The sequence below is a fragment of the Triturus cristatus genome, chromosome 9 (assembly GCF_964204655.1).
Source record: "Triturus cristatus chromosome 9, aTriCri1.1, whole genome shotgun sequence".
Lineage (NCBI taxonomy): Eukaryota > Metazoa > Chordata > Amphibia > Caudata > Salamandridae > Triturus > Triturus cristatus.
This window is the reverse complement of record NC_140592.1, coordinates 1,002,912,596-1,004,046,661: the sequence shown is the minus strand read 5'-3', so window position 1 is coordinate 1,004,046,661 and position 1,134,066 is coordinate 1,002,912,596. Positions and strand designations below refer to the sequence as shown.

At 45.3% G+C, this 1,134,066-nt stretch overlaps 2 protein-coding genes and 1 pseudogene across 2 annotated transcripts; 2 read left to right on the top strand and 1 right to left on the bottom strand.

Annotated features, from left to right (window-relative positions):
* Positions 1-80,697: 80,697 nt before the first annotated feature.
* On the bottom strand, positions 80,698-148,145 carry SNW1 (SNW domain containing 1). Its single transcript, XM_085626630.1, has 14 exons — positions 148,007-148,145; positions 110,484-110,637; positions 107,325-107,486; positions 105,886-105,981; positions 105,692-105,798; positions 91,055-91,159; positions 88,012-88,081; positions 86,893-86,958; positions 86,374-86,490; positions 84,755-84,896; positions 84,132-84,231; positions 83,728-83,845; positions 83,253-83,416; positions 80,698-82,033 (listed from the first exon to the last, which is right to left on the bottom strand). Exons 1-14 carry the CDS (start codon positions 148,018-148,020, stop codon positions 81,838-81,840), a joined length of 1,611 nt encoding a protein of 536 aa, XP_085482756.1. The 5' UTR covers positions 148,021-148,145; the 3' UTR covers positions 80,698-81,837.
* A 136,759-nt stretch (positions 148,146-284,904) lies between these two features.
* On the top strand, positions 284,905-1,090,184 carry ADCK1 (aarF domain containing kinase 1). Its single transcript, XM_085626629.1, has 11 exons — positions 284,905-284,973; positions 340,789-340,933; positions 395,771-395,854; positions 501,195-501,398; positions 704,434-704,592; positions 836,998-837,156; positions 893,503-893,619; positions 947,821-947,970; positions 1,005,966-1,006,163; positions 1,083,624-1,083,817; positions 1,088,472-1,090,184. Exons 2-11 carry the CDS (start codon positions 340,799-340,801, stop codon positions 1,088,641-1,088,643), a joined length of 1,572 nt encoding a protein of 523 aa, XP_085482755.1. The 5' UTR covers positions 284,905-284,973; positions 340,789-340,798; the 3' UTR covers positions 1,088,644-1,090,184.
* LOC146799191 (exocyst complex component 6-like) lies at positions 794,396-799,254 on the top strand (annotated as a pseudogene).
* Positions 1,090,185-1,134,066: the final 43,882 nt, after the last annotated feature.

The following is a 1,134,066-nucleotide window of genomic DNA, read 5'->3' as shown; positions in this document are numbered from 1 at the left end:
CACAGGATGGTTTATACCCTGTTTATTCACCACACAGGATGGTTTGCTCTACACAGCGAGGCTGCAGTTGGGAGGTAGATCATGGCGGGGTTGGAGGGGTTCCAACAGATCTTCACTTTCCACGGCTATGTTTATTTTCTGCTTGAGCTCTCTGGCAGTGATCTTCGCTGGCAGGAGTTTTCATATTTACGAAGCAGACGCTCTGCTGCTCACCAAGCTGCCTCACACTTACGATACCCAGGTTATGAGGTGCTAGTTATCTGGCATAGAGGTTCTGAAAAAGCAATCTCTCCAGCCTTAGGAGTTGCCTTTCATTAGGCAGGTACGACCTAGTCGCACTTCAAGGCAAAAGGAAGAACTAGGAGCCCCTGGACCGGCTACATTAACCTGATCTTCCCTGTTTTCTGTGAGTATCCAATGATAAGTGATTCTCTTAAATGCCATACCCATTACCGAAATAACAATCCAGTACAAACTAATTTCCACTTTGGCTACTCTGAAACTCACCGAGAATGATGCAATCCACTTAGACTGACAACTGTACAGAAGGCAACCAGAGCATAGTTAATCTTGCACTGGTTTTCGCCCTCCAAACTGATATCCTTAATTCCCGATTCAGATCTGTTGACTTTCATCAAGGCACTGTCTGTGCGTTAAAAAGCCTTGGAATGTGTTCATAAAAGCTTCCAGGGGCAAGCATGTATATCTGAATCAGACTGCATGACCCAGTGTGTGGTAATTGTATAGCTCTTCAATGCATGGCGGCACAGCAATCATAATAATGTGCTACATGGTTAAACACGTATAAAGTCCCAAAGGCGTGACCTATTGGCTATGCTTGTTGTTTTTAGATACACTCGCTCTAAAGTACCTAAACAGACTGCCGGGACCGGTCCTCCTAAGGCACGGGTCCTCACAAAGATAGTGTTTTTCTAGTTCTGTCAGGGTTTACCCACGCTCTGAGGACCGATCCGGTCCTCACAGCGTGGGTTATACATACATACAGAAACTCTTTTTGTACTCCGCATACTAATCGCCTGCACATTTTCAGCATCAGGGACGGACTGCACACCTCAGAGTGCCCTGAGAGGAAGTGGGGAGAGCATTGCTTCGCTGGTTGGGTGCTTGAAGAGGTCTGTTTCCCTCCCACAGTGCGGGGGACACATTTTCAGCATCGGAGACAGAGGTGGACTGCAAGCCCCTGAGTCGAGCGGAGGCAGGGAGAGGCATTGCTACGCCCAGGGCGCTTGATGTGGCCAGCTTCCCTCCTGCAGTGCAGGACAGACCCGGGTGAAGAGCAGGCCTGTCTTCACCCAGAAGAGGCCTGGCTGGGCCTACTCTTACATTTGAGGTTTTGTAGCCCCACTAGTTGTGTGAACTCCGTGAGTTAATTTGCTTCTCCCCTCTTCTTTGCATCTACTTCTTTCTTCGTTTTGTTGCAAAATACCTCCTGCCGCACCCTGTTAACCCTTCTCAGGAAGGCCTTTACGTGTGTACCCTAATCTCATGGATGCTGTGTAATCAGCTTCAATAATGGGGAAACAGAGAGCACCTGACACAACAAAAGCTCCAGCAAACCCAAGGAAACCTGTTGGTGCTGGTTCTAATGTCAATGCCAGGATAAACTGTACTTGGGATGATGTTGATCACTTCATTGAGGCGGTTGAGACAATTGTAAAGACGAAAACCGCTAACCCCAAAGACAAAATCGGTCCTGCAGAAGTGCCCCAAGTGTTCAGGAGAGAGAAAAGTAAGAGTATAAAAAAATGGTGTCTACAACAGTGAGGGTTACTTGAACAAAACTGCTCTGGGGATTTAAATTACCTTTGAAGTTCTCGCTGCTGTAGCCGATGTAGAAGCGGGATCTAGCAGCAGCATCCATCAGTGATTCACTGCTAACGTCCAATTGCTTGCCGCTTTCTCCCAAAATAAACATTCTCCCCAGTATTCCATGTTGCAATAGGTACTCTCCTTTCTCTGCCATTGAGGTAATTCCTCAGATTCCCCCCTGCGATTCCAGATCAGCCTTTAGCTCCAGCTAACATTGAATTTTATGATTCAACTGCTATTATACCTCTGGCACCTGTGAACACTGGTGATCCATTCTCACTACATCGCAAGCTAGATGATCTGAAGTTCCAAATATCAAATGTAACCGAAAGATTTGAATAGCTTACAAACATGTTAAGTAGTAGTTAACTGTTCTGTGAATGTACCTGCTGGCGGGGGAATGTTGTGGCGCAGGGTGAGGTTCCATCCCTAAGAATCCTCACTGATGGTAAATTCACTGGCCACTTGCCTTCCGTGCTGTTATTTCCGGACACCCAGGGCATAAATCATGCACTCAAGTACTAAGCCCACGTTGGCCCTGGATTTCCAGGGAACAGTCCTGCGCATATGTCGGCATTTGGTTAATGTCCATACTTCTATGATCAATGTTAGGCTAATTGACAGCCCCAACAGTCGCAGACCCTCTGCTGCTCATTACATCGACCAGTCCTTTTTTGGGGCAAGGGAGACCTATACTACTAAGCAATTAGATCGGTACCGCCCACCCATCCTGGAGAAATCGCCACACTCTTTCCCTGGTGTTAAATCTGGAAGGGTGGTGTGTATGGCTCCGGTACCCAAACTCGTCTCTGGTGCATATGAAGATACAGAGTCCCTGATCAATAAGGTTACACATTGGCTTAGGACCAAGTGTAAATGCTTAGCCATAGTAAGGTCTGATATTGAGTACGCCAGACGTTGCAATATGGGTTCTGCAAGTCCTGATTGTATTCTTGTGTAACTAAACAATAAGATGTTGGTTGAAGGCTGTTAGGCCTGGCATTGTTTGGTGTGATTTCCCTGGTCTTTTTGCTTCTAAGCTGTATTTTGACACTGTGCTGCATTTAATTTTTGCTGGTTTTAGGACTCTGGGCACTATACCACTGCTGACCAGTGCTAAAGTTCAATTGCTCCCTGTGTAAATTGTATTGGTGATTGGTTTATCCGTGATTGGCATATTTGATTTACTAGTAAGTCCCTTGTAAAGTGCACCAGGTGTGCCTAGGGCCTGTAAATCAAAATACTGCTAGTGGGCCTGCAGCACTGATTTTGCCACCCACATGAGTAGCTCTGCAAACATGTCTTAGGCCTGCCACTACAGTGTCTGTGAGTGCAGTTTTAAACTGCCATTTCGACCTGGCAAGTACACCCACTTGCCAGGCTCAAACCTTGGTCACCAAGTCACTCCTAATGTAGGCCCAAGGCAGCCCAATGGGTAGGATGCAGTGTATTTAAAAGGTGGGTCATGTACTGGTGTGTTTCACATGTCCTAATAGTAAAATACTGCTAATTTCGGTTTTCCCTACTTCAAGGACTATCTCTCCCATAGGGTAATATGAGGATTGCCTTGAAATATCTTTTAAGTGTAATTTCCCATTGGGGGCAGATAGAGATATGGATTTTGGGGTCCCTGAATTCCCAATTTAAAACCACATCTTTTGGTGAAGTTTGTTTTTAAATTGCATGTTTAAAAATGCCACTTTTAGAGAGTGAACATTTTCTTGCTTAACCATGCTGTGCCTCTGCCTGTCTGTAGAATACACGTCTGGGTTGGATGACAGTTGGAGAGACAGTATTTTCTCTCTAAACAGTCGCATAAAAGGAGCCGAGGTGTGCCTTGCACATCCTGATGGGCCATCAACAGGCTGATGGGCCTTCTTGAGCAAGGGTGGTGGGAGGAGTTATTACAAACACCTGAATAGGGCTGTGCCAGTCCTCACACAAAGCTGTCTCCACCCCCCTGTAGTGTATGGAGACAGGTCAGGGAAAGGCAGGGTTTTGTGCACTACAAAAAATTTCCTTTGAAATTTGCCTACTTTAAAGGCAGAAAGGAGTATAAGTATTGAACCTCTGACACCCCAAAATCAAAACACTTCTGGACTGAGGACATTCTGCCAGGAAGACTAGCTGGATGCTGTAGGAGGGACTGCCAGTCTGCCTGTTGCTTTGTTGTGCTGGCCTGCTGTTTGCTGCTTCTGTCCTTGCAGTGAAAGTACTGGTCTTTGCTTTCTACATCCTGCTTCCAAACTTCTCCAAGTGCTTGTGCCTGCTTGCCTCCTGTTAAGAAGTCTCAGGGCCATCAAAGTCTTCACCTACCAGTGCCTGGGCTGTTCTGCTGAGAGCCCTGCCTTGCCACATCACCTCCCCTTTGGAGAAAAGAACCGGCGCATCACTGTGCTTTCCTGGCACTTCACCTCCCATGTACCTGCTTCGCCTTTGATTTTTAATGCAGCCAAGGTACTTAGTGCTACAAGAAACGCATCCATTGATTTCTATGGGCTAAAATTGCTTAATCTTTGAAAAGTCTTGACTTTGGTATGTTTGATATTTGTCATTTTGCTCTTGTTTTAATCCGATCAATATCGGCTTTTTTTCTAAACTGCTGTGGGCTCCTTTTGTAGTATTTGCTGTGTGTGTGTGTGTGTGTGTGTGTGTGTGTGTATGTACACAAATGCTTTACACATTGACTCTGAGGTGAGCCTGACTGCTAGTGCCAAGCTACCAAGGGGTGAGCAGGAATTATCTTAGCTGTGTGACTCCCTTATCCAGACTAGAGCGACGGTCCCTACTTGGACAGGGTGCCAACCACGGCTAACTAGAGACACAATTTCTAACAAAGGCCTTATCAATTTCGTACTTCCCATTTTGCTGGGTCCTCCAACTCTGAAATCAGGCTAAGACTATATCCTCTGACCAACCAATGCAATCATAACAATCTGAGCCCCCTTTAAAAAACCCAGCCTTATTGTGACAAAACTACTGCAGGATTGGAAGCATTGTGCATAAACTCAATCGATTGACTGGGTCAGCTGGTTAATTCATCTTTGAAGTTTAACTGCATTAGGAATAATATTGCAGCTCAAGCTGTTATTATTGGCAAAAATTGAAGTGATAACACAATGTCTCCAGGGGGTTTGACTGTACTTAGCCCAGGTTGTCCTTGTCTGGCAGCAATCTGCTGTAGTCCCTCCGCGTTTAGTCTTATGTGGTATACAAGCTGGTGTTTCCATGATATCCTGGAATTCGGCTGGGATTAAATCGAAATTAATGGATGCTGAATGGATTACTTAAACCAGTGATCTTGATATATTTATGTTCCAAGAAATGTGGGCAGTGAACAAGGTGTTTATTAACGACTTTACATTTCATAGTGCAGATGCCAAGTCCCCAGGGAACTGTGGGCGGGCCGCTGGTGGGTTGTTAATTCTAGTAAAAAAACATGTTCCGTGCTTGCATGCATCGCTGATGGTTGGCTCTCCTGATTTATTGTGGATTATCCTCAACTGTATGTTGTATTATTTAATGTTTATGTAAGGTCAGTGCCTGCTAACCATGCCTAGTCTATTTTGGTCCTTCTCGATGAGCTTATTGAATTGCATCAACAACATGCAAAGGTAGTAGGAGATTTCAATTTATCATTTGAGCCTTCACTTTACATCAGTGCGCTAGTATAACAGGATGATGAACAATGGAATATATCCCACTTAACAGGTAAACCCCAGCTCCATTTTTCTAACAAAGCCCTCCTATTAGTATCACTGACTGCCAGGGCCTAAGAGCTTGTAATTGACATACTCAGTCTGATTTTGAAAGGCCATCCACTTGTAAAAGAGGGTCCTATACGAGCGCCGTTAATTATGTCCTCTAGATGTAAGACTTTGGCCACTGCTTGATAATATTAAAATTGAATGCCGTATAGATAGTAGCCATAACTCTCTGATTACATCCTTATCTGGAGATCTTTTATAGAGGTTTTGACTACCTGTCACACCATGGCACCAGCACCTAGCCTAGTGAAGAATCACAGAAGGGTCTCCTGGCCTCATGTATTGTCTAATAACAAACTATATTCTGGAATGTGGCCTATCTGACCGACTTAGAAGGTCTCCCTGATGCAGAAATTCCTGTTTTAGATATTCATGTTACGAGGTAACCTTTTATGAAAAAAAGTGGACCGTAAGCAAATATCTTGGGCAAAGGAAATGTGGTTCAATTTGGAGTGTAAATTAGCCTAACAATTGTTATTGGTGGCTGTCAAAAGGTGTCTACGTCTCTGGATTGCAGTGGCCAGGTGAAACTATAAAATGGCACTCGTAATAGCTTCGGAGTGACTGGACTGACAACAACTGCCAAAACTTATTATGCACTGTTGGATTGCATTATAGAGCTTTCTGACATATAATATCCTATGACAGCATAGACCGTGGGAGCACATATCATCACCTTATACAGTCTGAGAGGCGGGTTACTAATTTCTTTTCACTGTATGCTCAGACGGAGACCGATGATCCAACTCACAAGTTTAAGGCCAGTGACTCCCACCAGGGTTACCCAAAATCTAGGTGCACTAGAGGACAGTGTAATATATTGTAGCCTAGCGGATACCCAAAATGAGGGTGCACTAGAGAACAGTGTAATATCTTTTAGCTAAGCGGATAGCTCTACTGCTAGAGGTCGTCTTAAATCAGCAAACGCTCCAGATCCTGAAAAAATATTTAGTGATTTATTAAAATCAAAGCCTCAAGCGTGGATTAGTTACATCAATCTCCTGTCGAATGCCAATGTGACTGGTGGAGAAATCCCGAAGTCTTGGAGAGGAGCCAAGATAATCCCCATCTAACTACAGGTCCATCAGCCTAATTGACAACTTACAGAAGCTTTCTGTAATGCAGGTCCTTGACAAGTTGCTAAACTGGGTAGATGAACATTGCAAATTGTCCCCTCTCCAGTCCTGATTCTGTGCAAATACTAACACCTCTGATCAGGTGTTTAGATTTTCCCTCCTATACTGGAAGTGTGCGTTGTCGAATAAGCAAAGATTGTATGTAGCTTTCACAGATTTAGCAACTATGGAGAGTTTTGGCAAGATGGGAGTTCCTGGGATCCTGCTAAATCACATTGCCAAATTGCATGAAAGGAACCATGCCCAAGTTTGTTGGGGCAGCCAGGGCGAACTGACCGATTGCATTTCTATCTTAAGCAATGTACGCCAGGGGTGCATCCTGGCCCCCACCTTGTTTGCATTGTATATCAACGCTGCAGTAAATTAACTCCTGGCCTGCAGGAACGACTCGCATGTCTTAAATGGTAAAAAGATTCCAATACTTAATTGTCGGCCGACTCTCTTGTATCCAAGACCCCAGTGAGCCTTAGAATCTAATTGATAAATTTGTTGGGTTTTGCATTAGAAGGATCCTTGAGCTGAAAGTATCAAAAACTAAGTACATGGTGTTAGGGACTGATGCAGTTAGGAACTGAGCGCTGGCAATTAACTCCTGGAAAGGGTCCAATGATTTTATAACTTGGGGGTTGAAGTAACCGATACGTTCAAGTGGGAGCCCCAACTTAACGAGAGCTATTTGTTAGTACAACACAGATCTAAAGCAATCTTACAATTGCGCAACAGAACCCGCTCTGCTCAGTGTCCCCTGCTCTTGAAGTTTATTGTGCCAAGGCACTGCTCTTTTTGGAGCTGAAATATGGGGCTATGCCGATCTCCAGAAGCTATCTATAGCAGAGAACAACTTTGCTAGATCCCCGATTTCTGTTCCTGGCAGTACCCCCCTTATTCCCCGTTTCTTTGATATAGGAATCCATAGAATTTCTGATGTGGCGCAATTGAAGTGCTTAACTTGTTGGATACTTTTATAGTCCACGCCAGAGCTGATTGACAATAGGGATTCTCTAAGGGAATTGTTGAACATGACTAACGCTCTGAAAGTTCCTTAGCTCAAATTTGCATTAAGTTGGATCACAAAGTTAGGCCTAAGGAAATTATAGGATGACCCTGGGATCATCTGTAAGGCTGAGGCTGTTGGTCTAAAAACATGTGACTTGGCATATGTCCGTGAACTATGCATGAAGAATGGGGGAAATGGGCATTTAACAAATAAGTTCTTTGAGTTTAGGATTAATCCTACTTTATTTTTAAACTTTTTATTAAGCAACTTAACAAAAAGTACAGCTATGGAAATCAGCAATGATCTACAATCAAATGTAAAATACAGATAGATTATTCTCAGCATGATGTTATTAAATAGATTAATCAGTCAAGCATTTCACCCTCGATGAGTAATGGGCCATGTAGTCTTTCTTCGCTGCATCATAATTCCACAGTGGGAGACCAGCAAATCCCACCCCTGTAGGTATTCCAGGCAGTCCATTTACGATCCCCTTTTTTGGGGCATCCTCTATGTTTGAACACATCCTTTTCAGCAATCATGGCTCTATCCATATCGGCTACCCAGCCCCTAACAGTTGGCATTTCACCCACGCCCCATTTTTGTGCGATGTTTCGTTTAGCATTGGCCCATCCCAGTAAAACCCATGCTTTCTCGGTCTGGTTGAGGTCAGTGGCATCCTATATGTTTAATAGGCATAGTTTCGGGGTAACTGTAAATTTCCCCCCCCCCTGTGCTCTCCAGTTGATCTGCAATCGTTTTCCAGTTTTTTGGGCAACTGGGCACTCCCAAATAGTGTGAAAGAATGTCCCCTCCTGGGGACACTGTCTGAGGCAATAGGGGTCAGCTCTCCTACCCATTTTGACCAGGACTCCCGCGGGCAAGTAAACACGAAGCTGGTCTTTTAGTTGGACTAGACACAGTCTCATAGGGATGGCTACCTCCCTTGGGGAGGCTAGGGTGTCTCGCCAGTCCTCTTCCTCTAACTCTCTCAGATCCACCTCACAGCGCTGCAGCAAGCGCTTTAACAACCACTCTGATCTTTTAATCAGTTTTTTAGACGTTAGCGATATGGCCTTCTTAGCCATGGGGTCAAGTATCAATCTATCCTCTAGCGGGGAAGCCTCAGAAATTGGACCACCCCATGTAATTGCTGATTTGAGTGCGTGGCTAATTTGCAAATATCTAAATGTTTCGGTTGGTGCAAGGTCATACTCTTTTTGTAAGTCCGCAAATGTGACCAATCCCCCCCGGAATTCCACGGCTCCCACTGTTGAAATCTCAATCAGGCCCCACTTATCAAACCCGAGACACACCCTCAGCCGCCCCAACTGCTCAGGATCCCAGAGAGGAGTTGTGCGTGCGATTTTGTTGTGCCAGCCCACTTTTTTATTGACCGCATGCCAGGTTTCAATTGTACGTGCCATCGGACCGGTAAGGCCAAGTTTCCTGCGGTTCGTGTATAATGCCCTGTGACATCCACCCTGTCCCATAAGCCACCAATCCGTATGGAAATTCGGATCTCCCTGATCTCCATGCTCCCAGCGATTGATCACCACGAGTTTGGATGCCAAGTAATATGACCTACGGTCAGGCAACGCAATTCCCCCGTCAAACCATCCCGCCGATAATTTCTGGAGTGCTATACACGGTGCCTGGCCATCCCACAACAAGGTACGCACTGCGCTGTCAATATTTGAGAAGTAGGCGTCGGGAATTCTGTACGGAGTATTTTGTAGCGCGTAAAGAAAGTGAGGTAATGCCAACATCTGAAAGAGGTCTGCTCGACCCAGAAGAGTCAGTGGGAGGGAACGCCAGTGTTTTACATCCGCTCAAAAGCTCATCAAGGGTTCTAGTAAGTTTGCCTTGTGGAAATGATTGGGGTCCAGCGTAATAAAGATTCCTAAATAATGGAAGCCCTCTGAAGCCACAGGGATGTCATACTCCCTAGGTATACGATGCTGCGGGCCCCGCAGTAGGTATAATTGCGACTTAGACCCATTGATTGTGTACCCTGTGTGATCACCAAATATATGGAAAATATGAAGGATACGATGAAGAGTGGTTGTTGGAGAGGCCATATATAACAATATGTTGTCCGCATATAGCAAAATTCTGTCTTCATGATCTTTGGTCCATTTGAGTCCCCGTATGAGGGAATCTCCCCTCACCCAGACCGCCAAGGGCTCGAGCACTAGGGCGAATAATAAGGGTGACAGGGGTCACCCTTGCCGAGTTCCTCTTCCCAACTGAAACTGTCTGGATGTGTGCTTGTTTACTACCACTTGAGCGATCAGACTAGTATAGAGTAGTTTGATCCATTTTATGAAGTTGGGTCTGAAGCCCATTCTCTCTAGGACCGCAAGCGTGTACTCCCATTTAATGGTGTCGAACGCCATTTTGGCGCCCAGGGACAGCAAGGCTGACTCTTCTCCCATCGTGTGTTGTCTACCCAGCACCCTGTGTAGGCGCCTCAAATTCAGGGCGGTGTTACGGCCAGGCATGAAGCTGGACTGGTCCGGGTGTATCAGCCCTGTGATCCGAGGAATACGTTTATTAGCTAATAACTTTGCAAGCATCTTAGCTTCTGCCGTGAGTAGGGAGATAGGTCTAAAACCTTACAATCAGTGGCTGATTTGCCTGGTTTGTGTATAACTACAATCGTAGCTAAGCGGATCTCTGCTGGCAGCAGCCCTTTCCCGTAACTTTCCATATAAATCTGGAGAGGACAAGTGGCTAACCAGGAGGCTGTTGCCTTAAAAAGCTCAATTGGGAGCCCGTTGGGTCCCATAGCTTTACCCGAGCTTATGTCACGTATGGCATGCTGTTTTTCTTCTTCTGTGAGTTCCTCTTCAAGGGAGTCTCTTTCCTCTGTTGATAACAATTGACTTTGATAGTGGAGAGAAGTTCCCGCACTGCGTACGGCGGGACCGCCACCACCAAAGTGTATACTGAATCAAAGTAAGTAGCAAATGTTTCAGCAATTTTGGGAGGATCAGTAATCTCCTCCCCTGTGGGCCTCTGTAATTGTTGCACCCACCTTGATGCCTGTTCTCTTCTTAACAGCAAGGCCAATAGCTTGCCCGTTCTCTCCCCGTGTTCATAGATCTTATGGTGGGTTGCCTTTTGTCTTGCCCTAGCCGCTTCTGTAAGGAGTTGTCTATAGTCTAAGATCTTAACCGCCAATAATTCCTGAGCAGTATGGTCACGGGACTGTGCCAAGGCTTTCTCCCCACTCAGATTTCTATTTCGAGTTGATTGATAAGTTTAGTTAATTCTTTCTAATGGCCTACCATCAAGGCAAGTGCGCTACCCTTTATAACTGCCCCAAATGCGCCCCATAAGATTTGAGCTGAATATACCGAGCCGTTGTTTTCTTTGAAATATAATTTGGTGTCTTTGGTTAGCGCCACCTTGATATGGGGTATTTTAAGCGCCCATGGGTTGTTAGTTAGTGTCGTACTCCTGGGTTGGGGACTCACCTTCATCTTAGTAAGAATAGGGGAATTATCCGAAATCTGGGCTAAGCAGCGGACCTCACTGAATTCTGGTAGGTCCTCAGCTAGTGTAACCATGTAGTCTATTCTTGATTCGCTGTTATGTGTCCCTGAGTGAAAGGTTAATTGTGTGGCGGTGGGATTGAGGTGTCGCCAGATATCTGCAAGTCCGAGAGCCACGAGGAACCCAGCCAGTTTAGACCCAGAACCAGGGTCTCTTCACGGGAGCATTCAGTCAAGTACGCCATCCACAGTAAGGTTGAAGTCTCCCCCCCACTGCTAACGTGCCAGTTGGGAGGTCGAGGATGAATTTGCTGAGGTCTTGTAAAGTAGTCTGTTGCAGCGTGGCGGGGACATAAACAGAGAGCACATTAAGTGTCCTCTCTTCCCAAGAGCCAGATACTGCCACATATCTGCCCTGCTTGTCAGTCCATGTTTTCTTGACCATATAGGGGCAGTTCCTATGCAGAAGCCCACCTACCCCCCCTGGAGCCAGTGGTAAACCCTGCATGCGCTGTCAATTGATAACCCCACCTGTTCAGGGCCTTGCACGTATTGCCAATCAAGTGGGTTTCTTGCAAAATGACTATGTCGGGAGCCTGTCTCTTTAGGTATTGAAGGACTATTCCACGTTTGAGTTTGTCCCCAAGCCCATTTACATTCCATGAAAGGAACTAAGTTCTGTGCTTGATCCCATTGGAGGCGGTTAATATGTGGGCTCTGTATATCAGTAACGGTGCACCCATCACCCAGGCGCACCTATGATGAAGAATTTTATGCGCTTTCGTGGTATGTGTTAGCAGCTGGAGTAAACATGTTATGGTGTGAGACCGGATAAGGGAGATGTATTCCATGCTCAATTATAATGTTGAAAAGTACCCACATATGAGAGTCTAACGTCAGGTGTTGATCTATTATAAGCGTAGCATTGCTGTGCTGAACTAAAATTACTAAACAAACAACTAATCCCCCTACCCAGAACTCCCTCCACCCCCCTCCCTGCATAACGGAATCCAATGACCCGCTTCCCCAACAGTGCAGAGTGCCCGTCGCCCTCCTGACCCTGAATTGGGGGAAACATGGCTCTACCCACCCCCTTCCTGTATAATCATAGATTAAGTCACAGGAGTCAATATACAAACAATAAAGTATACTCATCTCAGCCCGGTACCACCTTGCTCACTCTTTGGTGCAGTCCTTTTCCATCTCTACCGGTGGTCAAGCCTTATAAACCACTATTACGTTGCGAGATAAATGTCAATCACAGTCCATCTTGTCGTCCAGGGCAAAACCAACGTGGCGGGATACTAGAGCGGTGGTCTATAAGTTGAGTTCTGGCTCAAACTGCCAGGGTGGTCTCAGGAGCCACCAATCCTGTGGTGGTCTTCCAAGTCAAGGGTGGAGTCTTGTCTATTCTGCGTCTTCGTCCCTTACTGTTCTAACTGCTCCAGTCATCCCTTCTCTCCCACTCTGTCAGCCATCGAGCCAGTCCATTGCGTCCGTGGTGTCCGTAAAGAACCAACTTTTGCCGTCGTCTTCTACACGCAGTTTCCCAGGAAATAGCATAGCGTACTTGATTGCTCTGTCACTTAGCTTTTTTTACCTGCAAAAAAGAACGTCTTTGTTTCTGAACTTTAGCAGTGAAATCCGGAAAAAACGTGGTCGTGCAATTTTTGTACTTGATGGGGAGGGCACACCGAGCCGTCTGGAGGATATGATCTCGATCACGAAAGTTGAACACTCTCGCCAGGATAGGTCAGGGGGGGCTCCCCCGGCTTGGGCCTGCCCCCAGGGATACGGTGGGCTCTCTCAATAGAGAAGTAGCTGGACAGGTGTTTAGGCTGCAGGTGCTTAGTCACAAGATCTTCAACGAAGAGGTCCACGGGTGGTGATGGACGGAGCATCAGAACCAATCAAACACTCACACCCAGTCAACAGATCTGGGTTTGATCCGTCACCGTTCTTTAGCCCACTCTGCCACCCGAGTTCAGACATGGCCATATGCAAATCAGTCTGACCCTGTGCCTCATGGGAACAGTCCAGCCCGAACTGCCAAGCCATGCCATCCCTGGACCGGAAACAAGCTTCCTAGGACCGGTTTCTGGCATTTCAGCCGTCTTCAGCCAGGCTTGCTTGAATCCATTGGCAAAGTGAGCAAGGGACTCACGTCTGAGCATACCCTGCCAACTTATGGCGAACAAAGCGGTACAAAAGGGGGTGGTGATGGACGGAGCATCAGAACCAATCAAACACTCACACCCAGTCAACAGATCTGGGTTTGATCCGTCACCGTTCTTTAGCCCACTCTGCCACCCGAGTTCAGACATGGCCATATGCAAATCAGTCTGACCCTGTGCCTCATGGGAACAGTCCAGCCCGAACTGCCCTTTAAGGCTTCCAAGGATGCGGGCATTATCACGCTGCGATCTCTCCTTGTAGTCGTCGAGGTGCGTCACAAGGAGGTCAGAGCGTTGTAGTTCAGAGATTTGTTTTTTCCCAAATGGAAGTGTCAGCGACCAGTTCTTGTGTGACATTCTCCATCTCCTTTACACGGGAATCTGTGTTACGCAGGTCTGCTCTAAGCAAGGATATGTCTGTGCCAACCAAGTCTATGCGACACTCCCGTGATGTGTGTACGCTGTTGATGGCTGTGAGGACGTCTTGGAGCGTGGCTGTCTCCCATCCTGTGCCTTCTGCCAAGCAAATTTGTCGATCTTTTCCTGGTGCACCCCATAGCTTCCCTTGGCCCTAGCCATTTTGGACTTATGCCTGTGGACTCCACAGTAAGGGGTACTCTCCGCCGCCTACCGTGGCAAAACCATGTGACCCCCGCTCTCTGGATCTCTTCAGCTGCCTCCACACTTCTGGCCAGTCGATCAGGGCCCCCACCGGCAGCCATCTGCACGCTCCGTCACCGGAACGGAACAAGTCTGGATTATGTGCCCGGACCCACCTCCGTACATTTGGGCACTCGGTTTCTGGAGTCTGTGGTTGCTCCGTCTCCACAGGCCGCAGTGGCGTCAACTGCTCCTTCCACTTGCAAAGTGCCATTTCCACTTGCAAAGTGCCATCGGGACCGTGAAAACTGCTCCTCGACGCCTCTGCGGCTTCGCTTACAGGAATTCTCCTCTTGTGACCAGATAAATGGCAGGATAGATTAGGGGAAAAGAGATGCCGGAGCCGCCCTAGTGAGCAACCATTCTCTCCGGCATTCGGCCACGCCCCTGATGAATCCTCATTTTGAACTTTTCTTAAATTCCATTGCACCCCAACTAGCCAAGAGCTGTTATGTCCATTTCAGGATGGGTAATTTATCCCTGAAAACGCTCACAAACAGATGAAGCAGAGGACAGTCCACTCATTCGTGTTCAGCTTGTGGACTGGCTCCTGAGTCAGAGGAACATATTTTGTCCTTCTGCCCTGTGTACCATGGTCTTTGCCGCAAGTCGATACGCCCAGTGTGCTTGAACCTGGGGATCTCTCACTATTTGTTGCCCTGAGAATTCTGAAAACAGACCCCTCAAGCCCAATTGTACTTGCTGTGAGTCATTTCCTAATAAATGTCTGGTACAAGCAAAGTAAGTTCCTGCTATAGTTATTATATCTACAGTGGGTGCTGGGTAATTAGAACTATCCTAGCATTTTTACAGCAACTTGCTTTTTGTTCTTGGAATTCATATGCCTTTTCGCACCTTCTCACAGCTCACGCACGTTATGAATTTGTACTGTTATACTTAATTAACTTTGGCATAGAAATACTAATTGCACTTCATCTAGTTTTTTGGTCTGCATTGTTAACTCTGACTTATTTGTACTGTTTTTAATAATATGATCATTTTTATACTATTTTATGCTTTGCAGTCGTGCTGCACATATGACGAAATAGCGGTAGTCACTACCTATAAATTAGAGAGTATTGTGATGGCCATTCAAACGAGAAGTTGTGTGCACCTCTTTGGTCTGTACTTTCTTTTAATCTTTTAATATTTCTTTTTACATAAAGTGATTTGAGGGAGTACAAACACTTGTTTTAATTATAACTTTCATTTATAATGTGATTTTGTCACTGTGATTATGAAGTATAATTGTTATTGTATGCTTTGAAGGTTTCAATAACTTAAGAAAGTGAATTGACTGGCTGTCTTTGGAATAATGAAGTTCAAGAATTAATGTACCGATTCAGCACAAGACAGGGATTTGGACTCCTATGAATCACTAGGCCAGTCAAGTCCATACAATAGATTGTCAGTGTCATCAAAGGGAATCAAGAGAGGGTTATAAAAGCTACTCCACGCCCAGCATTGTTTTATTTAATGTTAATTATCCATACATGTGTATTGTATATTCAATTAAAACCATAGCAGTACACCAAACAATCATAAAATATTTTAAGACATACAAACCCTCATATCATCCAGCCTCCAAACATGACATTTTACTATCTTTAATCACGGAATTGTGTGGAATAGGTTTCCAGTAAATGTAATGCTTTAAAAAATACATGTAATGCATATTGAATAATTATTTTATTCCTAGTAACTCTCTACATCCCTAACTTGAACCCAACATACGTCACAAAATTACATAACCTGACAATTAAAACCTACATATAGCCCCAGTGGAGTATTTCATACCCAGCCTGTTGTAGGGTAACTTAAAAATGAAGAAAAGACAGAATCCTCTTTGGCAATGTAAAAACAACTCTTTACTGTCGCGGCCTGGAGCGCGACCATCTTAACACAAGTAAACATCCGGTCTCAGTTTGCTGTGTCACAGGCAGCAATTTTTTTACACAGCTAGACAATGGTGGTTACAAAGGTTCAAACAATAAATTACCAGGCAGTTCCACATTGGCACACACTAGATATAGAAATCCATGAGGTCACTTATGACGCTAGGCTTTAACCTAATTCTCTACTCATCCTTTATTGCAGTTCTAACAATGCTTAACAAGCTAAGTATTCTCTACTTTTGAGTGCATGTGTATTTGGGTTGAATGCATAGTTATTTGTTTGTTTTATCATTGTTCTCCTAAGACCCCTTATCAGATACTGCGTGTTCTTGGCTAATTCAGTCTCCTGCTCCCATTTTCTAATCATTATCCAGTCTATTGAAAATGCAGAATACGTGATGGTATGCCTGTGTACTAAGGCCATAAATTCCTTTAAGCTCGTTAAAGACGAGTTTTCCTTCAACTATGACCTTACAGGTCATGCACCCTGTTCTCAAGTAAACTCTCCATCCCTTTTTCGTCAGCACAAGGTTTTGGCCTGCAGTGCTCTGTCACCACGTATAGCTGTGTGACACTCTCTACTGTTGACTGCTGTTGCGCTGTGATTTCAAATGACATTTCTTCCATAAGATTCCCTCCTCTAGTTGATATTTCATCTACTAGTTCCAACCCTTGGTCTAAACGTGGCACTAGGGGATGTGTTGCCCTGAGCATCTACTACACTTGTTGGTGTCCTAACTCCTGCCTTTGTACCAATCCTTTTACAATATGCTAAAACTAATTGGATAGAACAATTCACAACTAGTAGGACCACAATAGCTGTCAACAAGGCTCCCAACAGTCCCGACATCCAGGATGGCAGAAAAGAAAACTACTTGGTAAACCAATTATCTGGAACACCTCATTCATTTATCATTTACTTTTATAGATTGTGTAAAGTTTGTATAGCATCTGAGAAAGTTACATTATCTGCATCGTTTGTTGAGATAAAAGTACAGCAAGCAGTTTCTATCCTGGCACATACCCCTCCTTGTATGGCTGTCATAAGGCCAAGTACGTACCAGTGCTGCATTCTCATACCATGCAGCTCTTCCTTTATGGTATTAAATCCATCCTTCATAGTATTGATAGTCTTGAAGTTCCCATCAAGATATCTGTAGCCATTGAGCAGTTGCCTTAGCCAGAACAAATAGAATGCTCCCAAAGAACAGCTGTGTATCATTAAACAACCAATACTCTTGAGTACAATTGTTCCATGTGGTGGTGCCATAATACTCAGCATTTCTCTTCTTTCGAGGATGATGCAACAAAGTTGTTGGGTGTCTCATGGGATGTTCATGTAAACTTGATATATTAATTCCAGGAATTATCAAAACAGGGGCGTGCAAGGTGACGACTGAGCATAGACCTCCCCAGTTTGGTGGTAACTGAGCATACAGTAGTTCTCCATGCTGCCAATAATAGCCCATGAGACTGAAGGTACCCCCCTGCATATCGGCGTTATCTATTGTGGTGCTACAGTTGATATTTCATCCTACATTAACAGTGCCATTTCCTCTGAAACATGAAGAAAGTGATTCTCATGACTTTCTGAGGACTTACTGTACTACCTATCCAAGTGTAATGCGCAACGTTACTGTCCCAAATTTGCGTGCTTTTTTTTTTCCCCTGCATCCTGACTAACATCAATACGATTCCATAAAGACATGACCTTAAAAGAGAATTTGATATCAGAATGCCCCCTGATCATGGGCAAAAACTGATCCAGTGGCTAAATCCTGGCCTACGAACACAATCTGGGGATAAAGGATTTACTAAATAACTATTACACTGGGTGGGTGGGCGTGTTACTCTTTAAAATCTTTAATTTAAGACCATCTGTGACTGGGGGTGAATGTTTGATTTGGTCAGCATTCCATCCATCTTCTTATTGTAGTTGTTGCCCTAAGTGGGAAGGGTATGCCCAGACGTGGGTCCGGTGCTCACTATGCCACTGGATTCAAGCTAGCCTGGCTGATTAAGAGTGGTACTCCGAAACTAGTCCCAGGATGCTTGTTTCCCTATCCAGGGAGGACCTGGCCTGGCAGTTCAGGCTTGACTGTTCCCATGGGTAACAGGGTCAAGACTGATTTGCATACAACTGGTTCCAAGCTGGGGTGGCGTGGAGAGTAAAAAAACAATGGATTTAATCCAAATCTGTGACTAGGGGTGAATGTTTATATGGTCAGCTGTTCTTTTGGTATTTGTCCCCCTAAGTGTCTAGACGTGGGTCCCGTGCTCACTATGCCACTGGATTCAAGCTAGCCTGGCTGATGAGGGGTGATACAGCGAAACCAGTCCCAGGCTGCTTGTTTTCTGGACCAGGGAGGACCCGGCCTGGCAGTTTGGACTAGACTGTTCCCATCAGGAGCAGGGTCAAGACTGATTTGCATATGGCTGGGTCCAAACTGGGGGTGGCATGGTGAACAAAAAAAGGATAGATTTAACCCAGATCTATAACTGGCGGTGAATGTTTGATTTGGTCACCATTCCGTCCATCAACTTTTTGCAATTGACAATATTAGACACATAGAAATGCTCTGTGGGAACCCTCGCTGTGTATATCGTCCCACACAATTTGTCTGGAAAAGGTTTCCTCCCCTCACAATTACAACTCCCTATCCACTTTGAGGTAAAACCACTATTGGTGGTAACTTTGCTGTGGCAGCACTTGTGCTTGAGGCATTGCTGTTTGCTGCACATTTTATGGTGGTGTCAGAGGCACACATACTATTTGCAGATTGGACTGTGGCTGTACTACTGTGTTTCCTGGTTGATTGTAGACTCTTGTCCTTCCATTTTGCTCATCCCATCTTTTAGGTCTGCAGTCTAATGAAATGCCCATATCTGTGACAGTAATGACATTCTTGGTCCATCCTTTGGGGAAATATTCTGCCTCTTCCTATTCTTCCTCTACTACTTCCCTTTATATTTACATTATCCTCCTGTTGTGGGTACTGTTGTTGGATGTTCCCTGGGATCGATCCCACAGACATTGCAGTCATCTGAGTGTCGGCTGCTACCACTGCGCCTTCTGCTACTCTTTTCTTTGCCAACTTTTGTTGGACCAACTTTGCTGCTGCTTTCTCTGGCGCCTCCTGCTTTTTTCTGCTTTTTTAATGGATTATATGTGCCTGTATCTCTGTCCAGGGCGTGGCTTCCAATGCCAATATATTATCAAGACTATCCTGTACATCAGAGGGTAGCCCTTTCTTCACTACGTTAGATAATAACACTGCATTTCCTCCTGTTTCTTCCCAACCCTGACCTACTGTCTCTGTCCGTTTTTCTTTCATCCTTCTAAGAAAATGAGCGGGGCCTCATTTGCCTACATTGATTGAGCCATGAGGGACCTAACATCTGGCCTGTCAAGATGCATTTTCCTCTGCTGATCCCATAACTACTGTCCTAACTAAGTTAAATGGAGATCCATTGCATCTAGTCTCAGTGAGGGTAACACGTCATACTCCAGCTTTCAGAAAAACGTCTGTTTCATGTACTATAAGAGAGCTAAGCAAACTCTCTATATCTCCTACTGTCAAGGTGATGCCAGCAGTTTGCTTTACAAAAGCTCTAATCCATTTCCCTGCTCCCTCTGTGAGTGGTGATAACCATGTCTTAAGATTGTCCTCCTTCATCTGTGGCTAATGAACATAATGAGGTGTCCCAGGTTCCTTGTGTATCAGGGGCATCTGATATTCGGGAGAGGCAGAATGCTGGGGATTATGCTGGCTAGCATATTTTTGCCACACACACACAAACGTTTCTGCATATAGGCATAATACTAGTCTAGATCTCCCTCACCATAAGGAATGCGGTCCTCAGCATTTGCCATATCATGTGGATCAAAGGACCCTTCTTGTGGCCATGGACTCATCTGTGGAGCCAACCTTTCAGTCCATTCTACCAAATTATCCACATAAGGCACAACACTGTACCAACTATTCTCTCCTTCAGCAACTATCGAACAAGGGGTGAGATCCGTGCTGTACGAAACTGATTGTACACTCATCTGAAGCACAACACTGTACCAACTATTCTCTCCTTCAGCAACTATCGAACAAGGGGTGAGATCCCTGCTGCATGAAACTGATTGTACACTCATCTGATGCACTGGTCTATCATGTAGTGTCAATCCTCCCATAATCTCACAAGATCCCATCCTAGGGTCTGGCTAGGCATGTGTTCCCTAAAACTGCAACTGCTCAAGTTCTGTCACTCGGGGTTTCATAGTTTTAGAGACCATATCCTGCTGTTCTCCTTCTTTAGTGTCGGTCGATTAGGGAATCCCATTGCACCCTTTGTGTGATCTAAATTGATAAGGGTCCTTTCTAGTGTACCAATATCATAAGTGGAATGCCTATCCTTTGGGGATCGGAGTACTTCACCCATGTTATCTACACGCCTATATATGGACTCTATTCTATTTGTCATCCTCCCAAAACTTCCCTGTGTCTCTCCTGAAAGGTTATCATAATACCCTTCTCACCTTACTTCTATTGCATCTTTCCTACCCTCACTTTGCGACAACTATTCCTGAACATTTTCTGGGGAAACTATTACGTTCCCCATCTTCTTCTGCCATGGTGGTAGATTATCTTCAGTTTGATCTCTTTCTTGGGATACTGGCCATCGCGCCCTACTAACATCCCTACCCACTTAGTCACTCCATCTAGAATCATCTATCTCTTTCCTGTGGGGTAAATATTCGTTCCACAACTATCCTTCCTGTTGCATCTCTCTTTTGTAATAAGTGTGATGTGACGGATGAAGTATGTGACTGGATTTCACGTTCCCCCCTGGTAAGAGGCTAAATCTAAATGCAGTGTGAACTGCACTTCTAGCTGACCTTAAAACTGAGAATCACCCCCCCCTTACTTGCTGTCAGGGAATCTGTGAATGCTTGTATGTCTCGGCTTTGACATTAGAGATTACGTTTGAGAATTGTGAAGGGATCTCAACTTCAGGGTTCTCAAATCCCACTGCGGCTTCTTGTAGTTGCGGCAGTGGATATACACCAGATACCTCAGGAGAAGTGACATTTTTGAGGAGTCCTTAAACTTTTCATAAAAGACCCGCCATAAAGCTACGGGTGGCTGCTCGCTTCTGTAATTTGGCTCCAGTAAATTTACTTCTTAGTTGATTAACAATGTGCTCTAATATTTTATCATCAAACATCCCTTTTTTGGCCAGGGATATGCTTATTTCTGAGTGGCTTTAAACCATTCCTGCAATTTTCGCTGATCATTTGGAAATGTCTTTTGCCTATGCGCTAGGGGAGTCTCCATAATTTTCCGGATTTCTACCACTTCTTTCAATTTAGCTTTTTTTCTGTCTGGTCAATATTACTTTTTCTTTAAAAATGTTACACTAGTCTTCATAAACTGTAAAATCTGTCCATGTGTTCAAAACAATCGTATATTAAACATTATGCATCATAATAACATTATACAACAACATCATACTGTGGCCACATTTCCATTCACATACACACACACACTCACCATCAGCATATTTAAAAATATGAACACTTCAACTTCTTCTAAATGTTAATCATCATCTTCTAATTCTAAATGGTAAAGGTCGCCGGTAACCTTTGGCCACTTCCCTCCATGCTTAGAGAGGATAACCCTCAAACCATGAGTTTCATAGACCATGGAATGACTTCTGGATATTAGGTCCAGGTGGGAGTTTGAGTGTTCAGACAGTACTTGGAGGTAAAGTTTAGCTAAATCAGCCTTTCAGCTGTCCCTCTATGTCAAATATTGGAACACATACTGGCAACCCAACTTCGAATTACCCACATTGACCACTTTCAACTTTATCTTGGGAAAAAGGGCATTAACAGACTAAGCAGCGCCTTCAACTTAATATTGTGCAACACATGTACACAATCTTGCATGCAATACCCTTGTAGCTCTCTTATATCTACATCTGTGTGTTTACCATAGCCAAAAGAGACAAGTCAAACAATATATATACAAACAAATTGAACTTAGTCCACATGGTCCTCACCTTTAAAAGTCCGCAATACCTGGATCCTGCCAATCCCCCGTGAATAGACAGAACTTTAGAGAACACGATGTCTGCTCATTTCATCAAGAATGTTCAATGATCTATGTAGCAGAAGTAGGCAGTATTCCGGTGGAACCAGTCAGGTGAGGGCAAGACTGACTCTTGACTGGTTCGCTAACTGTTGCAGGGTCACTTAAAACTGAAATAAAGACAGACTCCTCTTTGGCATTCTAAAAACAGCTCTTTACTGTCAAGGCAGGGAGAGCGGCGGTCTTCAGACAAGTAAACAGTTAGTCTAAATTTGCTTCTTCACAGGCAGCTATTTGTGCACACAGACAATGGTGGTTACAAAAGTTCAAACAATTACCATGCGATACACATTGGTACACATTAGTTATAGAAAAACATGAGGTCACCTGACCCTAGACTTTAACCTAATTCTCTAAACATCCTTTATTGCAGTTCTAACAATGCTTAACCAACTAAGTATTCTTCTACTTTGATTGCATGTGTATTTGGGTTTAATGCATAGTGTTTCGTTTGTGTGCTTTATCATTATGCCCCGAAGACCTCGTATCAGATTCCGTGTGTTCTTGGCTAATTCAATCTCCTGCTCTCATTGTCTACTCATTTCCCAGTATATTGAAAACAGATACGTGCCAGTGTGCTGAGGCCTTAAATTCCTTCAAGCTTGTTAAACATGAGTTTTTCTTTAACTGTGATATAACAGCTCATTCACTCTGTTCTCAAGTAAACTCTTCACCTCTTTTTCATCAGCACGTATTTTTGGCCTGCTTTGCTCTTTCACCATGTATAGCTGTGTGACGCTCTCTACTGTTGTCTGCTGCTGGGCCATGTTTTCATATCTCATTTCTTCCATAGCAAGCATTAAAAAAAGAGGGTTTTACGAGAGCCTTACACACTTGCAATGGAGTAGGGAACAATTAAAATATATGTTCTGGTGATTTCCACTCAAAATTGATGAGCCTCCAAACAATTTCAGATAAATTATTTTTCCAACTTTGTGCTCTGCCGACATAGAGTAACCAAACCTTACTCTCAAAGAATTCATTCTTTCTCCATAACGAGATTGAAGATGTAGGATACATTTGCAGTCCCCCCCTGAGGATAAGAACCCTAGTCCAACCACTTTCTTATTGGATAGGCTATCATAATGCGTTTTACATTATTTTATTTTTACCTGTTCATTTAACCCTATCCAGATCCACTAGCACTTTATTCAGACCCGAAATCCAAATGTTGCCTCCTTCCCTGTTAGTGTTGAGCATTTGTTGTATGGGGACCTTGAGGCTGCTATCCCATTCGTTGTTTAGATTGATACCATCAACAGATTAAATGGAATTTAGCAACCAAAGACTAATCTAAATTTCAATCTAATTAGTGTTTGTGGGACCAATTGTGGGTGGTGGGTTTGAACAAATTGCACTGTGGCAAATCTAGCAATTGGTTAAGTTTGGCCAAAAAGCCAATTTTCTTAATTTAAAATGGGTAGAAATAATGTTTAATTTGGCTTAAAAGATAGTCCCAAGTGAAAGGCTGTTTAGCAAGCCCATCCAAAGCAAATGTCTGGGAAGATGCCAGATGCTTTAAGCTGGCAAGATCTATCTTGTGTCCAGTGCTTAATTTGTAAAAAAATAAGTCCAGGTGCTAAAATGTTTATAGGAGGCCATGCCCAATTACCCTGGCTCCACCCACTTCCTCCACTGGCTCCACCCACTTACTCCAGTGGTGAGAAATGAAAGGAGGGTGGGTGGTAGGAGAGGAAGCAGTACGGTAGTGGATGCTGTGATTGTTTGCTTAAGGGAGTTCATAATTTAGGGGCTCTTAAGGGCAGTGGCATAGGCTGTTGAGAGTATTAGTGAGGCAGGGATTGTTTTTATTGTATTTCTGAAAGCTAGCTATATACCTCTCCTAATAAATCATTTTTTTTCTCTCTAATTGTTGTCCTGTTTCTTACTTTAACATCTTGCTGTCAGAGTCGGTATGTGCTTGTGCATTATGTGGGCAGTATGGCTATAGCAATATTTTTATTTTATTTTTACTTCACTATTTTCCACCACAATCTGCACTAACAGTATGACATTTTAAAGCACAGTGCCGAGCACGATTGCTCAGCCTTCTGCACAATCCTTCAAGTACAGGGCGGAACAAGGAGACACATAGTATGGTATAATCACACACACTCCGTATTAATCTATAAAAGAATACGTGTTGGTCCCCAAAACTCTGCTCTGAAGCTATTAAAAGTTGACGCGCAGAATAAAAAGGTTGCACAGTCTTAATTCCATGTTATGCATTTTATTTCACTAACAGACACTCTCTGCCCCTTTACCTTATTCTCGCAGGGTTCTGCTTTCTCCCTTCCTGACAGGTTTTCCGACTTTCTCTTCCTCCGTCTTTCTGCTCTGTGTTTTTTTCCCCTCTCATCTCGGTAAACGTGTAACACAGAAAAATGTGTGCCGGTGGTCCTCACCGGCAACCACAGACTCAAATTAAGCACTACATACGCATGTGTTCACAGATGCACAAATGCTGACTCCAGCACGTGCTAGCTCGATAGCAATCAGTGCAGCACAGAAGTGTCATATTTATTTTCATTAATACAGCAGTGCAAGCAAACCTAGCTTTAAAGAACGACTATGAGAATGATAAACTCTAAATGCTACAGTTTGTCTAAAAACAGACGCTCTGACTGCTCTGTTCCGGTGCAGACTCACTATTGCACAACGGTGCAACATAAAACATAGCATACACACTACTAATAGCATCATGGTACAGAGTTAAATTAACTACTTACGGTGACAGCTTTTTTAGTTTTCATTGACCTATGAGGGAGGCCTGCTGCTGGACACGCTGATTGCTTCTGTCGTCAGCTGATTAGGGCTGCGGCTGCGCAGTATGCTGGGCGAGCCATGGGCAAAACCACTGCTCATTGGTCCACTCGGGGTACACAGTTGACGATTCACCAAGCAGGGGCGAATTTTCAATCCTTCACCAATGAACAATTTCAAACCCCTCGCACAGTCGCACTGTGCTGGTGCTGTCTACAATTAGAAGCCAAGACGACATTATTAGCCTGTATTTATCGACATTATTAGCCTGTATTTATCTAGTGTGTCTTTTCTTGAATTCTTCTGTGGTGCCGCCGCTGGGAGCTACATTTTTAATTATCCCAAGTATCCGAGACCTCTTCCTAGCAAATGTCTGGAGAGCACATTTAAACAAATGCCTGCCTGCACCGTCCCTCTAATTGGAATAATTCACGTTCCAATACGCAGAAGCAGTGCAGCCTGTGAACACCCGCCGATAATTCTTACATCATCTCAGGGCCCAGGCAGTTTCTGGCAGAACTGTGTGGCTCACAATAAGGTGGGCAGCTGGGTCGCGGCAAGCAACGGCATCCAATTTAAATATTTTACACGTACGCAGTCACATGAGGCTCTTCACCGGGGAGACTGGGACCCATGTCAGAACTTAGTAAGCAGCACACAGCGCAACCAATTCTATTATATATACTTCATGCAGAGTGTAGACCCGGCCCTGAAAAATAAGTGCTGGTGTTCAGCACCGGAAAGCACCGGCACAAATTAAGCACTGAGGTCACCCAAGCAAGCTAGCTGGTATATTGAAGACCTCAGAACTGCTAAATGACATTGTAAACAACTGGGAAAGAGATGACACACCAGCAAGGGCACGGTTGACCAGACTGCCTTCAAGACAACCCTAAACCTCTACCACACACAGCTGAGAGAATTGAAGAAAAATACCATAGCCTCATGCATCGAATCAAGCTTCAATAACAGTAAATAACTCTTCAACATTGTCAATAAACTCTCCAATCCCTCTGCTGCAACAAACAACATTACCCCCTCACAACTCTGCAACAGCGTTGCAAACGTCTTCCACAATAAGGTCGCCAACATCTACAGAAACTTAAAACCCCAGCCCAAGGCCACCGAATTCTTCAAACAACACAACAACCCTGCTACCACCACATACATCCAACTAACCAAATGAAGCCAGCTTGCCCCACAGGACACCGCCTCCATCATGAACTCGGTCCACTCAGGGGCTCCAACCGACCCACGCCCTCACCACATCTTCAACCTCGGCAAAGCCAGGACCAGCCACATATTCCCCCACCTTGTTCAACACGGACTATGGCAATGCTCTCTACACAGGGATCGCAGCTCACCTCCTTCAAGGACTACAGACTATACAGAACGCAGCAGCCAGACTCATTCTGGATCTCTCTGGATTAACTCACATCACCCCCTACCTCAGGGAACCCCACTGGCTCACTGTATAGAAAAAATGCCAGTTCAAGCTCCGGACCCATGCATGCAAGGCCCTACACAACTGAGGACCCACCACCTGAACTTCCATCTGCCCACCAGACACCTCCGCTCCGCATCCCTTTCTTTAACCCTTCCCCCATCCAAAGTAGCAGATGCAGAGGTTGCTCCTTCTCCCACCTAGCAGCGAAGTCATGGAACAAGCTACCCTTTCATCTACGGACCTCCCCATCTCTTTCAGAGTGCCGAAAGTCTCTGAAGGCCAAGCTATTCGGCTAATCAACTGGACCATGCCAGCACCTGGATGCTCTCACAGGTGGCAGGAAGCGCTCTACAAGTCAACTAATTGATTGCAATCTGCACCACTCTACTCTATGCCACTGCATGCTACGCTGTTCCACTCTACACTATTCTACTACACTCTACTCTAAACCACGGCCTCTCCACCAATACACTCTTCACCACTTTACTCAAAAACAGTGCACTCAATGTCACTGCACTGTACGCCAACTACACTTTATGCCAACTAATCTGCACCATTGCACTCTGTCACTATATTCTACAACATTTTACTCTATGCCACTCTACACCATTGGCCTCTTTGTTACTGCCCTCTATGCCACTATTTTACTCTGCACCACTGTACTCTACAGCATTGCTCTCTACACCGCTCTACGCCAATGCGCTCTACATCACTATACTCTGCAAGACTGCACTATCCACCACTCTACTCCTCACCACTGCACCCTACTCTGCACCACTCAACTCTACGCCAATGCACTCTGCACCACTCTACTCTGCATCACTCTAATCCACTCTATGCCACTCTACACTGTTGCAGTCTACCCTGCACCAGTACACTCTATGCCACTTCACTCTACTCTGCGCCTCTACATCACTTCAGTCTACATCACTTCACTCCACGTCACTGCACTTTACACCACTTTACTCAAAACCAATGCACTCTATACCACTGTACTCTATGCCAATCTACTCTGTAGTTTACACCACTTCACTCTAGGCCACTCTACTCCGCTCTATGACATTTAAATCTCTAGGAAAGTGACTCTTTTTGACATGGTCACCCCCACTTTTTACCCGGTATTTGATGCAATATTGACAAGAAGTGCACTGGGTTCCTGCTAACCAGGTCCCCGGTGCCAGATCTCTTTCTCTAAACTGTACAATTGTTTCCCTAGTCGGCAATGCCTTTAGCACTCTCTGTAAGTCTCTAGTAAATGGTACCCCTGGGATCAAGGGCAAGGGGGCTAAAGAGGGTCCCTAAGGCTGCAGCATGTATTGTGCCACCCTAAGGGACCCCTCACCAAACTCATGCAGACTGCCACTTCAGGTTGCATGTCTTGGTGCAGACAAAAGTGAAAACACGACATGCCATACAGCCCTGTGTGCCCTGCCTACAGCCAGTGCATGCAATATAGGTAAGTCACCCCTACACCAGGCCTTACAGCCCTAAGGCAGGATGCGCTATACTACATGTGTGGACATCTCTGCGTGCTGGCAGGTACAATTACTGCTAGTACAAGTGATCAGGGAAGCCATTTAAGTACATGTGCTGGGTTACTGGTCAAAAATGAGTTCCACAGCTACATGATGGCTTCACTGAAACTAAAGAGGTTAAGTATCAAACATCTTGTATTAATAAACCCACACAGGTCCTGTGATGGATTTATTAATACATCCACTCAGAGAGTAACTTGGAGGTTTCCGCTGAAAACCTTCCAAATACTAGAGTGCTGGCTGACTGGTGTAGACCAGAATTCCACCACATACAGGGTTCTGACTCCCAGGGGTGAGAGCCTTCTCTCTTGGGAGGTCAGGAACAAAGCCTGCTTAGGAGAGGGTGTTTCACGCCCCCTCCAACAGGATGACTAGTAAATGAGCATTTCAAGGCAGGAAGCTTCAAAGAGCCCACTACGTTTGGTATGCAAATCTGGCTTCCCTCAGAGGTGAGGGGATGCCAACTTCCCTGACCAGAGCCCATTTTGAGCCTGGACAGGTGGGAAAATTAGTAGTCAGAGAGGCGTGTCCACCCTCAGGCTGGTTCCACCCTCAAGGTGGGCTGCGTGATGTGGATGCAAAATTTAAAAGCCTGCCTTCTAGGTGATGTCAGAATTAGGACCTCTGGGACAGGGTTTTGCCCACTTCCCACAGGATGTGGTCATATAGCGGGTGTAGGGGCCCCAGGGGTAAGAAGTCCATTGGCTACTACCCTACATTCCCCCAATTCCCCTAAATCTGGTGTTTAGGGGAGACTCTGGCACCAGGAAATCAGAGCGTGCCAAACTGAAAGAAGACGATGAACCCCATAGAGCTGCAAAAACAAGAACAGAGGAACAGCTACTGACTTGGCGCTAACCCTGCCAGCTGTCCTCGACCACTGTGCCAAAGTCGACTTGTCCTGAAGCTGCTGTACCTCCAAAAGCCTGGGAGGACTGCCAATGTTTCTCCAAAGACCCAGGAACTCCCGTGGAGTAGCGGAGCTTCTTTCCTGCACCCTAAGAGACCTGTGAGGACTCCGAACCGCCAAAAGCCGACACCGGAAAGCAGCACTATACCCGAGCCACATAGCTCAAGTTGAATTGGGCCAACAGTGCCAGCATGGTCCTCAGACACTACAGAGACGAAGCCCACCTTGGGTTTGCCAACTGTGGACTTCCTGACTTCACCTGCAGCCTCTTTATGCAGGTTACTCTACCGCCAGTGTCTCCGGTAATAAAAACCCTATGCCTCAGAACACCTCAAGCACACCAGCGCCTCAGCCCGTGGAGAAGAGGACCAAAGGTGTCCCCGGGCATCATGAGACCTGAGCCCCCTCATTGGATCAGCCCCACTGACCTCCCAGTCCCTGCCTGCAGCAACTTTGCATCCGGACCGATTCCCATTGATATACACAGGCACCAAATGCTGTATTGCACCTCTGCACCTGGCTGCCCCTGTATTGTGTGAGGTGACCTGTTGGTGCTGCCTTGGACCTTGCCCCATACTCACCTTAAGAGTCCTGAAGATTCCTGTCGTAAGATGTTAAGTACCTGATGCAGTATACGCTTGTTAAAAACTATAAACATCTTCTAACTTATCTGATTATGATGATCTTGATGCCAAAAATTATATAAAGATTAGTGCTATTTTTATAGTGGTGTGCATTTCCTTATTGAGTCATGTGTACCATTTAATGACTGTGTGTGTATTGCATGTCTAACACTCCTCTCTCGAAAGCGCAAGGTAGGTGGTTTTATTTATTTTTTTTATTTAATTTTACCTACCCCTTCGTCTGTCAACCAGCTACAGTAACTTCAAACCTCAACCCACAGACCTCTACAGCCTCCTCACGCAGATGGATGCCATTTACAATCCTCCGCTCACCGCATGGGAACAGCTCACCACACAGAGCACTACGGCCATCATGAACTCCATCCACCCCAGAGCACCCACGGCCCCCTGCTCCCACCACTTCTTCAACCTAGGGAGCAAGGAAATCAGCAGCAAACTCGCCTCCATCCTCAACGCATCACTAACCATGGCCACCTTACCCAATCAATGGAAACACGCAGAGGTCAGACCCCTCCCCAAGAAACCATCCACAGACCCCAGCAAACTCAAGAACTGCCGCCCCCTCTCACTGCTCCGCTTCCCAGCCAAAGTCCTCGAGAAGGCCATCAACCAACAACTAGCACTTGGAGAACAACAACCTGCTGGATACCTCCCAGACCGGCTTTCGTGTCAACCACAGTGCCGAGATCTCCCTGATCGCTGCCACGATGACATCACGATCCTCCTAGACTGTGGAAACACAGCTACCCTGATCCTCCTTGACCTCTTAGCGGCGTTTGACACTGTATCCCACCACACTCATCAAGAGACTACGCCGCATCGGGATCCAGGTAGATGCCCTCAAATAGATCGAATCCTTTTTCACAGAACGAAACCAGAGAATCCACCTTCCTCCAGTCACGTCGGAACCCAAGAGCATCATCTGCAGCGTCCCGCAAGGTTCATCCCGCGCCCCACCCTGTTCAACATCAACATGTCGCACCAGGCAGACATCATCAGAACACATGGTCTCAACAGCATTTCCTACGCAGACAACACCCAGCTCACCCTCTTGCTCTCAGAAGACCCCCTCCACCACCAGGACCAACTTCCACAACTGCATGATGAGCTTGGCTGACTGGATGAATTCCAACTGCCTGAAGCGCAACACGGACAAGATGAAAGTGTTAATCTATGGAAACAATGCCTACCCGTGGAAAGATACATGGTGGCCCACTAAGCTCGACCCACGCTTATACCGACAGACCAAGCCCACAACCTTGGCATCCTCATGGACAGCAAACGCGATGAACGGCCAAACCAACACAGTCTCCTCCACATGCTTCCACACCCTCTGCATGTTCCGTAAGATCTTCAGATGGCTCCTTGCCAACACTAGGAAAACCGTCACCCAAGCCCTAGTCACCACCTGATTTGACCATGGCAACGTGCTCTACGCAGGATTCATCACCCAACTCCTGAAGAGACTTTCGACGAGACAGAACTCGGCTGTCAGACTCATTATATATCTTCCCAAACTGACTCACATCCCCCCCCCCCCCCTCCCAACTCAGGAACCTCACTGGCTCCCAGTCCAGAAAAGATGCCACTTCAAGATGCAAACACACACCTACAAAGCCCTCCAAGACCTATGACCAGCATATATCAACCACCACCTGAACTTCCACCAACCCACAGGACACCTGCCCACTGCCTTCCTCAGCCTCACTCCCCACATATGCCAAAGCTAGAGTGGAGGACTTTCCTTCTCCTTCCTTGCAGCCAAGTCTTGGAACAACCTTCCACTCCCCTTCCGAACAACACCTTATCTCACAGAATTCAGAAAGGGACTCAAGACCTAGCTCTTCACATAACAGCAGCAGGACCCTTGTGTCTGGATACCCTCACAGGTGATTAGCCGAGCTCTACAAACCTTAATTGATTGATTGACACAGCAATACCTGCAAAGAGGGTTCATTCTTTTCACAAGTAGTAAAATAAGCCAATCCCACACTCTCTCAAGGTTCAAATTACAGTTGGAGAAACACCATGCGGGAGACTGGAGTAAAAAATATGCACTCTTGCAAAACATACGCATTATTAGATTTTGTTTTTTAACATGATGCTGGCAAAACAGCCAGTTCTCAAAATTAATCATCAGCAACCTTTCAATCCTTTGTTAACAATGCATTCTGAGACAGGCTACAACCTAAGAGTGGTGCACTGTAGACGGCTCGTTTCCCCACCTACTCACACTTAACTTTACCAGAAATCTTGAATTCAAAGCTCTGCTGGGCTCTCGTCCATTTTGTGTGTTGCAGAAGCAGAGCTAGTGGCATCTATCAATTGTCTGAGCAGGGACCCACGGCAAAGAACTGTTTGAAACATTGTTATTTCTGACCGCAGATCGCAATAAATTATTTGTTGAAATTGGTCATGAGACACCGCTAAATGGGGCTGAAGAAGTCTTAAACTTGGTTTTCATTGGTTGCCCATAGGACTGACTTTGGTGTCCTCTTCTACTTGTTAAGGAAAATCTGTAGGTTTTACAGCGAACGCAAAGAACAGGTGCAGCCGGGATCCTGTAGAATACATGCAGGTTGGGCAGAGGCGTGAATAGAGTCCGGGACCCCCATTTCAGATTATTGCCAGGAGGAGCCAGAGACCAGCAATGCTATGGGACGCTCAATATCCAACATTCTTCGCTCATGTGCAACAGGGGGCCAGCACCTGTCCAGAGTGTGAGGGTGCAGGGGTAGCGGCAAGGGGCTGGAGGAACAGTGGTTGGAGGGGTTGGTGAGAGGCAGCGAGATAAGCAGGCAGAAACCTGCAGTGTACTAGGCATGGTAGCCATGACCCTAGAAGGAGGCGGCCACCAGCCTTGTTGCGGGTGTAGCTTGCACCTGGGTCAGGTGGTGAGCAGCTGGCTCTAGCGAGTTCTTTAGCCAATACTGAACCCTTCACGCCCACCCTTCTTCTTTGTGTCCATCATCGCTCTATAGTGCTTTTTTCTTTGCACAGCCCTGCCTGCTCCCACATTGGCCTCCATATGCTACAGTCATTGCCATGTTTGTGCTGTGCTCCTGCATCCCCCCTCCCCAAGAATAATCAAGACTGTAGAGCATAGTGAACTCTCGGAAACTGGAAGGCTAGAAGCTTAGAGGCCGGGTGGCAGCAAATCCAAACTGAGGCCAGGTATTGACACAAAGCTTCATCGCCTAATTTTTCATTGATGTGGGCCAGAATCAGCCAGGCCCCAAAGTAGACAATGCACTCAAGATCTTAGCAAGCCCACTGGCATCATAAGCGCCCTCATAATCTCTTTCATGCATTTTCACGAGAGTGGAAACAGTCATACAGACTTTCAACCAACAAGTTTAGCATGAGGCGCAAAAATGTAGCACACAAAGGTGGTATAACAGCAAATGACAGCAGGCAACAGACACAGAGCGAAACCAACAAAGGAAGCAGGGGCGCACAGGAGGTAGCTCCTTCACCAAACATCCAAGCGAAGACCAAAGAAAGCCCATTTTCAATCAAGCATTACTTTCTACACAGCAATAAGCTATTATTGCATGCTCCAATCCATCCCGTGGAATGTTCCACCGCACTCAAAGCGAGTTTCTCCTCCTTAACTATCCTTTCCCGGTTAAGCGGTCAGCATTCTGGCCAGGAAATTTGCAATTCTACTATTGAACATTTGTCAACGCGGCCCGTATCTGGCACCCATCTCCCAGGAACCAATATAAACGAACAATTGTTTGCTGATTTTACCAGCTCATTCAATAAAGGTAACAGACTGCCAGTGCCGTAGCTGGAGGGAGGGGAGGGGGGGGGGGGGTGCCCCAGGCATCACTTTTTTGGGTGCTGCGGCAACTGCGAGCGCAAGGTAAGTTTTTTTTCCTTTTTGCTAAACGCCCCACCCTGCTAGCTGGAAGGCAAACTAGGGGATCACGCTTCTGGGCCTACCAGGGTTGAGGCATGTACCAGGCCCAGCTACACACAGTCACACAAATCACGAGTTAGAAGAACCACAAACATGAACCACGAACCAATGAACCGGATACACTTTCAAGACTCGCAGAAAACTTTACACTGAATGGCTCATTATGGAAGGAACTAGGATTAACTGGACAAACACCCATCGAGATCATCAAGGCCACCTTGCTATCAATTAACTCAATGCTTCTTGCGGCTACAAACACCTTAACCTGGCAGTCCTATAAATTAGAACTCCAGGTTGACCTGATGTGAACCCTTGCAAATTCAATAACTAGCATGGACTCAAAAATAACGAACCTGGAAAAAAGTTTAGTGCATACCTTCAATCATATGGGCACATGACGTGCACTTTCACCCTTGTAGTAGATAAGCTTTGTAGACTCCCAGAATTACTTAAAATTCTTGTAGACAACTTCAAAATCATTCATCTTACTAAGGGAGAGACTGATGTAGTAAATCAAGCCACAGGACCATCCATACTAGAGGATGGGAAATGCCTAGAATGCCCTAAATCTAAAATGGATCCTAATGGCTAGAGCAACACTAACTATGCAAGAGGACGCCGCGAACAAGAGCATGAACAAACCGGAAAAGGTGCCTAGCAACTAACTAGTCTTCCTCAGTGGTAGGCGAATCGACCACCATCCCTTTAACCAGGAGGCAGAAGAAAAGGCTCAAGAAGAAATAAGAAAACGCCGGTATTTCTAGCTGACCTGGTGCTCGCCTAAAACTTCTGTGCCCTGGACTCACATCAACGTACTCCTTCAATCAGATCCGCCTCTCAAACTTTCTCTTATTTTCCGAAAGGCTACAATTACCCCATCATTCCAGCTTGGGTGCACTACTTCTCAGCTGCACCAGAATCCACATCTGGTCCCCCCAACCCATACATCTTGTACTTCGAACTTATAAAAATGATTTGACTCAACAAAAATCAGCTTCAATCGATGTCAAGGAGTAAAACTCATCTAATGTCGAACTGGGAATTACGACCTTCCTGGTGGTCGAACCACCACAATAATTAGAAATTCAATCAGACAAGAACATGGGTTGGCTCACAGGGGTCCTGCCCTACAAGTAATGCCCAGTGTAAGATGCCCGGTGGAGCTACATAATAGCTATAGAGGAGATGGGCCGCGGACTTCCCCTCTGCCCTCACCTACCCAGCCGGACTTTGGGCAGACTTTCCCTTGTCTCTCCGTTGTTCTCTCCCTCCTACCCCTTGACCCTCCCCTTTCCCCTCTTCTCTCCTTTTGCCCTGTCCTCTTTGCTCTTTTAAATTTTTCCCACAGAGACCTAGCATTCTGGCCGTTGCACGGTGGAGCTACCCGATAGCTAAAGAGGAGATGGGCTTTGGACTTCCCCCCCCCGCCGTCACCTACCCAGCTGGTCTTCAGGTAGATATTTCTTCGTCTCCCTGTCCTATCTTGCCCTATCCCCCCTTCCCTGCCCCCTTACCCTTCTTCGCTTCCAAGCTCTTAAAATGTTTTTCTAGCAACTGATTTTACCCGAATCTAATGTACTGTGTAATTTTGTGGAACCTTATGTAAAGCGCTCTGATACCTACGGGTCTAGCCAGCGCTATATAAAACTCATTAAATAAAAAATACAAGTCACCTGTCAGCAGACATATCAGTCCATCCTGACTAGTGCAAATAGCCCAGTCAATGATTCTGCTGACACAAACTACTCAAACAGCCCTCAAGAAATATCAGATATGGACACTAGTAGGGCACACCCAAAGGGCCATAATCTGAACGACTCTTGCAGCAATTCTCTGAATAATCCTTCAAGTGTAGGCCAGTGGCATAATGAAACTTGAGTGGCCCCCCTGCAAAGTACATGGAGGATGGTCTCCCACGCTCCGAACCCAATGCAGAGCTCTCAGGCCATGGACCTGCCAGTGCCGGAGGGGCCCCCACACTTCGGTGGCTGCAGGCGCTTTTGTTAAAATCAGAATCAACAAAAGTGCCCATTAACCTGATGTGGGATGATCTACACACATCAGTGAGATTCATTTTCACACCAACATACATAGAGAGGACAGAATGACACCTTGAACAAGGCAAATATCCTTAGTCTTCTGCAACACATTCTGCCCCTGACCCAATAAGAAAATAATGACATTCTTAGAATCCAGTTCGACAGGCTTCCTTTATCCTCAAACATAGAGTTTAAGATTGTCACTTGGAGAACCCCATTAATTGCAACCAAAATTCTTAGTGAAAAACATACTTATGCACAATGGGGCATTGACACTTGATACATGGAACCAGAAAAATACGCCCTAATCTTGAATAGCAAACAGAGTTTAAGCATTTTAAGGGGTGCATATGGCGCCTCAAAGTTCAATCAGCTGAGCAATCCTAGGATCCAAGTGATCCCGAATAGGAGACTGCAAGTAAAACGCGCAAACGTTTTCAAACACAAAGATAGACGCAGACGGGTTGGATCGCAGTCTCGCCATCAGCCACGCCTAACAACTGTTCCTAGCACTTCTAACTAAAGCTTGCATGAGGGACTGCTCTTCGCAGGTCGAACCTCACCATGATTTCCTGGAGTGTAGGAGACTGGCCGATGCCAACTCAAGATGAGGGATGAAAATTTATCAAGGAGACTGATGTGCTATGCTTGCAGGAAACAGGGGCGTTGTCACCCGTTCTGACTGCAGGCTTTCACGGTCTATGCAAACTGGCTTCTAAAACAAATTACTTCGTATATCCATCAGGTGGCCTCGTGATCTAGATAGCCACAACTGCTAATCTCCACATTGTCATAGTTGCACAGATTGTTCATGAATTCTGGCAGGCACAATTGAGCTGTGCAAACTTAACAAGAGAGCTAAACTAATTCTGTTGATTAACCTCACACAGAAGTGGTAGAAGTGCCATAAATTCATCCTTCTGTTAGGCACTTACCAATTTAGCCTCCAGATTCCCCACACATGATATAATAAAAGGACATTTTAATATACGTTAACTAAATGGCAGAATGGAATAGTTCTACACCATTGCCCCTATTCAGCGGGCGACATACCAACCTGGTTAAAAACCTACAAACTTACTTCCTTGAGGTCAAATCAAACCAGTGATAAAATTGCCAGTACACCCATACATTTAGAGGCATTACTAGACCAGCTCAACAGCTCTTTAAGTGCGTTGCTACTAGCCAAATGCAAATCCTTCATTGTAATGGAACTCACAGAAAGTGATCACTATCCAACTATAATACAGTTTGACCAGGAGTTCCCCACGTGCAACCAACTAAATACATTAGACATGTCCAAAGGAGTGGAACAAACCACGCTGGGAAGATGACTTAAGTGGGAAAAGACCACCATGGATCTCTTCAACATGTAGAAGACGCAATTGAAAATTACGCTTGTCAGTTCTGGAAAACTGCAACGCTTCTGGAATTTAATCACTGACTTGGTGTTTCGCAACCTTGAGGGCCAAAGTTACCATCGCCCATCAGTTACTAGGAAACCTGTATCTAAGACCTCATCATGGTACATAACTGTATTAAGCTTAAGCAAATCTGCTCTGAATGCTTCCGCCATAAGATATAGTAAGGATAAAACAAATCTGAGTGCTTTTTAAAAGCTGACTAACAAAAGGAAATTCCATCACACTCTGCTGTAGAAGTCAAAGGCAAAATACATGGAATCGGAATGGATACATTTATATTCCATCCTTTCCGGCAATAATCAAGAGAAGTTCTGGCTTTACATCAATACACTAAATAACAAATCTACTGTCAAAGGGAATGGCGTACCAACAATGAAATGGGTAGAACACGTACAGAAGCTATATACAAATCTTGATTCTTCAGTCCGCGACAGCAATGCCTACATGTGGCAGGAACTAGAACTAAGGAATTGAAGAAGAGAAAAAAGGGTCTTCGGTATTGGATTAGGATTCTGTTTACAAAGCCATTAAGGCCATGAGAACCAACAGGGCCCCAAGTTCCAATGGCCTTCCAAGTGCACGATTCAGGTCAGACATAGACTTCTGGGCAGACTTACTTACCCCCTTGTAAGGGGGCTGTTTCAATAGGCACAGGTTCCGCAATCCTGGAAGAGATCCATCCTCCATTCAATACACAAACAAGGGGAGCAATGTCATCCCAGGGAACTATCGGCTAATTCCACTATTGGACGTAAAGGCCAAGATCTACACAAAAAATGTATTTCAAGAACTTGAGGCATGGATGGCTGAAGCCATTTTGTAAGAACAGCATAATTAAGACTGGGATGGACATTGACGAATCACATGTTATCTCTTTCATTGGAGTTACGCCCAAGGAAGCGCAGTTAATGCCCGAAATGAATGGGTCATATAATTAACGTCATGCTATGAAAAGCCTGGTTAGGCATTCGTTGAGCATGGTTTAAATATTGAATATGTTTAGACAAGAATGGATCATAAATTGAAATCTGTAAGAAATAAAATGGATTAAATATGGAAAAAATTGTTGGAATTTTTTTGTTTTTGAATTTCTTTCTTCGCTGTGCATCTTGTAGTGTAGTGTAGTACCTATATCCCTGATAGGCTCTGCGCATTGGAATTGCATACACTATAGATTTGACATAGGACTAAGGTCAGTAGGTCTCTATCGAGTATATTAAACTTAATTACTTGTGTGTGCCAGCTAACTCAGAGGTCACTAGAAACTTCTCGAATATACAAGAAGGGATTAGTCTCTGACAACCGCATAAACATAACAACTTTGTTTCCTTTTAGAATCGGAACAGTCTCAGAATCGTGGAAACAATAGATAACAGTTTCACTCAGTCAATCGTGCAGGCTTAGTTTCTACAGAGTTGCACAGAAATAGAGAGACGGGCGTTTCAATAAAAGGGTTCATTGAACAGTCGTATTTCTCATGCAAGAGATATGAATTGCTACATTCGTAAGACAGACTGCAAAGTACAATATGTACGAGGTTAGCAGAAAGATAGAATAATACTGCAATAGCATGGTTTGTAGCTATGACATATTAATCAAAATACATACATAAATAACATAAGCTAAAATGTGATACTTATCTGATGCTTCTAAATTGTTCTACCCCAGTGTACCTAACCTAAGTGTAGTACGAGGTTTGAAGTAGGTGCCATTTCTAAAGTATAGCTAGCTATATTTTAGTTTAGCCAAGAGTTGCCAAAAGTTTCTCTAAGGTCCAGTCAGCTCCATACCTTAGAACGAGAGAGGTTGGAATCTCTTTTCTGGACTCGATAGTCTAACCCCCTGCAATGGAAGTCAGAGAGCACTGGAGCTGGATTCTCTCCGAGGAGGATGGCAGCGTCAGGTCAGTGCATCAGGCTGGAACTCGATCTCCTTCCGAACTTGCCGTGGCGAACCGCGTAGTCTGGGTTGGATCGAATCCTCCGGGAACCGCAATTTGCCAGGCCAAGTGCGGGTATATTTATACCTTGAAGGTGTCTAGGAATGCCAGTATTGACGTAAAAGTCGGGCAGAGGAACGTCATGAATGAACCCCCTAAGGAACAGATGTTCATGCATACTTAATGAGTTCTTGGAGAAATCAATATTCAAGCTGAGGGAAATTCCTAAAGGCTTAAGGGTCTGGTTTTCCAAGAATTTATTGTGACGTGGATGTACATATTAAAGGCAATGTTCCATTTTAAGCATAGGATCACATTGGAATGCTAAATGAATCATCAAGGTTAGAGCCATATACTGTACAGATGGTAAGTTGATTTAGTACGGAGGCGATGGCCCACCGCCCAGATTTATCCGACTTAACCCGTTCAATTGGAAGCAATCGTCGAGATACATGTATAGCCACCCCTCTCGTGTTAGTGGATTGAGAAGAACAGACAACCTGAGCGTAGCCCGGTATAATATTAATCTCTCTTTTCTGCCATAGAATATGTGTCTCTTGTTGACATATAATATCTGCCCCTATTCCTCGCAGCATCTCTCCGGCCCTATTTCTTTTATTTCTATCATTTAATCCACCAATATTAATTGTGGATATAGTTAACCTACCCATATTGAATTTTGCCCTTGTTTAGTCTGTCTCCTAACCCTTCCTTTGCGGCTTTCATTATACCAAAAAAAAACTTTCCAACCACTCAAAGCCCTCCCAAACTATAACGGCTACCACTTCACTGGTACATTTTACATTCTGTTCTAACCTACTGTCTTGGTATTTATGTTTTTTACCCCCCTTACCCTCCCTTACCTTCTCACACACAAACCCACCCCTCCCCCCCTGCCCCCCTCCCTGTGAAATGAGGCATTCAGACCTAACTAGGTCTGTGAATGATGAATGGTGATCCAAACCCTGGTGATGGCGTACAACATATTGCTGTTGTCTTTTCATTAATATGCTATTCCCAGGCAAAAGAGGAATCATAGAAACTATTTTTCAAAAAATATCCAACTCTACTTGGTACACATTCTCATAGCCCACTTTTTATTATTATTTATTTATTATTATGATTTTTTTCCCCCTCCCCCATTTTATTCCCCCCTCTTTCTTTGCCCTTCCTGTATAAATTGTAAATTTAGTCCACATACAATGACTCACTCCTCCGCATTCAAGAAGGCCTTGGCTTTAATTTCGGAGGAAAAAAATCGAGTTTGGACTTTCCATATAACTTTCAAGCGAGCCGGACTAAGAAGAAAAACCTGTGCACCCTTTACTTGAAACTGGGAAATCAACTGCCGCAGACGCCATCGTCGCTCGACAGTAACATGACAGAAGTCCGGCCGAATAAAGAAGGTGAACCCATCCGCCACCCGTTGAGCTTCTGGTCTGGCTTTCTCAAACACATTCTGTCGCAATAGAAAGTTCCCAAAGTAAACCAGAAGTGCCCTAGGTTTTGCATCCGGGCGGGCTGGTTGTCAAATATTAAATGGCACTCGATGTGCTCTCTGCACTTCTTGCGCCCAATTCCAGCCTGCCAGTTTGGGAAAAGACTTCTCCAGAAGCTGGACCATAAAAAGACGTGCATCAGACCCTTCTTTCCCCTCCGGAATTCCAAGAAAGCGCAAGTTGCTCCTTCTTTGTCTATTTTCTGCCTCCTCCAACTTCCAGTGGATGTCCGTAAGTTGTTCCTCATGTGAGGCAGTCAAACCTCTTGCACCTACTATGTCATCTTCCAGCGCCGATGTCCGTGTTTCCAGCTCTGTCATCGGATCAGATATATCATTGCATGTTTTAGCGACTTTCCGAACCGCACCCTGCAGTTTCCGGTTAGCATTTTGAGAGCGTTTGCTTTCCAGTCTGGCTTCTTCCCTGTGTGCCATTACGCACTGCAGTATGGACTCGAGGGTAGGGGAGGGTGTCAATGAACCTTCTGAGCCTTTCTCCTCATTAAGCTGATTTCTAACCCCCAGTTGGTCACCCAAAGAATAATCCCATCTAAGATCGGTTTGCTTGTCTCCCGCTTTCCCAAACCGGGAGTGCGTTTTTCTAACAGAAGTCGCCCTTCCCCGACCATCGGTGCCTGAAAGGCTATCCTCCTCACTAGACCCGGAGTTGGTCTCTTGGCCAGAACCCAGACCCGACCAGGTAGCATCAGAGAGCGAAAAAAAATCATTGGCCTCATTCGCTTCAGAATCAACATCCTTCTCTTTACCCACACGTTGCAGCCCCTGAGTCTTATAAGGAGTTTTAGGAGCAGCTCCCTTCACCCCTTTAGCCTGTGGTTTTTGGGTCTGCCCCCTCCTTACCTCCTGTTGACAAGGGGTTACCCCTGAAGCGTCAATATGGGCCATACCAATACTTAAGTCAGTTTGAACTGTGCTTTCTTCAGCCGTAATTACCTCTGAACTAGTATGTAGTTCAGCACATTCGTCCTGGTTACCTGACTCTCCTTGATTCAGCGGTGGCTTACCCGTCGCATTCTGTTCATCTGCAAGCTCCTCTGAAGTCGAGGGATTAACAACGGATAGATCTCCTGTCGGCGTGGAGCTTACGCTGCTCCCTATCCTCCGGAACAAATCCACGATTGACGCGGGCCGCCGCGGCTGGGGCTGCGTTGCCAGGACCTTCCCCTTTCCGTCTCGCTGCCGGCGTCCCTGTACTGTAGGAGGTGTCGATGAGACATCTCCTGGATCCGAAGACTGTTGCTGGGGTTGTTGGAGCTGCGGCAGGGGCTTGCCGGGGGCCGATTGTCCCGCTCCGCCTCTGGCTTTATTCCCAACTTTCGGAGGCATAGTCGACACACGGGAATACAATCGCTCTCCTCTGCTCCGCTGCTTACGTTGCAACCCCTGCAGCAAGCCACGACAGCCCGCGATCAGCTCCTCGACAAATCTTGCCAGCACCGCTGTCCCACGTTTAAACGCAGGTGAGTACTGCTCCGTTTTTGAAAAAAGTCTTAGGGTGATTACTCCATGCGGGTAGTTCGCCATTCGCCGCTGATACTGCTGAAAAGCCTGCTAACACGCCATCACCAGGGTGGATCAACCTCGACGCGGCTAGCACAGGCTAGCACTCGGTCGCCATCTTGCCTCCCAATAGATGATACAGAGTTATGGTCTAAATTAGAGATTGAGTTAGTAGCCTGGCCAACACCATTAATCATTTGTGGGGATATGAATATTCATGTAGATACCGGCAGATGGGGAAAGGATAGCTATTTAGGGCGGAAACCTCAGGTTTTTAAAGCTATAAATGCTATTATTACTAGTTATGGGCTGGTGGATATGTGGTCTTGTAAGAAAGCAGCAGATCCCGGGTATACTTATTTTTCATTTCCACATAGGAAGTATGTTAGATTGGATTATTTTCTGGCTTCCGCTTCTCTCATTGAGGGAGCGGCTATTAAAAGACTTCCGAAAATGTTGTCGCACCATAATCCATTAGTCCTGAGTATTGAGGCGTGCGCATATACTAAGGGTCTCTCAAAGTGGTCATTTGATAAAAAATTGTTAGTCACAGAAGGATTTATTGTACATATTAGGAGATGGACCAATCAGTTCTTTGAGATAAATAGATATAGTACCTCTAGAGAAAATGTTTGGAACGCTTTTAAAGCTGGACTCAGAGGTGAAATTACTAGTTTTGTCTATTCCATCAGAGACAACTGAGAGGGGAAACACTGGCCCTCATAGAGGAACTGAGTACGAATGAGAGACAACATATGGAAGCTATAGTACATAAACAGATTGAGCGGCAAACGGATTTAGAGTTAAAAGTAATTAGGATTAAGGCCAAAATTAACGGAATGTATAATAAAAGGGGAGCGGAAAGGTTTCAAATGGCTACACGGGAGAACTATGAGTATGGGGAAATGACTGGGAAACATCTGGCATTGCGAATCAAACAAAGGGCGACGGTAAACAATGTCTCTAAATTAAGAGGGAAAGATGGTACGTTGGTTACAGATTTAACAGGTATATTAAATGTACTTATGGATTTCTATCAGGACCTCTATAGATCTAGGGACCCGATAACGGAAGAAATAGGGACAGTATTGGGTAATGAAGATCTTCAGTTGTTGGGACTTGAAGCGGACATTACGTTGAGTGAGGTTTCCGAGGCCATAAGTACAATGGCTTTAGGTAAAGCATCGGGCCCGGATGGGATCCCGATCAAAATATATAGAGCTTTGCAAACAGAATTGACTCCTTTATTGTTGGATCTGTTTTTGTCAGTTCAACAGAAGGGGGTTCCACCACAATCCTGGCAGGATACAAACATCGTGATATTTTTGAAGAAGGCCAAGAAGCCGGAGGATCCCGCCGCTTATAGGCCAATTTCTTTAATTAATGCAGACGAAAAATTGTATTCAAAGATATTGGCCATAAGATTGTCTAAGATAATTGGGACTCTTGTTAGTCCATGGCAACATGGCTTCATCCCCGGTAAAAGTACTACGGATCATGTCCGCAGAGTTATTTCATTATTTGATATTGCCGAGGCCTCTGGGATACAAATGTCGCTGATTCTGCTCGACGCTCAAAAAACCTTTGATCAAGTCGAATGGGCATACCTGTGGAAAAACTTAAGTCTTAAGGGATTCGGCCCACGGATATTAACTGCCATACAGGCCATGTATCATAACGCACATGTTAGAATTCAGTTAATGGGAAAAGAGTCTGGTAGGATCAGGATTACTCGTGGGACACGTCAGGGGTGTCCGTGTTCCCCTATATTATTTGCCCTTTATATCGATCCTTTGATTAAGTCCATAATGGAGGATCAACTAATTAAATCAGTAGAGATCCTCGGAGATAAAACCAAACTTTTAGCCTATGCAGATGACATTGCTGTAATTACTACGGATCCGCTCGCGGCTATAAATCAGATTGAGAGGCTTGCAGCAGAATTTGGGAAACTGTCAGGATACAGTTTAAACATGGACAAAACTCAAATTATATGTTCGAAAAACACGCAGTTTCTGGATCCACGTCGGACAGAGTCAGCCACGTATTTGGGTATAACGCTAACAGCGGAGGTTGGTACAATATGGGATAAAAACTTGTCACCATTAGTTACAAAAATTAAGGGTGAGCTGAAGAGACTGGATAACTTACATTTATCTATTATCGGTAGAGTAAATGTCATCAAAATGACGATGTTTCCTAAAATATTTTATTTATTTCACTGTATTTTTTTGTTGAAACACTTTTTATTGTTTTCATAGCAACAGCTCAGTACAAACCCCGCTTCCTCCACGGGCAAAGAATGTTTTACACATACAGAGTTACCAGCCAATAGCCGGGAGAATGAGCTTCCAGCCCATACAGGCCCTCCCCCCTCCCTCCTATTTATTTCACTGTATACCAGTAGAACCGGAAAATTTACTATTTAAACAGATGGAGCAAATGTTTAGTCAATTTATTTGGGGCTATGGGAAAATCAGAAGATCAATAAAATACTTATCCTTACCACAACATCGGGGCGGACTCGCGGTCCCAAATATGCTGTTCTATTTCTGGGCAGTAATGCTGCAACAGATGAGTGTTTTATTCAGGCCACAGACCCCAGATTCAGCAGGGGTAATCAGCGTCCTAGAAGGGGACAAGGATATACCATCTATTTATGAACTTGCAATGGGTAAATTAGCGCCGGGGCTCGCCTTAAGGCAGCTGGAAGGCAGTTACTGTAAAAAAACGCGTTTTAAGATTATTAGAGCAGCTGGGAACGTATGGCGGAAGATCTGTAAACATTTGGAAATTCCCAGAATTCATAGATATATACTGTTGTGGCGTACATCTGCTTTTCCGGCGATACAGTATGATAATATAGGGAGAACATGGGAAGAAGCAGGAATCAGAAGTATAGGAGATATTACTGATTTAAATGGGGTGGTTTTGTTTCGAGACCTTCAGGAACGATACGGAGTCGATTCCCGAACCATCTTCAAATATATACAAATTAGGGCGACGATAAATAGTTTGGTTCCACAACCATTTAATCTTCCTACAATCCCATTATTAGAATATCTGAATAAAAAACAATATCGAGTTAAGGATGTGTATATAATGCTGACGACGGCCACAATGGACGATCTCTCTAAGGTAGAAAGTGCCTGGGCAGATAAATTAAATAACCCGGATGTAGACATTTGTAGATCACTTGAGCTGTCTAATAAGACCTTTTTGACCGCCAATCTTAAAGCCCAAACCTTTAAAACGTTGTTTAGACTGTATTTTACTCCAGCCAAACTCTGGGAATGGGGAAGAAGGGATAATAATAAGTGTCCTAGATGTGACCAGGGCCCGGCGGACACTAGCCATATGTTTTTTGACTGTAGTAAACTGAATAGTTTAAAGGCAGGCATTGAGCGTTTTCTATGTCAAAACCTGGGGCAACCAATACCACTAACTCCAACTATGATGATACTGGGTTTTGATGAAAGCTTACAGTTAAACCACAGTTCAACTTACTTTTGCTTTATGCTCACTGCCATCTATCGGTTACTTATTTCTACCAGGTGGAAGGACATAGATCCCCCAAATTATCAGGCTTGGTATGCTAGACTCTATCACATTTATAACCTGGAGAGGGTATTATATGAATGCAAAGGCAGGAAAGGCATGGCTAAGGCACGAAAGATCTGGGGGCCACTGATGGAATAAATAATAGCTATTGGTGGAGAATCTTTGACAATTATGCGGGATTTTGGCGGTCGTGACTCTACGCCCCTGCTATTACTATTATGGTTACGTGATGCCGCCTATGTCTTCTATCCCCTGTATTTTATGTATGTATTGCATAGTCCAATTTGACTTGGAATTTGATTTTGCTGCTGGCTGGTACCTCAGGAACCCTGTTATTGTAATACTGCTGTCTGGTTAAAAAAAAAAAAAAAAAAAAGGAATGCTAAATGAATGAACCAAAATATATACATGTGATGAAATGGCTCGTAAATACAGAAGAAAAAAGGGTCCGAAACCATTTCATATCAGGTTACACAAGTCAATTTGTTATTCATGACAAGGTGGCATACTGTCCCTGGAAGTGTTATCAACAAATTATGTTCTCTATGAATAGTTCTACTATAAGCAGATTACTGTGCAAAAAAAATGAAAAATACAATTTTAGGACGGGAAGAGAAAAAAATATAATCATAGAAAAAGTTCCAAAGTCAGTATCACGTTTGAAAAAGAATGAAGGCCAAATTCGGAGTCTCTCCGGAACACTGTGTGCTTGAATCAAAAGTCAGTGTGTGGGGATGGAGAAAACATAAAATGTTCTAATCCTGTAGACAACAAGTCGTCTACCGTTGTGGGAGAGAGTTGGAATACCTCGTGTAGAAGATCAACAGCACATAGATGCGAACTATCGCCTTCAGCATGGGAAGCATCAGCAATGTCCGGATTGGATGTTACCTGTGCGCCTGGTGTTTCCTCTCGTACCTCAGCAGTAGCAGGTTGCGTCTGTGAGATCTCAATGAATGCCGCCATCAGGATTGGTAGCCGCTGGGAACAACACATAGCATGGGCCGTTATCGGGTCCAGCAGAGTATCGATATCCGTAGGCATGACTGATGGGAGTGTCAATCAAATGTCCAGCACGCATTCTTCACCGCATAGCAGGCAGCGTAGAACAGGTAAGATGCAATCTTGCCAGATTGGTCTGAATGACAGAAACCAAGTGGTGTTTAATTCTCGTAGACGAGGTAAACCCAGAATTTGGACGATGCGCTCACGACACTTTATCTCCAATAGAGTTCTTTCCATGGTGAACTGGGTGTCGCTGGTGATTTGGCTTGCCATATCGTAGCAGTAGGAGCAAAAATAATATCCCTGCTAAAAGGAGCGGCAGTCCGCCAAACACAGAGTGTACGAAGTTTGGAAAAATTCCGAGGACTACCTGAAAAGGTGCTAACAGTCCTGCACACACGTTCTTAAATACATGTACAATACCGCTCGTATCAGACATGTTTAAGATACGACCTAACATTTCTGAGAAATGCAAAGGCCAGTTTGTATACAAAAGGGTATGTATCTCTGCAGAAGTCCTTGCGACTTGGAGAAAATAGGTTTCTTTGGCAGAGGTCAAAGGCACAGTTTTTTGTAAAAGAATGGCTTTCATTCTGCTTAGAGTTTCAACTCCTATAGGAGAGATATTCAGTGAAGGCCATAAAGGCAAATCCCTGACTATGTCTATTTGGGGAAACAAGACCTGCATACAGCAAGTGACCCTGGATGTAACCGTTACTAGATATGGGATACCTGGAAGCATGCCACAGCAGCTTTGATCATTCAACATAATGTAACTCCCATTTGAAAGTTGACCAAAGATTGGATTAATCACTGCTGCCGGTGAACCGTGCAGGTGGCATGATAAGTTTGTAGTGGAACCGTCACAGGCCCCGTGTGAATTAATACCCTGACAAGGAGAGAACCGCTTAGTGCGTGTTCACAGTTTTCACCGCTAAGAAACACTTCAAGTCCCCCACTCCAACATCTGTGTGTGTGTAAGGTAAATCCAAGGATGTCTTGATGTATTCTTTACCCAACCTTTCATATTTGCCTGCTGGTATATTTTTTAGGCAATCCTGGACGACAGTGTCGTTAACCCATTGTCTACTAAAGAGAGAGATTTCTCTAAATTAATACGATCAATTTCTCGTATTTGTTCTGCAGTCTCTGCTTGGGTGACCTTCCATGCTTCATTATAAGCAGCGTAGATACCGGCATATATGAAACGTTTTTGATGCGGTTTTCTTGGTCCTAGCAAGAATTCCCTAAGGCCTGCACCTTCTTGAAGTAAAGTTAAGTGTTGTTTTACATCCTCTAGTGTAGCTTTTTGTAGCCAATCAAGGCAAAGTTTCCCTACACTGTAAGTTGTTACTACCCCCGGATGCTGTCTTTGGACATAACGTGGGTCTGGCCTATGAAAGGTAAAACCTTGTGTTTTGTTCAGGAATCTATCTTGACAGTTGTTTGTGTCTAAGGGCCAGAGCAACCATTTTTTCCATTCAGGATCTGATCTGTTATTTTTCAAAATAGTATGTACGTCGACCTCCCCTTGTGTGGTGCTTTCACTTGTAGGTGCAGGTATAGACAGAGTGTTCATGTCTTTTATCTTGGCTTTTCCAAGGCATTATGTTTGTTGGACAGTGTCGTTCAAAAACATAATTTGCTCAGGGATGATACAGGCTCTAAACAAAGCTTCTATTCCCTGTACTTGCTAATCTTAAGTACCCCAGACAGTTTTCGTCTCAATGTTGTCTTTCCAAAAGTCGTAACCCTGTCTAGACAGTTGGGCAATAAAGGCTGTAGAATACATTTGTTTGGTATTCGTTAACATATTTTTCATTCCTGTCTTGTTGACATTCTTAAAGTAAAGTGTCTCTGCATTCGAGATATTAAACCCTGAAAAATATGGAAATTTCATTGCAAATGTTTTCGAGCTACCCTTTGGCGGCGTAGGACAATGTTCCCATTGGTTATACATAAATACATTTCTAGGTGTTGCAGATTTATGCAAGAAATGATGACCATAGTGGTTATAACAATACAGTTGTTCATAGTCTGATGAACCTTGTAAATATTCATTATAAGTGAATCCAGTTGACATCTCTAGATCAGACATCATATTATTAACCGTCTCAAAGTCCCAATCATCAGAAAAGGTACTGGAGGTAATAAAGTCACTTAATTAAATTTTAAATAAATGTGGAATCTTCAAAAGCTCAGACGGGCCAAAAATGTCATATTCGGTTTTGTCCCAAACTATACCATCAGGTATAGGAATCGCTGTGATGTTCACTGCTGACAAGTCTCTTGCTTCACGATGGGATGATTTGTGTGGCTGGAGAAGTAAGTTCTCTTTTACTTGCTGGGTCCATTTGAATATATCTTCCATTAATCAGCATACCCAGAGGTATTACCAGAGCTAACCAAAGTAGAAAGTAGAATATTCCCAAAACAATCCACAGTGAAACCAGATAAGTTTTTTCCTGTAGATGATAAAAATTCTGTTGCTTGTTCTTTGAAAGTTCTTTGTACTGGCGTTGTTTCAGGCTCACTGGGATCCTCAGAAAACGTATCAAAGTTCATGAAATAGCCAGAAGCAGTTCTGTCAATGGTTGGAATTGCATCCGTATTTAATGAAACTGCTGGAACCAGTTGATCACTTGTTACTTCTTTGTAAACAGGTGTATCTGGACGAACTGTTATTTGGGTCTCAAGAGGTACAAGGTCCATAGCATTGTTGCTTAGTCCTCTATTTCTTACTGTTGAATCTTCAAAGGTGATGAGTCTCTCAGTTTGAACCTCTTGGATTGTAGTTAGAGGAGTGCGTCTGCTACATTGGCGGAGTCTACTTGGCCTACTGTTCAGTATAGGCCACATAGTGGGGTTTGATCAGGTCGATGGACACAAATCTTTTCTCCTTTTTACCAGCAAGGGGCGGCAAAAGTACTGTTCTTGATCCGTGGATTTCTAGGACAGGTACTGGTTGTCTGTATGAAGGCCCAAATTCCTTTTTATCCACGATCTTTTCTCTGACTAGATCCCCAAGCTTTGGGATCCAGAAAGGCCTTGCTGGTGGTTGGCTTCAGGGCCACGTTGCTTTGTTGCGTTCTTAGTTCATTTAAGTCCTGTAAAACAGCCAAACGATCTTTGATATCAAATTGTTTGTTTTCCACCACTGAGCCTCTCATATCTAAGTCCGAAACCAACATTCCAGTCCCAAACAGGACTTAATATGGAGTGACACCCTCTAGAGAACTTCTTGGCAAGTTGTTTATTGCGCGCTGGACCCCATATAAATGTTTGACCCACCCATCACCCATCACCCGATCCTAATACCCTAGCTGTTATAGACTGCTTTATGTCCCGTTTTTTTCTTTCCACAACAGAATTTCCCTCAGGATGGAATGGAGAAGAATACCGCAATGCTACGCCCAGACTGGCCATGACTTCTTTGTAAGCCCTAGAGCTAAACACAGCACCCTGGTCAGAATGTAGTGTGCCTATTGCGTATGTGCCGATAAAGACTCGCAAATCTTTTATAACAGTTCGAGCATCAGCCGAGCGCTGAGGCCACAATCATAGGAACCTAGAGCATGAATCCACTGCGACCATGATATATTTATAGTTCCCATCCCTTTGTAAGGGACCGCAGTGGTCAAGGTAAACACAAGCTAATGGTTTATCTGAAATTAACAGGGGCGTCTGCGCAGGACGTTTCACAGTAGAGACTTTCATCTTTTGGCATATCTCACAGTCCAAAACATAATTTCTAGTCTGTTTCCTAATGCCAGGCCACCAGTGCCTTTGTTTTAATCACGCCACTGTGGCTGAAAGACGTGCATGGGCAGAGGCGAGCCCTTCATGTGCTGCTAGGATTAGCCCTAGTCTATGTTTCATGTTTGGAATTACTCTATCCCCCACTCCAGGGATTCGAGCAAACGGAACGCCATTCGCATCAATTATATATGAGTATTTGAGTGGAAACTTTTAGGTAATGCCGCCCGCTGCCTTTGCTTGATGCATTGACAGCCAACATTATTTCGCTGTCTGTTTTTGAACGAGTGATTGCAGCTACGGAAGCCGTTTGCACACCCCCTTTCGCAGCTTCATCAGCCAATGAATTCCCTTCAACGTGAACGCCATCACGTTGGTGACTCAGCGTGTGTATCACGTGAGTGTTTTGTAGTCCGTTTCGCAACTGAACTACTTGTTCCCAAAGCAATTTGTGCTTGATTGTGCCACCTTTTGCATCTTTGAAACCATTTTGAATCCAATTCTGTAAATATTCATTGTAAGATTGAACACAGTAAAAAAAATCGTACACTATCAGTGTGGGGAATTCGCGATCTGTATTTTCAAGTACCATCTTAAATGCTTGTAGTTCAGCTCGCTTAGCTGCACAATCTCCTAGAGATTGGGTTTTTGTGACCATTGCTCTGAATTTGCCATCTCGCATGCGACCTTTAACGATAGCACATGCTGCACTGTAAGCTTGTTTACTCCCCGTAGCGGGCTGTGCAGATCCGTCAGTATAAATTATAAATTCATACTGGTCAAGAGGGAGAATTTCAGTAGGCAGAGGACATTCGTGTTCATATTGCAGTAATGCTTGTGTTTTTAAATATAGATCAAAAACTTATTCAACAGCAGTTGCAGCAAGAGAATTAACCCATTGTATCCATCTCAGATGTAAAGCTTTTGCATTTAGAATGCTAGCCTTTGTAACTGCCTATAGGGCTGATACAGGAGTCACAACCATAATGCGTTTCCCCAGTGCTAGAGCTCTTTCTTTTGCTACAGCTACAGCGGTTTGAACTGCTGTCAGAATTTTTTCTGTAGAAGTGAATTTCATTTCTGCTTGTACATACAAGTGGGATTTGTATGCAATTGGTACTTTTTCACCTTTGTTAAAAGTGAAGTAGGTGAATCCACATTGACCCGGAATTATTCGGATCACTAAGTTGCGTACGTTTACGCGTGTTTGCAAGTATTTCGTTGCTAACATGTCTGTTTGAAGTGAACACAAAATTTCTCTGTGTTTTTGTGTCCAATGTGTTATTTTAAAATCAGGTTTGATTAATTCGTAGAGAGGTTTAACCCTTTCTGCGTAATTTAAAATGTAAGTTCTTCCAGAATTCAGGAAACCTAGAATCGACTGTAAATTTTTCAGCATTTTAGTGGTTGGAGCAGCGCACACTTGTCTAAAAAGTTAGCTGCCAGGCTTTTGCCTTCACTTGATAGTTCATATCCTAGGAAAAGGACGTTGAGGTGGGCAATTCTTGACTTTTTAAAGTTGAATTTGTAACCCTCTGAGGCGAAGCCCAATATTATGGTGCTCACTCTGTTCAAGTGCCTATCCAGGTCATCGTCTGTCAGATATATATCATCGACATATGACAATGCCTCGTCATCATAAGTTTGAAGTAACTCTGTTACACTTGCTGAGAATAACCCCGGGCTGTTTTTTGAATCCCTGGGGCAGTCGACAAAATTGACTCTGTGTCCCCATTATTGAGAAAGCGGTCAAATATCTGCTTTCTGGTGCAATATTTTGACAAAAGAAACCATGTGTCTAATGTGGTTTTATATTTTTTACGCACAATGTTATTCATTAATGCTGTACTATGTTCATTTTGCACTGCAAATGTTTTGCAACAAGAATTTAAGTGTCTGTAATCCAAAACTAGACAATATGTTGTCTGGTTTGGAGACAGAAAACAAAGGATTGTTCATTGATGAGGTGCATGTTTCAATCACCCCCTGATATTCAAGTTGATCTAAAATCTCCTTGACTGGTTTTTTCGCTTCTTGCTTAATTGGGTACTGCCTTTGTGCAGTCGGTTGATTTTTTTAACTGGATTTTATGGTCAGGTGAGCCCTCATCCCATCCTACATGATTTTTATACAGTGCTGGGGCTTGGGCTACTGCCCATTTCCTGGCTAATGTACATTTTAAAAGAACTGGAACATGGTTGGAGAAGGCAGGCATAATGATGTCCTCGCCATGTGGGCACTCCCTGACAAAGTCTGGTGGCCAGTCCTGTTCTGCTAGAAGTATATCATAACCACGTTCACTTTAAAGCGCGCAAGCGCGCACCTCTCTTGACGTCAGCGCACACTGCTGTGTGTGGAGCGCGCACAAATCCCGGTCATCGCGCGAGAGAGAGTCGCGCCGCCGCTGCTTTAAAAAAGCGAGCAGCACGAAAAGGAGGCACTTTTTGGAAGCAGTGTTCCTGGAAGAGTCGCGACAGAGTTCAGGTTAGGCTGCCTTGGGGGCTTGAAAGAAAGTAAACTAAATTAAAAGAAAAACCTCATACTGTTCCAAATGGACCGTTGCAAAGCTTCCTTCGCGAGCCTCCCTCCCCCGACTTCCCCCTATGCTTTTTCAGCGCTGATTCCTCTTGGCTGCTCAGAAAATCCAAGGCCTCGGAATATTGGACCCAGGAGAAGCCAAGGGGGTGCCGCTCTCTGCGGCGGTATCAAAAGTATTGGCCTCTCGGAAAGCAGGGCACCTTTCCAGGGAGGCTCATGCGTGCAGGGCTCTGGCAGGAGGATGATGGCTGGCGGGCAGCCGACAGGGCACCCCGAACATTTTCTCCATCCGGGAAACATTCCTAGTAACCTTGAGTAAGTATTAAGAGGCCCGCTGGGTCATTTATCGTCTATATGTAAAGTGCCGGCGCGCTCACGTGCTCTTTTACATATTTATCAGAGCCGGTGCGGGCACTGAGACCTGCCTGGGCTGCGAGGGGCGAAGACCACGAGCTTTGTTTTTTTTTTGTAAATCTTTTTATTGAAACTGATTTGACAACATGGCATAGTATCACAGAGTCACAGCAAAATTGGCAGCAAAACAAAGGTTCATCAGAATACATTAGCTTCATACAGTAGGAATTATTCGGCGAGGGGGACATCTGCTTCTAACCAGTGGGGGGGAACAAATATTACCACGGAACGCATTCCAGGGGGCCCATATTTTGGACCACTTACGAGGGCAGCCACGAGCAATGTACACAGATTTCACTCGCTGCATGCACCAATCTAGGTCTTTTTCCCAGTCCGCAATTGTGGGTGCATGTGAGGCCCCCCAGAGCTGCGCAATATTTCTTTTGGTTATCATGCATCCGAGTGTGACCCATTGCATGGCATAATTGTTAAGGTCGGTTGGTTCCCAAATATTAAGGAGGCATCTGGGGGCTTCCGGCTGGATCTCAATTTCTAGAGTGTTACTCATTATTTCGTGTATCGCACGCCAGTAGGCCTGGATCAGCCTACAGTGCCATAAAATGTGCATAAAAATCCCCGGCTGTGTGCACCCCCTCCTGCAATTCCCATCCGTCTGGCCCCCCATGTGTACTAGCTAGGGCCCTGTTATGTATACCCTGTGTAGAACTTTCAATTGCACCAGTCGGAGCCTCGCTGAGATTGCGACCATTTTAGGGGATGAAACCGCCTCCTGCCATCCCTCATCATCCAGCTCAATACCGTCTTCCGTCCATTTCGCTCGTAGCAAGGTCAGGGGGTCGTCCATGTTGTTTATAAGCTTCCTGTAAGTCAGGGATATAGCCCGCTCAGGCATGTGTCCGTCCAAAAGTCTGTCCTCTAATGGGGAGCTGTCCGGTAAAGGGGCGTCACTAGTGATTGCAGAACGCAGTGCGTGCTGAACTTGAAGATACCTAAATAGCTCAGACTCCGCCAACAAATACTGGCCCTTAAGGTCGCTGAATGCTTTCATTCCCTCCGCACCCCACAGATCCCCAATCTTGGAAATGCCGATCAAGTCCAATTTTTGTCAAAACCTTTGGTGTTTCCCAGGTAACCTAATGTTTGTGAGTCCCAAAGCAGGGTAGCGAGCGTTAGTTTATTGGACCAGCCAAGGGACTGCGACGCAGCGTGCCAAATTTTTACTGTGTGTTTGGTGGGCCCTGTAAGCGTGTATTTTGAAGGTTTGGAATACAGAGCTCGGGCATAGGTCCCATTAGGGAGGATCCAGCGGTCCATCCGGAACCCCGGAGCGTCAGGAGGCCCATAGATGCCGTGGTTTATGGCTGTAAGGTGAGCAGCCCAGTAATATTTTCTAATATCAGGTAGCCCAATTCCACCGTCATACCAACTGAGCGTAAGTTTTGGCAAGGCAATGCGGGGCTTTCTACTCCATAATAGATCTCTCTGAAGTCCTTCTATGTCTTTAAAGTACGAATTGGGGACTGGATCCGTGGCATTTTGTAATGCATACAGGAAACGGGGCAAGGACATCATTTTAAACAGGGCGGCCTTGCCTAATAGCGAGATAGGTAGCGACTTCCAATGTATGATGTCGCTTTTCAGCCTTTGCATGGGTGGGCCCAGGTTGCGATCGTGTCTAAGGGCGGGGTCAAGGGAGACAAATATATCGAGGTATTTAAATCCCTCAGTAGCAATTGAGATAGGGCAATTTCGAGGCAGCCGCGGAGGTTTTCCACACAATACGTAGATAAGTGATTTCTGCCAGTTAACTCGAAACCCAGAGTACCTTCCAAAAACTTCTAGGATGTCAAACACCACAATCAGCGACCGATTGGGAGAGGCAAGGTAAAGAAGTATGTCGTCGGCATATAGGGAGATGCGATCCTCCCAGCCTGCCGACCACTGCAACCCTTGAATGCTAACATCCTTACGGATCCAAGCTGCCAGCGGCTCAAGGGCCAGAGCGAACAATAGTGAGAGAGGGGGCAACCCTGTCGGGTGCCACGACCAAGGGCAAAGGCGTTGGATTTTTTGTTGTTTACTACCACCTGCGCCAGTGGTGCGGTGTATAGGAGTTTTATCCAACTGACAAACACCGGGCCCAATCCCACTTTTTCTAATACAGCAAAAAGATAGGGCCATTCAATGGTGTCGAACGCCATAGTGGCATCTAATGACACCACGATCGCGTCCTCTCGTATGGTAGAGGCCCTGCCCAACACCCCATGCACTCTACGGAGGTTCATTGCAGTGTTTCGCCTGGGCATGAATCCTGATTGGTCAGGGTGTACAAGGTCTCCGAAAACCTTCACAAGCCTGTTGGCTAGAACTTTAGCTAGGATTTTAAGCTCAGCATTGAGTAAGGAGATGGGGCGGTATGAGGAGCAATCAGTCTTGGGTTTACCTTCTTTATGAATGGTAACTATGGTCGCCAGACGCTGGTCGAAGGGCAACACCCCCTTCTCTAGACTAGCGGAGTACATGGATTTTAAGTAGTGGCTCAATTTATCTGGGCGAAGCTTGTACAGCTCGATGGGGATTCCATTTGGGCCGAGAGCCTTGCCCGGGCGCAGTGCTCGTATTGCCATTGCGATTTCCTCCGTTGTAAGAGGGCTATCTAGGAATTAGCGATCCGCCTCCGAGAGGGTAGGAAGGGAAATATCCTCCAATAGGTGGAGGGATTCTGTAGTTGTATGCGGGGCAATAGAGTTATAGAGCGTGTGGTAATGGGCTGCAAATTTATTAGCTATCTCTTGAGGATCCCTTAAGGAGTCACCCCCCGCCCCCCTAAGTTCAAGGACCAGTCGGCTAGCTCACTCCCTTCGATCCAGCCAGGCAATCAATTTCCCTGTTTTATTTCCTAAATCGTAGATACGGCCTAGCCTTTCCTGAACCATGAGTTTGGCGCGGTCAGTGACCAGTGCCTTATACTCGTCCTGGCGGAGTAGAAGTGCATGCAATGCTTCGGGTGTAGGGTTCGTGCTAGCGTCTTGCTCAAGTCGATATATATCCTGTTCAGTGTCAGATATGTCCTTCAGTCGTTCTTTTTTGGCTCCTGCTATGAGGGAGAGGGCCTGGCCCCTCACCACCGTTTTGAAAGCTTCCCAAAGTGTCTGAGGGGAGTCTACTGTGTGGTCATTGTCTGTAAAGTAGTTATCAATAGAGTTTATAAGGTCTTGGCGTATTTTGGGGTTTTTGAGATGCCAGGGATTTATGGGGGCGATGCGCCCTACTTGTTTGTAGTCTAGTACAACATGGGCCCACAGAGGGGAATGGTCCAATATACCCCTAGCGAGATGTCTGACCTCATGGAAGTTAGTGACCTGGGAGGCGGGGGCGAGTATGTAATCCAGACGGGAAAGGCTATGGTGCGCATTAGAGTAAAACGTGTGTTGCTTTTTGTCCAAGTGGTACGTTCTCCATATGTCCACTAAGCCCATTGCATCTAGAAAGCTAGGAAATGATTGCGCTGCTGGGGGTAGCACTCGGGGCGGGTGCCTATCCAGCTCCCCCGATACAACGGAGTTAAAGTCCCCACCGATTATGAGGATCCCCTCCGGCAGTGTAAGCAATAAAGCGCTAAGGTCATTAAAGGTAGTAGACTGTAATCCCGGGGGTGCATACACCGAGAGCAAGGTTATGGCCTGACCCTCCCATGTGCCCGTGACAGCAACATATCGTCCCCGGTCGTCTATATACGTAGACTCCACAGACATTGGGAATGATTTTTTCGTGAGAATGCCCACCCCTCTGGAATTGGAAGTGAAGCCTGCATGCGCAACCAGCGAGTAACCCCACCTAGCCATTGCCCCACATTTATTGCAAATGAGATGTGTTTCCTGAAGCAGGATTACGTCAGGAGAGAGTCGTTTTATATGTTGGGACACTACACCTCTCTCAATTTTGTCCCCCAACCCATTCACATTCCAACTTAATATTTTGGCTTCTCTATTTCGCTGCGTAGCCATGAACGTGCCAATAGATTATGCATCCACCTTAGATATACAGGAACTATGCCGCCGAAAACATACCTAGAAAAAACAACATTAGTGAACCACCCCTCCCAACACCCCCCCTCCCTGCTTCCCTGCACTCCGGGCTCCAAACTGCCCAGCTGAACATCAAATGCAGAGTGCCTGTCGCCCATAAAAGGAAACTAAGTAAATTATCTAAAGAAAGAACGAAGGGGGGAGACCTCGGCACTCCGCCTCCCCCCCTCCCAGTACAGCCAGTCCCCTGAAGCAATGCGCACAGTGACCCAACAGCGCATCATTAGTCAGTACAATAAGAGCGTACACAGGTCAGGGCCAGCAGGTCCGAAGAATCCCTCGGAAAACACATGTTGACAATGGAGACCAGAGGCTTCATAGTCTTTTAAGGTGTTTCGGTGGCGGCCCCGTGTCCCAGTTAGCCACCAGATGGGCCAGGTTTCCGAAGGTCTCCTCGCCTCTCGAGCCAGTCCGACGCGGCCTCTGGAGAGTCAAAGAAGTTGGTTTTCCCATCCGCTTCCACCCGCAGCCGTGCAGGAAACAGCATGGCGTATTTCAGTTCTCTCTCACGTAGTTGCTTCTTAATATCTTGAAACAAGCGTCTACGCATCTGCACCGCGCGAGTAAAGTCTGGGAAAAATGAGACGACTGCGTTCTCTAGCCGTATCGGGGGGGCCACCCTCGCGGTCTGGAGGATAGCATCCCTATCTCGGTAGTTCAACAATCGGGCCAGTATCGGGCGAGATGGGGCTCCCGGGCGACCCCCAGGCACCCTGTGCGCCCTTTTAACAACAAAGAGTTTGGAAAGGCCTTTGGGCTGCAGTTTAGTCACGATAAGGTCTTCAATAAATAGGTCGACTGTAAGGCCCTCCATTTTTTCCGGTACCCCCAGGACGCATATGTTGTTGCGTCGTTGCCGTCCTTCATAGTCATCGAGCTTATCCTCAGTGGCTTGTCGAAAGGCCTGCAACTCTTTTACCTCGGCCTGCACCTGTGAGACGTCACAAGAGAGGTCCGCAGTGGTGGCCTCAAGTTGTTTAACCTTTTCACGGTAGTTAGCGAGATCCGCTCGTATAAGTGACATTTCCGAGGTGAGGGTATCAACAGACGTACGGACTTCGGTTATGGCCGCCAGGAGGTCTTTCATGGTGGGCTCCGGAGGGTCCTGCTCCGCCGCGGGGCACTTCGCCCATTGCTTTCTCGTCTTGCGGGTCTGATTTCATGCAAGCGTACCGGTTGAGTTTACTTTGCTGGGACGCCCTTGCTCCATTCACGTTAGACATGCTGGGCCCCTTCGTATATCCCGTGGTAGAGCAAAGGGCGTGTATACAACGGGGGGGGGGCAAAGCTAGGGATGTCGATCGGGAGATGCACTAGACAGATGTCACCCAGCACCCGTTTTGAGCATGGATCCCCACCCGATGGCGTTGTGTTATTGCAGGCAGGCAAGAGGGGCCTGACGGAGATTATGGGTCACCGTCATAGAAAAAATGATCCTGCCACTCGTATGCAGCGCCTAGGATCCCGAAAGTCTATACCAGGCTCTCCACAGTATATTCTGCGCCTCTCATGGCGCAATAACCCTCCCGGTCCACCTGCAGCGCCGAAGTCCAAGGTGCCCCGGCGTCGCCCCAGCGTCAGCCACCGGTGGACCCCACAGCAGACAGTCAGGTTGGCAGGCAAGGCAGCATTCAGTCTCTCGGCTCCACCGCAGTGCGCCCCCCGCCTCACCTGGCATCGATCAGCTTCGCTCACACCGCACAGCCAGTTGCCCAGCAACAGCTCACAATCCCGGTGCTCCAAGGGGGGAGGGGGAGGAACAGATAGACTACCTCCTCTCCGGTCCCAGCACCGCAGCGAGCACCGTGCGTCTGTTTGTCGGCGGGGGTGGAGGGGTGGGGGACGGAGGGACGGAGGAATTCCCCGCTGTCTCTCAGGGAGCGTCCGGTCGGCGGCACAGGCAATTAGGAAGGCCCCTCACCTCGTTGGGGCGATGAAGGTCACCGCAGGGTTCGTCAACAGTGGGGGGGGGGGGGGGGGGGTCCGGATCAGAGGCAACGGATCAGAGGCAACTTTCACCCCACCTCTCAGCACATGAAGGGCTCCCTCCGCCGATGTCTCAGCGCCGGCAGCCTCAAGGGGGATTCTCGCTGGCTCAGCGACTTCCTGCGCCGCCCCGACAGGCAGGCTCAGTGCAGTTCCCGGCTTCAGAGGCACCTCCGGGCCCAAAGAGTCGAGCCGCCGCAAAGCATACAAAGCAGCTCCGGAGCTCCAGATGGCACCAAGCTGCTCCGTTTTCTTCGGGGACTCCGAATTTGCCGGTGAGCACCAGGATGACTAGCAGGATTTATGTCTGGGGGGAGGTTTGTGACGAAGCTCAGGAGCTAAGCAGACATCTTGCTCCGCTGCTAGGCCATGCCCCGACCACGAGCTTTGTTGCTGGAAGTGGCGGTGGGCCCTGTCTGGTCCTCGAGAATTGAAGAACATGAGCCTTATGGTTAGAGTGTGGGGAATGGACCATGTCTGGGCTCCGGAGGGGGGGGTGAAGACCATGTGCCCTGTATCCAGGAGAGGGGTTTGAGGCCTGCCTGGGCTCCAAGGGGTAAAGGCTGCGAGCTCATGTATCAGGGAATGGGGTTTGGGTCCTCTCCATCACTGAAATGATTTAAGGCCCTGTCGGAGCTCAAGGGGTGAAGGCCGCGATCCTTGTATCGGTGAGAGACATGGGCCCTGTCTGGGCTCCTAGGGGTGAACACAGGGAACCCTGTACCTGGTAGAGGGGTTTGGGCTCTGCCTGGGCTTCTAGGGGTGAAGGCCTGGAGCCCAGTATCTAGGAGAGGGGTGTGGCCCTGCGAGTGCTCTGAGGGGTGAAGAGACACGCCTTTCACCAGGGAGAGGGGATTTGGCCCTGACTGAACTCCGAGAGTGAAGGCCACAAGTCTGCACGCGGAAGTGGGGTTTGGGGCCCGCTGGGGCTACCCTGGGCATGAAGACCACAAGTCTTGTAGCTAAGAGAGTGGATTGGGCCCTGGTAGAGTAGAACAAGTTTAAAAACACACCGTGCACTTTCAGAAAGTGCACGCTGTGTTTTTAAACTTGCTCTATGGGCTTATGTTTAAGTATTGATGTTAATCAGAGCCCCTTCACGGGCTGTGATTAACATCAATACTTAAACAAAAGCCCCCAATCGTCCCCGCACCGCGCTTTACTACCATAAGAGTAGAGCAAGTTTAAAAACACAGCGTGCACTTTCTGAAAGTACACGCTGTGTTTTAAAACTTCATAGCTGCCAAGGTTTCAGATCGCTTCTGTGTGATTTCTGTTTAATTTCACTGTAAATAGGAGTGACATTCAATGACTGAGTGACACTTTTTTGGGAGCAAAATGAAGTAATGACGACGAGGTAAACATATATAAAAAAAACAGTACTAGGAGAGAAAAGTGTAAGTGGGTCAAAATGTAAATCTTTACACAAACATCCAACCGAGCAAAGGATTCTCCTTCTGTAGAGTACTGGACAAATGGTCTGGTAACTCTGCAGGAGGTAGATGGTGGGCCTAATTAAAGAAAGTAGTAGCTTTTCAGTTTTTAATAATAATATATAGACAAGTAGACATTGGCCTTGACAAATGTTGAAACACCATCGCATCACAATTACAAAAATGTTGACTTTTCCTATTTCAGGAACCTTTCTGGTAGTCCTAACTTGTGGTGATAATCTGCGATAGCATTTTCTAATGGTGCAGTCATAGAGTTTCAGGGCATGTTGTGGCCTTAATGTTGAAAATACCTCTGGTAGAGACTAAACAAATAGGCCATGTTTCATCAGCACCCCAGTAAAACCTCTTAGACAAAACTATTCTTTAGCAGACATTTTTGATGGGTAGAGCTGATCTGTTCGATATAATATTAAAATGTATGTAGGCCATGAAATAAACTCTGTGGTCACCTAACTCTTAAATGATCGATTTTACTATAACCCATTTCAGTGGGACTCATTTTAACAACCTTTGAAAGATGAAGGGATGAGTCAACCTTCCTAGATGTGATTATGTGAACTTTATGATAAGCACAGATCTATACAGTGGGTGCTCAACCTATGGAGCTATTTCACTGCACACTGGCCATAAGCTAAAATTGCACAAGATGCTGGACACCCACAATCCACCTAAAATATGAGCATGTGGAATGCTTTTTGAAAGGAAAAAAAAAACATTGGTTTGAAATGCCCATTACGAAGGACATTAGCATCAAGAGTTGCAACATTTTAATTAGGCCTGTGGGAAATTTCCATTATGCTGGCGTAACATGCGTCATTTTGGGAGTTGCACATCACACTTGAATGTAAGCATTTATGTCATTATGCCATGTGGCATAATTACGCCGTGTTTGTGGAAAAAGTATACTTTAGGAGTACGGGCACAACATGAATAACCAGAACATGAGCAGCAGTTGTTTGCACTTGTGGTTTTGTGTTATTATGTTTCCACACACAATGCATCCTGGTGGCATTGTGGATAGTAGAGTTATGATGAACTGTGGCTCTAGAAAAGCTCATGCTTTATATCCACAGATCACCGAAACCTTTGAGAAAGTATGGAACTCACTGATACTCTATTTCACTTTGCTACTGTTTTTGGACTACTCTCCCCCAGTTGAGAGCACTGGGGCCTATTCTACATAGACTGTATTTGAAAGTAGGTGGTGTCATCCCAGGTTTTTGTGGAACTGTTAGGGGAGGCAACCTCAAGAAGTCTACACATGCATGTTGTATAGTAATGCGCGGCTGTGAGAGCAATTGTGGGCTTTTGTTTAAGTATTGATGTTAATCACAGCACGTGAAGGGGCTCTGATTAAATGTATATAAATCAATGTTTGTGTATGTGCCAAGATGCCAAGTAATTAAGTAATGAAGAGCTTTTTTCTGACCTATACAAATATCCAGTACCATAACATATCGACATAACACAGATGAGGCAGGAACAAAAGCATACGTGTTGTCCTACATACCTACACATGTTTGATAATACTTTTCTCAAAAGGCATGCATTCCGTTTGTGATCGATATCATGCCCTGTAGTTTTTACACTGATTTGCACAAAGCCTGCATTTAACACACAGTTCACTAACAAAAGAGTAGAGCAAGTTTAAAAACACAGCTTGTACTTTCTGAAAGCACATGCCCTGTTTTTAAACTTGGTCTACTCTTTTCTTAGTAAAGTGAGCATAGCTGCCAAGGTTTCAGATTGCTTATGCGTGACATTTTCATAATTTAAATGTACTTATTATGACTAGCATTCAATGGCTAAGGGTGACGTTTTCTTGTGAACAAAATCAAAGCAATGAAGATGCGGGAAATATATAAAAGTATCTGCAAGTAAAACATGATGGAAGGTTATTCCTCTTGATGCAGATTTTTAAATTTTAGGCTGGATTTTTTTATTTTTATTTACTGTTCACAAACACCCTTAAATTCTTACAATCAAAAGCTATGTTACTCTTCCGCTCGGGTGATCTGTCACAGGTTTTCTGCCATTGCAATGAATGGAAATGCAGCTCTTTGGTAGCTAATAGCTCACTGTTCTATGTTAGGATTTAAGTTATAAACTGCAAGTAACAAAAGGGGCTGTCTGACAGAAGCAGTAATGCACTGACCTATTTACATTGCATGTAATTTGTGATCTGCATGATTCACCAGCTTCTTTTCATCAGGCATTTTAACCTCCTCGGCTACTTAATGATGAGTCAACTTGCACTAGACAAAACTTAGATCACTGTGCAGCAGGTCCATCATTCTTCAGAGTTATCTTGATATTTTTATGGGTGCCTGAAAATTGCTATAAAGTAATTAACATATTTTTTGCACCCCACTGCATCATCTTCAGGTGGGATCTTTTGATGGATTGTGTGCTGCTCAGTCCTCCTTGTGAATTTCCTTGTTCACCTACCTCAACCATTTGCGCAGTTTGAATGCCAGGGAAAAGCTGCATCACAGAAGGCGTTATACAAAAATACAGATTTAAAGACCAGTTTTAAGATAATGGATGCTAATAATGGAAAACATGGGCACACGCCTCTTTGTCCTAGTCTGGAATCCCAGGTAATTATTTGGTCATTTTTCCTATTGGGGTCTCTAGACCGGTTCCATTCATAGTTTGTAATTCTTCGAGCATTTGCTGACGATCTTGTCTTCAATTGCAGGTTTCCAGTCTGTAAGGTATTTGGATTTGAGTGGTCAGGTGCGAGTACCCACAAAGACAAGGTAATTCTGTTTACGTTCCTCGTTGGGTTGGGGGTTGCTGGGTAAATAGATTCACAATCTGCACCCCTTTTCTTTTGCAGCTTTGTGAGACCGTACTACGAATTCAATTTCACAGGCAGACGCGAGTACAGTCAGAACAGACAGGTAATTGTTTGGTAGAGTTACACAGGTGCATCTTCTGTTGCAGGTTTCACAGACAGTACACCACACATTTAAACGGACGTACGTGAGTGCAAGTAGAAGAGGTAATTGTTTGGTAGAGTTAACCTGTGGTGCATCTTTTACATTGTAGTATAATATACTTACACATGTTTTCTTCTGTTGCAGGGTTCGCAGCCAGAACCCCATACATTTAAACAGGCGTGCGTGAGTTTAAGCAGAAGAGGTAATTGTTTGGTAGAGTCAAACTGTGGTGCATCTAGTACATTGTAGTATAACAGATTGCATTCATCAGCTAGGTGTCAACGTAAGCCATGTTCCCTTATTTTGCAGGCTTTGTGGCACAGCAGGTACAACCCGGCGGACACGGAAATGTTCAAGCGCAAAGCTGTAACTTTGGGAGAGTGCGGTGCTTCACCACAAAGGAATAAATGTTGCCTTGTATTCAAGGGAGAGTGGATGAAAGAAATTGTGGAGGCTGAGACACAGAAATCACGAAGCAAGGTTCGCGTGCAAATCGGGGAACTATTCCAATACAGTCCAGACGTAGGCTTGATTTGCAAAGCATGTGTCCCGAAGCCAAGATTGTTGGCGACTTTTCTACAGGGAAGAAATGGAGTGATGGCTGGAAACTGGATTACATGAAACGCCATCTACTTAGCAAAGTACACGAGTCTGCCATAGTGATATTGAGAAACAGAAGTGCTGCTGCCAGGTATGGTTATGGAGTGCGGGCAATGCTGACAGAAACTGCCAATGACAAAGCAAATAGAATGGAAGTAGTTGAACGCCAAAGATCTATGCCTGAGGAGATAAAGATTCTCATCAACAACGTGTTGCTGGCAGTCAAGATGAATACTTCAATGTTATCTGTACAAGACATCCAACTGGACCTCATGAAAATGGTCATGTTCACATCCGATGGTGCGTCTGTGATGCTGGGTAAGAATAATGGTGTTGCTACACGCCTTAAACAATCCATTCCTCATCTAGTTGAGCAGCATTGTGTCGCCCATCGAGAAGATTTGGGTGTTGATGATGCCTGGAAGAGGGTTCCAATGATTAAAGAGATGGAGACATTATTGAGGACTGTCTACACTGTGCTCTCCAGATCTTCTGCAAGGAAGTCCAAGCTGGATGAAATTGCATCGGTCACTGAATGTGAAGTGTTCTCTTTTCGACCACTGAATGAAATCCGGTGGCTTTCAAGGCATTTTGCTGTTGGTGCACTAATTCATAATTACGAGGCTGTTCTTAAGTACTTTGAGCATGAGAAAGTTGAGGAGAATGATCCAGTTGCTAAATATTGTTACAAAAAGCTATTAGACTCCAACTACCATATTTCCCTTGCAGTACTTAATGACATTCTGGGTGAATTTGCATCTTTGTGCAAACAATTCCCAAAAAGTTCTTCGACTACTGTTGAAGCTGTACAGTATGCACGAGCAAAGATTGGCCAAATTAAGCAACAGTATTTGGGGGACACTGTCTTTTGGAGCAGCAATGTAAGAGATCTGATGGTGTTGTACAAGGAAAGGCAAGAGTTTGACAGTGGGCCTATTTTGTATTTTGTTTCCCTTCTTTGTGAGTACATGCAAAAAAGGTTCCCTGAACATGAACTGAAAGAATGGGCAAGTGTTGAAATCTAGGCAATAGCAACACAATCACATTTTGATTTTGGGACTGAGAATATACAAAGACTAGTTGAAAAGTATAAAAATGTATTGGTCCTGGGTGATTGTAAAACACCAGAAGATGTTGTCCGACAATATAGAGACTATAAATATGTGGTGGCAGAACATGTAAAGGGTGGGTTATTTACCACCTTTCAAGACATGGTGAATTTCACTGTACGCAATGCTGCTCAGTATAGTGTGGTGTCTCAGCTTGTTGATGTTTGCGCAACGTTTCAAGCATCTAGTGCAGATTGTGAACGAGGATTCAGCCTCATGAATACTATCAAAAGAAAATGGAGGAATAGACTAGAGCAGAAGCATTTGGATATGCTGATGAGGACAGAGGCCTACCTCCTGAATGGGAAAGTTGACCTAGATAGAGTTTATCAGCACTGGAAAAATGGCAAGGATCGCCGTGAGAAGCAACCCTGTCACCCATCTAGTGATGCCACTTGACGTGTCTGAACGGCCCTCTCCCTTATTGTGTATATGTGATATTGTATAGGCTCTCAACATTTCCCCACCCAATGAACAGTGCTCCAATTAAGAATATTTATTAAAATCTTATGATGGTACCACCGTTGAAGTCTTGTGATTTTCTAAATCTGAAGTGTACTTGCCTGTGTAACCAATTCATGTCCTGGAGTGTTTATCCAATTTGCAAACTGTCTTTAAGACCCTTAACGTGGCGCTGTATGTGTAAAAATGCACCATCCTTTCACTTTTTTAAGTAAACTTTTGGCGTGACAATTGGCACTGCACACACGCGCGTTCTGGTTCCTGGCGCACACAGCCATGGTTGCAGCGCACAGAGACCCTCCACTGCTGCACACAGAGGAACAACATTAGAGGGAACATTGATCATAACCTTTTGAAAGATGCTCCCCAAAGAGTGCTTTCACTTTTCTTGGTAGGTCTCCCTCCATCCGGAGTGTTATTTCATATAACCTATATGGAGAACTAACCCTGGTGTCTACAGTCTCAACTTGTATGTCTTCATTCAAGTCCACTGTCTCCAGAAGTTCCTTCAGGTTCTGGCGAGCTATTGTAACTTCTGCTGCACTGTCCAGCATGGTCTGGTCCCATTCTCCGTTCTTGAGTTGGATTCTCAGTATTCTCAGCATGTCTGATCTTCAGACCTGCTACCTTTTTCTAGGAAAATTGAGGTTTTGCTTTATTTTTCTGAACGTGTTGATCGTCTTTGGACTTCACGCGTTCTTCCTTGTTTTCTGACCGTCCTCTTCTTTCGGATGTCTGTGACGATATTTGAAAGGTACGAGGGTCATGTATCATTTTCTTGATATCTGTCAGGTTTTCTCAAATTATCCCTATTCCTGAGGTTGTACCTCCTTTCAGAGGGCTCCTTCTGTGGAGGAGACCTGCCTCAAAATGAAAATGCTTCGCTTTGGAATTCGGTCTGTTATTTTCTCACTTCCTTTTTAGAAGAGGTAGGAATGTTTTTAGGAAAGACCTTATCAGGACTTTCAGACAGTTGTGGTTTTACTGGTTTCCTCCCAGACTGTCTCTGCCTAATTCCTCATAGGATTTTTCAATTATTCTGGCTAGTTCTTGAGGTTGTTCTGTTACATCAAATTCCCTTAGTTTCTGGTGGTTCGCCTCTGATGCTGCTTATCCTTTAATATTAGATGATAATATTGCTGACACCTGCTCGAAATTTTTAAGTAACTTCACACCTAAATTCAGAGCAGGTTCTGCCCCGTATTCGTTTTGAATCTGTTTCAGGACATCAGGTATTACCGTCACTGACGGAACACCATGTGCCTTTGTGTAGATAGCAGCAAAGACTGTGCCCCAAGAGATGCAGTCTTCCAGAGGGGGTGTGATCCCCATTGGTAAACAAATTGTTAAAACTCTGTGTTTTTCAAAAGGGGTAGTATTAGGAAATACTGCTTCGATTGGAGTAATTTTTTGAGCTAACCAGAATGGAATTTTTTCGCGTTTTGTGGGTAATTTACCCATGACTCAGTGTAAAATCTGTGGAGTAATTTTTAAAGTATTCCCCAGATGAGGGGCTGGATTTTGAATTGTTAATGGTAGTTGGATTGTGAAAGTCCGCATGACATATTGAACCAATTGTCTATATATCTTGATTAACTCCTTGAGTTGAGCCAGTAAATCTACGTCCGACATAGTTTCAATGTCAGGATGAGGTGTATAGCCACCTAAAATCGGCCACGTTGCTCCTGGTCTACCTAGTGGACTGAGCCTGATAATGCGATTGTAATGTTTTAGGGCGCCTTTAAACCAGAGCTCATGCTCCTGGTATATGAGTGGAATTTCAATATCCTCGAAAGGAATATATTCCTCAGGTGGTTCATCTTCTTTGTAGAAGTGAAACATATATGTTACTGGATTTGAGTCTGGGAATACTATCCATGAATAGAATACTCTGTCTGGTGAGATTCATGTGCCTCTATCACGAAAACTGCTCTACCACCTCTTGGTGTCAGACCAGGTTTTGTAAGTTTTAGAGTGATGGCTCTCCTTAAATTTGGTGGGATGTGTATAACACCCACCTCTTCTTCATTAAGACCTGTAAGGTCAGCCGCAGCTTGACCGTTGTTGACGATAGGATCGTTGTTCTCCGACATTTTTTAATGAAAGTTGCAGAGCAAGTTTCAAGGAAACAAAAGATAAGGTGCACAATATTTTGGAACACTGTATCCTTCAACGTTGAACAAAACCAGACAGCTAATACATAGGACTTTCGTCCTTCTCAGCTATGGCGGATATTATCCCCACCCACTCCAGACGTCATATGGAGTTTTATGAGTAGAGGGTCTCTGAGAAAAGCACGACTGAGTTACTTCAGTATCTAGTGTAAATTAGTGCCTTACCAAACCGTTGGGCGCCATGTAGTGTAGTTCCTATATCCCGGATAGGCTCTGCGCATTGGAATAACATACACTATAGATTTGACATAGGACTAAGGTTAGTGTGTCTCTATCGAGTATATTATACTTAATTACTTGTGTGTGCCAGCTAACTCAGAGGTCACTAGAAACTTCTTGAATATACAAGAAGGGATTAGTCTCTGACAACCGCAAAAACATGACAACTTTGTTTCCTTTTAGAATCGGAACAGTCTCAGAATCGTGGAAACAATAGATAACAGTTTCACTCAATCATGCATGCTTTGTTTCTACAGAGTTGCACAGAAATGGAGAGACGAGTTTCAATAAAATGGTTTATTGAACAGTCTTATTTCTCATGCAAGAGATATGAATTGCTACAATCGTAAGACAGACTGCAAAGTACAATATGTACGAGGTTAGCAGTAAGAAAACATAATACTGCAATAGCATGGTTTGTAGCTATGACATATTAATCAAAATACATACATAAATAACAAGCTAAAATGTGATACTCATCTGATGCTTCTAAATTGTTCTACCCCAGTGTATCTAAACTAAGTATAGTACGAGGTTTGAAGTAGGTGCCATTTCTAAAGTATAGCTAGCCATATTTTAGTTTAGCCAAGAGTTGCCAAAAGTTTCTCTAAGTTCTAGTCAGCTCCATACCTTAGAATGAGAGAGGTTGGAATCTCTTTTCTGGACTCGATAGTCTAACCCTCCGCAAGGGAAGTCAGAGAGCACTGGAGCTGGATTCTCACGAGGAGGATGGCAGCGTCAGCGGCTGGAACTCTATCTCCTTCCGAACTTGCCATGGCGAACCGCGTAGTCTGGGTTGGATCGAATCCTCCAGGAACCGCAATTTGCCAGGGCAAGTGCTGGTATATTTATACCTTGAAGGTGTCTAGTAATGCCAGTATTGACGTAAAAGTCGGGCAGAGGAACGTCATGAATGAACCCCTAAGGAATAGATGTTCATGCATACTTAATGAGTTCTTGGAGAACTCAATATTCTAGCTGAGGGAAATTCCTAAAGGCTTAAGGATCTGGTTTTCCAAGAATTCGTTGTGACGTGGATGGACGGATGTAGGTGGCCATGCCTGTATTTGGTTTATATGGATAATGTCTAAATAAGGGCCGGATTTCTATGTCCAAATAAGGGCAATGTGAATTGTACCTATATAAGGGCATAAATCGGGGAAACCTATATACGGAATCTAAATCTGCACACAACAGTAGTGGGACCTGAAGAGGCTCCAACACTACTCTGCAACCAATATTATATCATTTCATGAAACTGGTATCAGACAGCATTGCTTCACCATTAACAATATCATTGCCTTGTCATAATTGGCCTGCAGAGATTCCCCTCTATCTCTCCGCCTCTATTTGCGTGTTTTGTGGACTTTCGACGGCGCTGACCGCAATAAACTCTGAGCAAAGTTGGCAGAATGGGGCATACCCGCCATCCTACTCAGAGCAATTATCTCATTGTACTGAGATGTTTGGGTTAAGACTGGCATACATCACTCAGTCACCAAACAAATTTTTATCTACACGGGGCCTAAAGCAATGGGCTGTTCTAGTACCCATGTTGTTTAACTTTAACTCCGCAGAGACAGGCCGCTCACTGGCTAAGGCAAATACAATACCACCGTAGATCAGCTCAGTCAGGCCTCCAATGATCGAATACGCGGATGTATTGCTCATTCTGTAACACACAAGAGTGGGCCTGCAGCACACTTTTAATAAGCTACATACCAACAATACTGCAAACACGTTGATGGCTAATCCGGATAAAATAAAAATGATGACTTTTGGCAGCTATAAGAAGGAGTAGTTTCTTTTCTGTAACTCCAGTTCTGTAGTAGGGGTATCTCTGTTATAGTCATAATCTAGTGAATAGTCCCGCCCATGTGCGTGGACCCCGGAGCAATAAAAAATAATCTCTAAAAGGTGACAAATCATGCAGACCTGCATACACCTTTAAGAGAGAATTTAATTTAAAGACAGATAATGCAGCCTATACCCACAGGCTACACTGTCCAGTACTTCAACTAGAATTCCACCAATATCCACAAACAGCACTGCCTGTCTAGTTTTTCTCCACATAGGAAAAAACCCTGCCTCTACCAGCAAAAGCCTCTGGAATGATAGAGAGGAAGGAGTGGACAGACAAGCCCCATAGGCTGCCATTATGTGGCTTGGAACAGGATACTGTGCCTTTAAGAAAACTTTCCAGTTTTCCAGAACTTTCCCCAGTATCCCAGAATGCCCAGCAGGTCCCATTTACTTTCAGTTCTTTTTGAAGGCGTAGCACGCCAGACCTGTAGCATTCTACATATGAATAAGTATCTCTCCACCGGGGAGGAGGGCGGGCGCTTATGACTATAACAGAGATACCCCTACTACAGAACTGGAGTTACAGAAAAGAAACTACTCCTTCTGTAGTAGGGGATCTCTGTGTATAGTCATAATCTAGTGAATAGAATGGCAAGCCCATCCCCACACAACAAAAGCGGTGGAGAACACACAAGACACTACCACTACTGTGCGAACAAATTTCGCAGCGAAGCCTGCCCAACCTGAGCATCTGCCCTGGCATCCGTGTCCAGACAGTAATGCGCAGCAAAGGTATGGACCGACTTCCAAGTGGCCGCCTTACAGATTTCCGCAATCGGAACATTACGCAGCAAAGCCGTCGTGGCAGCTTTGCCCCTGGTGGAATGAGCCTTAGGTTTACCCCCTAAGGTCTTATTAGCCTTTTGATAACACAACTGTATGCAGGACACAATCCACCGAGAGATGGACTGCTTAGAGGTCGCAAGACCAGTCCTGACTGAGCCATAATTAACAAACAATTGGTCAGACCTACGAATATCCTTGGTCTTATCCAGATAAAATTTCAACACCCTTCGAACATCCAGGGAATGGAGAGCCCTTTCCGCTGGTGAAGAGGGATTCTGAAAGAACGTAGGTAAAGTTATGGTCTGATTGACATGAAAGTCAGAGATAACCTTAGGAAGGAACTTAGGGTGAGTACGCATCACAACCTTAGCAGCATGAAACACAGTATAAGGTTCTTGACAACATAATGCCTGAAGTTCACTCACCCTGCGGGCCGATGTAATGGCCACTAGGAACGCCGCCTTCCAGGATAGGTGCTGCAATGAAGCCTTGTGAATAGGTTCAAAAGGCTCCCTCATCAGTCTGGACAGCACCACATTCAAGTCCCAAGAAGGCGAGGGAAGTCTGACAGGAGGAAACACCTTCTTCAAGCCTTCCAAAAAATCCTTGACCACAGGAAACTGAAAGAAGGACGTCTGTGAAGGGCACTTCCTGTAAGCAGTCAAAGCAGTCAGATGAACCTTAATGGAATGGAAATTAAGGCCAGACTGCGCCAGATGCAAAAGGTATGGAAGGATGACATCTTCCTTACATGTTGTCGGATCAAAGTTCTTGGACTTACACCAGATACAGAACCTCTTCCACTTGTAAGCATAGGATGTCCTAGTGGAAGGTCGCTTAGACTCCTTCAGAATGTCCATACAATCGACTGGTAGATTCAGATGACCATATTGCACTATTTCAGGAGCCATGCCGCCAAACTCAAAGACGAGAGGTTGGGGTGCACCATCCGCCCCCCGAACTTCGTGAGAAGGTCCGGCCTGCACGGCAATCGCATGTGAGGAAGGAGAGACCGGTGAAGAAGGTCCGTGAACCACCACTGCCTGGGCCACTCCGGGGCGATCAGGATCATCCGCGCCCTGGACTGGGACAGCTTGATGAGCACCGCCGGAATCAGGGGAATGGGTGGAAAAGCGTACAGAAAGCTGTTCGACCAATCGATCCATAGCGCATTCCCCAGCGTCCCCCGCTGGTAGTACCTGGATGCGAAGTCTCGGCATTTGCTGTTTTCGGCGGTGGCGAACAGATCTACGTCTGGAGTCCCCCACCTTGCGAAGACTTCTCCTAGTACTTCGTCGTTTATGACCCATTCGTGGTTTTCCTGAATCAGCCTGCTCAAGGCGTCCGCCTGAGCATTCTGCACCCCTGGCAGATGCGTGGCCGTAATCGTCAGTCCTCGGGCCAGCAGCCAGCGCCAGATCGCCTGCGCCTCCTGCGACAGAGTGCGCGATCTCGACCCCCCCTGCTTGTTGAGGTAATACATCGTGGTTGTATTGTCCGTCTGTATCAGCAGCGAGTTGGTCTGGAAGGACGGAAGGAAAGCCTTCAGTGCCAGGAAGACAGCTCTGAGTTCCAGGAAATTGATGTGGTACGTCGATTCCAAAGGAGACCACTTCCCTTGAATCTGCAGGTCCCCGGAATGCGCACCCCAGCCCTGGAGAGAAGCATCCGTCACCACATTCGTCGTGGGAATGTCCTTGTGGAAGGGAACCCCCTTGAGGAGGTTTTCCGCCGAACACCACCACTTCAGAGACTGACGAGCATGTAGAGACAGTCGGATCTTGTCGTCCCAAGAGCCTGTCCTCTGATCCCACTGATCCTCCAAGCACTCCTGCAGTGGTCGCATGTGTAGACGTGCGTGCGGAGTGAGGAAGATACAGGAGGCCATCGATCCCAGTAGAGAAGACACCTTCCTCACAGTCGTCGATGGAGCAGTCCTGAGGTCCTGAGCCTTCCGAAGGAGTGATAACCGTCTCTCCTCCGAAGGAGACACGCTTGCTGACCGCGTATCTATGGAGGCCCCCAGGTACTGTATGCACTGTACCGGAGACGGGACCGATTTGGACATGTTGACGTGTAACCCCAGCTTGTTCAAGAGCTCGCACGTCCATCGGAAGTGTTCTTGCGCTTCCTCGAAGGATGATGCCTTGATCAGCCAATCGTCCAGATACGGGTAGACAAACACCTTGTTCCTCCGCAGGTGTGCCGCCACCACCGCCATGCACTTCGAAAAGGTCCTGGGAGCAGACTTTAGCCCGAATGGCAGTACTGTGTATTGATAGTGATTGGCGCCGACTTGGAATCGCAGGAACTTCCTGTGCTTCCGTGCTATGGGCACATGGAAGTACGCATCCTGTAGATCTATGGCACAGAGCCAGTCTCCCCGTTGCAGCTGAGGGTAAATCTGGTGCAACGATAGCATGCGAAACTTCTCTCTGCGAATCCACTTGTTTGCTTGTCGCAAATCCAGAATGGGCCTGAACTCGTTCTTGTCCTTCTTGCGAACGAGGAAGAACCGAGAGTACAGACCTCTTCCCCTTTGAGACAAAGGTACTTCTTCTCAACAAGATGTCTGCCTCCGCCTGGAGCTCCCTCAGCTGGAAGCGAGAGCTGACCGGCGGAATCGCTGGAGGCGGGCTGATAAACCGAAGACTGTATCCATTGCAAACAATATTCAGCATTCACTTGTCCGGAGTAATTTTTCTCCACTCTGCCGGAAAAAATTGAATGCTTCCCCCCACTGGAGTGGGTAACGGTTGAGGGGGAAGTAACAACTCAGGGCCGAGACCCGGCCGGGCCCTTGTTTGTGGTAGTAGCCTGCTGGCCTCCTCTACCCCTCTGGCGCTTCTGGAAGGGCTTGCGGAACTGCTGCTGTTGTGGCTGCTGCTGTCCCGAGCCCTGCCCACGCCCTCGGCCCGACGACCCGAACCTCCTCTGGAACGGTCGTTTCTTTTTCTCGGCCTTCTCTAACCCGACGGCCGTCAGGGTTTCCGCCTCAGCCTTCATGCGGGCCATCTCATCGTCCGCATGCTTCCCGAACAGGGTTTCCCCCGAGAAGGGCAGGTTGGCCACTCTTTGCTGCGCCTCCGGCTTGAGGGACGTCAGGCGCAACCAGGAATGGCGCCGCTGGTGGACGCCATGACAGTAGGCGTGGGCGGCCAATAGCGATACATCCGCCGCTGCGCTGATCGTTTGGTTAGAAACCAGCATGCCTTCGCGCACCGTCTCCAAGAAGTCCTCCTTCTTGTCTCGTGGCAGGAGGTCCGCATATTGCTGCAGGGATTCCCACAGGGCCCAGTCGTAACGGCCCAACAACGCCCCTGCACTCGCCGCCTTCATCGTGGTGGCGGCGGTACCACACACCTTCCTGCCCGCAGAGTCCAGCCAGCGGCTCTCCTTGTCCGGTGGAACCGTGGAGGCCGGGGCGGTCGCATGTTGTTTTCTCGCCGCCGTCACGATAACCGAATCCGGCTTCGGGTCCACTCTCAAAAAGGACGGATCCGACTCCGGGGCCCTATACTTCTTCATGAGCCTGGACGGAGCGGCCTTCGCCGTTGCGGGAGTGAGGAACAGTTCCAAGGCTGGTTCCACCAGTCCAGGCACGAGAGGCAGGAGGGGGCGAGACAAGTGTCTTTTATGAAGCGTCTCAAATATCACGGACGTCGTGGGTGTTGGAACCGTCACCGTGATATTCAGCTTCGCAGCCCCTCACAACAGCACCTCCTGGAACGAGACCAAGTCGTCCACCGGCGACACCCTAGTCCCCGGGGAGTCCGACAGCGTCGGGGAAAGGTCCCTGTCCGAGGAGCGCGACCTGGACCTATACCTCCTGCGGCGTCGTCTTGAGTCTGACGAGGATCGCCCTCGGCTCCGCGATCGTCGCCTCCTGTGAGAGCGGGAGCGCGACCTCTTCGGCTTAGGCCTGTCCGCCGGTCTCGCTGGTCCAGGCGACCGTGGGCGTCGTGGCTTCGGGGTCCCCTGCGGCGGAGTCGGGTACCGTGGAAGGGAAACCGACCTCGGGGGAACCGGCGGCGGTCCCGCAGGAGTGCGTGGCAGCAACAGAGGCTGGGGTGGCGGAGACAGCGTCCGCGGCCGCGGAGGAGGCGGTGGCGGAGGTGGAGACGTTGGTGGAGGAGGTGGCGGCAGAGGTGGGAGAGGAGGAGGCGACGGAGGCATCCGAGGCGGGGTATACACCACCGAGTACACCGATCCCGGCGACTCTCTCTTCCTCGACGTCGATCTTCTCCTCGACGTCGACCTGTGCCTCGACGTCGACCTGTGCCTCGACGGCGATCTTCTCGGCGTCGATCTCTTCCTCGACGTCGATCTTCGCCTCGGCGTCGATCTCTTCCTCGACGTCGATCTTCGCCTCGGCGTCGATCTCTTCCTCGACGTCGATCTTCGCCTCGACGTCGACCTCCGCCTCGACGGCGACCTCCGCCTCGACGGCGACCTCCGCCTCGACGGCGACCTCCGCCTCGACGGCGACCTCCGCCTCGACGGCGACCTTTGCCTCGACGGCGACCTTTGCCTCGACGGCGACCTTCGCCTCGACGTCGATCTCCTTCTCTTCATCGACGGCGAGCTGCGATCCCTCGACGCCGAACGCAGACGCCGGGTCTTCACTCGACGCCGACCGCTGGACGAAGCCGACGACGGCGTCGTCGCTGACGACGCCGATGTTGTCGACGGCGGCCTAGTCGACGCAGCTTCTCCCCAGAGCCCTGGGGAGACGGCGAACAGACGGTGGTCATCCTCCTCGACGTCGACGCCCTCGACGTCGACGGGGAGCGGGAGCGCTTACTGGTCTTCCTGCCCCTGGGGAGCCCCCCAGAGGCCTCAGTATGGGCCAAATCAGCCCCTCCAGACCCACCTGGTGCCTTCAGTCTTCGCTCCTCCAGAGCTTGAAGCCTGCTCTTCATCCTGTCCCTCAGGGTCCTGGCTGAAAGCGAGTGGCAGATGGTACAGCTTTCAGGCACGTGGGACTGGGGAAGGCAAGCTATGCACACCTCGTGTGGGTCAGTTTTAGCCTTCTTTCGACCACATTCCGGGCACTTGTCGAACAAGCCAGGCATGTTGACAGTACCAGCTACTAAACACAAGAAAAAATGACAAAAATTGCCAAAATCTCAATGAAACCCTTGCAAAAGGGAGAGCTCAATGCTCCAGGGTCCTGCTAGCAGGAGCCGGAAAAAAGAACTGAAAGTAAATGGGACCTGCTGGGCATTCTGGGATACTGGGGAAAGTTCTGGAAAACTGGAAAGTTTTCTTAAAGGCACAGTATCCTGTTCCAAGCCACATAATGGCAGCCTATGGGGCTTGTCTGTCCACTCCTTCCTCTCTATCATTCCAGAGGCTTTTGCTGGTAGAGGCAGGGTTTTTTCCTATGTGGAGAAAAACTAGACAGGCAGTGCTGTTTGTGGATATTGGTGGAATTCTAGTTGAAGTACTGGACAGTGTAGCCTGTGGGTATAGGCTGCATTATCTGTCTTTAAATTAAATTCTCTCTTAAAGGTGTATGCAGGTCTGCATGATTTGTCACCTTTTAGAGATTATTTTTTATTGCTCCGGGGTCCACGCACATGGGCGGGACTATTCACTAGATTATGACTATACACAGAGATCCCCTACTACAGAACAAGAGAAATCTAAGATCAATCTCCAAAACATAAAAGTATAATTATATTGGTGTCTAGTGTATGGATACAGGCAAACCAAGTGTACAACTGAAACCCATTAGTAGGAAGACACATGCAGTCACATTTACATTATGCAGATTACACCATCAGCTGTATTCTCCTTCAGCAGAGACCATGTCACACAGGTGAAGTGGTTACACAACCCTTCTTATGGTCAACACGACTGTCCAGGCGCATTCTCTCCAATACTGGATAAGTCTCAGTGCAATGCCTTCAGGAGGCTGTTCCACCTTCAAAAATACACTTGACGCTCACTACTTCATCTGGAGTTTGGCCTAAATGGGTATCTTGAATGTAAGGCTGCTTCCTAAAGTACTGCTATGCCATGCAACAAGCCATACCGGATATCTCAAAAAAGGTACTTCAAGTGATTTGTACCACTTCGACCAATCCATGGTCTTTATATATCAGAATGTAGTGATTCCCTTTCTAAGGGCCACTTTGGTTTTTGCACTTTACACATTTTAAGCAGGTTGACTCTGCTTTTCGCAGTTAGACGTTTGTTTTCGTGACATTGTTTTGAAAAAACGCACAGAACATGTTATTCACAGCCTCTTCTGCCTGTACATCTACAAAGTTGCTCAGAATGCTCAACAGGAGACATTTTTTCTATGCTCGGTCAGCAACAATTCCTAACGTTTTAGACACAACACATTGGCACAGCTGCAGCTTTCGAACGCAGTAGTTTTCTAACACAGTAGTTTTTATCATATAAACAAGCTCTCACCCTTTTTTAGAACAGAGAGGAGAATTCTGTCAGAGACAGGGGTCTTTTAACAAACGCCCACAGAGCATGACTTGCAGATGTGCATAAACTGAGTTTACACTCATGAGGAGGACAACCTAACCACGAAGGTATGGGGACTTTTGCCATTCCAGAGATCACTAATATATATCCCTTTGCTTACACAGAGAGGGTAGACTTAGACAAATAAGGAATATGCTACTTACCAGTATGCATCTGTTCTTGGCATGTTGAACTGCAGATCTACACACTATGCATAGATCGCCATCAATTGTCCTTCATGAACCAAACCCATAACGTGTGCAAAAACTCTCTTCAGGGGTACAATCCAGACAGATCACATAACTGCTCCCTTGCCACACTGACAACTTGTCAAGAACTTTGACAAGGGGCCTCAGACCCAATCATACACAGCTTTCACTCATGAATGTTTTCCTTACTAAAAACTTGCTTTCTCCGAATACAGTCACTCATCAGCCAACATCCACTCTTCCTTTGAGACCAAACTCACAGACCTCGTTATGACATTACACACATTCTCTACAACGTTTTGAGTCTGGTAATCTGGAGAGACAATAGGCATGCTTCAATGAAAAATGTACTGCATGCAACAATATTCTAATTAAATGGCAGATAACCTTGCCAGTCTCCTTGAACCACTGGCTGCCCCACGTCTGTAACACATTGACTAAAGGTTTATGATCTGCTTTTAGTAGAATCTTCAAACCCCAAATCTATGTCCTGAAGTATTTGGTTCCACATGCAGCACTCAATGTTTTCCTCTCAATGACTAAATAGTTCCTCTCTGAGCTGGACAGGATTATGTTATTGGAATAGTATTGTGCCAATCTCTTAAGACATATGCCGGATTTTCCAATAATTAGAACTCCAAGTCGATAACAGAGCTGAAGTCTAACTCTTTTCCTTGTGATAACTACTGCAGAATGAGGCAGAAAAATTCACGTTTTTCACAGAGGAGTCATCAGTGGGATTTTGTACTTAGAATCTAAACAATTATATGTAAAAGACCAGGATAGCTGTGTACAACAGAGAAAAAATTGTATAATAGTAGATTCCATACCTAGTTCAGGTGAAGATGGGGCAGGAGTAAACATAGAAAATAAACCTGAAGAAACTGATTTAGCAGGTAGAAATAAACTTAAAGCATCCTTTGCTGCCGACATCACAAAAATAAGCCATTTATAAGCATGCAAAGACTCCGGTTTACTCACTACAGTTTGTACTGATGGACTGTCTTAAGACGAAAGAACAGCTTCCAGCATCTTTGCAGTAGGAGGCACTGGTCAGCAGAAACCTCCTGTACTCTAGCATCACAGGCGGAAGGAGGAATATTCTGGATCACAGCAGGAAACTTGTCTGTCAAAGCCAAACTGCTAATGAATATATATGCAGAACTGCTTCAGAGAAATGTTCTGCTTTGCCCACGGGTTTAGGAACTTACAAGGAGTGCTTATTTAAAGAGGAGGAAAAAGAGTATCATGTCAGGAAAGTAATCTACAGATCAGATGTAAAGTGCTGGGGGGGGGGGGTAGAAAAAACAAAATCTTTTCCTGAAGAGCTCCAATATGTATGTTGGAACACAAACTACCTTGACAGATAATTTCGCAGATTATACATCTTGATCTTCTTACGGTCTGAAGAAAGGGAAAAACACCATTTTAAAGCAATCTATCTCCATGAAAAGGGCTGGTTCAAAAGTCTTGCACTCTAGACCCACTATGTAAGATTTGTGCAGCTTTAAGTTAAGGCACAGTAGCAATAAACTGCACAAGGAGCCTGGATGAAGAGACGCCCAAAATTTAAAATAAGAAAGTTGGCTAAAAGGCTTTTTGAATTTTCTGTCTTACAGAGCTTGCACAACTACAAATTGCTATGGCAGGAACACGCCTCAATGCAGTTCAATTTGGATCAGATGAACTGGGACCACAGGACCACAAAGCTGGATGCTTTCCGTCCAGGAGGTACTCAGTGTGTCAAGAGGTTACCCTCCTAAAGATGTAGCAAAGGTTATGGGATGAGGGTGGCATTCTTCTTAGCAGCACGAGAGTTAAGGTAAATATTTCTTGGTCATCCAGCTCTGCGTTCTTCCTTACTGATTATGAACTGCCTACTTTGATAGGCACTGGAAAGTCAGGGACCACGCTCCGTATCAAATTTCTCTTACCTACGTGTAGCAAGTTTTGGTCTGTAATACAAATTGTCTCCTGTGGTACACGCCATTAAAAGATGTTTCTCAGCAACCTCTGTTCAATTCCAGAGTAAAAACAGTTAAGAATTGATTGGATGCCTGTTCCACACACAAAACGCAAGTCTTATGAGTGTCAGCACAAGCTTATCGCCAAATGAAATTGCATGCCATTTACCTCAAGCTTCAAACAGTATTAAAGCAAACGAAAAAAATGATATGGCCCTTCCAGGAAGGTGAGGAAAAAGAAGAAAGAAAAGCATGGTCTGAAAAGAATGAGCAGTGAAGGAACCAATCACTGTCTCTTGCCTGAGAGGAGGTATAACTGGTTTGTGAGCATTGCAGTTGGGAATGCACATATATAGATACTGTGTTCATGCATACAGAGATGCACATGAATGGCAGACAACACAATTAGTTGAAAGTAATAGAATTAATCAATACTTTTTTAGGATCCTGTCTGCAGTGCAGGCAACTCACAACCACATTTAAAGGAGAGCAAAGCAGGATGAAGAACTGCATTTACAGTGTGTAGACTTAAATTTGATTATTTAAGTGAACATGAGGAACACAGCAGTTTGTGTGCCACTAACTGCACTCAATATGAAAGTCTAGCAGTTCATTTAACCTATTTTAAACCATTGTGCCAAACTCGCTCCGCTCTAGCTTGGTAGATGCCAGTCAGGGTGGTCTGCTTATTTCCACCACTTGTGTTACACTTCACTGACTTCCATTAAAGGTCTGCATCCTCTTTACAAAGCAATTCAACACAACAAACTTCACCTGTCTGTACTGCGATGCCCTCAAGAAAGTAAATGGACTGCACACTTCAAGACTACGATCTATGAGAAAGACAAGATACTGGCACAATCCAATGGAAATGTTCTAGGCAAAACCTTCATGTGTCGTATCTAAATAATTACCGACCTCTCACTATCCTCATCAATCCAATTCTTTGCAGTGTTAAATCCTCACAAATTAGATGTAATTTTTACACTTGCAAAACACTACTCGTATCCCTTGCGATTGATCTGCAAACTACAACACAAATACAGTTTGCCATGATTTATACCCAGAAAGCACCAACATTTCCTAGACCTAAAATGGCCTGCTACAATTGGACATGGAATCAAATGATTTGATTCCTACAGAATCAGGAGAGCCTGCCGTTCCTACAAACTTGGCTGAGTGGAGCTACTAAGCATTCTTTCTTCTACTGATATAGTTAGACTCTGGATTGAAGACCCATTTGTTCCAACATCTAAATATGAAAACTTGTCGAGGGGCATCCAACAGAGTTGTGAGAAAAGACTGTTATGGACTTCAAAGCATCAACGCACCAAACACATACTTTGTACAGTGGTAGTGGGGAAACAATATTTTTTTCACCATACAGTTGTTTATTTGTACAAAGCATTTTTAAAGATTGTGTTCAACATAGACGGAGGCAAGAAGCGATAGAGCAAACTACAAAAATGGTTTGGACAAAATTATTGACAATGCAGCCAGTGAATCGTATTGTAATCCAAAATCTGCAAACCACAGGGAGGATGAAACTACACATTAAATTTAAAGCAAGACTTACAATACTTCCAAATCTTAAACCACAAACACATCCAAGAAAAAAAAAAGTACTCAAATAAAACACAAGTTTCAACAATGTTTTACTCAATAACAGAAAAGGAACTTCAGTAATCCTGCCAAAAACTGTTGGCCAAATTTACAGTGCAGTTCTTGCACTTGTGAGGAAGGGACTAAACCTGGTTATGCGGTAGAGAGCAGCAGCCACATGGTTTTCTGGAGAGCGTTGCTCAACTGCAGTGACTTTGCGAAAGCTAGAGCTGTTTTTTTCTTATGGAATTATTTTTGGGGTAAACTTCGGTTTGAGCTCCTTAGTCATAGTACTTTCCCCAAAGATAATGGCCCAGGGGATCATGCAGAGAAGCTTTAATCTTTAAAACCTGAATTTCCATTCTCATCTACAGCTTGCATGGCTTTAACCTTCTTTTCCACAGCTATACCCTGGCAATCCTTTTCTTGGGGATACAATTGGTGCACTCCTGTATACAATCACCATGCCAGTATAGTAGGATTATAAGGCCGAATGGAAGCAGATTTGGATGCCTAATCCATGTGAGGTCTGCTGCACTGGGAACACCTACAAATAGAGCTACTTGGCAGCCTTAGTAAATATGTACATTGCTCATATTTAGTTACAAGCCCCTTATTCAAATGTAACAGTTATGTGCCTTACTGTTTTGTGCTACATACGTAGCAAATATAATTCATAAGCACTGTATACAGCATGGACAGAGAGGCATGCTTGTTTGGGTTTAATGGTACTTTAAAAACTGCTTTTTTTTTTTAAAGCTACATTCCAACGTGAATGTAATTGAGTTCAAAGTTTCATTGTTCATTTCCATTTCCATTTCAAGAAAACCCTTTATGTCCTGTTCAGAACATGTTGGATCACAGCAAGTCAATAATATCTAGTCCGTACTGGGTTTCACATACTTCCTTTACTCTTTCCGCCTCTTCTTGCCTTCATGGTCATGCTCTTTTGACCGGCTACTATCGGAAGGCCTTTTTGAAGCACCGTGCTGTTTGGCTTCTTCCAAGAACTTATCAAGACCAAAAGGATCTTCCTCAAACTGTACAGGGCCCTCACGTCGTTGTCGGCGGTCTGAGCCAGAAAATTCTTTATCAGGTACAAACCTAGAGTTAAAAAGAAAAATACATGTTTTATTGCTCAGCAAGTTAAGTACCCCTTTATCTGAAACAAATCAATTTTAGATCTGCCCTTACACTTACATTACGACTATACACTGCTGTGACACTATTTCAAATATAGGTAGATGATGAAGAGTCTTGTACAGGAACCGATCCACTTCTATGACGTCAATACAAAACTTACCTGCAGTACTCACTGCTATTCAATTGCTAGAACCGTACAAAAGGGCTGTGAAAGAACATCCATCCCGACTAGCAGCACAGTCTGCTTTTCTGTGACTCCTCTCCCCTGTGACAACACCTCCACCATCGTTGCCTACAGCATGACAAGTTGTTCTATTACTAGGTCCAGCAGGCAGCTTGAGGAATTAAAGTATGCCCTGAACTTCAACGCTCTCTTTTATTCCATGCTTGAGCCTTATCGAGCTGAGTGAATGCACTTCAATTGAGACCTTTCTATTGGACTACTAGGTCCTTGCAGATCGCTCTTACTGCACTGCTATCCTAAACCACAGGAGCCAGGAGCTCTGGTGATGTATTTAGAACCCATACCTTCAACACACTCTACAGTCAAGTGCTGAGACAAGACCCAGGGCGGTCAATATATTTTAGTCCTCATTATCAGTAATCTGAATCACTTTAAGTAAATTCTCAGAGGCTTGGATCAACAGAACTTTTCTAACATTACAAACGCATCAGTTCGGTCCTCACAGCAGAACTAGGCCTCAGGTTGCATGCTCTCAGTGCAGCAATCCCTAAGAACACACTTTAAAGTCTCACAAGTAGTTACCATTCATTCCAATAAATGTTGAATGGAAAGAAACCCATCAACTCAACTTTTAAGTCAGAACTGTGCTCCACCAAGAGTCAAGACACAAAAAGTATAAAATGGTGCAAACCACGTGCTCCAGGGTTGATGTAATGTGGTCGCATCACCGTTCAAGCCTTTTTTATTAATACAAAAAAACACAACTGTATTTGGATTGTGATGCTTTGGAAACCCATTTAATATTCTTCTCAGACCAGCCACAGAAAACGAGCATTGGCAAAGCCAATAGGTCTCACCTTTTGGGTTTGACAATGCAGATCTATTGACTTTGCAACTGCTTTTTACTGCTACAGTATCACATTTGCAAAAAAAAAAGAAAAAAAAAAACATGCTGTGTGTGTAAGTTGGGGGTGCAAGAACTTTGCACTTTCTCACCTGCTGGTTTTCATTAGTGTATCCAGGTCGTCTCCATACATGTCTTTATCTGCGTTCTTGCTTGGCCGGTAGATATTCTGTGCCACCTCCTTATCTCCTCGCCATGGTTGGTCATACACATTGTAAACCTCATCCTCTCCTCCAGCAAAGCCACTGTCCATACCCTGGAGAACAAACCAAATGATGTCCATGTCTAGTAGTATACAGTAATTTGTGAAAGCCTCAGAATCAACCTTTACAACAACAAGTAGGGGTTATCATTAAATCTGCAAAGGCATCCAGGGTGACCAGTATGGAAAAGAGGTGGTCCCAGACCAATATCTAAATTATTATTTTCCTCGTGCCAGGAAGTGTACTATGCAATACTACAACAGTTTCCAATTTATGTGAACAACTGTTGATTGCGAGTTGGACCGACACTGTAATGACATATCAAACAATCACATGGAATCTTTCAATACACTTGCACCCATACCTTGTTTTGGTTAAAGAGTCGCTGGTCATATTGGACCTCTGTAGTGGGACGAGTGTTAGGCTGCCCTAAGGCAATTATTTCACTAATATCTCGATCTTCATTTCGCTGCAATTTAGATCTGGAATATTAAAAAAAAAAAAATTAATTGCATTTGATGGATTAAGCAGGGTTAGAGTAATAGACTGAAGATCACAGCAGGATTCATTTACCTTTATAAAGTAAGTACATTTACCACTTAAGACTGTATTAAGTCTAATCTATGGCAGAAGTAAACTGAAAAGGTTTCATGAATACTACAACCATGTTAGAAAAAAAGCCAAATTTACAATCCAGTAAAGATTTGAAGGGACAATCAAGGTTGTCCCAGGATTAGCAAAAAAAAACCATAAAACAGAAGTGGTTACCTCTTATCAGGGGCAGCCCGTGAGATATTCCTGTCGTGCTGCCTATCTTTCCGTCGGTCTTGGCGAATTTCCTCCCGTTCACGAGCTTCACCATCTTCCGCTGACAGAAAAAAAACATTTTTATATTCATGTTTCTTATAGGAGGATATTATTGCTATGCACTGGCCTATTCCCTGCCATCCATATTGGAAAACAAAATGCACGTTCCCTGGATAGAATCAGTCCTATTAATTTAAGGTTATCTTACAATTAATGCACCTTTCATGGAGTATTGCCGATAGCCGAGAGTGAAGTAAGTAAATCTCACTCTAGGATATCAGCAAACCTCTGTGAATCAGACCTATATAAATGAAGAGAATTCACAAATGCAGATTCAAGTGCAAAGGCGCACCGTGATGAGTAATAAGCTTACTAGGTATCCCAGACAAAGACCAGCTGCTCCCTGGAGAGACATGTTAAAGTGAAAAGGAGGCATTTTTCTTCATTCCCAGTTCTTTCCCAAATGAATGTTATCCTGTTGATGCATGTTTTCTTCTCTCTGAAGCCTCTTTGGCCGTTTGCCGAGGCCTACTCTGATCTTTTAAACACTTGTTCTCCTGCGTCTTGTTGTGAAATGGACGTACCTTTCTCCACATGGGTTTTGATGCCTGCTCGCCTCTCTCTGGCGATCTGAGCCAGCTCTCGCAACTTCTCCTCTTTCTTCTCTTTCTCTTTCTGTGCCATCTTCCGCTCCACCTGAGCACGCATCTCCACTGCCTCACGAGCCTACGGAACATTTACAACGCACTTATTGCATCGTAATTCATGGGAACATGCATGGTGTCAAGGGAACATGCATGGTGTCAAGGAAACGCAGGAATAATATAGAAGAGAATGACAGTTCAGACAAGTAAGAACAGTTTACCTCATAACGTCCACCACGGAGTCAGATGCTTGACTTGCAAGCATGAGGACTCTGCACCAGTAGTGTCAATGACTTGGGTACAGTGGCGACTAGAAACACATTTTAAGTCATACAACCTATTTGAGGCTTTAAACTAGTCAAATAAAATGAGCGCATCTGTCTATCTTCACAGTAAAAGTAAATGCAAAGTATTACTGCATCTCTTATAACAGCTGTGATTGGGGTACTCCAGAATACCCTACAGCAACTCTAGGTGATTAAGCTGGTATAATGTATTGCTACAGCTTGTACTTCACGTAAAAAATAAATTAAAAAAACAGCACACACACACAAAAAGGCCTATGGGAAAACAACCAGCATAAGGGGGGACCCATTAATGGGAGAAGCACATATGTGCAACAGGTGGGTCCAGAGTCTTGAAAGCAAAAATTAGATGCCATAAAGACCTTGGGACAGTCATGTAGTGCTGATAGAGAACTTGATAATAAAGGAAGGCAACCGCAGCTAGGCTGGCTGAACACTGTATATGTGATGCTACACTTTTTGAAATCAGCCCTCCTGCACACTGATGCAGCGAGAATGCTGGTCACTCAGGAGGAATTCGGACTGCTTGACAAAGACAAGAGAGCACTTCCAAAGAAGGGACATCAGTAAATTCTGTGAGGCTGGAGGCGTAATGTTTTAACCTTAAACACAGATTTATGGCCTAAGGCTATGAAAGAGCAGCATGCAAATAAATATTATGGCTGTTTAAAGGCAAAAACGGGATTTACATTCGAACCAAAAAAAACAAAAAAACACTTCTTTGAAATATGTCATTATTATTTATAGCTTTTGGACAGTTGTAACAAGAAAAAGCAATAGAGGGGCCTTTCTTTAATTAGGGCCACTTTTGAGACTACAAGCTTGGGGTTAAGTCTGCAAGAACACCATTTATCTTTCTTTTTCTATTAAGTTTCCCTTTGAACACAGTAAATACCAGCAGCAAAAGCCCGGAGGAAAATAAAATGCAACCAGAACCTCAGTTTATGGCAAATTATGCCAACCTTGCTGAAAGTCCTTTTTATGATACAGAATCCTGAATTAAGCATATGCTGCCTGATCACCCCCAAACTGTTTCTTCACTGAAACTGCTCCAGGACACACATGTATATTCTAACGCAAGACTGTGATAGGAACCAAATAACTGCGTGCTATGCTTGCCCACTCCACCTCAGCCAAAGCTCTGGGCTTCAGGCAGGTCTCAAGACTTCAGCCACTGTAATAACAAGCTTTTTTCCAGGATTTAAGGTGAGGGCAAGGGAATAAACCGGGCACCCAGTGAGAGTAATTACGAACCTTCCTGTCAGCAATGTACAAAGCTTCAGCAAGTTTGGCAAAGTTTTCATTGATGTGCACGGTCTGAAGCCCTCTGCCGTCTGCAGCCAGGCGCTTGTCCAATGGGATAGTGTAGCCCTGGATGGAAGAAACGAAGGTCATTTTATAGAAGGGCCACATGCAAACAATCTTATTCTAAGTGGAACACAATTACGGACGTGGATGATCCAAAAGCACCCTTACACAATGACATATAATCCTGTAGCGCTGTCAGAATCTGGGAGTCATTCCATGTAGTTCTGGTATTTGTCATTCAATGGAACCCATAGTATTCAGATGTCTACATTTTGTCAGCAATCTGAATACCTGACATTAAATATTTTATATTTTCATGTACTATTCTACTTGGCCATGTAAATGCTTGGAATGAAAATATCTTCAGAGGTTGTAGTCACATGGGCTGTAAAGTTCTGACTGCTGATAAGAAACTGGTGCAAACCACTGCTCTAAAAATAGGATCATTTTATCAGACTGAGTTACCTTTGCGTTTTTCCAGTTTGAAATGCAGGGGGGGATTTTCCACTCTTGCTGTTCTTTCACCGTCATCTAAAGCAAAGGAAAAAAAAACATGTTGGAGCATGCAAAATTAAAAACTATGCATTAATACAGACATCTGCTTCCACAATGTACTTTGAACGATTGACAAAGCAGTGTGATATAAGCACCTCAGTTTAGGATGAGAAGGAAACTGGGTCATGTGCTGAGTTTCTTTGAACAGGGCAAGTCTGTGTCTACTCTATAGCAGAAAAAAAAGCTAAAGATTTGTGCTGACAACCATCAATAACCAAGGATTAAAGCGACAAATGTTAATGAGGACAACAGAGACAAATCTGAGGCACTGAACACAGCTAGGTTGTTCCACAACTAAAATGTTTCACCACAAAGCTTTGAAGGTATTTTAGCATTTTTTGTGAAATTTCAATTTGTGCAAATAAATACACTTAACATGTATTGTTTTGGTTCAGTCTAGTTTTTCATTCTACGCTTCTAGATATGATGTATGAAACAATTTGCGATAAAGAGAATTGACTGCTTTGATATGATTTATGTTACTTTTCTGGTTTAAAGTGATTATATTTGAATATGAAGGTGCATACATATTTACTGCTATAAAACTGCAGTAGCAAGACTCTTGGTGAAATCAAGTCCATGAGAAAGTGGGCTACACTGACTGCTAGAGGGTAAGGGCAAAAATGGTGCTAGGGTGATATACTGCGAGCTTCAGGAAGTAAACATGGACAGTTAAAGTGAAACAAAACAAGTGGAAATTTTACAATAAAAGTACAGATACTGTTCAGGTACTTTTAGCACTAGAATCAAAAAAGGCAAAAAACGGAAGCCCAACATTATTTAAAGAGGGATGAGGGATAGGTCCATCAACCTGGGCCAAGAGAAAGAAGACAGAGGAAGTTTACGGAGTCAAAATTCAAGGTGCAAAATGGTCAATAATCCACTGTAATAGATGGGGGCAAAGAGAGCAAAACCAATCTTTCCACACGGCTACTTGTATGCACAGGATCATTGCTAGACTAGAAGCAATTTAGACAATTGAGTAAAACTAGGCAATTAACACTGCAAGACAACATTTAGGGCTGGTACCTTTCTGCTAGGAGAGTGCATGACTGGTGCCGGGGGCGATGGAGGTCCACGTGGAATCTTCTTGTTAATTCTGGTGTACAAGAAAATCATTACAAATATTAACAGGCCTCAGTATGTATTTTTTAGTCCATTTGAATTATGCATCTGAGGACCAAAACATTTTTATTTCTTTAAAGTATGGAAACTTTATAGGTCTCAGAGGGTGAGTGAGCTTGAGGCGCCTGCTCCTCATTAACCTCTCACAAGCAACTGAAAACATAACCATATGGAATAGCGTGGAGGTAGAACGTTTTCTTTTTTCAACAACACATTAAAAGCACACTTTGTAAACAGCAAAGAGAAATGCAGCCTTCTCCTTAGTCTTCCTTTCCTAAACACTGCAAAGGATGGAAGGCCCTCACTGACAATATGAACTGTGTAAAAAGGGATTGTGATGCGAGGTTCTTTAACTAGCGGTCTTCTGTGGCTGAAAGCATCCCAAATCAAGGTAAGAACACAGGCAGGTAGATCCCCATTACATGGTGAAAAAACCTCTGTGCTGTCTTCTAGTGTAGACAGTCAACCATTGTAGGAAATTGGAATATTATGTGGTATGGCTGTGAGACCTTACCATGTAATATTACGACAGTGCTTCAAAGACGATCCTTGGATTCAAAAACAATCCTTGGAGCAGTCAGGCATTACTGGAGGAACATGTGATGTGGCAAGCATTTTACATTACCTTTATGGAGCATAAGTAATTGATATGACTAGAAAGAAATAAGACACCAATGTATAAATATTAGCGCTTATTTTCAAGTAAATTTGGACACCAAAATAAAATTTGCATCATATATATATACACGAGTTATAATTTTTCAAAACAAATGCATTAAATACTGCAGACATTTAACGTTGTGCTCAATAGGAAATTCTGCTAGTGACAAACAATCACTTAGGGGTCAAGTTCCTTTACACCCTCGCAGGGTAGATATCTTTGGACACCCGGACCAAGTTTCAACGCTCCAAGTATTTTTAACGTACCTAGGGGATCAGGTGCAGAGGTAACTTCTGAGCTGTCAGTGGGCTTTAAAACTAGGCTTTTAACATTGTGGTCAATGAGAAAAGCTGCTTAGTGACATACGGTTACTTCAGGATCAAGTTACTTTCTACCCTCGCAGGGTAGAGGACTTTGAGGTCCGAGGACCAAGGTTAAACAGCTGGTTCAGCCGGCTGACCAGCAAGTCCGGGTTATAGTAAAGGTAATCCAAAGGAACTGAGGCGCTGGAGGTCCACAGGAGTGATGTAATGGCTCGAGACTTCGGTGAGAGTCGGACTGCAACTCCCCGAGTGCACTGTAACGCTTATCTTTGTGCAATCTTTTAGTGGGTCCAGTGGCCAGCACTAATTTGGTTTCAGCACATCGGATTTCCTGCAGTTTGCAAGGGACTGCTGCCACCAGTTCAGGGGAGTCCGACGCTGCTTCTGGCTCCCACATGGGTCCCTGTTCCAGGGAGAGCTGAGTTCTGGCCACAGACAAAGGTCACTCACGAAGTTCCAAGCAGTGTTGCCATGGGGATCCAGTACCCTTCTCTTCCTTTGGTGCAGCGGCAAAGTCTTGTTGTTGGTGAAAACACTCTGCTTGCTGGCCTTCCTTGAAGTATGTCGATCAGAGCTGAGGTTCTTATGTCAGGGGTGTTCCTTAAATCCTAGATTTAGGGGAGTTAGGGGTGTGGGAGCTAGTAGTCAATGGGAAACTACTCCCTACAGCTAATCTGCCCCTGCGGTGGTGTACGTCACTTTTTCCTTCCCAGAACCCACTATTTTTGTCCTCGAAGATGGCAGAATTCCAATTTAGGTGTGCAGATCCACTGCCAACCCTTAGGGGTGTAGCCGGCCTACTTGGAGGTGCACACCTGCTGCATACCTAATTTCCTGTCTTGCCTGGGTCCAGCACACCTGGGGGCAAGAGGGGGCTTTGTATGCCACTGGGAGAAAGCCTTCTTGCATATCAGAGACAGTAAGAGCCTTTGAAGCTATCTGAGGTCTCCCTTCACTAGCCCACTCAGGGGGAGGGAGATGTGACCTCATTCCTGCCGAAGCCTTTGTTCTACCTCCTGGGAGCGTGGATACTACCTGGTGGGAGGTCAGAACTCTGTCTTGGCAGCAGCTGGGGCTGGAAAACCCAGGCCTGCTGGTCAAAGTATGTCAGCTGGGGTAACCATGTGGTCAACCTGTAAGTTAGCCAACTGGGTGGGTGCATCCCAGCTTTCTGTTGACACAAGATTTGTGTCAGGTGAAAGAAGGCAAGTTGTTGAACACCAAACTCAACACATTTAGGTGGTACCATAAGGGAGCTAGCAACCTGGGTATGCTTGGGTACTAGTTCCATGTTATCCTATGGACAGCCTATCACTTATAGTGCACTTTAACGGTAAAGTCACTATAGAGACATGTAAGCTTACACTTGCATGCCTATGCTCAATATATTGCACCCAGTCTCCTGGGCTCGAGGCCTGCTCTAGGGGTGACCGGCATATACTAAAAGCAGTGCTGGGACTTAACCAGGAGCAGCAGTAAGCCACCTTGTAATGGGCCATCACTAACAACTTCTGTCATTTATATCCTGCCTGGGAATGTGTGTAAAAAGGTGTAAGAGAGCTTAACTGCAATGTTTAAATATGTTTAGACATTGCCAATTTAGCAGAATTGTGAAAAAATCTTCGGGGGACCCCCGAAGATGTATTTATTTTTTAACAGGGGGTGCGCAGCATTAAGAAGTTTGAACACCACTGCTTTAAGGGAAAGAAAGCTGGAGCCAGGTTAGCATGCTTCAGTCACTTTCATAGTCTAAAACCAGCATATAGCAGTTCCAATGGGGGCAAAAATGGGGAAACATCTGCAAACAGTCCAGTTTCCTGCACGCAACCAGAAGTCAATCAACACATTGTTAAGGAAGATGATGCTTTATATTCATATCAGGGATAACAATTAATAAGTCTCTGGATGCCTGCTCTTCAACCAATTCTGCTCAGCCCAAGCACAGAGTTTTATGAAAACTCACTTGAATCGAGGTGGCTCCATGGGATCTTTCTGCATCTCCACCATCCGAATAACCCTTTGTTTTGCTCCAGAGTTGAAAGCAACACCCTGCTGGGACGGTGTGTACCTGCATAAGGAGATTACATCATGAAAGAAAAAAACAGATTAGCGTGATCAAGGAAGAGAAGTTGCAAACAAAAACTAATTTACACAAGTGAATATAGTGCAGTTTAAAAAATGCCAAGCACTTAGATATTCTAGATTTAATAAAATAAGCTGCTTATCTCAAAAATAGTTAATTAGTGATATATATTTTATGCAGTCTCAATCCGATTGAAAAAATCTTCATCTTCAGGCAGGTCCAAGAATTGTTTGAATTTCCTATAGGGTCCTTTATCATTAAATAGCACTCCATGTACCTACATGACAGACTGAATTCAAAGCTTTGCCCCCACCAGCCACTTTCTACTTGGAGGGGTAACAACGGATTACACATGGAGAGTGAGTAAAGTCAGTAAATCTCAACTTCAAAAGCACAGAAAAATAAATGCGTGCAACCGATCACTGGAGGGAGACCTGACTTCAGAGCTGCAATGCTACCAGAAGATTAAACTACACGGACCATTTTGAAGTTTGGAAAAAAGTTAATGAATTGCAGCCAAGTTACATTACTGATGTGAAGCTATGCTTACGATTAACCCTCACATCCAAGTAAAATTTTAAATCATGTTTTAATAAATGTACTCTGCTGTATTATTTAGAGAGATCAAAACAAAAAAGGCAACCACTGTAATAACCCCTTGGTAGCCTGGGTATCTTGCATTGGAAAGGTAAACTGCTAAAAAGGGGAACAATTATGCCCAAGTAAACAACATCAAATTACATTAAGGATGCCCAATTCAGTTGCATCCGGAATCAAAGTAAGTCATTCAAATACAGGTTTTTTTCCAGAAAAAAGAGAAGGAATAAAGCCAATGAGGCAAGTTTTTTTAATACGAGACAGGCCCATCGATAGAAAAATACTTGAAGCCGCTCCGGCACGGAGATAGGTTGGGAGCTGGTTAAGGTTGAACAGCCCCCGCAGCCTGACTGAAAGCAACAGCTGCTTCTAGTATTTTTAAGATTATTACATTAAAGAAGCATTTTGGTTGATTCATTGAGTTAAAACTACCATTATTCATTATAATAGCAGTGATTTTCTCAACTCTTTGATGGTCATTCCTGTATCTCAGTTTAAATCATTCTGGTCCGGAGAATGGTCTCGCAGATTGATACTACTTGAGACTAAAAAGACTACGCTAAGCCCACCTCTCTACACAAACTTTTGATTCCATTATCTACGCTGAACAGATCCCTCATGCTAGATGGACCATTGATATCGATACCTTGGAGTGGGTCCTTATACATTGACAAATGAAATCATGTAATGTAAACTACAGCTTACATAGTGCATTATCAATGTGTATTCAGATATCGTTTCTAGAACCCCTGCTGTTCAATTTAAAAGTACGGTTTCCATTATGACGCAATCTTTTGATGCACCTGTCTTGTATTTAAAAAAGTATCTCAGCGGTTTTATTCCTTATTTTTTCCCAAAAATTTGCATTTGAATGACTTATTTTGATTCCGGATGTGAATAAATTGGGCATCCTTAATGTAATTTGATGTTGTTTACTTGGGTTTAAATGTTCCCCTCAGCAGTTTACCTTTCTACTATTATTTAGAGGAACAGCAATGTAGTATGCTTCAATCTGTATCTGCTCTGTTTATTCGGCCATTCCGGGCACCATTTTTATCTCCCTGCCCGTTTTCCTACCCTCCTGTCTCTTTGGTAACGCAGGCTTTGCGTGTTCTTCATTGATTTCCCCACCCAGTGAACTAGCCCCTATAATCTCCCTTTGGGGTACACTGTTTACACCTCTTCTCAAAGGAAGTCCAGGTTAAAGGATAAGAGGTTTGAGGTGTCTTCTTTGTTAGAACCAACCCTAAACTTTTTGGCCAGACTACTTACCTTTTTTAGGTCTCGCCTAGCTATTGCGCTAACGATCGCTATGCGAGACTATAGTAAGGGGCTCCCAAAAGCGGATTGCATGGCGAGCACGCGCACAATCACGTGCATCGCGCCGCCATGCAATCCGTTTGGCATCCTACTTCAAAGGGTCCGCTCACCCGCCTGGAATGCGCTCCCTCGCCCCAGCCAAGCGCGCGCCACGCCGGGCTTGTTTTGTTAGTCTTTTTAAACATTCACGTTATCATGTGCTTACAAAAGCCTGCATGTTCGAAATGGGTTTCTTTATTTTCAGAGTGAAGGGCTTTACGATGTACGTCTTTAACATTATTTAATGCCAACAGAGCGCGGTCTTTTTACATTTTTGTTTGTTTTTAGGTTGCCATGAGCACATAACTGCGCTGCACGCTAAGCTTTATATTAATAGCAGCGCACATACTTTTTGTAGTACAAGTTAGTACGTTACTTTGTTTACTTTGCTATTATTCCAGCGGACATAATACAACTGAGCACACTGTCTGATGTCTGATGCCTGATGCTTGCGGATGTCTGATGCCTGATGCTTGCGGATGTCTGATGCCTGATGCTTGCGGATGTCTGATGCCTGATGCTTGCGGATGTCTGATGCCTGATGCTTGCGGATGTCTGATGCCTGATGCTTGCGGATGTCTGATGCCTGCGGATGTCTGATGCCTGATGCTTGCGGATGTCTGATGCCTGATGCTTGCGGATGTCTGATGCCTGATGCTTGCGGATGTCTGATGCCTGATGCTTGCGGATGTCTGATGCCTGATGCCTGCGGATGTCTGATGCTTGTGGCTGTCTGATGCATGATGTCTGACGTCTGACGCATGATGTCTGACGTCGGACGCATGATGTCTGACGTCGGACGCATGATGTCTGACGTCGGACGCATGATGTCTGACGTCGGACGCATGATGTCTGACGTCGGACGCATGATGTCTGACGTCGGACGCATGATGTCTGACGTCGGACGCATGATGTCTGACGTCGGACGCATGATGTCTGACGTCGGACGCATGATGTCTGACGTCGGACGCATGATGTCTGACGTCGGACGCATGATGTCTGACGTCGGACGCATGATGTCTGACGTCGGACGCATGATGTCTGACGTCGGACGCATGATGTCTGACGTCTGACGCATGATGTCTGACGTCTGACGCATGATGTCTGACGTCTGACGCATGATGTCTGACGTCTGACGCATGACGTCTGACGTCTGACGCATGACGTCTGACGTCTGACGCATGACGTCTGACGTCTGACGCATGATGTCTGACGTCTGACGTCTGACGTCTGACGCATGATGTCTGACGTCTGACGTCTGACGCATGATGTCTGACGTCTGACGTCTGACGCATGATGTCTGACGTCGGACGCATGATGTCTGACGTCGGACGCATGATGTCTGACGTCGGACGCATGATGTCTGACGTCGGACGCATGATGTCTGACGTCGGACGCATGATGTCTGACGTCGGACGCATGATGTCTGACGTCGGACGCATGATGTCTGACGTCGGACGCATGATGTCTGACGTCGGACGCATGATGTCTGACGTCGGACGCATGATGTCTGACGTCGGACGCATGATGTCTGACGTCGGACGCATGATGTCTGACGTCGGACGCATGATGTCTGACGTCGGACGCATGATGTCTGACGTCGGACGCATGATGTCTGACGTCTGACGCATGATGTCTGACGTCTGACGCATGATGTCTGACGTCTGACGCATGATGTCTGACGTCTGACGCATGACGTCTGACGTCTGACGCATGACGTCTGACGTCTGACGCATGACGTCTGACGTCTGACGCATGATGTCTGACGTCTGACGTCTGACGTCTGACGCATGATGTCTGACGTCTGACGTCTGACGCATGATGTCTGACGTCTGACGTCTGACGCATGATGTCTGACGTCTGACGTCTGACGTCTGACGTCTGACGCATGACGTCTGACGTCTGACGCATGATGTCTGACGTCTGACGCATGATGTCTGACGTCTGATGTCTGACGTCTGACGCATGATGTCTGACGTCTGATGTCTGACGTCTGACGCATGATGTCTGACGTCTGACGCATGACGTCTGACGTCTGACGCATGACGTCTGACGTCTGACGCATGACGTCTGACGTCTGACGCATGATGTCTGACGTCTGACGCATGATGTCTGACGTCTGACGTCTGACGCATGATGTCTGACGTCTGACGCATGATGTCTGACGTCTGACGCATGATGTCTGACGTCTGACGCATGATGTCTGACGTCTGACGTCTGACGCATGACCTCTGACGCATGATGTCTGACGTCTGACGTCTGACGTCTGACGCATGATGTCTGACGTCTGACGTCTGACGCATGACGTCTGACGTCTGACGCATGACGTCTGACGCATGACGTCTGACGCATGATGTCTGACGTCTGACGCATGATGTCTGACGTCTGACGCATGATGTCTGACGTCTGATGTCTGACGCATGATGTCTGACGTCTGACGCATGACGTCTGACGTCTGACGTCTGACGCATGACGTCTGACGTCTGACGTCTGACGCATGACGTCTGACGTCTGACGTCTGACGCATGATGTCTGACGTCTGACGCATGATGTCTGACGTCTGACGCATGATGTCTGACGTCTGACGCATGATGTCTGACGCCTGATGTCTGACGCCTGATGTCTGACGCCTGATGTCTGACGCCTGATGTCTGACGCATGACGTCTGACGCATGACGCATGATGTCTGACGTCTGACGCATGATGTCTGACGTCTGACGCATGATGTCTGACGTCTGACGCATGATGTCTGACGTCTGACGCATGATGTCTGACGTCTGACGCATGATGTCTGACGTCTGACGCATGATGTCTGACGTCTGACGCATGATGTCTGACGTCTGACGCATGATGTCTGACGTCTGACGCATGATGTCTGACGTCTGACGCATGATGTCTGACGCTTGTGGCTGTCTGACGCTTGTGGCTGTCTGACGCTTGTGGCTGTCTGACGCTTGTGGCTGTCTGACGCCTGATGTCTGACGCCTGATGTCTGACGCCTGATGTCTGACGCCTGATGTCTGACGCCTGATGTCTGACGCCTGATGTCTGACGCCTGATGCGTGTGGATGCTTGTGGATGCCTGATGCTTGTGGATGTCTGATGCCTGATGCTTGTGGATGTCTGATGCCTGATTCTTGTGGATGTCTGATGCTTGTGGATGTCTGATGCTTGTGGATGTCTGATGCCTGATGCTTGTGGATGTCTGATGCTTGTGGATGTCTGATGTCTGATGCTTGTGGATGTCTGATGCCTGATGCTTGTGGATGTCTGATGCCTGATGCTTGTGGATGTCTGATGCCTGATGCTTGTGGATGTCTGATGCCTGATGCTTGTGGATGTCTGATGCCTGATGCTTGTGGATGTCTGATGCCTGATGCTTGTGGATGTCTGATGCCTGATGCTTGTGGATGTCTGATGCCTGATGCTTGTGGATGTCTGATGCCTGATGCTTGTGGATGCCTGATGCCTGTGGATGCCTGATGCTTGTGGATGCCTGATGTCTGATGCTTGTGGATGTCTGATGTCTGATGCTTGTGGATGTCTGATGTCTGATGCTTGTGGATGTCTGATGCCTGATGCTTGTGGATGCCTTTGTCTGATGCTTGTGGATGCCTTTGTTTATTTATTTATTTATTTATTTATGGCGATTTTTAGAGCGCGCAATTACCCGAGGGTATCTCGGCGCTATTGTCACAGAACTCTCTGTAGGGGAAGGGGGGGATTAGGCTTGGAACAGCCATGTTTTCAATTTCTTTCTGAAATTGAGCAAAGTCGGTGCACATTTGATATGAAGAGGGAGAGTGTTCCACAGTCTAGCTGTGCCAACGGTGAAGCGTTTGTCTCCCCAGTTAGCCTTTCTTGTACGGGGGACTGTTAGCAAATGGGCTGAGGATGAACGCAGTGTTCTTTGCTGTTCTGGCCGGTGAAAGGCTTGTTTTAGGAATAGAGGGCCATAGTTGTGGATCGCCTTGTAGGCTATGCACAAGGCTTTAAATTTGATGCGGCTCCTCACCGGCAGCCAGTGTAGCTGTTGGATGTAAGGGGAGACAGATGCAAATTTGGGAATGGGTAGCAGGATCCTGGCTGCTGCATTCTGTACAGTCTGTAGTTTGTTGAGGACCTTATGTTGTGCATTTAGAAGCAAGGCATTACAATAGTCTGTTTTAGAAAAGACTAGCGTGCTGACTAAAGTTTTGCCTGCCGAAGATGGTAAGTACGGAATGAGTTTTTTGATCTTTTTTAAGGTGTAAAAGGAGGATGAAACCACTGAATTTGCATGCTGCTGGAAGGACAATTTGTTGTCAAAGACAACCCCCAGATTTCGTACCTTAACTACTGGTTCTGGTGGTTGTCTCATTCGTTGGGGCCACCATTGTGGAGACCAGATTGGTTGTAGTCTCCCGAATGTCATCACTTCTGTTTTATCAGAATTCAGCTTAAGGCAGTTTGATGACATCCAGGAGCTTATTGCTTTCATGCCAGATTGGAAGTTAGAAGCTACTGTATGGCCATCATCGAATACGGACAACACCAGTTGTGTGTCGTCTGCGTATGTGGTGAGAGAAATTCCATAGGATTTGATGATCCTCGCTAAGTCAGACACATATACATTAAATAGTGTCGGGCTTAGCGAGGATCCTTGTGGTACACCGCAAGGCAGGGAGAAAGTCTGGGAGGTGAATTGTCCCAACTTCACCGTTTGTAGGCGGTTTGACAGAAATGAGGCGAGAAGCTCCTTAGCCTTGTCCCTTATTCCTATAGCCGAGACACGGTCGATCAGTATGGTATGATCGACCGTGTCGAAGGCTGCGGACAGATCTAAAAGTATGAGGATTGCAGCTCCTCCATTGTCCATAATGGATCGTATCTCGTCCGCGGCTTTCAGGAGAGCTGTCTCCGTGCCGTGTCCCTGACGGAACCCGAACTGAGTGTCATCCAATAAGTTGTTGTTATGGATGTACATTGACAATTGCTGGTTCATGATCTTTTCAAAGATTTTGGCCGGGAACGGGAGGCATGCAATAGGCCTGTAGCTGGCTGGAAGAGAAGGATCTAAGCTGGGTTTTTTGAGTAGTGGTTTAATGATGGCTTCTTTCCATACAGAAGGGTAGATGCCGGATGTGAACATTGCGTTGCAAATGGTAGTGAGTGAAGGGGCAGCGGCTTCTGCAACGAGGTTAAGGACGGCAGGAGGGCATGGATCGAGAGGTGATCCGGATTTGGTTCGGACGATCAGGGGTTGAACAATTTCTTTCGTGGTGTTTTTGAAGGCTAAAAATTGTGTCGTATTATTGGCAGTGGAATGCTCGGTATGGGATACGGAAGGATCAGGCGAAAAGGTGGAGAAGATGGCTCTGACCTTATCCTCGAAAAAAGTGGCCAGTGTATCTGAAAGGGCCTGAGATCCCTCCGAGGAGGGTATCAGAGGATTGGACAGATATGTTACCACCTGAAACAGTTTACCTGATGAATTTTTGGCAAGATTTATTTGGTTGGTGTAGTAGGCGGTTTTCTCGGATGTAATCAGTTTTTTGTAATTAGAGAGGGCGTGTTTATAGCTAATCTTATCCGCGTTATTATAGTGTCGGCGCCATTGCCTTTCTAAATTTCTGCAATATTGGCGCTGTAGTCTAAGGGGTTCCGAGAACCAGGGGGCGGATCTCAGCTTTCTGTTCCTATGAGAGGTTTTTATAGGGGCAAGTTTGTTGCAGGCTGCGTTCAAATTCTCCAGATAGGTAGCTGAAGCAGCTACAGGGTCCTGAGTGTTTAGCGGAGGGCTATCATGTATGATCTGGGTGAGCTGGTTTAGATTAATGTTCTTCCAGTCTCTGAATTTTGTTGATCCAGAAATTGTCTGGGAGGGTAGACAAGGATTACTGGGAAATGAAAAGCATACTGCAGAGTGGTCTGTCCATATTAAAGGGATGACCTTAGTGATTGTGATGTCTTTATTGTTGGTAAATAAGCCGTCTAGGGTGTGCCCTGCTGATGTCTGATGCTTGTGGGTGCCTGATGCTTGTGGGTGCCTGGTGCTTGTGGGTGCCTGGTGCTTGTGGGTGCCTGGTGCTTGTGGGTGCCTGGTGCTTGTGGGTGCCTGGTGCTTGTGGGTGCCTGGTGCTTGTGGATGCCTGGTGCTTGTGGATGCCTGGTGCTTGTGGATGCCTGGTGCCTGATGTGTCTGGTGCCTGATGTGTCTGGTGCCTGATGTGTCTGGTGCCTGATGTGTCTGGTGCCTGATGTGTCTGGTGCCTGATGTGTCTGGTGCCTGATGTGTCTGGTGCTTGTGGATGTCTGATGTCTGATGTCTGATGTCTGATGTCTGATGTCCGATGCCGGATGTCCGATGCCGGATGTCCGATGCCGGATGCCCGATGCCGGATGTCCGATGCCGGATGCCCGATGCCGGATGTCCGATGCCGGATGTCCGATGCCGGATGTCCGATGCCGGATGCCCGATGCCGGATGCCCGATGCCGGATGCCCGATGCCGGATGCCCGATGCCGGATGCCCGATGCCGGATGCCCGATGCCGGATGCCCGATGCCGGATGCCGGATGCCGGATGCCCGATGCCGGATGCCGGATGCCCGATGCCGGATGCCCGATGCCGGATGCCCGATGCCGGATGCCCGATGCCGGATGTCCGATGCCGGATGTCCGATGCCGGATGTCCGATGCCGGATGTCCGATGCCGGATGTCCGATGCCGGATGTCCGATGCCGGATGCCCGATGCCGGATGCCCGATGCCGGATGCCCGATGCCGGATGTCCGATGCCGGATGTCCGATGCCGGATGTCCGATGCCGGATGTCCGATGCCGGATGTCCGATGCCGGATGTCCGATGCCGGATGTCCGATGCCGGATGTCCGATGCCGGATGTCCGATGCCGGATGTCCGATGCCGGATGTCCGATGCCGGATGTCCGATGCCGGATGTCCGATGCCGGATGTCCGATGCCGGATGTCCGATGCCGGATGTCCGATGCCGGATGTCCGATGCCGGATGTCCGATGCCGGATGTCCGATGCCGGATGTCCGATGCCGGATGTCCGATGCCGGATGTCCGATGCCGGATGTCCGATGCCGGATGTCCGATGCCGGATGTCCGATGCCGGATGTCCGATGCCGGATGTCCGATGCCGGATGTCCGATGCCGGATGTCCGATGCCGGATGTCCGATGCCGGATGTCCGATGCCGGATGTCCGATGCCGGATGTCCGATGCCGGATGTCCGATGCCGGATGTCCGATGCCGGATGTCCGATGCCGGATGTCCGATGCCCGATGCCGGATGTCCGATGCCGGATGTCTGATGCCGGATGTCTGATGCCGGATGTCTGATGCCGGATGTCTGATGTCGGATGCCTGATACCTGATACCCGATACCTGATGCCTGATACCGGATGCTTGTGGATGTCTGATGTCTGATGCTTGTGGATGTCCGATGCCGGATGTCCGATGCCGGATGTCCGATGCCGGATGTCCGATGCCGGATGTCCGATGCCGGATGTCCGATGCCGGATGTCCGATGCCGGATGTCCGATGCCGGATGTCCGATGCCGGATGTCCGATGCCGGATGTCCGATGCCGGATGTCCGATGCCGGATGTCCGATGCCGGATGTCCGATGCCGGATGTCCGATGCCGGATGTCCGATGCCGGATGTCCGATGCCGGATGTCCGATGCCGGATGTCTGATGCCGGATGTCTGATGCCGGATGTCTGATGCCGGATGTCTGATGTCGGATGCCTGATACCTGATACCCGATACCTGATGCCTGATACCGGATGCTTGTGGATGTCTGATGTCTGATGCTTGTGGATGTCTGATGCCGGATGCCCGATGCCGGATGCCCGATGCCGGATGTCCGATGCCGGATGTCCGATGCCGGATGTCCGATGCCGGATGTCCGATGCCGGATGTCCGATGCCGGATGTCCGATGCCGGATGTCCGATGCCGGATGTCCGATGCCGGATGTCCGATGCCGGATGTCCGATGCCGGATGTCCGATGCCGGATGTCCGATGCCGGATGTCCGATGCCGGATGTCCGATGCCGGATGTCCGATGCCGGATGTCCGATGCCGGATGTCCGATGCCGGATGTCCGATGCCGGATGTCCGATGCCGGATGTCCGATGCCGGATGTCCGATGCCGGATGTCCGATGCCGGATGTCCGATGCCGGATGTCCGATGCCGGATGTCCGATGCCGGATGTCCGATGCCGGATGTCCGATGCCGGATGTCCGATGCCGGATGTCCGATGCCGGATGTCCGATGCCGGATGTCCGATGCCGGATGTCCGATGCCGGATGTCCGATGCCGGATGTCCGATGCCGGATGTCCGATGCCGGATGTCTGATGCCGGATGTCTGATGCCGGATGTCTGATGCCGGATGTCTGATGTCGGATGCCTGATACCTGATACCCGATGTCGGATGCCTGATACCGGATGCTTGTGGATGTCTGATGTCTGATGCTTGTGGATGTCTGATGCCGGATGTCTGATGCCCGATGTTTGAGGTTTGATGTCTGATGCCTGATGCTAGTGGATGTGTGTTGCCTGATGTCTGATGCATGATGTCTGATGCTTGTGGATGTCTGATGCTTGTGGATGCCTGATGTCTGATGTCTTATGCCTGATTCCTGATGTCTGATTCCTGATTTCTGATGCTTGTGGATGTCTGATGCCTGATGCTTGTGGAGGTCTGATGCCTGATGTCTGATGCTTGTGGATGTCTGATGCCTGATGCTTGTGGATGTCTGATGTCTGATGTCTTATGCCTGATGTGTGATACCTGATGTCTGATTCCTGATGCTTGTGTATGTCTGATGCCTGATGCCTGATGCTTGTGGATGTCTGATTCCTGATGCCTGATGCTTGTGGATGTCTGATGCCTGATGTCGGATGCTTGTTGCTGTCTGATGTCTCATGACTGAGGTCTGATGCCTGATGCTTGTGGATGTCTTATGCCTGATGTCTGATGCTTGTGGATGTCTGATGCTTGTGAATAAATTAAAGGCATTGTCATTTACAATACCATTTACAATACCAATAGCTCCAAAACTCGCAGTTGCGAGACCTATTGCATTGCAAATGCTGGTTTTGTTTTCCTCCCTCTGCTCTCTTTTTGTTTAGCATAACACATTCCCAGGCATTCCTAGTATGACAACGTAAGTGGTTTGATTCAGGGACTCCACAGTGGACTACTTTGTTTCTGTTTATTCCTAACCCTCATAAGAAGATCCACCACTGTGGTGTTTAGCTTATGTTACTGGTGGACTAACAAGACCTCTAGGCATTGGGTTTGACGCTCAAGGGTGAACTCTGTTTTTGTGGCTATACAATGCCTCGAAGGGTTGTCTTCTGTGGCTCCTGGTGGACTCACAACAAAAAGCTACTACTACTGTCTCTTCTAGTCATGCATGCTCCCAAAGAGAACCGGAATTATCACAGCACACCTGGAATTTGGAAAGCCAGTGGAGACTTGGCTGTTCCCAAAATTTCAGGACTCTATTGACTCTCAGACTTTAAGAGCAGCCCATGAAGCTATCGATCAAATTCTCATCACATTTGGCACCGTGCATTACATATTGTTGAAGCACATTCTCCAGGCCTCCTGCGTGTCAGGAAAACAACCTACTCCTAGGTCTTCACCAAACGCCTGGAACTATTGGCAACATATCTACACTGTCATGGAATTCATGTCTACTTTTATCTAGACAGATTATGGAACGCAAACATTATTCAGTGACATTCAAGACATTGCAATCTGTTCCACCAAATGTTTTTATTTTATTTTAAACTTATTTTTCATTTTGCTTTCTATGAACTCAATATTTATAAATTATTTTGTATGATTTTAAGCAGTAGCTTCAGAACTCTGCACGCACCACCCCATCTCTTCCCTCACTGCTCCTTACTGACCTACTCACTGCTACTAACGATCGGCCTTCCTGAGTGCTGATATCTATTGCTTGGCCTGCAGTGCTATTTCCTGCCCTTGCTCCCTTTTAACCAATTGTCCAAGCATGACCTCAGTCATTCATGCCCCCAATACAATGTTCTCTCACAAAAACCAATTAGAGCAGTGCTTGCCTCCAACATTCCCTTTCATCCTGAAGTCCCTATTCCTGCTTAACCCTCTTCTAATCCTCTCAAATTCCATTAACTTTTACTTGACCTGTCACCACAAACTATCGGTCCTCTCCTCCACCCAGCCCCATTTTTATGAAGCAATTCCACACTAACAAACTTACTATGCAGAATCAACCCAACAGAAAAGCTAATCTGCTTGCCATCATCTGTAGGTTAATCGCTCATTAGATACTTCTTGTTTCAGTTCTCGTCCTAAGAGAGAAATTGAAGGGAGAAAACAAAAACGGATGTGGAGGCCAGTCTGTGTCAGGCTTAAATGCTAAAACAAAGAACCCCATCACTCACCATACAAGAGTGATGGATAACAACACAATAATAAGATGTGCTTTACACTTTTAAGTAAGGAACTGACATTGTCTGCACTTTAGGCTACAATATTTGTGTCAAGTAACAGACTCCCAGCGCCAAGAAATCACTTTAGTCGTGCACCCCGTGCTTGACAATCAGGTCTAGCGCAATGTAACAAGCACGATTCTGATTTTGAGGTAACGGCGCGCAAGGTCTACATTAACGCCAGCAAAACGCAATATAAAGGCAGTGTCAATCTGCTAACCATAAAACAAAGTAAGAAATGGTCAAACTTCACAATCTACAACAGAAAGCCGCCAAGGAATAATTCATTTTGGTGCAAAAAACGCTATTTCTTTCCCATCATTCACACTGATGGTAGTGGAAATTCAGAATACCAAATTAACATTAAGTATCAGATACATTTACGTCCTTGCCCTGCTTCATCTGTCTGTAGGCTCCTACACCATTTTTACAGAACAAGACTATGCATAAATCTGCATTTAGGTGATGAAACCATTTATCCACTTGGCTTCCCACTAGTATAGATCTCACTTTGCCAGATGTGTTTCAATTCTAAGAGATAGCAGACTATGCTCAAAAGACAATACTATTGCTTAACGTGGGAGGTTCTGCATTTAACATCCAGCTAAAGGCTTGATCCCCTAGAAATGCGAACAATTAGCCAAAATGGAACTGCAACACTATTCCTTAAAAGCCAACCTTTCTGCGATCACACTTAATATAAAATCTTTACCAAAATACCCATAGTAATTATTTTCTCCGAATGTAAACATAGTGCACAGATCTGCTCAATCTTAGGAGCACAATGACATTTTACATTTGCTATTGAGGTTGGCAGGTGAAAAGGTGCATAAATGCCACATTCAACTCCTCGTTTGTTAAGTGACTTTCACATCAGTTTGGAGAAACAGCGATACCCAGCCTCTGCATTAACGAAGCATTCAAGGTTTGTCCACAATGAAAAAGTACTCATGCAAAGGTACTCATTCTGACTACTCAGAGACTGAACTCTTTTGAGACTAGCTTGTCTCAAGTGGTTTATGCTTTGCACATGCTGGATATCAATAGATAATGTATTATCTGGATAACAAAAACAAATGTGCTTTCGAAATTACTTTTTGTTTCTTATGTTTAAAGTAAAGTCATTGCAAAGCAGGCTGAATCTAGATAGACCACCAGCATACAGTTAGGTTATTGGAAATCTACCAGTCAGCCAAAGTCTTTGCAAGACAGATATTGCAAACTAATAAGAAACAACACTAGAAAGAAAATGTGCGCAGCTCCAGCTTAGAAACCTACCCACATACTTTGCCAATGTTACTGCATGGACCTCTGAGCATTCCTCGGAAAAAATTTCAGATAAGTTTCATCAGTAGCACCCTCTCCCTGAGATTTCAACTCTACTCAAAATGCATGAATCCGCAGAGAATCAGTTGCTTGGGTAGCAAAAACTACTTAGCTGTAACAACTGTTTTCCAAACGAGGATATACTTCCCAGATTCATAAGTAGCAGTTACCCTCATTATACAGAGGACCAGTATGATGCTACATGCTTGTAATTAAACTGAACAAGGGTGAATGTCTTGGAGACAAACATTATAAGAACTACCTCATTGTCACTGAAAAGTTTACAAGAAATATGGCCAATTGATAATTTGTTGAAATAAAATATAATTTACTTTAGAAAACGTATTCTGAGGCCCTGTCCTTGGTGGGGATAGTCAAAGCCAATCAATCAGGAGAGATGTCCTAACAAGCGAAGTACTGTTATTATCGTTGTCCTTCTGTGAGCGAGTCAGAATGTTTCCATTTAGAACAATTATCTTTTTTGTCTTCCACACAATACAGCTAGCAAAGTAAATGCTTCTATTTAGCGCTGATGAAACAGCTTTCTACATGATTTTAAGTCACTTAAAATTAGAACAAAATGGGTTTTAAAATTGGTACATACAGATACATTGTTTGATTAGTGATTGCACTATCTGTTCAGAACGCCATGCTGCATCTCTCAAAGCACTCTCATTAGGTGACTGATCTTTTTAAATAAAGTGGCATGACTAAGGGAAAGCCAATTAATTGGCTGAGAAATACCTGATGTACTGGGCTGGTGCCAGCTTATCTGCTGCCCGCACAGGCATGGCAGCGGCCACCTTCTGGGAGACAGATTTCTCCAGTGCCAACCGTGTCTTCTCAGTTAACTGCAACACAAATGACATACAGATGTAAGAACTGCACAAGGCTGCACAGCTAGCTCAGCAAAATGATCAATCTGTGTCCTTTCTCACCTCCCTCACAGCTTCTTCATCTGGTCGAACAAGATCAGGGTCATCTTCGTCCATGACCTCCTTTGGAACCAGGTCTGTGTACTTACTGTAAATAACCTGCAACAATAATACAATATTTACACTCTGAGACTGAGAACTAGCACCCTAAGAGTTAATGGGATGCATGCAAACATATCTATTCAGCACATAAGTGAATTGCAGGCTTTGTCAGGAAAGACAATGAAAGTTTTGATATAGCAGTAACGTTTTCAAACTCAAAAATCAGTCAAAGACTATCAGAAGTAAAGTAGAAGTTATCAAACCTCTAAAGCACTGCTGGGCTAGCCACACCAGAACCACAACAAGGTCTAATCAGGACAGCTTTTGATTGCTATAAAGCGCAAGTTCAGAGATTAGTAGCATTCCCACAAGCCCGGATTAGTTCCACTATGGATGAAGCTGTGATCCTAACCATAATAGGCGCCCCATTGACAAATCGCACCATTGGTGCATCTTTTCTGGTGTGCCAATCAATACCTATTGAGGAGGATAAATCCTTGTTACTATATCTACTGCATTTTTGGAGCTCCACTTCGGAAGGCCTCGATTAGCACCAGTGGGGCTCTGATCCACACCACCGCAGATGTCACACCAATGAACCGCAATCTGTACTATCACACCCTGTTTGAAAATGGGTTATTTTATCATCGGTGTAGTTAACACTGACCATATTGTTGAAAGAAAATGAGTTGCGTACATGATGTACAACTTTAATCATGAAGCTGAGGCCTAAGTACACCTACATTCAAAAACATTGCAACTTGTAGAATCTTGAACAGAAGCTAGTCTTTGCTAACAGAGTAAAAAGGCTACATGTTAGAAAAAACATGTAACAGTTAATGTTTCAACTTTCTAAAGAATGCAAAATAAGGAGTAAAATTCAAAAACACACTGAAGCATCTACGTATCGTTGGGTTCCATTATGCAAAGACTTTTATAAGAAAAAAGGATTTTGGGCCTCAGACTTGCTCTTAAAATACTGGAAGACAGATCACACCATCCTCTCAATGTGAGTCTACCAAATTCACTTACTGTTTTGGCACCTCAATCATGGGACGGAGACACAAAAATTAAACCAGCTTAGGTGGGAAGTGAAAGTCAATCTGTTAAGGGAAGCATTCCTGATGCTACCTCCAGCTTCTGGCTCAGCGATGGAGATGTTCGTTTTTAAGGAAGATCAGTGAAAAAAATCTCTAAACAAAATAAACGGTCTCATAATTGATAGGGATGCATGACAGCCAAAAGACTTCATTCCAAATAGTTTCAGACCTCAAACTAGGCAAATATACATTGGAGAACAATGTAGATAACCCTTAAAACAAAAACATTTAAATGTAAACTATTCCTATGCTTCACTGGTTTCATTTTTTCTCAAGCACCAAAAAAGAAAAGTATCTCACCTTGTCTTTTGACTGCCCTTGCCGAGCGATCGAATCATATTTGATTTTCCCTTCTGCATCCACCTGAACTGCAAGAGCATTGGATGTTTTCTTCTTTTTGCCCATTTCCAGTGGGTATTGTGCCACATGGATGTCTGGAAAAGCGCCTCCATCTCCAAAATCCTACATGGGGCAAACAAAAGCATGTTCATATTGCTGACTGAAGGCCCATCAGTGAAAGGTTACGAGAAAGTGATCAGTAAAAAAAAAAAAAAAATCAACACAGAATCCCATAGATAATTAAACTTTAGAAATATTTGAATAATCTACAGCTATTTTTTTATTGAAAACCTGTAGGGGCGCTTCTGACTTTATCAACTAAACATTTACTGCCAATGGTAGAGTTTGCAGTTGCAAACATAGCACTAGGAGTATTTGAATTTGCTATTGGGTTATGTACAAGGACTTAGGCCCTTGTGAGCAAGAGAGCACTGAGCTGCACCCTTGCAAATACCGCCTCTGGGACACAGTAAAGAGTGGAGAGTGCCTATGACCCTTTTCAAAGCTTGTTACTGCCAGTCTGCTGTGCATCATATTGTCAAGGTACCACATGTGTTGCTTTCTCTAGACTTTTTTTCCCTTCACATCCCCAATCCAGCCCCACCAGTTGCTTACCACCCAAAGTCCCATGTTCGCCGTAATCCTTTCCTGTACAGTCATTTGTTCCCATTTTTTTCCCACTGGATTCCCTTTTTTCCTTGCCTCCACAGCATCTGTCCTAGCCTTTAGGTCTCTTATTTTGTAGTTCCCCAGTCCCCTGCATTCAGTCTCTGTGACAGAGTGCTGACACCAAAACTGCATTCTCTCAGATGGGCGGGAGTCCCTCAAATGGTTTCAATGTTTCTCACTAGAACCCTCAAACCGATTTCCCCTCATCGGCTGCCTACGATTAAAAATAAATAAAAATCCCAAACAATCACTATGGTCTTGAACTAAGTGTTAGACACATAAGCATGTTTCTTCCTCTTAGAATTTTGTTATGGGTCTAAGCTTTGTAGCCACTAAAGCACATGGCTGATTCCATTCTGCAGGAAGGAGTCCGTAATGAAGCGCAATCAGAACTCACCCACCACTCACCCTGTACAACCACCTTTTATTTTGTAGTCTCATCAATGCCTCCGTCAATTGTGTGCAGCAGTAGATAGAAATCTATTAGATGGGAAATTTACTGGTACCGCTCAGTGCACTAAATGGGTTTGATGTCTCTAAAAGTTATTACTTTTAGTTTCTTAATAGGAAACACTCAAATCTAGTAAATTTATCTGAAAGATTTCTGCAGAGCACCTGTACAGTGCTTTCGGTCACTTAATAAAATCTGTGCAGGAGCCAAGTAATAACTTCTGAAAATTAGATTTGCCAAAAACATCTCAAAGCATTTTCGCAGTTGCTACGCTGGTGTGATCACACTAATTCCTATAAATTACCACAGAAGCAGGCAGTTTACTTGCTCCAAATATAATTACAGATTGCCAGGAGATTTGAAACAAACGTTCATCTTGAAGTACAGTGCAAACACTGTTTGGTCAAGGAAAACAATGCATTATTAAACGTGGAGACAACACTTTGGAATACATATATTTGTCAAACAAGAAAAACAAAAGATGAATTGTACGCTGCACAATAGGGAAGGGAATACTCGGCACAAAAACTACCTTACTGAACAACCTTACATATATTACAGCTTATTCTATGGCTTTATGTCCCAGGAACAATCCTGCTGTGAAGTAAACAATTTTCAGTCTCTGGGACTCTGATATTTAAGGCCAGGATAAGGATTGAAATGAAATACCCAAATGCCTCAATATTTGGTACTGTAGAATACTGGAAAGCAGTAAGACACTGAGCAGCGCAGTTTATAGGTTTCGTCTGCACACCGCTTTTAACTATCCATTTAGGAAAGACCATTTGTGGTCCATACCATTAATTTACACTGAACTTTACTTTCAGGGTAAACTTTGATTGCAAGTGATTAGGTTTGATGTCTCTCTCATGGCTTGCCTTCCTTTTTTTTTTATTTTGTCCCTCCAGTGAAGCATAGGTACTTTATCATCCTTTGACTGGCTGATCTGTTTCCGTCCACTGCTCCCATTTAGAAAACTAATTTTTTCTTTTTCTTTAAGCACTCCATAAGTACATGCGTTTTTGCATCTCCTCCCTTCCCAAATACTGGCTTCCCCCACCGCACACATCTCATGACTGGTCCATCTGACACCTCCCCTACCCCCCCCCCCCTCACAACACAAACTTGATCTCGCCTTAGTGCACTGCTTCTTGAGTTCCACTGAACAAGGCCTACCTGCTCTGAATTGGTGTTTTCACCCTCATCCACTGCTTTATTCTCTTTTTTATGTCTTCCACCCTACACTTTAAACTCATCCTCTACTGCCGATCTTCCGGTTGCTTTCCTCCACCTGCTCAACATTTGTTATTCATTTATGTTTGGGAAGGGAAGCTACGATTTGCTGCCTGGTTACTCAGCTTTTAGAAAATGCTTTCACTCAAATACCTTTTTCCCCCCAATTACCTTTCCAAATGCCGTGTACCATCATGAGTCTGTAAATAAAAAAAAATGTAAAAATGGCATCAGCGTCACTGCAGCTGTTTTTTTTGGGGGGGGGGGGGGGGCTGATGCTGCACATACTGTATAGTTGAGTTTGCATCCAGTTCTGTGCACCCCTACGTGCTCAGTCGCTAGAATGGCCACCCTGCTCAATCAAGCGTAGGGTTGGCCAAGAGTATGAGTTGGAGGAAGTAGCCTTTAAGAATGACAGATTGAGATTGTTTTAACGGCTTATCTTACAAATGCAGAATGACAGGCTTGTGTGGGATTGCAGAAGTGCACATTTTTGCCAGCAAATTCGAGAAGAAGTAACAAAAACCTTTCTTCTGTAGTTCAACTTATAGCAATGCCAATGAGCAGGAACCGAGTAAGCTAAATACCTCACAAAAGGCACATCCTCATGTTGACTAAATGTACAGCACCCACTTTTACTCTAGTGCCCAAAACATTTATGGATTAATCAATTGCACCATTGATTCTCAAATATATATTAAAATGCTGTTTTGGCCATTATCTGAAAGAACAGGAAAAATTAGAAAAACAATTAAGCAGCCATTTACCTCCAATGTTCGGGGTGTCCAGCCCTTTCTATACCCATAAGGTGGAGGTTCCTTGCGAGAAGCTACAAGTGCAGTCTGCCTTGATCTCTGAGCTCTCACTCTTTCTTCTGTTTCTAGCTGGTCCTGAGACAGTTGAGTAGGCGCAGGCAAAAAACTAAGGACAAGAGAAAAAGGTTCACATTAAAGGAAAACGCTGGTCTTTGTCCCTGAAACCGACATAGTAAGATTATATTTCATAATTGTTCACAATTACAAAAACGTTCCTAACAAATTCTAAACTACTGATCTCGTGGTTTACTTCAGGTGTGCTTAAATGTTAAGACAATGCAGGGAAACCAAATGTTGCCATCACTGCAGTACAATTGTTTTTTTAATTCTATGTCAGGACCGGCGGTTCCGATTATGCCTCTCTATTTCTTTACTGAAATACTCAGCAGCCAATAAAAACTTAGTAACAAAACTACAATACCCATGAACACTCTATGGGTCACATGCACAACCATGGCAAGAACCCCAGGCAAGCTCAGTGCAATCCTAAAAGGATGTAAGTAGATATTGTAAGATGTGGAGGGAGGAAAGCTTGCCCAAAAACCACTCTAGGCAGAGCCTATGCAATATTATACAGCCCCAACACTGATGTAAGTACTGGACGTCTGGGGAGCGCAAACAAGCTGATTTTAGCAAAAAACGCTATAAAAAAAAAAAAAAAAAAACAATTGAGGTCAGGAGCACGAAAAACGCTGCTCCGGCGTTCACTTAAGCCCTAGTAATGGATTCAGGGCAAATATGGCTGCCGCACATGCGCGGAACCGGCCGCTTGCTGACAATGAAGAGAGGACTGTGCGACAATAGAGACGCGCGTCCTCGCTCCCCGGTACCTCCCGCTCCACTCCGCGGCACCCGATCGGTTACGATAATGCTAAAAAAAAACACGCCGTATGCCAGACCGAAACGGACATCTAATATGGGTACTAAGCGGCACACAGTGTCGGGCTGCAATACTCGGGCACGTCAGGAAATACCAGCAGTAAGCCCCAATTATGCGCAACACAATGAAAGGATCTAGGCAACAGATGATCTTAAATACAGTCGCTATAGCAATGCGACTATTACATATCACAATAGCAGACAATGATAAGAGCACTTAACTGGCTGCGGAGCAGCAAAGAAAGAGGACACTGTTCCGGTGGAGGGACCTTTTATAGGCAGAGACTCTATGGTTGTGCATGTGACCCATACAGTGTTCATGGGTATTGTAGTTTTGTTACTAAGTTTTTTTTGGCTGCTGAGTATTTCAGTAAAGAAATAGAGAAGCATAATCCTCGCCTCTGTGTCCTTAATAGAATTGAAAATTCTTGTCACGAATGTTAGCAAATTTTTAATTCACTCCTAATGCAACACTCCTGGAAAAGTGAAAAAAAATATGGTCCCAAGATCCCGCCTCACCCTTGCAACTGGGGCCCACAGTAAAGTGCCATTGATGTTCTGCTCATGCAGCTTTCACCCCGCATTTCTGGCTTGGTCTTCCCTGTGCACCTTTTGTCTCACCTGGTGCATGTACCAATGTCTTTGCTCGCCACTGCGCCACTCTCCCCTGGGCTTCTCATGTCTCCTCATGGCTTGCATTAAACCTCTGTACTTCCCCCTGGGTGGTGGGCTCTCATGCAGGCCCCAAGGCACACCCACATTTCTTTCATTTCACTCGTCCTCCCATTTCGCACTCTGCCTGCACTGTGCACTTTTCTCCCCCCTTGTGGCACATCATGGCCAGCACATTAATCCTAGACAGCCAGGTGCTCTGTACTTGCCCCGTCACCACTTCTTGGGAAGAAGAGGAGGGGAAAAAGAAAACAAAAAGGGACAAAACAGAGTGTACCTTTACAGACAGGTTTGTGATGGCAGGTGTACGAAATACACCCAAAATAAATCTGAATTCCAATGACCAGAGTTCACCAAACCCTTGTCTTTGAAACTGAGAAACTTTATATGGTTTCCTGTTCACTGCTAAGCATGGCTTAACTGAAGTGCTGGGGTGCTAAACTGGGGGTGGGGAGGGTGGCGTCTCTTCAAAAGCCAGCGCCAGAGAAAACTCTGTATAGAAAAGTGTGTGTGTGTGTCTGTGTGTGTGTCTGTGTGTGTGTCTGTGTGTGTGTCTGTGTGTGTGTCTGTGTGTGTGTCTGTGTGTGTGTCTGTGTGTGTGTCTGTGTGTGTGTCTGTGTGTGTGTCTGTGTGTGTGTCTGTGTGTGTGTCTGTGTGTGTGTCTGTGTGTGTGTCTGTGTGTGTGTCTGTGTGTGTGTCTGTGTGTGTGTCTGTGTGTGTGTCTGTGTGTGTCTGTGTGTGTCTGTGTGTGTCTGTGTGTGTCTGTGTGTGTCTGTGTGTGTCTGTGTGTGTCTGTGTGTGTCTGTGTGTGTCTGTGTGTGTCTGTGTGTGTCTGTGTGTGTCTGTGTGTGTCTGTGTGTGGGGGGCGGGGGAGGGGGGGGCTAGACATACTCCAGTAGCAACCACAATTTCTTTACGGGTGAAGTCACAAGCAAACTCCAAATTAACCTGTGCTTAAACCTCTGGTAGTTTGACAAAAAGCAGTCATGAAACTTACCTTAGAGGGAACGTGTTAAGCATTTAAGCAGCACTTAACAGTAATAAAGTGAAAACACAATACAAGAAAAATCTCACACCAATTTTGAAAAGTAGAGTACAACTTAATAAAGTATTTGACACCAAAACAACAAAAATCTAATTAGTAGAACCGGATAAATCCAATTTTAAAGACGTAAGAAAAATACTGCCTAGAAGCACAAAGCACTAACTGTGGTTATCTGGTTGCGGCATTCCGGGATAAAGTCACAGGTTCACGCAGCCGCGGTGGAGCGCAGGCCGGATACAGAAACCAAGTTAGGTCTGCTGAACAAAGTACCTTAAATTCTGGTTGCGGAGCGTTTCGAGATCCTGCGGTGAGAATGTGTTGCGCAGTAGCAGTTCCAAGGAGCTGCTGGGCGGCACTGCGGAGTCCTGCATCATCAAGGATGCCACTGATGAGTGGCTTGTGATGCGAAGTCCTACATCAAAAATGTGTCGTGCACCGGTGGTTCAGAAGAAGCTGTGGGACTGCGATGAGTTGAGGAACATCACTCAGCGACAGTTCAGAGGAGACTGCGAGGAAGTGCATCGATCTGTGTCTGTTCTGCTCACAGGACAGAGGCTGGGCTGGAAGCCCATCTTCAGGTCCATTTCCAAGGGCCCAGGATTTGGGGGCTGGGGGTAGGACACAGAGTCCAGGGGCTGGTTTTAAGGTGGTTGGAGGCTTTTCTGTCCCTAAGGGTCTGATTAGGAGACCGACCAACTAGCCTTTGGAGTCACTGTTGTGGTCCTGTGTTCAAAATGCAGGTCCAGTCCTTTTCACACAGGCATCAGGGCAGTAGAGTATCAGTCTTTCTTGCATATTAGTACAGCAGTCCTTCGGAGTCTTCCACATGTCAAGAGGTGTACTGAACAGCTAGGTCGGAGGGTCCATTATTTATAGCTCGTACCCACTTTGAAGTAGAAGGTTCTGGTGGCTTTCACTGCCACAGGTGTTCAGACATATCTGCCTCCCTGCCCTAGACCCAGCTTGTCTGGGGTGAGAAAAGACTAGTGTCAAAACCCTGAGTGTGCTGGGCAGAGCCATTGTGATGTGCAAGTGTGGTAGGTAACAGCTCCTCTCCCTCATTAAGTTAGAGATGGCTCATCCTGCCAACACCTAGTCCCCTTTTGTCTCACAGTCTGGGAGCAATACACAAAGACCAACTGCCTGCTATATTACCTAGTCATGTGACCCAGGATACATACACCAAATAATTGGGACAAGAAAACGTCAACTTTCTTAATGTGGAATTTTTAGAGTTGCGACCTAAAATTCAGACTTTACCATTAAAGAGAGGTTTCAATTACAGTTCTTTAGACACCAAACTCAACATTCCTACCTACTCCAAATTGAAAGTTATCACTTATTAAATGTAATACGTTAACCCAACGTTATCCTATGTGGAAGGCAGGCCTTGCAGTAGTGAATGCCAAATTTTAAGAGTTATTCCCTACCAGGACACGTAGAAGTTAAAAGTTGATGTCCACCATTTTAAATATACTTCACCCTACCCTATAGGCTGTGGTATGGCGTGTGAGATTTGATCTAACACGCCACACCGGCACCGCGTTTTACTGCTTTAGGGAAAACTGCACAACAATACAAGCCTTAGTAGCACAAGTGTTTAACCCGCACCAATTTTTTCGTTTCTTCTCTCCTCTTAACGTTAAACCCAGAGTTCACCACTGAATACACCGGCACCTCTATTTCCTTGATCTAGTCACTCGTGATGAACCTCACAAAACATGCAACGTCACCATAACGTTTAGAATTTGGTCGTTCTTCAATGGTTTTGATTACTTCAACTAACACCACCACCACCACCACCACCACCACGTATGGGTCACAACAGTAGCTCGAATATAATGATATATACAGATATTTTAGTGCATAGCCCTTCATGATACTCATGTTTATTATAGGACTAATCCCTGTCGAAGGGTAATGATACCCGAAATGCATTGGATTTGACAGTCCATATAGTAGCAAACAGCAAATAAAGAGGAATAACCTAAAATGAAATTATACAATGTATGAATAAAATACATGTATTGAAACTCATTCAACAAGTCGTTTACTCATTATTAACCTGAAGAGCCAGTAAACGACAAACGCTGTGCCAAGAGGGAAACATTCCATGCAGGAAGTGCAGTAATTAGTTGTTTAATGACGTTCAGAATGCAAACGCCGCCCCAGAAGCACGCATAAAAACCGATAAGGCATATCAACTTTTCGCTAAAAAACCCATGTAGTTGCGTGTATTCACACCAAAGAGTTAATCGATAAGCTGTCAGCTTTAGCCTGCGTATAATACTCCTGCGCTTCTTCTCCTTGGGCTTGTAATGCTTGCAGGATCACCGCGACAGAAGATTCAGCAAAGCCAGCAGTTGAAGCAGTTAAGACGCTTTTACCCACATTAGCGAGGGAAGACGGGGAAACAAAGCCTGCCACCCCATTTGTCGAGCCACTGCTTGCAGTCAGCTCCATATCAATATAAGCAGTTAACTCTTGACTAGGGCCTTGGAGCGTGTCTTAGATCATATCCCATACCTGGGCCAGAGCAAGAGAGTTGCCGTAACCCACTCACGAAGGCGGCTGCTGTCTGTGCCAAGTTTGCCAGCAATAATCTTGTTATCGCGTGCAACACATTGCTTGTCAACTCCTTTATTATAACATCTTACAGACTTAGTTTTGCATTGCCCTTCTTCCGGCCAAGTGGTGAGCTAATTGATTCAGAATGTGAAGCCACATCATCTGGCAGAGTAGATTGGGTTAGTATTAGCAATGTTCAAGCTATCGTTAGTAATACAGCTAGAGAGATCAGCAACTGTGGCTGAGGGGCTATTGCCTGTTCTTGCTGGCGTTTGAGAGGATCTATCCCACCAGATTCACCCGATCCTTCCGTACCAATGCCGTCCCCCTCCTGCGTGTTCCCAAAATTCAGCCTCCTTTCATCCAAATCCCCCAGATTGGGTTCAGGTTGCAATTTAAGATCCCCTTAGCGAGTGCCTTTTACTGCTAGATGTAGCTGAATAGTGCCTACTTTATCAGCCCCAGCGACTCCAGATTGTTCTTGCGCACGACAGCTCAACCTGCTGCCCCCTTCAGTTGCATTCCCCTGAAAACAGATTTGTTGTATCACCAAATGGCCCGCATCAGGGCCCAGCATGCTCACCTTCTCCCAGGAAGCTCTGCGCAGTGAGCTGTAAGACTCCCATATTCGAGACAGTATCCAAGCCTGCACCCTGTGTCTCCGTTAGTGACTCCCCAGGAGCAGCAAGAACTGTCTCCAAAGGTGCATCCACCATCACCACCGCTGGCGGTATAATTGCAGAGCCGCCAGGATTTATCACTTCACTGGCTTTACCTGACTCGAACACCTTCATGAGCGGGCATCTGACTCTGGAGGCGATTAATCGTGCTGTCCTACCCATCGTAGTTGAAAGGTATGCTTCATCTTGCATGTTGGCAGGTACAGCAGTGTCAACTGCCGTTGCAACTGAGTGCGAACCGACACGTCATCCCTTCTGGACTGTTGTCTTTGGCAGAGCCATTCCGCAAAGTGAAGTGAACCCAGGTGCGTGTGCTAAGGAAAACCAGCCGAGAGAGGAGCGGGGCGAATCAATCAAGCCACGCCAGGCAAGGTTCCAAACTCTCCGTGGAGTTTCAGCAATAAGCTCAGCATCAGGTGAGGTTGTTAGCAAGCAGAGGTTCTTGCTTTATTAGTAATCCTTAATATTTGTAAGTTTGTATGAGTCTTTTTTTTTTAATTCGCGAACCATCCGCGGTTTTGAATCCGTAGAGGTTCTTCACTCCTTTTCACGTCCTCCCATGCTTCCCCGGCTTTCTGCCCTCAGTATGCAGTGGTGGAGAAACAGCTGCTCCCAGCAGAGCTCTACGCGGCACAGTCAACCCGCCATCTCTCCCTCCCCTCCCACCACCCCTAGAAAGGTTATACAAGAAATCGGTGACACTGGTATTGCACCAACAACTTGGGATGTTACAAATATTGTATTTTTCTTTTTAAAAAAGTAAGCTATTTGAAGAATGTGGTTGGTACAATATTTCTCATTAACACCGATGTCAAAACATACACTAAAGTACTGGCGTATCGCTTAGCCCCTCTGATGCCAGGCTTAGTTTCAAATCAACAGCATAGCTTTATAATAGATTGAGGTACCTCGGCACATATTAAAATGGCTATAATGGCTGATTATGCAAAACAATTGGGTAGCAACCTAGGCATGATCCTTTTAGATGCGGAGAAGGCCTTCGACCGTGTGGCTTGGGGCTGCTTATGGCCAACTCTTGCTTCATTTGGAATGACGAGCCTATTTCTTATATGGATGCGAGCTCTATAGCGTATGCCATTGGCCAAATTGTGTTACGCAGATAACCAATCCAACTATTTCGAAAACATATAGTTACCCGTCAGGGTTGCCCTCTTTTCCCACTATTATTTGCACTTTAAATGGAACCTTTTATAGGAGTACTTCTCGCTAATGCAAATATCCCACCTTTGCGATCAGGAATTGATGATCTGAAAGTTACTGCTTATGCAGACGATATTGCTATTTTTACTACGGATCCGGCTGTTTCCCGAGAAACTATTATGAACGAAGCAGAAACGTTTGCCTCCTTTTATGGATACAAGTTGAATCCTGGCAAAACACAGGTGATCCTAAATTTTAAACCAGATAGGCCTATTGCAGGGGTATTCCGAGAAACAACTTACTTGGGAATCCGTTTTACAGCCCAGATTAAGCATACACTCAGTTTGAATTATGATACTCTGCTTCAAGATGTTATTAAAAAGCTAAGAAACTGGCATAAATTACCTATTAGTATTATTGGCAGATGTCACATCATTAAGATGATGATACGCCCAAAATTTATATATTTATTTCGCTCAATTCCATAAGAGTTACTAACTCCTTTTTCAAAAAACTAGAAGGCGCAATATGCAGCTTCATATGGGGGTATTAACGAGCACGCCGTGCCATTAAATTTATAACATTCCCGTACACTCAAGGGGGCCTTCAACAAATTATACTATTGGGCATCTTTTATAGGCCATTTTTATTTATTTTGAAGGTTTTATAAAGCGCAAACATGACCCTTGCGGGTATCAGAGCGCTTTACAAGTGAGGTAGTTAAACAAATGATACAATGTACAAAAGAAACATAGTATTTCGAAATAGAGTTATGTTCCAGCTGGTTGTTCAAAGAGACCGCTTCAGTGTTCAGGTAAATTTCGACATGAGAAGAGATTTGACTTCTTTTTTGAAGTAGGCAAATGAGGGGTTAAGTCTGGTTTCTGGGGGTAGTGTATTCCAAATCCTTGGAGCAATACCAGAGAAAGCGCGGTTAAAGGTTCTCTTCTTGGCAAATCTTTGAGGCTTTAGAAGAAGGTTGCTGGAGCTCCTGGATGATCTGTTTTCACACAAAAGCTCCAATTTCTGGGCTAGATACCTCGGGGTGTTGTGATGTATGGCTTTATGCGTCATGCTATTTTTAATTGAATTCTTGCTTCGAAGGGTAGCCAATGGAGCGCTTTGAAGTCAGGGGAGATGGGGCCATTTCTTTTGGATCCTGCGATGAGCCTGGCCGCTGAGTTGAGTGATGCTCTTAAGGGGGCAGTTGTAGATCTAGGGAGTCCACAGAGAGTCGCACTCCCATATTCTAGTCTGGGAATTACTAGAGCTTGGACTGCCAGCTTGAAGTCATTTACTGGGAGGAAGGGTTTTAATTTTCTCAGAGTGCTCATCTGGAAGTTTGCTCCTTTTGCTGCAGCACGGATGTGTTTTTGCATGTTTAGGTTACTGTCCAAAGTTACTCCCAGAGATTTTGCTGAATCAAATTATAAGAGGTTGGCAGTTGAACGCTGTAAGTTGTTTAAGCCATTAGTGTATGGTGGCTGGTTGGCTAGGTGGGTGTGATTAGTAAGAATTCAGTTTTGAGGGCGTTTAGTTTGAGGGGGTTTTCAGTCAACCATGACTGAGTATTTTGTAAGGTTAGATTGAGAGATTTGATGTCATCCGGAGAATTTATCTTTAAGTAAAGTTGCATGTCTGCGTACATGTGAAAGTGGATATTTGATGAGTCGAGAATCTCAGTGAGCGGCTCCATGAATAGGTTAAACCGTGTAGGTGAGAGTGAGGAGCCCTGCAGGACTCCTAATGTGACTGGGACAGTCTTGGACAGAGATTGGTTGACCGTGAACCTTTGGGATCTATTCAGGAAGACCCTAATAAGCCCATTCTGTATTGCAAGAGATCTAGAAGGTTATCATGTTTGACGGTGTCAAAGGCTGAAGATAAGTCAAGCAGGATAAGTAGGCAGGTTTCGTTCTAGTCTAGGATTCTTAGTGCGTCATCTACTATGTGGGTCATAGCTGATTCAGTACTATGTCCTGCCCGGAAACCAGATTGGAATTTATTGAGCAGGTTGAAATTGGTGATGTGGTTGTCTAACTGGCTGAGAACACATTTTTCTAGGAGTTTAGCCAGAGTTGGGATGTTGGAAATTGGTCGGTAGTTATTTAAGTCCGTTGGGTCAGCTGTCGTTTTTTTTTTAGGATGGGAGACACTTGTCCCGATTCGAGAATTTCAGGAATATTTCCTTGGATTAAGGAGGCATTGATAATCTTTGTCCAAAGAGATCTTTGAGGTAGTTTGCAGGAAGGGGGGTCTGAGAAGTGGTTGGAGGGGTTCAAGGACGCGAGTGCTTTTAGAATTGCTTCTTCGCTATAGGTTGTGAAGGTGGCCCAGGAGGCATTATTTTTGAGGGCGAGCTTAGATGAGCCGGTGATTGGGGTTGCTAGAATGTGGGATGACTAGTCCTTCAGAGTGTTAGGCTGAGCTAAAGAGGCCGTAAGTAGGTCTGTTTTCAGGAGTTCCGTTTTTTTCGTGAAGGAGGAGGAAAATTCTTTGCAACTGGGTGGCGTACCTTGTCCAGCTTGGGGAGGGCGAGCTAAGCCACTAGATTGCGTTTTGACTAGTTCAAATAGTTTTTTGGGTCGGTTCTTGGCTTGATCTAGCTGATTTTTTTAAAAGTTTGCTTTTGAATGTCTGATCTTTCTATAGTACAAGTTTCTAGTGGATCGGAGCAGATTGAGATGATCCGTGAAAGGCGAAGACCTCCAACACCTTTCGGCTAATCTAAGGGCTCGTCTGTCCTCATTGAGTCTGCCTTCATACCAAGGTTTAGAATCTTTTGTGGAGATCCTCTTCAGTTGTAGAGGCGCAGTTGTATCTAAAATCGAGGACATGGAGTTAAAGTAGTGTGTTGTGTCAAAGCTTGATAATCAGTTAGATCTTCCGGGGGGAGCAGGAGGTTGACACTGGCAGATGTGGATAGGTCTGTTAGTGTTTCTCTTAGAATCCTCTTCCATATTTTAGGTCTCTAAGGTTGTACTGAGCGTAGTTTAACTGCTTCCTTGATGAAGAAGATGATGTCATGATGATTGGACCAATCACATGGGAGGATTGTGCTAAGCTGGATAGTTTCTGGGTTGGCAATAACCAAGTCAAGGGTTGAGCCTTTGACATGCGTGGGGCTATTGGAGATTTGGGTGAGGTCAAGGACGGGAAGGAATGTTTTGAGGCTATTTACTGTCGGGTCGTTCCAGTGGAGATTGAAATCGCCAAGTAATATTTGGGTATTATGTTGACCAGTATGAGTGGTCACGATAGCCATAAATTGCTCGATAAAGGTGATGTTATCGCCTGGCGGGTGGTAGAATATGTGCAGTGAACAAATTGGTTTGTTGTAACTTGTGATATCTAAGCAGAGGTATTCACAAGAAGATAGATCCGGTGAAGGTGAGCTGTTCACTGAGAGACTCTTCCGGTGAATGCAGGCAATACCGCCTCCTAGTCTATCAGGTCTGTCTAGTCTGGTGATGTCATGATCGGGGGGAACCAGAATGTCTAGGATCGGCGTGGAAGACTCATTTAGCCATGTTTCGGTTAGGAATAGGAGGTCAGGTTCATGAGTGAGTATTAGGTCAGCTATGTCAGCTGCGTGTTTTGAGGCTGAACTACAATTTAGTAGAATGCATTTGAGACGTGGCTTGGTGGTAGTAGGAGGTTCCAGTGTTAATGGAACTTGCATCAGATTCTCCAGGGTTATACCTCTGTTGTTGTGAGTAGGGGCTCTGTGTGCCATGCGATGGATGGTTTCGATTTGGGAGGGTTTATTCGGATTGAACGGGTCTGCTGTGGTTTGGCTGGGTGTGTGGGGATTGTAAGAAAGGAGTAGGGAATGTATATCCTTGGCAGTTACAGTGTTTATCCTTCGGAACGGTCGGGTTGTCGAATTGCGGTTAGGTACTGTTCGCCATCTTGGGGGTGGGTGCATAGGGGATCGTAAATGCATCTGATGCTGGAGTGTGGGGCTGTACCTGTGAGTGTTCCAGTTCTTATCATCGGCATGTCGTCTAATCTGGTGTTGCTGCCAGATCAGGTTCCGTAGCGTTTGGAGGTCATCTTTAATATATTGTAGTGAGAGAAGGATTTCATCGAGTCTAGGGTCTGGTGTGGGAGGCATGTTAATTGTTTGATCTAGTGGTGGGGTAGGGTAGGAGTGTAGATTGGAGGTTGGCAGTGATCTGATCAGAGATCTACAGGTAAGGCTGGCCAAGGAATAGCCAAAGAGGGAGGGGGAGAGGGGTGTATCGTAGGGGTGCGCGTCGAGATTAGGGGCGTGGATGGGTTTGGGTTGTAGAAGGGAGGGTTGCATTGGTCTGAGTCTACGTAGTGCGGACTACATGTTAGGCTGTCCGGGGAGGAGGAGAGGGGAATAGCCAAAGGGGGAGAGGCATGTATCAGAGGGGTGTGCGCCATTTACATAGCCTTCTCTCAAGTGAGGGCCAAGATTTCAGCCACCAGTTTCTTTTTGGCCAGGATAGCCACAGGTTTCTTTATCGGATCCATGACCCGAACTATTATAAGCAAGTTCACTTTAAGACTCTTAGGGACTTGGTTACTATCTGCCGGGAAATTCTTGCTAGACATTCTCTTCCAATGTATCATGATGGATTTCCCCTCTGGGATAATCCACTACTACCTGGGATTTTCCATGATGGTGTCACAAAGAGACGGGCTAAGCTTAGGATTGACAGACTTGAACATCTTTACGATTGTAATGGTGCTAAAACTTTACAAATCCTATAAAATACATATGCACTCGCACGCCAATATCATAAATATTTACAATTTAGAGACTTCTTTATGGGATCACAGGGGGTTTGATCTGTAGCGATATAGGATATATGGACATGTTTACAAGAGACATTTCAAAAGCACGCAATTCGTAAAGCATATCAATATCTGTGCCAGAATAGGACTGATCGATGCTTACAGTTAGCTTCAAAATGGAGCAGAGTGTTAGCAACAGAAGTCACTCCTATGGCAATAAATGACACCCTTATAACACAAAAATAAGCTGTTTGGTCAACTAATTTAAAGCTCAAGCAGTTTCGGACAATACACATGCTATACTATACAACGGAAAAAAATAGCCAGTTGGGGGGGTGCAAAGTGGACGACATTTGAGTAAAAAAGTTAATTGTCCGAAATGTGGATTATATGCTGCTAATATTGTGCATATGCTTGTTGCTTGCCCATTGCTATTGAGTTTCAGGCAGGGATTAAGACACGTCTGTAAGGTTTGCCTCGGCTTAAACTTGGTTTTTACTACGCAGGAGATTATGCTGGGGTACAAGGCTGACTCCATCGATTATCTTAATTACTGCCAGATTAGCTATCTCAAGGGCCTGGTTTCTCCAAAATCTAGTAGCACGGCAGAATGGTGGGCCATTGTGGTGGAGATCTTTGAGAGAGAAAGGGCTCAGGCTAAAAGTAGAGGCATACGATCGCTTCTGAAGTTTAATGCTGTTTGGCACAGAATGATAAAAGACCGATACGTGATTTCCACAAATTTTTATCTTTCTTTGTATCTTATAGGTACTGTTCATTTTTTTTTTTTTTTTAAAAGCACTGGTTAGCAGTGGTAAAGTGCGCACAATCCTAAGGCCAACAAAAACGATTTTAGCAAAAATGGAGAAGTAAGGCAAAAGGTTTGGGTGAAGACCAACTTAAGGCTGACAGATCGAACAATCTGCAATAGGAAAAACAACTGTAGGAGGTCACAGGGACTGAAGCAGGTTCAACTCCGGTCTCACTGGAAAAGGACATTCCCTCGAACACCAAAAGATCTTCACAATCGTCAAGGATTTTACCTCAGCCACTGACAACATCACTGCCTCCCTACCACCTGGCAACAACTTATTCAACTTCTTCCACTGCAAAGCCGCAAACATCTACAGCAACTTCACACACCAAACTAACCCCAGAAAACTCATCGCTAACCAACCCGCCACTAACTAAGACAGCCAACTGATCGAATTGTCAACCCTCAGCAGAAACGTCACAGCAGCAATCTTGCAGACCATCCATTCAGGGTCCCGAATGGAGCCTTTCCTCCACCACTTCTACAACCTGGGAATATCACAGATCAGCACCATCTTGACCCAAATCATAAACACCTCCATTTCTTCTGCCAGTTTCCTGGATGAATGGAAACTTGCAGAATTCATAGCTCTCTTCAAGAAGCCTAAAGGTGACTCAAATCAACTGAGCAACTTCCGAACCATCTTCCTGCTCCCCTATCCAGCCAAAATTATTGAAGAGGCCATCTACAAACTTCTCAGAACTCACCTCAAACTTCAACCACTTCTAGACAACATGCAATCAGGATGCAGAAAGAACCACAGAACCGAAACAGCTCTCATCGCGGCAACGGAAGACCTTCAAATCATCCTGGACTGAGGTGAAACAGCAGCCCTCATCCTGCTAGTCCTCTCTGCAGCCTTCAGCAACAACTCACATAACACCTTTATAAGGACGCTTAATGAGATTGGAGTACAAGGATTCACTCTCAAATGGATCTGTTCCTTCCTCATGGGAAGGACCCAAAGGGTCAAGCTGCCACCCTTCACATCAGAGACGAGGAAACGGATATGAGGAGTCCCACAGGGATTGTCCCTCAGTCCCACCGTTTTCAACATCCAAGAGCTTCATATATTGAAGCTTCCGTTTGATAGAACAATGTTATCTCACTATCCCTGGCTCACGAGCACCCAATAAGGGCAAACCGTTCCTGGGTTTCTTTTTTTCCAGTGTTAGGAGAAGGACCGGACCTGCAGTTCAGGAGTAGAGACAACGCTGCTTTGCATATGGCTGGGTCTAAACTGATGTGGCATGGGGGGCGAACAAAGATGGATGGGAATGATCACTAGTGGCTAGATTAATTCAAGCATTTCATCCATCACTTTGTTTCTTGATGCCCTATGGTTCACTATAAACAAACCTGTAAACAATCCTGGAATTCAGTGGTTATGGCCTGCAACACACACAAAGCATGCCTTTTAACACACATGGTTGGCTTGAAATAATGAACACTTCTGTATATGTTTGCTGTTTAGAATCACGGTTCAAGTTTTCTATCTCTCAAACAATACTGAATGGATTTACACCAAAGCATGCTTTCCAAGGTATACTTGCATGCTAAGTCTGCAGTAAATATTTTGGTGAATCAGATGTTAATACACTTCCGTTTGTTTGTGAAGGATTATTTGTTGCTTGAAAAAATTTATAGCCATACCACTCTAGTTCATATACACCCGATTTTTGCTCAATAACTCACGCATTGGCCATTAATCCACCAAACCAAGAAAGGGCACTGATAAGAGCCAAAACTAAATGCCTGCAAAATGTGGTGCACATGGATATCTTCTCGTAGAAAGTCGCCTTTGGCAATTTCTGGGTTTAAAATCACTGCCTTTCTGAACCCCATTATACCTTTTGATGTATATGACAAACCAGCATCAAATTTGGCACAAGAGACGAGTACATTTTGAAAAATATATACCTGCAAGTTTAGCCAGGAGGATAATTAAGAAACGGATTTGCTAAGCCGTGATGAGTCAATCTTGAGTACGTAGCTGTATCAGCATGTCCATCCTGCGATGAATTTATTAAAACATGCAGCACAAATAAAGTCTGCCACTTAGTGGCAGGCGACAGATATGCTGTGGCACTTGCTGTATTTCATTATTAGTTTATTATATTACAGAAAATCAAAAACCAGTCTAATTTATAATGGATGACAAGAAATAATGTTTGGGTTTCTATGTAAAAACATTGATCTTTTGTCATTTGCACTAGGCACAAACTGAGTTTGAGAGCTTTCAGTTTTTATTTTGTCTGCTTTTTTTTTTTTTTTTTTTAAGTGATAACACAATGAAGTACACACTGTGATTTCCCTCCACAAACAAAGACTCATCCTCCCACACACTGCCCTCTCCACCCCCCCCCAAAATACTAGGTAGATCCTCTATCTGATTGACTTGAGCACAGGTTAACTGGCTACAAGCACAACCACAAATCTGAGCCAGAATCTCTGGGACAAAGGGACAGGATAGTGTTAACCTGGGACACTGTTTAATATATTTATCCCTAGAGAACAAAGCTGAAGCCAACCAGTTGGCAGCATCGTTTGTATGGAGAGGGCAGAAATGTGTTTCCCTGGTAACTGCTAGCTCTGATAAGCTTTCCCCCACTGCCCAAAGACTAGGAGAGAGAGGATATAAATAGCTGTAAATGTAGTCAAACCAGTACCTTTCTTTTCACATCAAAAACAGATCCTGCAACATTCAGGTTAATGGAATGTGGACACCAGGAGGATTAATTCAATTGTGTTAAAATGACTGCTGCTCTTTGAGACTTGCAAAAGCTCCTGCCCAACACCTCTTCAAAAGCAGATATCCATCTTAACTGTCAACCTCACAATACCTACACCTACTGCCATCGAAGGCCCAAACCCAATAGCCTCTTGACAGGCAACCTTCACTAGCAGACAACCCTGTAAGTGCACACATTCATCCAATACACGTGCACTCTTCCCCAGGAACCCCATATGATGTTACATGTTTTAACCCTGCAATGACCCCTCCTAGGCATTACCTCACCTGTGTTCAAGACTGTCTCACTTTTTAGGTCTCGCCTGGTTTGAGCAGCGCATGCGCTGCCCTCGCCATGCGAGGGCTGCTTGGAATCGATACGATTCCAGAAGTCGTGTTGCTGCTCCGCCTACAATTCTGATTCGTAGGTGTCGTTTTGCCTCATGGATGATGCAAAACACAGTGTAATGATTGCACCGGAGGCAATCATTACACTGAAGGTTGCCACCCTGTCAGCTTTTGGCCCCGCCCACCGGGATTTGATCTTTTACTCGCGGAAATTACACGGTGCCTTTATCTTGTGGCTCACCACCATTTTTTTTCACTCCTGTTTAGCAGCCGGAAAGGGGAGCGTGAACCCTCGTTTCAGTAGGATGCTTGCCCTCCCTGCTCTTCGGTTGGGGCCAGTATCCACCCATGCTCCGGCTGCAGCGCGGTCCCCTTTCACTTTCGGGACCGCGCTTGTTATGTTTTTTTACTTCTTTACATCGGAGCGCGGCACACACTTTAGGGACACCGCGCTCCGTTTATTTTACCCGGGCTGTTCTGAAGCCTGCAGCTCGCAACGTACCCGCCTCCTTCGCGTTGGACCAAGACCAGAGCTGGAATTGCTTATATGCTTTCATGTCAACATCTGTTTACTCCAAGCCTCGTTTCCGCTGTAGTGCTCACACATCTGCTCGCGCCATTTGCGCCCTGCTTGCTGTGTCTCGCGCCTTCACCAGCCTCAGCTTACATGTATGTGCCCTCTCTCATAGAAACAGTCAATCACACAAATTCGCAGTTAACCAAAAGGCGCAATCAATATCAATGTTTTATAAATCGGGAATCAAAAAGGAAACAATAAGAGAGCAATAGCTTTGGAAAACGTGCTGGAGGGATTCATTTAGCTGGTTTCCTCCAAATTCATCTAAACCATTTTGTCTGGTGGCTTGAGAAAAGAGGCACACATTTCAAAGAACAGGCGCTTCAATAATGGAGATCATGATTATTAAAGTTTTTACAAGGATGGAAGGCTGCGCATTTGGCAGATCTAGTAGCAGGCACATAACCCGCTGAGCAGCCTTGCCACCCTGCGTTGGACCGAGAACACAGCTGGAGATGCTTATATGGATGTTGTGTCGCATCACAGCAAACACAGGCTGCCACGCTGCATCACAGCTGACTAACAGGAGGGCACGTCACTAAACAAACCTCAGGCTTCTTGGAGAGGAGCTGTGGTGCAGAGCACGGATTTCTTTTGAGACATTTTTACAAGAGCACCTGCCACCCTTCACATTCTCGCGCCAAGGTCGCAGAGCCTCAGGAGAGAGCCTTTGATGAGGCACGGGTAAATTTGTAGAATAGTTGAACTTGGATGTGATATTAATGTGTAAATATTTTCAGACTGGGCACTTGCCGCCATTGGAAATCCACAGGCAAAATTAGGTGGTTTGTTAACAAGGGTGCTTTATTTTATCAATGTGCGCTCTGTCGTCGGCCACTCACATAAAACATATATCTTAGACATAATAAATGTATGTGGTCATTAAAAAAGGTACATACAGACTACTTTTGGAATCTTTAGAAGGAAAAAGTACCACCTTAATTTGGACATTGTTTTAACTGCTTCACACATTCTTCCAGTTTAAAAAACTCTCAGCATCTGGATCCTCTTGTTGCCTTTTACTATGTGGTATTAGTACATGCTTTGTTTTTTGAAACATTTGTCAAGAAAACAGCTTCAAAATGGTGGCACACAAAAAGCTATAGTGCTGTTAACTTGAACCAAGGCTCGTCTTTCTGTCTGTGCGTTAAAAAGCCTTGGAATGTGTTCACGAATGTTTTCTGATGCAAGCATATACTCCTGATTCAAACTGCTTGACCCAGTGTGTAGTAATTGTATGGCTCTTCAATCACTGGTGGCACAGCACCCAGCATAATGTACTGCATGGCTAAACACTTTTAAGGTCCCAAAGGCGAGACCTATTGGCTATGCCAATGCTTGTTAAATGCTGTTTGCCATTCATTATTATAAGAGTAAAAAAAAGATGCAGACCATAGAACCCATGCCTGGTTTGGATGTGGCTCTCTTGTCTGGAGTGTTATAATGGGCAAACAATTATGGTCTGTAATGCAGCCGTGTATAACTGCTAGTGGCAAAGGTGAATTCCCTGTTCACTTTTTTGTTTTTGAAGTGAGAGGCTCAGCCGCATAAATCAAGAAGACACTGGTATGATGTGTACCATCTTTTGGTGTTTTCTTTGTTTTGCAGATGACATGGGATAAAACCTCAACCAGACTCACAACACATCAGACTCTCTATATCAGGCATCTCCAACAAGTAGCTTGTGAGCTACTGGTAGCTATCCACCTACCTGTGAGTAGCTCTCCAGTGTGCAGCACAGCCTGCTCAGGGATGTGGAATTCCTATAGCCAGACGCCGGGACATATTGTTTGGGGGCGAGTGTAACAGGTTTTCATGTGTATTTTGTCCTTGGGACATGTAGGCCTAACCCCCTACAGCACAAACCCTTTGGCTGCCAGTTTACAGTACCACATCATAGATCAGGGAAAGGCATTAACTGCAGCTAACATAATATTTGAGTCCATGTGTTAATGCTGTTCAAACTAGTATTAATGGTTCATTAATGCGAAGCCTTTATTATTAGGGTGAGCGCTCTAAGTAAATGTTGCAAGCTTGGATTGCACTACTGACAGTGGTTCCAGTATAAAAAGGTTTACACACTAGTTCAAAGTTTAGCAATATGAGGCTATGTTTAATGCTCCCAGAATGCGCTCTGATTAGATGCACATATTTGCAGGAGCTTGAAAGCAAGATTGAGGATTCTTTGCTTTCAAAGTAACTACAAACAAATGCAGAAACATTTCACTGAATTTAAGGCACCATTTCTTTTCAACATCATTTAGTAAAATGTGTTGATGTATGCGAGTATTTCCCAAAAATATTTATAATGGAAAATCTGTGTAACCATTTGTAATATGATTATGGGGAACATGACAATAAACAAGCATTGGTAAAGCCTGTATGTCTGAAATTGTTGGTCAGCCTTTTGGTTTTGTTAATGCGCGACTTGTTTTGGCATGGCTTTTGTAAAACCGTATTGGTGTGGAAGCTGCCGGGCCTTCACCTTTATACCAAACATTTGCAAAAGCAAAAATTGTTTTGGTCTCCAAAAGCACACATTGCCACAGTAGTTCTTGGCACTGAACAAAACAAATGCGTTTGATATGCTCTTTGTGAAAGAACAAAATGCTGTCACTCACAGTGAAGCTTGCCAATAGACACAGAATTTTGATATAAACACAAAAGGTTATGGTTAACGCCAGACCTATTTAGGGGCCAAATTATTAAATAAAGTCTCAAAGCGCACCCATGTCCTTTCATTAAGTGCAGATAGACTACTTTTGTGAATTCACAAGACTTTATACAAGTAGGCCAAGAAATAGAACTCCTAGAAAATATTTGTGAACTGCATTTTAGCATGAGCAAATATTCAGGTGTCGTTTTGCTCATGCGAAAATCTGAGTGTTTGTAAGTTCACTTTCCCTCCAACCACTTTTTTCCCAATCCTGGAAGACGTTTTATGTCTGCCATTGTCAGGAGTAAATGTTCAATCATTCCCAGTATGGGAAAAGATTAGAGAAGAGTTAGTGAAAACCCTTAAAACATGGTAGGTTTGCACAGACTCAAAAAGGTATTCCAACCCTGGAACTGTTGCTTACCACTACCTTCAGCCCCAGTATGTAGATCTGCGGAAACGTGGCAACATAAGGGAATTGCTAGTATTCAAACCCTACTATGGAATGAGCCCTGGCATAATCAGAAAGGATATTTCAGAGCTCTTATATATAATTAGATTGCTGCCATAATTTGTCGCCGCATTACATGGCACAAAAGGGACAAGTGGATTTTTTTACAGGACAAGTAGATTTATGAAGCAACCTGCCCAATAGACAAGTAGATACTTTATTAAATTCCACACCCCTGCTACTAAATTAGAGGCTTTTGTTTGGTTTAAATAATATATGTATACCAAAGCTGAAAAGCATGTATTCAAGATAATAATGTGTGCATTTTCAGAAGCTTGTGTTGGGAGAAAAATAGTCTAAACTTATTGATCATGTTATTACCTTGGTACAAAGGACACTGCAGCAATTATTATTAATAATAGGATTTGTTAAAGCGCATGGCTGCCCTAAGGCTTCCCAGCGCTGCGCGGTCAGGTACTGAATACGGGTCAACCATATCTTAGATGTTTTGCTTAAACAGCCAAGTTTTGATCTCTCTGCGAAACTCTAGTTCTCTGTCTATTAATCGGAGTTCTAACGGCAAGGAGTTCCAAAGTTTGGGGGTTAGATGGGAGAAAGATCTTCCTCTCCATTTCTCCCTCGTAACCTTTGTCTGTATTAGGCGTTCTTCTGTGCTGGATCGCAACTGCCTCTTTGGAAGGTAGGGAGAGATCAGCCCCCTAACTTTTTTGGGCCTCTATTATGCCGTACTCTATGAATAATAACCAGTGCCTTGAATTTTATTCTGGCATCTACCGGGAGCCAGTGGAGTCTAAATAGATGCTTTTTTACTGACTCCCGCACCGGGATGTTACATAGCAGCCTAGCAGCTGCATTCCGAGTCACCTGCAGTCTCTAGGCGACATATTTAGGTGCACCCAGAAACAATGAGTTTCCATAGTCTAGTGACGAAGTGACTAGAGAATGGACCACTGTATTCCTTCGTTGTATGGGGATTCTCTCCAGGATTTTACGCAGGCTTCTAAGAAGTCCAAAACAAGTTGCTGTGACTTTCTTGGCCTGTTTCACCATAGAAAGATCAGTTTCTAGTCAGAATCCTCGTTTTTTACTATTTCTGCGGGAATGGGTGGATTACCTAGGGACGCAGGCCAGTCTATGAGCCTGGGTATCGCTTTATTTCCAAGGAGTAGTAACTCCGTCTTGTCCCCATTTAACTTTAAACAACTTCTCGTCATTCACTCTGACTTTTACCAAACAGGAAGATCGCCTCTCACCATCCCTGCAGTTTTTTGGATCCAGGGAAATAACCAGCGGTGTATCATCGGCATACAAAGTCACGGATATATCAAATTCTAGCCTGATCTTGGCAAGCGGCTCCATATAGACATTAAAGAGTGTTGGGCTAAATGACAAGCCCTGTGGCACGCCACATTTTAGAGATGGTATTGGAGAGAATGGTATTCTCTTGTACTTGAAATGTCTGATCACTCAGGAACGATGTCAGCCATTTGAGCGCCATGCCCCAATCCCAATGTCTGAGAGCCTTCTGCGTAGTATGTGATGATCCACTGTATCAAAAGCCGCGCTCAGCTCTAATAAGAGCAACGCAGCTGGTTTTCCCTGGTCCAATGATTGTCTTAGCTCCTCCACCACAACCAGAAGGACAATTTCTATACTGTGTTGTGCCCTAAACCCCATCTGTGTGAAGGGAAGGCATTGATTGCTTTCTAAAAAATCTGACAGATTTTTATTGACATGTCTCTCCAATAACTTGCCAACAAATGGTAGCAAGGAAATAGGGCGAAAGTTCCCTGGTTGTGATTGATCTGCGTTGGCCTTTTTCAATAAAGTCTTTATCACAGCATGTTTCCAGGCCACTGGGACTATGCGAGTTTCTAGTGACCGATTCATGATCTTCATTAAGATCTGTGCCATAATAGGTGTTACTGTTTTAAGGATATTTGGAGGTGCTGGATCCAAGGATGAGCCAGACTTCACCGTCTTCAGTAACACTTCTAAATCCTTCTGTTCCATAATTGGGACATTGGTGATGGCCTGTTGTGAAGGTGCTAGTTCGTGTTCTTTTTCACATTCTGTTGAATGGTCTCCATCCGTTTTAAAGCAACTATAAATATACGTTACTTTCAAGAGGAAGTATGAGGCCAGGTTATTACACCTTTCCTCTGAAGTTTGGGATGGACCACAATTAGTGGGTGGATTGGTTAAAGTCTCAATTACTGAAAACAATTCCCTTGATGAATTCTGAGCCCCAATAATTTTTTTCCTCAAAAAACTTAGCTTGGCTCAATTTAATATTAGTATGATAATTTCTAATGGCTGATTTGTGCTTCATTTTTATTTGGGGGTCATACCCTTTCCTCCACTCTCTTTCCATTTTTTTTTTTTTACAATTTTAATTTAATGCCAGTAACTGAGGGTTAACCCATCCTTCTACTGTGATTCTGGTTTTGGGTTTGTGGGCAACCTTGAGGGCTACTACATCTAGGGATTGCATAACCCGTGTTTCCCACCGCGAGTATCCTTCTTCAGCTGACCCCCGACACTGAGATCACTCCCCCAGGCTGCCGGATTGATCTTCTCCCAGTACCTTTTCATTATTGTAGCCTTGGAAGTAGCTTCTCGGTCCTCAATTCCTAATTTTCGTACCTTGAGAGGGATAAAATGATGGTCCTACCAAGATACAGGAAGGGCTGCTTTCAGGTTGGAATCATTAGAGATTACCACATCTAAAATGTGTCCTTTACCATGAGTTGCTGTTGCTACCAACTGAGTCAGTCAGTTGTAGGCTTTCTAGGTCTGAGGAAAGTCTCTTTACACTTGGAAGACTTTTATCCTCCATGTGAAGATTTAAATCTCCAAGTATAGTGATATGGGCAGTTCTTCTAGGAACTCCCCATATGGACATGGTGGTCGATAGATTAAGAGACCTGATACAGTGAGGGTGAGAGATTACAGAATTGAAAAAAGAAGACCTTCATATCCCTTAAGTGCCAATGGTTCTGTTGTGCATTTGTACTCCTTTTTTAGGAGAATGGCTAGTCCCCCACCTATCGGACCCATCCTATCCAGCCTATGTACCTCATAATCTGGCGGCATTGCCATGACTATGTCTGGGTACGAGTGCTCTTTAAGCAAACTTTCAGAACAGGACATCTAAATTATTGTCCTCTATCAGTAATCTGAGCTCATTTGTGTGTTTGGGTAGCGATCTACTGTTGATCAGTCCAAGATTCCAATCCTGAGGGATTTCTAACCTGCTTGATGTCATATTTTTCCTCTCTATCATGTGAGGTGTAATCCACCTTTGTTTGCAGTGCTGGCAGTCCCTTACTCCTGGAGTGCCCCTTGCTCAGTCCCATCTCTTTTCACAGTCCTTTCTTCTGAAGATGTTATGGCTCAACAATTAGTCTTTTGCGTATTTTATTCTAATAATTTGTGCAGGGGTCCTGGCCCCTGGTGGGAGCAGACAGGCGTAGACGGGCTTGCCTTAGGCGCACCTGCTGCGCACGTCCGGGCTGTCATTGCGCTTTATCAGATTGACCTGGAAGTGGTGAGCAACTGAAGCGCCAACCCTCTACCCCCAATGGATGTTATGTATTACCCACGTAGAGGCAAATTGATAAAGTCTTCACATTACTGCTGGCAGCCCTGCCTGATGTAATGAGGTGATCACTACTGACAATTTAGCATGGGATGGCCACTAGTGTAATCGTGACGGATATGGTCACTATTACAAGACTAATAATATTAGTTGCTTGGGATGATTTTTATTGAACGTAGGTAGCTCTTTATACACAAAAGTGTGGAGAACCCTGCTCTATATAATTTAAGTAGTCGCTAACGTACATGCTGTCAGGGAGCAAGTCACATAAGGATGGAGAGAAAAGCTGTGCTACAAATCAGTTTTATCCAAATATTTTGTGAGAGCTTTTTATTATTTTTAAGCTATTCAGCAGATGTTTGAGGGATGCCCAAGTTTACAGGACGATCATGCAGTCTGCAAAATTCTACAATCAATTAAGATGGATTCAACTAAGTCACGCCCTAAGGCACCCAAGGTACTGGTGCAATCCACAACATATTTCCACCCTGCTGAGGCACTTACGATTCCTGGTAAAGAATTTGATTATAAACAGTTGCTATTACCAGAGCCCATAGTTCCATTAAAGACAACAAAATCAGACCACAAGTATAGTTTCTGCATATAACATTTTGCTCTTAATTTATCTGTAAATAGATGTGAGGCAAGGGCATGAAACAATTCAGTGAAATCTTAAATGCTTTAATGAATTTGAGAACAGTAATGTCTGAAGTAATACAACCACCTCACACACCAACCTAGCGCTTTTATACCTTCCATAATGTTGTATAAAAATACTGTTGCAGAAGACTGAAGTCTTCAGTACAAGGATAGTACTGCACCAGCCACCTGTCCTCTGAACGAGTTGAAGCTATTCTTTAGCTGCCCTGCCACGGCTAGGTATTGCAGACAGTGAATCCTGGGCTATGCCGAAATAGCAAAGCCTTTGCAGGATTATGTCAGAAAAAGCACCCCTGAACCCTTACAGCTTAAAATGAATTAGGGAATCAGAAAAAGCTCCCCGTCGTGGCTGGTCTCTGAACACGTTTAAGGTCTACAGCAGCAGCCGCAAATCTTATTGAAGCATCACAAAATATGGTGCTATGTTCTCCCATAACTGTTTCTGCGCCTCATTCTGTGGTTACACTCTACCGGACTACCAAAACCCAGAAAATCTATACAGCCCGTTTGTCCCGGTATGAAATGTTATTGTTGCCTGTTTCTCACATTACGCAGACAGGGTGTCCAGCCATGAACCCTGCCATTTTAATGCCCACCTATGAGAATGGGGAACTGCAGGATTGCCGCCTAGTTACTGCGCATGTAACCAATCCCCAAATGGACTTAACTGACGTGCCTATACTTGACTGAAAGTTAACATTTTGTTGATGGATCATATCTCACAAAGATGATGTCCTTGTTGCTGGCTATGCTCTATGTACAATGTATCAGATTGTGGAAAGTTGTCATTTGCTAAATGCAAGATCTGCTCAGGTTACAGTGCTTATAGCTCTCACCAAAGCCTGCATTTTAGCCAAGGAAAACATTGTAACCCCGTATACGGACTCAAAGTATGCATTTGGAGTTTAACATCAGCTGGAACAACTTTTAAAAGACAGTATGTTCAAACATTTTGAACGCCTTACAGTTGCATAAGAAGGTGGCAGCATGATGTTTCGAGGGGTAACACCCTAGCTGATTCTGCTGCTAAAAATGCTATTTCGTCTGAAGCTGCTGATGTTACCATGTTTGTTGTCCAAACCGACTTATTTCCTGTACCAACGCTAAAGCATTCATCTCAATTGCAGGAGCAAGCCTCAGGAAATGAAAATATTCTGGAATAAGCAGAAATGTAAAAGGGACCCAGAGGGAGTGTGGAGCAGTGGCATAACAAAACATTAGGGGATGGTCCCCCACAAGGAATTGAGAGAGGGGGGGGGGGGGGGGCTCAAAGTAGCCCCACATTTGAGTCACCAGCCACCCTGAAGTACTACACCTACGGAAACCTGCATCCACATGGCATCAGCATGATTTTCTGTGCTATATTTAGCATCAAAGAGCAAACATTTGTCTATTAACATGTGAGATCAGCATACTGTGTACAAAGCGGTGTTCATATTTATAACCATAATTATTTTTATGTACAAAACTGATTGAAGCTTAAGGGTTGATGGTTTAAATCCCTCACTAATGCTTAAATAGGACACTATGTTTGTAATGGATGAACAGATGCAAAATAAGTCGATCCACAAAAAGGTTCAGTGCAACAGGGTTACGCATACTTTGACGAGTAATTTGTTCAAGTAAAAATTGGTGAAACTATTTAAGGCCTCATTCTGGGTGCCTAGTCATTGCACCTGGTAATTCCGATAATTCTGCCTCTTAGAGTTATGGAAATAGAGTTGAAACGAAGTGACAGCCCCCTTAGAAGTCACGGTTAAAAATTTAAATCAATTAATGAAAAAAGGTAATGGGTTGGCCACACAAATATTAGATACACTATGTGCCAAAGTAAGGGAAGAGAAAAGATGAACTTAACTGGCTATTCAAGAGATTTGATTAGGAGGAAGAGGTCTATACACCATTAAGAAATTAAAACAAAGACACAGTGGAAGAACAACTGATCATGGTTTCAGTGGTGGCTTGTAATTTAGTCTGCTGATGCCCAGACTCCTAATTTTCAGTCCATCAAAATGTACTACCCGAGTATACATATAATGTAATTAATTCTCATGCAATATGATTAGAGGCTAGCCTTCGCTCTGAACGAGGGACTTGGCAGCTTGGGCTGAACAGTTCTATTGAAGCGGGACCAAGGCTGATTTGATCATGACTGGGTCTACCAAGAGGTAGAATAGTGGGCAGAAAAAAAAAACACACAAAACAACACAACTGCACTGATTAAACATAGGCTGTGAGGTGCCAATTGTAGGCCTCCCAGAGCCCACGTCTGAGGCCCATGTCACTCAGAAGCAGTCATTCACCATATCCTAGGAGTCACAGGCAGGGAAGGGTTCAGCGAACATCACTAAAATCCCTTTCTGAATTTCGTGTAAGTGAATTGGAGGGAGCAGATCTTGACTTTGTGTAAAAAGGTGTGCGCGATTGTATGAGCCAGAAAGGACAACGTGGACAAAGCTAGGTGTGGAGCACACTGGCCATATGAAGATGCGATGATAAGGCTGGTCAGGCAGCGTCACACATCACAATTGAGAACTGGGACAGGACCCTTATGTAGCACCAAAGGTGTAGCAAGCATTAAGACTTATTAAGTGACTAAGAAGAAGCAACAAAGGTTCCGGTTCCCCCAACTCTGGCAAACAAAGAAACCACTAGTTTGGCAAACTGAATAAATGTCGATGGTTGAGAGAGAGAGCACCCTCTATGTAAACAAGTGCTTCACATTAGGACAAGTTAAGATGAAAGGGAATAGGCTGTTTCAGGCAGTCCCCGCTGCCTGAAACAGCCTGTCCGCCTTGGTTATAGGTAGGAACTCACTGCCTAAAGCATCTTCATAAGAATGCCTGTTAAGGAAGGTGGAGTAGATACCCAGAATATTTTTCTTAAAAAATAAGGTTAGCTTATTGCTATGCTCGAGAGAGCCTTCATGGACAGAGCCTACTAGCTTTGGCACAGTGATGTCTTCCAGGATGTTAAAAATGTCTCTTGGGGAGTTAGCAGCATGTTCAATTTTAGAGGCAAAATAATCGGATTGAGCTGTTTTTATTGCTGCATGATAACCCCTTACTGCCCTCCTGTAATTACCTCATCAATTGACTTTCTCCAGTTTCTTTCAAGTCGTTTGCATTCCTTTTTAAGTGCAAGGACGTTGGAACTGAATCAAGGAGATTTTTTCCTCCGACCAACGGTTCTAAGCCTATTAATGGGTAGAACAGAGTCCAAGGAGTTCCTAATCCATTAATTAAAACGGCAGAAGGAGGTGACAAACGCGGTTAAGAAGGGTCTGGTATTTTGTAGGGCTGATGATCAGTCCTTCTGATTCAACTTCAACCAACAGCAGTCCGTTCGACTTCACTAGGCATAGAAAGGGCGACAGGGACGTGGATGGAAAGAAGGGAATTTGACAATGATCCGACCATCTGATGGGAGAAGTGCTCTGTGCTTGTGAAAGAGTAGAGTTGTTAAACACTAGGTTGATGGTGTGGCCTCTCTCGTGTGTGGGCCCATTCAGTAATTGCGTTAATTGTAATGGCCCCAAGATCCTGAAGCAAATTGCTTAAGGCAGCATTGGAGAATTGTCTTCAACATGTAGGTTGAAGTCTCTCAATAGAGTGAAGTTTGTCCTATTTACAGCTGGCTTTGCCACTTTTTCAGGCAGAGCTTGTAGAAAATGAGAGTATGGGTCAGGTGGTCTATACAATAGAATCCGGAAAAAGTAAACGTGGGATCAAGGGTTAAATTGAAGAGAAGGCTCTCACAGTTCCCCATCTTGGGGCCGGGGGGCAGCGCGCCCCTTAATATGTCCCTATAAATGATGGCAATTTCCCCTTTCCCTGCCGGTCTACCTTGGAAATGCAGCAACCAGGAAGGAGTGCATGGACGACATCTGGAGCAGAACTCATGTAACCAAGTTTCAGTCAGAATGAGGACAGATAGTTCAGCATCCATTATCAGATCAAGGATATCTAGTTTGTGGGCAGCTAAGGAGAAGCAGTTGACTAAGGACATGTGCCACACAGTAAAGTTGGTAGATGCAGCTAAGGCTTCAGACTTAGTTGGGGACTGAAAGCTGCAGCTATGTTAAAGGGGGTCTGGCAAATGTGCGAGCGCTGTTCTCTGGTACTGTGGCTGGTTATGTTGACAGGGGAGGTGGAAAGTAGTAAGGAAAACTGAGCATGAATTAGGGCAAAATAGATAAACACCTGGGGCACAGGACATATGCTGACAACAGTGCCTAGGTAATGAAGTATAACATTCTCTGTCAAGGTTTCCAGCTTTGAACCGCTATAAATAATGAGTGTTAATCTGGTAGGGCATCCCCAACAGGGTGCATGGTTCCTTAGTCTACCACCCTGTCCTTGTGACGGTATTGCCAAACAAACAATTGCCCACTTTGTTTTTGTGTGGATTTTATATTCAACATAGAATGCTCTTTTTATGGCCTATATTGCAGTAATTTGGTGTCATATCTCATAGCACTTGTTAATCTCGTTTTTTATGTCTAGAGTCAAAACTGTGTTGTTTTGCTATGACAAGTTGAATTTGTGGAGCCTTACAAATTAGGAAATCTATGAGCTAAATAACATCGGTACTAGCTTTTAATATGGGTTTTTAAGCACCTTTTAACTCTGTCTGATAATTTGCAAATGTAGCTTGAGTACTGACCACTGCAATTTTAAATTTTACCCTGTATGTATAACTTTTAATCTTATGGAGTTTTAATGTTTTATCAAAAATGTTTTTGTATGTATGGTTTGTTTTATCTTCTATGACCATGTGCCGAATAAAGTTACATTGACTGACTGACTGTTACTCTATCTTGCCCGAACTCAGTTTACTTGTTTTATGGACCAAAGAATGTAAAGAGACTGATGTGACCAAGCCCGTTTTGTAACACGCACTTAACATGTCTGATGTACCCCGTTTCCAAGTGCACTCGCTTCCAAGAGGACTGATGTGCAGAGATGTAAACCGGTTTGCCCCAAATCACACAACTTGGCCAATGGGCGAAAGCCAAGACTACGTTCTACTGGCCCTCAAGGTGCCAATTCTCTTTGTGAATAATGTACATTTTAAGGACGTCAGGAAGAAACAGTAGTAAGCCTAGGTTTTCCACATAAGAAGGAACACAAGGCTTTTTGCATGTTTACATACAGGGATGATTCCAGAGGTGACAGGCGTAAAACAATTAGGAGATGCGGAAGGGAAAGCTCAGTAGACAAAAGTGAAATTTAAGGGTTTTAAATTTCAGTCCAAGGTACTTTTTCCATTCAGAAAATGACCATTGCCTTTTGTTTTATTTATTTTTGGTCAAAGGGACTATTAAAACTGACAGGTAGCGAGCAACCTTCCACAGTGTTATAATCACGCCCAAGAACCGATGGCAGTTTCAGGTATGAGTCTTGGGGTCATTGAAATAGTGCTCTCATGTGTGAGAGCAATGCCTGAAGAGTGACGGAGCTCTCAGGTGCGAGGGTCACACCCAGTGATTGGCAATGCTCTCAAGCATGGGAATAATGCCCCAATAAGTGACTTGTGGGTTGTAGTAGGCGCACCCTTGCTATTAAAGAGGTTAATCTGGAAAAAAGAAGACATTTGGGTGAACTGGAGTACTCTCAGTGTCTTTTGATTGTCTACTGTCAAAAAGAGGTTGCAAGGCAAGAGTGACTCACTAAGAAGCTAATAATTTCAGAAGCGATGCTGCCAACTCATGGCTATAGAAGCCATGAGGTTTCTATGAGTTGACGTCCATCTTGGGCAAGAGGCAAGTGGCAAGGGGCCATGTCACAAGCATGTCTTACGACCAGCGAAGGATTCCCGAAGTGAGGCCAATTGGACCCAGTCTTGGGTTGCATGGGGTTTAGCTCCTCTGATTCTGCAGGCTTGCAACGAGCCTTCTTGGCATTTTTCGGTGGGTGGCGATGGAGGAGCTGCCCTAGAATGTGGTAAAGTATAAAGGTCTCCCGTATCTTTCTACAAGACGGCAAATCATACCATTAGACTCGCACTGCCAATGGGTTTACCAGTAGGTATAGATCGAGTAAGTTGCAATTGCAAGAGTGGTGACAAAACAAAAAGCTAAACTTTCAACAACAGACTTTCATATTCCACGCTCTTGGCGTCAAGATAGACTGGGATCCATATATCTACCTCCTATCACTTCTAAACTCAGCGATTGGTCCCATAAAAAAAAGGCATGCTGTCCTTCATTAAAATTGGGAAGTGGTGAAAGCGGATGATAAAGGACGGTCTACTTACCACTAATTTGCCAGTTTCTAGACAGTGATAAAAGTGTTGCAAAAATACAAGTCAATGGTACTCTTTAACACAGACCTAAAAAAATATGAGGGTGGAGTCAGCCATGCTGGAAACTGACCGCGTTACACATAGACAAATGACTGAGCTGTCTTAAAACCATCAGAAACATTTGAGGTTTGAGGATCCTTTTGCTCTCAGCACTCCTGGCCCTATGTTTTTTCTTTCCTGTAATCATTTGTAGACTTTCGTGCTTGTACTGGCTCAACTGAACTCCACTGTTAATATGTCCAGATGCATTTACTCAGCGATAGCTCTTACGTTGAATTTCTCATACAGTTGGCTAGTAATGCATGCTGCTTTGTCTTGAGCATATATATATATATATAATTTTTAAACCACAACTCACATTTAACTCTATGTAGCTATTCCTTAATAAGACTATTAACAAATTCTGTGCTGGCAGGTACAGTATCTTACAGCTGCTCCTGTGATCCCTTGGCCTGTAAAATGTCCCCTTTTGACTCTGGTATATATCTATACCTATAACTTGTTTCATATTGGACTGTGCATACAGTTGGCCAGTAATACATCTCACACTAGATTGTTTGTACAGTTACCCACTAAAATGTCATACGCAGATTGCATGAACAGTCCGTAAGAAACACATCTTACATTGGAATACTGTTTGTAGCCTGCAAGTAAAACGTCTTAAAATGGAAGCTGTGTAAAGTTGTCCATTCCTCTATGTTATGTGTACTGTTGGCTAGTTACAGGTCTTATTGGATTGTGCATACTGTTGTCGAGTAACTAGTCTTAAATTGGCATTTGGGTAAAGTTTCCTTGTAACATTTTCCACATTCCATTGAGGTCACTGTTAAAAGGCCTACATTGCATGAAGCATAGAAGTTCAATGTCACAGTACCCAAGTCACTGCTACCGCCATTGTGCGTCTTAAGAAGGGAATGCAGTTCAGTCTCCAGTGCAGGAGGTATGAGGGACAATGTCAGGGGGTTGCATCAAGTTTCAATAGAAAGATGCTTCAGCAGTTCGGGACTCCATTTGGATCAAGCAACCACAGGATCATGCCTTCCTATAGATTGGCCTATGCAAGGAGACCACTCCCTACAGTCATGTTATGCTTTTAAACAAAAAACTTTAAGCAACTCATTGGTGGTATTAAACAGTGTTTTGGTGGTAATAAACCGTTCCTTATGAGCTTTCTCACCATTTCCATATTGTCATTTATTTTTTAGTTAGTTATGCATTTTCTAAAATGTGTTACTCCAGAAAAAATCATTTAAAAGTTCTTGATGTGAGCTTAATATGCATGCGTGCCCCTTCTGGTCTCCTGCATTAAATTTGTCTGCAGGGTATCAAATTTCTCAAGTGAAATACAGCCTGTGACCTGTGTTGAGCTTTTGAGAGGCTAGAAGCGTCAAAAGCTATTACTCTTATTATACTGTGTATATCCACTTTTTTAATTTTTAAGAAGGAATGTTTTGATTTGTTTATTACTCTGGAGTGTTTTGTCTCCTCTTAAAAAGTTTAAAATCGAGTTCTTCAAGTTGCCGAGTATGCTGCATGTGTGTACTTGCACGTTTTGAGTGTCTGTAAAATGGGCTAGACTCTAGATATCCAAAATCTGATTGTCATTGTAAGATGTTACGGAGTGGCCGTAATATGGTGCTGGTCGGGACCCGCAATGTTGAACTAAGTAACACAGGCGAATGGTGCATTTACACGTAGTCTAGTAAGTGTTCAGTGGCAGGGCATTAATATGGCCCTGTGGCTCTAAGTTGATCACAATACGTTGAACTGGCTGCAACTGAAAGTAAAATGGCCCTAATTTTACAGCAAGTAGGAGGCCGCATTGATTTGCTTCAGCATTAATTGTCTTTGTGCAAATTCGGTTGGACAAAAGATAAAGGGGTAACCGCCGTAGCCCAACAGTCAGAGTTTGCACTGCTTTGTATTTTATTGTTTGAATTCATTTAGGATGATTAGCTGAATACAGAGCGCAGTGATGTCACTCAAAAAGAACAATCGTCGCGGGGGATTAACGGGAGAAAGTCACCCACTTGACAAAACATTAGCAGTTTTAGGACGAGAAATCAAAGAGAAGATTCTGAACCAATGCACAACAAATGAAAAAGACACGGCCTGTAGCATAGCGAGGATGCGCATCCTCGCTATGCTACAGGCCGTGTCTTTTTCATTTGTTGTGCATTGGTTCAGAATCTTCTCTTTGATTTCTCGTCCTAAAACTGCTAATGTTTTGTCAAGTGGGTGACTTTCTCCCGTTAATCCCCCGCGACGATTGTTCTTTTTGAGTGACATCACTGCGCTCTGTATTCAGCTAATCATCCTAAATGAATTCAAACAATAAAATACAAAGCAGTGCAAACTCTGACTGTTGGGCTACGGCGGTTACCCCTTTATCTTTTGTCCAACCGAATTTGCACAAAGACAATTAATGCTGAAGCAAATCAATGCGGCCTCCTACTTGCTGTAAAATTAGGGCCATTTTACTTTCAGTTGCAGCCAGTTCAACGTATTGTGATCAACTTAGAGCCACAGGGCCATATTAATGCCCTGCCACTGAACACTTACTAGACTACGTGTAAATGCACCATTCGCCTGTGTTACTTAGTTCAACATTGCGGGTCCCGACCAGCACCATATTACGGCCACTCCGTAACATCTTACAATGACAATCAGATTTTGGATATTACTAACGTCCATCCTAGCAGATCTCTCCACTACTTTTCCCTTTAGTCCGACCCTCGAGGACCCCACGGGGGCCACCGTGGTCTTGATGCTGCCCAAGCATGCCGGCCCGGGACCCCTGACTGCAGCTCTCAGCTGACACGGAGGCAGGCCAAGCGAGCTCGGGCTGCCAGGCATCAGACAGGCAGCGGCCGCGGGCAGCCGACATGGATATATGCAGCTGCTCTCTCGGCCGTCACTGCATAAAGTAAATGTGTGCGGAAGGCAAGTCCTGGACGCATAACACAATTCATTAAAGTAACATGTTAATTTAGAGTTCGAAATGTTGTGGTTCCCATAATTTGGAGCCTCTGCCTGCCAGCAGTATCTTTTATTTAGTGATAAATACTATTTACCAAATGTCATGGGTAGTGTTGGGGTAATCTTTGCTACTAAACATGCCTGTACTGTCGGAGCGAACACTTTCTGTGAAGAAACCCACATATTCTGACAGTACCGGCTTCAATCTTTCAGCTCATGCTTCCGATAAAGCTTTCTATTTTCTAGTCTCTGCTTTTCTCTCAGGGTACTTTGTTCCCCTTTTCAGGTCTGTTGGCCTCTGGAAGATTCCCTCGGGTTGCCTTCAGAGCCATATCTAAATATCCATTTATGCATGAGACTTTTACTCCGAGTGTTTACACGGCTCGAGCTCTAGATGGTAACTGTGGATGGCAGCACTTTGTCAATGGAACACGATTACAATCCATTCAGAGCCAATATCTTAATGATAATTACAAGTAGTGTTCACCATATTTGTAAGTATTTAAGTTTAACAAGCACCTGCTGTCGCCTTCCTTTCCGCCAGAAATGTTCATACAACAATAAAAAGGTCACGATAACTCTGATTAATGTACGGGGTGGTGCACACTCCGCGTCCTCAATCCTGTTTGCCACTGTTGGCCCACATTGCCGACATGATGATTACCATGTTGGGTGGCCCACATAACATTACGGGGTGGTGCACACTCCGCGGCAGGATGGCCGCGTAGTACATTCTGCGCCAAAAGTGGTCCACCTGGTGAGTAGCACTCGATCAGCAGCTTTATTTATGATAGGCAGGGACAAGGACCCACTAGTAGAAGCCGCTCCGTAATGGGACGCGTTTCCTTTCATTTGTAACCTTCTATGTGGATTGGCCCTTTTACTTAGTTTGTTACATGGTACGTCTTATTTTAATCTGTAAGCACTATTTTCTTTAATGAGTTTCTCCTACTGCAGGCACTACCTGCTTTCCTGCAACATTAAGCGCGCCATGCGCTCTTTCACAGGGTGCTTTTACAAAAAAAAAAAGCAATTGTTTGTAAACGTACCCATTAGTGCGCTTTCATTTTAATAGCGGCTGCAAACTCTCTTAGACATGGTTCGTCTAAAGAAAGGGGCGTGGCATCTATTAACATGAAAGCGCACCATGGGGTGCTTGTATACAACAAGCATTTGTATACCACACCACATCTTCAACAAAGCCGGCAGTACCATCACACCCCACCTGCGCAACATCATCAACCTCTCCTTCAAGACCGCCACCTTCCCTGAGGACTGGAAGCACGCAGAGATCAACGCCCTACTGAAGAAACCCAAGGCAAATCCGAGCGACCTCAAGAACTTCCGGCCCATCTCCCTGCTTCCGTTCCCGGCAAAGGTCATCGAGAAGATAGTTAACATCCAGCTCACCCGTCACCTCGAAGGCAACAACATCCTGGACCCCTCCCAATCAGGATTCCGCAGCAACCACAGCACCGAGACCACCCTCATCGCCGCCACAGACGACATCAGGATCCTTCTAGACAACGGCGAGACTGCGGCCCTCATTCTCCTGGATCTCTCTGCCGCCTTCGACACCGTCTGCCACCGCACACTACGCACGCGCCTCCACGACGCAGGGATCCGAGAGAAGGCCCTGGACTGGACCACCTCCTTCCTCACCGGCAGAACTCAGAGTCCGCCTACCCCCGTTCCGAGCCGAAGCCTCCGAGATCATCTGCGGCGTCCCGCAGGGATCCTCCCTCAGCCCGACGCTGTTCAACGTCTACATCGCACGCATCGCCCGACAGCCCAACCTCAACATAATCTCTTACACCGACGACACGCAGCTGATACTCTCCCTCACCAAGGACCCTTCCAACGCCAAATCCAACCTCCACCAGGGAATGAAGGCCGTCGCCGACTGGATGCAGGAAAGCCGACTTAAGCTGAACTCAGACAAGACGGAGATCCTCATCCTCGGGCCCAACCCCTCAGCATGCAACGACTCCTTGTGGCCCGCCTCACTGGGGACCCCACCGGCCCCTACCAACCACGCACGCCACCTGGGAGTCATCCTCGACTCGAAACTCACCATGACCAAACAAGTCAACCCAGTCTCCTCCACCTGCTTCACCACCCTCCGCAAGATCTACAGATGGATCCTGACTAACACGAGGAAAACAGTCACCCAGGCCCTAGTCAGCAACAGACTCGAATACAGAAACGCCCTCTACGTCGGAGCCTCGTCGAAGCTAAATCAACAGACTACAAAAGAATCCAGAACGCCTCTGCACGCCTAATCCTCGACATCCCTCGCCGCGACCACATCACCCCCCACCTGAGGAACCTGCACTGGCTCCCCGTCGACAGAAGAATCTCCTTCAAGCTCCTGGTCCACGCACACGACCGGCCCAGCCTATCTAAACAGTCGACTCTCCTTCTACGTTCCCAACAGGAATCTCCGCTCCGCTGACCACACCCTGGCCACGGCCCCACGCATCCGCAGAACCACTTCGAGGGAGGTCCTTCTCCCACCCCACCGCCAAGACATGGAACACCCTCCCCCTTCACCTACGACAAACCGAAGACCTGCTGACTTTCAGGAGATGACTCAAGACCTGGCTCTTCGACCAGTAGCAGCAACAGCACCCCCCCTCCCACCCCCCTCAGCGCCTTGAAACCCTCGCGGGTATGTAGTGCGCTTTACAAATGAACGATTGATTGATTTGCAATGCAATAGGTCTCGCATTATAGAAACTTTGACCTCCTTTTATTGTAAATGACAATAAAAGCTTATTATTGCAGGTTTTTAAACCATAAATAAAAGGCATTGTCATTTACAATGCCAATAGCTCAAAATCTTGCAATTGCCAGACCCATTGCATTGCAAATGCTTGTTTTACTTGAAGTGTATAAGTTAAAATACCAGTATAGAACAGTGAGCTAATAACTGTCATTAAAGAGCTGGAAGCAAACTGGAAGGTAGAGGTTAGCGCACTATGACCCTTCCCCCCCACCCCCCAGTCTTTTATTATTATAATGTTGCAAAAAGGGTTCATTTCGATAAAAAACCAAAAAAAAAACCAGTTATTAAAGAGAACCCCCAACCACGGTGTAACATTTTGAATTCTGAGTTTGTTGCTTCTCCAGACCAAGTACTCAAACTATACTGTTTATCAGTATGGATGACGTCACTCCTACACTTTGTAGTTCTCTGTCTTAAGTAACATTCCTATACACTGATTTACACATTTTGATTGAGTGTCTGTGTGTGATGCAAAGTGCTCTAACACCCTACACTGGTATGAGTGGCACTATTAACCTAATTAAATGCATCTGAGCGAGAGAAGTTATGGAGAATTGAAGGGCACTGTTAAAGGGGTATTAGTGAGGGAATCCACAGCGAAGGTGGTAATTGGGGGGGGTTCAGCAAACAGACAAGCCAGCCCTGTATATAATAATATACGTACAGCTGACAACAAGCTGAGGGCTCTTCTGCAATGGCCAAAGTCATACAACTGAATTGAATTACCACCTTAGTGACTCCACTGTTGATTGAGCGTTCGTCCAGTATTAACAGGCTTGAGAGCAGCAATGAGCCTGGCTGACTGTAACCTATGTGTGCCTCAGCCTCACTTTCCTGAGGCTTGCACGATGCAGTGTCTTTGGCCACTGACCGATCAGGTTACAAGGACACTAGGTTAGTACCCTTCCATTCCTGGTGCTTTGCAGATATGTTTTAAGATCGTTTTAGGATTTTCTCATTGCTCAAATGCGTGTCATTTCAGATAATTGTATGTTTCCCTCATCTTCATTGCTTGATTTTGCTCTTGAGAAAGTGTCGCTCATAGTTGTTTAACTGTCACTCATAATTACACTGAAATTATGAAAATGTCACACATAGCAATCTGAAACCTTGGCAGCTATGATAAACTTTAAATAAAATAGCTCTGAATAGACAATCCAGTACAATATCCAGCTAAGTAGTCTATGGACATAAAAAATACCAGAAAATGCACCTATACAGAGCTCGTCAAAGGTGACAGCTTACAGAAAACAATAAACTGCACCCATTTAAGCACTAAGTCCCATAACACGATAACCACAACATGTAAACTCTTCCCACACAAGATCAAAACAAAGACAACTCAGTTCAAACTAAACGTTCTACACTGTGTAGCAACATATCCACAGACACGCACTTTAGAGCCCCACATACTGGTAGTAAGTGTTCTATAAGTACGTCAATACAATGTTCTTCAATTACAAGTAACGACACCGGCAGGCATCTAAGAGCGACTCCGAAGGATCAGCCTTAACCGATTATTGTTGGGACAGCGCAACACTGAAGAGCGCAGCAGCGACCGAGAGAGGATGGTACGAATAAGGATAGCAGGGGCGAGAAAGAAATGGAATCGTACGCCTTCTGCGAACACCCACTCCGCTGTCAGAGTTGGAATACTACCGGTCAAACAATGAAGCGTTATTCCTGTTAGATTCATAGTAAGTGTGTCGCTTTGCTTCACAGCAATGATTTCCTCACCAGATGCCTTCGTAGAACATTTATAAACACTTACCTGGCAAGCGCCATTTTGGATCCTGTTCCTCTGAACTGCAGCCCGTTGCCTGTCACGTCCGGTCGCCGTCGGTAGCCTCAGCGCATTGACGTCAGGCGTAGAAGCGTCTATAAACTCTTGGGTATTTCGCCGAAGTGGGCTGCATCTTCAGCGCGCAGTTATACCTGGGAAATGTAGTATTTGAAAGTTTCACAGCCTAGGCAATTCACGTAAACGGAGATACCTACCTTCCACCTGCCGGTGTCGCACCGAAATTCTAACCAGACAACCTGAAACCATTCAAGCTAAATGTGATTCAGACGCTTCCTTCGTTTAATGTTGTTCGGACACTTAGCGCCCGCATAGTTACCACTGATAAGCCCCCTCTGAAAGTAATTTCAAGCACCACTTGATATAATCATTATACCCTTATTTTCAGAAAAAAGTAATAAAGCTGTACGCCCTATCGAATGAAATTTAAGATAAACATCAAGCTTGGTTAGCGTTTTTGGTTGTGACTTGATACGCCAGAATACACGACGTCAAATGTGGAAAGCAAATGTAGGATTCAGATTTTTGTGAATTTTTGTTTGCAGTTTTATACAGCACAAACGCGGCCGAAGTTAATGGAGCGCTTTCCATGAGCCATATTTATGTTACCCATGGACAAATTCATTGGTGTTTAGGTCTCACCAAGACAGCGCAGGCTCTCTCTTCGAGACATGCTGTTCCTTGGATATGAGCCTTAAGCACTGCCCATCTTTTGAATTGGCTTCCCTTACTGTTCTTTGTAAATTCCAGCTTTTGATTTGTCAATAGCCTTAATAGTCCCTCCTTATGGACTTTTGTATCCTTCCAATGATGACTGCTTCTGTTACACGTGCTGGTACTTTTACTGCTATTTATGGTTTTAACATTGATACCAAGCACTTCCCGCTAAACACCTGCAATGCTGCGCTTAATCTTAAAGTATGTCGGTGCGCCTTTCTTTTGTTCTGCACTGCACAGCTCGCCCAGCTCTATTATTTTTTAACTTTCGAGTCACTTTAACATAATTTCACTTAGCGCTGTTCTCGTTTCACAAGCGTTGAGCTTTATCTACTTGTTTCTACATGTGCACATTTAGTTTCTCTTGCTTCTCCACCCCACCGCTTGTTCTCATTTTGTGATGTGCAGTCACACGTTGCTCCGTGGTGTGAACTACAAACAGCGAGCCGGAGCCAGCACACTGCACTATTCAGTTCCAAAATCTACATTCCATTCCAGAGGGACACGTAAAGCTTAAGTGATTTACCAAGCAACACAAGATCTTAGGCCTCCCTCCGAGACGCGAATCCTATTTGCCAGCTTCAAAGGCCACCACTCGAGCCCTTACAGCACATCCTCTCCCCTCAAGATCATAGAAGATTCTTTTGGAACGCACAAGTATAATGCACTTCCATTATGTGTTTCAAAGCAGCGCCAGCCATCTTATCATCTACAACTTCAGCCGAATTCAGAAACAAGGTGAAAACTCGCCATCAATGACAAACCCTCACATGTAAATGTTCTGTTACACCCCATCTATCAATACGCACATGCTTCCAAAACCTTAGATGATAACTAAACAAAAGGACCAATATACTCTTCAAAGTAAATGGAAAACTTCAAAAAATGCACTGACCATAGGTGTCCGGGCACCTAGCATGTTTGATACTATGCAGCAATTGATATACGAAATTCCAGTCCACTGGTACCCTGTTTCTGAGCATTATGTCCACATTTGAAGCATCAAAACTATTTTAAAAAGATGCTAAGTATATTACATTATGAATTCGCCTTATCTGTGCTGCAGCGCAATGCATGCTTTCTTTTTCTGTCAATAGACTTCCACCACAAAATATGGTTGTCTCAAAGAGTTTAAAAAGTACTGTACAGACTCTGTCCACTCTCTGGGAAGCAGAATGTGCCGTCCCTCAGAGAGCATCAGATAATGTACATTACTGCAGACTTCTATAAGCACTTACAGATGGAGCCTGAAAACGGCATGCGCTATTTTGAGCGCGGCTCAGATTTCATTGATACAAACAGCATGACGCTTAAAAACACTGCAAACACAAGAAGATGATGGATGGAGCGCTGAAACTTTTCAGACACTCACCCCCAGTTACAGATGTGGGTTGAATCGATCATCGTCCTTTAGCTCACTTCGCCACCCCAGTTCAGACACAGCTATATGAAAATCAGTCTTGACCCTGTGCCTCATGGGAACAGTCCAGCCCAAACTGCCAAGCCATGTCTTGACATGCAGCTCCCCAACTGAGACTTCAAAAGTGAGTGGCACATAATTTCTACGATCGATGATTTAATCGATGACCTCAATTGAGCGCGCTGGTTCTCAAAGCAAGATCTCAACTTGGTGTGCCACCAACTAGAATAAATAAAGAATGCTGGTACATAACAAATTTCTTCACCCATGTCAAACCGCTACCTCAAGTTTAGCATCTTATTCGCTGCTGAACAGTTTCAAAACATGTTAAAGGATATTTGTGTCACGCCTGTTCTTCTGCCTGATGATGGACCAATATCACCGTAAATATTGCAAAATGCTCTGTTTCATTGAATAACACCATGTACAGTACTGTGGTCAGATTTTTGTTGTCGTGCAATACTGCTGTTTGTAAATGATAATGACAAATTCCTTAATGGTTAATTAAAAGAGTTATAAAAAAATTTATGATAATAATAAAAAAAAAATGTTAAAGGGAGTGCTATCAGGGCAAGAAGGCATACTAAATGTCAATTAATACCATTCTCTTCTACGCTGCACTGTTACCGGGAGCTTTTTAGGGGGCACTGGGAACCTTCACTGAATGTTCGAGGGAGTGATTTAGGGGCAAAGGGGCACCTTAACTTGAAGGGGGTGCGCAGGAATGCTCACACTAAAAATGAAGGAAACAAATGTGTGAGACATGGAAACTAAGCCAAAAGGTTTAACAGATTTATTTAGAAGGCGCAGCTTCAAGAGAAAGGCATTTAAAATACAAAATACAAATATAGTGACCTCGCATTCACAGAGTCATATAAATCAGAAGGCATTCCTACATGGAAGCATTGAAATCGTTAAGACAGAGACACTTCCGAAAATGCAATATAAGATGTGCAGATTAGAAACCTCAAGGACACATTTACAAATGCAACATGAAAAACATGATTTAAATCCAGGAAAATGTTCTCAGAATGCAAAACACATTTGATTGAAAATGCTGAGAATACTCACGTTTAAACCTAAAAGAAACCAGCCTTACAATTGCAATATAAGCATTTAGAATTCAAAAAGGAGAAAACAATAGTTAAAACAACATAGCAAATAACATAGCATATATGGCATTTATATAGCAGAAAAGAATATATACTTAAAACAAAAACAAGAGCTCTTGGGGAGCACCCACATCCACCTGCCATCTACAACAGACGGGAGGGTAGTCCCACAAGAAATCTGTGAGGTGTCCTTTTATACCCTTTAAGACAGTGAGAAGTGCCTACAGCAACGTCATCTCAAGCCAGTCCTACCTACGTCAATTACACCACGGTTCGCACGTTTATCAGAAGTGTTGTGTCTATCCTACTAAATGCGGAACATAGACTAGGTGAAAGGTTATATTCTCAGGCCAAGCGCTCGTCGTAAATTGCATAGGGCAAGCAGAAAATGTGTAATGTAAGGAATAAAATATATAGCAATGTCTTGGTTGCCACATCCATCACCCTGGTCGTACGTCCTTGTGGTGGGAACTTCTCTATTCACATAGCCAGATGTACCCAGGATGTGCTGGGCCCTATTCCGACAGGATAGAGAGAGCCAGTGAACTCTGCACCAGTAAACTCTGCGCACACGGGTAGGGTGGGGGCTCTATAGTTTGGAGCAGGAGGCCTCGCAGAGAGAAGCTGGCTGTGATTTTTTGTCAGACAGGCTTAGAGCCTGCTGTTCAGAAAAATGGGTGCAGAACTCTGGTGAATTTAACAATGGCCTAAAGATTAGGCTGGCAGGGTCTATGTAGGGGTTCATACTGGCTGAGTGACAAGGATGGCAATGGGCATTTGTTATATGTTAAAACCGGACGCTCTGCTCAATGTAACATGGCCTACAAATTAGGCTGGCAGGGCTAGGATAAGGGTCTCATACCTCAGGTGTGGGCAGAACGGGCCTGGGGTATTATATGATAAAAATAGACCCTGGCTCATTCCATCCTCTTGTTCATTCTTGATCAAAATCCTTACAGCATACGTTTGAGGCTTTTCGGGTATTTGGTAATGGTGGTGGGCTGCATTTAGTGTAGACCTATTGTTGTTACTTCTACAACTTTAATACGAGCTAAGCTATTCACATTCCCTGTTCTATCCTTGCTCTCCCTTTGCAAATTATGCTTTTCTCAGGAGGTGCAACTGCTACAGACATGGTGTGCTGACTGAGGAGCATAATCTACATTAGATCACAGCCCACATATTTAGAGACAGGTATGACATTGTAACACATGCTGTTTTCTGTGTCGGTAGGCCGGTGTGTGCAAACATAACATCCTGCCCTATCAACTGTCCCCCTGTCCCGTCTTTTTCAATGGCTATTTATTCAATTTGGTACAATATCTCTGTGTTATTTAAACAGTATCTCAGGTATAACACTGTGATCACGGTACGCTATAAGGAGCGTAGTCATTACAATAGCAGCAATGGGGGTCAATGCTGCTAGAAGCACCCATGATCATTTTCTCTAATTGTTCTGAAAGTCTTGAGTCATTGTTCCAATCGTTGGTACGTGTGGCTAGTGTGACTAGTTGGAAGAATGTCCTATCTTCTGCTGTACTTTTACTCTTTTCAAAAAGTCTGCTGAGGAATAATATAGAGCCTCAGAGATGATACCTGTAAACAGAAAAAGTAACCGTTGGTGCCTGTCTTCAAGTAATTTGAGAGGTTACAGGTACTTCTATTACTTAGGCACTTTCAATATGAAGAAAACAAAGTGATGAAGAAGGTAAAGATGTCTCGTTGTCACAACTTGTAGACTGAGGGGTTGGGGCATTAATGTTCCCAGACGTTCTTTAGGTGATGTATCCTTGGGGCCCGCTTACACACACTTCCTTTCTCTGCTGTGTAGCACGTGCAACCCTTCAGGATGAGCTTGCCATTCTCACTTGGTAGTTTCCTGTGGAACACATGTAGTTTCTGTGTGGCTCCTTGCCCCTTGCACAACACTTCAATCACATGTGAGATGAACGCTGGTCCATTGTCAGAACTCAAAAGCATAGGTACTCAAAAGCGCGGTATGAACTCTTTCAGGAGGCATTTGGCAATCATTTGTACATTGCAGTTCTTGGACCGGTATGCCTCGGTCCATTTGCTGAACATGCACACAATAACCAACACGTACTTGAAGTTTGAGTAGGGGGTATGTTGATGAAGTCCATTTAATGTGGGGATATGAAGTGATGAAGTGGCCTGGGGCAGTGGAAATACAGCATTAGGAAAACAGTCTGATCTTCCCATCACGTCCTACAAGTGATGAACCATGAAAAAGACGGGCCATGGGAGCAAGCATTATCATTTGTAAACTTATCCTTCCATTTGGGCCTATCCGTATTCCCTCTTCTGTTTGCCTTTATCCTTCCCTGTTCCCTTCTTCTTTATCTTTCACCCCTTTCAATAATATACTAGGGTCATAGTACATATCATCCTCCCTTATCTTGATATCATGATATCATGTGGAGTAGAAGTAATTTGAACCATTGTGTACTCACAGTCAGTTAATGCTATTCCTTTTTTTTATTTACATCTGCATCAATAAATTCTTTACCAATTGATACGTAGTCCTTGGAGGAGGTGTGTGCAGCACATTATACAATTGAAATTTTGGTACCAACAGGCCTTGCAATAGTTGAGCTATTAACGGTGCATGCTGCAGTTGTTGGCCAGCTGAGGTAAGGAGGGAACTCCAAATGAAGGAAAGAATCTAAACATTATATTGGCATCCCTATACAACACTTTTAAAAAGAAATCCATTGTCTCAAAAGGCAAAAGAAGAATTAAACGTTGCACTATAGCTTGTCCCAACAACAACCATAATTGAAAATCTCTGTCACAGCAACATCTTTGAGAATCAAAATACTCATAGTTGTCAAAATGTGCCACCTTTATACCTTGAAATCCAATTGCAAACACCCTTAAAGACTGCACCTGTATACTAAAAGACATATTTAAATCGGGAAACGCTGTATCCTTAGAACATTATAATACGAAGCGCTGGTATTCAATGCACACTATCCTTCTGTTTTGGCGTATACTCATTACTAATGATCAATACATAAACATAATATAAACACAACATTACTACTTTTCCTATTACTCCTATCCTTTGTAGTCCCTGGCGAATGCACTGCATTAGAATGCTTTTTAGCACATTCCACCGTACAATGTAATTTGTTACAACAATATTCTCTCCAACTCAGAAGAACCTAGGAATGAAAACCATTAATATACATACACATTATTTCTTTTAGATACACATATAAAACAGCACTTCTCCTTGCCCCATTCAAATAGTCAAAACCCATGAAAAAACGCAATATACCTAGTGCTATTCTATATATACATCTGTTTGTGAAGATGGCGGTGTTCCTGTTGCGGCTGATCACCGTCTTTTTCCTCTTTGGACAGTCAATGTAAACACGATGCCTTCCTTTGAGCAATGCAGACAGATGTTGGTGAATAGACTAATACTTTAACATGTCTTTTAAAAAAAAATCTGTGTTCCAGAACGGATAGGTCGGAGCTCAGGAATGATGGGGCCCTTCTCCTTCCACCTGAATACCTGAGTAGAAAAAAACTTCGCAGCGCGTGTTAATTTATACAAATAAATGTCTTCTTTCATAATTTCAATGTCACTGTTAGGTGTAGTTGATGTGACTTATACATATATTAATTGTTCAGTGAAAAGTATATGGGGCGTTAGGTGGTTGTCAGATCATTGTAATATTTGTGAGTGAAAACAGGGCAATTCATAGGCAATAGCTATTTTCACTTTCTCTTAATTATTCATTTATTTATTTCCCTCAATTGTGGTGCTTATTTTGCCTATTTTATTTTTGAGCTGTCCGTTCAGGCATTGCTGTAAGTTATTGCTGCTTTAATATCATAATGGACACACGGTCCAGCTGCGATCCAAACTCATAGTGGTCGACCTGTAAAAGTTATGCACCCACCACTAAAGTCTGCAACTGTACTTTTAAAAGTCCTCTTTAAATCTATACCTATTATTCTGACAAATACTGAGCATTACTTACTCTGTGCATACTGTCCTTTAACATTGAAATCTACTTTATATCTGCACGTATTAATTATTCTTTTGTATTTCCTGTCCCTGGGGCATATGTGCAGGAAAATGGTGTGGTGGCTACCTGTGGTAATCTATTCCTACGGATCTCTGGTCGTTGTCTCATATTTTGAAGACTGCACACAGCTGTGCATATCCGAAAACTTATTCCTCACCTCCCCTCACACAGCTGCACTCATGGTAACCCTGAGTTAGGATGGCCTCTAATGTGTCATAATTCTGAACAATAATTAATCAATTTAAGAGATGTCCCCAAAGATGTCGCCAGTCAGTAGTGTTGCTTTCGTTCAGTTGTCATAGGGGAGCGAAGCATGTATATATATATACATACATAGGCACATACATATTCCGTCACTAAACTGCACAACGTGAAACGTGAAACACTGTATTCAACCTCGGCTTCCCCCGTTACCAAATTGTGTGATTCTAGGCAACTTATTTCTCTTGTTCACTTCCACATCTCAACGTATTCTTCTAACTGTATACACAAATATATTTCTACACATTCATATTTTTCCTCTCAATCTCATGTTCGTTGCCAACTACAGGAAGTCTCTTTCCTGCCTGGCTCAACGCCCAGAATCTGTGGTCGGCCAGGAATGCTACTTCTGAAGGCAGCCCAAGAAAAAATCTATTAACTCTTCAACACCACGTAATATCCAGACACATGTATTGTCTTTGATTGTATGTAAAATATAGCTTATTATAAAATAATATGGTGTTTTTGTAAAGCGCACATTCACTCAGAATGGTATTGTGACGCTAAACAGCAAATCTTTATTGTTCCCCTAACTCAATGGTACTCATTTTATCCACCTTGGAAAGATGAAAGGCTGAGGAGACCTAGCAGCATTTGACGTGTGACCATGAAGTCAAACCATGGGTGTAGCTAGCGTGCATTTCACTCCATCATTTTATCTCCCCTCGTCTGTGCACAAGAAATCGGAAGAGAACAGTCTTAACTTGCTAATTCCAATCTTCTGTCTAATGTTCACCATCTGCTCCAACATTTACGTTGCTCTAAGTCTAGTGTCACTAACTTCCTTGGCCACGAGACACAATTTCAAAATCTTTTCTATTAGCTAACTGCAACTGTGTGCGCTCTGTGGCATTACTTCCTGGATCTGCCCTAGCATTCAGGCTACCACTTGTGCCTGCCTCGACTGCTGCTGAATATGGACGCAGGTAGGAGTAAATTATTTCGTACTTAGTTGCTTAGTACTGCAATCTTTGGTGTAATCTTCAGTGTGAATCTAGCTGACCAGGTCGGCCTTTGCATGTTGTGCACTGAAATATGGATGCCTAAAGATATTCATCAGGTCTATAATGAAAAATTCATTTATGAATTATAATTGGTCATCTAAATAGAGAGATATTCATATGCATGTGAAACTGAAAGTATTTTCTTTTCTGCCAGGAAACTATATTACTTATATTGATGGCATTTTTAGTCATTTAATATTGTGGGCCATAAAACATTGTATGTTCTATGTTAAGCCTATGATCCAAAAATATCAAAGGGAATAGCTCCATTTCACCTGGTATCATTGGGCTCTGGGCGGTAAGGGATGGCAGTCCTTGACCTCTACTTATTATGTCACTTTTTTCACTTTGTGTTCCTGGTCTATCATTTGATGCTGGGCCAAGTCTAGGGCGTAATAGCAACCAGAAAATGTAAAAAGGTTGCTGTGTGATATGGTCAATTAATGCCTGCGAAATCCTTCCTCCCCCTCTTTCTACCGCTTGACTCAATGTTCAAGTGGGAGGATCCTTTATTATGGGTCCAAGCACGCCAGAAAGGTGAGATGAGAAGCGTGAGGCGTGACCGTCAAGGAACTGAATGTACTTTATTCAGGGTTTAATGAGTGAAATAGGGGAGCCTATTTTAAAAAAGACGTAATTAATAATCGTGAAGACAGCTACTTGGAAGCTAGACACAGTATCCACTGGATGCACGCGAACCAGTTGTGTGGTCTCAAATTGAACCTGTCTCAGTTAAAGTGGGTGTGTTTGGCACGTACCCAGATGTTCCTGCTGATCACTTCTTACTGCAGTGCATGAGAGAGAAGTACACCCATATATAAGATTACGATAAACAGTAGTGAAATCATGTGGTACCACTGTGAGAGAAAGAGATGAGAAAGGCCCATAAGCCAGATAAGAGAGGGAGAGACACAAAATGCAGACCGAAAGAAGGAGAGAAAAAGTATATCTATTAAAGTACACTGCATGTAGCTGAAAAAGGAGACAAACAGAGGACACTTTTTACAATGTGGAGAGAGAATTTGAAAGGTGTTGGCTGCTGCCAGGCCTGAGAGAGGAAACCACAATGCGAGGGAAATAATATACAATGTGATGTGATGAAGGAAAGTAGTTCCCTTTTTGGAAGCACGCAGTTGAAAAAAGAAACTGTTAATCTCAATTGCGATAAGTTGCCTCTTATTCCTTGCAGAATTAAACGTTCAAACAATACAATTTACACCAAATAGTTAATCAAAATTCAAACCAAATGTGAGCTGCCAGATGCAGTCCCATAAACACGTATTTGTGGCACAAAGTGGGAGACACCAGACGCATCCTCCTGTCACCAAGTACATACTCCAAAATATAATTAAAAAAATAACAGCTTTCATATATAAAAAACAGTTACAATTCTAGTCATTAGTGGTCTCATTACATACATAAAAGGTCGGTGCGCCAGGCACAGATGCTTAAAAAGACAACCACAATGCATGCTAAAAAAATACCACAATAAAAAGAGATCTTGACCATAAAATAATCGCACTTCAATTATACAAAATGTGAAGCATATTATGTACACGTATATTTATATATATAACGCGCATTCTCCTCTGCTGGCCTAAATGCGTACAGAAGGATGTCTTAAAATAACATAGCAAAAAATAAACGTCTTTACGTTTCATTTTAACACAGGAAGAGAACTGAAAACCACATTTGATAGTGTTTTGTTCACAAACCATAATCACACAATACTCATGTTGACTGTCTTTGGAAATAAAAATATATACTGACAGTCCCTAGCAAAAGCCGAGGAAGTCTGATAACTGGATATCATAAATCCTCAAATGCCAGTCACAAGACGTAGAGTGGCACATCTTATCCGGGACTCGGAACCGCTCCTGAGCCCGCAAATAGTTAAGATTTGCATCATGCAAATTCCTTGCCTTCCTATACAGGCGTCCTGCCCCTCTTGGACAGGCCAAAATGTGTGAAAATTCTATCTCCGTAGCACAAAATATATCTATATAATGATAAAAAAAAAACAATGTAAGCGCAAAAAAAAAGGCAAACAATGCTTAAGCTAGCAAAAATCTAATAATATACTCTTAAACATCCCAGGGAAACCACTTTCTTCTCTTCTTATATAAGAGGAAACCGTAACACAAGAGGATACCGTGAACCTGTTAGCTATGCAGGCACGGAATTCGCCTTCTTTCTCAGGACTATTGACTGAGAGTAATCTTCTCCTCCCTGTCCATCCTTACAAGTCGACAGAGGTATACCTTATATCTATTTACAACAAACACACAATTGAACACTGAAAGATGCCAGACGCAATCTTCTCTTCCCTGTCAGTCCTTGTAACTAGACAGAGGCCCCTCTCTGACTCTCAGAGAGGCACGATAACCACTTATTACAATGATAAAACAAAAATAATCAATTGGAAGATGCCAGATGCACTCTTCCCTTCCCTGTCAGTCCTTGTAAGTAGACAGAGGCCCCTCCCTGCTTCCAGAGAGGCACAATAACAACGTAACTCTATTTATAAAAAGCACATAATTCGTACAATCTCCTAACATCACTTTTTGGCTCAGAGTCCACTACGCACACGTTTCCTTAGCTCAGGAATGTTCTTTTTAATGCGAGACCAGTCAGACAGAAAACGGAGACATCGGACATCGGACACAGATGTCCCATGAGTGCTTCCTTAAAAACTGCTCACAGACACCGCACATCATGCAACCTCAGTAACTAACCCGAGTGCTCTTCTCTGTGGTTCAGTCAGGAAAGAGGCACGAAGGGTAGTCTGCGTCCGGGTTCCCAGTGGTGGTCTCCTGTCAGCCGGAGCTGCAAATCACGTCTGGGTCACCAAATATGTTACCGGGAGCTTTTTAGGGGGCATTGGGCACCTTCACTGAATGGTCGAGGGAGTGATTTAGGGGCAAAGGGGCACCTTAACTTCAGGAGGGGTGCGCAGGAACACTCACACTAAAAATGAAGGAAACAAATGTGTGAGACATGGAAACTAAGCCAACAGGTTTAACAGATTTATTTAGAAGGCGCAGCTTCAAGAGAAAGGCATTTAAAATACAAAATACAAATATGGTGACCTCGCATTCACAGAGAGTCATATAAATCAGAAGGCATTTCTACATGGAAGCATTAAAATCGTTACGAGAGAGACACTTCAGAAAATGCAATACAAGATGTGCAGATTAGAAACCTCAAGGACACATTTACAAATGCAACATGAAAAACATGATTTCAATCCAGGAAAATGTTCCCAGAATGCAAAACACATTTGATTTAAAATGCTGAGAATACTCACGTTTAAACCTAAAAGAAACCAGCCTTACAATTGCAATATAAGCATTTAGAATTCAAAAAGGAGAAAACAATAGTTAAAACAACATAGCAAATAACATAGCATATATGGCATTTATATAGCAGAAAAGAATATATACTTAAAACAAAAACAAGAGCTCTTGGGGAGCACCCACATCCACCTGCCATCTACAACAGACGGGAGGGTAGTCCCACAAGAAATCTGTGAGGTGTCCTTTTATACCCTTTAAGACAGTGAGAAGTGCCTACAGCAACGTCATCTCACGCCAGTCCCACCTACGTCAATTACACCATGGTTCGCACATTTATCAGAAGTGTGGTGTCTATCCTACTAAATGCGGAGCATAGACTAGGTGAAAGGTTATATTCTCAGGCCAAGTGCTCGTCGTAAATTGCATAGGGCAAGCAGAAAATATGTAATGTAAGGAATAAAATATATAGCAATGTCTTGGTTGCCACATCCATCACCCTGGTCTGACGTCCTTGTGGTGGGAACTTCTCTATTCACATAGCCAGATGTACCCAGGATGTGGTGGGCTCTATTCCGACAGGATAGAGAGCCAGTGAACTGTGCGCCAGTGAACTCTGCGCACACGGGTAGGGTGGGGGCTCTATAGTTTGGAGCAGGAGGCCTTGCAGAGAGAAGCTGGCTGTGATTTTTAGTCAGACAGGCTTAGAGCCTGCTGTTCAGAAAAAAGGGTGCAGAACTCTGGTCAATTTAACAAAGGCCTAAAGATTAGGCTGGCAGGGTCTACATAGGGGTTCATACTGGCTGAGTGACAAGGATGGCCCAGGGCATTTGTTATATGGTAAAACCGGACCCTCTGCTCAATGTAACACGGCCTACAAATTAGGCTGGCAGGACAAGGATAAGGGTCTCATATCTCAGGAGTGGGCAGAATGGGCCTGGGGTACTATATGATAAAAATAGATCCTACCTCAGCACCGTAGCAGAACATCAGTGATAGCTGAGATCAGTGCTTCAAAGGATCTCTGACATGGGTCTCACGCTAAACAGAGAAAAGTACCAATTCCTAGAATAGGAGTTCTACGGCTACATCTTATCCAGAGAGGGGATAACAGTAGACCAATGCCAAAATCATAGACATCAAGGAAACTGAGACTCCTCAGTCACCACCCAACGTCAGGAGCTTTTTGGGGTAGACAACCCACAGTGGGAGGTTCATCCTCAATCTTGCTACTCTAGCTGTTCCCTCAGAGAACTGACTAAGGTCACGACTACATGGACCTGGGAAAATAGGATGAGGACACTTTTTACAGCATCAAAACAGCACTCTTGCAAGGCAACATGAGGGACTGCCACGACACAACAAAAGTATCTGCGCTCGTCTTTGACGCCAGTCCAATTGGGCTAGGGGCGGTAATATTGCAACATATTGAGCCCAACGGGTCAAGTCTCATCGCATTTGCCAGCCGTGTGCTCACCAACACCATACGCGCAGATCAAAAAAGAGGCCTTGGCAAGCAAGTGGTGTTGCGCTCATTTTCACCCTTATGTGACACACCTTCAAAATGCCAACCCACCACAAATCCCTGCTCCCGCTGTTCACTGGAATGGCACCTGAACCTCTGACAAGAACAGAAAAGTGAGTTTTGCTGTTTCAAAATACCAGTTCTCACTCAAGCCCAGCAAACTATCTCTCCCTACACCCCAGAAAATCTGATGACACAAAACACAACAGTGCTGCTGGTGTAGATGTGGACATGGAATGGGTCTCAGCTGGGAATTGCCATCAATAGAGGTGCTCAGAGAAATTGAAGAGGCGAGAAAGGCAGACATTTGCCTGCAACTCGCTTGCACAGCAATCAAATCCAACATGTGGAAGGACTTCCAATGAGGAGTGGGCAACTCTGATAACGCAAGGCACCTGGAACTCACCACCCTCAGACAAGTAGTGATGGATGAACTAAGCCTCAAGGAGGAAGGGTTCCTTTTTCAAATGCATCAAATAGTTAACCCTAAGGATCCTACGATAGCCAACACTACTGCTAGACCACACATGGCATCAACAGGTGAGCACAACAAAAGCCAGCCTCAAAAGCTAAGTGAGATTACCCGCTATGGATGATAGTGCAGAGGAGCTGGTACCCAGATGCCACTTGTGCCAAGCCAACAGCCTACCAGACAGGCCTGCCTCATCATAATGGAGACCCCAGTGATGGCCCTTGATGGAACATCAGTGTGGGCTTTGGCTGTCTCCCAGATGGGAGCTACATGCTTGTGGTATCAAACGCCCATTCCAAATTCCTGGTTGTTGATGTCATCTCGATCACCAACTTTAAACAAATCAGGAACAAACTGGACATGATGTTCTCAGTGTTTGGGTTACCAAAAACATTCAAAACGGACAATGGAGTGCTATTTCAGGGGAATTACTTTAGAGGTTACCATGGGCCCTCCACCTCACCAACCAGAAAATCACCCCTTGAAGGCCTATAGCCAATGAGGTGATAGAGAGACTCATTAAAACCCTCATTAAAACTATCAGGATTAGTGCTGACCAGCAAGAAGATGTTGAGAGTGTTCTCACAATATTTCTTGGATCCTACAGGTGAACACCTCACAGTATCACCTGCAGGTCATGTTCTGTCATGTGCTGCTTAATGGAATTCCCCATGCTTCCTCGTGGGTTCCAGCACCTCTCGATGCAATGGGCATCCAGCCGAGTAGGCCCAATAATGAACAGGCCAGAGGACAGAGTTGGAGAGTCAAACATACGTGTCAGTGACCTGGTCGCAGGTACAAATTTGTCAGAGCCAGAGCAAATTCTGTCTCGCATTTGAACAAACTCTGCTCCTCATCCCCCATAGGCAAGGCACCATGCTCATAGCAGGTAAAGGTAGAAGTCGAATTACTACATGACGTGGCATGAGGAGCATCCAGATGGAGAGGGAAACTCTAGTCTTGAGGACCCGGAGTGAGAGTGGCACGAACCGTTGGGAAACTCCCCAACTGGGGTCCAGTTGTAAACCAGAGGCACACCACACCAGAGATAAAGGTACCCACAACTGACAGAGGGTTCCTCTGAAAATAGTCCTGAACATTTGGGTTTCCCATATTGACTCCAACTCCATGATGGATGATGTCCAGTATATATTTATGTTTCTTGTTCTGTGTTAGAAAGTAAAAGAAAACATGTAGAGGAATGAAGTGTGTCATGTGACACGTAACATCCGGTTTTGTACACTACACATGCACACCATTATCCTGACACTGGGCACAGAGTCAGAGGCTCAATAAAAAGCAGCCACGGCTGTGCAGCTCTCTCAGTCTTGGTGTCCGGCCTCTTATTTGTGCACCGGTGCTCCCATTAGTGACGCGACTCCATACACGGTGTAATGTCTTTTTTCCTATCCATCACCACCTGAAAAAACCTGGAGGAGAGGGATAGGTCAGCTTTGGGAGTTTGTTTCTGAAAAAAAAACCTTTGTAAATGTTTGGGGAACATGTTCTTTTCAATGTACAGAGATGACTGCTGGGCCTGTGGTCATCTCTAAATTTGGCGGATGGTAGTCCGTCAGGTTGTATTAGGTAATATCTCCTGCCTCCTCGACAGACTGCACTCTGTCCACCAAACTATAAATCAGCCCCATTGTCCTTAAAATAATCTGGTTTTCTTACCCATCTTTATTTGTATTTGTCTTGGATCTCGTTTGCACGACTGTCTTTCAAGAGGACTCTTTCAAAGGCACGTTACAATTTTCATTTGACTTCTTCAAAACAACACTTATTTTTTATTTAAGTAGTAACATTTATTTAGGTTCCACATTCTCCCATCTCACGTTTTGATCACATTTCTAAATAGTTTGATAACCTTCATAGCTTTAGTCAACTTGGATCCTTCTGTTTATGCTTCATGTAAATGTATTTTTACAACCTCTCCCAAACACGTTAGTGTCATCTACAGCTTTTCCTGAATGAAATCTCTCCTTGTGCCCCTTCTGTGACCTCAGCTCTTTGTCTCGCTATGGGAGCCAGGTTCACAAACCTATTGCTGGGGCACAGGTCACATGACCTGATTTTGAATATAAATTAGGAAGAATTGCAGGTGGCACTTACTGGAGTGCATTAGAGACATCTGCTTTGAAATGTTTACAGCGTGAGCACTTTTAAGATTGAACAATGACTTTAATGTCATTGTTAAATCTTTGCTCCTGTTCTCTCTGCACACTCACGCTGCCTCCTCTCTGTGCTGCTGACCCCTCTGCACATCACTGCCCTCTCTGTTCCCTGCCCATTGTGATCATTCCCTACCCTCTCTACTTTCGGTCCACTCTGCTCATAGGATAACCTTTTGCTTGCTGCCCCACTGCTCACACAGTGACCTCTGATCCCTGTTCTGTCTGAGCGCTCTCTGCCCTCTGTGCTCCCTATTTCTCACATACTGCCCTCTTTGCTCATACGCTGCTATTTCTACTCCCTGTCTCTTCTGCTCATACCCCGTACCCTCCTCTCATACATTGCCCCCTGCTGCTTGACCTTGCAGCTGACATACTTACCCCTCTGCTCCCACACTGGCCCTTCTGCTGACACACTGCTCATGTCATCGCAGTTCCTTGCTTCCACTGAGAACTCACGGCTGTCCCTGCTTCTTGCAGCTTTTGCTTCCACACTGTCCCCTCTGCTTCCTGTCACCTATGTTCGGTACACCTTCTGAACCCTCCCTGAAATCTATGCTCCTGTCCCCTTCTGCTCTGTGCCCCCTATGAATGCTCACTGTCCCGTCTGCTTTTACCCTTCTGTTCAAAAACTGCTCTCTCCGCCTTCTTTGTTCAAGGCTGTACCTTTATTCTAAAACAATTCATCAAACTTCAAGCCGCCTATATTTCCCAGTTTGGGCTATAAAAGTGCCAAGATCCACTTGTCAGGCAAATTAGAGAGACGGATGGAGTTTATATGTTGTGTGTGGTTTGTGCGAATTCCCTGGCAGCAAGACATGGTTTATGGAGAACTGCATGAACTACACACACTGCATAAACTATCTATATGAAATAGCAGTTTGCAGTCTGAATGCGCTTCACTCGCTTCCTTACACCTCATATTACATCTGTGGCAGGCTGAAGTGGCTCAGCAAAATTTCACCACAATCTGCTTCAATTTACCACAAAATGGAACAAAAAATTAGCTTTAAGAAAGACGATAGGAAAGATCTTGTCAACTTTTGCCTCATTATCTTGCTTGATTATATTCAAAAAGTATTTTCAAGTGTATTTTTTTCAGGAGAACAAGATCATATCCAATTGCCAGGCCGGCTTCAGGAAGAAATCAATCAATCTATCAGGATTTATAAAGTGCGGCTAATCACCCAATAGAGTATCCAGGCACTTGCAGGTCCCGGAGGCTAATTCGAACAACCAGGTCTTGAGGTCCATTTGGAATTCTGGAAGTGAGGGGATGGTCCAGAGGCGCTTGGGGAGGCTGTTCCAGGTCTTTGCGTGTGCTCTGAAGTGCTACTGCGCAGGGTTCCTCAGCTGGAATAAAGCTGGGGCCGAAGCCCTATGGCCCCACAGAAGCTGGTGCCCGTGTTCCCATCTGGCCCCACATCAACAAGGCCAAATCATCTACCCCAGGCAGACTCTATTATTCTGTTTCCTACTCTTCAACAATTCAAATGGAACTTTTACACATGTGGCATGCAGGTGCATCGTGTAAAATAACCTTTCTTGTAACTCGTCTCTTGAATTCTTCCCAGAACCATGGGCTATTTGAAATGATTCCTTGATTGTTCTTTTATGTATATTATTAGGTTTCTGGGTCATAATTGAGCACATCCTTTGCGAACTATGAGTGTCAATCACAAATGTCTTCATCGCACCAGAACTTAATTAGAAATAACAAACAAATTTGATAAATCCCAAATGAGTGTCACTGGCATGCCTTTTCAGGCTGTCTAAAAATAAAAAGTTACGAAAGTAAAATGTATATAGATCCAAATATGTCAAAGGCAACTTCCTTACATGTATTAGAAGGAAGCTTTCTACTAACTATAGGCATTTTCCATCCTGCAGGGGGGCCCTCAGCTCCGCTGCAATAAATATGCACAGTATGGCCAGCAAAATAATAAATTGTTTGGGGAAGCAACTCTGTTTTCCAAAGTAGAAAGCAACAAACTTGCAACATTTTTGAGTTAATGTTGCAGACGGGTATGGCCCCAGTGAAAGCGCTTCCTTCCTTGTGTCTCTTGCTACCACTGAGCATTGGAGGGGTGGGAGAAAAAAGAGAAATACACTGCATAAATGGCCCTGAAGAAGACCTATAGGGAGCTTACCACTGTAGAGGTCAGTCAGCCAGTTCCCAGGTATGCCGATCCCAAGCACCCTCATAAAGTCACTTTTTAAGGACAAAGAGGTGGGAGGTGGGATAATAGGAGATTAGGTCTAACATACCAAGCCCACCATCATATGTAGATTTATAAAATTAAATAAAAAAAATTGGATGCAATTCATTACAGTATGGAAAAAGCGGGTGGAAAGTGGTGTGGATATTTCTGTGAAGCATAAAGGAATTATGAATGGGATGGCACTTTTGCAGTGACAACATATTCTAACAAGGACAGTAGTGATCCAAATATCCAGAGAGTGAATTAACATGGGCTAATGTTACTGTACCAGCATTGAGCGGCAAAGCCAGATATATGAATGCCAAAATTGGAAAAATCCTCTGGCTCCACTTTGAGTGCAGTGTCCAAGAGTATATCAGTTAAAGGACTACAGACTTGGGAAATAATCGACTTGGACCAATTAACTTGTAGGCCAGCAATAAGACCAAATCAGTTTAGAAGATGCATCACGTGAGTTCCAGATAAGGGATGACCTACATATTTGAGCATATTACCATTGTATTATGAGATCTTGTCTTCTAATTCCGCTTTCCAAAGAAAACCCTGAATTTCCTCCTAAGCTCTTACTTTTGGGCTAGAGATTCTATAACTAGTGTGAAGAAAAGTTAAGAGAGGGCACGGCATTGTCAGGTGCCTTCACATTAGTAAATGAAGAAGATAGAACGTTATTTAACAAAATTCTGTCTGTAAGCCCTTGCTATGTTAAACAGATGTAAGAAAATGTAATGAATAATGTCCATTCTGGTGAGCACCTCAAAAAGATAGCCCAACCCCACTAAGTCAGAGGTTTTCGACATCTAGAACCCCACAAACAGAGGCTTTGAAGACCAAGATGGCGAATCCATTTTGAAGGTGTAAGAAATTGGAGTATTAGTCGAGAGGGGGAGAACACACCTCAAATAATAATCACAGCCCTAGTCAAGCTTAATTTATAGGCAAGGTGTAAGGTATCTATGGATAAATTGAAAACGCAACACAAGAAAAATCCCAAACCAATTCAGAAAAATAGAATGCATTTTAATAAATAAAATGACTCCAAAACAATAGAAATCTAACAAGTAGAACCAGAGTCATGAATTTTTAAAGTTTAGGGTTCAAAATATTACCAAAAAGAGTTATGCGCCGACCTCGGTTATCTGGTCGTACTTGATTGAGTTAAAGTCAAAAGTTAAGGCCGCCCGTGATGGGGCTGTGGCCGAAGAGGGTTCTATGTCGTCAGATCTCTGCTGGACAAGGTCTCACTGAAGACATCGACTTTTGGAAGAAAAGCTCTGAACTGGAGAAATTTGAATCTCGCGCCAAGAACAGGTCGCTTGCTGTCTGGATACTTTTCACACCTTCTCCCAGTGAACATTTCTGCTTTCGAACGTAGTCACTTTTTTGGAGTTGGATTCTTCCAGTGGTGGGAGGCTGCTTGCTGTAGCTGAAGAGGGCTTCTCAAGGCTGGATATCTTCTCCATGGAGTCCTACTGGATCAGATTTCCTGCTTAGTGAAGAACGTAGTGGGAACAACTTGAATTTAGGCACAGCAGCTATGCATCTTCATTGGATAGGCTTGGCAGGTTGGTCCTGGTCCCCTGTTGGTTCTCAGAGCAAACAATAGGCAGAACGTTTCTGAGCCCCAGGTTTCAGGAAACTTTAGGTGTACCCTTTGTCCCCAGCCAAGGGTCCAGGACGTTGGGGACAACACCTGGGGCTCAAGACTCACTCCAGTAGATGCCAGCATCAGGATCCAGGGCAGTTTCAGTTGAAATGGTCAGCTGGGCAGTTGCAGGATGCCAGCCAAGTGATCCTGGGAGTGACATCTGGATTCCTGGGTTTAAGGCAAGCAGGCCCATCCTTCCTTCAGGTTCTTCAGACAGCAGGGCAGACTTTCCTCTGATTCTTCACAGTCCGAGGAGTGTTCTAAGGGGGGTTCTATGGATGTCAGTTTTATGCCAAGTGCCAACCTGTGGTTGGGGGAAATACCTGGCCTCTCGCTAAACAATGGAATATAGTTCCCAGGGGTGACCATACTCACTTTTGCAGAACTTTCTCTGTGTTGTACAGCAAGCTATCCCACAATGTCCTTCTTAACCTAAATCCAACATGGTAGAACGCCAGAGCTCCCTGTGCCCACCCAGAGGTCTGGCTATGGTAATGGGAAAAACTCCATTGTGGTCACTCCAAACTAGTTCTGTGCCAGCACACCTTCTCACTGGGTGTGGAGCCAAGCTACAAGGGAAAACAGGGAGGTAGGCCCAGGTGTGAGCTACATCTGTCAGTGAAAGGATAGGCACCCTTTGAAGCTCAAGAAGGGGCTGGGCATAAGCCCACAAGTTATTGTGCTCAAGGAAGAAAAACACGTCTCCACACCAAAGCCTTTTGTCTACTGTCTGGGAGTAATCCACATTTCACCACAGAGGAGCCAGTCACCAGCCAGGTGACACTGGCAGAAAGGCACATTTGGTTTAGGCAGGAAAATTACAATTTTCTAAAAGTGTAATTTCCCAAAAAATTATGTAAAATCCGATTTTACCATTATGTTGTTTATTAAATTACTATTAAAATAAGTAATTGGATATTTTTTCTAGCTGCTTCCAAACTGAAAGTAAGCATTATAAATTGTTATAATCTAACCAAGTGTTTCTCTATGGGCAGTAGCGGCCGGTATTGCTCGTGGGTGGGTGGGCATGAGGAGTCGCGGGAGGAGGTTTGGGATTTGCAGGGGCTGTCGCGGGGGTGTCACGGGGAAATAAAAAAAAAAAAGAAATACAATTAAACTTACCTTTCTACCTGGTCCCACGTCTTCTCTGTTCCTGCCCTCCTGCTCTCCTGCCCTCGACAGGAACAGGAAGCAGGCAGACAGGCTCCCTCTCCTAAGCCAATCATAATGCTGCAATGCAGCGTTGTGATTGGTCTGGACGGCGCCCAGCCAGGGGCTAGTGGGGAGGGCATGTTCTCCAGAAGGGCAGAGTGCGCATGACTGGTTTGGGCGATTCGAGAGGTCCGACCAAACAGTCTTTGCACACTCAGGTGTGGGCAAACCACTCCTGCCCTGCCCACTGGCCCACCCGTAATGCCCAAAGTAAACAAAAAATGGTAATAACTAAAATGCATTACCATTTTATATTTTGGCTTTCTTGCACTGTGAGAAAGCAGTGGGGCGACGCTCCTCCGCCCTAGTGGAGGAGCCGCCCCTGCCTATGGAAGAGCCAGCCTTGCTACTCAGACGCCGACTGCAGGGACAGCGGCATGTCGGAGGAGCAGCGCCCCTTCAATTGATAAACGGTTGTGAACACAGAAGGAAGTGAAATCACCTGGATTACTTCTTACGGGTCACAGAATTCGTACGGACCCATAAAATAAGACAGCTTTTTAATAGCCTCTCTTCTGATGTCAGAGACCAATAAAGCTGAAAACTAATACGGATTCAGTTACCAGTAGCAATCACCAATGGAATTTCCTAAAGGGACATTCAACACTTATATCATCGTCCGGGAGATGGTCTAACGGAGGATTGCACCAAATAGACCGAAACGTCAACAATCACATCTATTTCCTCTGTGTTTCACCTTCTAGAAGGAATTGTTCTTTGTGTTGATCAGTTATATGTTTTGTTTGGAATAGATGTTCACATCAGTAATTGTGAGGTATAGAAAAAAAACGAATCATTTGTAAACATCAGTCACTGTGTGGTGTTTTAGTCTTTTGTACCCTTCAATAAATATTTCTTTGTTATTAAGTTTGCATTTTGAAATATTTACACCCGTTCGAAAAGTATTTGGGGACGGGGGGGTGCGGCTGAGCTGTTTGAAAGGGTTGATTTCGGCCGATTTTGTTACAGGGGGCCGATATTGCTGGCCCCCGGTAACAAAAACGGTCCCCAGGGGACCCAAACCGTCCCCCGCCCTGCCGGCCCACCGGGGAAACGCCCGGTGCCCGCTGTGGCCAGTCCGGCCCTGTTTGTAAGAGATTCTTTCCGATATAAATAAGTAAACTCAGCTCTTGAACAATCAGTTGCAAGCTACTGAGTGGTACTTGCGATTAGTATATTGTACACAAAATGTCTGACTAAGTGCATTTAAAGAAAATCCATTGAAGGCACCATTACCTATTGCTGTAACCCACTAGTAGCATTTAATTTACAGACTTGGGCCAAATGTGGTACCATATACATGAGACTTACAAGTAAATTAAGTGTGCTAATCAGGCATATGTCAATTGTATCATATTTAAAAGGTAGAATATAAGCACCTTAACACTGGTTAGCAGGAGTAAAGTGTGCAGATTCTTATGGTGCAAACAAAAAGTCATTTAGTTGCAGAAAGCAAACATTTAGCGGAAACCATGCAAAAGATAGTCATTTCCAACAGAAGACATCTCATACTATGATTGGTGTACTGACATGGCATGAACCCACTCTGATCAGCAGGAAAAAAGGACTGAATGTATGAAAGAAGGCGACGGGCAAAATCATTTTCAAGAAGCTTAGCTTCTTCATTGATTAAGGTTATTATGTGTATATATTGTGTTTATATAGTGCTTTCTACCCCTGATGAGGCCTTGAAGTGCTTTACTCTGGACAGCACACTGCTCTGGATCCCAAGGCTAATAGTTGGGCTAGTATTATTAGTTAGTGTTGGATATTGGGGTTAGTCTTGTATGCTCAAGCAAACCACACCAAGCATTGACTCCAGTTTGTTTGTGGTGGGTGAAATGAATAGGAGTTTGTGGTGATCATTTGTAGGGCAGTGGGTATGTACTGCACATGGTTGGAGGGTTTAGTAGATTAGCTAGTCGAGATTAGGCATTGTTGAGCTGCAGGGTATGACTTTCAGAGTAAGGAGGAGGGGCTGTGATCTTGAAAATGAATGTGGGCAATTTGCAGATTATAATAATAGAAATTAAGACAAACATGCATGTGAAAGCGTAGGGTGTGCTTGGAGAGAGAAGGCATGCAGTGGATGGAAAGAAGGGAGAGGGCGATTTGGAAGTAAAAAGATGAGGCTGTAATCAGGAGTTTTATTTAATGATTAGTTTTGCATGCTGGATTTTAGGGCTATTTTTGAGATAGCTTGTGGTGTGAGGATGGAATACTGTAGAAAGAAACTTTATTTGCAAGTGAAGATTGTGCTATGTTATGTATATTTTGATAGGCACTAGAATCAGGCAGTCTGTCCGCTGCTAGGCTACTGCTAGACCACCGCACCAGCAAGTGCAGTTGATCAGCTCAAAAGTTAGAAATGAAAAGTAATAGCTGCACTCATATCTCGGGAAAATATCAAGTGGTTGAGGGTGCTCTCATGGGAAGCAGTCTCCTTACGATCAAAGCAATGTGATTAAAACTGCATGACCAAATAATGTACATATTAAAAAAGAGATTCTGCAAATGCTGGAGTGAATATCTCCTGGTGTTCATCGTCACGTTTGGCTCATAGTATTAATTACAAAGCAGAGTGGGATCCACTTGGATGCCTCTGGTTTGTATTGGCAAAAGATGGAGGGTGAGGACAGCTTCTGAGACAGTGGATGTGTACTGCCTGCATTCCGGTGGCTGGAGGGTGGAGATGCAGACCCTGGTATGAGAAGGATGGTGACTGGACTCTCTTTACAAATTCAATGAAGACTTGATTGGCAGGGGCTACTGAGTAGACTTCCTGAAGCACCGTCCTTTTGTTAGATGATAGAGGTGAGGTGTGGACTGCAGATTCTGTTAAGCAGTTTGAAGTGGGTTCTTAGTGAGATTCTGCCTTTTGTATTTCTTGATCACACCTTTTAGCACAGAAAACTCTCACCTCTTTGTGCCTCTGTTGTGGTTGCTCCAGGCTGGAGACTACCCTCCTGTGAAAAGTGTCACCCCCCAAGGATGTGTCTGGAGAGCACCCGAGAAAGGACATTTAAAAGGAGGACCACCCCAAGTCGGTCCTGAAGCAGGAGACTGCGGATATGATGCACTTGTAAAATCCAACTGAATCGTATCTAATGGCTTTTGCCCCCAATGTTGTTTATTGCTGATTATTCTTTATCATTTCCCTTGTAAGTGGCATGGTTAAAAAAGTCTGGGGCTCTTTACTTATTTCCTCCCGGCTTCACCAAAAAAGAATGCGGTTGGGAATTTTTTTTGTGCTCCATACAAATCAAACCTGTAATATCTGGTCTTCATATTGCCTTCCACCGTGCAAACAATGCGCCATTTCATGCTTTATGAAAGTGAGTGCGCTTACATTTTACAAATATGATGGAGTATCCAAATGTAATACTCCAAATTCTCATCTAAATGGAATTTCAGTTATTGTGGAGTTTGTAAGGCAAGTGAAAACTGCAAGCCAGCAAAGGGATGTAAACAATACAGGCAGGTTTGTTTCAGGCTGAGCTCTACGTGGCTAAAATAACCAGACACAGAAATGGCATTCTGTGGACACAGTTTCCTTAAACAAATGAATCTTCAAAAGCATGCACAACTTCAATATGCAAGTGTAGCAAATTGTTTCTGTCCATTTAGACCCTCTGGATTTTTCGTAATTGACTACCCGGCTTTTGGACTTTTACATTGAGTTGGACTCGGTACCTGAGTCTCACTCACAGCAAATGTATTCACAGACCCCCAGGAAATTGCAGCTTAGATTAGCATATTTTGCGGCAAGGAAAGTACATTTTTGCGGCATACAATCACACTTTTTGTGGCATCTTTGCAGCTTGTATTTTTACTTGCAATAATTGTAGATCAATGGAAACCATTCTAACAGAGTTTTGCACATTGAAACAAGCATGCTTAAAGTATCCGTGACTGTCTCTTTGTTAAACATTCTTTTGGGGTAACATTCTGGAGCACAGGTCAAGCCAACCACAACAGCATAGGATTGCCTGAAAACCTGTTTTCTGTGGAATTGTCATGCTTTGGGGCCATCTGTTCCGTGGCACATGGCCAGCTACTCTGGGACACAGTATGCCCCGCTATTTGCCAGTCAGAGATGACAAAGCAAAGAAGGCCAGGCTTAGAAGCAGGATGGCGGGGGGCGTGGCTAGCGCCCGCGAGCAATGGCGGCTTCCTCGTAGCTCTCCCGGGCAACGCGGTGAGGAGTGACCGCGACGAACCTCCCGGCGTCTATTCAGCATGAAGAAACTACGAATTATGCCTTCGGAAAGGCTGAGGCACGGCTGAGCTGTCTTTGCGACCTCATAATTGCCTGCAGTTGGTTCTTATCTTCGTCGAAGGTCATGAAGTGATTTCGCTCGCAGCGTCCGCCATTTTATCACAGCGCTGACGGAGCTTCGTTTTTCAGCGCGAAGATGCCTCAGGTACTGAACTTCTCGCTCAAATGGAAGTAGTGACTTTTTTTTTTCTTTTTCCATCTTGATAGCCTGTTGTACACCTTGCTGAGCCCTCTTCACTTCTGGGAGAGGTTTTGGCTCTATTTGGAGCCCTTTCCATGCAACTTGGAGCTTTGTTCCTTATGGCTCGCCCCTTTTCTTCATAAATTCGCTACATTTTGTGTGAGCATTATTTTGATGACTTTTTTGTTCTCTACTATACCGGATATGGCCAGGTCCTATGCAACATGTTTATATATGTGGAGTTCAATGTACCTGTGACCGCCATTTCGCTGATGCTTCTGATTGCGCCCCACTCTTCGCAGCCTTGCAGTGGTATAGAGTTTTTAACGAAGCTCTTTGTGGATTATTGCTCCATTTAGCCCTGGCTCTTTCAACTTGATTGCCACAGTACTGATTTCTTCACGCTTTTGGATGTCGCTGTCTCTTTTTGCTGCAGTCCTTTTTTCCTCATTTTGTCATTCTTATTTTTATTTTTACTATTCCATCTATGGGCAGATTATCTAAGGAGTTACGCAAGCCTTCCCCAACTCCACGTAAATTTCTTCTTCAAACGGGGTCTAGATATAGGTGTCTGGAGATGGATGACTCCTCCGACCCCTCGGCTAAAGGTTCTCCTTCTGCCTCAGCTCCGCATTCTAGTGGCGTCATTAAGGCTTCCACCAAAAGACTAAAAAAGGACCCTCCTTCTCCTCCCAAACAAACTTCATCAGTAACTATGGATATCCTTTTGGAAGAAATTAAGTCCTTGCGCCCTTTTATTGAAGACACAAAAACCACTCTTGAGGAAACTAAATCCACTCTACAGATGCTCTCCGACAAGTGGTCAAATGTTGATGGTCGTGTAACCCTTTTAGAACACCAAGTAGATACTCTTGCTTCCTCTGTTGCCAAGGTTGATCCATTATGTGTTCAAGTGTCTACACTCCACAAGCAAATTGAGAACTTGGAAAACAGAAGTAGGAGAAATAATCTCCGCATTTATGGCCTGGCGGAAAATTCAGAGGGATCTGATGCCTTAGCATTTTTTAAATCCTTCCTACCGAAGATTCTCCAGCTACCGGATACCACCTGTCTTAACATACAAAGAGCTCATCGTCTGGGTCCTCCTCCCACTGGTTTTTCTACCACTCAAGCAAAAAAGCCGAGAGGTGTTATACTCTATTTTTTGGAATACACCGATTTACTCACCGTCCTGTCTGCTGCCAGGGCACTTCCTCGTCTCACTTGGTCTGGTAATCGGCTTTTTTTCTCACAGGATTATGCAAAATCCACTGCAGATCGCCGTAAGGACTTTCTCTCACTTAGACCACAGCTCCGGTCTATGGGAGCGAGATATGGTCTTTTTCACCCATGCCTCTTCAAGGTGACTTTCAATAACAAGACTACTACTTATGATGACCCGCTGAAACTGAAGAGCTTGCTCTACTCTCACAACGCTACCAGTATGGATACTGCTGCTTCATCTAGTTCTTAATTTTTGATTGCATTTACCTGTTTCGTGTTATTGCCTCTGCACTTTGTTCCTGATTGACCTTTCATGATTGTTGCGTTTACACAGTTTTTCCAATTGCTTATCTCTTTGTCAATTGTATATCTTCTCTGTATTTAACATTTATTCTTTTTTCCCCTTCGTATAGATTTCTTCCTTCATATCACCATTCGCCTTCATGCCCCTGGAGTTCGTTGCGTCTGTCCTCCCTCCCCGCCTTACCTTGGGAGCCTAAGACTCGTCGTTGTTCTATGTGGCCTCCACCCTCCTCTCGTCCTGTTTGTTCTCGATATTATGTAAGTTCATTAATCTTCCTCTTTTGTTTTATTGTTCTCTCCTTTGTCTGTCTTTCTTCTTTATGCTCTTTAGGTCTTTTTTTCTTCTTGTTCCAGTCCTTTCATTTTTCTTCGCTCTTGCTCTTGCTTATGCTACTGCCCCTTGCTTTTATTTCCTCTCTTTTTCCTCATCATGAAACTGGTTTTCACTGTATGACTCATTGCGTAAATATTTTTCTTTATCTTTGCTGTCTCCTATTAACATACACATATGCTTTTAATATCCTTTTTATTTTTTGTTTATTTGTACGCTTCTCCTTGTTTACTATATTGTTATGTTCTTTTATCATTGATCAATGCCTTTGAAAATATTGTCTTGGAATGTCAGAGGTTTACATTCGCCAATTAAAAGACAGAGAGTGTTATCCCATTTGGCCAAACTTAATGCAGATATAGCGTGTCTGCAGGAATCACATCTATCGGAAGTTGAATCTGTTAAATTAAGAAGGGGTTGGGTGGGTGAGGTATATTTTTCTCCAGGTGATGGCAAACGTAATGGTGTTTTGATTTTATTTAAAAAATCTCTTCCAATCCAGTCAGTAACGCATACCGCTGATGCTTCAGGTAGATGGGTGTTAGTTAATTTTAATCTTGATAATGTTCCTATTTCCATTTTAAATGTGTACGCACCCACTTGTGGAGACGCCTCCTTCTGGTCCTCCTTAGCCCCGCTAATCACTCAACACTATGTTGATAACTTCATTCTAGTAGGTGATTGCAACGACGTTTTTGACCCCTTTTTGGACAGGCACTCAGCTACCGCTTACATCCCTCATAAATCACAAAAAAGTTTCACTCAACTCATTGCACAATTCAAATTTGCTGACGCCTGGAGACTCTGCAACCCCACCTCACGAGAATACTCTTTTTTCTCGCCCCCTCATCACACTCAGTCTCGACTAGATTACTTTTTTCTCTCACATCGTCTCACTCAGTCCCTTGTTTTTTCTGATATTGGCTCCATTTTAATTTCGGATCATGCTCCAGTCTCTATTACATTAGATGTATTGCAGAAGTCTACTCCCTTCAAAAAATGGCGGTTCAATAATGCTCTCCTCCTTGATGCACAATTTGTTTCTTCCTTCACATCCTTTTTTCATGAATATTTTTTGCTCAATCACACAGACGAAGTTCCATTCCCTGTAGTCTGGGATGCTTTCAAAGCGTCAGCCAGGGACTTCATTATCAATTATGTCTCTCATAAGCGGAAGAAAACCCAACACGACACTGATGTTATTCTTTCTAGGATCAAACATTTAGAGCACTTATATTATACCTCTAAATCAAAAGATCACCTAAACGACCTAATTTCTGCCAAACTTCAATTTAACAAAGATTCCACATTCAACGCCTCTAATTTTCTCTTAAAATCCAGCGCCAAGTTTTATGGTGGACAGAACAAGGCTGGTAAGCTGCTGGCTAATTATCTAAAGATCAGACATAATAAAGTTAATATTGAGTCTGTCTATGGTCGGGATGGCTTGCTAAAACATAATAATGAAGACATCTTACAAGAATTCTTACATTTTTATGAAACATTGTATTCCTCTGAAGCAACTTCGTCTGGACAATCCATTTCCCAATTTCTCTCCACCATTTCTAGTCCTTTTGATACCCCTCCAGACCTATCTTCCTTAGAATCTGATCTTACTCACAGAGATCTTCTTCAGGCTCTCCACGCTCTCAAACATGATAAAGCTCCTGGCCCAGATGGTTTTACTGTCGAGTTCTTTTCCCGTTTTTCAAATTTGCTAATCCCCAAATTGCACTTGCTTCTCTCTAACTTTCTTCTAACTGGCTCTGCCTCTTCCTCCTTCTCCGATGCTCTTATTTGTATTATCCCAAAACCGGGTAAAGATCCACAGTATTGTAAAAATTACCGCCCTATTTCTCTAGTAAACATCGACTACAAAATTTTCTCTAAGGCATTGGCACTGCGCCTAGAGTCTCTATTACCCGAGCTTTTAGGAAAAGAACAATCTGGCTTCGTTAAAGGCAGACTGTTATCGGACAACACCAGACTGTTTTTTGACATTCTCTCTAAGACTTCACATCACCCTCATTCCCTTGCAGCCATAGCTTTGGATGCGGAAAAAGCTTTTGACCGAGTTGAATGGCCCTATTTGTTTCAAACTCTGAAGTGGTTTGGTTTTGGACCAAAAATTTCTTCCTTGATTTCTTTTCTTTATTCTTGTCCTAGAGCTGCTATATCGGCTAATGGAGGTTTATCTTCTTATTTTTCATTAGGGAGAGGGGTTAGACAGGGTTGCCCACTCTCACCCTTTTTGTTTAATTTGGCCTTAGAACCCTTTCTTCTGCGAATACGTCAAAATGACAATATACATGGTTTCAGTTTTCATGATTCCAACATCAAAATGGCAGCTTATGCGGACGATGTCTTATTATTTATATCTCACCCAGTTACCTCTCTTCCAGCATTCTTAGACGAAGTTCATTCTTTCGCTCACGTATCGGGCTACAAACTAAATAAAGACAAATGCGAAATCCTACCACTCACTAAAGTGACTTTCAAGGATGACTTCTCGGCTTCAGGTTTCACTTGGAGCCCTAACTCTATTAAGTATCTAGGCCTTCATTTTCATTCCTCTCTTTCGGGTACGATCACCAAATCTATGGAAGAGTGTATACAAAAATTAACCACTCTTACTAGCAAATGGCATCCTCTCTACTTGTCATGGTGGGGACGATTAGACACAATAAAAATGATGCTCTCTCCCATTGTTTTATTCACTATATCCAACATACTTCTTGCTATTCCCTTAAAATATTTCAAGAAGATCAACTCTATTCTCTCTTCCTTCTTATGGGGTCATAAAAAATCCCGTATGTCTTTGTTTAAGTTAATGCGCTCTAAGAAGGAGGGCGGGGTGAATTTTCCAAACTTCACCTTGTACCATAAATCTTTCTTGTTACACCAAGTTTCCCATTGGATCAATGATGTCTCGTTATCATCTCCTCTCTGGTTGACCTTAGAACAGTCTTTTATTTCTCCTTTTTCATTCATGGAATACCTTATGTTCTCTCGTAGACCTCAATCTATTTCAACTCCTATTCTTAAATATACCTCCAAAATCTTTCCTTGTTTATCTGATTCAACCTTTTTTGACCAACCTATTTGGCATAATACGTCCATTTTAATCAACAACAAGCCAATTTTTTGGAAGCCTTGGAGAACACGTGGTCTTATTTGGGTGAGGCAACTATTTCACCATGCTCAGATAATTCCTTTTGATTTAGTTGCCACCTCTTTCAATCTTCCTCTCGCTTTTCGAACCAAATATTCATTGTTGTCACAAGCATTACAGCACGCCTACGAAGTCCATCTTGCTACACCTTCCTCATCAATCTCCACGTCGTCCGCTGCGCCCTCGCTGAATTCTTTACTCCATACTCAATCTAAAGCTTCAAAGATTTATGCTTTTCTTCACACTTTGTCCTACCCCCGTATTAAAACTAGTACAGAGGAACATTGGGAAAAAGATTTTGAAACCTCATGGCCCACTGTATTATGGGACAAACTGTGGTTGAAAATTCGCAGATCCTCCAGGGCAGCAAATACTACTCAAACATTATTTTTTATTTATAACCGTTTATTGTTCTCACCACTCACTCTCAGCACTCACTTCCCAGATACCTCTGACAAGTGTTGGTCCTGCTCTCTACCAGGTGCAGATCTTTTCCACATGCTTTTTGATTGTCACTATGTTCTTACTTTTTGGAAGCGGGTTTGGTCTCAAATTAATACGATTTTTTCCTCCATTCACCCCTTTTCTCTATCTCATATTTTTTTAGGAAGCCTATCTCCCATCTGGGAGCATTGCACTTACAACATTAGGATAATTGATTTGCTATTGGCTGTGGCATTTCAGCAAATCACCAAAAACTGGAAGGATTTCAGCAATTTATCTTATAAGGCTTGGTGGTACGCTGTTTGCTATAACCATAGACTAGATACTACTTTTGTCCATCCCTTAACCTTAGCTGTTAAGCGAAGAGAACTATGGAGCCCAGTTACAGACTTTTTTGACTCAAGTGCTTGTACGTCTCTGTCTTTAACCCCGATACAGCAAGAAGTTTCTAAACCTCCATGATTTCCTGTTCCTTCTAAACAAGGTACTTCTTTCTCGTTCTTTCTTTTTTTCTTCAACTTTGCTACTGATTATATTGTGTATTTCATATTCCTTTTCAATATTTTATTTCATGCCAATTGCCAGTTTTTGCTTCTATTTATTCTTAATCTCGAATGTTTCATAACATAGCATATGTTATTGTGATTACTTAAAATGCTATTTATCCATTTTTGCTTATTTTGTTTTCTTGTTTTATACCTTATTATGTAATGTTTGAGCATTTCTTATTTCAATAAAACTTTTCTGAACTTAGAAGCAGGATGGCATGATGCATGGCGTGGCTGAGGAAGCATGCCTTGAGCGGCCTGGCAAAGTGTTCCTCTAGTTTCTTTTAGCCCCAAATGATCTGCCTATCACTAGCTGTGAAAAGGTGCTTCTTGGCAGCCAGCGTTTGTTTACAGGATGGCTGCAGAGAGGAGCTGAAGCACCGCAGGTGTTCTGCACAAAGCTAATTTAATGCTCTATGGTCCTGATGATGGTCTCAAGCATGTAGTGCCTCGAGGGACAAAACTATAACATCAGTGTGCTCATCTTGCCCCAGTGGACTTTTAATTCATTTGGTGATCTAGCTCGCTGCATCAGTGTTTTAGTTCATTGTTATGGATTCTATGTTATGTAAATAATTTTTTTATTGCAGCAAGTAATTGGTAGAATAATTTAGTTTATTTTTACATTTTTTTTTAGTGGTAATGGTTTATCTAAGTTTTAATCTGACAGTGGTTCTGAATAATAACTTATTTTAAAAAAATGCTTAATGCTGCAGTCTTTGGCATTTCCTGGCACTGTAAAATAAAAGTGCTCCTATGACCTAGTTTATTGCTTATTAGTTTACCGGCATCGAAAGGATGAACACATGAATTGATTCACTCGTATTCAAACACATAACCTGCTTGTTATACTAAAAAATAAGCAGCAAGAGCATAACTCCTTGAGTCATTGGGCGCTACAAAACCAGACTGTATCTCTGCCCTTATCATTTAATCACTACCTTTCAGCATTACACTAGCTTCCCAAAGGTTAAAAATACAGTACTAGCTAAGAGAGAGGTCACCACTAGATGGCACTAGATGACAACGACGGAGCTGGAATAAAATGGAAATAAATGAAATTGCAACCAAGAAATACCAATACATGTGATAAATAAATAGATAGATCCACTCAGATACTGGAAACATATATGCTGCACAGCTTGCCCGATACTCTATCCCCGCTTCGGACACCTGCCAACCAACAAGCTGCTACCACCCTGCAGTTTCCCACTAATCAGTTTACTGATGCTCCCCGCCTTAAGACATTCATTTTCGGACGTTCCAAAAATGAATCCGAGGGCCTGAGCCAGCTCATGAGCCACTAAAACTCCATTTATTTTAAACATGGAAGCAAAGGAGGTAAATAAATTTTCGTCAGTGTGAAACTTTTCTTTTACTTCCTGGGGACTACTTATTAGGTCTCGCCTTGCTATCGCGTAAGCGATTGCAGAGCGAGACTATTGTGAGCGGGTTTGAAAAGTGCTCCCAAAAAGAGGATTGCATGACTAGCACGCGCACAATCACACGCATCGTTCCGCCATGCAATCTGCTTTTTGGGAGCATTTCAAAGGGTCCGCTCCCCCGCCTGGAATGCCCTCCCCCGCCCCCAAGCGCGCGAGCGCCACGCTCCGCCAGGCTTTTCTTGTTTTTTTTTTGCAGCGTCGAGTTGAGGGCACGGCCCTGCAAAGGATTGTGCGCTTTTGAAGTACGTATAAGTAGTTCAAACGCCTTCCTGGGCACAAGCCTTCCAAACTTTTCGCTTTACCCTTAAAACACCCTGAAGCATATAATCGAATTTTACATCTTCCACTTATATAAGCTACATGTTTAAAATTTCAATGGAAGTGACTCAAGACAAATAAATTAAAAGAACGAAGGTGCGTCTACGTGACCGAACGAGGCTCGTGAAGTGCGGAAAGCTACTACTAAAATTCACCAACCAAAATAACTCGTAAGCCCCTTCACCGGAGGTTAAAGCACTCTCAATGAGTCATTATCAGACATATAAAATTGGACACAACCACGTGACCCGGAAGACATTCCTGGCAATCATATGACTGGGGTCAGCTGATTTTTCCATTTACTTGGGTTCGTTTTAATCGTTTTCAATTCCCATCCCAATATTTCATACTCCCTTCCACTTACCCATCCCGTGCCAAAGCACTAGTGGAGTGCACGAGCAGAGCCCCTTGAGTCCGAAACCAGCTAAGAACAGAAGACACAGCGACGCCATCTCCAGTAATTAGTAGACGATTCACTTCCGGATCACGTGGCTGTGATAAATGGGTCGGCCTTTGCGGGGCATGTGACGTCACCCCAAATTGAGGCAGCCTGGTGGGGGTGAGAATTTAACCTCTTTGACACGCTCTGAATATGCTGTGTCACGCATACATACCAAGCCTTCCAAATTAGGCTTTAAGCAAAAAAAGAAAGATTTTACCTTTGCCCCATCTAAAAACTCTTCCACTCAAATGCTATTTAATTTGTAAATTAATTTCGTGAACAATGGACTGCGAAGTGTTCGGTATTTATCGGGTGTGATAAATATCACCCCTCATGAGTTTTAGAGGAATATGATATTTTGTTGTTTTCTCCACCGAAATCCACGTTTCTGTAAATATCTGGTTCTTTTCCTGTGATAAATATTGGAAGGTTTAAAATTGTGATATGTGCTACATACGTGCCAATATTTTAGAAGAGGAAACTGGTAGATTTGTTCAAAATAATCAGGAGAATGTATTTCCCCCATTGACTTTTATTGCAGTAGGGTCTGCAGGCTTTGTCTCTAAGGAATCAATCTGTTCGGCATGTCAGGCCTTCACGTGTAAAAAGGACCACCCATTAACAATGCAATGAAAGGGGGTGGGTGCATTATAAGATGCAGCGCCAATGGTCTCTCAAGCCTTCAATCACTTATGGCATTGAAAATGCTGAAGGGACCTGTTGAAGAGAGGGGTGGGTCTTCGAGTACTTTGTGGACCAAGTGCAAGCAGAAAACAGAGTATGTCTTGTTTTTTTACTCAAACCTCAGAGAAAATCCTTTTCAATGCCCCTCAGTGAAACTCACAGCCAGGACAAAGGCCACATCTCAGTTTTCCCAGTCAACATCTTGTGAGGAGACAGGTTCTCAAGTTAGAGAGACCGAAGGGTATGGTCTAAAGCACGAAGAAAGTCTACACCAGAAGTGTCTTTGCAGATGTAATAGTGCGTGTCTTCAAATGAAAAAGGAACATGAGAACAACCAGCCGACACGTGTTTCGTCAACGGGAAACAACCCGTGACTCTTCAGGGCTGAACAAACATGGCAGCAAATCTGGTCGTAAGTGCAAGTGGAGAGGTGCAAGGATGTCACCGTAACAGCCGCGGAGTATGGGCTGAAGTGGAACCTTCGGACGGAAACGTAGGAATGGAAAAATACTCGTAGTTTCTGGTTCTAGTATAACCAAAGTGAAAAGGCGGGTAAATCCGTTGGGAGGCGTGGATGACGGGTAAGTCAATCCACCGGTAGATCGAAGGGTCCGGGCAAGGAGCAGGAATCGTCTCTGATTTTGCAGCACCGTCCTTACTTGTTCACTATCTGACCCTTGGTGTGTTATGTTTGAGCGCCATTCTTCCTTTTTTAACTAAACCCCTCACAGAACTTACTCAAACATCTTGTGAGGATTCTCCTTCTGGTGTTCGGCCTTTAGTTGAGTCTCAGCTCAAGGGCAAGGAACAGCCTCAGAGAGCCATGCATTAGGCCCCAGTCTCCTCCAAAATGGCCTCAGTAGTCAGCATCACCTAATACTCTAGACCCATCTCAGCCTGAAAGCCGGTCTGAGCTTTGAAAAAGCCTGGAGGACCAGGACTCGACCTCAACACCGAGAGCCTGAGCTGCCCACCTTACAACAGAGATTGACTCCAAAATCGACTTCAAAACCATCACCAGTCTTGATGCTAATGAGCCAACCCCAGAGGAGGGCAAAGGCGTGCAGCCTGATGTGAAACAGAGGAAAATAGACATAGAAACTGTCAAAGGTTACTTTTTAGCAAGTCCACCTTCAACTGCACCACTTCCAATGGGCAAACTCCACACAAAGAAATGCCATCTTACTTTCAACAAGGCAATCCCCGAGGCGCTCAGGACATATCCTATTCCTGAAAAAATGAGACCTAGGGAACCAAGCTCACCAACAATACAGTTACATACATACACAGTCCCGTCCCTATCATACTTTATTCATACAAACTCAAATCATCATAATACTACTGCGGATCTCAGACTCCAAAATCAACATACTATGTCAAAACACAACGGAGACCACCGTTGGTATAATTATAATGTATTTATTTATTTATTTATTTATTTATGTGTTTTTATATAGCACGGACTCGAAGATGTCAGAGTGCTTCACAATAGGAACAGTAACATTACATGAGGAGAAAATTACAAGTGGGCATGTTACAAAAGCAAACGTTACGTTACATGAGGAACAAGCATTTGCAATGCAATAGGTCTCGCATTTACGCGAGTTTGAGCTCTTGACATTGCAAATGATAATGCTTTTTATTTTTATTTTAAAAACAAATAAAAGGCATTGTTATTTACAATGCCAATAGCTGAAACTCTCGTAACTGCGAGACCTATTGCATTGCAAATGCTTGTTTTTTTTGCAGCCACTATGGTAAATACACTGTGAACATTGCACACCCTAATGGTTTGCGATTATTTAGTGAATGGTTAAATCATGAAATGCCAGAGGCTCTGACTGTAAATGGACTGAGTGCTAACCAGCAGTGTCCGCTTTTCAAGATAAGGTCACTGCTGCACAACTAGGGTAAGAGGCTGTGTGCTGATTACATGTGAACACGAGAGCACTCGTGTGTGTGCTTGTGTGCAGGCTGCAGGTATGGCACTACTATCTTGCACAGTCCAGTCTCTGCGCACAGGTAGCCTGTCACTGAATTGACTGTTTAAGGATTGTTACTGACCCGGGATAGGCCTTATAATGTAAATAGGCATTCATAGTGTATGCCTGTAGTGCTTACTGACGATCTGTGGTGCTGACATGGGATTACACATTATAGGTGAAATATGCTTTAAGGTACAGTTTCACATCACTTATGCCTACAGGGTCCTGCGAGGTGTCAATCTAGGGGAAAACATGCAAAGCGAGTGTACATTTACAGTCCCTAATATCCCACATACACACCTTATGGCTCTTTAAGAATTGTCATATTTTCCTTGCTCAGCTTATGATCAGATTCCAAGCCTTTGCCCCCAATGAGCTCAATTATTTGCTCTGTTTCCCAGTAAAAGGATCAACGGCCTCCCCAGACAATAGATCAATTAACAGTGCTTGACCCAGTTGCTGAGTAAGGAAGGTGTGGGACGGCAATCTGCATGTTACTGAGTTTGTCACACTGTACCCGGTCTAGGAGAGCCCAAGCCCACAAAAATAGGAGGAAGGCTAGACCTCTGGAGCCAACACACAAGGGATTCACCTTTGAAGTTTTGGTGGGACGAGATCAGGCAGCTGTGCGAGCTAAGGTCGGACATTAGGCTCTCAGAGGAGCTCTTTCCAGAAACAACCTGAAGCAATCATGTTGGATTGTCCCATGATGCTCTGCAGGGCAGGTCGGAACTGGGGTGGAGCGTTGATGTAGCATCATAGGATTGGCCATGGGTGACTGGCTTCTACTACTTTACAACCCCACTTAAAAACCCCTGCACAAAGGAGAGATATTTGAGAAGACACTAGACCTGGGAGCAGTGCTTAATTTGTAAAATAATAAGTGCCAGGGCTCTCGTTGGGAGGCCACTGCAGTTTGAACCACACATTACCCCTACCATGCTGCCAATGATAGTAACAACACAACTACTAACCATCACACTCGTACAAGTGTGACAATTCAGACTATTCCATACACTCAAAGCTAAAGGGATGGCTTGGGTGGCAGGCAGTGCTTAATTTGTAAAAGGATAAGTGCCGGGGCTCTCTTAGGGAGGCCACTGCAGCTTGCACCTTACATAAGGCATTCCAGCGCTGCCTATGACAGTACATGCACAGCTACTAACCTTCACACCCCTACAAGTGTGACAAATCAGACTATTCCAGGCCCCCAAAGCCAGAAGAATGGCTTGGGAGGCAGGTATTAGTCCTTATTAATGTAGATTGAACCAACTAACCGCTGTTGTTGTGTTCATACCGAAATTAGCAAGACAGCGCCACCATGTGGCAGACTGTCATAGCCCCGGTGCTGACAATAAGGTGCCGGTGCAGAGCACCGGAAAGCACCGGCTCAAATTAAGCACTGGTGGCAGGTAATAGTCATTTGCAATGTTATTGAATTAATAATTAACTGTTGTTGTGGTCATCTCTAAATTAGCCACACAGGTCTATCTTGTGGCAGACTGTCACAAGCGCCGGTGTGGACAATTAAGTGCCGGTACCAAGCACCGGAAACCATCAGCTCAAATAAAGCACTGACTTGGGGGACAAATAGCAGAAGGATGACCAGCTGGAAGGAGTAGCCACCTGATGTCCTTCAGGGATGGACATTGGGATTTTGACCCCAGCTGACCCACAGGGCTAGAATGGGAATCTTCAGGGCCTGTGGCACTGGCCTCCTTATGTCCCCTGTAGAGCAGTTTAGGGAATGGTTCCCCTGGAACATCTGTGGACTGGCCCTTGACTCCCTTGCTGACACACAGATTCCCTGTAAGGTGGGCAGGAGGCCAAGGGGCCTCGCAAGTGTGGCATGGAGGTTGTTCTGCTTGCTGGCTGTGAAGGGACTGTGGAAAGTGTGACCCCAAGAAGGGGAGAGTCTCAGGAGTTCAAGCAGAGGACAGGTCTGGCGTAGGGAGCAGCAACACTCCATACTCTACGAAAAGTGCCCCTTTGAAAGCAAGCAGGTCAAAAGAAAATGTTGCTGATGGCTAGGGCTGGCCACCAAGATCAAAATGAGTGCAGGCCCAGCAACATTGGTCCTACAGGGCCTGTAAAATGTCCTGTTGCCTCAGGGGGAGCAAGCAAAGAATAAAGCGTATGGCGCTTTGAGATGTTTTCAAGATATTCACCTGAGAAGAGACAAGTCTCCGGGGTTGCCACATCCTTATTTACCTTGGTGTGGGGAGGGGGTGTGAATGGGACCACTCTTCCATGAGCTCTCCTATATCACCGGGGAACCCATCTCTTGAGTCTCGGCGAAAGAAGGAATTGCCTCGCAATGCTCTGGGACAGAACAAGACAAGGGAGTCGTCCCGGGCCCATGCCATCTCCCTGTTCCCTTCGCCAGTGACTGGGGGTATTGGAAGATGTGCAGCCTACAGTAACCCCCCACCACAAGGATTTGGGCGGGAAAATCAACACACTGTCTCTCGTATCGGCGGTGTTTAGACAAAATATCGGTGAAAAAATATCATGTGGACGAAATATCATGTCAAGAATTTCAAAGGCAAAAATATTGTGAAGGTAAGTTTCTATAGGTAAGCAAAATGTTACTACATATAACTCCACATATATATACTTTGATGATATATATATCAATCCGTCTCAGACTCAGGAGGATTGTTTTGAGTCTAGGGAGGAACTGGCCTGGCAGTTTGGGCTGGACTGTTCCCAAGAGGAGCAGGGTAAAGACTGATTTGCATATGTCTGGGTTTCAACTGGAATGGAATGGGGAGCAAAAAAACAATGGATTTAAGCCCATATCTCTGTACTGGGGTGAATGTTTGACATTGATCAGCATTCCATCCATCAATTATTCTTTTTGCATTTCCCAGGGAGCTGGGCAGTCACCATGTGTCCGTTGGTGGACACCACTTAAAAAGGTTCTGCATCGAATGGAGCATCAGATTTTCTTTTCCGCATCTGTCGTGCACGCACTCAATCTCTTTTCTTAAAGACAATGTTCTTTGCACATCATCATATGTTCTCATCTTTTGTTTGTTCACCAAGTCTTTCTCTTGAGTTGCTGTCTCATCTTTCTTTCCCTGATTGGTCCATTGAAGCAACTTGTGTTCAATGCTCTCCAAAAGATCAGTTTAGCAGGACTTTCACCTGTGGTAGAGTGGGGTGTTGAACAATAAGCTCTCACGGTAAAATTCAACACAGTTTTCAAAACAAGCTTCTTAAGAGTAGCACGCTGCACTACTTTCTTCAGAGAACTCATAAAGCGCTCAGCAAGTCAGATGGCCTGCGCCACAAAGGTGTGCTCTTCTGATGCTTTATATTTAAATGCTCCATAAAATCTTTAAACTCACGACTATTGAAAGGCGAGCAATTGTCAGATTTCACTATAGCTAGAACACTCTATGTCGCAAAGATACCATCTGGTCTTTCAATGTCTTTTGAGTAGTAGATGAAAGATCTTCAATTAATGGAGATCGTGCATATGGGAGACATAGTTTACTTTGCATGGGTTACATCGCATGCCATTACAACGCAAGTCATTACAATGACTGTAGGTTTTAGCTTTGCAATCCAACAGCTTCCCTGCTGTTGCACAAACTGGAGTAGGAATAGTAAATTATACTATTCCTAAGTCCAGCGCGCCCCCTACTTCAAGTCGTTGTAAATACTTGCGATGTAATCATATGCGTTGTAACAACACAGTCGTTGTAACAACCACGTTGTAATGGCATGCGATGTAACGCATGCCTTATAACAACATATATTCCCGTGTATATTCATCCACAATCAGCAGCAGGTGATGTCCACCTGCAAGTGGACCGAGAAAGTCAGTGGCTATTCTCTCCTATGCATGCTTTGGGAGTTCTGACATTTTCAAGGTGTGATGAGTAGTTTTTGTACAAAGGCATTTGCATAGATGAGAGGGCCTTAAGTCCTTTTCAATCATGTCATCAAGATGAGGAAACCAGTCTTGGTCTTGGAGCGCTTTCTTTGTAGCAATGATTCCACAATGTCCTTCATGGGCCACTTCAATTATTTTCTGTCGCAGGCTCTCCGGAATCAGAATTATCGACTCATAGGATAACTCCTTCCTGAGTTATGGACAGATCATCCTTAACATATTTGTATTTGTGATAATCACCATCATTGGTGAGTGGTCAAGTGTGTTGGTTCCACAACTGATGTGTAATTATATCCTTTGCTTTAACATGTCAATATTATGGATCATGGCAGTGATAATCAGGGCAAACGAAATGGCAGCTGGTGTGTTTTATTTTATAATGAAATTGATATAGGTTGCAGCCATCTTGGATGGAGTCCTGTGACCTTGTATAGGTACTCTGGAAAAGTAGTCAGCAGGGTTCTGATCCTTCCCTGGAAGATGCACAATGGTATCATTATACTCTTGTAATGAAAGTCCCCACCGTTCAATGTGAGGAGCAATTTTTGCCTTTGGATTGCCAAATACAGTCAATAGAACTTGATGATCAGTTACTAGCATAAAAGGCTTTCCATACAGGAACACATGGAAATGTTCCCAAGCCCATACCACAGCTAAGCTTTATTTTTCAGGTTGTGAAGAAGCACGTTTCTATTGGGGACAAACTTTTACTTGCAGATGCCACAATATCTCTTCAAGTATTCGAGTGTCCGCTGAATTGAGCAAGGATAGCACCTAACCCTACTGAGCTAGCATCAACAACAACCTCGGAATGTAGCTTTGGATTGAAGTTCACCATTTCACTAGCATTCTCAATATCTTGCTTAATTCTTCTAAAGCTTTTCTCATATTCATGTGACCAATGAAATTAAGCATTCTTTTTCATCAAGACTCTCAATGAAGCACCTGAGTGGCAAACTCTTGTATGTATCTGGAACAGTAACTGGCCATGCCAAGAAATAGAATGCACCATAGAAACATCTTGTAGGGGATCGGCATTTGACAGCGCTTGTACTTTAGCAGGATCTGGTGTTATATCCCCATCAGAAAAGATAAGGCCAAATAAATTTAGCTTTGTCTTATGGAACTGTCTGCATTCAAAGTCAAACCTGCTTCAGCAAGTAAACAACATACTTTTTCAAGAGCTTTATCATGTTCTATTTGTGTAGCTCCAAAAACCAAAATGCCATTACTGTAATTGAATGCAATCATGACAGGCTGAATGATATGTCGATTGACGTCTCGAAACAGTTTAGCAGCAGATTGTACACCAAAACTTCATCTTTTGTATCGAAACAAACCAGCATGTGTAGAAAAGGTTGTAATTTACCTACAATCTTCTTCAAGTTCTAACTGATGATAAGCTTTACCCAAATCAAGTGGTGTTAGAAATGGGGGTCTCTAGTTGGCAATGGTTTGCACCTTGTCCAAGTAGGGACCCATCCTTCTATTCAGGATAAGGGAGTTACACTCCTAAAATAACCCCTTCTCACTCCCTCGATAGCTTGGCATGAGCAGTCAGGCTTATCTTAGAGGCAATGTGTAACGCATTTGCACATAACCAACAGTAATACAGTGTAAGCACTACAAAAGAACACCACACCAGTTTAGAAAAATATCCAATATTTTTATATACTTAAGGCAAGACCAAAAACGATAAAAATTCACCATACAGTACTTTAGAAATCTTCAGTTATCAAAATAACCATGCAATAAAGTTCCTTGAAGTCGATAGCTCGGTCCGGGGTTATCACGGCATCATGAATAAACAAATCCAAACAGTTCTGTCTGACCGCGGTGTCGTGGGCCAGCTACGGTGTTGGGAAGACCCGCAAAACAGTACCTTTAGTAATGCAGGTCGTCGGAGACCTCTCGTTGAGCTTCCGAAAGCACGGCATCCGCAGGCGTCGGTTCCGGAGGTTGGTGCAGGAGTTGTCGGGGCCCTCAAAGTCACACACGTTGCAGATCGAACTCATCGCGGTTGAAGTCTGGAGCGCTGGCGTCGGCAGGTGTTGGGTGCTGTGGTGCAGCATGTGGTGCCTGAGGTCGTGGTGCGAGCAGCGGCTCTGTGGCGGCATCAGGTGGCGTCGTTGGTGAGACCAGGGTCGCGATGCGAAGTGATGCAGTGCTGGCAGTTCACGGTGCAAGCAGCGGCATCGCCGTTGCTGAAGAGCTGTGTTCGGATGACGAACTGGAATCGATGGCGCCGGCGTCAGTAGGCCAAGCCTGCGGTGCGGGATGAGGATGGTGCATCGTGTAACTCGAACCACGTTGCAAGCAGCGGCGTCAATGTCGGCGTGAAGCAGCGTCTACTGGAGCAGAGTTTTCTGTTGAAAATTTATTGGATTTTGAAGCTCCAGTTTGTCTATATGTCGAAAATTAAAAATATTAATTGTAATCATTAATTATTTGTTTTGTGTGAAAATTCTGATTAACCAACACGAACTAACAAGAGAAACTACACGTGGGAATGCATTCATGTTGCTTAATAATAATGTGCAGGTTTAATTAAATGAATGTTGCTAAGTGCTGTTTGTTTAAAGCACAAAACGCTTTTGAAATAACGTGTACTAATGCTTTACTGTGTTGCAAAAGGCTAGATAATTACATACACATAAGGGTATTAGTGGGGTTAACACTGTTCAATCACTATGCTGTGGTAATGTTGTTTTTGTCTCTTTTTAATTAAAATGGTCCGTTTTGGCCTGTCATAAAATGGCTGCCGTTTAAAGCCTGTACTCGAGTGATCGAATTTTGATGAGAGGGCCTTGCTGAACATGGTCGAGAGTCATCTGACCACAGCCTTCGCCTGGTTTAAAAGTTTTCCGTGAGGACAGCAGGTCTGGGCGTGAGTCCAAGTTACCTTGGAGGACAAGGGAGCCACAATGAACTTTGTGATTACAGTGGTGGTTCCGAGGAAATGTGCGCGCAAAAGTAACATTTGCAAAACTCGAGTTTCCTTCTTCCGTCTTTTTATTTTTGTGATTTTTCTGAGCGGAGATTTTTCCAAATGTAGCAATGCTACATCCTTTCCTGCTCGATCTGCTCAGCGGTTCAGCGGATATTCAGAACATTTTATGTTTCTTTAATTTGTAAGATTTGCTATAAGTATTGTTAGCCTAAAGAGGGTCTAAGGCCACTTCTTCCCAAACTTGCGTTGGTGAGGATCGATGCTGTGAGAACGGCGACTTGGGAGACTTCTACTGAGAGACCTGTCCTGACCCATTCTGACATTTAGCTAGAATAGGTAATTATGAGAATAATGATTTACTCTGATTGAATTTCTTTGAACTAATTTTAGATAAAGTACCATTATTTTAAATACAGTGTTGGTGGTTATTTCTTGTCAATTATTGAGTACTCTATTGTGGTTATTATTGTTTATATCATGACTCAAGACAGTGTCAATTTGGTCTTATCAACCTTAGTGTAGATGCAGGGTGTTTAGGAGGTTTCTCTCCACAGGTTCAGTGTTAATAGAGTAATCGAGCGTATGTTAGTGAAATGGGCCCAAGTGTATGGTGAGTGTATGTGCGTGTAACTGTGAAATTACTCTATCCGTGGAAGTAGGAAGAATTTGTATGCCCTGATCTGCACCAATTTCCTGGTAGCAGAATTTGATGGTTTTGATTATTGTCTTGATCTGATTAGATTGCTTGTATATTGGCTTTTTGATTATTGATTATTGATTGATGTTGGTATATGTACTAATACTATATGTTGGAGTCGTCGTATTGAGTTATATGTAGTGCTTCTGGAACTTGGGAGCTGGTAGCAGTTCCGTAGTAGGGCAGAGGGAAGTATATACTGCTCTCGGGAAAGACGGGATTGTTGGTCCTGTACGTATGCAGGAGAAACGTGTGACAATTGAAGTTGCGCGTCACATTGTCTGGGTTCAGAATCAGTGACATTGTCGTATGTTACTATTAGAAATATATATCTGGTATAAAAGGAGTGCGTATGGTAGCGAAGGTTATCTGTGAAACTCTGGTCTTAAGTCCCAGGGATCCGTAAGGTTCACCGTTAAAGCTTATCGCGGGAGAAGTAATAGGTATTCTCTGAGCTTGTTTGAAGGACTGGGCAGAGGTAAGCTGCTTGGTTAACGTGTGTTATAATTCTGTAGTAGAGCAGACTGTTGGCTGTTCTCGGAAAAAGCAGGATTCTGTGTGTATGTACTACATTTTTCTTGTATGAATGTGCGTGAATGTATGAGCATTTAATTGATTGTAAGACTCTTTGGAGCAGTCCTAGAGGAAACAGTTAATGAATGCATGATAGAAGGGCAGAGTAGAGGGATGTGCTACTGTGTCAACGAGAGTATTGATTCCGTACTGGAGTAGAAGTGAGTGCTGTTTCAGGGAAAAGACGGGATTCTTGTGAAATAGATTTTCTTTACTATTCTGTGGTTAGCGAAGCAGACAATGGAGATGTTTATATGTTGTAACTAATAGATTTTGTAGAATTTGACACGAAGTCTACTGAGAAGTTTTGTAAAGGAGGGGTAGACGAGTGACAGGAGACAGGAGTAGGAGCGACTGCAGCGACTGCTGACGTCAAACAGACCGCGCTCTGATTGGATATTGGATCAGAACAGTGTTCGCGCTGGGATTGGTGCGTTGGTGTGAGCCGCGCAAGGATTGGAAGGGGTACAGGGTGACGTAGACGCTCCAGGATTGGTGCGTTGGTGTGAGTCGCGCTGTTATTGGATGAAAAATCGTACTGTACAGTTGTATTACGGAAGGGATTAGAAAGTTTTTGTAAACGCTAAAATGTATTACCAAGAAGAGAAAAAGAAAAAATCCTTGTTCAGAAAAATAAAACAATGGTTTGACAAGGATAAAGATGTTAAAACAAGAGAAGGTGAATTGTTACCTCCAACGAAAACGCCTGCATCCTTCATGGCTGCGAGATATGGGTATCATACCTGTATATGGTTGGAGAATTGGGTTAGGTATACTAAGGAAGATGGTGTCCTAGCATTCCCAGAACATGGTTCATTTAATCTGCCCGTGTTGAGAAATTTACGGGAGAAAATGATGAGTCTAGAGCCTAGACCAAGGCCGACACAGTTTGAGGCTTTAGTGGAATGGGAAGAGGAAGTACATGAGCGAGAAAAACAGAGGTCTGGAGGCAACTACAGGTACATGTTTGGGAGGAAATATTATCGTGAAACTCATCATGATCGAATGAAGAGATGGCGTGATGCTAGTATGTCAGAGGGATTATATCCTATGAGAACAGTTGACGAGAAGGAAGAAAGGAAGGGTGCAGAAAGGGTTCCTGAGGCAGAAGTGAAAAGATATGGAGTTAATGAGTATGAGGATGAGGTCTTGAATGATATGATTTACAAGAGACCACCTCCATATAGACCAGAACCAGAAGAAAGCACACCAGTTGTTTCTCCGATAAGAGATACATTGCGTATCATTGAGACAGAAGTTGTGACACCTGAGTTAAGAAGTGGTAATCCTTTCAGGGAGAGAGAAAATCGATGTGGTGACGAGAATACGAGAGAATTAGCCAGAACTACATCGGAGCTGACTGAAAAGATTAGAGAGCTGACAAAGAATCTAGAAGCTGTTACGGTGCCTGTAACCATAGGTCCGGTTATGCCGATTTTTGATAAGCAGAGGACAGGTGAAAATGGTTTGGTGGTTCCATATGTTGGAAATAAGATAAAAAGTTTGGCTGGTCCCTCAGGAGACTCAGGAAAAAGGACAGAAAACAGTGATTTGAGACAATGCAGACATGACACATGTAGTGGAGGATTAGAGGTACAGTCTAATTCGAGATCGGATACTAGTGATACTAGTTGTCCAGAGATGCCAATGTTAGAACCACAGAGGATGCCAGAAAAAGTGGTTCCAGTGAGAAAAACTACTGAAATAACAGCTGAAGATTTGAATGATTGGATGAGAGTCCTTCAAAAGAGGGATAAAGATTCACAGGCAATTGATGTGGCCAGGTTACGCATAGCATTAGAGGAGCTTGTTGCAGGGACAATTCCTACAGACATTTAAAAAAATCATCATGATGGAGAACTATTATTCATGTGCAAAAACGTTACTTGGAGAGCGAACAATACACATGACAGGTTAAGAGCAATAGCAAATGAGCAAGGAGTTGACATTGATAAGGTGAAAGCCTTGCAGAAGTCTTACAGGATGGATTTCACGGATAAAGATATTGAAAATCTGAATGGTGCTGGTGGAACAGGACAGATTAAGGAAATGATCGCACTGTTGCGAAGATGGGGTGATGTAGAGAAGTGGAAGGATAGGAGGTATAAGAAAAGGGAAGAATCAGTGGACAGGACTTATTCAGCATTTCCTGTGAGAGAAAAAGAGAAAACAGTGGATGCTTATCCCATGAGAGAAATACCTGGAGGGGGATATGTACATGTTCCATGGACCAGACAGGATACTGGGGCTTGTCAAGCACAACGGACGCCGCATCCTGGAGCCATAACGCTGCCTGAACTCACCTGCTGCAGGGGAGAGCCTGCTAATAGAGATCCACGTATTCGGGACTGCGAGGACCAGGGAGCCGTGCGCGCTCCACACCGGCTGCACCTGGCCCTCTTCCCGACTCCTCCCCCGCAAAGTACATTACGACTCGCGGCCCCCGCTTCGCGGGAGCCGCTCGAGGATCGTTTCCCTGTTGCTGGATACTGGGGCTTGTCAAGCACAACGGACGCCGCATCCTGGAGCCATAACGCTGCCTGAACTCACCTGCTGCAGGGGAGAGCCTGCTAATAGAGATCCACGTATTCGGGACTGCGAGGACCAGGGAGCCGTGCGCGCTCCACACCGGCTGCACCTGGCCCTCTTCCCGACTCCTCCCCCGCAAAGTACATTACGACTCGCGGCCCCCGCTTCGCGGGTGCCGCTCGAGGATCGTTTCCCTGTTGCTGGATACTGGGGCTTGTCAAGCACAACGGACGCCGCATCCTGGAGCCATAACGCTGCCTGAACTCACCTGCTGCAGGGGAGAGCCTGCTAATAGAGATCCACGTATTCGGGACTGCGAGGACCAGGGAGCCGTGCGCGCTCCACACCGGCTGCACCTGGCCCTCTTCCCGACTCCTCCCCCGCAAAGTACATTACGACTCGCGGCCCCCGCTTCGCGGGTGCCGCTCGAGGATCGTTTCCCTGTTGCTGGATACTGGGGCTTGTCAAGCACAACGGACGCCGCATCCTGGAGCCATAACGCTGCCTGAACTCACCTGCTGCAGGGGAGAGCCTGCTAATAGAGATCCACGTATTCGGGACTGCGAGGACCAGGGAGCCGTGCGCGCTCCACACCGGCTGCACCTGGCCCTCTTCCCGACTCCTCCCCTATCTCCGCCCCCCTCCTCTATATTATCACAATACAGTTCTCGCGCGCTAGCGGGACGCGTGCGGGACGTGAGCCGGGGCGAAGACCGGGCAAAGAGCGGGCCCTCTGAGGCCCTCAGAGTCACGAGGAGACCGGACTGGGGTAATTCCCTATTTGCAACATCTACGAACCGTGAGTCTACAGTTTGACACTGTTAGTATTAACATGGCTGACATTGTAGCTATTAACTCTCCTGCTAAACATGGCGTTCCAACTAAAGGTACATTGGTAGACTATTTTAAAAAGATGGCAGTACCCACGGACAAGGAGACTACACTCGCTGAACGAAGGGCCGAGCGACGCCGCTCCATAGAGTGCATGAAAAATAGGACATTACTGGACAGTACATCTCCTCTGACTTCGTCCCTTATTGTGCTAAGCCCTTCTACCTTGACACAGGAGGCGCTAGCCATGGATAACGTCCCAGAGCTGTTAAGAACAATTGATCATACACCCAGTAATTTTAACTCCTTACCAGTTTTAACTAATGTGTCTTTCGCTAATACTTCTACTGTTTCTGGAAAGGAAATCGATATTGTTATTACTCCAACTGAACCGAGGGCTAAGACCACTATTAAAAAGGCAGGGAGGGTACAGGTGTCCAAAGTTATAAGGCCCCCTCCGCTCAAGAGAAGAAAGAGGTTAGGTAACTTGCCAATTCGCAATATTAATCACACTGATTTTGGCAAGGGCCCCATACAAACTGAGAGCATTGCATCACTGACAAAGGCTCCATTACCACTCTTAATTACACGCGACTTGGCTGTAACACCCTCCACCTCCCTGGTTCTTCCCCCTCCTGACTTGTCTCGCTCTCCATTGCTCCTACCTGAACTATGTACAGTGACATCACACCTTGAGAGCATCGAGAAGCTGATTAGATCGTTCACTCTACCCATCATAGAAAGATTAAAAAATATAGAGTCACGATTGGGGAATTTAGAATCTTTATTCACAAAACATCCAGGGACACCGAAAGATTCCACACACTACCCGTCTCCCCCTACGGATTCAGATCCACCTCTCACGCACATTAGGATTAACGAGATAGGTAGCTCCAATTCTCAGCGCAGGGATAAGCCCACCCTTACCGCAATTAATCCAAGTCATGGCCAACACGTAGATGGTGAACTAAGGAAGGAAATAGTAAACCCTAACAGAGTAACATCCCCAAACGAGAAGGGGGAGAGTCACCTCTCAGCTATAGTAAGTGATTCACGTAGCCATCAAGTTAATTTGCCCCCAGAGGCGGTACCATATGTGGTGGTGTTAACTGAAGTTCCACCTCTGGATAAGGGCAGAAATGAGGGTTATTATAACCTAAAAAACAAAATCGTGCACTGGCTTAGGACAAATAGACCCCTTCCCCCTAATATCAATGGAGAGATACTGCATGTTCGGAGACTTCCTTGGTTGGGCCGTAGAATTAAAGATCTAGAAGGGGATGTAATCATTATTAATTTTAGAGACCCCAAAGCAGTCAAATACATCTTAGACTACCCCCTGGGCTCCACACGGGGATCTATAAACCCCCGTGTATTATCTTATTTCTACCCAAGACCAATAGTCTCTTATAATGCACATCCCAGGGCTCCAAGAAAAACAGTGGCCCTTTTTCATCCATTCGTAGCACCATCTGCTTCCCTTGTTCCACATTGTAATATGCATGTACCTAGTCACGTGGCATATGAAAAAGTAGCAGAATGGACTACGGTTCCATCTAGAAATCACAGAATGGGACCTCGGAGGGTGAATTACACGCTACCGTTTACTCCCCTCGAAGTTGATAATAGATTTGGGGCTTTATCAGGAGTTGATGACTGTGATTGACTCAGTATTTCCTCTGGCTATGGGCATAGCATACAGGGGGATCAGGACGAGGGTATGGATTTGATTTTCAAACGGTCGACTTGCTGTCCACACCATTCTATCTCTGACAGGCAACTTATGTCCTCACTGGTGGGTCGCTCAGGGCCCCTGGAACATGCTCTGGTGGCCATAGATGAAATAGCTACCGAATCTTACCGTTCCGTAAACATGGAGAACGGGGTGGAGGCGGTGGGTGGCTGCTTCCCACGAAAGGCCAAAGTTCCACAGGGGCCCTCATGCAACGCACAAAGTGCGCAGGAGGTCTGTGCTCTCTTAAGAATAGAAGAAATTACCCCGCACGAGGCTTTTATGCCTGTAACCAGAACTATGAGGGCTTTAGAGATTCTGTCATGGAACGTGGCTGGGCTCCCCAATAAGTTAGGCAATACTGATTGGGAAACCTTTATTAAAGAACATGATATATGCATGTTCCAAGAGACGTGGTCCAGAGAAAATATTAGCCACCCTGGTTTTGCTATTTTTGATATTCCAGCTAGATGGGGCGGGAAGGGACGCCCGTCTGGTGGCCTATCAACATGGATTGCATGTCATTTAGGTTGTACTGCCGAGGTGGTAGAAACTAACTCTCTGGATATCCTATGTGTCGTCCTGCGTTGGCCCAATGGGGCGGGTCTGAGACTGGTAAATATATACTCTAGACCGGTTGGAGTTGCAGCCACCTCAAGGACACTGGAGGATTTAGGGCTTTTTCTTGACTCCCTCACTGGCCCAGATATACTCTTGGTCGGAGGGGATTTCAATATTCAGTTCGAACCACTCCCGGCGTATCTAGATGGGATCAGCAGTGAGGAGGATGATTTCTGGGGAATCCAAAGAATTACAGGTCCGCCAGGCAGGGTAGCATCACCCCTCCTATTGCAAGTTCTAACATTAATATTGGCAAATTCACTTAGAGCATGCAATGGTAGGTTTAAGGGGGATAATCCGCCCCAGCCAACTTTTAATAGACCAAGGCAGGAGTCCCGGATCGATTACATACTGATCAGACTCCAAGACTGGAAATTGGCATTAGACTTTAAAATCGCCCAAAGGGCTGATAGTGATCACAACCCCCTAATTCTCTCTTTAGCTGCGGATGGTTTCCTTAGGCCAGAAACTCGGGGAAATGGTTTACCTGCCCCTAGCCTCACTCTGTCTAGCAACAGACGAAGACTAAGGTGGGATAGACTATTAGAGAAACCGAACCGTATAAGGGCTATATATGAGCAAGTGGCTGTAACTTTGGAAAGAATGGAGAGCCTTCTCCCTCAATTGCCCTCGTCGGAAGGCTGTTCCTCCCTTGAGGATATCCATCAGACTTTTTGTGCCAACCTAGCTGAGGTATTGAATCCTGTGGTCCGGGGCAGGAAAACGAGGAGTGAAAGAGCCTCTTGGTTCAATGCCAGCTGTAGGGTAGCAAAGAAAGATCTCCTCCAAGCACTTAAGAATAAGGAAACATCCTCTGTGATCAGGGAAAAGAGGGTGGCCTATAAGTCCAGTCTTGAAGCTGCGAAAATAGACTGGGATTGGGAGAACTGGTCAGAAATAACATCTGCTCTCAAAGTCAGAGATTCCAAAACTTTTTGGCACATAGTCAGACATGGTTCTGCTGAGCCTGTTAAGGCAATAGATGGTAATGTTACAGCTGAAGTCTGGGAAAAACACTTCTCGTCCCTCTATAGCAGTGTTGGGATAGACCAAATGGGAACTCCGCCTGAGAGCTTAGTGAACCCCACTGATAGTTGCATGGTGTTGGAAGACTTTAAGCTGGAGGAAGTGGAAAGGGCAATCACTTGCCTTTCTCTAGGAAAAGCGCCAGGCTTAGATAAGATTCCAGGTGACCTCCTAAGGCACGAAGTTAGAATTTGGGCATTGTACTTCCTGATACTGTTCAACGCAATTATTCATGGGATGGCACTTCCCCCAACTTGGCTGGGGGCGGAGATTGTGCCCATTTTCAAAAGGGGCTCACCTTTGCTCCCCGCCAATTATAGACCGATCAGTCTGATAGACGTTCCACAGAAACTCTTTGCGAGGCTTCTGTTGGATCGACTTTTGGACTGGATCGAGGAGAGGGATGTCCTGAGCCCTCTTCAGGCTGGGTTTCGCCAGAAGATCTCTACCGTGGACCAGGTCTTTAGGCTGTCCCTTATACATTGGAAAACAATACAGCTGGAGGGTGGCAGCCTCTATACTGTATTTGTAGATCTAAGGGCTGCGTTCGACCTTGTTCCGCGTGGTAAGCTCTGGGAAGTCTTGGCGAAAGTTGGGATGCCAGCTGATCTCCTGAATATGATCATCCGCCTCCATACAAACACCTATGCCCGTGTGAGGTGCGGTGCGCAGGGCGTACTCTCAAACAAGTTTCCCGTTGAGAGAGGGGTAAGACAGGGGTGCGTACTTGCACCGACCCTGTTCTGCCTCTTTGTCAACGGGGTCATTGACCACCTTAATGGGGTCCTCAATTCGGATGTCCCGAAGTTGGCGGGAAGGAGGGTCCCAGCAATTATGTTTGCTGATGATACCCTCCTTCTCTCCAAGTCACCTATGGGAATCCAGCGTGTTCTGGATGGTTTTGGGGACTTTTGTAGAGAGCATGGATTGGAAATTAACACCACAAAGACCAAATTTATGGCCTTCAATCCGCCACCCAGGTTTCACCGTATTCCTCGCATTGGGGAAAATGTATTAGACCGAGTGAGCACATTTGAATACCTTGGTGTCACACTCAACGAGGAATTGGGGTGGGGTCAACATCAGGAGAAAACAAGGCTGAAGCTGGCGCAACATATTGGTGGAATTCTAGCAATGGTGGGGAAGAATAGGTCAACCCTTAAACCCATAGGCCCTCCTCTTCATATTTATAGAGTCCAAGCAAGAGGAGCAGTTACCTATGGGAGTGAACTATGGGGTCATAAAATCCTGGACAGCCTGACAAAGGAGGAGAACAGATTCCTTAGGTGTCTAGCAGCTCTTCCTCCGAGCACACCGCTAGTGCCTCTACGACTTGACCTAGGCATTAGACCACTGGAGGAAGAGTTGGCACTTCGTCCTGTGATCTACTGGCGCAGATTATGGACAGTGCCTGAATTGATTCACTACAGACAGGGTCTCCAGGAAGTTCTTAGCTTCCCAAATTCGGGGAACATTCCTTGGCTTAAATTCATAAGGAATAGTCTGATGAGCCTAGGACTAGATGCACTATGGAATGATCCTGGTAATGTTTGTCCCAAACTTTCTAAAAAGGCTCTAACCAAGGTGTATCATGATTCTAAGGCTCCTTTACTCCGACCCTCCAAATCCCTAGGGTCCCTAACAAACCAATTCCTTTTTATGAAGAGTACATACATCTTCGAATCGGCCTTGGATAATGTTTACCCCGTAATAATTAGGAAGCTCTACCTGCAATGGAGGCACGGGTCCTTGCCAATTCGTGCTTTCACTAGCTCCTGGTCCCAGTCGACACCCAGTATTTGCCCGGCATGCAGCGCAAGTGAGGAAACTGAGCTGCATTTTATATTTTTTTGCACAGGCTATACTGAGCTCCGAAGAAAGTGGATCATTCCCATCTGTAGGAACCTGGGCTTCGTAAGGTGCCATCAAGCCTTTAGAATTCTTAAGAGCGAAACGGCCGAGCACATTGTCTTCGCAGTGGCAAAATTCTTGGGGGCTTTCTGGCACAAACGGAAAAAATACCTAAAAATGTCTATCTGATTTATGCATGTAATTAGTATGTATTAGCTGTTTGGATGCATTATTTTTAAAGATTTTATTTATTGTTGCCAAATGTTTTATACTGATTTTATGTGCTTTTATGGATTTATTCCGAAATAAAGTTTTCTTGAATTTGAATTTGCTAGTATGTCAGAGGGATTATATCCTATGAGAACAGTTGACGAGAAGGAAGAAAGGAAGGGTGCAGAAAGGGTTCCTGAGGCAGAAGTGAAAAGATATGGAGTTAATGAGTATGAGGATGAGGTCTTGAATGATATGATTTACAAGAGACCACCTCCATATAGACCAGAACCAGAAGAAAGCACACCAGTTGTTTCTCCGATAAGAGATACATTGCGTATCATTGAGACAGAAGTTGTGACACCTGAGTTAAGAAGTGGTAATCCTTTCAGGGAGAGAGAAAATCGATGTGGTGACGAGAATACGAGAGAATTAGCCAGAACTACATCGGAGCTGACTGAAAAGATTAGAGAGCTGACAAAGAATCTAGAAGCTGTTACGGTGCCTGTAACCATAGGTCCGGTTATGCCGATTTTTGATAAGCAGAGGACAGGTGAAAATGGTTTGGTGGTTCCATATGTTGGAAATAAGATAAAAAGTTTGGCTGGTCCCTCAGGAGACTCAGGAAAAAGGACAGAAAACAGTGATTTGAGACAATGCAGACATGACACATGTAGTGGAGGATTAGAGGTACAGTCTAATTCGAGATCGGATACTAGTGATACTAGTTGTCCAGGGATGCCAATGTTAGAACCACAGAGGATGCCAGAAAAAGTGGTTCCAGTGAGAAAAACTACTGAAATAACAGCTGAAGATTTGAATGATTGGATGAGAGTCCTTCAAAAGAGGGATAAAGATTCACAGGCAATTGATGTGGCCAGGTTACGCATAGAATTAGAGGAGCTTGTTGCAGGGACAATTCCTACAGACATTTTAAAAAATCATCATGATGGAGAACTATTATTCATGTGCAAAAACGTTACTTGGAGAGCGAAAAATACACATGACAGGTTAAGAGCAATAGCAAATGAGCAAGGAGTTGACATTGATAAGGTGAAAGCCTTGCAGAAGTCTTACAGGATGGATTTCACGGATAAAGATATTGAAAATCTGAATGGTGCTGGTGGAACAGGACAGATTAAGGAAATGATCGCACTGTTGCGAAGATGGGGTGATGTAGAGAAGTGGAAGGATAGGAGGTATAAGAAAAGGGAAGAATCAGTGGACAGGACTTATTCAGCATTTCCTGTGAGAGAAAAAGAGAAAACAGTGGATGCTTATCCCATGAGAGAAATACCTGGAGGGGGATATGTACATGTTCCATGGACCAGACAGGATATTTTATCATTTACGAATGATTTCCCTCGACTGAGAGAAAAGCCCGTCGAGTGGTATAGGCAGGTAGATAGGTTTGTGAAATTGTCAAAAGTGCTGTGGATTGACCTGAATAGTCTGTTTGATATAATTGTTCCAGCAGACTTGTGGGCTGAGTGTAAAATAGTTGTAAGTTGGCCTACTGAGGAATATCCAAGAGATCAGAGAACAGGAGCACCAGATCCAGGGGTAATGAGGAAGTATGAGCAGGTGATCGTATACCTGAAAAGTAAGGTACCTCCAAAAGAGACAGACTGGGTTAAAATAGATCGAACACATCAGGAAGCAAAAGAATCAGTTCATGCTTTTTATGAGAGGCTGATACTGGCTTTTAAACAATTCAGCGGGGATGAACACCTGGGTGACAAAGATTTGAGTCATTTTGTATACAGATTTGTATATGGCCTGAGACCTGAGATTAGTGAGAGAATTCGTGAGCATACAGTGGACTGGCAGAGTAAGAAAATAGATGAGATTCTGAGACATGCAAAATACTTCAGTGATGAAATTGAAGCAAAACAGAGAAAGCTGAAAGAAAAGGCAATGTGGGCACAAGTGAAAGTTGCGGAAAGACAAGAAGCACAGTTGGTGGAACAGGCAAATAATCCAGAGAATAGGCCCAGATATACAGGGAAAGGAAAGGGAAATCTTGAGGAAGCAAAAAAGAAGTTTCCTTGTCACAACTGCGGCCAACTGGGACATTGGAGATCTGAATGTACCAATCCACCATTAGCGAATAATGAGAGTAAAACCTTAAATCAACAGGTGCAGAACGAGGGAAATAATCAACAGCAGCAACAACAGAAGTTTGTGAGACAGCAGAGCCAAGAGCCAAAACCGCCCTTGCCGCAGAATAGAGGGTCACAAAAGTACAATCAGGATTCGGGATTCTACAATGAAGAGCAGGTAAACAAACTAAGGCGTTATAATCAGGTACAACAGTATTTGTTAAAGAATGAAGGGAGTGAGTCTGAAGGGGATTATTGACGGTGCCGAGGAGAGGAAGAAGAGTGCATACTTGGTGCAACTCTAGAAATAGACCAGGCAGGACCATTTGTAGATGGGAAAATAAATGAAGAAAGTGTTACTTTTTTAGTAGACACAGGTGCGACGAGATCAACTGTCAGGTCAGCAGATATTAGAAATCTTCCTCTCTCGGATGAAGCAATCCAAGTAGTGGGTGTAGCCAATACACAAATCAAGACACGTCTTACTGAACCAGTAAGAGTACAAATAGGGAAATTTTCAGACATGCACAGATTCGTGGTCTGTGACACTAGTCCAGTGAACTTGTTAGGCAGGGACCTGCTATGCAAAATGAATTGTACAATTGTTTGTACGCCGGATGGAATAGCTTTTGAAACACCAGATGAGGATGTTTTGTACCGAATGACTCTAGAAAATAGAGAGAGTGAAATGGTTGGTGCATATGCTGTGTTTAATCCGGAGGATTTGCCTCAAGAGCTGAGAGACACAGTGAAAAGGACAGTTTGGGATTTTACTGGAGAGGATGTAGGATTAATGAATAATGTAGATCCTGTGAAAATTTCAGTGAAAGAGGGAATTACTTATCCTAACATTCCTCAGTATAAAATGACACCAGAAATAATTGAAGGAATAACTCCTATAATTGAGAAAATGATTCAGCAAGGAGTTTTGAGAGAACTACTGAGTAGCCCGTGTAAATCACCGATAATGGGGCTAAAGAAGCCTAATGGGAAGTTCAGGATTGTACAAGATTTGAGAAAAGTTAACAAAATTGTGGTGGCATGTTGTCCCATTGTGCCAAATCCGTCATTGATTTTGTATCAGATTCCACATGATGCTGAGTGGTACACAGTGATTGATTTGTGTCATGCTTTCTTTTCAATTCCATTGCATCATGACAGCCAGCCGATTTTTGCATTTAGATTTGGCCAGCGTATTTTAGCATGGTGTCGTATCCCACAGGGGTATACAGAGAGTCCTTCGATATTCAATCAGTTATTAAAAAAATCATTGGAAAGTTTGATCATGCCTGAAAACTCAGTGCTAGTGCAATATATTGATGACCTACTTGTAGCATCAAAGACACATGAAGCTTGTGAAGTAGATACTATAGCTTTACTGAATCATCTGGCAGATGGAGGGTTGAAAGTATCTCCAGCCAAATTGCAATTTTGCAAAAAAGAGGTGCATTATCTTGGACACAATATTGAAAAAGGTCTGAGAAAGGTGACAGATGACAGGATCAAAATCATCAGAGGAATGAAGGCCCCAAGGACCCAGAGGGAAGTGAGGATGTTTCTGGGGATGGTGGGTTATTGTCGTCAGTGGATTAGTAACTTTTCTCTGATAGCAAGACCACTGATTAAGCTGACAAAGAGTGAGGTAAAAGACCCATTGGAACTAGATGGAGAACAGATGGCAGCATTTGAGGAGCTGAAGAGCAGAATGTGTGAAGCCCCTGCTTTGGGTATGCCAGACTATGAAAAAGAGTTTGAGTTGTACTGCAGTGAGAGAAATGGATGTGCACTTTCAGTGTTAATTCAGAAGCATGGACAGCTGAGGAGACCTATTGCGTACTTCTCATCGACACTTGACCCTGTAGCTGTAGGTTTACCAGGTTGTTTGAAATCTGTAGCTGCAACATGCAGAAGTCTGGAACAGAGTGAGGGAATCATAATGGGATATCCTGTAAGGGTATTCGTACCTCATAATGTGGCAATTCTTTTGACAAGAAGCAGAACTCAGTACATGTCACATAGTCGGCTGACTAAATATGAGAAAGTCATTCTGGGAGCATCAAATGTGACTCTTGAGAGATGTGTGAATGTGAATCCAGCAACATTGTTGCCAGATATTGAAAATGTGGGTGTGAAAACAGAAGATGATCACAATTGTTTGGATGTGCTTGATTATTGTACAAAACCGAGGCCAGACATAAGAGATCTTCCATTGCTTGAGAGTGATCATGTGCTGTTTGTGGATGGATCATGTCTGAGGAATGATGAGGGTGTGCTGAGTGCAGCATATGCAGTGTGCAAGGTTTCAGAAGTTATGGAAGCATCACCATTGAAAGGAGTGAAATCTGCACAAGTTGCTGAATTGGTGGCATTGACAAAAGCTTGCAAAATTGGAGAGAATCTGAGAGTGACTGTGATGACTGATAGTCAGTATGGATTTGGAGTTGTGCATGATTTTGGCCAGCTTTGGCTGCAGAGAGGTTTCTTGACGTCGAGTGGGACTCCAATAAAGAATGCTGAAGTGATTGGAAAATTAATTGAGGCGATACAGCTGCCTAAAGAATTAGCAGTTGTGAAATGTGCTGCTCATGGACAAGGAGATGATTTTGTAACACTTGGAAACAGGTTTGCAAATGACATTGCACAGTATTGTGCGAAAAATAATCACTCGATTAATAGGGAACGAGAAGGGGAAATGTCTTTTTGTTCTGTGATGTTTACTAATGTCCTAGAAACGTGGGATGAGGTGAAACAGTTGCAGGATGAGGCAGGAAAGGAAGAAAAGAAAGACTGGATCAAGGCAGGTTGTGCCCCAAGAGAAACAGACCATGTTTGGGTCTATAGAGATGGTAGACCAGTCATGCCTAACTCTATGTTATCAACAATGGCAAGGATGTATCATGGCCAGGGACATTTGGGAAGGGATGCGATGATCAGGTCTTTTAAACAGACTTGGTACAATGCAAAGTTCAGGACGATTGCAGAAAGCATCTGTCAAAGATGTTTGATTTGCCAGCAATTTAACACTGGGAAAAAGACAGTGGTGAGTCTGGGAACGATAGGCAGAGAAGGTGGTCCTTTCACGAGAATGCAGATAGATTTCATTGAAATGCCCCAGGTGAACAGACTGAGGTATGTTCTAGTGGTAGTCTGCTTGTTCTCAAGATGGGTGGAGGCCTATCCGACTAGGAGAAATGATGGAATAACAGTGGCAAAGTTACTGTTAAGAGAGTTGATTCCTAGGTACGGGTTTCCAGTAACGATTGAGTCTGATAGAGGTGGACACTTCTATAATGAGCTCATGAGTTTAATTTGTGAAGCATTGAGCATACAGCAGAAGCTACATTGTGCATACAGGCCAGAGGCTTCTGGCGTTGTTGAGCAGATGAACGGCACGATCAAGAACAGGATTGGTAAGATGTGTTTAGCCACTGGAATGAAATGGCCTGATGTCTTGCCTCTAGTGCTAATGACTATTAGATCTACTCCAGATAGAACTACTGGTTTAAGTCCACATGAAATTTTGATGGGACGTGCAATGCGTCATGCATTTGTACCTGTCAATAAGTTGATGACAATAACTGATGACATGATTTTGGATTACTGTAAAGGCCTGGCTGACGCAGTTCATTCAGTGTTTCACCAGGTTGGAGAAGACGCTACCACACTTGAGAAGAAGCAAGCTCATGATCTGAGTCCAGGTGACTGGGTGAGGATTAAAGTACACAGAAGAAGAAATTGCTTGGTTCCAAGGTGGGGAAGGCCAAGACAAGTCATTCTGACTACGACAACTGCAGTAAAGTGTGCTGGTGTGAAAAACTGGGTACATGCAAGTCATCCTCTAAGAGTTCCAAACCCAAAAGATGGGACTGGTAAGGAGTATTTTGAAGAGTCAGATTCCAGTGATGATGAAGAAACAGAACCAGTGAGAAAAAATCAAAGTTCAGAAAGAGAACCATTGAGAGTCTCAGAAGGGAGATCAGATTCTGTAAAAGAGCCTGAAGTTCCAACAAGCAGTGGGGAAAAAAGAAGAGAAAAGAGCAGTTCCACAGAGATTACTCCTGAATCAGAAGAGGAGATTGAAAATCCACTTGAGATTATACCTGAAGAAGCAGGGTCAGAAGAAGATAGAGAGGGACAGATTGCGGAAGACCCCAAGGAGGTGTAGGGAACATTCTTGATAAGCTAGGTGAAGGGACAAGTAGACAGCAAGAAGATTGCGTGTCGGAGACCCGAGGAGGGACAGAAATAGGGAAGTCTCAAACAGTGGTGAAAAAGACTGTGGAGCGAAAGAAAACTGCTGAAGAACAAGAGGCATTTGAAACAGAATCGGATGAAAGTGAGAATGAAAAATCAGAGGGTCGAGTTCTGAGAAAGAGAACTTGGATTGGAGAAAGAAATAATAAAGAAACAAGACCAAGAAAGGTTGTAAGAGGAGATCTTTGGCCTAACAACAGAATAAAGAAGCTGAGATACAGACTAATACGAGCAAATACCTCGAAAGCTGAGCAAGTGAATGAGGTGTCGAGTCAGAATCCAGCAAAAAGTGAAAAGCGAAAAGAGTCGAGAGAACCAGAGGAGATCAAGAGAATAAGAAAACCTAACCAGAAGTATAGGTCGCCGGAATGGACGTACGTGGCACTGTCTGAAGGTGAAGAGGCAGAAAGTCAAGGAAATCCAGAGGAGACCGTACGAGAAGTGGTTGAGGAAGATACAGGTGAAATCCTGAAAGTAATCTTGACTGACATTGGAGAAAAGTCGGATACTGAGGATGATGTTGGAGATCTAATACAATTTGATGTTGAAGAAGATGAAGTAAAGAGTGATGAGTATCCAAATTGAGTGAACAGAAGAAATCACTTGGAGAAAAGTGAAAAGAAGAAAGACTGAAAATTAGTAATCCAGAGTTCTAGAAATTCCAGTAGTGGAGTAGTAGAGGCTAAGTCAAAAGACATGGTCAAAGTAGTAAAATGGCTAACATAGAGAATAACCAAAGTAGATGTGCCTTCCTAAGAAGATGGTGTAAAATGTGCTGCTGCTGTACTGGAATATTAATGCTACTATGGGGTGTATTAGCTTTATTAGTTACTTTTAGAGTTACAATAGGTACATTTGAGATGCACACAGAGAATGTGACTAATGTAGAGAAGAGTTCACAAAAAGTAGTTCCAACTAGAATTAGTAATGCTTATATACATAAAGATAGGTCAATTAATGATTTTTCTAGTAATGTTTTTTCGAAGTTGTTTTACGAATATGTGAAAACAATGGAAGTTAGGGATTGTTACGTATGTTTGCAGTTACCTGCATCCGTTTCAGAGGGTGTTACTTATCACCATTTACCAGCTACGTATGGAATTTCTTGTAGTGTGTTAAGTAGTGTTTTTTATTTGTTAGGGAAAATAGATTATGAGATGTCTAACAAAGATAATATTTTTGGGCAATTGCCTATGAATAGAAAGCTGAATCCAGCTAGAGAAGCTAATATTTTTGGTGAGATTTTTATTGAAAAAGAAGAATTAACATTAGATTACATTTTTAAGAACAATTTAACTTGCAGTCTGAAACAAGTGGAGAAGGCTTTCCTAGACATGGTGGAGGAAAGGAGAATGAGCATGCATGAGAAAGCAGGGAAATATAAAGTGAGTGAGACAATTTGGGACATTGAGATGGGGAAAGAATTGAGAAATGGGGCTAGTCCAACTTTAGCCCTAGATGCACCACAGAAGGGTAAGCTATGCATTACAAGAAAGAAATCCCAATATGATACATATTTTGTTGGGACTAGTGAGTGTCATGATACATACTTCATTGCAACAGGATGGGGTTTCAAGGGAGGAGAAGATCCGATTTTCCCAGGAGTGTATTATGTTTGTGGGAACAAGGCTTATTACAGGTTGCCTGATCATTGGTATGGCACGTGTTATGTGGGCCTGGTCTTTCCAAAGATCTTTCATATAGATAGAATAGAAGATGTAGAACATATTAATTTACTGACACGTTTTAAGAGAGAAACTTGGTCTGAAATTGTAGGTGATATTTTTGGAGCTTTAATTCCAGCAGTGGGAATTTCTTTGAATGCTTATGGAATTCGGAAACTGTCAACAGTGGTGGATCGCTTATCGACAAATACCGCTGGAGGGTTTCTTTTGGTGAATACGGAGATGATTGCCGTACGTGCCATGTCTATGCAAAATCGACTTGCCCTTGATATTCTATTGGCCAAAGAGGGTGGAGTCTGTGGAATGCTGTAAGTTCAACATTGTTGCACTTACATTCCTGACGAAAGCAAGGACCTGAAGGTCTATATCAAAAATATTACTGATTTGCATGAAGAATTAGTACCACTGGAAGCTGAGAGTATTTGGACCAAAATAGCTAATAAAATAGTTGCTGTTAAGAGTTTTATAGCAAAAATAGGTAGTACTATTATAGGTAAAATATTGTTTCCTTTGACTTGTATAATTGTTGCTTTATTGATACTGAGATTGGTGTGTTTGTGTTGTAAAAACAGGGGAGGGAAAAAGAAATTAATCAAAAGAAATATTGAAAAGAGAAATAAGAGGTTAAAAAGAGAACCACAAGAAATAGAATTAGAAGAATTGAGGGAGAGTGTTTACTTGGAAACGAAGAGGGATGATGAAAGGGAGTCTGGTGTGTAGTGTTGTGAAAGAGGAAAAGACATTTCCAATTTCTCCTAAAATGGGACTAAATTTTACAAATTTTTTTTTTTTGGCTTGTTTATTTGGTGATAATATCACCAAAGGGGGGATTGCTGGAGCAGAGTTTTCTGTTGAAAATGTATTGGGTTTTGAAGCTCCAGTTTGTCTATATGTCGAAAATTAAAAATATTAATTGTAATCATTAATTATTTGTTTTGTGTGAAAATTCTGATTAACCAACACGAACTAACAAGAGAAACTACACGTGGGAATGCATTCATGTTGCTTAATAATAATGTGCAGGTTTAATTAAATGAATGTTGCTAAGTGCTGTTTGTTTAAAGCACAAAACGCTTTTGAAATAACGTGTACTAATGCTTTACTGTGTTGCAAAAGGCTAGATAATTACATACACATAAGGGTATTAGTGAGGTTAACACTGTTCAATCACTATGCTGTGGTAATGTTGTTTTTGTCTCTTTTTAATTAAGATGGTCCGTTTTGGCCTGTCATAAAATGGCTGCCGTTTAAAGCCTGTACTCGAGTGATCGAATTTTGATGAGAGGGCCTTGCTGAACATGGTCGAGAGTCATCTGACCACAGCCTTCGCCTGGTTTAAAAGTTTTCCGTGAGGACAGCAGCTCTGGGCGTGAGTCCAAGTTACCTTGGAGGACAAGGGAGCCACAATGAACTTTGTGATTACAGTGGTGGTTCCGGGGAAATGTGCGCGCAAAAGTAACATTTGCAAAACTCGAGTTTCCTTCTTCCGTCTTTTTATTTTTGTGATTTTTCTGAGCGGAGATTTTTCCAAATGTAGCAATGCTACATCCTTTCCTGCTCGATCTGCTCAGCGGTTCAGCGGATATTCAGAACATTTTATGTTTCTTTAATTTGTAAGATTTGCTATAAGTATTGTTAGCCTAGAGAGGGTCTAAGGCCACTTCTTCCCAAACTTGCGTTGGTGAGGATCGATGCTGTGAGGACGGCGACTTGGGAGACTTCTACTGAGAGACCTGTCCTGACCCATTCTGACATTTAGCTAGAATAGGTAATTATGAGAATAATGATTTACTCTGATTGAATTTCTTTGAACTAATTTTAGATAAAGTACCATTATTTTAAATACAGTGTTGGTGGTTATTTTTTGTCAATTATTGAGTACTCTATTGTGGTTATTATTGTTTATATCATGACTCAAGACAGTGTCAATTTGGTCTTATCGACCTTAGTGTAGATGCAGGGTGTTTAGGAGGTTTCTCTCCACAGGTTCAGTGTTAATAGAGTAATCGAGCGTATGTTAGTGAAATGGGCCCAAGTGTATGGTGAGTGTATGTGCGTGTAACTGTGAAATTACTCTATCCGTGGAAGTAGGAAGAATTTGTATGCCCTGATCTGCACCACGTCTTCGTGGATACCAAGGCGGTGTCGTGTAGCAAGACGGTGGGGAGTGCGGAGCCCACAGGTCCCAGTGTGAGCAGCGGCTCGGTGGCGGCATCAGATGGCATCGTCGGAGAGACCCGGGTCGCAGTGCGGCGTTGTGGCGGTGCCCTCTGTGGTGCCTTCAGAACACGGAGTCGGCAGCGGTGTCATAGATGGCATCGGGTTGCTTTTTCTTCTGTTGCAGCACAAAACACACAGTCCCCAGTGCTGATGGCAGAAGAACGTGAAGTCTTTGCTGTTCCTGAGACTTCTTGAACAGGGGGCAAGCTCTACCTCAAGCCCTTGGAGATCCTCAAAGAAAGAAGTTGTAGAAAGTTCAGTCCAGTCCTTTCACTGCCCAAGACAGAAGCAGCCACTGCAGGCAAACACAGCAAAGCACTCAGCAAAGTGGTAGTTCCTCCTCACAGCTTCTCCAGCTCTTCTTCTTGGCAATCTTCTTCGTCCAAAATAGTTCTAAAGTTTAGGGGTTTGGGACCCAATTTTTATTGCCCCAAATCCTTTGTCCACTCAGGCAGAGAGTGTCTGTGCCCAGCCAGAACCAGTTCTGTCCTCTCTTGTGCAGCTTCCTGGCAGGAGGTTGAGACAGCATTGTCAGAAGCAGACAGGGCCTATTTAGGTGCAAGGGAACTCTCCTCCCACCACTCTAAATGCAGACCAGGCCTATTCAGGTGCTAGTGAAAACTCCTCCCACTACTCTGAATGCAGCCCAGGTCAGGAAAAGGCAGGACACACATCAACCCCTCTGGTGGCCGTCTGAGAGAATGCACCTCCCCAACCTCTGTCACTCCAAAGCCAGACAGTCAATACACATCCTAGCAGAGGCATAGATAGCTAAGCAAGAAAATACCTACTTTCTAAAAGTGGTATTTTGAAACACAGAATGTAAAAATCACCTTTACTAAAAGATGCATCTTTAGATTCTGAGTTCAGGCATACTAAACTTTATTTTTCTGCCTTTTCCCAATGGGAAGTTATATTTATAAGATGTTTTAAATGAACTCCAATGCTTTCCTATGGGCCAGATAGCCTTTCAATAGTGAAAAACGAAATTGGCATTATTTCACTATCAGGACATGCCACACACATCAGGGCATGTCCTACCTTTCACATATACTTCACCCTGCCCACAGGGGTGCCTTGGGCCTACTTTAGGGGTGACTTACATGTAAGAAAAGGGAAGGGTAGGGTCTGGCAAGTGGGTGCACTTGCCAAGTCGACATGGCAGTTACAAACTGCGCGCAGACTCTGCAGTGGCAGGTCTGAGTTACTTTTTCAGGGCTACTCATGTGAGTGGCACAATCAGTGCTGCAAGCCCACTAGTAGCATTTGATTTACAGGCCCTGGCACACTCAGTGCACATTACTAGGGTCTCACAAGTAAATCAAATATGCCAATCAGGGAAACACCAATCCATAACACAATTTACCCAGAGAGCATATGCACTTCAGCACTGATCAGCAGAGATAAAGTGCCTAGAGGCCTAAAACCAACAACAGCAGGTCAGGAAAAAGTAGGAGGAAGAAGCAAAAAGTTTGGGGATAACCCTGCAAAAAGGGCAAACTCCAACAAGTTGAAAGAAGTACTTTGCACCATTTAATTGTGTTATCATGTGAGCAATGTGTGGAAATGGATGTCGTTTAATTGCTTTGTTTGTTTGACGCATGTCAACTCCTATGCATACAGCTTCTTCACTGACTATTTTAGGCACTACCACTATGGGAGAAACCCATACCGTTGGACCAGTTGAACGCTCAATAATGTCATGCTGAAGTAACGCTTCAAGTTCTTTTTCAACAGCTTCATGCAAATAAAAACCAATTTTTCTATGTCTCTGAGAAACAGGACGGACGTACTCATTAATATGCAACTTTACTTTCATAGTTTAAGCTTTTGCAAATCATGAAATAACAAAAGGAACTGACTTACTATTTCATGGTGAGCATTCATGATGTAATTCACAGAAATCAGTCCCCTATCAGCGGCTTAGTAGAAACTGCGTAGACAGACACTTTACGGTGTACATTGAAACACATGGATGGGTGCTTGTACCTTTGTTTTCTTGTATTTCATTGTCGCTCCAAATTAACCTTGACTTTTTAAGGGTGTCGATGCAGCCCATGTATATACTTTGGTAATCAATGGCATAAGTTGTGGCAAATCAGATAGTTAATTATATTTCTCCTCGGGCCTATTGTTTATCTGTGCACTACTGCCCATAATGAAAGGTATTGAACAACCAGTTACTTTCAGTGAAATCTTCGGACAATGTTTGCATGACTTTGGTGCTTTGTATGTCGATCTTTTCTTGACTGACATTTTTCTTCACAAGAGGCCAAACCAACATGTGCACACTTTTCTGAGGTAAACATTGACATGGCATAATCATTTTCATCACTTTCACTTGATACTGATACAGAAGAACTGTTTGACAATGATTTAGATGACCGACTGTGATCAGTGTCGATTTGTCCCAATTGATGTCGTCGCTTGGCCTTGTGTGTGTGCTTTGAACGTTGCTTCTGGAACGTTCTGGCAGCCATTTTGTCTTTGCACCATGACACACTTACTTTTTCCTTCGCTTTGCAAACCATCACAAAATGGTTCTTCTTCCCACAACCTTTACATATCTGTCCCAGAGCATGACATTTATCTTTGTGTGGAATCGAAAATCCACATTTAAAACACAACTTCTTTTTATGTGTAGACACCACTTGGTGTCCTTCAGTCTTTTGTTTTGGCTTACTTTTCACACTCATGATGGATTTGTTCTGGGCACCTCCGGCCTCTATAGCAGCTTGTCTATCAGCACACTCTTCAGCTCTGGCAGCCATTAATGCTCGCTATGAGTGTGTTGAGTATCCCCACAAATTCATCAAAGGTTTCACCAACTTGCTGGCGTTTTTGGTTGAAGATCATAATCAACATTTGGCATTGGATTAAACTTGAGGTTCAACACTTCTTTAATTTGACGATATGTGGTAACTTCATCAGTTTGCTGCATTTTCTTTATGACTTCTTTTACACCATCACCAGTGAAATGTTTGAGATAATTGATAATCTTTTTCATATCAGTCTCTTCAAGTGCATCAATAAAATCATCGAATGTCTCTGTCCATCTATCGCCAATATTTTGCTTTTTGGTGGTATTGAACGGTGGTGGTAGTTTCAGGAAAGCGGCAGCATTGTAACCATTTCTGGGAGTGGATGATATTGAGGTTGCACCTCTCTCTGGCCCCCTCGGCTGTTCCTCTTGAGCCATGTGAGCCATCTCTAAGGCCTTGAGATATGTTGGCCTCTGGACAGGGACAGACTGGGAATCCAATTCAGCCCTGGCAATTTTGTCGGACCAGCCCCTGCATGGTGGATAGTGAGCGAGTCTGACCACTGCAAGGGAAGTTTGGGGTGGGGGTGTAACTGTGAAACACTGGCTGGCCCAGGGAGGCTGGAAACTAAAGTGAGTGAATTAAGCTTGCTTGTTGTTTTTGTTACTTGGGGCTGATATTGCAGCACAAAATCAGCCCCCTGTAATAAAACCGGTCCCCACCCTTCAGCCTCCCGGGAAAACGCCCGATGCCTGGTGCGGCCAGTCCGGTTCTGCCTCTGGATCATCCTTGATGACTTTCAGAAAGATGGTCTCAGTCTTTGCTTCAATTCTCTCAGCCTTCCACAGCCTTTGGATTGTCACCAGCTTGATAAGCATGACCCCTGTGCTACCTGGGTTGCAGCACCTGGCGCTGAGGGCGTAGCGGCTCACTTTATTCAGGTTCTAGTGAGTGAATGACAGTTTTATTATTTGGGGTCTCTTTGCACTCACTTTGTCTTCACCACTTTCAAATTGTAATGTTATCTTGCAATTTGTGATTATTAATAGCTGCTCTTTGAAAACCTGATTGTATCTACCTTCAGCATGAAATCTACTGATTACGTATGAGTATGTATTGTGTGGTAGCGCTGTACCTTTATGTACGGTCTGACCAGCAGGTTCTCAGTCACTGATATGTAGATTTCTTTGTAATGCTTTTGTTGTTTTCAACTTGTCTACAGCAAGTGGAGTTGCGCTTTGACTCCACATGCATTAAGCGTCAGTTCCACATTTTGACTGCAACACACATGGCACACACAAGCAGTTTGCTTCAACCACGGCAAATTCTCTGAAAGAGCACTGTTGATCTTTGGGTTACTTATCACCTAACTCGTCGCCAGTTGTAGCGTCCTCCCCAGTCTGGGTACCCCCCAATGACTGTGCAACACACTGAGCTTAGTATTACATGTCTTTGGTCTGCATGTACCTGAAAACTCAACATTCTAAACCAGCCTTTAGTGCATTCCACTCTAACACGTTACAGTACCACAGAGTCCATCAGGAGCCAAAAGGGTTCCATCATTTCTAACATGCAAGACACTACACGTGGTATCTGTATTAGGACCACTTATGGAGCCAAACATGTCCTTCTTGACAAATTACTTACGACAGAGCTTATTTGCATCTTAGAGAATGCGGCACCTACCTACCTACCCAGCAGCCTCAGTACGTCTAATGTAACGTGAAAGAAGGGCTCTGAGTTAAAACTGCGCATCTCCAATATTAATCATAAAGAGTTTCTCGCGAGCAAACATATGGAAGGGGATATGGCAGGCAGAATGTTATTCGGTATAGTCCGACACTCCCAGAACCCCTATTTGCTTGAGTTCCGATAACACTGGAGTAATCTGTAATACACAGAGTTGGATAAATACTACATTTGTTGAGTACTATGGGCAAATATATTGTGACACTCAGTATGTGCAGGTGCCTCAAGTTGATACTTATCTGCCAGGTTTGCCTGTGACGCTCTTCTACACTGAGCAGAGTCAGTTACTGGATGCCCCAATGATGGCAGGGGAGCTTATTGCAGTAATTGATCAGCTGGCCATAAGTAAGATTCCTGGCTTGGATGGGTTTCCGGTTGAGTGATATGCCTATTTTAAATCACAGTTGACCCATCGATTGTTGAAAGTGTATATGGTCATGGTGAAAGGTGGACAATGTCCCATTCATTGAGAGAAACAATCATCACGGTGCTTGCAAAATTGCAAAGTGAACCAGTTGACGGTATAATCACCCATTATCTCTTCTTAATCTTGAGCATAAGAGCGTACGCATAGCACTGGCAAATAGGCTTTTGCCACTAATGACAGGGGTGGTGCATCGCAATAAAAATGGTTATGTACCAGGCCATAATACTTTACTTAACTTGCGGAGATTGTTTCACATAATGGCCAGTGTGACTGCGAGCAGGAGTGTTAATTGGGTGACCTCACTTGATATATATTGAAGGCCTTTGACACCCAAAGTTGGTTGTGTCTACAGTTGTCTACAGTTGTCTACAATTGGGAGTGGGCCCCTTTGTTTTGGAAATGGGTTGGACTGTTATACTCTGAGCCTCTTGCCACGGTTAAAACCGGGACTGCGATCTCGCTCCTTAGGAGGTACAGTGAGGATCAAGGCAGGGGTGTCCTCTTTCCTTATTGGTCTTTGCCCTTGTTGTCGAGCTGCTGGCTTCAATGCTGAGGCGTAGCGGGTCGAGATGGGGGATGACGCTAGATAGTTGTGACCAGAAGAAATTGATGTACACTCATGATGCGTCATCATATCTGAAGACCACTGTTCCTCCCCTGGTGGATATAATGCAAGTACTGGATGAGCGCGGGGAGATCTCAGGCTACGGCCTCATTGGCAAAATCATATCTCTTTCCGCTTCATTCACTTGCAGTAGAGGTACATGCATGTTTTATTGGGGACAGATTGGCATATAGTTTTGACACACTGAAGTACCTAGGTGTCTAGATATACTATAGCCAGGAGCAGTTGATGGATAGTAACTTGAGACGAGCACTGACAACGGTTAAGCCGTTGTTTCCTTTCTGGATTCGCCTTCTGCCGCCTCCAATCAACAAAGTGACAATAGCCAAGATGGTGGTACTTCATATACTGTTATACTGTTTTTCGGATCTGCCACTACTCTTTGTAGAGTTACAGGGAGTGCTGTCAAACGTGATATGGGGATCGTGTCAGAGACGAGTGGTGATTACTGAGGTGCAATGACCTCTTATGGGAGGGGGGCCCAGGGGCTCCTAACTATGAAGTCTATCACATAGCGGCTCAGTCGCAATCAGTGATGAGATGGACCTTTGAAGGTGTGGCGGTGCTCGGAAAAGGATTATATACAAGTGGCTCTGTTGAGGGGGAGATTTCTGGCATTGGTTTTTGGGTGGTGAGAGACTACCATCCTCGACCCCATTGCTGTTGAGAGTGGTCAGACAGATGTTGCCGGCAGAAGCACCTCAAAAGACATAAACAGACGGATCCAAGCCATACTCACATAGATAACGCTGTGGTCCCTGCCTGTGAATCAGTCAGTTGCGTTGACACACAAATGTGGGCCTTGGAGGGAAGAGGATATTGTACATGTGGGGAATCTCTTCACTGATGACATGTTAAACACATTTGCCAAGATCCAGGATCCATACCGCCTGCAGGGTGGCTAACATATGAAGCAATTGCCTTGTCCTGCACGGAAGTCCATTACTATACTGCATAATACACAGTTGGTCGACAGCACACAGAATAGTCAACACTTGAAAACGAACTGGGACACATACAATGGACACTCGACCACAGTTGTTCAATGGGTACTCTGTATGGAATATACAAACATGGTATCGAGCAACCCACGCTTTAAATACACCCAATTTTATTTCCTGAACCAAACATACCTGTCCCTGAAGAGAATAAGCAGGATGTATGATAAACTATCCTCTGAGTGCCCAGGATGTGCCACTGCTGATGCAGACTTTTATACTATGGTATGGTTTGGGCCCATTACTTTCTGTGCCCACCCTTTTGGACAGTAGTTTTGGAGGTGGTACTGGAAATGACAGATACTCTTGTCCTCTTTGGTATGCCTCTTGTGAGAAATCACTAGGTCTAAGCACACTAAGTATGTCTACCACTTTGTTGATCTGATGCTTGTCTTGATGAAAAGACAATGAGCTACTAAGGCTAGGGTGCTGGCCATTGCACCGAGCATATGACTGTGGCTTCATGATGTTCAACTATGGGCGATGGCTGAGGCAGACTTTCTCAGAGTGCTTAAACTCCGGTGACATAAACAATGAGCATGTGCTGACCGGTATGGGCTAATTGTAATTGTAAATATATTTATATAGCACTTGTGACCCCTGATGAGGCAGCGAAGCGCTTTTTCCGGCCACTAGCATACTACTGCGGAACCCCAACATTAGTAGTGTTAAGATTGAGCACTTGATTTCTTGTGTGTTTAGTAGAGTTTGGGGTTGGAATAGAATGATAGGAGTGGATGGCTAAAATGGAAGCGAAATCTGATGATCGCCCTCTGTGAAATTATGACACGTGCAAATAAATGATGTTTAAGACTCCTAGAGTATAGGGAAAGTGGAGATTGAGATAAATGGAGGTTGTGTCAGCTGGCGGGCTGCCAAGTTATTGCTCATACCCATGTATTGCTGGTATGGCTAAGTCTAGACCACGGGTACTCACATTTTCCCAGGTGCCAAAAAGTGTGGTCTGTGGTGTAGCAGAGGGCCGCATTAATGCCAGTAGATTGGGGAAGAGCTGTTGGAAGGTAGGCGTAGGCGATGTGTAACATGTGCATGGTGTGCACAGTGAATTGTACAGTTATTTTGAGGGTTTCAATACATACTGCCCACTAGATTAAGCCCCTAGTCTCTAGAAGAATCAAATCAATTCTGACTTCCGTACTTGACTAAACTGTGTGATACTAGGCAATTGTTTTATTTCACTTTTTGTTCATTATCATATATGAAAGCACCTTGAAATACATGAGTTCATGGTGTGCCCTCTACTAAACCTCTTGTACTTGATTTAATGAACTATCATGTTGTTTCATATGTAATAAAAACCTAGGAGACATAGGGGTGTACATGGCCACTAACTTGCCTCTTGGTTTACTAATGCCATTGTTGTCAGGGCGGGGAAGGCATAAATGTCTTTAAGTTCATTTTCGGGGACTATCACTTTTAATAAATACCTGTCAATGCGGTGATATACTCTGATGCACTACAATGAAACGCCTCCGCATGTTATTGAAATAAACTTTTCGGAATTTTGAAGAGTATCATATTTTTACATGATTGTTGCACAATGTCTTTGAAAATGAAGATGCTTCTATAAGCGGCACATGGCACCTTCTTTGCTTTCCTTTTTCTTTTAATTAATGTGTAAATGAATACATGCCTGTTTTACTGCTTTCTGAATTTCAGCGCTAAGTCAAGTTCACAGCAGCCTATGGGTGCCGCATATAAAGGGCAGGAGGGCCGCAAGCGCCTCGAGCGTACTTTGAATAGCCCTGGTCTATACTGTTTATAAGCAAAGACACACTGCACTCCCTGTGTTCGGTGGGATGGTATGCTGTCATGTGGGTGTGCCTTGATAGTTAAGATTGTTTGTTACCTGTTATTAGAGAAATGTTTCATAGTATTGCCATTGTTTTTTCTTTTCTGTGCCTAGAAATAATGCAGGGTTGAATTATGCAGAAACAGAGGGTCAGGGCACTCAGAGCCTGCACCAGTCAGTCTAGTACTCGAAGGTTAGAGCAAAGTGGTGGTGCAAAGAGCCGGGAACGTGACCTTCCTACGTCCCCACTAATTTGGGAAAGCCAAAAACACAAGAGACAAGTTAGCTCAGCACACACCTATAATCAAATGCAGTTTCAAGATATACAGTGATATATCATAATCAATGATTGAAAAAAGATAAAGTATCTCCCAAATGAATCCAGTAAGTCTTTAGATTACTAGAAAAAATATCCTTCCTTTATTCTTTTGTATTTTTATTCTTCAGACTTCATTTGTTAAAAACACAATACGAGATTCATAGCCGACGCAGCGCGTTTCGTCCCAACAGGACTTCTTCAAGGCTGTTTGTGTTTTTATGTAGTCCACACTAACGATTCGCAACGTCAATTCATGTCATACTGAAGTGCCTTAGCAAAAAAGTTTTCTTAGTAAGAAGAGAAAAGCGCACAACTACTGTGAGTAGTGGGTGCTAATGTGCAAGAGGGTATGGTCACCCAAGATTAGTACGATCTCGCAAAGTGGCGTTGACCGAAGTCCGAGTCTAAAGGATCTCGTCAGCAGCACCCACTACTCACAGTAGCAGAGAAGACGTGGGACCCAGACGGTGGAAAGGTAAGCTTAATTATTTTATTTTTAAATTAAAGTAACCCCCTGTGACCTCCCCTTGTGACCCCCCCCGTGTGACCCTTCGCCCTTCCACCAACAAGCCATGCCAGCCGCAACTGACCTGGGGCCATGCGGGGCAAGCGTCGCGAGACTCAACAGCACCACTGCTATTCATGCGGCTGCTGGCTATGCCACTGCCATCTCATGCCTCTTTAATCCACTGCCAGGCACTTATTGCCCCTTTATCTCACTCTTGCAAGTTCTTTTTCATCCGTGCTTTCACCCTTTGTCACTGTGTTGCTGTCTTTTTGTTCGTCCTTCTTTCCTCCTTTTGTGTTTTTCTCTCTTGCTCTGGATCAAGTATCATATAATATATCAAATAAGTGCCGGTCCCCAAAAATGAGTGCCAGCGGGACCCGCTTGCAACCACCGGCTCAGCTTAAGAACTGCCTACATGCAGTTATGTAACTAACTAACTAAGAAGAGCAAGATGATTGTGCTAGCAGAATACAAATGCTGTCTATCAGCAGATGATGCTACAAGTTGGCCTTTCATGTGTTCTAAATGTCATTCAGGGGTTGTAAACCACATCAGTGAAGTACTAATAGATGCATGTACCGAAAAAGAACACCACATGCAACCATATGCCACAATCCAACCACTGCAAGAAATGGGATTTGTCCTCAATCAAGAGAAATGTATGGCTATTTGTACTTGACTACAGAGGTGGTGATTGCCACAATGTACAAGATGTGAATCCCATCCAGACCCCATAATACATGTCTGAACTCCGCCACTGCCTCAAGATGGCCATTAAGTGTTGGTGGTTCATATCTAAACAGGCTACTGAAGCTGGTCCTTCATTGGAGCTTTTGAATTAGAGAACCAGATGGCTGTAGGGCGCTAGGCAAGAACAGGTTCTTTCAAGACATCAATGATGCTTTGCTAGAGTACAGCACCATGACATACTTTGTTCCTCTGAAAGAGGTTGCAGTGATCACAGCTGCCAGTCTCTAGCAACCGGCAGAGGTCCTACTTCAGGAAATCAAAGATACAGTGCCTTTGGCATATGCTAGTTGAGCTCTAACAGCCACTTACCAACACTATCCACAAACTGAAATAAACTATTGTCGGATGCTGAGGTTGTCACCATTGCCACATATAACTTTAAGGTTATTATAGTTCTTTTTCAAGGGTATGTGCCATCTCTCCTTTATTCACTGAAAAAGGAACCTTTAACTTCAAGAATAATAGTTCACCAAGGTGTCCCTACCTTGAGTCAAGAACCTTGCCAATCACATCTTCAGTTACAGTTGGTTTGTCAATTTCCTTGAACAGGAGGAAGCAGATTGCTGGTAGTATTGTACACAAACCACTGGAGAGGCTCACTCCAAGATGAAGCACCTGCAGTTTATCATTCAGGTTCATACCTCAGGGAGGTGGAAGGAGGAGGGCAAACATTTAAGACGGGCACAAACGCCAAAAGGTTACACCCTCATGCTCAGGCTCATCATGCTGATCTGTGCTGGAAACAAAGATTCACATCCACAAATAAGTGTGGTGTCTTGTCTATACACCCTATGACCTGTGGGAATCTGGCTATCCAATAGAATTGCAATTTCACCGTTTGCATTTTACCATCACTCCTGGGCAGGGACATGTGTTGATGTATGTAGAGGAGCATGGCGTCTAGGAAATTGTGAAAGAAACACAAAAGTGTGCTCTGCGACACCCCACCAGCCACAGCTATCACATTTTGGTTACTGCCACTGGCCAAAAGGTGGAGGGAGCACAACACCTGGACATGGGTGGGGATTACACTGCTGCGTTGTGCATTTCCTTACAAGGTGCAGCTTTAAGGTTGCTATTAGCTCCAAGATAACATTGCTACTCAGCTTGTATTGTTCCTCAAACTCTTCCTGCGTCTACTCAAACATGGTCAGTCTGACTTGAAATACCCTCTCCTGTCTCCGCCTCCTCTGCTGTGCAGCCAGTTTGCACATCCTCCTCGCTATCACGTACAGGTAAGCCCTTGTGGAAGTCCCGGTTGCATTTTGGGGCTGCTTTTATACTTTGGGCTCTGTTACCACCTGATTTGACTTGGTGGTAAATTGCATGTGCAAACGGGTCATTCTGCGACTAATCGCAATTTGTGACTCGCTTGTGTATGCTGTTTGCGACTCGCAATTAAGGGTTTCCTAATAGCGACTCGCAAATTCTGGTCGCAAAAAATACCGATTCGCAAACCAGTTGCATCGCTATTCTCGTTTTCCAAATGCTTGTTGTACATCGCGTAGGGCCATTTTTGCATTTCACATCCACAAATAATTGTGGTGTCTTTCCCTGGCACTGGTGAGCAATCGGAGCACAAAGACCTTCACTGCCTTACGACCTTACAGAGGACAGAGGACTTGAGCATTACTCCATGCATCATAAGTGGATGTACCTGCTATTCCAAGGTCGAACTGCTGGCTGCCACCTCAGACTAGGTAGTAAGCCCTACAATAGAGAAGATTGTAGCCACTTATGGCAGCCTCACAGAAATCGAAACAGACAATAGCCCACTGTTCTCGAGCTGAGATTATTGGAAATATCTACAATCCTGATGTCTGCACCACCCAAGAATCACACCAAGCTAGCCTTAAGCCATTAACAAAAAATAAATTCAAACACAGCCTGAAAAAGGTACCTAGGATTGCCACTGAACAAAGGACACTGTCCCTATTCTTGCCAGAATATAGGTCTGTTCCCCACTCATCCACCAAAGATGCCACCAAAGCAGCTTGAAGGGCGTGTCATTCAGCTGGCACCATATATATGCTCCTTTGCCTGCTCTTCCCGTCTCAGATAATTTAGAGACCAACTGAAGGAAGAACCATGAATATATGAGCGTTGGATCGGTGTAAGGACTTCCAGCATTCACTGATCAAGAACAGTTAACCAGAAGTGAAGTATTGTATTGTATTGTAATTGCATTTATATAGCGCTTACTACCCCTGACAAGGCATTAAAGCGCTTTTTTGGCGAGTAGCACACTACTCAGGGACCCATAAAGGATTAGTGTTGAATTAGTATAGTGAAACATGAAAGTAATTAAAGTGGTGGCTAGGTTAGTCAGTTATTTGGATTCGGACGGATAGCGGAAGGATAGAAGAGGAAAAAAGGTTTGTATTTATATAGCGCTTGTTACCCCTGATGGGGTGTTGAAACGCCTTTTTTTTGGCGGGGGGCAGTAGCACGCTAGTCTGGAAACCCATAAAGGATTAGTGGTGAATTAGTATGGTGAAATATGAAAGTAATTTGAGTGGTGGATATTAGTCAGTTATTTGGAGTGAGAAGGATAGAGGAGGGATAGAAGGGGGAGAAAGGTTTGCATTCAGATAGCGCTTGTTACCCCTGAAGGGGTGTTGAAGCGCTTTATTGGCGAGTAGCACGCTACTCCATAACCCATAAAGGATTAGTGTTGAAAATTAGTATAGTGAAATATGAAAGTAGTTTGAGTGGTGGATGTGTTATTCAGTTGGATAGAGAAAGGTAGCAGAGGTATAGAAGAGGGACAAAGGTTTGCATTTATAAAATGCTTGCTTACCTCTGATGAGGTGTTGAAGCGCTTTTTTGGCGAGTAGTTCGCTACCCTGGGACCCATAAAGGATCAGTGGTAAATTAGTATAGTGGAATATGAAATTTGAGAAGTGAACGTGTTTGTCTGTTATTTTGATTGAAAAGGAAAGTGGAGGGATAGGAGCGTGAAGCATTTTGATTTTATTTTGATTGATGATAATAAAATATGATAATATTAATAGAATAATAAAATGCTTGATTTTGATTGATTTTAAGTGCTGCTGGCCTGTTGTACCTCACCAACTGCAGCAACAGAAGTGAAAGGGTCACTGGTGACTGCTACAGAGGATCAAATCAGCATCAAATCAGCATCACATGAAATTTGTTAGCTTTTAGGGAGTTCAGATTGGAAAGTATACAAACTAGACATTTGTTAAGCAGTGGGGATAATGTTGCAGATTCTGCCATTTCCAAAAGGGGTGTAAGCAGTAGCTGGGCTACTGGTTCGTAATTTGTGAGAGGACGTACACATGTCAATTATCGCATTTATTATGTCGTGTTTTTTTTGTGTGCAATTTCATGGATGCAGGTGGTTTCTGGGGGTTTCAGCACTAATTTCATCTCTGAAGCAACTTTGAGATACAAGATTGTCACAACCTTAGGTAGAGTTGGAAATTGAAATCTGAACAGGTAGTCAGTCCCACACTTCCGTGAAGCCTACGAGGAAGTCCCAGAGAAAAAGGGGAGAAGGGAAGGAAATGGAAAGGAAGAAACACTGGCATCCGTGATGTTCTAAGCCTCGTTCACAACTTATGATCAAAAAGACATCTTGCGATCATAAAAAATAGCTTCCACAGGTATGAGCGATATATCTATGTTTGCTAAGTTAGACATAAAGAATTTGTAGCTTAACTATCACCTGAAGCTACGGGACAGCTCAGCCAAAAGTGTGACTCCAAGAATGGTGCTAAGTGAGGCAAAGTGATAGGAAAGTAGCAAGAGCAAAAACTAAATACATGCAAGAAAACAATAAGGGTGAAACATGCGGGAAGCTGGGTGTGAACTAGAACAAAATGCTAGAAAGTCCTGCAACAAGCACAGTTGCCAGATGACATAGACCAGGAAGTTCACCCTTAATCCTACTCTGCCTACGGTGAACTGTGTAGAGGAACCTAGTCGCCATCTTGGAAAGGTATAAACCCTATTCTCTATGCATTGAACCTTCGCCATCTTGGGATGGTTAAGATACCAATACTTGCATGTTGAAACACCAGGAGGAGAAAGGAGTGTGGGCAGACTTGTGTTTCACCATGACGACCACAAACTAGATGGGAGGTTGGACAACCATCTCAGTCCTCTTTTTTAGGTCGATGCCTACCTATCTGGTTGGCTAAAGACATCTTGGGGACATTTGGAAAGCTTCTTTGCAAATGCATTACGCCCATTGCTTACCATTGACTTAGTGGTCCATAACTCACATTTGCTTGCTTTATATTTGCTGGCTTTATTTATTTTACGTCAGAAACAATTGGTGGATATGCTTTTTCGACCTGCAAATCAACAAGTATTCATTGATAGTATAAACTGCATCAGATCAATATCATTTCATTTTGTATTAGGTGCTCCCGTGGTGCCAAATGCTCACCCACCTTGAGTATTAAACTACTAGATCTACAGATGTAGTCTATATACAACTTTATATCAAGAACACCAGAGCACAACAAAATATCGTTACTATACTCCTTAGTGTGTTGCACACTGTCTGCAAAAAAGTCCAAGTTCATAAGTCAAATTCCATGTATGCTGTCTGAACACACAGTCCACAATAAGTGATCCGCAGCGGAAGAAATGTTCTGTTATCACTTTTTATTTCATACAAACACAGCAGCCGACGCGGGTTTCGCCCTCCCGGGCTTCCTCAAGGCTCACTTCAACTGTATAGATGTATTCTATGTTCAGAACCAGTCGTCTCATAAGAAATATTAATTTGCCACTAGGGTCTGTTATTACACTCTACACCACTCTACTCTGCATCACTCCACACTACACCATTGCACTCTACACTACTGCACTCTAAGCCACATTAATCTACTCTGAACCACTGCACTCTACAACACTGCACTGTACTTCACTCAACTGTATGCCACTCTACTCTCTGCCACTCTACTCTACACCACTGCACTCTACCCTACACCACTCCACCCTGCAACACTCCACTCTATGCCACTTGACTTCACTATATGCCACTGCACTCTGTTCCACTTTACTCTGTGCCACTGCACTCTATGCCACTGCATTCTATGCTGTGTCACTGCACGTCACTGCATGCCACTGCACTCTACGCCACTGTACTCCATGCCACTTTACTCAAAACCAATGCACTCTATGCCAATTTACTCTATACCACTGCACTCTACACCACTATACTCTACGCCACTGCACTGTACGCCACTCTACTCTACAGCATTACACTCTAAGTCACTGTGTTGTATTCCGCTTTCGGTGTCCGTATATAGGTTTTCCTGAAACATGTCCTTATATAGGCACAATTCGCATTGCCCTTATACAGGCATAAGATCCCAGTCCTTTTTTAGGCATTAGTCATGCTATTCAAATACAGGCATGGTCACCTACATCCGTCCACCCCAACGTCACAATGAGTTCTTAGAAACCAGACCCTTAAGCTCTTGGGAGTTCCCCTAGCACAGGATTATTGATTTCTCCAAGAACTCATTTATTATGCATGAACCGTTACTCCTTAAGGGTTCATTCCAGACGTCTTCCTCTGCCTGACTTTACGTCAATGCTAACATTCCAAGGCACCTACCAGGTATAAATATACCTTCCCTTGCTCAAGCAAGTAGGAGGAGACCTCGACTTTAGAGGAGCCCGTATCCCGGCCTGACGCACTGACAAGAGACGCTATCATCCCTGCTCGCAGAGAATCCAGCTTCCAGTGTTCTGCCTCCCTTCGCGGGGTGTAGGAGTTCGAGACCCGGAAAGAGATTCCCACCTCTCTCATTCTCAAGGTATGGAGCTGACTAGAACCTAGAGGGACACTTGGCATACCAGACTATAGCATACCATACTATAGCCTACCATACTATGGAACACATCACCTACTTCTTACCTTGTACTACATTTAGATTAGGTACACTGGGGTAGAACTAGTTAGAGAAGCATCTTATGAGTACTCGCATTTTTAGCTTATGTTATTTATGTATATGAATATATGTGCCATAGCTAAAAGATAATGCTAGCGCAGTATCATTTCTTTCTACTGCTTACGTTATACATAATATATCTCACATACTGTCTTACGATTGTAACAGCTCATATCTCTTACACGAGAAACAAGACTGTTCAATAAATCCTTTTATTAAAACGCCCGTCTATTCTTTCTGTGTAACTCTGAAGAAACTAAGCATGCACGATTAGCTGAGTGAAACTGTTATCTGTTGTTTCCACAATTCTGAGAGTGTTCCGATTCTAAAGGGAAACAAAGTTGTCATGTTTATGAGGTTGCCAGAAACTACTCCCTTCTTGTTTACAAAGAGTTTCTAGTGGCCTCTGAGTTAGCTGGCAAAAAGTAATTAAGTTTAATATACTCGATAGGGGCATACTGACCTCAGTCCTATGCCAAATCTATAGGGTATATTATTCCAATGCGCAGAGCCTGTTAGGGAAATACGAACTACACTACAACTGCAGTCTATGCCACTCTATTTTACTCTACACCACTGTACTCTAAGCTACTGCTCTTTACGCCACTTAACTTTAAGCTACTGCACCCTGCATTAGTGCACTCTGTGCCTCTCTACTTTATACCACTGCATTCTACGACACTCTACTCTGCAACACTGCACTCTCCACCACTAACTCTATGCCACTCTACTCTGCACCACTGCACTCTATGCCACTGCACTCTACTCTACACCAATGCACTCTTCTTCTCTACACTCTACACAACCACCAATGCACTAGTCGCCACTACACTCTACACCACTGCACTATACACCAATCCACTCTATGCCACTCTAATCTACTCTGCTCCACTGCACTCTACATCCCTGCATTCTAGGCCACTCTACTCTACAGCACTCTACTCTACACCACTGCACTCTACCCTGCGCCACTCCACTCTGCCCTGCACCACTATAGGCCAATTCACTCTATTCTGAAACAACCTACTCTACGCCACTGCACTCTATGCCACTCTACACCACTCCACACTATGCCACTGTAATCTACGTTGTGCTACTCCACTCTACACCACTCTACACTACTCTGCAGCACTCTACTCTGTGCCACTCTACTGTATGTCACTGCACTCTAAGCCAATGTACTCTACACCACTTTACTCAAAATCAATGATGTCTAAGCCACTGCACTCTAAGCCAATCTACTCTGCACTGCTGCACTCTATTCCACTAGAGTCTGCAATAATCTGCGCCAATGTACTCTATGCCACTTCACTCTAGGCCACTATATGACGCTACACTCCACGATACCCCACTCTTACACTCTACTTCATTAACTCTACTCCACCCTGAGACTCTATGTCCCTCCACTCTATGCCCCTCCATTCTATGTCCCTCCTCTCATTGTCACTCAACTCTACATCCCTTCACTCCATGATACTTTACTCTAGGCCACTCCTCAAGTCTATGCCACTCCACTCTACGCCACTCTCTGACACCCCACTCTACGAAAGTCTATGCCACTCTACTCCACTCTGCCATTTCACTCTCCTACACTACACCACTATATGGCACTCCACTCTGCGACAATCTACTCCACTCTACACCACTCTACTCTGAGACACTGTACTCCACTTGACGCAACTCTCTCTATGCTACCCCACGTTTCTTGACTCCACTCAATGCCACTCCACTCTGCTCTACACCCCTCCACTCTGCGACACTCTATACCACTCCACTCTACGCCATTGTATGACACTCTATTCCATTCTACGCCACTCAACTCTAAGACACTCTACTCCACTCTATGCCTGTCCACTCTACTCCACTCTACTCCCTCTACAACACTCCATGACACTCTACACCACTCCATGCCACTCCACCTCACTCTACGACACTCCAAACCAATCCACTCTACTCTACTTAACTCTATGACACTCCGTGACACTCCACAACACTCTACTCCATGCCACTCTGCCTTATGCCACTAACATTTGGCCATGCTGAACAGTATCCACGCTGGTGTATAACGTGACTAATACACATTCGCAAAGTCAATAGCTCTTGCAGAGGCGAGACCTATTGGCTTTACGAATGCCTGTTTCATCTTGGATTGCCGCTGTCCTTAGTCCTTGTTATCTCAGGCTCAGACTAGATTCTAGGGCTAGGCACCATAGGTAAATCATTACATGTGGTGGTTCGCTTACAGCAGGGCCACTGAAATTATGCAGCAGGGGAGGGCCAATTAATGTTGCAGAGTTTACTAAATTATTCAGCAAGAAAAGACAAACAACCCTGTGTAATGTGCCACATTTTGTGAATGCATTACCTCATTATTTTGTCATTGTTAATGTGGCAGTCTGACACCCCTATATAGCAATAAGCAACAGAAAAGGGACCAGTTCCCCTTTGTAATGGATCTTCCATTGCACAGCAACCTGTGTTGCTGCATTTTAAGTAACTTGATCAGTCTGGACTAGAAATGTTTTTGTTGGTAAAATCTGCAGATTATGCAGCAGATATGTGGCAAATCTATAATTATGTGGAATACGCAGCCAGCTCAAACCCGCATAATTCCAGCGGCCCTGTCTTGGAGCATCTGTAGGAGGGAGTGATACCTCCTAGTGAACCTCAGGTGTACGCTGCCAGTCCCAGGGAGCTGCTCTTATCTCTTCCAGTTTGTGAGTGCCTCCAGAGTTTGGGATTATTCTGCTGGGACTCGCATACGGGTAGTCAGGGGCGCAAGGGTTGGTTTCGTGTAAGAAATCGCAACGAGAAAACTGACGACGCACAAGAAACGGAGCGGCGCGTTGACAATGGCTATTATCCAGCAATCAAGGCGACACTTAAATGCTGTTTAGAGTGCGCAGGGCACAGCGGGTGGTGGTGTTTTTAACCAAAGAAACGGTTTGTGCAGCGCTGTACAAATCATATGCGCCACTGCCTTATATCCACTGCCGGGGTAAACACAGCTGTCTGCCACGGAAACACACTGTAATCTCGTTTGTTTGTTTGTTTCTGCACTAGATCTGTTCAGACTTTCCAGGCTGCTGAATCCTCGAAAATAATCTTTTTTTCCGGGAGGGGGGGGGGGGGGGGGGGGGTGGGGGGGGGGGGGTCGTTGAGCTTGTTGCGGAAGAAGGGAGAGTTCTCTGTGATTTGTACTGACTTAACAGCTGTGTCCATTAACATGCTTAGAACAATATCAGAGCTTCTTCTGCCTCGTAGATTTACGGTAGAAATCTGGGCTATAGGGTATTGTGTGTCTCTGTGGCATTGTATGCTTAATGGTAATAAATAGGTCACACGTCCTAAACAAGCATTGGCATAGCCAATAGGTCTCGCTTATGGGACCTTATAAGTATTTAGTTATGCAGCACAATATCTTTGGTGCAACCACATCAACTGTTGCGTGGCTAAACACTCAAAGGTGAGACCTATTGGCTATGCCAATGCTTGGTGTGGTTGTGTGTGTGTGTGTGGTTGTGTGTGTGTGTGTGTGTGGTGTGTGGTTGTGTGTGTGTGGTTGTGTGTGTGTGGTTGTGTGTGTATGTGTGGTTGTGTGTGTGTGTGGTTGTGTGTGTGGTTGTGTGTGTGTGGTTGTGTGTGTGGGTGTGGTTGTGGGTGCGGTTGTGGGTACGGTTGTGGGTGTGTGTGGATGTGTGTGGTTGTGTGTGTGGTTGTGTGTTTGTGGTTGTGTGTGTGTGGTGTGTGTGTGGTTGTGTGTGTGTGTGGTTGTGGGTGTGGTTGTGTGTGTGTAGTTGTGTGTGTGGTTGTGTGTGTGGTTGTGTGTGTGGGTGTGGCTGTGGGTGTGGGTGCGGTTGTGGGTGTGTGTGTGGCTGTGTGGTTGTGTGTGGTTGTGTGTGTGGTTGTGTTTGGTTGTGTGTGTGTGGTTGTGTGTGTGGTTGTGTGTGTATGTGTGGTTGTGTGTGTGTGTGGTTGTGTGTGTGGTTGTGTGTGTGTGGTTGTGTGTGTGGGTGTGGTTGTGGGTGCGGTTGTGGGTGCGGTTGTGGGTGTGTGTGGATGTGTGTGGTTGTGTGTGTGGTTGTGTGTTTGTGGTTGTGTGTGTGTGGTGTGTGTGTGGTTGTGTGTGTGTGTGGTTGTGGGTGTGGTTGTGTGTGTGTGGTTGTGTGTGGTTGTGTGTGTGGTGTGTGGTTGTGTGTGGTTGTGTGGTTGTGTGTGTGTTTGTGGGTGTGGTTGTGTGTGTGTGTGGTTGTGTGTATGTGTGTGGTTGTGTGTTTGTGGATGTGTGTGTGTGGTTGTGTGTGTGGTTGTATGTGTGGTTGTGTGTGTGGTTGTGTGTGTGGTTGTGGGTGTGGTTGTGTGGTTGTGCGTGTGGTTGTGCGTGCGGTTGTGTGTGTGGTTGTGGTTGTGTGGTTCTGTGTAGGGGTTGTGTGTGTGGTTGTGTGTGGTTGTGTGCATGTGGTTGTGTGTGTGGTTGTGTGTGTGGTTGTGTGTGTGGTTGTGTGTGTGGTTGTGTGTGTGTGGTTGTGGTTGTGTGTGTGGTTGTGTGTGGTTGTGTGTGTGGTTGTGTGTGTGTGGCTGTGTGTGTGGTTGTGGTTGTGTGTGTGTGTGGTTGTGTGTGTGTGGTTGTGTGTGTGTGTGGTTGTGGTTGTGTGTGTGTGTGTGGTTGTGGGTGTGGTTGTGGTTGTGTGTGTGTGTGGTTGTGTGTGTGGTTGTGTAGGTGTGGTTGTGTGTGTGGTTGTGTGTGTGGTTGTGTGTGTGTGGTTGTGTGTGTGGTTGCGGGTGTGGTTGTGTGGTTGTGCATGGTTGTGTGTGTGGTTGTGGTTGTGTGTGTGGTTGTGTGTGTGTGGTTGTGTGTAGGGGTTGTGTGTGTGGGTGTGTGTGGTTGTGTGTGTGGTTATTGTGTGTGTGGTTGTGTGTGTGTGGTTGTATGTGTGGTTGTGTGTGTGTGGTTGTGTGTGTGTGGTTGTGGTTGTGTGTGTGTGGTTGTGTGGTTGTGTGTGTGGTTGTGCGTGTGGTTGTGGTTGTGTGTGTGGTTGTGGTTGCGTGTGTGACAGTAATACTAAAAGCATCTCAAAATAAAGGAAAACAAACATTGAGTTTGTGGAAAGAGAAAGCACGTTGTAAGTCAAACAGGCGCAGCAAAGCATTAACATAACAACAAAACAAACAAGATCACTTAGGGAAGACTGAGTGCTGATAATGGATACACACAGCCATCATTTTAAGAGTTCGATTGCAGCCAATGTGCACTCAAACCTGCCCCCTCCTTGTGAGTTGCACCCCATATTTCATGAGTTGTAACTGCTGCACCCATCGTAGCGCTTTGAGATCTAAAGCGCTACATAGGTCTAATCGATTAACCAGTCGCCAACATGCTGTGCTTTTAAAGAGAATGTGCCAAAAGTTTCCAGCTTCCTCATCATGTCCTCATGAAAGCGCCAACGAAAGGACTCCCTGAATGGTGCAACGGACATGAAGCATCCGCTGCGATCAGAAATAAACACTGTGACCGTTGTCCAGTTTCACAGTAACATTTCCTTAATGTTCTTTAAGTCACAAAACAGTAACACTAAAAGCATCTCAAAATAAAGGAACACAAACATCGAGTTTGTGGAAAGAGAAAGCACATTGTAAGTCAAACGGGCGCAGCAAAGCATTAACACAACAACATGTTCTTAGATGTTTGATGTTCTTTGAACGAGAACAACAAAGGGGCACCGCAAAAGTGATCGTGGGCGAAAGTGAAAGTGATCAGGGGCGCTTAATGAGCATGACGATGTTTGCCAGCCTCTGCTCCTAAGCGCAAGCCCGCGCACCTGCATTGTAGCTCTAGGCTGGCCATAGTAGCATTTTTTTGAGCCCTCACAAAAAGTCTCGCCAGACCAGCGCATGCGCTGTGTCAGGCGAGACCTAAAAAACAGAAGTGGGGGGACTGACCTAGTTTGGCAGTATGCAAGTGACATCACGGCGCACGACATCACACATGGCATCACAGGAATTGACATCATAGAAAGTGGCATCACAAGCCACGACTTTACAGGAAGTGGCATCACAAGAAGTGACATCAGATCTAAAGCCCTCACATATATGTTTAGCAGGTCTATCATGTGTACGTTTGAGCGCATTGTGAAGACATTAGCTATGGAAGATGATATGTGACTTCTACACCTTGCAATCCCCCAGTTTTATGTAGCACATCCTGTACATTAATTTACAAACTTACATAATTGATTGTACATGTAATATGAGGCATCAACTGACTCTCCTCCAATATGTCAACTATACTCTGAGAAAACCTTGTCCAGACTGAGCCTTGCAAGAGGCTCAGGATAAAGCAGGCTTTGTTAAGCAAGTGATTTGCTCCAAGAAGCAAATCTACTCAACACTTGGAAGTGGTACACCTAAGTGAGGGTGTTGAAGAATTTCTCCAGGTCTAGGCCCCGAGAAGTGACAAATGGCCGTGTTGGTGGTTGCTTCCAAAATGTTGTACATCCTTCTGGGGCCCTATTAAGTATAGGGGGCACTTTCCCTTTTTGTGCCCTGGGTCACCTTAAAACAGGTGCGCCAGGTTCAAACAGAGAAAGTGCACCCTATTACATAGAATGGCCGCAAACTCGTGCTGCCCTGGGGGCATCACATTCAAGTGAAATACCTAGCGATTTTAAAGTAGCCGCTCCGTCTTTCTCTTTGCAGGTGACAAACTGCCTGCACTTTTAATGGGTATTAGGGATCCCCTTGCAGGCGGGTTCAGTCAGTGACTGCACCCGCCTGCAAGTGGATGTCTGGGGTTTCCATAGAACCCCCTTTCCTCCCTCCAGAGGGCTGCTCTCAGGGGGCACACTGACAGTGGGACACCTGACAGATTCTTTGCGTCTGCACCCACATCTGTAGTACGGCGCAGGCGCAGAGGTAAAGGAATTCCCTCATTTTTATGGGGCATGCCCCCATGCAAATGAGGGAATGCCCCCTGAAGTTAGAGCTGGCGCGTCATGCGCGCCAGTGCCATCGGTATTACAGAATGGGCCACACAAGTGTCTGCAGCCCCTTCTATAATACTAAAGGGATGTGCAAAGTGGGCGCACACGCCTGTTGAACACCGGGGGCACTTTGTGTAATACGGCCCCTGATGTTTAGTGATGCACTGCACCAGGGGACAAATCCAATTTGTTCAGGATAAATTAGATAGAAAAGAACCTGTAGACTCTTACCTGCTAAGAGTTTACTAAGAATTTTATAATCAGTATTCAACATGGTGTTAGTAAATTGGTTATTAGTTGAGAGGGGTTAGAGCTTCTCAAATAATAAACACAATTCTTGTGGGGTGAACTTCAAAAGTCACTAAATAAACCTGTGTTTTACCGAAGGTAGCTGGAAGCAAAAGCAGTCAAGCTTAACTTAGAGGAAATGTGTAAAGTGTATATGCAGCACAGTAATAAGGTGAAAACACAGCACAGCAGAAATCCCAAACCAATTTCGAACAATAGAGGATATTTTAATAAATAAATGACACCTAAATGATGAAATTAGTTGAACCGGAGTTAGAAGTTCTTAAAATGTAAGGTTAAACAGCACCAAAAAGATGCAAAGCGCCAACTGCTGTTCTCTGGTCACCTTAGACCGTCACAATGTCACAAGTTCAAGCCGACCACGATGGCGCACGGACTGGATACAGGACCAAGTGTAGCCTTCTGGGAGTTGTACCTTTTGCCTTTGAGGAGTGGGCTGCACAGTGCTGCGATGAGAAGCTCTGCGCCGTGCTACAGCTGGTCTGTTGAGCCGCAAATCAGAAGCTGCATGGTGCTGCAATGCAAGACCCAGCGTCGTTCTGTGTGATGCAGCATCGTATCAGGTGAAGTCACTGATCAGGAGCTGCAATGCACTGAGATGCGAGGCCCTTATTTGCTTTGCACCATGCCACATCGAGTCTGGTCAGCCACTGATCCGGAGCTGCAAGGTGCTGTGAGGCTCTGCGTAGGTCTGCATTGCATAAGATCTGGTGAAATCTTTAGTTGAACATGGAGGGGTACACTATGACTCCAGCCAAGGGTCCAGGACTTTAAAGGCAACACTTGGAGGGTCTGGGCTCACTCCTACAGAGGACAGCAGAGGGGACCAGGTCAGACCCAGTTGGGTCTTGTTAGCTGGGAAGCAAGAGATGCCTCTAGAAACGTGTATCCTGTGGCTCAAACAGGAGGTCAGCTAACTGACCCTTGGAGTCACTCCTGGTGATCCTAGATTGAAGAAGAAGGCCCAGTCTTCCTTCTTCTGACAGCAAGGCTGTCCTTATTCTGAATATTCCACAGGTCCAGAAGTGTTGCCACTTTTATACCTAGTGCCAGCCTGTGTGGGGAAAGGGGCACTCCCTTGCCTACTTTCAAACTAATTCGGGCTAGTTCGGGCTAGTTCTTGCCTCTTACCTGTATTTGGCTCCTAGCTGTCTAGGGGGACGAAGGCCAAGGCAGGCCTGGTGTCAAGTTCTTTGGCAGGGCACAACTCCTCCCCAGCCATCTTGTCAGGAATGAGCGCACTCTCTAAACCCAGGCACCCTTTGTCTCCTGTCTGGAAGGAATACACATCACACCTAGGAGAGCCATTAACAGTCACTAGACACTGGCAGAAAGGCACATTTGGTTTAGGCAGGAAAATACTAATCTTTTCAAAGTGTCACTTTTAGAATAGTAACTTAAAATTCGGTTTTACCATTAACAAGGTTACAATTCAACAGAGCGGAAGAAGTATTTCGCTATCTGCTCCCAAACTGAAGTTATCACTTATTACGTGTAATAAGATAACCACGGTAGCCTTGCTTCAGTGAATAGGGACTTTAGGAGTTTTTCACTGTCAGGACATGTAAAACTTAAGAACACATGTCCTACTTTTTATATACCATGCACCCTGCCGTATGAGCTGTTAGGGTCTACCTTAAGAGTTACCTACAAGTATTAAAAAGGAAGTTTAGGCCTGGCAAATTGCATATTTTGCCAGTTCGAAATGGCAGTTTAAAATTGCACTAAAGTCTGCAGTGGCAGACCTGAGAAAAGTTTTAAAAGAGCTACCCAACTAGTACTATTTAATTCACCAGTAGCATCATATACTAGAGACTCATAAGTAAATTAAATGGATCAATCGGGTGTATACCAATTTAATTCTACCATCTTTAGAAGGGAAAGCACAAGTACTTTAACATTGGTCAGCAGGAGTGAAGTGTGCAGAGTTATACAAGCAAACAAAACAGGTTCAGCAAAGAAAGGCAAACATCTGGGTGACTCTGCAGAAAGCGCCATGTTCAACATATGGCGATTGACCTGTAAGAGGCAGTATCTATAAAGGAGAGTCCAGGCTTTAAAATCCACCCCAGGGAATCCTCCCACAATGCAGAGGACAAATTATCCATTGCCAGTGCCTTCTAGTACGGCCAGGTCAAGTAGGTTGCCAAAGTGCTTCATATGTCTTATAAAATTTTACCAGACCATCTGTGCCGAGGTCTTCCCAGATGTCAACCTGCATTTGGCCATTTTAATTTGTTGGATTGTGAAGCTGCTATCTAATTCAGCAATCATGTTAACTGGGAGTTTGGGGAAGTCCAAAGCATTAAGCATAATGGCTATAAATGACTGAGGTCTGTCAGGTGTTGCACTATATAATTGGCTTTTGAAAATGTAAAATACTTGAGTAATGTCCTACTATAAATATTTCAAGGTTCCCATCTCATCTCAGAGAAATGTGAGGGTGTTTTGAGTCTTTTGTGGACATGGAAAAGCACGCCATTAATACGGACCATAATGATGGAATGAGGGGCGTGCTCCCAGAATGTAAGTTGGAATGTAGTGCTTATGTAGCAGTCAAGTGTTAAAGTTTTGAATCAGGGAGCCAGGGTTTCCTCCTGAGCTTGCTCCCATTGAGTCTCACCTGTACGTGCTAAATATAGCTGAAAAAGACACAGGTGTAACATCTTCTTATGATTGGTGATGATCTATGTGTGACCAACGGGACAGCATGCAGCCTTTCATGCCTCACATTTCTCGCATCTCAAGTTTTATTCAAAAATCTTATACAGTGCAGTGCTGAGTGTTCCCGAGGTTCCAACATAAATCTAATCAGTTCAATCCTAGTATCACTTTTTGTCTATCTACCTGCTCCGCTAGCTAGTCTTGGTACTCTAACGTCCTGCTACCCTCCATAGATTCAGTGACCAAGTGTGTTCGAGAGACACAGATTCTCGTGTCTCAGGCCCCTTGCTACATTACACAAAGCGCACACCAAGTGGAGTGACATCATACACAAGCAAAGCCGCTCCATTTTGGATTGGGAAAAGCTGCATTTCCCTAAAAATACATCAGCATCAAAATCTCTGTGTTCCCTGCTAAGACGCTCTAATACTTGGAAGGGGTGCCATACCACCCACAGGTGCAACAGTGCCATTTTGAATGGGTAAATGCCTACATTTTCCATCAAGTGATGGTACTGAACTTCATCTCCAATTATGTCAGCTGATTTTTGCCCTCACTCTTTCTTTTCAAAGAATAAGAAAGACAAAATAATAATTTGCTCTAGGTGCATGGAGCATTCAAACACCATTCATTGTGTGTGGAAATTGTTGATTCCTGACTCCCAACCTTAAAGGCGTATTCCTTTGTTCATCAACTTAAATTTTTTTACACTCTTTTCAATACAAAAATGCATACCCTCATATCATGCTGATATACAATAGAATATAACACCTTCCACATTTTTGCCAAAGCCAACTATATCAGATCCAAATTAGGAACAATGGAAGGAGGGTCTCAAGGCATATTTGGAGGCCATCGAAGAAGATTTTTTTCTCTAAAAAAAGAAACATGGAATTGCTTGAGTTCTGAAGGTTGTAAAATTATCAAACACATACCCAAAATTACTGTTAGGTGATAGTGACACAGTTAGTGAGTATAAATCTGCCATCAAATTCCTTGATAAAAGAATTTAAGGAAGAAAACATTTCACAACGGAAAGGCATAAACTTTATAAAAGATCTCAAAGCCTTTCAATTCAGTAACAAGTTTTGTAAGTCATATGAGGAGGAGATGATCAGAGGTCAGCTGGCAGAAAAAAACAACATTAAGACATTTTGGGAAACTTTACTATCAAGACATAGGGCCTTATTACGAGTTTGGCAGTCCAGTGGACTGCAGTATCGGCATGGCGGCCGAGCGCACTGAGCTTGGTGGCCCGACTGCCGTATTACGAGTTGGGCGGATCGGTTTTGGGAAGACCACCAAGCCCGTCAGCAGACCGCCGACCACCCCGCTGGGTTTGCTGTCGGGAAAAGGCAGCATCCGTGGGGCGGTAAAGGGAAGCTGCACCACTGCCCGTATTATGAGTTGCCTGTTACATGAGCGGACCGCGGGGGTTGGACCGCCTGCTTCAAGGTGGCGATGACAAACGATTTGAGGTGCATACTCACCCCTTTCTTCTTCTTCCAGGCAGGTTCCGATGTGGATCCCTTTCTCCAGGCCCCCCTTCACAACAGTATCTTCATCCTGAAGATTACAACCCTGTTTGCGGCGATACTCAGGCGAGTCTGCTTCAAACCATATTCCATATTGCCAGGACTGCCCACATCTGGTATGGACCCCAGTAATGGGTATATGTTTGTTTTCCACATATATCATGCATATGTGTGCATCCAACACATCTGCAGTAAAAATGCACACAAGGGCATCGATATATTTGTGAAACACACTCACCACCGCTGCAAGATCCCCGCCTCCACACCACCGGCCCCTGGTCAACTGTTAATACGGTGGCCTTTGGACCACAATCACCATGGGCTGCTGGCAGGGGCAGACGTGGTCCTACAGTGGTCGGAACGCCAAACTCATTATAAGGCCCTAAATCTAGCTCTGAATTAAGCAATAGAAATTGCTACTATAATTGAAAGCTCAGTGTCCTTCATGGAGCAAATGAGAGTATCTGAATTAGGACAACCAGCACAAAACGCCAATTCAACGACAAACTTTCAGCAGAAATCCGAAAACAACTGCCTGAGAGGGAAAAAAACAATTGAATGTCACATATGTGGGAGCTCTACGAAATATCATCAGTGCTCAGTTCTGCCCAGCTATTGACCAGGTGTGTGTGTAAAATACAAGAAAAAGGGCATTTTGCCAAGGTGTGCACATCATGCAAGGCCCCTTTCAAAAAAGTAAATGCAATAAACATGTCGAAAAGACCTTAAGACTACGCCTCCAAGGATTATTGTGGTCTTTATTGAGCAAGAAGATGAATCTAAACAAACGCTTCTACAGTCTACAGTTTCATCTATCCTGATCAAACTTTCATTTTGCGTGTTGAACATATTGAGCATACAGGTCAAAGTCATAGCCGAATCTGCTACTACATTCAGTTTCATAGGAGAAAAGTGCTGGTTGAATCAATTTAAAGACGTTCCTTTAAGACAGTTCTTAGTTCATCCTCGTGTTTATGGAGGAAAAACAGTTATGTTATTGGTGAATTTGTTGCCACTCTCAAATTCAAGGACAGCAAAACAAACAGAGTTGGGTATGTAGCAAAAGATTCATCTTTGTTGGGTTGGTTGGAACAAAGGAACCTGAGTATAGTACTAGACTCTAACAATCCAGAAGAAGTTTTTTAAGGAAGGATTGTTGAAAGGTGTGTGCGGTGAATGAGTCTGTATGGATAAAAGCTTTTCCAGAAGTCTTCCAGGATAAACCTGGTATCTTATAGGGCTTCGTCCACAAGAATAATATTTTACATTTAAAATAGTAATTTTTGTTTAATTGTATTATTATTTAAAATAAGATATATTTGAATAGTGGGTTGTTGGCTTTGTAGGGGTATAGAGTGGGAAGTTAATTAAGTTATAACACATTGAAAATTATTGATAATTAGTTTTTAATTGTTAAATATTTATACAATTTATTATTAATGATATACATTGTTTATTATCTATTTATTTAGGATATACATTAACAGTGTATTGTTGGGTTTGTATGGGTTTAGGGTGAGAATTGTATTTTTTTTTAAACATAGAAATTATTATTAATTAGTTTCAATTATTAGTATTTTGCTAGTTGAGTATGTAAATAGTTTAACACTAATGTATTCAAGTTATGTTTTAGTTGTGAATTGCTGGGTTTTAGTGAGTTTATGGTGAGTAGTTAAATTAAATTAAATGATTTTTAATTTAATATTATTTTTTTGTAAAAAAATATTTTTTATTTGATCATTACTTATGTATATAACTTAATTATTAATTATTGTATAATTGCTGAAATGTTATATTTATTTTAATTTGTGTGTTTTTGTTATGTTTATTAAACATGTATGTTAAAGTATTGCAGGCCTCGAAAAATCAACTCGCCCATGGCAAGTGAGATTTTATCAAGTCAGGCTATTTTTAGCATTTACTCATCCCTGCTGGTGAGTTAAATTAAGCTGGAAAAAACAGGTGTTCTGTTCATTCAGTAGGTAAATGAGCAATAAAGACGCCTTTAAATCTTGTTTTTGCCTTGACACATTTGCTGTCTGTTGAAGGACAGAGGTCAAATGTCAATGTCTTTTTACCAATTTTTGCTTATCTGTTCCTGGAAATGGTGTTTACATTTCTTTCTCTTATTATAGTTAGTGTTTTTTGTCAAGTGAGATATCTCAAAATAATTGTGAAACAAAAGGCTGTAAAATGTCAGGTTTTTTTTCTAATTATGAAAAACTTTTTTTGTAATTCATAAGTGTGATGCAAATAAAGACTACTTAGGAGCAAACTAAATCAGAACACTTGGTGATGTGCAAATGACAAATATTTGCAGAAACTCGATTTCCAGACATTGTACACTATATAGTTTTAAAACCACATGTCAGTGGGAAATTCTGTGACCATTTCAATGTAAAATTTGCTGATTGCAAATGACAGTGTGCTGCTACTTTATGTTTTAGCTATGTATTTATTAAAAGTGATAGTTTTTAAACATGATTTGAGAAACATTCCTGCCACCTTACTGATGACAATGCGGTTAATGAACTGAGGCAAGTCAACGGTCATGTGTAGCCTGTATTTGGTTAGATTTGTATTATATATGGAGCAAACATTTAGGGGCCGATTCCGATCTTGCTCGGAGGGGCTCCTGACGGCATCCGTCATGAGCGATTCTGTCTTGTACGCTCGATTTCCGGATGACTCCTACCGCTTTACGAGCGAGCAAGTACTATGCGAGGATAGCCTCATGCTCCGAACGACTCATACCTGTCTGCCACGCCGTCCAGACGACTCCGACTTCAACAACGCGCACCACGCAATGGGTCCGATTCCCGAGCGAACAAGCACAATGCGCGTGCCGAGCAGCCGGATCGACTCGGGCCCTCCGACTCGAAAAAGCACCGGGAAGCGGACTTTGTGGGTCCGTAGCGGGCCTCCTTTCACCCGAGGCCCTACGACTCGATCACTGGGGGGTCCCAAGGGTCCCCCCTACACATGAATGCACGGTGTGGGTGGGACCGAGGCGTCCCTGCGACAGGGGGCGCCCTTGTCCAATACGTGCATTTTTTGTCTATTGGAGCCTATGTACGCAACGCACACTTGGCTCCCATAGACTTCAATGAGGCTCCGAGCGACTCGAGTCCATCAGTGCTGCAGCGCATCGTACTCTGTCGCTTGAAGGCCAGGTGCACGAGTCGGTCAGAAAGCTCTACGGGCACAAGTTTGCCGCAGGGCTTTCCCAGCGAGATTGGAATCGTGCCCTTAGAGTATTAAATCAAACAAGAGTTTTCTGTACAGCAGACATGCTGAACTCGCGTATTTGAAGGTGCTCTCATATGTGATAAAGAAGAAAAATGGTGTCTCAGTGAATTAAAATACTTGCCCAGGATCAGATAATTTTAAACCTGCTTATGGGTCAAGAGCATTATAATTAGGTTGAGTAGATTATTTAAGTCACTAGACCTGCAGGTCTAGTAACATTTTTTGCATTTTTCGAGGTCTGTACTGTTTTATTTTTTGGGTGAGTAGGTTAGTAAGAAAAAATATATATATTATTTAATATAATTGTTTATGTTTATGGAATTATTTATTGTAAATTAATTATGTATAAAGACATTATTTTATTTAATGGTAAGTGTTTGTGAGAATTTGTTTCCAAAATTGCATTTGGTATTTGAAATTAATGATTTTTTATGTATTATTTTAAATTAAATAGATAAGTGATGATTTGTTATTGAGATATTTAATTAGTGAAGTTGATATAACATGATTTGGTTTCTTAAATTATATGTTAACATTTTTGTAATAAATACATATATTTATTTTTGTGCACTCTAATTTAATATTTAAATCAGGCTTCTCCAACAAGTAGCTGGTTGAAGTAGCTAGCTGTAAGTAGCTGTTCTGTGTGCAGTGCAGCCTAATAAGTCAGAAGCTTTTGCTTCTTGGATTAATTAATATATGTCTACCAAAATTGAAAAGAGTGTATTTGAGAAAAATATGTATGTATTTTCAGAATTCATAAGCTGATGTTGCATTTTCAAAATATAAATAAATCTGTTATTGATTGATATATCATGTTGCATTGGGGAGACTTATTACCAACAATATTGCCCTGGTGCCAGGGGCATTACAACTGCCACTGTTATATATTACCCATCACAAGGTATTCAAAATACGCAAAATATTTTCTACAGTTCTCATGGATGTGGTTACCGGTGGTAAACTCAGTGGCGGCTGGTATTTAACTGCAGTAGGGGGTCGGGACGTGGGGGTAGGGAATGAAGAAGAAAAATAATAAACACTTACCTGTCTGCCGCCGCCGCCTCCTATCTGTCTTCGCCCGCTTCCAGGGCAGGAAGCACCCAGCTCCCAGCCTCCCGATAGCCAATCACAGCGCTGCAGTGCAGCATTGTGATTGGTCTGAGCGCTGTGGATTGGTACTCAGCCAGAGAATGGGAGGCTGGGCATGTTCTCAATGCAGGCTGTAATGCAGCCTGCATGGAGAACATGCAAAGTACGCATGACAATTTGACCCGCCCGAGACGGCCGGCCAAAACGTCCTGCACACTTGGAGTGGGCAAACCACTTTGCCCCTGCCCTGCTTTGTGGGCAGATTAACCCCACCCCTATCCAGCTGAGCAATGGGAAAAATAAAATGATAATACCAATGAGCTATTATCATTTTATTTTTCCCTCTTTAACCTGCTCAGTGGAGCGATGCTCCTCCGCCTTAGTGGAGGAGCCGCCACTGGGTGAACTTGCTTAGGGTCACTAGACTAAATATTAGTAGGTCAGGATGATTTTCATTGAGCATAAGTGCTCTTATTGGTGAAAAGGTTGGGGACCTCTGATTTAACCCATCCCAAGTCCAACACGTTCCCTACTGTTGCATTGACCTGAGTAGGAATACTAACTCTAACCCCTCTGAGGTCCAAATCTTTCCCTACTGTTGCTTAGACTGGAGTAGAAATAGTAAATTTAAGCTCTTTAAATGCCAACGTTTTCCCTACTGTTCTTCTGACAAGAGTAGGATTAGTAAATCGGACACCTCCAAAGTCCTACACTTTCCCTACTGCTGCACTGACTGGAGTAGAAATAGTAAACCTAACCCCTCTGAAGTCCAAAACTTTTCCTACTGGTGTGCTGACTGGAGTAGGAGTAGTAAATCTAACCCCTCCAGAGTCCAATACAGTCCCTAGTTTTGCATAAACTGGAGTGGGAATAGTCAATTTAATATTTTTAGAATTCAATAGTTTTTCTACTAGTGGTTAAATAGATTTTATGGTATAATTTATTTTTATATTTATAGTATTTGTTTTTAAATTATTGTCAATCCTTATAGTATTTTGGTAAATGTGTTTTACATTTTTTATATTGTGTTGTCTAAATTAGTTAATTAATATATTTTGCTATTGAATTGATTCTTTTTTTAATAGTTGTTTTTAGGTCTCACCTGAGCCAGCGCATGCGCTGTCTCAGGCGAGACATTTAGTATGCGGGATTTCAAAGTGCTACCAGCGCTGGCCTAACGCTTGCGTTCACGCGAGCGTGAACGTGCACAGCTGCCAGCTTTCAGCGCCTACTGGAGCGTGATTGCATTGCTTTCACTTTTGGCAGTGCTGCGCGCACACCACTCGCGTGTTTGCCTCCACGTGCGCGCACCCCTGCAGTGCTTGTTCCCTTGCTCTTTCTCAGTGAAATGTAGAGCAGTCAAGCAGCTGTTAAGTACAACGGGGCTGCCTGATGACTGCGCCGTTTCTATAGCTTGGTGTGAAATACTATAACGTAGGCATTCTTTGGTTTTTTTTGTTACGTATGCAGTGTCTTTCAAGAAATAGAGATTTGTCCGCATTCTTGAGATTTTCATACAAGCCTTAAAGCGAGTGGTTACAAACCAAGGGCCGCAGGCAGCAGAGTAAGCGCAGAAGGTATTTCCCAATGTGTACAGTCAGAGACAGTTAACAATTGCTGCAACACCTCTAAAACCTTGCTTTAGTTTGGGGGTGATTTGGCACTGCAGAATGGGGGTATTGCTGCTAACTAAATAAAACGCTCACTTTGTTTCAGTGTGTATAGTGTTAGTTCCTTATGGTCATGCATATCCAAGAGCTTCTCACTATGGAAGAACTCCTTATGGAAGTTTTGCACATTGTGTAATCACGTGTTGTAGCCGCCACTTCAGCCTCCAATGTCGTTAATCCATTTTTAGGTCTCGCTGGTGTTGCAGCGCGAAGCGCTGCCGCCAACGAGAACTATTGTTGCCATGATGCCTCTCAAGGGAGACAGACCGGGGCACGCGTAGCGATCGGGGTCTGTGGACGCGCATCGCGCTTGCGCAGACGCACACGCATACACACAGACACACGCAGACACACGCGCGCGCGCACACAGCCTGCTGCTGCCGACCCCCCTCACCGCATCCGCGGCTGCCTAACGCGCGCGCACACACCTCGTTTCTTACTTTTGTCTGTTAGCTCTTCGCATGCTAGGATCTGTGATGGTAATAGAAAATACAAGTCCCACAATGCAATACTTAAGTAAAATTAGGTACTGGCTGAATGTCACAGATGACATGTTACACTGCCTTTATTTGTTGTGAGAATATCTGGTGAATTGATTAGCAGGCGTCACTCTTTCTACACCCTTCCTCTGGATTAACACACCTATCCCGTTCCTGCCTCCGGTCATGTTTATACAATTAAATAATATTATCGCAGTTTTTGCTTCCCGCCGCCCCAGGTACAGCCTGTGAAATGACGTTGTTACGCAGTGAGTGGCTGACAGCTCATACCCTGAGGGTGCTAGCCTGCCTGTTTCCTCTGGATCTGCTGGGGTGGAAAAATAAATTCTCGCGCCACCCCCCGGAAAAAGACATTCTCTGTATAAATGCACGCACTGTCTCTCAATAACTATTGCGGATTAGGTCGGCAGTACAGGAAAATGCCCCGTGCTACTTAATGATGATTAGATTGCTACTCAAGAGTGCTGCTATTAAAGTTTGCCAGGTTGCAGGATGCTCCACTGAAATGTGATGGGCCATTCGAGGATTGAGAGGCCATCTGCAGAGCCTGCTGCGCACACACCTGAGAGATTCTTCTGATGGGGCCAGGCATTACTCAGGTTTACGAGGATTCTCGTCAGCTCATACACCTTGAGAGATTCAGGTTAGACGACATGCAGTGCTCAGGTGAAGTCCCTATATCTCCTCTTTCCGGTCTGTATAAGTTTACAATGTATGTTTGTGTGTAATTTGCTGCCATCTTGTCGGGCCTGAAGATGTGATGAATGCAACTTCCTGGCTCACTCTTAGTTCAAATTAGACCTGAAATTTCAAGAGGAAATCGGCTTGATCTTGTTTGGATGAAGGCGAGTGGCGCAACAGACTGCTCCTAATGAGATTTAACTTATTTTAATGGACGACTCTGCCCAACAAATCTGGCTTGTGAGCATTCCAAATACTTATTGGAGCAGAAATGTATATTTTTTTACATTAGGGTCCTCTCTCAACCTTTCAGTATCGGTTACTGTTATCACCCCTTTCACACTGCATACAAAGGTTTATAAAGTGGCAGTGTGTAACAGCTTTGATATGGGTGCTTCATGATAATTTTAAAGATGATTAAATTTTACTTAGCTAATGCTAATTTACACAAATTTATTAATGGAAATGCCTGGAGGCTATAACATTTATTTCCACTGGTTGGGGAAGAGCACCATTCCTGGAGGTACTACAATACCTGGTTGATGCATAGAATGGAAACGTTTGATGTGATCCTTATCAGCTGTTTTCCCGATTTTAATTTATAATGTGTACCGCAGCTCTGTGTGCAAGGATGTGGTCTTTTTAAACCATACTGCTTACGTTTTGTGCGATAATGTGCTGCATCACTAAATACTTAAAAGGTCCCAAAGGCGAGACCGATTGCATTGCAAATGCTTGTTTTCTTTGCCTCTTGTTTCAAAATGCGTTATATACCAAATACTCAAGGATGCAAATGATTAGTACTACAATTGTTGATCACCCTATTTACACCGCCTAGAAATCAAAATTAGAGGCCTAAGCTTTGGCAACATCTTCCTGTGGTCACAGTTATGAAAGAATATTATAAAACATTATACAGTTCACTTTTTTGTAATTATGGTGGCTCAAATACAATGATTAGCAATATTGCATGCAATGCAACAGGATTATATTCCCCTGGATCTGGAGATTTCACCAAAAATGCTATTCTGTTTGTTTGTAATTTTTGCATGATGCTACTCATTATAAAATCTCATCTATTTTGATCCTACTTGGTTTACCCTAATCCTTTCACATTGTCGACCATTGTTCTTGCCATTTCTTCCTTCGTTATCTCTAGAAAAATGTTGCATTTATTTACTTCTTATTTTTTATGTACCCTCTTGTCTTATAAATGGCCTTACGTTACTTTGGCGCTGTCATCTAAATTTTACGTTTTCACTCTAAATATTCTACTTTCATTCTTATTTTTATATTTAGAAGCAAGGCTCATATTTATGAAGGCGATTCATAAATATGTTTTTTTTCCTAATTATCTGCTTATTTCCATAATAACATGTCAGATTGATTGTCTTTGATTGTGTCCTGCTTGGCATCTTCTGTTTTTCAACCTGAAACCGAAGAAAACTGCTATGCTCTTTTTCTTTTCTCTTTGAATATATTGCCACCAGTTTCTGTTTTATTTTTTCCAGCTCAACAGTTTTTTTCAGTGTCTGCTCATACTGATGGTTTTGTCTTTAATTCATTTATGAATATATTTCTCTTTGGTTACTTCAGTTGGAAATGTTTTACCAAATCCCATTTTATTTGCTATTTTTCCTCGGGACCCATGTTTGCAGCAGCATGCCGCGTAGGAAGACGAATGTACAAAAATGAGCTTTACTGATATTCTTAGGGACTTTATCTGTATTTATATTGAAAAGGGGAGTTGCTTCAGAGTCATTAGGGTGTCTGTGCCTATTTTCTGTGGCAGTCCAACACTGGCCCCATCATGTAACTGAAAAGAGGCGTCATTCAAAAGGTATTAATATGGGATTTACCATCAAGAATGGTGGCCTGTTACACTGCACTCTCCTCATGGTCGACATGCACATATGAACTTCTTTGGTCCCTTAGCATATGTCAGATTAATTCAACGTGCATCTGTCTGATCCATGCAATGCAATTCATTGAGCCAATCCGGATTAATTATTGGGCTTCCTCTCAAATCTATGCCGGGGGAAGCTACAAGAAGGGTCCTGACAAAGACCCCTTTGAATGCTCTTGAAACGTCAGTGATTTTTGTTTGCACTGACTTTACAAAATAGTAAAACTAAAAACAAGCATTGACAAAACCAATAGATTTCGCCTATGTGAGACTCAGTGACTTTCTCAATGTTTTTTTAAAAATGTTCCACAGCAGCCCATGCTGCAACCTGGCTCAAAATAAATAAAAGCAAAATGCTATGGCGTCCAGCATTGATGATGCCATAGCGCTTTGCTTTTATTTATTTTAAGCCATGTTGCACAACAGCCCACGTTGCTGTACAACATCTTTAAACAAACATTGGCATAGCCAATAGGTCTCGCCTTTGGGACCTTATAAGTGTTTAGTTATCCAGCACAGTATCCTTGGTGCAACAACATCAAGTGTTGCATGGCTAAACACTTATAAGGTCCCAAAGGCGAGATCTATTGGCCATGCCATGAGTCTGAAGGGTTAATTATGGATAAGGGAATCATTTATTATTCAGATTTGTTGGTGGTACCCGTGAAGAAATGGAGGCAGAGTACTATCTTTGGCAAACAAGGGTCACAAAGGAATGTGTATCATGAGGAGAAGGGTGTGAGGTATATCCTGGTGGCCTGGCTAGATGGGACTGTAGAGCATGTTGTACACAAGTGCATGCATTGAGACATCAGTATTAAGTCTCAAGCCCCTGTTCCCTGCCCTGTAGAAGCAGTGTCTGTCCGCGAAAAGGCTTGGGAAATATTGGGCATGGATATAAATGTCCCAATACCAGTAAGAGGATAGCTTTTGAAAAATTGAATTCTCATGATAGATTACTACACCCAATAGCCAGACATTAAATTTGTCACAGCAACCAATAAGGGGGAAGTTATTGGAGTCTGTGTTTGCCATAGGGGAAATTACAGATGAACTTGTATCAGATAATGGAAAGCAGTTTGAAGAGTTTCTGAGGCGTTTGGGTGTGAAACACACAAAGACTTCACTGTACCATCTCAGAAATAATAGCCTTGTCGAGAGGTTCAATAGAGTCATTATGGACAATTTACACCTAGGTAGAGCTAGTGGCTTGGATGGCATTCAAGAAGAAATTATTGTGGGCTGTATAGACAACTCTCAATGTTGACACATGTGTTTCACCTTCCGTGCTTATAAGGAGCAGAGTGCCTTCATCCAAACTGCTAAGACCTTGGAAGGGGAATTTTCCTGTTTCTGAATAGAACTTACAAAAGGTTACTAAGATTAGAGTGAACACAGTTCTAGATATTTGGATCAAGCTTTGGCTGAGGGCATGGAAATAAAGAGAATATTTTTAGGGATTATGTGAGACTCAAACTGCCTGGTGTTGTGCCGCAAAGTGGTTCTTAGATTTTCAGCCTGAAACGGATCATTGAGGTAAAATATTCAGTAGTGTAACTAGAAGATGGTAAATGGTGGAACAAGGAAAGGTTATCTTTTGTGGCCTTTTCAACCAAAGGACAGGGGAATGTCAGTTTTCAAAAGACAAATGGCGAATGTGATGAGGAATCCAAAATGCTTGGAAGAAAATGCACCATATTGCGTGAAAGATCTGCGTCCAAGAAGTTCCAAGACTTTGACTGTGTTTAATATTAGTTCTTCCTGTATGTTCGGTGTGCGAGTGTGAAGGGGGCATGTGTTGGGTCTTATGTAGACATGTGGAAACAACCCGTTGGGATGGAACATAATAACAGAATGAGGATGCGTGCCCCCAGATTGAAGCTGGAATGTAGGGTTTGTGTAGCAGTAAAGTGTTATGTTTCGAATTAGGGAAAGAGAGTTTCTTTCTGAGCTTGATCCCATTGAGTCTCACCTGTATGTGCTCAATAAGTCAATAAGTGATGCCACGTCTTCTTTTCAGATGGGCAGCGTTTCGCCTCTTTATTTACTATCCAGGCCAGTAAACATCCAGTGTTGTCACTCTCTGCGTGGGCTCCAGTGGTATAAGCAGCGTATTGTATGCCACAAAGCTTTTCAAGTAGACTTGCTTCTGTTTCACACAGTTCATGGAGGGATTCCAGCGCTGATTGGTCCATAGGAAGCTGGTGATCAGGTTCAGTATGGAAGTCCTCCACTCTGGCCAGTTCTCGCACCTATTACTGCCTGAATACGGTTGCCACATGCCACGGCCTCAATCTATTTTATGTATTATTTTAGCTGGAAGCTGAGAAGTACAGTCAGTCGAGTGAACTATGTCCTGAAGTCACTTACACATTCATTATTTTATCCTGTTTTATTGAATCAGTACCATAATAGACAATTCTTCTTCCCATAGTTGTGAATATGGCATGTGAACACTGCCATGATGTAAAAAGAAATTCTGTTTCCTTGAGGTGCAATTCACATAAAGCATTGGCCAATAACAACTTGAGCATCCAGAGAGCTTATCATGCTTTTGTTAAGACGGGAAGAGAATTTAACATGGTAATGATACAAATTCAGCTCAATGATGTTTATACATAATGCTTCTTCGGGTCCATCCCACAATAAAACAAGCATTGCTAAAACCAATATGTCTTCCTTTTTTCTAAGTTAAAGAAATTCTCCATTGATTGGTGGGCGTGTATGTGTGAGTACAGGTGAAGTGGATGTGATAATAACTCGGCAGTTGGATGGATGAGTGCATGGATGGATGAAAGAGTTGTGACTGAGCGCATGGTTGATAAGTATATGGTGAGTTTACTAATGGATGAATTGTTCAATAAGTGAGTCCATTGATGCCTTGATGAATTGGTGAGTGGATGAATGGATTAATGAGTGAGCATATGGATGGATGCAGAAGGTTTTACCAGTCTTACAGACTGAGGCCTCACACAGCAGTAGTAGTAATTGTGTTACAAAAATTTCAATAATTATCAATTGTATGCGAGTGCAAGCATTACACCAGGGCTGGGGCCTGCAAGTATTACACCAATCATGAGCATCGGTGCTCCCAAGTGCCTATAGTATGCAAAGAAATATCTCCAATAAGTGAGCCGGCACTACGCACGGACAGGCTGAACACACCAAGAATGCTTACCATATGACAGGATGTTCAGGTTTGGTCAGTCACTCAGGACTCCTAAAAGCATGTTCAGGTTAGCAAGATTACTCATTAATCCTAACTGCATGATTATTGTCCATCACTCAATAACCCTTACTGCATGTTTAGATGTGCACCATCAGTTGGTCATCTTGAACATTTGCTCAGATTTGCACTCAGAAATCTCGAGTACCAGGCATGATTTGCACTATTACTTAGAAGAAGTGGAACATTTACACCGTCATGCATTAATCCTAGGGAAAGTTCATTTGCACCATCACTCAGTAATCATTTATGCATTTTGTGATTTTCACCATAACTCACTATTCCTCAGTACATGTGCATCTATGCACCACCACTCAGTAATACTGCCACATTTAATCTGCAAAGATATAGGAAAGTCACCATGTTTCCTCATAGTACAATAAGCCGTCTTCACGTGTAAATAATACAGGTCCTCAATACAAGTTTAGGGCTAGATTCAGAGCCCTCTACAAACAAAGGTTTGCGCAGGGATTGAAATTGAACTGCAAGTTGTGTGTTAATGCTATCGACTACTTTGGTAAAAACTCCGCCATATTCTTCCAACCTGTAACGAGGGCCAAAGCGTTATCTTGATCACACTTCATGCCCCCTTTCTCCAACAGTGGTTTACCTACCTGTTCCACTTCCGTCTTCCTTTTGCTGCTCGCTGCCTAAGTACAGTTACTAGAGGTTCCTCTGAAGTTAGCAGAAATGTGTCACACTTGGAACAAGATGGCCTTCTCCTTGGACCAGAACCCCCACTTCTTTAATGAAATGTGCTGGGAGCTAACTGCACAAGTCTCTTGTGCAGTTTGGCAGTGAAACGAGGGGAAGGAAATCAAAGAAAATAGCCTTGCTTGTGCATTTAGGTGTAGGAAAAAGCAGGGTTGGTGGCACAAAAGGGAAATCATTTCCTGTGTTTGGAGCAGCAGTAGTCACCAGGAATGTCTATGCCACAGAAGACCTCAGAATTGCTAGAACAAAGAGAAACAAATATTCAGGTCACTTACGGTCCCTTCTTGAAAGGGGCACTGACAACTCACTAGGCAAAGACACTGCTTGAAGTGAAGGAAGCACATAACGGGTCCAAGAAATAAAACACACGTAAGTGCTAATCCAAAGAGGAAACCAAAGGACTGAAAGGGGAAGAAAACAATGAAGGTGCAGGGATGCTTTGCCGGGTGAGTTTTACAATAAACCTTGGGAACCTTAAACAAATGGAAGTTGATAGGCGTGAACGTGTGTGGTGCTGATGCTCTGTCCTACCCCAGAAATGACTCACGCAAGGCGATTCTCGGAGTGTGAAAAAAGCTCTGTTCCATTTGTATACCCCAGCCATAATTAACCTCTTTGGCATCTATGCCGTGACGTGCTGCATCTGGCAGGACTAGTCCTACAGAAACTCCTACAATCCTGCTTTTCTCCTTCTGCTAAGTGTTGGACCTGTTTTCTATCCCTCAAAGTGGTTCATCACCCCGTTAAGGTCCCTCCTTAGTGCTAGGTACTGGAGCTGACGATTTCAAGGGAAAATTGTGGTGAAAGGCCTTAAGCAACTGAGGGGCCTATGAACAAGCGGCTGCTCTTAGCAAGAAAAAATGTTATCGCTGGCTATCGCAGGAAATTATCGCCATGCTAGCGTTGTATTAACAACGCATAGCGCAATGGCGATAATTTCCCAGCGATAGCGATGTTTTCCTTGGAACATCGCTGGTTTTCGAGCGATGTTCCATGGAAAACGGCGATAACCTTGCTGATATGACCCTGTGGTCGTATAAGCATAATCCACCCCAATGGTAAGTATAGCTAAGTCTGCATTTTAGCAGACGTTAGTTTTTGGAGAAAACAGCTGTTTTCTCCAAAAACTAACGTCTGCTAAAATGCGTGGGCAGCCTTGTAAATATCGCGATGTGTACATCAGCAATATTTACAAGGTTGTGCTGCCCAGTGACGCCCACTTTGCATCTCATTAGAGATGCAAAGGGAGGCGTCGGGTAAAAGGGTGCTAACATGCGCTAATGCATGTTATCACCCTCTTGAAAATAGGGCGATATTTTCATCTCTGCTTTTTTGGCTTTAAAAGCCAAAAAAGCGGAGATGTGGCCCTTGTAAATATGCCCCCCAGATCTTCCCACAAAGAATCAGATTCGCGGGATCCCTCAGAGAGACCATAACCTTTTTAGATGATCAAGTACTGCAGCTGTCCCTGTCGAAGTCTAGAATCCAATACTGCCTTGTATTCAGGGTTTCCTGCCTCATGGACTGCTGGAAGAAGCGCACGAAAGGGCTCTTCGGAAGGCTGAATGCAAGTGACATGACTTATGGGGTTCAAGTGCCAGTTGTCAAGGATACCACAAGGACTGCCAATGGCTACACCAGCTGAGCTCTAGTAGAGGGACCCAAAACATATGGTGTAAAGTTATAATGGCTTCCTGGAATCATAAGAATTTGGAAAAGAGCCAGTCCTATGGCAGCAACCCTTCTATAATCAGCTTTTCCCCTTGCTAGTTGCTGTACGTCTGTATTATTAACATGGGACTGACAGGTTAGTAGAGCTATTATAGATGGGGCCCCAAGAAGAGAAAATAACAGGACAAGATCCAGGGATAAGTACAGAAAAATGGCGATTGTTCCAAAAAACGATGCAATTATTGTAGGTGACTTTGGCTACTAGTAGCCACTTGAGCCATATCTCTGGATGATTGATTCATCTGATACCATCTAAGGAATTGTTCAATGGCATCATTAAGTCTTCCAGTCTGACTTGGAGTGGGGGTGGCAACTGGTGTGGGAGTGGTAACTGGTCGATCAATGACTGACTGTCCCTAACGGATTAAATAACTGTTCCAGAATCTGAACACAAATTGTGGGGTTCTGTCCATCATGATCATTTCCTTGAGTCCGTGGAAATGAAAAAATATTTGGAAGAAAACTGTGGGGCATATTTTCAAGCACGGCGTTAAAATTATCGCCACTTTAGCGGCAGAAAACTGCTGCTAAAGCGTCGATAATGGGCTTGATAATATGCCGGTGAGAATTCTGATAGAAGCCCATGTTGACACCAGAACATGGGTTTCTATTGGAATTCTCAAGGGCATATTATCAAGCCCATTATAGCCGCTTTAGCAGCAGTTTTCTGCCGCTAAAGCAGCGATAATTTTAACGCCGTTTCTTGTTAATATGCCCACGTATTCTTTTCTAAGGCCAAAACACCTCTGGAAGAGGAATGAAATGCCCCAGTTTCCTAAAGCGGCACCAGTGAGGAGAGGGACAGTAAGAAGACTGTGGAAGTGGGAAATCCCTCCTCCCCGGCTAGGGGTGCCGGCCTGGCGCGTTGCTGGGTGCGGGGAATTGAGAAGACTTCTTGTGTATCCCCCCCACCCAACTGTTCGCGTTCTTGCACATCTAGCGTACTGGGGCTGGGAGAGGCTGGGGTGAAACCACCACAATCCTGGCTTCCTGGCATTTGTAGCAGGGAGTCCCACTCCGCTACTGGAGGAACCAGCCCAGCGTGGGGCTATGTGCAGGGGATTGGGCCCAACCAACTCCTGGATTACACAACCCTGCCTGGCTGCTCGTGCTCTCGCCCGTTTTGCCTATGGGGCTGGGAACGGGCTGGGGGGGGGGGGAAGCCACCGTAATCCTCGCTCATGGCGTTTGAGGCCCTGCTCCCTGAGGAGGCTGCATCGGGGATCCCTCCCCCCCCCCCCGCCCCCGAGAATAGACTGCCCTTTACTAACTGGCTGCTCATTCACCTGCCTCCGAGTTCCATCCTGGAGGCAGTGAGCAGGCTGGAGCGGTGTTATATCTGAGGAGCCAGGAACACCTGCTGTGTAGTGTCCTGCTGGACACGTTATAGTGTTTAGCCTTGTGCTGTCACCCCACTATACACCCACCCATCACAGACATCACCGGTCAGGTGACCCTGCTAATAAAAGGAGCCGGGCGCACATGTCATGGGCTAGTTACCAGTACCCTACAACTGCGTTTGTGTGTCTTATCTGCAAGAATGTGGGCCTAGCACCCACTACAGTACATGCTGGATGCTAGGGGGGCAAATTCAGAGGTGTGCTGCATGGGGGCACTGGTGAGCGTATTTTCCTTGTTGAGCCAGCTGAACTCTACAGTGTGCCCCACGAGGGGTGGTCCCGACCTGTGAGTGCCACAATAGTGCCACAACAGACCATGCCTGTTGGCGGCGGGGCTCGTGGACCCCACCCTGTGTAGATGACATGGTGGCCGGCAGAGGTAAACCATTGTCCGCGACCTCTCAGAAGAAAATGGACAAATACATGACATGGGCACAGGGGGGCCAGACGTGTACCCCATGGGCGGAGGGCTTGCCATGCTGGGTGTTGCCCAGTGCTTGATAGCACTCATCCTTCAGGCCATTGCAGATTCAAAGCCAATACTTGAAACAAAGATAGGAGGTGGGCGTCAATGTCCCTTTTCTCAGGCAAGATCTGTGGAGTGCGGTGGAGAGAGTCATGGGGGAGGAGTGGTAGGTGTCTGAGGCCGAAGACATCCTCCGTGAGCTCAAGGGCACTGTGGCCCAACTATTAGCAGAGTCCCGGGTATCTTCGGCTATGCATGGAAGACACTGAGGCCATCTACCGCCGCAGTAACCTGCAATTTATGGAATTCCTAGAGGGAGTACGAGGACAAGATCTTGGCCGCTTCCTGCTGACTTGGCTCAACACTATTGTGCCTCCATCTAATAAATCTCCCTGCTTCCTCTTGGAGCGAGCCGATCATGCCTTTGGTCTGAAGCCACCCCAGCGGACCCCACCCAGGCCAATTATAGCGTGATTCATGAATTATCTAGATCAAGCCTTAGTGCTACGCACAATCAGACAGAAGGGCACAGTCCACCATGACTCCAGAGCCATTTTGTTTTTTCAGGACTACACCAGCGAGGTCCAGAAACAGCGTAAGTCATTTGCCTCTGTAAAACAAAGACTGGGGGTAAGGGGCTCACTTATATTGTTTTCTTATGTTCACCTAGGCTGCTTGGTCTCCCGATTACAAGATGTCCAAGCTACCCATCTCTCTACCACACGATACACAATACATGATGACAATAATGTCTGCAATTGAATCTCCCCTCCGATGCCCTGTGTGGAGTGTTAACGGCCTCCTCAGTATGATCAAACAAGGGGCTATTCTTCTCTGTGCTAGGCAACGGAACGCAGATGCGCTCCTTCTGCAGGAGACACACCTTCTAGGGACACAATGCTGACGCCGGAAGACATATGGATTTACTAAGGTCCACCATACGCACTTCCACAGGGGGTTGGGACAATCCTGATCCATGCCTGAGTTCCTTTTCAGATGACATAGGCCGCCTCTGATGAGTAAGGCCACTAACGCTGGGTGGCGGTAACACTCTGAGGATGCTTCATAACATTTTGTTTGGTTTATGCCCCACTACCTCTTACTCAATCCTTCCTCTCATGCCTGAGCACATTCACATTTGCGGCCCCAGACGGGACCACGGTATATGTGTCAATGGTCTCATGTCCGTTTCAATGGATTGGGTGGTACCCCCGTCTAAGGGCACCTCCTGCCACTATATTGAGACAGTTCTTGGATTCAATAGGCCTCATGGATTTGTGGCGTCATTACCACCATGAACCACATGGTTAGACTTATCTCCCCGGACCCCACCTCGATTATTTTTTAGTCCTTACCATACACTTAGCATCAGTGTTTGCAATACAGCTGCATGACCGAAGCTTATCGGACCATTCCTTCTTAGAGCTACTTATTGCCTGCGGACCCGGCCTCCAAAACAGGCTTAGCTCCTGGTGCTGACCCAGCAACCTTTTTACAATGCCCTACAGGACACTTCAACCCAGTTCTAGAGCAAAAGTACTGGTCCAATGGACTCAGCGGCGACCCTTTGGGACATCTACAAAGCCATGACCAGGAGGTAGGTAATCTCATGGCTGGCCAAAGATAAACGGTAGATGGAGCACCAGACCACAGCCTTAGAATGGGCAGTATATGGATGTGAAGCATGTGCATGCGCTAGCCCTCTCCGAGGAAGCGTACAAAGCTTTGGATCATGCACAGCTGGAGCTTCAACAACCCCAAATGGATGAAGCAAGAGAAAGATTTGACAGCCATCTCAAAGCTGCCTCTGTGAGCATGGCAACAAAATGGGCAAACTATTACATTGGTTGAGCCAACACGCAGACAGGAACCAACCTCTGATCTCTATAGAGGAGGAGATGGGCAACACCTTCTCTACCCTGAACAGAATAGCTAATGCCCTTGCTGGATATTACGAGGAGGTATATTGGGAGACGCAACCCTCTTCTGTCGAGTCGCTAGACTCCTACCTCTTAACAGTCTTAATGGTCTAACCACGATGCCCTAGCAAATCTCAGCAGCAGGTGCTAGAAGCACCGCTCACAGCAAGTGAGATTGCAGAAAACCCAGGGCCCTAATGGGCTACCGGTGAAATTCTGCTGATGCCAGGCGGATATCCTAACTCAACACCTAAGGAACCTCTATATGGAGGCCAAGGAGAAGGGCCTGCTCCCAGCTAAGCTGGAAGAATCGCATATAGTATTCATCCCTAAACCAGATCGTCCCCGGATAGGTGCAGCTCGTACAGACCTATATCATTGATAAATGCTGATACCAATATACTAGTTAAGGTCTTTGTGACGCGTCTTGTCATGGATCTTGTACTTACAGATCAGAGCGGCTTTATGCTCCATAGGTTGAAGTGACACAACATTCGGTGACTACATAATGCCCTGCCACTGGCTAATCACTTAAGACGGCTGCTCACAATATTACAGATTTATATTGAAAAGGCATTTGATAGCTTCTTGTGGACATACATGTTTGCCTTACCTGAATATCTTGGGTTAGCCCCCACTATTTGTCTTATGTCAAGCTCCTCTACGGTAGTCCAAAGGCCCATGTCTGGGTGGGAGGCACTATATCTGCACCCCTGGGGCTGCAGCATGGAATGAGACAGGGATATCCTCTGAAGCCCCTGCTGTTTGCTCTTATGACAGAGCCCATATTATATGGTCTGACCCCGATACGGATGGATTTCGTTGGTTGAGACCTGTGAAGTCAGGATCTCCTTGTACGCAGACGACCTACTGATATGTCTCAGCCACCCGCATATTACCAGGCCCAAGGTCATGTACCTCCTCAACAAGTTTGGAAGTCACTCACAGCTCTGGGTAAACTGGACAAAAACAAAACTGCTCCCTAGGGGACTAAAGAACAAAAAGCAGAACACTGGGCATGAGAGGCAGGTCTTACACTGGTGACAGCGGGATTTTGAAACTTAGGACTGAACGTGCGGACGAACCAACTGCAGTCCAAGGCGCAGATTCCTACCCCCAGCTCCTGGAGAAACGGATTGACCTTCAACGATGGTTGCCATTACCCTTATCCAGCATGTGGAGAGTGGCTTTGCTGAATATGGTCACCCTCCCGAGACTATTACACATTATTTACAACTATCCCCACAATATACCAAAGTCAAGGCTGGCGAAATTGTTCTCAGCTCTTGTGGCGTTAATCTGGTGGGGAGGGTGGCAGCAGACCCCAGCGAGTGCCTTTGTCAAATGTTGCACATCCGGTTTCGACGGGGCCCTATCAATGGTTAGCTTGTTGTCCTAGCATCGTGCCTCTCATCTCCTGGTTCTCAACCACTGGTTATATGGCTGTCAGATGACCTCACAAGATAAACCAGTAAGATGGGTCATTGTCGATAATCTCCGCTTTACTATATCTATGGGGCAAAGTGCCCCCGGGGGCCACCTTCAAAGAAGGCTGTGTTGAAAATGGGAACGACAACTCCGCCATATCAAAGGTGGGATGACTGATTTACACATGAAACCCCTCTTTGGTGGGGTTCCCACATGCCAGAGGTTTCACAGACAGTAAGATGCTGGTGGTGGGATGTGCTGGGGATCAACACTCTGGGACATGTACTAACTGGTGTGAATCTAAAGTCTTTACTCAGCTGCAGGAGGACTTTGATAGGAAAAATCCCAATCCTACAGATATCTACAGCTCCGCCATGCAATCCCCCCATATTTACAGGGGCACAATGATTTCCTGCAACATAATCCATTAGATGTGCAACTAAGATTGGACTCCCTTGCAGCTACGGGTCGCACCTCCCTCCTTAATGAATCCCTACTGGCTAACACTCCAGACTCCTTCCACATACTTAATAATTAAAGGGAGGAGCCTCTAGGGGAGTCTGAGACGGTTGAATGGGTTTCACCGTATTCATTTCAAGTACCTGCATCGTATGTATGTGACTTCATAATGCTCTTGATCTGCACAGATCAGATATGCTTGCTTGCCTGTGATGCGGGGAGGGCGTGGGTGACTTCCTCCACAAAGTCTGGAGTTGCCCGGTTCTCCGTCCATAACAGAACTCGATTGAGGCTGGACTGGGGGCTGGCCTTGCCCGGACAATTACCCTTATAACCTAAGATGGCGCCTCTTCATATCCTAGATGATGAAAGATTCACCCACACTGAGCAAACAGTGATCCAGTTGAGCCTGGTGATGGGGAAACGACTCATTGAGCTCCACAGGCATCAGCTGATAGCTCAGTCTGCGCCGGGGTCCTGGAGGGAAGAGATGGAATTGTGTTGCGTCAGAAAATGGTATAAAAAAAGCCATTGGATGCCCCTGGAAACGCAACAGAGTATTGGGGGGAGAAGGGGTGGCGGAAGTATCGAGAGGGTATTGGGTAGAAGGCAATGAGTATGCATCCGGTGAAACAATGTTATTTGGGGAAACAGGTGAACAAATGTTTGATCATTATTTTTGGTTCAAATGTTATGTTATTTTGATGTATACTGAACTCAAAATTCAAGAAACAGATTATCTAAAAAAAAAAACAGAATATCTTGGAAAATCTAGCTGATGGCATTTTGAAATGAGGTGGGGGCACTGCATAAGATAAATCATATGGCTAAATATTGACAATCTCTGTACCTGGTGCTGAAGGCTGCTTTCCATTCAGCTCCCTTTTCCTGGACCAGGCTGTAAGGGCCCCAGTGGTCTAATTTAGAAAGCACCTTGACAGTCTTAATTTAGTTGATTAAGACAGAAATTAAAGGCAGAGGCAACGGTTACCTAATCTGTATTGCGATGGTGTCGAGCCTGCAGTAATAGATGCACGGCGTGCAAAGTGGAGGATACATTCTTTAGAAATATTTTCCTTCAGGTGTTCCTTTAATACAAGATCTTCGTTATCTGTTAAAAGGCGAAGAAAATGAGATGTTTTTCTTTTGTTCAATCCGCCACAGTATCTCTGGTCTGTTTTGGAGCCACAGAATCCCCAGTACCATTGCAAATGCATGGGCATCAATTAGATCTCAACGACTCCTTCTACTTTCCCATTAGCTCTGCTCATTAGGAAGGATCAGGTCACCCCAGATACATCTCCTGATGTCAATGGGGTCACATTAATAACTTAAGTGGCTTCAGCCATTGTCTTTTCTTATATGGTGATCTGCGTAATGGCCTGAAAGGAATTGTCGATTCTGAGGTTCCACTAGTTATCAAAGCCAACATCCTTTTCCGTCCTGTCTTAGTGGCCGGTTTAACAGGGAGATGACATATGTCCTATCTTCAGCAAACACTTGTACTGACATTGTGCTCACCCTGAGTTTGTTGGGGATAGCTGGAGGGATTGCTCCAATCAGTGGATGCTTTCCCCACAATACAGGCACAGTACACCCTTGCATACATAGTCCTTTTATTCTTGAGACAGGGAATGAATGATGTTACCAGCTGGTTGGGTATCACTGCCTCCTGACTTGCCCTTTTCATGTTCTCCATGAAATGAAACTCTGTCTTAAAGAGCTAGGTATACAGTGGGAAAGCTTTCAATTCTGCATGCCTCACTTTGGCAAGTGCTGGACCTGCTTCCTGCCAGTGGCAAAGGGATTCATCACCTCAGGTTATTACTGGATCTCCCTCTGCCATCAGTGGCAGGGTGTAGTACTGCTGCCAGGCGTCCTTTAGACTCAGAAGACTCCTTCCACCCCATATCAGGAAAAATAACAATGTGTTTTCTTTTTCCCTTCGAATTTTCGTACAATTTTTTGATGGCCGCCCTGTTGTATTCCAACGAGCATTTTAGTGAGTGTTATAGGCACTTCATTTGCCTTTCTTTCTTCTCCCATCTGTTTGTCTGTAACTTAATTTGTAATTTAGAGTTCAGAGGGTGGCTTACTCCATCACAAACGTGACGGATATCCCCTCCGCCATATTACAAATGCAATTAGATGCAATGACCTTGTAATGCGGCAGACGGTGTATCCGTCACGTTTGCGGTGGAGTAACACGTCAGCTCTTAGTTCTGACTAAGACTCCGACACCTCGTCATCTGCCAAGCCTGTTGTGACCCTTGTTCTCCAATACCAGCCTCATACCATGTTGACAGTCATTGAGACTAACCTATTCTGCAGATGTCCTCATCCTATTGTATTATCCCATCTTAAACCTAAACCACTCTGCGATTCTCCTATATAACCTTGCTGGCGGAACTACACGTCCACCAGCCTCGTCTCTAATAAGGCTCTACCCCATATCAAAATGCTTCTAAACCACTACACCCCGGATGGTGCAGACTTAACAAAACTCTTGTAGACCCCCATGGCTAGACTGACTTTCTCCCATCCCAACCTCTTTCTTTCCTCTTCTTGACCCATAACACTCATGATTTCTTTATCTGTTTATGTCAGATGGTGTTCAGTAACAAATCATTTAAAACCAAAATCAGCATACTAAATATTTAGCATTGCCTAATATAATTTTTTATTTTTATTGTTATCTCTCTGAACCCTCATTTTACGCAATGCCAACACTTTATTTGTAATGTATTGGTATTTCCCTAATAATGAATAAAGATATGTTTGAAAAACGTCTGTGATCTATAGTCTGTGCCCAGTACCGTCATGAGAATATTTAAAATAGCTCAGGCAATGCTCCTATAGAAATAAACAGGCTGTGGAGCTAGCACAGGCCAGAGTGACTGTTGAACCCAACGGTCTTACAGCTCCTGCTTTCAGGGTCTCAGATTGAACTTTATGTCATATGCATAAGTATGTTTTTGTTGTTGTTGTGTTTGCATTTGCCGCCCTAAGTGCACCGGGTATGCCCAGAGGTGTGGTCCCGGGCTCACTGTGCCACTGGAACCAAGCTATAGCTGGCTGAAAAGCCCTAACTAGGGCAAAACAAATCCTAGGTTGTTCCCATGAGCAGGTCAAGACTGATTTGCATTTCGCTCGGTCCAAACTGAAGTGGCATGGTGGCAAAAAACGATGGATTGGGATGTGGCCCCAAGCGATCAACAGTGGCTGAGATTAATTCAAGAATTCCATCCATCACCTTGTTTTTGCTTAAGCATGCATGCTGACCTCCTGAATGTACTACAGTGGATGTGTGCAAGAACACTAGCCCAATGCAGCAGGCTAGGCTTAGATATACTAACAATACTACCAGAAGGGTCATGATTCCCATTGAAGTAAAGAGTGACAAAAATAAACAGAGAGGAAGTGCCAAATGTGACTGGAGATAAGTGCAGGTGAGATTGAATATTCAAATACACACAATCCTTTGTATGAAATCAGATCCCCACAATACTTTTGCACAGGCATGAATCCTTTAGTGTTTTTAGCGTTTGCAGTCCTGGCTATCGTAGGTTAAATGTTATTTGTTTTACCAAGTGTGGTTGGTGTTTACAGGATTGATACACAATCACTGCACAGGATCTAACAGTGTAGTGCACCAACACTCTCCAGGAAGAGAAAGTTGTATAAAGTATTTTTCCTGGATTTACAGGCAGCTTGTGTAGCAGTGACAAAGAGGTTAAGAATTATTAGAAGGTTTCAGAGTATATGGAAATTAAAAATGCATGTACAAAGACATGCTTAATGGTTGCACAAATGTTGATTGCAGTGTTGTGTTACATTTTAAGTAGTGCCCTTGCCACAATCGTATATAACCGTAAGTTGCAAGTGATGCTAAAATATAAATCTGCATCATGAAAAAACAGCACAAGATATATGGAATCAAGATAAGAACCAGAGTATAACCAAGATATTATTGCCGTCTAATAGTTAGTACCAGTGACTAGTATTCAGCATGCAACCAAGCGCTGGTAAAGCCTTTTGCAAGTGCCTCGTAGTTTGAAGCTTCCTGCTGACCAGGGCCGGACTGGCCGTAGCGGGCACCGGGCAATCCCCCGGTGGGCAGCATGGGTGGGGGCCGGTTTTGTTACAGGGCCGTTTTTGCAGCTTAGCTGCAAAATCGGCCCTGTAACAAAATCGGCCGAAAACCGGCCCTGGCAAAGAGCTCGGCGGCACCCCCAACCCCCGGGGAGAGGGGTGGGGAGCGCGGCTAAGCACTTTGCCAGGGCCGGTTTTGGTTCCCAATCCGGCCCTGCTGCTGACACGAGCACCTTGATATTAATTTAATTTCTTAGAAGAACTTTGAATAAGCATTGTCCAGAAAGCAGCCATGCCAACGGTCATTTGCATGCCCTGGGATTGGACCACTGGGTGGTCCCATTTCCTTCCTTCCAATTATATTTTATCCTCACCAATGAAGCATTTCAAAGCTGAATTTGCAAGCGGCAAAACGCATGGGTTGCGGCTCCAATTCTACAGATCTGTCAACCAGCAGATGGCTGTTGAAATGGCCTTTGTCTAGCCTTTAGAGACCGCTTAAAAGTTGTCCGTGGTTTCAGCACACCGCCAGCTGGCGCCATCCAAAGACCAGAGTTACAGACTTATCAAGTACTCATAGAACCTCAACCTTAGGAAATACTACATTACCCCTGTGACCAGGTCCAGAGTAAGAGTTTGCTGTAGCGCGGCGGGCCTGATGACTAGAAGGCCACAGCAGCGCTGGAAAGAAGGTACACAAAGGCAGTTTAATAGTTACTGGCCAGAAGACCCCGAGTGGTCTCCTGCCGTTTATTTATCCCCTCGGGTCGTGCCCGCCCTGAGGGGTGTATGCATGCGTGTGTGTGTGTTACAATGTAGAGGAGAGCCCGAGTGGCTCTCCACACTTGCCAGTCAACAACACAACTGTCATGTTTCCAAGGTCCTTGCAAGAGTAGTTAATCCAATTTAGGATTTGTCCTTGAGTTCTGGATTATAAATTTTTAATTTTATAATGAGATCCTGTACTGGAAATTAGGGTGTTTCTGCCGAAGACCTGTTCCAGCAGCTATACTGAATTTCTCCTGGTGTCATTTTCGGACACAGCAAACAATTCAGCAGTACCCGCACATTGTCTGCTTCTGTTTGGAGCAGCACAGTGCAGACAAGTGGCAACTTTCTTATGTTCACTTCCAGCTAGGCAAAAACAAAGGCCTTACTTAAAGGGCCATCAGCCCACCTTTTGTTCAAGTACTATACTGCCTGAGAGCTATCTAAAGCCTAACACCTAGATGTCAATGCAATGGAAGGAAATAAATGCACACAGCTTATCACTTTACAAGTACTTAAGAGAAACTCTTAGAGGCAGGTTTTTAACTATGTTTGAATCCTTATATAAGAGATGTACTTGCACTGTAAGAATGCAAGACGTATCTGTCTGTATGAGGAACTACACAAATATTGATTTAAAAGGCACCTACTCTTTTTTTTATTTCTTTTTTAGCGCTACTCGTCTAGGTGTAGGGCATCAGAGCGCATTCAATCAGACATAGAGGCGCAATAAATCATACAACTGTGTAAATCAATGTACAGGAAATTTTACATAAGACAGTGAGCACTATAAGGTGTAGGAATCATGTATCATTCATACTTGTAGATATATGTGAAGAGTGAATGGTCTGGAGAAACAATATCAGGATTCAAATGTAATCTAATGATTGTAAGACTTTATTACTTTTCAAAGGAACCCATCTTTGCATTCTTCGAATAACACTAAATCACAAATCTGTGATATGCATGTTACATGACATGCTTTTCAGCAAGCCTAGAATCCCTTTATGCTACTTTACGAATCAAAACTGTGACTGGGCCAGTAGTCGGCGTGGGCCGGATCTGAAGAGCACAACTTACCCATACTTTTTTAATTTAAGAAAAACAGTTCTACTTTTAATGAAAAGGCAACCGTCCCACGATGATTAATTTCGACATTTGAAATGCTGTAACTGAAGTATAAGTCAGGGAGTCTCCTGTTCTGTGAAACCGAAGAAGGGGCAGACAGCTAAACATGAAACAAGCCTTCTTTCCAGGGTGCCTGCTTGCCTGAGAGAAATGTAAATGTTCACAATTCATTAATCTGTCATTGTAAAGGGTGCTAGGAATCCAGTATTGGCTTAATTGGTGGGATCATTTGAAGCTTCCTGATAAACACAGATTTAATTTTTTTTTAGTGGTATTGCACGGGAGTTACCTGCTGAACTGTGACGTGTGTGCATTTCAAAAATAGTTATTACAAACATGCTCTACATTGTTGGAATAAAAATGTTTTAGCTGTGTTGTTTATGCATTGTAAGTCTTAAGTTAGCATTCACTGGACCATTTTATGTTTAGACGCCACTTTGAGCCATGATCAAAGCTAACTTCGGTCTCTCTGCACCAGCTGAAGTCAGCTGCGATAGTTTTTGTTTCTCCAAGGTTGAGCACTGCTGTACTAATGAATACACTGTTCTTATTAGCGCATACCTTTCCCACTAGACAGGCCTGCTCCCAACCTTAGAGTGGCGGGCACAGGCAGAGTGACCTTGGCATCGAGATAGCATGTGCCCGGTCTCAGGATCAAAACTCATCCTTCTGTATATTCTTTGTTCAACTGCTACCAACTGGAAATTTTCAGTCAGGGCGTGTCTTTATTGGTTCTGAATTGTACATAATGTATCGCCATGCTTGCTGAAGTCTGTCCCTCTGCAGCTATCCCAGGAGGCTGGTCAGACTCCGCTCAAGTGTATCTGAATAAATATACTTGGTTTGTATTCTCTACTGTCTGACCGACTCTTCATTTGTATGGAAGGCGAAGAAGTGGTCGTGAGTGACCCGGGTGGCCCTAATCTGGTCACTTCTTTCAACATACAGATGTGGTATTACTAAAATCTATATTTTAGAAGCTATTTTTTATGTTAAACACTTTTGTGCATTTTATAGCCTCCTATCTTCTACTGTGTGTAATGCAAGTTTAAAATAATAACTTACATATTCACAGTGCTTTCTGTCACAGACTGGGACCTTGTAGCACTAAACATACGCAAATCCCTATAACACCACTGCACCAACCAGGGCTTAATTCTTTGGCTTTCCGGTTACAGACACAGACATCTGCAGTGCATTAACCAATAGAGATTCATATTGCACAATAGTGCATTTCCCACTGATTAACGTCACTTTTATCTATTTTTTCACTTAAGTTGTGTATTATTTTATATGTAGTGATCTGCTGAAAGACTGATAAAGTTACAGAACATTTTGTATATTTAGCTACGCCTTTGATCCCCCCCACGCTCACTCACCCTGCCCTCTTTTGCACGCAGCATCACAGTTTCCATGCTTTTTTAACGCACTTCGACCACTGGCCTGGACAAAATGCAAAACTCATCCAGAACTGTGTTAACAACTAGAGATATCTTATGGCTATTATAATCTCCCCAAAAATACTGGGCACTGTAGCAGGTGCCTTGACCCTGTAAGATATTTTACAACACAACTTCTTTGTAGACTATTAAGTAATCTAGCGATTTACCATCATGTATGTCCCTGTTGCCAAATTCTTTGCAGTCGTTTAAAAAAACTGCTAGATTGCTTTTCAAGGACCCCTCCTCGTGATTCCACCCCCTTTCCTATGTCACACCTTGACCCACAATTTCTGGTCTCCCGGAGTAATTCTTTTCCAGTTCCAGCACTAATGGAATCTTTAGGCCTATAAATCCCAGCATGCTCAGCAAAAAAATCTGGCTTCGCAAACACAGACTTTAGAAACTTTAGACCAACAGCCTGAGCTGGCCCTTGTGCTCTAATATTACCGGTCCTCTAAACGCAAAACTCTTCACTCTAGCAACCCCCTAACCTCAATTCACTGATCAGCCGGGTAATTTATGACATGCAGCCCCTGGTCAACAGAGTATCTGACTGTGCAAGCATCTCTCTAGAGCAGTGATACTCAAAGAAGGGCGTGAGGGCTGCATGCGGCCCTCCTGACCTTGACAAGCGTCCTTGATTGGTTCTGATGCTCCGTCCATCACCACCCCCTTTTGTACCGCTTTGTTCGCCATAAGTTGGCAGGGTATGCTCAGACGTGAGTCCCTTGCTCACTTTGCCACTGGATTCAAGCAAGCCTGGCTGAAGACGGCTGAAATGCCAGAAACCGGTCCTAGGAAGCTTGTTTCCGGTCCAGGGAAGACATGGCTTGGCAGTTCGGGCTGGACTGTTCCCATGAGGCACAGGGTCAGACTGATTTGCATATGGCCATGTCTGAACTGGGGTGGCAGAGTGGGCTAAAGAACGGTGATGGATCAAACCCAGATCTGTTGACTGGGTGTGAGTGTTTGATTGGTTCTGATGCTCCGTCCATCACCACCCCCTTTTGTACCGCTTTGTTCGCCATAAGTTGGCAGGGTATGCTCAGACGTGAGTCCCTTGCTCACTTTGCCACTGGATTCAAGCAAGCCTGGCTGAAGACGGCTGAAATGCCAGAAACCGGTCCTAGGAAGCTTGTTTCCGGTCCAGGGAAGACATGGCTTGGCAGTTCGGGCTGGACTGTTCCCATGAGGCACAGGGTCAGACTGATTTGCATATGGCCATGTCTGAACTGGGGTGGCAGAGTGGGCTAAAGAACGGTGATGGATCAAACCCAGATCTGTTGACTGGGTGTGAGTGTTTGATTGGTTCTGATGCTCCGTCCATCACCACCCCCTTTTGTACCGCTTTGTTCGCCATAAGTTGGCAGGGTATGCTCAGACGTGAGTCCCTTGCTCACTTTGCCACTGGATTCAAGCAAGCCTGGCTGAAGACGGCTGAAATGCCAGAAACCGGTCCTAGGAAGCTTGTTTCCGGTCCAGGGAAGACATGGCTTGGCAGTTCGGGCTGGACTGTTCCCATGAGGCACAGGGTCAGACTGATTTGCATATGGCCATGTCTGAACTGGGGTGGCAGAGTGGGCTAAAGAACGGTGATGGATCAAACCCAGATCTGTTGACTGGGTGTGAGTGTTTGATTGGTTCTGATGCTCCGTCCATCACCACCCCCTTTTGTACCGCTTTGTTCGCCATAAGTTGGCAGGGTATGCTCAGACGTGAGTCCCTTGCTCACTTTGCCACTGGATTCAAGCAAGCCTGGCTGAAGACGGCTGAAATGCCAGAAACCGGTCCTAGGAAGCTTGTTTCCGGTCCAGGGAAGACATGGCTTGGCAGTTCGGGCTGGACTGTTCCCATGAGGCACAGGGTCAGACTGATTTGCATATGGCCATGTCTGAACTGGGGTGGCAGAGTGGGCTAAAGAACGGTGATGGATCAAAGCCAGATCTGTTGACTAGGTGTGAGTGTTTGATTGGTTCTGATGCTCCGTCCATCACCACCCCCTTTTGTACCGCTTTGTTCGCCATAAGTTGGCAGGGTATGCTCAGACGTGAGTCCCTTGCTCACTTTGCCACTGGATTCAAGCAAGCCTGGCTGAAGACGGCTGAAATGCCAGAAACCGGTCCTAGGAAGCTTGTTTCCGGTCCAGGGAAGACATGGCTTGGCAGTTCGGGCTGGACTGTTCCCATGAGGCACAGGGTCAGACTGATTTGCATATGGCCATGTCTGAACTGGGGTGGCAGAGTGGGCTAAAGAACGGTGATGGATCAAACCCAGATCTGTTGACTGGGTGTGAGTGTTTGATTGGTTCTGATGCTCCGTCCATCACCACCCCCTTTTGTACCGAAGCGTCCTCCCTAGTCAACAGCAACCCTAGGCTGCTGCTTACTCAACATGGCACTAATATTACAAAGATGTTAAATAAACAGTGTCCGGTTCTGGGTCCGACGACAGAGAATCCAAGATCCACGGGAGCGAAGATAATGTCTTTACGCTCTCACAGGGTCCAGACCCCTATAGGTGTATACACACTAGAGGAAGACATGGACCGCCTAGAGGGCGAAGAGACCAGAAAGGACCACCAGGTCTTCTGTCGGGGATGTCAGGCAGGGAAGTAAGGATTCCTACAAGGAGACACAAACAACAAGGTATCTGTAAGTCTTAATCCCTAGTGAGCTTCCCAGCTACTTTCTGTACATTCTATGCCTTCTCATACTCACACAATCAGACCTGGGGACGTGGCTTTAAGGACTCTTCTTAAAACAGGAAACGGTGCCTCTATACAACACCAGTGGAAAGAAGGCAGACTTGACATAAGAAGGGGGGTTGTAGTGTATCCGCATGTGTAGATGGGTTTCAGCAATGGTCCTTTCTTGATGCCGTTGATTTGACTGTACTGAATGTCTCTGTTAATGAAAGAAGACTGTTTGTCCCAATAAAGATTTGAGCCTTCAATCACAAACTCACTGACATTGTGAGGCACTAACGCGTCCCAGCGCTGGGGGGGGGGAAGGAACAACTGGCAAGGGATCTAGCGCGATAACCGCACTAACCAAAAGGAGCAGGCAGGGATTACCACAGCGCTTCCTCGCGCTAGCTACACAGGTAATGTTCTCAAAAGTGCGCTTCCAGCGCTAAATAAACAAAAGCAGGCAAAAACCTCCACAGCGCTTCCTCGCGCTAGCGATACAGGTAATGTTCTCAAAAGTGCGCTTCCAGCGCGAAATAAACAAAAGCAGGCAAAAACCTCCACAGCGCTTTCTCGCGCTAGCGATACAGGTAATGTTCTCAGAGCGCGCTTCCAACGTGCGAATCAATACAGAGGCTCGTAGTTAGAGACTTCAGCACACAACCCAACTCACGGTACCGTGGACTTGAAACGTGTTGTTCCGTTGGTTTTGCGGCTCCTCGAATACGCAGGAAACAGGGAAAAGACGAGGAACGGGTCCGGGTAGAATCCAAACAGTCAAAGGGGGCGTGGTCCTAAACCAGGAAGCAAGGCCAAGCACTCGTGGTTGTGAGCCGGCAGCCTATATGCCGGTAGCAGTCATGTGATCTATTGTGGTGCAGCATGGGAAGGCATACAAGATACTCCCTCTAGCAAGGCATTCTGGGAGTTGGAGTTTTCTACTGTAACATCCGCTTTACGGATAAATAGGGTACAGGAAGCACGACCCCTAACAGTTCTCCCCCCTAACGGTCTACTCACAGGCCTGGGTTTGGAGGGGAACAAGGCGTGAAATCTCCTGACTAATACTGGAGCATGAACATTCTCTGCAGGTTCCCAGGTTCTATCTTCGGGAGAATACCCTACCCAATCTATTAAGTATTGCAACCTTCCTCGATGTCTGCGAGAATCAACAATACGCCTGACTTCAAACTCTTGCTCACCATTCACCGTGATGGGAGGAGGTGGAGGCTCTGGGTTAGAGGGAGGGATGAAGGGTTTAAGGAGAGAAATGTGAAAAACGGGGTGTATCTGCATGTCTGTTGGGAGATCCAGTTTCACAGCTACCGGATTGATTATCCGAGTGATAGGGAAAGGTCCTATATACCGGGGCCAGAATTTACGGGGTCCGGTTAGTCTGAGGTTTTTTGTAGAAAACCATACCGAATCCCCCTCAGAGTAAACAGGAGCCGGACGCCTATGTTTGTCTGCCTGTTCTTTCATGTGTTGTTTGGTTTTGTGCAATTCTCTAGTGGCTTGTTCCCAGATGGACTTAAGGATCTTGTGGTGTTCATGTACTGCAGGACTGTTTAACATATCCGGGGGTAAATGCAAAGGCAAGAATTTTGGGTGTTGCCCTGTGACAAAGAAAAAAGGAGAAATCTTGGTGGCTGAATGATTGGCGTTATTGTAGGCAAATTCCGCCAAGGGAAGGGCTTTACTCCATTCACTGGTTACAGTGCTTAATAAACATCTCAAAAACTGTTCAAGAGATTGGTTAGTTCTCTCCGTTTGTCCATCCGTTTGTGGATGATAAGCGGACGAGAGTCTATTATCTATCTGTAGTGTCTTACAGAGTCCCTGCCAAAATTTAGAGATGAATTGGGGTCCTCTGTCTGACACTATGACCGAGGGTAATCCATGTAATTTCACTACGTTGTCAATGAAAATGTCAATGAGTTCAGTGGCTTTAGGAAGTCGTTTAAGAGGGATGAAATGTGCCATTTTGGATAGCATATCCACCACCACCAAGATAGCTGTATAACCTTTACTTGTAGGTAAATCAGTGATAAAATCCATGCTGATAGTGGACCAGGGACACTCAGGAACAGGTAAAGGTCTTAACAAGCCAGCAGGCGCACAATGCAGGGATTTCTGTCTTGCACAAGTGGAACAGGCTTTACAGAATTCAGAGATGTCATGATACATTTCTTTCCACCAGAACCACCGTTGACAAGTTTGACGTGTTTTGTCTGGTCCAGGATGTGCAGACAGGGATAGCGTATGACACCATTTCAATATCAAAGAGCGTGTTGCAGGTGAAGGAATGAACAGTTTTCCGTCATGATAAAATAAGCCGTTCACCACGGTATTCAACGGATCTGTTAACCATGTCTCCTGCCCCAACTCTTTATACTCCTGTTCCAATTGTGTAAGAAAAGAATCAGCCGTACCCTCCTCCTGGGTATTCAAAGCCACAATCTTGTTTTCAGGAATGATGGGCATGGGTTCTTCCTCTATAATACTAAGCTCTTTTCCTAATCGGGATAAGGCATCTGCTTTTCCATGCCGAGCACCTGGTCTGAAGGTGATGATAAAGTCGTATTCACAAAAGAAAGATACCCATCTCATCTGTCTGGGGGTGAGAGCTCTAGCAGATCTAAAGAATTGGAGGTTTCTGTGGTCTGAATAGATCGTAATGGTATGAGGTGACCCCAATAAATAATGCCTCCACTCCTGAAAAGCCAGTTTTATGGCCAACAATTCTCTTTCCCCGATTGTGTAGTTCTGCTCTGCTTGTGAGAGCGTCTTTGAGAAATAGGCCACAGGATGGAGAGTACCTGAATTCCTATCTCGTTGCGACAAAACTCCCCCCACTGCGTATTGTGAAGCATCCGCTTCTACAAAATACGGTAGGGTCTCATCAGCGTGTCTGATTATGGGGGTAGAGGTAAAGCGATCTTTTAAAGCCTGAAAAGCAGCTTCTGCAGATTTATCCCAGTCAAACTGCACCACTTTCTTTAGCAGTCTAGTGATAGGAGACACTAAGTCAGAGAAGTGGTGTATGAATCTCCTATAAAAATTAGCGAATCCTAAAAAGGATTGTATTTCTCTCACAGTCTTGTGACTGTTCCAATTGGTGATAGCAGCTACCTTAGCTGGATCCATATGAATCCCTTCTGGAGAGATAACAAAACCCAGGAAATCAACTTTTTGTATGTGAAACAAACATTTGTCCAATTTGGCAAACAGGTGGTGTTCTTGCAATCGTTGCAATATTAACTTCACATGCTCTACATGGTCTTGCTCGTTCTGGAAATAGATTAGGATATCGTCAATATAGACGATAACAAAGAGATCTAAATATTCTCGCAAGATCTCATTCACAAAAAACTGGAATGCTGCTGGAGCATTACAGAGGCCAAACGGCATAACACAGTATTCGTGTGAGAAGTTGGCCTGGTATATGATGCTCACTAGTCAAAGTGATCACCTTGTACCATGCCAAGCAACCCTTATGGTGTGGTTGTAAGTCAACCTTTTCGGACTAGCTGCCCTAGTGGTAGCGTAGGCTAAGCAGTCTTTGAGGCTAAACTCGTGAAGCGTGTTAAGCCAGCTGTTTTACCAAATGCAACCCCCTTTTATACCAATGAAAGGACACCACACAGATATATATTCAAAATATATATGTATTTATTTCTCAAAGTAACCCCTAGTCTCTTTATGAGCACAGGAGCACAAATCGTCAAACAAGATTACAGTAGAATACACAGAAGTTGCACTTTATATGGATAGGCCCTGGTGGCCGCTCAAACCATATACTAAAATAGTGGTATAAGTACCACGAACAGAAAAGGGAAAAGGCCTAGGGCCTCTAGAATCGCTGGGCCTACAAGGAGCTAACTTCAGTTAGTGACCAGGAGGTCCACGGGTGGCGTGTGCAGAGCAAATAGTCACACGCGTGCTCCCATAGGTTTCAATGGGTGCGTAAAAAGTACAAAGTTACTGCAATGAGGATCTTCCGGATGGACTAGGAACTCAAGATTTGGAACACAGGCACTAGAGATGTAATACTACACTTGGGCACAGGTGTGCCAGCTTTACCTCACCCACAGGAAGCGGGTGCATAGGCCTCGAAGTGCGTCGGGTTTCTTCTATCTGTTCCGTGGAGCCTGAAGACAAAGATGCTGCAGGCGGTCGGTCCGGGAGAGATGCAGTGGATCCAAGAGTGGATCGGAGATGTTGAAGACCTGTAAGCAGAGGGGACAGTGTTCACAGTCACTAGCCAGTGACCAGCGTGGCACCAGGTGGGTACCAGGCAATGTCGGGTGCAAACAGGAAGAAAGGTGTAGCTTGTCTCTGCAGCCACGTGGTCCCTGGAGGTCGACGATGTCCAGGAGTCGGTTCACGAGCTGTCCCACGCAGGCTCTCGCTGTCGGCGGTGTCGGCGACTTGATCGAAGCAAACAAGCCTTGGCAAAAGCAATTGTTGTAGGAGATGAAATAAGCTGATGGTTCTGACCAGCAAGGTCAGAGGGACTGCTCCTTTGGAGGGGAGCAAGGGCCAGTCTGGAGCAACCAGACCAGCGGTGTATTTCGTAGAGTTCGTCGCCAAGATGGCTACTAGCCAGCGGGCCAGCAACCGGTTAGGCGCGTCGAGTGGCAAAATGCAGAAGGGCCCCACGCAGATCGTGTAGATGCTGGAGGGCTCACCTTTGGTGCAGATGCTGCTCGGGTGTTGGGCTTCTCAGATCCCAAAGCACAACTTGGAGGGAGCCTCGGTTGTTGCACTTGTCAGCTTGTCGTAGTCGTTCCACGATGGCTGGCTCCACGTGTCTCGTTGCCTCCACGGGTCTCTTCTTTTCAGGGACTGTGGATCGGGCGGTGAGAGGTCTGGAGGTCCAGGTCTTGTCAGTCTCTGGGCTCGGGCTCCGGCAGGAGGCGGCGGCAAAGCAGACGTTGATTCGCTGGATGGTGCTTGCGTTAGCAAGGTGGTCACTCCCTGACCACAGGGGAGATTGGCTTCAGTCCTCTGTGCAGCAGATCGTCGAAGTTCCCGTCTTCTTCTTAGTGTTAAGTTGATTCCAGGATGTCTGAAGTCTTAGGACACAGCTCCTACCTTTAAGCGGATTCTAGGGGCCGGACTACCTGCTAGGTCCCTCCCTATGGGTGGGACCAGGAAGGGGGGTGGTTACACCCCCAATCCTTTGTCCAGCTCGCCCCAGGCCCGGGACTGGTGTGCCCCAGGACCGGTTTGAACTGGCATATGCGCCGAGGCTCCTTGTGAGCCACAGGCATGTCTGGTTTCTTTCAAGCCCTACCTGACCAATACACAAAATCCTGTCTGGGGTGGTGCACGCACCTCCCCTGGCAGGAAACCCTTTGTCCACACCTCCCAAGCTGGAAGGACTCCCAGCAGCAGGAGGGCAGACTTGTGTCTGTGGTGGCAGCATCCATTTTGTGGAGCTGAGGCTATGTCTGATTTTACCCGGGTTTCAGGTACTGTACATGTCGTGTCCCTCTAGAAGGGTGGAATGCTAACCCCGTCGCCAGAATTGGCGAGGGGTTAGTATTCCAATTCGTATGACACCTTACTCGACATGTTTTGATAAAGCCAAACCAAAGATAGCATTTAACCGCGAGGTTCATAATGCACTTAAGAGTATATGGTATGACGATATCTGGAAACAGTAGAAGGAAGTTGTTCCGACCACTGCAGACAGGCTCAGCTCATGCCAGAGCACCATCTCACATGGAACCAAGCACTCTGCCTTCAGGATTGTTAAGGCCTGCCATAGGAGTGACTTATAGGTTACCATGTGTCCCATTTAAGGTTAGGTATAGGTATACTACACCTAAGTAAGAGGTGGTTACACCAACTTACCCCAGCTGAGTGATCAGCCAGTTGTGTCAAATTGTTAGGCCAAGCCTGGGGTGGCATAATACATGCTTCAGCCCCTGGCAGGCCTTGGGTACACCAATGCCCTGGGTACCTAGTGTACACTGGTACAGGGGCTGACAGGGTGATCCACTTCCAATTGGTTATGCACCTAGGGTGCATAGTTTTAATTTAGTAGAGAGAACAGCAGGCTGGGGGTCTGATTGGCAGGCCCACAGCCTCAATATGTCAAAAACCAGTGAAGCAAAAAGCAAAAATTTGGGGTGACCATAGGATAGCAGACCCTACTCTCCTACAATTCGTATAAACCAAATTTGGTACGGAAAGCCGTTTTCCACTCATCTCCCTCTCTGACACGAATCAAATGGTACGCGCCTCTGAGATCTAATTTGGTGAATATTTTCGCCTTACGTACTTGATCCAAGAGAGTGGAAATGAGCGGAAGAGGATATTTGTTCTTTACCGTAGCTTTATTTAACGCTCTGTAATCCAGGCATGCTCTCAATCCTCCTTCACGTTTGGGGATGAAGAAAAGAGGCGAGGAGACAGACGAGGTAGAATGTCGAATGAATCCTTTCTTCAACATCTCCTGCAAATAATCATAAAGATATTTAGTCTCTGGTTCAGTCAATGCGTACACTCGACTGATAGGCAGTTCTGCTCCTGGGATTAAGTCTATTCTACAATCATATGCTCTATGAGGGGGTAGAGCTGTCGCCTTCACCTCATCGAATACACTAGCAAACCTTTGATATTCAGCAGGCAGACTCGAGGAATGAGAGGATGTCGTAGCGCAACATACCGGTGTTTGCCATAAGGCCGTTTCTTTGTAACAGTGTAAAGTGCAAAAAGAAGACCTTAACGTTGCTGTTCTACAGACCCAATCTATATGGGGATTGTGTTGTTGCAACCATGGTACTCCTAATATGGCCCCAAACGTGGGTGTATCAATGAGATCGAAAGAGATTATCTCTGAGTGCCCATTATCACACACCATGATAATATCAGGAGTATGGTGTCTAATCAACCCTGATGACAACTCGGATCCATCCACTGCTCGAACCATCTCAGGACAGGATTTTGTGAATTGCAACCCCAATGCTTTAGCTACGGTTATATCCAAGAAATTCCCGGTAGTCCCAGAATCCAGTAAACACTGAAGGACTTGGGAAATCGATCTCCAAACTTACCAAGTCTTTCAGTTTTCCGACACAGACACTGCTCCTGATTTGTTTACAAGTTTGTCTACTCTTTTAGGTTTCACTGGACATTCTCGGGCAAAATGCCCTCCCTTACCGCAGTAAAGGCATAGATTCAAACGTCGTCTTTTTTCTCTTTCTTCGGCAGTTAAAGGGCCTCTGACCCCACCAATCTGCATAGGCTCAGTCGAATCTTTGGGCTCTTTTTTGTCGGACCGTGAAAGAAAAAGACGGGAGTATTCTCCTTTTGACTTCTCTCCCTTCCTTTCTGTCAGCCTATGGTCCAATTTGACCACTAAATCAATAAAGGACGCACAGTCTTCAGGCGGATCTACAATCTGAGACAGAATGTCTTTTAATTCATCTCTCAACCCACGATAAAAGAGGGATGTTCTTTTCTCGTCAGGCCACTGTGTCTCAGTGACTAACCGGTTGAACATGGTTATATACGTAAGAAGGTCCTTTGACCCTTGTTTCAGGTTCAGCAACTTGTTGTCACTGGCCTGCATGTAAGAATGCCGAGCGAATAAACTTCGCATCCGTTCCTTGAACTGAGTTAAATTATAGAGCACTGGATCATCGTTCTCCACTAACGGTACCGCGCAAAGGGCTGCGTTCCCGCTCAGATAAGATATGATGAATGCTATTTTTGCGGCATCATCAGGGAACGCCGCTGCTCGACACAAGAACTGGAGATGGCACTGATTCATGAAGACAGCATATTTAGTGCTATCCCCATTGAATCGTTCAGGCATGGCCAAGGGAGTATGGGGTGGGGTGACAACCGTAACATTAACCGGGGCAGATGGGGATACAGGAGGTACAGATGTGTGTGGGGATGGGAGGTGAAAATGACTTGGCTGAATATAACTACGCTTCTGTTTGGGAAGTGTTCCTATTCCTGATGTCTCTAATGAGGTGTGTGTTTTTAATATTCCTAATTCTGTGACCAACCGCTGATTCTCTCCCCTTAACACTCTAAGCTCTGTCTGCAATGTGACTACGGTATTCGCTAACTCCGACATAGTAATGTCAGGATTGTCAAGGCGCGACTGTTCTAACCTAGCTGCATCATAGGAAGCGCCTTGCTCCATCTTCGCTCAGGGGATGTTTAAGCTACGTGGGCTTGGCCTTTCTGTCCGGTTCTGGGTCCGACGACAGAGAATCCAAGATCCACGGGAGCGAAGATAATGTCTTTACGCTCTCACAGGGTCCAGACCCCTATAGGTGTATACACACTAGAGGAAGACATGGACCCCCTAGAGGGCGAAGAGGCCAGAAAGGACCACCAGGTCTTATGTCGGGGATTTCAGGCAGGGAAGTAAGGATTCCTACAAGGAGACACAAACAACAAGGTAGCCGTAAGTCTTAATCCCTAGTGAGCTTCCCAGCTACTTTCTGTACATTCTATGCCTTCTCATACTCACACAATCAGACCTGGGGACGTGGCTTTAAGGACTCTTCTTAAAACAGGAAACGGTGCCTCTATACAACACCAGTGGAAAGAAGGCAGACTTCACATAAGAAGGGGGGTTGTAGTGTATCCACATGTGTAGATGGGTTTCAGCAATGGTCCTTTCTTGATGCCGTTGATTTGACTGTACTGAATGTCTCTGTTAATGAAAGAAGACTGTTTGTCCCAATAAAGATTTGAGCCTTCAATCACAAACTCACTGACATTGTGAGGCACCAACGCGTCCCAGCGCTGGGGGGGTGGGAAGGAACAACTGGCAAGGGATCTAGCGCGATAACCGCACTAACCAAAAGGAGCAGGCAGGGATTACCACAGTGCTTCCTCGCGCTAGCTACACAGGTAATGTTCTCAAAAGTGCGCTTCCAGCGCTAAATAAACAAAAGCAGGCAAAAACCTCCACAGCGCTTTCTCGCGCTAGCGATACAGGTAATGTTCTCAGAGCGCGCTTCCAACGCGCGAATCAATACAGAGGCTCGTAGTTAGAGACTTCAGCACACAACCCAACTCACGGTACCGTGGACTTGAAACGTGTTGTTCCATTGGTTTTGTGGCTCCTCGAATACGCAGTAAACAGGGAAAAGACGAGGAACGGGTCCGGGTAGAATCCAAACAGTCAAAGGGGGCGTGGTCCTAAACCAGGAAGCAAGGCCAAGCACTCGTGGTTGTGAGCCGGCAGCCTATATGCCGGTAGCAGTCATGTGATCTATTGTGGTGCAGCATGGGAAGGCATACAAGATACTCCCTCTAGCAAGGCATTCTGGGAGTTGGAGTTTTCTACTGTAACATCCGCTTTACGGATAAATAGGGTACAGGAAGCACGACCCCTAACAAACAGGCAAAAGTGTATATATAAGGGTTACTTAAAGTTAAAGAAAGGAAGTAACATACCTGCCAACCTAAGCAAAAATCTCATCGTGCGAGGAGGGGCGCGGCCTTGGAGGGGTAAAGCTTTGTGCAGAGAAGTACCCAAGAGGCACTTTTGCACCCACCCTGCCCCCAAGCCCCTCCTCTAAAACCTACAAAAAAGGTTACTGTGGCTGGTGCTAATGTCCTGGGGTATTTTCACACCCCTTAATGGACATCAGCAGCTCAAAGCCCCAGAAAACGAGCTGAAAATCTACTATTTACAGTGGGATATAGTCTCCTCACCCGGTGACTGTGTGATGGGAGCCGATATTGTGTGTCACGGGGTGGCACTGTGTGAGTTGGCAGGTTTGAAGCAACCAGGGTGTCCTGCACTGCTTAACTTTGGAAACACCTTTACTTTTTACAGATATCTTGCAACATAAGTGCAAACGTATGATAAAGTCTCTTCAAAATTCGAAAAGTGTATTTCCTTAACATGCAGAACTGTTTCACCTTAGTACATTAGATTATATCAGTGCATTGCACTTTTTCTAAAAGGGATAGTTTTCAAACATGAAATTAGAAAGATTCATTCTTCCACTCCCACCACCCTGACAACAATGCCAATAGTGAGCTAAGAGGTAAATCAGCTGTTATGTGCACTCTTTGGGTGGTCTTTGTACATATAACACATAAGCAACATTAGAGTCAGGGCAACTGGAATGATGCAATTTTTGCAGAATTATAGATTTGCTACATTTCCCACATAATCCATCAACTGCCGCTGTATCAATTTACTTGAAAGATCATCTGTTGAGGCATTGTGCTGCTCCGGGCTCGGGGTAATTTTACGCCTAAGGGGCTATTAGGGCGAGTGAAAGTGCTGCCGGACCGGCAAAGTAAGGTTGTTGGGGATTTGCCTCTCGAGATATGTTCAATGGCGTGGAGATACGAATACCGCATTGTTGGCTAAGCCCTAAAGCGGTAGATGATTATTGAAATGTGTGCAGTGAGAAGTAACAGCGAAAGGTGAAAGCACGACTGTTGACAGAATAGGGTCATTATGAACACTGAATGGATAGAGACAGGAAATGAAGGACATTCTTTTCATGAAGGAGTATGATTTGAATATTATTTCCACAGGTGGAACACAACCCCTTTTGGCTTGGTGGAGGCTGGTATGAGTGCCCTCTGCCTTCACTTGGTAAATACACTCTATATGTATGGGTGATTGTTATGTAAAAGATTTGGCTATAAATACAATTGGTTTGTCAGTTTTTATTGATAATAGGATAGAAAACTGCTATTCCTTTCTTTCTTCTTTTTTTAACAGCCCACCCGCAACATAAAAGCATTTGTCCAGTGAGGCGAGTGATTGAAACCCCATGCCCTGATGAATTTGCCACAACATAAGTAAATGGCAATGACACATGTTGGCCTTCTTGGTAAGGGTTAGCAACATGCAGTGCTTTTAACTTGAGTAAGCTCACAAGTGCAAATAAAGAGGGTGACCTAAAAGTGAGTCTTAACTCAATTTTATAATATTGCTTGGAACAACTGTTTCCTCGCAATACACGGGGTTTTTGTTCTGTTTGGGGACTTTCTTTCTCTTATCTGATTCTTTTCTCTTCACTGGACACTATTTTCTTGATTTCTTTGAGTGGGCAACCAATGATGATAGACATGGGCATACTGGTGAGCACCGGCTGGTAGCCTCCCTGGTGTCACATACGTGAGGTGCCCTCACACTTTCACACTTATTTTGTTGAGTACTTTTCACTCACTTATTGTGGGGGAGGTATTGTACGGTTGCAGAGTGACGGTTTGCAGTTTTTTATTCATACATTTGAGAGGACTAGGACTACATTACATTGGACATGGTGCCAGAGACAGGGTGGAGATAGGTATCCCCATTAGAGGTGTAGGTCCTAAGAAAAATTGTGAACCCTCTTTGTGCCAAGCCCTTATTGTTTTGCTGAATGTTGAGAGGAGGGCGGCTTGGCATTTACCCTCTATAGCTCCATGTTGTGAAGAGACTGTCGACCCTCGAACCTGCTCCTGCTAAACCCCGGCATCTCCAGTGGTCAGCAACCTCAAAAACCCCGTAGGACCTGACTGCCTTGCTCCTCTAAAAGACTGGGACTCCCACGAGCAATGGTTCTGCTCAAACAAGCAACAACCCCTGGTGCCAAGCCAGGAACCGTGAATCCAGCACACGCTGCACCCGCCGAGCCTGGCCTGTGCCTGAGTGAACAAAGACCACGAGGACGTCCCCCCGGCGACAGTGACCAAGAATCAAGCACCCAAGGACCCTCCTAGACGCTCTTGACGACGCCTGCAGCTTCACAACCAGGGATCCCCCCAACCGCGACCAGCAGAGGGTAAGATTTCCCGATGCCAAAAGACACCCCTGCACCCGGCGCCCTGCGGCCCCCTGTGCCCAGCTCCTGGGTGCCTACCTAACCTGCAGCTTCCCAACTTACCTCTTGAAGTGGTGGTCGCACCTGAAGAATCTTCGTCCCCGAGCTTGCAGCCTTTGTTCGTCTTGTAGCTTTTCCATTGAAATATATTGAGCACCCGACGGCTCAATAGCACCCTGCACCCAGCCGCCCAAGTGCCCCTGGAAGCGCAGCATCTGTCCTATCCTACTTCCCCACTTGCCCTGTGTAAGTGACCAGGAGCTCAGCTCCCACAGCCGCGTGGTCTGCCTGCAAGCAGCCACCAACCAAAGGCCCCCTGCCTGCCATAGGCTAACATTGGGCCTACTCTCTCTGCACCCGGCTGCCCCTGTGCCGCTGAGGGTGTAACAACTGTACCTACCTGACCCTGGGAGACCCCTGAGTCTATCCCCAGAACCTTAACTCTGCCAGTCGAGTACTTACCTGAAAGCCGATAACTTGCATTTTCTCCACAGGGTAACATTGACCGGTTTTCACTTGGAAATTCTTCTAAGTGTCGAGTTTTGAAACTTTAAAATATTCACTAAAAATCACCCGATCAACGAAAACGAAATTACTCACCTGTTATCAGGAGAGATCCCAGTGCTGGATCCTTGTGCCCAGCACTGACCCTACAAAGCAATTACAACTGTGATTTTCCGATAACCAAACCCCTTCCTAGATGTGCCTCCTCGATTCTTCCGTGATTTTCCCTAGTGTTGGATTCTTCAAACAGCTGACAGCGATTTTGGGCAGCATCTCAGCATAGCATCAGCATATTCAGCATCAAGTGTGTCTAACTAACTAAATTTACCTCTGTTATACCAATTTGAGTGCATGATCCACCCCCTAATGTTTCAATTCTATGTACACCCTCAATTTGATTGGGCCAGGCAGTGGGGTGAGGACATCACACCATACTAAGTGCAATAACTTTCTTTAGTTCTATTGTCTAATTTCCTGCCCCTTAATTTTAATACCCACAAGCTTTATTCCCACAAGTATTTCATATGTGGATCGATAAATTTGAAGTACAATGTTTCGGCTTCTTCCCTTTGCAGGTTCAAGAGTTTATTTTCCCATGTCCTTGCTGGGCACATGACCTTGGCAGAAGTTCAATGACATCACTAGTTTCGAAGGAAGGATGCAGTGCGCATGTGCAGTTGTCGCAACGGGTTAGGGATGTTGTCACCCTCCAAGGTCCAAATATGAACTATTAATAAAGCCAGAGAAAAACATGTTAGAATGTGAAATTAAATGAATTCACTGCATACCACTTACTTCTACTCAAACTCCATTTAATTAATATATCTTTTGCATTAATAGCTTAGTAAAACTTGCACGGGTTAGTTTCAGCACAGCATGTGCGTTAATGCGAGGGTTTCAAACAGCCATGATAAAAGCTATTGCGCAGCTGCAAAGATTTCCCACCAAGCGACAGAAAATGTCATTACTACGTAGATGCAGTAGACGCATGCGCAGAAGAGTTCCCGCGTTTTCGGCGGCCATTTTAAGAACACTCGGGTTACTGGTTAGTAAAGCACATAGAAAAGCTTCCCCTAGATACAATATGTAAAATGTGGTGCAACGTTAGTACCCACAAACATGTTGGTTATAGTATTGCAGGTTATTCGAGAGGATTGCATACAAGCAAGTCTATTTTTATACGAAACCTTGCTCCATCAAGTGGCCCCGATTATAGTTTATTAAATCAAACACTGGAGAAAGTTTTGTACAGCACACATCCTGAAGTCATATATTCCAAAGTTCTCTTATGTGTGATTATGAAGAAAAAAGAGGGAAAGTGAAATAAAACAATTGCCTAGGATCACACAATTTGGTTAAATGAAGAAGCTGGGATTAATCCCAGATTTTCTGGTTTCATGGTATGCAGTTAAGCCACCAGATGTATATGCTTCACTTCCCCTACACCCACCTAACTACCAACACTCCCTGCCCCCATCCCCAACCCCCACCTTGCTGGCATCAGTGCAGCCCTCAGCCACATCACTGACTAAAAATGTTGGCCCCTGGTAAAATGTTTGCTAGTATCCATGCTCTAGAGCTTCGGTACTCGCAAACATTTTCCCAAGGGCCGCAAAGCTTGGTCTGTGATGTGACAGAGGTCCGCATTGTTGCCAGCAGGGTAGCGATCTGCGGACGAGAGCTCTAATGTGGGTGTTGGGGAAGAGCGAAGCAAATACATCTAGTGGCTGAATTACGCAATGTGAAACCAGAAAACCGGGCATTAATTCCAGCTTCCCCACTTTACCAAATTGTGTGATCCTAGGCAATTGTTTCATTTCACTTTCCTTTTATTATCACACATAAGAGGATCTCGAAATACATGACGTCAGGTTGTGCGCTGCACAAAATCTTCTCGTGTGTTTGATTTAATAAACCACAATGTTGTTCATGTATAACAGGAGGCCACCCTAAGTGTGCAAATAACAACTGACTTACCTCTTAGTTCACTATTGGCATTGTTGTAAGTGTGGGAGAAGAATGCAGGTTTTTAAATTCATATTTTAAAACTATCACTTAAAAAATACTATTTGATTTTTGAAGAAACCCTATAATATTTTTTACACTTTTGCTGCAAGATGGCTTTGAAAATGAAGATGTTCCCAAAGTTAAGTAATGCAGGACAACCTAGGTACTTTCTTTAACTTCAATTAACCTTTAAATAAAGGCGTGTCTGTATATTAAACATCGTTTTAATGTTAGTGCTGATTCGACTGAACATCAGCTCAGTGCTGCTGTTGATCAGGGGGCGGCATCTAAAGGTCAGGAGGGCCGAAACACGTAAGCTGAAAATCTTTGCTTAGTTTAGTGTTCCACCCATCTAGTATTTTACTACTTCTGTCATTGCATCCAGATATATAATACAACAAATACATTACACCTACAACAAGTCTGTACTATTAGCTTTGTTAATGCTTGTTAGTTGCATAAGATAAATAAGCAACAACTAAGGCTTTGCTATATAGCATATTGAAAATGCTTTAATTTCTGAACTGGTGAGACTGTGAAAGAACTATATCTAGTCTCTTTGAAGTTACATCAAGAGCAGTGAAGGGTGGTACTGCTGCAGAGTTCGGATTTATTTTTGTCATCCTGAGGATGAGGTCAAGAATGGAGAGCCCGAATGGGACCCGTCGCAGCACCTGCTTTTAGGAACTGCGGATGCTCAGTACCGGCAAAACCCGAGTCCACTTAAAAGTCCTAGTACCGCTGTACATTTCAGAGTCCCCGCTTAAAAAGTCCCCCTTGACGTTTGTCACGTGAACTACCATCGTTGCTAAAGGTATTCCTCTAAAGCGGACCAATGCAGTAGTCAGTGCATGGTATAGGCTCCTCCTAGTATTCCAAAAGTGGGCGTACTTGGATGACGTAAAGAGCTGTGACGGCTCGGTATTGGATGACTCTCTCCATGTCGGAAACCAACCAGCTCTCGTGCCAAGAGAAGCCGGAACTTGGAAGATACGGGTCAGAGAACAGGCTCTCCACCGGTGAGTAGCAGGCGCGCGCTACGCCAATGCAAAATGAGCGATGTCTGCCAAAAGCGAAATCCCCTTTCGTTCCGAGGCAGATGCTGCCTGGCATCTTAAACTGGCTGCTTCTGTAAGCAGCTGAACAGACGCGTAGATCCGTTTCTTTTGATGTGCAGTATTGTCACTGAGAGTCCCAAGATCACCCCTGACACTTATGCAACTAGTAGCTGAGCTGACAGCTCGAGTTGGTAAGAGACATGTGCTGAATGAACTGCACATCTAAACTACAGTACACGAGACTGGTGTCTGAAAACGTAATGGATCATGAAAGTAATTACCGCGTTTAAAGAAAAAATGTTGCATACTAACGAGTTTTTAGTCACATTTTTGTTAACATGCTCTGCAATTATTTTTTTAAATAACTTTGAATACCGGTTGAGTCAAAACAGCAGTTGATGCATGCTAATCCAAAAACGCATATTTCGCGTTTACGAACCCTGACGAGGAATTCATTTATTTGAAATATGGACGATGTACACTGTGTTCAAAGAAAAGAACGGCGAATCGTACAAGAACTAGAATGTAAAATGTAAATGTCCATTTATCGATTGTGCGCTGTTGTTTTTTGTTTTAAAAAAAAATATTTTTATAAACAGTTGCAATAGGGCATATTGTTCTTGGCTACATTCCCTGGAATCTAATAATGCAGGGATACATAGCTGTGCCAAAGCATACCGTGATCCATAATATATATCAGGACTCCAGAAAAAAGTATGCGGTATAAGGTGCTGTAGGCTGGTGAATTCCAACAGTGTCCTGTCCCTATGTCGCAAATTGGGGAAGGGCTATAAACCAGGATGGGAGGTGGGCAGAACACTGAAGGGATTGCGTCAGGTTAAGATCAGTAAGTAAACTAAAAGGGCGTGGATAGTTGTGAATGTAAACAGGGTGCAAGTCGGGGGTACACGCTGGTGGACAGCGTCCACCCACTATTTTCACAGAGTGAACGCCGTCCACCCTGCTTAGAATTTGGGCCCCACTGAATAATGTGCTGAACTCGTCCCGTTGTAATTTCCAAACACCGGGACACTTTCAACAGCGCCTGTACTTGTCTGCTTTCCATCTGCAACAGGCGACAACGGGCAGGTGGGGACGGGCTTTCTTAAGACTCTTGCTGGGCCCATAACAAAAGCCCAGTGTGAGGGGTCACCAGGCCTCCTTTTGTTCGAGTCTCTGGGCTGGGAGCTGTCAGGAGCCTCACACCTGATGCAAATGAAGCAGAGGGGAAACAACGGCTCACACCTTGTTAGCACTTCACACATACTTAAGAGAGGCAGCTTTTCACTTTGTTCAGTCTCTGTTTAGGAGATATGCATGCACTCTAAGAATGTCAGATGTGTTGGTCTTTCCCAATATTTACATGAAGCAAATTGCATTTATATAGCTCTTACTTCCCGTAAGGAGGCGTTGGAATAATTTAAGTACCTCTATTTTTTCTTGTATAGCCCTACTCATCCCAATGCAGGGTGTCAGAGCGCTTTACATCAACACGTGCATATTACATGTACAATAAATTATATAAGTTTGTAAATGAATGTACAGGATGTATTGCATAAAACTGGGGGATTGTAAGGTGTAGAAGTCACATATCTTCCGTAGCTCACCGTGCAATTATCCTTGCAATGCGCTCAAACGTACACATGAAAGACCTGCTAAACATATATGTGAGGGCTTTAGATCTGATGTCATTTCTTGTGATGCCCCTTCCTGTAAAGTCGTGGCTTGAGATGCCACTTTCTATGATGTCAATTCCTGTGATGCCAGCGTGATGTCATGCGCCGTGATGTCATGCGCCCTGATGTCACTTGCATACTGCCTAACTAGGTTAGTCCCCCCCACTTTGTTTTTAGGACTTGTGCCCAGCATGTAATGCTGTTGGCTTAAGAAGTCTTGGGGTATCTGCTATGGGGGAGCAGACCACTGGAGCGTTGGTGGGGGACGGGCATGGTCAGGGGAACAAAATCTCCAGTGGGGGAGTTTTCTAGTCGCACAATGTAGGGGGTGGGAAACGGGTGACGCTTCAGCTTAGAGTTGCCTTATGGGGGAATCATCTTTGCTTATTCCCTGCAGGAATTCTGTAAGAAGGGTGGCCCTTTGAGGTGAGATAGGGCACTTACGGAGGTGTTGAATCTCCTCGTAATAGAGGGCTTCTTCTTCCTCGTTGGCCCCCTTGAGCGTCACCCCATGCCAAGCCTTAACTGGGTGAGTTTGTACATTGTATTTCGCCCGAGTTAAAAGATGCCCAATGTACATGCCTCCCAAGTGTGCAGGTCAGAAGTTCAGTGATTTCTTGTTGGGTGGTATGGCCAGTAGCTTTGTAAATCTGCGCTAGACCATAGTATATGCTTGAGATCGGCGTTAGGGATGTGATAGCGGGAGCAGCTAATGTGTGCGTCCGGGTAATAAAGGTTCAGTTGAGTGGGGGTAAAATACGCACTGTTCAACATAAAGTACTGAATGTTCTTGAACCGGGAGTTCCGGCAGACCTGCTGGGGGTATTCTAGTACCTGCTCCCATTCCCTGTCATGTAGTGTCCTCCCAAGTCGTCCTCCCATCTGCTACCCAGTTTGGTGAGAGGAATATCCATGAGTTCATGGATGGCCTTCAACACCCACGTGATAAGATAGCGCTGTATCGTTTACTGGGCCCACATCAATGAACTATGGTTTTCCTGTTATAAAATGATCATACCACTTCCTTGGTCCTCCGATGGCCCTTGTTTTGTGCCAATACAGGTTGGATATAAGGGAGCCAGCAGTCATCCAATGAGGGCCAGGAATTGGATAATTGAACTACTAACTAGAAATTAAGCTCCTGTAAATTACCTTTAATATGGATGGCGTTATTGTATCGGTCATCCACGGCACGAGTTAGGACGGGCGGGGTGATATCTGAGGCGTAAGAAATGAGCCGGGGTATGAGGCAGGGATACCCGTTGTCCCTGCTCCTATTCGCATTGGCTATGGAACTTTTGGCGGCGAAGGCTAGAACTGGGGGGTATTATCGGGGCCTACAAGTGAGGGACCAGACCCACCATATTGCCTTGTATGTGGATGATTTACTCATGTTTCTGGTGGATACGGAGCAAGCACTAGAGGGAACAAAGGCACTACTGCATGAACTAGGAGAGGTATCTGGCCTCAGAGTTAACTGGTCCAAGTCTTGTCTATTCCCGACAGACAATAGCAGAGGGGACTTGCAGAGAGTGGCAGGAGTGCGAAGGGAAACCGGATGCCTCCTGTACCTGGGGGTTCAGATTGATCATGAAAGGGCGGAATTGTAGAGGGGAATGTGCTTAGAGCGATAAGAGGGCTGATGGGCAGTTTTGAGTTTTGGAGCACGCTGCCACTATCGGTGGCGGGCTGAGTGGCTTTACTTAAAATGGTGGCTCTCCCCCGTCTGCTTTATTATTTTACGACCCTACCGGTCTGGATACCGGCACGGGTATTCAAGCAACTTACATCAATGATCACCGGCTTTTTATGGGGGTACTGGGAGGTGCCGTTTAGCCCTATCTATTTTACAGCGCCTGCGCTCGGAGGGTGGATGGGCGGTTCTGGATTTCGAAACATATTATTTGGCTGCGCAATTACAGTGGCTGACACAGCTTGTGATGGCGAGGTTGAGGGGCCCGGAGCAGGAAAGAGGGAGAGTGCCTGAGCTGAAGTTGCTATCACAAATCCTTTTGGACCTTCCCGTTCGGCTGGGGAACCTGCCTGAGGACCTTAAGACAGTGAGGCAGTGCTGGAGGAGGAGTGTTAAACGAGCGGATATGTCGTTGCTATATGCTCCTGATATACCACTTGCCTTGTGTGAGGCGCTCTCGCACGGGGGCTTGTGGCAGGATCTGAACAACTGGGAGGAGAAAGGTTTGACTACCATTGGGGACCTCTACGAGGACGGGTCTATGCTGCCCTTCCATGTGTTGCAGGAGCAGTTTGAGTTACGAGGGGGGGACTTTTTGTTACACGCGGTCCTTACGGCGGCTATTCGGGTGCCCTGGAAGGAGGGCTACACTGAGCCTCGGACCTCTTTGGGTTGTCAGTATGTTGTGACTGCTGCAGGGAAATATAAGGCAGTCATGTGCCTCTATAAGCGATTGATCCTGGAGAAGTTGGCCCCCTTGGAGGGACTTAAGCACAAATGAGAAGTGGATGTGGGAGCTGAGATACCAGATAGGGCTTGGGCTGACATAGTAGCGCGGGTGTGGAAGAGCACTAGAAACACTAGGTTTCAGTTGGTCCATTTCTATATTCTGCACAGGGCTTCTCACCCCGGCGAAGATCAAAGCATATTTTCATACAGAGACGGATGAATGCCCGCGCTGTAGAAGGGAGGGTGCAGATTTCCCTCACATGATATGGGGATGCCCATCATTAGCAGATTGTTCGATGGAGGTGATTGACTTGCTGAATGTAATAAGAGGGTTGGAGTTGGCTTTGGGAACATGCATCTTACACTGGTTACCTCATATGGCTAAAACCAAAGTCACTAGCAAGTTCATAGATATGGGGCTATTGCTGGCCAAAAGGGAAATCACAATGCACCGGAAGGCGAGAGTATCCCCTGGAGTGGCTAGATGGAAGAAAGAGTTTCTTAAATGAACGGACTGCGATGGGGTCGTTCGGCGCCAATTGGCAAAAAGGTCCGGGAGCGGGAGGGCACTGGAGATGGCACGAGCATGGGAACATCTGGTAGGATTGCTAAAGGAAACAGACACTGATAATGATGATGACACAGAGCCGAGCGTACAGGACCTAGAGCAACACCACGAAGGTTCATAACAATAAGGAAAAGGGAAGCACTTACAGCCAATACGGTGGTAGCCAGGGATAGGGACATGCGCATGCACAAGCCCACAATATTGGGTCATGGATCTACCTCCGCTTTTATGATGTTTACAGACTAATGTCAGTACGGTGCAGCTCTAGAAGCGACATGCCTGGAGAGGGAGGGGAGAGGGTAGTTAGGAATGTTATTGGGTTAACTTGAGACAGTATGGATATGGTGAGCATATAAAGTACAGTTGCTGCATATTGCAATATATAGAATTGTGATGGGTTAGGTTATTGTTTATCTCTTTGTTTTGAGTTATGGGTCGAGGGAGGAAAGCCGGGAGGGTAGGGAAGAGCTCACCATCGACTGGGGATGTGTTTGAATGCAATGGGACTTGTGATTTGTATGTTCAAGAATTGACATGCCTACGTACCTAATGGGTGTCAATTGAAAAACCAATAAAGTTTGTTTATAAAATAAAAAATGTAAATTACCTTTAATACAATGCAATAAAGATGAAGAATTACATCGACAAGCCCAAATCTCCCCCGAAGAAACGTAGGTGAGCCAAAGTCATACATACTAAAAGCACAGTGAAAGCAATACAGAAAAATAACATTAGTATTTGATGCTTAGTGAGCTCTTTAATATGATCCTTCCTGATCATTTATTAATAGGATTATAAATGCACATTCATTCGGATAGAAATATTTAAGATAGCTGGGAAAAAAAGATAGCTGAGGCGATGTGAAATTATTTGGTCTAGTTTATCAAGGGTTAAGTAAATAAAATGCATAATCAATTTCCAAAGTCTAAATAGATAAACCAAAGCTCAAGAGTTCAGGAATAGACAATAACTGATCAATCCAAATAACTGATTAATATCCACCACTCAAATTACTTTCAAATTTCACTATACTAATTCACCACTAATCCTTTATGGGTTCCGGATTAGCCAGCTACTCGCCAGCAAATGCACTTCAACACCCTATCAGGGGTAACAAGCACTATATAAATGCAAACCTTTTCCCTCTTCTATCCCTCCACTATCCTTCGGAATCCAAAAAACTGACTAACCTATCCACCACTCAAATTACTTTCATATTTCACTATACTAATTCAACACTAATCCTTGGGTTCCGGAGTAGCGTGCTACTTGCTGAAAAAGTGCTTCAATGCCTCGTCAGGGTTAGTAAGCGCTATATAAATGCAATTTCAATACAATACAATACATGGAATGTGCCAGTTCAAGCAGTCTCCTACAAAGGAAAAGACCACTAGGTGAATATGGGTCAGTTCAGAGAGGAAGCCAGGTGAATCTGCATCAGGTAAGTCAAAGATGCAATGCTCCATCAGCGATAGTAAGGAAATAATTGGCAGTTCATCCAGCACTTGTGTGTACGCCAGTTTATCAGCCAGTCAGTTTGCCAGTCCCCAGAAATTCTCTCCTCTGCTCTCTCATCTAGCAATACTATATTCTTAAAGTTCTGGGGGTGACACCTCCAGGAATCACCTCATTTGGTTAGACCACTCAGTCCATCAGTCAGTTCGTATAGGATGGATGTCAGGCGACTTAAAGAAGACACAAATTGTAGAGAAATAGGTGGTACAATTAAGCAGTCCTTAAGAAATCCAATAAGTGAAACGTTGAACAATGCTCCTTTAGCAAGAGCACCTGAACAGGTTCAAGAGGGCAGTTTCCGAGGCAGCTGTATGGATTGTATCAGAAAATGTAGCAAAGTATCTTGTTCAGTACATGAGAACTCAGGAAAGAAAACATTGTTTCATGTTATTTGTCATATTGAGGAATTCTCTCACAAGCAATAGATTCAGCATGTCAAGAAACTTCACGCATGCAATTAGACCTACATTAAATCATGCTAATATAACGTACAATATATAGAATTATTAAGCATACATTCATAGGAAATATAAAGATGTCATGATTTTAGTATAACTCTGATGCACTTAAAATCATTTACCATGGTTACAAATAATACGTGTCAGCATGATGCATTACTACATTGCAAATATTAACGTCGAAAAATATTTCAAACTATGTTTTTAAGTTTTTCGATTTAGGTACGCAACATTAATATATGTACGAAATACAATCTATGAAAGTTTCATGGAAGCATAATTAATTAGGAACATGTAACACCTACTTTTGTCATTTTGGTGCACACGTTTACTCATAAATTGTACATTTTAATAAAGTTCATCCTCATAACTAGGATTATTCATAGCATTTAATAAATTGTTATTAGTCGGATATATATCTGTATGTGGAGAAGTGTGGCTCAATGATGAGAGCGGCAGACCCTGATGCAGAGGTCTAGCCCGGGACCAGGGTTCAATTCACCGCCTCGGCGGGTCTTGGGCTCAAAAATTCCATGGACATGATAATTCTCGCCTCGGTGCCTATTCCAATCATGGAGTCCCACTCTGCAACTCTGGGCAATAGCTTGCTTAATCTCCACAACGGCCCCAACAACGCTAAGGATGCCTGGCCTCCACCTTGGGGGTGCCCAGGAGTGGACGCCTCACAGGGAAAGCCAGGATGGGTTCCACAGCGGTATTCGTACAAGCGCCTTGAGACCCTTGCGGGTGAGTAGTGCGCCATACAAGTATCAATTTACATATATATGTGTGTATATATATATGTATGTGTGTGTGTGTGAGTGTGTATGTGTGTGTGTATATATGTATATTACCTACTGGCGGTCGCCAGTAGGTAGTTATAGTTAGGACCCCTTTTCCATAGGAAATCCGCAACATTCTATTTTGAATAACTTTGGCGCCGGTCGACGAATCCTCGCGAATTTCTCAAAATAGGTGGGGCGCTACGCTCCGCTCCTACCCTGAAAGTCTCGGGGGGATTCGTCAAGCGGGGGCTGAGATAAAAGGGGGGTCCCAAAACGTGTTTTTCCCATGCATTTTTCCATAGGACCTTTAGACAGGGCTACAGCCCGAACGGCTGAACAGAATTACTAGAAATTTGGCAGAGAGGTAGTCCTCAGGTCAAGGAAGTGCCTTTTGTAGGTTTGGTGTAAATCTGTTCAGTAGATTCTGAGAAAATAGCCTTTAAATCAATATATATATCTGAGCCAGCTTACGGTACGCTTACCGTAAGCTTACCGTACGCGTACGGTGGCGAGCGCGATTCTCATTGGCTGTTACATCTAAGTAAACATTCGAATCGGTCGAAACCAGGAAGCGGCGGCTGCCATTTTCTCTCTCGCACTCTGAGGGGGGGCTGTAAATAAAGGCAAAAAACTTATAAAGGGGCTGTTTAGACAGCGCCCATGCACATAGCCATGTTAGTTGAGTCCTCAAAGGCCAAAAACGGTAAATTTTTATTTTTTGAAAATTTCGCCGATTACGCTTACCGTACGCGTACGGTGCGCTTACGCTAAAAATTTTAATAAAAAAAAAAAAACTCTCTGTGCATGGCATATTATTGTCATCACTTACAAATTAAATTGAACAGATTACCTATCACAAGGAAGCGCATAATATGTCCTCCATGTGCGCACGGTGCGTAACGTGGGCACGCGGTGCGCGTAGCGCACTGCGTGCCCACCTTGCGTGTACGGCACTAACTGCGTAAAGTGGGCGCGCGGTGCGCAAAGCGCACCGCGTGCTCACCGTGCGCGCACGGAACGAACTGCGTTAAGTGGGCGTGCACGCCACGAATGGCGTAAAGTAACTTAGCATTTAAAAAACCGTACAAATTCACTGAAAAAACCATAGGTTTCACACACGTTATAGTTAGGAATTAGCATTTAAAAAACCTTGCAAATTCACTGAAAAAACCATAGGTTTCAGACATGTTATAGTTAGCGGAAATTTTACTGATAAAAAACCAATGAAATTCCCCCGTTATAGTTAGTGCAGGCAACTATAACTCACGCGACCGCAATCTTCTGCTGATGACATATGTGTCTTTATGAAAAAAAAATATTTCTAATATATGTATAGCTAAAAATTTATGGAAGAAGACATGGGCAAATAAGTGTCTAAATACAGTATTAGCATCAGCAGAGGATTGCGGTCGCGTGAGTTATAGTTGCCTGCACTAACTATAACGGGGGAATTTCATTGGTTTTTTTATCAGTAAAATTTCCGCTAACTATAACATGTCTGAAACCTATGGTTTTTTCAGTGAATATATATATATATATATAATGATTAGGGGTAAACTCCATAAATTGTGAGGTGTTTATGTACAAGTTTCTAACACACATTAGTGAAAATAATACTTTTCAAAATAATAAAACACTGTCTATATTACTTGTACGAATGATATCATCTAGTCTAAATCTTTGCATGGTCTTACGATGCAGTAGCTAAAATTCTCTTATTTTGTCATTTTTCTTGAACGTGTAGTTGGTGCACCTTTTATTATTTTTGTCACAAAAATTGTAATTCAGTTTAAAAGTTTTGAATTTGATTTCCTCCCTAACAATGGCGACCACCGCCCATTGTAAGTATGGCTTGCCCCAGGGTGCCCCAAAGATGACAGGTGTTACGGAATTGTCGGTGTTTAAGAAACTGGTCCGGTCGGAAGAGTGTCTTCCATGGTTAATTAGTAATAGAAGAGAGGATGACCGTTGGACAAAAGGGTGCCCACCGTGTGCAGAGACCACGTTGTCCTGGCTCTCATGTCTGTAGACTAAAGGAAAGCGGGGGAGGCCGCCCACGAGGAGGGTAGGAGCATATGCCGGTATTATATGTGTGAGGTGGTGTATGCGGAGCATATATGTGCGGGCAACTACTACGTGCAATGACCAGGTAGACCAGGGCTTTAGCTTAGCTATTGCAGTGTTGTGGATATTTAAGTATAGCTCATTGCAGTAGTCAAGCCTAGAGGAAATCCATGCCAGAGCCACTTGCTGACACGCTGGAAGGGGATGTAAGGAAACCACTTCCTGAGAGTGCTGATCATCCAGAAACAGGTTAAAACCGTTCTATTGATCTGAGTTCAAATGATAGGGTTTTTATCTACCAGAACTCCAAGGTTTTTAGCTGAGTCTGAAGGAGTGGGTAATGTACGCAGTATATCTGGCCACCAAGACTTGGTCCAAATGGATGAATGACTACCAAAGATCAAGACCTCCATCTTGTCTCCGTTGAGTCTGAGATAGTTTTTTTCCCATCCAGATGGCCACTGCTTGCATGCAATTCTTAAAGTTGGTGGCCGTCTCCTCTAAATTTTTGGTGATTGAAACGATTATCTGCATGTCAACCGCATAAGATATAGCTTGTAGCCCGAAAGACCTAATGAGCTTAGCCAGTGGGGAAACGTAAATATTGAATTGTGTGGGGCTCAAGGAGGAGCCCTCGGGAACCACACATGCCAAGTTGATGGACTCAGAGCAGAATTAATTCACCATTACCATCCGTGACCTACCACTGAGAAAAGATATTAAGAGCTTCAACGCTAATTCTTTGACCCCTAATTCCTGCAAGCAGAGTTGGGGAGATTGTGTCAAAGGCTGTAGACCGATCTAAAAGGATCAGTGCTGCAGCCTGACCCACATCAACCATGGTTGGATGTCATTTACTGCTGAATCCAATGTGATTTCAGTCCCATGGTTACTCCTAAACCCAAACTGTGGGGCATCGAGCAGTTCATGTTGTTCCAATTACACCATCAGCTGGTAGTTCATGTGCTTTTCCAGGAGTTTAGCAGAGATAGGCAGCAAGGAAATAGGGCGATCGCTTTTTTACTCAGTAGGGTCCAGATTAGTTTTCCAAGTAATGGTTTAACGGCTGCTTTTTTTCACAGTTGTGGATAAATACTGACTTGATAGCTTTGCTCAAGGTCGTTGTAAGATGTAAGGCAATGCTGTTGGCGCCAAGCTGTAAACGTTTGGGGGGCAGGCTTAGAGAGGAGAGCCAGATTTCATGCCAAGAAGATAAGACTCTGTCTGTTTAAGGGTAAAAAGGGAAAAACTGAAAAAGGATGCTAGCAGCCCCCTCTGGAAGTCCTAATCTGTGATAAGCTTGGCTCAGGAAGGGTATCCCTTTGGAAAAGAACAGGGGGCTGGGAATTAAGTCAACCAAGTTTGTTTTAAATATTCATGATTTCAGTCTGAAACAAGCTTGCCATTTGATTACAAAAGTCCGGAAAACACTCTATACCATGGGAGGCTGAGGGTAGAGAAAGCAGGTTAACTAGCTTGAAGAGGTCTCTAGAAGATTTGGCAGTTACCAGTTTGTTGGTACAGTAGAGAGCTTTTTCTTCCTTAATGGTCTGCTTTATAATTCATCAGAGTAGATATTTATATAAGGCTCTGTCATGCAGATCGTAACCTTATTGCCAGGCGCGTTCATGGCGACGACAGGCCTGCCTTAAGAGTCTAAATCACTCCGAAAATCATGGGGCAGTAGCAGTCTTTCTCTGCATTAGGTATCCTTAATAGGTGCCGCTATAGTTATGGCTGAAGTAAGCCAAGAGGAGAACTTAGCTGCTTTTAAATCCATGTCCTCGTGATCCATTCAGTTGCAGTTATGAGCGTGAGCAAAGGCTTCTTTACTAAGCTGATTCCAATTTCTTTTAGATGTTATTTTGTTCCCTCAGTCAGAGGCCTCCTGAGTATGGTGCCAGGAGAAAGAAAAGGCAACAGCTTAATAGAGAGACCAAGTTAGGGTTAATGCATCATAGACCGTAAGGTGAGAGTCATTGGAGAAGATGCCATCCAATATATGGCTCTCTCCGTGAGTTGGTGCCGTATTTAGTTGTGGAAGTCCATAGCTTGTCAGCACATCCTTAAAAGCCCTGGTGTCATTTCACATGTTGTTTTCCAAATGGAAATTGAAGTCATCCAGTAGAGTGATGTTAATCTTTCCCAGGTATGGTTCCGTTAGTTGTGCAAACCCTGTTACGAAGGCAGACCTGGGTCCAGGCAGTTTGTAGACTAGGACACCAGCAAACTAGCTTGTAGGGCACAATTCTTTTTAAATAGAAAAATGGAATGCTACACAGGGGTCCAAGATCTAAAAAAGGGTTACATAGGGCAAGTGTGCTGACTGTCCTGTCATGTTTGACAATTGTGACATGGAGGCCAAAGTGTGTGAAGTGAAATGCTTCTAAGACCCGTAATAGGGGAGTACTTGGGGAAACCATGCAAGGTGTGTAAGGACTGCCTACCGCTGTTAAATATGATTGAGGGGCAAGTAAACTGAACAAAACGTGAGGGAAACAACATGAAGAGCTGACTTCAACTGGCAATCTCTAGTGTGGCCTAGTCCAAAAATGTAGCGTGGCGTCCAGAGTGCCCTGTGTATCGAAGGATGAGACATGTCGGACCTGGCAGGCCAGGAGATCGTCCCGTACACCATGCTATGAGTGGTTCAAATCAATAAGTGTAGGTCAAGCAATGGGCCCAAATAGGTACGCCATGCCTCTGTGCTGCATGTGTGGGGAAGAGCCTCTGTAGGACATGGCACGGTGGGGAAATACAAGGTGTCACTCTAGTGTCTTTGTGCACGTCGATTCGTATACCCTGTAGGGTATGTCATAAAAGACCGGAGCGGAGGTGGAAAAATAATGTTAGGGTGCGCAGCGCTACTTGGAGTCATGCAGTGTCTGGTGGAGGTGTGGAACAATCAGGTTATCTGCTGTTTGTAGGATTACCAGTGGTAGAGTCTGGGAGTCTTGGCAAGAGTCCTCAGAGTGGAGAGGGTCATCATCAGATATAATGATGTGTGGGCCTTTCTCATCATCTGTGTTCAATGCTGTGGTTCCCAGGTTGGCCGCTGCCTTCAACGCACATCTATGGTCCTCAATGATCTGTTCAAGACCAGGGGACATGGTCGAGGAGTATTTGGAGGCGATCTCCTCTTTCGCCCTGCCCCTGTGGCGTGGGCGGGGCGAGTCCAGGGGAGACCACGATCGTTTTGGCAATAGGTCTCCATTGAACTGACCCAGGCATCTTTAGGGTCCGTGAACAACAATGACTTTAAGACGGGCAGGGAATAACAATGAGTACTGGAACCCCAGCTGGCGTAGGCGGTGTTTGACCTATAAGAAGGAGGAGCGTTGGCGCTGGACAGTGCGCATGTAGTCAGGGAACAGCATGATGGTCTTGTCCTTGACACGTAGTGGGTCTGCTTCCCTTTCTGCCCGCACGATAGCGCCCCGGTTTAGTCCGGATGGGGTGTGAGGTGTGCCAGGGGAGGGGCTAATGGGCTGGCACCCGATGCACCCTCTCTAGGGAAGGAAGGAAGGTGAGATCAGACGGGAGGTAAATGTCATGAACCAAGACTCCATATTGGAGAGGGGGGTCCTATCCTTTAACACTCTCTGACAGTTCCAAGATTCGCATATTACTTTTTCAAGTATGACCCTCTGCGTCTTCTGCCCGGTCTTCAAGATGTCGGACCCTGTCCTGTAATTCACGGACGGATTGCTGCCTAATTGTTGGTCACTAAAAGTTGTAAGGCAGCTAGTCTTTTTTCTGTCTGATAGTATGTCTGCAAGCATGTGGTGATCGTCACGCAGGAAGCTTAGTTCACTTGACAGGGATCTGAATCTGGCCTCCTTGGAGACCCTGGAGTGTTTGTTGGCTGCCAACACCTGATCCAACTTGTCTGACATGAAAATCAGTGGGGTTGCTCCCAGCAGTGGAGTGTCTGAGATGATGAATGGTGGAAGTGCAGTGGCCGAAGGCAGTGCAGGCGTGGCGGGCACAGATTACCCATTTTCTGTGCTGCAGTGGGGCAAAGCGTGAGCACAGGTCCAGGCCCGTACGAGCTGGCCAGCAAGACAAGGGAGGTCAGTGAGTCTTGTGAGTGGAAGAAGTGGGGTCTCTTTCTAGTAGGGTAGGTAGCTCCAAGTCAGGTTCTCGAGTTCTCTCCAGTGTTGAGGTAAGCTCCCTGTACTCCAGTGTAATCGCTGGCCTGAGGGAGCAGGGAAGGAGGTGCTTGTAATATTAATCAGCTGAGATGGACCAAGGCAGGGATCCTGCGGTGGGACTCCAGGGAAGTGGGGGGGGGGGGGGGGAGAGAATAGGAACTCACTGTGGTTGCAAAGCCAAAGAAATGCCTTCCCCCGGGGATTCGTCCATCCAGGCTTCATCGTGAGAGCCCCAGAATGGATTTGCTGTGGTCCGGGTGTCGAGGCGGTGGGACGAAGGCAGCGGCACCAGATCTTTTTGGGGGATGGAGTGGGGTGCGCAAGGCGCGTTCTGTTCACCCCCCTGGAAATAGTGGGGTGCACTCGGCAAGTCCTCTCTGCTTCCAGGGTTCCCAACATGGCTGGATGTCCAAACTGGTCCCTGTCCGTCAGTGGGCACCGGGGGTTGTAGTATCAAGGAGCAGCAGCCGTCACCCAGGCCCAGCGGGGTTCCTGTATGAGAGCCACCAGAAGGCCAATCACTGGATTTCCAATTCAGCGATCAGTCAGCCTTTTATTTATAACTGCAGGCCCAGCCCGGCCCTCCGGTTGTGCATGTGATACAAAGTATGGTAGAGGCCAGGTGGTATTCTACATCCCTTCCAACTTTTACTATTGTGGAATAACAACAGGCAAGTCACTTGACTGGGCTGTAATATACATGGTCTCTTAGTCTCTTGCTGGGTTCGGGATTGGGCCGTAGACCATACTTCTGGCTGTGACTACTCGCTCCCTGATTCAAGGTTTGTTTATCGCTCATGCTCACCTCGGTATTTGGCTCTTGGTACTCGCAGGGCCACTACCTCTTGCTTTGGCCTAATCACCGCCTCTTGGCCATTGTCCTCATTTTCCACAGTCATGACCCACTTGAACCAGGATATGTTTCTTGATACTATGGACAGACTTTGTTAAGCAATTACTATTGTACCCTGAATGCTGACGATCCCCCATACTTCTCTTTCAAACGGAGTACGGAATTTCCATCCTGGGTGTTAATGTTTCATGATCACTTTGTCCCCTACAATGAGGTCCGAGACAACAACTCATCGATGTTTGCTGGCTTTGTCGTTCATGGGTTGTCTTGTTCAGCTTGGATGTCAATTATTGCGGGACTTCAGCTGATTCCAGCCAGGATGATATCTCGAGCACACCTCCTCATTAACAGGTCACTTGGGGGACACCACCTGGTGCTGTGTGTTGTCTGCCGGTAGACTTGCAGGAACTGGTGCAGTCAGCACTCTGCATCTTCTCCAGGCTCTGCTCCGGAGGTTGCTGTTCAGGGTGCACATAAAGCGGTCTACCTCTCTGTTGGCCTGAGGCCACTGTGGGGTCACTTTTCGATGCCTTATGTTCTGACAGTGAGGTATGACTAGAACTTTTGTCCCGCAAGGGAGGTTCGTTGTCTGTTTTAATTTCATTAGGAATCCCCAGTAGCACGAAGATCTTCTCCAATGCGGGCTTGACATTCCTGAATTCCATGCATCGCACCAGTTCCACCATCGGGTACTTGGTGTGGCTGTCCATCATAACAGCTGTGAGCATGCCGTCAGGAAAACTGCCAAAGTTCATATTAACACGGGACAATGGGGTTGTGCAGACTTCTTCGGTGATTGCTGGAACAGCCTGTGGAGCCCCACTCAGGATGGCGCAGGAGTGGCAGCCATGGACCTTTTCATCGCCCCATTTGTCCTTGCCAGGAAATCACACCCTGTCTCTAAAGCAGTTTAGGAAAGTGCACCTTTTTGAATGGTTACCCCCACTGTTTGCCTGACACATGATGCACTTTGTCTTGGTGTCCCCTGGGTCCCTATCAATCCGGTTCCCAGGGTCGGTGTTCTTTCCCAAAGCTATACCTTTGTACCCCCAATTGGCACATCTCTGGCCACTGGTAAGCCCCTTGTAAAAGTTACCATGGGTACTAAGGACACTGTGACCAGGGAAGGCCTCTAAGGGCTGCAGCACCAATTGTGCCACCCTTAGAGGCCCTGTACCGTATCACTCACACACTGTCATTACAGACTGCGTGTTTTGGTTCAGAGAAAATTGAACAGTCGACATGGCACACATCCCTGTGTGGCATTCCTGCAACTCACTGTCTGGAGTCTAGGTAAGTCACCCCTCTAGCAGGGTGCACTAGCCCCCAGGGGAGGGGTACAGTGACATGAGCCCTGTACCCCTACAGTGTTTAAGTCCATTCTTAGACATTGTAAGTGTAATAAATCTATAAAGAGTATATGGTCTGCAGGGATGTGGAATTCCTATAGCCCGACGCCTGGGACATATTGTTTGGGGTCAAGGGCAACAAGTTTCCATGTGTATTTTGTCCTTGGGACAAGTAGGCCCAACCCCCTACATCACAAACCCTTTGACTTCCAGTTTACAGTACCACATTATGGTTCAGGGAAAGGCTTTGCCTGCAGTCAAGATAATATTTGTGTCCATATGTTAATGCTGTTCAAACTTGTATTTATGGTTCATTAATGCAAAACCTTTATTATTATGGTGAGTAATCTAAGTACATGTTGTATGTTCATACTGTACTACTGACAGTGGGTCCAGTAAAAAAATGTGTACACACGTTTTCAATATTTAGCAATTCGAGGCTAAGCATTCTGCACCCAGAATGCTCTCTGATTAGACGCAAATATATGCAGAAGCTTGAAAGCAAGATTGATTATTCTTTGCTTTCAAAATAAAATGTTCACACAAAAAATGCAAAAACATTTTGCTATACTGTAACATTTTAGGTACCATTTTCCTGCAGCATCATTTAGTCAAATGGGTTGCTGTATGCTAGTGTTTCCTAAAAATATTCATAATGGAAAATCAGTGTAAACCAGTTTTAATAAGATTATGGGAAACAAAAATAAACAAGCATTGGTAAAGCCAATAGGTCTGAAATTGTTGGTCAGCCTTTTGGTTTTGTCAATGAGTGACTTGTTTTGGCATGTTTTTTGTAAAACCTTATTGGTGTGGGAGCTACCGGGCCCTCGTTATAACAAACATTGGCAAAAGCAAAAATTGTTTTGGTCTCAAAAAGCACACATTGCAACAGTAGTTCCCGGCACTGAACAAAACAACTATGTGTCGATTATGCTCCTTGTGAAAGAACAGAATGCTGTCACTCACAGTGAAGCTGGCCGACAGAGATAGAGACAGAATTTTAATATACACAAAATGTCATGGTTAACGCCAGACCTAATCAGGGGCCCAATTATTAAATAAAGTCTCAAAAGTGCACTCATGTCCTTGCATTAAGTGCAGATATATAACTTTCATGAACTCAAAAGACTTTACAGAAGTAGGCCAAGAAATAGTACTCCTAGAAAATATTTGTGTACTCTATTTTAGCATGAGCTAATATGCAGGTGTAGATGTGCTCATGCGAAAATCTGAGTGTTTGCAAGTTCACTTTCCCTCCAACCATTTTCTCCCCAACCCTGAAAGAAGGTTTACGTCTGCCATTGTCAGGAGTAAATTTCCAACCTTTCTCCGTATGGGAAAAGATTAGAGAAGAGTTGGTAAAAACCCTTAAAGTATGCAATTTAGTTGGTTTGCACAGACTAAAAAGGGCATTCCAATCCTGGAACTGATGCTTACCATCAGCGCTAGTATGTAGATCTGCTGAAACGTGACAACATAAGGGAATTGCTAGTATTCAAACCCTACTATGGAAGGAGCCCTGGCATAATCAGAGAGGCTATTCCGGAGCTCCTATATAATGAGATTGCTGCCAAAATTTGTCACCGCATTACATGGCACTAAAGGGACAAGTGGATTTTGTTACAGGACAAGTAGATTTATGAAGCAAACTGCCCCATGGACAAGTATTTTATAAAATTCCACACCCCTGGGTCTGGGTGTTGGTCATTATGAACTCAACAGCTCCACAATGGCTTTACTATAAACTAGGAAGTTTGGTAGAAAGCTTCTCAGCACATTAAACCCATACTGTTGCCAGTGTAGGGCTTAATGCAAAATGCACTCTTAGAGATACCCCTTGAAAAAAACGACCAGCCCTGGTGTGGTTCTTGAATGGCTGCCTGCCATTTGCCACCACCAGACAGGCTTCTGGACCCCCTGCTTAGAGGGCCTCTGTACTCTGGGTCCAGAAATAAAGCCCATTCTGGGCAGAGGTGTCATGCCTCCGCCCTCAAGATGGGCTGGGTCCATGAAGGGTAATTTTCAAAGGTCTGCTATCTTTGCAAGCGGTCTCTGCCTTTTACTGACCCCAGCAACTGGCTCCCACCGGTTTTACCAACATTTTGGGCAGGAGAATCGTCGGGAAAACCAAGCTAGGAGGAGAGGTGTGACCACCTTTGCCAACCCCACCCCTCAGGTGGGGGAGGCGAGGTGAAGCATACATCTCAGTCCCCTCCATTTTGAAGATGAGTTGACCCAGCCAATTAGGAAGAGGCTCAGCCCCCCTGGAGGGTGGCATAATAGGGGGTATACCCACCCCAAAGGAAGGGACCCTGTGATCTCCATTGGAATCCACAGGGTCCCTGCCTTCGCCTTGGCACTCTGCACCCTGCCTCCCCTGCGCTGCTGGTAGTGCAGCTCCTGTTCTGATTGCTGGCCCCTACAGTGCTGATCTCTACCCCAGGAGCTCGCAAGCAGTCCCTGACCGAGGGCCTCTTAACCCCCTTAGCTAACATTAGACCCCTGCACTCTGCACCTGGCCTCCCCAGTACTGCTGGTGGTGCACATTTAGTGCCTACCTAAACCTTGGGGAACATAAATCTAACCCCTAAAAACTATTCTTGCAGGTCGTTTACTTATCTGCAAACCGGTAATCTTCTTTTCCCCATAGGGACAATGTTATAATGTTTTTGTTCCTAAAAATGGTCTGTCGAGTTGAACTTTTGTATGAAAAGAAAGTAACTGAGCTTAAACTTAAGAATTGTCTTACTTATGTGTAAGTAACAACTGCCAGTATGTCATATTTCGGTATATTCACTCAAGACCTAGAAGTAACTGAAAAGTAATCCAAGAGTAATCAAAAGTAATCTCACTGGATTTTAAACTGTTTTAAGAAGTAATACAAACCTGCAAATGATTCCAATACAATCCACAATTGCAGTTCTGTGTACAGAATTGCATTTTAAAGTGTTTTTACTTACCTGTGCCAAGCCCTGCTTGGTTCTACAAAATAAAATACAAGTATATATTTTTATACTTAGCTAATTGGTCTGGATTCTGTCTCTGAGTGGGTGGAATCAGTCCTTGATTTAGTGAATACAGTAAATGCTTAACACACCCTCCTGATAAGCCTATCTGCCCACCCACATTATCACAAATAGAGCTGTTAGTACTTATCTAATTTAGCCTCCGCTATACCTCTAGGGACTCCCTGGACTCTGTGAACACTATACCTTACATTGGTATAATATACACAGAGCCAGCTTCCTACAGGCAAGCTTTGGTCTTTGTGATGCCCTGTTGCCTCTGGTGTGCCAGCTCGCTCAATCTTGCCCACCAGCTTCTCTGCATCATGGTCTGTCGTCCTCAAAGCCATAATCCTTCTTGTTTCTCTTGCAGCAGGACGGCACCCACGCCTACGGGGTTTGAATCATCTACTAGCAATGTGCTGCGCCGGGGGTCAAAGTAAGCCATTGTCACGTCTTCTAGGAGCGCCTCCTTCATCATCCTGAATGCTCGGTCAGTTCTGCTGTCCCTTTCCCATGGGCAGTCCTGTTTAGTCAGGGCTTCGAGAGGTTCTGATAAGGTGGCCAGGTTGGGGATAAACATTGGCCATCCCTAGGAAGTTTTTCACCTCCAACTCATTTTGTGGGACAGCCACCATTCTTATGGAGTCTACTTTCCTCGAGTCGACCTGCAGTCCATCACCTGAGAAGTGGTATCTGAAGAATTCGACTGAGTTTGTGTAGCATGGCCTGGATGAGGTGGGCGAGGGACCCGGTAGCAGGAGCCGCCACAAAACAGGTGATGCGGCCTTAGGTCCTTATTATGACTATGGCGGTCCATTAGACCGTCGTAGTTGTGGTGGCGGTCTGACTACTGCCACACTGCGGACCGCCCCTGAACCGCTGTGACCACTGCGGGTCAAGGATACTGCGGCGGTCTGGAAATGGTTTGAGGCCAAAATATGATGGCGGTGCAGCAGCGGCTCCGCCAAGCATATTTTGAGTTGCCTCTCCACCGGTGGTCGAACCACCATGAAAAGGGTGGCAGTGGGGCAAATCTTGCTCCTGTGCACGGGGGTGCATGCAGTGGGGCACATGATGTGCCCCTTGTAGTTCTGTACCCTCAATTCCTGCTTCCTGCATGGAAAGTAATGGACAACCTGGTGCATTCCTTCCCAAGCAGGAATGTGCACTGGCGGTCCCGCGGCGGTGCTGTATAATGCTCACAATGAGCCTTTAAACAGCGCTGCCGCAAGACTGCCAATCTGCCCACCCGCGAGACCTCATAATTACTTGTAAACTGGCGGGCTGGCAGTAGTGACTCTTGGCGGTGCGGGGGTGCGGCTGTGGTGTGCCGCCCTCTTCAGCACCGCCAAAAGTCAGAATAAGGCCCTTAGACACTTGTGGCCACACGTACGTTTACTGTGCGGCAGCCATGACCTTAAGTACGACTGGGACTGTGGCCCCGGGTGAGGCTTGGTGACTGCACTATGTCTGGGCCTTTCTGAAGACGCCGGCTGTACTACCTGGGTGGTGACTCCAACGAGGGACGTGGGCGCTGGCTCTGCCTGACTGAATTTACCTGAGCTTACTCCCGCCTGTTTACTGGTGCTGTGCCTCGTGGAAGATGTCTGGAAACGGGCCCATTTGGAGGTCAACACAGGCGTTATAGTATGCCATCGCAGAGCCCCCACATTTATAAATGATATACTGCATGGCCAGCACTGTCGACCAGATGCCGGGGGCTGCTGTGCTGCGCCACCACAACTCTCCTTCTAGTGCACGCAAGCAGGCCCCACATTACACAGTTTCCTATATACTCATGGACTGGCACTCCTACCTGGTGCCCCTCTGGGCTGCTTGTGCTGCGGCGCCCTGACTCACGTAAGGTGCTCACCACCTTGATGGCGCACCCACATGGACTCTGACGCACCTGGTGGGTGTATTGTGGGCGTCCTTTCTTCATGCTAGTTGCGGTGGTGGTGGGCCTCCCACCTTGTATTGCTGACACACACCCCTGGCCGTTGTGTAAAACAGCTGGTCTGAGTGCAGGGAACGCTTAGCACATCCCACATCTAGCTGTTGCCCCTCAAATGCTCGACGCACGTAAACTGGCCATAGGACACATCTGCTCTGGAACCCAACCCGCAGTGCGGCACCAGGCATCGGCACTAGAGAAGCCTTCTAGAGATCATGAAGCTGCAGAGCACCGGACACATCTCGGTTTCTGGGCACCAAACTGGACACGGTGTTACAAGCTGTGGAGAAGATTGGGCAACACTCAAGCAAACACGCAAGCCCCTGGAAAATAGAATTGATCAAGTAACGGTGGACTTCACACGGCTACATGCCGATCATCGCAAAATGACGGATAAAGTGCATAATGTTGAACAGACATTGGCCAAACTCCAACCGGCATCTCGTGCATCGAACTCCTTACTGTTGAAGGAAGTGACCCGGATCGGGTCACTCGCGACCACCTCTCAGCCTTCCAAGAAATGAAGAGTCGATGAAACAGTAGAGAATACAAACCAAGTTATTTTATTAATTGCGCTGCAGCAGAGTCCAATCCGTCTAGCCCCCTTAGATGCTACTGAGGTGACTGACGGAGATGAGCTAAGAGTCTGAGACCGGGCACACACTATCTCTCTGGCAAGGTCATCCTGTCTGTACCCGCAGCTGGATTAGTGGGAGCGGACTTCTATCTTAGGAGAAAGGTATTTGCTAATGAGCAACGTTTCTCATGCTTTCAACGAGGCCTAACCTTGGAGACACAAATACATCGGCACAGCCTTTAGTAATGGCAGGAGAAATGAGTTTCGATCATTATTCATAAAGGGGACTGAACAGAAAATGGTGCTATGAATGCTAACTTAACACAGAAGAAGGCCATAGCAATACGACAGTAATATTTCAATTCTAACAGACCCTCCTTTTAGCCTTCTTGCTACATTTATTATTGACAGAAGGTAAGGGCCTTACAATTCTAAAGGAAAGAAAAATGTTGCAGCAGAAGCCACATTATATTTTGACGAAAGATATATGCAATATATATAAAGATATTATTTATATATATCAGCACACATATGAGTAATATTCATAAAATAGCATACAAAACAGACATTAGATCATTGGTAGCTTGTATATTCTTTGGAGGTGTTATTCGAAACGCATAGAGACATCAGCACTAAATATATTCCACATGTTCAGCATGAGGAATAGAAGGTGCAAGGGACGTGGTAGAACCAAAAATACCCTTTTCTATCTGCATAATTTCATGAATATCCTTTTGCAACATTATGGCAGTAGTGTCACAGACTGTCTTCTGCAGTTTAGGGGCGAGGAGCGCTGCACAGTAAAAACAACACAAGGGAAGGCACTGTACCAAAATGCAACAAGCAACCAGAATCACGACAAGATAGATCACCTTTTCCAGAATCCAACCCCACCCACCAAAGATGGACCAACCCCAGTTTCCGCTTTCCATCCCCTTGACGTTCTCCAAAATGTCTAAAATGTGTTGAGTGATATTCTTTACCATATTCGTAATCCTGACTACACACTGGTCCCCTACTACTGCACACACACCACCGCTCTTAGCCAGGATGAAATCAACTGCATATCTTGTTTGCTCGGAGTATATTCACATACTTTTTAACTGGGTGGTGATGTCACGCTAAGCCAACATTGTAGAGTTAGACCGTATCTGCAGCTTATATCCAAAAAATTCCCTAGCACTTTCACCCTTGGCCATGGTGGTACCACCGAATGCAATAATGGAGGAAAGTATATACCCAAATGTGATACAGTTACTATAATTATTGACCTCCAGGTCTGTCACACCATCGCAGAATTCCTTTGTTAACATCCTTTGAACCCATCTTACATGTTGTTTGCTATACTTGCAGGGTACTCCAAGAGGAAGCACCATTCCCAAAGCCACATCTTCGGTACCATTATGAACATTGGTGTACGTACCATTTGACAGGATGTAAATCCTGGGTGTGCATAAAGTAGACCTTGGTAATCTACAGGAGCATATCTAGTATTCATCCCCATAGTACTAGGATCATCTTTCCTCACTAAAGACATGGTATTCTTGAACACTATGAGTCCAGAACAATTTATGTATAAGAAAGCGTCAGTACTATTCACTATCGGGCAGCATGCGGGATAGTAACCTGTTTTTCGAGTGACTGTCAAATCTTGATAATGCCACTCTGTTAAAGTAACGTTCTGTTCCTCCGTATACATGTTATCGCAATACACAGTGTTACAACCCTGGTATCCCTTCCCTTGTGGCTTCCTATAGTACAAACAGGGACCGGGATATCCCATCCTGAACTCTCCCTTTACCTCTACAATTTGGGGTGGGCGAACATATGTATAATTAACCAGTGATCAAGGGTAAGCAGTCCACAAACTTGTAACGGAGTCAGTAGGATAACAGGCTATACTTTCACCAAAGACTTTCCTGTGTGCATCTAGAAAGACATTAATCGGCATTGGCCTTCTGGCACGGCCTGGAGGAACAATCCTGTATATAACACACAATGAGGTATTATTATAGCACTCCAAGACCCAGAACACCCGTCCCAAAATCAATGTTAATGACCATACAAAAACAGCACAGAACACTTTCTTCTTAGCAGGCCAACCTGACTCAGTTTGCCCGAAACGCAGGGCAGCAAAAGGCTTCCATAATGGGGTGGCCAAATGGGTATATTTTAGTTTAGTTTAAAATATATATATATATTTATATATTCAAACCACCAGAGGAAAAGTCATACAATGGAGCCAACGACGATAAAACAAAGAAGAGAGGCACAAAAATTCAGCGTCCGTCTGAGCCTCGCTAGTAGACTCCTATTGTTCATCCACAGTGGTGCTATTGAGCACTTCTCGGTGGAGCTGCGCGATCACAGCCCTTTCTGAAGAAATCCACTTCACTCAGGATAGGGCACCCTCCCTCCTGGGAAGACACCCTCAACTTATCCTGTCCAGTTACTTGAACAATACACCATTCTCCCTTTCCCTAGTCTACAGTTGGTACCGCGGACAGGGTACATACACCCTATTCTTCATCCATGAAGTCCATCCCTACTAATCTGACTTTTTCTTTGGTGCACTGTCCCTCCGTCGGGGATGCAAACTGTATCTAGCCACTCCGGGCACTGTTTTGTCACGAAAAAGGATCTTAAATTCACAGGGGTCAAGGGACTGAGACCCAAGCTTCTGTGAGCCAGATGGAGGGGGGCCCTGAAAAGCTCTTGCTTCTGGGGGAACCACCTCATTGAAAACAGCGTCGTTCTCCTCCTCCGTTGGCGCCCATGTGAGTCAGGCATCAGAAAAAGGAACATAGTGTGGCACCTTCTCTGTCTCGTGCTCTCCTTCACCATCGAGGACGTACTGGTCATAGGGAAGAGGTAACGGGACTCTCCGGCAGTGAGACGAGTGGATCCAATGCTTCCGGCCGTCCACCTTCACTGCCGTCCGGGTGGCGAGGAGGACCTGCAGAGGTCCTTTCCAGCGTGGCTCCAAACTTACCTTTCTCTGGTAATTTCGGACCAGGATGTAGTCACTGAGTCCAATATTGTGACCGGGTCCCTCAGGTATTGGCGGTAGAGTCTCATGGATCTGTTGATGAATAGAACGCAAATCTTTAGTCAACTCACATAAGTAGTCCACAAGCAAAGGGTATTCTATTTCAGAGAAACGGAGGGGTCGTGGGACACCCCACACAGTTGCCGGGCTGCCAAATACTACCTCATATGGTGACAATCCTGTTCTAGAGTGGGCTGTCGCCCTTGTGGACAACCGGGCTAGGGGTAACACATCTGGCCATTGCAATCCTGTGCTTTCTTTGATCTTTACTAACTTCAGTTTAAGAGTACCATTGTACTTCTCAACTAAACCTGCAGACTGGGGATGGTTCGCTGCGTGAAATATCTGCTTGATGTGCACACCATCGCACACTAACTGGATAACCTTTGAGTTGAAGTGAGTTCCGTTGTCACTCCAAATCAAACGAGGCAAGCCAAAGCGAGGGAAAAACTCTTTTAATAGGATCTTTGCCGTTGCTATGGCTGTGTTCTCTTTAGTGGGGTAAGCCTCAATCCATTTATTGAACGCACAAATAACCTCCAACACATACTTTAAATTGTTGACTCGTTCCATTTCGATGAAATCCACCTGGAGAACCTCGAAAGAGAAGGAAGGTGGTGCAAAGTTACCTTACCAGAAGGTGTAGGGGTAACTCATACAGCAATATGTACCATGCAGACCATGCAATACTTCACCAGGTGAGCAGCTACCTTGGGGATGTTATCATTCTGCCTTACAGGATCTAACAATTTACATATTCCTTTTGCACTGATGTGGGCTGGTCCGTGCACCATGGTGACTACAGGGAGTACATGTGCATCTGGTAACATCCATCTCTGCTTCTCTGACTTATCAGTCCAACAACCTTCATCGTCTAAATGTCCTGTTCTCTCCCACCATATTGCTAACTCCTCAATTCTTGCCTCGCATTGGATTTCTTCAACATTCTCCAATGTATCTTCAAACATCGCATTGTCGAGTACCCATCGAGCAGGACCTGCCAGAAACATTCTTTTCATTTTAGATTGGGCTGCCTTCTTAGCTGACTGATCTGCAAACGCATTTCTCCTTCCCACATCATAAGTAACTGCCTTGTGGGCACTGCACTTCACTGTTGCTAATTTTTTGGAAAGTGTCTGAGCTGAGAAAAGTCTGTGTTTCAGTGGGCCGTTCTGGATCTTTAACCCATGTGAAGTCAAAAATCTCCTCTCCGCCCAGAGCCACACAAAATTATGGGCAACCCCGAAGGCGTACTGGCTGTCAGTATAGATATTGACAGTCAGTCCCTCACTTAACTCGCATGCTCGAAGGAGAGCAACTAGCTCTGCAGCTTGGGCCGATTGATAAGGAACATGTGATGTCTCCACTACAGTACACAGCGTAGTAATAGCATACACTGCAGTGGTGGTGCCATCTGGCAATTTAAAACAAGAGACATCAACATATAGTTCCCCTTGTGGGTCAGATAAGGGAACATTAGTCCGGTCTACACGTCCCTTCGTCTCTTCCTCAATCCGAAAAATACAATCATGTATGTCTGTTTCCTTACTTTCAGAAGGTAGGGGTAGTATCGTGGCTGGGTTCAGAGTGGCACATCGTTTTATAGTGACGTGTGGTGCGAAGAGGGTCAGTTCATAACTAGTCAGACGTGCACTGGTAAAGTGCTGTGTCTTGGTTTTATTCAAAAGTGTGTCCACAGCATGAGGTACCATAACTGTGAGATCAGTATCAAGGATGAGCCCCGCCGATTGTCGGATAGAGTCAGCAACGGCCGCGACTGCTCTTAGACAGCTCGGCAGGGCTCTCGCGACATTGTCAAGTAGAGCAGAAAAAAAGTACACAGCCTCTGCTTACCTCCAAAGGCTTGTGTTAAAACAGAGCGCGCATCCAGCCATCTTGTGTACATACAACACGAACGGTTTGGCATAATCAGGTGTGCCAAGCACAGGTGCAGAGCAAAGCTCAACTTTTAATTGCTCAAAAGCTTGTTGACATTCAGGCGTCCAAGGCAAGGGTTCATGCACATCTTTAGTGGTTAGCTGCAACAGCGGTTTTGTTAGTAAAGAATAATTAGCAATTCAGTGTCAACAGCACGAAGTAATGCCGATAAAGGATCGCACATCCCGTTGAGTCGTAGGGATGGGCATTTTAACGATAGCACTAATACGCTCAGGTGTTAGTCTCCTTCCCTCCTTCGACAGTAGGTAACCTGAATAGGTGAGCTCCTGTCGACTGTATTGAAACTTTGAAAGGGACACTTTATGTCCGTGCTGTGCCAAATGTAGTAATAATTTGACTGTTGCATTTTTGCAACCTTGTTCAGAGTCAGAAGCTATCAGAAGGTCATCAACATACTACAGTAAAACATTACCTGGGGGAAGTGTGAGGGAATCCAACTGGCTTTTTAAAGCCTGACTATATATACTAGGACTATCAGTATACCCCTGAGGAGCGCGACAGAATCGGAAACTTCTGCAAGCCAGAGTGAACCCAAAAAGGTGCCTGCTATCTGGGTGAATGGGAATGCTAAAGAACGTGTTTTTTAAATCAATCACAGAAAAGAATTTGGCAGTGGAAGGAATCCTTGTTAGAAGGGCGGTAATGTCTGGGACCACTATTTTAGTAACCTCCCGCAAATCAATCACAAAACGATAGACATCAGGATGAACATCAGAGGAATCCAAGGGTGTCTTCTTAAGGGAGAATAGGGCTATTAAACACATTCGCTGCTGTCTCCTCAACAACTCCTGACTTAATCAAATCCTGTATAATCTGCAACAGAGCTCGCTCCCCTGCCTATGGTATTTTGTACTGGGGAATACGAGGCAACACAATGTTGTCTTTCACCTTAATCGAGACTGGCGGTATCTGCAAAAACCCTAAGTCCGTATCACCTGTAGCCCGCAACGTGGGCGGCACATCACTGAATTCAACAGGGAGTAGCGCATCTTTGGAAAACCATTGTTTGGTACTAGTCACATTTGGTCCTATCGTCATTTTAGACAACATCCGGAGAACAAGAAATTGTAGCGTGCAACTTCTTCAACAGGTCGAGTCCCATTAAATTCTCTCCGCAATTTGTTGTCAGGAAGAATGGCGAATCTACGGTAAAAGGGCCAATAATAAGTGAGAGTTTGGAAATGGAGCTCACGACCGGTACGCCCGAAGAACCTACTGAAACGTTACTTTGGCCAGACAGAGCTGCCCCGGGGACCAGTGAACAAGAAACAGAGCTATTCATTGCAGCTGTATCCACCAATTAATTTTTCTCTGAGCCATGCAAATCCGCTGTGACATAAGGACCACACTGATCTACAGGTATCTGAACTGGTCCCTCACCCTGTCCCTGGCTGTCCTAGCAGTAAGACATCCCTGTTGCCTCATCCATATCATAATCATTGTGATAGTAGTGCCTGTCTCGAGGGTCTTTAAAATAGTTCTGATCAGAACGACCCTGCGAAGACTCATCTGCCTGAACCCCATCATGACCGCCTCCACCGCAACCCTGTCAGCGAGGACCCCGTCCTCTGGGGGCTGCAACTCTCTTCAGCAATTCCGGACACTCACTTTGCCAATGCCCCTCCTTTTTACAATACGCTCATTGATTCGGCCCCACAGGGCATTATTTCTATTAGTGCGGGGCAACTGTTGAGCCGAACCGGTGCCACGTCCCCTACCGTTCCCCCTAGCTGCCTGCTGCATCAACACTTTCGTCTTCAACTCTTTATTTTTCTTCTCCACCTTTTCCTTCTCATTTACCCTATGCTCATAATATTGTACCATACTCAATATCTCTGAAGGGGAGGATGTAGTCCAAGTGCTCTCCGAAGTCCGTAACCGAGTCGCGATCTCTGGAAGCAGGTTCATAACAAATCTGTTAATGAGCAGTCGGATACCCCCTTCCATTGACAAATCCTGCCCACTGAAATCTCAAAACACACCTTCAAACCTAGTGAAAAAATCAGACACACTTTCATCTTTCTTCTGACGACATGCTGCTAATTTGTCCCAATCTACCAGTCTAGGTGGGATGAGAGAATGCATTTAAATGATAATACGATTCGGCAAAGCTAGTATCTCAGCCCTAGGCTTTTCACCAGGCTTCCTCTCCTTATCCCATGCCCTAATCTCGTCCCAAGTGCCACCCAACTCCATGACATGGTCCTGTGTATGCACCTGTCTCCAAATATCCACTGGTACCAACAAGCGGAAAAACATCTCAATATCTGCCAACGTCATCACTGTCGACAAGGCAGCCTCTGTCGATTCTTTGTAATATGCAGTCAGATTTGTCCTAGGATCTGGCAACTGACTCTTAAGAGATAAAGCCTCACTCCTTTTCCATGGAGTGTAAACCCATTGTTCTTGAAAATGGGCCTCTACTCGCTGTCTGATAACGGCATCCTGCTGATTATGCAGCTACGGTATCTCAGGGTGGAAAATAGGATGCACTTCCCTCATTGGAAACTGGGACCCTGCATTGGTATCTTTTGTTGTAACCTACCTCGATAACCAATCAGTGTGGCAACATTACTGAAGACGTCATTAGGAGCCATGTCAGCAGCGTACACATGGTCCCGGATGTCGAAAATTATCTGAGGTGCGACACCATTGAGACACTGTTCCCACAACCCTATTAATGTAGCAGACATATGCTTGAGGGCATGCTGCTGCACAAATGGCTCATAATCTTTCACCACACTCCACACATCCTCCACACTGTAAATCGCGTTCCGGGCCCACTGTGCAGCCTGATCAGCCAACATCCTTTTCTCCTCATTCCCCACATCAGATTGTATTTGCACCCGCCCTATTCGATCTCTGGCTGCTGCCCAATTCCCTTCGTCCGATCCACGCACTGGCGTCCCCATACTCAGCAATGTCGGGGAAGAGACATTTGAGGGGGACACAACAGATGAAGAGGCAGGCACTAACGTTAATAATGGCTGCATTGAGGGTGTGAGGGATGGAGCGGAAACGATAGGCGTAGCAGGGAAACTTGCAACCAGTGCATCCGCAGCACGTAAAGCTAGAGAAAAGGCAGGAGGTGCCATAGCCAAAGCAGCCAGGTCAAGAGCAGAAGAGCCAGAGGTGGAAACAGGAGGGGTGGAAGACTGAGACGTCGGGATAACTGGGTATAATCTCTGCGAAGCATAGGGAGGTGGGGATCGAGCGTCTAACAGCTCCTCCACAAATGTATCACCCTCCTCTCGGGTGACCTAAGATTTGTCACATTGCAATCGAAACTGTCTATCAGCACACTCTATACCCTTTTCTATTTTCTCTCTTATCATACGCTACTGCTTTCTGTGTCACTGTCTGCATTTTCCCTCTTTTCGGACCTCCTTTTCCGCTTTCATGCGCATTTGCATAGCTTCTTTTTGCCATACCTGAAGAGAATCAAACATTGACTACCTACTTCGTTTTGCAAACAATTGACCCTGCAGAAAATTCAGTGTCTGTTCATCAAAGGTACCTGTCAGTAGCCACTGGAGCTCCGCATTGTCCCTCATATATTTGTGCCACAATGTACTAAACATAATAGGGCCAATGCCATGCTTTACGTACATGTCAAAATTCGGGGTGCCTTCCAGAGGTGCAGGTTGTCTTTCCTCCAGTCGAGCATCGGCAGAAAAACAACGGTAGCCCAAACACCACAATTTGCTCAAACAACGCATCTTAATATAAGACACACTCACTATTCGTACCAGACGAATAATTCGCAAATATACTACCTCTGCTTTTTTTCTTTTTGTGCTTTTTTTTTTAATATTATACAAGTTGGTCCTCAGACCACATCAAACAAAGGAAACCAAGAGCCAGTCCTCAGACTGCAGCAAAGAGACAGGCTTAAGCCCCAGGCATTTTCAAGAGGACGCCAAATTCATTATGTTGCCTGGCAGTGTCCGCAGACCCTCTGTGTCTAAATGGACCGCAGACCTAATAAGTTCAAGCAAGCCAAGAAATGGTCTCCAGACCATCCCCAAATTATTCAAAATGGCGCCATGTTTACCAAGAATCAAGACAAACTCACCTGGTGCACACAGGTCAAACAAAATTATTCTCCACTGCCGACTCTTCGGACCAAACGGTCCGATCCAAGGGTTTCTCCTTTCAGGACCCCAGCCGGGTTGACCGCTGGGCGAGACACCGCCCGATCAGACAGGCGGGGAAGCTGCGAGAACTAAGCTCTGTCTTGTGGGGATCCCCGATCCGCTCATCTGACCTGATGTCCTCCACACCCGGTTGCGGGCGAGATGGGTCAGCCTGATGGAGTCCCTGTTCGGGCGCCAACTGAAGGAATGAAATGGAATGGAATGGAAAAGCATTTGTAGAGCGCATGGCTACCCGGAAGCATCCCAGCGCTAGTACCGAAAGAGAAGAAGGAAAACAGAGCTTTACGAAAAGAGGTACGTTTTTATTTGCTTCCGGAAAGACGTGATCAGAGGTGGTACGAAGGTGTAGGGGCAGGCCATTCCAGAGTCTGGGTGCATTGTATGAAAAAAGTCTGCCGCCACTTCTGGCCTTTTTTATCCTGGGAACCTCGATCAGATGCAAATCATCTGATCCGAGTCTGCGATTGGCTTTATATGGACGAATCAAGTTAGAGATAGAAGGGGGACCAAGTCCCTGTATAGCTTTGTGCACTAAGCATAGGGATTTGAACTTGATACGTTCGTGCACTGGGAGCCAATGAAGGGCTCGGAGGGCCGGTACTGCTGACAGTCTATTGGGGACTCTTAATAAGAGCCTTGCAGCACTGTTTTGTACCACTTGAAGTTTCTTGATTACTGAGAGGGGGGAGCCCAAGTACAGGGCATTCCCGTAATCCAGCCTAGAAAGAATTAGTGACTGAATCATTACTTTCCTAGGCAATGGAGGGAGCAAAGGTAAAACTTTCCGGGCCATTTTAAGTAGGCCATAGCAGAGGGCTGCGGTTTTCCTAGCTTGAGTTTTTAAGCTTAGGTCCTGATCCAACCATACCCCTTAGCTCTTGATTTCTGATTTCGGACTGGGGGCTGGGCCCATGCATAGTGGCCATAACTTGGAGGGAGTATAGTGAAGGGGGTTACCCAAAACCATAATCTCAGTTTTCTCCCCGTTGAGCCTGAGTTGAGAATCGTCCATCCAGCTTGAAATGTCTTTCAGGCAGGCATGGATGGTGTGGAATTCTTGGTTGGTTTGAGTTAGTCTGACCACTAACTGGGTGTCATCCGCATAGGTGACAATGCGGATGCCATGGGGTTCTATCTTAGCTGCCAGGGGAGACATATATACGTTAAACAACGTCGGGCTAAGAGAGGAGCCCTGAGGTACCCCATTCGGCAGCTGTATGGGTTTGGAAACCACAGTGTCATTAAACACTTGAAAGGTTCTCTCCTCCAAAAAAGAGGATAGCCAGCGAAGTGCTGTGCCCCTGATACCAATGTTCCTTAGCCGCTGGATCAGCGTCCGGTGATTCACCGTATCAAAGGCGGCGCTCAGGTCAAGGAGAATAATGGCAGCTGACCCTCCAGAATGCCAGATCTTTTTGCTTTCCTCCATCACTGCCAAAAGCGCCGTTTCAGTACCTTGGCGGGGGCGGAAGCCAGTCTGGGAGGGGTGGAGGAGGCCATGTTCTTCAAGAAAACCTGACAGCGCACCATTTACTAGTTTTTCAGTGATCTTACTAATGGCAGGGAGGAGAGAGATGGGGCGATAGTTGCCTGAGTCAGAGGGATCCAGGTTGGGCTTCTTTAGCAAAGCCTTTACCCTCGCCTCTTTCCACCTAGGTGGAACTACTCCAGTGGTAAGAGAGGAGTTAATCAAATTTATTATATGTGGGGCTATAATGGGAGTGACTCGCTTTAGAATGTTCATAGGTGCCGGATCGGCTGGGGATCCACTTTTAAGCGTGGTCCATAGGGAATCGAAAATTTCCTGGGTAACCAAAGGAAAGTCTTTCAGAATGAGATCGGTTTGAGCGTCAAAATAGGTGAGGGGAGTATGGTCTTCCTCTATCTGAATCGGAAGAGATTTTATAATAAGCTGGACTTTATTGCTAAAAAATTCAGCGAGTTTATTTCGGTCTGATTCGGTGGAGCGCGGTCGCATCAGCAAGTGTTATATAGGAAGCCCCCGCCCTGGTTCAGCTGCTAGAATGGTGACCCGGCGCTGAGAAATGCGGAAGTGAGTGTTCCGCCCCCCCTAGAGCACTGAACACGGCTCTAATCACAGTGAGGTACAAAGTAAATACATCCGTTCACAAATAGCAGAACATATGTGCAAAACAGCAAGATTGTTAAAATTTTAAAAGTTTTAGAGCTACTATTGCGCACAGGATGTCACGGCAATATCGTTCTAATGCTAACCTGCAGCCTCACTCCTACGAGAGTGCTCTGCTTCCGGTCTGATTCGGTGGAGCGCGGTCGCATCAGCAAGTGTTATATAGGAAGCCCCCGCCCTGGTTCAGCTGCTAGAATGGTGACCCGGCGCTGAGAAATGCGGAAGTGAGTGTTCCGCCCCCCCTAGAGCACTGAACACGGCTCTAATCACAGTGAGGTACAAAGTAAATACATCCGTTCACAAATAGCAGAACATATGTGCAAAACAGCAAGATTGTTAAAATTTTAAAAGTTTTAGAGCTACTATTGCGCACAGGATGTCACGGCAATATCGTTCTAATGCTAACCTGCAGCCTCACTCCTACGAGAGTGCTCTGCTTCCGGTCTGATTCGGTGGAGCGCGGTCGCATCAGCAAGTGTTATATAGGAAGCCCCCGCCCTGGTTCAGCTGCTAGAATGGTGACCCGGCGCTGAGAAATGCGGAAGTGAGTGTTCCGCCCCCCCTAGAGCACTGAACACGGCTCTAATCACAGTGAGGTACAAAGTAAATACATCCGTTCGCAAATAGCAGAACATATGTGCAAAACAGCAAGATTTGTTAAAATTTTAAAAGTTTTAGAGCTACTATTGCGCGCAGGATGTCACGGCAATATCGTTCTACGCTAACCTGCAGCCACACTCCTACGAGAGTGCTCTGCTTCCGGTCTGATTCGGTGAAGTGACCTGAATCGTGTCCTTCGGGTCACTCGCGACCACCTCTCAGCCTTACAAGAAATGAAGAGTCAATGAAACAGTAGAGAATACAAACCAAGTTATTTTATTAAAAATTGCGCGGCAGCGGAGTCCAGTCAATCTAATCTCCTTGGATGCTACCGAGGGGACTGAGTCTCACAAGCATAAATGTAACGATTCTAGGTTTCAGCATGAGTACAAGACACACACACCCAGTAACTTTCCACAGAAGGCAGCTTTAGACAAAGGGGCACACAGAGTGGAGCTAAGAGTCTGAGACCGGGCACTCACAATCACTCTGTCAAGGTCATCCTGTTTGTACCCGAAGCTGGATTAGTGGGAGCGGACCTCTATTTTAGGAAAAAGGTATGTGCTAATGAGCAACTTTTCCCATGATTTCAATGAGGCCTAACCTTGGAGACACAAATACATCGGCACAGCCTTTAGTACTGCCAGGAGAAATAAGTTTCGATAATTATTCAAATGGCGACTGTACAGAAACTGGTGCCATGAATGCTAACTTAACACAGAAGAAGGCAATAGCAATACAACAGTAATATTTCAATTCTAACACTGTGGGCCTTAGTTGACCCTGTACACACCCTAGAGTGCAGAGCGGAAGATGCGGAGGGAACAGTGTTCGCCTTGTTAGCGTTCCAGAGGGTGTTGAAGGCCAGGGTGCGGTGAATTCCATTGAAAGCTGGCTCTGTGCTCTGCTCCTGAAGCTACACTCTCTCCCTTCTTCTCTGTTGAGCCGTGTGCTAGCCCGCATGCCCCCTCCAGGTGCAAATCCCACCTTTTTGTTCCATTTGCTAAATTATTGAAATTGTAATGCTATCTTGTGCAAGGCGCGCCTGCTACAGGACATCCAAGTGGATGGTGCCCTGATTATGCCCCTTCCTGACTACACCATGGTGGTGTAGTGGCAGAGGAGTTCCTTCCTGGCTGATAAGCGCCGACTTTGAGAGTTGGACATTCGTTTTTCACTTCTGTTCCCTACCCACCTTCACGTGGTTGCTGAGGGGGCCACACAATTCTTTGACTCGGCTGAGGAGCCATGGGACTGAATGGATTCCACCGGACTCACGACTTCGCCCCCCTCGCCAACTGACATGGCAAGATCATGGATTGCAAATGGGGGCTGTGGGCACCATCGACGTGTGCATTGTCCTGGCGCTGGTCTGACCCTGGAGCAAGTAATTTTGTGGAGGGGCCGGGCCTTGCATATGGCGTCCACGATACGGGACCATGATCAGATCCCAGATCTTGATATTGACTCTGCAAAATTCATCAGTGATGAAGTCTCCTCCACTGCTTGGCTCTCTAGGGCGAACTCACTGGCCCTGTTTGATGTGATCCTGCAGACAGCAGATGACATTATCTAACTTGTCCACAGCTGCTGTACCTGGAGTCCTGTCCGATACCCGATGGCTGTTCCACTACTGTGATGTTTTATCTATGCATGTGTTAACCCTTCTTCACTTCCAGCTGTTGGGGGCCTGGCTTCTATTGGGTATCTTCCCTACACGACGTGCCCCTCGTTTTGTGCCATCAGGTGAAGCGCTGTCAAATGCTACCTCACAACAGTACTTGAAACATATATATTCTTTGTATGTGGGATAGTACATCTTTGGCTTCTGTGCCTCCTCCCGCATTTCTTTTACATATATTGTAGGATTGGTAGCTGGTCTATGTTAGTTTAATAGCTTGGACGGATACCTGTTGTTCCTGTGCTCTGATAATGTTTCCTGTTTCATTTGTCTTTTTCCCGCCCCAGTTACGACTGGTTGCCTGGGAACACACAGCTCTTTTCATCGCCATCACCCACTGTTATCACTACGTGTAACGAAACCCCCCTTTCTTACAGGGTAAACCCCTGCGGGTAACATCACACTTCCCGCATGACCCACATTAACATTATAACCTGGAATGTGCGGGGCCTGCACACGCCCTCACACCGTTAGCGCAGTGTACTTGTACCTTAAGCATAGATCAACTCACATAGCACTATTACACTAGACAGATTTAACGCTAGCCAAAGCTGACTGATTACAAAAATGGTAGCCGGGCCAAGTAATTGCCACTAATTATTCCTCTTATGCCAAGGGAATATTGCTCTGGGTGAAACCGGGGACCCCATTCATGGTGGATTAAGTTGTGATGGATGCTGAAGGCCAATATGTGTGCACACAGGCCCGCTTAGACGGTAGTTGCCTCTTGCTGGTATCCATATACACCACCAACACAGACCAGTCCTCATTCCTGCATGTGCTCTCTGGCCGTCTGTCCTGCTGGAGTGGAATAGCATGGCTCATAGGAGGTGACTTCAACTCTGTCCTTAGTACAACTTTTGACCACTTCCTCTCTCCTCTACCTCACACGCTAATCACAACTAGTGCACTTAGCGATTGACTCCAGCACTGGCAACTCCTAGACGTGTGGCACGCTCACAACCCTGTTATGCATGTATACTCCTTTTAGTCTTCCCTGCACAATCTACACGTTCTGATGGATCGCTTCGTGGGGTCAGCCAGCTTACTCCCTACTGTCCTGTAGATGGATCCCCGGATCGTACGCACTCGGACCACAACCCCCACTTCCTGCAGCGTGTAGGGAGATAGGAATACCTGCCATCCTCACATAGCGCCTCCAACCCACAGCCCTGGAAGACCCACCATTTTGCGCCTCTCTAGGCACTGCTATTGCAAACGACATTGAATTTAATGGCAATTCTGCCAGACTGATAGAATGGAATACCTTCAAGGTGACCATCAGAGGTCATTGTCTGGGTTGTGAATGGAATATCCGCAAACAGCTTAATGGCAACATTCTGCATCACGAGACCCGAGCGGAACATGACCCTGATCACGCCCACCCATTAGCGAAAGCGCTCTTCAAACACACTTAGCTGCTGGAACTGTTGAGCTGTCTTAGTTATGCTGCACACTCCTCTCACCCCATGCCTCGTCCGACTGCGTGGGCCTACGCCATACTGCCATGCCTGTTATGTCAAGACCAACCTAGATACCCTATCCTTTTGCTGTTCTCCTTTATGGGATGCCTTCTCTGTACCCAACACGACATACATGCGGAACTAACACCCCCTTACACCTCGCTATACCAATCCATTGCAGACACTAGCCAGGACAGTATTGATGCATTCTTCTCCACGATCCAACTGCCCACCATCACGCCTGAACAGTGGGCGGAACTTGACAAACCCATTACTCTCTCTGAAATCTAAGAGGCCATTAAGGCCATAGTGATGTGCAAGTCCCCAGGTACGGACGGCCCCTCAGCTACATGCCCCCTCTGAGGAGACCCCATCTTCTTCCTGCCTTCCCGAGTCCCTGCGTCAGGCTTTGCTCATCTCCTTACCCAAACCAGACAGGATCCCACCGCCCTGTGCTCCTATCGACCCCTGGCTCTACTTAATACTGACTACAAAATACTGGTCAAGGTTCTAACAGACCGTCTTGCATTATTGTCCACTCCAACCAGAACTGGTTCATCCCTGCACGCAATACCTTCTTACATTTGCAGTGTTTCTTATATGTCCTTAAGTTAAATGTGCATCGATGGCAACACTCCGGGTGCCTGGTACTAGATCTGGAGAAGGTCTTGGATTCCCTGGAATGGACATTTTTATTTGCCACCCTGCCTCGATATGGTATCTGGAGCCGATTTCTCCATTTGATTCAGCTACTCTACTCGCATGTGTTCGCTAGAGTTAAAACAGGCTCTTATATATCGGACCCCATCCCAATATTCAGAAGCACCAGTCAAGAATGCCCGTCCTCCTCATTACTTTTCTCCTTAACTGTTGGAGCCCAAGGTGCAGATTCGGGCATCCTCCTGGGAGACACCACCCACGTAATTTTCCTCTATGCCGATGATCTTCTCATGAATTTTTGGGACATACGTTCGATTCCTGACATTTTAGCCCGCACGCTCAACAGCTTTGCGGCTCTTTCTTGTTTGAGGGTTATTTGGGCTAAATTGTGCCCGTTTCCCTTCACCCCCACACCCTGACCCGTCCTTTGTCCTCCGTGAAGTTCCTGTAGCATCGCGACTAGACACTTTTCGATCTGTGGCAGTCGGTTTGTATCATCAGCCAGCGAAATTTTTTGATGGTAACCTTGTGAGAGCTGCAACAGCCATCCGATTTCAGATGTCCTTCTGGTGCATGCTTGTGCTATCTGTCATGGGCCGCATAATCCTTTTCACAATGGTGGTCTTACCCCGGTCGCTCTATTATTTCACCAACCTGCCTCTATACGTCGCGCCACCCTTCTTTCGCTCTTTTGAGGGACTCATGAGAGAGTTCATTTGGAGAAACCTGCGCTGGGTGGCATTGTCAAAGCTATATTTGCCTACTAACCAGGGAGGACCTGCAGTGCCAAACCTGGAACAGTATCATCTTGCCACCAAGCTCCAATATGTGGCCAGGTGGTTGGCAGGCTTACACTTGTCAGACACAGCCCGCTTGGTCTCTCCCAGTGATACTTTGGCTCTTTCACCCCTGCACCAGCGGAAAACCACGTGAACCACTGCTTCTTAATGCTGTGTATTGTATCTCACTCGATCTGTGATTCCTTTTGCCCCGATGTTACCTCTGCTTGGCACACCTAGAGGCTGCGCCACCACCACGACAGCGGAACTCCATGCCTAGCTGGAGGATGGTTTGCACACCTTGGGCTACCAATACTGATTGGCGCTCTAGTGCCTTATGCCACATTAGTGAAGGAGAAGGGCCTACCCCAGTGCCAATTTCTTCTGTGCAACTCATTACTTGCGGCTCTTGGCGCCAAATGGGGCAACATGCTGCTGGAACATTCAGTGCCCCTTACTACACAATACTTGCATGTAATGTGGACAGGCAGGCACCTCACACACTGGTTTGCAGGTTCACTGTGACACAGCTTTTACCTTTGCAATGCCACTGGGAGGAGTATCTGGCTCGTCTGTGTATGAACAAAGAGTGGGCTACCATATTAGAGAGTCCGGTCTGAGTCCTTCACAACCCTCGCTTCCGCTCATTCAGTATTACATTGTCCAAAGGGCTCACCTTACTCCTGCCAACATTAACCATTACTTTCAAAGCACCAATGCTGTTTGTCCTAGATGTCTAGTATTTGTAAAGCGCGAACAATTACCCGAGGGTGTCAAGGCGTGTCAAGATGTGACCTGCCCGACGCTGACCTCCTTCATATTTTGTGGCGGGAGGTGAGGCAAATGCAGGGACCTGACCACTTAGCTCACAACAGGCACTGATGAGTACTTCGATGCTCACCCCACCCTAACTAAGGGTTTGCTGGGTCGATTGTTGGCAACACGGGTACTACTGACTACTATGGGTGATTGGTTTGGACAGGGGAAGTTTGGAGGGGTTTTAGTTTAGACCGATTTTATTTAGTTTATTGTCCCCCTTTGTTGTTGATTTTGTAACACACTTATACCTTGGCCAATATTATACGTCCTAGACTCTACAGTTGGCCCCACATCCCGCATGAACAGTCAATAGAGGCATCCATGCGTTAAGATGCATGTGCACCCTATTTGCCATGTATTACCAGATACTTGTTCAGCTGTTCTATATAGCAATGTTGTATATTACACACTCGGTAGTATTATAATGCTGACCATTGTAATGTACCCTTGTGAGAATTGCAACGTATATTGTCCTGCTTTGTCAATGCCTTATCTTTGTTTAAAATTCAATAAAAGAGATTCAAAGAAAACAAATGGTGTGAAAGTGCACAAAGCTTTAGAAGGTGGTTGGTATAGCCCACATAGCTGTGGTGGTCATTTAGGCAAAACTGGATGATCTGCTACTGTCCATATACATTCTAGACATTCTCATTAAATTACTTAGTTTAGTGATACATTACTGTAGGCCTAGTATATTCTAACATTTTAACGTGTTTAGACTGAAACATAGATTATGTAGTTTAGACATTCACCAAGCTTGGATTTATTTATCAAGGTCATGCATCACATTCTGAGGAGATGTGAAAAGAATTTGGAAGAGTAAAAGGCCAGCATGGGGGACTTGTTGGTGCCGTGAGCCACCATCAACAAGTGGTGCAACTTACAAGCTGTTCCACTAGACCAGGTGGAAGAGGCCTCACCCAGAAAAAACAGCAGTGCAATAGGCCACAAACACATGGCCATGGGGAGAAATGATGGATGAAGGTATCATTTTTGCTGCCAGTGAACGTTCAGCTGGAAGGGCATGTAGGGCTAGGAGAGTGGTATGGCCATATGGCAGGCCTGGTCGAAATCAAGGTGAGTGGATAAACACCTACAGGAAATGGAGGCCCCTCAGAGGACTTAACTGGCTACCGTAAGTGGACGGACACGTCATGCCGAATTGATTGAAGAGGCGTTAAATATAGTTGCTGTAAGATTGCGACTGTTGAAGCACGGTCATTGGAAGTGAAGGGTCAGCATTGTGCCTGACTGACTGAGTTTAATGTGTAGTGATGCTGTTAACCAACCTTCTATAGCTGCCAAGAAAAGGTAAAAAAGAAATGTAAGACTTTAAAGCTGTGCTTACAAGAACTGACACACACATCGGTCAAACTGGTCTGGATGTTAATAATAGGACCACAAGTGACCATTTCTAATTCCACATATCATGTGACTTCCTGGCATTGTCTTACTTATGATGATTATAGTAAATCCTCTTTTATATTGCTCTTCATTCTGCATGTTTACCTATTTAACGCACTGTAAAGAACAGGTATTACTATTACCCAATTTTGCTATACTGGATTTACTGACCTCAGAAGTATGGATGGCTGGTTTGCCCTGCGTGCATCCTAACTTGTGAGTTGCAGATAACAGTAGACCGCAGCAGCGTTTGCCGAGCTTCCATGGTGGCAGAATTCTATAGTGTAGTGAATGTGCATGCCAGTCACTCTAACTCTAACCTAATGAGTGCTCGTTGGCAAATCATTCTCATTCCTTCATTTTCTTTTGCAGCAGTAATTTGGAGCAGTAAGGAATGGGTTCATTCCTGAAGTACCTCTATATAAAACCTTTTGTGCTTTAAATTGTTAAACTGTGCAAGCCATCAAGACCCTGATTACAAGTTGGGAATAAACTTGTGGAGATTCCAAGCGGCCAGAATTAGTTATCAACTAGTATCTCCTTATGTTTACTCTTAAGTTAACCCACTTGGAATGGTAAATAATTGTGCAGATATGAAATTACCATGAAATATTCAACATAGTATTTTGCTTGTCCAAGGGATTTAACACATATATACCACTTTTTGGGAACTGATGGTAAATGTGTGGTGTCTTCTCTCTGGGGTGGGGTTGGAGAGAGTGGAGCAGGGGGATGAAGGGGAAGATTAGTTCTGGCAGTCAGGAACATTGGATGTCAGTGTGGAGAGGGGGGTGAGGCTTGGTCTGCCCTAGTAGTCAAAGACTTGGTGGCTGGTAAAATCAGGTCTGGAGTTCCAGCACCTGGGGAAAATGGAGTAGAATAACACTAGATGGTGTGGATACTGCATACTGTAATTCCTCTCTGCCTGACTCTTAGTCATGACCTATTGGTAGCTCACATACTCCTCGCGTTTAGAGTTCTTTAATGAAGAATATGTTTTCTTGTTAGCATTTATATATTGTTGGCGCACACCACACAAAATGGATAAATATAACCTACTAAAAGCCCGGTCAAGTTGAAAGTAAACACATTGGTACCCTTCATCTATTCACCATCAAAGATTCATTAAAAAGTCAAATACCAACAAATGATATGGTAGATGTTTGTGACAAATTTCTGACAGCAAAATCCTAATTTTAGCCCATGGATCCTGTGCCCGAAATCAGATTATGCAGCCAGCCGATTTACAGCAGCCAGCTGTTCTTTCTTCCAGTCTTTACGAGGACTGGCGAGAAAGTGAATACGTCCGGTTTTGAAGGTAATGCTCTGGTAACTTACCGGTGATCCTCCTTATCCATGGTCCTACTCCTCCTCCTCACAGTCATTACGTTGGAGGTAAACTCATCTTGTACATGAGAAAGAACAGGTGGTAAAAAGTGAAAAGCTAACCACCCAACGGGTGCTCTAAAGCTAAGCCCACCCATAGAACTTCCTGTTGATATCAAGCCTACTGAAAGCCAGTGTGTAGGGTGGGACGGCGATTTGCAATGATTGTGACTAGGAGGAGTAGGTTTAGGGATAATGAAGATTAACTGTAAGTAATCAGGGCATTATTCCTATGTGCCTCGCCACAGTCATTGCTTGTCATGTATACCAAAGCTTTAATGGCGTTCACAAGAAAACAAAAGGATAACAAGCTTAATGTTCATCAAACAGAAACCTTTAATTTTTAACACAATTACTTATCTACTAATGAACTCCGTACAGTGTGGCCAAAATAACTTTTATTAAAACCAACTTTCTCAATTCTGTAGTGTCTACAAGGCATGCACAGAGAGCAAAGTAGCAACCCTTCAGATTTCATTCGCCGAGACCCCTTGAATGTCTGCCCATGACACGGATATACTCTTTGTTGCTCTTCCAGGAATTCCCTCTGAAAAAAGGTTTTTTTATATAATGAATATGCCAGAGAGATAGTAGAGTGAGTCCATCTGCTAATATAAATATTATATGACTTGTGTCCTTGTCCAATATGTACAAATATCAGAAACAAATCCTCTGTTCTTCTGAAATTATTAGAACTTTCTAAGTAAACAGAAACTGCTCTTTTCAGTTAATGCTCTTCCCTAGAAGATGGACTAGGAAACATGAGCTGTTCTTCTGTATGAAATTTAATAGAGGCTTTTGGAAGAAAACTGGGATTAGGCTTCAATGCAATTCCCTCTTCCACGATATTCAAAAGGGGAAATTTCAACAGCATAGCACCAAGTTCTGTATTCTTTCTGGTAGATGTGATTGCCGTCAGAAATAGCACCTTCACAGTTAAATATTTAAAATCCACATAACTTTAAGGTTCAAGTGGAACACCTTGCAGCATTTTCAAAATTAAATGTACATCCCAAGCTGGCAATATAGATTTTATGTAAACACACTAAAGAGGGAGGGACACGGAGTAAAATTAGAAAAGGTCCTGTACCGATGCTCCATAGGTATACACAAATCCAGATAGGTAACAGTTCCTCAGAAGGGAAGTGGCAGTCCCGGTATGGTCTGCTACAAATGCAAGAGAGAGAGAGTAGAGTCTGCAGATAGGTTCGAAAAAATGAATGAAGTGAAGACCAGATACTCCTGGGTGGGTGATAGAAGTGCCCTCATACACCCTTGCAGGTGCAAAGCATCATCATAGGGCGAAGCTCCTCGTGGGGGTGGCGCTGCAGTCCCTCATGGGCCCTCAAATAGGGCGCTCTGTCGGAGATCTTTTATCGGAGTAGCCGTAGTTGTGCATGCGGGTGTGTGGGGAAGTTGTGGGAGGTGGTGAGGCTAAAAAGACCCTTCGGTACCCCAATTTTTTTTTATTAGTGAGCCTTTAGGGTCTGGATAAGATGTAACAGGGAAATAGTGCGTAAATAACGCTGAAACGAGTAGGGGAGAAAAAATAAGCTATAGTCCCACTGCTCTCAACCCGTATGTGAAAACTTAAGGTGAGAGAGAAGGTGTAAAGTGGGTGGTCAACATGTTTCGCACTGCCCGTGGTCCCTAGTGGATCCTTAAGCGCTTCATCAGGACCTTAGAAGAAAGATATGGGATTCAGGAGGAAACAACCTATAATCCCTACTCAAGGTGGGGAGTCACGTCTTATTCGTGTCCCAAGTGTCGAACCTAGAAGAGAGAAAGAAAGAGAGGCAAAAGAGGCATGTAAACAACACCATAGCAGTCCAAGGCCACAAAACTAGTAACCAACGCTGAAGGTGGGCCAGTGGGGTCATGCTGGGAGTGATGGGTATGCCAATGAACAAGAGGTCAAAGGGGCAGGGCTAAAAACGGGGCTACCGTGTGAACGGGGTGCAGGTACAAAATACATTCTGGCTCGGGGTCTCGGTACAGAGGTCAAGCACAGAAACTAATGTGACGCTACACATAGGTTCAATATGGAAATTATCAGTACATGGTCATGCACAAAACGGGATGTGAGAGACGCTAGCCACAGTAGAAGAGAGGTGAAAAAGGGGGGGTGGTGGAGGAAACAGGGGACCGAGGTCCCAAGGGACCGTCTGGAGAAGGAGCCCAAGCTGGAGCGTGACAAATTGTCGTGCACAGCCAGAGACGGAAGGTAGAAAGGAGTAAACACGTAGTCATGAGGTAACAATCCTGGAAACAAACACGGAGGGCATAGCAATACAGCGGTTAGCAGCAGCGGGATCATTGGACTTGCGTGTGCCCCGAGGTTCCGATCTGGAAACCTAGTCTAGCTCCAGGGTCGCCGGTAAACTACCCAGGGATTGTCGTCCCTCTTGATGTGTATTGCCCTTAAAGATAGAAGATGGTGCTCCACCCAAACACCAATCCTCCGAGCAGTCAAATTCAGAGCCATTGATTTGGTCCCTCCTTGTCTCTTCACATATAACATGATCATCATATTGTCTTTTCTAACTATCCCTGATGAAAAATTCAAAACTGAAAATGTAATAGAGTATAATGAATTGCAGATACCTCTCACCAATTTGAAGACTTGCTCTTCTCCTGTACTGATCATCAGCTGTAAAGTGAGAGATCAAAAAAGATTGCTCTTGTTCCCTCCAGAATGGCACCTGTTATAGTCTTTGTTGGTTTCTGCAGTAGAGGAAAATCTTTTGAAAGAGACATTGGGTTCAACCGGCATTGGAGTGCAGAGTTGATTTTAAAAGGTGGCAGGAATCCCCTTCTCTTTGGTGCTGGATGAAGGTTTCCAATATTTTAGCAGATTCATCACTGAAGGTCTCAGACGCAGATGCTCCCAAGGAGTAAGGAACGAACACACAGGAAGGCATGTTTCCTTGTACCTTCAGCTAGTCAGTCGTATAGGAGCTTGTTGATATAGTAATTGCGGAGCGGTCTTTGTCTCTTCACTCTCTCTACTCGAAAAAAGACCATTCAAAATCAATTCTAAAATGGGGTCCAATAAATATCCTGTCCTATGCTGGTTCTGTTTTGCACTTCTGAAGATTGGTCAACAGACCATACTCCTAAAGACAATACTGACCAGCTTTCCATCTCAACAGCACGTTTTACTTTGTCAGTGCATGACGCAGCCAATAGTCCAGATATGATCTAAATTACAAGCTTGGAGATGAAGTAGGACAACTAGTGGTGCCATTATCTTGGTAAAAACTCTTAGCGCTTTACTTTATGCCAAATGTATAATTCCACCATCCAAGATAAAATCTCTTGAATTTCTGAAGATTTAGTGTTATGGGTACACAAAAGTAAACATCTCTTAGCGGTCTTCTGTAATCACGAAAGGGATTAATGTTTTTAGAGTTTTCATCTTGAAAAGTATCTTCTTGATGCACTTGGTCATTTTTGCGAGGTTGATAATTAATCTTAATTCTCCCAAAAGCTTGGGAACCAGAAAAATTACAGAACAGCATTTGTCCCCCTTCTCTTTCCAGGGCACTGGAAGTATCACCTTCACCAGCAGTGTATGAGCTACCACTATCGTAGTTTCTTTTTTTAATTGATTTGTGTGATCAGGAGTAACCATGATCCCATCTCTGAAAGAATTAACACAAAATCGATGTTGTACACTTCCCTGATTATCCTCAGTTACCTATATATAGGAAGTGGACTTTTCCAGGCTGTCTCGAGCTGCTTATATATACCCTCCCACCCTCCAACGGAAAACATGAGACACCACCTCAGCATTATCAAGATAGTTGTTTTTTGGCAGGTGGTGAATGCTTTGATTCCTGATTGATATCTATAATTTTTGTTTTTATGTTTTCTGAAATATCTTGGCAATTGTTGCTGAGATATTCTTAACAAAAGAATGTTTTCAATGAAGATTGTAGTGTTGACAATAAGGATCCTGTCAATTGTTTAAAAGAGGAAGGGTGTTTCTTCTTAAAGTCAGTGCAACGTATCTTTCAATGCTTACCCCAATATTGCCATCCTCCAAAAGGCATGTGCAATGCTGCTGATTTCTGTGAAGAATCAGTACACCATTCCTTGAACTTGCTACAATATTAGCCCCTTCAGCCAGTGCAGATGCTCGCACTACTTCGAAGGAAGTGTCCGAAAGGAATTCTGGTTGTTTCTCAATCATCTCAACTGGATAGATCATTCAGATCCTTCCTGCATTTCTTTAAACACTGCATTTAGCATCTGAAATTAGCAATTGGCTGGTGGAGGCACGATCGATTCCTACTCTCATTGCTAGGAACGCACCAGCAAATCTCTTCTGAATAGCAGACTCTGTCTTATCATTTTGGTCCTTAAGGATACTTGCCTTCGGAATGGAATTTGCAGCCACAGATTTGGAGATCTTTTTATGCATGTCTTTCAGCTAGTATAAAATGAAAATGAATCTAAGAATGCTTATTTTATTAAAGTCCTTCCATTTTTTAATTATGACATCCATAACATGTTGATGACTGGGTGAGTCAAGAGATGGCGCTCATAGGAATTGTCTCAGAACAGGTTGAGGGAGCTTCTTTCATTGGTGCATTCTTGGTAGTATTTCAGGTAGAAGTTCTTTGTCTATATACTTTCCCCTTTGGTCAGTAGTAGGAAATATCAATCTCATTGTCGTTAAAGTCCGACCCAGAGGTACATTTTTCTTGCAGTCTTTGACGATTTGTAGCAAATTGAATATTTGCCATGGTCTCTAATACAATTCTCCTGATCCTTAAATCAAAATCCGACTGAGCAGAACCCTCCTGCCTCCAACTTATCTTCTTAGGTGGTGAGAATGAGATGAGGAAGAGATGCCATCAACAAAATATTTTTGTCGAATGTTTACCCATTACAGCAAAAAGAAAACAGTTCTGTTTAACAAGCAACAACCTCCCTGTGTCTAGCTATATTTTATCTAAACTCTGGTGAGAGGCATCAGTTAAAATCAGCAAAAATGCACATTCAATCAGAAGGGGATATGCCCATGTGCAGAACCCACTGCCCAGCGCACATGTCAGAACCAGTTTAAGAATACACTTTGAGGTGAAGCAGCAGAATCCAATCACTTGTGAACCCCTCCTTCTACATGACTCAGCTTGTCTGACATTAAGAAAAATAAATGTCCCTTCCTCTCCAAACCCACCGACATCAACTGCGGAGTGCCCCAGGGCTCATCACTCAGGCCCACGCTCTTCAACGTCTACATGGCCTCCCTCGCCGCCATCGTCAGACAGCATGGGCTCAGCATCGTGTCCTACGCAGACAACACCCAGCTCAACCTCTCACTCACGAAGAATCTCGACGACACTAGACTCTGCTTCCAGGAGGGAATGAAGAACGTGGCAACCTGGATGAAGGACAGCTGCCTTAAACTTAACTCGGAGAAGACCGAGGTCCTCATCCTCGGACACTGCAACTCCGCCTGGGACAACTCCTGGTGGCCCTCCGCCCTCGGGAACACTCCCACTCCTACAGACCACATACGCAACCTCGGCATCATCCTCGACTCTACCCTCACCAGGAACCACCAGGTCAACGCCGTCGCTGTCTCCAGCTTCAACTGCCTGCGCATCCTCCAGATTCAACTGCCTGCGCATCATCCGCAAGACCTTCAGATGGATCCCCCGACTGCAGAAAGACCATCACCCATGCGCTCATAACCAGCAGACTGGAGTACAGCAACACCCTATACGCTGGAATCAACAGATCTCTCCTTCACAGACTCCAGACCATCCAGAATGCCGCAGCCAGACTCGTCCTCGGGACTTCACGCCACTAATACATGACTCAACACCTACGAGAGCTCCACTGGCTCCCTGTCGAGAACAGGGTCACTTTCAAGCTCCTTACACATGCCTACAAATCCCTCATCAACATCAGACCCAAATACCTCAACGAGAGACTGTCCTTCCACGTACCTAAGAGAAATCTCTGCTCTGCCGACCTCGCCCTTGCAAAGGTCCCCCGGATCCACAAGAACAGAACAGGTGGGAGAGCTTTCTCCCACATCGCGGCCAAGACCTGGAACGAGCTCCCCGTGAACATCAGATGCTCCCCAGCCCTTCACACTTTCAGAAAGGACCACAAGAAATGGCTCTTCGACTGATTTGGAGCCCCCCCCCCCCCGCGCCTAGAGACCCTCATGGGTGAGTAGTGCGCTTTATAAAACCCTGATTGATTGATTGATTACCTTACTAAAACGAGCATCTCCCCTTGTTTGTAGCTTACAGATATAGATGGCACATACCTCCTTCTTGCAGTCTTACCAAGAAGGAGAATCTGCTACTCAGTTCCATTTTGTTTCAGCCTGATCTTCTACTGTCCACGGAAAGCAGAATCTCATTTTTCTCCCATTTCCAAAAATGTGTTTTGCACAACCCTCTCCTTCTGTGCTTGGCGCAGACAGATCCTGGCATGAAAGTTGGGAATCTGAGCCCGGCAGGTATCACTATTTCCTGTCCTAGTCTCAGTCATTCGATATTTGGAAAAAACAAGAAGCTCTAGTGGTAGGCTCAACCTTCTATTGCCCATTGAGTGGATAGAGTTTCAATTTACTACTTGTTCTTTCTCGTTTGAGATTAGTTCACTTCAAAAGTAATGAGTGGGACAAGAGACGCAGGGATGATAAAGCAGTGACACGACCGTCTCGCGGAGCAGCGAGGATAAATCAATGAGATAGTCAGTAGAAGAGAGCAGCAGCACCTGTTGCCTATGAACTATTACCACCCTACACTGCAAAAGACATGACCCCTCAGAATTGTCTACCAGTAAAATGTTTGCTGAAGCCCAGCACCATCAAACATCAGCACAAATTAAGCACTGCCCCTTATAGTTCCCTCCCTGGGAATGTTTACTTCCTTTCCCTGACTAAAATGCTGGCTATTTCTATAAATTTTTGAAAGTTAGGAAGGTGTATGCATTTTATGGTGCAGACCTACGCTTACAGAAATGATTGGGGTGCTCACATCATTTGATAACGAGTAATGTATGTTTTAGGTAAACCGTCTTTTCTTGGTTAAACACTGATTTGGAATTGGTAATTGAATTTTGACCCATGCATAACCCCCAGTTTACGTATGGGTCGGTGTTACGAGTTTGGTTTTATTTAACCCATCCAATAATCAGATGTATCAAATAACTCAACATTTGTTGAATTCGGCAGGTCAATCCTGCTGAAATTTAACAGGGAGAAGCATACAATATTTACCGTATCATGTGGATTGTGGTGCTTTAAACACTAAAGTCCGCATGTTCTTCCCCAGAAATCAGTAATTGGTGCTATTTATCACACCCGATAAATAACAAACACGTTGGTTTTGTTATTTACCAGATGCGATAACTAGCACCTATACATGCAATCGGACCCTAAATATGAGGAGTAGGACGTTGTATGGGAAATGACAAGTCCCGCCTTATGCTTTGACAACAATGCAGAACAGTGGAATTGGTCCTGCGGTATGTTAGTTCCTTGCTTGGATTGCAAGCCCAAAGAGATTTGAGGTGCGATTTGTCAGACGGTTTAAAGTCACTGTGTGGTAGAATGAAGGGAATGCTAGGACAGGCAATGTTCCTGTCTAGGGTTATCATCTGTCTCAGATTGATCAAAATAGCTTGGGATTTCACTGATCTGTTTAGGTCAGATGGAATGCCCAACTATTGCATACAGAATTATTGTCTCAAATAAATATTGTATTGTAAATATCATTTAAGAAGCTATTGTCCCAATGTGTAGAGATTTTCTATTATGGACTAACTCTTTTTTATTAAGGTCCACATGTCATTGACTCAGCTTTCTGCCTACAACCAGTGGCGGTAAGCGATAGCAAGTTGTGGAGAATGATACACAACTCTGAGACAACAACCCAGAGATTGTCCACGATCAATGGACACATTGAACATTTAAAGAGGAGAGTCAAGAAAGGGGAAAGAGAAAAAGAAACCAGTTGAAGGAAAGATCCCATCCAATCACCCCCACCCCACACCCCCAACTCTTCTGCACCAGTAAACCCAGCGTCCCACACCCTGCAGAAAGATACTTATTGAGGGTCAGGATCGGCGCCCAGACCCATGATAGGGTCTAAGTGTCCTCACTGTCATCTCGGGGAGCAATTTCAATATCTGAAGGTATTTCGGGCAGGTCACCTCTCGGAAATCTACCGATCAGATCCTAATAAAAGGGGACCATAGCTCTGGAAACACAGCCGCCCTATTTTCAGCCAACAGTGATGTATGCTCCTTCGCCAGGGTAACCCAGAATCTGTGTAGCCACATTATGTGGTCCGTGACTTCCTCTGTTCCCCAGGGTGCGAGGAGTACATGACGTACAGCATTCAATGCTAGTGCCATTTGCCTCTCCCGAATCAACCGCAAGGGGAAGTTCGGGGGGTTGGGGTAACCCTAAGACCGTGTATGCAGGGAAGCGGGGTGTAGTTGTGTCAAATGCTAGGTCAGTGTCGTTCAAGACCTGGTCCCAGTACCTGGCCAATTTAGGACAGTGCCGAATTTTCAAACAGAAGTTTGAACAAAGGCGCACCAGCCCTATAAGGTGCGAATTTTCAATGTAGCTAGATTTTAGCAAGTAATCAATAAATCGGAATGTTAATTCAATGAGTTGCGTATGATAATGTAATCCAAACACTTAATGACAGTGTTAAATGAAAAACAATGTCAAATGAAAAACAAATACAATGGTGTAATACGAAATAGAACTCATGAAGGTTGCGATGTCAGAGGTCAGTTCATATTACATGGCGAATGTCAATGTTCTTCAAACAAAACTTCACAAGTGTCTATAAAGCAGAAGTCAAGAATCTTCTTTATTTTCTTGTTCCGAAAATTTCAAAAGAATAGATGCTTTCAAAACAACATCATGGCGTCCCAATGCATTTCGGTATCAACACCTTCGTCAGGGGAATGCTGAAAGAATGCATATGTGTATATATTTATATATATAATATTCGTTTCTGAGATGCAAACAAGTATAATGTGAAAAGCAAGTAATGTATTACACATAAAACATTGTTAAAGCCATAACATCCAGTGTTATACCAGCCAATTACATATTTGATAATAAAACAACAACAATCGATAATCTGAAACAAAACTTTTTTGAAACGGAGCACTTGAAAACATGCAGACTAATGTTCACATTTATGCCCAAATGTGCTTCGTGTGATAAGCATGAAAAAAGAAAAACATGAAAGGACATCAAGAAGGATTTATTGTGAAGGGCCACCGAAACCACATGAACGCAGCAGTGTAAAGGGCCAGAGATAGAGTGAGCGTCTACGTAATTTCCACTAATTCCCCGTACACCTATGTGAAGTGATCTCCTTAAGTAAATGTGATGGGAGGGCTCACCTTCGATAGTCTCTGAACACTTGAAAGTGTCAAACGCGAATCTTATGTTGCCGACTGACGATACTGAAGGAATCAAGGGGAACAAACAGAGGTATTGCCTCCAAGTGTCTGGCATCCAAGGCCAAAAAGATTCAAAGTAGAGAAGGTAAAGGGTTCCCACTTACTTAACCGCTGTTTGCCAAACACGTGCACATGAAATGCACCGCTAACCCGGAAGTTTGCGGTGACGATGTATCGTAGGCGTCTGTATGAACAATGAGGGCAACAATGAGTACATAAGTTACCGAAAGTTATCTATGCTAGAGAACTAATCAAATAGTGAGTGCCATGGCACTGTGTTCAGTTACCTGCATCAATATGTTTCACAGTTCCTCCGCGGGATTCAGTTTGCTCAAAGTAACAGCAGCAAGGATGTGTAACCGTGCGAAAGCGATGCCGTGGTAAATATAGAGAAAGGACTACATAACGTGCGTCAGTATGTGCCTAACATAGAGAGAGGACTGATCTGAGAAGTGAAACTGCTCTAAGTGTGCAAACAGCTGAATCTCAAACGAATCGAGTATACGAAAACTCAAGCCACATGTACAAATAATAATGTGAATCAAAAGCGTCTAAAGAGTATGCAAAGAGATAAGAGGTAAACACCACAGTACACCATAGGGAATCCAGAGGGTATGGAATACAACTGAAAGGACAGGGTATGGAATACAGCTGAAAAGACGGAAGTATAAGAGTGTAAAAAAACTACACAGATGAGAAAAAATAAACGAACATAACTCACAAAAGAAACCTCATAAGCAAAAAGACACATAAAATCTAAACATTTCTGTAATCAATCTGCGCTTTTCAAATCTCCATATATACAAACAGGATAATGAAATGTAGAAAGTGATGTGAAAAAATGTTAATTAGCAGCTAGCTATTAACAATCACATATTATCAGAGAAAATGAATTAATTCAATTTTATCATTCAGACCACATGGGCTAAGGGTTTTCAAAAAACGAATCCAGAAAGTTTCTCTTTGTGCCAAATGTTTGTTTGGGTCAACATGTGCTAGTGCCGATACTTGTTCAAGAACAGTGAACCGTAATTGAGGTATGGTGTGTTTATGTGTGAACCAGTGTGCTGCTAAACAGGATTTCATGTTGGATGTGCGAATGGAGCTTTTATGTTCGGTCACCCTTATTTTTATCTTCCTGGTGGTCCTCCCCACATAAACCAGTCCACAAGGACATTTGATGGCGTATATCACCATTGCTGTGTTACAATCAGAAGAGTGTTTTAGCTTGATAGGTTTGCCCGTGTGAGGGTGTGTGAATGTATCACCAACCATCACATTGCCACAGTGTCCACAATTGTAACACTTTCTCATGCCAAATCGAGTGGGATTGACAGATTCTTGCATCTTTTTGGCTAGAATTTCCTTAATGTTTTTGGATCTGGAGAATGCGAAGATAGGTGAGCACAGAAAACTTCTTTAAAATCATGTTCTTGTTCAATGATCTCCCATCGTTTAAGAATGCACCGTTTGATCGCTGTAGCGGCTGTGGAATATTTTAGGACATAGACCTCCCGTTTGGAAACAGGTTTAACAGTTTTCTTGAGAAGCTGCGATCTGTCCATACTGTATGCTTTCTGTTTGGCTGCTTCTAGAATTGATGTAGGGTAACCCCTCTCCAAATATTGCTGAGACATGGTTTCTATGTCTGATTTACCTTGGCTGTCATCCGAACAAATTCTTCAAACCCTGATGAATTGGGATAACGGTAAGTGGTTTTTTAGGGTTAGGGTGTGAAAGCTGTTGTAATGAAGTGCGTTATTTCTGTCGGTTGTTTTTTTTGAATAATCTGGTTGTCAGTCGTGCCTTTTGTCTCGATAAGGATGTCCAGATAATTAATAGTGGAAGAGTTGATGGAGTATGTGAATTTAATGTGTGGATGACAATCGTTCAAAATTGCAATAGCACCTTCCAACGACTGTTGGGTACCTCTCCATAGGATCAAAATGTCATCAATGTACCTAAGGTACAGAAGTAAATGATCAGTCCAAAGCTTGTTGTGCAGAATGTGTGTGTCCTCGAATTTTGCCCCACTTTAGTCAATTTAGGACAATGCCACAAGAGGTAAAGGAGGGAGCCCTTTTGGCCACAGCCCTGCCAGCATTTTTCAGAGTGCCCCTTATTCCAGCTATGTATGTGTGCAGGTGTAAGGTACCGATAGGAGGCAATATTAGAGGCAGACCCCGTACCGGACATGTCGTGTACTGTGTGATGTACCCTATAGTAAATGTCACTCCATTCTTTGTTGGAGAGGAGGTGCCCTAGTTCATCTTCCCAGCGTATATGGCCCTTGGTCTTCGGAGCGGAGCTCCCGTCAGAGAGTAGAGCATTGAGTTCAGAAATAAGGCACTTATCTCCATCTTTACACGCCAGCCATTTCTCAAAATGGGTGAGTGGGCGGGAGGACCCAGGCTCATAGCTCAGGAGGTCACCCAGTGTCTCAGCTGTGCATACTGGAACAAATCTGCCGCCAGAAGTGAGTAGTCCTTTTGCAGCTGGTTGAAAGGGATAATCCCCGAGGGGTTGAGAGGTGAGCCCACGCACTTGCGGCCCCAAGAGATTTTCTATTATTAACTTCAATGGGACTATGTTTTTGTAGAAGATTGTTAGGACGCAATATTTATGGTAGACAATATTCTGACTACAATATTCTTGTACCATATCTCCTTAAAATACTCACTGCATCCAGATGCTGCCAGTTGCACGTTTACCTGTAGCTATGGTTGCCACCTAGGTCCATTTACTCAGAATGATTTATGATGATTTTGGAGGTGGGTTTTTGTTTGGCATCAAACAGGTGATTTTGGACATGACATTATAGTTGTCTGAATGAAAACTGTAGGTTTTGGGGAATAATAAAGATTCAAGAGGATGAGAAACAGAGGAACCACCAGTACGAGAAATGACTCCTGAAAGGAAGTTTAGTGTGTGGGCAGGTGAAGTATTAGGAAAATCCATCCTGCAAGGTCACCTTTTATTGAAGAAAGTGGTTGGGAGGATTAAGGGGAGGGCCTTAGGCAGGAGTAATCCTCAACCTCTTATATGCATCACAAGTGAATCATCCCAGTTGCTATAATTGGTTCTTCTTTCATTAAGCTTTTGTACTCTGCTCCACTCTACATAAACTGCAGTGCTCATAGCCCCTGTAGATGTCTTCTGCTTATTAGGTTAAGATTCATATAAAAGGAGTCACTGATGTCTAAGTCAACCAGTAGGAACAAAACACAACACTTAAATGCAACATTTAAACTCTAAAATGGTAGACTACTGCGCTTTTTAAACCTACATATTTAGAAGCTCACTGGTAGTTTAAGAAATATTAGGATATTGATAAAGATGCACTGTACTGCTACAGTGTTTGGATCATGCCCTGTACACTCTAAACCACCATCGCTCTGAACCACAGTTTCTCCACAAAACCAGGAACCGCAGTCACTCTGCATAGCCTTGACCATGCACTTTTTCCTCTCACTTGTGACTCGCACAATTTCACAATACCACAGCACACCTTCAGCCACACTGCATACATTTACCAGCAGTCGGCATACCCTCAGCCATGCTCTCCATGCTTTTGGTCGTGCTCTGCTAGTCCAGTCACGATCGATGCCCTGTTGAAATATCACCTTGGTGGGTAAAGGACGTTGAATCATGTTTGCTACACATCTTGTCAGAGAGACTAGTAGTGGGAGGAAATGCGTTAAAGAGAAGCTTGCAATGAGTTAAAAAAATAAATACCAGTACCTTCTGCTTTGAAGCTACTGGTTAGTGTTTGTGGACAGCTGCACATCATAGGCGTCTCTTTTAACCACTTTACATTATCCCATGCATGCATACACGATCAAGGAAATATTGCACGTACACAACCACAGTCAAGCAGACAACCATCAGCTAGATGTGGCAATGACTTCAGCTCTTGTCAGCCACAAAAAATGTAACATACAAGAAGGCTGTTGAGCTACCAGCAAAAGCAAAGTATGGTGCCAGACCTGTAATAGATGAGTCTTGCCCTCCAGGAATGGTTGTGATTTCACACCTTGAAAATGCCCATCAAACATAGAGACAGAAGATGTGAGGATTTATACCCTTGTGTGTATTGTCAAACAATCCAACACTAAAAGTGAGGACCTTTATGATGATATATTCCTATCATTGAGCCATTACCCAGAAAACATTTGTCTTAACTTTCGACTTCTGGGGTGTCTGCGTACTACTGAGTCAGAAACTTTCTCCATTACTTGCACAGACTATATACAAACATTTAAGGGGCACTTACCTTGATCTCTATACCTTGCTCCTATGAAGCATATAGTTATAAGCTTGCACTAGATACTGTTTTGGTAGTAAGAGGTATATATGCACCACCAGGTATATATACACCAACAGGTATATATACACCAACAGGACAGTCAAAGGGTTCATAGAGAAGGTCTCTGAATCTTGTGCTGTGAATCATCCTACTCTAGAGTTCAATAGCTGTTTTACTGTGCCAGTCTACTAAGCCATATAGCCCTTGAGTGAGTTCTCCACCCATTTCCTGAGCTCATTTGGTCCTAGAAGTGATGGGCTGCATATCCCTTCGCCTGTTCAGTTCTTGAGGGCTTAAGCCTTCACATGCTGGTAACTGGCATTTTATCCCCTAGGCAATTTACTGAGTGTATCCGGAGCTTCCAGTTCTTGAGGTGATTTGATGTGGTGCTTGTGTTGTTAACCTAAATGCATCCGGTCTAAAAGTGGAACAATCATGTGCCTTTGAGCTGTGTTCTTAGTTTTTTTTCTTTTAGATGTACATATGCATATATTTTTTTACGCTTCTCTCTTGCAGCATCCATATTATGGCTCGGCGAACACTGAAGCTCGCATATGTTGCAACTGCTGCCTTGGCAACATCCGGTCTATACATCTACGGCAACAAGTATGTGGATCCCACCGATTTCGGCTTCATCAGGATGGGACGAGCTGTATTTGCTGTAGGTTCAACGTGCATGCCAGAGGTCGTCATGTGTATTATTGAAATGTGTTGTTTGAATGTCTATGCATAGATGGGTGTCTCCAACCTTTTCTGTAATAAGAACTTCTTAAGTTCAATGGGAATTAGCCCGGGCTACTAATATCAATAGTGTTGTACTAGTGACCACATCCAACAAGATTACATTAGTGTCCACTTTATTTTTTTAAGATTACCAACAGTGATCACTTTACCGCACCAGGCAGGGTTGCCAGTGATAATGTAAAAAAGCTTGTTACTTAGAATGCGTTTACATGGATAATACATAACAGCCATAACCAATAATAACCAACCAAACATGAATGATTACTCTTTATATTAGCTGTAAATGTTTTGGACATTCAAGCACATTTCGACAAAATCAACTTCTCAGTTCTGCAAATACTCATTTTCATTTAGAGTACGCATGTTTCCGTTTTGGTATACATATATAAATTCAGACAAGCAAAAGATTATAATTTAGTAGGCTGAGCTGCACACAGGAGAGCTACTTACAGGTAGCTGGCCTCATACCAGTAGCTTATGAGCTGCTTGTTGAAGAGGCATGGCATAGACTAACGCAATGCTTAATGTGGTATTCTCCAAGGTTGCAACAGGGTGTAATCCATTTTCAGTGCTTTAGTGCAACATTGTGGATCATTCGCTTGAAAACACTGAGAATTTAGCCACAAGGGCTTCTCCCTTCTCGAAGCGTGATTTGTCCCAATCCCATGGTCTTTCAGAGCAATGCTAATACTTACATGTATGTTTCAGACCATTCTTTAGCAATTTTTCAAGAGCAAGTGTAATTGCTCCTGTCTGAAAAATCCTTATAGTACCCTAGAATGTTAAAAACAAATTTATTCTAGTGTATTTGAATACAATGAATTTCTTTTTTTTTTCAGTTTCAATTAATTAATACTAGGAACAGAGTAGTATGATAAACATTTCATCATAATAGAGAATATTTTTTGACAAAACCTTGAAAAATACAGTGAAAACCAAGTTATAAAATAATAAAGATACTAGTATCTGATATTGAATAAATTCAGAAAGAGGCCATTTTTAAAAACATTTTAAATATTAAGTATAGTAAAGGTAACTGGGAGAGAGAGGGGGGAAAAAAGGAGGAACCAAAGGATTCATTGCCATAGAAGCATAAAAATTGATAAGAAACTACTAAACTATACTCGCTAACCGATCATCTAAACATAAAATTAGATACATGCATTCAAAGCAATTACAATAAGAAACTGAATGTCAAAGGGGAACAATGGCATGTGGTAAACAGCATGTTCTGGGTGGTTTTAAATTCTCTGAGCAAATACCATCCGTACGTGAATTTGTTTTACTACTATTATTTAAAAAGGTGGTAAGAGGTAACAAAAATAATTCATTGTTATTCTTATAACTAGCAAAGGACAAAAAAGCCCTATCCAATCTAAAAATAGGAAAAAAACAATGCTACCAAGTGTTGTATGAAATGGCAGTGAACATTTCCAATTTAAAGTAATCTGTTGAACAAGCAACAGCAAGGAATAAATCAAACAATTTGTTTTTGGATAAAATAGGAGCATAGTCGGCTTCAATCGAGCTATCTTGAAAAAGATATAGAATTTTAAAGAGTTAGTGAGAATGAAACAATTTATTAATTTGATGCCAAACCCCGTGACAAAAGGAAAGGGAGGGAGTACACCAAAACAACATATTCATTAAATCACGAATAGGAGAATCACAGTACCAGCATTTACTGGTGTTTCCTAGGGAAAATGTAGCCAGACTAGAAGGGGTACTATATAACCTGTTTTAGATAAAGAACAACGTTTGTGTCATATTAGCTCTTCTGCAAGTGTTCTAGAGTTTCTCCCACATTTTATACCAAAGATAGAGGCTACTGAAAAATTCAAATCTGCTTCCCATAGTAGTTCTACTTGGATTTTTCTCTCAAAGAGCCTAAGGGGGAAAGACATTTATAAATCAGAGATGCCTTTGAGGAGGAAGTTAGAAATTCTGCCACGATTTTGTCTGAGGAAGTACAGGGGGATTTGACTTCCAATGTGAGAAAAACGTTGAATAATATATTCATTAAAAGGGTAAAATGGGAAAGAAAGGAGGTGGGATATTTGAAGGCATTCTGAAATTATGGGAATGAAAGTGGATCATTGTGCTTAAACCCAGATTTTACCCATAGTCCTCCAGGAGAGGCATTCATTTTTATATTTGATTAACTGATTGTACTACGGAGAGGACCGTAACAACTCATCCTGGGAAGTGATAATAGATCACAGACATGGTTTTAGTAACCAACAAGTATGTCTGAAGAGTGGAGAGGATGTCATAAAGAAGGGGAGGAGAAAGAGAGAACTTCCTGTGGAGTGAAGGGCAGAATCAATGATTTCACCACCACCAGCCATAATGGGGAAAAAGGAGATAATTCAGTTTGGAGCCAAAGAGCCACTTGTCGTAAGCAAAAGGCATGATGGTATCTGCGGAATTCAGGACAATTTAGCCCACCAGTTGACTTAAATCTTTTGAGTTTAGATAGTGATATTCTTGACTTTTTGTGTTTCTATAAAAATTGATGAAGAAGAGAGTTGTTTAAAAAAAAACTGATTAGGACTATGGACTGGTATCATGGACAACATAAATAATAACTTTGGGGAACTCATCATTTTGATCGACTCTAAGCGACCCCACAGGATAAAAACAAGGGGTTCCAGGATTGTAATAAAGATTCTATTATATTCAAGTTTTCTTTGAGATTAATATGCACCGTTTGAGAAATAACATTGCTGAACCATATACCTAAGTATTAGATTTTAGAAGAGGTCCAAAGAAACCCAGAAAAATCTAAAGGAAGATTGAAGGCAGTACTTGTTGAGTGGAAGAATCTCAAACTTATCAGTAATAATTTTATATCCAGAGACTGCTGAGAAAGATGATATTTCAGTGAGAAGATCAGATATAATACTATCAGGATTTGAAATGAAGAAAAGTATATACTCTGCATAGGCAGCAAGTTTCAATTGCTTATCCCGATAGGAGAAACCCGAAATTGAGGAATTAAGGCGAATATGAGAAATAAAAGGTTCCAGTTTCAAAATAAATAATAGTGGCGATAAAGGGCAACCTTGCCGAACTCCCTGGTGTAAAGTAAAGGATGCTGAGGGTTTGTCTATTAGTTAGTACTGAGGCTCTAGGGGAAGCATACAATAAAGAAATCAAGGATATGAAATAAGGACCAAAACCATGGCATCTGAGAGAATGATTTAAGAAATTCTATCAAAGGCCTTCTCGGCATCGATTGTTATTGCTGGCAAAGGAGTTTTTAACAGATGGGGCCTTACTCGGCACAGTAAACAATTACACAAATGGTGAAATATTTTATTTAATTCACAAATATAAAAATATCAACATTATAATTTTAATAGGAAGGTTGGAGCTTTTCTAAATTCAAATGCGTCATCCATACTCTATTTTGCTTGATGCACTTGCACTTCTCAAACAAATGATGGACGGAGTGCTGAATAAATCATACATTCACCCCCAGTCGAGATCTGGGTTAAATCCATCGTTCTTTTTCTCACCATGCCACCCCAGTTTAGACCCAGCCATATGCAAATCAGTCTTGACCCTGTGCCTCATGGGAACAGTCCAGACCAAACTGCCAAGCCAGGTTCTCCCTGGACCGGAAACAAGCATCCTGGGACCTGTTTCTGGGTATTACCTTTCATCAGCCAGGCTAGCTTGAATCCAGTGGCTGAGTGAGCAAGGGACCTGGGGACCTGGCCTGGCAGTTCGGGCTGGACTGTTCCCATTGGGTGCAGGGTCAAGACTGATTTGCATATGGCTTGGTCCAAACTGGAATGACATGGTGAGCAACAAAAATGATAGATTTAGGCCCAGATCTCTGTACTGGGGTGAATGTATGACATTGTTCTGCATTCTGTCCATCAATAGTTCTGTTTGCATTTGTCACCCCGAGCGGGACTGGTATGCCCAGACGTGGGTCCCGTGCACCCCATGCCACTGGAGTCAACCTATCCTGGCTGATGAGGGCTGAATGCCCGAAACGGGTCCTAGGATGTTTTTTTCCAGTCCAGGGAGGACCTTGCCTGGCAGTTTAGGCTGGACTGTTCCCATTGGGCTCAGGATCAAGACTGATTTGCATATGGCCGGGTCCAAACTGGAATGGCATTGTGAGCTAACAAATTATGGATTTAGGCCCAGATCTCTGTACTGGGGTGAATGTATGATTTATTCAGCATTCCGTCCATCATTTGTTTGAGAAGTGCAAGTGCATCAAGCAAAATAGAGTATGGATGACGAGGGACCGGTGTCGCCAGGTGTGGTGATGGTGACCGTTTCCCTCTGTATAGTAAGTATTGTAATGCAGTGCCATGGAATGTCCATTTTTCTGAGGCATAGGCCGCGACCCCTTGAGCGTCGTACCAATAATTGTTGATGACCACTAATTTAGAGGCCCTATATTAGAACTCAATTTGAGCAGAGTCAATTCTTTCTTCATATGTAGATTTAAAGCATTGCTTAGTGCAATACAGGGGAGGCCCTGATTCCGGAGAAAGCTACGAAGTATAGATAGGTTACTAAGTAGGGGATAAATTACACTAAAATTCAAAGTGAGGTACAGTACATAAATCACGGCATACATGTAAATCAAAATGAAGGAAGGCAATTAAAGGTAGTTGATGTGAGTCCCATACTCACTATGCCACTGGAACCATACAGCTGACTAACAAACCCCACTTGGGGCGAAACTGGTCTTACATTGCTTGTGTTCTGGTTCAGGGAGGACCTGGCCTGACAGATCGGGCTGGGCTGTTACTGTTCAAGTAGGCTCAAGACTGATTTCCATGATGGGCCTTAATTATTTTTCTAGTCTTGTCCCCTTGTGGGACTCACCCGGTGCACGGGAGTGCCTATGGTACAAACTAGCACAGCCACTCAGAGAGGCCAGGCTGAAGGTATGGGGGGACCTATTTCAAGAGGGCACACTTCTACCATGGTCAGCGCTTCATATTATCTTGGAAGGGGACATCTCCAAATTTAAATATATTCAACTTAAAAGCTGGGCCCAAAACCTGAAATCACCCATAGGTACAGGAAACATCTTAGAGGAACAACTGGTGAAAAGACCGAGGGGGAAGAAGGAGGTTTCTATGTGGTACTGGGGCATCAAAGAGGCAATTGATGGGGATTTCAAACTGGCAGAGGAGTTGTGGGGTGCTTGCCTGCTGGACGAACCCTAGGAACATCTTTGGCAAACATCTTTCAGCACTCTGTTCTCCACAGTTAAACCAGCGTGACTAAGAAGGAACCATTTATTCACAAAAAAAAGGGCAGAGGTGTGTGAGAATGGCCAAGAAAACTGAAGGTGCATTTGATTTATTTGGAACAGAATTTGGTCCTATGATTCCCTCTAGACTGTGTTGGGCACTTCCTGCTTTCCCTGTGCCAACATTAGCAGTCGCCAGTGAATACTGGACCATATCAGAGGGTGACCATGTCGGTTTCCCGGGTCGGTGCCTCTCCAGTCTGCAGGTGTACCAGCAGGTGGGCGAATCCCCCCCCCCCCCCCCCCAACTCCAAAACCATCTTTCTTACAACATACAAGGTACTGGCGGCTGGTCTGGTCATCGCGGTCTGAGGTGAATGAGGACAAAAAAAAAATAGACAAAAAAAAAGACTGATTTGCATATGGCTGGGTCCAAACTAAAGTGGCATGGTGTGCAAAATAATAATGGACTGGAATGGGGCCTCAAGTAATTACCAGAGGTGGGTTTTGATTCAAGCAATCCATCCATCACTATTTTGTATACTTTACTTATCTTTGGGCTGTGGAACTAAATGGCTTACACGCAAAAATGTATGAGGAACCTCCCACTCGACCAACAAGCATTTTCTCAGTGACTACGGGCTATCCCTTTGTTAAAAATATGGCTAAGTACCACGTTCATTCATTCATTCATATATTTTATTTTTATTTTTAATCTTCTCTGAATATTTAATTGAACTAATTGTAAATAATTTTTTTCATGTGTTTTTTTTATAATTTAAACACCATAAACTTTCTGTGTTCTTATATACAGTGCAAATCATACATAATTCAACAAAAAAACAAATTTCCTAAAACATGCATGTAAAACATAATTGTGCAATATTGAACATACAAATTGTCATGTTAGAATTTATCCCCTTCCATCATCACAAGTGAACTAACCTCACATGCAGTCCTCACATTCCAATCATACCCATTCCTACACCACATTCATAATATTCCAGCTTGAATGGCTTGAACAAGATAACTCGTGGTGAGAATCCTTCTTTGTTTTCCACGGGTATGGCACCAGCAGGAAAGTACTCAGGTCGACACACATTTCCGTGGATTATCAAACTTGAGTCTACCTTCATCAGGACCGCTCAATTTCATTAAATTAATGCCGCGGAGGTTGTGAGGGGATCTAAAAATACAAAGGGATCAAAATCAATTTCAGGTGCCCTATCAAATGGCAGACACTGCACAGTACCTGTATAAGCAACAGCCCGATTAGTGCTACAGTTCAAGTCCTGTGTTTTGGTCCAGTACCTAGCGGCAATATCTCCGATTTGTGGATTCTTCTGGTGGTCTAATAAACAGGGTGGTACTTTATTTAATAATATTAGGGAGGTGTGATTCAGAGATGTCCCCACAGGCAGCAATATATGGTCAAATAAAAAGGACAGGGGTGGGCTGGGTAAACCAATGTGTGCCAGGAGGGAGAGTGTTTTGTGGTAACTGGTGTGGTTAGGTAGATTAGTTTGGAATTATTTGTAACAATGGGCACATGCACCCCGTCTCGGGGGCAGGAAGGTTAGCTTTGGGCGCCCTGTGTCCCCGTCCTCTTCCCCACTGCCATAAAGCATTGGCTGCACCAGGAGGGGCATATACATTGGTCTCCTTATTAGCCATGGGGCTCCCTCGTGGTCTTGTGCCTCTCAGCTCACAATCTTGTGAGAGAGATGCCCAAGATGTTCTTCATTTCAGGACCTGACGCCATCACAGGAGTAGATACATTTCTAATTGAGTGACCAAGTATGTTCAGTCTTTTCTTCCAGCGACGCCCCTTGCCCCCAATAGCACCACCAGCAAAACCCAACCTCTTGCCTCTGAACCTCAAGCAAAGGGGGTGTCCTGGGTGTGGTGAGTGTTGAATTAGGTGCAGAGAATGAATTTTTCCTTGAAATAACTGGATCTCAAGTAGTGAAGGAAACCAGGCGTGGCTAGCACTGCAGCGTCTATGTGAGTGAAAATGTGCAGTCTTGTTGGCAGAGGCAGGGGTTATGTGTGCGAGGTGATGTGTGGGGCACAGGGACTTGTGACCCTGCTCTCACTGCTAGAGTGAGACCCTCAGTCTGGTGGTCGTGGTGGGAGAAGAGGGATGAGGACTAGCATCCAATGTGGGCGTGTGTGCGTATGAGGGGGGTTCCTGGGTTTGTCTCCCATGAATGTTGAAGATCTCGCCCATGGGAAGTTTGGAGGAAGTGGAAGTGTGGAGATTGAGTTTACTGCTATGATTTTAAACAAAGTTAATTGTTTCCGTTGATGTCCAGTTTGCTTAATTTTAAAGGATAGTTGGAATTGTGTTAGCTGAGTTTGAATCAATCGAAAAAACTGCCTATATTGTTTAAAGATTTCTTTGTTGGGTTAGAAATTGTTGTTTTTAATGTTCTATTTTGTACCTAAATATGACTTGTGTGTAATCCAAGCTGGTGCCAGTATGCTGTTCTTGTCTGATTTGAATGGGTGGTAGAGTGGGGATCCTAACCGTATGAGGTAGTATTAATATATGCAAAGAGCCTTAAGGCTCAACAGACGTTAAGACAGCTCGGTGAGACTGCCTGCTACGTATTTACAAAGTGCTGCATAAAAAAATAAAAAGTTGTTTTTTATTTTAATAATGTTCTTAAAACATGTGAATGTACACATATCGTCAGAAACCAAATCTTTGCCTTGCATGTTTCAAGCCACTGTTTGCAGTGTACATACCCCTTTAGATATTTTACCAGGATTGTAACTCATACGTTATTCAAGGATCTCTGTAACAAATGTATTAACCTATTAATCACAGTTATCTTATTGAGAATATAAAACTATTGCCTACTTTTACATACTGTACTCTGAAAACCCCACATCAATGCTGGAGTAAAGTTGTCATCACCCTGGGTCCACCACACTGAATCCAGTGCTCACTTCTGACCAATGGATAATAATAATAATCCACATTTGTAAAGGGCGAACAATCACCCGTAAGGGTCTCTAGGCGCTGGGGGCCGTCGGGAAGATTAAGCAAGCTATTGCCCAGATTCACATGACGCTGGGCTAATCTGCCGCCGGCACCGGGGACGAACCGTGATCCCCAGATTCTGGAGTCAGTCGACCTGGCTGCGGCGCCACACCATCGATGGATGGATGGACGGAGGGATGGATGGGCGGATGGATGGACAGAAGGGCAGACGGATGGATAGATAGATAGATAGACGGACGGATGGACAGACAGACAGACGGACGGATGACACTGATATGCCAAGGAGGAGCCTGAGGAAAGCTTGGCGTGTGGTGCCTTAGTGACCCAGAATAGAAGATCCATCACCCGACTTACACTTTATAAAAGTAAAGGATTTATTTGTGTCCTGGGACCTGTTTACAATCAATGATCAGTTACTGGGCTTGCGGGTAGGAAGGAGAGAGGAAAGCAGGAGCTGCTGCCAGCCCAGAAAGTGAAATTAGTCCCTCCCCCTACTTTTGCCTGGCTGATTACGTCCCGACTCCTGACCTGAGCTCTAAGTGAAGACTGGTCAAGTATGGTATGCCCACCCTAAATTTCAGGTTATTGTGGTCATAGAGTCTGACATGAAGTGATTGAGGCACTGTACTGTCCCTCAATTTAAAATCACATCTACGATTTGGGCCTAGCTTGCACAACAATCGTGCACATTTGAGTCCACAGTCTCACTTTCCCAGCAGTGATGGGACAGTCCTGGCTGGAGCAGACTGTTTCTCTGAGCCGCAAACCAAACTAAACAAGCATTTGCAATGCAATAGGTCTCGCATTTACGAGAGTTTGAGCTATTGGCATTATAAATGGCAATGCTTTTTATTGATGTTTTGGTTTCAAAAACATAAATAAAAGGCATTGTCATTTACAATGCCATCAGCTTAAACTCGCATAAATGCGAGACCTATTGCATTGCAAATGCTTGTTTTAACAGTCGTGGATGCATGGAGCCTCTCTGTTTTCACTCAGAGAGAAGAGTCAGTTATTAATTTCAGTAAAAGCTGACAGTTCATGAGGTTCATCTTTACTCAGAAGTTGTCTGTGTCGGATGGCCCACAGCGCATTCGATAAACTCATGAACAGTCTGCTAGTGTTCGCATAGTGCCACCTGGTCGAGTCTCGAGGCGCTGACAGTCTGCTTAGTGTAAGGGATTGTGAATAACACTGATGTTCTGGTTTTTTAAACCACTGCGTGGAGAGTCTTTGCAAATATGTTTGGAAGTGAATTCAACAAAATCGCTGCTCTAAATGTCATGGATTTGTGTCTTTAGTGCTGTGTTTTAGTTGCGGTAATTGGCGCTATGGTGTCAGTAGGTGTAAACTGTTGCATTTATGTGGCACAGAAAACCAATGGAACCGCTAATGGCGCTTGATAATGGGTGCTAATTAACCTAAAAGAATGCAAGAGGGTGAAAACCTGTAAGGACCTAAACATTTCACTTGTAGGTTAAACAATGAAACCAGAGCAGCGACTTTCTTCAACAACCTTCACCCGGCCCAGGAAACATCGTTGGTTCGTGCCACCCCACGTTCTTCGGGACAAACAATGCAGTGTTTAATCCCATCTCCTGTTGCCCCCGCATTGTAAAACCGTTGTTTTTAACACAAGAGTGTGAATGCTTGTTTAAAGAGATTGCACCTGCGATGCAAAACATAGCATAACAACAAAATACACCAGGTAACACAACACCACAATAACAGAACAAGACAACAGCACATCATAAACAGGCAAACAACAAAAACACGGCCGGTAAGACAACAGTACAAGTACAACACAGTGATACGACGCATCTCAGCATACGACGCAACACACTGACGCAGCTAGAGACACTGGATACATTCTGTCATGGTTGTGTTTCTTCGTCTTGTTTTCATAAAATCTCAGACACCCGTTTCTAGAAGGAAATTTACAATATTTCCAATCCCTAACTAGCCCTGTGGTGGGGGAGGGACAGTTGTGAGAGGCGCCATGAGGAAACAATCTCTCGGCATGCTGTGGCGGGGAAGCGCATTCCAGGCGGGGGAGCGGACCCTTTGAAGTATGATGCCGAGACTGTGGCTACACGTGCACGCGCCAGTGGGCTGAAGCGCTTCCCCAAACTGATTGCATGGCGGCACGATGCACGTGATTGTGCGCGTGCTCGCCATGCAATCCACTTTTGGGAGCACTTTGAAATGCCCCTCTTACTAGAGTCTCACATTGCAATTGCGTAAACGCAATAGCTAGGCGAGACCTAAAAATGATTCATGGAGTGTTCGATCCCAAACATCCCCGCCTCCCTGAAGATACTTCCACGTTTCCAGCTGAGCTAACACATTTTTCCTTGCCTCTTGACTAGAAAGGCTTGAACACCAGAGATGTTGATTGTCTTCATGGCTTGCAGCCCAGAGTGATAAGTCACTTTGCAGGTAAAAGAAAAAGTAACCCACTGACTCTGGTACAAAGGAAGTGAACTGACACACAAAGGAAGGAGACCAGAGTCACACCCTCCACCACTCACAAATTATGCGTGTTTCTGCCTTAAAAGAGAGTTCAAACACCAGACTTACAACAAGGTACACAGCTATTAATTAATTTTGCAAAGTGAAAAGCTGCTGAGAAAAGTACATAGATATGGGTGGACCGCAGCCATGTCTGTGAGGTTTTTGAAGATTACATGTTTTATTAATCCACTGCCATGTTTACTGCCTACCCAGCCAGTCATGATCAGGTGCGTTCCAGTTACTCAACAAAATAAACAAAAGCCTGTCTTATAACACAAGTGGCAAACAATATCTCTGTACACATACATTTTAAATTGCCCGTATAAAGAAATGAAATGGAGTGGCTCCATGTACAGTGGATATATATTGTATCCAATTGTGGGTACAGTTAATATTGCAGATAAATATTGTAATCCGTAGCCAAATAAATGAAAGGTTATTAAAATCAAAACAAGTTTAGCATATCCACTCACGACGTACAGATGCTGAACCCGTGCTAACCAAATTGTGCAAGCAAGTTCTTATCCCAGTATTAAAACATGGATGTGTTTGTCATCTGGAAAGAAGCAATTCAGCCTTGAGCATCTGCACCTTTTTTAAAAAGAGAAAATTCCAGGTGCAAATAGCGCAATCATAAGTGACGGAACACGTGAAGTAAGGACAGGCTGACAACTATGGAACCAACCAACAGCACCACCTGGACTGAGAAAAAGAAGAACTTCCAAAGCTAGTAAGAAGGATCCCAGAGCGGCCCAAAACTTAACTGGATAATCCTTCACTCTCCAGTTAAAACTTCGAGGCCCAAGAACAAATGACAGGTGTGGCCTAACACTGTCTACTCTAAGAGAAAATAAAGTTAAATGCCACCGGATTTGCCAAACACGTCTCCTAACTTGATGGATATCTGACATATAGAACGAAACAAGCCCCACCTGGTTTTCTGGATCGAATCTTAAACTAGATGAATTGAATTACTTTAGAACCATGGCTGACATCCCTTCAATTTGAAAAGCTAATTTCTGTGTGAAGCCACACCATGACTTTCTTTGTAATATCAAACGAGTTCAAGCTTGCCCTTAAATATATTTTAAACGGCCCCAGTACACAAAACCTTCACTATAGCTAGCAAAGGATAGTCCTTACTACTCACTCAGCTTGCTCTTGGGAATATACTTTAGAAAAATGACACTTGGATTGCTGAGTTTAAATTTTAATTGTAGTTCATAACCTGTTTGTTCACACCGGATATGATGATATCATCTGTAAATAGCTGCCAGTTAAGACAGTACGTGATTGTTCACATGGTACATTGTTTCCAAGTCTATACTAATTTGTGCTGTTGTGTGAATGACACAATGACAGGGTTATAGGGTTTCTAAAGTGGAGTGGTACATTTTAGCCAGGTAGGGTTTGTCTGGACAACCCATGCAAATCCGGTAAAAACGACGGCTCACAAATACAAGTGTTGGGCAAAAGGGCTCAGTACCAGCCCCTTTGATTGGGTCAAAAACAAGTCTTGAGATTACACCAACACTTCACGGCTGTGTCGGTGATCAGTAACGGACTCTAGTGCACTTTGGGGAAGACCATTTACCTGGCTGGAGGGTCTGGCAGACCTCGGATGAGCAGTCCGGTAAAGCAGCAGGAGCCTCAGAAGGGAAACTGTAGGGACCGCAAGTACATTTTCGAAGAAATGCATCATCATTCAATTGTGGGTCTTTCTTGCCACTAGGGACAGGTGGATTTGAAGGCAGCATCATTGGGCGTACCATAACTATCTTGTAGAGGCTCAGTTTAGTCCTTTGAGGTGGAATGGTCCTGATTTGGTAACCAATCCAAGGGTAAAGTATCAGTCCATTTCAGTTATACTTAAGTGTGCTTTTTCTGCGCTGAACTTTACTTACTTACTTGGGGAGATGGGCACAGGGGAAGTGTTGTTAGATCTCTAAAGCCTTGCATAGCATCCTACGCTACATCTGAAATTAAGTGTGTTCCACAGTCGCTAGAAAGGAATTGTGTAACACCGAATCATCATGGAATTAATTCTCCAAGTGGGCACTCAGCCACAGTTAGAGCACATGAGTAACATTCAGTCTACCAGAAAACATACAGACATTCACGAGCATTTAAAAATAGGAATGCATATTTTGGCATTTTGTATGAAGTCCATCTGTAGATGGGTGAAGGGGCCCCAAATAGTTAGAAAGGCAACCGGGTGTGTTGATTCCGTTACCAAAGTAATGAGACTGGCAGATGAAACAACCATCAATAATTCTGCGTAATAGAAGGAAAGCAGAGCGCATACCAGTGAGTTGATGTGGCATGAATTCTACCCTCTCTTCCAACATGGCAATTCCATAATACAACCAGCAAGGTTGGGGACTAGAAATTTGGGTGCGCCATATGCTATGAACATCCCTACCTATTTCTTCTAGATCTCTTGAACAGTTTTACTTTGTCCTATATTGTTTTTCAACTTCGGAGATACTTTACAGAGGGAACAGCAAACAAATCAGTCTGTATAACTTATATGGCAGCTACATCATTGAATGATAAAGCAGCTTTCTTAGCAGCAGAACCAGTCAGGACATTTCCGTGAGACTCTTCAACCTTTACATCTAGGCCATTTTTGATTGGAGTGCCAGCAGAAGTTAGGAAACCTCTCTGCATCCCAAAGTCATGCACAACTCCTAAAGCATAATTTAAATCTTTGAATATAATTAAAGTATTTTTCTCAGCTAGGATCCAAGTTCTGGTGAAAGCAATGCGCTCCGCAACCAGGGCAGATCTCGCATTGGGTATTTGGTGGCTGTCTATAACTTGATATGCTTTCCATATAATGTATTCAGCAAGAAGCTCACTGTTGCGACGTGTCTAATATATGCCATGCTAACGCCATGTTAATGACACCATGTTAATTACCATAGGTACATGACCTATAATTGGTACATTCCTGGACCACCTCCACAGTATATGGTTTGTTCCAACTCCCTGAAGGGGACTTTAGAATGTTGGTGACAGGGAGCATTGATGGAGAGAGAAGCGAGGAATAAAGGACTTAACACTCACCTTCGTAGTGTGGTACTTCTTTATATCAGTACCTATGGTAATTAACATGGCGTTAGCATGGCATATATTAGACACGTCGTAACACATCTTCCCCCTTAATGTAAATGAACAAAATTAAACAATATATAACTGGTTACTTTTCTCTACTTGTACTTAATAAAGTCTTTGTGCCACCCTGGAGCTCTGCATGTTCTTCATGTGACAGGTAACCCCTCGATGTCAAGGTTATGTGGCACCTCTGCTTGGTCATGTTGGTTGTGTGTGCTTTGCGGTTTCACTAACCTGTCCATGCTCCACATTTGGTCATTATCTAATATGGCTGTGTTGTTTCTTACACCCTTGATGTGCATTGGTCCTGAAAACTTGGTTTCACCCTCGCACCTCCTCGGCACCCTAACACATACCCAGTCTCCCACTTTCCACTGTGGCGCTTTGGTCCCATGCTTGGTGTCATATTGAGCTTTGTATCTGCTTTGATGTGCATCAATTTTGACCCTGAAAGCGTGCTTGTCCCTTGTGACATGGGACCCCCCTCCTAACCAATACGGGAAGGATTTGGTACCTGGTTTCCTCCCTCTCAGCGCTGAAAAAGGAGAAACTCCCTTGACCGAATTAGGAGTGGTGTGATAAGCCCACAACATTTCCTGTAAAGCTTGTTCAGTGGGTATCCTGTTCGCCACCGCCAATTGTATGCACCCTTTAACCATGCGGTTCATTCTTTCTACTAACCCATTTGCCCTGGGACAGTATAGTGCTGTTCTTAAGTGTGCTATGTTAAGTTTACTCAAGAAGTCTGTCATGGCATGGGACGTGAATTGGACCCCATTATCCGTTACCATTGAGGACAGTATGCCCTCTTGTGCAAACGTGTCCTTCAGAAACTGAATTACGGACATGGTCGTTATTTGATGGACCATCCTGACCACCGTCCAGTGGGAGTGGAAATCCACCAGAACCAGTGCAAACTGTTTCCCCACCCCCTTGAAGTTGAGGGGACCTATGATGTCTAACGCGACCTTCTCCCATGGTTTATCCGGTACAGCTACAGGGGACATGGGTGGCTTCCTGGTCATTCTAGACTTGTCACTATTAGAACATGTGACACAATTTTTAACTTTGGCCTCCACTAACGAGTCCATCTTAGGGAACCAATACCTTTCCCGTAGCCTCGCCTTCATTAAGCTTCTGCCCAAGTGGCCCTCATGTACCAGGTCAATTATCTTGCCCCTCATAGCCTCTGGTGGAACTATCTTATCATTTCTGAACAGGATACCTTGATCCACGTTCAGCTCCAGACGCACCTCCCAGAACGGTTTTAATTCTGCATCCACCTGATCAGAAGAATTAGGCCAGCCCTTTACTGTATGATCAATGATTTGTGTCATGTAGGTGGCTGCATTCATGCACTCTATCCATTCCTGTGTGGTGATGGTGTCTAAACTGAGCTGGAAGACCGGATACTCAGGACTCTCAAATTGCTCCTCTTTGTCAATGGGGCTTCTAGATAAGAAGTCAGCCGCTGAATTTTGGATGCCCGGGACATATCTAATTGTGAAACAGAAACCCTCCAAACCCAGCAGCCATCTAGCTATGCGGGGAGTATTACAAGAGTTATTCTTCGGGTTGAACATGAAAATGAGGGGCTTATGATCAGTGCGTAAACCAAATTGAATGCCCCACAGAAAAAACTTGAAGTGTTTCACTCCCCAGAAACAAGCCAATGCTTCCCTTTCCACCACCGAATAGTTCTTTTCAGCTTTAGTAAGAGATCTTGAAGCGAACGCGACGATCCTCTCCTTGCCCTCTATAATTTGTGAGAGCGTTGCTCCTAATCCTTTCCCACTAGCGTCCGTAGTTAGAAAGGTTCTGCGGTTGTGTTAAAAGTTACACAAAAATGGAGCTGACCGTATGCCTTCCTTCACTCTTTGAAATGATGTTTCATGTTCCTCTGCCCATTGGAATTGCGTGTTCTTCTTTGTGAGGTCCCTTAGGTTGGCAGTTGGATCCGCAAAGTGGTCTACATATTTTGCCATGTATTCAGCCAACCCTAAAAATGATTTATGTTCCTCTATATTTGTGGGTGCAGGCGTGTCTCTTACAGCCTCCACTAGGCAATGTTTAGGTTTGACACCATCCTTGAAAAGGCAATGTCCCAAGTATTCCACCGACTCCACGCCAAACTGACACTTCTCTCTCTTCAGCGTAAGTCCTGCATCTCTGAACCTGGACAGGACTTGTCTTAAAATACTGTCATGTTCTTCCACACTGGCCCTGTACACTAGGACATCGTCTTGGAAACAAAGCGTCTTTGGCACCCCTTTTAAAATATGTTGCATGATCCTTTGAAAGACCCCTGCTGCAGAGGCCAATCCGAACGGCAGGGGCCACAAGGTGGGCTGCAGTAGTTAGAGAGGAGGTATGGAAGAAGCCCTGCTGCTATGGATTCTGAAGCAGAGGTATAGTGTAGTATGTTGTAGACATCTTTGGATCCCCATGATCCTGTATGTGTACCCGAATTTCAAAACCAACTCGTCATCAAAATACAGAGTAAACCGTTTTGTGTTTTTGAGCAGCACCGAGGCAGGCGCAGAGGCAATGCCTTGTTTTATGTTGAAAAAATATATGTTTAGCTTCTTTAGACCATTGCAAAGGTTCTGGGGTACCCGTTTTAACATAATTCTGCAAATGGTTTACTCTGGTTGCATATCCAAGGATTCACTGTCTACAGTAACCAGCCATACATACCCAAGAAAGTTTGTTCCTTAGAGGCGCTTACTATATGTGGTAACTTATGGATGGCTTCAGTCTGCTCTGTCAATAAATGGTTGCTTTTATATTTGTTTTGCAGGATTGATAGAAAGAATACATACCATATCATTAGAACCTGGGGACCGTAAAATGAAAGGCTCTTGTGCAAGTAATTCGGACAAATCTTCCGACATTTTGAAATTGGCATCAGGGATTTTGCACAGTGTGACAGTTGGACAAGCACCTTGTCTTACTTGCTCAGCAGTACATTGACCTAGACCCGGTCTGGAGGACGGAACACACTGCAATTTAATTTACATATAATGGCATGATACAACAGGTTTGCAGGAGAAGCAGGGCTTAAAAGAAATGCAATTCTGTCTGTGATGGGACCAAGAGTTATGGAAGCAGAAAAGGAAATGTAATGTGGGACGCGTTGATTTGAAATATCAACTTTGTTTATGGACATGCCATGGAGAGGTAGTGAAGGAAATTCAGAGGATTTTAAGGCAGATTGGTTGGCGACGGTATCAATGAGACAGGTAATGAGTTTTCCTTTTATCATAAAATATAATAATAATAATCTGCTGGTGACTCTCCTTTGTTCTGTTTGCAATTTGAGATCTTAGTCCAGTAAGTTCTCACTGGGCAACTTCTGCAACTGCTTTCAACAAAGCATTTTTTGCACCACTCTGGGTCTTATTAATCTTGGAATCCTGTCTCGGCCAAACTCCCTTTTAAATGGATCGTTCTCTTCTTTCACTTGGCACAACAAAAAGCAACAATTGATTCAGCTGGGTTAGGTTTGTGCAATTTGGACAAGTTGGGTTTGGGCACTTGGAATTCACTTTCCAATTCCTGAAGAAACTGGTAAGGATTTTCTCAAATATTAAGAAATTGGTTCTTAATACATGATTCATGTCAGGAGTGGTCCAAGGAACATGAGCAGTGACTCTATCCCCGAAATTGGGGTAATCTCTCATGAGAAGGAGAGTGTTTGAAGTTGAGTCACTTTGAGTGAGAAGAGACATCTTCATTTGTGTTTAGGATCCTACTCCTAGCCAGTTGCTCAACTGTCCGTTGTAAACTTTCTCGGGTGATAATAGTGCTGTGCTTATGGGAATCCCTACACCCAGCTGGGAGGGACTGGATGAAATCTCAGTCTGGATCACTCTGTAGTGGTGGAGTCTGTGTCTTGCTGTGCTACTCACAAGCTTCCTTCTAGTGTCCGCCTGTCAGCTGCTCGAAGCAGTCTCTTGTGCATTACCTGCTTGTGCTTCTTTCATCGGTGGCCCTGCCTTGTTTCTCGGTCCATTGCGCACCCCCAGCTTCATCGGCCAGGATGCAGAAGTTTACAACATTGCCAGTCCATCCCCCGTCACCCCCATTTTGGTCCTCCCTCTCCTTCTCTTTTTGTTGAGGTTCACTAATCCAGGAAAATAGATAGGCAGGAGGCAGACAGTAGGACTGCAATTGTGCATCTCTCTCTTGCCGACTTGGTATTTCAGGCTCTGCTTTGGAGTCCTGTTTGTGTTTGATTACTTCCTTCTATCAATTAAAAAACGCTGGCCGTAGTTCACAATCTGTTTTATTTTTAGGATCCTTTAATTCCTTTTTTAAATTATTCAAATGATCTAAGTCAAAGGCAACACTATCAGAATTGTGTTTTTCCCCCCGCCCCTTTGGTAGGGCCCATCTAGATTTTCACATAACTGCATGTACCTTCAGTGTACTGCTCATACATAGCATAGGCAGGAGTCCCTTTTGGTGGGAGTGTGTGATGCCTAGGTTCCCCCCCATCAAACACCTAACCCCCCCCACAGATAATGCCACAATGTCTCCTTCACACATACACGAAAAACAAGAAGATGTCTGCAGGCCTTGTGCCACTGGTCATCCTTTGGAGGGGATAGGGAAGGAACCTGAAAATATGGTAAGGGAGGGAATCCTTCAGTTATTTTGGTCTAATTGATCTTGAGGGTCGAAAGGTATTGTTCACTTCACACTCAAAGATCCTCTTGCTTTTGGCTGGTCTTCGTTTGTGCGTCTGAGGGGCTAGCGGAGGGGTCAGAGCGCATGGATCAGTGACTTTTTCACACACATTGTTCTTCAAACATTTGTCCTTCAGATCCTGGCACTACTGCCTACCTTCTCCACACACATACTATTCTGTAGAGACCTCTCACACTATGCCATGGATTGCACACACACCAACTGTCTTATGTGGGACTCCTTCCATTATCTCATTGTCTCCTATCCAGCCGACACTTTGGTGCACAGTCAACATATCACATATAAAGAAGCAAAGCAATAAATAGTAAATATGAGCAGCCATCACCTTAATTTAGTTCAGTGTGCTTAAGCTATCCTGCCAAAGTACTGCTTCAGCTCTGAGCCGTGCTGCACTCAAGAGAAATATCTCCTTTACCTTGGTGCCCTGGGTTATTGCATGGAGTCCCGTTCAGCTCTTGTCCCCTTGGTGTCTGACGTTTGGCATTTCCTGGCACACAATGCACCAGGTTTTGTGAAAGAAATCAAGCAACCCTCTGAGAAGTCATCTAAAGTCCAATGCATGCTTAGTGCAAAATGAGACAATCAGCAAAAGATTTTTTAAGTGCAAATTTACATTTCGATTGCCTGGTGAGCCCTTCGACCATACACTGCTAAATACACTTTAATTTGAACTCTCTTTCATACATTTTTTATAATGCAGCAATGAGAGAATAAAATACATGTACAATATAAAACTCAAGATAGCTGCAAACAACAAGGTGCATAGCCCTTCTGCTAACAACAATACGAGGAGCTGTATTTACAAAAATATTAAAGGCTGGTAATTCAAGCCAGTACTAGTGTGTTCATGAAATTTTTCTGTTGTAACTTCTGGGAAATGCTTTATTTAATGAGAATTAAAAGCTTGTACTTGATAGCACCATGTGCATAGTGTAAAGCATTGAAAACCTGATGTTGGGGGACATTATTTCAACCTAGCACAGCAGAGGTTTCTTTGATAATTTTAGGTAACTTGTGCTCCTGCCATGCAGGAGCCAAATCCCATATGCACTGGCGTATAGCCAACGCTGCTGCTTCCCCCTTTATGTTACTCAACATATTGGCGGATACTGCAGCAAAATTGCCCATCAGTTTCATCCGTAGGCTCAGGGCAGGTTCTGCCCTATACTCATTCTGGAACTGTTTAAGCACCTCAGGCAAAACAGCCAATGAAGGGGTACTGTGTGTTCTGGTATATACTGCAGAAATGACCCCAAGTTGTGCAGTCTTCCACAGGATGAGCCATCCCCATTGGCAAGCAAAATTTTAATACACTGTGTTTTCCCTGGGGGCCCTCATGGGGTAACACCGACTTAAGCCGACTTTTTTTTGTGCTATCCAGAATGGAATCTCCTCCATGACTTCATTTAGCATTTGTGGGCTAATGGCCGGGGCAGCCAATTGAGGTTGTGCAGCTGGAGCAGTCCGCGCAGGGTTTAAGTGTTAAGGTTCGCATTATGAACTGTGTTAAACATCTGTATAATGTCACTAGACCTTTGTAGAGTGTCCGCACCTGCGCTGTTGTTAAATTATCAACAGAAGGATTTGGCGTGTAACCAGCTAAGGCTGGCCATGTCGCTCCTTCATTGCTAAGGGGACTGAGTCTAATTTTTGCTGTTTGTCTGGTAGGGCACCATTAAACCAATTTATATGTTCTTGAATGTTAGAAGTATCTCTATTTCTTCGTAAGGTGTATAATTGTCTGGTACTTCATCCTGTTTGTAAGTGTGAAATACCTGTGCGGTGCGGTCTGCAGTCGGGAGTGTAACCCAGGAATAGAATACCTCTGTCCTAAATGCTTCGTGGGCCTCTACCACGAAGGTAACATCTTCACCTGTAAGTGCGAGGCCATGCTGTAATAGTTTCTGAGTAACCACATGTCTGCATTTCTCAGCAGTGTTATGTGCTGGAGCCCCTTCATCTCCAGACATTATTGTAAATGGATTACAGAGAGGGTAACACAATCCAAATAGATCCTTTGAAGGTTCAAGCTTGAACAACATACAGCCAATTTATAGGATTTAACTACTCAGCTGAGAAGAATAGTCCCTACCGCCATGGACATCTCTGGTTTAGGAGGTAGGTAGGGGTCTCTAAGAATGCACGAGAGAACTTCTCTGGCGATTCATTAAATAAGAACCAATGGTACCAATGCTGGCGGTGCCATGTCGTGTAGTTTCCCACTTACTATTAGGAACCGCACGTTTTTTGGCAACATAAATGTAAGGGTGGTGCCAGACTGATTTCGTTCACCCCCACAAGATATCTCGTCCTAGAGTCCAGCTCGCTCATAGTGCCACCATATGCCCCCTAGACCTAGACAGGTAGCAAATGGTTTTGGCAACAATAGATAACCCTGAGCCCTCCCAGGAATCTTGGTAACAAATCTAGAACCCTTTTACTCAGTCAATGGTACTCTCTTTCTCACAAGGAATATAGAAGGAGGCATTTTTCAATATTTATTGAGCCATCCTGATTCGTGTATAGAATATATGTGCTGCAATGATCAATACAAAGAAGCAGATAACAGTAATTAGCAATATAAGGGACAGTGAGCAGGATGAACAGTTCCATCATCTTGCTAAAACAATGTATATATGCAAGCATATATGATATCTAGATAGCATGCACCTGCTATGCATTCCCTAACCTAAGTGTCTATGGTGTATATGTGTGTGTTCTGCCAAGATTCCCCTATTGGATAATCAAACTCCCATTACCAGAAGGGAAAGAATTTAGGTCTCTATCTTGGTTACAGATTGGACATCCCTCCCTGCAGAGGGATCAGCAAGCAGCTGGGCTGAGCTTTCAGTGTGTAGTGACCTCACAATGACAGCATGTGCTCATCTATCTAAACCCGAAATTTTGATTATTTCTAACAAAAAACCTCCATGCTCTCGAGCCGAGGCCTTGGTCGGGTCGACATTGTTATGATCTAGTGATAGCTGGGTCGCCTTATGGATGAAAACAAATAATGACATTTGCACAATGTGTGTCGAGACCTTGTACGTGATGTTCAAGGTGTTATCATGTTCTTACTAAGTGGAATTTGTAAGCAAAGTAGTTTCAGAGAAACTAATCCTGAATTGTCACACACGTAAATGTGTGTCAAAAGTCATAGTGTGAAAGAGAGGGCAATTTAGGAAACGTGTACATAGTAAAATGGCTGCGTTTCTCCCTGGGTATAACTAAAGACACATGACTGACTATTCATTCTAAGACCACTCCCAAGGCCATCCTTTGTATCATTAGAATTAAAAATGAGAGCATGACAGAAATATGTATAAGGACTGAGTGGTAAATAATACTAAAAATGTTTTAGCAAAATTGGCATAGTGCGGCCCCTCCCACCCATGCTACTTCAGATTACGGAAAGATTATATGGTAAGAATTAGAAACTCAATAAGTCATGTACCATTGATGTTTTGCTGGGACATTGCAAAACTTAAATTGCCAGACACTGCACTTTATTACTTGCCATTCTGAACTGTGCCACAGTCATGCAGAGCAGTCACACAAATAACACGCACATGTAATTAAGTTTTGCGGAATCCAGCCTCTGGACTAATGACTGAAAAGATGCTGTGATGATAGCACTGGAGAATTATCGCATTGTATACAGTGGAAGTAGGAGGTAAGATGTGATTAAAAAAGCAATATAATGTACAGAAAATACCTTCAGAAATTACAAGCACACCTCTCCTCCAGGTGCACTGATTTAGTGGTTGCTGGGCAGCCACTTGGCTAGGCCTGCAGCTAAATATAAGAGGCTGCATAGGGTCATGTGACCTCACCACCAGCCTTTACAATACCATTCCCCACACCACCCAGGCGGCTCAGCACTGGCATAGAGGAAAAGTTTGGCTTGGACAAGGACAATAGCCTGTTTGGGCCTAAAAACGTGACCCCCATGACCCGACTTCCCCTCCTCTGGATCTACCGTTTGGGGTTCAAGAACACCACCTTCCTTTTTAGCCTGGGACTCCCGGAGACGCATCTTATGGAGAGCTTGTGCTCTTTGTGCCTCGTGCATAACTTGCCATGTCCATTGTTGTGTTCTAAGAAGAACCGTTTGATTGTGGGGTTCTAGAGTGGTTGGAATGGGAGGTTGGTGGTTTGGCAGTTGGTGACTGGCCACCCTGGGGGAAAGTTTTCTCTTACCTGTGTTCTGGATTAAAGACACTTTGTCTCTTCATCCTTCGTGTCAGCGTTCTTTCTTCACAACAATTTTGGCGACGATTGACTGGCCGGGCTGTGAAGAGCCCAGAGGCGCTTCCAGTGAGTGTGGCTTGTTGAATGGCACAGCGGCGATAAGTGACATTGAGTGGTACTTAATAAGGCCCCTCAACGGTACACCTCGAGTATTAGTGTACGGAACAGGATTCATGTAATCGCTGTCTGCGGGAGGAAGATCAGAGAGTTTAATTTTTTCAACTCTGAAGCTCAGATAAGTGACATCATTGTTGGTGGCGGCATCGAATGCAGCCTACTGAGTCAACTAGAACGACGACAACAGAAGAACGACTGAATTGGGATGCGCAACTAGACGCGGTCTAGTTTTCCGACGTGAACATGATGGCAACGCACGACTTGGGTGATCGGCGGCCATCTTGGAGTGACAGTTCTTCAGTTGCCTAGAAGTACGACTAGGCTCACTACATTGATCCCTACCACATCTCGTCATTTACAGCTCACATCCCTTCATCGGTAACATCGTCTGAGCACGGTGATTGGCACACCTTTCAGCGCACCGTCACTAGCGGTTAATGCAGCAGTGATGGGCACACCTTGTTGAGGTAACCATAGTGTGCATATTCTCCCAGCAGGGATGTGCACACCTGAAAGGTATGTCATTGTGGTCTTACTGAGGTACTTGTGTTTTTTCAACGCACTTTGTCACAAGCTCTCTCATCTTGTTCTATCTTTTTTTAACAGAATTTACCATTCAATTGCCTTTTGATTATTTCCTTTTTCCTCAAGTGGTATAAAATTAGATCTTAAAAATTCTTGCCATCACATTAAGCTTCATCAAGACTCAAAGCCGCTCACTGCATTTATTACCTTGGAAGGAACTTTTCAGTTCACACACATGGCATTTGGTCTCATCGGCAGCAAGCGTATTTCGACGTATGATGTCAGGTGTTCCAAGGTATAGACAACATTCTTTACTTCCAGGATGATATATTGATCTTTGGTAAAACGGTACAGGAAAATAACACTGTTTTGAAACCTTCCTTGCCTAGAATTGCAGATACTGAAATCACATCACGAAAAGACAAGTGTTCATTTCTGTCCGAGAAGGTGAAATATTTAGGGTACACACAGTCGGCTGATGGTGTCAAGCCTAAAGAAAACTTGTTGAAAGCTATTGAACTTGCTCCAATACCTACAGACAAAGATCAATTGAGATCCTTTATGAGTCTCATAGAGTATTATTCTAAGTTTGTGCAGAGGTTTGCAGACAAAACAGAAGGGCTCAGAGTATTGTTGAGGAAGGGTCAAACTTTGTTTGGAAGCCAGAACAAGAAGAATGTTTTAATGCCATTAAGAATGAAATTTGCAAAGCATGTATTGTAGTTCCTTTTGATATTGGGCTCAAGTCTGTCATAACTGTGGATGTGAGTGCAACAGGAATTGGGGCTGTGCTTGCTCAGAAAAATGCAGGGGCTGAGAAAACTGTTTATTTCGCATTTAGAACTTTGACAAGTGCTGAGAGGAACTACTTAGTCATTGAGAAAGAGGCCCTAGCTGCTGCGTGGGAAGTAGAATATTGCTGAATATATGTATGGGGTCTGGTTCTGGTTAACATTCTTTTACCTGGTGGTGCTGGCAAGGGGTCTGCAAGATTGGCCAAACAGGCAGACTTCAGGAATATTGTTACATTCTAGAATACATGCAAGGTTGGCGTAATATGCAGGCAGATTGTCTGTCCCAGTTGTCAGTTGATTTGAAGTTGTTAGATGGTTCTGGTGAGTGAGATGAAAAACATGATGAACCGGTTTCCTCAATACAGCATGTTTTAAGATAGGGGTCCGGTGCTTTTTCCGTGGAAGAATGGGGCAGCGAAATGGAGAAAGATAACACTCTGGGGTCATGCGGATGGAAGCTGCTGGTAGCAGGAGAGAAAGTTGTGTAGCCTTATCTGTGTAACCTTTTGTCAAGATTATAGATGAGCTGACCACGTGTGGTAGGAAGGTTTGGATGAGAGGTGATAGGTTTGTGCCTCCTTTGGGTTTGAAAATGAAAATGATAAGTTTGGCGCATGAAGGTCACATAGGACAAGGTTTGACACAACGCCGCCTCAAAGCACAATTGTGGTGGCCAGGTATGGATGATCAGGTCACTGCGTGGGTGGTGAAATATAGTGTTTGAAAAGAGGGAGAGAAAAGACTTGGGGTGGGTAAGCAGTCTGTCGTGAGACATATCACCAATCCAGGCTATCCGTGGCACAGTGTTTGTATCGACGTTATCGGACCCATATCTGAGTTGAATAGTGATTGCACGTTTGCCTTGGTGGCAGTAGATGTGTATTCAAGGTGGCTGTCTGGAGTGTTCATGAGAGAAATCCCCACAGAAGCCACCTTTGTGGCACTACGGAAAATGTTGTTATAGGAAGGGTCCCCATCTACACATATCACAGACAACGGTTCACAATTGGTTCTCAGGACAGAGAATGTTTTCTCAGTCTAAATGGTATTACTCATCATTGCACAGCATTTTACAATCCGCAAGGAAATGGCATAGTGGAGAGGGCCAACAGAATGGTGAAGAGTATGATTCAAATGGCTGAGGCTGAAGGTCAGGATGTCAAAAGGGCAGTCCAAGATTTGGTCTGGGCTTATTGTACTAAGGAACAAGAAGCAACAGCCAAATCACCTTTTGAGCCGAGGAGAGGTAGAGTTCCAGGAATCAAAATGGTTGACTCTAGGATGACAGAATGGGTAACTAGAGGTGGTGCACAAGTACCTGAGTTAAGTAGGGATTTGGGTCCCAAAGGTGCAGTAATTGAAGGTGATTTGGTGAAGGTTCTTACTGGACATGTGATGAAAGGCCTCTCAAAGTTTAAAGGTGGTGCAAGCGTTTAAGTTTTGTGTGGTCTTAGAGAATGGTGAACGGTGGAATCGACGTATAGTTGCTTTGTATCAGAGACGTGGAGAGTGTTTTGTGAAGAGAGAGGAGAAGTGTAGTGGTTACACGTTGATGAAAGATGGTGAGTTTAAGTTGTGCTCTTTATTGCGAAGGTTAGAGAAGCTGAAACCTCATTGTTTCCAATGGAAAGCACCACTGTTGGAGATCAGTGTAGGTCTAAAGCTGCACGGGGGGTAAGAGATCGTAAGCCACCTGTACATTTAAAAGATTTTGTATGTTAGTGATCTGTTCATCATCTAGGGGTGCATAGCATTCGCATGTATCTGTTAAAATCTTCCAGCATTGTATGTTGCTAGATTTATCCAACTATTGCTTGTTATTACTGTAGTGATTTGATTTTCTTGCTTCATGTTTTCTTTTTTTGTTTCCCGTTCTTTCTTTTTCTTGCTCCCCAGTTGTTTTTCTCATTTGGAATCCTAATGCATTTTCTCGTTCATGTTTAAAGCTTGTAATTTTCTATAGAAAGGAAGGGGATGTGTTAGGTAGAGTTTGCGCTCTTTTTTTGTTTTGTTTTTGCAGAGTTTTATATTGCGCGACCTTGACCCGAATCAGAGCGCTTTACATAGCACCAGTTACGTTACATGAGGACACACATTCATTTTTTGTTAGGCACGGGGAGATTAAGTGATTTGCCCAGAATCACAGGATGTTCAGCGTCATTACCAAGACTCGAACCCAGTTCCCCAGGTCCGAGGTTGAGCGCCCAAGCCGTTAGGCCATCTCCTCTCCCTGGTTGGAATGGGAGGTCTGTTCGTTTGGCAGTTGTTGACTGGCTGGCCTGGGGGACAGTCCGCTCTTACTTGTGTCCTGGTTTAAAGCCACTTTGTCTCTTCATCCTTCGTGGCAGCGACCTTTCTTCACAAGAGCACACCTACTGATCAGGAGTGCCTTTACTTTTTCTTTTAATGTGGATTTAGCCCAGGTCTGACTGTTTGCAAAATATAATATATGGTAATAGCTGTTACTTTTCGCAAGTAATCTATGGTCCGCTTTGAGTCCGATCCTTTTAACTCTTCGATCTCTTGTACAAAGAACATAGGTGATTACCTGTTTGGAAGTTCAGAGGGCCAGAAATGCTGCCTGTTTCACAATCGACAGCCTTGTTCTAGGAAACAGTCCCAAAAACAGCCATGCACACAAGCTCACAACAAACACACGTCTCTACCAACAAACAAGGTCAATACACTCCCCACTCACTCACCAAATGCTACCCATTCATATAACACACTCCTACCTACCCTTCTAACCCTACGCCCACACACTCTTACTCAAACCACAACTCTGTACTACAACCAAATTCACATTTTGCTTATATACCAGTAACCCACAAAACGCACACAATCTCACACACTTCCACCCTTTCCAAACTAAAGCTTTCCACTACCCTCTGCTCTGAAACCTTTCTTCAGCCAACTATTGCAACGCTTTATCGCACAACCATCTCTCCTTCTTGCACAAGCCCAATTACAACACTCTTTCAGCACTCCCCTCCGGCAATAAGGCAAAATGATCCCTGTACCCAGCCTACAACCATCTCTTAAAACCCGTTTACCCACTCTCATGCTACAGACACTTTACTCTCACACCCAATACCACATCGCTTCTTTTCCAACATACACAACTCACTAGCCTTTCACACTCAAATCCTACACCTCAAGTCCCTACATAAATAACAGCTAATACTACCCAAAAAGCCAAAAACGTACAACTTTCATTTGAACAACATCTCACGCATTCAAAAACACACAACCATTCCAACATACCTACACAAATCCACTCTTTAATAATACACATTTAAACCCATTTCTACCTCACACTCTCCATGCAACAAATAAACCAATGACTCAATCCATATCCACATAAACAAGCCAGAACCCATCACATGTCTATCATCCATTGCTCAATTCAGAGCCTTAAAACATGAACCTGATGCTCCTCTACCACCCCTTACCCATACTCTTTCAAACTTCAACATCTATAGAAGAAAGCAGCTCCACAACACTCTTTATAACCTCAAATCCCCCAGTCTTTCACGCAAGCATATCTTTCAGACACAATTCCACAGCCCAACTGCTCAATTTCAACCAGACATGTCACCACCCGACCATGCAGACCCAAAAAAGTGTATTCTGAGCCTTTTGTAGGAAGTTAATTATAAACAAAATAACACTTTCTCTGTCCTGCACCAGTAAAGACCACCAACAATAGCAAACAACCCACAATTTCAAAGGACAATACTCACTTTCCTGCAGCACAAACTCACACCACCTTCAAAAAATATTCTTCACATATTCGACCTACTGATAGACACAGAACCTGACTTTTCATAACTGAATCATGCCTAAGGAAGATGTAGCACTGGTATTGCATTAAGCTGTTCCACTAGTATATCAAACGCTGGTACTAAATGGCATAGGCAAAAGAGGAAGTGGATTAGCTGTCATATTTAGGGAAACAACAAATCTCACCAAAGCTGAGGATGTTTCTTTCAAGGTTGTGAGTACCTCCTTATCAGATGCAACCCTACTCCAACCGTTTTCATCTGACTTTCTTATCCTCTGCTGACCACCACCTAGCAGTGCTAAATTCTCAGGCACATTTCTAGACACAATCTCCAACCTTCTTACTATATGCTCAAACCTATGCATCTTTGGTGACCTCAACATATAGTTTGACAAACCTAATATGCCACATCCCAGAATCGTCTTCACTGGCCTAGACAAACACAACCCACTGCAGCTCATTCCTAATCCCAGACACATTACAGGGCACACATTAGATATCAACTTGGGCATAGTCACATTCCAATTGATTACTCCGGTGACATGGTCAGACCACTTCCTCTTTTCCTCCGAACACTTCGCACCACAGCTCACCCCAGCCAAAATCATCTTAACTAGGAGTGGGTGGAACGTGTTGAGTTCTGTAAGCAGGCAAAATCAACACGTCTCACTGATTTTTAGCAACTGGAGCTTGCTCCATGCTGCAAAATCGGTGCAAACCGCACCATGCGGAGCACCAGAAGGCGCTACTTCTTTGCTGCCTCTCATGTTGAGAATCTTGTCGGGTGACGTCCTTGTGCCCAAAAATTGCGCTAGGCGCCGGCAATTCTCGCTCGCCAACTTACCGTTGGCAAGAAAAAACTCAGCCACGCAGAGGTTGGCAGAGTTTTACTGAAACTTTGTGTTACAAGCATAACGCGGCGTGGGCAGAACTCTGCCAGCGGAGCGGTAGTTATTGCCCACCCTTAATCTTAACCGCAACTATCTTGGAACAATCCAATTTTGGAGGAACCATAAAACCTGCTAACCTTCAACACCGATCTGTTCACAATAAAGTTTGTACAAATACTCTATGGGTGGCTTCAAGGAGCTTTTGCTCCTCTCTTAATTCTTCTGAAAACATCTATGCTTAACAGAAGGAAACACACCAGATGGATGAATTCAGTATTAAAAAAAGATCTAAAAGAACATTTGTAAGCTTCAATGCTACTGGCTCAAAACAACCATCAAGACAAGACACAGATATAACAGACTATACACGCCAACAATCAAAAAAGCAAAAACACTGAAGTGTTCCAGCTGAATCCACAATGCAAAGTGTACCAATAAAGAATTTTATAAAATGCTCACAGAATTCAGTAAGCCAAAATGCAGAGAATTTGCCAAACTCATTGCTTAAGAGTTTTGTGACAATGAGGCAAATTGTTACACAAGTAAATCAAACATATTTGACTCTTATTTAACCAACAAGAAAACAGACTGCCCCAACACCTTTGCAGAACACATGCTCCACGTTACCTCAGTGAACTATCGTCAACTGAATTTCTGAACCATGTCAAAGTGAGGAAGCCAGCAAGCTGCCCTTCTGACCCTTGTTTACCTCAGATCTTCAAAAACAATATTTTAACAAATATCAACAACAGTTTTCCCAGAAGATCTAAAAAAGGCATACATACACCTGTTAATAAAAAAATCTAACCTGGACAATCAAGACCCCCACAACTACAGACCGTTAGGAAACAGACTATTCCTGTGAAAACTTATAGAAAGAGCATCCTTCGCCCAGATGTCACAATTTATTGAAGACTATTCATACTATCTGACTTTCAAACTGGATTCCATTCAGCCCTAATCTCAATCTGAGAGGACCTTAAAAGCACAGTATATCAGAATGGCTTTGCTGAGCTTCTTCCCTTGGACCTTTCATTTACCTTTGACTCAGTGAATCATGGCACACTAATCCAAATACTTAAGGAAGCTGAAAAAGAGGGCACAACTCTTTATTGAATCACATCGCACCTATGCAAAAGAATGAATATTCTCAATATTCCTCCATTCTCTTCTAAACCATATTGCATAGTTCCTCAAGGCTCAGTCTTCTAACCCATGCTTTTCAACATCTACATGAAATCATTACCAGATCTGATCAATGGTATTGACTTTGTCTGCTATGAATAAGCAGATGACATGCAGATACTTCTGAAATTGGAAAGCCCAAAGAACATTGAAACATCAAAAGTCTTAAGCTGTATCCAGGCCATTGATTACATGGAGTCCCTGCTAGTTGAATGCTTCTATAGCTAAAATACTCACCTCCGTGAATGGAAATCCTTTGTCCCACTCTGCGCTCACCTGACTGTCTAGGACCACTCCCAAAAATATCTAAATAAGTTCTTCAGAAGTACCATGGATGTCAAGCTGTCAATGAATTCCCAAGTGGATAAGATAGCCAAATCTAGCTTTTTCACAATGAAAAGACTGATGCATTTTCCCGCAACTAGGATTCCCCACAAGGTTCAAGCTCCTATCTCTTTTGTCTTATAAAAACTGAATTATGCTAATGGTATCTGGCACGGCTCACCGTTATCAACTGTGAGAAGATTACAGAGAATTCTGAAAGCTGCTGCTAGACTACTCCTACATGTAAAGCCACAAGCACACACATCCCCTGCCTTGAGTGCTCTACACTGATTACTATTTGCCAGAAGATCTACCTTCAAGCTTCTTTGTATCAAAGGAAGAAAATAACTTAAAACACTACACATTTCGCCGCACTCCGTAAACCTTTAGTAACACAGGCCCCGCAGTCCCCGCGGTGCGGGGGGGCCCCGAGCTGCAGGGGGGCCCCCACAGCACAATACTCTGGCCCAAGAGCTTGGATTAGATCTGGAGTGGGGGCCCCTCCGTGTACGTGGCAGGGGGGCCCCCTCAATTTTCGTTACGCCACTGTGTCATCCAATAGTTTACTTCAAAGCAGTCTAATCGCACCAATGTGTTTCGACCTCACGAGGGTCTTTGTGACAGCCAGGCGGCAGCGGGTAGGTTAACGCAGGGCCAGCCCCCACAAGCAACCAACCCCACGTATGGCCTTTCGCCATTCGCTGTGGGGGCATGACCTTTGGCCGTGCGCGGCGGCGGTTGGTTTAACGTATGGTAATTAATTATTACATTACATAAAAATAAAAAAACTAGAAATTCACTGAATAAACCAAAGGTATCAGGGATGCTATAGTTAGGAAATAGCATAGAAAAACCATAGAAAATTACTGAAAAACACTAAGGTTACGGGGACGTTTTAATTGTGTTTAGATTTTGCACACATAAAACCATAGAAATCCAACTTTTATAGTTAGAATTCTCTCAAATAACTATAACGCGTGACCTTGCCATGCACTGCTAATTACCCTACATATTACATCACTCATGACATCTGTGACAGTAATAATATCAGCGCAGCATTTGCTGTAAAATTATTGATGAGAAAACTGTGCATGGCGGGGGCACCATGGTTTTGTGTGTAAAATTTGAACCTAACTATAACGTCCATGTAACCTTGTTTTTTTTGTGTGAAATTCGAAGATTTTTTAATTCTATTTCCTAATTATAACATCCCTGTAACCTTGTGTTTTTTCAGTGAAAATATATGTCAGCCTAACTATAACATCTCTGTAATGTTTGTTTTCTTTTAGTGAATTTCTAAGGTTTTATTAAATTCTTTTCCCTAACTATAACATCCCTATAACCTTGCTGAAACAACCAAAGGTTACAGGGATGTTATAGTTGGATTCACATTTCACTCGTACAAAACCAGAGAAATTCAGCAGGTATAACTTGTGCCCCCACAATGCACTGCTTATGACCACACATATTACATCACTCATGACATAGACAGTGACATCACTCATGACCTCATCCTGTGACTGTGAGTGTTTGAATTTTTTTATGAACGTTAAATATATACCAAGGTGTATTGATGAATCAGTGGGTGTATGGGTGCCTGTATGGATTATTCAGTGGGTGCATGAATGACTATATAACTCAGTGATTAGGTGTCTCAGTGAATGTATGAGTGAGTAACTAGTTTGTGTGAATGTCTGTATCAGTCTTTCAGGTGATGTCTAAGTGGCTATATGGGTTGGTGAGTGGATACGTGAATGGCTGTATGGGTGATTGGTTGTCTGAGTACCTGTATGGGTGTATGAATGTCTGTGAGGAGGTGTATGAATGTCTGTGTAGGTGGGTGGGTGGGTGAGGGTGTGTGTGACTGCCTGCATGGATGTGTGAGTGGGTGAGTCAGTGGCTGGATGGGTTTGTGAGTGCATCTGTGATGGGCTGTATGGGTGACTTAGTGTATGTATGGCTGTGTCAGTGAGTGAATAGCTGTGTCAATGGTATATCGATGAGTAACTTCATATTTGGAAGGCAGTATAGGTGAGTGAATATATGAATGACTGTATGTGTGAGTGAGTGATTGTGAGAGTGGCTGTTTGGTTGAGCGTGTTTGTATCTCTGCCCGTATAGGTGAGTGAGTATGTGTTAGTATCTGTATGAATAAGTGATTGGGTGTGTGTTTAACTCTATAGGCGAGTAAGTGGCTGTGTGATAGACTTTGAGTGACTGAGTAGGTGTGTGAGTAGCTCTACTGGTGACTGTCAGTGTGTGAGTGGCTGTATAGGTGCAAGAGTGGTTATATCCGTGGCTGTATTAGTGAGCGAGTTGGTGTATGAGTACCTGTATGGGTGACTGAGTAGATGTGTGTGAAGACCTATGAATCAGTGAGTGGGTATGTAAGTACTGGTATGGGTGTGTTAATGGTTTTGAGAATGGTAGTATGGAAGTTGGAGTGGGTGTATGAAGATTATATTGGGGTGTGAGTTGGTACGTCTGAGATTCTGTGGATGATGTCATCAGTGATATAATTTGAGATGTCATCAGTGATGTCACTGACCATGTGATGAGTAGAGTAATATGTGAGGTTATAAGCAGTGCATTGCAGGGGCATGAGTTCATGTTAACTCAGCTAATTATAACTGCTGAATTTCTCTGGTTTTGTATGAGTGAAATGTCAGCCTAACTATAACGCCCCTGTAACCTTTTGTTATTTGATATGTGTTTATCAGAAAGTACATTAATAACTGGTTTTATTTGTAAGAATTTTTTGAGTCGGCACCACATTGTCGCCTTTGCTGTGGAAAATCTATGATCAGCAAATTTATTTCACGTACTGAAAAATACACTTAAAGGCATTATTTAAATCGGAGCCACTCAAGAGGCCAAAATTATGTTCATTTTCTTGTCAAAGATTTAAAAAAAAATGTTTTTAAAAATCCACAAAGACGTTGCGATCACCGTGCGAAATAGCAAAAGAAATGCAAACATTCAACGACCAACACCACATTAAAACAATTTAACTTAAAAAATGTATTCTAAGTATTACAATACACACATTACAAAACACATCACTGCTTTAAAAACATATTTGTACACATATATTTGTAGTAACTTAAAAAAAAACTGTGTTTGAACCCTACTTCACGTTTTTGCGGCTATACCGAGAGTCGGGATCACTCCGGTAATCGCAGCGATTGCCCCTTATTTAGGGTGTGCAAAACACACAAATGCCCACATTTTACATTATTTTGAACACCAGGGGTTTATTGCCGCACTGTTTAAAGTCATATTTTTGTAGGGAATTTGACTAAAAAAACATTTAAACCGATTCTCCGTTTTCACTGAAATTAGTAGCCGCGATCACCACGAATACGCCACGGAATGACAAAACAAATGCAGACATTCAATAGCCAGCACCACATTAAAAATGTATAAGTGCCAAATTAATTATAAACAACACACTAAACACATTACTATCTAAACAACTGTATAATAGCATGTACAACTCCCTTAATAACTCTGTAATTCAGTGCATACGTTTTTCAGTGTAATCTATGACTGCATGCATCATTGTATCTCGAAGTCTCTCATTCACTGTATAAGTATTTGAGGGGATCTGTGAGACCATGCATAAGTATATCAATATCTCTGTGACAAAATTCGTGACTGCCTCAGTATGTCTGAGTGGGTGCATCAGTGTCACAGTGGGCTATTCAATGTCGCACCTGTGTGATTTTTCAAAGTTACATGTACTTATACGCTCAACTTTTCGTGACCCCACTGCGTAGGAGCCAGGCTTAATCCAATAACAAAGAGGGCATTTCAAGTGAATTCAGTTGTTCGGAAGTCTTGTGTGTAGTCAAATGTCAAATACAATTTTATTGAGTCATTTATAGAAATTGCAATCAGCCCATGCAACCCATTTCGTCCCTTAGGACTTAATCAAGGTTAGGACAATCCACTAAACACTTATAAACACAGTGTATGTACAGATGTCCCTTGTCAAGTCTGTTCTTCCAACCAAATCTCGTATGGTATAGTACCCTGTATTATCTTTCTTGTCTGTCTTTCAGCCCCCAATGTGCAGGAAATCAGCTTAGCTTAGGTAAGAGAGCAAGACCTGACAAGGGACATCTGTACATACAACGTGAGAGCACACGCCCGGGACACAGCAGTTTCCCTGCCCACACAGGCACGGGCAGGTAAACGTGTGTTTGCTGCCACCTGGCGTTCTGGGGCAGACTTTTGATCTGTTTCCCTGCCGACACTGATGTGTATATCATTCCATGTAAATATTGAAGCTTGGTCTACCTATGGGTGTATATGTTGTGGGGTTTATGCATGCTGCTAAAACTTTACTAAGTAGTATGTGTGTATATATGTATGTATAAGTTAATTTCAGTTTTGTTAAAAAAAAAATCTACACCTTTCAACCTTTGTACCATTTCTCCTCCCTCTGACTCACCCCAAAACTTTGACCACCATGAACTACTGAACATCCTTCTCAAACTTCAGCCTCCTTTTTATCCAATTCACCGACTAACAGGTGCTCATGTTCACTACTTTCGATAACAACTTTCAACTTCTGCCTTTTCTAGTCCTTTCCCATCATTCTATCTCTAACCAAACACTACTATACACACATGCACACACAAACTGGACAGCACAAACTTAATATAACTAATTAACAAGAAAAAAGAGAAAGCATACATTACTAACATACTAATTATTTGACATCAAAAGCAGTGGTTCCGCACTCAACTTCAGTATCAAATGTGCACACCATAGGTTTTCAGTCCATAAGGCACAATTCAGGATAATAAATCATGGTCATCTCAATAAACAAATGTGAACGTAGTTTCTTCTTCGCAAAAAACTTTATTCATCATCTTTTTCTTAAAATCACAGCATACGAGCAGTAGCCAACACGTTTCGCCCACCTGGGACTTCTTCAGGGCTACAAAACATTTACGAAATAAACACTTATTTACAATGTATTTACAAACATTAAAAAGTAAATCTTTTTACAATATACATTGGACCAGACGCTTCATAATATATCTGTCATAAATATCTAGACTTCACTTGTTCTTTTTGTTACACATTTGTTCATTAGATAATTTATCTAAGAGTATGTATTGATAACCTGTACAGACTGTACACTTATTTACACAGGGAGACATGAAATTACACATATGAGAAATCACACAGATTAATGGAGAGATTCTAGGTCACACAAGTTAAGAAGTAATCACACACATGATAAATGAAACAGATTAATGGAGAGACTCTGGGTCCTTTACTATATCTACAGTTGCATGGTAGCTGTCTGACTCATTCTCAAAGTGGGCATACACTAACATACCTCAATATACAAGTTGCTGTCTTGCATATTTCTCATTATATGAATAGTGAGAAATTGATGTTGTGTTTAGGATTTTTCTGTAAAAAACACAAATGTTAACTGCATTACGATGTTGTGAAAGATCATACTCATTAAGTAACAAAATAAATAGCGAAGAATACTTACAGATGTTGTACCTAACCTTTACACCATTAGAACTAGAATGCTTACTGACCACCGAATAATGGCATTGTATGAGGTTTTAATCATACTATGTGGTTGCGCTTTTATTCAAGTGATAGTTGTAATGACTCTCTCCTCTTGAGTTCATGATCTGTCATATTTTTACTTAGTGAGTTTGATCTTTCACAACGTCGTAGTGTTTTGGAAAACACTTTCTTCTCCTCTTCATCCTGTCCCATTCCCAGAGAGTCCATGGGACAAGATGGGGCTTGATTTTTCTGGCCCATATGAAACTTTACCATTTGACAATAAATATATAATTTTGCTTGGTGGCTATCATACCAAATAGATCTACTATTGTTTTTGCAAGTAGGCAACCATTGAGAATGCCATTACATTTTTGAGAAATGTTTTTAACATAGGAGGTTCTCCTCCAATTATTGTGACCGACAATGGCACATATTTCATGTCACAACAAATGTGTTCCTTTTTTAAACTGCATGACATACGTCCTTTTAAGGTTGCACTATATTCACCTTCCTCTAACGGCTTATTGGAAAGGGGTAACAGGATTATCAAAGAGGGAATACAAACTGAAATTTCTTGTAGTCGAGATCCAATGGAATTTGTATGTGCCAAGCTTTCGGCTCACACTACCCCACACTCGACCACAGGTATTGCTCCTTTGTTCTTCTTAGAGGTAGGAGAGCACACACTGTTTTGCTTCCCAATTGGTTGAGTGAGAAAGTGGGAAAAGGTGACATTGCAGTTACGTTCAGAGAGAGTGTGCAGCAGAAACAAAATAGCATGAAAGAACTCTTTGATGCAGATAAGCATTCAGTGGTCCAAACATTCAGAATGGAGACTGGGTACTTATTAAGAGCCCAAGAAAAGTGGGGAAAGGGCGCTCTAAGTTTTCATCACCCGTAACTGTAGTACAGGTAAGAAAGGGTTCGGCCCTTCTTGATAACAAAGTTTGGTGGAACAAAATATCCCTGGTCAAAATCTCTAGCTCACAAGCTGACATCATTAACAAACATTCTGACATGAATACAGAATATTATGACTGATTTGACTTAACTGAAAATTGTGATTTGCAACCAAATCCATGTATGGTGTCTGTTGCACCTACACCAGATGCTACACATCAGGCTGCAACTACACATCACATTGCAGCAACACTTTAAATTAGTCAGGCTACCAGTGGAAAAGGGGCGCAGCAGAGACAAATGCTGCATAAGTTGAAGGATTATGTACTAAATTTGAATTTCTGCAAGCATAACTTGCATTTATGTTTTTGTTTATTACTTTTGTCTCTTTCCCTTGTTTTTCATGCTGTTTGAAGTGAAGATGTTGTAATATATATATTGCCAGTAGGAGTCCAGCGCTCCCGCGTCAATGCTTTCATCTTTATTGAAGTATTGCGTATGTTGTATTTGTTTAAAGTATGTCTCACGAGTGTTCAGCTGTTACAGTGTCCTTGGAAACACCAAGGACACCGTTGGACTCGCAGCAGCTGGATGGTGCCGGTCGTGGCTGTTTCCTACTTGGAATAAAATCCTCTTAAACTTACCTGTCGCATCCGCCACTTCACTACAGTCGTCCTGATAGAACCTTGCCTCCCTTTTAATGAATCCCAGCCAGATGTCCTTCTCGGGCATGGGCAAGCCCTGCACAGGGGCTCCTGTGCACAGGACAATTTCCTGACCCCACCACTGGTAACCCAGCTTTCCTCACCTGAGCACCCCACCCTGAAGAACCTGGTTGTCCAGGCCTCCCAAGTTAGCCGTGCGCGTTCCCTACCACACGACCAGATAGGTAATCCAAGAGGCTGGATACCTTTGGCAAGAGGATGTCTCGTCCTTCAGCCTTGTACTGCAGTTGGCAAACACTGTGTGCCCCTTGGGCTGATCTATTTGCAGATTTGGGGAATTGGAATTGGTTTCGCAAGTGGTGGCCCGAACCATCCCGACCCAGAAAACGACTGATGGCAGGGACGCAGCAAAGTTCACAATTCACTGCGGACTGGATATGACCTACTTGCTAGGCAGAGCAATTGCGTCATGAGTGTCACTCACACAACACGTCAGGCTGAGATCTACTGGCTTTTTGGGGAATGTCAGGCATCCCTCATGGACTTGCCTTTCAGTGGCACCTGCCTGTTTGATGATAAGGCAAATGTCACGCTGGAGCACTGTACGGACAGCAGGTCCACAGCGCAGTCACTGGGTCTCTCCATGGCACCACACCAACCCCATTCTGCCTTTCGCTCCTTCCGTTGCTACAGTTGGAGCTACCAGATGTTCATTCCTACCCAGCTACCAAGGCCAACTGGCTCCTTAGTCCTTTTGTGGGCACAGACGCGGCTCCCACAAGCCTCGAGGGACACACAGCCAGAGGTCTACCCAGTCTGCCACCCGTCCCCAATGGCAGCCTCAGCCTTAAAAAAACACATTAGTTTTCCCTCTTGCCAATCTGTTGGCAGCAGAAACGGACATCACCTGCCCCAGTGGCAGTCCATCTTAATGTTAAAGTATAAAGAGAGACAAGGTTGATATATGTATTTTTAATGTCCAGAAGTTTTATATTGTGAGTTTTAATTAACTGAACAATAAAATTACTTACTTACTTACTTACAGTGGCAGTCCATAATATTAGACAAGTAGGTACTTCAAATTGTTCAGCAGGGTTACTCCATCCCTTTCTTAGAAACCACCATCCTCAGATCAGCTGACATCTAAAAGTGCAGGCTATTTTTGCCAAAGGATCCATTGAGAGGGTGCTGGCATCATAATAAGGTTGTGGTCGCTGTTCCCACTACTTTAAAGACCTGCGCCATCTCAACTACAGAAATTAAAGATGCTCATGTTGGTTCTGGTTCTGTCTGCCCTGAAACTTGGAGACTGGATGGAAACCCTGAACTTTCAGGACACCCGTCCAGCGTGCCAATAGGCATCACCTGCGGTTCACTCTGGACCACAAGCACTTTCAGTTCGCTGTGCTCCCATTTGGCTTCACCAGCGCCCCGCGGGGGTTCACAAGGTGATGGCGGTGGTTAGTATGCAGAGGTAAGAGGTTCCAGGCTTCGCCCCATCTTGACGACTGGCTGTTGAAGGCAGGCTCGGGCGAGGCAGTCCTCTCCCACCGTCAGACTTTGGCGGACCAACTGCTTTCACTGAGGTTCACTATCAACATGTCAAAGTCACACATGACTCCATCTCAGACGCTTCCTTGCATTGGAACCGTTCTGAACATAGTGCAGTTTTGGGCTTATCCTTCGGAGCAACGAGTCCAGGATATTTAGGTCATGATTTCCGATGTTGCAGCCTCTATCCTGGATTTTGGTGAGATTGACTCTGACATTGCTGGGCCCTATGACCTCCTGCATCCTGCTGGTAACACATGTCCCCTGGCATATGTGGGTGCTGCAGTGGGACCTGAAGTCCTAGTGGGTGCAGCATCGGATATCTCTCTGACCTAGTCCAGATATCAGAGGGAACTGCAAAAGATCTGCAGTGATAACTGATAACCGCAATTTGACCAGCAGCAGATCTCTCGCCCTTCTCCATCCAGAACTGACTGTACTGACAGATGCATCACTCCTTGGTTGGGGTGAGGAGGCAATCTGAGAGAGGCAGAGATCGATGCAGTCTCAACTCCATATCAACCTGTTGGTGTTGGTTGATTCACCTGGCATTGAAAGCCTTTTTCCTTCCATCAAGGAAAGACTGTTTCATGTGTTCATGGACAACACCACTGCTGGAGCAGAGTTTTCTGTTGAAAATTCATCGGGTTTTGAAGCTTCAGTTGTCTAAACGTGGTAAAAATAAAATTACTAATTTTTAATCATTAATTATTTGTTTGTGTAAATGTTTTTTATTAATCAACATGTATGTATTAACAAGAGAAAAACCGACACGAGGGAACGCTTATGTGTTGCTATTGACAATGTGCATGTTTTATTAAATAAACGTTGTTGAGTGCTGTTTATTTTTAAGCACGAAACGCTTTTGAATTAATGCTTTTCTGTGTTGCTAAAGCTAGATAATTGCATACACATAAGGGTATTAGTGGGGTTAACACTGTTTAATCACTATGCTGTGGTAACGTTGTTTTGTCTCTTTTAATTAACCCCTTCAGCGCGGCGCGGATTTCCGCGCCGTGCTGAAGGTTGCGGGCGGGGCCGTGACGGAGCGGTTCCGTCATGCGCACAGCGCGACCGTCGCGCATGACGGAACCGCTCCGTCACAAGCATCGAAGGGGTTAAGATGGTCTATTGTGGCCTATTGTGGCCTACTAAAAGATGGCTGACTTTTGAAGCCTGGTTTCGAGTGAGAATTTGTGATGGAACAGGCCTTGCTGAATATGGACGCGAGTCATCTGTCCACAGTCCTTGCCTGGTTAAAACTTTCCGTGAGGACAGCAGCAGATCTGGGCATGTTTCCAGATGCATTGGGACAGCAGCCTTGGCAGCCTTGGAAAACAAAGGAGCTTTAAAGAAAGACTCTAAACTCTGAGCTCACCAGAGGAAATGTGTGGAAGTTGAGAAGAAACATTTTAAGATTTAGTTCCTGTTCTGTTTTTTTATTTTTGTGACTTTTTCTGAGCGGAGATTTTTCAAAATGTAGCGATGCTACATCCTTTCCTTCTCGCTCTGCTCAGCGGTTCGGCGGATGAAGAAATGTTAAATGTTTCTTTCCTTTGTTGTAAATATACTAGACCAGAGAGGGTTCCATTCCATTGCGTTTTGCTTTCTTCCCAAACCTGCGTTGGTGAGGATTGATGCTGTGAGGACGGTGACTTGGGAGATTTCTACCGAGAGACTTGTCCTGATGACCCATTCTGACATTTAGCTAGAATAGGTAATTATGAGAAAATGATTTATTCTGATTAATTTCTTTTGACTAATTTTAGATAAAGAATCATCATTTTAATACGGTGTTGGTGATTATTTCTTGTCAATTATTGAGTACTCTATTTAATTATTGATGTATAGATTGTTTAGATTATGACAATTGCAATAGCTAGGTCTTATCGACCTCGGTGTAGGTGTGGGGTTTAGGAGTTTAGGAGTTTTCTTTCCACAGGTTCAATGCTAGTAGAGTATTTGAGTGTATGTTAGTGAAATGGGCCCTAGTGTATGGTGAGTGTATGTGCGTGTAACTGTGAAATTATTCTATCCGTGGAAGTAGTGAGATTTTGTACACCCCAATCTGCATCACCACCACCATGTGGTATTGCAACCACAGGGCAGGTCGGGTGGGACGGGGTTGTGGATGCTGTGTCTCTGGACATGGTTGGTTCGTCGGGACATATTCCTGGTGGTTCAATGTTTGGTCGGTCTCTAAACACCAAAGCGGACAAATTTAGCCGTCAAAGCCTAGCGGATCATGAATGGCGTCTCCATCCAGAGGTGGTGCAAGTTCCCTTCAGAGATTGGGGAGAATCTTGGTTAAAGCTATGCACCACCGCCAAGAACATGCAATGCCAGCACTTCTGGGTGCTTGAATTTCCAATGGAACTTTCGTTAGGAGATGCTTTTTTTGTCTTGAGTGAATCTCAGGCCTCCTGTACGCCTTTCTGCCTGTACCACTCCTGCCCAGAGATCTCAAGAAGATCAGATACGACCAAGCCAGAGTCATTTATGTGGCTCCAGATTGGGCACGGAGAGCATGGTATCACGAACACCTGAGCATGAGCATCAGCCCTCCGATCAGGCTGCCTCTTCAGGAGGATCTACTGTCACAGCAACAGGGCAGGGTCCTACACCCGAACCTGCACACGCTCCACCATCATGCACGAAGATTGAGTGGCGACAGTTGACAGTTTTTGACTTCCATGTAGAAGTCTGCGATGTCATTCTGGTGACTAAGCGTCCCTCCACCAAGACATTATACACCTACCGTTGGGAAAAAAATGTTGGCTTGGTGTGCTACCTAAAATGTCGATCCCCTTTCTGCTTCTTTGTCTGATATTTATTCTTCTGTTAGCACTGTAAGGGTTTGCTTTGGGCACATTTATAAGGCATCTTTCTGCTGTATCGGTCTTCTTGCAGTTGCCACACCAGCTGTCCCTGTTTAAGTCACCTGTAGCAACTTGTTTTCTAAAAAGGACTACAACGCCTGTTTACTTCAAAACCCTTCATCACGCCCTTATGGGACTTGAATCTGGTCTTGATGTTCTTGATGTGCTCGCCCTTCGAGCTTATACACAAATGCCTTCTATGTCTTCTGACCATTCAAACTGTCTTTCTAGTGGCTATTAGATTGGCCATGAGGGTAGAGCAAACTACAGGAACTCTCGTGCCCCCTCAGTACAATGCAATCTTTCCAGAAAAATGTCTTCTGAGAACACATGCCTCTTTTCCTGCCAGAAGTGGTGACACCCTTTCATGTCGGCCAGATCATACCTTCTTTGCTTTGCCTCAACTTTCCAAAGAGGAATAAAGACTCCATCACCTGGATTCAAAAAGAGCATTATTGTTCTACGTTGATTGTACTATGGAACACCAGGTGGATGATGAGCTCTTCATTGGGTTCGCCAGAGCAAAGAAAGGGAAAACTGCAGAAAAGGACCATCTGAAGATGGATTGTGCTCTATATTAAAATCTGCTAAGCACTGGCCAAGAAGCAACCCCCTGAGGGCTTGCCTGCTAATTCCACGAGAGCCAAGGCACGGAGTTAGCTCATGGAGTTCCTGTCCTGGGCATCTGTCAAGCTGCAATGTGGGTATCTCTCCACATGTTTACCAAGCACTACTGCCTGGACAGTCAGGTACCTCATGATGGGGACTTTGCCCGTTCAGTCCTGCAGTACTTCCTGGTCTAAATCTGTTCGCGGACCCACTTCCGCTGAGGTATTGCTTGGGTATCCGCGCACTGGGGTGTCACCTATATAGGCACCACGCATGTCACTTCCAGCACGGACGACTTCAGTGGTGAGCAGAGCAGTGCCACCTACCAGCGTACAGTGGTACTGCTCAAGATTTTCCTCATCCAGTCTGATGCATGTAGAGTATTCTAAGGAAAAGAATCTGTGGTAGATAGTCTCTCTATCAGATAAGGCAACACTGAAGGCAAGTAACTTCGTTCATTAAGTAGAAACTTGATTTTTGTGCAGCGCTTAGCTTGTTCGTGGTCCTAAATTTCTGTTGTGTAAAAATCCTAAAAAATATATCAACATCTACGCAACCTCTTCGAATTATGCACTAATTTGCAATGCTGGGCTTCTATTTTATGCAGAATGCTACTATAGAGGAAGATACATTTTTACTGGCATTGAAAAAGCCCGAGTGCTTTAATTAGTGCCAGTGGTATCTAGTGATGGGCACCCGCACTCTTTATTTGTGACCAGTGCTTAATTTTTATCATCCGACTGCGACCCTGAGCAAGAGACAGGCAGAAAAGGAAGAAAGGAGGAAGAAGACAAACAAACAGCGGCAACCGGAGAAAGCAGGGATGAAAAAAACCTTTAAGAGTGCGTAAGAGACATGAAGTCAAGGGTGGTGGAAAAAAGGCATGAGATGGAATCAAGACTAGACAGCATTGGTGTTCATAAACCCTTGCATTCTTTGGGCAGCTGAAATTATTTTTGGGAAATGAACACTGAATATTACCAAACGCCACAAAAAAAGTGAGCAAAATGAGCCGCTCCTATATTTTATTTTTTTAAGTGATGCAAATAGCACCTCAGTGTAAATTATTAATCTGCCCACGGATTATAATTCTGACTTTGTTAACTGACTGTTTGTTGTGGGATTCTCGGTAACAATTTTACTCTTCGTGTCTTAAATTGCAAATGAGTCAAAGTAATTTAAAATAGAGGGCCTGTTTATGAAAGACGCGCAAATCCTGATGTGGGCGAAAAGTTCAAGTTTGTGCCCGATAGAGGATTTTGAATTTCATAGTAATTACCGCACCCATTGGTGTTTGCCAGCATGATTTTCACTGGGGCAGATCGGATGGGCAAACAGCGCACTGTCTACATTTGCACACCCTGTTTTGGGACAGGAATGTCCTCTGCATGGTGTACTGTCATGTCCCGTGCCCTGAGCTTACCAAGCATGCAGTCCATAGTGACTGAGGACTACCATCCCTGCTACTGGTTTACTCCTGGCATGCAGAGGTGGCAGCAAACCATTATTTTGTAGTGATCGTAGTGTGGCCAGACATTTTTATCTGAGTCACAAGAGAGGTGGTCTACTGACCCAATCATGTGAAGTCCTGCTGCTACAGATGAACCTGGATCCTTTCGCTAATATCCAGAGCAAATGCATGTGTGTACAAATGTGTCTGGTATGCGTGTCATACGCGGTATACTTGTCTGAGTGTACCAGATTGAAGAAGGCCCATTGCTTTCAGTTTTGGAAGCCCCTAGCCACAATATAGAGATGAGGTTGCTCTTCCAGGCAGTGAAAGTGTATTGCTTACATTCTTGAGCCTGGAGGGAGGGGACCTAGACACTGAAGTGGGGAAAGAGGAGACAAGCTCCCCTTAGAGCTTCAATGAGGTCCTTTTGCTGCAGAGTGTTGTTGATGTGTCAACCTGAATCCTGCCATCTGGTGGATGTTCGGGTAAAGGTTGTGGCTATAAGTCCTGTTGTCCGAGTATCCCTCCTGATCACATTAAGGTGTGGCTGTGGTAGCCAGGTGCAGAATGCCCACATAACTTTGTGCCTCTGTTGTGGGTGCTCCAGCCTGTGGTCCATCCTGCTGTCAGGATCATCACTCTAGCAAAGGCTGAGTCTGGGAAACATGATGAGGACACATTACCCAAACTGGTTCTGAATGTTCAGACAGAGAATACACATCCCATGTCTGCTTTAACAGTATATAAGTGGGAGCGTCTGACCGACTTGTTGCTCCAGTTCCAGGTTTGACCAAGGATGGAATTTCCACAGAGGTCCCGAAGGTCTTGCTACACAACCAAGGCTGTTGCATGCATGACAGGTGACATCAAATAGAGTCTGAGCTGGAAGAAGAGCTGTTCCTTGTCCTACAATGCCTGAAGGATCATGCAGGAGCTAGAGGGAAGGAGTGAGCAAATCCTGTAGGAGGAACAGACTAATAGTGTGAGTAGTACCCCAGCGCTATGGTTCTGTCTGACGGATACTCATAGAAGCATGTCTGGCGTGCTCTACACTTGGAGATTGTCCCCTCTTTCGTAGTCATGTGCCGGGCAAAGAGTTCCATCATTTGTGTTGTTGCAGCCTTGTCACTTGCTCCACTGTGTGTCTGAGTGGTCTGCGCCGCATAAGAAAAGAGTGCTACCAAGTCAAGGAACTCGACAAGCATTTTGCTAGGGCCTGGGCCAGGTGCACCGTTAAGCTAGAGACCAGAGTAATCCCGTGCACCTGCCTCAAGTATCCCTGAACAGAGTGGTATAGTGGCTAGCCCTATGGCACTTGCTAATCGTGTTCGCGTGAGGCCTTCGTTGTGAGAAAGGGGCTGTTCCTTTGAGGCACTTGGCAGAATGTGCGGCAGTCGAGACACTGACCGTATGTGCACCTGATCGAAACTCAACTGCCACTGTTGCAGCGCCTTGAAGAGACTTTGCTGCTGTCATTGCATGTGCATCCAAAATCGGACTTCCTTGGCCATGCAGTACCAAGCCCCTGACTCGACCTTCACACCCCAGTCCAGGAGGTGTCCCTTACACAACCAGTGGGCGTATCTGCCGCCAGGGTCTGAGTGACCAAAAGAGAGCTGCTGCCTGAGGATGGCTTCTGCTGCCTCCAGACACTGGTGCATTTCGTGTCAGGGCTGAGGAAGCGTGCAGGCGCACCATGCACCTGTGGCTGGCTCTTCTGCTCCCAGCTGTGGGAAAGCCAGGACTGAGGAGCGGGAGACCATGTAAGGCCTACCATGTGCCTTGAAAAAGGAGGAGGCGAAACTTGAGAGAAATTAACTGGTAACGACTATCAGACCTGGGGAGGGGTGCACTGCACCTGTAGATGACGATTAAGGTGAGTTGGAAGAGGGCAATGGGGAACATCCTCACTTAGAAAGGGATATCCCTGCACCAGAGACCCTGAGTACCTGATACTTTTGTGTGGTGTGTACTATTACGTTTTGCTGTACATTAAAGTACTTTTCTTTTTATAGAGATAAGCACTGGGCTGGACAATTGGTTATTGCACTGTTGAATTTGTTTTGAGTATTGGGTCTGTAGAACCCCCACACTTACCTCCCAGAAAAGCTTGTGTCTGCTTGCCATTGATACCACTGAGAGTCCTTTGCTGAAAAGGATGCACTTGGCCCAGTTTGCAAAGGCATAGTAGATTGGATCCCCATGGTATCCGAGACAAACAAACCCAGCCCCCCCCCTCCCCATGGCTGTGGCCCCCTAACCCCTGCATGCCCTACTACCCCCACCCCCCAAATGAGGCCTGCCACCTTGGAAGGAGGCCCTTTCCTTGTCGTTCTGACATTTCTAGCAGAGCACACAAATGTTAAAAAAGCATTATTTTTATGATTTTTTCATAACGGGCTATTTGTACCAAAATACAGTGACCCGCTGTACAGAGAACATTTTTTTTGTAGCAATAGGCTCTGGAACTTAAGGTGTAGTTACAGAACAGTAAAGTTTTGCTTTGGGTTCCATTGAAACTAGATTACAGAAACCAGGATTTCATGATGCTGGAAGTATGAGAACCATGTAATTGGAACATTGCAAGAGAGCAGACTGTGCAGTTGTTTTTTTACATTACACATAATTACAAAAAGGGGCTAATTTGAATAGCTGTGCAATCGTACGTTGCAATTACTCAACTAGTAAATATTATACCAGCTGTGGTATTTGCCAGGTGTGCTATTAACACACTGTTCAAATTTAGGCATGGTGCATTGGGCGATAATGTCTAGCTTACTTCCCTGTAATCGTTATTACACTGACTCTCCACTCCTTGTCCCAGTATTACTTCATGCAAACAAGACCCGCCTCTGTGAACCGGCACCCTCACTAAAGCATCTATTTCCCCCTTCCCTTATCTTGTGTAGGGCCACCACTTCTCATGAACATAAAGGGCCACCCTTTCCCATGAATATAAAAGAGGCAAATACACAATCATCTTTCTATGCTTTTGTAGTTTTTCCCTTTTCTTTCTAAGCTGTGGTGCAGGGGCCTGAAGTAGACAGTCAGTGGTGTGGTGCTAGTGCCCTTGCAGTTTAAGAGACTGAATGCAATTTGAGAGGCCCCCCTGTAAATCATGATGCGTTAGTGGTGCCGGGATTCACTCTGTTTAGGAATCATGAGCAGCGCAGAGATACTGAATATGCAGGAAACAGTTGCTGTGATGTCTTACAGTGGTGCTATGTCCTGAATGATCAACATCTGTGGCAGTGCTGGGGCACGCGGGGAACGGATTTCAACAGCGGTGCCATGACCCACATGCAATAGGCTGTGCCGGTGTTAGAGGAGGGTTTGAGGGGTATGGAGGTCTGCAGATCGCCAAACCCGTGAATATATTCAAGTAAGGCGGTGTGATTGGCCTGTGGATTCTTTGTTGGCAGATCTGATGGTTCAACCAGCTATTCCAACTGAAGACCACTACATTGCAAATGCAGTGGATAAGAAAGTAGAAACATCCTTGAAGAGAGCTTATGTTGGTTTAAGTTTGGCGAGAAGAGCTTTGATTTAGTAGGTCCATGGAAATGTAAAATATGAACACACAGTAGAAAATGTAAAAAACTGCGAAACATAACGCTACAACAGATACCAGCAGAAAGGCTTACACAGCTGTACGAACTGAAAGAACGGTGTATGCCAAAATCTTGTGCTGATGAGAGAAAGGTGAAGAGTTCACTTGAGGACATAATGAAATAAACTTGAAGGGATTGCAATTTAAGGCCAAATCATGTTTAGCAAACTTGAAGCTATTTATGGCTTTAGAACATGGTTTCACCGGCACGCACTTCGTTTTCCAAATAGATTGCAACTTGATTAGACAATGGGTGCAGGAAATCCAATGAGCTTAGAACACATGGAGGTCTTAGGTGCACAATGATAAAGCACACAAACCACTAAAGCTGCATTTACCACGAACACACATGCATTCACGGGTCTAAGAATGCTTAGTTTGTTAAGCATTGTTAGAAACTGCAATAAAGGATGTATATTGAATTAGGCTAAATTCAAGGGTCACGTGACTTCATGTTTCTTACGATTGGGATGTATTAATCTGTAGCTGATGATATTATTCAACTATGAACTTTTTTTAACCCTTATTGTTTAACTGTGTATAAAATAAGCTGTATGTGATGCATCAAATAGGGGCCGGCTCCCTGCCTGTGTGAGGAGGGTCAGTCTCCCTGTTGCGACAGTAAAGACCTGTCTTTACATTTTCAAAGAGGAGTCTGTGGCTTATCATTTTTCTTAAAGGTGTTAAGTCGCCCTGCAACAAACAGAACATCTTATGACTGTGTGAGGTACAAGAAATGTGATTAATTATTAAATAAATCTAGTTTTTAATGTAGGTATGTTTAAGGATGGTAATTTTCAAGAATATCTCTCTGGTTAAAAGGGGAATTAATGTCAACAATCCTGACTATGTCGAGATCTTGAGCCATCTAGTTCCAGTTGGGGGTCGTTTAGCTCTATTTTATGATGGGTGAAAGGTTGTTATCAAGGACAATTGGTATTGCCAGTAATATTTCAAGGCTATTCTATAGATTTCCAGTCAGTCCTTTCAATTTAAGGTACCTTCCCACTCCTTGGCTTCTGCTTGGAGAGGAGCATAGCACTGCAAGAGAATATCTTGCATCTTCGTCATACGAAAGCGATTAGCGCTGTTCCCTTTCAGGAGAAAGAAACTGTATGGTACTCTATAATAGTTTTAGTGAAGAAGTCATCGGGTGTTTTCAGACTTCTAAAAGACCTGAAGAGCATCAATTCAATTTTTTTTCTTTTTCAATCCACTTCAAAATCAACACGGCAACAGATTATTGCTCTAGTGGTGGAAGGGGATTTTCTAGTATCCAATATATCTACAAGATGCTTATCTGCATATTCCCATCAGGGACCCTCATCAGAGGTATCTAAGGTTCACTGAAGGAAGAATGCACTGGCCATTTCAAGCCCTTGTTTTCTAGGGTGAAAGCATCCCCCAGAATCATTACCAAGATGCTCCCTTGATATTGATCCTACACGAGGAAGGTGTACAAGTGCATCCTTACCCAGATGATATTTTAGTAGTTTCTCATTCTCAGGAATAGACAAGGCTGTATACGTTTACAACTGTTCAGAGACTAGAGGGATTTGGGTTGCTGATGAACTATCAGAAGTCTTGTCTACGCCCAGTACAGAGTCTGGAATATTTCAGATCATGGTCCAGACTGCCAAAGGGTTTGTATCTCTTCCCAACAGCAGAAGGGTCAAGCGATGGTGGACATGGTAGCTTCTGCTAGAAATTCATCCTGGGCCAGCTAGTGAGTGTCTTTGAGTACGGGGGCATGGATACATCCATTTGAGGAGAATGGGATCTGGGATTTAGGATTTTGCATAATCACAACCTCAAACACACTTTTTGCTCTATTTTTTCTTGAAGGGAGAGTGTATCTTTGTAGTACCTTGGGTTCATTTACATATGGCAACATTTGCACTTCTACTTCATATTCTTCATCATTGATCACCGGTATCTCAAAATTTAGAGGCCCTGATTCTTATGTTATAGATTCTGAAGCAGTAACTGCAATGGTGTTTTCTGCCAGCCAATCTAGAGTCAGGTGTTCACCTTTGTCTTCCAAATTTGGTGACTTTAACACAAACTGCGTTTGGGGGCAGTGTTAGGTCTGAGTTCAGTCCAGTGTCGATGGCTATTTCAAGAGAGAATCCATTCTTTCAATTGGAGGGAAATAACGGCAGTATTAAAGAGGAGATTCAGGGTTTAGCTCCAGTTTAATAAGTGACAATACAGTAACAATGACTTGCATGAAATGCCAATGTGCAACACATTCCCTTTTCCTAAACAATGTAGCATGGCAGATCTTCTCTCTGGGAAAGAAACATTTTGTGTCTCTCGGGCTAGTCCAAGTTCAGGGAAAATACAGTGTTCTAGTGTGTAGTAGTTCTTCTCATGTTGTTACTGCATCCTTCTCTGGTCTTGTTTATGTTCTTAGGTTTGAGCATTCATATGTAGATTTGTATGTCAATACATGGAATGTCACTGGTCACCTTGGAGGTTGGAACTCACTTGAAGTGGGGCAGTTGGAGGTCGAGCTGTGCTTCATGGAGCCTGCGTTGTTTGGGCTCTACTACCATGTAGCCTGTGAAGAAACTTCTTTCTACAAGAACCCTCTGTCTACGACTTATTCACTACATAGTGGACAGTCTAAATCTGATTTTTCCTTCCTCACAGGAATTCAGGTTATCAATTGCAGTATTTAAGAGAAATTGTCAGAGGTTCCGTTTTCCAAAGTGGACCTTTTTGCCGGTTCATACTATGCAGCATTTCCTCAGTTCTTTTCCTGGTTTCATGATCCTCTAGAATTTGAAACAGAAGCCTTGTTGAGTTTGTTTGCCAAAGGGTCTACTTTCCGAAGATTCTTCTGACTTCACTTCTAATTTCCAAGATCGGGAGAATAAGGTAGAGGTGATTGCAGTTCTAACTTTTGGCAAAGAAAGCAATCGTTTCCTCTGTTAAGATAATTAGGAGTTCAAGTTGTGATGGATTCTTCCATTAGATCCTTGCCCTCGTCGGCAACAACCTTGGTTGTCAGTAACCATCCAATATCCGACTCTATTGCGTTGTGGAGGTTGAAGGGAGATGGCTTGTTCATGTATGTTTATATCCACTGGTACCTCTCTTCGCTCAAGTATCAGAAAAATCAAAACCCTCTTTTTCAGTGTTCAACAAAGAATATTTGCAATTTCTTCAGAACTGGTTTGATAAGGTTTTTGTTCTGAACACACTGAACTTACAATGCCCAGTTGTCAAAAGTTCACCATGCTGTTCCTTCACTTATGTAAAAGATTCAGTCAACAGATTTTTATGGATTTTGAGTTCTCAAGGTTTAAAGTTCGAAGACTTGTGTCTCTTCAGGTCCTCCCTTCACTTTCATAGGCCCTCCAGAATCCACCTTTTGAACCTTTAAAAGAGGTGACTGAATGTTTTTGACATGGAAATCTATTTTGGTGGCCATTATGACCACAGGATATCTGAGGGAATTGGATGAATTATAATGTAATCTCCACCTTATTGAAAGGTATTTGAGGACAAGCATGTTCTTAAACTATGTCTTGGCTTTATTCCTAATATTTATTTTTTCATGTAAATGGTTCTTCCTGTTTTATGCCGCAGTCCACTTTCAGATCAGGAATATCATTTAAAATAACTGGATGTGGTTAGAGCTGTTCATATGTATCTACATCGATCAACTGTATCGGGAAAAAAAAATGTTGTCTTGTTTATCAAGTTTGGTCCAGTCAAACCTGGTTATAAGTCATCATCGTTGACATTGATTTGTTGGATAAAATAATTGCTTTATCCCATTCTTATGCAGGTTAACTCTTCCTAGGTTCCATCCAAGCCCAATCCTTTCATTGAGTGACACCTTTTCGGCTGAATGGGGTGGGGCCTCTACTAATGACATTTGTTGAGCTGCTATTTAGGCCAGTGCATCCATGTTTGTCAGTCATTCCAGACTGATCCTTCCTCAATGGTTGGAACTTGATTTTGGAATAAATGTTTTCTTGAACAGGTCTGTGTTTTAAAATTGGTGCATACGTTGATTCAGGAGTCTTTCCCATAATTAAATGTATATTTTGTGTGGTACGACAACTTTTCTTTGTTTTTAACAGAAAAACTCTGCAAAGAAGGCTTTCTGCTTGGATATGCCTGTAATAAGTAAGGGATAGTATGAGGAATGAAGATAAGGAGGTAATGTCTAGATTACTTATCTGCCAATCTTCATTGATATCAGTCTTCATTTCTCCTCCCAATATTTGCATTCCCTCCCTTACTCCTCAAACTTCTTCAAGAGGGTTGTAAGCTTAAATATTATAGGATTGGGAGTTTGCTTCCTTTATATTCGTGAGAAGGGTGGTCCTACACAAATAATGCAAAGTGAAAAAGGTGCTTGGTAGAGTGTGCTGGTTCTCGGAGGTAGAACCTCTTTGCATTCAGTAAGTACTGGGACGAGAAATTGAGAATCAGTCTAATGAAAATTACTAGTAAGTAATCAAAGCAGGAACCAACAATTCGTTGTTGTGTATATGGGAAACGCGTGGTAATTTCACACCCAGTAAATACTGCAGCTGGCCTATTGAAATTTAACAGGTGTGCCATAACCACCCAGGATTGTACAGCTATTGAGATGAGCCCAGAAATGTGTATACCTGTACAATGTATAAAAAATATACACAGGGCGACATGTGGTACAAGGGTGAAGTAGTTACATTTGCACGTCTTCAACAACAGTATGACCTGGCGCCCTCAGAATGGTTCCGATATACGCAGATTAAACATGCCTTACTGTCAAAACTACCACCCGGCACTGGGGTACCGGAGGCATCGCCCATGGAGGATAGGTTATTGACAGAGTATATGCTAAAGAAGGCCACGTCACTCACATACCGCAAGCTAGTGAACAACCTACCGGACCCGACGGGTCCTCTCCAAGAGAAATGGTCCCGTGATATAGGCGAGTTTGACGAGCCGGAATGGCGGGAGGCATTGGCTTCACCGCGAGAGGCGGGCAAACCCTCAAGGTTTCGGCTGGTACAGATCCGGATTCTAGACCGCTCATATTACACCAGACACACTCTGCACAGAATAGGTAGAGCACCACATCCGTTCTGTCTGCGCGGCTGCGGGGAGGTGGGGAATTTTTCCCATACCATATGTGAGTGTCCCGTAATCCAAGAATACTGGAAGCGGGTGATGCGGACATTGTCACAGTCGGGGGGAGTGTCATTAGTGCTGGAACCTAGACGCTGTCTGCTGAATGTATGGGAACCTAATGACCTCACTTGTCAAGCTCAGAGCTGGGCTACACTGGGGATTATGATAGCTAAGCGAAACATAGCCCAAAAATAGGGGACGGGGAGGCACCATCGCTAATCGCATGGGAAAAGGAGATAAACGGGGCCATGCTAGCTGAACGATCAGCGTTTATTAGACGGGGATGCCCTCTTAAGTGGGGTAAAGTGTGGGGGGCATGGAATAAATTCAGAGGTGACCTATGCGATCCACCATCGGAGCAGGAAGATGAAACCTCGGACACAGACTGATGGGGGAGACTTCCGAGTGGACATACGGGGCGTTGATATCAGAGATGTAAAGTTGCAGGAAGGTGATTTCAAGGGGTTGACTCTGACATCCTGTATTGTAATGTTCTATACTGTGACAAAACTGCATATTCAACTGCTATTCTGTACTACTAAAATAAAAAAATAAAAAATAAATATACACAGTCTGCTGTCCTACACCGGTCCATTTACATGCCCCTCTTCCTGTCCTCTTCATCAAATCCCCGTTTCTGTAGTTTAGTTTCAGTGGAACCCAAATCACGCATCATTGCACCATAAACCTCACCTTTTGTTTCCGAGCCTCCTGCCGCAACGGAAATGTTCTCTGTACAGCGGCCTGCTGCCTTTTGATTCTTATGTCCTCCAAAGAAACGTTCCTATAAATACTATTTTTGTTAAGGTTATATGTTCTGTTAGACAATTTTGCTAGTATGCGTTGCAAAGGTGTATTAGAAAAAGCAGAATCCATTATTTTTGCTGCAACAGGGGGTATCCATTTGTTTTTAGCAGATAATGTTCGAAACAGTTCGAATGAATACAGAAATTGTCATAATTCGTATTTGTAGAACATTGTGGTATTCTGAAAAGAACAGATTTTGTTTAAGATGACGTTTGGAACTTTTATATGCCTCCAATTTTATTTTTCCTAAAATGCCCTGCAGTCTTCTTTTTTATGCGGTGGCAGGAGTAATTCTTGGAACGGAATAATCCTGGGTGCCTTCACCACAGTGACCATCTAGACCAGGCCCGTCTGGGTGCATTCTAGAGTTTCAGGATGCACACTTAAGATACATGTATCTGTGTAACCCACAATTGACAAAAACTTCTTCCAAATGTGGGTGTTTTGTACATCTACCCACCCTGACAGGAGAGTTACTCCTGTGCTTTGCTGGAGTAAATCTTTGATCAGAATTTGTGAATTTCCACTCATCCTAGGAGTTTCTGGTTGTTCACAAACTTTCAAGTTAAACCACACCTTGATGCTCCCACTTCCCACACATTGCAAGTGGTTACAAATGCATAATTGTATGAGGATGGAACATACATTTAAGCCATAGTAAACCCGTGTATGCCCATCGGGTTTCCTATTGCAAAAGTCCTAAAAGGTGTAAATGGAGCCATTCCAGCTGAAAATGACAATGAATATGGCCTATTGAATGTAATTGATAATAGTTCACATACTGGTTATCCTGAAAAGGTGATATGGATCTGGTGCTCTTAACCAAGTGTTGGATCTTAGTCCATAAGGTTTTTATAAACAGTGCTACTGTCTAACTGACTGTCCTTGAGGACTTGGCCACGATGCTCTTAGCGCCTCATTGAAAAGTCCATGTGCACACGACCCTCCGGGAGATGCTGTAGGCATTCCCATACATGCGCCAGTTCCAATGTTAGTGAATAGATAAAGACGAATGTAAATCTCTGAGCATTTAGTGTCTTAAGGTCTGCTGGAAGCCCAAATGTTTTATAGAGTCTCGAAACTAACAGAGCTCCTGTGTTTCTGTGTTAGTAATTGTTTTTCTCTCTTCTATGTGTCCAGACAGCTGCCATCACCTACGACTACCTGCTCACCCTCAGAAATGTCCAGGATGGATCTCTGGAGTACACCAGCCTGAAATCAGAGGTGAGTAATCGGGGAGCTGCATTACAAATGACATTGGAGTCCAGGGCCAACTCCAGTGGATAAGCCAGGTTGGACCGGCCAATCCAAGTCTTCGAGGGGCACCTAAGGGACATTTGTGACACGACTGTTCCGTTGTAGTTTTTTTTTTTAACATTCCCTATAGGGCAGCGGCCTGCCCTCAGTGCCTAGTCGCCTTGCTTCCATGGTAACCAACATGTACTGATTTTCTTCTGCCTCCTTTTACTGTATTCACAAAGTTTTGTGCGGAGCTGATCTTAAGTTTCTTGGAGGATCTTTCAGATGCTCCTGCGGAGAAGGAGTTTGCAGAAATTTGGTAAAGTGCATCATCTCGGTGCTCCAGTATCTCTTGATCCTTCTCAATGCACATGTATGTGAATTTATCCCAAAGAGGCAGGGCTCATTCCGGGATGTGTCCTGTGCATGTCTTAAACCGCTCTAGAGGATATATTTACAAATCTAATTTGTATGCAAATATGAAGAGGTCAACAGTAGACTGAAATCTTAAGTTATTGTTCATATCTTTTCATAGAAAATGAGCCGATTTCTTAGGAAGACCAACTCTGTGACCCATCCAACAGGCTGCGCATTCTAAGTTTATCCACATCACGGTATTATTAGGGAACATAACAAATATGCACTTCATTGCAGTTTCGGCTTCCAGTAAATGCTCAGTCCTTGCTACAAGATCCTCAGGTCTCATACACTTGTTTTAATTCTCAGTTAGCTGTCTTCTAATCACTGCCCTCCCTTTCTTCCTAATCAGTGCATATCTTCTCTGTAACGCATGCAGTGTGCCTGCCTGCTGCCTCTAATGCACTGGGTGACCGGATGGCCCCTTGTCACCAGGACAACACTTTTACAGTCCTGCACTTTGCTTTCTAATACCATTGTTATTTGTGGTTGCCACCTGGCTGCTTTTTTACTGGCATGCACTGTATTTTTAGGTCTCGCCTACGCAGCGCACATGCGTTGCATAGGATGGGACCTCTTGTAATCAATTAGCTTTTTCGGCGAAAAACATGCACGCGTTGCATTGCTTTCAATGGCAACGCGTGCATGTTTGGTGATTCCCTTGCGGGAGTGAGCTTTGGATGGTGCCCCTGCTCGCTCCCGCAAGGGAAACGCTGTGTGTGCTCTCAGACGCACTCCCCCCATCCCCCCCTCCTCAGCGCCTACAGGCGCGCAGGGGCCATTTTTTTTATTTTTTATTATCTCGCGCCGTACCCGCTTTCACTTTCGTAGAAGCAGGTGCGCTGTCCCAGATGTCGAAAGTCTGCAGCTCTGGCCGTTTTGCTTGTGCTATTGCAGTCGAGTAATATTACGTGCGACTCTTGGTGAGTATTATGAAAGAGCTCAGTGGGATACTTTCTTCCTGGTTTTCTACAATGGCTTTTAGAAAAAGTTATTTGGGGTTGTAATTTCACATCCAGGGCTCTGATTGCAAAGAGCTGCAAAACGAGCAGTTTATGAAGTGTAAATTGCGGCCTCCTCCTAAAGACATGCTCCACAGAGTTTCTAAGAGTCGAGCTGTTGCCGTGCCCTGTAATTGTTTCCCATACTCTGTTTTCTTTTGCCCACCCTCCCTTCTTCCAATCACTGCCTGCCGCCCCCTCGCAGATATTGGCAGGGTGTGGAGCCTTTCATTAGAGGCTCTTTCTGCTCGCCTTGGGCTGGGCATTTCAAACAGGTGGTGGGGTGGATTCCCACACACAGCTAATCCACAGAAGAAGCTCAAATCGTGCTACTCGTATGTGTGCCCTCTCGTTGCAGGCAGATTAGCGACTCTCACATTGCTATGCAGTACAATTGGCTCACATACATTCACCTACCACTCTTTAAGTGTATAGTTTTTTTTTTTAGCCTGTGGTGTCCTAAAAAGCAGTTCAGTGGTACTATTTTGCAATGGAACCTGTATCTGTTACTTTTTGTACACCTGTACATTAAAAAAATACACTTGCAGAAGTCAGCCAGTGTTAAGTATGTAGTCTAGTGTCATAGTAGGCCTCCTTTTGCACAAGTTCCTTCGTGGCTAAAAGCGTTCACTTTGTGTGTGGTTATTTTTTACTTAGACTGTCTTTTCCAACAGACATCTCGGCTCACAATTTTTACATTTGCCCAAGGCCATCTTGGGGTCTCGGAGGGCAAGGTTCATTGATAACATGAAAAGGCCACTTCGAACAGAGCACTGTTTGCGTGCAGCCCCGCCCATCTCCCTGGTTTCTAGCATAGTTTCGCTATCAAAGTAATGCTAGTGGTAAATTGTGAGAAATATCGAAGCCAGCCTGTTAGCCATTTTAAGGCTAAAATGTGCCTACAGCACACACACACCGTGTATGCATTTACACGCTCTCCCTGAGAAAAGGTTATTAATTTTTTTTAACTTTTCCCAATGTGAACTCTTGCGTAAATAATGCATTAATACATGCTCACCAGAAAATTTAATTTAAATTAAATGTGAGGTCACCTCACCATTAATTCAAACAAGTATCCTTTCTGAAGCTTTTCTTCAAAACAAAGTAGCTTGAAGCATCACTCCGGACCTAAATGGCTTAGCCAATGTTTTTTTACCAATGTGGTACAACTTCCCAGATGCTGAGCAGCATAGCTAAAGAAGAAAAACAAGCATTGGCATAGCCAATAGGTCTCGCCTTAGAGACCTTATAAGTGTTTAGCCATGCAACAGTTGATGTTGTTGCACCAAGGATATTGTGCTGGATAACTAAACACTTATAAGGTCCCAAAGGCGAGACCTATTGGCTATGCCAATGCTTGTTTATGTTCCGGCTAGTACAAAAATTAGGAAAATCACTTAAATCCGTTCAATACTGGAAATATTTCCCTGCTGAAAATTACAGTAAACAAAGACCGAAAAGGTCTTTATAAATTGATACAAAAGATTTTACATTAAATTCGTTTTAAATACCATGTCTGGGCCTTTGCAAAATCTTAAAACATGAACAAATGGCTGGTATTTTTATTTGGGAAACGTGACAACCTTGTATGTTATCAGATGTGTTGGTCCAACTGACACAATTATACAATTAACTACCACTGCAATCTCCTGATTGCAGAGCTATTTAAAATCAAAACCCAAAACTGGAAAAGTTATGTCCCAGTGACATGGAGTCATCTGGTCGCCCTAGTGATGCACGCAATGCATTTTGTTCCTCCATAGTTTGTCTGACAGGTCTCGCAGTTTAAGTAGGCAGTGTGAAGTCCCTGCAGTGCATGCCATTGGTCATGATACTTAATCCAGTGTACACTGTTTGTCTTGTTTCCCACTCAATGGCTCCTTTTGTGGGTTTCTCCTTCGGATTACCACGTCCCCCTCGCAGTATACATCGAAAGTTACTCCTTCCTAATAGAGTACACCATTGTCTGAAAAACATATCTAGGTGCTGATTTTGTTTGTTTTCTTTGTCTTGAACTCCCTACTCGTGGCCGTGCAGCAAATGAGGGGGATCCCACTGGATCTCCGTTTCAGCAGCTATTTCTGTGCCAGATTTGTGATCTCGCTGACCCAGTAAAATATGCTCAATGTGTCCTGGTGTCATTTCCTGAACACGGACACAATTCAGCAGTGCCTGCAGGTTGTCTGCTTTATGTTGTGAGAAGCAACCTACAGGCGGAGATGGGCTTTCATATTTTTATTTCTAGCTGGGTCCAAAACAAAGGCCTGAAATAAAAGTCAATCAGCCCTTCTTTTAGTCAAGTATCATCCTGTCTGGGAGCAATCTGGAGCTTATCACCTTGATGCCAATGCAGTGGAAGGATGCAAAGGCACAGAGCTTATCAATTTGCAAATGCTTTAGCGAAACTATGGTTTAAAGGCAGGTTTTTTACTTTGATCAACCCCTATTTAAGAGATGCGCATGTCCTGTAAGAATGCCATGCGTATTTGTGTGTAGGAATAATTACACAAATAATGATTTAGATGGCACTTAAAATAATTTTTTGTTTATTTATTATAGCATTTCTCATCCTGGTGTAAAGTTTCAGAGCGATTTCAATTGCACACACACAGACTATTAAATCAGTGTACAGGAAATGTTACATAAGACAATGAGGGTTATAAGGTGCGGGAGTTACATATTGTCCCTACTTGTAGACATTATATCCACCTCATAGGCACAGTAGCACACCAGAGTAAAGTCACTGTCACAGTTCTTTGAATACGTTAATCCTCATCAATATAATATTACACTTAATACAATTGTGTCCATTAAACTGTGCCAAATAACACAGAAAACTTTAAATAATGGTCCAATTCCACGTCGAGATGTCAATGGTTAAACTTTTATTCCAAATTCACACAGCAGCCGACGCGTGTTTCACCCGCAGGGCTTTTTCAAGGCTCCAAAATGATTTTTTTTTTCATGTGAACATTAAATCTCTCGCAAGAAATGTCAATCTTCGTTGTAGTCCTGTCTCAGGGATTCAAATGGGACTTGTCAAATGCGTAATAACCGATCCAGTCACCATCAGTCTAGGCTTGTAAGTTCCAAATTGTTTAAAATGCAACGATCATCAAACCTAGGACCATATTACGTCCGCACTGCTGTCCTTAGTTCCGGCAGCTAATCACCATATTCTTTCAGCGTTTGCTTGTAGACATTGTATGTTAAGAGAAACACAATGCCAGGATTTCAACGTAATGTTTGATTGGGTTTGTTTGTACTAACAAGACTTTAGTGCTACCCAAAAGAGCACTTCTTTGCAATCTTAGAAGGAAACGGATTGAGAAAAAAACCAATAAGGATCTACACCCATGACTTGGAATTTGCTTGTAACTCCTTGATGTTTGTTCATAGCTCACTGTAATATATATTAGAAGGACTGCAGTTTATAAAATGGAAGTAACAAAAGGATCTCTGTCAAAAGCAGTAACCCACTTACCTATCTACATAAAATAAAAATCTTTGTTACAAAATGAACTTTTCAGCAGGTGCATTGACCCTCTTTGCTGAGTCAAAACTGTGACTGGACAAAACGCGGAACTCTCCTGGAATTGCATTAGCCACCAGAGTTATGTTTGAGTCGTTAGCCTTGTTATACTTTTCTAAAAATTGCTGAGCATACAAAAATGTCTGCAGCAGGTCTCTTAACTCAATAAGATATTTCAAAATGCAGACACTGGCTAATTAAGTAAGCTAGAACAGATTTACTGGCACATTAGTTCTATTGGCAATTTCTTTGCTGCAGAATGTTTTTGTTGTAAATGTATAAGTTGACTATCAGACTCCCTTTTTATAACTCTGTCCCTTGTAACTTTACCCCGCCCTCCTTCCCGCTTCCACGCCTATGCCCCAATGTATGGGTTCCTGCATAATTATTTAGGTCGAGCCTGGGCAGCGCATGCGCTACTCTGCGATGCATGCTATTCAGGTAGGGACTTTAAGCTCTGCCCACTCTCCACCCATATTTTGTATTGGCTTGTGTCATTGTCCACTGTAAACTGTGGCTGTCATTGGTCAATAGGCTTAGTAGTCCCTGCTTAAGTACCGCCTTGTCTCATTTTGTAACCTCTCATGGTGACACCCCCTGTTACCTGTGTTATTGCTTGGTAGGCTTTAAGTACAGCCTCCAAGCACTATTTTCTCAAATAGCTTTGTCAAGGACATGCTCTCTCCTAAAGTTTTTTTATGTTTTTTTTGTATTAGCTCGGACGCCCGAACGCATTTGCAATGTAATAGTCTTGCATTTGCGAGAGTTTAAGCTATTCGCATTGTAAATGACAATGCTTTTTGTTTATCTATTTTAAAAACGGCGTATAAATAAAAGGCATTGTCATTTACAATACCAATAGCACAAACTCTAGTAAATGCAAGACCTAGTGCATTGTAAATGCTTGTTTCAGATTCCAACAGAAGTTATTGCTCTTTGCGACCTCTAGTCGGCCTTTGCGACCTCTTGTCGATCGTTGTTGAATCAATCCCATAGACTGCGCCGTGGCACGGGATTGTTATTCACGCAGTGGCCATTAGATGGCAGTAAGCTGCTGTATTTGTCGCGTCGTCATTTTCCAGACCTGCACTAGATTTTCGGTTACTCAAACGACACTGAAATCCTGAGCTGGGAGATCTGGGCCAAATGTCTTATTTACTCTGTTGTCTCACAGGAGTCTGGTAGTGGGAACGAAGGCGCGGGCTTGTGATGTGAATGAGGAACCGAAGAAATTGAACTTCCTAGTCATTTTTAGTAGCCGGAATTCTAGAAACTCTGGAACTTCATTTGAGTTCTCATTACAACTTTACTGATCACTCCGGTTCGGGTGTTAATGCGATTGCAAATTTTGCTGCAAAACCTGCCCCCCTCTCCCATCCATCCCCCCCCACCCCCCTCCCCCCACTCGCGTGTTATGCCTCTGTAAAGCAGAGCATGTCCAACGTGCGGGAGCGGAGTGAATGAATTTTTGGAATGAGGGTAAAACGTGCTGAGATCAGTGTACAAACAACCGTTTCGGTGGTCGGTCAAAACGCATAACGGTGAGGCGATACCATACCCGATTATGACGATATCCTGCCATATTCTGGGCGCATTATTACCTCATTGGCATACCTGCGGATCTCGTAATGAGCCCGACAGCCAACATTCTTATCTTATCATAAACTGTGTAGTAACATTTCCCACCACACACATTTCGCCAGGCATCGCTGCATTCATTCATGTGGCGCTTCGTACACCAGTGCGGGGTGCAAGATGCATTATGGTAGAGGTTCACCGTGGGGCAGTGTGTCGATTGGGAAGTGTTTATTTTTGTTGTTCGGCTGTGCGAGAAGCTTCTTGAAGCCATGCTTGAGTGACCTGAAGGATGTTCTTAACCTGTCCCAAGGCGCCTTACTGGCCCAGAGGCGTTTTAAGGCATGGACACAGTGGGCTCTGGCCCAGGGACCCAGCCTCCCCTGATAGACCCAGCTCTGTTCTGCAGTGTCTTGCCCTGCTGACCTTGAATCATTCTTAAACATTTAAGATTGATTTAAATACATTTTCCTTTAAATTATTTTTAACATGGATAATATGTGGGAGTCCATTCCAGACATTTAGCACATAAATGTTGTTTGTTTCAAGCAACATCCATTAAAAAGTTTCTTTAGCTCGAAGCAGGTCCGCATACATGATAAATGAGAGGGCGTCACCGAGATTATTTACAGGAATGTTAGTGAGCTGCTGCTCTGTGACAATATTGAAATCACACGCCACTATCCTTGAATATTGGATGTAAACATATCTAGAATTTGAACAAGTGTCCTGGTCAAAGACGGCAGGAAAGAGTTCAAATTGTCTCATATATTCAAAGCTGTTCTGAACAGGGGCCACCAAAATACGTTTGGACCAGGGGCCCCCGAAATCTTAGATGTCCCTGCCCTTAGCGGTGTGATGGAAGAGGAAGTGAGAGCGAGATGGTGGTTGTTAGCTAGCAGGTAAGGTTAGCTCTGGAGGGCTCCTAGCATGAGAATGGTATTCTGATAACTTCGATCTAGTTTGAGTATATATAGATAACAGTAGATGGGTAAGATACTCTGAGGCCTCGTGTGTCTGGGCTTATTAGACACCGAAAAGAAGGGGGTGGACCAACATCTCTCGGGATTGTCTGCGTTACAGACGTCCTTTATGAGATTGCGACTAAGTGAAGGTCGGGATCTGGGGGGATGAACTAGAGCCCGACAAGGCCCACAACGTGTGGCAGATCTCTTCAGACATTGAGTGCCTGTCTGTTTTTGACTAGAGTAGTTGACTTTGGTTGTGTATGGTGTAAAGTATGGAGTAAGTAGTCCTGCTGTGACTTTGCCTGATTGGATGGTGTTTAGGACTGCACAACATGTGTTTTTGGTATGTAACCTGCGTTGCTGAAAGTTCGCTGCGGAAGACATTCATTGTTCAGGGCTTTAGTTGGGACCATTCGGGTGTACGACTCCTGTATTGACCACGCTGATTACTGATGGCTATGTTGGTCTTATACATTCCAGCGTCTCCCAATTCGTTTTGAAAGCCTGTGATGTCTGGCTTGTGCTGTGTATAGTCAGCCTGGTGAGAAATCAGCTAGAGGTTTCTGAGATTTGTGCCTTTTCTTGCACAGAATCTGCAGTACTGATCATGTCCAGTTGGCTCATCTAGACGTTGTACACTGTATTTAGTGATCTGGTTATATTTTGATAGCGGCAACATGGGTCAAGTGTTTGGAGTTATACCTCCGAAATAGCCGGGTTTTTATTTTCTTCCTGAATGTTAGATGTTCTTATATATTTCGTATCGTGGCTGGAAAGTAATTTCTGAGTTTTGCCTCCTGTACAGAGAAGATGGCTAACCCCTTGTTCTTTTTCTTGTAGGAAGGTACAGTGATATGAAGTACTTCACTTGACCGTATTGTCCTGTTTTGCGATTATCGTTTGAGCTGTAGTTGTATGAATGGAAGGCCTATTCCTTGAGGGAGTCGGTGAACAATGCAGAGTCCCTTGAAGGCCAAGTGCCTTGCTATAGGTAGCCTGTGCGTGGAAGGTGTGTGTCATGCTCTCCTTTGAGTGTACTGTTCTGAATCCTTTGCAAATTACGCCCAAGGAAGCAAGGTGCACCCATGTTGGCATAATCAACCTTTGATATTACAAGGGTGAGAATGGCCTTTTTCTGTTGCTACCCCGGATAAGGGAAGGTGCGTCTTATTGCTCTCATTGTTTATAAGGAGTTCTTTGTTATTTTCTTAAACATGAATGATGGTTCAGACTTCATAGTCACTCTAAGGTTTCTTACTTCTCTTGATGTTGCTGGAGGGGTCTTTGAACCATATTGTTGTGGGCTGATGTTCGAGCCATTGTCCACTGTACAGGATGTTCTTTTTAGGTCGAGCGTGAACCAGCGCGCAAGCGCTGCTCTGCGAAGAGCTGTGGTAGTTCAGCACGGAGAGAAGCTTCGCCCACTCCCCCGCCCTTATTTTTCATTGGTTTGTGTGTTTGTCCTTTGTAAATGCTGTCTTCTGATTCATTATGAGGCTTGTTAGTCCCTCATTTGTATCCTCCCATGGCTACTGGCCCCTTTACTTGGTTGTTACACGTGACGTGTCTTATTTCCTTTATTAAGTTTCTCCATTAGGCGGACAACGTGCTTCGCTTACATTTAGCGGCCACGCCCGCTTTCACTTTTGAAACAGCCTGGATAATGCTGCAGCAGGGGCAGCCAGTGCGCGGAATGCCAGTGGTGGACCGCTTCCTCTCCTCGGTCGAGCTGGGACGGAGTTGGGGGGGGGGGGGAGCTGCCGACGAGGAGTCGCCAGTTTGTCCAGTGGGCACCCTGGCCGTCGGGTCCTGGGAGCTGCCGGAGATCGTCCAGGTGGTGCGGCTCCTCTGGAAGTCCAAGGGTGCGCTGCAGGGCCCGAGGCCCAGGGAGCAGCTGGAGCTGGAGCTCGCTGCAGGAGATGGACCAGGAAAATGTGGAGTGTGTAGAGGAGCACACGTAGTGTCACACAGCTTTTCAAACAACATGGGGGGGATGTGGGGTCTAGAATCACGCAACACAACATGTTTTGGTGCCTTCTACCCCCTTCCGTTGTGCCTTCTTCCGTCCCCCCTCACCCTCCCTCCCTTTGTCGATGCCTTTTAATCCCCTCCACGCACTCCCTCCCGTAGTCCATGCCTTCTTTTCCCCTCCCCGCCGTCCCTTCAGTTGTCCGTACCTTTTCCGCCTCTCCCTCCTTACCAATGTCCGTGCCTTCTCCACCCCGCCCTCCCTCCCGTTGTCCGTGATGCCAAGTTGCCAATCATTTGCAATGCAATGGGTCTCGCGTAAATTGGAGACCTATTGCATTGCAAATGCTTGTTTGCCTCAGTAGGCGCCGTTGTCGAGGCAATGGCTGGCAATGCTGGTAGTCCACTGAGGCTGTTCTCCAGGGGAGTTGCAAATCGTTACTGTACATGTAAACAGAGGTAGGGAACTTCTTATTAGCGTTATAAGCCTCACTGGGACGAAGAGTCGTCCCTTTACCGGTCTTAGGTGACAATGACCGAGCAGCTCGCACCCGCGCGGTGTCTGCAACTGGTTTAGTATTGGCTCTGCGTAGTGGCGGGTGATGTTCAGAGACCGCATCAAGCAGAGTTAACCCAAAATGTTTAGTTTTTTAAACTGTTGTATGTAATAAGGAAGACTTTCGCGAGTGCAATTTCTTTTCAAAAGTACATAAAGTGGAAAGCACTAAAGAACCGTTGTCACGGAATTCTTTTTGAAGGGTGTATAGGGTAGACCCAGCTGCTATTGTTACAGTTAACACACTTGTCTGATATAGAATTGCTACTGATTTGATCAGCAGAGTTTGCAAACAGTGTCTGGAAGGACCCGGGAGGGGGAAAGGGCGGGCTAATATTGCTCCATTTTATGGTGGATAGCTGATAAGCATTTCAGCAAATATTGAGGCGGTGAAAAAAGCACACTTTCGCATCGGCAACATCGGTGGTGCCTGTGACATGCACATCTTATAGAAAAGTATCTTAATATCAGTTTCTTTATAATGCGACTTGCCAATAGCTGACACAAATAGGCATTACTTTCTGTTTATTTGTGGCAAAATTGCTTTAGAGAAAACGATTTAAACGTGCCTGAAATATTTTTTTCAAATGTGTATCTAGGCCTCGATAATTAGGCTCTACAGCCATTATGTAAAAACATAAGTTTACCGAAGCCTAAAAAACAGTCTCCATGGGTTGAACAGCCCTTCATTTGCCATAGTAAGAAAGAGCCCGCAAAGTCAGCTGACACCTTGTCATGGCACATTGAGAAGCTTGCAGTGGTATTTTTAGGTAGGGCATAGAAAGCGCAAGCGCTGCTCTGTGAGCCATGCTGTATTAGAGTATGCCCTTGAAGCCCCGCCCACTCTCGGCCCATATTTTTCATTGGCTAGTGTCAGTGTCCTTCGTAAACGCTGGCTTCTGATTAGTTAATAGGCTTGTTAGTCCCTCCTTAGTACCGCCTTTTCTTCATTTGTATCCTCCCACGAGGACTAGCCCTTTTACTTTGGTTGTTACATGGTACGTCTTATTTCGTCTGTAAGCATTAATTTTCTCTAATGTGTTTCTGGTACTGCTGACAGTTTTCTTTCCTGCAATGTGCATTCCTGCAACATTCAGCGCGTCATGTATGCTTTCACTTTTATTTAGTACACATGATTTGTTTATGCTTACATGGGTCACCTTAGCGAGAACTGCGATTTTCCTGCACTTTATCTTTTAAACAGGTGGTTGCACCACGCCTTTAAGCTATTAGTATTGTCATTTACAATGCCTTTTATTTTTGTTTTAAAAACCAACACATAAATGAAAGGCATTGGGCCATATGTATCAAGCAAAATTGCTATCGCCCTTAGGGCATGTATGTGCGCCACATGTGCACCCATGCTCATTTCAGGGGTGCAACAGCGTGTCCTTTTGACACCCTGGCACACTTGAAATTGCATTCTCAATTTGCGATTCTCTAATTGAGAATTCCAAATTGAGAATGTCTTCCCATTCATTCCTATGGGCCTCTAGGCCCATAGGAATGAATGGGGAGGTATTCCTTAATTGCGAATTGCAATTTGCAATTCACAGTTAGGGAATATGTAGGAATCGCAAAATGTATTGCAAATCCTACATACATAGCATTTTGCGATTCTCAAATAACGATTCCCAAAAATTCGCTATTTGAGAATCGCAAATCCTAACATTGATACATATGGGCCCATTGTCATTTACGATGCCAATAGCTCAAACTCGTGTAAATACGAGACCTATTGCACTGCGCGTGTTTAAAGTGTTGTCAGTCATCAATGGCACGAAAAACATTTGTCCAGTCAGTACCTTCTTAGACTGCTTTCTAATTTTAAGATGATCGCCGTCGGCATGACTGTAATATTTGATTTGATCAGGTCTGGTAATAGAGTTAAGTAGAGATTAAAGACAAGTGCGACGATAATTGAAACGTGTGGGACGCTTCTTGGAGGGTTGTGTGGCGGCAGAAGTGAATGGAGGCATAGCTGCTACACTCTGTCGTTATAGTAAGAAAATATTCACTGTAGTATGTTACAGCATATGTCAAGTTTTGAGTGTATGTAGCAATGTCTAATGGTGGACTGTATTGAAATCTGTAGTTGGGCCTAGCCACAGCAGCACAGCCATGCCAGCTTTGTCCACAGTTGGCATTATTATCTATCAGGGATGGCCTAGAGCGGACTCCATACCTCTACCAGGGCGGAATCTAGATTGTTGGCCGGAAAGTAAATAATTTTCTTCAACATAATTCGAAAGCTGGCAATAGCTTAGAAAGGACCTCTTTTTAATATTGGTCTGTAAGTGGTTGAGTTAGAACGGTCAAGATTATTTTTCTTGACAAGTGGTCTGAGGTGGTGCATCTTCAGCTCCGGTGACGAGTCTCCCAGATCTAGGGAGTTTGCCAGGATATTCCTTGCTACAGATGTAGCACATGCATTCTGGGAGATATTTTTGAAGATTTTTGTGGGCGTGCGCATCATTGGAGATCTGGTAGGGTTGCATGCTTTGATTAAATTGCTAAATTATCTGTTGGAAAGCATCTTGAACAAGGTAACAGACTGATGATTTTGAGAGTCTTTGTTAAGAGGGAATCTGTCCTGTGTGTGTGTGTGTGTGTGACGTTTGATGTTTTATTCATTATGCAGTCTTGCAGTTTGTATATTTTGTTAAATTGCTAGTGGTTTATGTCACAAAACAACTCAATTGACGAATCCGGGTAGTGGATTTCTGTCTGCCTGTGTAGTTCCTTTGAGGTACATTCTGCATTCAGTAATCACATAGAGCAGGGAGGCCCCTTTTCAGTTCGAGTTGCTGGTTTATGTGCCCTTTTATGGCAATGTAGAGGGCTTTTATCACTCTCCTTGTTTGAGTTTCTCCATTTGTGTTGTAATGAGGAGAGTCCTTCTTTTTGTTTACATTCTCATTCTTCCACTGGGTCGTTTCCTTGAGTTTAGTCTTGCTGGATGTTTTTAGTGGTAGCTGATTGCCCAGGGCCTCAGTTGTGGAAAGTGGACGCTCCTAGTGGGTGTTTGTTGGTTGAGTTTTTGACGAATTGGGGGTCCAATGTTGAGAGGTCTGTTTTTGCGATTGTCTTGTTGTTGCTATTGGTTGCCTTTATTGCTGGTTTTCCAGCTGGTAGGTTGATCTTGAAAGAGATGATGTGGTGATTGCCTCTGTTTACAGAGAAGTCTCTTGTTACCTTGGCATGTCCTGGAGCAGTAAAGATAACACATAAGGTGTGTCCAGGTGGGTGAGTTGGTCCCTTTATGACTTGTTGGAAGGTGAGGGCCTCAAAGTTTGCAAATATCACAATCTGATAGGAAGTAAATGTTTGGGTAACTTATTGTGGGCTTTATTGCTGCGTTAGTGAAAGGCATCCTTAAATTTCCCATTGCTTGGATGTGGTGTATATATCAAGAGGATTAATAAGGGAAAAGTAGATGTCGGTGTAGCATCTTGCCAGCACTGCTAACCCACTGGTTACGGAGAGATTTACACTAGTTGAGATAATAATATATATATTTTTTTTTTACCACGCCTGCACCGTCCTCCTCCTGTCTTCCCAGAACGATTTCGATAGATGATTTCATATTGCGGAGATGTCCTTATGACTGCTAAGTGCAATGTCATCATTGAGCCAAGTTTCAGTAATGAAGATGATGTCTGGTGATGACGCAGACATTATGTTAAAGGTATTTAGCCGATATTTGTTCATGTATGAGGCACTGATGAGCTTGCAGGTTACTTCCTGTGTGTGTGTGTTTGATTTCTTGTTGTGCAAGGTTGTCATGTGGGTGTGATAGGGTGTCAGAAGTTACCAAGCTGTACCACTGGATAATTTTACGTCTACCATAGATGAACGGCTGTGTGCACTCCATCTATGGGCAGCACCCAAAGCCTTGAACGCTTTCTCTACACCTCCGTCAAGATATTCGATTGGGTGGGTTCCAGGTTGTGTGTAAAGTGCTTTAATTTTCAAGTTAACGTTTCGAATGTTGTTCTGCTTGTTCACATCACATCTTAAACATCTGTATACCTGACAAAGTTGAACAAAAGGGTGCCTTTTGAACACAATACACCTCAAATGTCTGAAAAGCCATAGGTGGTACAAGCTGTTCAGAATAGGTCATTTTGTACGGCCATACATTTTTAAGACAAACCATCTGCACGTCTGCACTTTACTACCTTTCATTTTTCCATTCAACCCTTTCCAAGTGATTTCTCAGTCATCCTTTATGAGTAAGGATATAGAATAAGGAAGCGAGAGAGAGAGAGAAAATAAAAAAGTACCCAAATCTTGTTACAATCTCAGGCAGCACATAAGATTTAGACATCTATTACAGTCTGAGCATTGTTTGATCAGTTTACGACGACCTTACAGATTTCATTCACAGACGGGTTACACCAGTATTCGAGGCAAGGGTCCAAGACAGCAGTATTGATACTTGCTAAATATCTTCTTTAAATACTCAATTGGAAATAGAATCACTTTGTCTACAAACACCAGTTTGTTAGTTTATAACTATATGCACCTTTTGTTATCAAGTACACTACTTGAGCCCTTCCACTGCTCTATTTTCACGTACTGCCCTTTTCTTTTTGCTTAAGCTCTTTGAGAGTGTGTTTTCCTGCTGTCTCCCTCATGCACATCTCCCCCTCAGTGGCACTCGCTGCTTGTGTAATTCCCCGGTTCTTGTGTGTTAATCACACAGCTCGCGTTGCTTTTTCGCCCATTCGCTTCTCCCTCACACATCAGCGTTGCACTCTCTCGTTTGCTCCCACCATGTTTCTCTCTGTCTCTCCAGTTGCTCCCCACTATCGTTTTCCACACCCTCCGAGTTGCTTCCACCCACCTGTGCTGCCCCTGTTACTTTCCCTCCTGTTGCTCTACTCCCTCAAAGTTGCACTCCCTCCATGTGTCCCTCTTCCTTGTGTTTTTCCCCCGCCTATGCTACTTTTATTTACTTTTTTTGTTTACCAATTCAACTCAGATTGGCGAACAGAAAAACAAGCACTCACATCATTTTGAAGGGTTGTGCATGCTTGATGCGCACACCTAAAACAGAGCGCAGCCTTGTTTTTAAAGGCCAGCTCTACTTGACCAGCACCATTGGCAAAGGCAAGAGGTCCCACAGGCGAAAACGGTTGGCTTTGCCAGATGCTTGTTATTTTTCCGTTTGTCTGCTGGTATCTTTTCTTTGTGGTGATAAGTGCATACGTATACTCTTCTTACACATTCTGTGTCTGGTCTCACCCCTGGGTGACCACCCTGTTCCTAGTCATTACAGTTATTGTTTCCAGGCCTAGATGTTGAGTGATAAGCTAATGCTTTCTGGGTGTTGTAGACTTATTTGCTTCCTTTTAAGTAATTAGACTAAAACATATAAAGGTTGAGGACTAGAGAAAGTGTTTGTAATCACTTGGAGTTAGGTGGTCCGCCTACCTCTCTCCCTCTCTTTAGCTTATGTGCAACATGGGCTGAGGACGTTGGACAGAGGGGGCTTGAGGTGCAGGTAGGAAGGTTTTCCCAGGGTTGGGGAGCTGAGTTAGATGTGTTCTGAAGGAGGATTCCAAGCCCAAGGCAAGAACCAGGGGCGCTTGATAGCCTCCATATTGGAATCCCTGCTGGCTGAAGAGGGTTCATCTGAATCAGCATTAAGGCAAGTGAATATGTCCCAGGGGAGAGGGTCGCCATCGCCCTCTCAGAAACTAAGAACTCAAGGTGAGAACTCCTCCTTCCTCAGGATCTCTTCCCTCTCCATCTAGGGTCCCTCCCTCCCACCCCTATCTCATACTTATCCCTGATTCGGGGGAGGGGCGCTGTGGCAAAGGGGGACCTGTGGGAAAGCGAGTAGATGGTGAAACCTGAGCGAGTGGTACAATTGGACGATTGGAGTGTATAGGGAAAGCCCTAACCATTGGAGTGGAAAGGAGGGGTCAGGAATGAAAGACCATCTTGGGAATCTGTCAAGCACATGTTTCTTTAGTGATTTAACCTGTAGTGAAGGACTGGGCTATTCTAAGGCCCAGCGGTGCCAGGGGACAACACCTGAAACCTTCGTGGGTTACCTGTTCCGACGTACAAAACACAGAGACACGGGACACTTCCTGCGATGTCAAAGATCAGTGTTTATTTACTGCAGGGATACAGAAATCGCAAGAAGTACACAACGTGTAGGTTCTGAGAGACTGCTTTAAATTGCAAAAGTGGATCGCTCCTTTTATACACATTTTCGTCATTGAACAACATGGCGAACAAAAGGTTACAACTCAGTTCCCACAGTAAACTTCAAAAGGGTCACATTCATGTTTTCAGAAACCCGGAACATAATTACAGCAGCATTGCCGGTTCCCAACGGTGAAAACACATTATCCCCACATTAAGCACATTCCATTCTGACTGTAAACGAATTAGGAGAAGGGACAAAAACAGATGCAAAGGAAGAACAAGGATGAACAGCAGCTTGAAAAAGAGTGTAGGGATCAATATCGGAAGCATGATTGCAGGATCAAAAGATCCGTGCCTAATGCATGCGCGACTGAAACAATAGACTAGCACGACAAAATGAGCCTCGAGCGAAGCCATCTGCCCTTGCAGTGTCATTCCCCTCATCATAAAAACACCCTCAAAGGAACACGTGTTCTCCGCAAAGGTTTGGGAATCCCAGGGTCACGAAGCGGACAGTGTCCGTTCGCTGGCTACTTGAGGGCAAGAGACAAAATGGATGCCGTATCTAAAATGGAACCCGAGGGTTCAGATGGACATATCCACGAATGAGACGAACCATACATAGCAGCGTAGCGAAAACGCGTACACCCACTAAACTCGTCATTTGCGGTTCGTAGATACCAAACTCGCCCATATTCGAACAAACCCAAAATGTCATTACGATTCTCACGGAACCTCAGACGCTCCTTTTGCCCTCATGTAGGCAAGCACTAGTCGAGATCAGAATCGATTTCGATATTCATCAGATCGTTCAGTTGTTGCTGGAACATCATTCTATCCATCAATGTCTCTTTGGTAACAGATGACTGTCTTATACACGTTGTAGCACAGAGGCCACATAAGGCAGGACCACACTGCACACAAAGACAACACGTGAACAGAAACGTTACAACAACCCCTATGATCATCAGAATCTTCCAACCCCAAGTTGATATCAGGCCCCAAAACCATCCTAGAAGCGTCCAACCACCTTCGTCCACGTGTATGGACTCGGAGATTTTATGTAACTTCGAGATGGCTTGATAGACAGTTGGAGCGTTGTCAGGAATAAAAATGCAACAGCTCGAATGGATCACCTTGCACACACCACCTCTATCTGCAAGAACAACGTCTAGAACCATACGGTTCTGCAACGTCATGAGTCTATCCGCCTGAAGTTCTGCTGTTAAATTACCAAGAGCACTTGCAGTTATGTTAGCAGTCAACTCTACCACACGGGTCAACTGTCTCAGGTTCCTACTATTAACCATAGGTCCCCAAAACGGCAAGAAACCCTTAAAGAAATCTCCTGCTTCTTGACCGGCAGTGTCCTCTTCGCTAATAACGCCTCTCACAACTCTAGTCTTTTGATAGTCTGAGGCAACCGTAAAAGTCGGAGGCAAAAGATTCGCAATATAACAGGTACCCGAGAAGTCACGGGGCAACCATGTATATGCACGTTCATAACATACGAAATAGGTACCCTTGGCAGTCAGGAAAACAGGGGAAGAGAGCATCGGTAGAACATATGTCTCAGTACAAGCACTCTTCATAAGCTGGGCTCTCGGATTTCGACCAAGACCTTTCAAGCAGAAATTACCGAGGTGGGGTACGATCCATATTGGAGACGAGCTCTTAAGCTGTCTATCACCCACTGACATACTATACTCAGCCTCACTCAGATCTTTATAGGCTTGCACCTCTTCGTCTGGAATAAGCGATGCATCAAAAATATCTCTATCTAAATCAGCAATCGCTATCGCCAAAGGCTTGTGGTACGGACCAGGACCAAAGTTTGCAGAACGTGGCTCTCGACTGGGGTAGGAATCTAGTGCACTACGGAACATAGTTTGGAATGCTCGAGCTGACCCCTGGGAGCTGTAAGGAAGAACCAAATACGGAATACCCCTATCCATGGTATGTGGCATTAACCCACACACCCAACAGTTGGTAGTATTCATCACCAACTGATGCTGATGTAGGAGTTGAACGAAGGAGTTATTCATGAATTCCGCCCGTCTAACCTGTTCATGTTGGGGCAGAGGATGAAAGGAATGTGGAGAAACAGTAGTAATGGAACTTAGTTTAGGAGAAAAAGTAGGTGAAATGGAAGGCAATAACGACTGTATTCCAAAATACACTCCACCCACCAATAGCATAGAAACAGTCAGAAACAACAGGAATACCTGAAACAAAAAGCATTTTGTTCGTACAATCTTATGCAATTTCGATCTTTGCGCCGACATCCTTTCTACTTCCAACAGCTCAGAGAACGCCATCCTCTAAAAACCGTCCGTAACGTCCTTGACGCACTTCGTTCTGAGTAGCGATTATCAATTCCCAGGAGTTCCCAGGAATCGACAAAAAGTAACCGACCTAGTATCAGGAACCTGCTAAACAGAAGGAAGTACCCGTACGGCCCTACGGTCAACCCGGATGATAGGTTTTCCTAAACAAACATAAAAATCTCTTAGCTGTAAAAAGTATACATGAAAAGAAATTCAAAAATCAGTAAAGGATGCAATTGTTCTTAATGTTCGTGGCAACAGTAAAGGACAATATAAGTTCAAAAAAATGTTATTAGTCTTTGTCATGTGAACGAAGAAAATATCGACTTCTTCCTGGTCGAGTCTGCTCTTCAAATAATTGTTCGAATTGTGAAACAGTGTTCAATCGGTCAGATGACAATTCAGACCTTGAGTTCTCCAAAACTGACGACTCAACAGATGTGTCTGGCTGCAATGTATTGTTTCCTACAGGTTGAGCATCACTAAACGGCACAAAACATAGAGGGGTCTCGGTTTCCGTTGCCGCAATACCAGTTCTCACCCAATTATCTGCTGGTGAAGGGATCGGAACCTTTTTGGTATGGGTGGCATGCACCCAGTTCTTTCTGCCTTCCAACCGAACTGCAGTCCTTGTAGCCAGCAACACTTGGAAGGGACCCACAAATCTCGGCTCCAAGTTGCGTTTTCTGCCAAAATTGCGGGTGACAACCCAGTCACCCGGTTGGAGCCGATGTCCAGGACCCTCTGTCTGTGCCGGTAAAGCTTCAAAGACCTGTTGATGAATTAACCTCAGTTTAGCAGTCAGATCATGAAGATAATCAATTAACATTGGATACTCAAGACTATCAAAGGCCTTAGGCCTCGGGACTCCCCAAATGTTCGCAGGGCGGCCAAACACAATCTCATATGGGCTAAGCCCTACTCGAGAGTGCACAGTCGCCCTGGTCGATAAGAGAGCCAGAGGCAAGGCATCAGGCCATGACAGACCAGTCGTAGCTTGTATCTTCGCAAGTTTCAGTTTCAGAGTACCATTGTACCCTTCAACCAAAACCGCTGCCTGGGGATGATTGGCGCTATGGAATTTTTGTCGAATTCCAAGGCCCTTACACACACTCTGCATCACGCTTCCCACAAACTCACTTCCGTTATCTGACCACACAATCCATGGCATTCCATACCGAGGAAAGTATTCCTTCAGTAAGACTTTCGCTGTGGACAGGGCAGTATTATCCTTAAGAGGATAGGCCTCGATCCATCTGGAGAACGCACAAACCACAACTAAAACGTACTTCAGGTTATTGCATCTCTCCATATGGATGAAGTCCAGTTGGATAACCTCAAAGGGACATGTAGGAGGAGCAAAATGGCCGGGTGGATTGGGGGTGCCCTTGCCAGGATTATGCATCAAACACACCATACAATTCTTAACCACTCTCTCAGCACATTTAGCAATACCATCATTCTTCCATACAGGGGACAACAACTTGCATATACCTTTCGCGCTAATATGTGACAAGCCGTGAGCCAAAGTCACAACGGCTAGCACATATGCATCCGGTAACATCCACCTCTGACATTCCGACAAGTCAACCCAACATCCATGCGTGTCTAACTTTCCCGTGCTTTCTTTCCACTTGTTTTTTTCAGTTTCAGTGGCCTCATTCTGAATTGCTTTCACGCTCTCAACAGTGTCTTCACACATACCAGTCTCCGGCGGCCACCTCACTGAACTCGTAACATACATTCGGGTAGCAAGATTCTTAGCCGTTTCCTTAGCAATCTCATCCGCAAATGCATTACCACGACCAACATCATCCGTAACCTTTCGATGCGCACTACATTTAATGATTGCCACCTGTTTAGGCAATGTAAGTGCATCCAAAAGATCGTTCACGAGCTGTCCGTGTTGGATCTTCGTACCATGCGATGTCATAAATCCTCTTTCTCTCCATAATCGACCAAAGCTATGTGCAACGCCAAACGCATATTGACTATCAGTAAACACATTCACTCGCTTTCCCTTAGACAAAACACACGCTTTCGTCAACGCAATCAACTCTGCCGCTTGCGCTGAATTCTGACTCAATCTCGCAGTTTCCACAACCGTACTCAACGTCACTACAGCATACGCAGTCGTCACATCACCATTCGGCAACTTAAAACATGAACCATCAACATACAAAGTGCCATCGGGGTCTATCAATGGAGTGTTTTTCAGGTCAACACGACCCTTCGTTTCTTCCTCAGTTCGTAAATAGCAATCATGTGGTGGTACATCATTTGATTCCATATTAGCCGGCAACAATGTCGCCGGATTCAGCACATTACAACGCTGTATATGACTTGCCAAAAGTGTCAACTCATAACCGGACAACCTTGCACTCGTCAGATGTTGAGTTTTTGTACGATTCAGGAGAGTGTCAACTGCATGCGGAACCATCACTGTGAGCATATTATCCATGACCAGACCTGCGGATTGTCGAATAGACACCGCAGCTGCCGCTGTCGCTCTCAAGCAACTCGGCAACGCTCTAGCTACCGGGTCTAAGGTCGAGGAAAAATATGCACATGGACGCTGCTTACCACCAAATTGTTGCGTCAAAACACTCAACGCACAACCTTCTCTCTCGTGAACGTATAGTGTAAACGGTTTACTGTAATCAGGAGTACCTAACACAGGAGCCGAACACAACGCATCACGCAGTTCAAAAAAACTTTTCTGACATTCTTCCGCCCATGGCAAAGGAGTCGAAACATCCTTGCACGTGAGAGCTATCAATGGCTTCGCTAACAGTGAAAAGTTCGGAATCCACTGTCTGCAGTATGACGTGATACCTAGAAAGGCACGCACATCTCTCTGAGTTGTTGGCATAGTCATTCGAGCGATCGCTGCAATTCTTTCTGGGGTCAACCTTCTTCCCTCCTTTGACAATAAGTGACCTAGATAGGTTACTTCTTGACAACAATATTGTAGTTTAGAAGGTGACACTTTGTGATGTAAGTCACATAGATGCTGTAACAGTGATACTGTAGCAGTTTTGCAAATCTGTTCAGTGTCAGCAGCTACCAACAGATCATCAACGTACTGAATCAAGGCCGCACCAGCCGGTAACACAAACGCATCAAGTTGACTCTTAAGAGCTTGGCTGTAGATCGATGGACTCTCACAGTAGCCCTGAGGTGCGCGTTTAAACCTGAAGCTGCGACCACCTAATGAGAAACCGAATAGATCTCTGCTTTCCTCAGCAATCGGAATGCTAAAGAAAGCATTCTTCAGATCGATTACCGAGAACCATGATGCAGAAGCTGGAATCAGAGTCAGCAAAGCTGTAATGTCAGGCACCACGGGAAATTGTGGAATTACAATTTTATTTACCTCTCTTAAATCAATAACAAAACGATACACAGGAGGCTTGGATGGATCAGTTCGTTTCAAAATAGGTAACACAGGACTATTACACACGTTACCCCGAGTTTCTTCGATAACCTCTTTATCGATCAAATCGTAGATGATCGCTAATAGTGCTCGTTCTCCATCAAGAGAGATACGATACTGGGGAATGCGTGGTAATTGCACGTTTGATTTCAATTGAACAACATAAGGTGGTATATCCAGCAGGCCCACATCATTGGGACCTGTTGCCCACAAAGACTCAGGAAGGGAACTCCATTCCGGTGGGAGCTTATCAATTGACAAATACATAGGAGAGATCACTCTCTGACCCAACGTAAGCTCCACTCCCGCAGGAGAACAGTACAAAGTCGCATATAACCGTTTCAACAAATCCAGGCCCAAAAGATTCTCACCACAACCAGTAGTCAAAATCAAAGGAGCTTCTAACTCACGAGATCCGATCGTAAGGGACAAAGGGCTAGAAACTGGATTGCTAACGGGGGCGCCAGAGAATCCAACGGAAACATTCGTTAAGCCAGACAAAGGCGCGCCAGGGAGTTTCGAATGCATGATGGAACTTTTCGCTGCACCAGTGTCCAACAGAAAAGGCTCAACTACGCCCAATGTGGCAACTGCGACGTAAGGCCATCTCTGATCAACCGGAACCGATACTACTCCCTCTCTTTGTCTATGGCTGTCCTAGTAATTACCGTCAACATCAACATCATGCTCGACATAATAGTCGTCCACATGATACTGTGCAGATCTACCAGACGATGAATCGCGTCGATCAAAGCAATTTTGCGAGTCTGATGAAGTGGCAAAACGCTCATTCCGATTCTGAGTAACACCGCGACCTCTACCACGTGATGCCTGTTGAGGACCACTACGACCTCCTCGAGCCGAAACACCATTGTTTCGGTCACGCAGAACTGGACAATTAAACTTCAGATGGCCCTCACCCCTACAATATGCGCATTGATTATACCCCAGCATAGATCGTGGTGTAGAGGAGTCAGTACGCGACTGCGACCTAGAAAGCTGTGATTGTAATCGATTTTGCTGTTGCGAGTCATTTTGATTCAAGCGCGGAGGATACGCTTGCTGCAATAAGACCTTAGTTTTAAGATCCTTCGTTTTCTTATCTGCACGTTCGCTTTCTTCTTTCTCTCTATTTTCGTAGTATTGGGCCGTGGCTAATATTTGAGCAGTGGTAGAAACGGCCCACGAACTTTCAGAATTCTTCAATTTGTTGCTTAGTTCAGGCAACAAATTCGATACAAATTTGTCAACAAACAGTCGCTGACCTCCCTCAGTACTCATATCCTGACCACTGTGATCGATGAATGCCTCCTCAAATTTCGTAAAGAAATCGGAGACACTCTCGCCCTTCTTTTGTCTGCACGCAGACAGTTTATCCCAGTTAACTCTTACTGCTGGCATAAGCTTCTTCATAAGTGTAATTATCCTCTGGGGCAGATTCTCAATAAACTGTTCAGGTTTAGACCCACCAACTTGTCGTCCGTCGGCCGCCGCAAGAGCAGCCCAATCACTGCCTAACTCAGCTGCGTGATCCTCTTGACGGATTTTCGCCCAAATCGGTTGAGGTACTACATTACCGAACAACATGTCGATATCGGCGAGGTTCATAACAGTAGCATCCACTAATTGGGATAACTCCTTATAATAACCTGCCGGATTTTTGCGGGGGTCAGGCAAAGTTTGCTTCACCTGCAAAACTTCCGATCGCTTCCATGGGAGGTGTATCCAAACTCTCTGAAAGTGTGGTAGAACAGCAGGATTAGCAGCAGGATCACCTGGCATCCACACTGGGGGAACTTCTCGCATAGGATACTGACCAGGTTGTGCCATCCCCTCCTCAGCTTCGTCCTTAAACAATGCTCGAGGTTGTACTGTAGATCGAAAAGATAACAGACGCTCTAAAGCACGTCGGACATTACCACCCACAATCATACCATTCGAAAACTGATTCTGAAGTTCAGTCATCTCGGGCGGTACATTGTCTACCTCATCATTATCCCACTCTTCTCTCAAGGATTTACACATTTCCTCGAACACGAATCTTTGTGTGGGCTCATTAAACTGAGAAAACGTATCGAAAACTATACGCGGAGTGTACTTAGCAGGATGCCTAATCCATTTACGCGTCATTTTCACTAACGTCTCACATTCTCTACCACCAGGAATTTGACTGCGCCTCTGAGAGACATCAGAAAGATCGGACCCAAGTATTGGTCCAAAAAGTGGGGAATAGAGATTAGCAACAGCATTAGGTATACGACTACGAACAGAAGGAGAAGAAGAAAGAAGTACAGGAGCAACAACATTAGGAGTAAACGTAGAAACAGTAGCAGTAGTCGAGATAGCAGGAGTAGTAGTAACAATAGGCTGATGAGGTACAGGCAAAGGAGCAGTAGGAAGAAGAGCGGGTAAAGGAGTAGGGACAATTTGGGGCACAAGGGGATTCGGAAGAACAGGAGGAACGACAGGCTGACCAGCAGCCGCCAGAACAACAGGTTGAGGAACAGGAGGAATCACAGGAACCACAGTATCCTGTGCATAGGGAGGTGGTGATTTCAATAGATAAGACAATAATGGATCCTCTATCGCTTCTTCTCCCTTCTTATCAGAACTAGACGGTAGAACCGGATAACATGTATCCACCGCCATATGATGCAGTCTAGCAAAAACTTCCTGTTCCTTCTCGTCTTTATCTCGCTGATACTGTTCTGCATTTCGCATTACCGTAATAATACCTTCTCTCTTATTTTTCTTAATCTGTTTGATTTCTTTCTGCTTGGCCTCTTTACGCCATAACCGAAAGGAATCAAACATGGCCGGCCTAGCCTTCTTTTTAAACAATTTAGCTTCAAGATTATCTAATATTGCAGTTTCGAAACTACCATGTGGTGGCCAACTAAGAACACCATCATTTTTAGTGTAACGAATCCAATATTCATTATATACAATAGGACCTACTCCGTGGCGACTATAGAGCATATAAATTGGAGTTCCAACTGGAGGTATCGGACATGAATCCTCCAGCCGGGAATCCGTGCTGCAACATTTAAGGAAACCAAACAAAGTACTACGGCCAGGCATCGTGCACACTAACCGAGTTTACAAACTTCAAGGGCTATCGAATTACGATGTCCTCGCAAAAAAAAGGCAAGACCCTCGGTTTTTGGCAATTGCAATTGTCAAATAAAACCCAACAACTAAGAACCAACAACTAAGAACCACAAATGCAATGGAACCATGCAAACAACCAAGTTTAACCAAGTTACAAAAAATACAAAGTAACCGTCCCAAAAGGGAACTACAAAACCATGGACTCTGGGAGCGACCCACAAATACTTAACTGAAAGAGCAATGGCGTCACCAGGAAGACCCGTCTATCGTCTCGCCGTACAAAGGACTACGCCAGGCGCCAAAACAGGTCGACAGTCAGGGCATCAGTCCGTCGCAGCCGTCAGGAGGCGGGAATCTTCGTGGGAAAAGTCTTTGGACCACTTATTTCGACAACTGGATCGATGAAGCGGGGTGCACCTTCCCTCGGAGATTTCACACGAAGTTCCTCACGATCGTCGGGCTTTGGACCGGTACCACTGATGTCGCCCCACGTTGGGCGCCAACTGAAGGACTGGGCTATTCTAAGGCCCAGCGGTGCCAGGGGACAACACCTGAAACCTTCGTGGGTTACCTGTTCAGGCGTACAAAACACAGAGACACGGGACACTTCCTGCGACGTCAAAGATCAGTGTTTATTTACTGCAGGGATACAGAAATCGCAAGAAGTACACAACGTGTAGGTTCTGAGAGACTGCTTCAAATTGCAAAAGTGGATCGCTCCTTTTATACACATTTTCGTCATTGAACAACATGGCGAACAAAAGGTTACAACTCAGTTCCCACAGTAAACTTCAAAAGGGTCACATTCATGTTTTCAGAAACCCGGAACATAATTACAGCAGCATTGCCGGTTCCCAACTGTGAAAACACATTATCCCCACATTAAGCACATTCCATTCTGACTGTAAACGAATTAGGAGAAGGGACAAAAACAGATGCAAAGGAAGAACAAGGATGAACAACAGCTTGAAAAAGAGTGTAGGGATCAATATCGGAAGCATGATTGCAGGATCAAAAGATCCGTGCCTAATGCATGCACGACTGAAACAATAGACTAGCACGACAAAATGAGCCTCGAGCGAAGCCATGTGCCCTTGCAGTGTCATTCCCCTCATCATAAAAACACCCTCAAAGGAACACGTGTTCTCCGCAAAGGTTTGGGAATCCCAGGGTCACGAAGCGGACAGTGTCCGTTCGCTGGCTACTTGAGGGCAAGAGACAAAATGGATGCCGTATCTAAAATGGAACCCGAGGGTTCAGATGGACATATCCACGAATGAGACGAACCATACATAGCAGCGTAGCGAAAACGCGTACACCCACTAAACTCGTCATTTGCGGTTCGTAGATACCAAACTCGCCCATATTCGAACAAACCCAAAATGTCATTACGATTCTCACGGAACCTCAGTAGCTTCTTTCTAACGAGTTACATTATTGAAGTGGTTTTGATAAGAAAGACTCAAGAAATAGAAGAGTTGTCCTTGATATCAAATTGTTTTAGTTGAGGGTGAAAATCTTAGCGTGGAGGGATTACCCTCTTGTTTTCAGTCATGACGTGTTTCGGTTGGTGTGGTGGGAGCCCCCAACCCTGCTGTATGGGTTTTCGGTTCCTTCATTGTTGCACTTTAGTCTACTGGTTGCTTTAGATGACCGTATAGACTGACTATGGATGGCTCTTTTGAGTCTGATGATCTTACAGAGGAGGTGGGTTCAGGTGTGGCTATCCGTATTCAGTTGAAATGTTGTGGGCTTGATCCAGAAGTAACTTGCGGACGTTTTTCGCAGAAGTGATGGTTCCATCAGGGAGGGCGTCTTTGTGAGCTGTACCCAAGAACAATTATCTCAGCCCTGGTGGGTTTGATTGATGGTGGTGCGCAAGAGACTTTCTATCCTAGCCCAGGTAAATTAAATATGAGGGCTGTATTCAAGAGGAGGTAGATCCTGGCCCGGTAAATAATAAATATGTTAGGTTTTAAAGCTTGGGACGGGGGTAAACATGTGGTATTACTACATTATTCCCCATTCTGAGGTTTGAAACTCTGAATGAAACTTTTTTAATGTAGCATCCAGTAAAATCACAAATGTCTAGATTAGTATTTCCTTAAAAAAATATGGGAAAGAATGTAAGGAGACCCTTAATGTACAATGAAGTTGTTAGGCCCCTATTCCGAGTGGCTTGTTATTTCTGTGATGCAAAATTGCATGTGGAAATATCCCAACTTTATGGTTTTCCTTTTTTTACCATAGGGAAATGAGGGTAATATTCAGTTTCAGCTTTACTTCATGGTAAAACCACGTTTCCCCGCTTCACAAGTCGTGAAACTCAGAATAAATTGCACAAAATGTTATCTGCGAAAATCACTGGTACAAATGCTTCTTGTGCGGGGCTTGGAACGTCAGATCAGGTGCAGACACAGGTTTGCAGCCTATTTGACATTTACCAGTCAATTGGTAATGGTTCTGTACATCCCCACTTGCAGCCTTTTTATTTAGTGATCTCCCACCCTGCAGGTATTCACAGTTTGTTTGGTTATTATTCTTCTACATGCTTACCTACTCAGTATTCACTGTAGCTATAGCATTTAGCTGTTAGAAGCTATGTTACATTTTGGGGCCTAAACTCTGGCCAGAATTGTGCTAGATTCTTCTGATTTTCAGTTTATCCTCATTTTATTTGTGACTATTATGTTGATCTGTATTCAAGCCCTTTTCTTTTATAAGGAAAAGCCCTGACTGGATGGTGGCATTATTGTCTCTTACTGTTCTGTAAACTGTATTCCGAGTGTCTAACTTGCCACCCCGTCGAGTAAGCATTGAACTGCTTGACCTCATTGTCATGTAAGAGTTGAGTGCTGAAGAAGAGAGTCCTGAGTTGAAGTGCATGTATAATGACACTGCATGACACCAATAGTAAATAACTTTGCTTGTCACTGTTTAGGATAAGTAACCTCTGGTTGCCCTGGGCATCCATGAAAAGGCCTCATGTTTCTGGGCAAACATTATGGAATAATTCCGTTCTAATGCCTGGAGAGTTTGATACCAGCTAATAAGTCCAGTTTGCATAAAATGGTAGATGGTAAATGAGAGGAAGCTGGACTGTAGAGTCTCGACTGTAGGGAAACTGAGTTAGATGTGTTCTGAAGGCGGATTGCCAAGCAGCCAAGAACCAGGAACACCTGATAACCCCCCTATTGGAATCCCAGCTGACTGATGAGGGCACATCTGAATCAGGGTTAGGATCAAGTGAAGATGTCTCAGGAGAGAGGGCAACCATTGCCTTCTCAGAAACTGAGAACCCAAGGTGAGACCCCCCTCCCCCCCCCCCCCTCCCCCCAGGATCCCTTCCCTCTCTATGTAGAGTGTCACTCCGTCCCCTATCCCCTGTTTATCCCTGATTCCAGGGGCTGACAAACTGCTGAAATATTCCATCAAATGGAGCTGAATCTCCAGAAGGCCAAGGATTTGGCGGACAAGAAAGCTGGAGATTTTGTGATAGAAAGACTAACGTGAAAGCATGAGTTTGAAACCCCAAGAAGCTGGGGATACGCATGGGGACCTAGGGGTAAGGAGCAAGAGTGGGCCCAGACATAGAACTATATATATTAGGAAGAGAAGGAGGCTCCTGCAAAAAAGAAAAGCTCTACTTGGAAAAAAGGCCCAATATGATCAGATTCAAAGATCAAGACGCGGAAGCAGCTAGCCAGATTATAAGATGGTAGTGCACCCTCCAGCCCAGGTGCCCCCGTCTAACAAGTTATCGATCGCAATTGAAGTTGCTTAAGCATTCACAATCTGAGGCGACATATATTAGCTTGGCTGAGACATTTGAGTTAGTGGGTGCTGTTTAGAAGCTGAATAATGAGGGTAAGACGAGGACTCTACTGAGTTTGTTCCGCGACAAGGGAGCCATTTCATAGTCTGTGAATTATATTGAACGACTTTATTATGACAAAATGAAAGAAGCTGACGTGAGTTTGTCTTGAAGCCAGCTCAATACAAAGCCAACTGCAATAACTTGAAGCGAGGATTGACTTCATGAAAAATTGATGCATTACGTCAAAAGAAATTAGGGCTAGTGTATGAAAGGTATGGAGGTAAAGAACGTCAACTCTTTGAATAACGATATCCTTGCTGAGAAGCTCAGTAAAGATTGTCCAGCAGATCTCAAGCAGTGCGTCGCTGGCTTGAAGGGGAGAAATCCCACGCAGCTTGCTTTGGCTGTTAGCCAGTGGATCACGAACATGATTATTATGAGGGACAGATATCTCATCCGAGACCAAGGGTGAAAAGGGTTCTCAGCACTAAGGCCGGGAGACTGAGAAGGAGGTTCGTAGCAATTCCTAAGACTCCCACCAAAAAGAGTAGGGTTTGGGTAATGGGTCACATGGTCCCATGGCAAAGAAAAGGATTCAAGTTCTCCTCGTATCAATACAAGATAGCGGGTGTTCCACGTGTGAGAGGGAAGCCCACATCAATGGGGATTGCCGGGTGAATGACCCTGTGCGAGTCTCGTTCTCATCGTCGGCAGCATGCTTGCCACCACTGGCAGTACTATACAGCGTCGACTGCAGTTAGCAATGCTAACTTTTGACATCCAGGAGCCAGATTCAGGGTAGAGAAGCACATCCATCCCAGTTCATTATACTTTACTCAGGAGACTTTTGTGGATGACAGAAGGTGCCGTCCTTGTGAAATATTGCCGCTCGTAGTGCAGTGGTCGGGGATCCTATTTGTATCCAGTAAATCTGTAAAACCTCACAGTGGGACAGGCTTTCCAGTCACACATGACTTTTATTATCCCTTGGGTGGAAATCAAAATCAAAGTGGATGGCAAGAAAACCATAGTGGACATGGGGTTCAAGTACAATCTGGACAATAGTCTCATTGCTCCAAAGGTTGTGACAGCTGTGTTTAGTAGAACACAGGCTGCCTGCCATCCTCCTAGTTGAGAGAAGGTTCCAATGGAATATGAGAAACTTCACAAGGGTTGACCTAGACGGCAGTTCAGGAAGAACTCCAGTGACTCCTGCTCAAGATGAAAAGAAGGCTGAGCATCCTGAGAGAAACCAGGTGTTTGGGCCGTGGTCCTGTTACGGAGCTGCTGGAGTTACTTGCTTCTGTAGATCCCTCCTCAAAAGAATTCTGCAATACTCACACTGAATGACCCACCCATGTGGGTCAAATGAAGCTGACCCAGGAACAGGATGAAGGCTTTCTTTAAAGTGAGTCCTCCGACCAAGAACCAAATGCTAATAATAAGGTAGTTCCTCAAGTGCACAGGAAGTAAGTTGAATTGGGCAATACCCTCTCTCGCTCCTCCCTTTTTGTCTCTTTTGGTAGTTTGTATTATGTGTAGAAGTGTGTATACTCCCTAAGACTGGTTAAACTCTCTGTCCATCAATTATGACAGTGGTTCAGTAATAGGTGTGGGAGTAGACAACCATAGGTCTCACTAGTAAGTGTCCCCAGTAATTTACAAATACATAAATGTTTGGTAGACATGAAGAAATGTTAGATTTGGTGTGAGAATCCTTTATTCTTCTTTCTGTACTCCTATAATTTTGATTACATGTTTACATGTTGTTGATAGGGTTCCTTAATACAAAACTGGTACGTATTGAGTTATTACATATTTTCATATTAATTCTTGTAAACTTTACTCTTGTTTTCAGGTTTCAATCAACAAGTGTTTTGTCTTGTGTTGGCCTGCCTGCCTATTGCTTTCTTTAGGCTAATAATAGTTTGATGGACATAATAAATGGCAGTAGTTAATCTTATATTACATAAATGACTAGGTTGAGCTTTTTCTTTACACCAGAGTGAAGAAAATATAGCACTACAACGTGTCACACTGCTCATGGGATGATCGTATGTGTACGTTTAAGCAATATTGTGGGGCCTTTGGATGTAGGAGCGGTGAAATGTAGTCACCTTGCTATGTTTTCCACTACTGTAAAGTTGATCACCATGGAGTGGATGACTCAAACCTCTTTCAGTATCGGGCTATTCCCACCCGGTAATAAATATAGGTGTAAAATTACCACTGCGGGCACTGTGACACCAGACAAAGCCAGGGGTTGGCTATTCCCTGATATGTAATGGCACAGACTGTGAGGTACACCTTCTTGCAGAAGTAAAGGCTCAGTGTCATTCTCTTAGTCATTGCATTTTGGATTCTAGTATTCCCTTGCAATCGCAGAAGGTCTTGATGTGTCACTTACAGGTTCAGCTGCTAAGATTCTGGAGCGTCTTCTACTCCAGGCTACGTAGTATCTGTTCATCACTTGAAGGCCTCAATGTAAAAATGCAGACACTTTCTACAGGAGTGAACTGGATCCGTAATTGTCTTATCTAGTATTATGAAATGGCACTGGAGAATGTGTGTCATTTCAAATAAGACTGCATATACTGTAACCCTGTGGAAGTGGAAGGTTTGTGTCTGCTTTGAGCAGCTATGATTTTTGTCATAGCCAGAAGTTGAAGTGATGGTCTCTTCGTAACAAACCACTCTGATTTGTATTGAGAGCCTGCAGGGATCTCTTAGAGGTGTAAATTGGTTGGTTCTGTATCCTTTGGGGTAAGGAACCTTCTTATAAACAAAGGGATCAAATCCAGAGCTCCTGCAAAATATACACGCAACAATATTCTCAAACTATTCAGCTGTTCCAGATCTTTGGAAATTAAGTTGTCTTTTTAAAAAATGTAGCATCTTTTTTTATCAGTTGTACTGTTTTACTGGCCCATAGTGACATTACAGTTTTAGATGAGTCCAGATATCATTGAGGCTCCAACACTGGAAAACCATCACTGGAGTCAGCTTCTCTCTGTGTTAAGTAGCCATGTTCATGCATGTTGTTTGAATCCATGAATTTATCAACCTCTGAGTTTGAACGGAGTAGGACCAAAGAACAACATATGTTGTTATGTTGGGCAACAATGAAGAGCCTGCATGAATGTACTGAATATAGAACAACAGAACTAGGTAAGGTGCAGAACCAGGGAAGAACAGAACCAGGAGGAGCAGAAATCACAAAAACAGATCCCAATAATAAGATAACCAGGAATGGAGAGCACAAGGAAGCAAGAAAACCAGAGATCAACCAAACCTGACCTGGCCAGAATCACTGAGAACCGGGAAAGGGTAGAACCATGGATTCAAATATATACGGGAGCAACACCACTGATTGCGGGGTAACCAGAGAGGAACAGACATTATCCATCAAATGATAACACTAATGTTTTGCCGGGTGGTAACCGCTCTTCTGGGGATGATCCAGTCCATCTGTTGCGAGTCCCCTTCCTTCCAGGGAGTCAATGCAGCTCCCCGAAGTAGCCATTTCTGTTAACCCAGTCCTTCCTCATAAAAAAGTACTCCCGTTCCACAGTCTAGAAATGCCAAAGGTGAGTATTGGGTGAATACCGGATCGTGGTCCGTTCTTCCCTCAAAATCTAACCGTGCATGCTACAATTTATAGTCTCCGCCCCTCCACAGTACTATGTGGAACTGCCCAAGATCCATCTAAGGCACTGTGCTGCAGCGTTCAGACTGCACAAAGAACAGTTATGCTGCAATAAATGTCTGTATAAATGGCACTGTGTACCTTCTGTGATACACAGACGATGACCATGCCTAGTCAGGACTCCTTCTTATGTCATACACCTTTCTGAGCTTTGCCTGGGCTTAATCTTACTGAAATCCTCATTGAGAAAAAAAGAACTAAATAACTCTCTGAAGAATATACTCCCACCAACTAGTCTCCGGTAGTGCAGAATCTCCTAAAAAAATTCATATTTGGGAGTGGCATAGACTCCCCAAAATGGCAGTCTTGGTGAGGGGTGGAGATTTCCCTCACATTTGCAGCCTTGGAGAATGACCAGTCTGCCAAAACATGGACTTCCCATTATTTCAGATGGGGCAAATAAATAAGGACCAGGAACCTCAATAGATAGGCTGGGCTGCCTTCCAGAGAGGGCGTGACCACCTGTGAAAATTCACTGTCACAATATTGGATAGATAATTTTTCTCTGAGAAACAGGAAAGATGTAACAGGTCTACATGGCAAAATCTGACAATTGTTGGAATACCAGAAGGAGCAAAAGGAAGCCACTCATTGGAAGAATATCTTGAACAATTTATAAACACACCTATTCTAATGCCTAAGGAGAAAAGAGGAAATATCTAAACATTGCCAGAGACCTTGCCAGAGCACATAGAGTTTTCTTTTAGAAATCTAAAGAAGGAGCATTACCTTGAACAATTCTAGCGTACTTTATGGACTATCGCATCAAGGACACCGTATTGACTATTGCTAGAAATAACAATCAGTTGACAGCTGGCTTTACATTCAAAGTGTTTGCAGACTTGTTATATGGATCAAACCACCATAATAAAGAAACAAGGACGATAATCCAGGAGATGAAGAACATTAAAGTACTCTTGCAAATAGTCCAACAATCTAAACTTAAAGTGCTCTGACAGGGTGAATTTTGGATTTTCATGGAGGTTAAAGATGCAGATTGCTGAAAAAAGTTAACAAAGTTTAAAAATTGACGGGCTGAATTTTATGGGTGGCAAAGGGCATCAAGGTGGGAGGACGTAGTCGGCTATGAAAGCAATTCAGCTAGAGGTTAAAACAAAAAGACCACTGGTAACGAAATTACAGTAATGCATGAAGATGATAGGCAACATATAAGTTAATTCTAATTATGTTTCTCTCTATAGCTGATCTTAGCCATCTTTCCTAGGAATGCATTACAGTGCATTTTAAATAGGGGAGAGTCCTCAACACTACCTTGCAAGAGGAGGGGACACTTGGGGGAGGAGGAATAGAAGGGAAGAAAGATGAGACAGGATGAGGGAGGAGAAGATCAGAAAAATGGCTTAGAAACCATATTTGGGGTGAAAGGGAAAGTAATAAGACATAAAACAAGAAAATATAATACAAATAATTTCCATGAATATAAATGGTTTAAATGCCCGCCAAAATGAAATATCACAATGCAACAGTTAGATGGAATGAAGACAAGTTTAGTATAATTGCAAAAACACGCTTGTTGAGAACAAGGCAAAAATGTATTGGCAATTTTAGGTAGCCAAGGTTAGGTATTCAATGGCCAATGCTGAAGTGAGAGGAATGGCAATAATGTTTCATACAGTTAGCTGAAGGTTATACAAGATAAACTTGATTAAAAAAGGAAGGTGGAGATTACATATACTATGGACCAATTGGAGATGATCCAAATCCCCTGCAGGAGTTGTTTGAGAGGAACCGGGGAGACATTACGAAAAAACGGAATTAAGAAAAGTCTTGAAGAGTTAGTTTGTAATTCTATGTTGGTGGATAGCTTGAGGGAAATGCATCCCCAGCTAAAAGGGTTTACATATGCAAGAGCACATTGTCAGAGTCAAGTTAGGCAGGTTATTTCTTTATATCTTCTTCATTATGTACAGAAGTTCGAGATACTGCTGCTTTTCATTATTAGATCATGGCCTGATAATGATAAAGTCTACTTTGGAAAGCACTGGGAATTGATTGTATAAAAAGAGTTTATTGGAAGGCTGATATATCCACAAAAGTGGATGCTGTGAAAGAGGAAAATAAACTGGATTTTATAACGTTATGGCAATATTAGAAACCTAATGAAGCAGGATCTATCAGTAAGAAGAAAGGGATAGATTCAGGGGTTGAAATAAATGTAGAGGAACAAGTTCAAGTAAAGACAAATCTTGAGAGGTGCTGATTCAATGGGAAACAGAACCTGATATAAGTGAAACCAGGACAGTAAAAAGCCAAAGAGAAGCAGCAGATCTAAGACAGGATAGGACAAAGGATGGCAAAGGCTAGAAATTAATACTTCTGGTTCTGATAAATAAAGCCCCATACAAGCTCTGGTTCAAATGGCAGTCCGCAACAAGGTATACAAGAAATAGCTTCTTTGATATGTGGATGTCTAATTGAATATGCTGATCTCTGCGATTTACTACTACCAATTGGTATTCCGGTATTCTGTAGTGTTTTTGTGATGTTTGGTTGCTTGAGCCTTTTTTTAGGTCTCGCCTGGCCCAGCGCATGCGCTGGTCTGGCAAGACTTTTAGTAGGGCTTCAAAAAATGCTACTGCCGGCTACAGCTTGCAGTGCATGTGCGCGGGTGCACACTTACGAGCAGAGGCGCCATATGGCTTTCCTCGTCATGCTCATTAAGTGCACGCATGCACGCGCACAACTCCCGGTCCGGGCTGGTTTTACTTTGCATCACGAGCGCCCGCTTTCACTGTCCCCGTGTCTCTCTCAAGTGTGGCACTCGTTGCCCCCGTATCTACCTCAGATTCTGATACGCACTGCCCCTGTGACTCTCTCGGGTGTGGTCTCTTACTAAATTGCATCCTTTGATGTGAGGTACTCACTCGGGCAGGTAACTCAGTGCCCCTGTGTCTCTCACAGGAGTGGTTTTCACTGACCTTGCGTCCCTTCCTGGAGTGCTCACCCCGTTGCTTTCTTTGGTGTGTGGTACTGACTGTCTCTCTTTCCCTCACTGGTATGGTGCTTTCAGTCCCTGTGTTCCTCTCCGGCTTGGCACTCACCGTCCGCGCCTCTCAGATGTGATGCTCACTGCCGCGTGCCTCTCATGTGGAAATCAGTTCACATGTGTTCACCTCTAGTCTGGTACTGTCCACGCCGGGTCCCGTCAGGTGTGGCACTCATAGTTGCTGTGTCTCCCTCTGGCGTGGTACGCAAACGTCATCTTCTCTTCAGATGTGAAACCCACCGCCCGTGCCCTTCTCTTGTGTGGTCCTCACCGCTGCCGTGTCCTTTGTCAGAGGTGGTACTCACTGCCCTGTCTCTCTCTCATGAGTGGTACCCACTGCATCTGTCTCTCTCAGGAGTGATAGTCACTGCCTATTTCTCTCAGGGTTGGTGGTCACTGCGCCCCTCTCAGAAGTGGTTTTCACTGCCCCTGTCTCAATAGTGGTACTCACTGCGCATGGCTCAGGAGTGGTACTCACTGCCCATGGCTCAGGAGTGGTGCTCCTATATCCGTCACGAGTAGTACTCACTCATGCTCCTTGGAGCTCTTTTGCTTCCTCACCTCCGGCTTCGCATTAAGAGCCCTCCATATGTGTGCTTTCACTTTAGAAATGACAGAGTGCAACAAAGGCAGGACGGCGTGGAAATCTACCCCTGGGCACGATCATCGCAGGTAAACGTCCTCCGGAGCAGTACACTTTTATCTCCCCTCCACTCTGTACACACGGTTTCACTTTTGCAATGGCAGAGTGCAACAAACTTTAGCAGGCCATGGCGTGCTCCTTGAAGTTTTTCCCCCCCCCCCCCCCCCCCGCTTTGTATTAAGAGCCCCCCTCTCTGTATTTCTTTTGCACGCCGCGGCATGCGCCTAGAAGTTAATTTACTTCCCCCCCCTCCCGCTTCGCATTAGCAGCCCTCCCTCCCCCCACCCGGAATGCGAGCCTTCACTCTAGCAATGTCAGAGTGCAGCAAAGGCAGGAAGGCACAGAAACCTACCCCTGGGCATGAACATCACAGGTGAACTGCCTCAGGAGCGGGGAGCAGTACACGTTCCCAAACTCTTAACCCAAATAACCGTATCTGCACACTCAGAGCCATAGACTTTCAAAGATAGCACAGCGGTGTGATGTGTGCTTACACAACATCACGCTGAGCTGCCTTTTGTTTGCTTATTTATTGCACAGTACAGCAGCTAACTCCCCTTAATCCTCACATCCTTGAAGTTCTGCGATATCCTGTGCTTGCCAAATTGTTTGGACTGCTTTTTATGTGCATTTTACAGGTGTGTGTGGCTGTTAGTAATAAACGCCCGTATTAATTAGTCATTCATCTTTTTTTCACGTTATAGGTGTTTTCCATTCGTTATATCGCTATAAGAGTGCATTCGTCTTTTTTGCATAGTCTATTGCTCGTTTATATCGCCACATTTATGGGTTTTTACACCTGACCCTGCAAGCCATTGCGCCGCATCGGTCTTTATTCCGGTGTGTGTTTCTACTAAGCAAAGAAAATGTGAGTATTTTGAAATAGGTGCCTCCATGGCGCGAATAAAAACTTGAATTCTTTGTACAGGAAGGACCGCAATCCTCGGGGCATCTGTTGTGTCCGAATTCATGAATAAGCATGCTATTTAAACAGGTATCTACCTGCCCTCTCTGATAAGAACTCAGGGTTTGTACTGCTTCCACATAATTTTTTACAACCGCACAGGTGGCAAGGTAAGTTGCATCGGTGTCAAAGAGACAAGTGGAGGGGGTCGATCTATTTCTCTTCTTCCCAAACTATACTTGGGCCACTCTGCAGTCATATGTACAAGAAAGGATTCAGCTCAAGTGATCGCTAGTAATAATATTCTACCATCTACAAGTGGTAGCCATTATACAGCACAGGGAAGGCTTTGGGACATAATTTACATTTTTTTGGAGAGCGCATGTTCTTGCAAGTCGTCTCCCCTCCTCCCCAGTCCTTACTTGCACCTGGACTTTTGCAAGAGTTTAAGCTATTGCAATTGAAAATGACAATGCCTTTTATTTATATATTAAAAACCAAAACATAAATGAAATTCATTGTCACTTACAATGCCAATAGCTCAAACTTGTATAAATGCGAGACCTATTGGCTATGCCAATGCTTGTTATTTTACCTATACCTAACTGAAAGTGGTTATTGGTCTTTGGACATTTGATAAGGCCTAGGGGTCTTTGAATTTTGATAGCTTTCATAAGTTTTTTTTGTGCAGATTGTATCTATTGGCCTTTGACTATCTGAAAGTGTCCGTCGGTCTTTCAATGTTTGACAAGGTGATCTTTGGTCATCTGAACAGGTCTACCTTCATGTTTTCAAAAAAGGTTATTGGTCTTTGGATTTTAATACTTCCGTCTTGTGTTTGGGTGCTGAGTGAGTCTTTTTTGTATTGGACGCAGATAGTGTCTGTGAGTCTCATAATTGACAGTGTCCATTAATCTTGGAACATCAGACTGTGACTATCAATTCGTGATGGTTTGATAGTGTGTTTTGGTCTTTGGAAGCTGATCTTGCCCATTGAATGTTCCAGGTAATCTTTGATTACCCATGGTGTCTCTTGGGGTTTGATAGTGTCTGTTGGCTTTTGGGTGCTGATGATGTTGTTGGGTCTCTTGATGGTGGCTGATCTCCCCAGCTGATTGTGTCTGTTAATCACAGATTACTATTATTGCATTTTGATATCCAATAGTTGATTTCAGTTTTTGAGTGCTAGATGGCATCTGTTTGTCTTTGGGTGTCGGATTTTTTTAAAAATTGTTTTTATTAGCATTTTTTTATAATACTGTACAGTTCACCAATATGACATTTCCATCATGCCCCTCCTGGTTGGGGTTGTACCTAAGCAACTATAGGAGAACTAGAGGTTTGCATGCACATTGTTAATCGTAAGCACAGTACCACCAACAGTATTCCCACCCACTAGTGTGACACTTCCGGCTATACCGCACAACACTTGGATCCAATACAGGTATATATCTAGGTGAAAACACCAGAACAATAAGGTAGCTATTAACACAAACAGCAGGTTCTCACCAGGCCACCTACCAATGAATCAAATCAGATAAGCAGTTGAGGAACTGGGTCTGAGGGGAAATGGGGGAGAGGGAAGGCCTTTTCAGGTAAAACACATCCACATTCCATAAGGATCTCATATTCTCATTGCTTGCATCAGCCGCTTGCACAGATCACCACCGCCGTGCAAGACTGATCCCAGTCACAACCTCCATCAGCGTTTTCAACTGTACCTCCAGAACCATCCCTAGGTCTTCATCCCAATGTCATTCCCAGAGTCTGAGCCCTCCATTGGGGAGCAGTCTTGGCTCCCCGGGTTCTCAAAAGCATCCAACACCTCAGTCCATGGGGTGATATCAGTCTTCTCCTCACCCCTGTGCCTCGATATCCAGAACACCCTAACAGGGGCACAGGACTGTAGTGCTAGAGGCACTCCCATATATTGAGACCATGTGATGACCTTTAAATATTTTAATTGACTTTTGGCGATTTACTTTATCCTAGCTTGAATGTACGACATCATTTTTCCTGCATGTGCATGTTTCCTTGAAGATATATTTTGTGTAACCATGTAGTTTTAGTGTCGGGGAGCTTTCACAGAGTAGAACAGCCTTGCGAAGAACAGAACGTGTGGGATGTGCATTTGAAAGCATGAAAGAGAGGTAGAGGTGTGTAATGTACTTCTTGGTCTCGGAGTGCAGTGTTAATATGCAGTGGTGCTCAAATGTGCATTATGTTGTACATTGGGAGATGAAGTATGCAGTACTATAGGGAGTGGAGCACCAATGTGCATTGTGTTGTACATTGGGAAGTATTATTAAGTTCTTACTATTGTGTTTTTTCAATTTTAATTATACACGGTTACATCGTGAGATGTGACCTGTTCACTTCACTGCACCTAGGTTATTTTCTTTTGGACACCAATCTTCATTTTGTTCGGACAAAATGACCACCAATGATGAGAAAAGTGGGCACAGCTGGTGAGTACCAACCAGGGAACCCGTTGGTGGTGCGCACGTGAGGGGTCATTTTGATTTTCCACATTTTTTCCTTCTTCCTTTTTATGTTTAAAACGTTTTTTATTGAGACAAAACAAACCATGGGGGAGGGGGATAGGAGGCAGGATACATGGAATACAGTCAAAGAAGAAGGGGTGCATCTCCAGAGGGTGGGCAATAGGTGGCGCGGTGGCTCAGAGGGAAGAACACAGTAACTGAACGCTAGAATTACAAGCTGTGGGATCCCACGCGCGTATCCGACACCCCAAAGCTGAGCAAGAGCATCCCCCCCATCAACACCTCAACAGAACACAATCCCCCCCCTCCCATCCCCCATCCTCCCAGTAACAAAACAACAACCCTCCCCCCTCCCCCCCGTCCTATGGTCCCGCATCAAAGTAGCCCTAACCAGGAAGCCCCGCACCCCCCCCCCCCTCCCCGGGGGTCCCCATCTCACATGTAAGCTAGTCCGCCGGGGTCACCGGCGGCCTCAGCCTGAGAAGCCTAAGGTACCTCGGGCAGGTGAGCTCTCGGAATTCAGTGGACAGCAGCGCTAGAAAGGGTTGCCATAGCTCTTCAAATTGGTCTATCTCCCCCGCAACCGTAAGCGACAGCTTCTCCATCCCCAGCACATGCCAGAGCCTATGCAACCAACCGGTGATGGAGGGGACGGTGGATGTGCGCCAGTGGATTAGAATGTTCTGAACCGCAGACCCCAGCGCTATTGCAATCTGCCTACCCCTGCGGGACTTCAGTGGGTACATTAGGTCATTGGGGAGGCCCAGCAGGACATACGCCGGGAGTCGCGGCAGCTCTATCCCAAAGTGCTCATCCACCTCGTCCAAGACTTCTTTCCAGTAGGCGGTCAGCACTGGGCAATCCCATAGAATGTGTGTAAGGGTACCTTCCTGCCCGCAGCTCCGCCAGCACCCCTTGTCAGTGTGTTTATGCATTTCATACAGTCTCTCCGGGGTGTAGTACCAGTATGTGGACACCTTAGTGAATGTCTCCGTAAGGCCCGTGTGATATGCAGAGTGCCGAGCCCGATACGCAATTTGGTCCCATTCCTTGTGGCTGAGTGTCCTACCCAATTCCCTGTGCCAACGCTCCCTCCCCGGGTTGTAGTAGTGAAACGGCGGGGGTTGTAGGTGTTTATACAGATCAGTGATCAGTTTAGCGTCGGAGGTCCGAGTAGCCAACCACCGCTCGTACGGTGTAATTGGACGGGCAGCGGTGGCACGCACCTGAGGCTGGAGGGCCCAATGCCGAACTTGCATGTAGCGCAATCTGTCCAGCTCCGTCAGGCCGAACTCCTGGCGGAGTTGCTGAAAAGGAACCACGCCTTCCGGGCCGTAGATCTGGAAGAGTGCCCTGCAGCCCGCCCGTACCCAGTGGGAGAAAACCCCCGGCTCCATCCCTGGGGAGAAGTCCGGGTTGCCCGCAATGGGCGTGAGCGGCGAAGGGAAGGTGGTGAGGCCCCGGGTTTCGCAGACCGCGTCCCACACACGCAGGGGGACCCGCGTAACAAAGGAAGCGTAAAGATTAGGGGGGCGATGCGTGCGGCGCAAGAATGGAACTTCTTGTAGGGTGCGGCCCGCCACTGCCTGGTCTTGAAAAAGCCAATGTTTGTCGGACTCCCACCTGCTCCACTCCACCAGATAGCGAAGCTGTGCCGCCTGAAAGTACTTACGGAGGTCCGGAATGCCGAGACCCCCCGCTTCCGGAGCAAGCGTGGAGAGGACCCTCTTCATGCGTGGCCTGCGGCCTTGCCAGACAAAGCGGGAGATGTCAGCCTGCATTTGTCGGATCCAGCCCACCGGGGGTTGGAGCGGAAGGGCTCGGAAAAGATATAGTATCTGGGGCAGCACCGTCATTTTGACCGCCGCGATTCGCCCCAGCCAGGACAGCAGGCCTTTGTTCCATCGGCCAAGCTCGTCCTTGATCTTCCTGCTGAGGGAGGCATAATTGGCCGTAACCATCTCCGATAATGTAGGCGCCAGCAGAATCCCCAGATACGGCACCGTGGACGAGGACCACTGCATGGGGAAGAGCCGTTGAAGATCCCTCCTGGTTTCCGCAGCCAGGGACACGTCTAATGCCATCGACTTGCTCATATTCATTTTGAAGCCGGCCACCCCCGCAAAGGCGTCCAACTCTCGGAGGCAAGCAGGCAGCGACCTCCTAGGGTCGTCCAAAGTCAGCAGGACATCATCCGCGTAGAGACTGACGGTGTGGACGTACTGGCCCATCCGGACCCCGACAGCATCCGGATTATTACGGGTCCTCTGAGCAAACGGCTCCATGTAGAGGGCAAACAGGAGCGGCGAGAGAGGGCAGCCCTGCCGCGTGCCGCGCTCGATGGCGAAGCCACCAGAGCTACACCCGTTTACCCGCACCGACGCTGAAGGATGCTTATAGCAATTAAATACCATGGTGCGGAACTTATCGCCGATTCCCAGTTTTTTGAGGACCCGCTCAAGATACGGCCAGTGAACTCTGTCGAAGGCCTTCTCCGCATCAACGGACAACAACATCCGCTCCCCCGAGATCCTTGAGGCCTTCTCCAGAACATGCGTCACTCTCTTGGTGTTGTCAACCGTCTGTCTACCGGGCACAAAACCAGCCTGGTCCGCCTCCACCAGGTCGGGGAGGTGTGGACCCAGCCTGGATGCGAGAATCCCCGTGTACAACTTGAGGTCGACATTTAGGAGCGAGATGGGCCGGTACGAGCCGCAGAGGGCCCGGTCCTTCCCAGGCTTCGGGATTACCGCGACCGTCGCCCTCAGGAGATCCGGAGGGATGGCTCCCGGTTCGGAGAAAGAGTTAAACAGCCGCGTAAGGACAGGGGCCACGGTCGTGCAAAAAGTCTTGTAGAATAGCGACGTGTACCCGTCCGGGCCCGGGGCCTTGCCATGTTTCAGCCGCGCGATAGCCGAAATCACTTCCTCCACATGGATGTCCCGCTCCAGGTGGTCAGCCTGAGCCGGGTCCAGTACCGGGAGGGTCACCGACTCCAAATAGCTATCGGCATCCCGTGGCGAGGAGGGCTCCTCAGCATACAGCGCCTCGTAGAAGCCGCGGAAAGTCTCCGCTACCTCCGCGTCCCCGGAGACAACCCCCCCGTCCGCACCCACCAGTTCTTTCACCACGCTGCGCTGTTGCGCGACCCGGAGCCGGTGTGCTAGGAGCTTGCCACATCTGTCCCCCCCCAGTGTAGTAAGCATGTTTCAAGCGTAAGGCGGCGTACTCCGCCCTATCAAGATCCAGAGCCGAGAGGAGCTTCCTCGCTGCCTTCAACTGCCTCCATACCCTCGGCGCTCCCGTACGGCGGTGGACCTGCTCAAGCTCCCGGACTTGAGCTGTCAACTCATCCCTCTTCAGTTGCCGCTCCTTATTCTCGGCTGCAGAGATAGAGATGAATTCCCCCCGTAGGACGGCCTTCAGTGCCGCCCACTGTGTCGCCTGCGAAGTGTCAGTGTTGCTGTTGTGAGTGAGATAGTCCTGTATGACCTCCCCGACGCGTTGTACCACCGATTTTTTTGTGTAGAAGTGTGTCCCGGAGGCGCCACGCCCCCCGAGAGGGGGAGGCCGCCGGCCACCGGAAAACGCCGGTGACTGGAGAGTGGTCAGACAGGGTCAGGACCCCGATGTCCGCCGCCGTGGCAGCGGCACGCATCGGTCCACTCACCAGGAGGTAGTCCAGCCGTGAGTAGGTGCGGTGTGCGTGCGAGAAGAAAGAGTAGTCCCGATCCGTGGGGTGCAGGGAGCGCCAGAGATCGTGCAAGTCCATTTCCGCAATCCGGGCCTTCCCAGCCTGGGACAGTTCCCCCGTCTGCGGAAAGCGCTGCGCCGATCTGTCCATCCCAGAGTCAAAGACAATGTTGAGGTCTCCGCCCAAGATAATGTGTCGGTCTGGGGAAGCAGTGACATCCACCAGCGCGGAATCTAGGAAGCGCTCTTGATGCTCGTTTGGGCTATAAACGGAGCCAACCGTAAATGCTATGCCTCCCAGGCGCATGCGATACGCAAGGAGCCTCCCCTTCTGTTCAGCACACTTATGCAACACCTCCCCCCGAAAGGAGCTCGCTAGGAGAATGGCCACCCCCGCTGTCTTGTTCGCTGCCGAGGAAAAGAACTGGGTGGGGAACTTAGCAGAGCGCATCCTATGGCAGTCTCGGGGCAATAAATGTGTCTCCTGCAAAAGGCAAATGTCCGCCTGCGTCCCCTCCAGCAACGACAGGATCGCTCTGCGCTTCACCGGGTTATTCAGACCCTGAACATTAAGGGTCACTACCTTTAGGCCCGGCATTCCTCGCAGGGATCGGGAGCGCCATGCAATGGGTAGGGAATCAGCGGGTGGGGCGCGCGGGGCCGCAGCGCGGGACAAGCCAAAACAAAGCGGGCATAGACAACATCGGACGGGACCTTCCCAACCCCAAAACAACCCCCTCCCCCACCCAAAACCCAACCTCGGCAACTAGCCATCCCCAATCTCAAACACCCCATAGTCTCAGTCAAGCCCCAAAACGGGCAAGTCCGTAGAAAAGAGCAAAGTGGACGTCCAGCCACTCACCTCCACCCGCTCCCCCCAACCCCCCCGCCCCGTGCCAAGCATGTTAAGAAGCTAAAGACATCTCCCCCCCGGAGTGTGTGTTAGGCCGTCAAGGCCACGCTAGAGGAGCCGGTCGAGTCCCCGGCCGCCGCCCTCAGGGCGTCAGCCCTGTCCGCCCTAATGGTAGGGGAGTCCGGGCGCCCTGCACTGGTCGCTGAGCGCCGCCTCGTTGACCTCCGCCGATTCCGTCCTTCCGAGGACCTCCACGACGGCGTAGCTCCCTCCTCCTCCGCTGCCGTGAGCCCCAGGACACCACAAATGTCTTGCAAGGAGCGTAGCTGGTGTAATACTCCGTTCCACCGAAAAATCAGGCGGAAGGGGTGACCCCAAGAGTACGGCGTCTCATGCTCGCGCAAAAAGTCAGTGGCAATCCTAAAGGACCTGCGTTTCTGCAGAGTGATGGCGGAGAGGTCCTGGTAAAGCGCCACCGGCCGGTCCCGAAAGGTCAGGGGCTGTTTCCTGCGGGCTTCAGCCATGATACGCTCCTTTAGTGGAAAGTCGGGCAGGAAGGCCAGAATGTCCGGTGGGGGTGCCGATGGCTGGCGCTGACGGCCAACCCTATGCGCCCTGTCGATGCTGATGGGAAAGTCCGTGGCCTCCCCCAGGATCTCTCGGAACAGGGCCCGCAGGTAGCCCCCCAGATCGGACCCCTCATCCGCAGTCGGCACGCCACGCACTCGGATGTTGTTCCTCCGAGATCTGTTCTCAAGGTCCTCAGAGTGGGCCTGGAGCTCCACACACTGTTCCCGGAGGCGAAGAACGTCCTGCTGGAGATGGACTATCTCCTCCGCTCGCTGTTGGCCCTCCGTCTCCGCCGCTTCCACACGCTCACCTAGGCCCTCCACCTCTCTGCGCACTTCTCGGACCTCGCTGGCCACCTCCCGCTTCAGTGTCTGGAAGTCCTCCCTGAGGGAGCTAAACAGTTCCTCCATAAAGGCCCTCGTGACGGGTGGCTCCCCTCCAGTCACATCTGCCGGAGCCCGGGAGGGCCCCGGTGAGGGCTGTGTCCTGTCCCGCAAGTGCTGGGCCCTGCCAAGCATGTCCGGCAGAGTATGGTCCCCTTTCTTCGGGCCTCCTTTTCCAGACATCGCCAGCTCCGCAGTCGGGCACTGATCCAGGCGCCCCAGGGATGCTCAGCCGCCGGCAAGCACTCGGCCCGGGTATCCCCCACAAGTGAGGTCGCTGCGTCACAGGTGACAAAATGGCGGCCTAGTCCGGTCACCGTCAGCCGCAAGAGCTAGCGTGAGACAACCAAGGGGGCCGCAGCGGAGGGGTCCCAACAGCTCATCCCTCCGGTAGTCAATCCAGCAATAGCGGGAGGTCGCCCGCAGCCAGCAGCCAGGACTCCAGCGGAGGCCGCCACCACTGCTCCTTCGGGGACAAAATGGCGGCCGGTCGGAGCAAGCCAAAACGACTAGGCCCGGCGACACCTCCGGGGCCTCCGAGGCACCCCGCAGTAAAATAAGTTCCACCCCCGGCCCCCGATTGTCACGCACAGGGGGCTAGATGGTCCGACCCCATCAGAGAGTCCGCCGTACCTCGGCTAGGGGTCAGGGCTTCCGCAGTGCAAGGTGTCGCCATCACCAGTCCGAGTGCCGGGGCACCCGTCCCAAGCCTTCCACACCGTCGGGCCCCTTCCCGCCAGGCTCCTTCAGTCACCGTCGAGCGGCGGGCCAGATCCCCTCCAGACCGCAACTTTCAGCACCAGGCCCAACCGAGGCGCCCGGACAGCTCTCCAATACGCTCCGCCCCTCGGGCTCGCCGCCGTCGTCCCTTGATCTCGGGCGAACTTTTGGGGGGGTTCCCCCGGGGCGATCCGGACAAAAACAGCACCGGTGTATGCCCCTGATGTTCCGCCACGCTCCTCTCCCGCGCTGAGCCTCAGCGGGGGGAGAGAAGCATAAGAAAAGGGCTTTAGCTTGGCCGGGCCGGAGGAGCTACGGGAGGAAGCGTCCGCTCACCCCGCCATCTTGGCCACGCCCCTCCTCCTTCTTCCTTTTTGAAACCTTTGGGTTCTTTTCACATTTGTTACACATTGATGGAAATATTATAAGAAGTGCTGACTGCCAGTTGTAAAAACTGTTTTATTCTTAAATAAAGGCAGAAAACGTTTTGCGATTACCTCATAAAAAGAAAGAGAGGAATAAATGGAATTCACAGTTGGTGAATCCCCGCCTCCATTTTGAAATTGTGTAGCCTAACAGTAGTTGCCTTAAAAACCAGGTCTAGCCTCAATGTATACCAGAAGGCCACACAGCCATTCAGGGTGTGCAACACCACTCCCAGGTTGCTTTCCCATAGACTTGTATCCCTGAGTACCGAAAAGCCAAGGGGGCACAACTGATTTCTGACCACAGGGCCTGCAGTCGGACTGCCCAAGGGAGCACTAGGAAAACATATGTCTTTGCCATATTCACCTGCAGTCCGGACACCCCACCAACCTCGCGTAAAAGCTGCAACATGAAAGGGACGTCTGCACCTATCTTGGCCACATACAGAAGCAGATCATCAGCATACAGTGGTATCAGGTGATCAATGTCCGCCACTTGGATACCCCGTCCCCACATCCTAAATAGCTCTGGCAATGGTTCAATAGCCAGAGCGGTGACAGCGGGCAACCTTGCCTGGTTCCCTGGCACTCCTCATAAGAGCCTGACACTGTTATGCTTGTTCGGACCCATGCAGTGGGTCTCATGTACAGCAATCGAACCCACACCGCCCAAGAGTTTCCAATCTGCATCTGTTCCATAGCAGCCTCCAGGTAGGCCCAGCTAACAGTATCAAACTCCTTTACCAAGTCTACAGCTATAAGGCCCACCGTGTCAGCATCTCCTTCTACTCTGGGGGCGAAGAGCACCAAGTACAGGTGACGCAGATTGAGGGAATTATGGAATAAATCCACACTGGTCCAGATAGACCAACGTCTGCATGCATAGGAGCACGTGCATTACCAGCACCTTACTAAGGATTTTAAAATCCATGTTCAACATGGACAACGGTCGAAATGCTGTGGTGTGCGCCCCCTGTGTAGTTGTCTTCGGGAGGAGGACGACCAGTGCATCTCTTGTGGAAGCTGCCAGTACCCACCGTCCTAGAGCTTTATTGCACATATCTGCCAAGCGTGGTGCCAGCAAACCAGCATACTTGGAGTAGAACTCTGCTGGCAGGCCACCGGGACTTGGGATCTTCCCACGTGCCATGTCATTAATAGCAATCTTAATTTCTTGGAGTGTGATGGGCACTCCTATCTCCTCTGCAGCAATCTGAGTCAATCCCTGCAATGTCAGGGGGGACAGGAAAGCGTCCAGCTGTTCTCTCAACCCCTGTCTGTCTCCCATACAGTCAGGTGTAATACTCCCAAAAGGCTTAGTTAATATTCATTTGGGAGTATACCTGCTGTCCATCTAACCTGGCCAGGGATGTCAGAGGGGCCCGCCCACGTCTTGGGGCGGACCACCCATGCCAGCAGTCTGCCTGCCTTACCTTCCCGGTCATGTGCACGGGCAACATAATCTCTCTATTTATAACACCTGAGCCTAACAGGGTGTTCAAGTGTTCCCTGGCGTCCACCAGACGCCTTCCAAGAGCAGGGTCTGGAGCGGCGCGTGTTTCCAAATCATGAATGGTCCTATCTAATGCCACTAATTCCCGATCAAGTTCCCTCCGGACCCCCACCATTGCGCACATGCAGTGACCTCTAATAACCGTATCAAAGGCTTCCCACTCAATAAGGCAGTCATAGGCTGTGCCCGTGTTGTGGGCAAAATAGTTTGAGATGCCCTCTCGTAGGCCTTACTGGTAAGTATCATCTTCTAGGGCACTAGGAGATGGGCGCCTAAAGGAGATCGCCGGTCTGGATGCCCCCAATTGCAAACCCATCAGAAGTGGGCTGTGGTCCGAGAGAGTGCACCTAAGATATGCAGTGTGAGTAACAAACTGGCAAAAACATAAGAACTTGAGAACATAAGAACTTGTCCAAACTGACATGCAGGGCTTATAGGCCAGAGGAAAAAAAGTAGTCCCTCTCCCTGCCATGCTGGGTTCTTCAAGTAGCCTCAAGCTACATGGTACACTTGGTAGCGTCAGAGTCAAGCGATTGAGAATGGTATCTGCCAAACAATTAAAATCACCCCCAAGTATCACTTTTCCCTCCATGAAAACACCCAGTTGCGTTGACAAGCGAGCTACAAATTGTACCTGGTCCTGGTTAGGGGCATACACACTCACTACATCAAGGGTCTACTGTCCAACCTTCCTTACACTAAAACATACCTTCCCTCATTGTTCACTCGTATCCACATGGCTTCACAGTGGCTTCAAAGCACCCAAACCCAAATCAGGCTACCCTGAGCATAGGCGGAGTCCCCTGTGGCATACACCCTGTCCCCTCCAATGCCTCTGGAGGCACTGTGTCTCCTCAGTTGTAAGGCGGGTCTCCTGTAAAAGAGCAATATGCACTGCCCTATGCTTTATAATAATGAGAATCTTATGCTGCCGGGCGGTATGTGCCATGCCCCTTACGTTGCAGGTCAGCAGTTTAAACCATATGTGTTGTGGCCATACTCATGCAGTGTAACTCAGTGCAACCCACCCATCCCTGCCCATACCCCGCAAAGCACACACTTTTTGAAAGGTGATTGCACCACTGCAGGAACCCACTCTACAAGCAAACAAACTCCCAACGCCAGAGCAGTGCGGCAGTGGCCGGCCGCCCAAACTTAGTCATGATGTAAACTGTATAAATATCTTGAAAGCGCTATCCATTAACCACTGGAAATAGCTGCATGGGGGAGCATATCCAGCAACTCAAAGTATCTGTGGGAGTTGAGAAGATATGCGTATTCCCCTCCAGCATAACTAGATGCTTTGCAGGGAACAAAAGGGAATATCTGAGGTCTTCCTCTTTCAGCACACGTTTGACCTCCAGAAACCAAGCCTCCTTAGCCTGCACAACTGCAGTAAAGTCTGGAAACATAGTTACGGCTTTATTGTCAATTCAGAAGGGGCCGTATGTCCATGCCTTTTGGAGCAGGTCTCGATAGTGCAGAAGTTGAGCAACCACATGCCTCGGCGGCCTTTCCAAGGGTAGGGGCCTCGGAGGAACTCGGTGAGCACTATCAATGACAAAGAAAAGACCAAGGCTCATCAGGGGAATCTGCATTGTCATTCAGTTCTTGAGGTATGCAACCATATCCTCACCTTCTACTTCCTCAGGCAACCCTACGATTTGCACATTGTTGCACCATCTACAGCCCTCTGCGTCCTTTGCCCTGCACTCCAGGATACTCACTTGTTCAGTAAGATCCTTCAGCTGGTGCTGAAGGGACTGTTGTGCTGGTCGTAGTTCAGCTACCACCACCTCCGCCTCCTTGACTTTGTCAGGCAACTTCCGATGGTCTGCCTGTAACAGACCCAACTCCGTCAACACACTACCTATCTGGGCCTGCATGGTGTTCATAGATTCTGCAATGGCTGCCAGGATTCTGTCAAGCATTGGTTGTGGGGCAGGGGGCACCTGTTCCGCACTAGTTAAGCGGCGCCCCCTGTGACTTCACTGATTGGCCAGGACCCCTTGTTCGATACTTGCACCTATTGTTAGACCTCTCTGTCACGGTCCCACAGTGCAATCAGCCTGCTGGGTCCACCCCGGGCAAGTAGATCAGACCGTCAGAGCACGGGGGATACACTCATCAGTCACCTCAACTAGCCAAGTGCCTGGGTCCTGTGTCTCCTGTCGTGGACAGGTTTGCCCTGCACCCAGCAGCTGCCGGGGACAACAGGCTCTCCCAAGCAAGCCGAAGCCAGGTGCTAGTCTGTGCCTCATATCTCCGCTGCAGCTCCAGCCACGTGTTTCCAGAGGTTGCGGGGGCAGGGACAGGTAGAGTCACTCACCCACTCTGCAGCCCCACAATGTCCATTCCAGCTGTAGGTCGCAGGCATCGCAGTCCTAGGCCCAGTGCCCCCCAGTGCCACACCTTAGCCTAGATGCGATGTCCATTACTCAGTGTTCCACCTAGGAGCAAGGAAACAAAGGTCCCAAATGGTCCCAGCAAGGGACACTCCAATCTGGTCCAACAAAGCCTTCCAGGCTTTCGATATCATCCAGCTCTGCCCAGTCTGCCCTCAACCTGCAGTTTCCCACTGCTGGCACCCCATCCTCCAGGCATCAATTTGGTAACAGGAGGAACTCGCCATTCCAGGAGGTTACCTCAAGCCTCTGCAGGGTCGAAGAGGCCCATTAGTCCGACTATCGTCGCTCCAATGGATCAGGCCCCCATATCAGTTGCAATGACTGGGCCTGTAGGCAAAGCAAAATGGTGTTGCAGAGATGCCTCAGGACTCTTCCCCACTTTGTACAAGGGTTAGTCCTCGTGTCTCTTCGGGTGTGGGCAGTGTTCAGTCGGCCTGCACGTGCCCCCGATAGCGGCATCCCAATAACAAATGGTGGCGTTGAACCGTGGAGCTGCGATGTTCCTCCGTTCTCCAGAGCGGCCCGCCTCACCAGCCTTGCATCCCTTGTGCACCAGACTAGGCCTTCCGGGCCAACAGCCACCTGAACAACGACTCGCCAACCGTGCAGCTACCTTCACCTGCCAGCTGCCGCAGCCTCACAATTACTTTGGTTCACGGATGGCCCTAGTAAGCTGTCCGTGTGGCCGGGCTAGGTAGATAGAGATCAGGAAAGACCGGGCTGGCGCAGAACTCCAGGCTCACGTGCCAGCCATCTTTAAGGACCAAGCCACACACCCTCATCTTTGGGTGTCTGATAGTGTCAACGGCTGACTGGTAACTCTTTATTCCCACACTGTCACGCTCACTCTTTATTGCATTATTGCCTTCATTTTGTTTGTTTTCTCCTTCAATGTACGTGCTCTCTTTCTTTCTCCCTGCCTCTCAACTCTTTTGTTCTTTTCGTCTTGCATTTTCTTGCTATCTTGTGCTCCTACTGTCTACTTTTTGCTCTCTTGTGCTCTGTCTCTCATACCACCAGTGTTCAAACACACTGCTAAGCAGCACAACAGAGGGGAGCTATCAGTCACAACCTTTTCAGTCCCATCAATAGGCCCTTATGTCTGAATGGGCTCACCCCAGGCCATCTGTTATACCTGTCAGTCTTAGTGTTGTTTTCCCTCAAACATTTTGCCATCAACCCTCTTATTTTTCTGAATTCATTTTTGTAGGACTCTGTACACGTAACCAATGCTAACCAGTGCAAAAGTGCTTGTGCTCACCCTTAAAACTTCGTAAAATTGCTTATACCTGAATGTCATGTTTAATTTACTTATAAGTCCCTAATAAAGCGGTATACAATACACCCACGCTGCTAAATTAAATGCCACTAGTGGGACTGCAGCACTTTTTGTGCCACCAACTTAAGTAGCCCCTTAAAACTTGCTTCAGTCCTGCCATTGCAGGCTGTTGGCAGTTTTAAATTGCCAATTCGGCTTGGCAAACTAAGCCCCTTGTCAAGTCTTAAACTCCCTTTTTATTACATATAAGTCCCCCAATGTAGGCCTTAGGCAGCCTACAGGTTAGGGTGAAGTGTATTTAAAAAGTAAGACCTGTTTCTTTTAAGTTTTACATGTCCTGATAGTCAAAACTCCCACATTAGTTTTTCACTACTGTGATACCTACCTCACCCATACAATAACATTTGGTTACCTTATTACATTTAATAAGTGATAACTTTTGATTAGTGGCAGGTAGGAAAGTCAGTTTGGTGTCTGAGGAACTGTAATTTAAAATCCTCTATAGTAGTAAAGTCTGATTTTAAGTTGCAATTCTGAAAATGACCCTTTTAGAAAGTTAGAAAAGCACGGATTAAATATCTGAGACGCCCAAGTGCACTACACAAGTCACAGTAAGTGTACACAATGTTCAAAAAGAGTATAAAACCAATGTCGCAACTGGATTCAATTCTTCTTTCAATGAATATGCGAAATAATCCGGGAAACCACGCCTCCAATCAGCAACCAGACTTGAAAGAGAGTTCATTTTCTTTTAATTGCCATACACAGCTGTGAAGAACTCAAAAGGCTTCATGTCAGCTGATCTTTGTTTAGCTGACATGAAGCCTTTTGAGTTCTTCACTGCAACTTGTTGAACATTGTGTACACTTACTGTGACTAGTGTAGTGCACTTGGGAGTCTCGGATGTTTAATCCGTGCGTTTCTAACTGTTAGAAATGGGGGTCTCTAGTTGGCAATGGCTGGCCACTGTCCAAGTAGGGACCCTTCTCCCTAAGTCAGAGTAAGCGGACTACACCCTTTGATAACCCCTGCTCAACCCTGTGGTAACGTAGCACGAGCAGTTAGGCTTATCTCCGAGGCAGTGTGTGAAGCATTTATGACCATACACAGTAACACAGTGAAGAACACTACAAAGGGACGCCACACAAGTAGTTATAAAAAAATAAGTATCTTTATATGTAGACTTAACACAAGGCCAATAACAGTAAAAATCCACAATACTAGAAAATAGGGTTACTCTTGAAAGGCTGTAAAAATAGTTCAAAACGTGCAAAGAGGAGTTCAGTTCAAGGCAGTGGTCTCTGCGACCCTTTTACTCACAAGATACCTGGATTCTGTAGCAAAGCAACCAAAATGTCGCTAAGGAGTTGTAGTGATGATTTTCCTTACGCTAACCAGCGATGCGTTGAATCCTTGCTGCAAGGAGGATGATGCGCTGATTTGTGTGCAGGACAAAGCGACAAACTTCTACACGCTAAGCCGGCGATGCAATGAAATCCTTGCCACGAAGGGAGGATGATGCGCCGGGCCTGTTGCATGTGCGATCTTGTTGTGATTAAAAGAAATGGCGCTCCGCGAGGGAGCGATGATCCTGATGCGATGCGATGAAAATGGCGAACGATCGGCGTCCGCGCTGCGTTGTCGTGAGCGATGAACTCGATGCGATAATCTTTGGTTAGCGAGCGCTTTGAGGCCCGCAAACATGCAATGCGATTAATCTTCGGGTTAGCGAGCATTTGGCAGCCCGCACACAGGTGATGCGATAATCTTGAAGTCAGCGAGCCTTTGGCAGCCCTCAGACAGGCGATGCGATGATCTCCGGTAGCGAGCACTCAGCGGCAGCAGCGTGATGATTTTCCTTACGCTCTTCAGCTGCGGCGGCTCGCTAACGGGAGTTAGCGATGATTTTCAGCACTCTCTTCTCCACAGTAGAACTAGAGGCCCTGGAACTCACAGGAGCCTCACCTGCAGATAGAAATCCTCGCTGGGAGGAAACAAGAAGGCTGGTGGTAGAGTCTGAGGTTTGAGTGTGTGCCCGTGATTGTCCTGAGGCGAAAAGCCGGGACTTGTGTGCGTGTGCTTAATTTAGATTGTGTTTTTTAAAATACTTGCACTTCTTTTCATTTGCACAGACTCTGTTTTTAAATATTTGGTAAATCGTTAACACTGTTAACAATTAAAGCGCAGCACTAACCTGCCTATATTCGACCTGATACTCGGTCTTTTACCCCATTGCAATCGATTAGGTGCTGCCTGGGGGCTTGTTCTTTAGTGGCTACCATCTTGGGTGAGGACTAGGGCGAGCAGACTAGTGCTCGGCCCCTCCCGCCCTTGTAGGATATAAAATGGATCCCCCACCTAGGAAGCGCAGCGGACGTGCACAGCGGGCATGCCGGCGGCGCGCCGAAGGCGAGCCAGTCTGCGCCCGTCTGCGACCGGTCGGGACCAGGGGCCACAACCCCTGTATCTTTCCTTCGACAGATAAGGTATTACAGCTCTGAGTCCCTCCTTAGCATGAGGACTACTGGGGAAAGAGGCTGTTTGCACTCATTCCAAGCGTTGGAATTGCCCGCGGTCTGTCCTATGTGCAAATATAAGCTGAGTACTACCCAGCATCATGATAGGAAGCAGGACTACAACATGCTACTCCTAAATTGCAGGTCCCTACCCAAACACAGGAGGGAAATTGCTCTTATGCTGGAGGAGCGTATGCCAGACGTAGTCTTCTTAACAGAAACCTGGCTGACGCCAGACTCCGATCCAGACATTGTATCAGCCATGCCCCCAGGCTTCCAAATTATGCGGAAGGACCGGGCTGTAGGGAGAGGAGGTGGCCTGGCAATAATATATAAAGAACAGTATCCTTGTCGATGTACCTCTGAATCAATCCCAGACTGCGAAAGCCTCGCATTCAGCATTGAATTTTCCCCCAATATGTTTCTCAGGCACCCTTATATATCGGCTACCCGGCCCCCCAAAGCAGTTTCACAAGACCCTCCCACCGACTCTGGCCGAGTTTGGTCACAACTTCTTCCAACTATACACTGCTAGGCGATCTTAATCTCCATTTTGATGTCGCCTACGATCATACCGCCACTGAGTTGGCGGATGACTTAGCGGCTCTACAATTGGACCAGCTGGTCGACTCACCCACCCACATTAAGGGCCATCTTTTGGACCCAGTATTCAGCAACTGTATCGAGCTCAAGGCTGGGCAACCTATCTGTCTTCCTTGGACCGACCATTCACTTGTCCCCCTCACATGGTCTACACGTGAGCCATCCCACTCAACCTCCATTGTGAGGAACGCTAGAAATTGGGCTAGACTCCCAGTGGAATCCTGGTCCAATAACCTCATTACCTCCCGTCCCCCCTGTAACGGGGATCCTTGCGCAGCCAATCAGGACTATGAAGAGTGGATCTCGAACTCACTTGAGGCCACCCTACCCCTCCGTAAAATCACTACGAAGCACTCACAAAAAACTGCCCCCTGGTTTTCCGAGGAACTCAGGGAAAAAAACGGCACTGCAGGAAATTAGAAAGACGGTGGCGCTTGGATTATTCCTTGGACGATAAAACCCAATATAGAGAGGCGATTAGAGCCTACAAAGATGAGGTAAAAATTGCCCAATCAATCTACTTCTCTACACAAATCATGCGGGCAAAATCTAAACCTAAAGAAATCTTTCAGATAGTAAAGAGCCTCACTAAACCCCCCCACCCTCTACGCATCCGTGTAAAACAATAGCCCACTGTAATGACTTGGCAGAATTCTTTCATAAAAAAGTTCACCAAATCTACTCCTCCTTTCCTGCCATGGATCTTGACCCCGCTGCTCAGGCATGGTCAAGTCTGGTGGAAGCTCCCCCTCAACCCCCTGCAACTTTGGAACTCTTTCCGTTGTTGGAACAGGAATCCCTGGAATCTCTAGCTCGGCAAGTAAAATCAGGGTCACCATGTGATCCAGCTCCACCAGAGGCAATGATCTCGGTAATTCAGGTCGTCCTCCCCACTATCATGAATCTCCTCAATGCCTCTATCACCTCCTGCATTGTCCCGCCCCCCTGGAAGCAGGCTATGGTGCGTGCACAGCTGAAGAAACCGAACCTGGATCCTGGCGACTTTAGCAGCTACCGCCCCATCTCCCTGCTTCCCTGGGTGAGCAAAATTCTTGAGAAGCACATCAATATACATCTGATGGACTTTCTCGAATACCCAGCTGCTGGATGCCACCCAAACGGGCTTTCGACCTAGACATGGGACGGAGACCGCCTTACTAGCAGTCACCGAGGAAGCCAGAAGGATCTTAGATCGAGGGGGATCAGTGGCAGTGGTCCTCCTCGATTTGAGCGCTGCATTCGACACGGTTAGTCACGATATGCTGTTGCGCCGCCTCTCTGACGCTGGAATCTCAGGTAGGGCAATACTCTGGCTCAAATCCTTTCTGAGCAACAGGTCCTTTCAGATCTTTGAGGGAGATACGGTCTCCTCCAGCAAACCTCTGAGCTGTGGGGTTCCGCAGGGTTCCTCCTTAAGCCCCGCGTTATTTAACATCTATATGAGACCACTGGCTGAGGTTGTTCGTCCGTTCGGCATTAAGATAATTTCATACACCGACGACACTCAGCTAGTGGTCTCCCTGGCGCAGGAGGACGGTCAACCATCACAAATGGGGTTAATGAAATGCTTGGAGGAAGTAAAAAGCTGGATGACGACATCCTCCCTTAAGCTTAACGGGGATAAAACTGAGCTGATGCTCCTGGGTCCCGCTGTCCTAACGCACTTTGACTCCCTCTGGCCTCCATGCCTGGGCACTCCTCCTGTACCCAAGGACAACATAAAAAGCTTGGGGGTATGGCTGGATAAAGCCTTAACCTTTAACGCCCAGGCCACTAAGCTTTCTGCAACTTGTTTTGGCCTCCTTAGGATGCTGAAAAAAGTACTTCCACTTCTACCTATGGAGGCCAAGCAAGTTGCCGTCCAAGGCCTGATCCAGTCTCGACTGGACTTTAGCAACGTCCTGTATCTCGGTGCCCCCGACTACACACTGCGCAAGTTGCAGATTGTCCAAAACTGCGCGGCTCGTACATTGCTCCAGTTGCCACGCAGACTGTCAGCCAAATCTGGGCTGACTAGCCTACACTGGCTCCCGGTTCGGCAAAGAATTGCCTTTAAGGCAATGTGCCTATCCCATCAAGCCTTTTGGCAGAAAGGACCGGCAATTAGCCGCAAACTAATCACACAGTACCACTCTAGAAAACACCTTCGCTCTAGCCAGGCCTTTTTAGTCACAGTTCCCAGAATCAAGAGAACGAGAGCTGGTGGCAGGATGTTCTCCTATAATGCCGCCAAACTGTGGAACTCCCTTCCCCTCCAACTTAGGTCCAACCCCAATCTGCCCTCCTTCCGTAAGCAAGTAAAGACCTTTCTCTTTAACGCTCATAACTAATCCCCCAGCTGACCGACTCTGACAAGTGGCTCCACTCTCTAGTCAGCGCTTGGACGCCTCAGGGCAGCAATCGCGCTTTATGAGTCTACGTTTCATTTCGTTTCATTTCATTTCATTTCATGTGCCGGAGACTCCTGCAGGAGGCTAGCTCTCTTCTAGCCCTTGGGTGATTGCTGTAGCAAAAATAAAAGTTCCTTCAAAGTCCTTTTCCTCTTCTTCCAAGTCCAGTAGTAACCACTGCAGGCCAGTCCAAGAAACAGCACACAAGGACAGTCCTCTCCTGCAGATTCCTTCAGTTACACGGACAGAGGTTCTTCTTGTTGTCCAGGAGCAATACAAATTGTAGGGGTTTCAGCACAGATATTTATACCCCAAAAGTCTTTGTTCTAAAGAGTCACAAGTCACTGAACCCAGCCAGAACCAGTTCTGCCCAGCCCTGGAGCACTTTGTTTACCAGGCTGCATCCTTCCTTTCAGAAAGAGGGGGTCTGCCATCAGACGCACAGTGGGAGGTGGAGCCAGCATTCACCTTGCCAGGCACAGCCCTATTCAGGTCCAGGAGCTACCCCTCCCCATACTCCAATGCAGATCTCTCTATTCAACCCAGGTCTGACTCAGCCTGCCCTGTCCCTCCAAAACCAGACAGCCAATACACATAACAGCAGAGTACACTGGAAGGCTTAGGCAAGAAAATACCTACTTTCTAAAAGTGGTATTTTCAAACACAGAATATAAAAATAAACTTCACTAAAAGATGTATTTTAATATTCTGAGCTCAGGCATACTAAATTCGTTTTTCTACCATGTTCTGTGGGTCAGTTAGGACTATAGAATGTAATAGCCAAACTGCCCATTCTGGCCTATGGAGAACAGGTAGCCTTTCAGTAGTGAAAAACGAAATTGGGTGTAATTCACTACCAGGACATGCTACACACATCAGAGCATGTCCTACCTTACACATACAATGCACCCTACCATAGGGGTGACTCACATGATGCCAAAGGAAGGTTCAGGGGCTGGGAAGTGGGTGCACTTCACAGCCAAGCTGGCAGTACTGGACTGCACTCAGACACTGCAGTGGCAGGTCTGAGGTACACTTTACAAGCTGCTTCTGTGGGTAGCGCAAACCAGCGCTGCAGGCCCACCAGCAGCATTTGGGTTACCAGCCCTGGGCACACACAGGCCACGCTACTAGGGACTAACAGGTAAACCAAATAAGCCAATCATGGATATACCAATTCACATGTCATATTTACTCAGGGAGAGCATATGCACTTTAGCACTGATCAGCAGTGGTAAAGTGCCCAGAGTCATTAAGCCAACAAAAACAGGTTAGAACAAATCCAGGAGGGAGGCAAAAAGCTTAGGGATGACCCTGCAAAAAGGGCCATTTCCAACACTCACTTTCTAGCAAAATAAGACGTTTGGCAGAGCCCCTTACTAGGTGCACACTTTATTGAATGAAATTTGGTAGAACAGTTAATAATGTTATATTTAGTTTACTGAGTGGATTCCAGCTGTATTCCGTTCCTTTTAGAAAGTTGGCATTTTCCTGTCCTAACTATTTGGTGCCTGCAGCCTGTTCCTGGGTCACATGACTGGGTGTAGTTGAGAGTTGTCTTTTGTATATTCTTCCAAGACTGCCATTAATAGGGGGACTAGGTGTGTCTGGATGGGCCTTCTCAGGGAGGATGAGGGATGGAGCTGTGCACATCCTCACTTGCACTTCAAAAGGCTGGGCCCTGTAGTCAGACTGTATACTAATGCTGACATTATTATAATAAAAAGAAGTTTAAAAAAAAAAAAAAGTAAGGCCGACCGCTATGTAGTGCGGGTCAGATTTATAAAATGGATTCCGTCCGGTTTTGCTTACTTTCAGACTTAGAAGAAATTTTGAAGAAAAATGCCTGAGAAGGTAAAGTTCAGCGGGGCAAGGCAGCAGGCTGTGTCCGAGGAGGAGGCGTCATCATGGGAGAGCCACTGGACGAAGTCACGGTGAATATTCCAACGCCCAGCGAAACGAAGCTGCAGGTTGTAGCCGACTTGGGCTCCACAGAACCGGATACCCCTCTGCGAGGAGCTACTGATCAGGATTTGCTACTGTGAAGAAGAACATAGCGGAAGTTGCTGCAAAGTCAAGCTGACCAGCAATGCTCTTTGGGCTGTTCGATGAGCGGGTAGGTTCTGGTCTCCTATCGGTTCTCAGAACACTTTTTGGTCTAACATATGTTAAGTCCCAAGTTTCGGTTTTGGGCTATCTGGGCACCTTAACCACCACTTCCAAGGGTTCAGGACTGGAGGGGTACCACCTGGAGGGTCAGAATTTACTGAGGCAGTGTCCAGATGCGAGTTCAAGATGGTTGGAGCTTTTTCAGTCCCTGAGGCTCGGATCAGAATGCCAGCAAACTCGCCCTTGGAGTCACTTTGGAAGTCCTGGGTTCAAGGAAAAGTTCCGGGCTCAAGCAGCAGTGCAGACCTCTGTGGCATCAGAGCAGGCTTTAGGCAGAAGAAAAGTCTGACGTGTGTAGTATTCTCAACTGAACTAGTCGGAATCTTCGCGACTTCTCTGGGGCTTTCCACAGCTTCCGTCCAGTCATCATCTTCTAGTAAACCTATGTCGGTCTCCCATGCCTCCTGTAGCTTTGTGAGGAGATCTGGAAAGTTGTTATTAATCTTCCTATACGTACAAGACAATGCCTTTTCTGGGATCGGATCTAGCACTAATCTTTCTTCTAATGGGCTATATTCGGGAAGATGCTCCCCCTCTTTTATATGCCTGCGCAGCGCATGCCCCAATTGTATGTATCTATACCATTCTGAATCTGCTAGTTGATATTCTTTTTGTATATCCGAGAACGAGACCAGGGCCTGTCCTCGCCATACATCCTCCAGGCGTGCTATATCCATTTACTGAACCCCTGTAGCTTACCTACTTCTCTTAATATGTCACTATTCCACAGGGGGTCTGTTCTGTCAGTCTTATAGCCCATCCGAGGAATTTAGTAGTCTTCGTACACACATTTATCACAGTTTAAGTATATGGTGGCATGTGTTGGTGCACCTCACGTACTTAGAGCACACTTAAGTACCCACTGGCCCCCATCGCCCAGTGGTCCACACGGTATGCCTGGTCGCTCCTGTCCATAAACACCCACTCATTTATCACCATTAGCTGCGATGCCCAATAATATTTCTGAAGTCTGGTATGGCCAGGCTACCATCGTGCACACCTCTCTGTAGCTTAGCTAGTGCGATCCCTGCACCCCCTCCGTCCCACAATAGTGTCCGTAGCTCACCCTCCACTTCTCTAAAGAATTTATCCGGTACTGGACACTGGGGGTTCTGCAAAATGTATAACATTCTGGGTAGCGACATCATTTTAAAGAGAACCGCTCTTCCCATAAGGGAGATCGGCAAGGTCCTCCAGTGGGCAACGTCCCTCTTTAATCTGTCTAGCTGTGGCTGTAGGTTCCTGGCCAGAAATCCAGCATCTGTTTTATCTATCTGTATGCCCAGGTATTTAAAACTTTCTCTAACCTGCAGGTTAGTTTCCGCACCGAGTACCGGTGGGGGTCCATTTGATAACATGCACAGGAGAGATTTATCCCAGTTGATCTGATACCCTGAATATCCCCCGAATAGTTTAAAAATCTGTAATAGCTGGTTCACTGTGAATCGGGTGCCTCTTCACATACAGGAGGACATCATCGGTATATAACGAGATTCTCTCTTCCCATTGGTCCCCTCCATAAATACCATTTATCACTGGGTCCCTTCATACCCATGCTGCCAGCCGTTCCAACGTCAGTGCGAATAGTATCTGGTAGAGAGGGCACCCCTGTCTCGTTCCCTTATTAAGAGCAAAAGAGTGAGACACCGAACCGTTCACTCTGACCCTGGCCAGGGGAGCTGTATATAGCAGTTTAATCCAAAATTGGAATTGGGGGCCAAACCCGAATCGTTTCAGGACCTCGAACAGGTAGTGCCATTCTATGCTATCGAATGCAATCCGAGTGTCAAGGGATAATAGTGCCGCTTCTACCCCTGGATTAGTTCTTACTGGATGCATCACCCCATATAAGCGTAGAAGATTAAGCCTGGTACTCCGGCGGGGCATAAAATCAGACTGATCTGGGTGGATCAAGGTTGTGATTGGTTCTAGAAGTCGGTTTACCACTACCTTAGCTAGTATTTTAACCTCCATATTTAACAAAGATATTGGTTGATACGAGCCACATTGATCTGCTGGTTTGCCCGATTTTGGGAATTACAATGATGGTTGCTTTCCGCTGATCTAACGGTAGACACCCCAGTCCCCTCGCTTCGGTAAACATTTCCTGGAGGTATGGGGCCACTATACTCACCGTACATTTAGAAAGCTCCACGGGTAGCTCATTTGGTCCCGGTGCCTTCCCTTCCTGTAGATCCTGTATTGCCCCTATTATTTTTTCTGTCGTGTTGTCTTTGTCTATTTGTTTCCTATCTTCAGTAGACAATACCAGAAGTCTCATCTCAGCCAATAGTTTGCTGCAATCTACCTCTGTCCTGTCAGGTATGGACGTATATATCTCCTCATATTCGTCCGCAAAGACTCGCGCCATATCCTCCCCGGTGGTATACGTGTTTCCGCATTTGTCGTATAATTCTGCGACCCAACTCCTGTCTCTGTCTCTCTTTTCGAGCCAGGCTATCATTTTATTAGCCTTGTCCCCCAGATCATATACTCGTCTCTGTGTGGCCAGTGCTGCCGATCTCACGGCGTTCTTCGCCAAATCTTGTAGTTCCTGCCTCTTGAGGCCTTACCGGCGCATTAGCTCCTGATCTTGTCTCCCTCCCTCTAGATAGGATGTCTCCATCTCGACCACTGCCGCCTCTAGTTTGTCCCATTGAAGTTTCTTTTCTTTATTGCTAGAACCTATACAGGCCTGGACGCACCCCCTCATAACTGGTTTAAATGCTTTCCACAAAGTGCAAGCCTTCTCAACTGTCCCCTCATTTTCCTGGAAGTAAAGTTGTGCCCGTTCCCTGACCTTTTGGGTATTTTCCTATGTTTTGAAGAACCATGCGTTCAGTCTAGGCGGTAGAGTGTGTGTCCGGGTCGGACCCTTCACCATCACTTCTACTGGGGAATGGTCCGAGATGGACCAATTCTGGCATTGGTGAAGCATTGTTCACTCCCTCTGTGCTCCAGTATGTGGTCTAGTTGGGAGTAACTGCGATGTGCTGCTGAGTAAAAGGTGTATTGGCGAGTGTCCGGATTATGCATCCACCAGAGATCTGTCAGTCCCATAGCTTCAGCAAATGCTCAAAGCGGCTCTACCCCTCTCTCTTTAGTGGCTGTAATTTCTCTATCTACCCCCGGGTCAAAGGTAGAGTTCATATCGCTGCCCAACACCAATAGTCCGGCTGGGAGATCAACGAACAAGGTTCCCAGCGCTGTGAACGCCTCAGACCGCACAGCTGGAGGAACGTAGCTCGAAACAATATTAATAACTTGTCCCTCCCACTTCCTGGGGGGTCATGCCAAATCTTGTCGATCACTAATGGGAGACCCGTCTTTACCAATATTCCCACTCCCCTTGATCCGTTCGTATAACCGGCGCGGGCGACTAGCTTGAATCCGTATCTATCTAGCGCTCGGTATTTATGACCTTTCAAATGAGTTTCCTGAAGCAACACTATGCTCAGGGAGTGACGATGTAAATATTGTAACACTATCTTACGTTTAATGCGACACCCCAAACCGTTTACGTTCCATGACAGGATTTTAAGGCTAGTGTTCCCATGGTGCTCTCCCTGATATTCCCTTTTCGTGGTGTGTCCCCTGTCCTGTAATGCTACTGTCTCTGCGGCTGCCATACCAGTGGTAATGCTCCCACCCCCTCGTCAACCTGCAGTTGTGCTCGTAAACACTGACATTGCAATTGGAAAGAGCAGACCATATTACAATCAAAAAATACTAAACTTAACATTCCCCCGGTATAACTAACCCCCCTCCCTGCTGCCCTGCTGGTGGGTATAACAACTCCCACCTCCCCAACTCGCAGAGTGCCTGTCGTCCCAAATTAAGTAACTAAAGTGGGGTTCATCGGTACCAAATCATGGTGGCTCCCCCCTCAGGGACCCCATCCACCCACTGATATAAAGTTGGTTGTGAACCTTTAGCAACACAGATGTCTTTACAACTGCGCCAAGAGTCCCTCCATTACAGAGTCGATTTATTTAAACCCTCCCCCCCCCCCAACCCACCGCCATCATCATATGACCCGGTCTTCGTTGTCATCGGCACAGTCTCTCACTGAAGTCTCATGTCCAGACCCTCCATCCTCCTTGATCCAAGTTGTCCTTTGTGCTGTCTTAGTCGTGCTTTCGGTCACTGTCTTGTGCTGTTCTTATCTTCTCCCTCGTTGAGAGTTCGAACCCACACTGCGCAATCCCTCCAGCCACTCGCTTGCGCCCTCTGGGGAGCTGAAGTACCACGTTTTTTCTTCGGCCTCCACTCTCAATTCTGCCGGATACATCATAGAGTATTCTTTAGCCCAAAGTTCCCTTTTTACTGCTTCGAATGCACGCCGTTGCCATTGAACGTTTAAGGTGAAATCAGGGAAAAACCTGATGACAGCATTTTCATGTCGCAGGTCCCCATGTTGACATGCCGTCTGCAGGATTGTGTCCCTGTCGCGGAAATTGAGGATCCTGGCAATGATTGTTCTTGGTGGAGCGCCTGGGGATAGGCGCCCTGTGTGCATGTTCAATCATAAAATAGTTGGAGATACGCTTTGGTTTTAGTTGGTTTAGGATGAGGCCCTCCCGGAAGAGGTTGACACTGGGTCCCTCCATGCCTTCAGGCACTCCCACCACCCTTAAGTTGTTCCTCCGTGCCCTCCCTTCTTGGCCTTCCAGCTTACCTGCCATGACGTCTTGCTGCTTCGTAAGAGCCTGGACCCGTTCCTCCAAACTTTTTGTGTTGGTCTGTAGCTGGGTCATTCCCTGTTCAGTAGCCGCATCTTTGTCGGACATTTTCTGTAGATCTGCTCTAAGGATGTTGACGTCCACTGTCACTGCGTCTATCTTGGGGTCGAGCGTGCTATAGCTGCCATGATCGCGCTCAGCGAAGGTTCTGCCTGTTCTTCCGTGTGGTAACCTTGAGGTGGCGCAGCCTGGACAGGCACAGCGTATTTGTCCATTTTGTTTGTTTGCGCCCCTGCTTGCCCTTTTGCCTTCATTTGGATGTTCCATGCGATGGGTTACTACTAAGTTGTGGGGACGTGAGGCTCTAGTCCACTTGCTCGCTGTCTGTCACAGGAACTGTGGCCCTGCCTCCTCCTTCCCTGGAGAGCCTGTGCCTGTGGCAGCACTCGCGGTCTCTTTATTGCTCATCGTATGTTGTCTCGCTCCGCAACTCTCTGTAGGGCTTCAGCTCTTGCAGTTAGTCGTTTCTCGTCCCATGGCACCCCACTGTTTTGGTATTTGTAACTGTTCCGCTGTTGCAGGTCGTGCCTCTTGCGAGCTATATGTGGGTATCACTGCTGCCCCACTCAATCAGGTCTCTGTAGTTTAGGCCCCTCTCCACACTCCACTCTAAAGCCGGTAGCGCCTGTGTGATCGCGTCCTGCCGATCTCCTAGATATCGGACCTTTCTGGATATTACCCGTTATGCTTCTCCGGCTCAACGCGGCGCCTGTCCCGGGCACCTGTCCAGTTTCCCCTACTCACTGTATCTGCTCTCAGGTGACTGCGCAAGTCTTCACTCTTTTCTGGGGCCACTGGCACACCATGTGGCTCCGCGCGACACCTCTCCTCCTTTTACCCGCAGCTTGCGGACGATTCAGCACCCACAGTATCCAATGTGGTGGCAATGTGGGGTCTAATAAGATTGTGGTCAGCTCCTGCACTATTGGGTTCATTAAGAGTAGTCACATGCTCCCCACTGCCCACCTGCAGCCTTATGCGGTCGCCTACTTATGTGTCTGTAACCCACAGAGGTTTATTCACTGCACTTCAGTGTGCCTGGCTGCATTTCTTCTTTCTGGTGGATTTCAGTATTAACGCCACCACCCACTGGTCTTAGACAAGCACTGCCAGGGGACTTCAGTCTCTCTTTATTGAAGGCCGCAAGGCTGATGATCCGCTCTCGTAGCGGCACCACAAAGCAAACGGCCCGTGGGAGGAGCCAAGCCCCGTCCGCAGTAGCCAGGCTCAGCCGCCCCTTGCACCCTCCGCCGGGGCCTTGCCCTGCATTAGTGCCTCCCTGCTGCAGTGTGTCTTTATTAAAGGCTGCAAGGCCAATGATCCGCTCTCGTAGCGGCTTCAAGGGGCAAGCGGCCTGGGGGAGGAGTCCGGCCCCGTCTGTAGCTGCTGGGCTCAGCTGCCCCCCGCACCTTCCGCCGGGGCCTCGCTCTGCGGTAATGCCACCATGCTGAGGCAGCCACTAGACTCTCTTCACCGCGGCCCCGGTCACTGCAATGCCGCACGGTGTTTTCTCACCCGCGCTTCCCAGTCCCGCTCCGCGCCTTCGGTCGCGCCCAATTCTTCCTTCTTGCTGGGTGAGCAGCGATCAGTCACGCAGGCCAGGGACTCACCAATATCACGTATAGCTTGAATTTCAGCTGTCAGCTCGTGCCCCCGGCGCTCCGGTTTAGGTCATGGGCATTTTTGTTGCTACTTGGTGGCTGGATGTACAGATATTTCGGGTATCAGGGACCCGAGAGCCGGAACTCTTTTAGGACGCCGCCATTGCCGTTGGCTCCGAAGCCACGCCCCCCAGTCTGCCTTACTTTTGACTTTGACCCGGTATCGTGCGCCTAGATGTCCGTGGTTGGTGCTTTGGTCTTTAGAGGCTATTTTTAACTTTAAAAATTCATGACTCTGATTCTATCGATTGGATTGTTGTTTTGGTGTGAAATAATTTATTAAAATGTACTCTGTTTGAAAATTGGTGTGGGATTTTTCTTGTGTTGTGTTTTCACTTTATTACTATTTAATTGCTGTGTAATTACTTTAAACATTGCCTCTGAGATAACCCTAACTGCTTTTGTGCTAAGCTACCGGAAGGTCAAGCACAGGTTAATTTGGCAACTTTTTGTGGTTCACTCTAACCATGATTGTGGCTGTGGCTGTGGCTTAAGTAGGTCTTTCACACCCCTCAATCAACAACCCAATTTCTCACACCGTCGTTGGGCTGTGTAGTGCACCAGGCAGTATGGCCATTGCCAGGGCAGTGGGCACCGCCTCCCTGCCTGGTCCACTTGCAGCTGACAGGGGTAGGGCCATCTGAGAGAAGGAGCAAAAAGGTGAAGGAGCTTAGTATAAAGTGTATAGTGCCCCTGGCCCGACACGTCACTCGTCACAGCGCCCAAACAGTAGGCCGCCGAGCACAGCACCTCCGCTCACCTCCAGGGGCGGCCACCTTCTACCTGTGTCACCAGAGGCAGAATTTCACCTCCTTCAGCCTCCTCAATGCACCGGAGACAAAGGGCGCAGTATATGGTCTAGGAAAGTCCCCCGGTCCATGACCAATCCGTCCTCCGTCGCTTCCTCAAGCTGCAGGGCCCGACGTCCTCCTGTGTCCAGGGATGGAGCCGTCAGCAGCAGCGTCTGTTGCTTGCCCCCATGGCCAATCTCAGCTTCCTCAGTGCGGCTGGCTTGAGTCTACCTAGCTCGCAGCGTCTACCTTGGACAGCCCACCCAGAAGTCCTCCCTTTCTCTCTGATCCCTCAGTCTGTCTGTGTCTATTTGTCTCGCACACCCTTATTCTCGTTCTATATTCCACCCGTTGGGCCCTGTCTCTTATCCATTTTCTCTCAGTTTGTTGCCTTTTCTGCTTGCCACTCTGCCACCAATCTTTATCTTAGTTCTCTGTAGTCTTTGCTTCCTTTATATTTCTTTCTTCTCCTGTTCTCTCATCTAAACCTACCACTCTCCAGTCGTTCTTTCTCCCCCTCACATCTTTCTCTGCTCGGCACATGTACATATCTAGCTCACAAAATTCAATATAACATATAGCCACAGTGTGTTATTGTAGACGTTGAGCAATTATCCGCCTCTTATTTATGACCTGCACCCGCATCGCTGCTAAATGCCTGCAGCGAGAGGCAAAGAATTGTGAGCTGTCTATTACCCAAAGAAGGAATGAAAAGCTCGGAAACATTGTAAAAATAGTTTTTAACTCTGTAATAAGTCTTTCGTGAGAACTTTATTAATATTTTTATTTTATGTTTAAAGTGCATGAGATTATATTAGTGAATTGATACTGATTTTTTTTCTTCTCTGCTGTTATAATTTTTCTGTAAAGCTTATTGTTTTTTTTTTGTTTTAGACATGTAATGTCTTTGAATAGGGAATTTGTGATTATAATATATTCATGTTCTTGTGAAACCTGTAAAATTTAAGATTATCATTTTGTTATATTGGAACATGCACCAATAAAAAAAAAAAAAAAATGGATCTCAGATATACAGGGTCCTTCCCCGATAGGGATTTCTGTACCAGGCAGAGAAGCTTGAATATGGCACGTCTTCTAATTGGAAGCCAATGAAGAAATTTTAGAGTAGGCTCTGAGGGAGTTTGTGGAGGAAGGTTACAGACAAGGCATGCAGCAGTGTTCTGAGCTACCTGCAGTTTTAATAGTAGTGATTCATTTGCTGCCACCAGTAAGGCATTTCCATAATCCAGGTGGCTGACCACAAAAACGTAAGAGTTCTTCTTGTGTGAAGAGGTAGCACCAGAAATGCTTTTCTAAATATGCACATTATTCCAAAACAGATGAAACAGATGCCACATGTGGAGCCTACCTGCTCTGTCATTGTGAGGTCGTCATTAACATGCCTAGATTCTTGACCCCATTATAAGGTTAAGAGAAGGAACCCAGGGGCATATGTACAAGCCCCCATCCCCACCACAACGTCACTTTTTCCGACGTTGTGGTGACGATAGGGGCATTGCCTTATTTACAAGGCAGCATTAAGCCACTTAACGTGGCTTGTCGCTGCCTTATAGATAAGGCCCCCTTTCACGCCATGCTTAGCGTGAAAGGGGTGGGCAGTGGGTGTTGCGGTGGATGTTTCACCGCAACACACATTGATTTTGGCACTGCCCCCTATGTACAAGGGCAGCGTACATGGGAGGCAGCGCCAAAATTAAGACCAGGAAAAACCTGGGACGTTTCGACCCCTGTATGAGTGTAGGTTCTCCTAACCCTTACTGATGGGGTCTTCCTCAGGACTATGTAAGTATATCTTCAGCATATATATATCAACCTAAGCACATATCTTTATGACTGTGGGGCTTGTAACTTTAAAATGACAAAGGCAAAAGGATAGCCGAAACGCGTCACATTCTAACGAACTAATAAACCCAAGTGCGAGGGGAAAAAAAATAAAAATAAAAAAAAATAAACTGCATGCTCTAATTCGTATCAAAAATAGACTTTAGAAAAGTCATAAGATATTTATCCCTGGAGACGTCACAATCAAACGAGAAGGAATATGGCTTATTTAATGACTAGGTGATGTTTTAGAGAGTAAAAAGATTTTAGGTACTGTAAGTTGCTTTATAGGGACCATCCAGTCTAATTGCCACAATAGTTCTCAAAACGTCATCAGGTGTCATGAAATAAAGGAGCGTTTCCGCAGGGAGAAGGGGCCCTGCTAGGGGCCCCCTAAGTCACTTTCCGACAGACTTAACATGTCGGAAAGCCCGCTATGGAAAACCTGTGGGAAACCGACATCGTAATCCCAACGGCGGGAACGCCATCCTATAGGGATTACATGCCGATTCCGACTGGCCGACGGGCTCCTTGAACCTGTCGGAATCTAGCCGGAATGACCGGCCGGTTTCACTTTGGACTGCCTACATTGTAATTAGGTGGTCGGAAGTGAAACCGTAGATCGAAATAGGCCTCTTTATGTTTAACAAGTCAAAATGTAAATGCATCATATTAATAATCAATTATAATATCAGTAATACAACTAATGCTGTTAATAATATTGTAATGTTAAGTAATGTTTTTGGGGAGGATGTACCCTTGTTATATTTTTTTATTTACCTTATTGACCCTTAGTAGTAGTAATAACAATATTCATTTTGGGAATCTAATTATTAATGTACATTTGGGGGGGAAATTATTAAAGCTTTTAACTTAATTTGAAGTAAGTTAACTTAAATAAAAAATGTAATTACTTTAAATCGATGTTCGTATTCTACTTACCTATGGCGATTTAGTGGTGGCTGATCCATTGGTCAATGCAATTTCTTTATTATGGTTTAAGGGTTAGAGGGCATGTATTAGATAAGGTGGGGAATGGCACTGTTCCTAGGTTAGGTACAATAACTTTCTTAATCTTTCCAAGAAGACGATCTCCCTGATATGGCGCAACATGTTGGTGATTGGTAACGAGAATGCTAGGCTAATTGCATCAGATTCTCTTCATACCATGAACGGCACGCCTTAGCCTTTTGACTTCAGACCCTTCATCACTGAGACATGATCATGTCCCTGTAAAAAAGAAGACAAACTAAATGTCCTTTTGTCCCAATATCTGGCTGGTTGTTGCCTCTCTTCACTGACACATTTACACAATTTATGTCATACTTGCGGAAAGCTAAACTGAAAGAGGGTCTTGTTTTAATTTTTTTAAAGTGCATTATTACCACACCATTGCTAAGAAAAACACATTTTAACCCTAATAACCTAGTAGCCACGCTTTTAGGAGGACTCCCTCTTATGAGCAAACTCATAAAACGGTGGTTGCCTCGCAACCTCAAGTGTCCCTAGGTCCACATAACACATTCTGCTGGATTCACATCAGTCAAGTTTTTGTCCTTCAGTCACAACAGGAAGCACCTTACTAGACATAGACAACAAACAATTTGCAGACAAATTATATTTGGCTTTGTTTATTCTCGGGAAATTGTTCTTGGGTGTTTGACATGGTTGGGAATTCAATTTTGTTGGGCAGCTTGGCTTCAGTAGCAGTAGGCGATCATAGCCATGGACATCGCTGATTTCAGTCATTCTACAATAACCTTTATACAAAGGATTAGATGGGCCTTTTTTAGGTCGAGCCTATGGCAGCGCGCATGCGCTGCACAGGAAATCGACCTCTTGGAATCACTTCAGCCTCAGTAGAAGCTTGTGCCTGTGGTCTTTACACGCAATTGGCCTTTGCGTCTGGCTTTGGTACGCAATTGGCCAAAGGCGTGTGGAGGTCCCAGCTTCTTGTGAAATGTTTACTCCCAGAGCGTTTTGCTTTCAGGAGCCAGCAGCGGCGCGCAGGGGCCATCTCTTTTTAATTAGCGTGCCTGCGCTTGTCTCCCACGTGGTGTCTCTCCCCCTCGTGCAGGCTGTGGTTCTCGGACTTTCACTTTCCCATTCTGGAACGAAAGCGCACACACCCTGGTGACATCTTGTTGTTCTCAGGGCACCAAGTTTGTTGTTATTTTCTACTGCCCCAGGAAACAGGGCAGGTTATCTCCATCTGAGGAGTGAAGGGCTGGAAGTGTCAATCCTCGGGTCTCCGAGCACACCATTTTGAGATACAATCTTCAGGCTACAAAGGGTATCCCCTGGCTGCAGCCTAGAAAACTGCACACAAGGGCCCCTCAGATGTGTGCACGAGATAGGAATTCAATCACAGAGTCAAAGAAGAGGTGCTACAATCTTCAGGCCACAAAGTGCAGCCCCTGGCTGCAGCGCTAGAAAACTGCACATAAGGTATCCCTCAGATGTGTGCATGAGATAGGAATCAATCAATTGACAAAGAGGAGGCGCTTTTCAATGAGCTCAGAAATCGAGGTCTTAAGCAAATATATAACAAAGCCAGAGCTCCGCTCCCAGGGTGGGTGGAGTCTGTGACCCAGCCCCATTAAAACACACAGGTCTGGATCTTTAACTGTCCGCTTCTGGAAAATGCCAGCATCTTCCCTCTGAAGCAGAGGCTGCCAAAGCTGTGTAAAATCCCAGTAAATACTACACCTGCAAGCGCTCAGATGCTGCGGTAACAAAGGTAACCTTGTGAAAGCCAGCTCACTATTCTAGCGGGTGTCTAACGTTCATGAGACCAAAGGACTATAGCAACAGCTCTGTCAGACCCAAAGAGGGCTTTCCACTCTTGCCTATTGTCCTGTACTGCAAAACTAGCAATGGGCAAACAGGTGATGGAATGTATGACTGTCCCTTCACTGCCAAACAAGAATGCTGAAAAAAGACGATATGTGTCTGACAGATGTGCACTTTGTAATACTAGGACAATCACTGAAGAGGCGCATGCACGTATGGATGAGACTAGCATTGGACCTAAACAAACGTGACATATGTAATGACAGGCACATTGCTGCATCATTTACTTACTGATGGGGGTTGGGGCAGTGCAAGAGCTTTACAATGCGGTGGTCGCGATGGCCTTGCTGACAAAGACCCCTTTCACCTAATACAAGTGGCATTTGCTGTGACACCCTGCATGCAATGACATGCACGGCTGCACACGTGACCGCTGTCAGTGTCGTCACTGATGCAACCAATGAAAACGTCTGAAGCAAGGCCGCACCGTAAATTACTGGAACCCGTCTAGGCTCTGCACCTTCCGCTATGTGCAGCCTCTGACCCTTTCTGTTCGTCTGTCACTCCCAGCACAGTCATCATTTTGAGCTTGAAACACATGTTGCCTTCATGCCTCCTCCTGTGAAAGCCTCTAGTCCCAAGGAGCGAGCATGTGAATCCACCACCCATCTGGAGTTGCACAACCCTTCACTGGCAGTTTCAGGTTTCCAGGTGGTTCCTTGTCATCAGGGCCACCATTTTCAGAACTCATTCTGACTAAAGCGGCTGAAAAAGCTTCGTAAAAACAAAACCAGGGAAGGACCCCCGCGTCCGTGGTGGCGTGGCCTCATCGTGGTAGCCTTAATGCAATAAGAACACGCCATACATTTCTCACGAGTGAGATGTGCTGGGGAGCGCTACCACTAACGTTATAGCCTTTAGGAGCCCCTCAAGCTAACCGTTGTAGAGGGAGATAACCACTGAGCCCAAGGTCACACAATGCGACTAAGTAAACCGAGATTGGCCCTCGGACCTCCTAGTTCCACTGCAGTTTATCCCCTTTTCATGCTTCCTGAGAATTAGCAAGAGCCAAATAATCGGGACACGTTTAGAGAATTCGCACAGAGCGCGGGAATAATGTTAGTGTACACAGCGACTGAGCAGCGTCCTTAGGGGTCTTCGTGTCACAAAAGAATTAAACAGCTCGCTGTTTTGCATGTCCTGCTCTTTACCATTTCAACAAGTACTACGACTACTACGCTGGACAAAAGAAAGTAAAATAAAATATCTGGTTAAATATTACTAGATATCAGGGTCTGTTTTTATCCTGACCCATAAAGAGCCTTAGATTTCTGGACACATGTAGTAACCCGTTTAAAGTATGCAACAAGTAAAAAATGAAAAAAAAGTAATAAATGGAACATATTAATAAAAAGCGCCGCATTGTGCACCACCGAGAAGTAAAGTAGGGCGCTGCCCCCACTCACCGTCAGCTCGGCCTCGCAGGCGGGGTTAAACGCCTAGTCCAGGGCGCACAGATGGTCCCAGCTCCTCCACGTCAAAAGTTTGACGAACACCGTCTCCGGCTTATGCTTCAGTTATCCACACTCGAGCAACTACATGACATAGCCACGGAGAGAAGAACACTGAATCTACACACTTGTATTTAATCAAAAGCCACTGATTGCTGAAAAACATGATCGTGTGTAGGGAGTTGGGCGAGAACCATCAACTTTTTTTAAAGATTCATATAGCGCGAGCTCGGCCCGAAGGCATTGGAGCGCTTTATATAATCACGAGTTACATTATTGCATTATTGCATTATGCGTACAATCATCCTTCACCCGAAAGTTCGGCAGAACAGATATTCTAGCTGGTACTAAATTGATACGTTTTCCATAGCGCCTAAAAGCTGGGAAATGGCGAGCTCAATAAATATCCAATAATCAGAGCCACTGGAATTCTGCGATTCTGCGACTGCAGTGTTGTGTGCACAATAATATATATTGCCGCATTAACCACACAATCCATCATCTGCTGCATAATCTCCAGGTTGTAATACAAAAATGTTTTTATCTCAAATAGCCCAAATGATTCTAAAAACGCAGTGGACGGCCCTATGCAAAGGTTGACTGGTCATGTTCCTATTACTGTTTTTGGGTGTTAAACTGGTACTACTGAGGTGAAACCTTTGACCAGATTGTGTTAACATGAAAAAAATGACAACATTATGAAGCAATACTATCACAAAATGTTCCACAATAGGTCACATAACTTGCCTTGTATTGCTGCATAATGTAGTCGACCCTGCCACATAATTTGGTCCTCCCCTGCGCATAATTCCATTGGCCCTGCCAATAACCTAACCTGGTACATTAACCTGGCCAGAACTGAAATAACCAACCAACCAAAGTAAGCCCCAATGTGACCAAAAAAATCTATACTATTTTAACATTGTCCAATGCACACTGAACTTACTTAAAAAGGCTTAAAATAAGAAAAACAAGCATTTGCAAAGCCAATAGGTCTCGGTTTTGAAAGGAGTTAGAGTTTTTGGCATTACCAGTGCTTGTGGCTGATGCTAAATAGCAAGAGACAAAAAAAACGTGATCCTAGCATGATGATGTATACATGCAACACCAAACATGCACACGTTTTCTTCTCTGACATTGCTCAACTACGGCTTTCCTCCGGGTTCCCCTGTCTCGCCATATCTCTTTAGAGTATACGTGTGACTTCATTTAGACATCATCAGAGATGAGGGTCTTCAGTTTCAAAGATATGCAATAAATACTCCAATATTAAATTGTGTAGATGGTTGGAAGAACAATGTAAGCAACCGCAAGTGTGCCAGACATATCTGAATGTAAGAAAGCCTATTTATTACACAGAAAGAGAGAAAAAGTGAAATACTTGGAAATTCCAGTATCTGACGTATTCTTATTAATTATTAAATTAAATTTGTAAGGCGCACAGCTACCCGGAGGTTTCGCGGCGCCGGCGGACACAGTACGAGAGAGAGGACAACATCTACTGATTAAATAGGTTTTGAGGCCTTTACAAAAGTTCTTGTGGCTGATTTCGTGACGGAGTGGTGTGGGAAGCGAGTTCCACAGCACAGGGGCCAGATAGGAGAAGGACCGTCCGCAAGTACGTGAAAGTTTGAACCTCGGCTCTAGAAATTTGGCTTGAGATGAAGATTGGAGCGATCGTATCGGGAGGTAAGTCTGGGCTAAGGCGCACAGGTATAGGGGTGTTGTGCCCAGCTTGATTTTATGCATATAGCATAAGGCCTTAAATTTAGTACGGTTCTCTATCCTGAGCCAGTGGAGGTCGTGAAGAGCGCCTGAAATGGGGGACATTTTCGGCACATAGCAAAGCAGTCTAGCCGCAGAGTTCTGAACCACTTACAGTTTGCGAACTACCTCCTTATTGGCTCCTAAGTACATGACGTTGCCATAGTCCAGCCTAGCCATGATCAAGGCCTGAATCACGGTTATTTGTGTGGGACCAGGTAGCATCCAGAGTATTTTATGTAGCCTGGAAACCAACCTCTACGCCCACCTCGTACGGGTCAATTCTTCCAGCCTACTCACAAGGTAAAAGGAAAAAACTCGAGGTAACTCATCATAAAGGATGTGGAAGGCAGAACCAAAGCATCACTGCTAAATTTAGTAGCTAACCCCAAGCTATGTAATTGAGTTCCATTTAGATTCAATGTATATTAATATGACGTGTGGCTGCCATAAACCTGTGACATGGAGTAGCACTCCTGGTCGTACGCTGGATACCGCTGTTGTAGAAGCAAGTCTTACTAGGAAACCACTGATCAGTAAGACTGTCAGTCACATCTTCCTTTATAAAGATAATTCATCAGTGTCCATCCTTTCTCAGAGGTATAGTCTTAGGATCTATAGGAAATTCCCACACTGAGCGGTGCCAATTTCCTGTGTTGTGGCTTTTCAAAAGATCTGGTGCAAAATATTCAATTAGTACAAAATGCAGGGATCAGATTTTATAAGAAATTCAACAGTTTCCTTGGCTAATAGGAAACCACACTGATCACCAAATTAATTCCAAACGCCTGTGAATTTGAAACCTTGTTATCCATAAACATCCCCTCTCCAGTACCAAACTGATACTTTTTTGCTTCCATCCAAACAAGGCCAGGATAAATGGGCAAGAGTATTGTGTGTCAAGACTCCTTGTTTCGTCTCTCTTCATTGGTGAAGGGTGGTACATTTGTAAGCCACTCAGTCAGGGAGTTGTGCTTTGGAACTCCCTGCCAACCAGCTGCGACTTGAAGATCTTTTGAAAATGTAAGACCCCCGTTAAATCTTTCTTTATTTCCAAAAGTCTGTTCTCCTCCAAAGGACTATCTGGGAGGTCAGTACTAAACTGAACAGCACCTTGACATGCATCAGGATATGGTATAATAGAGCCAGATGGAGACAAGGGGGTCTAAATTAGAGTGAAAACCTCAGACCAGCCACAATTGTTACTGTCAGAGAATAATAAACTTGTGTAAGGCATTTGTGATACTAAGTATCTTCCCAAAGTACTTGGATCATTAGCTTGATCAAGGCATAGGTATGGCCAAAGTAGGCAAAGTAGTTTGAGTGGAGTTATGCTCTGAACCTATTAATGTGATGCACATGCCTAGGTAAGTTGAGATACACATGCCATTATTTGAATCATTAGCTACCCACTTTGAGTATCCATACTTTAAAGTCCTGTTATTACTATGATACCTGGACCAAGCTTGCCATGCTGGAGGCTCTAAAAATAAAAGATGGCTGGGGCCGTGGCCAAGCAACATGGCCGACAGGACATACGCTCTCTAAGGTCCCGGCCAGCCTGCCAAATAATCTTGAAAAATCCTGTCCAGCAGCACCATTTAACACCACCCAGCTTACCTCCATGTCTCCCCCGGACCGGGGTGTTTGGCTTGGGGGTCTGAAATAAGTAGAAGATGGGCATTGCCCCAAACCCTGCTGACACCTCTCCCTGCTGGTAAGCCAGATCCCGTAGTGCTGCTTGACTGCTCTGTTTGGCCCTGGTCCAGACCCGACAGAAGGAGGAGGGGCCCTGTCTGCACTGACAACCTTTCGTGAGCTGCGGATGAACGGACAGACGACCCATCGCTGAGGAGGCCAGAGTCCCCCCACCTGGAGGAGGGGGAAGAAAAACGAGAGCGGAGACCCCCTTTCCTCGGCTACAGGGCCTGCTCTGCCCCGATCGGAGGTGGATCCTGGATTCCTGCCCCCGCCCCCCCGGGCGTGCCTGTCCAAGGAGCCACGGTTGCCCCTCCGGGCATGACCGGACCAGATTAAATTGCTGAGGCCTGGGCTGGCGGGGTGATGCCGGTGAAGTGGAGAGGCGGTGCTGTCCTCTGCCGGCCCTCCCTGATGTGGCGCTGCCCCTGAAGAACGCACCTTGGTGACCACAGCCGAGGGGAGCATACTAAGTCTAAAAGGAGAGGTGGCCTCATTCAAGCAACAGTAGGCCCAGATATCCACGGCCACGATAGCCCTGGAAAGTCGGACTGAGGATGCGGAGGGCTGTGTTCGATGTAGCAATGTTAGACTCCTGGGGATCCCTGAGCGTTTCGAGGAAGGCTTGACCGAAATCTTCCTGGAACGTTAGATGCGCACCAAGCTATGCCCTAAAGGCCTCTCTGACGTATTCACAGTGGAGAGAGCACACAGAGCCTTTTTCCCATCTCTGCCCCCAGGAGTCCTCCCCCCGGGCAATAATCACTAAAAATTTAAATTACCAAGACAGGGACTGTATCCTGTGAGCAGCAAGACAGACACAGGCCTGAAAGTGGCTGCAAATCTGGAGTGACGCCCCCCCTACCCCCTGGGAGCGGCGAGGTAGTCAGAGGGGTTGGGGATCCCGACCAGACCAAGTGCCTCAAAACAACAGACGTGGGGACCGGCCCACTGATGGAGATGCACCGAGTCAACAGAGGATCCATAGACCTGGGTGCCCCCTCCCCTCCGATGGCGGAACCTAGGACTGACCCGGGGAATGTTCCTGAAACGCTCATTCTGACGACTGAAGTGGTTCCCGAAACCATCCTGGATTCAGCCCTACTCACAGAGGATGCAGGATAAAAACAAGAACCTTGTGCAGACACTGATCCGCTATTGTGTACCGTTTTGAACATACTAACCACAGTCCACTGTACTAGTGAAACATCTGGTGATCAGGGGGATAATTGGGATTGGGAGGAGTGTGAAAGGGAGCATCTACGAGATGGGGCCCGGGGCGACCAACTAGAGGAATGGAGAATCGTTGAACTAAGATGTGAAACTGAGAACTTTGTAATTCTGATGAGTATAGCCCTCAAGCACGGGGGCTCTTGCTGGATTACCTTAAATTGTTGCAATTGTTGGGCTAGGCCGGGTGGCCGGATTCACAGGGAAGTTTAATGGCCCCAGTTGGGCCGCAGGGGAGGCTGTGCAAGTCCTGGTACAAGCATGGGGAGGGCATAGCCGTATGCACTGTTGCACGTCATTTGTCTGTGGGAGGGGGACGGGAGTTCGTGGGACTGTTTTCATTGTACGTTTTCAGTTGTTTTACGCAGTATATGTTAAGTATGATTGGTTTGCACGACAAGAGGCCTGAGAGCAAATTTGTAGAACATTACCATGACAATGGGGACTAAGTTCATCAGCTGGAATGTAAGGGGGTTGGGCACATGCACCAAAAGCTACAGGGTACTCTAGTTTCTCCGGAGACACCACGTATCCGTGGCGTGTCTACAAGAAACCCATCTTGATGACGTGAGGGCTCATAGGTTAGCGCGAAAATGGAGGGGCCAGATATTTCATTCTTCCTACTCTACGCAGGAAGCGTGTTGATATGCGTAGCCCGGGCACGCCTTTTGCATTACAGTACATAGAAGCTGACATCAACGGTTGATACATCCTGCTTAGGGCTAAACTAGAAGTCGAGACATGGTTATCGTGAACATATATGCTCCAAGTGTAGATGACCCAGACTTTTACCTGTCCATACAAGACGTATTAACATCGGACCTAGATACCCCGATTCTCTGGATGTGAGACTTCAACTGTATATTAGACCCTGACCTAGACAGGCACCCACCTCGAAAAGGCACCAAGCCACGAATGACTGAGAGGCTCTGGGATATAATGGGAAACCTAGGAGTACAAGATATATGGAGGGATAGACACCCGACTTAAAGGTTGTACACTTGCTATTCCTCTACCCATAACACGCACAGCAGGCTAGATAGGGTTCTGGTCTCTACAGCGGAAACTGACCTGAGCGTCGAGGTGACCCATCAGGTCCGATTGCTCTCCGATCACTCTTCAATTAGTTGCATGGGCCACTGGTGCTCAATTGCACACCTCACTAGAACGTGGCTGATGCCGTCCGACATCCTAGAAGACCCGGTTGGAAGGGAGAACATATCCCATGTCTTGTCTGACTATATGACAATTAACTGGGATAGGGCGAGCACCTCTAGAGCTATGAAATGGGAAGCACTGAAAGCCGTGATACGAGGGGCCTGTAGGTCTGATATGCAGGGTCCGCAGGCAACTGCAATGTGACCTTGAAGTAGAGGAATCTGTATTGGCAGAGGATCAGGCCCAGGACCAGGCTGATCCAACCGTCACTGGCCGAGAATGGGAAATAAGAGCACGCATAAGCGATATCTGGGACAGACTAGACAAGTATACACTTGTTCAGTACCAACAGCGCTTACATAGAGAGAGTGACAAGTCGGGACGACTCCTGGCTTGGATCCTGCGCAGAGAGTAGAACCCTGCCCCGATTATTGCTCTTTGTACGCCCACAGATGAGGTAGTACACAGCCGGGCTGCAATCCTCCAAGAGATGCAGCAACATCGAGCAGCATTATCAATGCTCCCAGGGGCCAAGGCCCCAGGGGGAGATGGGTTCCCGGCTGAGTTCTACCGTGCATACTCTGACCCAGTGACTCTGGCACTGTTGCAGGTATATGAGGAGGCCTTCGATCAAGGAACCCCCCCCAACCACCATGAGACAAGGCAAAATATGTATGGTGCAGAAACCGAGTGGGGACAGCTGTGAACCTTACTCCTACTGTCCAATTACCCATGATCAATACGGACGCGAAAATATTGTGCAAACTCCTTGCCTCTCTCTCGCCTTGGCCCACATATGCCACACCTTAGACATGGAGACCAATGTGGCTTCATTCCTGGATGCCACACTGGCATGAATCTATGTCTACTAACCCACATTATGCAAGAAGTGAAACATTGAGACGACGAACTCGCACTCGTGCCAATAGACCTGGCAAAGACCTTTGATACAGTTAACTGCGGTTACCTGCTTGAGGTCCATAAAGCAGTAGGACTTGGGCCGCATTTCCGCCGCTGGCTTAAAATACTGTACACAGAGCCACAGGTATGGGTGGGAAAGGCTCGCTCGGAGGAGTGGTTCTTGGAGCGAGGCACGTGCCAGAGATGCCTGCTCTCCCCCCTCCTCTTTGCCTTGGCCATTGAACCCCTGGCGGCACGGATGCGAGCAAAGATGGGGCAGTGGGGTATGGAGGTGGGATCAGTGAGTGATACCCCGCTGGCATGCATTATTTTGATTCGGTTCACAAAGGAATATTTGAAATGCCGGACTACTTTCGGAGTGCATTAACCGCCCTTCCTACGTATTCAGGTGGGAGACACGACTCATGTGAGCTCCCTTTATGCTGATGATGCCCTTTTTTATGTAACATCCCGCTGGGTTGACCTACCCAGGCTCCTGCAGCATTTGGAGCAATTTGGCGTGGTCTCTGCGACTTAACCGGCCTAATCCCTGATTTCCCCCCCTGGCGTGCATGGCCACCTTGCCCTCAGAAGGTCTCCCAGACCTGGAAGTTAGATGGGAATGGGCACATTTCCGGTAGCTTGGCTTCTAGATAGCACTAGACAATGCCCTGTAAATAGGTCTGAATGTGGACAGAGTCAGAAGACGCCCTGAGACGCTCTGTCTCTTTCTGGAATACACTGCCGCTTTCATGAATGGCCAGACTCGCAGTATCTAAAAGGGTGATGCTGACTCGCTGCCTCTAAGCGCTCCAGAATTCACTTTGCCCGATCCCTACTCGGATCTTTAAACAACTGAACGCTGTCCTCGTCTCCTTACTATGGGCGGGAAAACGCAGTAGGGTAGCACTGACTACGCTGACACACATATATGAAGAGGGAGGTCTCGAGGCCCCATGCTTTGACCTATACTATTTTGCTGCGCAGCTTCAACATGCGTCCCGCTGGTTGGAAGAAATAGACAACTGGGAAAAACTACTTCTTGCTGGCCGAGTGCATTCGGATAAGCTCCCGCTAGCGCTGATGCAGGGTAATGGGGTCAGTAAGGACCTGCCATAAGTAGTATGCCAAACTGCGAATATATGGCAACAATAAGTGGAAAAGGAATTGAGACATGCACCATTTCACAGGGAGCTCCCAATATGGATATTTTGGAGATTGGCAGAATCACCTGGCCCAAGTACCCCGATATTCCACAGCCGACACTCACTGGACACGCTGCTCACGTGTGGATTCGGGCCAGGTTGATATTGCTCCTATACAGAGCCATGAGGTTAGATTCATCTGGCCCGGCCCCGCGGGCAAGAGCAGCATGGGAGGGGGATCTAAATGAATGAATTGATGACAAGACTTGGGCAGCCATATGCACGCTTACAGATACAGTTTCTTGTAACGCAAGGTTCAAGCAGAAGCGTTGAAACTACGGCGTATCTCGCAAAGCCACACTGACACGTGCCCTAGATGGGGAATGGAGGGGCAGATTTCCTGCACTTGGCTTGGACATGTGGTGGGCTGCGGCAGTTTTGGCCTCGAGTTGTGGCAAGGGTACGCGCAAGCACAGGTCTCCCATTGTGAGAGGAGCCAATACAATGCCTGTTGGGCTGTATACAAAAAAAACAGGAAGCGGAAAATGGCATACAGACTGCTGCAGCTGATGATGGTCCTGGCTAGGCGCGGAGTGGCCATAACCTGGATGGGACAAAGAAGCTTAGACGTAACAGCATGGCTTAGAGATGTGAGGGAGTGGGCCTTAGCGGAAGAAGTCCATATAAAATGACTTCATAAAGATGATCAGCTGCAGTCAGACCTGAATGGCGGGAAATTTGTAATTCTGCCCTCAATGCTGATCATTCGGCGAATTATTCACACGACACTGAACTGTACGATAGTGGACCAGATGGAGCTGGGAATGGACTCCGGGAGTAGTGGGTGTGCGCGGAACTGCTGGGCGCCCTCCCTCTTGGTACATGTAAAGATTGTAATGTTTTTACCATGCCTCAGTGTCACTTGAAATACTACATTTGGCAGGATGTTGACCTTAGGACACCAGGCGCTGTGCAAATGATGTTAATGTATCAACTACTGCTGCATTGTTTGTTAAAAAACCAAAAATAAACGTTTAAAAAAAAAACAGATTGCTTGAATAATGTAAATAACATGCACCATGTCGGTAACTCATCCCACAAACTGAATTGTCTTTTGATGCATAAATATAAAAAGCTATTATTACCCAGCTGAAACGTGTTCCTTTAGATTTCTTCAAAGATATCCTACTGATTAAACCATGTGAGTGTGCAGATCCGCTGTCCGCAAGGCCCAGACATATTTCTGCAATGAACCCTTAACCTACTGATGTATCTTAACAAAGCTAGTTTAGCAAATTTAGTTCTGGAAAATCCCCCACTTGATAATCATGAAACCTCAACAGTTTCAACTAAGCATCAACCCATTTGCAGGATGGAGAATCCTCAATGTAACCCTACAAAGAGCACTTACTCAAAAGTACTGAAATGATAACAAGTCAAGTACTAGTGGGGGGGGATGTGCTAGTCTGAAACTGGCTGAGCTGAAGAAGGCCTTCTGGCCCAAAGGAATGCAAAGTTCATACAAAGATAAGCAGTGAACCCGCTTTTATATGTCCAGTCTTAAATGTGTCTTGCTAGAAATAAAGCAAGGTATTCGTTTAAAACTAAAGTAACTTGATACTCGCAGGTTTGTTTATTGACAGAGAGCTTTAAACCGTCTGCACATTCTGACATTCTGCATGTTGGTTGGAAGGAGCATTGAGCCATTGATGCATACCACTGGTGAAGCGTGGCTGACAACTTGTCAAGGAGTAATTGTGTTTTTGATGTGCAAACTTACATCTGAATTGTTTTAGCTGTTCGTGTAAACTGTCAGTGTGGAATATATCACAAGAACACAATCAGATTGCCATTCAGGAGAAAACCAGAATTCATGCCTATTCTTTTCTTGGCCTCTCAACTGAGACCGAGGGAAGGGTAACTTGTTACTGGAAGGCATATGAACAGTGTGTGAACAGTGATCTGTTTTAGGCATGTGCATCTTTACTGCTCGTGGTGCTCTGTCCCAGTCCCTTCTAAGAGCTGCTTTCAAACGCGCCATTACTTACTCTTTTTTAAACATTGGAAAGATGGCGTTATTTCCGAATTGAGATGCAGCATCTACCTCTTTTTATTGAGCAAGAGAAATAAACAGGGAATACAGTAAATTCATACATTTCTAAAAAATAAATTATAAAAATGGGATTCAAGTGTAAGGCAGATAAAAACAGAACACAAAAGAGCAGATAATCATCAAATTCACCAATCTATAATTACCCTAAATACATAGTCCACATAGCAGCAATATCATATTTTTCCCCCGTTTTTTCTTCCTTTTTTCCCCTTGTAAGGACAGTTAGTATCATACTACATTAAAAGAAAAGATAACAACACTAAATTTGAATGAAACAAATACTAAGATCTTGCAATAGGCATTATCCTCTTGCACCCAGAGCAGAGGTTTAGAGCACATATCTCTTTTAACTAATTCACATAATAATTAGTCTTTATCTAACGTTGGGAAAGCGACTGAAAAATACTCCGCCCATATAGCCTTAAATCTACGTAGTGCCCATACCCTCTTTGCATATGCCGCCTCAAACGGATAAATCCAGGACACCTTAGCGAGCCACTGACCTATTGGCAGCACCTTTAATAAATTCCAATTCTGCTGTATCAGTGACCTGGCTACCCCTTCTGCAATGCATATAAAGCACTGGCGATGTCTTGATGGCTGGAGCCCCCTGTGCGAAAAGCCAAATGGAACTAGTGATGTCGATGGAGCAATATCTAGTAACATACAATGACTAATAATCTTGAAAACCCCCTCCCTGAAATACTGTAGGCTAGGGCAGTGGTTCCCAAACTTTTGACTTCTGGGACCCCCACTTAATCATTACTGGAACCCGGGGACCCCAAATGAATCATTATTCGAATCCGGGGACCCCCCACGAGTCATTACTGGAAGTCAGGGACCCCGGCCTAAGCAATGTTTATGATTTGAACCACAAAACAATACACAAAAATACAAAAAAAGCATTCAAACAAATACACAAATAACAAATTGTATTTAATTAGAAAACATATAATTAAAATAGAAATCAAAATGTAATTTTAATAGAATTGTTGGAGCTTTTCTAAATTCAATTGAGGCCACTCATCATCCATACTATATTCAGTTTGATGCACTTGCACTGTTCCCGCAAATCAATTTGAGGATAGCAATTTAATTTTTAGCCTCCAGTTTCAAATTCCTTCACATTTACAGTAAGTTTTAAAATGTTCAATTGTACATTTAGCCTCTTTATATATCTAAACTTTATTGATCTGTTATTATTATTCGATTTTCAAAGTAGTCGCGGACCCCCTGACGAGGCTTCAGGGACCCCCAGGGGTCCCCGGACCCCAGTTTGGGAACCACTGGGCTAGGGCACGGAAAACAAAATATGTACCCACCCACCCCTTGCATCCTGCAACTAAAACATTGATCCGGAGTTGGTGGGAACATTTGGTGAAGACTATGAGGCGTAAATTCTGCCAGCCCTCTGGATAGGAAGGCCATTCTCTTAAAACTGGCTGCTCTTAGGGCTTTGTGCCCAATATCACACAATAGTTGCCATTCTTTAATATTAGACCTGCAGCCTGTTTCTTGGAAAATTTCTGGCAGCATCTCCTCCACAAATTGACTGTGAATAATCTGATGCAACACACAATACCAGCTTCCAATTCCACCCAGTTTCTTATCGTTAATACCCCTTATCATGATTCTTGCTGTGTCATCAATCAATATGTAGGTGTTCTTGAGAAAACTGGTCATTTGGATAAAACTTTACCATAGACTTTGGCTACCAAATTGCTGCAGCAGCGATTCCCAAGTTATCAAATCCGTAAGATTGTAAAAGTCACCTCGCTTGCAGAAGCCTCCACGACTGCAGGACCCCTTGTGGAAGCTGCAGACCCCGAATCGCACAGTCTTGGAGGGAGGGGAGTGCATGGCATGCCGGTACATTATATGCTTTGAAAAATAGCTGGGTGCGTGAAACTTTTGTCGTTATAATCTTATACCTCGTTTTTTTACGTAATTTTTTTGTCCGAACAAAAACGGGTAGATTGATTGCACTTTCTTTCAGCATATGATTTAAAGAAAATTATATTTCGATGGTGTTGCTGCTAGTTGTATTGACTGATTGGCCAAAACTGCCTGGTAATACCTTGGAAAATGAGGTAATGATAACCCCCCTTTGTTTGTGTCTAGTTGAAGGGTGGAAAATGTTACCCGAGCCTGTTTATTTGCACATATACATCTACCTCTTGTCGTTGGACTGATTGTATTGTCCTCTTCTGTACTCACGGGTTATTTGTTTGCTGTTGTATTCCTCATGTGAATTTAAACACGTGCTGTTATAATCTTAATCCGTGAACCGCCGACTATTTCCAAGCATGGTTTCACAAAACAAAATGTATACAGGTTTGGTTAAAAAATCTTTACAAGAGAGAAGATGCCTCTCGACTACCAGTGCTAACTATATGCAGCATGAAAAAAAGAAAACTCACTAAAACATAATTCACTTGTACTTACTTGTAGGTTTTAGCATTTATTTGTTTTATTTTGCGGATTGCGGTAGTAAAGCAACTGGTTTGCAGAATGTTCACTTCCATGTTAGACGAAACCGAGAAAAAAGGTGCCAAACAAAAGCCATGAATTACGAAATGTTGTGAATGTTTGATCATTTAGTGGCAGTCAAGGAACCAACACAAAATGTCGAGACGTCACTAAACGGCACCTGATCTGGTAATATGGCGAGGCAGACGAGTTTCTGGAACCCCTGGTGTCTTAGTTTCACGTGCAAAATTCCTTTGCGGTGTGTCTGACGAATTTCTGCCAAATGTTTCGCCCAGACTGTGTCCTAACCAGGGCTTTATGTAGGCCGGGTCTCACCGGTGCTGAGTGTGGTGAGGTCAGATAGGCCTCACCTATGTCGTACTATACTGCTGCACGCTGTGACACTGTATAAATAAAGACACAGACACTCGTGGCTGCTATCTCGTGCCGGAAGTCACGAGCCACCTCCGCACCTTTATTTAAGCTCATTGTCCACGCCTGGCCAGAGAGTGATACAATGTGAGATGGCTTCCGGGACGATGGTGGTTTATAATCAACTAGACCGTTACATCCCATCCGAAATCAGTTTTTCCAATATTTGCATGAAAGTAATCAGCATGCAAAATCTGCCAGTTTTCGGTTTGGCCGAGGGTTGGGCCTAAGGTTGTATTGATGTTGATGACGACTCAGGCTCACTGTGGAGCTAACTGCTCCCCCCTCACAGGTCACTGTTTGTGGGTTACACTCAAACGCGGTAGTAGATGACCTTCTGCTCGGAGAGGCCCTGTTGGTGTGATTAGGCGTTGACTCACCCGGGGTGGTGTCTTCATACACCATGGGCTCGGTGCTTTGACTCTCGACATTAACCCTGGGCACTCTCTTAAACCATGAGATGTTTCTGGTTACTACTTCTCCATTCCGCTCGGCGGTCACAGCTGTCCCTCTGATGGCTCTTACGGTCCACAAACCCGTTTCATACGGGGTACGAAACTTTCCTCCGCCTCTGCGATTCCTTATCAAAACTCCACACCCTGGTACTAGTGTCCGAGTTTGTGCTCGCCTCCGATGGCTTGCTTTCTCATTGTTTGCTGCTCTTCTGGCTTGGGTCTTTGCAGGATCATATGGTTCTGGCTCCCAGTTGTCAGCTAGTGGAAAGTTGTCTCGCCGAGGTCCTGCCAGCATGAGGGACAACGGAGATCTCTGGGTTGTGCAGTGAGGGGTACTGCGGTATTCTCGTATGAATTTCTGCAATTCAATTTCTGGGTCAGTCTGTTCTGCAACGGCTAGGCGTAGGATCTTATTCACTGTCCGCATAAACCTTTCTACCTCGCCATTGGCTTGTGGCCACTGCGGTGTGATTCAGTGATGTTTTATCCCCAACCGGGTGAGGAAGTCTTTGAACTCGCTACCTTGGAATGGTGGGCCATTGTCTGTCTTGACCACCTGTGGAAGACCAAATAGTGCAACTTTCTTTGTCAGCACTGGTTCTAGGTGATTGAACGCCGTGGATGGAAGAACCTCAACGCAGGGATATTTGGTGTAACTGTCAACCAGAACCGCAGTGACCCTGCCATCTGGGAAGCTCCCAAAGTCAAGGCTCACCCATGATCAGGGGGATGGAGCTAGGTCCTCGGTTATCACAGGCACCGGTACTTCTGCGTTTCCGGTGAGTTGACAGGCCCGGCAGTTCCTTACAACGTCGTCCACAGCTTCCTCTAGTCCGGGAAACCATAGCTTCTCCCTCAGTCGGGATTTCATCCTTACGGTGCCTTGATGTCCTTCATACGCTAACACAGTTGCGCGTTCTTGGAGGCTGTGAGGAATGACGATACGTGACCCCCTCAGTAGTTTGCCTCACACTGCAAGGCTGAGTTCATCTCGGATTCTCCATATTTTCCCTAAACGGGACCTGTCCGTAGTGTTCCACCCTTGGACGTTTTGGAGAAAGCCTTCCCAAGATCCGCTTTGTATTGCTTCCGTCACCCTTTTGATTACCATGTCAGTGTCCATATGTACCTTGATCTCGTCGATGGAGAGCGCGTGTGGGCATGACCACTGAGAGATCATGTTGACAAACTCCTCCGTCTTCAGCTCTTGGTCGGAGCTTGTTTCTGTGAGCTGTGCCGGGTGACGTGACAGGATGTCGGACGGGTTCTTGGCGCCCGGTCTGTATACCAGTTCCAGTTGGTAGTACTGAAGTTGTATCGCCCACCGCTCAATCCTGGGTGGGGGATGAGCTGCCGTCCCCTAGAAGAGCAGGAGCAAAGTTTGATGGTCTGTTACGACTCTGAATGGGTGACCGCTGACATATAAATGAAAATGATTGCAGGCCCATTTGATAGCCAGTGCTTCTCGTTCAATCTGAGAGTAGCGAGTTTCGGTCACTGTCAGTGCTTTGCTAGCAAAGGCTAGTGGAACCCAGGTACCTGGTTCAGTTTCTTGGGTTAGTAAGGCTCCTAAACCTACTGGACTGGTGTCCACTAACAGTTCTGTTGGTCTAGGCGTGTTGAAATACGCCATAGTCGTGCTCTTCAGCAAGGCCGACTTTATTTTCTTGAATGCGTCTTCTTCCACCTGAGTCCAGCGCCAAGCAGATTCTTTCTTTGTCAGATTGCGCAGTGGCTCAGCAATTGTGGCAAGATTCGGGATAAACCTTCTGCAGTATGTCGCCATACGCAAAAAGCTTCTGACTTCGGATGCCGCAGTGGAGGCTGGGGCAAGTTGAATTGCCTGCAACTTCCGGGGATCCACTTTCACTCCATCTTGGCTGAAGACATACCCGAAGAACTCGATAGATCTTTTGAAGAATTGGCATTTGTCTTTGCGGATGGTCACTCCATGTTCTGCCAGCCGCTTTAGGGTTGCTTTGAGACAACGATGGAGTTCTTCGATCGTGGCTGAATGTATTAAAATGTCGTCACTGACATTAATGACTCCTTGAAGCCCCGTCAGCACTTCTTTCACTTCATTCTGGAATATTTCAGCTGCTGAAGATATCCCGAAGTTAAGCCTTTTGTAGCGTCGCAGACATAGATGCGTTGAAAGTTGGTAATGTATCTACTTTCCTTGGCTAATTTCAATTGGTAGTAACCGGCGTTTAGGTCTAATTTAGAAAACCACTGCGAACCGTTGAGGTCAGCCAGTATGTCGTCAACGGTAGGTGTTAGGTGCCTTTCTCTCCTGATTGCTTGATTTGGCATGCTCATGTCAATGCAGATCCTGATTTTCCTGGCTGCCTGGGCTTCTCTGCGATGACCATGGGAGATACCCAGGGTGTTGGGCCCGTCACTTTTTCTATCACTCCCTGTTGTTCGAGATTCACTAATTCTTGTTCCACTAGTGGTCGCAAGTGAAACGGTATCTTTCGATGCCTTAGGGCAACGGGTTTCACAGCTGTGTCGATATGTAGTCTTATGGGTGGTCTCTTCATGCACTCTAGGCCTTCAAATAGCTGTGGGAATAGTTCCAGTTTGTCTTCGGTTTGAAGCGACTTCACTGCGTTGGCGAACGTGACCAGGCTCAGGTCTTCGGCCGTGCGACTTCCAACTAATATGTCTGCTTCCCTGTCCACTATGTGGAAGGTCGTGGTGACTTCGCAGTCTTCCTACTTGACCTGCACCGACATCTTCCCTTTCAGAGGGAGTGGGATCTGGCTTCCGTACGTGAGGATTCTGGCCTTGGACGGTGTGAGTGGTGGCCTTGGACTTAGCTTTTTGTAATGTTGGCATCCCATCCTCGTCACCAGTGTGGTGAGGTCAGGTAGGCCTCACCTATGTCGTACTATACTGCTGCACGCTGTGACACAGTATAAATAAAGACACAGACACTCGTGGCTGCTATCTCGTGCTGGAAGTCACGAGCAACCTCCGCACCATTATTTCAGCTCTCTGGCCACGCCTGGCCAGAGAGTGATACAATGTGTGAGATGGCTTCCGGGACGGTGGTGTGTAATAATCAACTAGACCGTTACAGTGAGCACTGTCAGTTTTTAAAAGGTCTCTATCAGGCTCTATTTTGTGCCCTGGTGCAGGCGGTCCGTTTTTAGCCGAACTGCAGTGACAGCAGGCACATCGATGTTCGTGTGCTTACACTGCTCACTTTTCACTAGTGGCGAAGTTACGGCTTGACGTCATGCCAGGTGAGCGTTTTAGGGAAAGGGAAATCCTTTAAAGAGAGTCATTTTCTCCCTGGATTTCCCTTTATTTTAGAAGCAGCAACTTTGTCGTGGTTTCACCAGGGCTGTAAGTGAAGCTTTTTCAATATTATATACAAGCCATAGTTGCTGTTTATTTATCTTATGCAACTAACAACCATTGACAATAGGGTGACTAACCGTCCGTAAATTTCACGGACCATCCGTAATTTGGACTTCACGTCCGTTGTCCGTGAGGATCCCTTTTACGGACGCTAATGTCCGTAATTTTGGGCATTGCAGGGAACAGCACTATTCCCTGCATGAAGCCTCAACTCCCTGATGGGGCTGCCTTGCACTCCTTCTCAGAGCACAGGAGCAGCCCCACCCCGCCCTTTGTCATTCTCTATGCTGCTGATTGGCCTGGTCTGTCCTGCAGGGCATGTGGTGGGCCTCCCCAACCTTGGTCAAGGGCAGGGCATTCTGTCAGATGGAAGAAATGTGCAAAAACACCAATTCTGCTACATGAGAGTCCAGTTCAATAAAAATAAGCTGGTGAAAGGTTAAAAAGAAGGGGCTAGATTTCTTTCACAGTCTTGCCATTTTAGAACTGGCGCATTTTCAAAATTATATTCAAGGAAGCCATGATTACTGTTTTTTTATTTTAAGCAACTAACCACCATTGACAAAGCCAATAGTTCTGGCTTGTTGCAGGTGTAACGTTACTTGTTGTTATATATCTGGATACAATAACAGAAGAGGCAAAATACCAGTCAGGCGGTACACTATACTAAGCACAGATTTTTAGCTTAGATGTTTTAAGCCACACTCTTAATTACATTGAACACCACTTTGGAGAGACCCCCCAGTTTTTTCATCCCACTAAAAGCCCAGGAAGCAACACCATGTCACAGTCCCCTCATGGCCTGGCACTGTGCATCATGCATGAATTTTGACTCAGATTGCCTATGTGCAAGGGCATAGTGAACCCTTCCCCCCTCAACCCTTGCTTTAGGAACTAGAGCAAGGGTGACATGCTTGATGGGCCTCCTCTGTCTGCAACTCTGCTGACGAAGGCTCAGCTCATAATTAATATGAAAAGGTGAGTGAGTGAGTGAGTGAATGGAAGGGTGGATGGCTGGATAGATTAGTGAAAGGGTGAATGGATGAGTGAAAGGGTGGATGATGGGCGAGTGAATGGGTGGATAGATGAGTGAAATGATGGATAGATTGATGAAATGATAAGTGAAAGGGTGAATGGATGGACAGATGAGTTTAAGGGTGTATGTAAGGATGGATGAGGGAGAGAAAGGGAGGATAGATGACAAAAGGGTGGATAGGTGAGTGAAGGAGTGAAAGGGTGGATAGATGAGTGATAGGGTCAATGAATGGATTCATGAGTGGATGAGTAGATGGATGGGTGGAAGGAAGAATGGCTAAGTGAAAGGGTTGATGGAGAGAGAAAGGGAGGATGGATGGATGGATGGATGACTGAAAGGGTGAATGGGTGGCAGGATGAGTGACTGGGTGGATGGATGAGTAAGTGAAAGGATGGCTGGATGGGTGAAAGGCTGGATGGATGGATGAGTGAATGGATGATGGATGGGTGGAAGAGTGGATGGATGAGTGTACCGATGGATAGGGTGAAAGAGTGGATGGATGGATAACAGATGGATGAGTGAAATGATGGATGGATGGAATGGATGGATAATGGATGGATGAGTGACAGAGTGGATGGAGGGATTGATGAGTGAAATGATGGATGGAAGGATACATGATGGATAGGTTTGCAAATGGTTGAATATGTCTGGATATGGACGGGCTTAATTTTATACTATTGTGCGACCTCCTCTGATGTGCCTGTAAAACTTACCCTTTGTCCCGAAGTTTTATCCTGAATTTTGACCTCCTGTCCTGAATTTTTGTCCTGAATTTTACACTCACAGTCCTGAATAGTCACCCATGCCAGTTGGTCACCCTAATTGACAAAGCCAATAGTCCTAACTTGTGTAGGTAGGATGTGACTTGTTGTATCATATCTGGATGCAATGACAGAAACAGCGAAATACAGGTCGAGCAGGACACTATGCTAAACACAGATTTTTAGCTTAATTTTTTAAGCCACTTCCTTAATTGTATTCGCCACGCCCCTTTCTGAACCCTTAACCCCCCCACCCCTATAGTTTTTTCATCCCACTTCAAGCCCTGGTCCTAACCTGTTTCAGGTTATCCTAAACAATCACTACAATTTGTCTACTTTTCCTACGTTGGTTTAGTTGCCGGTATATATCTATACTACCGTTTACCATCTTGGGGGAATCACGCAGTGTTTCTTTACCACACGGTATTCAAAATTCGCTTGAAATGTGCTGCTTTCTAGGCAGCGCGAAGTAAACTTACTTCATTCAGTTTAGCAAGTCACGCTGCAGCAGTTCTACTGCATACATTGAGCTGTATTTGCATAATCTACATTCCCCACTTCCTACACGTGTTGAATAAACATAAAACATTGCAGGTACACTAACTCATTTGCTTTTAAGCACACAGCTGTGTCGATCTCAGCGCCTTTGTCAGATATGTTTTAACACTCAGGCCGGGGGAGGCATTTATCTTTCAAAGTTTAGCTTCAGTTAAAAGCCTCGGAGCTCACAATGTTGCTGCCGACTGGATTCAGTACTGCAGGAAACCCTAAAAATAACTGATGTTCATTTAATTCAAATGTAAATATCGGTCTGAAATAGAATCACTTAGAAGTGACAACTAACTGTTCTGGACAAAAGGAGAACAGTGCAAGATGAAACGAATTATGGCTGCCGCTCCTGCCTGCGAGGAAAAGGAAACGCGTTTCAGCGAAAGATTACCCAGGCAGAGTCAGCAATGCGCGCGCCATCAGTCGACCAATTAGTCCACATTAAACGATATATATTATTTCAGCATCCGGTGTCTTTATTCAAGCAGTGGGACCGGCGAACAATGGGGTAATTATTCACCACCTTCAACTGCAGGCAAAATTGCATAGAGAGAGAAAGTGCCACAGAAAGCAAAGTACAAGACTAGCACATTTGAGTAAATGGAAACAGCAAAACAGGATTGTAGGGGCCTCATTCTACAATGTACATATGTGTGCAAGTCAGACCTACGCGCGCTAATAATCTAGAAGTGTAAAGCCACTTTGCTAATTGAAGACAATCCGGTATTGTATTGTATTGTAAATGCATTTACGATAGCGCTTACTACCCCATACGAGGTGTCGAGGCGCTACTCCGTAACCCATAGAGGTTTAGTGGTGAATTCGTATAGTGAAATATGAAAGTAATTTGAATAGTGGTTTTGTTAGTCCGTTATTTGGATTGAGAAGGATTGTGGAGGGATAGAAGAGGGGGAAAAGTTTGCATTTATATCGCTCTTGCTACCCCTAATGGGGGTTGCACTTCTAACAGGATTTACTCGCATAAAGTCTGAGGTGTAAGTACTGTGGGGGGAGAGTTCGTTCACATCCATAAACGTACACATTTGTGGGTACCCACAAATCATTTTCCAACTTCTTCCAGCCATGGAAATGGTGGAGATTTATTTCGGTCAAGGGGCGGAAGGAGATGGGGAAAGGAACTCCCCCGAAAATGAGTGAGGTGTAGAGATCAGGGTTCCTCCATCGGAAAATATATTTTCTGGTTGCCTGACTATTTTGAAAAGCCTCAGCCAAATCTGTTTTACATTTTCTATGTGTGTTTTCCTCATAGGCGTAATGTTACTGTTGTGTTTCTTGCACCTGAGCTCTGTACTGCTCTCCCACAAATGTTTGTAGTACCTTGAATTGTAAAGGTACTGGTGGAATGTAATTCTGGCTAGCAATGTGGCCTGAGAGAACCCTCTCGTCCTTTGACAGTGCAGTCACCAATCATCTTATTTGTGCTAAATTGATTCATGGGTTGCTTGTGTTGTGGTTCAGGGAAGCCCTGGCCTGCCAGTTCAGGCTGGACCATTTCCATTGGGGCAGGGTCAAGACTGATTTGCATATTGCTAGGCCCAAGCTGAGGAGGCATGGTGTGCAAAATTACAATGGACTGGGACGTAGCCCAGCTGATTACCAGTGGCTGAGAGTAATTCAGCATTCCACCCATCACTTTTTCGTATACTTCAGTATGACGCCCTAAGTGAGACAGGTATGCCCACACGTGGTCCCGAGTACTATGTGCTACAGGAACCAAACTATAACCAACTGATGAGCCCTAATAAAGGAGAAACAGGTCCTGGGTATGCTCGTGTTCTGGTTGGAGGGCCTGGCTTGGAAGTTCGAGCTGGACTGTTTACATTGGGGTAGGGTTACAATTTGCACATGGCTAGGTCCAAACTGAGTTGGCATGGTGTGCAAAATAACAATGAACTGGTATGCGGCCTAAGTGATTACCAGTGGCTTAGATTAACGCAGCATTCCATCCATCACTTTTTGTATACTTTAGTGGTTCAAATCCATGGCACTCTGATAGAAATATCCGACAAACAGTGGTATGATAAGGTAAGTTTTAAGATCACAACAGAATCCTGGAACCTACAAAATGGCATCACTATGAATTGTAGGACTTGGCCCACATTTTTAACTATCTTGTTCGCTCATGGCGACCACTTTTATTTTGGTGCCCAGACTATTTTTGCCTCAATCCGACTCGGTGTGTGGGGGAACCAAAGGAGCATCAGTAAAGGAAGAAAACACCCCTCCAGGAAAGGGGAAGGCATGATTTTATTATGGAAAGCTTGCTGTTAAGTAACCTGATGTGAGTCGCTTTCCCCTAAAATCTGGAAAAACCTAATCGACCTGCACTATAGAATTTAATTATGCCCAAGTAATTTGAAGAACGCTCTGGAAGAGTGGAAAACCAGTAGGAGATTATGGCAATTTAATTTCTAAAACTCTGAATCAAGCCAGTAGTGTGTAGTCGGTTTGTTTATAGATCCCTCTTGTCCTGCCACAGCACCCTCCCCGGTCGGCCATTTTGAGGGGTGGGTGTTGCAGATACTTTGAGGGCTCTGTTTACCTAGTCCGCCAGCCCTTGCCAGAGGAGGCTGTGGAAGCCGGGTACTGGGATTTCTTTGCAAAGCTGATATATGTTCCTGCTGTGATTTTAGAACTGTACTAATATCAGTTGTGTCAGCTACAGAAATACCACAAACACTCAGTCACTTCTGAGTCATCCAAATGCCTCATTCAATACTATGGTCAGTCGGCCGTTTACGCCAGCATCGTGGGACCTCTCCAGCCTCTAGCCAATCAATACCTAATCACCACTGGGACGCTTTTATTAGCTAGTTACCAACTCTGTAGTTGGCTAATTGAAGTGTCTTTAATTAATATTTGGTAGATTAAAACTGATTACCAGAAGGTCGCTGGTAACGACATGCAATAACAGGTACATTAGCAGGAGCCTTTCCATCTTGAAGACTGCGGAGGGGGAGGAGGGGGGAGCGGGGCCTGGATGAGACCCTGGCGGATCACTGACAGGTAGGAAATCACCGCAACAATACACCCAGGCAGGGTCTTGTTCTCTGCATTACATTGATGGAGAGCCGGCTGTCCCCAGGGAGGGCACTGAATCACGCCTGTGCTGTTTTACAAGGAAGAGTGGAGTGAGTGTGAATAACAGAGAGAGGATGAGAGGGCGGGGGAGAGGGGGCAAAAACAGGCACAGGGGAGAAGAAGAAACAGTGGGCTATGGGAATCAGCAAATGAGGAGGGGAAAACAAAAAAAAGAGCACGAGTAAAAGGGATGCAAAGAGAAGAGAGAGGATCAAACAGGAAAATGGAGTGCAAGATGACATGTGAAAGAGAGAAATGTGTGAAAAAGAGGGAGAAAACCAATCAAAGAATGGAAAAGCCAGTGAGAAACAATGTGAAATAAGTGAGTAAATCGTCAAGGGGTAGCTAACTGTCAGGATTTCCATAACTCTGATTGTGGAATGTTGCACAGTAAGCTTGTGGTCATGTAATGTTAACGATCACGTTAATAAACCATCTTTTAATGTGGGTGAACATATGTCAGTCAGTGGTCTTTGTGAGACTTCTCAGCAGCTCTCACTCGAAGGGTCCTTTGGAGGCTCGGGACCTTCTGCTGATGATCATTCGGAGTCGTATCCTTCATTTCTGCCTGCCACCAGTATTAAAAAACCTTGTATTGTGCTGATGCATTAATACCCTTCACAGGCATTCAGTGGGTCTCCACACACTGTGTCCGGGTACTTCCCTAATTGTTCAGTGCCTTGGGCCTCACTCTGAAGCATATTTTTCCCCACACGCATTATGATATCCGCACACTGATGGACCAGTCTTCCCACTCTAGGAAATTCTAACTAGGCTGCCCTCAAGATGCTGGTGGAAGAGCTCCTCCAGTTACAGTTCTACCAACTAACCTACTCAACTCTGCCCTCCCACTTACCCACCTTTCAAGCATGATCTTCAAACACCCACCATGCTCTTCTACCTCTACCCCTTAGCGCCTCATTCGCGAAATCAGTGCCATATCAGCTATTTGGAATGAGCTTTCATCATTCGCTCAACGAAAAGCCGTGGCCTCTGATTTCTGGGCATTGCTGAAACCTTATAGACTGAATCCAAAGCATGTTTGCTGCTAAGCATGCTAAACAAGAAGGAAACATCTCAAAACGGCCAGTGGATTACCCATCATTGCTCATTAGGCCACCTGCCCTCATTCACAAATATTCATAGAAATATGACAAGTCTGGGAAGTTATGCCTTTTTTTAAAGCCTTCTGTCTGCATTGTTGCCTATAGCGGAGAGCTGCAAAAACAATAGTTGATGGACAGAATGCAGAACAATGTCATACATTCACCCCAATACAGAGATCTGGGTCTAAATCCATCGTTTTTTTGCTCACCATGCCATTCCAGTTTGAACCCAGCCATATGCAAATCAGTCTTGACCCTGTGCCTCATGGGAACAGTCCAGCACGAACTGCCAAGCCAGGTCCTCCCTGAACTGGAAACAAGCATCCTAGGGACCGGTTTCAGGGTTTCACCCCTCTTCAGCCAGGATAGCTTGATTCCAGTGGCATGAAGAGCACGGGACTCATGTCTGGGCATACCCGTCCCTCTCGGGGTGACATTGCAAAAACAACAGTTGATGGACAGACTGCAGAACAATGTCATACATTCACCCCAGTACAGCGGAGAGCTGCGCACGGGGGAATGAAGTCTCCTGTGGAAATGCGCTTTGTGTCTGCAGGGAGAACATTTCTCCTGTGACGAAATCCCTTGTTGTACACCCCCACCAAATCTGGGTGTGATCCGTTCTCCTTCCCACCTTAAAAGGTTGCTCTAGTCTTTTCCAGTGTAGAAAATGGACATAAATGTTTGTGGGTTTCCCAAACTTCAAAGGTGAACTTTAGCTTGAAGCACCCACTCCCCTAACCCACCCCTTGAATGGGATTAGCTACTGCCTATTTCTCCACACTCGTGGTGGAAACATTAACAATATTAAATGCATATTCACCTGCCAGGAATCATTCTGTGAATTCCTGGCAGGTATAAAAAAAGGTTAGTTTGGTTGTAAACTTAAATGTATGACCAAATGTACCTTACTTCATAGGCCACGATATTTGCATTACTTTAGCACCGACAGAGTTATTATGAAAACCAGTGAAAAATGAATTCAGGCTGTCAAACAAGCCACAGGGCCATACTGTTGGCAGACCGTGCACTGTAAAAATATCAGTAACATAAAATTATAACTGTAGACCCCCCAGCAAGTACCCATCCTTTCAGGATCGCCTGTCTTATAATTCTCTGGTAATCGTGACATTCAGATGCTGCAAGTGTCCCATTGAGTGCAATGTTCAAGCCTAGACCAAAGATCAACACAATCCCTTTGCCTCCACCACTAGTGAACATAATATTATCACCCACTTTACTACTCTGTTCTGTGTGATCATTTATTCAGAGCCATTGTATACATGTGATTCTCACACAGATCTTGGGCATCTGATATCCACTCACCTCACTGTTCGATTTCCCACATCTGCTTTCATGTCCTCCAGATTTACTTCTTGGAAACCCTTGAGAACCTTTCTTCTACACGACTTGAACGCAGAATACTCCTGGCACCCTATCTTGAGTTTGATGAGCACTAATCTAGGAAAAAGGACAGGAGGCAGCGGATGGCAAGAGTGTACATGGTAGAAGAGACAACAACTCTTTTTGGGAGCCGGCGGCATGGAAAATTGAAGATGAGTAGAGAATAAAACTCCCCTTGGAACCAAGAATATAACCTAATGGAACATCCCACCAATCAATCTTGTGGATGTGGGTGGGTGGAGTGGATTGATTGGTGTATATACCCATTAGGTTTTGTTCTTGGTTCCAAGGGGAGTTTTTATCCTCTACTGATCCGTAGTGCCCTGTTCCCTTGGTGTGAAGGGCCTCCTCTCTCTCTCTAAAGAAACTGAAGATGAGACCAGAGTGGGAATAATATGTATCTATAGAGCATACAGTATTGGTAGCTGTGTATTATAGCCAGATATTGCTATTGAGGGGTGCTTAGTAAATGTCAACAGAACTCGGAGATGACAATAGAGGACCATGTTACCCGTTATGTATTTGTTCTATGTTGCATGTTTTTTCGGGGGATTTAGCTTGAAAAAGCAAATTTCTTCAAAGTGTGGCAAACAAAGGGCACCAACTAAAATTAGAATGTTAAGTTGTTGCTTCACTTTCATGAATAATTAGTTGATAAAACATTGGACAATGGTGAGGTCCAGTGGATTTAGGCGATTCTGTGGCTACTGCGTTTACCACAAAGCTATGGATTTGCTGTGTATGCCCAATAATTTGGATTATTAGCATATTCAACAAAATGTTGCTTATAGTTCCAATGAATTAACATAATACTATCAGAAAATGTGCTATATAATTTGATCTTTTTGCAACATAATGTAGATAACCTTGCTTCATAATTTAAATGGGTGAACAACCATTACAACGCAACTTTTACAACGCACTGCCATTACAACGAAACTGTTACAACGCAAATGCTGTGACAACGCATGCCATTACAACGCAAGTCTTTACATCGACTTGCACTAGATGGCGTGCTAACATTAAAAATAGTGTAGTTTACTATCCAAACACCTCCCCTACTGCAACGTGGACTGGAGTTAGAATAGTAAATTACCCTTTTTTAATGTTAGCACGCCATCTACTGCAAGTCGATGTAAAGACTTGCGTTGTAAAGACTTGCGTTGTAAAAAATTTGTTGTAACAGCATGCGTTGTAAAAGCATGCGTTGTAACATCATACATCCTTTAAATGTCTTTGCTGCATTATCCAAGTAGCCCTGACAATGGCGAAGCTCTGCAGAATGGTTTAGGGGCATTCATTATGATGATGAAGCTTGTATATAAGGAAAAAAGGAGTACCTTGCCACTCCACACATTCAATATTTCCTCCCCTCGGCTCTTTAGACAAGGACCACTTCTCTGGTGTTTTACACAAAGGCATTTCTGCGGCTTCATGTGAAGTAGATTCCTGTTGTCTGCTATTGGAGATTTGGAGGGTCCTTATCTTATGTCCTACGTGCTTGATAGGTTTTTCGTGCTGCACAAGGAGATGGTGGAGAGTGTTTCTTGCTGTATTAAAAAACACACACGGTGATGAATGGAATGCTTGAATTAATCTCTGCCGCTGGCAATCGCTCGGACTGCATTCCGCTCTATTCCTCCTCACCCACCATGCCATTCTAGCCAAAGACGCTCCTTAATAAGATCACTACCGATCCTGCTTCCTGTGGGAACAGTAAAAAGAGGGTCTGGAGTGAACACGGGAAGATCTTGGTTGAGTGGTGTGATTGATTGAAACTTCATTGGTGTGTGATACAGATTCTCTAAGGGGAGCCTTTTACTCTACTAATTCTGCATAGTGGACAACCACTGGTCTTTAGGATGTCCGGGAGTCAGAGTAACAGTATTTTGCCTGCTTAGTCTGTGTTGGCCTACATCCAGAGGAGTCTGATTTCAGGAGATATGTCGTTTTGCTCATATATAGCCCAGCAGCTCAACTGCAAATGCAGACTAGTGCTAATTGAGTAGAGTACCAGCAGCTCTGCTGCCTTTGATATTGGGCCACAACTTTCTTATGCAGAGCATCAGTATCACTGCTGCAAGCTTCAAAACCATGCCACTATCTTGAAACGGTGTTCTACATACTCTGTCATCCTTTACTGTTCCAAGACGGAAGACAAGTGCAAAGCTTTACTTTTTAATTTTGTCATTGAAGCACAAGGCCTCCACAATTGGGTGGTGTAAACAATTGGGTTCAGGTGGGTGAAAACTTTTCTCAAGCAACAACCGCAATCCTTGTTAGGGTGAGCCACAAATGTCACTAAATTAACCATTGCTTAACTCTCTAGGAGCTTGGCACAAAAGCAGTCAGGCTTAACTTAAAGAAAATGTGTAAAGTATTCATGCAGCACACAAACAGTAATAAATTGACAACACTACATTATAAAAATAGCACACAATTTAGTAAAATAGAGTAAAATTTCATTAATAAAATGAGACCAAAACAAGAAAAATCTGATCTGTAGATTCAGAGATATATTAATTTTTAAAGGTTTAAGTAAAGCCATTAAGCAGAAAGTGCTAACTGTGGGTATCTGGTTGCGCTAGACTGTTACAAAGTTATAAGTTCATGCCAACCACAATGCAGTGTGGGCTGGATGCAGGGATCAGGTTAGTCCCACTGAAGAGGTTAACTTCTCAAAGTCCAGCCCGTGGAGTTCAAAACTTCAGGACTTCACCTGAGGATCTTAACTGATGCCAGAACCTGGGGTGTCACCTCTTGGGGATCAGAAACTCACTCCTGTAGAGGACAGCAGGACTCCGGTGGGTCCAGTTGCAGGGCCAGTTGCAGCAAAGCTAAAAACTTCATATGAGGAGCTCAGCTGATGACAGTCAAGGGTCCAGAACCTGGGGTGACACCTCATAGAGATCAGGAACTCACTCCAGCAGATGACAGCAGGACTCAAGTACGTCCAGTTGCAGGTCCAGTTGCAGCAGGTCAACTTGGCAGTTGCAGGGGGGCTTCTGGAGCTTGTGTCCCTGCAGCACAAAACAGGAGGTCACCCAACTGGCCCTTGTAGTTACTCAAGTTACCCTGAGATGGAGGGAGAAGGTCCAGTCTTCCTTCTCAGAGAGCAGGGCAGGCTTCAAGCAGCAGGGCAGTCCTCTGGGTAGCAAGGCAGACCTCAAGCAGCAGAGCAGTTCTCTGGTGAACAGGGCAGGCAGGCCTCAAGCAGCAGGGCAATCCTGTGAAGAACAAGGCATATCCCATGCGGCAGGTCAGCCCTCTGGGGAACAAAGCAAACCTTCTTCTGTATTGTCGACAGGTCCAGGAGTGATCTGAAAATTTGGTCTGAGGGTCTAATATTTATACTGTGTACCAGCCTTTGAAGTGGGAGAAATGTGTAGACTTTCCCCCCCACTCCTGCTTCTGCAATTTCATTCTTCCCCTGCACAGGCTTCAAGGAGTCGAGGGGGACAAGGGGCGGTGTTGAGTTCTTTGCAAGTGTGCTGAGGCAGCCCATTTGAAATGTAAGTGAGGTAGGGAAAGCTCTCCCTCTCCCATCCTGAGAGGATGTCCTATACTGCCAACACCTAGTTTTCCTTTGTCTCCCTGTCTGAGAGGAATACACAAAGGCCAACTACGCCCAGTCATGTGACATAGGCTGCAGGCACCAAATGGTTAGGACAAAAAAATGCCAATTTTCTAAAAGGGACATTTTCAGAATTGTGGCTTAAATTAATTTTAATCTCAAACCCTTTGTAATGGCAGTCGGATTTTGAGTGTAGACATGGCATACCTACCCCTACCTGCTCCAAGTCAAAAGTTATTACTTTTTAAATTTAATAAGGTAACCCAATGTTGAGTCCTCTCCCAATGTTATCCTATGGGAGAGGTCTCAAAGTAGTAAAAAACTAATTTGAGAGTGCTTCACTGCCAGTACATATGAAACTTAAGTGTATGTCCAACCATTGAAATATACTGCACCCTGCCTTATGGGCTGTGCAGGGCCTACCTTAGGTGTACCTTTATATGTATTAAAAAGGGAGGTTAAGGTCTGGGAAAAGGTTTTGTTTGCGAGGACGAATTGGCAGGCCGGAGACCTGTTTTAAAGGGCTACTTAAGTGGGTGGCACAATCGGTGCTGCAGGCCCACTCATAATATTATATTTACAGGGCCTGGGTACATTTTGTGCCACTTTACTAGGGGCTTAAAAGTAAATTTAACGTGCCTATCAGGTGTAGGCCAAGTTAACCATGCTTTAAGGGGTGAGCACACGCACTTTTTGCACTCTACCACTGCTAACCACTGCTAGAGTCCTAAAGCCCACAAAAGTGAATTTCAGCAACAGGGGGTGAGTAGGCAAAATGTTTGGGGTAAGACCACCCTAAGGTCTGTCAGGTCTAATAGTTGGCATATTTTTTCTTAATTCTATTCATGATTTACATTAGCATATGCTTGCACTACAAAGAAAAACACCATCTTGTTTTTTAGAAGGCAAGTGGGACTTTTATTTGATGCCAAGACTGTTCCCCACAGAAGTCTACAAATATCAGACTTGCATAGCCTGCATTGCTGCTCCAAGTGTAGCTGATGGGAGATTAGATAACCTCAGTGGACATTCAGATTTCATTGTAGATGACTTCAAGAGCTTTGAATTGCACTAGTGGAGCAAAGCACCAGATAAGCAACCTGTACCTCCTGTGCAATCATCTGTCCAAACGCTGCTCCTCCCTAGTGACCAGTGTACCTGTGTGTGAACAGTGTCCTTGTGCAATTGCAGGCTTGCCATCATATTCTGTGAATGCATTGTGAGCAGAAGGCCTGTGTGAATGCATGATTAACATTGTCTTTTGTGAGTCCGGGGTAAGTGGTTTACAGATTGAAAATTGTGCCAGTGTGAGGCCAGCAGTTTGAGTATGGGGTGCATGCACTTTTTAAGGGCATGGCCACTGGCACCACATTTTAGGTTTATGACCTTGATTTGCAGAAGTGCAGGGAGTGGAAATATAGTAAGTATAAGAATGGCATAGCGGATGCAGACTCTGTCAAAGAAGGCTGTGAACTATGGCGGCAGCTGGCAGTTTGAGATGCCAGCCTCGTGAGGGGGGCACAGTTACTTTGCTTCTATTCGGGATCATGGTCACCTAGCTACGCCACTGGGCAGCACCCCTATTCTTCCTGCACAAGCTTGCAAAAACTCACCCCGGGCTAGCAAGAAATGTGATGAAAGTCAAGCACAGAAATACCTTTGCCCCCAAATTCGGGGTGGACGCAGCTAGGTAAGCTCGCCACTCCCCTCACGTTCAAGGGACGAATGTTTCCATTTCGCGGTGTACTTGTTCCAGTAGCAACATTAGTCACGACCTGCATTCTGTAGCTGTATGAAGTTATTCCACCACCTAACATAAGACGCTGAAAACGGTGGCATATCCAGGCTCTCTGCTTGATGGAATCAACCCCCCTTCATGACTGCTTATCACAGAGCATGGCAGCTGCCACTGAAGAGGCGCCCATTCAGCAGTGAAATGAAAGTTGAGTGCGGAAGCCCAGAAGGTACTGACCTGAGGGGAGGGTACAGCCGGGAAGAGCCTATGCCCGGGGATTCAATTCGTGCGGAGCGAGACGAACAATATCTGATCCATTACACACACGAATGCCGCCATGTCCACAAGACCTCTAGTTAGACAGTTCATTCCTGTTCAACAAGCCAAATCCAGGAAGCCTACAGAACATTTGCAGGCTGCCACCGGTGTATACTTCTATCACCGCCTCTCTTACTGCCATCTCGTTCCCTTCAATTAAGTCATGTTTGCTGGCCTAGTTTATTGGCGGTCGCATGTTGCCAGTGCTCTGTGTGTTCTTGTCTTGCAGTTCAGCCTTACATATGAGGCATATGTTGCTTGCGTCATATGAACCTGTCCTGTTGAAATAAAATAATCTCATGATTGACGCTGGCTCATCATATTCGACCGAATTAATGGATTGGATGACTTTTTTTGTCATTATACTTGTCTCCCCTAAGCAGGTTTGCAATTTTGTGTTTTTTCTTAATAGCATGAATGATATCAATCTTTTTATGATGATATTATTGGCTTTTTGTTCTGTATCTTAACAGTGGAAGTTGTAACTTTATATGACAACTATGAGTAACTGACCCTTTGAATTGCTACATTATACATGTGCTTGTAAATATATTTTAGAATGATTTGCCCTAGGCTCCTGATTTGTATATTAGCATGAGGCTCACTGGAGGGAGGGCATTGGTGGCCGGGCCCTGGCAGTCTTCTGCCACAATCTCTGCACTTTGTATTGAACTTTGTATTTGCACTTTTAGTACAACAAGCATTGTTTGCACTTTTTTCTTGTGGCTGTGCTATGTGTAGCTGCAAGGTGTGTATTCTTTGTCTTCTCTTCGTCGTCGTTCTGTGTTGGTTCTTTTTTATATTTCTTTTTTTTAATGACAATGTATGAACCGTACATATTATTTCTTTGGGCATACAGAGTAAACACATTTTCTCCTTGAAATATGGGGGTCATTGCTTTTACTACTTTCTGTGAGTATATTTTTATCCCAAAGTTAAACAGATGCAGGTTCATCAATCGAGGGTGTGTTGGTTCTTGAGCTTGGAGGAGGCTCCCTCTATGGTCGCCTTGAAGACACCATGGACTTGATGGATATAAGTAATCCACCGACCGATCGAAGAGGGAACCTAGCTTTGTTGTTCGTCGCTGGATGCACATTGCCTGAGAGGGTGTCTATCTACATATGTAATTGATGATCCTATTGGATTGGATGTTGTACTGTAAGATTGCGGTTAGTCGGTTTCCAACACTGAAGCATTGGTCGGCTGGTTAGAAAACCATAGATATACAGAATTTCGTTCTTTGGGGCACAAATATGTACAAGCTTTTGTTGTATTAGTCAATTAAAACACTTTGTTTATTTTGTGATATAAATATATATTGCACGATCATAATGTACTTTTGCAACACACTGATAATGAGGGGGATGAGAAGTGGATGTATGTCTGATGATTGTAATGTATGTTATTAATATGGTGTATACTTTTCTTTACAATAATTATTCTTAAAGACATAATGACATTGTTATTTATAAGATTAAAAGGATTTTTCAATTTTTGGATCAATAACACTGTTTTGTTGCGTGTCTTCTTATGTGCCCTCTACCTTGGTTTATAGTTAATTGCCTGAGATTTCTTTTTGTAACTCATTGATATTATCCCTGCCTCGGGCATGTTAGCTTGTTGCAGGGGACCCCTTTTTCTCTAATCAGCATTGGTCGGCTATATCCTTTGCTGTTGGGATACTCAAAGGACTACCACTTTTAACAGGACGTAAGTAGGTTTGTTGAAGATTGCATAGTTTAACATAAGTATCTGGTTTAGGAACTGGGACATGCATAGTTTGTAAAAGCCTATTGGATTCTGAGCATCCAGTTTTTTTGCTGTGTTTTCTTTGTAGACCTTCCATCATATGTTATGTGTTTTTTTATTTGTAAGGCTCAACCTCGTGTTCTACCAAGACTCCAATAATGCCTTCATTTGGGGTCCTCTTCTTCACCTATACTAGTTCTTAGATGCCATATTTCTGTGCTCCCCTTTGTATCAGTTCTGGGCTTTGCTTTTATGATCTAGCTTGACAGTGCAGCTGTCCCCAGACAATTATGTGAGAACCACCAGGAAAGGGGCTTTGGCTCCACCCTCATGTTTTGATTGGGCAGAAGTAGCATGCGTGCCCTCCACACAGCTTTTATCATTGTATTTATTTATCCAGCTGCCTGAAATAGAACTTTCAGGGTCGTACACATGGCATTGTAATGCTATTAAAGCGTCTTAGATAATAAGATAATTTATGGTGTCTCTGACAGCTCTGCCGATAGGAGGGCAGCCATTAACCTACATGGATTTGTAGGCCTAGCTTGACTGCATTCATAATAAGTCAGACCTATTGGCATTGCCAGTGCTTGTTTTGGTATATTGTTTGCCTCCCATTTTCAGTGGTTTGATGCTGGCTCGCCCATTGTTTGCCAATGAAACATTTGCTCCTTCCTCCTTGAACTCTCCCTCTCTGTCCACGTCAAGTTGCGACATGTAGCGTTTTGTTTGAGATAATTCTTTCTATGATCCTAGGTACATCTCCGGTCAGCTAAGCGCCTCCGAGACCTGTGTTGTGCCAACAGGGGAACATACATCAAAGTAGGACAGCACCTGGGTGCCCTCGACTACTTGCTGCCTAAGGAGTACACCGGCACCCTGAAGGTGCTGCACAGCCAGGCCCCTCAAACCAGCCTCCACGAGATTCAGCAAGTCATCCGAGAAGACTTGGGCAAAGAGGTAAGAGTGAAATCTAACTTGTGTATAACAACCCGCAAGGGGCACTCAGCCGTCACTCACCTGACAGTATTCACCTAAAGGTGGCAATTGGAGCCACCAAATACCTCTCTGTCGCCACCTGCAGGTGGGTTGGAAAGCAGTCCATCACCTTTCTCTAATTACCTGCACGTGCAGCGAGAACCATCATTCTCCCAATTGAATAGCTTAACAAATATTCAACTTGGGGCAGTCTAAAAATACACGATTACCTGTTTTGTAATCACATTACCTATGGATTTCAGTTTCTTTAACTTTTTTTTAATTTAAGTTCTTGATTTCATTTTCCTACTTTTGAAAAGCTGCACTGCAGGATATAGATTTTTAAATCTCCCTTGACGTGATGCTTGAAAACTGAATTGTTTCTCTGTATGTCAGAGGTCCAAACTTTTGTTGCCTGTAGCACTGAGCATCATCCTGCGAGTTCTTAAAAACATTACTTTCTGATTACTTTTTCCCCCCTGTAGAATGAGATTGGTCCTTGAAATCAATAATTTGTTTATACTTTTCTGTTTTAGTTCTATTTTCTTAACACTAGACAGCAGTTTTGACGTGCTTCACAGGGATGGTTTTGGAAACAACTTAAGTCTGTAACCAGCTGGACAGTACATTACAATTGGTCTTCCTCTAAATTGTTCTGAAACCATTGGCCACAATATAATTTCACAATATGCTTTTACGCATGCATAACATTACTATTTTTCTCCTGCACATCTCCTGTTACAAGTGTTTTAATAGAATGTTCCTAATTTCATATTTATATTTTCCGGGCACACACATGCTTTTACTCATTGTTTTATTTAAATATCGGTGTGATCTTGCCCTACAGAATTTTAAACCATCAATTAACTTTTTTTGTCATCCCTGATACCCATTATCTTGAAGCTTCGAGATAATTAATATATACACAGTTATATTTTGTATGTACTGTTTGCTTAACTCACATCACAAAGTGAATGGTCACTTACAAAATGGTTCCATCATTACCCAACTCCATCCCTCTGCCCTTTTTCACTCTGCTCCTGGTCATCTCTAATTCAATCTTGGAGTTCAGAGGAGTCACTCTACCTAATTGCTCCTTCTCTTCTTGACTTCATCCTGGCTGCCTCCTTCTTAAGTCTTTCTATGGGGGTCCTATAGATATATACATAGGGTTCATTCACTTGAGTTTCCAAGCATGGCAACAAGAACATTTATTCTCAGCCATCCCCTCTGCAGCAAGCACATGGTGCTTCATAATCCCAGTGTATTCAGAAAGGCCTTGGACATTTACACGGATCTTCAGGGGTCATTACTCTCTTCTTGGCAAGAATGTCTTTTTATTTTTGTAAAGTGTGTATTTTATTGTAGTTTAACAGGCACAATATAAATGCAATTTGTTCAACTGAGTGTTCAACCAATGAAACATTTTTGATATTGTACTCCATCCACCTGGGCAAGGGAAGAGCAATGCAGAGATAAACAAGGGGTGAAGATGGTCACCTAGTTCATGCTCGCTTATGCATGTATCACTTAAAGGTATATTCCATTCGTTAATTTGTGAGCATACTACCACATAAATGCAAACCATAGGCAATCAGACTTGTCGGTATTACTCCTGAGCCTGTGATGGGGTTCTCAGTAGTGGCATCTTTCAGAAGAACATTAAGCCATAGATGGTGGGGATGCATCCTACCAACTTTTCCAAATTAGCCGTCAATGGCTCCTTGATGTCTGGTCCTGTCTGTTTGGAGTGAAACCATACTCTAGAGTGCTTCTGGGAACATTACTTGCACCCCATCACTTGTGTTAGAGCTGGATCATTTTTCCATTTAAACTGCCGCAGATCTGTATATTAGCAAGCATTGCCAAAAGCCAGGCTTACTGGCTTTGCCAATGCTTGCTAACATACAAATAAAAGTGCCTCTGCATGTGAACATTGGTCCACAGATGCGGTTTCCATGCCTTGCATGCACATATGTTGCTCATCCCATTAAGTCTGCTATATTGCAATTGCCAGTGCTGGGGACACTGAATCCTGCTGACTATCTCTCAAGGCATTTCCGTCCTGCCACTCCTAGTGAGGAGTCTGATGCTGAGGATACTGAGGAATATGTGCGTTTGGTGGTTGCGCGAGCTCGGCCACTTCCTATCTCTTTGGAGGAGATTTTGGAGTCTACAAGACTGGTTGAGTGTTTCTAGCTTTGTCTTTCTGCAGTGAGCACTGGGAAATGGAGTCTCCTGGTGGATAAGCCAAGTATCGTAATGAGGATGCTAGGTCTACTTTGGCGTCCCTTCACAATGTGCAGGACGTGCTGGTCATCTCCCCGGACGGCTGTTTGATGGGGGGTCCACGGCTGGTGATTCCTGGGTGTCTTTAACAAAGGGTGGTGGCTCATCAAGGGGTAGTGAAGATTAAATCCAGATTGAGATGTAAAGCGTGGTTTCCGGGCCTGGATGCTTTAGTGGAGGGCACAGTGATGAAATGTGCACTCTGTCAGGCTGCTGAGACTGTGAACCCTCCAGCTTCCATCCTCACGGAAGACATTCCTTCATTCCCTTGGCAGCGGGCAAGTGCTGTCTTTGGGAGCCTACCAGATGGGCATCATATGTTGGTGGATATCGATGATTTCTCTAAATATCCTGAGGTTGAGGTACTGGACACTACCACGGCTTGTCAGACAATTTCTCGGTTTGAGAAAATCATTGCTACTTATGGTTTGTTTGAGCTTCGTACTGACAATGGTCCTCCATTTTCAAGTCAGGACTTTTCTACCTACCTTCAGTCCAGGGGAATTCATCACAAAAAGATTACTCCTTTATGGCCTCAGGCCAATGGGGAGGCTGAGCGCTTTATGCGCACCCTTTAAAAAGCCATCAGGATTGCTGTGGCTGACCAGCATGATTTGGATTGTGCTTTGTATGGTTTCTTGAGGGAATATCGGATGACCCCTCATTCCACTACGAAGGTCAGCCGGATGTCTTTGTGTATGAATCGACCTATGGGTGATTTTACCCTCAGATGGAGGCAGTGTCTGCCTAACGTGCATAGGTGGTGGATGAACTGCGGAAACGCAAGGTGAAGAATGACAAGGTTTCTTCAAGGCGAGGAGCAAGATTGAGTTCCTTTAAGGTGGGGGAGGCTGTTATAGTGCGGAATCGGCATCCGAAAGGGAAATTTAGTTTGCCTTTTGAGCCTGAACCGTGGATTATTCAGTCTGTTTATGGGACTAAGATCACGGCAATAAGAAATGGAATGAGCATCTCCAGGAATGTGTCTTTCTTCAAAGCTTACTGAAGTCCTGGTGGAGGCCGTATGGAGAATATGAGGCCAGATAATGGACCTCTGGTTTCTGATGAGGAGTCTACGGATGGTGTGGATTTGCGTAGTGGTGGACCTTCTCCTGCTCAGGCACTGGACCGTGATGAACTTCCTGGTGGGGGTCCTGTGGTGTCAGATCAATGTAGTGTTTCTTCCTCTATGAGGATGCCCCGTGTGGCACCTGAGTGTGATTTGATGCCCCGGCCTGAGGAATCCCAGGGACCGGAGTCTGGTCCGCCGCGAGGGGGTGTCGAGAGGTACCAGCTTTGGCTGTGCCCCGCCAGGTTTTCAAGACTGAAGAACTACGTCACATATTGACTTGGTTTAACGACCCGGACAGCGTGTTCTATTTGAGGGGGGGGGGTTTGTGTTATTTTGTTTTTCTCTCTCTTATTGTTTTTCTTTATATTTGTGTTGTTTTATTTGCAGGTTCTGGAGGAGTGTGATGTGGTCACTGGTGGCGCGGACCATTTTTGGCCGTAGCCCGGAGGGGTGTTAGTGGACCTCCCCCATTATTTATACACCTGTGGTCATTCACGTGATGGTTGGGGGGTGGAGCTACCTCTTAATAAAGACGCCTTGTGAGTAACCAGGAAGGTGAACAAAGTACTTCCTGTGTGCTGGTGCTTACTTATTTGAAGGTCGATTTCCGAAGACATAACACATGTCATCACTTTAAGGCCTGTAAAATGTTTAAGACTAGAAGGCTTTTCAAACTAAAATAGGTTGTTGAATAACAAAACAGAGTTTGTTTGATTTCAAAGGCACTGTAATACTTTAGCCAACAAAAACTCTACAAAGAATTGAGCTTTGCTTCAATATTCAGGAACAAATCTCTCTTCAGCAGCATGTGATGACGCAGTGCATTACAGGTTCCACTGTGGGGATCTGTATTGCCCCTCTACCTCCCCCACCCCATTATCATAGGTTTGAATTCTGGTCGATCAGCTAATTCTTTTATACTCCTGAGGTTGAGAAAATGAGTGTCATTGAACAGGATAAACAATCTGTGTCGCCAAGAAACCCTTCCGGGTGAAAATACTCGTATACATGTCACGTTTATTTATCTATCAATTTGAAATGAGCGACACAACATTTCTAGCAGAAATGTCATATAACAGGACATGAGTGGTAAATAGTGTGATAGGAAGATAGCGTGATTGTGATATTGTACAAATATTCTGTTTTTGGTAGATACACAGTGAAACAGAAACTGTAATTACATGGTAGAGTTTCTCGATAGACCTATTTAAATTTTTGGGCAAACATCTTTTTTGGTATATTGTAACGATACAAAACAAAATAAGGATTAGTGGTCCACATGACCACCCATAAAAAGACTCATAAAGAAAAGCCCAAGTCAGCAACAGGTCATGGAGAAGTAGAATGACCCGCCCACGTCGTGTTTCATTGCGTGTTGTCTATGTCAACAATCCATATCAAACAAAAGAAGGAACATAAAGAGCAACCAGGGGGAGGTCCATATATTTTCCCATCTAGCCCCAGGAGCCATGCGAGTGTGTGGTCAGTCGTCCAGTAGAGGGGAGTGGAAGTAGAAGGTGCCCAGGTTCCCTCATGCCAAAGTTCAAGGCGGTTCCTGCATGGTCCGTGCTAGTGGTGGCTGGAGGGGATATCCTGAATTCCCATTGTTGGTCGGCCAGAGCGCCCAGCTTCCCGCACATGGAGGAGTGCATATGTTTTACTCTAAAAGTTGCAATGTCCTAAGCCTAGAAGGTTTAAAGCATAGAAATTCCAGCTTGGAAAGGTAGTTTAATTAGTGTTTGTCAGAGGTGAGTGAATCTCTTTTTAGAAATGGAGTGTGTGTGGGTCATACACTCCTAAGCTAGTGTCTGCCAGAGCCTCTGGAACCACGACACCATGGGAGGGGGCTCGAACTTCTTAAGAAAATGCAGTGAGCTATCTCCTGCTCCGGTCATGAGGTAGATTACTGCCTTAACCGCGCAGGTGATGCCTTCTATGGTGGGTTGTATCCTGAGAATCAGGATGGCTGGTAACTGATAGCCCAGCGTGCCTTTAATATGCCTGCTCATTTTCTTCCAATATGTTTGGATCATGGAGCAAGACCACCGGATATAGAGGAACTTGCATGTAGCTTGGTGGCAATGCCAGCAGATCGTGGCGGTAGTAGTGGACATGTGGTAAGTCTGACAGGTGTATAACATTGGAACACGTCTTAGATTCTTGGGTAGTGGTGTAAGTTCTCGAGATCAGGTCCTTTGTGTCCTTGAAAGAGCTGATCCATGCTTCAAATGGGGTAAGGGTATGTGTTGCTGCTAGAGAATTTTCGGGATACAATTCCCAGTTGCGTAATTAGCAGTATTGAATTTGGGAGGTATCCAGAATTATCGTGTTCACTGCTCACATAATTTGATGAATGGGCCTTGAAAAAGGTTGCTCAAGATTCTATAGTTCCTCTAGGTCCACTCAGAGAATGCTTTTGTGTCGAGAGTCAGCAAAAAACGGGTTTAAATGCCCGGGAGGTGTTGGGTGAGGGCAAAGTGGTAAGTCCCCTCTTAATGGCTATGCGTTGGCTATTTTCATTTTTGATACACTGGGCATACTTAGCTGTTCTATCTTTCTGATTGATTGAAATGGTTCTTCCAGCTCAATTTGAAGTCACCGAGTGAAGGGCCGGCGCAGATGTTAGGAGATAGAGTTCCAGTAATGGAGACCTTGAAGATGGAGAGATGGGAATCTGGAGTCCGCACAGGGCGCTTTAGGTGTCACCAGCAATATCTGGTTTGCAGATCATGAGTTCCTTGCAAGTATGTAGCAAGTCACCATGTTAGCTAGATAGTTGAGAGAAATGCTGAGGACCACTTTATATACAAATGTCAATAATAGATTGTAGTAGAAAGCCACCCCGCTTTGTAGCAGAGGGGAGTATTAGGTGGATGTCTGGTCAAATTGAAAAAGGTTATGTTGGCGACGTTAAGCACCTTGCCCATTGGGGAGAAAGAAGGTTGAGGGATGACGATGGGCAGGCTGTTGTAGTAATTCATGTGACTAAGTACTAGTGAATGAATTAGTGCCTTAGAGACAAGGAGTAGGAGACATGATGTATGTTTCTGAAGTACAGTGCTTGCTGTCATCCTGCAGTGGTGTTGGTTTTGATGAACTATACCAAACCTATTGAAGGGTTGAGTGGAACACCAGTGACTTCAAATAAGGCAATGGCCGTGTCTAGGTCCTAGGAGGGAAAAAAAATCAAAGGCATCTTATGTATAAGATAGTGTTAAAATATTTACTTTGGGAGAGGCAATGGAGGAGGGAGAGTGAAAACCAAAGGGTGTATAGTTGGTATAGGGGTGTGAATGGTTGGGTTTTGAGCATAGTGCCAACTTCACCGCCTTTGCTGTTGTTTTTTCATTATCTGCGTCTTTACAGTCAATACATGACTTGGTGCAGTAGTGTGGCTGTGGACGTCAATAATCAATGGATGCCTTATTGTAAACATAGCAGGTATTCTATAGGTAGAGAGGCACACTAAGATTCCTCAGATTGAGGTCTGTGTAGTGTTGTAAAGTTTTGGGTGGCGTATATAGTGTGAGAGATGATGTAGTTTTGGGCAGAGGAGAGGTAGTGAGGCACATGCCTCAATGGATGATGATAATGTCCATATAGATAGACCTTCTGTTTTTTTTTTTTAAACCAGATTTTATTGGGTTTTCAAATAATCATATCATAAATTAATTTCCTTCAACGTTATGCATATACAATTAGGTGTACACTCTCTGGCGCACTCTAACTTTAATACAAAGTAACTCCCCACTCCCTCCCTCGAATTTCATTCAGTTCCAAATAAATGTCTCTTCAGGCATTGCTCGCGCACTATGGGCATTGCCTTGATTCTAGGTGTTAAAGTGTGCATGTCGCTATGATGGCCTCATCTAGTCAACCTGTCCCTGGCCTACCAATTCACTTCCCCCCTCTTCTTGGTCTGGTGCTACTGGCTGCGAGGATTCCGCTCTGCTGGATCCATGTTCGTTAGCTGTTAATTCTCCCACTATGTGCTCCCATGCTCTTGCTCGGTCTATGTTACCTATACCCCGCCTTGCTTCTCTAAGTAAGAGTCTCCCTTCCGCCCCGCCCATTTTCTAATTCCTTTTTCCATGTACCCACCCGCGGTCCCCCTGCGTTTGGCTAGGATGTATGCAAGGTCTTGGAATTTCCTGGTCATTGTATTTTTGGCCATATGTGAGAAACACGCCAGCAGGTAATGGTCTGGAGTTTGTGGCAGCTCCTTGTCTATGGCGCTGCCTATTGTACATCGTACCTCCTCCCAAAATGTGTACAAGATAGGGCAGTCACAAAACGTGCAGAATGTGGGCTTCTCTCTCCCCGCACTCAGAGCATACTGCCGACTCTATTCCAAAATACAGCCTTATTCGGGACGGGGTAAGATATGCTCTGTGGAGCGCGTAGTAGTTTATTAGTTTGAACCACGCGTTTCTGGACACCTTTGGGGTTCTTTCCACAATCGTATCCCGGTCTTTCTCCGGGATCTGTCTCACAAGGTACTCCTCCCATTGCACTTACAAGCGGTCTAACGGTCTTTGTATGTCCTGCTTGATTACCTTGTAAAGGCAGGAAACCGGTTTGATCGTTCCCACCGAGAGTGCGACGTACTGGCATTCCGCAAGCGCTGGGGATTCTGCGCTACCCGTGCCCCAGAACTTCCGTATCCTCCGCGTGAGCGCTCTATGCTTTAGGAACTGGCCTTGGTGCAAGTCGTATTCCGTTCGGAGATCTTCAAAAGGGAGCAGTTCCTGAGTCTCGGTAAAGGTCTCCCATCACTTTCAGACCTGCCTCCTCCTAATCCTCTAGCCCCGACCAGTGCTCCCCCTGTGGGAGGCAGCCAAGCAGAGCTATGGGTAGGTCCGGATAACAGGGTATTCTAGCACTCAATTGCCTCAGATACAGAGCCCAGCCACGCGTCACCACACTGGTTTCTGCTGTGTCTCCCGATGAGTTCCTCTGTACCCTCAGTAGTATTTTCGCAAGCGTTGGGGCGGTCGTCGCGAAAGTGCACCACTGTCTATCAGGATTCCGTCCGGCTGCCAGCCACTTGATCATCCAGTACAGTTGAGCTGCTATGTAGTATCCTCCGAAGTCCGGTACTTCTAAGCCTCCCTCAGTCATGGGGCGCTGCAACGTGGCCAGCGCTACCCTCCTGTGTCTTGTCCCCCAAAGGAAGGACACAATCGTTGAGTAAAGGTCCCCTAAATGTCGCTCGTGGTATCCACACCGGGAGGGTTCTGAAAAAGTACAGCTGTCGTGGGAATGCCACCATCTTCAGGACAGCTTTTTGTCCGGCTACCGAGAGCGGTATAGTCCTCCAGAAATCTATAGAGGACCGGATCGAGCATATCGCTCTACCCACATTGCCCTCTAACAGCTCAGCGTGGCCATGGTATGTTTTAACTCCCAAGTTTGGCAGGCAGCTAGGCTCCCATTGTAGATTCCCTAGTTCAGGTGGCAAGGGTCTATTGGGCGTCATGGGTAACAGGTTCGATTTCTGCCAGTTAACCTTAAGACCAGACAGCCTACCAAACTGAGTCAGCATAGACCGTGCTCCTGTCAGCTCCGTGGATGTATTGCGGAGGAACAATAGGAGATCATCCGCATATAGAGCTACGTAATGCCTCGTTTACAAGAGTTACAAACCACTGTAGTCTTGCCCGCTCCTCGCCCTGCAAGCCAGGGCCTCCATGGCAAGGGTGAACAGCAGTGGAGGGAGGGGGCACCCCTGCCTCATGCAGATAGATCCTGTTTTAGGGAGTGTGAGATAAATTAGGAGAATGGATACCATGGGTGATAACATTTTGGAATTCAGTAAGGCATACAGATTAGTAATTTAGTAGGTTATCTGTGAGCAGAACAGAAGAGCAGTTTGATTGCTTTCAGGAGGTGGTTTAATCAAATATAGGTAAATAACAAAAACAGGGTGTCATAAACTTTGGATTGATGATATTTCAAATATTAGTGCTGTTAGAACCTGCTTGTAATATTGAGTACAGCAGCTATGCTGCCTCAGGCACTATGCCATTTTGGAATTTACATTTTTTCCCCATTTTGCATTTGTATGAAACAGGCATTATATATCTGTGGTACATATTTTACATTATTGCCAATAAGGCAGTGCAGCATTACATGATTTTGTACTCATTTTGGTGGTAGCAATATTGTAGAAGAGAATGGAGATGTCTACCTCTCACATGTTAAACGTTCAGTCTGGAGATGATGTTCTGGGTGACTGATGCCTTGGCCTTTCTCAGGCCTGAACAGGGCCAAAAAGAAAATTCCTCGCTTGCCCTCTAATGCTTCTTTGGGAGCTCAGTCAAGGACTCTCTGAACAGCGTGGATAACAGCATTGGTCAAGGGAAATTGAGGGCAGGACTCTTTACAGCGGGCCTGGCCTTAAGATGGACACCTGCTAGGGACACTGCCTGACTCTACTAGAGTAGTCTTGGAGAGCCAAATCTACTGGATGCATTGAGGGTTGCTGTGACTAGGCGAGGCTCATGCTTGATCCTGTTTGCAGCTGAGCTGGAGTCACAATATCACTGGAGTTGGCTGCTTACTTGTTTTTACCTTTGGAGGCTGTTACTATTCCTCTTCTCTCCCAGTGAGATTTACTTTGGTGATGGGTAGTGGATAGAAGTGGACCTCACCTTAAGATGGTATCCTGCTCGGGACTTTGCTGAATCCAATACAGCAGACTTAGAAAGGATGGCGGACTGGAAGCAATGTGATCTGCGTGGGGTGGAAAATCCAGTTCTTGACAGTCATTACACCCCCATTGAAGCTGAAACGTAACCGGGGTGTCTTGCTTTTTCGTATTAACTTTGGAAGCTAATTGTGTCCATAGGCCTCAGGTTTGTTCCAGTCACTGACAAAAGTGCTTGCTTGAGAGTCAAGGCATCGCTCGTCCAGACACAGAGAGAGTACCTGGGTGATGACTCCATGATGAAGCATGACACCAGAATATGTTCTGGGTGAGTGACATTTTAACACCTAAATGGACTCCCTGGGCTAGTTCTAGGGAGAATCAAAGACGAACAGAAGGTTGTCTCTCCTTGTTTTCTGCAGTGGTGAACTGGAAGTTGAGCCAACATTCTTCGACATGTCTACCCACCTCTTTGATTCTAATATTGCAGCAGGGACCTGGCCATAAGATAAGACCTGGACAATGCTTGAGTTCACTACTGCAGGCTTGAAGGGGTAGACCATTTTAGTGACCAGAGTTATGCTGTTCTTTCCATCATAAAGCATGCATTGCCTGTGCAAGGGAGGGTGTCCATTTGTTCCCATCATTAGACACTCGCCACAAAATATTTGAAGAAGGCTATTGTAGTTTTCCCTTCTGAGTAGCTCTCCCGTAGCCCCATACTCATGCACATTGCCTGAGAGTCTGCGGAGCAGGAAGTATAGATAGGTCTCACTGAACCACTGGTAGCTCCTTCATGGGACCGGTCAGTGTAGAGACTGTTCAAATCTCCTAGAGACACTAGCAGGTTTATTTTAGAGGGGCGTCAATTTGGTAAAGTCAAGGAACACCGTAAGATGTTTACAAACCTTTAGTACCAAGAATGGCGAACAATTAGAGCATTAGCCAGCTAAATAAAAAAATATAGACTTTGAAGAAATTCCCAACATCCTATGAAAACAGTCTAACTGGTCCTGTTATTTTCTGACATTGTGAGAATATGTATCCAGGCCTGCTTACCTTCCTCTACTGCTTTATGTGAGCACAACCTTTGCCTTTTTTCCCAAACCCGTGGGTTGAGGAATCATGGCTGATGCTCATCCCCACAGCGAAGTGGTTCTGCTCTATTGCTGCAAGCTAAAACATTGGCTTTGTATCTTGTGATATGCTAAGCAAAGCAATCTGTGAACATAGAGTGCTTGGTGCCACGATTTCTATGACAATCTGGTGTTGGCATTGTACACATCTAAGACGCACAGCAATACGCAATGGAAATCGTTTCCCAAATGGCCTGTGCATAGAGAGCACCAGTAGCAATCTATAAACGGTAAAGGTATAATAAAAACATCATGAGTCTGTTTGATTTCTTAACATAAAGAATGTTTCGCAATACAAACAATTATATACACTACCAGAAGCAGCTACAAAAGTTCATAGGTCACAAACCCTGCTTTAAAATGAAGCGCACAACAAATCACAATTTCTCATTTCCAATATTGGCACCAAGATTTCAGGAATGTGTAGGAGATTCTTATTTTTGATTGTCATCGTTCTGGTATTCAGGAGTTTAAAAGACTTAGGGTTCTGATTAAGAGTTCAGCTGAGAGGTGCGGTTAAGATTGGGGACCACCGCACCAGCGATCCGACGGCCTACAGCGGTCGGACCGTTTTGGGACTGCCGCAACCGCCAGGGATCCAAAATCCCTGATGGTCTTGTGGGGGTCTGGGGAAGCAAAATCCTTGGTGATGCCACTGCGGCACCGCCAAACATATTAAGAGTTTCTACATTGCCAGCTTTTTTCTGGCGGTGATCCCGCAAAGAAAATGCTGGCGTGAGGAGACACGGGGATGCATGCAGGGGGCACATGTTTGCATGCACCCCCTTTACTGCACAGGACTGCACAGACCATGCCTTGGGGGAACGACCTTAGGTGCTCCCATGGCGGGCCTTTCCGACAGGCACCACTCGATAAAAGGCGCATGGTGTTTATACATGAATAGCATAGCATAGCCACGGGTATAGTTCTGCTAAACAGCACCAATGTGAAGAGAACAAATGAGTGAGGTGGTGGGTCCTCCCAGGGACAACTATAGTGATGTGACTTACTCTACCTCCAGTTATTGGACGGTTCATTTATTTTGAGGTCTTGCTTACCAGCTAAAAGCGGTCTGTAGGGGAAAGACTCTTTTGGACAATACCAAATACTTATAGTGGGCTTTTAGTCCGCCCATTGTTTACCATTGGTTGCATTGAAATTCTCATTTGCTTGCTTCTTATTTAATGTTATTAGAATTTGTACAGTGCGCTTATCTCCCGGGACGGTGTCCAGCAGCCCTAGAAGGTGTGGACTTTGCTGTCCAAGAGTAGCTTAATTGAAGAGTCAGATTTTCTGTTTCCTTCTGAATTTGAGGATAGAGCTGGCTGCCCGGATGGGGAAGGGGTGCTTGCTCCAGGCCTTGTGGGTGATGTGATAGTAAGCACTTCCTCCAGCTTCAGCGTGCCGGATGTAGGGGATGTGGGCCGGGACTAGGCCAACCAAACTAAGGTGAGGGCTCCAGGTGTGGAAGCAGATTGAGTCATTGAGATAGGCTGGTCCTAGGTTGTGAAGCGTCTTGTGGTGGGGTGAAGGGTTATTAAAGATGGTGAGTTTCTGGATTGGGCGATTATGTACACTCCAGCAGGAAGGTAGAGAATATGTGCCTGCAGTGTTTTGAACTACTTGGAGTCTGTCGGTGAGCTTGGTTGAGAAGCCTACATAGAGGGAGTTGCCATAGTCTAGTTTGCTATAATTTGAATCAAACAAGGGAACCCACAAGGTAGATAAGGAACTTGGGCGTCAGTTTTTTTACAAAAACAAAGGTCCATAAAAAACATAATAAAGCTATGATGAATATAGACTAGAATCAGCGCTATATTTAAGATGTCCAGCCGGACACTTAATTTAATGAATCAAAAAATGCAAGGCGAATAAGAGCACAGTAATGAAGTGGGACACAGTCCTGCGTCCTACACAAACATATAACACTTACATTTAGACACAAACATTTCAGGCAAGACAAGCGTAGCTTGTAGCCAATACGAATAGCTAGGGCAAGCTTCTGGAAAAACAGTTAGTGCACTTGTTTTAACACATTGGTTTGATGTGCATACTGTTTAAAGAAGTTGACGACGTTTCGATCCTTTTAAAACAATACTAGGATCATCATCAGGACGGGTATAATACAAGCCTGAATTATACCCTGCCTGTAAGAAAAGGGAAAATAAGAGAGAAAGGCAGAAAAAGGAGCAGATATTAGGGAACACGTAATAAAAAGGACTAAATGTGACAACCTGATACAATGTGCAAAGCATGCTGGAATTATAATTGCTTCAGACACGTGCAATGGAATCTTGATTGCTTAGGACCAACAAGTGCACGGGAATTGTATCATGCCTCCTAGCATTCCATCGAGCACGATTGAGACGGTTTTATTTAATTAATTTTTCTTAACAGGCACCTCGTAGTCCGTCCAACCTTTCGCCACTTTTGCAAGCATGAACCCTTCGTACCACGCCGTGTTAAAACAAATGCACTAACTGTTTTTCCAGAAGCTTGCCCTAGTTATTTGTATTGGCTACAAGCTACTCTTGTCTTGCCTGAAATGTTTGTGTCTAAATGTAATTGTTATATGTTTGTGTAGGACGCAGGACTGTGTCCCACTTCATTACTGTGCTCTTATTCGCCTTGCTTGTTTTGATTCATTAAATTAAGTGTCCGGCTGGACATCTTAAATATAGAGCTGATTCTAGTCTAAATTCTTCATATCTTTATTGTGTTTTTTAAGGACCTTTGTAATAGTCTAGTTTGCTGGCATTGAGGGCTGGGGTCCTTGTTCTGCAGGTGTGCAGCAGGAGCCATGTGATTATTTTCCTGAACATTATGAGGGTTTGAAAACGTGGCAGATACTGTGTTGGGTTGGTTGGACATAGAGGTCTGTGTGCCGATCATGATGTCCAGGATTCTGGTGGTATTGATAGGAAGGGGGCCGGTTCCAGTTCGCTGGACCACCATGCCGGTGCCCAAAGAGAGGTCTTTTCTGAACAATACCACTGTGGTTTTGTCACTGTTGATCCAGTCAGCTACCGCAGACCTGCACTTGATGAAGTTGGTTTGGATGGTGGATGTCTTCTGAGAAGAGAGTATCAGTTGTGTTTCATCTTCGTAGGGGACAATGCTGATGCCATGAGAGCAGACAATGATGGTGTTAGTGGCCATGTAGACGTTGAGCAGGGTATTGCTCAGAGGGGAGCCCTGGTCAGCTTGGTGATGTCAGGCTGAAAGGGGGAAAGGCTGTTTGAGAGTGCCTAGTAAAAAAAGGAGCAAATTCATTGTAGGGTGAGCCAGAGGATTCCGATCATGGTGTGTCTCTTGATGAGGAAGGGTTGGAACAGTGTCAAAGGCTGCAGTGGTTTCCAGTAGGAAGAGGGTTGTCATGTCTCCCTTGTCTGTGATAAATGTAGTGTCATCTGTGGCAGCAATTAGGGCTGTGTCGGTGCTGTGGTTGCCTCCCTCTTCTTGTGTTTGTCGCTGTCCTGGAGCATAGCCTCACCCTGACCAGAATTGTGGTTGCTGCTTGAGTAGGGTTTCACCCCCCGTCAACCAGTAACCCAATTTCTTACAGTGCCACAAAACTGTTGTTCGTGACAGCCCTGGGAGTATGGATATCACCCATCCCGAAATACTACTTGAACATATTTATTATCTTAGCTGATTCCACCCATGATTGCTCGTCGGTGGAAGCTCTTGTTATTTTGCTTCCTCTTAATCAGCAATACTTTCAGCTCCTTTGTGCTCTTGGCTGGTGCTGTGGTTTTCTGGGCTCCTGTTCTTGATTTTCCCACAGAGTGGAGATTTGGGTTCCTGATTACCTGCTATGGTTCTTCAGCCCTTAAAGACATCGCGGTAGTTTCGCCCGGCTCTCGGTTTGAGGTGATTGGCATTGAAGTGTGCAAGAACATAATGATAACAATACCAATACTTTTGTTTAACTCTTCACACTATAATTATGCATTTTCTAAGTATCGGTAACTATACATATTACTATTACCCGTTTTTTTTTATAGTATTCAATGTGGGCTTCTACCACTTTACCACACAGCAAGTGCAATCCAATCTCTCCGTTTAGAATTTTTTTTTATTGATTTTAGTTACGTTTCCACATTGGTGCAAAAGTCAGTATTAACAAAGTGCATGGTAATATACCATTGCATAGTACAAACTTCCTAGCTATAGCCCCACAAACAGACTGGAATTATAGAGGAGCAGCGAAGTTTCCATTAAATTCTCGAACATTTCAAGAGTGTTGTTATGTTTAACCAACTTTTTCGAACAAAGATTCACAGCACTAGCAAAGAAACATATTTCATATGTTTTGTCTGTTCAGACTTCGATGTTCCTTTACTATTTATTTTATTTGTTCCTGTTTTACGTTCTGTGTAAAAATGACAATTGGCTTGTTTCTCGTGAATGATTTCCAAAGTAGCTCGACCACTGATCACTTCAATGGGGTTTTGGGCGCTCTCCAAGGTACTGATATTTAACGGGTGCCTGCAAGCAAATTGCACATTATGTGCCTGTTGTTTACTCGAAGTATGAGGTCTGTATTTTGACACGAGCGGCTCCGCTGGTGCTGCTGGGAGCCACCGAGCACTGAATTTCATACGAGAGGCGTCCCGGGAGCAGCGCAGGCTGCTGGACGCTCTGAGTCTGACATCATTGGCAGTGCACCAACCTGGAACCTTGGTCCTAAGACTATCAAGAAACACACTACTTTGTCAATCGGCAATGCCAAATGCGATTGTGCTAGGTGTAAACATCCGCAAAGTGCCGTGGACTGATCTAAAGTACTGAACACACTTCATGCAGGCAATGGTTGAAGGAAGATGCCCGAAAGAATCCAGTGGGCGAAAAGGATATGACCCGAAGCCCCTCTCTCTGTATTTTCATTTGTGGATGACATGAACTCTGGCAGACAGCTAAAGCTGTGTGTAGGCAGACCTTAAAGTATGACCTTTTCAGACTCCTGTGTCCCAGCTGATGATTACAGCATATTTGCTACAGTTCAGCCAGAGAGATCTTTTGGGCATCCCACGAGTTGGAAATAAAAAAACAAGACCTTTCAATCGATTTTAGAACTTTTTATCCAAAATGAACAAAGCCCCATACTCCGATTAGTAGCTGTGTCACTTCAAAGGGTGTAGGAATGAATCCCTCGGCGGCCCACATCAGTTATCGGAGTTTAAACCATGCCACGTTGGGGTGGTTCCCTTTGAGTACAACGCTCATGATTGCGACCCCTAGCAGCCGCCTTTTCTTAAGTATTGTGCTGATCCTTCACTTGACCCACCCGAAGTCCCCTTCATTTCCCTTCTCCTCCGCCCCTCCTCTAGATTTAGGTTCAGCCCTGGAAAAGCCAGCCCCTCTGGCTTGCAGTGCATGGATGTTGCATGAGCTCAATAGGGATGTGTTCTGTTATATATGTGGTAGGCACGTCCATGCACGTGAAATTGTAAAGTAGAAAATGATTGCAGGAACCACATCACCCATCCGCATAACTAACTCCATAATGTGTAGTAAGCACACAGCGTATCCATCCCTGGCGGGACTTGTATTCATCGCATTATTGTTTGCAACTGACAGATAAATGTGTGGCCAGCCAGATGCTAAACAACGTACAGAAATAAACAATTGCCATTCATGAATAATGGTCCATTCCTGTTCCCACGAAGTACAAACACATGGCCTTCGTAATTGGACTCTTTTCAGGTGGACAAATAAAAGCACCCCACTTTCACGCCATACCACATTGGTCTTTTTACGCGACCTCCAAGATCTCAGGCCCACGCCATCTCCCTCCTGGGTTTCACTCCTCATGTTCTCTGTGATCAGTGCCTCCAGGTGGATCATTCACAGCAAGCTGCTGTTGCTCACATTCCCAGCATCTGGTGTCAGAAGACAAAGCTGCGCTGCTTCTCTGAGCAGGCCCGTCACCTTGGGAGACTGTCGAGCTCTGCGCCACTCGACAGAGTTGAAAGTGCGGGGCAGTGATGAAGACGGAGTGCGCATGCGTGCAGTGCCTGGTGCATATGTAGTCCTGCAGGATGGCATGAAAGGCACATGCCACACATGGGATAAATTGTTCATGTCATATTGCATTGTTTTGGTTTAAATTGCATTCTCGTACCTGAACCCCTCTTCTATTGTTGTTTTTTGAATTGTATAGTACCTGAACCCCCTAATTGGTAATGAGTAGTCCTGTGCTTGGCATACAGCTACAGCAGTTTAGACGCACATCTAGGGCTTAGTACTACCCTGCTGCCAACAGCACCATCAGCAGGATGGCAATGAGCACACGGGGCCTCATTACAATGGTGGTCATTCTGAGGACTGACCGCCATCGCAGCTGGAATGAGACAGACCAACAAGGAGTCGGCGGTTCAACCCGCCATATAATGATTAGACCACAGTGTAGGCGGTGGGAAACTGCCTTTTTCTACTGTGGCTTGTGCTGCAGCCAAGGAAAAGGGCTGCCACACAGCCGCACTGGAAAAAGCACAAGCCGCACTGGAAAAAGGCAGTTTGTGCACATCCATGCTCTGTGTTCCAGGCACCATATCCTAATCCCTTTGGTGGGGCCTGTGCGGGCACCCCCTCCCCCCCCCCCCTTTTTGTAGGGTTTGGAATGGTACTGCCGTCCCAACGAGATCTTGGCGGCCCTACCCCCGACCTCTGCGCCTCGTCCGCCAGTATTGTAATTCGGCGGTCAGACCGATTCCCAGGATGTCGGACGGACTCCCACCGACCCACCCTGTAGTGTACCCTGCTGTGTTCAGTATTTTATTGCAATTGCAGCCCCGCACCCTTGGGTGCTCGGCATATTTGGCACCATTTATTGTTACCTCTGTGAAGAATCCCCCATAATAGAGTCAAACCCTCCTGAACATACTCTGTCTCATGCCAAGAGTACTGTACACAACCTTGCAGGCTCCCATCATGGCTACGGGTACTTCTGCTGCATTCGCACACACTGAGAACAGTACACGGAATGGATCTTCAGTCTCGCGCCCCAGGATCTGTATTGCGTCCTGCAGTCTCACACCCTGGATACTATAGACAGTCCTGCAGTCTCACAGCCGGGATACTATAGACAGTTCTGCAGTCTCACTGTCTCACACCTTAAGAACTGTAGTCTCGCACCCTGGGCACTGTACACAGTCCTGCATGTAGTGTCCATGCATGGACACGTTCTAGTGTTCTAACCTGCTGTACTACACTGTACACCCACCCACCACAGACGTCACTGTGTCAGGTGACGCTGGCAATAAAAGGGGCCGAGCGCACGTGCTCGTGGCCATTCCCACTATCCCCAACTATGTGTCCTGTGTCCTCCTTCACCTAGCATGTGGGCCTAGGGCCCATCATTACATTGGCGACGAGGCGGGTACGTTACCCCGCGTGTGCAGCCCCCGATCGGCGCACCTTTGATGGTTGAGGGGGAAGGAGGACTGCCCGGTGAGCACACCCCCGGGTGACGGCGCCACGCGCCGTGAAGCCAGCCAGGCGAGCGGAGCCCGCAGCAGGCCCTGCGGTGACCGGGTGCCCACCCCGCACCGCCACGAAGACTGGTAGGCGACGCTGTGCCCCAGGGAGGAAGCGTGGCAGTCGGGTGCCCACCCCGACCTGCCGCTGTGCCTAGAAGCGCCCAGAAGGAAGTGCCGACCGTGCGGAGCCCACCCGCACCGGCCGCGACGCCGAGAGTGAGCCGGAGAAATCGGGTGCCCACCCCGAACCTGTCTAGCCTGCCGCCGTGCCCGGATCGAAGAGTGCACCGAGCGGAGCCCACCCGCGTCGGCCACGACCCCTCACAGGAGCCTGTGTCACGCGGAGCCCACCCGCGAGGAAAAGCTGAGGCCCGCCGGCCGAAGGTGAGGAGCCGCGCGAGGAAGCCAGCGGGAGCTCACCCCGTGCTTTCATACGCCTCAGACCGCAACGGCAGACACTGAGTGACCCCATCCGCAGCGGGAGCCTACCCCGCGTGAGGATCGTGGGCGAAAAGGAAGCACCCGGCCCGTGGCCGGAGGAGTGCAGCACTAGTACTTTCCCCCCCCGCGGCCCGTGTAGAGTGCAGGCTGCCGCAGGGGGCGGGAAGTGAGTGAAGACTGGCGCACTGGAGCGCCGCTCACAGTACACCCTAAATCAACGCTGCAGCGGTGAGGAGCGTGCTCCGCAAATGCACCCCCGCCCCCCTCCCTGCCGCGCAAGGACTGAAAGAAGCTGCCGCGGGCAGGGAGGGCAATTAAGAAGTTAAGTAGTGGCCGCCGATGGCCATCGGAGTATGCCCCACCTCGCGGGACCCCCAGTCGGCGCCTACAACTGCAAGCAAGCGGCCAGCGCCGCCGAAAATTAACTTGTACTGGGTGCGCGGAGGCACCACGCCCCCAGGGAGTATTGCCTCGCCCTTTATGCAGCCCACATGCCTGTGCCCTCCATGCAGCTGCAGAAATGAAGCGGAGCCTACCCGCAGTGAGGACAGAGCATTTCTCAGCCAGCCTGCCAGGGATGCCTCATCGTTCCCGTGTTAGCAATGTCAGTGCCGGTGCCCCCTGCCTCTAAAGTAAATAAATAAGTAAAAGTAGGAGAAGAGACTTACCTGCTGCCCAGCTCCGGTCCTGCCTTTCACTGGTCTGCCTGGCTCCAGCCCCACTCCAGCCCTCTGCACTCTACCGGAGCCTGGGGAAATTGTGGAAAGGAAAACAAGGGATAGAGTTCTGGCAGTACAGAAGGTTGCTGCTGAAGCCAAGGAAAAGCAACACTGCCACCCAGTGGCCACTGGTGGTACTGCAGCACTAAGAAACCAACAAGCCTACAGCAATCCAAAGAAGTCCAGCAGCCACAGGAGACCGACGGCTCGCAGCGCAAGGGAGAAGAGGCAGCAAGGCAAGTACCGCAAGGTCTGACGGAGGCGCGAAGGTGAGCGCACGGGAACGCGACGGAGGCGCACAGGAATGTGCCAGAAGCGCAGGAACGCGACGGAAGCACAGAACTGCAAGGGTGAAGAGACGGTGTGCCACAGGGATGCAGCGTCATCCCGCAGCAACAAGGAGGAAGAAAGAAGAACGGTGTCGAGCCACATCCACCCCAGCGAGGACTGCGCTGTCGCCGCATCCAGTGGAGCGAACCCTCAAGAGAACAAACGGACTCAGCGCAGTTGTACCCCGGACGCGGACAGTACACTGCAGCGCCTACACAGGAGAGGAACCCACTGAAGAGGATGGGCGCAGCAAGTATCCGGCACTGGCGGCCATGGATGCAGAGCAACACCCAGTGGCGCCAAGAAGCCACCACATCAAGTGATCCTGATACCAGGAGCAACGCTACACTGAAGAGGTACCACGACGGTACGAAGAGTAGCACGCACCAGCGCCTGACAAGGCAGCGGACACAGGTAGTCACACGACGTGACACACCTCGTGAAGCCGACCAGCCAAAAATGGTCGCACCACAAAGGCCCAGCCGACCTGCCAAACGGTCGCACCACAAAGGTCCAGCCGACCAGCAGAAAATGGTCGCACCACAAAGGCCCAGCCGACCTGCCAAACGGTCGCACCACAAAGGTCAAGCCGACCAGCCAAAATGGTCGCACCACAAAGGTCAAGCCGACCAGCCAAATGGTCGCACCACAAAGGCCAAGCCGACCTGCCAAACGGTCGCAACGCAAAGGTCAAGCCGACCAGCCAAATGGTCGCACCACAAAGGCCAAGCCGACCTGCCAAACGGTCGCCCCACAAAGGTCAAGCCGACCAGCCAAATGGTCGCACCACAAAGGCCAAGCCGACCTGCCAAACGGTCGCCCCACAAAGGTCAAGCCGACCAGCCGAACGGTCGCACCACAAAGGCCCAGCCGACCTGCCACATGGTCGCACCAAAGAAGCCGACTCGCCAGGAGTCGCACAAAGAGGTCTGACGCAAGACCGAAGATATCCTGCCAGTGATCGGCAGCGCGGACCGTCAAGTGGTCCAAAGAAGCTCAAGAAGAACCAAAGCAACTGGTGAAAGGGAGAAGACCGAAGCGGACCATGAGCATGGCCCCACGAACTTCAACCGACGTAACTGGTGACAAGGTGAAGATGAAGAGAAGGTCACGACCCGAACTCGGAATGCTGAAGAAGATGAAGAGAGTGTTCTCGGACGAGGACAAGACCAGGGGGAACACGTGCAGAGTGCGCGCGCTGCATGGAGAAGCCTGGCCAGATAAGAGAACAGGAACGGTCCAGAGTAGGTCGTGAAGCGAAGAGATGAAGAGACCAGAGTGGCACGTCCGCCACTACGAAGAAAGAAGAAATCGCAGTGGCACGTTTGCCACTACAAGAAAAGAAGTATGTCGATATCGGAGTGGCACGTTTGCCACCAAAAGAAAGGGGAAAGGAAGAGATCTGAGTGGCACGGTTGCCACTGCAACAAAAGAAGAAGCCAGAGTGACATGACATCCTCACGGAGAAAGACATAGAGGAAAGAGAGAAGAGTGTGGCAAGACTACTCACACCTCAAAGACAAGGAAGGTGACAAGCGTCAGAACACGGTGCGCAAGTCCTGAAGAACACCCGTGGCACGGAGAAAGACCATCTGTTTGATGATGCTTTCAGCGCACCTGGGATCTGCAGAGGTGAGCAGGCCGGACCATTCGAAACACCCACCTTTGGGGTCACACGGACACTGGACAACGCCAGCCGTGGTGACCCAGGGGCAGAGGCCTCAGGGATGCCAGTGAGAGAGCGTCCCCGCGACGAGAGATGGTCATCAGCCGCCCTCCAGCAAAGGTCCCAGGAGGATGAAGACATTGTGTGCGAAGACAGGAGCCAACAGCTACCCTCCAGGCACGACTGCAGAACCCGAGGTGAGACTTGTCGTCTCCTCTGCACCCACACGGATTGGCGTGCGAGTAACACGACACAGTACACCCAGCTCAGGACAAGCCAGAGGGCCTCAGGGATATCCCGTGGCAGGGGAACACCTGCGAGAGAGGCATCATGGTGAGAGGGGTGTCTTGCAACCAATCCGTCTTTTGCAAAACAGAACACACGCCACAGATAAAGGAAAGGACTGGACGAAAGATGAACGGCAACATCTAGCGGTGAACCACAAGAACTCGACTGCGTTTGTCGCCAAGAAAGTAAAGCTAAGGAAAGACTGTGAGAACACCTTCAAGGCAGAGCCGTCAAACAGACTAGATCCATCGAGCACCCATGACTGGTGCCACAGTGAACTGGTGATCGTCTGCGACAGGAAGAGCATCGTCCGCGACAGGAAGAACATCCTCTGCGACTCCAAGCAGCTGAAGCGTGAGCGATTCTGCAGAAGTTTGGTCACTGTATTACAACTGTGTATATCTTTCTTTCTCCCCCAGGTTGAACGTTGACGTTGGGTTTTGTTATTAAAAATTGGGAGGGATGTAGTGTCCATGCATGGACACGTTCTAGTGTTCTAACCTGCTGTACTACACTGTACACCCACCCACCACAGACGTCACTGTGTCAGGTGACGCTGGCAATAAAAGGGGCCGAGCGCACGTGCTCGTGGCCATTCCCACTATCCCCAACTATGTGTCCTGTGTCCTCCTTCACCTAGCATGTGGGCCTAGGGCCCATCATTACACTGCAGTCTCACACCCTGGATACTATAGACAGTCCTGCAGTCTCGCACCCTGGTGATACTACACAACCCAGCAGTCTCACACTGTACGCATTCCTGCAGACTCGCACCCTGGTGATGCTACACATCCCAGCAGCAGTCTCACGCTGTACACACCCGGCAGCTGTCGAGGGCTGAGAGCTTTGCGTCTGACGCGCAGTTTTATTTCTTCGCAGGATCATCTGTGTCTATAAAACTCAAAACCCTCCTGCCACTCTTCGCCGCGCCCCACCGAAACCACAGCGGTGTGTAGGGGGCGGAGCAGGGGCACGGATCCCAGAGGAAGGATGCAAGAGCGCGGGGGCGGGGCCGCGGGCAGGAGCGAGCCTGGGAGCGAGTGAAGGGCTGCTGGAGCCGCGCATCTCGGAGCCCCCAAGAGCGTCCCTCCAGGGATTGTAAATGAAATGATGTGCTTTAAAATTTCAAAAGCTTCATTATGTAAATAGACTGTGAGGCTGCAGCGCTGGATGCGCCAACAGCTGCCGAGGCTGATCATGCTAATGGCAAACAGCTCGCTGCCCCCTCCCTCTGCCCCCGTTCCTTGCCCCATTCCCCTCCCTCGCGCCACCTATCGCCATCTCGTGGAGCTTGGCAGTAAATGGGGGTTGTCTTGTACCAATCATGAGCTGCGTACCAGCGGTGGCCCCGCGCGCCTTCACTGCCCTGAGCCCCAAGATCGAGAGGTGTTGAAAAGGGCAGCTTTTCGGAGCGGAAGCAAGAGACAAGACATCCGCCATCCCCATGCTGTATTTCTTTCTGTCCTTTGCCCCTTTATTCCATTCCTTTTTCCTTTACTTCCTACTCTTCCTTAAGTGTTCTCTTCCTTTCTTCCTGTCCTTTTCCTTCCTCTCCTTCCTTCTTGTCTTATGTTCTTCCTGATTTTAATCTCCCTTTATCTTTTCTTGCCTTTCTTCCTATTCTTTGTTCTTTGTTCTCTTTCTTTCGCAACTCCCTCTTTCTCGAGTTCTGCATTCCATTGTCTATTTTATTTATTTCCACCTTTGATTTCTGTTTCTTTTCATGGTTTACTCGTATGGTTCTTTCTTGCACATGGGAATTCGGTACCCAGCATTGTAGCCTATGGCGATGTCCTATAGGTGTACAGGGAGTGGCCATGTTGCCTGCCCTTTTCGTCCTTACTCCCGATGTCCTGCCTCATGCTTCAGGGTCTGATGAACTCCGTTCTTGCAGGTCGCACAGTTCCTCTAAGTTTCCAAGAGAGACAGTGCTGGGGCTCTGGTCTACCTATGAACTTGTCTTCTGGTATTCATGTTCTGTTCTGCATGTCTTACATCTTTTAATTCAATAACAGTCTTGCAAAATATTTTGGCCTTCATCCAAACCTTAGAATACATTTTCTTGCAAATAAACATTACTCTTGTTGCATCTTTGGTAAATACCACATGTGAAAGGATCTTCTCAAGATATCAGATGGCTGAAAGACAAAGTACAACAATTTTAAAACCGTTCACTTTTTAGTTCACCATGTAGCCCCTGTGGGCTGCATGAGGGGATTAATGATGAAAGAGAGTCTTGGACAACCTTAGAAAGCTCTCTAAGTGGTAGCTGTGGAGAGCAGCCTTCAGGCTTTGTCCATAAGGACTGTAAAGGGAAGAGGTGTGGTGCAGCGGCCAGGGCAGCTGACTCCGGAACCCGAAGGCTCACGGTTCGGTTACCGGCGCCGGCGGCAGGTCAGCCCAGCCCAGCATCATGTGACTCTGGGCAATAGCTCACTTAATCTTCTAGATGGCCCCCAGCACCGTGATGCCCTCAGGCATTTGTTCGCGCTTTACAAATACTGGACATACTGCTTAAACCTATGGTATAGGTTAAGTGAAAAAGAACCACACAGTGTAGTTATAAAAATATGTATTTATTATTAACACTCATTAACACAATGTATTATCTCCTACCTGGAGATACAACACAATACACACAATACTTTTTCAATAGAATTCGTAAAGAGCACAGAATACACAGTGGTCCCCAGGGGAAGACCAAACCTTATACTAAATAAGTGGAATGTGAACCACCACTTGAGCAGAGAATGGACCCAGAAGACGTAGAAGAGCCGAGGACCCAAGGAATCACCCAAGGTGAGTATCTAGGAACCCCACAGATGTCCTGTGCAGAGTGGGAATACGACCGCCTGCTCAATGTCAGTCAATAGGTAAGTCGCAGTTGCAAATTTAAAGAAGGACCCTTCCCAGTGGACCCCCAAGGAACCCTGTGGAAGATGGATGGATGAAAAGTCATATCACCCGTTGATACCCCAGGAACCAGGATACCTACACCAGGGAAGCCGGGTGCATAGGTGTGAAAGGATGCCGGAAACCACTGAAGACCTCAATGGAGGACTTTGGAAAAGATGCCGCTGGCGAAGAAGGTGAAAGTGTCTGGTGGAAACGAAAGGTGGATTCAAGGTGAGAGGTACCTGCAAGCAGAGGGGACAAGGTATGCCATCCAGATGAATGTCCACTGATGTCGGAGATGCAGGATAGTTGACAGTGCCCTTGAAGTTGCAGCTGTACGGACCAGGCGATGCAGAGGTGGACCAGGAGCCATGCACGAGCTGTCCCACGTCGGATGTCAAGAACCAGGCCGTCAATGTTCGGCAAGGGCACCAACAAGCCTTGACAATGGCAACCAATGTAGTTTAAGAATAAGGTGCAGTGTCTGGACCAGCAAGGTCCAGGTGACTCACCACAAGCAGGTAAGTCAGAGCAGGCCCCAAGCAAGCAGGGGAGCCCACTGGGGCCAACAAAGACCCTCAGGAGGACCCACAGGTCGAATGCACAGGAGTCGCAAGAGGACCTTGAGCAGCTCACCAAAAGATGAAGGCCCACGGTGCAGAGGATGCGATGGAGGCAAAGATCTTGGCTGAAGGAGATGCTTGAGGTTGGAGCTTCTTGGAGCCGGAAGAACTCTGGAGGAGAGAATCAACAAGTCTTGGCAATGGCTAGTCGACGCGGTGCACAGGGGTACGGTTCCAGCGGTTCCGATGAGAGATACTGGCCTCAAATTCAGTGAGAAGACAGTTCAGGCGTCGAGGAAGTTGCAGAACTACCACCTGTGTTGCTGAGCCTTTCGGAGTCCGTGGGAGCCCAGGATCAGCACACATCTCAGCTGCGTTGCTGTGCCTGCAGATGCAGGGGGATGACTCCTTCACTCTAAGAGAGACTCCTTTGGGTGTCTTGGATGTCCACAGGCCCTGTGAAGAACCTCTATGGAGCACGGGCACAAACAGTGCAGCAGACTTGCAGGACGACAAGACCAGGAGCAGCAGGAGGCTTCCCAGTTGCAGACTTGGTACCCAACGCTAAGTCCAGTGAGGTCCAGAATGCCCAGACAGCCAAAGTTGAAGTGGTATGTGATCTGAATCTTGTCCCATGATGAATCTTGGGACCCACCCACAGGTAAGCCCTTAAGTGCCTTAAGGAGAGGGTTGGAACGATTCAGGGGTCCTTCCCAGAGGAGGGACTGGACAGTGGGGAGGATACTCCTATGTATTTTGTCCAGTTTCACACCAGAGCGGGAGCCAACGGCTCCCTGAACTGGTTTGGACTGGAGTATGCAATGAGGGCATCAAATATTCCATCCAGGCAGTCTGGGTGGCACTGGCAAGCGCCCCCACCCTGTCCCAATACACTAAACCCTGTCTGTGATGTGGTCACACCTCCCTGTGACAGGAAACCTATTGTCCTGCCTTCCTCTGCTTGAGCTTGGCTCAGCAGCAGGAGGGCAGAATCGGGTCTCTGGTTGGCAGCAGCCATTGATTTCTGTGTGGGTTCTGTGAGGGTCTAGAAGACCCGTACCGGGAGCACTGAGGGCCTCCTGGAGGAGCTTTACAGTGCATGGAATCATGCCTCCCACACCGTTTATGGTGTGGGGGTATATAGGATTTCAACATGTTTTATACCAAACACAACAGGATTAGTTACAGCCAGTTTAGAGATAGCCATTGCGTAGTGGCGAATGGCCACTCTATGTATCTTAATGGCTGGGGCACTTCCAACCCGGGGGAATGGACTCTGAAGGTTGCAGGGGTGCCTTACTCATGCAGGGCCACCCTCACACTTAAAACCAAGCACCCTGCCTTCAGGATTGAAAGGCTTGCCTACGGGGTGACTTATAGGTTTTAAGTGCAGTGACCTCATATATAAGGAAACTCATATCTGTCGTAAATGGTGCTAGCACCAGCTTATACAGGCTGCAATGGCAGGCCCATAATCCCAATTTGAGTGGTCTCTCAAGGGTGGCATTATACATGTTTCAGTCCATGCCAGACCCCCGGTGTACTTCTGCCCTGGGTATCTTAGTACCATATACAAGGGTACACCAGTAGCCAATCTGGAGTGTACCTAAGTACTCACTAGGCAAAAAGTGAGGCTAACCATGCAGAAGGTTCCTACCCTCCTACAGTGAACCGCACAAGTTACTAAATTAACCTGTGGTTAACCCTCTGGGGCCATATTACAGTACAGGTAGGTACAGTCACTGACTGCACCGACCTGCAAGGGGATTTCTAATCCCCTTCAAAAGCGCAGGTGGGTTTCCGCCTGCACTGTGAAATCATGGAGCGGCTAGCCGCTCCGGTTTTCACATGAATGCACTGACCAAGGGGCAGTGCGAGTTCGTGGATGCCCTGGGGGCAGCGCGTTCACGGTATTATGATGTATTTCCCTTCATTGCGCCGGTCGCTCCTTTTAAAAGGTGCGCCCGGCGCAATGAAGGGAAATGCGCTGCATCTCTAATGCAGTCCCTGGTAGCTTGGCACAAAAGCAGTTAGACTTAACTTAGCCAATGTGTGAAGTACTTATGCAGCACACAAACAGTAATAAAGTGAAAAAACAACACAATAAAAATCCCAAACCAATTTTAAAAAACAGAGTGATTTTTAATAAATAAAATGACACCAAAATGCTCAAAACCCAATCGTACTTGAGATATTACTATTTGAAGTTTTTGGTGAAAATAGGACTAAGAAGCAAAAAAACCCCACTCATGATCATTTGGTCATGCTAGACCGGGTGAAAGACACAAGTGCAGGCTGACTCTGATGGCACGTGGGTCGAATAGAGGGAGCAGTTTAGTCCTGCTGAAGAGTTACTTTCTCAAGTCTGTTGCAAAGAGTTCCATTGGGTTGGAGGGGGCAGAGAGGAGAATGCTTTCGGTGCAAAAAGCAGGTCCGGCATCTCAGATGCTCGTTGCTGTAGTGCAAGATCAATTGTTGCTGCAGCTTCATGTTGGCTGATCATCGTGGATAGTTGCTGTTGCCGCAAAGTGCAGGTCTTGCATTGTTGGTCTTCTCAGACCATTGCTGTTGGTGTGAAGAGCATATTGCTCTGGAACTTCGCGTTGTCGATCATTGCCGATAGCAGTTGTGGCTTGAATGGGCCCATTCATGGTCCCGCGGAGCCCACACTTTAGGTCAGTGCAGGGCTAAGGCAAGTCCAGTTGGTGCAGTTTAGCTGGGCAGTTGTCAGCGGGCTCGTGGAAGCGTGTTGTGTCCCTGTAGCTCACATAGAAGATCCGCCAACTAACCCTTGGAGTCAATCTGGGCAGCCTTTTAATCAAGGCAAGCAACTCAAATCTTCCTTCTTCAGACAGTAGGCAGTCCTTTCAGCAGCAGTGCAGCCCTCCTACTGAATCTACCACAGGCCCAGGAGTGTTTAGATTAGTGGTTCTGAAGGTCCCATTTTTATACCTGGTGCAAGGCTTTATGTGTGGCTAATTCCATGACCTACCCCTGCAACTGGTTCTGGCCAGTTCTTCCCCCATACCCCTTGTCCCAGTCTTGACTCCAAATTGTCTAGGGTGACAAAGTCAAGGGCAGGCCAGGTGTCAGACTTCTTTATGTATGCTGCAGGCAGGGCACTTGATATGTCATCAGGGCAGGGGCAGCTCCTCTATAGCCACCCTGTCAGGAAGACCCTCTCCCTTCTCACCTAGGTTTCATTTGTCTCATTGTCTGGAAGCAATACACAATCCCCAACAGCAGAGCCATTCACAGTCCTGTGACCTAGGACATTGGCAGAAGGCATAGTTGTTCTACACAAGAAAATGTTAGCTTTCTAAAACCGTTTTGTTTCTCACAATTGTAACTTAAAATCCAAGTTCATCATTAAAGAGGATTTTAAATTACAATTAATTTGAGTGCAAACAGCATATCTCTGTCTGCTCCTAATCTAAAGTTATGACTTTTTAAATGTAATAAGGTAACCCATTATTAGTCAATGGGAGAGTTAGGCCTTACAACAGTGAAAACCTAAAACCGACTTTAGGAGTTTTCCACTGCCATGACATGTGAAATATTTTTTTTTAAACAACATTTTATTGCTTTTAGTAAGTAATAAACTGTGAAATACGGGCCAGCGGCCACGTTACAGTGTGGAGATTTTGCCAATTAAGTACAATTACATCGGTTCATATATAAACGCACCTTTTGATTTTGTGGCAAATCGTACCTATCACATAAAAGCATTCAACCTGCTCTAATCACAATCTTTAGAACCGGGCTACCGCCACCCTCCACCACCACCACCCAATGCCCTGCCTCACATCAGTTTCTGGAACACAATGTCAATTGTCCCTCCTGCACAGTAGTGTGTTGTCACCCATGGCTTCTCAGAGTGGGTTATGAAGCAGATCCCTCCACCCTCATGTCTAATAAGGGTTTAAGTTTCCCCTTGGTCCGGTTCGGAAAGTAAGGAGTTCTCAGGGGAGTCAGTTGCAGGGTTTTTTTAGGCATTCTACTAATACATCCCATGTCCTGGCTTTATCAGTTGTGTTACCTCACCCTCCTCACCTCCTGGAACAATACAGCGCCTTCATATTCTGCCCATTGAGTAAGGACCTCCTTCCATTTGTGTACCTTAGGGCTTGTGGTGGCCTTCCATTTTAGTGTGGTCACCCTCTTTGCAAGCACCAGGGCCAGGTCTACAAATTTGGTGGTCATTTTAAATTGAACTGTTTGAGGAAATCGACCCAGTAAGCACACCACCGAGGAGCAAGTGATCTTTCTCTCAGTGACCTCTTTTATACATGCAATTACGCCCTCCCAATAGTCGCACAGATTAGGGCAGCTCCACACCATGCAGAGAATTTCTGCACCCTGTTCCCCACAATCGGGGCAGTTCACTGATTGTGCACCAAATGTACGTATGATTATACCCAGCATGAGGTAAGCTCTATGTAAAAAATAGAAGTTGATTAGCTTAAATCGGAAATTGCAGGAGACAATGTAAGTGGTAGGATGGAAACCCATTGCTCTTCTGGGATTAGGACTGCCATTTCATCCTCCTATTTCAGGCATAATTCCTCCAGGAGTGTATTGCTACCCGGCTGTGGAGTGTGGTACAGGAGAGTGACTGCTCGAGCTTTACCCGTAGTTGAGCAGGGAACCCAGCTACTATGAGGAACCGCGTGCTCTGCTGTCCCATTGACCCAGTGATTCCGCACTGACACAACCACTACAGCGTTGCAACAGGAATTGACCATGGGGTAGTTCAAACGTTCCTGAAAGGTCTGCAAATGACATTAGCTCACCGTCCCTATAACGGTCCCCACTCTGGTTATACCATATGTTACCCACTGCATGACTCCCCTTAAGGCACCTGTCATGTTTATTATCTCCAAGCTAAGCGGTGCAAGTGCGCTGCAGGCAGCGCTGCCTGCAGCTCTCGATAGTTTGCAATTCCATAGATCTCACCAGTTACAAGGCATCTGGGAGTCAGGAGAATTCGGAGCAACTTGCCCAGTCCCGGGTGTGTAACCATTGGTTACGCGCTTGGATTTAAACTGCTAGGTAATGTTTCGAAACCAGGTGCTGCCAGTCCTACGTAGATCTGTGTAGTCTGATCATGGCTACACTTCATGGTAAGCTCAACTAACAAGGAGCCTGTGGGGGATCATTAGTGGCAGGGTGGCAAAAAAGCAAAGAAATCAAGGGAGGGCCACCATTTTGGCACTCACTGTGTGGCCCACTACGGGTAGGGGGACGGCCTTTCAAAATGTTACACTAGTACGAAACACCCACAAAGCCGTCCCGATGTTGCCATCTAATACATCTCTAGATTGGTGGTATATTTTGACCCTAAGGTATTTCATATAAGTTACCTCCCACGCGAGCCCATGCAGATCCCTGGGTGGTTGCATTTGGTGTTTGAGGGGGAACATGAGTGATATTTGACAGTTTATAGAAAGACCTGAGCCATTACCGGACCGCTCCAGCAGCGATATTGCTCCGAACAGGCCCTCTTCTGGCGAGGAACAGCAGCATATCGTCCGCATATAATGCTATGTTATGAGGTGTTCCCCTTTGGTTCAGTCACTGATAGGATGCCCCCGCCCGTACCCTACTGCCATCGACTCAAAAGAAATGGAAAACAAAAGTGGGTAGAGAGGACAGCCTTATCTGCTACCCTTCCCAACCACGTAAGAGTTGGAGATCAATTTGCTAGTGCAAACCCGTGCAGTTGGGCCTGTGAATAGAAGCCAAGTCCACTGTAAGAAGCCCTATCCCAATCTGTTCATTACCTCGTACAGGTAGTCCCACCATAGGCTATGAAATGCCTTTTAAATATCGATGGAGACCACCACCGCACCGTCCTCATCTGGGCCTACTGTGTCCATAAGAGAGAGAAGTCTGTGAAAATGTAATGCCGTGTTCTACACCGGGATTCATCCGGTTTGGTCAAGGTGTATAAGCGTGGGCATGTGGGGAAGAAGTCGGAAGGCCAATATGTAACTCAGGATTATATAATCCGTGTTGAGAATGGATAAAGGGCGGTATGCCCGAACATCGCAAGGGGGTCTCCTCGGTCTGAGCAAGGGACTACAAAAGCCTCGCCTGTAGTGTCCGGCAGCTGACCATTCTCCTAGGCCACGGGGTACAACTCTACCAATTTAGGAGCAAGTTCCTCAGTGTAGGAGGCGTAAAATTCTGCTGGAACCGCCATGGACCTAATGGCGACCCGCACCTCATGGAAGGTTATGGGGCCTCCCAAGTCCTCTGCGTCTTCCGCACCTAAGTGTGGCAGCTCCGCTGGTCCTATGAATTTGGACAAGATCTCCTGTGGTGGTTCTCGGGAGGGGGCATTCAGGGCTGTGTAAAAGTCCTCAGACCGCTTGTTAATATCATTCTGGCCATAGAGGTTTCACCCTCGGCTGATTCTGCTTCTAATATCTGGGAACTTCTAGAGGTGGGGTTCGCAATCCATCACATAAATGTTCCCACTTTGTCGCATTCTGCATGGGCCCTAATCATGTACTCAAGATGGTTTAAGCACCATGCATGCTGCCAGTTGTTCTTCTGTGTCTGACAGCTACTGGTGCAGTCCCTAGGATGAGTCCCCTCCACATCTCTCAGAATCTGCTCCTGTACTTCTGCTTTCCGTTGCAAGGTTTGTTGGACACCTACTGTTCTGGCAATACATCTACTTGTTAGCACCGCTTTGAAAGCGTCCTATTCTGTGAGAAGCAATGCTGTAGAGTGTGCATTGTCTTCAAAATTATTGCCAGTGGTTTCCCCTATAGTCTGTTTGAATACCGGGTCCTCCAGAGACTCTATATTCAGGGCCGTTCCTTTTGCCAGTGTTCGCATTATTGGGTTATGGTCGGAGACTGTGCAGCAAAAATATTCTGCATGCCGCACCATCCCATGCACAGCCGGGGAGCAGAGAAATGCATCTTATCGAACATGCAGGTCATGTAGTCCCTAGAAGAATGACTAGTCCCTAGCTCCTGGGTGTTGCTGTCTCTAGGAGTCTAAAAGGCTCCATTGTCGCTGCCAGTCCCGAAATGTCCATGCTAGCTGTATCATAGGAAATCCCGCAGGGGTGGGTGGGACTGATCTATTGTGGGGTCAGTTACACTATTGAAGTCCCCGCCAGGTATAATAGGTTGTGTCAAGTGTAGAGCCATTGTGTGGGAAAGGTCAAGGAATCCCACTCAACCCCCTCCCCCCCCCCCCCCCCCCCCGGATCCGAATTAGGAGCATAAAGCCCAACAATGGTAAGATCCAGTCCTACGTGTCAGCCCGACATTAGGACATAGCGCCCAATAGGGTCAACTAGTTCCCTTGTCGTTGGACATGGGACCCCAGGGCGGATCCAAATGAGGACTCCCCTGGCAAAGGCAGAGCGTGTTGTGGCGTACATCTGTCCTCCAAGAATCACGGGTGAACTGTGTAGTTCAATAGACTCAAGGTGCACAGACTGTGTTCGGGGCCCTTATGCTCATGTAACTCCAAGTAAACATTTGTTATCATATTTTTTTTATCACCAAGCTTGTCCATCTCTTGACATTAAAATAATTCCAAAACACTTTTTTCCACTGGACACAGCAGTACAGATATCATCCTAGGATTAAGCCCAATGCATTTCGAGAAAACCATCTCTTCTTCAGGGGCATCGGTTGAAAATTATTATGGAGAACATCCCATTTTTTCAACGCCAAAGGATCGTATTATCCAGAGTAATGCACTCCCCTTTTAACTCTTGCCCATGTTACTACTAACGTAAGCCCCCTGCCCCCCCCAAAAACCTATCACAGTTAACAATTTTTATCACCTACACAAAATTCATAAGTCATGAGTACATCAAGCCATTATGAACGTGAATAAACTCCCATCTTATGTACGCCTAAACTCCCGCGTGGAAAAAGACATGCTGCATGTGAAACATTCCCAATACCAACTTAAACTGAATGAGCCACTCAAACTCCCACTGTAAAAGCGAAACAAAATGTATATGAATCACTTACTCCGTGTTCAATGACAATGATTTAAAACCAAATACTGCCGTGTCGAAGAAGCCTTTCCAAACGTAATGCATCGAAAAGTGTCTCTAAGGAAGGAACGCCATGTTTTAACTGCGTGGCTGTAACCGTGTAGCTGCACCCACCGTCCTGCGTATACTCAGCCAGCTTAACCCTGGTTGTCAAACCTGCTCTTAATTAGTGGCACGTGACCCCAGGTCTAATCCGCCTTAAAGCAAACAAAATAACACAAATGTGCAATACTACGAAAAAAATTCAATTAAACCAACATTACATCAGTGACATTAATAAACATAAAGAACTGTACACACAGGCTGTGCACCTTGATTCTGTTGAACTGTAGAGTTCACCAGTGATACTTGAAATACACTTGTGCGCATGGGCAGAGCGCGAACCAGGAGCTGCACGCCACCCTTTTCAGCCAAAGAGCAATGCTTACAAAGACAGTTAAAAGTTGGGTGTGCATTCTGCATCATAATGTGAAGTTGTCTGTCCTCGCTATCCTTGTGGGGTGCGTCCTGTTCTGGGCCAGTGAGGTGGGTCCCCTGAAATAGGGCTTTATGGGCTCCAATCTTTTTAATTATACATGTGCCTTGTACAGTTTTGTTATACTGTTCAAGCCCCTGACATTCCAACTAATAAAAGTATAAGTCAAGGGGATTGCCATGTAGAGTAGGATCCAGGAACCATCCTCCTCTGGTCCCAGTCCAAGGGAGGATACGGGGCTCCAACCCATCGTGTAGAGTGTGCATTTCGGGAGGCAGGAGTTGCATAAAACCCAATTCCCATCAAATACACAAATAACTCCTCAGTTCCAGGACAAGAAGTTTAGTCACCCCCATCCAAACTAGCAAACAATGGAACAACGTTTGTGCACTTTTCATATGCACAACGTAGTGCAGCGGGGGTCAACTTTGATGGGCGTCTCCCAGCGTCTCTGCACGCCATCCAGGCATCATAGACAACATAATGTATGTACCAATCTCACCTTAGTCATGAAGGCTCATTATCACAGCGCTCATGAGACTCCCAGACATTCCCAGTCCCAATGTAGGGTTATCTCGTTACATCTCATGCAAGTATCTTAGATAAGTTCATCGGCTATGCCAGGGGTGACCTGTGGAAGGAAAGGCCTCAGAATTACGGGAAGAGATAGAAGCATGTTCTGAGTTCTAGTCCTCTAGCTCATCTTCCCCCAAGTCTGAGGGAGGGGCCGAGCCTGCCGCACTCATGGCAGCTGCCACCTCCACCGTTTTTTGGCTTTTCTGTAAGACCTAGGCGCGGGATGGGATCGTGTTCATTGTGGTTTTTGACCCTCCTTCTCGGGGGCTTGCGAGTGCTTTGTTGGCTGCTGCCTGCTGGACTGCCCTCCTGCTGGGGCAGTTGCTCAATCCAGTCCCAAGGGCTGGGGCAGGGAGGTAAACAATTGTACAGAGTTTTCATATGTCATGTGGAGCCAGGCACGGAACAACATAGCATAGGTATGCCCAGTTTCCGGAGTTTCTTTTTGGTGTTTGAAAATAAAGCCCTTTGCTGCTGCACTTCCTTGGTAAAGTCGGGGGAAATCATGACTTTCTGATTCTACACCATGATATACTCCTTCACCCGAACTTCGGTAAAGATATGATCTTGATCTTTGAAGTGCAGTACTTTGGCCACAACAGGTCGAGGTCCCGCTTTTGGAAGCAGGGGCCGAGAGGGCACTCAGGGGGGGTGTGCTTGAGGGCATAAAATGGAGAGAGGCCCTCAAGAGCCACCTCGCTGCGGAGCTTTTCCTCCAAGAAGGCAGTCGGTCTCTCAATGCGCTCTGATAAACCTATTATTCGGAGGTTATTCCGTTTTGCCCTGTTCTCCGCGTCCTCCACCCGCAGCTCAAGTGTCTTTACTCTGGTCTCCATGGTTGTCATCTTTCTTGCATAGTGTGTATGTCAGGGTTGAGATCTTCCAATGTTCGTTTAGTGGTGGTGACCCTCTTTGCTAGATGTCTATGGTCATCTCTTGATAGTCCCAAGTCAGTGACCATGGTGTCGATTTCAAAAGTCAAGTGCTTCTCGTGATGCAGCTATTGCCTGAAGAATGGTATCCAGGGTTGCTCCGGTGTGCCCATATTGCAGTGGTCTCTCCACCATGGTCTCCGCAGCCTGTGTGGCGGAAGGCGGATCCTCTGACTGCCAGGTGTCTCTGGTGTCTCTCTTTTTATGTATTTACCCATTGTGGTATGAACTTTAGGCGTGCACTCAGTGTGGTCTCAAGTTCCCCTCAGTTAGGTGAAAGCCCGTTGGCAGCAGGCGCGTCCGCTAGGTGCTGATGCAGGGAAAAGAGGGGTGCCCCACCAGCATTGTGGTCCCTTGTTTATCTAATCACCAGGCCCCTAGCGGGCATCGCAAGGATTACCAAGGGCACTCCTGGTGGCACATAGTGATCGTCCTGGTGGCACATAGCGATTGGCCATTCATCTTGTCTGATCGTGGTAGTAGTCACCAAGGGGGCCACCCCCCTCGCTGCCACCAACACAGCTTTCTGCTCCCAATTCAGCCACCAGTTATGTCTCCGCAGAGAGTCTCCGTACAGCCAGAAAGCAGTTCCCTCACCCCCACTTTTGTGCTTGTCGAATTAACCTCGTGGGGGCACCCCATGGGCGGACTCACGTTAGGGGTTGCCAAGTATTATGCCCAATCAGGTGATAGTTCGCTCTGCACTGTCCAGATGCTGCACTCTATGCCATCTCCGTACTGGCTTAAGTGGAGACCGGCTATGACTATGGGGCGTGAGGGGGTGGCAACCTTGTCCCCTCGCGCAGTCCCATTTTACTGGTTCATGTGTGTGTTAACTTCATATGGGAGGGGGGCCCGGTAGTGCCCCTCTCTGCACAGGAAGCGACAGATCCGTTTCAGAAGCCACATGTGAGCCGCATCCAGCCAGTGGCGCTTTGATGGAAGGGGGGCTCTAGGGAGGAAGACAGGGATTCTCGCCGTGCCTGTCTCTCCCCCTGGCCACTCCAATGAGCGCCCAGGCCACCAGCACTTCCTGCTACCCAATGGGGCATCCAGGGAATGTAGGGGCTGGTGATGTCATCTCGATCAGTGCCACGCTTGCTACCAATAGCGTTGCCAAGGCTGGGCAGAAAACTGGTAAGGGATGGGCTGCCTCACTCAGCGCCATGCCAGGTAGGTTTTTTCCTCCCAGAGGCCTGTCTCTGCTCCAGCCGAGGCCCTGCTTGTCATGATGGCAGGCCTCTCAGGCCCCTACTGCAGGACACGACCTGCCTCTCCGGTGCCCAGCCAGTGCAGTCGCCATTACTTTTGTTTTTAGGGGGACATAACTCGTAGAGCTCCCCAAAGCTGCCTGCAGTGTTGCTTTGGAGCCGATGGACTCAGCTGTTGGTAACTGGGTTGGGTCGTGGCTCCTCACAAGCTGCTATTTTGACAGTTGCAGCCTCCTGGTGCCCCCCTCCAGTCTTCCTCCATTCCCCGCAACAGTCAGCCAGATCCTGCACACACTGGCCGGGCTGCATGCAGGGCATAGTGCTGCACACCTCCGTTGCATTGAAAAGGCGCGAGATCGGTGTGCTCCATTCAGAATGGGTCTGGATGGCGGAGCTTAGCCGGAAGCTCAGCGGCTCTCCATCCGAATCCATTGGCAGTTAGCGCACCCACATGACAATTGAAACTTAAACCCACGTGTCCTACTTTGTAAATACCTTGCACCCTGCCTTATGATCCTTTGGGCCTTACTCAGAGGAAGCAAATAAGTATTAAAAAGGTGGGGGTTAAGCCTAGCAAAAAGTTTGTAGTGCCAGAACGAAATCGGAGTTCAAAACTGCACTGCGGTGGCAGGCCTTAGACCTGTTTTAAAAGACTACTTTGGTGGGTGTCACAATTGGTGCTGCTGCCACTATTTCTTCCTGATAGACCTTCCCAGTATCCCCTGAGCCACACACAAACATGCTCCCCTACTACTTCCATTCCAAGAAAAAACGATTCACTCAGAATCATTCCGATCCGTACTTGAGGAAAATCAATGATTGGCCTATACCAACTGCTCCACTTATTCTTCCTGGAATCGTTACATTATGCAGTTTCGTTCACTGTTGACTGTTGTGCTGCCCCACAGAAAGCCTGTCGAAGATCTAAAACAACCCTTGGTTCTCAAGCGCTCCGAAACCCCTAAAATAGAAATGCGCCGCGCGTGAGTCTGGGTGCCACAATTCTCCTTCCCATGCCTCTTCTCCTGCCCATGCCTCTTCTACTGCCCTCACACATTGCAGGACCAGATACCACAAAACCATCCAAAAAGCGAAACCACAGTTATACTTGGGAAGAATCCAAAACGCCAGAAGCTGCCTTTGGGAACTTGTCAAATTGGCTAAACATTCACCAGTGCGCCACAGCTATCATACACCCCACACAGGTGCTGTAGAACTCCCTTGGATCCTTTTGTGGACTTTTGGTGTGGTCTCTGGCCTTGGATTCTTCTCCATTAAGCAGATCAACATATTTGCAATAACATAGACAACTCCTTATCCATCTCCAAAAAACAACAAACCAGATGACCGCTGCAGGCGCGGCTGGCACAGGTAAGCGCGGTGGGGCGGGGTGAGGTAGAGTGGGGGGGGACACTCGGCAAACAACAGAATAGGAATAAATAAATAAATCCTATTTCATTATCTGTCGACTTTCCTGTCCCACTCCACCGATGCTACCTGTGACGGCCGTGCCTAGACTCCTGCCCAGCTGATGACGCTCCTTCCTTATGCAATCCTGATGGCTTTCATCAGCAACAGTCTCCTCTGTCTAGAGAAGTCTCTCCTGTATGAAAACACTGTGGTTACTGCCTGCTACAAAACAAAAAAAAAAGCAAAAACCCTTCTCAACCCTGCTGACCCTACCACCAGTTTACCGGCCTGCACTGGATATCAAAAATGCTGGAAAAGTGGTCACCTTCCAGCTTCAAATCGTCCTCTATGCTATAGAGTGGAACTCTCTGCTGACTTTTGATTTGGTAGAGCAAAACATTCCACAGTTGTCTTCAGTCGGTAGCCCACGTCTCGGACCATCCCTTGTCTTGGTTAAAATCCTTCCTCCAGGACAATGCTCTTGAAGTCAGACTACAGGAGTGTTTTTCTCTTTCCAGCTCAGTGATCTGCAGAGTCCCTCACTGCCCCCCACCCCTTGACATTTTCTCTCTAATATTTATATTAAGTCCCTCATGGACCTCATTCACTTCTTCCTTCTGAAGTTCTAATCCTCAACTCTGAGTCACAGATTTCAAAGCAACTGTGATATGGACGAGCCAAAACATCCCAAAAATACATACCTTCAGGACTACATCCTACAACAAATTGACTCCGTGTGCACCCTCTCCCCCACCAACCTTTTTCAAAGAAGCTGTGCCTTTTAGCTTCAGTGGGAGACGCCTAGGCACATTCTGGGATGTGGGCCTCTACCTCAGTTTCCCAATTGGAGCACTAGGTAAATCAAGTTTCCACCAACTCAAAGTGTTCAAAAGCCCCTCTTTTCATCCCAAAAACTCACTATGTTGCCATAATGGAAATCTTGTAAACTTCAGGCTGGACTAGTGCAACTCATTATATTATCGCTTGACAGCCTACCAACTCAACAGCCACAAAACAGCAGGAAACACCGGAGTCTGTCCTGAGCAAACCCCCGCATATCACTCACCAGCACAAAAAACTCCCCTGGCTATCAGTCAAAGATAGGATTACCTTCGTGATCCTCTGTCTCGCCTTCAACTGCTTCAGTGGCTCAGCTCCCAAATACCTACAAGATAACATTAAAAAATGCTTCTGCAGTCTAACACCCTCAGTCTCCTTCAGTTTTCCATATATCTGCAAATCCAGATTAAACTGATTCTTCTTAGTGGTCAAACACTAACTGTACCACAGCCTCCATACCCACCTGTGCAACTCCAGAAACCTCCTCACTTTCAGCAAACAACTTCCCTACTATAGGTTTGTTGCCTCTACTCTTTATCGCCTCTCTTTTGCGTATTCAAGCAATTTAGTTATGCAATGAACGCTATCTAATCTGTATAAATAAATAAAATGAACATTACATTGATAGCTATTTCTCAATAGCTATTTCTCATTATTGATTGGTTGACCTAATTATGAGTTGTTGTAAATTACCAGGTTCATTCCTGTTTACCACTACATGCGATGTTATCGGTTTCAGTTTTTAGGGCAAAGTAGGTAATCAGTTTGTGTTATCAGTTAATAGTCGAATATTTGCACCTACAGGTTTATTTTGATAATAGTTTACCAAGCGGATGAGAATCTCTTACTTGGCCAACATTTATTTGGACACTGTAAACAGTTTCCATCTTCCCCTTTGTAGTTAGTGGCAGATCACTTTGTAAAGCATTTGTACATCTTTAGAAGTGATCAACACGATAATCCTTTTTCAACATTTGTTTTCTAAGAACCAAAACAATATGGTTTAGTTTCACATTTATCAATCAGGCTGAACTTGTATAGTGCGGCTTATCTCCCGCCAGGGTATCCAGGGCTGGGCTTAGGGTTTTTGTCACAAATAAAATAGGAAAATCCATAGTTTCTGGTGGATTTTTCCTAGCTTGCTTTGCAGGAGACACAATCATGCCATCTAAGTCCTTGTCCATTTCTCGGATAGTTGCCCCACTAATCGAATCATAGTGTTAATAAAATCACAGTTAAGGGTACTACTTCAAAGAGTCATTCCCCACAACAGTTTCTTTAAATGTTTGCTATGAAGACCGGATTGAATCCATTAGGGAAACACTCTTGAGACAGAATAGCCCATCTCCCTGACTGTCATTCAACTCTTTACGTATGTGACCCCAACCTAGACAATACTCCATTCTCAATTTTGCTGTTCACTATCTCTTCGAAGCAGGACTGGTGTACTGAATTTTAGCACGGATTGCGAGGAGACATGTTGCCTGACCTGACCCCTTTCAATGAAGACTTATTTAATTCTCTGGAAGAGCATCTGTGGTCTTTTTAAGTCAAGTCCCCTATGATGCTAACTGAAAAGAGCCCTCCTGGACCACACTGCGCTCTTCCTGCAGGTGAAGATGTTAGACGTTGGCTCCAGAGTTTATGGATCCATCAAGTCATGCGGATTAACATTTTAGCTATTACAGTGGTGGAACTCATAGTTACCTGCCCCTTGCATATGTTATGGTCCCACCCTTTCTCCTTTCAGTCCCTTCCTTATCAGCTCTTTCCTTGTAAGCTGAGACAAAAGGAACGGGTGTCCTTGATGTTCCTTAGAATGGGTCTGGATTTGGTGTGGCTGTGGCCATTCCCAAACCTCATTTTTTTCTTAAAATGCTGCAGCATCTTCTTTGGTAACGACCAATCATATTGCACATTCAGTGGTTAAGAGAAGTGCTGAAAACTGTGTTTCAGGGTTATTATGATTACATTTTATCTGCTGGTACAATATTTATGAGGTGTTTCACTTCCTGGCATTCCTCTCCTCAGTTGTTAACTCTTCCTTGTGTGGGTCTTGTTGGTACAAACCTAGATAGTTGCAGGCACACCTCCCAGTCCATGTGTTAGGCATACTCAGTGGATGAAACTTTCTTTATGGAAATCCAGGTGCCTCCATTCATTATGTACTAAATTTAAGTTGTTAATAGGTACTTTACATTAATACAAACTTTTTCTCAAAAGAGTCTTTAATGTAAAGCGTTCGTTTCTTTGAGTTGATTCATTTTTTCTATCTTTTGGAAACAATTTATGAAAGCTTTTTTGGAATTTTCTTTTAAGATCAAATCAATATTATTTTATCCGTTGTCGCAATGTCCCTACAAGGAGTGGGACTCATAGGCCGGTGCCTACTTTGCCTATTTGGTAATCCGGGACTGGATAGAACATTGCTTCTCACAGACCAGCGAGATAAATAGGTGATCACAGTGGCAACGATAAGTAGAATCGGTCAAGCAGAATGATAGGCAGCAGGAAAACCTCTTTGGAAAAATACAACACATTTACTTCTTTTGAACTAGCTTTCAAGGCAGACAACACTCTCCTGGAGTGCCTCACAAAAAAGAGAGTTCCCAGAAAGTGAGCACTCGTGGAGGAATGCTAGGAGCCAGTCACAAAGGTGGTAAACAGGCTATGCTCCACGGGAGGAACAAAGACATTCTGGTCAGCCTAAAACAAATGAAGCCAGCAAATAGAAAGCAAGCAAACGTGAGTTACAAAACACAAAGCCAATGGTAAGCAGTGAGTGGAATGTATTCCTAGGGAAGCTTTCAGCACATCCCAAAAATGTCTTTCGCAAAGCTGTCTGTTAGGCTTGGACCTAAAAAGGAGTGCAGGTGGGCTCCACCTGCAACCACTGGCTCAAATTAAGCACTGCCTTTGTGTTCTAAGTACACACGCCTGCTAGGGCATTATATGGCTGCCATGATTTTGTGGAAAAAGAACTATTGATGGACAGAATGCAGAACAATGTCACCCCAGTACAGAGATCTGGGCCTAAATCCATCGTTTTTTTGCTCACCATGCCATTTCAGTTTGGACCCAGCCATATGCAAATCAGTCTTGACCCTGTGCCCAATGGGAACAGTCCAGCCCGAACTGCCAGGCCAGGTCCTCCCTGGACTGGAAACAAGCATCCTAGGACCGGTTTCGGGGTTTCACCCCTCTTCAGCCAGGATAGCTTGATTCCAGTGGCATGGAGAGCACGGGACTCGCGTCTAAGTTTTTGTTTTTGTAGAAGCATGTTTTGTTATTTTTCTTGTTTTTATTTTTGTGGTATAAGCTTGCAAATACATTTATGTTTAACTTCAACCATCACACCAGCTTCCCAAGACCACACTTACTGGCATTGTCCATGCTGGTTTTAAATATTGCTCTGAAAGGAGATGTTTTCATTATAGGATACAGGTTGCTTGAAGGGATGCATGTTCTCCTCTATGTAACACGCGTTGCAAAAAAAGCATACGTCAGCTTGGTCTCTACATGTCAGTCTAGGACTTGTTGGAACACTTTAATGAAGAGTTTGTCAATAATATCTGGTCTAAAATAAAGCATTATGTGTCTTTCAAACGAAATACACTCGCCTGCTTGCTGGGTGCCATACTTGGAAACCCCTGCTCCTCACTTTCAAAGCCTGAGTGGCTCACTTGCATCAGTGAGGGAACGTCCAAACTTCCACTCTATTCTGGGCAGCATCACCTCAACAATACTTAAATGGTTACAGGCCTCCCAGAAGTGCCCAATAATCTACTCTGGGTAGTAAAACATTGTGTTGGGACACAAGTTACTTATGAGCAATTGTGTGGATATGTCCGTCATCTCTAGCTGGGAAGTGCTGAGGCGAGCGACAGTCTCTGTTAGCAGAAATGTGTTGGATTGAGCAGTACTCACCCCACCCTCTCTCCCCCTCCAATCTCACCTACAGGATTGCTAGCTGTTACTGGTGACTGGCTGTGTGTCATCTACTTACTGCCCATCAAGGAACTGCAAGTTCCTGTAGCACTAATTCTACACGTCCCTACTATGGTGGGCTGCTTACATAGAGAACTTCAGGGAACCTTCCCACCGATGACTCGATAAAACATAGTGCAGGCCTCACAAGCTCTACTTCCTTCTTGTCAGGGTACCGTCCCTGGCCTGTTAGGATCTCTCCCTCTAGGGATGTTAGTGAGTACTTGCCCCTCATGCTGAGTTTGGCAAGGCAGAGGCTCTAGGGGGCACTTCAGTGCCACTCTGCTCTTCTTGAAGACCATGTGTTGAACTCTCTCAAGAAAGACTTAAAAAACTCAAAGCTTCTGCACATATACGCGCACGCATGGTCAAACAAGCAGAGAACTCACCACCCGAGTCATGCAAGAACCCATTCCTTATCAAGTCTTTTATCTTCCTTCCTTCTTGGAGATAAAATGCTAGCTTCCTCACTGTTCTCCAAACATTTGCCTTGCCTGCTGCCCACCTACCAATGCACCTGCTGGAGTTCTCGGGCATGTTAGGATGGTCAGGAGTGATCGTGTGGAATGATATATGATGGTAGGCTTACACCAATCCTGGCACACCGTGTGAAATTGGCATTTAACCTGATCACCTCACCTGCATTGCTGTGCTAAGATTTGCCAACAATATACACTAGCTTTGAGCTTTAGAGGACAGAAGTAGCATTTACTACGGTGACTGTTTTGGCTGGTTATTTTGACTTGCATTGGGGACAGATCTGAGACAGACATGTTTCTATTGAGTACCCCGTGGTTCTCATGGGTGTACGATCTTTCTGAAATGCACACACCTGTTAGCAGTTCATAATTACAGCACGAGAGTTCTGAGAGTATCGCATGTAAATGCAGAAGTCGGAATCTAAGCACTAGCCAATCACGTGGTTCACTTGAACAGAGTTATGTATTATTGACAAACTCTACATTTACAGTGGTCCAACAAGCACTAGATGGACATGTCCAGAACAAGCTGACGTATGCCTTTTTTTGCAGCGCGTGTTAGATAGAGCAGAGCATGCATCCCCTCAAGCAGCCTATATTCTGTAATGTAAGAATCTTGTTTCAGTGCAATATTTAAGACCAGCATGGACAATGCCAGAAAGTGTGGTCTTGGCAAGCTGGTGTGATGATTAAAGTTAAAAATAAAAATAACAAAACATGCTTCCCCATAAACATGGCAACCATAACTTGCAATTAAGAATTTCAGTGTAAAAAAAAAAAAAAAAATTAACCAGTGCATATGATTTTAATGGGACATTACTGGTGCTTCCTAGCAGGTAGGTGGTACCTAGAACACATAAAGGCAATGCTTAATTTGAGCTGGTGGTTGCAAGTGACGCCCACCTGCACTCCTTTTTAGGTCCAAGCCTACCAGAAAGCTTTTCAAAAGACTTTTTGAGATGTGCGCAAAGCTTCCCTAAGAATGCATTCCACCCATTGCTTACCATTGGCTTTGTGTTATGTAACACAGGGTTGCTGTTTGGAAAGAAGGGGACCCCTACATAACTTGTAGACTTGCTATACGCAGGGAAAAAAACACATTAGGTAAAGAACTATAGCAAGTAGATTAACATGTGACACAAAATATTCTAGGTGTAATACATAGACGTAACCACTTATTATAGTCTATAACTAGAACATTTATACACAGATCTAATTAGAAAAATATATATTTTTGTTTATTTTGCAAATCTCATTTTATCTTTTTTTGTTTTCTTTCATATCAATTGGTATGACATTAACAAGTCAGTGTACAAAAATAGAGTAAAATTTAAGTAAAATAATTCATCATAAAAAGCAACACATTTACAGACTCAGAGCAAATTAACATGAGCTGTACGGTAGATGTGTAGTTGATGGAGGCAATGCGGTAGATATAATCTATGCGCGTTTCGGCATTACTGCCTTCATCAGGGGACCGTCTATTGCACTGAAACTATATAAAACATAAAAGAACACAATGTGGTGGTTACAATTTTATATTGTATACATATGCACCTAGAATATTGATACTTATTTACAACTCATACATGATATAACTGGACGGCTAATTCTCCTTCGATAGAAGACATCCATCGCTGTTTGATATATTAGCATGTAGATGAACTTTCTATCTCTGTAATTAGTTTATTATTACTAGACTGAAAAGTAACATCTTCAAAAGAATTGATGTATTCTCAACCAAATAAAAACATTTATATAAATGCATACATAACTATATTACAACAGTCTCTGCAACATTATTTACAAAAAATAGAAGAAGAAAAAAATTATGACAGTAATAATAAATAAAATTAATTAGTGTGATTTAAGAGAATAGAATGAAAATAATTTAGAAAATAGAGGGAAATATAACAATACATAGGTACAGTAAAGATGAATAGCCTTAAAGTTTTAAGCAGGTAAAGTGTATTACATGATCTTATTATCCTTTAGGTTTGGGTCAGTTTATTTACTGAACCACAATTGGTTCATCTCAGAAACATGTTTAGAGGCCTGTTTATCTATGTCAGCAATTGGGCTATATTACAGACTAGTGGTATAAGTTTCAGACTTACTTTAGTGTATTGCAACTTGCTCAGCATAAACAACAACAATGAATTTCCAGACGATGATTATAGAGACTGGAAAAGAAAGCAAATCGATGATAGCAATATTAAATTACAGGTCTGATCTTCCTTTGACACAATTACAGCTGAAAAAGCATGCTGCACTTACATAATCTGAATAGATATAAAAGATCTCAAAACGTTGCGTCCTATCGTGCACTGAGGGCTGATCACGGCTAAGGAACGATACTGAGCCAATGGAAGCTTGCAGTAATCTAAATGGACAGACAACAATTGGAACTGAATAGGTGCAAGACAGATGTATACTAATGCTCTAAACAATATAATGGCCCAAACATTCCTAGCAATTCAAATAGCAACCTTATATACTTACTTTAAAAAAAATTAGATGATAGATTGTTGCAAGGAACCGCTAATGGCATATATATCCGGGCAAAAAATAATCACAGATGGATGTCCATATCGCTATAGACAGACACTATACAAAGAGATGGAAATGGATTACCATCTATATATAAAAAAATGGCAAACTATGCACAATAAATAGCCAGTAGTTCCCTAGCAACTTACTTAAAGACTGACGATTACGGTTCTTCGAGCGAGATAACTTAAAACGTGATGGTCGTGAGGCTAAGAGGCCGTCTAGATATACCCAACAGCTATGCCTAAAGTAAAGTGACAGAGATTTTTATATATATATATATATATATATATATATATATATATATGTGACAGGATGGTTCCATTATCAATACAATAGAATACTTTACAGAGTCCTTCGATATATTCCATACCTTAGTCTTTTATATATGTAACACAGTGTTGGAAAGTGGATTATTAGTTGGGGCAAATGTATATCTGCCACTAACAATAAGGCCACTAACACAGTATAGGGCCCTGAATAGGTCTAAGAAAAGTATTCCTATGCTCAACCCTTGGTAGTTTGGCTGCGAGCAGGCAGGCTTAACTTCAAAGACAGGTATGTAAAGCATTTAAGTAAATAATCAAGACACGATGCACAATAAAAATTCAACTCCAATTTATAAAAATAGGAAATATTTGTATCTTCAGAATGACACCAAAACAACAAAAATCCAATGTAGGGAACCGTAGATATGAATTTTCAAAGATTATCTAGCACATAGAAACCTAGAGCGCCATATCGGGACATCTGGTTGTGACAGACCAGGTCAAAATCAAAGTTTCAGGCTGACCGCAATGTAGCCCTACGTGGCCACACCTCACGCTAGGTCTGGGTCAAAGTTTTTACCTTCTGACTTAGAAACTTTTTCTTGAGCTTGTCTTCCCAGGGTCTTTCGAAGCTCTCAGCCAGTCCGGATTCGGTGAGGGTTCGCTGGATTGCCTTGAGATGAGCTCCCGGTCAAACTTATGTAAGTCCGACCCCCGGAGTGTTCCAGCGGGACGAACCAAGGATCCAGGCCAACATGCGGTTGAAGGCAGGCGACTTGGCTTTCGCGGTTGCTCCCGGTCACCTTTTCATTGTTCTGACTTAAAATCTTTTACGGGGCTGTTTCTCACGGGGTCCCTCGATGCTCTTCACCAGGCCAGATTCAGTGAGGGCTGCCGACCTCGGATTTCGCCTACTCCCGGTCAGACTCTGGAAGTAGGACTTACGGAGCTTTTCAGCAGGACAAACCTGGGCGGCAGGTTGGCTCTTGGCTGGCCAGGTTGAGTCAGTCCCATTATGGAGCTTTTTTCCAAAGTTCTCCAAACTTCTGGAACTTCTTCCTGAAGTTCCCCAAGGGGTCCCAATGCTCAACCTGACTCCAAGGGTTTTGGAGCTCCAAGATGGTCTTTGAAAGTTGAGGACTTCAGTTCCGACAATCCACTTGGACAAAACCCTTAAAAATCCACTGGTCGTGCTCCAGGTTGAGCATTCTTGGTGGTGATGTTCCAGGTGAGCTCTGTTTATCTGTAGCTTGCAGGGAGTCCACTCTTTGGTCCTTTTACTGCAAGGTAGTCCACAGGGCTGTTGTTCCAGATTGTGCAGAAGGTGCAATCATCAGAGTGCAGGCCTTAGGAAATGCACATCAAACTTCTCAGCATGGCCCTTCTTGCTTTCTTAGGTCTCAAGCAGCAGATCTGAGAGGCTCTGCCCCTCTCAGATACTTATTCCAAGTTCTCTCGGTCAAGCAGGAGGTCACTCCTGTCCAATGGGATGTAGGGTACTGCCCCAAGGTCTGACCACTTCCTGCAGAGTGTGTCCCAAACTGCACCAATTCTTCCCCTAGGATAGCTTATCTCCATAGTCTCTCCCACTTTCATCTTCTCATTCCTTCCTTAAACCTAGCATCTGGTTCAAAAGAGTAGGGTTGTAAATTATACTGAAGTCCATTGTTTCCAACTCCTCCGCCTGCTCTGGCATTCCTGTGTAACATAACACTGCCCTCTCAACAGAGCTGGTCAACCCCAGGGGCTCTTGATCACCTCTGAAAAGAATCCTGGCTAATCCAATTAACTCTGACCAATCAGGACAGACCACTAGAAGGCTGAATCTGGGCTTAACAGATAAGAAAGTCTTATAACTTCCTGTCTGTACATTTTAGGAGAAATTCAACAATATCATATAGTTGAGTTTATTAATACCATTCTGGGAAGTCTTTGAATGGTATTTTTAGCCTTCTCCTATCAAGATTTATTAGTTCATAACGTCTTGCATGTTAGCCTATGTGGCAGGGGATTTGGAATGGGAAAAATGACTTGGGCCTCTTTTCCAGCTCCAGGGCTTATAAAAACATATTTTATAAGTACTCTGCCTATATCTACAGGACCCCCCCATCCCCTGGGAGACTTTAGGGGTTCTGAATATGTAAAAATATTGCAGATCCTCCCTCCACTGTGCTCCTAGCACCAAAGTCGATTTTGTGCAGCACTTTATCACAAAGTGAAATGTGCAATTTCACTTAACTCCAAGGCATATAAAACTAATTTTATAAGGGTCCTCCTTATAGATACCCGACCCGACCCCCCACACCTGGGACACCTAGGGGAGACCCTGGGGGTACCTAATATGCTCAACCATTGTTGGTTATCCATTTTTTAAGTTCCCCCCAACACCTAAGTCGAGTTTGGGCACAATTTACATTTTAAAAGCAGTCCTGCAACACATGGTTACTTTTAAACTGACCTCAGGCTCAGCAGTGCCACATGCAAGTGCAGAAAGGGCTGCTGGCCTCTAAACTGCCATGCCCTATTATATGCTAGGGACTTAGAGGTAGTTTCAATCCTCCTGCCCTATTATGTACTAGGGCCTTATAGGGTAGGTCATGCCAATCACAGGGGTACCCCATCCCATAGTGTACCCTAGTGTAGGTGTTTTCACGGTATTCTAAGTGTCTCTTTCAGCATTGCACTGGCCCTGGGCCTGGGCCTGGTTAGGCAGAGCCCAGGGTCAGTCAGAGTCAGTTACCACCAGTACTAGTCAGCAAAAGTTGGGGGTGCCCAGGGCACAGGATGACTTTGCAACATTCACTTTTACTTGCTTTCTGTTTGTTAGCTTTATTTGTTTTAGACTGTCTAGAATGTCTTTGTTCCTCCCATGGAGCATAGTCTGTTTACCATGTCTGTGACTGGCTCCTTGCATTCCTCCACGAGTGCTCGAGATCTGGGAACAGTTTTTTGTGAGGGACTCCAGGCGAGTGGTGTCTGCCTTGAAAGCTAGTTCAGGTCGCAGTGAACGTGCTGTATTTTCTTCTGCCTATTATCATTCTGCTTGACTGATTCTACTTATCTTTGCCACTGTGATCACCTATCTATCCTGCTTGCTTGTGAGGAACAATGTTCTGTCCAGTCCCGGATTACCAAATAGGCAAAGTAGGCACTGGCTTATAGACCCTTCTCCCTTTAGGGGCCCGCAACAACAGATCAAAATAATATTGATTTGATCTTGAAAGAAAATTACATTCAGGCTTTCAAACATTGTTTTCAAAAGATAGAAAAAATGCATCAACTCAAAGAAACAAATTTACATTAAAGGCTCTATAGAGAAAATATGGTATTAATGTATTGTACGCATTAATAACTTAAAGTACATAAACCAGAAACACTGCATCAGATTTACATAACAGTTTTTCTCTTAAAGGTTCATCTGATGGCAGCTGTTAGTTTGTAAAAATAATCAGGTGCAAACTACGTACGTGTAATGTACAGTAGTAATGGTCATCTCGATCTTCAATGACTCAAGAACTACTAAATTCACTTGCCATTATGGCCACTGAATATGACTCCTTGGTAGACCTCCAAGATATCCTGAGAGATTTCACCACAAACAAATTGAGGAAAGTAAATATTTACAGTTTTGTTGGTTTGTTAACATTTTTTAAAAATATGTTTAATAACATTAATAATTGTTAATGTTTAGTTGTGTGTAATAAAATTGGTTTATTAAAATTGTTGTTAAAATTAAAAACGTATTAGGAGATAATTTGCGAGGGGGCGCGCAAAATTTCGACTGCCTAGGGGCCATTGCTGGATTTAATCCGGCACTCGCTCTGTTTACGAGCTTGTTTATTTTGGTCAGTGCTCTTTACTAATAGCACAACTTAAACATTTGTCTTCCTCAATTTCACACCCAATGCATAGGTGCTGAGAGTGGGAAGGGGGGTGCTGAAGCACCCCCAAAATAACAATCATGGAGTTCAGGAGTGGAATGATCAATAAACATGCCTTTAAGGTTTATTTTTATCTTGTCTCATTTGCTTTGCATTCTGAGGCAGATGTCAAATGTTAGAGTCTGTCTTCCAAAGGAGCTTGGTGTTTTTTTTTCTCTGACTGCAAAGTGAGAGGATTTATGTGACAATCCTGCTGGGTACTGGGGGTGGGAAAGGCTGGCATGAGAAAGGCTGTTGAATGTTATTTTTAACACACAACAACATTTAAATGCCAGTAAATGAACTGTGCAAATATTTCTGAATATATCAGAGTTAGGAAAGCACATACAAAGCACATTTGTTTGCAAATATGAAATGTAGAAGCAAATATTTTAAATCAATCAAAAGAAATAAATACACTAGGTGGTGCCGACTGCCACACATTATTGTTTCTGCCCTGCATAGTTTTATCGGTAAAACTGTATGTCTGTACTAATATAATGGTAATTTTGGTTGAAAATGTGTTGTCTGTAATGGCAGTACGCTACCACACCATGCATACTCCACCCTACAATGCTCTACCCGACTCTATGACCCTCTACTCCACTCTTAACCACTCTACATGAGTCTACGCTACTCCATTCTACACCACACCACTCTACACCACACCACTCCACTCTACAACACTACTCCACTCTACACTACTTTATTCTATGCGACTCCACTGTACTCCACTCTAATCCACACTACTCCATGGCACTCCACTCTACGGCACTCCACTCTATGCCTCTTTACTCCCTTCTATGCCACTTTGTTCCTTTATACACCACATGTAAGGATGTGCCTCATTTTTGCATGACCCCCCCAAAGACTTGGAGTGATGCTGCTGGTTTTTGGACACTGAGTGCATTGAGGCCAGCTAACCAGACCCCAGTGCCAGTGTTGTATTCCATTACAAAGTGCATGTTGAGTTGGCTGCCACTGATTGGCATAAGCTGTCCCTAGTAAATGGTACCAAGGGCACCCAGGGCTTGTAAGTCCGAGTCCACCCAGGGCAAAGCCAATAACTCTCGCATAAGAATGACCTTTTGGCCTTGCCAATGTTTTTTAGGGACAGGCACTTACTTTTCCTCAATAGACATTGATCCAAATCAGGAGAGAGAAAAACATAAAAGGGGGAAAGAAGGAGGAAGAAAAATATGGAAAAGCAATAAGAAAAAAGCAAGGATTAAAAGGAACTTGCAGGAGTGAGTTAAAAAGTCAGGGGGTGCCTGGTGGGGTATTAAAGAGACATGAGGTGGTAATACAGCTGCGCACAGCCTTGGTATTCAGCACCCCGACCATGGATAGCACCGGCTGCAGACTTCTGAGAAAAAACTTCAGTGCTAGCACTTATTCGTTTACAAATTACGCACTGCGTAAATAACCCCTTTTTATTTTTAATGCCTTCACAGGAAGGTGCAATTCTTATTTTTGCAGGAAAAGGGTAGTGTTGGCGTTCAGTTACTGTCACCTAAGGACATAGACGAAACACACAAGGATGAATAAAGAAAATATTATTTTTTTTTTAAACTGAATGTAAAGAAAAAGAACCCTGGGAGTAAAGTATTGAGCTGGCTCTGCATTGAAATCCACATCCTCCTAGGTGGAGCTGCATGTTGATGAGACAAAATGCCTTCACTCACAGTGCAAGTAGTGCCTGTGGCAGAAGTGGGCTGGCCCCTTGCCCCATGATGCATGCTGTGATAGGCAGAAGCAAAACGTGACTGACAGCTGAACAGCTCTATGGATGAAGAGAGTTGAGCCAAAGCCACTCTACGTCAGTAGCGTAGCCGGTGTGTCATGGAACCTATAGCACGGAAGGAAGTGAACCCCGCCCCCCCCCCCCCCCTGCTGCTGTTTAATCAAATACAGCAATAATCAGAGGTCAGGGAGCCTCTCAGGCCTATGAGCACCAGTGCCACTGCACCTGCTGCACCCATGGAAGCTGAGCCCTTGCTATATGTATGTATGTTAGTATGCATTTTAATGCATGTCTTTGCTTTTAGACTGAGTAGACAGCTAAAGCTAGTCCTGACCTAAAAAGACACCTCTTATTTCTTATCATATACATATTATTGCAGTGCAGAAATAAGAAAATATGAGATGATACCCATTGATAAGACTGTCATGTAACAAAGGTGGCCCCCAAGTAATAAAACCTTTAAAGAGACAAGTTACTAACTGTTCAAGATTGATAGTGTCTGAGAGTGGTAAACCATTCCTGTGCAGGATAATTCAAGGCTTCGCCCGCGCACGCGTGCCGGTATAAAATGTAGTTAAAACGCAATATTTTCCTCTTACATTTTTGGCCTCAAAGTAATACGTTTTAGCAGTGACAATAACTATGCCAGCTGCTGTCCCTATGAAAAATAGCAGAAAATTAATCAAAAATATGGATTGCAGGAGTGTTCTACTCTATCTTGTAGACAAAAGATCATAAAAATGTCACCTTATTCATAAACAGGCTCATGAGAGCGGATTCCTGCTTTTTTAAAGGTTCCAATATTCACTCTACTACAGAACTCTTTCCTGGCGTTTTAAGTCTGGCCTACAAGTGTCCCCCCGCTCCCCCCTTCTACACAGATCCATAGTGCAACGGGGGCCGGGGTCAAATCGTCACGCGTGGACTTTATCACCAGGGCTAAATCCATCTTTTGCACCTGCGAATGCATGCCCTGCCCTGGATCCTCGGGCACATGTTCTGGGGCTCATCATATGAACTTGAGTAGCTCTTGTAAATAACGTGGTGAATAAATTAGTCAGAGACCTGTACACCTTGCAAGCAGTGACGTACTTTGTACATTACAGCACCGAGTCTTGTAGTCTCTGATGGTGCCTGGGAAGAAATGCTCTTAAATCGCTCCCTCGGTGGGAGGTCTGTTTTGCATTGTTTTGGTGGTGCTGTGTTCAGCCCTACCGTCTGGTGTGGTCATTTTAGGCGCTAGCAACTACATTCATCCATCCCACAGTCGCTGTGTCCTTTATTGCGTCTGTCGCCGTCCCATAGCAACGGGTGTGTGTGTCCTTTTATTGCACCTAATCCTGTGTTCTGAGGTGTGTCCTTCACTTTATTCACAAGTGCATGAGTCCTTAATTCTACCTTTTCCTTTACTCCTGGGTAAATGTATGCTCCATGGCACCTCATGTTTACATGTGTTCCTTATTGCTTGTGCCACATTATTGTCCACTTATTCACTAGTGCGTGTGTTCTGTATTGCATGCACAGTTCGTTGCAACGGCTTCATTGCTCATGAGTGCATGTTTCCTATATTTTACCTGTTCGTCTACTCCTGGGTGCATGCAGCCTTCATTGCACCTGTAGCATTATTCATGAGTGCAATCAAAAAACTTTGCTAAAGAGAACTTAATGTTCTTTGCTCACAACAAAAATAGCATACGTTTATTAAAAAAAGGAAACCTATTGCACAAAAGAACTTCATTGTGAAAGGCGTTCGGATCCAAAACCTAAAAGACGCCGAAATTCGCCAATTCTGAAGTTCAGTCCTCCAATAACAACCCAAAGTACTGCTCATGAACTTGCACATGATGTTTAAGGATTATTTCTGAATTTAGTTCACTACCAGGTTTGTTTCATACCCTCGTGAAAAGCTTCTAAAAAAATACAAACTTTGGTGCTGATGTAGGCAGAAACGTTTTAGGAAGGGATGAGTAATCCATGTGTCTCTTGTGCTTCTCTACTCAGAGACCGCTCACAGGCAGTATTATAAAAACACAGGAGAATATTTGCTTCCTAAAATGAAAGTGCAAAACACTGATGGTTTTTTTGATTATGGAAATATAGACTGACCTTGTTCTATAAGATCTTGAAGGCATCATGGCTGTTGTGCATGGGGGTTCTTAGTCTAGCCTTACCTGTCCACGAAATTAGTTCATCCTTTCTAACAACAACCTTTTAGATTATAACTGAGCAAAATGCACAACCCAAAATGTTAAGTAAAAGTACTGAAAATGGCCTATCAAACCTAGTGTTGGACCGAAACATGTCAACATTATGTGGTGGGTTTCTACATTTTATTTTCATGCTATTATGATCTTGAGAGAGATTGTCTCATAATCATACTTGATCACCGCTCCAGCACATTGTATGCATTTATATGCATGATTAAATATAATTTCAGTGCATGCATTTCACGTTTCTGACTGCAGATTTCGGACCATAATAGATTATACATATATCTTGATATGTTATATCACAAGTATTGATCTGTTGCAATTTAATCTTTGATAGAGATATGTTGCACTTTCCGTGTCAAGGTACTCTTTACACCCACGATTCACTGCGGCTCCAGTCAAGGGTGCCTGCGGACATTTTGTTTGGATATGTCACAAAGTAGATCTTGTACAAACACACTACTACTGTTTTATTGACTCTTAAGAAATAGTTATTTCTCCAAGAATGTGTTTAAAAAATTATATATATATAAGAAATGGAACTTTGACAATATGTTTTTCATGAGCACATCATACCACGGATTAACGTGGTCACGATCTGTAAAGCCTGTTATAGCAATGGCCTTGTGTGGACAAATTTGCCAGAACCCCCCCCCCCCCCCCGGCCCCCCCCCCCCTCCTCTCCGCACTCAGGTCCTCTGAAAGCGGTACTGGGGGTAAGCACCGGTGTTACTACTGGCCGCCCGGCTGGGCACTTTGGGAAAAAGCGGCATAAGAGGGTGGGGTGGGCGGCCATTAAGAATGTTCTCCCCCTCAGCACCGTCGTTGACAAGTTCATAAAATGGCCTGAAGAGATGATAAATATACACTGTAAAACAGAATATATATGTGTGTATGTATATATATATATATATATATATATATATATATATATATATATATATATATATATATAATTCTGTACCAGACACTAGGCATAACAAAGCAGATTTTTATCAATTATGAAAAGGATATAGGCCATAAAGAGGTAATTTAGAGAGTGGAAGATGGATGGCGCGCGGTATTAATGTCACACTGAGTTAATGGGTCTACATTAGTCACTTGGACGGAGCTGCATCTGAAGCTTGTCGCCTCTGCACATAAGTTTCATATTTTCAGAGGAGATGCATTTATCAGCAGCCAGGGAGAAGGAGCTGGCAGGAGCACGTGCCAAAGCTTGCTCGCACCATGTCCTGTCCACAGCCCTCCGCTGCAGAAATCCTTGGTAGAAGGAATCTTGGTGTTGGCTGTTGGGTTTAGGAGCTGGGTGGCCCGGGCGTACAACTCCGTATGCTTCTCAGTTTTCTTACAGGCCAATTCATCTTTTATGATGTTAGTCTATAAATTACAGAAAGCAGCGAAAAGCGATCTAGGCCGTCCGTATGATCCAAAAGTGAGTCCATTCGCTGTGATGGGGGTGGTCAAACGAGGAAAGAGCCCATAGAAACATCAAAAGGTATAAATGAGGCAACTGAAAGAAAACAAGCATTCACACATGCAATAAGTCTTGCTTTTGGACTTATTGGCTTTTCCAGTGTATTTTGGTGATACTCTACAAAAAACAGTAATAAAAAAGGTGAACTGGTGGAGCCACGTGCATGCCTGTTGGTGCATATGTGCTCAATTTGCTTTCGTTTTTTTACTAACCGTTCCAAAATGGCTGACGCCACTGGGATCGGTTAGTAAAAAAATAGATTTATTTTTTAGCACGAAACCGCAAAAAATAAAAAATAAAAAAAATGGGAGAGCCGAATGGTTTGGGAGGTGATGGAGAAGTGAATTAGGGAAGCAAGAGGAGGCAAGGAGAGAAAAAGCATCGCACAAGGTACAGCACCACATGTGGTGCAGGGGGTAAAAACACACATGGACAGAAGAACACAGAGTGCGGGGAAGAGAAGAACGTGGCACCCAGGGGGGCAGATCAACACGTAGCGCAAGTGGGTGGGGAATGAAGTACACTTTGGAGAAACACAGAGTTCCCGTGGTGTGCTTTTGGGGGTGTACACTGGGAAAAGAAGGCGAGAGTGGGAAAACCATTGCATTCTTGACCAAATAGAAAAAAAGTTTACTGAAAGTGAGCAGTGAAAGGATTAGACGCCCGACAATCGAGAGGTACAAACAAGATGAGCGAGCTGGAATAAAGAAAGCCATGTAATCAGACGCAACAAATGATAGCGACAATAAAGCCAAACAGTAGTAAGCAGTGGGTGGGCTGTAAGCCCCTTTTAGGTTTTGGTAAGCCCATAGTAGGTCTTTTTTAACCTCACAGCTAGCAATGTCTGGTAGGCTTGTCCAAAAAAGAACAACAGAAACTAAAATGAAAGTTTCTTGTGGTTCTAATAAGTAGGTAAGTAAATTAACAAAGAAACAACATGAAGACGTAGAACATGTTATACACTAACCATATTGGGCCGAGAAAAGCGGAGACTCTGGGCATGAAAAGAGAACATTTTGCTCTTTGCTGGCAATGAGTTGAGCGCTTCCTGCAGAATAATGTGTTCAAATCAAGACAGAACCCACCTTCCTTAGAGTGAGGCAGTAGTAAAGTGGTAAGAGAGTTTGTAGAGTGCGGTTTTAAAATAGATTTTTCACCTTTGCCTCAAGCACTTTCTCTATTGTTGTTCCACATACCACTTATGTTTTTGAGGAGGTTCCTGGCTCCCACATCACTGGGCGCCATATTGAAAGGGACTTCGTCCTTTTTTACTGATATTATGCTTTAACTTTCTCACTTTTATTTAATACATTTTCATTTGCCAGTATCATTCCCTGACAGGGAAGCCTATGAGGGTTTGTGGGGTTTGATCCTGGTTGCCAGAGAAGTTGAGACCACTTCCAAATCCTGTGAGAAAGGCAAAGAAACAAGGAGTTATGATTGACGATAAATTGAACTTTGGAAACCAGGTCAATTCTGTTTCATCCTCATCCAGCACCCTGAGGATGATCAAAACAACTCTTCCATACATTCAACGGAAATGACAGCTCTGGTCTTATCAAAATTTGACTATTGCAATGGTTTATATTTAAATATGCAAGAACAGTATTTGAATAAATTACATACCTTGCAAAATGCTTCAGCCTGACTACTTCTGGGTATCCTCAAATTTCAATCTGTCTCCCTGGCAATCCATAAGCTACATTAGTTGCCAGTCCAGAATCACATCAAATTTAAGGCACGCTGCATAGCCTAAAAGGCACTGCATGACATCGGCCCTGAATTTCTGAGGCAGGTGTTTGATTGGTACGCACACAGCAGAAATCTGCGATCCTCCGGGGTCAAGAAAACACGGATCCCTAGATTCAAGAAGACTAATTGGGGAGGAGGAAGCTTCATTAATGGCACGACCAAGATTTGGAATCTCCTTCATCACTCATCAAGGCCTTGCCCTCCCTGCTTTCCTTAAGAAAGTAGCAGAAAACCTGGCTTTTAAATAATTAAGGGTCCCATTCTGGTTTGTGCTCGAGCAAAGCTAGCGCCAACATACCTCCGGGTATATGTGCGCTCTACAAGTCGCTTTAACATTACATAACTGCCAGAGTCTTGAAGTTTAGCAGTATTGTATATAGGAATAATTATAACTCATTGGTATTCGTTTTATTCCCCTGCTTCTGGCAAGGTAGATTGGGTAGTTAATGCACTTACGGCAGGGATCCCTACTGGTTAAAAAAAATCATAGGTTGATGGGTATTCTGCAGAGCGCTCTCTTCAACATGAAGGTTACAAGTTCAAATCCTCATAAAAAAGCTAAGTGAGTAAATGATTTCAGAAGAGAGCCTCGTGTAACCTTCCGTTTACAAGTTCTGATGCTGTTAAGGAGCTCAGAGAGTTGTGCATCTGCTGAAAACATCCCTATGTGACCTACAGGGTATGTAATGTATGCTACATAAATGGTCAATATTAAAAGGCATAGACACATATCTGCATACCGAGGTCCATACCAGATTTTCAGATTAACCACGGACTAAGTAAATGATTTCCATTTGTAATAGTTATGCGCACACGTAATTTCTGCAGACATCCTGAAAAGTTAACATCTTGCAGCTACATAGGACAACCCACATACAATGACTCTTAATGCTATATAAACCTGTTTTTGTGCATCTACAACAAAGACGGGATGCAGGAAATCCTGCAGTCATCTCACCTAAGCGTCTGCTACCAATACACACATTCTCTTGACTTTTTCCTTTTAAATCCTTTGGCTTTGGTACACAGAAGGAAACAGTAGAAGTATGATATTAGTGTAATGTATTGGCCTAGTCTTGGAGGTGGCAAGGCACAGTGCTCCCTTGTTTCTCCTGACGGCCTGCTGAGCTGGAGGCTAGGTGTGACCCTGCTCAGCTGTTCTGCCTTCCATGCCTTTGACCTAGGACCGCTCTTCCTGGGCACACCTCTGACAAAAGGTATTAACAAGCATTTGCAATGTAATAGGCCTCGCAATTGCAAGGATTTCAGCTGTAGGAATTGTGAATGACAATGCCTTTTATTTGTGTTGGTTTTTTAAAACAGATAAATTAAAGGCATTGTTATTTACAATGACAATAGCTTAAACTCTTGCAAATGCGAGACCTATTAAGCAAGGTGTAACTGAATTTGCGGCCCATGCCACCTGCAGGCTGCAATGTTGTCACGACCATGGAACCAGTGAAAGTTATGAGAAAATACAACTATAGTTGTGCACTGCTACAATTAAGACTTTAGTAATGAACGTCTTAATTATAGCAGTGCATAATTATATGTTTCTTTTCTCATAACTTTCACAATGAACCCAGCCTTCAAATACCAATCGGTGTGGGGGTTAGGGGGGTGCACAGCAAAGGAATTAAGTGGCTGCCGTTCTTGGACCTGAAGGTGCCTCCTGCACATCTTAAAAGCCTTGCAGGAATGTTCTGTCTGCAGTAGGACAAAATAATTAAGTAACCACACAAGTAAAAAATCCAGTCCTCATGGGAGGTTACAAATGCAGACGAAGCGTTACCAAGGAGGGAGTAACAAGCCTATTAACGAATTAGAAACAACTATTCAGAAAGGACAGCCACAGGAGCCAATTAAAAAGATGGGCTGAGAGTGGGCGGAGCTTCAAGTCCATACCCGAGTACAGCATGCCTTGCACCTAAAAAGTACCATCCAAGTACCATGCAAGCCCTGCAATTAAAGACTGGATTGAGGGCACCTTTCTCTCCTTCTGTAATCCAAGTTCTGTTAAATAGCGCAAAGCTTGTACGCATTCAGGGACCAGACTAAAAGCTTGACTAAACACCTGATGTCTGGTGGCCTAGATTCAGTAATGCAAATACTTTATTTCTGATGAACATCTGGATGATAGATAACTCATTATGTAAAGGGAAGATATTAAAATAATACATCCCTGTATAAAATGCAGTTTCCTTCTTACAGGCGACTTGTGACGTCCCTAGTTGCCTGTTGTAAGGAAATGATGTAGCTTCTCAACTGTAATAACTTATTACGGTTGCGTTATGACATCACAGTGCTTGGTACTAGAGCTAGCAGCCGAGGGAAACGGCAGGCCACAGAGCATAATTAAAGTTTCACTTTAAAAAAACCAGAAACCAAATTGTGGCTTTTCGTTCTTCTGCTCTCTGTTCCTAGACGAACAGTGCTAAGCATTAAGGAGATATATTTCTGGCAATATGTTATTTTTCAACGCTTTAGGAAATTCTAGCAAAGATAGAATTTTCTCTGCATGCTTCTGTGCATTCTGAGCTGCAGCATGTAATAAAATCTGACTTGTACTAAACTGATTCTAATATCATTCTGTGACAAATATCGGACTGCTTTTTGGTGTGTTTAATTTTCCAATAGAGAATTTCGTTTTATTCATTATCTTTACAAACATCCTATCGCTTTCATTTGAAAAAGCAGCACACCAAGATTAAAATTGGTTTGTGGGAAGTCTTACGTTGTGACCATATTTTAAAAGATATAAAGTACCTCCTGTTCTACATTAAAAGGCTATTGCATGTCACCTCGTCGGCCCATGACCTCATATAGGAACTCATCCTTCGGTCTCATTCCTCTTTATGTTCATGGAACTCCCCAGGACCTTGCAATACTCTCATAACGCATGGCAGGGGCTACTTTATTCCATATATTGCATGTCGCAAGATAGTCGAACACTACTTTCCTATGTAATACAGCAAGGGATGGGCAGTGGACCTAGAAAAGAACACAACACCCGTACCGTTATGGCCATATGATATGAACATAAGTCAATATCTTTTGTCAAGTGTGCACAAACATGTTTGCACCTCCCGCCCAAGAAGGCGCTCCCCTCACCTTGGGGAAATAGAATCAAAATACAAAAGGCCAGGGGTGCACCACATACAAACAGACGCAAGGCACAATCATTCAAAAGCTAATAACAATAAGTCCTGGACAATCCAGTAGTGTTCTTCTTCTTAAATCCAGGATGGTTTTAAGAGCAATTATAAAAGCACAAATAAAAGAAAAACACTACTGGATTGTCCAGGATTTATGGTTATTAACTACTTTCCTATGTATTCATGTGCCATGTCACAGTGACTCTGAAATGGCAGGATTTGGATCAGGAGAACTAAATGTATGTCTCCCCGAAGAGAGGAGAATAGGAACGGTATTGCATGCATTACATCACACCACATGAATACATTGCAAAGTAAGTGTAAGAAATTAGAATAATATTTGAGGCAGGCAACTGCCCACTTCAAGGAATATCTTGTCAGGATAAACTCTTAAAGGCACTAAATTAACCCCCTGGTAGCTGTGGCATAGAGCAGACCGGCCTAATGTAAAGTACTAGTAAAGGAACTGGATTTATGGATTATTCAAGTTGTAAGTAAAAATAGCACCAAACAGCACAAAACGCAAATGATAGTCAGTGATCATGGAAGACCTGGGCCCTAAGTGCAATTTGAAGATGACTGCAATGGAGCACAGGTTTGTCCCACTCAAAGATTTTACCTTCTGACATAGGGCCCGTTTACGAGTTCGGAAACATGTGGTGGTGATGCCTGGATCGCCAGACTGGCAGTTCACCTGCCGTATTACGAATACGTTCGTGAGACCTCCACAGGACTGTTGCTACCACCAGGATCCTGCACCGCCAAGCATATTACGAGTTTCTACCGCCACAGTTTTCATGGCGGTGAGCCTGCCATGAATACTGTGGCTGTGAGGAAACTAAAGGGTCCCTACAAGGCCCCCTGGTGCCTCAGGGCCAAGGGAATGCATGGCGGGGTCACATGGTGTGCCTTCCTGTCTGCATGCATGCCCAGTTCCTACACGGCATTGACTTAACAGTCCGTGCTGTGCAGGAACTTCCTTTGGTGTTGCCATTGCGGTGCCTTTCAAAGGCTTGTGTCTGGGATCACCAAAACACTACCTGCCAGACCTGGAGAAAACTCCTAATCTGGTGGGCGGTGTCAGTACAGCTATGGGGGTGTTGGAGCGGGCGGTGGTGTGGCGGCCAGCTACCACACCGCCAAAGTCGTATACGTCCCAATCTACTACAGGAGTACACTTTTAAAGCCCTTCAGGACCATAGTGGAAACCCCTAAAGAACTCAAAGGTTGTCAGGCAGAGGTTAACAGTTGTGTCCAGCCAATGCCAGTTACCACTGGGCACTTCCAGAAAGATGCCTCTTGCAGCTTGTTGTTTCCTTGTAGTCAACTATGAGGTCATTCAGCTGACCCTTGGAGTCCACTTCTTTATTCTGGGTACAAGAGTGAGGAGGTACAGTCCTTCCTTCAGGGCTCCTTTCTGGTTATAGACAATAGGTGCAATCCTCATCTGATCTTCCGCAGGCACAGAAAGTCTTCTGAAGAGGGTGCCTGGGGATGCCACATTTATTTTAGGCACTAGCTGCTGGGTAAGGGTGACTGCTGGCCCCTTCCTAACCAAATGTTCCTCCCTCCCAAACGTTCTTAGGACCTGACACACCTACTTTTGCAGAAGTTCCTGAGTTACTGCGAACAGGGCCAAAATGCAAATCTAAGATGACAAAAAACTTTAGCCGCACCCAACTTGGATTCTGAGGGCAGTGTGTGTGTGTGTGTGGGGGGGGGGGGGGTGTACTTTGGTAATCCTGGTGTCCTTCCACATCAAGCAATAAAATTCAGTTTGAGCCAGCACTGTACCTTTAAAAAAATCAGAGACAGAACAGACAGGGAATCCATAATAATTGTTGTGGCATCCTGTTCTCTCCCTTTCCACCCCAAGTGTTTGATGTGGTCAGCAGACCTGTCAAGCAGGATTGGAAACTATAGCATGATAAAGGATGCCCACAGCTCCCACCCTGCATATTCTTTGGAGTTCAGAGGAGTCCACTCTGCTAATTCAGGTTATATTATGTAGATTTGTAGAGCGCACTATCACCCAGGAGGGTATACTGGCACTGAGGGGGAAACACCCCTAAGGCCTAGTGCGACCTATGAAAAAGCCAGATTTTCAGCTTCTTGCGTAATTCAGCAAGTGAGGAGGAGGCTGTTACGTGTAGCGGCATGAAAGATGGGGCAGGTTGTTCCATGCTGTAGGAGGTATTCAGGTCAGCCTATTGTTTGCTCATGAGAGGCATTTCACACCTTGTTTGCACCTATTCAAGGCTGAACATAGACTGAGAGCTAGCAGACACTTATTCTAATTAGCTGTGTGACATTTCAGGCAGGTAAATTGTAACTGACTAAAAGCTACATTTCTTTAATAGTTATTAAAAGTCCGCTCTCACTATTGAATTGGATTTTTGTTAACTATTTAATTAGTGGTTTAATTATATTCTTGCTCATCCCATTCCAGAGATACAGTATTAGTATTTCTGATAGAGGCCTGTAGCTGCAAATTCCTCACACTGTGTCAGACTGGCTCCGTAAACTTTTCAGTAGTACCTCTGTGCGCTGATTATTGGCGCTGTACAGCTCTGCTGTGATGCAATTCAACTCTGGAAGTGACGTAGGGAACCTATAAAGTTTCCATTCCAGCATGTTGACGTCACTTTCTTTCTCTTTCCAAGCCACTAGAAGCGGATCTAGAGCTCCTTCTCGTTTCTTTGAGACTCCTATTAGCTCGAACATTTTTACAAAAGCAGTGTGCAAGGGAAATGTCAACTCCCAAAATCATAGATTTTAAACTCTGTAGGGACTGTCGTAAAGAAATGTCTGTGACAGACCCTCAGCAGGTTTGCCTGTAGGCCTGGGGTCAAGTCATGACTTCAAGGCCGTACGAGACTGCGAGGTGAAACTTTACATCACCAAGCACAGGAAGACTCAACAGTCGGACTACTCCAAGTCAAAAGTTCGGTCCCTGTGTTATTCCAGATATAGAAGTCGCAGGAGTCATTCCAGAGGCCAGTCTTCATCTCAATCAAAGTTGTTGGGTCAGTCGAAGAAGTAACATAAGAAATCTAAGCGGAAGAAGCCCCCTCCCGCCACTCTCACTCTCCTGAGATGGCACGGGGTGGCGCTGTACTTCTTGATCTTGCTCCTGAAGTCGATCTCCTTTCAGAGCATAGCAACGTTCGAAGCATATCCTGTATCTTGTTCGGCACAACCTGAGTTTGTGGGATTTTCTGCCACGTATAAAGAATTCAGAGAGGCCATGCTCCAGCTCTTCAAATCCTTGCCAACTTCCTTTGGCGCACCTTTGGGCCCCATCTAACTGATGGGGCCCTAAATTTTGAATACTGCCAGCACCAGTTGGACCTTCTGAGCCCACCGCAGGAATGCCTCTGTCTTCAGTTCCGATTCCTCTGGTGCAAAGGTACGAAACAGTTTCTGGAATGTTAACACCGAAAACCAAGGTATCTATTGCCCTCTTTTTCCGAGTCTGTGCTGGTCCGACCTCAACTGTTACCTCTCTTGGCTGCTGTTAAGGTGCCGCTTCCCGCACCAGAGACTTCACAAGGGAGAACACATAGTCTGCATTCCCTGTTTGGCACGGATTTGGACAATGATTGCCCTGCTGGTATTGAGATTGGCCAACCAATCCAGTCAGGAGGATGAAAAATGTCCTAGTTATCGTAACGGAAAGTTTCAATTCTAATAAGGGCTCGGAGGCGAGGATTACACTTTTTCTTTCTTCGATTTATTAACAGCAGCCCAACTTAAACACTAACAGACTTCATTTCCCATGATCCCAGGGGAAAAAGTCACAGTTCAACAGTGACAGTTCAAACAGTATCAACGTCCAATCAGATGCGGACAGGACCCCTCCATAATCCTACAACACTGTTGCTGACTCCTCTTTCTTCTTGCGAGTGCAGACGGCGAGTTGCTTCTTCTATCCATTTTTGACCAGTCGAGTTCTAGGAACAATCAAATAAGTATGTAGGAAACTTGAACCAGAAAAATCTGTGCAGAAAACAGGCCAATAATCTGCCCCTTATAATCTAATTCGATACATCTTGAATGTCTCAATTACAGGAAATAGAACATATTCACCCTAACTAAAGCATGTCCTACTCAAGGGAGGGAAGCCATGCTGGAGGGTTAATCCTCGCCTCCGAGTCCTTAATAGAATTGAAACTTTGTTATAATATCTAGAAAACTTTTCATTCTATGGCAGGACCGAAGGCGAGGATTACGCTAGTTTAAAGCTTATCCACAACCAGCGAATCAGTATTAGGGACTGGTTTAAAGTAATTCCTTTTAAAAGTGGCATCAGATGACCAGTCTGTAGCATCAAGGATATCCTCTAGGATAGCCCCGAGGGTGAATATCTTGGAAGCCATGGCCTCTCTTGCAGAATGTGCCCCAAAAGGATAGGTATCAATACCGGCTTCCTGCATGGCCCATCTGACAATGGTGGGGATAGAAACTGCATTGAATGAGCTGCGTAGGTCTTGAGAATGACATTTCGTGAGACTTGAAACATTAAATGTGACCCCTTCTGAGGTGAATTCTCGACCCGTAATATTCAAAGCTCTGACATCAGATACTCGACGCCAAGAGATCAGACAAAGAAGCATTGCTAATTTGGCTGAGATTTCCTTCCACGACAGGTACTTATTTGCTGTCCATGAGACGAATAAGTTAAGAACCTTATTCATATCCCAGAGCGTAGATTATTGAGGTTCTGGATGGAGAGGAAGGCGAATGCCCCTCAATAGCTTGCACAATAGCAAGTGCTCCCCGACCGGATGTTCTCCCATCGGAAAATGTCCGTCCGAAATCACCAACTTAAATGTATTGATTGTAAAATAAGCTAGGCCGTCTGTTGCCAAAGAGGCGAGGACGTTTTTGATGTGGACAATGTCTGCTCCACTGGATCCAGATGTCGTGTGCCACCAGCCCATCCATCTAGTCCATGCCGATGTATAACAATTGACTGTGCCTTCTGCCCATGCCTTGGAGCGGAGGGACACAGCCTGTCATGAAAGACTTTGGACTTGCCAGTGTTCCCTGTAACCTGCCAGGCCATGAGAGATAGAGTCCCCTCCAGCACCAGAGGGTGGGGATTGTCCTCCAGATCCCGGAGTAGACCTTGAAACTGGGGTAGAGGGATTGGAGAATCCCAAGAAAGTTCCAGAAGAACTGGATACCAAGCTTGCGATCTCCATGTTGGGGTTACTCGGACGATGTCCGCCTTCTGATGTCTAACCTGAGCTGAGAGGCGCCTGATCGCCACAAATGCAGGGAAAGCGTAACCCTTCACCGGTTGCCAATCCTGAAGAAACTGGTCCGTGGCAGCCGCCTCTGGATCCTGCTGCCAACTGAAGAATTTCTGGAGTTGGTAATGAAGCCGGGGTGTGAAGAGGTCCACTGAGAACAGGCCTCATTGTCCGTAAAGGGCTTGGAATACTGGAGGATGGAGACGCCAGAGGCTCGTGTCCCATAGATCATGTGAGTGCCAATCGGCTACTTGATTGGTCACCCCTGGAAGATGTCCTGCCGTTGCGGGTATGTGACTGTGTAGGCAGTAGTCCTAAAAGTCGCATGTAAGGTCCACGAGGTTCTTGGATCGGGTGCCACAAAGGTGATTTATGTAGTGGACTACCGCCACATTTTTCATCTTGAAGAGGACACAACACTTCGCCCTGTCCTTGTTCCCGCAGTTGACCGCAAAGGAACCCACTAGGGGTTTGAGGCAATTGATATGCTTGGATGGTTAATGTGTGGACCACTTTCCACCAGTAGAGAACTCCCCACATCTTGTCCCCCAGCCCATGCCACTGGTGTCGGACTCTGACCAGATCTGGAAGCGAGACGAAAATTGCTCGACCATTCCAGGCCTCCTTGTGAGCCAGCCACTGCTGGATCCTCCTGGGCATCCTCTTGACAAGGGGACTACTTGAGAATACATAAGGCCTCTCTTGAGATGGGAGGTCTTTAGCCTCTGGAGGTATCGATAATGAATGGGCCCAGGAAAATAGCTTGAATCGAGGTCGACAAAGTCCGACCACCTGTGCAATTTGGCGTAGGGAGGTGGAGGGTTGGGTTATCCGTTGATGCAGGTTGTGTCTGATTTATTTTTATCTTTCAAGAGGGGAGACTGAAGGTGGCCTGGACCAAGTCTGAGATGAAGCCGAGGAACACCAGTGACTGTGAAGGAGTAAGGGCTGATTTATGTTGAATTATTATGAATCCAAGGGTTTCTAGGAGGGAGATGGCCATTTGCAGGTGGTACGAGAGACGTTGACGACACTGGTCCATCAGGAGGATGTTGTCCAGGTAAATGATGAGGCAAACGGCCCGAGCCCTCAGGAACTCCACCAACGGATGCATCACCTTGGTGAAACACAAGGGAACGGACAGACCGAAAGGGAGGGTGGCGAATTCGAATGTTTTCCCCCACCATTGAAATTGAAGGAACCAGCGGAGGGGAGGGGAAACTGGGGCCGTTGGGTAGACGTCCTTGAGGTGCAGGCGCTCCATCCAATCGTGGGGAAGAAGATGATCTCGGAGCAGATAGATGCCCTGCATTTTGAAATGCTGGTAGACCAACCACTCGTTGAATACCTTCAAGTTGATCACCAGTCTCTGACTGCCGTCCCTCTTGTCCACAACAAATAGATTGCTTAAAAAGCGCATAGGGTGGGGATTCGTACTCCCGATCGCCCCTTTAAACAACAAACAGGATACCTCCGCATCCACTAGCTCGGTGTGAGCGGTTGAAAAGACCAGAGGAATAGGGGATCTCTGTTAGTAAGGGGAGCCATAAAGCTCTATGCGGAACCCCTGAACTGTTTGGAGGACCCAGGCTTCGGATGTGAGGAAATTCCCCAATCTGCTCCTCAGACGCTAATGGAGAAAAGATTGTAAGCTCATCTGGCTTGGCTCCCTGGGCATTGACTCGCCATCCTACTCTGGCACCACGATGGCAGGAGTACCTAATGGTGGGGTAAAAGTTCCCTAACCTGGAGGTTTCCTGGTACCACCCCTTTCTATTGTCCTGCCCTCTAAATGCGGCTGGGTGCTGACCGCGGCTGGCCTAATGCCCTCTACCTCGACCAGCCCCTGCAAAAACCTAAGGGGTAAAGATGTGTTTTATGGACACCTGTGCCTTCTCAAGGGAACTAAAGGTCTGGATGAATTTACCCAATTCTCTGATGAAGGGTCCAAGAAAAAAACCCTTGGGCAGCGGGGCCTGTCTCAGAGGTGGCGAGGTCTGCCAATTTAGGATCGATTTGATGAGAAGTGAACAGCGCTTCGCCATAGAGAGGGCGCAGTTTGCATTCCTCAGAATGATGATGGCCCGTTGGGCCCACCTAGACAAAATCTCTGGAGAGATGAAGGTCCCCGATGCTTTTGCCTCCTCTGCCATGTCTAAAATACGTGTTAGGGGCCCTGCCAGATCCAGGAGCTTGTCCTGGCAAGAGCACCAGGACCAGCCAATCCCATTCTTGGGATCTCGCACATATTTTTCCAGAAGGTGGCCATACGCTATTTCTGGCGTGAGAACCACCTTGTCCTCCAAGTAAGGGTGTTCACACTCCGCCCTCAGGCTGTGACAGACTTCCTTGTTCAGTGGCTTAATCTGTCATCCCGCGACATAAGTTGCAACTTTGTCTGCTGGTTCCCATTCCAAGGACTGGGGGGTGAAGGAGGCTCGCCGGGTCCAGCACATCTGATATGTCATGGACGGTCTCACCCGCTGCCCCTTCCTGCGCAGGACAAGGAGAAGGACTCCAAGGCCTGCAGTCTGACTCTTGCTCACCCTCGGAGGCGGAGGACGAATCTGGGGCTTGAGGTGTGGATGGGTCTGGGAGCTGGGGACCTTGAAGGATTGCTGTCCTGAAGGACCGTGTTCTGAGGCATCCCTGTGGCCAGGTGGGTCACATGCCATGAAGACCTATTTCAATCTATCAAATGAATCCAGATCAATGCCAGATACAGGGTCCTGTATTCGCTTAGCGAGCGGAGTGTGCTGGACTGTTCCGCCTGCAGGTAAGAGGGGCATAGGCTCTAGGGTGACTTCCCTCCTTGGTAGGGGTTTGAAGCAGCTCTGTACATACGCAGTAGTGTTTTTTCAAGGGAAACTACCGCCAGTGCCACCGCGCTCGTGATGGAGGTATCCATAACCTCACAAACGTGATCATTTATTGGGATGTAGGTTGTAGTATCTTCCTCTGTGTAGGTCTCCTCAATGTCACTCATAGTGGCTAAGGCCTTGCTAGGCACTCAACCAAGTATTCCAGTAGTTAATTATCAGGGGGAGAAAGGCAACCATGAGGAGCAAGAGCACTGGAGATCCAGCTGATACAATGGGACTACTAGTGTGGGGAGACCCAGCCAATTCAAGGGGTGTTTTATGTGGGGGAGTCCCCAACCAATAATTGCAGCCCAGGGGCTGATAACAGGGTGAGGCCCTACAGGACGCCATATGCCCACCTAGTCTGGTTTGGGTAACTGGACTCGCCTGGGCAGGGGTGCCTGTCCTTGTAATGGAAACTGCGCAAAACACCGCAATGTAGAGACTCCCTGGGGGGCTTATAAGCTTCAGGCGTGAGTGACACAAGCTGATATCAGCACCCGGCTGTCAGATTACAGGCATTTGAATTAGTGCGTCAGTGCAGGTCATAGAGATGCGCAAAGCACGATTATACTGCGCCTCCCCCTGGTGGCCAAAGGCCAAAACCGCAATGGCCCCAGGAGGTGTGGCACCGAAATGAAAACTATTTGAAATTGACAGCAGCCGCAGAGGAGTGACGAGCGTGCCCGTGGCCACGCAGTGCAAAAACCTAAATACAAGCAGCAGTAGTAAAAGCAGTGCAAAAATGTACAGAACTAGAGAGGCCAAATAGCTAGAGACACTTAACTCGGCTGCTGAGCAGCGAAGAAAGAGGAGGCAGTAACAGCGTTGTAGGACTATGGAGGGGTCCTGGCAGTATCTGATTGGACGTTGATACTGTTTGAACTGTGACTGTTGATTTGTGACGTTCCTTGAGATCATTGGAAATGAAGTCTGTTAATGTTTAAGTTGGGCTGCTGTTAATGAAATGAAGAAAAAAAGCGTAATCCTCCTCTGGTCCTGCAATAGAATTTGTACAAAGAGTTACATGAGGGTAGTAGCCTTGATACCTCCCCTCAGTTGGGGCTCCTCTTACTCCATTGGCCTGCCACTGAGGAAAGTGCTTCCCACGCCATGGTGATGCGTAGTGTGGCCTTGACCTCTGCTCCCCACCTTGGCAGTCAAGGGCAGTGTTCTTATGGAGGTCCTTCAGCCGAGACAAATACCCACTGAGCCCTTCTTACCCTTTAACGAGTCCCTTATGGATACTTCGTTAGGGGCGTTGACTAAACCATGCTCTGGCCCCTTGGTCAACCGACAGATTGGATGGTGCTATCACCTGGCCCCAGGTGACCCTGCAATTTAAACTCAACACACAAACCCTGAAAGCTTTGTGCTGCAGGCAATGCAAACAAGACTAACCCCAACATGTTCCAAGCTACTCCCCCCGATAGGGAGTCTAAACGAGAGGAGACCTTTGGAAAGATAGTCTTCTCATCCACCAGCTTGACGCTTTGATTGGTTAATCTGAGCTTTCTCATGAGTACTATTTCCACCCCTTTTGGGATTAGGTGGTTCAAGTCCTCCCACGTATTCCTGAAGATGTCCGACTTGTCTTCACTCAGGCCATACAGATGGTTGTGATGCATCCAAGTTCACAATTTATTGGGGCCTGGACACCACCAATTTCATCAGGTGGGCCATTGGAACCATTTTCGCCATTTGCCCCATCCATTTGGTCCACTGTTTTTTGGGGGTGATGTCTGGTCCTTCCTTATAGACATGCTATTTGACAGGACTCACCTGTTTGGATACACGGCAAACTCCGCTTTCAAGGAGTTCAAAGAGAGCAGGGCCAAGGCATGCTCCCTGGGCTTGTCTGCCCCACCTCACCAACCACATCAGCCTTACCGCTCTCCTTTTGCAGCTTCAGCAGATGTGTGCCATACTGCCTGCCAATCCAACCATCACAAGGTGGGCAGCAGTTTGCGATCGAAGCCGTGCTGACCACTGCCCCAGCAGCCAAGATCAACGGGCAGCCGAGTCCACTACAAATCCCCCCACGCAGCTCCACCTGCAACCCTTTTTAGCATGCTGTTAGTGGAACACAGCCACCGTGAAGGAGGCAGGATCCAACTATTCTTGCTTGGTTGGCAGGCCATTACATCGGACAGGTGAGTCCTGCAAATCGCTCGGCGTGCATATGCCCCACCTTTCATTCTATCGCCCACACGCCTTTTACAGCCATCACCCACCCTACCCCCTCCCCATGCCTGGCAGAGGACCATCTCACCATTTTGCGACAGGAAGTGCATACCCTTTTGGACAAAAGGGCCATCAAGTTGGTCCCTGTGCTAGGAGTAGTACGTGGTTGTTATTCCTGCTACTTTCTGGTGCCCAAGAAGGACGGGGGCCTTTATCCTATTTAAGACCTGCACCCTCAAAGCCTTCCCCTGGAAAGATAAATTAAAAATGCTCACACTGGCCCAAGTCTTGTCTGCCCTCAGCCCTGGAGACTGAATGGTGGCAATGGACCTACAGGGCACCCATTTCCATATACCCATCCCGCAGGCACATCGGCGGTACCTGCAGTTCATGGTGGGACAGTAGCATTTTCATTTCGCTGTGCTCCCCTTTGGTTTCACCAGTGTCCAACAGGTGTTCATAAAAGTGATGGCGTGCTGGTAGTGCACCTTCGGAGGTCACGGGTGCCAGTCTTCCCTTACTTTGACGACTGGCTGTTGAAGGCTGGTTTGCCCCAGGCAGTCTTCAACCACCTCCAGACAATTACGAACCTATTGTAATGTTTGGGGTTCACTATCAACGTGCTGAACTCACACCTGACTCCTTCTGAAACGCTTTCCCTCATTGAAGGCATTCTAGGCAAGGTTTGGTTTTGTGCCTTTTTACCAGGGATGCAGGACATTAAGGGTGTGATCCCAATCTTTAATCCTCGGTCCTGGATTTCAGTGATGTTGACTGTGAGGCTGCTGCGACTGATGGTCTCCAGCATACTGTTGGCCAAACACACCAGGTGGCACATGCCGGCTCTGCAGTGGGCTCTGAATTCTCAGTGGGTCCAACATCAAGGGGACCTCTCCAATCACATCCAGATTTTAGCGGGCACTGCAAAAGATCTGCAGTAGTGTGGTTATTGGACTCTGATTGGGTGAGCCTCAGACCCCCCTCCATTCCCCACCCTGAGTTGACAGTGCTGACTGATGCATAGCTTCTGGGTTGGCATGACCATCTGAGAGAGGTGGAGATCAGAGGCCTCAAGTCTCCGAAGGAGTCCCAGCTCCATATCAGCCTTCTGGAGCTGAGAGCCATCCGCTTTGCTTTGAAAGCCTCCTTTCTGTCCATAAATGGAGGTTGATACAAGTGCTCATGGACAACACCACAGCCATGGGGTACTGCAACAAACAGGGCAGGGTGGGTCACGGACCATGTTCCTGAAGGCCCTGTGCCTCTAGAAATGGATGGACCACCGAGGAATTCTTTTGGTGGTGAACCACCTGGTAGAATTGTTGGATGCCAGGGCGGACAAGCTCAGCTGTCGTCGCCTAATGAATCACAAGTAGCAGGTATTCCCTTCCGCCAAGAACGTGCACTGTCAGCACTTCTAAATGTTAAAGTTTCCGCGGTGTTTTGCTCCGAGATGCGTTCCTCCTAGGGTGGAATTTGGGTGTTTTCAATGCCTTTCTGCCTATACCACTCATGCCAAGTTCTCAAGATTAGGACAGACCGGGCCAAAGCCATCCTAGTAGCTCTGGATTGGGCCTGGAGGGTATGGTATCCAGAACTCCTGGGCATCTGCATCTGTCCTCCGATCAGTCCTCTGTGAAGATCTATTGCAGCTGCAGGGCAGGGTTCTACCCGGGCCTTCGTAATCTAAACCTTCTTGCTTGGAGATTGAGTGTCCCACTTGCAGCCAGGAATTCAGAGCCCACCAATCCCCTTGGAAGGAAGGCACTTCTTGTCAATGCTGGTCTTTCTACCATTAGTAAATCAAACTAAGATCAAACTAAGATTGTTGCTTTTCTTTGTTCTCAAAGACAAAAAATGTTTTTGACAATATTGAGATGGGCAGGCCGAACTCTGACCTTTTAGAGTTGCCCTCGTCCGTAGTGGCACAAAAGCTCAGCTTAAGCTAGTCAGTTGCCTGCGCAAGACAGATGAGGAGGTAAACACTTTAAAGAGAACAAGAGACAGCTACCGAAGGGTCTCAGTCACTTGCTCAATATAATTATCTTGGAAGCGATTCCATGGTCAAAGGAGTTAGCCTCCTTTAGGGTGGTGTGCCAGCAACACTCTCTGCCCTTCCTAGACACGCCCATCCACCACTCCTGCATGACACTCACCCATATGAGGTGTTTCCCTCCTCTGAAACCTCCCATGCTGCCTCAGCCTGCAATTTTTCACTATATTTTCCACTATTTGGTAAAATTATTTTTGTTATGGTTCTAGACCTTTTTTTTTTAATTCACCGAATTTGGGTTTGCACTCGAGATCTCTGTGAAAATAAATTTACTTTGAGAGAAGTTTATTTCAGGGCAGGAATGCTCTGTGACTTTGTGCACATTCATAAACCAACACATTTGTGGGTTATATATACCATAGTTCTCGCCACCCCCTTCCCACTCGGAGGTAAGTGATGAATGTACTCCTGACAAAGATAGGAGTAATACCCTTTCCACAGTGGAAAATTGAAGGGAACAGCCGCAAAAGAGGAAAGGTGTGGAAGGAAAGATGTTTTTTCCCCCACAAAAGAAATAAATGAGCAAGTACATTTGTACTTGCTCAGCAGATTTTTTTGCAAGACATTCATGCAGGTCTGCTCATGCAAAAATATAGTCCACAGGTTTTCTGGGAGAATGCCTGGTAAACAGCCACAGTTTAGCAGGCGTAATCTGGCAAACCTTTGTGAATTCCAAAAATGGGTAACAGCCTTTCTCGGCCATAATAAACTCCTGGGGATAAAGTTACACATTTTTTGAAAATCAGACCGCAGACCCCCAGGAAGGCGGAAGGAAACCCTTCATTTGACCCGAATGAAGACTTCCGCCGGCTCGCAGCCTTTAAGTACATCAGATTTATGCTAACAGTGGAAGCGATAATGTTGAATCTGTAAAGTGCTAATCTATTTTTTATGTTGATTATGAATGGGCCAGCTGTGCCTGCTCAGATATTCACGGCGTGCAGCCAGGGCCCGGCGGGATTTACACCATCGCAGTCTCTGCTCTTCAAGGGGACTCAATCAAAGCCCCCCTTTGGGACCTCGGGAGCTGCAGAAGACAAGTGGCGGGAAATGACTATACTGACTCTGATCTTATTTATTTCATTTTTATTTACTTAGCTTTTACAAAGTGCTCGTGCAGTTGCAACCCTCACTTCAGAGTGGGCGTGTAATTGTAATGTAAATACCCAGATGGTTTAAATAGCGCTTTGTGCTCTGTAGCATGTCCCTAAGCACCCCTCATTTTGAGAGTCTATTTTAGCGCGTGGGTATCACTTGCGGTGTTAATGCACTTTAGAAGAACCATTACCCTGACATTATTTGAGGGAATGGCGGTAAAGGGCGAGGATGTGATATACCCTGAGTCACGTTATTTGGTAAAGCGTGGTAAGCCAGGATTTTTTTTTAAACTTATTTAAAGCGACAACAATTTTACAGCTGGTCATATACAAATACAGAGGTAGTAGTGTTTCCCAAGGAGGGAAAAGAACCGCACAATCAAACAAACGACGTCACTGACATTGATAATAATATAGTGTGAATCAATGCTATTTTTCAAATCATATCGGGGTGCTTGTTAAGCTCAAGAGCACCTACTACCCTAAGATGCCAGTAACACATCAGAAACCTTTAGTGTATTAAAATTGATTACAAAAGAACATTAGTACCGCACACCCTCTGGTATTTCACAAAGTCCCAGTTTTGGGGTTCTCCAAATCGATTTATAGCAAGAAGTATAACTCCATCCTCAGTGCAATGTCGCCACCAATTTATTTCTCCATAGTTGTTATATCCATCAAAACAAGAATGCCAACACGTGTTTCGTCTCGCATGAGACTTTATCAAGGCGATTGGCTAGAACGATCGTTGTTCTATTGTGCACCAAAGACCAGAAATCCTCCGTACTTCTGGTGAAATAATTCCACAGCCTTCTCACAAGAATATTCTCCAATCTCTTCCTGAGCACCTGTAATCCGTGCCCAAATATTAGTCCTGTTGTGAACGATCGCGCTATTGGAACGCGTTCACCTTCCAATGAAAATCAGTTGTTTATCAAACGGTGAAATCGCCTGCTTTGAAGTCTTTGGCGCACCCTTGAAAATACAAGTCAAACTAACTGGGTTCTAGTAATTTGAACGGTCAATGCGTAGAAGACTGACCGTTCAAATTACTAGAACACAGAAATCCTTAAAAACTTGATTGAGGTGCAGGATGGTGATTTGCTATAGCAAACAATTGAAAAAATGTCTGATGTCGGTCTATTCAGAGGGACTGGAGGTGGGGATACTATTTTCACCACATTTGCTTCATGTAGTGATGTTGACTTCCCTTGCTGTTTTCCAACTCCCATTCCTTCTTCCCACACTTCCTCCTTATTCCTCCTCCTCTTACCTTATTGTGATCCTCAGCAACTTGAGGAGAGTTCATTCCCAAGATGCCTCAGATTCTGGAACCTGTCGCTATCTTCAGAAAAGTAGTCTGCTATCCTACTAATAAAGTGACTTAGAATATTTACATTTGGAGACTTTTCCATTTGATAACGTTGTGAACTAGTGATAAAACTTTGAGTACGATTTAACGGTATTTCTTAACTATTGATTCTTAATGCCTACGATCCTTATCACATGACGTTCATTAATAGGGTTCTTAACCCCTTAACTATTGAGGCTTTTCCACCTCAGTGCTGGGCCTTTTTTGACTGTTGTGGGTAGTTCTCACTCAGGCCTCCTTAACTTTTTTCCACTTAAGGTATATCCAAGCCAAATGTGTGTCCTTTTTCCTGAACATCATGGGGATTCTAAAAGTACACAAGGTCTCCCCTGGAGAAGACTGAAACATTTGCCAAAATATAGGAACATTTGGGTTTTGGGGGGAAAAAGTGGCAAAAGGTGTTCTGCAAAAAAAAGTCTTTGTTTTCTTCCAAATAATGGCATCAACAAAGGTTTGCTGGCCTAACATCACCAGCTTTCAGGAACATGTAGAGCAGCATCAAAAAACATTTTAATCACAGTTCTGGTATCTTCTAAGAGGTAGCCAATTTTTCCTAATTTTTGTGTGTTCAACCTACTTTCAGTTTTTGGTGGAACAGTTGTGAAACTCTTGGGTGATGCTGCAAAGCTATGCATTGCTGAAAAGTAAACAAAATTTTTATTTCTGGATTTCAGGATCCATCCTGCAAGGTTTTCTCGTAGAAACTAACTGTTGAAATAAACACATAAAAAAAAATGAATATGGAAAAACAGCAGTTTGACAACATTTTCCTCTGTAACTTCTTGTCACAATAGCTGAAAAGCAAAACACTGGCAAATCTGCAGAACTCTTCTGGTCACTGGGGTATATAGGGTTTGTAGTTTCTCCAGGGCCCGAGATACCCACGCAAACAACTGAGCTGCATCTTACAATGGGTTTTCATTGTATAGGTCAATTCAATATCATATGTTTCCCAGCAGAATCCTTGCTTTTTTTACGTGGGTAGCAGCAGATTTTGGGCACTAGTTCAGCTGCCACCAAAACAAACCTACCATACAGAGACATTTCTGAAAACTAGACACCTGGGGGCATCCAGAGTGGTGTGACTTCTGTGGTTCTAACAAAGTGATTTTATTCAGAAGTCCTTTGAAACCTCAAACTGTGCATAAAATCACACATTTTCCTCACATTTCAGTGAGGATCCATACATTTCCTACCACATAGCGTTCCTCTTTGTCTCTTAATAAAAATAGTGTCTGTCTTGTGTGAGGCAGCCGACGCATGTTTCATCTTAAAAATACTTTTTCAAGTTTGCAATGGTAACATAATGCAATATAGAATTCCAAAATCAACCTAGTAAACCCATGTATAAATCCAATCAGATCAAGTGGCCACAAACACCAGAGCAAGAAACAAAAAGTCCACAGAAATGAAGCACTGATCTACAAAAAAAGTGAAACCCAGTGAGATGATTGAGAGTAGTAAGCAATAGAAAATGAAAGGCCAAAGGCTTAGGGAATTATAGAAATGTACTCATCATGCATTTAATGCACATGTGAATTAAAACATATTTCCTGTCCACCAATTTGTGTAACAATATCAAAAACGGACAGTGTTGTGCGTGCTCCAGTGTCCGAGTGCTTACAGACTTTCAATGACAGTCAACTGAAAGTGAAGGAAATATGTCAATCTTCCTGTGGTGGTCTCACAGTTAACCACATACACTTTGCATGTTGCCAACTGGATCAGACGGGTAAACTGCTTCTTATAATATCTGCACGTTTTACGTCTCGTCGTATGGCTAAAGTACCTGGTAATTCTCATCCATTCCACCCATGTACTTGTTGTAAGCAAGTATACAGGTGGGCTTGTGAACTTCGGCCCACTGATCCCAAACGATGACCAGGGAAGTGCGCTCATCATAGGTTGTATTGAGCACGTACACATCCCACCTATCGGAGAAATTTGAAATGCAACTCCATGCGCCGGGAATTTTGAAGCTTCTTACAAACAAGCTCCAGTGGGAATCCTTTTGGCGACATCAAACTGTACCGCATGCCACAGTGCTAGCTTTGTACACCTCACTAAACAGCTCTACTCCTATATAAAGTTGTCCACACAATGTTTATAATCTTTATGAAAGAGTGGTTGGACAATCTTCCATGCAATCTTTGCTGTGACTCCTAGCGTAGAAGGGCGATCTACAGGATTTAGAGTGGAGTCCTCCTTCGTATACACTCACAGGCTGTATGTATTACCAATCAAGATGTCGCACAGCATGTACATTTTGATCCCATAACAAGATTTTGTTGCTCAGCTTGTAACGCCTGAACAGCAACCCACCCTTTGTTCACAATCAAAGACTCATCAATGGCTATACTCTTTCCAGGAGTATAAATCTATAGAATCGAGGCAGACAAATGTTGCACAAGCCAAATTTTGGACAACCTGTTATGATCTGGGCAGTGCAGCAGAATAATTGAAATGTAGCATGTGTTGCAAAGGAAAAAACCTATCTCTGCTCATGATGGGTGTGACGCTAAAGGTAACTCAAACCGTGTGAGTAGATCAGTGGGACTGTACGCTTAGTTTGTGCACTATCCTAATTTTGAGCACAAGGACCAGAACTTTTTTTTAACTCCCCAAATGAAGTGGGAGTTCACCGGTGTACCCTTGATTGAGGCCAAAGAGTGCCTCCATGCTCCCTCAAATTGTATGGCATGCAAATTTGTTTGGTGCTCAACATCCAAAAAGAGATGGGCATAGGCAATAGGCAAAAAACTGCTATATCGTCTTTACATCCGTCTGTAGTGAAAGGGGGAATTTGGGACTGTGCTAAATTGGGAGGCTGCCAAGAGAGCACTTTGTGCTTGCCGCTGCATGCAACTGCTCTCTGGGCTGATCTACCCTGCTGCTGTCTCGCTGCTGCACATATTGTGCTTGCAAGGGACATCATGACTGCTGTGATGATGTTCCTTAGGATTCGCTGGAAGACAAGTTATCTGATGGGACCCCACAAACTGAAATATCACCTCCAAATTCTGCTCCATTTTCTTCTCCTTCAGATGCTGTCTCAGTATCTGATCCTGCCTCAGGGCTGTTCTCCATAACCCGAGTTAGGGACTGAGCAAAACCTCTTTCTGAAACACTTTGCCCTACCTAGGAGGCAGAAGTATTGTTCTAAATCAGTGGGTGGGTTTGCACATCTGTGAGGTGTTGTGCACATCTGTGAGATGCGTATGACAAAGTGTAAAAGCTCTTAGCTTATCGATGGGTGGATGTGTGCGTCTATGAGATACTCCGCTTATCGATGTAGCTACAGGTTCTCCAAAGACGCACAAAAAGACCAAAAAAAAACCATCACTTCAACTTGCCATGTAATCAATTCACAACATACTTTATGGGGAAAGTAGCGCAATGCAGCGAGTCACGTTACTGTGCTGCATCACCTAGAGAGAGCAGAACTGCGCCATATCATCCAAAAAATGGTGCAGGCCTGCTGTCTTCATCTGCTGGTGCACAATGTGGTGCCTTGCCCCAAAGCAGGCACCCTTGCGCCATAGTGCAAGGGTGTCTGTGTTATGCTATGGATAGCTTTTGTGCAGGAAGGGGCCCATTCCTGCATAAAAAACACCCTTTGAGGCTTTTTCTCTATGTATGTGTGTTGCAGAATGCAGCACACATGCAAACATGACAAACTGAGGAGAAGATAACTCTCCTTTGTATGCTAGCCTCAGACATGCACTGGATTTTGGCACAAGTCCAAGTCTACGTGTCTTTGTAGCTACTGATGTACATCAAAAAACAGCTAGACAATATTCTGACACTTTGTTTTGTACAAAGCAATGCAAATAGTCATTTGTGTTGCTTTGTAAAATCCCAACAAGGATATTGCATCGAGTATGGGTAAAAAAAGTCACAAAAAAAAGAGCAAAATTATTGAAAGTCTGGCCATTAGTTATTTTAGTGAAATCAAACGCCATACCTGTAAGTAGTCCACGTATCAAAACTGGGGCATTTAGTAGTTTAAAAACACCAGCTTCATAGCTGTTTTATGCTGTTTAAAAGACTGCATGCATTTATGCATGCTGCAGACAACGTTTGTGGTAATATTGGGTAAATCAACACGAACAACATGCCCATAACATAAGCCTACACCCTCCCTGGTATTATGGCCATTTTTAAGAGGGGGGAAACCTAGTTGCCTTTAGGTGGGACAACCCATATCTCGGGAGGGCCAACCCCCAGAATGTGTGAGCACCAGGGTCTGACTGGTTTATAGGGCAAGCTCCCAATATGGTAATACCTGTTGCGTCCCAGTGACTAAAGCCCTCTAAGCCCGACACTTCCCTCAGCCATCTGCCGTGCCACAGGGAAGTTTGTTGCGTAAGTATGGCTGCCCAGTCCGTGTGTATCAGTTCCGCCCACCACCCGGGAAACACCATTTGCATCACTTCCGGCAATGCTGCAGGGATCGTGTCCCGGTATAGCATAGCCATCAGTTTGGAAAAACCCATAGAGGCGAGCTCAACCCTGTACGCAGGGTCAGACTATCCTGTGAGCCAGTCATTCATGACTATTAATTGTGAAGCCTGGGAGTACAGGTATAAGTTTGTCATGCCAAGACCACCATCATATGGGCTACATTGAAATTTGGAGTATGCCAATCTGGGTCTCGCATTGTGTCATAGGAATTGTATGGCCAAGGAATCCATCTCCCTAAACCAGTGCTTAGGTATCATTTGTGGTAAATTCTGAAAAAGATATAAGAATCATGAGAGGACCATCATCTTATACAGTGCTATCCTGCCCATGACATTCAGAGGAAGGGATTGCCATTTTTGAAGTTCTGATTGATCTTCTGGACCACGGACCTCATATTACTTGACCACGTTAGGGCCGGATTAAGTGCCATGTGTATGCCTAGATAGCAGAAACTCAGCCTACTTATTGGAATATTAGTCTGCCAGGTCACACCATCCCACGAGGGCGACAGTGGCACCAATATTGACTTACTGGGATTGACGTTCAAGCCAGATGCTCCACCGAAGAGATGAAGCATCCAAAGACAGCGGGGCTGCTGTGTTCAGGATTGGAGAGGTATAAGAGAACGTTGTCCTCGTATGTTATACGGCCTTGTGGTCTGTGTCTCATGTCCATATGCTAATTTGGGCATTGCATCTAATAAGCCGAGCTAACTACTCGATTTCCAGTACGAAAAGAAGCGGGGACAGGGAACAACCTTGTCTAGTCCCCGGACGGATGCAGAAAATATCGTCCACTACTCCATTGACTTGCACTCGTGCTGTGAGGTTGCAGTAGAGTATCTGCACACATTGCTGGAAACAAGGCCCAATCCCTTTTTATCCTAGGACCTGGACAAGGTAGTCCCAATCCACGGTATCAAAAACCTTCTCAAAATCTATGAGCAGCAAGACCAGTGGATCAGACAATAAATGCTGACGAGCAAGGGCTACATGTAGCCATCGAAGAAAGTACTGCGTACTCCGCATCAGCATGAAGCCACACTGGCCAGCATGTCTGAGGGTCTGGAGGATGCGTTTGATTCACGTGGCAAGAATAGTCATCAAGATTTTGACTTCCCCATTGAGAAGCAAAATGGGGTAGTATTTTGAGGAAGAGACCGACGGGGTTTGGGTTTGTGGTATCACTACTAAGGTAGCTGGATCAAGCTCTTCCGGCAAAGGAGCCAACCTTCATTGCTTCTTTGTACAGTTGTAATATGCTTGGTGCAATGAGTTTCTCATATTTAGCATAAACCTCTGTGGAATAAGTGTCTGGGCCTGGGGTCTTTCTGGATGCCTTCACCATGATGACCCCTGTTATTTCCTCAACTGTGACTGGCGTATCCAGGTCCTGTTTTTCCACAAGTGAGAGTTGTGAAAGAGGCACCTCATCCAGTAAAAGTGAGGCCCTCTCGGCTGATGGACGTGGGACTGCCACATACAACCGGGTGTAATAGGCCGCATCAGTTCGGGCTATGGCCAGGGAAGTATGTTGTTGCTCTCCATGACTATCCATGATTTTTCTGAAATCCCATGCACCAGGATTTGCATTTGCGAAATGGACAGGCCATCTGCCGCAGGCATGAGTATCATATCAATACGGACGTGTGTGTGATAGGCGTGGAGGCGTGTGTCTATTCAACAGTCTCCAGACATCACAGCGGCCCAGGTCCTTGACCCAACTGGATAGATGTCAGGCACCGCTACATCGGAGTTTCAATACCACAAAAGTGGAGTCGGTGACCGGGTCCAAAACCACATTTAAGTCCCCTCCAACATACATTGACCCACTTGGGAGTTTAGCTAGTGTCTGTGTGAAGATGACTAGGAAAGAGTCCAACACTGTTGGTGGCGCATAAAAGACCTGGGAAATTCAGTGGTCGACCCTCCAATGTCCCAGTGAGAGCAGTGTATCGTTCCTGGGGATCTAGCTACGTCTGGGTGACCACGATGGGAAACCCATGGCTTAAGAGGATCGCCACCCCCCCAGGTGCCCCTGGAATAGCCCACATGCTAGACTTTCAAATCCCTGACAGGCCAGGAACAGACAGTGGCTCCCCATTGTGTTTCCTGCAACATTAGAATCGAGGGGAGGAAACTGTGGGCATACTGCAGTACGGTGGAGCGCTTTATACAGTCCAGGAGACCATTGACATTCCATGTCATAACCTGGAGAGATTCCATGTCCAGACAAAACTGGCTTGAAAAAGTTGGAGACGTAGAAAAACTCCCCCAAGAGTGTACAGTCAGCAGGTGGGGTCCGGCACCTCCCTTTGGACTGCCCCAGTAGTATGTCAGCACGAGCATCTGTGACAGTCCGATGGGGTGTACCTGACATATGCAGAGATAAGAGACAAACAAGAACCAAGGAAACCGCCTAACAGAAACCCTCCCTCCCAACAATGCCCCACATAAGCCAAAAGAATCTGCTGCCCTAAAATTGTTAACAAAACGGAGAACCATTAATGTCTTAGACGTGGAGTGGCGGACGACTCCATACTAGAGGATTATTGGTGTCAGTATGTGGGCAACTCGATTAGCTGCCAATAGGCTGTCCCACCCGGTATATTACTCTCCATGAACTCCATCAGTCACTTTCAGAGTTAACAGGTGAAGCGCGGGGAAGGAGATGCTGCCTGGCTGCTACTTCGGCAAGGCAGACATTAAGTTGATCACCGGTGGATCCAGGACGTGGTGGTCGCTCAGGCGAGGGTGCCAACGAGCCAGAGCCAGTGGAGTCTGAGGTAATCCAAACCAGTACCCTACCTCGGCGAGAGCGGGTGTGGACTTTCCTCCATTGATGGCTTGCCTCAGCAGCAGCCGCTACTAGTTTCCCAGTTCGAGAGGGGAAGTCCAATCGGCATGGGTTGCTCAACTGTTTCCCCTCAGTGGTCCACTCCCAGCGGCCTCTGGGGTCACAAAGCAGTACATTGTGTTCTCATTGATAACTTTGAGCCAGGCGTGGAACATAAGCATGTATGACAGATTCAGGGCTCTGTGCTTCTGTTTGACTACTTCATAAGACCATCTTCTTCTTTGCACTCCCCTAGAGTAGTCCGGAAAAAGGAGGATTTTTGCTTTTTGGCAGATAAGTTCTGAACGCACTCGTGCTTCCCTCAGTATGTTATCCCTAGCCCTATGGTTAAGGAATCGAGCATGTGCGATGCTCCAGGAGGAAGACAGGGCGTGAGCTCTCTGTGGGTGCATTCTTTGGCAAACCACGCCAAGAGTTTCTCAGTCGGCGTCCTTGATTTGATCCACTTTTCCAGGTATTTAGTTGGCTGAGTGGACTTCAGTCCCTCAGGAAACCCCATGAACCTGAGATTATTACACCACAAGTATATTTTTAGGGGGGCATGGCCCTCAGCTATGACCAAACATTAAATCTGTGCTCTATAGGTGCATTTTTCTCAAATACAGGTTGCACCACTAAACTTCTACCCCCCAGCCTGGCCGCCACACGGACAGCGGCCAGGCAGAAATAAGCGAGAGCACTCCGAGAGGGACCCCGGAGCCCGCCATGGCCCGTGGCCAATCGGTGCAGGCTCCGGGGCAGAGGAATCAATGGAGGGAGGGGGAGCGCTGGGAGCAGCGCACGCCGCGAGCGGGAAGGTCGGCACACCGCCCCCCCGCCTCTGGAGGGAACAGAACAGAGCCCGCACTGAGGAGCTGGCACCCAGGGACTCGCTCCTGCAACATCAAAGCGCAGTCGGACGCCTAATGAGTCACCGAGACAGACATAACAGCGCTGGCGGAAGGGGCGCGAACACGGACCCAGGTTGGCATCCGAGTTACAGCCCGCAGAGCTGCACAAGCGAGGCCTGACTGAGAGCACCCCGCTGGCATGCCCGGGACCCGGTGTACGCTATCAAAACAGAGCCCCGCAAGGGCCCCCCAGGTGCCTGTACATCCCTGGGGCGGCGAGCGGGAGAGCCACCTGTGGGCTCATGCCCCCCACCCATGGCAGGCTGTGCCATTGGCCCCCGTACAACCTGGTACTGCCCAGGGACGGGGCAGGGGCAGGGGCGGGGAGGGCAACGAGCAACACTCACTGTAGGTAGATGTAAGCGCACAAACAGGAACGACAGGACGACGGGCGGCTCACAACCCTCGAGATGGCATTCACGGCAAACAAAGAGGTCGCCAACATGGTGGGGGAGGGATATATACCCTCCCCCAAGTCCAAGACGCCCAGGAAGTGACGCCCCTCGCGTCACGACAGGCAGGAAGTAGGGGGGGGCTCCAACCGGAGTCCCTGCCCCCAAAGGAGGCGGGAGTGTAGGGTGCCCAGGCAACACTAGAGCACTGACCTCTCTAGTGGCCCCCTGTGGGTGCCTCGGTCAGTGGCAAATCGCAAGCCCAGGCATTCGCAACTCAGCGCGCGTCCCGAGAGGATGCTAGGCTGTTCCACGCCACTCCTAGAACCCATGGGCCAGACCTCCCTCGCTCCTGCCTCCGTCCTTCATCACCAGCAACTTCAGTCTCGCTCCCCCAGCCCTCACCCCGGGCTGACCTGATTTATTTATTTATTTATTTATGGGCTTGTAACGCGCCGGCATCACACCCGAAGGTGTATCTCCGCGCGGTGCTGTGAAGAAACAGGTAGGGCAGCGCTCCAACTAGAACAGGGTAGTCTTAAGGTGTTTCCTGAAGGCTAGATGGCTAGGGCAATCTCTGAGGGAAAGAGGAAGACTGTTCCACAGACGTGGGCCCATGATGGAGAGGGAGCGACCTCCCTGTCTGGTCTTGTTATGTCTAGGAACCTGAAGTAATAGCTGATTGCTAGACCTAAGAGTGCGGGAAGGGCGGTGGTATACAAATTTCTCGGCCAGATAATGTGGACCGAGGTTATGAAGGCTCTTGTGCACCACACAGCAAATCTTGAATTCCACCCGTTTCCGGATGGGAAGCCAATGGAGGGCCTTGAGGAGGGGCAAGGATGGGGTTCTAGGGGGGGCATTGGTCACCAGGCGGGCCGCAGTGTTTTGAACCACCTGGAGTTTATTAAGCACTCCTTCGTTGGCTGCTAAGAATAGGCCATTGCAATAGTCCAGGCGGCTCAAAACGAGGGCCTGGACCAAGGTCTTTCTTGTATGGTCTGGTAGAAGGGGGAACACCTTACGAAGGAGGCTAATAATGTGAAAGCAGGAACCCGCCGTGGTGCTGGCATGATGAGCAAGGGAGAGATCATGATCTAGACGGACCCCCAGATTTTTCACCACCTGTTTAGGGGATGGGGCCTGACCCAGACTGGAGGGCCACCAGTCAGGGGTCCACAGGGTTTTTGCCCCTCCGAATAGCATGACCTCAGACTTTCCCACATTACACTGGAGAAAGTTCTGGGCCATCCAGCTGGCGATCGCAGTCATGCCGTTGGAGAAAGCTTGTCTTATCTCCGGGGTAAAGTCTTTAAAAGTGAACAGCAGCTGCGTATCGTCAGCGTAGGAGATAGGCATAAACCCGAAAGACCTCACAATGTTAGCCAAAGAGGAGACATATACGTTAAACAACGTAGGGCTGAGACAGGAGCCCTGCGGGACTCCTCTGGTAATGCTGGCCGAGGGGGAGCTGAAGGAACCCATATTCACCTTCTGGGTACGTTCAGAGAGAAAGCTGGTGAACCACGCCAAGGCGGCTCTATCAATACCAATCTCCTTTAATCTGGTAAGGAGAATTGCGTGGGATATGGTGTCGAAAGCTGCGGACAAGTCCAGCAGCACCAACACCACTGACATCCCTCTGTCCAGGGACAAGCGTATAGCATCCGTGACGGAGAGGAGAGCCGCCTCGGTGCTATACCTGGGCCTGAACCCCGACTGAGAGTGGTCCAGACAGCCGGCCTGCTCAATAAAGCTGGAAAGATGGTGATTCACATGCTTCTCCATCAATTTGCTGATGAACGGCAAGAGGGAGATAGGCCTCAGATTAGTCATATCAGACCAGGGGATGGAGGTGTTTTTCCTGATAGGCTTGACCATGGCCTCCTTCCACTCCCGGGGGACCAGTCCCTCAGAGAGGGAGCGATTGATCACCGTCTGAATGGAAGGACTGAGGACACTCCCAATGAGGTGCATGACACGGGCAGGAACAGGGTCCACTGGGCTGCCTGATTTAATAGTCCCGATCAGGGAGTTGACTTGGTCCAAGCTAATCTCGGGAATAGAGGACAGCGCAGCGGAAACAGCACCGACTGTTCCGGGCTGGGGGCTAGAAGAGGGGACCGTCTCCTCAATAGGTGGGCTTATCTGGGAGATGTTACGATAAATGGAATCGATTTTATTGGCAAAAAACCCAGCGGTATCCTCACACAGTTTTTGGGTCAGCATTTCAGGACTGTCACAGGCAACGGGCTTGGTAAATGTGCAAAGAACCTGGTACAGTAGTTTAGGGTCGTTGCCAGTCTCCGACAGTTGGAAGACAATGTGGGATTTACGGGCAGCTCTGATGTTTTTATGATAGAGTCTCATGGCTGAGCCATAGCGATCTTTATCGGTCATACTGCGTGAGATTCTCCAGGCTTTCTCCAACTTCCTGCAGGCCTTTTTCTCCGCACGCAGTAGGTCCGAGTACCATGGTTCCTGCCTGCGGTCAGAGCGCCGATTACAGCGTCTTAAAGGGGCAATTCGATTGACCGCCGTGATCAAGGCATCATTGTATTTAGACAGAGCCGAACTGGTGGAGTCAGAGGGGAGAAAATTGGGAGGTACGAAAGTAGATTTAAAAGTGTCAGCAGACACCTTATACCACTGCCTGCGCCATAACGGAAGGGGAGCAGGTTGGGAACGTTCTGTGAAGAGGGCGGGGAGGGAAAAATTAATTACAAAGTGGTCGGTCCATTCCACCTGCGTAGAAGGATAACACGACAAAAGGTGCGAGTTGGACAGGATTAAGTCGAGGGTGTGACCGGCCCGATGGGTCGGACCCTGGTTGCACTGTTTAAGACCAAGGGTAGATAGATCAGCCAGCAAGTTGCGCGCATCTGCATTGTCAGCCAATTCACTGTGGACATTGAAGTCTCCAAGGAGTACAAAATTAGTCCCTATGCTGATATGAGGAGCTAATGTCTCCAGAAGGAGAGTCGAAGCCTCCCCACAAGGGCCAGGGGGACGGTACACCAGTGCTCCCTTCCAGCAAGCTTGTGACAAGGACCCAATTCTGAAAACAAGGATTTCAATGTCCCTAGTACAGCATTGGTCGAGAAAGGTGACAGTGAGAGTGTCTTTATAGATTACTGCGACCCCGCCGCCGGTTTTGACAGGGCGGTCGAGCCTAAGAATCTTGTACCCCATAGGGATCCCCAGGGTGATGGCAGGGACCAGATGGGGTTTGAGCCAGGTCTCTGTACAAAAGCAGAAATCAGGGCGGGCCGAGTGGATTAAGTCCCAAACCTCCGAGTGATGCTTCGGGAGGGATCTTATATTACATAATATGCTATTGCCCCTAGGAGACCTGGGACACGAGTCCTCAGGGGTCAATGTGCCTGAAAGGGGAGGGCATGGGTATGACTGGTAACGGCAATGCCTACATGAGAAAGGGCCCTCTGGACATAAGTCAGGGTCCTGAGCGCAACCTTTCGGCGGCGGGTGCCACAAATTACGTAGGTCATTGGAAGAGTAACTAAGTCTGGCGGAACCGCCAGCGGAAGGAGCCTCGATAACAGGGGTCGTGGCCCCTGGCCCCGTGCGGTCACGGACGGGCACAGACGGGCTCCTCTCTGGCTCGTCTCAGGCGCGACTAAGGCGCCCCCTGCGCGCAATCGCTGCGCGCTTGGGCGACGATTGATTGATTGCGCACGTAGGGTATGTCACTGGTGCGCATATAAAGTGCTCCAATATGACGTTCCGGTGTTTTGTCCAGCAGTCAGTAGTATAATCCTGCTTGACTTCGCTACCGTGCTACCGCCAGCCCTGTGGGAAACTCCTAGTACGGAGGGCAGAATACCGCTGGCTCAGTGGCGTTTTCAAAACCGCCATGACAGCTGCCTGGTAGTTCAACCGCCAAAGTCGTAATTGGGCCTACATTTTTATTTTTCAGAAACATTCCCCTGGTTTTGGTTTTCTTTTGAAAAACAATAAATCCAGAGTGGGCTGATAAAGTACAGTGACACAAGTATATCCGGCACACAAGCTAATGTGCTTTCATTACTCAAGTTCCTATCTGTCTAGTGTGGATATCTTGTTGTGGAGGGCAGTAGTCCTCCTCCAGGGGGGACGAAGCCAAGGGCCTCCACTAACCATGGTGCACAGGTGGACCACCTGCGGGGGCCAAATGACCCACTTAGTCCGTGCAGAGGTTAACGTAAAGTTATAGTTAGGTGAATATGTCAGTGACAACATTAACTCGAACCTAATAAAAACATAGAGCAGACCTAACTATAACTTGCACCCCCGCCATGCACTTGGTGGGTTGGGTGTAGCCAATCTCTGTGCACAGTGTGAGTTTTGTCTTCCTGTGGGGAGTTTGCTGCAGGCCCTGGCCGCAGGTTTGGACCTGCAGACAACCCCCTGATGGGTGTTGGATTTATGCATGGTAATACAATATTACTGTACATTCATTAAAAAACTAGAAATTCACTGAAAAAAACAAAGACTGAGGTTACTTTATAATTAGGTGAATATGTCAGTGACAACATTAATGTTTTGAACAACAACAAAAAACAAGAGAAAATCACAAGTTATAGTTAGAAGACCTAACTATGACTTGCGGTCCCGCTCTGCACTGCTTATCACTTCACAGATTTTACATCGCCTCTGACATGTTCTATGACATGTGTATGAGTGGTTGTGTGGGTCTGTAAGTGGGTGTGTGTGTGTATGTGTGTGGTCGTTGTCAGTGTATGTATGACTGGCTGTGTGGGTATCTGAGTGGCTGTGTCAGTCTCTGAGTGGGTGTGGGAGTGGCTGTGTATGTAGATGTTTGGGTGGGTCTCTGAGTGGTTCTGTGGGTCTGTGAGTGGGTCTGTGGGTCTCTGAGTGGGTGTGTTAGAGGCTCTATGGGTGAGTGAGTGGTATTCTGGGTCTCTGAGTGGATGTATGAGTGGCTGTATGGATGTGTGAGTGTGTGGTTTTTGTTTTGGCAGAAAGCTAGATCTTAGTCCAGAAACAGTGCTTTTTGTGATTTGGTTTGATCTGTTCAGTAGTTTTGGAGAAATTACCGTTAACGAAATTTTTATACATCTCCATCATCAATCTGGAAGTGGTGGCAGCCATCTTGGGACTCGGTCTGGAGGCTTATCAAAAAACACAAAAGAAAAATATAAGGGGGCAGGCTAGGGATACCCTAACCCCCTAGGCATGGTGACGGGGTACCCAGATGGACCCCGCCTGTGGCCAAAAATGTATTATTTTTTTTTGCAGCGAATTTGTAGAGGATCCGTGGCAAAATATAAATTTTTAAAAAATGGGCTTCCGCCCTAATTTATTAAAGCCGTCCAGGGAGATGCATATTAGTTTTTTTTGGGATGCATGCCCCCTTGAGCCTCTGAGAGGCCCCTGAGACCCATACCTGCCAACTTACAAAATAATTTAGTTGAGTGAGAAGGCGGGGCTTGGAGGGGCGGACCTGGTGCAGAGTTTTATCTAAGAGGCACTCTGCCCCTAACCAACCCTCCATCACCTCCTTAAAAACAAAAACAAAGGGTCATCGAGGTTGTCGTCTATGTCCTGGGATGTTTTCACATCTTTTAATGGACATCAGCTGCCTACTGTCTCCGAAAACGAGCTGGCGGTCCAATGTTTACAGTGGTTTTCTGCTTGTTTTCCCTGTTACCATGTGATTTCTGCTCCTCACCCGCTAGTCCAAAATCGTGTGACACAGTGGCACCATGTGAGTTGGCAGGTCTGAAGAGCCCATCCCCAGAGACAGAGGCAAAAAAGAAGGAGGGTGTGTGCCCCCCCCCCCCTCCCAGAGCCTAATTATGCCCCGGGGACTCCATCCCCTGGGACCAAAATGTAATTTAATATGGGGCGCCCTGCGTACCCCCTCCCAGAGCCTAGAAAGGCCCTGGCAACCCCATCCCCTAGGGAAGAGTAAGAAAATGAAGAGGGGGCGTGCAGCCCCACTCCCTTAACCTAACTAGACTCCCGGGACCCCATCCCCGGGGGATGAAATGTAAATTAAGAAGGAGGGAGCCAGTTATATTTTAAATGGAGGGGGCACGCGGCCCTCCCCGAGACGTTTTTGACCAAGAGGACCCAATTCACCGGGGCCTGATCTATTTTTGAAAGCGAGGGGGAGCAGGGTGCCCCCTCCCTGATCAGTTTTCGGCCCCAGGGACCTTATCCCCTTGGGCCACAAGTAGTTTTAAGAGGAGAGGGGCCATATGGCCCCCTCCCTGAGCCTTAAGAGGTCCTGTGGGTCCCATCCCCTGGGGCCTGCTTGCTTACTGTGTCCCGGGGAGCCCACCCCCAACGTGCGTTTGCTCACTTCTGGCGGGCGCATTTTTAAATCTGCCAAATGGGAGCAAACACTAAGTCTGCTCCCAGCCGGTGGAAGATATGAAAATGCTGTCACCGGCTGTAGCAGACTTGTGTTCTGTTTCCCTGCCCGTACTGATGTGGGCATGGAAACAAACATTATGCCTGCCCGGAGAGAGCAGCCTAAATGCAGCTGCTCCCTCCGAGCGGGAGAAATGCGTCCTCCCTCACCATGGTGGGAACCAGTTGTGGCAGCGGTGGCCCTGGGGCTCCTCCAGCGGCTCCCAGCGTATTAGTTGGTGGGTGACACAGGTGGGCACCGGGGCACGCACCTTTTACATAGAAAGGCCGCAGGGATAGGTTCTCTGGGCCAGGGATAGCTCGGGGAGGAGGACTTCGCGGCCCCTCCAGCCTTTTAAAATACATATACCCTGGGGGCTGGGTATCGCTAGAACTATGAAAGATCAGTGAGGGGGCCAATTGCCCTCTCCTCTTTTAAAAAAAAATACGACCCTGGGGGATGTGCTCCCAGAGGCCTAATGAGACACGGGGAGGGGGCCCGAATCCCCCTCCCCTTTTTTTAATTGGATTTGACCCCGGGGATGGGGAACCCAATCCCTTGAAGGCCCAGGAAGGGGTGCCGCGGACCTCCACATCCTTTTTTTTAATGAATATGGCCCCAAGGAATGAGGTCCCCTGGGCCTAATGAGGTTTGGGGAGGGTCCGCAGACCCCCCCCTCCCCTTTAATGGAATTCAGCCCCGGGGCTGGGGTCCCATGGCATATTAAGATTTGGGGACTGGGGAGGCATGCTTCTTCCCCTTTATATATAGTATTTGTCCCCTGGGCCCGAAGGTCAACCCTACACCACCCATGGGAAAGGCTGTGTGCGGCAAGGGGTTGGAAGCCTGAAGAGGGGGGGGGGGGTTGACTGCCTTCGGGTGAGTTGGGCCCTGTGACCAACCTCTTGCTGCGCACAGCCATTGGGAGGGAACTCACATTGCCCTCTGTTTGATCTGCTCTTGTACACCGTTCATGGACACTAAGCCCAGCCACCCAAGTTGTGCTGCTTTTTTACCTACAAAAGTGGAGTAACACTGGGTGATAGGATTTTTGTCAATTCCTGCAGACTCCGGAAATTTCCATCAGAGAAATGTAAGTAAAACAGGTTATTTCAGGCAGTGTTTGAGGTTTATAGGTCTTTGTGGGTAAGAAAACCTCATGGGATCCATACAAGGCACACCACCTTAAATCCCCTTGTTGTCTACTTTTCAAAAATGTTTGTGGTCGTTAGGTTTCCAAGGGTGCCGGACAAGCACAGCCCCAAATCCTACACCTATCCCTATCTCCGATTTCTCCACGTAGCGCTTTAGGGCCTTTTGTGTCAAGGTCTCTTGGCCCACCCACACAAGTGAGGTACCATTGTTATCGAGAGACTTTGGGGGAATGCTGTGTGGTAGGAAATTTGTGGCTGTCCTCCGATTGCAGAAGTTTTCCTCACAGATATGTGAGGAAAATGTGTGTTTTTAGTCAAAGTTTGAAGTTGGCAGGGCATTGTGGTTAAGAAAATGTAGTGGGATCCACGCAAAGCACTCCACCCTGAACTCCCTCAGTGTCTAGTTTCCAGAACATTCTGGGCCGGTTTTCCGAGTTGGCAGCCTATCCAAGCACATAAAGTGCAGCCATTCACTATTGCAAGTGGGATTATATTGGATGTTAGCCACATTCTCCTGTCCATATATGAAAACAATGCCCAAAGGAATCAGATGTCCTCTCGCTTGCCATTGGGATGGGAACTCTTAGTCCGCAGGGGAGCAGAAAGACTGTTGAGGCTTCAGGGGTGAGGGTGTGGCAGATGTTAGGATGAGCCAGACCACCCCATTATTTTATTTAAAAAAATATATTCCTGCCATACAGTGGGGTTTCTGCCCCCCACCCCTAGGGCAAATTGGGGCAAACCTTCTGCCTGCTGCTGTGGGTGACAGAAAGACTGGTTTGTCCCTTTTGAGGTGTGGCCAATGCCAGAGTGCAACATCTGCACCACTTTCTTTTGCCCCAAAGGCAAAATCTCTGGTGTCGGGTGGATTTTCTTCCCCCCACCCCCACCCCAGAGGAGCGCAGATTTTGCGCATTCTCCCCAATTAAAACAAACCTCCAATCTGCCCCCGGGGGGGCAGAAATACACTGTTGCCCCTTCTAGCGCTGTGGAATGGCTTGATGCCAGGGTAGGGCACATCCTCTTTATTTTTTTCGTTATGTTCCCATTTTGAATTCCGTGGTGTGTAGTGGACTTTCTGCCCCCCTTGGGTGCTAATTGAATGCAAACCCCCTGCCTGGCCCTGGGGAGGGGGCAGAAAACCTGGCATTGGCCACATCCACACCCCAAATGAGACAAACTAAAGTGCAACAACCACACCACTTTCCTTTGCCCAAAGGCAAAATCCCTTGTGTCATATGGACTCTCTACCCGCTCACCCCCGAAGGGCATATTTGAGGCAACCTCCCCAATCAGGACAAATCTCCTACCTGCCCCCAGGATGGCATGAAGGCATTTGTGCCCCTTCTGGGGCCTGGACCTGGCTCGATGCAATGGTAGGCCACACCCTCCTTTTGTTTGTTTTGGCTGCGCTTTGAAATGTCTTGTGTTTAGTGGGCTTTCTGCCTTCCCCCTGGGGAGGCAGATTGAGGGTGAATATCCCTATCCACCCCCTGGGGGGCATAAAGTCTCTTGGGCTGTAGGGTGGGGCAGGGCACGGCCCATGCCCAGGGGGGCACTCCCCCCCCAATAATTACTGCATAAATGCAGTCCCTGGTGTCTAGTAGGCTTTCTACCTACACGGGAGGGAGGCAAATTGAAATAATTGCCCCAATCTGCCCCAAAGGGTGTCAGAAAGACTGCCTGTGCCTTTTCTGGGGTGGGGACAGTAGTCATACCCAAGGTCGACAGGCGCCACTCCTATGTTTCTATTTTTATTTACCCTGGTGTTTAGTGCGCTTTCTGCCCCCCCCCCCCCCCCCCCTCGGAAGGCAGATTGGTGGTAATCACCCCAATCCGTCCCTTGGGGGGGAAGGCGGGGGGGGGGCAGCAGAAAGACCATCAGATTTTTGTCGGGGGAAGCCTCTACTCCTACATTTATTTTTATATTATACCGTGGTGTCTAGTGGGCTTTCGCCCTCATCTTGTATCCATTAAAACTAAGTGGGCCGTAAAAATTGATTGTTCCAACAATTGAGTTGTGGTTCTAAACGTTTGGGAAGCTGTGTTCTAGCTTCTAGAGGAAGTCACTGGAGATTCTTAAAAACTGGAGAAATATATTTTCATTTTCTATTTCCAGAAATTAGGAAGTATGGCTCTTGAGTGGAGATAAAAAGACATAGGGATGCTCTTTAAGATGGCATTCACATTGTCAGTCTAGAATAATACAGAAGCTTGCTCTAAAAGATGAACGTCCTTCACTTTCAGAGTGGGTTTGTTTTGTATGTGTGTGTATATGCTATATGATATCGTGAACCTAGTCACAAGGCACTGAGCGCTGCACATCATCAAAGACAAGTTTAAAGTCAAGGAGTAATAGGAGAAGAAGCTGGGTTGCGGACAGTTAATGCATTGTGATGTGCTGCCAGATAAAGAGATGAGTCTTCAACTCTTTTCTAATTTTTATCAGCTTCGTGACAATCCTAATGGATACGGGTATGGTGTTCCAGATCCTGGGTGTGTAGATGGAAAAGGCCTGTTGTTTTGTTTTTTTCTTTTTCACCCTCATTAGCCTGCAGTCTGATAGTGTCCTGGCTGTAAGTGTGCCAAGAACCACCAGAGATGGTGACCGTGTCTGTAAGATAAGAGGGGATGGTAATGATAGCTTTGGAAATGATGCAGTCGGTTGTGAAGATGGTTCAGCCTGCAAGGGAAGCCAATAAGTTCCATCAAGGTGAAGTGGTGTGATCATATTTTTTCAGGCCATGGATGAGACATGCTGTACTGTGTGGGTGATCCCGAAGAGGTGCCAGTGTGGAGTCAGGGAGGCCATGGAGTAGGGCTTGAAAATCGGTCTGAAGTTTCTTTCTGAAAGAAATCGTTTGACGTTCTGTAGAACAGCAAGATGGTCCCTGGCCACCTTTTGGGTTTTTTTGCCAATGTGTTCCTTGGGGGTGAGGTCGGTGTCCAGGGTGAATCCAACTGATTTGGCATTCGGTGAGAGTCTGGCTTCGAGTCAGTCAAGATTCATGCCATTGAGCCCAATTTGTACTGTATCTTGTTTGCTTTGTTGTGTGTTATATTTTGTTTTAAAGAATGGTAAAGGGATCCCCCAGTTTCTACTGCCAAACATTATTCTAGGCTGCCTGCAGTTTGTAAAGCAGAGTTTTTAAGCAGTATACACATTTTTTCACCAATATGTTAACCATTATGTGATACAGTATTCAAAGTCCCCCACCAATATAAGAATAATTAAGGCCATTCAGAATCAAAAATGATGTTGCACACCTGCTTTCAGTAGACAAATTACCCTCTGTAATTATAGCACCATTGCTAAGAAATTTCCTAGCTGCATTTCCAATATATACAGCGCCACTGCCACTCCTCAGTACGTACATTTACTCCTTACCAGGACCACTGAAATTGTTTGGCAGTGGGACCACAGTACGTGGCACGGTTGAATAAGTTATGCAGCATAAAACAGCAAATTAAGCAGCATTATGCAGGGCGTTCTATGGATGTATTTCATCATTGTTTTTTATTTTTTATTTTAACACACATTGATACAAAAGGGGTCTAAAGCTTACTGAAAAATACAGAGGTTCCAGAAACATTAAAAGTATTTACGTCGACTCGATTCTATTGAACGTGGAATGCATTAAAAAATAATGATTTTGTCTTCAATGGACGCTGAGGAATGCTACTCTATTAATCTGGTCCTATCTAAATCTAACAGCAAACAGTGTGTTAAAAGTCTGCAAGTCGGCTTGTTTTCTGTTGAGTGCAGCATTATTACTGCAGCAGCCGAACACAAGCCTACTTGTGTACCCTGATAGTAAAATGTGTGCCTTTTATTCTGCATATCCCAGTTATGATTTAGAAATGGTCTTTAATTATGGGTTTACTCTGTCCACATTATAGGCCTTTAGATGCACCTCTTTCCTTTATGAAAGTGCCTTGCATACCAGAACTACACATTACATATGTATAAGTGTCTGTAAGAATGAAGACATCAGACTTTAAAAGAAGGGCATTACTTGGGATGTTTCTGTACACGGAATGTCATCTTGAAACAATGGCTGGCTTGAGAAAAATGTTTATGGTGAAACATGTATTTGCACGAGTATTTGAACCAAACTTTTTCATGACAAAGAGGGAATCATTACTTCCAGCCTCTTTTATTTACATTTAAATATAGAAGGATTGTTTTCATGGTTCAGACATAATTCCTTACCCAGCCCATCAGATGTGTCTGAAAAACAGTACCCCCTCATTAGCAGTCTGGGAAGGGGAGGCGAAAATGCAAATTTTTCATTTGCATAATTACGCGAACTTTCAGAGCCATTACGCAAATTTAGTAAAAAACACAAAACTGAAGCTGTTCTATTGAAAGGAATTTTAGATATATAAGAGCTCAACTAGTCTCATGACACCCATAGAAGTACAGAAATCGAAGATATGTCTAATAGTTTGGGAAGAGTCAGTCTTGAGTGGGATATTGAAAAAAGTATCTATGAAACTGCGACAATTGCTTATCATTCCGCACATTGTAAATAAACTGAAGGATTTTAGTGCAAGCTTAAAAAAATCACATCTCACAAGAGTGGGTTGCAATGGCCAAAACTGCGAATATGAGTGCGGTATTTACAGCACACGGTAAATACTGACACTGAAGAGTAAATACCTCCTGTTCTAAGATTTCTCTCTGAAAACGGCCCATAGCAAGTGAAATCCAGCGCCCATTTCACCAAATTCTGTTTGCATCTGTATTTCCCACCTGTAAACTTCAGTTGGTTTCAGCTGCAGAAATCTTTCTTCAGGAAAATGGCAGGAGGGAGTGGTCCCCACTCACCTAACCCATCTGATGCCTGACATGACTTGAGAGAGTGTGGATGGTTTTGGAAACATCTGCTTAAAACTGCGGCAGCTTTACCAGTGTATCAGAAAGGTCTTACAATTTGTCTCGCTCTCTAACAGATATCCCCAAGGAAAAGCCCAGATTTATCGAGTATGTTGGGTCATTAGTCCAAAAACAAAATCGGCCGCCATTGCTGACATTTTTCAAACGGAAAATACCGCAGGAGTTTTCCTTAAAAATCAGATGTCTGGGACATGTTATCCATTTGGTAGGAAGTAAGGCCTCTGCTGAGTCCCCCAATATTTTTGAACTTGATTTGGGAACTCTGCTATGCAGGGACCATCCATTTCATATTAAATATGCAATAGGATCAGACCAAAGGTACATAAATGTTGTCATGATTAGACCCCTCCCCGGACGATGACTTAGGCTGCCCTAGCCATTCCTCAACTTCCTTCAATTGATCAATCAATCCGTATTTATATAGTGCATCTACATGTGAGGGTATCCAGGCTCTGGGCCGCGGATTTCAGTCAAAGAGCCATCTCTTGGGTCTCTTCCTAAAGTCTGTCAGCGATGGTGATGTTGGAAGGTGGAGTGTGTTCCAGGACTTGGGAGCGAGGTGGGATAAGGAGCGTCCTCTGGTGCGGCATCAGTGAGTGCGCAGTGTCTGTGCGTAAGCAAGCTGGGCGGATCGGAGGTTTGTGGATGGTTGGTGGAAGTTCAGGCGGTGGTTCATGTATGCAGGGTTGTGGAGGTCTTTGTAGGCATTGGTCAGTAGTTTGAACTATTTAAAATGTTCTGTGACTCCCACCTAACTATCTCAGCATCTGCCAACACTCCGATGCACATACTAATGTGAATCCCTCCAATAATGCAGTTGTGCAAGTCGAAGCGATACCCCTCAGGACTGGTCCTAGAGCACCAGCATCTGCCAGAACTGCTTTACTGCATTAAAGACCCAGCATGTAAATTGCACTAATAGGTTAATCAATGGAAAGTCTGACCCATTAATGTACCTCTGTCCCCGATTACATATACAGTCGGAACCATGGAATGTAAAAATAAGAATGAATAAAGATGGAAAGCAAAGCTGAACTTTCTGTGTATGGTTTGCATAGTCACTTTCCTTATTAACAAGAGGGGAGAGGTGCCCGGTCTCGTGGTATATTCACCAACATGCTGCTAAGTTATACCCTGTAAAGAGCTGAAGGTGTGAGTGCTGCTTACCCTTTGAGAGGGTTGAAAGTGTCAGGGAACCAAAATGTGGTAAAATGGGTGCCCTACTGTGCCTCTGTGCAGACAAGAGCTACGATCGCAGGACTACCTGCAAAATGCGAGATGGGCTGCCACTGAAGTACAATAAGAGAAGCCTTTTACTTTGGTTGTTAAACTGCAGGGCTAGGTTTAGGGACTCAGGATTCTTGCTACAAGTCAAATTCTACATCTGCCCAGGGACGACAATGCCCGTGCACGGTGAGGGGAAAGCTAAGTTGTTCCCTCGATTTTCAGAGCCCTTTACTTCCATTGTTCCTCACCTAGGAGAGTAATCTATTTGCGGTCATATTTAGAGCTATCCCTTTCTTGTTGATGGTTTTTTCAAGTTTTGCAGCATCTTCCTCTGGCTGATATAACTTGTGTTGAGTGAAAGCTATATTTTGTTTGTTCTCGAGGGCCAGATGCCTTCGCTCTTTTCAGATGCTGCTTGAAGGACTTTTCGGAGGCAAATGAAGTTGCGAGGCCAGAGTCTCAGAAAGCAGTTGGTGTGTCCTGACCCAGAGAGACTCTGCCTTTTATGGATGGAAGACCATGAAACTGGGATTCATGGGGCTCCATCAGAACTACCTCCAGCTGCCCTTGACGCGTGGGGGATATTCTGCTGTGATGCAGGGTAGTTGTGTAGGGGTGCTACCCCTGAGTAGAATACTCTCCTGCATCTGTGGCATGATTCAAGTCACAACTTCTAATGTTAAGATGCACCAAAGGGAGTTTGCTGTGTTGCTCTCTTGACTCCAGAGGCAGGAAGGTCTGGGGTCAAATTTTTCCACGCAGGCCGCCCTTGGCCTGCTTCGATGGCTGGCGGATGCACAGAACCATTCGCGGTTCCAGCAGCCTTTCTGCAGCTCCCAATGTGTATATAGAGACCGACTAGGAAAGGCAAAAAAAGAGGTAGGGCAAGTTGACAGCTCCTTGTGATTAAAGCGGAATGGAGGAGCATAAGGGGGAATCACCTTGATGCAGGTCAGCCACCTTCAGTCCTTCAGTGCACTGTGAAGATAAAGTACCATTGTATTATATTGAGTGCTTTGCTATCTTATAAAGGAGCCCCAAAGAGCTTTACCTTTGGGCATAAGAAGCTACTTCATTTGTTGCGTTTTCCTCAATTCAGGAAGAACCTCAAGACCTGGCTCTTCGACTGAACCCAGACCCCCCCACTCCCACCCCCACAAGTGCCTTGAGAACCTAATGGATGAGTAGTTGCGCTTTACAAGAAACCTGATTGATTGATTGATTGGTTGGATGGATCTGTTGGCTGTGATGTGGAGTAAGAGAGTTGTCTTTTGGTGTCGTGTATGAGGCCCCAAGAGGTGTTGCAGACCTGATGAAGCAGTTTGTGACCGTCCCTTTCATATGAGACAGTATGTGAAAAGAGTGTGAGGGACAGTGCACTACATATACAAGCCTTGCGGTCTGCAAGGGTTTTGACTCTTGACTCATGATGACAGCATCCAATTCTTTTTGTTTTTATGAATTCTAGATGGCTGCTAACTATCCTTATTCCTCCTTTAAAAAAATCTTGTTTTGAAGGTAGCTCCTCTGTTCAAACTTGTAACCCCTGGATCAATTTCCCAGAGAAGGAGCTACATCCAATGCATGATTTTTAAAAAGAGGGAACGTGCAGTAGTGGAGCCATATTGGATCGGAAGTTTCTCCTTTTTAATGTATTTATTGCTGATTTTCTTTAATACACTTTACAGCAGTAAATCACATATTGCATGTTACAATAGTGTCATATATGCAGTCAATCATGAGACCTGGCTTGGGGTTCCGCGTGGTTAGTCTTTGGTGTTAGGCATTTTGCAATTCTAATAAGGGTCCATGGCCAATGACCGCAATGAGTATTTCTCGTTCAAGCAATAACAAGTGACATCAATAACTTCGAAGTTCCAACGTATGCCTGCTCCAGTAGTGAAGAAGCATGTGCTGTGAATGACTCAAGTGCGTTGTGTGAAATTACATCTTTACTCATTTGGTCTGTACTTCAGAGGGCTATGCTAGGTCCCATCATGTGTGATAGCATGTAGGTTAGTGGTTGTGATCCATGGCCTGTGCTATATGGTTGCAGCTTTGAATGGTGTGGGGCCTTCAAAGGAGTCTGTCAGTTTGTTCTAGAGGTCCGCGATTGGGTGTTTACGGAGCCCTCTGCGTTCTTCAGCTAAGAGGGCTGTACCATCAGCCTTCACCCATCTACAGACCTCATGTCTCCAACGGCAGTGGCGAGGTCCTTCAAGGGACTTCCAGTGCATCACCACGGCCTGTCAGGCTATGACCAACCGGCTATGCCCAACCCTAAGTCCATGAACCTAGTTTGTAAACTTTGGGGCCGCCAACAAGGATAGAGAGCTAGTAAACAGGCCTCTATTGTAAGCTCATGTGGAATTTCAGTCGCTTTCTCTAGGTCCGTGGTGACTCCCCTCCTAAACCCGACCATGGTCGGGTACATCCATGTCATATGGAGGAAGGCCGCATCTGGTGTCGGGCACCCAGGGCATGCCTTGACTGTTTTCATAAAAATGGCGTGAGGTACGTACTGTGCAAATAATTGACTTGAGTGTGGTGGAATCTAGTGTTTCTGGAGACCTTGCATAGGTGAGCCAATATGTTAGTCCACTTGTTGTTTACAGCTCCTTTGACCCTACTGTTTGAGTTTAGACTGTAAGAAGGCTGGTCTTGTCCCATGAATTAGCTGTTGTTTGACACAAGAGTGCTTTGTAAGAGATTCTTCCTGCTACTGTTATCCACTTTAGGCCTTCGAGGGCAGGGGTGGTGTGGTTCCGTCTGCTCAAGGTTAGTACTTTTCTGACAGCCACGTTTTGCTGTAGTTTTTATTCTCATTTAAAGATCAATGTTAAGGTACTTAGCGTGTTCACAGCATGACAACAGTAGAGCTACTAAAGTCTGAATCCTGTGTTATAGATATACGTATTGGAACATACCCTGCAGAGTATGCTGGTGTAAGTTTAGTATGGTTATTGAGCATCAATGTATCTATTTCAGGGTGGCAGCCACAGAGGCGGTGTCTGGCAGTTTTCAAACTGCCCTGGGTATCACCAGTAGCTGAGATTGCAGGAGTTGACAAGAGCAGGAGTGATAATACATATACATTGACATGGAGAGGAGCCATTGTTGAACCCTGAGGGACCACCTACCTTTGATGTGAATGGTATAAGTAGAAAGGTGTTAATTTGACCCTCAGGGCTCCGTCAATGAAGTAGAATTTAATCCAATTAAGGATAGTTCCTTAGACTTGTGTCATCTACTCTTTATAAAGTTTAGTAGTTCTCAATGCCAAATCATGATGATAGGTGCAGAAGAAGAAGTACTCTGACTCCACTAAGATCTACGGTGTGCTTGATGCAATCACAGAAGGAGATTAACGCTAAATTTCCACCCTCCCCTAGTTTGAAACCTGTCTGACTATTGGAAAGGAGTTTGCTTTGTTTGGTAAAGGAGTAGAACACAGAGAATGATGCCCTAATATTGAGCGTAACTAGGTAGGGATCACTGGATACTGGGCAGTAATTTGCCAGTTCTGAGTGATTCGGTCCTCTGCTTCTTTAGTATGGGCTTAATTGATAATGATTTTGACTCGCCAATTCACTGTGATAATGATACCCCTGGTCAGTAGTACAGCAGACTTTTCTTTTAAGTTCAATAAAAAATTTTATTAGGCAATGAAAAAGTGAGGATAAATACACAATATCAGCAAGGAAGGGGAAGGGAGAGGGGGAGGGGGGAAAGGGGAAGAAGGGGATAACAAATGCAATATGTAAGAGAGAATGTACAACAAAACAATAATCATGGGTATTTAAAAAGAAGCATAAACGATACATCAGTCATAGGCTAAACAGCAACTTACAAGAAAAATAAAAAACAAAACAGTATGTTAGAGAATCTTGGATGTGGAAAGGGCATCATGGGGGTTTAGAAACTTCTTGTTGAGCAGGCGTTGGACGAGATGAACGAGCAACACAATTGTCTAAGTATAGCGTAATGGGAAGCCATAAGTCTGCGCGTTTAGTTGCTAATTGAACAGGAAAAACAAAGGCATTATCAAGTCTATGATTGTGACAGACATTGTACCACCACGCTTTGAAAGAAATATTAGACGTATTTTTCCAGTTGACCGTAATCTGCTGAAAGGCTACAGCCAATAACAAATCTACAATGCGAACATACATATCTACATTATCCCAGCTAGGGGATAGACTACCCAAGAAAAGGTGAGTAAGAGAAAAAGGAATACAGGTATGAAAAATAACATTGACTTGAGCCCACACCTGTAACCAAAAATCATGCACATGTTTACAAAGAAATATCATGTGAAGTAAGGTAGCATTAGGGGTACCACACGACCAGCATATATCTGGGGTAATTGGAAATCGCTTGTTTAGTGTAGAAGGTGTATGAAGTAATCTGTTGTAAATAAAAAATAAGGACTGTGTCAGGGAGGCCGCTCTGGAAGTTTTACGAAGTTTTGCCCATATCTTATCCCATAGTGATATTGGCCAATCTGTTCCAAGATCAGTTTCCCACTGAAGTTCAACCTTGGATTTAGGTCTGAGCATTTCATGTGTGTGGAGGTGTTTATAGATAAGAGACGCTTTGGGGGAGTTGCGTAGGAGAGAGTGAAGTTGGGAAGTAGGGACGTGTGAAACAAGGGGAGGAGGAGAACCTGAAAGCTGCTCGTAAATCTCCAGGACAGCAGCTTTAAGTAAAAGATATTTGGGGAGAAAGGATAAGGGCAAACCAAAAGAAGAACGGAGATCAGGAAAAGAGAAAAAGGTGGAGCCAGAGAAAAGCTGCGAGATCCAAATCAAACCTCGGCTTCTCCAAGATTTCCAGTAAAAGGGCTTACGACCGATTAAAAGATATTTATTATGCCAAATGGTGGAAGAGAGGAGATCAGCGACGGTCGCAGGGGGACCAGGGTTAGCAGACAATAAGAGCTTGAGGGTATACTTGTGGATAGGAGTAGGAATTGAAGAGGGCTTACGAGAAAAAGCAAGATATTCTGCAAAAGAAAACGTAGAGAGGAGAATACGTTCAACCTTAATCCACAAAGGACAGGAGGAGGTGGGATCTTGCAGCCAAAGGGAAGCTTGACGTAACAAAAAGGCCTTCTGATATGTAGGAAAGTCAGGAAAGTTGACACCACCCTCAGAAGCAGGACGGATCAGTCTGGCAAGAGACATTTTGGCTTTTTTTGAATTCCATAAAAATGAGGATAACGTTGAGTTAATCTTTTTAAAGAACCTCGATGGGATGGATACTGGAATATTGGACAGCGTATAGAGAATAATATGGGAGATCATCATTTTAATAGTATCAAGACGACCCCACCAGGACAGATATAAAGGATGCCACCTTGCAGTGAGGTCCGCAATTTTTTGTGCGCACTTGGACATGCATAGAGAGACAGTATCGGGAATGGAGGAGGTAACATATAATCCCAGATATTTAATATGAGAGGGACACGAAGTGAACTGAGAGGCACTAAATTCTTGTTTGAAAGTAAATTTGGTCAGGGGCAGGATCTCACATTTATCATGATTAAGCTTATACCCAGAGATAGAGGAATAGTTTCGGACTTCATCTAGAAAAGCGGGGATAGATTCTGCGGGATTAGAAAGAAAAAGTAAAATGTCATCTGCATAAGCAGCAAGCTTAATATGAAAGTCTGCAACCTGGAAACCATGAATAGCGGGATTCTGACGCAACGTGGACAAAAAAGGTTCTAGAGCAAGGTTGAAGAGAAAGGGTGAAAGAGGGCAACCCTGGCGAACGCCTCTACCTAAATCAGAATAAGAAGAAATTTGACCATTCGCAAACACTGCAGCTCTGGGATGTGAATACAACAGGGAAACTAAGGAAATAAATCTAGGGCCAAAACCAAACCAAGTAAGGGTGTGAAAAAGATAGCGCCACTCAACCCGATCAAACGCCTTTTCGGCGTCAAGGGCAACCGCTGCAAGTGAGTGTTGACAACGGGAGGACTTTGACAGTATGTTAAATAAGAGTCTAGTGTTGTCCGTAATATGTCGGCCCTTAACAAACCCGGATTGCTCTTCACCTAGAAGATCGGGGAGAATGTGATCTAGTCGGACCGCCAATGCTTTAGCGAAGAGTTTATAGTCAATATTGACTAAGGATATAGGCCTATAGTTTTTGCAATATTTAACGTCCTTCCCAGGCTTAGGTATTAAACAAATATGAGCATCTGAGAATGTCCCCGAGGAAGCACCTTGGGCAATAAAGGTATGAAGAAGGGAATGCAATCGTGGAATCAACAACTTAGAAAAGTGAAGGTAAAATTCGACGGTAAAACCGTCAGGACCAGGAGCCTTATTGAGTTTGAGATGATGCAGAGCAGTGAGCAGTTCCTTTTGTGTAACGTCAGATTCTAAGGAGGAAAGGTCAAGGGGGAAAGTGCATGGTGTGTGAATAGTGGAGAAAAGCGAGCAAGGGAGTTGGGAGAGGGTTGAGTTTCAGATGTGTACAAAGTCTCGTAGAAACGTGAAAATTCAGCAAGAATGTCAACATCCACGTGTTTCAGGTTATCATCAGAGTCATAAATAGATTCAATATTTAACGTATTATGTTTAATCTTCAAATAGTTAGCTAAAAGCTTCCCTGCTTTGTTCCTACCCCCATAGAATTTAGCAGTTGACTTCAACAAATACAAGGAGGCATCCTCCGTAGATTTCTCATTAAATTTCAATTTTGCCGCAACAAGGGCTGTCAAGCTATCAGCAGAATGGGAGGTGAAATATGCATGTTCCAATCTCTTAATATCTGAAAGGAGGTTTTTGGTGAAACGTCGAGCAGTTTTGCGCTTGTTCGCAACATAACTAATAATAAAGTCACGTGCTGCTGCTTTAAAAGCATCCCAGATGGTATGTTCTGAAAGGGCGGTGTTATCATTAATCAGAAAAAAATCATCAAAAAAGGAGGTGAAGGCAGCTGTAAACTTGGGATCAGCAAGGAGGGAGTTATTAAATCGCCATCTTCTGGGACCAGCAATCTTAGGGAATACATCAACACTTGTGAGAACAGGAGCATGGTCTGAAAGCAGTATCGGGCCTATCTCGGAGTGTAAAAGTGATTGAGCAAGGTTGTGGGATACAAAGACATAATCTAGTCGTGACTGGGAGCGGTGACGGGGAGAGTAAAAAGTGTACTCCCGTAGTTTTGGGTTACAGAGTCGCCAAGAGTCTACTAACTTATGCTGCGCAATAGCATAACTAAACAGCTTGTGAGGTTTGTTTCGGAATATAGGGGGTCTTGGATGTCCTATCAATAAATGGATCCAGAGGTTGATTACAATCCCCCGCCATAATAAAATTGTAGTACATAAATTTTGTTAGAAGTGGAGAGAAATCAGCCCAAAAAGAGGGTTCACCCGTAGTTGGGCCATAAACACTAAGGAGAGAGATTGGAACACCCCTGAGTGATAGCTTGGCATAAACCCACCTACCAAAAGCATCAGATTCCTGGGTAAGAACCTGAAAGGGGAGAGATTTACGACACAGAATTGCCACACCATTCCGTTTGCCGTCACCCTGCGAATAAAAAAGTTCGCCCACCCATCCACGTTTGAGCTTAACAGATTCTACATCAGTTAAATGCGTTTCTTGGAGGAATGCAATATCAACATTCAATTTGGCTAGATGTGACAAAATTCTTTGACGCTTAATCGAGGAATTAATACCCTTCACATTCCATGACAATATATTTAATGACATAACTGTAATATTCCCACAAAGAATGTGGAGAACATGACTAATGAATGAACAACCCATGAAAAGGAGAGAAGACATAGAGAGAGAAGAAAAACAATGTGAAAATGCTGAAGTGGGAGAGAAGAAGAGGACAAACAAAAGCATATGCGCTATCAAAAAAAGAAGAATTTAAGGGAGCAATATAAGAATTTAAACAAAAAGCCAGAAATAAGGAAGCAGTTGAGAGACAAATGTATCTAGAAAGACAGGGAATGCAACTCTTACACAAGCAAAAGGTTCCTATCAGAGGTAAGAAGACAAGATAGGAACAAGTGAACAAAAATAAGAACAAGGAAAGAGAAAAGAGGGAGAGATAGAAGGAAAGATCATCGGATGCACAGGGAAGACAAATGAGGGAATAAAGAAGGAACATACCTACAAAGGAGGGATGCGAGAAAGGGTGGAGGAGGGAAGGAACCACATGGGTGAGGCAGCACATCCAGGAGCAACGAAGCAGGGACCGGGAGACATCATTAAACACGAAAAAAAAAATCCTGCAAGCCGAAAAAAGAAGAACAAAGAATTAAGACATACCAGGAGATTATAAATGAGAAGTGGGTCGCACACCGCTCGTCATACTAGCAAATAGCCCCATAGGATTCTGGAGAATGTAGTGACAGCGGCGAGTACACCTATGCCACGAGTATATAGTAATAATGCCATCCCTGGACACGTGTTTCGAGGTAATTGCCTCTCGTCAGCAGGGAGCAGGTATGTATGCGGGGTGCCAAGTAGACTGCCAAAATATATAAGGTATAATACCTCTCACGGCGCGCGGGTGCGGGATCCAGGCTCGTCAGCCCATAGCTCGAGGGAGATTTAAATACAAATGAGAAGTGGGTCGCACACCGCTCGTCATACTAGCAAATAGCCCCATAGGATTCTGGAGAATGTAGTGACAGCGGCGAGTACACCTATGCCACGAGTATATAGTAATAATGCCATCTCTGGACACGTGTTTCGAGGTAATTGCCTACGCGCTACGAGAGGTACTTTACCTGATAACGATTTTAGCAGCTTACACAGCAACCCTACACATTTTCCTACTCCCTGCTGACGAGAGGCAACTACCTCGAAACACGTGTCCAGGGATGGCTAACGCTACTCATACTTGCATGCATTACTCGGGCATAGGCGTACACGCCGACGCTGACCTCAGGGACCATTTTTCATTGGGGTAACACGCTTGGTAGGTGGAGCAGTGTGCGACCAATTAGACTTAACTATACCAGGAGATTATGTTGAAATCATGACTAACAAATAAAACAGGGGACAACCATCATGCATAAACAATAGAACACCGGCAAAGTGGATAGCCGAAGAATCAGAAGAACACAGGTTAACTGCAACCTAGATAAAGTCTCTGAAGAAGAACAGGAAAAAGAGAAAAGGCAGCAGCCATTAGAGAGTCAAAAAGGCACTAGTCAACCAGGAGCAGAGGATGATGGTCCGGAGGCTTCCATGGTAGATGATCTGTGCGCATTGATGAAGCTTTGTAAGCGCACTGGATCTTCATAAGTTGTAGTCTTATTATTATAGGTAACTTTGAATAAACATGGGTGATAAAGGCCGTATCGTGCTCCCATCACACGTAGGTCTTCTCTTAAACTCAGTAAAACCTTGCGACGATTGGCAATGGCCTTGGCATAATCCTGAGCAAAAAACAGAGACGAGCCAGACCAAGTCAGATTCGGAGAGGATTTGGCCGCCGCCAGTACCATCAAGAGATCAGTATATTCCAAAAAGTAGATGATTATACCCCTCTGGGCCTTTGTGAGGAAGAAGCAGAAGAAGGTGGTCGACCCAGTCTATGAGCACGCTGAATGTTGAGGGCCTTGTCCTGTGGCAGATGCAGGAGCTTGGGGAGAAACGACTTGAAGAAGGCGATTGGATCAGACCCCTCGAGTCCTTCAACTAGGCCATAAACACGAAGATTATTGCGTCTATTTCTGTTTTCCAACTGCTCCACTTGTTGTTGAAGATCCGAGACTTGAGACTTCAGGTTGGAAACAACAGAGGATGTCTCTTGGAACGACTGAACAGATTTTTCAATCGATGTTACTCTTGTTTCCATTTGCGACCAATTATCCGTAAGAACCTGGAGCTTAATATTAGTCTCTTCCATGAAGGGACGCAAGGATCTTATTTCTTCTAACAATAACTCCATGGATACTGGTTCTGAATGCTTTGGGGGTGAAAGGGAGTTCGACTTAAGCCTCTTCGTGTTAGATTTGGAATTATCCTGCGAGTGCCTGGAAGGATGCATTGGTGTATCTGAGCCAGACGAGTTAAGAGAGTCTTCCAGTTGTGAAAAAGCAGAGAAAACCTTGGAGTTCTTCACAATCTGAGGTTTGGGCGAACGAGACGAATGCGACATTGACTTGAGTCTACCCATGTGACAAAGCCGTGAGGTGGTTGACACAGTTGAGGTCACAGGAAACTAAAACGAAGACAGCCTAGGAGAGAACACCACAGGAGTATGAGGGTAGTTGAATACGTCATGAAGGGAATGCAACCATCTTCATAGTACTCAGGTGTAAATGGTCATCGAGGTGTGTGAGAAAAAACAGAAGGAGCCGTTTATGATAAGACCAGGATATTATTCGTGTGGCATTATACTGCAGAATGTAGGCACCAACTCACTGCTTAATGTGGAGTGATCTCAAGCAAATTGACAAGAGATGGGATGGAATGTCCTCTCATGTACCTCGCAGAAGCCTGCAGTAATTAGTAACATTGACAGCAGAGAAGCAACCAGGTGCGCTGCTTTGAGGGAAAAAAAAAAAATTAAAAAAAAAAAATAAAATTCACCACTTGTAAGGAAGGCAGAAAATAATCCATATAGAGCGCTGGCAGTATCATAGCATGAAAAACAGCTCGACGGTAGTCATAGGAAAGAAGGGCACGTCATGAAGGAGCATTGTTGATGCATTATATAAGTGACAAGCGCTCCAAATGAAAGACAGGCAGTGCAGAAATTCGGTGGATAAAAGGAGAAGCAGTCATGAGGGTAAATTATAAGCCCACGAAGAGTGTGTATTGTGTTACACTCATAGCGCTGAACTGATGTTGCAGTTACCTCAGCACAACGCGCGTCGCTCGGCAAAACTAAGATGGCGGCCGCAAGCGAAAAATCCTGTCGGAACTCACAAGCGGCAGTAGTAGCGTCACGGAGGCATGAAGAGACTTCAATCGACGTCGGGTGAGATCAGGGCATGTTCCGACTCTCCTTCAGCCGTTCGCCTCCAGGATTGAGAAACAGGAACCGGCTTGTCTCACAGCGCCGCCCCGGAGCTTACTCGAGCGCCGCCATCACTCGCGGGCGCCAAGCCACACCCCCTAGACACCAGACTTTTCTTGTAAGGTGCTTTTGTAAATTCATGAAGGGCAAGGGTTAGTGGGTGATTCTGCTAAGTTTATAGCTTTGATTAGATTGTGTATTTGAACATTAGTTGGATGAACAAGCACAATGTAGGTTGCTTTTAGGAGGTATCTACTTTTTTGATGAAGTGATCTGGGTATGATCTAAGTCAGGTGAGGTGTATGCTTGGTTAGGGTATTTGAGTAGTATTTTAAGAAGTTTTTTACTAGGGCTTGAAGTTTCATGCATGCAATGAGAGTAAATGTATACCAAAGGAGCATACATTTATTATAATTTTCTCCACAAATAGTTATCGAAGTCCATAAATAATCCAAGTTCTAATGCAAGCTACCTTGTTCACTTGTCTTTATTGACACTTATTCATCTCAGTTGACACTTGTTCCAATATCTTCACAATACAGATCAATCAGAAATTTCAATACAGCCAGCCTACGCGTTTCGTCCCCGATGGGACATCATCAGGGCTAAATTATTTTCTTTTTATTATTCTTATTTGGAGTTCCAATGCTGTGTTCCAACTTTATGCAACCTAAATTCTTATTCTTGAATTAATCTCAGAAGAGTTCTTTATCATTTTTACTACCAGCCATAAATGGTAATTTTAACAGTCTTTATTTTTGATCTGTTGGTGTCTTCTATTAGCATATGGAGCTCCTCTAGGAAGTTCTCTCCTCGCCAGCCGCTGACAACGGGCTTTATCGGACCAGGCTACCTGCATTATAACAAATGCTGTATGATATAAATCATATAATGCACTTGTAATAAGGCGGACTGGATATCCGTCTCGTCTTGACAGAGTATTGCGTCCACCATCTCTAAGTCAGACCCAGAGTATCTACCCTCGGAAAAGCTGCTGTGCACCCTATCTGCTGCCGGGGATGCTGGGGTGTTTAGGGTGGTGTAGATGTGGCTATTTTTATACTTCGACCCAAAAATGGAAGGGAACTCCACAGATCAGCTGCTTAGCATCTGAGTTGTAAGTCCCTTTCTGGCTAAACCCAATTCGAATAGAGAAGGTTTTATTATATTTGTCATTGATTATTCTCTTGTGCCTCCTATACTTTCAAAAAATGCCTATACAAGTATGGCCTCTTATGCTGTTGATTCCAACTGATTCACACATCGAATTATTTCTCCTGGATCTGATTTGTATCTAAACTGACCAGGATATTTTGCCCTGATGAAGCAACGTTGAAACCATTGAAGCTCGTGTTGGGTTCCCATGTGCAGGGGAATAATCATTAAAAAATATAAGCTTCACCGATGAAAGTCTTCCTTTGGAGTTCTCTATTAATTATAGGCCCAGAATATGTCTTCTCTAGATACGGCAATGTTCACTCAGCTAGGTGCCCTTGTGTAATGGTACAGACCAAGTTCCTGTTCTTGAAAATTAGAGAAGAAGTTGTGTTCTCTTTTGTTCATATGGAATTAAGTACTAGTAAGTGCATACTAGGGCCCTCCTCAGACGTAGTTTCATATCTGCCATGCACACAAAAGCGCTGCATCTGTGGATGCGCACTAGCAGAGGCGATGTTTGGCCCTAGGAGGAAACCGCTACTGCTGTGTGCACGCATGCACCTAGAAACACCCATGTTGCTTTTGGTTTAGATGGGGACCCCATAAGAAATCAACGTCATGACATAAACGAGTGACATTTCTTTTGTGCACTGTGGCCTCTTTTGACCTCACCGGAACACTCCTTCACCAGTAAGCCTACCTGTGGGGTGTAGTAGTGTGCACTGCAGACCACACCATTGCTTTCAGAGACTTGTTGGTCATTTTTATCCTACTCATGGATCTGTTTGTCGCCTCTTTGCAGACAGTCCTAGCTTCTCCAGAAGTTCTAGGATGACTCAATATAATTTAGGCTGCAGTTTTGCCAAAGAAGCAGTGTTATGTTATTGGGAATTTGTAGAGCTCACGTTCACCAACAGGTCTCTTGGGACTGGGAAGTCTTTTTCCCTTTGGAGGCACCGTTTTGGATAAGTCTGTATCTAGCTGTAGGCTTGGGTGAACAACCAGGTTTTCAGTTTTTTCCTGAAGCACGAATGGTCCGTTTCTAATCTCACCGGAGAGGGCAGAGAGTTCCAAAATTGGGGACCCGGTGTTGAGAAGCGCGACCCTCCTATCAGTTTGCATCTGAATCTAGGTACCACCAAAAGGTTCATATGCATGGATCTTAGAGTGCTCTGTGGAGAGTATCTCTGAATTCTTAAAGATATATACGCGTGCCAGTACCATGTATAGCTTTAAAAAGTATACAACCAGTTTTAAACATGGAACGATACTCCACTGGGAGCCAGTGGAGTTCCTTCAGTATTGGCTTGACGTGGCAACGTCTGCCTTGTTGATTAATGATTGGTTTTGGATCAGCTGCAGACGCTGTTTCTGGTTGCACGGCAGACCAAGATAAATTGCGTTAGCATAATCGATTTTAGATAAAAACAGGGAAATGATGATTTGGATGCATGCCTCTCTCCTAAAATACCTTCTGATTTTCCCCAGTTTCCGAAGTTTGAAAAAACAGGATGAGGTAACTGAACCAATCTGCAAGTTCATGGAGAGGTCCAAGTCAATTTCAATGCCTAGACTCTTAATCAAATTCTTAGGAATAGGTGTAGGGCCTAGCTCCGATGGCCAGTAGGCTGGAGCCCAATGCGATAATTTATTATTCAGGATGATAATTTCAGTTTTTTCGGAATTTAGTTTTAATTGTTTTTTGGTCATCCAGTTTTTGCTGAACTGCATGGTATTCCTCAGAAATTCCTTCGAAGTTGTGGAGTCATCAATGGAGAAGATCAACTGCATGTCGTCAGCATAGTTGTATATTGTCACCCCTATCTGACGAAGTGTCGATATAAGGGGGCGAATATATACATTAAAAAGGTGCAGAGACAGCGAGGAGCCCTGCGGTACTCCGCAGTTCATGCTGACTATGCCGGATTTGTATGGTGTTAGCCACATTGAGTGTTTCCTGTCCTCTAAAAAGGATTTAAACCAATTTAGGGCCGCACTTCTAAGACCTGCTGCAGCAATGCGTTACATCAGGATGTCATGGTTGACGGTATCGAACGCTGCCGACAGGTCTAGGAGTATCAAGGCCTGAGTGCAGTCCTCATCCACCTCTCCTTTTAGGTCATCAATAACACACTGGCACCACCTGTGCACCGAAAGAGTCACAGTACTCTCACCTTTGTTTCATGTGGGATCATGGTTGTAGTCGGTGTGTATTCAAATACTGGCCATTGGGGCGTCCTTTATTTGGCAGCTTGATAAGGGGCAACTATAGGTAAGGGTGTTAGTTATCGATTGCTAGCCGGAGGCTGGAATGATTCAAAGGAATGTTGCAATATATTTGATACCTTGGTTGTATTTATTGTATGTACTTGTTTTTGAACTATTATTTATTGCACATGCGTATTTGTCAATTTAAATCTACATTATTATTTATAACCAATTTATTATATGCATTGCCTCATCAATCCTTTTTTTCTGTACATCTGCAGCTTGTGTTTTATGTTCTAAATTGAAAATAATAAAAAATATTTTTACAACAATATGGTTGCAGTCGGTGGCTCCTGCATTCATTTTTGGGGGCCGGGACTGACTTCTCATTATCAGACTTTGCGTGCAAGCGAGAGAAAGGCAGAGAAGGAATAAAGAAGGAGGGGGACAAAGATACCAAAACAGTGAGAGGGGAAGCAGGGATAAAAAATAGTCTGCAAAAGTGAGATACAGAGACAGGGAGCATAGGATGGCGCGAGAGTCATGAGGTGGAATGTAATTACTATTATTATTTTTTAACAACTTAAGCACCGCTACATTGCAATAGGAGAGGAAACACAAGTGGTACACTCTAGTCCTCCTGCTGCCAAAGTTTAGGGTCACGCCCTCTGCTTCTGTGTCCCCGTGCAGCCTTGAAGCCACGATGAGCACCACACTCTCTGAATTTCACTCACGCGAGATCTCACGCCGCTGGTTAATACGCGCCGCTCCCGGACCCCGTGATTTACATTAAGTAGGCAGTCCTCCGGGGAGTAGCTGTTTGAAAGATTTGGTTGTCCGGCAAACAGTTTTTGAAGGGAAGTGAAAGAGGAAATGCTACGATTAATCAATGGGGTAAAATCGCAGGAAAACAATTAAACGAACCGAATTAAATGTTTTCTGCAGACTCCATTAATCCTTCGAAATGAATTTAGATAAAAGACCCTCCACGGAGGAGCGAGGCCGGCTTATCGCAGCTCGTTTCCAAGGATTAATAAGGCCCGAGTAAGACTTTTTATTCCAGGCCTGCTTCGCCGGAGTCGAGGGGTGGGAGCGCGGCAGAGACCAGAAGGGGAGCAGAATTGGAAGGTGAGTGGAGAGGAGCGACGAGAGAGGGTGAGAAGGAAGAGAAAAAAGAGAAGGGCATGGGGAGAGAAGAAAAAACTTTAATAGCTAGCGAGGGGGGAATAATCAAAATATCAAGAGGAGAATGAGCAGTAGAGAGAAATAAGAAATAGAATAGAGAGTTTAGGTCTAGAATAGCCGTGAAGAAGAGTCAAATAATAATAATAATAATATGAAATTTGTAATGCGCTCAGCTTACCCAGGGGCGTCCCGGCGCAACAGACCAGAAGGGGAGACTCAGCTAGTCACTACTGTGGAAACAGGTAGGTCTTAAGAAGTTTCCTAAATGGTAGGATCTTGGGCTCTGAGCGAATCCTGATGGGCAGAGAGTTCCAAAGAGAAGCCACCTGCACCGAGAAACGCCTACCCCCAGAACGAGCTTTTCTTACTCTGGCTGACTGCAGAAGGTGTTTTTGGTCCGAGCGCAGCAGACGTGGAGGTTTATAGGGACGGGCCATATGCGCAAGGATAGGGGGGCCTTTGCCATGTAGAATTTTGTGGGCAGTACATAGCGCCTTAAATTTCACCCGCTCCTTCACGGGGAGCCAGTGAAGCGCTCTGAGAGCAGGAGCAGCAGACTGCCTTCTGGAAACATCCATAAGGATTCTCGCAGCTGCGTTTTGCACCTGTTGGAGAGTTTTAAAGGTCGCTTCGGGGGCACCGAGAAACAGCGCATTCCCATAATCGAGCCTCGATAGGATTAGGCCACGTATCAACAGCTTCCTTGCTGGATCAGGAAGCAAAGGTAGCACCTTTCGGGCTGATTTCAGTAAGCCAAAGCAAACCCCTGCGGTCTTCCTGGCATGAGTCCGGAAGGACAGATCTTCTTCCAACCATACTCCCAAGGACTTGATCTCCTTCTTGGGGGATGGTGGATCACCAAGAGACCGGGGCCAACAGGTCGCAATAATGGAGGGACTGGGATTGCCCAGGAGCATCAGCTCGGTTTTACCTCCATTGAGCTTTAAGGCAGAGATGGACATCCAACGATAAACATTGGCGAGGCAGTCGTGTAAAACCTCAGGTTGTTCCGCCAGCTGAGTGAGGCCGACCACCAGCTGAGTATCATCAGCATAGCTGATGATCTTCACCCCCGAGGGGGCGACCACTCTTTCAAGTGGAGTCATATATATATTAAATAAAGTAGGGCTCAGCGATGAGCCCTGCGGGACTCCACATTGAAGAGGGATTAGGGCAGATTGCTCTGACCCCTCCCAGACTTGGTAGAAACGGTCAGATAAAAAAGATCCCAACCATTTCAGGGCCGACCCTGAGACACCTACCTCTGACAGACGTTGGAGGAGCACTTGATGACTCACAGTGTCAAAGGCAGCACTCAAGTCCAGGAGGATCACTGCCACTGACCCTCCTGTATCTAGAGTGCTCCTTGCCTCCTCCACTACTGCCAGCAAGGCAGTGTCTGTTCCATGGCCGGGACGGAAACCAGTCTGGGAGTCTCCTAGCAGGTGGTTAGACTCAAGATGGTGAGAGAGCTGACGGTTAACCAGCTTCTCTGCAATTTTTGAGAAACCAGGCAGAAGTGAAATTGGCCTAAAGTTGGTCAAGTTGGATGAGTCCATTCCTGGCTTTTTCAATAAGGCCTTCACCACGGCCTTTTTCCATCTCTGGGGCACTATGCCCTGCGTGAGTGAAAGGTTCAAGAGGTCAGTCAGAGGAGTTGACAAGGTGTTAGCCACGAGTTTAAGATGTTTTATGGGGACTGGGTCACTCGGGGAGCCACTCTTCATCTCTAACAGGACTTTTATGACCTCCTCTTCCGAAAAGGGGCCAAAAGATGCTAGCTCAATCAGGCAACTTGTAGGACTAGCAACCGATTCATCGCTTTGAGGGATAGTAGGTAAGGAGGATAATATTTTCTCTATTTTAGAGTGGAAGAAGCTGGCCAGTTCCTCACATTTTTCTTTGGGATTATCATGCAACACTGGAGGGACCGGAGCTTTCAGAAGTTCCTTGAAGATTTTAAACGATTCTCCTGAAGAATTGCTTGCTCTCTCAATCCGGTCGCTAAAGAAAGTCTTTTTAGCGTCCTTCAGTGCGCTTTTATATTTCCTAAGTTCCCTTTTATAATTGGCCCGGCTATCTTCCGTCCACTCTCTCCTCCAGGCACGTTCAAGCCTTTTACAAGAGGTTCTGATGCACCCCAGTTCGGGGGTATACCAGGGGGCAGAGCCAATCCTTCTCTCCCTGACAAGCCTTCTTTTATTAGGGATCAGTAAGTCCAGAGAGTTGGTAAGCCATTTGCCCAAGAGCTGGTCAGCAGTGTTGGGGTCATCTGTGAAGTGAGGACAGGTTCTAGATAGCTCTTCCGCCCAACTGTCCACCGGGAGCTTCGACCAAAGTCGATCCACAGTATGTTGTCTAGGAGCGGGGTCTCTGCGGTTCCCCAGCAGCCAGCTAAACGGAACAAGATGATGATCAGTCCAGGGGAGACCCAACATCTGAAGAGCCTGCAAGTTCACAGAGTTAGCAAAAACTGCATCAAGCTGATGGCCTCTGTTATGGGTAACTCCCATATTAACAAGATGAAGGTCCAGTGCACCAAGCGAGCTTACAAGCTCCCTTGCCACTACATCATTGGGGTCGTCAAAATGAAAATTGAAGTCCCCAAGGGTGACGAAGTGGGACGAGGCAGCAGCCAATGGGATGACAGCCTCCATGAAGGAATCCACGAAATTCCCTAGGGTAGCGGGCGGCCGATACACAAGGAGGCCAGAGATAGAGACAGTTGAGGAGATGCAAAGGGTAAACTGACAACTTTCAGCGTTGTTAATGCCACAGTCGACTGCTTTGCATACAAATGTGTCTCTGTAAACAATGGCCACTCCACCCCCTCTCCCATCCGGCCTATCAAGATGGAACATAAGATACCCCGAGGGAAGAGCGTTGACGATGTCGGGGTCGGAACCTGTACAGATGTGTAGAGAAGGAGGAGTGGCAGGTTGGTGGTGAATGATGCATGAAATACAAAGAAAAAGTGAAAGAGTGGTAAGAGAAGGAAGATAGACAGAATAATGTAGGATGGAGCAAAACCGAGCGAGCGAGGAGATAGACGAGATTAGCAAGAGAGAGAGTAAGTGAAATGGAGAGCACACGTGTAAAAAGATGTGAGGAGAAAAGATAAGGGGATGTAGAAGCAATGAGAACAAGACAGAGAGGATACGTCGCAACTGAAATATAATGCAAGGAAGATAACGGTGGAACATTACATCTGCAAGGACGAGCAAACAAGACAGTAAAAGAAGAGACTTTGGGGAAAGCATAGTAGCGTGAACAGGGCGCTGTGACCTTTTGTTGTTCATAACAGCAATTTGTACCGTGCCCATCCTGCAGAATGAGGTCTCTTGGCGCCAGGGAGGTGGTGCTCGGATATGAGAAGAGTGAACTTGGGCTGTTGTGGAAAGTTAGTGATGCTTGCCTCGCACTCGCTTACCCTTTCTCATTGGCGTGATACAGATGCATAGAGAAGTATTTTTGAGACTAAAATGCTAAAAAACATACTCTGGAACGTAAGGAATTACTGTACGTTCTATGCCCATACCGGTCTTGGCCTCAGTGCTGATACTTCGAGCAAAGATTCTAAAGGGCCGCTTGTCTTTATGGCTAGCTGGATATCTGATCATTAGGGTCATGGCTGGGGCCACCAATTGATTGGATACTTAAACGGGAATGAAAGTGGTACCAGAGATACTTGCCACCCATATAATTATGAGAGATTAAAATAATTTGTGATATCAGTTGTAACATCATGTATGAGGTCACTGGGTCCTGAGATACATGTGTGAATTCAGTGGTTCGTTTTTTAGGTTTTATGTCGTAACCATAAAGTCCCTTCAACTAACATTATAAGGGGTTTTTGTAAAGATATACTGATCCTACTCCCCTCGACAAACTAAATTGCCGCTGTCCATATGCAGGAGGGTTGAGTGCAGCGTTGGGCCTTCAGGAAGGCTTTGTGCCCAGCACCCTGTAGTCCTAATCTGATGGAAGAAAGCAGAGGCGGATTGAGTGAAGGGCCTGCATTTAGGCCAGGCCTTGTGCTACCCCCTATGTCCTCAGGTTTTACCCCAGGGCCTGGCCTTCGGCAGGTCCTGCACCCAGCCTCGATCGGAATATAAGCCATTGCACAAGCCAAAGTTTGTTAATGGTGGGCCTTCATCACAGGGCCTGCACCCAGTCCCAGTGTACCGCCACACATGCACATTGAGGATACATAACCGGTAACTGTGTGTTATGCGGTTCTTAATTTGTGCCAGTGTTTGCCGGTGCTCGGAACCGGCATTTCATTCTTAACACTGTTATTTTTTTATGACAGCCCACCACGTAGTGGTGCTGTCTGCCTATTTTCAGTAGAATTGACAAAAGGGGGGACAGTAGGTCTTTTTTTACAAGGTCCAGCATACGTGCCCAAGGCAATGTGTTAAAGGAAGGGTATGCAGTTCCTAAGGGCATGTGGATATACAAGGTTAGGGGGGTTCTAGGTTCAAAGTGCAGGAGCACAAATGAATGTCCTGTGATTAAAGGCAAGAGGGGGAAGACCCTCTTTGGAACTAGAGCCCTCACACACCCAGCAAGCTAGGTGTCCTGCTTCATCATTTGAGCTTGCTCCTTGTCGGGCCGGCGCTGCAATGCCCGACGGGCTCCCATAAATGGGGCTCTTTATCGGAGATCTTTTGTTCCTACCGGATGGTGCAGTGGGGGTGAGGAGCCTAGTAGTGTAGATGTGATGTGAGTGAATTAAAACACGTCAGTCAATCCTAGAACTGTCTTTATTCTGGTAGGTAGACTGCCTGATTAAAATATGTGGAGTGGTGTAAAACTAGGAGTAATGTTCCTAGATATCTACGTCCTACTCTCAGTAGGTCAACTGCACCATCCGGCAGGAACAAAAGATCTCCGATAAAGAGCCCCATTTATGGGAGCCCGTCGGGCATTGCAGCACCGGCCCGACGAGGAGCAAGCTCAAATGATGAAGCATGACACCTAGCTTGCTGGGTGTGTGAGGGCTCTAGTTCCAAAGAGGGTCTTCCCCCCCCCTCTCGCCTTTAATCACAGGACATTCATTTGTGCTCCTGCACTTTGAACCTAGAAACCCCCTAACTTTGTATACCCACATGCCCTTAGGAACTGCATACCCTTCCTTAAACATATTTTCAGCAGAACACATTAGTTTAACTATTTAACCCTTTCCACTAAACAAATAATCATAGTCTAGCGCCTCTGACATTAGTATCGGCAGCACTAACAAAGGTGGTGGGTGGTACAAGCAGCAGTGGTCTGCCAAGCAATACCTTGGGCCCTGGCACTTACATTTTTACACATCAATTGATGGTTTTATAGTCCAATAATACCATTGAAGGGTTCAGGCGACAAAATAAACAGCATATAACTCAGTGGCATTTGGGAAGCTGAAAATCCGTCACTGAGGTTCATGGATCATTCAGAAAGGTCTCAGATCTCTGTGTTTGAAAACTTCTAAATGCAGTCTAGCACAACACACATGGTAAGTGGTCAAATCAAAGAGAGGACACAAAGGCAAATGCCATAGTAATGGTAATTGCTTTAGTTTGTAATGAAAAAGGTCCGCTTTTTGTGCCAAGATTCTAGGTTACGTGCTTGGAGATTGTCCTCAGAGGGCGATCACCAATGGGAATATACCCTACGAGACACCAAGTATTTCTGTTTGTGGGGAAGGGCAGAGCTGTTCAACTCCAGCCTCCAGACATAACAGCGAGAAGGAGAATGCTGGGCCTTTCCTGTTGCAGGCACTAGGCTGACCAACACAAGTCAAGTACCTTTTTTAATCAGAAGCGTAGGAATGATAGGTTGTAGAAATGTTATGGATCCCCACAGATTCCACAACTTTTATTTACAGAAATGTAACAAAACTACAAACTTTTAGCCACTGATGCGTTTGCAGCCAATGTTTGAAGTTTTCCGCAATTGTGGGTAGGACAACGTAGAGGGTCCATTTAGGTCGTACCACCTTGCATTCCCTGGGGGATAGTTATAAAAAATGTCTGGGTTTGGTAGATTACCCAAGATGACGGTCAACCCGTAGGTCATGGTCTCTCTTTACCCACCACACCAAAAAGGGTTATTTGTCATGGCAAAAATGTGATGTCCCCGAGTTTCATTTTGTGTCCTTACCTTTCATCTGTGATGAGCCACACACACAAGTGGGGTACTGTTTTTATCCTGAGTAGTGGGTCTATGTCCAATTTTTTACTTCCATAAAGGAAGCCAATGTGCAAGAAAGAACACACTCTGCAAAATGCCCTCTGAATAACGATTGTACGCTAACTTCAGAGGCATGTAAATAATCAGTATTCCTAAACTGAGTATCTTGCACACATTGCAAATGTACATAGGTTTCCTTCATATAAATTTTTTATTAATTAGATTTTACTTTACCTCATTATATGCTACAGCTCATTGTTGGCTGTGGGCTTCGTGTGTTCTTGTACAGTCAGAAAACACAATATATCCGTTATGTTATTTTAATCTTATAAAGCGCACAGCTACCCGAAGGTTTCCCGGCGCCGCCTGACAGGAACAGAAGGAAGGAAAATGATCTATTGACTAAACAGCCAAGTTTTAAAACACTTACGAAAGTTCCCATAAACGGTTTTGTTCCTAAGTGACATGGGGAGGGAATTCCACATATAGGGACCTAGACAAGAGAAGGACCGACCACCCATTCGCGACAGTCTTGTCCTAGGAACCGAAAATTTCACCTGAGTGGAGGAATGAAGAAGGCGCAATGTTAAGTAAGGATGGACTAAAGCATTCGGGTACTGAGGTGCCTTGCCAGATTTGATCTTGAACATATAACTCAGGGCTTTGAATTTAATGCGATTCTCAACCCTGAGCCAATGAAGGTCACGAAGAGAACCTGAGATGGAAGCCATTCTGGGAACCTGGCAAAGCAGTCTAGCAGCCGCATTCTGCACCACCTTCAATTTGCGTATCACATCCTTATTGACTCCTAGATACAGGATGTTGCCGTAATCCAGTCTAGAAGTGACAAGGGCCTGGACCACGGTTCTTTGAGTGGAGCCGGGCAACATCCAAAGGATTTTCTTGAGCCATTTAAGGATGGTGAAGCAGGTCGAGGTCACCTTCACCGCTTGTTGCTTCATTGATAGCTGGTCATCAATGATAAAGCCTAAGTTGCCGACCTGATGCGTAGGTTGGGAAAGAGCACCCATTTCAGAAGGCTAGTGTTGAGGACCCCAGAGATCTTTATTATTCTCCAAAATTAACACTTCCATCTTTTCGCCGTTGATTTTAGGCAAGTTGGCTTGCATCCAGTATGCAATTTTCCTCAATCCAGACTGAAGAGATGACTTGTACGCCCTGTCAGCAGAAAGAGAGAAGATTATCTGGGTGTCATCAGCGTAAGAAAAAATGGACAACCCAGTATCTTCAGCAATAGCCGCCAAAGGCCTAACATAAACATTAAACAATAAAGGGCTGAGAATGGAGCCCTGCTGTACCCCATAAGGTGATACATGGGTTTTAGAATTGGTCGTAGGAGAAAAAACTTGAAACGTGCGGTTTACCAAAAAATCAGCAAGCCAATTAAGTGCAGGGCCAACCACACCCACTTTCAGTAACACAGTATGAGATACCATGTTCAAGGCGGCACTCAGATCAAGTAATATAAGCGCCACAGTGTCTCCAGCATCCAAACGGTTTCGCAGCATTTCTGTAACTCCAAGAAGAGTAGTTTCTGTCGAGAAACCTGCTCTGAAACTGGTTTGTGAGGGATGCAGAAACTCTTTGGAATCAGCAAAGTGAGTCAGTTGTAGATTAATGTGTTTTTCCAAAATTTTGGAAAAAGCAGGAAGTAAAGAAATAGGCCATAAATTGGACAGTTGCGCCGGGTCTGCATTGGCTTTTTTCAGAAGTGGAAGGACCATGGCGTACTTCTATTCACGTGGAACAGTTGCTTCCTGTAAGGAAGCATTAAGCAGCTCCATAATTAACTTCAGGGAGGGCAGCTCAAGTTTCTGAAGCACGGCGATGGGGAGAGGATCTCTAGGAGGGCCGGATTTAAGACTGTCTAGGAGCCGCCTAAAAGAAGTTGTATCTAGGAGTGACCAATTTTCTAATTTGTTGGTAGGTTCGGAAGTCTGGCTGTCCGGCTATTCAGTACTTCTCGATATTAGAGGAGAGTTCATAGTTTGCTGTATAGTGTTAACTTGCTTAACATTAAATGCAGAGTATATTATTTCTACTTTACTAAGAAAAAACTTACCAAGATCCTCACATTGTGAATCAGTAAGCACGGGGGTGGATTGACTAGCTGCACCAGAGAGTTCTTTAACTAGCTTAAACAAAGGTTTAGAACTATTCTGCGCGTTAGAGATGGTAGCACGCTCACATATTCAGTTCGGGCAGCATTACAGAGCGAATGATAGTCTCTTTTTGCCATTTTATATGCGAGTTTGCATTCTGGTGCATAGGTCTTCCTCCAGTGTCTTTCTAACGCTTTACATTTGGTTTTCTCCATTTTTAACCTCTCGGAAAACCAAGGAGCAGGGGGACGGTGTTCACCTTCTTAGTAGAAGGCAGGAGACACGCATCAATGGATTTTAAAATCCAATTTTGGATAATATCCAAATCTGCCATAGAGACTTTATTGATGGCTGGGCGTTTTTAGATAGGAGCTTGTTAAAAGCTTCGATATCCAATTTCCCCCAGTTTCTCAATTTGGACTTAGTATCCAAAACGGCAGTGGATGGGCTTGGCGGTTCTTTCTTGACCTGGAAGCTGACCAAAAAGTGATCTGGCAAGAGTACTGGAAGTGCTGGGGAACAAAGAATATTCGGTACATTTTAAAACATGGGATCCAATAGATGGCCAGCCACATGGGTAGAACCTGAATTACAGAGCAGAATATTCATTGCTGCAAGTCGGTGATCAAAGTAGTGCTAGTCGCACATGTCGGGTCATCGAAATGAAGATTCAAGTCACCCCAGAAGGTCAAATTGGAGGCGTCCAGAAGGTAGGGAGCAATGAGATCAGGAAATGATGTAGCCCATTGCCCAGCTGGCCCAGGGGGGGCGATAAAGCAAAATCCCTGAGAATGTAAACTGGGGGGTTAAGGCAAGTTTAAATAGAGTCGCCTCGCATCCCCTAAAGGGTAAATCTTCGCATTTACACGTGTACGAGTTGTTATAAATAACCGCAATGCGTCCCCCCATTTTGACTTCCCTATCTTTCCTCTCTATCGCGTAGTTAGAAGGGAAAGCAGACGCTACATCAGGGCCAGAGCTCCCATGTAGCCATGTTTCTGTGAGGAAAATAGCATCAGGCTGCTCACCTATCAGGAGGTCAAAGATATCCGCCTTGTGCTTAGGAAGCGAGCTGCAATTAATATTGAAAAAGGTGAATTCTTTGTTGAGTGAATTGCTGCTTTTTGAAAAGGAATTTTCCTGTGCATTATTATTAAGGGGAGTAGTAATAAAAGAGTTATGTTCTTTATAAGTCTGCGTATCAAATGCAAAGCTGCAACAAATACAACTAAAACCAGTAGATTCCAGATTGATTAACGTACAATCATGGCGCGGCATACTACGGAGAGCCAACAACTGTTTGTGGGAATAGCTAATAGTAATCCTCCTAATCGGAGCAGGGGTCGTGGTCCTTGGACCCTTTTTAGCGCGGATGGTTGCAGACGGGCTTGCCTTAGGCACGCCTTTGGCACGCCCGCTGCACGTCCGATCTGTGGCCATTAAGTAGGGTTGTGGCAGGACGGCATGCAGCGATTGGAGCGCTGACCGGAAAGAGCGCCTGGCAATAACATGGCCGTCCGGGGCCGAGCAAGCCCTGTAAAATACAAGTAGGGGGAAAAAAAGAGTATAACACACTCCAGTCAGAAAAATGCAAGAATAGCAGCAATGTCAATTTAAAACCCCCAGTAACAAAGTTAAAAACAATTCATACAGAGCACGATGTGACAAAGGCTAAAAAACTGGTAAAAGATTAACCTTAGAGGCGCTGCATGTCCGCTCTCTGCCCGTTAAGTGGGGTTGTGACAGGACAGCGTGCAGTGACTAGAGCGCTGACCAGAAAGAGCACGTGGCAATAACAAAATGACCGCCCGGGGCCGAGAAAGCCTCGTAAAATGCAAGTAGGGGAAAAAAGGGGTATAACACACTCCAGTCAGAAAAAACAGTGCAACCAGAAGAGTCTGGCAGGTGTAATGGTATTACTTTTGTAAAATAGCCATTGGAGCAAAACATTGCTGATGAAAATGTCACTAATTGCTAATTTTTCAAGTTTTTTTATTTCAGTGATTAGCTAAATTGGGAAAGCCTATGCAGTCTACAAAAATGACGCCTTGCTGAATTTCGAATTTTGTCTAGTTTTCAAAAATGTTTATATTTCCGGATTCACCTATGGGTTTCATGTCTGTTTCCATCACAAACTGCAAGTACGTTGCAACCACAAAAAATAGGAAAAATGTACTACTAGTTAGAAAAATGCAAAAACTGGTCAAAATTGTTATTCTTTTCAAACTCTGCTATTCCGGAATACTGAGATGATCATCTTAGCACAACAAACATTTTGTTGGTGCCATTTGCAAAAAAACATGATTTCATGCACATCATTTTCCCCCAAGAAAACCCTAACCACAATTTTTTTTTGCTATACTTTGTATACTTTGGCTTTTTTCTTGCTTCTCTAGAGCAATTCACAAACCTTGGCTACCTTTAGAATGCCGAAGATGTGGGGGGGAAAAAAGGATGCAAATTTGGTCTGGATACCTTTTGTGGGGGGGGGGGGGGAAACGTTATGAAGGATTTACGGTTGAAGTGCACCAAACATCATAAATATAGGTCTCTGCACTGGGGAAGGTGAAGATTCTGCAGCAATGGGGTTAAATCAGTACTCAATGATTACTCTACAAAATAAACAATACAAATGTATCCTACAGCACCACGTATCCCAGAACCCCATGCCTGCCTTCCAGTCCACTGTGTGAGCTCTCTGGAGACGAGTTTGATATGGAGTGATGTGCCATGGCAGCCCAGTGGTGCATCATACTTTTTCCTCATATATAAACCATGACCGCTTTGAAGGAGAGGACGAATGAATTAAGGTATAAAATGCAGCACTAGTGTGGGGAAAAGCAGAAAAGTGGGGGAAAACTGTTATTTGAACTGTAGTTTCTCTGCATCTTTTGATCTTGTCTGAGACGCAGCATGCACGATCACTTGCCAGTCATTTTGTTAACTTAAAGTGGGCCTAGAGCCCACCCATTCCACACCTTTGGTTGATTTCATCTTTACTCTCATTTCCTTGCGTCTCTTTGGTCATTGCGTGTCGTCTTCACTTCCTCTTCACGTGTTTGTCCCTTCCTTGGAACATGGTCAAGTATTTGTGTCCTTCCCCTGCTCGCACTTTAGAAGCTATTTCTTTCTTTTAGCTAAAGCACTCCGTTAGAGTACATGTGTTCCAGGCCAGCTCCCTCATGTACTTCCATCCCTCTCTGTGTTGTTGCTTGTCCCCTCCATTCCTTTCTGTATTGCTGCTTGGCCATCCAGCTCTCCCTCCCATCTCAGTGTTGTTGCCTGTCTCCTTCATGTGCCTCTGTTATTGCTTGCCCCCTCCCACCTACCGTCCCAATTCCTTGCTTACCCCCGCCTGCCCAACCGTCCCATTTTCTTGTTTGCCCCCTCCCGCCCACCCGTCTGATTTTCTTGTTTGCCCCTTCCCACCCACCCATCTCATTTACCTGTTTACCCCCTCCCTCCTACCCTTCTCGTTTTCCTGTTTGCCCCCTCCTGTCCACCAGTCTCATTTTCTTGTTCCCCCCCTCCCCAGGGCACAAGTCCTATAAAAAGAAGTGGGGGGACTTACCAAGTTAGGCAGTATGCATGTGACATCATGACGCGTGCCATCACTGCACATGACGTCACGACGTGTGACATTGCACGTTGCATCACAGGAAGTGACATCAGATACTAAGATCTCACTCATATGTTTATCAGGTGTATCATAAGTACATTTAAGTGCTGTATGATATTTTACAAATGAGATTGAGAGTCGGGGTTGTGCCCAAAAAGTGGCGCCATCCTGACGCAAAATCTAGGCCTCAACTAATACATTTTTTTTAAAACCCTGCCATAACGAAAGTAGCAACAAGGAAACGCATTGTAGTAGATCTGTTCTGCTTAATTGGTTGCAAAGTCTGCATTCTAAAATATTTTATGGGGTTAAGGCATCTGCTGCAAAGCTGCCCAGTAAATCTCGGGGAATAATAATAATAATAGTGAGATAACTCTGGCGGTTTACTCATTTGTTGGAGAGATCTGTGTTGTGTGTAGTCGCAAATTTGAATCAAAGTAGTAAGAAGATTAAGTTGTCTCCTGCAAAACAATCACCCAATGTTCTTGGCGGGGAGAGGGACAGGGCGTTTGGGGATTGTTGAACCTCTATTTTGTTGCTACCCTCTTCGGGTTTATTATTCATGATAACGAAACACACATGGTGGGCATCTTATACAATGTTGTGAGCATAAATGTACCACTTAATTATACAATAGTGCTCTGATATGTGTATGTTATAACATGCCAACTGAAAATGCAAGTTGTCTCCTGCAATGCACACCATGTAACATGCAGCTCACAGATTTGTATTTTATGTAGATAGGTATGTGTCTTACTGCTTTGAACATAGGGATCCTTTTGTTACTTGCAGTTCATAAATTGTAATCCTTCTAGTAGACCATAGTGAGCTATGAAGGGCATTTGACTCCTACACCTTGCAACCCATCTAGTAACACATCTTGAACATTAATTTGCACACTTACATGATTTATTTTGAATGGATAATGTGTATGTTATGTAAAGCACACTAACACTGCATTGGGTAGAGTAGCGCTGCAAAAGAAATGAAATACTGCTATTTATATTATTTGTGTAAATATTGGGGCAGACCAACACATCTGACATTCTTACCATGCATGTACTTGTAAGCAGAGATTGAACAAAGTAAAAAGAATGCATCTTAAGTACTTGTGTGAAGAGATAAGCACTATGCTTTTGTTTCTTCTAGCTTGCATTTAAAGGTGAGGTGCCAGGCCGCCTCCGATACTAGATTAAAAGGAGGCCTGATGGCTATTTAACTTCTGCCTTTATCTGTGACACACCTGGAGGTGGGAAGAAAAGGCCACTTGCTGCCTGCATGTTGCTACTGGGAATGGAGAGCAGACAACGTAGAGGTGCTGCTGAACGTGTCCACCAGGACAAGTTCAAGATATTTCTATGGGGCCAACTTCTTGGCAGGGGGGACGGCGCCCACCCTGTGAAAATAATTGGTGGACGCCGTGGACCTGCGTGTACCCACGACTTGTGCCCTGCCCCTCCCGCCCACCCGTCCCACTTTCTTGCTTGCCCTCTCCCACTTTCTTGCTTGCCCCCTCCTGCCCACCTGTTCCACTTTCTTGCTTGCCCCCTCCTGCCCACCCACCTCACTTTCCTGCTTGCTCCCTCCCGCCCACCCGTCCCACTTTCTTGCTTGCCCCCCCCGCCCACCCGTCCCACTTTCTTGCTTGCCCCCCCCGCCCACCCGTCCCACTTTCTTGCTTGCCCCCCTCCCACCCGTCCCACTTTTTTGCTTGCCCTCTCCCGCCCACCCATCCCACTTTCTTGCTTGCCCCCTCCCTCCCGCCCACCCATCCCACTTTCTTGCTTGCCCCCTCCCTCCCGCCCACCCATCCCACTTTCTTGCTTGCCCCCTCCCGCCCACCCATCCCACTTTCTTGCTTGCCCCCTCCCGCCCACCCATCCCACTTTCTTGCTTGCCCCCTCCCGCCCACCCATCCCACTTTCTTGCTTGCCCCCTCCCGCCCACCCATCCCACTTTCTTGCTTGCCCCCTCCCGCCCACCCATCCCACTTTCTTGCTTGCCCCCTCCCGTCCACCCATCCCACTTTCTTGCTTGCCCCTCCCGCCCACCCATCCCACTTTCTTGCTTGCCCCCTCCCGCCCACCCATCCCACTTTCTTGTTTGCCCCCTCCCGCCCACCCGTCCCACTTTCTTGCTTGCCCCCTCCCGCCCACCCACCCCACTCTTGCTTGCTCCCTCCCGCCCACCCACCCCACTCTTGCTTGCTCCCTCCCGCCCACCCACCCCACTCTTGCTTGCTCCCTCCCGCCCACCCACCCCACTCTTGCTTGCTCCCTCCCGCCCACCCACCCCACTCTTGCTTGCTCCCTCCCACCCACCCCACTTTCTTGCTTGCTCCCTCCCACCCACCCCACTTTCTTGCTTGCCCCCTCCCACCCACCCCACTTTCTTGCTTGCCCCCTCCCACCCACCCCACTTTCTTGCTTGCCCCCTCCCACCCACCCCACTTTCTTGCTTGCCCTCTCCCACCCACCCCACTTTCTTTCTTGCCCCCTCCCTCCCACCCACCCCACTTTCTTTCTTGCCCCCTCCCACCCACCCCACTTTCTTTCTTGCCCCCTCCCACCCACCCCACTTTCTTTCTTGCCCCCTCCCACCCACCCCACTTTCTTTCTTGCCCCCTCCCACCCACCCCACTTTCTTTCTTTCCCCCTCCCACCCACCCCACTTTCTTTCTTTCCCCCCTCCCACCCACCCCACTTTCTTTCTTTCCCCCCTCCCACCCACCCCACTTTCTTTCTTTCCCCCTCCCACCCACCCCACTTTCTTTCTTTCCCCCTCCCACCCACCCCACTTTCTTTCTTTCCCCCTCCCACCCACCCCACTTTCTTTCTTTCCCCCTCCCACCCACCCCACTTTCTTTCTTCCCCCTCCCACCCACCCCACTTTCTTGCTTGCCCCCTCCCACCCACCCCACTTTCTTGCTTGCCCCTCCTGCCCACCCGTTCCACTTTCTTGCTTGCCCCCTCCCGCCCACCTGTCCCGTGTTGTTGATCGCCTCCTCCCACCCACCCCTCCTGCATTGTTGATCGCCCCCTCCCACCCACTCGTCTCCTTTTCTTGCCTGCCCCCTCCCACATGTCTCCTTTTCTTGCTTGCCCCTTCCGCCCACCCGTCCCCACTTTATTGCTTGCCCCCTCCGACCCACCCGTCCCCACTTTCTTGCTTGACCCTCCCTCCCACCCGCCCCACTTTCTTGCTTGGCCTTCCCACCCACCCGTTCCACTTTCTTGCTTGGCCCTCCCTCCCACCCACCCGTCCCACTTTCTTGCTTGGCCCTCCCACACACCCGTCCCACTTTCTTGCTTGGAACCTCACACCCACCCGTCCCGCTTTCTTGCTTGGAACCTCCCACCCACCCGTCCCACTTTCTTGCTTGCCCCTCCCACCCACCCGTCCCACTTTCTTGCTTGCCCCCTCTGCCCACCCGTCCCACTTTCTTGCTTGTCCCCTTCCGCCCACCGGTCCCACTTTCTTGCTTGTCCCCTCCCGCTCACCCGTCCCACTTTCTTGCTTGTCCCCTCCCACCCACCCGTCCCACTTTCTTGTTTAGCCTCTTCCCACCCACCTGTACTGCTTTCTTGTCTCCTCCCACCCACCTCTCCTGCTTTCTTGTCCCCTTCCGCCCACCCGTCCCACTTTCTTGTCCCCTCCCGCCTATCCCACTTGTTTCTCCCCTCCCGCCCACCTCTCCTGCTTTCTTGTCCCCTCCCGCCCACCCGTCCCACTTTCTTGTCCCCTCCCGCCCACCCGTCCCACTTTCTTGTCCCCTCCCGCCCACCCGTCCCACTTTCTTGTCCCCTCCCGCCTATCCCACTTGTTTCTCCCCTCCCGCCCACCTGTCCCACTTTCTTGTCCCCTCCCGCCCACACGTCCCACATTTTTGCCCCCTCCCGTCCACACGTCCCACTTTCTTGCTTGCTCCCTCCAGCCCACCCGTCCCACTTTCTTGCTTGCCACTCACTTTCTTAGCCCACCCACCCACCCTGCATTGTTGGTCGCCCTCCCTCCCACTTGTCCTGCATTGTTGGTTGCCCCCTCCCTCCCACCCTTCCTGTTTTGTTGGTCGCCCCCTCCCTCCCTGTATTGTTGGTCGACCCCTCGCACTCACCCGTCTCGCATTGTTAGTTGTTCCCTCCCATCCTCCCAACCGTCCTGTGTTGTTGGTCGCCCCCTCCCTCCCACCCACCCTGCGTTGTTGGTCGCCCCCTCCCTCCCACCCACCCTGCGTTGTTGGTCGCCCCCTCTCTCCCTCCCTAATGTCCTGCGTTGTTGGTTGCCCCCTCCTTGCGTTGTTGGTCACCCCCTCCCCTCCCAGCCATCCCACATTGATAGTTTTCCCCTCTCTCCCTCCCACCCACCCCTCCCGCGTTGTTGGTCGCTCCCTCCTACCCACCCCTCCTGTGTCGTTGGTCGCTCCCTCCCACCCACCCTTCCCGCATCGTTGATCGTTCCCTCCCACCCACCCCTCCCGCATCGTTGATCGTTCCCTCCCACCCACCCCTCCCGCATCGTTGATCGCTCCCTCCCACCCACCCCTCCCGCATCGTTGATCGCCCCCTCCCACATCGTTGATCGCCCCCTCCCACCCACCCCTCCCGCATCATTGATCGCCCCCTCCCACTGATACCCCTCCCAGCGTCGTTGGCCGCCCCCTTCCACCCACCCCTCCCAGCGTTGTTGATCGCCCCCTCCCAGCATTGTTGGTCGCCCCCTCCCACCCACCCCTCCCGCGTCGTTGGTCGCCCCCTCCCACCCACCCCTCCCGCGTCGTTGGTCGCCCCCTCCCGCGTCGTTGGTCGCCCCCTCCCGCGTCATTGGTCGCCCCCTCCCGCGTCGTTGGTCGCCCCCTCCCGCGTCATTGGTCGCGTCCTCCCAGCCACCCCTCCCGCGTCGTTGGTCTCCCCCTCCCACCCACTCCTCCCCGTGTCGTTGGTTGCCCCTTCCCACCCACCCGCCCCGCGTTGTTGGGTGCCCCCTCCCTCCCACCCACCTGCCCCGCGTCGTTGGTTGCCACCTCCCTCCCACCCACCTACCCCGCGTCAGCACCCCCAAAATGAAACCATGCTGGAGTTCAGGACGTGAATGAGCAATAAAGATGCCTTTACATTTTGTTTTTATTATGTCACATTTTCTACATGTTCAAATACAAAGGTCGAATGTCGGGCTTTGTTTTCTGACAAATCCCTGCTTATCTGGAAACTGGTGTTCACTTTTATTTCTCTGATCACAAAGTGAGAGGGTTTTGTGAAAGTGACCTAGTTCACAATCATGCTGGGGTGCAGGAGGCGAAAGAAAGGGCAGTTAGAGGTCATTGTCTTTCTAATACAGAACAACATTTAAGTACCTGTAAGTGAACTGTACAAATATTTGAAACTATATCAGCAATTGGGAAAGCAGAAACAAAGCACATTTCTTCTAATTCTGAAGTGTGAAGGAAGCAAAAATGTAAAAGGAGCAAATAATTTCTCTTTGCTTGGTGCAAATGATAAATATTCGCTGAAATCAGATTTACAATTTACACACATCATAATTTGTGCGCTGTATAGTTTTACCTGTAAAACTGCATGTGTATGCTAAATTAGTGGCCATTTCAACAGGAAATGTGCTTTATGTAAATGACAGTGTACTACCTCACCAGTGATCTATAAATGCACCACAGGCTACAAACCACAACCGTACCACTCTCCTGCTGAATGTGCGTGGGACATTGGCCACACTTGTTTTTGGTGGGACGCTTGGATTTTTCATAATCCCTAGGACTTCAGTGATGTTACATTAATGGCAGCACCCCCCTCCCGGAAAATTGTTCCAGCACCACTGCACCAGACATGCACCTTTACTGCTAAACCTATATGGAACACAATTGATGAGTGGAAATCATGGTTCTGTGCATATTTAATATTTGTACGTCACACTAGTGTCTTGTATGTTTTATTCCTATAAAATCTTTAGGCCTGATTACGACTTTACGGCACAGCTGCGCCTCAAGCCGTGCAAGGACCGCCCTCCTTATTACGAGTTGAACTTGTGTAAGGCAGACGGTCCTTCGCCTTTCGCATGGCGGTGCCTGGAATACAGGCACCACTATGGGAACGGCAAAAAAGTTCCAGCACGGAATGGACGGTGACGTCCATGCTGTGCTGGAACTTTGAAGGAATACAGAATGTGCCGCCCTGAATGCATTCCGATGATGGGGGGGGGGGAGGGGTGCATGGTCCTCCACCGGGGCTCCCGACATGAAATGGCTGGCGGTGGCAGAACTCGTTATATGCTCAGCGGTGCTGCACCAGTCCCGTTGAGCATGTTACATTGTGGCGCAGCTCCGCCACCGCCAGGGAGCAACTGTTCCCTGACGCAGCCGGTGGTCCTCCACCACAACAACTTTTAAAGACTTAATGCAGTGGACGAGCCACCGCCAGTGTGAGTGCGGCGGTAATCAGGCCCTTTGTTTCCACATTAGGATTACAAAAAAGTGTTTCATTTGAATTCATGATATATTTTTCAATCCTTGTCTAATTTACTTACAAGCAGTATTTTTAGTTGTGTGTTAGAAAACATTTGTGCTATGACCTTTTGCCCTTGGGCGCGTATATGATGCTAGCCTAGAATGCATTTATGCCACTGAATTCACCTTTGGAACATTCCACGAAAAAATCCTATTCATTTAATTGGGAACCTGGCTGCCCTGTGGGACGCTTGTGGCGGTTGTTTTTCCTGTCTAACCACAAAACCTCTGTCAACCTTCACTTCTTGAGATTTTTCTCTTTTTTTGCAATTTGACATCCCACCTTTTCCCGCTCTGTCTACCCACCAACATTGTCACTTGGTTTACAAAATTAATTCACGTTACAGCCAGAGAAAGGAGAAGTAAACACCAGTCTCCGTGTAATGAGCAGCAATTGTCCAAAGTAATTGCCTGTCACTTGGACTCTGTCATTGATCACTCAGCAAAAAGATGCACATAAAATGTAAAGGCCTCTTTACGGCTGACTCCCAAGTTATTTTGGGGGGTGCTACGGCCTCCCGCACCACAACCCTCAGCGCTCCTGTGCTGGTGAGTTTGAATTGCTCGCACATCGGAAGCATCATCCAGGATCCCTGGACGCAGGATGTTTTCACACTTCTGTCCATGTTTCTACGACTTTCCGCAAATTCTCCGCATCTTTGGGACCTCTCACCTGCAACAGAACTGAGTGGAATACAAAAAAAAACCAGGTTTTCTCCAAATATGTGTTTCATGCTGTACTTTACTAGGTTTAAGGACTTTTACCTAGATTGGATACATTTACATTATTTAAAAATAATAATGAATTTTATGTTTAACTGGGTATTTAAAGATCAGTGAGGCGCAGCTACAAAGCCCTTTTATTAGCTCGTTTCTGTTGCACGTTATCCACTCGTGTGGAGTCGGAAACACCACGTGAGTGGATGTGTGTAAAACATGCGGTGAGCGGCCCAAACCATCTATGAACGAGGGCCTCGTCAGTATGCGTTAGTGCCACTACGATGTATCACTTTTTGCCCTATGGGAAATCGTGCCCCCCCCAACCAGCAAGTTCAAATAGTTTATCCGTGACTCCGTGCATATAGGTAGAATCTGCTCTTGTCTAGATGAGTTCACAACTTCCACTCCGCTCTGCCGAGCGTTGCACCTCCACTCCCTATTTACCACCCATTCGCATTTACAGTTTCCCTAAAGAGGGGACTCCCTCGGGAGTCTCGCCAGAGAGGCCATGGATTAAATGGGCATAAACTGTGGGTAGGTTTGATGATCACTAGTAAGTGTCTAAAAAAGTAGCGAGCACTGTTGTGTAGGGTTTGAATTCCCTGTGATGTCTATTCGGTTGATTTCACCAGCAAAACACACACACACATTAAATTCATCCCAGGGCAGGGAAGTGTGTGAGCTCTGTTGTCAGTTAGGGCACCGCCGTTGATTTCATGGTGTCTGCATTAATTTCAGGGTGACATAGTTAATCTCACTCCTGAAGGGTCCATCCAGTGAGTGATGTCATAATTTCAAACCCCAGCTGACATCACCAAAGCAACATTCCAGAATGCCTTTTGTTGGTGATTGTTAGAGATGCAGGACTGGGTAAACGGAAGCGGGTTTTCCCTCTACCTTAGATGTCCCTTTAACTCAGTGGTGGCTTTTGCCAGCAAGGAGCTGACTTACGGATTCAAAGAAAGTGACAGCAGAAGACCCCCAGCCCATCTCACACACCCCACTCCCGCATCACCTACCCAGTCCCCGGCTTCACCCTGGCTGCTTCCCAACTCAATTCAGAAGTCTGGATTCTGCATCAAGGATTGCGCATTATGATGATTCATTTGTCAAGTGTCAGGCACCCCAACATGTGTAATTGATGATGTGGCCGTGGAAGATCTGATTGGCCCAGAGCCCGCCAGGCAATGACACCCATAATGTATTACTTCTGATAAAAGAGAATGCGAACGTCCAATAAGAAAGGGGCCGAGGCACCCAGATAGAATCCAGGTCGCTGCTCTTTGGTGACGATTCCTTCAACTTAATGCACGCTGTGCAAGCCAGCACGACCGCAGAATGGCCTACTGGGCGTGCTGCAGAAACGTGCCTGCAATCTTAAGATAGCTGGTTTGGATCCTGCTTGGACCTATGTATTTATTTTTAGGTCTCGCCTAGCGACGCAGCGCATGCGTTGCTCGCCTTGGCGAGATCTATTGTGGTCGGTTTCTTGGCCGAAGGGGGACAGGAGATGTGCACGCGTACGTCTCCTGTCCCGTACGGGTCATGTTTACGCGTGCACATTTCCTGTCCCTCCCTGTCTCCTGCTCGCTGTGCCTGCGCAGACAGGAGATGTGCACGCGGAGACAGCTTGTTCCAGCAGCCACTGCACGTGCCATTGTCTGAGCGTGTTTATTACTTCCACAGAGCCCAGGGTCTGGGTAATGTCCGATGCTGAGGACAAAAATGAGGGGGGCACGGAGAATGGGTTTGCACCCGCTCAAGCTCGAGGGTTCCTTTGTCACCCGCGTTATGGCAGGGGCGCCTGCGAATAATTTTACTTGGACAATCATTTCCTTTTTTCCATTCAGCCTGTAAATTGCGGCTATCACTATTACCCAGTTTAATGTGTTCAACTTTCTGGGTGTGACTTCGTTCATCACTTCATTCAGGTGGGTTACCCACTCTATGCGCCCGACAACCCACTAGATAGTTACACAGCTGGGAGAAGGGGCCGCGCGATGGATCACATTTATGTTAAAATGATTCTGTTGTTTAATACCTTATCACTCTGTTTATCTAGGGTGTTTTAAACGCACGGTGCTGAAAGTAAAAATGATGTCATAGTAAGGTTAAAAAAAATTGAGTCTCCTGCCAAAATTGAGTGTGTCTCCCCCCAAACGCCCAACCTACTTCATAACGTTGAGCGGTGGTATGTCATGTCAGGCTCCTCCCATCGGGTCCTATGGCCAAAGATGCAATGCCCCTCCTCCTTTATTTGAACAGAGTCCTGAACTACCCTCATCACTGATCTTATATTACAACTCTATTTTCTACTCATTGGTGCTGGGCCATTCAAGGCCTAATAATTTGTGGACAGCGCATGTTGTGTAACTATTAATGCGTGTCACAAGTGGTACTGTCTCTTGGTGCTTGAATAACAGGTGCCATAAAGAAGGAACACCAACTTAAAAATTGAACCTGTAAAAACGAAAAAATAAATGGATGATCCTGGTGACACACCGGCAGGCTTGTTTTATGTTTTATTTACTTATCTTTTTTCTTTTTTACAATTTTACCTTGTTATTAATTTCTCCCTTTACGTACATAATTCCACAACTGAAGCAAAGGTCCCAATTTGTTTTTTTCAGTTAGTGAGACTCAAGACTCATTTTTCAAATACTTTGTGGCAAGGGCGCCCACTTTGTGTGATGCTTTGTCTCATGAACCTGCTGTGCTTAGAACTGTGCACAGCATCACAGAATGTGTGGAGGCCATTGCGAAGCTTGGTTACAAGAAAGTCCAAATTGCTTTTAAAACACACAGGGAACACATTTGAGCCTATGAGGTTCTGCAATTTCCTTGTCAGTGTTGCTCATTACATTCATTCAGGAAGGATTAAAGCTCAACTTTGCCCTGCTGGGATTCAAACCACTGAATTGGCACGGGATATTCACCCAGTGGGCTAGCACTTCGACTGTGCTTAACAAGCATTTGCAATGCAATAGGTCTCTCGTTTGCGAGAGTTTGAGCTATTGGCATTGTAAATGACAATGCCTTTTATTTATGCGTTTGAAAACCTGCAAGCTGTGCGTAAATAGGCACTTTGTACTTATAGCCCTTGCTTATGAGAAGCAAAGCTGGCAGTCTCTTTTACTGACAGCCTTGCTTCTCGTAAGCAAGGACTATACGTACAAAGTGCGGGTTTATGCACCGCTTGCAGGTTTTCAAAACAAATTAATAAAAGGCATTGTCATTTTACAATGCCAATAGCTCCAACTCTCGCAAATGCGAGACCTATTGCATTGCAAATGCTTGTTTGTTATGTATGTGTCTCAGTGAGATGCACTGTAGCGAAAGCCAGATTCTAAACCTGGTTATTCGCAGCTATGAGGCATTAACTTTATTTCACACTGTGGCTACGTCAAAACGAATTCTAGGCTCCTCTGACAGGGCTTTCTTGGAGCCGGTCAGTGCAACCCTGCCTCTCCAAGCCAACTAAAAGCAGATTACAGTTTCAGGAAAGGAGGGGGAGGCAGAGGGTGGTGGGGATCAGGGGCAGCAAGCCACATTTGATTTTTTTCGTTAATTTGGTCGGGGAAAGGCCTTGTTATGCGCTGCTATGTAGCTGTTGAAATCAGGAACAGAAGGATTTTTGGGGGCCATAAATAACAAGATTATAGATTGGTAAAAAGTGAAAGTGATGTGTTTTTTTAACTCTGGTTCCTGAGTGACATACCAGACAACTCGAGTTTCGCTTTTCTTGTCTATTTGATGTCACTATGAACTCCTTGGTTAAAAAAACATTCTGCTCTGTTACCCATCTATAATTCTACATATTCACACAGTGCAAACTGTCACCAAAAATGGTACCCTGGCACTAGGCACAATAATCTCTCGTTCATTTGAGATTGAGCTAATGAATGTCACTGAAAAGCTGCAAGAAGGTACCAACACTGTCTACAAGAATATTAAAAAAAATATCTGCTCTGATGCCCAGATTTACATCTGTCTAAATACTGCACGTGCAGCCATTCTAACATCACTGGGCACTTACAGCCTGTGTATGACTCGATGAAGGGGAGTTTGTTGTTTAGTAAACCAAAGACCGAGATTGTCCCATTTTGAGCGGTTTTCACTATAGTGCTGTTTTTTTGCACGATACAAAAGTCTGGGACTGTATGAAGCCTCATCCAATAGGATAAAATACATAGGAGCAATTTTTCACAGTGATACTCAAGGTTGTGGCTGATCAATGCTCTGGGTGAGGCTCCAGCATTCCACATTCCATGAACTTGAAAATCCTGTCACATCTTCAAACCATCCACCCAGTGGCATTGAGGAAAGACCTAGTGTTAATTTGTCTGGACTATTGTAATGCTTTCTACACAGAGCTTCCCAAAAAACATGCCGCCAGGCTGCAAATATTGCAAAACCAGGCTGCTAAAAGGTTTTTTGTTTGTTTTTTGCTTCTTTCCAGTGCTTAATTTATAAAAAAAATTAAATGCCAGGGCCCTTCTCAGAGAGCCACTGCAGCTTGCACCACCCATTGCCCATGCCAGCGCTGCCAATGACAGTACCAACACCAGCACTAACTATTGCACTCTATAAGTGTGACAATTTAGACTATTCCAGGCCACCTGAAACTATAATAATGGCATGAGCGACGGGTATTATTCATTTTTAATGTATATTTGTTGCAAAGTCCTCCAGTGCCCTGGGCACCCCCCAACTTCCTGCTTACTGGTGGTAACTGACTCTAACTGACCCTGGGCTCTGCCTAACCAGGCCCAGGGCCAGTGCTATGCTGAAAACACTCAGAATACAGGAAAAACACCTGCATACACTAGGGTACACCAACCGATAACAATACACCCACCTACAACCACTGGCCGGCAGGGAACTTTGCCATCAATTTCAAGTTTCATTGAGTCAAACACAAATTGAAACAAAAGAGAAAGACAAAGGAGAGAGTCCAAGAAGAGTAGAGTAAAGCAAAGATGAGAATGAGATCAGTTGGAGAGAGTAGAGACAGAAATCCACCCACTGTTCAAGGTAAGGCCTGATAGGGATTTAGGGCTGAGTGCCCTTCGGGGAAGAGGGTGGGGCCACAGGGGGGGACGCGGGGAACCACAAGACCCTGAGGTATCAGGGGCAAGTAAGCTCAATGAACTCGGAGGTGAGGTATGCCACAGTGGACCCCCAGGTCCAGTCAAACTTGGGCAATGTGCGGTTGATCCCAGCAGTGATCCGTTCCACCCCGACCACCTCCCACAGTCTGTGCAGCCAATCTAGTTTGGTTGGAACAACATCCGTGCCCCATTTTGCAGGAGGACCTGCTTGGCTGTTCCCAGCGCCAAAGTGATCGACCTTCCCCTACAGGAGCGGAGAGGAGAGGATATGTGAGGGGGTTAGGAAGTCCCAACAAGATATGGCTGGGGAATCTAGAGAGTTCTGTCTGGTATATGTGGTCAACTAAGGGCAATATGGAGTACCAGAATGACTGTATCTTGGGGCAGTGCCAAAGAATATGAGACAGAGTGCCCACCTGACGGCAATTGCGCCAACAAAGATCGCTGCTGCGAGGCCTCCACCTGGCAACATGTGCAGGGGTATAATACCAATAGTGCGCAATTTTTAGGAGCATCTCCTTCCCTGAAGTGCTGCACGATGATGCCCGGGCCCTGTGTATAATATCCACCCACTCTTTTGGGGAAAATTCCCGATCCAACTCCGCTTCCCACCTGCTCTGAGCTGGGGACTTAGTTTGATTCTTAGCCTTGTTGAGAAAGTTATAAATGTCTGACAGGAAACGTTTGTATGAAGTGTGGGTAATGTACCAGATCTCTAATTTTGTAAGGAGCCAACCTGCATGTATACGGACCTGGGGCTGCGTGACCCAGTGGCGTAGCGCTAAGTACTGCCAGTACGCCTCCTTGGGGATCCCCTAGTTAGTCACAAGTTGGGGGAAATCCATAATTCCCTGTACTTCAAAAAGGTCGCCAATACGTTTACAGTTTGCTTCTTTCCATTTCAAGTAGGTGTTCCCTGTGAGAGCCGGGGGGAAGTCCGGGTTCCCAATGAAGGGGGTCAGGGGTGATATAGCCGTAGATAGCTGACATTTCTCCTGCACCTTATCCCATACCTTCATGGTAGCGCGCAAGACCAGAGAGAGGTATACGCCTGGTGGGCGATATTGCTGCTGGAGCCAGGGAACCTTCCAGATGTGAACCCCCACCACGCCCCTGTCCATGAAGCACCAGCGCTTTTCGGACTCTAGTTGATACCATTCCACCATCCCGCGCAGTTGCTCCGCCTCATAGTAGCAGCCAAGGTGGGGGACTCCAAGACCTCCGTCCTCCTGTCGCAAGTACGTGAGGTGTCGAGCCGTGCACGGTTTCTTCCCTCCCCAAATGAAGCCATTAATTAGTTGTTGCATTTGGACCAGTATCGTGGGGGGCGGACATAAGGGGACCGTCTGCATTATGTAAAGCAGACGTGGCAAAATCGTCATTTTAACGACGGCCATCTTGCCCAACCATGAAATGGCACGTTTCTTCCAGTTGTTTAGTTTCTTGCAGACCTTAGCCAGCATTTCCGAGTAGTTCACCTGGGCCGTCTTTGCGGTGGTCAAGAAAACCCGGAGCCCCAAATACGTGATGTTGCTGACAGCCCAAGAGAATGGGAAGAGCTGCGACAGTTGGAGTCGGTCTGCTGCTGGGATCATGAGACTCAGCACGTGGGCTTTCTTCCAGTTCATTTTGAATCCCGACGCTGCACTAAAGTCGGCAACCTCCGCCAAATGAGGGGGAAGAGATAACACCGAACTGGATATGAAAAGGAGCACGTCATCCGCGTATAATGAAATCTTGTGTTCTCTAGCCCCCATCCAGATCCCGGTGACCGCGGGGAGTTGGCGTATTCTTTCGACAAATGGTTCCATGTAAAGTACAAAGAGAAGAGGGGAGAGCAGACACCCCTTTCTCCTGCCGCTTCCGATCAGGAAGGACCGGGAGACCACCCCGTTGACCCAAATGCGGGCTTGCGGCCCTTGGTAAACACAGTTCACCCATTTCTGGAACCGTTCCCGGAGTCTGAATCGGCATAGGACCTGTTTTAAGTAGGGTCAGTGGACCTGATCAAATGCCTTCTCGGCATCCACCGATAGGAGTATCGCCAGGATCTGGGTGCGCTGCGTCTTGTCTAATAAGTGGCACAGTCGCCGAGTCCCATCCCCACAGTTGCGATCTGGAATAAACCCCGTTTCGTCCGAGTCCACCAGACCTTGCAGATGCGAGGCAAGTTGGGCCGCCAAGATGCTGGTAAAAATGTTCAGGTCCACGTTTAGCAGGGAGATGGGTTGGTATGAGGCGCACTCCCGAGGGTCCTTCCCCGTTTTGGGGATGACCACAACTTCTGCCATGGACATCGATGGGGTAAGTTTCCCAGTGGCGCTGAAAGTGTTGAATAGGCGCGCCAGGAGGGGAGCGAGGTCAGATGCAAAAACTTTATAAAAATCGACCGGGAAGCCGTCCTCGCCTGGAGCCTTGCCAACCGAAAGTCCCTGAATAGCCCGTAAGACTTCCTCAGGACGGATGTCCGCCTCCAAATTGGTCGCGATGGAGTCCAGCAGCGGAGACACTGGCGCCGCTTGCATGTACTCCTCTGCTGCAATGGGATCCAGGCTTTTGGCTGAATATAACGCCTTATAGAAGGTCTCAAACTCGGATGCAATGTCCACGTCCGCCAGCAAGGTCTCGCCCCGGCATTCGTAAGTTCTGCGACCCGGTGTGCCGCCGTTTTGGCCCGAAGAGCATGCACCAGGAGTCTCCCAGCCCCCCCCCCTCGTAGTAGCGCTGTTTGGTGTGGAGCAAGGCGTATTCGGCACGATTCAGATCTAGCGCCCGCAATTGCTTCCTCACTTGCGTAAGTAGTCTCCGTGTCTGAACCGCCCCAGTACGGCGGTGAACCCCCTCCAGCTCCCGGATTTGAGCCTCCATAGCTTGGTGATATTAGCATCGTACGTGAGTAAAGTGCGATTTAGGCGCCATGAATGCCACCCCGGGGAGCCGCCCCGGAGAGTCAGGGTTAAGACTGTAGAATGGTCCGAGAGAGACGCTACCCCAATAGAGATGTCATCAGTGGACGCCGTTACCCTAGGCGAAGTCCAGAAAAGATCGATGTGAGCTTACGTTTGGTGAGCCGCGGAAAAGGTGTACTCCCGCGCGGATGGGAAGCGGTGGTGCCAGGTGTCTGTGAGGCCAGCTTCTTTCAGCCTCTGAAGTGTCGTGTTGGACATTTGAGCCCGTATGTCCCACCCTAAGCGTTGACCTGTCCAGATACGCAGCTGGGACTAAGTTGAAGTCACCCCGATTACTAAGTCCTCATCAGGAGACTCCATGAGTAAGTTTAACATATCGCGTAGAAAAGCCTCCTGGTGCTCGTTAGGGCTATAGACCGAGGCTATCATATGCACCCGCTCTCCCATTAACACCCGCAGGGCCAGAAGGCGCCCAGCGACTTCCGCGAACTTCCCAACTACAGTCCCCTGGAAACGCGTGGCCAGGAGGATCGCCACCCCTGCCTTCTTCCCCTATCCGGATGAGAAATATTGTCTATCGAACCATTTGGATCGAAGTCCCTCCAGTCCGCCCGCATGAGGTGAGTCTCCTGTAGGAGGCAGATATTGCACTTAGCATCTCTCAACAAGGTAAGAAGCGCTCGCCGCTTTGCCAGTGAATTCAGGCCCCTCACATTGAAGCTCATGATGACTGAGTACCCGCTCCCCCCCCACACCCCCACCACCGGGCCCCCAGCCAAGCACCCCCACCTCTCTTCGCAGCGCCGCGCTGTTATCCCACATGCATACACAGAGGGATTGGCCCTCTGTGTGTGCATGTGGGTAAATCCAAGGCATCTGGCAAAGCATCTACTGCACCTGAGATGGAGAGGCAGCGGGAGGGCGCACAAGCAATGCACCCCCAATGATCCCAATCGCCACAACCTCCCCCCAGATGTTCCTGTCCTCTCCAAGCACAACCGCCACCCCTGGCCACCTGAGTCGAAGGTGTACCCTACCTGACCGTGGAAGAGCTGCAGATCTCTCGTGGGTGGAAAAGAAAAGCAAGAAAAGAAAGAAAGAAGAAAACAACAGAGGGAAAACATGAAGAGCACAGAAAGACATCAATGACGTCCTCCAACTGGAACAAACCGCACCATCATGCAGGGGTCCATGTGTCTGGCAGTCGGTCATTACCATCCAGAAGGTGGGGCTCCCCCACCAAGACCGATGTCGCAAGCCACTGGTCACGGACCCTTTGTGGTAGCATCAGGACTTGGGACATCAACCACCAGGAACCATCGGTGGTCTCAATCACCAGGGCACTCCCGGCTCTGCAGCTGACTGAGCAGGGCATTCCTTTCCTGCTGAAGTTCCTCCTCCAAAGGCTTTGCAGTAGCGCCTCTCCTAGGGCCCCGTCTCCTGCCCGCACTCAGCAGCTTCCCGGTCGGTGGACCTCCTGCCGTCGCCTCCGATTCCTCCGACACCGTCAGTCGCCAAGTATGTTCTTCGCATCCCGCACAGTCCGCACCCCATGCGTTTCATTGTTCCAGACGAAGAACAGATGGAATGGGTACCCCCACCGGTACCGAATCCCCTGCTCACGAAGGAGGGCTGTGACTGGTCGCAGTTCCCTGCGCCGCTGCAGGGTAAGGGGCCAAAGATCCTGGAAGACCCCCACCTGAAGGCCCTGGAATTCCACCGTAGAGCGGTCCTGTGTGGCACTCCACAAGACCGTCCCAGCCTATCAACAGTCGACTCTCCTTCTACGTACCCAACAGGAAACTCCGCTGCGCAGACCTCTCCCTGGCTACCGTCCCACGCATCCGTAGAACCACAGCCGGAGGCAAATCCTATAAACATTAGTGATCATTACACCAGTGACCGCTGGTGACTCCTCAGTCTTTTAAGCATGTGGCAAGTGAAGTGGTGATAATAATGTTCCTTTCCCCCCCACCACAAAGGGGTGTAATGGACAGTTGGACAGTAGGTGGGCACTGTAATCCAATGTAAAAGCCACACAAGAAGGATCTAAAAAGAAACCGAAGTAAAAAAAATACTTGCCTATGATTGAGTGCCTTACCTTCCAACTGCACTTGTGTCATGACTGCATTATATGCGGACCCCTCCCTACACTCACAGATGTGGTGTGTACATGTCTAGACAAACACACAAAAGGTAATGGTATGAATGCTTGCAAATAGTCTAACTACTGGCGGTTGCTCTGGCTAGCATTCCAATCCATTGGTTTTCGACAAATGTGCAACTCTAGACAGTGGTCCACCTTATGCAAATCAGTACTGATCCTCACCATATGAGAATTACCAATCCAGAGCTACCAGGCAAGACCCACTCCAGAAGGCAACACAAGCAACCCCAGCACAAGTCTAACTGCTCCAAGAACCCAGGAGGTCAGTGAACTTCAGCACCTCAGGGGCTCCATCTGTCGTCCCCGCCTCATTCATCGAAGATCTTTACTATGCTGTCCTTGATAGCTTTACGTGTGTGTGTTTGCTGCATTGTACTGTCTTTGCGCTTGCTTGACATCAGAGGTCTCAGTAATTTTTAACATAAGGGTATCAAAAGTGATTTATTTCATAATCTCACTTGAGGGCCAACCAGGCATTTATGGCTGATAGGTGGGAGCACTACTCGATGGACACATTAAGACCTATAGTTGACTAAACATCCAGGCATCCAGAGTCTCTGCAATTCGCCCCCTATATTCCCAGTAGATTTCAATCCAGTACTGGTTTGTGCAGAAGTCTCTCCTCCGGTATGGGCACTTGTCGATGAATCTCACCTGGGAGGGTGGAGGAGCATGTGTCTATATTTAAATGAGTGAGTGGGCGGCTGATGCTGCTTTGGCAGGGGTGTTGACCTCTGCAGTCCACTTAGACCATCAGTAGAGCTAGGTGCACGAGGTAAGGGCATCTCAACACCTCTTCCTTCTTCCCTTACCTTCCTAGTATCTCGAGCACATAGCAACAATGACGCCCAGCTGCTGGAGATAAACAATGGTGGCCCCTACCACTCCTTGCCCTGTGTCATGAACGTCACTTTTCATTCGGCCCCAACTGTTTTGCAACAGCATCCGCATGGGGAGAGGAGGTGCAGCGGCCAGATCGTCTGACTCCGGAGTGCGGGGCTCACAGTTCGATTCCCAGCGTCGGTGGCAGCTCAGCTCAGCATCATGTGACTCTGGGCTGTAGATCACTTAATCTCCCCGACGGCCCCCAGTGCCTTGAAACTATTAAGGGGGTGGTATGTTCACGCTTTACAAATAGGAATTATTTATTATTCGTCCTGCGATTCGCAGTCCCATTTTGATGATGGAAAAATGCCGGCTTTAGGTCTCATAATCCAAAGTACTTTTGGCTAGAAAGCTGTGGCTGGATAAATGTGCCCCTCATGCGTGAGTCGAGCAGAAAGTTAAAAAGGAAGAAGAACAATAACGATAATTAAAATATTTTATCTAGATTTAAAACGGAACAAAATAAGAAATTCTTTTTTTCTCAGTATTCTTTACCTGTAAAGGTGCTTTCCGTGCACTGGGGTGTCTGTGTGGAGTACAAGCAAACGCTGCAGGTACTTTGACTCGCTTACAGCTTATGCAAGGCTGTCAATCTGTCAACTGGTTTCTTGCCACACGAGTGACTTCTCCACTCGATGCTTACTGTTGTTTCTGAAACACTGGACCTGGCTGAAGGTCACTCTGATGGCCTGGGGCTACTGCCAATTGCAAATGTGACAGGTTGCCGCTTTGCTGTACACGGGCAGAAAGGGCTAGTTTCATCTGGACAATGATTCAACTTTATATCCAACAGCCCTTAGGACTGTGCAATTTGTAGTTTTGCTTTCCCCATTGTGAGTCGCTGCCCACAAGCTGAAGCAAGCTAAGCGAATTGGAATAAAATGCCTGGACTACCTGAAGGTGATCTACATGACTTGGCTATAAGGTTGCCTCAAAGTGGTGTGGCGAAGAGACAGTAGAGCAATGGAAAAGAGGAACCCAGAGTACAGAACTGAAAGGGGCAAATGTGTGCATCACAGAAGCACCTCCATGGTAGAGTGGCATTTCATAGCATTCAAGAATCCTTCTGGATGCGGTGGTAGTGTGTGGTGCAAAGAAAGATAGGGAAGGGGGAATATGAGAAGAATATTTATGTAAAAAAAAAAGAGATAAAAACTAACACTTAATAAACAAAGAAAACACTAAATTCAACAGTCATGCACTGCTCTCTGGTATTACATCACTCATGGCATGTTAAAAACACCATTGATGACGTCAATGATGACATCTGAAATGACATTGATGAACTCATCCAGTCATTGTGACAGCGTCCCATAGATTTTGTGAATCTTAATTAAACACGCTACACCTGTGACCAGTTTTCTTCCACCAATCACGTGATAATTGACATAACTTTTCACCACATGCTGGACAAATAGTACATCTGTCAATTTACCCACAAATTGTATGTTACCACCCTTGTCCTGGTAGTCACCCATCTAAAAAACAATACCTTAATGGACCTTAGCGAGGTCTTCCTCTTTTAAACCTTTAACACCCTCTCAAGAACGTTCGTACGATGCTCATCTTAATAGGATCACCCTTTTACAGACTTAACATAACCCTGAGTTTTAAGTCAAGACACCTTCTGCTAGGCATTATGGACAACCCTCCATAGTTTGGTAAAATACACTGCACACATACCTGAGACAATTACATTGACACACCGTCTTGGAGCCATGCAAACAGCCCCTGTGTGAGTTAAACTACCTTTCAGTTTCCACCCCTACATTATTCAACAAACTGCAATGCCTCAAAAACTCCAGCGAAGTTCTGGAAATAACCATCCACATTCTAGAAAGGACCTAGTTACATACAATTTGTCTGTAGCCCTGTATTGCAACAATTTAACATTGGCACATGTCTAGACATCCACTGTTGGATAATCCATTGTTAACAGAAGCTTTGGCTTTTCTCAGACTTTTTTGCAACATGTTTTTGCTTTAACCCATAAGCTACTTTGAAACGTTCCTCTGCAGCACACCCCAGGAGACTCAGGCTATACTTGGTTTAACATTGAGTACTACTTGCATCTCAAACTTTGCTGGTTTGTTAACAGTGTAACATAGAACTTTTAACATTCAGCCACACGTGTACATCCAATAACTTTGTGCTTTGTATAACTATAGGCCCTTTACTCACACCTTTTAAAAAAATGAAAAAGAGCGTATAGAGTAATGTGAATATTAGTATCAAGGATCATGCCGTTTGAAATGTCACCAGTGATGTCATTTAATATGTTAGTTCAGTGTTTCCCAAACTGGGGTCCGAGGACCCCCAGGGGTCCGTGGCACATTCCCAGGGGGTCCGCAGGCAGCAGTTTTAAAAGCACTGCAAAATTCCTTGTTAAATTAGAAGTTTTCGAGCAACTATAAAAGTGTCACGAAAATGCCAGTGATTAATGTACCTGCTGGAGAGAGATGAGAGATTTGTCTAGTGGCAGCTTTGACTTATCTAATGTGACACAGAGGGTTAATAATCGTACAGCTAAGAACGTGTACAATGCATTTTAAAAAACAGGATTTAATGTGCATAGGTCAGTGGGCTACTGATTTTTTCACAGAGATTCTTTTGTCACTGTGCAATTCATAAGGGACAATCGTAATCTAGCACAGTTTCCTATAAACTGTCAAAGAGATGCTTGCAAACTGCATGGTAAAAGTCAGCAACATATGTTTATTCCCAGTCTATCATTATCCTGATGCTGCTATGCTCCCACTTCCTGCACATGAACAATTTTGTAATGTCTTTTTGTCACTTCTATGTGTGCTGCCTAATTGCGCACACATGGAAATTACAAAACGTCATTTTTATTAAAGATTGTTTATGTGCATGAAGGGTCACCATCCTGAATATAAACAATCAAAGGTGTTTTGCCTTTTCCATTGGAAAAAGCAAAAACGAGGAGAAATAAGGCATTTCTCCTCATTTCGCGAAGTTAAGATCAGGTTTTTCATGGTCTTAATTTTGGTGCTGTCTCCCATTTAAGCTGACCTTGTAAATAGAGGGCAATGAGCCCACTGCAACTCCCACTGCCCACCTTTTTCACGCTAAGCATTGCGTGAAAGGGGGCCTTATTTACAAGGCAGCATTAAGCCACAATAAGTGGCTTAACGCTGCCTTGTAAATAAGGCAAAGCCCCTATTGCCACAGGAACATCGCAAAAAGTGACATTCTCATGGCGATAGGGACTTGTAAATATGCCCCTAAAATCCTTAGTAATTTGAGCATTTGTTTTGTGTGCACACGTTTGTTTATTTTTTCGAATTACTGTTTTAATGTTTGAAATTTAAATCCTACAAATTGCTTGGGGGTCCCCGGCTTCCAGTGGTGACTCAATGGGGGTCCTCAGGAGTCAAAAGTTTGGGAACCACTGCTCTAAGACGTTAAAAAACAATTGGACTTTAACTTTGGAAATAAGACTGATGTTATTTTAGAGCATTATAAGTTATTTTCAAGTAACCAAGCTGACTTGAGGGCGTTATTGGTGAATTGTTCATTTACTGGTAACCAAGATGAGTGCCTTCTTGATCAGTGCCGATGATGATACACACTTCAAGCAAGCCTGTGAGAAAACAAATGTGGAGTCCCTGGGATTTAACATTTTTTTGGGGCTCTGTATATTGCTAGAGGAGAGGGATTAAGTTCAAGATTTGTTAAGGTAATGAATGAAAATAAACTAAACAATAATAAGTATTACGATGCGCTGAAAGAAAGTGAGGTCAAACCTGATCAGGCTAATGCTGTCAAATGGAAAGTCTAATGTGGAGAAAAACTTCAGTAGAAATGAAGGTATGGTAAAGACAAAGCATGGGGAAAGTCCAAAGTTATGTTAAGAAATTCCAGCATCATATGTGGCAGCTTAAGTCATCGGGCCAATGATAAACCATGCCCGGCAAGGAATGTATCATGCATGAAGTGAAAGAAACTGAGAACTATGCATGTGTGTGCAGGAGCTCTGGTTTTCCTAGTAAGTCTGTTGGTGTAGTAGAAGAAGTTGATTGTGAAGGTGATTCAGAAGAAGACAGTGATACACATCTTCTTCTTCTTGTTAATGAAGACATTCAGCATGATGTTAACCACGAGCATTTAACTATACTAGATTATAACAAGGAAAGACATTTGAAAAGGAAAGATCCAAAGATCAAGCTCAAAATTGACTTCTATGGGTTCCAAATGTTGGTGGATTCTGGCACTTCTTACACTATATTATCTTTGGAAAGTTTTCCAAAAGGTCAGGCTTCCAAATCTAAACGATTATGTAATCCTGACATAAAGTTAAAAACATATGTGGGGGATATGTTGATCTTCACAGTTTCTTTATTGCAAATATTGCCTAGAAGTATAGGAAAATTAGTGGTAGGCTGTATGTTCCAAAGAAAGGTGCACCCCTGTTAGGTTTAACTCACCAAGCTGCCGTGGGTGTGCACCTTGAGTTACAGAACAAATTGTTCTAGTGAATTTGACTGTTGAATTATAGAATGTTTCTGGATGTTTTACCAATAAATTGGGAAAACTGTGTGGTTTTAAACACAAGATTATGTTGCGGTGGGATGGTCAACCCAATATTTATAAGATGCGTCATCTACCTTTTGTTGTGAGATGCGATCAAGGCTGTAATACAATTTTTTTTTAAAACCTTTGGATTCAGAAATAATAGAAGAAATTGAATCTTATGAGTGGTTCACGTCAATTTTGTGGTACATAACCCTGAACGATCTATCAGAAAGTGTGTTGAGCTCTGTGACCTGAACAATGCCATTTGGGTAGACAGACAACCCTTACCCAACATCAATGAAATGCTAGCCACTTTTGGTTAGAATTACTGGTTCTCTACAATAGACTCTTTTTCAGCATATCACCAGACATTTGACGCCATTCATCAGACCATTTGGAGGATATCGCTACAAGCATATGCCATTTGGGTTAATGTCTGCGCCATTGTTATTTCAGAGACATATACAACAAGCATTTGCAATGCAATAGGTCTCGCATTTACGAGAGTTTAAGCTATTGGCATTGTAAATGATAATGTCTTTTATTTAGGTTTTAAAAAACCAAAACATAAATTAAAGGCATTGTCACTTACAATGACAAAAGCTCAAACTCGCGTAAATGCGAGACCTATTGCATTGCAAATGCTTGTTCTTAAATCATAGAGCTTGGAAAGAACAATTTGAAAGTCATGTGGGGCTTTAGCCTCGCTATTAAGTGCACTGAAGTACATGTTTCAGAGGGACAGATAGCCATCTACTGGGAAATTTAATTACCCTGTACAGGACTCTGCAGCCCGTTAGCTTGGTTTGAGCTATGCAGGAGGTGGGCGGAAGTGAGCCCAGGAGAACTGGGGATGGGGGTGGGGAAGTGGCTGTCCTGTTAGCTCCGTTCACAGGAACACGATTCTGGGATTGGCTACGCTGCAAAGGGTTTCTCTCCCCAACCTGGATCTTCCTGATGAGGCTCCACCACCCACCCACTCTAGGGGTCTCCAGTCATCCCAATAGTTACGATTTCGGTAACAGAATTGTTTCAAACCAGCCGAAAACTGTGAAAATGTAAGTGGTCTGTGTTGTGATTCAGAGAATATTGTGCCATAAAGCATAAAGACGTATTAGAACCGTCACAAGTGTAGTTCCCCCCACATTACACCAGACTGAAAGGTTGTGCATCGCAAGGCAGGACAAGGCCGCACACCGAGAAAGGCAATATGGACTTTAAAGGGACACGGGTGCAAGAAGGATTTGAATCGTCCACTGCAAGCATTAGCTCGAGACGCGCAACTATCATGAGGAAGAAAGGACGCTCCCAAGAACATGTGGGAGTTAGGAAGAGCTGCGGCATTAGGTGAAGACTGCTCGCTGAGGCGTCAGGCTTCACTCCAACAAAATATATGCTAGTTTGGGCTGAAAACCTGGCACACATTATGGAACTGTCTATCCTGTGTAATAAAATGGTACTTTCCACAGAACAAGCATGTTTTCATTGTGAAACGGCTATTTACGAATGATCACTTTAAAAGTGTAACTGTGAAAGGGCACCAGCCCAAGAGATACCCGCAGAAAGAAGACCTTAAGACTCCCCTAAGTCGGTGCATCAATGCACGCTTCGGATAAAGGGGCGGGGGCAAGCACTCTTAAAGAGCCCACGGTTACGTGCCAAAACGTCGACCTGCAAATTCCAGTACACATTAAAAGTAGCAGACAGCCAACAAATGTTTAGAAAGCTTTTAAAATACCGTGAGACTTGTGTGTTTGCAGTTAGCCAGCCTCAGACTGACTTCGACGGCCGTAAGCCCAAAATGTCTAAAGCAGGAGTTTTTCAAAATCACGACCTTTTGTGATTTACTCCAAAAGTGAAAGCGGCTCGCGCCGCAAAATAATTAAACAAGCTTTGGCAACGCGTCCGCGAAAGTGACGCGGCCGCGAAAGTGAAAGTGATCGCAATCGCGATCGCGTGCAACGGAGGGCGCGCGTGCACGTTCACGTGCACTGTAACTTTAGGCCACGGCAGCACTTCGAAAAAGCCCGTTTACAAAAAGTCTCGGCCAGATCAGCGCAAGCGCTGAATCAGGCGAGACCTAAAAATAGTTTGATGGTGTTAATCGTGTTTGTTTTGTCCAGGATGACGTTTTGATTTTTGACAGCGATATAAAAACGATCATGATGATACGTTAAAGAAGGTAATAGAGATTTTATGTGCCAGTGGTTTGACTGTTAAATATGAAAAGTGTAAATTGAAAGTGAAAAGTGTTATGTATTTAGGTCACACAAATGATGCGGATGGTATTAGACCTAGAAAGCAATTTGTCAATAGCATTGCCAATACCAATATACCAGGCAGTAAGAAGGTCTCAAAGTCATTTTTGGGTGTTGTTGAATTTTATTATTAGTTTGTCAAAAATTGTGCAGATAAAACCATGTGAGAATTGTTAAAGAAAAGTACAAAACTGTAATAGTGCGTGACCTGTCAACTACAATTCATCAACCTAAGACCAGACATCTTTAAAGCATTCAATTTAGGCAGTTTTAAATTGTTATGTAAGACAATAATTATATCTGATGCTAGTGTCTATGGTTTGGGTGCTGTTTTGTCACAAGTACAAGATGGTGAAGAAATAGTAATTGCATATGCTTCATGTACATTATCCGCTATTGAACAGTGTTATTTTGCCACTGCAAGAGAAGTATTGGTGGTTTTCTCGGCCGTTAGTCATTTTATAACATACATATGGTAGATAGTTAGCGATCTTGAGGAATATAATTTTGTTATGCAGTATGTTTTTGGGAACAAGAATGTATTTGCTAGTGCCTTGTTGAGAACCAGGGTATAATTCATGTAATAATTCTGGTGATAATTTGGAAAAATATGGATGGATTGCATCAGTGGATTTCACAGATACGAAAACGGTATCTACCAACGAATGGAAGGATGCTGTTGTTAATGATGTTGAATTAAAATCATTTCATAAATGGATCAAGGAGGTTTGGCCATACTACCTTGATGGTTGGCAAGGTTACATGATTGCTAAAGATGAACTTGGTGAGGATGAATGGGACGTGAGAGAAGGTACACTGCTTCTCGCCATGACAGGAGGTATAAACTGAGTAGCAGATTTAGTCATCATGGTCACTTAGACAGAAGTAAAACCAAAAGCAGAATGAAAGGGCTTATGGTGGCCTGGTATGGATAAAGATGTGGTAAAAAATTGTCATGGAGTGTTCGTTATGCAACAATAGTGACAAAATGCACTCAACATGTATTCAACCAGTTAATTTTCCCATGAGACTGTGGGCCAGGCTAGCAATGGATATTATGGGTCTCTTGGATGCCACTGGTACTCACAATAGTTTTGTTCTTGTGATGGTGGATTCATATCCCAAGTGGCTTGCGTTGGAGTTTGTAGGAGAGGTGACAAGTAAAATGATTAAACGGTTTATGGAAGAGGGGTATCTCTGTGAGGGTTATCAGGGAAAATGTGACAGAGAATAGTCCACAGTTCCGCTCAGCAAAAATAAGTGAGTATGTTTCTCAAAGTCATATAATTCATTGTAGAGCTGAGATACACAATCTGAGGGCCACTGGTCTAATGGAGGGTGAAACAGGCTAATTAAGGAGAGCATCCAGACGGCTGTTTCAAATGGTAAGAATACTGTGGACGATGTGATGCAAATGATGTGGTCGTAAAGGACTAGGGTGCAGTGCACAACCGATCAATCGCTTTTGGAATTATTGAATAGGAGTAAACCCAAGCTGGCTGTTCCCATGCATGCGAGTGATCAGAAGATTGATATTGATGAAGCCAAAATTAAGGAAAAGAGTTGTAGCTCAACAGGAACCGTGTAAAAGAAATGTTGATAAAAAGTTTACCTCAAAGAATTTTCTGGTGTCTATGGGACATAAAATCATGGTTAAGTTGCCATGGTGTGTCCGCAAAGGTAGATCTACTTTTTCTGAGTCTAAGGTTGTGAAGAGAGTAGGAAGAAATTAAGTGGAATTGGACGACGGTACAAGATGTAAAAAAGTAGGTTGGTTGAGGGAAGGGAAGCTTCCAACAACATGGTAAGAAAGGAGAATGTAGAGCATGAAAGTTATAGGGTAAGAAGCGAGATTAGATTGCCATAGAAATATAAAGAGTTTGTGAATAATGCGGGTTCTTCTCTGAAGCTCCTCTACGTATCATACCAGGTTTAGAATGTGTTGCAGTTTCTGGCCTGGCTACTCCACAAAGGGCTGCACCAGGGAGATTGGTTAATAAACTTGGCAGTGGCGGCTCCTCCATTAGGGCGGAGGAGCGTCGCCCTACTGCTTTCTCGTGGTGCGAGAAGCAGAAACATAAAATTGCATTTTAAATACCATTTTACGGTTCTCCTTCTCGCGCTGCGAGAAAGCAGAATGGTATGCCTGGTTGGAGGCGGGTGGGTGGGTGGCTTGCCCAATGCTGTGGGCCCTGACTGTTTGGGCGGCCCTCTTGGGATGACCAAACCAGTCATGCACACTCTGCATTTTCTCTATGTAGGCTGCATGCAGCCTACATAGAGAAAATGGCCTCCCTACAGGCGCCCAGCTGGGCGTCGTCCGCACCATTCACAACACTGCCATTGCTGCGTTTCGATTGGCTTAGGGGAGGGGATGGAAGGGAGAATGCCTGCTTCCTAAGGCGGGACCCGGCCAGGAGCAAAGGCGGTGCGGGACCCGGTAAGTTACATTTTTTAATTTATTTTTAACCCCCCCCCCCGCACGAACCCCCCACCCGCGAGTCATGCGAACCGCGACTGAAACTTGGTGTTCCTTGGACATCCGTGCTCATGTTTCACTTGTGTGCTGTGGGAAGGATTACAACTACATCTGCCCAACCCATGCATTCATTGAGCATACTTTACTCACAGTGATCACCACTGCTTTTAGAAACTGATGTCATGTCTTATAAACCTCCAACGTGGTGTCTATCTCTCTTAAAATACCACTTGTAAATTGTGCTTCTGAAGAAACCTTCGACAGACTCATCAGACTTTAGCGACATTCAACTAATATTTCATCTAGCCTATCTAACACAAGGACTGGAGTGAGTTGTAACTCCAGAACAGTAGCCATTTGCAAGTGGAACAAATTACCATCCTGTTCACCGCACAGAATCTGCAATAATAGGACAGGCAACATAATACAAAAACATATATGTTTTTAGCCAGTAATCGACACTCTCATTTGTTGTGAGCAGATCATGCTTCAAAAGCGAATAGGCTATGCTGGTGCGGCAAAGGGACACTCTAACTTAAAGACAAATGATGTTAAGAGGCGCACAATGCTGAAATTTCAGTTGCCACCATCGTGATTATTATGCTAGATTCCTTATATCCCAAGCATGAAAGTGTGTCGTGCATACAAAATGAAAAAGAAAAAGCGTGAAGCATGATCTGCTCACAACAAATGAGTGTCGATTACAAGCTAAAAACATATATGTTTTTGTATTATGTTAATTGTATGTTTCTGTTATAAAGAAAGTTGAGACGGTTTTTCCCGATGAAGGCAATACTGCCGAAACGCGCGTAGTGTTCTTATCCTACCGCCTGCCTTGGAAATCTTTTCACAATTTACCTTCTCCATCTCGTATACAGCTATGTTTTATAGAATGATGTACTTTTAGATATTTTGTGCAACTGTCTGTTTCCAAATTGTATGTTTATCTATGTATGTTCTATGATTGTGCATTATTATACTGTATAGATACACCAACAATCATTTACATTTTATTGAATTAAGCTATCAAATGAATCATTGTGAAAATTGACTTATTGAAATTAATTCTGATTCAGAGTAAAAAATATAAATTAAAAAAAAGATCAATATAAACTATTCATGTTATGTTTGTGTATATATCTTCTGTTTTGCACTGTGTTATTGCATTTTTAGCCTGTATTGAACCACCAATAGTAATTGTATAACTTGTATCTAGCCAAATTCTTACCCCTTATGTAATTCTCCATGCAGCTAGCAAGTTTCATTGTCTTCCGTAGGGGTCCTCTTTTTCCCAAATCATCAAAGCTGGAGACTTACCCAGAATTCTTATGTTCGTGCTCTTGTCTACAATCTTCCTTGATCAGAGGGTGATCAAGACAGGCAAGCCGGGAAGGAGAAGAGACATGTGAGTGGCGATAAAGACCAGGAAATTGGAGAGGAAAGAGAGTAGAAGTTGGGCGAGGTTGAGGGTGACGAGAGGAACCGTGGCCTAGGTTTCGAGAAAGACCAGGGATATCAGACGGGGGCTGCTCCTCCTCAGTAGAGTGTTGCCCCGCCTGCTGCATGCACAGCAGGCAAACACAAAGAAATAAAATGGGATTTCAATGTCATTTTATTTATTTGTCAGCGCACTGGCGGGCCTGAATCCTGCAAATGCAGGATGAGAGCACTGGTCTACAGTGCGCATGTCGGATTGGCCGTCCGTTTTGCGATGGTCAGCCCAACATACTCACTGTAGACCGAGCAATCCAAAGGCCATGTAACAGCCTGGGGATTGCTGGCACAGGCCCCCAGCCTCAAAATTAGTTCTAGGTGAGCCTGCTCCCACCAATCCTGGAGCTGCTTTCACAGCTTGAATGCAGCTCCAGGATTGGTTGGAGTTGTGTTCCACGAGCAGGAAGGACGTCCTTCCTTTGCCTGCTAGTGGACAGTGCAGCTTCAGTAGAGATCCCGAATGAATGGTGAGTTGTGCGCCATCACGGCTCTCCATTCTTTTTTAAGCTAACCGCCACTGACGGCAGAGGGCCCCCAAGAAAGGTGGAAAACTTACTGTTCCTCCCTTTCCAAAGTATCATAGATCTCTCGTACAGGTTTCTCTCTAATGGATACGTTTACTGGTCTGCCACACCTGAAGGAGGAGTTATATGGGGAGGGCTGGGCCGCGCCTCATTTCCTTGTGTGTGTTTGGGAAGACAGCAGCATCTGGATGCAAAGATGAATAATCATACTCCAAGTGCTGCAGCTGGAAAGAGTGACAGATGAGGAAGAACCCAAGAACATAAATGGGTTGGGCTCTTTTATTCCAGAACTCGAATTACAAGATAGAGCATATGGAATGGTTGGCCAATATTATTTTTGTAAAATATATAACGAATAACCAGTATCATTTAATAGTCAGATCCGTTTTAAACGATCCGTGGTTCATTTACAAAGCGTTCTTATTATTTCATTATAAACTGGAGCTGTAAATGTCCTTTGAAAGCGAATCTGTTTGCGCTGGTGCAGTGGTGTTTATTAATCGTTTTCCTCTGGTTGTATTTACGGGCCTCAACTGAAGGCCATTTGTCTTACACTCTTCGTGAGGTAGAGTCCTTTGTAGACCTCTCCCAGTTTCCTCCTAGGTGGCCACATCCTTCCTCCGCCCCTCCACAGTGCAGGCCTCCCCTCCCCTCCCCTCCATCTGCATCTGAAACGAATGGGATCTGTGCTGGCTGTGCGTGTAGGTCCGGCCTGTCTGGTTATCTACAGTTGCACACCTGCTCAGCCGAGGAAGTCCCATTCCTGCTTCAATGCGGTGCGCATTCAGGCGCGAGGGTCCGTCACGCTTCCGTGGTAGATCGCCAGTCAGCCGCGCGCGCCATCGAATCTGAAGAGAGCGCTCCATCCGCCTACTGCAGGCAGAGGATAGGACGACCGGCTGGAGAGTGTGGGGTCACCGCCATTGCTTGAAGGTAATTCTCGTGTCCAAGCCCCTTCGACCTCTTACTAACACCCCTTTTGCAGTACCCTTTCTACAAACGTTGTTGCATGCATGCGTTATTTGTTGATTTTCATGTGTGACGCCCACTTACGCGAGGATTAGGGTTGCAGGAGGAGCTGCAACACCCCCACAAATCACGGACGAGTCAGTTGACGAATTAACAATAGAGAAGGCTTTCGTTTATTTTCTAGCAAGATTTACTATGTCTAAAGACAAGTTAAGTCATTTATTCTGATAAACTGTTGGTAATTATTTCAACAGTATGAATGAATGAATGAATTTATTTATTTCAATTAATTACAATTGTTACAAAAAAGGACTGGGCGGAATGTCTCCATCCACAAACCCCCTTCAACAGTTAGACCTCCATTTCCTTTATCTTTCTCTTACTACAAAGAGTCTGATATTACACTGTCACACTGTTTGATAGTCCCATCAATTTGAAAATGCACTCCAAATTGCATTATTGGTCTCCCCATAATGTTGATGGTCAGCACCCCAACTCTGAAAATGGTTCCAGCACCAATGGTGTCCACTAGTTTTCTGGGACCCCTTAACAGTTAAGTTACTAGGTTCTAGTTGCATCCATTTGGAGTTGTGCACTGCTGGTGTCCCGTGCGACAGTACTACTGAAACCAAAACTTTGTATCCATGTCCTCCTCTCCAGCACTCAACTCTCTCAGGATATAGTGACAGAGCAATCCAAAGTTTACTCAAGGAGGTGAGGTGGGTTAGACATTCAGAATACAGTTTACATCATAATATCAGCTAACATGATCACTGTACAGTCAGTGCATTACTCTATAAAAGAAAAGTACATTAATATACACAAGAAAAATATACTACACCTGAAAATAACGTACACAGTGAAAGCTAGAACTCTCTGTGACCCTCTGGGCCAGAATTCTGACCATAAACAGTATTTTAGAACCTAGATGCTAAGCACTGTAAAAACGGTTAATGTTCAGCGCATACAATTAAGATCTGGAACGAAGTGCAGAGGGACATGGGATGGGAGGGAGTCGTGACGCAGGCAACGTCACTATGGGACACAAAAAAACTAGGTAGGCTAAGAAACACAAAGGGGTTCAGGCAATGGGACCTGATAGGCATCTCGAAGGTGGGGGACTTGTGGAAAAAGGGGAAGATTATCCCGTTCACACAATTGCAACAAAACTATGGCTTAGCAGACACAGAGACGTACAGATACCTGCAAATAAGACATGCACTGACGGCACTAATCCCGCAAGGCACGCAGTTGCCAGAATCATCACCCCTCGAGGACAGACTACTTACCGATTATATGATGGGAAAAGCCATCTCACTAACCTACAAAAAAATTATAAATAACCAACCGGACCCGAGAGAAACCCTGAAAACTAGATGGGAGACGGACTTGGGCGAGCTAGATGAGGCGGACTGGCAGGCAGCGGTGGCTTCCCCAAGGGAGGTAGCGATCCCAGCTAGATTCAAATGAATACAACTGAAGATGCTGCATCGCACATACTACACCAGGACACTACTATATAAATTGCACAGAGCAGATACACCATTTTGCATCAGACAATGTGGGGAACCAGGCACATTCTGGCACATACTATGGCAATGCGTAGAAATTAATAACTATTGGAAAGCAATCATGCTCACAATCTCGCAGGTCACTGGTATAGCAGTGGCGCCTGAACCAAAGCGATGTGTACTAAACATCTGGGAGCCCACAGCCCTCAATCAGGCAGCGCAAACGTGGGTAACGCTTGGTATGGCATTAGCGAAAAGGGATATTGCGCAGCTGTGGGGAGCCAGGCAAGTTCCTACACTACGAAAATGATTTAATGGTATGGACGAATTAATGGTAACGGAAAAATCAGTATACGTCCATAGGAGATGCCCCAAAAAATGGACTCGGATATGGGGGAAATGGAACGAGTATCGGGGTAACATTTGCGATCCCCCACAGGAGGAAACGCTATTAGACGACTCCGACTAGCCAAGGTATATACAGGAGATAGTAATAATTTGTATTTTGATGTGGGCAAAGAGATGGTTGTGAAATGTTATGACATAATTGCGACCAGGTCCTTGATGTACGAAAAATGGCTGAAATTTTGAAGATGTTATGTATGTAATGATGAAATCATATGGTATTGCAGATATTGTTGAAATTGAAAATGTTAATAAAAATATATATTTTTTTTAAACGGTTAATGTTGCAATGTATAGACCATGTCGCACAGGGTTACTCTGCAAAACTAGAGCAATGGTGCCAATACTTGTATTGCAGTGATGTGGCTTCAACAGTTGATGTGAAGTCAAATATTCCTGGTCCTCTCAATGTCCTACCACTCAAAGCAACAGACGTGTCCATCCTTCTGTTGGTGTCAGGGACTAGCGTTGCCTGGTGTCTTGGCACAGTTACTGGAGTCGCACTAGTCCTGTAGCCACTGGGTTAGCTGGAGGATTGTAGTGACTGGCCAGGTTGCCAGTCCATTCTTAGAACCACAAATGACACTAAGTGGCTGGGACATGAACCACAGAGCTCACTGGTCACAGTCCAAAGTTTCTAGTAGCCGGGCCCCACTGAGACGGTGCTGCTTGCTACTAGTGCAGGACAAGCAACGACAGAGCTGGAGACTATGCTAGCCTTGGGGCAGGAACCAGTGGTTCAGATAGTAAGTTTTTCAACAGGGCTCTCTTCCTCAGCTGCAGATGGTAAGTGAAAGCACCCACAGGGTTCCATAGCACAGGGGAGAGGTGACAAGTGAAACAGTCTCACCTTCAGTAACAGCACGGAGCTTCCCCTGTCTCCTTCAATGTTGATGTGCAACAAAGTTCCTTCTTTTGAGCAACTGCCTGGAATGTCCTTGTGTGCCAACTGCCTCCACAAGCCTCACAGACAACTCGTTTTCTGTTGGGATGCCGCCTGATGAGTTTAGCCTAGCTCCTTCCATCAGACTAGCAGATTCCTTTCAGAGGTAATCTGTCACAGAGTCATCTTCTCAAGGCCAGATCCAGTTGCCAGGTCTGGCAGCGGGAGTAGCGATTCAAATCCTCAATTCTACTTCTGGATCTCTGCTTACTCCCCACTGCCTTTGCCTTAGGCGTGGCTGGTCAGAAAAAGAATACAGTATTGAACAAACAAGTGGCTGTTAGACTTGGCATCTTTGGCTTGGTTTCCCCTGAGTTTTAGCCTTTATGTCCTTTATTTTTTATGCTGTGCTGGATTTTGTTTTTGCAGGCTTAGATGCTTTAGGCACTTTGCCACTGCTGATCAGTGTCAAAGTGCAAATGCTCCCTGTGTAAATTGTTACAATTGGTTCTCCCTGATTGGCATTTTTGATTTACTGGTAAGTCCCTAGTAAAGTGCACTGAGGGTGCCAGGGCCTGTAAATCAAATGCAACTAGTGTGCTTGTAGCACTGATTGTGCCACCCACATGAGTAGCCCTGAAAAGGTATCTCAGACCTGCCACTGCAGTGTCTGTGCACAGTTTAGCTGCCAAGTCAACCTGGTAAGTGCACCCACTTGCCAGGCCCTAACGTTCCTTTTTTTTTTTTACATGTAAGGCACCCCTATGGTAGGCACAAGGTACCCCATGTGCAGGGTGCAGTGTATGTGAAATGTAGTACATGTACTGGTGTGTGTGATATGTCCTGATAGTGAAATACTGCCAGTTTTGTTTTTCACTATTGAAAGGCTACCTTGCTTCATAGGATGGAATGGGAAATGCTTTGTAACATGATACAAGCATAACTTCCCATTGGGACAAGATGGAGAAATAAAGTTTAGGCTCTCTGAACTCAGAATTTAATAACATCTTCTAGTAAAGGTGGTTTTTAAATGATGTGTTTGAAAGTAGGCATTTTCTTGTTTAACCATTCTGTGTGCCTCTGCCTGTTTGTGGATTGACCGTCTGGTTTTGGAGTGATAGGGGCTAGGGCTGTGCATTTACTGTAGACAGCCACTGGGGGGGGTTGAGGTGTGTCTGGCCCTTCCTAGATGACTCAGAGCTGGGCTGAGTCATCTAAGTACTAAGTAGTGGGAGGAGATTTCCTTGCACCTGAATAGGGTCTGTCTCCCTCTCCACCCCGTGTGATCATACTGTACCAGCGAGAACAGAACTGGTTTGGACTAGGCTCAGAGACCCTTGCACAAAGAGAACAAAGACATTTTGGGGTATAAGTTTTAGACCTAAAACACCAGAACGTTAGACTACTTTTGGAATCAAGAGAAAACTCTACCAAGGAGAAAAGCTGAAGAGCTGTGAGGAGGAGTACTGCCCCTTTGCTGTGTGCTGTGTGGGGTTGGCCTGCAGTTGCTGTTTCTGCCAAGGAGAGGACAATGACTGGAACTTTGCTTTGAACCTGCTTGAAGATCTCCTAGGGACTGTGTGTGCTGGCCTCCTATTCTGAAGTCTCAGGGTCACAAATACTTCACCTCCAGCTCCCCTGAACTCTGCTGCTGAGAGTTCTGACCTGCCAGGAGGTGCCTGTTCCTGTTTTTGGTCTCTGGAGGTTGTGCTTGCTGCTGGGAGCTGAAGAAACCTGCAGAACTATGAAAATCGATGCATCGCTCTTCTTGCAGCTGTTTTGCCGATACAGCACTGCTGTGTGAGAAAAATCTCCATGCATCGCTGCATCTCTGCAGAAACTGACGCAGCGCCTGTTGCCGCTGCAAGAACCGATGCATTGAGGGATTGTGGCTGAAGTAACCGATGAAGCGTCGCTCAACGCCGCTGCATCGATCGCCGACGCATCCCGGATTTCCACACATCGTACCTGTGTGGCAAGTTTCCAGACGTATCACCTGCGGACCAGAACCGTCTCAGAATCGACGCATCACTTCCCCCTACAGACTGGATTTGACGCATCACTTCTCCTGCGTGCAGCAGAACTGTCGCATCGCCTCCCAATGGTCTCAGGAACTGATGCATCTTTGTTTTTCGACGCTTCCCATCCTTGCGGCTATTTGGGCTTGTGAATTTTGTTGAAACTACGGGTACTTTGAGAGAAATCACGCATCCATAGTTTTCTATGGACCCAGTTGTTTGAAACCTTTTTGAAGTCATATCCTTAATACTTGTATGTTGGATTTTTGTCGTTTTGGTCTTGTTGAGTTTAGATAAAGATACTTTATTTTCCTAAACTGGCGTGCTGTCCATTTGGTGTGTTATCACTGTATTACTGTGTGTTTTGAGTACAAATACTTTACACATTGTTTTAGGGATAAGTCTGTCTGCTCGTGCCAAGCTACCCACGGGGTGAGCAGGGGTTATTTAAAGTGTGTATCCCCCTTACCCTGACTAGAAGCAAGGGTCCCTATTTGGACAAAGGTGCCTACCTCTGGCAACCAAAGACCCCCATTTCTAACATTAATGGTCAGCGGTAAGGGTTTGAACTTGTATTTGCACTTGACCCACAGCGATTGGTGTACATCACTAGTTTAGTGCAGACCACTATGCAACCACATTCTGTGTTTTATTTTTGGTTCTGTTTTTGATCTGACCCTTGAGCTATCCACGCATCATGTCTCTAAATAGTAAATCAGCAAGTGAGTCTGCAGAATTGGAGTTTATGTTACGTAGTTACAAAGTAGAGCAACTCAAGCAATTCTGCAAGAGTTTTGGATGTGCCATGAAGAGCCACTCTAGGAAAGAGGAGCTGCAGAAGGCCTTAGCGGCCTGGTGAGAGGCCAGACAAGCTGAGGAGGCAGGGGATGCAGATGTGGATTGGGGTGTGCCAGAAAATGGTTTCAGATCCCAGGATTTGCCTGTTGGGAGATGTTAGACCCGGGATCCCTGGTTGGCTGAGGTAGGTACCTTAGGCAAAGTAGGGACCCGCGTTCCAACGTCAGGACAAGGAAGGTCACCTTCTGAGATAGCCCGGCTCACCCCCTCGGTAGCATGGCACGAGCAGCCAGGCTTATCTCCAAGGCATATGTGTAAAGTATTTGCAACCACGCTCACAATAACCCAATGGTGACACCACAAATAGATTCCACACGAGTTTGATAAAAACGAGTATAAACTTTGTGTAAAAAGATATACGATAAGACCACACAATATAGAACCAACATATGAGGTTGTGTAATATTTCTCCTGGCCGTTTGTTAGACCAGCCAGCCCTTGTAAGTTCTGGCGATGTTAGTGAGCACTTCTAAACATTCTCCTGTACTCCCAATATCATGTCATACAGTTCGTAATGCTAGAATCAGACACTTTTGCAATGTAAAAGTACGGTAATGTGTAACGTAGCAATCCAACCCTCTGCAATGAAAAGAATGCAATTCGTAACGCAACAATCAGGCACTTTGCAAGGTAAAATAATGCAATGCATAATACAACCACCAGATATGTCGTTATGCAAAAATAAAGCAATCCGTGATACACTAATCAGGTAGTTCGTTATGGAGATAAAATGCCATACGTCATACACTAATCAGGTAGTTCGTTATGCAGAAATAATGCAATGCGTAATACGACAGTCAGGTACTCTGTTTCGTAGAAATGGAATAGTACGTAATACACTCAGGCCCCAATCACTGGGCCTTGGGCGGTCTCTCCGCCTCTCCGTCTGACCTGCAGTCATCCACTCACAGTTGCCCCCAACACGGTACAATGTAATCAGAAAGTGCAGCTTCCCACTCCGGCCCCTGTACCACCACTCCTTTGGCGATACGGGCCGCGACACGCAGAGGCTCGCGCTGCCTCCACGAGAGAGAGGTTGAGAGCGTCACCCTCCAAGCCCGCGCCCCACCCCAGGAGTCGGCACACGTTACCTTGGGGGTGCAAACCCACTCTCCTTTCCTTGTCTAGCGGCTAGGCTTCCAATGCAGCTTTGTGAAATGGCAACGGCGGCTCGGGCCGGCAACCCAGCTCCTCCGGGACTGCCGGTCTGGGCTGTTTCCCCTACGAAGATCTCAGGCTGTCACAAAGCACACGCACACAGCGTCGCTGAGTCTTGCTTACTCTTCGAGTGCACGATCTCTGGGCCCTCCACCCACACGTCTCAGGCTGCACGAAGATCACACGCACAGCGCTGCTGAGACTCACTTTACTCTGGTGCACACGATAACACGGCAAATCCTCACAAAGGTCTCATGGTGCACCACGCACCCGCACACAGCGTTGATGAGACTCACTTGGATTCTGGTGCACATGATGACAAGGCAAATCCTCATGAAGGTCTCACGGTGCACCACGCACCCATACACAGCGTAGATGAGACTCCCAAGGATTCCAGTGCACACAATAACAAGGCGACTCCTTCGAAGGTCTCAGGCTAGACAGAGCACATGCACACAGCGTCTCAGAGACTCACTAGGATTCCGGTGCCAGGATCACAAGGCACGCCTTACGAAGATCGCAGGCTAGACAAAGCACACGCACACAGCGTCTCTGAGAGTCTTCTCTGGAAACTTTTGTGTTCCTGTGTTTCCGAACAGGGAGCCCGCTCACCTCGGGCCCTTGGGGATAAGTTACTTCAGGACCCAGCACACAGCAAAGTCCTTAAAGCAGGGGGACACAGCAAAGTCCCATTAGCCTTTCCTTGGTTAAAATAGCAAACTGCAGGCCAGCCCCAGATCACACAGCAAGGGTCAGTCCTATTCTTCAGTCTATTCAGTTGTTTCTTCCATGGCAAAGGTCCTCTTGACCACGAAGTAGCTCCAGTCTTGTTCACACTTGATCAAGCCATTCTCGTTCAGGGGCTTCAGCTCGCATATTTATACCCCTCAATGGTTTTGAAGTTTTTGTGCTTCAGGAGGCACTGACCCCTGTTCAAACCAGTTCTGGATGCCTCTCTGCCAGTGAAGCCTCTCTTCCTTTGATTAGTGGGGGTCTGGATCCTCAATCACTCAGCAGGAGTTGAGCCAACTGTTTTATAGCAGCAACCCAGGCCCCTTCACCTCTAGGGGCTTAATCCATAGCCAGGCAGAGACACACAAATGTCAGAGCACAAAAACGCGGCCACTTCTCAAAAAGAGTGGCTTCTGAGCACACAATGCGAAAACAACCTACATAAAAAGATGTGTTATTACATTGTGAGTTCAGGGATACTAAACTTCACTTTTCCATCTTAAGCTTTTAGGAAGATAGGCTGGAAAACATATCACACAGCCTTCCCATTCTATCCTATGGGCAAGATGGCTTTTTAAAAGTGAAAAAGGAAATGGAGATCATTTCAGTGTCAGGACATGACATACACCTTAGTACAGGTCCTACCTTTCACATGCACCACACCCTGTCCAGGGGGTACCCTAGACCTACCATAGGGGTGTCTGATGTACACAGAAAGGGAAAGGTAAGGTCTGGCAAGTGAGTGTACTTGTCAGAACACAAGACAGTTTACCAAACTGCGTGCAGGCACTGCAATGGCAGGCCTGAGTTCCCTTTTCAATGCTACTTGAGTTGGTTGCACAATTCATGCTGCAGACCCACTAGTTGCATTTTTATTACCAGCCCTGGCACACATAGTGCACTTTACTAGGGACTTTACTAGTAAGGCAAACATACCAATAATGGACAACCAGTCACCATTACACTTTACACAGGGAGCACTTGCACTTTGACATGTTTAGCAGTGGTAAAGTGTCCAAAGCATCTAATTTGGCAACACAAAATCTATCCCAGCTTCAAAAATAGAGGCGCTAGAGGCAAAAAGTCAGGGGTAATCACGCCAAGAAATGCCAGGCCTAACACGAGAGCAGCCTCTAGGGCTGACAGCAATCATTCTTCCAGGAATTTGTCTCCAGATGAAATCGAGGAGAATCAGAGAGTCCAGGATCATAAATTGGAGGTTATGAGGCTCCAGATGAAACAATTGAAAATGGAGAACAAAAAAGCTGCCATAGAGAAAGAAAAGATGGAAGAAGAGAGCAAGAACGCTTGTTTACTGGAGGAAAATAAATTCCTTTTGGCACATGAGTTAAGCATGAGAGAGCTGGACATCCGGGCCAAACAGGTGGAGTCCAATACAAATGGTGGCAGCACACAGCAAGTGCAGGGGGGTAAGGTTTACATTCCCAAGGACCTAGTACAGAATTTCCAGAAGGGGGAGGATATTTATGCATGGATTGCATCTTATGAGACAGCACTGTGTATCAATGAGGTCCCATAGACACATTGGGGGTGGACCTGTGGAAACACTGTGAGGCCAATGAGAGGAACACTCTGACACCTTTGGAGGATGCCGGTGCTCTGAACCACCCCAATATGAAGGAGGCTTTATGCCTCAGGTATGGACTCACACCGGAGTTGTACAGGGAAAAGTTTAGGTCCTTCAAGAAGCTTGAATCCAATACGTGGGTTGAGTGTGTGAACCTTTATTGCAGAGCACCGGATGGTTGGATAAAGGGCAGCAAGGTAACTGATTATCAGGGGTTGTACATCCTGATTGTTTGGGAGCACTTGAGTACTCTTTGTGTTCCAGCATTTGATGGATAGTAAGCTGACTGACCCCAGTAAGCTTGCTCAGGAGGTGGACTGCTGAACGAGTACCAGTGTCCATAAGGTGTATGTGGGAAACCCAACCAATGGTGGGCAGGGTCCCCAGCAGAAGAGTGGGGGGCAAGAGTAACCAAAAGGAGTTTTCTAAGGGGCCCCAAAATAGTTCCCAGTGTAAAGATTCCCAGCCCCTCCAGTTCTAAGAAGCCATGGCCCCCTAAGGATAGGCCAGACAACTGGGGTCCACGCACGTGTTATGCATGCGGTCAGGAGGGTCATATGCAGAATGATCTTAAGTGCCCCAAGGCACCACTAGCACCCACTGGTTCACCGTCAACGGGGTTAATTAGTGTAGTGCTGGGGGAGAAGTTGGTTCCTAGTGAGGGTGGGGAGCCAGCTGTGATGACCCTTACCTCATTAGGAGATAGAGAGATGGTCCAGGAAACCTGCCTGCTGGATAACGCTAAAAAGTACCTGCAGTGGGTTGCCAGCAATGGGAGGAGGGTGGAGGCTCTGAAAGACACAGGAGCCAGTGTGACATCTGTCAGGTGTCAATGGATGTCTGAAGAGCAGGTCATTCCCAATGTACTTCACTCTGTAGTTGCTGCAGACAACTCTGAGCGCCTGTGTAATGTGGCGCAGGTTCCCTCTGAGTGGAGGGGTCTCGGGTTCCTTGAAGGTTGTTGTAAGTCCGTCCATGCCTGTTGACTGTCTGCTTGTCAATGACCTGGAGCTCTCACCTTGTAAGGAGGTGGAGCGCCAGGCTCATTTAAAGATTTTGGTAAGGCCTGAGTGAGCCTGTGTGACCACTCAGTCAATGGCACCCAGTAGGGATGATCGCAAGAGGTCCTGGAGCTTGAAACAGTGGCCCTGGTGCCTGCCAGAAGGGGAAAGGGCAGGGGGCGTGGGAAACTAGCCCCTGAAGTTCCCATGGTCCAGGAGGAGGCAGAATCTGAGGGGGATGCCCTGGAACCTACAGCGGAGCACATGGCCGAACTGGGAGGCCTTCCTGAGCTGATCCCTTGACAGCAGGAAGGAGGTCCCTCCAGGGAGGAGTTCTGCAAGGCGCAGATGGAATGCCCTTCTCTTGTTGGTTTGTGGCAACAGGCTGCAGACCAGGCAGCAGGTTGTTCGTCCTGATCACATTTGATTTATTGGGAGAATGGTCTCCTTTACAGTGAGCCTGAGGATACTGAGCTCGGGGCAGCCCGTGTGCTTTTGGTACCCAAGTGCTATAGGACCTTCCTACTGGGTCTGGCTCACAATGTGCCTTTGGCAGAACATTTGGGGTGCGACAAGACCTATCACAGGCTTGTCACCCACTTTTACTGGCCCCAAATGCTAAGGCATGTTGGCACGCATTGTAGGTCTTGTCACATTTGCCAGGCAAGTGGCAAGACTGGAGGGAAATGTAAGGCTCCCCTCCAACCCTTTCCTGTGGTGAGCACCCCTTTCGAGCGGGTGGGCATCGACATTGTGGGGTCACTGGAACCCAAGACAGCCTTAGGCAATACGTTTATCTTGGCCTTGGTGGACCATGGCACCTGGTACCCGGAAGCTGTCCCTCTCAGGACAGTCACAGTGCCTGTGGTGAGCCGTGCATTGATGGGGATCTTTTCCCGTGTGGGGTTCCTCAGAGAGGAGGTCTCTGACCGTAGTACAAACTTCATTTTCAGGTATATAAAGTCACTGTGGGAGGAGTGTGGTGTTAAGTACAAATTCACCACTCCTTACCATTCCAAAGGGAATGGGTTGGTTGAAAGATGCAACCGAACTATGATAGGCATGATCAAGGTTCTTACAGAACCCATGAGACGTAAGTGGGACGTCTTCCTACCATGCCTGATTTTTGCCTACAGGGAGGTACCACAGAAATCCTTAGGGTTCAGCCCCTTGAATTGCTGTATGGGCATTTTGTGAGAGGACCTGTGAGTCTGGTGAAGGAGTGTTGGGAGGAAACTCCTGGTAAGACCCCCAAGATGTGTTCAGCTCATGCTGGCCTTCAAGAACCAGACTCAACGCTTATGGAAAATCGCTCAGGCGAACCTGGAAGCCAGCCAGGACGAGATGAAACGATGGTACGACCAGAATGCCACTCTGAGTTTTAGCCTGGCCAAAAAGTGTGAATGATCACAACAATGGAGCCTAGTGCGTTCCAAGACAAGTGGACTGTTCCTTTTGATGGGGTGGAGGGCAAGAGTGATGTGACCTACTTGGTCAACTTGCAAACTCCCAGGAACCCTTTGAGGGTCCTACACGTGAACCGCCGCAAACCTCACTTTGAGAGGTCTGAAGTGACAATGCTCCTGACTACAGATGGTGGAATGGAAGAGGAGAGTGAGCCTCTTCCAGACTTCCTTTCAGCCAAGGAACATGATGGGTCAGTGGATGGAGTAAACCTCTCTCCCACCCCGACCCTAGAGCAGCAGAGGGACTGTTGCCAGTTGCTGGGAGAGTTTGCCTCCCTGTTCTCCCTGACTCCAGGAATCACCAAATGGTGTGTCCATGATGTGGACACAGGGGACAGTTTACCTGTAAAACATAGCATTTACAGGGCCAGCATTAAGGAAGAGGTTTCCAAAATGTTGGTGTTAGGGGTGATAGAGCCCTCCAGCAGCCCCTGGGCTAGCCCAGTGGTCTTGGTTCTGAAAGCTGCTGCACCCGGTGGCACTCCTGAACTCCAGTTCTGCATGGACTATCGTGGGCTCAATGCCATCATCAGGACTGACGTGCACCCCGTCCCCAGTGCTGATGAGCTCATTGATCGTCTGGGAGCTGCCCGGTACCTTAGCATGTTTGATCTAACATCGGGGTACTGGCAGATTGCTTTGACCGATGGGGCAAGAGAGATGTCTGCGTTTTCAATGCCAGAGGGGCACCAGCAGTTCTGTGTCATGCCCTTTGGGTTGAAGAACGCCCATGCCATATTCCAGAGACTGGTCAACCAGGTACTGTCCGGGATGGAGGAATTCAGCGCTGCTTACCTGGATGACATTGCTGTTTTCAGCTCCAGATGGGAGGAACACTTGCAACACCTCTATGAAGTTTTGAATGCTCTCCAGAAGGCAGGCCTCACTATCAAGGCCAGTAAGTGCCAGACAGGGCAGGGTTCTGTGGTGTACTTAGGGCACTAGGTAGGATGCGGCCAGGTGGCGCCCCTACAGTCTAAGTTCAACACTATTCTGGCTGGGGAGCCCCCCAAGACCCAGACAGGTGAGAGCCTTTTTAGGACTCACTGGGTACTACAGACGGTTTGTCAGGGGATATGGCACCATTGTTGCCCCCTTCACGGAGCTGACTTCAAGGAAGCAGCCAAGAAAAGCGAACTGGACCGATGCCTGTCAGATTGCTTTTGAGGCCCTGAAATCTGCCATGCGCACGGCGCCTGTGCTCAAGCCACCCAACTTCTCCCAAGAATTTGTTGTGCAGACAGACGCTTCAGAGCATGGTGTGGGAGCAGGACTCTCACAATTGAATGACGAGGGCTTGGACCAACCCATATCTTTCATTAGTAGAAGGCTACTTCCCAGGGAACAGAGGTGGAGTGCAATTGCAAGATACGCTTTTGCTGTGGTCTGGGCCCTGAAGAAGCTAAGACCCTACTTGATTGGGACACACTTCGGGTTCAGACAGACCACAGGTCCCTCAGATGGTTGATGCAGATGAGGGGTGATAATACAAAACTGTTGAGGTGATCCATCTCCCTACAGGGAATAGATTTTACAGTGGAACACTGCCCTGGTACAGAACACGCCAATGCTGATGGTCTGTCCAGATTCTTCCAGCTTAGTGATGAGAACTCCCAAGAGTGTGCGTAGTTCTCCCCACCTTTCAGCTGGAGGGGACATGTGTTAGACTCGGCATCCTTGGCATGGTTTCCCCATACTTTTTGCCTCTGCCTCCTGTATTTTTGATGCTGTGCTGGATTTTGTTTTTGCAGGCTTAGATGCTTTGGGCACTTTGCCACTGCTGATCAGTGTCAAGTGCAAATTCTCCCTGTGTAAATTGTTGTTACAATTGGTTCTCCCTGATTGGCATATTTGATTTACTGGTAAGTCTCTAGTAAAGTGCACTGAGTGTGCCAGGGCCTGTAAATCAAATGCTACTAGTGGGCCTGCAGCACTGTATTGTGCCACCCACATGAGTAGACCTGAAAAGGTATCTCAGACCTGCCACTGCAGTGTCTGTGTGCAGTTTAACTGCCATGTCGACCTGGCAAGTGCACCCACTTGCCAGGACCTAACCTTCCTTTTTCTTACATGTAAGGCACCCCTATGGTAGGCACAAGGTACCCTCATGGGCAGGGTGCAGTGTATGTGAAAGGTAGGACATGTAGTGGTGTGGGTGCAGGGCTGGACTGGGAACCAAAACCGGCCCTGACAAAGTGCTCGGCCGGCCCCCCGAGGGTTTGGGGGTGCGGCCGAGCTCTTTACCAGGGTCGGTTTTCGGTCGATTTTGTTACAGGGCCAATTTTGCAGCTATGCCTCACCCGTGCGGTGCACCGGGGGATTGCCCAGTGCCTGCTACCACCAGTCCGGCCCTGTGTGGGTGGCATGTCCTGATAGTGAAATACTGCCATTTTCGTTTTTCACTTTTGAAAGGCTAGCTTGCTCCATAAGATAGAATGGGAAATGCTTTGTAACATCTTACAAGCATAACTTCAAATTGGGACAAGATAGAGAAATAAAGTTAGGTTCGCTCAACTCAGAATTGAATAACACATCTTTTAGTAAAGATGGCTTTTAAATTGTGCGTTTGAAAATGCCACTTTTAGAAAGTATGCATTTTCTGGTTTAACCATTCTGTGTACCTCTGCGTGTTTGTGGATTGACCGTCTGATTTTGGAGTGACAGGGACTGGGGATGTGCATTCACTGTAGACAGCCACTGGTGGGGTTGAGGTGTGCCTGGCCCTTCCTAGATGACTCAGAGCCGATCTGAATGGGGCATGGCTGAATTTAGAGTAGTGGGAGGAGATTTCCTTGCACCTGAATAGGGCCTGTCTCTCTGGCACAATACTGTCTCCACCCCCTGTGGTCATACTGCACCACTGAGGACAAAACTGTTTTGGTGTGGGCTCAGAGACCATTGCACAAAGAGAACAAAGACATTTTGGGGTATAAGTATTAGGCCTAAACCCCCAAAACGTTAGACTACTTCTGGAATCAAGAGGAACCTTTGCCAAGGAGAAAAGCTGAAGAGCCGTGAGGAGGAATACTGCCCCTTTGCTGTGTGGGGTTGGTCTGCAGTTGCTGTTGCTACCAAGGAGAGGATAAAGACTGGAACTTTGCTTTGAACCTGCTGGAAGATCTCTAAGGGCCTGTGTATGCTGGCCTCCTGTTATGAAGTCTCAGGGCCACAAAGACTTCATCCACAGCTCCCCTGAACTTTGCTGCTGAGAGTTCCGACCTGCCAGGAGGTGCCTTTTCAAGTTCTGGGCCTCTGGAGGTTGTGCCTGCTGCTGGGAGCTGGAAGAAACCTAAAGAACTGCGAAAATCGACGCATCGCTCTTCTTGCGGCTGTTTTCCCGACGCAGCAGCGCTGCGTGAGAAGAATCTCCACGCTTCGCCGCACCGCTGCCAAAACCGACGCAGCGCCTGTTGCTGCTGCAAGAACTGATGCATCAAGGGATCGTGGCTGAATAAACCAACGCAGTGCTGCTTGACACCATCGCATTGATCGTTGCCGCATCCCTGATTTCCACGCATCGTACCTGTGCAGCAAGTTTCCCGATGCATCACCCGCTGACCAGAACCGTCTCAGAGAAGATGCATCACTTCCCCCTACAGACCAGATTTGACGCATCACTTCTCTTGCGTGCAGCAGAACTGTCACACCGCCTCCCCATGGTTTCAGGAAGTGTGGCATCTTTATTTTTCGATGCTTCCCATCTCTACGGCTGTTTACCCATGTGAATTTTGTCGCAACTACAGGTACTTTGAGAGAAATCATGAATCCATAGTTTTCTATGGACCCAGTTGTTTGAAACCTTTTTAAAGTCATATTCTTACTGTAAAGTCATATTCTTAATACTTGTATGTTGGATTTTTGTTGTTTTGGTCTTGTTGAGTTTAGATACAGATACTTTATTTTTCTAAACTGATGTGGTGTACATTTGTGGTATTATCACTGTATTACTATGTGTTTTGAGTACAAATACTTTACACATTGCCTTTGGGATAAGTCTGTCTGCTCGTGCCAAGCTAACCAGGGGGTGAGCAGGGGTTATCTAAAGTGTGTATCCCCCTTACCCTGACTAGAAGCAAGGGTCCCTATTTGGACAAAGCTGCCTAACTCTGCCAACTAAAGAACCCCATTTCCTAACAGTGGCCAATTAGGGAAGACTTTTATTTCCTGATGAACATGCTGATCCAATCAGATGATCTGCTACGTTTGAATCCTGGTTGCCCCTGCAATCCTAGGGCATATTTCCTGCATGATCCTGCGGCACACCTTCCAAGTCTCTTGCACAGAGTTTGATAATAGTGAACTTTCAGATAATCCCTTCTAAGGGTTACCTGGGTGCAGTGTAACCCTGATTATAGATTAATGCTGCTACCATAGTTAGTCTATCACAGCCTGGTTAGAGAGGCAGTAGCCACTCTCTGGAAAAGAGGGATGCTTTTTGCATGCCTCCTCGACCTCAAAACCAAGCTTTAGGGTCTCATTTGATGTAAACCGGTAGACCATCAGTGGGCATGACATGTGTGATTTTCATGTTCACTGAAGTGGAAATCAAGAAACCTACAGCAACTTTCCAATGACTTGCGAGGAGCTCAACGTAGGGCAGATAAGCAGACTCTCAACATATAGCCACTTGTCAACACAATGTTGTTTAGTTGCCATGTTAAGCACAGGTTATTGTTACTTAAATGAACAGTGCTTAATTTATACATCCAAGACATATGCAAGGCTAAAGTGGCTACAACAACTTTCAAACTTGTGACCAAAGGTTACAACAAGAGGATCATTAATCGCAGCGCTATCTTACCAGCTACATCTGCTGCCCAGATGGCTCAGTAGCATAGCATAGGAGCTCCGGTCAGTAATGACCTTATACAAAGACATGGGTTTGTAATCAAATGGTTCTAGATTTAAATCTTCATAGAATAGCTTGGAAAGGTAACGAGCCTGCTGCAGAGAACATGCTCAGATTCTAGTAAGATCACATGGAGGATTCCTTTGTTTCTGCAGAAATCATTGTGTAGGTGACAATTTCCTGTCCTGGTAAATAGATCAGTCATTTCAGTTGCCTTCTTTAAACATCTGTGTGCAACTAGCTCAAACTTGTATTCTTTTAAAGTTGATGAAATGAGAAATATTGAGTTGTGGTTAAGGGTCGGATTGGTAAGGCGGGCACTTGGGTGATGGACCGGGGTTGCTGCCATGGGCCGCATTGGGATCTGTCTGTACTGTTCAGATGCCACCACCGGCCCAGTGGGGGCCTGAGTAGACTTCCTGGAGGTCTGTAACTGGAGACCGATGGGCCTCAGTTACCCCCCTTTTCAGTAATGGGCCGGAGGTGTCATTCCCAGTCCCCTCCACCCCCACCACACCCCCCGGCTGGACCGGCCCTTTGATATAAAAAGCTGGCTTGGGCCGGCTGCAGGCACATTCATTTATGCAGATTGAGCAGGGGGGCCTGAGCAGATGTGGCCTCACTTACATGCAGGTGTGGCTCGCCACAGTGTGAACTAATCTGTGCACGAGAGACATTTTTTTTTTTTATCTCAGTGAAGTTAAGAAGACAAAAGTTAAATGTCAATATGTGCTTGAGAGACCTTTACAGCTAGACTGAAATCCCCGTAGGCCAATGTGCTCACTGCATTATTATGTTCATCATCAAAAGTTCACCGGTTCAACTCAGTCCCCCATAATGACATGGTGATAATAATGGTAACTGCATTCGCACCTGCCAAGACCTATGTTCAGGCGATGGATATTCTGAGGCCTTTTGGGAACATTATTGTTCTACGGAGGCTTTGATACCGCATCAGAGGGGTTAAAAGGAGCTTGGATTACTTCTTCCTCCCTAATTATTGCTTCCCAAATTGATACTTTTTTCATGGGTTTCTTTATGCTTGTCTTCCAGTGGTGAACCTGGGGGACATCATCTGAAAGCAATAACAACTCACAGCGAGCTACCCGAATACTGGTCAGGCACAGGAATTAAGTTAAAACCAAAGGAAATGATGGACGGAGTGTTGAACGTTGCAAGCACTCACCCCCAGTCAACTGATCTGGGTTTAATCCATCACCGTTCTTTAGCCCACTCTGCCACCCCAGTTCAGACATGGCCATATGCAAATCAGTCTGACCCTGTGCCTCATGGGAACAGTACAGCCCGAACTGCCAAGCCATGTCTTCCCTGGACCGGAAACAAGCTTCCTAGGACCGATTTCTGGCATTTCAGCCGTCTTCAGCCAGGCTTGCTTAAATCCAGTGGCAAAGTGAGCAAGGGACTCACGTCTGAGCATACCCTGCCAACTTATGGCGAACAAAGCAAAAACCAAAGGAAATGATGGACGGAGTGTTGAACGGTGCAAGCACTCACCCCCAGTCAACTGATCTGGGTTTAATCCATCACCGTTCTTTAGCCCACTCTGCCACCCCAGTTCAGACATGGCCATATGCAAATCAGTCTGACCCTGTGCCTCATGGGAACAGTACAGCCCGAACTGCCAAGCCATGTCTTCCCTGGACCGGAAACAAGCTTCCTAGGACCGATTTCTGGCATTTCAGCCGTCTTCAGCCAGGCTTGCTTAAATCCAGTGGCAAAGTGAGCAAGGGACTCACGTCTGAGCATACCCTGCCAACTTATGGCGAACAAAGCAAAAACCAAAGGAAATGATGGACGGAGTGTTGAACGTTGCAAGCACTCACCCCCAGTCAACTGATCTGGGTTTAATCCATCACCGTTCTTTAGCCCACTCTGCCACCCCAGTTCAGACATGGCCATATGCAAATCAGTCTGACCCTGTGCCTCATGGGAACAGTACAGCCCGAACTGCCAAGCCATGTCTTCCCTGGACCGGAAACAAGCTTCCTAGGACCGATTTCTGGAATTTCAGCCGTCTTCAGCCAGGCTTGCTTAAATCCAGTGGTAAAGTGAGCAAGGGACTCACGTCTGAGCATACCCTGCCAACTTATGGCGAACAAAGCAAAAACCAAAGGAAATGATGGACGGAGTGTTGAACGTTGCAAGCACTCACCCCCAGTCAACTGATCTGGGTTTAATCAATCACCGTTCTTTAGCCCACTCTGCCACCCCAGTTTAGACATGGCCATATGCAAATCAGTCTGACCCTGTGCCTCATGGGAACAGTACAACCCGAACTGCCAAGCCATGTCTTCCCTGGACAGGAAACAAGCTTCCTAGGACCGATTTCTGGCATTTCAGCCGTCTTCAACCAGGCTTGCTTAAATCCAGTGGCAAAGTGAGCAAGGGACTCACGTCTGAGCATACCCTGCCAACTTATGGCGAACAAAGCAAAAACCAAAGGAAATGATGGACGGAGTGTTGAACGTTGCAAGCACTCACCCCCAGTCAACTGATCTGGGTTTAATCCATCACCGTTCTTTAGCCCACTCTGCCACCCCAGTTCAGACATGGCCATATGCAAATCAGTCTGACCCTGTGCCTCATGGGAACAGTACAGCCCGAACTGCCAAGCCATGTCTTCCCTGGACCGGAAACAAGCTTCCTAGGACCGATTTCTGGAATTTCAGCCGTCTTCAGCCAGGCTTGCTTAAATCCAGTGGTAAAGTGAGCAAGGGACTCACGTCTGAGCATACCCTGCCAACTTATGGCGAACAAAGCAAAAACCAAAGGAAATGATGGACGGAGTGTTGAACGTTGCAAGCACTCACCCCCAGTCAACTGATCTGGGTTTAATCAATCACCGTTCTTTAGCCCACTCTGCCACCCCAGTTTAGACATGGCCATATGCAAATCAGTCTGACCCTGTGCCTCATGGGAACAGTACAACCCGAACTGCCAAGCCATGTCTTCCCTGGACAGGAAACAAGCTTCCTAGGACCGATTTCTGGCATTTCAGCCGTCTTCAACCAGGCTTGCTTAAATCCAGTGGCAAAGTGAGCAAGGGACTCACGTCTGAGCATACCCTGCCAACTTATGGCGAACAAAGCAAAAACCAAAGGAAATGATGGACGGAGTGTTGAACGTTGCAAGCACTCACCCCCAGTCAACTGATCTGGGTTTAATCCATCACCGTTCTTTAGCCCACTCTGCCACCCCAGTTCAGACATGGCCATATGCAAATCAGTCTGACCCTGTGCCTCATGGGAACAGTCCAGCCCCAACTTCCAAGCCATGTCTTCCCTGGACCGGAAACAAGCTTCCTAGGACCGATTTCTGGAATTAAGTTCACATGTTTTAAACCACATCCTTAATTACTTTTAGAGAACCCCCACCCTTCTTTTCCATGCTACTAAAAACACTGAAAAGGCGCAATCAGCAAATATGCGCCAATTTTTTGGGGGTGCTGGGACCCATTTTTGATCCCAATCCAGCCCTGTTGTGCACTAATTAACACCCATTAGTAAATGCCAAAAATATATTAATTTGGGGTTTGTAAATATTCATATAATAAACAAGCATTTGTGGGTATATAATTCCTTACGTTACATATAATGTACATTGAATAGGGATGCTTTCCTTTGCTATACTGCAGCCAAGTCGCATATATCTTGCTCCACACAGTTGCTGCTGCTCCTCTTAGCTCTTCAACACCAGCAACCTAATTTCCTTAAAAATCTTTTATATATTTTAGAGAAGCCGACTAACTATTACCCTTTCATCTGAGTTTATTTCTTTGCCAACTTGTGGGCATGGAGCATATGCAGTTTCCTTGCTTACTCGCTGGGTTTGTCGGTAAGGTGTGAAGAAGTCCAGCAGTGCAGACATCTGACACGCACTCTGTAACTATATTTGTGTGTGCTGTTTTATATAGCGCAAACTTGACCCGAAGGCATCAGAGCACTATACATGAGCACCAGTTGCATTACAGACGGACACGTTAATTATTTTTTTAAAAATCTTTTTATTAATACATGCTCAGTGTTCAGGAAGAGTTGTATCGAATCTTGTTCATTTAAACAATAGTACATACATGTACAATAGCAACTACGGAATGCCTAACCAAATGAGGTCTGCGTTACACCCACCAAAAACACCTGTAAGCCTGCCAGGCCCCCCATATCTTCTCCTATTTCTTTGGGCACCCTCTACTCTTGTATTGTTTGCTCTGCCTGGGACACATTCATTTTTAGGCACGGGGAGATGAAGTGAATCTCCCAGAATCACAGGATGTGTAGCCTTCAGCCAGGCTCGAACCTGGTTCCCCAGCTTCAAAGTCGGCCGCTCTAGCCGTTGAGCCACACGTTAAGGAGAGGCATCGTTATTTGTTATCAAGGCAAAGAGGGATGCCTCCTTGCTTTATTGTGTTTTTCAGGAATTATGGTATTGTTGCAGCTAAATGTTTGCGTGAAGTCTATAGGGACAGAGCAGTGCCTGTTTAAGGGTGCTTCTTCTCTGGCACGGCTGGTGCACCTCAACTTTTTTCACAGGTTCCCAGACACAGCTGGTGGCGCCCTGCTCGGCTGCTGCTTAGTTTTGCTTTGATGTATAATAGGATATGTCCCAGGTTATGTGTAACTCCTTCAGCCACCCTTGGTTGTATAGCATAAACTATTACAGTGGCAGCAGTGGTTCCAGTTAAGCACACATCCCTGAGATAAAGAGGCTGATAGCTCATAGAGAACAGGAGTCAAGTCAAGCTGATGCTACAACAGACTACACCTTTGCTACCTGAGAAGTGTACTTGGAGTGATGACCGGACCATCACTGACATATGTGTTTGAGTGGAGCACAGCAAGTATATTGCTAGTACAAAGAGAAGCTCAAGGTTTGTTTTGTTGGCTCATAAAGATAATTCCACATATATCTATGTCTTCCATCATCCAGTAAAGGTGTACAGTATGTAGACATAGATAGTTAAATAGCACAACCAAGTAACAGGGATCTGATATCCAGTATATAACAGAAATTTCTGCTAATATTTATGAGATGAATTGCAAAGTTTCACCGTTGATTTCAAAGAGTATTTCCCTCTCTTACTTGGACCAACAACAGTGCTGCCGTGCAGATTGCCAACCGTGCTATTGGAAATATCCTTGAAAAAGTCAAAGTGACGAAACGTGTCTGCTGTATTTGATGCTCTTTGAAATCAGCTGTGAAACTTTGCACTGACAAGGTGTGAGGGGTGAGATACAACTTGGAATCATTGTGAGTCGTAACCATAGGCAGCAGCGAAGGCCAGTGTTCTCATATGCAGTGATATTAGAAGTTAGTTCTTTCAGAGGCAGTACTGCGCAGTTTTGTCCAAGCTTGTGGAGCATTTCTGAGGACAGTGCAACCTCACAGTTTGGGGCACATTAAAAAGTAGGGTTTGAACTCCATACCTGGGTTGGGGATCAAATGGCTGCTTTTATTACAGGACCTCTGTGTTGTTCCCTAGAGGACAGCAGTAAACTCAGTGGCGTAACACAAAACATACGGGCTTCACTTCCTCCTTGTGGGTTTGTTCTTCATCTGGAGCATGGCCCAAGTACTGCTTACTTGAGTAGTATCCTTCCACTGCTCGTGTTTTCGGAGCTACTTGTTACCTTTAGTTGCACTACTTCATAAGAGTGATGTGTTTGCAGGCCATCTTCCTCATCCAAATCTCTCCGTGTTATTGTGTGCCACTCTCCTATCCCTCTCTGTGATGCTGTTTGCCTCCTTCCATCCCGCTGCTAGCAACTCAATGTCCTGCGATGTTGCTTGCCCCTCCGACCCCCTTTCCACGTCACGTGTTTGCCCTCTCCCATCATCCTGTCCCACTTGGGCAAAAACGCTATGATGTGGCCGGCACTGGCTGCATCATAGCCCTTTTTACTAGCTATCAGCTAGGCCCCTGCCGTCCCTCTTGGTGATGCTGTTTTCCCCCCTCCCGCCCTCCCGTCCCTTTCTGTAATGTTGCTTGCCCTATCCCATTCTGTTGCTTGCCCCCAAATGTCCAGCATTGTCGCTTTCCGCTCCCACCCACCCGCCTTCTAGCTTTCAACTGTGCTGCTATACGACATGGCTAAAAGACATTGACAAAGCCAATAGTTCTTGTAGGCGAGACCTACAGGGTTTGCCAAGGTTTGTTACATATGTTAGCATTATCTCGACAAGGGTTTCACCTCATTACTATCGATAACACCCAAATACAACAATAAGCAACAGATGGCTAACCAGTCAACCTTCGAGGAGGACCTTCCACTGCATGACCGCACGTGTCACTGCATTTTTAGTACATTTTGATCTGTTTGAGTTAGAAACAGCAATGTTTTGTTACAATCTGCAGATTATGTATCAGATGATGAATTGTGTGGCTTATGCAGCACAAACACAATTATGCAGAAAAAACTGTTGCAGCAAAATCTCGTAATTACTGTGGTCCTGGTTATAGGCGAAGAAAGTACTAAATAAAACAGTCAGGTTAGCGCACAAAATTGTTATGGCCACAGCCAAGATAAGTCTAGACAAGGCCCCCTTTCGAAAAGAGAAAGCTTTACAGTTTTTACTGCCCTAGATTAAAATGTCTAGGTACCCCAACACACACACAGCACGTACATAAGTGCACATAAGCACACACTCATCAATTAACTATTTAATGCATCTATATTTAAAACTATAACTTGGAACTGTAGCAAAAATGCATTTAGCAAGATACCTTCGACTTCATAGCTCTTTACAATCACAGATATCAGACCGGACAACCTTCACCCCTTACCCCAGGGCCCGCCAGCATCAAGGGTGGTGCTGCGCTCCACTTGGCTCTCAAACTTTCAATGTTTTATTGTTTGCTTTCTCTAATATTAAGGTGCTGTTCCTGCTTGAAGCTTCCATTGAAATGCTTTAGACTGAAGGAATTATTAAGAGGGTCACCGAACAGGCAGGAACGAAGCAAGGCAGAAATATGCACTTTGCCGAATAGTTTATTTATTAATGTAAATATGTATGCGACAAGAAAATAACATCCTCCGATCTCTGGGAGGAGACGGTGGAGCTAGTCTATCCCTCCATTTGGGCATCGGGACACTAGGCACTTTTCCTGAAATCATGCGGGAAAACACGGCAAATGTTTGCATCCCTCTAATCTGGCTCCCCTCTGGATCCTGCTCCCCCGGATTTCAAGTATAAAGGTGGAACAGCAGTTACTTCCACTTTGATTTGTTTAACTGCTCACTTTAATCAGGTACTGTTCCTGCGGTGTGGAAACATGCCGTAGTTAAGCCACTGCTAAAACAAAAAGCCAGACACAGACCTGTCGCTCTGCAAAGACTACCGCCCCCAATCTCCCCCCTTCCGGGACCCAGTAATATCCTGGAAAAGGTTTTAAATAAAAATCCATCTCTTTACCTGCAGCATTTTACATCCCTCTCAGACAGGTTTTAGACCAAGTAGCAGTACAGAAACGGCCCTGCTTTCAGCCTCTGAGAAGAGCTGTTTTGGACCAAGGTGGGTCCGCATCTCTGATCCTATTGGATCTGAGTGCTACGTTTGACACCATTTCCCACCCCATGCTGTTTTTTTTGTTGTTTTTGCAGTTTTTTATATAGCAAAAACTCGACCCGAAGGGTATTGGAGCACTTTACATGAGCACCAGTTATGTTATGAATAGGACACGTTACAATGTAAACTTTTACAACTCATGCCTTTACAACGCAGTTTTTACATCGCAACATCCATTACAACGCATGATTTTACAACGCATGCCATCAAACCCATTTTTAGAAACTACACTTACAACACATTCCATTACAACGCATACCATTACAACGCATAATACTTTTAGGGCAACAGTAGTGTAAGTATTGGATAGTGTAGGGGTAAAAATTACTCTTCCCACTCCAGTGAGTGCAACAGTAGTGTACGAGTTGGATAGTGTAGGGGTAAAAATTACTATTTCCCATTACTTACCTTATAATGCTTTGTAATGGCATGCGTTGTAGTAGCATGCGTTGTAATGGCTGCGTTGTAATGGCATGCGATGTAAAGGATGTTGTGTTGTAATGACTGCATTGTAAAGGTAGTGCGTTGTAATGACTGCGTTGTAATGGTTGTTTCCCTTACGTTATACAAGGATACATTCATTTTCATTTTTTGGTTGGCACAAGGAGAATTAAGTGATTTGCCCAGATTTACAGGATGTTGAGCTGACGCTGAGACTCGCCTGGTTCCCCAGTTCCAAATTTGGCAGCTCTGACCGTTACTCACATCCTCTCCCCTAAAAGGATGGAGGAAGCAGGTATCGCAGGATTAGCACTAACATGGCTTTCCTCCGTCCTCCAAAACAGAACCTTCCAAGTGTGTGAAGAGGTCATACTATCGTATTCTCACTCCCTGAAGTGTGTGGTACCTTAAGTCTCCACACTAAGCCCTACGTTATTCAACCTGTACGTCCTCCCATTGGCAGAAATCATAAAGACCTATGGCTTTACTTCAATATTCTATGCTGATGACACACAAATTATCATCAGCCCCTCCCATCAAATTGAAAGGACGTCAACTCTCCTCAATACCTGCCTTAGGCACATGGTGGACTGGATGGCCACTAGCAGTCTTAAATTAAATGGTGATAAGGCAGCGGTACTGGTGGTGAGAAGCAACCCCTCCAGATGGATAGAGATGAACTGGCCAAACTCTTTTGGCCGTCAACCCTCCCCTAAAACTGAAGCAAGGAGTCTGGCTCGACAATAAGCTCACAATGGAAACCCATGCCAAGAAACTGGCAGCCACCTGCTTCGGCCTACTCCAGACTCTGAGGAAACGTTTGAGATGGCTGCCGGAATCCACACGCAGAGTGGTGGTACAAGGCTTGGTTATCTCACTACTTGACTACGAAAATTCCCTATATCTGGGGAGTCCTAAATCAGTCATAAAAAGACTTCAGGTAATACAAAATTCCGCAGTCCGAATATTGCAGAAAATTCCAAAGCACCACTCGGTAACTGCAGCCCTGAGAACCCTGCACTGGCTTCTACTCCCAATAAGAATGCACTTCATGGCACTTTGATTCGCTCATAGAGCGATATATATAAAAGGACCCAGGTTGATTCAGACACTACTAACACCCTACGGCCCCACAAGAACATTGCGCTCCACCAACCAGCCATTACTAAAAGTCCCCAGAATAGAGAAGGCTAGAGGTGGCCTTTGCCTTCCTTGTTCCTAAACTCTGGAAAACTCTTCCACTGCTAATAAGGAAAACCGAGTCAGAATCCATATTCAGAAAACTTTAAACACTACTCTTTTCAGCTAATTGTCCGGCCAGGCGGAAGACCTGTCAGCTGTCCTTAGCGGTGGGAGGCCTTGATGGGTAGCCGTGCGCTTTATAAATCTCTGTGAATTAATAGAACGTATATTTGCATGCTTATATGTGGACGTTGGTAGCACACGCCTAGCTACAAAGCATTGAATCACTGTATTTCTTTATATGCTACACCTTCATGTGTTTGTACTTGTTTGGCTGTCGGTGGAAAGCAGTAATTGTGTAGTATATGAACCAGTGCTTAATTTGAGCTGGTGCTTTCTGGTGCTCAGCACCATCCCTTAATTGGTTTCCGGTGCTCGACTCCAGCACCTAATTGTCCACACCACACTTAGAACAGTCCACCACATGGTGGCACTGCTCATCTAATTTAGAAATGAGCTGAACAACGGTAGTTTAGCAATACAATATACATTAAGATTGCTGATACCTGTCTCCCCAGCCATTCCTTTAGCCTTGGGGACCTGGAATAACCTGAACTGTCGCATTTACATGCAAGAGAGATGGTTAGTAGTTGTTATGGCAGCGAAGACAGGGGCGATGGGTGGTGCTAGCGACAATGGCCTCCTGGTCAGAGCCCTGGCACTTAATATTTTACAAATTAAGCACTGATATGAACCCACAAGAAAAGAATAATGCTTGCATATATGAACATTTATGTAGCATAACATAAAAACAATTGCTTCTCTGCTAAGCCGTGAGAATACATAAATCAAGCGATAAAGAGACTGCTTTAGAAAGCCTCTTTCTCCTTTGGTACCATTTGTTTCTCGTACTCCTCAGGTTGGTATCATAAATGCGTAAAAACACCAGTGAGATGGTAACAAGAGCCATCTGATCGTGTTGTCTTGTTTTTTGGCCTTCAGGCGCTATTCAGGCACAATAAAAACAAATATCACTAATGGAAATTTGGTAATATCTCATTTTCAACAGTTACAAACCACATGCACCTCTTGCACATGGAAAGGATAAGCAAGCTTAGAAATTACTCCAAATGAAAATATTTTAAAATAAAAGTGAAGTTACCTCAGTTAACGCTTTTTTCTGGCACGGAGTAAATACAATTTGCTTCTTGTATGTTTTTTCAAAAGGGGCAAACATATTTAGTACTAATGCTGAGGAAACGGTAAGGTACGACAATGTGTCACAGCTGTGCACCTCTCGAGTGCAACCTTGACCTATTATAAAAAAAACCTGATTTTGGCGCCTTTACATTCACTTCCAGGCAGTCTGATAATGGTGCATCGGAGGGGGGTGAAAGGGTGTCGTATGACGGATGGGGTTTGCTGCCTCTGCATCTCCCACCACAGGCACATGTCTGGACATGTGATGTAAAGTGCAGTCTCTGCATACACCTCCCTCTGTAACCCCAGGATTGGATGGATCACACACCCACCCCTCCTAAGGCACCCCATGGACATAGGCACAGGACGTCCCTGGGTATTGCGTAACCACACGAACTGCAATTCTGACTGCGTCATCTACAGAATCACGTGTCCGTGTTCCCTACATTACGTAGGGTACACCACACGCAAAGTGAAACTCCGCATTAGCGAGCACAAAAGTACTATCCGCTGCGTGAGACAATCCACTCGGATGACGGAACATTTTCTAGCCAAAAAACACAAAGCTGAGGATCTAAGGTGGCTAGTACTTGAACGCCCGTTTATTCCTCAACACATCACAGACGTTGCCCAGTTCTTATTTCTTAAAGAACAAAAATGGATTTTCAAGTTGAAAACTGATACTCAAGGACTGAACGACAACATCCCATGGGCTTCGGTCTATACCTGAATCGGTTAGACTGTCTCTATGTGAATCACACCAAGAAATAATGTTGTTTGATAATGTTGTTTGATCTAGTTCAGTTACTTTATCTTCACGAGTAGCCTTAACCAGCGGGAGTCACATACACCCTGACAGCTTTGCGGGCACCTAAGGTTCCAGTCGACATACCCTTCTCTAGAGACATCGTTATATGTCGACTGATCTAAAGCCATTACGACATCCCACAGCATGCGGAGATTTTTAGTCTTACGAGATTGTGCACTGTAGATTGACACTACATGTATTTCAAGAAGGGATTATATATCACCAACTGTCCCACAGGCATGGTGTCCTTACTACTTTAGGCGCCTTCTCTATGCCTTAAATTTCTTATTTCTAGAGATGGTATAATTCATTACTGACCTAATTGCAAGTTGACAGGATTATTTTACCTCCGTCTCCCACAACTGATCAGTTACACTCTAGTGCCCTCATTGGGTAACATTGATGACTGGGTTTTACATCGACCCAGGTTATTCCCATGTATCAGGCTTACTTGAGAAGAATTCATGGCTTCCCTACGCGGGCTCGTTAGACACACAAGTCATGATTTCTAGCGCATGCGCGGGCTGACTCCTTTACTCCCCGACGCATGCGCGCTAGACACACGAGGCCCGAGGAAGGGAGGGATGTACACTATACACCACTTCGTATACGTAGGTGGTCTGATCCTACGGAGCTTTGCCTTGTCTTGATCGTCCTTATTATTTCCATCAACTTGGAATACACTCGTACTTTCAAACTACACCAGCGCTGTGTCTGACACTAACGCGTGCGCACTCCTGTTAGCGTCTATCTTAGGCGCATGCGCGTTACTTCGCATAGACGCGGTGTATTACGAGTGCAGAAACAGCTGAATAAACAGCTGAATTCAATTCACGACGTACGCGTCCAACTTAAGTACTATAAATAGCAGCCTCCCCTTCCTGTCGATGCCTCCCAGACAGCTTGTGAGCCAGTCTGAGGTATCGACGGACAGGTGAGGAGGCAGGCAGCTTGTGCTTTTGGTTCACTCCAGTTTTGGATATAATCCTTAAAATATAATCCTGAATTGAGAACTGGCTGGTTGACCCTTGACCATAATTTCTAGGGTTGGTTTCCTTCTTCTCCTTTTTAATCAACAACCTTTTATGGTTGGATTTGCCCCAGGTCACATAGTAAGCCTTACAGGTCCTTCAGTCTTTAAGAGACATTAAGTTAACTTTACAGACCTAGGCATGGGGTCTTTGACTTATCTTTGTCAAGCATGCATGTACTGCTGACAGCAACTCTAGAACGCGCCTGTCTGATACGATCGCTACTAAGTAGCACCTTCTTCGTTTTGTCAAAGGTTTTTTCAGACAGCAAGCTAGTCAGAGATGCTGACGGATAAGTAAAAGTAAGGGGAAGATAGCATGCCCTTTGTTTTCCAAAACAGAATTAGCTGTTAGAATCCTGTTGACAGCTTTTTCAACCACATAATTACAATTACTTACTGTATTGTCTGACCCTGGTCACACTAGTTGTCAGATAGAATGTTTCAAATTGACATCTCTTTAACACTACTCCTATGGGCGGTCACGAGGTCTCGGACTTTTTTAATTAATTTGGGTTCCTTTTTAATTTGTTTAAAATATGTGTGTTGAGTTTTGAACAGACGGGCATCCATTGGCAATCTGTCTTGTTTTCTTTCTCCACATCTAAACAGAGCGGTGCCTCCTTCTCCGAGCAGTCAGCCGGGTGAGGTGAGGCTTTTCTCCCACACAAAGCTGGGTGAGTCCTTTTTAATTTTCTATACCAATTTAGTATTTAGAAACATCATTTTGGAGTTTAGCTGTTCATCTAGGTGATGCTGAATCAGCTTTACCTTGTGGCAATCAATAGTTGTGTTTTGATATACATGAGGTTCATATATACTTTTCTTTTTTAGGAATGAAGACATCGTTCTTACGCTCGAGTCTGAGCCTTTTTTGGTAGGGTGGCAATTGCCACACCGGTATCCCACATTCACATTTGGTGTATGGGTATAGTTTTATCACTTTGTAATTAGTTTTGCAGTAGCTCTTCTTCTCGGTCCTGAAGAAAGCCGGGTTAAATTACCATAGCGGCTGAAACATGTCGACCACACGCTCACATGAACCAAAGACTAGCCTGTAGAAATATATAACAGACTATAGGTTCTTTTAGACATGAAACTTGGTTGATCCCTATTAAACATATTTTTTGACCAAGTATTCATTTTTAACTTCACTTCACTTCTTTGCACTGCACATCACTGGAGCCCTCAACTACTTGGGCATAGACCCTGGCAGGAGTTGATTTCCTTTTGGGGTATCACTGTCCGGTGCACCTAGGCAGAGTCCCTGGTGATCTGCATTTATGGGCCAAGACAGCGATTCCCAGGAGTACCAGATGACGAGGCTCCGCCATTAAGGGTGGGCTGATGGACTCCTACCTCCTGCGGAGGGCTTGTCTCAATTATTTGTAGGATCTCTCGTGTTTCTCTACATTAACTATTGTTTTGCTATCTTGCTACGGACTGTGCACCTTTTTGTTGGTTTCATTGTGTACTTTTGGGATTGGAGGTGTTTCAGTCCTTAAACGAAGTCCCTTATTTTGACCCTCGTTTAAATTTGTTGTTTGGTTCTGAGAGCAGCTACGGCTGCGGGTCATTATTGATTTTAGACTCTAGGAATCTCTAGTAGTCTGATACCGCTCGCCCTTTGTCCTTGACCTCGCGTTCCTGCTCCACAATGGCTGACTTTGCAGGCTTAGCCTTTGATGATGAGACCCTAAGTAACATCCTATCTGACAATCCCAGCATCCTAGATTCCTTGCCAGAGATCACAGGGAACCCTAAGGATGACTGGGCCACTTTACTCAACCTCAGGAAGAGCCAATCACGGACCGCAGTTCATGGCCTTGTTATGGCAGAATATCTACGTGGGAAATGTGCCCCTACCGGTCTAATCGTGACGAACGCTCCAAGATTGTTCCTCACAGACAAACAGTTTGTACGAGATTGGTCACTTATAGCCTGGCGCTGTACCCGTGACTGGCTAATTCTTATTATCGCCACGGCGAAACGTCAGGCTGATGCGATTCTCGTAGAAATTCAAACTTTGGAAGGGCAGATTAAAACCACCATTACAGTAGCCCTTTTCAAAAAACAAATGGACGAGACAAACAAAACAAATAAAGAATACAGCGACAACATCTTAATCAACAAGATTGACAAATTCAAGAAAGACCTGGCCCGGTTTTCATGGGAAAAGATATACACGTATATAAGTGAAACCTATGTAGCCCCCACTTTTAATAACAAAGGGAGACGCTACGGATCTAACTATTCTTCGTCTGGGTCCGAAGGGGGATCTGACGACTCTGACACAGGTGCTACAGGAGCCCCACAGGGTAGAGGGAGAGGTCAGTCCCGGAGATACAATAGAAGGAGGGGCAATCAGAACTTTTACCCTAATCAAGGCCAATGGTGGCCTCCCGCACCTTGGGGTTACCAACCACCACCCTTTCCACAACATATGCACACCTATCCACCTCAGCAGCAATTTTTCCAAAATCAGTCTTTTTTAGAACAAGGACAAGGACGCAGCAGAGGCAAACGGAGAGGAACCCCTACGGTCCACTGGCAACCAGACCAGACATTTCCCAACACTCGGAGCAGGCGGGGCAATCAACAACTACCAACGAACTCGACCAGCGAGTAGATGACCTTGTAGTTAATCTCAGCTCTAAAATCCTCACCATCGATGAAAAGAATGTCCTGAATAGGGGCTTGGGTTTCGTTCCAACACACTCAGGTGACCCTTTCACTCTGAGATGTGAAATTGAAAAAATTTTTAGGAAAATTAGGTTGCATTTCTTTTTTAAAGAAAAAGACCCAATAACACCGACATCAGATAATGAGACCAATATTGTGAACACTGGACTTCGTCCTAAAAGTACTTTCACGCCTCTATCCCACCAGGTCCCTACACAAGTCTCTACCTTTGAAAAAGCGGTTGTTCACGATCTGATGAGTTTGCACGACACCCGCCCCCATGCCTTTTTTAACTTCTCTAAGATAGAGAAAACTGCCCTCAAGAACTTCACCAAAGACACGTTGATCACTATCAAGCCGGCAGATAAAGGCGGGGCTATAGTCCTGCAGGATACTGTCGTCTATCAGGCAGAATGCCTTAGACACCTATCAGATCCAAAATCCTACCGGGCCCTAGAGTCAGATCCCACATCTAGACTGTCCGGAGAGATCAAACAACTGGTCGAGGAGGGGGAGGCAGAAGGATGGATAACTTCACAAGAGGCAAAATTCCTGGTGACCAACAACCCAGTGATGCCCTACTTCTACTGCCTCCCCAAAATTCACAAACAGCAACGACCGCCTCCTGGCCGTCCCATTATCTCCGGGATCGGCTCACTGCTAGAACCTCTGTCCAAATTTGTAGACGTGTTTTTACGACCAATGGTCAGTGAGATGCCAACTTACCTTAAAGACACGGCAGACGTTCTACGACTCTTACCAGAGATAGAGTTTAACTCTGACACCGATCTCTTGGCTAGTTTGGACGTAGAGTCACTTTATACGTGTATCCCCCAGCTAGAGACCCTCGATGCCATCAGAGGCCTTCTGGAAGCACGTTCCCTGGACAGTATCACCCCTGTACCTTTCATCATGGAGTGTGCCAGACTAGCCATGATGGAGAATTATTTTAAGTTTGAGGACCAGATCTTCCTCCAGACATCAGGGACTTCAATGGGCAGTGTTTTCGCGCCCAGCCTCGCCAACCTCTATGTTCATCTTTTCGAACAGGACATTGTACTCAACCACAGCAACCCGTATCATCATCATTTGCTGCTGTGGAAGAGATACATAGATGACATCCTTGTGGTTTGGCGGGGCACTAGTGACGAAATTCATGCTTTTCACTCATGGTTAAACCAGCAGAATGCGTATTTGCGCTTCACCATAGAGTACAATAAACATCGTTTGGCCTTTCTGGATATTTCCATCTTTGTTCATGAAAACTCACTGAGTTCTGAATTATATAAGAAACCTATGTCCAGAAACTCGTTGCTGTCCTTTAATAGCCATCATCCGAGGGCACTCCGAGAGAATCTTCCAGTTGGTCAGTTCCTGCGGGTTCGCAGGAACTGCTCGACTAGACAACTGTTTGACAAACATGCGGAGGCACTTGCCAGACAATTAGAAACACGGCAATATCCAAAACGTCTGGTGCGTAAAGCTTGGAAACGGGCGTCAAATAACAATCGTGACGCCCTACTGGACACTGATGTGCTCAAGACCACTAACGAGAGACTCACATTTGTCACCACTTTCTGTACTATGTCCAGCCAAATACAGAAAATAGTACGGAGACACTGGCAAATATTGAACATAGCGGATGGCAAGATTTCGCCTCCCTTATTTGCCTTCAAGAGGGGTCCTAGTTTGCGTGATAGTCTGGTCCATACCAGACCGCTGGCACACTCCACAGCTGAAACCAACACTTTGTGGTCACTACCCCCAGTTCGTGGCCACTTCCCTTGCGGAACTTGTAGTGTCTGTCCGCAAACCACTAAGACCATCTCGGTGGACATAGGCACAGGACGTCCCTGGGTATTGCGTAACCACACGAACTGCAATTCTGACTGCGTCATCTACAGAATCACGTGTCCGTGTTCCCTACATTACGTAGGGTACACCACACGCAAAGTGAAACTCCGCATTAGCGAGCACAAAAGTACTATCCGCTGCGTGAGACAATCCACTCGGATGACGGAACATTTTCTAGCCAAAAAACACAAAGCTGAGGATCTAAGGTGGCTAGTACTTGAACGCCCGTTTATTCCTCAACACATCACAGACGTTGCCCAGTTCTTATTTCTTAAAGAACAAAAATGGATTTTCAAGTTGAAAACTGATACTCAAGGACTGAACGACAACATCCCATGGGCTTCGGTCTATACCTGAATCGGTTAGACTGTCTCTATGTGAATCACACCAAGAAATAATGTTGTTTGATAATGTTGTTTGATCTAGTTCAGTTACTTTATCGTCACGAGTAGCCTTAACCAGCGGGAGTCACATACACCCTGACAGCTTTGCGGGCACCTAAGGTTCCAGTCGACATACCCTTCTCTAGAGACATCGTTATATGTCGACTGATCTAAAGCCATTACGACATCCCACAGCATGCGGAGATTTTTAGTCTTACGAGATTGTGCACTGTAGATTGACACTACATGTATTTCAAGAAGGGATTATATATCACCAACTGTCCCACAGGCATGGTGTCCTTACTACTTTAGGCGCCTTCTCTATGCCTTAAATTTCTTATTTCTAGAGATGGTATAATTCATTACTGACCTAATTGCAAGTTGACAGGATTATTTTACCTCCGTCTCCCACAACTGATCAGTTACACTCTAGTGCCCTCATTGGGTAACATTGATGACTGGGTTTTACATCGACCCAGGTTATTCCCATGTATCAGGCTTACTTGAGAAGAATTCATGGCTTCCCTACGCGGGCTCGTTAGACACACAAGTCATGATTTCTAGCGCATGCGCGGGCTGACTCCTTTACTCCCCGACGCATGCGCGCTAGACACACGAGGCCCGAGGAAGGGAGGGATGTACACTATACACCACTTCGTATACGTAGGTGGTCTGATCCTACGGAGCTTTGCCTTGTCTTGATCGTCCTTATTATTTCCATCAACTTGGAATACACTCGTACTTTCAAACTACACCAGCGCTGTGTCTGACACTAACGCGTGCGCACTCCTGTTAGCGTCTATCTTAGGCGCATGCGCGTTACTTCGCATAGACGCGGTGTATTACGAGTGCAGAAACAGCTGAATAAACAGCTGAATTCAATTCACGACGTACGCGTCCAACTTAAGTACTATAAATAGCAGCCTCCCCTTCCTGTCGATGCCTCCCAGACAGCTTGTGAGCCAGTCTGAGGTATCGACGGACAGGTGAGGAGGCAGGCAGCTTGTGCTTTTGGTTCACTCCAGTTTTGGATATAATCCTTAAAATATAATCCTGAATTGAGAACTGGCTGGTTGACCCTTGACCATAATTTCTAGGGTTGGTTTCCTTCTTCTCCTTTTTAATCAACAACCTTTTATGGTTGGATTTGCCCCAGGTCACATAGTAAGCCTTACAGGTCCTTCAGTCTTTAAGAGACATTAAGTTAACTTTACAGACCTAGGCATGGGGTCTTTGACTTATCTTTGTCAAGCATGCATGTACTGCTGACAGCAACTCTAGAACGCGCCTGTCTGATACGATCGCTACTAAGTAGCACCTTCTTCGTTTTGTCAAAGGTTTTTTCAGACAGCAAGCTAGTCAGAGATGCTGACGGATAAGTAAAAGTAAGGGGAAGATAGCATGCCCTTTGTTTTCCAAAACAGAATTAGCTGTTAGAATCCTGTTGACAGCTTTTTCAACCACATAATTACAATTACTTACTGTATTGTCTGACCCTGGTCACACTAGTTGTCAGATAGAATGTTTCAAATTGACATCTCTTTAACACTACTCCTATGGGCGGTCACGAGGTCTCGGACTTTTTTAATTAATTTGGGTTCCTTTTTAATTTGTTTAAAATATGTGTGTTGAGTTTTGAACAGACGGGCATCCATTGGCAATCTGTCTTGTTTTCTTTCTCCACATCTAAACAGAGCGGTGCCTCCTTCTCCGAGCAGTCAGCCGGGTGAGGTGAGGCTTGTCTCCCACACAAAGCTGGGTGAGTCCTTTTTAATTTTCTATACCAATTTAGTATTTAGAAACATCATTTTGGAGTTTAGCTGTTCATCTAGGTGATGCTGAATCAGCTTTACCTTGTGGCAATCAATAGTTGTGTTTTGATATACATGAGGTTCATATATACTTTTCTTTTTTAGGAATGAAGACATCGTTCTTACGCTCGAGTCTGAGCCTTTTTTGGTAGGGTGGCAATTGCCACACCGGTATCCCACATTCACATTTGGTGTATGGGTATAGTTTTATCACTTTGTAATTAGTTTTGCAGTAGCTCTTCTTCTCGGTCCTGAAGAAAGCCGGGTTAAATTACCATAGCGGCTGAAACATGTCGACCACACGCTCACATGAACCAAAGACTAGCCTGTAGAAATATATAACAGACTATAGGTTCTTTTAGACATGAAACTTGGTTGATCCCTATTAAACATATTTTTTGACCAAGTATTCATTTTTAACTTCACTTCACTTCTTTGCACTGCACATCACTGGAGCCCTCAACTACTTGGGCATAGACCCTGGCAGGAGTTGATTTCCTTTTGGGGTATCACTGTCCGGTGCACCTAGGCAGAGTCCCTGGTGATCTGCATTTATGGGCCAAGACCGCGATTCCCAGGAGTACCAGATGACGAGGCTCCGCCATTAAGGGTGGGCTGATGGACTCCTACCTCCTGCGGAGGGCTTGTCTCAATTATTTGTAGGATCTCTCGTGTTTCTCTACATTAACTATTGTTTTGCTATCTTGCTACGGACTGTGCACCTTTTTGTTGGTTTCACAGTCTCTGCATACACCTCCCTCTGTAACCCCAGGATTGGATGGATCACACACCCACCCCTCCTAAGGCACCCCATGCCAGCAATCAGCTCACCCACCCCCCTTCTCTGTTACATATCTGCAACACACAGGAGCGCTACCCCATTAAATGATGTCCATGTAGTTCTCACCGGACCGGCAGGTCACCGGGACCCACTTACTCCTGGCCTGGCGCCCCCATCATGGCGTTTTTAAACCCCTCTCCTACTGCAGTGCTGCTAGGACCCACTCAAAGGCCTCCTAGCCACCAGGGCCTATTTCCACTGAAGCCGTAGGACTCACCGTGCCACCTCCGTCCACACCTGCACCGCCACCTCCTACGCTAGCAAATGGACTCGCACCTCAGGTCTATCTTTACTACGCCCCCCAACATTTCATGTGAGGCTGTGAAGCTGAAGGAGCCATCACTTCAACATAACCGCCTTGTGTGCCGCGCCACAGGGGCCGTCCAGTGCAGAGTTGTGATTGGTTGAGAGCCACCCAGGAGCCTTGTCATTAAGTGTGAAATTGCATTTTACAAGTGTAAGGGTAAAACCAACAGAAATGTTAATTGCAAAGCAATGGCGCGAAAATGGCCACAGTATTTCCTCCTTAATTCCCCGATGCACTGTACCCCTCAGGCACCGTAGATGTTTATTTGCTGTCACAGCTTTTTGTTGCTTTTCTCCCTAATTGAACAAAAATTAATGAGAAAAATTAGCTTTTCCATTTTCTTCTTCCGTGTGACAAAAAAGTCAATACGCATTTTAATCATTGACAAACATTAATTAAACCGCAAAAATAAGGAGGCATTTTTGTAAACGTTTTCTCTTTCTATTGATTGAATTCTAACCACTCCCTGTCATTTTTCCTCCCACTGGTGGACCGGTGGAGGGCATAGCATAGGTGGACTGGCTCGACGGCTGTGCTTTAGGGGCTGTTTATAATTGTAGGGGTCTTTAATGAGGCCTCTGCCATTTTTATCCATACCACACACCAGAAACGGGATTCTGTTTGTTATTATTACCATAGCTGTCAAGGTTTCAGATTGCTTTTGTGCAGGGCAACTGTAATTATGCGGCAGGATAGGGCGACATTATGTGGCAGGGTTGAGTAAATTATGCCGCAAGAAATGGCATAATGCGGCACATTTTGTAATAGTATTACTTCATTAGTTCGTATTTTTTAAACTTGGTAACACTATCTGGGCATTGATTGCACCTCATTAGTACAGTATTTATGAGTTGGAATTATGTTTCAGGCATCAAGTGTAGTGGTCACTGTAATAAGTAGTCGCAACTTCATTCTCGGACGCCAACCTTGGTGCTGGAAACATAATTCCAACTCATAAATACGACGCCAAACAAGGATTAACTATACTTGCATTTGGGTTTACACCAGTGAAGGTGTGGAAATTGCCATAAAACTAGTGTTATTCTAGAATCTGAACGATACAATCATCAATAATTTGCTTCTATGAAATTGGTTACCAACAGGATTTATTAGCTGAGATTGGTTGGCATTGTAATATGTTAATGAAACCATGGATATATCAGCCCTGATGAAGTTCCAAAAACTGTTTTTCGTTGGCTATCTCTGTGCACCTTTTTTAAAAAAAAATTAAGGCGAAAATAAAGAAAACAACTTTTACTTTTTTGTATGATGTTCAGGGCACCTCCATTTGTCTAAAACGCTTTGAAAATTTGTAACCAGAGGCACCAAAAGGTGACTGGTGCCGGAGTGTTGTGCACGACAACCCTGACAAGGAAGCAGTGAGAGAGTGAAGTGCTATTCGATTGGTCCTTCACCATCTATCTACTTTTGACCTCATTAGTACCTGTTTTCACCCAAATATAACAATAAGCAACAAAAACTGACCATCCACCACCCTGAAACACATGTAGCTGCATTTTTAGTAACTTTTGATTCGTTTGTGCTTCCAACATTTTTTTTGTTAAAATCTACTATTTTGCTGAAGTTGATGGATTATGTGGCAAATGCGGCAACTCTATAATTATGCGAAAATCGTCACAGCTGCACAATCGCATAATTCCAGTGGCCCTGCCCTTGTGTGACAATTTCAATGTACCTATGAGTGATATTCAATGACTATATGTGACACATAGTGGGACACTTTCTCGTGAGCGAAATGAAGATATGAAGACGAAGGAAACATATAAATAGAAATTGCACCCATTTGAGTGGCGAGAAACTCTAAAAGACCTTAAAATGGCTACAAAGTACCAGAAATTGAAGAGTACCAACCTAGTGCCCTTGTAACCTGATCATACTGATAAATACAAATGTTTTAACCATGATATTAAACATTTAACACGTCTTAGGTAGTACTTTATTAAAGTTCTTTGCACATAATACCTGCTCTTGGACACCAGCTCCCTCTGGATCTGGAAACAACGTGCCAGGTCCACGCTTCAATAACATGTGGCATTGTACACCTTACTCTTAAGGACCCCCACCCCAATAGCTGCCAAGTTAGCAGATTGCTTATGTTTGATATTTACAAAATTTGAGTTCACTTATGAGTGACATTCAAGTGCTAAATGTTTGGCTCTAGGAGTGATACTTTCTCACTAATCAGAAATCGCACTCTTTTGAGCAATGATGGCTCAAAAACGCGTTTAAACTACGGCAATGCTCTGGAATTTGATGGTTGACATGTGCTTTATAGTGAACATGAAATATGTGCACATTTTACGCCATCCTAGCTTATACTGTTTGTAATGCCATTTTAAATAATGTGCATTCTGACAGTGCTTTCAGTCACAGACTGTGACCTCGTAGCACTATTAAACAGAAGTCACTATTCTCCACTGCGCCAACCAGGGGTTAATTGTGAGCAGGGCTTTGAAAGACGCTCTCCAGGTTAATGTGGGCTCATCTAACTGGAAAATGGGTTGCCACGAGTCCTTTACAGGTGACTTTGGGTGCTAACGCGATCGCTTGGCATCTCCTAGAGGGCCAGCACCTGCATGACCCATGTAGGGACTGTGAAAGCGCCATTGCCCCACTGCAGCGTTCGTAGCCTTTTCCGGTGATCAAAAACTCGTATACATTTACTTCTTTCCGAAATCCACTATCCCATGTTGCTACCTGGGTCAGTGGCATGGCAGTACTTGTAGAGTGGCATTATCCACCAGGAATCAACAGGACCTAAATGTAAAGTCCACCTGTCCAATTTTTGGGTGTCGATCTTTGGAGCCTATCTCCAGTCCCTGGGGAAGGATACCACACCGTAGAGATGCAGGAAGAACAAAGGGCCTTTGCAACTCTGCTCACATGTTGACAGTAGTAACAGATCAACACTTATTAATTTTCAGTGCTCATAGACCAAGCAATCTTCAGGCACCCCACACATCAGACATGCTGCCACCCACGCTCTCCTAGGTAGGGTTCCTCCGCCCTCCTTTTGGTAGTGGAACCCTACAGTGATCCACTCCTTTTGATTGTGTCATTGCAGGGCCAGCTGTAGGGCCAATATAGGGTACTGTCACCAGTTTCTTCAGACTTACATCTGTGATCTGGCACATCTTCTGTTAAGATGATAATCGATGTACTCGCTTTGTGGCAGCGTCATACTGCAGCATGTTCTTACCCCTTTAGGGGATGGTTTACGGTACTGGCCCGGCAGAGTTACGCTACGCTTGTCTGGAGAGCATTCGAAGTTCTGTTCTTTAATAAGTTTTGAAGTAAATTCCCTAGTGATTAAGCGTGACCCTACTTGTTGGTGCCGGTGGTTGTTCAGTTGACCAGCACTGTATGGTTCGTAATGTCACATGCATTTTAGGCCTTGATGCAAGTTCGCATATTGTATTCCAAGTTTGTCTGCCGGGTGAAACTGAGTGAATGGCTCTCTTGCATAAGTGTACTAGGCCTAGATTTTAGGTCTCCTTTATCTTGAGTTTTATTGCTTCATTTCGTGCCAGCAAACAGAATATTTATATACACAATTATCACATACTTTCTGCTCATGTTACAGTGCAAGCAATGCTGGTAGAAGTGGATTTTTCCATTCTCAGCCGCACGTTCACGATAGCTGAAATATGCTTCTGCAGGTTGACCTTGTATACTCACGTTGGTTGACCTTGTATACTCACGTTGGTTGACCTTGCATAAGTCCATGGTGGCTGAATTGAAAAGCAAACAGGGTTGTTGCTTGGATGCTTCTTAATATTTTTTGTAGCATGCATTGGTTTTGCCTTCAGGTGGGAAGCTCAGGATCCGAGCACGTTAGACTCCATCTGCCCCTTAGAATTAGGGTGAAAATCCCCTTTTCTTGGGGGCTGGTTGCAAGGGTGTCTCCTGAGCTCAGGGTGAATCTATGTCCCCTGCTTGTGGTTGAAAAACCGTTGCCATGGTTTCTGCTCCGTTTCATTCTCATCCTTTCAACAAGAAGAAGGTGCCTGGCTTCCAAGGAAGAAACAAAAGTTCATGCCCTCTCTTTCCAACCTAGAACGTTTTTGGGGTGCCAGTGCGCAGAGTCCCCAGGTACGGTTTGCCAAGATTGGCTTCAGCTCAAAAAATTGAAAGGAAGCGCCACATATCGAGTGGAAGCTGCCTGTCCTGCTCTCCATAGAAACAACATACTGGAGCCTTTTTTGCGGTGCGTAGGGAAGCCATGCCTTTGTGTGACCCTGCACGTGGCACTCTTAAAGCATTAGCACAGCCATTGTGGCGTGTTTCCTTCTCAGCAGGAAAGAAAGTCCGGTGTAATCCCTTCCTGGCTGCCTGCTGACCAGACTGTAAGGAGAGTCGCGAGGAGGCCTGAATAAATATACATACAGAGCAATCTGCAAAGCGCAAGGGGCAGCCTGCTCTGCCCCAGAGACCCACCCGGGATGCTGCAGATGATGGTGGAGGCCCCGAGAGATGAAGGACACTGCTAAGAAGAAAAGTACCCGTAATTGCTAAGGAGGATTCTGCTTGGCAAACTCGCTGCTACCACAGGGACTCTTTCGGAAGTTTAACCCATGGATGGCCTTGAGTGCATCTCTTCCCTCAGCATTCTGCTTGATCCTGCCCATAGGTGAGAGCCTTACTGTCTGTCCCTGTCTAAGTTGCTGCAGAGGTGTCTTCAAAGACACACGGAGTCCTTCGTTTCATAGGATTTTATATTTGGTCCACTAAGAGGCAGCCGTCCATGCCCACTGCACAGACACCAGCCTGTTGTGCTAGAATTCTTGCACATCCACCACTGCAGAGTCAAGGAAGCTAAAGCAGCGTCAGTGTTGGCAGCAGGGCCCAGTGCACATGGAACTGCCCCCTACTTCCTACTTGACTCCGGAACCGGAGAAAAGGCTTGGCAGCATGGGTGCAGGGTCGGTGTTGGCAACAGGGCCCAGTGCACATGGAACTGCCCCCTACGTCCTACTTGACTCCAGAACCGGAGAAAAGGCTTGGCAGCATGGATGCAGCGTCAGTGTTGGCAGCAGGGTCCAGTGCACATGGAACTGCCCCCTACGTCCTACTTGACTCCGGAACCGGAGAAAAGGCTTGGCAGCATGGGTGCAGGGTCAGTTTTGGCAGCAGGGCCCAGTGCACATGGAACTGCCCCCTACGTCCTACTTGACTCCGGAACCGGAGAAAAGGCTTGGCAGCATGGATGCAGCGTCAGTGTTGGCAGCAGGGTCCAGTGCACATGGAACTGCCCCCTACGTCCTACTTGACTCCAGAACCGGAGAAAAGGCTTGGCAGCATGGATGCAGCGTCAGTGTTGGCAGCAGGGCCCAGTGCACATGGAACTGCCCCCTACTTCCTACTTGACTCCGGAACCGGAGAAAAGGCTTGGCAGCATGGGTGCAGGGTCGGTGTTGGCAACAGGGCCCAGTGCACATGGAACTGCCCCCTACGTCCTACTTGACTCCAGAACCGGAGAAAAGGCTTGGCAGCATGGATGCAGCGTCAGTGTTGGCAGCAGGGCCCAGTGCACATGGAACTGCCCCCTACTTCCTACTTGACTCCGGAACCGGAGAAAAGGCTTGGCAGCATGGGTGCAGGGTCGGTGTTGGCAACAGGGCCCAGTGCACATGGAACTGCCCCCTACGTCCTACTTGACTCCAGAACCGGAGAAAAGGCTTGGCAGCATGGATGCAGTGTCAGTGTTGGCAGCAGGGTCCAGTGCACATGGAACTGCCCCCTACGTCCTACTTGACTCCAGAACCGGAGAAAAGGCTTGGCAGCATGGATGCAGCGTCAGAGTTGGCAGCAGGGTCCGGTGCACATGGAACTGCCCCCACTTCCTACTTGACTCCGGAACCGGAGAAAAGGCTTGGCAGCATGGGTGCAGGGTCGGTGTTGGCAACAGGGCCCAGTGCACATGGAACTGCCCCCTACGTCCTACTTGACTCCAGAACCGTAGAACAGGCTTGGCAGCATGGGTGCAGCTGTCATCCCAGTCACTGCACAGGGGTCCCCTCCACTTGTATGTTTTAGTCTGTTGGTTTTGTGTGGGTTTGAATGCAGATGTTTACTGGTACCTATGCAATTGTATACCTTGATAACTGTTTGTAGAGAAGTAAAGGAGCGAGGCTAGGACACTGGAGCTACATTGCTTCCTCCTTTCTGTGGAAAGTATCTAAGTATCTACTGCCTGCCCCGCTGTCAGTCCTCTTTGTTAACTTGTTTGCAGTTATTCCCATTTCAGGGAATAGAAGACCTAGGGCCTAATGTACTATTCCCATTTTCAAACCAGTATGTGCATTCTGCACACCGACAGGTTTGCGAATGATAATGCAGTTTTTGATGTAGCCTGTGCTCTAATAAGTCGCACCCCAAACTGTCCGTACACAGGATTCACACAACGACCTGCTTAAGGGATATTCATTTGGCTGGGCCCCAATTTGTGTCCCTCTGTGATTGGCTGCAAATGCAGGGAAAGAGGCTTGCTGGGGGCCGCAGACATGATCGTCTCTACATTTGAGTTCTCAAACAGGAAAGATTTTGTTTATAAAAGCAGTCGGTGCAGACTTAAGGAAGTGGTTCTGCTTTATAAACAAAATGGTCCACTTTTAGCAATACACTAGTAAGAACAGCAGAGCTCTGTCCTTGTGTTTGCATTCCCAAACGGGAAAATGTTTTGGCCTGATGTACAAAACCTTTTTGTGATCGCAAGCCCTACAATACTCAAAATCACTGGTTTTGTGAACGCAAAAAGGCTTTCCTTTATGTACAAAACCTCTTTTACAAGAAGAAAAACAATTTCGTACTTGTAAAACTACTTTTGCGATCCTTTCCAAATAGCAAATAGGAGGGGATATGAAAGGGACATCCTCCTCCTATTCTTAGAGGAATATTAGTGGTTTACCACTGCAGTTTGGTCCAATCACAAGGGGTTACAAATTGTGACCTGCCTAATAAATATTAATTAGGCAGGACCTTCTGTGACCACCCCGTGCTTCGGTATTTTGTGAACTTACCTACCTGTCGGTTCGGAAAATCCTACAGCATTCATAAAATGTTGATGTTTCTACTCTGTTACAGACCTCCGGGGCCTTTTTACATTCAAACACAACGGGATATGATCGATATACTCAGTGACCTGGTGCTCACTCAGGCCAGAGTATTGGCCCTGGGTGATTTCAACTTATGGGCTAATGGGAGTTTAGATTCAGGGCACAAAAACTTGCTACAGTCATGTGAAAACCTGAATCTAACACAGCTGGTCTCAGAACCCACTCACCTGGGGGGACATGTTTTGGACCTAATTTTTGCTGAGGAAAAAGTAGTCAACGTGGAAAGCATTGTACCAGTGGGTTCGTCGGACCACAATCTGATTCTATTCCAGGTAATGTTCCCAAAAATTAAACGAGCAGAGGTAGTCAGGGAAAGAAACTACCTAGATAGGAACTGGAAGAACCTCCTAAAGAGAGCCGAGTCCTCACTAGTATTTAAGGACATTGGGCCTCTGGACCCCCTGAAATTGGTGGGACATAATTACACATCTTTCTGCGGACATATCACTGACACCCTTGACCGGATTGCCCCGATTAAAAAAAATCCGAAAGTCAGGGAGAACGACCACCCCATGGTACAATGAAACATTGAGGACGGAAACAAGGGGCTGTAAATTGGCAGAGCGACAGTGGAGAAAGGCTTATACAGACCTAGACAAAGCCCTGTGGAAAGAGAAAATAGTAAACTACAAAAAAGAAATTATAAAAGCCAAAGCAGAATATTACGCCAAAACTATTCTAAAGGCATCCAATAGTACCAGGGGTGTTTTTAAGATCCTGAAGGACATCACTATCCCCGAGTGTACTAATAATAGCACCCCACCCAGTCAAGATCTCTGTGACAAACTAGCCACCTTCTTCAATGAAAAAATACGGAAAATCGTAGAGGGACTGAACACGGTTGTACCCGCAGAGACAGATGGGCAGCCAGGGGCAAGTAGGCAAAAGAACAGAAAAAGGGAGGTAGAGATGGAAGCTCATGGGGCTCATCTGAACTATTTTGAGCCCCCCTCTGAGGAGGAATTCAACAAACTTGCCCTAGGAATATCGTCGGGATCCCCCCTGGACCCCATCCCTCCCAAAATCTGGAAGGCACTGGGAGCTGAACTATTTCCAATACTTCGACAGCTGTGTAATCAATCAATGAGCAGCGGACAGGTTCCGGCTAGCTGGGAACAAGCAATGATTACACCACTGCTGAAAAAACCCCCACTCGATCCAGCATGCCCCAAAAATTATCGTCCCATATCACTTCTTCCATACCCAGTTAAAATCCTAGAACGGTTAGTGAGTAGAGCGCACTCTCAGTATTTGGAGGACAACCACAAGCTGGAGGATGTGCAGTTCGGGTTTCGTCCTGGTCACGGGACTGAAACAGCGTTGGTGACTGTTCTGGAAGAACTCAGGATGCGGGCAGACAGGGGACAATCGGCTATACTGATCTTATTGGATCTGTCTGCCGCATTCGACACAGTCAACCACACAGTCCTCCTGGATAGGTTGGAAACAGTTGGGGTAGGAGGGGTAGCACTGGAGTGGTTTCGATCCTATCTAACATCTAGACGTCAGGCAGTGGCCCTCCACTCTTTCCGCTCGGAACTTGTGGAAATCAGGCATGGGGTCCCCCAGGACTCAGCAATTAGCCCAATACTCTTTAATGCCTATATGAGCCCCCTGATTACAATCATTAAATCATACGGGGTCAGCTTGGTGAATTATGCTGACGACACCCAGCTTATTGTTTCATTGGAAGGAGACCAAGCGGTCTCTCTGGAAAAATGTAATGCCTGTATGACAGATACAGTGATTGGCTGGAAAATAACTCCCTGCAGTTTAAATGCGAAAAAACAGAGATTCTATGTTGTGCGGCAGGGAAAGTTCCCTGCTCTCTCCCCCCTGGATTCTGGCCTATGCCTACAGACACACCTCTGCTACCGGTCACAACGGTACGCAATCTCGGGGTGATTTTAATAACAAATTGAATCTTGAAAATCAAGTCAATAGAATTGTGGGAAGTTGCTTCTCGCTTATTAGGGTCCTCCGAAAGATTCTCCCACTACTCCCATACCAGGCACGTGCACTGATAATAAGGAGTGTTATTTTGAGCCGCCTGGATTATGGCAACGCGCTACTGTTGAAGTCTCCTAGGTATTTGATAGGGAGACTCCAGAGAGTTCAAACGGTTGCAGCTAAGCTGGCCTTAGCCAGACCTAGGCAATCCTCCACATCCATGGCACTGTCGGAGCTACATTGGCTTCCGGTATTCCAGAGGATACAGTTTAAATCACTGTGCATCGTCTTCAAGGCCCTGCATGGGATGGGACCAATACCAATGCAATCAAAATTCAACTGGTACGCATCTACCCGTAGCCTTCGGTCTTCTTCGACCGGGCTGATTAATATACCCCGGATTAAGAAAGCTAAATCAGGAGGAAGAGCTTTCAGCTATGCTGCAGCACATCTATGGAACAGCCTACCAGGGGAGCTCAGACAGATACAGGATCTATTGAAGTTTAGGAGAAGCATAAAAACGTGGCTCTTCCCTAGGGTGCAGGCTCTAGCTCATTATTCAGTTAGCCCGCAAGTAGATCGGCAGTAGAACCTTACCGCAGCGCCAGGATGCCTTTGGGTTACAGTGTGCTTTATAAATATAAATAATAATAATAATGTTCAAATTGCGTCCACTTGTTGAGGATTGAGTAATTGTACATCAGACCCTAGGTTCTAAAAGTAGCCTGTGTCCATTTATTGGTCCAGTGCAGCTTTAAAAAAATTATTGTCCATTTGGGAATACATTAGTAGGGGAAGGCAGTAGTCCTTTGTTCCGCCTAAGTTCGCAGACTCAATGCCCTAAGGGGAAGATGTCCCACCTGAGCAACTTCCCTTTTAAGGAGCAGATGCCACCCTCTTTGAGGTGTCAGTATCCGATCAATGGTTTACAACCACATTTGCAGTTATCACCCATCGATCCAACCCTTCCCAAATCTCAGATAGAAAGGGGGTGCTTCTGTTACACCCCTTCCTCTTTGCAATTAAGGCAGGGTCGCAAAGGCCCTTTTACAAGTTGGAGGCTTGTTGGAGATACTGGGCCCAACGTGCTTCCTTGGAGTGTTCCCTTCAGCAAGTTCTGCTGGATGCCCTTGTTGCTGTGCTGTCTTGATTCCACCTCATGCCTCGTTCTTCTTTCACATTTCCTGTCTCCCCATCCCACTCTTGAAGATTCTTTTTCATACCAACTTTCCACTTTGTTGCTGTTTGATTTCTTTTCTTCTTTCTTTCTTTTGCTTTTGCCTTTCTCGCTCTTCCTCTGGTTTAATGTTTGATGATCAAAAACAAGTCCCAATCCCCAAAAATGAGTGCAGATGCCCACCACGTTAAAACACGGGCACAAATTAAGAACTGCATGCATTAAGGGTCAGACACTGATCCCTCACGATATACTTAAGGAGGAGTACTGGTTTGCAGAGCAGGAGTCCAGTACAATCTCCTGTACTGCTTGATCTACACAATCTTGTGGATCGTTAACTACCCCGCATAATATGCAGCGCTCCGCTACTTCATAGCTAGGTTTGAGGTAAATAAATAAATACCAGTACATACGTACATACATGCACATATACTGCTTGATGGCAGTGTGATGATTTATACCTCTGTTCTGCCTACAGGTTGGGGAATTGTTTGTGTCTTTTGAGGAGTCGCCCTTGGGAGCGGCCTCGCTGGCCCAGGTGCACAAGGCCGTGCTGCAGGATGGGAGGACAGTGGCAGTCAAGGTGCAGCACCCGAAGGTGCAGGCGCAGAGCTCCAAGGACATCTTTCTGATGGAGGTAGGTGCTGCTGCTCGTCGTACCTCATCACCCCGGAATGCAGGTATGAACATCTTTGAGTCTGCCTGTTTGTGGAATTAAAAGTTTGTGTTTTTCTGCTCTACGTGTGCAGTTTCATACTTCTGTGTTAATTTCATTGGCAAAAATGGGTCAGTTTGATTGTGGAAGTCCAAGCATCTGCAAATGTCTATTTAGATAATATTCGGTGTATGTGTGAATGTGATGTTTCTGTTATTTTTGCGCGCATGGGTTAATTTCTTCCAGGTTAAAAATTAATTTGTGTGTGCGTAAATCCAGGTGTACGCATAGCTCTGATGACAGTGAGTATATCTTTGTAAATCTCTATTCAGTGTGAAAATTCTCCCAGGATTCGGATGTGTGAGTTTTTAAAATCGACGCTGGGTACAGTCTGAGTGAACTGGGAATTACTGTGAAGTTGGTGGTTAAATTAGTGGGGAGGTCAGGGTGGTGATGTGTGAGGTGACGTAATGGAGGACGAATTATTTTCATTTCGAGGACGAGTTATTTTCATTTGAGGGGTGTCAGTTTTGGTGTAGATGTGGATGGGGGTGTCTGTGTGTGCACAACTCAGTGTTTGATCATATCCCCGCTCAGGTGTGGATGGGTGTATCTGTGTGCCTCTGTGGGGCCCAGTGAATCTGAAAAAGTCTGAAGCACACCTATTCATTTGCCTTACTTCAAAGTTCATCCATTTAATCCAGTATAGCGTGCATACACTCTTATTTTAGCGCTCCGTTCCTTTGCGCTATAGTATTAAAGACACTGTTTTATGGCACGTGCGTCCTGTCCCACAGAAGAGTTGCACAGCTGTATACACATATGAGAAACCTAATCACTCGTACTCTTTGGTGTTGTCAAAATTAATCCATTTTTATTAGCTTCTTTATAACCAAAGTTTAATTCATCACGTCGAAGAAATGAAGTCCGAAAATGTTTCCACATTTAAATTGCTCAAGAATTGCCCATCCGGGCCTATTCACTGGCATATAAAAGAACTCCATGTTATTCAGTGCACTTTGCTTTCACCTAATGCATTTCGGTTTTGATATAAACCTTCCTCAGGGGTATCTAAAACAATGAAAACATCAACATCAGCCCCATACATGTTGCTTTACAAACACAAAATAAACATGAAAATAAACCGTAAAAAAGTCACCAATGTATTTTCTCCCATTCCCGACCCAGAATTACAAACCATTTCAATTAACATGAAAAATCAAACCTGTCTTCAACATCCTATAATGTGAAACGAAATCCTGATACCCATTTATCCCCATGTAACACAACTCCTCATTCCTTATAAACGAGTCAATTCATACTTAGACTTACGCTCCCAACTACCGTTAAACCCCTAAGTTATATGACCTGTCTCACTCAATCCCCGTATATACCTGCAATGTTCAAGTTGCTGTTACCGGCCCGTATAACCTTCGAGATCAGCTGCCATTATTCAAACCCGCCTTAGCGCTCCACCCTGTTTTTAAACGGAACACTACCTTCCTCAGCTGTGTACCTTCTATGACGTGAAGTTCAAATCCCACCCCCATCAATTCAAACAACGTGAAACGAAACCTAACTAAACAGTGGGGCCCAGGGCATTACTTGAAATGGCAGTAATGTATGTGTTGCACTAGACTCTATTAATACCTGTGGCGGTGATACCTGCTCAGAGCGAGGCTCCAGAATGGCATCATGTACACAGGTAGTCACACGCAATAGTAGACACAATAGTCATTCACATTCCTAAAGGGATTAACCATAACAGTAGGGTCTCAGTGGGTGAGGACCCCTAGACTTTAAGGCAAGTTGAAACAGACTGAAAGGCTTAGGTTTAACTTAAAAAATGTAAACATGAAAAACAATTCTTCATGCAAAGTGTAGGGTGTGCAACGGGCAGGCACCAGCAGCAGTACTGCTTCAGACAAAGGCATTAAGCACATGAAATACTGCCGTGTCAAGGGGAACCATAGTAGTGTAGAGTCAGGGTAAAAGCTGGGTATCAAGAGTAAAAGCAAACAACAAAAGAAAGCCTGTTGTTCAAGCTATACCTCTCAGCCACCACACTCACTCTTTATGTGAACCTCCGTACCAAGTGCTTGATGAAATGTGTTTACTATATGATGTTGTTCAGGGATTTCATGGACTCTGTAAGCAACTCCATATTTCATTTGTATTTACTAATTTAGCAAGGCAGTGAAAACATTCAATACACATGTAGTGCTGAGCATTTCAAGAAGGATGAGTTTTACAGTAAGTTCATAACAAGAGTTTCAACTAATGTAGCAAGATTGAAAGAACCACCATAGTGCAGAACATAAAAGCATAGCCAGCCTGCAATTAATTTAAAAAAAGCTGTTTGTATTATTCTGTATCTGAGCTATTAACATAGGAAGAAAAAAGTGTCACTCGTTACATAACACAACATAGTACATCATCGCAGCAAACGAAGAGGGGGACAATCCTATCTATCAACTCTTATCACAGATCTCATTCAAATATTATCTGGTTTCCTCATTTTTCTTTTCTTTACCAATTTAATTAAACAGCCTGTCTCTACCGTTTGTAAATGAGACATTTCTAAAACCCATCTTTCAACTTTGGGAACCCCATCTGTCTTCCATGATCTTAATATCGCCTTTATAACCGCAATTACGGCATAAATGACACATAAGAATTGATCATATGTAAATTACCTTTTAGTCGTGAAAGAGTGCGTATGCTCAGCAAAGGAGATCCATCATTCAATACCTCATTCAGATAGGATCCGGATTTCCACTAATTTCACCACAGAGGTGTAGAAGTACCAGAAGCCAACTGCAGTTTCAACAGCTGTCTGAAACTGATGGACCCAACTTTACCACACAACCCAATGATTGATATCACCAAAAGATAATTCTGTGTTGTGTATCTTTTAATACCAAGTCAATTTTGTATTCAGTTATATCTTTATATATGTTCCTCCCACATCTAATTACTAATTAGTAGCCCCATTGTTTTTTTTTCTTTTTTTCAAACTCTTGGTTGTTCAAACTTAGTCGCAAAATGCTCGTCCCCTCGAATTCTTTTGTATATAAACTAGGCTGGAAAGATATCCTTTTGCACTATTTAGTTGAGGTCATGAACATCACGAATTACCCCAGCAATAATTGATGGCAATCTAGTTATCAGATCGAACAGATGATTACAAAGATTCCTACGATTATTTGGTTTCTTGAATTTAACATTGAATAATTCAAAGCTAACACGGCATTATCCAGTCAGACCTGCCCTTCCCTAAACGTCTACAATTATGGCCATGCTTTCCAGTATATCTTTTTATTATCTGTTTTAACTGCTTGATTCTTCCATGTAGCAGCATCCTTAAAAAATTGAATACATTCCCTCTCTCTTCATGTCTTAAAAGTTTGCTTCACGGTAATAGTGACTTTATTTATTTATTAAAAATCTTATCACCCTTCAAGTTGGACAACAAGCAATCCAATGGAATGTGATCAATTGGCAATTGCTTTTGTGCAACCCATTTAGATATAGATAAGTCAGTTGTACCCTTTCGGAAATTTGATGGTCCTCACAGTCCTCCTGAGCACGCCATTTGAGCTGATGCTTTGTTGTTCCCAATGGCCCCTGACAACCAAATCTGTCTTCCCCATCTTGATCACTTCAGCGCACGCATGCGTGAACTGTTCGTGTTATACGTGCAATCTCCCTGCAACACTTTCTTTCCAGACGAATTGGTGCTGAGATCTCTGGCTGCCTTTCTGCCAAAAATGGCGTCAACCTTCCATGTCGGACCGGCGATTACCCTAGCAGCATTCTTGGCTGCCCATGCTCCTTGAAAAAGGAGAGACTTAATCAACTTGACTTTACAAGCGTCTTGAACTTTTATATTGACAGTACTTTGTTGGTTCCGCTGGACCAAGAAAAGCAGAGCAATGCAGAAGAGGAATCTATTGAGGTGGATAGACCTTTGTATAAAGAGTTGAGATGCGGTGCCAGAAAAGAGCCCTCTGAAGGCAAGGTGCCCATTCCACCAGGGTCACAGTTTCAACAGCTGTGCTGACAAGCGCATATGTCTGTCCTGGACATCTGCAAGGCAGTCATGTGGATGTCTGTCCATATGTTTACAATCACTACTGCCTTGACAGCCATATCCACAGAGAGGGGCATTTTTTCTGGCTCGGTCCGGAAAGGCTTCTTGGTTTGAATCCACTCCTCAGACCCTCCACCGTTTGGATGTACTGTTATGGTATCCATTTTAAAAGAGAGGAATATACGGTTAGAAGTATCCATCAACCCAGCAAGTTACTTACCTTCGGTAATGTATGTGCTGCTGGAAACTCAATCTAGCAGCAGATGTCTCACTGCTCTACCTCCACCCCTTTCTGCAGAGAGAAATAAGGTCTTAAGTTATGTTTCGGCACTCTGTCATCTGCAATTTGTTTCCAATGATCTGGATCTGAAGGAACCGATGGAGAAAGATTAACAAACTGAAATCAGTGCGCAGAAATGACACCTATATGTGGCCCTGCTGTCACTTCCAGGGTAGTGCGAGATTTCCATATAACGCTGCCTGCAACTACATAGGAGTCGCTGTTTGGAGAATTTGCTGCATCTAGTCTGACACCTGGGATATTCTATAGGTAAGGAATCTGCTGTTAGAGCATCCACAAGTAAGAGCATTACCAAAGGTGAGTAAGTTTTATTAGTACATTTTGTACAATAGACCTATTTTTTAAATAAATATTACCAACATGTCTCTGAGTATTTTTAAACATTTTTCCGCCCACAAAGTGTAATCATCAAAACAACCACAAGAGGGCCTTGCACGCCAGCTGAAGAGCATAACGCTCAAGCTAGGAGGGCTTTAAAAAAAATGGTAATTTCTCTTGGGATCATGTATTTAACGAGCTAGGAGACTTACTATTTTTTTTAATGTTGTGGGGGCTGCTGGTCTCCCTGCAGCCCCCAACAACATAAATAAAATGTGTGGTGGTGCCCCTCCCCAGTCTGGGGGCACCAACAAGCTAAAAAAATAAATAAACTAAAAAGCCCTCGCAAGACATTATTGGGCACTGCATTAAAGAAGCAGTGAATAATAAATGAGCAGATACTGCTGCTCCTTTATGATGCATTTTTGTGTCCTGGTGCCCGCCCGGGACACTCTTCTTTTAAAATAAATATTGGGGAGGGGGGTATGTGCCCCCTTCCTGGAGGCTTTACAGGCCCCGGGACCCCACCGCCTGGGGCCGTACTCATATATTAAGGGGTGTGGGTCAAGCGGTCCCCCCCCTCTATGTGCCTTTATGACACCAGGGACCCCATCCCTCGGGCCTTACGTGGTGCCCTGGTGCCACCACAAACCCCTCACCCTTGCCGGTTCCCCACATGCACCCATGCTGGGTGCATTTGGAGCCGGTATTGCTCCCACCCAGCAAGAGTGTGGGCAGGGATACAAACATCAGCTCCCACCCAGCTGGAAAACATGTAAGGTTCCTACTAGGTGGGAGTAGACCGGTTTCCCTGCCTGCGCTCTTGTGGTCATGGAAACGTTTTCCTGGGGGTGGGCCTTCCCGGGACATCATTGCGAAGTTGGTACTGGGAGATGGGTTCCCTGGGGCTTTGTTGGCTCTGGGAGTGGGCCGTGCTCTCCCCTCCCCTACCATTATCTGTTGGTCACAGGGGATGGGGTACCTGGGGCCTTTCCTATCTCAGAAGGGTGCACGCGCCTGCCTCTCCTTTGAATTTGGCCCCAGCAGGTGGGTCCCCTGGTCCTGAGTGAGACTCGTCGAGGGGGACTGTGCGCACCTATCTCCTTTAATTTGTGTGTGTTTTTGGGGAGTAAAGCAAAACCAAAGGAAATGATGGACGGAGTGTTGAACATTGCAAGCACTCACCCCCAGTCAACTGATCTGGGTTTAATCCATCACCGTTCTTTAGCCCACTCTGCCACCCCGGTTCAGACATGGCCATATGCAAATCAGTCTGACCCTGTGCCTCATGGGAACAGTCCAGCCCGAACTGCCAAGCCATGTCTTCCCTGGACCGGAAACAAGCTTCCTAGGACCGGTTTCTGGCATTTCAGCCGTCTTCAGCCAGGCTTGCTTGAATCCAGTGGCAAAGTGAGCAAGGGACTCACGTCTGAGCATACCCTGCCAACTTATGGCGAACAAAGCAAAACCAAAGGAAATGATGGACGGAGTGTTGAACATTGCAAGCACTCACCCCCAGTCAACTGATCTGGGTTTAATCCATCACCGTTCTTTAGCCCACTCTGCCACCCCAGTTCAGACATGGCCATATGCAAATCAGTCTGACCCTGTGCCTCATGGGAACAGTCCAGCCCGAACTGCCAAGCCATGTCTTCCCTGGACCAGAAACAAGCATCCTGGGACCAGTTTCTGGCATTTCAGCCGTCTTCAGCCAGGCTTGCTTGAATCCAGAGGCAAAGTGAGCAAGGGACTCACGTCTGAGCATACCCTGCCAACTTATGGCGAACAAAGCAAAACCAAAGGAAATGATGGACGGAGTGTTGAACATTGCAAGCACTCACCCCACCCATGGCTTGGCAGTTCGAACATTTATGCCCAGATGAGAGCCCATAGCTCACTGTGCCATAGGAGTCAATCAGCACCACACTGAAAAGTCCCAGCATGCCTGCATTCTGTCTGGAGTTGCTTGTGTTTGCTTCTGAGGGGTCATTTGCTAACGTTTTTGCTAGATTTTTCTATTAGTGCAGGACCAAGGCTGGTTTCCATATGGACAGCCCCTGTCTGTAGTGGCACAGTCCACCAAAGGACTGGAAACTACCCCGGAATAACAAACCGTGGCTGTGAGTATTTGAAGCATTTCACTTAATCCTTTTTTCTCATGACAACAAAATATTCTGCACGTTTTAAAACTTAGAAATTTATCACATATGGCAGTGAAGTGACTACATTAAATGTTGAAGTTACAATCGGTAGTTATGTTATGTTCCTGAGTTGCAGGCTACTGACCAATTGTCACATCATCCTCTGCCTCGCATAAGGGCTTTGGTATTCCTGAGATAGATTGCAATTATAGCAATCTCACCCGTGAGTTTAATAGGGCCTCAATGCATGTTCCTCATGTAATTTTCAAGATAGAATTGTCATTAAATCACTTAAATCCGATCATCACCTAAAGCAATCTGTGAACATTGGATAGACAGCCATACATGACTGTAATAAAGGCAAGTTTAGATATCTGTGTGCTTTTTTCACCACTCTTAACAGACAAGGAGACCAATAGATACATTTTAGGGGAAATTATGTTGTTTTTCAGCTAGTTTTTAGGGCGGGCTTTTGAGACCGCTTGTATATACTTTAGTATATACTTCTTTAGGTTGAGCTTTCTGCCCATTGCTTTTCATTTGTTTGTTTCAGTATCCCTTTAAAATCTTTGCTTGCTAGCGGTCAGTCCTGCCTCTTTGTCCCTCCTTTTGTATTTGTTTCCTCCCACTGGAGCAGGGACCAAGTACAGTAGCTTTCCACTTTGGTTATTTATCCATTGTTTGGCAGGCTTTTAAAAAATGTTTATTTCGTTCCTGCTCGTGTTACACTGTGGGTGCGTGTTCAGTTTCTGCAAACATATTTTATTACATTGTCACTTTCCCTTTGTGTAAGAGCACTCCAAGCAAGCCCTTGATGTTTTCAGTTGCTCCGACTGCTGTTTCTGAAAACATGGCTATAAATCTTGTGGAACTTGTCAGATGCTGTTTCCAGAGGGCATCCGTGCCCCCACCCTCATCATTTTCTTCCTTTTATTTTAATAACCAGCAGTGTTTGAGGTTTGCAGCAAGTAATCTGCATTTTATTGTGTCTGTGCTTGTTGGGAATTGTCAAAGTTGAGTTTTCGATCTTTACTTGCCCCTTTGCTTTTCGTGCTGTCTGTGATCGACACTTTCTAGGTGAAAGTAGGGTCTTGCGGCTTAGGCACCTCTAGCTGTAAAGATGTTGACCCCCAGAGTGCTGCTCTTCCCCATCACTCCTCCTCACTCCCAAAAGGCAGACTCCTCACCTAGAGGAGGCTGACTCAGGCTTAGGAGACTTGAGTATTCACCCGCATCTGGAAGGCTGCTTGCAGAAGCCGAATCCCTCACATCCCACTGCTTTCTCATTGCCAAGGATGACATACCTGCACCATGGATCGCCCTGTGGTGCGCTAAGAGGTAGTCTGCGGACCACCCACTTTGCCTACTCCCACACCTCAGAGCGTGAGGCATTTTGCCTACCTCGCATAGGAACAAAGCTGGGCTAATAGGCACTACATGGAGCATGTCCGCTCCCCTTCTCTGCCCCATGCGTGTTCTAAACGAGAGGCTGCAAGGCGGGCGCCGAGCCCTGGTGCAGCCATCATGGCACGGGAGATGCCGGGGCACGGCCACAGGAGGTGTGTGTGTCTGTGGGAACATATGGCAAACTGTGTATGTTTGTGACTAAGTCTTTGCGTGTATAACTATGCACAAGGTTGTAACTTTGCATCTGTGACTGAGTGCGTTGACTGTGTTACAGATTTAGCTTGCGCCTCACAGATTGTAGTAGTTGCTATCTGTGATTCTAAGTGTGCATGTCTTTGTAATGATCTGATCTGGTCTTCGTCCGCATTGAGTACACCTTCCCCTTTGTTTATAATGTTGCTGCAGGCCTGCTTTGTGCTGGGTCTGGAGCTGTTTTCTCCCTGGGCTGATGCCCCATCCACTCTCTCCGTCCAAGTACTGTTGTTCTCCCGCAACTTCCATTCCATGTGCACGAGTGCCCGTCCACGCTATAGCATCCAGGGAAGAGGTGTGTCGCAGCGGCCAGAGAGCTGACTCTGGAACCCAGGGGCTCACGGTTCGATCCCTGGTGCTGGCGGCAGATCAGCCCAGCACCATGTGACTCTGGGCAACAGCTCGCTTAATCTTCCCAACTGTCCCCAGCGCCTTGATACCCTCGGGTAATTTTTTGCGCTTTATAAATACTGGACATTTACATCCAATGTAACCCACCTAAAAACTATGCAGACCGTCGTTAACCTCATCTCTTCCTTGCACAAACTGGCCCATTATGCCCCCACCTCTCTATAACACCGACCCCGCCATGTGCACTGCTCCGTATCGTCCCACGCCATAAAAATATGGAAGATAGACTGAGTCAAACATCTGGACCGAGACGCAGTCTATTAACTTTGATTCGTCGTGTGGCGGAGGTTCCTACCCACCTGGACGATTGATCGCATGAGTCAGTCCTGGTTACCTATAATATGATCAGGAGGAAATGGACACTTTCCGGATAGCACCCCGTTGAGACATATCAGAAGACAATTAGTGGTCAATTTGGTCCCACTATTGATGTTTGGAAGCATGCCAGCTAAGGAGTGGTACTATAGGTATAATGATGAGGTAACACTCACCTTTTATTGTTCTGAGGAGGCCAGAAATCCAATAAGCCAAAGCTTTTCCTACATAAGGAGTCCACAAGAGATGGAAAAGAATAACCACAAAAAGCACCAATCTAAGGATAACCCCATATAGGTCTTGGATATTAGATTGGGTGACAATTATATGCACAAGTGGGCGTCCTTTAGGCTGATCCATCATATAAAAAAAAGAAGTGTGCTGTCAAATTGTTTTTAGAAAACATTTAAGGAAAGAGTGTTTATTTTTCGTATTTGTTGAATATTTGCTGTACTATGGAATATGGTAAAAACTGATATTATTTTGCAATAAGAAAAAATAAAATATGAATAAGAACCAGATTTGCAGCTATTCAGAGCAGTTCTTTTTTGCCTACATTTTTTGACTAAGTAAAGTTGCTTTAATATTCCAATAGTAAATAAAATACATTTATTAATGAAATAATAGCCACAATCTAAATAATAGCCACAATCTATACCTCAGGGGCCATTTCTGTATTGTGTGGCCTTTGCTGAGAGAGCACCCTGGGCCAAACCAAATTTGGCACTCCCTCCCACACTTTTCTTTGGACCAAAGTCGTTGGAAGACCACTACAGGGAGCTCCCGAACCCCTTTGGAGGTCTGCGCCCTGGGCGTGTGCCCAATTTGCACATGCTAAAGGCTGGCCCTGCCTGCCTCCTATCTATGCCCCTCGGTGCAAATTTCGCCCAGTAATTTCCTTCACACTGCCTGTTCCCAAGCCCCTTAGTCTGCTTGCATACAGCTCCCATTCCTTCCATGGAATCTGCCCCGTTTTTGTTGGGGGGTGGTGGGCTTGTGGTGCACACGCACCCGTATTTCGTTGGCTTAGGCGCCAATTTGGCCTAGTGCTATGTGATTTGTGCCGAACAGGTTAGTTTTTATTGTCAGATGAGTCGGGTATGACCGGGTTACAGTGGTCAGGACCTTGACTTTCGGAGCAGTGGCTGGGCAGCTTTTGTTTTCTTGACAGTATTCAGTAGGGGTTTATGAAGCATCTCATGCAACAATCAGGTCAGGCATATTTATATCTGTGTATTGTATGAAAAATACAAGCAAGAAGTAGATTGCACTCATGGTGGAAGGGTAGAGAAAGAGGGGTGAAGCTTCATTCATGGACCAGGTGGGTTGAAATGCGTCAGTGATCGGTAGTGGAAATTTAGCTGGCCATGTCGTTCCACAGGCTTGAGCCGCCACTAACAATCTGTCACTCCCTTGTTTTTTTTTTTTTTTTTTTTTTTTTTTTGAAACCGTTTATTACAATCTCAAATAGTTACAAGTATGGGCCTACAACCGTCTGGCCGGCCGCTAGAGTAGCAGTAGCATATGATATACATACAGAAAAATCTCTTGGCGGTGCAAAAAGGATAAATCAGGAGATATCAGTAGTGCAGGCCACATAACTCCAAACCAACAATACGGTTTCCTTTTGTCAAAACACAACAACACGAAAACAACCACACCCGCAAGGCAACCCGCAATCCCAAGTGACAGTACGCGCTCCTTAAGTGGGGAACCCCAACCAATTGCCAAACTCTGAAGAGGGGAATGAGAACAGATCAGGGACTGGGGAACCACGTGCCCATGGCTGGGGGAGGGGGTCGGCTAGGGGGACGGAGCTGGTGAAGCAGCTGGCAGCAGCGGCGGCTCGCAAATACCCCCGCGATAGGCGTTCCAGGGGCCCCAGATTTTCACCCACGCCCCAGGCTTACCCCTCGCAACATACACCACCTTTTCACGAAACATACACCAATCCATGTGTTCTTTCCAGGCCGACACCGCCGGAGGTCTCTGGGATCCCCACAATTGAGCAATGTCACGCTTAGCGATCATGTATCCCAGAGTCACCCACCGCGTCTGCGGAACCGAGTAGTCAGTTGGCTCCCACACATTCAGCAAGCATCTCCTCGCTTCAGGCAACAGCACGACACGCGTAACCACTCGCAGGACCTCATGCACACCACGCCAGAATCGCTCCACCTTTGGGCATTCCCACAGAATATGCAAGAAAGTTGCCAAAGCACCACAGCCACGCTTACACAGTCCATCCTCAGCTAGGCCCATACGTAGAAGCCTTGGCCCCGTCACATAGACCCGGTGGAGGATCTTAAGCTGGACGAAGCGAAGGCGAGCCGGGATGGCCACCTCCTTCGGAGAAGCCACCGCGGACATCCAGTCCTCGTCGTCCAACTCCAGCCCATCGGCAACCCAGGCCTCGCGGAGGCCAGTCAGCAGGCCCGATCGGTCGTTAATCAGTTTTTTGTATATAAGGGAGATCGTGCTGTCTGGGACATGGCCATCCAGCACTCTGTCCTCCAGGGGGGAAGACTCCGGAATGGACGCGACATCCGGGAAGACGGAGCCCAGCGCGTGGCGGACTTGTAAGTACCGAAAGTACTCACTGCCTTGCAACTGAAACTCCGTCTGCAGCATCTCGAAAGTTTTGAATCCCCCCCTCGTCCAGAGATCTCCCACTGTGCTGATGCCGATCGTGTCCCATTTCTCGAAGCCCTTAGAGGTCCACAAGGAGCCCAACCTCGCCGATGCATATAGCGGTGACGCCCGGGTCAAACGGTCCTTCCACCCCATAGCTGCGTTAGCCGCGTGCCATACACGCACCATGACATGCGTCGGTCCCGTCAGGCGAGGGTCCGGCGCGCCAGAGTAAAGCGCCCGATTGTAGTCGCCACCGGGCAGGAGCATCTTGTCCATTTCAAAAGACGGGTTCAGGGCGGGCCCGTAAAGGCCATGATTAATCGCAGCTAGCTGGGAGGCCCAGTAATACCGTTTAATATCCGGGAGGGCAACCCCCCCATCGTACCACGGGAGCGTCAATTTAGCCAAGGCGATACGTGGCCTCCCGTCCCAGAACAGGCGACGCTGCAAACTCTCCACCTCTCGGAAGTAGCGCGCCGGAACCAAATCCATAGTGTTCTGGAGAGCGTACAGAAAGCGCGGCAACGACATCATTTTAAACAAGGCCGCTCGGCCAAGCGGCGAAAGCGGCAGACGCCGCCAACGCACCACGTCCTCTTTCAAGCGCTGGAGGGGGGGGCAGCAAATTCCGCTCGTAGCGGGCCTCCGGGTCCAGAGTAATATATATACCCAGGTACCGAAACCCCTGGGAGGCGATCTGGATCGGACAGTCCCGTGGTAGGACCGGAGCCTCCCCGGCAAGCACATATACACAGGGTTTCGCCCAGTTGATGACGAGGCCTGAGTTGCGACCGAATGAGCGCAAAACATCAACTAGGACGATCAGTGATTTACGCGGGGAGGCGAGATATAGAAGGATATCATCAGCGTAGAGGGACACACGGTCCTCATGCTCGGGGGTCCAACGGAGACCACGGATGGAAGGGTGCCACCGCAGCCACTCCGCCAGGGGCTCCAGGGCCAGTGCAAACAGGAGAGGCGACAGGGGGCAGCCCTGTCGCGTACCCCGTCCCAGTGCGAATGGGGCCGAAACTCGTCCATTCACCACCACCTGCGCCAATGGGCCGGAATACAACAATTTGACCCAGCTGATGAAGCCCGGTCCGAAGCCAAACTTCGCCAGCATCGCCCAAATGTATGGCCACTCAAGCGTATCAAACGCCATGGTGGCATCCAAGGACGCCAAGATGGCCGGTTCCCGCACGAACGGGACACGCGCGAGCACCCCGTGCAAGCGTCGCAGATTAAGGGCCGTGTTACGATGGGGTATGAAGCCGGACTGGTCTTGGTGGACCAAGTCGCCCACCACGCCGACCAGCCGGTTGGCCAGCACCTTGGCGAGGATTTTGGGCTCCGCATTCAAGAGCGAGATAGGCCTATAGGATGTGACCCGCTCACGGGGTCTCCCCTCCTTGTGGATCACCACGATCGTGGCCAGACGCTGGTCCGGCGGAAGGGAACCCCGCGAGCAGGCCGCCAGGAACATCGCGCGCAGGTGGGGCGCCAGCACATCCGGTCGCAGCTTGTACAGCTCGATAGGAATGCCATTGGGGCCCATGGCCTTGCCAGATGCGACCGAGCGGATAGCAAGGGCAATTTCGTCCGAGGTGGGAGGAGCGTCCAGCGAATCCCTGTCCTCCACCGAAAGGGAGGGCAGCGCGATGTCCCGAAGCAGGGCATGGGAATCCTCCTCCGAGCAGGGAGAAACCGGGGAATACACCTCGCGGAAATAATCCGCGAAGCAGGAGACAATGGCGTCCGGCTCGGTGACACATACACCATCCATCCTCTCGATCAACGGAACCACACGACTCGCTCTCTCCTTTTTATCCAACCACGCTATCAATTTACCAGCCTTATCACCCACATCATACAGTCGCCCCTGTTGCTCTCTACTGAGGCCCCTGGCCGCCTCCGTGACGAGGGCCCTATAGGCCGCCTGCTTGAGGTGTAAAACATGCAATGTGGCATCCGTCACCCCGCTCCCCAGGGCACCCTCTAGTTCAGTAATTTCGGCCTCCACCCGGGTTACCTCCTCCCGCTCGCGCCTCCGGGCATGGGAGATAAAGGAGAGGGCCTCCCCCCTAAGAACTACCTTAAAAGCCTCCCAAAGGGAGATGGCAGAAGGGACAGACCCCACATTCTCCTCAAAGTACCGCTGCAAGGATTTGATCAATTCGGCTCGAATAGTGGGGTCGCGCAGATACCAGGCATTAATTGGGGCCACCCTGCCCTCCCCCCTCGGGAAGACATCCAGATGCAGCAGTAGTGGGGAGTGATCTGAAATACCCCGCGCCAAATGGCGCACCTCTCCCACCCTCCCAGCATAGGCCGCAGGAACAAGGATATAATCAAGCCGCGAGAGGCTACCATGGGCACCCGAGTGGAAGGTGTATTGCAGCTGAGCGGGATGCTTTAGTCGCCAGCAATCTACCAATCCTAGTGTATCTAAGAGGCCGGACAGCCACGCCTGCGCCCGGGGGAGGTCCCTGGGGGGATGACGATCCATAGACCCTGAAGCCACCGCATTAAAGTCCCCCCCAACTACCAGAAGCCCATCCGGGAGGTCAAGGAGGAGGCGCCCCAGGTCCGCAAACGTGGTAGATTGCAACCCCGGCGGAACGTACACTGATACAAAAACGACCACTCTGCCCTCCATTCTACCCACCAAGCCAGTGTAACGTCCCCTCTCATCATGGCGCACCTCATCAATCTCCAATGGGAGCGAGTTCTTAATCATGATGCCCACCCCCCGCGAGCCCGAGGTGAAGCCCGAATGGGCCACCAAGCGATAGCCTCTCCGATTCATGGCATGAAAGGAATTACCTATAAGGTGTGTCTCCTGCAGGAAGATCACATCTGGTGAAATTCGTTTCAGATACTGCAGGACCACACCACGCTTAATCCTATCCCCCAGTCCATTAACGTTCCATGATAACACAGTCAAGTCCCTACCCCCCATCATACATGAAAGCCATCAATCGTCCCCCAAAGAGCATCTCAAAAACAACAATACAGTAAAGGGTTCGCCTTGCGGTACAAACAAACAACAGTCCACCCCCACCCACCCATCCCAACAGAACTCCCCCCTCCCTGCACCCCTGCATGAGCCCAGACAGCCCCCCCAAAGTGCAGTGTGCCTGTCGCCCCATAGATGAAAAACTAACTAGTCCCCCAGAGGAGGAGAGAAAGCCCCCAACGGACCCCGTACGACCTCCATAGGAGGGGAACATACACGATCAGTGAATGGTAACCAAAATGTTGTCCAGAGCAAGGCCTACTATTCACCCCTCAGTTCTGATCCGGTGCGCCCTCCCCGCCAACCGCACCCTCCCCCACCCCCCCGGCCCCGATCCCCAGGAAGAGTATCCAACCAGTCCCCAGCCGCCTCGGGACGGTCAAAAAAAATGCGTGCGACCATCCACCTCCACCCTCAGCTTAGCTGGAAAAAGCATTGAGTACTTAAGGTTCATGTCCCGTAGGCGACGTTTAACTCCGAGAAAACTCAGTCTCTGCTTTTGGACCGTCGGAGTAAAGTCAGGGTAGAAATTCACGTCCATATTATCAAACTTGACCGGTCCCTGTAGCCTGGAAGTCTGCAAGATAGCGTCTCTGTCCCGAAAGTTAAAAATCCGGGCAATGAGAGGCCGCGGCGGAGCTCCGACCTTAGGTCTTCCTCCGGGGACCCTGTGAGCACGTTCCACCGCAAAAAGTTTACTCAGCCCCCGGGGCTGGAGATGGGTGAGGATCAGGTCTTCCACAAACAAATCTGCCGCCTCCTCCTCCCGTCCCTCCGGCACCCCGACAATACGAACGTTGTTCCTCCGGGCCCGACCCTCGGCGTCCTCCAATCAACGGTCCATCATGGCGCTCGCCTGGCCAAGCCGGTGCACCTCCTTTTGGAGGACCGCCACGTCTGTAGTGAGACTTAAGGTGGTGTGGGCCAGGGAATCGACCCGGTCATTTGTTTTAGACAAGTCGGCTCTCACTAGGCCCACCTCCACCAGGGCCGAGTCTATCTTCTGCGCCAGAGTATCAAAGCGCTGGTCCACCGAGGCCTTCATTTCGGCAATGGCGCCCATGACGTCCCGGAGGGTCAGATCCGCGGGCTGAGCAGACGCCTCAGCCGGGCCCGCGGGGGATGTACGCTGTGCCTCTGGGGATCCCTTCTGGAGGGTGTAGCGGTCCATACTGTTTGACTGATGTGCCGGGCCGCGGCGGGTCGATTTCACCTTGGCCCGGTCGCCATCTTGCTTTGTGGACATGTCGCACTCCCAAAGTCGTGCCAATCTCCTCGAAAGGGCCGATAAACCAGTTCACGGGTTCCGGGGGGGGGTTGACCACTGCACCGCAGGACAACTCACAACCGGCGGGTCAGCCGGGCACAGGGGCAAGGCCACACCACCGCACCCCGCTCCGCAACCCTACCTTGCTTGAGGCAAGGAGGGCGCAAAAGCGAAAGTGAAAGCGCGGGGTACGCGAGTCGCCCAGCCCTGCCCGCCGTTGTTGTTCGCTTTGTCCCCGGATCGCCCCACAACTCCAATCCGGGGGGCCTGCGCGTAGAGGGCCGCAATCTTCGATCGGTGCTCCCACCAGTGTCCGGGGTCCGATTCGAAAACGGAAAACGGGTGCCGCCTCAGCTCGGGTACACAGACACAGTCCCCTCGTCAAAGACAGGATATAATCAGGATTAATTCAGGAGGTCGCGGAGGTCCTCGGGAGCTTCGCACCTACGCGGCCATCTTGGTTGCGCGCTAGGCTCCTCCCCCCACTCCCTTGTTTTTGAGTGTCCAGGCGATGCTCTTTTGCTGAGCTTTAGTTGCATGCTCTGATGTATTGTACCTGCTAGTAAAAGCCAGCACAGAATGTACAAACTTCTGAGTGTGGCAAATCTGACTGTGGCTACTGGGGAGGGGAGCGCCCTGTCTCTCAGTGGCTCTCTGGTCCGCTCTTGTATCTCTTGAACAGTGTAATGTGATTTCTAACCCTTCATCAACTCGCATCACTCTCTGACGTCTACTTCCTCCCCTTAGCTGTTCTTCAAACCCCACGTTACCTCTCCCACCTCTCTCCCTGCTAACCAGACACCTCAGGCTTTCTACCCACAATGCACTATTGCTCCATCCATTGACCTTCTTCGTCCCCTACATTCTGTCCCTTCTTTTAGTTCCCCTTGGTCCTTATCTCCTGCATCTCCTGCCACCTCTTCCTTCACTTCACTTCCATCACTTTGAGGTTACATTAGGCAAGTATGGAGTGCCGTTCAAATAAGCAACATACCATTTTCTCAAATGTATGGTTACCAAGAACTTTTGGAAGCAAAGATCCGCTCACACACCTGTGTACCATGTCAGAACTAGCAGCTGGAGCCTGAGGCACAAGAGTGACAGATGGACTGTATTATGAGTTTTAGTTACTCCTGTTTTGCAGCCCCCTTCATTGCTGTATCTATCCATCCATCAAAAAGTGGGTTTTCCTGGAGATTCATGAGCTATTTATTAATTGAAGTTTTTGTCCACCCCTAACATGTCATGGTAAAGTGCCTTCAATTACATGGCATATCTCCTCGGGCGGCAAGATTAGAGCACTCAACAGTTTTGTAGATTTGCACTCCTCCCAGGTATCAGAGCGATTTGGCATGGACTCAGGAGTCAGAAAGCAGGGGCACAGCATATTTATTCATTAGGCAGCCCCCCAAAATATTGTCCCCTCCGATGGCACCAGTCTTTGGAAGACGCTTCACTCTCAGCCGCAGAAACCTCGAACGTCAGGGAGCCTCGCAGACTCACTGTCAATACTCTGCTGAAGAGCCAATCCCTCATCTGATCCTGATTTTCCAGTTCGATTGGGGACATCTCAACAGATTGAAACCTTCAGAGAATCCATATAATGGATTTCAGGAACCTTTCCAGCTCCCTGTGGAATACCTTCTATCCTCAAGCATTTGCTGAGGCCTTAAGTTGAGATACTGCCAGTTGGTCCAGCCTATGCAACATCTGTGTCTCCAGAATTTGCCTTGAGTTCCACTCCGACGTTGGAGCTGACTTCTGTTGCGGCACCAAAATCCTCACCTGCCCCACAATATTGACGCTGCATGAATGCACCTCGCTCCAGTTCATCTGACTCAGACAGGACCATGCCTGTGCCTTGGAGACACACCTCAATGGGCCCACTACTTTTTGGTTTGGACTCTAATCAACGCCAACCAGCTTTTTGGAGATCACATTGATGAGGGAGAGTTTTTGCTTCACCATTATGATGATGACAAACATGGAAACACATTTTTGAAATAGGACCGGACGCTTTTGACACATATGTATCCGGTGAATATCGGAGAACTTTCTGCACACACACATGTGCCATGTGGAACTTGGTACGTACTTTTCAGAGCCCAGTGCGACTGGGGGATTTGTGCACCGGTGGCTTTGTGGACACGTCCGAGACAAGCAGAGGGCTTTGTGCACAGTGTGCCACAGCGCAATTTGTATCTGCATCTTACATAGCACCTAGATCGTTGCACTGGTGGGCCGTGGGGGTGTTGTGCGCACTCCTAACCGGATACAAGGCTTGGCGTCACGGCACGCACGCGCTGTTGGTACAATGCCCGGGGGCCTGCGTGACCGCAGCTTACAAACAAACCCTGAGCGCGGAGTCTTTATCGTGCGATGTACCTGGCTCGCGCTGGATCCAAGACATTAATATCCAGCGGCAGAAGCAGCGGAATTAGCACATTTTGTGATAAATAATTGTCCTTGTTGAACGCCGAGCAGTGGAAATGGAAACGGCACCGCGAGGCCCTGGCAGCCACCCTGGGCCCGACCTTCCTGATTTGCAGCAGACTTTCTCATAAACATGTAAATGAAGCCAATGGGCGCGAGACGCGGATGTTAACAGGAGCAAATCTCTTCTAATATTTGATGCCACCCTGCGTGCGTGCATCACTCATGTGGGGCCGGCGTGGGCTTTCTAGCAGAACACAGGACCATCTAGCGCATGGGTACTCGCAAACACATTCCCAGGTGCCACTAAGTTTAGTCTATGATGTGACGGAGGGCCACATTAATTCCATCAGGTTTCCCTGCTTAACCAAATTGTGTGATCCTAGTCAATTGTTTTATTTCACCTGCCTTAGTGTTTGTCAAAGCACCAAAGAAAGGGACTTAACAAAACACATAAATAATAAAATGTTTTAACTCAGAGCTATTATAATAAAGCATGCATATTTCAGGTCTTAACCCAGAAGTAAGATGACCACCAGGGGATTCAGAAGGCCTTTCTTGCTCCAAGGTGTTGACTGTACAGTCCTTTGCAGCACCCTGGTATGACACAGGTGTCTGTCGTATATGTTCACTCAAATACTTCTGATGGTGGACTCGCATACCTGGAGTAGCAGTCTTAAGCAGGTTACTGGTGGACGCTTCATAATACACATAAACCCCATGGTTGATCCTCAAAAATCTTGTCTAATCTCCACCTTTCGGATCGCTTCTGTGGGTTTACTGATGAGATATCTGGTGAGGATTTCCACCTAGCATTGGCTTTTGAGAGTGTTGTCCAGGCTAACCACCCAGCATTTGTTGGCAAAGTGGTTGTTTCTAATACATGGAAAACTTTTTCGACCTGTGCAACCATCTTCATGTGAAAGCTAGCATCAATGGTATTTATCTTTAGCATCCCCGTTCTTGTGTCTGGATCTTGGTCAGGTTTTATGAACCGCGATCATTTCATCTCTCTGTGGTGGCCTTTCCTTGATGTTGCTGGCAGCAAATGTGATTTTCATAAAGTCGGTAAGGGTTGGTTAGTTCCAGTGAGTGACCATCATGTGCAACATGCCAGGTTTGCTCTTTCTTTACAGACCACAGTGGTAGGATCCTCTGAGCTGCTGGGTGAACTGTGTTTGAATTTCTTCCTCTAAACTTGCCACTGTGCAGGTGTTTACTAACGCCTTGTCAGGGCATGAAAAGGATTTATTGATTTGTCTTGTGGCAGGATCAGCTGTAGATTTGGAAGGTGAAACGTGGGCGGGCACAGCAGCCCACAACCGATAATCATCATCTGAAATGAGTTTGGTAGTGTAACTAATATCTGTGTATTTAATCTTCCTAAAGAGAGATCATTTTGCAGCCTTGCCATTCACCTTTATATTGACTAAGAAGATACCCATGCATACCACATCTTACAGGGAAGTGGTTAGTCAGAAGGGCTGTGCATATTCTGTGCCAGTGAGTGTGATTGCTTCCTTATTTATGCACCTGCATCATCCACAATGCAGTAGTCCACTGCTTTCAATTGTGAGATCTCTCTACTTTATCACCGGTTGTTTAATTGCTGGGCCACGGAGAGCGGTGGCAGCCACTCTGAGACCAAGAAGACTCTAAAACATGTGGTTGCACTCACCTTGAGGTCAGGAGCCAGAGACTACATTGATCCATGTTGGGTTTCTGATGTGATCCTTATCAAACTATCACAGAATATAAGACAATATCATGTCAAAGGTTCCCATGGACAAGTTGTCCCAAACTCCACATGTTCTTCAGAAAAAGCCATACAACACAGAAAAGCCGTGTAGGAGACCGTGAGATGTCAGCCGATGTACCCTGTTATTTTACATTATTGTCAAGACAAAAACCTGACGGCTAAGCAAAAAAAAATGCTGTGGTTGGAGGGTAAACAGATTGATAAACCTGATGAGAAAAAATCTGTGATCTAACTCTGTCTGACTTATTATTCCCCCATAATCACTGAGTTTTCAGCCCTTTTATTCTAGAGCCCTTTAGCCAACAGCTTTCACATACTTGGAAACATTGGCCATCTAAGCACATGAAGAGCAGGTAAATCCTTTGATAGGATGAAAACTTGAGGGTGATGTAGTCTTGCTCTTCACCATGTTTAAGCTTATTCTTTAGAAATCCAGGTCTTACGCGTTCTTCGGGGCAAACAGTCTAGTGGAAAATAACATACTTTGCTAATCCCAGGAAGGTAAACTAAATGTTTTTCTAGGGTAAATCATCCATGCAGAATAATTTCCGAGGAATCTCGCAGAATGCTTATAGACTCCAACTGAGATGAGCACGTACTAGCAAAGTGTTCTGATTCGCACAGCATCCAACCGGTAATGCGTTGCCTGTCACGGTGTAGGTTGGAAACCATTATGGTTCCATCCCAATAAACTGCATTGCTGCTCTGTTACGAAATTCTGGTATTGTCTCTTTTGTCTCTTACTACTGTAGAAACCCTGCTCAGGAGTTCTCATACTATACATTGGTAGAAAAACATGTATGCTGAGAATTGCTGTTATTGTCCAATACCAGTATAGCAAAACTGCTGAGAAGTCTCATTGTTGTCCTTTATTTCTACTAAGACCCTCCTGAGAAGTACTGTGACTCTCTAGTACATAAATATCAGTCTGCTGAGAACTGTGGTTATTTTTCATCACATTGTTTAGCAGCCCCGATGAGAAGAGGTGGTACTGTTCACTACTATTATGCCAGAATGCTGAGAGATGCAGACATTGTCCCACTATTGGATAGTTGCCCTACTGAGCAGTGATGGTGCTGTCCTCCTAAAGTATAGAAGCTCTGTTTGTAGTTGCAGAGCAGGGGCTTCCTAAAAGAGTCAGGAGCCATTGAGATGGTAAGTTCTTTATTACATGTTAGTCCCTTAAGTTTCAGATACAGCAGGCAAGTCCTCTTAGAGCTCAATAGGTAGGAAGGAGTCTTCAAGAGCGATGGTAATCATCTATCTCAATGTAGTGCATACTACATACACACAGGTAAACAGTTCTGGGAGGAAAGCATTTACAGCCAAGGTGCCCCCAGAGCTGCTTCTCTTATGAACATGGTCCGATCTAGCTAAATATACGGAACCTGTCTCCAGCCACAAGGGAACGCTCTTCAGGGTACTGTGAGTTGGATGCTAATTAAACTACTGGATGAAGAGGCCCGATACCTATTCAGCTAGGCAGCATGAGTAAGGGACCAGTTCCCAATCAGCACAGAGCTACCCAGAGGAGGGAGCATTTTTGCTAACAGTCTTTGTTGGGACAGAAAAGTCCTCTGCATGGAGAGAGATGAATACACCTGCCTGGAGTGCCCAACTGTATTGTGGTCTGGATCCATAATGCTGGTTTGTTTAGTCATAGGCGAACACTGAAATCCGTGTGCACCACGACATAGGCCTGTCTCATGGATTGCGGTCTTGTTGGACCGGGAGTAGGGTCCAAAGCGCTACCCTCATAGCGTTGAAAGGCTACCACCTTTACCAGCAGTTAAACAGTGCAGTTGCGGTGGTGGCAGCATACCGTGTAGTGATCAGTAGTAGTGAACAGGTCCTTTTACCCTGTGTCACTGGAGTGAGGCCTACAAGCTTACTCATCCTTTTGAAAGTTCAGCTGCTGTGTCTAACTCACCCCTGGCCTCCATCAGGTTGATGTGGAAGTGAAAGTGTGATGAAACTGGGCTGAATGCATGTGGGCTCGCAAGGACTACTCTACACCTAGGGTGAAGTGTTGTACAGTGCACACATGGTAAATGTGTGTTTGTGCTGTCAGGGTGTGTTTTAAAAAAAAAAGTAAATCTGTTGCAGTACAGAGAGACTGCAGTACTGAACAGGACGTGCAGACTGAGAGCGTGTGCTGCATGTGGGAATGCTGGTGGTAGCATAATACACGAGGACAGCGGTACTAGGCAGTTAGTGTGCTGCGAATGTACTCTGAGTGCAGAAGTGCCTGCCCTAGTATATGCCATGGAGGACCTTGGTTTCCATTTTGGGGAACCCAGGCCTGCCTAGTGAAAACATGAGGAGTATAAGAATCCCTCCAGACAGACCTGTGTATTGTTGCATTCCTGTAAGCTGGGTGGGACAAGCATTGGATGAGGGGAGAGCCACACTTTCCCTGTGCACTTCAAAGGGCTCTTTGATTCAGTGACAGCTCACAAGGAAAGGGGCCTGGACACATCTGAGGAAGAGGGAGATGGGGCTAATAATGGAATCCTAAAGACCAGGGCTGATGGCCCAGGATTAGCCTTTAATACACATTTCACTGTGGCTAGCATCCAGGTGTGAACTCTGGTCAGTCCCATGACTCTTGTGGGTTAATCAGCTGCAGACTTCTGCCTTCTGTGACTGACAACCTTCAGGAGGAAGAAGAAAGGGGAGAGATGTCCATTTCAAAGAAGCAGAACCCCAACACAAACTTCAAAGGTCCAGACCTTAAGTCACATTTTGTGCCCGGAAAGAACTATGAGTAGGGGAGTCTGAGACTCCAAACTTGGACATCTGCTGAGCAGCCAGTCGGGCGGTGTGAGGAGGGGAAGCTGTGCAAGAATTCTGGCTTTGGCCAGGACTAGGTGCCCACCTGCTAGTCTCCTTGCTGGGTGAGGGGACACTGCTCAGGGAAACCAAGATCACCTTCCCTGGAGTCTAGAGAACCAGCACCTGCCTGCTAGCTAAGACCAGTGTGCCCTTGAGGAAGAGGAGAGTATTGGAGGGAGTGAGATCCAGAAGAGAGCCCTGGCGTGAGGACTCTCTGTGCGAGGTGTGGGGAATCCAATCCTGCACCTGTTGGGTCGTTGCCCATGTGCTGGACCTCCCTGCTACACCGTATGCTAGGAGGGGCTGGCGTGAACTGAGTTAGATGAGCATAGTGGGAGAAACCCACACCCTGCATTGATCAGGCTGTTGCCCATGTGGCAAACTAACTGGGCGACCCCGTATGCCAGGAGGGGTCACTGCTGATTGCCTGAGCATTGTGGCAGCGAAACCCCATCTCCGCATCGATTGGGCTGCTGCCGAAGCATTGCGTGGATTTAAGTTATGGCAGGAGAACCCGTACCGCACCGATCCAACCGTTGCCTGTGGGCTGAGGTGGCTTGGTGACCCAGTATGCCAGGAGGAGATGCAGTGGCTATGCATGTGATACTAGCGTGACCGGAGTGTGAAGGCCGAAGTGGTGACCCCATATGCCAGGAGGGGGTGCAAGAGATGCTGAACCCGAGAGGTCCGGGTCATCGCCTGGGACCGTAAAACGGTTGTGACCGCAGTTTGTGGACTTCCCCCATGGTACCCCGATGGAGCAAGGAAACCAACCCCCACCCTCTGCGGAAGGAGAAAGGACTTACTGCATTACCTCCGGAACCAGAGCTCCTCGCCCATCTCACCACCACAGGTAGCATGGCTCAGAAAAGGGGGCCTGTTCTTGCCAGGTGCTGCTGCTCGTGTCCTGGCCCGGCCCGACTCACCTGATCCAGAACAGGACCAAGCTGCAACGCCGCAGGGTACTTTGCCGCCAGAGCGTATAAGCCGAGAACTGGGCCTTTGGGCCCTGGGTGACATACCACCACTGGTGCTGCTAAACCCTGGACTCTAAAAATGGTAATTACTTGCAGAGTGTGAGAGAAGAACTCTTGAGTGCTGCCTATTAGTTTACATTTCTGGCTGCGGCCATTAGTGAATGGGGAATAACACCAAACCAATTACACTAGAGGTGGGAGGACCGGGAGCAGCCTGATAACTACTAGAGCCCTGTCCTCAAGGGGATTGTGTTATTGCTTTTTGAATGTAGTTTACCTTTGCATGTGTAGAGTTAGTGTAAAAATACTTATTTTTATACATAAACAAGTATTTGACTGTACATTGATTTATTGCCGCGCTACCTACATGTTGAGTTATGAGTCATGTTCACTGAACTGTATCTGAGCTTCCCCCGAGGGAGTCTTGGATGCTCGAGCTGTGCTACCCAGCTGAGAATCTGGTGCAGAAGGGGGCGCTTGACCCAGTTGAGCGGAATCCATAGAAGGGTGGACCACGAGATATCAGGGATAAAAGGCCTCAGCCACCTTGGGTGGATCCAGTACCTCCTGCATGCCCTGTTGCCTATGGAACAGGGTTTTGACAGTCTTTCTGAGCTGTTTGGAAAGAAATGTATTCCAGTCCCATTCCAGATATCCGAAAAAATAGCCACTTATGCAAATCGGATGTTAGCAATGGCTGGAAGGAAGGGGAAGATGAAACATCCACAGGGCAAGCTTCCCTATTAGGGATTCTAAATATTGCAAGCAAACAGCTATATTAGCACATTCTTTTAAAAAACACACACATGCATGCACACATTCTCTCAATCATCTTCTCTGAGTATGCTGATGTAGTTATGAGAGATACAGTAGAAGGGATATGCCCCACACCACAGCGTACTATACCATTCAGCCAGTTTCTGACCTTTGGCACTTCTGGAGCTTTTCATGTAAAGCAACAATGAAACACAACCAAATAAAAGTACAAGCACCCATTTATGTACTTAAAAGGACAGCATCAAGTGCCTGTTTACTCTGTTTCAGCACAGCTGCTGATATGGGATTGATATCGGAGAACTATAACATGAATGCTCATCACGAATAGTAAGTCTGTTCCCTTCATTGTTTGATGAGTTAGGAAAACTCATGACTATGAAAGTACAACTGCCCATGAATGAGGACGCCCGTCCTATTGCTCAAAGACAGAAGAACTGCGTTTAATTTACAGGAAGCTGTTGAAAAGAAACTTGAATCATTGATCAAACATGATATCGTTGAACGGTCCACTGGGCCAATGCCCTGGGTTTCTCCCATAGTGGTAGTGTCTAAAAAGGACAGTGAAGGAGCTGTAAGCATCTGCGTTGAAATGTGCCAATCGAACAAGGCAACTGAACAAGAACAACATCCAGGTCTACACATCACCCACATGATAACCCAATTGAATGGTGCGAAGGTCTTCCCTCGCCTTGATTTGAATAAAGTATATCATCAGTTGAAAATCGAGCAGAGTTGCAGATACATTACAACCTTTTCTACACATATTGGTCTGCTCCGATACAAATACAACACTAAGTTTTTATGTGTCATCATCTGCAGAGCTGTTTCCAAGATGTCATTCGACGTATCATACAGTGTGTCATGAATGCGTTTAACTATTGTGAAGTCATATTTGTTTTCGGAGCTACACAAAAGGAGCATGATATAGCTCTCACAGTGTGTTGTTTACTTGCAGATGCAGGTTTGACTTTGAATGCTGACAAATGTGAGTTCCATCAGACAAAGCTAAAATTCTTTGGCCATTACTTTTCTGATGGGGGCATGACACCCGATCCAGCTAAAGTGCAAGCTTTGTCAACTGCCAGTCCCCCACAAGATGTTTCAATGTTGCTTTAATTCCTTGGCATGGTCAGCTACTGCTCTAGATATATACAAGACTTTGTCACCGCAAGTGCTCCGTTGAGACTTGACTAAAAAGAATGTTTAATTTCATTGATCACATGAATGCGAGCAAAGCTTCAAGAAGATTAAACAAGGTAATTGGAATGCTACTGAAATGGCTTATTTTGGTCCAAAGGTTCATGCAGAGGTTATTATTGTTGCTAGCCCAGTCAGGTTAGGAGCAATCTTTGCACAGCACAGTGGACACCTAAATGCTCAAAGGCATATTGTGGCATATGAAAGCAGAAGTTTGTCCCAAACTGAACGTGCTTATTCACAACCTGAGAAAAAGTTAAGCAGTGGTGTGGGCTTGTGAACATTTCCACATAGTTTTATATGGAAAGCTTTTCCGCTTGTGACGGCTCATGAAGCATTGTTGATCATCCTTGGCAATCCAGTGCCTCCTTGAATTGAACTTTGGGGTCTACGATTACAAGAATACAACTACATAATTGTGCACCGTCCAGGGAAAGATCAAAACCCTGCCGACTACTTCTCACAAGTGCCTCTACAGTGCCATGGTACCCCTGCTAAGACAGCTGAAGCCTACATTAATTTCATTGTGAAATCCAGCACACCAGCTGCCATTTTGAATTATCACTGCCTCAAGTCTAGATAGTGACCTGTTAAAACTGAAAGACGTTATTTTTATTTCTTATTTTTTGTCCTCATTTATGCGATCTTAGTGGTTATAGCGGCTGGGTCACCTCTCATTAGACGCCCTTGGAGATGAGGTAAGACCATGACTTAAAACCAACCCTTTCTTTGAGTTGAAGTGTCACTGTGCCACCCAAAAAAAAAAACTCATGAGGTTATGATCGCGTTTAAATCATTGGACGTTCCTTCCTACCCTACCGCTTATGTATATCCCAAAGATCCCAGTGCTTCGTACGTCTACTTTCCCCTCTGGACCCATCCAAATTCCTAAACTTTTCAACTGACCTAACCCAGTCATCTACCTTTTGGGGGGGGGGGGGGGGGGAGGGAGAATCCAATTTATACATACCTCACTTTTAGCAAGCAACATGAATGTAAATAAGAGATATTTCAGATTTTTTGTTAAAATATTAGATTCTTCGATATCCAAAATGCCAAAGATAATAATAAAGGCGCTTACCTTGATGCTGGTATTTAAACTCTTATCAATGATCTTACCGACTTCGTTCCAAAATGCATCAAGATGGGCACATGTATAAAACATATGGATATCATTTGCTTTCCTCTCGCCACATTTGGGACATTTTTTTGTCACCTGGTTATTCATTTTTGACAGTTTTTCAGGCGTCCAGTAAAATCTGTGCAAAGTAAACAAATGATTTTTCCTAAGGGGTGCAGAAATTATAATATGCCATAAAAAGGTGCAGGATACTTGCCAGAGTTATTGCAAGTCTTGAGCTGGAAAAGTCTTCTTCCATATAAGGTCTGGAGTATCAAAGTCGGCCTCCTTCCTCTCTACCAGGTGCCAGTACCACTTTGATATTTCTTTTCGCGCTGGATCTTTCAGAATTTCTTCCTCTAGATTCCCAATATAGTCTATCATTGTCACTTGATCTCTAGACCAGCTGACCAACTGGTAATATTTAAACCTAGATATTTAATTGTTGGTTCTTTCCGCTAATTCGTCCCAAGATTTTAAGCTACCGTTTTCCAAGAAATCTCCTCACTTGACGATTCCAGCTCTTTTCAGAGGAAGTGCTAATGAGTCTTTCAAACATTCCGGAGTTCCGGGAGTGTTCTATTTCGGTGCTTGGGGACTGTAGTATGGGAACGGCCATATTTTCCTTATCTCTGACCATAGTTTAAACGCTGATCTCCGAACCTTCAGCCTAATTTTTCTAAAGTACTTTTGGTGGCCAAACTTGTAAAGGCAATGGTCATGATTGGTTACTGCTTTCCAGTAGATGGAGTAAGACTCATGAGTTCGAAAAAAGTGCCTTATATTCGTAAAGTGGAACGCTTTATAATACATCATGAGATCTGGGCTGGCTATTCCCATATTCAAGAAGGGCGATAGGGGATTGCCTGGGAACTATCGCCCTATCAGCCTGATAGCGACAATACAAAAGGTTGTGGGGAGGATGGTTGTAAATAAACTCATGGAATGGGTGGATGAGCATAATGCACTTTCACCCTACCAAGCAGGGTTCCAGACGGCTACTAGCACGATAGACCAAGTGTTCAGATTTACTATGGTTCAATGGCGGACAGTGGCGCTGGGCGGAGGCAGCTTGTACGCTGCTTTTGTAGACTTGCGGGCTGCCTTTGACCTGGTGCCTAGGTCCAAGTTGTGGTTTGAACTAAGTAGTCTGGGTCTGTCTGACGACTTGTTGACCATGGTTATGCGGTTACATGCAGCTAATTTCGCTAGGATACAGTGGGGTACACAGGGTGAGACTACTGATGATTTCCCAGTGGAACGGGGCGTGCGACAGGGTTGTGCGATGGGCCCCGCTGCTTTTTTCTTTATTTATTAATGGGGTAGTAGCCAGAATGTTGGCATCGAACGTGGACGCACCTTCGTTGGCGGGCATCAAGATTCCGATCTTGATGTTCGCTGACGATACGCTGATCCTGTCTAAGACCCCTAGTGGCCTGCAAAGTGCTCTCTGTATTTTTGACGACTTTTGCAGGAACTATGGCCTTGAAGTAAATGTGGCAAAGACCAATCTTATGTTTTTTAATCCGCATCGCAGTGCTAGACCCAGGCTGTTTTTGAGCCAACGCCCCCTGGATGTAGTTAGAGCCTTCACCTATTTGGGCGTTCATATAACCGATGACTCAAGATGGGCTGAGCATATTGAATTGGCTGCCTTAAAGCATAGGCAAGTGTCTGGAATCCTTGGGCTTGAGCACAGGAAATCACGGTCGAAACCCATTGCACCAGTTCTAAAGGTGTATGAAGCAAAATCTTTGGGGACTGCACTGTATGGTGCAGAATTGTGGGGATTTGGTAGTCTTAACTCGATGCAGATCTCTGAGAACAAGTTTTTTAGGTCATTAGTCGGTCTCCCTAAAAGTACACCTCTGATCCCTATGAGAAATGATCTGGGAAGGGAGGCAGTAGGGGATTTGGCAAGATTACGTCCGATCTTGTATTGGAGGCGGCTCTGGACCACACCAGAACTTAAGCATTATGCTGAGGGCTTCGCAGCAGTGATTAAGGCTGATGTCTATCACAAGATCCAATGGTTGACCAAACTTAGAGTACTGTTATATACGCTTGGGTTAAAGATGCTATGGGAAACCCCACATGAAGCTGTCTTCCCTAGTAAGCATGTAATTAAGGAATTGTATTCGGCCTATGTGTTCGAACAGGCATGGAGAAAATCTGATGCAGACTCTATGTCTGGCCGTTTTTTGGAGGTCAAGTCCGTCCCTTTACTAGAATTATTTTGGGACACTATAACTAACCCAAGGGACAGGAAACTTTTCTTCCAACTGAGGATAGGCGCCCTCCCCTTAAGGTCTTTAACCGGGAGGTGGAGGGGGTCCACTGATTTTTCCTGTCCCGCTTGTGGAATAATAAAGGAGTCTATTGGGCATTTCTTGTTTTCCTGTAAGGCCTATTCTGCCCCCGGCGCATTTGGCTAGCACCGGCCTGCAGAAACTTAAGCATTTCCAAGGGTTCCGTAGCTATGAGAATTATCTCCTCTAGTTCCTGTCTCCAAATGACTGTTGCAACTGCTAAATTCTTGGGTTGGGCATGGTCTATTAGACAAAGCACCATTGGTTAGGAGTCTACCGCCTAGATGAATGTGGCACTGGGTTTGTGCTAATTTATTGTAACTATTCACATTTCTTTTTTTCTATAAACTGATTGTTTTTTTTATTTTTTTTAAATGCTGTATGATATTAACAATTATTGTATGTATTGCTTTTATGAGAAATTCTCGAATAAAGTTTTTCGATTCGTTTCGGCTATCCCTCCTCGATTTTTTTTTTTTTTTTTTTTTTTTTCTGGGATCGTTTTTTCCAAGCTATCCTAACACCTTTGGCGGCCCAAATGAAAGAATTTATTTCACTCTGGATCTTTTTCATACAAACTGAGTTGATCTCCAAAGGAATTGTATTAAAAACAAAAGTAAACTTTGGTAGGACAGCCATTTTTATCACGTTAACTCTCCCCATAAATGTGAGAGATAAGCAGCTCCATGATTTTAATAATTTCCTCATCTCTTTGGTTTTTGACTCCAAATTTACCTGGGCGATTTCATCAATGTTTTTTAAGACTTGGATCCCAAGATATTTGATTTTATTTTGGGATTCTATTAGTGGCATAGGCATGTTCCAGTGCATAACCTCGTTTTTTTGGTGGTTAATTTGATAACCAGAGATTTTTCCAAATTCTGTTAGTAAGCTGATTATACTTTTAAACGACTCATTTAGGTTGCTCGTATAAATCATTAAGTCGTCAGCATTTAATGCCACTTTCAGATTCCAGCCATTGAAGCTAAAGGGGATAATTTCTCTAGTGATCTTGATCAGGTTAGCTAAGGGTTCTATGTATAAATTGAAGAGATGAGGGGAGAGCGGGCACCCCTGTCTGGTGCCTCTTTTGATTTGAAAATCTTTTGATAAACTTCCATTGATAAGTATTTTCCCCACAGGAACCGAGTATATATTAGCGATTGCCCTGGAAATGTTTTGGCCTAGATTATTGCAGGTACAGTGAATACAAGGAGTTTAAAAATGTCGAAGATGAACAGTCTGTTACTGAAGAAGGTGTTTTCCTGAGAGGTTTAAGTTATTCCGAAGAGTCTGCGACAACAGATAATTGAAGTGGCCCATGAAGGACATCATGATATCATTGCCACAAAATGAGCTCTCTGAGACAAAGTCTTGTTTCCCTATCTTCATGAGAGAGTTGAAAGAGAATTGAAGCCCTGTCATCTATGCAACTGCCTTTCATCGAAAACCACTGAACACACCTTAAACATGTCAGAGTTGCTAAAGGATGCATGGTAAAGAATTGCAGTTGACTTCTTTCGTCCCCATGACAATGGCCATCGCCTAGTGGTAGTTGTTGATGAATACTCCTGCTTTCTATTGATAGAAGATCTCTCATCCACCACGCAAGAAAGAGTCATCGAGAGATTAGACTGCCTCTTTGTGACATAGGGTGTTCCTAAAATCTGACAACGGCCCAACTTTCAATAGTTGAGACTTTCTTAGTCATCTTAATGTGAAGCATCAGAAGAGTACACCTCTTTAGCAACTGGCCAATGGCCTTGTTGAACGTTTCATGAGTACTCTCAAGACAGCTGCTCAGCATGCTGTAATGGAAAAGCTCAATCTTGTAGCTATCTTAAATTCTACTCTTTAAGCTTAACTTTCAACCCCTCACTCGAACACCGGTGAAAGCCCTGCAACCTTGATGTTCGGGAGAGCCATGACGACCGAGTTACCTCAATGGACCCACAGAAGATCAAGTACTGAGGAAGAAACCTTTATAAGAGACTTGGTATGTAAAAGGTAAATGAAGGCCCATGCAGACATGCGCCGACATGCAAAAGACATTACGTTTACTAAAGGAGATTGAGTGCTTGTGTGTCCGCTAAGACAATGGGAGTCTGATGCCCCCTTCGATGCTGAGCCATTTCTTGTTGTGGTCAGCAAAGGACACATTGTGACTGCCCAACTTCCTGGAAAGTCTATTACGTGACAGTCCTCGTATTTCCGACATGTGGCTCATTGCTTGTCAGGCACTGATGTTAATGTAGAGACTGGGTCTGAAGGGACAATTGATGACCCCTTCCTCCTGTTTTTCCTGCATCACCAATGCAGATCATGGACACTTCGACTGCCTGTTCCAAGTGTATAAAGACACGGTTGGGACATGTGATTATAGCGCCACGAAGACTCATTGAGGAGCTATGATTGTATATATTTGTACATTTTTTACATTCTTTTATTTAATAGAGGGGGAGATGTAGTGTCGTATGAGTTAGCAATGACGGAACCATTTGGCTCCTGATGGACTGTGTAGAACTGTGACGTAAGCGTTAGAGCATAGTGAAGTGAACGAAGGTTTAGAATGTTGGGTTTGCAGTTACACAGAGAAGAATAAAGACTAGTTATACTGAGCTCCATGTGTGGCGTAGTTATTAGCTGGTACGCAGGCTGGGAAGAACGCTACATTATTGAACATTTTTACTGGCCATTTTCATTCATGGTAATGCCAAATTGTTTGAAATTTGAACTAATAATTTTACACCCATCAGTCATCCTCTTGGGTGAAGAATGCCAGGGGCCATGAAAACCTTTTGTGTAGCTTTTCTGCAGCTCTCAGGGGCCTTCATGTACATTGTAACAGCAATGCCATGTTCCCAAGAACTGGAAATTGAGCTACCTGTTAGAATATGGTTACAGAGTGGGGTCAAAACTTGGGGACCACCTCTTTTTTAAAGCATTTGAAAATAAATCTGGAAAGTAAGCCTTAAAGGTATTATTAGCCGGTATTTTGTTATATCATGATTAATACCAATCTTCGTTTGAATTTTGTTCTGGATATCTGATGATTAGTGAATTCTTTTCCACAATATGTAGGATGTTTGTCAGTGCTCTTACCTTTGTGTTTAGATTTTTTAGGCCTTTTTTAATGCAAAGGTTGTCATCTCTGGGGCATACCTATCTTTCCGAGTTGCTGTTGGGATAGCCCTGTACACAGAGAGAATAGGTGTGTTAGAGTGAAGGTACTCATAGTTAAACCAATGGTCTGCAGCTGTGGAGGATGTTATACTTGCAACAGTGAACTAATTTTACTAAATTTGACAATAATCTGGTCTGCTAATGTATCATACGTGTTCATGAGATTTAAGTGCAGTATATTATTTCCCTCAGTTCGAGGAAATTTGCTACTTTACAAAATGTGTCTTAAATCAGATGGAGTGGTCTTAGTCTGTTTTGTATGTTTCCTTGTTCAAGCCTCTACTAGCCTCTTCTTTTTTAATGCTAGGCTGCTATGGTGGAATCTGGTCATGGGGATTTGAAAGTCTGGGTGTTAATGGGGTTGCCTAGTTGTATATTATTCATTGAACTGCATGGTATTGTATATCCTGTTTGTGCACCTATTTTTTCTTAACCATGAGAATACCCTCTCCTAGTTTGGCTTATGCCAGCGGTTTTCTTTAATAGTACAAGAAGCAAATACGTGTATATGATTAGAAAAACACAGAAAATGCTATGTTGTACTTATGACAAATCTGAACTTACTTTGTGGTGTTCAATAAAGTTTGTTATAAAAAAAATGGGGATTTGAAAGTTGGAGCTAAATTGGGTTAGATGAGAGAACACATTTTGAAAGCTCTGTCCGTGAAATTAGGCAACTCATCTTCTACAGCTCTTGCGCCCAGAGAGCTTGGGTCTTGCGCTGGTGTAAATAATAACTGTATTGTCTTCTTAATCAATTGTACTCATTATATCATCTACCCAACTGGGATTCCAACCTTTTACCTTTATGTAGCTTACCTATTTGTGCAGCTGGTGTATCACTCGTTGTGCCATGATTTCTGCTTTTATTGAGGCTGTCTTGAAGGTGGAGAGTGGTTTTGATTTTCTGGTACACCTAACCTCTTTTTCAGCCTTTGCAGCACCAACCTTTAGGTTCCTACAGGCTTAGGATAATTGGGTCTTTCATTTCTCAGTTCGGTTGTTGACCATCCGGAAAGCCGGCTTGTCCATATGTGCATTTTTATGCAAATGTTTGGTCAAGGTCATCGATTGGTTACAAAATGCTCCCGCTAAATGAAGTGTAAAGTGTGTTCAAGAGAGGGATCTAGAACAGCCCCATTTAAACAGAAATTACCATCTGTATTAATAAAATGGAGGCTAGTCCTCTGTGTCCATGGACCACCAATACCATATTTAAAAATAGTGGGTTAAAACACCACTTAAATTTGGAATAATGATGCAGGTTTGTTATTAATAAAACAGTACATAGATTTAGATGAATCTACCTAGTTTGAGATTTGAAGATGTAATTTGCCATAACAAATACATATTTCAAAGACCATCTTGACATACATTATAAACAGTAAACCTAAGGTTTGACTTTGAGTTGAGTGGTAACGGAAATTTTATTTCTGGCTCCAATGCTAAACGTGGACGAGGATCAGCCGGTGTAATTTAATCCTCTACATCAGTGCTTGCCACACTTTTTACAACTGCAACTGAATTTTCAGAAGGACAAACTTTCACGACCCACCTAGCTTTAATGGACATGAGGCTGGCAATTATTTTAAATCTAAGGCAGCACACTGTCATTTTCACACATTGTCGTGTGTGGAAATTGTGTTTTAATGGATATTTACCATTTGTGTATCACCAAGTAAAGTGTCTTGATTTGTTTTGATCCTATTAAAATCTATGTTTCCATCACACTTCAGAATTACAAAAAAGGTGCTTAATTTTTGCTTTCCTAATTGCTGAACGCGTTTTGTTGTGTGTTCCAAAAAACGACTACCTATCACCCTCCCTGTACCCCAACAAGATTATCACATCATTCACTTTACTTTTCTCTCTGACTTCAAAGTGAGAGGTGTTTGTAAACACCAATCCCCATGTTATAAAAAATCAGCAGCAGTTTGTCAGAAGACATTGCCTGACATCTGACCTCTGTTTCTTGAGCGCACCAAATGTGACCACATCAATTCTGTATTTAAAGGCATATTTCTTTATTGCTTGGACTTTTGTAACCCATCAAAAACCCGCTTCTGGCCCACTATTGGGTCGCGACTGACAGTTTGGAAAACACGGTTCTACATTATGCCTGTGGTGATGGAAGTTCAGCTTGTACCCCCTGTTCTGGATTTAAAATTTACTACGCAAAACAGAGAATTTTCCATTATGCTCCAGCTCTAATTCATGCCTTTGTTTGTATGTTTGTAATACCAATTTTATTTGCTGACACACTTTATTGAAACTTAAATAAAACTCATATATCATCCATTCATCTAGCGCTGTGAAGCGATCTTTGGTGATAAGCTTAGCACAATATAAATCAATCAAGTAAATAAACCATGGAAGACATCTGTCTAAAAATGTATCAACAGGTTCACTTTTTACGCTTAAAGGAACAGTGCAAAGCGTGGTGACCTTCAGACCTAGACCATGTCAAGAAATTGTAGATTGGCTCAATTGGTGTGCCAAGCATTAGCCTTCAACGTGCCATTTAGTTTGTGAATTATCTAGTACTAATGTTGTCATTTTTTAAATTACACTCTCCAATCCTATGGAAATTTTTAGTTATTTAGTTCTACTGTCGACTCCTGGACAGGCTCTTCTATAACAGGGGTGTCCTTAATTTTCTGTCATAAGAGCTACTTTTGTTAAATGAAAATCACCCTGAACTACCAATTTTCTGAGTGTTGTAATAGTGACCATTATGGAGAAGATTATTTTAGTGGCCAAAATATGCAAAATTATCAACAGTAATGTAGATTTTCATAAGCCGTGATGGACAGAAAATCTGGATTTTATTAAAGATACAGAGGCTAATATTATGCAATCCTCTTTATTGCGCCACCCCACAGCAGCATCATCAAAGAACATAGAATCACAAAAAACTTAGACCATTCCACAAAGAGCCGGAACCTCCATGACTCTTCCTTCTTTTGCGCTGCATAGATAAATTCAAAACAATATATTTTCCTAAAAAGTCCATGAAACATATAATCCCAAATTGAATTAGATTCTTCTTCCTGAATCATTGTTATCCACGACCTGAAAAATAATAAAAAACATTAGGGCTGGGAGAGGAGGGATAATATTAGCCTCCGTGTCTTTAATAAAATCCAGATTTTCTGTCCATCATGGCTTATGAAAATCTACATTTTATGGCACAACCGGAGGCTCATATTATGCAAGTTCAAATCTTCTCTAACAACAAAGAACTTGCATTTAAAATAGGTTTAAAATAAAATTTCCTGAAAACAGAATCATTTGACCAATCTGCACATCTCAGAATATCATTTAACGCACCCCCTAGCATAAATGCTTTAGATGCAGAGGCACCCCTCACAGAATGCGCCCCGAATCTACTCACATCCACCCCAGCATTCCTCATCACTTCCTTCACCCATCTTGATAAAGTTGGGCTTGAAACAACTTTGTGAGGTCTCCTATAAGAAATCAACAACTGCTTCTCATTTATTTGGCGAACACCTTAAGTTCTCTTCTCATATTCTTTCAAACATCAAACACAAAGATGTTCATGATCATCAAAATATGGATAAAAAATACTATCTGAATTTGTCTTAGTTCTTCTACACAAATAAAAACAAACTCCCTCTGGATTAAAAATCCCTGTTCCCACATCTAATGCTTTAACATCTGATACTCTTCTGAACGACAGTAAACATAAAAGCATTGTCAATTTTCCCCTTAAAACCCTTAAATCCAAACCACTGTTACTCCCTAAGCTTTCTAAATACACAAGAACTTTTTTAACATCCCACACAGATGAATATCTCTCTACGGGTGGTTTTGCAACCCTCACACTCCTCATCAATCTCTTAACCAAAACGCTCTGACCAATTGAAACTCCATTAACCATGTCATGCCCAGCCGCAATAGCCGATCTATGTAAATTGATAGTTCTATACGCCAAGCCAGAGGCAAACAAAGATGCCAAATAATTCACCACCAGGACTACATCCACTGAAACTAGATCGTAACCCCTCTCCAAACACTAGCGAAACCATTTTTGCCATGCCAGTCTATACATCTTCCGTGTTCCCGGAGCCCACGATTCTCTAATAAGATCTGAAGCCTCATCCGAAAGTCCAGGCACTTCCCAGACTCTCCTGAAATTTTCCATGCCATCAATCTCAGCTGACCTGTCAAAACCAACTCGTGATACTCCCCTGACGCATCTCTCAGAATCCCTGGAAAAACTGGAAGCAAAATTGGAAACTCTATCGACATCTCCAGAAGGATGGGATACCATACTTGAGACTTCCATAAAGGAGTTATCAGAACCACCGTCTCCTTCCATTTGCGAACCATTAAGGTTGCCCTGGTTATCATCACAAATGGTGGGAAAGCATATCCCCGAAGATTCCTCCAATCTTGTCTGAAAGCATCTATCCCAGCTGATTCCGGATCCGCCCGCCAACTGAAAAACTTCTCCAACTGAGTGTTCCATCTGTACGCAAACAGATCCACATAACATGGGCCCCACAACTCCATTATCCTCCAAAAACCACACTTGTCGATCATCCAATCGCTCGAATCCGACGGATTCCTCGATTGCCAATCTGCTTGAACATTCTTCTGACCAGGTATATACTCCGCTTGCACCAAAATATTCTGATTCAAACAATAATCCCAAAAAACTCTGGCCAGGTCCGCTAGATCCCTCGATCTCGGTCCCCCTAGTTTGTTTACATATCTCACTGCTGAGACATTGTCCATCCTCAACAGAACTGAACATCTGGCCTTGTCTTTCGTGAAACTCTTTATAGCAAAAGAACCTGCCAACAGTTCCAGACAATTTATATGCATTTGACTCTCTTCCACTGTCCACATTCCTCCTGTCGAATCTGCACCACAACGTGCTCCCCAACCAGTTAAACTTGCATCTGACTCTATTGTTAACTCCGGATTCACTCCGAAAATTGCTTTCTCATTCCAAGCCTCCATATTCTTCAGCCACCATAATAGTTCTGATCTTGCCTCTCCAGAAAGAGAAATCTCCTGAGAATACTTCATACCACGTCTTAAATGACTGCCCTTCAATCTCTGAAGAGCTCGATAATTCAATGGACCTGGAAAAATAGCCTGAATCGTTGAAGACGACAGACCAATAATCCGTGCCAACATTCTTAACGATATTACGTCTAAAGACAAAACCCTTCTGATTTCCTTCCGTATTTTCTTTATTTTGTCCAATGGTAGTCTCAACTGACCCTGAATTGTGTTTACCACAAACCCCAAAAACTGAGTCTCCTGCCATGGTTTTAAACAAAATTTTTCCTTGTTGACGACAAATCCTAGACCCTCTAATAGATCCACTGCTAGCCTTGTATGTTCCTCCACCTTCCCTTTCTCCTGATCCATTATCAAAATGTTGTCTAGATAAATAATTACACAAATTCCACTTTCTCTCAGAAAAGCAACAACTGGACAAAGCATTTTCGTAAAACACCAAGGGGCTGAAGATAGACCGAAGGGGAGACAAACAAACTTCCACATCTTCCCCATCCACCTGAACCTGAGAAATCTCTGGTGTTCTATCCATATTGGTATAGTCAGATATGCATCTATCAAATCCAAACGAGTCAACCAATCTCCCGTCTGAAGCACATCCCTCAATTTATGCATTCCCTCCATTTTGAAGTGATGGTACACTACTCAATCGTTCAAACCCTTGAGATTTATTACAGGTCTCATTCCTTTTCCTTTCTTTTCTACTAGGAATATGTTGCTTACAAACCCTGCAATCTTATTTGTTAAATTTGGTCTGGGACACTCAGAACGGAGTCTCAATCTCACGTCCTTCGGTATCTGTTTTCTCAACTACATTTGGACATACTCCGCAACATGAGGAGCCGGTTTCCATTCTGGTGATAATGGGTGCTTTAGCAACATGGGGTCAAACATTGACTCTCCCAACGGGTCTTTAACCCCTCCATCTTCCTCAGATCTTTCCTTATTTTCATCTCATTTTTTGACTCTTTCACCACCAATTCATCCTATGAATTACACTCTGACGAACAACTCAACTCTATTTCTGCACTACCCAAAGACTCTTCACATAGGATTGTAGTATGTCTTCTACTACTTTGGCCTCTCCCTAGGCCACCTTGTGTGTCCTCGACACATGCCTGTTTCGCACGATCGCGAAATAATCCTGAGCTTGGGTAGGCAGCTTTTGCTTTTTTACTTCTTATTTCATCATTTTCAAGATTTTTTCTTTTCCTGTTCACCTTTGCTCCCTTTTTTTCCAACGCCGGTCCCTCACCTGTAGACCAAAAAATGCTCCTCCTGACCGAAATTACCACCTTTTTTGAACTCCTCAAATTTCTTATCCATTTTGTGATCTAGTTCTTTTGCAAATTTATTTAACATGAGAGTTAACCTCTCTTCCAAAGTCAAATTTGCCTGTGTAATAGCATTCCCTTCAGACATTTTTTTTTTTAACTATTTTCCTTTAAAAATTAAATATTTCTCAAACCTAAATCTTCCTCAATGACAAAAAACCCAACTTCTTAAATCTTTACAATCAATCCACAAAATTCTAATGATAAATCTCTACTCTTGCTAACCTTGTAAATTCCTCACAATTTCCTTTATTTCCTCTTTTACTCTAGATCACACTCGACTTCGTTTCCTCTCTTTATGCTTCTTTTCCCCAAAAAACACTTGTTATGTGAAAAATCTCACTGACTGCCACTCCTCACTCGATCGTTCGTCAATTTCCTCTCAGGGAATGACACGTGACCCGCGCATGCATCATAAATGTTTCCAGCGCATGCGCGATCAAACACTTCCTGCCTGAACCTGTCCCAGCCTTATGCCTGACGAACAATGGCCTCCCGAAGCTTGCGCACCTCGCGCGTAACGGTAAGCTAACTGACTTTTTGATTCCAAATGTAAACCTTCACCTTTGTTACACGTACTGCCTTATTCTTTCAGGATTTCATTCTAAATAAACAATTTCCTTTATTTCTCTTGAAACGCGATTCATCCTCGAACTCAATATCGTACAACTCGACATTTCTTATTACTAGTTTCAACCCTAAACGAAGACAATTAAACACCTTAAACTATTCCGACATTCAACCAGTCCTCTTATCTTTTTTAAAAAATAGCACACAAAGTTTTCTTGTAGATTACTTTCACACATTGACTATTAAAAATTCAAGAGCCAAACAAAATAGTACTTATCTCTGGGGCAGCAGCAAAAAAGAAGGAAGAGTCATGGAGGTTCCGGCTCTTTGTGGAATGTTCTAAGTTCTTTGTGATTCTATGTTCTTTGATAATGCTGCTGTGGGGTGGCGCAATAAAGAGGATTGCATAATATGAGCCTCCGGTCTTGCCATAAAATCATCTCAGTTCATCAAGCACGTTTTCCAGCAGTAATGTAAAAAAGACTTTGTTAATGTGGAATGGCTCAATGTAGGTAATATATAAGTGTTAGTTGCAGTGCCAATGGCACTAAAGTATTAAATATAGTAATAAGTATCGCCAGTGCTGCATGATTTATCACTCAGTTATGTGTTGTAAATCTATTTTGGAAGTATAACTATTTTTCTCCAAACATCATCTTATGAGTTCTGAAAATGGACAAATAGTCGTCTCAAATACCCACTGCTCACTTTTGGTTTTCATATATTAATTCAACCAAGCAAAAGCTTCTAATTTAGTAGGCTGGGAAGCACACAGGGCAGCTAGTTATAGGTAGTTGGCGAGCTACCAATGGCTCGTGGGCTACTTGTTGGAAAAGTCTGTCTATAATGACTACTTCTGGGCCTGACTTTCTTCTGCTTTTCCTACAGAACATCACCACTAATTTGTTCCCTTCATCTAACCATCACCGGGAAGGAGATCTCTAAGTGGTGAAGTACAGAGAACACTTTATAAGTTAAAAAAAAAAAATAATCTTAAATATTACAAAATAAAAAAATGCTACAACACTATAAAATGAATTTTGAAATAAATAGGTACTTAAATTAAATGTCTTAATTTAACATTATTTTTAAAGGTTTTTTTTTAAAACAGCTAAAGTAAAAGAAATATATATATTTTGTATTATACAACACAAAACATTGTTTATGATTAATTTAAATTAATTATTTTTACAAATTAGTCACATTTAAAAAAAAAAAGATTATTTAAACATTTTGTCATACTATAAAATATTTCTAATGTTAATTGTAAATTGTATTTATAAAGGGCTTACTACCCCTGATGAGATATTAAAGCACTTTGCCATGAGTAGCATGCTACTCCAAAACTTAAGGTTATAAGTAAAAAGGTATTAGATTTGCAGAAGTGTTATTTTCCCTTGTGGATTAGTTGTGGTAAGTTCGTTAAATTCATTAGGTTTGCACTCTGGAGATTTCATGCATTTACTACGTTGTTTTTAAACTGATAAATTTATTGAAGTGGGTAAGTAAAGGGAAGATCAGAGTGGTGGACATGTGCACCTGTTAGAGTTTGGAGAAGATATTTGGGAGTCCATAGTAGTCAGAAAAAATTGGAATGAGTCAGAGTGGAAGTACAGGCAGTGATTGGAAACTGAACAATAGACTTTTTTTTCTTTTCCCCAATAATTGAAAAATAATACATACATGCATACAAACCCCAAGGAGAGTGCTCCGTTATATTTGAATTTGGTGAGAAATATATTTTCAAGGAGAGACCAGCTTTGCCGCATGCACCAGCCGACAAGTGCTCCCTTTGTGATATGGACTGTTTTGTTGAGGTATCTATCTATCTATCTATCTATCTATCTATCTATCTATCTATCTATCTATCTATCTATCTATCTATCTATCTATCTATCTATCTATCTATCTATCTATCTATCTATCTATCTATCTATCTATCTATCTATCCCTATTCCTTGCTTGGGGAAGCGCACACAGTGAGTATACACTTCTTTATTGGAGGTTGCGGCAGGATGAGCAGGAAAACACCCTGAGCTGTTACCATCACCTAACACGTTTTGGGCACACTCCCTTGCTCACAGGTGTCTTTGGGGATGATTTGAAGCATTGCAGCGACATTTTATTCAGGTTTTCACATTGTACCCGCCCCAGTTTTATTCAGGTTTTCATATATATATCTGTCAGAATCAAGTGTAGATCAGGGCGCTCTCAGTAACCCACAACTCCGTCAGATATCCAAACCACTGTTTATTCCACACCACGTTATGATTCCGTAGAACCTTGATCACGTGTATGTGTATATATATATATATATATATATATATATATATATATATATATATATATATATATATATATATATATATATATCCAAAAGACGCTTCTCCCCTTCCGGACAGCTTGGGACCCGCGTAGAGTGGTGCACGCACCGGCAGGGAAATCCGGTTCGTAATATCAACCAAGCAACATTCCAAATATGTGCACTCTCGGAAACACAGACTCCGTCCACCAAGGTGAAATTGCCGTTTATTCACAACGCGTTTCGCTCGACTTCGAGCTTGATCACGTGAATGTAGGCTAACGAATGGCAGTGACACTTAATAGAAAACAACAGTCATAGAAAGATGGACTAATGCGCTGGGTAACGGCAGACATCTTGTAACGGTGTAAAATCACATAACAGAATCATTACTGTCCCCAGCATTGTCTCAGTGACCTAATGACAGTGAATAAAATATATAAACAATTGTTGCAGCATATTGTCACCCAGACCAACTAAATTGCAAAAATGGAACCAAAATTGCTCTAAGTGTACCGTGCTCTGTGGTTGTAAATAAACCCACAATTATGTCGAACCTCCCCCACTGATAATTGAAAATTAGTCCATCTTTCTATGACTGTTGTTTTCTATTAAGTGTCACTGCCATTCGTTAGCCTACATTCACGTGATCAAGCTCGAAGTCGAGCGAAACGCGTTGTGAATAAACGGCAATTTCACCTTGGTGGACGGAGTCTGTGTTTCCGAGAGTGCACATATTTGGAATGTTGCTTGGTTGATATATATATATATATATATATATATATATTCAGGAAACTTTCGGCGTATTTCTCCAACGTCGAATAAGGAAAGCACACAAGGTTCCGTGTACAAAGTGCTTTATTGCAGACCCCCTAACAGTTGCGTTTCGCCTTGCGGCTTTGTCAATGTTAGGTTCTGTGCAAACAATACGACAATTTCATACCGTGAAGCCTCACGGGATCATTGTCAACTGTAATGATGGACTAAAATTAATTTCACAATTATCGCGGGCATCTTAAAACATGTTATATTAAAATGCAGATCATTGAAATGTCGGTAAAAAACTTTATAAAGTGCTTGTGTAAAAAAAAAAACAGTGTTGGGAGAAACATTTATGTTGCTTCTTTGGTGCAAAGTACGCCATCTATAACAACATGTTTTATGCATAAATATTGCATATGTTGCGTACATTGGTATATTCATACATTCACATTTGGCGACCCCCACCCCATTGTTTTCCCCTACTTTACAATCTGCCCGTGTATGGGCTGGCATATCGATACCTCACAGAGAGTTATTCAGTGTATTGATTTTCTATACATTTTTACCTATGTATTTTTCATTTTCTAAGTGGACAAACATGTATTGTATTCTGATTCAGATGTTAGTTTCTTTGCTGTATGGTGGTTGCTAGTGTGTGTGTTTGCTATATTCCTAGAGCGTCTCCCCACTACAGGTGTACCCATAATTCTTCGTCGTTTTTCAATCCTACAGGGGCCTTCGCCTGGAGATTGATAATGTATCTAGATTCTAGTGTCCTGAGTGCCTTCACTCTTGTCTCCTCCCCTTTCTTTTCTATCCACCTGATCTAGACAGTAGAAGGTCAAAAGGTCCCTGTTATTTTGATGATGATGTTCGAAGTGTCGCGCGACAGGGTACATTTTGTCTTTATTTACCATGGCGCGCATGTGCTCAAGGACACGTTTTTTCGTGGGGTGAATTGTGCTGCCGATAAAACGCTTTGCACATGGACACTCCAAGCAATACACCGTAAAGTCAGAGTTACAATTTAAAAACTTCATAATCTGTTTTGAGGGTCTTGGGTCCTCTGGTCTCCCTCTGTATGTTAACGTCTTTTTGCTATTCTTGCAAGCCTTACAGCGAAGGCAAGGATAAAAAACCCTGACTTTCATCATATTGGGGGATTTGGGCGAGGTGTTAAAAAGACTATGTACAAGGTGATCACCAAGTGATTGGCAGCATCTATATGTAATGGAAGGATGTTCAGGAAGACGATTTCTTAAAACATTATCGGTCTTTAAGATGTGCCAGTTTTTGTTAAAAATGTGCACTAGTTTTCCTGATTTGATATTAAAATCAGTGATCATTCTGGCTGGTTCATCTTTCCTGGTTTTAGTCTTAACCACCAGTAGGCTTTTCCTGTCTACCTTTTCTACTCTTTCTGCAGCTTCCCTTAAGATGGTATTTGAATAACCTCTGTTTGTAAATCTCGCCTCACTCTTTGCTATTCTGTAGTCTCCCTCATCTGAACAATTTCGTTTAAGACGAAGGAGCTCTCCAAATGGAATATTCCGCACAAGGCTGTTTGGGTGATGGTCCGCTGCGTGTAACACGGCATTACCCGCAGTGGGTTTTCTATACAGCCGTTTTTGTAGAGTATTGTCCACCACAAAGACTTCCAAGTCAAGATAATTGACCAAAATCTTACTGATGGTGCTGGTGAACCTCAAATTCCACTCATTGTTGTTCAGCGCGGCGACGTACTCCTCAGCAGAGGACCGGTCAACCCACAAACAACGAAGAGGTCACCTATGTTTCTCGCCCATAACATGACCTTATCCATCCAGCAGTCATGGGTCTCACATCAGGCCACGTGCTTCTCCCACCGCCTACGAACAAGTTCGCATAGCTGGGGGCGAAGCACGTGCCCTTGGCAAACAAAAAAGCAAATAAATATATATTGTGCCTGGGATTGAGGGCGACTTGATTCATTAAATTGATGCCGAATCCTGAACCACTTCGTGTCTGTGCCTTCTTCCATGGAGGTTTCTTAGTGGGAGCTGGATTTTTGTTCCTATATAAATATATATATAAATTGTATCAGTATGTGTATAAAAGTGTACTTCGCTTATATATATATATATATATATATATATATATTACCTACTGGCGGTCGCCAGTAGGTAGTTATAGTTAGGACCCTGTTTCCATAGGAAATCCGCAACATTCTATTTGGAATAACTTTGGCGCCGGTCGACGAATCCTCGCGAAATTTTCAAAATAGGTGGGGCGCTCCGCTCCGCTCCTACCCTGAAAGTCTCGGGGGGGATACGTCAAGCGGGGGCTGAGAAAAAAGGGGGGTCCCAAAACGCGTTTTTCCCATGCATTTTTCCATAGGTCCTTTAGACACAGCTACAGCCCGAACGGCTGAACAGAGTTACTGGAAATTTGGCAGAGGTAGTCCTCAGGTCAAGGAAGTGCCTTTTGTAGGTCTGGTGTTAATCTGTTCAGTAGTTCCTGAGAAAATAGCATTTAAATCAATATATATATCTGTGGCAGCTTACGGTGCGCTTACCGTGCGCTTACGGTAAGCTTACCGTACGCGTACGGTGACGAGCGCGATTCTGATTGGCTGTTAGATCTTAGTAAACATTCGAATCGGTCGAAACCAGGAAGCGGCGGCCGCCATTTTCTCTCTCGCACTCTGAGGGGGGGAGGAAAAACAAAGGGAAAAAACATGTAAAGGGGCTGTTTAGACAGCTCCTAACCACCCACCCTTGACGAAGGTGTCCCCAAAGAACCCCCAAGGGCAAAAAAACAAATTTTTATTTTTTCGAAAAATCGCCGATTACGCTTACCGTACGTGTAAGGTCAAAAATATATAAAAAAAAAAAAATTAAACATACTCTCCCCACCCCGTGTGCAAATGGTGCCCACAGGGCTCCATTTGAGCATGGTATAAGAAAACTATGAAAATGGAAATGTTTAAAAAAAAAAAAATTAACCATACTCTCCCCACCCCGTGTGAAAATGGCGCCCGAAGGTCACCATTTGTGCATGGCATATATAAGCAATGAAAATGTAAAAGTTTACCTTGCACAACGAAGCGCATAATATGCCCTCCATGTGCGCACGGTGCGCGAAGCGCATCGTGCGTACATGGCCCATCCAGCGTAACGTGGGCACACGGTGCGCGTAGCGCACCGCGTGCCCACCGTGCGTGCACGGCACTAACTGCGTAAAGTGCGCGCACCGTGCGCGCACGGAACGAACTACGTTAAGTGGGCGCGCACGCCACGAATGGCGTAAAGTAACTTAGCATTTAATAAACCGTACAAATTCACTGAAAAAACCATAGGTATCACACACGTTATAGTTAGGAATTAGCATTTAAAAAACCTTGCAAATTCACTGAAAAAACCATAGGTTTCACACATGTTATAGTTAGCTGGGCATTTTACTGATAAAAAACCTATGAAATTCCCCCGTTATAGTTAGTGCAGGCAACTATAACTCACGCAACCCTCTGCTGATGACATATGTGTCTTTATGAAAAAAAAATATTTGTAATATATGTATAGCTAAAATTTAATGGAAGAAGACATGGGCAAATAAGTGTCTAAATACAGTATTAGCATCAGCAGAGGATTGCGGTTGCGTGAGTTATAGTTGCCTGCACTAACTATAACGGGGGAATTTCATAGGTTTTTTATCAGTAAAATGTCAAGCTAACTATAACATGTGTGAAACCTATGGTTTTTTCAGTGAATATATATAGACATATAAATTGTCATACACTACACTTACAGATCCGGGGTCAGAATGCGGAGCGAAACTGTGCAGTTTAGCCGCGACCCGTAGCTTATTGTGATAAGCCAAACAATGAACGTCTGTAGCCCTAGATTGCACAGATTCAGCCACTGCAGGAATCTGTGTCTCAGTTGCAGTACTCATTTATTCAGGCTTGGAAGCCTACATGCAAACCATCTCTTCTCCACACCTGGGAACGGTGTGCCCTCCGGAATAGGCGGAATGCCCATGAACGTTTCTGGTCTAATTGGTCACACCTTGTTCTGGTTGCTGCTTCAGATGCCTATGTATTTTTTATTAGATTTCGGCTAGACCGCGCATGCGCTGTCTCGAAGAGAAATGCGGTTTACAATTCTCTTGGTTTCAGCCCGCCTTAGATTTCTGCTAGACAGCTCGTGCGCTGTCTCGAAGAGACATGGTGTTTACAATTTTGTTGATTTCAGCCTGCCCATAGGCTTATCATTTGTTTGCTCCAACGTTGGTCTTGTATCGTTCGCTCCTGTTTATCCATGGCATGAATGCATCATGTCTCTTTCTGTGTTTGGCCCTCCCCCAGAACATGGACCAACTACTTGTATCCATCCACTTCTCCCAGTTTAGTAGCTACGTTTTTCTTTGTTCTTGAGCACTCAAACGAGCGCTCGTGTTTTCACTCATTCTGTCTCCTCCCACCTGCCCCTATCCCAGTGGCTTCTTTCCCTCCATAGATCGTGTTTCTTTATTCCTCCACATGTATGTGGGGGCCAGCTTAGAATGGATTTAAATAATAAACACAATATAAGTATTAAATGTAACCAATGTTTTACATTTGAAGACTTTCAGCGTTTACTGTTTTTCGTCGCTCTGTCTTGCTCTAAATACATACCCCGCGCAAATGAATGTTTGTGGTAAATACTTCTTGGGAAAACCCACTCCGAGTTTACCATCCACGTTATTTAGTAGGCTCTGTTTCTCCTCTTTCTAACGGTGGTTAGCCTTCTTTTCCTGTTGATACTTGGATTGCTGCACAGTCCTTACTGTGCAAAAGACAGCTGTCTGCAGAGAGGTAGAGTAGGTAAGCTCGCCATGCATTGCAAGATTCTCCTGTAAATGTCCTCGTAGGCCCTGTTCTTGTATCACTATTTTCATTTTTATACCCATGTTTGCAATCAAAGCCAGTAGGTTATGCACTCAATACCACATGGCTAAAAGACAATAACATTGACAACGCCAATAGCTCTCTGATAGCCAGGACCTGTTGGCTTTGCCAATGCTTTTTAGGTCTCGCCTAGCTATTGCGTTTACGCAATCGCTATGCGAGACTCTAGTAAGGGGCATTTCAAAGTGCTCCCAAAAGTGGATTGCATGGCGAGCACGCGCACAATCACGTGCATCGTGCCGCAATGCAATCCGTTTGGGGAAGCGCTTCAGCCCACTGGCGCCCTCGGCATCATACTTCAAAGGGTCCGCTCCCCCGCCTGGAATGCGCTCCCCCGCCCCCGCCAAGCGCGCGCGCTACGCTCCGCCACGTCTCGCCGTAAATTTACTTTCACTTTCGCGCGGCGGGCGCTCGCGTCCGGACCACTTGAGAAGCCGGGCTTGTCTTGTCCTCCTTTACATCAGCTCTTCCCTCACCTCTCCGTTCGCCCCTCTTCTCTGACGTCTTTACTCTCACCTCGGATCTTTTCCCAATCATAGATATTTCCTGAGGTTCTCTCCCCCTTTACATTCACTTCATATTCCCTCTATCCAGCGTCCTTTTGCCCCTTTTTAATCCTCTCACGACCACTCGCACGTTTTCCCTCTCTCGTTCCCTCTTCTCTACTTTCCAACACTGTATTTCTGGCTCTCATGCGTCTGACTCTCTCTCCCCCTCTTCTCTCCTTTCCTACACTATTTATTACCCGTCCCCTTGCTTCTGACTCTCTCTCCGCCTCCTGTCACCTGCCCTGGTGGTGTTCTTGGTGGAGCTGTCATCTGCAGATTGTTCCCCTTGCTGTGTTGTCTCGGCCTGGCATCACTTCGCCTCTCCACCCCTAGCTGGAGGGCACGGATTTGTGCATCACCCCGCATCTCCACCCCTAGCTGGAGGGCACGGATCGGTGCGTGCATCACTCCCTCTCCACTCCTAGCTGGAGGGCACGGATCGGTGCGTGCATCACTCCCTCTCCACCCCTAGCTGGAGTGCATGGATTTCTGCGTGCGGGTGAGGCCTACACCAAGCACCACGGGGTTTGCTTTGTGCACGGCTCGTGTCTGCTCCGGTGTCTTGTGCTTGCTTTACTAGAACGAGGAACTTTTCAGGTGCTCTGCGCACCCTGTGACCCTGGGCAGGCCGCTGGATTTTACACGCGCCTTTATTTGTTCTAATTTCTGAATCTGAAGGGGAGGGCGGGAGTTTGGGAGCACCCAGGCATCGCTTAGGCTGTGATTTATAAAATGCTTTTCAGAGGTGATGCCTACACCCCCTCTCCACGTCTGCAGGGTTCACGTGTTTGATGTTCGCGCATGTGACAAACATTACTGCGACCCAAACACCTTCTCTTCGCAGAAGATGCTCTCCAGGGATCCTCGCTGCTGACGCTTTCCACTCCCCGCGCGGATCTTGTCCACCCGAAGTGGTTCTTTGTAAGCACTATTAGGCACTCACACCAGTAAAGAAACTGAGCTAATTAGCTCCACGAATGTAGCAATGTAAGAAAATGTGCAAAAGTCACAGAAAGGAAATTATTAACAAGTTCGTTTTATTTTTTATTTTTCAAGCTTCCTAGTTTTGTAGCTTTATAAAACACGAGCTCGAATCGAACGTTTTGGAGCACTTTGCATGAGTACCAGTTTCATTACACAGGGCCACATTCACTTTTTATTTTTGGGCATTGGGAGATAAAGGGATTCGCCCAGAATCACAGGCTTTTGAGCTGATGCCGAGATTCGTCCCTGGTTCCCCAGTACCAAAGTCAGCAGCTCTGATATAACCCCACATCGATCCTCTCCCTTACCTTTTCCTCATCTATAAAGGGGTTTGCGACCACTAAAATGTTTTTTTATATTTACCAAACCCATTTTATATTTATCCCCCTACTCGCTTCTTCTCGCCTTCTGCTTTTTCTTTATCTCACTCTCTCTCATCCCTTTGCTTCTCCCTACCTCCCTCCATCACACTTCCTGGTTTCTTTTTTCATATCCCTTTATGCTAAATTCCATCTCTAACCAAACTTCTAAACACCTCTAGCAAAACACTTCTCGTGCTACTAGTACTGCTTTGTGTTCTCTCACGAAGCACCATTGTCGAGGACAGTAGTGATGCCAGCTCCTTCCTCCTCCCAACACGTATGCCTGTGGGTTCGTTTTACCGTATATTAGTTTTTGTTCTGCTCTGGTAGCTGTCATCACACACTGTGCTGCTTGATGAGTGGAATTAAAGTCGAAAGAAAAGTTTTCGTCGCTCGATTTCAATAGTGGGATTATTTTTATTCTTACAGTCATGTCAGTCAAAGAAATACATTTTCTCTCTTTATTGTGCAGACGTTTGGAGGCCCTGCTCTTTACTATCTGCATAGTTTAACTCCTTCAGTGCCCATGACGAGATGGTCTCGTCATGGAGCGCGGTTGCGCTGTGCCCATGACGAGACCATCTCGTCATGAACCCCGCCCGCTAATGAAAGGGCCGGCACAGGGCGGGGAAAGGGCGGGGCACTGTAGGGGTTAAATTGATTCTGACAAATAAACCTTTCTCTAAAATACATCATTTCTTCACGTATTTCTGTCATCACGTGGTCCATTAGTTCGTTTCTTTTTTCATATTGAAGCAATTTCATCTCTTTATAGTTTTCTTTTCAAAAACGATACCAGACACGAATCCGGCTTTCTCTTTTGGAAACCTCCTAAACTTTGTAGGATCGTTTTCACTTCTTTCTAAAGCCCGACCAAGCTTTGTCAATTTATGCGTCCTATTCCCGTTTCTACTGCGTACTGTTTGTGAGAGCCACACCTCACCACACCAGAGGCACAATACAATGGCTTCTATTTGGGATTTCCACTCTATTTTGTGCTTGTGACAAAAAAAAACCTGCAGCAACAGAGTCTGGTAGTAAGTCTCCATGTTGTCATTTTTGTTTGTTTTGGTATGTTACACTGTCAGTATTTCTGTAGTGCATTATACTATGGTTGCATTTCAGAGCTTTCTTGATCTGTGTGCCTTTTCGCCTGGTTCTGTTTTTTCCATTATTCCACTGTGAATTGCCTTTTGGTTTTGTATGGGGAGCAGAGAAATGTGTAGTTTAGTCATGTTTTGTTTTTTGGTTAATGAGAAAGTAAAATATTTTTTCCCCTGCTCAAGATTTTGTAATGTGTTACGTGTATGGATGGATGTGCCTAATGGCTTTGCCATTTGTAGGTCTTGTTACAGAGGGCCACCAACTTCGCCAAGCCTCTGATGACCGTACATTTTAGGCTCCTTTTTGGCAGGCCGTATAATTTGCTCTGCACTTTGAATATCGCCCACGTTTATTATATTGTACACCTGCCTGCTGTTCTGTGCCTGTAAAACTAACTTAAAGCGGCCTCGAACACAACCATCCCCCATTACCTCCCAGGGACTTTATGCACTGGGTGAATTGAGGTGAGCAGGTGGTACAGCACAGAAAGTGGTTTCACATCTGATGTCCTGACTCACACCACCGGCTCATTGCACGTGCGCACTGATCTCTTGCATTTGAAAACACATTGTTTTTCCTTTAATAATGTATTTCACAATGCACACGACAAGAGACAGACAAAGTTATGGTGTCCATTCAAGTGCTTAAACAAGAAAGTGTGATGCCGAGACTTACAGATACTGGCTGCCAACGGGTCCGCGTCTCCTGGTGATGCGAGGGTGTCCTTTCCACTGGCCATTTCCGAGGAGAAGGCAACAAAACACACGTGCTTGCACGCAGGCCTACTTGTGACAATTGTAACAAGCATTTGCAATGCGACAGGGCTCGCATTTGCAAGAGTGTAAGCTATTGGCATTGTAAATGACAATGCCTTTTATTTATGTTTTGGAAACCAACACGTAAATAAAAGGCATTGACATTTACAATGCCAATAGCTCAGACTCTCATAACTGCGAGACCTATTGCATTGCAAATGCTTGTTATACTGGCTATGCCATCTGTATTTAAAATGCATTCTCTCTGAAGCCTCTGCGCCTCACTGGAGCAGCTGCAGGGCCAGCAGCCCGCACAAGGCTTGCATGAGCCAGTCCAGCACTCATCACATCCCCTAAAGCGGCAGGATTGCCTGGAACTATTTACGCTGTGTACTGATGGACTTCTGCGTACTTTTATTGGCCAATTTCATCCCCCTTGGGCCTTACCCCTATTTGTTTATAGCTTGTTTTTCATATTCGACTTTATATATTTTTTGAGTAATAAAAGGTGTGCACCATTTATTTGTTCTAGAAACCAACTTGAGCATTTACACCCATGAAGTATTTTGACTTTCAGGACAGCCAGTAAAATACTGGTACAAACAATAAGTGTACATTGAATGCAATGACATAGGCAGTGGGTAGCCTGAAAATCTTGTATGGATCTGGCCCTCCTGGACCGACTTGGAATACCCCTGCATTGATGGGTTAGAAAACAACTTGGTGCAAGTAGTGTGACAATCTCATTCTGTGTTTCCTGTCCTGGCATAACACTTACAAAGCATTGCTATTCAGTGTGTAAGTGTGTAATCAGAGCAATGGAAGCAAACCAAGACTAAAGCATCTAGAATACATTAGATTGCCTTACAGAATCCCAGATCTGGACACAGACTGTCAGGGAGTGAGGTGGCCATCCTGGGAGTAAACATCGGGGTAGCTTTGCACCTGAGTTATATATATGGGAATACAATGAGAGGTTCATGAGTTTGTGTCTGGGATTTTTTTCATTTCTTAGGGTCCGCCAACACACCATTTTGCAAAGATGGTTGGAATCATCCAAAAGTACTAATTAAAAGCAGCATGACCCGGTCTGATAAGAAACTCTGTTCGCGTCAGTTTTCACAATAGAACGTGGTCCGGACCATCATGGTTTTAAAAGGTATAACAGTTGGAGCCCATAATTCACGTTTTCATGACATGTTCTAGCCCAAGTTATTTTTATAGGCACATCTTAAGGGTCTTATTCATATAAGTGAGTGCCTACTGGTTCTGTGTTTACTTAAGAAAGATGGAATCAGGTGGACTTTACAAATATATATATATTGTTTATGAATATGCCTATTTTTCAGTGTTTTAATTGGTGCAGCTACTTCTACCTCTCCGGGTCGTCGCATGAGCCTGAAAGGGTTTTTATTCTGACATGCGTGAACTTGCCTTACGTTTTGATAGCAGTTATAACACGTTTCCATTCAGATAGCGCCTGCATGCGAAGTAATATATTCAAACCTGTACCTTCCCCCCCAAATGAAATTGCAGGTGTCCACGTGTAGGCTGTGCCTCTTTTCAGATTGGGTCTGGGGTGCCCTTTTCGTGAAACCATCTACCGTTTCTTGAAGGTGTGCACCTAATAGTGTGCATATGCATTTGAACAAAATACTCCTTGTTGAGGGAAAAGTCCTATAAAAGGCACAAATGCCCCAAACAATGCAAAGCTTAACAAATTGTGATGATGGATCATCTTCTTCCAATAATGTCTCGAATACTGATGCTTCCTTGATTGGTGTTTGTGTAGCACATGAATTTGACTTAGTACAGCATTGCAGCGCATTTGGTTGTTTCCAAAACAGAACCAAGTCTGTGGATATGTGCAGTCAGTGGTTTGGAATTAAAAGTGTGTATCTTTTATTCATAAGTCAACATTATTTTAAACCGCTTAAAAACGCCTGCACTAGCTTCGTATGGGCCTCTAGTTAAAGAATACAATCCATCAGAGGCACATATCTTTCTTGCATCTGAAAGATAGCCTCAATGCTGTTTTGCCATGAAGTGTGCCAGATGAACGCGACCGGAAAGACTGTGGTTTTTAGGTTTTGTCTGCACAGCCCTAGCGCTGTGCTTGAGAAATCTATTGTTTTTAATATAAACTTAAAATGGAGGTACATCCCGCCTCATCTCTTTCCTGGCTTCTCATTGGCTCCTGTACATGCTACTTACTTTTCCTCCATTTCTATTGGCTGTAGCATATTTTCCAATGCTTGTTGCTCATCTGCTTCTCTTATCCGTTTCCCGCCGCCGAAATACTGTTAACAGCCGCGTTGGTGGAATTATTTCTTCATAAATAAGGATTTGCCTCTTTCTGTTTTTTCGTCTTGCAGCAGTTTTATATAGCTGCAATTTATCACCGGGAGAGATAAAGTAATTTGCCCAGAATCACAGAATGATGTGTCGTCGAGGCTCAAAATGGGATCCCCCACTCTCCAGTCAGCAGCTCTGGCTGCTGCGACACATCCTCTCCACTCATGTAATGGTTGTCAGGGAGCTCTTTCCTTCGACCCTTAGTCCTGTGCAGTGATTGATAAAAACAGCTTATTTTTATCATATAGGCGAACCCGATGCATTACCAATGCTTATCTTTTCATGTTTTTTGGTTGGCATTGGGTGCGTTTGGTGAGTGTTGGTTGATAAGTGAAGATGTTTGTCCTGAATGCCTAAGGACGAAAAAAAAAAATCTCCCCCTGCCCCCCCAAGCTTTGTATTTTTGTATTATTTCCCTGCTGCTGTGTGTTATGAGAACTGGCTATGAACAATCTAAAATGTTGGTGTGTTCATGCCCCACCTTGACGCTAGGAAAACACTCTTGATCGTAAAGATGCCCTGTGGGAAAAACGTAGAAACTAACTTTTCTAAAGAGTTTTTCATATTTCTTTATTCCTTATTTTCAAGATGTAGTCTCGTAGCATGGAGTGATTCTCGCTCTCTTTACTCACTCCCCTCACTCACCCCCCTCCCCTGTCCTTCAGCTCTGTTCCTTTCTTTCCTTCTTTTCAGTGCTTTTCTCCGCCTCTCTCTTTCTGTCCCCATTTATCTCCAACATAGTCAAAACTGATGCATTACTAATTCTTATTGTTTTTATTATTTTGTTAGCAGAGTGATGAGCAATGCGCTAGTATACAGCCGTGCCTGGCTGTATATGGTGACGCAATGCAGCAAAAGTGGTCTCTTGCTGTACAAGCAGTGTGTTGTATTTGAATCTCTGAAACGTTTGGCAGACCATAGCAACATGTGATCCTTGGCACTTATTTGTTACATTCTAAATTTAGCTCTGGGTGACTGTTGGCCAGCTTCATCTTTGAGGCTGCGCTGCTAACCATTAAGGACCTGGAAGGAGGAAGACGGGGCTTTGGCAGTGGGAGGGCCATCTGAACTAAGCTGTGCTACTTTGCAACAGGTCTAAAACACATTGACATTGACTAAGCCAATTATTCTCCCATTGGCGAGACCTGTTGACTTTGCCAATGATTGTTGGCTATAGTAACTTTACACTCCTAAACTTGTCTCCATCCCTGTTTCAGTGGTGAAGTCATGCAAGTCTTACATTTTTTAATAACTTTAAACTCGTAAATGGTGAATAGCCTAAAGTAGTAAAGTTACTCAAAAGTGTAAAAGTAAACTTACATGTGCAGATTTACTGATGTGTACGTTTACCTCTGTGAGTAGGGCCCTTCTTCCCTAAGAGAATTTTAAATGTTCTAAACGTTAGTAGAAAACATCATTTTTACAAGGTAAGACACGCACAACATTTAATATATTTGGTCAAAACTGACGAAGCGCTCAAAATGCATCTGGTCAACGGGTTTGAAATAAAATTCTTCAAAAATCAAATGAATTAACTTTTTGGTGGCCCTCCAGATGTTGTGAAATCTTGCTTCAGCAGAAAATGCTATGGAGCACGACATCTGTAGGTGAGCGTATTATTCGCCACATCGCTCTTTCTTGGAGGGATCACCTCACTCACTGGCCGGAAGAAGGGGTAGAAATAGGAAAGCGAAGATGTCATTTTGGGAGTAAATGAGGCCCTACTCTTAATATACAGATGCTGGCATCCTGCTGTCATGTGCCCACTAACCACAATATTCAAAGGCTTCCTCAGCATATTCATGGGGCCTAGTATGAAGATGAACTATCTCTCTTCATTCAAACCTAAAACGTTCTGTCTTACCATCCTCTTACTACATTTGTATGTTCCCTTTACCCATCTGGAAAGGAGGTTTCAAGGTGTTAGTCTATAATCAGCAACATGTTCACAGGGCAGAAGCAGGAGAGGACTAGAGATGAATTTGTAACACTTTTTGGAAGAAGCCACTTGGTGAAAGCATTTAAAGCCTATAGTGAAAGCTCGAAGCAGATTCTGGTTGAAACAGAGGAACCAGTCGAGGTCTTGTTGAGCGGCAGCGACAGTGTCTCTTCTCTCTCGGTCTCTCTCTTTCTCTGTCTCTCTCTTTCTCTCACTTCAGGCAAACCACCAAATAAGCTGCAGCCTTTTTTGCTCTTTGTAGTGCAACATAGTCTTTGAGGCCACCTGCATAGAGTGCATTGCAGTAGCTGATATGAGAGCTGATTTTGGCACTAACAACTAGGGCATGACTTCTCTGACCTACCATGCAAGTCTAGCGACCTGAAAACCAGTTTTTTTCAACCACTGCTCTTACTCGTGAAGTCACAGTCGAATCGTGCTCATGAAGGATTCTTTTTGACGCAGTACATTGGCACGGGGATCTCATAAAAAATCAGCAGTGGGAAAATGTTCCAAAAAGCTGTTTCTGTGACTGCACCAGACAGCACAATGAGCAGCTGCTACTTTAATTCTGTGTCAGGACCTGAGGCGAAGATTATGCTCTCAGCTCTTTAATTCCTTAGTTAAGCAGCATACAAAGCTCACATTTTAAATTCATTTTTCTCAACACTCATTTTACAGAATGAGAACTTATCACAGGCAAAGAACGACTAGTTCAAGGAGACTTGCTCCAATCTATGTCTCCAATGACCCTCCCATCATGCCACGCGTGCCATAAAACACTTCTCCTTTCTTTGACCTTACTCTTTCTTGCTGCTTGGCAGTTAACTATATGTATGCCCCGCTACTCGCTGTTGGCTGTGTTGCTCTGCCTTTGGTTTGAGCGTGCTGCCGTGATTCTGGATACCACCGCTGTGCTCTCTAGGGCAGCTACTCTTGCCCACCTTGCCTCTGGTACCGCTGACATTGTTCTGTGCCTTCTGCGTCTTCAGGGCTGTGCTTTCTCTAAGGTGTTGCCCTCAAGACGCACTATTCTTGGGTAATGCAGCATACTGCCTAGAGAGAAACGTCTCTTGTCAGGTGCATTTGTTCGTCCGCCCCCCTGGTAGTGGCGTAGCTATACTAGTTGCCAACTGTGGTGGTCCCTGCGGATGCCGCCCGAGGCCTTATGAAAGAGCAGGGGGGAGGTGCCGATGATGCCGCAGGTAAGAACTGGGGGACCACCTTCCCTTGCTACGCCACTGCCCACCGGGGGCGCCATAGGCACACAGTTCTGTAGAGTAAACAAGACTTCTGTCAAGGGCACTTGTTTGGCTTTCCTTCTCTCGGCACACACCTGTCACAGCGGGTCACTCTTGCAGTGTGCTAAGTTTTCACCCCTAGTTTTTTGTCAAGCACCTTCCTATCTCTGGGCCTAGCACATCTCTTTGCGGGTGCAATTTCAGGCTTAACCCCTCGGTGTACAATGGACTCTTCACAATATGAGGCATATTTTGAAAAGGGGTTGGAAAAGCCCTGCTGTGTGGAGATCTTACCTGACATGATAGACTCCTTCATTAAAAAGGTAGTGATGGAGCAAGGTTTCATAGAAAAGAAACTTGCTCGGATGCAATCCACTTGTTTAACTTACTAACAAAGTTATTAATCATGTCTCGTAAATAACTAATACACACCACATGAACACGCAGGTTAGTGAAGCTTGCGTATGTACTAATGCGGATAACAATGAAGACGGACTAATACCGCTTTAAACGGGAAACTGTTGTGCGCATGTGTCAACTGCATCTACATAGTATGACGAATTAATGTTTGGAGGGAAATTCTGGCGCATGAGCAGAAGATACTAAAATGGAGTCTTGAAGACTTGCGTGCATGGCATCTGCTTGCTTGAAACGCAAACAGACTATTTTACTACTGCTAATGTGGGGAAAGTATTAATAAGTAAAGGGAAATAGAGTAGAGGTGGGTGGTATACAGTGCGACCACTTTATTTGTGAAACTAATATTTGTCTTTCTGACTTTATCACTAGTGCGCATTTGGGCCTCTCTTGTATAACTGAGTTAAGCTGAGTCACGTGAAGTTTGCGCATGTCCACTGAAAGGGAGCCCGGAACGATGGCTGAGACTTTGAATGCGAGCCAAAGTAAAAGTGATACTCCCTCGGAACGGATGGTGAAGAGTTCAACGAAGAAGAAGTCTTATTCAAAATGTTATAAAATTGTTTCAAGTAAAACGTGAAGGCGTGTGAGAACCCAATTTATGAATAAAAATGAAGGGGATGGGTTTGCGAAGAATAGTTGAACTGATGTTATTGACATGTAAGCATGGTGTGATGGCGCTTCCTCCCTTGCCTGACCAATCATATTTCGTATTTTTACGATATTGAAACTTTAGTGGGTGGAACATGAAGAACGAAAGGTATAATTAAGACAGCCTTAGTTAGTGAGGAAGAGAACAGCGCGATGCTATGCTGATGCTGGGATAGAGAAGAGCGCGATGCTATGCTATGCTGATGCTGGGAGAGATGCTGTGAAATGCTGATGAAGAGCTTAATCCAGAACCTGAAGCGGAATTTCCTATCCTAATTTAATTGGGTCAGATCAGAAGATCGCAGAAGAATCTCGAGGAGGAAGAGAGTGTCAGAGAGGGGTGCGGCGTAATAGTCTGTATTCTAGAGAGGTCAACTATCCTGAATCCTGTCCTGAAGTCTTTGTCTCCTGACCCATCCCGGGGGACCCTTACCAGCTCCCTGGCCAGGGGTTGGTCTTTCACACCATCCTTGGTAATTATAATTTCTCGTTATTCTTTGCAGATGTACTTTTCTCTCTGTCCTCTCCCTTCCTGAGCATTGATTATTGTATTAGTTTGAGGTATATGTTTTCTTTGGATTAATTGAATTGAATTTTCTCTCCTATGAACGATGGTGACTGCACTGTATTTCGAAATGGTTCACATGCATTTAATTTAGGTAAAGATTTAAAACTTTCCTGAGTCTGTGGTTATTTACTCCAAAGTATAGAAAAGTTAGAATTATGTTAATTATCACCATCAACTAGTTCAACTAATGGTCCATCGACCAGAGGAAAGAACTTTTTGATCTGTGAAATGGTTAGTCCGAGATGAGCGTAAGTATTAAATAACTAATCCTAAAAACATTGTGAAAAATATAAACCCGACAACCAGCGGTTTTACGCACTGTGTGTTTATGGGCTATGGTTATTATTGACTAGTTTGGTGATAAATGTTATTATTGTTTACTGATTTATGTTTAACAAAAGAGTTAGTGTCTTGTTTTTTGTTGTCTAGAAGCACAGGTACAGAGGTTGCCTGGGCATCCCGGGAATGGAATAGCGGGTGGTGATAGAAGCCACACTGCAGAAGGTTACTCGTCTGTTGTCATTACACTGAGAAGCTACGGAGGGATGGCAGTGTTAAATTAGGGACAATATCATGTAAAAGTAGAGTGCGAATGATAGCGAAAGGGGTTAGGTGGTGATACTTTCGTCTTATTTCCCAATGCGGGTGACACTGAAGAAGTAACAGGTTCTCCCGAGTTTTAATGAAGGATAAACAGGCGTTTTACTCGCAGCGGAAGAGGAGTAATTCTGAAACTACAGATTAAGTCGAAATCTATTCTTTGTTTAGTGGAACAGACAGAGTAGCGAATGTTTTTATGTTGTTACTAACAAAGTTTTTTTTTAAGAAAGGTTGAAGAAATACGTTTTTGTATTACCTTGTGACGAGAGGGTCAGTCGCAGGAGTTGTACTGACATCATAAAGAGCCGCGCTGGGATTGGTTGGAACAGCGGGGGCGAGAAAGAAGCACATTGTAAAGAGAGGGTCAGTAGTGGGGAGCAATACTGACGTCACAAAAGGCCGCGCAGGCATTAGTCCGACCCCGAGCGCAAGTCCGAGTCTGATTGGTTGATAGGTAGAAGCCGAGTTAGGATAGGTAGGAAAAGAATTGTATGTTGAGTCCTGATTTGACTGCGGGTGTGAGTCGTGCTGATACAGGACGCGAAATAGGTAATTGAGCTAGAAAATATACGGAAGACTCTTTTCTGTATCGCCCGTCTGAAATGTTTGGAAGACGGAAGAAAATGACGTTGATGACGAAAATTAAAAATTTCTTTAAGAAAGACAAACCTGTAATGACTAGAGAGGGAATTCCTATTCCGCCACCTAAAACGCCTGCTTGATTTATGATGATGGAGAAAGGATATCACATGCTTATGGTTGGAGAATTGGGTGGAGTATACGAAAGGTGATGGTGTTTTGGCTTTTCCGCATCATGGTACTTTTAACCTAAAGATACTTCAGAATTTGAGAGATAAAATGAATATGTTTGAACCAAATCCTAGGATGACACAGTATGAAGCGTTGGAAGAATAGGAGATTGAGGCGTTTGATCGTGAAAAATTCAGAAGTGGTCGGAGATTTAGAGGATTTTTGCCTAGACATCTGTATGAGACGAGTGGAGATCAAATGAAGCGTTGGAGAAGAGCTGTAGTGACAGAGGGTTTGTATCCAGTAGTAATGACTGAAGAACAGTCAGGAGGCAAGTGTAAAAAAAAAGACGAAACATTTGAATATGACAGGATATGGTGAATTACATGATGAATTATTGGAGGATATTTTAGTTAAAAACCCTCCAACATACCATGAAGAACCCAGTAGGGTCACCCCAAGTTCCCCACTGCTAGGACCGCCTTTAACCCCACAAATTTTACATGATGTATCAGTTAATAGGGTGTTGCAGACTAATGAGAGAGAAGCCTTAAATAAAACTAGGGAAGGATTAGTTGAGGTTTGCCAGACACCTCAAGCTGTGACAGTTCCGTTAAGTAATCCCAGTAAAGAAGTAATAATTAATGATGATCAGGCCAGTGAGAATGATTCAGTTATTTCATTAATGGATCTCCCAAATGTGGAAAAGTTAGCCAAAATTACGAAGAGAGTTCTACCTGGAAATTTGAGAGAAAATTGATCCTTGGTCCCTATAGGGACTGGAGGTTCAACAGCAGTTACTCCTGAAGATTTAGAGAGATGGGCACAGGGAATAGATAAACGAAACTCCCAACCAAAGATCCTAGATATCAGCAGATTGAAAGTAGATTTGGAAGAAATGATAGCTGGGAATGTGAGCACAGAAAGATTGAACTTTTACAATGATGAGGAGTTGTTTTTCTTATGTAAGAGTATAACCAGAAGAGGAAGAGTATTTCATGAAAAATTAACAGAAGTTGCATTAGAGATTGGAATAGATATAGGAAAGTCAAAATTATTGCAGAAACCATATTGAGTGGAATTTACTGAAAAGGATTTAGAAAGTGTGAATACCTCTGGTAAAAGATTACAGATAAAAGAGTTGATGATTATTTTGCGAAAGTGGGGAGACATTGACAAGTGGAGGATTAGGTGGATAAGAAAGAAGGAGGAGGTACAAGCGAGAGAAGCGTCATCTGCATTTTCAATAAGACAATCAGATAAGACTGAGAGAATGTGCCCAATGAGAGAAGTTCCTGGTGGTGGATATGTTCATGTTCCTTGGAGTAGACAGGATATTTTGTCATTTACAAATGATTTCCCTAGGTTGAGAGAGAAACCAGTTGAATGGTATAAACAGGTGGAAAGGTTTGTCAAAGTTTCAAAGGTTTTATTGAAGGATTTGGATGGTTTATTCGATATTGTGGTACCAGCTGATTTATGGACAGAATGTATGATTACAGTTGATTGACCAAATGAGGAATATCCGAGAGATTCTAAAACAGGAGCACCATCAGAGGAGTTAATGAAAAAGTATCACCAGGTGATTACCTTTTTGAAAGGAAAAATTCCTCCTAAAGAGACAGATTGGGTAAAAATAGATAGAACAACTCAGGAGCCAAAGGAGTCCGTACATGCGTACTATGAGCGGTTGTTGCAGGTATTCAAGCAGTATAGTGGATTCGAGAACATTGGAGACAAAGATACGGGACATTTTGTATATCGGTTTGTTTATGGTCTGAAACCAGAGATTAGTCAGATGATTTAGCAGCACATGTGCTGGCAAAGTAAGTCGATAGATGAAATATTGAAATATGCAAAATACTGTGACGACACTGAGGCAAAGCATAGAAAGCTAAAAGAGAAAATGATGTGGGCACAAGTGAAACTGGCAGAGCAGCAGGAAGCAAAATTAATTTCCCAGACTGATAATGAGATGAAAGACCCGAGTCAAAGTGAACAAGTGTCGAGTGGTGGTAGAGGATGAGGACGGATTAATAGAGAGGAGGCAAAGAAGAAATTTCCTTGTCATGCGTGCGGAAAGCTTGGACATTGGAAGAACAAGTGTATGAATGTCCAGAATAATAAGGGGTCAAATCCAAATTTAAATCCGCAAATGCAGAATGAAGTGGTTGTGAAACAGCAACAGCGGGTAGTTACTCCACAGTATCAGGTGCCACAACCTCCTATGCCAAACCATGTGAACATTTAAAAATACAGTGCGAGCACCGGATTTCACGGAGAAAGTGGTAAGAATAACCCTGTGGTTTCACAATATGTTTTGCAGAATAGTGATGAATCGGACTATATGCAATGACGGTGCCTGAGGGGGGAGGAAGAGGAGTGCATGATTAGTGCATCCTTGCCGGTAGATCAGACAGGTCCATTTATTGATGGGAAAGTTGAAGGTAGTGACATCACTTTTCTATTGGACACTGGTGCTACCCGGTCTACTGTGAGAACAGCAGACTTCCCAAACCTACCCCTCTCGCAGAAACTATCCAAGTTGTAGGAGTATCAAACAAACAGTTTAGAACCCCAGTTACAGAACCAATGGAAGTGCATATTGGAAACTTTAAAGACATACATCGGTTTGTAGTTTGTGACTCAAGCCCAGTAAATCTGTTAGGGAGAGACCTATTGTGCAAAATGAATTGCACAATCTACTGTACGCCTGATGTTGTTGTTTTCCAAACACCTGATGATGTTATTTACAAGATGATGCTAGCTAAGCAAGGTACGGAAGTGGATGAGATGTTTTCATTAGTAACTGAAAGTGAGTTACCAGAAGAATTGAGAGCCACAGTAAATACAGAAGTGTGGGATTTTTAAGGAAAAGATATAGGGCTAATGGCGAATGTAGATCTAGTGAAAATAGTGGTAAAAGAAGGTGCTGTTTTCCTATACGCACGACAGTACAAAATGTGTCCAGAAGTAAAAGCAGGAGTTGCACCAGTAATTGACCAAATGATCAAACAAGGAATTGTGTAAGAGATAATGAGTAGTCCTTGTAATTCGCCAATCATGGGACTCAAAAAGCCTAGTGGAAAGTACAGGATAGTGCAGGGTTTGCAAAAAATGAACAAAATTGTAGTGCCTTGTTGCCCAGTGGTGCCAAATCCAGCAGTGATTCTTTATCAAATACCCTGGAATGCAGGTTGGTTTACAGTAATTGATTTATGTCAGGCATTCTTTTCCATACTTTTGCACCCAGACAGCCAGTATCTCTTCGCCTTCCGGTTCGAAAATGGTATTTTCGCATGGTGCCGAGTTCCTCAAGGGTACACAGAGAGTCCCTCAATTTTCAATTAAATCCTGAAAAAGTGTCTAGAGTCATTAGTTATGCCAGGTAAATCAGTTCTTGTTCAGTACATTGGTGACCTATTGGTGGCATCAAAGACACAAGAAGAATTTGTCACTGACACAATTGCATTACTGAACCATTTGGCCGAAGGAGGACACAAGGTGTCTCCAGAAAAATTGAAGTTTTGTCAACCAGAAGTTAGATAGTTAGGGCATAAAATAGAAAGAGGAGTTAGAAAAGTAACCCCGGAAAGAATAAAAATAATCAAACAAATGCAATTGCTTCAGACACAAAAAGAGATGAGAATGTTTCTGGGAGTGGTTGGGTATTGTAGGCAGTGGATAAATAGCTTTTCCCTGCTAGCGAAACCACTGATACAATTGACTCGGAAAAGAGCGAAAGATCCAATTGATTGGAATGATGAATGTTTGAAAGCATTTGTGAAATTGCGAAATTGTCTGTGTGAGGCCCCTGCCTTAAGCATGCCTGATTATTCGAAACAATTTGCGCTGTTTTGTTGCGAAAGAGAAAATTGTACACTTTCAGTTTTAACACAGAGACATGGATTGAGCCGACGTCCAGTGGCATATTTCTCTGCCACTTTGGATCCAGTGGCTTCAGCCTTACCTGGCTGCTTAAAAGCAGTAGCTGCTACCTGTATGAGTCTGGAGCAAAGTGAGTCGATTGTGATGGGACATCCCTTAATGGTGTACGTTCTACACTCAGTTGAGATTCTTTTGAGAAGAACGCAAACACAACATCTCACTCCTAGTCAGTTGCCTAAGTATGAAAGAGTGATTTTTGGAAGACGAAAATGTGACAGTGATAAGATGTACCATAATGAATCCTGCCACATTATTGCCAGATCCATGTTGTGAGGAAGTAAAGGATGAGATTGATCATGATTGTTTGGCTGTGACTGAGTTGTTTACTAGGCCCTGTTCGGATATAAAAGAAACACCTTTGAAGGAATCTGATCATGAATTGTTCATGGATGGGTCATGTCTGAGAACGGAAGAAGGAGGGTTAAGTGCTCCATATGGCGTATGCAAAATATCAGGAGTCATTGAAGCATCCTGTTTACTGGGAGTCAAGTCTGCACAAGTAGCCAAATTAGTGGCCTTAACAAAGGCATGCAAAATTGGGAAAAATTGGAGAGTAACCATATTTACAGATGGTCAATATGGTTTCAGGGTTGTGCGCGACTTTGGCCAGCTCTGGATGCGGGATGCGGGGATTTCTGACTTCTTCAGGATCTCCTATCAGAAACAGTAAAAACTTAAAAGATTTATTGGAAGCATTACAATTGCCAAAAGAAATAGCTGTTGTCAAATGTGCTGCACATCGGTCAGGAAATGACTATGTGAAGGCCGGTAATAAATATGCAGACCAAATTGCTCAATATTGTGCAAGAAATAAAATGGCAATTAACAGAAAAGTTGAAACAGGTGAAACCACCTGCCAACTTATGTTTTTCTCAGTTCCAGAACATGGGATGAGGTCTGACAGTTGCAGGAAGAAGTTGAGGAAAAGGAAATTTGGATAAAGTTAGGTTGTACAAAAAGGACAGAAGATGGAAGTGTGGGTGTACTTAGATGGCAGACCAGTCATGCCAGATTGCTTACTCTCTCCAATGGCAAGAGTATACCATGGGACAACACATATTGGCAGAGATTCAATGATCAGACTATTTAGACAGAGTTGGTACAATCCATTGTTTAGGGTAGTCGCAGAAAGCCTTTGCCAAAGATGCTTAATCTATCAGCATCAAAACCCAGGCAGGAAGGCAGTGGTCAGGTGGGGAAAGATTGGAAAGGCAGAAGGACCCTTCACCAGACTGCAATTAGACTTCATCGAGTTGCCTCCGTACAGTGGGTTGAAGTATATACTTGTCATAGTGTGTCTGTTCTCGAGATAGGTAGAGGCATACCCCACAAGAAGAAATGACAGTCTCACCGTGGCTAAATTATTGTTGAGGGAGTTGATACCTCGTTTCGGTTTTCCAGTTACTTTGGAATCAGATAGAGGAGCTCATTTTAATAATGAGATAATTCGATTGATCTGTGCTGCATTTAACATTGAACAAAAACTGCACTGTGCTTATCGTCCAGAGGCTTCTGGAATAGTTTAACAACTGAACGCCACAATCAAGTCAAGGTTAGGTAAGGGGTGTGCATCCACAATGCTAAAATGGCCAGATGCCCTGCCTCTTGCATTGATGGGTCTCCGGTGCATTCCTGACAGGAAAACAGGATTGAGTCCTCATGAAGTGCTTATGTGAAGGGCAATGAGACAGGCATTTATTCCTAGAAATAAATTGATGAATTTAACTGATTATCTGGTATTGGACTATTGCAAAGGATTGGCTGAAATGGTGCACTCTGTCTCTCATCAGGTCGGAGAAGACGCAGTTGCCAGACCAGGCGCATGATTTGAATCCTGGAGATTGGGTGTTAGTGAAGAAACACGCAAGAAACTCGTGTCTAGCACCCAGGTGGGATAAACCACGTCAAGTCATACTAGTCACTACCACAGCAGTGAAGTGCGCAGGTTTACCCAATTAGATTCATGCTAGCCATACCAAAAGAATTCCGAGCCCATCTGAAGAACAAGACCAGCAACTGACCGAATTAGATGAGACACCAGAAGCTGAAGGTTGTGAAGTCAAATAATCTAAGGTGACAGATTCTGTAAGACAAATAGATGATGAACAACCAACTACAAGTCAAGAGGAGTGGATACCAGCGATTGACATGCCTGAAGCTGTTATCGAAACAAGAAGAACAAATAAATTAGAGAGACAGGAAGGTAGAGAGGAAAAGATAGGGAAAGAAGAACACACTCGGGTAGAAATAAACAAAGCTATTCAGAAACCTGAGCAGGGTGAGATAGAAGAAGAAGAACAAGTTCAGGTAGAATAAGAACAAATTGAAATAAGACCTGAACAGTACCAGATAGATCTAGAAGAACAGGTTCAGGCAGAAGAAGAACAAACTGCAATAAGACCTGAACAGGTGCAGGTAGAAGAAGATTCTAATTCAGAAAATACAGTACAAAGACCATTAGAAAGGGAAGAAGAGCAAGAACAGATTGTGCCCAGAAAAAGTGAAAATAAAAGAACTTTAGTAAACGACAAAGAAGGTGAAAGTGCAGTTCAGGTCAAAAGAGTTAGAAAAGGTGATAATTGGCCAGGTGGAGTGAAAAGATGAAGATATTATTTAAGAAAGTCAGAGAAACCACCAGAACAAGTAAATGAAGTTTCGAGGCAAACTAAGTCCAAACAGCCAATAGTAAAACTTACTCGAAGAAGTCCAAGACTGAGAATTCTAAACAGAAAATACAAGGCCCCTGAGTGGACCTATGTAATTCTAGAAGAATTTGAAAATGTAGATTTACGTGTGGAACCTGAGGAAGTTCATGTTGCACAGATTGATGACAACAGATTAAGACCGCCTTAGAATAAAAAGACTAAATTGTGAATAAAGAGAAAAGACATTTTCTCAAATTGAAAATGGCAGAAGTTGAAGTCACTGAACAACCGAAACGAAGTATAAAACGAAAATGTCTTAAGTTTTGCCTATGTAGTACCTTATTAGTAGTATTAGTGTGGTTATTTCTAACAGTAGGAGTACCTTTGTTACTGGCGACAAGTAAAAAGAATAATACAACTACTAATGAAAAGGAGATAGAATAAAGGAGACTAAAATAGAAATAGGGGTAGAAGATGAAATAAACTATCATCATAATGAATCAGATAATGATTTGTCTTTAAATGTGTTTACTAAATTGTTATTTCAGTACGTTAATACAATTGAAATTAGTGATTGTTATGTATGTATGAAATTACCGTCATCAGTGTCAGAGGGGGTGACTTATCACCATATACCCTTGACATATGGTATATCAAGTAGCGTACTATCAAGTTTATTTTATGTAACCGGAAAGCTTCAGTATTTTTATTCTAACTTAGATGTAGTATTTTCAGAACTACCTATTAGAAAGAATATGAACCCAGTAGTAAGTAGTAAAGATGGACAGTTTATGGGTGAATTTCTCTTAACAATGAGTTCAATAGATATAGCACAAGCACACAAGGATAATCTAACATGTATATTACTCAAAGAAGAAAAAGAGTTTTTGAATTTAGTAGAAGAAAGGAGACCGGATTTAATAAAGAAGGCTGCTGAACAGGAATCCCATGTACCTTCATGAGCTGAGAAAGAGGGAATTTATGCAAAGGGTGCGGCTCATGCTGTGATGTCCCTAGATTTTGTGAAAAAAGGAAAATTATGCCTCTATAGGTTAAAGACAGACTACAATAACATTTTCATTGGTTCCAGTGAATGTGAACACAACTTTCTAATTTTAGGTGGATGGGGACTAAAAAGGGGAACCGATCCTGTATTTCCAGGAGTTTATTATGTATGCTGGAATAATGCATATTACAGGTTACCTGCAAGATGGTATGGGAGCTGTTATTTTGGAATAGTTTTTCCAAAGATCTATCATGTGGACAGAATCAATGGAATCAATGAAATATCTAATGGACTAACACTGATAAGAAGAGCTAGTTTTTCTGAAATTGTAGGTGATATATTTAGTGCATTTATACCCTCAGTTGGAGTCATTCTAAATTCACGTAAACTTTGCAAATTGCCAACAAAAGTTGATCGTCTTTCTACTGATACTGCAGGGGGATTCTTGATGATAATACAGAAATGATTGCGATAAGGTCTATGGTTTTACAAAATCGTCATGCTCTTGATATTTTATTGGCAAAAGAGGGCGGAGTTTGTGGTATGTTGAAAATTCAACATTGCCGCACTTACATGCCTGACAAAAGTCAGGAAATTAATGGGTATATTGGAAATATTACAAGAATGCATGAAGATTTGACCCAACTTGAGGTTGACAGTGTATGTGGGAAATTAACAAAGAGTATAACATCAATAGGGAAATGGTTTGTTAATTTTGGGAAAAGTTTCATAGGGCAACTAATATTACCAGTAGTTGTGATAATGACAATAGTATTGACAATAATGATTACATGTAAGTGTTGCAGAAGCAAAGGGAGAAGAAGAATACATTTAGTAAAAGAAGGGAAAAGAAAGAAACGTAAGAGGGAATACGAAGAAATTCAGCTGGAAGAGATAAAAGGAAAGCTATATAAAAAGATGAAAAATTTAGAAGGAAAAGGAGAAACTGACAAAAATAAGGGGGAAGGAAAAGAAGCTGAGATTTGCTAAAGTTGGCATCTGGTTAGGGATGGGTAATTTTGTGATGGCTCAAAAATGCCATAAAAGAGGGGACTGATGGAGCAAGGTTTCGTAGATAAGAGACTTGCTCGGATGCAATCCACTTGTTTAACTTACTAACAAAGTTATTAATCATGTCTCGTAAATAACTAATACGCACCACATGAACACGTGGGTTAGTGAAGCTTGCGTATGTTTGTACTAATGCGGATAACAATGAAGATGGACTGATACCGCTTTAAACGGGGAACTGTTGTGTGCATGCGTCAACTGCATCTACGTAGTATGACGATTGAATGCTTGGAGGGAAATTCTCGCGCATGAGCAGAAGATACTAAAATGGAGTCTTGAAGACTCGCATGCATGGCATTTACTTGCTCGAAATGAAAACAGACTATTTTACTAATGCTAATGCTGGCCAAGTATTAATAAGTAAAGGGAAATAGAGTAGAGGTGGGTGGTATACAGTGCGACCACTTTTTGTCAAATTAATATTTGTCTTTCTGATTTTATCACTAGTGTGCATTTGGGCCTCTCTCATATAACTGAGTTAAGCTGAGTCACATGAAGTTTGCGCATGTCCACTGAAAGGGAGCCCGGAACGATGACTGAGACTTTGAATGCGAGCCAAAGTAAAAGTGATACTCCCTGGGAACGGATGGTTAAGATTTCAACGAAGAAGAAGTCTTATTCAAAATGTTATAAAATTGTTTCAAGTAAAACGTGAAGGCGTGTGAGAACCCAATTTATGAATAAAAATGAAGGGGATGGGTTTGCGAATAATAGTTGAACTGATGTTAATGACGTAAGCATGGTGTGATGGAGCTTCCCCCCCTTGCCTGACCAGTCATATTTCGTATTTTTACGATATTGAAACTTTAGTGGGTAGTACATTTAGAACGAAAGGTATAAATAAGACAGCCTTAGATAGTTCGTGAGGGAGAGAAGAGCGCAATGCTATGCTGATGCTGGGGCAGAGAAGAGCGCAATGCTATGCTATGCTGATGCTGGGAGAGATGCTGGGAGATGCTGATGAAGAGCCGAATCCAGAACCTGAAGCATAATTTTCTATCCTAATTTAATTGGGTTAGATCAGAAGATCGCGGAAGAATCTCAAGGAGGAAGAGAGTGTCAGAGAGGGGTGCGGCGCAATCGTCGGTATTCTAGAGAGGTCAACTATCCTGTCCTGAAGTCTTTGTCTCCTGACCTATCCCGGGGGACCCTTACCAGCTCCTTGGCCAGGGGGTTGGTAATTATAATTTCTCGTTATTCTTTGCAGATGTACTTTTCTCTCTTGCCTCTCCCTTTCTGAGCATTGATTATTGTATGAATCCGAGGTATATGTTTTCTTTGGATTAATTGAATTTTCTCTCCTATGAATGATGGTGACTGCACTGTATTTTGAAATGGCTCACATGCACTTAATTTAGATAAAGATTTAAAACTTTCCTGAGTCTGTGGTTGTTTACACTAAAGTATAGAAAAGTAAGAATTATGTTAATTATCACCATCAAGTAGTTCAACTAACGGTCCATCGACCAGAGGAAAGAACTTTTTGATCCGTGAAAGGGTTAGTCAGAGATGAGCATGAGTATTAAATAACTAATCCTAAAATCATTGAAAATTTAAACTTGACAACCAGCGGTTTTACGCACTGTACGTTTATGGGCCTAGGTGAGTATATGGTAGTGGAGTATCTGTAGTGTCTGAGGCACTTCAACCCCTGGGAAGACAATTGCTGTTCTTGGCTGCAGGCCACCCTGAACCCCTCCCTTGGGAAGGAAGTTCCACTAAGGCCCTTGATTTTGAAGGTGCCGAGGGACTCAAGGGAGGTCAGGCTATGTGTAAAAACATAAGATGCTCCTCAGTGACATGCCTTAGAGGGCCTCAGAGAGGCATTTCTAAAATGTCCCCTCAATCTAGGACTTGATCCCTCCCCCTCCAAGGTGGCTGGGAAAGTAGCTCCTTCCGTGGAGGAGGGTCCAAAGGCTAACATGGACTTAGGCACGTCACAGGCTTCGGATGAAAACCCGGGCCCAGGTCGACCCTGCACCCATTTGAAGGGATCAGTGGCCAGCAAGAACTTTACCAAGTTCTAGTGGGGCCCAGCGGCTCAGGCATGTTGGAGCTTAACTATCCTAGGTTAACTATCCTAGGGCTTAACTATCCTAGGTTCTCTGAGCAGTGCCCTTCAGAGAAGGGGGTCCATTACATGGCTTACAAAGTCTTCTAACCCACAGAGAAGGAGGTTTAAGGTAGGCTGAAGGGATAGCGCCCACTCTCCTCTCTGAAGAGAAAGGTCACTCTCAAACCTAAGATTGACAGGAAAATTGCCACCCTTCTGTCTAAGTTTATTAATGACCAAAAGAATGACATAGGCAGGTCCTGGAGCGCCTGCCAAGATAAGCTCTTCAATATCATTGGGCCTCTTAATGGGATCCCTGATTTGGTTGAGGAGGCCAAGCCCTCTGGAAGCTGATCTCACCTGAGATCCTGTCAGGCTGGGCCCACCTGGCCATTTGTTTCTTTGGCAATGCCAATTGTACCTTGTCCACGGAGCGTAGACGCTTCTTGCCCATTAAGGTGAACCCAAAGCTGGTCAAGTTTGTTGCTTCGGAGGCCGACCCTGTGCCTGATGGGGTCTTATTGGGAATCCTTTCCTGAAGGAGCTGGGGAAATTTGCCTTAGCATCATTGGACAAGGCCAAAGCCTCCATTAAGACGGTCTGTAACCCTCAGGTTTTCTCTGGAGCGGTCGTGCTCGACTGGCCATTTCCCCACAAAGCTCCCAGACAAATCAACCCTTCAAGAGATCACCTTGGTCAGGACACTTAAAAGTTCGGGAACTCCAGAGGAGGACTTTGCCATTCACGTGGTAGTTTGAGTAGCCACCAGCAACTCAGGAGGGCTCTCAGGGTGAGTCTTATACTTTATTCCCATCTTTAGCAAGATTAGGACTTTTTATGCCGGCCTGGAGAGGTAGTTCTGGAGATGCACGAGTTCTTCATTCCGTTTCAAGGTTTAGACTAGAGTTCAACTGCTTCACTTTTCCCATGATCAGTGATAGATTAGGAAGTTGCGGGACTGAAAGCCAAAGGGGCTGTGGTTTGGTCAGTCAGTCACCCCATGGATTCTTAAGCAACGTCTTCCAGTTCGAGAAGAAGGGGGAAAGGTATCATCCGGTGATCAACCTGCGCACATTCAGTGGTCGTTGGTTGGTCAAGAGGCACTTCAGAATGGAGGGCATTCACCTCTTTTGGTTATTATCTTTCTGAACAAAAGGATGGTCCAACTGGACATGAAGGATCCACATCCGATGATGCCCATCTATCCTCCACATCATGGTTTTCTCCAATTCTGCAGACGTGAGGAAACAATTTGAGTCTACCATCATTCCATTTGGTTTTTTTATCTGCTCATTGGTTCTTCACCAAGCTTCTCAGGCTGGTTCTGTGATTTCTCAGATCCAGAAGTCCTCCTCTGTTTATTTATCTGGACAACATCCTTGTTAGAGGCCAAGCCTAGAATTGGCTTCTGAACTAGCTGATCCTGGCAGTGTATCTTTTATAGAACCGTGGCTTCATTTTCAAAGGGGAAATTATGATCTGATGCCCAGTCAGTTCATGTCCTTCTGGGATTCCTCATCAACTCAGTGCAGGCATCTCTCCGTCTCCTAAGAATGAAACTGATCAGTATCCGAAAGGAGCTGTGGATAACCTTTTCCTTCAACAAGATATAGCTACTAGAAACTTCTAGTCGCAGATTCCGTACCCGTAGAGTATTCCCAGGCGTCAGATTGGAACCAGAAATCTTTTGAGCAATTGCTCTTGTGTGCCGGTAGGTGAGGCATTCTGATTCATGTGGCACTGTTGAGGTCATCTGCACCGAAAGTGATGCGTGCAGTGCCTAAATAGGTGCTACCTCAGCACACTGACCTCAGTTCCTCTGTTTCTGTTCTATCAGCGCGGATCCAGTTCGAGCCCCTCTCAGTCATTTTTTGACTGACTTTGACTGACTTTGACCTTTTTGTTGATGACTATTGAGTCTTTTTTCTCAGGTTTTTGAGATGTTACTGAAAAAAAACATCAGGTTCAAACCTTGTGGCACCTGTTATCGACAGATGTCAGTGTAGACCCCTATTTGTTATGTCTGTGGTGCCTCGAAAAGAATCACGACTCTGCTTGTGTGCAGAGTGCAGAACAATGAACCCTAAGGCTATCTTTGAGCGGACCATATATCTTTTGGCTGTTCATCATACAATTCCGCGCCACTCCAGGTCCTGTTCGCTTGGGAGGTCTCTGGGCCGCTCTCTGAGTCCGCTTGTGTAAGTTCTCATCCCGCTCCAGGACTTCTTATGGTAAGTTCCACAAGAAGTGGTCCAAGAAGTTGAAGTGCTCTTTGACTTTTCGGCATTACTCCCATTCTTTGGACGAAACAAGGGTAGTACAAAGCCACAAATCCTGACCTTGCTCGTAGGTGGTCCCTATGCAGCTGATGTCGAAAACTGGGTCTGCTCTGCGCTTCCCCAAATTTCCCATAGCGACTCCTGCTCAGCCCCGAGAGTTTTATAAGGCCATGATCCTCATTTTTGGGTGGACGAATCCCTCTGGAGTACCTTTTGGGTCCCAGGGATTCGGGAGGGTCTTTAACTGGAGCTTTGCAGGCTACTTTGTCCTCGCCGCCAGTCGACCCCTTAGGATCTGTTGGTGGATCCAGATCAGCCTGAGCTGTGACTTTGCAACCTCCTCCCGGGAGATTCCAGTAGCACCATTCCTGGCGTCGCTGGAGCCCATCGGCAGCGCCGAACCAGTTGTGATTCCTTACTCCAATATGGAGTCAGACCAGTTTCACATGGCGTCGTTTCTGATGCCGATCAGGCCTATATGGCCTGAATTGGAGACAAAGCCCTATTTCACTGCATGACTCACTGAGAAACACAACTAGAGGGGATCTCAGAATCCCTATTCCCACACTGACCCGTTAGCAGAGTCCAAGGCCGATGACAACAGGTATGAGGACCTGGCTGATGCCTGTGGTCTGGATACCTCACCAGACACTGGCCTCCTCTCTCCTCCCACAGTGGCTACAGCAGAATGGACTTTTTTTGCGATGGTGGTCCATAGGGTACCCTAGGTCATGGACCTACAGTTTCCCACGGTTCAAGTGAAAACAGTTGTTATGGTATGGGCTATCAGTCGTGCCATTTCCCCCCTAGCCACCACGGCCTGTAGTCCCAAAGCCATGAGGTCAGCCCAATACTCTAGACCCCTCCCCCCCAGCAGCCACACAGTCAAAGCCTCTTTAGCTTGCCTTGAGTTCAGCATGGGCACCTGGTTGGCGGCAAATGGAGGGAGAATACATCAGACGAATGGGTGCTCCTCACTGTCCAAGGGGGGGTAATACCCTCCCGTTCCACCAAACCCCACTGCCACACTCTCTGTCCCAACATCGGCTGACAGGGGACTGTGCGCTCTCATGTCAGAAAGTACTGGCCCTTCTGGCCAAATGGTGTCAGCATCAGTTGCTAGTTTGTTATTCCAGCTACTTTCTTGTGCCAAAGAAGGATTGAGACCTTCATCCTATCTTAGATCTGCACTCTCTCAATTACTTCTTGAAAAAGGAAAAATTCAAGATGCTCACCCTGGCTCAGGTCTGATCTTCTCTTGACCCTGGAAATTGGATGGTGGCGGTGGACTTGAAGAACGCTTATTTCACATTCTCATCCTGCATGCCCACAGAAGCTACATGCGGTTCATGGTTGGCCAGGAGCATTATAAGTTTGCTGTGCTCTCCTTTGGCATTACCAGTACCCCTCAGGTGTTCGCCAAGGTGATAGGGTGGTTATAGCACATCTGTGGAGGTCAGAGGTTGCAGTCTTACTCGATGATTGGTTGTTGAATGTTGAATATGAGCTTGCCCCAGGCAATCCTCTCCCACCCCCAGACTATGGTGGACGACCTCTACTCCCTGGGATTCTCTATCAACGTGTTGAAGTCACATCTGACTTCCTCTCAGACGCTCCCTTTCATCTGAGCTATTCTGGATACAGTGCATTTTTTGGCTTATTCTCCGTAACAGGAAGTCCAGGATATTCAGGCTATGATTCCAATCTATCAGCCTCTATCCTGAATTTCAGTGAGACTGCCTCTGAGGCTGTTAGGCCGTATGGACCCTTTATTAAGAGGCTCTATGTCTCTGGACATGGCTGGAACGTCAGGGCATATTCCCGGTGGTTCAACATCTGGTGGGCTCTCACCACCAGAGCAGGGAACTCAGCCACCATCCATGCATAGCGGATGAAAGGTGTCTTCATCTGGAGGTGGTACAAGGTCCCTTCCAAATCTAGGGATAACCTTGGTTAGATCTGTTCACCACTGATGAGAACACGCAATGTCAGCACTTCTACACGCTGGTGTTTCCAATGAAGCTCTCGCTCGAAGACTCATTTAGTCTCGAGTGGAGCTTAGGACTGCTTTCCGCCTTTCCGCTGACACCGCTCTTGTCAACAGTTCTCAAGAAAATCAGGAATGACTGGGCCCAAGTCATCTTAGTGGCTTCAGACTGGGCAAAGAGAGTATGGTATCCCGAACTGCTGAGCATGAGCATCTGTCTTCCAGTCAGACAGTCCCTCGGGAGAATCTTCTATCGCAGCAACAGGGCAGGGAATTGCACCTGTCTGCTCTCCGCCTTCATGTGGGGAGATTGAGCTGCTAAACTTGAGGGTGTTTGATCTCCCTCCTGAAGTATGTGATGTCAATCTGGCAGCCAGGCATTGTTCTGCCAAAACCATCTACGCCTGCTGATGGGACAAGTTTGTGGCTAAATCAATTAATTCTCTGTTTGCACCCTTGTCTGAAGTCCTCCTGTTTGTTCTATCCCTGGCTGGGAAAAGCTTTGCTTTGGACATAGTTAAAGGATATCTGTCTGCCTTGTCTGCCTTTCTACGTTTGCAAGACCAACCTTCCCTGTTGCAACTAGATTTCTCAAAGGTTTGCAGCATGTTTCCTTTCATGCCGCTCAGTATTCCCCAAATGGGACTTGAATTTAGTTCTCAATGTGTTCTCCCTTTGAGGCAATGTATAGCTGCCCTCTAGGCTGTTAACTCTAAAAGCTGTCTTTCTTCTGGTGATAACATCTGCCAGGAGGGTTAGCGAACAGCAGACGCTTTTAGTTAATACTCCCTACTCTTCATTCTTCCCAGACAAGCTGTTTCGTAAAACTAGAGCATCCTTATTACCAAAGGTGGTCACACCTTTTAACATTGGACAAAATATCATAGTGCCTACCTTTTGTCCCCCCTTTTCATCCTTCCAAAGAAGAGGAGAGACTTCACCGACTGGATCCAAAAAGAGCTTTATTGTTCTATATTGATTGTACCAAAGAATTCTGGGTGGACGATGAACTCGTTGTTGGATTTGCAGGGGTGGAGAAGTGTGGCTCAATGATTAGAGCGGTAGACCCTGATGCAGAGGTCTAGCCCGGAACCAGGGTTCAATTCCCCGCCTCGGCGGGTCTTGGGCTCAAAAATTCCACGGACCTGATAATTCCCGCCTCGGTGCCTATTCCAATCATGGAGTCCCACTCTGCAACTCTGGGCAATGGCTTGCTTAATCTCCACAACGGCCCCCACAACGCTAAGGATGCCTGGCCTCCACCTTGGGGGTGCCCAGGAGTGGACGCCTCACAGGGAAAGCCAGGATGGGTTCCACAGCGGTATTCGTACAAGCGCCTTGAGACCCTTGCGGGTGAGTTGTGCGCTATACAAGTATCAAATTTACATTTTACATTTACAGGGGTAAGGAAAGGGAAGGCAATTCAGAAGAGAACCAGCTCCCGATGGATCACGCTTTTTATTAAGATCTGCTACACAATGGCCAAGAAACTGCATCCTGAGGGCTTGTAAACTCACTCTACCAGAGCTGCTGCTGCGACCACCGCTTTAGCTAGAATAGTCCCAGTCCTGGTCATCTGTCAGGCAGCTGCGTGGGCATCTTTGCCACACATTTGCTAAACACTACTGCCTCGACAGTAAGAGGGGCGTTTTCTTCTTTTGGTCCTCTAGGACTTGTTAGTTTAAAGGAGTCTTAAGACCCAACCCTGGGAAGTGATTGCTTTGCTATCAATTCTAAGGTAAGGAATCTGTGGCTAGAAGTCCCTATCAGATGAACAAGTTACTTACCTTTGGTAACGCTTTATCTGGTCGAGACTCTAACTAGATGCAGATTCCTTACGTACCCTCCTATCCTCCCCATTCTGTGAACTATATTATCAAATTAAGAGATCCTTTTTGACCTCACAGGCACACTGGCCATTCATCTTCAGCTTGGCTCCGTGTTTCTGGTGCGGAAAAATATAGTCAAGAAATAAGGTTGGCACGCCAGGCTGATGCCTATATAGGCACCCCCCACATCCCTTCCAGCGTGAACGCCGAACACTGGCACCTATGGCGCATAAGGGGGACTGCTCAAAAAACGTATGGATCCAGTATGACACCTGGGAATATTCGAAGATAAGAAATTTGCAGCTAGATAGTCTCCATCAGATAAAGCAGTACCATAGAAAAGTAACTTGTGTATTTGCACAACTTAGCAATGGCTGTAGAGCTCCTGCTGTCAACGATTCAGATGATTTTCCCAGGTCACTTGCACTATCGGGCCCCTTCAGAGGATAAAGGCCATCGACCTTGCAAGTACCTGAATTCCTTTTCCATGAACAACAGGGTGGAAATCAAGTGGTGGCTAGAGAACATGGAAGCCTGGAATGGCAGGGCAATTTTTAAGAGTGCCCCCAATCTGGTCGTCAAAACACACGCTGTTGCCGTGGTTGTAGTACCTTGTTTGGAGATGTAGCTACAGGGGGACACTAGACAGAAAAGCAGCTCAAATTTCACAGTAATTGCTTTGTGCTTTTGGGCAGATCCTTTGCTGTGAGGTGCCTGACAGCAGACTAGGTGTTTTGCTGTCCACTTCTTTGGATGGACACCTTGTTGGCGTTAAGGTAGATCAACTGACTGGGAGGTAGATGAACTGACTGTGCGGTACGAAGTCCAAAATGCTAGCAGAGTTAGCCAAGAACATTGGCATTTTTGCTTGGACGAGCGCATCTCAGTGGTAGCAGAACGTCTTGCAGGTACCTTGAATGAAATTGCGATTGGAACTCCAGGCGTCTTGGGTACTCCAGCGATTGGATGCTGAGTCTGGGGATCTTTCAGGGCCTGATGACTGATTGGAGCCCCTGCAAGTTCGACCTGTTTACTTCCCACTTCAAATCACAAGTTGGAAAGATATTTCCGTTTGTGCCCCAACCAGGAGGTCTGGCAGTGGACGTTCTCCTCTCAGGCTGGGGTTCGATCAATTATACTTTTTCCCGCTTTGCCCTGATCACAAAGTCGGCAGCTGAGATGAAGAGGCAGAGGGCAAGTCTGTTGCTGCTAGTGACCCCTCTTTGCAGCACTTAAGTATGGTTTCCAGATCTACTGTCCCTTTCTCCGAAAGTCCTGAAGGACAGTTGTGGACATCCTCACAAGCTGGTCTTGCAAGACTTCCTTCAGCTCATGGCATGGAGGATTTAAGGGTGTGTTGTTCTGTCCCAGGCATTTCAGCAAAATGTCAAAAATCCAATAAGAGGCACCAGATGTATGAATTTTTAAAGGTTTAAGTAAAAAGAGTACCAAGAAGCACAAAGTAACTTCAGAAGGACCTGGTTGGACAGCACCAATAGGCGATACACATCCACTCGGATGAGATGGACGAGTTGGTATGTGAGACAGTATCTGGATCACGTGGGGGCTAAACTTGTGTATATAGTGAATTTCTTGACTAAGTTAGCTGTTTCCAGAATGGCCTATAGGTTTGTCAATATCTTCAGGTCCACCATTACTCCATGACACCTTCCTATTTAGGGAGTGCCAGCTGGTGAACACTGTCTAGAATGCAAAATCGTGAGAAGTAATATAAACCTCCAGATTCCACATACTCTACACACTGGGACAGAATTGTGATTCTCAACCTTTTCCTGTCCAGTCTTGATAATGATTTTCTCTCCAGGAAGGAAATTTTGACCAAGCTGTATAAACTGTTATGTCGCATCTCCTGTAAAAGGGTTTCTGATGTCGGAGCCTTGATCTATTTGGCAATATGTATACCTCAGATGGGGTAAGTTTTTAACAAAGGTCAGACGTACTAGATTGGACACCCGCATGGTCTCTTACCCAAATTCAATGACAGTCTGAAACTCGCAGTGGTTCATTGCCTTCGGTCATAAGAAGATGAGACAGTGGAGCTCTATCTGGCAGGTGTCAATCAACTTTTGATTTCCATCAGGAAGTCCTTTGGGGCAGATTCTGTGACCACTATTGCGAGATGGTTGAGATGGGTTATGTCATAATCTGACACCAACATATTGTTTTTTGGTGCTCATTCCTCCAGAAGTGCTGTGCTGTCCAAAACATTTTTTGTTGTAGGTGGACCAGATGAGATCAAGCTGATTGGTCTGAGGGGGTCTACATACAAGAATTCTTATTTTAACCCTGTTGCGTGAATGGCTTCTCGGGTGGCGAGTAAGTTTTGAACTAAGATATTCCTCGCCCCGGTCCTGACATGAAATGAAAAATGTCCTAGTCTTCATCAAGGAATATTTCAGTTCTATTAAGGACACTGATATGAGGATTATCCCACCCAGCTCTGGAGTTGCCAGAGTGCCAGCTCTGAAGTACTTCTCGTAAGATTTAAGTATCATGTTTATAGGGTTATTTGATGCAGGAGAATGTTTCTGTCTTTGCACGGATTGTCTTTTGTAATAGTGATTGAGATGTCATGGTGTCCGTCTCGTATGCTGATTTCTGCTGTTTGTTGTAAAAAAAGACGCAAGAGTGAAGGTGGACGGAGGCCTCAGATGTTCATTGGTTCACACAGAGAAAAGAGGAGGGTCAAAGAAAGGAGAGGCATCTTATGGCGTGTGGTGGCATGATGGGAAGATCATTGGTGACATTGGCTTGGACCTGCTTCATTGGACTAGTCGTCCTGAGCATTGTGCTAAGTTTTAAGATGTTCTTATTCTGCAAAATGAGTTTTATGAAAAATGAATTTAAAATGTTGTCTTGGTACACTGCTTAGCTAAGGAATTAGAGTTCAGAGCATAATCCTTGTCTCCATGTCTTAATAGAATTGAAACTTTCCGCCATAAATACTAGGTAACTGTTAAACACATATATATCACAAGGTTGGTAGCTTGGTCCATACCCCACATCTGCTTCCGGTGAGGTGGGTGTACTCTTTTGACTTGGGTGGTTAAGGGGCTTGCACCGTCGGTTGAATACCAGGCTGAAGACGGCTGGTCTGCAGTTGCTGACAAGGGCCATTTTCTTCCTCTGTCAGAGTCCTTGGCGCTTTGCAAGTTGCGTTTGATTGTGACTGACAGCCTCCTGGAATAAGAAGGGGGTGGTGAGGGGGAGGTGGAGGAAAGGCACGGGAGAGGTGGGGTAAGAGGAGCGAGAGAAAAAGAGATGAAGAGGACCAGATGAAGAAGGAAGGGTACGAATAGGTTGAGGAAGAAGGAACAGAGACAGACAAAAACGCGGACGGAGAAGGTGAGGATGAGGAAAAGAGAACAGAAGGGAAAGGTGAGGATGAGAGAAAGCGGGCGTTTCCTCATTTTATAGTAGCACACTTAAAATGGCGTACTTATGTAAACATTTGGTATTGGTAGAATAGAGTCCCCAGTTGGTTTTTCGTGCTTTCTGTCACAGAAACTATGACAGTCAGGCCATTTTCAGGTTTATCGGAGTGACATGCTCAGCATCTCGCATCGGGAGAGTGCTGGCTGTCTCTCGCACTTGCAAGCTTCTGGGTTGTGTGTTTTGTGCCTGGCGCATTGGTAGTCACGGAAGGTTTCCATCTGACTCCGTTGACACTCCGCTGCACAATGCTTGCACCTCCCGCAGGCTTTCCTCCCCTCGCAAAGGCGGCACTTTAATTTCTCTGTAATTAAGCACCGCGATAGTTTCTTTCTTTTATTATATGCACAAATGTACCGAACAATTATCAACACTTTTTAAAAAAAATATTTCCCTCTTAAATGCTTTAAAAGTGCTCAGATGATATCGTATGCCGAACAGGCCCTGGTGGTCTTTTCGAAAAAACCTCCCACGTTCTCCATGGGGACTGGCTCGTGGAAATTCTAATAGAGTTGCAAAATAATCTTTGGTTTGCAGGGCTGGCCTGCGCACGTGTCGAATCTCCTATCCAAAAGCAATGTTTGAGGATCTGTTGGAACAGTTGTTTTTTTGCAAAATCAGTGAGAAAACGAACTTGCTTCTATCCCCACCACGTCATAAGCTTTCACCCTAGCAGGGCCGACAAGGCCTTTCACCCTTCCAAGGATTACGTATAGAATAAAATATTCTCCATCCTACATTATAATCATACTGTACGTCACGGGAGTTCTGGCCAAAGGTCAGATGGCCAAGTTCCTTTATAAAGTCATGGAACTCCGAGGTGACTAGCAACAGCCTTTTTAAGGTATGGCAGAGAGTATTCGGGGCCACCGGAATTATACGATTGCGCAGGTGCAGTGATTTTGACATCATTATGGATTTGCTGCGTTTGCCATATAATCCAGATTTTAACAAAATTAATTGTTTCTGGGTCAAACGGTTCAAAAGTTACTAGAAAATAAAGCAACCTGTGTTGCTGCACAATGGAAAGCGCTTTGCAAAGGGTGACTGGTCGCCTTCTTTCTGTTGCTTATTGCTATAGTTGGGCATAAACAGGGTGCTAATGGTGCAACTGCTCAAACAGTGTTAACAACTAGTAATATTTCATTACTTTGTAATGTTTACAATCACAAAATGTGCTCCATTGGGCAGCAACATTTGCCTTTTCCTTCTCCATAATTAACACCCCGAAAAACAGTAACTTGTTGCAAAAATATATTCGAATCAGTTAGTGAGTCAGAATTAAAAAATGCTGTAGCTCAGAAAGTGTGGAAACATGCAAACATATTGTATATTTCTTGTATTGACCCATTGACTACAAAAAATAAGCAAGATCCCATAAATGTATCCTTTAATCTGATGACTGATATTTTAGAAAAATATATAGGTAAGAACCCAAAGTCATTTCTGCTTTTCTTTGTTTAAACTGCAGCTCTATTATCTGCCTTTTTACTGTGGCTGCTGGCCATGACAGGAGTCATTATAACGTCACAACTAAACTGTAATAGCTTATTACAGCTGGGAAGTTATGTAATTTCATTGTTAAATGTGTCTAGAAATGTAACAACTTGACAGTAATAAAGGAATTAGAGATGGGCTTTTATACAAGGATTGCAGGCACCCATGTATTATAAAATAATCATTTTGATGTGAGTTTTAGTTGTGCCCATTATTTAATCACCTTTTTGGGGTGGAGGGGGTTGCAGAAATGGTCCACATTATTGCATACAATTATCCTTTTATTAACTCTTCTTGTCTGTCCAGCACAGGTGTTTCCATTTTACAAATTAGCAGATTTAATTAAAGTGTTTTCTTTCGCAAATGTAAATCTCATGATTTTTGGAGATGCTACTCTCACCAGGGCTTCTACACAGACACAGGAAGTAATCATGTTGTTGGGTAGGGCCTGCAGTGTTCTAGCTGGTAAGTAAATAAATAAAAAAACACTGCGGGCCTACAAGACTTTATCTGTAGTGAGAATGTATATATTAGTAGTGCGCTACAATTGTATCTATACACCCACATATCAAACAAGCCTTGCCAAATCAGTAGGTGTGGATCCTTTGCTTAATTTGTAAAAAAAAAAAAAATAGAAATAAATAAATAAAATAAGTGCTAGAACCCTCCTTTGGAGGTCACTGCAGCTTGCACCACCTATTTCCCCTTCCAGCACTGCCACTGACCGTACCAGTACAATTACAAACCATCACACTTCCACAAGCGTGACTACTCCAGATGGCCAACACTATAAAAATGGCTTGAACGACTGGTTTCAGTCCTTTTTAATCTATATTGAATTTATAAATGACTGTTGCTGTGCTCATTTCTGAATTAGACAGCGCCCCCATGTGGCAGATTGTCATAAATGCTGGTGTTGACAACTAAGTGCTGGTGAGTGCACCAGAAAACACGGCCACAAATTAAGCACTGTGTGGATCTCATATCTTTTAGAAAAGCATGCTCTAGTGAAAAAAAACAAAAGATGATGGCTTGCTGTATACAGTGCATCTAATGGCTAAAGAATGTAATGTCTGATGATGCAGTGTACTCTTGAGATGTAAATTAGTCTATCATTGCAATAAAAGCACCCCACAGTAGGCGGAATGATATGCCAAACAGTCAATTGCAAGAAGGGAGAGAGCCATACTCCTATTGGTGGATACAAAGCCCAGTCTATTTATTTTTAAGGCCATGATAACAGTAGGTTTAACTGACAACTTCACCTGCAACGTCAGATCTAATTACTCGTATATTCAGACTTTCCATTTTATTTCTTTTATATGTGGTAGGTTTTACCTTACCTCAGCTTAGATTTTAAATGTGCCCTGGCTATCAGTCTATTTTGTCTTGATTTTTTCTTTTTAATAGTAAGCTTTCTGTTTTTTATTTTTGTAGTTAGGTAAAACAGTTTCTTTTTATATTAAAACTGCTCTGTACCATTGCTACATACATTTAGAGAGCTCTGCCTTTGCTGGGGCCTGATGTCGAGCTCTGGGAGTGATGCACAATCTGATGTCCGGTTTCTGCCGTGATCCCATTGTGTGGTGTCGGGTAAGTGAAGTGATCCCACAGTCGGATCTCAGGGTCTTGGGGTGAAACCCTGGTTTCATAGTTGTTCGCTCAAGTGTTGTTTGCTGAAGTTTCCCTAGGTGATGTCATAATCTTCTGTCAGACTCATTGGGTTTTATCACACTCCTTTAACAATATCGCAGCTGAATGCCATTTTGGAGTAAGGTCAACATTTTGTCTTAGGTTTCTGTTGTGCTTCCACAATTTGACATTAAACACCCCACTACTTATTTCTTCTCGTTCTCCCTCTTTCTGACTCAATCTTGCCACAGTTTCACAAAGTTATCATACAATGAATGACGTTAACACAAGGCTGGTCCTATTGTAGCTTTTCATGTATTTTATTACAGTATTTACAATCTTCTCAGCATATCACTGAGGTCCCACGCGTGTGCACCAGTGCACTGAGCTCATCCACCAGACTGACTTTGTCAGAGTATTGTGAAAACTTTCAATAAAGCATTTTACAGAATCGGACTCATTCGTTCAGGTATTCCCGTCTTATTGTCCAATTTATATCTACTTTTTAAATTGTCATTTGAAGGTGATTTTTTTCTCAAATACATGTTTTTCTTGCTGACATTTAACAAAGCAGGATATATCCTATTACCATAACAAATGTCATGCCATGTTCCATCCTACATTGTTTCTCTACTTCAAAAGTGCACCCACTTCAACACCTGGTTATTCCTTAAACCTACATTTACTTAGCTTGTTCATAAACTAACTTAGACACGTTTCGTTATTTACAAACCACTTATAATAATTGTTTGCAGCTTTTAGCAGGCCAGCAAAATGTGTCGAATTAAACGCTTGTATCCCTCATTTAATATACAGTCCTTCTGGTTTGAAAGTAGACATTTTCAAGATTGGTCTTCTTTGAAGGTGGACATATTCGTCTTGTGATCAATTCTCCTATTATGCGGGAGCACATGCATCACTTACACAAACGAAAGCTTATCATAGTAGTAGTGTGGCCTTCCACAAATGTCAAGCTGGGTCTTCCTTCGTGTTTGCACTCAGATTATATTCACACTTTATCCAAGATGTCCTTAAGAGGGCTAATTGCGCTTTCCACACACTATCACACTCCCTAGAGGTAAAAGGTACTACTCATTTTGTGCCATAGTTTATAAAACTTAGTATCCTTTTGAATCTTCATCATTTGTTGGAATAACAATTTTTGTATTTTTATACAGGCCATAATTATATATGTTACACTTATAACTTCTTTAAACATCTGAAGCTCTTCTGTAACTACCCCTTTTAACTGTATTGCTCAGTGTATTTTTTCCAAAATGGATTCAAGTGCGGATCTCTGTGTGCTATCTGCAGCGATGAAGGTCATGCTCCGCGCGTCATAAAATGCACTTGTCTCTTTATGCCTAAGCCGTTTCTCCCTGTTCACCTCAAAGGTGCTTTCTTAGATCCTTTACAAATTTTCCTTCTTCTGAATAGTTCTATTATGGTCTGTACTTAGACTTTTCCTAAAAATATTTTTCGATATCATTTGTTTTGACCCAGAGCAATTATGTATGTTGAATCAACTATTTCAGACCTGGTTGATGTCCACTGTCGCTTAGTGGATACGTTCTCCTGCTGTAGATTTTGTTCTTGCACAGCTCCTTTGTCCCATCATACAACAAGAGAAGATAATCAGTATCTCAGAACCATAACATTGTGTGTTTATGGAATTACCTATAGATCAAAGGCAGACCCAGTTTGTTTCCACCAACCCAGATACATGTTTGCGTACGCAGGAGCATATCATGGTTTTACGACTTGCTAAAAGGCAGTGTAGTTCACCCTAATTCTTCTATAGAGTGAATATACAAACACTCACTCTCTCTTTTTCTCTCTTCCGTTCGTACCATTTCACAGGTGTGTACCTTTTTTTAAGAAGGCAAGCAGTAGCTCTTTTTTTAATCAGTTCTCACATTGCAGTTTTAGTTCATCTAGACCATGAATTTCCAATTTATTGCCTTTTGGGAATGTAATCTTCATTTGAGCTATCTCCTTGGGTAGTATTTTACTTTCCTCTATACTCATCAAAAGATTAATTTCATGTACACCAGGATGGCCGGGTGGTTAAGGCGTCGGACTTAAGATCCAAGGATTAATTTCGATGAGAGAAGACAATAGGTCTCCCTACATTTGTCAGTACATTTAAAAGTTGTGCTATGGCACAGAGAGAGACCAGTGCATCAATTTCTTTTAAGAGAGCCACCCTCCTTCCATATAGTTTTGAAGCAATATTTCCAGCAATGCTGCCAACTTTTACGTAGGTGTGAGCTGCAAGAAATTGAAGACAATTTGTCTTCCAGTTGTTTTTATATCTCTGCCTCTTAATTTTTTATACTTGCCATTAGCATCATGTTACTTCTATCTGTAGGGTTAATTGCAATTAACCTGTCATTTTACAGTTTGTTTTATGCTTCTGATTTGCATGTGTTGATTCTCACTTTTTTTCTTGTACAAATTAAATTCGTGTATATTCTTCAATACTAATTCCAAGAATATATCAATATTATCACTATCTTGTGATAAAAACATCTGGAGCGCCAAGATGCCCAAGGGTAAGTTGAGCGCTATATAAGCACACATAATAATAATAATAATAATAATAATGGTGATTTTATTCCAGGGGTTATCGTTTCAGAAGGATATACCTCCTTTTCCGCACAGGAAAACTGCTGTTCATCACACCCTCCATATTTAAATCATTGAGATGTCTTAGAGTCTCGAAGTATTGTATTGATGTTGACAGTAACTTGACATTCTCTTTAGACTAGCCCCCTCAATTGTGACATTAGCTGTTCACAAGGACTTTTCATGTTTTCCACTTCTTCAGAGATGTGTTTGCCTAGCTATCACACCTGTATCCAAACTATATGTGGGAACTAAATAAGGCTTGCTAAATGTCATTCCCTTCATTTGATGAAGTAACTCCTACAGAAAAGATACACCATTTTTTTTTTTGTTAATGTATGGTTGTTTGGGGATCTTCTCAGACTCTGGCCTTTGCAGGGTTTGTGTCTGTTTTTGATTTCGAGATTCTCTTTTCCGCATTTGAGTTCTCTTCTGCTTTTTCCTGTTTTTTACCCAGGTTGTTAGAAACCTGCATGTCATCTAAGCAATACCTACAAAAATTCCTGCCGATAATTAATGCACGATACTCTGCGCATTTATAAGAATAATTTCTTAGTTTGCCTGAGGTGGAGGCTTCAAGTGAGCTCGTCTCCTCCTCCCTCCCCCCGAAGGAGCTTTTTTCCTTCAGTTTACTAACATCGATGATCAGACTTCCGGTAATTAAACTGTCTTGTGTCATCTCTTTCTTGCCGATTAATTTATGTTTTCCTAGATGAATGTTTTTTCTAGGCTGTCATAAACTGTTTGGTATTACAGGGTCAGTTTTCTTCTTGCATTTACAATTGCCAGTCTCTCAGCACAGTTTTGCTATTTTCTCCTTATAGTGCACGTGACTAACTTCGCCATGCTTGAGTAGAACCTACATTTCCTCCCTATCTCTTTAGGTCAGCTTGCAACGTTGGCATTCATAGTCCATGCGTAAAGTTTAAACACACGTGGCTGCTTATTGAAGGAATGATTACCCCCCCCCATTTTTCCAAATAGATGAACTTGTGTAAAATGTTATGTCTAGACCCTTTTAGCCCTCACCCTTTTTTTCTACTAGACTTTACTGTCGCTTTTTCAGACAAAAAAAGTCGCTAATATCAACTCTAGCTTGCTTATCAAAATTATTAGCCACAATGTGACATGCAAATAATGTATGTGCTGGAAATGTCATCCATTCCCTGACTTTCATACTTATAGCACCTTAGATGGTTCACCGTAGATTTCCATGGACTCCTGATCAGTTGACGAGTGAGGAAGGGGCAAGGAGGAAAATTTGCACCTCACCTCCAGGCTGCTGTCCGTGACGTTTTATTTTGGGATACCGATCAGATACTAAACGGTAGCCCATCGGATTCCCACTATATGATGAGCACTATCTAGTTGCAGACCCACAAATACTTCAGTCTTGTGGTGAGAGTCCGCAGTGCGTAATCATTTTCACTCACCCTGGTGATGCCACCCAGCCACATAGGCACTGGAGCTAGTGGTGTGGGGGTTCTGCACCACCCTCAAAATAACCATGCTGGAGTTCAGGAGGGGAATGGGAAATGAAGATGCTTTTTATGGTTGTTTTTTTCTTATTTCATGTGCTGTGTGCTCAAAGACAGCGCTAAAATATCCGACTATGTTTTCTGTCAACTTGTTGCTTATTATTCTAACTTAGAGACCAGCATTTAAATTTCTTTCTCTGACTGCAATGTGAGAGGATTTTGTAAAGTGAACTATGTGACACTCTTGCTGGGGCAGAGGGAGTGTGCAAGAAAGTCAGTAGCATGTCAATTTGTTTGTTACACGGCAACATGTAAATACCTGGAAATGAACTGTGCAAAATATTTAAAAGAAATCAGCAGTTAGGAAAGCACAAATGAAGCCCATTTTTTTCATAATCCTAAAGTGTGGTGAAAACAAAAATGGTAATAGGATTGTAACAAATCAAAGCACTCTACTTGGTGGGAACAAATTATAAATATTTGTGAAATCCGATGTCCACACATTGTTTGTGTGCTATAGACGTCAATCAGTCAAAGTGCATGTGCAAATGTAGTGGCCATTTCAAACGAAAATGTGCTGTACGTTAATGACAGGGTGATACCACACCATGCTTTAGTAATATATGCGCCCCAGTGTGCTCCAAAATGCACCACCGGCTGGCTATGCACACTTACCGTGCCTTCTGAATGGTGTGGCTCATTAACTACATTTGTTCTTAGTGTGATGATTGGATTTCTCACAATCCTTGTAACTTCATGGACTTACAATTGATGGCAGCATCCACACTCTTAAAATTGTTCTAGCACCACTACCCAACCAGCTAAAGAGTGTCTCTTAACATACACTGGAGCCTCAGTATGACATCTTCAAGCTTCCAGATATATTACTTTAAAAACTTCACAACACATCACAGAGGTGTCATACTTGCACGCGGCTGCACAGAGACCTTCCTCCATTGAATGTGAACTGAATCTTAATACATGCTATCATCAGACACATGTGGTGCAAGCATTGAAACTATCAGTATGACTACTAATGGCATAATGTTTAATAAAAACATTTATTTAATATCAATAAGAAATATGTAATCATTGATGTGAATTATAACCACAAGTCTCAGAAATACTTACAATGGATCTGTGTAATATAGCTGCATATTAAATACTTGAACCAGATCTTTATCTTACACACGTATTGGTTAATACAGTTATACAAAAATTAGTGAAAAGGTTATAAAGTAGTGCAAGAGAATATGTATGTATATGTATGTATGTGTGTTCTTATATAGCGCTCGACTTACCCTTGGGCATCTCGGCGCTTGCATTGGGAACCCGTCCTGGCTTTTTCCCTGTGAGATAACCCGTACTGGGCATCCCCAAGGTGAAAGCCAGGCATCCCGCCGCGGGGGGGGGGGGGCGTAGTGGAGATTAAGCAAGCTATTGCCCAGAGTTGCAGAGTGTGAACCCATGATTCGAGTAGGCACCAAAGTGAGAATTATTGAGTCCGTGGACACTTGGGCTCAGACCCTGCCGCGTCGGGAATTGAACCCTGGTCCCGGGTCTGACCTCTGCTTCAGGGTATGCCTTCTCTAACCAGTGAGCCACACTTCTCCGAATAAAACTAAATGTCCATGCTGTAGTGTCTCCATGTTGGAACATGGTCTTGGAATGTTCTTGGAATCTCCTTGCATTCCTGGACAGGGAGATTCTATACAGGCGGTTGGACAGAAGGTTTAAGGCATTACAGTGTTGTGGGTGTCTAAGCTGGCTCTTCTCCAATAAACTCTTTCCTGTAACCTACGCTGTGTTCACGGAGTTATTACATAATTGGCGACGAGCGGGAACCAGAAGGAAGACAGCGTTCACACACTTGTTTAAAAAAAAAAAAAAAAGAAGATAACAAGGAACTCACGAATATTTCATTTAAGAATGTCTATGTGCGTGAAGGCACTCCTCCCACCACAATACACTGGCAGCTCCTCTCACCGCAACGTACTGTGAGCGTTTCTCACTTCCATGTACTGGTAATGCCTCTCATCGCAAGGTACTTGGAGCCCTACTAGCCACAATGATGTGGGAGCTCCTCCCACCACAGTGTACTGAGAGCCCCTGTCTCCACAATGTACTATATATTCCTTCTCACTACACTGTACTGTGAGGTCTTCTCACCAAAATGTCCTGGGAAAGCCTCACACAAAAAATAATGGTAACCTCCCTAACTACCATGTACTCGCAGGCTGTGTCACAACCTTGTACTTGGCGTCTCCCTCGCCACGCTGCCATGTACTCGTAGCCTGCTTGGGACCATCCCTCCGATCTGTGTGTGTATGATGACCTCCCAAATGCACACCAAAGGTTCATGGAAACACTTGATGCTCGTATTCGGAATCATGACCGAGAAATTGAAAAGATGTGCAATTTTCACCACCAGGGATTTGTTGATGCTATTACAGAACTGCTTAAAGTAAGGGCAGAGGCAGAAAAGTTAAAGGTCCAAGTTATTGATACTAACCGAAGGCTTCAAGATGCTGGGAAAGAGATGATATCCCAAACTGAGGCTTGTATCCGGTGTAGAATCCAGCAAAGAAATATTGCAACCGTGGTGGACAGACTGCAGCTGTGTCTCCCAGCTTTAGAAATGTATAGCAAATTAAAGGAGCAGATGAATGTAAAAAGATGTTATTCTGCACTGAAAACTATGGAACAATTAGAAAATATTTACCTTCCCAAGACGGACCAGTATCGCTTTTACCAAATAATGGTTGAGAATCTTCCAAAACTACGAGAGGAAATAAAGGAAATTTCAATGTGAGATCTTAAGGACTTTTTAGAAAGCATTCAGACAAAATCGGTGAAACTGCAATGAAACAGGCACAACAACAGAAATCATTTAATATTGCGCTGCATAAACAAACTGGTACGAGCTACGGAAAGTTTGGCTACACAAATGATCGGATTCCAAACCAGGAAAACAGACTTAAATGGAAACATGCCTCTGAAGATGATGATGAACCTGAAGAAGAGGTTTTGACAGCCCAAGATCTGGTAGATTTTTCTCCAGTTTACAGATGTCTGCACTTTTATTCAATTTTGAGCGACAGAGAAACATTTGAAAACTACTATAGAAAACATTCATGGATATTTTGAACCAAAAGTCCGCCAAACCATTCTCCAGGCCACAATATTATCCAGGTTGGATTATGGCAACTCCCTTTATCTGGGCGCCAATAAATCGTGTATCCTACGCCTCCAACAAATTCAGAATGTCGCGGCTCGGGCTCTGCTGGCACTTCTCAAGTCCTGCTCGGTATCTAATTTTTTACCAAAGTTGCATTGGCTGCCTATAGCCAAAATAATTCAGCTTAAGTCCTTGTGTTTAGCCCACAAAATTCTGACACAACAAGGCCCTCTGATTTTAATGGACCTGTTAGCCCAGTACATCCCTAATCTCCCCCTTCGCTCTGCCAGCTCGGGATTGGCCTGTACCCCTCGTTTTCAAAGAGTTTGAGCTGGTGGACGTTCTTTTAAGGTCCAGGCAACCCACCTCTGGAATTCCCTCCCGATCTCTGTCAGAGGACTCCAGAATCATATGATCTTTCGAAAGGCTTTTAAGACCTGGCTCTTCCCAGCGCAACTGGATTGTGTTGGTTGGAGCAGTCTTTTGGCACTTGTCCTTTGGGAAGCACTGGGACGCCCCGTGGCTGGGGCAGCTATGCGCTGTATAAATCCGTAAATAAATAAAATAAATAAATAACGACGGAAACAGGCAAGATTTACAGCCTCAGGCGAGCATGCATGAAACGGTTGAAGGCTACCGGCGATATTTCAGTCAAGTAGCAGGATTCTTCGTTGGAGAAGATCACATCCTACATGTCACCCAGGGGTTGATAACCAAGGCCTATACCGAAGAGCTCTGAAACATGGCCCTCTCCAAGCTAGTCGCTGTGCTCCGAACCCATTCGTCATATTGCACCGACCCTGATATAGTTCTGGAATTGAAGAATCTGATCGTAGTATTTGCTGATACTTTACAGAGTTTTGGCTTTCCTGTGAACCGACTGTTTGATCTCTTGTTTGAAATAAGAGATCAGTATAATGAAACGCTTCTAAGGAAATGGGCAGTATTATTCAGGGAAATCTTTGAAGCAGATAACTACAGTCCAATTCCTCTAACGAATGAAGAAGAGTACTAAGTTGTAATCTGCAAGTTTCCCTATCAAGATGCTGAGTTTGATAAACAAACCTTTCCGAAAAAACTCCCAATATCTCAGTCAGTGCCTCAGATTTATATGCAGGTCAAAGAATTCATTTATGCAAGCCTTACATTTTCAGAGTCACTGCACCGGAGTTCAACAGTAATAGATGATATGCTTCGAAAATCCACAAATCTGCTGTTGACCAGAACCCTGAGTAGTTGTCTACAGAATCTTATCAAAAAGCCGCACATAGGGCTGACAGAGCTGGTGCAGATCATCATTAACACGACACACCTGGAACAAGCCTGTAAATACCTTGAGGACCTTATAACTAACATTACAAATATTTCCCCTGAGACTGTTCACACAACAAGACTTTATGGGATTTCTACTTTTAAGGATGCAAGACATTCTGCAGAAGGTGAAATCTATACTAAGCTTAACCCAAAAATTGATGAGTTTATTTCAGCTTGCTGATTATGACTGGACTATTTCGGAACCTGGTGGCAGAGCCAGCGGCTACTTGCTAGACCTTATTAATTTCTTGAGAAGCACATTCCAAGTTTTCACACATTTGCCTAATAACAACAATGATCATGCGTTTATGTCGGGTAAAGTTGCTCAGACAGCCTGCATGTCGGCCTGCAAACATCTTTCTACATCCTTGACGCAGATGCGGCTGGACAGTGACTTAAAACGATAAGCATGGGAGCCATACAGCAATTCAACTTGGACGTCATACAATGTGAATTGTTTGCAAGTTCAGATCCTGTGCCAGGATTCCAGGGAGACACACTGCAATTGGTATTCATTGACCTCCGACAACTCCTCGATCTGTTCATGGTGTGGGACTGGTCCACCTATCTAGCGGACTATGAGCAGCCGTCTTCCAAATATCTGCGGGTGAACCCCAGCACTGCCCTCACCCTGCTGGAGAAGATAAAGGACACCAACAAAAAGAACAACATTTTCACCCAGTTTCGGAAGAATGATCGCGACAAGCAGAAGCTGATCGAGACGGTGGTGAAGCAGCTCAGGAGCCTGGTGAACAGGATGTCCCAGCACAGGTAGCTGGCCGTGCAGGGCCCACCGCCGAAGGGCTCAGCCCACATACCAGACCCTAAATGAAATTTCGCATGTTTTCAGTTTGTTTATATTTTTTTAATGAAATAATGCCTTGCGGCCACTTCAGGATGCTTGCAGACCCCGACGACTTCCTAGTATTTTGAGTGGAAATCACTTTTGCTAAGTGACATGACCTAGTTTGGCACCAGTCTGTGGGGCAAAACTTGGGAGAGACATCTGGTGCAACTTTGAGCTCTGGGACAGTAAGTTGTGGTCATGTGGCGGGGCATTTAAAGGTTGAAGGGGGTGAAGGAAGGGCAGGGGGTCCTTTTTGAGATAGAGTATGAGGGTGTTGGCACCTCCTATTTCACCCTGCCAATTTGTATTTTTCCCCTCCAGCTTCACTTATTTGACTTTTCAAGTGATCACTTCTCCTAGAGACCAAGAAAGCTCTCTGCCGGAAGTCAATGCTGAATTACTGCTAGCAGATGAGAGAATATTTAGTTACCCTCAACAGGCAAGAGGATCCCTCCTCTCAGCTCACATCTAGTATGTGAGAGTAATGTGTTTTTGTGTATGAATGTGCCTTTTGAAAAAATGTTGATTGAAAATAATGTATTAGTGGCTGGTAGAACAGAGATGCATCCCTTGCCTATTCTTACAGTGTCTACCATAAATTGCCTTCCCTGTCTAGGGCAGATCCACATATTTTTAAAAAGTGTAGGAAGAAACCAGAGAAGCTGTCTTACCTGAAGGAGAAAGAAACTTCCTTTAAAAATTTGTTGCTCACAATCTGGCTCAGTGGCTGTCCTGTTCCTGTGACTAGCCTGGGGGGGAACCACACATTGCCTTTTTCGCCTAACACCCAAAAGTTTGAAACTTACAAAGGGACTGATTGACAGTGGATTTCTGCCCAACTGCCCTAAAATGTGAAGATAAGCCAGAGCCTCACATCAGCAAGTTGAAGGGCTACACCTGACAAGACCTGCCAGGACCTGGTGATGTTTCCTTGCTCTGAGAAACAAGTGGCTATTGTGCCTTCTCTGGACCAATTTGAAAAGTGTCTACCTGTGGCCGTGTTGTTATCGCTGCCTGAGAAACCATGTAGGAGTGATTCTCATATAGCGATGGGAGACTTTTTTCTAACACCTTGACGAAACTACAGCTCTCTGTTCACCATTTCAGCAGAAATGGAGGAGGCCTCTCAATGATTACGAAGTGTAGGTGAGACGATCTCTTACAGAGTGACTTTCAAGCACTACCACTAAGCTTACTCTAAAGGTGAGAGCTATGTTTGTAGAAATCCATGAACCAGATAGCCTCCACCTGGTATGACAAAGAGGATGAGCAAAAAGCAGCTTGGCCTCAGAACCTGGAAGAATTGTCCCCAAAACTAGTTGCGGGGACATAATCAGAAGTCATTCAATAGACGTTTGTGTCCATTGGCCTAGTAGGCCTGGGTACTTTCTGCGAAGAGCCCTGAAAAGTATGTTCTGTTCCTCCTCTAAATATCACTTTTAATTGGTTGCTGTGTGATAATATCAAATGGGGCTGTTGGTGTAAGTTGTAGAAAGCCACAGAGAGACTGAAAATGATAGACATCTAGAGTAAGGTGGTGATATATCAATCACTGAGACCTGTGGATAAATACATTTGCTAGTAACCACATTAGCAATACTGTATTGGTGGAGGATGCATTTTCCTTCCGTTTTATTTTACTTGACTTTATTCCAGTTATTGAGTACTTTTGTTAAACTGCTACAGAAAAAGCAAGACTTTGAGCTTCCAAGATTAGGAAGCTTGAAACTTGAGACCTTGTTTCCAATACCAGCTTCCACACCTGATAAGAAAACACACAGTTGTGAGATTCTGGACAAATCGCTTTATCTCCTTGTGCCTTAGAATTTAAACATATGGAAGATAAATATTGGGAACCTACCAGATGGCAGCTTTCTAATGCTATCCTAATTGCATATTCCCATTGCAGAGCATCCCATTCTTTGTTGTACAGTCTTAACCAAACTCCGCATTTCGATGTACTGCACATCATGTTAAATAAGCTCATCCTACCATAAGCGTTCCATCTAAAGTAGGCCTATAACTCAATTTTAAAGGTTTGATTGACAGGTCTCTAAAGTTCAAATGTCCTAGAACGTCAATGTTATGCAGATTTGTAGAGTACACTATAATCCTATATCCTGCCGCTGGGCAGGTGTGTGTCTAGCCACATCTTTGGGCCTGGACTTCAGCTTCTTGCGGCATTCTACAAGTGAGGTGGAGACTCTTATGTTTAGGGGCAATCCGTTGTATGCTTTAGGAGCGATGTAGGAGAAGACTCGACCACTGGATCTGGTTTTCCATATGTGTGGGATGTATGGAAGTAGGGGTCCGGATGGGGGGAGGTGTCTGGAAGGTTTGTGAAAGCAGATGTTGAGGTATGCTGGACCAGTGTTATGTACTTCCTTCAAAGTGTGGGTGAGGAGTTTGAATTGTGCTCATTTGTGAATGGGTAGCCAGTGAAGCTCCTTCTAGTGTGATGTAATGGAAGTGCGGCATGGAAGGTTGGGAGTGATTCTTGACACTGAGTTCTGATCTGTCTCCAGCCTTCTGGTGAGTTTTCCCCCCGCCATAGAGGGTATTCCTGTAGTCCAGCTTGCTAGTGACCAGGGCTTGTGTGATGAAAATCTTCCTCCGCATCTTCAGGGTATGGAAGCACGAGGCGGTGATGGCATTGACTTGGGCAGTCATGTTGATTATGCTGTCAATGTTACCGAGGTTCTTGGTATGGGTGGTGGGGGTGGGGGTCAGTCCTAGCTCTGCTGGACACCAGGTGGAGACCCATGAGGTGCTCTTCCCAAAGACCACAATTTTGATCTTGTCGGTTTTCAGCTTTAGACAGTTGTTTTTCATCCAGTGAGAGATTTCAGCTATGCAGGCATTGAACTTGATCCAGGTACTAATCTTCTTGTCCCTGATGTAGAGGATAAGTAGCATTTCCTCGACATAAGAGAGGACGCTGATGTTGTGAGAGCAGATGATGCTGGCTAGTGTTCATATATGCTTTGAAGAGCATCAGACTCAGGGAGGATTCTTGCGTAACTTCGCAAATGCGATCATGGGCATCTGAGGGATATGGTGCCAGGCAACTGACTGGGTTCTTCCAGTCAGGAAGGAGCCGATCCATTGAAGTGTGTGTGTCCTTGGATTCCGTTGTCATGTTGGTGTTAGATGAGGATGGGGGGAAAACTGTGTCAAATGATGTCCAGGAGGATGAGGGCTGCTGTCTCCTCTGTCCAGAGCCATGTGGATACCATCTAGGGAGTCTATGAGGACTGTTTCCATGCTGTGGTTAAGTATGAAACCAGACTGGGTGGTTTTGAGGAGTTTGTGGTCGTTGAGATAGTCGGTGAGCTGTCTGTTGATGATTTCCTTTAAGATCTTGGCTGGGAATGGTAGCAGAGAGATCAGTCTGTAGTTGGTGAGTATTGAAGGGTCCGCAGATGGTTTATTTAGCAATGGGAGAACAATTGTGTGTTTTTCAAGCATCTGGGAAGGTCGCGGAATTGGTGAAGGCATTCAGAAAGATTGTTAGCATAGCGCTGATGCATTGCAGCACTCTCACTTAGACATGGTGGGGCAGAGGTCCGATGGGGTGACTGAGTGGATGGACTTCATGGTGACTGCATTTCTTCTGGGGTGAGGAACGGCCATGCGGTTAGCATTAGTTCTTTGGATAAGATCAGGAGGCATTTGTTGAGCTGTGTTGGTTCCAGTTGTGGGTTGAAGAGGCTGTAAATGGCGGTGATTTTGTTACTAAAGAATTGAGAGAGATTGATGCTGAGATCCTCCGAGGGGTGATAGAGGTGGAGGCGGTCGATGGTGAGGTCAAATATTTCACAATGGTGAGGATTTCTTTGCTTCTGTTGGTGCTGGTATCAATGCAGTCTGCCAAAGTGGCATGTTTGATGGTATGGATCATTTGGTGATAGTTCCTTGGGGCAGATTTGAACATGCTCCTGTCTGCATTGTCCTGGCTCATTCTCCATTTGCACTCCAGCTGTTTGCAGTGGGGTTTAATCAGTCTGAGCTCCTCCATGTAACAACTGACCTGGTGTCTGGATCTTATTGTATTGCTGTGTTTGCGGTGGAGCCAAGGAGTCAATGCAGGAGGTGATCCAATTGTTGAAATTCTTTTCTTTTGTTTTTTGTCCTCATTCACCTCAGACCGCAATAGCCTCTCCAAACGGCAGTACCCAACAGACCCTAGGAGCAGGTAAGGAAGGACTTGCGACCCTCCTTCCTGCGGGTAGACCGGCGTATTGGAAGGTATCACCCCAGTAACGAGAAAAGGTCACTCTCCAAATTTCATCCGATATACATCGATGACTGTTTAGATGTCCCATGATATCGAAACTGATAAGGGCCCATCACAGTCTAGAGAGATCCAGAGAGATATAATCATAGGGCAAACGTTTTGGTCAAATCTGGGAGAGAAGGAGGGGGGCCCAGTTTTTTCGCCTAGCATCCAAATCCACCCATCTTATTAGAGGGCCCCAAAGAGAAGTTTTCCTCTTTGATTTCGTCCCTCTCAGGTCCATCTTTGAAGTTGATATAACAGATTCCAGCCAGTCTGAATGTTGGGGGACCGGCTGTCCACCCATCTGCGACAAATTTCCCTTCTTTCCAATAGTATTGCATAGAAGAGAAAGGCTCTCGCTGGGCCTGTAACTCGGCTAGGAGATTCCAAAGATTAAGGTAGAAAGGCTTACCTTAACCTGAGCCCCCAGAATGGCAGAGATAGTTGCACTGACCTTCTTCCAATACTCCAAAATTTCTGGACATTCCTGAAACATATGGATCTCGGAAGCTCTCTCCAGTCCACACTTCTTGCATTTTGCAGGAGGGCCAGCTGATGTTTTTGACAACTTTTGAGGAGTTAGGTAAGCCCTATGGATAGAAAAGAAATGATTGTTTTGAAATACTTGATGGCTTTGGGGCGGCTGTTGCTATGTTTAGGTCGGTGGGTGTTGAGAGTGGTGTTCCAGTTCTTGTCGGTGATGCTGTTCCAGTTTCAGCAGGCTGGTCTGGTGGGGTTGCGTGTGCTCTGGACCGGGACAGGGATACTGAACTTGAAAAGGGCATGGTCTGTCCAAGGAACTGGTATGGGCTTGTCGACTTGGATGTTGAATTTGGTGAAAATAGTGTACTGGAAGTATCGGGCAACGTGCGTAGGCTCCTTTGCTCATTTGGTGAGGCTCATGCTTTCAAGGTCTTCAGTGAATGCCCTTGAGTTGTGGTTGGCGTATTGTTCGAAGTGGAAGTTCAGGTTTCTGTGTAGGATTTAGTTGCTAGCATCGAGGGTGAGGGGTGCTACGAAGTCAATGATGGTATCTGTGAAGGTGGTGCGTGCTCCGGGTAGTCTGTAGACAAGAGTGGTGCTTAGGGTGATGTTGACTGTGATATGGAGCTTGAATGACAGGTGCTCCATGTTGGAGGATAACGTTCACAAGGAACTGATTTGAAAATAATCATCTGTTACATACAACATCAATGGTTGCTTTTGAGTTAATCTCGCACATGTAAGTCAAGAACAATAAAGGGTAAAAATTAAATAAGACCAAATCAATAATAAACACAGTAAGCCTACACACGACCCTTTTGAATTATTGAAATCTACCAAGCCTCAGCCGAGGTCTTTATTTAATATACACTTTTTTAATTCACATATAAAAACATTTTATATATACATAATACCTCTCTTTCTTACATTCACAGTGCAAAGTGAGCCCCAGTGAAAAGAACCATAACCTTTTATAATGTGACAAAACAAGAAAAACAGGAATGTGGAAGGTTATTGGAAAAATTATTATAAGGACAGTTTATAAACAATATACAATAATTCAGTCAAGACTGTCTCTTATTTTATTGTCGACGGCGTTTCGACCCACTTTTAAATACCGGGTCTCATCAGGACTGTATTTCTGGGGACAGTGTAAAACATACAGTCGTCCGTATAGGATCCAGTATGCATAAAGATGTGGCGGATGAAAAATTACATCCAAACTTGGGCTTTTTATTCCTCCAGGGATAGGGGTCAAATAATGCACCCGATATTTAGGGAGATTCAAACTGCTGTTTCAACACTTATATTCTAATTTCAGAAGAGAGGAACAAGTCTCCTTCTATCAGTGATGATACTGCTGTATACTCGAGCAGCGGCGCTCACCCGTTCGTGGCCCCTAGGTCAATACGTATTGCTCCGTGTGATGTCCGTAGCGGAATCGCTACGGACATCACACGGAGCAATACGTATTGACCTAGGGGCTACGAACGGGCGAGCGCCGTTGCTCGAGTATACAGCAGTATCATCACTGATAGAAGGAGACTTGTTCCTCTCTTCTGAAATTAGAATATAAGTGTTGAAACAGCAGTTTGAATCTCCCTAAATATCGGGTGCATTATTTGACCCCTATCCTTGGAGGAATAAAAAGCCCAAGTTTGGATGTAATTTTTCATCCGCCACATCTTTATGCATACTGGATCCTATACGGACGACTGTATGTTTTACACTGTCCCCAGAAATACAGTCCTGATGAGACCCGGTATTTAAAAGTGGGTCGAAACGCCGTCGACAATAAAATAAGAGACAGTCTTGACTGAATTATTGTGTATAAACTGTCCTCATAATAATTTTTCCAATAACCTTCCACATTCCTGTTTTTCTTGTTTTGTCACATTATAAAAGGTTATGGTTCTTTTCACTGGGGCTCACTTTGCACTGTGAATGTAAGAAAGAGAGGTATTATGTATATATAAAATGTTTTTATATGTGAATTAAAAAAGTGTATATTAAATAAAGACCTCGGCTGAGGCTTGGTAGATTTCAATAATTCAAAAGGGTCGTGTGTAGGCTTACTGTGTTTATTATTGATTTGGTCTTATTTAATTTTTACCCTTTATTGTTCTTGACTTACATGTGCGAGATTAACTCAAAAGCAACCATTGATGTTGTATGTAACAGATGATTATTTTCAAATCAGTTCCTTGTGAACGTTGTTTTGTAGTACATTGTACTTACCCGGTTCACAGGGACATAAGGGTCGCTCTTGTGATTTAGAATATTACCTACTGGCGGTCGCCAGTAGGTAGTTATAGTTAGGACCCTGTTTCCATAGGAAATCCGCAACATTCTATTTGCAATAACTTTGGCGCCGGTCGACGAATCCTCGCGAAATTTTCAAAATAGGTGGGGCGCTCCGCTCCGCTCCTACCCTGAAAGTCTCGGGGGGATTCGTCAAGCAGGGGCCGAGAAAAAAGGGGGGTCCCAAAACGCGTTTTCCCCATGCATTTTTCCATAGGACCTTTAGACACAGCTACAGCCCGAACGGCTGAACAGAATTTCTTGAAATTTGGCAGAGAGGTAGCCATAAGGTCAAGGAAGTGCCTTTTGCAGGTCTGGTGTAAATCTGTTCAGTATTTCCTGAGAAAATAGCATTTAAAAGCATATATATATGTGGGCGGAGCCTAACCACACATCTCATCCTGAGATCTGATTGGCTGTCAGCACTTCATCCAAGAAGTGTTGGCAGCCATCTTGGGACCAATTTACATGATAGCACCTCATTAAAAAGCATTGCAGTTAATAGAAGGTTTTAAAACTTTAGTTACATTAAAAATCATTTGTTGATGGTACCATACTCATTTTAGGAATTGTGGTATGTTCTAAGGTGATTTCACCATGTGAAAAAGCCTTCTGCTGGGATATCATGATTGAGAGAAAAATATTTTCTCATGCTTTTACCACAGAGGTTTGGAAGGTGATCTATAGGCTAAACTGAGAGCTTATTTTCTGTAAATTCACATTATCTTTCTCAGTCATGTGAGAATGAAGTCTGACATTCTCAGTAAAACATGTACATCCAACAAGGGCAGAGACTGTCAGTTGATTCCTTTGTGTTCTACTGCAGCTTCCCAGAGTGTTCCAAAGAACTACTAGAGCGCTAACAGTCCTACTTATGATAAACGTATGGCACACCTGAAGCCATCTTGCTTGGATTAAAGTGGTAACTCTTAAAACATTTAATTTAAAAAGGAACAAAATGAGGGGGTTCATTTTTCCATAAAAAGTATGATTAGTGCTGCAGAAAGAAAAAGTAGGGCACATTTTGAGTGACTTCTCAAATCCTCTTCTATTTCATTAAAAAATTCTGACATGCAGACTGAAACATGCACTTTCAATACCAGCAGCAGTTTTCCCTGGTGAGCAGTAGCTTTACTACAGTGATCTAATGAGCAAAAAGAGTGCTAACATTCTGAATTTATGGCAAATGTGTGACACATCTGAATGCCTTCTTGATGGAATCAAAGTAAAAAACTGAAAGTATTTCCTACTGAGGAGACTGCAGTAAATGAGGAAATTCGGAAACTTCATAACAAATAAGTCTCCCAAGATGGCCACCAGAGACAAAAGAGCCCAAATGTAGCCCAAATATCACCCAGATGTAGCCCAAGTATAGCCCAATGACAGAATGTCCCAGAATGTTCTTAAAAACAACTAGAGCGCTTACTGTCTTCATTATGACAAAAGTATGGCACACCTGAAGCCATCTTGATTGGAATAAACTGGTAACACTTAAAACATTTAATTTAAAAAGGAACACAATGAGGAGGTTCATTTTGCCATAGAAATTATGATTAATGCTGAAGAAAGAAAATGAGGGCACATTTTGAGTGACTTCTCAAATCCTCTTCTATTTCATTAAAAAATTCTGACATGCAGACTGAAACATGCACTTTTAATACCAGGAGCAGACTTCCATGGTGCAGTAGTTTTACTACAGTGATCTAATGAGCAACTAGAGTGCTAACATTCAGAATTTATGGCAAATGTGTGACATATCTGAATACCTTCATGATGGAATCAAAGTAAAAAACTGAAAGCATTTCCTACTGAGAAGACTGCAGTACATGAGGAAATTAGGAAACTTCATAACAAATAAATCTCCCAAGATGGCCACCGGAGACAAAAGAGCCCAAATGTAGCCCAAAATCACCCAGATGTAGCCCAAATATAGCCCAATGACAGAAGTGTGCAAAACACTTATTATTTTGTGTTTTTGCAGTGTTATATAGTGCAGACTTGTCAGGTATTGGAGTGCTTTACATGAGCATTGGTTACATCACACAAGAACAAATTCATTTTGGTTGTAGACATGGGGAGACTAAGTGATTTGACCAGAATCACAGAATGTCGAGCTGAAGCAGAAACTTCAACCTGGTTCCCCAGTTGCAAAGTCTGCAGTTCTGGAAGTAACACCACATCCTCTCCCCTAAGTGCAACATTTAATCAAGTGGTCAACTGGATAAAAAAACATAAAGATAACAAATAATTTAAAAGTGCTTTGTCGCTATTTGAAAACTCAGAAAATATGTCCTTATTTTAGTCTTTTAGAGCACTAACCATAATTTTGATGCCAATAAGACCCTCTCATATATGTAATTTCTAAAGGAAATGCTCTAGGTATTACAGTTTTGATTACATCAAGATGATGTCAGGCATTCCACACTTTTGTAATAAATATAGAATGTTAGCAATCTAGTTGTTCATTAGGATACTGTTGAGAGGCAGAGGCCAGGGGCACGGACTCTGAAAATTGAAGGCAGGTAGGAGGGTGCAAAGGCAACAATTTAACCACACTGAGCAGGCAGGAAGGGCCGTGGAAGCACAACAGACTATGGAGGGCAGTGGAAAGGGGGGCAGGGGCAACAAACCAACAATACAGGACTTGCAAGAGAGGCTGTTGGAGGGAATATCTATTACGGGTCAAGGAAGCTAGGGGCAGTCCCCAGATCCCCGGGAGCCACCACAGAACTGAGCAGGAGAGTGAGTCAGGGACAAAAGGGGCACCTTAATTTGAGCCGGGGTGCCTAGGAACGCTTGCTTCAAAAATGAAGAAAACAGACATCTGAGACATGGAATTGGAGGCAGAATACAATGGCAGTTTAATGAGAAGATGCAACTTCAAGGAAACCGCAGAATAGAGACATAAAGTACAAAATACAGAATCCAGATAATCATACAGCTGTCATAATATTCTCTGTATCTCAATTAATGTACTGACAGAGAGAGAGAGAAAACACATCTATAAATGCATCATGAGAAACAAGTTACACCAAGGAAAATGTTACCTAGGAACACTCACGTTTACTCTTAGAGCAAGCATTCCTGCAATTACAATACAAAATCTTTTAAATGCAAAAGTAAAGAGAACAATGGTTAAACATAACATGACATTTCATATAGGTAAAATAGAATAAGATACTTCAAGCAAAGCAGAGCAAGACATTTTAAGCAAAGGAAGACAAGAGCTCCCAGCTCTTGGGGAAAACCTGCACTGCCTGTTAACCTACATACAGACGGCGAGGTAGTCCGCCGATATCTGTGGGTGCTCCCTTTTTATATCATTTTGTGGGCTCCTTTGCACGCTACATCTACCTACGTATGCTACCCAAAAGCTTCGTCTGCAGATTTTACCAGACATTTCGTCATTTACCCACTTAATGCTGACAATGGACTGGGTGAAAAGGTCAGTCTCTCATGCCAATCGCTTATCGTAAGTTCCATAGAGCAAGCAGAAAATAATGGGTATTGTACGGGAATTCAATATATTCATGTATAAAATCTCCTCAGTTCTCCTAACTTGACGCTCTGCGGTTGCCACTTCCTTAAAAGCGGGAAACCTGCCCAGGAAGCAAGTACCAGTCCAGGATGCAGCCTACTGTATGTCGACAGCTTCAGGGGGATGTTGAACTTTGATACCGAGCACGGAGCACTCGGGTAGGGTGGGGGCTACTAGTTTGGATCAGAAGGCCTCGCAGACCTGCCTTCAGACTGCTATACACTAAAATTGCAGAGCTATGGTCAATTTAACAAAGAGGCCTACATATTGAACAGAAGGGCCTACACAGGGGTTTATGCTGGCTGAGTGGTAAGGATGTCTCAGGATAATTATATAGCAACACAGGACCCGCTGGTCAATTTAATACGGCCTACAAATGCAGCTGGCAGGGCAAGGACAAGGGTCTCATACTTCAGGTGTGGACAGAACGGGCCAGGGGCCCCCTGTGATACAAAATCTACCCTCCTTCAAGGCTGTGGCAATGTAATAGACCATTGTGGGCAGAAGGAAGAGGCAATGGTAGTACAACCATACATGCCAACAGACCCGATTCAGCCAGGAAACGTCCAATGTTTTTAAGCTCAAATGGGCTTTATTTGATCTGTCTCCTGTCTACAATATCCTCTTTTTCAATGTAACTCAAAGGGGAAAATCAATACCCCAGTTTTTTTTCAAAATCTCCCTCTTACCAAGTTCAAAATGTTCGCAAGTATGGTACATTGGATCATGGAAGGAAATGGGATAGGGACATGGACTTGGATAACAGAGGACAGGAGGGACATGGAGAGGTGCACCAAACTGACCCTGCAGGGCAGGCATCAGGGTTTGCAGCAGCACAATACACCACACAGGGCATGCAGGACGGGAGTGCAGCACAACAATCCATAGAAAGCAAGAGGGAGGGGACAGGACCATGCACATGGACAACAGAGAACAGAGAGGCAAGAGGCAATGGTAGCTAGCTGACCATAATGGACAGACAGGAGAGAAAGCTGCAGCATAACAGACCATAAAGGGCAGGAGGGACGGATCAGGGGCATTACAATGGAACAGACAAGCCAGGAGGGAGGGAGTAGGGCTGGGGGCAAGGGGGCAGGGCAGGAGCAGCAAGATAGCCATGGAGGTCAGGCAGGATGGGCACTAGAAGCAAGACACACCATGAAGAGCAACAGTGAGACTGTGATGGCATACACCCAGACCATGGAGGGAAGGTGGGAGGGGGTCAGGGGCAGCTAACTGACCACACAGGGAAGGTGGGAGGGGCCATGGCAGCACAGAAGACCATGCATGGCAAGTGGGAGGGTTAGTGGCAGCACAATGGCTATGATGGGCAAGAAGGAGGGTGGAGGGGCATGCACAAAGGACGATGGAGGATAGAAGGGAGGGTCAGGACCTGTGCACAGACAAGAAAGTTCAGGGGAAGGGACCTCACAACAGACCACACGGGGCAGGCAGGAGGAGCAGTTGCAGCACAACAGACCAGGGAGGGCAGAAGAGTGTGGCAGTACAATGGACCATGTAGGACAGGAGGAAGAGGATAGGGGCATGGCATGTGGACAGGCAGGGTGGAGGTGGCAGGGACAGGTTACAGTCATCTGACAATGCTAGGCAGGTGGGAGGGGAGTGGCAGCTCAACAGAACACTCAGAGTAGATAGGAGTGGCAGGTCCATGGGACATGGTGGGCAAAAAGGATGGAGCAGGGGCATGCACAAAGACATCGGAGGGCAGGGGGAAGGAGAATAGGGGCAGCAAGCTAAGCACAGAGTTTAAGCAGGAGGTCAATGATGGGGCATAGAATTGGGCAATGGAGGGCAGGAGGAGTGGACTGGTACATCATACTAAATTGAGGGCAGTGGCAGCACATCAGACCATGCATGGCAGGAGGGAGGAGGCTAGTCCATGGATTCACACAACAGAGGATAGGGAGGAAGGGGATGGGGCAGCAAGCTAACTGTTCAGAGAAGGCGGGTATTAGGAACTTTATTGTTTTTAAAACATTGTGTCTGTGCGAACTACTTAAAATATGAACAAGTATGCAGCATAATCTCACTTTTATTCAGGAAGAAGTGGACGTTTGTGACTGTGACTCCGGGCTCACTTGGCAGAAACACCCCCTGACCCTCCACCCCCTATCGCAAAATGTAATACCCGTGAAAAGGGTAGGTGAACACAGTGTTATATAGAACATAGTCCTGAGAGCACGATTGAAAATGAAAACTAGATATAGTGTATGGTATAAACTATGCACCAAAAAGTGTGATATAAGATGAACCGGGCGTGAAATATAATATGCAATACATTGTGCGCAATGACAGATTCATTGGAGAGCGCGAGATAGCACAGGCACTAGCGCGTGCTATGCGATATGCGCCTTGGAGTGTAATATGCACAGGGCAGTGTTGTGTAACCTAACTAGTCTCTAAAGTTGTAATATAAAATATGTGCTGGGGAGTGTAACGTTGCATATGCACTGTGACAAAGATATGGATCCCAGATTGTAATATGTATGGCATAGCACTGTGCGTTATAACATAGGCATCGAGAAAGGCACGTTAGATGGGGCAATATAACCCGTGCGAAGACAAGTGTGGCATGACATATTCACGGGGTGGTGTTACAGTGCACATGGGCTAGAGAGTGTCATAGCATATGCACTAGCTAGTGGAATACAACACAGAGGTGTGTGGCACTCGGCAGGCAATGGTGGGTGTAACACAGCATTGGGCTCTGTCAGGAGCACGCTGTGACTCTCAAGTGATGTTCGTCCCCTTTCCAGAGAGTAAAATAAAAAGTATTACACATCCGGCAGTGGATGTGTGTTTTATTAACCGTGAGGGGGGTTTCTTGCATAGTTTTGGTCGAATTTTTGTCGAATCCCCTTTGAATGGCTTGGTGTGCATGTGTATTAAATGTGCCCGTCAATAGCTACCCATGTTTGTATAAATAAACGACAAGGGTGTCTACCAGGATTGGGCACGGTAGGGCATCAGACATGTCAGAGCTTCACTAGTGGTGTAAATACATTCCACGTGGATTCATTGCATGCATAGTCGCCTTTTAATGAATATCACGCAAATCGTCATGGTGATAGGTACGTACGGTTTGTCCAGCATGTCCTAGGTGTGTCTATGAATATATATTTTTTTAAAATAATAAAAAACAGTGGCCTGCCCTGGGGATTGGGGTCAAAAAAATATAATTAGGAGACTGGCCCTGGGGGATGGGGTCATCAGGGCCAATAAATTAGAATAAGAAGGGGAACCAAACAGCCCCCCTTCTTAAAAAACTAAAATAAATAAAAGACTGGCATCGTGCCGGAGGCCATGCCCCCTCCGTGCAGCACTCTCCAAACGCGCCCCCAACAGGCATCTCCAGTATGCGCCAGGGAGCTGCGCTGCAGCCAGGTGTTCTGAGGCCAAGCCCCTTTTTACACCTCTCTGCAACGCAGCTCTGTGGCGCTTACTGGAGGTACCTAGTGGTCTAGTTTGACCCTAGGGACCCTTAGGATTCAAGGGGACTTAATCTCTCAACTTAGAACAGCCACAGGGCGCGTTTACACAGTGGTGAAGGGAGGGGACGGGGCCTGAGGTGACGTGTGCAAACACGCACTATGGCACGTTTTAAATTGGGGATATAATTTCCCTTCAATACTGAGGGCCCCTGGGGGCTAACTAGCCCACCAAGTGCTTCCAGTAAGCGCCACTGAGCTGCATTGCAGAGAGGTGGTCCAGGCCGTGCCACTTTTTACACCTCTCTGCAACGCAGCTCTGTGGCACTTACTGGAGGTACCTAGTTGGCTAGTTGGACCCTAGGGACCCTCAGGATTCAAATGAACTTAATCTCCCAACTAAAAATGGACACAGGGCGTGTTTACACAGTGGTGAATGGAGGGGACGGGGCCTGAGTTAACGTGTGCAAAAACGCCCTGTGGCCTGTTTTAAGAGGTAGTTTTAATCCCCATGCCCTATTATATACTAGGGGCTTACAGAGGAGGTCATGCTAATCACAGGGGGACCCCAACGCATAATGTTCCCTATTTTATGTAGGTGTTTTCACTGTATTCTAAGTGTCTTTTAACATAGCACTGGCTCTAGGACTGGTTAGTCAGACTCAGTTACCACCAGTATCCATCTGAAAAAGTTGAGGGTACAGGATGATTTTGCAACAAGGCTTCTTTCTGCTCTTCTTTTTGTTCTTTCTGCACGTTATCCTTCTTCCTGCACTTATCTTCGTATTTGAGGACTTCTGTTGCTTCTTTCTGCACTTCTTTTGTTTCTTTCTGTGCATTTTTTCTTCTTTCTTCACATGTCCTATCTCTGTAGGCATAGTTAGAAATTAGCATTTAAAAAACCTTTGAAATTCACAGAAAAAACCATAGGTTTCAGGCACGTTATAGTTTGGAATTAGCATTTAAAAAACCTCAGAAATTCACTGAAAAAACCATAGGTTTCAGGGGTGTTATAGTTAGCTGGACTTTTCACTTGTACAAAACCATTGAAATTCCCCCGTTATAGTTAGTTCAGCTAACTATAACTCGCGCGCCCGCAATGCACTGCTGATGACGTCACATATTACATCACTCATGACATGGTCAGTGACATCACTCATGACATCACTGATGACATCTCAAATGACATCACTGATGACATCATCCTTGTGATAGAGTGGCAGACCTCCTCTCACCCTAATATAACCTTTGATACACACATTCAAAAATAGAGACTAACATTTTCAAAACAATGGACATACCAATACCAGTTACAACAACCTCTTCAGTAATTCTAAGATCCACATACACATCCACTCATTCACCAACAGTCCTATACAGTCACTCATACATGTACTCACTCATCATATGTACTCATACACCTATACATCCTGTTACACAATGCCACTCATCCATAGAGTTACTCACACACATAGTCACTCATGCTAATAAAGAATCAAACATACATTTACTTGCATATACAGTTATACACACACCACCATACTTACTTCTACGGAAACTTACACATACTTAGTCTTTTAAACAATCACTTATAGAAACACATACTTATTCATACAGGAACTCTTTCAATCTCTCACTCTCACATATACTCACATATATACACCAATAGTCACATATACTAGTTTAAAACATATGTAGTTACTCATAAAGACACTATTGAGACAGTCATTCACTCACTAACACACCCATACACACACTCATCCACCCATACAGTCCTGCACACATGCTGTGTTCAACCCATACAAACAGTGAGTCACTCATTCATGCACCTATGCACTACGTAATACCCCCCACCGAACCATGCAGACACTCAGAATGATACTCAAAAAAACAACTAATAACCTATATAGACACCCATGTAGCTACTCACCAACCCATGCAGCCACTTATACACAAAGTGAGAGACTGATACAGATATTTACATATTTAAACATTACTCACTAAGCCATGTATTCACTATGATACACTTAATCAGTCAGTTACACAATCAATTTTTCAAAAACAAATCATCCATTTAGACACTTATATACCCATTTATTCTTCCATCGACCTTGAGATATACATATATAAAACATATTTAATTTTCAGAAAAACACACATTCACTGGATGATGTCATCAGTGATGTCATCAGTGATGTCATCAGTGATGTCATGAGTGATGTCACTGACCATGTCATGAGTGATGTAATATGTGACGTCATCAGCAGTGCATTGCGGGCGCGCGAGTTATAGTTAGCTGAACTAACTATAACGGGGGAATTTCAATGGTTTTGTACAAGTGAAAAGTCCAGCTAACTAGAACACCCCTGAAACCTATGGTTTTTTCAGTGAATTTCTGAGGTTTTTTAAATGCTAATTCCTAACTATAACGTGCCTGAAACCTATGGTTTTTTCTGTGAATATATATATATATAATATACCATGTTGGAGGATGACATGTCCATGAATGTGGTGCAGCTGATGATGTTCTTGGATGATGGTGATTCTGCCCCCGGGTTTGTGAAGTCTGTCTTGCCTGGCAACCTTGTACCTGGGGGTGATGGCGATGGCAGGTGCTGATGCAGGGTCCAGCCAGGTTTGGTGAGGAAACGTAGGTCAAGGGTTTTTGCTTTAAGAGCGATGTAAGAGAACGTTCACCCTCCTGACCTGGTTCTCTGTATGTGTGGGATGTGTATGAGTAGCGTCCTATTTGGTCTTTCTATGGTTAAGCTCGTATTTCACCTTTAGATGTCTCAATGTTTCATGGCAGATTTTAGCTCTTGGTGTCAACCTGGATCAACTCTCTATATACATTTTTGGTCTTGCCTAACTTTGTTATACAACACAAGAACTCTGGTATCGAATAGCTTTCTGTCAGAACCTGATCAAGAGCTGAAGTGAATAAATATGTGGTGAGGAGCAGTTCCAAGTGGTCAGGTGAGTACATATAGAGAGGGAGGTTTTTGCATTTACTAGTGAATATTTTTCACAAAACTCTATGTACACAGTGCAGCTTGTTGAGTGTCTATGGTAGCATGTTGTTTAATTGCGTCTCACATGCAATATTTTTTGTGTGCCTCTCTATTAATTTTTCTACTATATTGAACTTTAAAATTTTCTCAGCACGACCATATCAAACATGCCCTCGTAACTCTCCACTGGCTTCCAGTGAAAGCGAGGATCAAGTTCATGGTCGTCTACACTGTTCATAAAGATGGGAAAAGTGCAGAATCTGCAGAAACTGGCACCACACTGTACCCCTTTGAGCAACCTCCATTTAACCTCTGCCGGCATGATTGAGCAGCAGACTAAAAGGCAGAAATCGAGACAAATCCTAAGGAGTACAAGCCTAAGTACTGTTGAAGCCCCTTATCTGAGAGAAACACATAGTGATAGATTCCTTACCTTAGAATTACCCCCAGTCGTCAGACTGGATCCAGAAGGTTTTTGTCAGCAATACCCCTACGCGTCGGAAGGTGGCGTTGTGCGGCTCCCCGTCCGTCATTGGCGTCGTGGTCGCTGAGATGACATCACGGTAGCTACTTAGACGCCGCCCTCGCGCGCTGACGTCAGTTCTTTCTTTTTCCGCACCAGCAAGCTCAGATCCGGCGAGAGCGGTACTCCCAGTCACTTTTTGACTGAGTTTTCTAGGCCTTTTTTTCTCTTCTTTTTGAGTCGATCGACTCCTGGTGCCGTAGGGATGCCCGGTTTCAAGTCCTGCTGGGATTGTCATTGAATGATGTCGGTGACGGACCCGCACTGCATGTGTCTCTACTGCCTGGGTTGCGACCACGACCCCAAATCGTGCCCTGACTGCCGGGCCATGGCGCCGAAGACTTTGCGGGAGCGGTCCCGGAAGTTGCTTGAAGTATGGCAGTCAGCTTCACGCAGCTCAAGGTCCCGGTCCCATGGGAGGTCGAGGGACCGGTCGTGGAGCCATCATCATCGTTCTTCAGGATCTAAGTCTATGCACTCGGGGTCAGGTAAGGTGAAGCATCACAAGAAGTCGACGAAGCGCCATCGCTCACTGACTTCCCCTCACCCGTCGCACGACGCGGCTTAGGGTGCGGGTGGTGCCGCCCCTGCAGCTCCGGCAAAGCCGACGGTGTCACCATCAGCCTACCCGCCCTTACCGGGTCCGTCGGTTACTCCGGCCCAGCTGCAGGAATTTCTGGCAGCCATGGCCTGTCTCTTTGGGCGGTCGGGCCCCGCCAGCGCGCCTTCGGGTCCTGCGGGCCTGACTTGGGTTCCTCACCCTTTACTGTCGGCGGCTCCAGCTCCAGCATTGCTGTTGGCTTCGGCCCCGGCGCCGCAGGGCCCCCAAGGATCCAGGCCTGGATCCCAGTCGACGCCGGTTGACCTCGTAACACCTCCACCAATGTCGACCCCACCGACACCACCACCGACATCGCCCGTGCCCCCGGACGACGACGTCCCCAGTTTCAGCCCTGAAGTGTACACGGTGCTGGAACGGCGTCGCTCGATGCCAATTCCGACGCCGATGGGACTTTCTACCCCTATGTCCATCAGCCTCTGTATTTTCAGCCTTCGGAGGAAGGGGAGGACTGGGAGGGGTCTGAGGACACTCTCACAGCTCAGTGTGAGTTTGACCCGGACTGGGTTGAGGATTTGGGGGATGCCAGCGGTCTTGACACCTCTCCTGACCTTGGCATGCTCACTCCTCCTACCGTGGCTGCGGAGGAGGGTGCGAGTTATGCAGTGGTGATGCGTAGGGCGCGTGAGGCTCTCCGTCTCGAACTCCCTACAGTGGCCATCAGGACTAACCTCCTGACAGAAGTGCTTCATCCGGCGGCTAGCTCTGCAGAGCCACTGCTGCCCTTTGATGATGCACTTTCAGACGTTCTTTTGGGCACCTGGTCCAGGCCCAACACAGGGGCTCAAGTGGATAGGAACGTGGCCTGACGCCATCGCCGGACCCCAGGTGACCCCCTCTTTCTCTCCCAACACCCCACCCCTGAGAGCTTGGTTGTCCAAGCGTCTACGTCCCAAAGCGTCTTCCCTACCACACCTACGGATAGGGAATCCAAGAGACTGAAACAGTTTGGGAAGAAGATTTTCTCTTCCGCCAGTTCAAGGCTGTGGTCTGTGAACACTGCATGCCTCTTAGGCCGTTATTCCCACTCTGTTTGGGATACAGTGGCGCAAGTGCTGCCTCAGTGTCTGGAGGAGGCCCGGACAGTGCTCTCCAAAGCTATTGCTGAAGGGAGAGATGCGGCAAAGTTCACAATACGATGTGGCCTTGACACCCCCGACTCGCTGGGCAGGGCGATTTCCACGACAGTGACGCTCCGCCGCCACGCCTGGCTGAGGACTACTGGCTTCTCGGGGGATGTCCATGCCCTTTGATGGCATTCGCCTTTTTGGAAACAAGGCAGATAGTGCGTTGGAGCGTTTTAAGGACTCGCAGGCTACGGCCAAGTCCTTGGGCCTTTCGGCCACTCTCCCTCCTCCGCCTTCTGCTTTTCACTCCTTTTGTGGCCACTGAAGGGGCGCCCCAACACATTCGCTTCAGAGACACATGCTGCAGCAGCAACAGTCTCAGCGAGGCCGCGGACATGGGACCCACAGAAGCGGGTCAGGGGGCCAGCGGGCGGGTCAGTCCACTGCCTCCAAACCTTCCTAGTCTGGTTTTTCAGGCCCATCAAACGCCAGTGGGCGGCAGGATTTGCCATCACCTCCCTAACTGGCGCACCATCACTACGGACAGGTGGGTTTTACAAAAAGTCCGAAGGGGCTACTCCCTCCCCTTCGAGACTACCCCTCCAGCCATGCCACCCCAGTACCACCACATGTAGGGGGATCACTTGGCACTTCTTCAACAGGAAGTTGTGGCCCTCTTGGCCAAGGGGGCCATCGAGCGCGTTCCTGCACCAGAAGTAGGTCGTGGTTGGTATTCCCACTACTTTCTGGTGCCCTAGAAGGACAAGGGCCTGCGTCCTATCTTAGACCTCCGGAACATCAGTCGCTTCCTCCGGAAGGAGAAGTTCAATATGTTAACTCTGGTTCAGGTCTTGTCTGCCCTCGATCCTGGAGACTGGATGGTAGCATTGGATCTGCAGGACGCATATTCCTGTTCTGCCAGCCCACCGGCGTTACCTGTGGTTTACGGTAGGCCACGAGCACTTTCAGTTTACCGTGCTCCCCATTGGCCTTACCAGCGCCCCTCGGGTGTTCACAAAAGTGATGGCAGTGGTCGCAGCTCATCTGCACAGCTCAGGTTTTCCAGTCTTCCCCTATCTCGACGCATGGCTGTTGAAGGCGGGATCGCCCCAGGCAGTCGTCTCCCTCCTCCAGACTACGGCCGACCTCCTGCATTTGCTGGGGTTCTCCATCAATGTGCCGAAATCGCACCTGATTCCCTCTCAAAAGCTCCTCTTCATCGGAGCGGTTCTGGATACGATGCTCTTTCGGGTCTATCCTCCCGAACGACGAGTCCAGGATATTCAGGCTCTGATTCCGAAATATCCGACCTCTATCCTGGGTTTCGGTCAGGCTGACCCTGAGGCTGCTGGGCCTCATGGCCTCCTGCATCCTGCTGGTCGATCAAGCCAGATGACATATGCCGGCACTGCAGTGGGACCTGAAGTTCCAGTGGGCGCAGCATCAGGGGAACCTGTCCGAGTCTGTCCAGATCTCGGAGGGCACTGCAAGATAGTTGCAGTAGTGGCTCACAAACCGGCATTGGGTCAATGGCAGGTCCCTCTCCCTTCCCCAACCGGAACACACAGTGGTGATGGATGCGTCCCTCCTGGGATGGGGCGGTAACATGAGAGAGGCGGAGATCAGAGGCCTCTGGTCTCCGGCGGAGTCCCGGCTCCATATCCACCTTCTGGAGCTTCGGGCGATCTGGCTTGCACTGATGGCATTCCTTCCCTCTGTCAAGGGGAGAGAAGTGCAGGTGTTCACAGACAACACCACCGCCATGTGGTACTTGCACAAACAGGGCGGGTGGGGTCGTGGACCCTCTGTCAGGAGGCTCTGCGCCTCTGGACATGGCTGGAACATCAGGGCATTTCCCTGGTGGTTCAACACGTGGCATGTTCACTGAACGCCAGGGCGGACAAACTCAGCCGCAAGAGCATGATGGATCAAGAATGGTGACTTCACTCGGACGTGGCGCAAGATCTCTTTCAAAAGTGGGGAGAACCTTAGTTAGATCTATTCGCCACCGAAGAGAACACGCAATGTCAACAGTTTTGCACGTTGGAATTTCCAAGGCGGCCACGCTTTTTGTTGCGAGGCGGAGTTGCAGTCTGTTGTACGCCTTTCCGTCTATACCACTTCTGCCCAGAGTGCTGAAGAAGATCAGGCGCAACCAGGCCCAAGTCATTCTTGTGGCTCCGGACTGGGCTCAAAGAGTATGGTATCCCGAGCTACTCAGTATGACCATCGATCTCCTGATCCGACTGCCTCTTCGGGAGGATCTTCCATCGCAGCAGCAGGGGATGGTCCTCCACCCGAACCTGTCCAGTCTCCATCTACTTGCGTGGCGATTGAGCGGAGGCAGTTGATTCCTTTTGACTTGCCTCCTGAAGTTTGTAATGTTATTATGGCGACCCTCCACTAAGTTGGTATACGCCTGCAGGTGGAACAAATTTGTGGCATTTTATTTATTTATTTATTGGGTTTTTAAAGCGCGACAGCTACCCAAAAGGGTTTCCCGGCGCTAAGAGATATTTAACCACATGAGCAGAATGAAAGACTCTGGGGAGAGGCGGGAGCAAGTTACTGGTAAAAGAGCCAGGTCTTGATGGCTTTGCGGAAGTGGATATAGCGGTTTTCCAGGCGTAGGTGCTGAGGGAGGGAGTTCCAGAGCTTGGGGCCAGTAGGGAGAAAGATCTACCCCCCATCCTCACTAGGCGTACTTTGGGTACACAGAAAAGGCCTTGAGATGAGGATCTCAGGCAGCGAGCCGGCGTGTAGCTTAGCACGAGGGCTTGTAGGTATCTGGGGGCATTGCCCCATTTGATTCTGTGCATAAGGCTGAGTGTTTTGAATTTGACCCTGTTTTCGATTCGTAGCCAGTGGAGTGCCTTAAGGTGACCGGACATATGCAGAGCAGTCTTGCTGCGGCGTTCTGCACCAGTTGAAGGCGACGCATGACTGCCTGTGGAGACCCTAGGTAGAGGACATTTCCGTAGTCCAAACGGGAGGTGATTAGTGCGTTGACCACAGACTTTTGAGTGTCGTCAGGTAGCATCCAAATGATTTTCCTGAGCCACCTCAAGATGGTGAAACAGGTGGATGTCAGGTTAGTGACTTGGGGCTCCATAGTTAGGCCGTTGTCAATGATAATGCCTAGATTGCGTACTTTTTGTGACGGGGTGGGTAGGGAGCCCATTTCAGATGGCCAGTGTCTTGGGTTCCAGAGATTTTGGTTTGGGCCCAGAATTAGAACCTCCGTTTTGTTACCGTTTAGTTTGAGCATGTTTTTACTCATCCAGGTGGCGATGTTCCTAAGGCCAGACTGCCGGGGGGAGGAGGAGTCGTGATCTCCATTGGAGAGTGAAAATACGATCTGTGAATCGTCGGCGTAGGTAAACATGTTTAGACCTGCTGCTTTGGCGATCTGGGCGAGCGGGGTTACGTATAGGTTAAAAAGCAGGCGGCTCAGCACCGAGCCCTGAGGGACACCATAGGGGGATAGATGGAAATTAGAGGCCGCGGTACTGGAGGTGATTTGAAACTTCCTGAGAGTCAGGAAAGATGATATCCAGTCCAATGCTTTGCCCCTGATGCCCATGGTGGAAAGCGAATTTAACAAAATGTTATGGGAGATGGTGTCGAACGCTGCGCGGAGGTCAAGTAAAATCAGCGCAGCGGAGTCACCTCTGCTACTAGGAGGCAAAGATTTTCCATCACCCCAAGCAGTGTTGTCTCAGTCGAAAAGCCAGGGCGGAAACCCGATTGGGAGGGGTGAAGTATGTTGTTTACCTCCGTGAAACTGGCGAGGTGTCCATGGACATGTTTCTCCAGAACTTTGGAGAAAGCGGGTAAGAGGGATATTGGGCGAAGTTGGCCAGGATTTTCGGATCTGCCGATGGTTTCTTAAGTAGGGGTGACACCATGGCATGTTTCCACATGGCTGGGACCTTTGCTTGGGAGAGGGATAGATTCAGAGCTTGGCAGATGACGGAGAGTTGTGGGGTGTCCAGGAGTCTGAGTACGGAGATTGGGAGGGGGTCGATGGGAGAGCTAGATTTTACTTTCCCTAAGATGTCTTGAAGACCCTGAACATTTATCTCGGGCCAGGATGTTAGTGGCTCGTAGGACAGGTATGGCGCAGGAGAGATGACCTCCATCTTCGGATCGAGATCCAGATCTGTCACTGCTTGTGTCTGGTGCTGTTTTACGATGTCCTGGTAGATGGTCTCAATCTTATTTATGAAAAAATGCGCCAATTCTTCACATTGAACATTATTCAATGGAAGGGGTTTGGCTGATGTGTTTGAGCCCGCTAATTCTCTTACGAGATTGTATAGCGTTTTAGATTTGTTGGTGGCTTCTGAGATAGATTTCGCCACGTAGTTGGCTCTGGCCGTCGAGCAGGCTTTATGGTAAAGCTTGAGTTCTTTTCGGTAAGTCAAGCAGGCTACAGGGGAGTAGTCTGTCCTCCAAAGGCGTTCCAAGCGTTTGCACTTGGATTTGGCTGCCTTTAGTTCCTCGTTGTACCATAACGCAGGAGAGTTGTGGGTTCTGAATTTTTTGCGAGCCAAGGGAAGGCAGGTGTTCAAGGCTCCTAGTAGCCAGTTGTTTATATTAGTGGCTACGATCTCTATGTCCTCAGTATCAAATAATTCATCCAGAGGTGCAGAGTCTAATACGGACATGAAGTGATTTATGTCCAGTTTCTTCCAATTCCTTTTACCGGACTGTCCTGTCCTGCCGGAGGGACTAGAAGTCATATGGTCAGACACGCTGAAATAAGTAAGAAAGTGATCTGACCAGTGTAGGGGCAAGGCTGGATGGCAGAGTGACAGGGGAAAGCTGGAAAAAATTGGGTCCAAAAGGTGACCTCCTTTGTGTGTAGCTCCCGAGTTCCACAAAGTGAGATTCATAGCAGCAAGATCGTGAATTAAGTTTATGCCAGGTTTATTCAGATGGTCGTCAAAGTGTATATTTAGGTCTCCTATAATGGACAGATTGCTGTAGTTTACCCTGACCGAGGCGACCCAATCCACAAGTTGAGTGGCCCAGGATTGAATAGGGCCGGGTGGTCGATAGATCAGGAGACCCGTGAAGGTGAAGTTCGGGTGGGGTTGAAGTTTAAAAAGGGCCATCTCACAGGCGTTTAGGGAAACCGGTTCCAAGGTACATTGCCACGATTTTTTAAAGATGACTGCTATGCCGCCCCCTACTCCAGTGGTTTGGTCTTTTCTGACAATGGCATAGTTAGACGGTAGAGCTTCAGCTATGTCTGGGCCTGAGCTGGCGCGTAGCCACGTCTCTGTGAGGAATAGGGCATCCAGTGAGTTGTCGGACAAAAGGTCATATATGTTTCTTTTGTGTTTGCCAAGGGATCTGCAGTTCAGGCTTCCGAGAAGCCACGTGTGTACCGGCTTACGGCCTGAGGAAATGGGCCGACAGAGCTGGGGGACATCGAGTTGGAAGTTGCAGGAAGGACACGAGATGGAATTGTGCCTGTCGTTTGGTAGGATCTTACAGTTTTGCTTGACGGGGAGTCGCATGGAGAGTAGTAGTTCAGGCGTGTAGACCCTTGATCCTGGAGCGTGGCCTCCAGGGGTTTTGGGCCCTGGGCCCGGCCTGGCGCGGACGGGCGCAGACGGGCTTCCCTTTGGCGCGCCCGCTGCGCGTCCAGGGAATGCACATTGATATAGGGAGGTGGGAGGCGTGGCCTCAGGAGGTGGGCGTAGCCCGGGGGTTTGGCGCGCGATGGCGGCGATGTTGTTCCCTTCCCGCAACAGCGCTAAGATCCGCTGTGCGAAGGAGATTCCAGCAGCTTTCAGGGGTAAAGTGCTCAAGGGTGAGTGTTCAGTGGATTTAAAAGCAGTACAATGAAAAGATAATTTTAAGACAAAATGCGAACAAGCTCTCCCGGCTTCCGCCTCAGGAGTGATTAGGTATCTGTGGCGCGCTAGTGAATCAGCGCGACTAAGAAGGCTTGGGTGAAGTGGGCGTGGCCTCAGGAAGTGGGCGTAGCCCGGGGGTTTGGCGCGCGATGGCGGCGATGTTGTTCCCTTCCCGCAACAGCGCTAAGATCCGCTGTGCGAAGGAGATTCCAGCAGCTTTCAGGGGGAAAGTGCTCAAGGGTGAGTGTTCAGTGGATTTAAAAGCAGTACAATGCAAAGATAATTTTAAGACAAAATGCGAACAAGCTCTCCCGGCTTCCGCCTCAGGAGTGATTAGGTATGGTGCACAGCAAAGGCTGCGGATCCCCTTTCTGCCCCTCTTTCAGAAGTTCTTTTGTTCCTTCTTTCTTTGGCCCAGCAGGGCTCTGCTCTGGGCACTGTCAAGGGCTACCTTTCTGCTATTTCGGCCTTTCTCAGGCTCCCTGATCAGCCCTCTCTCTTCAAGTCCCCTGTTGTAAATAGATTCCTCAAAGGCATTACTCACATTTTCCCTCCTATTCCTTTTGTGATGCCACAATAGGACTTGAATCTGGTTCTTACTTACTTGATGTGTGCTCCCTTTGAGCCTCTTCACAACTGTCCGCTACGTCTCTTGACTCTAAAGACGGCTTTCCTGGTTGCCATCATCTCCGCTAGGCGAGTGAGTGAGCTCCAGGCTCTTTCTTGTAAACCTTCTTTTCTGTCTGTCCATCCGGACAAGGTTGTGCTCAGAACACGTCCATCTTTTCTGCCAAAAGTTGTCACTTCTTTTCACATTGGGCAGACCGTCACTTTCCCCACCTTCTTTCCGCCTCCGCATCCTTCTAGAGAGGAAGAGAGGCTCCACCGTCTGGACCCAAAACGTGCGCCCTCCTTTTACCTCAATCGCACACAACAGTTCCAGGTGGATGACCAGCTCTTTGTTGGCTACGTTGGCGCCAAGAAAAGTTGGGCCATCCACAAGGGAACTATCTCTCAGTGGGTCGTCTTGTTACTCTTTGGCTAAACAGGAGCCTCCGCTGGGGCTGCGCGTCCATTCTACCAGGGCAACGGCTGCCACTACTGCTTTGGGACGTGGTGTTTCCTTATAAGACATCTGTCAGGCAGCTACGTGGGCCTCGCTGCACACTTTCACTAAGCATTACTCAGACCCTCCAGGATTTCGCGATTTCGCGATTTCGCGGCTTGCCGCGAAATCGGCACTTTTGTAAAAATGCCGCGATTTTTACAAAAGTGCCCGCGAAATCGGCACTTTTGTAAAAATGCCGCAATTTTTACAAAAGTGCCTGCGAAAAGTATTTCTATTTTTAATGTTAGCTCTTAGAAAGGGCCTACTCCCCTGTTGGAAACCTTGGTTAGTGCTAGGGAGCAGCAAGGGGGGGTGAAGGAGGGGGTGGGTCGCAGGAGGTGACATACTCGTGATGCAAACAAAGGCCGAGTGATTCTCGGCAAAGTCGCGCGCTTCGGAAGATGCTTGCAGGGCGGAGCCTAAGTATACTTTTCAGTCGTGAGCTCGAGGTGAAACTTGGAGACGTTTTCTCTGTCCTGTTTTCAAAGGGGTCATTGACGTCTGCCGGTGTTATGTCATATCGGGTATCCCCTCGGAATCGTGTATCTTCTGGTCTTTCCGGAAACGAAACGAAACTTCGCACGAGCAGCGGCAGACAGAAGCAACAGATCTCTTCTCGGGCTGAGTTACGGGATACATGATTCAAGGGGATGCCAAACTCAAAGCAGTCTATAAATTACCACACACTTCTTAAATACTGCAGCGGATCACTGTTGCACGAGTAGAAACGGGCAGAAAAGCGCTTTTAATGCAAATATTAAAACGTACAATAAAAGACAATTGATTGCATATACACGTTGAAAGCAACGTAATTATTTGATGTAGGATATTGAATCATATCATGAAATAAACACGTGTGGAAGACAAAGCGAATGGAAACAATGGCAGGGTTACAATAGTAAGCTACAAGGGAAAACAACATCAAAACGTGAGAAAGATTAAAGGGTGAAGGGAACAAAGGCAATGAGAAAGAGCAAGAGTTATTGACAAAAACATAGCTTGCACAGTAAATTAGCTAGTTTGCCACCATCAATCCTGTCAGGTTTCCCAGGTCCATGTGTGATGCTCCAGTTCCAGGTTTTTTTACAATTGAATTCTGGGACTTATAGTCAGTGCCACTGGAATTATGCGACTGTGCGGCCGCTGCGAATTTCGCATAGTTATGAATTTGCCACAAAATCCACCATCTGCATAATCTGCAGATTGAAAAACACCGGTCCCGCAATGTGTCAAAAGGTGTGATAACTGCTATACTAAAGCAAATGGAGAATTGCATTTCCAAAGGATAACAGCCTTCACCTGTGGGCTGCTTCCTCTGTTCCATATTCCAGGTTCCCTATTCAAAGTGGAATACTCTGCTAAAAGAGTTTCCAATGATTTAAGGCTGAAAATGAATCATTATGAGTAAAATAAAGTGCCGCAAAAATGCCGCTAAATTTCCATATTTGTGCCGCTAAATTTCCATATTTGTGCCGCTAAATTTGCGAATCCATGCCGCTATATCCTGGGGGGTCTGATTACTGCCTGGACAGCCAAGTCCGGAGAGACTGCTTCTTTGGCCTTTCTGTTCTCCGGGACTGGTGTAATCTTGGTTCGCAGACCCACCACCGGGGTTGGTATTGCTGGGGTATCTATTCTAAGGTAAGGAATCTATCTCTATCGGTTTCTTTCAGATGAGCAAGTTACTTACCTTTGGTAACGATGTATCTGTAAGAAACATTAGTAGTGATATTTTTATAAGAACCCAGTATATCTTTATGTCTCGCACAATTTTCCTCCACGTACAGTACGTAGGAACCACTGACTCGGAGCAAATGATTCCATGAGTATAGTAAGATTACATTTTAGATAACACCCATATGCACACAACATCACTGAGTATGTGTTGACAATTCCTAGGAGTGATAACACCTATTATCACATACTTGTTCAATTTGTTTTTGGTGTCTTGTGAATTAAACGGTGGTGATAGGCAATGTCAGGTATCTTGCTTTGTCAGTTATGACCCTCTAAATGTTTTTAATGTTTTATATGTGTATGTCCGCTATGCACCCTTTATATATATATATATATATATATATATATATATATATATATATATATATATATATATTCACTGAAAAAACCATAGGTTTCACACATGTTATAGTTAGCTGGACATTTTACTGATAAAAAAAACCAATGAAATTCCCCCGTTCTACTTAGTGCAGGCAACTATAACTCACGCGACCGCAATCCTCTGCTGATGCTAATACTGTATTTAGACACTTATTTGCCCATGTCTTCTTCCATTAAATTTTAGCTATACATATATTACAAATATTTTTTTTTCATAAAGACACATATGTCATCAGCAGAGGATTGCGGTCGCGTGAGTTATAGTTGCCTGCACTAACTAGAACGGGGGAATTTCATTGGTTTTTTATCAGTAAAATGTCCAGCTAACTATAACATGTGTGAAACCTATGGTTTTTTCAGTGAATTTGCAAGGTTTTTTAAATGCTATTTCCTAACTATAACGTGTGTGAAACCTATGGTTTTTTCAGTGAATTTGTACGTTTTTTTAAATGCTAAGTTACTTTACGCCGTTCTTGGCGTGCGCGCCCAGTTAACGCAGTTCGTTCCGTGCGCGCACGGTGCGCTTCGCGCACCGTGCGTGCACAGTGAGCACGCGGTGCGCTTCGCGCACCGCGCGCCCACTTTACGCAGTTAGTGCCGTGCACGCACGGTGGTCACGCGGTGCGCTGTGCGCACCGCGTGCCCACGTTACGCGGGATGGGCCATGTACGCACGATGCGCTTCGCGCACCGTGCGCACATGGGGGACATATTATGCGCTTCGTTGTGAAAGGTTTTCTTTAGTCATTTCCTATTATATATATGCCATGGACAAATGTTGCACATCGGGAACCATTTGCACACGGAGTGGAGAGAGTGTGGATAATTGTTTTTTTTTTCAATATTTTTTAGCGTACGCGTACGGTAAGCCTAATCGGCGATTTTTCGAAAAAAAATAAAATTGTTTTTTTGGCCTTGGGGGTTGTTTGGGGACACCCATATCAATGCTGGGTGGTTAAGAACTGAATATACTGCCACTTTAGATGTTTTTTGTCTTTGTTTATGCTGCCCCACTCAGAGTGCGAGAGAGAAAATGGCGGCCGCTGCTTCCTGGTTTCGACCGATTCGAATGTTTACTAAGATTTAACAGCCAATCAGAATCGCGCTCGCGCACGTCACCGTACGCGTACGGTAAGCGCACCGTAAGCTGGCTCAGATATATATATTGATTTAAAGGCTATTTTCTCAGAATCTACTGAACAGATTTACACCAAACCTACAAAAGGCACTTCCTTGACCTGTAGACTACCTCTCTGCCAAATTTCAAGGAACTCTGTTCAGCCGTTCGGGCTGTAGCTGTGTCTAAAGGTCCTATGGAAAAATGCATGGGAAAAACGCGTTTTGGGACCCCCCTTTTATCTCAGCCCCCGCTTGACGAATCCCCCCGAGACTTTCAGGGTAGGAGCGGAGCGTAGCGCCCCATTAGTTTTGAAAATTTCGCGAGGATTCGTCGACCGGCGCCAAAGTTATTCAAAATAGAATGTTGCGGTTTTCCTATGGAAACGTGGTCCTAACTATAACTACCTACTGGCGACCGCCAGTAGGTAATATATTCACTTAAAAAAACCATAGGTTTCACACAAGTTATAGTTAGCTGTACATTTCACTCGTAAAAAACCAATGAAATTCTACGTTATAGTTAGATCAGGTAACTATAACTTGCGCCCCCGCAATGCACTGCTGATGACGTCACATATTACATCACTTATGACATGGTCAGTGACATCACTCATGACATCAATGATGACATCTGAAATGACACATTGTGCATTGCGGTCGCGCAAGTTATAGTTACCTGATCTAACTATAACGTGGAATTTCATTGGTTTTTTACGAGTGAAATGTACAGCTAACTATAACTTGTGTGAAACCTATGGTTTTTTAAGTGAATTTGCAAGGTTTTTTAAATGCTAATTCCTAACTATAACGTGTGTGAAACCTATGGTTTTTTCAGTGAATTTGTACGTTTTTTTTAAATGCTAAGTTATGTATTTATTTTTAATTTTTGCGCGCACCGAGCGCCCACGTTGCGCATTTCGTACCGTGCACGCCTCGCCATTTTTTCCAAAATATCAATTGTATTTTTCTCCCTTGGGGGTCCTTAGATTTATATATTAAATGTGATTGTTAATTCTTTTTTTTTTTTTTCTTTTTTTTTACCGTACGCGTACGGTAAGCTTACCGTACGCGCACTCCGCGATTTTTTTTTAAAATTATTAAATTTATTTTTCATACTTTTTGGTCCTTCGTGAACCCCCTGACGAACGCTAGGGGGTCTGCAACTCTCTTCGTTGCCCCCTTTTCATGTTATCAACCTTTGTTTTTCAGCGCGAGAGACAGAAAATGGCGGCCGATACTTCCTGGTTTCGACCGATTCGAATGTTTACTTTGATCTAACAACCAATCAGAATCGCGCTCGCGCACTGCACCGTACGCGTACGGTAAGCTTACCGTAAGCGCTCGGAGCGCGCCCACAGATATATATATTGATTTAAATGCTATTTTCTCAGGAAATACTGAACAGATTTACACGAGACCTTCAAAAGGCACATCCCTGACCTGAGGGCTACCTCTCTGCCAAATTTCACATAATTCTGTTCAGCCGTTCGGGCTGTAGCTCGGACTAAAGGTCCTATGGGAAAATGCATGGGGAAAACGCGTTTTGGGACCCCCCTTTTTTCTCAGCCCCCGCTTGACGAATCCCCCCGAGACTTTCAGGGTAGGAGCGGAGCGTAGCGCCACATTAGTTTTGAAAAATTCGCGAGGATTCGTCAACCGGCGCCAAAGTTATTCCAAATAGAATGTTGCGGATTTCCTATGGAAACACGGTCCTAACTATAATAGATAATATATATATATATATATATATATATATATATATAGTCCAGTGTCAAGTAGTGTATAGATTTGTATTGGTGTATTTATGTTATCTATGTTTTTAACCTCTTTCAGCTTTGACGATTTTCAATTCTTGAACGAAACGCGTTGGCTGATGTGTTTTATTAACCGCATGGATTGTTATAAATAAAGATTGATGCAACGAAGACAGCGATCAAGCTTCCTTATTGACGCAATACTGACTTGGGAGTGCACCGCTCCATTGTCCTTACAGTTCAGTCTTCCTGCTTGGCAGGTGACATCCCACAACAGCAGGTGCAGGAGCTGATTGTGCACACCGATTACCAACCTATACATAAAGTACTACCTGGGGAACACACAGAGGAAAGTGCGGCAACTGGAGGCCACAGTTGGTTCTTTGTTTACATTAACATTAGTAGTGATAGATTCCTTACCGCCTCACCCATCCTCCCCGTTCTGCGAACTGATTTTTAGGGTTAAGGTCATCCCTTTCAGGGCCCTAGTTTCAAGGCACCAGTTGTCAGTATCTTGCATGGCTCTGTGTTCCTGGCGCGGAAAGTCATGTACAGAAGTGAGATCAGCGCGCGAGGGCGGCGTCTAAGTAGCTGCCGCAACGTCATCTTGGTGACCACGACGCCAACGACGGACGCGGAGCCACACGACGCCACCTTCCGACGCGCAGGGGTACTGCTGATGAAAACTTTCCGGATCCAGTCTGGCGCCTGGGGGTAATTCTAAGGTAAGGAATCTATCACTACTAATGTTTCTTACTGATATATCGTTACCGAAGGTAAGTAACTTGTTCAATGTGAACTTAAGATCTGGACCCAAACATGAGGTTGAGGAAACTCCTTGTGACGCGTTTTCTGCAGAAGTCCTTCCAGTTCAGGGGTAGTGATTAAAGAATATTGTTAATGGGATCCCACCTCTCCCGCATAAACTCCATTTCTCTGCTTTTGTATTTCCATTATCTTGATCCCTCTCAAGGAACTGATGAAAATATAAATATTGTACAAGATGTTAATGGCCAGGCCACCTTACATAGAAATGGTTTTCTTCTCTGCTGCTGGAAGCTTTTCTCTATTAATTCAAATAGGTACAGTGCAGAACAGTGTTTCATTAACATTATGACCTGGAGTAGCCTGTGATTCTCGGCAATCCGCTTTATCTCCCTGCAGGCCCATGATAATGATGACGCATGAAGATAACGAAATATATACACCATTCTGCACCTGTTAATCATGGTCATGAGAAAGCATGCGACCAATGGGCACCTTTCACACCATAAAACATGCTACGCATGTGTAACTGAACATTGTTTTCTTGATAAAAACATTTTCCCAGCTATCACCAAGAAGCAGCAGACGACTTTACGGGATGGTTTAGTGCAAACATTTTTGTATCACAAGCTTCTCAACCAAGAAAAGAAGATCAAACACAGTTGAGATAGAATCACTGAACCCACAGAGTCATGTCAAGGTGAAACGTGGACTTGACTTTGGAACACAACTAGCTAAGTTGTGTTTTTTGTAATTATGCATTTTAACTTCACATTACACATATTTACAGTTTGAAACAGACAGATAATCTGATTTACCAAAATGCGTCCGGAGCCAAAGCGTGTATTAGAACCCATCTCTTGGGTTTCCAAGACCGTGTACTGTGCACGGGTGCTATCCCATATAGGGTGGATCCACACCCTATGTTAAGGCTCATCTCTTGTTGACATGAGATCTATTCAGAGCCACTGTATGTAAATGTATGGTATGCGCATATCCCTTCCTTGAGGGAAAGCTGCGCACCTGGGGAACTGAGAACGCCTTACCTGACGAACCCTGTTGCATACAGTCATTGGGTGTGTGCAAGCATGGCAGCACATTAGTGTGTTTTGCACACAGGCAAACGTGCATGTGCTTGGGTGCAGGCAGGGAGTATTTTTGCTGCAGAAGGCAGATTGCTTGAATAGAAGACGAACAGCTGTGCGCTGGTTATTGAAAAGGCGCCACGATTTTACCCGCGCACACAATCAGAATGAGTTTTGATTTTCTGAGAAAGACGCGCGCCTTGCATCCTGTAAACAGCAGTTTTATTCACAGAGATGCTCACTGCGCCCCCGAAGGAATGGCGGAGATGTTTGCCTGTCGCGAAGCAGCAGACGCACCATTTGGGGAGAACAAACTCCAGCGTTGTTGGCATCTAGGCCTGGCAGGCCGTGCCAGCACCAAGACGAGCCTTTGAATGAGTTTTCACTGCCGCGGTGTGCCCTGCTGCACCAAATGCCATAGCTGAACTGACACTCTAGTGCCTAGCGGTTCAGGAGTGAGCTGTGAAAAATGAACACGTGCTCCTGGCCTGGAGCAAGGCAGGCCTTTGTACAGGACTGTGAGCGAGTCCCGTCTGTTTAAAAACCATTCCATCATTATAAGACAGAATAAAATTGTCTGCTTGATGTCATTTGGTGCGGTACAAAACCGCTCATCCTCTTCGCAGCATCACATATTCTAAATGTATCGCACTGGTCCACCAGTGGATCTAAGGAACTATTCACCAATACAACATCACAAAATAAAATGATGGATGGAGTGTTGAAACTTTTCAAACACTTACTCCCAGTCACGAAGCTGGGTTTAATCAATCATTATTTTGCTCGTCAGATTACCCCAATTTAGACCCAGCCATATGGAAATCAGTTTTTACCCTGCTCCCCGTGGGAATGGGAACAGACCAGGTCCTCCCTGGACCGGAAACAAGCATCCTTGGACCGGTTTCGGGGTGTCACCCTTCATCAGCCTGGTGAGCTTGAATCCAGTGGCACAGTGAGCAAGGGACCCACGTCTGGGCATACCCTACCCACTTAGGGCGCACATAGCAACATCACGTCACCAGTAGCCTCAATTTCCTCCTTTTGAAGATTGCTGAAATGCAAGCTCTGTGCTTTAGATGTTACCAAAACATTTTGTGTTACCCAGTTGCCCCAATGTTCAGCTCTTTTTCAATTCGTTATCACCAGAGAATATGGGGAAAAAATCTTGATATTGGGACCATGCTTTTGTTAAGCTCATTGTCCACTTCCAGTGGCAATTGTTAAAATCTGTGGTGATCCCCTCGGGTATCGCTCCCCATCATAACCACTCTTGGGGTTCTGTAGTTGGTACTTTAAACCTTAAGAAAGCAGTAGGAAGCTTGACGATCATCACGTTTTCTGCTTGTTGTTCATGACTACGGCGATTTAAAACTCTGCAGCCCTCTGCATGTTGTGCCCATTGGGGGCATTCATTGAAATGGTACTGTTGATTGTCGCCTCTCCTTTCTCTTATGTATTTTTTCCCTACTGCTCAGCCAGGATGAGTGTGGAATGTGTGGTGATGTATTGGAACGCCTGGGTGCCTGGTGATGTGCTGAGTGTCAGTTGGTGTGTGCAGGCTAAGCAGCAGGGAGGCTGCTCCTGGTGGGGTTACCTTACATGTTACTTACCATCTTATCTACCAACTTCATCTTCTGTAACTGAAACAATAAACGTCCTCGTTGTGATTTACCTCTTGGCAACATCTGGACTTTCTTTTACCTACAACAGGTACATGCAATTTGAATGAAAGTCACCCTGAGCACACAAGTAGTCCTTTATATTGTCCAAAAATCCCCAAAACTCTTGATCCAAGTTCAGAGTATTTATTCGAATTTATCACTTCTCAAATGTAATACACAATTGACTTCTTCAGGGCTGCAATCCCAAGAAAAGCACAATTACTCAATTGTTTTCAATAAAAATATTACACTCTGCATTGAAATATAGGGCTATTGCTCCTGCTCTCGCTTATACACGTACTCTGTGACATTCTAAATTTTCTTCACTTTACGTGACTTTAATCACAATTTGGTGATGGTTTCTTTTCTGATTACTTGGTGAGTGGATTATACTTCTCATTTCCACGTTTTTTTATTAAAAACAATTGAGTAATTGTGCTTTTCTTGGGATTGCAGCCCTGAAGAAGTCAATTGGGTATTACATTGCACGACGTAACACGTGTTGGCTGGTTTTGCTGCAACTAGAATTTGAGATCAAGCTGTGTCTTGAAAATATTACCTGGCTACATTTGAGAAGTGATAAATTCGAATAAATATTTTGAACTTGGATCAAGAGTTGTTTGGATTTTTGGACAATATAAAGGATTACTTGTGTGCTCAGGGTGACTTTAGTTTATTTATGTATCCCTCCGGACGAGGGGAATAACAAGATTGAATTGGTAACCAATCTTCTCTCCCTTTGAAACACCAAATATTTAAATAATTGAGTATTTACTTAGCCCTTAACTAGTGTTGAGCACCCTAGGAGTAGATTTTTCCTGCTTACCAAAGTTTAAGTGTTACATGCTATTTGGACACAACACTTAGGAGTTGATGACAAACTGGGCAATGTGACATCACGGCCATTACCTTCTTCTCACCCTACAATCAGTACTTTTTACCCTCTATACACACTGCCTAAGTGAATCTTATAAGCAGTCAGTGGCTCGGTTTTAAAATGTAGGTTGTCGAGAATGAACCTTGGCAAATATGAAATGAGATTAGTAACTGTGTTGCTCACTGGGATGTTGTGTTAATAATATTGCAGCCATCATAACATTAGGTCAGATTCATCCCGTGGTACTGGCCTATAGAGGTTTGCTCAACACTGGTCTCCTCTAGTCTGGCTTGTGGTTTCATGGAATGCTACGCAAGGCAGATGGCACCATTGAGGGCATCTGCAGGTTTACATGTTGGCAATCCTTGGCCAAGAAATTGGTAAACCTGCACTATAACAACACTCAGTAATATAAGACAGGGTAAGATCCTGTTCCAGTGTTCACGCATATCTGCCCTGGGGTAAATACATGGGAAAAATTATGGAAGTGCCCTTGGGGGTGCAACGGGCGTTTGCGCCTGCTTTGCTCACCCCCTGGACACTTTGGCATTGCAGAAGGGGCCACAGACACTTGTCCATCCTCTTCTGTAATACCGTTGACGCACATAAACCTCCAGCACTATCTTCACAGGGTGTTCCCTCGTTTGCATGGGGGTGTGGCCACATTCAAATGAGAGAATCCCTTTGCCTGTAAACCCGTGCCATATTATACATGCGGGCTACCAGGAGGCTTACTGATAGTGTGCTCCTTGATAGCAGCCCTCTGAAGGGGGTAAAAGGGGTCCCATGGACCCCAACAGACATCCTCTTGCAGGCAGGTGCAATCACTCACTGCACCCACCTGTAAGGGGATCTCTGATTCCCCTTGAAAGTGCAGGCGGGTTTCCATATGCGCAGTGAAACAAGCAGCGGCTTTAAAGCAGACGCTCCGTTTTTCACATGAATGTGCTGCCCTGGGGGCAGCACATTCCATGTAATAGGGCACACTTTCCTTGTTTGTGCCCACGCACCTGTTTTAATATGCGCTGCGCGCAAACCGGGAAAGTGCACCCTTTACATAATAGAGCCCGTGGTGTCTGCTAACCCTCAACTAAATCGCCTAGTTGTGATTTGGCTTAACTGTGTCAAATTTGCACAAGTAAAGCAAAGAGTATAAAAATGTGCCTGTCCTCTTGCTCCACAACGATTCCTCTTGATTGTGCCACTTGTCCTGTTGCATTCTGAGTTTCTTCATTTGGCTTCTCACTTTTTTGGGGCATTTTGGATGTTGTAGCTACTAGCCAATAAGTAGGCTTTTGCCAAACTATGTAAAATGTAATGTAGCTTCTCCATAAGCATCTTAAACAGGCAGGAGCAATGCAGGCAGGGCTGGATGATAGAGCCCTACAGCTTCAGCAAAATAAAACCATTTTTTCTAGAAGTGGCCCCATCGGGCCCTGCCATCAGACGGGCTGATGGGTGATTAAAGAAAAAAATTGGAACTCTCCTTATGTGAGCAGAACCTGCTCCACTGCCTGGAGGGCAGTTATGAAAGCTGCATGGTTGGCAGACTTACTACTACACAATTCTCAGAAATAAGAAAAGAACTTGCCTACTAGTCTCTTGCCTCCAAGCTGCAAAGACAATGGGAACCTTGAACCTTTAAATCCTATTCTCCTTGATATTTAAAGAATATAAAGGGAGAAAAATGTTTTGGAAAAAATGTCTAAAACTAATGGTTAATTTAAAATGTGTTCTTGTATAAATGTCTTTTTGTATTAATGTGATGCTTTTATGATTTGATTTATCGAAATAAAGCCTTTTGAAGTGAAGTAGTGAATCTCGAATCACCTGAAAATGTAGGTGTTTGGGGGTTCGAAACTTTTCAATCAATCAATCAATCATAGCATTTATAAAGCGCACTACATACCCGTGAGGGTCTCAAGGCGCTAGGGGGGGGGGGGGGGGGGAGGCTGCTACTGTTCGAAGAGCCAGGTCTTGAGAAGTCATCTGAAGGTTAGGAGGTCTTCGTTTGGTTTGCTCAGGGCTACAATCGTGGATGTCAACGCCCTGCTTCTGTTTGACATTTTTGAAGTTTTTGCTATGAGGTTAAAAAAGGCATGACAAAGATTCTAAAAGCTCAAAAACATTTATCAAGCTGTGTATAGTTATAAGGGGGAGGGGGGTGAAATTAACTTAATTTACTTTTGTGTGATTAAGTGAACTTTCAAATTGCACACATTAACAAAAAAATGAAAACTTGAGTCATCTGATTACATTTCATGTAGTTCTATTTCGCCGCATCCAATTTGGACTCGAGGATGCATTTTGTGCTAAAAAAAAAAAATAAACTTTAAAAACACAAGCGTTGTGAACAGCAGCCGCTCGTATTCTGTTCATTTGCCTTGTTCCCACAATAGGATTTTTATTCGAATGGACTTGAAATTATGCAAAAAGATAAAAATGTGTGGAATGCATTATATTTTGTAATAAGAAACATATTTGAAGAGAAATTGGGCACCGGGATTTCAACATTTCTCAAATTGACCACAGATTGAGAATTTTCCACAGTACGGGATGGCAAGAAGTAGGCACTTGGAGTGGATACAACACATATTACTTTACGCATTTTTTTTTTTTTGTAATTTAAACATTTTCAGGAAATGATCAACACTATTCACAAGGACTGAACACTTTCTTCTTCCTTGTACAACAAAGCAAAAATTGCGTTTTAATGCATTTATGAGACAAAAGGTTCGATGTATGTGTGGCACATTGAAAATGCAAAGAAAATCGCAATACAGGTGCATTGGCTTTTATGACAAATTATAGTATGTTTTCATCCACCACTATAACAAAAAGTCTCAATTTTGGGTTCAAAATAGGAATACACAATTTTTTTTATGTAACATGCTGGTATTATTTTTTTGATAAATCATTGGCGTCCACAAACTAGACATGTGCCAATACTGTGCAATAGGCCATAGATTGTCCAAAAGTGACCTGCCGCTGAGCTTGAAAGTAAGATATAAAATGCAACCTCTATTATTTAAATGGATGCGTTTTTAAAAGCCTTCTTAAAATTTAAAAGAATAGGCTCGGAATGCAACTCAACAGGGAGTTTTTTCCATGGCTGAGCTGTGACCACTAAAACGGCGCAACCGCCAAGTCTTGCCTTGCAAAACTCCAGCACAACCACCAAATTGAGAGAGGTTGAGCGTAGCAATCAAGGGGGGTGGACTTTTTGAACAAATTAAAGATTTAGTTAGTAGACTGAGCCTGAAAGAAGGGTTCGTTGCAGAGGGCCTTAAACCAACATCTTTTCCATATCGGGAGCCAATGAAGTTTTCTAAGATGTATTGAGATCTTCTCAAATTTAGGGAGACCAAGTATCAGTCTTGCAGCACTGTTCTGGATCAGCTACAATCTTTGTTTTAGATGACCTGAGAGACTAACATAAAATGCATTACAATTACGTAGCCTTCTAATAATCAGGGCTTGACTCAGTTGCTGCCAAGACAGTTGCCTGATAAATGGGAGAATCTTTTTTAATTCCTTCATAATCAGGAAAAAGATGGTTGTGAGTGTTTTACTTGAGAGTCAAATGACATTCCGACATTGTTGTTGTGTTAAGGAAGTCTTCTTTGACCAGGGTAGGGGGAGGGGGGGGGTTCATGACCCACTCATGAGAACTTAATGCAACTGATATATGCATATGTTATACAGTTGCATGGCTGGGACACACAGGCCTAGCCAGACCCACCCCACATGTTTTGACTCAAACTCGTTTCACTGGCGTTTAGAATCCTATATAGCTTTTGCTTGCATGTGAAAATACCTTTTTCGAAATAGTTTGAGGGACTCACCAAAGAAGACCAAAGACTTTAGTTTCGGCAAAGCCTGAAACAAAGACTGAGCAGCTAGATCTGGATCGAAGACAACAGCTGTTTTTTGCCTTACAGGTTCTTCTCCGCGTCGTCAAGAAGATATTTCCAGATTTTGAGTTCATGTGGCTGGTCGATGAAGCCAAGAAGAACCTGCCCTTAGAGCTGGACTTTCTGAACGAGGGCCGCAACGCTGAGAAAATGGCGCAGATGCTGCAGCGCTTCAGATATCTGAAGGTAGGCGATTGGACAGTGGCCACGCAGGTCCACTACTGGTGGGTGTACGCAGGAACTGCATGCACTGAATATTTACTGACAGAACTGCCAAAGGAGGAGATTGGTGCACAGGGCAGGGCAGTTGATCTTCCCTTTCCACACTAGGGAAGATTCCCAGCCCCAGTAGGTCATCGTGAAGCTGTGAATTGTGCGTTATTTTGGATTAATATGATTATTCTTGTGGTCAAACTCTTTAGCCGACAACATGTGTCCCTCTGCCACAGCTACAGTTTTTCTGTTTGCTTCACCTAGTTGGTAATTTTTAGTCAACATTTTTACACATGACAATAAAACCCCTTTATGTATGTTTTTTTCCCAAATTGCCTTATTTTCAATTACTTTTTGTTTTTGAAGAAAACAGATTTGGGGACATATAGACAAGCCAAGAGTTTAGAATTCAGTTTGTATTTGGGATGGTTACTGGATTCCACATGAAAGCTTGTAAGGCGAAAAACGTTTAATCTTTTTTTTTTTCCACTTTTTTTATTGAAACTGAAAGGTGTCATACAATATTGAAGTTCAATACAGAAAATACAGAATTACAAAAACCAAACCTCTCTCATACAGCGGACCAACTTACATCTAAAATAACAAAGACAATTTGGAATTCCATAAATGAAAAGAGATTAAAAAAAAAATTCCCCAAATTTTTTCACATTTTCTCCCCCCTCCAATCCACGCCGCATAGTTACACTCACTAATCTTTGCTCTTCGCATTTTAAGTAGCCATTCGTGGAAAAATGGTGTCTGAATAGTACGCCAGTTCTGGAGTAGCAATGATCTGGCCACTGCCATGCAGATGAATAGCAATTTAGCGAGTGAAACAGAAAGATTAAGATTCTGATCAAAGCCATAAAGCATCAGTTTAACATTTATAGATATCTGGATATGGAAAATAGAGCATATAAAACCAAAAATGTCTTCCCAGAACTCTTTGACCATACTACATTCAACTATGACGTGTGTCCAATTAGCTGGGGCGAAATTTCGACAACGAAAACAGATCGGTATATAATTACTAAACATTTTAGCGATTGCCGCCGGGGTATAATACAGGAGCCATTTTCCAAAAAATAACATTCTGCGTCCGTTGGCTCCCCTTAATGTGGAAAAATGAAATTTATTAATAGTCCGCCATGTCGTTAATGATAAAACATGTTTTTCTTGTTCCCACCATTTTTTGACTGCTTTGAAACCTAAATCGTCTTGTTTAGACTGGGCAAGATAACGTTTCCACTCACCAGGTTTCCTTATTAAAGTACTGTTGAAAAAAAGATCGTTATTTAAAGGGGAAGTCTGAGTAAAGGAAGTGGGAGCATACTGCTGCAGGAGTTTATAAATTATATTATAAGACCCGGCTAACAAAAAATTTCCTGAAATTAATAAACGCATCTCGGGCGGAGTTATCCACCTGGAATTTTGTAAAAAATCGCCCACTTTGCTAAAGCCGGCCTTGATCCAATAGCTCATTAAATCAGAGCTTTCCCCCTGCCCTCTTGATGAGAGTAAATTAGTCAGCAAGGAGGAGGTATTAAAAAGAGATAGAGAGTATCTGCTAATCATGGCCGAACGCTTCCTAAAAAACCATGCTATTATTTTATACCTGACCAATTTTGGAGATTTAGGTACTTGAAGAGGGGAAGGTATTTGACTATCTGAAAAAATTAAATCGAAGAAAAAACTAATATAGTCATCTGGGTTCGGAGTTGGGACCTTGAATCGGGTCAGGTACTGAGCAAAATAGGCATTATAGTAATCTCTAATGTTTGGAAGTGCAAGGCCACCATTATCTAAACCATCATAAAGAGTAGTCATCGCAATACGTGGCTTTTTATGTGACCACAGAAAGCTTGAAAATAAGGATTCTATTTTCGAAAAATATGAACCTGGAAGAAAACACGGAGTCGTTGAGAACAAAAAATTAAATAATGGTAATATAGACATTTTAATCAGGGCGGCTCTACCCAAAATTGATAAAGGTAATTTGTTCTAGCGAGTTAGCATTGAACGAACCTTTTGAAGAAGGGGAACAAAATTCAAACCGAAAAGATCTTTAACTGAAGATGAAAAAAACACCCCCAGATATCTTTTAGGTTTATTATTAATACAGCCACGTAAATCCGGATATAATTCGGGAATGTGATTGCCACAGATCAATATTTCTGTCTTTTTTTTATTGATCCGATAACCCCCAAAAGTCTCAAATTGCTCAAAAATCTGAAATGCCTGAGCTTGAGACTGCATAAAGTTTTATCTTCGACATAAATGGAATCGGGGGTGAGATCTCTGCAGACTTCCGAATAGCTATTGCGAGGGGTTCGATAAAAAAAGCAAAAAGAATCGGTGATAAGGGACAGCCCTGACGGGTTCCACGATTGACTGAAACTGATCCAACCGAATGTGAATTAATAATATTAGCTTTAGCACCCGTATAAAGATTACGAATAAAGTTAATAACGTTAGATGGAATATGAAAGTGCTGCAAAATAATAAAAAGTGTCTCCCAAACCACCAAATCAAAAGCTTTTTCCGCATCAAATAACAAAATAAGTGCAGGGATCCTCCGTGTCTCAAAATAATCCAAAGCTTCTGCCAGATAATGAGTATTAGTCATGAGCTGTCTACCGGCAATAAAACCGTTTTGGTCTTTATGAATCAGATCCGAAGAAATTCGATTACATCGAATAGCCAATAATTTAGTGACGATCTTGTAATCCGAATTCAAAAGAGTAATGGGACGATATGAATTAGGATCGGTAGCATCTTTCCCCTTCTTCAAAAAGCTAACCACAGTGCCCTCGCGGAAAGAGTCTGGAATCGAAGCTCCTGCCAACATAGTTAAGCAATAGAAAAAACAAATTTGAAAAGGAGGGAAAAAAAACTTTAAAAAATTCTGCGGGTAGCCCATCCGGACCGGAGGCTTTCCCTGATGGAAGATCTTTCACCACCGCCTCTATCTCTTCCAAGGAAAATCCATCTGCCATGGTTAATTCTTCGGATTGGGAAAGAGAAGGGATCACAGCCTGCCGCAAAAAAGATTTTAATTTAGACTGGTTAATTTTAAGCTGATGGCAATATATATTTTGATAATGACAATGCATTATCTCACCTATCTTATCTGAATCAGTTATAGATTGATGCGTGACAGGACATTTTAACTCCCGAATTAAATTGGATGCTGCTTGTTCCTTAGCCTGCCAGGCCAAGAATCTCCCAGTAAAATTACTTTCTTCGTATATTTTCTGATATTGATTACGAAAAAATGCCTCGCCCTGTTTAGCTTCGTTTAATTGATCTTTAACCAATCGTGAGGGATTTTGTTGCCTTTGAACACTGAGTGTTTGTATACGAAGTTCCAGTAGTTTTATTGCAGCCCTAGATGCAGTTGAAATGGCCGCATCTTTCCCAATGATGATTCCGCGAATATAGGCCTTTAAAGCATCCCAAATAATACTTATAGGGGCAGTGCCGGTATTAACAGTTATAAAGTATTTGATCTCGTTTTTTTAATTCTTAGACCCATTTTTCATCATTAAGAAGAGCTTTATTGAGAACCCATCTTTTGGGAGATCTTTTAGTATCCCCAAAAATGAATTCCCTGATAAGCATAGCATGGTCGGAAAATACATTGAACACCGTAGAAGCCAAGCTTAAGGTTACGTGAAGCTAGAATAAAATCAATACGGGATGAGGATTTAAATCTACCCGACCAGCAACTATATTCTCTTTTAGAAGGGTTATCTACCCGCCAATGATCGGAGAGATCCAATAGTTTAATGTAATGTGAGATGGTTTGGAAAACTTTCGGTTTGAGTTGTTTTGATGATTGAGATGATGAATCCAAATGTGGATCCATCAGCACAATAAAATCCCCACCCATCACAATATCTCCTGACACCATTAATAGGGATTGAAACATATCTTCATACAAACTAACATCGTCTGTTAGAGGCCCATAACAACATACAAAAATAAAAGGTCTCTGCCTAGTTTTAACTCTACATGAGACCCAGCACCAACGTCCTGAGCCTCCCTGTTCTGATTGAATAATATCAGCACATAAATTCTTATTTAAGAATATTGCCACCCCTCGCTGAGATTCATCGCCTGATGCAAAACACCGAAACGAAGCCCATGATTTGAGCATTGAAAACCCATCTAACTTGGAAGAGGGAATATGAGTCTCCTGTAGCAAAATAACAGAGGGATTCTCCGCCTTTAACCAAACTTCCATAGCACGCTTTTTCTTAATATTGTTTAAGCCATTGACATTAAGAGAAAACAACTTCAAACTCTCCTTATTAGACATTGAGATCTAGATTAAATTGACTGAAGAGAATTATCACCAAACCACTCCTTACCCCTTGAATACATTGAATACATTCTGACAAACAGAACAAAAATAAGTAAATATAATCTGACACCATCAATTTCCTTTTTGTTTCAACCCGCCCACCACCACCAACAGCCCACCCCACCCCAGCACCACCCGCACCCCCCCACCCCACCCTCCAATGGCCCAACTACCTCCCTCCACGCTGACCATAGGAGCCTGCCCCACTTCATTGGGGCGACCTGTTAACACCCCCTAGGCCGCCTGAGTTGCGCACTCCCGCAGACTCAGCTGACCCCCCCAACCCACAGACCCACCTCTAGCATAAGACTATTAGCATCCTGGGCGCAAATAGACACCCCTACAAAACAAAAAAAAAACTTAACTAGGAGGTTGAAATCTCCTTAAGCTGATCCTGTGCCGCTGATATATCGGAAATCATAAAGAATTTGCCTTTAACTAACACTTTGAGCTTGGACTGCTGTGCTATCGTAGCTTGTGCCCCTTTAGCTTTAAACAGCCCCAACATTTGAACAAACTCTTTTCTTCTCCGAGCAGCGGAGGCAGACATATCTGAAAAAATACGACATTTGACAGTCTCAGTAACAAAAAATTGTCTTTTCTGAATTGCCGTTGAAAGAATAATCTCTTTGACCCGTATATCTGAAAAATTAAGTAGAATTGTTCGAGGAAGAGAGGAATTTGGAAAGGGCTGAGCAGGAACGCGATGAGCACGTGTAATAGTTAAATCGCCCTCATAATTGGGGATCACTTTAGATTTTAAAAAGAATGTTGCCCATTGCAGCGTTTTGGAGCCTTCAAGGCCTTCTGGAATCCCCACAATACGAAGGTTCGATCTACGATTATAGTTTTCCAAATCATCCAGTTTATTTTCAAACGAGCGTGTACACAGAGAGAGTTGTTTTACATCTTTTTTGACCTCCGTCATTTGATCCTCCAAACTTGAAATACGCGTTTCGGCCTCTTGGAGACGAACCGGGATTGTAGAAAAGAGAGCCTCCATTTTCTCCAGTTGCTGATTAATCAAGGTCAGCTCTGCCCTTTGAACCCTCTTTAGTTCTCGAACTTCATCAAGAATTAGATTTGACATGTCTTTAACTGACATCTGATTCTCCCCTACAGTCTTGGTGTCCAGATCTAGCAAAGGACTAAAGGGACTAGGGGGACTCACATTAGAGACAAAATCAGCAGGAGTGTCTAACAGCTTGTCGGCCAATGATGGAGCTGTAGCCATACTTTCCAAAGGAATAGCCTCTTTCAGACTATCTTTATGAGGGTACGTCAAAGAGTTCTCTTTCTCTTTCAATAAGGACGATGAAAATGTTGAAAGTGCCGAAGGATTGGGCTTATAAGGCAAATCTGAGGATTGAGCAATGGAAGAAGAGGAAGTTTGGGATATAGTATCTAGAGAAAGCACTGGATTTTTTTTGTCAAAAAGAGGAAACGGTTTAGTCCCCTTTAACACATCCGTGACTCTATCTTGCTTATCTTGCTTAGATGTACGGTCTTGAATGAGGGATAAAGGAGCCTCTTCTGCACTATGCTCGAGCTCTACATCCAGTGTTGAAGATTCCACCAAAGATGCCTCCAACTCCTCTGAGCTCCCAGAGCTGTTATTTTTCTCCCTTGCATCCCTTGCATCGCCTTCATCTAAATTTGCACTTTTATCAGCACTTTTGTTCAATAATTTGGCTGCGTTTTTTGCTTCTCTAGCCTGGAGGCGGAGAACTTTTGCCTTGCGTGTATTGAGTAATTTTCCCATATTGAAAGAAAGAAGACGGCAAAAAAAGCACAAAAAAAAAAGGATTTAATAAATGAAACCAGCTAGAGTTCAGCTAGAGTTCAGGATCCGCTCTTTCTGCCCTCCTCTCCCGAAATGAAATTGCCGAAAGTCTCTGAATCTATAAGATGAAGTACCGTCGATGCCGCCTTCCCCCAGCAGGGCTGCTTCCCAGCAACAAGCCACAAACCAGCAGCACTATCTGTCCAAACAGGAATAAACCAAAGATGTCCAACTCACCGCGTGCTCTGCCGCGGAATATATCCGACTGAAACACCCGACCTTCACTCGTTGCGAAGCCCCATGCTGAGAAGTGTCTGCTCGGATGCTGAGAAGACCGACAGCGCTGGTGTGCACTCTGCCTTTTAAGCCTCCGCTTCGCTCAAAAGCTTCACAGCGCGCCACAGATCCCCAAGGTGCGTCGCCGTGGTTCTAACAACATACAATCCAGTAGCGGTCGTGGAGGAAATTCCAGTCGGCTGGACGCTAAACTTTTCGCTGCCGTCATCCGCCGTTCGCCACCGCATCCGCCATGCACGCGAACCTTCACGGCCTCGAGCAGGGGAGGAGGAGCCAGGAACCAGGAGCCGACAAGCCTCAGGTGAGTACGGAGGCGTGGAACTCCATCTCAACTATAAAACGTTTAATCAATGAGATAAAAAGTACCTTTTTCTTTTGAGTCTCTTGTGTTTAGGCTTTCAGAAATTAAAGAAAAAGTTAGTTACAAGACCTTTCTTGTGGATAATCTATCTGCCTCCAGATTCCTCACTTGTTGGTTAAGGTTCAAAGGGAGAGGTTGAGAAGGACCACCCTTCTTGGTCAGTTCAGGGTGATGAAAATGACTTGGGCCTTGCCTTGGTAAATCTTCAGAACCAGAGGCATCAAGGGTATGGGAGGAAATATGTAATGAAGGGTAAAGTTCCTCCTCAATCTTAACAAGTTCTGCAAGACCTGCTTCATCAGATACAGAAGGGCACAGAACTTTGGACAAGGGGGGTTGCTGTGAGTGGTAAAGAGGTCTACCTGAGTAGTGATGCATGGGGCAAAGATGTTTTGTACCACCTCCTAATGGAGACACACTTGTGATCAGTAAGATGACACAGAATATCTGCACTGGTGTTAAGAGAACTGGCCATGGTTGGCTACATGGTGTGCCCAAGCCCAGAACCTTGGTGCTTCACGACAGAGAATATGAGATGCCTCTTCCCCTTATTGTTGATGTACAACGTCACAGTCGAATTGTCTGTCAGGATCCATGCAGACAGACCACTAAGCAAAAGTTTTGAACACCAGCTGAACTGCCATTAGTGTGAGCAAGTTGATGAAACATAACTGCTTCTCTGGAGACCTGAGGCCTCTGATCTCTAGTTTCTCCAGATGAGTACCCACTCGAGGGTAGATGTTTCCAGCACCACTGTGGCCAAGGCTGATGGACGGAAGAAAGAAATTCCTTGGAGGAGGTGCTTCTCCACTAACCACCTAGTCACATCTGCTGCAGTGTCCCATGAGATCACGGTTGTGTCCGCCAGATGTCACCCATGCTGTAAACACAGAATTTGGAGGCACCAATAGAGAGCCCTCGTATACCGGTATGCATACATGAGCCGGAGGATGTATGTAACCAGCAGACCTAGCAGGCAGGGACCCATCAGGACTGGTATATGAGCTTCCTCCTGAAACATTGGAATCATAAACCAAGTGTCTTGGGCCCTTAAAGTAGAAGAGAATGATCAAAGCAATGTTAGTCTGAATGGGAGGACCGCAAACTGGTAGTGAGTTAACCAAAAAACACTGGTACCTCCTGTGCAACTAAAGGATTAGCGTATGGAAATACCCGTCTTGCAAGTTGCAGGTCTCCATCCGGTTTTCTGCTTCCAGTGTCAGAGGAACGTGAGCCAGAAACAGCATTTGTAACTTTTTCCTGCAGAGGTAAAAGTTCAAAAGCCTTAGATACAAGATCGAGCGAAGACCACCATTCTTCTTGGGGACCAGGAGGTACAGAAACCAGCACCTCTGCCCAATTTTCTGACATGGAACCAGCTCCACCACCCCTTACTGCAGCAGGGCCACTACCTCCTGCTGCAGGATTGGAAGATGGTCTTCTGACTGAATGAAAAATTGTGAGGACTCTGTTGGAAGGATAGTGCATACCCCCTTTCTACAATATGAAGGACCCATTAGTTTGATGTTATGGATTTCCAAGCCTGTAGAAAGGACTATACCAATCCTCCCATGGGCCACACTTTTTCCCTCAAGGAAACACTGAAGAAGCTTTCCGGGTCATGTGGGAGCAGATGAGGTGGGGGAGGAATTCTGGGTCCGCTTGCCCCAACTTTTGCCCCTGCCCATGTACTGCCAGAGAAAAGGGTTTTGCTGCTCTGACGGCTGAAGTGGTTGGCATTGCTGAAACTGAAACCCTGTCTCCGAAAAGACGGGCTTCGTCAAACAGCTTGTCCATCAGTGTGTCCTGTACCTACCCCAAGGACCCCATTGACCTGAGCTAGCTCCTAGGTTTTGTTTACTAAGGACGATGCCTGCACCAACTGCCTTTTTCGGGAAGGATGCACTGAGAAGAACGGTGGGTCACCTGGAGCGGTCTGTATCTTCTGGTCAGCTAGAGGTTCACAGCTGGAGCTGATGTGGGTTTCTTCCAGGCATCCCTTACTGGTTGCATCAGTGTCTTGTTAAAAGGCAGTAGTGTTGCTGCCAAAGTGAAAGTTGTGTGTAGGAGATCTGACAGTATTTAAGATTTTGATTTCACAGAGGGAAGATCCAATTCTAATACCTCGACCACCTTTCTGAAGATGACTTGAAACAAGGCTACTTCTTTCTCTGGACTACTTGGAGGAAGGCGATGAACTAGAGTGTGTATCTTGATCAGGGGCATAAACCATGTCTAAGCCAGATGGTCAGCACAGGCTATAAAAAGATTGGTTTTGCTCTTGTTTATAGCCTTGGCGTTTTGATGCAACACTGCTCGCATTACATTGACTCATGTCACGACCCCAAACACCACTAGCCAACCTCGTGGGGATCAGTGGTAGACATTGTCCTGTCACAAAGCTACAGGGCTTAAACCTTTACCTGAGCACTGCACAAAAAATTATTCAACAGAAATCTCCATGAATCTCACTAGAGGGTGGCAAAAACCAAGGAGAGAAGCTCTGGATCCAAATTGATGGGTGCGGTAAAAAGTAATAGTTGCGTTATGGCTTCAGCCCCATCACAGTGGTGGTGTTTCTGCATTGAGTTGGAACTAGCGCCCCTCTACAAAAGAGAACTATTTCAAGTTTTTGGATCCAGTCTGGTGCCTGGGGATATTCAACAAATGAGGAATCTGCAGGTATAAGTATCCATCAGAAAGTGAAATACAGTTTTTATGCAGAAGCACAAGTTGCTTCTTTGCACCACCTTTCGAGGTTTTAACTGCCTGGCTGTGACACTTACTCTCCTGTTGCACATGTTGTAACATGCACATTGATGATGTTGTCTCTCGGGCTCTTAACCTTAGACGCACAGTGTATCGCACTTTATCTATATTCCTGCACTAGTGTTTGTAACCAAAATGTCAGGCATTCAAACTCTGTTTCTCCATGTTCCCTGGTTTGCAGGAAACACAGGGCATTATTGTAGATGAACCTGACTGTTTCAACTGTCGAGTAGATGGGTCGCAGGGGTTAATCAGAACTCCTTTATCTTCCTCAACACTCCAGTGGTATCTCTGGTTGATACAGCACGAATCATAGATTATTGTTAGCACTATGGCCTGTCACTCTAAAATTACTGGTAGTAATCTAATTTTCATGGTGCCCCTGGAGTTACGGTGCCTCATGCTCAGGTTGCTGAATACCAGACCTACTTAAGAGTTCTTTATTTTATAAATGGGTGTTTGCTGTCAAGATTGTTCTATTTCCTAGGCTACCCTAGCTCAAGCTTGGGGCCATCCGGAAAACCAGAGGTGGACATGTATGGGAATCCATTAGTCGCAGGAGGGATCATTGTTTCATTGGTTGGTTCCTATGGGCCTGGGGAATCTTTTGAAAAAGGTGTGTGAGCTCCTTTTAAGGACCTCGGATGTTTGCTGTTTGTTCCCCCCTCATTGCCACAGGCAGTGGGTGTCAAATGAGGCCTCATGCCCACGCACAGCAAACCCTATAGTGAGCAGTATGGGCCACCATAATGCGAGCCAGAAACAGAATGTGCACTATATTTGGGCAATAAGAGTACTATTGTGGGTGCATTTGTTTTTGTTGTATGCTTGCCTTGCTCAGTCACAATACACCCTGGTCTTCACTGATCATCACTGTCATCAGCCTGTCATCAGCCCGTCCTGCTGAATCCACTGCGGTTCCACTGATCCTCTGTTAAATCGATATCACTGTTTCTGAGGTACTGCAGGCAGGTCGTCCCTGAGGCTAGAGGCTGATGTCCTCCCACAGCATAATAATGCTTCTGATCCACAAGCAAATGAGGTTTGGACCAGGCAAAAATTCTCTGAGCTTGGTCCAAGCTAGAAACAAATATGCAGAATGCACGCCTTTGTTCAAGTAGCATTCATTGGGTGTATTTCTTACTTGGGTATTTAGTTACAAATGACTTGTCCTAGTGTTGTCCCATTTATTCTGCTTTAGGGGAGGTGATTAGGGTCCGGCAGCTTCAAAGCACATTGAAGAAACTGTAGGTGTCCATATATATACACAGACATACATACATACATACACATATATATGGACACGTAAATGTTCTTCAATATGCATTTGTAGCTATATATATGTGTGTGTGTGTGTATGTATGTTTGTATATATATTTGTTTGAGGCATATGTAGCTGTAGATGCACATGCTGAGCATAAGTCCGCAATCTAATGTTGGACTCGTTTGTGTACAAATTGTTTTTTTTTTTAAGAAGTTTTTCAAGTCACGCCTTATTGTGACTCCTCCTATTGCTGGTAATGTGCATGGTCATTGACTCCATTATCAGATTGTTTTCTTCCGCCATCAGGTTCGGATGTGTGCTCTTCTACTCCGGTTCAATACTGTTGTGCTGTAGTTTTCGTGGCCGATACCTACTCCTCGTCACTATTGTTTTAGATCTTGTCCTTTTTTCACTCCCTCTGGTTCAATTCGACGACTTAACATTGTCAGGGCCACTCACGTCAGCCACAGCTCCGTGTGGGTCTTCAGCCTTTGGTGCGCTAAATTCATCCTTATGCTTTCCACCCGCATCATGTCCATTTGGTGATGGATTGGATGCCTTTTCGATTTTGTGTCACATGAAGTTTCCTCGCACCAACCTTCATCTGGTGTGTAATTGGTGCCTCTCCCCTGAGCACAACGAGGCCAGCTGTGAGGCCTGCCACTCCTTCAGGTCCAAGAAGACTCTTCGTGATCGCCGGGCTTGATGTCTTGAGATATATCAAATGAGTGTGGACAAAAATCTGGACCTCTTCTGACCCAAGGACCTTCAGGAAGATATCCAGGCACAAGCGTAGACGGCAGATGAAGAGATCTTCTCTCACGATGATAGCTCCAATCGCGGCTCGCATGACTCACGTGGGGGGGGGGGGGGGCGAGTTGCACGAGGGTTCGCACAGGGGGGATTTAAAAACAAAAAAAAAAACTTACCTTACTGAGTCCCGCGCGGCCTCAGCTCCTGGCCGGGTCCCGCACCCGTGCTTTCCTGCTCTCATGCCTCCGGCAGGAACAGGTAGCAGGCATCCTCTCTCCTCTCCCCTAAGCCAATCACAACACGGCAATGGCAGCGTTGTGATTGGTGCAGACGGCGCTCAGACGGGTGCCTGTAGGGAGGCCATTTTCTCATAGAAAAAATGCAGAGTGCGCATGACTGGTTTGGTTGGCAAGAGAGGACCGACCAAACAGTCAGGGCCCATAGCATTGGGCAAGCAACTCCTCCCCGACCCGCCCGCCCCCTAACCAGACATACCATTCTGCTTTCTCACTGCGCTAGAAGCAGAAACATAAAATGGTATTTAAATATACCATTCTATGTTTCTGCTTCTCACACTGCGAGAAAGCAGTGGGGAGACGCTCCTGTGCCCTAATGGAGGAGACGCCCCTGGATAGCTCCGGTTGCAACATCAAGCAGCAAGACCTGCCTCCAGCTCAACTAGCCATAGGTACTGTGCCCCCACCACCTCAGCATCGACCCCAACTAACAACCACAAAGGGTCGATAAACAATTCCAGAGAGACATAAAACTATTTTTGGGCAAATACTGCCTTCGGGCCATGGTTGACACCAACTGATGATTTTGGATACGCCCAGCCCGGTGCTGAAAGCACCCCCTGCCCCCCATCGAAGTCACCTGCTCTTGCCTTCTAGCCGAGTCAACCTTCTGCGTCGAAACCTTCGACATCGAAACACGGGCCAATGTCAGCACCGAAACCGGCTGCCTTGGAGCCCAAACCTTTGGCACCGAAAACGTCGGCATCATAGCCCAAAAAAATGTCCACCCCTCCAAAACTCCACATAAGGTGGATACTGTGGAACCTGTGCTTCAAAAACTACAAAAAAACTGGATTGTAGACCGAAGCACATCATGACCCATCCTGACACTGGGCCCATCATTACAAGACCTCCCACACAGCTGCCCAACCCTCCAAAAGACAACTTTCCTTTGAAGAGGCATTAGATGTTCCAATTCCAACCAAGCACAGAAAGAAGATGAACAAGCCCACACGCCCTGTACATATCAGCCGCACCACATCATACACCCTCAACACCGGCATCACCAGTTGCTCCTATAACATATTTACTGGAGGGGTCACTAAATTCATACACAGGGGGTGGAGATGATGGGGACACTTCCGAAATCCCACCACAAGATGACCCCTGGATACATATGACATCCACCTGCTGATACTGACCCCGATCTGTATCCTGCCAAACCATCTCCCCTGATGACACAACTACCTACCATAATTTATTGGGTAGAGCGGCTGCCTTCCATAAGGTACAGATACATACAGAACTCTTCAAGTATGACTTCCTATTTGAAGCACTCTCCTCTATTCAACGATCTTTGCAATACCTGTGTATGCCCAAAGGCATGCTCCACTATACTGCTGACATTTTCAATATATATATTGAACAAGGGGACTTCATGGCCACACTCTACCTCAAAGATGCCTACTTTTAAATTCCTATTCACCCTGTACACCACCAATATCTAAGAGTCATAATAAACGTCAACATTTCCAATCCAAGGTGCTCCCCTTCTGGGTCACTACCGCACCCAGGGTCAAACCAAATGTCTTGCTGTGGTAGTGGCTCATCTGAGCAGACAAGGCATACATTACAGGACATTTGTCTTGTCAAAAGCACAACGTATCAAAAAGGCTTCTAACTCACACAGGCCACCATAAAATTACTTAATCAATTAGGATTTACAATCAACGCATTAAAATCTCACCTTCAAGCACTTCAAATGCAGCCTTACATAGGGGCGATTCTCCATTCACAACTAGGTATTGCTTACCCAAACACTGCAAGGATTCAAGCATTCCAGGCACTCATTCCTCAGTTACAACCAGGGCTTCATGTATAGCCAAAATACCTCATGCCAGACTGAACACGTGTAATTTGCAAGAGTGCTTATCGCACCGATGGACTCACACTGAGGGTCAATTAGAAGATCTTGTGTTGATCAGCCATCAGGCTTTCCACTCTCTGCAGTGGTTAATTACCAACAACCTGTTAAAGGGACATCCTTTCCTATACCCAGTTCTGCAGAGGACAGTAACAGTGACGCTTCCCTTACAGGATGGGAAGTGCATTCCCAACATCTCACTGTCCAGAGCCACTGAACACCCAGTTAAATGTAAATGTAAATGTATGTGTCTTGTAAAGCGCACTGCTGCCCTGAGGCGTCGTGGCGCTGTAGACCGCTGGGGAACCCGTCCTGGCTATCCCTGTGAGATGGTCCCTCCTGGGTATCTCCAAGGTGAAACCAGGCATCCCCGGCGAATGTGGGGGGCCGTTGTGGAGATGAGGCAAGCTAATGCCCAGAGTTGCCGAGTGTGTTCCTGGTTAGAGTAGGTACCTAGGTGAGAATTATCGAGTCCGTTTTGACCCTGGTCCACGACCCTGCCGCGTCGGGAATTGAACCCTGGTCCCTGGCTGATTCCCAGCTTACGGGTCTGCCGCCTCTAACCAGTGAGCCACACCTCTCCACATACATTTCCTGGAGATCTCCACATACATTTCCTGGAGTTACTAGCTGTTCACCTAGCATTAAAAAGCCTTCCTTCCTCACCAAATTAGCAAGATAGTCCTCATCAAGATAAACTACATGACAGCAATGTATTCTCTCCAAAAGCACAGGCACCAAGTCCTCACTGCTTTCCCATTTAGCACAACCTATTTGGAAGTGGGTACTTCGATACAATATTCACCTGTTAGCGGAGTATCTCCTAGGGGTGGGCAACGACTTTGCAGATCTCCGCAGGAGACACCAAGTCCACTAGTGGGAACTCCACCCACAAGTCCTCCTCCAATAATTCCAGCCTTGGGGCCAACCACAGAAAGACCTCTTCACCACAGCAGAAAACGCGAAAATGCCCACACTTCTCCTCCCGGTTCCCACACCCACACCCACAGTCCAGGCGCAATGCAGTATGGATGATTTGTTCCGGGATATTTGCTTACGCTTTCTCCACCTCTTCCACTGCTTCCATTTCTGCTCGCAAACTTCAGCAGACATATCTCACCCTCATCCTAGTGGCTCCCACACTTCTATAAATGTCGGTAGTCCCCTACGAGGCTGTACAGAACAGGCTGGACCTTCTCACGTAGAACCATGGACAAATCGGACATCCCAAACCCAAATCATTCAACCTTTCAAACGGGCTCCTCATGTCTTAGAGTTTGGATACCTCATTCTCCCACAACAATGTATGAATATTCGTAAATAGGCACATAAGCCTACCACTCAGACCTGTTATGCTGCCAAATGGAAAAGATTTGTTCACCATCCAAATACATTGATCCCTTAGCAGCTAAAGTGCAGGGCACTGTCTGCTACTTATCTCATTTACATACATAAGGTTTAGCTTTTACATCTAAAAAGCTACACCTAACAGCGGTAGCTGCATATCTACAGAATCCCTATCCATGATTGTCAAAACCTTCCTAGAGGGCATAAACGAGGGCTTAAACGAGTTATTCCTCCTAGAGCTCCAATAGCTCCTACATGGAATCTCAAAATTGTATTGATAAGAATAATAGGCTCTCCATGTGAACCCCTCCACTCCTGCCACCTCTAGTTTTTCATCCTGGAAGGTACATTCTTAATGGCTATCACTTCACTCAGACGTGTCAGTGAGCTTCAGTCATTAATCTTAGAGGAACCTTTCTTCCAAATACATAAAGATAGGGTTGTACTTTACACCAACCCCAAATTTCTTCCTAAGGTAGTCTCCCAATTCCATCTTAATCAATGTATTGAACTGCTTGTCTTTTGTCCACAATCTGACTCTGTTACAGAAAGGACGCTCCATACCTTAAACGTAAAAAGAGCTCTCATGTATTACATGGACAGGACTAAATCATTAAAAAAAAAACACAACAACTATTTGTCGCTTTGTTGAAACATCACAAAGGAAGGGCCATCTCTAAATCAGGCATTGTATGGTGGATTGTTAAATACATCCAAACATGCTAAGATAAAAGAACATTACCCATTTCTTCTAGAGTTCATTCCACTCATAAAAAATAAGTTTCAATGGCCTTCCTAGGAAACATGCCTATAGTTGACATTTGTGAAGCAGCTACATGGTCTACCCTGCATACATTTACAAAACATTACTTGATAGATGCACAGACCTGCCAACAAGCCAACATTGGCCAAGCAGTTCTACAGACACTATTTCAAACACCTGTAACTCCCACAGGTTAACCACTGCTTATGAAGAAGAACTACTTTACAGTCTATGTTAAACATATCTATCTACAGCCACACATGCATCAAACAGAAAATGTTACTTGCCCAGGAGGCATCTGTTGGTGGCATGTAGTGTAAAGCCTCCTCCACAAACACCGGTGCTTATTACAGGTATTATTCACAATTGCTTCATAAAACTCCTTTCGCATGGACATCGCCTTCTACTACACTTTACTTCATTTTCTATCCTCACCCATCATGCAGGAAAACAATCTAACAATGGAGTCGATGCACATGTGCATTACCATCAACAGGAGGAGTCCCAATACCTCGTTACGCGAAAGACTTCAAACTTGCACACATCCAAGTCCAACACTAGTTGGTGGCTTGAATGGTATTTAACCAATCCAAAGCTGGAATACTGTGCCTGGAGTGGTAAATGGCTTTTGTCATTTTACAGCTTTGGCATGGATAGCACTGTGCTAATCCTATGCTTAAAAACTTTGATAGAAAAGCAGGCATTTGAGGTGAGCAAATTCAGAGCCGCTGGTGTTGAGGGTGCTCTATACAGGAGCTGCCTTCCACCTAAACTTGGGAACTACCCAGACTTTTCAGCTTCTTTTTTGAATAATGTATGCATCACTCTGCCTGCAAGGGTATTGTTTTGACATATATATATATATATTCACTTAAAAAAACATAGGTTTCACACATGTTATAGTTAGGTGGACATTTCACTCGTAAAAAACCAATGAAATTCCACCGTTATAGTTAGTACAGAAAACTATAACTCGCGCGCCCGCAATCCAGTGCTCATGACGTCACATATTTCATCACTCATGACATGGTCAGTGGCATCACTCATGACATCACTGATAACATCATCCTTGTGATAGAGTGGCGGTCGCGCGAGTTATAGTTATCTGAACTAACTATAACGGTGGAATTTCATTGGTTTTTTACGAGTGAAATGTCCACCCAACTATAACATGTGTGAAACCTATGGTTTTTTAAGTGAATTTGCAAGGTTTTTTAAATGCTAATTCCTAACTATAACGTGCCTGAAACCTATGGTTTTTTAGGTGAATTTGTACGGTTTTTTTAAATGCAATTTTTTATTATGGTTTTTCACGGTGCGCGCACCCTGCGATTTAAAAAAAAAAAAAAAAAAAAAAATGTTTTTTCACCCTTCGGGGTCCTTTAGGGACCCCCTGACAAAGGCTAGGGGGTCAGGAACTCTCTACCCTGCCCCCTTTTCACGTTCGCCACCTCTCTTTTTCACTCTCGCACCCACAACAAACAAAATGGCGGCCGACACTTCCTGATTTTGACCGATTCGAACGTTGACTGACATGTATCCACCAATCAGAATTACGCTTGCACACGTTAGGGTGCGCGCACGGTGCGCGCACGGTGCGCGGCTATAGATATGTATGTGCTTTTAAATGCAATTTTCTCAGGAACTACTGAACAGATTGACTCCATATATGCAAAAGGCACTTCCCTGACCTGAGGACTACCTCTCTGCCAAATTTCAAGTAATTCTGTTCAGCCGTTCGGGCTGTACCTTCGACTAAAGGTCCTATGGGAAAATGCATGGGGAAAACGCGTTTTGGGACCCCCCTTTTTTTTCGGCTCCCGCTTGACGAATCACCCCGAGACTTTCAGGGTAGAAGCTGAGCGGAGCGCCCCATTAGTTTTGAAAATTTCGTGAGGATTCGTCAACCGGTGCCAAAGTTATTCAAAATAGAATTTTCAGATTTCCTATGGAAACACGGTCCTAACTATAACTATCTACTGGCGACCGCCAGTAGATAATATATAGATATATATATATATATATATATATATATATCACAATTCACAATACATATGAGATCAAATACGATAAACAAAAACATAATTCCTACCAAAGAAGAAAAACCATTGTTATTGTTAGACCTGGCACCATTGGCATGGGTCTCCCTTCCATTTTTGCTGTTGCCACACGTGTTTTTGCTGGTGTTAGATGTTGTGGGCACTGTGCCACTGCTGTCCAGTGCCACAGTGCAAGTGCTCCCTACTGTAAATGAATGTATTGATTGGTGATTCCATGATTGACTGATTTGGTTTACTTGTCAGACCCTAGTATAGTGCACTGAGTGTGCCCAGGGCTTGTAAATCCAAATGCTGCTGGTGGGCTTGCAGCACTGGTTGTGCCACCCACAGAAGCAGCCTTGTAAAATGTGTCTAAGATCTGCCATTACAGAGCCTGCGTGCAGTCTGGTACTGTCATGCTGACTGGGCAAGTGCACCCACTTGCCAGTCCCTAAACCTTCCCTTTTCTTCATATCAGACACCCCTATGGTAGGCCCGAGGGCAGGGTGCATTGTAAGTATAGGGTAGGACATGCCCTGATGGGTGTGGCATGACCTAATAGTGAATTACAGCCATTTTCATTTTTCACTATTGCACGGCTACCTGTTCTCCATAGGCCAGAATGGGCTGTTAGATTATTACATGTTTATAATCTTAACTGACTCAGAGAACATGGTAGAAATTCGAGTTTAGTATGCCTGAACTCAGAATGATAAAATACATCTTTTAGTGAAGGTGGTTTTAACATTCTGTGTTTAAAAATACCACTTTTAGAAAGTAGGTATTTTCTTGCCTAACCATTCAAACCTGCCTCTGCTAGGTTGTGTATTCTTTTGTCTGGTTTCTGTGAGTGACAGGGCTGGGGGATTCCAAGAGACAGGATGAGTCAGCCCAGTGGTGAATAGAGAGATCTGCATCTAGATGGGAGGGAGGGGTTACACCTGAACCTTGAATAGGGCTGTGCCTGCCTTCCACAATGCTGGCTCCACCTCCTGGGGAGCGGCTGATGTCTCTGCCCTGCACAGTGAATGAAGAGAAGGAATCCTGTCAACAAAGTGCTCCAGGGCTGTACTTGCCTTCCACAATGCTGGCTTCACCTCCTGTGGGGCGTCTGATGTTTCTGCCCTGCACTTTGAAAGGAAAGGAGAAGTCTGGTCAACAGAGTGCTCAGGAACTGGTTTGGACTGGGCAAAGGCCCCTCTCCCATCAGAGGACAAAGGATTTGGGGGTATAAGTAGTGGGACCCTGATCCCAAGAATTTAGATCACTTTTGGAACAAGAAGAAACCTTTACTGAGGAGAGGAACCTGAAGAAACTGAGGAGAGACTATCCCTAAGCTGAAGTGCTGTTTGGTGGATTGGCCTGCAGTGGTTTGCCTGACTGCCAAAGAAAGAAGAAGAGACTTTGTGTGCTTATTTCAACTTGTAAGGATCTCCAAGGGCTTGGAACAGAGCTTGCCTCCTGCTGAAGTCTCAGGGATAACAGACTTCAACCCCCAGCTCCCCAGAGTTCATTGGAAGTGCCTGCTGCTGTTTTGGGCCTTCTGAGGGACTGCGTGTTGCAAGGAGCTGGAAGTGCGACTCAACAAAGCCGAAGCGTGTCACCATCGCTGCTGCTGCCATCACACTTCTGAACAAGGGTGTCGCGCGCTGGAGTTGTCGCACTGCACTGCATCGAGAGAAGCGTCTTGCAACGAAGAGGAAGCGTGTCGCCGTCGCTGCTGCCTGCCGTTGCACTTCTGAACAAGAGTGTCGCCGCTGGAGTTGTCGCACTGCACCGCATCGAGAGAAGGGTCTCGCAACGAGGAAGAAGCGTGTCGCCGTCCAACCGTCGCACTTCTGAACAAGGGTGTCGCCGCTGGAACTGTCGCATTGCACCGCATCGGAAAAAGCGCCTCGCATCCCCGAGAAGCGCGCCGCCGTCGGAGCTGCTGCTGTCCCATTTCTGAACAAGGATGTCGCCGCTGTAGTTGTCGCATCGTGCGGAAGCTTCACGCATCGTGGGAGAAGAGTGTCGCAGTTGGAGCTGTTGCCGTCGCACTTCTGAACAAGGGTGTCGCCGCTGCAGTCCACGCATCGAACCGAGAACTTCTTGCATCCCCGGAGAAGCGTGCCACATCTGGAAGATCTTCACGTCTTTATTTCTTTGTACCAGAACTTTGCCGCATTTCCATTGCTGCGACATTGCTTGTCGTGGAAGCGCAACGCATCGTAAGGTACATTGACGCAAAGTGTTGCATCTTAAGAACTGAACTAAGCTAAAATCTACCATCTTAAATTAATAGTATAGTGTATTTTTGTTGTTTATGGTCTTGTGGTAAATCTATATAAAGTATACTTATTTTTTATATAAAACCTGTGTGGTGTCCATTTGTAGAGTTGTCACTGGATTACTGTATGTGGTCACAAATGCTTTACACGCTGCCTCTGAGATAAGCCTGTCTGCTCGTGCCAAGCTACCAAGGGGGTGAGCAGGGTTTATTTTGGGAGTGTACCCCCTTACCCTGACTAGCGGCAAGGGTCCCTATTTGTCACAAGTACCTACCTGTGCCAACTGGAGACCCCCAAATCTAACAGTTATCATGGTACAATTGTTCTACTGATTTAATTAAATTCCAGCAAAATTAATATTCTGTGATAGTTAAGTGACTGTTAAGATACGAATAACTAAAATCAGTTTAGTTAACTAGTGAATTCATTTGACAGTTTATAAAGTCAATTTATTCTCAGTTATGAACTTCCCTCGTATCTTAACAGGGGTTAAATTAACATCATACTGCAGGTGCCCCATCAGCCATCATGACCCAACCATTTACAAGAGGTCACCGATGTGTTGCCAACTAGATTAACACAGGCTAGATGTTTCTATGCCTGATCCATAAATTTGATATATCGCCACCTTTTGCAGGTACCTTCAAACAAATGACTTAACAAAGATACTCCGGTAGTTTCGTACACCAAGTTTCAAGAACATTGGTTTTAACCGGAGCCTGGGCTATTAGCCCAAACTCGCAGACGTGGACCGTGGATCTAGCACAACGCTGACATCTAACCCCTGGAGGAGCAGTTGGATGAAATTTTATTGACTTTTTAATCTTGGAGGAGCTGTTGGAAGACATTTATATAGCGCTACCTACCCCTGAAGGCTGATATCCTTGCCGGGACTGCGAGGCCCAGGCTGCCCTGCAACGCTCTTGCGCAGCGCACCTGGTGCCTCTTCCCGGCCCCTCCTCTTGCTGCCTGTTCCTTGAAAACGTCTCGCGGCCCCTGCTTCGCAGGGGCCGCTCGCAGACGTGGACCGTGGATCTAGCACAACGCTGACATCTAACCCCTGGAGGAGCAGTTGGATGAAATTTTATTGACTTTTTAATCTTGGAGGAGCTGTTGGAAGACATTTATATAGCGCTACCTACCCCTGAACGCTGATATCCTTGCCGGGACTGCGAGGCCCAGGCTGCCCTGCAACGCTCTTGCGCAGCGCACCTGATGCCTCTTCCCGGCCCCTCCTCTTGCTGCCTGTCCCTTGAAAACGTCTCGCGCCCCCGCTTTGCGGGGGCCGCTCGCAGACGTGGACCGTGGATCTAGCACAACGCTGACATCTAAACCCTGGAGGAGCAGTTGGATGAAATTTTATTGACTTTTTAATCTTGGAGGAGCTGTTGGAAGACATTTATATAGCGCTACCTACCCCTGAAGGCTGATATCCTTGCCGGGACTGCGAGGCCCAGGCTGCCCTGCAACGCTCTTGCGCAGCGCACCTGGTGCCTCTTCCCGGCCCCTCCTCTTGCTGCCTGTCCCTTGAAAACGTCTCCCCAGACGTGGACCGTGTATCTAGCACAACGCTGACATCTAACCCCTGGAGGAGCAGTTGGATGAAATTTTATTGAATTTTCAATCTTGGAGGAGCTGTTGGAAGACATTTATATAGCGCTACCTACCCCTGAAGGCTGATATCCTTGCCGGGACTGCGAGGCCCAGGCTGCCCTGCAACGCTCTTGCGCAGCGCACCTGGTGCCTCTTCCCGGCCCCTCCTCCCCTCGCTATATAGCACACCCCTATTACCGCGTAAGCGGGACGCGAGCGGGGCGCAGACCGGGGCTAAGCCCGGGCAAAGGGCGGGCCGTCTGCGGCCGTCTGAGGACGGGACGGGCCACCCCCCTAAATCCCACATCGCCGTAAGAGTTGTATCCCTGTACTGCTACAACCATCCACAATATACGGTCACTGTATCCCTCTGATTTTGGATTTATATCCGGGGTAATCACTTTATGCCTATTAATATGTCATTAGACGCAGGGAAATCGCGCACTGGAACACTTCTAAAGACCCAGTAACTGGTACCATAGACCAATTTTTTAAACGTGTAACAACTGTTTTGGAAAAGGAAATAGCGGATACAGAAAAGCACCTTTCATTAGACCTGCTAACTGGTAAACGTTCCTCTTTAGGCACAATAGGGAAAGTTCTTTCCCCGGGGGTGATAAATGAGGATTTAGGTAGCACTAGCACCAATCCCATTCCTGAAAGAGAAGAAATAGTTATTGACACAAATTCCCCAGGTGCGGTTCCCTTCCCCGAACACACAACTAGTTTAACCATATCTGGGTTATCGGACTCGCCGAACTTGGTTATATCCTCTCCGCTGACTACAGGGCTCTTTGAGAATAGACCAAATACAAGAAAGAGACGAGGCTCTCCTATCATGTCACCTCTGGCAAAAAAGGAAAAAGTAAAATCCTTGGCACAAACATCGACATCTACAGGGCTCCCCGAGATAAATAACCCACCCGCAAGCACCAACATTGCCGGGTTGTCCACTGGCCAGGACCTTGTGGGCGAATTATTCATTAAAATAGAGACCATGGTCAAGTCCCTTTTACTTCCTCTCTTAGAGAGGACTAGATTAATAAGCTCACACTTGGACGATCTGGGCAAACAAATGCAAGGGAATAACTCGGTCCTAACCGAACTATTAAGGGCACAGACAAAAAACAACATTGCTGAACCAGTCGCCCCTTTTACTTGGCCGCCAGAACAAGCATCAACTAGCGGCATTCTAACGAAATCTCATACCGCGCAGGGAAAAAAAGCTCTGGCCAAGTCATACAAAGAAACTACAGATAAAGGTAAAATTAATCCCTTCCCAAATGGTAAAGAAATAGAAAGTCAGATAAAGGTGGGCCATAGCTCTAAAGCTGGAAAGACAGGAGAAGCTGAAAAAACAACAAATAAAAAAAATTATACGCTAACAAATAATATACCCGTAAAAGATAGATTGGAGAATGGGAATGGCGAATGGCCACTTCAGTCCCCTTATATTCCTCCGAGCAGAAGAGTGGATTTACCTCCAGAATCAGCCCCATATACGATCATCATGACTGGGGTACCAGAACTGTCAGAGGGAACTAGGGAGGACCATCATGCCCTAAGAAATAAAACCATTTATTGGCTGAAACAAAATAGACCTCTTCCCGCGCACATAAATGGGGAAATTTTAATGGTGAGACGCACAAGCTGGGTGGGAACAAGACCAAAAGACAAGAAGGGGATGTGATAATTATAAACTTTAGGGATCACAGAGCTGTCAGATGTATTGGCGAGTGGTACGAAGCCAGAGGGGGGGGACGGTATTTCCACACACTATGTTAATTACTTTTACCCACGAGAACTGACTTCTTACCTAAAACCAAACCCCGCAAAAGACCTTCTTCTAGATTGGAGGGAAGCAGATTACCAATTTCCTCATCAAAATTCCCGCAATTATTTATTCTACCCTCAGTTTTCTAGGGGCTTTCAGAACAACAACCGCCATCTACCTCAGAGGCAAAATGTACCACATCAGAATAATAACCCCCAGTTATATCAGGGGTTCAATGTATCCACCTTTAACCGTTTCTCGACGCTGTTTGACTTGGAGAATGTAGATTGACTCAGTCTAGAGCAGGTCCCCCCACAAAAATCTATCTCGGCAGACTCTATCACTTTCAAAGAAGTTGCCATCCCAAGTGAAAGCGTAGAAAGACAAGCTATGGAAAGTAGTAACTATCCGCTATTACCTAATCCGACATCGATTAGAGGAGCTGACACTATTATCCTGGGGAATAGCCCCCGTAGTAGATCTATGTACACGGGGGATGATGGGCAAAGAATCCCGGAGAATCTACCCGTAGCAGAGGTAGTTAGCATTAACAACTCTCTAGATCTTAGAAAGGACGATAACATAGTACAAATCATGTCCTGGAATATAGCGGGTTTACGCACAAAAATAATGAATGGTAGTGCCATGGATTTTGTTCAAGATTATCATGTGATATGTCTACAGGAGACATGGATCACTAACGAATTACACCTGACAGGGTATAAAACCTATTTTTCGGCGGCAGTTGCAGGCTCTCATGGCAGGGCCAAGGGTGGCCTGATGGTGTATATAAAAAAAACCATACCAGGGTTAGAAGTAACAGCTCTTAGTCTACAGCCTAACTATCAGATATTGAGACTATTGTTCCAAAAGAAGAGGACTATTATTTTGGTAAATACATATGACAATTTGCTAGAAAGCGAGAGAGTAAAAATACTCGGGGCTCTCCGTAACAAACTTTCTACTTTGATAAAAAAAAATGCAAGGGTCAGATGTCCCAAGTATCGTTTGGGGGGGTGACTTTAATCATCACCCTTGCGATGCGAAAAATAGCAATATCTGTGGCGTGGTGGAAGAAACAGGAAATCATATGACCCATTTTAGTCACTCTGGGGTAGGAGATTTCTTAAATGAAACCCTGTCAGAATTAGGTCTGGTGATATTAAATAAAATTAACACTCCCAGTGGGCAGTTACAGCCAACTTATCTGGGTAGGGGGTGGGAGTCGACGATCGATTATATATTGGTCTCAGCGACCCTTGATAGTAAGGCTAAGAGATTTAGATTAATAGTCAACACTTTAAGTGACCACGCTGCCCTGGCCTTCGACCTGGTTGTGGACCAGGGGCAATTAACATCACACTTGTTGATGACCGTACTTGCCCAGAACAAGATATATCTAACAAAAACAAATGGCTATGCCATAGGATGGGGAAAGATAGACCCAGTAGACCTGACAAACAAGGTGGTACTTGCGGTATATCCCGTCATAGTGAAGTGCCTAGATGTCGACACTGGAGAAGAGGAAGTCTTGCAAAACTTCAGTTTAATTCTGGAGAAGGTAAATGATTGTGTAACACGCAATAAGAAAGGGAATAAGGGTGGAAAAAAAGGGTGGTTTAACCAGGATTGTACCATGGCTCATAAATCCCTAAAAACAGCGTTGACAAAATCCGTAAGAGACAAAGAGGAGATTCGTAGTCTAAGAAGGTCCTATCGACTAGCCTGTAAAATAAGAAAACAGGAATTGAAAAAAGTACTCTGGGACCAATTATATGAGAGTTCCCAGAATAGAAACAGCGAGCAGTTCTGGAAGGTGGTGAAGACACCCTTTCTGACAGATGTAAGTGATCAGCCAACAGTAGAAGTGGCGATTGAGGGCCCAGTATGGGTAAATCATTTCTCTAAAGTTTTTGGTAAACTACCAGGAGTAGACATATCAGAGGAGAATAATCAGAGTCCACAAGGCAATTTATTCCCGATTTCCTTAAACTTCGGAATTATTGAAGTTATAAACGCTGTTAAAATGAGTAAAAGTGGAAAAGCCCCTGGCCCAGATGGTGTACCAGTCGATTTTTTCAAGTTTAAACTAGACTTGTGGGCCCCAATTTTAAAGAGGGTGTTCGATGCAGCAATGAAGTGTGGGATAATTAGAACTTGGACCCAATCGATTATGGTCCCTATATTTAAGAAGGGAAACAGGGAGGAGGTGACCTGCTATCGACCAATCTCGCTACTGGATTCGCTTGGAAAAGTACTGGGCAGAGTGGTTCTCCAGCGTCTCCAGGAGTGGGCAGATGACTGTAAGATACTATCAGATATCCAGTTTGGCTTCCGAGAGGGTTTCGGAACAACTGAGCAGGCACTGAATTTAGCCCTAATAATGGAAAAATACGTTTCAGCAAAGCAAGGAAGGTTATATATGGTCTATGTTGACCTATCCGCGGCCTTTGACTGCTTTTCCCACTCGAAGCTTTGGTCAGTCCTTGCTGATATGGGTATAGATTTACCCCTTGTAGACCTTCTCCGTGCCCTATACTCTAACGCTTCATCTAGGGTCCGTTTTGGAACGCAGGGCGAATTATCTGAGTCCTTTAAGGTGGAGCGGGGCGTGAGGCAGGGTTGTGTACTGGCCCCCTTCCTCTTCTCTCTCTACACTAATGGCCTTGAGGCAGAGATGTTGAGGGGGGGTCAGGACCTCCCCCGAGTGAAAAATGGCCTGGTGCCCGCGCTTCTTTACGCAGATGACGCCGTGATCCTGGCACGCACCCCGCGAGAGCTACAGAAAGCTTTGGAAAGATATTCAAGGTTTATGGGCCGTCTGGATCTTAAAATAAATATTTAAAAAACATACGTAATGGTGGCAGGTAAGGGAAAGAAAGGGGGAAGGACCATTTCTCTTGATAAAGAGAGATTAGATCTGACTACTCAATACCCATACCTCGGGATAATGATGGATGAAAAGCTCAACTGGAAAACGGCCATTGAAGCTCGTAAACACCAACTTTTGCGAGCAATAATTGCTCTTATAAAATTCTCCCAGAAGTTGGGAAAGAGGCCACCAGTAGAGCTGCTCCGTATCTATAAAGCAAAGTGTCATTCCATCGCACTTTACGGGGCGGGGTTGTGGGGAAACAAAAACACCAATGTATTACAGGTAGCAGAGAACACATTTATGAGACTCCTCCTGGCGGCACCTAAGCGAATATCTACTTTTGCCTGCCATGCAGAGCTTGGTATGCCCCATATTGAGGATTTGGCAAAAATCCAACCTCTTCTGTTGTGGCGCCGTATTTGGACATCAACAAAAAATTCATTTACAAAAGAGATAGTGGCAGACTGTATGTCTTTGGAACATGCGGGGAAAATTGAGTGGTTGTTATATGTGAAAAATCTCCTTGCAGTTTTGGGGTTGGATAAATACTATTCTAACCCCGAATTAATCATTGAGATCCCAAAGAAAGATTTAAAAATAAGGGCTCTGAGCCATATGGAAGAACTACGGCTGACTAAGGAGATAAATAAACCCTCAGTCCAACATTCCTTGCCAGTAATGACCACCTTGGAAATGGAACCATATCTGACTTACGTCGAGTCACAATTTGAGCGTTTCTTGTTGGCACGATTCAGACTGAATATCTTCCATAGGCTTGTAGCCTTCCCTAGAAGACATAATTGGGATGAGCGTTTAACGGCGTGCCCCTGCGACGAAATGTCCGAACAATCAACGATGCACACCGTTTTGTTTTGCAAATACTATACTGCACATCGTAAATGATGGCTGTTCCCCTTGCTGAGAACTCTTGGCCTTAGAAGATGTCGTCCTGCTATGCTGCACTTGCAATTTTTTAACACTGTACGGATTTCGAAAAACGTTAGTACTTTTTTAAAGTGTATTTTTAAACACAGAGTAAATCTTGGATGAAGCAAATCTTGTCATTTTAAGGCAAAGGGCAGCCCAAAAGTGATCTATAAAGAATAATGTTCAGATTGGCATTGCAATGTAATGCATTTGAGTCAGAACAAGTTTTGGAAAAATGCTCCAGCTGTTGCTCTCTTTCATGCAACGCTTCTTTTTTTTTTTTTTTTTTGATTACATGAGTTTTAACAACTTATACATACTTCATTTGTTTCTACATTGTGTATATTGTGTGTAATATGTGTTTTTTTTGTACTTTTATGGTTATTAATGTTTTATAAACGAATAAAGATTTACTTACTTATTAGCCCAAACTGAGCATAAACAAACAATATGTGGTACATTTTCTTGCCAAAGATCACACCATCTACAAGTGCCATTCGATAATTGAATGATTTCCAACATTCTATAATCACATTGAGTGGAATTAGCAGGAAAAGCAGGAACCATTGACAGAGAAGTTTGTTTCTCACAGTTTTCACATTAGTGCCATACAGAAATTCCAGTATCTTCCAAAGAGTGAAGCTTCCATAGACATTTGTGGGAGTTTCCTTGCAGGGTAACCTTCATATTCTGCATGACCATATCTGATTCTGAGATTGGCCTGAAAAAGACCTTTAAAGGCATTAGAAGTTCCCTCATTTTTCCGCCAGTCAATAAGATTTAATTTATGGATCCTGGTGTTCGGAGAAGAAGTGTATGAGTTATTCGTAATCCTACTTGTGCCCATATTTCCTGCCAAATGCGAGTTTTTAATGATCCAGGAACATCCGCTTTGAACAGTAGTTTAGATAAAGCATTCTGACAGATCATGACTAACTCGGAGGTTTAAATTTCAAGCGAATTTGAGCCTAGTTCAATGAGGTTGTCTAGTCTAGCAAAGATCCTAATACCGCTCATTGAGTGTGCTCTTACCAAGCACGAAATATTTCAGTCATCACTATACGGCTATAAAGCAGTGCCCACGTCACCTTAGTTTGAAGACTCAGCTCAACTCAAAATCCTGTTGTACTGTAAAAACAAACTCATGCTATGTCTCATCATGTGACCTGTGGCATAAATCTTTTTCTCATAGTTAGGAATCCGCTTTTCTTTCTTTGGTCTGGCCTGAAGTTCTTTTAATAAATTGTGGCCATAAAATTTTGCCTCGATCTATAGTTTAGCATTTAGGCGATAGTTTGATGCAGAGACTGGATTCTCTTTTCTGTATACCCGATGCAGAATGGAGCCTTTCCGTGACTTTGGTATATTCTGGTCCAGTCGCCCTGATCAAAAGAGTAGATGTAGACCTTGAGATCGATATTATTCAAGGACTGCTGGGAATGAGGAGTGTGTTCAATTGGCAGATGAGTTGGACTTGTGTTCTGGTTCGGCGGCTATGACCAGTTCACCGACTTCCTTACCGTCTTCAAAGTGAAGTTCTTAAATGGATTAAATTATGAGGTAATCATTGGGATGTAGATTCTATTGACCAGAGGTCTCCAAAATTGGTCCTGAGGGATCCTTGCCAGATTTTTAGCATTTCCCCATGTAGATAAATGTAGTTACCTAAAGGATCTGCCATGGATCCGCCGTCCAGGGCCGACTTAGGGGAACCCTGCTTTTGACCAATAGCTACAAATGTCATCTTGCCTGGCCTCATATATGGCACATTGCCTTTGCTTTGGCTGGTCTTAATTTGTGAGGACCTTGTTTTTCTCTGAGTTTGCCTCATTTTATACAGTTCACAAAGATACATGTCCTTAATTTGGAGACATTTTACCTCAACCAAGTGCTTCTTGGGCAGCATCTCTAGCCCCTCAGACCTCTGGCCAGGTGGCGAAGACCATATCATACTTCATGCTCCAAACACATGCCACCTTCACCCGCTCCTGTGGGTTCTCTGTATACTCTATAGACTATGGGAGCATGCGGCCGACTGGACACTCCTCACTCTGGCAATCTTTCTCTCACTCCCCTCTCCATTTCTTCCCCCCTGCTTTAGTACACATACTTCACCTGTGCAGCAGTCTTTAGACACTTGTAATAATGGACTCTAAAGATGCAGGAAGAATGCACACCCTCCCACAGCCGCTACAGACTCCTAGCACCACCATGAGTCCCTCCAGGTTTCATTCCGCCACTCTTATGTTGTCCAGGCCATTCTTACAGATGTGGGTGACATGCAGGGTTGGATTGGGATTAAAAATCGGTCCAGGTATGCAAAAAAAAGTGCCCCACATTTGCGTATTGCCTTTCCGCCAAACACTGCTTCCGTGAAGTTTTATAAAAAAGAAGGGGGGTGGGTCTCTGACAGAGGAATGTTTTCTTAATTGTACTTGGGTAAAAAAAAATGCATGGATTAGTTCACACTAGTGAAACACCTGAAAACAAGTGAGGCCACTTCTGCTCATGCCCCCTGCTCAATATGCATACATTAATGGGCCAGCCCAGCGAGAGAAAGGGAGTGACGCGTCTGCCCGTTAATAAAAGGGAGGTAATGGATGCCCATCTGCCTCCAGAAAGGCCATTCAGGCACCCACTGGGCCGCTGGCGGCATCGAACAACACAGACACCGCCCAAATCGGCCAAGCTGCCCAAAAAAGCAGTCCACAGCTGGACTCGTATACCGGCCCCTCTGCCATTGCCCGAGTGCCCGCCTCACCAATCCGTCCCTGGTGACATGAAATAGTCCAAACTGTCACATTTGCTGGTGTATTATGGCTTGTAAGTAACAGTTTCATGGGTTTTGGACACCGCTAACGGGGGCTTTGGGTGGTGTAAGCAGAGTGGTCTCACGTCAAAACCATTGGCCCTGACACTTCTCTTTTACAAGTGTAAGGACTGCTGGTGCTTTTCTCTCTTGTGTGTCTGCACCTTAATGTGTGCTGTAACGAGAGAATCTAATTGGTTGGCATGCTGAATAACTATGAGCTTTTCTGTTTTGTCATACTATTTTTGTAATATTTACCTTTTTGTACACCTTGCACCAGTGACGTAGCAAGGAAGTCACGGGCCTTTATGCACTCCGATGAAAATTTCAAAACACAGCCATAATACAGGTGCAGAGGGCCCCTCACAGACCTGGTGCCACTGCACCTGCTGCACGTATTCTACCTGCGCCCCTGCCTCGCACCACAAACTGAATTGTCACTAAACATTTTATTTCGTTTAGCTGTTCGCAACTGACTGATGGTCGTTTCATCAAGCGTTTTAAAAAAAAAAAACCTCAAATGCCTATTACAAAATAGTTGAATTCACCCAATATTCCTTCCTCCCTGGAGTTGTGAATATTGCTGACATTGGTAACTCTGGGATGCGGGAGACCATGCTAGAACACGAGGTGACCCTTATTGTTATCATGATAAATGGGGAATTTGGAATAACATACACAATTCTCCCAATTCTTCGGGTATTTCCTTAGATTTCCCAAGAGTTTGTTCTTTGCTAGACGTATCTCTAGGAAATGCATCAGATCTACGCTGTTCCTACGGATCTCATAATTCTGATGTAGTCGGTAAGTCCCCAGTGACCTTCAGGTTCTAAACACACGCATGCCAAAATTTTAAAACTGTCAAGTAGGAGATTTTGAAAAAAAACACCTGGGAATGTATTTTCCCTATTGACTTGTATTGAAACAGGTAATTTTAGGCGGGAGACAGCTAAAATAAAGCCATGTTTTGGCTTTAAACATCGGGAGTTTCCCGACTGATTTGCGTCTGTTGGATTGTTTGTACACAATTATGTGCAGCGAGCGTCAATTCCACTCTTATATTGCTGGTTTTTGCATCCTCCTATCCATCACAGGGATGCGCAGTCTGGAAAACAAACACATATTCCAGAGTCCATTTTAGTGCACGCAGAGCGATGCCGGCTGCCACCTCATTTCTTTGTATTGCGTAAGACGTGCCTTGCTACTGATTGAATCGACGACGTCGATCCATCAAATAATGGCCTGCTTGGAATAATGTGGCCCTCGCTCCACGCAGTCCTTCAGTCCCGCTAAGGGCGCCACAGAGCATGCGCAGCAGTGCGACGGCGACGACCGTAAGCGCGTGAGGTAATGGCGACCTCCTGTCAGCTGGGCACCTGTTAACGCAAACGATAAAGGTGCACGGCAGGGCCAATAAGTACCCTGAACTTGGGGACGCTGCTCATTCTCCCCTTAATCGATGCGCGCGTGACGTGCCTGCTACACTAGCAGAGAGCATTGAATTCTTTGCTGCCTGCCGTTCGGCCTAGTCAAAGCCGCCAAGAACAATATCCGGCTAAATGAGCCCTTCCTTTGCAATTAATCCTCTCCCTCACATCACCAGTGATAAGTGCTGCTGGGGAGGGTGCGCGGAGGGGTGGACCAGAAGGACGGGGAGGGGCGGCCCTCGCCGCCTCTCTCTGATTTCATTTCAGCGTTTAAAGCCCCAGATAAATTCTTTCATTGCCTGACACTGCATCTAAACATCTGTGCGTAATTACGGCTCTAAATGGAGGCCTCGCAACGCTCCTGTCAGCCGATTGCAGTGCTTATTTGGGGGGGTTGTAATCAGCTCGCGCGCGCGGTGGAAGCTACGCGTTAAAGACAAGAGGCCTGTTCTGTGCTCAGACGAGACCCTTTAAGCAGTCTGGAGGTACAGGGAAGGTGGGTATGGGTTGGGGTGCAGGCAGTTCTGCCCCCCCCCCCCCACTTCCCCCGGGTTGAGGGCATCGGAGTTACTTGACTTACATATAAGTTGAAAACAGTATCCTTCTAGACTTAAGGTGCAAGTGCAAACATGGTAACACTTTTGAACCATTTTTGGGGCTTACTATGGAATCATGCAGATATTTTGCTTCAAAATGTGTGGCCTTGCATAAAGTTTTGTTACAAGGTAAACTAGCTACGGTTCGATTTTGGACTATTCGTGGAGCAGAGTAGACTGTCTTTGCATTAACCTTACCTCTTCTTTCAGATTTAAAAGGTACGGTGCTCACACGCCCATACTGTCTCTAAAGCACTTGTTTTCTCTCTTTTTCTTCCCCTGGCACAGTTGCCGCTCCTCATTTTACCATGCTAACAAACTTAGTACATTATCCGCGGCGATGGCGCGTGCCACGTGTTCCCTTACGTCTCGGCATATTTTATACCTCTCTCTGCCTGGTAGACTTCTAGACTCTCCTGCATGGCATCAAGTTTATTAAAAGTGGATTCATGGGTAGCGATCGTCCCTGTGACCAATTCGTGACTCGACAAGTGGTTGGTGGCAGTTGGTCCGTGGAGTTGTGAGGCAGAAGCCTTTCTGCGTCCTCCCAAGAGCCTGCTGTCTCTCTCTGTTTGAATCTGCGTAGTATGGGCCACGTCATTTCCCACCGAGTGCACGCGGCATGTGATAGATAATACTTGAGTACGTGAGGGGTGGAGCTTCCCAATCTGGGAGACCCCAGTTTATGTGCTGCTCTCAGGTTGTAAACCTTACAATGTAAGGTGATTAACAAGTTCAGTGGTAGGAATATTTTGCCCCTCGTTCCTAGCATGACATACCTCGGTGACGCTTTAACAGGCCTCCTGACAGTGGCCTCTGGAGCCACCCATTTTGTCACTTCTGTTTGAGGAGTGTTTTCAACACTCAAATAATGGTTCCCATAGGCACCCCCTCACCCTCCTCACCACCATTATGCATTCTGGATTTGTCTTTTTTTGTGTACAGCCATCTACTTTCTTTCTCCTTTTAAAACCACGCCTCTCATGCGACATCTTAACAGATAAGGGACGGTCTGCAAGAGCATACTAAACGCGAGCCCACTCATATTCTAAGCTTCAGAACAGTGGTCAAGACATTCTTGCTTAGCTCCCAAATCCAAGCTTATTCTAATTTATCAGTCTGTGAGTTTCTATTTTCCCATAATCCTGTTAGCGTCTACCCACATGCGTCTTTAGCCACACTTCTATGCTGCACCTGGGGCGTTCTAGGGAGTGTCTGGATGTGTGACGCTAGCGTATCGCTAGCATTATTTAATGAAGGAATGACTTATTACACCCCTTTTGCTCTCCCTATCAGTTTGCATGGCCTTAACACTGGCTACATCTTTTAACAATACTTTAAATAGCATGCCTGGGTTGCTAACCAGGCTCCCACAGGCAAGTGCACTCACACTTTGCAGCGCCCAGTACTGTTTGTATCATTCGACAATCGAAGGTATAATGATGACCTATTCCTGGGCACTGGAATTATGCGGCAGTGGAGGGCTAAATTATGTGGCAGTGTTGAGTAAATTATGCGGCAAGAAAAGGCAAATTATGCTGCACATTTTTTGATAGAATGACTTCATTATTTTGTCAGTTTTAACTTGTTAACATTGTTTGGGCCAGTTTAACAAATATAGCAATAAGCAACAGAAAGGTGACCAGTCCAACTTTGCAAAGGGCCTTCCACTGTGCAGCAATACGTGTTGCTGCGTTTATAGTAACTTTTGATCAATTTGAGCTAGAAACAATAATTTGGGTGTTAAAATCTGCAGAATATGCAGCAGGTAATCGATTATGTGGCAAATGTGACAAATCTATAATTATGCAAAAATCACTGCAATTGCATAATTTCAGTTGTCCTGCTTATGCCTCAGCTTCTAGACAGTGCATCAACAAACTTTTCTACCTGCTTATTAGGGAAGCTAGCCCCACAAGCAGAACTCGAGTTGTGACCGAATAATGTTTTCTTCTTCCCTAACTCTTTTGCTGTCATCTTGAAAAAAAGAGGAAGGTGGGAGAGTCTGCAATTTTCCTTGTTAGATGTTATGGAAGTCTTCACATTGTGAAGAAGCAGTAAGTTCACTTAGTTCGGTTCAATGTCTTAAATTCTTCAGAAGTTGACCCAAAGCACAGCTTGTTAGCATGCAGACAAAATACAAAGTGACTGAGATACCCTGTACTGATCTTGATACCTTAGACACTCATTCTCTCCAGGGTCAGAATAGTACAGAAATTAGGTCCGGGTACGAAAATCAATGTGGTCCCCATTAGGTAGCAGAAAAGTGGTCCATGTTTGCAGTTTGGGGCCGTTTTGAACTTGTAAATGCACACTGTATAAGTGATTGCAAGGTATGGAAGGCTGCATAGATTTGAGTTTGGTGCAGGCAATGTTCGTTTCAATAATAGGAAATTCAACAGTAAAAACCGGCCCAGCAGACTAAAGACAAACCCACAAGCAGCCAAAAAATGGCCCACACACTGACCTGTCAGACCAGTCCGCCTGACACTCTGGTTGACCTTCGGGCCAGTCCGACCCAAGTCTCCTCTCCTATAGCCGATGAAACAGCCAGACCAGTCACACCCTTAAGTACCTTTATTAGATCACAAACGCCTCTGTCATTTACAGCTGCATGTGCCCATAAACAACATGCTGTTCCCTTCAAGTCCAGGCTGAGCTGGGCTTCAACACAGGCTATAGGCACTGCATCGCAGCAAGGACAAGAGGCTCTGGACCCGACTCCTTAAGCCATTGTCATTCCCAAACGTACGTTTACAGATGACAAATTCTTCCCGGACGCATGTCTGAAATTCAGAGGATTCCTGACCGCTGTAAATGGTTCTACTATTACATTTTTCTCCGCCGTGAGTATGGTGACATTTTAAGTAATAATCCCTATGCAAAGGTGTGAGGAGTAGGCAGACCAAGTCGTGGTTAAGGCCCAAAAAATGATCAAAGTTTTATTCGAGTACAATGCTGGAGTAACTTACTGGGTAGAAAGAAGAACGGATTACTCTAAATTTAGAAGGGGGGGTGGGGGAGAGTTGCAGAGGAAGGGTTTTCTCCACTGGGAAATATATTTACCTTGTGCAGAAATTAAAAACAGAGAAAAAAGATATGCAATCGCACACTGAGCTGCATTTTCCGAGTGCCGAATTGTGCTCTGTGTACCATTCCACATTAGAGGGATGGGTGCCTAGGGAATATGTCACATGAATTGCGGCTGGCTCGGCATTCCAGTCACACTACTGGGAATGTTTGAGCATGAGAAACTGCCTTTACGACGTGGCCTGAGCCACGCATGCCGTTTCCCCGCAAGCATAACCACGCTTGCCTGAACCACGCATCAGCCTTAACCATGTATACGCGTAGGCAAATAGCGGTCTAATGTTCAGATGGGCGAGGAGAAGAAGAGGACGCGTCAGAACAGGAAGCTCTGGATGCAGACAGTTGGGACTGGGGCCTTGTTTTTGGAAGGGGCAGGGTTTTAGGGCTCAGGGCGGGGTGAAAGGGGGTAGAGGGGGGAGATTTTAGGGGTGGGGATACATTTTAGGGCTCAGGCAGGGGGTTAGGGGTAGTTTTTGGAAGGGGCATGGTCTTAGAGGTCAGGGCGAAGGGAGGGGGTTGCGGTAGTTTTAAAAGCTGGGTTGGGGGGAGTTTTTAGGGATGGGGGTCTGTTTATTACTCGGGGCAGGAGGGTCAGGAACTTTATTTAATGGGGGCAGGATTTTAGGCCTCAGGGCAGTGGAAGGGGTAGTTTTAAGGACAGTGTGGGGGTAAGGTTTAGGGCTCAGGGCAGTGAGCTGGAGTAGTTTTTGGTAGGGGGCTAGGTTTTATGCCTCGGGCGGGGGGAAGAGAAGTGTCAGTTTTAAGGGCAGGGCGGGGTAGGCTTTAGGCCTCAGGGCAGGGGGGGCAAGGTAGAGGGATAGGATTTTAGGACTTGGGGAGGAAAGGTCAGGTTAGTGGCAATCTTTACCACACATATCCCTTTACCAATCATGGCTTAACCACAAAATTGGATGGTAAAGGCATATATAGTAAAGGCATGCGTGGTAAAGGAATCCATGGTTTAGACACATTTGTGGTTAGGATGGCATTGTAGAGGGACGCGTGGTTCAGCCATTCGTGCCTCTGTCATACACCCTTTGAGAGTTCCCAATCGTATAAATCTGTATCCGTTTACAGGAGTGCTGCTGCTGGTGCAGAATCACTGCTATTCTATGGAACTGGCTCGTGGTACTTATTTACATTTCAGTTTAACTAACCACAAAGAACCGTCCCTAGGTGCACTCAAGGATTAACAGGGCGTTTATGGGAAAATTTTGAACTCCCCATGGTAAAACGTGTGAAGTTCCTGCTAAATTTTGGGGAGATCACTTGCTTATCCTACTCGTGACGAAACTACTCAACAAGCGTTGAAGGAAGAATCTGACAGCAAACAAAATGTGCACTATTATTTCTTTAGCGGTTGTTTACAACTACGTTAAAAACCATTATTGTAAAGATGTGGCATGTGTTTTCTGCAAGCTTAGGGAGTCGCCGTTGGACTCCAAAGCACATAGCACTCCATAAGAACTTTTTTTTTAGAGAATGACTCTACAATGTTGAGCATAATCCATACCCAGCAGTTTCCTCCACAATTCCCTTTTCCTGCTTGGTGAACTTACACAATACCTTGCTGATGGACTGGTTTTCCAAAGTTGATCCTATACTGGTTCGTGGAGTTGACTTAACAACTAGATTCATGTTTCTTTTGTGAGGGTTTGAAGGTTCATCAATCCTCTGACAGCCAGAAGCAGCAAATTCAGTAAGGGGGAAGTGCAACTCCGTCAGAATAACTGAGGATAGACATATGTCACGGTTGGTCAATTTATGTCAGCAAAGTTTCCAGCTCCTAAATTTGTATGCGAGGAAGAGATTAGAACAGTAGTACATGGACGATGAGGAGCAACCAGCACAAAGGCAGGCACATCTCACTAACATGAAAGTAAATCCCAGTCATACCAGAGAAGGCGTGAAATCAGATACTTCTACACTACACCTGGTAGTGTTATTTATATAAGCCAGTATGTTGGCAACTGCACAGGTACACAACTTCAATCAGTGATAAGACAAATATCTGGGAAGAACAACATCTCTCCTATTATATTTGGGGAATGGGTCTTTCCTAAGGAGTCTCCCTGTGCTCTTGTAGGCCTTACATTTTTGAAAACCCCTGTTCACAACAAGTTCAAATCCTGGCTGGCCGCTCTGCCTTTCATCCTGTGAATGTCGATAATAAGTGCCACTAATTTGAGTATTATTAACATGTCTGATCAGTCAGTTGCACGAGAGACCTCCTTGGGGTGAATGTACTCTCTCCAAAGACTCCCGTTATGCTATGGACCAGTCCTCCTCGGCCCTGCAATAAAAATCTTGCAGATTCTTGTCTTGTCCTTTTATCTTATCCGTGAAGAGGAAGGATTTCTAGGAACGGATTAAGTGTTATTTCTGTCGGTTCCAGGTTGTCCCCGCATTCCCTTAATCCCACAGAAGGCCTGCCCCCCATTGTAAACCGCGCTAACTTTCCCTCCGTGTGCAGTATATTATAGGATTACACATCAGGTGTTTATAATCCCTCAAAACAGTAGGGGACATCATTGGATTAGTGCGCCTACTGCAGAGATTTTAGTGTAACCTGAAGGTCACGAGTTGAGTCTGATCGGGCCTCCTGAGCGCCCCTTGTTTTCGCGTTTGTTCCAGTGGACCCTTTGATTTGTGTAATAACATATATTATTATGGGCTGTGTGTACTTTGTGCTATCGGCTCCATAAAACGACCTCGCTCCTACTAGGTTATATATGTGCACTGTTGTTTTTTAAATTGCCCCCAGCGTGTTCGGTGACAGGTATTTTACCCTTTTCTGCATAACGTCTCTGCCCAGGAATGACCTCGTTTTGGGCCAGCGGGGCGGCAGTAGTTTCTGTTTTTTAATCGCGTCTCTGGCCACTTTGCAGAAGACACAGATTAACTTTCCAAAATTGATTTGCCATTTAACGGGGTTCTTTTATTTTCTATTTTCTCAGGTCTTTGCAGTTCAACGCACTGATTGAGTCATAATTCTATATATCACCATTTTTTGTCAGTCGAAAATGCACACACCTGCTTTCTTATGTTTCTCCCATAAACCCTTGCGCCTCATTCCTATTATTTCCAAGCACCTGACCCCTGCTTCATAAATAGTACGCCTCCTCTGTCTTTAAACTCATTTTTTTCCTGAATCCTCTCTAATCGTCATTGCTCTGTGCTCCATGACCTGCCTCCTGCTCCATCCTGTTATTTCGCCCCTGCCTCCTCCTGTGCGCTGATCCTCTGCAGTAGAAGTGCGCTCTTGGCCGACGCTGTGCCATTGCTATATTCTGAGTGACCACCAGGTGTCAAAGTTGCACCAAAGCCAAACTTTTTATTTAATGCCGGGACAGGCACAGCATACATTTAGGAGACCGAGTGCAGAGGTAATATAAGCCTCAGTCAATGTCATATAATGACTGGCCTCTAGGTGTCACTGCTGCACCTGTATCAGCATGCGATCTCTTTCGGGACCTCAGCCAACACCATCCTTGATTATCCACGGGGGTTCACTGCTGCGTATGTGCCATCCAATTCGCCTTTCGTGATCTCAGCCTAAGCTCTAGTTTGACTAGACCGGTAGAGATGGGAGAGCCAATAAATTGACAGGGCGAGCCGAGGGTAGGCTCTTGGTCTTGGAACCAAGCCTTGAACGTATTTTTTTTTTTTACAGTTTTATATAGCGCGAACTCGACCCGAAGGTATTGGAGCGCTTTACATGAGCACCAGTTACATTACACAAGGACGCATTCATTTTTTTCTTTTTGGTAGGCGCAGGGAGATTAAGTGATTTGCACAGAATCACAGGATGTTGAGTTGATGCCGAGACTCGAACGTGGTTCCCAAGCTCCAAAGTCAGCAGCGCTTTCTCTCCTCAGTAAATCATGCAACAAACATAATGTTAGTTTGATTCCGTGTCTTCAAAATCTTAAAAAACGTGTCTTTCTTCCAAACGCTGAATTGTTTCACCTTAGTTTGTCAGATTATATCTTTCCATTGTGGAGTATTTATTAAAATGTTAGTTTTTTTTTTTTACATGACATGAACTGTGAAACATTTCTGCCCTCGCCCTGATGACAATGCTATTCTTGGTCTTGGAGGAAAGTCAGTTGTCATGTCTACCGATATTTGGCGAAGAGTTTTGTTATAGATGAAGCAACATTCTAGTCTATTACTACAACATACACAAGAGTGGCTTTTGTTCAGAGCACTTCTGCAGATCACCTATCTGAGGCGCTCACACACACGATCGCGAACAAAGAGGAGGCTCTGTGAGATCAACAATTTGTCTGTGATCACACAATTCGGTCAAACAGAAAAGTTGCATTGGTCCCAGATTTTCTAGCCAGCAGTTCAGCCGCTAGAGGGGTATCTGTTTCTCACATCAAAGATGAATGCTTGTCCTTTATTCTTTTATGATAAGATTAGATCGTGGGTGACAGGCTGAACCAACATTTTATTTTTGGCACTTTAATATAGCGTGAACTTCGCCCAACGACGTACAAGCGCATTTAACAGACGAAGTTACCTGTTTTTTTCCGCCCAGGGAGATTTGTAGGGATTCGCAGGATGCACAGCCTAGACCAGAATTCAAACCCTTTTGCCCATGTTCAGGGTCAGTGGAATTATGCGGCAGGGAAGGGACAAATTATGCGCCAGGGTTGAGTAAATTATGTTGCAAGAAAGGGCAAATTATGCGGCGTAATGCTACACATTTTGTGATAGTATTACTTAATTTTTTGTCATTTTTAAACTTGTGAACACTGTGTGGGCGTTGGTTGCACCACCTTAGTACCAGTTTAACACCTAAATATAGCAAAACAGAACAGAAAGGTGACCAGTCCGCCTTTGCAAAGGCCCTTCCACTGCGTGGCAAACTGCTGCATTGTAAGTAACTTTTGAACGGTTTGAGTTAGAAACATTTTTGTGGTTAAAATCTTCAGATTATGCAGCAGATGATGGATTATGTAGCAAATCTATAATGATATGAAAATTGCAGTGGCCGCACAATCCCGTAATTCCAGTGGCCCAGCCCATGTTACATGTTCAGCAGCAGTAGCCACTAGGCCACTTTGCTTTTCCATGAAAGGTTGGCTGATTTTGGGCTCGAGGTTCGAAGAGGAGCTCAAGCTGCGTCCGAGCCAGACATCTGGCTCAGATTTCACTCATGTTTTCAGTGGCTCGCCCTCCTCTTAACACCGGGCATCATGTGTTGCACCACTGACCGCTTTCTAGTCCACGTACTCCAACACCGAGGTGATTGGATCGCTCTGCTCCCTCATAGCCATTTTTACAATGAATTCAATTATTTTTTCATTATAGTTGGCAAAGCACTTACTGAAAGAGGCAGAAAAAAGCCAGGTTTCAAGAAGCTTTCTGAAAAAATCCAGATTACATTAATGTCTAAAAAGGAGGGGCAGTTCACTCTAAAGTTTAGGAACCTGTGAGAGAAGATGCAGCCGTCCGGGTGGGCCTGGTGAATATATGGAGTCTATGGCAACTGAATCCGGGAAGGTTGAAGATGTCACAGAAGGAAAGCAGAAGACACACAATTGATGGACAGAATGCAGAACAAATCAAAACATTCACCCCCAGTCAAGAGATTTGGGTTAAATCCATCATTCATTTGCTCACCATGCCACCCCAGTTTAAATCTGGCCATATGCAAATCAGTCTTTACCCTGTGCCTCATGGGAACAGTCCAGCCCGAACTGCCAAGCCAGGTCCTTCCTGGACCAGAAGCAAGCATCCTAGCTCCGGTTTCGGGGTTTCACCCCTCTTCAGCCAGGATAGATTGATTCCAGTGGCACAGTGAGCCCAGGACCCACGTCTGGGTATACCTGGCGCACTTAGGGCGAGAAAGCAAAAGACACACAATTGATGGACGGAATGCAGAACAAATCAAAACATTTACCCCCAGTCAAGAGATCTGGAAAGCAGACCAGAGCCATAACATTTTAGAGCGACTGAGCGCTTTAGAGTGTGGCATAGTACAACAACAAACAAGAATATGCATAAATCCAGAATTCAGGAGATTCAGGGTGATGGGGACATTCTGATAGCACAGGTTTGTGGAGACCGGGAATGAGGATGCATATTAGGTAAGGAAAGTTCTGTTTAATGTGTCTTTTAAAGATAGAGGTTGTCATGTATGGCCAGTTGGAAATGCACCAGAAAAGCATTCCAAATCCTTCGAGCGTTGCCAGTATACCTTTGTTTGAGGTTGTATGACTTACTTGAATCTAGGAGTGTCCAAATAGAGATGGGCTTGAATTCTTCAGGTTCTATTTGCTTCCAGAAAGCTGAAGCCTCTGTGATAAGTATCAACGTTTGTTCATGTGAATCACCTGGTAGGCAATGCCTGAGGTCTTATGTGCTTGGCGATGATTCACTGGAATCCAGAACATAGTGATGCGCTGGTGGCTCTTGCTTAAGCAACAGAGATTTGTCAATCCAGGCTCCGAGATACTGCCTTATGGTTGCCGGTTGAGAGATATTGGCTCATTCATCTGTTAGTCACCAGTTCTTTTTTTAATGGTTCCAAATGCACATAAAAATGCAACTGACCCTCCGTTTCGCCCAATAGTGGTGAAATAAATTCATGATTCATCCATTGGCAATATACTTACTGTATGATCTGCAAATTCTGGTAAGAAGTATATAATCATAGATACTGGATGCAAGTGACTATTTTACGAAACTAAGGTTAGCCAACTGTGAAGAAAATGCTCTGTTGTGTATGATGGGTGTAAACAGTCTTGATACAAACATATATTGAATAATGTATGTGATCAAGGCCAGGAGTGGCCGAGCAGCAAAACTGGTGTCTGCTTCGATCTTTGGAGGATCAGAGGGGAGAGTGCGGTCCTCTTTCAACAGGCAACTCTTTGCTGGATATATATATATATATATTAAGCAAAGGTTGGTCGCACACTGCTCGTCACACCAGCAAGTTGCCCCAAGGGACTGTGGTAGATGTAGTGGCGACGGCGGGTACGCCTATGCCACGATGTATAAAGAACAGTATGTGTTGCGTTCGCCATCCCTGGACACGTGTTTCGAGGTAGTTGCCTCTCGTCAGCAGGGAGCAGGTCAGTGTAAAGGGGTGCCGCGTGGACTGCCAAAATGTAATTAAAACAGGTCAAGTACCTCTCATGGCGCGCAGGTGCAGATCCAAGGCTCGTCAGCCCGTTGGCTCAAGGGAGCCGTAATAAATTAAGCAAAGGTTGGTCGCACACTGCTCGTCACACCAGCAAGTTGCCCCAAGGGACTGTGGTAGATGTAGTGGCGACGGCGGGTACGCCTATGCCACGATGTATAAAGAACAGTATGTGTTGCGTTAGCCATCCCTGGACACGTGTTTCGAGGTAGTTGCCTCTCGTCAGCAGGGAGCAGGTCAGTGTAAAGGGGTGCCGCGTGGACTGCCAAAATGTAATTAAAACAGGTCAAGTACCTCTCATGGCGCGCAGGTGCAGATCCAAGGCTCGTCAGCACAATTTATTACGGCTCCCTTGAGCCAACGGGCTGACGAGCCTTGGATCTGCACCTGCGCGCCATGAGAGGTACTTGACCTGTTTTTAATTACATTTTGGCAGTCCACACAGCACCCCTTTACACCGACCTGCTCCCTGCTGACGAGAGGCAACTACCTCGAAACACGTGTCCAGGGATGGCTAACGCAACACATACTGTTCTTTTTACACATCGTGGCATAGGCGTACCCGCCGTCGCCACTACATTTACCACAGTCCTTTGGGGCAACTTGCTGGTGTGACGAGCAGTGTGCGACCAACTTTTGCACAATTTATTACGGCTCCCTTGAGCCAATGGGCTGACGAGCCTTGGATCTGCACCTGCGCGCCATGAGAGGTACTTGACCTGTTTTTAATTACATTTTGGCAGTCCACACAGCACCCCTTTACACCGACCTGCTCCCTGCTGACGAGAGGCAACTACCTCGAAACACGTGTCCAGGGATGGCTAACGCAACACATACTGTTCTTTTTACACATCGTGGCATAGGCGTACCCGCCGTCGCCACTACATTTACCACAGTCCTTTGGGGCAACTTGCTGGTGTGACGAGCAGTGTGCGACCAACTTTTGCACAATATATATATATATATATATATATATATATATATATATATATATATATATATATATATATATATATATATATATATATATATATATAAATATTTTCCCCAACCGGCACTCGTAGTCATGGGTTTTCTCCTGTTTATTGCAGAGGCTGCATCACACACACGAACATCACAGGGACGCGTTTCGGCAGTCTAGCTGCCTTCTTCGACCTGTCATGCGCCATATTGGTGCTTCTTTCAAAGTAAAAAAATGGTAAAAATTGAAGATGCCCTTTCCTTAACACTGATTGGGAATGCACTTGCATGTGGGAAATTAACTATACAAAACAAAATACACAGCTATAAATGCTCAGAAACAGTCGCAACAGGGTAAAGCTTACAGATGACAACAGTGTGTGCAGTTCCTCTAAGGGGGTTGGAGGGGGAAAAGACAAGTCTCTTATTGAATGCCCTCACACACCTAGCAAGGTGTCATGCTTCATCATTGGGCTGTGCTCCTCGTCGGGCCGGCGCTGCAATGCCCGACGGGCTCCCGCGAAGGAGCTCTTTGCCGGAGATATTTTAAGAGACAGAGCTTGGTGCGTGAGGGTGAGTGAACTGTGTAGTGAGTGAGTGTGAAGGGTGGTCTAAAATAGGTCTAGCACTGCCTTTAGGGATTATTTTATTCATGAGGTGTGCTAATCTAATTAAAATGTGTGGGCCCTGTATGGCTAGATAATGATCCACAGGGTCTAGTACGTGAGTATGATCGACATGTTTCTTGCCTACTGCCCCTAAGGGTCACTCTGCAATTCTTCAGGACCGTTGTCTTAGAGATAAAGTGCTCAAAAAACTCTTACACTACTACAATGCCAGTGTCATAAGAATTGTGTATATCACCAGCAATGTAAGTTGCGGTCCATGGACGGTGGAGGACCTTGAAAGAAGAGAGCCCCAGTTGTGGGGTCGTGGGTAGATGGGGTTGCCTTGTGAGCGTTTTGTTGCTCACCATGGAGGGGGGCGCGCAACTAGCGGTGCTCCTACCCTGGCTCTGGCTCCCGTAACTTACAGATAACATTACTTCACTGTTCCTTTACCACCTGTGCTACTGAGGATTTAAGTCTTTCAGTTCATTTTATACTCAAAAGTCCCATCATGCATTTCTAAGTCACTCACAAAGCCCGGACTGGATTATTGCACGTCCTTAGATTGAAAGATGGCGTCCCAACAGGGGCGGTGCGTCCATTGGGGCGCTTGGGCGTTGGCCCACCGAGCGTTGCCGTGACCGGCGTCACTCTAACTCTCAGACTCTCACACAATGCAATCCTGATTCCTGGCCTTTATCCGATTCCCTGACCGCCGGAGGCAGTCTGCTTAGAAGGGGCGGGGCAGCATTAGAGTTCAGCTGCAAGTGACAGTGTCTGATTGACACTGACAGATTTCACACGTCGGTCGGCGGAGCGCACAGCAAGAATGAGCATGTTCTCTTTTGGGCTTAAACAATTTGCGATCAGTCCTGAACGTGCGCACACTAGGCTGCTCATTAGAAGAGCGAGGGTTGTTCCATGCCGCTCTTCTAATGAGCAGCCTAGTGCGCATGTTCGGGCTGGTCGCAAAAAATTTTAAGCCCTAAACAGAACATGCGCACTACTGCTCAAGCCAATCCTGACGCTGCTGCTGGAGCAGCGTTTGGATTGGCTGAGAGCAGGCGGTACCAGGACTGGGCGGTACTTGCCAAGGCGCCAACGCGGTAGTCAACCCCGGCCCAGGAGGAGGACTCGCAGCAGAGGCGGTGCGGATCCGGTAAGTTTAGTTTTTTCTTAATAATGGTGGTGCTTTATTTTAATCTCCCCCGCCGTGCCGCGCATGAGCCCTAACACTCCCCTCCCCCCACGAGTATTTGGAGCACGAGCCGCGACTGCGAATGAGGTAGAGGTATGAGGTTGAGGCACTTATGCGATATGTGATTGAGGTAGAAGGAAGTGAATCTACATACAAGAGAAGCGAGGCAGCAGCATACACTTTGGTGAATGTGAGAGGCGGTGGTGAGAGAGGTAGGAATGGATGAGGCAAAGGTACGATGGGGTGAGGAAAAGATAAAGTGGCAAGGGTGAGAGGGACTGGGCAAACTGTAGTGTTCGATGGTGTCCCGGTGATGGGAGAAGTGGCAGTTTAACTGTTTAATAACCGTATCTCCCTCCTGTCCGGGCCCCGTCTTATGGAGGGCAGGGGGGTGTTCCTTGAATGCAGTATATGTGCGTACGTTCAGGCAGAGGAGCTGGAGGTTGCGGTCCAAACCGTAATGCGGGGGGGAACGGGGGAACTGAGTCGTACCTGCATAGAGGCTCCCGCGCAGCATGTCAGCCGGTCCTATAAGGGGACACTGACAGACACCCGAGCGAGGGGGCGTCCACGCTGACACCCCTTATACAGAAAAAGCAGCCGGGCAGCTCTAAAGTGTGGTCGTGAAACTCTCTCTCTACCCCCCCACCTCCCCCCCCCCCCAACCTCCGGCAGTGCAGCATTCAGTGCCGGTTGTTCAGAGTGCATTTCTACGTGAAGCACCAGTGCAGTGTCCCATGCGCGCGCTGCACCAGTAAACCCCCGGAGGTGTGCTGCGGAGCGCTTTATTGCTCGGTGACGTCTGCTCCGTCTGTCATGCAAACAACGGCACAAGTACATCTTTGATGCGCTGTGGATGGCTGTAGAAATGCACTTTGTAGAGCTTTCACTCTACACGTAGTAAGGCAGCCCAGTGGGTTGAATGCATGCCATTGTCATCTTTGTTTAACCTGCAGGTCCCAGATTCACACCCTGCTGATTGGGCTTTTTCATTTCTGCGGTATAACTTGTGCATCATTTATTGCCTGCAGTGGGTCCAGTAGCAGGTTAAATACTTTGCTATGTGATACTTCTTAAGTGCAAAATCCGACGTCTTGACCTCTAGACCTCTAGGTGCTAATGTTTCATGTACTAATGCATCCGAAACGAGGGTGTGGGGGTAAATATCCTTGCCACATTGTTTTGAGTGTCTTCTGCTGTTGTGTTTATAAGATGAAGCAGTGATCCTACAAAGGGCAGGTGTTTTAAGTCGCAGGCAGTAGGTAAAGACGGTTGTTATTAATAACACGACTGTGCTTCAGAAAGAATCGTGGTTAGATGTAGGTCACACATGTCGAATGCCTCTGTTATACTCGGGAACTCATAGGTCAATTCTTAAAAAGAACTGCATTTACAATGTAGATCTGTGGCATGTGTGCCCGGTCAAATACTATTGTATATCTGCTCTTTAATTTGGTTTCTCAGTGACCGAAGGCACATGTCAACAACTCACCTGGGTTTCAGCCCCCGTTGTAGAAACCACAAAAAACAGTCTCAAGACACAAAGGCATCCAAAACACAACTCCCTTAAATAAATAAGGGGTCATGCACATGCCAGGTGTAAAACTTTAGGGCTGCTCGGGTTCAGTTCAGAGTAATGAGCCTAAGTAGCCTAATGATGTCATCTGGCCTGGGTGGTCACACGAGTTACAGGGCCCAACTGAATAACGAGTTGTGGTGTTTCACATGGAGATTTCAACTGCTAGAAGTAGGCAATCTCATGCTTAGATTAAAGCACAGGGCCCTTTATAATGAAACTGACGTTTAAGTTGTTGACAGCTGTAAACTGTTTTGTGAAACATATATGTAAATAATTGTGCAGTGCCGTACTGACAGCATACAATCATTTTAATTGAGCTTACCATGCCAGCAAATGAATACATTCGGAATGTAAAGCCAAAAGCTGTGCAACCGATGTTTGACAACCTTTCTCTTATTCACAGTTCAAAAAGGCACTCATCTGGCCTAATCACACGTCAGAACGTCAGGGTCTTTCTACGGTGTTGGTTTTACTTTTTACAAAAAACCTTTTTAACCTGCTCTTACCCATAGTTCAGGTGTGCATTCCATAGGTCACATGACCGGAAGCCTGAGACTTTCCACTATGATACTTGTAGCCTTTACAAGAAGCATCAGTATTCCAATTTATCATCTAGCTCATTTGGCATTAATTAATGCAGTCATTTAATAAAATAAACTTCTCTGTGATGAGAGTCCTTGATCTGTCAAGTCCTTGTGGTAATTTAGCTACAACTTCCGGCAAATGGCTTACCTTGTGATTCAATGAGTGGAGTTCACGAAATGGGATTTCTTTACGTGAAAATGCGCCATTTGCCCACTCTTTTCAACATTTTCTCGGGGGGAGAATCTCCCCGAACCCCCTCCTAGGTGGTTCACCAATATGGCGCATGACAGGTCGAAGAAGGCAGCTAGACTGCCGAAACGCGTCCCTGTGATGTTCGTGGGTGTGATGCAGCCTATGCAATAAACAGGAGAACACCCATGACTACGAGTGCCGGTTCCTTAATCATAAAAGGTTGGGGAGAATATTTTTCACATTTACAGCTCTAGCGGTAGCGCCAACTCTTGTGCACCACCAGCAATCTGGCAGCACGCCAGTTTACCGCAATTTGGATTTCGGATATATATATATATATATATTATCTACTGACAGTCGCCAGTAGATAGTTATAGTTAGGACCGTGTTTCCATAGGAAATCCGCAACATTCTATTTGGAATAACTTTTGCGTCGATTGACGAATCCTCGCGAATTTTTCAAAATAGGTGGGGCGCTCCGCTCCGCTCCTTCCCTGAAAGTCTCGGGTGAATTCGTCAAGCGGGGGCTGAGAAAAAGGGGGGGTCCCAAAACGCGTTTTCCCCATGCATTTTCCCATAGGACCTTTAGTCCGCGCTACAGCCCGAACGGCTGAACAGAAAACCTTGAAATTTGGCAGAGAGGTAGCCCTCAGGTCAGGGATGTGCCTTTTGCAGGTCTGGTGTAAATCTGTTCAGTATTTTCTGAGAAAATAGCATTTAAAAGCATATATATATCTATAGGCGCGCACCGTGCGCGTACGGTAAGCGCACCCTGCCGTGCGCGAGCGCAATTCTGATTGGTTGTTAGATCTTAGTAAACATTCGAATCGGTCGAAACCAGGAAGTGTCGGCCGCCATTTTGTCTCGCAGTCCGAGGGAGGTGAAAAATAAAGGTGGAGAACATGAAAAGGGGGCAGGGTGGACAGTTCCTGACCCCCTAGCCATTGTCAGGGGGTCCCCAAAGGACCCCCAAGGGCCATAAATGTTATGAATATTTTTACGAAAAATCGCGGAGTGCGCTTACCGTGCGTGCACGGTAGAAACGGGCAAATTACGCGAACGGCGTAACGTGGGTGCACAGAGCGCGCACCGTGCGCGCACGGTACGCGCACGGTGAAAAACCTTAAAAAATATATATATATAATAATAAATACATAACTTAGCATTTAAAAAACCGTACAAATTCACTGAAAAAACCATAGGTTTCACACATGTTATAGTTAGGAATTAGCATTTAAAAAACCTTGCAAATTCACTTAAAAAAACATAGGTTTCACACATGTTATAGTTAGCTGGACATTTCCCTCGTAAAAAACCAATGAAATTCCCCCGTTATAGTTAGTAAAGGGAACTATAACTCACGCGACCGCAATCCACTGCTGATGACGTCAGATATTACATCACTGATGACATATGTGTCTTTCTGTAAAATAAATATTTATTAAATATGTATAGCTAAAGGTTAAAGGAAAGAAAAATGGGTAAATAAGTGAATAAATACAGTGATGTAATATCTGACGTCATCAGCAGTGGATTGCGGTCGCGTGAGTTATAGTTCCCTTTACTAACTATAACGGGGGAATTTCATTGTTTTTTTACGAGGGAAATGTCCAGCTAACTATAACATGTGTGAAACCTATGGTTTTTTAAGTGATATATATATATATATATATATATATATATATTATCTACTGGCGGTCGCCAGTAGATAGTTATAGTTAGGACCGTGTTTCCATAGGAAATCTCAAAATTCTATTTTGAATAACTTTGGCTCCGGTTGACGAATCTTCGCGAATTTTTCAAAACTAATGGGGCGCTCCGCTCAGCTCCTACCCTGAGAGTCTCGGGGGGGATTCGTCAAGCGGGGGCTGAGAAAAAAGGGGGGTCCCAAAACGCGTTTTCCCCATGCATTTTCCCATAGGACCTTTAGTCGAAGGTACAGCCCGAACGGCTGAACAGAATTACTTGAAATTTGTTAAAGAGGTAGTCCTCAGGTCAGGGAAGTGCCTTTTGCATATATGGAATCAATCTGTTCAGTAGTTCCTGAGAAAATTGAGTTAAAAGCACATAAATATCTATAGCCGCGCACAGTGCGCGCACCCTAACGTGCGCGAGCGTAATTCTGATTGGTGGTTAAATGTCAGCCAACGTTCGAATCGGTCGAAATCAGGAAGTGTCGGCCGCCATTTTGTTTGTTTTGAGTGCGAGAGTGAAAAAGGAAGGTGGCGAACGTGAAAAGGGGGCAGGGTAGAGAGTTCCTGACCCCCTAGCCTTTGTCAGGGGGTCCCTGAAGGACCCCGAAGGCAGAAAAAAACATTTTAATTTTTTTCAAAAAATCGCGGGGTGCGCACACGGTGAAAAACCCTAAAAAAACCCAAAACTTTTTAATACGTACTTTATTGTAAAATAAATATATAAAAAATATAATAATACATACATAACTTAGCATTTAAAAAAACGTACAAATTCACTGAAAAAACCATAGGTTTCACACACGTTATAGTTAGGAATTAGCATTTAAAAAACCTTGCAAATTCACTTAAAAAAACCATAGGTTTCACACATGTTATAGTTAGGTGGACATTTCACTCGTAAAAAACCAATGAAATTCCCCCGTTATAGTTAGTTCAGATAACTATAACTCGCGCGACCGCCACTCTATCACAAGGATGATGTCATCAGTGATGTCATGAGTGATGTAATACGTGACGTCATGAGCAGTGGATTGCGGGCGCGCGAGTTATAGTTATCTGAACTAACTATAACGGGGGAATTTCATTGGTTTTTTACGAGTGAAATGTCCACCTAACTATAACATGTGTGAAACCTATGGTTTTTTAAGTGAATATATATATATTTATATACATATATATATTTTTTTGCACACATATTCCATTATAGTGATGATTGAAAGTAAAGACAATTCTTCTAGTGCGGTTCCTGGAGATAACATCGACTTGAAGAGTTTTCAAATGGCGAAAAATACTACTCAGTGGGTTCTAATGGAGTCACACCAAGAGTAGATGTCTATGTGACATGTGATGAAAAACACAACATTCTAAAGAGTAAGAAATAAAGGTTTAATTCACTCTGAATGGTACATTGGTGACACCTAGGTGTGGACAAGTCCACACGAGTCACTGGAGAAAAGCTAAAGAGATTGAATGAAATTTCATCAAAAATTAGCTTCACTCTAGCTTTACGCAAAGAGCACACAACATTCCTGGCTGTTCAAATCACTAAAAGTCAGGGACAATGGAAAACAAATGTTCACACAAAACTGACTAGATAAAAACAATTTTTTGTTGGCTTCAAACTTCCATTCTAAAAATCCGAAGAACATTATACCCTATAGCCAATTTTTAAGAGTAAATAGAATTGTGTCTGAAGGGGAAACAGCTTAAAAACCAAGCATATGAGCTGATTGAAATCTTTTTTTTAAAAAGAGGATACACTAAGAACATATTAAAGAAGACATCTGAACAGATAACGTGCGTAGATGTGTGGGATCTCGTTATCTATAAAAAGAAGATAAAAAACGATTGATTAATTTAAGTGCCAAAATATTCGCAGCAGTCAAGACATATTGTGAAAGCAATTTGCAGACACTGGAAGATAATTGAATTTGATGAGGAGCTAAGAGAATTGTTCAATGAAAAGCCAGTTGGGGGGCTTTTGAAAAAGCAAGCAGCATAGGAGCAGAAATTACTAGAGCTGCAACAGAAGTATCTGAAACACAAATACGGAACCTAAAATGTCACAAATTGTGAGACAATATTTAAAAGAATAGGCCATCTTCCGTATACTGGAAAGAATATTCAACTAAATATCACACAACATCTGAAATAAAGGTTGCATGTATGAAATTAAATACCATGTGGTTATTACTATGTGGAACTGACAGAAAGACCCATCAGAATTAGATGGAATGAATTTAGATCAAATTTGAGATTAAACAGCCGAAAATATTGCTCGCAACGCCAAATGCAATTGAAATTTGAAGTGTTAGAGACAGTAAAGACAGACTCCCGGAGGGCAAGTATATAGACTCAAATGAAGAGGAATTCACTGGGTGGAATTATTGGAAACCCATAGACACAAGGCGTATGAACGATCAACAAGATGCAAGTTATTTCATATAAATATGCAACACCTCGATATAGCAGCCCAAGGAAGAGATTGTGCATCAGTGAAATGATTAATTAAAAACGAATTAAAGGAGAACTTTTTTGTAGAGAAATAGATGATAGCTCCATTAAAAAAAAATGTGAGCTTTACTGTAAAAGTCATAGATGAATTGTTAGTGAGGGGCATGCAATGGATGGGAAGACACTGAAAGGCTGGAATACATATTAACATGTTTATTAATACATTGGGAATTAATGAGGATGGGTTTTAATAGAGTAAAAGCTCTTTACTATAAACAGGTTATGGTAAATTTAAACGTTCAAGAATTGTTTAATGAAGGATTTAATATTGTGTTCAAAAACACTTTATTAAGACGGTGGACAAAAATGTTTTCTCTGTTTTGAATAATAAAAGCATCAGATATTTTTCCTTATCTGTGAAACAACACATTACATTGAAAAACAATAATATGCACACAAACGTTTCCTTGCATCACGGGTATCATGTCAGACCGTATGTAGTTGGTAGATCTGAGCTCACTCCAGAAGGTGCTTTATGTTTTTTTGGGTGTGTCTACTTTTGTAATGTCCATGGTTCTCTCTCTGTATGTGTGGAATTCTGGGAACAGATTATTGGTCCTATCTGAGTGTGTGTCTAGACAGTGAGAGACCCAGTGGTGAAATGTTTTTCTAGATTATGTGTAAATGGATGGATATTTGAGGATCGTTGAGGTTTTTCTGTGTAGCGGACCAGGTCTCCATTTTGGGTCTGGAAATTTTTTTTTTCTCCACTGAGGTAACAAAATGGAGGCCACGCAAGACGGGGGTGGACTGAAACTCCCTGCCGTACTCTGATTAATGGAGGTGACTCTACCCAGGGGCAACTCTATGGCGAGCATGCTCAGTGGTACCTGGCAGAGGCGGGTGTCACCCTCACGCATCCCCCTGAACAATAACCATATCTCATACCTCATCACCTATCCTGGTGTGGTAACTCCCTCAGGGTGGGATTACGGAGGGGTGTCCGTGGGCAGATCCCCAGGATATTGTGATTTTGCATGTAGCAAAATAATAGCAACATCTGCACTTCTGTAAAAATCCTGCGATTTTTACAATCGTGCCTTACTTACATTAAGGCTGATTTTCCTTTTATGGGTTCTGCCAATAAAATGGGGGTGAACAACAGGCTCCCTGATGGCAGAGGTGTTGAATTGCTCTGTCGCCTCTGTGTAAGTCCCTTGAAAATGCACAGGTCCTCCTCTTGCGCTCCTCTTACCTACTACGTGTCTTGCCAGAACCCCCCCGCCTTCTAATTTTGTGGCACACTCCCTGCCCCATGACTCTCTTTTTTTTTTTGACAATTGTATGTAGAGCAAACTCCACCATTGTTGGAGCTCTTTATGTGAGCACCTGTTACAGAAGGCCACATTCTGTTTTTTAGGCACAAGTAGATTAAGTGATTTGCCCAGAATCACAGGTTGTTGATCCGCCGCCCGGACTCAAGCCTAGTTCCCCAGTGCGCAGCTCTGGCTGCAACACCACACCTCTCTTTTTCACCCCCACCTCCCGTGCCTCCTTTCTTCCTTGGCCGAAACACCACTACCCCTCCCCCAAACAACCCCAGGACACTTAAAGTTCCACTCTCCCACCCTTGTTGCCGCTCACTCTGAGTCTCTTTTGGCCCTGCTGCTCCATTCGCCCCTGCTGCTGCACCTTTGGAATAGTGGCTGTCGGATGCCAGAGAGAGCGGAATTTTCAAATTTGCACACTCGTATCAGACCTCCTCCTGTTCCGAGACGCAGTGCTGCCGGACACTCTGTCAGGTCACCAGGGCTTAGTTTGTAAAATAATAAGTGCCAGGACCCCGACCAGGGGGCCACTGCAGCTTGCACCACACATCGCCCCTGTCATGGCTGTCAATGACGGTGCCAAAACAACTACTAACCCTCCCTCTCTCCTGCAAGTGCTACAGTTCAGATTATTCCAAGTCCTAAAAGCTAAAGGAATGGCTGGGGAAGCAGGTAAAAGGAATTTTTGGTGTGTATTGTATTCATGAAATCGTTGTTCTGCTCAACCCCATGTTAGATGAGCAGCGCTACCATGTGGCAGACTGTCCTAAGTGTGGCGTTGACATTTAAGTGCGGGTGCTGAGCACCGCAAACCACTGGTTCAAATTAACCACTGTCACATATTGTGACTTATTAGAGTTTCTAGCAGCGACAGACCAAGGGCCCAGCGGTATTTTTGTGATGCATGTGTTCTACCTGCTGCAATATTACCACAAACTTTGGATTTCAGGACTCCACATTTTTGCTGTTTTTGCCACAAAATTTGGCATCCTAGACTGCAAAATGCTGAGCAATCTGCTAGGGAAATACCTTTCTCTGCAAGGCAGGCTGAGGCTCTCTTGATCCTGGGCTCTTATCTGAAGAGGGAATTGTGTTGTCTGAACTTGGTCACAGGACCAGACCTTGGCTGTCCTGGATCTCACGGGTGCTTTCAAGGTAGCGCTGCCTGCACTGGGGCGATAGTCAGTGCTTTGCTTTGTATTCATGTGTTTGCTTAGTTGATTTAGTATTCACTGATGTGTGTGCTTTGCAAGAGTTAGGTTTAGAAATAAAGGAGATACTCTTCCAGAAACCCATTGTCTATGCTATTTGTCCTTTAGTCAATTTATGCTTACTGATGCACTTTTAGGGATGGAAGTCTCACCTGAAGCGTATCCAAATTGTTCTTGAGAGAATTAGAGAAGCAAAACTGACTGTGAAAGTACAGAGGTGCCAATTCGCCCTGGGGAAAGTAACCTTTTTGGGGCATGTGGTTGGTTGGGGCAGTCTGAAGCCAATACAAGCAAGGGTGGAATGCATCCTGGTCTTGCCAGTGCCCTGCACCCAGAAACAGCTTAGGGTTTCCTTAGGCATTACCAGGTAATCTAGATGGTTTATCTCAAAATGTAGCGTGATAGCAGCCCCTCTCACTGAGCTTTGACATGTCTAAAAAGCTTTGAGGGTCTCTAAGGAGTTCTCTGCAATGTTCCTGCCTGATCTGGGGAGGCCCTTTATTGTCCAGACAGTTGCTTCAGATAATTAGGTCTTTCTATGGTGTCCCTTTGTCATGGATTCTTGCTCTGGGAATGCGGCTCTAATACCCAAGCAGAAATCCCATTTGGAATTTTGCGGAGAATGTGAAGAAAATGTCAGATTTTCGACAAAGTTTGAGGTTTTCAGGCCATTCTGGATAAAAAGAATAGTGAGATCCACACAAGTTACACCACCCTTGACTTCCCTGGGCGTCTGGGTTTTTCAGGTTTTCCTGGGTGTTGTCCCAAGCTGGGCCCAAGTACTGCAGCCACACTCCTCGCCAAAATGTATCAATTCTCAAGGCAAAAACCTGATGTTCGAATGCTGAATTTTGGAACCTTTCCTTGTTGGCGATAGTTTCACCCACTGAAGTTGGGTATTGTTTTTATCTGTATACGTGGGAAAACACTGAATTATAGAATATTTGTTATTATCACCTGGATTTCTCCCCAGTTTTGGCTTTTAGGTGTAAGCCGTTGTTTAAAAAAGAGCACATTTTGCAATATTTCCTTTGAATCACATGATAGTATGGATAACGCCAAATTCAAAGTTGACAAATAACCACTCTTCCTAAACTCCGCATTAAGGGTTCAGTTAAAAAATTCCCAGGTTTTTTCCATACTAATTTTTCATTCATTACATTTTACCATATGAATTGATGCATTGTAGTACACAATAAAATATTGTTATAAGCTGTAGCTCAGTTGTTGCCTCTGGGTACCACATGCTTTTGGACAACCAACAAACACTATATATTCCTGCAATTAGAGGGGTCTGATGGACACAATAATTGTTTGTTTTATTAATTGTCGACCAAGGCAAAAATTACAGATTAAAACATTGACACTTCTCATTATTTTTTTTATTTCAACACTTATTTCAACAATTAGTCCTTTTGAAAAAACTAATCACAATCTACATACATTACCCCAGCTGAAATTGGAATTTTGTATACTTTTCCTAAATGTGTGGCTTTCCAAGGTCAGCCATGGGTTTTACACCTGCTTCCAGCAAAACTGCAAGTAGGTAGAAACCACAAAATTTAGGAAAATTACCTACCATTCAGAAAATGGCCAAAAATGGGGTAAAGATCTTTTATTTTATTTATTATTTTATTTAACATTTCTGGTTGTCCCGAAAGCTGGGAAGATGATGATCTTAGCACCGCAAACTTTTTCTTGTTGCCCTTTTATAGGAAAAAATATATGTTTTGTGGTACAGCACTTTTATCGAACTTTAAAAAAAAAAAAGCTGTATTTTGTTATTTTCTAGGTTCCCGCTGGGCGAATCGATAGACCCTGGGTACCTTTAAGCTCCCTAATATGTGGGGGGGAAAACAATGCAAATTTGACCTAGATATCTTTTGTGGGGAAAAAAGTTATGAACTGTTAAGTGTCAGTTGCCCCAAACATCAAAGAAAAAAAGACTCAGCATGTGAGAGGGTCGTTGAGCACCTGGGAGTTAATTCGGTTAAAGATGTTATTGATTTGCTGATTACTTTGCTATCTATGCACCCGTGAAAAAAGCCTTGTTTCAAGAACATTATTGTTCCCTCTCTTCCGCTCCAGATCCCGAGGATTCACTGGGAGCTCTCCACGCGGCGGGTTCTGGTGATGGAGTTTGTAGACGGGGGTCAGGTGAACGACAGGAGTTACATGGAGCGGAACCAGATCGACGTCAACCAGGTGAGGGGGGTTCTGGGTGTTTCTGCCCTGTTGAAGTGATGAATGAACACCTGTACGAAGAGTGCCTCAAAACGCAAGTTAATGCCAAGGAAGGCTCTCTAGGAAGCTTGGGAAGGTCTTGTCACTACAAATGAGGTCATTCAAATTTTGAAAAGGCACACAAAATGTCATCGCTATGAACCACAGAAAGGACCGTCTCTTAGACACTACTAGGGACGGTCCTTTCTGTGGTTCATAGCTGTGGTTGGAGGCTGACCGTTCTCTAGTGCCCTAACGCCTCTAGTTCCCTCCCCGGGCCCGACCCTGGGTGTAACTGTGGTTCTTTACACAAAATGTCATCATCATAGCGACAGCTGCTTCCACCATAAACAGGTAACATGAAGACAAAGTCTGGATTTGTTCAACCCCATGGATTTGGCAATATTTTTTTCGTTTGATAATAAATGCATTTGACATTTTAATTACTATAAAGTCAGTTTGTAACGCTGCTTGATCCTTTATACTCACTTTTTTGTGCGGGTTAGATCCGCTGCCACACATCAAAGTACGAAGTTAACCCACACTCGAGATTCATTTGAATGTGTGTAATTCTTATTCATCAAAAATATACATGTAGAAACCTAAAGGGTCGTCTTATCGAGAAATACAGTGAATCGAAATAAGGTAAATAAATTCCACAAACAGTTTTACCCCGGCTCTGGCATTTGTAGCAAGATTTTTAGCAGGATGAGTGGGTAAAAAGTCTTGTTCCATCTTTGTCCTGGTCATTACAGAAAGAGCCTTAGAATGGCCCTAGACCAGCGGCGGCTGCTGCTAATCCGACTTTGGGGGTGGGTGGGGGGCTGGTACAGGGCAGGGGGGAATAATAAAGAAATGTACCTTTCATCACTCTTGTCCCGATCTTCTGCTCCCGCGCCACACTGCTCCTCCGTTTCTGGCATTGCAATCCCCATGAGTGCAGGCTCCCAGACTCCCCACGCAATACCAGCAATGCTCTCATGCTATTACTGCTAGCTTGAGGGAAGAGCTGGGATTGGGCGTTGCGGGCTGATTTCACGCTCCAGCAGGGACTGGAAAACTGTGCCCCAGGGCACTGCTGATATCTCCAAGGTGCAGCCTGTGCGCATGTTGGTTTGGCTGTTCTAATGCGGCCGGCCAAACCAACACGCTCACTTTCAGTGCCTACCACTCCTCCTCCCTCTACTGTGTGACGCTGCAACATGGCCCCTCCCCACCGTGGAATCCATAGCTGAAAGGGATAAATAAAATGACAAGAAAGTAGTTTTATTGCCCTTTTATTTTTATTTTGTCTGCTTCCCTTCAACAGTGAGGTGATGCTCCTCCGCCATTGCAGAGGAGCCGTCCATGCCCTAGACACTGGACTGAGCAACCTAAGGCCAATACTTATTCATCTTTACTCATTGTGAGCTTGAACAGCTAGCACGGTACCTAGTGGACACCTAGGGCCCCTACCTACAGAAGGGTCTGATGTGTACATGGTATTGAATACATTGTACTCTATCCTTGCACGTTCTTGTGAGTCTCATTCAGCCTCGACGCATTTCCTTGCAGCGCTTTGTCATTGTGTAGCTCCTGCTTATTTTAAAACTCCCATTTTGTCGTCTAGGTTATTTTTGGTTAGCACTATTTTTCCCCTGTTTTTAACATTGCCGGCTACGCTTACCTGCATGCTGTCATCCTTACTTGCACGGTAATTTGGAAAAAGCACCGCATTTCGCGGGTCCCTCGCCATTGTCTCGTTGGCGGCCATATTAGGTGAGGGGTGAGCCACATCGCGGTCTAGTCCTCATTTAGGAGGCTCGACCAGCATAAATAGCAGGCAAATCTTAGGCGAGCTCTCATTCAGCCTCGACGCATTTCCTTGCAGCGCTTTGTCATTGTGTAGCTCCTGCTTATTTTAAAACTCCCGTTTTGTCGTCTAGGTTATTTTTGGTTAGCACTATTTTCCCCCTGTTTTTAACATTGCCGGCTACGCTTACCTGCATGCTGTCATCCTTACTTGCACGGTAATTTGGAAAAAGCACCGCATTTCGCGGGTCCCTCGCCATTGTCTCGTTGGCGGCCATATTAGGTGAGGGGTGAGCCACATCGCGGTCTAGTCCTCATTTAGGAGGCTCGACCAGCATAAATAGCAGGCAAATCTTAGGCGAGCTCTCATTCAGCCTCGACGCATTTCCTTGCAGCGCTTTGTCATTGTGTAGCTCCTGCTTATTTTAAAACTCCCGTTTTGTCGTCTAGGTTATTTTTGGTTAGCACTATTTTTCCCCTGTTTTTAACATTGCCGGCTACGCTTGCCTGCATGCTGTCATCCTTACTTGCACGGTAATTTGGAAAAATCACCGCATTTCGCGGGTCCCTCGCCATTGTCTCGTTGGCGGCCATATTAGGTGAGGGGTGAGCCACATCGCGGTCTAGTCCTCATTTAGGAGGCTCGACCAGCATAAATAGCAGGCAAATCTTAGGCGAGCTCTCATTCAGCCTCGACGCATTTCCTTGCAGCGCTTTGTCATTGTGTAGCTCCTGCTTATTTTAAAACTCCCGTTTTGTCGTCTAGGTTATTTTTGGTTAGCACTATTTTTCCCCTGTTTTTAACATTGCCGGCTACGCTTGCCTGCATGCTGTCATCCTTACTTGCACGGTAATTTGGAAAAAGCACCGCATTTCGCGGGTCCCTCGCCATTGTCTCGTTGGCGGCCATATTAGGTGAGGGGTGAGCCACATCGCGGTCTAGTCCTCATTTAGGAGGCTCGACTAACATAAATAGCAGCTATGCCTACGCGCAGCGTCATCGTGCAGCGGGATCGCCGGACTTCCGCCGGAGTTACGCCTGAGTTCAGCCCGTCTGCGCCCGTCCGCGCTGAGGACGTGCTGCAGGGCGGGCTGGACTCGGCTGGCACCCCCCCTTCACTCTATGAGGTGCCTAGGCAATACTCTATGTCGGAACTCATGGCTTTTAGACCATCAGTGCAGCGATGCTCTCACCGCTTTTCTCCTGAAGGCATCTTACATTCCCAGCGATGCATGACATGTAAGGTTTCCTTTCGCTGCCCCGCTCCCAGTACTATTAGATCCCATTCGCGCTCGGGATGCCTTTCTGTTTCGCTGCCTAAAACCAGTTTCCTAATTAATGCGCGATCGCTGATCAAGCACAGTGTTGCCTTCCACGAATTTGTGGAAGAAAGACAGCCGGACTGGGTCTTTATCACGGAGACCTGGGCTTCGGATTCCTCCGGTCACGATCTACTCTTGGCCATTCCTGATGGCTATTCTCTCCATAGGCAGGATAGACCACTGCGTAGAGGTGGAGGAATTGCCGTTCTTTTTAAATCTTCTTTTTCTTGCACTGTTAAATCTCTATCAATGCCTGGAGATCGCTTTGAGGCACTTTATTTTTGCATTTTGTGTGCTCCATCTGTCTCTTTCACTGGGATACTCATATACAGGCCACCCGGCCCTAGGGCTAGTTTTTCTTCAGATCTCCTCAGAATCCTAGAACCTTATTTTGGAAAATCCTATCTTTCCATCTTGGGTGATTTCAATTTCCATCTTGATGAAATCAACTCAAAGGATACCCTGACATTAATTGAGTCACTCTGAGCTTGTGACCTCGTTCAGTTGGTGAGCAGCCCAACACACAAGGCTGGCCATATTCTTGATGGGGTGTTTTCTAGTGATTCTAGGCTATCTACTGGCCCGCCTCTGCCGTTGGTCTGGACAGATCATTTTGCAGTACCGCTTGAACTTGCTCTTCCTGCCCTGCCCTTAGATAATCATGTCGCTACTTCATTTACTCTTAGGAGAAACTTTAGAAATATTACCGATGACACTATTGCTTCTCACATTCTGATCTCGGAATCTTTCTCCTTGAAGGATGCGGATGAGGCAGCTCAAGAACTTATGGACTCTATTACCAATGCAGTGGAAAAGCTTGCACCCGCCTCCCTTCGATATGTAGCTCGGCAGAAACCCACTGCACCCTGGTTCTCTGAACATCTGAGACTCCTAAGGCAGGGGTGTAGGAGCAGTGAGAGAAGCTGGAGGAAATCCTGGGATCCGAAAGATCGAGAGGTTCATAAGTCCGCTTTACGGGACTACAAACAGAGAGTTGTATTGGAAAAGCAGGAGTACTTTTCCAATCTTACAGGTTCCCTAACCTCATCCAGGGAACTTTTTAAAATTGCTGATTCACTATGCTCTCTCCAACTCCCTGATCCTGTAGTTAGCTCTCAGGATCTTTGTAATAACATCTCTGACTTCTTTCACAGCAAAATCTCGGACATTCACATCGCCTTAGAAGCCCAATGCCACTCCTTGGATAAGGATATTCCTTCTGCTATAGCCAATCTGGATACTTTGGGTGAAGGCCCTTCCAAACTATTCAGGCAATTTCCCTTATTGTCTTTGGAAGGACTGAACCTCCTACTCGATAGGACTAAATCTTCCTCCCCAATGGATCCTTTACCGCTAAAAACACTGAAGGAGTGCAGAAACAGCATTCTTCCGCCCATGTTGGAAGTCATGAATAGGGCTATTGTCCAGGGTTCCTTTCCACCAGTGTGGAAGAAGGCTATTGTAAAGCCTCTCCTTAAGAAACCGTCTTTGGATCCTGGCCTTCTTAAAAACTTCAGGCCAATCTCTCTGCTCCCGGCCCCTGCAAAAATATTGGAGGCACACCTCAACTCCCACCTCTCCACTTTTCTTGAGACCAGTGAGTATCTTGATAACACACAGCACGGATTCAGAAAGTACCACAGTACCGAATCCGCACTCACTGTTGTAGTAGACAACATCCGACGTAAAGTGGATAGTGGCCAAACTACAATACTGGTCCTATTAGATCTCACAGCCGCGTTCGATACCCTGTCTCCCGCCATTTTAACATCTCGGCTTAGGGAGGCAGGGGTTACTGGGCCGGCCTTGAATCTTCTTAACTCCTTTCTCCTTGGTAGAGAACAGAGAGTAAAGCTTGGAAATTTCCTCTCCCCTGCCAAGTCATTGCAATGTGGAGTGCCACAGGGGTCGGCCCTTAGTCCGACCCTGTTTAACATCTATGTGGCCCCCCTTGCTAGAATAGTAAGATCGCAGGGGATGGAGGTGGTGTCCTACGCCGACGACATCCAGATCATGGGGTCACTGGCTCATTCCTCTGTCTATACATCCGCCATTAGCTTTAGGTCATGCATGCAGCATGTGGCAGATTGGATGATCATCAATTGGCTAAAGCTAAACGGCGACAAGACAGAGGTCTTGGTCTTTGGGAAAGACCAAGATGTTTGGTCGATCGAGTGGCGGCCTTCATCTCTTGGCACCTGCCCCACTCCCTCCCAATCAGCCAGAAATCTCGGCGTGGTCTTTGACACCTCACTCTCTATGATGCTCCAAGTAAATAGGACCGTGGCCACATGTTGGGGTGTTATCAGGATTCTAAATAGGATCCGTAACTATCTTTCTCTCCAGGCTCGTAAGCAGATTGCAGTCGCTCTTGTTGGCTCCAGGCTCGATTATTGCAACTCCCTGTATGTGGAGTCCAACAAGGGCCTTATCCATCGACTGCAAATCGTGCAAAATGCTGCAGCACGTTTTGTTCTGGCCCTTCCCTTGGCATCTTCAGCCACGACTGCTAGGAGAGATCTTCATTGGCTCCCAGTTCAGCATAGAGTCTTTTTTAAGATTCTATGTCTTACATACAGAGCTCTTGCGGCTGGCACGGACGATGCACTTGGGTCTCTGCTTACCCGCTATATCCCAACCAGATCTCTTCGATCTGCTGGGTTATTTCAACTGGTAGTGCCCCGCACAAGGCTAGCCAGATGGGGAGCGAGAGCTTTTTCTGTTGCCGCTCCTAAGCTCTGGAACTCTCTTCCAATTGAGGTCAAAACCCTTCCCTCAATTGATCTGTTCAAAAAGGCCCTTAAGACGTGGTACTTTACCAAAGCCTACTAATGAGAGAATGCTGGTTTGATTTGCGAGCTGTATTATTTGAATTAGGCACCTTGACGCCCATTGGGCAAAGTTTGCGCATGACAAAACTCATTTCATTCATTCATTCAATAGAAAAGAAAACGATGCAACGTCAGCCTTTCTTTTTCCAAGGGTCAACTATCCTCATGCAAGACCCAACTTCATTGTGTTTGCCTTGACGATGTTGGGAGTCAGACTTAGGATCATAGTTAATTAAAACCTGGGCCACACGGAGGCTGTGCTAACACATCACCCTTTGTACAGAGAGTGTGGTGAGTCAGACGGAAACGGGTGTAGTGTAGTTCCTATATCCCTGATAGGCTCTGATCATTGGAATAATATACATTATAGTTTTGACATAGGACTGAGGTCAGTATGTCTCTATCGAGTACATTAAACTTAATTACTTGTGTGTGCCAGCTAACTCAGAGGTCACTAGAAAACTTCTCGAATAAACAAGAAGGGATTAGTTTCTGACAACCGCATAAACATGACAACTTTGTTTCCCTTTGAATCGGAACAATCTCAGAATCGTGGAAAGAATAGATAACAGTTTCACTCAGTCAATCGTGCATGCTTCGTTTCTACAGAGTTACACAGAAATAGTTAGACGGGCATTTCAATAAAAGGGGTTTATTGAACACTCTTATTTCTCGTGCAAGAGATATGAACCGCTACAATCGCAAGACAGAATACGAAGTATAATATGTACAGCGTTAGCAGTAGGATAAAATAATACTGCAATAGCATGGTTTGTAGCTATGACAGATATTCATAAAAATACATACATAAATAACACAGGCTAAAATGTTAATACTCATCTGATGCTTCTAGCTAGTTCTACCCCAGTGTACCTAACCTAAGTGTAGTACGAGGTACGAAGTAGGTGCTGCTTGTATATAGTCTAGTTTAGCTATAGTTGCCAAGATTTGCTAAAGGTCCCTCTAGGTTCTAGTCTGCTCCATACCTTAGAATGAGTGAGGTTGGAATCTCTTTCCGAGTCTCGATCTCTAACACCCCGCAAGGGGAGTCAGAAACACTGGAGCTGGACTCTCTGCGAGGAGGATGACAGCGTCTGGTCAGTGCGTCAGGCGGGGACTTGACTTCCTTCCGAACTTGCGGTGGCGAGCCGCGTCGTGCAATTAGGCAGCCGAACCGTGGTTTGCCGTGGTAAGTGAAGGTATATTTATACCTTGAATGTGTTTAGGAATGCCAGTATTGACGTAAAAGTCAGGCAGAAGAACGTCATGAATGAACCCCTAAGGAATAGATATTCATGCATAATAAATGAGTTCTTGTAGAAATCAATATCCAAGCAAGGGGAAGTCCTAAAGGCTTAAGAGTCTGGTTTTCCAAGAACTCGTTGTGACGTAGATGAATGGATGTAGGTGGCCATGCCTGTATTTGGTTAGCATGGATAATGCCTAAATAAGGGTAGGATTTCTATGCCTAAATATGGGCAATGCGAATTGTGCCTATATAAGGACATAAATCAGGAAACCTATATACGGTATCTAAATCGGCACACAACACCCACTCCACTTTTGTATGAACGACATCACTAAATCCTAAACATATCTAAAATATAGTTACATATGGATGGCTAAGAACATGTCTATAAATACATGTTAAACTGCATTAAAGCTGTTGCCATGCATAAACATGCATTGGTGCTGTACATATTAAAGCAATGTTTCATTCTAAGCATATATTTGCATTAAATGCTAAATGAATGAATGTACATATATATATATCTACACATTATGAAATGGCTTGTAAATACAGAAGAAAAAAGGCCGAAACCACTTCATGGTAAGTTACATAAATCAATTGGCATTGACAAGGTGACATATTGTCTCTGAAAGTGTATCTCTATGAATAGTTCTACTTTAAGCAGATTACTGTGCCATAAAAAGAAAAATTCAAATTTGGAAAACATTTTTATCATAGGAAAAAGTTCCAAGTGTAGTCTTTGTTTTGAAAAAATGAAGGCCAAATTCAGAGTCTTCCCGGTACACTGTGTGCTGAATCAAAAGGCAGTGTATGGGAATGGAGAAAACATGAAATCTTCTAACCCTGTAGCCCTGTAGACAACGTCTACCATTGTAGGTGAAAGTTGGATTACCTCGTTTAGAAGACTAACTGCACATAGATGAGAAGCATCGCCGTCAGCATTGGTCGCATCAGCAATGTTCGTATCGGATGTTACCTGCGTGCCTTTTGATTCCTCTCGTACCTCAGCAGTATCAATTTGCGTCTGTGAGATCTCAATGAATGCCATCATCAGGATTGGTAGCCGCTGGGGACAACACACAGCATGGGCCGTTACCGGGTCCAGCAGAGTATCGATATCCATAGGCATGACTGATGGGAGTGTTAGACAGATGTCTAGCACGCATTCTTCACTGCAAAGCAGGCAGCGTAGAACAGGTAAGATGCAATCTTGCCAGATTGGTCTGAATGACAGAAACCATGAGGTATTTGATTCTCGTAGACGAGGTAAACCTAAAATTTGGACGATGCGCTCACGACACTTCATCTCCAGTAGAGCTCTCTCTGTGGTGTTTGGAGTGACGCTGATTATTTGGCTTGCCATATTGGAGCAGTTGGAGCAAAAATAGGATCCCTGCAATGAGTCCAAAAAGTAGTGGCAGTCCGCCAAACACAGTGCACGAAGTTGGGAATTATTCCGAGGACTGCTTGAAAAGGTGCTAACAGTCCTGAACACACGGTCTTAAATACAGGTACAATACCGCTCAGATCAGACATGTTTAAGATACGTTCCAACATTTCTGAGAAATGTATAGGGCAGTTTGTATCCAAAAGGACTTGTATCTCGGCAGAAGTCCTTGCGACTTGTAGATCATAGGTTTCTTTGTCCGAGGTCAGTGGCACAGTTTGTTGTAAAAGAATGGCTTTCATTCTGCTTAGAGTATCAATTCGTTTAGAAGAGATGTTCAGTGAAGGCCATAGAGGCGACTCCCTGACTGTCTGTATTTGTGGCAACAAGACTTGCATACAGCAAGTGACCCTGGATGTAACCGTTACTAGATATGGGATACCTGGCAACATGCCACAGCAGCTGTGATCATTCAACATGAGGTAACTTCCATTTGAAAGTAGTCCAAAAATTGGATTAATCACTGCAGCTGGTAAGCCTTGCAGGTGACAGGATAAGTTTGTAGTGGATCCATAACAGGCCCCGTGTAAATTAATACCCTGACACAGGAGATAACCGCTTAGTGCTTTTTCACAGTTTGTACAACTAAGAAACACTTCACGCCCTCCACTCCAACATCTATGTGTGTAAGGTAAATCCCAAGATGTCTGGATGTATTCTGTACCCAACCTTTTATATTTGCCTGCTGGTATATGTTTTAGGCAATATTGAAAATGTAAAGTTGTAACAGGCAGAGTAATTTTACCATGTATGATCCACTCAGTAGCTGGTTTTTCTGCCACTGTGAATGGTAATTTTTCCAGTTTTTCAATGCTCAGCACCGTGTAGTCTGCTCCCCTTTGTGCCAGTTTGATCTGTTTATCAGTGAGATTGAATTCTGAAAACAGTGACGTAGTGTTGATTAAACGCCAAGGCACATAGCCTGAACGCAAGTTTTGGAGCGTCCAGCCTAATAGCATTATAGAACGTAATTGAGACTGACCATGTTGCAGCATGACCAAATCTTGTTCCATGATGTCTATGGCAGAAGACACAATGCTGTCCAATGAATATATCCTGGACGACAGAGTCGTTAACCCATTGTCTACTACAGAGAGAGATTTCTCTGAATGAATACGATCAATTTCTCATATTCGTTCTGCAGTCTCTGCTTGGGTAATCTTCCATATTTCATTATAAGCAGTGTAGATACCGGCATTTATGAAACGTTTTTGACGCGGGTTTCTCGGTCCTAGCAAGAATTCCCTAAGGTCTGCGTCTTCTTTAAGTAAAGATAAGTGTTGTTTCACATCCTGCAGTGTAGCTTTCTGTAGCCAATCAAGGCAGAGTTTCTTTACACTGTATGTTGTTACTACCCCTGGATGCTGTCTTTGAACATAGAGTTGGTCTGGCCTATTGATAGTGAAATCCTGTGTTTTGTTCAGGAATCGATCTTGACAGTTGTTTGTGTCTGTGGGCCAGAGCAACCATTTTTTCCATTCTGGATCTGATCTGTTGTGAGGCAAGATATTATGTATGTCTACCTCCCCCCGTGTAGTGCTATTACTTGTAGATATAGGTATGGTCGGTGTTTTCATGTCTTTGATCTTGGCTAACCCAAGGCAAGATGTTTGTTGGACAGTGTCATTCAAAAACATAATTTGCTCAGGGATGATACAGGCTGTAAACAAAGCTTCTACCCCCTGCACTTGCCAATCTTTTGTACCCCAGACAGATTTTGTCTCAATGTTGTCTTTCCAAAAGTCGAAACCCTGTCTAGACAGTTGGGCAATAAAGGCTGCAGAATAAATCTGTATCGTATTGGTTAACATATTTTTCGTTCCTGTCTTGTTCATATTCTTAAAATAAAACGATTCTGCATTTGATAAGTTGAAACCTGAAAAATATGGAAATTTAATTGCAAAAGTTTTTGAGCTACCCTTTGGAGGTGTAGGACAATGTTCCCATTGGTTATACATAAATACATTTCTAGGTGATGCAGTTTTATGCAAGAAATGAAGACCATAGTGGTAAAACAATACATTTGTTCATAGTCTGATGAACCCTCTAAATATTCTTGATTTGTGAATACTGCAGACATTTCTAGATCAGACATCATGTTATTAACAGTCTCGAAGTCCCAATCATCAGAAAAAGTACTAGAAGTAATAAAGTCACTTAATGAAATTTTAAATGAGTGTGGAATCTTCAAATGTTCCAACGGGCCAAAAACGTCATATTCAGTTCTGTCCCAAACGATACCATCTGGTATAGGAACGGCTGTGATGTTCACTGCTGACAAGTCTTTTGCTTCTCGATGGGATGATTTGTGTGGCTGGAGAAGTAAGTTCACTCTTTTACTTGCTGTGTCCATTTGAATATATCTTCCATTTATCAGCATACCCAGAGTTAATACCAGAGCTAACCAAAGTAGAATGAAGAATATTCCCAAAACAATCCATGGTGAAACCAGATAAGTCTTTTTCAGGAGATGAAAAAAGTATGTTGCTTGTTCTTTGAAAGTTCTTTGTGCTGGCGTTGTTTCAGGTTCGCTGGGATCCTCAGAAAACATATAAAAGTTAATAAAATAGCCAGAGGCAGTTCTGTCAATGGTTGGAATTGCATCAGGATTAGTTGAAATCGCTGGAACCAGTTAATCACTTGTTACTTCGTTGTAGACAGGTGTATCAGGACGAACTGTTATTTGGGTCTCAAGAGGGACGAGTTCCATAGCTTTGTTGCTTAGTCCTTCATTTCTCACTGTAGAATCTTCAAAGGTGATGAGTCTCTCAATTTGAACCTCTTGGATTGTAGCTAGTGGAGTGCGCCTGCTACATTGTTGGAGTCCACTTGGCCTACTGCTTAGTATCTGCCACATAGTGTGGTTTGATCAGGTCGATGGACACAAATCTTTTCTCCTTTTTACCAGCAAGGGGCGGCAGTAGTAGTACTTGTTCTTGATCTGTGGATTGCCAGGACAGGTACTGGTTGTCTGTAAAAAGGCCCAAATTCCTTCTTGTCTGCGATCTTTTCTCTGACTAGATCACCAAGCTTTGGGATCCAGACAGGCCTTGCTGGGACGGTTAGTTTTTCCCCAGTGGTGATTGGCTTCAGGAACACGTTGCTTTTTTCGATCTTAGTTCGTTTAAGTCCTGTAAAACAGCCAAACGATCTTTGATACATTAGCACCATATAGGGTACTTTAGTTCCTAGAGAGGGAGGGAGCGTTGTCTGTCAGTGCGGTACCATAAAATCTAAATTTGAATACAATGACATATTGGGACTACATTATTAATAAAAATCAATACATTAAGGACTGGGTATACGCGAGACACACACCTAAAGGGATGGTGAGTGTCCAGGCAGATGTTAGGAGCTGTGAATTGAAAGGGATACCTGTTATCACTTTTTGGGTCTATTCCATTCCGAGTTTTCACGTCTGCCTTGTATCCCTCTCTCTCTCTCTGTGTTTCCACTCCCTTCCTCTATTGGTTACAATTTCCCATGTGGCCCAGGTGGTCAGTATATAGGGCCACATTGCTCCAGTGCTTGGCTTATTGTATTTGTTTGTTCCAGTATCTGGGCTATAGAGAGCACGCAGGATCATGTCTCTACCTTCTTGACTTCAGCGGTGTTCACAAAGCAGGTGCCGCTGGGATTCAGCGCTGCCCTCTTTGAACTTTCACGAGCACGCGGCAGGATCCATTTACACAGCTGCGTACGGCAGGTCTCATACCTCTCATGGTTGGTGATCGTGGCAGGAGCCAAGCACGCAAACATTGTAGCGCGCGGCAGGACCCGTGAGCGAAGTGGTGCAGCTTTGACCGCGAACACGGTCTTGTTCCCCTCTTGGTTGGTGCTCGCGGCAGGAGCCGAGCACGCAGCTTTCGCACCGCGATAGACCCAAAGCGGTGTATTTTCCTTTACTTTTGTTCCTTTGTGAGTAACCTTCAGTGCGTGGCAAGTGCATTACTTTATTTCCTTTGGTGCGCAGCAGGAGCCGCCCGCGCCGACTACTAGGCATTTGAATATTTCCCCATGGTGCGCGGCAGGAGCCGACAGCGCCTACATTGTTTGGAGTAACGTACTACGTTTTGGTGCACGGCTGGCGCCGGGACACTCTGTGGAGTAGCCGTGCGCTTAAGAAATACCCTATAACATAACATAACAACAGGAGCCGTTCGACACCCACCTAATTTGAATTGGCATACCTTCCATTGATGCGCGTCAGGAGCCGACCGCGCCTAAAATGTTTCCTTTGCCGCGGTTGCTGTCATCCTATTCTAGTCCCCCCAGGCTTATGGCAGGAGCCAGCAGCATCGCCTCTACCTCCTTATGATTCCGTGAGGAACAGCGGCCAGTTGCCCTGGCCCTCTTAACTCTCCATCCCATGCTCTGTCCATCTGAGGTGCCATTTGCGATGATAAGAAGAAAACCAGTTTCCTGGACTTGACCTACATTGCTACTTCTTCTTTGAACAGGGGTGAGTGGCTGCATCTCTGTTGTCTTATAGCACTGGTGGATATAACTGAATCTACTGTGTACCTCTTGTCTTCTTTTCTCCCCCCACTTAAGATCTTCTATCCCCTCCTGTCTTCCAGATTTGGGCTGTTCCTCCGTCCTGCACTGCTCCCCCACAGACGCTGTATATGGTCCCCTTCATCCCGACCCTGCCACCCCTGGAACAAGCACACCAATCACCTGTCTCCCGACCCCCCCAGAGCATCAGGTGTGCTGTATCCCACGTCTCTTTCCCCTTGGGATCAATCGCCCATACTGCGTTAGTGTGGAGGATTGGTCTGAAGGTGAGAGGGGGAACTCTCTTCGTTTCTGCGGTTCCTGGTATTCAGGTGAGTGGGATCGCGACAATACCAATCTGAAATTAAAGAAATTGAAGAATGTCAAGGGCATAAAGATTAAAAATATCATCACAGGTGCAAGCAAGAGAGAATGGAGCATGGTTCACTTACCGTGTGGTGTGCAGGTAAACCCGGCAACAATTGCTATAAGTGAGGGACAGATGCCAGACGTGCACCATCTTTATACCGAGTATTGTGAAAATAGAGCAGATATAGCAGCAAGAGTCTGGAATACACGCAATGCTTGTGGCAATATCCGGGAAATCAGTAGTAAGAATCAGCCCTTCGGACCATAAAACAGGCCAACAAATGACCACAAAACGGCCCACACATTGACCTGTCAGACCAGCACATCAGGTAGTGCCTGTTTGCCCTAAAGGCTAGTCCAACACTGGATGCATCTGGTGAACTACTTGCATCCCCAGTCGTTTTGTGCTGGTGTTGGAGGCTCCGTCCCAAATATCTGGCCAGAGGTTTGTGTCTCCCTTATGAGTGTCACTGTGAACTCACGTTGAATGTAGGTTGTGTGTGTGTCCCACTAGGGTTGATGTTCCTCCTTTAGTGCAAACGCTCTGACAATTAGTGAAGGTGCCTTTTGGTACTAGGCTCTTCCTGACAACCAGATCAAACTGGTTTGCTTTCCAACAGAACTGATTTTTTGGCTCCTGACGTGTCCTCTCTGGTGCTTTTATTCTCCTTGTCATGTCCTCTCTGAAGTATGCCATCTATGATTAGTTCCACTGCATCTGCAAAGACCCTGTCTGTAATAACTACAAATCAAAGCATGTGTAATTGTGTGCAGTATCTCTGTCGGTGTGCACATAAGTCCTCGTCTCCGCCAGGAACGCGAGCCTAAAGCGCCTTCGAGACTCCCTTAGTCTTTCTGGGCACTACAAGTTTTTACACGTCACAATATGTTATCCCTCTTTCCTGGTTAGGTGACTAAAAGGCATTAGTGAAAACCCTAACCCAAGCCTCACCCACCTGTGCACATTGCTGCCGATAAGACACTTGAGCTGTGCCCTTCACAACGCCTGTCTCAGCCAGCTGCACCTGTTCTGCTGGGTTTACTGGAGTAGGAATCCCTCATCACCCGGTTCCTGCTGCTGGTACACCAACATCTCTACCTGGAACGCATGATTCTGTTGTCATTTCTGCAACCTCCTATGGTGACACTACTAATCTACCAGAATATCGTGGCCTTACAAACCGACGGACAAAAATATTGTCTCATTGGGGTTAACAGTAGCAAATCTACATCCAGCGTTGCAATGTTTTTGTAAACCGTATTTATGCCACGAGATTTATGTCAGCCATTGATATTCTGACTTACAACTATGACACTGGAGTTAGGCTTTTTGTAGCGCAGACAGTGTAATGTCCTTGGGTTGCTACTGCAACTGCTTGGCATGCTACCTTCTTTGCTGGTTTCATATGCTTGCCTCTTTTGATATTGTACCCCCACCCGACCCTCTTCGTTCTCGGTCACTGACTGTAATTTGTTTCCTCAAGCTTCCACTAGACTCTTGAAAGCCCCTGCAATTTTGCTGGCGTTGTTCTTCTTTGCCTGCCATCCCTAAATTCCCTGCGGCCATCTTTGATCCAGGCTCCTTTTCTATGGTTTGCTTGTTTCGGACAGCACAATCCATTGAATATACCTCACAGTTTTCCCTGTCAATTATTTATTGCGACTCCTTCCTTTACCGGGGAATGGATGCAGGTGAGCTGCACTCAACCATCTTAATGGAGAGCCTCTGTACTTCAAATACCGCCCTGGCGCCATCTTGATGAGGAAATTTAGTTGTGCTAACATTTAACCATCTGGCTCTGGAAGTGTGATTTTCAAAATGTTCGTGTGTGTATGTGTGTTTGTGTAAATAACGAGGTACCAAGCTCTGTGGGTAAATCCTATTGAAGGGCACTCACTCTCGATTTCTCTACTTCTCATGTCTTGCACCTGCTAATTAAAGTAATGATAGTTTAAACACATGACTTGTTTCTAAAAAAATAGATCTCTTACTCCTTTGTCACTCATATCCTTCTCGTTATATCTCTCAGCTCCTTCCGTGTTCACATCATTCTGTCACTCCCTTCTCCTTCACATGATTTTATCTCCCTTCGAAAGTTCAGGCTGACCACAATGGAGCGCAGGCCAGAAAAAGGGACCTAGTGAGGCCAGCTGACTAAAAGTACCCAAATCCTGGGTTCGTCGACATTGAGCATGTATGGTACAGTTGAGGAAATGGGTCGGTGCCAACCAATGCAGTGGCGATGATGGGCTGGTCCTGATCAGCGCAACAGCAGCTATGTGCAGGCTCCGATGAGCAGTAAGCTGCTATACAGAGGTTCTGCATTGTTGTTGAAGCTGCAGTCGATGGAGTAGCAGTGACCTTGCGCCGAGAAGAGTGGTGGTTCCGAAGGCGATGCGTCTGGTTTGATTCACCAGCAGCGGTGATGAGTCAGTGGCGATCCACACAGCAGAGACAATACACCAGTTCTGATCTACACAGCAGAGGCGATGCATCGGTTCTGATCTGCGCAGCAGCAACATTGCGTCAGTTCGACAGCTGATGCGTCAATTCCTCTGTAACAAGCACCCTAGCCCCACTTCCAAAAGTCCAGGACTGGGGTGGCACCACTTGGCAGGGCAGACTCGCAGGTGCAAAAGCAGGGTGGTTGGAAGTATTTTATGTCCCTGAGACTTAAGACCAGGAGGCCAGCCTGCTAGCCCTTGGAGTCACTTTGGGTTTAAGTGATGCAGGTCTACTTCTCTCCCAGGCAGAGGAACAGCAGGCAGCACAGCAAGGCAGGAGCCAGGCAAAGCAGCAGTCCAGCAGAGTGGCGGTCCATCAACAGCACAGCAGTCCTTCTTCCTGGCAGAGCCTTCACAGGTCCAGAAATGTACTGAAGTGGTGGTGTCAGAGGTCCGGTACTTATTCCCAGTTGGGCCTTTAAAGTGGGGAAGACTTCAAAGACAGGTCTTTGAAGGGCACAGAGGTCCTCCCTTCCTGCCCCTGCTCTAGACTTACTACAGGGGGAATGCAGCCCTTTTTGTGGGGACAGGACACAGCCTATTTAGGTGTAAGTGAGGCTGGGTCCAGCTCTTTCCTCCCATCCTCCCAGGATAGCTCATCAAGTCACACCTAATGTCCCATTATGTGTGGCTATTTAGGGGGAATACACAAAGCCCAGCTGTCATTCACCCCAGACGTGATCAGAGACAGGCAGCAGAAACCAAATGGCTAAAGTAACAAAATGCCCACTTTCTCAAAGTACAAAGGACAGTGGTCCTGGACCTATCTATTCACATAAATACCTGATATATACAATTATTATTCAGTACCAATTTCGAGCATACATAATGTCGGCTCACGGTTACCAACGGTCCAAATTAGTTAAAATATTTCAGATGTGTAAAACTATACGTTTTCAAGAAGCATTTATTTATTAAACACAAAATTGGCAATTAGTGAACATATTATTTTGTTATCATTTAGAAGAGAAAATATGAAATAAGGTTGCTCCAAGGGAACGTGCAAGGAAAGTGCTCTGGTGTGAGGTGAGTGAGATTTAAAGCAAGGGAGAAAATCTCAAAGCGAAATCAGAGAGCAAGTTTTTATAATTCTACAAATACGATTGAGAAATACTCAATCTTTGCGGCCCAAATTACATTGGCCACGCCCCTTTGAGAGACGACCCCCCCAGTTTTTTCATCCAACTTCAAGCCCTGCTCACTACTCATTCCGTGTCTGGCACGCTGCTGTCTCTTACCCATCTCGCTTCTCTCACTGTCTCACTTGGTCTCCCCCCTAGTGTCTCTAGGGGCCCTAGTCACTTTGTCACTCTCGACTCTCCCCGTGTCCCTTCTGCCGCTTTGTCTCTCACCCCTGTCTCTCATTCTCTGTCTTTCACGCTCTGTCCCACCCCTGCGCCCCATCTCATTCACGCGCACGTCCCGCCGTCTCATTCCTGTGTGTGAAACAAGCATCCCTGCCCAGGCCTTGAAAGCCGGCCTGAGAGGTTCCGTGAGTGAGCCGCTTCCCTCGGGTGATGCTGCTTTCATCTCGGGTTATTGACATGTACTTGATGCCGTCTGCAGCGGGATTATCGTTAAAGCTGCCCCAAAGCGCACTAATCTGTATGGATCAAGCCCCGGTCTGCGCCGGACTGGCGTTTAATCTGCCAGCCTGTGGGGTAGTGAAGGCCAATGGAAGTACCGAGGCCTGACAGCTGCAAAACACGGAGGCATTGTGGGTGCCACACCGAGGCCTGACTGGCTGGTGAAGACAAATAGGCCTGACGTATGCAAACACTAAGGACTGACGTATGCAGACACTGAGGCCTGATGTGTGCAAACACCGAGGCCTGACTGGCTGGTGCAAAGAGGCCTGACATGTGCAAACAACGAGGCCTGACTGACATATGCAAACAATGAGACCTGACGTGTGCAAACACCTGTCCGGCTGGTGCAATCACCTAGCGCTGACAAGTGCTAACATAGATGAGGTGTGCCCGCTGCTTACACCGTTGAGGTCTGAAAGGGGACCTCAACGCCTGGCTGTGCTCAAGCCATGGTTTGGTGTTTTTGAACACCAGAGTCTGACTTCAAGGTCTCTAGCCGGTGGGGACACAGACACCACGGTCTGGCAGCTGCGAGCCCTGCCGAGGTCTGGCAGCTGCAAACGCTTTTGAGGCAGAAGTGACCTCTTGCTGGTGCGAATACCGAGGCTTGGCAGGCCTGAAATGGAGACATGGCAGGTGGCAACCCATTTCCCGTCCCAAACAAAGCGTCAGGGCTGGGGCGGGGCTGCACCGGTGTGACAGCAGCAAGGAGGTAGGTGGGCTATTAAATGCACTGTTTAAAGTGCGCATGCCTTTTCGGCCGGCCGTGGTGCTAAGGTCAGCCACACATGCACACTTTAAGCCTCTCAACCCAGCTGTCTTAAGACGTGCAGGGGCGCAACTAGACCAGTATTTCGGGGGGGGGGGGGGGGGGGGCTAACACTCCCAGTCAGGGCTTGCCCTAGCACTGGTCACACACGGTGCAATATTTTTTTTTGGCGCCCCCTCCTTCATTTCCTCTTTTTCCATGAATTCCCTCAATACCATTCACCAACAATGCGCCTCATCTCTCTATAGAACCTTTCTGACAAACATTTGATTTTTTATAGCGCTAGTCATAGTACACTCACACTCATTTCTGTGATATGCATGGTACACATTCTTTGTAGCAGGCACATTAATCCTCTGCACTGTGTGGGTGACAGAAGTGCCCATGTGAGTGCACGGTGAGCGATGCAACAGTGTGAGAGTAGAGGAAGAGGAGTTTCTGCAGGGTGAGTGAGGTGACCATATGGTGTGGCTGTAAGTGCGCAGTGGGATGAATGAATGCATGGTTAGTGATGGGCTTGTTTGAGTGAGATTGCAGATTGAGCAGTGAGGGGGACAGGTGGGTGAAATGTCACATGAGTGCGGGTGAGTAGTGTGTTCGTGTGACTGCAGGGTAAGGTACAGGGTAAACAGCGCAAGTGCACTGTGAGTGCTGAGTGATCGCTGTGAGTGCTGTGTGAGCGGGTGAATGATGTGAGTGCATGGTGATCAGTGTGAGTGCATTTTGATCGCTGTGAATGCAGGGTGGGCGTGAAAGTGAAGGGCGAGAATGAGGAGTGAGTTGTCTGAGTGCAGGGTGCATTCCCAGACACTTGAAGTAACATAACATGCTATTGACTGTGGTATAGAGTTTCAGACACAAGTTAAACTATTGCTATTATGCAGGGCTTTAAGTGGTATGGAAAATCTGGGGAGTGTAGGAAGCTCGGTTTCTGTTGCAGTAACCCCACCCCCCCCCCCCTTTTGCTAGATTTCTGATGCACTTTGACTTGATGTGCCCTGGCTCCCTGCCAATCAGGCTCCCAGGACCTGCGTTCTTTCTCCAAACTTTAACTTTGCACCCCCAATTGGCACCTCTCTTGCCACATGTAAGTCCCTTGTTAAAGGTACCATGGGCAACAAGGGCACTGTGACCAGGAAAGGCCTCTAAGGGCTGCAGCATATATTGTGTCACCCATAGATCTCCTGTGCCTTAACACACACACACACACACACACACACTGCCATTGCAGGCGGCATGTTTTGGTGCAGAGAAAAGTGAAGGTCGACCGCACACATTCCTGTGTGCCTTGCCTGCAACCCACTGCTTGTGGTATAGGTAAGACACCCCTCTAGCTGGATGCACAATACCACTGGTGAGGGAACAGTTGCACGAGCACTGAACCCCTACTGTGTCTAAGTCCATTTTTAGATATTGTAAGTGCAGTAAAGCCATAAAGAGTATATGGTCTGGGAATTTGTCATTACGAACTCCACAGCACCATATTGGCATTACTGAATTCTGGGAAGTTTGGTTGCAAACTTCTCAGCATAATAAACCCATACTGATGCCAGTGTGGGATTTATTATACAATGCACTCAGGGGGCATCTTAGAGATGTCCTCTGAAAACAACCAGCCTCTGGTGTGTTCCCTGACTGGAACACACCGGCCTGCCACCACAAAACATGTTTTTAGACCCCTGGGCTTCGGAGCCTTTCCTGGGCAGAGATGGTCAAACCTCCCCAGGCCAGGAAGAGCCATCTGTGGCAGGGGAGCTTCAGAGTCCTTGCTGCCTTTGTAACCCGACCCCCAGCCTCTCCTGCTATCAGGAGCAGGCCCCCTTCATGTCTTCGCTCCTTTTCGGCATGAAGATAGGTGGGGAAAATGTTCATAGCCCAGAAGGTGTTCCCACCTCTGCCAATCTCACCCCTCAGGTGGGACAGGCGAGGTGAAGCCCACTCTTCAGTGCCCGCCATCTTGCAGACAGCAGGCACTCTCCAATCAGGAATTGGGATTATGCCCACTCCCCTTAGGGTGTAGTCACCCTAAGGTCAATAGCCCATTGGCTTCTGACCTCAAGACCCCTAGAACTTCCCCTAAATGAAGTATTAATGGGGCAGCTTTGAACCAAGAAGACAGATCCCTGCAACCTAAGAAGAAGAAGGGTGAAAAAAGACGCCCAACAGAGGAGACTGCAGAGAAGAACTGACTTGGCCCCAGCCCTTCCGGCCTGTCTGCAGTTTCCAGTGATCCTGCGCCTAAAGTCCTCTTGCCCTGCAGCCAGTGACCTCCAGAACCCTTGGGAGGACTGACTGCCTTCAACAAAGACCGGTTCTCTTGTGAACAGCAGCTCTGTTCAAAAGAAACTCCACAGACAGACTCTGAGCTGCTGAGGACAAAGAAACCCGACACCTGGAACTACCACTGCACCCGACGCCTACGGACTGAATCTGGGTGGCTCACTGGTCCCAGCGAGGTCCCCCAGCACTCCAGAGTCTGGGTCCACTGTGGGTTGACCCCACAGAGGACTCCCCAACGTCTCCTGCAGCCTCTGCACAGAGACCCCCCCCCACGGCGTGTGGCCCGGTAAGGTGAAATCCGACCTCAAAAGGCACCCCTGCATCCAGCTGTCCTGTGCCCAGGAGAAGAGAACCAGAGGTGTACCTACATCCCTGAGCCCTCCAACTTACCTGTTGGTTCCTCCCGGAAGTCTTTCCTGGACCGAGCCTGCAGCCAAAAAACAAAACCGGCAATTCCCATTGAAAACAACCGGGCACTTGATGCCAAAACAGCACTCTGCACCTGACTGCCCCTGTGCTGTTGTGGGTGCATCTTGTGTGCTAACTCAGACCCCCCTTTGTCCTGAGCCTAACATCAGGAGCTTTGCTCCCACAACCTTGTGGCCTGCTTGTGAGCAGCCACCAACCCCTATCCCTCGTTGGATAACATTGGGCCTCAGCACTCTGCACCCGGCCGCCCTAGTGCTGCTGAGAGTGTTCTGACAGTGCATCCTCGACACTGGGGGAACCCTGGTTCTAACCCCAGTATACCAACACATACAAACCAGTACTTAGCTGCAAACCGATAACTTCATTTCCTCCCATAGGATTGCATTGACTGCTTTTCCTTGAACATTCTTCTGTGTGGACTTGGTTTGTATGAAATATTGAAAAACTGCATATGTGTAAAAACTGAATTACTTACCTTTTTTGGAGGAAATGTCTCAGTGTGATATCTAGGCATATCACACTGATTAGCAAAAGTAACTTAAAAAGTAATCTAAAAAGTAACGTGCACATTAATCTGTAAAGTAACTGAAAAGTAATTTCAAACTGTTAACTTACCTGTAAATCAACCAACTGCATTTGAACCTGCATTTAACTGTAGATCACTGCTTAAGATTTTGCAGAGTATTATTTCACTTACTGCACCAGGCCTGGCTTGGTTTAAAAATAAAATAACTAAATAATAGTTTTATACAAACAAATTGGTCTGAGTTCAGTCATTGAGTGTGTGACATCAGTTCTTTCCTGAGTGTGTACAATAAATGCTTAACACTACCCACTGATAAAGCCTTACTGCTCACCCACACTACCACACATAGAGAGTAAGGTGCTATCTACTTTTACTTCTGCCTACCTTTGGGGTTCCACTGGACTCTGTGCACACTATACCTTATTATGGTATAATATATACAGACCCAGCTTCCTACAGGGGGTCTCTCAAAGGGGCGATATAATTAAGGGTGTGGCTTAAAACATTTATGCAAAAAATCTGTGCTCAGCATAATGTGCCGCCCGACTGGTATTTCACTGCTTCTTTTATGCCTCCACATAAGTAACATTACACCTACAAAAAGCCAGGACTATTGTCTTTGTCAAAGGTTGTTAGTTGGATAAGATAAATATACTATATGCATACATATAACTATGGCTTCGTTGTATATAATTTTTAATTTGTTTTAGTTCTTGCGCAAGAGGTTGTGGCGTAATGGCTAAAGCTGCCAACTTTGGAGCTGAGGAAGCAGGCTTGAATCTCAGCGTCTGCTCAACATCCTGTGCATCTGGGCAAATCACTTAATTGTCCGTGCCTACCAAAAAATAAATGAAGATGTCCTTGTTGGTGCTCATGTTAAGCACTTCAAGTTTAGCAATACAGAACTGCAAAAAAAATAAAGTTACATCAAAACAGTGAACTGCTGAAGAGTTCAGATTTTTTTTCCAGTCTGAGTGCGAGTGTGAAAATGGAGAGCCCGATAGGGACCCGTCTTGGCGCCTGCTTTTACAACTGCTGGTGCTGAGTACTGGCAGGACCAGGCCCTCTTAAAGCCCTGCTATTATGGCATTTCACAGGGGTAGAGGGTGAGGAAATAAACAATGTGCTGATCCTGCAACAAACGTCCAGTCTTATGATTGCCAGCTTATTATTTTGATGTGCTAGATGGTACAAAAATAAGCAGTCACCTAAAGCCGTATTTTCAGTACTTATCTGTGCATACTTCGAACAGCATATATAAATAGAAAGCACTTTCAATTGTGTTCTAGGGCTGCCTGAATGATCCATGACTGATAATTAAAGGGAACAAAGACAGAGAAGTCACATTACAAATTAATGCATACTTTTTTTATTTATAACCCTATTTAGTGTCAAGACAAGGTTTTTGCCGGCTCTTTAAACATCACATGGCTGGCATTTTTCTTTTGGCAACCCTATTTTATATTCCTTTTCATGAAATGCATTCTCACACTACAGCAGTAAATGCAAAATACAATGTAAGGAATAGGCAGCGTGGGGGCCCAGGGGGTACTGCAACAAGAAAAAAAACGAAGCCTCGGTACCCACTTTACAAAGGTATGTAAATATGCAAATGGTCTTTAAAGACCTTTGAAAAACTCAGGCATGCCAGAGATAAGACTCCAGACACTGCCCAGCCAAGCCCCCTGCAGCTTGAGCTTCAGCAGCCTGGGCTGAGGCACACCACAGCAGCGCCAGGATTGGTCAAGGGAGTTTCCTGGTGGTCAGGCTGCAGAGGATGAACGAGGTCTGGTGCGTCTCAGGTAAGAGTTTATTTATTTTATAAAAAATTTGCACCAAGTCACATCATAAATCGAGCCCTCTGAGCACCAGCGGGACATGTCTCTCTAATGGCGGCCCCAGTCAGAGGGGACTCTTTTCCTTTCACTCTGCGCCCCGAGCAGAAAATTAAATAATATCCTGAAAGGCGAAGATATTAGCAACTTCCGGATGGAGTGTAAATCGGAGGAGGGTTGGAGCCAGATGTACCACAAGGGCGGGGGATCACGGTGTGGATCCAGATCCTCGAGGAGGAGCAGGCCCTGCACAAGATAAAGGTAGGAGCTGGGGTGAGCCGGATCTGGAGTCACCGTGTGTGTGGCAGGACCTAGCAGTACAAAAGGGGGTGGTGATGGACGGAGCATCAGAACCAATCAAACACTCACTTGCATCCAGTGGCAAAGTTGGCAGGGTATGCTCAGACATGAGTCCCTTGCTCACTTTGCCACTGGATTCAAGCAAGCCTGGCTGAAGACGGCTGAAATGCCAGAAACCGGTCCTAGGAAGCTTGTTTCCGGTCCAGGGAAGGCATGGCTTGGCAGTTCGGGCTGGACTGTTCCCATGAGGCACAGGGTCAGACTGATTTGCATATGGCCATGTCTGAACTGGGGTGGCAGAGTGGGCTAAAGAACGGTGATGGATCAAACCCAGATCTGTTGACTGGGTGTGAGTGTTTGATTGGTTCTGATGCTCCGTCCATCACCACCCCCTTTTGTACCGCTTTGTGGCAGGCATGCTCTTTTTTTTCACGACTTACATGTCTTACAATATTCACAGATTTATAATTCTTTCAACCTTTATTTTCTTCTTGCCCTAATATTTCCTATTAGGCCTTTCTTTCCTGCTCCCTTCTTGCTTTCGCTCTTTCCTTTTTACACAGTTTTTTCTTTCCTTCTGCCTTTCCAAGTTTTCTTATCTACTTCCTTTCATTGTTCTACATGTCACATATTGCAAAATGGTATTCTAAGCATCCCAGACTGCTACCCATGACATGGAGCAACTTGGCATTACCCACTTCCACCTGGAGCACCTCGATAGGGAAATTCCTCTCCTCCGCCCCCCCCCCCCCCCCACAAATACCTGAATTGGGGAAGGTGAGAATTTCCATTCTTACCTTGCAAAGGCCCGAACCCCACAGATTGTAGACCCCCAACCATTTTATAACCCAAGTAATATGAGCTGTAAATTGGGACCAAACACTCTTCCTTTTTTATTAATTAAATGTTGCTTATTCTCAACATTGCCTATCCAGATATTTATCATGATTTATAATTTATCCCCAGAGTCTTCCATAATGTTAGCATTTGAGCACGTCACCATGTCTGTAAACTGCACTTTTAACAGCGTTAAGTGCATTTGAGCAGAATACTTTTCACGAGGGTCAACTCGGTGTACACAAGGAGTTTTCATTTATGTAATATAGCTCAGTTGCTTTGTGTACTTGATGCAAATGGCTATAGCCTGTATGCCACTATTTCTCTTCCATGAGAACCTGACTCAATCTTTCACCCCCCACAGATCAATAAAATAAACTCTGTCTATTCAGTTTGTTATAGTTCAGGGTGGTACTGCGCCGTGACACACTGTTTGTGTTGTTGTTTTTAAATTGCCCACCCCGTCTTCAGAGAACCAGGGAAACTTTGTTTAACTTGCTAGCGTGGAGCATTTACACAACTCTGCGGAAAGGGCCAGAAAAAGTTTGCGTTCGCCTGGCCCTACTGGGTACCTGGGCAAGGAACATCCCCAGCATTGTTATCACCCTCTCCTCTGTGTGACAAGGGGGTGTGGCCCTGTGTTAATTCCCAAATTGTGCCATGTCCTTGGGGCCCGAAGGGTGTGAGGCATCCTGGTAAGGGATGAGACAGACAGTTGCTCTCCCTTCTTCACCTGTGGCCGCAGGCGAGAGAAAGGCAGCGACATGATGAATGAAAAAAACACAAAACTGCCAGATGGGAAAGTACCTACCCAGAGGCTCATAACATACCAGGACTTTCCTTTCTTTGACACAACACTACGTTCTCAAACTTTTACTTGCAGCTTTGTAACTGTATCTCCCCCATCCACAAAACAAAGAAAGGGTGCAGTACCCCAGGCTGTTACTAGGTGTCCCAGTGGAGTTGTAAACGGACCTCTATTAGCCACATAAGGCACTGCACCCACACTGACACCTAGTAACAGCCTGTGTTACTGCACCCTTTCCTTTCTTCGTGCATTTGCTTTTCTTCCTTTTGCTATTGCTGGGATAGTTTTACAGGAAAAAACCCATAATTTGCAATGCCAATAGCTACAACTTTCAGTAATGCGAGACCTATTGGATTGCAAATGCTTGTTTTTTTGTCACTGATGTCACATATCATATTGTCATTGATATTCAACATGTGACATCACTTTCTATGATGTCGTCAGATTGGCTAATTAGTTCTTCTAAGAATTTTCAAAACTTTAAAGCTCTGCCTTCTGTCCTCTCCATTCGTTTTGTTGCGGGGATTCTGCTCATACACAGAACTATGCACAAGAAAATAGGACCTCCGTAAATAGGAGTGTACCTCCTACCACATTAGTACCCAAAATCCCAACCGACTAGCAATAGTGTCTCATTCGGTCTCCTACAAATATCAAGAAGCTACGATTGCTTAGACAACCCAGAACACGAGCACTCTCGACTCACCTCAGAGTCGTAGGAACGAGACGATCTTTTGCTCTCTCGCACTTGTCCACAATAAGAATAATCAGAATCACTAAATAAGTTCAAAATGTTTATTTTGACTATAGTGATTCATGAAACAGTATACGAACCACGACCAGTAGCAGAATGCATAAAGCTAGCAACATAGGCAGTGTTACAATATCATAGAATATAAAAGGAGTCGTCATTTTATAAAGACTGTGAAAAAGGCAAAATAACCAGGCCTAATCACCCTCCCATTGGCAGTAAGAAGTTATTTTATATAACAGAAGATCTCTTAGGCGTTATTAGCAGACCCCCTACCTGTAAGCCTAAACGTAATGGTTTACATCATAGGAACAGCAGAGCTCCGCTCCATGGAACGGCTTTCTTCAAATGTGTTTCAAAAACATGTAACAACGCCATATCAAAGCACGATTCTTCCATATTGCAGCTGTTGGTAACATGTTTTGTGTAGGTAATAGGGACTGACCAGAACAGAATAACAAGAAACATTGTTGATCGACCTTTCACATTATGTTCAGAAGAATTTGAAGGGAAAGCTGAGAAGGTAAAAAACAATCTGTTATCATGTACAGGGCAGAGGCAAAGTGTCGCGCAAACAAACTGTAGCAGAGGCGTGCGCAAAGCAGCAACATAGGGCAAGCAAACTCATGCTAACTTAGCAATATCAACAATGTATCTACGGGCCACATAACCCCATATAAGAGTTTCTTCGGGCCCTGTCTCAGTCCTTGTAAGCACAGCCCTGTTAGTGCTCAAAGTGCCTGGCTGAATCTGGGTACCACTTCTCTTCTCCTCTCCACTCATCCCTTCTGGGCTTCTCTTGCTTCTCCATGCGAGTCCCTAGAGGTTGTTAAAGTGATGAGGCCGGCTGTGGCAGACCTGTAAATTCACATGGCGATACCAAGTGTCGCACAATATTGGCTATCTTCACACAGTATCCCCTTGAAGAGCAGATATTGCATGGTGTGCACACAGTCACTGCTTAAATTGGGCAAATACTTTCCTGTTCTGAGTACTTTACCCTTCTTTCATTTGAAAGGGAGAGTGCCTGCACTTCTCAAAACGGCTTCAATACATTTGATGGAAGAGTACCAGCACTTTGCAGAAGTAAATAGGTATTCTTCAGAGTCCCTACCAGGCACTTCTTTATTTCCATTTAAAACGCTGCACAGAGTAAGCTGGAAACCCCTGCAGAGAACGGTTGTTAGCTCATATTGTAAAGGCCCAGCACAGCTAACCTATATCAGGGGGTTTACAGTCTTCACAGGCAGTGGTCGAAGTGGGTGGGATCTGAGGGGCACAACGTGCTCATACTTTTTTAATTAAAGAAAAACAGTCCCCTTGCTTTTTGTGAAAACACAACCATCCCAGGACAGTTAATTCCGGGAGTTGAAATACTTCAACTGCAGTGTAAGAAGTGGTTGAAGTGGGTAGGATCAGAGGGGCAGTGTTAGATTTGGGGGTCTTTAGTTGGCATAGGTAGGTACCTGTGACAAATAGGTACCCTTGCGTCTAGTCAGGGTAACGGGCTACACTCCTAAAATAACCCCTGCTCACCCCCTTAGTAGCTTGGCACGAGCAGGCAGGCTTATCTCAGAGGCAGTGTGTAAAGCATTTGTGAACACATACAGTAATACAGTGACAACACTACAAATGGACACCACACAGGTTGTATTATAAAAATAAGTATTTTGATATAGAATTAACACAAGACCAAACAACAAAAATCCACAATACTTTACTCAAAAATAGTCTCTCAAATGTTATAAAATAGCTCAGTTCTCTCAAGTTGTAAATGCAACACTTTGCTCTCAATGTACCCTAGATGCCTAGCGCAAAGAAAACAAAAGGGTTGCAGGGAAGGTGAGGCGTCGGTTCCTTACACGCAGGGGAGTGGATGCGTCGGTTCCTTACTGCTGTGCAGGGGAGTTGATGCTCGTTTCCTTACTGTGTGGGGAGTTGATGCGTTGGTTTCTTACTGCTCTCCGGTGCGATGTGACACGCTGGCACCTCGATGCGATACTCTTCTCCGGTGCGATGTGACAAGATGGCGTCTTGGTTGCGATGCGACACCGTTGGTGTGATGCGTGCACGCCCAACGGCCGAACAGCGACTCGATGATCTTTGGAGCCGCGACAGGCCCTGCGACGCGTTTCTCCGGTGATGCGACGATTACCTCTGTGGCAGTGTCCCGCTTCTCTGGCGATGCGCCGCGCTTCGGCAATGCGATGATGGCAGCGGCGGCTCGCTTCCTCGGCGATGTGATGACAGCGGCTGCGGCGGCGACACGCTTCTCGTTGTTCCAGCTCCCAACGACACGCAGTCTCTCAGAAGGCCCAGCACAACAACAGGCACTTCAATTCACAGCAAGGGAATTCAGGGGGGAACTGGGTGGTGATGTCTTGTATCCCTGAGACTTCAGGCAGGAGGCAAGCTCTAGTTCAAGCCCTTGGAGATACTTCTTCAAGTTGATAGAAAGCACACTCAGTCCTTTTCTCCTCTCTTTGGTAATCAAACAACCACTGCAGGCCAACCCCCAAACACACAGCACAGGTGTAGTCTCCTCCTTCAGCTTCCCAGTTCTTCTCCTCAGCAAAGGTTCGTCTTGATTCCCAGAAGTGATCTAAAGTTCTTGGGTCTGGGTCCCAATATTTATACTACTTTTCTCTTTGTTCTCTAAAGGCAGAGAGGCCTTTGCCTAGTCCAAACCAGTTCTGGTCGGTCCTGGAGCACTTTGTTGACATGTCTCCTGCTTTCCTTTCGCAGGGCAGGGACTTCTGACACACCACAGGAGGTGGAGCCAGCATTGTGGAGGGAAGGCACAGCCCTATTCAGGTCCCAGGTGCAACTCCTCCCACCCATCTAGATGCTGATCTCTCGATTCATCCTTGTGCTGACTCACCCTTTCTCCTGGAATCCCCCAGCCCCTGTCACTCAAACTCCGGACAAGGAATACACAGCCTAGCAGAGGCAGGTTTGGATGGTTAGACAAGAAAATACCTACATTCTAAAAGTGGTATTTTCAAACACAGAATGTTAAAACCAACTTCACTAAAATATGTATTTTATCATTCTGAGTTCAGGCAGACTAAACTCGAATTTCTACCATGTTCCCTGAGTCAGTTAGGATTATAAGATGTAATAATCAAACTGCCTATTCGGCCTATGGAGAACAGATAGCCTTGCAATAGTGAAAAACGAAAATGGCTGTAATTCACTATCAGGACATGCCACACACATCAGGGCATGTCCTACCTTTTACCTACAATGCACCCTGCCCTTGGGTCTACCATAGGGGTGACTAATATGTATAAAAGAGAAGGCTTAGGGACTGGCAAATGGGTGCACTTGCCCAGTCAGCATGGCAGTACCAGACTGCACACAGGCTCTGCAATGGCAGACCTGAGACACACTTTACAAGCTGCTCCGGTGGGTGGCACAATCAGTGCTGCAAGCCCACCAGCAGCATTGGTTACAAGCTGTGGGCACACGCAGTGCACTGTACTAGGGTCTGACAAGTAAACCAATCAAGCCAATCATGGAGTCACTAATCCATACATCAATTTACCATAGGGAACATTTGCACTGTGGCACTGAACAGCAGTGGCACAGTGCCCAAAGCATCTATAACCAGCAAAAACACCTGAGGCAACAGCAAAACAAGCATTGGCATAGCCAATAGGTCTCGCCTTTGGGACCTTATAAGTGTTTAGCCATGCAACAGTTGCATAGCTAAATACTTATAAGGTCCCAAAGTGATTGCGGTTGCGATCAAACATCAAAGCGGCGAAAGTGAAAGTACTCGCGTCAAGCGCGGCGCGCGCGGCCGCGCACATGCACTGTAGGTCTTGGCTGGCCTGGTAGCACTTTTTGGAGCCCTCTAAAAAAGTCTCGCCAGTCCAGCGCATGCGCTGGGTCAGGCGAGACCTAAAAATGGAAGGGAGACCCACGCCAATGGTGCCAGGTCTAACACGTGTCCCCTCCAGCTGAAATGTGGGGAGAACTACCCTACCTCCTGGGAGTTCTCATCACTAAGGCAGAAGAATCTGGACAGACCATCAGCATTGGCGTGCTCTGTACCAGGGTGGTGTTCCACCGTGAAATCCATCCCCTGTAGGGAAATAGACCACCTCAGCAGCTTAGGATTCTCACCCCTCATCTGCATCAACCATCTGAGGGGTCTGTGGTCTGTCTGAACCCGGAAGTGAGTCCCAAACAAGTATGGTCTCAACTTCTTCAGTGCCTAGACCACATCAAATGCCTCACGCTCCATTGCACCCCACCTCTATTCCCGTGGAAGTAACCTCCTACTGATGAAGGCTATAGGTTGATCTAGGCCCTCTTCATTAATCTGTGATAGAACAACCCCCACACCCTGCTATGAAGCATCTGTTTGCACAATAAACTCTTTTGAGAAGTTGGGTGCCAGAAGCACGGGCGCCGTGCACATGGCAGTCTTCGGGGCATCAAAAGTTCTCTGACAGGTGTCAGTCCAAATCACTCTCTTGGGCTGCTTCCTGGAAGTCCGCTCTGTCAAGGGTGCAACAATGCTGCCATACCCCTTTACAAACCTCCTGTAATACCCGGTGAGTCCAAAAAAGGCTCTCACCTCTGTCTGGGTCTTGAGGAGGTTCCCAAGCCAGGATGGTTTCAATCTTGGGCTATAGGGGCGCCACCTGGCCGTTCCCAAACTGGTGTCCCAAGTACACCACGGAACCCTGCCCGATCTGACACTTACTCGCCTTGATCGTGAGGCCTGCTCTCCGCAGTGCCATCAACACTTCCCAGAGGTGGCGCAGATGTTCTTCCTAACTGGGGCTGAACACTGTAATGTCATCCAGGTAGGCGGCACTGAACTCATCCAGTCCAAGCAACACCTGGTTGACCAACCGCTGAAAGGTGGCAGGGGCATTCCTCATCCCAAAGGGCATAACCTGGAATTGGTAGTGCCCATCTGCTGTGGAGAATGCTGACCTCTCTCTTGCCCAATCAGTCAACGCGATCTGCCAGTACCCAGACGTTAAGTCAAACGTCCTGAGGTACCGGGCAGCCCTTAACCGATCAATGAGCTCATCAGCTCTGGGGATGGGGTGCGTGTCAGTCCACACAGAACCGCAGTTCTGGTGTGACACCCGGTGCAGCAGCCTTTGGGACCAAGACCACTGGGCTGGCCCATGGACTGTTAGAGGACTCAATCACCCCCAACGCAAGCATCTTGGAGACCTCCTCCTTGATGCAAGCTCTCACCCTGTCAGTCACCCTGTAAGTTTTGTGCTTGACAGGAGGACTGTCCCCAGTGTCTACATCATGGACGCACCAATCAGTGACACTGGGAATCAGGGAGAACAGGTCAGAAAACTGTCCCAGCAACTGGTGACAGTCATTCTGTTGCTCAGGGGTCAGGGTGGAAGAGAGGTTTACTCCATCCACTGACTCATCTTGCTCTGTTGCAGACAGGAGGTCATGAAGAGGCTCAGTCTCCTCCTCCAGTCCAGCATCTGTTGCTAGGAGCATGCCCACTTCGGACTTCTCTAAGTGGTGCTTCAGGCGGTTGACATGCAGGACCCACAAGGGGTTCCTGGGAGACCGCAAGTCCACCAAGTAGGCAACCAGACTCTTGCGCTCCACCACCTCAAACGGTCCGGTCCACTTATCCTGGAGCACACAGGGCTCCACTGGGGCCATGACCCACACTCTCTGACCAGGCTGAAGCTCTACCAGAGTGGCATTCTGGTCGTACCACCGCTTCATCTCCTCCTGGCTGGCTTCCAGATTCACCTCAGTGAGTTTTCTGAAACGCCGAGCTTGGTTCCTGAAGGCCAGCATGTAGCTATATACATCCTGGGGAGGTTTCCTGGGAGATTACTCCCAGGCTTCCTTGACCAAACTCAAAGGTCCTCTCACTGGGTGTCCATAGAGAAGCTCAAAGGGACTGATCCCTAGAGATTTCTGTGGCCCCTCATGGTATGCAAAAAGCAGGCATGGTAAGAGGACGTCCCACTTCTGCCTCAGGTTCCTCAAGACCCATTATCATGCCTTTTAGGGTTTGGTTGAATCTCTCAACCCACCCATTTCCTTGGGGGTGGTAAGGAGTGGTGAACTTGTAGGTTACACCACACTCCTGCCACAGGGACTTCATATACTTAGAAATGAAGTTGGTATCTCGGTCAGACACCACCTCTCTAGGGAATCCTACTCGTGAGAAAATTCCCATCAGTGCTCGTCCCACCACGGGGGCCGTCACTGTCTTCAAAGGGATGGCTTCCGGGTACCGAGTGGCATGGTCCACCAAGACCAGGATGAACCTGTTGCCTATGGCTGTCTTGGGATCCAGATGCCCTTCAATGTCAATGCCCACCCTCTAAAAGGTGGTGCTGACCACAGGGAATGGCTGTAGAGGAGCCTTGTGCTTCCTCCCACTCTTTCCACTTGCCTGGCAAGTCTTACAGGTCCTGCAATGAGCGTCTGAACTCTTGTGCATCTGGGGCCAATAAAAGTGGGTGGTCTTGTCCTGCCCCAAATGTCCTGCTAAAGGCACATCATGAGCCAGCCCCAGTAGGAAGGCTCTGAAGCGCTGGGGTACCACCAGCACATGGGCTGACCCAGGCTCAGCAACCTTAGGCTCACTATACAGGAGACCATTCTCCCAGTAGATCCAATGTGATCCAGACTGATCACCTGCTGCCTGGTTTGCAGCCTGCTGCCGCAAACCCACAGGAGAAGGGCACTTGTTCTGCTCCTCACAGAACTCTTCCCTGGAGGGACCTTCTTACTTTCCTGCTGCCAATGGGTCAGCTCAGGCAGGTCTCCCAGTATAGCAATCTCTTCCCCGGTAGGCTCCAGGGCATCTCCCTCAGGGTCCGCCGCCTCCTGGGCCATGGGAATCTCAGGAGTCGGTTTCCCGTGCCCCCTACCTCTTCTCTTTAAGGCAGGCACCTGGGCCATTTTCTCTCAGAAGGCCCAGCACAACAGCAGGCACTTCAATTCCCAGCAAGGGAATTCAGGGGGGAGCTGGTTGGTGAAGTCTTGTATCCCTGAGACTTCAGGCAGGACGCAAGCTCTAGTTCAAGCCCTTGGAGATTCTTCTTCGGGTTGATAGAAAGCACACTCTGTCCTTTTCTCCTCTCTTTGGTAATGAAGCAACCACTGAAGGCCAACCCCCAAACACACAACACAGAGTTAGTCTCCTCCCTCAGCTTCCTGGTTCTTCTCCTCAGCAAAGGTTTGTCTTGATTCCCAGAAGTGATCTAAAGTTTATGGGTCTGGGTCCCAATATTTATACTACTTTTCTCTTTGTTCTCTGAAGGCAGAGAGGCCTTTCCCTAGTCCAAACCAGTTCTGGTCAGTCCTGGAGCACTTTGTTGACATGTCTCCTGCTTTCTTTTCACAGTGCAGGGCAGGGACATCAGACATACCACAGGAGGTGGAGCCAGCATTGTGGAGGGAAGGCACAGCCCTATTCAGGTCCTAGGTGCAACTCCTCCCACCCATCTAGATGCTGATCTCTCTATTCAGCCTTGTGCTGACTCACCCTGTCACTCAAACTCCAGACAAGGAATACACAGCCTAGCAGAGGCAGGTTTGGCTGGTTAGACAAGAAAATACCGGTTTTCTAAAAGTGGTATTTTCAAACACAGACTGTTAAAACCAACTTCACTAAAAGATGTATTTTATCATTCTGAGTTCAGGCATACTAAATTCGAATTTCTACCATGTTCCCTGAGTCGGTTAGGATTATAAAATGTAATAATCAAATTGCCCAATCTGGCCTATGGAGAATAGGTAGTCTTGCAATAGTGAAAAACGAAAATGGCTGTAATTCACTATCAGGACATGCCACACACATCAGGGCATGTCCTACCTTTCACCTACAATGTACCCTGCCCTTGGGCCTACCATAGGGGTGACTAATATGTATAAAAGGGAAGGTTTAGGGACTGGCAAGTGGGTGCACTTGCCCAGTCAGCATGGCAGTACCAGACTGCTCACAGGCTCTGCAATGGCAGACCTGAGACACACTTTACAGGGTGCTCCGGTGGGTGGAACAATCAGTGCTGCAAGCCCACCAGCAGCATTGGTTACAAGCTGTGGGCACACGCAGTGCACTGTACTATGGTCTGACAAGTAAACAAATCAAGCCAATCATGGAGTCACTAATCCATACAATAATTTACCCTAGGGAGCACTTGCACTGTGGCACTGAACAGCAGTGGCACAGTGCCCAAAGCATCTATAACCAGCAACAACACATGAGGCAACAGCAAAAAAATGGAAGGGAGACCCACGCCAATGGTGCCAGGTCTAACAGGCAGCATGTGCCCATACTTTCTTAATTTAAAGAGAACAGTTCCCCTACTTTCTGTAAAAGATAACCGTCCAGGGATGGTTAATTCCGAAAGCTTAAATGTTTCAGCTGCAGCAGGGAGTCCCCTGTGCTGTGACACCCAGTGGCGTAGCTAGGAGGGGGCGGTGGGGGCAGTCCGCCCCAGGCGGCACTATTTTGGGGGCGGACAAAGGCATTCAGATAAGGCTCGGCTTGCTTTCGTGGACGTTCGGGGATGGGCAGAGAAGGAATAGGAATCGGGCAATGTCCTCTTCTTGTTTTGTGCTGGCAGCTGTCCCCCCACCTCTCTTCCTATTATTCCCTCTCTTTCTGTCTTGCTCCTCACTTACTGAAAACTGTAACTTGAAGAAACGGTTCACAACCTCTTTCCTTCTTTCATTTTGTTGCTTCCCTGTGAAATTTATCCAAAAAAGAAAAACACACACTCTTGCGGGAAATGCCCTTTTTCTGACATTTTTCTATTCCAAAGTGCAGCGGGATGGAGAGAAATAGAAGGTTTTAAATATGAAAAATAAATACATAACTAAATAAAGCAAGAAAGAGTGGTTGCAAAGTGGCCAGATTGGTTTTATTCACATCCAAACACATCAGCCTCACTTTACAGACTTTGCAGTGAAGCGCTACTTTTGTTTTCTCGTCTTTCTTTGAATAGCATTGTTGTCCCCAGGTGGGGAAATGCACCATTCCTGGAGGTACTACAATACCTGGTTGATGGGTGCATTGGAAAACAAAATGCGTACCAAGGCTCTGTTTATGGATTTGGTCTTTTTAAACCATACTGCTTACGTTTATTAAGGATATAAGCAATGGACATTGAAACGGTTCCCTTCAGGGCCCTGTAGTCATGTCCTTTACTTTTCAGGTAAAACCACTCGCTAATTTCTGAATAGTGAGTGAGAGATCGTTAAGGTAACCATGTTGTTTCTGCTTACATTTCACATGCTTTACTTAATCTTGCATTCCCTATGAGTGTTTGCTTTTACTTTTTTTTTTTAGGCAGCATATTACTCTTATCAAGTGCATAATTTGAATTGAGCCACATCCAAGTATTTATAGCGGGCACAATTAGCTTGTAGCTGAAGGCAGGGAGAGTTTCTCTCAGTGGGGCAGTATGGTGTTCAGTGGGGGAGAGGATGTGGCACTATGGCCATAGCTGTCGAATTCGGAACTGGGTTCAGCCTTCATGGCCAGTCCTCCAGACCACTCTACTGAGGGAGCATATTCCCATGCTAGACCTTACAAGGCCCCACTAGACCGTAGAAGGCTTGATGTCTTAGCACAAGCAGGTGTACCCTAGTGGTGTCAATTGTGAGTTAACCTTGAAGGCCTGTCCACCACAATCCATACTGAAGTTCATCTCCAGTCTTGCGGGCAGGCCTACGAAGCAGCACACCCTAGAGCAACAGTGATCCAATCACTGTGACTGTCACTGAGGTCACATGAACCTTGAGCAGGTTAGGGCGGTGTGACCGCACTGGGTACCTATTTCGGGTGGGTGCGTAGTGTTTGCAAGTATATTATGGTTTAGAAAAAACTTGCTGCCTCCTTCCTGGCCTCCAGCAATTTTCAGAAACAATAAAAATGTCATGATAACTTCGGTGATTAATGTTCTTCCTAGAGAGAGATCCGAGTTTTGTCTAGTGGAAGGGTTGACTCCTGGAAAGGTAGCACAGAGGGTTAATGTGCCTGCTGCAAAGAACATGTACCATCTAGATCACAAAGTGAACTGCTTTAATGGGGGGACCATGATGAATGGTCATTTAATGTCAGCTGTAGATGATGGATCCCTAAACAGTGTCATGTATGTGCATGTTTGCATTGTTCTGAGGGGATTACAAGGTAATTGTTCACGCAGCTCTCTGATGGATGTCACATGCGGTTTTTCTGAGTCCCCAGATAGATCATGCAGTCTGTGTGTTCTCCTTTGTACTGCCAGTCACCGGTGTATTCAACTGTGTAGCCTTGGACCGTGTCATGTATGTGCATGTAACTTGCATGATCGAGGTAACTATTAGCGGCGATACTACGTGTCTCTCGGTCCTCTTTCAAGTGCTTGCCGTACTTTTTCCCCAGCAACCCCCCCCCCCCCCCTCCCCCAGGGTTGGCAATCTGAGGGATAGCCCTGGGCACCACAAGCTCTAGCTACGCCTCTGGTGACACCAAAGACGGGCAGACAGCTAAGCAAGCCTTCACTCCGGGGTGTCTGGTCACCTGAAGGAAATGTAAATGTGCGCAACGGGTCAATCTGCAATTGTAAAGGGAATTTGGAAGCCGGTTTTGGCTTTGAGTAATGGAATCACTTGACACTTCCTGATGAAACAGATTTATTCTTTTTTAATGGTATTTGAAAGGAGTTACAAGCTGAGTGGTGAAGTGTGTGCTTTCTGAAGGGGCGTAACACAGGCCCATGCGCCGCAGGAGCCTTTGTTGGCCCTTAACTAGTCGCTACTGCTTCAACCAGGATTCAATTCCTTGACTGTCTGGATACAGACACAGACGAAGTTTCAAACAATGATGTACATATTCACAGTGCTTTTCATCACACACTGGGACCTCATTGCACTAAACATACCCAAGTCACTATTTTCCACTACACCAACCAGGATTAAATTCCGTGGCTCTCTGGTTACACAAAGAAACCTCTGCAGAGCATTAACTAATAGAGGTTTCATAACGTGCGTTAGTGCATGTCCCACTGATTAACTTAACTTGCATTTATTTTACATTAAAGCTGTTATTTTATATGCAGTTAGCTGAAGGTGAAAGACTGAAAAATGTTACCGTATATTTTTAAAAAGATCACTGACCTCGCTCCTACTGAGCACAGCATCATCCTATACTTTTTTTAATGCACTTTGACCGCTGTCCACAGGCTTCCCCCCTCAGAAGCCTTTGTTAATTGTTCTTTTTTTGGTGGGGAGGGGAATGAGAGGGTCAGCTTCAGCAGTGCCATCCTATAGGACGCGCCCATGATTGGCTTCACCTCCTCCATGTTCAAAGCTCCGCCCCCAATTCAGAAACCCGCCCACCACACGGTAAAAGTACATTGAAAGCTGGCGGGTCCGCTCTGGCCTTCTTCAGCCATCCCTCCTGGCCCCGTCTGTGGCGGGGCCCGAGCCGCGGTAAACGGTAAAAGTAGATTGAAAGCTGGCGGGCCGGCTCCGGCCTTCTACAGCCATCCCTCCTGGCCCAGTCTGTGGCGTGGCCCGAGCCGCCGTCTAATCTGTTTGTACTGTCGCCCAATTACTGGAAGCGATGATGACACTAACTCGTATTGATCTTGTTAAAACTAAAGGTTGGGCTGCAGCTCGTTTGTCTTTGCTCAATATAGATCCTCGGGCCAAGAAAAAATTACATTGATTGCAGAAGCTTAATCGCATATGTAATTAATTCTTTTTTTTCCGCTTTTTCCTATTTCAGGCCCGCAAGAGCAGGATGGAACAGAGCCTAATTTGTGGGAAATTGGTAAATGCGGGAGGGGCATGGATGCTAGTAGCTGCTAGCCAAGGCTGTGCGGAATCCGTACACTATATTCTAGAGTATTTAGAAAACGAAGAAGTGCATTTTCTATGTAATATGATGGTTGCCACCGTCTTGCTATTTTTTGTGCTGCCAGTACTATCGAATACGTGGGGTCCTCGTTTTATTAGACAAGAAAGGATGGGCCGCGGGGTTCAAACCCCGCCCCCCCCGGGATTCGAACCCATGAGTTGGAGGATGAAGGAAGGATTCGGCCAGTGCATGGATAGCTCAGCCATTTTAGCAGTAGCAGAACTTTGAGGCACAATCACAGATAGATCCCAGACCACACTGGCTGCACAAACAGCTAGTGGATTGTGATAGCAATGTACATGTAAGTATTGTTTCCTCAGGCACTGCTAGACTCTTCAACCCCTTTACACACATCCTGATTAATCCTTTATCTCTCTGTACTGATTGATAGGACCTCTGTACAGCATCTGACCCCTGGACCATTGCAACAGTGCTCCAGCTCTTTAGGGTGTCCTATAGTGAGGTGCTTTGTGCGCCATCGAAAGTCAGGGTCCAGGTCCTAGAATCAACAGTTGCATACACACACTGGCTCCTCACGGGCATCTCCACTCAGACCATGGGTGCCATGTGGTTTGCTGGCACTGTGTAAGGTCAACAGCAAAAATGGATCAGTTTTGTGTTCTGCATCTATGGCCATGGCCATGGCTCCTGTCTGGTGCTCTGACAGAGTGGAATCCACTCTTATGGCTTCTTCATTTGTGCCTCTTAATGAAGCGAGAATAACCATTGACCAGGTCCTCGACCAACCGGTCCAGCCCTTTTCACAGGAACAGATGACGTGTCCACTAACAGGCCTGCGGTCTGTGGTGCACAGAAGCTGGGTAGGGGCATTTTTGTTCCATGGGATGAATATGCAGTTCGAGACATGACAACAGACTATGCAGCGAAAAAGATAGCTGTTTCTGAGTGCCTTGTGCAACTCCTGAGAGCAATGGGGATACTGGCCTAACTTTGCACAAACAAAAGTCTGGCTCCTTTCCTCTGACCGAGAGGCATAGGCAGTGTTCTCCCTGCTGATTGCATTTGTTAATTCAAGACGTCTGTGCTCCAGCAGCCTCTTTAAAAGAAACCTGCATCTGTTCTAGAAGTTAACTATTGTCACGCTGTTAACTTGCCTCTAGAACTCAAAGTTTCTGAAAAGTTGTGTTACCGCAGCTGTATGGCATGATAATCAGCAGCTTCAGGATTGCCCTCAGTCCGGCTTTTGTCCTCCAATGAGAAGTCCACAGTCTCGGTTTGTGATAATTTACTGGTTGTCAGAGATCAAAAAGGTCTTCTTACGTTTAGAGCTCAGCACATCACATGATAATGTGGATGCACTTTCTGTTTTTAGGCCTCGCCTGACCCAGCCATGCGCTGGTCTGGCGAGACATTTTGTGAGGGCTCCAAAAAGTGCTACCAGGCCAGCCTAGAGCTACAGTGCATGTGCGCGGGCACGCGCGCGTCACGCTTTACCGTGATTACTTTCACTTTCGCGGCCGCAGGGCCGCTTTGATGTTTGATGGCGATCGGGATCACTTTCGCTTTGATGTTCTCCGTGAGGCTTCAATAGATTGCAGCAGTTAAAACAAGCATTGGCATAGCCAATAGGTCTCGCTTTTGGGACCTTATAAGTGTTTAGTTATGCAACTGTTGCATGGCTAAACACTTATAAGGTCCCAAAGGCGAGACCTATGGGCTATGCCAATGCTTGTTTACTTAGGCATGGCACAGGGAGCAAGTTGAACTGAAAGTGCCAGTGCCTTAATAGTTCCTGTTATTCTATCGCACGGTGCTCTCCGCTCTAGCGTACTAAGCCACCATGAGTCAGTTTGCCTCCACTGGATAAAAAAAAACTTTGTATGTCCCCATTCTGAAGAAAGAAAAGAGACCCTGCTACATAACTGTGTGGACACTGGTGTGAAAAAGTTGATGAGTGTAGGAGGAAACTTGATTACTGCACCACTGGCAACTATACAGCTTCCAAATTCTTTCTGACTTGGGGGGAAGTGGGTTGGGCTGACAGCTGCCTGTTAAGAGCCGGCGAAGCTGTAGTTTAATTCCTGGATTGGACGGTGTTTTGCTGAGATATCACTCTAAAGAGAATGTTTTTAGCTGCCTAGGGACCTACTCCCGTTGCATCCGAATTTAGGGTCATACCCCCGAATGTTGTTTGTGGCTCATCCTGAGAGACCCAAGAATAACTTTTTTGTCTTATTCTGAAAATGGACTGAGCCTGATACAAATCTGCATAATATGCAAGTCATTTAAGGTCAGTACCAATCACTGGAGTTTCTTCAGCTAGACAAGTTGTATTTTTGGTCTTCTTCACAGATAAGCTTGAAGCAGCCCTAATCTGAGCAGCTTGCAGAAGTAATGATTGGAATGTGGCAAGGGCTTACACCCACAGCGAGCAAGCAACGAGCCTGCTAGTCAAACGTTATAAATCACATGGAAAATGTGGACGTGTCAGTGGAACATCAAAATGCTGTAGTAGCGGGAGCTAAATATCATACTCGTGTGGGCATCTGAAGCCTGTCTGAATAACTCAATCAATCAGTATTTGTAAAGCGCAGCACACTCACCCCTGGGGGTATCTGGGCGCTGGGGTGCGAGGTCTCTGTCGAAAAGCCAGGTCTTGAGGAAATGGCGGGAGAGGTAAGAAACGAGCAGAAAAGGCAAAACAGAGGGCAGAAAAATGAGCGAGGAGAAAGGGTAAAACAAAGGGCAGAAAAACGAGCAGAAAAAGCCAAGACAGACGGCAGAAATACGAGCAGAACAGGCAAAACAGAGCAGAGGGCAGAAAAACAGCAGAAAAGGCAAAACGGAGGGCAGAGAAATGAGCAGAAAAGGCACAACAGAGAGCAGAAAACAAGCAGAAGAGGCAAAACAGAAGGCAGAAAAACAAGCAAAAAAGACTAAACAAAGGGCAGAAAAATGAGCACAGGAGGCACAGAGGGCAGCAGGTAGACAGGCAGCAGAGGGTAGCGAACTCCGCTACCCTCTGTCGCAGGGGGAGCTGACATGAGGACCTGCTCAGAGGTTCTCTGAATTGTGTTTTGAATCAAAAGTTAGGTTTAAGATTGAAGGTACGTATGGGCGGAAAGGGACGAATATGTTATTAAGGCTCCTCTTTTCATGATAATCTATGTCATAAGGGAAATTGTTATATTTTGAATCGGCTGAGTAAACATCCATTTCCATCTTTCACTGCGTGTTTGAAGATTGAGAAGTGGTCTGTCTTATGGCTCACAGGCCGCAGAATGTAAATCTAAGGGCTAGTGTCTGCGCTAGAATTGGATTTCGTTAAAGGTTGAGACGGAGACAGTGGACGGTATTAGTGTTCACAACGTTACGGTCAGATGTCAAAGTAAGAACTAATGCCCAACTTACTGAGTACATTGAGCCATCTCTCTAGGACATTGTTAGGATATCAGAGGGTGATAATGGATAGATTTTTATTTTAAATTTTTTTTTTTTTTATTAATGTTCCACAAACCGGCCATTACAATATATCACAAACATAAAACAAATTAAGTCACATATATCTCATACAATCATATCAGCTTGTACACGTTAAAGATCAAAATAATCTTTTAAAGGGCGCCAAATTCTGAGGCCTAAAAGTCTTTTGCGAGGTTTTTTTAACAAATATATACTAGTTTCAATGTTATACAAATTAAATAACTTAGATCGCCATTTGTCAAACAGGCAATGCAGCACACCACAAAAGTAACATACACCCCAAAGCCAGTCTTATTTCCGGGTGTAGTCCGTTAATTGTAAATATTATTCAAAGAACACAATCAATATCCGTTCTTGATATCACTGGATATGTAATATTTATTCGGTGATATCAAGAACGGATATTGATTGTGTTCTTTGAATAATATTTACAATTAACGGACTACACCCGGAAATAAGACTGGCTTTGGGGTGTATGTTACTTTTGTGGTGTGCTGCATTGCCTTGTTTGACAAATTGTAACATCTTGGGAATTCTGTATTCTTTGAGATGACTATTACTCTAGGTGGATGAGTATGTGGTGATTTGCTAGCACCCAATACAACTGTTAATAATAACCTATTGCATTACAGCGCTTACTTTACGATGTGCAGGTCCTCATAGCATATCCACTGTTTAGTATATTTATACAACTTAGATCGCCATATATCAAAACTCGGGGCTTGAGGTTGTAGCCAAGCAGTTGTGATGGATAGACGAATTGTAGCAGCAATAATGAAAAGAAAAAAGCGAAACTCAAATAGAGGATGCCCCACAGTAATTTCATCCTCTATGCCCAATAGAATTAACTTTGGTGAAAAAACTACAGGTTTCCTAAGAATATAGCCGAGAAAGTTTGAAATTTGATTAAAAAAAGATGTTAATGATGGGCATGTATAAAAGACATGCACTAAGTCGGCTTCACTAGCTTTACAGCGAAAACATTCACCAGAGTTAGCGTATAAAGGTGAGTTACCCCATTTCATCATCACAGCCGGAGTGTGGTATAAATTAAAAATGGTTTTATATAATTGTGTTTTTAATGATGCGGAAAAGAAGATAATATGGGCCATTTTAATAGATTCTTGAACATTAATGGGGGCAGATGTTAACTTGCTTGACCATTTCTGATTAGTTTTGTCAATGTCATCAATACGATATGTTAATAAATGTTTATAAATAGTTCCAATCGGAGGTTGTACCCTAATAGCATCAATAACATCATTTGAGGACAACGGTGTGGTGCGTTTATGTAAGAAATCCCGAATCTGTAAAAATTTGAAGAATTGATTATTATCTAGATCAAATTGTGTTCTAAGTATATCGAAAGAGAGAAGTGAACCAACAGTAGAGACGAAGTCGCCAAGACATGTGATACCTTTGGAGTACCAGTATCGTGCTACTACGTCACCAAAAATTGGCGGCAATAAATGTGAAGCCCTGAATGGAGTATATATTGTAAATTTAGGTATATTACACATTTTCCTGACACTTTTCCATGTATTGAAGGCAGATATAATGGTTTTGAACCGTGTGTGTTTGTAATAGCTGCTATCAAAGTTAGAAATCAGACAGCTTTTTGCAAGTGAACCAAGAGTGATATGGTAGATCGAGGGATTTTCTGCCATATTAGATATTTCATCTCCAGTCAGGAGGATGCGCATTCTTAAAAGTAAACATGACATCTGGTAAAGGGCAAAGTCCGGTACTCCCCAACCCCCCCGAACAAGAGGGAGCGTCATGTAGCGTGAAGCTCTACGGATTTTTCCTGGGGCCCATAAATATTTTTCACAAATTGATTGTAACTGGCGAATTTGGGGCCTAGGGATTAATAACGGAACAGTACGAAAAAAATAAAGAACTCTGGGTAATATAATCATTTTAAGTAAATTAACTCTGCCAACCAGAGTAAGATGTAAACTCTGCCAAGATTCCAATGCATGTTTTGATTTGTCCAATATATCAGTCCAGTTGGTATTAAGGAGTTCCTCCAAATTAGGCCTGATCTTAATGCCCAAATAAACCACTTCTTCCGTAATCCTATTGTCGAGTGCAAGAGTTTGATCTGTGCACAGACATTGTGTTTTAGATTTGTTGAGTAGATATCCAGAGTATTTCCCAAAAGATTCGGCTAACAATTCGATGGAGGGTAAAGCCATATTCAGATCAGATGTGATAACGGCTATGTCGTCCGCGTACGCGAGAACCTTATACTTTACATCATGAGCTATAAAAGGTGGAATCTGAAGGTTAATCTCGAGCATCTTAAAGGGATTAATATAAAAAGCAAAAAGAATTGGAGAACACGGACAGCCTTGTCGTGTCCCTCTACTAATCTGTACCTCCTCAGATTTAAAGCCCATAGCACAAATCCTTGCAGTAGGAAACTGATAAAATATCTGGAGAGCCCGGAGAAAATTAGAGCTAAATCCCAAGCGAGTCATGACCTCCCATAAGAACCTCCAGGATACGCTGTCAAACGCCTTCTCGGCGTCGAGCAGGGCAAGACCCAGAGGTCTGGACTCAGCCTGCGCGACGTCGAGAAGTGCGACGACCCGATTGATATGATCTACCGTACCACGCCCCGGCACGAAACCGTGTTGCTGTAATGAAGCCAATCCTGCAACGATAGGGGCCATGCGGTTTGCTAGTAGTTTCGCATATAGTTTGCCATCACAGTTTAGCAGCGAAATCGGACGGTATGACCCGGGTTGATCAGGGGGTTTCCCCTTCTTCGGGAATATGACTATATGAGCTGCGGCCCATGAATCAGGTGGAGTGCCCAACCTAGCTGCCTGAAAGGTGATCAGGAGGTCGAAACGAAGTTCCTGAAAAAAAATCTTATAAATCTCTGATGGCAGGGAATCGGGGCCCGCTGCTTTACCGGAAGGTAGGTTAAAAACTGCACGCTCAATTTCATCATCAGAGAATGGAAGATCCAATCTTTCTGCGGTGGCAGGGTCAAGTCTGTTCCATCCTAAAATAGGAAGTCCCAGATCAGATGGGATATCATCAAAGTCCGGCTGGCTATACAGTTCAGAATAGAATTGATGAAAAACTTTCATGATAGCCACAGGATCTTGGATTAGTACCTGTTGGTCATTATGGATAGCTTTGATATTGGATATTTGTTTTTTCGCCCGGATCCTTTGAGCTAAACATCTCCCAACTGTTTCACCATATTCATACATCTGTTTCCGGTAAAGTTGATATTTAAGCGCTATTTCCTGGGCCCAAACGAGATTAATCTCAGCCTTGCAACGAGCTAATATATCAAGGCTATCCTTGGGATCTGTGGCGGCCTGTAAGTTAGTTATAAGATCCAATTCCGCTTTCTGTAGATGAGTGTATAACTGCAGCAGATTTTGTTTGCGCAATTTTTGTAAATGAGATGCAAAGCTAAGGACTTCGCCTCTAAAGCAAGCCTTAAAGGAGTCCCAAACTACAGCGGGTTCTGCTGAGCCACGGTTACGCTGAAAGAAATCTAAGATCCACTTTTTCATATACGACACGAAAGAAGTGTCTAGCAAAAGCTTCCTATCAAAAGTGAAAGTTTTATTGTGTCGTATGGTGGTAACATTAGAAAAGGAGATGGTTACCGGGGCATGGTCGGATAGCAATCTAGGGTAAATTTGAATTTGGCAATGGGAAGCCCAGGCAACGGGGATAAGAAAATAATCCAACCGGAAAAACTTGGTGTGTGGAGAGGAAAAAAAAGTGTAGCCAGGTGTCTGAGGGTGTAAGAAATTCCATCCATCTACGAGGCCATGGTCCGCCATCAAATTCTTTAAAGCCTGGAAAACCTTGGGTTTATGACCCCAATATGGGGTTGAAGGAGGGCCTGCCCAATCACTATCTAGATGGATATTGAAGTCCCCACAACACACAACTGGTGAAGGCCATAGAGCGAGCTCACCATTTAAAATATTAAAGACATTAGCATCATCCACATTAGGGCCATATATTGTGCAGAGAGTAAAGCGCTTGTTGCCAATTAAACATTCAAGAATTGCCCATCTACCTTGTGTATCAGCTGAAATCCGCTCAGTTTTAATTATAGAGGGGCGAGCGAGGATAGCCACTCCCCGTGTTGTATCCGATTGTTTAGAAGTAACTAACAAAATATACCCCAAATCATCTAGCTTCTGTCGTACCGACCATGAAATATGTGTTTCCTGAATACATACTATGTCAGGATTAATAAGATTCAGCTCCCTTTGCATCTTCCTACGTTTTTCATATCGGTTAAGACCACACACGTTATACGTAACAATTTTTAAATTCAAACTAGCCATTAAGTTGGAAACCTATGAGCCCTTTAATAAAGTAAATCAAAGCTTGCCTAAATAACAAAATATAAAAATAAAAAGGACGGTTGCAGAACATATTATTTTTCCCCCCATTTCTCCCTTCACCCTCACCCCAATCCTCCCCCCCCACCCCAATCTCAACCCCCCCCCCTCCCAACCTACCCACCCAATAGTGAGGCGTTAGGACCGTGGTCCTAGTGATGGAGAGCTGGATGGACTCACCCGCGGTGCCCCTATACACTAAAATAAAGACAAAAGTGGCAACGTGGCTACGTGGCTACATAGTATAGATTACAATCTTAATCTTAATCATAGTGCTATCTTCAGCCCAGAGGTGCTAGCTGTCGCAAAAATTCCTCAGCAGCTATTTCAGACAGAAAGAATTGGTTTCGACCCTGCGCCACCACCTTTAATTTAGCCGGGTTCATTAAGAACGCCTGTGCCCCCTTGGCCTGAAACCTAGGGATTAGTTGACGCAAATGCCATCGACGGGAAACTGTTTCATGGGAGAAATCGGGTCTGACAAAAAAGTGGATCCCCTTAGCCGGCCGCTTACTGTTGGGGCGAGCTAGGTCAAAAACAGCATCTCTTGCTAAGAAGTTATTCATAGAGATCAGAATGGCACGGGGGTATTTAGGATCTGAACCTGCCGGGGTAGTTTGCTGTTTTTGATGAAAAGGGAAACGATGAGCTCTCTGGATCTGAGTCCCCCAGTCCCATTGAGAGAGTTCCGGAAAAGCCTCGGTGAACAGTTGAATTATGAATTGTCTAGTGTCATCTTGCTCCACCCCCTCCGGAACACCCAGCACGCGTAGATTATTTCGTCGCATTTGGTTTTCGTGCTCAGACAGTTTCCAGGTAACATCGTCTTTTTGTTTTTTGAGAGCAGTCACCATATCTGTCTGCATAGTTAGTGCATCTTCCAGAGCAGAAATACGGTTCTCAGTCTCAATAACTCTGATACTCATCTCCGCAGTTGATTTATTAATACGTCTGATAGCATTTTGCAGTTTGCGACAAGCATTTTGGGTTCTGGCGTTCTCCAGACGGGTCTCCGCTCTGTGTGAAATCATTGTCTCATAAATCATTTCTAAAGTTATAGGTTTAGAGGGGTCCGATAGTTTAGAAATAATTGTACTCACAGAGTCTGCTCCTTGACTATAGGAGGTGGGGTTCGCTGCGGAGAAAGAATAATCCCATGCGAGATTTTCACCCAGCTCCAAATTCTCTCCCGGCGTTTCAATTTTATTATCTGATGGAGTATCGCCAATATGTCTCCCGACCCCACTTTTATTATTTCTGCGAATAGTCCCTGGAGTCTTATGTATGGATCGAACCAGGTCTTCTCCTCTAATTACAGACTCTGCCCACTCTCTACCGATCCCTTCTTCATCCGAAGTGGTGGATCCGTCTGATAGTGAAAAAAAATTATCAAATAGTTCATTATCCATGTTATGGGCAGTCTGCGCCATGCTTGACCCATCTTGAGAAGCCAAAGACTGCGAAGCTTCGTTAAATTTGGGAGAAGGAACTACTGGACCCAGAAAGCATCCTGCTAGACCATCCAAAACGCTTACAGTCTCACCCCCAGCTTCTGATACATTTCCAACACACTTACTGTGATCAGCCTCCGATGTATTCAGCAAGCCAACCGCTTCCTTGGGGTGAAGGATGGGATCTGAAGTCTGTTGATCCCCACTATCACCCGTTCTGTTCAAGGACTGTGTCACTGCCTTCGTTGGAACTTTTGCAAATAGCGGGGCTGTTTTCCCAACACTGGATGGCGTGGCAGCAGGCAGAGAGCCCCTAGGGGCAAAGGCCCCCACACGAGGTGATAGACCGGGGCCGGGGGGGCCATTCAACCCTGCGCCCACCGCCGGTGTCCGTCCGCCGGAGATAGTCAGCAATCTCAGCCTGCCTGGTAACTCCGCGGGACTTCAGGTTCTTCGCAGGAGCCTTCGGGGCGGCTTTCGGAGGCATTGGAAAGCCGTGCAATACAGCGCCGTTCCGAAAGATGTTGCAGGGCGCGAGTCCGTAAAAGAAACAGTCCCGGTATAAGGGGAGGAAACGCCAAGATCCCCCACGAAGCCAGGTAGATGTTAGCGCGACTGAAAGTATTTTCATTGCCAGAGCAGGCGGCGACTAGGCGCATTGACAGTATTTTCGCATCTTCTGCAGAATATCCAAGCGCTTATCCAAACGCTGCTCGTAGCATGACGATAAGGGGAGATCACCGCAAGGAGTACCGTCCAGCTCACTCGACTAAGAGGTCAGCCGCCATCTTGCCCTATGGATGGATAGATTTTTAAGTGAGTTTTTGTTATTTTTTCTTCTTTTAAAAAAAATAATTCTTTTTATTTAACAAGCTCAATAGACAGTACAATAACATTTGCCAAATCATGCACATTGGAGTTCTGTTTGCATAGTTTAGGACAACAGGGGACTGTGTGAGGCGGAAACTATCCTGCGTTTGGGAAAGGAGCACATTTAAGGGCTCACCTCTCTGTGTTCGGCCAAGGCCTCTTCGGCTGCTGCATGACTCTCTATTGACCCCCTGTAAGATCGCCATGGTGCCCAGACCTTTTCCCATTTTTTTAACACATCCTCTACATTTATGTATTGTTTCCTCTGCTCTCTGGCACCAATCCATATCCTTTTCTCATTCCGTCACTGAAGGGGGGAGTGGCGCCTCCCCATCCCTTGGCAATATTAAGTTTTGCTATCCCCGCCGCCAGTGCAAGCCAAATAGTGGCATATTTGGGCCAGACTGTCTCTCCCTTAATCATAAGCAAAAGCCACTTTGCTTCTAGCGGCACCACAGTATCCACCACCATGGACATTATTGCCCTGGCCCTGCGCCAATAGGATATGAAGGAAAGTACCCTCACTCTGGCAGCCTCGGATGCACTGTGGCGATGCTGCCCTTCCAATCCTAGGTAAAAGCGTCGAGGGGGTAATAAGAGCGATGCAATATCTGGAGCTGGATCAGTCGGAACTGCACTCGTATCGCTATTTCCCGTGGGCCCTGGAGTGCCCCTTGCCAATCCTCATCGTCTATATTACTGAAGTCGTCAGTCCAGGCGGCCCTTAAGGTTGTCAGTTGGTCAGGCAGGTTGTTCATAAGCTTCCGGTATATTGTTGAGGTCGCTTTCTCGAGGATGGGATCCATTAATAACTTATCCTCGAGGGGAGAATAGTCGGGGAGGGAGGTGACGCCATGTAAGTGTGTCAACAGGGCATGTCTGAGCGTCAAGCGTTAAGGGACTTTCTTGATCATACCCGTAAGATAAAAAATTACAACTGTAGTTCATCAATCTCTAGTATTAAGGGGCATGATGTTTCCATTTGCAGGACTCTCTTTTGAGGTCTGCGTTTTCGGACAGCTGTAGCTGTGTCACCAGACAGCAGGTTTTCAAAAAATATTATGCAGACTATGTATTCATAGAGGGGTTTTTGGGTCAGTGAGGTTCATTCTTTGATCTGTTAAATATTCATTCACATTTTGTATCCACCCACCACAGCGTACAGTGCTGCGAGAATGGGTCAGTGCACTTTACTCTCTGGCTCCCTCTGCTTTGAGTGTTGCTATAAAGCCTATGCACATTGTTCACATTTGTCTAAATGCAGTTCCTTTCTCTTCAGTAACTAAGTGCGCTTTTTATCTTATGTATTTTATATGTGGTTTAAATAATGTTTATTTATTTTGCCTGCACTTCAAGTGTTCATTTAGATGGCAATTTATTTCCTTTTCCTTTTTATGGTTGGTGTTGTGAAGCTGTTGCTGTTATAAAGTGACATTTTAACATTGTAGCAGCCTGCAACACGACTGATTAGTTAGGTTGTTTTTTAGTCGTCTTGCTTAAAAGCATTGCTGTCGCCAGACAACTATGTGAGCATCCTTACAGAGGGTTTTTGGCTCCACCCACATGTTGGGAGCCGGGACTCCATGTTTTGATTGGGCAGAAGTTGTGTGCTTGCACAGGGGAAAAAGGTGCTTGTCCTCCACACAGCTGTGATCATTTCATTTATTTATCCAGCTGCCTATGCTGGAACTTTCAGGGGCACACACATGACACTAGAAAGCTAATAAAGTGTTTTTGATAACTAGTAAATGTATGGGTATTTTCTCTGGCATCAGCACAGATGGGGGAGGGCAGTCATGAACCCACATGGACTTTTTGGTCTGGTTTGCAGATCAACTGTCACCTGACCTTTTAACCTCCACAAATATTATTTTACAGATCATTGCTTCAGCACAAATATCTATTTCCATGCTATTTACTTGTAGTGCTTCGCATTACCTTAAACATGCCTGTTTAATCTGTTCTCCTACACAAACAATAATAATAAAATGCATGGTGAAATTGAAAGGATTACATTAAAACATAACAAGTTAAACAGCCACATCAGTTAAAGCTTTTTGTTTTATTGATTTTTTTTTAGTAGAAACCTGGTTCCACGTGGAGGTGGTAGAATATTTTCTTTTTCTTTTTGTTGGCATAGACTTTCAATAACCATCACACTAGCCTGCCCTGGTCAGACCTATTCAACCAACCAACCACTTTATTGTATGATTATTTAAAATCTTTTACAAAAACAACAAAAGTGCAAGTTAAAAGCGTACGATCTGATTAAAACGACATGTATAAAAAGCAGAAGTACTATACAGTGACTAAAAACAGTCCATTTAGTGGCAGCATGTGCAGAATTTGACACGGGGGGTGTGCAAAGTACAAATATCGAAGGTGCTGGGACGTAGTTTATTCAGCTGACTCTTCTCTGGCTGTTCGTATGAGCATTTCAGCAGCCGCATAAAATTTCCCGATTAGTGCCAGCTCCATCGGGACAATGGTGGTGTAGATATGCCTTAAGGCCTCCTTACATGATCTAACGCTGTGATGTATGAACATAGTTCATAGATACAAGCGCCTTGGAGAAAGCAAGACTGGGCAACACCAAATAACATGCTCTGCAGATTCTGTGTGATATTGACACAGGCAGCAGCCGGAGCCACTTGATGACCAGTTTTTCCAGTGGGCTCTATAGTGTTGTATTGGCAGGGTTAAGAGCCTCACTCTCATAACATTTTGTAGGGCTTTTCTTCCAAGCCGGCTTTTAAGTAAGGCTGGCATGTGGTACTTTCATGTGAGTTAGCGAGGCCTTCTGCACCCAGGACCAATCTGATCCGTTCAAGGTCCTGTTGCCTCGAGATGTTCTTTCCACATTTTTTAGCAGGATGTTTACTCTCCCCTTTGTTTATTATATATCTGTAGGAGGTTCTATTAATGGACCCAGTGTTTGTTTGGCACTCAAGAGATACCTTGCCCAATGACTGTTATTGTCTGTGAAGACCACCTGTAGCGCTGCCCTGATAGAGCCCGGACATGCATTGGTCACGTTGTGTTGGAATTTGACTATATCTTTTTTACATTCAATGTCCATTGCTGTAATATTGATCTCTAGTCTATGATCGCCTGGTCGTGTGGGGTAGCTTAAAAACTTTCTATACGCCATTGTGTATAGACCCTCCAGTTTTTTAGTCAAAAAACCAGGAAAGACAAGGTGGCCATAGCTGAGAGTTGGCAGTAGCTTGGCTTGCATGACACGTCGGATCCCCTCCGTCGAGTGGCTTACAAGCTTTTCATGTAGTTTACACAAACCGTATGTTAGTTTGGCTGCTTTTGCCTCCAGTGCTTTAACCTGCAGGGCAGGTCTGCCGGTGTCTGCGAATTGTACTCCTAGATAAGTGTACTTGTTGGTCGTGCTTATCTTTAGAGGACCCAGCTGCCAAGCTAGTGTTTGCTTTTTTGGCTTGTGACCAAATATCAGCACTTTGGTCTTAGATGCATTGGCTACAAGCTTGTTTTCCATGTTATAGTTATGTAGCGACTCTAGTGCCCTTTTCATGCCAATTCTTGTATAGTCCAACAGGACAAGATCATCTGCATACTGCATGATAGGCAATCTAAGGTGGCCCAATTTTGGGGGAAAGATGTTGGTTTTTAGCAGTGCTTCTCCCAGATCAGCAGTGTATAAATTAAACAGGGTGGGAGCAATCACGCAACCCTGTTTTAGCCCCCGGTTTGTGAAGATCCTGGCAGTTGCGCATGTGCTAGTGAGCTTTACTCGCACCCACGTACCAGTATAGAGTGATATAATAGCCGCAAGCAATTTCCGTGGTATGCCCCACTTGGCCAATTTTGCCCACAGAATGCTTCGATCGACTCCATCAAAGGCTGCGCTATAGTCCACAAAGCATGCATATAGTGGTGGGGAGACGGGTCCAGTTGCCCTCGTTGCCAGATATGAAAGTGCAATGGCATTATCCATGGTCGACGAGTTCGGCCGAAAGCCAGTTTGATAATGCGGAATTACTTGTTTTTTTGTGATCCATGTCTCTAGTTCTTTCAAGAGCCTTTTTGCAAATGCCTTTCCTTCCACATCCTGTAGTGCAATCAATCTATAATTCCCAGGATCTGATGCATCCCCCTTTTTGTAAATGGGATGTAGAATGGAGCCTTTCCATGAATCCGGGACAACAGAAAAATTGTAACAATGATTGAATAAGGTTTGATTGTGGGGTGCCCAGAATTCGCCATCTTCCTTAAAGATATTCCCCGGCAGCCCATTGGGCCCTGGCGCCCCATCCTTCCTGATGCTCTTGAGGATGGTTTATATTTCCCTTTCTGTTTGATGTAGATCCACCACGTTGCTCTCCTCATGTTGGTGATCTTCTTCTTTGGCAATGCTTCCCATAGGTGTTTTCTGGTCGACATATAGGTTGGTGGCGTGAACAGCCCATTTGTTGGCGGGCACGGCATTATGAATGTGATGGCCACCATAAAGGCCATTAATATATCTCCAAATTTCCTTGCTTTTGTTGGGTGCTAGTAATGTATAGATGAGTCGCCATTTTTCCTCTATACCGGATTGTTGTAGTTGCCAAACAATTTTTTTGTGATTTTTTTTTGCTGTCTTCAATTGTCTTTCCGTGTGGGTAAACTTTTCCTTCTTGTACTTTAATTCTGCCAATCGGCAGCTCTTTTTGCTCTGTAAGAAGATTTGATTGTCTGTGTAATTAAATTTCCCCAATTGTATGTGTTTATTATTATGAGTAAATTGCTTTCCTGGAGTTAATGCATTGAATAGCGAACTCATGATATCTGCCCAACTGGTCTGTGGGCCAATTATTCATGTGTTGTGCTTCCATTTGTTGTACTTTGTCCAACTTATAGGCCCCCATTTGATACGTTCAATTGAGGCTGTTTCATTATCTAGACTGTGCACGTTGCCTACAGCTAGATATTCCTCATGCCTCGTGCTGCTAATGTTGACCAAAGCAGAGATTGGTTGATGATCGCTTCCGGTCGGACCTATTGGTTTTGCCGATATTAGTTCTCTTGCATATTGCTGTCAATGTAAACAACATGCTATTGGGAGGATGTCTTTCTACATGTTGTGACTGAGATAGACCCGTGCACTTTGCTACATCCAAAAATCTCATACTCAAGCCATGATAGAGTGTCCCAGGACTGTGGCCTCCCATGGTTTAACCTCCACCACATATGAAGTAGCTGGACTTGAGTTTTGTGGTTGCAGTTTTACCTCTTTCATTCACGTCTACGTACTGAAACTAGATGTCAGTACATGCAGCGGTGTTATATGTTTATAAAGCTACATTACCTAACCTAACTTGTGAAAAAGGATGCATTTAATACATGTTTCACTTTATTAGGATCTGTCAGTGCTTGTCATGCTCTGATGAAATTCGTACCTAGACCATGGGTTCTTTTGGGGATGTTGCAGGTGCAGTTTCAGCCTTGATCACCCCCGCCTTTTATGCTCTATCATTGTACAAGGGTCATTCAATCCTTATTTTCCCTGCATGTCCTTCGGCTGAAATATGTGTGCTTGTCCCTATCCTGGGATATGAGCCTTTTCCAAAGATCTAATGTCAGTAATGCGTACAGGCTAGCTATTGCATATTCAATAGAGGGCTTGCTGAACAGCAAAAAAGAAAGCAAAACTTCCCACTTAAAATATCTACAACCCATTTGATAATGAGGGGGTTAAACATTTTGCATATATGTGCATGTTCGTGCTTATGTATCTGAGTTTAATCACACTCGTTTAACTCACTGGATTTAATGAAATGATTCTGTAGGAGCAAATGTAAAGATGTATCAATATTAAGCGCAAGGTTGAAAAGTTCAAAAGTTCAATCTTGTGCATTCTTATCTAGGTCAGGACCTGCAGCAGTATTGATGGGGTTCTTGCACTGTGTTATTTTTTTGTTCACTTTGCTGGCATTTATTGATGGCGGTCTCTGCAGTTAGAATGAGCATTGAGTTAACATCTTGGATGTTCCTCCTCCAGGTGTCGCGTGGCCTGGGCCAGATGTACAGCGAGATGATCTTTGTCAATGGGTTTGTGCACTGCGATCCTCATCCGGGGAATGTGCTGGTCAGGAGATGCCCAGACACCAAAAGAACAGAGATTGTGCTGCTGGATCATGGGTTGTATCAGGTAATGGCAGAAAGAACATGTGCTGTGGAGAAGCATAGAAAGGGTCAGGGAATGGAGAACTAGAAATGAAACCGATAGAGGAGGGGCATAAAAGTGCTCAAATTTACAAACCAGCGATGAACATGCTCAAAATTGGATGTCAAAGCACTGACCATTGAACTGAGTCTGCAAGAATTCACTTACTCTGCTTTGGCATTCTAGAAAGAATCATGTATTTCTTTAGTTTTCTGCTGGACGCCCAGTGAGGAAAGATTATATTTCCTACCTAGTTTTTGTCCATTGAGAGTTCTTCAGAGGTTTTCCTCCCAAAGAGTATCATAATCAGCCGCGGCCGCTTTAGGTAAGAGCGGTGGGGCCGACTGGGAGGAGATTTCGAGGGACGACCACAAGGGAAAATCAAATAAATAATTAATTTTCCCTTACGGTCATCTCCCGAAATGCCACCCAGCCCGCCCCACCGCTCTAACCTGCAGTGGCCGCAGCTGATCATAATACAGTGAAAACATAATGCCTTGTTATTTACAATTCAAACTTTTTATTTAGCACAAAGTTATTTTTCAAACTGTTAAAACTAGCATTCCCAATTTTGTTATACCTCCCTTAGTTTTATAATTATTTCAACTCATGTAAAACTGTTGATTATTGTGTGCACTTAAGATCTAATGATTCTAATTTAGTTTTTCAAAGTTATATTAGTAAGCAAAGGTTTTTAATAGATATTAGAACATTGGAATGTGGAGCACTCCATTGTAGACAATGGAGTGCTCCGTGCTTCTACGGGCCGGTAAAGGCCCGCAGAGCAACATTCCAATGTTTTACAAAAGCCTCTCGAAGCTCGAGGGGATTTAAATCCCCTCGAACTTCGAGAAGCCTTTGTTTAATTTGTTGGAACATTCTGCCCTCTAGTGGCAGAATGGTCTAATAGCCTTATAGCCCTTCGTAGAAGGGCTATATCGCTATTAAAGTCCCGCTGCTTTTGTTAAAGTCCCTCGCCTTCGGCTCGGGCCTTTAACGCTGCAGCGGGCCTTTAATAGCCGGTATAGCCCGCTACGGCGGGCTATAAGGCTATATTAGAACATTGGAATGTTGGAAGCTCTATTGAAGACAATGGAGTGCTGCCTGCTTCTACGGGCCGGTAAAGGCCCGCAGAGCAACATTCCAATGTTTTACAAAGGCTTCTCGGAGCTTCGAGAAGCCTTTGTCTTATTTGTTAGAACATTCTGCCCTCTAGTGGCAGAATGGTCTAATAGCCTTCTACCCGTTCGTAGCAGGGCTATACCGGCTATTAAAGTCCCCCGCTTTCGGCTCAGCCCTTTAACGCGGGAGCGGGCCTTCAATAGCCGCTACGGCGGGCTATAAGTCTATATTAACTGGCACAAATTCCTTACTTTAATCGCCTGCCAGGCACCGGTCTGGATCTATATTTTTTTTGTAGTCTTAATCACTGTAATTGGAGGTAGCGTCTCATGGCTCCATTGGAAATATGTGTTGAAGCAAATATTTGGTGCTTAGTATGCCTTTGACATCAGTTCATTTTCTCCATCCCTCCAACAAATGAAAGATCCAGGGCCACTGAGTTATTTAAAATTTTCGTTAACTATTTTCTACACTTATTCTTCATAATCTCTGAAAATGTGGACATCATGTCACCTCCAACCCCCTCCCCCCACCCCCTAAAATCTTCTGGCTTCAAGCCATGTAATTCTTTTAGGTGAAGTAGGTCTAGGACTGATTGTCACCCGGTAAGGACCATTACTCTGTGCCATTCTTTCACGTGTCATGGCAGAAGAGACATAGTCTCTTCTGCTGAATAGGCTCATTATGTCGCAGTGGCTAAAAGGCAGCAGAGACCTAGCATATTGAGTTGACTAGACAGCAACATACATTTTAACTTTTACGGATATAATGACAGAGAAACAGATATCTGATGAGATCCTTCTCTTCACTAAGGCTTAGATGGAACAAGTTAATGAAGCTTGGTCATAGCCACTAAAGAAAATTCAGATGCTTTGTTCATTGGTTTGGATGACAGCGGACACAACAGCAGCATCAGACTCCACAGTAGATGTTTCCAAACCTACAAGGGGCACGTATCAGGCAGGGTCAACAGGGTCAAGGATTCTCTTCCTCCTCTTCCACCCCTCCTGCCGCAAAACTATTCTGATTCCTGTTAGGGGTTTGTTCATCTATAAACTGTTGAGGGTAGTCGTGTAGGAGCATTTAGTCACAAACTGCAGATTAGTTTGGACCAATGGGTTTTGCAGATTGACAAACATGGTTACCGTCTGCCATTTTGGAAGAGACCTCCTCAGCTCTCACACAAACATTTTGATGAATGTGATTTCTGCTTTTTTATAAAAAGGTGCACTAGAGGTAGTTCTCAGAGAGTGTAATGACTCTATTCACAATAGCTTATCATTCCAAAGAAAGGGGTAGGTGTATGGCCTATGCCAGATTTTTATATCTTTTCGACATGTTTTTGGAAAAGAATTCAATATGTTGACTTTTGTCAATTTCTTCTAACTTTACAGGATCAGGACTCAATGGTTTCTCTGGAGCTCCCTTACATCTATTTACATATCCTTGTAATTCTCTTAGGATGTGTTTCAGGTTCTAGGAGGTTTACAAAACCGTGATGGATGGAATGCTTGAATTAATCTCAGCCATTGGCTAGCACTCTGGGCCAATCCATACCCGGCTGATAATCCCATAACTAGGGCAAAACCGGTCCTGGGTTGCTTGTGTTTCAGTTCAGGGAGGACCTGGTTTGGCAGTTCCGGCTGGACTCTTCCTATTAGAGCTAGGTCAAGACTGATTTGCATATTGCTGGGACCAATCTGAGGCGGCATGGTGTGCAAAATAACAATGGATTGGGATTTGGCCCGAGTGATTACCAGTGGGTATGAATAATTCAAGCATTCCTTCCATCACTGTTTTGTATGCTTATCAGGTTCAGGGGGTGGGGGCTCAATTGCAATTGAGTGTACTGTTCTTTTGTCTCTCCTAGATCCAGAGTCTTTACAGTGGTTATGGCAGAAGTGGTGGCTCATTTGCATCAGTCCCTGTTTATCCATATGTGGATAACTGGTTGATTAGGGTGAGTTATCGGACTGTTGTACTCAAAATCATGACCATTACAACCACCAGTTTTTGACGTTAGTTTTATTATTGTAATTTCTTCCCAGAAAGGTTGTCTGTCCTTTCTGGAAATTGTTATCCTATTTGAAAAGAATCTTGTTGCACTGGTAGGGGCAGCTTTACTTAGTTTAGGCTTGATGGCGCCAAGTATATGCTGGTGTCTCATGTGCTTTTGAGAATGTTGTGCCCACATTGGGCTTTGCGCCTTCAATAGATTCAATTCTGTAGGACCTTGAAGGATAACATTTAGCTCTTCCCATTGGTAGTAAGAGATTTACAATAGTGGACGTTTGCAGTTCGTCTTTAAAAAAGGAGTGTAGGTCCAGATCTTTTTTTGGCATTGTATGAGCATTCCGTTGGGCCTTTAGAGGCTCATACTGTCCATGTGTTTTTCAATTCACTGCTCCATGGCTGGAACAAGACTGATTAGTACTATGAAGGATTAATTGGCACCTATTTTATCTTGTTTATCTTTACTCGAGCAGTATTATTTGAGTTACCAATAGGTTTTTTTAGGATTTACAGAATAAGTTTCTCTTGAAACCTTTTCGCACGCTTGTGATTTGGATTTGGGGTTCACATTTTGATGGGTCCTTCATTCGAACAAATGCATTCTTGCCAAAAGGTTCATACTTGGGTGGTGATTTTCTTTGGTAGCTGTTACCTCTGCTAGGAGGGTGAGCGAACTCCATATTCTCATCTTCTTTTCTCCCTTTCAAGGTATTTCACAAGGATAGTGTCATCCTTCATGTAAAGCCAGATTTATTTTTAATCAAAAGTGGTGTCTGATTTTCGTGTTCCCCAAGATCTTTTCTCTACTAGCTATTTTCCATCCTCCTCATCCCTCAAGAGGAACAAACCCCTTATGATCTAGGCCCAGAAGGCATTTAAATCACTATATAAGTAGATCTAGTGACTTTCAGAAATGAAAAGAAATAAGTCATTCATGAGGGTCAACAATCACCCCCAAAGGGCTGTCTCGGTGCTGGACGTGCAGACTACAAGTACTATTCCAGCCTCACTGTCGAAGTATAACACAATAGGACTAGGAAAAAAGCCAGGTTTTAAGAATCTTTCTAAAGGTTGTATCATTTTCAGCTTGTCTCAGAAAGACAAGGATGATGACATATTTGTAACCTTCCAGTGTTCAAAGATGGGTTGTTATATGGGGTGTGGTTGCTATATGGAGGCGAACGTATATCCCATTCGATTTTCTTGATAGTGAAATCGTTTTATGAGTTCGCTGGTATTAGTAATGGGGGTCTCTAGTTGGCAGAGGTAGGTACCTTTGTCCAAATAGGGGCCCTTGCTTCTAGTCAGGGTTAGGGGGGTACACCTCTAAAATAACCCCTGCTCACCCCCTTGGTAGCTTGGCACGAGCAGACAGGCTCATCTCAGAGGCAGTGTGTAAAGCATTTGTGAACACTTACAGTAATACAGTGAAAACACTACAAATGGATACCACACCAGTTTAGAAAAATAAGTAATCTTTAGCTAACTAACACAAGAATAAATGACAAAAATCCAACATACAGTATCAAAAATATCCTTAAAAATAGGTTATTCAGGGGGGGTGTGGCTTGGCAGGCTATGGGGGACGTGGGCTGAGCGCGCTCCATCCAGCCCCACGGTAATCGTTTAATTATCCTGCTTCTCCGGCACCTACGGAGGTCCATGGGCCGTCCTGCCGTTGCGGCTTCCAAACGGCTTCCCCCGGTGCTGGCCTGAGCGCTGCTGGGGGTCTGCAGTCGGTGGTGCGGTGACTGAGACGGGGTGCGGCCTCCTGGTGACGCGGCTGCTCCTTATGCCACTGCGTTGCCTGATTTCTGGGCCGCACCACCTGGGGGCTGAGTCGGCCGTGGGAGGTCGAGCCTTCTACTGGTGGCAGACTGGGCGCCGGCTGTGACCTGCCGAGCGGAGCCTGCCCTGGTTGGTGGCGCTCCCCCTGGGCCCGAGACTGCGACCGGAGTGCTCCGAATTTCGACAGCCTAATCGGGTTGCGGCTGACCGGGGTGGAGCCCTTGCCCTGGGAGAGCAAGCCCTCATCTGGCGGTGGATTGAGCGCCGGCCGAGGCATATTGAGTGGAGCTTGCCCTGAATGGTGGCGCCCCTGGCCCCCGAGATTGCGACGGGGGTGCATAAAATTTCATGAACAGTAGCGGGACACCCTCGGGGGAGGGGGGGGCGGAGAATTTGCCGTTGAATTGTCTTGCCTGTCTTCCACGTGGATTCCTGGTGGTGTGGGGGCCCCCCCCGAGGGTTCTCCTACATTGGCACCTGACTGAGGCGGAAGGTTGTGGTCGCACTGCTGGGTGAGTGGCCGGTAGGTGGCCGGCACCTATCTTTTCTTCTTTCCTCCCTCCACCCTCCCCTCTCGGTAAGTGTGGACCTGCAGGGGGATTGGCGGCCTTATGGGACCTGTTGCCTGCAATTTGGTCGCGACCGGGTGACCTGGAGATGCCCCTGTGTGGCAGCCCAATGGAATAATAGTGGAGCCGCGCTGAGTCCTCACCCTCGGGCCTTGGGTTCTATTTTGGCCGGCTGTCGGCCGGACACTGCTTGGGGCCTCCTGGGGGGGGGGGGCTGCGGAGTGGGGGAGCTGAGGGAGTCGGCGGCCAGTTCGGGTCACGGAGCTTGGGGTCCTGTGGGGATTGTCGTTGAGGCGGGCGGCCTGGTGGTGGCCGGTGCCCCTCTACTTTATTGCTGAGATTCTGGAACATCTCCCCCTCCCCCCCCCCCTCGCCTCGTCTCCTCCGGAGGGTATCCACTGTGGTTTCGGCAGTCGGGTCGGGCTGCAGGGGGGTTGGATCAGATGCTTCTAGTCCCCTGGGGAATACTGTTGGAGTTGCCTAGGTGGGGGCTTATCTGGAGGCCGGCCTGTCGTCACTTGGACTCTGAGGGGCAGAGACCCCGGCCTCACCGCATCAGTGGGGTGCTTGTTTAGTGGGCTCCATTGGTCGGAATTGACGGCGGTGACTGTAGCACTATGACCAGGGACATGCCTGGCGGTGGCTCGACTAAGCAGAGCACGATAGATACGTTTACAGGCCAGGGAGCCCAGGCGGCGACGCCTGGGGGGGTCGCAAAATGCTATACCAGACAATGCAGCCCTTATGGCTATTACCCAATCCAGAGACACTTTGGAGGCCAAGATCTGGGCGGTTGGCTCTGATGTAATGCTCCTGCGCCAAGAGCTAAGGAATTCAGTTGCCTGCATCACAGAGGCGGAGACGAGGGTCTCGGGGGTGGAAGATGCGGTTGCCACTTTGCAGCAGAAGGTATCCTCCCTTGAGACTTCACAGCAGAGCTTGGCAGCGAGGGTGGAGGATGCGGAGGGGAGAGCGCGCCACAACAACCTGCGCCTTGTTGGCTTCCCGGAGGGTTGCGAATCTGGGAATATGGATCGATTTCTTACAAACTGGCTGTAAAGCTGGCTCCCCCCAGGGGAGCTTTCGACTCGCTTTGTGGTGGAACGGGCACACAGGGCTATGATGCAGAAACCCCGTTGGGGGCCCGCCCGAGGCCGGTTATTGCTAAACTTCTCAACTACCACGACAGACATCATCCTGAAGCAGGCCCGGGCTAAGGAGCCGCTGCTGTTTGACAATTTGCGAATTTTGATTTTTCCGGACTACACTAAACTGGTCCAGCAATGGCGGCAGTCATTCCTGGCCGCCAAGGCCAGCCTCCGGAAGCTCTAGCTTCCCTATGCCCTGCTCTACCTGGCCAGGTTGCGAGTGGTATACCGATCTCGTACCCACCGGAGGAAGTGTTTCAATGGACAGATGAGGCGGTGCGGCTGCGTCCTCATTCTCCCCCAGGGAGAGAATCGGATTCATCTTCGAGTGGACCGGCTCGGAACCAACAGGGGCCAAGGGGGAGGGGGGTAAGCGCTCCAAATCCAGGCGGCGATCTCAATCCTGTGGTGCCACATCGCGCGGGGAGTCCACTTCCCGTTCATCCGCAGCGGTGGACTGAACCCTAATTGACCATGTACACTTCTAGATTGTTATTTCTTGTGCTGTCCGGAGAAGCAAATGAGACAGCCTGTCCTCTGTGGGGCTCCACAGGGGGAGGGGAGGCTGACGGACAATGGGCCGTGTGCTGGGGATCCATTGGTGGGCGGTGGTGAGACTTCTTGTTGGGGTCAACCTGTCTTTCCAGCCGCGACAGGTACTTCTCCGTTTTTGAGGTACAGGGTGGGGGAACTGTGGGGTTGTGTTTTAGGGGAGGAGTTTGTTGGGTTGTTGCACCATCTACTTGGGTTCTGGAGTCTGTTATTATGCACAGAGGATTCTTGCTGCCGCTATTAATCTACAGGGTACATGCACAGTGTGGGAATGACTGTCACTGTACGGGAGGCCTCGGGTCTTCTCCGGGTCCTCAGCTGGAATGTTAGGGGGGCTCTAGACAAAATCAAACGGGGGGCTATTTTGAAATTAGCTAAATGCGCCCGTGCAGACGTGGTACTGCTGCAGGAAACGCACCTCATCGGAATAAGGCGTTATGTTTTCAACACTTTGGCTTAACTCAAGTCTTTCATTCTGGGTTTGTGAGGGGCTCGAGGGGTGGGGTCGCCATCTTGATCCATTGCCGAGTTGCATACACACACATGAGGGCCTGGGGAGACACACAGGGTCGGTACCTGTAGGGCACGGTGAGTGGAGAGGTATTAGTCCTATGGAGTATCTATGCGCCTCCGCCTTTCTCTTGGGGGCTGGCGGAGAGAATTATGGCCCTGTGGGCAACGTTACCTGAGGCTTAGCGGTGGTCGGAGGGGATTGGAACGACATTATGGATGGGGCCAGGGACCGATGGAGATAGGGGGGGTCAGCCGGGAATCCCCCACCCTGCTAAATTGTATTCTTTGGCTTTGAATCTTGACTGGGTTGACCCCTGGCGTAGATTGCTTGGCCCTATGCAGGGATACACGTTTCTTTCGGCGGTACATGGTGCCTTTTCCCGCCTAGACTACCTCTTTATCCCAAGGGTCTTTGATAGCCGGGTGGTGGCTGCAGACATTCTCCCGTGGGGGCTCTCTGATCATTCTCCAGTGACCCTTACTATACGAGCCGGAGGGGCTTGCGGGCTGTTCCGATGGCGCTTATCCACCTGGAACCTCCAGAAGGAGGATTACTGAGAGCGGATGGAGGACGCCATCGATCTATATTTGACCACTAACGTAGGCTCGGTCCGGGAGGCCGGGATGCTTTAGGAGGCATTGGAACCCACGATTCGGGGGGCAGACATCTCCTTTTGCGTGGCATCTCGAAAGTCACGCAGAGAGGCCCTGGTCCGAGCAGAGGCTACCATTGTCGAACTGGAGTCGCGCGGTCCGGAAGAAGGGGGCCGGTTGGCCCTCCATCAATTATTGCTGGCTCAACAGGAATATTCTCATATTCTTTTAGATGAAGCTCGCCAGGCTTGGCTGTCCACCCGCAGTAGGATCTGCCAATGGGGTGACAAATCGGGCAAGATGGTCCATAGATTGTGTCAGGGCTCTCTTCGCCCCCAGGTCCTTCCTGGCATCGTGCGATCGGATGGGTCACCTGTGTTGGCCGCGCCGGCCATCACTAGTAGTTTTGCGGAGTATTATGAGCGATTGTATGCCCCCGCGGAGTGTCTGTTGGCAGAGACCATTGGCAGTTTTCTTGATGATCTTTCGCCGAGGGCCCTCCCGAACGAGATCCGGGATGAGCTAGACACGCTGCTCACGGAAGAAGAATTGGGGACAGCACTAGGCGACCTGAATTCTGGCAAGGCTCCGGGTCCAAATGGCTTCCCTTGTGAGTTTAAAAAAAATATTTCCTGCAGTTGGGCCCCCACTTTCACAGGGGGGTGGTGGAGGCCAGGGACCAGGGGAGGTTGCCCAGCGATTGGAGACTTGCGCGAATAGTAGTATTCCACAAACCCGGGAGGCCGCCCGAGCATCATGCTTAGTATCGCCCCATCTCTCTTCTGAACGTTGAGGCCAAGATTGTGGCCAAAGCGCTGGCTAATCGCCTTCGACCCCATATTACCTCGCTTGTCCATCCGCACCAGGCTGGGTTTATGCCCCAACGTGCTACACGCCATAATATTAGACGAGCACAAGTAGCGATCGCGACCGTTCAGGGAGTGGGGGAATGTGTGGCGCTCTTGTTAGCAGACATGGACAGGGCGTTTGATTCCTTGAGTTGGGTGTATTTGTTCGCGCTCCTGCGGAGATTACATTTTGTGCCACGCTTACTGTCCTATCTGACCTTGTTGTATACACATCTGACGGCATCTGTGCAAATTGCGGGCTTCGCGTCCCCTGCTTTCACTACTGGGCAGGGCACCAGGCAGGGGTGTCCGTTATCCCCTTATCTTTTCTTTTTTTTTTTTTTTGTCCTCATTTATGCGATCTTATTAATTTTGCAATCGGGTCTCCTCTTAACTTAGCCGCCCTTGGAGCAGAGATAGAGGCCATGCCTTAAATCCACCGATTCCATAAGCCAATTTGATGCTGGTTACTGCATCCATGGATCCATCGATTATTTGATCGCGGTGTTTAAATCATTGGACATCCCACCCTACCCTACCGCCTGAAATTATCCTATAGTTCCCAATACTCTGTTCGTTTACATTCCCCCCTAACTCTATCCAGATTCCTAAATTTTTCTACTGATCGAACCCATTCATGGATCAGTGGGGGAGAGGGAAGTATCCACTTTATACAAATCTCGCGTCTGGCTAAAAGCATAAATGTAAACCAAAGATGTTTCTGTTTTTTTGTCAAGTTAATATTAAGATCATGACTACCCATAATGCCAAAGATAATATTAAAAGCTTTTACCTTAATAGTTGAGTTTAAACTTTTGCCAATGATCTTACTAATTTCATTCCAAAATAGATCAAGTTGGGGGCAAGGGTAGAACATGTGAATATTGTTTACTTCCCTCTCACCACATTTTGGGTATTTTTTCGTCACCTGGGTATTCATTTTAGAGAGCTTTTTGGGGGTCCAGTATGATCTATGCAGAGTAAATAAATGATTTTTCCTCAGAGGTGCAGAAATTGTAATGTGCCATAAATAGGTGTAGGATACTTGCCAAGCTTGTTGCAAGTCTTCAGCCGGAAAGATCTTCTTCCATTTGCGGTCTGGAATATCGTAGTCTGCTTTCTTCTTCTCCACTAGGCATCAGTACCATTTCGATACTTCTTTCTTCCCAGGAGCTTTATTAAGCTCACCCTCTAAGTTTGTGACATCATCTGGCCAAATAGCTTGAGTTTAAGCCCCGTTAACCAACTGATAAAACTTAAACCTCGAGATTTCGTTTGCAGTTAGTACTACCAGCTCTTCCCATGGTTTTAAGTTACCGTTTCCCAGGAGATCTCCCTAAATTGTTATTCCAACCCTTTTCAAAGGGAGAGCTAGGGAGTCCTGCAAACATTTGGGAGTACCTGGGGAGTTCCATATCGGGGCTTGCGAGCTATAGTATGGGTACCGCCAAATTTTCCTTATGTCTGACCAAAGTTTAAATGTGGATCTTAAGACCTTTAGTTTAAATTTTTTGAAGAATTTTGGATGACCAAACTTATAAAGGCAGTGACTGTGATTTGTTATTGCTTTCCAATAAGTAGGGTACGTGACATATTCTCGAAAAAGATGCCTTATATTCTTGAAATGAAAGGCTTTATAATACATCAGGAGGTCCGGGCTAGCTATCCCTCCTCGATGTGTTTTTCTGGCTCAAGTTTTTCCAAGCTATCCTGGGCATTTTTGAGGACCAAATGAAAGAGTTTAGTTCACTTTGGATCTTTTTTATTTGAGATGAATTGAACTCCAAAGGGATAGCGTTGAAAACAAAAGTAAACTTGGGTAAAATAGTCATTTTTATTACATTTACCCTCCCTATGAAGGATAAAGATAAGCAGCTCCACGATTTCAATAATTTCCTCATCTCTTTAGTTTTTAACTGCAGATTCACCCGAGCGATTTCATCAATATTTTTTGATATTTGGATCCCAAGGTATCTTATTTCTTTTTTAGATTCGAATTGGGAATCGGGTATATTCCACTGCATTACCTCTGTTTTTTGATGATTTATTTGGTATCCAGAGATTTCACCAAAGTCTGCTAGCAATATATTCATGCTATTAGATGTCTCAATTAGATTACTCGAATAGACCATTAAATCATCAGCAAATAGCGCCACTTTTATCTCCCAGTTGTTAAAGCTAAAAGGAATAAGATCATTTGAGATCCTAATCATGTTAGCCAACGGCTCTATGTATAAATTAAAGAGTAGTGAGGAAAGAGGACACCCCTGCCTCGTACCCCTCTTAATTTGGAAGCTATTTGTTGTGGAACCATTGATCAGTATTTTCCCCGTCGGGGCTGAATAGATGTTTGCTATCGCCCTGGAGAAATGTTGACCTAAGTTGTTATATATAATCACTTGATGTAAATAAGACCAGTTAACTCGGTCAAAAGCCTTGGCCGCATCAAATGTAAATATTGCTAAGGGTACCTTCTCATGGGTAGCAACATCAGTGGCTCCTATCAGTTGGTGAGTAAGATCGTGCAACTGTCTCCCTCTGATGAAGCCCTTCTGGTCCTCCTGTATTAATTTATCAGAAAGAGAACCGAGTCTTTTTGCCAATACCTGGGTAAAGATTTTATAGTCTGTATTAAGAAGCGAGATTGGCCTGTATGATTCGCAATAGGAGGGATCTTTGCCAGGTTTTAAAATTAAGCTAATCATTGCTTCGTTCCAGGATTTAGGAATTGATGCCTCCTCGAGGAAGATAGTGTTGAACAGATTGGTCAGTATAGGGCCTAGGAGGTCTTTCAGGGCAATATGAAGTTCATTAGGTATGGCATCAGGACCTGCTGCTTTACTCTTTTTAAGATTATTTATTATATCTAGAACCTCCTTCTGCGTGATCTCAGCATTTAGGGCACTACAGGAATCCCTATCTAATTTTGGGTTTTGTGACCTATTCAGGTAGCCGTCAACTGTTGTGGGCAGGGGAGCTAGGTCCTCCTCATATAGTGTCTGAAAAAAAACCTCAAATGCTTCGTCTATGCCTGCTTTATCCTCAACTAACTGAGTACTATTTCCCTTGTCGATAGCGGCTATCTTATTTCGGTTGGATTCAGTCTTGAGCTTCCAGGCTAAGAGTTTACCACAATTCTCTCCTCATTCATAATTTGACAAAGAGCTAGCTTGCCACCTTTTCCTTATCTTTTCATCCAGGAGAAGTGACAGTTCCTGTTTCTTATTCAGACTCTCACTTTTTAGGATATTTTGGTCTTCTTCTAAGGTTGTACATTCTAGCTTTGCTTGTATTTCTAATAGGTCAGTTTCTAGTCTCAGTATCTTGGATCGCTTCCTTTTGTTTTTGCCCGATGCTATGCCAACTAGCGTTCCTCTGATAACTGCTTTAAACGCCTCCCACACTATCATATCTGAGACTTCGCCCCCACTATTTTCCTTAAAGTAATTTTCAGTTGTTAGTCTTAAGATATCAATAACTTGTTGATCTAATAAAAGTGTCCAATCTAGCGTCCACCTTTTTTCACTCTGAACTGACTCATACTTTATATTTAATTGGACCGAGGAGTGATCTGAAAGATGTGCAGGGTTATGCTGAACTTTACTGACTTTATTGCTTAAAAGTTTATCGACCAGAAAAAAATCTATTCTAGAGGCATGACCATATTTGTAGTTCCTATAGGTGAACTTATTAAGTCGATCACCCCTAGATTTCCAAATATCAACTAGGTCCAAATCCTCTATAAGCATATTCAAGCATTGTCGCATTCTAGGTAGGTTGAGAGTTCTACTAGGGGGGTGTCTGTCTTTTTTAGGGTCTAGCAAGATGTTGAAATCACCTCCCAAGATAATTGGTGTGTGTTGCGATATCAGCTGCACGTACAAAGATAGCAGGGGTGCGGCATCATCTGTGTTTGGCCATAGTAACCTACTATAGACAATGCACAGTCTTTGTATTTTATTCCCCTTATCTTTTCGCCTTCTCAATGGAGCCCTTGGCTGTGTGGGTGCGCATGGATGCTCAAATATCTGGGTTTGAGTGGGCACACAGCTTGTCCGACTGCATCGCCCTTTACGCCGACGATGTATTGTTCTTCCTCACTAATCTGGACAAAACGGGCCCCCGGCTACTGCGTATTATGCAGGTTTTTGGAGAAACATCGGGTCTGTATATGAATCCCCAGAAGTCCTCCTTGTGGGTGTTGAGAGGTGGAGAAACACTTGGTTCCTGGACATCGTCGGTCCAGGTGGTGCATGGAGCCTTGAAGTACTTAGGGGTCTATTTATCCGATTCTCCCACTACGACATGGGAGCGAAATCTTGCACCAGTATGGGAGCGGGTACGTGAGGACATCAAGATTTGGTCTCACATGCCCTTTTCCATCTATGGACGGTCAGCAATATTTTAAATTGGTAACGCTCCCGCGCTTATTGTATCAACTACAAAACCATCCGTATCCTGTTCCCCCACGGTGGTTTCGCCAGATTAATTCTGCCCTGGGGCAGTTTCTATGGGGTGGCGGAGCGGTCCGGGTGGCGGTTCGGACCTGTTTCTTATCGACGTATTGTGGAGGGCTAGCAACCTCTGATATTTGGTCCTATAACGTGGCCTCACATCTGCTTATTCCTAATGAATGGTGGTATGGTGGTATGGGGACAGGGCTGACCCGGCCTATGCTGCGGAGCGGCGCTGTATGGGAGACCAGTCCCTACATACCATTCTTTATTCCAGCCCTGCTGCGACGCTCGCTGCCAGCTGCCACGAGGCTTGTCTTTCAGATTTGGAGGCAGGCGCTCCGTAGAATGGGCTGGTGGAACAGATTGACCAGGGAGAACCCGCTATGGCATAATGGCCGCCTTCCGCGGCTGGCGGGGCTTTCCGGATTTCGGGACTGGGACCGCATTGGAATATCCACTCTGGGGGACGTTATGCGGGGCTTGGTCTTGAAGTCCTTTCAGGATATTCAAAGGGACTTCCAGATGCCGAAGGCTCAATTTTTAAAATACCTGCAGTTTAGGCATACCCTTTCCCCTAGCTTGGAGGGTCTGGATTCTCTGCGGAGTTTAGTTCGGTGGAGGCCAAGGTGTTTATGGAAGACCTCGTTGATCATAAGATTTCAAAAATTTACAAATCCTTGGTTAAGCATTGCTCCACATCCCTGCAGCGCTTGAGGGAGGCATGGGAAGGGGATGTGCGTCAAATGGATGAGGAGGATTGGACGGAGGCTTTGGCCTGGCTATTGCAATGAGGTTGCTGCTTATTCAATTTAAATATCTTCATAGCGTATACTTTACTAGAGTTCGGCTCTGGAGTGCAGGTTTGGTGGCTTCCCCAGTGTGTCTCCATTGCGGACATGAGGAGGGGACCCTATTGCACACTATATGGCTTTGCACTGCATTAGCACGATTCTGGAAGGGAGTTCTGGTCTGCCTCTCTGAAGTCCTGGGATGGGAACTTCCTAGCTCACCGAAGTAAGTTCTCCTGCATGTGATGGAAGGGGTCGGGGACAAAATCTACAAGCGTCATCTCATGCTCTTAGGTTTTACCCTGGCAAAGAGGGACATAGCGAAAATTTGGAAAGCGGCAGTGGCTCCCTCAGTTTCGGCTTGGAAAAATAGCTTGGACTTTTGCATGGGCTTGGACCTCCCTATTTTTGAAGCTAGAGGGTGTCCCCGAAAGCATTATAAGATCTGGAGGCGTTGGGCAGATTATCGTGGCCTGGAAATTGAACCACCGCGGGGGGATCGGGGTCGTGATCCGGGGTGACCCCCAGGGTCCCTAGCTTCAGGGTTCCCCTATTAGTGACATTACGTGCTGGGTTGCCCATGATTTTTTGGTGGGTTACAGTTTTGTGGAAGGTGGGCCCTTGTGTGGACCGTTGGCAGCTTATATTGTTATTATGTTGCTCCGAAATACAGGGATGGTGCGTTGGCGGAAGGGGGAAGGGTGGGGGAGGGGGGTTGTTTAGACAGTTTGATTTTATTGGTATTGCTCTGTATATTCTCCTTGTTTAAAAAATGCTAAATGGTCAGAGTAAATTTTTGTTTCTTTATGCGGCAGTTGTCTCAGGGGTTCAGAGATCTGCGCCATATGTGTAATTTTGACAAAAATCAGTTTAAAAAAAAAAATAGGTTATTCACTTAAATAAAGCTTGTAGCAACAAATAACTCCAGTTGGAGTTATAACGACGTCTTGACCGGTGTAAATCCCAAAGTACGGCGACGACCGAGAGGTGCGCGGCGTCGGGCCCACAAAGACTAGTACCTTGGAAACTATAGAAATCAAAGACAGTTCACGGCGTTGGGGAGGCGATGCTTCATTGGCGCCACGCGGTATCGGTTCCTTATGACCCCAGCGGAGGTAAAGCCTCTATTCTTTACTGCAGCACAGGGGAGGCTAGATGATTGTTCCTTACTTCGTCGGGGAGGGGACGTCAGATGGCGCCGAAGCCTCTGTTTCTTACTATGGTGCGCTGTCAATGGATTCGGGAGTCACCCACGTCGAGGATCGGCTCCGCGATGATGAAGTCGATGCGGCACTGCAGCGGGCGTCGAACCTACGTCGCAAGTCGGAGCAGCGCTCATGGCTTCGGTGCAGGTTACAGCGTCGCTGTTGCAATTTCCTTCTGTAGCAACTGAAACAGCAGTTCCAGGTACAGAAAGACAGAAGGGGTGAAGTCTTTGTGTTCCTGAGACTTCAGAACAGGAGGCAAGCTCAGTTTCAAGCCCTTGGAGATCTTTTCTTCAAGCAGGTGACAAAGCAAAACAGCAAAGTCCTTCTTCTCCTTTCCTTGGCAGCAAGCAGCCACTGCGGGCCAACCCCAGACAGCACAGGGGCAGTATTTCTCCTCAGCTTCTCCGCTCTTCTCCTTGGCAAAGGTTTTCTCTTGATTTCCCAGAAGTGATCTAAAAGTCTGGGGTCTGGGCCCAATCAATTGATTGGTTACCCTCTTTTTATACACCAAAATCCTTTGTTCTCTGAAGGCAGAGGGTATCTGCACCCAGCCAAAAACTGTTCTGTTGGGCACTTTGCTAATGCACAACAACCTCCATTGTCAATGTGAGCCCTGGCTCCAGACACACCACGGGGGCGGAGCCGTCATTGTGGAAGGCAAGCACAGCCCTATTCAGGTGCAGGTGCTACTCCTCCCACCACTCCAAATGCAGATCAGCCTATTCAGCCCATCCCTGACTCATCAGACTCTTGGAGCCACTGTCCCTCTCCAGCCCCTGTCATCCAAAAACCAGACATGCAATACACAAACCTTGCGGAGGCACACTGGATGGTTAGGCAAGAAAATACCTACTTTCTAAAAGTGGTATTTTGAAACACACAATGTAAAAATCACCCTCACTAAAAGGTGCACTACAACCTTCTGAGTTCAGGCATACTAAACTTTACTTCTCTATCTTGTTTCCAGGGTCAGTTATGTTTTAATAAAATGTTATAAACAAACTCCCCATTCTGTCCTATGGGAACAGATAGCCTTACAAAAGTGAAAAACAAAATTGGCTGTATTTCACTATCAGGACATGCCACACACATCAGGGCATGTCCTACCTTTCACATACAATGCACCCTGCTCACAGGGGTACCTTGGGCCTACCTTGGGGGTGACTAATATGTAGAAAAGGGAAGGTTTATGGACTGGCAAGTGTGTGCACTTGCCAAGTCGATATGGCAGTCCCAGACTGCACACAGGCTCTGCAATGGCAGGCCAGAGTTATATTTTACAGGCTGCTTCTGTGGGTGGCACAATCAGTGCTGCAGCCCGCTAGCAGCATTTGAATTACAGGCCCTGGGCACACATAGTGCACTATACTAGGGTCTGACAATTAAATCAAATCATCCAATCATGGAAACACCAATCCATAAAAACAATTTACAGGGAGGGGATATGCATTTTAGGACTGCTCAGCAGTGATAATGTGCCCGGAGTCATAAAACCAACAAAAACAGGTCAGAAAAAATACAGGAGGAAGGCAAAAAGTCCTGGGATGACCCTGCAAAAAGGGCCAAGTCCATCAGCTGGTAAGTCTCTACGTGATAGCTTTTGTTCTCATTTCACAAGAAGTATGGCAGCCACACCTGCTCTGCGAAGGTTGTACATTGACAGTCTTGGACGCATGCCTTTTTCAACGCCGGCATTAGAACGAACGTGTTGTTTTGACGTGTTCTTTTTGCACGCAAGTCTAAATGCTAAATTAGAATTGTGCCCATGTGATTCAATTTCCGCACAGAGCACTTTGCATTTTATGTTTTTTTGTAAACTTTATCTTAACCTGAGACGTATTTTTTTTTTTAAACCATTAAGATTTTTAAACATAAGAAAGTGTCAGCCTGCATTATGTCATTTACTCCTTTTAAATGATGAATTCACTTGTTTAATGATTTATAAGTATATCTTCTCTGCAGTTCGGCTCCGTAACATTGTTAGAAAATGATTTTTTACGTATTAATTATGTTGGTTAAAGTGTACCATGCTATTTCTTATGAAATAATGTTTTTTAATGTGTTCTTTAATGGCTGTTATTTAGCCGAATAAAGATCTTTGACTGACTGACTGGCACGCAAGTCTTTACAATGACTTGCCCTAGGGGGGCGCTGGACTTTTGATTAATATCATTTACTAATCCAACTCGAGTCTGCGCAACAGTAGCAATGGTGTTGGACTTTAATTGCAACACCACTGCACCCCCCAAAGCAAGTCGTTCTAATGACTTGCTTGCTAAACGAATGAGATTGCCCAATCAGTGCTTGTAATTATGTACTTCAATATGTCAATTTCTGAATACAATATAAAAAGAATAAGCACAAGGATTAAAGAGTAAAAGTACAGTGATACAGGAAAGGCATTTAAAATGGTATGCAAGGGAAATTCACAGGTGCAGGCTCACAGTAGAGGATTTGCGCAGATTACTGTACCTATTATCCCCAGCTCAGTCTCTTGCGCTAGCATCCCTTTAATAGTTTTAGATTCAGAGCAAGGTCTTTGGAATACCTTCGGGCTTTCGAGCAATTTCAGAAACTGCCAGTTTACCAGCACATTATGGCAGAAGTTTAGTAGTCTCTGTTGCTGTTGTTGTTCGGTGAAGCTGTCACTGCCTCTCCCTAAACATGGGTGGTGAGTTTTTTTTTGCAGTTGTTTTATAGCGCGAACTCGATCCAAAGGTATTGGAGCGCTTTACATGAACACCAGTTTGTTACATAAACACACATTTTTTTAGTAGGCACGAGGAGATTAAGTGATTTTCCCAAAATCACAGGATGTTGAGCCGACGCTGAGGCTCGAACCTAGTTCCCCAGCTCCATAGTTGGCAGCTCTGGCCGATACGCCACATCCTCTCCAGGTGTTGTGGTCGTCCTGTGGAAGTGGTTGCAGTCGCTGGAGCGATTCAGGCTCAAACCAAATCTCACCACTGAAACCAAGTTGAAGAGGTCTCCGACCAATCCATTATCAAATTCATGGGTCTTTAGTGGGACTAGACCTAGTGCCAAGATCCCATGCTCCGAGATCCCCGTCACAGGACTCTGGTGGTCAGATATCACAGGCAGGCACTCTTCATTGCCAGCGCAGATTGCAGGGTTTACTACAGATGCAGGTTGCTGATTCTTCTCCGTGCTGCACACCACTGATGCACAATATGTCTGAGATTGACTGTGGGATGGAGGTCACACTTTCATCTTGGTGCAGCATGCCTCTGTGATACAGGCTGGCCTACTTCGATAAAAAGTCTAGTCCTGCAATATGTGATCCCATGTCCATCAACAATCCCACAACATGTGTTGGGGGCGAAGAATACTTGAGGCTTGCTGTAGAATGTGTGATGAGAGAAGGGTATCGTTATCAACAAATCATACCTCCAATGTAGTTACGGGTTAAGTTGGATTGTGTAGAGTTCAGTCTGCTTCTTCTGAGCAGCGTCGCCACACTGTATCCCCAGACTTGGGTCCCGGGCTCACTGTGTCACTGGATTCAAGCTAGCCTGGCTGATGAGGGGTGATGCCCCGAAACCAGTCCCAGGATGCATGTTTCTGGTCCAGGAAGGACCTGGCTTGGCAGTTCGGGCTGGACTGTACCATTGGGAACAGGGTCAAGACTGGGTCAAGGCTGATTTGCGTATGGCTGGGTCTAAACTGGGATGGCATGGAGAGCAAAAGAACAATGGATTTAACCCAGATCTCTTGACTGGGGGTGAATGTTTGATTTGCTCTGCATTCCATCTATCATCTGTGTGTCTTCAGCATCGCCACTGCCACAGTAGATTGGCTTCTCCTCTGGACAGACGTCCTCTGGATAGGATGCCCTCTGCACCTACCTCTTTGCAAGGCATGTGGATTACTTTCCAAGGAAAACCCATAGCTATTCTGCTGCTAGTAGCTGCATACGTTTCCAAGTGATGTCCTACCCACTTTTGAGAGCCTGGATATCAGTGACATTAGCCGTGAATGTCAGAAGGTTTGTTAACACATTGTGGAGTGTCACCTCCACCGGTCAATTGGAAATCCTACAACCATTTGTGTCTGTTTCAGCCCTCTTCTTACACAACTTTTCTAGACATGAATTGTTGATGCCTCATGCTCTTACATTGTGTATCCTTTCTATCCCTTAACAGACAGTCTGTCTTCCTGTGATGGTTCAGCAGCATTGGACTGATGATGGAAAGTCTTCAAGTAGAGCACTCATGACACAAGTACACAGAGGAGTGATTCCCTCACAGCAGACCGTTATCAGCTTTTTACAAGAAGCTCCTCTTTGGGGACAAACAGCAGGCCTTAACCTGAAAGGTTTATCCTGTTTTATAGAAGAGACCTCTGTCTCTATTTCCCCACACATGCCATCCAGACTCATGGGAGTGCTGCAGGAAGGGACAAAGGCAGGACCCTGCATAGTGGTCACTTCTAAACTTTTTTGGGGGGCCCCGTCTCCATCTTCCCACACTCACAAAAATATCAGGAATGTTTTCAATGGGTAATGGTAGTCTAGCTGGCCTCCCTGCCTCCATTTTGTACAGAACTCCGTATAACTTTAAAATGAATTCTGCTGCTAAGTACTCATGCAGTCCACAGGCTCCATTGACTCACACTACCATCCACCTATTATGTACATATACTTCTGATCCGTGCGGAATGTAGCAAGAGGACCCTGCTACATAATTTTGGCAGAACATTTGAGGTGAAGTTAAAAAGCTACTTGCCAGCACATAAAACTGAGAGAAAGCCCTGTCCAGCACCCATGATTCACAGACATGATCCAAAAACACCACTGCCAGACTCAGCCTGCACAAGGACATTATTCAACGCCCTAGGATAGTATGCATGGTGCACCACCTGCACCACAGAGCCACTTACTAGGTCTTGAGTACTATTCTCTAAACTGGTGTCCCAGTGTGCACGCGTGATTATCGCACCTGTGTTGCGGGGTGTGTGAGGGCAACAAGAGACAAGATCTGTGATTGTCTCCATCTGTGGGGTCTAGACCTAGCCCCCTCTGCCTTTTCCTCATTTCTGTTTTTCTGTGGACAGCAATAATGTCCTTTTAGGAACCGTAACCCACCTGTTTGGTTCTATATCGCACCTGTGGGCCACTAAAATGTCAGCATACCATAGAAACTTGCTGTTGTGGAACTTGTATTTTCAAGAGACAAGGGAACCCAAACGGTCTGCAAGGGACCTGGGGTACACCTATTTATAAAGAAACAATGGTCCCTCACAAAGGGCCAAATCCAACAGCCTGGATAATTGTTCTTTATACCAGCTGAAGGCCAAGAGATGGTGAAGCATGGGCTAGTGAGGCTACTTCTCTGTCTTTGAGTCGCAGTGCAGGCTGCTTGGAGACAGTTGGCCATACCCCTATGTTTCCTCTGACTGGAGCCTGAATTCTGTTCTGTTGGTCGAAGGATTTAAGCCTCCCACCTTCAAGGACATAGTTGAGGGACTGTATGGCATGGCTTTTCCAGGTCACCCAGTATAACAGGCGCCCTCTTATGCGAGGGGGGAGTGGGGGCTGTCTGTATTAGTAGGGGGCACTCCAAGCAATTGGTGTGCCTCTCGCTCAAGCAGTCGCTGCCATTATCTGGTGCGGGTCGACTCTCAGATCTGTGGGTGAGAGGGACGTAGGCAGTAGTGCAGTTGCTGGCGAAAGAGGGTGGCATTCCGTGCATGCCCAGAACCGGGCTTCCCGATTAAAGTGCAGATGGGTTGCGATGTGGGAGAGATAGAAAGCCAGGCAGGCTGTAAGAGGTGAGATGGGCGTGTGTAACGCCTCCGGCCATCGTGTCAGCCCCAATTCAGGAAGCCCGGTTGCGCGGTTTATGGCAACTCCAGGCGTAGGATCGGATGTCGGCTTCGATGTGTGCTATTTGTGTTTTGGGCACCCTGAGGATTAGTGTACCAAAATAATATTGGAAATAGGGAACTGTTGTCATTTTCACCGTTTTTACTCTCCCCCATAGACACAGGTTAGGATGGGACCATTTCAGGAAGTCCTTTCATGTACGTTCCAAGAGGGGGAGGAGATTGTCCTCAACCACGCTTGCACGGCCCCTATTGTCCGGGATGCCAAAATAACGGGGCCCGCTTGCCATCCAAGTCATGATAGGTTTGTGGATGCATGTGGGTGTGGTGTTCTTTGTCATCAGGCGGGCCTCGCTCTTTGTCTAGTTAACCCTGTAACTCGATATCTCTGAGAAACCTTTCATGATGGACGTGACGGCTGCTATTTAGGATCGTTTTTGAGGCAGAAGGAGCAGGATGTCATCCGTGTAGAGCAGGAACTTGACCTCCCCGGTTTCCTTGGAGATTACTTGCACCCCCTGTGATATGCAGATCGTAGCTGATAAGGGTTCGATCGCCAGAAGGAAAAGGAGTAGGGACCGGGGCAGCCTTGCCAGGTCTTCAGAAAGAAATCCACTGAAGGACACCTAGGCTGAGGAGGAGTCATAGAGGATACTGACTCTCCGGATAAAAGAATTTCCCAAACCCATGCAAGACATTACCTGGAAAATAGTATGGTCATTCGACACAGCCGAATCAGCAGCCAGTCAGAGTGGCAGCATCTCTGCTGTGTCACCCTTAGTGCGCCACAGGAGGTGTGCCAGAGATGGCAGATTGTTACTGGAGCTACATCCCGGTACGAAGCCCACCTGGGATTCATGGATTAATTGCGGGCTCAACTTCCCCAAATGGGTCACCAAGATCTTAGCCATCAGTTTGAGCTCGACATAGATGAGGCGCAGTCTGAAGGGTCCCTATTGTCTTTGGGGAGAAGGGTAATAACTGACTTACTGGATATGGCCCCCAGCGGTTCTCCTTCCGTCGCCTCACTGAAGGCCTTAGGAAGATGAGGTGTAAAGGTGTCTATCCTGACTTTGTAGCACTCACCTGTGAACCCTTCTTCCCATTTACAGGTGGGAAGCTATGTTATAGCATCAGCCATCTATTCTTCTGCTCAAGGACTGCCCAGCCTTTGTTTTTCAGGGTTGGTTGATGTAAAGATTTGAGAAAACGCTCAATCCAATTGGGGTAGTCATCCATTTCTGGTGAGTATAGATCGGCATAGTAGGCCACTAAGCAATCCACAGTGTCCTTTGGGTGCGCCAAACATTGGCTAGCGGCGTCTCGAATCAGAGGTGTGGCGATCAGGGTTACTCGCTGCCACAATTGAGCAGGCAGTAGCCTTCCGGCCTTTTCCCAGTGCTCATATTGATGCCAGTGGAGTGTAACCAGCGCCTTCTCGGCTGCTCTTTGCCCGATTTGATCAGGACTGCATGTTTGCAACGGGGGGTCTCCGTGTAGCAGGCCATGAGGGTTCGTACCACAGTCTCTAGGGACTCAAAGTCTGACTGGGTCTTGCAATTCACTAGTGCAGAGTCCTGCACGAGTTGTCCTGTCAGTGTCACCTTCTACGCTACCAATAGGACTCTGTGAGAGCCATAGGGGCACATCCATCAAGGTAAGCTTTTGCGATTTCTTAATAGCGATTATTAAGGAATCGCAATTAAGGATTCACAAAAGCCTATGCATGTAGGAATCACTAAAAAAATAGCGATTCCTAAACATTCCTTAAATGCGACTCGAAAATTGCGAGTCGCAATTAAGGAATGGCTTCCAATTCATTCCTACAGGCCCATAGGAACGAATGGGAATTGCATGCGCAATTTGCGAGTACCCATTAGGTACTCGCAAATTGAGCAAGGGTGCCAAAAGGACACCCTGTTGCACCCCTGAAATTGTAATGTAGACACATGTTGCTCACACACACGCCCCAAGGGCATGTGTGTGTGTGTAACCATTTGCATTTTTCAAGTTTTTGCAAATTACCATCAAGTTCAAATTGGTAATTTGCGACTCCTATTTGCGAAATCGCTATTTGCGATTTCATCATGCATTGCATTCAGGGAATCGCAATTTGAGATTCCCTAAATACAATCGCAATGAAGTAATCGCTATTTTTGCGATTTCTTAAATTGCGATTTTTGCATTTGGGATGATGCATCCCAAATGCAAAAATACAGGTCGCATAGGGGCAGATTCTGCGAATCTGCCCGTTTGCGACCGGTTTTTCGCTTGAGGCATGTGGCCCAAAGAGCCCTCATCTGTACAGTACATACGGAGGTGATTGCAGAGCTGCTCCTTGCTCTCCGTAAGCGAAAGCGGTATCCTCCATCAGATTTGGTGTGGGGTGACTCCTAGGTCCATATTAAGGCAAACCGGACAGTGGTCATAATACCTCCTTCCAGAATATCACAGTTTACCTCCTGTGGGAGTAATCTTCCCTGTAATAGGAAGTAGTCTATGCAGGACTGAGTCCTGTGGGTGCAAAAGAGGAACGTACAGTGCCTGTGGGACAGGTCGAGTAGGCGGCAAACATCGCATAGAGCATGACCGTCAAGGAGGTCCGAGGGTACCGTCCTGTCACATCTGTGTTGGACGTCCATCCACACAGACCTGGCCAGGATTGGTCTGGAGCCAGATTCCAGTCAGTCCCCTTTAAGGCAGGTGTCCTCCCAAACTCCTGCCAAAACTGAAAAAGACGATCAAGTAAATGAGCTTTGTCATTTACAGTGGCAAGTAGTCTCAAACTTTCTTGTGTTTGTTTTACAGGGTCAAGCCATTAACATTCAGGGACACTACTGCTAGGGGTATGGATAAACCCAGAGCCTGTTGTAGAGAAGAAGCAGGAGACACTGAGGGTGGGAAGGGTCTCTCAGAGACATCGGTCGCAGAGACCAATGGAGCTGAGGCATAGGGTCGGGCCTGGGGGAAGGGAAGATGGATCAGAGGAAGGGAAGAAGGGGGAAAGCAGAACCGCGGAAAGAAAAGAGGGCGGACTAGCAACTTTCAAACTGGAGCTTGTACCTGTGCCAAACGGGGGCCAAGCTAGAGCCCATCCCATCTGCCAGATATGAAGGAGAGGTGGGGAAACCCCTAGGCTTTCATTGGTGGAGGAGAAAGGGAGTGATGAGGGGTGGATAGGCTGCAAGGCTATGAAAATCAAAAGGGCCCAACAGGTTGCAGCCAGCATGGGTAAGAGGCATCTCTGCAGGAGGGAAAGGGGCTAGGCTAAGACTAAGGTGGTGCTGTCTGCGCACTCAGTTCCAGGTTGTAGTGTGAAAGGGGGGAGGGTGCCCAGTGTTGTGGGATGGCACCTGGTGGGTGCGGCTCATCCAGCAGGATGGGGAGGGGTGACTAATTCGACTTCACTCCCTGTTCTCCCGGTCTTTATTCAAACAACTTAAAATTTCAAATTCATAAACACTCATAGTAAACTGGTGTCAAGAACAGGCGATTAAAAGTTGCTTCAGTGGGGAACGCAAATTGTCTCTGTCTTTTTGGCATGCCTCCATCACTTGATGCAGCCCAGCTCTGTCTGATTCCCTTCTGGGCGCCCCGCCCTCTCAGAGGTACTGGATTGGTAGCGAGGGAGTTTCCAAGTGGAGAGCAAGTCATCCTGGTTGGTGCTGTCTTTTGATACCGATGATGCCATATCTATTTGGTACTCCACCAGTGAATCCAGGAAGGCTTTTAAATCACCAGGGTCCAAAAATTCCTGGTTGGTCCCTTGAAAGGCGCCTTCGTTCTACCCAGGTCCAGCAGTTCCCATTTTAAAGGAAAACAACCTTAACAATGTGGTCATTACATCGCGATACCTTTGCAACACGGTTGTTACAACGACTGCTTTGTTACATCGCAGTATGTTACAACGCAAGTCGTTACAACGACTTTCTCTAGATGGCACTCTAAACTAAGGAATAGTGTAATTTACTATTCCAACACCTTCCCTACTGTTGCACACACTGGAGTTGGAATAGTAAATTATACTATTCCTAAGTCCAGCGTGCCATTTAGAGCAAGTCGTTGAAAAGACTTGCGTTGTAATGTACTGTGATGTATCAACGCGGTCGTTGTAACAACCGCGTTGTAATCGCATGCGTTGTAAACGCATGCGATGTTATGGTATATATTCATTTTAAATCCTGGTGTCTCGACCTAGAATGGAGCTCCAGGAACCTCCTGCACTGGGCAGTCGTTGTCGCTGAGTAGTCTGCTGCGAATGAGATCCTGCGGTTGCCAATGAGGAGGGTCTCTGATTGCTTTTTAGATGCTAGGAGGATTGCACGTGTGCTGGTGGTGTACCACGCAGGCAATGATTGGTAGAGGGGTCTTTGTGTTGGAGGCGTGGCGGGATTGGACTCAGTGTGCCCGTTGAAATTCAAGAGCCTCTGGGAGGCACACGTAAAGGTGACCTGGGGAGCATGGATGTTAGGTAGGCAATCATGTACAATTTTTCCACACCCTCAGGCACTCCATATATTTGGAAATCATCCCTTCTTGCCCTGTCCTCCGAGTCAGTCACTTTCCGGTGGAGAAATGTGATATCTCATCCTCAGTAGGGGAGATGATCGTATTGGGCTTCAATGGCATCCAACGGGTTGTCCACCCCATCCAGTCTTGTATGGATTGTCAACATGTCGTACCTCATTGACTTAACCTCTGACATCAGATCAGGCATTTAATTATCCATCGCTCTGAGGGTGGATCCGATACATGAACTTTCCTTAGGAAGCACCTCCAAGTCTGGGCCATGGGTACAGGTGTCGTCGGGTAAGGGTTGCTTTCAGAGGAGGCTGGGAGGAGCTCACCGCTTCCCAGAAGAGCATCTGGGGAGCCGGTTGCCAATGGATCTACATGCTGGGGGAGCAGGTGTGGACAGAACACGTGGGTTCAGGGTCTCAGGCACCCAAGGAAAATAGAGCGGGTCCCCTGGCCAAGAAAGGAGTCAAGGAGAGGGGAAGATGAGTCTCGCAGAGGATGCAATGGAGGCTCTACAGCAGCCTCTCCATGGTCAGGTAAGGGTGTGAGGTAGTCTTCCTTCAGTGTCGATCGACAGCTCCCCCGAGGAGTGAGCAAGCTGGATGTTGTCCAGCCAGCGCTAGCACAATTCATTGAACCCCCCCAATATCCGTGGTGATCAGGAGCCCGGCCGTGCCTTGCAGCATCTGGCCATAGTAATGGGCGAGGACTGGTGGAGCTAAAACTGAAAGATAGTCCTCGGCAGAGATGCAGCTCCTGGCTATAGGCAACTGTTGAAGGCCAGTTTCTGCTGTCAGGTGGCCATAGTTAGTAGGACAGGTCTCCTCTTGGCTATATTCTGGGGCAGGGCCAAGTTTTGGAGTAGTGTTAGATGAGATGACTCCTCAGTCTCTACCTTCTGTTTATGATGCTATAGCAGGGGGCGGCGGGTTAGCTGGGGCAGATGTGAGGGAGTAACACTCCTTCCCTATAGATGTGGCAGTCTATCTCTGGATCATCTCCACTACAGCTGTTGCCTGAGCAGGAGGGTAGAAAGGGGGTCGGTACGGTAACAGGGGCAAGGGCAGGGGGGCAATGCTCACTCCTTCTGGTGTTCCTTCCTGAGATAGGCTCATTGCCCGTGTCCACAGCCCGTCACTTGTCTTCTGAGGGTAAGGGGTGGTCACCTGGTGGGGTCCTCACCCCGCCGTAGGGTCTCCAGGCGGCCAGTCAAGAGCAGATTGTTCTGCAGCCCTTAGGGCACATGCCCAGGGAGAGGCAGCCGAAAGTGTACCCCAGGGCCAAATGCTGTCCCTGGAGGCGGTGAGGGCTGTCTAAAAACTGCACCTAGGAGAGAGGCGGTTCACCGGGGCCCTGGATTAGCCACTTCACTCCACGTAAGCTAGGTCCGCCCACAGGCCCAGAGTTAGGCACAGCGTCAAAGGTATTCCAGTTCCATTGTGTCGGCGCCGCTGCCCCTCGACGTGGGTGGGTGTCGGGCCCCCCTATGGTCATGGCTGGATTGAGAGAGAGCCTAGCGGAGCTGTGCCTCAGGAGGGAGGCGCCTGGCTGGGGGTCCAGGAGAGGCCGGTGCTGCTGCTCCATGCATGGCTCCAATCACATGCCAGCCCAAAATGGCTCCTTTCAGCAGCAAAAATGTTTCTGCCCAGTGGCGCCCATGTTGTGGACCTCTGCCATTGATGGAGCCGGGCAGTGGAGTCCCAGGATCGGGCAAATGGGACAGGATGGCTTGCGAGGTGCGGAGCTGATTCGGGGAGCAGCCATCTTGGTTCGCTCAAAGCTCTGCCTCCGAAGTACAGCTTATATCACTATTTTTTATTATGATGCCATATTTTAGGCAGGGCTGGATTGTGTGTGTGGGAAAGAAAGTAATGTTGCTACTTAGGCCTTTCTTAACTCTTTCATGCAGCATTATTGTCTGGAGGTGGGAGCCATGTTCGTCTGTTTGTTAGGGCAGTGTATCATTCTTTTCCCACTTACAGTGAACCTTTGTCCTCAGTCCACTCCTTTTGTGTTTCCAAGGAAAACTTCAAGTAAGGGATCTGAAGGCATTAATATCTACGGGAAGACCAATTACCCACCTTTTACAACATTCTTTCTGATGGATGTGACGACTTGCAGCACCTCAGTTACTCCCATTCTACCTTGTTTGAGCATATTTATGCTATTGTTCATACTGTTACCATTCTATCTTTTGTTCATCTTTAGATTTGTTGGGGATGTGGAAAGTGGCCAGATCTGATCTCACTGTGCATGTAGTGCATTTTGGGGCAGTAGGCACATAGTTTCCAGTGGAGCTATGAGATGCTGCTTTCAATTTGAGGAGTACCACATGACGGGTGTAGGAGATTGGCAAAGAAAACCTTTCTCAGTCCAGTGCAATTCCTGGGAATGGGTTTAAGTAATTGGTCTGCATGAGTCGTCATATTTGTCAGAAATAATTTTACCTAAATAAGCATCTTAGGGCCTGATTTAGGGTTTGGCAGATGGGATCTCTGTGACAAATGTGACAACTATCCAGTCCTCCGTACAGTGGCATAACAGAAAATGATGGGGCCCCTGCAAAATATGAGGGGCCCCCTGAGTCTCCCATATCTCACAGATATTCATTAGCTTTCGGATAAATGTGGCCCTATTTGAATGTTTGATAGCTCCCTTGAGGATTGGGGCCCTCCCTGCACCACAGGGGCTGCAGAGGCCTGTGTTACACTCCTGCTTCCTTATTACAAGTGTATTATCTAACCTGTTGTACTTGTAATATGGCAGATGGATTTTTCATCACATTTGTGACCGAGTATCCCCTCTGCCAAACTCTAAATCAGCCCTTATTCTTTTGGCCTTCTCGCAATATGAGTTCTATTAAGTTGACTAATATTAACAGATATTATTAAAACACCAGGAGATTATATGGTTTGTACTGTACACTATGTAAAGTATGACTATTTCCCATATGTCTATAACAGGGACTATGCCTTACCATCTGAATAGGAGGCTTATGTAGTGACACATGGTTTTAAATACCCTCATGTCATTGTCTTGGTGAATTGTTTTCTGCTGTTTCTTTAAATATCATCTGCACCTGTTCACTCTCATTCCTTTGTCAGAATTCTTGCCTCCCTTTTTGCTTCTCTTCTTACCTCATTTCTTCAGTTCTACTTGTCTCGTTCCTTTCATTGATGTGCATTTCTCTCATCAATCAATCAATCAATCAATCAATCAATCAAGGGTTTATAAAGCACGCTAATCGCCCATGAGGGTTCCAAGGAAGGCGCTGGGGGGGTGCAACTCTGGATCAGTCGAAGAGCCAGGTCTTAAAGTCCTTCCTGACCGTGTGCAAGGTAGGGTGGCGTCGGATGTTCACAGGGAGCTCGTTCCAGGTCTTGGCTGCGATGTAGGAGAAGGCTCTTCCGTCTGCTTTGTTTCTGCGGATGCGGGGGACCTCTGCCAGGGCGAGGTCGGCGGAGCGGAGGTTCCTTTTGGGTACGTGGAAGGAGACTCTCGCTGAGGTATTTGGGTCCAATTGTTGAGGGATTTATAGGCATGGGTGAGGAGTTTGAAGGCGACTCTCTTCTCAACGGGGAGCCAGTGGAGGTCTCGTAAGTATTGTGTCATGTGTTTGTGGCGTGGTGTCCCGAAGACGAGTCTGGCTGTGGAGTTCTGGATGATTTGGAGTTTGTGTAGGAGAGTTCTGTTGATCTCGGCGTAGAGGGCGTTGCCGTAGTCCAGTCTGCTGGTTATGAGCACGAGGGTCCTTCTGCAGTTGGGGGAGATCCATTTGAAGGTCTTGCGGAGGATGCGCAGGCAGTTGAAACTGGCGGAAGTGACGGCGTTGATCTGGCGGTTCATGGAGAGGGAGGAGTCGAGGATGATGCTGAGGTTTCGTGTGTGGTCTGTAGGGGTGGGTGGATTCCCGAGGGAGGGGGGCCACCAGGTGCTGTCCCAGGCGGAGGTGTCGGGTCCAAGGATGAGGACCTTGTTTTTTTCTAATTTGAGCTTCAGCAGCTATCTTTCCTCCAGGCTGTGACGTCCTTCATTCCTTCCTGGAAGCAGAGTCTGGTGTCTTCGGGATTCTTCGTGAGTGAGAGGATGAGCTGGGTGTTGTCGATGTAGGATACTATGCTGAGCCCATGCTGTCTGACGATGGCGGAGAGGGGGGCCATGTAGATGTTGAGCGTGGTGCTGAGCGATGATCCTTGGGGTACTCCCCAGTTGATATTAGTGGGTTCGGAGAGGAAGGCAGGGAGTCTGATCCTCTGTTGTTGCAGGGATTTTGCTCATGCACAGAACTATGCACAGGAAACCAGGACCTCGGTGTATTGTGGTGTACCAAAAAAGCCACCTCCGTGCCCAGAACCCCAATCCGACTAGCATTTGTGTCTCATTCGTTCTCCGTACTACAGCAAAGCTACCAATGATTAGACAACCTAGAACATGCGACTTGGTAAACTCTTAGAGAAATAGTGGGAAACCAGAACACACTTTCGCTCACACTCATACTTGTCCACAACGTGAGTATTCAGAGACACTGTATAGTTTAAAATGTTTATTTTTAACTAACGTGCTCTAAGATGCAGTACTCTAGCCAATACGAGCAGCATAATGAATAAAAACAATATAATTAGCATTGTTACAATTCCATAAAGCACAAAAGAGGAAATCATATTATAATGACAGTGGAAACAGGACTATAACTCCATTTACCACCCTCCCCGTGCTCATGAGCTAGTTTAGAATAATTATACAAGACCTCTGGGCTTTGTCAGCAAGACTACATACCTACGAGATCAGATGCAGTGAATTACATCTCAGGATCGGCACAGCTCTTCTATCGTGGAAAGGTTTTCTCCCAGTGCCTTCTCATGCATGTAATGCCATATTAAAATCACCCTAGTTGGGCCGCTGTGCTTCATATTATGTCTATGTGCGTGGGACTGACCAAAGTGAATCAACAGCATTCATTGTTATTCGACCTTGAACAGGCTGTACAGACAGAGATCGCGGTGCCCCGCTGGATGTGTGAGAGGTAGTCAGTTCTCGTGGGAATCAGCTTCAGCAAAGTATTTCACGAGAGCAGAGCCATGGAGTGTCGTGCGCAAAGAGGGGCAGAATGGCAGCCAAGCTTATACTACTCATGCTAGCTTAGCAATGTCTGTTGTTAACCCCATTTCCTCACTACACCCTCCCCTTGGTTGGACCAACGGACTGTGGACTCAACAGAACACAGAGTTCAACAAGGAGTGAGCAAGAATTAAGAACAGCAGTCATATTTGGACCAAGAGTAAAATGGTGCAATAATTCATGTATAAAAAATACATTTAAAAAACCTCAATTTAGAGAGAAAAAAGTGAACAAGAAACGATTAAAAAAATATCCGGCAGATGATGGAATTCATCCAGGTTAATCCATTAAGGTATATGAGCAGTATGTTGCAACAGCCTTCAAGAGGAAGTCATTGATATCGTCAGAAAAGAGAGTAGCCATCCATTCCAGCAAAGAGAATGAACATACATGTTTATCAACAACAGGAGCTTCTAGCACCATCAGTGGACAGCTTGCGTGTTTCTCAAGAAAACTTTGTTGTAGTAAATCATGTGCAGCTGCACAGACATCCCATTCTGCTAGAACTCCAAGCGCAGCAGTGCAGGCTATAATGACAATTCCAGCTCATGCGCCACGAGTGGACTCCTTAGCAGGTCATAATCTGGGGCAGGAGACACCATATTGGAGAGGCAAAGATCCAATGCCCATTCGAACGAAAATTCCAGGCAGTGGAAGACTGTTTTTTTGTCTTTCCTTGCTTTCCCTGGGTGCCAGCGAGGCTCTCCTGCCTGCCTCCCTGCTCTACTGCTGTTCCCGTGGCCGGGCTTGGCTCCGCCCCCCTTGTGTATCGGAGGACCGGCCGGGCTTTGCTCCGCCGGATGACCACAATACCCAGGATCCCCTGGGCCAGCTTGTCACCATACCATGCGCCAGGAGGCGCTTAAAGCTCAGCCCTGTGCGGAGCCCTTCGTTTTTCGTCTTTCCTTGCTTTCCCTGGGCGCCAGCGAGGCTCTCCTGCCTGCCTCCCTGTTCTACTGCTGTTCCCGTGGTCGGGCTTGGCTCCGCCCCCCCCCGTGTGTATCGGAGGACCGGCCGGGCTTTGCTCCGCCGGAGGACCACAATACCCAGGGTCCCCTGGGCCAGCTTGTCACCATACCACGCGCCAGGAGGCGCTTAAAGCTCAGCCCTGTGCGGAGCCCTTCGTTTTTCGTCTTTCCTTGCTTTCCCTGGGCGCCAGCGAGGCTCTCCTGCCTGCCTCCCTGCTCTACTGCTGTTCCCGTGGCCGGGCTTGGCTCCGCCCCCGTGTGTGTCGGAGGACCGGCCGGGCTTTGCTCCGCCGGAGGACCACAATACCCAGGATCCCCTGGGCCAGCTTGTCACCATACCACGCGCCAGGAGGCGCTTAAAGCTCAACCCAGTCCCTCGCCCGCGAGATGCCCAGGACAAGGGCGGGACCGTCTGCGGCCGTCCGAGGCCAAAGGAGGTCGGGCCGGGCCACCCCCCTTGCATCATATATATCGTGTTACGGGACACAACTGTAAGTTCTTTATTGAGCCCTCACGCCATTTATACAATGGCCATGAGGGAGAACAGAAGTAAAAAGGGTGACAGGAATTTAACCGGTACCCTGTGGATAACTTCATTATCAGGGCTAACTCAGTAATAGACCAAGGGATTACGTTGATGGAGCAGCGGGTCTCTCAAGACTTAGCCCTAGCTAGAAGATCATCTTTGGGGTTTATTGCTAATGCCCGGACTCCTGATTCACATGGTCTGATTAGTGGCCTCGTAGCCCTGGTGATCCCCGAAACCTTGCATGTATCATCGGCAGCCCGGGATTTGGACTCTACTACCCCGGGGGAACATTCCTTGGTTTCAGTCTCACCATCATCATCTCCTCATCAGACACTTACAGTGGCTAGTCCGGCTATGCTACCTAATACTCGACTTTTACAGTGGCTAGTCCGGCTATGCTACCTAATACTAGACTTTTACGGGAGAGGCGTCAAGGGGCTATCACTAAGCATAAACAAGGTCAGACCCACGCCAATAAGATGAAGAAAGGGAAACTGATTAAAAATAAATATCATAACACTGAAGTTATATTTAATATGTGTGAGCAGACTACTATTACCAACCCCCCGAATATCCCAGCCACATCAGTACAGAACTTATTAGGTTCAGCTGCTGTATCCCTGGGTAGAGTAGATGATTGTGATGGGACTAGGGTGTCATTGGAGGATTTTATTTTGGTTAAAATGGGTGAATTGGTTGGTAACCTCCTTCGCCCAATTGAAGTTAGATTAACCAAGATTGAACAGCAGCTTAATGAAATTGGGCTTGTCTCCTTAGAATTATTAGATTCCTCTAAAAAAGAAATTATGCCTAGGGTTATTGTTCCTCCTAATGCTCACAGGGGAGGAATTGACGCTGCTGAACTTATACCCCCTTTAACTACTGCCTTAGTTTTACCAGATTCTGTGGCCTTACTACCCAAGACAACTATGGCAGTAGTTACCACGAATCCACTGGAAAATAAACAGGCTCAGCCCAAAGTGGGAGTGGGAGTTTCAACTGTTCAGGCCCCCTTGGATAAAATTACTATTGATCTGCCTCCGGAAACGAGTCCCTATTTGGTTGTTTTAACAGGTGTCCCAGAACTGTGTAACCCTGGCCAAGAATCGTATACAAGTCTAAAAAGTAAAGTTGTCGATTGGCTAAATAAATTTAGACCACTACCCCCCACTTTTCCAGTAAAATACTTATGGTTCGTAGGGTGTCCTGGGTGGGTCATCTGCCCAAGGATATCAGGGGTGACGGTGTCCTTGTCAATTTTAGGGACCCAAGAACTGTGGATTATATTTGTAACTGGAAAAATCATTGCCCAGGAGCTACTATTCAATCCCATCCACTGCCTTATTTTTATCCTTCCAAACCTGATGAGTGGACTTTAGTACATCGGAAAGGGAAGGGAATGATCTCTAGAGGCTGGCAAGGACACCCACCTGTTTTGAGCCCGACTCCTATATTTAACAGGTTTAGTGGTCTGGAGTTTGTCGATTGACAACAGGTGTTCGGGAGCGATCTTTTGGGCACCTTCTCACCTCCGAGCGCAAGCTGTATTAGCCCGGGAGGAGTTGCCCTGTGTGTATGCCCCGAACTACCCATTGTTGTTCCGATGAACCAGGGAAGTAATATAGCGAAGGAACAGGGCCCTGTAATAGTAACCACTGAGAGGGATGTGGATCTCACTAGTATAGCAGAGGCTGAATCTGGGAGGGCGGAGTTGGGCTCACTGAATTTAAGGTCCTTTAACGGTTGTGAGCATTTGCCTTGTTCTATTGTTAACTGGAATATTGCTGGCCTAGCTACTAAAGGTGATCTCCCGGGTTGGGTTGAGTTTCTTAGCTCCCATGATATTGTTTGCTTCCAAGAAACTTGGTGTAGGGAAAGTGTTAGCTATCCTGGCCATGTTTCATTTAATCTGCCAGCTTTGGCATCCCCTTTTGGTAGATCGAAGGGAGATCTCCTGGTTTTGGTTTCTGTCAAAACCCCAATCGAAGTAAAAAGATACGTGACCGTTGGCGCCCATTCACAGATCCTATGGTTATCAGATAAGTTGGGCTCCAACATTATTTTAATTAATTTTTACAATAACATCTTTGATAGCACAAGGTACAGTGTAGTGACTGAGTTAGAGGTCGCACTAGAAAATTTAACTTCTGGGGTCAACCATGTTTTTAACTATATTTGGGTAGGTGATTTTAATATTTCTACTTGTATTTTTTCTAATACTGGGGTTTGTGGGGTTAGGAATAACCTTGAGGAAGATGATTTGCACTTCCCACATAATCCCTACGGGGAATCTTTGAACAAGCTAATGGCATCTCTTGATTTGGTTATTTTAGAAAATGCCAAGAATGAGCTGGGGGACTCTATTCCAACATTTACGGGTAGGAATGCAAACACTGTGATTGATCATATTTGTGTATCATCTTATCTAATCTCATTGTGTAAACCACCTAAGGTCACTGATTATATGATAAGTGACCACAATTGTATTACTACTGTTATCCTTTTGTGGAAGCATAGAGTTTTCCCTTCTGAACGTTTTGTGGCAAACATCGAAGCATACAGACCAAATGGTGTAAGAATTAGATGGAAAGGAGAAAAAGCTGATGGAGCTATGGAATCTATTGTTAGGGATTGTGGAGCAAATATTACTGCTATCCTTGAGTGTGACCTTGAGGACACTGACATTGTTAGGGATTTTATATCCATTAATAAAGTCATTGAATCCAAATTTATCAAAACTACCTCAGGGAATTTAGCCTATAGGAAAGGCTGGTTTGACCATGGTTGCACCGCCAAATTGGCGGAGCTAAAACTGGGCCTGGCCGTTAGGCCAAGAGATTTGTCTGCGGTTAAAAAACTTAGGTTAAACTATAAATCTGAGGTCGAGAGATGCAAGAAGGAGCTGCAGCAAGAGGCCTGGGACAAATTGACCCAGGCTGCGGAGACGCATAATTGTGCTCTCTTCTGGGCTACAGTCAACTGCCCTTTCCTTAAAGACGATATGGTCCCTGAACTTACTTCTAATGTAAATAAGGCTACTTTGGTTGCCCATTTTTCTACCATCTTTATTTCTAATTTATTGCCTGAAGATAGTAGTGGCTTATGGCCCTCTATCCCGCTGAATGTTACTACTGCGGAGGTTATTCTGAGTATCAATACCAGTAAAGGGGGTAAGGCACAGGGCCCAGATGGAGTCCCTATCGATGTTTATAAAGCTGTGCCTGACATGTGGGGACCGCTGTTAGCCAATGTATTTAATGCTGCTATTGGCGCTGGGGTCCCATCTACATGGGAGGAATCAATTATTATACCTATCTATAAAAAGGTGACAGAGGGGATGTAAGGAACTATTGCCCTATCTCCCTATTAGATTCCTCGGTTAAAATAATGAGTAGGGTTTTATTGTTAAGTCTGGAACAATGGGCCGAAGATAAAGGGATTCTGGCCAGTACGCAGTATGTCAAAAATACAATGGTTCTGTCGGGTAAAACCATATCCACTAAATATACAACAAAATGTCTGAGTGAATCAGAGGTGACACAAGAACCAAAAACCAAAATTTTTATATAAATTCATTCATTTATACGTTTTGTCTTCAAAGATCATTTGCAAAGGCCATCACAGTACAGAATCATAACAAATAGTGACAAAAAGTGAAACTTAGTGCTCAGTGAAATAAAGTGCAAGACAAAGTACAGTGTAATTGTAAAAAAGTATCAATTATTATTGGCCAGCGAACAAAAGATTTCTAGTAGTCATGCGAACTAAAGCAATTCAGTAGTTTAGGCAGACTCTAATTACTGGTCCGGGGAAATTGTCGACGTTTCAACCCTGTTGGATGCACTACTAGTAAGTCGGTGCGGGTCTTCATCAGGACAAAAGTAACATGATGATGGCCTGTGAAGAGTAAATTAACTAAAATCAGAAGTGTCACGGGAAAACTACCACTCAAAGGTAATTAAGGTGGTATCCCACTCACCTATACTGTGGGCGGGGTATTCAATCCTTTCCGCAGTTAATGATTCAATATTAGAGTTGAATGTATCTATAAACGAGTAGAATGGGATCATGACTCATACTCGTTATACTCATAAAAATTCAGTGTTAATAATTTAGGTTCAAATGGCACTAGTGGCAATCGAAGCTCACCTCAATATTGGCCGTCGTGATTATGACTCAGTCACGAGGTTGATAATTTGTCTATTACTTCTCAAGAAAAGAATGGTCCAGGATGATCCAATCTAGAAGCCATTAAATTAAATTAAAAGGATACAAAATATGTAGTGAGTCATACTTGTATCCAACTATTCTTCATTTGTATAGTCCATTTAAAATAATTATAAAAGAAGTGCTGAAGGTGCTCACCTCTTAAGGCTCGAATGAGGCGAAAAAACGTCACTCAAACTGCTGTTGTACTCGATCTGTTAAATAAAGATTTTAAATTGAGTACACGCTATTCTAGTGTATCTTTGTATCATGAGTGTTACAGAGAAAGTTCTAATTCATAGGATTACCTGGGTCCGAGTAATTGAAAGGAACGGCATGCGAAAGTCTCAGCTCGTCCGCGTCTATGAAAAGAAGCGTTCGAAATGAGCTTGCATATATAACACCAATGCGCATGCGTCTCTGCGTCAATTAGATGTTGCTAAGGAACGACGTCCATACACGTCTTCACGTAATCGTTGTCTTAACAACGTAGAACGCCCAGTGTTCATAACCGGGCGAATCCCTAATGAATTACATGGTCTATGAGTCAGTAGGACGCTGCTTGGCGGTGACGTCTACACACACCTTTTGTAGTAATCACTGTTCCTCGAAGTAGGAAACCATATGGTCCGTCAAGCATTAAGGGCAGAGTCATAATTTTTTAGATCCTAATGCGCATGCGCGCCATTTACGCGTTGCGAGGCAACCAAATCCAAACAGTCGTCCGTGGTGATTATTGCATAGCAACGTGAAGTGTGATAGATTAATTTCAATCTCTCAAATATGTATATGCCCAAGGATAACAGTCTTGGCATTGGCAGGCTCATAATTTAATGCCGCGGGGAAATTTCTTTAAAAGCATCAATTCATGTAGTGTGATTTACGATGTTATTCGCCTGTCTTATATTCATATATTTCATAAATTAGACATTATATCACGTTTTTGCAAGCCGATACTTAACAATTATTGTACATACATTCGAGACGATCCCTTCAGATTCAAGTGTTAAAACAATTCAGTCGTGATAGAACCACAATTAAATTACATTCAACGTTGCAATATGCGGCATGACATCATACAGGTAATTGGTCACATATAGATCTATAACATTTACTGAATTAATAGGTCCACTTGAATTTCAATAAACTCACCTCTGGCAAGACATTCGGGGAATCATTGTGTAATGCCAGATTCATACATTTGTATAGTCAATGTTAATTATGCATTACATACATTGTGGAAAGTGTTGATTCGTTAACATGGATTAACTGGAAACTACAATTCGTACAGTTGATCTCACATTTTCTAATGCCAACAAGAACAAGTGGGTATGATTATAATTGCCCCATCTGTCTTGTTGTCTCCTCCATCTCATTTAACCCATGGTCTATCGAGTTAAGCTGATGTATCCATCTGCATTCTTTATAGTTCATGCTCCTTGTGACTGAACCTCCTCTTACGCTAGGAATGATCTTCTCTAGTACCCACCATGTAAGGTTGTGTGGGGCATGTTGGTGTGTCATAGATCACAAGCCTTGCACTGTCCACATTTGTGATGTCCAGTTATTGGAGGAAGACCAAAGTGACTTCTAAGGTCAATCGGTTTTGGTTCTTCAAAGTATGCACTGACCACTGTGTCTTTGATGTTTTTCCCCCTCTTGAAGGCAAAGATGGGGTTCTGTGTAGTCTGTATTTCACTAGCGCCCAGGTTCCAATATTTCTTCACGATCCCTTTTATTTCGTTACTCCTGGTGTTAAATGTGGTAACGCAAACCATTTTGTCTATTTCTCTAGGTCTCTGATTGATCTCCAAGAATTGCTCACGAGGGCAATACCAGGCACGTTTCTTAGCTCGTTTTAGCAGCCCAGTAGGGTAACCCCTCTCTTTCAGGCGGCTGGTAAGTATCTCGGACTCCTTAAAATAGTCGGTTCTCCTCGAGCAATTTCTTCTGAGTCTGAGATATTGCCCATAGGGGAGGTTATCTCTCAGGCTGCGTGGATGGTGCGACTGATATTTCAATAGTGAATTCCACTCCATTGGTTTGCGATACAAATCGCGATACAGAGATCCATCTTCTACTCGGAAGGTGACGTCCAAAAAATCTATGGCCTTGTTGTTACTGGTCATGGTAAACTTGATGTCGTTGGATCTCATATTCAACCAAGAAAAGAATTCATTCAAATACTCATTACTTCCAGTCCAGATCATTATGACGTCGTCGATATATCTTTTCCATACCGCAATCGAATTAAGGTATGGATTGGCATGATTGTATAGATGTTCCTCCTCATAATAATCCATATAAATGTTCGCCAAGCTCGGCGCATAGGTTGCGCCCATGGCTACTCCTTTACATTGGAAGTAAAACTGTTTTTTTTTTTTAAATTTTTTTTGTTCATGGCAATCTCAAGTAGGGAGATTAGAAAGTCAGTGGGGATCCAATGAGGCCTTGGTCTGGTATCCAAAGTTGTTCTAATGACTCCCAGTGCAGTATCTTGAGGAATCGATGTGTAAAGTGAAGACACATCCAGCGTAACCAAAATTTGGGTTTGTATATCATACGCTTGACCTTCCAATAATTGAATAATGTGCATAGTGTCTCTAACAAACGATTTTGTCTGAGGAACAAAGGGGTGCAGAAAATGGTCTATAAATTGATTGAGCGGTTCCAATATAGACCCGCAACTGGATACGATAGGCCTGCCGGGTGGTTTGACAATGCGCTTGTGAATCTTCGGCAACGTATATATCGTTGGTATTCTCGGTTCCTTTTTGTTTAGGAATTCATACTCTGATTAGCTCAAAAATCCGTCAGCAAGACCCTTCTTAGTAACTCTTGCTATCAAAGATGTAAGTACAGGGGTAGGATCTCTTGGGGTCGGTTGGTAGCTATCACGCATCCCAAGTACGCAGTATGGCTTCAGGAAGGGGCGTGGAACCGTGGACCAGTGTTTAAATTTAAACCTTCTTATAGGAAAGTACACGCAGGCCAAAACGGGCTCCCTCTATCTCTGTTTTGCGGATCTGAGTAGTGCCTTTGATATGGTAGACCACTCGATTCTCTGGACCAAACTGCTAGAAATGGGCGCGCCAGAAGGTATAGTGGTTTTTCTCGCCCAATTATATTCTAATCTTCGGACTTGTATTTGATATGGTCCCTCAGGGGAGTGCACAACAAAGTTTAGGATTCGACGGGGAATCAGACAAGGATGTGTTCTTGCCCCACTCCTTTTTACGCTTTTTATCAATGAAGTAGATGCTGTTTTAAAGGGAGTGACTGCAGATGTCCCTAAGATTGATGGCCTTGACGTACCGGTATTGTTATATGCTGACGATGCCGTGTTATTGGCAAGGACTCCACTAGGGCTCCAACGTTTGATGGATAGTTTTTCTATCTTCATTGGAAATAGAAAATTACTCATCAACAAAACCAAAACTTTTATTATGACCTGTGGGGCAGGGGCTAGGAGATCCCAATCTTATTTTTTAGAAGGAGTCAAGGTCCAACAAGTAGATAAATTCTGCTATCTGGGAATTACTTTTGCTAAGGATAGCAGATGGACCCTTGAAATCACCAATGTACGGACTAAGATGGTGAAAAGTGTCCATGGTGTTTTTAAGTTCGCGGCAAAATTAGGGGAAAGGCGCATCTGGGATATGTTACAAATTTATAAAGCTCGTAGCTTGTCTACCGTCCTCTATGGCGCTGGGGTTTGGGGATATTCCCCAACCAGCATTTTACAACTAGAGGAAAATCTTTTCCTCAAAAGGTTGTTATGCCTGCCCAAATCCGCCCCAAATGAATTAATCCATAGAGAGTTAGGGATTTATTATTTATCCGATCTGATTTCCTTAAAGCCATTGATGTTGTGGCGATCTGTTTGGTTGAAGGACGAGACCCCCTTTAATAGGGCAGTAATTACGGATTGTCTTTCACTTGATAAGTATTTTAACATTCCTTGGTTAAAATATATTGTCTCTAGTTTTAGAGATATCTATGGATTGGACGTTATTAAGGATTGTCATGATGCCTCAGTTTTGTCTAAAGCTGAGATGAAGAATATTTTCATGACTTATTGGGGGGAGAAAAGGAAGGTGAGGGCTGATCTTTTAGTTACCAGCACTTTTTATAATAAACATGTGGAGGGAGAAGGGTTTCAATTATATCTCAGTAATGTTACCAGAGCTTCCCACCGGTTTGTGTTGACAAGACTAAGACTTGGTATCGTACACAACTTGGTAGCCTTCCCCTCTCTTAATTCACACCCGGTTGGACCCTGTCCCTGTGATGGCACTTCTGCACAAAGCACTTTGCATCTACTTTTAATTTGTAAATTGTACTATTACTTGCGTATTTTCCTTTTAAAACCAATTTTTGTGAAATTTGGTGTACGTATTGTGCACGATTCCATGAAATTGCTTTTTAATATGCGTGAAGTAGATATCTGCTTTTTTTACTGCTACCTACCTTTTTAAATGTATCCAAACAAGGATAAGCTTGATGTTTTAATTATTTATATGACTGATCTGTACCTCTGTATTCTGTATGATGTTTTGTGTTTATAAATTGTATGTGCTTTTATGGTCTTTGATGCAATGTACCGAATAAAGATTTATGAATTGAATTGACTGGTTGCACGCAAGTGAAATAACCAAAACTGAAGGATAATCCATAAGCCACGCTCAGAGTGGCCAGTGGCAAAGTACCATAGCATTCAAGCATACAACTACGAAGCAGCAGCAGCCGGTCCCGGCTGTCTGGTGCCACAGGAAGAGCATCCATTCCGGAGCAAGCAAATTAGCAGCAGGACTCCAGCAGCTAGTGCAAGTAACAGCGGCAAGCCACCGAAGATGCTGGAAAAAATAGAATGAATAAATGAAGGGTATTACACCAAATATAGTTTGAAAAGAGGTCACAAGGCCAGAGCCCACAGCTTTAAAAAAAAATGGGTAATGCCTGTTGTGTTAGAAGCATTGAAGATAGTGAGAATCAACACTCCAAAATTTAGTGGGAGATCGGAATTAAGAAGCGCTTGTACCTCTGTACAGGTGTTAGCCACGTGAAGGACGAAGGTCTCATGGGCAGATGGGAGAGCAACTTCTTTTTGGGACAACAATGCTCTTATTCTGCTCAATTTGTTGAACTCTGCCTTCAAGGTCGGAATGAAAGGCCAAATCGAAATGTCGAGCCTCCCATGCGGGGGTGGAAAAAGCAAATTTTTACAGCAAACCACACGCTGTGAGACTGTTACAATGTAAGGGATGCCAGCAAGCATGCCGCAGCAATCTTCATTATTTAAAAGCAAATAGCTACCGTTTGCTAGCAGGGTAAAATGTAGGTGTGATAGCTGGTACTGGATGACCCTTCAAAATACACACCAGATTAGGCGCCGATAAATTACATGCGCCGTGCAATTGTATATTCTTACATACAAGAGAATGATCAGGCGAGGAATCAAATGATTCCCCAGTGAGATACACCTCTTTGTCATCCCGCAAGCATCTGTATGTGAATGGTAAAGACCACACCTCGTGAAGAAATGCACTACCTAAGGATTCATAGCATCCCAAAGGGTAATGTTTCATACATGAACTAAATTTAAACAAGGAAAGTGGCAAAGTTATTACCCCATGTACGAGCCACACTGCAGAATTAGTTTCAGCAACTGAAAAAGGCAAAGGTTCTAATTTTTCAATATGTAACATGGTGTACGTGGAATCCTTCATGGACATAAACTGTTGTCTGTCTGTCAAGTTAAATGGCGTAAATAACGATGACATGTTCATGTAATCCCATGGAATCTTTCCCATTTTCAAAGTTTGCAATGTCCAGGCAAACTGCATAATAGAACGCAATTGATTTTGACCATGATACAAAACAGATACTTCATCATGAACAGTATCCACAACAGATGAAACGATATTGTCCAATGTGTAAATATGGGAAGAAAGAGTATTAATACTATTATCAACAACCGCAAGAACTTTTTCTAAATTAGCTTGATCTGTTGTCCTTAGACGTGAAGCAGCTTCAATTTGGGACAGCTTCCAGATTTCGTTGTAAGTGGCATAAATAAATCTTTTTGATCTAGGACTAGCAGGCCCTTTTATAAAATCAGTCATGTCAGCGTCACCTGATAACAATAAAAAATGGTGTTTAACAGACGTAAGGGTCGAGTGTTGCAACCAATTTTGACAATTTTCATACTGAATAGGTAGTAACTGAATGAGAGTCAGAAAAACGTGCATCCGGTCAATCCTGTATGTATCCTGGGGCCTTGCCTAGAAAACGAACGGCGTTGGCAAGAATCTGAACTTGTTTGCCAAAACAACCAACACTGGGGGTCCAGACTAGAGATATTAAAAGTATTATTGGGAAGCAACAATTGCAAATCCTCAATGGCCAAATCAGTATGATTATCCCAGGTGTCATAAGGAGCCAGTGTAGATATTTTAGGTGCATTCATTTGTTTTGCAGTGGCCAAACCTAAACAGGTTGTCTGATAAATCGAACTATTAAAAAATAGGATTTGTTTTGGGATAAGGCAGGCATGATGCAAAATTTCAGAGCCTTGCACCTGCCAGAATTTAGAACCCCCAAAAGACTTAAGATCTACAATATCCTTCCATAGCTCATAGCCACCCACTTCCAGTTGATCAATAAAGGATTTGGAATACACTAATTTTGTGTGGGTGAGCATGACCTTAGAAGTGGACATATTATTCAATTTAAAATAAAATGAACTCGGGTTGGAAATATTGAAATCAGTGAAATATACAAATGTTTTCAAAAGAGTTTTCGAACTGCCTTCAATGGGAGCTGGACAATGTTCCCATTGTGTGTAGTTAAAAACATTTCTAAATATATTAGCTTTATGCAGGTAAAAATGCCCAAAATGCTGGTAACAAAATAAATCAGCATAATTTGCAGTATTTAAGTACAAATCCTCAGCATCAAATGCAGCATAATACTTTAAATCAGAAAACAAAGATTCAACGGCATGTATGTCCCAATCATCAGAGCGTATATTCTGCTTCACTACATCCCCCATAGAAACACGAAGTACATTGGGAACATTACCCACCTCTGTGGGGCCATAAATTTGGAAGTTCACTGCACCCCACACTATTCCATCCGCAACTGGCCAGGCAGAGATGTTGACAAAAGTCTGGTCACTTTTCATGATGTGGAAGAGGAGTGTGGTGCCAAAGTTCCATCAATTATTTTAACTGCAGAGCGTTCAGTGAGGTAGTGAGTGAGGTTCAGTGAGGTAGTGACCATTTATAAAAAGGAAGAAAAATGTCTCAAATCCAATCGACATGAACAAAAAAATGGCGATGAGCACCAACCAAATATATGTCCAAGGAGGAACCAAATAATTTCTTATAAACCATGTGACAAAAATAGAACATTTGGAGGGGGGACTCGATGACGTGGAGTGACGTCAGTGTGTTGTCCTGCAACCGAGGCAATGACTCTGTAGCGGGATACGTATATTCAGTTTTTTCATGAAGACTGCAAGCCGGAGGGTTTAGCAAAGGATCAGAAACAGCGGTCATCTCAATGGCAGTATCAGGCCTGATGTTGCTGGAATTGGCCAAGACTGTATTCCTGGATATTGTTGGACAGGAAACAGCAGGTGTCATACTATGTAGAATCGGCCAGGCGTTGTAGTTTGACATTGTCCACCGAGATGTATCTGTTATCTTTGTGACCAGGAAGTGGTGGTAAAATGACTGTACGAGTACCCTTCACGCCAAGCACTGGGACAGGTGCACGATAAGAGGGGCCAAACTCTTTCTTGTTCTCCACCATCTCACGCACCAGGTCTCCGATCTTGGGTAGCCAGCCGAATACCGGAATCAGCAGAGCCGCTTCAGTCGCAGAGGGTAAATGTTCCTTTGCAAGACTGTCTCGAGCCTCTTGTAGATTCTGTAACACATCAGAATGATTATCTACGTCAAATGATGAGGCTGTAGCCGCCATGTCTTAGACCGTCAAGGTCCGGAACAAACATCTTCATGCCAAAGAGCATTTCGTATGGGGTCCGCCCACCCAGAGATCTTCTAGGGAGATTATTTAGTGCACATTGTACGCTATACAAATGGGCGAACCAGTTTCTGCCAGTACCTATAACTCTAGCTGTTAAGGATTGCTTTAAGTCACGGTTCATTCACTCCACAACTGAGTTGCCCTCAGGCCTGTATGGAGACGAAAATTTGACTTGCACCCCCAAAGACCTCATGGCATCCTTGTACGCCTTATAGGCGAACGCGGGGCCCTGGTCAGAATGAAAGGTGCCACATGCAAAAATTTCCACAAAGACACACAAATCCCTGATGACAATTCGTGCATCAGCACTGCGTTGTGGCCAAACCCATAGAAAACGTGTGCACGAATCAACTGCAACTAAGATAAACTTATACGCAGTATCTGAATAAAATGGACCTCAGTGATCCAAATAAATACAACTGAATGGTTTATTAGAACTGTACAGCTGTGTTTGTGGCGGGCATGCTGCCGTGGAAGGTTTAATCTGCTGACAAATGTCACAAGAAAGCACATAATTACGGGTTTGTTTGTATAAACCACGCCACCAGTAACGTTGCTGTAAGATAGACAGTCGCCGAAACGCCTGCATGAGCCGACGCCATGCCTTCGTGCGCGGATGTTATCAAAGCTTGTCTGCGGTCCTGGTTGAGAATTAACCTGTCACCAACGTCATTATTTCTCACATAGGGAACTTTATTGGGACTTAAATGATAAGAGTATTTTGAAGGGAAACCCAGTGAGTACTTACTTCCCTTCTCTGTTGCAGCTATAGCTGCCAAGATGTCATCATCAATCTTAGTCATGGATCTTGTAACTGCTGCTACTGAATAAGTGGCTACTGCCGTTTTAGCTGCTTCGTCAGCCAAACTTTTACCAACTGCGTGTACTCCTACGCGCTGGTGGCAAAGAATTACTTGTGTGAGAGGCAGACGTTCTTTAAGCTCTGCGACTCGAACCCAAAGCATTTTATGCTTAATTGTGCTGCCTTTAGAATCACCATAGTCATTCTGAGACTAAAAGAATAAGTTGTCATTAAAAGACGGAACAAAGTAGTAAGAGTCACTTACGTTTAAAGTAGTCACATTAGGATCAGCAAACTCCAGTGCTAGCACCAGAGCACGTAGCTCCGCCAAGTGGGCGGTTCAGTCCCCTAGTGCCTGCGTGTGCACGACACTGGACTTGAACTCACCGTTCACCATGGTACCTGCCACTATAGCGCAAGCTTCTGAGTAAGAATGTTTTGATCCAGTCACCGGTTGCGCAGAACTGTCGGTATAAATGATACAGTGGTAGTCCTCAAGTGGGTGCATAGACAGAGGAGCAGGATGAACAAATTCATACTGTAAGAATTCCTGAGTTTTCAACAAGGAGTCAAAGATATAGGTGACATCAGATGATGTGAATGAAGTTGCCCATTGTATCCAACATGGATGTAAAGCTTTCGAGTTTGGTACACTGGCTCTTGTTACAGCTTCAAGAGCAGGATATGGTGTTACAACCATCATGCGTCTTCCTTGCGCCAGTTTACGTTCCTTTAGGATCGCCATCTGGACTGCAGTTAATACTTTTTCAACTGTCGAAAAACGCAGTTCAGCGGTAGTGTACAAATGTGACTTGTAAGCAATAGTTACTGTCACCTTCATTAAACGTCAAGTAGGTGAAACCCACTGCCCCTGGCACAATTCTTATCACCAAGTTTGTGTGGTTATCACGTGTTAACAAGTATTTAGATTCAATAAGATCAGACTGCAAGGATTGCAGAATAGCTGAATGTTCCGGAAGCCAGCAGGCTTTTGTAAAGGTAAGTTGTATCAAGGCATACAGCGGCTTCATACACTGGGCATAATCAGGAAGTTTAAAAATCCCAGCAAAGACTGCAATTTTTTCAGGGTTGTAGGAGAGCGCAAACGTGCGCATTTCTTCAAGAAGTGAGGCGCCAGGACTCTTCCTTCATTATTGAGCTCATAGCCCAGGAACAACACTGTGTACTCTGCAATGTGTGATTTTGCAAAGTTAAATTTGTAACTGTAGTCCGCAAACAAAACTATGATGCGGTCCACGCGACAAAGATGCGGCCATAATTCGTCAAACGTGAGATAAATATCAACGAACGAGTACGCATCAGGGTCTATGTCGTCTAACAGAGAGACAACACGTGCGGCAAAAACGCCTGGGCTGTTTTTGTAGTCCATGGTCAATATTGTAAATAGTTTTTTGTTTACCGCTTAGGGTGAAGGCTGTCCATTGACTACTTATAGAAGACCGATTATGGCTAAAAAAGCCATTGGAAATATCAAGTGTAATTTTATATTTTATATTTTTTACGCACAAGACTGTCTACAAGTCCTTAACTATGGGTATTCTGAACCGCACAGTTACGACAATGAGAGTTCAAATGTCGGTAATCCAAAACTAAGCGGTATGACCCATCTGGTTTAGTTACTGTAAAAAGAGGGTTATTCATCGGTGACACACATGTCTCAATTACTTCTTGATACTCCAATTGTTCAAGAATTTCAGAACCGGGAGCTTTTGCTTCCGGCTGGAGTGGATATTGGGGTTGTGGCTGTGGCATAGACCGCAATGGTATCTCATGAGGCGGAGAGGTTTTATCCCAGCCCACCTGAGTACGGTACAGAGCTGGTGCAAGCACCAAAGCCCACTCTTCTGCAAAAGCCATTGCTTGCTCCTTGGCTATGTTGTGTGAAAAACTAGGGAGGATTACCTCCTACCCCCTCAGAGCGACTGAAACAAAAGGCGGGGACCAGTCTGCCTCAGCTAACAAGATGTCATACGAAGAAGTCAGATTTTCCCAAAAAATCCCTTTAATAACACGTTGTATATCACCTTCAACTAAAAGTACAATTTCATATAATCTATCAGGGGGAGCCACCCGGGTGTCAGCAGTTTCTACTGTGATGAAAGTGTCAGTTGCTGTCGCCTTTAGAAATGGACGCAGTGCTTGCCGCACTATGGTAACTTCCGCTGCGCTGTCTAGCAGCGATACTTCCTATGTTAGATTCCGAAGGCAGGTTCTCACCGTCCGTGGCATATCTCGCTGTTAATGTAGCAACTTTCTGTTTCTGGAACGGAGGGCGTTGACGGGGAATGTCGTCCTGCTTTACTTTACCGTCAGTTTGACGAGGTTGCTCGCGTCCTTGCGGGGCACCTCGACTTCTGCCACGATCCTGGCAATCACCTCCATCGGCTTGTGAGCCTGATGTTTCCTGTGAAGAATGAGGAGAACGCTGGTCAGGGACCTGAAACCTGTCAGGAGACCTAATTCTCGCGCAGTCGCGCAAATCATAAGTGTGCTCAGAGGGTTCGGGTGCCGGTGACGCTGCACGTGCCCCTTGTTTCTGTTGTTGCTTCCCCTGTTTTTTTATTTTTCCAAATCTTTTTAGGAAAAATTGGACGGTCGTCTTTATTAGACTGCGCCGTCTGTGTTTGCTGTTGTGCCGGTGTTTTAGCAAAAGGCTTAAAACCCAAACTATTGCGTCCAATGGTCTTATAGGCATCGGCAATAATTTTTGGTAACTCTCAGGGTTTCTCTTCTTCCGGGACAAGATGCAAAGCATTAGACACTTGAAAGTTAACCGCATCCCCCTTGACGTTTGTAAGTATGAGATCAGCAACTACGTCAAACACTCCGACAAGCCTCATTCCCAGCTCAACTGCCGCCTCCGGGCCGTGCTCATCCTGAACACGCTTAATCACGGAAGGTAGCACAGTCATAGCAGGTGTGCGAAAACACTTTGCATACACCGCTGCGAATACCTTACCCCAATTCTCACAATCGGTTACCTCTGGAACTTAGTCTTTCTGCAAACTTATCGTTAAAATCCAGTGTTTCTCCACAGGATTGGTATTAGGAAATACCGCTTCCAGCTGGTCAAATTTCTCAGCAAGCCAGTAAGGTAAATCATCCTTATTCTGTGGTCGCTTGCCCATAACCGAATTAACCATGACGGGACTAATAGACATCCCGGCCAGGCCAGCTGGTTGCGCCGCAACCCCAGTGCTCCCATCTGCGTATTGCGGGATACGTATTGTACTAGAGCTCTATGCACCTCAATTAGAGAGGTGTGCAAGACACACAATTTGGCTGCAGTGGCTGCTAGATAACGTGGATGTGGTGTGTATCCGGCCAAAACTGACCAAGTGGCCCCTGGAATTGACAAAGGGCCTAACTGGACCGGAGTCACGGTGTGGGGGAGGGCGCCATTAAACCAAATACGGTGTTGCCATGCCGAAATCGGAACCTCGAGAGTCTTATATGGCCGATATGCTACAGGTACTGCAGTGTGAGTGTATGTATGGAACAAATTATCATCACTGTTCACTGCCGGAAATGTTACCCAAGAGTAAAATACCTCAAAGTGATAAGCCGGATCAGATCCAACCACAAAGATTAGTGCGATACCAGCGTCTGGCACTCCATATGCCGCCAAATGTTGACGGAGTGCGGTGCGGCTATGCGCCGCAATATCGACATCAGCCATGAGGACTAAGAAAAGGAAAACGACTTAAAAGCGTGGCAGCGCAATAGGTTCGTAATTCATATGAATGAGAAAACCTTTTTATATTAACAAGCTTGAATGGACCTATAAAGTTTTAATACAGGTAGGTTATGCCGTCACCACTGTTTATCGGAAAACAGGAGTGAGGGTGTTGTGGACAAGTAAAAGCACTACTAAAGCGTCTCGTAAATAAGTACCAGACCAAACGTTAAGGGCGCCATGTTGCAGGGATTCTGCTCATGCACAGAACTATGCGCAGGAAACCAGGACCTCGGTGTATTGTGGTGTACCAAAAAAGCCACCTCAGTGCCCAGAACCCCAATCCGACTAGCATTAGTGTCTCATTCGTTCTCCGTACTACAGCGACGCTACCAATGATTAGACAACCTAGAACATGCGACTTAGTAAACTCTCAGGAATAGTGGGAAACCAGAGCACTCTTTCACTTACACTCATACTTTTCCACAATGTGAGTAATCAGAGACACTGTATAGTTTAAAATGTTTATTTTTAACTAACGTGCTCTAAGATGCAGTACTTTTTATCCAATACGAGCAGCATAATGCATAAAAATAATATAATTAGCATTGTTACAATTCCATAAAGCACAAAAGAGGAAATCATATTATAATGACAGTGGAAGCAGGACTATAACTCCTTTTACCACCCTCCCTGTGCTAGTTTAGAATAGTTATAAAAGACCTCTGGGCTTTGTCAGCGAGACCCCATACCTATGAGATCAGATGCAGTGAATTATATCTCAGGATTAGCACAGCTCTTCTATCTTGGAAAGGTTTTCTCCGAGTGCCTTCTCATGCATGTAATGCCATATTAAAAGCACCCGAGTTGGTCCACTGTGCTTCATGTTATGTCTATGTGCGTGGGACTGACGAAAGTGAATCAACAGCATACATTGTTATTCGACCTTAAACAGGCTGTACAGACAGAGACCGCGGTGCCCCACTGGATATGTGAAAGGTAGACAGTTCTCATGTGAATCAGCTTCAGCAAAGTATTTCTCAGGAACAGTGCCATGTAGTGTCTTGCGTAAAAAGCGGCAGAATGGCAGCCAAGCTTATACTACTCATGCTAACCTAGCAATGTTTGTTGTTAACCCCATTTCGTCACTACACTGTGTTCTGCCGGTGAGAAAGGATTGGATCCAGTCGAGTGCGGCTCCTTGTATCCCCACGTCATGAAGTCTGGCTGCTAGCGTGTGATGTGAAACGGTGTCGAAGGCTGCGGAGAGGTCTAGAAGGAAGAGGGGCGCAGTGTGTCCCTGGTCTATATGCATGTGGATGTTGACAGTGGCGGCGAGGAGGGCGGTCTTGGTGCTGTGCTTGCTGCGGAATTCCGATTGGGAGGCGTCTAGGATGGAGTTCTCTTCGGTGAATGCGATCAGCTGAGCGGTTACTAGCCTCTCGATGACTTTGGCTGCAAAGGGGAGGAAAGAGATGGGCCGGTTTTAAAAAAAAAAACATTTTTATATTTCTTTTTATTAAACAGTTTTGACATACATCACAACAATTATATTCAGGCAAGCGACCTTCATTTTACATTATTTTTATTGACATTGCAATAGAAAGCACGATTATTAAGCTGATAAAATCAGGGGGTTTCTAGAGTTTCAGTGTCAACCTGTCGACTAGGTGGGGTACAAATGTCGCTTCAATAGTGATTCCACGCTCCCCACACCCTTCTCCATTTCCCAGGGCCCCCTCTGGCCACGTAAACTGCCTTTATCTATACATGCTCCAGTCTAGGTCTTCCTCCCATTTCCTTAATTGGGGCGGCTGGATTGCTCCCCACTGCTACGCAATATTTCTTTTCACAATCATATATGCCAGAGTTACCCATTGCGTAGTGTTGGTGTTCAGATCTTTGGGGTCCCAGACGTTAAGGATACACCTCCGCACCTCTGGCTGCAAGTTTACCCCCAATACATCCCGCAAAATATTATGTATGTCTCGCCAGTATAATTGTATATGGTGGCAGTCCCACAGTATGTGGAGGAACGTCCCTGGCTCTCCACACCTTCTTTTACACTCTCTGCCTTTCCCATCTGGACCAGGCGAGGTCCTGTTACATATATTCTGTGTAGTATTTTGAGCTGCACTAATCGCAGTCAGGCCTGTATTGCGTCTTCTCGTGGGGATGAAATCGCCACCTGCCAGTCCTCATCGTCAAGTTCCAAGCCATCACACTTCCATTTCCCCTTGAGGACCGGCAGTGGGTCTGTCATATTATTAATTAGCTTCTTATATGTGAGGGAGATGGTCTTTTCCGGAAGGTGCCCATCTAATATTCGATCCTCCAGGGGGGAGGCTTCCGGGAGTGTAGTGTTACTCGGTATCTGGGAGAGTAGAGCGTGTCGGATTTGAAGATATTGATAATACTCCGTGTCAGCTAAGCTATATTGTTTTTTGAGTGAAGCAAAAGGAAGGACCGTTTCCTCACCCCAGATGTCCTTGATTCGCGAGATCCCTATGAGGTCCCAACTCCAAAGGCTCCCCAGTTTCTCAGAGCTCCCCCAGTTTCTCAGAGCTCCACAAGTGGTCAAAGTGAGTTTATTTTCCCATTGCAGGTGCTTGTTGACCGCATGTGAAATTTGGATGGAGTGAGCCATGGGTCCAGTCAGCGGGAATCTATGGGGATTGGCATATAAAGCTCTATTATAGTCTCCTCCAGGGAGCTGCCACCTATCCATGGCATATCCGAGATCATCAGGGCGGCCGTAGATCCCATGATTGATAGCCGCATGATGGGACGCCCAATAGTACTTCTTTAGATCGGGCAGGCTAATACCCCCGTCGTATCAATTAAGAGTTAATTTAGAAAGCGCTATGCAGGGTCTGCCTTCCCAAAGGAGTTGCCGTTGAAGGCTCTCTATTTCCCTGAAATAGGAAGCTGGGACCGGATCCATCGGTTTTGAAGTGCATACAAGAAACGAGGCAAGGCCATCATTTTAAAGAGGGCCGCTCTTCCTAACATGGAAAGGGGAAGGGATCTCCAGTGCGCTACCTTGCTCTTAAGTCTTTGTATGGGAGGATCTAAGTTGCGAGCAAATCGGAGCCTCGAATCTAGCATCACATAGATGCCGAGATATCGGAAGCCTTCGGGCGCAATATGGATCGGGCAGGTTGGCGGTATTCTGGGCGGGTCCACTTGGATGACATATACCACTGACTTGGACCAGTTGACGGTAAATCCAGAGTACCTCCTGAATATCGCCATTATATCGAGGAGACCAATTAATGATACTCTGGGGGAAGTCACATAGAGAAGAATGTCATCCGCATATAAGGATATCTTATCCTCCCAGTCTGGCCACCTCATTCCGCAAATTACTCGATCTTGTCTAATCCAGGCTGCAAGTGGTTCCACGCCAATGCAAAAAGAAGCGGTGACAGGGGGCATCCCTGTCGAGTCCCCCTGCTGAGCTGGAACGAATTTGCGGTTATTTACCACCACTCGGGTCATCGGGGTTGAGTATAGGACACGAATCCAGCCCGTAAATTCCGGGCCAAACCCTAGCTTGTGTAAAACCGCAAATAAATAGTACCACTCGACCATGTCAAATGCCATGGTAGCGTCTAATGATATCACCGCGGCCAGCTCCAGTATGGTGGGCGCTCTGCTGAGCACTCCGTGCAGTCGCCGCAGGTTAAGGGTAGTGTTTCGGTGAGGCATGAAGCCCGATTGGTCAGGGTGTACTAAGGTGCTGATGACTTTGATCAGACGTGTTGCCAGCAATTTCGCGAGGACTTTAGGTTCCACATTAAGTAGTGAAATTGGCCTGTATGAGGCGCAGCTAGTCCTAGGTTTGCCTTCTTTGTATATTACAACTATATTGGCAACTTGTTGATCATATGGGAGCATTCCCTTATCTTTACTTTCGAGCAACATAGCGCGGATGTGGGGGGCTAGTTTGTTTGGCGTCAATTTATATAGTTCAATGGGAATACCGTTGGGTCCTGTTGCTTTCCCCGAGTTCACTCCCCGATTACCTGCGCCACCTCATCATACGTTAGCGGGGATTCAAGGTATTGGATGTTTTCGTCTGGCAGTACAGGCAACCCTATGTCTTTGAGTAGCGCACTGTTCTCTTCGGTGAATCCCCCGGCTGAGTTGTACACCCCTCGGTAATATTCTGCAAATGTATCCAGAGCCGGAAGTTTTTAAGGTCCGTCGGGTCGGCTGTTGGTTTTCTGAGGAGGGGTTTAACCTCCGCCCGATTCCAGTCATGTGGGAAGATGCCAGATCTAAAGGAGGCTTTGATGGTCCGTCCTAGTTCGGGTGCAATGGCGGCAGCCCTGCGGAATATGTGCGGTGGGCAGGGGTCCGTCGGGGCTCCTGAGTGGGTTTTCTTCATGGTCCAGTGATGTGTTCGGTGGCGGGATTCCAGGTCGTGACGGCTTGTTGGTGGCAGTGGGGAGGGGTTGGTGTCCGGCGTCTGTTCGCTGAAGTTGTCGTAGAGGGCCTTGATCTTCAGATGGAAGTAGGAGCTGAGCTTGTTGCAAAGTTCCTGGGAATGTGTGACGTCCGTGGCTTCGCAGGGGGATTTGGTGAAATGCTGTATGACTTTGAACAGTTCTTTGGTGTTGGTCGCGTTGGTGTGGACTTTGCCTCTGATGTAGTCCGTGTGGTGTCTCTTATGCGCTGGTGGTATTCCTTCAGGGCGCTCCTGTGGTTGTTCCGTGCTTCCGTGGTTTTCTGGTTTCGCCAGGTTTTCTCTAGACGTCTGCAGGAGCGCCTGACTTCTTGTAGTTCTCTGGTGAACCAGGCGGCCTTCAGAGGGTGTTTTTTGGTGGGGTGGCGGAGGGGTGCGAGTTTGTCGGCAGAGCTGGAGATCCAGCGGTGTGATCCATGGCTGCGGTGTTGGTGTCAGTCGTGGGGCTAGGGGGGGTCTTGGAGGAGGGTGGTGTTGAGGTGTTCCTCTGTGACTTTGCTCCAGTTCCTTCGTGGGGGTACGCGGGGCGGGCTTGGGTGGGGTGGTGGTGTTGAAGGTGAAGTGTACGCAGTGGTGGTCGGTCCAGAGGGGCTGGGTGGTGTGGTTGTCCCTCCTGCGAAGATGGGGTCGAGGGTGTGACCAGCTCTGTGCGTGGGCTTGTTGACCTGCTGCTTTAGTCCGAGGTTGTCAAGGAGAGTGGTGGAGTCAGGTCGTTGCAGTTGTCGAGGTGGAAGTTCAGGTCCCCGAGTAGAATGTAGTCTGTGGATGTGATGGCGTGGGGTGCGACGAGCTCGGCGATGGTAGTTGCAGACTGGGTGCGAGTTCCTGTTGGTCTGTAAACGAGGGTCCCGCGTAGTGTGGTCCTGGGGCTGGTCTGGATCTGGAGGTGATGGTGTTCTGTGTTGGAGTGGGGGTCACTCGTGCTGGAGGTGGAGAGCCGGAGGTGGGTCTTGTGTGCGATGGTGAGTCCTCCTCCTGGGCAGTGGGGGCGGTCCTTTCTCTGGATCTTATAGCCGTCGGGGATGGCAGTGGCAATGTCGGGACCGGAGGTGGTGTTGGTCCAGGTTTCCTTGAAGAAGGCGACATGGGGCGAGAGGGTGTCGATCAGTTCCCAGATCTCTATGGCGTGTCGGTGTAGGGAGCGCACATTGAGGAGTATGCATCTCAGGGTTCCGGCGGTGCATGCATCCGGCGGGCCTTCAGAGGTGGTGGGGGCTTTGTCGAAGGTGAAGCATCAGCGGCAGGTTCTGCACGAGAGCTGTCCGTGGGTGGTGTTCGGCAAGGATCTTTTGCAGTCGGTGTATCTACCGGTATTGAGTGTGTGGAGGGCGGTGGAATCATAATGGTGAGGCCTTGGAGAACCAGGGTTCCTAGTGCTGGCCGCGGTCGGAACACGGACGGGCGCAGACAGGCTTGCCTTAGGCACGCTGTTGGTGCGCCAGCTGCGCGGCCGCCATTAAAAAGAGGAGGGGGGAGGGACGATCAGCTGGGAGGTGGATGGGCAGTGGAGGGGGGCGGGGCCGCAGGTGCTGTAGCGGCGGGAAAACGAGGCAGGGACAGAGCTTAATTAGGGAGCAGAATACAACACAATAAATTCGCCACAACAGTAGAAACTGCACAACAGTATGGAACTAGCCTACAGTGAAAATAAAATTATTACACTCGGCAGAGGTGAGTGGCACGCTGGGAATTCGGACCCCTCCCAGGAGGAGGAGAGGAGGCTTTGACGACAGAGAGCTTGGCGCGGAGCTGCTGGGGAGAGAGTGTGTCCTCGGCCAGGGTCAGGGGACTTACTCGCGCTCCCCGCAGCGGCCGCTATTAAGAAGGGGAGGGGTACGGATGAGCAGTGGAGGGGGCGGGGCCGCAGGTGCTGTAGCAGCGGGAAAAACGAAGCCGGGAGAGAGAGTGTCCTCATTACGTCATTACTTGCATAGTTTTTTGCCTTGCTTCTTCCTCTTCTTCTTCCTTCCCTCATTCCTTGCCATGCCCTTTGTCTCACACTTTATTTTACTTCTTGCTTCATTTTACTTTACCATACTCTTTTTCTACTCTTGACTTATTCTGTACCTCACTCTTTGGCTTTTTCTAAGCATTATGTCTTGTTTGTTGTTTGCCCCGCTCCTTGATTTATTCCCACTTTTACTGCTAAGCTATTTCCTTTATTTCTTCCATGTCTTTCTCCAAGGTTTCTGCCTTGCCTGACACTTGTTTCATACTGTGCATCATACTTTGCTTTATTCCATGCCTCATTATTTGTGTTGCGCCTTGTATCCATCTTCATGCCGCCTTGTCGTTCATTGCTAGCCTTGCTCCTTAGTTCATTCTCCCTCTTGCACTTGCCTTAATCCTTTCCCAGATTATTACACAATTCTTCACTTTCTCCCTTGCTTCAATTATTAACTTATTCCTTGTCTCGCCCTACTAGACCATTGTTTGGTCCTTGCTCCTAATCACATATTTAATTTTGCTCCTTGCACTAGTTTTTGCCTCTTTGCCTTCCTTGCCTCTGGCTTCTCCTCTTGCTTTTCTTATTGTCTCAGTCCTCTTCTTATCACCGTATTACTTTCCTTGTTATTTGCTGCACTGGTTTCTTCAGGCTTTTCCCCTCCGTTGCTGCACTACTCGACTCTTTACCTCACCATTTGCATCTCTCATTACCCTTAGTAGAAGTTCTAGCGAACTCCCAGCCTTTCTCCTTAATTTGTCCCCCTGCACGCTCCTTGCCTCAGCCTTTTCTTAGACTCATTATTTGCCTTTTGTAGTGTTCAGCTGTTCTGGTTTTGTTAAGAAGGGTGTCAGCCGATTCTACGATCCTCAGCGAATTGTAAGTTTAAGGGAAAATGCTGCTATTTTAGAAGATGGTAAGTGTTGGAACCTCAAGAGAGTCGCTTTGTTCAATAGTCTCATTTCAAAAAAATTGGTTGTTAAACAATATAAGATTGTAAATGATCCTGCCATTGCTTCGCATGCTCAACGTGTTGAAGAAAATGAAGACGGCATTCAACATGGATTGTCTCAAGTCAAGGATGTCTTCGTCAATAGAAAAAGGGTCATCAGGCGTCCTATGGCTTTGAGGGATTATATTTGTGAATAAGTTTTATTGTGTATAAAGGAGGAGATGTGTAGTCTTCTGCTTTATCTCGTGGGTCTCTCGCTCTTGGCAGAGCTCGCGAGAATAAAGCAGAATCTATTTTCTTTTGAATGTTACGCCCGCGAAGATTATGTGCGAGCTGCTTATTGTATATGCCAAACTGTCTTGTAGTGTTTCAAAAGAGTAACGGCACTGGGCGGAGAGAGTTGGAGGCGACTGGTAGCTTATTTATGTGTCCGGTTGAGTATGTTTAATAAACGTACTTTAAGTCTTCAACAAGTTTAAGTGTATTCTCTACACCTTTGGCATGGCTCTTTGTCTCAGTCATTTTCACTTTTTTTTAGTTCATTCATTGCCTTACTCTTTTCCTCACCACTTGCTTCGTTTATTGCCTCACCTCTTGTTTTATTCTATTCTTTGCCTTTCTCCCTCTATTCCTCACTGTGTACTTAATTCTTTACGTTGTTTCTTGGTTCCTACTTTCTCTTGCTCCTCACTTTCTTCCTTGCCTTGCTGTCATTACTCGAGTTACGCCTTTTTGCTGTGGTCCTTGCCTCTCTTTTGCCTCAATCCTTGCCTTCATTTCTGCATTGTTCTTGACCCCTTTCATCACCTTTTTCTTAAGTGTGCCCTGCCTCTCTTTCTCTTATTCCTTGCCTCCCCTACTCTCCTTGTCTCACTTCTGTTTGGCCCCTTTCTTAGATCCTTAACCCGACCGTTCTTCATAATTTTGCCATTCCTGGTTTCTTTCTTGCCTCTTTCACTTGACCCCCCCCCCCCCTTTGTCTCACCCCTTGCTCAGTGACTTTCCTTGCACCTTAACATGTTCTTTGTATCTCTAATTGCCTCCTTCCTTCCATGCCTCTTTCTTTGCTTCTCGCTGTGTTTCTTTCTGCTGTTGTAACCCTCCTAATGTCCTCTCCCCTTCCCACTTAATTTCTCTTCCCTTGGCTTGTACCTTATCACATTCCTTATCTAACCCCTAGTCATACCCCTTACCTAGCTTCCATGTCATCTTGTTTCCCTCCCTGCCTCTTTCCTTGCCTTGAACTTAACTCCTTGCTTTCTTAATCCCTCTTAGGTCTTGTCTGAAAAGTTCCGCATGGATTACTGTCGGCTGTGGCAGGCCCTGATCAATGCCGACATGAAGGGGGTGCAGAAGCACAGCCAGGAGCTTGGAGCTGGAGACATGTACCCCCTCTTGGCCTGTATGATTACCTCCAGGTCTTGGGAAACCGTCAGCAGGGGCATTGACCGAGTCCCTGTGACCAATGCCGAGGTGAGTGATACCATGCCCCTGCTTTTCTGGATGCCCATCGTTCTCTGTACAGGTCTATATATCTTTTTTCTTACTGTTCTTTTTCACCCTAATCTCATTTTTAGGTCTGGCCTTTTGATTTTACTAAAATGATATATATAATATAATAACTAATAGGTGCTTTCAGCCAGCCTTCTCTTTCCATTGGTCTATTGATTGCTCACTACTTCATGCAGCATGAGGTAATGGGTCATCCCACTTCAGTCATTGGCTAACTCATTGTGAGTGACAGCATTCTGATCTTTCACAAGGAACACATACTCATGCAAAGTAGTTCACCACCATGGAAATGTGTGCTATTTGAGACCAAAAATATTTTTGCTTAGAACCATTGTGTTTTTTTCTAGATTGATGAGGGCCAAACAGCTTCCCCAACAATAACGTTTTGAAAAAACGGTAACAACACAAGCATTGGCAAAGCACCGGTGGCCAATGCCAGACCTACTGGCTTCGCTGATGATTGTTATAACTATGGCTCTGTGTTAGAGCCCAGTTGCCTGTCACTGTTATTGCACCTGTATTGACCAGTTTTGTGTTTTTTGTATAAAAAGGGTAATTTCCTTTTCTTTATTCGATTATTAATTATCTTTTCAGTGCGAATTTTTGTAGGAATTAACTATTTTTTTTAAATAAAATACGAAAATGAGTATTCCTAACAAGTTTACTTGTAAAATGTGTGTCTGCCCAAATGCAGTACCATAGTCATGGATTATGTACCTGCAGTCTTTAATTTTACTCTGTCTTTTGCAGGGCATACTTAAACTGGGATTTGCCAATCTGTCACCTGTTGTCTCAAAGACTGTTTATATGTGTCTGTGTTTTATTGCTACAGCAAGATTGACTTTTAAACCTCTTAATCTTTTCATTTGAGCTCTTTTAATAAGTCTGGCATTAGCCAAGACCTTTTGATTTTACTAAAATTATATCAAATATACTTCCTTATTGGTGCTTTCAGCCATCCCCATCATCTGTTGGTATGTGGCTGTCATTCACATTTCTTTCTTATTCCCTCTGTGAATGCGGCGTGGGGAAATGGGTCAGCCCACTTCAGCCATTGGATAACTCGACTGTGAGTGGCAACATTTTGCTCTGAGCATATTCTCACGCAACACAGTTCCCTTCAGTGACTACTATGGCAGTGTGTGCTTTTTGAGAGACAAAAATAAATTTTCGCTTTTTGTCCAGGTTTAGCAAGGACGATGTCTCCTCCAACCGTAAAGTTTCACACAAAAAATGAAAAAATAAAACAAGCATTGACAAAGAGAAATAACTGGCATGCAAATCAGACCTATTGGCTCTGTCAGTGCTTGTTTTCATCTGTGATTTTGTTGCAACCATCCATGAGGAAGACGTGTTCGCCTTGATTAGATTATTGCTACTCAGGCATAACCACTGGCGCAGCCTCTCTCTAGGTCTCTTTCAAACCAGCAAATCTGTTTTGGATATGAAGGCCTCAGTTAAGAGTGCCCGTGTATTTAACAACCCCTGCACAAATCTCTGTGCTGTTACAAGTGTGTCGGAGTCTACTGGACATGATTGTCCTCAGCACTGCTTAAAATTCAGGAGGTCTAACAGTTCCTGGTAAATACCGGGGCATGCAGGTTTTGATGCAAATTTAGCGCCAAAATCAGCATCTTATTTTTCATTTAACAGCGCAAATATTAAAAGAAGGGGTATTTATTGCATGGATTAAGTTCAGAACCACAGGTTCAGATTTTATTGTTTGCAACAAATATCACATATGCCACATAGAGACTCCTAATCGAGGTCTGTTCAGCAGAATGTAAAAAACTGAGGTTTGTGAATACTTTAGTCCTGCTGTAAAGCAGCATAGCTGACAGTAAAAAAACAAAATAAGTGCAACAGCGCCGTCAACTTTTTTACTTTTAGCCACGCTGCTGTGCAACATGGCTAAATAAATCATCAACAAAGCCAATAAATCTCACAAAGGCTCGACCTGTTGGTTCTGCCAATGGTAAGGAGAAAAAGCACTATGACACGGCCACTGCCATAATGCTTAATTTTTTTCTGGCAGTAGGGAACAGGACAAGCAACGACAGAGGGGAGGGGGTGGGGGTACGAACAAACAACAGGGGAGTGTGCAGAATATGGGGGAAGTAACAACAGGGGGAGGGGGTGGGAATGAACTGCTATAAGCAACAAAATAGAAGGGTGTAGGAGCCAGAGTAAGCAACAATGATGGGGTAACAATGAATAGGACACCTTACAACACACGCATTTACAACGCATGCCATTACAACACATTTTTTACAACGCAAAATCCATTACAATGAATGTCATTACAATGCAAGCCATTTCTATGCATAATTCATTACAATGCAAATTACTTTTCTAACTCTGCTGGGGCGTTACTTATGGGAATGTATTGTAATGGCATGCGTTGTAATAACATGTGTTATAATTGATTTTGCGCTGTAAAAATTGCATTGTAATGGCACGCCTTGTAATACGTGCGTTGTAAACGATAACTCCCGGGAACAATGTGGGAGGGGGACTGGGCAGGCAACAGAAGGGGGAAGGGAGGAATGGGTCAAGCAACAACATGGAAGGGTGATGGTCACGGGGCAAGCAATGACAACAGGGTAACAATTCAGGAGGACTGGTAAGCAACAATGCTGAGCGGGAATGGGGGAGGAGGGGAGACAGCCTGCAAATACATGCACTCTTATGGAGCGCTGCAACTTAAATTTGAAAAAAATACCTGAAAAAGCATGTGACCAGTGGAAGAAGGAAGCAGTATTTGGTCTATGCTTCACAGAAGGGACAAACACACGAAGAAAATGTGAAACTGGCATGTGTTGACCAATGAGAGGCTAGGAAATAAGTGTGACGATGAAGCCAACCAATGGTAAGTAATGGGCAGGCTGAAAACCTCTTGCAAGTACACAAAATGTCATGCAAGCAACAGCGAATGCACTGTCTCAAAAAGTGTCCACTGCCTCCGAATACTAGAATCGAATTCCAGATACTCTGCATTACCTACGGGGTGAAATATCTCACCTGACTTGCATTTAATAAAATATAACAACTCTAACCATCCCTTCCACTTCACAGATAAAAACCTTGCAGTCTAGAACTAAGAGCCAGAGGCAATAGGAGGTTCACAGTGTGGGTGCCCTGTTCCTGGAATATCTATTCTACAAACATACACAGTGCCCCTCCCACCATGTTCTTCATATGTAAATTCAAAACTAATCTTTTCCAAACCTGTAACCATTATGGTTTCTATGATAACTCTATAAATGTTCATTTTAAAGCACTTGTTGGTGAATAACTGTAAATTACTATATTGTATTTGTAACTTCCAAACACTGCTGTATTTATATTTTTTCAGGCAACTTTCATAATTTACTTTACTTCAGTGCACAATTGAGTGCACTGAAATATACAAAAGGTGATGGATGGAATGCTTGAATGAATCTCAGCCCCTGGTAATTACTCGGGCCGCAAACCAGTCCATCATTATTTTGCATACCATGCCACCTCAGTTTGGACGCAAACATATGTAGATCGGTCTTGACCCTGCTCCAATGGGAACAGTCCAGCCCGAAAGGCGAGGGCAGGTTCTACCTGAACTGAAACACAAGCAACTCGGGATCGGCTTCTCCCTTATTAAGGTTCATCAGCAATGTATGGCTTGGTGGGTAGGCACAGTGAGCACAGTACCCACATCTGGGCATACCCTTTGCACTTATTTATTTATAGGCGCAACATTCATCCAGGTGGATATCACGGCGCTAGTAGAGTGAAAACCTGAGTGAGGGTGAGGTGATGTTAGAGGCCTCTGTGTAAATAGTTAGACCCTGGGGAACATATGGGCTTTTAGCTTCTTTCTAAATGATATATAGTCATTGGTAAGATGATGTTCTAGAGGTAGTTCATTTCAGTGAGTTGCTGCCAGATGGGAGAAAGAGAGTCCCCGGCCTTCTTAAAGCGTTTTGTCTTTGCCCATGCCTTATTGCACAACCTTAAATTCCGTGTAGGATCATAGAGTTTGATTTTATCTTGTAGAATTCTGGGGCCGTGATGGTGTAGGGCTTTGAGTGCATGGCCCAGAGCTTGAATCTAGCCCTTTGGCGCACAGGCAACCAATGGAGCTCCCTCATGCATTCTGATGCCGAGCTGTACTTGCTTTTGTTGCACACCAACTTGGCAGCCGCATTCTGGATTACCTGCAGACGAGAGAAGAGATAGTCTGCCATGCCCACATCGAACGCATTCCCATAATCCAGTTTGCTTATGAGTAAGGCCTGATTGATGGGTTTCCTACATTCCCGGGGGATCCATAAGAAGAGTCTTTTTAGGAGTTTTAATGTAGCGAAGCTTCTCCCGCACAATGCGTGTACGTGGGCCTTCATGGTTAAGGCGTCACATTGAAGTATACAAAAAGTGAGGGAAGGAATGCTTGAATTAATTTCAGGCACTAGTAATTATTCATTTATTTAATCAGCTCTTGAGAATGCAGGTGTTGATGCTAGTACAGCCCAAGTTGTGCTAAGCCCTAAAGAGTGCCTCAGATGCTACTCCAGTGTTGACAGCCAAGCCTGGTTCTTCATGGTGGGAGATGTGCTGCTGCCTCCAGTCTCAACTCTTCCCACGCACAGAGGTTCCCAGCTGTCTGTAGGACTGGTCTTTGATGTGCCATTGTGTGGCTGGAGACAGGATCAGTTATCACTCAGTGCTCGCCCCCTACCCAACGCACTGCCTCACACTCCAGACAATGAATGATTTTCCTTTAGGCTGACCCAAAATGTAAATGATATTGTCAACCAAGTCAATGGCTCGAGTGTATTGACCCATTGCCTCCTCCATATCTGTCTTTTGGGCTGAACCAAGATGTGCATGACACAACAACAGAGCAGTGACTGAAGAGAGCTGATCCCAAAGTCCCCTCTACCTAACATTTGATGTATACCTTTTATTAAAAAAGTGTAGCTGACTTTCAAAGCTGCTTCTTGGCCAAACATGATCTGTACAGTGACCCAGTCCTGCTTCTTCCAGCTTCACATTCTCAAGAGAATCCTAACCCTCTTTTCTACCTTATATGACCATAATACACCACTAATGCTGCTCTATCTAGCATCATTTACCCAAGACTGTAGTCTGTAAATGACTGTGGATTCACAATGCTGCTGCAAGTATTCTTCTGAGTTGAATAGGTCACATCATGTTTTCCCTTCTAATACAAGAATACGTTGTAACCACACACCCTTTTCTTTTTCACAGAACATTCAAAGCACTATCTCCTACACCGGTGTCTGAAATCTGCTGAGTTAATATGGACCCAACTTCTAACTAGCATTGGCAAAGCCAGCAGGTTTTGTGCTAAACTAAATCTGCTCACACCCCAATCGAGTATGAAAGTGGTTATTAACAAATTGAAAAATAGTATCACAGGTCCAGCCAGCCAGAGTGTCCCCCAGAAAGCTAGGATGGAGTATGCTCATTAAGCAAAGGCAAGGAACATGTTTTGAGTATTTCACTAATCATTCTGCAACGAGGAACACCGGTTAGATTAAAACAAAGAGAGCATAGAGCTGTTCGAAGACCGAGATTATGAGGAAGGAAGGAAGCAATTTTCAGTTTCCAATAAGAATAAGGACCAATCAACACTTTTTCGTCTCTGGTGCCAAGATGTGAAAAAGAGTCTCAAAACGTCTGACATAGACACTTCCTTTAGCGTTTTGTTAACCTGAGCAGGAATATATGGCCGAAGAAAGTTATAGTTGCACAAATGTAAAATTATTTCATATTAGGTTTAGTGTGCTAACTCAGAGAGCGTTAACTCATTTGTACGAGATACACAGAAGGGAGCCGGTAGGACTGGACAAAGAGAGCTACAGTTGTAAAGACATTCATGATGATGTTCAGTACACGCACTTGCGTGGATGCAGAAAAATACACCCATGCAGCCAGTAGCATTATGTGATAGATTAATTCTCCACTAGGCTGAGCCAAGACATGATTGACAATGTTTGGGACCAATGGCTGAAATAGTCTGATTGAAGAAAGCCAATGTTTGAAAGGGGTGGACCCAAAACCCAGTCTTTGTATATTGTCAGCTAAAGGTCCATTTGACAGCTCTGTTGTCAAAGCCCAGATCTAAAGAAGATAGCATGTGGATGCTGAAACTTTCTTTGTTACCTCTTTAACGTAGTGGGAAAACTGTTCATGTCCACCAGCGAATAGTTTCCCATCACACTCAAGGAGAAAATACTTCTGTTGCCTGTACCAGAAAGATTTTCTTTTAAAAAACAGAAAGTCAGGCCGCGCGAGAAGAGCTTCGCGTACATCCCGAATGTAATAGTTTTGTGCGTTTGTGACGGTCACTGCACTGGTGTCACACAACCTAAACTGAAAGCATTTGGTGCTGTTAGATGCAAACTGCGTTCAGCTTGAACTGTCCTGGGGCACACAGCTCAGCTGCACACAACGAGCCCACGGCTCCAAGACGTATGGCTGAGAGGAAAGTGGACTAAAAAGACCAAGCGCGACGCGGGGGATATCCCTTTTCAGGACGTGTCCCCTCACACACCATAGGTGTCATGCTTCATCATAGGGGTGCCTCCTCGCGTCAAGAACTAGTCTTAACACGGGCTCCAACCCCCCTTTCTACGAGGGAGGAGCTCAGGGATGTTTTCAGTTTGGGCAGCTGGGTTGTACTAAAACCCTATGAGAGCTTGGTGTATGAAAAAATCATAAAGAATGTGCAGTGCTCAAATGGAAGTGATAGTGAGTTTAAAACTGCCCGTGAGGCTAGCTGGTAACGAACTTTATTAAGCTTCCTAGCGACAGGATTAAAAAGCAATAAGCGGAGTTATGGAGCTGACCACCATTAGAGACAGCTACATATGCAGGATCAACAAGTTTCAGCCAACAGGCTTTCATCAGTATCAGTTAGTGAACAGCTACTGAAACTAGTGTGAAGTGCACAAAGAAATATATGATTTCAAAGGTGCCTCGGTATACTGTACTGAACCAGAATGATTGTGTCCAGTAGGCCTCAGCGATGGAAAAGTAAGAAAAAAGAGAATACAAGCTTGGTTTATACCCCATCCAAACAGCCGTGGAGCGAACTGCGCTCCACACATATGTGACACTTTTATATTCAAAAAGTGGCAGGAGAAGAGGCACTTACCAATATAAGGTAAAACTTTTACCACTTCTGTCCGGGGCTAAATTAGCCATATGTACACGCGCCAACCAACCTGGGAGAAAAAGGTGGTGGCGTCCGGTTTAGACAAAACAAAAACAACACAAAAGAGAGGAGAGAGAAAAGGGTGCGGGAATAGAGGGAACAGGCCCCTGGACAGGAATAGTACAGGGCAGTGTCTAGGTGCCTGTCTGGATATGGGTGTGGCATATCTCAGGTATTGCTATGCTGGACTAGGTTGAGCACAGTAAAAGTGGGGCCCAATCGTACCCGTCTGATTATATGGAGAACACCCAGCTAAATTAAAAGTAAGAGGAGTAGTACCACTCATTAGGTCTATGGTGCAGAGTGTGTCCATGCAAGCCACAGTTCGAGAAGAAGAGGGCTCGAGGGCAGGTACTGTGCCAGGGACCCTCGAAGGAGGGTATGGATAAATACTGGCAGAAAAAGTGGGCACGAGATGTCACGCAAGCCCCAAGTGTTAGACAAAGTATGTAAGTGCCGATTCCCACCTCTTTTAGCACACTGTCTTGACGTGAGCACCAGCCCACCCCCCCTCCTCCTTCACCCGCTATTTACCGGGGGTGGCGGCGCGGGTGAAGGAGGGGTGCGTGGGCTGGTGTAAATTAAAATAACAAATAATTTAAAAAGCATTTTCCTTCAGGGTGGCCACCCGGCTGGCCACCGCCACTCAGTACGCTCCCCACCACCTCTCGCTGGAAGAAGGAACCAGGAAGCACCCAGGCTCCTGATTCCCCTAGCCAATCACAACGCTGCAAAGCAATGTTGTGATTTGTCTGAGCGCTGTGGTTCAGGGCTCAGATTGTGAATGGGGGCCTGGGCATGTTCTGCACCCAGGCTGTAATGCAGCCTTGGTGCAGCACATGCAAAGTGCGCCTGAGTATTATGGTCAGCCCGAGAGTGCCGGCCAAACAGTTATGCGCAACCACTCCTCCTCGCCCCTGCCCTGGCAATCAAGCCGGTACCACACCAGGAAACAGAAAACTAAAATGATAATAATGCTGGGTATTATCAGTTTAGTTTTCCTATAAGAGCAGTGGAGTTACGCTCCGCCGCCTAGAGGAGAAGCCGTCCCAGGGGGCAGACAACTCTGTCATTGGGCCATGCCATCAACTCCCTTCCCTACCACACCCCTCTGCCCCCCAAAAAAGGGCATGACAGTATTTTTGCTCTACCTGAGCAGATGTTTGTTGGCTATAGTTTTTCATATGGGCAGCAGATAGGGTTGAATGGCTGCACTGTTCGTGCTCTGGGTCAGCCGGCAATCAGTGAACCCGACAAACCTTGGGTATTCTGAAACCTCGAGACCCAATTGAATCCAGGTTGGTGTGGATTCCACTAGATTTATTTGCCCAGATTATCCTGCAAATGTTCAACTTTGGATACAATCACAAATTGTTCTCACGTTTCTGTGAGGGAAAGTTTCAGAATCTTCAGGGATCTACAAAAATCCCACCACCCAGTGTTCCTACAGTTATCCTGATGAACACAGTACTCTACTTGTGTGGCTGGGCCAATTACCTGAATACAGAATAGTTGAACATTTGTTATTATCAATTGAATTGCTTTCCATTTTGGCATCTAAATATAAACCAATGTGCAAGAAAAATCAAATTTTGCAAATTGTCGTCTGAATCGGATGATAGTATGGGTTGTCCCAAATTCAGAGTTGTACAAATAACTACTATTCCTAAACCTAGTTTCTTGGGCCCTTTTTAAAAAAAAAAATACTTAGGTTTCCTTCATACCCATTTTTTATTCATTAGAGATTACCATATGAATTGCTGCATGATTGGTACACAATTAATGTCATTATAAAATGCAACACAGTTGTTGGCTCTGGGTATCGCATGTTGTTTGGACATTCAACGCAAACTATATATCCCTTCGACCACTGATGAATGTAACAATGTATTACTTTGTAAAGTGGCTACTGGGGCAAGAAATTATAGAGGAAAGCGTTGTCCTTCATTTCTATTTTTTCCTTTTTACATTTTTTGTTTATTTCAGTGATTAGGTTTCTTTTAGAAAATCATTAATTATCTATACAAATTAGCCCTCAATGAATTTAGAATGTTGTCTACTTTTTAGAAATGCTTAGCTTTCCGAGTTAGCCCATGGTTTTTACTCCAGCTTCCACCAACAATTGAAAGTAGGCAAAAACCACAAAAAAAGGAAAAATCAGCTATCACTTAGAAAAATGCAAAAACCGTGATAAAAAAATGATTTTTTTTTGTTCCTGGTGGCTGAGCCAGTGGACATCTTAGCTCAGCAAACCGTTTGTTGATGCCATTTTAGAAGAAAAAAAATCTTTCACAGCACTTGTTTCCTATTATTCAAAATAAATCAAAATGCTGCTTCATTTTGGCTATTTTTTTTGTTACTTCCAGGGTGAATCAACATATTCTGGTTATCTCTGAAATCTGCTGCATGTGGGGAAAAAGTGTGTAAATTTGACATGGATACATTTTGCGAAAAAATGTTATGTGGGCTTAAATAAGAATTTTCCCAAACATAAAAAAAAAGCCGGTGGTGGATGGGGATTGGTGTTGCAGATAAAGTGGTAAAGCCATCTGGCCCTTGAATTCTTCCCATGGAGTGAATATACATTAGTACCCAGATCTACTCAAATTTAGGAAGGCATGGTGGTTTGTCCAGGATCAAACACCGTATATTCCTCCAGTTACAAGCGAGACATGCTGCTTAACTCCTACTGCAGAAGAGAAATGAGGACCTGTAGACCACAATATGAAGGGATGCGTGACTGGCGTGAGGGACAGGCACCCTTATGTAAGGTGCTGAAACCCCTGGAAGCAGTTGCTAGGAGACGAGTGGGCGGGTCTTCCTCACTCCCGCCTGCATGCAGTAAATAAATTCTGTGCACCTGCAGTTTGCTGATGTTCCGTATCGCCTTCTTTTTCCCCGAGAAAGTAGCAATTACTCGCTTTCAAATGAAAGGGTGTGCTGTGATTGCAGCAAGCACGACAACCGCTGGAGAAACCTGCACCCTACAATCTGCCTACACTGCATCGGCCTCTTTCTGCTGGGAGGGGGTTCTAGTCCCCAGACTCTGTGGCATGCCTTCGATATGCAGTAGAAGGGAGAATGCACGAGGTTACCAAACAGACGTTTGTTTGCCGCATATAATCTTGAGACTTTGAGTGGAATAAAAAAGGGGAGGGTCTGTAGAAAGGTGTGGCCTAAGGAGCATGTCTAAGGCCCCTTTACATGAGGTGTGGTCTATGTAGATAAAGGCATGGCCTAAATAAAGTGAACATCGGTTCACCCATTTAAACAAACTGTGTGGTCTTGGGCAAATCATGTTCTGCCTGGGCCTCTAACCCTGTATCTCACACTAAGTGATTAATTCTAAACAGAATGAAATGAGCTCCGACCACATATTCCCAGGGTGAAACACCACACCGCACAATTTGGTTTTAAGTTCTGACTTTGCTCTTGCATTATGATTTCAATAACGATGTTCGGAAAATATAAATTACCCACAGGTCCTGGAGGGGTGTAAAATGGATGCCAAAGATTCATGGAGTGCCGCTGGAGCCACATACCCATGTGTGTGATCCGAGGCACGCGCTGACACGCACCCTCTTCTCCAGCATGCAGGTCCAAGGGGTTTGACACGGTTTGTTTTTATACACAATTTGTAAGAATAGAATGGGCTCATACAAAAAGTGTGAAAACGGGTCCATAGCTCCCAGGTGGCTCCCTGCAGCTTGGATTTTTAGTCCATGCGCTTTCCATGCTTGGGTTTTTAAGCTGATACTTATAAAGGGAAAGCAAACCTACTATTCTCTGAATGTAAAATACAGCTGAAAACACAGAACTGACTGCAGGTTTTACCCATGCCATTGAGCTTTTTGGCAGATTGGGAGGTGGTTTTACATGTAAATCCATCAGTCCCAGTTTTTTTTAAATGAGCCAGACTACATTTGTAAAATGTAAATAGGGAAAAAATATTTTTTTACATTTTTTTTTTTAGAATATATTTTGTTTGGGTTTTTAGGGTAACTAGTGCAGTTAATTAACGTTATCACCCAATGGAATCATAAGAACCAAAACTGAAGCAAAATCGGTTACAGCGATATTTGGTCCCAAATTCCCCTTCAGTGCTTTCCCACCCCTAATGTAGTCCATATATTGACTCAGTTCTCGCCCGGGTTCTCTCATGCATCGTTAGGCACTTTGTTTGAATGGGGGTGTGGATCTCTATAAGAACCTTTGGTTTCATGCTAGTAATTTCCACTAGTCCACAGAGGTCCATCCCACCCTAATATATTGTTTTTCATTTGTGGGGAAGCCCCTGTCCTTGTATGTCATATTTTCCCTCGTTCTATAAATCCATGGCCATTCCCCACTCTCGAAGTTCCGGGCTGGTCGCACTGCCCCATATCTTGGCAATTGATAAGTAGCCTTTTGTAAAACTTGGCCTCAGATTCCCGCCATATTCCCAGTATAGTCAACAGGCTTGTCTTTCTATAGTCACTCCTGTTGCGTCTCCCAGTTTACTTGTTTCTCTTTCCGAGAATGAGTGGAGTTTAAGGCATTCCCAGAGCGTGTGTACAAATATTCCCTTCTGTCCACATTGTCTCAGGCATGTGTCATCCCTAGTTATGCCTATTCTGTGTAATAATGCTCTGGTGTCGTACATTCTATGCAGTATTTTAAGCTGGATGAGTCTGAATGTTTCTCTTATGGCTATTTCTCTAGGGAATTGCAAGGCATCCCTCCAGTCGTCATTGTCCATTTTGCCTATGTCCCTTTCCCATCGAGCCCGCAGTCGCTCAAGGTTACCTTGCGTGTTTCTCATTAATGCGGCATAAGTAAGTGAGATGACTTTTTCGTCATGCAGCCACCTACATTTCCTCGTCGTGTGGGATTGTCCTCTGTAATGCATGTCGCGGTTGTAGGTACTTGAATGTTTGTGTTAACACCCGTTTATATTCCCTCCATAAATGCTCAAAATGTCCCATGCCGTTGCGTCCCATACATCTGCAAGCATTGACCACCCAACTGTTTCCCATGGTTGGAAGCCTGGTAGCTCAGTTACTTCACCCAGCCTCGTTCCCGGAAAAAAAGATGAGATTTCTTTTCTGTTGGCAACAAAGTTAGTTAAGTAGGGGAGACAGTTGAGGTTGCCCTTGAAATGCAGATGTTCACATCGAAATGTATAATTTTTTATACAATGAGGATTGCTGAACAGCGGCCTAAGGTTTTAAGAAGCTTCAGCTCATAGAGAAACACAATGAGAACCTCATGGGGCCCAATAAGGTGAACGCCTTGTCGACTTGAGCTACCTATCGTGTCAACAGCAGAGGTAGATTGTGTATCAATAGACAAGAGCTCCGTGTTGGAACCGGGCCGGTTCACTGGGTAATTGCCCACTTTGTGGATGCCTTAAAACATCTCTGGTTCTTTGGAGTCTGTGTGACGTGAGGCACAGTTGGTCTTCCTGCCCCTGGAGTACCTATTCCAGGGAATGTTTCATTCCACTCTGCATAGTGTAAGACTCAACCGCAGTCCCTCTCACTTTGTACCCATTTGTGAGGTTCTTTCCTAATAGTTTGATGAGTGTAAGACCTATGTGCAGTCTGTGCTCCTGAAGTACCCGTATCGAGGTGTGCTTCAAAGCAGTACCCCACTTTCTTGGCTGTGCGCCCTGCACAGCATCTTTCTTTCCTTTGTGTTGTTGCTGTGGTGCATAGTAGACCTGCAGATGCCAGCATAGGGAAGGGGCGGCGCCACTAGGGCTGGTGTGCGTCTTTGCACAGGCCAATGAAGAGGGTTCTCCCTGACTGCATTCATGGCAACAGCCTGGACTCATTCAGGAGGCTCCTGGTTTTTCAAGCCAGTGTGGGAAAATAAATCCTCACCCACCCCGATTATGTGTTCAGATTGTCCTTTTTCTTTATTCCAAATGTTGTCATGTGTGACTGCCTCGGCCCAACCAACATAGTTTCGGATTGTGTCTGGTGCACATACTAGGTCAGTGCCAGTGCCAATCATGAGTCGGCTGCCCTCAGTCGTGCTGCGTGCTGTCAGGTGGACCTTTCTTCGCCGGATCTAACTCCTGCCTAGCCAAAAGTCCAAAAGCCAAATAAAGCTTGGCACTCACCCTGGGTCGCAGCAGTGATCGCAATGCGTCAGAGGATATCACCTTCAACAGTGGGGAGGGATACGTCCCTTCATGGGGCAGTACCTCCTTCAGCGCTCGAGTCTGTCAGTCAAAATCACCAAAAGCGGTCACGTTTCTTTAGCACCCAAAACTTCTAGGCACTTTCTATGGCTGGAAACCTGCGAGGCAGCTAGTCCATTTCTTTCAATGCTACACGGCCACAGACACTCCAAGTGCAGCACACACTGCGGGATACTCATGTTTTCCAGGCCTCACAGGCCAGCTAACAAATGCAGATTGTGAGAGGCTGACCTGGTATATGATGTCCACTAATGTAAGTGGGATCCTTGCACCAGTCCAGACAACCATTATAATGATTTAAGAGGTCTCAGACAACCTTAGAAAGCTATCCAATTGGTAGCTGTGGAGAGCAGTCTTCAGGCTTAGTCTTGAAGGAGTGTAAAGCAGCTTGTTTTACCCAAATGCAATCTTGTAGTATAGATTAAATGAAAAAGGACCACACAAAGTATTTATAAAAATATGTATTTATTATATAACCCTATTTAGTATGTTACAGTATCTCCCTCACTGAGATACATAAAGCACACAATACTAAAACAAAGAAATCACAGTAAATAGCACTAATACACAGTGGGCTCGGGGGAGGGGACCAAACCATATTCTAAGAAAGAGGTATAAGAACTACGGCTCGAGTCAAGACAATGTCTAGAGGATGTAGAGTTACTGGGGACCCACAGAACCACCCAAGGTAAGTAGATAGGGACCCCACAGAGAGCGTGTGCAGTGTGTGAACACGACCGCGTGCTCCGTACAAGTCTATGTGCAAGTCGAGGTTGGATTTTTAAAGATTAGGGACCCTTCCCAGTGGACCATGAAGAAACCCCATGGAAGACGGAAGGTTGGAGAGCCAACCCACCCGTGGATACCGTGGTACCCAAGTTACCTATCCCAGGGAAGCCAGGTGCGTAGGTGTGAAGTGGCCTCGTAAACCACAGTCGAACCCAATGGTGGACTTCAGGAAAGTGCCACTGCTGGAAGAGGAGAAAGTGTCCAGAGGAATCCAAACAAGGATTCTTGTCGAGGAGTACCTCAAAGCAGAGGGGACAGAGTCTATGTGCCCTCCAATGTTGAGTGCTTCCGGAAAGATGACTGTGACTTTGACTCTGCAGCTGCGAGGACCAAGTGACGCTGAGGACGACTAGGACCCAGATACGAGCTGTCCCACGAAGGATGTCTAATGCTGAGGGTCGGTGTCCGGCAGGAGCACCAACAATCTTTGGCAAATGCACCCCCTTTCAGGAAGTCAAGAAGATGCACGGTTGGGACCAGCAAGGTCCAGGGGACTCACCACAGCAGGGGAGTCAGGGCGGGCCCGAGCAATCAGTGGAGCCCAAGGAAAACAAAGGTGACCCTCGAATGTACCCACAGGCCGGAAGCACAGGAGTCGCAAGAGGACTTCAAGCAGCTCACCAAAAGATGCAGGCCACAATGCACACGATGCGGTGTGGCCAAAGATTCTGGTCACTGGTGGTGTTCGAGGTTGGGGCTTCTTGGAGCCCGAAGATCTTCTTGCAAAGATGTCAACAAGCCTTTGCAACTGCAAAGGGGATGAGGTACTCAGGGGTTTGGTTATTGCAACCCCCACGAGGACTACTGGTCTCAAACTTGGTGAGAGGGTAGAGCAGACCTCAGGAGCTGGGGAAAACCACCGCCTGTGTTGCAGAGCCCATGGTGTCCGGAGGAGCTCAGGATCTGCAGACTGGTTGACTTAGTTGCGGTGCCTGTGAATGCAGTGGAGTGACTCATTCACTCCAAGGGAGATTACTTCGGTAGTCCTTAATAATTCACAGGCCTTGGAAGGTTCCTGTGTAATGCACAGGCACAGACGATGCAGCATACTGGAAGGGAGACGAAGTCCGGCCCAAACAGAGTGCCCAGACGGTAGAAGTGCAGTGGTTTCAGTTCTGAATCTTATCCCACGATGAATCTAGGGACCTACAACCAGGTAAGACCTTAAGTACCCTAAGGAGAGGGTTGTGAAGATTCAGGGGACCCTTCTAGGGGAGGATCTGGACAGGGGAGGTTACTCCCATGTCCTTTGTCCAGTTTCGCGCCAGAGCGGGAGCCGACGGCTCCCAGGACTGGTTTGAACTGGATTATGCACAGAGACACCAAATGTGCCCCTCATGCAGACTTTCAGGCACTGGCAAGCGCACCCACTCAGCCCTAATACACTAAATCCTGTCTGGGAGGTGGTTGTACCTCCCTGTGACAGGATGCCTATTGTTCTACCTTCCCCTGCACAAGCTTGGCTCAGCAGCAGGAGGGCAGAAATGTGTCTCTGGTCGGCAGCAGCCATTTTGCGCTATCCGGGACTAGAAGGCTGGTACGGGCAACACTGAGAGCCTAACTGAGGGCTCTTCCAGTGCTTGGAATCATACCACCCACACCATTTACGGTGTGGGGGTATGACTCCAACATTTGTGATACCGAACATGATAGGATTTGTTGCAGCCGTTTTCGAGATGGTCATTGCGTGATTACACAGTGCTCCTCTATATAGTATATGGCTGTTTCACTGACAACCTGGGGAATGGACTCCGTAGGCTGCAGGGGTGTCCTGCTCTTGCAGGGGCACCCTCTCACTTAGAACCAAGCACCCTGCCCTCAGGATTGTAAAGGCCTGCTATAGGGGTGACTTTTAAGTGCAGTGACCCTTAGATATAGTAAACCTATATCTTTAGTAAGTGGTGCATGCACCAACTTACACAGGCTGCAATGGCAGGCCTGTAGTTCCATTTTGCATGGTCTCTCATGGGTGGCATACTGCATGCTTCAGCCCATGGGAGACCTCTGGGGTACCTATGCCCAGGGTACATGGGTACCATATACAAGGGACTGATAAGGGTACCTCAGTGTCCAATCTGGGATGTACCTAGGTACTGAACACAACGGTGTAGGGAGAAAGCAGATAGATGGGGGTCCTGATCAGCAGGATCCCAGTCAGACTAGTCAAAAACAGCATCACATCAAGCAAAAAAGTGGGGGTAACCATAAGAAGCAGATCATACTTTCCTACATAGATCGCTCCCCAAGTCTCAGAGGGCAGCTTCAGATGATCCTGCCTTAGGTGATCCACAACCCCTCAGAAACTTCTTTTTGTGAAGGCACTTCAGATGTTCCGTCCTTAACTCATTCACAGTCCCGCTCGTTTTAAGCACTTCAGATGTCTTTTCTAAGCAGTCAGTCTGCTCCTTCCTTCTAGGCAGGCCTAAGGCAGCCCTCTCATGGCAGGCTGTTGAACTCCCGAGATTTATTGTCCTGAATCCCAAACCCTGCTGCACTGAAAGGTTTCTCTGTCACCAAAGTTGTGCGACCACGGATTCTGGTACAGAAATCTTGCAACGCTGGTTATTAGTTTCTGCTTCTTACTTACACTAAGTTTCAGACAGAGTTTGTGTATTCCACAGGTCCACATTGAGATCCAGTTTAAGGCAGTTCCTGCCTTGTCCATATGTCTCCCGATCTGGTCCTATCCTCTTTATCCGACCAGGTTCTCAGCATCCTGACAAGGATGGAACAAATACAGGCTCACTGTTTACACTGCAAGCTGGTCTCTGACTCATTCAGTGAACCACGTGTAAATAAATTTACCCATCTGAGATCAGAATGCCAAAGACCTGCAACGTACATTATCTCACATCCCAAAATGCTCCACTGACCTAAAAAACAATACCATAATTCCATGCTGAAATATTTTTCAGTGCCAACCGTGAGCAGCCCAGAGCGCACGCAGGCAAGAAAGCAAGCACGAGGGAAGCGTCTTTGACATATTTTTTAACAGGGCCTGAGTCCATTCCTAGCCCCCTGTTCCCTGTAATAGCAGATGGCTGGAAAGGCTGACATGCTGCGTCATGCGGTTAAGGAAGTGCAGCACGACTAGATGTCTGACATTGCATCTTAGTGGCTCTTGAATGAGCGAAAATGCTCAGTATCTGAAGAGTGCTTGCCTTTCAGGCTGCTTTCAAGTGCTCCCAGCTCTTGCAGATGTTGGGCAACTCAGATACAGCTTTTGTCCCACAAGAAAAACAGTGAAGAAAAGTAGATTGTCAGTGCAAAAGAATCTGAAGTAGTAGAGCAATGTGAAAAGAGTGGGGAAAAAGAGATGCCAGAAAGGGGAGAGATTTGGGGAAATAGTCGTTAGTAATAACTGAATGAATTAATATGTTTATTTGTTTCAATTAATTCAAATTGATACAAGTAGTTATAGTACAGGGGTGGCTCCTCCACTAGGATGGAGGAGCGTCGCCCCAGTGCTTTCGCGCAGTGCGAGAAGCAGAAACATAAAATGGCAATAACTACCATTTTATGTTTCTGCTTCTCGCACCACGAGAAAGCAGAAGGGTTTGGTTGAGGGTGGGTGGGGCTGCTCTGCGAGCAGGGCTTGGCAGGGGAGGAGTGGTGTGCCCACTCCTGAGGGCCAATGACTGGTTTGAGTGACTGTTTGGTCGGCCCTCTGGGGCCACCCAAACCAGTCATGCGCACCCTGCCCTTTCTCCATGCAGGCTACATGGAGAAAATGGCCTCTCCGTAAGCCCCTGGCTGGGCATGGGCCCCACCAATCACAACGCTGCCATTGCAGCGTTGTGATTGGCTTAGGGGAGGGGAGGGAGGCTGCATGTTTCCTCTTCCTGCCGGAGGCAGGAGAGCAGGAGCCGAGAAAACACAAGACCTGGCCAGCGGACAGGCACGTTTTTAAAAATTCATTATTAAATTTACCCCCACCCCCTCTTCTCATGGCCCTCTCCGCGAATATTGCCGGCCGCGACTGTTATAGTAATCCAGTAAAAAAATAAATCCAAACATATACATGTATGGCATAGGAGCCCTAGAGTATGCATGTCTATATTCAACGACTTCAAGCGAATGAAAAACTAAAATCGAGATAAGTAAAATGTAAAATAACTGTCCCTCCAAAGGGATGATAGCGAAGGTGTTTGGGTCCATCGCAACCTAATGGCGGTGGAAGTTATAGTGACAGATTTCCCAAAGCGTTCTAAATACATGGGAACAGTAGTGGTCATACAACATTCCATAGCTTCCTTTCGGATAGAGACCACGTTCAATATGATTTTTTTTTTTTTTAAATAAAGTGCGGCATGCATGCAGACACTCTGGGCTGTAGCATAACAGGTGGAGCATGGACTCTCTTCTGTAATCACCAAATCTACAGTGCTTGATGCCAGGTGTTAATGTTCAATCAGAACGAAACTCATTGATCCGAAGGACCATGAGTTGCGCTTTTAGGATGCAACGCCTGGTCTTCTTACTTGGTGTGGCCTTTAAATACGGTTGCAATCGTTTTGCCCTCTGGATGTGTTTGATGGAGTAAAAATAGGTTTCAGTGATGTTTGTGTGTCATCCTGGTTCAGAGTCTGAACCACGCTTGTGGATGGGTTTGTTTTTGGGCTGCCTGCGCTTGAAGGATTGCTTAAGGAGTTACTGCAGAAGCAATTCTGAATGTGGCTCATGGTACTTGTTCCACTATTATCCATACCTGGGGTACTTTGAGAGTTGTTTGAAACATTTAGGCCTGCAAAGTCGTTAGCAAGCCTGTCTGCACCGGTCACCATAGACTGATGTTTGTTTTCTAACCAGGGGCCTGGAGAGTTGTGCTCCCGTAGGCTAGCCCATGTTCTTGACTAATTGAGTTGCTGGTAAATGGGGGGCATTGGCTGCTTAGGGGATTGTGTTTTCCGACTGAACAGATGAAGAATTTTGTTCCTTGCCAAAAATTGGAACGGATTATAGGTGAACAAAATCATTGAATATAGGTCCTAGATGCTAGATTGCTTGTAGGGAGTGAGTCATCATCTGCCAGGGGATAGTGTACCCCAACAAGGGTTATGGGGTGGTTTTAGACTGTCGGAAAAATTGGGAACAATTTAGAGGGCAGTTTTGGGTGAGAAAGTATATTTTTATGAGTCCTAAGAGCGGGATTTACGGCTTGGACCAAATTTACTAATCTTGTCGGGGTTTACTTGTTTTTCCTAAACCTTTTCTTCTGCCTCCTCATGAGGAGTTTGAGTCACTTCTGGTACCTCTAGGGGATTTGGGTTGGTGGGAGGTCCCATTGCCAGTTTGTTCGTGCTGCTGTTCATGGCTGGAGTTCCGTTCGACGGGAGCTAAGTTACTTTTTCCAGCAGAATGTCAACGTTAATAGAACCACCAGGATCCATTTGGGATGTAGCTCCTTTGGGGATTATGCCCTCCTCTAATCTGGTTGGTCTGACGGCATGGTTCAGTTCTTTGCTCTCTTTTTTCGTTGGCTGATTCCTTTTATGGTTGTGTACAATAATTGAGAGTAATTCTGGGAGTAGACAAAGCTTGTCCACTATTGGAGTGCAGGTGCACGTCATAGACCCACCGACTTGAAGCGATGCACTAGCTTGGTTTTCAGGTTCGTTATTTTTAAATTCATGCTGGTTATTGCATTTGCAAGAGTTTGCATCAAGTCAGCCTGGAGTTCTAGTTTGTGGGTTTGCCAGATTATGGCCGCTAGAAGGGTTTAGTTAATTGACAACAGGGTGACCTCAACTGGGGTTTGCCCAGTTGACCTGAATTCCTTCCCTGGAGAGTCTACGTGCAGCGGTAGCTGTTCAAATACCTCTAGTAATGTTTAATCTGTGGCATTCATTGAAAAGCTTGCCGAGATTCTTGAATGCGCATCCGGTCCATTGGTTCGTGGATCGTGTTCATGTGGCTACATGTGGCTAAAACCGGGTCATAAGTCGGAGGCTTGGTGCACTTGTGCTATCACCTCTTTTGAATAGCCAAATGAAGTTGGCATGAAGTTGTTGGCTTTTAATGTTTCTGGGCCAGGGCCCAGAAGGGGAGAGGCAGATAGCTCCGATGTTGACAGAAGTCCGGGCTGTGAACCGCTTACCTGGTTCAAGGTGGATAGGAATGGAGTGGTCACCTTATGTGCAGTGGTGGGTACTGCAGCATGGGCTGAGGATGCCAATGATGGGTGATTACTATGAAGAAAGTAGTGCTTGATTGAGAGTAGGGTGTGTTGACCTTCGCTTGGCTTTTGGGTGATGCTGCTGCTGCTTGTTGAGCACCCCTCCGACCCGTGGTCAGCTCGCTTCTTGTCTTATTGGCGTTTAATAGTGTACCTCTTTTACATGCTGTGTTCTTTTGCCTCATATTGGAAGTTCTGTCTGAGACTCTGTATGAGAGGTTCCACGCTTTTAAAAGCGTGTAAAAGGACTTATGGTGCTGCTCCAATCAAAGGTGTCTAAGGTACCTTTTGTGTCTTGGAACCTGGTTGTTTATGACCACGTTGATGTGAAAGTGAGACGCTTGGGCACTGAGGCATGTGTGGGATAGGCAATGGCCCACCTAGATTGTGAAATTGGCTGACACCTTCCCCCAGACCTCTGATCTCGTGACCAAGCAGCTTTTCGGAGGACTCTCTGCTGGCCTACTTAACATTGAGGGGGGGGGGGGGCAGCACGAGCAGAGCAATAGCTGGTACAGGCACAGAATATGGGCAAGAACAAAAGTTGATGCAATGGCGGCTTGCTGTTTGAAGTGCCTTGAATATGCTGTTAGGCCTGCTTTTAGTCCCTCTGCAAGGTGCATTGCAGGTTTATTCATTAATTGTATCTCCTTATGTCTGATTTGCGGGTCTAAGCGAGTGCAAGTATAAACCATTCATCACCCAATGCCCGCTATTCGCCCACTAATCAGGATACTGGATTAGCTGAAGGGGCGAGGAGGAGCTGCGGAAATGTTAGAACAGACCGGTGGGTCTGGGGAAGCTGCTCAACACAGGCTGGTCCTGGCTGAAACTGAGCAGGGTTGGCCAAACAAGGCATGGACAAGTGCACCATGATGGAAGCCAAGGAGGACGAAGAGGGGGGTGGGGGGTACATGAGTGCAGAAGTATAGACAGAAATTGCCTAAATCTCAATCAAATAAGGAGCAAATGTAGTAAGAAATTGGGCAGCGTCCCATGTAAAAGGAAAAGCGTGTCTGGCTCATCCCCAAATTCAGGGGGGTTTATAGCCATTTTCTCCATAAGAAAATATTGAAATTGCAAAGTCATCATGTTGTGAGCAAAGAGCAAACAAATGATTTTATGGCATTATGAACCGCCATATAACCAATCACAGCACTAAACCACTACATTAATATTGATTCAGACCTTCTGACTTAATGATGTGCGCCTGGAGGTGTCAGGAAAAAATTGTTACATAAACAGTGAACCATTGTGACTGAATGCAATACCTTGTGCATGTGGAAGGTCATTAAAAAATAAATCCCCCATCTCCCTGTGCGTGGTGTCAAAGCAGAAATATAAACAGAGAATAAACATAATGTCAAGACTTAATTGAAGTCTACTTACCTTAAGCCTGGAAAAGACACTCTAACATGTCATAGCAATTTTTTTTCCATTGTAATGATTCCATGTCAATGTGAATATGTGAATTCAAGTGTAGATACCTTGCTCTGCACACTATTTATAATGCACATTTTAATTTAAATGCACAAATGTGCTCAGAGTAAACTGTCTGTAAATAGGGACAAATGCTCACACTGTAAGGACTGTGACAAGGAAGATCAGGACTCGTAGTAATGAAGATTACTAGTAACTAACCAAACCTTTTACCATGCCTGATTCTGGGCTCTTTCATCCAATCATTCCATCTCCACAATTCACAGACTGTTTATCTCACATTCAAGACATGTGGGCAGTCTTAGTCACATGACATTCTGTAGGGTTTATGATCCAGGCTACACACCTGTTGTGTCACAACATCTGCTAATGGCAGCCAGGACATAAGTAAGGACTTTACCCAGGTTACTGTACCAGCTGTCATGGAAACTAGAGTAAGGATCCCTAGATTGGTCTTGATATGATGGAGCCAGCTTAGACAGATGAAGAGGGCACACAGATGTTTACTGCCTGTTATACTTTGGGGGCAGTACAGTCTCGAGCCCGCTACAAATAACATAACCTCCAAAAACCATTGGGGTGCACAAGGCTGATTGCTTTTCATTCTTGCAGACAGAATGTTAAAAAGAAAGAAAGACTGTGAGAAGTTGGCCTGGTATATGCTGTCCACTAATTAAAGTGGGCACCTTGTACCAGTCCAAACAACCCCTTATGGTGATAGGTTAAAGACAACCTTTATTGAAAGCTATCGTAGTGGTAGCTATGGAGAGCAGCCTTCAGGCTAAGTCTTGAAGGAATGTAAAGCAGCTTGTTTTACCAGTCTATAATCTCTTGAATGACCAAATGAAAGGACAACCACACCAGGTATATATTCAAAATATATGTATTTAAGATAAAACACACCCCTCTAGTCTCTTTATGAGGCTGGAGTTCGAAGTACTTAAGTTACAAGTCAGTATTCAACAGTAAAAGCACAAATACACGTTTGGGCCCTAGGGGCGTACCAAACCATATACCAATAAAGTGGTATAAGAACCACGACTGAACTAGACACAAGGCCTAGAGCCTTTTGGGCCCCAAGGAACAACCCAAGGTAGTGACGTAGGGGCCCCACGGGGGACGCGTGCAGTGTTAGAACACAGGTGCGAATCGCCGTCAACTTCTATGGAGAAAGTCGCGGTTGGAAAATTACAAGTTAAGGACACTTAGAGGACGACTACAAGCACACCCTCTTGGATTTAGAGGTGTCTAGGGCCAACACCCACGGGAGCACAGGAGTACTCGTGTTACCTCACCCAGGGAAGCAAGGTGCATAGGTGTCTTTTGGTTTAGGGTCGCGGCGTCGTTTTCAATGGAAGCTGGCAAAGAAGTGCTGCTGCCGTGAAGAGGAGAAGTGTCCGAAGAGATCCAAGCCTGGATCGAGGATGGAAGGAACCTGAAAGCAGAGGGGACAGCGTCTGGGTCACTTAACAGTGACCAGGGGCACGATAGTCCAATGCCCACAGATGTCGGGTGCTTCAGGTGAGTTGACGGGTGTCTTGACTCATCAGCCACAAGGTCCAGGAGGCGTCGACGATGACCAGGAGCTGGATTCGAGCTGTCCCATGAAGTCTCTCGAGTGCTGCAGTGTCGGCGACCAGAATGGACCCAACAAGCCTTGGCAACGGCAAGTCAAGTGGAAATAGAAGAAGGACGTTGGTGCAGACCAGCAAGGTCTGGGGGACTCACCCAGCGAGGGTAAGTCAGGGCTCATCTGGAGCAACAAGGAAAGCCCAAGCAGAAAAGGAGTTGCCTTCGTGGGGACCCACTAGCCAATGGGCTAGCGATCGCGAAGGAGCCTTGAGCAGTCGCACTGGACACTGGCCCACGGGTCACTCGTGGAGTGGAGGCCAGAGATCTTCGGTGCAGTGCTACTCGGTGCAGTGCTACTCGGAGCCCAAAGCACAACTTCGAGGAAGTCCAGGAAGATGATGTACCGGCAAAAGTTTACGGTGTCCAGGGGTCACAGTTCCACGTCACCCACGATAGCCACAGGTCTCAGCTTTGCTGTGGACTCAGGGTAGCCTCGGGGAAGTCTGGAAATCCACCTCTGGTGATGCAAAGACTTCGGCGTCCGGCGGGAGCTTCAGAGTTGCAGACCGGACAGTTGCTTCTTTGGTGCCTGCCAAGCAGGGGAGTCACTCCTTGACCCCAAGAGAGATTTCTTCAGTCTTCTAGTCGAAATAGAACGTCGAAGGTCCAGAATATATGTTACAGAGTTTCATCCATGGTAATCCAAAGTCTCAAGGACTGGGTTCCTATACTTATACTAAGATTGGGGGTTGGACATACTCTGGGGACCCACCTATGGGAGGGTTTGGAAAGAGGGGTGGTTACACCCATTTCCTTTGTCCAGTTTTGCGCCAGAGCAGGGGCAGGTAGCCCCTGCAACCGGTTTGAATTGGACTATGCACAGGGACACCAAGCGTGCCCCCAGTGCAGGACTTCAAAGCACCAGAGTGCGCTCCCGCCCAGCCCCAATACACATCTGAGGTGGTTACACCGCTCTGTGACAGGAAACCTATTGTCCAGGCTTACCCTGCCGGAGTTTCGGTCAGCAGCAGGAGGCCAGGCCCGTGTCTGTGGCAGTGGCATCCATTTTGTGATGCCAGGGCTCTAGAAAGTCTTTACCGGTTAGACCAGTGGGTACATGTCTCTCCCTGTAGAAGGGTGGAATGCTACCTCCGCCGCCAGAAAGGGCGGGGGGGGGGGGGTAGTATTCCAAAGTGTTTGACACCAAACATGACATGTTTCTCTGCAGCCAGTCCAAAGTTAGCATTTCCTGCGAGGTTATAATGCACTTAAGAGTATATGGTCAGGCTGCACCACAAACAGCATCAGAGGAGGTACTCCGAACGCTGCAGAGGGGCTCTGCTCATGCAGGGGCATTCTCTCACATAAAAACCAAGCACTCTGCCTTCAGGATTGTTAAGGCCTGCCATAGGAGTGACTTATAGGTTTTATATGTGTGTGCAATGGTAGTGAAATAGGTAGCTGGGGTACTGATTGGCAGGGCCACAGCCAGACTAAGGTTGAAAAACAGTGAAACATCAGCAAAAAGTGGGGGCACCCATGTGAAGCAGATACTACTCTCCTACAAAGACCATGATTGGGTATGGCTATCAGTATTGCTGATAAAGTAAATCGTGGATCTATCACAGACACTTGATGGTCACAGTTTTGAATCCTGTCAGAGCTGACCCTGCGATTCATCCTCCTTAGAGCTGGTAGAATAAAAGTAGCATTGTGCAGCGAGTACCTGTTTTAACAGTGCAGGTACCTACAGATTGCTTTTAGCTCTGTATGAAATATAGGTTACTTTGCTCTGTGCGATGATAGCCCATTTTTCTTTTCTGACTTGTGTATTTATTTGAGGTATTATAAGGCGTGAACATAATCAATAGGACACCAGGGTGCTGTACATTTTGGAGGCAGCATTAAATACAAACAGTTGGAAAAATAACATATAAACAAAATTTAGAAGCAGCATTATGTATAGTTGGTGTACAAATGTGATTTTCCTTGTGTTGTTCTGTGTTTTCCACTGTGTAATCGTCTTGATTCCTGTTTTGATTGTCTGTGTTTCGGTGGTTAAATAGTCGTTCACTTGTCTGTTGCTCGTCTGTTTTCTCTCTTGGGGTTGAGTGTAGGTGTGTCTGTGCTTATATCAGTGCAAAATAGTATGTTTCTCTGTGAGTGATTACTAATGTATTTACTTTGTCCCTTAAAGTGTAGGTATTTATGTTCTTGTGTGGTTGACTTTGTTAACATTTGTGTATAGTGCTGTATGTCTAGCACAGTGGTTAAGTGTAAACGTGGATGCACCTATCCTTGTTTAATAGCCCTTCCATGTGTTTCATTTGTTCTGATTTACATGTCAGTTTGTTGATATGAGGTTGCCTATTTGTTTGTGATTGCCTGACTGTTTTTTTTAATGGCAAACAAGGATCCTTCATTGATTGTCCTTGTGTGACTGTCTGCGTCTTTGTATCAGATTTTCCATCAGTTTGTCGATGTTGCCTGTGTTTTATTTTCTCTATGTTTGTGACGGATTGTTTCTTTGTGATTGGTCCTATATCTGTGTGAGATTGTGCATTTGCCTTTGTCTCTTGAAATGTCTGTTGGTAGACCGTTGCTTGGTTTTTATTGTGTATTTGTGATTTACGCTTGTGATTTTTATTGTTTGATTGTCAGTGTGTAGCTATGATGAGCGACTAGCATGTAATATTATTTATGTGTGGTTATCTCTGTGTGATTGAGTGTAATGGAGGTTGTTTCTGATTGTACTTTTTTGGTATTGTGTTAAATAATCTGTCTCTGTGCATCACTGCAGTGTGCCATTGTTCATGTGTGAGTGCCTGTGTGTCATTGCCTGTGTTTCATTGTCGGTGGATGATTGAGACGGAAAAGTCCCCTGCATGGAGAAAGATGTGCATCCTAGCCCCTGTGCCCCAGCTGCATGGATATCTGGACCCCTGTTAATGATTTGTGGTCATAGGCGAGCATGGATCATGCATATGCGCCATGACCTGGGCCTGTCTCATAGTAATGCGGTCTTATTAGACCGGGGTGCATACCATGCACTAGCCTCATAGTGGTAGAGGCTTACTGCCTTTACCTGAAGTTTAGTGACATGAGCACAGTGGTGGCAAAATACCCATTGTGTTTTCTAATGATCTTAATGTGAACAGGCTTTTTTTACCTCCATCATAGGAATGGTGCCTACTGGACCACTCATGTAAGCTTCCATTGCTATGCACATAATTCACACGTGGCCTCCATGGAGTGTGTGTAGCTTTGCACAGTGCATGATACTTTTGTGCATGTGCCTGTGTTTGGTACATGACACGGAGGCCTGCCAGTTCCATTTTGAAAACACAGGGCCTGGAGAGATGAAGACTGCAATCGCCAGACAAGAGATGTATATTGCTGACTTTGCTTAAGGCTGCAGTGGGAGCACACACTGAAGGAAGGGGAGCAGAGCATCCTATGGGCACATCAAAGGTCTCTTTGATTCCAGGAAGAATTACTGGTCAGTGTGGCATGGGCTCATTGTCAAGGAGATGGTGGAACTGATAAGGTTGGCACTGTGGCCCACGGAATCTTGATAGAGAAGAAGGCTTAGGCCTTTGAACCTTGGAGGCATATTTCAGTGGAGAGTGACAGGCAGGTGTTATCCCTGGTTACTCCCATGGCCTTTGTTGTGAGTCTGTCAGAATTGTAGCCACTGCTGCTATGAACAGGGCAGAGGAGAAAGCAACTCGTAAAAAAAGCTTACACCTGCATCTCGAATTTCAAACGACCAAACACCAAATCACATTGGTGTCTGGATTTGGACGATTAAGGTGGGAGCATGAGTCCCACAGTTTGTTCCACAGAACTGTTCATCAGGAGAAAGAAAATTGCTCGAACCAGGACTAGAGACCAAGGTCTGCTAGTCTGTCTGCTAGGTGAAGGTCAATTACCCAGAAAGTGAACATCATTTGTCCTGAGCCTACAAAACTAACCTTTTTGCCTGCCAAAACCAGTGTACCCTTTCAGGAGGAGAAGTGCATCAGGAGGAAGTTAGGCACAATTGGCATCTCTGTGAGTGGAACCTGGTGAGCAAAGTGTGACATTCCTAGCCCAGTCAGGATAATTGCAGGAGTGTGGGCTGCCCACTCAATCTTGTCAAAGATCAGAAAGGGGGCTGCCGTGAAGTGCAGACCGTTGTCTGTGTCAGAGCCAAAGTCCGGCACCCCATGTGACCAGGAGGGGAGAACCACGAAGTGCGGGGGGGGGTTGTGTGTGTGTGTGTCAGTGTGTGTGCGTGTCAGTCAAAGTCATCAACTTCCGAGTGACCAGGAAGGAGGCCAATGGGAACCCATGTAGGCGCCATGGTAGGCTGGCCTGAATCCCCCACGGTTTGGCCCAATAGCTCCTGCTAACACCGTGGCCTTATGGAAGGGGGATGTGTCAGTGTTTCATATACTGTGCGTTTTTGGCTAAGTGGTTATTTGTCCATGACTCTCAATGTGATTGTGTGAGGTAATTGTCTATGTTGCCTATATTTTGTTGTCTGGTCGGTAGTGTGTATTTACCAATGAGTGATTCTCTGCCATTATGTTTGATTTATTATTTGTGTGTCTATGTAAAACGGTCTTTGTCTCCTTGACTGTGTGTCATTGCTGTATTTTCTGTGGATAATCCTTGGAGTATCATTGCCATTGCTTGCGGTTCCTTTTGTGATCCTCTTGTTGTGTGTGCCATCGCCTGCGGGATACTCGCTGCTGCTAGTGTCTGTGCACCCTGTGTTGAAATCCATCTGCTGAAGCGCTTGCTCCTCACCTGTGACTGATCTACCTTAAGCATTTCTTTAATACATCAGCTTTCTTCAAAGCTCGTCAAATCCTTCTCTTTGTTGAAGAATCCTTGACGTTTTTAAAGCACTTTCCAGCCGGAGGTTCCTATGAGTCATGTTTTTCTGCTCAGCAAATAGTGATTTTGAAATGCCAGGAGTGTATCTGACTGAGCTTCACACACACGTCCATTATTAGTATTATTTGTGTACAGTTTTCATATTCCCAGTGCCCTCTACCCCCCTCCAGGTGCCAACAGCTCTGTTTATCTGAAACATCCTATTGTCCATGATGTGTGTCAAAATACTTTTTCAAAATATCATGCGATCATAATATTATTGAATAAAACACTGAGGACCAAAATATTGAAATGTACATATAGGTAAATATAGATTTAGTATACTTAACTCCACATCTGCATACTACGAAGTTCTATATTGTCAAGGCACATATATGTGTGGAGTTAAGTAAAGTAAACCTATACTTACCTATATATTGTTATCTTGTTGATATTTTGGTTCTCGATATTTTTCCCATGATGTTATGATAGTGACATATTTCTTAAATTATATTTGGGTGGAAAGCATACTCTAGTCTGGGTCGTGGCTAAGGGGTGCTCAGCTTGATCAGTGCATCAGAAACACCCTCAAAGCTATTACTACAACCTGACCAACAGTCAATCATCTGCCACCCAAAATATATAAATAAATGCTAGAGTGTGGTGTACAAAATGTGTATCATTTGCAGAATTACATGAAATTTCGGGAGAGTTGCACTTAATTATGTGAATTGCAAATCCATCATTTAACGCTATATTTTAGTGTGAAATGCGTCCTCCCATCCATCTTTGATGCAAGGACACATTTCACGCTAAAAAAATCAGTAGGAAAATGCAAGTGCCGCAAACATCCGTTGTTTCCATTGTTCTCAAGGTATAATTTTGTTGCAAATTTTAGCTTAACCCCTTCCTGCTAGGCCTCCCCCCCCCCCCCCCTCCCCCTGTGCTAAGCCTTTTTTTGGCTATTTGGGGTAGTTCGCGCTTAGGCCCCTGTAACTTTTTGACCACAAAAGGTATCCACGCCAAATTTGCGTCCTTTTCTTCCAACATCATGGGGATTCTAAAGGTACCCAGGGTTTGTGGATTCCCCTAGAGGGGACCCACAAATTAGCCAAAATACAGCTACATTTTGGGTTTTTTGGGAAAAATGGGAAAGTGCTGCATATGAAAGCGTTTGGGTTTTTCCCTGCAAATGGTATCAAAAAAGGTTTGTGGGGCTGAAATCACCATTTTCCCAGCTTTAACGGAACAACAGACTTTTGTCACAAAACCAACATTTTTTACACAGTCCCCCGGGTCTCCTGATAAAAATGGTGCCTAACTTGTGTGGGAGACCCAAGTACTCGTGACAGGCAAGGGCACAAAACGTATTGAGGCAACATCAAAATTTCCTATCTCAAAACGACCTGGTTTTGCAAGGGGGTCACCTTTGTTTTTGGCCCCATGCTCGGCAGCCATCTAGGGAAACCTACCAAACCCACACATTTCTGAAAACTAGACGCCCCGGGGATTCCAGGGAGGTATGGCTTGCATGGAACCCCCAATGTTTCCTTACCCAGAATCCCCTGCAAACCTCAAATTTAACTGAACAAAATCACTTTTTTTGCACATTTTCGTGTGGGAAAGTTGTGGCATCACTGGGCTGACACATTTTTCCTACCACCCAGCATTCCCTCGGGTCTCCTGATAAAAATGGTGCCTTACTCGTGTGGGAGGCCCAAGTACCCGCGACAGGCAAGGGCGCAAAACGTATTGAAGCAACATCAAAATTGCCTATCTCAAAACCACCTGGTTTTGCAAGGGGGGTCACCTTTGTTTTTGGCCCCATGCTCGGCAGCCATCTAGGGAAACCTACCAAACCCACACATTTCTGAAAACTAGACACCCCGGGGATTCCAGGGAGGTATGGCTTGCGTGGATCCCCCAACGTTTCCTTACCCAGAATCCCCTGCAAACCTCAAATTTAGCTGAAAAGCCACAAGGCACCAAACGCTTTACAGGCCATTCATACACCTTTCATTCGTGTGACACATATGAAACCATTCCCACAGCCAGCCGCGGGCCCAGCACATTACAACACTCACACCAGCAGACCGCACCATTCAAGGGTCCACCACTTTCACACGCCCACATTCCTGACAATGTAACCACACCAGCTCACGGATTGCGTGGAGTGGCGTTTCGCTAGCAGTGTGTGTAGTGACCAGCAGCAACTCACTACTCACACACCGCCAGCCAAGCGCCCGTCCAATCACACCACCAGCCAAGCGCCAGTCCACGCACCACTAGCCAAGCACCAGTCCACGCACACCGCCAGCCAAGCGCCAATCCACGCACACCACCAGCCAAGCGCCAATCCACGCACGCCACCAGCCAAGCACCAATCCACACACACCGCCAGCCAAGCACCAATCCACACACACCGCCAGCCAAGCGCCAGTCCACACACACCGCCAGCCAAGCGCCAGTCCACTCACCGCCAGCCAAGCTCCAGTCCACTCACCGCCAGCCAAGCTCCAGTCCACTCACCGCCAGCCAAGCACCAGCCCACGCACACCGCCTGCCAAGCTCCAGCCCACGCACACCGCCAGTCAAGCGCCAGTCCACGCACACCGTCATAAATTTTTTTTAAACACGAAAGAAAACACCAACAAATTGCAACTAAATACAAAACTATAACTACAAAAACAACAGCAGTAACTAAAGACATCATTCTATTGCCAAACATTAAACTGAACAACTATATAAAACCATACAGACCAGGCAGTACACTATTAGACTCATGGTTGCTCCCAAAAACTCTTTTGAGTGTGATACAATCTAAAACATGTGAGCACACACAGCCCAGGATTAGAAGGACAATCGGCACAGTGCATACGACTCTCCTTCCACACACCTCTTCGCAAGCAGACTCTACATCTTTTACAGGGATTGTTTTTTTGGGCATGGGTGGAATTAAATCAGGAAAGTGGCGATCCTTTAATCTAGCCACATCCTCCACCACTCCAACTCTAGGAACACTTGCCTGTTCCACAACAACAAGGCTGCCTATCACAGACTCCTGAAACTGAACAAAAGTCAACTTTGACGCAGGAGAACACTCCTTGAACACAACAAAAGCATTGAAAGTTGCTGAATTGAAGAGATGGATGGCCAACTTCTTATACCAAATGTAAGCCTTACGAATTGCAGTGTAAGGTTCCAACCTCTGATCTACTCTATCAACACTCCCCATGTGCTTATTGTAGTCTAAAATGCACACAGGTTTGCGCACTTCAGCAATCTGACCCCAAACAGTCACAGCTGAAGTACTCTCATCATGGATGGTAGTCAGCAGTGTAGAAGTTATCAAGGTACAAATCTTGGCCTCTGTTAAACAGTCCTCTTGCAAGATCCCACACAATTTTCTCTGACACTCCAAAAGTAGACGGACAACCAGGGGGGTCAATAGTGGAATCCCTACCAGTGTACACACGGAAATTAAAAACATATCCTGTCCTACTCTCAGACAACATATACCGCTTAATTCCATAACGTGCCCTCTTGCTAGGAATGTACTGCTTAAAAAGCAAACGGCCCTTGAACAGGACCAAAGACTCATCAATAGATATTTCTTTCCCTGGAGTATAGATCTCTGAAAATCGATCTACAAAGTGATCAAGAACAGGCCGAATCTTAAAAAGACGGTCACAGTCAGTGTGATCTCGTGGCAATGCCAAAGCATTATCAACAAAATGCAGCATCCGAAGCAAAAGTAAATACCGATCACGAGTCATAATTGCAGGAAATATGGCTGTTGCCATCAAGGGACTGGTAGACCAATATGAAGCCATGGACGGCTTCCTTATCAAACCCATCAATAAAGTCAAACCCAAAAACATCTTCATCTCTTCCAGATTTGTGGGAGTCCACCGGGTAGCTCTAGAGGGGGGCCTACATCTGGCACTGTTGTCCCTCAAAAACTGTTCAGCATACAAATGAGTCTGCTCAACTATCTCACCCAAAAATACATCATCCATAAACAACTGAAAAAACTGTATAGGCAAAAAAAATTCACAATCCACTCTACACACTGCATCACCACTATAGGCAGGCAACACCGGCTGCACCATGTTTGGATCAACCCAGAGTCCAGCACTTCCAATGGGAAGCCTTTAAGCCCCAGACTGCAATCCAGATGCCTCTTGCACCATCGGCGTAGCAGTGTCGTCCTCTAAAACAAGCACTTCATGCGCACTGTGAGTAGCTTCATCCACACCTAGAGTAGCTTAATCCGCACTGAGAGTAGCTTCATCATCCGATGATTCCATGTGGAGAGTAAACTCACTGCCTGAATCTTCCCCTCCCTCCTCTCCCTCAGAAGCACTGTCAGTCTCATAATCCTGCTCAGAGAAAGATTCAAGAAGCATACCATCCACCTGCTGAGCAGTCATTCTGTGGCTAGCCATAATGCTTACTAATAAAGGTAACTTGTCAAACAAGTCAACAACAACAAACCCTTTGTAAAAAAGTGAAATTTACAGAAAGTAGCTTTAGCACAAAGACCTATATACTCCAACACTATACCACTCACTTGCCAGAAGCAGCTAGACTCACCACCACCTACTCTGCTCAGACACAGTAAGGACCAAGAATATCCCACTAAAAAAGAAAATTACACATAAGACAATGCAAAACACATCACAAAGAATGTCATGCTCAGAACACTAACAAAAATGTTGCCATTATGACACTACTTTACAAAAAAATTCATTCATGCATGACAATAATACTCATTTGGAGTAAACGCTACAAAAATGTTTTTCTTACCAAATAAATGCAATTACGCAAAACTGCAGAACAATCACTGCCAAAACCGCAAACAAGAATCAAAAGCGTAACACTAGAATAAAAAGGAGAAAAAATCATTACAATCACATATGCAAATAATGCACCAGTCTTCACACAATCCACCAACCAAGCTAAGGGGTAGGTGAGCCTAACAGTATAAATAAAATATTCACCCCCGTAAAAGGGGAGCAACCATTGCCCAGGAGGCCACTCCCCAACACCAAAATTTAAAAAACCCTGGTGTCTAGTGGCTTCTGCCCCCCCTTGGGGGCAGATGGGCATAAAAACATACTGCTGATCTGCCACCCAAAGAGGGCAGAAGTGGCCCCAATCATTCTCCCATAAAGGGGAGCGACCCTGACCCAAGGGGCCGCTCCCCAACATAACAAAAAAACAATCCCTGGTGGCCTTGTGGCCATATGAAAAAACAAATCCGCCGATCTGCCCCCTAACGGCCAAGGGGCCACTCCTCACAAATTAATCCCTGGTGGTCTAGTGGGCAACTACATGGAAAAAAGGCGAGATCTGCCCCCCTAGGGGGATGCAGACAGCCAAAAACATTGCCCCCAAGGGGGAGTGACCCTTGCCCAAGGGGCCACTCCCCACAAAATAATCCCTGGTGGTCTAGTGGGCCGCTAAATAAATAAATATGGCAAGATCTGCCCCCCCCCCCCCCCCCAAGTGGCAGACAGCCAAAAACAATGCCCCAAAGGGGAGCGACCGCCCAAAAAAAAAATCCTCGGTGGCCCAGTGGGCACCTATACATAAATATAACTTTTTTTTAAAGGCGATCTAACCCCCCCCCCCCCCATGGGTCAGAAAAAAGTTAAAACATTGCCTAAGGGGCCGCTCCCCAAAGCAAAATGGCCGTTTACAGAAAATAAAACATCCCTGGTGACCTAGTGGGCACATCTAAATTCATATTCTATTTATTTTTTTAAATCGATCTGAGCCGTCCTGAGCACACGGCCACCGTGGCTCAGGACGGCTCCCAGCCGTCCTGAGCACGGAAGGGGTTAATTATGCGGTGTGGTGTAATTGTGTAATTTCAAAAAATTTCATATAGCAAGTGTAACTTTGATAGAGCTAGCGATGTCCCCTTTACCTAAAAAACACATTTTAGAGATGTGGGAATTAAAAACTCTGCCTATGTAATCAGAAAGATTTGCCATTCACAAAGATGTGTTTACTCTTTTGACAGTGACACAGGGCAAGTCAATCTTATTCATTCCTGCAAAATCACATGGTGCCACCGTGTGTCACTCGATATTGGCTCCTTTTGCACGGTCACCTGGTAAGGAGCCGATATCCCGTGGTGCTGCACAGTGTAAGTTGGAAACCCCTTTAGAGATCATTTCCAACTCATGCTGTGTGGAGTTTGAGAACATCCTGATATCCATCTTGGTTTTACCAGTGGTGGCCGGTAAGTACAGCATGGGAGGACCACACACGCATGCATGCACACTCACACCCATGCATTCACATGCAGACACGCGCACACACACCCATTCACAACACTCACAAACAAATACACATGCATTTATACATACATGCATGCGCAAGTCAAATAAAATATAATAATTACCTGCTGCAGCTCTCGGGGAGGGAAGCCTCGGAGGTGCCAGGAGGGTTAGGACTGCTGCCTCCACTCATTGGTTGATTCTAGGGCAGCCATTGAGGAGAGGCAGCAGTCCCTACCTTCTCACAGAGTAGGATAGGGTCACAGACTGCTGACCCACTCTGTGACGGGGTGTCAGTGATAGGCACTCGGCCCTGGGCACTTCACGGCTTAAAACTGAAGCACCCATGTACGAGGCTATCACCGACTCCCCCTTGTCTTAAGGGAGAGGGCCAGAGGATCTTTGCTAAATTGACACGGTCACGCCCACAGGAGCTGTGACATCCTCAGCCTAGCGAAGTACAGCTCAGGCAGCCGGGAGCCTGTGCATTTAGCGCATGCCTAGCTTCTGGCTGCCTGGCCTGAAACTAAAGAGTGTCCATCAGGCTGACCTTTGCTCAGCCTGATAGACACTCTTTGTTGAAAAGGTGCAGAGGCGTGGCCCCTCCGTCCTAATGGCCAGACCGCTGCTGGGTTTTACAACCTCCTAGCATGTCAGAGCAGCCTTTGATGCCCCGATTTGATTATTTTTTGGGGGAGGGGGAGTTAGGTGCTCATGTGACGTGACCTGCACAAAGCCCCACCCCCCTTGGTGGACACGACTATTCACAAGCACTTTTATGGCTGAGGAGGTAATGGGTTCAAGGTCCCATGTGACTTCCGTCCTTCCTCTTTCCTTGAGAATATTGAACAACTTCAACCGTGCATGAACAACTTGTCTCCGTCGTGGATATCAGGAATCAACAGCAACTCCCGACCAACGGGCGATCACGAACTCTGCATCCGGAAGCCGTATCTCCTAACACCAATGCTTTCATTATGGGCCTTAACATGTTGAGCCCAACGTTATCCATACCATGAAAACAGTCATAAAATCACATCTCTTATGAGAGAAAGCTGAAACCAAAGGGTGGGTTAAAAGTCAGAAATATCAGATTGATAATAAGCATGGTAGACAACATCAACAATAAACATCACAATATACATTATCAATATGTCCTCAAATTACATAATCCTTGCCTCTGTGTCCTTAATAGAATTGAAAATTCTTGACTTGCTAGCTTGAATTTCTTTTATTCTATGTCAGGACCGGAGGCTTCGGATTATGTTTGTTCAAAGCTGTGCTGCCACCAAGAAGCTGCATCCACAACTGGTTTATGATAAAACACCTTAAAAGTGGAATCAGAGGACCAATTATTTTTCTGCCATAATGTCTTCCAATTTATACCCAGTGGAAAAAGCCTTAGACGGCATTGCGCCCCTAACCGAATGTGCTCCAAATGTGAACACAACTATTCCTGCTTCAGCCAACAACCATTTGACCCAACGAGCCAGCATTGCTAAAGAGACTGGACAAAAAGTCTTTTGAAGGGAGATAAGCAATTCTCCTGCTTGGTCTCTGCAAAATTTGTGGGTACAATCCTCATAAGCCCTAAAGCAACTCACCACACACAATGATTGATTATTAGGAAAAGGCAGATAGCTCACACAACGTGAATCAGTCTTAGTAAATTTGGATATACGAAAAGAGACCCCTGAGGGAGTAAATACGCTGCCTGTAATATCCATAGCTTTCACTTCAGAAACTGGCCTACATGAAATGAGGCACAAAAGCAAGGTCAACTTTGCTGACCATTGTTTCCTTGTCAGATTTTCATTCGCTGGGCAAGCCCTTAAAAACCGAAGAACCATGTAAATGTCCCACAAAATAGAATTCTTCGGTTTGGGGGGTGGAGGGGCTTAACCATCCAAGTATCTCAGAGGAGTTAGCAAATTAACAGATGTTCTCCCACAGGTCTACCGCTCAACTGTGGATGGCCCACTGAAATAGGGGACCGAAAATTATTAATTCTTCTGTAAGCTAAGCCTTGAGCAGCCATATCAGACAAAAAATTAACAATCGCTTGCTCACTTGCCCCCATGGGATCAACACCCCACTCACTACACCAAGGAACCCATTTGCTCCTTGTGACAGCCTATCTCTTGTGAGTAACTGAGAGGCTGGGTAGCTTGCTATTAAATGCCTGGCACTTACCACTGTCTCCTGAAATCCTCCATGCCATGAACAACAATCGATCCCAGAAGGTCCTGGAATGCCTGAATCCGAAACGGCGGAATGCATGATGGCGACATCGCCACTGGGAAGCAAGACTGCACTTTCCAACAAGGGGTCACAAGAACCAATTCCGTAGTCTTGCGATGCACCTGAGAGATAACCCTCTGAATCATTGAGGCAGGGGAAAATGCATAGAGCAACTTTCCCGACCAGGATTGGAGAAAGGCATCGGAACTCGCCGCCAGCGAGTCCAGCCTCCAACTGTAAAAAGTTGGAAGGTGAGCATTCAGATGCGATGCAAAAAGTTCCACCTCGCATGGGCCCCATAAGTGATCCAAGGCTCTGAAAATGTGCGGGTGAGGCCTCCAGCTGCTGGAGTCACAAAGGAAACAAGAGTTCCAGTCAGCCAACACATTTGACTGACCCGGAATATATTCCACCGTCACCGATATCTAATGTTGTAGGCAATAATGCCAAAGTCCTTGGCAATCTCCACCAGGAGATGTGATTGCGTACCTCCCAGTCTGTTGATATACAGAACTGCTGAAACATTGTCCAGCTGAACAAGGATGCAACATTTCGCTTTGGGAGGAGTCAGAGTTTGAACTGCAAAAGCTCCAACTAGGAGCACAAGGCAATTGAGATGCAGGCGTAGTTCCTCTGAGGACCATCTGCCCCCCATTTCCACTGGGCCATATCGTGCCCCCCCCCCAGCCGCTAGCATCTGACTTTATGACCACCTCCAAAACAGAGGCAAAAATGGCCTTGTTGTCCCAGGTGTCCATATGGTCTAGCTACCAGGAGTTTTCCATCCTGGCTTCCTCCGACAACATTATGTGCTCTGAATAGGACAACCCTTTCAGGAGATGCAGATGTTTGAGGCATTACAGAGCCAGATAATGGTGGGGACCTGGGGAGATGGCATGAATGGAAGACACCTGAAGGCTCACCAGTCTGGCCAAAATCCTCAATGATTTAGTCTGCGAGGCAAGGGCCCTCCTCAACTCTTTCTTGATTTACATTATCTTTGGAAGAGGAAGCTTGAGTTGAGCCAATACAGAGTCCACCTATAATCTCCACATTGATGATCAAGCTCAAGCACTGCCCAAGAGAGATGGAGGGGACGGCCTCTCTGCTTTGCGCCATGCTCCTCCATGTAGACAATAATTAGCATTCCCCTCTCCCTGAGATAATGCACAACCAGGTGTAGAAGCTTTGTAAAGCACCAAGGCGCCGAAGACAGACCGAAGGGAAGAATGGTAAATTCGTACCACTGTTGACTCCAACAAAACAGAAGAAATGTGTAATGCGGAGAAGAAATTAGGACTGTCAGATCCTTCAGATCTAGATGCACTATCAAATCTCCCTTCTGCAAGAGGTCCCGAAGGCAATGGATGCCCTCCATCTTGAAGTGTTGACATACCAGTCATGAATTGAGCTGTTTGAGGTTGAGCACAAGGCTGAAACACCGCCTTTTTTCGGTACGAGGACAATTGTACTGATAAAACCTCAGTGTGAGGCAAAGTGGGAACTTTTGGTCCTTTGCTGAGCATCCCTTTGATCTTGTTGCCAATAAAAAAATGTTTTAAAGTCTGCCTGGGAAAAAGGAGAGGGGGCTCTTTTTAGAGGGAGTTGCAGAAAATTCCAGTTTGAAACCTGCACTAACTCTAGCACCCAAGAATCTTGAGTGATCATCTGCCAATTACGCAGGTAAAACCTGACTCTGCCCCCCAGAGTACCTTCGAAAAAAGGAATGAGCTTTACCTGGGTAGGAAGCGTCTGTTGTTGTGTTTCCTCCACAGTATGTGTCCCTGTTGCAGCATCCTCGGTCACCTCTGTGGTATGATGGATCGAAGGTTTCAAGCCAGAGTAGGATGATGTAGCTCTACCTCTGCGGAAGTGACCTCTGGGGGGGGAACTGTGAAAATCCATGGCCTGGCGTCCAGATCTGAAGCGTCTGGCCCTCGCGAAAATGCCACTGCTTAAGACCTTCTTGATTAGAAGATTGAGCCTTATCCGATTCCGAAAAGGTGGCTACATACTTGCCCAGATCCTTCTTCCTTCTCAAACGTATCGCCAAACAGAAGACCCTTCCCCAAAGGTCCCGCTTCAGCAGTTACTAACTCGGCGAATTTAGGGCGATTTGCATCAAAAAGAATTTGCATTACCCAGGCGGCATAACGCTCATTGAGACCATTCTAGAATGACATCAGGATCTTTTGGGGAGTTTGTCTTTGGCCTGAACAGCTAGTTATAAGATCTTCATGATCAGAACCGATAGGTCCAGCAATTTGTCCTGGCAGCCACGCCAGGCACGATCAATTCCCTTCTTGGAGTCCTTAATAAACTTCTTTAAGAAAGTCGCCATATTTAGGTCCAGTTCCGGGCTGTCCATGACCTTGCCTGTAATTGACAGGCATGGACATTCTGAGCCCAAGGTATTGCGAACTTTCCTCTCTAATCACTTGTGCAAATGGGCTTGGACGTAGTCTGCCACCACCGGACAGGGAATCCACTCTGTTGAGTGTGGGTGAATGATGTCATCCGGATTGAAGAGCAGATTTCGGTTACAGGGCTCAGCTGGGTTGCCTGTGGAATGATGGGATTTGTGCTTGCGATTGCTTGGAGGGTGGTCGAATTCATCTTGAGAGTGCGCTGAAGAGGAGGATTGGAAGGAAGAGTCCTCCATACCTTGGTCTTTTTCTTGCGAGAGAACCGAAGAGCCTGGGGTCGTCAAAGCCCTGAATTTATGGTCCAACAGAACTGAAGAAGTCCTCTGCTCCACGGCCTCAGACTGAGGCTGTCCAGAAGAACTCCTTTTTGGGCGATCTGGGTTAAAGGTATGGACCTCCAGTGGTGGTGGTGGGGGAGGGGGGGGGGTCCCCGAAGAGCCTGCGCTCAGTTCTCTCTTGCTGTTCTTTGAGAGGTTGAGTAAAGTGACCGGATCAAGGCCCTGTTAACGGAGTCGTGCCCATGGTTGTCCAGTACCTTCACCAACCTTTCCTCCACCTGATGCTCGTAAGGTATATCTGTATACTCCCCATAGGAATCATTCTCATTGAAATATTGGGCCATGGTGGTGCAGTGCACCTATGTAAGTGCTCCAAATTGTAGGAGAAGAGGCAAATTGTGTGTGGAAGGAAAGCTCAGGGGAGGGAGCCCCAAACAGGTTAAAGTACTTGGCAGTAACCACTGCCTATGCCAGCCAGGTCTTTGTGAAGGGAGCCAGCTGTTATCCCCCTAGTGCCGAGGCCTACAACGCTTATGCGGTCCCTTCAGGTGTAAACTGGGGATGGAGTGACGTTCACTCAAGCAGTGCCGATCGGGAATTGTGCAAGGGCGTGTCTTCAGCGAACAGGGCTCGGAAGAGCTAGAGGACTAATTTCCTCATGCCAGAGCACGCGCACACTCTCAAAGTCCCCGCTGCACTCAGGCCAAGCAAAGGAGAGGGAACACAATCCCTCGTAAAACTGCCCGAAGGGCCGGACAGTAAAGCAATCAAGCAAGCAATGAGAATAAGCACAATAAAGAGAATGGAACACTTACCTGACACTGCTAGAGCAGCAAATAAAGGGAAAGGACGGACGTCACTTGGGACTTTAAAGGAGCTGATGGACTATGAATGGTGGAGTAGTGTGGTTGAGGACCTTGAGGCTCATGGGAAATGTAGTTTAAGTTCCTGTTTAATGTTGATTGGCTGCTGTATTTTTTCAGTAAAGAAAGAGAAGCATAATCCGAAGCCTCCGATCCTGACATAGAATCAAAAATATAAAACTCACCGGTAAGCCCTCAGTTGAAAAGAAGCCTGTTTGCGGCCTTGAGCAGGGGAATGTTCATGCTGCTGTTCAGGCCACTTTTGTTGCTGTTTTATTACCTTCTCAAGCTTCAGCTTTCTGGATCTGACAAAGTTTATTTTAAATGTGCGGTTGCTTTTCAACTTTTATGAGACAGGTAAGTGTTCACTTTTGAGGGGTCATATTTTCCACAGAGCGAGCCAGGTTGATTACCGCTGGTGTATTTAATAGTGTCTAATTAGGAGGATGTTATTAATTGTCGGAGATTATCAGCAGTTCAGAGTTAATCGGTGTTGGACATATGGGGCTATGTTACATAATCTGTGCACTTGAAGTGCACTATAAGACATGGTCTGATTTTGGACTGATTGGTGTCGTATGACATGGTAGAGTGCTAACGAGGGTATGTTTCCACCTCTGGCAGTTATAAATTGTTGTTTTTCTTGGAGCTCTATTTAATATTCTCATCTTTTAAACTTTCAGAGTTGATATCATCAAAAAATGTGTTTTTTTCTTTCATAAAACATCTTTTATTAAGGTTATGGCATTGCACAGCGGGACAAGCAGTACCATTAGCATGCACTTAAAGTCTGATACAAGCGCAACAGCGCTGTAGCCCCTTCAAACCGATCAATACATTGTCAGCCCCAGTATATGCACCTTTTCGGCCTTTTGGCTAAGATCAAGTGTAGTACACTTGATCTGCCTCTGGGTGGAGAATGACGGTCAGCTCAGCTGGGATGTAATCATAGCACTTCGTATGGCAATGATGCACTCGAGCAAGAAGACGGAAGAATGACGGAAACAATTACGTTTTTTAGTAGCTGGACAGCTGGATTGCTGGGCGGCTCGCTGTGAAGTGAGCTGACTGGCAGACTGGCTGACCGGTGATTTTTTTGACGTAGGTCGGCCGGCTTGGCTGGACTGCTGTGCAGGTCAGCCATGCCGACTCACGGCAGGCTGACTGTCTCAGCTGAAAGGCGGGCCCGAACGGCAGAGCTGGAAGGCAAAGTCGACTCTCTTGTCTGGCGAAACCCTCCTGGGTCCAGCTGGCTTAAGGCTGACCAGCTAATGGCTGACTGCAGAGTGGTTCCCGCAGTTCGGCTGGGCTGGTTGGCTGCCGGCTGGAGGGTGAAGCTGGACAGACCGGGGAGGCTGAAAGGTTAAGCCTGCGTAGTACCCTCTGGGCTAGTAGGCTGAGTGACTTGGCCAGGACGGAAGGCTAGGCTGGCTGGCGTGACAGGCTGGCTTGACAGGCTGGCTTGAGGGGCTGACTGAGGGCTTGACGGGTAGATCCCCCAATTTTTTTTTACAAAAATATGCACCTTTTTGTGCAGTAGCAATCAATTATGCCTTGTTAGATCATAGACATATAAAACTGACATTGATCAATGTGTGGGGTGAAAAGTGATCGCCATCAGGAATAGAAGGAAATGAATACCTGAACTTGGAGGTGATGCCCTAACAGATAAGGACACTCTCCGATCAGCTTTTGGGTGTGATGCATGGCGTCAGGGCAGCGGGTCAAGTCTCTAATATGATAGCGGGTCGAGGGGCCTAGTTTAGACAGCTGTACCACCCGGGGTGCGTCGGGCTAGTCCTCCCCAGTGGAATCGTCATCCGAAAGTGGGAGTAATCGTCCTGAGTCGTCTACGCGGGGACAATCTTGAAGAATCAAGTCCCATGCCTGTGCATGGTCAGGGTTCCTCAGCCCTTTCTGTGCTTTGGCTTTTAGTATCGCTCCCTCGCATGCGGCACATTTGGATTATACACCTCCCCATCCTTGGAGTGTGGGTCCTCAAGGGGATTTCCAAAACCTAGTTTTCTGGCATTCTGTGAGGACCATAGCAAGGTCAGCAAATCTCGAGTTGATCATGTTTACTTCAGGTTTAGGGAATAGACCCCAGAGGCAGGTCACCGCGGATCTAACTATATTACACTCTGTAGCGGAGTTGATGAAATTCAGCACTACTTACCATTAAGGGTTAAGGGCCACACATGCCATGTGGAAAAACTCTGCCCCTACCTCTTGACACTGAGGGCACGGTGTCCCTAGGAGCATGAGTTTGATATGCTTGGGGGTTAGATATGCCCTGTGAAGGTAAGACACTTGAATTAAGTGAAAACGGGCATTGCGAGACGTGTGGGGCACATATCTCAAGATATTATGCCAGTCTTCATCCGTTAGTGCCTGACCCATGTCTTGAGTCCATCTGTCTTACAATTCGGTCAGCACGCTCTGAGTCTGTGCCAGCAGAGCCTTATAAATAAGGGAAATTGCATGTATTTGCCCAGTGATAGTGCAGATACATTTTAGGCATCCATGGTCCTAAAGGTCTTGTCTACCTTCTACCCACTACTGCTGTATGTTTGCCACTACTGCCCACAAAAAGTAGTGGGAAGGTAAAGAACATTCATCAACGAAATCCACAAAGTCTTGCAGTCTCTTGGCCGCATGCCAGTTTTCAAGCTCTGTCATGCCCCTTTTCTCTCAGCCTGTAAGCCCAGAGCAGTTACCCTTGTGTGGCGTTGTAATAATGTTAAAAGGGGGAGGACTTTCGCATAGGGGACACTCATCTGAGTTTGTTGCAAAGCCCAGGCCCATATGAACCCCAGGGTGTCCAGTAGGAGTCCAGAAGAACCGCCACTGATTCAAGTATTGGGGTGAGCAATGCAGCCCGTAAAGTGGAGTGGGTAGGGATGAAGCATTCCCCAGTCAGCATTGAACCCCCCCCAATCTACAACGCCTCCAATAGGCCCCTCATTTCAACTGTGCCCCCAGATAATATAGTTCTAGGTCTGGAACCGCCAACCCGCCACTATCAGTGGGAAGCCGCAGCTTGACTAATGCCAGTCTGCAGCGCCCATACCCTGTTTGAGGTAAAGCAGTAGGCTGTCCGTCTTATGAAAGATAGACTTCAGAGTCTAATTGAGAGTGCTGCAAAGTAATACAAAAAGTGGGGAAGAAAAATCATCTTCGACAGTGCGACCCTGGGGATAAAGGGAGTGTCAACCAAAAGGTATTAGAGGACCATAGGGAGGACATTAACATCCTAAGATTGCTCTTGAGTACGACGGCCCCTGTGTGGTAGATACGAACACCCAGATAGTGGAAAGTGTTTGGCTCCCGGCATAGAGCTTGTCCCACTTCCGGTGGTGTGGTGTTCGTCATCAGGTAATGCTCTTCTAAAAATCTATGACTGTTTCTCCACAAGTTCTGTTGTGAACGGCAAATTCTCCCTTTCACCTTCCCCTACTTATTTTCTACAGTAGAAAATTGCTTTTTAGGTCGAGCATTCGAGACCTCTTGTATATACTTATTATATACTTATATGTTTATGTACTTTGTGGGCTCTGGAGATCAGTCCTAGGACTTGTCCGTTTCCGCTTAGGGACTTTTTTTTCTGTTCAACTGTCTCTATTTAACTGTCTTGATAGAAAACGCCAGTAGAGGTCAGTAAAATACCAGAATTGCTTTCTGTTTGTTCAACTGCCTCTATTTAACTGTCTTAATAGAAAACGACCAGTAGTGTTCAGTAAAATACCAGAATTGCTTTCTGCTGAGGTTTCTTTTTTTAAAAATTCTGGCAACCGTTTCTCTTTCTTGATAGAAAACGACCAGCAGAGCTCAGTAAAATACCAGAATCACTTTAGCATTCTCTAGATTCCAGTCCGTAGAAATTGTCTTCCACGAGCACCCGTAGACAACAATATTTTTTTCAAATCTTGTATTTTCAGTGATATGACAACCGAAGACCATGATTTTATATTAAAAACAGAGCTTTGGACTATACCATTTCCTGTTGAAAGGCGATATTTCTCTCCATGTGTTCCCATACCTGGCGTGTCACGCAGTTTGGTGCTTACTTTCCCTGCATGTTAAAGAACAGTAGATGTTTCAGCACCCAGGCTAATGTGCTGCATAGCTAAATACATATAAGGTCCAAAAGGCGAGACCGATTGCATCGCAAATGCTTGTTTTGTCAGCGGTTGATAGTAAATAATGACCGTGTGCAGTAACCTCAGTGCCTATAGTTAGTACAATAATTAAAATCACTGTTTCCTGGCCTCTTGCACCAAGGGAACAAAGACAAGTGGAATTCAGAAATGTAAGAAAAGCACATGTCAAACTTTATACAACAAAAGTTACATGTGGGCATGTGCACCTTCCATGATACAGTTTTTTTTCATTTTTTTTTTTTCAACCTTTTCCAAAATAGTCTTTTTGCATATTGCTACTTCCACATATTTGCTTTCATAATACGGTGTTAGAAGGATTTTGCACCAAACACTGCCTTTCTGGACTGTTCCCATGAGGCACAGGGTCAGACTGATTTGCATATGGCCATGTCTGAACTGGGGTGGCAGAGTGGGCTAAAGAACGGTGATGGATCAAACCCAGATCTGTTGACTGGGTGTGAGTGTTTGATTGGTTATGATGCTCCGTCCATCTCCACCCCCTTTTGTACCGCTTTCTTACCGCTGAGGACATGTAACCCTGCCAGTCACTGTGTTTTTGACCCTTCAGCGTTCCTTGTGCTCTACACCTCGCAGTCTCAGTTCAGTCGAGCACTTTACATAAAGCTTAGTTTTCAGCAGCTTTCTAAAGAGAAGATAGTTTGGCTGTGGTTTAGGTTGGGTTTGGGGGTATTCCAAATTCTGGGGCTTTGAACTGCCTTTGTGTTTTATTATTTAAGTGCCTGCTGTCCGTCTGTGTGTCGATTGAACTGATTGTCTTCATTTGTGCCAGTGTTTGACAGTGCTCAACACTGGCACATATTTATGACAGTCCTCCCCAGCCCTGTGTGTTTATTAAACAGGGCACATTAGTTGAGTTCAGTATACTTCAATTCAATCAGCTTTATTCGGCAATTAAGACATAAAAGCACATTTACAAACATTTATTTACAATTATATAAATTACCTAAAAAGAGAATAAAATTCCAATTAAATTTTTCAATGTCCGTCAAGCTAATTCATGCTTTAAGAAAAAAGTTAAAAATGAGCACCACAATCCTAAAATTCGAACCAGCTCGTATCAGCTTAAATTGCACAGGGAATAACATAATATAACATTGTGGGCACCCTGATTTCCTACTTATAATAACAACAGCGGGTAATGTTAACAAGATGTTGTGTTACTTATGGGTAAAAAGTTCAGTATACAGTAAAAATATTTTCAAAAGCTCGTCAAAGCTTTAAGTGAGCTGGAATAGTCCACATTTGTAGGGGTGTGATGCTTTGAAGGCAGCAGTGGTATTGGCACTTGGCAGCGCTGACAGCGAGTCATGCAAGCCGTAGTGGCCTCCTTAGAAATATCTTGGGCCCTGTCACTTATTTCTATTAATGAATTAAGAAGTAAGAGAGGGTGCTTTCTGCAAGTTTCCGGACTGTGTCGCAGCTCCTATGGTTGCCACCTGGCAATTATTTTAGTGGTCTGGTCTGGATTTTTAAGACCATGCTAGTGAAAACAAATACTAGGAAAGCAGTGAAATCTGGTATTTTGTTTCCCCTTCATCAGCATAAATCTAATTTAGCAATCACAAAGAATTGTTTTAAAAAGTATGGGAGAGCTCTGTAAATAGTTTCAGAATGATTATAATCAGGGGAATTGTAGAGTTAACAGATGACTAATTGCTGTGCTACGAAAGAATCCTGAACATTTTGCAAATTTTTTTCTCCTACCAGGTCTTAGTTGGTCCAAAAAAGTAGCCAAAAGTGAACAAATGGCCGGTATTTTTTCCACATAAAAAAATGGCAACTTTTAGACTTGGGTGCTGATGGCTTTCTTTACATTTGTTTGTTCCAGTGAGGGCAATGGCGCGTTTTAAGCTCATAGTCTCAGAGCATAGTTGTTGTTAACGTTATCTTTTTTTAGTTTTATATAGCGCGGACTGGACCCGAAAGTTTTGGAGCGTTACATGAGCGCCAGTTACATTATAGAAGGACGCATTTATTTTTTACTAGGCACGGGGAGATTAAGGGGCATATTATCAAGCAGGGCGTTAAAATTATCGCCGCTTTAGCAGCAGAAAACTGCCGCTAAAACGGCGATAATGGGCTTGATAATATGCCCTGGAGAATTCCAATAGAAGCCCATGTTCACACCAGAACATGAGCTTCTATGGGAATTCTCAAGGGCGTATTATCAAGCCCATTATCGCCGCTTTAGCGGCAGTTTTCTGCCGCTTTATTTTAACGCCGGACATTGATAATATGCCCCTAAGTTATTTGCTTAATATACAGCAGGATGTTGAGCCGACGCCGAAACTGGAACCTGGTTCTCCAGTTCCAAAGTTGGCAGCTCTGGCTGCTACGCCACATCCTCCCCACGTAACTTATTCAGTGGCACAACATTCATTAGGCCTCATTAGGATTCAAGTCTGACGTGCAGGTTTCACAACCACACCTGAAGCAGGCGTGTTAACTCGCTGAGCAAGGTTGCTACGCAAGGACGTTCCATCGCTACAGATGAAAGAACATCGCCCCACGTGCCAGCCAGCTTCTGGCTGCCGCGAGGCAGTAAGCGCCCTCACTCCAGACGTATTCCTGCCCACTCTGCGGAGCACTGATTGCTCCCCTCATACGAAAGTGATGAGCGCTGATTGAACGACGAAGGAAAACGAAATCAACCCCAAACTGACAAATGCGTCCATCTTTATTCACCGCGCGCCAAACGATGGAGCTGTCACTTCCAATAAATATCAGAAAATGGACCCGGATCGGAAAAACGCAAGCACACTCCCTGCGTGCAAGTGTTTATCTAAATTGGCTGGTTTGAAAACAAGCCTTCGCGCCGCCACGCGCACGCGGGACTCCACTAAGGATGCTTACGTGCACCTCGCAGTGTTTTAATATCCGCTGCCCATTTTGCATGCATTATAGGAGAGGGAATGGCAACACACTGCTTGTGACCATACCCGAACTGTATGTATGCGCCACTCTTTTTGACTGTGTGTCAGCTTACCGGCAGATGTTTGATTGTTAGTGTGTCGTTACCAGAGGCGCAACTAGAGGCAAATTTCGGGGAGGGGGGCTAAGAAAAAAATTCGGGGGGGGGGGCTGAATCTTTAAGCAATAGGCAGAGTGGAGCTGCAGGGGCTCTTAGAAGGAGTGAAACAACTGCGAGGCCTCATTAACATGCAAATGGTCTTTTAAAGACCAGTGAGGTGCTCGTGTGCGGCTGTGTGGGTGACCGGGAAGCTGTCTCATCCCGGGCTGCCACACACGACGACGGGGAGGAGGGGGGTGGGGGGTGCTGAAGCAAGCCCTTTGTGTCCAATGGGTGTTGCACGCCTGGTCGTTACCTTCTGTAAATGTTTGTGCGTTTTTTGACGTTTCCCTGTATACGCCTATGTCAGAATGTCTCAGTGAGTGAATTTCTGTGTGTCTGCAAAGAGCAAGTCCTTGAAGGTGTGTGACTTTGTGTTTAACTGTTACTAAAACTCTCAATTAGAATGCCTGACTAACCTACGGTGTTTGTGCATGTGGTTTACTATACTCTGACTATGCTTCTCTGTAAGAAATTGGAATATTGTTTGGGGTGGTGGGTGACTACCCAGCTCAGTGAATAACCACAGCCCTTTTCGGGGTGAACACTCAGAGTCATTAAATTAACCTGAGCTCAAGCTTAAGTTAGGGCTGTGCGTAAAATAGTTATGCAGTACCCAAACAGCAATAAAGTCAAAATGCAAAACAATCAAAACCCCAAACCAAATTTAAAAACAGAATAACATTTAATAGACAAAATGAAAAAAATCAGATACGTGGAACCGCAGATATGCATTTTTACATTTTTAAGTAGAAATAGTGCCTAAAGGCACAACATACCTTTCAAGTCACAATCAATCAAAGCAGTTTACTTCTAAGGCCCCCAGAACCCCAGGGAGACACTTAGAGATTCAAAGGGTGTCAGACAGAGGCCAACAGAAGGGTAATGTTATGATGATTTGTACAGCACACTATTACCCAGGAGGATGTCCTGGCGCTGAGCAGGTGTGAGTCTAGCCAAATCTATGGCCTAGTGGAACTACTCGTAAAGCCAGGTCTTCAGCTTCTTGAAGAAGTCAAGAAATGAGGAGGAGGCTTTTATGTGCAGCGGCAGGTTGTTTAATGCTTTAGGAGCGATGTAGTAGAAGGCTCGACCGCCGGATGTTGTTTTCCGTATGTATGGGATAGGTGCAAGTACGGGTCCGGACAAGCAGAGATGTCTGGAAGGTTTGTGAAAGCAAAGGTGATTGTTGAGGTATGCTGGACCAGTGTTATGTGGTGCCTTGAAAGTGTAGGTAAGGAATTTGAATTGCGCTTGCTTGTGTATGAGGAGTCAATGGTGCTCCTTCAGGTGGGAAGTGAATGCGGTGTGGGAAGTTGTGAGTGATTCTGGCTGCCGAATTCTAAATGGTCTGCAATCTCCGGGTGAGTTTATTGTTGATCCTGGCATAGAGGGTCTTCCCGTACTCCAGCTTACTCCACACGAGGGCATGCATGATGGTTTTCTGTGTGCTGAGTGGGAGCCATTTGAAAATCTTCCTCAATATCTACAGGGTATGGAAGCATGAGGCGGTGATGGTGTTAACTTGGGCGATCATGTCAAGTTTGCTGTTGATGACAATCCTGAGATTCTTGGTGTGGGTGGTGGAGATCGGTGTTGGTCCTAGCTGTGTTGTCTACCAGATGCAGTGTCACAATGAAGTGCTCATCCTGAAGTCTTGTTGTTGGTCAGCTTTAGACAGTTTGTCTTCATCCAGTGAGTGATTTCAGTTATTCTATTACATATTGAGCATCAGAGGGTACAGAGTGGTGATAGTGAAGGGAGACGTTGGACCTTGACGAATGTTTGACTATAGGGCAAGGTTCCCACTCACACCCTGTTTTGGAACAAAGACTGTGAAACTCGGGTAGTGTCAGGAATCAGATTCATGTAATTTCCCTTACCCAGGGCTTTAAGAGGAGAGGTCAGCAAAGGTGCGGTAAGGTCAAAGTAACACCTCCAATGATAAATCATTGGAAGAATGTGCAGTGCTGGAACAGTCCAAATATTGTAAGATGCCCGCCGCATTTTTAGGGGTATTTCGTTATAAGTGTCTGAGAACTCTCTTGAGAAGTTGTGAGTGAAGATGCCAGCACGCGCACTCCTCAGCGCACTTCTATTTAGACTACTTGAAGAGAACAGTGTTTTGTTGCCCGTTCCTCCTCATAATCTCTTGAGTGGGGGGCGGTCAAAAGATTAGCTGCAGAAGTACTCTGGAGAGTGTGCATCTCTCATTCAAGTGCAGCAGCCGATCCAGTTTCCTGTCATGAGAGTAGTGTCTCCTTGCTGTGTCAATTCTCAATCCATTCATCTCACCGGAGCAGGAAAGCAGTGTCTCGCGCCGGAGCACCTTCCGTTGAGTTATCAACTCTGAACCTCAGGGTGTAGCGACTCTCCTTGAAGTGTCTCCAGTCCTCTCCTTCATCGTCCTGAAGCGGAAGAGCTTCTTCTCATTCTGGCACGAAAGCCTTCGCAGCCACTACTGGAGTTCTGTGCTGGTAGGGTGGTTCTCGTCTGCCCTAGGCTCTCAGTAGTGTCTGTCATCTCTGCACAAGCATTGAAAGTGTTCCTCTATGAGGGATATCAAGCGGTCACCCATCCTGAGAAGTCAGTTAGAGCGCTTGCTTTATTTTTTCCCAATTACAGCTCTTGCATCGCAACTTTTCTCCGCCTCCCTTTGGGGTTCTTTCTTTATTCTATCCTTCCTATTTTTCCTTCCCCTGTTCCCATTTGCGCTTCTTCTTCAACACGTAGAGGCTTCCATTTGGAACATTACTTCTAACTATATCAGAAGACCGAAAAGTTCTGCGGTAGTTTCCGAATTTATAGAGCATGTAGAAATCCTTCATTATTTAAGGAAAAGACATTGACTGTTGTTGCAGAAACTCAAATGTTCACCTATTCCTGCTTCAGGAACTGTTTGCAAATTGTGAATAGTGAAATACCAGCACTTGTACAGTTAGTTAATATTTCAGAAGAGAAGCAATAACTCCTAAAAACTCTGGTAGGGATTCTAAAATAGCAATACATGAGATTCTAGATAAATGCCTAAAGTTAAGTGTTGAACTATATGTTGTCTCCTCTCTCTGTCCATTAGGTACTCTCAACCCCATGAAACCACAACTGTTTCTTCTAGGAAGAAATCCCTACCCGAGGGCCCAGGTCTGAGGGTGCCACCACAAACGGGAGTTCTCTCTTCTCTATCCCAATCCCCTTTACCCCTTGCTGGTGTGACCTGCAGGAACTCTTAGGCGGGAGGCACCGGTAGGAGGGCATTGGGAAATAACATCTATTCTGCTTCTGTGGAGAGCAAGGTACTTTGACAGGCATTTCCTGGAGTGTTATAAGTGGAAAAGTATGGCCTGTTAACCATTGTTCACCTCCTTATAGACAGTAAGGAGGAGGGACATCTTTAAAGATAATAGCTAAGGGATCTTTATCCCAATGAAGGCCAGTGACCCTCAGTGGCAATGATATGGCTGAAACATGGTGATATTTGCAGGGAGGGGGGCAGGGATATAGTTTCCTGAGTGTACCCCGCCTTTAAAATGTTAACCCTGCCAAGGATGGCCCATAATACAATTGGGAGGGTACCTCGTTAGACAGTTTTATCTTCACTTTTTCTGCACATTGTTTGATCCCTTTTGGGTCAGTTTCTCTTTATAAAAAAAACACAGCATTCCACCATGAGCTTTTGTCTGTGTCAAAGTGTGTTAGCAGGCCAATGATGAAGCATGCCACTAGCTAGTTGGTGAGGGCAATTTTAATAAACTAAAGGGTTTCCCAGGAATATTTCTTTCCCTCCTGTCATATGTGATGTATCAATTCCGTTTGTGTGTGTTAATAGGCTATTTCAGTCATGCAGGTATTAAACTTACTCTAGGTACTGGGCGCCTGTAAGGAGAGAATGAGCTGTGTGTTGTCTGTGTATAATTTTGATGTTATAAGAGTGGATGATGCCAGCTGGAAGAATCATGTATGCGTTGAAGAGTTACTGGCTCAAGGAGCATTTTTGCGTAACTCTGTAGATGAGGTGATGGGCGTTCGAGGTGTATGGCGCAAGGATAACTGACTGGGTTCTTCCAGTTAGGTAGGGGAAGATTCATCGGAGTGGTTGTCCTTGGATTCTGATATTGTGTAGGCATTTGATGAGGATGAGGTGGGAGAGTGTGTCAAAAGCTGTGGAAAGGTTCAGGAGGATGAGGGCCGCTCCATCTCCTCTGTCCAGTGCCATGCAGATGTCATCCGTGGTGCCGATGAGGGCAGTTTCTGTGCTGTGGTTGAGTCTGAGACTAGACAGAGTGGTGTTGAGGAGTAAGTGGTTGTTAAAGTTTTCGGTGAGGTGTCTCATGATGGTTTTGTCTTGGGCCTTGGACGGGAATGGTAGCAGGGAAATTGCTTGGTAGTTGGCAAGTGTTGAGGGACTGCTGAAGTTTTCTTCAGCAATGTGAGGACAGTTGCTTGTTTACAAGCATCTGGGAAGGTTGTGGAAGAGGTGGAGGCATTCAGAATAGGTGTGAGCATGGCATTGATGGGCTTCAGTCCTCTAGAATAGGTGTGGTGGGGGCAGGGGTCCGATGGCACCCCTGAGTGGATGGACTTCAGTGTCTTCTCTGGTGAAGAAGGGCCAGGTGGTTAATTTTGGATTTTGCATAAAATCGTGAGGCAATTGGCAATGTTTGGCAGGTCAGGTTGCGGGTTGAAGTTGCTGTAAATGGTGGTGATTTTGTTGTTGAGCAATTGAGAGAGTTTGTTGCAGTGCTCATGTGAGGGGGTGATCATGTTGGAGGTGGCCACCGGTGAGGTGTAATCCTTAATTATGGTGAAGATTTCTTTGCTTCTGTTGGTGCTGGCATTGATTCGGTCAGCCAGAGCTGATGGGTTCAGTCCAGGCACAGGTGCCACTGGTTTGATAGGTAATTCTATAAAAAGGTGTTTGCAGCTTGTTGTCCCCTTGTAGACAGACTGAATGCTAGCCAACTGACCCTTGGATTCCACTTCTTTGTCCTGGGTACAAGAGGGAGCATGCCTGGTCCTTCAGGACTCCTCTCAGGTCACGGACATCAGTCCTCTGTTGATTTCCACAAATCCAGAAAGGTGCCACATTTATGCAAGGAACCAGCTAAAAAGGTTGGGGTGACACCTGGGCTCACCCTAACCAGTGGGGTAAAAGTTCCCAGGGCCCACCTTACCAATTATTGTTTACTAGTTCCTGTTTGTCCAACTGGAAACGGGCCCAAAATGCAATTTTCCAGAGAATTTTCAAGATAGTGAAAGTTCTCAGCCACACTAAACTAGGGGATCCTAGTATAGTAATACCTGGTATCCTCCTACATCTATCACTAAAATCCAGTTTGGAGCAGTACTGTACCCCCAATAAACTCGGAGACTGAAGTCTGGTAAGTCAAATGCAGGGTCCTGCCGCACGCAGCAGTGAACACACAAGAATTGTCTTAGCATCCAGTTCCCTCCCTTTCAAGTGCACCCCAAGTGTTAGATCTCGCTCAACAGACTTGTCAAGCAGGATTTGACACTGTACAGTCAAAAGGAGGCCCACCGCCTATATCCTGCATATTCTGCTGAAATCAGAGGAGCCACCTCTTCCCCTCCAGGTCATCATATTGTTTGCTCCGGGGAGGGACTTCACATATTCAGATATCCAAGGCTAATCACTGGCTTGGAAAAACTGTAGAACTAATGCAAATTTGCTTCCAAGAAATTCATGCATTTTTTAACTTTCTGAAAGTTATCTTTCCTTAATATTTATTAAAAATGACTTCATCCTTGAGTTGGATTTTTAATGGCTAATAAAAATAGTTGTTGAATTAATTTTCTAGCTAGTCCCATTCCAGAGTTACGTATTTAGTTCTTTAATGTGCACTCTGGTTTTCTACATAGCATAGCTAACTAAGCGTACCACAGTGAAAATTGCTTTCAAGGCCTTATCACCGTAGGGGCAAGATAACTTTACCTTTCTGCATGTCCCAAGTTTAAATGCCATGCACCCTGCCTTGTGGGCTACAAGGCCTACATAGGGGTGACTTATTAATAAAAAGGGTTTAGTTAGAGTCGATTTGCAGTTTTTACAGTTCTATAGTCAAGCTATAGTGGTAGGCCCAAAGCCATTTTTGCACAGCCACTTTAGTGGATGGCACAATATGTGCTGCAGTCCACTAGTGGCATTTAACGCAGAGGCCCTGGGTATGCTTTTTACCATATCCTAGGAAATTCTAGGCAAGCTAACTTTGCCAATTAGGAGTATGTCAATGCAACCATGTTTAAAGAGGGAGCACAGGCACTTTACTACTGAATTGCAGGGTTATTCATGACAGTGACACAGGGTTCACTTCAACACTTGCAACACAATGCACAGGTAAATGTAACAACGTGTCAGAAACAGGTATAGTACAGGAAGCAACACTGCAAGCTTCACTCACACAGCATGGTACTGTGTAGATATCAGTATTGCAAGCATCCCACTCACTCAAAACGGGACATATGGAGGCAGGGCAGAACTGGGAACCTAAAGCAGCCCTGGCAGTTTTGTTAGACTGGCCTCCACCCCCCAGGTGGGGGGAGACACAAATGTCAAGCACAGCTGCGTAACAAAACTGGCCCCCAGCACTGCTGCTTTTGTTACTGGGGGCCGATATTGCAGCATTGCTGCAAAAGCTGCCCCAAGTAACATAACCGGCCTCCACCACTCGAAAACTGATCCACATCCTTCCAGCCTCTCGGGCAAACGCCTGATGCCCGCTACAGCCAGTCTGGCCCTGGACAGAGGCTAGATCCCCGTATACACAGAACAGGGACAGAACTGATGGCACCAGCGGAACCTTCTCTCACACACAAGAGGTGTAGGATGGGCAGCTGCGGTATACGTTTCCTTTGCTGACACTACAAAGGTACAACTGGAGCAGCAGTGCAGAGTAGGCCTGGGCTAAATTTCCGTTCCGCTCGCGGAAATTGCGATAATTTGACATTTTCGCGTTCCGCGGAGAGCGCGAAAATGTAAAAATTTCCGCATTCCGCAGCTTAGCGATAATTTGTTTCTTGCTCGCGCTGTAAAATAATACATTCTCGCGCGCGCGCAATCGCCTTACCTGAATCCCCGCGTTCGCCGACAAGTTTTCCCGATCCGGTCGCGTTCTCTACGAGATGTTGGATTGTTGGTAGCCATTTGCGCTGTCTCGTGACAGTTCGCGCCCGCAGTAATGTCATTGGTCGTGCGATCACGTCTTTCTTCTTGCGATCATGCACCGCGAGAAGAGTGAAAACAAGATGGTCGCGCCCGCGAGCAACCGCATGGGTAAGTTGGCGAGCCGCGACCACGCAGAAAATACCGCGAACGGGCGGGAAAAAAACCTTCCGCATCTTCGCGATATTTCCGCGTGTTTGCGGAGATTTTTAACATTTTCGCGGTAATTTGCGAAAGTCACTTTCGCAAATTCCGCCCACCCCTAGTGCAGAGTTTTCTAACACAGAAATGCCACAGCATGTAAACCACTCCCATAAAAAACATACTGCATGGTAAAGAGCAACACAAACCTCCATAACAGAAAGGATACAGCATCAGCAAGAGATGTGCAAGCTTCTGCCACACAAAACACACACTTATGGCCAGCACATCAGAAACCTTGCTCATAAAAGAGATACCGCGCAGGGAGCTGTAAAAAGTGTAAGCCTCAAGCACTAAACGGATATAGCATCAAAAACAGGGATTGTGGTAGTAGCAGCAAAGCCTGCCTACATCACATAACATAGAGCCATGAGCATTAGTGAAGGGATAGGTTTTGTCTAGTTTACAGGTTGCATCAGGTCCTGTGTGATACCTTCAGACAGATCATTGTGTTTTTTTTAGGCAAAAGCACTTTGCAGGGATGTGTAACCCCATTCTAGTTTAGAAAGGTTAAACACGCACCTCTGTGCTTGCTGAGAAAGGAAACATGAAAACTACGGTGTCCCAGAAAGCACTGTCGGTCTGAGGGTAGCACAAGGTGGAATTTGAGGCGGAGCAGTGGTGCAGCAGGATTCCACGGGGCCAGTGTAGGCATAAATGATGCCCCCCTTACCTCGTTTAAAAGAAAAATGCAAGAGTAATCGGGTTCAGTGTGCCCCCACAGCCTTTGTGCTGGTGCACCGACTGTTTTATTGATTGCGACGTCCCAGTTTGTGAATATGGCAGTAGCGCTTTTACAAGTTTAACATCTTGTTTGCTTGGCAAGATGAAATATGTAATTTAAGTATTATGTATTTGCATTTGTTAGTGTTGATCAGCAATACTCATATTACAAACCAGCACTACGTGTTTAGTTAATGTGGCTTTCGACTGCCACCATATTTAAGAGAAAGACCAAAAATACATATGTTTTGCAGGATTTGCATGAACTCCTGAAAACAGTTCAGCCAGAATCCTCATGGACACCACACACACGAATTGGGTCTCTCAAACACATACAAATAACTATAGGCAGGAATCCACATCCGCCGTTCCCCGTTCTCCGTCCCGAAGCCCTGCGCATGCGAATGTGAAGCAGCTGTAAAAGTGAAGCCAAGTTGACAGAGCAGAACACACTATGTGCGGGCAGATTATTAGGCTCAACCTCAGAGGACTGCCCCCGCACACCTCTCTCTTACAGTCTGTAGGCAGCAGAGAAAGGGCCCCCACTTCCGGAGCAGCTTGAGTCTTGCTGCAGTACTTTAAATATATAACTAGCTGGTTTAGCAGAGGCTGCCTCAGTGAACAGAAACAGGAATACCTGTGTTATGCTGGCCAGGGGTCGTAAACAATGTGGCAGGGTTCGCAAGCAACTGCCAGGGGTCGCAAGCAACATGACAGGGGTCACAAGCTGAAGTCTAGAGGTCGAAGCTGTGTCCTGTAAATGATGTGTATGCAACCACTCTCAAGCACAGAGACTGACACCTTATACATCATTAGACTAAGTTCCCTTGACCACAGATGAATATGACCTCTGCCTCCTGATACTGCTGGACCTTTCTGCTGCCTTCCACACAGTCGATCATCCCACCCTCATACATATCCTGGAGTCTCGAATTGAATTCACTGGCAGTGCCATCCACTTGAAGACAGAATTCCTGTCATTTGGCATCACGAACAAACAAGAAAAATTACAAACCCGGGTCAATTCAGGTGTGCTCCACTATGTGGCAAAGTGGATGCTAGAAGGTGACCTTAGACATAGTCGTTCTGCTGGGCATGGTGTCTGTTCTGTGAGGCGGCTCTTCAGGTGGACACAGGGGACAGCACCTTTCGAACCAGGTATTGAATGGATCACAAACTAATATACTAATGATTACTGCCTTGTGTACATTTTTTGAGTTGGGAGGTGTTTACATAACATGTTTAATATTACATGTATAGTTTATGTATGGCGCATAGGATTTGCATAAACTGTAAGGATACTTTATAGTATTGAATATACTGCTGTAGTGGGTATATAAAAGGGGTCTCTCTAGGGTGTTTTCAAATTTTAATGACCGGTAACAGGATGTGCTTATTTGTCGCTCTGCTTGTAAGTGAATGAGTCTTAACAAGCACTGTGCTTCCTGTGGGAAGTATCTGTGCTACCTCTTAAGTGCCTCTAGAAAGATTGTATAAGCTATAAGCTACATTCCTTAGGAGCAGAATTTAAAAGTGTTTCTTTTAGCAGGTTTAGACCCACAAATTACATGCAAAGTTCTCCACCTGCTATATTCCTTAAAATCCTGCCTGAAAAATTGGCATTTAATTCTAACAAACTTTTACTTGTTTCTATCCGTTCCAGCTCCTATATTTATTTTATTTTTAACTCTGCTTCCTTTCTACCTGCCTCTTCTGTATATAAATGAATCTAAATCTCATGCTTCTAAATCTTAAGCTCTTTTTGGAAACCATAACTATCTTATTAATTCCAACAAGTAGTTGCTAAACACATAGCCCCCTCTATTGATCACATCTGTGTCAATAATATAGCACAAACACTGGAGGGAATGAGCATGCAAAACTAACCCCAATAACTAATGGACTGACCACTAACTGTGGGCTCCCATGGAGCGTGATACTCACCGTAAAGCGATTCAATGCCTCGCTATGGGTAGTAAGCCCTATGTATATGCAATTTAAACTTTAACAGCTTTAAACCCCATCTTTCACTGAATGCCATGTCACTTGGATTCAACCTGGACACCAACCTCAACTACAAGGAATACATTACCCAACCAAAAAAAAAAAACCTCAAAGGCGGCCTAGTGCCAGCTCTCTCTTATAAAGAGAGTGAAACTGTTTCTTCCAGAAAGTGGCTTCAGGACTGCTGCTCAACCCTCGTACTTTCGCATCTGTAAGTGGTAATGCCCTGCTCCGTGGCCTTCCAAACTCCATAGCACCCCCGCATCCCTAGGGACATCCTCCACACCATGCATGTCCTATCCACAGCCTGAAGAAACATGATCACATCACCCCCTTCCAGCTAAACCTTTATTGGCTCTCTTCGCTGTCTCAGACCATCTTCAATACTGGCTGCATCATTTACAAAGCCATGATAATCAGAAACAATGCCTATATTGTAGATAAGCTTACTATATTTGGTGGTTCTTGGCACACCTGCAGCCAGGGCACCATCAGACTGCAGACTACGAAGAGAAAAAAAAAAAGGCAACCTAGCTTTTTTCATCCATGCACCCAGAATCTAGAACAACATCCCTGTATCCTTAACGACTGCCCCCAACATTGCTCCAATTTAGAAAAGAGTTGAAGACAAAGCTCCTTAAAGAAAACTACATCACAATGCATTAATAGAATGCAAACAAGCTACCTCCCCTACCACTCGTTGACATTATGCTTGTCTTTCAACCTATACAGCACCCTGCAGTCTTTTGGCTAGTTACATGCTATAGAAATACCACACATGCATACATATATTTTCAGGAGTGGGAATATATATTTCCATTTTTTCCATCTTTTTTCTACATTGTTAATATTTCTTTTACATGAAGAAATGCCTTCACCTACAAATTCATAGAAAAATAAAGTGAGAGGCCTAGTTTTGAGAACCCAAATAATTGAAAACCCATTTAATTGTTAACACTCAGGGGTGTAGAATTCAAATTGCCCGACGCCCAGGATGTTCCGTCTCCACGCTGTTGTCCGCCCAACACTGCAGGAGTGAAGAATATCCCAATCCTCTACCCACACCGTAGTCGCTGCCACCCATACATATATATAAAGGTGACAGCTAACCAAGGCGCCGGGAGAAGGTGGGGAAAACCAGGGAAAAGAGAAACAATAATCAGGCGAACCTCCCTCTGTCTATCCTCGACCAATGATGGAACGTCAGGAAGGCACAGCTGGCCCTTAGAGGAAAGAAAAGAAGAAATATAAATCAGCTGAGTGCTAAACACAAATAGCAAACATACATGACCAGGTGCACAATATCGCCGGTGTAACATTATTCTTACCCCCTCACTATGGTCAAGTTGCCTTGAGGAAGGAAGTACTGGAGAATGACCGATTCTAACTTGTCAGTAGAAAAACAGGACATAGTCCAGGCAATCCACAAGAGGAAAAGGCTTTTGAAATGTCCAATATTCCTGATCCCCAAAACAACACCTACTCCTAAAACATAATCATTAGGGGGAAAAAGACACATCGTGAGCCCAAAAAAAAAAAAAGAAAATCCCAGGAAAAGGAGAGCCCATAGAATTGCCAGCTTGGAACTACTCCGTAATACTGCCTGAATTGCCCATAATGATATTGACAAGATGCAAAAATACAGGAACTGCGAGAAGGGAAGACGGGATCGCAGCCGCGTTACTTCACCCGTGTCCCCCAGTAAACGAGGTCCAATAACCAAATGAAAAGGAAAACCCCAGTGAAGTAAGAGGGTATTAAAGCAAGAATTGTCCCAGCGAGGGTCCAAACAAGTCTGTCCAAATCATGATGCAACAAATCCTCTGCAGGAAAAAGATCCAGAGAACCACAAGCGTAACAGGAGCTGTCGGCGTAGACTTCCTGGTGACAAAGAACCAGAAGTGAGTGCACCTAATGTGGCTAACAGGAAGGGGGGGGGGGTTAATAAAAGCCCCAATCCTACTAACCCCCTAAAACCCAACACAGGACATATTGTTTGGGGTCAAGGACAACAAGTGTTCATGTTTATTTTGTCTTTCGGAAAATTAGGCCCAACCCCCTGCAGCACAAACCCTTTGGCTTCCAGATTATAATACTACATTAAGGTGCGGGGAAGGGAATTGTCTGCAGTTGAGGTAATATTTGTGTCCGTATGTTAATGCCGTTTGAACTTGTATTTTATGGTTCATTAATGCAAAGCGTTTATTGTTAGGGTGAGCACTTTAAATAAATGTTGTAAGCTCAGATTGCACTATTGACAGTGGTTCCAGTAAAAATAAAATGTGTTCACGTTTGAAAAGTTTAACAATATGAGGCCATGTATAATGCTTCCAGAATGCGCTCTGATTAGATCCAGATATTTGCAGAAGCTTGAAAGCAAGATTGATGATTATTTGCTTTCAAAATAAAATGCAACTAGGAAAAATATGTTTTGCTAAACTGCTGTGAAATTTTAAGGACCATTTCTTTGAAGCATCATTTAGTAAAATGTGTTGATGCATGCTAGTATTTTCGAAAAACATTCATAATGATAAAATCAGTGTAACCAGATTATGGGGAAAATGAAAATAAAGAAGCAGGGGCAACGCCAATAGGTCCGAAATTGGTGGTCAGTCTTTTGGTTTTGTCAGTGTGCATCTTTTTTTGACATAGTTTTCATAAAACGTTATTGTTGTGGGAGCTGCAGGGCACTCACCACTGCAACGAACATTGGAAAAAAGCAAATCTATTTTTTGGTCTCAAAAAGCACACATTACCACTGTAGTTCCAGGCACTGAACAAAACTAGTTTGTGTGCAGATATGCTTCTTGTGAATGAGCAGATTGCTATCACTCACAGGGATACAAGCCGATAGATGGATAGAGCGATAGATAGAATTTTATTAAAAACAAAAGGTCTTGGCTAACGCGAGACCTAATTAGGGGTCCAATTCTTAAAGAAAGTCACAAAAGTGCACCCATGGTATATGTCTTTGCGCAAATTAACGTATTTCATGAATTCACAAGAACTTACAGAAGTAGACCTGGAAATTGTACTCTTAGAAAATATTTGTGAACTGTATTTTAGCACGAGCAAATATGCATGTGTAGATTTACTCATGCGAAAATCTGTTGAGTGTTTACAAGTTCACTTTCCTTCCAACCCCTTTTTTCACAACTGTGAAGAAGCTTTACTTCTGTCCTTGTCAGCAGTAAAATTTAAAACCCGAAAGTTAGTAATTTTCCACAGACTCAAAAGAGCATTCCAACCCTGGAATTGTTGGTTACTGCTACCTCCAGCACCAGTTTGTAGATCTGCAGAAAAGTGGCAAAATAAATTGTAGTATTCAAGCCCTGCTATATAATATTAGCCCTGGCATAATCAGAGAGGCTATTATCAGACCTCTTGTATAATGAGATGGCTGTCATAATTTGTCATCGCACTACATGGCACCAAAGGGACAAGTAGATTTTTTTTTACAGGGCAATTAGATTTATGAAGCAATCTGCCGCATGGACAAGTAGGTATTTTATTAACTTCCACACCCCTGACTAGATAAGGTTTGGGAAAAATAAAAGGAAACAAAAACAGTTTTGTTTTTTTAAAGAAAACAAAATATGAACCCCCCCCATAGCAAATCCTGGATTGGATACCTATTTTTTCATCTGCGTTATTGCAATTGGTTTAGGTACACAGAGGGCATATATTGGATACAAAATATAAATGCATCATCAAATGTAAACATTCCGGGTAATAAGATTGAGTCTTCCTTTCAGTGGTCAGTCTCGTAAATCCAGGATGTATTCTACACTTTCTTTACTTCTATTTGTATTTCCAGTTTGGAGTACATCATACATTGGTTATTCAGGTTTGCAGTTGTGCATATTTGTTACAAGAAAGTAAGCAGAGCAAATTGATTAACAATATTAAACTTTAAATCAAACAATAATCTACGTGAGTTTAATGGTCATTCATATGTATGGCATTCTTGGAGTGTATTTGTGTCTTGCTGCTCACGAGCATAGAACTCCCAGGAGTAGGAGACTATTAGGAATGACCTTGTGGGACAGGAGCATGCAGGGGGCCCCAGTCCTCATGCAGTGATTTCTGTTAGATACAGTCCTTTGTAACCCCAGGTAGCTCACTAGGCCATGATTATTGCCTTTGGGTTGTCACTGATATGATATGAATGAAAGCAGTACACCGTCCTATTGCACAACAGTAAGACTTCTCAGTTCCCTAGTATCTTCCATTTGCAGGGTCACTCTCTCTACTAAGGCTTGGATTGGCTTTTAGGTGCAGAAAATGACCCAACAGATATCCCTTCTGTATGTAAAGCCCTAATCTCCTTTTAAAAGCTTCAGTGTTGTCACCAGTTGATCAGCTATCTCCTCCCAGCATTGACCCATTTTGTAGCAAGTCCACACCATGTGGTAAAAACAATCAATATCTAGTGAACATGCAAGGCATATCGAGATATATCTTGTTCAGTTTTCCGGGAGTTAGCTGTGTCCTGTGTAGAAAATTGAACTGTGTGTAGTTGAATCAGGAGTTTCTTGATACTTGTTGTTCATCCAGATACACTTTGTTCCCTGTCTAGGTTGGTTCTCGATTTAGCCTTCATGCCTCCGGGTGACCATTGAGCTTACCAAAGCCCTATAAAATCAGGAGACCAATCTCCTGCTGTGCCCAATTGTGAATAGCAATTGCAGCACTTGTACTTGAGGTGTGGCATCTGATTTGCCCCACTCTTTATGAGGTGTCCTACATATTAAAGGAATTGTTGTGTTGGGAGGCTGTGACCTCATTCAGATCTTGAACTGATCGTAGAGTTCCTAATTCATTGCAGTCCTGCACTGTCACCAGTCCCGACTCAGTCCAAACACTTAGGGGCCGAAAGGGCTCGGAAGGGCTCCGAACTCGATCCGGCCGGAAAAAATACGAGCGAGCGCGTTTTTTCGACCGACGCGTACAGCTGTACGAGCGAGCAAGTACGATGCGAGAAACGCGAATTCGCCGACCAAATCATTTCCGGGTCCAAACCGCTCCGTATGTCTCATCCATAAGGAAACCATGCAGTGCAATGGAGACGATTTCTGACCGATGCATGATTCGGAGTCTCCAACACGTAAACATTCTAGGAAGCGTACTTCGGGGGTCCGCGCCAGACCCCTTCACCCGTAGCTTTACGAGTCGATCACAGGGGGAACCCAAGGGTTCCCCCTACACATGCATGTGCGGTGTGGGTGGCACCGACCCGTCCACACTACAGGGGGGGCCCTTTTGCGCAACGTACCTTTTTCGACAATGGGAGCCTATGTACACGTACAACAGGCTCCCATTGACTTCAATGGGGCTCCAAGCGACCCGTGTCCATCAGCGCTTGTTCGCATCGTACTCTGGTGCTGGGAGCCACGGAGCACGAGTCGGTCGGAAAGCCCTCCGGATCCAAGTCGGACGGAGGCTTTTCCCAGCGAGATCCGAATCGACCCCTTAGTTGTGCTGATGTATTGAAGCCCTGATACCTAGTGAGCCAATTAGACACATGGCTAGGCATAGGTTGGAAGCAACCGGGTTCTGTTCTAACACTTTTCAATAAATTCAAATATCTAACTTGGGCACACACCATCAAAATTGAATATCCCAAACGTCTTTGATATTATCTTGTGTAATTTATTAATGATCCATTAGCCAACTGAATTTAGTGTCCTTGTTATATGCCAGCAAGTGTTTCACGAGTATATCTTGCTTCATCAGGTCAAATCCAATTATTCGCTTCCACTTTGAGGACAAAATATCTGAATGTGAACAAAAAAATAGCACAAGTAGCACATGACAATTGAGTTCTTAAACAGAATTTTCAGCTATTCCTTAATTTCTTCAGAACATTCAGTATTTTATAGGTATCTGAATGCGTATTCATCCACAAACATACATATAAAATGCACCGCCTAGTATTTTACTTAACCCCTTAACTGCTGGGCCTCCTGTCCCCCCCAACCCCACGCCCCAGTGCTGAGCCGTTGTTTCGCGATTAGGCCTCTGTAACTTTTTGACCACATAAGGTATTCACGCCAAATTTACGTCCTTTTCTTCCAACATCATGGGGATTCTGAAGGTACTCAGGGTTTGTGGCTTCCCCTGGATGGGACCCAGAAATTAGCCAAAATACAGGTACATTTTTTTTTTTTTTAATGGGAAAAAAGGGCTTCAGATGAAAGCGTTGGTTTTTCCCCCTGCAAATGGCATCGAAAAAGGGGTTGTGGTGCTGAAATCACCATCTTCCCAGCTTTCAGGGACAAGCAGACTTTTGTCAGAACTCCAAAATTTTGTACACAGTTTTGGCATTTTTCTGTGACATAGCCATTTTTTGCTATTTTTTGTGCTTTCAAACTCTTTCCGGTTAATGGTAGGAATGGATCTGAAAGCAATAATGGATCCTGGAAAGCTATACATTTTAGAAAGGTAGACAAAATTCTGAATTAGTCAAGGGGTCATTTGTGTGGGTCCTTCAAGGTTTCTTTATAGAATCTAACTGTTGAATATAGGAAACATTGAAAATTAGTTGAAAAAAACAGACATTTGTGTTAACGTTTCTCCTGTAACTTCTTCTAATTATGACAGCTGTTTGAAAGCAATATACCGTTACATCCGCTGGACCTTTCTGGTTGTGGGGATATATAGGACTTGTAGGTTCACCAAGAACCCGACGAACCCAGAGCCAATAACTGAGCAGCGTCTTGCAATGGTTTTTTATTATGTACCGGGTATATAGCAATTAATTTGGGTAAATGTATACATGGAAAAACGGTATGAAAGACACCTATGTATTTCTGAAATTGGAACAAAATATAGAGTTTAGAAACAGTAGATATTTGCACATTTCTGAAATTATGAGTACCCATACTAGCATGAGAACTATAGATCATTTTTCAAAATGACTTTTTTTTTATACATTATCTTTCATTTGAAAGGCAGAAATACATCGAAAGTCAATAGGTAATAACAGTTGCTCTACAATTCTGTGTTACCCCAAGTCTCCCGATAAAAATGGTACCTCACTTGTGTGGGTAGGCCTAGTGGCCGCGACAGGAAACGGCTCAAAACGCAATGTGGACACACTTTACTTTTACAGGGAAAACTGGCCCTTTTTTTGTAAAGTGCCTAGCTGTAGATTTTGAACCCTAGCTCTGCCGGCACCTAGGGAAACCTATCAAACCTATACAGTTTTGATAACTAGACACCCAGGGGAGTCCAGGATGGGGTGACTTGGCTTGCTCTCACCAGGTTCTGTTACCCAGAATCCCTTGCAAACCTTAAAAATTGTCCAAAAAAAACACATTTTCCTCACATTTCTGTGGTGGAAAGTTCTGGAATCTGTGTGGATCCACAAAATTCCACCCACACCGCATTCCCCAAAGTCTTCAGTGGAAATTGATACCTCACTTGTGTGGGAGGGACAAGTACCCGCGACAGGAAACAGCCCAAAACGCAATGTGGACACACCACATTTTCACAGTGAAAACTGACTTTTTTTGCAAAGTGCCTAGCTGTAGATTTTGAACCCTAGCTCTGCCAGCAGCTAGTGAAACCTATCAAACCTATACATTTTTGAAAACTAGACACCCAGGGGAATCCATGATGGGGTGACTTGACTGGCTCTCTCCAGGTTCTGTTACCCAGAAGTCCTTGCAAACCTAAAAATTAGTCCCAAAAAAACACATTTTCCTCACATTTCTGTGGTGGATAGTTCTGGAATCTGCATGGATCCACAACATTCCACCCACCCCGCGTTCCCCAAAGTCTTCCAAGAAAAATGGTACCTCACTTGTGTGGGGCACCCAAGTACCCGTGACAGGCAAGGGCCCAAAACGTATTGAGGAGGCATCAAAATTGCCTATCACAAAACAACCTGGTTTTGCAAGGGGTGTCATTTGGGATTTTGGGCCCGTGCTCGGCGGCCAGCTAGGGAAACCTACCAAGCCCACACATTTGTGAAAACTAGGCACCTGGGGGATTCCATGGAGGTATTGGTTGCGTGGATGCCCCAATGGTTTCTTACCCAAAATCCCCTGCAAACCTCAAATTTAGCTGAAAAAATCACTTTTTCCACACATTTTTGTGTGGGAAAGTTGTGGGATCACCGGGCTGACACAAATTTCCAACCACCCAGCGTTCCCCCCTGTCTCCCGATAAAAATGGTGACTCACTCGTGTGGGAGGCCCAAGTACCAGCGAAAGGCAAGGGCCCAAAACGTATTGAGAAGACATCAAAATTGCCTATCACAAAGCAACGCGGTTTCGCAAGGGCTTCAACTGGGTTTTTGGCCCCGTGCCCAGTGGCCAGCTAGGGAAACCTAACAAACCCACACATTTCTGAAAACTAGACATCCGGGGGATTTCAGGAAGGTATTGGTTGCGTGGATCCCCCAACGTTTTCTTACCCAGAATCCCCTGCAAACCTCAAATTTAGCTGAAAAAAATCACTTTTCCACACATTTTTGTGTGGGAAAGTTGTGAGATCACCGGGCTGACACAAATTTCCTACCACCCAGCGTTCCCACATGTCTCCCGATAAAAATGGTGCCTCACTCTTGTGGGAGGCCCAAGTACCCGCGACAGGCAAGGGCCCAAAACGTATTGAGGAGACATCAAAATTGCCTACACAGCATCAGCAAAACAAACAAAAAGACATGATGACGTAACCACTGCTGCCCGGAGCGTCAGTCTGTACATGCGCTAATGTGTCACCATGAATGGGTGCACTATGGAATGACGCTGGCCCCATTTTCGTTTTTATGTTATGTACAGATCCAAAATGTTGGACAGCACTTGGATCGGAAAATAAAAATAGATTTTTTGTTTAGTGCTAAATAAAAATAAAAAATCACCACCGAGGAGCACTTGAGGAGAGGAGGAGAAAGCTGCATACAATAGAGAGAACAACATGGAGTGCACGAGGGACAGGGAGTTTGGCAGGGGGTAAGAACACAAGGGAGGGAGCTGGAAAACACATGCACTTTCGTGGACTGTTTAACTAAAAAGAAAAAGGTAGGTACCAAACAGTGAGCAGTGTAAGGATACATGTCACAGGTCAAAAGGATAGGAAAGAGTCTACGCTCCAGGGGATGGACAAACACAAGAAGAGGAAAGAGGAAGAAAGCTATTGAATATGAAGAAAGCAAATGAGTGACAGTAAAGCCACCCAATGGCAAGCAATGGATTAACTGTAGGCTCACAATAGGTCTTTCACAACCAAACAAATTGCACTATCTGCTTGGCAAGACCTACAAAGCATTTAACGGACACTGTCGAAAAAAGATATTCTAACAGTTGTTTCTACCAAATGGTAAATGCCATTTATCATGAAAATTTTGATTAAATAGTTTAGGTGAAAGAATATCTCAGTATTTATATTTTCTGTTAAATCACATACATCTGGAGAATTCTATGTCGGGACCGGAGAAGAGGATTATGCTAACTCTTCCTTCGCTTTAATACAAATAATTTTCACAGCAGCCTTATTCAAACAATATGAAACAACTACATTTCCCAAAAGTCCAGGGAAAGGAAAAAACAACAGTCTCTAATAGTCCTTTCACAGTGTCCATGGCTCTCATCCCATAAATCTCAGCCGTCTCTCTTGCTTTTCCTCTTTCTTCGCTGCTCAGCAGATAGAGTTAAGTGCTTTTCTTTTCCTTACCGATTGCTTGTTGGAACGGTTGCTTGGGGTCTCTGTGCTTGGGGCGAACGCCTGATGCCTTAATGCGCGTTTTTCTTCTACAGATTCCCTGTTGGCTGCGGGAACGCCCTGCGCTCCTTACGCGGCTTGCTCCCTCTGCCTTTACTCGCGGCCACGGTGCGGCTCGCCGCCCCTAGAGGGCGCTGTGGGGGCGCCGAGACTTGCCAGCCGCGGAGGGCGTTTAATCATAGAGTACTGTCACGTGCTCCGTTCGGCTGGTACTGTCTGCGCCGATTTTGCTGCCTGAATCGCCCAGTGCTCTTGGGTCTGTATTCTTATCTGCAAATTCTACAAAACGCCAGTTTTTCGGGTAGGTAGTGGTGCGGTGCACCGTAGGCTATTCTTCACGCCCTGTATAGTGGGGTAGGTATTGGTTGGCCTAGGGCCTTGTTAGTGGATGCCTGGCAGGCAGCTTGAACCCAGTTATAGTTGTGGGTGTTGGCATCCGAGGGTGGTTCACTCGATAAAATTTGTGCCTCTGGCCCTACACATTTCCTGAGAGACCCTCAGCCCTAATCTTCACGCTCTGCGTGATTGCTCCTCCAGGTTTTTGGTTGCCTCAGCAAAGAGCAGCCTGTGAACATGGCGCAAGAATACTATGAGGAGGAGGATTCTTTGTCCTACCTACAGTGGGACGACTATTTTTACGCTGCGGTAGATAATTCCATCTATAAGGCGGTCAACGAGATGATGACCCCTATAGAACAGCGCCTAGTCGACAAAATTGAGTAGTTGTGCGCAAGAGTAGGTCAGCCTCCAGTTGGTCCCTCGGCGCCGGTTGGAGAGTCCATGGGGGACCCGAATGACAATGAAGGGCCTCCTCCCTCCAAGAAAAAGTGTGAGGCTGGGGTGGATAAGGACGCGTTTGCGCGCCTTAAGCAGGCCTTTTTAGACCGCACTGCGCCTATTGAACTACCCCAAGACCCAATGCCATCGGACCCTGACCCGCGACCGGCTTCCCCTCAGACGCAGGCAGGAGACTCTCCCGATGGGTCAGACGATGAGGCCGGTTCCTCAAGGTCTTGGCGGCCGTCTGGCTCTATGGAACCACTGAAGGCAGGTATTTCGGATATGTTAGATCCGGATGATATCATCCATCCCCGCTCGGCGGAGTGGGTCGCTGATGAAAAGGCGGCCCAATATGTAGCATCTAGACTTAGGAAGACCTTGGAAAACGAGGCCCGGAGTAGATTGCAAGCTGAGTGCCCTTGCCCTACGTTGGAGGGAAAAGTAGCCTTGACCCCAGATATTGAAAGTAAAATGGCTACTTTCCTGGCTAAGTTTATAAAGGACCCTAAGAAAGGGATTGATTGCCCATGGCGTGCTTGTCAGGACAAGCTGTTGGACGCCATTGGACCAATGACGAAAATCTTGGACATGGCGGAGGAGGCCCGTAGCTCGGGCTCCTTGATTGACCCGCAGGTCCTGTCCGTGTGGGCGCAACGTGCGATCTGCTTTATGGGCTACACAAACTGTGCCCTCTCGACTGAGAGGCGTAGGTCGCACTTGATCAAAGTTGACCCTAAGTTAGGCGATTTGGCTTGCTCGGAGGCAGGAGCGGTCGCGCAAGGGGGTTTGTTTGGCGAGCCCTTCGTCAAGGAACTGGGCAAGTTTGTCGCCACATTTACTTCCCTGGATAAAGCGCAGGCGAACATGAAAAGGGGATTTCATCCTCGGGTTTTCCGTGGGGCCGGTCGGAGCAGGGGCCGTCCGTCCGGCCGCTTTCAGACCCAAATCCCCCAGGGTAGGGGGCAAGGCTCCGGACGTGGACAGTACCAAACGGACCAGCGGTTCAACAACTTTTACCCGACCAGATGACAACGCTTCCCGGGGCCGCGGCGGATACAAAGGCGGCAATAACGGAAACCCCAATGGTGAGTGTTTTGCCTGCTGCGTTGTTGCAAGTTGGCGGCAGGCTAGCGCATGTTCTTCCCCGCTTGGGAGGCGCTTACAAGGGACGCTTGGGTTCTACAGACTGTGCGGGGGTTCCAGATAGAGTTTTACGGTTCCCCCCGCCAGGCCGTCAGGCCTTGACCCATAGTTTTGTCCTCGTCCGATGCGGTCATGATAGACAAGGAAGTGGGCGCTTTACTCCACAAGGGAGCGGTCTGCCGTAAGGACGTTCACCCTGGGGGTTTCCTCAGCAACACCTTCTTGGTGGACAAGTCCGACGGGGGGCAGAGACCGGTGATCAACCTCCGGGAGTTCAACGAGTGGCTGGTGTACAGACACTTCAAAATGGAGGGCATTCATCTGCTCAGAGATGTCCTCCGGCCCCTCGATTGGATGGTGCGTCTGGACCGGAAGGACGCGTACCTAGTAGTACCCATATTCCCACCGCACAGGCGATTCCTCCAGTTTCTTTGGCGCGGTCTGGCCTACGAATTTGTGTCTCTCTCGTTCGGCCTATCGTCGGCCCGTGGTGCTTTACCAAGGTTCTCAAACCGACAGTGGAATCCTTGACAGCACACGGAGTCCGCTTGATCGTCTACTTAGACGATATTCTCATTTTGGCCCAATGTCCGGTACAGTTGCGCTCCCATCTGCAGCTGGCAGTGTCTTTGCTCCAGGACTTGAGGTTCGTGATCAACGAACAGAAGTCGCTCCTGATCCCGACACAGAAAGCGGTTTTCCTAGGTTTCGTTATAGACTCCGTCTCGGCGTCGCTCAGCCTGCCCTCCAGGAAAGTGGCGAAGATCCGTCACGAGATCCGCCACACTCTAGCCAAGCAGAGGACCTCGCTGCGGCAGATTGCGCGCCTGGTGGGCCTGTTTTCGGCTTCCATCCAGGCAATATTCCCGGGCCCATTACACTACCGGGCCCTTCAGCATTTGAAGGCGCATCATCTGCGAAGAGGTCTGACATATTCACAGGTGGTTCCCCTGATGGAGGACGTGAGAGACGAATTGGAGTGGTGGCTAGCGCACATGGAGGCCTGGAACGGGAGAGCTTTCTTCGGTTCCGCTCCCGACTTGGTGATAGAGTCAGATGCCAGCCGGTCAGGCTGGGGAGGGCGGTGCGGGGATTTCTCCACCGGCGGCAGTTGGTCTCCTTTAGAGCAACAACTTCACATCAATTGTTTGGAGTTGCTGGCGGGCTCTTTCGCAGTCCGTTGCTGGACCAAGAACCCGGGTTCAAGCCTCAGTGCTCCTGAAAATGGACAATGTATCGGCAGTCCGGTATATCAATCACCTGGGCGGCACTCGGTCCAAAGCCTTGGCGAATATGGCCAAGGAGTTCTGGGAGTTTTGCTTGGCCAATCAGATCTCGGTGACGGCGGAATACCTCCCAGGTCGGGACAACTTAGTCGTGGACTGGCACTCCCGATACTTGCGGGACACCAGTGTGTGGAAGCTGGATCCGGAGATTTTTCTCCATCTGCAGGAGCGGTGGGGACCTTTCTCCATTGACCTCTTTGCGTGCCGCCTCGATCATCAGCTCCCACGGTTCTTCAGTTGGAGACCGGACCCACTGGTGGTGGCGACGGATGCATTCACTCAAGATTGGAGTCAGGGGAGCGGGTATGCGTTTCCCCCGTTCTCCATGATCACTCGGGCGGCAGCCCTGGTTCGCAGACAAAGGGCCTCTGTAGTTCTGGTGACGCCGCTCTGGAGGTCACAAGTTTGGTTTCCGGTTCTACTGGAACTTTCTTGGGATTCTCCAATCCAACTCCTCCAGACTCCCCTCCTCCTGACGAGTCTGGAGGGTGTCCCTCACCGGTTGGTGGAGGACGGATCCCTTCAGCTTATGGCCTGGCGGATTACAGGCAGCGATGGAGACTGCCGGGCCTTTTGGAACACGCTGAGTTCCTACTCTCCAGAACCTGGGCAGATAGCACGTCCAGAAGGTACAAGTCAGCTTGGATGCGCTGGGTATGTAGGTGTTTGCGACTGGAAGTGGATCCCGTGGTCGCAGATTTGACTCACGTTCTTAATTATCTGGCTGGCCTAGCTAAAAAAGGGTTGGCTTATAGGTCCGTGAACACGGTTCGGTCCGCTATTTCAGCAGGGCACGCTCCAGTGGATGGAGCACCCCTGGGGGAACATCCCTTTGTTTGCAAGCTTCTCAGGGGCATTCGTTTGTCGTTGCCTCCTGAACCCCGCTATTCAGCCCTTTGGGACGTGAACCAGGTGTTGAACCTGTTTCTGTCCTGGCAACCCAACCGTTTCCTTTCGAGGAAGGAGTTGTCGGCTAAGCTGGCGATGTTGCTATGTCTAGTGTCCTGCAGAAGGGTTTCTGACGTCCGAGCCCTCGATGTCACGGCGAGAGTTTCTTACCCTGATGAGGTTACCTTCACAGTGAGTAGACGTACTAAGTCCAATACTCACACAAATTCTTACCCTGCTTTCAGGGAATCTCCAAAGCTCTGTGTGGTTCAATGCCTTAAAGCCTATGAGGAGGCTACGGAGGAAGTCCGCCCTCAAGGCGATTGACAACTCCTGATAGCCCTTAAAAAACCGTTCAAGGCAGTTTCTTCTCCCACTATAGCCCGCTGGGTGCGGTGGGTGATGCAAGAGGCGACATCAATACAAGAGCTTTTGGTGCCCATTCAGAACGGGGGCTATGGCTTCAAAAGCATTTACCGTAGGCGCTCGGTTAGAAGACCTGATGAGAGCAGCAGATTGGTCATCGGATTCTACCTTTAAAAGGTTCTATTTTAAGCCAGTGCTGAATGTGGCTCAGGTGGTTATTGATAAGTTTTAAAGGAGCATAATCCTCGCCTCCGGTCCTGACATAGAATAGAAATTTGCCTAGCCCACGAGTAGGTAGGTTTCAATTCTATTAAGGAAACGGAGGCGAGGATTATCCCTCCCCGCAGACTTGCGGGGTGCGGATTCCCCCCTGTATGGTCGTAAGTAATCTTTTCAGTTTGATGATGGTGCTGAATTTGTTTATCTTCATGCTTTACTAAGGGTTGTGCCCTCATGTTTGTTCAGTACGGTGATTTACATAATCTTTTTCATGATGTTCTGTTGATGCTTTTGCATGATTCGTATTCCTTGGCTGATCAGTGTGGTTTTTTTTTTTTAGAATGATAATTCGAAACACAATGCGTAAGCAAGGGAGAGTTCCTCCAGCGAAGAAAGAGCAAGTGCAAGAGAGACGGCTGAGATTTATGGGATGAGAGCCATGGACACTGTGAAACGACTATTAGAGACTGTTGTTTTTTCCTTTCCCTGGACTTTTGGGAAATGTAGTTGTTTCATATTGTTTGAATAAGGCTGCTGTGAAAATTATTTGTATTAAAGCGAAGGAAGAGTTAGCATAATCCTCGCCTCCGTGTCCTTAATAGAATTGCAACTTACCTACTCGTGGGCTAGGCAAATTTCTATTCATCCTTTTCTCCACATTAGAAGTGCATTGACTGTGGGGAAATGTATTCTCACGTTCCCATGCTTACATCCATTTATTCCACACAAGTAATTTCCACCTGCTTGTCTATAAAGCATCAGATTCTGTTCTTATTAATCATTTCTCATTTGGATATTTTGGTGCACCTAAGTATTACTTCCATAAAATAGAAAAATAAATTGTTTTCAAAATCAACCCCGATGTTTCTGGAAAAAAAACACATTGGTGAGACTTATCCTGTGGTAAGCTGATAAGTCATACAAAGTCTGACAAATTTTACTGGCCTTATGCTTAGAGAAGCCCTCATTATCACTACATCTTCCCAAAAACTCTTCCTACTTATGTTGGTAAGACAACCATTCGCCTCGATCTGAAAAGCACCTGCAATCTGAAAAGCACTAGGACATATTGCATAGATGCTTAGGGAAAGACCTTATAAACTCAGCACCGCTCAAAATGCCTACATTAGATTACAAATGATGACATGAAAAGGCAGCTCATTTTGGGACGGGAGGGCCAACTACCCCTCAAACTATTTTTAAGGAGAGTTCTTTCACCTACATTTTCTAATAGACAATCATCAACTCGAATATACTTTTTTCATTCTATAGAAGTCTGTTGCATGATGATCCCCGGAGTTACTTCATACACAAAGGAACAATTGAAATGGCATTCAGAGCAATGTTCCTGTTGCATTCTCCGTATATACGCCATTGCTTGCAGGTAGACTCCACAATTTGACTTATTGAAAACACTACTGTTTGTAGCTGCACATTACTGAACACACTTATACCGAATTAAAGAATATATTCGAGATGCTGATTGTTTATTACAAGATTTTGGGTAAAAGCACATATTGGATAACTTGGCTTCTTCTTCTTCACCCCTAAAACACCCACTCACAAGGATCCCTGCCAAGCTAGTAGTAGACCAGGGTGCAGCATCAGGGCTGTTGGAGCCTGAAGTGGGTTGCTGCTTCAATAGCTGGTACTGTTTGGTAGCATTTTGGTGGATTCGCCTCAAAGGTGCAGACTCATCTTAAGTTGCACCTCTGTGAAACACACACACCCACCCTCCCATCCCAGCTCCATGTGCACTGCCTCCTCCAACTGCACACTTGGCTTTTGATTAGGGTTATCAGATGACATTATTTTTGCAGGACACAACTTTTCCAGACCTGTTGGCATCCGTAGGAATGAAAACCCTGCATGTTGGGCAGTGTTGAAAGGTACCTTAGGGTCCGCATTTAGTCGCCATTTTAGTTTCATGTTTTAAACTTGACATCTTTTTCCAGTGTCGACTATTACGTGTTTTCACATTTGCACGCTAATATACTGAAAAGACACTGTATGTGCAGTTTATTCCTAGTTAGCCTTTTTCGTCTGTCCACGGTTAGGAACATAGAACGAGATGTCCTTGTAGTTATGTTGTCAGTTCGAGACAGCTCTTAGAAACCAGACAGGTCACTGCATCAGAGTTGCACCTTTGACCCAGTGCGATATGAATGATGTTCTATTATATAAACTACCTCTGGATTGCATTCAGCAGAGGAGCACTTTGACTGGTTTTATCCTGAAAAGCGGCATTTTGCCCGAGATGCAGTCCTGCTGATTCAGATCTTTATCCTACCAAGATCAATAGGCTGCTCTTTACCAGCCATTAGATCTGGCAGAGATACTCCCACTGTGCTCTGATGGTATAGATAGTAACAGATAGGTTTATAACCACATAATAACATTGCTGTGGTTGAACTGTTTATCTTTTTCAGCATTCTAATAATGTTGGTTATAATGTTTTGCTTCATCTGCCTGATAATCACTGTTTATTTTGTCTATGCAAGAATACGATTGCTTCAAAAAATGTTTGAAAATCTTTAATCATATCTTTCTTGTGTTCACCTTGTTCATGCATGAGTAACCAAGAATGGGTAGGCCTATTTCCATGATTTCCTTGGGAATCAGAGTAGTCATGTTTGACGTTGCCGATACCATCTGCTACACTGGTTAGGGGTTCACATGGTGCACTGTAAGCTATGCAGGAATGGGGTCAACATTTCCTGATCGTGTTGATGGACTTAGTTCCTATATTCTGACGTTTATTGTGTCCTAATAGGCAGTCCTACTTAACTTGTTGAAACTGTATAACAGCGCAACGATAATCAAAGCTTTAACGAAGTCGCATTACAGAGCATCCTTTAAATGACTGCGCATTGCAGGGTAGTTTTGCTAATCCATGTGTTTCATTATATTTACTTTATCAATTGTCCTTTGGCAGTTTGTATAGGCACTTGATTTGGAGTCAATATCCATCCATCTTGTTAGACTGGACTATAATATTGTACTCCTACTTGTAGGACTACCTTAGGAACTTCTGGGAAATATTTAGCAAAAATGTAGTCATATTGTGCTTAAATAGAGGTGGATTTGAGCTCTCCTTGAGTTTTATCTATTTTACTATTCTTCCACAATATCCAGCTATTGCAATGCCTTTTACTCCAGCAGTGGGACCCGAATATTGTGTCAAAAAAACAATGTTGTTACTGGGTCTAGTGGTTTAGTGGACTAATGCATCCCCTGCAGCTACCTGTGTTTGATCTCACGATCAAAGATTTGAATCCTAGCAGGCTAACTCAACCTTTCATCTTTTCAAGGTTGATAAAATGTGTACCATTTACTTTGGTACCAATAAACATCTATTATTCAGCACTAAGATGTCCTAAGGTTTGAATGTACACAAACAAAAACACATTTTATGTTTGATCTGACATTGATGCATCCACATGATTTTAAAGCATATTGTCAAGCTGCTAATGTAGTCAAAAAATGGTGTCTTGGAGAAGTGACATTAGGTACACCGGAAAAACTGGAGGGTGATAATGGTATTACCTGCTTAAGTGTTTGCGCCAACAATTCAGTATTCTTTCCTAACAGATCACTACATCTATCTGGGTAGGAACTAAAAACTCATTTTACTAAATACCAACTTCTTTAGGAAAATAAATATTGTAAGAGCATATTAAATGCAAACATGTAATCATTGTTCAAATTAATAATTTATTCCAAATAAATCCTTCTTTCCAGATCATTATGTTCTTGACTATCATATGACTCCAAAAGTCTTGCTTCCCAGCTTTTTCCTCCTTCGTGGTAGTAGGACTTTTTTTTAATATTAGCAAGGAAGCTGCAACCAATATCTTCTCCTCCCTTATATATTGCACCATAGATTTGGATGTCCTGAGCAGTTGGCATAACCTTAATGTTAGCATTAGGCAAAGATAACAGCAAAAAATGGGCCTCCTGCCCTCCCCCCGTATCCACTTAGACAACCTAAGACAGCAGTTCCCAAACTTTGGGCTGGGACTCATTAGTGGGTTGTGTGCTGATTTCCTTAGGCCATGAAGGTCATGGACAATATGTAAGTAATATTTAAAATGACTAGCCCTTTTGGTGCACCAGTACAAAGGTGCTGAGCAATGTCCCTAAGTCCAGTTTTAAAACAAACCCTTGCACGTATTCCCAAGCAAGACTGCGGGGGAACCGTCCAGTATTCGTTGCTGCTCTTTGTTTACTTCATAAAGCCTTTCCAACAGAGAATATGGTTACTATATGTGATCATACACAACCGTACCTCATGTGTATGTTTTTCACATATAGAATGAGAAATCTGAATGTGGCCTAATGGCCAGAGATGCTGAATAAATATGGGGAACAGGTTTGGGTTCCGGTGTAGGCTCAACATCCTTCGATTCTAGATAAGTTACTTAATCCCCCTTGTGTAAAATAAAATGAATCTGACTGTGTGCAAAGTAATCTGGTGCTCATATAAAGTACTCCAAAGCCCTTAGGCTCTGTTCACAATATATAAAACTGTAATATATATATATATATATATATATATATATATATATATATATACTATATATACGTACACATATAGGGAGTCTACAGTGCATCACTGGGCCTTGTTTTAACACTAAAATGGACACAAGGTGTTACCTCATAGTCTGCTACAGGAGCAGTTTCTCAGATTTACAAAAATCACTGGTATCTCTGGGGGCATGTGAGGTCACCTCGTCTGCTCCATTTTTTGAATGTCTGCTGCACGGGCTGGTTAGGAAGCTGCTGAATCTCTAGGTCAGTGCTTCCCACACTTATTTAGAACCATGACACAACTTAAACTACTACGACACACCTAGATTAAACATGAGGCAGGGTGATGATTTCATTTTTGTAAAAACATAAATTGTACATTTCACAGCCTTGAGCAGACCCTTTGATATCGGACTGTGACCAAGATATTGATCTGCCCATAGAATTGACTGATGGTGAACTGCACAGAATTCTGGAGCTGGAACACTTTTCAGATTGGGGGCTGTCTTGTGGCATCCATTCACTAAAATCACGAGGTCTCTAGAAAAATCCTGGAGTTGATACCAACCAAACACTTCCAAAAAGCTTTTTTTCATTTGGCACTAATGACCTATTTACATTTTTGCTACCTTCTTTCCGTCTTTACTGTTACTCTTTCTTTCACCGAATCTCCACTTTCTCCCACTGCCTCGCTCTATCCTCACCAAGCGTGCTTGCCTCCCTTTTGGTGAATGTCTTCATCTCTCTCATGCTGTCTTCCTCCCTGTCTTCCTTCTCACAGGATGTAGAGATTCGCAGCGGAGCAGCAGCCTACCTACCTCAAATCAGCCAGCTGCTGAACAACGTCCCACGAGAAATGCTGCTGCTCTTGAAGACCAACGACTTGTTGAGGGGCATCGAGACCGCCCTGTCCACGCGGGCCGATGCCAGCTCCTTCATCACCATGTCTCGCTGCTGCGTCCGTGCCTTGGCCGAGTGAGTACTCCTTGTCCGCCACTCAGCTGCCTTCCACTCCATGCATGTCTACTCCCATGTCTCACTCACTCTACCATCCTGTGTCTCACTCTCCCTAGCTTCCTCTCTATACGTCCTCCCTCTTACTCCTTGTATCCGTCGCTTCCTCAAGTTTGTATCTCTCTGATTTTCCTTCTATTTCATTTGGTCGGTTATCCCTCCTCTGTATCAATTCACTTCACTCTTAATTACTCTCCATATCTTCTTGTAGCTCACGCCAGGACCTGGGGTCAGCAGGTCACTGGGGAGAAACGGAAGTGAGACTCACTGTTCCCCCTACTGGCCAAGGGCACCAACTACTGTGGCTTACAAGAGTTGCTAGGGCTCCCTCAATTGCCTTTATTTTCCACTGGCAGAAGCACTCCACAGTGGAGACTTACTTAGAAGAAACGGTGCAAAGGTTTCTTCAATGATATTATATTACTCATAAGCTTGGCCACTGGACTTATGAAACAATGCAGGACCAAATTGTGTGGCAAAATGTGAGGAATAATGTATATCATTATGTGGCAATATAATTGTGTTACTTTGTCATTTTAATACATTAATACATTCTGGGTAAAAGTTTCACCTCATTAATACCAGTATACCCGAATATATCAACCAGCAACTAAAAAGTGACCAGTTAACGTTTGCAAAGGGTCTTCCACTGCGTGTAACCATGTTTGTCATTTTGTTTGCTAACTTTTGATCAGATTGATGTTGAAATATTTTTGGTTGGAATCTGCAAAATATGCATGAAATGGATTACTCTGCAAGTGCTGTTAATCCATGATTATGAGGAGAACATGCTGTGGATGCAGAATCACATAATTTCTGTGGCATTGGTCATAAAAGGAAACACTTAAAGAAGATTGTTATCCAGGAAGAATCTCGTTTAAAAAAAAAAAGAGAAAAAAAGGAACACGCCTTCAACATATAGTCTGAAAAATCGAACCCTTGTATGAGAATTTAAGCCAGTAAAACCTGGGAAAGCCTTAAACTTTGTGTGCTGATATACAACCCAAATAATGCTTACCTACTTTCGTGTGACATAAACGGCCACTATTGGCGACACCTTCTATGTGCAATTGTTACTCCTTGGAGCTTTCTTCACCATACCTTACAATGCATCAGGGTTTTCAGGTATCATTACTGTGTTTATCTCCAGTTAGACATCCAACAGAAAGATGCATTGCTTCTTTGGGTGCCAGGAAGTTCTACTACGACAGTCTCTGGACATCTGATATGTAGTCCAAGGCAAATCGGTTTGGTTTGCAGATGATGGGATTGAACAAAGCTCTGTGGTGACTGGAACGTTTGTGATATTAGAATCACAGCTTGTTCAATGTCTAACATTGAGCTACACCTTCCTTGACTTGTAGTTTTTGATTAAGGAATCCAGCTTGAAAAAACAGCACAAATGTCAAAGCCGACTGGTTGCAATTAGCTTTGGATAGGTCCCAGTGGTCAGGGTTGTGTATACCTGGCCAGCTTCAGGGGCGCATATCTCAGAAAAGGTTGGTTGCAGTCGAGAAGTTTAAGTGTTGGAGGTACTGAAGCCCCAGGAGTCTTGTGGTTAGGTTTACGGCCACCAGGAGAACTTCAAATGGAGATATCTTGCTATTAGGATTTTCTCCACTTTTAGGTCAGGTGAGGAGTACACGGTAATATCACTGGTTGGTACAGTAATTCCTCCTCACTGTCAAAATTAAATGGATAATTTTTTCTTTAGAAAGTTCAACAAGACTTCCTTCGGGAAGACTCTGGCAGAGGTTGCTGAGGGTTTGGTTTTGTCTCTGTCTTCTTCATCAAGACCTGGTCCTGCAATGGGGTACATTTATATATTTATCTTTCACATATATAACTTACAATGAATATGTCAATTGTATATTTTTTTATCTTTTCCTCTGGATTAGATGAAATTATTTTTTTACCGCAGCATTATTTTTTACGACGTTTTGGGCAGTATAATACCAAACTTGAATATCCCATTTAGAAGATTGCTACGGCTAGCCAACCTTTCTAAGGTTTGCGTTAGATAGGCTCTCCCATGTCAGCCTGTTCATCCACCCTAGCATTCGGGAAGCCCATTTCATGCTGTTTCTAATGAAGATTTTGATGCCGACAGCCACTTCATCATGGCCTCCCCATTAAAGTAAGTGACTTCTCCTTCATCAGCACCCATGGAAGCTGAACTGAGGTTTCCACTGCTGGAAGATGGAGCCAGCTATTCATGCAAGTTGAGAGGTCCGGTATTAGTTTAACACGTTTGCAAATTCATTTCTCCACTTCTAAATGGAGCTTAAAAGGTTATTTGGGTGATGTTAGTAACTTATATAACTTATATAGCTTCCTTAACTCTGTGGAAGAATAACACAGGATCACGAATAGTGGTTTTGAAGTTAATTAAGAAATCTTATGAAGTAATTTCATATAAATTGTCTTCCTCCTAATCCACCAGTTGCAGGTCCCTTTAACGCCTGCCATTCTCTTCAGATTTACTCAGCAGTGTGTTAATATTATTTTCCACCCAATCCCTTCCTTTGACAGGAAAAAACACTCATTCTTGCCAGTTTATTCTAAACCCTGGGTCTCCGCTTAATGTCTAAGGCTCATCTTGTTCGCACAGTGTAGACCAATGATGGTCTCCCTTCTATAGCAGGATATGAACTGCACATATTGAGAGATGTCCCTCAAAAAACCTCTGTAATTTTCTCTAACAACTTAAACATTCCACAGTGTGATGACTGCAAATCTCCTTTGACCTAACGCACAGCCAAGTCTATTTGGACACTCCTGTGTGGTTCAGTGCTGTTGATTGGTCTGAACTAAACCCAGAGTGATCAGGGTTGATTGCCATTGTCACACTCTTCTCCAGTTTAGTTTTGAGAATCTCCTCTCATATGTTGGTCTCCACGTTTAACATTAAGATTGGCTAGTAGGAGGCACGGCTGGTTCTCGATTTCTTCTTTTTTGAGTGTTAATTCTATTAAGGCCTCCCTTATCTCTCAGGCTAGCAAACCTTTTCCCCTAGATTCCTGCAACATGTGTTTGTGTGTGCATGCGTGTGACTAATTGACTGTCTTCATTTGTTATTTCCCCTAAGAGTTCCAAAAAAGCTCAGTTGAGAGGCTGTTGGCACCTGTGGTGCTAACCATCTGCATTTGTGGCAAGGCCTGATGAACTCTGATTTACGCCTCAAGCAATAGGTTCTCATAGAAACTAGGAGTGCATGCAAAGTGGGAAACGTCATCTATAACGTCTTGAGCCATCCATGTCTGGGTAAGCTCCCCATTGTCTCCCTTCACTTCTTTTATATAGCTTGCCTTCTCTTCCCCCCTGTTCGGCCGCACTAGCATTTTACCAGCTTTTCCCTAAATGTTATACTTTTTTTTTATGGCTGGGTATTTGGACATTGGCAAGCCCTCTGCCTTGCCCTGAACCCATCCCTCGATCTGCACAGTTTCCTTTCCAGTCCTTCTGGCTTTTATTTTTGACTCTAGTCCCCGTATTAAAAAAAGGACATTACATGACCACCCATTCCAAGAAAGTTTGAATTCAGAACCTAGCATCACATTTGACTTCACTGAATCTTGACTAAGCTCAATGTAGTCTTTGTCGCCTTCTCCTCGTGTACTATCACAACGGAGCCCCCTGATGTACTGAGTTACGACATACCCAATTTCCTTCCTTTCTCCTCCTCACGCGTTGACTACTACTGGAGAATGTCCAGAAGTTCTCTTTGGGGTCAGTTCTACATGTCGCACAGGCTGCTCACACTGCCCAGGTAAAGAAAGTAGGCCATCCTTGAAAGATGAGTAAGCAGCTGAGAAAAATGAAAGTAGCTCTCAGATCCTAATGTCTCTTCATCCATATGCCGCTCAACAATCCCATAGATTAACTTATATTGCTGTGTAATATTGATTTCAGCATTTTGGGAAGCTGTTGAGCTTACATTTGCTAGTTTGACAACCCATTCATAGCTCTATTCCCCCCTGGCCGTCTAGGTTCAACCCTTCTCCTTTTTCTCTGCTATGCTTCAAGGTTTATGTCATTCTCCCCCTGTCTCACAGCCTTTGCTCTCACACTTTGCACTTTCCCTTCTTTAAATCTGTCAGGCTGCCTCACTCTAATTTTCTGTCTGCCTGTCTCCGTCTGAAATATGCTTTTTATTTCTCTCTTCCAGGTGTCTTGATTTTCTCTTGCATTTCACAGTCTCCTTTTGGTGTCTAAATCGACCAGCCTAATTCCTCAGCTCTCACCCTATTTTCTTCTCACTCTGATTGGCACTTCCTTGCTAACTCTCCCTTCTCTTTATTCACTTTCCTTCTCTCTTTTTGTCACTGCCTCCCATTTCCTCTTAGTTTTCTCTTGTGTCTCTCTAAAAACGCACTATTCTTGTCATTGTATCCTCTCTCTTTATCACTCTTTTTCCTCATCACTTTCTCTCCCTCCTTCATTTTTCTACTTCACTGTCTAATTTTTGTCTTTGCTCCCTTCCCCTGCTATATTTTCACCTAAGTATGAAGTCTTTGAATTCCCTTCCTTTGATTCTAATTTTTGTTCTCTCTCTCTCTCCTCTCTGTCTCATGTAGTCGCAAAATTACATTTTCTCTGTCCCTCATTCCTACAGGTATCGAAGAAGAAAGGCTCACTCTGCCTTCGATCGGGCACGGATCTCGCTGTCTGAGACCATAACACTTTTTGAGCTCAGTGTGTACGAACTCTTCCTATGGGTCAGGGAGTCACGGTTGGCTGGTGGTATCCTCACTCTGCTGGGTCGAATCCACCCATCATTTTGTTGATGCACGTACATTTACTTTCCCGTGATTGGCCTGTGGCTAGTCATGGTAGATGTCAATCGGAGAAGCTCATTGGAACCTACGGATGCAGAAGATCAGTGAATAATCTGGTGAATGTGTTGTGCAATTTGAAGGTGCCTGTGCTAGCACCACATGTGGACTCCACTGGGGATTCTGGTGAATTGAAACTGGGGGATGGAATGGTGAGCATCTTGACCTATGCATCATTTTGTAAACAGTTATTCTGGAGAGTGGCTGGCCCAGGTCCTGCTCCCCATTTACACAGCTGAGATCATGGATGTCGATTGTCTTCAGAGAGTACCCAGACCTGGTGCAGTGTAAGGGGGTTTATTAGAGGCCCTCACTGCTCACTGTGAGCATCTGCTTTACTTGGTGGAAGATAAACCAGAAGAATGGAAAGTATCTTGGATGGAGTCTATTTCAGGGACCTCTTCTGCCTTTTTGTGATCAGCAGGTTGCCTACAGCAAGATTGTCCTGGAATCCTGCCCCCTCAATGGGAACTCCAGAACTCCTTTTTAATAATATGGATATTTTAAATCGTCAGTGTTTTGGAACCTTATTTTTAAAAACATTATTTAAAAAAACAAATGGAGTTTAGAAAACATTATTTTAAAAATACAGTTCAAGCTTAGTCACTCATTTGAGTTCCCTTAATACTCCTGCGGCAGTAAAGTTTGTGATGAGCAGTACAATTGAAAACTAGTCTTCCTATCATTGTTCTTAGTATTTTATTACACCTGATGTTAATCACTCGGACTATTATGGATCAGTATTACACTGTGACGTTGGGATCCACATTACGAGACCAAACTTTGCTTGTTCACTCCTGTTCCTTTATCGATCTGTTCATCCAACATCAGTCACTTTTTTTCGTCACAAGACACAGCAGAAAGAACTTGTTCTCCTGTGCCAAGTATTAAATGAAAGGATGATGAGTGTTAGGTTAGTATGTGAATGAATGGACAGCAAGGCTACATATTGAAATTTGTTAATAGGGAAGTGGGAAGAGGGTGTGGGGTGGCAATGATAGTTAAAGAAGCGTATAGAGCCAATTTGGAGAGTGAACCCATAGTGGGTTGTGAATGCGCATCGTTTAAAATTGGGCTAACCCACAACATCTCACTGGCCGGTCTCTTGATCTACAGGCCTCCCGGGCCAGCGACCAGCTTCAAGAATGACCTACTAATTAAAGTAAGGCATCTTGCTAGTAAGACCGCCAATTTCACTATTCTGGGCGATCTCAACCTTCATCTTGAGAGCACCGAACAGGTGGAGATTGGGAGTTTCTTGGCTGACCTGGAAGCCTTTCAATTAAAGCAGTGTGTGCTTGAAGCTACCCACGTAGCCGGCCATGTCTTGGACCCAGTTATTTCTAACCTCCCTCAAATCACTATGCGCTCCCCCGTCCCACAGGTCTGGACAGACCATTTCTTGGTCTCCTTTTCCCTACTATTTCCGATCAAAGTGGACTCTCGCTGCCCTATGAAGACTTTAAAACATGCCTGGCATAGGTTCAACCCTGAGATTCTCTCTGCCTGGACTAGCGATAGCAGAACGCGCTAGCCCAGGCAGTGACAGTATTGCTTTTTACTCGCTTTTAACCTGCTTTTAAAAATTGGTTCTAATTTTAAAACTGTATCCACTTTGTTGTGCTTTTAAAACGAATTGTACTCACGCTTGCCACACACTTGAATCTTGGCTCTCAGGGCTCTCCTGACCGGTCCTGCACCTCCTCCCCGCCTTCCCCACAAGTCTAGGGGCCTCAGCTGCTGCTCAGCAGGGCTGATTGGAGGGGAGGGGCCAGGGGTCACGAGGAGCACAAAAGCGGCACGCTGGAGCGGACGCGCAGCGATAGCAGAACGCGCTAGCCCAGGCAGTGACAGTATTGCTTTTTACTCGCTTTTAACCTGCTTTTAAAAATTGGTCTAATTTTAAAACTGTACCCACTTTGTTGTGCTTTTAAAACGAATTGTACTCACGCTTGCCACACACTTGAATCTTGGCTCTCAGGGCTCTCCTGACCGGTCCTGCACCTCCTCCCCGCCTTCCCCACAAGTCTAGGGGCCTCAGCTGCTGCTCAGCAGGGCTGATTGGAGGGGAGGGGCCAGGGGTCACGAGGAGCACAAAAGCGGCACGCTGGAGCGGACGCGCAGCGATAGCAGAACGCGCTAGCCCAGGCAGTGACAGTATTGCTTTTTACTCGCTTTTAACCTGCTTTTAAAAATTGGTCTAATTTTAAAACTGTACCCACTTTGTTGTGCTTTTAAAACGAATTGTACTCACGCTTGCCACACACTTGAATCTTGGCTCTCAGGGCTCTCCTGACCGGTCCTGCACCTCCTCCCCGCCTTCCCCACAAGTCTAGGGGCCTCAGCTGCTGCTCAGCAGGGCTGATTGGAGGGGAGGGGCCAGGGGTCACGAGGAGCACAAAAGCGGCACGCTGGAGCGGACGCGCGCAGCGGGCGCGCCGCTGGCACGCCGAAAGCGCGCCTAAGGCAAGCCCGTCTGCGCCCGTCCACGCCCGAAAGGGCCCAGGGACCAAAAACGCTGCCCCGGTCTACAAATACTCGAACATTGAGTTACTAACACTAGGCGTGGGCTCTCACCCTCTACACCCAGAAACTTCGCTCGCCCTCCAGAGAGAAGGTATTCTCAGACCACAAATGAAGGAGATAAGTTGCGCCTCTCCTCCACACAATCCGGATCTCGCCCATTCAAAGCACTGTATCCCACTGAAACTCGCCACTCTCAACACAAGATCACTACATAAACACGCCCCCGAAATCTTCACCTTCCTACAAGAAGACGCCCCCGATATCCTCGCCCTGACCGAAACTTGGCTCGACGAGGACTCAGGACCCACACTATTCGCATCTCTGCCCGATGGCTATGATGCCGTTTGGCATAACAGGACAGCAGGGAAGCGGGGCGGTGGGGTAGCGCTAATCTTTAAAAACCACCTGACTATCGAGAAGTTGTCTGGTGAAAACTTGGAGGCAGCAGATATTTTAGTCCCCAAGGTCTGCAATAGCGCCTCTAACATAGTAATCATAACTGTTTACCGCCCACCTAGCTGCCCACCCCCCTTCGTTGACCTCTTCACCGAATGTATTACTACCCTCCGATCACGCTTTCAACAAATCCTGATAGTAGGAGACTTTAACTACCATTGGGACCAGACACCTAGAGGGGCACAGGCCCAACAAATTGAGATAATGCTTACCTCCCTCGGGTTTATCCAGCTAGTGTCAGGCCCCACCCACGTGAAAGGACACACCCTTGACCTAGCATGGACCACTCTTCCCTCTGTGAACTTAAGGGACATCTCACCCTGTGGGTGGTCTGACCATTACTTTATCAACCTCCTACTTCCCTCTATCAAACATAACCTCGGTCAGCCTCCTACCTGGAAGCTAGTTAGAAGCTGGAACAAAATCTCGGGTCCCAGCCTAGAGAGCTCTCTTCGGAATAATCCCGTCAAGAGGCCAATCACACTGGATTTGGAAGAATGGACAGCTTCCATTGATAATCAACTTACGTCTGCCATAAACATACTTGCCCCAACTAGAAGAATAAAAACTGGAAATAAGAGCAAAGGCTCCCCCTGGTTCTCAGAAGAACTTCGAGTCCTGAAAAGTACTCTTCGTCACTACGAAAGACGCTGGCGTAAAGCCTATGAACCACAAGCTCGTGCAGAATATAGGGTAAAGCTCGCCGCCTACAAAAAGACCTTGCTCAGCTGCAAGGCCAAACATTATGAGAACAGGATCCAGGTGGCCTCTAATAAACAAAAATAAACTTTTAACATCCTCAATGAACTGAGCCATAGGCAGACACCAGTCGCACCATCTAGTAAAGAATCATGCAACAAATTCCTATCCTTCTTCTCGGAAAAAGTCCAAGACATTCTGACAGACATTAATAACTCCCTCTTTAAGCTCCCCCCTAACACTGAAGTGGAGTTACAAGAAAAATGACCTGTGCTGATTTCCTGTTTTCAACCTCTTGATTTGGTGACGCTGCGAAACATCGTAAATAAAATTAAATCAGGCTCACCATCAGACCCTTGCCCTCCAAAGATTTTTAAACTGGCCTTCCCAGCAATTGAGGAAGAAATACTGGCCCTGATGAACTCCTCGCTGGTATCAGGAAAAGTTCCATCTCGACTCAAAGCAGCCAGAGTTATCCCCCTCCTTAAAAAGACTGGGGCCGATGTCTCCAACATGAAAAACTTCAGACCCATATCTCAGTTACCATTCCTAGCTAAGATACTGGAGCAATATGTTCTCCAAACTCTCTCCAGATTTATGGAGACTTACAGCTTGCTTGAGGATAGACAAGCCGGTTTCAGGGCCCATCACAGTACAGAACTGGTGATGCTGTCCGTGCTTGATGAAATTAGGACCAAAGCAGACAACAAAAAACCCTGTGTCCTAGTCCTCCTTGACCTGTCGGCAGCGTTCGACACGGTCAATCACTCACAACTCCTGGACAGAATAAGAGACATCGGCATTGGAGGGTCGAGCCTCCGCTGGATTGAATCTTTCTTATCAGACCGTACCCACAAAATTCAGATGGGGGACCTGACGTCAGAGAGGGGGTCTATCCCCTGTGGCGTTCCTCAGGGATCGGCACTATCCCCCCTCCTGTTTAACATCTACCTTGGTCCCCTGATCAAGAAGCTCGCCTCGATGAACTGCCAAGTCTTTAACTATGCGGACGACACACAAATTATTGTCCAAATAGATAACAGCACGCAAGCACACGATCGGGTAAAAGACATCTTGAGATTCGTGGTCAGGTGGATGACCACTAACTCACTCAAGATCAACCCAGATAAAACAGAGGTGCTTGCCATCACAAATAACAGCAACCCGTGGAACTCTCAATTCTGGCCCAATGAGTTGGGGGCGATCCCCGCTCCAGCCGCTGTGGTAAAAAGCCTGGGAATTAAAATCGGCGCTAATCTCTCCCTGTCAAACCAGATCACCTCCGTCTTCGGGACCTGCGTGAGCTTACTTAGGCGATTAAGAAGACTCTCTCCCATTCTCTCCTTCTCATCAATGAGAACTGTTGTGTCTGCCTTGATCCTGGCTCGGCTCGATTACGGTAACGCACTGTATATCGGCCTACCAACCTCACTATTGCACAGACTAGAGGTGATCATGAACGATGCCGCCAGACTGATCTTGAAACTACCCAGACACACTCGTGCTTCGCCCTTACTTCAACAACTGCACTGGTTACCCATCAAGCAGAGGGCCAAATTCAAAGGCCTCTTCATTACACATAAGGCCCTGTTTGGGCAAGCCCCCAAATATATCAAGGAACGCCTGATAACCTATACCCCCTGTCGTACTCTTAGGTCTTCCACGGAGGGCCTTTTAAAATGTCCACGTTTCCATTACTCCACGAAAGGGGGCCGAGCCTTTTCCACTCTCGTGCCTCAAATCTGGAACAAACTGCCAAGCGAATTGCGCTCTGAAAGCAGTCTCCTAACCTTTAGGAGGAAACTAAAAACGTTCTTATTCACGGAAGCCTGGGCTTAAATGCCATGCTCGTGATACTCTCTCTCCCTGGTACTTCCGTAGTTCTGCTCGCAGCGCTTAGAGATCTGATGGTATTAAGCGCTTTACAAATTCAAATTAACATTAACATAACATCTAGCCACCAACCACAACTACTTGCATGCGCTGATGAAGCGAACCAGTGTTACCAGGACTGGCTGACGGCGGGCCTGGACACCTATATCCCTGCTAAATGGGGTAAGAAAGGGCACGGGCCATCCAATCCATGGTTCAATGATGCCCTCTCTTTAGCAAAAAAGGGCTGTAAAAGATTGGAGCGTGCTTGGAGGCGCACATATGATGTGACTGCCAAATTGGAATACCAATCAGCCCTTAAGTCATACCATAAAGCGATCCGTAGAGCGCGGGCCGACTTTGTGGCTAATAGAATTATGGGGAGCTCCAACCCTACGAAGACTATTTTCTCCTTATTGGGCAATATGAAGAATTCCGGGGGTAATGGGGTTTCTCCAATCACTTCTAATAACCAGTGTAGTGCGTTAGCCACATATTTTATTGATAAAGTGGAACTGATTTACCAGGGACTCCCACAAACATCTTCCCTGTCTGAAGAGATGGACCCATCTGAGGGTGAGTTTCTGAATGGCTGTAGTTTGGGGGTATTTCCTCCCATCACGTCTCTGGAGTTTGCGTCTCTATGCTCCAAAATTAAATCGGGCTCTCCAGCGGACCCAGTGACCCCCACTCGTTTCCGTCAGCTGTATTCTTCTATCTCCGAACTGTGCCTTGACGTGGTCAATCGGTCACTATCTACGGCATCAGTCCCTCGAGCCTGGAAACATGCCAAAGTCGTCCCCCTATTGAAAAAACCCTCCCTAGCCGCATCTGATCCAGGTAATTTTCGTCCCATCTCGCAACTGCCTTTCCTGGCCAAAGTGACGGAGGCACACGTGAACTCCATCCTGGCAGGCTTTGTTGAGCAACACGCTTTATTCGACTCCACTCAACATGGTTTTCGCCCTCGGCACAGCACTGAATCTGCGCTTCTGGTGGTATCAGAAACCATTAAAAGTCATCTAGACGTAGGTGACTCTGCGGCCTTGATCCTATTGGATTTAAGTGCCGCATTTGACACAGTATCTCACAAAACACTCTTGAGACGCCTGCAGGACATCGGGGTTAGGGACTTGGCCTTGTCCTGGATTACATCATTCCTGTCAGAGAGATCCTTTCAGGTCTTGGCTCCCCCCTTCTCCTCACAAAAGTGTGCACTACACCAGGGAGTTCCTCAGGGCTCTATACTAAGCCCATTACTATTTAATCTTTATGTTAGCCCGTTGGTGGTTCTGGCCAAGAGAAGGAGGCTCTCACTGGTTTCATACGCCGATGATACTCAATTAATGATCAGCTTCTCTAAGAAAAGTTACACCAACCTAAACAACTTCAGGGCTGATTTGTTGGCTATCTCCGACTGGATGGCAGCAAACTGCCTTCAGCTGAACTCCGGGAAATCCGAAATTCTGCTCTTCGGAAAGGATAGGGAGTTATGGACGGACCTTCATTGGCCGGAACGTCTGAAGCCTGCCCCAGTTCCCAGGGACTCTGTAAAGAACCTTGGCATTTGGTTTGACCGCGGTCTGACCTTTGAAAAACAGACCAAGTTCGTTGCTGGGGTCTGTTTCGGTCTCCTGCGGAGTCTCAAACCACTGCTTGGGTTCTTTCCCCCCTCGGTGCGGCAGTCCATTATCCAATCGTCTGTTCTTGCCAGATTGGACTATGGGAATTGCCTCTACTTTGGAGGCGGTTTACACCAGCCCTTGTAGCTCCCGAGGGTCCAGAATGCTGCAGAACGGGTTCTGGTGTCACTGCCTAAGTATTGCTCGGTTGCCCAGGTGCTTCCTAAACTCCACTGGTTGCCAGTGTGTAAGCGGATTCAATTTAAAGCACTGTGTATGTCACATAAAATTCTAGCAAAGCATGCCCCACAGGGTCTTCTGGATCTATTGGAGGCTTATGTTCCAGCGCGCTCCTTGCGAGCAGCCGAACATGCCCTGCTCTGTGTCCCTCGGGTGCGGAGGGCCAGAGCAGGGGGGCGCTCTTTCCGACACCTGGCAGCAAAATTATGGAATTCTCTCCCGACCTCAGTTAGAACCATTCCTAGCCATCTGGCCTTCCGCAAGGCCCTGAAGACGTGGCTTTTCCCCCTTTCCACCATCTAATCCTCATTGATTTGTTCAGGCTCTCGTTCTCGGGTTCTCGCTGCTGCGCTGGGACGCCTCGTTGCTGTGGCAGCTATGCGCATTATAAATTCAATAATAATAATAATAATCAGTAGCTCACGTGCATTTCTCATTTAGATCTAGGTCAAAGTATACATTTTTGATGGATCTTATCAAATGCACCCAAGTATGGGAGCACTTGGGCTGGTTATAACTCAATGAAAGCTAGACAGAACTGATCTTTCTGTCCCTTATGTCAGGTAGAGCTTAATTTGGTATCGGGCACTCCATGTTCACTGCTGCTAGGTAGCAACCCCCCTTCCCTTCTTTGATGAAACTAGTCAGACAGTCAGAAGTCTGTAAATTACCATTTATAAAGCACTTTCTGTGAACCGGAATCACCCAAGTTACTGTGATCAGTAAGAAAACATAGGAGTGTTTCTGTTGCATAAGAACCCTTTTGCAATGATGAATGAATGAATTGATGAATTCTCAAGTAGATTCTGATGATGATCTTCATGGTGGTCTCTCAGTGGCAGAGATCATAGTCTCCAAAATGCTCAAAACCCAGTTTTAAGTCGATCTACCTTTATGGAGAAATATGATCATACAACAAAGTAAAGAAATACACTTCATTGACTTGCAGTGACAGCTCAAAACCAATGCTTGGTTTCTAAATGTATTCAGAAAGGTGACTGTCAACACTGTATGTCAAAATCAAAAGGGAATGGATCACTTGTACCTGCCACCAGGGTCCATTATGTTCTATCCCTCAGTACTTCCAAAAAGTACTTAAAAAACCCTCATTCACGCAGGCAGACCGTATAGCGGTTTATCTTGATTCTCCGCTTTTGTTAGGTGCGTGACAGCATCATCATAGGGTCTCTTTTTTGTATGCTTCCTCCACCTGGAGGGAACCACTAGTTTTACAGTAGTGATCAGAAATCGATGGTGAGTGAAAGTGAGGTGTGGTGCTCTCTAAAAAGTGATCCTCATTCTACCTGAAAACAACATTTTTATTCCGTCTGGTGTATGGGAGGACTGTATAAAAAATGTTGATGATCATGCAGTGACGGACTAGTTATGAGTCCACCGCACTATCGTGGATGGTCGACTTGTTTCAGCCCGCTATTCGCCCTCAAGCGGTCATTGGGCTTTCTTCAGGACCTAAGAACTGTGTGGGAATTGGGTATTGTCCAAATCAGATGGTCAGAGTAAATACCCCGAACTAGAGGTCGATAGTACCTTTTAGAAGTCCCGATTTGGGCTTCAAATGGGATCACTGACAGCGCAGTACCTGCTCTTCCGCGGTGCTGCACGATTTGTGCTGGCGCTGCTTACAGTGTCCCGTCCGAATTCACCAGCTGTACGGATAGCCCTTTCCCAGCCATAGTGATAACCTATCCACAATCTTGGAAATGTCCCTTTGCTGATGACTACACCTCAGATTCCTCTAAACCAGCATTTCCCAAACTGTGGTGTTGCGAGCAAATGTGTGGTGGGTTGCAAAAGCACATGCAATAAATAATGATGCCTTTAAATTCTGTATTTATTTTGTTACATTTGCTGCACTTCAAAGACTGAGGTCATGTATGAGGCTATTATCTTCTGACAAATTGTTGCCTATTATTTTCACATGGGGATTGTTGTTTACAAACTCTTCTCACTTTGCCATCAGAGAAAGAAAAGTAAAGTGAATTATGTGACAATCTTGCTGGGGTCCAGGGAGTGTAAAAGAAAAGGCTATTCAAAGACATTTTTTGTAACACACAACAAAATGTAAATGAACTGTGCACATTTAGCTGTTAGGAAAGCAAAAATGAATCCCATTTTATTTTGCAATTCCGAAGTGTGATGGGAACAAAGATTTTAATAGGATCAAAATAAATCAAGACTCTTTACTTGGTGATGCACAAATGATAAATTGTCAATAAAACCTTATTTCCTCATCTTATATTTAGTGTGTAATATAGTTTTATCAGTGTAACTCTGTCTGTGCAAATTTAGTGCCCCATTTCAATGGAAATTGTGCTTTCTGTACATGAGTGCGCTATCGCACAGTTCTTTGGTTACATTAAAAAAAAGTCCGCCCTAGTCCATTAACGCTGGGTGGATCACAAAAGTTTGTCGTTCTAAAAATTGGGTAGTGATTCTATAAAGTACTTGATCCTTGTATTTACCAAGTTATAATTTAATGATGCTTACTGAGAAATGAACGCGATTGCAGATATACCGAAAGTTGTTAACAACATAACAATGGACAATCAACTTTAAAGGCATCAGATATCCCAGCATCCCTAAACGTTAACAGTTGCAAAGGATATTCACCAGGAGAGCCTCATAGCAAGAACACACAATATAAATCCCATGCAATTAAAGGTTATATTAAACAGAGTTATGAAATATCTCTAACAAAGTTACGGGTGATCTCAAATATTCCCTTAGGATATATCCGGCAAATGACTGAAGAGTAAAACTGTGAGATATTTCCATTTAAGCCAAATACTAATAAAACGTCTCTCTCAAAGCATGGACATCCCCCAGCAAAGAGGTTGGGTTTCTCAAGCTATGTCATGTAATATTTGAATCAAAGCTGTTGGTGGTCTCTAGAAATCCTGTAGGACATCTCTGTAAATTTCTGGACTATCTCTAGCTAGACAGCAGAGATCAGTAAACCCAGAAGAGACGTCGAACAAAGATTTAGGATATCTTCAGTAAAGTATTAGAGGATAGCCAGCAAAAATCATCGAGTTCAGTGATCATGAGCCTCTACATGGAACATTATTCCCAAATAGAGGGACAAAGGGCTTTTATACATAAGGTCCAGCACAGATGCCCAAATGCAATACGAAAATTAAAGTTTAGCTGTTCCTGAATGATCTAGAGTGTAGAGATATACAAAAGACAGTAGGCTACAGAGTCAAATTGATGGGAATCCATTTCTTTGGAATATAATGCCCTCACATACCCAGTTGGGTGTCACGCTTCATCAACAGGCTGCTCCTCGTCTGGCCGGCGCTGCAATGCCTGACGGGCTCCCGATGAAGGGCACTTTGGCGGATATCTTTTTCCAAATAGCCGTTTGGTGCCATGGGGGTGAGAGATTTCAGTGAGTGTAGATGACTGAGTGGTGTGTGATGTTAATGTGAGTTAAAACAGGGTTGGGAGTACCAGCAAAAATAATTTTAATTGTTGGCTCTTCTACCCTCTACATGGAACCCCTGGAAATCAGCAAGTAAATCCACAAGCCTGTGGATAATACCTAGCTGTACCTAATAGTTGAAAGAAAACTACATCAGCCAGCTTAAACGCTGCATTGCCAAAATCAAGACCTGGATATCTGAGCTATATTCGAAGTTCAACTCTCTGAAGGTTGAATTTGTGATGATTGTTAGAGACAACCAAGAGGAAAAGGGCCCATTTGGCTCTTGGGGATTAATAGTGACAGTTTTTTAACAACACCAAATCTCTAACATTGTTTTTTTTAAACTGTTCTCAGCACCTGAAATTAAATAGCTTTAAAAATATACAAACTGACATCATCGCACAATTATTCCCTCCGTAAAAGCTTGGTCCCAAAAGCAGACTTAAGAACAGCTGTCCCAGAAGTGGTTTTGTCACACCACAACTATGGCAATTACCTGCTTACTGTTGGTGCGCCCACCCAATCACAAATGAGAAGGGGTCCCCTTTGTGAATGGTGGCGAAAATGGATTTTAAGTGCAGGCAGTGGTCCCACAGACCACTGCCTGCTCTTAAAAATGAAAAGAAAGCTTTTCATTTTTTTTCTTGTAAACGCAACCCGTTTTCCTTTAAGGAAAACGGACTGCATTTTTAAAAAAATGATTGCTTTATTTAAAAGGAATCCGAGACATGGTGGTCCTCTGACCACAGCAGGCCACCATCCCCGCGATTTTAGCGATTCCTAATGGGTTGCAAAATGCAATCTACCTCATTAATATTAGTGAGGTAGGTCGATTTGCGAGCCCCTAGGAATTGTTAAATCAAATTCATGGAGTTTCATTCAATAGGAAAAGTGATTACCTAACTGCGATTCACAGAAAATCACAATTAGGTAATCGCTATTCCTAATATTGATACATGTGGCCCATTGTAACTTCTTGAAAATGGCACCTAGAAATAATTGTAGCCGTGTGGCTAACACAGCAAAAGGCTGTCGAGGCCCGATTACCCTGACCTGAATCCTCAAGAGTTCGAAGTGTTTTAGTCATCATTGTGAACTGCAGTTTCAGTTGTGCCACCGTGGATTACTTATGATTTTGTAAAGGTAACCCACCTCACCATGCACGTCTTGTCCCCAATGCTAATATGTGAGCTTTAGCTTCCAAACACGTTCTTTCGGGTCAGCTTTGGAGAGGAATTCTGACATTATGCGTCCGCAACCAAAATACTTAAGTCAAGTTTTTGGAAAAGTAGGAAGATGTCTGTATGTTTGCTGCCTTTAGATGTGAAAATGGCATTTACACAGAAAAATTGTGACAGCGTAGATGGGTTTAAGTGAATTCCCCAGACTGAAAGAACCGTATGACAACCCCATTTTGTTGAAATTTCGTTGACCTAATATGTCGGTGCACTGCCGGCGACACCTCCAGCCCATGCTTGCTTGCCATCAACAAACATGTATGGGGCCTGTCAACTTCCTCAGCGGCTCTTGTGTTTGTGTTGCAGCACTGCTTGACCGTATCCTCCATCGCTGCCTGAATATTCTCCACGGGCATTCAGTTATACTAATTTGATTACACTCCTGCGCCATAGTCCAGCACTGTTTATGTACTTCTTCAGTTTCTGTATAGCTGGTTGGCCTTGTGTTTTTTAATAATTAAAAAAAAAAAGTGAGCACTTCAGGCTCTAGTTGTTCAGTGCTAATCAGTGATAGAAGAGTGTTGCAAAGTGACCCCTTTTTGGGTGGGCACCCCAGGTTTTTAATTTGTTTTGGGACTTGTCTGCTGGTAAATTAGAACTCTAACACTGAGACACTGCAGTCCAATGCCCAGTGTATGTGCACTGACCCCTAAAACCTAGTTGACATTGGCATAAACCCCAATTTGGCATATTCAATTTTACTATAAGGCCATTGTACTCCTGTGGCATGTAAAATTAAATGCCATGTGACCGAAGCACTATATTGTGCCACGCACTTTGTCAGCCTGAAAACATGACACAGATGCCTTGGCCCCTGCTGCTTGCAAACTCTTATGTTTGAAGGCCTGTAGAAATAAACTCTTTTACAGGCCCTAAAACATGTTTCTAAATAGGTAGGTCTAAATAAGTCACCCCCAAAATGACCTTTTTGGCCAATAAGGTAGGGTACACAGTGCCTAGAAATGGTACTTGCCTAAATTAATGTTAGCATATTCCCACAGTGAAGAAATCACCAAAAGCTATTTTCTCTCTATTGGGTTTATATGTTCTCATAGGAAATACTTATAAAGCAGATTATCTCACTACCAGGCACCTTGGCCGACTCCTACTTGCACACATCTCAGGCATACGGAGAACCAGAACTGGCGGCTGGGCCTTCCCACACATTATTGCCAAGGCCTGAAATGACCTGCCTTTACACAAAGTCAAAGTATATTTATTCATTTAATAAAAACTATCATGTATTACACAGCATGACCAATAAAGATTACAAATCCACTAGATGCAGACAAGAACTTATTTCTGGCATTAAAGGTATCATTTTATACAAACTTCTATTAAAAAATACAGAGGCTAAAAGTTTTATAAAGATGCAGATATGAGTGTATTGGCATGTTCATTAAAATCAGCTCTAGTTAGTGGTGTTTTCGATTTGTTTAAAATGTCCTTTTTTTGGATAAAGTGCGGACATGTTCGTGCAGAGTCACCTAGATTCAGTAAAGTTATTGGTTTGTTAAAAGTGTCGCAGGTCCCCTCCCTTTTCTACCTTTTTCCACATTATAGTGCAGACATGTTTGTACAGAGACTCTTAAAATACATAATTTCCTACCTTTTCATGTTTAAAGTGCGAACATATCCGTGCAAAGTCACCTAGAGTCCGTAATGGTATTGGTTTGTTAAAAGTGACACAGTGCCCCTCCTTTTCCACTGTTTCCAAATTTTAGTACAGACATGTTTGTGCAAGCTCTCTTAAAGTGCATGAGGATTAAAAATTAAGACTCATTTGGTTAGAGTGTAATCATGTTGGTGCAAACTCGCCTAAAGTTAACAATATTGTTAAAAATAGCATTATACCATTGAAGTACCAGGATACTTCTAAAGATGTAGACATCAAGTTAAATGGTTGATAAACTACGTGATGATCATCAGACCTGATCCAACAACTGATCCGCTTTGAGGTGGAATTTTATAAAGGGTGCTATTATTGGAGGGGTTTCCCCTTTCATACAAAAAGTAAAGCATGCCGACATGTTCTAATGCCATACACATTAAAGATTGTTTTCAGCAGTATTTTGCGTTCAGTTAATAAATTGGGACAGATCGATAAAATGTGCGTCAGGCTTTCTTCATTTAAATGGCATAGTCTGCACTTAGTATCCTGTGGTTTCGGATGCCATTTAGGGATGTATTCCAATGTTTGACATAAGCCATACCGCAGTTGAAGTTACTTATTTTTATACATTTTTATAAAAAGATCTAAGTAATGTTGTTAAGTATGTCTGAGGACGAGATTGCTTATAAGAATCAATAATTGTCCAAGCATGACTTCTTTTGCTGAACTCCTCTTTGTCTTTATGCCATGACAACCTTCTTATTTGTTTATTAATTACGTTCTTAAAGTTTTGTAAGGTAGCACAAGATCCCATAATTCTTTTGCTTTCAGGTTTTTTAATGCTGCGTTGAAGGCCTGGGCCCAATTGTCTCAATTTGTTGTGTGCCAAATTGGATTTCTTTCCACAATAGGGCACGTAGTGTGGCTTCGCCAGAGGACCTTAGTAGTGACTTGTATTTATTAAGCGAGCCTTTTTGTGTTTTGATTTGTCAAGCCAAATTCAAGTCGAATCTGAGAAGGTGATGCGTTCTGGGGAAAATGGAACAGAACCCGGAAAACCTTATTTTGTGCGGAGTTGAGAAAAGACCGGAACTTTCCTGGGGAGGGTACTGTACCATAGCAAAGCGTTGGAATAAACTTGGCTTTTATTGCTGTAAGTAATGGTGGAAAGGTTGGGCGTTGTAATTTTCGATGTATTAGTTGAAAGGCTGAGATTAGGGAAGCAATTCTTGGTTTCAATGAATTCTGATGGAGTTGACGCATTAGCTGATCTTGTATCCAGACGCCAAGACGAACATCGAAGAATGAATTTACCACCCAATGACCAAACCCCCCTTCTTGTTTATTTTGCTGTAAGTAATGGTGGAAAGGTCGGGTGTTGTAATTTTCGATGTATTCGTTGAAAGGCTGAGATTAGGGAAGCAATTCTTGGTTTCAATGAATTCTGATGGAGTTGACGCATTAGCTGATCTTGTATCCAGACGCCAAGACGAACCTCGAAGAATGAATTTACCAACCAATGACCAAACCCCCCTTCTTGTTTATTTTGCTGCCAAAAATCACAACCAGAGTTTTTGTAAAGGTAATAGGCATTTCGTTTTTGGTGCAGTAGAGATTAAGATGGTTAAGTAACCTTTGAAGTCCAATCCCAGTTAGTTTCATCAGAACTAAATCATCGGCGTATTGTAGTGAGGTCACTTTTCAAGCTGCCAATCTTGGAGATATTTTGGGCTTAAACCTGTCTGGTTAAATGGAATTACATGTTTTCTTTGACCATTCTTCCAGGTCAGCCAGGATGAGGCCTGCGAATATTTTGAAATCTTTGTCCATAAGAGCAATAATGTGATAGATATCTGGAGAAGAATAGGAGCCTTTCTTATTTATTGGCTAGAAGATGGAGCTACGCCATGAATCAGGGATTGCTTCTGTAGTTAAACAAAAATTAAATAAGGTATGAAAGCGACTGCTCCAGAACTCCCAATCTTCTGTATATGGCCATTTGGGCCAGGCACACCATTGCCGCTGCTTTTCCCAATCCTTTTTATAATTTCACCTACCTTTACACATCCGAGCCTCCTCCTCAATTCTTAAGTTAAGCCTGCTCACCAGTCCTCAGTAAAGTAGGCTGCAACTACTTCAACACCTGGATACACTCCTGGGTGATAGTATGCTCTACAAATACTTATAACAGAGTCTCAAACTGCCTCCTCTGAGCTACTGGGGACCTTACAAGAGGACTTCTATGGTTGTTAGGGCATCAAAAGAAGCTTCGGAAATGTGAAAACAATTTCCTCCAGAGCTTCAACAGGATCTGCCTGAAAAAGTATCTGACTGGTAGTTCCACAGCATCTGATTGAATTTCAACTTTGTCCTGTGCGGAGATCTCTGCACCTCTGAAAAACGGACTAAGTCCCATTCTGAGTTGCGACGTAAGAAATTTTCAGGAAAAAATCTCAAACGCTCCAAAGCACCAGAAGGACAACCTGCTTCAGGTATCCAGCTTTGGTTCCACTGCACCGGCTACAGTTTCAGCAGCATCGTTTTCTTCTAAAAGGATGATCCCATTATGCGTTTTTTTTCAAGAAAAGGACAAAGTCGCAATCTACCACAACTACTGACTTATATAGGGCGTTTTATTTTTCTTGGTGCCTTTTCACTTTAATTGTTTGAAAATGTATATGTATATCTCCTGGTCTCCTTATTGGATTTTTGTTGTTTTGGCCTCGTTTTAGTAATAAAGATTTGTTCTCTATTTTAAAAGTGGCTGTGGAGTTTTATTATGTTTTGAGTGACTTTTTCTATTGTTTATATACTCCTTAAAGACCTTACACATTGCCTATGATGTAAGCCAGACTGCTTTGTATCACATAACCAGAGATTGAGCATGTTTATTTAATTTCATTTGTGTGACATCTAGCAGCTGGTGGCCTTATCCTTCGACGTGGACGCATGTCTACCCCAAATAATAATCTATTTTACTACAAGGGGCAATGGGTTTTTGCGAGAAACAAAATGCGTCTCCCTACCAGGGAGATGTCCCCTTCGTACACCACTGGAGGTCCGTGGTAGCAGGACAACTCGAATTCATGTACACATGTAGTAACGTGTATTTATCCCAAAGAAGTTCAAACACACAAAGTTTTATCCTTAAAGTAAATCAGAGCAGAGCGAGAAACGCCCATACAGTGTGGTCCAGGTAATAAAGCTACTCGTGTCAGCAGGGAAGGTGTCTCCTACGTTCTTTGGCACACTCACTGCTCAGTTAGGTCGAGTCTGTCTAGCAGTTCAGCTCTTGGGGGATTGCCTAGGCCGACCTTGCTGCAGTTAGACCTGATAAACTAGGAGGGCTGGTGATGCTGATTCCTTATCAGCATTCCAGTGACCTGACCCCACCACTGAATATGTTTGAGGCAGGCAAAAAGGAAGGCCCAGCAGGAGCTCTGAAGAATGGAGCCCACCCCCGAGCTTGGTTGCCTCTGCTCTTGCATGTGTTTAATAAGGCCCAGCAGATTAGGCACTTGCTGCCGAGACCTGTGTGTGCCCTGCCCCATAAGTGACAGGGTTGGATCCTGGCATGATCAGCTAAATCACAATCAAAACCCAGAACATCCTGCCTGGTTCAATAATAGGGCGGAATATCTCACCAAAATGTAAAGCGCTAAAGAGTGACAATCGAGCCAGTGATTCAAAATATCCCAAAAACGCATATCAAATCGTTTTACATAAAATAGTAAACATCATTTTTATTCTAAATCTTCCATATTTGATATAAAGCATATCAAAGTTAAGACAAAGTGTGAATGTGTTTAGTGTCTAATAGGGTACAAATATAACAAAAACGCAACTGATACAGATGCACACTCGCTGTGAAGAAATGCATACACTGCCTCCCACAACAAACGACCCTACCATCCCTCACGCTCGGATCCGGGCAGGATCAGCTAAGCCTTCGTCGTTCCAAGGTTGTGAAAAAGGTTAGGTTAGTTAATAATAATTGTGTACAAAATGGTGTATGTAAAGCGTTTGGACAAAAGCGCTGCTCGTTGAAAAGTGCGGGTCTTTAACATTGCATGGACTTTCACCTGAATAGAGCAGATAAAGTGTTGGGTCCCTTCTCTCTGCAGTGATGAGGATGTAGACCGCCCCAATGACGTCACCATTAAAGTCCGTGTGATAGGGTAGGCTAGCTGCCCTGCTGATAGAATGAAAGGGGATATGCCACTGCTTTGCCCACGAAACAGGGAACGAAATTGGCAGGGTGCTTCGAAACCACTCGAAAACTGAAGTGAAGCCTGAATACTGAGTGAGGTTCCCTTGGTTCAAGTATAAATGTCCCAACTCCTTGCACATACCTTTTGTGATCCTAAGCTAACCAATCAGTTGATCTATGCTATTTATGGTTAATAGACAGGTCTTGGAAGCAGCATAAACCGAGGGATAGCACTTGTATCTCAGGCCCCATATTGTCAGCTAACACTGGCGGCTGACTTCAAGAGGAAGGGAGTGGGTGGGTCGGTGCATGCTCAAATAAAATAAAAACATATCAAAATAAATGGGCATGCATTCGCAAATATAAACTCAAAATATGTTAAAACCAAAAACTTACCTGACAAGAGACCTCCTATTCCGGACCTTGTCGCACTGCAGCCCAGCCACCAGGAAACTCCCTTGACCAATCAGGGCGCTGCTCTCACCAGCATGATAGCAGCGCCCTAATTGGAGGGATCGGCCTGTCTCGGTTCTCCACAGCGCTATGGAGGTCTCAGTTGCTCTAACCCAGCTGTCTTAAGACAGTTGGGTTAGAGGTTTCAAAGTGCACATGTCTGGCTGGCCGTTGCAAGACGGCCGGCCAAAAAAAATGCACACTTTGAAAAGGGCACTTACAACCCACCCTCCTCCCACTCCATGCTGCTGTCATTCAGCAGCAGCCCCGCCCTGATGCTCAGGGCGGGAGGATGTTAGGATGAAAATAAAATAGTAATGATGAATTATCATTTTATTTTTAATCTTTGGGACATTTAAGTGGTGGGACGCTCCTCTGGTCCAACGGAGGAGCCGCCCCTATCAGGTATGTTAATCTGTGAGCGAGCTCTGCTCTTTAAGGCTTGCACTTGTGGGTCATAGGAGAGATATCTCTATTGTTTGAGCACTGGTCTGGAAAGTGCTATTTAGAATGAAAACCAGTGTGTTGTCTGAAACGTCACATTATGAGTTATGTGCAGACTAAGGGCTCGATTCCGATGTCGTTAGGAAGGCCTTCAGATGGGTTCGGAACGTGCGAATCCGATTCAGAGCCTATGTTTCTGAACAAATCGTCCCCCGTTCCGAACAACCAAGTACGATGCGAAGATCTCGTCTGCGTCGACCGAATCGTTTCCGAACACGATCCAGTAAGTCTGACTCGTTCAGAGCTGAATCGTGCTGCACATTGGAGCCGGATTCCGAAATAGCGAGTACGATGCGCGATTCGGACAGCTGTATTGACTCAGTATCATCGAGATGAAAAGGCTGTCTGAATCTGATTTTGGGGGGGCTAGAGCAGGCCCCTCCTTCACCCGGAGCCTCTTTATCAGTCACGGGGGGTGCGCATGGGTCCCCCGATCCAAGCATGCACAGTGTAGCGGGCAACATGGGGTTCCCACTACAGGGTATACGCTTTTTCCCACCCGCTCCTTTTTTGCTATGGTAGCCGGTGTACGCACCGGTATACAGGCTTGCGTATACAGGCTCCCATAGAGTTCAATGGGAGTCCGAGCGAACCGAGTCTGTCAGCATTCGGCTGCATCGTACTCGTTCGGTTGGACTCGCACAGCGCGATTCGCTAGGAAAGGCTCAGAGATAGGAGTGGGTCCAGTCTCTTGAGCCTTCAGAGGGCATCAAGGTGCTGGAAGAAGGTGTGCAGGGGTGCTGCAGTACTGGCAAAATACCTAAGCAGGAATTCCTAATGTAAATATGAAGTAAAGATGACTTTACATTTTGATTTTCTCTTGTCACTTTTTCTGTGCGTTCAAAGACGGGTCAAGTGTCAATGTCTGCTTATGACAAATTGCTGCTTATTCTTTTAACAAGGAGACTGGTGTTTACTTTTCCCTTACTGAAAAATACAAGGATTTTGTAAAGCTAGCTATGACAATCTAACTTGTGTGAAAGGTAAGGCTGTAGTGAGTTGTTTTCTTCTAACCCAACTGACTTTAAATGCCTATCAATTAACTGTACATATATTTCAAAGTAGCTGAACAGGAAAGTACAAATTAAGTGTTTTTTTAAATTGTGGAGTGTGATGAAAACAAACATTTAAAGAGGTTCAAAACAAATCGAGACACTTTACTTGTTGATGCACATTTGTCATATATTTACTGCAACCCAATTTCCGCACATTGTGCGTTATGTAGTTTCATCAGTAAAACTGTATATCTCTGCAAATTGTGTGGTCATTTCAATGGAAAATGTGCTGCCTGTAAATGACAGTGGGCTACCACACCATGCTTTACTAATATATTTGTGACAGTGTGCTCCTAAATGCAACACCAGCTACATACTACACCCTTACCACTACTGAATGGGCATGGGCTGTAGGGTGTGTAAACTAACGCAAAACAGGTAAGTGAGCCCTAGCAAGGTGTATTCAACTTCTCTTCAGGAGGTTTGCACTGTTAATAAATGCCTTATGGTATATCGAAAGTTTACCTCTCCTGCATTCTCTGCTTGCACGAGGCAAGGTCAAACCAAACAAAGGGTATGAACAGGGGATCACAAAGCATGCCATAACATATCAAAGAATGCATTGACTTGTTATATGTCTCCTTATAATCAGGCGCGTAGCTAGGGGGGGGCGGTGGGGGCGGACCGCCCCAGGCGGCACTATATTTAGGGCGGCGGCGGCCTTTTAATTTATTTAGGGACACAGTGTCACTAAATAAATTATAAAGTCCGCCGCGGCCGGGAAAGCAGCGCGCACTAACCTGTAGTGCTATGAGTGCCATGATGACCGTTAATCTCTCTGCCCGCGGCGCCGCCCATTCCAGCCTGCTCCAGGGCCGTCAATCATGGAGAGCGCGCGCCAGCGCTACCAATGACGGCCCTGGGCTACATTTTTGCCCGGCCCTCGCGATGAGAACGTAGCGGTGACGCGTCACGCGCTTCACCACTACGCACTCTCGTGAGGACCTTGTGGCCTGGGGCAGTCTGCTGAGCCTGCTGCGTGGATAATTCGTTTTAGTGCAGACTGCAGTAGTAGGTAAGAGAATGTGTTTCATTTCTTTTTTTAAATATGCGCAGGTCCAGCAGGACACGTACTTCGTGTGCGCTTCATTTAAACAGTTTTTATCATTATAATTGCCGATGCAGGACAACAATAAGACAATAAAAGGTGCCCCAATAACGCTGGTGATTAATGATTCGCTTGAGACCAATTATTTGTCTGTCAGTAGTTTTTAAATGCAGATGAACTGTATTTTGTGTGGATGCTCAGTGGGTTGCTGCCTTTGCCACAGAGATCCTTGTGTTACTTGCAGTTCAGAAGGTTTCCTTGAGGATTGTGAAGGATTCCGTGTATAAAGTGAAATTGACCATAACTAAAATCTCGCTCGAGCCTACTCTTGGGTAGGATGCGTTGTTCCCTATAGTCCTTCTTTCAAGCAGTGATTACCTGGCTCAGCATGCCCTGGTATTAAAATACTTTTGTGTGTTACAGAGTAAACACAAGGCAAGGGTTCAAACTTTACTATGGCAATGACGTGGTGCCTGGGTCTATGTGCTCTGAACCTCGAACCCTGTCAATGAGGTTGCAGATGTACGTCATGTCTGTATTTTTCCTGCGGGGTTCCTGCCAGTTCTAGGTTTAGTGTAAAGCTCTGTGTCCAGCCACATTACTATTTCCAGGATGCCAGTGTGCAGTGTCACAAAGACCTGCTGTCATTGACCTGGCACTGGAAAAGCGGCCGGGATGCATGCATGATCGGCTGAAGGCCATGAGAAAAGGAGGCGTCAGGTAATTATATGTTTTTGTAGGACGACCCTGCAAACACCTGCCTCAGATGGGATGGCTGCCTCTAGGCGCTTTCAGCATCTTGATGAGCAGCTTGTGTCTCGCATCACATTTCACATGAAAGACACAGTTGACCACTTTATCCTTATATGCCTGTCTGGCTAGGAATCTCCATTCTCTATCACGGGGGGGGGGTACTGTTTATTTTATACTCCTTGTGAACAAAGAATGGATACCATCTCATGGAGCGAAAAGAGGGGGGCAACAAGTCATATAGTTGATACTGAAGTTTTTATCATTATCATGGCCGATGCAGGACAACAATAAGACAATAAAAGATGCCCCAATAACGCTGGTGATTAATGATTCGCTTGAGAGCAATCATTTGTCTGTTAGTAGTTTTTAAATGCAGATGAACTGTATTTTGTGTCGAAGCTCAGTGGGTTGTTGCCTTTGCCACAGAGATCCTTGTGTTACTTGCAGTTCAGAAGTTACAATCCTAACATAGGACAGTGACCAATGAACTGAGTCTGTCACCAAAGAGCTGCATACAAACGTGAATGGTATAGATATGTTTTGTGATATAGTTAGAACTTCCTCAGTCTTTCATCATTCTAATGTTGCTAAAATGAGTATGTTTGGGCAGCGATACATTTTTATCAGTAAAGCTGACCCCCATGGAATACTCTTTTAAATCCTAAGGTTGTGTTTCCCCAGACCAAACCCTCTCAAAATATACTGGCCACCAGTATGGATGACACGGACCTACTTTGAAATACAGTGTAGCAAAGGCTACCGGTAATGCTATTAGGTTTTTGCAGCAAGCAGGAGTGTGTGCAAATGAAATAGCATACACATAAAGCAACACTTGGAGTGTTTTGCTGCGAATAATCTTTTATTGGGGAGGTTTTTAGAGACCTTTCATAACAAATCACACTTTTGCTTCCCTCCTCGGCATGTTTAATTCCATTTTGCTAACATTACAACGAAATCATTGTATCTGTAGCAATGAAACAAGATGAAAGAGGGTGTGGATGAATTCAAATGTGAGCGCTTTGCAGAGACAAGAAAAGACAAACAGGGGCATATTTATCAAGGTTTTGCGTCGTCGCAAGGGCACAAAACGGCGTCACAAAACCTAAATGAGATTTATCTAGTCCCGCAAGGCCACCTTGGTTTGAGGAATCTAGAGTAACACAAGGCAGCGCAATCGCTGCCTTGCGTTAATCTGCAGCAGGGAGGCATGCCTCAGGTGGAGTGTAGGTGTTCCAGCACATTTAACCATGGATTCTGACACATTCCCAGATTCACCAACATTAGTAGACCTGGGAATGTATCAGAGTTGTACGCCTCCCCACCAGAGGCACAACGGGGAGAAATATCTTTATTTATGGTTGTTGTGTCCTCTTTCTAAGTATGCAGCAGATTCCTACACCTTGTAATCCTCATTGGCTTATGTGACATTCCCTGTAGACTGATTTACATACTTGTATGATTCATTGTCTCTGTATAATGTGTTCGTGGTGTAAAGTGCAGACACACTACACTGATATGAGTAGCGCTAAACAACAAATGCATATGAGAGAGGGGCTACGGAGCGATGAGGGGCACAGGTGGAGGGTGGCAGTGAGGTAATCTGAGGAGGAGGTAGTTGGAGGGGCTGTGGAGCGATGAGGGGCACTGGTGGAGGGTGACTGCAGGGCTCGAGTCGGGGTACCAGGCGGGTGGATGGCGTCCCCTCACTTATTTTCGCGGGAGCTCGATTACTGGAGCCACACATTTACTCTTTGGCCTCTCTGGGGCGAGATCGGAGCTCATTCAGAACGCTGCTCACGCGCTGGCTTTTCTGATGCAATGGCATCTAAGGGGTGAGCGAGGGGAGGCAATGAGTCTGATGGTGCAAGCCACCTTTCGTGACATCACTTGCTGTTGTGACGTCAGCGTCCCCCCACTTCTTTTTTTAGGACTTGTGCCCTGGGTGACAGTGAGGGAATCCGAGGAAGAGGTCATGGTGTGGAGGGGGAGCTAGGGTGAGATGAGGAGCACTGGTGGAGGGTGGAAGTGAGGGAGTCTGAGGAGGAGGTCATGAGGGGGAGAGGCTACAGAGAGATAAGGGGCACTGGTGGATGGTGGCAGTGAGGGAGTCCAAGGAGGAGGTCATGAGGGGGAGGGGCTATGGGGAGAAGAGGGGCACTTGTGGCGTGAGGGAGTGAGGGAATCTGAGGAGGAGATCACTAGGGGGGCCATAGAGGGATGAGGGGCACTGTTGGAAGGTGGTAGTAAAGGTATTTATGGAGAAAGAGGTTATTAGTGTGGCGCCAAAAAAGACTTTCGCATCAGCGCTAAAGCCGGCCCTGTTATGGCCTTTCTGTTTTTGTTTATTTAATTAGCAGTCGGGTCATAAGGGCTACTGTGGAACATACTTTAAAGTGCATGCTAATTATATTTACTGCTATATTCAATGTTTTAAGTTTGAAGGTGATTTTACTAATGTTTTTACCGGGAAAAAGCAAAGTGGAGCCCGATGGGGCCTGATATGGGGCTGGGGGCCCAAGGTCAGCTGTGAGATAAGGTGCACTGGAGGGAGGAGTAGTGGATAATCAAGCCTGTAAGGGAGAGCGTTGCCGAGTCCGGGGTCAGGTGGAGGTAGTAATGAAGAGGGATTCTCCCTGAAGGCTCGCACAGAGGGAGCCCGTAAGGGAGTGCGTTGCAGAGTCCGTGGTCAGGTGGAGGTAGTAATGAAGAGGGATCCTCCATGAAGGCTCGAACAGATGGAGCCCGAGTAGTATCACTTGCCTGATACTCCCACCTCAGAAACCTCCTCTTCCCATCAAAGGAACATTACATGGAAAGTGATAATATTTAGAAAGAGATTTGGAAAAGAGTGAGTTTTACTGGTCCTATTTTTCTGGTTTCTTCTGAATATTCAAGGAGTGCCGCAGCGCCGGAACAGTTGGTCCCGGGTCTTGGATAGAGTTGAACAAGTTCCCATGGCCCCCCACAACTGTGTTTAAGGATTGTGATCATAATGTGTCGCCCCTCCCTGTATTTTAGCTTTGGGCCCCCAGGCAGGCTGTGCACCATGTGTGTGCTGAGGCTGCTGTGAAGAAGAGATGCACTATTACAAGCTGGTTTTGGGAACCAAGAGCACATGTCTTTTCATTCCCAGGGAGTTGGTTGCTGCTGCTTGGAAGTAATGACAGGGAGTGACCCCTGGTTGTTGCCTTTGGGCCACCAGAGTGGGCTTTGTATCCGGTCTGTGTTGGCAAGGTGGAGCGGACTGACCCCTTTGTGCTGCGTTTAGTTTTAAGGGCACACAGTGAGTCATTCCCTGTGAATAATTAATTTGCTGTTTTTGAAAGATAAAGAATCACAGGCTTCGATACTGTTAAGTTGGTTTTGGGTCCACAGAGCACATCACGTTTGTGCAGGTCCCCACTGCTTTAATGGGGGGGGGACCATGATGAATGGTCATTTAATGTAAGCTGTAGATGAAGGTTACATGAACAGTGTCATGAATGTGCATGTTTGCATTGTGTTGAGGGGATTACCAGGTAATTGTTCACGCAGCTCTCTGATGGATGTCACATGCAGTTTTTCTGAGTCCCCAGATAGATCATGCAGTCTGTGTGTTCTCTTTTGTACTGCCAGTCACCGGTGTTTTCAACTGTGTAGCCTTGGACCGTGTCATGTATGTGCATGTAACTTGCATGATAAAGGTAACTATTAGCGGCCATACTACGTGTCTCTCGGACCTCTTTGAAGTGCATGCCCTCCCCCAGGGGGGGGGGGGGCGGCAATCTGAGGGATAGCCCCGGGCGCCACAAGCTCTAGCTACGCCACTGCTTATAATATACATAGCACATCTCGTTTCCTAAACAAATAATAACAAGGCGCTCCTCAGTCATTAAACAAACTTTCTGTAGAAGGAATCCTTCTCTTGGCATGCGTGTCACTCTGTCTGCAATAGTTCCACCACTACATTAATTCCTAATGCACTCATTAGCAGCAGGCACTGCAACTATTGTTTATCTTTCATGTAGTACAAAGCTCTACATTGTTCTTTTGGTTAATCCTGCAACACGTCAAGCTCAGTTTTGGGACTTGAATTCTAACCCCCATTGTCTACATCTCTAATGTATTGTTCAGATACACTAGGAAATTGGGGACCTTTGCATTTAGCTATACGCTTGAAACTCCAACACTTGCCATCCTGTGTGATAATGGTTCTTTTTGTTTGTCTTGACGACTTAGATGAAGTTATAGAATTGACTCGTGCCTTTCTCTGACTGGCTTGGTAGCCCTATCCTGACATAATCACCCACAGAAACATAAGATTTGCTAACGCAATGTTTTGGTCATACTTTTCCTTGGATGCAGATTGTCCTTTAGTTACTTTAGATCTTACTTTCTCGTGCTCAGGGTTATGCATTGTGCCCACAATTATCTTATATTTGGTCTTAAGCCACCATGGGCATATAGAGGATGAAGGATTCCTTCCCTTAAGGAACTGGGATGGTGAGACTCCTTTGACAGAGTTGAGAGTGATCATATGTCCCAATAATCTCTCAAGTATGGCTAAGGTGAAAAGAAAGTCGCCAATCATGCTCAAATGAATGCATTGAGGGTCATAAAGCGCAGTAAGAAACTTGACATTTCAGTAGACTAAACCCTATTGTCAGTGGCTGACTTCAGGAAACCCTTCTCTGCTGAAAACTTTCCTAAGAAACTCCAGCACAACTGAGGTAGTGGCTTTTTCAGTGAGAATTACTTCAGGCCATTTGGAATGAAAATCAATAAAAACGATAGAAAATCTCATGTTTCCTGGAAGACTACTAAAGGATCCCGAAATATCCACACCCACCTTTTGCTATACAGACAAAAGCTTTATTACACTTTGCATAGGTGTTTCCTTGGTCCACCAATTCGGTCTGCATCGGAACAGATCTCCTATGGCCTTAACATTCAGTTTGCCTCAGCATCCTACCTGGGCACCAATAATGCTCACACAATATTTTTTTTAATACAGACATTCCCATATGCCCTACATGACACATTCTCAAGAATTGTCCCTCATTCCGGCTTGAGAAATGCATTTATCATTCCTAAACACTAAGGGCCCGATTCCGATTTTGTTCGGAAAGCATACCGAACGGCTCGGGTCCGGAATGCTTTCTGTATGTCTCGGATAGGGAGAGTCTGACCGAATGAGTACGATGCATTTGAATGCATCCGGATAAGATTTGGTCAGCCTCCCATTGACTTCTATGGGAGCCTGTGTTCAGAATGCGAACACTGGCTCGAATTGAAGAAAGGGGTTGTTGGGGATAATCGTGCACCCTGTGGCTGGCACCCCTTGGTGCCTGCCACACTGTGCATGGTTGGGTAAAGGGGACCCATGGGTACCCTCACGGGCCCGATTCGGAGGGCCCCAGGTGAAGGGGGGGCGGCTATGGGCCCCCACAGACCGATTCCAGAAGCCTTTTTGATCCAGGCACACTGAATTGGAAAGGCTGTCCGAATCGTTCATCGTACTTGCTCACATGGAAAATCTAGTCTATAGAGCTGTACAAATCAGTACCGGGGGGCTCTATCCGAAAACCGATTTGGTCAGCGCTAAGGCATCATACTTGGTCGTTTGGAACTGTTAATAATTTGATCAGAAACCGGGGCTCCGGATCGGTTTAGGCAATTCCAAATCTGATTCGGAGCCCTTCCCATCGAGATCGGAATCGACCTCTAAATCCCTACTAACATTCATTCCGGAAGCCACATGGGCAAAAGACTGAAGTGCAAGATTCAATATCTTAATGGGTGGCTAACCATCACATATATATTTCTTTACAAGCTTACATTCACCATTCTTTGAATCTTCATCAATCCATGCTTTCTCCCTTAATGCTTCTCCTTGCAGCACACACACACCATTCACACAGGCTACTACATCAAAACCTTCACTTTCAAAAATATTCTTTCCTTCATCACCACGAGGCACCCTCGATACACAATCAGCCATGCTGTTTTGTCTACCAGTAAAAAAAGACATCAAAATTATATTCCTACAGTTTTGAACACAAACGAACCATTAGAGTTGTAGCGTTTCTTTCATCATCTGATGACAGTGTTCACCATGGGTTTTGGGGTCTATCTGTAATGAATATTTGTTACCCCACACAAAATGTCTGAAATGATTAATCATCCGTACACAGACGAGGTGTTCCCTTTCTATAGCAGAGTCTCTTCTCTCAGTTTTACAGTCTTCGAGGCATATGCCATCACCCATTATGAGTTCTGAGCTGTCTGAGTCAAGACGGCCCCAAGGTCATATTCATTTGCATCCACAGAAATAGTGTAATGTTTTCCATAGTTGAATGGTTACAAAGCAGGAGCATTGATGACTTGATCTTTAATGTAATCAAAGGAACGTTTTTGTTAATCTTTCCATTGAAAATCCACACATTTCTTAACAACATCCGTAATGGTTCCATCACTGACGCAAAACCCTTCACAAACTTTCCATAATATTCACATATGCCTATGAAGGACATTAACTTTTCTTTATCATCAGGTGCTTCTTCTGGAACTACCCCTTTTTCTGATATTGTGTGACCCAAATAATCTACTTGAGGCTCAGAAAGTTTACATTTATCTGTACTGAGGACAAACCCTCTACCAGACAGTCTTTTGCATACTTTGGGCAACACTTTAAAGTGTTCATTTTTGTCTTTTCAAAAAAATAAAATTTAATATTGGAAGCAGCAAACATGCGCTTCCATGTCCTGTCCTTTGGAATGCGGAAGACACCAATGTGAGCCAGAAGTCAGAAGAGCATTCTCTTAAATTGGTATACATCATATGGCATTTTGACTGTTCAATCATCGTTGCCAATGTAATTACTTCTTCCAAAGTGTGATTCCCCCCTTATCTTTCTTGAAATCTTTAGTTGTTTGTGTTTATTATGAGTTGGTCACATATCACTCATTTGTGTTCTCCAAAATTGCAAGTATTAGAAAAACTTTTTAATGCAGTTAAAAATTCATCAAAAGTTTCACTTTTTGCTTCCTTATGTAAAAATTATAACTTTCTAATGTAGGGCTAATGGTAGGCTTAAATGTTGTCTCCAATCTCAGCAATGCTTCTTCAAAATCATCATATTCATCTTCCCCTGCTGGGGCTTCTGTTTTAGGGAGAAATCTTAATGTTCGAGGCATATGAGCTGCAGATTGAATACTTTTGCATAGATCGCCATCTGGTGTTGGGCTCGGATGATTGCACTTGTTTTTGTCCTGGAAGAAGTATTTGTAGTCACGAGGTAGGTGACTCCTCCCTAAGATGATAGTGTGCATGGGCATCGACTCCATCCTTATATTGTTTTTTTCCGCCATCGGGTTTGGATGTACATTGCTGCGCTCTGGGTCGATATCGGTTTCGAATCCCCCTTCCACACGCAATTCTCTCCATTCAACGGTATTGTCTCAATCGCGTTTCCCTTTTCGACGCGCATCTTCAAAACAAACTTCTCGACCTCCATCTTCGACTCGGGCCGTTGCGCCGACCACGCCTGCAGTCAATGGAAAGGACTCCTTTAAAAAAATGCCCCAGTGTGGTGCTAAGTTCAAACACACAGACTTGCATGAGGCGTGCAATCTCTGCCTCACTCCGGAGCACGAAGAAAAGAACTGCAAGTCGTGTGCATCGTTAAGGTCGAAGAAAACCATCCGTGATCATCAGGCTGGACATCACAAACTGTCTCCCGGAAGCAGCTCGATTCCGGACGTCTTCGGAACAGATCCCGAAATCCAGCCGGAACAATCGGGTGACGAAGAAGACATCTTTGTTTCCGAACCTGATGACTCTGACGCTGAAGAGGAGACAGTCGCCCCGGCTCAGCGGTCCGTGAGTACCGAAACCCCTCTCCCCAAAAACAAACCGAAGGCCCCGGTAACACCCTCGCCCTCCGGCTTGGGTCGACACCAACAACTTACTTGGGCCCGGCTCTGAAACCGTAACATAAGCCTTCCGACTCGGGCTCGAGTCAACCCCATTCCGGTGCCGGGAAGTCCTCCCCGGCACCAAAGCCACAAGGCAAAGACTCTTCGCCGACGTCGAAGCTCTCGGCGTCGAAGCACACCAAGGAGAAAGACTCTGGACCGAAGAAATCTTCAAGCCGAAAAAGGCCTCGGACTCCAAAAAGTCGGCGGAGCCGAAAAAGGCCTTGGACTCCAAAAAGTCATCAGAGCCCCAAAAAGCCTCGGAGCAGAAAAAGCACTCTCAGACTCCGTCCAAGGAAGTTCGGTTCCGAAATCTTCGGCACCGAACAAGTACATTTTGCCCACTCAGCCTGATTTTTGGGACCTAAAATAAAAGACTTTGTTTATTGATCCAAACACGGGCAAACTAGTCGCCAAGCCTCCAAAAAAGAGGAAACTGGACGCTTCAGAGGACCCTTCAATACCTCTCAGAGACAGGACATGGGCACTAACACTTCCCCACCTCCTTCTCTTCCTCCAGTTAATCCACATTTATTGATTTCTCCTCCACTCCCCACAACCTATAGTTTCACCTCACACATCAAATACTGAGGATGACGTAGGTGGGGATACAGATCCACAGGGGGATGATAATGATGATTCACATACCATCCCACATAACGTAGACCCTTGGGAAGACTACAATACAGACCCCGACCCACATAATGACCCGGATGTCCATCCATCTAAAACGTCACCACCAGATGACAACACTGGGTTCGCGCAACTAATTACCAGAGCTGCCCAATACCATGGAGTCCCCTTACACTCCGACCCCCCAGAAGAAGATTTTTTGCTAGAGACCTTCGCACCCTCGCAAACTGCCAATGTTAAATGGCTTGATAAAACATGCCCCAGTCAGAGCCAGAGTTCTCAACCCCAGGGTAGATAAAAAATACAAGGCAGCTCCTAATGACCCAATTTATATTAAAGGTCAAATCCCCTTGGATTCCCTTGTGGTAACTAATGCACGCAAGGGGGCAAACTCACAGGGTACAGGCGACATCCCACCCCCTGATAAAGACCCCAATAAATTGATGCATCAAGAAAACGTATCGCGTCACAGGCTGCAAACCATTGGCGTATCGCCAATGCCCAAGCCTTATTGGCCACATATGACAGAGCCCACTATGACGAGCTTGAAAAGCTCAGGGAATACCTCCCTGACCAGTACAAGCAAAAGGCCAACGATCTTATCCAGGAGGGCAAATTAATTACCAACACCTCAATAAAATGTGGGTTGGATGCAGCCGATACCGTATCACGCGCAATCAATACTAGTGTTTTGTTGCACAGACACACCTGGCTCCGGATTTCGGGATTCAAGCAGGAGGTTCAGACTGCTATTTTAAACCGGACGTTTGATTAGGAACATCTTTTCGGGCCTACAGTTGACACATCCCTAGAAAAGATGAAGAAGGACACCGAGACTGCGATGTCTATGGGGGCTTTACAGTTCCCTTCCCCTAGAAGCTCTTTTCGACGCTCTTTCTACAGAGCCGGCTCAAAAACCACGGGTTCAGAACAGCCCTCTACCTCCTACAAAATCCCCACTCAAACATCCCCCAAAGGATACTTTAGCGGAGGATACAGAGGCAACAATAATAAAGGAAGAGGTCGCGGCAACAACAACCGACCCGCCCCTACCACTAAACGGTGACCTCCCTCCACTTCCCCCCGATTATCCCACTCCTGTTGGGGGACTTCTTTCACAGTTCCTACCTATCTGGAATTCCATCACAACAGACAAGTGGGTAAGACAAATTATTTAGTATGGTTATTGCCTGGAACTCACTTCTACCCCCCAAACATTCCTCCCAGACAGCACCAGATGTCCTCAGAACATTTAACACTTCTCAAGCAGGACGTTCTCTCTCTATTACAAAAACACGCAATAGAACCAGTCCCCTTGCCTCATCAAGGCACAGGGGTTTACTCCCTCTACTTCCTAATTCCAAAGAAAGGACTTCTCTCTCAGGCCCATACTGGACCTCAGGCCACTAAACCTCTACAACAGCTGCTTCCACTACTTCAACAGGGCGACTTTCTCTCCACTCTGGATCTAAATGACGCCTACTTCCATATTCCCATTCACCCCGCTCACAGTAAATATATCTCAGGTTTGTGATAGATGGTCAACACTACCAATTCAAAGTCCTACCGTTCGGGGTCACTACAGCACCCAGAGTCTTCACCAAATGGCTCACAGTGGTTGCAGCCCACTTAAGGAGACATCACATTCATGTCTTCCCTTATCTGGACGACTGGCTCATAAAAGCCAAATTACACAGCAGCTGTGTGTAACACACTAACGACAATTCAACTGCTTCACAGCTTGGGATTCACAATAAACCTCGCCAAATCCCATCTCCAACCGTCCAACATACAACAATACCTTGGGGCTACAATAGACACTTCAAAAGCTCTAGGATACCCCAATCCAGTCAAGATAAGCGCCATACCGGCTCTAATCCAAACATTTCAGCCTCAACACTCGCTACCAGCGCAAGTGTTTATGCAGTTAACCGGGATGATGTCCTCCTGCATTCTCCTCAGCCCTTATGCAAGACTCCAAATGTGTCCATTACAGGAATGTTTGGCGCGTCAGTGGAACCAGGCTCAAGGTCAGCTAACAGATCTGGTGTAGGTGGACGACCGCACCCATTGCTCTCTGCAGTGGTGGAACACACAAAACCTTTCCAAAGGGCGGCTGTTCCTCGACCCGGTTCCATAGACAGTGCGAACAGCGGACGCATCGCTCTCCGGCTGGGGAGCTCATTTGCAAACCCATACCATCCAGGGCATATGGACCCCCCCAACAAAGACAATTCCACATAAACTACCTGGAATTGTTAGCAATCTTCCTAGTGTTAAAATCTTTTCAACGCCACCTCATACGCAAAGCTGTCCTGGTCCTTACGGACAACATGACAGCAATGTACTACATACAAAAACAGGGGGGAACACACTCTGTAGCTCTCACACCTAGCTCAGAGCATATGGAGATGGGCCATACCGCAAAACATATATCTCCTTGCAGAACACCTTGCAGGTGTACACAATAAGATAGCAGATCTGCTCAGTCGTCAGACACAGCAGATCCACGAATGGGAACTTCATCCTCAAGTTCTTCTTCCATTCTTTCGCATGTGGGGCCACCCAGAAATAGCTCAGTTTGCCACACATCAAAACGCAAAATGCCCAACCTTCGCGTCCAGGTAGCCACACCCATTGTCCAAAGGCAATGCAGTATGGATGAATTGGTGAGGCAAATTTGCTTACGCTTTTCCGCCTCTACCACTCATTCCGTTAGTGATTCGGAAACTCAAACAGCATTCCCTCACAATGATCCTAGTTGCTCCAACATGGGCCCGACAACCATGGTTCACAACCCTATTAGAACTATCAGTAGTGCCTCATCAAAAACTACGTCTCTCACCCAAGCTTCTCACTCAGAACCATGGAGAGATAAGACATCCAGATCCCAATCACCTAAACCTTGCGATCTGGCACCTGAGGTCTTAGAGTTTGGCTACCTAAATCTTCCGCCAGACTGTATGAATATCATCAAAAAAGCTAGACGCCCTACCACCAGAGCATTCTATTCAGCAAAATGAAAATGATTTGCCATTTATTGCACAAACAACAAGATCAATCCACTTGATGCTTCTATTCAAAACATTATCTGCTACCTCCTGCATCTACAGCAATGTAACCTAGCATATACATCTATTATTCTACATCTAGCTGTCATAGCAGCCTATCTCCAAAACAGACAACATTTGTCTTTGTTTCGAGTGCCAGCTATCAAAGCTTTTATGGAAGGACTTAAAAGAATAATCCCACCCAGAGTCCCACCCTCTCCAGTGTTGAACCTAAACGTGGTCCTTACTAGACTCATGGGTCCCCCTTTTGAACCTCTCCACAAATGCGAACTACAGTTCCTCACTTGGAAAGTAGCCCTTTTGGTTGCTATCACATCTCTCAGGAGAGTTAGTGTACTCCAGGGATTAACCATACAAGAACCATTTTTATAAATCCATCATAACAAAGTGGTTCTTAGGACTAACCCTAAATTTTTACCCAAAGTCGTATCTGCCTTCCATCTCAACCAGTCTGTTGAACTCCCAGTGTTTTTCCCTCAACCAGACTCAGTGGCAGAACGAGCTCTTCTCACCTTAGACGTTAAAAGAGCAATACTCTACTACATTGAAAGGACAAAATTCTTTAGAAAACCAAACAACTCTTTGTGGCGTTCTCCCCACCTCATAAAGGCAAACCTATCTCAAAAGCAGGAATTGCAAGGTGGATTGTTAAATGCATCCAAATATGCTATATCAAAGCCAAACGCACGCTAACCATTCCCCCTACAGCTCATTCCACACGCAAACAAGGGGCTTCCATGCCATTCTTATGGAACATTCCCCTAGATGACATCTGCAAAGCAGCAACTTGGGCTACACCACACACCTTCACAAAACACTATTGTGTAGATGTGCAGGCAAAACAACAAGCAAGTGTGGGCCAGGCTGTATTAAGAACACTTTTTCAAAACGCTGCAGCAGATACAGGTAGCCACTGCTAAGGAGGTAACTGCTGTACAGTCGATGCAAACGTATACAATCTGCAGCTCATATGCCTCGAATGGAAAATGCTACTTACCAGAATGCATCTGTTCTTGGCATGTAGAGCTGAAGATTTGTAGACACCCACCCGCCTCCCCAGATACCTCTATCTGTTCAAGTACTATCTTACTTAGATACATTACACATGGACATCTCTTTCTACTTCTTACTACTCCATCGTAACCCTTCGTGGCAAAACATTCTAAGTATGGAGTCGATGCCAATGTGCACTATCATCCTAGGGAGGAGTCACCTACCTCGTGACTACAAAGACTTCTTCCAGGACAAAAACAAGTGCAATCATCCAAGCCCAACACCTGATGGCGATCTATGCAAAAGTATACAAATCTGCAGCTCTACATCCCAAGAACAGATGCATACTGCTAAGTAGCATTTTCCATATTGTGCCCTTCGGAGCTAGAGAATGTAATACAAATTGGTTCTGTCTACTTGCATCCTATTCACTTCAATTGCCACTAGGTAAGTACTAAGTACTTCTTTCCATTTTCTCCACGGGTATGGGTGGTTCTCCTTTCACTTGCAAGTACTTTTGTGGAGAATCTAGTTGCAGTCTACGTTTGAGTAGGAGCCCAAAAAATTAGCTTGAGCAGTATAGATTATTAAATGCATGTCCCTCATAGTTATGCAATAGTGTAGCTGAATATATGCTATACAGTACAATGAAAGCTTCACCATGGAATTCTCAATATTCCCCCAAAATGTTTTAATTATATCTCTATCATAGAAATCTCTGCGTGAATATTCTTCAGTTCAGCTTGTGAGGGAAACCCTAACTCAGGCTCCTCACATACACTTACATATTTTTCTTTTTTATCCCATGAAACACATATTAAGCTAAAAGTCAAAGGAAAGTCAAAATGGCGGGCGCTCTTCAAAACCAGGCGTGCTATACCGGTTCTTGCTTTTCTGAGCTCCGGCTGAGGTGTCGGATTAATTTCCCATAAATCTTGAGAGAACAGTACCTCAGAGGTATGCCAAACTTTGTGCAGTGTGAGGCGAGCACTAACCAGGTCCCATTCCAGTCAATTGCTTCCCTAACTGGGTGGTGGGACCCAGCGACGACAGTGCCCATAAGCTGAAGTGCAAGTTGCTTGATTTCAGTTTACTGCTAGAGAGCACCCAGCCACTCTGTAGGCGATCCCTTTTCTGTCGCCAAAAGCCCTGTTGTAGAGATGAATACACTGGCTCAAAGCAGGTAAGTGAGCGTAGCAGGGTTTATACAACTTCTCTTCAGGAGGCCAGCACCATTAATAAATGCCTAATGATAAATTGAACGTTTACCTCGCCTGCATTCCATGCATACGTAAGGCAAGGACAAACCAAACAGGATAAGAACAGGAGAAAACAAAGCATATCATAATATATCAAAAAATGCATTGCCAAGTTCTTTGTCTCTTTAACATAAACATAACAGCATGGCTTATTTGCAACACTTGTTCTTTGAGCGATGCTTGAATTTTTCAGAATCCCTATGACTTCAATGATGTAAAATGGATGGCAGATCCCCTAGTCTGAAAATTGTTTCAGCACTTCTCCCTATGAGGGCCGCAAGAGCTCTTACAGCACTGAGAGCTTGCTGTTCGCTCCATCAGATTCCCTCAGCTGCAGGAGTCTGACTACGAGCAGCAGAATCACTAAAGCACCTACAGGAACAGTGTGAAAGTCTCATTGCGAATGCACTGAATGGCCAAGCAGTCCACATGAAGAAATATAAACAAGCATTTGCAATGCAATGGATCTCAACTATTGGACCTTAGAAGTATTTAGCTATGCAGCATATTATTGTAGGTACATGCAATATTTACCTTTTTACTGTGCATGAAGCAGTCAAAGAGAGTAGTACCACCGGCTATCACTAGGTGTCCCTTGGGACCTCTTTTGCCACATAAAGTACTGCACCCTGTGAGGGATCGTGCACAGTGACAGAACCAGCATTTATAGAATAATACCGGAATGGCGCGCTGCAACAAAAGCAAGCAACTAATTAAAAAATACTATTTCATACGTTTCTGCAAACATGCCGCGCTGCAACAAAAGAAAAAAAATGACGTCTGCGGTGTATCTATTCCAAGCAGTGGCCCCCCTGAAGTTAAAGGCGCGGTCTCTATAAGCAGGCGGCGAGGCGGGAGGAGTGTAGAATAGCCAGGGTTTTGTTCTGTGGATGGAAGGAGGGCACCGCATGGGGAGATGCAGTGCTGAAGCTGCAAATAAAAGATAGTGTGGCGCTCGTGAAACGATGCCACGCTGGAGGTAAAAGTATTTTTAAAGTTATTTATGTAGGAACTGGAGGTGGTCAAGCCGCACCGTACAGAACAAAAGAAAGGAGCGGCCGCCATACTGTAAGATAAAGCGCAGTATGCCGTGCTGCATCAAAGGAAATAAAAAACATTCAAAATACCATTTGGGTTGGGGAAGTGCGGACGGAAAGTGGTAGCTTCGTGCCTGCAGCACCAGCTTATTAAGAAAGTAGTGCTCTGCAGTAAATGAAACACAAGGAGTGAGCACATGTAAAAGGGGAAGTCCTTATTGGAGGTTATAAGAGTAGAAAAGGAGGGACTACTAAGCAAACTAACCAAAGGGAAAAAACGCATTTGTAAAAGATAGTATCAAGCGCCAATTAAAAAACATGAGCAGCCAATGGGCGGAGCTTAAAGCCCATATCCTGAACGCAGCAAGTCTCCAAGAGACAGCACAAGCACTGCCTAGGTGAGACCTTTTTTTTTTGTATTGCGTTAACCAACTATAAAAAGAAGCGCATTTCATTTTCAACCTCTATTGTGTATTTACAACAGTGTCCTTGATTAAAAAATGGAAACTTGTATTATTTTTGCCCTTGTATTCCTTCATGATTTTTTATCCAAGAGACATTTCATTTATGGAATACGCCTAAAGGTAGGCCCAATAAGCACTTGGCATTGATAAAGTTCGATTAGTGAGTTACAGTCTAGCTTTTTTTGGAAACAAAATGAAGATTTGAATATTTAGGCAGGGACTCCGCTCGTTATGGTAGTCTTATGGTCGTCTGCTTTTGGCTCGAAATTTGTCAGGGCCTCCTCAGAACATTACACACGGACAAGTAGCAATTAATGTACAACATGAGCTGTCTATATGTTCCCAAAAGTTCAATCGAGCAGATTGCTGTACACCAAAGCTGGTCTGGTTGTTTACTTAAATCCGAACGTATGTGCTATGTGAGAATGAATCCTTCTTGTTGGGGCCTAGATATACGGACACCTTGTGTGATGAGCTCTTTGTGGCTAAGAAGAGCTACAAACAGTTCCATTCAGTCCATCATGTGGCCACTTTACCCTCTTCATCCACCCCTTCACTCCTCCTGTGCTTTGTCTCTGCCCTTGACAACCCCCAGACATTTGCTGATAATGCTTCTCCTGAGACCACTGCCCTTGTGTGCCCTCTGACTGTAGGCCCTCTTTTGCATCGTTGTGCTGCATAGCAAGTTTTTCCTTTACTCGACCCTGGTAACAAATCCCCGAAGTGGGCAGAGTAGCTGGATTCTAGTTTGTTTTTTCCTTTGTCTTAGTCTTTCTTTTATAATCATCCCTCTCTCTACAGGTTGTCAGTACATCCTCTGCTGTCATGCCCCTTCCTTTGATGCCTAACTGCAGGCCATGATCTAGCTGCACTGGATATGATCAGTACTTGAGCTGCTGTGCAGCCTTATTAACCCCTTCGCTGCCAGGCCTTTTCCCCCTCCTGTGCCACGCCCTTTTTTGGCTATTTAGGGTAGTGCGCGCTGAGGCCCCTGTAACTTTTTGACCACATAAGGTATCCACGCCAAATTTGCGTCCTTTTCTTCCAAAATCATGGGGATTCTAAAGGTACTCCGGGTTTGTGGATTCCCCTTGAGGGGTCACAGAAATGAGCCAAAATACAGCAAAATTTAGGTTTTTGGGGGGAAAAATGGAAAAACGGGCTGCAAATGAAAGCATCTGGGTTTTTCCCTGCAAATGTTATCAAAAAAGGGTTTGTGGGGCTGAAATCACAATTTTCCCAGCTTTTAGGGGATACCAGACTTTTGTCAGAAACTCAACATGTTTTACACAGTTTTGGCATTTTTCTGGAACATAGCCTATTTTTGCTATTTTTTGCGCTTTCGACCTCCTTCCAGTTAATGGTAGAAATAGGTACAAAAGCAATAATGGGTCCTGGAAAGCTATACATTTTGGAGAAGTAGACAAAATTCTGAATTCAGCAAGGGGTCATTTGTGTAGATCCATCAAGGTTTCTTTATAGAAACTAACAGGTAAATATAGGATAAATTGAAAATGTGTTGAAAAAAAAAGCCTTTTGTGTCAACGTTTTCACCTGTAACTTCTTCTAATTATGACAGCTCTTTGAAAGAAATATACCGTTGCATCCGCTGGACATTACTGGTTGTGGGGATATATAGGACTTGTAGGTTTACCAAGAACCCGACGAGCCCAGAGCCAAAAACTGAGCAGCAACTTGCAATTGTTTTTTATTATGTACCGGGTATAGAGTAATTATTCTGTAAAAATGTGTACATGGAAAAATCGGTATGAAAGACACCTATGTATTTCTGAAATGGGAACAAAATATAGAGTTTAGAAACAGTAGATATTTGCACATTTCCGAAATTGGGAATACTCATACTAGCATGAGAATTATCAGTCATTTTTTAGAATGACTTCTTTTTTACACAATGTCTGCCATTTGGAAGGCAGAAATGCATCGAAAGTCAATAGGTAATAACAGTTCCTTTACAAATCTGAATTACCCTAAGTCCATAAAAATGGTACCTCACTTGTATGGGTAGGCATAGTGCCCACGACAGGAAATGGCTCAAAACCCAACGTGAACACACCACATTTTTACAATGCAAAATTACCCATTTTTAGCAAAGTGCCTAGCTGTAGTTTTTTAACCCTAGCTTTGCCGGCACCTAGGGAAACCTAGCAAACCTATACATTTTTGAAAACTAGACACCCAGGGGAATCCAGGATGCCATCACCGGGCTGACACAAATTTCCTACCACCCAGCGTTCCCCCGGGTCTCCCGATAAAAACGGTGCCTCACTCGTGTGGGAGGCCCAAGTACCCGCGACAGGCAAGGGTCCAAAACGTAGTGCGCCTCAACAGGCAAGGGTCCTACACGTAGTGTGCCTCACTACTTTTTGGACCCTTGCCTGTCACGGGTACTTGGGCCTCCCACACGAGTGAGGCGCCGTTTTTATCGGGAGACCAGGGGGAACGCTGGGTGGTAGGAAATTTGTGTCAGCCCGGTGATGCCACAACTTTCCCACACAAAAATGTGTGAAAAAGGTGATTTTTTTCAGCTAAATATGAGGTTTGCAGGGCATTCTGGGTAAGGAAACGTTGGGGGATCCACGCAAGCCATACCTCCCTGGAATCCCCCGGGTGTCTAGTTTTCAGAAATGTGTGGGTTTGGTAGGTTTCCCTAGGTGGCCGCCGAGCACCGGGCCAAAAACCCAAGTGACCCCCCTTGCAAAACCAGGTCGTTTTGAGATAGGCAATTTTCATGTCGCCTCACTACGTTGTGGGCCCTTGCCTGTCGCGGGTACTTGGGCCTCCCACACGAGTGAGGCACCGTTTTTATCAGGAGACCCGGAGGAACGCTGGGTGGTAGGAAATTTGTGTCAGCCCGGTGATGTCACAACTTTCCCACACAAAAATGTGTGAAAAAGGTGATTTTTTTCAGCTAAATTTGAGGTTTGCAGGGCATTCTGGGTAAGGAAACATTGGGCAAACCACGCAAGCCATACCTCCCTGGAATCCCCCGGGTGTTTGCAGAAATGTGTGGGTTTGGTAGGTTTCCCTAGATAGCCGCCAAGCCCAGGGCCAAAAACTCATGAGACCCCCTTTGCAAAACCAGGTTGTTTTGTGATCGGTAATTTGGGGAACGCGGGGTGGGTGGAATTTTGTGGACCCACGCAGATTCCAGAACTTTCCACCACAGAAATGTGAGGAAAATGTCTAATTTTGGACACATTTTTAGGTTTGCAATGGATTCTGGGTAACAGAACCTGGTGAGAGCCAGTCAAGTAACCCCATCCTGGATTCCCCTTGGTGTCTAGTTTTAAAAAATGTACAGGTTTGCTAGGTTTGTCTACGTGCCAACTGCGCTAGGGCCCAAAATCCACAGGTATGCACATTGCTAAAAAAAAGTCGGAGCCCAGTGGGCTTTCTGCCGCCCTGGGGGGGAATTGGTGAAGGGAGTTTCATCCTGATAAGCCCCTAAAGGGGCAGAAAGACTGTGGCTATTTTTTGTGGGGGTGGGGACATTGGTATGACCATTTTGGGCAGCCCCCACCCCCACGCATAAAAAAAGCCTGCGTACTCGCTGACGCCTAGTGGGCTTTCTGCCCCCCCCCCAGGGGGCAGATCAGGGGCCGCTGCCGCCAACTGCCCTCCCGGGGGGGCGGAAAGACTGGCGTTTCTCTGGGGGTGGGGTGGGGGTATTGTCATGCCCATTATGGGGAGCCCCTACCCCTACACTAATAAAACAAAAAAAACATGGTTTCTAGTGGGCTTTCTACGCCCCCCAGGGGGGGCCAGAGAAAGACTGTCATTTTTGTGGGGGGGAGAGTGGGGGCATTGGCGTACCCGTTTCGGGCAGCCCACACCCTAAAAACAATTGCGCAAAAAAAATCCCTGGTGGATAGTGGGCTTTCTGCCCCTCTGGGGGGGTATATTGGGGGCTACTGCCCCATCTGCCCCCCGGGGGGGGGTAGAAAGGCTGTAATGGTGGCGGGGGGTGGGGGCATTGGAGTGCCCGTTTCGGGCAGCCTCCACCCTAAATAAAATCCATCACCCTAAAAAAAAATTGCGCGAAAAAAATCCCTGGCGTCAAGTGGGCTTTCCGCCCTCCCCGAAGGTGAAGATTAGGGGCCAATGCCCCATCTGACCCTCGGGGGGGGCAGAAAGGCTGTAATGGTGGCGAGTGGGTGGGGGCATTGGCGTGCCCGTTTCGGGCAGCCTCCACCCTAAAAAAGCCTTCTAAAAACATATCCCTGGTGTTTTGTGGGCTTTCTGCCCCCCCGAAGGAGCAGATTAGGGGCCAATGCCCCGTCTGCCCCCCCAGAGGGGGCAAAAAGACTAATGATTGCGGTGGGGCATGGGCATGCCTGTTTTGGGCAGCCCCCACCCTTATTTTTACTTTCTAAAAAAATCCTGGTGTCTAGTGGGCTTTCTGCCCCCCCCAAGTGGCAGATTAGGGGCCAATGCCCCATCTGCCCCCTGGGGGGGCAGAAAGACTGTAGTAATTGGGGGGTGGGGTGGGGGCATTGGCGTGCCCGTTTCAGGCAGCCCCACCCTAAAAAAAAACTAAAAAATAATCCCTGGTATTTAGTGGGCTTTCTGCCCCCCCGAAGGGGCAGATTAGGGGCCAATGCCCCATCTGCCCCCTGGGGGGGGGGCAGAAAGACTGTAGTAATTGGGGGGTGGGGTGGGGGCATGGGCCTGCCCGTTTTGGGCAGCCCCCACCCCTATTTTTATTTATTTTAAAATTCCCTGGTGTCTAGTAGGCTTTTTGCCCCCCTGGGGGGGGGCAGATTGGGAGCTACCGCCCCATCTGCCCCCCAGGGGGGGCAAAAAGACTCAATGGTGCCAATTTATTTGGGGGGAGCAAAGGCACTTGCCCAAGGGGCCGCTCCCCCCTCCCTGGTGCCTAGTGGGTGTATCCCTGCTTGGGATCGCCCTCCTGTGGTGATCCCCAAGCAGGGATCCACTGGGAAGGGGTACCATTGGAAAGGGGAGATTCTTGCCTTTCCAACGATACCTCTCCCGTCTTTCTACGTGCTCAGGGGGCTGAGATAGCCCCCTGAGCACCTAGAAAGTGAAACTGAAATGAGCCTCTTGGGTCATTTCCGTTTCACTTTCAGTGTAATGACATCGGCGCGACGTGCGCGCCGATCGTCATTACACTGAAAGCAGGGGGGGCCTCAGGAGCTGGGGAAACTCTTCCCCAGATCCCAAGGCTATTTTTAATTAAAGGGAATCCCTCTGGTGCCCGCACCAGAGGGATTCCCCAAGGAATGCCTCATGACGAGCTGGACTCGTCATGGGCACAGCGCGTCTGTGCTCCATGACGAGTCCAACTCGTCATGGGCACAGAAGGGGTTAAGGAATTTTAACTTTTCCTTGCCCTTATTTTTTATGGTCTGGCTTGACAGCGCAGCTGTCTGCTGACAATTATGTGATCCTCACTAGAGAGAGGCTTTGGCTCAACCTACATGTTGGGAGCCAGGAGTACATATTTTAATTAGGCAGATGTTGTGTGCTTCCACAAAAAAGTGCTTGCCCTCAGGCGGCTGTGGTCATTTGGTTTGTTTATCTAGCTCCCTGAGCTTGAAGTTCCAGGGTCACACACATGCCACTGGAATGCTATTAAAGCGTCTTAGATAACTATATCATTTGTTGTTTTTCTCTGGCAGCAGCACAGATGGGAGGAGGGCAGTCATTAACCTACATGGAATTTTAGGTCTGGCTTGACAGTGCAACTGTTTCCTGACCTTATTACAAGTTCAAAGCCAGGTTGATATAAATACATCTCTGAAACATAGTATAAAAATACAGAATCACAAAAAGATAGCCTAAACAGCGTAAAATGCTTAACCTCAACAACAGAAAGCAAATGAGGAGTTCCGTCGCTGCAATGCAAAGGATGAGAAACAAAGTCTGGTGAGTAAATTGAAAGTTTTGGTCCTCTTGCCTATACATGAGGTTGTTTAAGAAGCTCTACTAAGTCCCCTTCTAATTGGAAACCAGGAAACACCATTAATGCAGGGATGCAGAGAAAGGTGTCAGCATAGCAGAACGTCTGGAGAAGTTCTCAGAGTAAAGTCACCTGACCTTTTAACCTACATAAATATTATTCTACAGTTCATTGCTTCCCCAGAAATACGTCTGTTCTCATGCTATGTACATGTAATGCTTCACATTAGCATGCAATGTTTCTTTAAAGCCAGACCTATTAACATTGCTAATGCTTGTATTTCCTTGTTAGTTGTGAAACCTGGTAGGAATCGCTATTAGAAAATCGCTATTTAGGTAATACCAAACCATCTCTTCTATGGGCCTATAGTTAGGGATGGTTTTGCACTTCCTAATTTGCAATTTTCTTATAGGATATCGCAAATTAGGAAATGCTAAAACAAGGCTGATGTTCAGCCTAAGACCACCCCCCCCCTTGCTGCACCCTGAAAAAAAGTGGTGCACATGCAAAGCGCACACATACCTTAGGGGCATATGTGCACTTTAAAAAAAAAACATTTTGGAGTGCTTTTATTAAATTTGCACGTAGCTACCATTAACTTTGAGTTGATGGTAATGCCATTTTCTAAGTGCCCAATTTGCATTTAGGAAATGCTTTGTACATGTTCATAAAAAATCGCAAGTAGGGAAGCCCTATTTGCAATTTCCTATTTGGGTGTGGCAAAATATAATTTCTACTGGGTAAACATCACATTTTGCGATTCCCATATGGCCTTTGTACATGGCAAAAGGCTATTCAGCCTTTCTTAACGGGCCGAAATAGCGATTCGGCCCGTTAAGAAATGCTAACTAGCTTCGTACATCTGGGGCTTAGTGCCTGGTCCCAAACTTTTGCCCAGAAACTAGTAGCTCTGCTACTGATTGTCGACGTGCTGAATACCAAGAGTTCCTAATCTAGATCCCACATCATGACTTTATTCCATCACCAGGCACTCCGTGTCCCTTTATCTCACTCTTACAGGTTCCTGCTTTCTCCCTGATTCGATTTTTCTCTTCCACCCATTGTGTGTATTTCACTCTTTTGCTCTGGACCAAAGTCTGATGAGGACAAATAAGTGCCAATCCACAGAAATGAGTGCCGGTGGACCCCACCTGCAACCACCGACTCGTATTATGCACTGGATGCATCTCAACTGTCATCATGATCTGTTCTGGGACGGCTGGGTTTTTTTCCTACAAAAAGTAGGGGTCATGTGTTTGTTAAATTAAAAAAAATATTGAAACACTGTACTCCCTAGATCCAACCTACTTCGACCTCTGCATTGACCCCACCAGCACGTTATTTTTTTGTTTTCTTATTAATTCTAATGCTTAAGCTGCACATTGTTATATTAATTATTGTATTTAAATTGTTTTTCCAGTACCTGACCCATGGGTCAAGTCCAGCGAATGGACAGAGTAGCTGGAATCCAGTCTGTGTTTTTCGTTGTCTACCTTTGTTATGTCTATTATTTTCATTGTTGTCTTTGAAGGTGTAGCTACTACTTATATGTCCCTAAATCTGATGCATTCCGGGGGATCGGGAATAAAAATGGCGGACATGACTGCGCAGCAGGCCACCAGCTCAGCGGACTCTGTGGTCGCATAGCAAAGCAAGCTCCACTGTGCCTATCCATTACCTGAACGCGATATTGATCTACCTATTATGCAGCTGCATTTTACCTTAGCAACAACTTTCAGCAATTTTAACCTTGATTGCCATTATGAACATACATTTCTTTATATCCAGCTTTCAGGTGGCATAAGTAATAATGATGCCTCTTCAAATGGTTCTTGTGCAGAATAAGCTTAATTTTCGTTCAGAACTACTTAATGTCAGGTCTTTGCTTAAGCACACAACTGAAATTTCAGACTTTGTGCTTGATCCTAAGTTGGATGTATTTGTTGTCACAGATTCCTGGATGTAGGAGACCTTTGCCCTTACATGGCTCTTGAACATCTCACAGGTTGTAAGATTGTTCATGTTAACCGTATTGGCAAGGCCTATGGTTTCCACTGTTCTGTTTCCTCTGTTCCTATGAGCTTCTTTACTTATGCAGAGTGCCTTATATTTAATTTTATATTTATTTTTCCCACACTACAAATATTACTTATGCTGTTATTTTATTATATCATTCCACATAGACTAATTTTGGATTTTAATAATCAGTTTACTTCACCACTTGTTTTTATGGATGCTAATCAAATAATTTGAAAATATTTTAATATTCATGCTAACAACCCT

Coding starts and splice junctions, on each gene's coding strand:
- ADCK1 (XM_085626629.1), top strand. CDS start 340,799: ATGGCTCGGCGAACACTGAAGCTCGCATATGTTGCAACTGCTGCCTTG. Junction 340,934..395,770: donor TGGGACGAGCTGTATTTGCT/GTAGGTTCAACG, acceptor CTATGTGTCCAG/ACAGCTGCCATCACCTACGA. Junction 947,971..1,005,965: donor TGGATCATGGGTTGTATCAG/GTAATGGCAGAA, acceptor AATCCCTCTTAG/GTCTTGTCTGAAAAGTTCCG.
- SNW1 (XM_085626630.1), bottom strand. Junction 91,160..105,691: donor GCACCAGCCCAGTACATCAG/GTATTTCTCAGC, acceptor CTCCTTATGCAG/GTACACACCGTCCCAGCAGG. Junction 84,232..84,754: donor CAAAACCCATGTGGAGAAAG/GTACGTCCATTT, acceptor TTTTTCTGTCAG/CGGAAGATGGTGAAGCTCGT.